At 39.4% G+C, this 1,153,433-nt stretch overlaps 2 protein-coding genes, 1 non-coding gene and 1 pseudogene across 9 annotated transcripts; 3 read left to right on the top strand and 1 right to left on the bottom strand.

Annotated features, from left to right (window-relative positions):
* Positions 1-185,719: 185,719 nt before the first annotated feature.
* Positions 185,720-1,144,482, bottom strand: AGBL1 (AGBL carboxypeptidase 1). 7 transcript variants are annotated; one of them, XM_060156157.1, is made up of 25 exons: positions 1,144,337-1,144,482; positions 1,076,053-1,076,116; positions 1,074,272-1,074,418; positions 1,070,936-1,071,067; positions 1,067,206-1,067,299; positions 999,366-999,403; positions 977,941-978,149; positions 963,485-963,650; positions 962,428-962,495; positions 956,744-956,860; positions 955,205-955,785; positions 953,377-953,460; positions 953,055-953,141; positions 950,735-950,883; positions 949,383-949,470; positions 939,762-939,906; positions 927,514-927,667; positions 804,046-804,226; positions 689,101-689,230; positions 673,398-673,529; positions 668,804-668,980; positions 568,899-569,062; positions 308,535-308,598; positions 188,385-188,431; positions 185,927-185,982 (listed from the first exon to the last, which is right to left on the bottom strand). In XM_060156157.1, the coding sequence occupies exons 1-24, from the start codon at positions 1,144,385-1,144,387 to the stop codon at positions 188,390-188,392; spliced, it is 3,264 nt and encodes a 1,087-aa protein (XP_060012140.1). In that variant the 5' UTR covers positions 1,144,388-1,144,482; the 3' UTR covers positions 185,927-185,982; positions 188,385-188,389. The 7 variants fall into 7 exon arrangements, 6 of the variants coding, with proteins under 6 accessions (XP_060012147.1, XP_060012140.1, XP_060012113.1 ...); XR_009541841.1 differs by lacking the exons at positions 185,927-185,982; positions 188,385-188,431; positions 308,535-308,598 and adding exons at positions 358,536-362,376; positions 366,794-367,108; positions 519,881-519,967; XM_060156164.1 differs by lacking the exon at positions 188,385-188,431 and having other exon boundaries at positions 185,720-185,982.
* LOC132513999 (shieldin complex subunit 1-like) lies at positions 225,201-225,360 on the top strand. The gene has a single exon (XM_060138913.1). It carries the CDS (start codon positions 225,220-225,222, stop codon positions 225,358-225,360), a length of 141 nt encoding a protein of 46 aa, XP_059994896.1. The 5' UTR covers positions 225,201-225,219.
* LOC132506413 (U6 spliceosomal RNA) lies at positions 573,452-573,558 on the top strand. The gene has a single exon (XR_009535829.1). It is a non-coding gene; the product is annotated as a U6 spliceosomal RNA (small nuclear RNA).
* Positions 942,171-943,269, top strand: LOC132532295 (calpain small subunit 1-like; annotated as a pseudogene).
* Positions 1,144,483-1,153,433: the final 8,951 nt, after the last annotated feature.

Below are 1,153,433 nucleotides of genomic sequence, written 5' to 3'. Positions count from 1 at the left end.
AGCCATCCTAGTGGGTGTGAAGTGGTGTCTCAGTTTGGTTTTGTTTGCATTTCCCTAATGGCTAGAGATGCTGAGAATGTTTTCATGAGTTTACTGTCCATTTGTATATCTGATTTGGAAAATTATCTATTCAGATCCTTTATCCATTTTTAATTGTGTTATTTGTTTTTTTTATTATTGAGTTTGAAAGTTCTTTGTATATTCCAGATACAGCTATTATTTGCAAATATTTTTTCCCTTTTGTGGGTTGTCTTTTCACTGTTTTGATGGTATTCTTTGAAATGCAAAATATTTCAATTCTTATTAAGTCAAATTTATCTATTTGTTTCTTTCATAGCTTGTCTTGTTGCTGTCATGTCTAGCAAGGCTTTGACTAACCCTAGTTCCTAAAATTTACTCATAAACTTCCTTCTAAGCGTTTTATAGTTTTAGCTCTTAGACTTACATCTGTGACCCATTTGGAATAAATTTTTGTATATGGTGTGAGGTATGAGTCCAACTTTATTCTTTTACATGTGGATATGTAGTCTACCCAACACCACTTGTTGAAAAGACTCTCCTTTCCCCACTGAGTCATCTTGTTACTCTTATCAAAAATCAATTATCTGTAAATGTGACTTATTCTGCTTTTAATTTTTAACATATGGTGTTTTAGGAATCTAGGAAACTACTGGTGACAAAACTCTGTCACACAGAGACCAGATGTCAAATCAAGGCTAGAAGTGACTGCATCCCAGATCCATATACTGCACAGCTGGCCTCTAGTTAACTGGTCCCATTTCATGTTCCAGGCACCTGATGAAATGGAGAGTTGAAGTCAAGAGAAGTAATGACGCTAATGATATTAACAGTAGTAATAATAACTGTAAATATTGAGTACCTACTATGTACCATGGACTGTTTTAATCACTGTATCATATAATCCCTGCAACCACCTTGCCCAGGCAGATACCACCGAAGAGAGAGAGAAGTGAAAAAAAAAAAAATGTAGTGCAGAGAAATTAAGGAACATGTTCAAGGTCACTTAGCCAGGAAATGACAAAATGAGATTTAAAGCTAGACAGTGCAACATTAGAGATCATCTTACCAATCACTACTATAGACTTTCTAGACTTTTCTCAAATAATTTTTAAAAAATCACCAATTTCCCAAAGTAAATTGATTTGGGTTTATTTTTTCTTCATGTGTACAAATGTTGTCTCTGTGTTCTCATCACTGTGTGACTCACATGAAGAAGAATCTAGGTGTTGAGGTAAATTGTTTCATATTAACCAAGGAGAGGCCATTAAAGCCAATGAAAGTATTCTGAGTTTTGCTCCAGGGTTGCAAAAAAGAAACCATGATTTTGTCTTTACAGGATTTATCAAGTCAATGAAAGGGAGTGCCCATAACAGTGTTGTGTATGTAAAAGCTGGGTCTGGATGTGTATTTTGGAAAGATCATGGCTTCTGGAGTCAAATAGTCATGAATTCAGTGTACGACATGGGTTAAGATCTTAACCTCTATGAACTCTCATCAGTGAGATAGAAACAGTAAAACATTCAGGATTGTTAAGAGAATTTCCAGATAATAATACTGCCTAGCACAATGCCTACGGCATAGAACAAATGCAATAAGAGCTATTTTTACTTTTATTATGATGGTGGTTATTTTCTTCAAATGGGAAATGGCTTACAAAACATGTCTAAAAACATGTTCAAAGCTCACACATGCATTGGCAAAAAGGAGTGCTGTTGTATACCTTTCAGTAAAATTAGAGAAAATATACTACTTTCTGGAAACTCAACACTACCTTCCATCTGCATTATCTCCTGACTTGAAGGGTTGGGTGCCCACAGCCCTTTTGCATTAAATTTTACATAGATTTTATGACCCTATTATTACATGTAATATCTGAATACTCCAACTTCTCAGTTCCTCTCTGTCTCCCTCCTTGGTGTGGCAGGAAATAAAGTTCACAACAGCATTATAATAGTTCGGCTGGAATTCAAAAGTGGGGATTACCATGTAGTTATCTTGAGGAAATTCCAAAAATGTATACTTTTTATGTCCATATATAAAAATTGCATTAAATTTAGGCCAAGCCAAAACATGAACCAGCTTGAGTTTCCAGAGCTTATGGCTTCATAATGCTGTCGTCTCTTTCCCCCTCTTCACTTGAAAAACAAATAATAAACAGAGCCAGAGTAACTTGGTTGGTCCTGAAGAAAGATGGAGTTCTTTCCTTTCTGTTTTGTATTTTTTGTTTTGTTTTGTTTTCCCCAGGGGACGAGGGATGCTCTTCTCTGAAATGGGTGCCTGTCTTTACAGACTGCCTCTGGGACCCATATCTGCGTCCCATTATGATTTAATCTTTGGTTCATCTGTTTTATTTATAAGCCCTCTGGAGCCTTGTAAAGCTGACCTTTAATATGAGCCCCTCTTAACATTAGGAAAGGATCTTCAACTAGCTTTTGCTCCTAGAAACTTCTTCAACAGTCCACTAATCTGTTTTTCATCTTTTGGTACTCACCTCCCATGCACATGACCATGTGTGCCAAGCAGGTATAATCCAGAAGTTCTTGGGGAAACTGGCTTCACTGGATGTAGAGAGCTGGTCATTCTGAAGGTAGAAGGAAACCTGGGTACCAACGCAGTCAGTATTTCTCAACCACAGGTGTTTCCATACCCAGTGGAACCCAGAAGTAGTCTATGGACCCAGAAACTTATCAAAATTCCTAAGAATTACCTTTTCCATGACCCTCATGCCCACCAGCAAATATGATAAGCCACCTCCTGCCCATCTTGTCTGTCAAAAGCTAACAAAGTAATGGCCTTATATGAGTTTTTCCTCTTCTTCACTTGGTTTCTTTGTATACCACAAAAATCCTTGATGTTTGCTATTCTACCCCTGCTGGTGTCTCCCTCCCAGTTGATTCTTACACAAATTTCTTTATCTTCAGTTGGAATTAATTGGTCCAAAGTGTTGATACTAAGATGTACAAGCCTGGGAGTATACAAACCCAGGAGAATAAGGAGCCTGTGTCACCACACAGTTGGCTTCCCTGAAGTGTTAGGTGAAAGTAAGGCCAGTGATTGGGCCTGTAAAGTGTTCTGGAGCCCACATGATCGGTGTCTGGGGAGGCTGTAAGGATTAAACAAACAGGTAGCATTAGATTGTATCACTGTCTTTTATTGTGCTATAAAATGGCTCATTTGGGGGGAGAATGTGCATTTAAACTTTTCTGCTGAGATCAAACACTGTCCTAGTGGTTTTCAACGTAATTCATTTGTTTCTTCTTCTTCTTACCCTTTTGACCTCCATCCCCAGATTTCTTTCTTTCCTTTCCTTTCGTTTCTTTCTTTCTTCCTTTCTTCCTTCCTTTCTTTCTTTCTTTCTTTCTTTCTTTCTTTCTTTCTTTCTTTCTTTCTTTCTTTCTTTCTTTCTTTCTTTCTTTCTTTCTTTCTTTCTTTCTTTCTTTCTCTTTCTTTCTTTCTTTCTTTCTTTCTCTTTCTGTCTTTCTTCCTTTCTTTCTTTCTCCCTCCCTCCCTCCCTCCCTCCCTCCTTCCTTCCTTTTCTCTCTCTCTCTCTTGCCCTCCCTTTCTCTCTCTCCTTCTGGCTTGAATTTAAACCTACTAGTTCTGCCATTACTAATTATGTGACTTTTTGACAAGCTTATTAAATTCTCTGAGGTTCATTTTTTTGGATCTCTAAAACTGGGATAATAAAACCTGTCTCATAGGCTATTGAGAGTTTCAAATGAAACACAGTATGTAAAAGCCACAGCCTTGCATTTTTCCTAGGCTTCACAGGTACTGAGCATATGTGAATTATTTTTTACTTCTCCCTTCCAAAAAGTTACACTGCAGACTACAGATGGGGACATCTATGGCCCGATGTTTCAACTCTTGTAGAACAGGAATCAGTGTGACTATATCGGAATTGTCCACATGCACAGATGCTCCCACTGTCCCCCAAAGACTTCCCTGGACAGGGGAGAGGGTGCTAATGATGCAGGTGACTGAAAACAAAAAAATTGGCTTCAGTACATTGAGATCTACCAGTCTTAGGGGCTGAATTTCATCTCCTGAAAATTCATATGTTGAAGTCCTAACCCCCAGTATTCCAGCATGTGACTGTATTTGAAGATAAGGTCTTGAAAGAGGTAATTAACATAGAATGAGATCATTAGGTTGGGCTCTGATCCAACATGACTGGTGTCCTTCTAGGATGATAAGATTAGAACTCAGATAAGCACAAGCACAGAGGGAAGACCTCGTGAAGACACAGGGAAAAGACAGCCATCTACAAGCCAAGGGGAAAGGCCTCAAAAGAAGTGAGAATTGTGAGGAATTGTGAGGCCTCCAGAACTGTGAGAAAATAAATTTCTGTTGTTTAAGCCACTTGGTCTCTGGGACTTTGTTACAGCAGCCCTAGGAAACTAACAAAACCATAAACACATGCCTATATTTCTGTAACTGTAAAATTAAGCTCAGCTATAGGAGGAGAAAGCAGAAATATTTAGGTTATGAAGGGTCTAGAGTTTAGAAACACAAAGGGAGATTCTTGGTCAAAATAACTTGTTCTATGACCAATGAATGGTCTAACTGACTGTCCTGGCTACAAAATGTAGGCTAAACAATTGTAGAAAAGGCATGCTTTGACTTGAAGCTAACGGGCTGGTGTTAGTCACGCCTCTGCATAATGCCTTTTCAGCAGCTGCTGAGAATTATCTCTGCCTTTTAATCCTCTCATTTCAGAGTTGTTTCAGGCAGATTATTCCTAAAAACCTCATGCAATTAATATAAATTATTTAGATTGGCTGCTTTAGTGAGTGTCAGATTTTCCAGCATAGGACAAGATGTTATAACTATTATTACTCCTAATTACTGTGTTGCAGAGCACATACGACAACTGGACTTGAAACTGGGGAAAAAAATTGAGGTTTAATTATAGCAAAAGTTTATGAGCAGGAAAACTTGGAATTGGAATCACCATTTTCCATCAAAAGTTTACCTTCTGGTAGTTTCTTGGGGTGTGTGGTTTAGAGATAAACTGCATGGTTGGCCTCACAGATTTGTCCCAGACTAGCTATGTAACCTTGGTCATGTGCTGCTCTCCCTTGTGTCTATTTTGGTGACTAAGGTTAGGGTCTACTCCATGAGGCTGCTGTGAAGTTGAAATGAATTAATACATGGAAAGCCCCCAGAATAAGCCTCGTATATCATAATTTCCAAGCACATGAGAGATCTAATTATTAATATTGTTATTATTATGTTCAAGAAAGTAGTCCAAGGGGCAATAGTGTTGTATGGTAGACAAGGAGTCAGGCCAACTGAGACCTGAATCCCAGCTCTGTCAATCACAAGTGACTGAGTAAATAACTTGAGTTATTTGAGCACAAGTGCCTTAGCTCTCTACCTCACTGGCAGGCCAGGTGTGTGATGAATATTAATTGCTCATATTTACTGAGTGCTATGACATCTCAGGTACTATGCTGATAGCCTTACTGCGTCTACCAAGTGAACACTCTCTTGAGATTTCTATCCTACCTACTCATTATTTTCATTTCCTAGACAAAGAAATTAAGGCTTGGAGACAGTGAGCAATTGGCTTGGGGTCACTCAGCTTCTCACTGGCAATGCCAGGCAGTCTGACTCCAAATCCTAAACATTGTACCCAAAGCACCTGACATGGTGTGGGTCTTGTAGGAGTTGGTTAATAACTATATTTTATTTTGTTTTTATTTTTATTTATTTATATTTTTTTGGCGGTAAATGGGCCTCTCACTGTTGTGGCCTCTCCCGTTGCGGAGCACAAGTCTCCGGACGCGCAGGCTCAGCAGCCATGGCTCACGGGCCCAGCCGCTCCGCGGCATGTGGGATCTTCCCGGACCGGGACACGAACCTGTGTCCCCTGCATCAGCAGGTGGACTCTCAACCACTGCACCACCAGGGAAGCCCTATTTTGTTTTTAATTGGAGGGCAAATCACCCATTTCCTTGAGATGGCATCCTGCAGGAGCAAGTTGTCTTATAGTTAAAGAGGAAGAGTTGATACAACTTAAAATGGGCATAGCCTATCAATAACTATCCTTGATATTATCAGTGATTATCCAATCTTTCCCTACTCTCATCAGCCTCTTAATCTGATTTCCAGCCCTTGAACCCTGCTCTTTGGAGCTGACATTTACTTATACTTTGCTAAAACTTCTAGCAAGTATTAGATTGAATGACTGAGATATCACCCACTTATTTATATTCATGCTGATCACAGTTGGAAAAAACAAGATTTAATAATTATAGCCAATTAAAATAAATAATTCAAGCCCCCCCTTTTATTAGAGTGCCTTATGCTACATAGACTTCTTGAATGAATATTCTGTTCACTTTGGAATCACATTGCTTTCTGCTGATGCAGACCCCCATTCTTTCATGGAAGAAATTTTTATTGAGTTAGTACTATGTCTTAGAGGGTATTGTGAGTCTGGGACCATAGTAGTGACAAAAACATTAAAACACCCCTACCCTAATAAACCTAACATTCTAGAGGAGGGAGCCAGACAGTAAGTAAATGAATGATGCCAGAAGGTTATAAATACTTTGGAAAGGCAGCATGTTGTAATGGCTGGGTGCAGACTATGAAGTTAGACTTCTTGATTTCAGTCTCAGCTCTGTCTCTTGCCAGCTGTGTGACTTGGACAAGTTATTAACTTCTCAGTGCCTCCATTTTCTCATCTATAGAATGGGGTGATAATAATACTATCTATCTCATAGGGACATTTGAAACTTATATGAATCAATATCTATAATGATACTTAAAGGAATATATAAGTGTGTTCTACATAAATGTTTGATAAATGTGGATAAAAATTAACCAGGAGAAGACATAGTAAGTTTTAGAGGAGATGTCATACAGTTTGTAACAGGGAAGTCACTAAGAAGGTATTGTTTAGCAAATCTGCTGGATATGTTTGAATAATAGCATGGGCATGGGGTATAAAAGAAAAGGAAGTATCAGCAATGGCTGGAAGGATTTTGCCCTAAAAAGGAATAAATGAATGAGATGAGGAAATTGGGGTGCAGCAGGTGTATGATGGGGGAATATGAGGAGCACACATTAAGTTTCAGGTGTGGGGCTTCCCTGGTGGCTCAGTGGTTAACAATCCACCTGCCAGTGCAGGGGACACGGGTTCGAGCCCTGGTCCGGGAAGATCCCACATGCCGCGGAGCAACTAAGCCCGTGCACCACAACTACTGAGCCTGTGTTCTAGAGCCCACGAGCCACAACTACTGAAGACCGTGCACTTAGAACCCGTGCTCCGCAACAAGAGAAGCCACCACAATGAGAAGCCCGTGCACCACAATGAAGACCCAAAGCAGCCAAAAAAAAAAAGTTTGAGGTGTGTTGGGAATCTTTAATGCAGACATAGAAAGGTAGCTGCAGGAGTTTAGAGTTCAAGAGAGAAGCTCATGTTGGAAATATAAATTTTGGAGTCATTGCATATGGATGGTATTTAAAGCTATGAGGCAGTATGGAGCACAAAGGAAGTGAGGGTAGATAAGGAAGAAAAGCAAGAATGAAGTTCTAGATCACCCAAATTAAAAAAGAGGAGAAATCAGCCAAGGCAACTGAGAAATGGCCAGCATAATGGCAAGAAAACCAAGAAAGTAATGTTCTGGATGCAAAGTGAAGGGGGAAAAGTGTAAGAATTTGGAGAGAATGATAAACTTCTCTAAATGCTGCTGACAAGTCAACTGAGGCTGACAATTAGCCATTGGAGTTAAAAATGTAGAGGTTATTGGTGGCCTAGAGAAGCATGGCTTTGGCGGAGTGATGGAGGCAGATACTTCTCTGAATTTAAGAAAGTTATTTTAAGAGATAGTTGAAGAAGAGGAATTTGAGACCATGAGTACAGGCAACTCTTAAAGAGCATTGCTGCTATAGTAAGAGGTGGGAAGGCAGCGTGTAAATGCTAGAGTGGCTAAGTACGGTGGTGGAGAAGTTCTCTAATGATTGCATCGCTTTTCTTAAGTAGGAATCAAGAATACAAGCTGAAAGAAAGAGTTAGGGAGATGTTAGAGGCTTGAATAAAAGGGCAAACGTATAAAATTGTTCTGCTGGAAGTGAGAGAGTGAGTGGACCAAGGATTTGGCACTGGATTGCTGGACACTATTAAGAGCCCACTTGAAGTTCATGTGTACATATTTCAGGGGACACTAGTCAGAGTGTTATGTGTTTTCCAACTGCCATGCTCTTTAGTTAGGGTACATGCATGAAGTAGGCAGAGAGTGGGGCTTAACTAGGGTTCTGCTTTTGCTAATTGTGTGTGATGAAGGGGAAGATGAGCAAGGAAATTAAGGGTATATGTATGGAGTGATTTTTAATAAATACAATGGAATTTAAACTGGGATGGGGAGTAGAAAGAACATCAAGAAGAGAGACAGTGAAAAAGTTCAGTTAAGATTTTACTGGAATCAAACTAAAGAAAGAATTATCTGGAATGATAAGAAGTGGTGGTCAGAGAGTGGGGTGCATAGAACTATGATTGTGGAAGGGTTGTGGTTATTGGTAATGACTGGGTCTGCATTATGAACATGGAAGTGGGTGGCTAAGGTAGAGTGAAGGATGTAATCAAAGGGAAAAAAGGCTCAATGAATTGAGATACTGAGGTGCTGGATAGGTCATTGCATGTGTATAAGAATTATCAAGGACTTCCCAGGTGTGCAGTGGTTAAGAATCCGCTTGCCAATGCAGGGGACACAGGTTCGAGCCTTGGTCAGGGAAGATCCCACATGCCGTGGAGCAACTAAGCCCGTGCGCCACAACTACTGAGCCTGTGCTCTAGAGCCCGTGCTCCGCAACAAGAGAAGCCACTGCAGTGAGAAGCCCACACACCACAGTGGAGACCCAATGCAGCCAAAAATAAAAAAGTAATTAATTAATTTAAAAAAAAAGAATAATCAACTAATAAGAGTAGTGCTGGAAAGGTCAGCCTGGAGGAAAAAAAAAATCTTCCAGAAACTAAGGGGAATGACACAGGACATGACTGAAAAACAGAAGAGTTGTTCATGATCTAATCTGATGTCAAGGGATTTCAAATATGGAGGCTTTAGAGGGAGAAGTGAGGGATGGATTGAGAATAGTCTCGAAGGGCAGGGAGGAACAAGGACACCTTGCCACCTCTAGGCCCAGTAGCTGTAGGGCTGTGGCAGTTACACAACTACCACCTGAGAGTGCTTCAAGGAAGTAGTTCTTGGGGAGACTCTGGTTTCAGTTAGAGTGAGAAGTTCAAGAGGAAATTCAGAGAATAATTGGAAGGTGGAGGAGATTGAATTGCTGAGGGACTGAGAATTCTAATGGGTGCAGGGGGATGGTTTCAGAAGTTGGGGAGTAGTAAAAACGGAATAGAAGAGGGGGCATGCAGAACCTTACGGGGATTAGAGGGAAGGGGTGGGGTGACCTATAATTTACTTCTAACAGAAACAGGAATATGGGGCAACAAGAGATTAATCCTAATGGATTAATCCATCAAGGTAGGTGATGATGAATATTGGGTAGACAGGTTTGTAGGCTGGGATTCCCAGATCTCTGTGGATGGAGACCCTGAGGTGCTCTTAGTTTGTCAGCACCCAGAACAGTCTTGATCACTGGTAGGGAGGGGTGGATTTACTCAGTGTGCAGGGCTCCCCTCTGACAACTGTGAATGGGACTGAGGAGGTCTGGGAACCTGGGCATCACTTAGGCCTCTCTTAATACTCCTTAATGGAGTGTGAATACATTCATGCAAAGCTGCACTGACTAATGGAGTTGGGCACTCATTGACCTACCTGCTGCTAGTTTGGAGGCTGAAAGTTTTCACACTGTGGTTAAATAGACTTCACAGCTGGCTGTGTTGGATTGTGAACCCTTTATGGAGAAGAAGTGCCACTGGCAATCAATCAAAAGCAGAAGTCTGTTGTTCCAGGGATGTGTTTAAACAGATCCCTTGGGCAGTGGCTGCAAGAAAATAAAAACTCCTCTAGCCAGGACATGCCCCAGGTTTCAAGTTTTCACATATGCCCTCGGGCCTGAATTCCTCTGGTCTCCTCAACCTCCAGGTTCCGGAGATATTGCAGTACCATTCCATTTTGGTGTTTCTCCTTGTTGACTCTTTGCTGATTCCTTCTTTTTTTTTCTTTTTTCAGTTTTTTTTCCCCTTGTTCTTTATTGTTTTCAAGTTTTATTGAGAAATAATTGATATACATTATAAGTTTAAGTCATTTAAGTCATACAATTTGATGGTTTGATTAACATATATTGTGAAATGATTATAAAAGTAGGTTCAGCTAACATTCATCATCTCATATAGATACAAAAAAAGAAAGAAGACGTGCAAAAAGAAAAACATTTTTCTCCTTGTGATGAGAACTCTTAGGATTTGTTTTTGTAACAACTTCCCTATATACCATACAGCAGTGTTAACTATATTCAACTATACCCCAATATAAAATATTTTCTAAAATTACAAATTTCCAGTTATAAATAATATGAGGGATGTAAGGTACAACATGCTGATTCCTTCTGAGGGTAGCAGACCGCTGAATCCCAGGAAGCTGCAGTGCCCTGTGTTTACTGTTCATGCTAATTTTGCTCTGCTGCAGAAGTGTCAGTCATTCCTGGTGCTCCGCAGGGTAAAAATCCATAGGTGGATGGACAGGTATATAATAAGTGGAAACATCAGGCAGGCACTGCTGGCAAGCTATAAGTGGGAGGGGAGCTGGTGAAGAACACTGACAGGCAGTGAAGGAAAAAAAGTGACAGAGCATGAATTCCCCAAGGGACAATTAGCCCACCGTGAAAACATACCCTAGTGAAACAACTCTGAGTTCCAAAGACAATTCTCAATTAAGTCCTCAGATGGTTTGCTGCTAAGAGCTGATGAATTGGTTTATTCCCCATTGCTCTCTGCAAAGTACTTTCAAACACCCACGACTCCATCTGTTTCATTTATTAATGAAAGTTAACTTAAATCCATAAAATTAGCAAAGAAACAGAGCAGCCTGTCTGTGATAAGTGACCAGAATTCATTCCTGGGGTAGCCTTTATAGGATTGTCTGCAGGGGTAAAAGCTGAAGAATAAAAATATTTCAAGGATAAAATTTGCTTTGAGTTTCCTTTTTTTTTCCAGTACATAAGATAGGAGACAAAGACCAGGCTTATGGGAAAAATACGTTGATTTCATTGTCTTTTCTTGTCATATTCAAAAGGTAACCATTAGGACTCTCCAACAGGACACTGACCCAAAGGCGGTTTTATACTGGGAGATGTGTCAGTAGTTTCACATGGAAAGTCTTACAAAATAACTCCTGGCCAGTTTCTTTTTATCCTTCTAAAGTTATGACTGAGTGCAGATTAAAACTGAACAGCATTTGCTGTGCTGTGGTCTGGACCTTGAGAGCAAGGGGGTTTAGATAAGAGTCAAAGCCAAGAATAATGAGCATTGTTGGGGGAACTTGTCCTCTGCCTTTCACAGGAGGGGAACTTTGTCCTGCTCACCAATAGGGAAGAGTGGTTGGTTTTTGTTGGCCCTGCCAAGTGGAATAAAATGAAAAAGGAGAAATAATTGCAGTACTTGCCCAAACAGAGCTCTTTGGTGACCTTGGCAAGAGAAAATTTTATGGAGTGGTAGGGGCTGATGTCAGATGAGGAAGCATCGAAAAGCATGGGAAAGGAAGAAGTGGAGACAGCCTGTATAAACAACTCTGGAGAAGTCTGGCTATTAAAAGAGAGGAAAAATTAATCAATGGCTTGGACGGGGAAGAGTGATGGTCCTTGAATAAGGCAATTTTACGCTGAGATACTGAAAGTTGTAGGCTGGTGGGAGTCATCCAGAGGCAGATGAGAGGAGAAAGTAATGATGTGGGAGAGAAGGGGAAACATTGACAGAGGAAATATTTGAGAAGGTCAGTAGAGGGGGAACCCCTTCAATAAGAGGAGGTGCATTTAATGCTGAAAGGAGGAAAGAAGGAAATGAGAGCATGGTGGGACTTAGCCATCCTAGTTGCATACCAACCAAGACGGAGCAGAGCCGTTGATAAATTGTGCCAGATATTTACATACAGAGAGAGAGTATTGTTGATCTAAGCTTGACGCATGCTTAAGTCTGAGCATCTCTCTTATGTGCAAACCTTGCATTTGTTCCCCAAATTTTGATTTTTTGAAAATGAGAGGGGGTGCAAAAATTATGTCCTTGTGATAAACTGTTTATCATAAACTCATCATTTCTTAGGGAAAAAAATATGTTGCATTTTGCATGTTCTAAGACAGCATCAACAGAATAGGGCAGAGAGAATATTATTTCTAAAAGCTTATGCATCATCCTCTTAAAATGTTAATGTCCCATTTCCAGCTGAACAAATAAACCTCTACTACTTGGATGCAACTAGTTCTAATGAATGTGAGTGCCAGGCTAGAAAATAAAGAACCGGCTTTTGATTGCAGAAGCATCTTTCATACGGGAAAAAAAAAAAAAATTAAGTCATTATTTTAAAATTGCTCCATTAATGTACCACGAACAAAGGATGGTGAGCTTGAAAAGACTAAACAGCTTTTATTTTTGAGCACTTTATTTTCAACGGGATTATAAACAAGATCTTCATGAAACTCTTCAAACAGACAGAACACCAGGATGGAATACTGAACTGCTTTGGCCCACTTACTGTCTACCAGAACCAGTCTTGTTGTGCTTCCTTAAATGTAGTTGTGAGTTGTTTCCTTGTTGTTGTTGTTGAGTTGCGGAGAAAATGGAAGCGGCATATAGTTTACAATGCAAAGCACCTGGGAGAGCTAACTAAGCTATGGGAGACTTGATGTTTATCTGGGACAGCAGCAAAGAAACCCACTTGAGCATCTTTATGTTAGAAGGTGATTTGGAAGATGATTCAAATATTAAACTGGCAGTGAAGGTGAGTTTGCTTCTCTCTCCCAGGCCATTCTGTTACCTGAATTTGATTGAAGTAGGCATAGCAAATTTAAGGTTATTGCTGAAGCTATTTTACGTTTTTAGAGAATATATGTAATCATACATACAAACACCCACACACATTCATATTCACATAAATATCATTGAGAGAGATCTATTCCTGAAAAGACCTGTGGTCTACTTTTGAGACCTGTGGTTTGGAGATGATTGAGAAGAATTTTCTCATTTTTATGATGGAGACAGGCCAGCTTGAGGCCAGATACTCAATCATAATTTGTAGGTGCACTGGTGGCTAAGAGGAACATACAGCATCGTTTAGCTCAACCTCTGAGCCAGGGAAATATATGCCCTTTACCCTTGGGATGAAAAACTAGTTCTTATGATGAAATGATACCCTCCTCCCAAATCGCCCTTGTATGTCCATAAAAGAACACCCAAATATCTGAATATGAATCAGCTTCACCTGTACACACACACACACACACACACACACACAGCTTTCTCTCTTATTCCTTCTGTATTATGCACTCCATTTTGGTTCGTGCTCCTTTCTTTAGCAAGCTCCTGCTATAAGTATAAAGGAAACGTTGATCATCTTCCAATATATCATTAAGTTGAGGAAGTGTGTTTTCAGGGTATATGAACACAGATGTGCACTTCACCCAAGGCTCTAAAAGTCATAAGGCTGGCAAAGATACATCCTACCTGAGAATGGCACAGACCACTGTGTTCCTTATTCCAGCTATTTATACATAAGCCAAGGAAGATAAGCTTTCTAGTTATGTCCACACTGTGATAGCACAATGAATAAATCAACTGTCTAATTCAATCCAACAAATTGTTAATTCAATTACCAAATAAAACTAAGGAGAATTAGTTAGTTGTCCTGATGTATTCTTACAACAAAAAATCTTTTAAAATAGATTACCTTACATCTATTAGAATGGCTATCAACAAGAAGACAAGAGATAGCAAGTGTTGGTGAGGATATGGAGAAAAGAGAACACTTGCGCACTGTTGATGGAAATGTAAATTGGTACCATTATGGAAAACAGTATGGAGGTTCCTCAAAAAATTAAAAATAGAGAATTCCCTGGCAGTCCAGTGGTTAGGACTCCACGCTTCCACTGCAGGGTACACGGGTTCGATCCCTGGTTGGGGAACTAAGATCCTGCAAGCTGCGTGGGGCGTGGCCAAAAAAAATTAAAAATAGATCTACCGTGGGATCCACCAATCCCACTTCTGGGTATATATCCAAAGGAATGGAAACAGGCTAAGGAAAAGATATCTGCTCTCCCATGTTTATTGCAGCTTTATTCACAATAACCAAGGTATGGAAACAACACAAATGTCTGTCAATGAATGAATGGATAAAGAAGGTGTGGTATATGTATAAAATATGGAATATTATTCAGCCAAGGGAATCCTGTCACTTGCTGCAACATAGCTAGACCTTGAGGGCATTATGTTAAGTGAGATAAGTCAGACAGAGAAAGACAAATACTATATGATATCACTTATATGTGGAATCTAAAAAAGGTGAGCTCAAAGAAACAGAGCAGAATGGTGGTTACCAGAGGATGGAAGGTGGGGGAATTGGGAAGATCTAGGTCAAAGGGTACAAATTTGCAACTAGAAGATGAATAAGTTCTGGGCATCTAATGTACAGCATAGGGATTATAGTCAATAATAATATATTATATAATTCAGGATTGCAAAGAGACTAGATCTTAAATGTTCTCACCACAAAAAAGAAATGATAATTAAGTGACATGATGCAGATTTTAGCTAACACTACAGTGGTAATCATATTGCAATATAAAATGTATCAAGGGCTTCCCCGGTGGTGCAGCGGTTGAGAGTCCGCCTGCCAATGCAGGGGACACGGGTTCGTGCCCCGCTCCGGGAAGATCCCACGTGCCGCAGAGCGGCTGGGCCCGTGAGCCGTGGCCACTGGGCCTGCACGTCCGGAGCCTGTGCTCTGCAGCGGGAGAGGCCACAGCAGTGAGAGGCCCGCGTACCGCCAAAAAAAAAAAATAAATAAATAAATAAAATAAAATGTATCAACTCAATACAGTGTACACCTTAAATTTACAGTGTTATATATCAATCATATCTTGATAAAAATAATAAAATAAAAAATCTGCTTGTGCTGGTTCTAACCATCTTCTCTTCCCATTCCTTTTCTGTCCTACTAAGTTAGTTGTTTTCCCCAAATTACCTGTCGGAATCAATGAGGTGGCACTGGGCTCAGAGGAGTCATAGAAAGGAGGCTGATCTTTAAGAGTTTGACTAATAAATCATCTAAGGTTAGGCTGGAGACAGGAGCTGAAAGCTGAAGAGCCCTTGACAGCAGACTAATCAATGTCATGAACATATCTAAAGCAAGGTGCCAGCTGAAGTAGGTGGGTGGTAAGACCCAAATACACACACACATTCAGAGAGATCCCTGAAGGGTGAAATCCCACTCGTCTCCCAGCAGGAACCTAGGGAGAGTGTCATAGGAAGCACCGTGACAAAGAACATCCTTTGAGAGGGGCTGGATGTAAAGTGAAGCTCTTCAACCACTCATCTCCCCAGACCCCACACCTCCATCTCTTCCTCTTCAAGGCAAAACACCTTGCCTTGATCACCTGTGTCTGAAGCAAGAGTCAGGCTGGATTTACCCATTTTCCCTTACCCTTTGCTTCTAGAATTCATCAGTTTCTATTGATGCTTACCTTGAAACCTCTTTCTGCTCTGCTGCCTGAACCTCGTCTCGTACATGTACAGCACTTCCCAGGCTCTTCTACCAACCGGCTCCAGACTGGGCTAGCCCTTGGGAAAGCTGGAAGGCCCGGGAGATTGGAGCATGGGAGAAGGGGGAAGCCAGGGCTTGGTGGCCTCTGTTCTACATCTGGAAAACACCATTAGCAGCAGCCACCTCTTCTCCAACTTCTCAGGGAGTCAGCGTCCTCTTTACAAGCCCCCTACTGGGTAATCTCAGCTGCTCGCTCTGGAATACCTCTTCTCTTTGCTTCTCCAGCCAGGGGTGGCATTGTTGCCTGTCTGTCACTAATTCTGGGTTGCTCCAAGTCCTCCTTGGCTTTACAAAATTTCCATCACCCATGAAACCCATTTCCTTCAATAAGTTTCCCCCTGATTCAAATATACATGTGTTTTATTTATTTTTTTAATTTTGTCTTTAGATCCTGACATCCTCTCTTGTCATCAAGTCCCATTCATTTCGACTCTTACTGCCACTCCTATTCCAGGTCCCCAGGAACATGAGTGCTTTCCAAGAAAGGAGCCTTCCCGGGAACAGGGCCCTGGCTACAGTTCTTTCCAAAGTCCTACTTTCATCTTTTGCTTAAGAACCTAGGTAATTAACACATAACTGGCATTTGTTGAAAGCTTTCTTGAAAGTGTCATTCATTATGCTCCCACACCAAGAGCACCACAAAGGTGATCTCATTTAATCCCTCCAATGAGCCTGTGAGGAAGGCACTGTTAATGCTACTACCGACCAGGGCTCTTGGCCTTCCCCAATCATTGGAAATTGACTAGAGGCCAGATAAGAATTTCAGGCAAGGCTTTATTGGGGCCCCTGCTTCAGCCGGTGGGGGAGGGGTGTGGAAAACAAGTAACAGTTTCCCTTGCTCGCTTCTCAAGGGGTGGTGAGCTGGTTCCTTATATGGGGTGAGGGTAGGTAGGAGTGTGTCCAGGGGGTCCGGCTGGAGGGGTGGCTTAGGTGGATTGCCCACCCCTTAGGTGGTGTTGCGTGCAAGGGGCATGTGCAGTACCCTGCTTTTGCTCCCAACACCCTCTCTTTGCTCCAGGCTCTTCAGAAGTGGCAGCTGGGTTGCTTTTTGGTCTTTTTGTATCTTGTCCAGAATTTGCCCCAGATGCACATGCACGCAGTTATTTTTAGTCTCTTATAGTGTCTTTGTATCTTTTTGCTGAGGAGATGTTTGCCCAGGTGCAAGGACTGTAGCAAAGGGTCCCAGGTCCCAGGTTTTAGGTCCCACCCTGTCTCATTATCACTGCCTTTTACAGATGTGTAGAGGATGTAGTTCTGCCCCCCTCCCCCAACCAGGCCTGTATTTTCACTATTCTGTAAGAAGTCATGCATGTGTCCATCCTTGTTCCTTTCCATATGGTGTTCTTCCCTTTCTGGAGTACCCTCCTTGGCTCTAACTTCACTCAAATCAAACCTATTTCTTTCTAAGTCCCTTTCTCTGTGAAGCTTCCTATGTCAGAATCCTCTTACTCTGAACTTCAAGCGCACAGGTCCCTAAATGTATTTTACCAGAATTTATATTTAACTGACAGCTTCCTGGAAGTGACAGCTCATGAAGGTATCCTTTTGTTTAAAGAGGCTATGACCCCACTCAATCTAGAGGGGTCATTGAGGCATCCAGGGGCTGTGGAGAGCAGGGTTTGAAAGTTACGTTTTAAGACCACACGTACTCTAGGTCAAAGTTTTATATTCAGGGACTTGTGAGGTATGTCACAAGAAATTTGCTACCAACTATGTTTCAAGTATCAAAGTTTGGAAATGATTTTCTCTGCCAATCTTAAAAAAAAAAACCAAAACAACACAAAGTGTTGATAAATTAGACCAGATGTGAGGGTATATGCCTTGCATGTGTTTTTGTTTTATTTGGCAAAATCAGAGGCCATGTTCTCATTCCCCACCCTGACCACCCCCAGGGCAGTGCTTACTAAGTCTCTATTGCTTTGTTGCAAAAGGAGAATTAGAGTCCTGGGGTTGAGGTTAGCACTTGTTACTTTTGGATGCCCAACTTTTATTCTTTTTGCTTGATAACAGCAGACTCTCATCCCTCTGGGGAATTTTTTCTCTCTCTTGTGTTCTGTCTTAGTGGGATAGCAAATCAGGGCTCTCTGCTCAACCATAGCTAAGAAATACTCTTCTGATCTAAGCCATGCTGACTGGGAACTCTCATGAGTAGAGGAACCACTGTCTAGAAAGAATAGAGCTATTACTTACCAAGTAACTCCTTCTGTCTTAACCCTTGAACTGCCTTGATTCTTGTCCCTTTCTGTCCCCCTTTTTCCTGATTCACCAAGCTTTCCGTTCTCAGTGTTAGTTGTTACCATTCCAAAAATTTCCTTTTTTCATAAGTTATCACCAGAGAGTATTCCTGTTGCTTACAAACAAAGAACCCTGACAGTGAATGCAACTATCTTCTCTGTTCCAGCTTCAGGTGCCCCATAGGAGATAAATCTTTTCACAAAGTGGAAAGGGAGAACAAATTCCAGAATCCAGCTTGCTTTAATCCAGCTGATCGGATATTCTCATCCCAAGATATTTGCTGGGGGAGTTGGAACATTGTACAGTCAAGTTTCAGAAGTATACAACCTGCACAACTATATGTGACCACCTGGAAAAATCCCCTCCATCGCTGAGGGCAGCTTGGATTGAATTAAATTCAGTGGTGCAGATGCATAAGTGAGCAGGCTGGGAGAAGGTACAAAACAGATAGTTTCAAAGTATATGGCCCAGTTGGAAACAAATTATTTGGTTGAGTTTTGCAGCACAACTTGTCCAACGACTGCTCTGAGTAGGAAATTTCTAAAGCTACAGGATTATAACGGTCTTATTTTAATAGCACAGGGGAGGGAAATTGGGCCCTGAGACCCTCTATCAGCAACGTGGCAGTGATGGATTTTCCTTCTGGAGCCCTATTCCCTTACTTGACCGACATGATTACTATAGACAGTTGGATCTGACGACTTGGCACATGAGAGAGTGTCTTGGGAGAGTGAATTAATGACAAGTAAGTTCCTCCAAAAGATTATTCTGTTGGCCTGCATGGCACACCCAGTGATGGCTATTCTTTAACCTAAACACCAGCAATCTGTTCTGCTTTACTCCGCTAATGAGGTCACCGCCCAGAGGGGCAGAGGAGCCCATCCTGCAGGAGGACTTGTCCCAGAATTGACATTCCCACTAAGCAAAGGGAGGGAAGAAATTTTCTGTGCAGCTCGGGAAAGCACCTGGCCTGTGGGCTTTTCACCTCTCTGTTTACCTAGAAGCCACAAGGTTTAGGTCCTAGCCTCAGGCAAGGTCTTCTAGAAGATTCTACCACGCTTTCAGAGATTCCTGAGGACACTTTTCTGGAAATGGCATCTAGGTCAGTCATGAACTTGCCCATTCTCTCTAATGTTGCCTTTTTACACCATTAAGTCTGCAAATAATGTCCCTGAGTCTGTTTGCACTCAGAGAGGATTATCCATTCGTATGGTCAACGTGTCTTGTTTCAGGCTGAGCTTCTCATGCGTGAAATGCATTGTCTTTCCCCTTCAGAAGTTTACTGCCTCAGTGACCTTTATATTTGACAAAAAGCCTTTTTAATCCACCTCGCTGCTGCTTTCCTAAGTGTTTCCTCCTCTGGCTGGCATTATTGAAAGGACTTTCCCTGTTGACGGGCGTTATTAAGACATGCTGTCTTTTGTATGGAATCAGAACTGTGCTCTTTTATTTGCCTTTATTTTATTTTTCTAAATTTGCATTGACAACATGTGCACTTACACAGGATTATCGCATAGATGTATATCAAGCATGACCGCCGTATGTTAACATTAGATGCAGAATTCTATTCATTTCTCCTGTTCTCTCAGATCCCAGATGGGAATAGTTCAGGATAAAAGGTAGCAAGAGTAAACCTTCCCAAACTCCTTCTATGACTCTGAGGACCAGGATTGGATGATGTATTATTTGGCTCCCAGATTATCTGAGTGCTTTGGTGGGTGGATATTTGCAATGAGGCCTTTGTTCCAAGCCCTGGTTAACATAAAGAGGTTTGTTCTCAGATCCCTGAACAGAGCAAACACCGGTGAATACTAAAGGTGATTGTGCTTTCAGCCTGTGGTCTGTTACCACGGGCAACCAACAGTCTATAGAGGGGTTGTGAGTTGAAGAGGGTGCTAACATCTTTTTAAAAATCAGTTTAGAGCAAACCATTAGGTTCTGTGCCCTGGCTTTACCATTCACTCCTCTGGACAAGTCACTTCATTTCTCCAAAGATTACATATGTCATCAGCTAGCAGGAAGTTCAAGTAATGCGATACATGTAAAAGAATGCTGTGAATTTTGAAGATCAAAGTATGGGTTGTTTCTAATATTATGCTTTAGACTCTATGTTAGTTAAGAGAAAATAGATTCATTATCTCTCAAATGGGCTTCTCTTCACTAACATTTGTTAACAGCCTCCTCAAGGACAGGCCGTATGCTAGGCATTTGATGCTTGATAATTTTTTTTTTCCTGACAACTGATGACATAGGCATTAGTATCTCTATTTTGAAATTGGGGATTCTTATGATCTGAGAGGGAAAGTGGGTCATCCCACGGTCACACAGCTTGTAAGTGACAGAACTGGGATTGAACACGGGCCTCTCTCTGATCCTAAAGTCTAAGGTTCTTTTTTTTTTTTTTTTTTTTTTGCGGTACGCGGGCCTCTCACTGTTGTGGCCTCTCCCGTTGCGGAGCACAGGCTCCGGACGTGCAGGCTCAGTGGCCATGGCTCACGGGCCCAACCGCTCCGCGGCATGTGGGTTCCTCCCGGACCGGGGCACAAACCTGCGTCCCCTGCATTGGCAGGCGGACTCCCAACCACCGCGCCACCAGGGAAGTCCTACGGTTCTTTATTTTATTTTGCTTGCTCCCCTCCACCAATCTTTTTTTTTTTTTTTTAGAATAAAAATCTGTAATCCAGAGGTGGAAACAGTTATCTCTTGTATTCCACTGCAGGCATCTTGTGATCTTTCTGGATTTGATCCACGCTGCTTGAGGAAGCCTCAGCTCCTTATTTCATTAGCTCAGAAGAGTAAAAACACGCCCATGTGACAGTCTTAAGGGTAATAAGGGTAATACTGCCATGGTAATGAAGGCAACACCATCAAAAGCAACTACGTTATCAAAAAAAATAAAAAGATCACGTTTAACAACCAATTGTGACTAATTAGACTTTGAATAGGAAATCAAAAGAAAAGGCATGAAGGCTCAATTTTCCATAGAGCTGACAGTCTGACCATTTTAGGAGTGAGAATGAAATTATTTTTAATTAACATGACTAATCATTTCCTATCATTTTGAGGCAATTGGCTTTGTCTTCAAAGAGGTGTGGTGGAGTGCTGTCCCCCACTCCATGGCTAGTGGCTGGGGGCACGTCTAAGCACGTGGAACACTGGAGGCCTGGACCACTCTGGCTGGTGTATTTCCCATCTCAGAATCATCACAGCTTAGGGCCCCATTTGTGTCTTTTCTTCTGACTGTTTTTCTTTTTAAGGCTACATGAAACTGTTTCTAATTTCATGAATGTCCATTTCTAGGGCCGTTTACTCATCATGAAAGTACAGCCTTCAGTGAGTAGACAAGCTATGAGGCAGGTTCTACTTCTTCTCTTTTCTCCACTTGTCACAACAGTGTCTTCCCAGATGTTTGTGCAGACTGCGCGGCTCACTTCTAGCCTGTCCCTTTACTCTTCAGGAACCAAGGAGGGGCCAGCCTGTAGATCACCCTCACTCTGAGCGCCAACAAGGATGGGAAGCAATATTCTATGGTCTGTGCCCAATAGTATAATTGTGAGGCAGTTGTGAAATGACAGTCTTGGGGGCTGTCTGATCCAAACACCCTTTCTCAATCCCAGTCCTGAAATATCCTTTACAGGGAGACCAAGCTTTGGTTATCTGCTTGGTGCTGTTCTGCTATTTTCTCAGGTCTTGGGGTGATTCTGAAGAGTGAAGTGACCTCAGACAGCTATGGTTCTTCTCTCCTGATGTCAGTCTACTCTCCTAGTATAACTTAGATGTACTCTCAGAATCAAAGATTCTCCTCGCACTGCCACCACTGCCACCAGGGGAATACGAAGGAATGAAATGGGTAAATGGATCAAGAAGCACCATTCTATCCCCATTGGGTTTCCTACCAGATTCCAGGAATGCCTTCAGCCTGGAGCAAGGCGTTGGGAACTTGTAACTGTCTTCCTTGCTTTTTACTCTTGAGACTAGGACAATTCATTGCCATGACACTCCTACTTTCTCAACCCAGAACTTAAGAGCTATGACCCCCATCTTGCTTTTTCTGATTTTATGTCCTTTGACTTTTTTGTTTTTTAAATGTTTATTTTCAATTATACAAGCGGGATATGAATGTATGTTCTTATTAAAACTTCAAGTAATTTCAGACAAGTCAACTTTCCTTTATCTCAGAAAGGAAACTTGCCCTTGACCTCAACTCATATCCTCTTCTGGGTGAACCATTATTTTCAATTTAGTGCATATTCTTCCATATCTTTTTCTATGCTTTTATATACATATATGCTCACAGGGAGAAGTATGGAACTTTGTCTACTTCTGTTTGCTTATGAAAATATAGGTATTGTTTTGGAACTTGATTTTTTTTTTTAATTTGACAATACATCTGAAAGACTTTCCCACATCAGTACTCATACATTGAACTCATTTTTAAACTGCTGCAATGTGTTCAACACAAATTTCGATTTACTTATTTCCCTTGTTTGGACATTTTGATTTTTTTTTTTAGTTTTTTGCCATTGCAAGCAAAGCTGTAGCAAATGTCTTTACATATGTGTCTTTATGCATAAGTGCACATATTTCTACAACTATTTCTTGCGCATATACCAAAAAGTGGAATTGATGAATTAAGATTCTTTATATTTAAACTTTTAATGGATTTTGCCAGACTGTTCTCCAAAACAGCTGAATGAGTTGATGCTGCTTCAAGCAGTATACAAGATCATCCACAAGCTCATGCTCTTACTAACACTTGTTATTATCAAATATTCAATCTAGTAGGTGAGAAGAAGTGTGTCCCACTAATTTTATTTTCTTCATGACTCATAAGATTGAGCACATTTTCATAGCTCCTTTGCTACTTTGCCATTTTGATTTCTTTTTCTATGAACTACTTATATTCTTTGTCCATATTTCTGTGGGTTCCTTCTGATTTCTGACACCTGTTTCAAGAGTTTCAGCATCTCCTTGGCCCCAATCTCTAATTGACAGCATGAATAAGAGCATGGGATTTAAAGTCCGCCATATGTAGATTCAAATCCCAGTTGCAACCCTGCCTAGGAGTGTGACTGTAACAGGTTATACACTTATGCTGGTTTTCTGCCTTCCTGTCTATAACATGGGGACACTAATGCCTACTATGCAAAGTGTGTTTGTGTGTGTGTGCACAAGTATGTTAAGATGAAGATATATGTTAAATGGCCAGTAGGCCATTATGATCTCCCCAATGGAATGATCAGTTGTGCTGTTTTATATCACTTTCTTGCCAGGTTCCAGGCATGGGCTGTTGGCTCCTTGATTTGGTTTACTGTATACCTCTAGCAATAAGGGCAGCTGACTCCCATATTGTGAGTAAATCCCAGGGCTAATGCTGATTAGCCCTAGTTTGGTCTCTGTATATTTCCTTAGTTTCTTTGCTTGGATTTTGAACCCAAGGTCTGGTTAGCCCTCTGAAGTCATTGTATCTGCATGTATCTTTCTTCCATATGCACCTATGCCCCTTGTGCTCTTCTGCTAATGGCATGCTACGTACAGGGCTGTCATCTCAGCCTGACTCCCCAGCCTTCACCTTCTCTATTGCTCTTTCACTGACAGAGCCAAGACTTGACCCTGCATTTTCAGATTTCTAAGCCCATGCTCTCAACCAGGGCTAATAGCTCTACGAATATCACCCCTGAATCTCCGACTTAATCCCTCTGAGCCGCAGCTTTCTTATCTGTCCCCGAAATAATAATGCCAAATTCACACTACTGTTGGGGGCTTTAGATGTGATAGTTAACATAGCACAATGTCACATCCCCCCTGTCCTCTTGTCTGACTTACAAATCATCACCAAAGTAGTTTTCCTTTTGCTTGTTTGTTTGATTGTAATTCCTTTGTATAGTAGATTTTCAGTACACAGTGGGTTTTATTAAGGTTCAGTGGGCATTTGGCTGGCCTCCTTCTGAGAAACACAACCAGAGGTAAAATGTTAAAATGATGATGAATAATTATGATGAAAACCAAAGTCATGTTTACTCACCATAGTTTCACGTTATAGTTTTGGCTAAATGGGAAATGACCTGTTAAAAATTAAAAATTAGTTACTGGAACTTTCCTGGTGACCCAGTGATTAAGAATCCACCTGCCAATGCAGGAGACATGGGTTAGAGGCCTGGTCTGGGAAGGTCCCACATGTTGTGGAGCAACTAAGCCCATGCACCACAACTACTGAGCCTGCGCTCTAGAACCTGCAAGCCATAGCTGCTGAGCCCACGTGCCACAACTACTGAAACCCATGTGCCTAGAGCCTGTGCTCTGCAACAAGAAGAGTCACTGCAATGAGAAACTCACACACCGCAGTGAAGAGTAGCCCCCACTCACCTCAACTAGAGGAAGCCCGCGCGCAGCAACGAAGACCCAATGCAGCCAAAAATAAATAAAATTTTAAAAAATAGTTACTGGGATTTGAGGAATGAGATTTTATAGATATTATTATTTTTCTAGAGAGAAATATTCCAGGGCTAGATAAAGAATATCCCTGGGTAGTGCTGGCTGGCCCTTTGCATGTCACTGCATCTTTGCCCATAAAAAGGGCAGTTCATGGACCAGGGAAATGGAAGTTTGGCTTTAAAATATTTTTTGAAATGTAGGCTCCGAAGAGGTGGGTGCAATCTAATAAAAGTTTTACCTGATATCCAGGAACCAAGAGAGGTTGGCACCATTGTTTTGTAAAGGAACTAATGGCACCATACATAATGGGACTGACCACAGTGGCAGGTCAGATCTTCAGGAAAGCTGGTGGGAGGGATGGGGTGTGTCACTGGGCGTGTCCCCATGGAAGGGCATCCAAGTACTTCTTTCACCTTCTTCTCTGTGCCTCTTCAGACAGGTTTGTCATCCCAGGAAAATTGAGGCAGCTTAATAAGCTCTCAACCAAATAGCTTGCTTGATTGTTTAAAAATCAATATTGCCCTTTTGGCACTGAATTTTTCAGTTACTTTGATGGCTTCTCAACCAGTACAAAAATGGTGAATGGGAGGTCAAGAAAAATAATGCATTTTGAAGTCTCACTTGGGGCATTTTTACTCTAGAGGGTAAAGACCTTCCTTTTTCACTCTGACAAGACTTTAATTTTTAAGTTTTGTTTTTCTTTCTGAATTAATTTGATCCTGGAGTTACACGCCAGCTAAATATTTATTGATGATGTGTGAGCTTGAAAATGAGCCCCACTGGATCTCTGCTCCTCAGTACTCATGTTTCCCCATCTTCCCGTCTCATTCTCAAGGTGTCCTAAAGACAGTTTTGTCGTGTGTGTGTGTGTTTCTGTGTGTCTGTGTTTTCTTAATTGCAGTTTCTTTCTAGCCGGAATCCAGCCTCTTCTTTCACTTGGTGGGAAGTATTCACACATAGGTTGTAGAGGATGTGCTAATTAATGGATGTCCAAACATCTGGGGGAAAACAAGCAAAGTTACAATTAACACACAATAAACAAATACAGAAAAGGTGGACAGATGGAGCACATCAGGAAGATGGCTTGGGGGAATGCACTGTCTACCCTGTCTGCACCTGTTTCCTAGCACCATTCCATTTGGAAGGGAAAACATGTTTATCTCGCTGTCTGTGAGTCCTAACTTGATGCCTGACACTGTAAACTGAAGCCATTCGCTGGTCAGCAAGGAGGGACTCTCAGGAAGGGGGGCATGATTATTCTGTTGGCAATTCACAGACACCCAGGAGCTTTACTGAAAGAGCCTATCTCTGGGCCTCACGTGCGTGTGTATACACACATATGGATTAAAATATTGCTTCAACCCTCACCTTCCAGCCAGCCTGAAATTATTCTTTCTCATTCCCAATTCTCCCTGTTGTAATTAGCTCTTCAGACCACACACCAGAGGGTCTACAAAAGCAGCACAAGAGTAAAAAATAATAAAAGCTAACATGTATTGAGTGCATGCAGAGTATGAGACCATCTTCTAAGTGCTTTCTGGGCATTATTCCATGGACACCTCACAGCATCCTTAGGAGTTAGGTGTGGTTATTCTCTGCATTTTACAGAGAGGAAAACTAAGGGACACAGAAGTTATGTAACTTGCCCATCAGACAGCTGCTTGTGGCATGGCTGCTATTCATAATTCTTACCTAAGCTTTACTTGCTAAATGGTAACTGTTCCGCCTTTTATCCAGTGTGTTTCCTGACCCTGGACTTTCTCTTGTTTGATCTTGTATATGCCAGTTTTTAACTTTTTTATCATGTGATCTGTCTGGCTCTTGACTCTTGGGTCCCTCTCAAGAACTCTAGCTAATACTCACCACAATGATTCTCCCCAGCATGGGCTGCTTCCATCATTCATCTCATTTATCCGTGCTAGTAGGTCTTCACGATGAAGACTGAACTCCAACCTTTGAACCTGTACTCCTCCAAGTCTTCTCCATTCTCTAGAAGGAGGCAGGACTCCTGCTTGGTTTGATCTTATGTATTTCAGTCATTGTAAAGTTGAGTTCACCAGTGGTACAAAATCTCAAGAACCATTGACTCCCAAAGCATGATTTTCAAGGTAACACAGGAGAATAAGAGAACTCATAGGAGCTTCAGTGTTTAGTAATCCTTTACTGCCTTGAGTATAGCTTTCAGGTTCCTTACTGGTTCTGGCTCATGGCTGGATCTTCATTATGCACCTTTCCCTTGCACTTTAGTTTCTAGTCTCTAACCTTTCTTTATTACTGGCAGTTTCCTAGATGTCCCTCCCTGGGCTTTTCTTCTTTTCTGTTGATTCTCTAAATGTGAGAGTACCCTCAGATGTGTTCCATGCTCTCAATCCATCCAGTTCTATGACAAGTATTATTTATTTTTAACAACTCTCAAGTGTACCTCTCTAGCCCTACTCTTGACTGGAAACCAAACTGGCATACCCACTTTCTTCATTTTTCTGCCCCAGTTGGTGGTCTAAAACCACTATGTTGTACACAGGATTATTCAGTGGAGAGTGTTAAAGTGTTAACCCCAGCCCAAGTCCCAGTGGATAAGCTCTATGACTAGCATGGGGCTACATCTGGAGAAAGAAGTGATACCATTCCTTTCATCGAAAGGCACTGACATCCTACCAAGTTGTATATTCATGAGGCTGTGTCCTCCAATAAGGGGACATCATTTTTTAATACTCACAAAGTCAAATTAGCCTACAGCTTCTCCTACATTTTAAAGAAAGTTCCATGAGAGCAGGGTCCTTGTGGGTCTTGTTTGCCATTGTAGTCTCAGTACTCAAAACAGTGCCTGGGGGCTTCCCTGGTGGCGCAGTGGTTGAGAGTCCGCCTGCTGATGAAGGGGACACAGGTTCGTGCCCCGGTCCGGGAGGATCCCGCCTGCCGCGGAGCGGCTGGGCCTGTGAGCCATGGCCGCTGGGCCTGTGCGTCTGGAGCCTGTGCTCCAACAACGGGAGAGGCCACAACAGTGAGAGGCCAGCGTACTGCAAAAAAAAAAAAAAAAAAAAAGTGCCTGAAACACAGAAGGTACTCATTCATATTTGAAAAATACATTATAAAAAAATAATAAATAAATTATTTTTAAAATTCCTTCTTCCAAAATGTGTTGCTCTGCTTTTGATAAATTCAACTAATGATGGGACGAACGAGATGTTCAAAATTGGGAGGCAGAAAAATGATCTAAAATTTAAAAATTCATGAATTAAAGATAATAATAATAACTAAATTTATTGAACATATTATGTGGTAGGCACACTTAAGTTCAATCTTCGCATGACCCCTGTAAGGAAGACTCTTGTATTATTTCTATCTTATAGATGAGGAAACTGAGGCACACAGAGTCTATGTAACTTGAGCAAGGTCATGTGGCTACAAAAGTGTTGAACAGAGCAGGGATGCTACATGGTACATCTGCAGAAAGGAGTGGAGAAATAGAAAGTCTCAGAGCAGAGTGTCTGACTTGGAGCACCATGGTTTGGAATAGGTCCATAGACAGGGATTGATTCCTGGAGCTCCACAATGGCGTTCCAGACCCTTTCAAAGAACAAGCACGTCATTTATTATCTAAACTGGGATACGTTTTCTAAGAGAATGGGTTAATGGGCATAAGCTGGATCTCAACAGAGCCAATTGAGACACATAGGAGCCCTACTTCACTACTCCTGGTTTATATGGTATGGGCTCTGTCCACACAAGGCATCATGTTCTACTTTTACTCATGTACTTTCCACTTTTCAGATTGACTCTGCCCACCTGATGTCTTGGCAAGCACACAGTAAATACATATTGAGCTGGATGGATTATCCATGGACAATTCTGACATTGAATTATCTCATTCAGGATGCATAATGGCTTTATACTATGATGTCATGGAAGTACTTTGTCAACATTTTTTAAACAATTTTAAAGTAATGTAAATAGTACTGGCTAAACAAAATCAACAACGACAGACAAAAATGGGTAACTGAGTTAAGGTCCTTGTTCTGATAGATGTTTTACTGGGGTGAAGTTATTTAACAATCTGGGTATCCTTGTCCTTTTTAAAAATATGAATGGATCATCATTGGGGATCCTAAAAGTCTCGTTTTATTAGTCACTTTCTAAAATGTAATTGTCAATCCTAACCTAAAATCATCTCAAAATGTTGCCCATAGCCATTTTCTTCTCTGCAAACCAAGACCATGTGATGGAATGTGTTTGCCAGAGAATTAAAATGAGACACTTTCCATCTATCAAGAGATCACAGAAAGCAGAAAATGAGCAATGTTGAGACATGTTGTTTTTCCATAAAGTTGTTAAAATTATATTACAATGATGATAAGAAATAAATATCATCCATTCTTTTTTAAAAATAAACTTTGTATTTTAATACACTTTCAGATATACAGAATTGTCATGGAGATAGTACAGACAATTCTTGAATACCCCACACTCAGTTTCTGCTCTTAACATCTTACATTGGTAGGGTATGCTTGTTATAATTTATAAACCGATGTTGATGCATTATTATTATTAATATTTCTCTATAGGTAAGTCCCCCATTAACCTCCCCCCCTGGCTATTTTCAAAATGTCCTACCCTTTGGTTTTCTGCATTCAGTTTTCATTTAAATATGATATGCATGTGTGTGATTCTTTTGGTGTTTATTCCCCTTGGTGTTCTCTGAGCTTCCTGGATCTGTGATTTGGTGTCTGTCATTAATTTTGGAAAGGTCTCTGCCAGTATTTTCACATATTTCTTCCACTCTATGCTCTCTTCCTTCATCTGGTATTATAATTATATGTATGTTACATCTTTTGAAATTATCCCATTGTTATTGAGTGTTCTGTTCTTTTCTATAACTACTTTTTCTCTTTTCAGTTTGGGAAGTTTCTACTGACCTAACTTCGAACTCATGTATTCTTTGCTTTAACTGTGACTAGTCAACTATGAGCCCATAAAAGCATTAGTTATTCATGTTACAGTGTAACATGTAATATAAGTAACTTTCCTTTTTATTTGTTCTTAAAGTTTTCATCTCTGTGCTTACTTTACTCATCTGTTGTCTCATGTGGTATACTTTTTCCATTAGATCCCTCGACATATTAATCATAATTATTTAAAATTCTCTGTGTTATAATTCCAGTGTCTGTATCATATCTGAGATGGGTTTTGATGGACAACCTCCTTAGACTGTGTTTTTTTTTTTTTTTTCCTTGCCTTTCACTGTGCCTTATAATTGTTTGTTGAATGCTGGATGTGATGTATTAAGTAATAGAAACTGAGACAAAGAGGACCTGAAAATGAAGTTTCATGTTAATTTGACTAGGAATTATTCTTTGCTTAATGCTTTTGTACCTATAGGTGCCAGAGGCTTCACATTCACTAGTGTTCTTGGTTTTGTCTCCCCTCTTGACTGTGGTTTCCTTGAGTATTCCTCCTCAGAGAGAATCTGTGTCTTGCAGCTATTTCAGCTATAGTCTGCAAAACTATTATGGTACTCTAGCCATGTTACTGTGGTGATAAGGCACAGGGAAAGAGGAGTGTCCTACAAACATGCACTTAAATCTCAGTCTTTTAGTGGGCTTGCTTCTCTGACCTGTGACCTTCAGAAGTGTTCCTTCTGTTAGAGCACCCATCCCCATTCGGTGAGAAAAGAAGTCTAGAGAGGACTCGGGAGAGAGAGGAATGCCTTCCCCATGATTCTGAGACAAGATTCTGTCAAAATCTTCCCCTCCCCAGTAGTAAGCCATTGTTATAGGGAAGGTTCAGGGCATATTTCACAGGATTATTCTTTCTCTCCTCTTTCCAGTTCCAGGAGGTGCTCTCTTTAGACCTTCACTATGTGACGATTCCTGTAGATGCTTGGTGGGAAGTCACACAAAAGTGTGGAGCCTCCATAAGATAGCAACCCAGGGGGTTCTCACTCTCAAGTTAGGCCACATTCACCCTCCAAGCGTTCATCAAAATGATCATTTAAGATTTTCTACCAATTTATGATTCCAGTGGTTTCTGTTCTGTGGAAACAGTTCTTGGCTGTGACTCTTTGAATTCACCTCTGTCTCCAAATTTCAGGCTGGTGGTTTGCTCTACAAACTCATTTCTCTGATGAGTCCAACAAAGTCATTGGTTTTCAGTTTCCCCAGCTTTTTCTTATAAGGATGGGGGTGATGACTTCAACATCACATCACTGAAAGTGGAAGCCTATTTTCTTTTGAAGCTATGAAGACCCCACATCTTGCCACTCTCTTAGGGAGGAGTTAAGAGTAATGATCATCATTTTAAAGAATTGAACTGTCAGGGACAATGTAGGAAAAGTGTCTCACCCGGGCTGTGCCATCCTTCCATGCCTGTGGTTGGAGAATTATATCAATAACTTTCCCTAATATGGTTATGCTCTGGAGATACCACCTTTTAATCAGATGCTTGAGAGCAGAAGAGGATAGAAGCCTCCATGGATGGGCTCTATTTAAGGATGTCACCATTATAATTGTATTTTATAATTGTTCCTCCAAAGGGTGTTGTGAGCTGATGGATAGCAGAGCTATCTCTCCTTCGCATCCTCATCTCTATTTCTACTGTGTTGAGTTGAAGAATTTTAAATTCATTTCTACTCTCCAAAGGAATTCTTGGATACCTGCAGCCATCTTGTTTCCTCAGCTAAAATACCAAGTCATTGCACTCCTCCAAGATCCTGGGTTCCAGTGAACCCAGTGATATACCATGAAGAAAACTGTCAAGAAACAGAGGATGGTTCAGGAATGCTGATTCCCAACAAATTCCTTCACCCTACTCCCTCCAATGAAAAAGGAAGAAAAAGGATAAAGTGCTGTCCAGAATTTTAAAAATCCCAAAGGGATTATAAATGTTCACTATTACAGCACACACATTTATACACAGAGAAATTTGAAGGTTTTCTGATTTCAATTAAGATTATTATGTCCTCTGAGTGATGGTTTCTCCTTTCTTCCCCCCAGAAATCCTTTTGGCTGATATCTTTTAAAAGAGCATTAGCTAGGGATAACGAGGCTTACTTTTATTGCTTCTACTTTTCCTCCAGGTTTCTTTGTCTTAAATTCTGAAGTCTCTTTCCCTAGCCTGTTAAAGTTTAGCAGCTTGAAATCAAGGACAAGAGTCATTGTTACTCTTCCTGTGAAAGATAAGCTCTGTGGCTTTTATAGCAAAAAGTATATAAGATTCTAGAAATAAGATGGAAGTCAGATAATTTGGGGCTGTGAAAAGTCCTTTACTATTAAAACAGAAGACCAAGGACACATTTCTGTCATGCCTATTATTAGTACCTGGGTTTCATTTGTCAAATTATGAAGGCTCTGAGCCTCAGTTTCCTTAACTGTCAAATAGGGGTAATAATACCTGCCTTGTCATTTGACAAACTATTGGGAAATTCTAATAACATGCAGAAATTTCAGGTCTTTGTGAAGCACCATGCACATAAATGTTTGTATTTTACTTTCCTTAGCAGTATTTGAACATGGTAGCTCATTAAATATTCAGAAACAAATCATGGATACTTGTTGATGTGGGATGTCCTCATGAGCCTGTGACACTCAGTGGATTGTGAGCCATGGAATGGCCTTGAAAAACTTTCCTCAGTGCATAAAGCAGAAGAGTGATATGCTTTTGGTTGTGGGCACTAATGATACAACCAAAATAATACAGTCAACTTCCTAGGGGAGAATTTTACAAAGCAAACTACTCCTTAGATTCATAGGTTCTTATAACAAGCTATGCAAGGGGAAAGTACTAAAATTTATCATTTAATAGATACATAACAATCATGATTCATAAGGACTCAAGTAACTACTATTAATATTTATGAAATTCAAATCTCACTGATTAATACTTTTTGGGTTTTTTTTGTTTGTTTGTTTGTTTTTGGCGGTACGTGGGCCTCTCACCGCCGTGGCCTCTCCCGCCATGGAGCACAGGCTCCGGACGCGCAGGCCCAACGACCATGGCCCACGGGCCCAGCCGCTCCGTGGCACGTGGGATCCTCCTGGACCAGGGCACGAACCCGTGTCCCCCGCATTGGCAGGTGGACTCCCAACCACTGCGCCACCAGGGAAGCCCACTGATTAATATTTTAAAACATTATCCCTCCGCACAACCTTTAGCAAGCTACCCGTGTTTGTGTTCCTGTACCCATCGTGCCAAGTATGTGTGTGAAAATCTAGTACACTAAATTGATACTTTTCTGACCCCAATTTTCAAGCAGATATAGAGTATATATTTAGAATGTGTATTTGTGTGCGTGTATGTGTGTGTGTGTGTGTGTATCTTTCATGCAAAGTATATGCGTACGAAGTATACGCACATGAGTATTTCAAAATCAGTTATCCTGACTCTAAATGTTCAGCTTTTTATTTATATCATTCATGGCCTTTAGAGAGGGTTTTTTTCTTGCTTCCCCAACCCCTGGAAGGCCTCTCCTGACACTTCGGCCTCTGACATCTCAGCCCCACATATTGAGCCCTCACGTGGGGAATTTAATTCCAGATTACTAATATCAGAGCATGCTAGCAATGTTCTTTGACCAGTCAGTGTCTTAATGCATCTTAGAATTAAAAGAGGTCACTTTCTGATTCTCTGGGCTTTTGCTATTAAACTCTCTTCCTTGCACTCCCCTCTCTCATTATATTACTGTCAAAAAATATGTGTCCATCACTAGATATTGCAATCCCCACCACTACCACCAACACACACACATGACCACATTGGAAAACTGAGCTCCAAAATGGTCCATGGACTTGACCGAAGTCACATATACCATTACTGACTTGGGACTCAAATGTCTAAGCCTTCTGAAATCTCATCTGCCTTCTTCACATTGAATTATTTTGATCTCTAACTTCCGTTATTTCAGAAGAGCAAAATGCATGGCTTACTTCTCTATCCAATGGATTAAAATATTGAGTGAGGTATAGAACATATTGTACATTCTAACTGGAAAGCCTACCAGTGTGCTACTCCTTCAGGATGAAAAACTTAAAATCTGTCTCTGTCTTCATTCTCCTGTATTGTTCACTATGTCCCAGTGAGAAAATTTAAGAAGGGATCTTATTATGGCTTCTGAAGACCGCTTTTTAAGATTGAGCTATAATTTTCAAAAATGTATTGTTAATATCTAAGTTTGATGAGTTCTGACTATATACCTTGTAACTGCTACCCAAACCAAGTTATAGAACATTTCCATCTTCCCAGAATATTTCTTCATGACCATTTCCAGTCAGTGTCCATCCTAAACTCCAAAGAGGCAATTGCCTTCTGATGGTATATATTCTTTAGTGTCTCATTTATTTTGAATTTGCATAGTTTATTTCTTGAGATTTATCCGGAGTGTTGTATGTATCAGTAGTTTATTCATTTTGTTGCTGAGGAATATCTATTGCAGTAATATGCCACAAAGTATATTGATGGCTATATTCAATTTGAGGTTATTGTAAATAAGTCTGCTTTAAACTTTCTTGCATAAGTCTTGTGTGGATACATGTTGTCATTTATTTTGGGTACATATAGGGGATTGGAATTGTTGTGGTATAAGCTCTATGTATGCTAAATTTTTAAAAATTACCAAAGATTTTTCAAAGTGATTTCTACAAGCAGTGTATGAGCATTCTGGTTGCTTCAGTTCCTTTACAGCAATTGACATTATCATTTTTTTTTATGATAACTATTCCAGAATATGTTAATTATTTTTTTAATTTTAGTTTTAATTAGCATTGTCCTGAGGACTAATTGAGTGTCTTATCATAAGCTTATTGTCCATTCATACATTTTCTTTGTGATTTATCTAAGTCTTTTGCCCATTTTAAAAGCTGGATTGGGGGGAGGAGCTTCAAGATGGCAGAAGAGTAAGGTGCGGAGATCACCTTCCTCCCCACAAATACATCAGAAATACATCTACATGTGGAACAACAACTACAGAACACCTACTGAACGCTGGCAGAAGACCTCAGACCTCCCAAAAGGCAAGAAAGTCCCCACGTACCTGGGTAGGGCAAAAGAAAAAACAGAGACAAAAGAATAGGGATGGGACCTGCACCAGTGGGAGGGAGCTAATGAAGGAGGAAAGGTTTCCACACCTTAGGAAGCCCCTTCGCGGGCGGAGACTGGGGGTGGCGGAGCGGGGAAGCTTCGGAGCCGCGGAGGAGTGCGCAGCAACAGGGGTACGGAGGGCAAAGCAGAGAGATTCCCGCACAGAGGATCGGTGCCTACCGGCACTCACCAGCCCGAGAGGCTTGTCTGCGCACCCGCCGGGGCGGGCGGGGCTGGGAGCTGAGGTTCAGGCTTCGGTTGGATCCCAGGGAGAGGACTGGCAGCGTGAACACAGCCTGCAGGTGGTTAGTGCGCCACGGCTAGCCAGGAGGGGGTCCGGGAAAAGGTCTGGACCTGCCGAAGAGACAAGAGACTTTTTCTTGCCTCTGTGTTACCTGGTACAAGAGGAGAGGGGATTAAGAGCGTCGCTTAAGGACCACCAGAGACGGGCGTGCAAGCCGTGGCTATCAGCACGGACCTCAGAGACGGGCATGAGATGCTAAGGCCGCTGCTGCAGCCACCAAGAAGCCTGTGTGCGAGCACAGGTCACTATCCACACCTCCCCTCCCGGGAGGCTGTGCAGCCCGCCACTGCCAGGGTCCCGGGATCCAGGGACAACTTCCCTGGGAGAACGCATGGCGGGCCTCAGGCTGGTGCAACATCACGCCGGCCTCTGACTCCGCAGGCTTGCCCTGCATCCGTATCCCTCCCTCCCCCCGGCCTGAGTGAGCCAGAGCCCCCGAATCAGCTGCTACTTTAACCCCGTCCTGTCTGAGCGAGGAACAGATGCCCTCAGTCGACCTACACGCAGAGACGGGGCCAAATCCAAAGCTGAACCCCGGGAGCTGTGCGAACAAAGAAGAGAAAAGGAAATCTCTCCCAGCAGCCTCAGGAGCATAGGATTAAATCTCCACAGTCAACTTGATGTACCCTGCATCTGTGGAATACCTGAACAGGCAACGAATCATCCCAAATTGAGAAAGTGGACTTTGGGAGCAACGATATATATATGGTTTTTCCCTTTTTCTCTTTTTGTGAGTGTGTATGTGTATGCTTCTGTGTGTGATTTTGTCTGTATACCTTTGCTTTTACCATTTGTCCTAGGGTTCTGTCTGACCAAAAGACAACCCTCAGAATGGGAGAAAATATTTGCAAATGAAGCAACTGACAAAGGATTAATCTCCAAAATTTACAAGCAGCTCATGCAGCTCAATAACAAAAAAACAAACAACCCAATCCAGAAATGGGCAGAAGACCTAAATAGACATTTTTCCAAAGAAGATATACAGGTTGCCAACAAACACATGAAAGAATGCTCAACATCATTAATCATTAGAGAAATGCAAATCAAAACTACAATGCGATATCATCTCACACCAGTCAGAATGGCCATCATCAAAAAATCTACAAACAGGGCTTCCCTGGTGGCTCAGTGGCTGAGAGTCCGCCTGCCTATGCAGGGGACACGGATTCGTGCCCTGGTCCGGGAAGATCCCACGTGCCGCGGAGCAGCTGGGTCCATGAGCCATGGCCACTGAGCCTGCACGTCCGGAGCCTGTTCTTCTAACGGGAGAGGCAACAACAGTGAGAGGCCTGCGTACCGCAAAAAAAAAAAAAAATCTACAAACAATAAATGCTGGAGAGGGTGTGGAGAGAAGGGAATCCTCATACACTGTTGCTGGGAATGTAAATTGATACAGCCACTATGGAGAACAGTATGGAGATTCCTTAAAAAACTAAAAATAGAACTACCATACGACCCAGCAATCCCACTACTGGGCATATATCTTGAGAAAACCATACTTCAAGAAGAGTCATGTACCACAATGTTCATTGCAGCTCTATTTACAATAGCCAGGATATGGAAGCAACCTAAGTGTCCATCATCGGATAAATGGATAAAGAAGATGTGGCACATATATACAGTGGAATATTACTCAGCCATAAAAAGAAATTGAGTTATTTGTATTGAGGTGGATTGGCCTAGAGTCTGACATACAGCGTGAAGTAAGTCAGAAAGAGAAAAACAAATACCGTATGCTAACACATATATATGGAATCTAAAAAAAAAAAAGGTCGTGAAGAACCTAAGGGCAAGACAGGAATAAAGACGCAGACCTACTAGAGAATGTACTTGACGATACGGGGAGGGGGAAGGGTAAGCTGGGACAAAGTGAGAGAGTGGTAGTGTGTATATGGACATATATACACTACCACATGTAAAATAGATAGCTAGTGGGAAGCAGTTGCACAGCACAGGGAGATCTGCTCGGTGCTTTGTGGCCAGCTAGAAGGGTGGGATAGGGAGGGTGGGAGGGAGGTACAAGAGGGAAGAGATATGGGGATATATGTATATGTATAATGGATTCACTTTGTTATAAAGTAGAAACTAACACACCATTGTAAAGCAATTATACTCCAATAAAAATGTTAAAAAAATAAAATAAAAGCTGGATTGTTTGTATTTTTGTTATTAATGTTTTTAAATTCTTTATATATTCTGGATACCATTTTCTTGTCCAATATTACATATTGCAAACTTTCTTCTTGTCTTTAATTTGCCAATTTATCTTTTTAACGATGCTTTTTGATAAGCGTATGCCCTTCATTTTGATGAAGTCCCATCAATCATATTTTTCTTTTATGATGAATGATTTTTGTGCTCTGTTTAGGAAATTTTTGCCTTACCCAAATTTGTAAAGGTATTTCTCTATATTTTCTTCCATAAGCTCTATAGTTCTGACTTTTACAATTAGGTCTCTATATACCATCTCAAGTATTTTTGTGTGTGTCTCAGGAGTGAGTCTGAGATCAGGAATTATATTGTTTATGTGGACATCCACTGTTCTAGCACCATTTGTTGAAAAGAATATCCTTACTCCATTTGTTTAACTTGGCACCTGAATTCCTGCTCTTAAGCACTGGGAAAGGATATTGCCTGCCTGCCATGTTCCATGCATTTTCAGATTCACGTGAATGACTTCATGCATACTTCAAATATTATGGATCATATCACCCTGCCTTTGCGTGCTTAGTTTCTTCTGCCACAACATCTTTTCTTTTCCTTTTTTTTTTTTTTTTTTAAGTACTACCAAAAACACAGCTTAATAGTCTTAGAAACCTTCCTTGATTTTTCCTGTATGGTGTGGCTCAGTGCCTCTTTTGGGGTGTCATACAGCATCATGGATTTCTCTTTCAAAAAACTTGTCTTACTGCATGCTAATTTTCTCTTTATTTGACTGTCTCCACAATAAGACAGTGATTTACTTGAAGACATGCTTATCTTTTTACCTCTGTATCCAAAGTACTTAACACAGTGACAGGGAAAAAAAAAGAAAGGAGCCATTCAAGTCATAGTTTAAATCAAATTTCTCCTGGATATTCCACAGAAGTAGTGAAATATCATAGGCTTTACAGCGAGATCATTTTGATTTCAAATCTCATTTCTGCCCCTCACTTGCTGTTTTAATTGGGACAAGTCATTTAATTGCCGAATCACAGTTTATTGTTCTGTAACATACAGATGTTTAGAAATACTTTCAGGATATTTATTGTATATGAAAAGAATGATGTCCAGAACCTAGTAGCTGCTAAATAAATGGGAGCTAACATATTATTCTTTTAGTATTAAAATGGCAAAGGAAAGGCTTCTGTCTGAGCTCTTCTACTTACCTCTTCCACTACCAAGGGACTTTTGACTTAATAGTTCCGTAGAAAATATTATGCTCTTATCTGTTCATTAACACAGTCACAATTTGGAGGCAGTATCCAAGATATAGTTTCAAAATGGAACCTGGTTTATAAATGTATTCTGTATCTATACAATCACACCAAAAAAATTGAAACCAAGCAGAAATCAAATCTTAGAATAATGATATTGCATCAATACAGAGTTTACCAAAGAAAAATGTATTCCAAATTGCAGAGCTGTAATTCTATACAGATGTCCTGGGGACATAATACTAAGAAGACTGAAATGTATCCCTGGAACCCATGAGATGTGGTTAAGGCCCTAATTCACATGACTTCCAGAGAAAGCACTTTAACCATTAGGTAGGTATTCTAGAAAGTCATATTCCTAGGCCTATTCTCGAGAACTTCTCCCTTCTACCACCCCCTTCCCAGGTTATGTCATTTACTCCCATCTGTCCCACTTAGAGGCACTTGAGAAGCCCACAGAATTGCAGTATTTTCTCTCTGAAATGCTTTTAAGTAACATTTTAAGGACACTATTTCCCAACATCACTCCCACTTATGGCGCCCTACAGCATGGAGTGTACAAATCACTTCCTCACACGTTGGCTTTCGTGCATGCTAAATGCTTTTCTAAATTGACCTGATACCTATTAAACCTGAAGTGGACTTTTTAAGATCTGAAGAACATTTAATCAATGGGGTATTAGATTGAATAAATCATAGCTGAGATGAGTTCCTTAAATTGATACGATCTTTAATGAGCATTGCACTTGATTTAATAATCTATTTATTAAATACATTTAAAAATTGGTAAATTGAACACTTGCCGTAGAGCAAGCAATTAGGGCTATTTTCATTCTGTGTTTATTTTCCTGAGTTGAGACAATGTTTGTTAAGTTTTAAACACATTGAGAAAATTTTCGTATCATTTTTTTTCAGTAACTCTCTAAATATTAAATCTTAGTGTTGGTTACACCCACTCTCTGTTAAATTACAGAGAGTACTAACAAGCATAAAGGAAGATTTACTAATTCCACAGTTACTAGTATTGAAATCTCTAGTGAGTTTATAAAATCTGCATAATAATAAATCTGGGTTAAGATTGGTTAAATCTCTTTAACCTCTATTAAATCCAGTGAGAAATGTGTTAAAGAGATCCTGTCATATTGAAGCAAACTTTAAAAGAATATCATATTTTTTCCCCAAATCTCATTAAACTGACAATGCGGTTTTTGGATTTCCTTTATTTCCTTTTAACTTATTGCTAGTTATTACTTACATATTTATGTGTAAAAAGTAGCTTTCTTGTTCCTAAAGCCCTTCTCCCTCTGGGCTGATTCAGTTTCTGAAGGCCTTATACAAGCTCTGGGAAATTGCAGTGCCTTCTCCCAGTTGCAGTACATTCTTAGACAAATCTGAATGTTCCCAATTTGAGTTTCTGCCCTTTGTATCCAAATCCTTGATGAAAATGAACAATTCATCCCATTCTGATGTATAAATCTCTTATTCCAGTACATCAAGATAAAGGTCATAGACTACATAATGATTCCTTACTTGTGTTACTAATAACATCTTACATTGTTAACCCTGAAACTATTTTAAAAATCTAATTTACTTTTCTCTGTGGATGCCAGGCCAGATACTCAGCTTATATAACTCAGTGGGATAATTCATCTTCACTCATTTCTGGAAGGAGAAGCCAGCCTGATGCCAGTTTATTTTCCGTATTTGCCTGAATTATGAAACCAACCTATAGCCAATTCTAATCAATCCATGAATATTTATTAAGCTCCTACTAAGTGTTTTTTTTTTTCCTTGTACAAAAAACTCTATTTTCAAAGCACTACAAGGTGATTAGGAAAATCCATTCAATTCAACAAATATTTCTTGAATACTTATTGAGCATGGCATAATACCAGTTAAGTGATATAAAAATAAGGAAGATGTGAATACTTCTCCCTGAAACACTGTTATCTACTTTTGTGGAGCAGGGAGGTGAAAAGAGACATACGAAAAAAAATGCTGAGGATTTTATTTTCATGAAAATGTAGAACACATGACTTTGAGTAATGAAGAACACAGGGGAAATATGCTGAGGTCAGATTTTTATCTTATTTATTTTCCAACTGTACTGAGGTACAACTGACAAAATTGTAATACATTTAAAGTGTACAAAGTGATGATATTATATACATAATACTCTTTTACATTGTGAAAGATTACCGCATGGAATTAATGTCAATTAACATATCCATCATTTCACATATTTGTCTTCTTTTTTTTAATAAATTTATTTATTTTTTGGCTGAGTTGGGTCTTCGTTGCTCCGTGCGGGCTTTTCTCTAGTTGTGGAGAGCGGGGGCTACTCTTCCTTGTGGTGTGCAGGCTTCTCATTGTGTTGCCTTCTCTTGAGGAGCACGGGCTCTAGGTGCTCGGGCTTCGGTAGTTTTGGCACGCGGGCTCAGTAGTTGTGGCACACAGGCTTAGTTGCTTCACAACATGTGGGATCTTCCCGGACCAGGGCTTTAACCCGTGTTCCCTGCATTGGCAGGCGGATTCTTTACCACCGCACCACCAGGGAAGCCCTGTCCTTTTTTTTTTCTTTTTGGTGAGAACGTTTAAGTTCTTTCCTCTTAGTGAATTTCAATTATACAACACAGTGCTATGGACTATAGTCTCCATGTTATACATTAGACCCTCAGAACTTATTAATCTTACAACTGAAGGTTTGTACCCTTTTACCAACCAAACTCTCCCTATTTTCCCCAGTCCCCAGCCCCTGGCAACCACTTTTCCACTCTATTTCTATGAATTTGACTTTTTTTTTAATTCCACATATAAATAAGTCATGCCATGTGATATTTGTGTTTTTCTTTCCAGCTTATTTCACTTAGCATAATGCCCTCCAGGTTGATCTATGTCATCCCAAATACAAAATTTCCTTCTTTTTAAGGCTGAATAATATCCCATTGTATATATACCACATTTTTCTTTATCAACTCATCCACTGTTGGATGCTTAGGTTGTCTCCATACTTTGGTATTGTGAGTAACGCTGCTGTGAACATGGGAGTACAGGTACCTTTTCAAGATGATTTCATTTTCTTTGGCTGTATACCCAGAAGTGGGATTGCTGGTGGTTCTATTTTTAATTTCTTGAGCAACCTCCATACTGTCTTCCATAGTGCTGTTCCACTTTACATTCCCACCAACAGTGCACAAGTGTTCCTTTTATCTGCATACGCATCAGCATTTGTTATTTCTAACCTCTTTGATAAGAGACATCCTAACAGATGTAAGGTGAGATCTCATTGTGGTTTTGATTTGCATTTCCCTGGTGAATAGAGTTGCTGAACACCTTTACAAGCACTTGTTGGCCATTTGTATATCCTCTTTGGAAAAATGTTTATTTAGGTCCTTTGCCGATTTTTAATTGGGTTATTTCTTTTTTTGCTATTGAGCTGTATGAGGTCCTCGTATATTTTGGATATTAACCCATTTTTGGATATGTGGTTTGCAAGTATTTTCTCCCATTCCATAGGTTTCCTTTTCATGTTGATGATGATTTCCTTTGCTGTGCAGAAGATTTTCAGTTTGGTGTAGTCCTGCTTGTTTACTTTTGCTTTTGTTCCTTTGGCTTTTGGTGTCAAATCCAAAAACTCATTGCCAAGACCAATGTCAATGAGCTTGCCTCCTGTGTTTTCTTCTAGGAGTTTTATTATTTCAGGTCTTATGTTCAATTATTTAATCCATTTTGCTTTTTTTTTTTTTTTTTTTTTTAGTGAATGGTGTTTCATTCTTTTGCATGTGACTATCCAGTTTTCCCAACACCATTTATTGAAGTGAATATCCTTTCCCCATCATCTTTGGCTTCTTAGTCCTATGCTAATTGACATATATGTATGGGTATATTTCTATGCTCTCTGTTTCATTCAGTTGATCTATGTGTCTGCTTTTATGCCAATACCATACTGTTTTGATTACTGTAGAGAGAGAGAGAATTTAGCTAACAATTTGAAGAAGAGCTCTAAGCATGCATTTCATTTTTTTCCTTTAGCTCTTTATAACAATGAAAATTAAATAAATAAAGGAAGCATTCAGGTTACGGTATTTATCCAGAATTTAGGTGGAAACAGTTGGCAGGAGCCACCCACGAAGTGGAAGGGTGGTGCTATTGGCCACAAAAGGTAGTTTGGAGATTCAATTTTGTGGGTAGATGATGTGTTCTGTTTTAAACGTGCAGGGACAGTAAGATATTCCTGCTGAATGTGTCCAGTAGGCAATTGTAGACAGGAAACAGGAGCTCTGTGATTAATGAGGATTTGACTTGATTGAACATGGGGCTGGAAATGTAAATTTAGGAGTCATTAGCATAGCAGCGATGTTTAAAGCTATGAGAATGGATGAGCTCTCCTAGGGTGGGTATTAAAGGAACAGAAGGCAGAGAGAAGACTGGCTTCTGGAAGCCCCATTCTAAGGGCGGCGGTGAAGAGGAAGAGAATCAGTGATGGAAACAGAAAGAAAAAGGAGTTTCAGGGATGAAGGTTAGAGAAAGCCAGTGAAAGATATGGCCAAGGTCAAGCAGGAGCATCAGCTATGTCCTTTCACCTGAGCAAAGAAAGAGGGTAGACACAGAAAGGGCATGATTGATCAAGTAATAAATAAAAAGAACCATTGGAAGACTTTAAGAGAATAGTAAGGAATTGCCATGAAAGACTCTTTTGTGTATAAATATGTTATTCCATTTTGTTTCTGAGACCTCATGTGAGCTTTCCCTGGGGTCTTTTATATACACTTCAGTGGAAATACTTGTCATATAGGGGACTGGGGTGAGGTTCATACCCAGGGCTGCCACTTGCTGGCTTTGAAGTCCTTGAAGATGAAACTTAACCTCTGTGAGCCTGTTTGTCATCAGTACGATAAGGTTATTAATACATGCTTCATACAGCTAGCTTGACAAATAAAATAATTAACATAAAGCACTACTTATGCCTGACATATGTGTAACTATATATATTGCTATATGAGTATAAAGTTATGTACAGATATATAGCAACAAAATACTAATTGCCATTTTAACAATAAGCGAGTTTTTGAAGTAATTAGGAGAGTGGGGTGTTATCACGTCTTATCAGGGTGTTATCAGAGTCTTTGGAACAGCAATTGGGCCATAAACCTTACACTTTCCTTCAAAAAAAAAAAAAACCTAATTTAAAATTCATAGACAATTTAATTTAAGGCTTAAGGAAATACCGAGATAAGTGTTCTGGAGTGTGTTTTATTAGAAAGTGCAAATTCTTGTATTTTTACAGTAGTAAAAAATTGCAAACAATGGAGATATTGCATCAATGGGGGATTAGTTAAATACATATAATATATCCATAAAATGGACCACTATGCCATGGAAAGAGTTTTAGAAATCAGTTTACAGGACTAGGTACATGATTCTGTTTAGGAGATGGTTTGATAGATATTACTTCTACATCTCCCTCCCTCCTTCCCTCCCTCCCTCCTTTCCTTCTTTCCAAAAGGAAAGTGTGTTATATTTATAAGCAAATAAATAAAAAGAGATATTTCAGTTTTACTGAGGACATACATCATAGACCTTTGAACACCTCCTACACCAGGAAAAAAAATACCTCAAATATAGGTGACACCACAGCCCTGCATGATTGTTGCACAAAGCAAAAAGTGTGTCCCCAAAGAAATGCAGAGGTGAAAGTTTCCTCCAAGTCCATGTCTGGTTGGGGAATGTGGCAGATTGCATTTTCCAAAGATTTCTGTATCAAGATATCCCCTCCCACATGCTCTTATTACAATGTGACCTTGACACTCCTCCATTGTGAGGTGGGTTCTGTGTTGCTTCCTCTTGAACCTCAGTGGAACTGTGACTATGATGGAAGTGATGCTATATAACTTTTGAAGTTGAATTACAAAAAGAATACAGCTTCCACGTCATCCTCCTGGAACACTCACCCTTGGAACCCAGCCACCATGCTGTGAAGAAAAGACCCTAGGGAAAGCCCACGTGAGGTCCCAGCCAACAGCAGCCAGCAACTGATAACATGTCGGTAAATGAGCCTTCACAAGATTCCAGCCCCTGGCCTTTGGGCCACCCCAGCTGATACTGGGTAGATCAGAGTTGAGCTATGCCTGCTGATCCTGACCCAAATGGCAGGTTTTTGAGCAAAGTAAATGCTGTGATTTTTAGTTACTAAATTTTAGGACCATTTGCTATGTAGCAATAGGCAACGGGAATAGAGAGTGAAATGTGATTCTTGATGGATCATTGGTGAGGACTTCTGCAAACAAGAAGCTATAACTTTAGGACATATTTTAAGAGAATCTTGTTTCAGAGAAGCCTCTTTCTCTTATCTTTTCTTCTATATTTTATAATCGTGAAGATATACATTTATGTAACTGAGAAGGAAGAAATGCTCATTTCCTGGCTAACCACAATGTACTAGGTGTTTTGCTCCACACTTCATATATATAATCTTATTTAATTTTCACAGCAGATTTATGAGGTAAGTACTATTATCCCTCAGTGTACAGATAAAGAAAAAGAGGATCAAAAGGATTAAACAACTTGCCTGAGGACACATAGCCAGTAAGGGCAGGGCCCATAGGTTAACCCAGGTCCTCTGATTGCTAAGACTGTGTTCTCCCTGCTCTGTCCAGCTGCCTCCCATCAGAAAATGTGCTATATATTCAGCCTCCATGTCCAGTCTGCTGACTTCATACTTTCAAATGTTCTATTAGTCAATAGAACTTCTTTATATAGTCTTAAACTACAAGAGCCTTCAAGACGAGATGACAAGAGGTTGTCTAATCAATAGAGCATATGTTCCCAGGAGGATTGGTGGGGATACATTATAAGAGGGCAATGCAAGATCTGCAGAAAACCATGACTGAACAAGATTTAAGAATATTCCAGGAAGAGCTGCAGTAGAGGGAAAGTCAAACAGCCAGGACAGATCATGGCAAGGGGTTCAATAGAGTGTATGGTGTGATTGGTTTGGAGGTCTAGTGGAGATGGGAGGACCAAGGAGTAGGCAGCACTTGCTTCTTCATAAATTTATGTGCAAAATTATGTATGTATGTATGCACTTATATGCATCTATCATCTATCTACCTATATATCTGTCTATCTATCTATCTATCCATCCATTCACCCACACACGTACACATGTTAGATTGAAGCCAACCATTAAGGCCTCAGGTGTAACTTTCAAAATGTTTGTTGAGGAAGGGCTTAAGAACAGTGATCTGGTAGCTAATGGGGTGAGAGATTGTGCTCAGAGCCCTCCTCACATATTAAGCACAGTGTTTTTATTTTATTCAAAGTATATGTTTATATGGATGACTTGGAAGACTGAAACCGTGAATCCCTAGGGTGTTGTATATGCCATAGATCCGGTGAAACCTCAAGTGAGAACTGCTCGAGAACATAACTCCACTGATGGTTTTGATGTTTCAATTCCTTAAAAGTGGAATGTTTCAGAATTTTTCTCATGTTCTTGCCTATTTCACACAGGAGGAGATGAGGTTCTCAGAAAAAGTGTAATGGCTCCTATGGGATCCTCTCTCCGAAACTGTCCCTTACACTCATTATGTAATCCATTTGGGAGAAACAAGAATTCTGTGCACCTTTGTGCAGGTTCTTCCATACCTAGAGCTCCCGGACAAGGACGTGGGGAGACCAACCTACCTTTTACTGCACTCATGGTGTACCTTGGCCCAAGGCTGTGTCTCCTAGAGAAAAAAAGACCTTACATATATTGTATGTGGGGTAATGACAGGTCTTGGAAAAATAGAGAATGACACCAGTGTAAAAGGAATTGTAGTATTTATGTCCACATGTAAGAAATGTACATTGAAACTTGCAGTAGGTTTGCAAATGATTGTGAAGGCTAGATGGAATTTGTCCTGTCACTATGAGTCTATTGCTCTCATGGTTTGACTTTATGAAAGATCTAGTTCCATACATTGTCTTTAAGGACTGTTGATTTGTATATACTCAGCTGCATAATGCCCCCTGAAAGATCTAGAAGTAGGATTATTGATCCTCAGCAAAGGGTTCCCCTGCTCTCTCATATTTTCCGGTTCCCTTGCAGTTAGATAGGACCATGTGACAAATTCTGGCCAATGGCAAGTGAGAGGAAATGGTGTGTATAATTTTGGGAAAAACAAAGAACAAGCAAGAGCCTCTAGCCATATCTTTTCCTGCAGGGACAAAGTGTTTTTTGTGCCAGTTGTTGAGTGACCAAGTGTCCTACTTTGTCTGGAACCGAGGGATTTCCTGGGATATGGAGCTTACAGTGTTAAACTGGGAAAGTCCCAGGAAAACTGGGAGAAATTAATCACCCTAAAAATAGCACCATTACAAAATGGTAGAGCCTCCACCCAAGGTGGTTATGGAGAGTCTATGTAGCCAGAACCCCTGTGACTCACACGGGTCATGGTGCATGAGGGAGAATGGGTTTTTGTTGTGATAAGCCACTGAGACTGTGAGGTTGTGTTTTTTAATACAACGTAGCATAACTTGTTTACCCTGAGTAGTAAACACAATACTCCCAACGAAAGAACTCATCTCCTGCCTTCTGCATCATTTCTTGAGAAGTCCTACTATGTACACTCACCATATAAATATCTCCATCATCAAAGCTGTATACCCTCAGAGGACGTTAGATCCCTCCTTTTCCATAAATTTTAGATACCAAGTCTTTTTATTCTGTTTCTGCCAGGTCTCTCAAGCCTGCCTGCCTCTCTTCAACCCCACCACTGCCCTCAGGGCTCTGGCCCACATGAATCCTCACCCTTATCCTCCAATAGGCTCCTGACTGAGGTCCCCACCTATTGCCCCTTCCTACTCCAGTTAATTCTACACAACATTTCCAGGTTAATGTTCCTAATCCTTTCACTCTTGTGTTCAGATTCTCCCACTGGCAACCAGTTGAAAATGCATTAAGCCAACTATGCCTTAAATTGCAAGCCCAGCCTTATTCCCCATCACTATCTTTCATCTAGAGGTGTAGTGTTTAGCCAGATATGACTATTAGCGCTTTTTCAAACATCCTTCTGGTAGATTGATTGCAAAAATAACCCAATCATATCTCTGAATCTTTGTCCCTTGTAATCTGACTTTGCAGCTCTTTCCTTAAATCTGGGCTTTCCTGTGACATGCTTGGCTCAATAGAATGTAAGGGAAGTGGTGGTGTGACAGTTCTGAGCCTAGACTTCATGGGGCCTTGCACGCTTCTGCTCTCTCCCTGGCTCCTGTGCCTTTGTCATGAAATCTTGATCTGGGCTCGCCTGTTGTAGGATGAGACCCATGGAGCAGAGCCAAGTCAGACCAGCTGTTCCAGCGAAGGTCTTACAACTGTAACAGAGCCCATCCAAGACCTGCCAGGACACCAGCTGACCTGCAGTTGACCGCAGGTGAATGCATGAGCCTACGGAGCCAGCTGGGATCTGAAGAATTTCCCAGTCAGCCTGTGGTCTGGTGCGATTATTATTTTAAGCCTATATTATTAAACTTATTATCATATTGAGTTTTGAGGTAGTTAGTTAGGTAGCAATAGCTAACTTATACAATGTCTCAAGATTTTTTTTTTCTTTTTCTGTGCTTGTGTTTCTGATATCCTCCTGCCTAGGCTTGCTGTATGATTTTGCGTGTGAAGGTAGCCTAACTCTGTGGCTTTGCCCTGGGAACAGAGCCATTCTGCTTCAACTTGTTTGGTTTTTCCACCCTTACTTTTTCCCATCTTTAAGATCCTGAGAAGGTTGGATAGGTGAACCCACCTTGCCTGTTCATTCCTATTCAGTGATACTCAGCTGCAAAGACAAGCAAAAGCTCTTCAAGCATTATATTGGCAAGAACACTGAGAAAGAGTATTCATTCTCTTAGGATTTCTTTTAAAAAAACATAGCCTAGGGACTTCCCTGGTAGTGCAGTGGTTAAGAATCCACCTGCCAATGCAGGGGACATGGGTTCGAGCCCTGGTCTGGGAAGATCCCACATACTGTGGAGCAACTAAGCCCGTGTGCCACAACTACTGAGCCTGTGCTCTGGAGCCCATGAGCCGCAGGTACTGAGCCCGCGTGCCACAGCTACTGAAGCCCATGCACATAGAGCCTGTGCTCCACAACAAGAGAAGCCACTGCAATGAGAAGCCCGCACACCGCAACAAAGAGTAGCCCCCACTTACCGCAACTAGAGAAAGCCCACACAAAACAACGAAGACCCAACGCAGCCAAAAATGAATAAGCAAATAAAATTAAAAAACAAACAAACAAACCATAGCTTGAAGGTTAGAAGTAGTCAAACTTTGTGTTACATGTATGAATGTGTAAGGATAATTGTGTCCTTTTGTTGAGCAAACATTCATTATAAATGGAATAAACAGAGACATGGGTAGAAAAGTCAACAGTCTTTCTTGAGAATAGAAGGAATTCTTTTTTCTAAAGATCTTCCCAGCCTATATCTCATCAAGTACAGCTTGTAAAGACATCAAGTAGCATCATGTTTCAGAAAAGGTGTCTGCAGAAAGCAGAGGAGTTATTTGGAATGTGATTTCAGTCACAGAAGAATCTGGAAACCATGAGATCCTCAGGTTTTTTTCTTTATTCTCTACAACATCCATAAGACATTTTCTCAGCACAGAACTCCTTGATGAATTTTGTAGTCGCCAGGCTGGAAGCCTCTCTTCAGGTTTGAGCATCAAGCTGTGACTTTGTCTCTGGAACCATCCCTGATAGTAGCAGAGCTACCGCAGAGCTACCGCAGTGGCTCCACCAAAACTTTGCTTATTGATGCTCCCAGGTCAGAAAACAGTCCCTGGTTGGGTTGGTTGGAAGCACTGATGAGCTGAAGCTGAGCAGCGTCACGAGCTAGAGAAGGATTGGAATGATCTTGAGATGCAGAGAAAAGCATTGCTTTGATTGAATTGTTCTGAGCCAAAACTATGTTTAAAAGGTCTGTGCCCCTAAACATTGTCCTCTGGGACAAAGCAATGAGGTCTGTAGACAAGCTTCTGGAAATTAAACTTATCCAAACTCCCCATTTGGTGTAAGGATTTGCTTTGCCTGCTGATCTTATGACCCTTAATGCTCCATTTCCTCTGACCTCCTTATGAAGTACATTTCAGAACTTGCAATGTATCGTTCTCTTTTAATTTGTGATTTTTTTCTCTAGTGACTTAATATTTTGTGGGTATTGTAAACAGTGCTGCGATGAACAGTGGGGCACATGTATCCTTTAGAACCATGTTTTTCTCTGAGTATATGCCCAGGAGTGTGTTTGCTGGGTCATATCGTAATTCTGTCTTCAGTTGTTGTTTTTTTTAATTTTATTTATTATTTTTATGTATTTATTTTTGGCTGCGTTGGGTCTTCATTGCTACTCACGGGCTTTCTCTACTTGCGGCGAGCGGGCGCTGCTCTTCGTTGCGGTGCACGGGCTTCTCATTGCTGTGGCTTCTCTAGCTGCAGAGCACTGGCTCTAGACGCACGGGCTTCAGGAGTTGTGGCTCGCGGGCTCTAGAGCACAGGCTCAGTAGCTGTGGTGCACGGGCTTAGCTGCTCCACGGCATGTGGGATCTTCCCGGATCAGGGCTCGAACCCATTTCCCCTGCATTGGCAGGTTGATTCTTAACCACTGCGACACCAGGGAAGCCCTATCTTCAGTATTTTAAGGAACTTCCATACTGTTCTCCATAGTGCCTGTATCAATTTACATTCCCACCAACAGTGTAGGAGGGTTCCCTTTTCTCTACACCCTCTCCAGCATTTATTGTTTGTAGATTTTTTGATGATGGCTATTCTGACTGGTGTGAGGTGATATCTCATTGTAGTTTTTTGTTTTGTTTTGTTGCGGTACGCGGGCCTCTCACTGTTGTGGCCTCTCCCGCTGCGGAGCACAGGCTCCGGACGCGCAGGCTCAGTGGCCATGGCTCACGGGCCCAGCCGCTCTGCAGCATGTGGGATCTTCCCGGACCGGGGCACGAACCCGTGTCCCCTGCATCGGCAGGCGGACTGTCAACCACTGCGCCACCAGGGAAGCCCTCATTGTAGTTTTGATTTAAATTCCTCTAATAATTAGCGATGTTGAACATCTTTTCAGGTGCCATCTGTATGTCTTCAGGGGGAAGGGTGGGGGAGGGATAGATTGGGAGTTTGGGATTGACATGTACACACGGCTATATTTTAAATAGATAACAAACAAGGACCTACTGTAAAAGATAAATAAAACATTTTGTGTGGTTACATAAAATTAAAGAATTTAAAAAATATTTATCTTTGTATTAGCAGTACAAAAAGAAGTATAGACATTTACTTCATCATTTCTGTGGTATCCCTACTAAAACACTTAGCTTGAGTCTAGTCATGGCAAAAGATCTAGAAACACCAAAGTGAAGGACACTCTTTAAATGGGGAGTAAACGTACTATTGCATAATCCTGGATTAGATCCTAAATACCAAGGAAAACAAAAATAGTTATAAGAACAGTACTGGGACATATGACAGAATTAGAATATGGGTTATAGATTAGGTAATAGTAATAGGCAATGTGAATTTTTCTGATTTTGGTCATTGTACTGTGGCTATATAAGAAAGCATTCTTTTTCTAGGGAAATACCAAAGTATTTACAGTAAACAAGCAAACATCTTTAATTTACCCTCAAATGGTTTAGGTGAAACAATTTATGTGTGTATTCTTATGGACAGGGTAAAATGAAATTCCTAGTACAGATTTAAGCTTTAATAACTTTAAGGAGTGATAAATGGAATATTTATAAATGGAATATTTCCTTCCATATCAATAAACAAAGGATGTCATAGTCACCAATGATTGCAGCCCCCCAGCGTGAGCTGGTGAACCCTGAGGAAACTCAGGGCTGAAAAGAATACCTGCCATCTAGCAGCCATCAGACTGCAGCCACTCCCTGTGGTGAGCCCTGAGGAAACTCAGGATGTGAAAATACAGGCCCCAGATAGCTAAGGTGCATATCAAAGGAATGATTTCAGTGAGCCCAGACTCTTGCATCTTCCCATACATAGAAAAGCACTAAATTCCTTAACTTGAGATACCTGATTTTCTTTAATTAACAATAATCTTTTGATGTTCCCAATGACCTGTCCTTTGTTGCAAAACTCCTCTATATCCTGGCTCTGCTTCCTCAGAGCAGTTTCTCAGTTATCTGAAACGGTGTCTCTGGGCTGCAGCCCTCATTTTGCCCCAAATAAAACTTAACTCTCAACTCTCACGTTGTGCATTTTTTTTTTTAGGTCAACAGTTATGGCGACCACAAATAAGGGACCCAGAGTGGACTTCTCTCCTTCACCTGAACTCTACAAGGAACTGGAGCCTTGGTACCAGCAGAAGCCCCTTGCATTCATCCACCTCCTCGGAGAGTCCAGATGAATTTGGGTAAGTCTCTCTGGGTTCTTGGATCTCCCATGTTGGTTGATGATCCTGAGATTTGTTTGGCGGTGTAGCAGGTACCTGCCTCCTCCCAGCTGAAAGATACTGGAAGGGACCCCGGTTGAAAGATGCCAGGGAAATACACACCCCGGTGAAAGATACTGGTGGGGGCCTGGTTTTTAGGATACCAGGATTTGCTCAGCTGCAGGAGACTGAGTGGCCTGTGCTGAGTGGTTAGGTAAGAGGCTGATCTGATGCTTTTCTTCAATTCGGCTGCCTTAATAAAATTCGTCGCTATAAAAGTGAAGGTATTACATGAGAGCGTTGCTCCGAAGAAAAGGGACAAGACTCTCCTCCTGACTGGTCACGGCTTTCTCAGACGACTGAGAAATTTACAGGAGTGGCGGAGAAAGAGTTCTCATACCGTACAGTGGTCCCATAGGGAAGCCCACTCATTAATTAAAACACTTGCTGGTCCAGCTGTCGCGGATAAGAACTGGCCATTCAGCAATCCGAGCACCGCGGTGGTCTTAGACTACCGAAGGGAGAAACTGAGTCACATAAGAGGGCTGAAACGACTCTGGGGTGACACCTAGAGGAGTGAAGCTCACAGACAGCACACTGGCCACCACACAATTTCACTAGTAAATTTTATCCCTGACAATTCAACTTAGAATGAGAGATAGAATCTCTCAAACACAGAAAGGAGGGGCATCAGAAAACCAACCTCCAGCTAACACCCCAGCCAGATTCATATACAACACATACAGAGCCCATACTTACAAGTACCCAGTTAATGGGGGAAATTATACTAAAAGAGAACTCAACCTAAATGGCCAAATTGGAGTTCTTCGATATTCCAAAAATTGCTATTTTTGCACTCACAGTTAGAAGAAAAGAAAAAAAGCTGGCTTGATAAAAATATCTTTTCAGAATTCTGACTTTAAACAAAGGCCTTTTAGGGGAAACTTGCATTCCTCTTCCTGTGTTGTTGAGATGTAAATGTTCTACCTGATCTTCTTAGGATGTGTGTGCATGTGTTTTGAAAACTTGGCCTCTGCTGTGCTATTTCTTGAGATTTTATTTAGGTGACATCCTCCCCACACGCTTATGGGGAGGTCTCTTGCGTTTTATTGGTTTGAATCACTATTAATATGTAGTTTATTAATGGCCAAATGATGGATCCTTTTAAATTGGAGAAACTAACAAATTGACGCTAGAGCGCTCTTATAAACAGCTGTTTTATTGATACCTATAAAACAAAAATCAAACTAAAGATGGAAGAAAGGATAGGTATATCTAATGGTTAACCTAAGAACTTCTTTAGTGTAAAACAAGAAAAACTGGATTAGGAAGCTTCATTTGTGGTCTTTGCTTCCCCTCAATGTGTCTTACAGATGCTAATAAAGCATTAGAACAATTAGCTTTAACAGGAAAAATCCTGTAAGGAAAGTCTAGATACTATTTCCAACAAGGTAGAACTTTTAAAGGAATTATCTCAAATGAATAAAGAAATCTTTAGATGGTTATTTAAAATGGGATAAATAAAATGGACATTTATGTGATTAAAACACAAGGTTTTAATATTTCTATACTACCTAAGGTTAAATGGGCCAAAAGGGACCCCCTACTGGTCCCCAACATTAAAAGCCAAACAAGTCTGTTCTATTTACCCTAGTTTTAAAATATACATTTAAGGGGCTAGAAAAAAATTTACACTGAGATACCTGACCAACAATTATTTGGGGCAACAATTAGGCCAAAGGGCCTGAGTTCCTCAGCTCAACCCCACTCTGGGGATCCCAGAGCCTTTTATATAAAAATAGATAAAAGAAGAATACACAAACAGATTTGATACATGGAAATTAGCATCTTTTACTAATTAAAAATATCAATAAAATTAAAAGTCAAACAAAAAACGTAGTGACAATAATAATTTCTGAAAAAAAAGTTTCACTAACAACTTTATTTAGCACAGCAACTATTTCCACTTTTGCATATTACCATCTATTTCTGATCTGCATAGTTATATTTAATTTTATTAAAATTATAAAACAGCATATTCTTTTGTATAATGCTTTTAAATTACCACTACATTGATAATACTCTGGTTTCCTATATCGTCTTAATCATTATATTTTTAAATGTCTACCTAACTATCCTATTCAATGATGTAATACCTACTTAGCTGCTCTCCTATATTTGGACATTTGAATAGCTTTTAATAGCTTATAAATAATTAACGGTGAATGTTTTATAAATGCTGTATTTGGAGACTTTCAAGATGGCAGAGGAGTCAGATGTGGAGATCACCTTCCTCCCCACAAATAGATCAGAAATACATCTACATGTGGAACAACTCCTACAGAACACCTACTGAATGCTGGCAGAAGACCTCAGACTTCCCAAAAGGCGAGAAACTCCCCCATGTACCTGGGTAGGGCAAAAGAAAAAAGAAAAAAAAGAGACAAAAGAATAAGGATGGGACCTGCCCCTCTGGGAGGGAGCTGTGAAGGAGGAAAGGTTTCCACACACTAGGAAATACCTTCACTGGTGGAAACAGGGGTTGGGCAGGGGGGAAGCTTCAGAGCCACGGAAGAGAGCACAGCAACAGGGGTGCAGAGGGCAAAGCGGAAAGATTCCCACACAGAGGATCGGTGCCGACCAGCGCTCACCAGCCCAAGAGGCTTGTCTGCTCACCCGCTGGGGCAGTTGGGGGCTGACAGCTGAGGCTCCGGTGTTGGAGGTCAGACCCCAGGGAGAGGACTGGGGTTGGCTGCGTGAACACAGCCTGAAGGGGGCTAGTGCACCAGAGCTAGCCAGGAGGGAGTCTGGGAAAAACTCTGGACCTGCCTAAGAGGCAAGGAACCATTGTTTTGGGATGCACAAGGAGAGGAGATTCAGAAAACCTAAACGAGCTTCAGAGACAGGCACGAGCTGCGGCTATCAGTACAGACACCAGAGATGGGCATGAGACGCTCAGGCTGCTGCTGCCGCCACCAAGAAACCTGTGTCCAAGAACAGGTCACTATCCACACCTCCCCTCCCAGGACCCTATGCAGCCCACCACTGCCAGGGTCCTGTGATCGAGGGACAACGTCCCCAGGAGAACACACAGCACACCTCAGGCTGCAGCAATGTCACGTTGGCCTCTTTCGCTGCAGGCTCACCCTGCATTCCATACCCCACCCTCCCACTGACCTGAGTGAGCCCCTTAATCAGTGCTCCTTTAACCCACTCCTATCTGGGCGAAGAACAGACACCAGAGGGCGACATACATGCAGAGGCATGGCCAAATCTAAAGCTGAACCCCAGGAGCTGTGCAAAGGAAGAAGAGAAAGGGAAATTTCTTCATGCAGCGTCAGGAGCAGCGGATTAAATCTCCACAATCAACTTGATGTACCCTGCATCTGTGGAATACCTGAATAGACAATGAATCATCCCAAAATTCAGGTGGTGGACTTTGGGAACAACTGTAGACTTGGGGTTTGCTGTATGGGACTGACTAGTTTCTGATTTTTATGTTTATCTTAGTGTAGTTTTTAGCACTTGTTATCATTTGATTTGTTTATTGGTTTGGTTGCTCTCTTCTTTTTTTAAATTACTTTTATAATTTTAATAATTTAAAAAATTTATTTTAATAACTTTATATTATTTTATTTTACATTATATATATAATTTCTTTCTTTTTTTTCTCACTTTTCTACTGAGCCGTGTGACTGACAGGGCCTTGGTGCTCTGGCCAGGTGTCAGGCCAGAGCCTCTGAGGTTGCAGAGCTGAGTTCAGGACATTGGACAACCAGAGACCTCCCGGCCCCACATAATAGCAATAGGAGAGAGCTCTCCCAGAGATCTCTGTCTCAATGCTAAGACCCAGCTTCACTCAATGACCAGCAAGTTCCAGTGCTGGACATGCCATGCCAAACAATTAGCAAGACAGGAACACAACCCCACCCATTAGCAGAGAGGCTACCTAAAATCAAACTAAGTTCACAGACACCCCAAAACACACCACCAGACGTGGTCCTGTCCACCAGAAAGACAAGATCCAGCCTCATCAACTAGAACACAGGCACCAGTCCCCTCCATCAGTAAGCCTACACAAGCCACTGAACCAGACTTACCCACTGGGGGAACACACCAAAAACAACGGGAACTACGAACCTGCAGCCTGCAAAAAGGAGACCCCAAACACAGTAAGTTAAGCAAAATGAGAAGACAGAGAAATTTGCAGCAGATGAAGGAGCAAAGTAAAAACCCAGCAGAACAAACAAATGAAGAGGAAATAGAGTGTCTACCTGAAAAAGAATTCAGAGTAATGATAGTAAAGATGATCCAAAATCTTGGAAATACAATGGAGAAAATACAAGAAACATTTAACAAGGACCCAGAAGAACTAAAGAGCAAATAAACAATGATGAACAACACAGTACATGAAATTAAAAATTCTCTAGAACGAATCAGTAGCCGAATAACTGAGGCAGAAGAACGGATAAGTGACCTGGAAGATAAAACAGTGGAAATAACTACCACAGAGCAGAATAAAGAAAAAAGAATGAAAAGAATTGAGGACAGTCTCAGAGACCTCAGAGACAACATTAAACGCACCAACATTCGAATTATACGGGTCCCAGAAGAAGAAGAGAAAAAGAAAGGGACTGAGAAAATATTTGAAGAGATTATAGTTGAAAATGTCTGTAATATGGAAAAGGAAATGGTCAATCTACTCCAGGAAGCGCAGAGAGTCCCATACAGGATAAATCCAAGGAGAAACACGAAAGACACATATTAATCAAACTATCAAAAATTAAATACAAAGAAAAACTATTAAAAGCATCAAGGAAAGAGCAACAAATAACATACAAGGGAATCCCCATAGGGTTAACAGCTGATGTTTCAGCAGAAACTCTGCAAGCCAGAAGGGAGCGGAGGACATATTTAAAGTGATGAAAGGGAAAAACCTACAACCAAGATTACTCTACCCAGCAAGGATCTCATTCAGATCTGACAGAGAAATTAAAATCTTTACAGACAAGCAAAAGCTGAGAGAATTCAGCACAACCAAACAAACTTTACAACAAATGCTAAAGGAACTTCTCTAGGCAGGAAACACAAGAGAAGGAAAGGACCTACAATAACAAACCCAAAACAATTAAGAAAATGGTCATAGGAACATACATATTGATAATTACCTTAAATGTAAGTGGATTAAATGCTCCAACCAAAAGACATAGACCGGCTGAATGGATACAAAAACAAGACCCATATATATGCTGTCTACAAAAGACCCACTTCAGACCTAGGAACACAAACAAACTGAAAGTGAGTGGATGGACAAAGATATTGCATGGAAGTGGAAATCAAAAGACAGCTGGAGTAGCAATTCTCATATCAGACAAAATAGACTTTAAAATAAAGACTATTGCAAGAGACAAAGAAGGACACTACATAATGATCAAGGGCTCAATCCAAGAAGAAGATATAACAATGGTAAATATTTATGCATCCAAAATAGGAGCACCCCAATACATAAGGCAAATGCTAACAGCAATAAAAGGGGAAATCGACAGTGACACAGTAATAGTAGGGGACTTTAACACCCCACTATCACCAATGGACAGATCATCCAAAACGAAAATAAACAAAGGAAAACAAGCTTTAAATCAAACATTAAACAAGATGGACTTAATTGATATTTATACAACATTCCATCCAAAAATAACAGAATACACTTTCTTCTCAAGTGCTCATGGAACATTGTCCAGGAAAGATCATACCTTAGGTCACAAATCAAGCTTTGGTAAATTTAAGAAACGTGAAATTGTATCAAGTATCTTTTCTAACCACAAGGTTATGAGACTAGATATAAATTACAGGAAAATATCTGTAAAAAATATAAACACATGGAGGCTAAACAATACACTACTTAATAACCAAGAGATCTGAAGAAATCAAAGAGGAAATCAAAAAATACCTAGAAACAAATGACAATGAAAACACGACGACCCAAAACATGAGATGTAGCAAAAGCAGTTCTAAGAGGGAAGTTTATAGTAATACAATCCTACCTCAAGAAACAAGAAAAATCTCAAATAAACAACTTAACCTTACACCTAAAGCAATTAGAGAAAGAACAAAAAAACCCAAAGTTAGCAGAAGGAAAGAAATCATAAAGATCAGATCAGAAATAAATGAAAAAGAAATGAAGGAAACAATAGCAAAGATCAATAAAACTAGAAGCTGGTTCTTTGAGAAGATAAACAAAATTGATAAACCATTAGCCAGACTCATAAGAAAAAAAAGGAGAAGACTCAAATCAACAGAAATAGAAATGAAAACACAGAAGTAACAAGTGACACTGCAGAAATACAAGGGATCATGTGAGATTACTACAAGCAACTATATTCCAATAAAATGGACAATCTGGAAGAAATGGATAAATTCTTAGAAAACCACAACTTTCCAAGACTGAACCAGGAAGAAACAGAAAGTATGAACAGACCAATCACAAGCACTGAAATCGAAACTGATTAAAAATCTTCCAACAAACAAAAGCCCAGGACCAGATGGTTTCACAGGCGAATTCTACCGAACAGTTAGAGAAGAACTACCACCCATCCTTCTCAAACTCTTCGAAAATATGGCACAGGAAGGAACACTCCCTAAGTCATTCTACAAGGCCACCATCACCCTGAAACCAAAACCAGACAAAGATGTCCCAAAGAAAGAAAACCACAGGCCAGTATCCCTGATGTGTTCATCACACAAAAATCCTCAACAAAATACTAGCAAACAGAATCCAAGTGCACATTAAATGGATCATATGCCATGTTGAAGTGGGGTTTATCCCAGGAATTCAAGGATTCTTCAATATACGCAGATTAATCAATGTGATACACCATATTAACAAACTGAAGGATAAAAACATACAATAGGGCTTCCCTGGTGGCGCAGTGGTTGAGAGTCCGCCTGCCGATGCAGGGGACATGGGTTCGTGCCCCGGTCCGGGAAGATCCCACATGCCACAGAGCAGCTAGGCCCATGAGCCATGGCCACTGAGCCTGCACGTCCAGAGCCTGTGCTCTGCAACGGGAGAGGCCACAACAGTGAGAGGCCCGTGTACCCCCCACACATACACATACACAAATATATATATATATGATAATCTCAATAGATGCAGAAAAAGGTTTCAGCAAAATTCAACACCCATTTATGATTAAAACCCTCCAGAAAGTGGGCATAGAGGGAACTTATCTCAACATAATAAAGGCCATATATGACAACCCCACAGCCAACATCGTTCTCAACAGTGAAAAAGTGAAACCATTTCCATTAAGAATAGGAAAAAGACAAGGTTGCCCACTCTCACTGCTATTATTCAACATAGTTTTGGAAGTTTTAGCCACAGCAGTCAGAGAATAAAAAGAAAAAAAAGAATCCCAATTGGAAAAGAAGTAAAACTCACTGTTCGCACATGACATGATACATAGAGACTCCTAAAGATGCTACCAGGAAACTACTAAGCTAATCAATGAATTTGGTAAAGCAGCAGGATACAAAATTAATGCACAGAAATATCTTGCATTCCTATACACTAGTGATGAAAAATCTGAAAGAGAAATTAAGGAAATACTCCCATTTACCATTACAACAAAAATAATAAAATATCTAGGAATAAACCTACCTAAGGAGACAAAAGACCTGTATGCAGAAAATTATAAGACACTGATGAAAGAAATTAAAGATGATACAAACAGATGGAGAGATATACCATGTTCTTGGATTGGAAGAATCAACATAGTGAAAATGACTCTACTACCCAAAGCAATCTACAGATTCAATGCAGTTGCTGTCAAACTACCAGTGACATTTTTCATAGAACTAGAACAAAAAATTTCACAATTTGTATGGAAACAAAAAAGACCCCCAAAAGCAAAGCTATCTTGAGAAAGAAATGTGGAGCTGGAGGAATTAGGCTCCCTGACTTCAGACTAGACTACAAAGCTACCGTAATAAAGACATTATGGTACTGGCACGAAAACAGAAATATAGATCAATGGAACAGGATAGAAAGCCCAGAGATAAACCCACGCACATATGGTCACCTTATTTTTGATAAAGGAGGCAAGAATATACAGTGGAGAAAAGACAGCCTCTTCAATAAGTAGTGCTGGGAAAACTGGACAGCTCCATGTAAAGGAATGAAATTAGAACACTTCCTAACACCATACACAAAAATAAACTCAAAATGGATCAAAGACCTGCATGTAAGACCAGACAGTATAAAACTCTTAGAGGAACACAGAAGCAGAACACTCTATGAGATAAATCACAGAAAGATCCTTTTTGACCCACCTCCTAGAGAAATGAAAATAAAAACAAAAATAAACAAATGGGACCCAGTAAAACTTAAAATCTTTTGCACAGCAAAGGAAACCATAAACAAGGCAGAAAGACAACCCTCAGACTGGGAGAAAGTATTTGCAAACAAAGAAACTGACAAAGGATTAATCTCTAAAATATACAAGCAGCTCATGAGGCTCAATAGCAAAAAAACAAACAACCCAATACAAAAATAGGCAGAAAACCTAAATAGACATTGCTCCAAAGAAGATATACAGATTGCTAACAAACACATTAAAGGATGCTCAACATCACTAATCTTTAGAGAAATGCAAATCAAAACTACAATGAGTGGGCTTCCCTGGTGGCGCAGTGGTTGAAAGTCCGCCTGCCGATGCAGGGTACATGGGTTTGTACCCCAGTCCGGGAAGATCCCACATGCCGCGGAGCGGCTGGGCCCATGAGTCACATCTGCTGAGCCTGTGCATCCGGAGCCTGTGCTCTGCAACAGGAGAGGCCACAACAGTGAGAGGTCCGTGTATCGCAAAAAAAAAAAAAATTAAAAAAATTAAAAAAAAAAACCAACTACATTGAGGTATCTACATCTCACACCAGGCAGAATGGCCATCATCAAAAAATCTACAGACGGTAAATGCTGGAGAGGGTGTGGAGAAAAGGGAACTCTCTTGCACTGCTGGTGGGAATGTAAGTTGACACAGCCACTATGGAGAACAGTGTGGAGGTTTCTTAAAAAACTAAAACTAGAACTACCATATGACCCAGCAATCCCACTACTGGATGTATATCCTGAGATAACCATAATTCAAAAAGAGTCATGTACCACAATGTTCATTGCAGCTCTATTTACAATAGCCAGGACATGGAAGCAACCTAAGCGTCCATCGTCAGTGCACATATATATAATGGAATATTACTTGGCCATAAAATGAAACAAAATTGAGTTATTTGTAAGTGAGGTGGATGGACCTAGAGTCTGTCAAACAGAGTGAAGTAAGTAAGAAAGAGAAAAACAAATACCGTATACTAACACATATATATGGAATCTAAGAAAAAACAAAATGGTTCTGAAAAACCTAGGGACAGGACAGGAATAAAGACACAGACATAGAGAATAGACTTGAGGACATGGAGAGGGGGAACGATAAGCTGGGACAAAGTGAGAGAGTGACATTGACATATATACACTACCAAATGTAATATAGATAGCTAGTGGGAAGCAGCTGCATAGCACAGGGAGATCAGCTCCGTGCTTTGTGACCACCTAGAGGGGTGGGATAGGGAGTGTGGGAGGGATATGCAAGAGGGAGAGATGTGGGGATATATGTATACATATAGCTGATTCACTTTGTTATACAGCAGAAACTAACAACAACATTGTAAAGCAATTATACTCCAATAAATATGTTTAAAAAAAAAACAAAGAAAAAGGAGCTGTGACCTAGTGGTCATGGATATGTCTCATCCACATTGGATTATCTGTATTTACCTACTTTTACATCGGGGAGAATTAATTTCTACCCATTTTGTTTAATTTGTTATTGTCTTGATGTTTCTGCCATTTTCTGTGAAACCTAGTTTTAACTGATATGGTTTCTAAACTTACAAGGAGACCAACTGGTCAAAATCTCTTAGTTTTAAGGCTCAGACGGCTTCGCAGTCTTTTATATTTCCTAAAATGCTTACATTGCCTGAAAACTGTGAAAACAGAGAGACATTAAAATATTAGAATTGAAAATAAATAAATAAATAAATGCTGTATTTGTTTTTGTTTGTTGTCACATCTGCTGAATTATATTTTTTAAGGATAAATTCCCAGAAATGCTATTTCTGAGACAAAGTGTATAAACAGCTTCATGGGTCTGAATACTTATATCTATTTACATGTGCACTAGCAGAATTTTCCATTCAACATCACATAACTTCAGAAAATATGCTAATTACATCTTGGCTTGTGTGATGTATTTGTTATTCTAACACAAGTGATAAGTAAATTTAGACTTATGAGATCGGGAAGAGGTGGATTAAAGGAAAGCCAGAAAAAAGTTCATGTGTGCCTAGGAATTGTATTATGATGATGAGAGTTCCCAGTTGCAAACGTAAGAAACACATTCCTGGACTGAGGACAGAATGACAGTCACAAACAGGGATAGGCAAAATGTAAATAGCAAAAAAACAAAACAAAACAAAAAAACAGTTTCAATTCATGTTAATTTTCATTTTAGTAAACATAGTGTTGATCTTAGATGGAGAATGATGTCTAGAAGCCAAAGATGACTCCATCTTCAACGGGAGATCTGGATGATGGTTTGAAAAGAAATGAGACAAGGTTACCTGGACCGGCCCATGGCAACTGAGTACCCAGGGTCCTGACAACACCCCACATTTTCCCCAGAAGCACAAGCTCATTAGGATCTGAAATATCTTTCCCTACACTTACACCACAACTAATATCTATGAAAGAATTTCCCAGCCCTTTGTAATGCAGCTTATAGGCTCATAGAGTATATTCTTCAAATGACCAATAGGTAGCTTAGGGCAAACCTGGAAGCACCAGACCACTTTTATCATGGTTAATTTTTCCAGCCAGTTAATCCTATGGTCCTTCCAGTTACCAAAGTCTTTTTAAATTTAAAGTGAGAGGGTTGTGGTGATTAGCTTTGCCAGGGTCATTGATCTTAAAGGGGATATGCTGACTCTAGTGCTTTCACTCATATTGTACAATTCAGGAAAAAAAAATTCAAACACTATATGTCCTCCCTTATCTTTAGCTAATATTAGGATTGAGTTTAGGTTAATATTAACTAGGTTTTGCAGGAATGGCTTTCACACTGAATTAAACTTGAAAGCACTTTCATGAGAAATAAACCTATATGTTTGGGGTTTTCCTGTGTGTTGTTTGCTACAGTTACTATATATATACTCGCACACACAATTTCTAAAGAAAAAGAATAACAGTGATGTGGTCTCAGTGAGATATCCGTTGTTTCCTGTTCTACGGTCAATAAAACAAATCTTATTGTGCATGGTACAATCTAGTGATCAATGGTGAGCCTTATTAGAGTTAAGCCAAAGGACTTTTCCACTCAAAAGAAGAGAATGAGAGAAGTGTTGCAATTTAATGGTCCTCATTCTTTCTGAAAGTTTTGGCTTTGTTCATGTGTTCCCCACATGAATGAATGAATGAATGTGTTCCCATTTGTTTTTGCTTCTCTAGGCTCAGCTAACTTTCAGGTTTGGACCACATCTTCAAATCTTAGACCAATAACCAGATAGGCAATTACATCATAAATACCTTCCAGGATGTCTTTCATGGATTCTTTGGACAATATCCTGGGCAAGTAAATGAAAAATATTGAACCTACTAGAGTGATTACATTTTCAAAATGAATAGAGTAAGATGTCACCGGAGATGAAACCTAAATCCATTCTCAATTCCTTTTAAGAATCCAGCTATGTGATCATTAAAGACTCTTTACTTTTCCCTCTTTTGAACTTCTTGCCAAAGACTTGCCTATCTTGTTAATGTTTTTCGTGAACAGGGAGATGAAGAGGGGAAACCACATTGTCAGTGTAAGCTTAGCAGATTCTTTTCTCATTTTGATAGCCTTAACATTTGCCCTAGTGAGCCGAGAGGTGTTTAAATTTATTTGGTTTGCCAGATTTTTAAAGTTTTCTTTACAAAGTCCATTTTTGTTTCGAAGTTTCTTTTCTCTGCAAGTGCACCCTTAGAATCCATGCTCATTTCTCCTGTTGTGTGTTTCATATCTCATTTGTGATTAAAACTATAAAGTCTAGACTGTGGACAAGATCAGCAGAGACACTGAAGTTGGGGTTTTTTGGCTTGGAGTTTAGTTTACCTCCTTGTAGCTTAAGCTCATCAGGAGCCCAAGAAATAATAAAAGAGTTACTTTAGTAGGTTGCCCTCAGTGCTGCCATGAACTGAGGGGTGTGAGAACATCCTTACAGCTCGGATGGTGAATATGGAGAATAGGAGTCCACAGTAACAACTTGAATCATGTGGCTGATGAAGATATCTAGGATGACAAAGAAGACTGCTTTTATCTTGATCATATGATATTAGAGCTTGTGTCCTATTCAGACACTTCCCCTTTCACTTGAAATAAACAGAGAAAGATAAAAGACAGAGCCCAAACCGAACAGACTTTGCAAACAGATTCTGTTTTGCTTTAAGACACAAAATCAATGCAGATGTGAAAAACAAGGAGGAACTCATCATTTACCTTTTATAAGACCAATTAAGAATTCACAGGGCTTCCCTGGTGGCGCAGTGGTTGAGAGTCCGCGTGCTGATGCAGGGGACACGGGTTCGTGCCCTGGTCCGGGAAGATCCCACATGCCGCTGGGCCCGTGAGCCATGGCCACTGAGCCTGCGCGTCCAGAGCCTGTGCTCCGCAATGGGAGAGGCCACAACAGTGAGAGGCCCACGTACCACAAAAAAAAAAAAAAGAATTCACAATATCTAGCTTTGGAATCACATTTGTTTAAAAGGCCATTTCTTGAGGTGTTGGGCAGTTTATATACTGAACATAGTGAACTGTGTTGACCTATTTCTTCTGATACACTGAGATATAACAGCAAGGAAGGTTATGTTGGCTGGTGGGACTACTCAGAGGTCATGATATACAGTTTCTATGCAGCCATCTGCAAATCACCATAAACACTTCCGTAGAGCTCACTTTATAAAAATTAGTAGAATTATTGAATAACCTCTCAGCTTCTGAAACACCCTCTTTAACTAGGATAATACTATCAAGAAACATCTAATATAACTTTATGAAGGGCCACTCCTTTGTATGCAGGCCAAGTGGAAATCAGTAACAGAAAGAGAAAAGAAAGGATGCAACGAAAGGGATGACTGCATAGTGTTCAAAGCCTGCCTCTACAAAAAGAAGTAGGAAGGGGAAAAGAAACAGATGGAGTTAGTGCTAACAGAGGAATAAAGAGGATTCTTAATAAAGCATGCAATGGGAAGGTGGGACACCAAGATGGGTAATCTATCCAATTTGGGGGAAAACAAAACAAAAACCCCAAAATTTCAAGATATACTGATATGGTTGAGATGATGAACTCTTTGAAATCAACCTTCTTTCAATTTAAGAAATATAGTAGATTAACTAGAGGGTAATTGTGAGCTTTTGCCTTTTATAAGAGTCCTTTTTGGAAGAGGCAGTAAAGAATAACTGGTTCTTACATGAACATGAGTTGGTTGATCTGACCAAATGATGTGTTATTGGAGGTTTTAAAGTAATTAGACTAATAATGTAAGTATAGGGCATTAGAATACCAGAAGGTATATGTATTTATATACATATAAATACATATATCTTATTTATGTATATATCTGTATAACTAAAACAAAAGAAACTTACAGTGGACTATGTCAGGCTCTCCTTTTGAGCAAAACAACTTACCTTTTAGAGAAGAATGTAGTATTACTGAGTGAATGAAAAGCCTTCTTCACATAAAATCATTGCTAAAATAATTGCTAAAGTTATTAGAATTTTATTTTCTTTCCAAAGACCATGAATGAAATTAATTCATTCTTTCAACAAGTAGTTATTGAATTTCAACTCCATGTTAAATACTATACAACATGTTGCAGAGTATATAAACAAGGATAAAAACATTGTCTTCCTTCAAGGATCTTAAAATCTTGCATGTATATGTGTCTATGTATATCTGTATCATCTATATCTATCTACATGATGTGTGTGTGATTTTGCTTATAAATAAGTATTTTTATTCACGTAAAATTTTAACAATGAAGAAAATATATAATAAACACTCTTCTAGATTATTCATTACTTGTTTTGACTATACTAAGTTTTGGAAATGAAAGGTATGTATAAAACCTTGTCTTGGGCTTCCCTGGTGGCGCAGTGGTTGAGAGTCCACCTGCCGATGCAGGGGACACGGGTTCGTTCCCTGGTCCGGGAAGATCCCACATGCCGCAGAGCGGTTGGGCCTGTGAGCCATGGCCGCTGAGCCTGCGTGTCCGGAGCCTGTGCTCCACAACGGGAGAGGCCACAACAGTGAGAGGCCTGCGTACCGCAAAAAAAACACAAAAAAACCAAAAACCTTGTCTTTACCATGCAGGAATATTCAACTGAGTAGGGGAAAACAGAAGGACCAAAAAGTAACTATAAAACCATACCCTGTATGTTAAATAAAACTGCATAAAAGAGGAAACAATCTAACCTAGAGGCATCTCTAAGCTTTAAAAGAAAGCTTTCAAAAAGAGCTTCTAAGGACATTCCAGTGGAGGAGAGGCACAAAAGTGGGAAAAGGAACTCTTTGAGGTAGATGGGATAGCATGACGACATGCACAAAAGTCATGAAACAATTACCCTTTTGGGAAATGTGTGGCTAGTCCAACTGAGGGAGCATAAGATATACAGCAGTGGGAGAGTAGTCTGGAAAAGTACATGAGAAAGTACAGGGTGTGCCATGTTATGGAATCTGAACAGTAGCTCATGGATAAAAAGGAGCTGTCATGTCATTTTTATTAAATTAATGTATTTGATTTTAATTCATTATTTTCATATATTTTATATTTATATAAACCACATTTTATTTACTATATTAACCTAATTTAAATTATGAATTAATGTTATTTAGTAATTAATATGTTTCAATATATGCGCTATGATTTTATACATTAAAGTTAGAAGGTATATAAAATATATAAATTTCAGAAAATAACTTTACAAAATCTCCCGCTCTCCTATTTCTTCAGATAGTGTCTCCTGATTCATGATGAAAGAAGTCATGATGAAAGAAGTCATGATGAAAGAAGCTAAGCTTCCATCAGCCCTCCTTTCCCTTCTTCTTACACTCTATTTTAGTTAATTATTTTATTTTTCTTTTTTTCTCTGGTATTTACCATTATGCCCTTAAGTATTCTTATACCTTATTACTTGCTATTATAGATATCCTTGAATAAAAAGGTGAGGGAATCAAACATTTACATTTCTTTTCCCTTTTCTTCTTTTTGCCTTCCAATATAGTTAGTATGATCAGGGATGTCTACTCTGGATGACATTTTGAGCTAAGATTGTAATATTGAAAAGGATCATTTGAAGGTTTTAGTAGAGTTCTCAGTCATTAATATATTATTCTACTTTCCATAAGGCCAACTTTTTCTGGGTCATGTGTGATCATTGTAGGACCCCTGAATTCCAGGAGCATAAGCCCATTGCCCTAATTCTTTTGCTGTAAAATCAGTTTCTCCATCAGGTAGTGTTGTTGAATAGTGTTTGTACTCAGTCACAGCTTATACTGCCCACAGAAACATGTCAGGTATTGAAGACAAATCTAAGTCCAGGTTAGCTATCTGTCCCAGGGAGCACAAATCACTCATACCCCCCACCCCCATAATGAAAGATTCCCAGTGTAATCAGCCTGGGAGGTTGGGTGGTTCCCCTATTATGATAACAGAGCTCAGAGCTGGTCATGCAACTGCAAAATTGGGCACTCATTCCTAGCAGTAGCCAAGAAATCGTTGGAGAAGAGAAGTCCATGCTGTTGAGCACTTGTATAATCTCCATGCCTGCTACCATAAACTTATCGAGGAAGCCCTGGGGTTGCTGATGAAAAGAGAATGTTATCCATGTGTAGACCATTTTGTTCACCTGATTACTAAAGCTCTTCCCTGCTGTGAGGAACTTCTGGTGAGTATTCACCTGAAAAGCAAGCTCTCACTCAAGGTCCATTCTGAAATTCCTTTTCATAAAATTGTTACCTAAAATTATTTTTTAAGTTGAGGTATAATTGACTTACAATGTTATGTTAGTTTCAGGTGTACAACATAGTGATTTGATATTTTTATATATTATGAAATAATTACTATGATAAGTCTAGTCACCATCTGTCACCATAGAAAAGTTATTACAATACTATTTATTATATTCCCAATGCTGTACTTTATATCCTTGAGACTTGTTTATTTTATAACTTTAAGTTTGTACCGCTTACCTGTTTCCCCTTCACCTATTTCCCCCCTCCCCCCACTCCCCTCCCCTCTGACAACCACCTGTTTGTTCTTTGTATCTATGAGTCTGTCTCTGTTTTGTTCCGTTTTTTTTTTTTATGCCACATATAAGTGAAATAATTTGGTGTTTGCCTTTCTCTGTCTACCCTGTTTCACTTAGCATAGACCTTTTAGGTCTATCCATGTTGTCTTCAAATGGCAAGATCTCATTCTTTTTTATGGCTGAGTAATATTCTACTATATATGTATACCACATCTTCTTTATCTATTTGTTTATCAATGAACACTTACGTTACTTCCAAAATTCTTTGTCACCTATACACCAGACTTATTTTTTTTTCTCTGAACATCATTTTAAATCCTTCGGAAAAAAATTTTAAGACCTTAAGCTCTACTGCTTTTAAAAAATAGTGATTTTCATAAATACTCTTGATACTTTAATAATAGATAAAATTAGAGCTGTACTATTAAGGGCTAAAGGCACAATGTACAATAACATTCCATACCTAATGGAAGAAAGTTCTGACTTTTAGCTCAGACCTAACAAGCAGACTTCTTATTTTTAAATCTCTAAACATCCAGCCAAACCAAAGTTCTCTAAAGTTCTTCATACTCTTATTCCATTATCTTATTTTCTTCATAGCTGAATAAAATCAGTGACTATTCTGTTCTACTCTAAAAATTTAAGATAGTGCCTGCAATATGGTAGACAGCCATAAGTATTTGTTGAATGAATATATTAATGAAAAAAATTAAAGTTTGCAGGCAGTGGAATATCAAGTGGGATATATAAGCATGGTGGAAAATAAATATTAATAAAAAAGCACAGTAAACATTATTTAACAGTATACCAGACACTGATCTGAGAGCTTTATATCTATCAGGTCATTTCATCTTCACAATTCCATGAGGTAGGTACTAATAGATTTGTTTCTGCTTTGCAGATAAGTAAAATGAGGCACAGAGAGGTTAATTAACCTTCCAAAGATCACACAGCTAGTCAGTGTCAGGGCCTAGAATTTTGACTCCAAAGGCCATCTTGAACTACTATACCATATTGCTATAGAATTGAGGTAAAAGGTCCTTTGTTTTGTTTTGTTTTGTTTTCTTTGCGGTACATGGGCCTCTCACTGTTGTGGCCTCTCCTGCTGCGGAGCACAGGCTCCGGACGTGCAGGCCCAGTGGCCATGGCCCACGGGCCCAGCCGCTACGTGGCATGTGGGATCTTCCCGGACCGGGGCACGAACCCGCATCCCCTGCATCGGCAGGCGGACTCTCAACCACTGCGCCACCAGGGAAGCCCTGGTAAAAGGTCACTTTGGAGAAACATAGAGAATGGCACAACAAATTCTTTAGAATATATTAAACATGCCTGTATTCAGCTTGCTGATGAGTCTATGTCAAAGGCCAAGGAGAAGGTACCAAGAAAAAAGAATTTTCCAGAGCAGTTGAGATGGGACTTTGAATTGATGAGGAAGATGGCTGTGAAATTTGGGAGTTTGTATAAGGAACAAATAGGTGGACATGGAATACTCAATTTGTTTAGTAAATAATTTACCTTGTCCCAAAAGAATTCTGGCGTTTGTCTTCTTGAAGGCAAACTTTAAGCCCTTAGAATGACATGCCTGGAACCTTGGATCACACTGGATAGTCTTAGCAAGGTGATTTCGGGTGGGGACTTTGGGCCAAGACAGGTGGTAACAACACGACTTAAGTTGGGGGTTTTGGGTTGCCCAGTCAAAATGGAGCTGGAGATCAACTGTATGTGCAATCAGTCATGCCTCTGTGATGGAGCCCCAATGCAAACTCTGGAAACTGAGGCTCAGGTGCATGTCCCTGGTTGGTGATACTCCATGCATGTGTCACAGATTGTGTGTGGGGGGGTTAATGCTGTGTGGAATCCACAGGGAAAGAATGACTGGAAGTTCCATGTTTGGAGACCTCCTGGATGCTGCTCTATAGGTCTCTTCCCTTGGCTGATTTTAATCTGTCTTTCACTTTGAAAGTATTTGTAGCCATATGTATGTACAACAGCTTTCAGTGAGTTCTAGGAGTCGGTCTAGCAAACTATTGAACCCGAGGGTGGTTTTGGGAACCACCATCCCTAACTTACAATTGGTTGTAGAAGTGAGTGTGGTCTTTTGTGGACTGTGTGACCTCAAACTTGACCTAAACTATGCAGTGAGGAAATAATAGTGAGGAAAAGAAACTAGCATCAGTGAGTGGCAAATGCTTCAGGATGAGCACTGAGTTCTTTGCTTGAGTGGTCTTGTACAAACACCCCCGGTGACCTGTGACAGATGTTATTATCCTGCTTTCAGATGAAGAAACTGTGGCTCAGAGAGTTTTTGTGACTAACCTAAAGATGCTAAGGCCAAGGACTATTTTCAGGTCTCTATGTTTTTCTTGGATAGTAAAAGTAAAGTAAGACTTCATCCCTAGCATGAATGGTAGACTTGGGTCATACCAGGGGTGAAAGACCAGAGCTGTAAAAGGGGCCTGCCCAGCTAAGAGAAAGGGATGGAAACAATGCCACAAATTATTGAGTATTTCAGACCTCTGCAAGATGTAACCAAATGAATCTGAACTGGGTTCTTCCTCAAGCTCATACTTTAGCCCTAATTTATCGAAAATTCTACCTTCTATTTATGGAAATAAGTAAATATGTTTTAGAAATCTCATTGTATTTATTGCAAACACAAAGGACACAAAATAGGTACTATATTTGCCCTGGTGCAGTATTGGAGACACAATAAACAAGAACCAAAGGAAATGGAACACGTATAAAATTACAATTTTGATAATTGCTCTGAAGGAAAAGTTCAAAGTGCTAGGGATTTGTATGGGAAGGTCAGAAAAGCCTTCTTAGAAAAAGTGATACTTCAACTGAAAAGAATAGATGCTACTCAGGAGAGGTGAAAGAGTAAGAATATTCTTGGCAGAGGGAGGAAAAGGATTTTGACATGTTTCAGAAACCAAAGGCAATGTAACTAAAGCATAGTGACAAGGAGAAAGGAGGACAGGGCCAGGCCATTGTGAGCTATAATAAGGACTGTAGAATTGGTATTGGTAGATAGCATAGAATCTGAATTTTAGATATGATAGACACCTAAGGTACAAACAAAGAAGGTGAGAAGATGAGGGAAATATAGAAGGAAGGGTTAAGTTTATTGATGGAGATCTCAGCGCTGAAGATAAAACTTAGATGCCCCAGTAGACAGAATGTCTGGAAATGTTGGTGCATATTGTGTATACAACCTAATCAAGCTACCCCTTTCAATGGCTTTGACAGATGGTTTCCTAAAGGGGCCACGTGAAATTTTAAAAAATAATAAAATAAAATAAACCCTGCATGCAACTCTTCAGTATGTCTCTCATTTCAGTAGGTTTGAAAGTCTTAGGAACAAAATTAAATTAAAATTTCAGGTCACTCCTGGGGAATGGAAGTGACCATTTTCAATGGGAGAGAACAAGGGAGTAAAAAGGAAAGCCATTCTAACAGATTATTTAAAATTCAGTTTGTTATCAATCCAACAACTCTTGATGTACTTACCATGTGAACATGGTCCCTGTGTCTGAAAGCCACTGTGGTCTGAGGAATACAACACTTGTGCTGATGCTTGGAGACTTGCTATTTAAAGCCTCAATTGTCGGCAACCCAATTTTCTTTCTTTTTTTTTTTTTTTTCTTTGCGGTACGTGGGCCTCTCACTGCTGTGGCCCCTCCCACTGCGGAGCACAGGCTCTGGACGCGCAGGCCCAGCAGCCATGGCCCATGGGCGCAGCCGCTCCGCGGCATGTGGGATCCTCCCAGACTGGGGCACAAACCCACATCCCCTGCATCGGCAGGTGGACCCTCAACCACTGCGCCACCAGGGAAGCCCAACCCAATTTTCTTTTAGATTCATTCTGTTTGTTTTTGTTCAGTTCTAGAAGCTCAGCCTGAGTCTGAGAAATAATTTAAGAATCTTTACTCAAACCATTGGGACACATCTTTCTAAATCATCAGCAACGTTTTCTCTTTTCAAAGAGACCAGACCAGTCCTAGCTCCCTGTCCTCATTCTAAAGGAATTTATGAGAAATTCAAGTTCAAAATGGCTGATGGAGCATTTGAGGTTATACCTGCTTCCTCCCTAAAGCTCAGTAAATTTACAGAGAAAGAGAAAAAAATCACACAAGCATTAGGAGCTTGGAGAGCTGTCTGTCCATCAGAAGGCAGTAACATTCGAGATTCTATGGATGTTACAAAATTCTGTAATTGAGCACATGATAAAAAATAAAGCAAACATCTCAACATACAGCATAGAGAAGAGAGGGTCTTCAGTAAAAGGAGGTTTCCTGGGGTCAGAATAGGCAGGTGTAGGCTGCAGGAGTGGGCTAAGGAGAAACTGGCAATGATATTGATTTAAATGAAAGGGCTCTGATACAGCATATCTGGCTGGACCAGTCTTTGCCATGTAAACTGACTGTGGAAACTGCCATCTTGTGTGCGTTTCTATTATTGTGGAATTTGCCATCCTAGCTAGAGGTCTCACAGCTACAAGAGAAAGAGGCAGAGCAGTGCCAGGTAAGTCCTGGCCACCACACAAGACATGGAATACTGTCTTCCAGGGGTAAAACATCTAATGCACAAGAAAGAAAAAGCTGTGTAGACTACTTGTCTGCCCAGCTTCTCACTGCAGAGCTTCTGTAAACCAGTCTTTCTACCCTGAGGGAGACGGTGATTTTCCTTCTTCTTTAGATCTCAGGCACAATCATATTATCAAAATCCTTATATTGTTGATCTATAAATCTCACTGTATTTAGTTATTTTCATAATGTTATAGCCACCCATGAACCTATCACCTATAGCAGAAGCTAGGATCTTGAAAATGTTCCCCCCATCCCTCTGCCACCCCTCAACCGTTAAGGCAATCATCTTGACTCCCACCCCATATTCATCATTTCCTTCATTTCCTTTCTGCACGTGTTTATTTCTTATACAGAAATTTTTTAAAAATTACATTATTTTTATTTGACTTTATAAAAATTGGTATGCTGTGTATAATCCTTCTATAGTTACTTTTTGCTTAATATTATATTGCTATGTTTTATCCCTATTCTTGCATCCCTGTTCTCTGTAGTTATGCATTCTGACTGCCATGTAATATTTTGTTATCTGCATTTACTTTAGTCATGCACTCTCCTGCTGGTGAGGGTTTAGACGGTTTCCAATCTTCTGATAATGTGAACAATGCTGCTATGAACATGCTAGACAATTTCGCCCATGTTCAGGTGCAAAGTTTTCTCTTGGTATATACTTAGGAGAGGAATTGTCAGGCCATAGCAGAGAGGATGTCCAGCTTTAGCCAGGAATACCAAACCATGCTCCACAGTAGGTGCTCAGGCTACATCCCCTCCAGCAAGGTATATTTGATCCATGTGCTTGTCCCCAATACTTGATATTGTCAGATTTTAAATTTTTGTCCAGTAAGTCATAAAGTGTCATGCCGTTGTGGTCATTACTGACATTTTCCTGATCAATAATTATGCTGAACATTTCTTTACAGATTTATTGGTTGTTTGTGTTTACTCTTCCATGAAATGCCTATTCATGCTCCCTACTACCTGACTTTTTAAAATTAGTTTGTTGGTGTTTTTCTAGTTAATTTTTGAGCTTTTAAAAAATATATTCAATAGCAGTCTTTTGATTTTCCGTTTTGCAAAGATGCTTTCCCAGATTGTAACTTACTTTTCCACTGTCTGGAATGGGTCTTTTGATAAATAAAATCTGAATTTTAATATTGCTTATTTATTGATATTTTATATTCCTTGCTATTTCTATGTTATTTAAGGAGCTGCTTTTTATAAATTAATGTAGTCATCTTGCTAAATTATCCTATTATTTCTAAAACATTTTCTGTCTTTTATTTTAGTTCTTCCATGTAAACAGTTATGTTCCAGTGATGACACTTTTGATTTCTCTTTTCCAAAACATATGAGTCTACTTTTTTCCTTTCATGTATCTTAAATCTTACTGGACTGGCTAGTACTTCTGTTAAAATATTGATTAGAAGTGGTGATAGCAGATCCCCTTGTCACCTTTCCTATTGTGAAAGGAATGTTTATAATATCGCTCCATTTATAATTAACTTTACCCATATATTTTTATGAGTGTTAGATTTTATCAAATCCTTTTTTTGCATCTATTAAAATAATGTTCCTTTTTCAATCTAATAATGTAGTAAACTTCAATTACAGATTTTTAAATATAAAATTACCTTTGTTTATCCAGAATAAACCCAACTTGGTCATGGTGGATGATATTTCTTTTTCTCACCTTAGAAGATTGATAAAAATCAATACTAAATCCATCTTGGCTTAGTGTTTCTTTACTGCTACAATTCTTAATAGTTATAGAATTAATCAAATTTTTAATTTCATTTTTACTCAATTTTTACTCAATTCTGATGTTATATTTTCCCAAGAATTTGTCTACTTCTTTTAATTTTTGTAATATTAAATTTTGTAATATTAAAGAATATCAACTTTTTATCTTCTTTTAAGTTTCTACACACATTTCACTTTTTATATCATTTTAATGTTATTTTTGTCTTCTTTATTTCTTGATTATTTTGCCAGATTTTTGTCTACTTTAATTTTTTCAAAGAACCAACTCATGTGTTTTTTCCACTGCTATTGTATTTTGCTTTCTATTTTATTAATTTTTGACTTTACTTCTGTTGTGTTTTTCCTTTCTTCCTCCCTCTCCTTCTTTCACTTTTCTTCTTCCTTTGCTTCTTTTTCTTACCTTTCTTCTTCTTTTTACTTATTCTTACTCTGATATTCTGTGGATAACATTTTTTAAAAAAAATTATTGAAGTACAGTTGATTTACAGTGTTGTGTTAATTTCTGCTGTACAGCACAGTGATTCAGTTATACATATATATATTATTTTTCATATTCTTTTCCATTATGGTTTATCACAGGATAAACCCTCCTTGGTAACCACAAGTCTGTTTTCTACATCTGTGAGTCTATTTTTGTTTCATAGATATGTTCATTTGTGTCATATTTTAGATTCCACATATAAGTGATATATGGTATTTGTCTTTCTCTTTCTGACTTACTTCACTTAGTATGATAATCTGTAGGTCCATCCATGTTGCTGCAAATGGCATTATTTCATTCTTTTTTATGGCTGAGTGATATTCCATTGTATATATGTACGATATCTTCTTTAGGTTGTTTCCATGTCTTGGCTATTGTGAATAGTGCTGCTATGAGCATAGTGGTGCATATATCTTTTCAAATTAGAGTTTTGTCTGGATGTATGCCTAGGAGTGGATTGCTGGATCATGTGGCAACTCTATTTTCAGTTTTTTGAAGACCCTCCATACAGTTTTCCATAGTGGCTGCACCAATTTACATTATGGATAACTTCTTAAGATCAACACTTAGGTCATTAATTTTGAAGTTTTCTTCTTTTATTATGTAAGGTCTCAAAGCTATAAATGGTACATCATTTTTGCTGAACACATGTGTTTTGTGATATTTGTTTCATCATAATGTAATTATAAATGTTTACATTTTTATTCTTAATTTCTTCTACAGTACACCCATATATTTAAAAATGTCTAAGCAAATGAGGATTCTAAAAAATATCTTTTTGTTATTAACATTTAGCCCAATCGTGTTTTGGGCAGAGATTATGATCTGAAAAATATTTATTTTCTGAAATTTGTTGAGGCTTTCTTTATGGTTTTGTACATAACCAATTTTTGAATGCATGAAAAAAAAGCATACTCTCCAGTAGTTGCATGCAGAACTCTAAAATATGGTCATTAAGTTACACTGCTCGATTATGTTTTCCAGATCCTATATGTACTCACAATTTTTCCCACTATTTGACTTATTAATAATCGAGAGAGGTATTTTTAATTTTTCTATTAAAGTAGAGGAATTATTTTTCCTGTAGTTCCATTGCTTTTTTTACTTTCTATATTTTCAAGCAATTTTATTAAATGCTTGCATCTTTGGGCTTATTATATTGATATTTTTATTGCTGAATTAACTTTTTATTTTCTATTTGTGACCATATCAATCTAATAATTTGTTTTTTAATCAATTTTATTTGATATTAATATTCTCATTTGATATTAGTATCTCATGTTAGCTTTCTTTTAGTTAAGCATTTGATTAATATTATTTTTCTGTCCTTTAAGTTTCACTGTTTAGTGTCTGGGGTAGTTTAACAAATATATCCTCAAATTCTTTCATATCCCCCTTTCATATGACGGAGCTTAATTCCTGACCCCTTAACTGTGGGCTGGTCTGAGTTACTCATTCTAATGAAAACAATACCGGAGAAATGGTGGTTTGTCCCCAAACAATTCCTCAGGCCAAAGCTTCACTCTTTGTGGTCCTGGGAGAAGCAGTCTGGGTCTTGGCATTTGAAAGGGAAAGGGGTGAGATTCATTGCCTGAGATTAGTTAGTACAATGCTTCTCAAACTTAATCATCTGGACAGCATGGTAAACCATAGATTCCTTGGCCACATCACCACAGTTTCTGATTTTGTCCTTCTGAGGTGGGGCTAAGAATCTGCATTTCTTACAGATTCTCAGCTGACTGTCTCCATTTGGAAGACCATGCTTTGACTAGTGCCGAGTTAGTATTCACCTATTTTTCTCAGTTCCTCATATTTACTGTGCTTCTGAGCTGTCTGATTTTATTCCAGAAGATACCTGGACCAAAATTCTGACTATTTATAGGTATAGATTAGGGTTGCCAAATAAAATGCAGGATTTGCAGTTAAATCTGAACTTCACTAGAATATTTACACTAAAACAAAGTATTTGTTGTTTATCTGAACTTCAAATTTAACTGGGTGTACTGTAATTTTTATTTCGTGAATCTGACCACTCTAGTATAGATAGAGGCATTGTTTATCCCAGAGTCTCTTGGAGGACTTGTAAAAGCACAGATTTATGAGCTCCAACTGCTCAGTTCTGTTTGGGTTTGTCTGGGAGAGACCCCAAGAATTTAAATTTGTCACAAGTTCCCAGATGATGCTATTAATGCTGGCCTGGAGCCAGACTTTGAGAACCTTTAGTTCATCCCAAAGCAATGGTCAGGGAGAAACAGAACTATTGCTTTATCCTCTGACAAAACCACTATGCCCCACAAACCAGCATGCACCCTAGAGATTTTTCACAGTTTCTGATGTGTCTTGGTTTTTCTTCTATGAGCCTTTTGGGGTCGTTCCTGGGAGAGACAGCCAGAAACTCTCCTAGTTCAACATCTTGGTAAGAGCTGGAACCGTAGAACAGTGATTTTATTTTAATTTGTGCTGAGAAAATGTGCCCCTGAACTACAACAAAAATTCTCCTAAAATTAGTTATATTATTTTATACCAATGTACACCAATAATTTATATAGTTATATACATAATAATCAAATTATATAAATAAAATAGTTTTAATTTTTATTCACCAATAACACCCACATTTTAGAAATAGCAGAATAAGAAGAGGAATCTTAATGCACCTGGAGTTAATTTTGTATGTGGTATGCATTAGGAGTCTTTGTTGCATATCTTGTACATGTCCCTCCAGATTAATTCTCCTCCATTTTGAATCCATTTCTGGCTCAGAAATACTCATTTATATCTTGCGCAACAGAGATCCCTTGACCTCTGGCTTCTGGTTTGCTTCAGGCATTGAGGAACCAAAGGAAATTAGACGTAGGGGGAAGGTGAGGTGGGGTATTTATGAATACTTCAATGGATACTTCTTCCCTGAAGTATTGCCTGGGGCTGGTTGTGCCTCTAGATTAAAAGTTACTTCTACTGTCAAGGTCCTCCTCCTTACAAAACAGCTCTGTTTCCAATCCTAGTAACCCTCTCTTACCGCTTTTCTCCTTGAGTCTAGAGGGAGTAATAGTTCTGCTGTTTCTAGCCCTGGGTTATGACATCCTTTGCAGTTTCACTATTTCCTGCTAGCATCTCTGTAAATAATCCCTTTATTAAACTCTTTCCCAAAGTATCCTAATAAGTATGTGCCATCTATTTCCTACTGGGATTGAAATGGCACCTTTTTATTTTTATCCATATGGAAAAACCGATTGTTCTAGCACCATTAAGTAAATATTTCATCATTTCCTTATTTATTAAAAAAAGCCATTTCTGTGATATATTTCCATACATTTATGGGTCTGTTTCTGGACTCCTTAGTGTCCATTTCATTCCATTTAGATTTGTGAGTAAGAGTTTCTGTAAGACCCAAGAATCTATATTTTAAACAAACTCTATAGGGAATTCTTAGGCACACTAGATTTTGAGAACAGCTTAGAATTATTTTTTTAACTAATTCAATAAGATTGGCAAGTTGATAGCAGAGAGGTAGTTGTCAAGAAAACTGTCCTTGTTTTAGAGGAAAAATAACTATCAAGTTTTATAATTAGCCCAAGAAAGACACTTAGCCTTATTTTTTCCACTTTTTTAATGAGCAATTTTGGAAGTTTGGGAAGGTAGATAATTCTATTTTGACAGGTCTCTTTCAGACAGTTTAGAGCTATTATATACATCAGGTACACAAATGGAGATTCTTGATTACGCAGAATTTAAGTGAAAGGTAGCCAAAAGGATAAACAGAAGTTTGGTTGTGTAGGAATTTTCATTATTTCAATTCAACTTAGCTAGAAGAGCATTTGATTTGTCCTAGATTATCTGCATTTATTTGAAAGTTGCTAATTATTTTAACTTAGACATGTCTTGCAAGGTTTAATAAATAGTTTGTGATGAGTAACCATGCTGTTTTCAGAAAGAATTAAGTTTACAGGAGATTATGTATTAGAAATACTAGATTCAACCAATTCCTGTCTTGGAAGCTTTGACAGCTGGCTTATGTAAATGCCTTAAGGCTATTCACCTGGAGGGACCACCCACATTTTAGACCAAAAAAACCCCCAAGTAACTAATAACTATCCTCTAGTCTTGCAGTCTCCAGACCCAGGTGCCTGTACTGGTGGTACAATATACGATCCTATGGGGCGGGGCGGGTGCAGGAAAAAGATATCAGAACTTCTATTTACATTTATTTTAAATATTATCATTTGCAATTTTCTATTTTTGGTTGCATGTTATAATATCCATAATATTTGTAACAAGTGATAGCAAATATATTACTTTCTACATCAGTAAATCCACATATACTGGGGATGTATGCTCTTGCATTTTTAATTGAGCATAATGCAAGTTCAGGTAAGTTCAGAGATCGCTGCTCTAAAGCCATGCTACTCTTAATGGAGCCTGCTGACCACCAGCAAGAGCCTTCTCTGAGTGATTGTTTGAAATGCAGGTCCAAATCCAGTTACTGAGTCAGAATCTGCATTTTCATTAGATCCTCAGGAGATTTCTTTGCCTAGTTAACTTTGAGAAGCAGAGAGGGCTGGCTTTGTAAATCCTTTCAAATTTAAGTCACAGGGATCCTATGAAGGAAAGAGCAGATGAAAACTCTTTCCTATTTATTTAATTCTCTTAGTAGGAGAGGGGGAAATTTCCTGTTTTCCTCCTCTCAGTTTTAGCTCAGAAAAGCCAAAGGTGGTCTGTCTTCTTCGGTAAGAGATGTTTTTTTCCCCTTGTTCTTTTTTTTGTTTTTTTAATATAATTATGGTTTTTTCCTCTGGGTTATATTATTTCTTTAAAAGACAATTCCCTGTGAACAAATACCTGTACTCGAGACTATTTTGCAGTGCAAAAACTAGAGAGAAGTCCACTTGATTCCCTGAGATCTGCTTTGACTCGTCTTCAATATCGAAATAGCCTTCTAGTGGATAACTCTTATATTTTCCTCCAACACACTCTGTAGTACAATCAGTTACCTTTCTAAAACTAGATTTTCAGGTAATTCCTCTATTTAAAAACATTTTATCAGATCAGTGGTTTCCAGTTTTTTAAAGCATCCTATCATTAAACATAATTGCATATGGAATTCCTCAAATGTTTATATTTCTATTTTATGTTAATATCTATAAAGCATAATCATCAATTGCAATATTAAGCTATCATTAGCATACTACTATATTTCATAATAATCTACTAGGTAAAAAGCATGAGAACAGGATGAAATAAATAGTATTTTACTATCTCATTGATCACCCTGAATTTATACTATTATTAGGTAATAGCTTATAAGAAAATATACACTTAGGACAAAGTTCGTTCTTAACAGTCACGGATGTAAATATTTCAAAGAATTTTCTCGATAATTTCAAGTATTTTTAGCTGATACCTTGTCAGAACTGATTACATTGTCATTATTTTTGCTTCATCACTTGGCTGATGAAGAGCTACCACAAGGTTCAAGGAAAGTGTCAGCTTTGCCATTTTTGAGCTGCTCACTTGTTCTTGCATTAGTATTATCTTCAGTTTGCAGGTCTTGGGGGAAAAAAATCTTTTTAAACCACTTGTCCATTTTATGATGGTTTAATTAAAACCAGATAATTTAATGCACAACTCCACATAACCTGGCCCACAGAAATTACAACATATTGTGATGTGCTGAAAGCAAGCAAACAAGAAAAGGTGAGGCCGTCAATCCTTGTCTTGGGGGCCTGTGTATCAGATGAGGGCACCTGCGCATCAGATGAGGGTGGGGCCACTGGGCACCTGTTCATCAGATGAGGCCAGGGGCCACCTTACATATGTCCCAGCAAAGACTTCGGTGACAATCCACGTGGAAATGTGAGTAAAGCTTATTTTCTTTATTTTTTAGCTTAATATTATAAATAGAAAGTCTAGTAATTTTATATTTTGCATCCCAGTGCGTTGTTTTGTACCTGATGAAGACCACTGGCCTTAAGAATTAAATTCAAATTCCTAGTGCAATGTTTATTCAATTAGACTACTTAGGATCACACACAATTTCTAGACTGGGGCAAGATTTTCTTACTTCCTTATCCACAAACCTTTATTCAGAGCCTACTTTTTGCCCAATAATAATAATTCAATGATGCCATTTTATTTTTGCCAAAGGAGTCTAAAGTCATTTTATTGATTTTAAGGATCTTTGAACCACATTAACGTTCTTCATTCAAGCATTAGTTACATATTTCTTTGTGCAGCGTTATATCTCACAGCAGAGGAGAGATGTTCAATAGAGAATTCAGTGACCTTCTACTTATTCACTGCTATTTAATAATCTACAAACTCTTCCCAGAGTTACAACATTATGTGGCTTTATGGGTTCCTTCCTCCCTTAATACCAATTGCTTACTTATTTTCTCCCTTATTTCCAAGTTAAAAAAAAAAATGTTCTTCAGAAAAAAAAAAATTGGGTGGATATGAGATCATGCATGATCCCACCATATTCTCTCCATCCTTCTGCCAAATGTTCTTGCAATTTCTCTGATAAATGTGTGGTAAGTGAGTGAAATTCTGACACACAGACAAATTCTTACAATCTTCCTTTGGAAGGAAACTAAGCTAAGAAAGGGATTGTTAATAGCTCTTTGGAGCATCCATAACTTTGGCTTTTAATACTGTGGTTGGAAAAGGAAATACTATACTCCAAACTGAAGGGATCTACTTTGAATAGTAGATGGATAAAGATTTGACTCAACTCTTCTAGGAATCGGGTGTGTGGTTTCCTGAGGGCTGAACATGCTATATTTGATGCTGAGATTCCTAAACCAGACCTTTAGGCAGATTCCATTGCCTAGGTGTTCTTACAGTGCTGAGGACATGCGTGATATTATTTTTTTCTTATTTCTCTGAGAAAGCCTTTTTCTTTCCTTCTTTCTCCCATTCTTCCTTCCTTCCCTCCTCCCTGCCTTCCCCCCTTCCTTCCTTCCCCCCTTCCTTCCTCCCTCCCTCCCTTCCTCCCTCCCTCCCTTCCTTCCTCCCTTCCTCCCTTCCTCCCTTCCTTCCTTCCTCCCTCCCTTCCTCCCTTCCTTCCTTCCTCCCTCCCTTCCTCCCTCCCTCCCTTCCTTCCTTCCTTCCTTCCTTCCTTCCTTCCTTCCTTCCTTCCTCCCTTCCTTCCTCCCTCCCTCCCTTCTCCCTCCCTCCCTTCCTTCCTTCCTTCCTTCCTCCCTCCCTTCCCACCTTCTACCTCACCGTCTTCTCTGCTTCCTCCTTCTCCTCCACCTCTTTCTCCTTCTTTTTAAAATTTAGGTCTTAGTTGCTCTCAGAAATCTGCTGTCTTTTCTTAGGGTGTTCAAATGAGCTAGCCTAAATTTATGGTAGATAAAAGGCAAATCTTGGTCAGTGTTAAGATATATCAATTAATAGGTAAACTGTATTAGTCTTAATAAACTCAAAATAAATATTTTGTAATAAAACCTATACAATTAAGTCAAACAATCTCCATATGGTTGTTCTCTGCAGGATTTACCACAAGCCAGAGTTCTCTCACATGGAGGGAAGAACTGAACCTAACTGTTGGAAAAAAAAGTCACTTTCCATTTTACTTACATTTAGGTTGAATGCAAATCTTTATTTATTTTCAGTAAAACGTGTTTATTGGTTCTGTGTTTATGTCAGGAAGAAATTTCTGTAGTGGATGAGAACTTCGGTGTGCCAGTCAGTGCTAATATAGACAGATACTGAAAACACTAGTATTGCTTTACTAGGTCTTTGTATTTTATTTGGTTTGGGGGGAGAGAGAGAGAGAGAGAGAGAGAGAAACAGACAGAAAAGAGAGAGAGGCATCCACTTCCTAAAGCAAAAGATTTGTTGAAGCTCTTCTAAATTTGGAGAACTGTAGTACCATAGGAGCTAATTTATTCACTATCCAGTTTCTATCTCTTGGGGTAAAGTGGTGTGTCCAATGAGCTAACTTCTCAGACCACAGTGTACCTCTCGCGGTCTAACACAGCTTAGCACTAAAACCAGGGCCCAGCTCTTACTGGGGTGCCATATTTGAGCCTGATTTCTCAGTACACTAGGATGTCCCTTATGCTAAATACCTTTACTTCAATTTATTGTCCTGGTAGGAAATCCAAGGAATGGACATAGCATCTACTCAAGTTCTCATGGTTTAGCAGCATCATACTATGTGGTACCAAGGAATATGAAAGAACATAGCATTTAGAGTTGACAGTCACTTAATAGGTGACAAATTTAAGCTCCTCTTTTTATAGATAATAAAATCAAGGAGAGAGAGAGATAATATGAAAGCTACGAGGGCTTTAGTGAGTTAATTCTAGAGTTGAGACTGGGGAGGAAATACGCTGTGTTCCAGATCTGAGTTTGTTCTGTGGTACCACACCTGTCCTTCTGCTTAAGTTGAAGGAAAGGGGTGCAAGTGAACTGGGCAAAACCATCTGACTCATTGAGTCTGGGGCCTTCCCAGAGTTAACAGAACCACTTTGACTTGGTAACACTTATCAAAGTCTATCCGCCTACTTTTTCTTATTTAATCTTCATCATAGTTAAGTGGGGGTAGATATCATTAGTCTCATAGTTTTTGGTGGAACACCCAGGCTGGAAGTGCTCTCTCAAGGGGTTGCCAATATGGGCACTTCTTAAATTTTTCTTTTCATTTGGAATTTTATAAGATAAACAAAGGATATTTGTTTATTTCATATGTTTAGTAAGATTGCAGTACATACATGGGAGTTTAATTAAATTCTGGATCTTATTTAGGTTACCTTATACTTAAACCTTTACAGAAGTGCCCTGATCCCTAATTCAGAGACAGGAATTCCTGCACAGGGTTGAGGTTTCCTCTAAGAAACATCTAACACTCAAGGAACAAATGATTCTAGCTTCAGTGTATTTTTAAACCATTCCTTAGAGCTTTATTTTAAGAAAAATTGTCTTTGGATCTCATTTTCCAATCCAACACCCAAGGGAGTGTTTGCTATACAAAACAAGATGGGCTATGGCTGATCATTTCATTTGTACTCATTAAAAAGATTGAAGAAACTAAATACAAAACTATGCACAATAAGCATTGAATATATAAGTTGATGCCTAGAAATAGAAAGTCCATTGAAACTAATTCCAAATAGTTTTAATGCAGTCATCACGCAGTGTGACTGGAAGGTTGGCAACTAAGATTGTGTTTTGATTTAACAAATCTGTATTCAACACCTATTTATACCAAGCAGTGGTATAAAGTTTGAAGAAACAGTGGCTAATGAAACAAATTCTTGACCTCATATAGAAGTTATTTTATGTTGAAAGCAACAAGTATGAAACAAGCAAAAAGATGATATAATTTTAGGTGGTTGAGTCCTCAGAAGAAAAAAAATGCAGTTGGATGTAGTTGGGTCAGTGAATAGAGGGTGGAGATGAGCGTTATTTTAGGTAGGATTGTCTAGGAGGTAGCATTTGAACTGAAACCCACACAATGTGAAGTATCTAATCCTTCATATCTCCTGGGGGGACACATTCTGGGAAGAGGTAATAGCCAGTATAAAATCCTGGAGGCAGGAAAGAACTGACCATGTCGAAGGCACAACAAGGGTGAGGGGACAGCAAAAGGGGTGAGTGGGAGGTGTGTGGAGGTGAGGTCTGAGCGGTAAGCGAGGCCAGACCATGTAGGATCTTGTAGTCCCTCCTAAAAATTTTCAATTTCATTCAAAAGCTGGAGAGAAGTCATTGGGACATTTTGAGCAAGGGAGTGATACAATCTGCTTTGCTTGATAAAAAGGATACCTCCCGACTGCTATGCATGGAATAGCCACTGTGGAGGGCATAGGGCAGTGAGTGGTGACCCCAGAAACTGGAGAGACTCAGAGGTCTTTGCGATAGTCTAGGGGAGATATGATTGAGGTTGGCTCTACATGTGAGCAGTAGATTTGGTAAGAATTGATCGAGTTCATGATATAATTCTAGCATAGCAGTGACAGGACTTGTTAAATGGGTTGTATAAGGGATATCAGAAAAGATAAACAGGGAAGATGCCTAGACTTTGGACTACATAACTGGGTGAAGGATGATGCTATTTAATTAGATGGAGAAATCCTTGTGAGGAATGGATTTGGGAAGGCGTTTAAGAGTTCTGTTTTGGACATGATTGGTTTCAGAAGTCTCCAATACATCCAAGTGTAGTTAGTAGTAGAATAAATGAGTCTGAATTTCAGGAGAGAGGTTCAATCTGGAAAATACAAATCTGGGAGTCATTAGGGTAGTGAGGTGAAGGAAGCTAAAGACTGAGCACCAGAGAGTTAAGGTTTTATATCTTCTACCTCCATCTTTTTAAGGATGAACTGTGGTCTGTGATTCTAGCATTGGCTTACCTCTGTGCTCAGTGACCTTGGATACAGTGAAATGCTCCACTCACACACAATTCACCCATCCACAGATCTGAGCGAAGGGAGAAGGAATAACCTTGTTTTCTGTTTGAATCATTGACTACTTGTCTTCTCATCGCCCTGTAGTCTGTCTTTTGAGCATCTCTGTTTGTTGCTTCTTTTAGTTGAAAGAGGTCCACGCTCATCTTTGTAGGTGCCCGAGAACTCCACATGTTTGCACTAGGAACATTGCCCTGGCCATCCACTTCCTTAGGTATACCAGCCAGAATCTGTTTGCAGTTGATTACATATATATTACAAAAGCCATCTAGGAAACACTGAGTTTGGAAAGCAGTGAAATCACATGGCAGGAAGATTGCAGAGGAAAATCAGATACCTGTTTTTGGCTTCTGGAGAAGCTGTATTGTTTGGTAAATTTGAACATACAATGTAGAAATTTTTCCTTACGGTGAAAGGGGAGTTTAAGTAAACTACTCTGTGAGGTTAGGGGGAGGCCTGATTGAATAGGGTGTTAAATTCTAATTGAATTGGCTTTGGTGAAATCTGTACCCCCAGTGCCATGTATACAGGCTGGACTGTTGTCTACTTTTTAAATCTCAGCAAGCAGCCAATCACCCCTAGGCAGATTCAAAGGGAAACAGGCAGCGGGCAATGAAGATTAACATTCGAACGTTCTCAGGACAGGTAGGATTATCTCACTTAATGCCACTTTAGTCTACATATGTCAGATATATGCATCTAAATACATAGACACTGATTGCTCAATGTGTTTTTAGAACAAGGCAGAATAGAGAGCCTGAGGTATGTTTAAACACAGTGGCTTCCTGTATAGACTGGAAATGTGAAGCATGTTGTGCTGGGCAAATGGAAATGTTTAAGATGATCGTAGCAAAGAGAGATTGGCTGTTTGGGGTCTTAGAGCTTTTAAAGAGAAATGACTGAGGATGATCACTGTATCAACCAGCCCAAAATAAATGCTTTAAAACCCCATAATTCAAGTCCGAAGACAATTGTGTTTGGGACATCAGACACATTTAATAGTTTTAAGAAAAATAATCCCTCTGAGGCAAGTTTCTTTATAACCAAATTTTCTGGCTTGTACTTCCCTGTTTTGCTTTATGCCTAAATGTGTTGCCCTGAAGCAAACACAGAAAGGATTCTTTTAGAGAGGCACTTATGGGATTTGTTTCTGAGGAACCCCATTATCCCAGTGTTCTTTGGGGCATATTAGCGTGTTTTTCCTCCTGAGAAGAGTACTGAGAATGTCATTTCCCTCCTTAAAAAAACCTTGCTATTGCGTACACTCAAAATATTTAAGCACACCATTTGAGATTATTGATTATAATAATAAAAACTAATACTTCCGGACTGCCCTGGTGGTCTAGTGGCTAAGATTCTGTGCTTCCACTGCAGGGGGCGGGGGTTCGATCCCTGGTTGGGGAAGTTCTGCATGCTGCGCAGTGTGGCCAAAGAAACCCCAACAAAACAAAAACAGACAAACAAAAACAACCTGATACCTCTATAGAGCTTTACAGTAAAATCATACACTTTAGAAACAAGATACTATTTCCCTTTCCTCTGGTTCCCCATCTTACTTTGTCAACTAACCACTCTCACTTTATTTCTTACCAATTCCTCAACCAATTTCTTTCCCCTCAATTTTTGCATACTTCCTCACCTTTGTAGTTCTTTTTCCTTCTGAATGAGAACACCTTTTGGGCATCTAACACATTTCTTGACAAGTAGAATGTTCTCAGTAATATTATGATGAATGAGTGAATAACTACAGGAAAACTAAGTCTTTACTGGTTCCACTCCATTCCTACTTACTGAAATTCTCTTTTTCCTTCAAAGCCCATGTAAAACGATGTCATCTCATGAAATTTCTCCTAATTGTATTATTTAAATTAAATTTATCCCCATGTATTTTTCTTTTCTGCCTAAAGTTCTTTGTAGCTTCATTATAGTGCTTGCCCCCTATTATATTTAAGGATTGTTATGTCCCTGCACTGGTTTATGAACTCCTTGAGGGCCAAATTCATGTTTTCTTCTTTTTATAGGATCAGTGGTGATCACCACAGTGCTTTTTATATAGTAGTCTAATAGCCATGTACTATTTGAAAGTAGATATTACCACTTGAATTTTATATGTAGGGTGACTTTAATTCTTCAAGGGCTTGGCCCTGTATGAACTCTTTTTTTATCTATTTATCTGCCTTTCCATAATAAACATTTATCTTATTATTTATGTATGGTAAGTGGTAGGAAATAGAAAAAGGAACACATTCAAGAGTAAGAGAAGAGTTGCTATATATGTTTTGTGGTGAAGTGAAACAGTAAAATCACACCTATAAGGAAATAGGAGCGCCCATTTAAAATTACAGGGACATGCAAATCAGAACCACAAGGAGCTATCACCTCGCACCTGTCAGAGTCGCTGTCATTAAAAAGACCACAAATAACGAATTTTGGCGAGGACGTGGAGAAGAGGGAACCCTAGTACACTGTTACTGAGAATGTAAGTTGGTACATCCACTATGGAAAAGAGTATGGAGGTTCCTCAGAAAACTAAAAATAGAGCTACCGCATGAGACAGCTTCTGGGTATGTATCAAAAAAAAAAACCAAAACACTAATTCAAAAAGATATATGCACCCCAATGTTCATAACAGCATTATTCACAATAGCTAAGATATGGAAACAATCTATATGTCCATCAAGAGATAAATGGATAAAGAAGAAGTGGTAAACATACAATGGATTTCCACCAGTGGAATATTACTCAGCCTTAAAAAATAATGAAGGGCTTCCCTGGTGGCACAGTGGTTGAGAGTCCGCCTGCCGATGCAGGGGACACGGGTTCATGCCCCGGTCCGGGAAGATCCCACATGCCGCGGAGCAGCTGGGCCCGTGAGCCATGGCCGCTGAGCCTGTGCGTCCAGAGTCTGTGCTCCGCAACGGGAGAGGCCACAGCAGTGAGAGGCCCGTGTACCAGAAAATAAATAAATAAATAAATAAATAAATAAATAAATAAATAAAATAATAATAATAATGATGAAAATTTGTCATTTGCAACAACATGGATGGTATTATGTACCCTGGAGGGTATTTTGCTTAGTGAAATATCAGACAGAGAAAAACAGATACTGTATGTTATCACTTATATGTGGAATCTAAAAAAATTTTAAAGATTAAAAAAATGAATATAACAAAACAGAAACAGACTCATAGATATAGAATATAAACTAGTGGTTACCAGTGGGGAAAGGGATGGGGGGAGGGGCAAGATAGGGTTAGGGGATTAAGAGGTACAAACTAGTACGTATAAAATAAATAAGATACAAGGATATATTGTACAGCACAGGGAATATAGCCACTAATTTACAATAACTTTAAGTAGACTATAAGCTATAAAAAATATTGAATCATGTGCACCTGAAACTAATATAATATTGTAAATCAACTCTAATTAAATAATAAAAATAAAATGTCTAAGAAAAATAATAAAAGTACTGGGCTAAAGGTATCTTTTTAGGCAAAAATAATGTAGGTGATTTCCTAGGGTCCTTAAACCTAGGGTTTTTGAGGCCATGAGGTCTCCTTCTTGAGCCTCTTCCATGGGATTAGAAGATGCCTGACATATTTCAGCTTTTAGTTTCTATCTCATTCTTCTGCTGCATGGTTGGTGTTGGATGATCAGCTTCGGTTTGGAATTTGGGAGACCTCTGCTTTCATGAAACTTTCCCTTTTCAATAGAAAATAAAGCAGTAGCTAGAGACCGAGTCTGTTCCATTTTATAAGCATTTCCTTTGGAGAATATAAATTAAATTCATATCTCAAATGAGGGAGAAAACTCTGACACTGGTTTTATGGGAATGAGTGTTCCTGGAACAAAGGAGGGCTGTGCAAAGGTCCTGAGATGATAGTGGGACTTGCAGGTTCAGGTGCAGCAAGGATACCAGGTGGCTGGATCAGTGTGAGCTAGGAGGAGTCCTAGATAAGGAGGTCAGAGGAATAATGAGGATTTCGATCTTGTGCAACCTGGTAGGTCATTGTAAAGCTGTTTGCTTTACTTTTTGTGAAATGGAAAAACATTGGTGGAGCAGAGTCAGAACTCAATTTAACTTCTATTTTGTAAAGGCTGCATGCACTGCTTGCTAGGTTGGAAACTGACTATAGAGAAGCAAAGCTGGAAGCAACTTGTGTGAGATGGTGGTGGTTTGACTGGGGGGTGGTAGTGGAGGTACTAGTAAGTGCTGGATTCTGATTATGTTTCATAGGATTTGCTGATGGCTTGGGTGTGTGGTGTGAAAGACAGAGGAGGAATCAAGGATGAACCCAAAGTTTGGAGCCTGAGCAAACAGAAATAGAGTTTCCATTAAAAGAGATGAAGACAATTATAGGACGATCAGGTTAGAGGAAATATCGGAAAATTGATTTTGGATGTGATAAGTTTCAAATCCGTATTAGTTATCCTTGTGAAGATATTAAGTAGGCAGTTGGACACGAGAGCCTGGACATCAGGGGAGCAATCTAGGCTGATATAAATCTAGTAGCTGTCAGCATAGAGATGGAATTTAAAGACATGTGATGTCATGATGTCATCTAAGGAGTGATTAAGTAGAAAGAAGAGCTCAAGTACTGAGACCCATGAGAAAAGAAGGATCCATCAATTTAGATCCAATAGGAGTACCAGCAAAGTGGGTTGAAAACCAGATGAGTATAGTGCTCTAGTGACCAAGAGAACAAAGTGTTTCCAAGTTCAAATCTATCAGTGTTTTCAGCTTGCTTTTGAAACTCTCTCTCTCCCTTTTGGTTCAGTAGACAACTGAGTCTGTAACGTACTGTGATGAATGTTTGACAAACTGAGAGCTCCGAGATAATCATATCCTCCACAAAACAAACCCCTTGGGAGGATGTGTACCTCCCAAAGTAATGCTGTCATAGCCCAAGTCATTTGCAGAACTATTTTGGGGAATTGCCATCATTTCCCTTAGGGTATACACAGATAGTGCACAATTATGTTCTGAAAGATAATTTTGTGGGAGGACTAGGGTTCCCCCCACCCCTGTAGCTCAAGCCTGGTGAATAAGGTTTGTGAAGCCAGACATTGGTCAACACCAAAATATGAATGTCAAGGCTTAAGACTGACTTGCATCCTCATCTATCTTTTAGTACATTTTCTGTTTGTTTCAAAAGCTGTGTATGCTCTCTGATTTCAAATTAATCATTAGATTACACGGATAAAATAAAAGGAAGGGAAACACATCCACAGTCTTACTTTTATTGTTTGTAAGATTTCTGTATCATTTTCGCACTTTTCTACTTGCTTTTAATTTCATCTTTTGGAGACCAAATATCTTATAAACCTCCCAGGAATGGCCTTTAAGTTGGCTCTCAACATAAGAGCTGTAAGTGATTTCAGAAAGACATTCAGAGGTACGTCTTGGAAGTATGAAATATAAATGTGAATGTATAACTTCTAATTTTTAATTTGTGTCTTATCTTCTTTTTTCTCTCACCCTATCCCAATCCCCTTTTCCAACGTCCAATTTGGTCACCTGGTGAGAAAAAAAGAATGCTATTTGGAGTCAGATAGAGTTGGATTTAAATTGCTGTTCTGACTGTGAAGTTATTTATTCTATCTGAGCCTCATTTCCTTCATCAAGAAAGTGGTAATCTTAATAGGGAATTGTACATAATTAATTAAGGGAGCACGTGTAATGTATAGTGTATTTAGCACAGCATAGGTGCTCATCAAAATTTAACATAATTCGAAGCACGTGTTTTATAGTCTAAAAAATAATGACTCGTTTTTTTCTCATCTGAGTGATGTACTTTCCTCTTTGGTTTGTTGTAATGATCAAATTAAATCATGTATATAACATGCAACAGAGAGGCTGGAATATAATATGTGTCCAACAAACCTTTGTTGAAGACATGGATCTATGTTTCAACATGTTTTATTTTATTTTATTTATTTTATTCCTAGTCCAGTGCTTTGCACATACTAAGAATCCAAATACTTTTTTTAAAAATTAAAATGAATTTTATTTGTTTATAGTCCCATGCTTGTACTCATACTTCTCCAGTGAGATGTGTCATGCTGTTTTACTAGAAAATGTGCAGGAAATGCATGGGGTGCTGTTTGCAGTAGGAGGTAGATTAGTAAAATAAATAAGTAAACACACTTTCCTCACCTAAAACACACATATTAATTATAAAGAAAATTCCAAAACACTGAGGCAAACAAAGAAACAACCTAAAACTATTACTAAGGATCCCATGATTCTTCTCTGATTGTATTTCCCTAATTGCAAAGTGCATGAAACAACACTGTCAGCTGGAGCAAAAGCTTCAAAACCCAAGTTTAAATGGCAACCCAGGTCTTCCAGGTTTCACTCCGGTTTCCAAAGAGTCCGTTCACTGTGCGTGTGACCTTGATGTTCATTTCTGCTCCTTGTACAAATTCTGTACATTTGGCTCTTCACACGACTTAAATACATGTTCATCTGCTTGGCCCATGCCCATGGCTGCAGTGCCTCATGCAAGCTTTCTTTCATACCACTCCTTCCTTTAACTCCAGTGGAAATCCTTCACCGCACATTTGAATGTTGTGAAACTTTTATTTCAAATGCTTCATTTCATCACAACAGGCTTTTATTCTATAATATCTATTTGGAGTAGGCTGTCCTTTTAGAGAATTTGTGATAAAGGAGCTTTATTGTATGTTTTCTCTTCCTCTCTTTCTCTGTCCCCACCATACACACATAGTGTCTGCATTATGTTAAAAAAATTCTGTTTTATTAATTAGGTCACAAAAGTATAGCAGTTTAATGAAAAACTCAGTCATTGTACATTAAAACACCTCAAATAGAGAGTGATTTCAAAGTACTCCCTTCATCTGGAAGGTGTGATAGTGTTTATTTAGATAATCTCTCTCTCACACACACACTCATGCATGTGCACACACTCCCTCACGTATGTACTCACTCTCTCACACACGTTCACTCACATGCACACATGTACTCACTCTCTTACACCCACACACTGCTTTATTTTCCGAATTCCAACTCTCAAGAAGAACTCTTAGGTGGCGGAAACCCCAACTTAATTGGCATAATCCACGTCACTGAAATGCATGGGCAATGCTCGATCAGCAATTTTTGACTGAATATCAACTTTCCATTAATTCAATCTGTGTAGCTATAGGTTGGCTGCAGCTGATTAGTATTTTCTTCTTTCCAAATCAGCAGTGACATCTTCCATTATCTAAATCAATGGTTTTCAGCCTCGTTGGAATATTAAAATCATCCTGAAACTCTAAACAATACAATGCCCAGACTTCAGCTCAAGAAATTTGAATTCCATTAAGCAGGGTGAGACCCTCAGCGTTGTTTTTTTTAAAAGTCTCAGGTGACTCTAAGATGCTTCATGGGTCTTCCCTGGTGGTCCAGTGGTTGGGACTCTGCACTCCCAGTGCAGGGAGCCGGGGTTCGATCCCTGGTCAGGGAGCTAGATCCCGCACGCCGCAATGAAGACCCAGTGCAGCCAAATAAATAAATAAATGAATGAATAAAATATTTACGATGCCTCATAGTACAGAGCCACTGATTTACCTGTACTTTTGAGTTGCCTGACCCAGGCTGCTGGCCATTTCATCTTAAAAAGCTAAAGCAAGAGGCTTTAGCAGAGGGCTGTAGAGGGGAGAGATCTTCCCCAAATTCTTAGAGAACATAGAAAATCCAGCTGTAAACAGGAAGATGATCCAGAGAGAAGATGAAAAGTCCAGAGAGAAGATGGCTCAGAATAGAAGGTAAAGTCAAAAACCAGGAAGTAGATGGACCCTAATGGAAGCTGGTTGGAAAACAAAGTAAATAAGATCAGAGATGTTATCTTAGATTACAGTATTTACAGGTCAATGTCTGGTTCCAGCTGGTTTAAAGGCACCTGATCTGGTCAGATAATCTCCATTGACTTAGTCTACCCTGGACACCATCTGCATTTATAAAGACTGTAGTACAGTTAAGAGATCCTGGTTAGACTTTTCAAGGTAATTGAACACATATATCAACAATGCAATCAGGAGGACCACACCATGGTTTCTCTATGGGTGGGGAAAAGCAGACCCTGAGTGCTTATCTCTCTCGGAGACTAGCGTGAAAATGATTAACCGGCAGTATCAGTTGTCAGATTCCGCGTTTATCTCACGGAAGTCCATCCCAAACTTTGTGCGCAGTACTGCTTATCCTCAGGTGAGACTGTGGCAAATCGCTCGCATGATCGCATGAGCACTAGGACCCAGGGCCAGAAAGTTTCTGCCACTGAATGAAGATCTTTGCAATGAATAATTACAAATGAGGCAGGCGATCATTTGCGTCATGGTTCATCAGCCCGTCAGAGTGAAACAAAGACATTTTTCACTCTCGTCCCTCTACCATATGCACTATTAAAATGCCTTTGTAGATTACTGTAAATAATTCAAGTGTTTATTAAAAACTCTGTTGGAAGAGCAAGGAATCATAGATAATAAGAGAGAATACCGTCCAATTTATTTCTATATGGCATGGTCCATCCATCATATCACAGAGTGCTTCAAGGGGAAACACAGAGACAGGTTTTTCAGGCCAGACTCAAAGAGGAGGTCATTTAAAATGATCTGAGAAGAGTTACAGTGATACATTGCTTCTTAGGGTCCTAGTTGTTTTGCTGGGTCAGGTCATTTCTCTAATCTAGCTCAGGCATTTACTTATTTTCATCGTAATTCCAGCTGATGAACTTGGCTTACAGTAAGGGGAAGGAGTGGGTATACGTTCTAGCATCTGCAAGCAGCCCATCTTCTGTGTCCTTCTGTTTTTGTGTGTATAGAGACAGAGAAGATGTGAACCCCATCCAGCTCCCCCTGGGGTAGGGGCATTATGACTCAGCAGCATTGCCATATGGCATGTGACTGCCATGTTGGCCCAGTGTGAGATGAAGTAGGGGAGGCTAAGACAAAGGTAGCATCCTCATCTGAGCCGTGATGCTCTTGGTTGAGCATGATCACCTGCCCTCATCCCAAGTGATCTTTGTAGTTATGAATAGTAAGGTAATAATATCTGCCATTCATTAGGCACTTGACGTGTACCAGGCACTGTATTTGGCAGTTTTGATGCAATAAGGATGGTTTTGTCTCAAGGTGATTGAGTTGCAGGCTTGGGAGTCAGACTGCAGAATTTGGAGTCTTGGCTTCACATGTACTAGTTCAGTGCCTTCAGCAAATTCTTTAACCTTTCTAAATCTCAAATTCTTCATCTATAAAATGTGTTTAACAATGAAATCTGTTTCACAGGGTTGTGGACTGTACATGCTCCATGAAGAAGCACTAGCCTATGACTGGCACTGCTAACACTCCAGAAATGTTAGCAATTATTATTAATCTCACTTGGTACTTAATAAGTAATATACTCTGGTGAATATACTTTAATATTACGGCAATATTATTATCTCCATTTTATAGAAGGGCTAGTGAGACTCAGGGACCTTTAAGAGCTTGTGTCTGACCCAACTAACATTTGAATCTAGGCTTATTTGATTCCACAGCATGCTTCAAATGTGGTTATCAAAAAGGTTTACCCTTATTTACTCTACAAATAGAATTTTAAAGTCATTCTACCTCTTTTAGGAAAAGAAAATAACAGAATTTTTACAGGAAGTAATAGATATCTAGGTACCTCCAGGGTATATTTCCTCCTTACCTTGGTTCTCTGGCTTCCATAAGCATCTGGACCTTGAAGGTGTGGGACTCCTCTTGTCATCCTGTGAATCCAGTCTGAAGATACTCTAGGCTCACACAAAGTTGTTGTTTACAGACCTAGAGCTAGTACTCTTCCCACCATATCAGACAGGGTGCTGTTGACCATTCTAGGTATTTTAAACACACAGAATTTAATTTAGAAAATTGGTTACAATGGAGTAGAAAGAACTACAAGAGTGAAGGGGAATAGAGGAATGACTGGAGAAACAAGATGAAAAATAGGTACTGCTCAGAGATTAGAAGCTGCTAATGTTCTGGGTAGACTCACTGGAAGGCACTGGTCTGTACCAACTGATGCATTGCTAGCTGTGCGATTGTGGTCACTTCCACTGAATGAATGCCACCTTGGCAAGGGCTGGAATGGGTGAAAACACACAGGCTCTCCCTGGGATGCTGGAAGCTGAAGTTACCCTATCATGTTACCTGTAAATCTGCTGCCACACTGTCAGATCCAGAAGCAAGAAATGTCTCCTTTTTCTTGCCTTCTTATTTCCCAACAGTATCTACAGTTGGTGGAACCCAACAGAAAGCCAGGTGGACCAGGAATCTCAAAAGTATTGTTTGCCAACTCCCTACCCCAGCAATGCAGTGCAGAGTATAGTGGGTGTGGGGCATATATAGCTGAAAGACAATAGGCAAATATTTATTATGGTAAGTGACACCTAACATAACCCTAAACTTTTAGTTGAAACTCTACTCTCAGTCCACAGGATTGTGGCTTTGCCTATCCTGACCAATCGCTAGATCTACTTTAACACCAGCCTTTGCTTTAATGAGAATGGCTTGTAAGAAATTATAAGAAGTCATTCCCTCATAAAAGTAGAAAGAACAGAAATGTGAGGTCACAATTCTGAAATTTACCCATAGCTAGAAGAGTCTCCTCATAAATTGGGATATTCAGGTAACCAACTCTACGTAATTAAAAACTCACATTCTCAAAAGTCTTTCATTATTTCTCTTAGAAATTTCAGTTTGCCTTGGATCTTCTAGATTTAATATTCAACTACGAACATTGCCAAATGCTCCCCGGGACAATATGGCATGAAGAATTGTCCTATCCAAAACACATGAATCAATGCCCTATTTCAGTTCAACTGAGCCAGTAGCAATAGAAACAGATACCTGCTAATGCTTAGCTTAGCTGATTTGTGTTATCTCAATCTCCTATCCCTTGTAGCTGGTCAGGGTCATCAAGTGACAAATCTAGCAATGGACTGTGAACAGAAGGGACATCACTTCCAGGTTCAGGCTGTGAAAAGCCCCTGCACAACTGTCTGTCTCTTCCGCTTTGGTGAGAGTGGAGGCTGTGTTTTAAGATAGTGATGAAACAAGGTGGAAGAAGCCTGAGTCTCCCCACAGATAAAAGCAAGGCAGGGCTCAGCTTAGTGAAGATTTTTGATCAGGCAAAAATCTCTCTGAAAGCCTCTCCTATTGGGTCCCTTATATCTGCCTTGTTACGCTTGAAACTTTGCAGTCACATTCTTTCTTTTTTACCCTAGTTATCACATAGGGTCAGTTCTATTTCCAAAGAGTCTCTCCCAAATCGTTTTCTTGTCTGCTCCTGTACCTACTACCTTGGTCCATGAGCTTGTCAACAATTATCTGGACTATCTTAACAACCTTTAAGTGGTGTCCTTCACTCAGCCTTTCCCTGCTTCAATTCTTCAACTTGGATATTCTAACACCGTATCAATCTCCCTAATCGAAGTTTTGGTCAATCCAATCTCCTACTCTTTAAGCTTTGTGGGCTGCCCAGTGCCTAAAGAACGAAGTTTAAATTTCTTATCCTGGCATTCTCCTTTTTTTTTCTTCCCAGTGTAATATTTCTTTTTCCCCCTTTATTTTTTTAATTGAAGTATAGTTGATTTACAATGTTGTGTTAGTTTCGGGTTACAGCAAAGTGATTCAGTTATACATACATATTGTATATATATATATATTTTTCAGATTCTTTTCCCTTATAGGTTATTACAAAATATTGAGTATAGTTCCCTGTGCTAGACAGTAGGTCCTTGTTGTTGATCTATTGCATATATAGTAATGTGTATATATTAATCCTATATTCCTAATTTATCCCTCCCCCTCTTTTCTCTTCGGTAACCATAAGTTTGTCTTCTGTGTCTGTGACTCTGTTTCTGTTCTGTAAATAAGTTCATTTGTATCATTTTTTTTAGATTCCACATATAAGTAAAACATACTGTATTTCTCTTTCTCTGTCTGACTTACTTCACTTAGTATGATAATCTCTAGGTCCATCCATGTTGCTGCAAATTACTGTGGCATTCTTAATTCATTACGCTCTGGCCAAACCATTAGTTCCTTCCTGAACCCTATGTTCATATCTTATTAGGAAAGCATTGGGGAAATTAAAATATGACCCTTTTTTTCCAAGTCTAGCTACACACACTTCTGTGGGCAGGGAGATTCTTGAAGTCAAGTGGTAAATATGCCTACTTTACTGGTTAGGGCTGGGATTATACTGTGATGGCAAATAAACCCAAGATCTCAGCGGAGTATTATAGAATTTATTTCTTAAATGCCCAGAGTCTGCTCTATATTGGGTTCTCTCCAGACCTATTTGGTTGACTCTTGCTCAGTGACTTAGCAATCCGATCCGTTTTGATCACGTGGCTTTATGGTGTGAACACATCACTTCCATACTTACCACCAGAGGGGAAGAAATGGTTGGAATGTTATTAGGGGGATCTTATTACCTGAACCAGGAGTCATACACATCACTTCTGCATATAATCTACTAAGACAATAGTCATTTGGTCCTGACTACTGCAGACGACTAGGAAGTGAAATATACCCTTTCCACTGCCCACAGAAGTGAGGAGACCCAGATAGGAGTATAGCACTAGCAAGGTCCATTCACACATCATGCTCAATAGTTAATTCTGCTGCTCCACGGTAAGAAATTACAGTTGATATTTTTGTAATAAAACTGGCATGTCATACAAGAATGTGCTTGCATTAATATTGAAACTAATAAGATTTGAAAGAAATTTTGCACTGCTGGCAATCGCTTTAGATTATGTCCTCAAAACCTGGTAAATTAATTGTTTCATTTGTGGTTCTTTGTGGAAAAGGATTTGAGAAGCACTGAATAGATATATGATTATCTCTTCCTGATGAATTACTGGCAATTTTATTAATGACATAACTTTCTACTTACATTTCTATTATTGTTTTATACTGGTGACAATAATTTCTTACCTTAACCATCTGATATATGACTTTTGTCTAATTTTTTACAAAGTAAGTTATTTTTTTAAAGTCTCTACAACTCTTTAACATGGAAAAATTTGCCCAATAATTTGTAGAACCTATTTTTATAAGGTTTCATCTTATTGTGAATCAAGAATTCAAGTCTCTATCTTAACACGTGCAATGTTACATCTCCAAAGGCAGTGAGAGTACAGGCATAACTCGGAGATATTGCAGGTTTGGTCCAGACCATAGCAATAAAGCAAATATTGCCACAAAGAGAGTCACATAAATTTTCTGGTTTCCCAGTGCATATGCAAATTATGTGTACACTATACTGTAGTCTATTAAGTGTCAATAGCATTATGTCAAAAAACCCCACAATGTATATAACTTAAAAATACTTTATTGCTAAAAAAATACCAAAACAATTACAATAGTAACATCAAAGATCACCGATCACAGATCACCATAACAAATATAATAATAATTAAAATGTTTGAAATACTGCAAGAACTACCAAACAGTGACACAGAGACATGAAGTGATCAAACGGTGTTGGAAAAATAATACCAGTAGACTTGCTCTATTCAGGGTTGCCACAAACCTTCAATTTGTAAAAAACACAATATCTGTGAAGTGCAATAAAGTGAAGTATAATAAAACAAGACATGCCTTTAAAGGCAGGTAGGTAGTTAAGGGAAGTTGATAGAGCAGTCCTGAGGCTCTGAATTTCAAGTTCAGTAACTAAGGTGAGCTGTAAGTCATGAGGTCTTTCTAATTTTATCTCAAGGGTTTATTCTTTCAGGATACTGATATACTCTATTTAATGTGACAGTAGTAGAAATGTATTAGCTAAATAAGTGGACTATTTTGCTTTCAAACTAAAGAAAATTCCTGGTAACTCAGGTGATGACCCTCAAGTCTCTATTTTGATGCCGTGGATATCTGTGAAATGTTGATAACTCTGATTTGTGAAAGCATCAGTTAAGAGAATAGATTAGAAGAAAAAAAAATTATAAAACATCATATATTCATGCAAAATGACTTATGAATGGATTATTGATTAAATGGGTGAGTTAATGAATTGATGACTATTTCTCCAACCAAAAATCTTAAATAAAGCAGTAAAAAATCAAATAGAAGATACATTTTAGTTAAGTACCTCTTTGTTTGTTTTCAACTTTCTATTTGATTTTATTTCCTATGTATTATATTTATAAAAACTAAGTCCTCCTCAATATGCCTTTCAGGGTATAGATTTTGTATAGCCTGTGTTGATCAAATTTACTAGAAAGAAACTGTTGAGAATTGGGAGCACTTATATTTTGTGAGTTTGAACCAGAAAGTTGAAGTCACAGATCCTACTGTTAGACGTCTTCTATAGAATTTGGTAATTTCAGTATTTACCAATAGAGAAAATATTTAAACCATTTGAAATGTGATTTTATGTCTGTTTTTTTATATATTGCTTTTCTGAGGCTACCGTAACTGATTACCACAAACTGGGTAGCTTAAAAAGAACCCAGAAATTTATTGTTTCACAGTTCTGAAGGTGGCAAGTCTGAAATTAGGATGTTGGCAGGGACATGTTCCCTCTGAAAACTGTAGGGGATAATCTGTCCTATGCCTCTCTTTTAGCTTCTGGTGTTGTCAGCAATCCCTGGCCTTCCTTGGCCTGTAAATGCATCACTTGCAACATTACCTTCTCATCGTCTGGTGTTCTCCCCTGAGTCTCAATCTCTGTGTGTCTTCTCCTTTTCTTGTAAAGACACCTGTCATGTTAGATCGAGTCCCACCCTAATGACCTCATCTGGACTACCTCTGCAAAGACTCTATTTCCAAATAAGGCATTCATAGGAACTGGGCATTAAGAGTTCAACATATCTTTTTGGGGATACAATTCAATGCATAACATCATCTGAAGAATGACTTTTACCTAAGGTGAACAAAGAACTTCAATGGTAAAACTCGAAAGCAGTTGTCTAAGAATTGTTAGCCCTTCTCTACCTACAAGTTTTTACTTGATACATCTTTTTCCTTAACCAACTATCTAGAAACACATTTGTTATATTCATGAGTTTAATTCAGAATCATACAGTCTAGCTTCATCTCTGGACAGAATGTCAAGGTTTCCTACAGAGTTGAATTACATGTTAATTCTCTCTTAAATAGGGAGATCTTTACCCCTCATCTCCACCCCAAACTGAGGAGTATTGGCCTCCTTTCTTTCTCTATAAACACATCTGATGTCATCTGGATTCTTAGTCAGAATATGAATCCAGTCAAAGCATCAACTTCATCACAGGGAAGTTGGGAACACAAAGAGAAAATTGGAAATTCAAACTCATCTCCATAAATCCTTGAGAATGTTTCATTTGCTGATATTTACCTGTTAATTAGAATCAAAGGAGAACATTTATGTAATAAAGCTCATAAAAGCACACTGGATAAATATTAATGAATTCAGTGATGGGCCTCTGTTTCCAGGCAACCAGATATTCCCTGAGAGTATTAATGTTGGCTGTAAAATAACAACAGCTCAGGCAGAAGTTCTGATGGCTGTGTGGACTAAATGCTCTGGATCCTCTAGGCCAAGCTGCCACCCTTCCTGAGCTGCAGATTGAAATGATGGCTTCAAAGATGACTGCTCTCTTTGTCTCTATCATGTCTGTCACCAACGTGAGCTACACACTCAAAATTCAATGGGATCTGGTGAAAAATTGATTTTGACACCAATAGGAGAAGTAGTGAAGTGGGTGGCTGTCCACAGTGTCAAGGAACATGAAGCAGGGGATTTGCATTTTAATCCTCTCTCTATTGCTAATGGATTGATGCCTATAACTTCTGTTTCCATACCTGTCCACAAAAGGAAGGGAGGGAGGGAGGGAGGGAGGGAGGAAGAGAAGAAAGAGAAGGAAGGAATAAAAGAGAAAGAAAGTTTTTGGATTAACTGAACTACAGAATCATGTCCAGTTCTGACAGTCTGTGATGGTTCCTGTTCACCATGATTAAAATAATAAAAAACTACTACTCAAATGTTAAAAGGAGGTGCTAGTAGAGATAATTTGGAAATAAGCCACTCCACTGGAAGGTAACATTTGGGTTCCAAAGCTGAGATTGGATAAACGGCAAGTCCAGTATCAGGGAAAGCAACTTCTGGTCTCCTTTTGATGCACAGATTATCTAATTCACCCCATCTCTCATCAAGCTCCATGTCTGCCCCCTCCCTACCCCATGTCACACCCCCAGGCACAGCCTCCCTTTAGCTCTCTCCTGATGGAGTGAGAATAAACAGGAGATTTGGAGTATATCTTGTGTTCCCACCAGCGTTAATCTGCTTCTCATCAAATCGACCCAGTGCAGCAATCAGAGAGATGAGGTAGCCCAGAGCCAGTTGGCATAGCCGCCACTCTCTCATGCCGTTGCCAGTGCCTGGCTAGCCGAGCCAGTGCGTTTGAAAAGAAGGGCCCTGTTCATGGTGTGTGAATGGGGACACAGCCACCTCTAGTGAGATTCCACACTGGGCCCACGAAGCCAGCACCCAGGGTGGGGGGATTTACTACTTTGCTGTCCTCTCAGAGCAACCTCCAGCCAAAGACAAGGTTGTCTCCATCCTCCCTGCCTAGGCTGCATAAAATTCATGCATTGATGGGAGCAGATCTTGGTTTGCCATGCTATTTCAGGCTGCCGCCAGCTTGTGATTTATTCCTACTTTGTCTTACACAGCTCCCTTCTCATTAACAACATATTTCATATTTTACAGCCGAAACTGGAAAAAAAAGTCTATTTCCCTGAATCTAACCTAATCATTGACATGATTTCCCAGAAGTCAGACTAACTAAGAAAAGGGAAAATGGCATTTTGGTTTCAAGTCAGGCAGACCTATATTCCCATGGCAGCTCTGTCTCTTTCAAGAACTGTGAACCCAGGGCAAGTTTCTTGGCCTCTCTGAGCTTCTGTTTATTCATCTTTAAGATATGTATAATGTTGCCTACCACACAGGGCTATAGTGAGAATTCAATTCATGTATTTTAAAATGTCTTGTACTGGGTCTCGCAGTTTCGATCACTCAATAAGTAGTAGCTATTATTGTTATGGTGATGATCATTATTATTATTATTACTCTGAAAATACGCAAAGAGCAAAAAATTTTCAAATGGAGACAGAACTAGTTCTAGGAAAAAAATATGAAAGGTGAAAATTGGCCATTGAAAATTGGCACTTCATGTTACGGAAAATGGATTTGGGAAAAAAATCTGGATTTTCATCTGCATTTTGACACTCTAGGAATTGTTTTCTTGGAGGGGCAAGAGTAAGGATAAGTCATTTAGAATGTCCAATTCTTACTATCCTGGAGTGTAAAATACGGATGGTAATGGCCATGTCAGGAGATAAGAAGTATGAGAGCATTTTGATGTATTATGAAGTGTTGTATGTCATAAGGTGGTTATGCATTTGACTACTTCCTCATTTGATCCCCTCCTTTTTCTTCATTGATCTGTTACCATGCTACTTTTTTCTAGCACACTGTAGGTGCACTGTAGATTAAATCCCATTCATACCACTCCCATTGCAACACCAGGTGCCCTTACCCCTCCCATCCCAACTGTCGTTAAAGGTTGCTGACACCTGAAAACAAACTAAGGTGTGAATGGTGGATTCAGTACTTCTTCCAAATAAGATATGAATTTCTGTATTCAGTGACTTAAAACAGTGTATTGTAAGCAGTGGTTCTTGGATTTTTATGTGCATGGGAATATCCTGGGAGAATTTTGTAAAATGCATATTCCTGGATCCCCCATGCTAATTGAGTAGGTTCTAGGAATCATCATTTTTTAATAAACTTGCCAGATAATTGTGGGAAATGCTAGAGATGGGACTATCAGTATCAAGACTAAAACAGGAAGGGAGAGCACTCTATATTATTATTATTGTTTTATTTTTTTAATTTTTGGCTGCATTGGGTCTTCGTTGCTGCGTGTGGGCTTTCTCTAGTTGTGGCAAGTGGGGCTACTCTTTGTTGCGGTCCGCGGGCTTCTCGTTGTGGTGGCTTCTCTTGTTGCGGAGCATGGGCTCCAGGCACCTGGGCTTCAGTAGTTGTGGCACATGAGCTCTAGAGCGCAGGGTCAGTAGTTGTGGCGCACGGGCTTAGTTGCTCCACGGCATGCGGGATCTTCCCGGACCAGGGCTCAAACCCGTGTCCCCTGCATTGGCAGGTGGATTCCTAACCACTACGTCACCAAGGAAGCCCGGGAGGGCACTCTTAATATCGCAAGCTAGAAAGCTGCCAAATTTTCCAGTGGGTAAACCTACACAATTTTCTGCTTCATCCTAGCATAAGGCTGTGCTTCCCTCCAATCTCCTCTCCCCAGAGCCACAAAATAGATCATTCTGATGCAATCGTTTCTGGTAAGTTTTTTCTAGAGCAAAACTTGGTTCTATGTCAGTTGGCCTACTTCAGCAACCTGTCTCCCTTTCACCCAATTCTTTGGGCCTTGATAAATACTCCTGTGCTGCTTACTTTACCTTTCTTTGTTCTTCCTGGTCTTTCTCACACCTTTATTTCCTGGACAACTTGTAATATCTGGTTCAGGTATCACCTCTGCCAGAAAACCTACCCTGAGACCCTTCAGACAAAGCTAAGACCTTTTGCTGGCATCTTATAGCACTCACAGGAGTGATGTGAGATCATTGGTTTGCATATTTTTTCCCTCCATTAGACTGTGAATTCCTGGAAGATACTGATGATATTTGATTCATCTCTGTACCCTCCCCAGAGCCTCAACAAGATATATAAATAGATGACATTCTGTTTTAGGTGTTCGTTGCTCACAATTTATCTCTTCTTTCCTCAGTGGAAACACACACACTCACACACCCACACAAATGATATCTCCACCTTTTTCTCCTCTACCTCCTTGCTATTCCTCACCCACCTCTTTTCCTTTCCTATCCTGGAGTATATTGTGAACCCTGGAGGTCAAACTCAAGCCTGGGGATGCCGGGACTGTGGAATAAAAACATAGGACTGGCTGTGTTCAGATGTTTTATTACTATTCACCAGGGCTGCTGGAATAAGAAGGAGAAGTTTTCTTTTTAAAGGATGAACATTTCTGCTGGCACCAAGGAGTTTATAAAAATTAAAACACAGGAGATCACGTATGTCAAATATGGTTCATGTCTGAAGGAAAAAGGAAGAAAAGAACTCCATTTTCTTTCTGGGTGACGATGGCAGTCACCTTTAAATGAATTAGTGATTAGCTCCGGAGGAAGACTTTTAACCCCATGGGGTGCTATTTATTTGTATGTTTGTAGGCTAGAAGCCAACTCCTTTCCCTGTCCTGTTTGCCTAGGGGAGCCCCAAGTCCCTGCTTAGTATTCTGTTATGACTGCTGACAAAATACTGCAATTGTCTCCCCGGATGTTAATAGCTAATTTCTGGACCTCAGGGAAAGGATTTGTGGCTATGATTTACTGCTGCTAATGAGGCAAGACAGTACTCTTCCATAGATGAGAGAGAAGGTGAAACCCAAGTTCAATTCCATGCATGCCTTTTCTTGCAGACATGCTGTAAAGGATTGAGCATTACTTTCAAATCCGGTTGTCATAAGCCTCTATGCTCAAGGATGGGCGTCTGGCTTATAATTCTTAGTTCTTTCCAAAATAGGAAGAACAGAGATCACTTTAGATTCCTGGCTTGAGCTTCATGGATGTAGAGCCCACACTTGTTACGGAAAGGAACTCCGTATTTATTTATTAATGATGAACAATAAATGCTCTTGCAACAATTTGGTATGTGCCTTTAATCCACACTTGTTTACAATACAGTAAGCATGCATGGATGCACCTCAGGAACTTCAGCTGTCTGGCTTGGACCTGAACCCAGATGACCAGATGCTTATCAGAATCTTTTGTGAACCATCCAACCTTCTTCCATATCAGGAACTGAAGGGAACCGATTTTCTCATGAGCTTTCAGGCATTTCCAGTAAGACCCTGACTAATGCAAGAACAAGCTTTTCTCAGAGTTTTGGCCCTTCACCAAAACTTTATAGCACTTCCTTGTAAAGACACCTTCCATAAGCCTGTGTGCAGTTGATCTCCCTGGGTCATTTGAAAGGCTGAGTGGAGAATCTCCATGTTGAGATAAAGATGCTGAGCGTGTAAGCAAAGACAGAAGCATTATGTGTGGTATGGTTAGTGAATGAGGTGATGTCTTCTTTCTGTGTCTTTCTTACATGTGTCTTTGTCAATAAATACAGATGCCACACTGAACTTTGGTTGTAAAATCAAATACATTTTATGTTGCATTTTTAGATCCTTTTTAAAAACTAAGTTGATAGCTTCCATAAATACTTTGTCCCCTGGTGGTTTGAGTCTGTTTATTTCTTTCTGAATGTATTCAAATATCCAGTTAGCTTTGGCTAAGTGAATAGTTGTACCTCAATTAAATGACAAGATTCGTCAATGATAGGGACACGTGGCATGCATGTCATGGATGATCTAGAATCCTTGGACAGAGAATAACTGAGTGAAAGTGTATATGATGAAGTTCCACACTTTATCTGTTACAGTAGTAGCCATTGATTAGTTATCAGTTCACAAATAATGAAAAATGCAACTTAGAGCAAAACACAAAGAAATGGAAATATGTCATAAGAATAGAGGGTTTTTTTCTGCCATGCAACCTTTTATTGTAGAATATCACTGCTTAATCAAACCTTTTTTTCTTCATGAATAAATTTTAATTTCCTTTCTAAAAACCTTTTTTCAAATTGTTTTCTCTTTTGTTTTTAAGTTTGGGAGAAGAAGGTTCAGAAACTAGTTATAGTCAATCACCAAAATGAAAACCATTGGTTAAAAAAATTCAGTTTTTTAAATTTCATGGTCACAGAACTGAATTAAGGCTTCTAGATCCATACTTAGTCATGTTTTTCAGAAATCCTTTCTTTTCAATATTTTTAATGAACGTTTAATTTTAGAACAGTTTTAGTCTTAGAGAATTATTGTGACGATAGTAATTCCTGTATACCCACACCAGTTTCTGTTATTATTAACATCTTACCTTAATATGGTACATTTATTATGATTGATAAACCAATAATGATACATTATTATTAACTGAAGTCTATGCTTTATTTGGATTTCCTTTTTTTTTTTTTTTTTTTTTTTTGCAATACGCGGGCCTCTTACTGCTGTGGCCTCTCCTGTTGCGGAGCACAGGCTCAGCGGCCATGGCTCACGGGCCCAGCTGCTCCGCGGCATGTGGGATCTTCCCGGACCGGGGCACGAACCCGTGTCCCCTGCATTGGCAGGCGGACTCTCAACCACTGCGCCACCAGGGAAGCCCGGATTTCCTTATTTTTTACCTAATATCCTTTTTCTGTTCCAGGATCCCATTCAAGATACCACATCACATTTATAGTCATGTCTTCTTAGGCTCTTCTTAACTGCGACAGTTTATTCATTCATTATGACAAATATTCACCATACTTGTGATTGTCTTAGATGTTATACTAGTAAGGGTTGCCAGTTAAGTTTTATTGCATTTGTCAATTTAGTTTGATTGGAGAGCAGCGCTGAAAGTTGTTTTGAGAATGACTCTGAGTCTGCATCTGGTTTAGTGGGAAAGAGTATCAAGAATGGGCCAGTCAACAAAAAAGAGAATGGTCGCACATATGACTGATGGTGGTTTCACCCAAGCTGTTTGAGATATAAATGAAATGGAAATAACTACCCTTTACGTTTACAAGTTTATAGTGCGTTTATGAGACTGCAGTCATGCATGCATTAAACCTCAGCAATAATCCATGCCCACTCTCTCATTTATCTGAAAGTCATTGAACAGCTATTGTGTGCTGGTGCTCTGGGCTAGATGGTGGAGAAGGGAGGTAAACCAGACATGGACACTGGACCTAGAACTTGGTATCAACATATGAAGTCTGGACAGTAGGATTTATAGGAAAGGACCTTCTATAGAAAAGGTGATCATTGTGGAAATGACCAGAGAAAATGTTGTGTGTGTGTGGCTTTTGTTTTGTTTTAAGTAGGACTGGAGTTAATCGTTTTAAAAAACAGGAAAAAAAAAGGGAAAAGAATAAAAAGGGCTTTTCTAAGATTGCATGTATATATTGGGGATGAGGATGGGAGAAGGGTGCAGAGACCCTTCCTTAACCCCAGTGAATCTGATTTCGAAGGGACAAAAGGGCAGGGCATTTTATTTGCCAAGAAGCCACTTAACTTGGGTCTTCATTGCCCTCTCAGACCAGTACTTCACTACATGCAACCCATTATTCTATAGGTAGCCAATATATGAGTTTTCAGAACTCGAAGGGAAAAAAAAAAGTTACTCTCAGCCCAACAATTGGGCAATTGCATTGGCAGAAACATGATGCTCAGCTTAAATTTCTTAGAGGCTTCTGTCTGCTCCAAACTATAATAATCTTGAGGCTGATTTGTGAGTGCAGTTTGTCGGATCGGATTTAAAATTCCCAAGTCACACCATGGTGTCCTCTCTGGGAATGTCAAATGCAAGAATGGGAGGAGGAAATTAATGTATTCTGAAGACTGACTCTGTGCCAGGCTCTAGGCTGGCTGCTTTTTAAGCATACCTCTCTATCTTCATAATGATTTGGGAAAGCATGTTGCAAACTTGAACTATTACTAGAGAAAAAGTCATACATATTTTGAGCATCCTTCTTAGAAATTCCACCAGAATCTAGAGAGTTAGATATTCTAGTTGTCTGACTTCTACCATTGGTGTCTGAGCTGGATATAATAATGCCCCTCAAAGACATCCATACCCTAATCCCTTATAAACAGGTTACTTTATAAAGCAAAAGGGATCTCTGCAGATAATATTCAGTTTACTGATCTTAAAATACAGAGATTATTCTGGATTATATGGGTGGGTTCAATCTAATCACATGAGTCCTTAAAAGCAGAGAACCTTCTTTGGCTGCAAGCAGAAGAGGGACAGAGATGAAGCAGAAGAGGAACAGGAAAAACAAAAAAAGATGGACAGTGATATCAGAGAGATTCGAAGAATGAGAAGGATTTGAGTGGCCATTGCTGGCTTAGAAGACGAAGAGGGCCATGAACCAGGGGATGAGGCAGCCTCTAGAAGCTGAGAATTACTCCCACCCAACAGCCAACAACAAAATGTGGATCTTAGTCCTACACCTACATGAAATTGAATATGACCAACAACCTGAATGAGTTGAGAAGTGGGTTTGTCCCCAGACTCTCCAGTAAGGAACACAACCTGTTGAGACCTTGATTTTGGCCTATGAGCTATGTTTTTGTCTCCTAACATATAGAGCTGTGAGATAAGAGGGTATTGTGTGGTTTTTTTATTTTTAATTTTTTTTGTTTCTTTTTTTATATTTTGGCCCTGCTGCGTGGCATGTGGGATCTTAGTTCCCCAACCAGGAATCGAACCTGCGCCCTTGCATTGGAAGCTCGGAGTCTTAACCACTGGACTGCCAGGAAAGTCCCAAGAGGGCATTGTTTTAAGCCATTAAGTTTACGGTAATTTGTCAGGGAAGCCATGGAGAAATAATACAGAGGCCCATGTCATTGACCTAAATGGGGCATGTGATAGACTAGGGGCACCTGGCTATACCTGTGGGCCATGGAGTAAAGAAGGAGTGAAGACAGCGTCTAAAGATAAAAGCAGGTATGGATACTTGGAAATTGATAGCAGAGTCCAGACAAAGTTTCAGATCCGAAGCAGAGTGTGAAGGAAAAGGGACAAGAGAGGAAGCAGAACCAAGAGGGAGTCCCAGATGCTCAGAGAAGAACTATTGAAACAGGATCATGAGTTTTGTCCATGAAAGAGGAGGAAACTATTAAAAAACAGGGCTGGTCTCCATTGGAGCAGTGCCATGAGCATCATCTCCCACCCTGCAGCCAAATAAGGGTTCACAATGGACCAATCAAGGGTGCTTTAGCTGTGAGTATCCCTGTGTTAACTGGCTCCCCACTTATATTGCTTTACCCTATAGAGGATGTAATTAGGCACTTTGCCCAATGACTGAGAAGAAGCAATTTTTCTCTCTCAGATATAGGCATAGTCTGCAGAAACACACATCGCTGTGGGAAAACAAAGCTCTCAGTCTGTGCCTGTGTTAGATTCCTTGTCATATGAAGGATGAGGTATAGTCATTACTGGATGATCTGGGGCAATAAAAGAGATAGACCTCAAAGGGAAGAGTTTTTCTCCCCATTATTTACTTGGCCACTTCGGCTCATTCTCAGGGCTCGGTTTAGTCCAGACCTCTACCATAACCCTCCCTCACTCCCCCCACCCCATCCCAGGGTGGATTAGCTTTCTGCTTCATGTTTCCTTACACCAGAGACCTTAACACACTGCAGAACATCTGCACGTTTCTACACTCTACGTGGTAGATTCAGAGTGGCCATGGGCCATGGACTATTCCTATATCCTCAGCCCCTCAAGCAATGCCTGAAACATAGTAAGCCCTCCTATTTATTTTATGGTAAAGATTATGTTACCTTGGATTTCTCTTCTTTTAGGTTATCAACTTGACCAAAAGATACCCAGTGCCTTATGTTAATAGATTTTGGATGGAGCAACCACACAAGCATTCCGGGCCAGTTTAGATTTGGTTATTTTTTCAGGGACTGTATTTCTTAGGTTATTTTATGGTACTTTGGTTAAAGTGAATAGGTTAGTTTGGAATTAGAGTGAATATCATTACTGTCACATCAAATTAAAATCTAACCTGTTGCATCAACAGTTACTCAAAAAAGAAGTCAAAACACTTGATTATAGCGATTAAGCCAGCACATGTTGATATATACTCACAATTTACGTTACCTGCTTATCTGTACGTACTGTGTAGATATGCACCTGCCTTAATGACAGAGAACACCTAGGTACCTTCCACTCTTAGTTATTGTTCATATGTTACCTTTCTGGCAATGCTGCACTCAAGGCCTTAAATGTTAGATCTGCCATCAGAAATCTATCAAGCGTTCTTGGAAGCTGGGCAAGTCTCTCTCCCTAGCACTGTAGCCAGCTTTGAGTTAATTGTTCATTCTGAATAGAGGACATATGGACTTTAAATGCCGAGGTTTGAAATATTTTTTCCTTTCATTTTGAAAGGCTTTTACTTGAAACGTGAAAGGTTCTAAATATCGCTTCATTTCTAAAGGGAAAGAAAAAAGTCCTCTGCAAAATGCCGTGAGAAGGAGAAAAAAAGAGAAGAAAAAAACTTTCTCAATGTAATGTTTTAACTATCTACTCATTTATAGGCACAACTAGGGAAGAGCTGGCTCTAATGAACACAAAAGAAAAGTAGATTTCAGCTTATTTTCTAAAAGGGGTGGGAGGGAATCCCTCTTCCCACTGATTATAGCAGAAAAATGGACCAATTAGTTGAGGCAAAAAGAGGAGAGGGGCAAAGAAATATTCATTATTTTCTCTTCTAAAGCCCCAGCTTGACAATATGTGTTTTTTCTTACCCAGCTCTAGGATGGTAATTAGCATAACTCAGGGCTGAGCTGTGTGCTAAGACATCAGGCCTGTCTCCTTTTCCTTACATCGCTCACACAGCAGCATGAGAGAAGCACAAGGGAAAGTCACCTCAGTCTCCACATCAGGTTGAAGCCATAATGGATAAAAATAAGCCCTGGGCTTCTTTACCACCACAGCAGACTCTACAAAACCCCTGCATACCAGTGTCAAATGTCCAGCGCAATGGCAGAGATTGTCCAGAGTCCTGGAAAAATGACTTAAAAATATCACTCCTGTTTTGGTACTTAAGGGAGTGTAAGACTTAAAGATGGGGAAGTTGAACCATTAGGAGTATCTTTGTATGGCTGTATAAACTCTAGTCCAGCCTCTGGGTCATGTACAGTCACCTGGGACTGCTTGGGCAAAACCATTGACTTCTGTGCTGAGATCCTGGAAGACTCAGGAAGCACCACTGTGTGCCAGTAGTCATCTAGGAGTTTACGAAAATTTCCTCTAGAGTTGCATTCTGATGAAACTCTTGTCCCTTTAAAATAACAAAATGAAACCAGGTGACATCAATGGCTTGTGTAAGTTTCCTCTAAGGTAGAACATTTTGTTCCCAATTATCTTTCATTGCTTCATAGGTGAGAGTTCTATTCTTGACAATGTCTGTGTCCATATCGCCATGAAGCCAATAAACTAGACCCTTATCTTGTTGGACCGTCCACTACAGCCTTCTTTGGATGAGTATGGATGGGAGGGACAGAAATGCACATGAGAAATAGCTTCTTTTCTCAAGCATGCCTCGGACTGTGCAAGATGAGGATCACTCCAGTTAATTTGTGATCATACTGAAAATACCCATCACACTTGCTGACTTTTTCTTTGTTTATTCATGTATTTATCCATAAATTTCACATATTTAGTATATATATAATATATATAGATAACATATATATATGATTTCAATACATAGATTTATTTATAGACTATCTTGTGCCAGGTACTATGGCGGATACTAGGGATACATCAGTGGACAGGACAGCCAAAGCCATGGAGCTTATAAACTAGCAGGAATGATGACAATTAGACAAGGGAATTTGACAAAGTATGTTCTGTAAGAGACTATTCTGAAGGGTCTTATCCTAGTCTAGGTATGTGGATATTTCTCTCTAGGAAGAAATTAAATTTAAATGATGGATACTTTGGATTTGGTCAGAAGAAAGGTGTTAGGATGGAGGAAGAAAATATTCCAGTATGAGAGAGGGTTGGAAATATGGGAAAGCTGGAAACTAGAAAAAGTGTTTTGTTAAAAAAAATCAAAATAAAGTCAAATATTGTCCTCTGAAAGCAAGAGGTCTAGAGTTGTAATAACTATTCAACTAACTACACAGCTCCTGGGACCAGTAGACAATAAATATGTGTTGAATGATGAAGTGTGTTAGTTATCGATTGCTGTGTTAACAAGTTACCCCTAAATGTAGTGGCTTAAAATAGCAGTTATTTATTATCTCACATAGTTACTGAGGCTGAGAAATCCAGGAATGGCTCAACAGGGTGGTTCTGGTTCAGGGCCTCTCATGAAGCTGAAGTCAAGAAGTTGGCTGGGGCTGCCTCATTGAATGCTTATCTGTCCTGGAGGGTCTTCTCCCAAACTCATTCATGTTGCTGTTGGCAAGAGACCTGGGATGTTGGCTGGAGTCCTCAGTTCCTCATGACCTGGCCTTCTCCATAGAGTAGCTCACAACATGGCAGCTGGTCTAAAGTGAATGATGAGAAACACACACACACACACACACACACACACACACACACACACACACAGAGAGAGAGAGAGAGAGGCAAAAGCCACAAGATCTTTTATAGCTTGGCCTCAGAACAACACACTACCACTTGTGTCATATTCTGTTGGTCAAACAGATCAGACCTGGTACATTATGGGAGAGTTCATACAAGGCATGAATGCCATAAGTCAGGGATCACCTGGGGCCATCTTTGAGGTTGACTATCATAAGGAATGAGTAATAAAAACAATTAGAATAACCGCAGTAGAAATAATATAAACTAGACAGGTAATAATCATGCATTTTTGGAGGGAAGTGATCTTACAACATCCCTAATCCTCAGCGTTTAATCATTAAATATCATCGGCCAAATGGTAGGCCATGTTCATAACCTCATCTGCAGCACTCCGTTCCCAAGCAATCTTTCCATCACTTGTCTTATACTTCTCCCCTATAAGCCAGACTGGCCAGATTGCGCCCTGTTTCCAGATTCCCAATTTTAATATATTACCCAGATAGACCTCTCTTCCCAGAGGGCCCACCTCCTCTCTCTCAGCTTCATCTGCCCAATTCCAGCTCATTTCAGATGCTGTTTCTTTCAGGGACACTTTCCTGATCAGTCTCTAACTCACCAAAATGACCTTCTCACCCAACTCATTTGCATCTTTCCTCTGGCATTTGTTCTTTGTTTCACATGGTAATTATTTATATACGTGTCCTTTTCTCTAATAAATTTTAACTTCCCTGGAAAAACGGACTTTTGTCACACTCCTCTGGATCCATGCAGCACCCAGCACTATGTCCGATACTTAAACTTGCCATTATCTGATCTTCCTTTCCCTTCATGTAACTTTGGATATTTACCTGCACTTTCTGGCTTCATATTGGTTACAGTTCAGTTTTTCTCTACAGTATAGAAATAATCCACATAAAGGTTCCAACTCTTACCTTTCAAATGAGTTAAGCATACACATGTGATTCTATAAAACCCCAATTGCTTCCCTGTGTTACCCAGATTTCTGCCTCGAGTCACGTGACAATCCCTTGTCTCTAGTTTTCAACTCCCTTGGGTCTCCCAGGTTTGGGTTTACATTCAGGACTTGTGGCAGCTCATACCCCCATGACATGAACCTATTTCAGAAATGTTACTCTGACTTTATCTTTGGCACATTCTCTAATATTCCCAGAACCCTGGCTCCCCACACTAGAGCTGTGGGAAAGACATTCTGACCCCAGGTTCTTGGGATTTCCACCATCTGGGCTACCCATACTGGTCCTAAAAAGAATACTGTATATTTGTATCATGCTTTGTAGTCTATTAAGTTCATCAACAGATGTTGCCACATTGAATTCACTAAACACTATTTATGTTATAGTCTTATTCTCATTTTTTGTTTCTGTCAAGAAATAGAGGTCCTGAACTGTATGTAACTTGCCAAAGATTACAGAGCTATCAAATAGTGGAATCAGGAGTTACTTCCAATTCTCTGACCCCAAGTCCAGCGTTCTTTCTCCATAACCGTTAACTCTGTAGTTCCTTGACTTTAAAATCCTCACATCAACATGGACCAAATTTACTCTGGGGACATTGCCCTCCCTACATGCTACACAGCAGCCTATCAGAATTGCTGGCCCAGAATCAAGATATTATAATCGTCTTCCGTTCACATTCATCACTGCTAATTAAGGAAGCAGATACAAACCTATGCCAGGCACACAATAAGCCAATATCTCACTGAAGCCATGTTAGGATAGGAGTGGAGAGGCATATCCCAGAGCTTAAGCCAGTCATTAAGTAATTCAGCTGGCTGGCAGAATCAGGAATTAGGGTAAAATGCTGAAGCAGATGCTTCTGCAGTCTTGCAGCCCAAAAATCAAGCGAGACCTTTGACAACATTTCCCTCAAGGACTAGGTTCCCTGCTCAGACCTAGCCACTAAAACCCACCCTGCTTTTTCTGGTCAGCAACATGGGCTGAAAGCTTTTTACCGTCTATAGTTGTCTCTGTATTTGCTAGATCCCAGGACAGGCTGGGAAGTCCTTGGTGAGGTCTGTGTATCAGAAACTGGGCGCTATATATCCCCATCAGGAGCACAGGCACCCTCCAGGTTCAAATCAGGGACCTTGACTTCATAGAGGAAAGATTGGCAATCTTGAAGCCTAGACACTAGTGGGTCATTCAGATCTTGTTTCAAACTCTGTCTTTCACACTGGGCAGCTCTGGCCTATCCTCCCTTTACAGTGAGGATAATAATACACATCTTTTTACTGGATTCTTAAACACATTAGATGAAATAACTTATATAAAGTAATTAAGTTAGTACAGGCATACATCAGAGATATCCTGGGTTTGATTCCAGGCCACGGCAATAAAAAGAATATTGCAATAAAGCGAGTCACATGAACTTGTTTGATTCCTAGAGCATATGAAAGTTATGCTTACAATATAATGTAGTCTATTAAGTGGGCAATGGCATTATGTCTAAAAAACAATGTACATACCTTAATTTAAAAATACTTTATTGTTAAAAAAGGTTAACCATCTTCTGAGACTTCAGGGAGTTGTAATCTTTTTGCAATAATAACATCAAAGATCACTGATCACTGATCACATAAAAAATATAATAATAAGGAATAAGTTTGAAATACTGAGGAAATAATGAAAATATGACACAGAGACACAAAGTGAGTAAATGCTGTTGGAAAATGGCGCCAGTAGAATTGCTCAACACAGGGTTGCCACAGACCTTCAGTCTGTAAAATATGCTGTATCAGTGAAGCAGAATTAAGTACAATAGCATGAGGTGTGCCTGTACTTGGCACATGCAAGGTGCATGGCCTTGTACTTGTTTCCTCATCTGCTTTTCCCGTTCCACTGTAAGTATCCTTAGTGTCCTCAAGAACAAGTTTGAGTCCCCTGGAGAAAAAGCATAAGAAAGTGCCAGAAACACAATTGATCAGAAGGTCAGGTGTTTTCTGACCATGAGGCAACCTCCGTGTTCTTCAAGAATTAGAGCTTCCCATGGGTGTATGGCCAGAAAACTATAATGTCAAGGAGAACAATAATATCTGGCCAGTGGCCTTGGTGGGGCTGGAGCCGAGGCAAACCCCTTCCCCTATCATTTTCTTCTACTTCTGTGTCCAGGACTCTAAAATAAAAAGATGCAGTAGATAATCAGGTGAGCCTTTGGTCTGATGAGGAAGTAGTCTGTAGGCTGTGCATGGTCCTTTGGAACTGCATAAGCCTTCTGCTGGGAGACAAAAGTGACATATTAGGACCAGCATTCTCCCTCCCCATGCAGAGGACATGTGCACAAAGGCTCTAGCTCTCTTTCCACACCGTGTAGACAGCACAGGCCCCAGTGGAGCATTGTTCTCATTAGTTACTCTTCTATGACTGGCTTTTAGTACAAACGCAAAACACAAACTGCATCCCAAGGGGCTGATTCTAAGATGCTAACAATGCAGAAATAGACACAGTACTGAAGAAACATACCGAAAAATAGCAAGACATTTGCCATGATTTTTCTAATACCATCTAATTTTCATACTAAGGCATGAGTAGAGATGAGACAGGGTAGTTAGGGATGAGCTAGAGTGAAGGAAACCACTGGGGAGGCAGGGCCTCTACTATTCCCCTCTACCCAGAAAAGCAACAGAGGCATCTGGCCTGTGTATCAGAAACTGGGCAATATACCTCCCCAACAGGGGCATTGGCACCCTGCAGGTTCAAATCAAGGACCCTGACATCATAGTGGGCGGAAAGATATTGGCAAGCTTGAAGCCCAGGCACTAGTGAGTGTATGTTGGATCTCTCAGATCTTGCTTCTAACTCTGTCTTTCGTATCTGGCAGCTCTGGGCTATCCGCACTATAAAGGGAGGGTTGGACTCCAGGAGAGCTGGATGGGAAGAAAGGACTAAACTCTGTTCCAGAGGTGGAAATTCTTTGAGATCTTTACTATTCTTAAAGCCTAGACCCAAATGATCAAAGCCAGGTGAATTCTGACTCTACATGAACGACTGTTTCACACTCTAGTTATTATTTCCAAACACATAAGTGACTGCTTATTACATTTCAAAGAAGAAAGTTCATTCTCCCTCTCTCTCTCCCCCTGTGTGTGTGTATATGTGCATATATACATATATATGTACATACATGTATCTCTGTATATACTTATATAGAGAGATCTACATATATATCTCCCTACCTATCTATCTATCTGAAATTGAGTTATGTTGGGGAACAAAATAAATAAATATTAATAATAAGTAAATACTAAAAATAAGGAAATATATTTAATGTTAAGACACTTCATTTTAAATATCTTATTTAGTACGATGGAAATTTAGTTCTCTTTCACATAGAATGACTCTGGAGGTGGGAAGTCAAGGTCTAGCATGGAGGTTCCTTGGTCATCATGGTTCCAGGCTCCTTCCACTTCTCAGCTCTTTATTTACATAGATGGGACCCTTCCTCTTATGGTCCAACATGGCTGCAGACCTCCACACATCATACCTATGTTCTAGGTGATAGAATAACGAGAAGGATACTAAAGGGTGTACCCTTTCATTTAATGAGAATTATCAGGAAATTTCACATATTTCTGCTTACATTTCTGCTTTAGCTCAAGATACCCCCAAATCAAACCCTTCCTGAGACAAGGGTTCCAGTGTTGCTATAGTTTATTTGGAAAGCAAAGGAATAAAAGTAGAGAAATGTTGAATGATATATGGGAGAGAAGGTAGCCAAATGGTAGTTTGCCATTAAGCCAGCCATCAGAGTGGACAACTGGAACTCAACTGGCAAATAAATTCTGGGCAATTGTGTAAAATGCACAAATTTAAATTTTCCCACCCAAGGGGGTAGAAAGCTGGGGTATATGTACATCAATTCCAGGGAGCTGTGGATTGAAGTCTGTTCTTAACTGTGTTAACTTTTACTTCTGATGCCCCACACGCAGGCAGTGGCCTTCCACAGTCCTGGGAAATGATGCAGCAGGCACAGAGGTGTAGACCCTTGCTGTCAGAGCACATGCTGGGCAACTTGTAGTCTCAAGTTCACTTAGCAAACAGTGCCTCACTTGTAATCCCTAAGGACTTTTAGTGAACAAATTAGATTTGCATTTCAAAGCAGGTTGATTTGTCGAGATATACTTCTTACATCTGGGACTGAAATCAGTCTGCCTCTCCTATAGGAACACTTCTGATCAAGGAACACACTAGGTATTCCATTAATAAATATTAATCTCTTGATTTGAAGTTTAACTTAAATATTTTAATTGGTAGAAATCTATTTCTAGCTCTAGAATATATTGTGGAGGCACAAACTACTGTCATAATTTTGATTTCTGAATTCTTGACATATCAGATAAATCAGGATCCAGGACGTATATTCATCTCTATTTGGGAAGAAGTCAGAGGATAGATCCTTTTTAAAAAATCATCAATTATAAAGAGGCAAGAATGATCTATTCTGGCTGTGATTACTGAACTACTCCAGGGAGTAATGTCAAACATCCAGTGTAACCAGGTGCAAATTGACTCAAGCAGATGTACATCATATCTCATAGTGAGAAAATAAGAACAAGCTAAGAGTAGTATGAGGGATGAGGCATGAGGGTGAGAGAAACTAGCTGCAACAGAGAAGGTAGAACCTTCCAGAGAAGGTGCAGTAGCTCAAATTACTATGTCTCTGGAGGTACAGTTATGAATTCTATTAAAATCTAGACCAGAACTGACACCTACGAGGGTTTTTTTTTTTTTTCCTGGAGGCACAGAAAATGTTGTGATAATGGGATAATCATAGATCAAGAAAAAGTGAGCCTATAAAAGTGATATATACACCTTTATATCACCAATGCCTCACACAAGACAGCACAGAAATCAGAAATCAGTAAGTATCTGTTGAAAAAAAATGAATGAATAATTAATGAATTTCTAGATCTCCCATGTGGTTCAAGAACTGAGCAAGGCTGCTTGGGATAGCTGTCGATTCTGAAATAATCTAATATAAAACTATACATTTGAAATATCTTTTGGAGTTTTTTTGGGGGTTTTTTCCCCTTTGTGATAGTCATTAGTTTCATTCATCAAAAAATTCCCAGCCCTCCACCTGCCAGCCTCATGGGAAGAAGCCTCTTCCTGGAGTTCTTGGTGTCAGAAGGGATCACATGGTTGGTTCTAGCCAATCAGCTGTGAGCAGAAGGAAAGTATGACTTCTGGGCTGAAACGCTGGCTCTCCAGAGCTTTCTTTTCCCCCTGCCACAGCTATCCACATATTTCCAGAGAGCGGCTGTGTTGTCAACCTCTGTCTCCAGTTCAGGTGAGGAGGAACAGAGCCCCCAGACAACACACAGCTGTTCTGTAGCATAACAGGAAATAAATGTTGTTTTAAGCCATATTTCAGAGTTATTTGTTACTACAGCATAATCGAACCTATCCTGACTGATTCTACTCTGGGGATAGTTTATCAGACTTTCAACACCTGCTCTCTGTTGTGTCCTGCAAATTCTGTTTCTTTCTCCCACAGCCCTTTCCTTCATTCACTTCTCTTTTAGGGAGGAATCCATTTATTTCCCTAAGGAAACCCTGTATTTGGATATAAAAACTTTTTTTTTTTTCTGGCAGTGCCATAGAAAGAAAATCTTCCCTGGGAAACTGGTCCTCTTTCTTTACAAGTTCCAGGATTCAGAGCAAAGGAATCGTGTTTCCAAAAGAGATCAAAGTACCTTGTGTGAATGTTCCCTTGCTACTCTTCCTGACCCTGGCTACTTGATTGGTTAAAGACGGGCAGGAATTTCATCTGAACACTTAAACCTATTCCTGCCCATGTGTGCAGATCATACACAGTCTGGTCCCTAGAAATCCACAAAATTATCTGTTATGGTATATGCTATGGGGGACATGAGGACCACCTTCCTTGCCCTCAAGTCAATAGCACAGTGGAATTGACTATTGCAAATATAACAAACATCATTACACAGAATTGGCGTAATACCGACTAATGTAGAATTGGGTTTCAATAGATGGGATATGAATCTAATTTTAGCCAAGGCTATAGAAGAGAAATGGGCATTTATTACAACTAATACTGGCTACAGTTAAGATGGTAATAGAAATATAACTGGGTGGAAGAAGACAGATGGATCCTGCCCAAGCTACTTCAAATCTTGATTTGTACCGTAAGATCCTGATACCCTGATACGCCAGTTTTTGTAAAGGGCAGTGAGTGATGGAAGGACGGGGATTCCTGCCTGTCCAGCAGAACCTTCCAAGATTGATTCATGAGCACTTGGCATTGCTCCCAGCTGTGCTCTGAGCACTGCGAGAGTGCTTTTCTTAATGGAAACCTCATTTGCAGTTTTAGTTTAATTCTATTTCAATGCCGGGGACCGTATGCTTATCAGAGAAGAAAAGGGAGGTGAGAAGAAGCTGGCTGTCCCCAAACCATTGTGAAATCTTTGCTCTTTGTGGCTGGCTCTCCCCTGCTTCCATTCTTCTATCCTCTTTTATGATAGTATTCTTTATGTTAGATCTTCATTAACATCCTGAACCCAATATTAGCTGGGAATGTTTTGTTCTCTCAACCTTATTATGTTCAGGGTATTGTTGGGATTACATTTATTTTTGCCTGTTGATATTTTCCTAACTTCATTTTTGAGAGTTTTATTTATTTTGTTTTAACTCCAGTGTGGTCTGAATGAGATGGTATTACCAGAAGAAGTGATGGGTTTGAGGAGGAGGTTGCCATGGAAACCACTTAGGTTCTGAGAATGGAGGATGATGGCACATCTTCTGGAAAGAACTTGGAACTATAAGGATACTTGATCCTTTTTAAGGCAGAGATAGCAAAGGGCCTAGAATTGAGTTTCCATCTAGTTCAGTGGGGCAGCCTTTTGCATTTCTCTCCGAAAACACCCCCAGCCCCACCTACACACCTTTTAAAAAATAAACCAGGACTCTCTGATCTTTACGACACAGGAGTCCAGTACTTGGAAACATGGTAGTAGTAGAAGGAAATGTATTTCAGAACCCGTTTCCTTGAGGGTAAGACTTGATTCAGATTAGGAGGTCATGAATAAGATTATAAATATATAGGGTAAATTTACATGATAGATGTCTGGTGGTCTAGTTCCTCATTCTCTCAACCTCTGTTAGGATGCATCTAGCATCTTGTTCATTTCAGGTAGAAATACAGAAGGAAATAATGAATGATTGATGAAATGATGGAATTAATTAATCTTAAGACCATCTCATGAGCGAATGTGGGAACTTCATACTTCCTCTTGGCTGCTGTGGAGAGCACCTGGAGAAAAAGAGGCTATTCTGGTGCAAAATGGCTTGAAGTTTCGTAAGATTTTCAAATCATATATGGCCACCACACACTGAAAGTTGTTACATAGTCTGAGTTCTTCTCTTCTTTCTGCTACTAATCTGTTAGACTTCAAGTGACCCCGTGAAGGGGTTGGACTAAGGTCAAGGGCACTTTTCAGATTATTGAGGTTTATAAAATAAAGCTCAGCTTTGTGATTTCTGCTTATAACTAGTGTGAATCTTTTTCATTAAACTGCATTTTGGGGTTATTTTTTCCCTCAATGGTTACTGCTGGCCAGGGAGCAGTAGCTGGTGCTTTTCTCCAAAGACTAGCTTCCTTTTGTCTCTGCACAGGCACCCACGCAGAAAAACAATAAATGAGAAACACTAATTGTTTGAGGGCAAATAAAACCAAAAAACACCACACATCAGAGTGAGACTGTGTTTAAAAGATTTACAAGGGGATTTATGCCAGCCAGGCCGTTACAAAATCAGAAATTGACTCAGGATTGAAGTATAGATCCCAAGGATGTTTTGGTTTCATACTGTCGGTCGTTTTAGGAAGTAAGACATATTGATTAAGTATAATATTTTGCTGTTGCTGACTTGGAGGAAGGCTGATGCTACAACTGATCTGTTGAATTGCCTGTGACTACACACAGGTTCATGCTTAGAGTGGCATTATCTCCCCATAAGTACAACAGTCCAGTCGGTCTAGCTGTCAAGAAGATTGACATATGTTTGGCATGGGCTTCCACCCAGCCAGTTGTACGGTTTTTTCATTGTCATTATTCCTCTATAGAGTCGCTTACTTTGCAAATGTGAATTTATTCTAATGCAATTGATGTATGAATGTAAAATTTGATCGTAATGTGAATTTTGCACTTGTTTATGCATGATTTTGTTCACATCCATGAGAAACACTAGGTAAACAGAAAAATGCATTGTTACACAAGAATATACAAGATGCACACACGTGCACACCTTAAACATCTACCGATGAACTCAGTTCCCCCACCTGAGCCACACCCACCCTCATCTGATGTTAAACTTTCTGTTCAATTTCAGTTAAGCCTCCCTTCACCACTTCACAAGAATGCATGAGCTACAGCACTTCCAACACCTATTTCCAGAAGCAAACTTCTGATCTTCTTTAAGGTAAAGTGCCATATTTATTGCAGTATTTATGTATTTGTTAACCATTTCACATATGTAAAACTATGCTACCATTTTTATTAGATGTCTACATTTTTAAGGGTGATTTTGCATATGTCTGTCAAGTTTTTGAGTGTTTTGCCCTTGATTCCTGTGTTTTTCATTGCACAATTTTTCATAGCATTGTGTATTCACTTTCTATTATTGCTGTAGTAAATAACCTCAAACGTGGCTGCTTGAAACAATACAAAGTTATTATCTCACAGTTTCTAAGAGTCAAATGTCCACACACAGCATGGATCAGCTGGGTTCTCTGCTTAAAGAGTCACAAAGCAAAAATCTAGGTTTTGGTCAAGTTGGGCTCTTATCCAGAGGCTCTTGGGCAGGGGGTGGGGTGCAGAAATCCACTTATTAAAGTTGTTGGAAGAATTTGGTTCTGTGCAATTGTAGGTCCAAGATCCTTAGTGGCTAATGGCCAGAGCTGTTTTTGCTTCTAAAGGCTGCCTGTAGGCCTTGTTTTATGATCCTTTCTACCTTCAAAGCCATCAGCCGTGTGTGAAATCCTTTTGCTTCAAATCTCTCTGTCCTCTCCTTCTGTTGTGTCTCCTGACTTCCTTTTCTGTCCTCAGCTAGGAGAAAAGCTCTGTGTTAAGGGCTATATAAGTACATTCAATCTCCCTATTTTAAGGTCAACTGACTAGTAACCTTAATTACATCTGTAAAGTAACGTTGGCCACATAACATGACATATTCAAACCAGGGTGTAATAGTCACAGGGGCCAAATGTCTGCCTACCATTTAGTGACTCTGAGGAACACACACATCACATTATAGCAGAACTGACTCTATTTATGAATCATCTTTTGTCTTCATAGCTTTCCCATTCTTTCTTCTGCCTCCACAGTGTTGAGATCCCTCAACAATTCATTCTTTATTGTTTTTTCTTTGCACTCTCTGAAGCTAGTATTTACCTTTTCTTTGAGTGACAGGCATTGGAGAATGTAATAAAAACTGTGTTCCATCCCCTCAGACAAATGCAAATACATATAAGTTGCCACTGATCCTGCTGCAGCCCATCCATGGAGCTCCTGCAATGTAATATCTCCCTCTGCCATCTTATACTGAAGGATCTTATAATGTGGCGGTGAAGATGCAACATATTCTCTGTTTGCCATCGTATTTAATCCTCCCAGCAAAACCATGAGAATGGTATTGTCATCGCATTGAATGTGAGGCTTTAAAAAAGTTTGGTATTTTATTTAGATACTTGTCTAGTAGGTGATGGACCACACATTCAAATCCAAGTTTGTCTAGCCTGTGATGAAAAACACCTGGCTTAACCTATTACATCACTACAGATCACACAAAAATGTCCATCTTTAGCTCTGATATCTGTCCTGATGTCCAACCCAACTAGCCCCCGCTTGGCAGCACCAGACTCTCTCGCCATTTCTAGACTTGACTAGATGTATTCCTATCATCCCTATCTTACCCTCAACCCTCAGGAAAACTCACAAAACTTGTTTTGATTATTCTCTTCTTCTTTGTTGCGATGTGTCACCAATCACCAAATCTCTGCTAATATCTATCCCCCACTCCTATGGCCAACAACTACTTATTCTTAAAGAAACAGATAACATGTCACCACCTCAGGAAGTTTCTCTGACTCTACCATGGAGAAGCATTACACATTCCCATATTTTAAAACTACCCCCTGTAAATTATTGTTAAAATACTCTGCTGTGGCACCTACCGCACTCTATTGTAATTAATTATCTGTATCTGTCACAGAGTGCATAAGAAGTGAGTGTTCCTATAAGTAAAGAGTCAATCTCTTGATTGTCATAGTACCATTCTTTTTTAGCACATTGTCTGGAATATAGTGTGACCGTAACGAATACATGTTAAGGGGAACTGACTTGAATTAAATTCAGATAGAAACAGCAAAGGTATGAGTCTTAAGTGAGAACAGTCTGACTTTTATCAGTCAATGTATCTTAATGTACCACCGCAATTTTAAAAAATGGGGCAAAAATTGTAAAATGGGGCAGAAAGATATTGATAAAATGCTTGATAGACTTAATTTACTTTGAAGAGTTTCTAACTAAATAGCTTACTACTTGGGGCCATCCTGGGAGAGATGTTTCCTTATGTAGAATTCTCTTATGCTGCTTGCCCAGTTGAGGTAGCCTCCTTTTTCTCTACTGATGAATACATGGAATCAGTCAATCAAGCAACAAATTACTGGGTGCCTTTCCTATCTCCTTTTTTTAGTGGTTCTAATCCTTTAAGTGTCAGTGAATGTGGCATAATTGCTGGGTTTGAAAGAGGCTCTGATTTCTCTTATCCTCATCTCATGAACCTGATTCAAGTTGAAACTTTGAATTAGGCCCTACCAAGACTGGCTACCCTTTCCAAGTAGAAAATTTGGATCCCGGCACATATTACAGTGGGTTATAGGATATTTGTCATGAACAACCTCAGAGAGTGAGTCAGGCCCCAAATCCCCCTAATATCAGTGAATGTGCAGAATATAACTCCAGGAACAAAAGTTTTCTGAATGTCACTCTATGCCTGGCCCAGGAGTGGACACTTTCATCCACTTTACCATACTTAATTCTCTCTATACAAATAAGAGTAGATTTTCTTACAATCCATGTTTTAGAGGAGGAAATTAAGCTGATGGTGATTAAGTAACTTACCTAAGTTTTTCCTCTACTAGAAAATTTGAATTTAGGTCTGTCTGATGCCAAAGTTTGTGCTCACTCGGTTTGTGTTCAGAGCTGAACAAGGTAAAGTATTAGAATTCTTAAGCCAGAACTGTGCTGGTCAATACAAGTCCATCTGATCTATGTCCCCTGCAGCTTCTCTGGAAGCAGCCTTGCACCTGAGTGCTGAATATTCCATCTGGGACTCCAGAAGTGATATCCTATAATCTTCCCCAGTGAATTGAGCGAGGCTTGAGCAGATGACAATTTGTATGCCTCTGCTACAGGTGACTGCACTGACAAGGTTCCTTGAAGAGCCTTGCCAAGTCGGATGCCAGGCCCTACCATATGTAGACCTCCAGCCCTTCAGCTTCGTGCTCATTAACTTCTCCAAAAAACCATTTGGAGGACATGGAGCCTGACTGAATGCACTCCAGTTACAGATTTGTCTTCCACCTGTCAGTTTGCATTCAGACAGGGAGATAATTTGTTTAGGTGAATTGGGAATTATCAAGATTCACTCACTCTACATATTTACACATAACAGACAGATCTAGAGATTTCTGGTAACCAGTGAAGCACATGTAGAGTGGCTGATTAAATTCCCCAGGATCCATTTTACTTCTCAAATTGAAAATCTAATCCTCAATTTCTCCTCGCTGGTTAAATCAGCATAAGTCTTTCTTGGCATGCGACATACTGTGACCTAGGACAAAGCTCCTTCAAATCCCCTATATTTCGCATTGATCTTTTGTTATCCAAGGTTTTTCATTAATTTTCAGCGTCTCAGAGGTAAGTCACTCAGTCCCTAAGAACACAATCCAGGGTATGGAAGAAAAATAAGGGGATATCAAAGATATTTAGGTAAGAAAACCTAATCCTTTTAGGTTGAAAATGAGGGAAAGCCTCTTGCTGTCCCAAAAATGACCCTTAGGGCTGCTGTTAAAGTCAGAGCATGATAAATTCTTTGATTTGACTTAGTGTGACGTTTCATCTCTGATTATGGCACAAAAGTTGAAAATTACTGTGTACGTACTCAAGCAGTCATACTGACCACTCAGTAGAGGCCATAAGAGCATCACAAATGTTGACATTCGCAGTGGTATTTTCCAGGGTTTCTTCTCCGTTCACATGATTTCTGATGTAAAAATGGCCCAAGAACTGCAAATGAGAGGTCCCATAGTTTTCCAGAGTTCCCAAATCATACACTGTATCAGCAGAGGTAAATTTTTTATGAAATGTAAGCTTCAGGGCCCCTCACTTGCATGGGCTTCTTCCAAGACTCTGAGAGGGGACCTGGAATGTTTTAACTTAGTTGTATATTTTTGCAAAATTTGCAAAAGTAAGCTACTCTAACCACAATCAATTAAGACTATTATCTCCTTCCACTATAATGCCCACCTCCCCCAGTACCTTTCCTCATGTTGGATAGAACTGGAGTGCCTGCAGGCATTGTTGGGATTCAGCTAAGGTTAGATTGGGTTTAGTGAGATATTTTTATGTGACTTGTGGTCATGTCTGTAGTTAGGTGATTGCTGGCCACCCCAGCATAGGAATAGCTTCCAGGAATCCCTGTCCTGTTCTTCATGTTGAATCATCCAGTATTGCGGCACAAAGTTGTGGGTTCAAAAATCATACTGTAGGGCTTCCCTGGTGGCGCAGTGGTTGAGAGTCCGCCTGCCGATGCAGGGGACACGGGGTCGTGCCCCGGTCCGGGAAGATCCCACATGCTGTGGAGCGGCTGGGCCCATGAGCCATGGCCGCTGAGCCTGCGCGTCCAGAGCCTGTGCTCCGCAACGGGAGAGGCCACAACAGTGAGAGGCCCGCGTACTGACAAAAAAAAAAAAAATCATACTGTAATATGATTAAGATGCTCAACACTAAAATAGGTAGTAGAGAAAGAGAAACAAAGTTTTATATAAATGGAGTTAGAAGCTAGTCTGAGGAAAATTATTCCAATTATCAGATATGTAAAATTATAAGAGGAAGATGAGGTTCTCTTCTATAACCAGTCAAAACAAAAGTTCTCTCTTGTCAGGAATATACCAGTGAAACTAATGAGAACCTACTATATAGCAAAGGGAACTCTACTCAGTGAGCTGTGGTGGCCTAAATGGGAAGGAAATCTAAAAAAGAGTGGATATATATATACATATAACTGATTCATTTTGCTGTACAGAAGAAACTAACACAACATTGTAAAGCAACTATACTTCAATAAAAATTAATAAAAAATGAATATACCAGTGATTCAGCATATCCACTTACAAGCTCATCAAAAATAGGCCCTGGAATTGCTTGATAATCCAGTTAATGAAGAGAAGTGAATCATATGAACACATTGGAAAATAATTAAACATAAAATTCTTGTTATTGTGACATGAAACATTAACACAGACAAAGGTAATAGAAAATTCATATTATATCACTGTCACTAGGACATTGACAATAATTAGGACAAAACGGATACTGAGTGGCAGCCATTCAAATAATATTCAAGAGACTTTCGTATACAAGAAAACTTCAAATTGTTTGAAATCTTACAGTTTATATGTCAAAATATCTTGAGAGAAGTTTTCCCAAACTTCACAATAACTCACATTTTTACAATAATGTCCTTAGCAATTATGGTTTGTGTATGTAAAACAATCTGAACTATTAAAATTTTAAAACAACAAATATTGATTGACCATCAGAGGAAACGTGAATTCTATTCTGTCTTTAGAAAAATGATAGTAAAAATAGTTATGTAATGATAAGGAAAATAAAATGTATACAGTCAAAAAAGAAAAAGAAAATATTACATAAATAATTGACAAAAAATTTTTATTTTGGGATTTTGTAAAGTTTGGGATATTTGTTGGACTTTTAAAATTCATGATTTCTTTTCAAATTCTCAATAAATAATTATTTTCCATCCTATTTTCTTTTTATAGTGTTGTACCCTTTTCTTAAAGAGGGCAATCCAAATTATATCTAAACTTTAGGCTCCATGAAACCTGAATTCACCCTTGTATGTCAGTCAGTATCCTTTGGTTGAAAGTGATAGAAAAGAATAGACAATTTAGACAACAAGAATGAAGTATGAAAAGTTAAGCAGGGCTAGACCCAGGGTCTCAAATTATGCTGTTGGGATTCAGTCTCATACTTTCTAGCACTTAGCTCTTTTTTTCTTTTTTTATGCCTTCTGTGCTAGTTCCATTCTTAGTTGGGCTCATCTCCTGGTAGCAAGATAGCTGCCAGCAGTGAGACTTCTACCTTATCCTTACAACAATTTCAACACTTCTGATAGGAGTCCTGTATTGAATCTCTTTGGCTTAGCCTATGTAATGAGCTCATCCATGAGCAAAGCCAGGGGACTATAAGTCTCTAGCTGTCCAGAACTGGATAATGTGGCAACCTCTTTTCTATCTCATGAACAACCTGGAATGAGAAAGTGAGAAGAAGACATTTTTTTCCCTGAAGAAAATCAGGAAACTGATATGAACAAAAGGAGAAATGGATACTGGTTTAGCAAACACAGAAGAGCTCCAAGACACATACATATTTTCTTCTATATTTTCTGTTTAGGAACTGGTTAGGCCCAGATGGCTTATGACTATAACAAGAGACATATACCTGGCTAAAGACTGAACAAGGAGGGGAGGACCATGGACTTCTCATCAGAATGTGTCTCTATATTTTTTTAATTAACCATATTTTTTAAATCATAAGTTTAAACTATAGCTTTGTGCCTAAATACAGCTGCTAGATGTGGAAGGGAAACAACAGGACCAAAGATCCATCATGAATATTGTTTGACATATAAAATGATCCAAGGTTCATTTAGTCAAAACATGAGCTCCCACTACTGGGCATCTGACTTGTGCCAGGCATGGGGCTAGATGATTTACATATGCATTTCTAATCTTCACAGTCACTAAAGACGGAGGTATTTTTTTTAATATCTTTAATGGCGTATAATTGCTTTACAATGTTGTTGTTAGTTTCTGCTGTATAACAAAGTGAATCAGCTATATGTATACATATATCCCCATATTCCCTTTCTCTTGAGCCTCCCTCCCACCCTCCCTATCCCACCCCTCTAGATCGTCACAAAGCACCGAGCTGATCTCCCTGTGCTATGTAGAAGCTTCCCACTAGCTATCTATTTTACATTTGGTGGTGTATATATGTCAATGCCACTCTCTCTCTAATCCCATCGTGGTCATCACTTCACAGTGTATATGTGCATCAAACCATCATGTTCTACACCTAATACACAATATTATATGTCAATTATATTCATTCAAGCTGGAAAAGGGGAAAAGAATGCATTAAAAAAAAAGAATGTTGTCTTTATGTATATTTTAATGGTGAACAATGTGACCCTCAAACAGATTAACTAAATCACAGAAGATCACCCAGTTCATATGTAGATCAGCCAGTATTCAAACTTCCAAACTGGTACTTTGTATCATATTATGCTATCTCTAAAATATTTTGCCATACTTCAAGCCTAAAGCATTTTACTTATGCCTGTATGTGATTATAGATTATAGAATAAATCTAGCTAAAATATACCAGACCATAGTCTGATTTTTCAAAGCATATAAATTCTCCCATTGTACCTCCAATATTCTGCAAAGATGGGATACATCCCAGATCCCAAATAAGTAGTGGTCTTGCTAGATCAATTTCCTTAAATACCTGATGTTGGTAGAAGGTACCATATCAAGTTAATACAAGAGAAATGCTGCGTTTGTAGGCTTTGATATAGTAAAAAGAGGGGCCAGTGCATTCTGAAAATTACTAGGACATATTTAGTCTCCGTGCTTCAGCCTTCTCTCTGGGCAGATGCTTGTGCAAGCTTAATCTGTTTTAGAAACCTTATTAGAAATGTTGTGTGGCTCTATGGCACTTTACATTTTGTGAAGCAAATTTATATGTTAGTGTTGAAAGAGATTTGAAGAAGGATGAGAGGTGGAGGAGAGATTCAGCTTCTCTGTTCCCCAGGAAATCTAGCCAGGAAGAAATCAGAACAAATATGAGTGAACCTAGAGAACTAGTAGGACCTCTAGGTCCTGCAAGCAGCATCAACTCTTCTCAGGACCCATCTGGTGCCCAGCACAGGAAATGAGAAACTCTTATTATTCTGGCAGAGTTATTACAATGAAGAAGGAGCCAACTCTGCAGCATAAGACTGTCCTTTTCCAAAATGGAGGCATAAATAATTAGTAGAGCCAACACTCAACCCTTCTAAAGGAAGGAGGTGTTACAGTGCGGAGTTCCATGTCATCAAAGGAGCTGATAGGATCAAACTGTTAAAGAGAAGATCCAAGAGTCACAAATTCTGCAAAAGAAGGTGTAACCTGGGCTTCCCTGGTGGCGCAGTGGTTGAGAGTCCGCCTGCCAATGCAGGGGACACGGGTTCGTGCCCCGGTCCGGGAAGATCCCACATGCCGCGGAGCGGCTGGGCCCATGAGCCATGGCCGCTGAGCCTGCGCGTCCGGAGCCTGTGCTCCGCAACGGGAGAGGCCGCAACAGTGAGAGGCCCACGTACTGCAAAAAAAAAAAAAAGAAGATATAACCTGGGCAAAGGTGCTGGTGGGGGGTGCTGTTGCCATGAGCTTTGAAGGGCATACAAAACAACTCTTAAAAGAACAGACTTTTTAGTGATGCAAACTTGAAGTTTTCTTCTGGCAAATGCCTATGTGGTATGACTCCAGTAAAATGTGTGAGACCTACGTGTTCCGAGAGTGTTTAGATTGGAAGAGGGGCAGCAAACCCTGTAACTACCCTCTATTCTCATCTTTTTCCATTCCTACAGGCAAACCCCACACAAACTGATAACTTAAAACTGAAATAAGGTTTACGTGAGTTTTCAAAAAATAAATGATTGTTGTTACTAAGAATAATAATAAATTCACTTAATCTGTGAATATCAGATTAAGCAGAATACCCATACAACTGAGAAAAAGGAGAAATTCAGCACACTCCATGGGAAAAAGATGACCTCATGTACTAATGCATTGTTGTAACCATTGAGAGGGAAATTGTCTGTGCTTGGATATTATACTTAATCAAGTCTCTTAATGCATTTTTATTGGCACTTAAATCTGTTTTCCTCCACAGAGATGCTAATCAGAATGATCTGGCAGCTGTTTAAACAATTTCTCATGGACAATAACGAGAAATAGAGTGAACTACAGTCAAGGAGATTTTATGATACCTCTCTGTCTTTACTTTCTTCACACATCAAGCCTTTCCCTTCTGCCATGAGTATATTAAAATGGGGGCCTAGAATGGCCCACAGCCATCTAGAATACCTCTAGAACATATTTGAAAGGTCCACATATTATAAATATGACAAAAGGTACATGAAAGGTGCTCAGCATCAGGGAAATCATCAGGGAATCAGGGAAATGCATCATCAGGGAAATGCAAATCAAAACCACAAAAAGATAGTATCTCACACCTACTAGAATGGCTACTGCCAAAAATACAAGAAATAGGGCTTCCCTGGTGGCGCAGTGGTTGAGAGTCTGCCTGCCGATGCAGGGGACGTGGGTTCGTGCCCCGGTCCGGGAGGATCCCACATGCCGCGGAGCAGCTGGGCCCGTGAGCCATGGCCACTGAGCCTGCGCGTCCGGAGCCTGTGCTCCGCAACGGGAGAGGCCACAACAGTGAGAGGCCTGCGTGCCGAAAAAAAAAAAAACAAGAAATAGCAAGTGTTGGTGAGAATGTGGAGAAAAGGGAACCCTCCTGCACTGCTGATAGGAATGTAAATTGGTGCAGCCACTATGGAAAACATATGGAGGTTCCTCAAAAAATAAAAATAGAACTACCGTATGATGCAGCAATTCTATTTCTGGGTATTTATCTGAAGAAAACAAAATCACTATCTCAAAAGGATATTGATACCTTCATGTTCATTGCAGCATTACTTACATTAGGCAAGATATGAAAACAACGTAAGTGCCCACTGAGAGATGAATGGAGAAAGAAAATGTGATGTATATATAATTCAGCCATAGAAAGAGAAATCCTGCTACTTGGGACAACATGAATGTAACTTGAGGGCAGTATGCGAAATGAAATAAGTCAGGCAGAGAAAGACAAATACTGTATGATCTGACTTGTATGTGGAATCCAAAAAACAAACAAACAAACTCAAGAGATATAGAGAACAGTTTGGTGGTTGCCAGAAGTGGAGGCTGGGGAGGTGGGTGAAAGGGGTGAAAGGTAGAAAAATAATAATAATTATGTGACTCCTACATATTCAATGAAGAAGTAACAAAAAAATAAAAATATGCTAAAAACATTGATTAAGAAATTCATGAATATAAAAGTTGAAATTGGTGATTTAAAAAGACAGAAAGAAATTTAATGAATAAACTCCATCATAAGGTTTTATTTATGATTCATCTCCCAGCTAGCTCATGTAGCCTGAGAACAACTTTTTTTTTAATGGATAAACTATTTTTTAGACCCATACACATCTGAAAAAGGTTCTTCTCAAAATCCTGCCTCAAAACAAAATGTTATCTGGGGACAGAATTATTGAGTAACAACAATTCCTCACTTAAAATTTAGTAGGTATTTATCAGCTGGCAATGCTATAAACAAAAAAGTCTGATGTTAGCATTATTCCTTTTTTAAAAAAAATTGTATTTCTCTGTTTTATCTTGGTAAGAATTTCTTTTTAGTGTGTTAAATTTTTCATCTTTGTCAGTAATTTTGGATTATGAAACAGTGGTTCTTTTTTTTCAGTTTAAATATGTTTTCTTCTGTTAAGTGTTTGATAATTTTTTTTTTGCTTGTTTGTTCTGGATCCTTCCTGAGGATGCCATTTATTAATACATGAGTCTATATTTTCTGTCATTCTTACCATTCCTTTAAGGAAAAAGAAATCAGTATGTGACTAATGTGTGCTAGAGAAACAACAGTGAAAAACACATCAATGTTCCCTAACTTTTGGGAATTACAGCCTAAGATAATACATAAATATTCTATTATGTTGTACATCCATTTAGTTTCTTCTTTAACTTTTTATTATTCCCCTCTGCATTCCTAGATCTCTAGTTTATTATCTACATACTGCCTTAATTTCCTACTCTGTTAATTTTATTTTTAGTGTTCTTAATACATGTTCTGTCCCTTTAACTACATTTTAAAACATTTCCCTATTTGAAACCTTTCTGTAAACTTCTTTTTCATTGCAGATTGTATCTCGCCCTAATTTATCCCCATGCCTTTATCATAAATTCATGAATTTTAGCCTTTATTGGCCCACCTCTTGGCTCACTAGCCTTGTGACTATGTAAATGGATGGGGCATGAGCAGTAAGTTTTGAACTCATCTGTTCTCTGAAACCATAGACAGGAATAACTTCTTCCATATTTGGAAAATTTCTGATGCACAGTCTTAGCCCTTGAGGAAGTTATGATTTTTTTAAAAAAAATCTTATTGATTTTAAAGGGAAGCTAGCACCATTGTAAAGCAATTATACTCCAATAAAGATGTTAAAAAAAAAAATAAAGGGAAGCTAGAAGGAGGCAAACCCTGTGCTATCATTACTGTATAAATGTTCTTTTTTCTTTTCTTTCTTTTTCTTTCTCTCTTTCTTTCTTTCTTTCTTTCTTTCTTTCTTTCTTTCTTTCTTTCTTTCTTTCTTTCTTTCTTTCTTTCTTTCCTACTTTCTTTCCTTCTTTCTTTTCCTCCCTCCCTTCCTTCCTTCCTTCCTTCCTTTCTTTCCTATTCTATGTACAAGGTACATCTCAAGGTAATGGTACATCTTTTTTGCCCATCCCTTCAACTTCAAGTTCTTTGAGTTTCCCCAAGTTTGGGGTGAATGTCTGGGCAGAATCCCCCAGGCTCACGTTCCCAATCCAGTGGTGGTCATCATGCCAACCAAATAGAGTAGGCAACTTGTAAAAAGACCATGGAAAATCAAATAGCATTATAAAATAGGTGAGGCATTTTCAAGGGTGATTTTTACATACAGATACATTTTAGAACAGAGGTTATCAGAAGATGGTTCCAGGACCAGCAACATCATCATTCACCCCAGGGAATTTGTGAGAAAAGCAAATTCTCTCCGGTCCCACCCCAGACCTCCTGAATCAGGGACTCTTGGGCTGGAGCTTAGATATCTGTGCTTTAACAAGCACTCCAGGTTATTCTGATACATGCTAAAGTTTGAGAAACAGTGTCTTAGTGACTAACGCTGATAATAATCAGTTTACCCAATAATCAGATTGGGTTCCGGGCTCAGCATATATCCTACCATCCCAGCAACGAGTTGAGAACAAATGAAAATAAAAATAATTGGTAGTTACACTGTTTATTTATTCATTCATTCAATGTGTGTGTCCGGCTATGCACCCAGTGCTGAAAATATAGGGAAGATTTCCCAGTATGGTGATAGATGGAAACATATGTAAACTCCTAAATTATAAAGTATTTTGGTCAGCACAGACTTTGAAAGAGTGCCATGAGAACACTTCGTTTGACCTGTAAGACCAGGAAAGGCCTCACAGAGAAGAAAATATTTGAGCTGGAACTTGTTGGGGTCTGCTGCAGAAAGAAGATGATTTGTAGAAAAAGGTCAAGGATAATACATGTTAATGTAATGTGGGGTTAAGAGAAATTCCCAAGAGAATACGTTAAGAAAATCTTATATCAATGCCAGGAGCGGTCACACTGATAGGAATGATAGACCCTAGACTCAAAGAGAGGGGTGGATCCAAAGTTAAGGACAAGAGTCATGACCTCTAGACAAAGTGCAGGGGAGAGCAAGCTGGGTGAGGTGTCCCTGCGAATTGTTTTGACACAGTCAGAGCCCACCTCATCTGTTCTGGAAGTGTCACTGGTGACATAGTGGATATGACATCTCATTGGAACCATAGCATGAGGTCTGATTCCATGTACCCTCACCCAACTCAGTTCTCCGGTAGGTAAAATCTTCTCTAAGGATGGAGGAATTGTGAAACGTTGCAACATGTCAGGGAATTTGGCAGTAGGATCTGGAATCCTATATTTGCTACGTGGTCTCATCATATATCCTAATGCCTACAATTTGGGATCAAGCTACTTTGGATGTGGGGCTCTGGCATAGCTTGAAATATAAGTACACTCTTCCTTTAAGCCAAGTTTCTTAGAGCTTTTTGAGCAATAAACTTGAACTTGCCAGATGCATTGGGATTTTTTAAAATAGATTTTCTTAACTGGAAAGTTATATGGCAATCGAAATGGCAGAGCTTCTGATGCCAGTGCCTAGGGGACCCTGTAGATGACAGAAGCTGGATTCTATGATTTTAACATATGAGTTTTAAGGAATTGGAGAAAATGAAAGCTCAATATCAGAAGTTTTGACCCAAAGAGAGTTTGCAGGTGTCTTTGGCTCTGGAGAACCAAATATAACAGTTCTGGAAGTTATCAGAAGAGAAAGGATGTGGTTTGAATGCCAGGCACTATGCTAGAAATTTTCTCATCTGCCAGGCTATTTAATTCTCACACAATGAGGCTAGAGACAAGGCATTAGCATCACCATATTCAGATGAGAAAATGTGTGCTCAAAAAGATTTGATAATTTACCCCAAATCTCAAATAGCTAAAAGGTGGCAAGACCAGGATTCAAACCCAAGCTAGCAGGATGCCAATAGCTTCCTCTTACTCAACCCCCAAACTGTTTTGGTAGATCTCTCCTGGCTTCTCCAATGAGCTCCAGCCTAGCCATGGGGACCTGGGCACCTCTTGATGGCTTAGGGGCCAGAGCAGCAGCTTTTAGTAGTTTCACAAAATACATCTGAATCAAGTTTCAGTGAGCTGAGTAGAATGAGGCCAGATTTATGGAGTTCAAGAAACATTAAATCCTTCCTTTCCTGGGGTTGAGGGGCCTTCCCGCTGCCAACCAAAAACTAAAGTGGTTTCTCATTCTCCAAGGCTACATTTGGAAGCTCAGGCTTCCAAGATACAGGATGAGCAAAGTTTCAAAGTTCTCACAACAGGGAGAGGGCAGATTCAGCAGCCATCCAGGGTCCAACTCACTCCTAATGGGCAAGTTTCCCAGGCCCTGGAACAGTCCCTGGAATTGGACATAAAGGCTCAGGTAAGGGGATCGTCAGAGGAGGTGGCATTCGTTCAGTCATGTGTCCCTTCATTCAACCGATATTTATCTTAGCAGGTAAGGAAAGGATTGCTAAAAGCAGCCAAATTCTTCATTCTACTGTAAGCCCAGAAGTTCCATAAAGCTGGATGGGGGCTAATATCAGACCATTGAGGTGTAAGATGTGAGGCAATATGAAGGCAAGCCTGTCCAGGAAGTGGGCAGATTTAGAACCTCGTTGGGTAGCCATGGAAAATCAGGGATTCAAGCAAGATGCAGTGGCCTGGAGCAGGGGCAAGACAGCCCGAGTAAGGGGCTTGCAGGACAGAGGTAAGGAGGGAGCTGGAGACTTTGTGACTTTCAAAGGCTGGCTTCTTACATATTTCTCATCCAGGACCTACACAATTCTTAGCACATATGTGAACTGGATCCCCTAATAGAAGAAAAATATGATCTGTGAAAGGTCAGGTGGGCAAGAGGAGATAAAGAAGCAGTGAGGCAGGCATTTTTAGCAGCTCTGGAGGCAGTCTGGGCTTTGTCAGGTGCAAACTCATTGTTCTGTTCCATGGTGAAATGCAGTGCACCATCCCGCAGCCTCCACACTGACACCCCAGGGTTTTGTGAAGTCTGGTCTAATCCATACTGGGAATACAAAAAGATGAACGGGTTTATGTTGCACAAGGTAGGCTCTGCTGAAAAAGCATGCCTGTTAAAATGTCCTTAACCCAAACAGTGCCCATCTAGACCAGCTTTCTTTTGAAAAGCAAAAAAAAAAAAAAAAAACCCAAAAAACAAAAACACAAAACAAAAAAAACTTAATTTTCCCAAGTGGCAACAGGGAGAGATTTGAAAAGTAAACCCTAACCTTGGAGATTTATTTCTAAACTTTACCAGGCTAGATAGAATTACTTTTTCCCCATTCTTCTTATATTAGATTGGAAAATTAGGAGTATTTTTTTGTGTAGTTTACAAGTTTAAAATCTCACCATGTTCTAGGAATTCCAAAAATGTTAGAGCCCAAGGTATTAACATAAGTAAGTGAGTGCAAGCGAATGTTCCCTCTGAGTAAACCAATTGGGATGGAGGCTGCTCTGCAACTGACCAATGTTGGTCAAATGGAAATACCAAGGGTCTCGTGCTCAGGAAGATCTGAATTGGCATCTGAAACTCACCAAGCATTAAAGACCTACCAGTGATCCGTGGTGGTTACACACTAAGTACCCTCCTTCTCTCCCTCCAAGAAGGATGCTCTTAAATCCGTATACCCATTCACGTTTACGTGTGATATGTTTCTTGCTTCAACCATCCTTCCACCCCTAGCCTTTTCTAGCTCACAGTGCGTACCTGGAGGCAATGCTTAAGAAATTGTAAGAAACTGACTTAGAGAAACCAGGCTTCAAGGCTCAGCAGGAATCCTGAGTCTTGCCATATACAGCACCTCCAGAAGCCAGTTTGTCCAGGGCACACTCGCAGACAATAGAACATGACAGAATGATGTCCCCTACAACAGCTACCACTTTTCCTCCTCTTATCTTCTGCCTTTCCAAAACCACCTACGGATTGCCTCATCAGGCATCTTCTTTGCAGCTCTGTGTCGGAGCCTTCTCGGGGCCCTCCCACTATAAAGCAGTTCGATAGACTGGTCCCTGACTCTGTCTCATCACAAAGCACCCGAATTGGTGGCTGCTTTCTGCCTTCAGCCTGGCAGGGTGGTTAGGAGAACACAGATTGCTGAGTCACATTGCAAATTGTTTCAAATGAGTTTTTCTTTCCTGTTAACATACCACAGTAGGAGGAGGTAGCCAGGGGAAGGATGTTGAGCAAAGAGAGACAAGGTTGAGAGGAAAGGGCTCAGGGGAGCCGGAGGGAGGGAGGATGAAGTGATGGGATTTAGGCCTGCTCGGTTACGGCAATCAATTTCAGCCATAATAATAAAATAACGCAGAGGGAAAAAAGCAGACGTGACAGAAGTGATAAAATGGAAATGAATCCTCATTACCTCGCTGAAGAGAGGGCCACAGCTGCGGCTACTGTTTTGTCACTAGGCAAGGGGGCATTTCATCCCAGGGCTTATCATGTGGGTTTGGGCAAGGAAGAGGAGAAGAGAAAAACGTGCACTGCGATGTTTAGCTGCAGAGCAGTGACCTTGGCCGTGCGGGGACTGGGGATCTCAGAAATGCTCTAAGATTCCGTTTTTCTTCCCTCTGCTCATCTTCCCAAGCTCCCACCCTCTCGCTGTGGGAAAAGTGCCTTGGCCCACCCAACCAAATAATTGAAGCAGTTGGACCATTATGTGGCTTCGAGTTCTCCAGCAGGAGCTCACATAATCTCCAAAAGCATGAGAGTGCATGGGCTGCAGGAAATGGAGGGGGACAGTGAATCCATCTGCACAATTAAGCTTGTGTCTGGAGCTGGTGGCAGTGGCAGAGAACAGGCCGCATGGTCCAGGCAACCTCAAAGACTCCTTGGTGTCTCACAGTCCCTACTCCTAAGCAGGATTTAGGGAAAGATGGATTTTGCCTTTAGCACCGGAAACCCCTTATCTTGTCATTCAAAGACTGTCCATTAACCGGTCCCAAATCATTGCACTCACTTCTTTAAGCTCTCCGCCAGAGTCTAGCTTTATTACACTACCCACTATTCCTAGAACATGCCTTGTATTTCCCACACATGTTGGCTTGCACACCCTCCTCTGTTTCTTGCGTCTTTTTTCTTAGTTTTAATCATCTGAGTCTTATCCTTAAAGACACAGCTCCCATGGTTGTAAATGACGTCTCCCTTTTGTAAATTCCTTTATAACTTGTGTCTAATTATTTTGCTTTGTATCTTGGACCACAGTTACTTGTACTGGTATCCCTTACTGAGCTGTAAGACATTTAGAGACACAAACATTGCCATCTATGTAGGGCCTAGTGTGGTAACAGAACTATCTACATAGTAGATACACAATAAATTTTTTGTTTGCTTTGTTTTAATGAGTAAATGAGAAGAGGAAAGAGGAAGTTAATGCCTCTTCCTCACAGCCAGTTGTTAGGATTTCTTTCCATCCAATTCTCCAGCCCTCTGCGGATCCTTGGAATGTCAGCTGTTGTTGATTCCAGACTTGATGACGGACGCAACCTGAGGCCTTTCCAGTTCTAGCCGGTGCTTCCTCCCATGATCTCCTGGATGAAGCATGCACTGGCAGGAAGCATTAGTGTCCTGACACCCATTATCATATCCAAAATTGGACAGTGGGCTCTGTTGGCTTGTACATTTCAACAGTCTGATTCCCTTCAGAGCAGGCCTCCTTCCTGGCAGACCCAGACCCCTCAGATGCATTCTTATCATCATGTGTGGCTGTCCCCACATCAACACTTTTTCTATCTTTAATAAGGGCTACCTCCTATGTAAATCTGGGTCAAGTGTGGAGTAAAATCTGTGTCTAAGATGCCATCCTTACCCTTAGCGGGTATTCAGTACAGAATATATATCCAGCAGTTATCACAAACTCTTGGGATGGAGACAAGACAGTGACAGTTTTATCTCGGAGCAGAACTTGGACTCCTGAAGAGGCAAGGAAGCCCATTTGCCTGTGTGCACTGAAGCACTTCATAACATGTCTTTCTGAACATGGGGTTCATGTCCAGCTGACAGCACTTTTGTTTTCAGGACATGCCTAGGCCAAAAATTAAACCCCGTTGAGTCATGTACAAAAACATACTTTCCTTTCAATCGCCTTTCATCCTCCTGACTATACCCAAAGAGAAGGGCTTGGTTTGGTGCTATCCTTGAACACTTACTAATATTGCCTTTTAACAGAAAGAGAGCAAGCCTGAGGCCTGTAACCTTAGAGCAGCACTGCATGGCCAGATTTAAGAATAATGGCTTGTTTTCCTAGTATTGATTTATATGGTTACCTTTGGTTTACAGAAGGTGGTTTGGGTTTTCCACTTATGTACTAATGATAACAATAGCTAATAGTTCTTGAATATTTAATCCATGCAGGGCACCATTGTGTTTACCATGTTTTTATCTAATGAATCCCCATGGCAAGTCTATGAGTTGGGTCTATTATTACTTCCTTTCCCAGATGAGAAACTGAAGCAGAGAGGTAAACTAAGTTATCTGAGGGCACAAAGCTAAATAAGTGGTGGGGATGGGATTTGAACCCAGTATGTGCTCTTCTAATCTCTGTACTAGATTAAGTTGTTGATCCTCAGCCTTTACTATATATTTGCCTTCACTGGTGGGATTTTTCCTTTCCTATAGATGCTTACTCCTTGTTATAGGCTTTTCTCTTCTACTTAGAGAAGCCCTTTTAACATTTCTTTTAGGATCAGCTTATTATTGATGGCGCTTTTAGTTTTTGCTTATCTGAGAATTTCTTTCTCTCTCTTTCAATTCTAAGTGATAATCTTGCTGGGCAGAGTATCCTAAGTTGCAGATTCTTCCCTGTCAGCACTTTAAATATTTCTTTCCTCTCCTGTAAAGTTTCTGTAGAGAAATCAGCTGATAGCCTTATGGGGGTTCCCTTGTAACTGACTCTTCATTTTTCTATTGTTGCTTTTAGAATCCTCTCTTTAACTTTTGCTATTTTTAATTATGAAATGTCTTGGTGCGGGTCTGTTTGGGTTCTTCTTGTTTGGGACCCTTCGTGCTTCCTGCACCTGGAAATCTGTTTCCTTCTTCAGTCTTGAGAATTTTTTAGCCATGATTTCTTTAAATACATTTTTGACCCCCTTCACCCTCTCTTCTCCTTCTGAGACCCCTATAATGCAAAGGTTGGCATGTTTGATGTTATCCCAAAGATCTCTTAAACTTGATTCAAGAGTCTCCAGAATGTGTTCTTAATCACTATTTTATTACTGCTCATAGTAATGATATAGAATGTCTTTTTGGAACAAATTTATTTCAGTAAAAATAAACGTTAGAGCAATTTAAATATTAAATAATAATAAACTATCCTGAAAGTGGAACATAAATGCCTGGAGTTTGGGAAGCTCGGAATTAGAATTACACAGTTATAGTCGGCCTGGAGCTTCTTCTCTGGCATGTAACAACCCAGATAAAGAAGCAGATTGAGCAGAGAGGGGTTGACCAGCTGTCCATACCTCTTTACAAAGCAGACTGGAATAAATGGCCTTTCTGAGTTTTGTGTGGAGTGGTAGAAGCTTGTGGGCTCTGAAGTAAATCAGACTTGGTTTGATTTTTCTATGATAGACTTTGTGCAGTTTTCTTGGTCTTTCTTGATTTCAATTTTCTAATATGCAGGCATGAAAAATATCCTATATCAGAGGGTTGCTGTGGTGGAATGGGATGATTTATACAAAACCACAGTACTAGATTTACAGCAATGATCTATTTCTTCTAACCCCGTGATTTTTGATTGTGACAGATGACAGGATGTGCAAAGTGTTACTGGTATGGCCAGACTCACAGTGTGAGGACTCTTTCTGAACTGGGAATTTAAAATATGTGATATTGCTATTACAGTCTTAAACTAATACAGCACTGGGTTCTACCCACTCCCCACCCCATTTCCGGTGGTAGACTCTAAAATATCTGGCAGAGGATTTGGGTGGAAGACGGCATGCTGAAGATATGCAAAAGCCATGTTCCTTGCAGGAGAATACCAGCAAAGAAGCACTTGCCTCTGCTTGCAAGGAAGAATGGTGGGGAAGACTCAAAGACCACCTCTGGCAACATGTGAAAAGCATTTTCTTTCACCATCTCAAGAGGTTCCTTTTGTTCTCTTTTTCTTCTAACAAAGCCAATTCATAAGAATTGAAAACGCAATGTTTGCGTTTCAGAAAATATTGAACAATAAATATTAAGTGTTTTATTGCTGGGAAAACAGAGAGAGTCTGTGTCCTCCAGAAACTTGATTTAGCTGGGAGAAAAAGAAAAGTAAACATATAATGTGTCAATTGGATAGAAAAAAAAAAATTAGTCCTAGCACTATGCCTGCTGTAAAGCAGAAACTCAATATTTGCTAAGTGATTGAATGAATGGAAGAATGAATCCTGAGGTCAGAAAGTGTACTTTATTGGAGTGTACACAGTGATTTGCTTTTCTAGTAAAGCTCCTCCTGACCTCTACATCAATACCCTGTACCTTACCCCTCTTTTGGTTAACATATTTGCCTTCTCCATTATATGAGGGCCCCTTTATAGGAAATGTGTTTTGATGTCTGTCTGTGCCAGAATAGGCACTTACTAAAATTTATTGAATTCATTTTTATATGAGCTTCATTTCCTGGGATGACTTTCTTCTAATTCTGGTACCTCATGCATTAGAAACCAGGGAGTTCTCTGGTGTTTCTGGATCCTACAAAAATGACTGTTTATCCAGCATAGGTATGAGATAAAATGACTGAGGTCATTTTAATAAAATTTCAATTTTGCCCTCTAGTTATTTTGCAACCAGCCCTAGATGGTTATATTATTCTTTATCAGTTTATAAATCAGTTTCTGTAAGGTCATAAATTTTGCACTATGTGTCACAAGAATTTGGCCCTGACTTGTAAACACTGGCTGTGTTGATTAAAATCCTAGCCAGGGATCATACACAAGCCAGTTCTGAGTCTGTCTTTCTCATAATGACAGCCTTAGTTTTGTGTGTTATTTTTTAATTTTAAACAATGCTCCTTATGAATGGATTATGGATTTACACCCAACTAAATTTGTAACTGAGGAACAAAATGTGATATTCGGATCTCATCTAAGTGGAAATATTCCTAAGAGAGAGGAGGATGGGAAGAGATGAAAATTGACCGGAGGGAATTAACCTCAACTATGTGTAAGGTTCTCTGCTGGGGGCTTTACATATGTTGAAGCTTATTATAATCACTACAGCACCATGAGACCTGTGTTATTAGTCCCTTTCCTATACAAGAAAGCTGTGTTTCAAAAAGAGATTTTGATAAGCCCAAGGTTATGCAAAAATGATAAGGTTTGGGATTTAAGACCCCTGCAGAATTTTTAACTCTAAAGGTCTTCTTTCCACTGGGAAATGAGGACAGGCAGGCAGGGGAAAACTAAACTGATTTAGATGTCTCTGTTGAAAATGGATTAGGAAGAGACCATCTTCCATGAATATACATGGAATTAACAGTATTTAAGGAACTCATGTAGTATGTCAATCTTCATTAGCATGTTATGGCGAGATCAGAGGGTCTGAGGATGGTCCAAAATGAGGAAGACTCCAGCAGATTGTGATGAGTGTTTAGAATGTAAGTATTTGGAAAAGGGTGTTTAAAAAATTTTTTTTTTCTTTTTGGTTTGGTTACTTTGGTAAGAGACAAAGATTAACTAAAAAGGAAAGCATGAATTAACTTTACAGAGAGCTCACACACACACACACACACACACACACACACACACACACACACTTTAAAATATTCCAATGCTTCCTTTTGTCCTTAGGAATAAGTACAATGTTCTTTCATGGCTTACAAGGACTTTCCACGTTCTGCCCCAATTCCCTTCCAACTCTTGCAGGTTGGCAGCAAACACTCACGTCTATGCCCCTGTCTTGCTGAACAGCTTGACTTAGGTTTCATCTCATTCTCTCTCTCTCTCTTTTAAAACAGCTTTATCGAGGTATAATTGACACACAGTAAAGTATACTTGTTTAAAGTGTACAACCTGATAAGTTTTGACATTTGTATACCCCTGTGAATCCGTCACTACGATCAAGATAGTGAATATACAATTATCCTGAAAAGTTTCCTCCTACTCCTCGGTGTTCCCTCCCTGTATCTCTCCCCACACTGAGCAGCCACTGATCCGCTTGCTGTCACTATAGATTACTGTGAATTTTCTAGAGATTTCTATAAATGGAATCATATAGCTTATAGTTCTTTGGCTCTTTTGCTCAGCTTAATTATTTTGGATTCATTATTTTTGGATCCATGTCATTGTGCATATCAGTATTTCATTCCTTTTAATTGCTGATAGTATTCCTTTGTATGGACATACCATGGTTTGACCATACATTTCCCAGTTGCTTCCAGTTTGGGGATATTATGTATAAGGCTGCTATGAACATTTGCTTACTAGTCTTTTTTTAAAAATATTTATTTATTTATTTGGTTGTGCCGGGTTTTAGCTGTGGCAGGCCTGCTCCTTAGTTGTGGCTCGCGGGCTCCTTGGTTGTGGCATGCGAACTCTTAGTTGCGACATACATGTGGGATCTAGTTCCCTGACCAGGGATCAAACCTGGGCCCCCCTGAATTGGGAGCACGGAGTCTTATTCAGTGCACCACCAGGGAAGTCCCATTTACAAGTCTTTGTATAGACATATGCTTCCATTTTTCTTGGTTAAATACCTAGGAGTGGAATGGCTGGATCATATGGTATATGTATATAGGTTTATGTTCAACTTTTAAAGAAATTGCCAAGCTGTTTTCCGAAGTGTTTGACCCATTTTGTACTCTAATCAACTGTCCATGAGATTTCTAGTTCCGCCACATCCTTACCAAGTTAACACTTGATGTAGTCAACCTTTTAAAATTTTGCCATTCTAGTAGAAATGTATTAGTTTCTCATTGTGGATTTTATCTGCATTTCCTAATTATTAATGGTGTAGAGCATCTTTTCACATACTTATTTGCCACTCATATCTCTCTTTGGTAATGTATCTTTTCAAATGTTTATTTGTATGGGTTTATTTCTTACTATGGAGTTACAGGAATTATTTTTATATTCTAGATATGAGGCTTTTGTCAGCTAGAGGTTTGGAAAATATTTTCTCCCAGTCTGTGGCTTGTCTTTCATTCTCTTGTGTCTTGTGATGAAGTCCAATGTATCAATTTTTAAATTTTTATGGGCTGTGCCTTTGGCATCCTATTTAAGAAAGTTTTGCCTAACCCAAGTTCAAAAAGATTTTCTTCTGTGTTTCATAGTCTTATAAGTCTTAAGTCTTATAAGTCTTATAAGTCTTAAGTCTTATATTTAGATTAATATAAAATTTTAATTTTAAAATTTTAATTTACATTAATTAATTTTTGTATATGATGCAAGATATGGATTGAAGTTCATTTTCTTGCATATGAATACCCAATGGTGCCAGTGGCATATATTAAAAAATATATCCTCTCCCCACTGAATTGCATTTGCAACTTTATTGAAAATTAGTTATACATATATGTGTAATTCTATTTCTGTTCCATTAATTGATTTGTTTTTCTTTATGTCAATACCATGTTGTATTTATTAATACAGCTTTTTAAGTCTTGAAATCAAGCTGTTCCAGTCCTGAAATTTGTTTCTTCTCTTCCAGAGTTATTTTTGATTATTTTAAGATCTTTTTATATCCATAAATTTCAAAATAAGATTGTCAATTTCTACCAAAATATTTTTAAAAGCCCACTGGAGTTTCAACTGGCATTGTATCAAAACTACAGATTAATTTAGGGCGAATTGCTTCTTACTGATATTGTTTGAATCTTCTGACCCAAGAACATTGTATATATCACAGCTGATTTAGGTCCTCTTTATTTCTCTCAGCAGTGTCTTGTAATATTTAGTGTACAGGTTTTGCACATTATTGTCAAGTTTATTCTTAAATGTTTTGTATTTTAATGCACTGTCAATGATGTTTAATTTTTTAAAATTTTTTATTGTTTTATATAGAAGTACATTGATTTGGGTACATAGATTTTGTATTCTGCAACATTACTAAACTCACATATAAGCTCTAGTAGTAATTTTGAAGGTTCCATCAGATTTTCTACATGGACAATCATGTTGTTTGCAAAAAAGTTTTACTTCTTTCCAATCTGGGTGTCTTTATTTTTTTTTCTTGCTTTATTGCACTATATAGAGCCTCTTTTTTATTCTGTTTGGACCTTCTTTGGAGTGAGTTTTTTAAATTATATATTTTTTTCTTTGTTGATTTAGTTGACTATTACTCTGTTTTGTTATTTTAATATTGCATGAGAATGTGTGTATATATATATACACAACACAGGGACAGTTGACGTTGAATTCTTTTATCTTTTTTTTATGCCTGAAGAAGTCTTTATTTTGCCTTTAGTTTTAAAATACATATTTTCACAAGGTATAAAATTCTAGACTGACAGATTTTTTTCCTTTCAGTATTTTAAGTGTTGTTCCACTCTCCTTACTTCTGCAGAGCTTTTTTGAGAAATCAGCTCTTATTTTTGGTCTTGGGTTCATAATTTGTCTTTTTTTTCTCTGCCGGCTTTTAAACTCTCCTCTTTATCACTGGTTGTAAGCAAGTTGACCATGGTGCCCATGTGATTTTCTTTATTTCTCTTCTTCTTCCATTTTGTTGAGCTTCTGGGGTCTATGGTTTATAGTTTTCATCAATTTTGGAAAGTTTCACTGATTTTTCTTCCAGTAGTCTCCAGTCTTATTTCTTTTGGGGGATCCAATTACCTACATCTTAGGTCCTTTAATGTTGTCCCAGAGTACAGTAGTTTTTTTTTTTTTTTTTTGCAATGTCTTTTATCTGCCACTAATCTTATCTAGTGTATTTTTAATTGTATGCATTGTAGTTTTCATCTCTAGAAGTTTGTTTATATGAGATATAGTTAATAACTGTGTGCTAGTTTTAATACCCACTTCTGTTCTGTATCAGTTTTGATGGATTATTCTTCTCATTAAGGGTCATATTTCTTCTACATTATGTTTGGCAATATTTAATTGGATGCAGGACATTGTGAATTTTACCTTTTGAAGTGCTGGATATTTTTGTATTCTTATAAATATTATTTAACTTTTTTCCAGGATGCATTAAGTTACTTAGAAACAATTTGAACCTTTTAGATCTTGTTTTAAGAATTGTTTAGAAGTGTCCAGACCAGGATTTGATCCAAAGATAATTATTTTCTACTACAAGGCAAGACCCTTCTGAGTATTCTACATAATGCCCATTAATTATGAGGTTTTCTAGTCTGGCTACTATTCATGGCCCTTTGTGAGCACTGGGTACTGTCCTTTCTAATCTGTTTGCATAATTTTTTTCTGACTTTGGCTAGTTTTTCACATGCACACACTGACCAGTACTCTGCTGAGTACTTAAGGGGACCTTCTGCATATCTTCAGAGCTCTCTCTCTGGGCATGTCTCTCCCCTCTGGCTCACCTTCCTATGAACTCAAGCCTTATTGCTCCCTCTGGACTTCCAGTTTTGTCACATCAGTCCAGAGTCCACTGGTTTCTGCCTGGTTCCTGCTTCTTTTACCATAGCCTGAGAATTCTTTCAAGGCCATAAACGGAGGCAATTAAAGGGCTTATCTCATTTGTTTCTTATCCCGCAAGGATGACACCTTTTGTTGCTTGAGGTCTAGGGATCGAAAATCATAGCTTCATATGTTTTTTGTTTTTTCAGTTAGGAAGGTAAACCCAGCAACTGGCCAGAAATGAAATTCCTCTCTGATTCTTTTTTCCGTTCCTGCCTTTTTCACAATCTGTTGGCATTACCTGAAATATTATAGTATTTGCTCTCTCTTCACAATCCTTTATACATATTCAGGTCTTTTTTGAGTCAATTCTTTTCCTGAGTGACTATGCCATTGCCTTTTCTTAGTACTCCTGGAATACCTCAGGCTTAACCTTCCTTATCAGCAATAACACTGACTATAATTGTCAGTTCTCATTGTCTTCTATTCTACTAGACTAGAAGCATCTTGAAGGCATCATGGGGACAAGAATTACTTTCTTTTTACCATTCCATCCCCTGGTCCTTGCACTGAGCTTTATACATTTTCATTCATATTTTCCAAAGTGTAAATTAATAAATGGTCAACTCTTGATTAATTTTAACACAATAGGTAAAACAACTGGAGAAAATAAAAGAGGTACATCTCTCTAAGGATATTTTACTCATACATATTTGGCCAGCTATTGGAATATTTGCATTCTAGATGCCACAGTTGTATTCTCTGGCATGTCTTCACACCTGCCAATTCCACACTAAGGTACAAGGATCTATATATGTCCAAAATATTGCCTTCTTAATTGTTGAAAGCAATAGTAATGCGAGAACTCTGTGGAGGGTTCGTTAGAAGAATGGACTGCTCTAATGATGGTTGTAGTACTTTCATACAATCACAGAAGTCAGCAAGTCAGAAACCCAAGCATGTCATTTTTCAGTGACTGTGAGGAGCTCTGCCAGCTTGCCCTCACTTTGTTCAGTGACAGGATGACAAAGACAGTGAGAGGTACAGGAAAAGACAGTCTGAAGAAGCACCAAGATAATACCACCAGTCTCATTTGCATCAGTCATGACATGCAAAACAATTCCTACTGAGAGTTCAGGTAATAAGGGCTGATGTTATCCCACTGACATCAAGAGAAGTTCATGAGAGCCAGGGTTTAAAACTTGGCTTCAAAGCAAGGGGAGGTTTGGCATTCATGTTTCTGGAAAGCCAACATGTGAACCATCATAGCTTACCACCTACGTAATACAGATCTCCTCAAAAATATCTATAAAGAATGACCAGCTATCTAGTGATGTGTCTCCAAATGATGAGCAACGTATGGACTCTAAAAGGGGTACAGTCCAAATCTGAGAAATTTAATTAGAGCAAAAAACCCTATTCCTCTGCAATTTTTAAGTACGGTATTGGTGCTGTTCTCCAGGAACTGTACAAGTGTGTTTGCTGTTTTCTTCATAAGCTTACTTTCAACACTGTGCTGGAGTTGCTTATACCACCTATAGGAGCCAGTCTTCTCAATGCCATGTTTAGTGCCTTCACATTAGAAGTTTGAAATTAGCCATGATGGGGTATTCATATCATAGAAACCAGCAACAAATTAGGACTTTCTCCCCAGAGAGTCAGTTGCTAAATACTACCAGTATACCACTGGTTATACTTTAAATATTTGTTTACAGTGACTGTTTTAATAATAACAAACTTTTATAATTGACTGCCCACATTGGAGTGAGCTCTATATGGCAGGGCAGCTGACCCCTTCAGGCTATGTTTTCCAGGCAAACATTTGTCTATGTCTGGCCATGTGCAGGCACTGATGGGAGACTGGTGAGTGGCTGGTGGGAGAGAAGCCAGGATATTTCTATCCTTTTGTTTCTGCCCCAGGGCTCCTGAGTAACTACATCCCTGCTTTGGTTTCAGCTCGACAGAGACCTGCCATGATGCCAGCTTCTGGAAGGTGCTCCTAGCCCTTGACTGTAGTATTGGCACTCTCTCCTTCTTTCCCCTGTGGTCTTAGGGTGTGGTGGTTTCCTGCTATTACTACTGTCTGGATTGCCTGACTCTCCTCTGTTAGAATTCTAAGCATTCTCATTACCTGTGTAAATCCTGAATCAAATTCCTTCTGCTTAAATATTGAGATAGTATTTGAATCCCAGCTATATCCTGATTGTTAGAATGCTTAAGCAATTGGCCAAATTTCACATACAAATGAGCTAAGCTTGGACTTGAACCCTGGTATGTCTAACTTTATAAACTGCTGTATCGAATACACTGGCTCATCCTTCAAATCTTAGCCTGGTTTTCAGATTCTCTATTCAAGCTGTCCTTCATGGCCTCCTTAGAAGGAATAATCAAAACTCCAGGAAGATCCAAGTAAGGCCACCATGGAGAAATCCTGGAGAAATGCCTTTATTGGAGTCTAAATGGAAATCTTCTAGCCATTCATCTTTGCTTAGAGTTGGAAAATGAAGGATACTACATGAACTTTCCAAGGCTCTTTTGCTGTAGGAGTGTATGATCTTGCTGTGTCTAGAAATGGTGCTATATCACATTTTTGGCCCAAAAGGGAGACTTAAAATAATGTGACATAACAATAAACATAATAATATGCCAGACCCATTGAAGGCCCACACTCAGCCTAATTTGTTGTTGAATTTGAAATATGTCACATAGTTTCACAGGGAATAGGAAACAATTACAGAGCACATGCACCTGGTCATCATTACCCTGTTTTTCTGGTCCCTTGTTACTCATCATTCTTAGCTTTCTTTGGACAAAATCTGACCCCGTGTTCCTGTCTAGGCTGTTCACAAGCACGGATTCTATCACTGTGCCTGGTTATTCTAAATCCCTGGTAGTTGTTGTCATTTACTTTTTGCCCTGTCTGGTGTTGTGGTGATGGACATAAAGGCAATCTCCGGAAAGGTTAGGGCTAGGTTAAAATTCCTGCTATGAGACTCCTGTGTTTATTACTATGACCGGTTTGGTTTTTCCTGCTTCTCATCACTGTATCTGTGGATTTCTTGGGTTTGGGATGGTGGGGTTGTTGCTGAGCCAGTGAGAGGGAAGAAGTCACATCTTATTGCCTTTGACCAAGGACAGACTAGAGGTCACATGCCTGCCCCCACCCCATCCCTGCATTGGAGGATTTCCTTGAAGATCAAGATCACAATCATTTCCCAAGGCATTCTTTTCACTTTCATAACATTTGCTGCAAACGCAGTTTGGTTATTCATTTATCATTTATTGATTCTCTCCCTCTGCACCGTTAACCCATGAGGACAGAGTTTGTTTTCTCCACCTCTGTGGGCAGCATGGTGTGAACAGGATGGTATAGGCAGGATTGTAGGGAGGTGAGAGACGTTTTTTGCTCAAAAAAAATGTAAGTACCTGAGTGAAATAGACAGATGGATGCAGGCCCGACATCATACAACACCCAACCCCTTCTCTGTGTGCTTCTGAGCCCTCCATCCTTTCCTTGGGCAGAAGTGAGCAACCCAGACAGTCCCTGGCTGCTCCCAGCCTCAACCTGATCTCTGCCCTACTAGGTCTGCTGCTCTGACTTGCCTTCCTGGAGCATTCTATTCCATGATGTCTAGCTGAAAAGAAATCTGGAAAAAAAAGAAGATGACTTCTACATTTTGATGTAGACTAAATCAAAATATCCTGTATTTGTGATAAACAATAGTACTATCACCCTCAGTTTAAATCAATCCTTCGGTCTCTTATAAGTTGTGTTACCTAAGACAGGACATTTAGCTTCTCTGATTTTTGTTGTTGTACTCATATGTAAAATGTCAGTAGTCATTGTACTTTCTTTTACTAATTCATTCATGCTGAGGAATTTAAAAGTAAGTTCCCTAGGCAATGTTCTTACTCCCAAATGACCCCTTTTTCTTTCTTGCTTATTTCTCTTCTCTCACAAATATTTGACTTCATTAATGCGTAGCTCTTATTCAACTTCCAGGAAAGCATTCTTTCAAATATCATCATTCCTATAATGATGGGAGTGGCTGATAATTGATCCCTGCCCCTCTCAGGGAAATTTACATTAAGTATGGTGTTTATTTGGCCAAAGTGATACAATTTTAATAGGAGAACTTCAAGGTGTGTTATAAACTTACAAGGAAGCTATTTGGATCCAGAAGGAATTCTTAAGGTCTCTTAAAATGAAATCACAAATAACTCTCTCTCTTATCTATACCTAAGGTTTAACAGGTTGATCAATTCTGAACATGCTGTACATAACACTTTACCAAGGTTGCTGTTTGTGTGATATGATATACACTGCAACTTCTTCCTAAATTGGTGAAGTACAGAGCAGCCCTCAATAAATAGTAACTCATGCTCTTCATGGGGAAAAATGGCCGCATGGTACAGTCTAGCTGCTCAGAAAGTGGACCTGAGGAGAGTTTTTTTTTGTTATTTTTGTTTTTGCGGTACGCGGGCCTCTCACTGTTGTGGCCTCTCCCGCTGCGGAGCACAGGCTCCGGAAGCGCAGGCTCAGCGGCCGTGGCTCACGGGCCCAGCCGCTCCGCGGCACGTGGGATCCTCCCGGACCGGGGCACGAACCCATGTCCCCTGCATCAGCAGGCGGACTCTCAACCACCGCGCCACCAGGGAAGCACTGAGGAGAGTTTTGAGTAGTGAGGAGAACATAATAATCTCGGGTTGGAGTCTGGGCTTCAGATGACAGTGGAGCGTAGAGCTACAGTTCCAGGAAAGATTATTCATAGACTAATAAATCTATGGATTTATTAATTATACATTAATTAATTAATAATAAACTTAGGAATACAATTGTCACCTCAGATCACTTATTCAAGCTTATATAATTTAAGGTCTGGAAAGTGCTTTAATTGTATTGGTCAGAATAATCTAGATTTTTCTGTAGTATCACATTACCCCTCTAATTTCAGTGACTTAGTAGTGTAAGGTTATTTCTTACTATGTTATATACCTATTGTGAGTTGGCAGGGCCTCTGCTTCATATAGTCACACAGAGACCCAGGCAGACCTATTCCAAATGCACACCTTTACTTGAGAACTAACACACCTGCCAGAATTAGTTACCTGGCCTTGTCTAACTACAAGGGGGATGAGACAGGAAGTCTTCCCGATATTTGGAAGGAGAGTTGAGCCAGCCATGAACTGTAGTATCTATTATAGATATTGTCTAGCTAGTGGTCCTTGTTTGATCAGGAGCTCATCAAATGACTGCTAAAAAGTGGGAATCAGCTACCCAGAAAAATTTAGATGGTTATATACACATTTTTTCATTCAGTTTTGTTAAGTTCACAGATTCCAGTAAATCTCAACCAGGAGGTCACTGACAGAGGTGTGCTGGAGCTGGTTTTTAGTGGTTTGCAGAGACAGCTGTAAAATTTCCAGAAATTTTGCAGGCCACTGAATGTTGCATTGTTAGCTTAAAATGGCTGCAGTTGGAATGGTTATACCATGGAAATTGGAAAATGCTACCAATCAGCCTTCCCCCCAGTTTTTCTGAAGAGTTGATTTCTTGCACACCAATGCTAGATCACAGATCTCAAATATGTTGCATCTCACATGTATTTTTTTGTTTGTTTTGACTAGCAAGTGATTTCTTGGAGCACTATTTTGAGAAAGAATGTCAGGTGTGAAAGAGTACTAGCATCAGATAGCAATATCTGACGTGGTGTCAGAGCCCAGCGAGCAGCAAAAGTGAATTTCTGCTTTCCTGAAACAATGGCCTCATTTTACAGATAGGGATAATAAGACCCAATGGGATTAAATTAAATTACCGGCTTAAGATCAATTAACAGGGTTAATTGCCAACAACACCGGAACACTAATCTTGGGATTCCAACACTGTGTGTAACCATGTCTCTGAATCAGCACTGAAACAGCTAGTGTCTGCAGCAGCCTGACATTATCACGGGTCACCCAGGAGGCAGTGATTCAGGATGGTTATGGCTCCTCTGCTGACCTTTGAAGGGCATAGCTTTCTCTGTGAGTGTGCACTTTCTCTAGTACCATCCAGCCTACAGGTTTGAGGCAAGCTCTCTTCCTAGGAGAGGAGGTTGGGCTTTATATAACCTAGGACATCTGAGATCTCGGTCTGAACTGGAGATTGGATTTGGAGATCAAATAACAGGGCCAGATCGTCCTTTAAATTACTAAGCGCCTGCTGGCATGACGACCCCTTGGCGTTAGCCCCCAAATTAGGTGCTTCTCATTTTATCACCTGCAAAAATTAAATCTGCTTAATACATTAATCTTGAGCGATTGTGTTTTTATCGTACGCAATTAAAAATATATATACACACAAAGCCTGAAGGCAAAGGAAAAGGAGCTAGGGACCTAGTAGGAGCAACACCTAGTACACAGCTCCCACACGGTCTAACATGAAGCTATTTTGGTGCTTCCTCTGTGTGTCACCGTTATTCCAAAAAGAGTGAACATACCAACAGGAGTGACTCCGTCATACATGGGGGTATGCTTGTGCCTGCCTTTTTGGATGCCTGACCAAGAGTACACTAAACCAAACTCCTCCCATTCTCTATCCCCTGTGTTCCTAACTGACCAATGACCTCTAGAGCATTAGAGAAGAAAGAGCTATAAAAGTGTTGCTGCAATAGTTACGGATGAATATTGAGGGGGTGTCAAGGCATTGCTGCTTTGAACAGCACAGAACCCAGGGCCTGCCCTCCAGGAGCTCATGTCCTGTGGGTGATGGGTCTTATTTCACATGCAAAGGGATGAGGACATCGTGCTCTGCTTTGATGTTCAGCATTCCCAGAGCCTGCCTGAAACAGACAGCTCACATCCCAGACAAAGAGGGACTTGCTTCTTTTATTTTATATCCTGGAAGTAGCAAGACTGGGAGAGTTTAAAGGATGGCGTCGCAGCACCTGCATTCTCTGGAAACATCAGAGCCACACAGGGGGAGTGATCTATCCAAGGATGCACAATTATTTTATGTTAAAGTCCATTTACAGACGTAGAGAACAGACGTGTAGACATGTGTGGGGGGGGAATGGGATGAACTGCGAGATTGGAATTGGTGTATGTGCGCTACCACGTGTAAAAGACAGCTAGTGGGAGTCTATTCTGTAGCGCAGGGAGCTCAGCTAGGTGCTCTGTGGTGACCTAGATGGATGGGATGGGGCGGGTGGGAGGGAGGTCTAAGAGGGAAGAGATATATGTATAGGAATAGCTGATTCACTTTGTTGTACAGCAGAAACTAACACACCATTGTAAAGCAACTACACCCCCCCCCAAAAAAAAGACCCAGTATTCTAACTTCCAGTACAGTGTACTAATCAGTGGCATTTTAAATAGAATTGAAATTATCTAAAACTTCCCTAAAAAAAGTAGCATAATTATGCCAAGTTCTATGTGACTCATTTACAATCAAATAATCATTTTGTTTACAAGAAGTGAGGGTTTTTTCCCCTGATTATTTCTAGTTGTTTTTTGATTTGACTGCTTTGGATTTCTGTTTTTGACTTAGTTCTCTTCTTCCTTAATATTCTGGTTTCTGCTAGTCATTACCATGGAAGAAATTAGGACAGAGACTGAAAAATAATTAACAGCAAGCACACATTCATACATAAAGTACTTTTTATTTTTCAAAGAATTTTCCACACTCATTCCCTCAGTTCATTCTAAAGCAACTTTGTGAGGCAGATCAATTATTATGATTTGACCCATTTTATTGTTGTTCCAACTGGGCACTTAGGTAACATTCACAGCAGCAGACAAATATTTAGTAACAAAGTAGCAACTTAGATTGGTTTTTATGATTTGAAGTTCAATGTTCTTTCCATGATAACAATGTGTAGTATCTCCTTGAATCAATGTGTTATACATACCAGCCCAGCACTAAAGATTTATATGCAGGGCTCTATAAAAGGTTGCTAAAATAATAATCGTCATTGAAATATGATTATCTCACATGCTAAGCAGACAATTTTTTCTTTCAACCTCACTTCCTGCTTATTTGAGATCCTGCCAACATCTAAAACGAAAGTAAAAAAACAACCAAAATATATGTCACAGTGTCCATATTCAAAATTATGAACATTTTATTCACAGAAATGCCTCTTAAGCCATCACTCATAATTGAACTACCTTAATTTTGCACCCAATTCTAATCAGTGGCCAGACCTAGAGCAAATCTGGAGAGGGCTCATGGAGGATGGAAGTGGAAAATAGTGATTATATGGTTACAATTACTTTGTGATAACAATTACAACTAATAGGTGCAGAGGTGAAAGCAAGGAAGAGAATGAAAAAAAAATTGGAAATCAAAAGAAAAGAAAAGGCAGACAGCGACTCTTGAAATACCTGGTAACCTGTTTCCATTTTATGAAACTTAGTAGGTCTCCAGTGCTGAAAAACAACCTTGAGCCATTAAAAACAATGTAATAAAGCTCATTAAGGACTTGAGATCATTAGCAAATGCAGGGAGGAATTGCCACCAATCATAAAAACATTTCAATCCTGCGTTGTTGAGACTAATCCACCACAAATACGTATTTTTAATGCTTTACGGACATAAGCAAACAAAATTACATGTCTTTTGCTGTTCTTTCTTCTTTTAATTTGGCAAAGGGATAAACTTCTTGTTACCTGAAAATGTCCCCCACATGGGAAAGTTCCTTTGCCTGCAATCATAGACACAGAAGGCATTGACATCTCTTCTCTTTTGCTTTCTTTTTTTCTTTAATTTTTATTGGAGTATAGTTGTTTTACAATGTTGTGTTAGTTTCTGCTGTACAGCAAAGTGAATCAGGTATACATATATCTGCTCTTTTTTGGATTTCCTTCCCATTTAGGTCACCACAGAGCCTTGAGTAGAGTTCCCTGTGCTATACAGTAGGTCCTCATTAGTTATCTATTTTATACATAGTATCAATAGTGTATATACGTCAATCCCAATCTTATTGGAGAGGATGCAAGGCTGTCAGGGCTGAGAGAGCCTGGAAACCCTCCTCTCTTGTCAGAGTTGGAACCATCCACCGTCACAGTCCCCCTCTGGTGCTTTATGATTGAAAAGAGAGTGTTAATCACCTGTGGGGTTTCCCAGAGCAAAGAATGACTGTGGTCCCTGGTCCTGGAAGAGCAGAGAGCCAGGAGGCTGGTGGGAGCTGGGATGGGTGGGGCTGGGAGTACAGAAAAGAGAAGTCCAAGGGGTCACTGAATGACCTTTCAGGCTCTCAGGAGGCTGACAGCTGTCAGGGCAGTCCAGAGACTTCCATCCGAAGGCTGATGTCCACAAACTGTACTTCCCTCCTTGCCTTGTTTAAAAGGGGACTACCTGAGTATTTTTGTTATTCACTTGGTACTTGTGGTTCCATTAGCCTCTATATGTCTGTCCATGGCAGCTTTGTCTCTGGGATAAATAACCACTGGGGCTCTGAGTGTGGCCACTCAGGGCAACCATACTGGCAACAATCATGGCAGGTCTTTGCAAGTCCACTTTCTTCTTGGCACTCCAGTATGAGCCCAAAACCTACCCTAATGCCAGCTTCACCTTGTCCTTCAGACAATGTTTTATGGTCTTGTTGCCCTATTCATTTTTTTTTCCTTAATAGCATTTGAAATGATCTTAATTTTTGTATACTTGTTCACTATTTCTCCCTTCCTCCACCAGGAGAGAGATCCCATCTGTGTTGTTCATTGCTGCGTCCCCACTGCCTACAGCACCGCATAGGGCTTGGTGCGTGCTTAATAACACTCATGGGAAAATGGTGAAAGAATAAGTGGATGCATTAAGGTTATTCTTTTTCTCACGAAGTTTCTGGGGTTTTTTGTTTAAATTTTTATTGGAGTATAGTTGTTTTACAATGTTGTGTTAGCTTCTGCTGCATAGCAAAATGAATCAGCCATACATATACATATATCCCCTCTATTTAGGACAATACAGTACATTAAGTAGAGTTCCTTGTGCTGTACAGTATGTTCCCATCAGTTGTCTATTTTATACATAGTATCAATAGCGTATATGTGTCAATCCCAATCTCCCAACTCCTCCCACCCCACCCCTTTACTCCTTGGTATCCAGACATTTGTTCTCTATGTCTGTGTCTCTATTTCTGCTTGGCCATTAAGGTCATCTATACCATTTTTCTGGATTCCACATATATGCGTTAATATACGATATTTGTTTTTCTCTTTCTGACTTACGTCACTCTGTATGACACTCTCTCGGTCCATCCACATCTCTACAAATGACCCAATTTCATTCTTTTTTATGGCTGAGTAATATTCCATTGTATATATATGTACCACGTTTTCTTTATCATTCCTCTGTTGGTGAACAATTAGGTTGCTTCCATGTTTTAACAGACTTTATGTTTTAGGGCAGTTTTAGGTTCACAGAAACACTGAAAGAAAGATACAGAGATTTCCCATATCCCCACTACCCTCACACATACATAGCCTCCCCTATTATTAACATCCCCCACCAGAGTGACACATTTTTTACAGTTGATGAACCTACATTGACACATCATAATGGCCCAAAATTCACAGTTTACATTAGGATTCACTCTAGATGGTGGATCTTCTATGAGTTTGGTCAAATTTATAATGTCATGTATCCACCATTAATAGTATCATACAGAGTAGTTTCACTTCCCTAAAAACCCTCTGTGCTCCACTTACTCATCCTTCACTTCCTCTTGGTCCCTTGCAACCACTGATTTTTTTCCACATATATCCTTTTGCCTTTTTCAGAATGTCGTATTGTTGGAATCATGCAGTATATGGCCTTCTCAGACTGACTTCTTTCACTTATCAATATGCATTTAAATTTCTTCCATGTCTTTTCATGGCATGATGACTCATTTCTGTTTAGCGCTGAATAATATTTCATTGTCTGGATGTACCAGGGTTTATTCATCCACTCACCTACTGAAGGACATCCAGATTGCTTCTAAGTTTGGGCAATTATGAATAAAGCTGATATAAACATCCATGTGCAGGTTTTTCTGTGGACATATGTTTTAACTCTTTGGGGTAAACACCAAGGAGCACAATTACTGGATCATATGGTAAGAGTATTCATTTTGTTAGAAATTGCCAAACCATCTTTCAAAGTGGCTGCAGCATGTTGCACTCCCACCAGCCATTATGAGAGTTCCTGTTGCTCCACATCTTCACCAGCATCTGGTGTTGTCAGAGTTCTGGGTTTTGGCCATTCTAATAGGTGTGAAGCAGCCTGCATTTCCCTGATGACATATGATGCAGAGCATCTTTCTATATGCTTATTTGACATCTGTATGTCTTCTTTGGTGAGGTATCTGTTAAGATCTTTGGCCCATTTTTTAATTGGGTTGTTTTCTTCTTGCTGATTTTTAAGTGTTCTTTGTATACTTTGGGTAAGAGTCCTTTATCAGATGTGTCTTTTGTAAACATTTTCTCCCAAACTGTGACTTTCACGTTTCTTTTAAATTAACATTTACAGAGTATGAGACATTGTGTCTGGATTTCTCAGTTAGAGATATCAGTAACGGTGGGATAGAAACCAATAGAGTCACAGGGAAGTGAAAAGACTGTCCCAGGCCATCTAGCTCCACTGTTGTGAGAAGTTCCATTTTAGAAAAACAGAAATAACTCATCTGTTTTAGGAAGTTCTACTAACTTCAGTGACATACATTGACACCTCCTGTCTTCAGTGAATGTTCTTTGTATTTCACCACATCTGTACAAGTCTTTGATGGGGACAACAGATGAGACAGGATCCTACCTGGTTTGGGCAACCCAGAATTCATCTTGAGAGTTCACCTCACCTGTCTGAGCAGGGAGGGAAGAACAGATGTAAGAAGTCAGCTCTAGGGACCTACAAAACTACCTAACACTGAAAGCTGAACTTGGATATTCTGGGATCTTCTGCTACCCAGAAGTATAGGAAAAAGATGTCCAGAATTTGAATCTTCTCACTGGTCTTGTTCCCTCTTTTAGTTATTCTGAACACAGAAACCTAAGTCACTCCTTTGCTCATAATTCTGCAGTGGCTTCCACCTCACTCATTAAACCCAGACATCTTCCATGCCTCCATGGCCCCATGGAATCTCCCAAACTCCACGCCTTCTGACTCATTTCTTCTTCTTTCCCTTCCCTCTCTGTGTGGCCAAACATGCTCAGTCCTGCTTGGGGCATTTGAACCTGCCAGTACTTCTGCCAAGACTGGTCCCCTCCCTGAGAGCTACCCACCTCTGCTCAAGTATCACCTTTTCAGGGAGGGGGACCTATTGTTAATACACTACCTTAAGATAGTACTCCACTATTACTTTTTATCATCCTACTTATCTTTTATTTTTTGTTGTTGTTTTTCTGTTTTTTTTGTTGTTTTATTTGGTTTTTTTTGTGGTACACGGGCCTCTCACTGTTGTGGCCTCTCCCGTTGCAGAGCACAGGCTCCGGATGCACAGGCTCAGCGGCCATGGCTCATGGGCCCAGCCGCTCCACAGCATGTGGGATCTTCCCAGACCGGGGCACGAACCCATGTCCCCTGCGTCGGCAGGCGGACTCTCAACCACTGTGCCACCCGGGAAGCCCTGTCTTTTATTTTTAAACCACCTAGCACTTGTGACTATTTACCATAGATTCATTCATTCATTAGTTAATCTGCTTCCTAGACTGTAGCCTAATGAGAGAGCAGGGACTTGGTCGTCTTCTTTCAGCTGATACATCCCCACCAGCTGTTACAGTGACTGACACATAGTAGGTACTCAATAAACAGTCATTCAGTGTATTACTAAATTAATTTTGTGACTTGGGACACATCTGCCAATAAAATTGAATAGTTTCTGTTTGCCCAACTTCATTACTTTTGTATGATTCTAATGGAATATTTTAGAAAGTCTACAACACAATGATGAATGTAAGAACTTACTATTCTACCAGCAGTAACTTGCATTTAAGTATAGCCTGAGTGACAATTGAGTGGAGAATACCAGCATGTGTACTCCATCTGGGCTACTCTTAGAAAAGAAAATTGGGCTAATCAAGAGAGATTCTGTCACTCTTCATGATTCGAAACACACCCGTTTGCTCTATGACCATCATCATCAGATCTCTGACTCCACTGCTCTCGTTGTAATATTGCTGCTAGAATACGCTGTTTCTCTCAAAGCTTAAGGATAAAATTCCCTTGAGAAACCAGGCTTTTGTACTGTTTTCTTAGAGACTATTCTCAGACATGATCTCATTCTATCTCTTTCTTCAACAAATTTCTCCTCTAGGCTGCTAACCACTTCTTACTGCACTGATGCTCTAGGGAAAGGAGTTTGTCACCTTAGAGCATCCATTAAGGCTCCTGCTCTTCACTCTTCACTTTGTTCCTTCTCAGGCTAAAACTTCATCCTGTTCTCTTACACAGACTGGAGAAAAATACACATGTTGGAACTATTGATTTCTGTCCATTTTTGTTTGAAATGGTCAAAAGAGAGCTTAAGAAGAGGGAGAAGATTAAGACGAGATTTGCTCACCATTCTACTTCCTACTACATACTAATCTTGTGACCTTGGCCAAGCCACTTAACCTTTCTGGGCTTCATATGGGTAGAGTAACACTTCATTTCCTTGGGGGTCAAGAGGCTGACAGTTATCTTTCTTAGGGCTTTTCCCATTCTAATTTCCATTCTGTATTTGTACTTGACCTGTGGACCAACTATTTAGCCCAGCTTAGTGACATCATTCTCAGGAAGCGACCCAGAGTGAAACACTATCTCTGACTTGCTTTGGGAAACAGATTAGAGTATATCTTGATTTCTTCTCTGGGTACCTTGATTTGTTTATATGTTTAAGGGGTAGAAGAAAACCCGCTCCTTTATATGGCTTAACATGACCAGCAGGTGACCAAAAAAGAAAGGGCTTGCAGTCTTTAGACAATAACATGCACATAGACTGACTGTGAAGACACATCACCAGAGTTTCACTTTGTATCACCTCTTCTATCTCCTCATGAATCTTCCCACAGAGCCCCCCGCCATAGCGTCCAAGGTGACTTTCAATCTTACGTTCAGCTTAGGTGTAAATCCAATTCTGATGGATCAGATTCCATTCAGTTGAAGAGAATGGATCTGATTTTTAGTTCTTTTCCAAATAAGTCCCAGAGGGGACTTTTTTTTGTTTTGTTTTTTGGGGTTTTTGTTTTTTTCATAGTGTGGGAAGCAGGGGAAGGAACACCAATGCACCATGCCTCAAGAAGACTTGGATACCTGGAGCTAAGAGACAAACAGGAAGTGGAATTTCCTTCTTCAACATGACACCTAAGCTCTTTCAGCCCTGGGTACTGAGTGGATTGGCTCATTTGAAGTAATATTTTCCTATGATGTTGACTGTTATCTACACCATGATGGTAAATAACTATGACATGGAACTAATCTATCTGTAACTTGGCGATATGTTCCTTCCACCTCTTTGCAGCAGAAAATTTTAGGCTGACTGTGTCTAGTCCCCCCTGGTTTTGAGGTAAGATGTGGGCTTTTTGTTAGTGTTACCACCTACAAATGAAAGATTCACAACCCACCTTGTTTTTCTGTACGGATGGGTGGGGATTTACATTTGTCCAGACCATCATATTTTTGGTTATTCATGGAAGAAGAGTTGGTTGGGGTTAACAGCTGGAGGCACAGATGAACATCATTTTAAAATGGACATTTTCTGAGTAACTGGCTTATGGCTGTTGGTCAATGTGCCCCCCTGGGGGGCAATCAGAGGGCTCATCTGCAGTGAAGCAGCTTCCTGGTCTTTGTGATCTTTTCTCTTAAAGATGGATGTCTGTCTTATCCTTACACTCTTGTCTCTCCTGTTCCTTGACCTCTACACTTTTTTTCTGTCCTCTGTCATTTATCAGTCTCTGTAAATGGAGGTCTGAGTCTTCTTATCTAAAGCTGTTTATAGAGTATTTGTCAATGTTTTCACAGTGAGTCACTCTCCACTGCCTATTTGGAGAAGAGAGAAGGAGTGGGTCCTCAGGGTATAATTGAAATCATTTCATGGGGGTGGGGGACAAGCTGTTTGATTTTAGAAAATACCATGCTTCCTCATATAGCTCACTTTAGTGATGGACAATAGCTGCTTGTTCTCACTCACAACTAGGGTGGTGTTGAAGGTTCTAATGAGCCTGAAAAAAAATGACATTATCGTGAAGCCCTGTCCAGTGCAGTTGAGCTTTGTATAATGTTGAGTACATGCGAAGTTCTCAACAGACACACACAGGATTAAATTGAAGGCCTCAGGCCTCATGGTCAAGTGGAGAGAATACCAACTGAAGAATCACTGTCTCCTTGTAGCTTTCTAGTCCCTTATTTTCTGAGACTCCAGATTCAGGCAAGGCTTTGCTGTTTACTAGAACTGCATTGCAGGAAGTAAGGAGGGGAGTGCTTGCTGGCCCAACACTGGGGTTCACCCCAACACTGAGGACCACCCCTGCCCAATATTTAAGACATCATTATTACAGGTCATCTTTTAAAATACATGAAAGTAACATATAGTCACTTCCAAGTATTGCCTGTGATCACCAAGAAAGGAGTGACCTTGTGACATAGTAGGTAGGTGGGGGAAAAAGATCTTAGCATTGAGGGAGAAGGTAAACCATGTCATATTTAGCAAATTTCAAAGCTTTTCTAAAAAGGATGCTGCTGGGCAGGGAGGGATAAATTGGGAGATTGGGAATGACATATACACACGACTATATATAAAATAGATAACTAATAAAAACCTACCATATCGCACAGGGAACTCTGTTCAATACTCTGTAATGACCTACATGGGAATAGAATCTAAAAAAGAGTGTATATGTGTATATGTATAACTGGCTCACTTTGCTGTACAGCAGAAACTAATACAACATTGTAAATCAACTATACTCCAATAAAAAATTAATTAAAAAAATGAAACATTTTAACTCAGAAACTCCTATTAAAAAATAACTACAATAAAGGCAATAACACTACAATTAAAAATTTTTTAAAATAAAAAGGATGCTGCTAATATATTCTGGATATAGTCTCTTTTTGAATGTCATAGTATTTGGCATGTGAAACATTTAAGACACATAAATTGGTAACAGTGTTAGGAATCTCTTTTTTTTTTTTTTGTGTGTGGTACGCAGGCCTCTCACTGTTGTGGCCTCTCCCGTTGCGGAGCAGAGGCTCTGGACGTGCAGGCTCAGCGGCCATGGCTCACGGGCCCAGCCGCTCCGCGGCTTGTGGGATCTTCCCGGACCGGGGCACGAACCTGCGTCCCCTGCATCGGCAGGCAGACTCTCAACCACTGCGCCACCAGGGAAGCCCAGGAATCTCTTTTTAAAAATGAAATAAAAGTGAAATGAAGTTTTTATTGATGATGGAAGTACTGCTTTCTTCATTAGTCATTGTCCCATCCTATGGAGGAGAGAAGGGGAAAGCAAAACTCTCACCTTTTCAGCCCCAAGTGGAATATCCTTCCTTCTCTCCATGGCTTCTTACCTTTGCCACCAACTAGGCTGCATCTTGATATTGCTTCTTTAAACTTTTGATGGAAGTTGTGAAGCTAGTAGTAGTTTGGGTCTAGACTTTAGAGGACCCTTAGAAACTATCATAGATGCAAGTGTTAAATAATCAAAGATGTCGTTAAGGAAGTAGTTGTAGTGTTGAAAAGAAGGAGTTGGATGATAAATTGGAAGAGATTGAAGGTGGAAGCCACGTTAAAAGGGCGTGGTCCAGGTGAGACAATAAAAAAAAAAAAACAGCTATACTGGTGACATTACAATGAAAAGGAGGGCACAGATACTGTCACAGAGTCTCTGGATTTATAGCAACCCCAACATGCAACACTAGAAATAGACACCAGCCTCTCTCTCTGCCCTGCTGCTATCATTATTAATAATTTGTTATAAAAATAATAATAATAGCCAGTAATGACTGGTTACTATGTACCAGGCACTTTACTCAATGCTTGCTACTCATTAACTCCTGTACTATTCTCAACCAATGCCCCAGGCAGGCCTATTATTATCCTGTTTTTGTAGGTGAGGACTTTGATGCTTCATGAAACTGAGTAATTTGTCCAAATTCTCACAACAGGTAAGCAGCAGAGCTGGAATTTGAACCTTGGTCTGTATGACTCTATAGCCCACCCCCTACATGGATACACTGTCCCTCTTCTCTACCATGTAAAGTGGTCATTTGCTGTGCTCACAGGAAATGATAAGTATGCTTCTTATAATATTTTCATAATTTCTACTCTTGTGCCCAAGAAGAAATGTTTTAGGGGAAGTCTACCTATGTGTGCCAAAAGAAGGTAAATTGGAGGGAGGAGCAGAGGAACTCTAATTAGCCTTCCAATTTACTGATTTTGCACCTCACATTTCTAAGTATGTCATTACTGATGGGCTTATAGTGGGTAGACCAGATGGTTGAGTTTTTGGAGCCTCAAGGGTTGTATGTCTCTGTTATTAGCTGAGAGGTTGACATCAGATACAAGTGATTTGTCAATTCATTGGGATGGAGGAGGATGAAAATTAATGCCTTGGGGTAGACCCTGATGGTTTGAAATTCTCAGGTGAGAATGATGATTAACTGATTTTAATGCTGAGTGGGAGGGATGGGTATAGAGTGTTACTTGGAGACATATTCAATAGAGGATGCTTTGGAAGCACCCAAAACCCAGGTTTCTATGCAAACAATATAGTAACCAGCTGGGGCCAGTCCAGGTTGATGACTCCGATTGATGAGCACTGTTAGGCCAGCGTTGGAAGTCAGTGGAAGATGGAAATATAGAGTCCTCAGAGAACTTTCTGAGGAAGTGTGTCATGTTAAATGCACACTTGAAAGTCTTAACTTCCCCAGGGAGAGATTTTTGTGGTGTACGTGTCTTCCATTTAGGAATGAGGAATTATTTACCAGAAGTTTGTCACTAACAAGAGCTTTGATTAGATAGAGAAGGTTTGTCCTTTTTGTGATTAAAAATGCTCATTGCGGTGCATTAAATTAGATGCAAAACATCCTCATTAACACAGCCAATCTGGTATGTAATATGTCTTAGGGAAACTGTCTTATTAATTAATAATTAGGCTCTTTGCTCAACGAAATGTTGGAATCTTGGTCTCGTAAATGAGATTCCCCTCCCCAACCTGTTTTGTTTTGTTTTGTTTTTCTCCTCTATGCTTGTGAACCTGGTAACATAAGAGAACAATAAAAATAAATCTCATAAGAGAATTGAGCTCTGCTCTGTTCTAAGCTTTGCTCTAAGCTCTTTTCCGCAGCTGGAGTTCCTCCTTGGTTCAATGATCCAAAAGTGTCTCTGGATCTTTACTGGTGTTACAGATGTAGAAACGCTTCCAACTAAAGATAGCTTTAGACATCAGTTAGTTCAGCCTCTGACTTATCCAAGGCCATGTGGTGCAATTTCTTCAATGCACAACTAGGCAATTTCTGGTTTTTTATATATAATGTGACTCTCACGACTTCATGCTGCTTATACTGTTGTTCAGATCAGTCAAATTAGCAGGACGCTCCTCCTCATTTTGAACCAAAAGAGACTCTTACATTCTACTTACTGATCCTAGTGTGTCTCTGGTGTAAGTTCTACACTACAGGTCTCTTTATTTCCCTTGATGGTGCTTCATATATTTGCAGGCAACTCTGCTATAGTCCTTTAGTCCAGTTTAAATTTAGCAGTTTCTTGACATGATTCATTTTCAAACAAATTTATTTTGAGCCCTTCCATGTGGTAGCCTAGGAAAAGGCAAGATAACCAAAGCCCTGCCCTCATCCTTCCATTTCTAGTGGAAATTAGAGAGTCTTCAATTTCACACACCTAAACAAATAAAAAGATAATTTCCGAGAGGTAAATGTAAATGAAGGAAATAAAATAGGGTAACGTGATAAAGGATGACTGGGTGAGTAAGAGTGCAGGGAGCTAGGTGGCTAGTTTTTGATAGTAGAAGTTCTCTGAAGAAGTTGCATTTACTTTTAAACCTAGATTCCAAAAGGAATCCAACATACAAAATTCAGGAGGCAGAACATTACAATGAAAAGGAACAGAGGTATGCATGAACAAAGCAGAAACGGCATTAATATAATTGAATGGCTGGGGCCAAAGCAACTCTCCTCTGGACCAATTCTACTTTTTCCACATTGCTCTTCAAGGGAGGGGCTCAGAACTGAGCACAGTGGGCTCTGACCAGGGCAGATTACAGAAGTGTCACTGGTCAAGGTTTCATTTAGGAGTCTTCTGGAACAGTTGGCTTGTTTAAGTTTATGACAACGTTGACTCCCAGAACTCACAGGAACTGCCCTCAATCTCTCTACATCTGCATTTGTAATATTGATCATTTTAATGTAAATATAGGAATTCTCATATTTTCAATTTTATTCTTATTATTTTGGTTTACACAGAGTATAACAACTTAAGGCATTTGAATTTTGTTTTCTGTCACCACTGTAATCTATCCATCCAACCGTGATTTGTTAAACACATTTTATGTGATTCTGTGCAATGTTTGGATGAAAATGTTCAACAAAACGGGACTGAAGTTTGAGTCCCACAGCTCTGCTCTGGATTCCAGAGCCATCAACAAGTTTTAGCATGGATACTTAACCACTTAAATTTCCACTTAAATATTATGACATCTTAGTGTCAATTCAACCTTATTTTTTGCTGGTAGGTCATGGGGGATTATGTCCAACATATTCATGAAGATAAGATAAAAGATTTAGCATTTAAAAAAATTTTTCAACTAAGTAAACTGAAATTTTAAAAAAATCTTGAAAAGAAAAAAGTGAATAAAAATAAGAATGAATGAATGAAGGCAAGAACAAAAGAAAAAAACAAAACAAAGGAACTGATTTAGCATAACTCCACTAACCGGACACCTGTGCAGTTTTATATAATCTCTTTTTCAAATGCCCTCAAGCTACCTGCATCATAATGCATTGTAGAATTTTGATGCAGCTGATCTTACCTTGCTTGTTTTGTAGCAAAAAAGCATGGTGTTCATGTTCTTATCCCTGTTCTTTGTATGGCTGGTTTTTCTTCATCCTTCAGCTTTGCACTTTGATCTCACCTCCACCAAAAGGACACGTATGCTACCCCTTTCTTATTTTTTATTGAGGTATAGTTGATTTACAATGTTGTGTTAGTTTCAGGTGTACAGCTAAGTGATTCAGGTATATATATATTCTTTTTCAGATTCTTTTCCCTTATAGGTTATTACAAGATATTGAATATAGTCCCCTGTGCTATATAGGAGGCCCTTGTTGTTTATCTATTTTATATATAGTATTGTGTATATGTTAATCCAAAATTCCTAATTTATCTCTCCCCCCCACTTCCCCTTTGGTACCCATGTTTGTTTTTTATGTTTGTGAGTCTATTTCTGTTTTTAAATAAGTTCATTTGTGTATATATATTTTTAGATTCCACATATAAGTGATATCATATGATATTTGTCTTTGTCTGGCTTACTTCGCTTAGTATGATAATCTCTAGGTCCGTCCATGTTGCCGCAAATGGCATTATTTCATTCTTTTTTATGGCTGAGTAATATTCCATTGTGTATGTATGTGTGTGTGTATATATATATATATGCCACATCTTCTTTATCCATTCATCTGTTGAAGGACACTTAGGTTGCTTCCATGTCTTGGCTATTGTAAATAGTGCTGCTGTGAACATTGGGGTGCATGTATCTTTTCAAAGTAGAGTTTTCTCTGGATGTATGCCCATGGGTGGGATCCCTGCATATGGTCCCTCTTTCTAGAGTAAGTTCTGCTCACAACACCTTTTATGCTTTATCACAACAGCCTGCTTGTTTCCTTTATAGAATTTACCATAATTCTCTATACACATTTTTATTATATTATACATGATAACTTATAAGCTTATTAAATTACAATTTACCAGAATGACTTATATTTATTTATTTAATTTTAGCTCTCTTTTCTACCAGACAGTAAGCTCTGGGAGCCTGGGTTAGTGCCTGCCTCGTTTACCACGCTAATCCTATTGTCTGGCGCTGTGGAATGAAGGAAGGAAGGAATACTTAAAGTATGAATACAATATGAATGACAATTCATGGGTTTTATAGGTAGACAGGCCTGAGTTAAAATTCTAGCTCAACCACTTACTAGCTGCATTTCTGCAGGCAAGTCACATCGTCTTATTGATCCACAGATTCCTCCTACTAAAATTGAATTGTTCTGAAATCAAGAATGTGAAAATGCCTGCTAGGCAGTAGGTTCTTACTGATACTAGTGTTCTCTGTCACCTATATGTCTTTTGACATTGCCCCTATTGTCCCTGAGTTCTTAAAGATTACCCACTTTGTCCTGGACATATCTACAGCCTTTTTTTTATCAGTCGCACTAGGTGCTCTTTTGTTTTTTTGATCTTTGACTTCCCCATATGACTACTTCACTATCTTATCTTTCAAGATTATTTGCTTGCAATTTTCCAGTTGTAGACCCATTTTCCCTCTAGAAACAATCTTTACATCCCCGACTTTATCAAGCATAATGGCTTGCTAGGTAAGTGACTTAGATGCCCAGTTGTATGTTAGATGACAAGGATATATTTGTTGAGTACTGAATTGATTTACTGAGGCATTCATTACATCTGGCATATATGTCTTCTGTTCTCTAAGGTCATATTCAGATGCCTATCTCAAATGACAAGATTCTAGGTAGAGCAGAGACTTTGAAAAATTGTTTTTCTAAAGCATGGAAGCATCCTTGGTTTTGATGAACTCAAAATCTTAGAGTTAAAAAAGGATATTTGAGGTCATTTAATCCAACCTCCCCCACTTTCTGTTTAATAGGCAAAGAAACCAAAGTGAAAAAGGATAAGTAACCTTACCTAATGTATGAAAAAAGCAAAAGTATATCCCAGACGTCCAGATTTTAGGCCAGTTCTTTGTCTTTGAAAATTAAGTACTGACATTTGGTGAACCATTACCATGTGCCAATTATTATTTAATCTTCAAGATTAGATATGAAACATTATTATCTCCACTTAACTTATGTGGAATCTGAGGCTAAGAGAAATTGTTTACTTTGTCCAAGTTCTCCTTGCAGAGCTTGCAATTGTCTGAATCCAGCTACCTGTCATGTCTACTCATGAGTTTGTGCTGCTTCCTTCAGTCCATCTAAATGACAGTGAAAGGATGAACTCAAGGAAATAAAATCTGCATTGAATGACTTCTCCCTTACTAGGTCCTAAGGAGTAGGAATTGGTAATGGATTTTGAGAATCCCTGAAGAATAATTCTGCAGGTGAGAGTGGTCTACACTTCCATGCTCCCAGAATACTTGAACTGAGGCAAGATTAAACGATCGACCCGAATCACAGAAGTTGATCATGCCCTTGAAGTTCATGTCCACCGTCATGTTTTTCATTGGAGTTTTAGGTAAAGCTGCTTGATGACAATCTGGCATTTATAAGTCATGTTCCCCTAGCAACACCAAAGACTGAGGTGTCCTTACGATTAAGGGGTCTACTGGCAAACCTCCAGTCCCCATCAAATTATTCTGCCATGGTGTCAGAAAACCATGACTCAGATGGTTTGATATTCTCTTTAATATAAATTTTTTTGTAATAAAGTCTATGTGCCAGGTATATTAAGCACTTCATAGAGACTTACTTTATTCCATATAGCATTCTACAAGGAGTTTATTATTGCCATTTGGCAAATGATGTAAGTGGCTCAGAGAAATATATTGTCTTTGCCAAGACCACACAGCAAAGCCAAAATCAAGGATGACTGCTTCTATAATTCCTTCCATTCTATCATCCTTTTTTTCTTCCCTTATTCCTGGTATCGGAGTTAACATTGTTAGCAAGATTTTATAGCCCAAAACGAATTAGATCTTTGAGAGGGAATATATGTTGCTCCAGAGGGCTGTGACTGAAGGGCCAAGGGCATTATGAGAGGGTGGTAGAGAAAGTTCTAGAGGAGAGTGCAAGGAAGTAGAAGGGTAGGAAAATGGAAGACTTCTAAGACCAATTTCATCTTCCATTATAGGCTTTCTCTTCCTGTGCAGTGTCTCCTGTGAGGCTTAAAGTAGAAGGCATGCTGTAACCAGGGATCTCTATGAACATGAAAAGGAATAATATTGCCTCTTCTGAGCACCGTGGCTAAAACAGAATCACTGACTAAAATTCAAAGTGATAAGCGAGCATATCTTAGCAATGCCTTTGAGATTTCCCTTTCATCTTCCAATGCCAGAGCTAGATATTATCTACTTCCAGTGCTTTTCCAACTGTTTTCCTTGGCTCTCAGGGAACCACGGAGGACAAAAATGGGAGAACAGAAGGACAGAGCTTCGGCCATAATGCCACCTCACCATCAACACGAACGGATCTTAATTTATACTTTTCTATTAAAAAATAATTTGGATAAATAATTCTGCTGTTTAGGAAAAAGAAAAAATATTTCTGCATTTTGCAGGAGAGCAAAATTGCTCAAAGAAGGTGTAACTCTTTGAAGATTATATAGTTGGTTTTAATATCAAAATGAAGTTTAGACTACAGGTCTCCTGACTCCAAAACCGTGCTAATGCCAAATTTCACAAAAGTTTATTTTTTGGTATTTAGGTCTTGCATGAAATATTAAAATCGGCCTTCTATAACATCCCTAAGTGTTAGCGCTTCATGTTATAACTGCAAATCTACAGAGACCATCTTTGACCAGTTGAAGTCAGCTTCTTGGAAAAGACCTGAAATCATACAGTATTTTGATGGTAATTGATTGAAGCCTGCCTTGCTGCTGAATGAATATGTTCAGTCCTCTCATTTTCAGGGGAAATAATACAGAAATACTTCTTTACATTGGTCATTGTTTTTAGCAGGGTATATACTCATTTGATTTATGCTATCCCAAGCAAAAGGGCAGACTGATGCTTCTGCCTAAGCTGTTCTGATTGGTGGCTTTGGAACACAATAAAGAATGCCCTAAGGACCAATTCAGATCATAACATGTTTGACCTAATCCAAAATATTATCTTTTTGCATTTAGTTATTATTTTCATTGAGGTATAATACACCAACTGCACAGATTTAAGTGTACAGCTCAATGAATATGTACATGTCAATACAATCATGTAATCTCAGCCTAGTTCAAAATAAAATCACCTGCAGCAACTAAGAGTCCTACCTGTGTTGCTTCACAGTCAATAACTGCCTTCTGCCAAGTGATAACCCATATTATGATTTCTGTCACCCTAGATTTGTTTTGCCTATTCTTAAATGTCACATTAATGGAGTCAAACAATATATACTCTGCTGTGTCTGTCTTTTTTCTTTCATCATTATGTCTGTGAGATTTATCCATGCTATTCCATGGATCAAGAGTTTACTTCTTTCTATTGCTGAGTAGGTAACATTCCACTGAGAGATTAAAACACAATTTATTTCCCCATCTTCCTGTTGATGGACATTTGGGTTGTTTCCAGATTTGGGCTATAATAAATAAAGTTGCCATGTACCTTCTTGAACATGTCCTTTGGTAGACTTATGCCCTCATTTTCTCCTTGGGAACATACCTAGGAGTAAAATTAATGGGTCATAGGTTAAGCAACTGTTTGATTTTAATAGGTAGAGACTACTCATTTTCCAAAGTATTTTAACCAGTTCACAATGTGTAATTCCAGTTGTTCCACATCCTCTGCAATAGTATTTTCTTTTCTTTTTTACATCTTTATTGGAGTATACTTGCTTTACAATGGTGTGTTAGTTTCTGCTTTACATCAAAGTGAATCAGTTATACATACACATATGTTCCCACATTTCTTCCCTCTTGTGTCTCCCTCCCTCCCACCCTCCCCATCCCACCCCTCCAGGTGGTCACAAAGCACAGAGCTGTTTTCCCCATGCTATGCAGCTGCTTCCCACCAGCTATCTATTTTACGTTTGGTAGTGTAGATATGTCCATGGCACTCTCTCGCTTTGTCACAGCCTACCCTTCCCCCTCCCCATATCCTCAAGTCCATTCTCTAGTAGGTCTCTGTCTTTATTCCTGTCCTACCCCTAGGTTCTTCATGACATTGTTTTTTTCTTAAATTCCATATGTATGTGTTAGCATACGGAATTTGTCTTTCTCTTTCTGACTTACTTCACTCTGTATGACAGACTCTAGGTCTATCCACCTTATTACAAATAGCTCAATTTCATTTCTTTTTATGGCTGAGTAATATTCCATTGTATATATGTGCCACATCTTCTTTACCCATTCATCCGATGATGGACACTTAGGTTGTTTCCATCTCCGGGCTATAGTAAATAGAGCTGCAATGAACATTTTGGTACATGACTCTTTTAGAATTATGGTTTTTTCAGGGTATATGCCCAGTAGTAGTATTGATGGGTCATATGGTAGTTCTATTTGTAGTTTTTTAAGGAACCTCCATACTGTTCTCCATAGTGGCTGTACCAATTCACATTCCCACCAGCAGTGCAAGAGTGTTCCCTTTTCTCCACACCCTCTCCAGCATCTATTGTTTCTAGATTTTTTGATGACGGCCATTCTGACTGGTGTGAGATGATATCTCATTGTAGTTTTGATTTGCATTTCTCTAATGATTAATGATGTTGAGCATTCTTTCATGTGTTTGTTGGCAGCCTGTATATCTTCTTTGGAGAAATGTCTGTTTAGGTCTTCTGCCCATTTTTGGATTGGGTTGTTTGTTTTTTTGTTACTGAGCTGCATGAGCTGCTTATAAATTTTGGAGATTAATCCTTTTACAGTTGCTTCATTTGCAAATATTTTCTCCCATTCTGAGGGTTGTCTTTTGGTCTTTTTTTTTTTTTTAACATCTTTATTGGGGTATAATTGCTTTACAATGGTGTGTTAGTTTCTGCTTTATAACAAAGTGAATCAGTTATACATATACATATGTTCCCATATCTCTTCCCTCTTGCGTCTCCCTCTCTCCCACCCTCCCTATCCCCCCCCTCCAGGCGGTCACAAAGCACTGAGCTGATATCCCTGTGCTATGCGGCTGCTTCCCAATAGCTATCTACCTTACGTTTGTTAGTGTATATATGTCCATGCCTCTCTCTCGCTTTGTCACAGCTCACCCTTCCCCCTCCCCATATCCTCAAGTACGTTCTCCAGTAGGTCTGTGTCTTTATTCCTGTTTTACCCCTAGGTTCTTCAAGACATTGTTTTTTTCTTAAATTCCATATATATGTGTTAGCATACGGTATTTGTTTTTCTCTTTCTGACTTACTTCACTCTGTATGACAGACTCCAGGTCTATCCACCTCATTACAAATAGCTCAATTTAGTTTCTTTTTATGGCTGAGTAATATTCCATTGTATATATGTGCCACATCTTCTTTATCCATTCATCCGATGATGGGCACTTAGGTTGTTTCCATCTCCGGGCTATTGTAAATAGAGCTGCAATGAATATTTTGGTACATGACTCTTTTTGAATTTTGGTTTTCTCAGGGTATATGCCCAGTAGTGGGATTGCTGGGTCATATGGTAGTTCGATATGTAGTTTTTTAAGGAACCTCCATACTGTTCTCCATAGTGGCTGAACCAATTCACATTCCCACCAGCAGTGCAGGAGTGTTCCCTTTTCTCCACACCCTCTCCAGCATCTATTGTTTCTAGATTTTTTGATGATGGCCATTCTGATTGGTGTGAGATGATATCTCATTGTAGTTTTGATTTGCATTTCTCTAATGATTAATGATGTTGAGCATTCTTTCATGTATTTGTTGGCAGTCTGTATATCTTCTTTGGAAAAATGTCTATTTAGGTCTTCTGCCCATTTTTGGTTGGGTTGTTTGTTTTTTTGATATTGAGCTGCATGAGCTGCTTGTAAATTTTGGAGATTAATCCTTTGTCAGTTGCTTCATTTGCAAATATTTTCTCCCATTCTGAGGGTTGTCTTTTCATCTTGGTTATGGTTTCCTTTGCTGTGCAAAAGCTTTGAAGTTTCACTAGGTCCCATTTGTTTATTTTTATTTCCATTTCTCTAGGAGGTGGGTCAAAAAGGATCTTGCTGTGATTTATGTCATAGAGTGTTCTGCCTATGTTTTCCTCTAAGAGTTTGATAGTTTCTGGCCTTACATTTAGGTCTTTAATCCATTTTGAGCTTATTTTTGTGTATGGTGTTAGGGAGTGTTCTAATCTCATACTTTTACATGTACCTGTCCAGTTTTCCCAGCACCACTTATTGAAGAGGCTATCCTTTCTCCACTGTATATTCCTGCCTCCTTTATCAAAGATAAGGTGACCATATGTGCGTGGGTTTATCTCTGGGCTTTCTATCCTGTTCCATTGATCTATCTTTTTGTTTTTGTGCCAGTACCATACTGTCTTGATTACTGTAGCTTTGTAGTATAGTCTGAAGTCAGGGAGCCTGATTCGTCCAGCTCCATTTTTCGTTCTCAAGATTGCTTTGGCTATTCGGGGTCTTTTGTGTTTCCATACAAATTGTGAAATTTTTTGTTCTAGTTCTGTGAAAACTGCCAGTGGTAGTTTGATAGGCATTGCATTGAATCTGTAGATTGCTTTGGGTAGTAGAGTCATTTTCACAATGTTGATTCTTCCAATCCAAGAACAAGGTATATCTCTCCATCTATTTGTATCATCTTTAATTTCTTTCATCAGTGTCGTATAATTTTCTGCATACAGGTCTTTTGTCTCCTTAGGTAGGTTTATTCCTAGATATTTTATTCTTTTTGTTGTAATGGTAAATGGGAGTGTTTTCTTGATTTCACTTTCAGATTTTTCATCATTAGTGTATAGGAATGCCAGAGATTTCTGTGCATTAATTTTGCATTAATTAATGCTACTTTGCTACTTTGCCAAATTCATTGATTAGCTCTAGTAGTTTTCTGGAAGCATCTTTCTAGTAGCATCTTTAGGAGTCTCTATGTGTAGTATTATGTCATCTGCACACAGTGACAGCTTTACTTCTTCTTTTCCAATTTGGATTCCTTTTATTTCATTTTCTTCTCTGATTGCTGTGGCTAAAACTTCCAAAACTATGTTGAATAAGAGGTGAGAGTGGGCAACCTTGTCTTGTTCCTGATCTTAGTGGAAATGCTTTCAGTTTTTCACCATTGAGGACGATGTTGGCTGTGGGTTTGTCATATATGGCCTTTATTATGTTGAGGAAATTTCCCTCTATGTGCCTCCTTTCTGCAGGGTTTTTATCATAAATGGGTGTTGAATTTTGTCGAAAGCTTTCTCTGCATCTATTGAGATGATCATATGGTTTTTCTCCTTCAATTTGTTAATATGGTGTATCACGTTGATTGATTTGCGTATATTGAAGAATCCTTGCATTCCTGGAATAAACCCCACTTGATCATGGTGTATGATCCTTTTAATGTGCTGTTGGATTCTGTTTGCTAGTATTTTGTTGAGGATTTTTGCATCTATGTTCATCAGTGATATTGGCCTGTAGTTTTCTTTCTTTGTGACATCCTTGTCTGGTTTTGGTATCAGGGTGATGGTGGCCTCGTAGAATGAGTTTGGGAGTGTTCCTCCCTCTGCTATATTTTGGAAGAGTTTGAGAAGGATAGGTGTTAGCTCTTCTCTAAATGTTTGATAGAATTCGCCTGTGAAGCCATCTGGTCCTGGGCTTTTGTTTGTTGGAAGATTTTTAATCACAGTTTCAATTTCAGTGCTTGTGATTGGTCTGTTCATATTTTCTATTTCTTCGTGATTCAGTCTTGGCAGGTTGTGCATTTCTAAGAATTTGTCCATTTCTTCCAGGTTGTTCATTTTATTGGCATAGAGTTGCTTGTAGTAGTCTCTAATGATCTTTTGTATTTCTGCAGTGTCAGTTGTTACTTCTCCTTTTTCATTTCTAATTCTGTTGATTTGAGTCTTCTTCCTTTTTTTCTTGATGAGTCTGGCTAATGGTTTATCAATTTTGTTTATCTTCTCAAAGAGCCAGCTTTTAGTTTTATTGATCTTTGCTATCATTTCATTCATTTTTTTCCATTTATTTCTGATCTTATATTTATGATTTTCTTCCTTCTGATAACTTTGGGGGTTTTTTGTTCTTCTTTCTCTAATTGTTTTAGGTGCAAGGTTAGGTTGTTTATTTGAGATGTTTCCTGTTTCTTAAGGTAGGATTGTATTGCTATAAACTTCCCTCTTAGAACTGCTTTTGCTGCATCACATAGGTTTTGGGTCATTGTGTCTCCATTGTCATTTGTTTCTAGGTATTTCTTTATTTCCTCTTTGATTTCTTCAGTTATCACTTCGTTTTTAAATAGTGTATTGTTTAGCCTCCATGTGTTTGTATTTTTTTAAGATCTTTTCCTGTAATTGAATCTAGTCTCATAGCATTGTGGTCGGAAAAGATACTTGATACAATTTCAATTTTCTTAAATTTACCAAGGCTTGATTTGTGACCCAAGATATGATCTATCTTGGAGAATGTTCCATGAGCACTTGAGAAAAATGTGTATTCTGGTGTTTTTGGATGAAATGTCCTATAACTATCAATTAAGTCTATCTTGTTTAATGTATCATTTAAAGCTTGTGTTTCCTTATTTATTTTCATTTTGGATGATCTGTCCATTGGTGAAAGTGGGGTGTTAAAGTCCCCTACTATGAATGTGTTACTGTCGATTTCCCCTTTTATGGTTGTTAGTATTTGCCTTATGTAGTGAGGTGCTCCTATGTTGGGTGCATAAATATTTACAATTGTTATATCTTCTTCTTGGATCGATCCCTTGATCATTATGTAGTGTCCTTCTTTTTCTCTTCTAATAGTCTTTATTTTAAAGTCTTTATTTTGTCTAATATGAGAATTGCTACTCCAGCTTTCTTTTTGTTTCCATTTGCATGGAATATCTTTTTCCATCCCCTTACTTTCCGTCTGTATGTCTCTAGGTCTGAAGTGGGTCTCTTCTAGGCAGCATATATATGGGTCTTTTTTTTGTATCCATTCAGCCAATCTGTGTCTTTTGGTGGGAGCATTTAGTCCATTTACATTTAAGATAATTACCGATATGTATGTTCCTATTCCCATTTTCTTAATTGTTTTGGGTTCTTTATTGTAGGTCTTTTCCTTCTTTTGTGTTTCTTGCCTAGAGAAGTTCCTTTTGCATTTGTTGTAAAGCTGGTTTGGTGATGCTGAACTCTCTCAGCTTTTGCTTGCCTGTGAAGGTTTTAATTTCTCCATCAAATCTGAATGAGATCCTGGCTGGGTAGAGTAATCTTGGTTGCAGGTTTTTCTCCTTCATTACTTTAAATATGTCCTGCCAGTCTCTTCTGGCTTGCAGAGTTTCTGCTGTAAGATCATCAGTTAACCTTGTGGGGATTCCCTTGTGTGTTATTTGTTGTTTTTCCCTTGCTGCTTTTAATATGTTTTCTTTGTATTTAATTTTTGACAGTTTGATTAATATGTGTCTTGGCGTATTTCTCCTTGGATTTATCCTGTATGGGACTCTCTGTGCTTCCTGGACTTGATTAACTATTTCCTTTCCCATATTAGGGAAGTTTTCAACTATAATCTCTTCAAATATTTTCTCAGTCCCTTTCTTTTTCTCTTCTTCTTCTGGAACCCCTGTAATTCGAATGTTGGTGCGTTTAATGTTGTCCCAGAGGTCTCTGAGACTGTCCTCAGTTCTTTTCATTCTTTTTTCTTTATTCTGCTCTGCAGTAGTTATTTCCACTATTTTATCTTCCAGGTCACTTATCCATTCTTCTGCCTCAGTTTTTCTGCTATTGATCCCATCTAGAGTATTTTTAATTTCATTTATTGTGTTGTTCCTCATTGCTTGTTTCATCTTTATTTCTTCTAGGTCCTTGTTAAATGTTTCTTGCATTTTTTCTATTCTTTTTCCAAGATTTTGTATCATCTTTACTATCATTATTCTGAATTCTTTCTCAGGTAGACTGCCTATTTCCTCTTCATTTGTTAGGTCTGGTGGGTTTTTATCTTGCTCCTTCATCTGCTGTGTGTTTTTCTGTCTTCTCATTTTGCGTATCTTACTGTGTTTGGGGTCTCCTTTTTGCAGGATGCAGGTTCGTAGTTCCTGTTGTTTTTGGTGTCTGTCCCCAGTGGCTAAAGTTGGTTCAGTGGATTTTGTAGGCTTCCTGGTGGAGGGGACTAGTGCCTGTGTTCTGGTGGATGAGGCTGGATCTTGTCTTTCTGGTGGGCAGGTCCACGTCTGGTGGTGTGTTTTGGGGTGTCTGTGGACATTATGATTTTAGGCAGCCTCTCTGCTAATGGGTGGGGTTGTGTTCCTGTCTTGCTAGTTGTTTGGCATAGGGTGTCCAGCACTGTAGCCTGCTGGTCGTTGAGTGAAGCTGGGTGCTGGTGTTGAGATGGAGATCTCTGGGAGATTTTCGCCGTTTAGTATTATGTAGAGCTGGGAAGTCTCTTGTGGGCCAGTGTCCTGAAGTTGGCTCTCCCACCTCAGAGGCATAGCACTGACTCCTGGCTGCAGCACCAAGAGCCTTTCATCCACATGGCTCAGAATAAAAGGGAGAAAAAGTAGAAAGAAAGAGTTAGTAGAAGAAAGAAGGAAAGAGAGAGAGAGAGCGAGAGAGAGAGAGAGAGAGAAAGAAGAAAGAAAGAAGGGAGGAAAGAAAAAAGAGGAGAAGGCAGGAAGGAAGAAAGGGAGGGAGGGCGGGGGAAGGAAAGAAGGAAGGAAGGAGGGAAGGAAGGAAGGAAAGAAAGAAGATAAAATAAAATAAAGTTATTAAAATAAAAAATAATTAAGAAAAAAACTTTTTTTAAAAAAGAAAGAAAAAAAAAAAGGACAGATAGAACCCTAGGACAAATGGTGGAAGCAAAGCTATACAGACAAAAATCTCATGTATTCCACAGATGCAGGGTACGTCAAGTTGATTGTGGAGCTTTAATCCGCTGTTTCTGAGGCTGCTGGGAGGGATTTCCCTTTTTCTTCTTTGTTCGCACAGCTCCCGGGCTCAGCTTTGGATTTGGCCCCGCCTCTGCGTGTAGGTCGCCGGAGAGCGTCTGTTTTTCGCTCAGACAGGACTGGGTGAAAGGAGCATCTGTTTCAGGGACTCTGGCTCACTCAGGCCGGGGGGAGGGAGGGGCACGGAGTGCGGGGCGAGCCTGCGGCGGCAGAGGCCAGCGTGACGTTGCATGAGCCTGAGGCGCGCCGTGCGTTCTCCCAGGGAAGTTTTCCCTGGATCCCGGGACCCTTGCAGTGGCGGGCTGCACAGGCCCCCCGGCTCCCCGGAAGGAGGGTGTGGAGAGTGACTTGTGGTCGCATACAGGCTTCTTGGTGGCGGCAGCAGCACCCTTAGCGTCTCATGTCCGTCTCTGGGGTCCGCGCTTTTAGCCGCGGCTTGCGCCCATCTCTGGAGCTCCTTTAAGCAGCGCTCTCAATCCCCTCTCCTCGCGCACCAGGAAACAAAGAGGGAAGAAAAAGTCTCTTGCCTCTTCGTCAGGTCCAGAGTTTTCCCCGGACTCCGTCCCGGCTAGCCGTGGCGCACTAACTCCCTGCAGGCTGTGTTCATGCCGCCTACCCCAGTCCTCTCCCTGTGCTCCGACCGAAGCCCGAGCCTCAGCTCTCAGTCCCGCCCGCCCTAGTGGGTGAGCAGACAAGCCTCTCGGGGTGGTGAGTGCCGGTCGGCCCCTATCCTCTGTACGGGAATCTCTCCACTTTGCCCTCCGCACCCCTGTTGCTGCGCTCTCCATCGCGGCTCCAAAGCTTTCCCCCTCCGCCACTCACAGTCCCTGCCCACGAAAGGGCTTCCTAGTGTGTGGAAACCTTTCCTCTTTCGTGGCTCCCTCCCAGTGGTACAGGTCCCGTCCCTATCCTTTTGTCTCTGTTTGTTCTTTTTTCTTTTGCCCTACCCAGGTACGTGGGGGGTTTCTTGCCTTTTGGGAGGTCTGAGTTCTTCTGCCAGCGTTCAGTAGGTGTTCTGTAGGAGTTGTTCCACGTGTAGATGTATTTCTGGTGTATCTGTGGGGAGGAAGGTGATCTCCGCGTCTTACCCTTCCGCCATCTTCCCCTCGTCCTTCACTAAAATCCGGATCCGACGCATGGCAGCCACAATCTCCACTCTGCTGTTGGGCCTCGGCATGTCCAGGCTTCTGACATACTTCTTCCTGTCAGTATCAGAGAAGCTTGAACGGGAAGCTGGCATGCCAGGAAGTCCACCTATGGGTGATAACAAGGCCTCCTGCTCTCCTCGCTGGGGTTTCAGAAGAGCTGCAATAGTATTTTCATTCTTCAGTGTAGTCTTGATTTTCATTCCCTTAATAACTAATGGTTTGACCTTCTTTACGTATGCTTATTGGCCATTTAGTATCTTCTTTTGATAATTATCTGTTAAATTATTTTGGTCATTTGTTAATTGGCCAATTTGTCTTTTTCTTATGCCTTGTAGGAGTTCTATAATTTATTTATTTTTCCAGCTTTGTTGAGATATAGTTAACATGTAACACTGTATAAGTTTAAGGTGTATAACGTGATGATTTGATACACATATATATTGTGAAATGATTACCACAGTAAGATTAGTTAATACAATTTTATTTTTATTATTTTGGTTAACACAAGATCATACTGGGTTCTGAGACGGAATGCATCTCTCTGTATTCTCAGATGACACATGGCTCAGGTGTCAACAGAAGAAGAAGTGTGAGGAAGTTCAGGAGATGGTTGGGGATAGCCCATGCTTCTGATGCCTGTGAATTATCTGTTCAGTGGAGAGGTAAAAGGAAATCTGCAGCACCAGAGCTCTCTGATTAGCACTCCAGCCAAAAGGTAATACCATCTGACATTGTGCAAAAATGTTCCATCTGTCCGGGGTTCGGGTGGGCATGAGTGGGAGAGAAAGCAGACAAAGTTCTCTCTGATGTCAGTGATGGCTGAGCCATCTGGCAGTCATCCCTGAGCCACATAGCTGCTGCTACAGGCCTAGCCTGATGGATTGATTTCAAAGTTTCCTTTGCACAAGTCTTTCCCAAGCCACACGGGCTCATTTTTGAAGCCCATATTTAAGGAGAGAGAATGAGAGAAAGAGAAAAAGGGAGACCCCAAGGGTCTAGAGAAAATTAGAAATAGTTACACTTTCCAGACAGTTCTAAATAAGCATCACAATCAGTCTCTGAGAAAAGAAATGCTGGGGCTGCAGATGCCAATCCAGACCCTCCTTGTAGACTGAGGATACTCTGGCTTCCACAAGGAAATGGACAGAATTGCCCTGCAGTGTACACCCCGATCAATACTTCATTATCAATCTTGTTACTGTTTGCAGGAATTTCTACTTCAAACTCCTAACAGCTGTCAGTAAATCTTGCTGATCAGTGCAGCCTTCCGAATAAAGGCAATTTTTCACCAATCATCTTTCTCAGATTTGGTAAAATTGGGCAGCGATTGATGTACCTTCTCAAGTTCTCAACCTATAAGTAAGCAACCTCCTTTTGATGATTGTAGATCGCTATCTATAAGCCTTTCGCATAAAGACCATGAAATCTGAAGTCTGGACACTGCCCCAGCAGCCCGCCCATTACAAAGGAAAGTTAAATAGTACCTGGTGCATCAGACTGTCAAGAAATCTAAAGGTAAGATGAACTATTTCAGGTCACCTGGTGTATTTCTTAAATCTATCCATTCGTTAAATGATTTGACAAATAATTATTGAATTTCTCCAATTCGTCAGGCACTGTGCTTAACACTGGGGATTCAGTAGGAAATAGGAGAGAAAATTTACATGGGTGATTTCGATAAAAAGAAATGGAGTCAGGATATAGGTAATGATTGGGATATGCAGTGGAGGGATACTTCAGTCAGGAAATAACTTTCTCAAAAGAGACCACAATTAAGTGGATACCTACATAAACAATTGGGGTCAACCATGGGGAAAAAAAGAAAAACTAGGGAAATATTCCAAATAGAAAGACATACAAACCCAAGAGCTCAAAGTCAAGAAAGAGCTTGGTTTTGTCAAAGACAGAGAGTCAATGTGGCTAGAAACGTTTATTCCATGAAGAGTCTGGTTTGTATTCATAACAGAAAAAGGAAGAATTATTATTATTATTATTATTATTATTGCCAAGAAAGGTATTAAAAACTAAGGATATCCAAAACAAAAGGCTGCTCTGAGGAAAGAAACTACTATTCCAAACATTTTTTAGTGCCATGATTCATGGGAATGAGATGGTCAAAGTAGTCTTGGCACTCTGGGAGGAGCTGCCTTCTCTGGTGAGCTCCATGTGGCAACACGGAAAGTCCAAGGAAGTGATGGACTCCACGAAGGCAAGGGGGGTGCATTTTTAAAATTCTGCACTAAATCAGGAACATATATTAATGCCTCTTCTTATCACTTATTCCAAAATTACTGATTAGACATCTGCCATGTGCCAGAGCCTGTTAACTCTTAAGGATATAATGATGAATAAAAATGGTTGGGGCCATGTGGAACTGATTTCAGTCAGGTCTGTCTAAACCACACCATGGATAATTTTTAAAGGGAAAAAAAACTCCTTTATTTTTGTGGATATTCCTAGAGTTCTTGGGGGCATGGAAAAGGCCTAAACAAGGGAATCTGTGATAGGTCATTAACCAATGAAACATTAGTTAGCAGAGAATTCTGGCAAGACCAGGTCCACCTATCACAGAGAAAAGTCTCCATGGTTGGAGATGGTACTGCTGCTTGGTTTCAAGCCAACGATTGACACCAAGTTTTCTGCCACAGAAAAATAAGGCCAAGACGTTTACATGATCAAAGCTGAATGGAATAACTTTCACTTGTCAAAACTCATAGATCCCATCTCTGGACCACCAAGTCCAGATGCTTTAGGATACTCTATAATATATTGAACCTGCACTGGATGCTTTTGTGATACTTTTTCAGAAAAGAGGATTCAGGAAAACTTAATGGTCTGTTGATGGGAATGAAATAGAAGAAAGGAAAATGAAAAAAAAAAATGCATCCCCAGCAAATTTTTATTTACTGTTACGTGAAAGCCATTTTTGATAAATTGCACAAAATTAACATTGTAAATATGTAGTTAAGAGTGTCATGGTGGTTTGTAACAGGCTTGGCATTTTTCTGTTACTTGTTTGTTTTTCATTATGTTTTCACAAGTGGCAGGAGTCAAAGCTGTTTGTCCTCCTGGAAGTTTCTATATTAGTGTTAATCAGAAATGGAGCTGCCTTTTCCTTGAATTTGACATTCATGGGAACAAGAATCATCTTGTTTTCAGTCTTGAATCACTTGTGCTTAGCATGGTACTGGCATATGATGAAAAATAGATGGCTATCGCGTGAACGAGTGAGTGCATGGATGCATGGCTGTAGAATGCACGTGGTGGCCCAAGCGCTACAATGTATGGGTTACTTTATCCATTCATCTGTTGATGGACAATTAGGTTGCTTCCATGTCCTGGCCATTGCAAATAGAGCTGCAATGAATATTTTGGTACATGACTCTTTTTGAAGAATGCTTTTCTCAGGGTATATGCCCAGTAGTGGGATTGCTGGGTCGTATGGTAGTTCTATTTTTAGTTTTTTAAGGAACCTGCATACTGTTCTCCATAGTGGCTGTATCAATTTACATTCCCACCAACAGTGCAAGAGGGTTCCCTTTTCTCCACACCCTCTCCAGCATTTATTGTTTGTAGATTTTTTGATGATGGCCATTCTGACCGGTGTGAGATGATATCTCATTGTAGTTTTGATTTGCATTTTTCTAATGATTAGTGATGTTGAGCATCCTTTCATGTGTTGTTGGCAGTCTGTATATCTTCTCTGGAGAAATGTCTATTTGGGTCTTCTGCTCATTTTTGGATTGGGTTGTTTGTTTTTTCGATATTGAGCTGCATGAGCTGCTGTGGCACATATATACAATAGAATATTACTCAACCATAAAAAGAAACAAAAGTGAGTTATTTGTAGTGAGGTGGATGGACCTAGAGTCTGTCATACAGAGTGAAGTAAGTCAGAAAGAGCAAAACAAATACCGTATGCTAACACATATATATGGAATCTAAAAAATAAATGGTCATGAATAACCTAGGGGCAAGACGGGAATAAAGACACAGACCTACTAGAGAATGGACTTGAGGATATGGGGAGGGGGAAGGGTAAGCTGGAACAAAGTGAGAGAGTGGAATGGACACATATACACTACCAAATGTAAAATAGATAGCTAGTGGGAAGCAGCCGCATAGCACAGGGAGATCAGCTCCGTGCTTTGTGACCACCTAGAGGGGTGGGATAGGGAGGGTGGGAGGGAGGGAGACGCAAGAGGGAAGAGATATGGGGACATATGTATAACTGATTCACTTTGTTATAAAGCAGAGACTAACAAACCATTGTAAAACAATTATACTCCAATAAAGATGTTTAAAAAATATATATATGGGTTACTGACATAGACCTGGCTTCCAGCGAGGCTTTGAATCTTGTAGCATTGCTTTCAATTTTCAGTAAGTTCTTCAAAGATTCTTACAAAAAGGGAAAAAAGAAACTCATAAAAAGAGATGGGAGCTTAAATCACATGTTATATTTCTTTCAGGCCATACTGTGTTTTTTAAGTCCCATGCCTCTTTTTCAAAGCACCAAGCATATTTTTTAACTTATTTTTCCAGTTTTATTGAGATATAATTAGCATAACGTTGTACAAGTTCAAAGTGTGCACATATTAAATCATTAAATAATGCTTTAGTATGTGTACATACTACACTACAAAATGATTATCACAGTAAGTTTAGTTAATATCCAGCCACTCACATAGTTAAAATTTTTTGTCTGTGTGTGTGTGATGAGCACCAAGCAAGTTTCAGCTTCCTGAAAATAAGAAAGGGGCAGGAGGACATGCACATCAACCTGTGTTTTTTTTAAAGAAAACTAGTCTTTGATGTGCACACTGTTTCAATTCTCTGACTAGCAAATTCTAAACACAGCCTGAAAAAACAGCTCAGAACTAAGCCTAATTCTGACCAGCAGGCTGGTCAAGGTAGTGGTTGAGCCAGACACCTTTGCTGCCATGCACAGAACCATTTGGAATGGAGATGGAGTGAGCCAAGCTTGTAAACTGCCCAGCTTTACAAAAAGGAAACTTCATTTGAAACATGCACAGCTTCCTGTGTGTCAGCTATTTATTCCTTCTGTTTTCAACCATCCAGCAAATCAAAAGAATTAAGGGGGTTAAAAGCAGAAAAACTCAGTGACTTCATACATCAGAATGGGGGCAGTGTTGAATGAAATCATTTCTGGGAAGTGACTGAACAAAATAGGACTGGGATAGGCAGCTCAAGGGGAAGAAACACCTCAAGCTTGTCTCTTCCACCTACTCTTTTTTTTTTTTTTTTATTGTATGGTTCCACTTATACGAAATGTCCAGCAATGGCAAATCCACACACACGGAAAATATTATACATTAGTGGTTGCCAGGGATTTGGAAGAGACGGAAATAGGGAATGACTGCTTAAAATGGGTGTAGGTTTCCTTTTGGGGTAATGAAAATGTTTTGCAACTAGGCAGTGGTGACAGTTTCACAGCATGTGACAGTACTAAATTCCACTGAATTGTACAGTGAATTGTAAAATGATCAAAATGGTAAATTTTATGTTATGTTCATTTTACTACAATAAAAAGGAGAAAGAAATAGGGAAAGACTTTGAGTTTGGGAAAGTAACGTGAACTGGTCAAGAGAAAGACAACTCTACTGTTCAGTTTTCTCTCAGCTCTCCCAGTGCATTAATCCTCAGCAAAAAGTAGCCTGAACTTGTAGATGACAGTCATTCAACAGAGTCCAGGGAAAAGTAAATAAAATAAAACCCAACTATTCTTATTTAGCACATCTATGACCTTCCTGCTCAGCCACATGGACATTCATGAGGACGTTCCACTTTAGGTGTCCTCTACTTCAGCACTTTACTCACAGCTCATTCACACATGTATGCAACAGCATTTCTTAATTTAATGGACTCTGCAGTGCTGGTTGTGATCAGTCTCATGAAAAGGAAAGGAGGAAAAAGCCTCCACATTGGCTTGGTGGTCTTGGGATGAAATGGATGTAGAAGACAGCTTGATTGTCAAACTGGAAACTTTTATTTTCATTTTCCTCTTCTTTTTATCTTTCCTATAAGGTCTTCTGTCCACTTCCCACTGCCTTCTTTCAAACAGGAAAGACACTAATTAGCTGCTGGATTTTTTTTTGATAAAACAACTATTGTTTTAGATTTCTTGTTGTTTGCTGAATGTTATTGTTTTTACTGCCAAATGAGCTTCCCGTGGTTGATGTAGGGGTCTCTTGGGAACTTAACTTTTTCAAGTTTAAGTGGAAAAGCTTTTTGGTTCCACCTACTCTTAACCAACACAAAATCTAAGACCAGATCCATTTCAGGATAAAAGCCCAGAAGAAATGCACATCAAATCCACATAGGTTTTTAAATATGCAGATTCTTGCTGCTGCGGAGGGTTTTGAGAGGTGCATTCCTGGCAGGCAAGAGGCTTGGTAGGACACTTTTGGAAGCATTTTGACAATACAAATCAAAAGCCTTAAAACTCCTTTGATTCATTAATTCCACTTCTGGAAAGCAATCCTCAATAATTATCTCATTTTATATATATATATATATATATATATATATATATATATATATATATATATAAATCTTATGCACATAAATGTAGATCAAAGCTTGTGCATAATACAAATCAGAAAATAATTAATCTAAATATTCTCTAATTTAGGAAATATCTAGAAAGTTTGTTGGAATATTATACACCCCTTAAGATTAGTTTTGCATAAAATTGGGTAATGTGAAGTGAACCGTGCACAATACAAAAGTATATGTGAAATTCAGGATGGGCCAGTCAACTTTGACTTGTTCATTAAATCATAAGGACACTGCACTCCCTGTAATGGAAAATCTCAGGTACCTTAATATGAAATAGACATTTAGGCGGCTTACTGAATGCTACTTTGTTAATATTAAAATCAAGGTCATTGAAATCTTAAGTTACTTGGGATTGCTTTTTTGTCCTGAAGTGTGACCAGGAAATGTGCAAGGGAGTAGAACCTTTAATATTGGGCATAGGTAAAGTCGAAAAGAGCACAAGGATTTTAGGCTATTTCCCAGTGTGTGTGTGTGTGTGTGTGCGTGTGTGTGTGTGCGCGTGCGCGTATGTGCATGCGTCTTTCTGTCTGTGTGTGTGTGCTTTTTCTGAATGTGTTAAATAAAATTAAACAAATTTGATAAAAAAGGTTTTAAAGCCTAGAGAATCCTAAGCTGTGACTGTTTCTTTCTTTTTTTATGCTAATGTGTAAATGTGAGCAGCTCAGATAGGGAACCAGCAGCACATGGTGCCAATCAGTAGAGGATGTGATTAGTCCACTTTCTGGAAGTTGTTGGGATAAAACATTTACATTTCTTTGAAGTCTCAGTTTCCCACAAGAAAAATAATGGCTCATAACACCTGTACTTTATAACTCTTTAGTTGATCATGGGGACCCAAGGAGATACCATGTGGAAGAAACTCATAAATTTAGTAATGCTGAGGCTGCATGGAAAAAAAAAAAACTATCTGGCATTCAAGTGCCAGAAAGAAAGAAGCTTAGTAACCACATACCAGTATTCTATCAAAAAACTTCTTTATATTAAAACTATAAATATGTAGAGTTCAAGTCTATAATGGTTCTACCACTTTCCTTACTTGGTTTGTAAATCACTATCTAAACAATGTCTGCATATGTGATTTGATTGATATGACTTGAGTGTCCTCTCTGTTTCTCTCTTTCTCTTTCTCTCACTCATTTATTTGGGGGGAAAACCCAAGTCCTTTTTTTCTGTCATCTTTCTCACATTCTGGAGATCTGGCCATATGTCATTTAGCATGTTCTTCTTTCCTCTGTAAATGTTGAGCTTCCACGGAGATTTGATCAGAATCATGTTTGATTTTTTTTTATCTTCATAAACACTTCTCTATACTTTATCACTACAAGAGTCACAGAATATCTTTTGTGTTTCTTTCTTTGTTTATGTTAATGTTTAGAAGTTATCAATTCAATTCATTTTTAAGTTTTTCATTAGCCTTTCACCTACTAGTTTTAGCAGCCATGATGGATCACTGTTTAGATATTTTACTACATTAAGGGGTGGCTAAATGATGGTATTCTATCATTCCATCTGTGCTTATGAACCATGGGATTCTTCTATAAAGAACCTTTACTCTTCTGCTATTAAAGTACCTTGAAACATAATTGGTATGGGAAAGGCAGGATAGATGTTCAATTACACTGTCTTACCTTTTTTTTAAACCAGTTTTCAGTATGATTTTATGCCTTAACAGTTTCCTAGAGTGATTAGTGAGATTTATTTTTGTGTCACTGTGAACTTAAGGATGATGAGTTCTTTTGGTGCTCTAAATGTTCATTATTTTTTAGTGGGATCCTTGTCACATTGGTGCTTATGACCCTTTTGGGCATAACCCAGGTAGGCATTGATAGCTTTCTTGTTTTCTGGTAAATATAGTTTATGTTATACATAACAATATATTGAAAGAATCATACACCATAATCAAGTGAGAATTATTCCAGGGATGCAAGGATGATTCAATATCTGCAAATCAATCAATGAGATATGCCACTTTAACAAAATGAGGGATTAAAAATTAAATTACCATCTCAGTAGATGCAGAATAAGCATTAGACAAAATTCAAAGTATGTTCATGATAAAAGTCCTCAACTAAGTGGGTATGGAGGTAACATACCTCAGCATAATAAAGGTCATACATGACAAACCCACAGCTAACATTATACTCAATGGTGAAAAGCTGAAAACTTTTCCTCTGGGATCAGGAACAAGACCAGAATACCCACTCATGTCACTTTTATTTAACATAGTATTTGAAGTCCTAGACATAGCAATCAGAAAAGAAAAAATGATAAAAGACATCCAACTTGGAAAGGAAGAAGTAAGACTGTCACTATTTGCAGATGACATAATACTATACCTAGAAAACTCTAAAGACTCCACCAAAATCTGTTAAAAGTAATGCATGAATTCAGTATAGTTGCAGAATACAAAATTAATACACAGAAATGTGTTTTATTTCTCTACATTAATAATGAGCTATCTTAAAGAGAAATGAAGAAAGCAATCCCATTTACAATTGCATCAAAAGGCATTGGAAAACTGGACAGCTACATGCAGAAGAGTGAAACTAAACTACTTTCTTACACCATACACAAATATAAAGTCGAATGAATTAAAGGCTTAAATGTAAAATCTGCCATCATAAATCTCCGAGAAGAAAACATAAGCTGTAAGCTCTTTGACGTTGGTCTTAGGAATATTTTTTTTTGATCTATCTCCTCAGGCAAGAGCAACAAAAGCAAAACTAAATGAATTGGACTATAACAAACTAAAAAGCTTTTGCACAATGAAGAAAACTATCAAGAAAATGAAAAGGCAACCTACTGAATGGGGGAAGATATTTGTAAATAATGTGTCTGAAAAAGGGCTAATACCCAAAATATATGAAAAACTCATATAAATCAAAACACACACACACAAAATCGATCTGATTAAAAAGTGGTCAGAGTCCCTGAGTAGACATGATTCCAAAGAAGATATAGACATTTTTCCAAAGAAGACATACAGATGGCCAGCAAGCACATGAAAAGATGCTCAGTAACACTAACCATCAGGGAAATGCAAATTAAAACCACAGTGAGATGTCACTTCACACCTGTCAGAATGGCTACCATTTAAAAAAAAAAAACCAACCAAACAAAAACAAGAAATAACAAGTGTTGGTGAGGCTGTGGAGAGAAAGGAACCTTTGTGTGATGTTGAGAATATAAGTTAGTATAACTACTGTGGAAAACAGTATGGAGGTTTGTCAAAAAATTAAAAATAAAGCTACCACATGATCCACCTCTGGGTATTTATCTGAAGACAATGAACGTACTAGTTTGAAGAGATATATGTACTCCAATGTTCATTGCAGCATTGTTTACAATAGCCAAGTTATGGAAGCAACCTAAGTGGCCATCCGTAGATGAATGGGTAAAGAAGATGTGGTATATACATAAAAAAAAAAATCAATGTAATCTTGCCATTTCTAAAGAGCGTGGATGGACCTAAAGGGTACTATACTAAGTGACATAAGTTAGAGAAAGACAAATATCATGTGATTTCACTTATATGTAGAATCTACAAAACAGAACAAATGGGTAAACAAAACAGAAAAAGACTCATAGGTACAGAGAACAAACTGGTGGTTGCAGAGGAGAGGGGTATGGAAGGATGGGTGAAATAGGTAAAGGTGATGAAGGTACAAACTTCCAGTTATAAAATAAATAATTTAAACTGTTGTAATATACAGCATATGGAATATAGTCAATAATATTGTAATAACTTTGTGTGGTGACTCTCAACCACTGCGCCACCAGGGAAGCCCTAAGTGGTATTCTGGATGGATTCCTGGAACCAAAAAAAAAAAAAAAAGAAAGAAAAGAAAAAAAAGAAAGGGAAAGGACATTGGGGAAAACTAGTGGAATCCAAATAAAAAGTGAATAATGTACAGGCATACCTTGGAGATATTGCAGGTTCAGTTCTAGACCACCACAATAAAAAGCATACCACAGGGCTTCCCTGGTGGTGCAGTGGTTGAGAGTCCGGCTGGCTGCCGATGCAGGGGACACAGGTTCGTGCCCCGGTCCAGGAAGATCCCACATGCCACAGAGCAGCTGGGCCCGTAAGCCATGGCCGCTGAGCCTGCGCGTCTGGAGCCTGTGCTCCGCAACAGGAGAGGCCACAACCGTGAGAGGCCCGTGTACCACAAAAAAAAAAAAAAAAAAAAAGCATACCACAATGAATCGAGTTACAAATTTTTTGGTTTCCCTGTATAAAAGTTATGTTTACATTGTACTGTGGTATACTGTAGTCTATAAAGTGTGCAACAGCATTAAGCCTAAAATATTAATGTACATACCTTAATTAAAAAATACTATATTTCTAACAAATGCTAAACATCAGCTATGTCTTCAGCAACTTAATATTTTTACATGAGTAACATCAAAGTTCACTGATCACAGATCATCTTAACAAGTATAATAATAATGAAAAATAATGGAAAAGCAAAGCAGAGAGACTTGCTCAATGCTGGTTCCTCACAAACCTTCAATTTATGAAAAAACACAGTATCTGTATAGCACAATAAAGCGAGGTATGCCTGTATAGATAAGTAGAGAGATAGTAGATAGATAGAATGATAGATAGATAATGAACATATAGATAAAATATAAATATAGATATATAATGTATATATATTTTAAATATAAATTATATCCATATTTATATAGAACTGAGCTCCTAACTCAGTATTTTATATACATAATGACTAATTTCATATGTCAACTTGGCTAGACCATGGTGCACAGTTATTTGGTCAAACACCAGTTTAGATGTTTGCTGTAAAGGTATTTTCAAAGATGCAATTAACATCTAAATCATTAGACTTTGAGTAAAAAAGATTACCCCTCCATAATGGGAATGGATCTCATGCAATCAATTGAAGGCCTTAAGAGAGACGACTGAAGTCCTCCTAAGAGGAATGGATTCTGTCTGCAGTCTCATTGAGAATCAAGACTGTATCATCAACTTTTCCTGGGTCTCCAGCCTCTCAGACTTCCCTGCAGATTCTGGGTTTGCCAGTCTCTGTGATTGTGTGAGCCAATTCCTTAAAATGAACCAGTCTCTACCATCTATCTATCTATCTATCTATCTATCTATCATCTCACATATAAATTATTATTCCTTTCTGTCTAGCTTCTTACTACTCCATCTGGGAAGATTTCATAGTTTATTTCACTAGTTCCTATAATAGCCATTGGGGTATTTAAGTAGTTTTCCATCATTTGTTATATCAAATTGCTGCAATAAATAGCCTTGTGCATACTTTATTTCATATTCTTGTCAGTGTATTTTAAGAGTAGATTTTTAGAAGTGAAATCCTGGCTCATATGGTTTTTCCTGGGTATTTGCCAGGAATTTAAAAAATCACTATAATGAATGCTTCTCAGCCACCTCTGTTTGGACATAATTTATCTTTTAAGTCATCCTTTGAATCTGAAACAAGAGCCGTTTTGTGTATATCAAATGTACCACTGTATATTTTAAGGGTTCTGATGAGAAACTGAAGAATTCAAAAGTAAAGTTAAGTTGCATCTCAAAGGATAAGGGTTAGTCAGCATAGAAATGGGAAGGAAATGTCTTGAAATGGAAGGAGTGTGTACAGAGGAGCAATAAGAATGAGGGTTCTAGTTCAGCTGGAGGTAGACCTGTAGGTCTGTGAACAGAAAGCCCACTTCCTGGGGAAATGGAGTAAGAGAAGGTAAGCTGAAGGATTGTTTCAAACAAACACCCGAAAACGAATGAACAACATTTGTCTTCTGCCTCCAATTAATGTGTGGACTGAGAATAACCAAATTTGTCTGTGGCTAGAGTAACTAACATGTAATTGGATTTTAGATATCCTATATGTTATGCTAATTTATTCAACAAGAAGATGATTAGACAAGGAATTGTGGGAGTGAGTCATATGTCCCAGGATGCCCATATGACTTCAGGATGAGGGGACAGAATATGAAGAACTGGAGTCTTTGGGAATCAGCAGGGTTTAGAGAGCATGAGGGGAGATTAGGGAAGAAAATGCACACATGCTGGGCTTCCTTGACCCTTGTATTGGCTGGATGTTCAGGCATATTTTATGGACAGGATTCGGGATAGTTACTGAAATGTGAGACTATATAGAAAAGTGTTTCATGTTGCAACATTGAGGTAGATCCAGGGATCATGTGAGAAGACATTTCTTACAGAATCAAATGAAGAATTAAAATGTCACCAAGCTGTGTCATAAAGATAAGGACTAGGTCTTCTTTTGTTGAGTTATATTCTCAGTGCCTGAGACATAGTAGGTGTTCAATAAAAATGGGTCAAATGAATGAATGAATCAATAAATTAAAATAAACACAGTAGCTAGTAGATCTATATTTCCTTATAAGAGCCTGATCAGTTGGTTAACATTTTGCTGAGTAACTCATAGACTTGGCCCGCATTAGGACATCCTTAAACATTCCATTGATGAGTATTCACCCCCACCTCGATCTTCTTCCTAGGACCTAAGTGTTCCAGGATGAATCCATTGGGCTCACTAAACTCAGTCTGGTTGGTGTTTTGTTTTATGAGGGCCACCACACTGCATCCTTAGGTCTTTTTCAGTCCCAAGATTGGAAATATTTTGGGACACAGTTTTCCCCTCTTCAGCTACCACCTTCTTTTCCAGTTGCTTTCAGAAACCAACAGGAAGAGTCCTTTGGCCTTGGGGCTTTATTTGTTCATCAGTATGGGGAATTGAATAAACAAATTAATAAACACAGGCTGATGGAACTGTTCAGCTTCTTAGGGTTTCTAAGAAGCTTGGTTCCTGCACTCTTTTTATTTCCTTTCTCAGATGATATCTGCTATGGACTAAATGTTTGAGTCCCCCCAAATTTCATATGTTGAAATCCTAAAATCCACTGTGATAGCATTTGGAGGTGGGGCCTTTGGGAGGTCATTAGGTTTAGATTAGGTCATGAGTGTGGGACCCGTGTGGTGGGATTAAATTCCTGATAAAAGAGAGATTCCTCTCTTAGTCATGTGAGGATATAGCTAGAAGGTAACTATCTGCAAGGCAGGAGGAAGACTCTCACCAGAACCCACCCATCCTGGCATCCTGATGTTAGACCTCCCAGCCTCCATAGTGGAAATACACTTCTGTACGTTAAGCTTCCCAGTCTATGGTATTTTGTTACAGCAGCTGAACTGACCAGGCCAATATCTTAATATTCCACTGGCTTCCAATGGCCCTTAAATCTCAGAATGGCTTTCACCAAACCTTTCTTCTTGATTTGTCCTCTATAACCTGGAGTCCAGTTCATGTAGAATAACTCCTTTTATGGAGCGTCCTCTTTCCCAGTACAGAGGTCCAAAAGCACCATTAGGGTGAAAGAGCAGTTGGGCTCCATTGTTCATTTACATTTGGCCTGAACGTGTGTCCTACATTTGTGGAGACCTTTGGGCTGAATGACCCCATCTCCTCAATCCTCACCTATCTTTCTGTCTCTGCAGGAGTGAATGTTTTATGCCATTTAAAAAATGCCTCTGACAAGCTAAAATTAGCAATAAAACTGTCTTCAATTACCTGCCTAACAATAGTTAGTGCCTGAGCTTCCTTACTCTGTTATAAAGTCATTTTAACACACTAAGAGGATTTCACACATTAAAGTCAAAAGAGCACACACTAAGAGTCCAATAGAATTAGGTGATTCATTCGTGAATTCATCACCTCCTGTTCCCATACCTTTAGTATTCCTGATAGTTTTCTGGCTATCCTTTCGCTTTCAACTTTGCCTCTTTTCCCTCATCCTTATTTGCACTTTAATGCTTATTCTAGGCTCTCTACTTTCCCCATTCTCTACCATCTCCTTAGATATTTTATCCAAGTCCATGCTTTCATGACCATTTACATGCCAATAAGAGTCAAATGTACCCCCTCAAGTCTGGACTGCTCCTAAAATTTCTGATATGTAAGCACGTGTACTTAGATGTTTCAAGAATTTCAAAACTGAGCACAAGATATCCACCCACCAAGCATGATTCTCCTCCAGTATTCCTTGTCTTGGTGAATGGCAGCACCTGTTCTGCATGTCAGAAATCTAGGAGACATCTTTGTAAATTTATGTTCCTTTCTTCTCACCCATATCCCACCTACAATAAAATCCTGTCAGTTTTGTCTCCTAAATATCTCTTGAGTCCATCCATTTTTCTCTCTCTCTCTTTTTTTTTTTTTTTTTTAGCATCCTACACCAAGCTACAATTATTCCACTTGGAGTATGGCAATAGCCTCCTAGCTGTTTCATCCATGAGCATTCTACTCTTGCCTTTAGTCCATCCTCTGCACTGAAAGTCAAAGAGAACTTTTAAAGCATAAATTTTTTTATGCCCCACTTCTCAACTCTAGTTTAAGAATAAAACTTCAAAGCCTTCTCTTTTTTTTTGCTTTTTAAAGACCAGGGCATATTCTGGCCCATGCATCTTTTTCCAGTTCCCTTTATTATCCTTCCTCACCTTCTCTGTACATTTGCCATTATGTTTTTTGTTTGTTTGTTTGTTTTTAGGATTTGTTGCATTTTTTTTTTTTTTTGCCATCCTCCTTCCTACCACAGGACCCTGGCATATGTTATTCCCTTTTATATGGAAATTCCTTCTGTGTTCTCTTGACCTATTAATTCAAGGCCTTGCTTCTTGTAGATATAAAAGTGATATAATGTACATCACAATTTTATGTATATATAAACAATAATGATCATTACAGCACTTTTATACATAGTGAAAAATTAAAAATATGAATATGCACTAATTTGGCATAACTAAAGAATTACAGTATAACCTATGTTGGAATATTATACACATCCATTTAAAAAGTACTCTAGACATTTCTATAAACTTATATATAATAGGCTTATAAAATTAAATTGAATAATAAGAAGGCACAGTTACATGGAATGAATTAAATGAAATTCCAATTTTCATAAAATCAAATATGTATGTTTGTGTATGTTTTAGTGCATTTACACACATGGAAAAAGCTGACATATATATTCACAAATATGTAAATAGTAATGTCATGGAGTTGAAATCATAGATGATTTTTATTTTCTTATTTTCACATTTTTGTTTTCTATATTTTGCCTATCAACTGTTTATTGTTATAGTCTTTGTAAACATTAACCTTTGAAGATGTTTTATAAAATGTGTAGTTTTAAGTAACTTTTAAGTAAGTTTTAAGAGATTGGGGCATAGGTGTTGGGCAGGGAAAGAATGGTGAGATAACATCCAACTTTTTTACACAGGTGTAAAATTGATTTTGGACTCTACCTGGTGGGCTGGACAAGTGTGCTGTTGTGTCATGGATATGGTTATTATCTTGATCTCCATCCCTGCCCATTCTGATAGTTAACATCAGGGAAAGTTCTTCTGGAGCATCCTGAGTATATAAAAATGATGGCCATTTAAAACAGGACAAATAAAAGGAAAAGTGAAGACTACAAGTTGGCTCTTTTCTGCTTTGGGCCAAATGCAGCATTTCTTCTCTTAGCCCTATGATAACCAATAAACCTTGACCCTATAAGAGACAAAATCTATCCTTTGAGGCTAGATTTTAAAAAGCAGGGTATGTTTTATGTCTGCAAAGATGTAGACAGGCTTTGTAATATTAGAGGAAGAGAGAGAAAGAGAAGGAGAAAGAGATAGGGAGGTAGATAAATAGAGAGAGAGAATATAAATGTCCTTTTTATCTTCTACTTATGGCCAAAATGAATCATAAAGCCTTTGCAAAACCATACAAATATTTGAATGAACAATAGCAGTTACAAAAAGAAAGCCCAGCGATGTAATAAACCTTTGTCAGGAAATTAGCTGAGGTGAATTTGTAGCAGGGACCACTGAGCAACCAGTTTTCACAGTCAGAGAGACATAGTTTTGAATTCTGGCCCTTCTACTTCCTGTGTGAGTTTGGACAAGTTACTTAAATGCATTTCTCTATGCCTCAGTTTCTACATAACACTTATCATGAGGGTTTTTTTTTTAATATGAGAAATGCTGTATGCAACATACCAATAGAAAAGTATTTAATCACAATCATTTTTAACATAGGACTTTTACCTTAATCCAGACTTGACTGTTTAATGCTTAGGACTGGATTTTGCTGGATGTAGGAAATAGTGATATTTTGGTCCTTATCAGATATTATAAATTCAAACCCATGAACATCAACAATAACTAAGAACTCTGCTGGGCTTATGAGAAAGTTTGGGTCTCTGAGTTTATAGAAAGTTGTCTGAATAATATTCAGGTGACCCAGTCCTCTAGTTATTGAAAATCCATTCTTAGGTTAAGCTGGACAACCAAAGAAACATTATGGCTCTCCCTCTTCCCCACTCCTTCTTTTCCCACCATAAATCCTTACTAGAATGCCTTTAAATGAAGAGCTATTTGTCATCATGGCCAATGCTTCCTTTGAGAAATAATAAGGAAGCATTCTAACAAAAGTTATTGTTGTACTTTTTGTAAATAGTACGTTGAAAACCAAGTCTGCATCAATCCATGGTATTCTCTGTATTTCTCTCTGGTCCCAGCATCAGGGATACTCATACTTCTCCTGCTCAATAAGTTTGTTTTTATCTTGTAGACAGGTTGAAATATGTAGTTCCTCCCTTTCCTTGCTATTACAAAACACAGCGAAACATTCTAGAAAGAGTCGTAGACTTTGCAACATGTTTTCTGTATTTGCCTCTATCCTGGGCTCATCCAGTTTTTTCTTTTGCCTTAACTTCTCTTTTCTTGTAAATTTCACTTTTTTCCTCTTCACCATTTTGTAAGCCAGCTTAAAGCAATTTTGAGGAAATATAGTGAAGAAGGAGGAAAGAAAGAGAGGGAAAGTGCAGAAATAAGAATGGGAGCAAGCAAAGAAGGAAAATGTAAATAAATGGTAGGTGTCTTTTTCACTTATGTTTGTGGCAGAGCTGCAATGAAAAATTTTGATTCTAATAAATTAAGAATTAGAAAATAGATATTCAAGAAAGTCATAAAAATATATATGGAATATATGGGTCATCACTTTGGAAATGGATTCCCAACAAGGTTATTAGTCTTTCCTAAGTGCGTGAATAACAACAGTAATACCAGAGCTTGGACTTCTCAATAGTTAATTGTTAATACAGTTCAGGATCAGCAAAAGCAAATCTTAGTATTGTAGTCTGTTGTAGTATCATTGCTTGTGAGTATCCCCTCATTTTCCTCAACCTAAAGCAGGTATGGAGGGCAAAGATTTAGGTTTCCGTGACTGTCTGCAGGGCCTTTTGCCAGTCTTAAAGTCTGCAAAGGTTCTGATGCCCCAACAAAAGGGAAAAAGCCAGCACACAAGCAAGCAAATAAAAGATACTAGATCAAAAAATCTGTTTAAAGACAGTACATACACCAGCCCCGGGGTATTTCAAATATTTATAATTCTCTACATATTTAATCTTTAAGAGTTCTCGAGATGCTATGTTCAGAATATGATGCTAACATACCCGGCTCAGTACTGATACTAGCAAAGTCATTAAAGAAACCTAGATGGTGAGAGATGAAGGAAACACATGAAAAAGACAAAATAATCAGAACTCCTAAGGCAGTCTACATGACTAGATTCACAGAATGACAGAATTAAAGGGGACCTTGGAAATCCCATTTCTGTGTTTCACAAAGAGAACACTAAGACATAGGGAGATTTCCCAGCACGTCCATATTAATCAGAACTGGATATTTTGGGGTAAAAGCACAGTGCTTTCCAATGAGATGAACAAACAGTAGTTTGCCAAAATCATAGAATATTAACTCAAATAACACAGGACAATAACAACATGGACTGAAGTAGCACATAACTTTATACTTCACAGGGGAAATATTATTTCCATAAATTAATAATATCAGCTATCAATCAGTATGTAATTATTATGGGTTCATCTTTGTGCTACACTAGAAGGAATGAGGAAAGTAGAAGAACTTCATAAGGACACTGTCCCCGGCTTCAGTGAATTTCCATTTTAATTGGGATGACAAGAGAAAATCACTGAAAAATATAACAAATGATCCACGATTGTCCAACAATGTGTAAATGGTATGGACTATGTAACACGGCCATGCTAAAACGCCTCTTGTCCAACCCTGATTTATTGAAGGCATAAATCTACTTTAAAAAGCCCTACAAGTGATTTTCCAGAATCTGCTTAATTTGTTGATTGACAACTCATTTTTCCTAATGCAGCCAGTTCTATTTAAGAACATTCTAAATTGTAAAAAGGTCCCCTTTATATTGATCCCAGACTCCCCTCCCATGTATATAATCCCATAGAAACATTTTGTTTTTCCTTCTATGTGACAGTCTTTTGGATACTTTAATACACTCATCTTGGCTTTCTTCCATCCTGACCATGAATACCTTTAATCATTCCTCATATAACATAGCTCCAGGTTCCTCCCCTACCTGAATACTCCCCAGAATCCAATCCAGCACTCCAGGTGTGGTCTCATTGGCTCAGAATGGAGTGGGATGATTGCCTCTTGTTCTGAAAGGTTGATTCTATTTCTGTCCTTGTTCCCCAAGATTGCATTAGTATTTTGGCAATTACATCACACAGTTGATTCATGTAGAGCTTAGAGTCAAATAAAACCCCTGTGTCTTTTTTTCACGTGTTATTGATACATTCCCCCCAATTATTCATGTGTGCAGTAGTTGGTGGTTTTCATTTTTAAATTCACATTTGTGCCTGTTAAATTTCATCATGTTATGTTCAGTCTATTGCTGAAGCTTTTGGAACATTTTTTTTGGATCCCTTTTTAGCTCTCCTTCCCAGCTTCGTGTCACGCACAGGTTGATTTAGTCATATGTGTCCTCATCTAAGTTAAGGATAAAAATGTCGATTAGATGTAGGCCAAAGTCATGATTAAAGAGTGACTTTCTCCTGACAAACTGCCACAGCCACAAGAGGCCAAAGAGGCATGACCCCAAAATGTAGTGTGGGGTGCTGGATGGGATCCTGGAACAGGAAAAGGACGGTGGGTAAAAACTGAAAAGATGAGAATCAGGTATGAACTTAAAATAATGTATCCATATTGATTCACTAATTGTAATAAACATACCATAGTAATGTAAAGTGTCTGTAACAGAGGAAACTGGGTGTGGGTATATGAGAACGCTCTGTACTATTGTCACACTTTTTCTATAAATCTAAAGATTTTAAAAAATAAAGTATTTTTTATTTTATTTATTTATTTTTTTTGCGGTATGCGGGCCTCTCACTGTTGTGGCCTCTCCCGTTGCGGAGCACAGGCTCCGGACGTGCAGGCTCAGCGGCCATGGCTCACGGGCCCAGCCGCTCCGCGGCATGTGGGATCTTCCCGGACCGGGGCACGAACCCGTGTCCCCTGCATCGGCAGGCGGACTCTCAACCACTGCACCACCAGGGAAGCCCAATAAAGTTTATTTTAAAAAAACTGACGTTGTCTTATGGTAAAACCTATCCATTTGTTACCAGTCTTTGGGTCAGTAAAGGTAGACTTGGACATAAAGCATCCTGAGGCTGGACAGTAGTGACTGAAAAAGAAATCTTGGAATTGTCAATAATATTGGAATCAAGCAGAGCTATGTCATGAAACTGATACAACTGTTTACTTAAGAAAGGGTCCTCCAATGGTAACTTATGATGGGGTCAGTTTTAGCTTGTTGGGGAATGGTAACTGGCAAAAATTGTAAGTAAAGTTACTGAAAAACTCCATTTATTAATGGAGACTAGTTCCAATAAACAGAAAGATTACAAAGAAAGACATATAGATGAAGCCTACACGGGGAGTGCTGTAGTGTCTACACAACACTCAGGACTAATCTCTGGCACAATGACTCCTGAGTCTAGAAGGCAGCACAGTGCTAATTACCAACAGATGATGTGGCTGAATCTATCTCTTGGCCCAGAGAATGAAGGTGCATTTGGACCTACAGTTGGGACCTACATAAGATCCCGATGTGATCACCTGGGGAAACAATCAAAAAGCTCAGGGCTTCCCCGGTGGCGCAGTGGTTGAGGGTCCGCCTGCCGATGCAGGGGACACGGGTTCGTGCCCTGGTCCGGGAGGATCCCACATGCCGCGGAGCAGCTGGGCCCATGGGCCATGGCTGCTTGGCCTGCGCGTCTGGAGCCTGCGCTCCGCAACGGGAGAGGCCACAGCGATAAGAGGCCCATGTACCGCAAAAAAAAAAAAAAAAAAGCTCAATCAGGAACAAATACTCTAAGCTTCATGAATATTTGAGCCCATATTTTCTATAAATTTTAGTAGTATAAATAGTTTAATAATTTGTTTAGTAGTATAAATTCATTAAATGCTATCTTAATTTGGACTGTTAAAATACCATAGAGTAAGTGGCTTATTAACAACACAAATTTATTTCTCACAGTTCTGGATAAGTTTGAGGGTGCCAGTATGGTCAGTTTCTGGTGAGAGCCCTCTTCCTGACTGCAGACTGCCAACATCTCATTGTATTATCACATGGCAGAAGGAGAGAGAGCTAGCTCTCCGGTCTCTTTTGTGAGGACACTAATCCCATTCATGAAGACTTCATCCTCATGACCTAATCAGCTCCCAAAGGATCCACCTCCGAATATCATCACATTGGAGATTAGATGTCAACACATGAATTTGGGAGGGACACAAACATTGAGTCCATAATAATAAATACCTAGTAAAACCCATATGTATTACATTTAGATCAGCATAGCACTGATCTACAAACTTAGCAATTCTATTAAGGAGGGAAAACAGGGTGACATGAAGTTGGATTTACCTTACTTACTTATCTTTTTTTAATTGAAGTATAGCTGATTTACAATATTGTGTTAGTTTCAGGTATACAACAAAGTGATTCAGGTATATATATATATTTTTTTCAGATTATTTTTCCATTATAGTTTATTGCAAGTTATTTAATATAGTTCCCTATGCTATACAGTAAATCCCTGTTTCTTATCTATTTTATGTGTAGTAGTTTATTTTTATTAATCCCATATGCCTAATTTATCCCTTCCCCCATCCCTTTCCCCTTTGGTAACCATAAGTTTGTTTTCTATGTCTGTGAGTCAGTTTCTGTTTTGTATATAGATTCATTTGTATTATTTTTTAGCCCACATAAAAGTGACATCATATGTTTGTCTTTCTCTGTCTGACTTACTTCACTTAATATGATCATCTCTAGGTCTATCCATGTTGCTGCCACCTTACTTATTTTTAACAAACTTTGTGACCTAAAATAAATGATCTAATCTCTCTGAGCTTTAATTTTTCTATCTGCTAAGTAGACCTAAAATTATCTACTTTGCAGAATTTAGTATAGATGAAAATGACAAATAAGAGTTCCCTGGCACATCATAGTCACTAAACTAATGCTAGTTCTTACACACACACAAAATCAAATGGCAACGCAAGAGGGAGGAGATGTGGGGATATATGTATATGTATAGCTGATTCACTTTGTTATAAAGCAGAAACTAACACACCATTGTAAAGCAATTATACTCCAATAAAAATGTTTGAAAAAATGGCAAAAAAATCAAATAAAAATGAAATCAAAGATCACCTTCATGCCAAACCAGATTGAGTAGAAGAATGTATAAAAATTATATAAGGGAAGTTCTTTCAAAAGCCCTCCTATAGCCAAATTTTCACCAGTCATCAATATATAAACAGTAAGCTTCTAAAAAATGACATTTACTTGGTCCTTCATAGACCTCCTTTTCGGCAACACTTCATTAGTTATAATTGTATGTTTGTTTTTTTCTTTTTATTTTATATTGGAGTATAGTTGATTAACAGTGTTGTGTTAGTTTCAGGTGTACAGCAAAGTGATTCAGTTATACATATACATGTATCTATTCTTTTTCAAATTCTTTTCCCATTTAGGTTGTTACATAATATTGAGCAGAGTTCCCTGTGCTATATAGTAGGCCCTTGTTGGTTATCCATTTTGAATATAGCAGTGTGTACATGTCATCCCTAAAAGTGGTATGGATAGATTTCTTTAAAAATATTCTGAACCTGGGCTTTCCACTCATCTGCTCTCACCTTCACCCCTTCATTCCAAATCAGTGAGGCTTGAGTGTGTTTCACATCCCATGTTCTCTTCCTTCATTTTGCACAGTAGAGGCAGGGAGAGTGTCACTGCAGCCCCTGGGGGTCCCAGGGAAGGAAGGAGATGGTGACAAGGTGGAGAGGTTTTGGGCCATTCCCTGATCATTTTTCATCTGCTCTTTTAGTATCCAGAGATCTGTGTGATAAAAGATGAAGTCCGTGTGTGGCCCGTACCCATGGCTGCCTTCCTGATGATTAATAATCTGGTGTAGATTAATATTTCAGAGTTCACAGGGAGGAGTTATTCATGAGATGAGAAGTTCACCTCCTTCCTGCCATGTGCCCCTTAAAACGCTGTTCAGAGCTCAGTTGTGCAAATGAAGAAAAAATAGAAGAAAAAAAAAAGGAAGAAAGCACACTCTGGTATAGTAAAATCGAGTTGGTGCCCAGGCACTGGAGATTTTCCAGCCACAATGATTTAATCTGGCATCTTTCTATATCAGGTGGGAGCAAGGCCACGCCCTCTTCACTCCTGCTCCCCACCCCACCCCACCCCACCTCACCCCTGCCCCCCGCCAGTCTAAGTTCTACTGGTTTTAAAATGAAGTTAAGGAACTCTACACCAATAGCCTGGGTACTGCATTTTAAGCACTCAGCACTAGTGCTGTTGCTGAAAGTTCATGCTAATGTGTTACAAAATCGCAGAAATTAGTAAAGATGTCCTGTTCCTTGAGGTCCTGTGGTCTGTGCGAGTTGCCTGGATGCCTGGCTCACCATTCTGGATGAGAAAAAGGCCCTAAGTATTCTGCTGCCTTCCTGCCCCAGCATCCTTCTTCCAGCCTGGAATTAGGATTTGCCAGGCAGTCGTTGCTGCCTGATAAATTCACCTGAGAGTCAGGATTGTGGGGTGGCACAGATGTTGGGAAGGGCAACATTCCCTTGGAAATATGTCTGAAAGGAATGGGCTTGGGTTTGGGGTGGGGGGAAAGGCAGCACAGAGCAGCTGAGTCTTTTTCAGGGTTAGAAGATCTGTTTCTTTTCTGTGGTGTTTGGGGAAGCACTACCATGGCCAGAGGGACATAGCTTGGGGCCCGAGATGGGGCTATAGCTCTGTCTTCCTCCAGCTGGTTCCCTGTGCCACGCGTGTAAGCAAGAGCCACTGAAGAGAAAACCCATTAGCAGGCTTCCCTTGGAGCGCTGAGGGCAGCAGCAGCCTATTATCCGTAGTTCCCATTCACTCCATGCCGGTGCTCAGTAAGGCAGCCAAACGGAGCTGCCCACTTTGCGCTACCCACATTTGACTTACTAGTAAGATAGTAATTATGTTGGAAAGGGATGAAGGGCAACGAGGGGGAGGTGATGGAAGCGATTTGTCAGAGATGGGATGACAGGGCAGCACCTTCACATAAGTGCCTAGGAGAGAGGGCGGAGAGGATGAGAAGAAAGGTGGATGGAGATCTTTAATCACAATTCAATATCCTGTGTGCCTTTTTAGAAACTTGCTTATGGGGAATGGCCTCTATAATCAGGCCATCCACCCACCTGTCCTTATGAAACAACTACCAACAGCAAAGCCCAAAGGGGGACTTTTAATAAGGAGCGTGCACTTGCTCATGGGTGTTTTCTGGAGACAGTTATAGCTGCCTATTTTTTCTAATTACCTTAATGATGTCTCTTTCAAGAGAGTTAAAGTTCTATTTAGATAAGCTAGTGTGAAGTTTTGCCCAGCAGCTGGGGTATTCAAAATGGGAAGCATCTTTTATGCATTCCTTCAACAAATATTTGTTGAGGACATACTATGTACTAGGCACAGTTCTGGATGCTGGGGACATAGTGATGGATCAGACAGACATATCTTGGTTGTTGGCATTCCCATAGAGCTTACATTTTTGTAGGGGGGGACAGAAAATAAATAAATCAACAGATAAGTACTTTTAGATAGTACAAAATGTCATGACTAAGAATGGAAGCATTTTTTTTTTGACATTCTTATTGGAGGATAATTGCTTTACAATGGTGTGTTAGTTTCTGCTTTATAACAAAGTGAATCAGCTATACATATACATACATCCCCATATCCCCTCCCTCTTGCATCTCCGTCCCACCCACCTAATACTAGGTGGTAGAAACAGAATTTGAACCCAGGAATCACATCTGAAATATGTGTTGTCCCCATTTTACTACACTGCCTGTCACTTGGGGAGACACTCTTTACCAGGCACCAGAGTGAATCTCAAGCATAGGACTCTAGTCTGGGTTACTGTTCCACCTCCCAGCACCTAGAACAATGCCTGGCAAATAGCAGGCACTCAGAAATATGTCTGCATAAATGAATGGCTGAGTAAACTCATAAAGTAATGAGTAAACTAAGTAAACGCATAAAGGAATGCTGGGTATTAAGACTGATTTAACTCCTTTTGCATGGGGCAAAGATTGGTCCGATAAACCAGGCTGTCTGAAATGGAGGACAAGTAGTACCAGATATACAAGAGGTGGGATGCAGAGATGGGAAAGTAAGGAAAGACTGCATCGATTAGGGAAATGACTTGCCTAAGGTCACATCATAGGTAAATCAGTGGGGAATGGTCTCGGGACTCACATCTCACTCTCAATCCTGAGAGGCTGCATGGGCCCTAGGAAGGCATCAAAGGATCTGGGTTTAAATCCCAGAGATGATTATCCATAGACTTCAGCATCCTCCACAGAAAAGAGGAATGATGCTGTCCATCTCTCAGCAGTGTGGTGAGAAATAGATGAAATAATGAATTGAGAAATGCCTAAAAACAAGTCCTGGCCAATTAAATATTCTGATGAGTTCATCAAATATCAGTTTTATGAGTGATACACTCTGACTATATAATTTTGAATATTAGTAGCCACTCCATGCAGAAGTATTAGAAATTACTCAGACTTCTTAATCTGCTAAAAATACATGCACCACTGAGAAACAAATCTTGGGCAATTTCTTTGGAAAATTTGCTCTTTATCAATCCACAGTAGTTCATAATGCACTTATTAGTTCAACCAAGATTTTCTTAAAATTCTAAAAATACAAAATGATTTATATTTTGGCCAACATTTGGGGAACCAGAGGATAGCACTGAGGATTCCAAGGGACACATATCCACAAGACTCTTCTATATCTTGGAGTATAGTGGGAGAGAGAGAAAAAAAATATGTGGGTTGAAAGAGGGGATTGTCAAAAGTAGTCCAGAAATATGGGAAACCTTCATCTGTTGGTGGCTATTCTTTAGCCTGTAATGGTTACTACCCAAAGTCTAAGTGTCAATACCTTATTCAACACTTATCAAATAGTTCTCAGGGTGTCAGAGAGAAAATGGTCAGGTAGCCCTGCTAAGGATGAATATTGTTACCTGGTTCATTACCTTTGTACATATGCGACTGTCTCCCAAAATTGACTATGAGTGCTATAGTAAAAGGACCTCATATAATTCTTCTTAACTATGGTTATCACAGTTAAATCTTCACTGACACAACTTAAAAAGCAGCCAGGGTGCTTCCTCAGACTTAAAAATCTAGTGAGATTGGCTTGAAACCTCATTTATGCATTTTGTGGAAGTTCAAAGCCCATCCATATCATGATTTTTTCTTAATTCCATGAAGGTTTATATTAGATCCTGTTTGCTCTCTTCTCTGTGATATCTTCAGTACTCCATATTGTTTCAATAAAGTAACTCCATCCCTTTACTACCTTTTCGGAAAGAAGATCAAACCCACCATAATAATATACAAGATTGCAGAAGACTTCGTAAAGGAGCTGAAAAGAGAGTTTGGGGAAGAGTAGGGGATGTGGAGAGAAAATACTTCGCAATGGAAACGCAAACAAAACAATGGCATGTTATACAGGCTTTTCCTCCAAAAGTCCTTTCTGATACTTAGAATTTCTCTCTTTGCCCTTTGTCCTTGAAGTCCCCTATTCTTCCATCCCCTGATCCCTTTGTCTTCTTCCTCTCTATTCTCTTCTCTTCCACACACTTGCCAGGGTGATACATTTCCATATTCTTCATGCCTTACTTAAAGTAGCTTTGTCTGTGTCTCTGAAATTGGCCACATTTGACATATAGGACATTGCAATCAGTTTCTATACTGTGTTCATCAAGACACAGTTTCAATAGCTTTGATTTCACCATTTGTCCTAGGGGTCTGTCTGTCCGTTTTTTTTTTTGTTATTGTTGGTTTTTGATTTTTTTTAGTATAGTTTTTAGCACTTGTTATCATTGCTGGATTTGTTCTTTTTTTTTCTTGTGGTACGCGGGCCTCTCACTGTTGTGGCCTTTCCCATTGCGGAGCACAGGCTCTGGACACGCAGGCCCAGTGGCCATGGCTCACAGGCCTAGCCGCTCCGCGGCATGTGGGATCTTCCTGGACTGGGGCATGAACCCGTGTCCCCTGCATCGGGAGGCGGACTCTCAATCACTGCGCCACCAAGGAAGCCCTCTATTTGTTCTTTTGTTTGGTTGCTCTCTTCTTTCTTTAAAATTTTTTATTACTTAAAAATTTTTTTTAATAAGTATTTTTTATTTTAATAACTTTATGTTATTTTATTTTACTTTATTTTATCTTCTTCCTTTCCTTCTTTTTTTTCTCCCTTTTATTCTGAGTCATGGGGATGACAGGCTCTTGGTGCTCCAGCCAGGTGTCAAGGCTGTGCCTCTGAGGAGAGCCAAGTTCAGGACACTGGTCCACAAAAGACCTCCCAGCTCCACGTAATATCAAACGGCAAGAATCTCCCAGAGATCTCTATCTCAACGCCAAGACCCAGCTCCACTCAACAACCAGCAAGATACAGTGCTGGACACCCTATGCCAAACAACTAGCAAGACAGGAACACAACATCATCTATTAGCAGAGAGGCTGCCTAAAATTATAATAAGGCCAAAGACACCCCAAAACACACCACCAGACATGGACCTGCCCACCAGAAAGACAAGATCCAGCCTCATCCACCAGAGCACAGGCACTAGTCCCCTCCACCAGGAAGCCTACACAACCCACTGAATCAACCTTAGCTGCTGGGGACAGATACCAAAAACAATGGAAAATATGAACCTGCAGACTGCGAAAAGGAGACCCCAAACACAGTAAGTTAATCAAAATGAGAAGACAGAGAACCACACAGCAGATGAAGGAGCAAGGCAAAAACCCACCAGACCAAACAAATGAAGAGGAAATAGGCAGTCTACCTGAAAAAGAATTCAGAATAATGAGAGTAAAGATGATCCAAAATCTTGGAAATAACATGGAGAAAATACAAGAAACGTTTAACATGGACCTAGAAGAACTAAAGAGCAAACAAACAGAGATGAACAACACAATAAATGAAACTTAAAATTCTCTAGAAGGGATCAATAGTAGAATAACTGAGGCAGAAGAACGGATAAGTGACCTGGAAGATAAAATAGTGGAAATAACTACTGCAGAGCAGAATAAAGAAAAAAGAATGAAAAGAATTGATGACAGTCTCAGAGACCTCTGGGACAACATTAAACACAGCAACATTCGAATTATAGGGGTTCCAGAAGAAGAAGAGAAAAAGAAAGGGATTGAGAAAAAATTTTAAGAGATTATAGATGAAAACTTCCCTAATATGGGAAAGGAAATAGTTAATCAAGTCCAGGAAGCACAGAGAGTCCCACACAGGATAAATCCAAGGAGAAACATGCCAAGACACATATTAATCAAACTATCAAAAATTAAATACAAAGAAAAAAATATTAAAAGCAGCAAGGGAAAACAACAAATAACACACAAGGGAATCCCCATAAATGTTAACAGCTGATCTTTCAGCAGAAACTCTGCAAGCCAGAAGGGAGTGACAGGACATATTTAAAGTGATGAAGGAGAAAAACCTACAACTAAGCTTACTCTACCCAGCAAGGATCTCATTCAGATTTAATGGAGAAATTAAAACCTTTACACAAAAGCAAAAGCTAAGAGAATTCAGCACCACCAAACCAGCTTTAAAACAAATACTAAAGGAACTTCTCTAGGCAGGAAACACAAGCAAATGAAAAGACCTACAAAAACAAAAACAAAACAATTCAGAAAATCATAATAGGAACATACATATTGATAATTACCTTAAATGTAAAAGGATTAAATGCTCCAACCAAAAGACATAGACTGGCTGAATGAATAAAAAAAAAAAGACCCATATATATGCTGCCTACAAGAGACCCACTTCAGACCTAGGGACACATACAGACTGAAAGTGAGGGGATGGAAAAAGATACTGCATGCAAATCAAAAGAAAGCTGGAGTAGCAACTCTCATATCAGAAAAAATAGACTTTAAAACAAAGACTGTTACGAGAGACAAAGGAGGACACGACAGAATGATCAAGGGATCCATCCAAGAAGAAGATATAACAATTGTAAATATTTATGCACCAAACATAGGAGCACCTCAATACATAAGGCAAATGCTAACAGCAATAAGAGGGGAAATCGACAGTAACACACTCATAGCAGGGGACTTTAACACCCCACTTTCACCAATCGACACATCATTCAAAATGAAAATAAATAAGGAAACACAAGCTTTAAATGATACATTAAACAAGATGGACTTAAGTGATATCTATAGGACATTCCATCCAAAAACAACAGAATACATTTTCTACTAAAGTACTCATGGAACATTCTCCAGGATAGATCATATCTTGGGTCACAAATCAAGCCCTGGTAAATTTAAGAAAATTGAAATCGTATCAAGTATCTTTTCCGACCACAATGCTATGAGGCTAGATATCAATTACAGGAAAAAAATCTGTAAAAAATACAAACACATGGAGGCTAAACAATACACTACTTAATAACCAAGAGATTACTGAAGAAATCAAAGAGGAAATCAAAAGATGCCTAGAAACAAATGACAATGGAGACACGACGACCCAAACCTATGGGATGCAGCAAAAGCAGTTTTAAGAGGGAAGTTTATCACAATACAATCCTACTTTAAGTAACAAGAAACATCTCAAATAAACAACCTAACCTTACACCTAAAGCACTTAGACAAAGAAGAACAAAAACCTCCCAAAGTTAGCAGAAGGAAAGAAATCATAAAGATCAGATCAGAAATAAATGAAAAAGAAATTAAGGAAAAGATAGCAAAGATCAATAAAACTAAAAGCTGGTTCTTTGACAAGATACACAAAATTGATAAACCTTTAGCCAAACTCATAAAAAAAGGGAGAAGATACAAATCAATAGAATTAGAAATGAAAAAGAAGTAACAATTGACACACCAATGAAAGAAATGAAAGACGATACAAACAGATGGAGAGATAGCCATGTTCTTGGATTGGAAGAATCAACATTGTGAAAATGATTATACTACCCAAAGCAATCTACAGATTCAATGCAATCCCTATTAAACTACCACTGGCATTTTTCACAGAACTAGAACAAACAATTTCACAATTTGTATGGAAACACAAAAGACCCTGAATAGCCAAAGCAATCGAGAAAGAAAAACGGAGCTGGAGGAATCAGGCTCCTGGACTTCAGACTATACTACAAAGCTACAGTAATCAAGACAGTATGGTACTGGCACAAAAACAGAAATATAAATCAATGGAACAGGAAGGAAAGCCCAGAGATAAACCCACACACATATGGTCACCTTATCTTTGATAAAGGAGGGAAGAATATACAGTGGAGAAAGGATAGCCTCTTCAATAAGTGGTGTTGGGAAAACTGGACAGCTACATGTAAAAGAATGAAATTAGAACACTCCCTAACACCATACACAAAAATAAACTCAAAATGGATTAAAGACCTAAACGTAAGACCAGACACTATCAAACTGTTAGAGGAAAACATAGGCAGAACACTATGACGTAAATCACAAGATCCTTTTTTGACCCAGCTCCTAGAGAGATGGAAATAAGAACAAAAATAAACAAATGGGACCTAATGAAACTTCAAAGCTTTTGCACAGCAAAGGAAACCATAACCAAGATGAAAAGACAACCCTCAGAATGGGAGAAAATATTTGCAAATGAAGCAACTGACAAAGGATTAATCTCCAAAATTTACAAGCAGCTCATGCAGCTCAATATCAAAAAAACAAAGAATCCGATCCAAAAATGGGCAGAAGACCTAAATAGACATTTCTCCAAAGAAGATATACATATTGCTAACAAACACATGAAAGTGCTCAACATCATTAATCATTAGAGAAATGCAAATCAAAACTACAATGAGATATCATCTCACACAGGTCAGAATGGCCATCATCAAAAAATCTACAAACAATTAATGCTAGAGGGTGTGGAGAAAAGGGAACCGTCTTGCACTGTGGGTGGGAATGTAAATTTATACAGCCACTATGGAGAACAGTATGGAGGTCCTTAAAAAACTAAAAACAGAACTACCATACTACCCAGCAATCCTACTACTGGGTATATACCCTGAGAAAACCATAATTCAAAAAGAGTCATGTACCACAATGTTCATTGCAGCTCTATTTACAATAGCCAGGACATGGAAGCAACATACATGTCCATCTACAGATGAATGGATAAAGAAGATGTGGCACATCTATACAATGGAATAGTACTCAGCCATAAAAAGAAACAAAACTGAGTTATTTGTAGTGAGGTGGATGGACCTAGAGTCTGTCATACAGAGTAAAATAAGTCAGAAATAGAAAAACAAATACCGTATGCTAACACATGTATATGGAATCTAAAAAAAATAAAAAGAAATGGTCATGAAGAACCTAGGGGCAAGATGGAAATAAAGACACAGACCTACTAGAGAATGGACTTGAGGATATGGGGAGGGTGAAGGGTAAGCTGGGACAACATGGGAGCGTGGCATTGACATATATATATTACCAAACGTAAAATAGATAGCTAGTGGGAAGCAGCCGCATAGCACAGGGAGATCAGCTTGGTGCTTTGTGACCACCTTGAGGGGTGGGATAGGGAGGGTGGGAGGGAGGGAGACCCAAGAGGGAAGAGATATGGGGACATATGTGTATGTATAACTGATTCACTTTGTTATAAGGCAGATACTAACACACCATTGTAAAGCAATTATACTCCAATAAAGACGTTTACAAAAAAGAAGGCATTCCACAGTAAAGATGTTAAAAAAATAAAATAAATAAAAAGGCAAAAAAAAAAAAAGACAGAGCTTCCATGAAAGACAGCTGTCTTCCTATTAGGAATTCAGGTGTTAGTTGCTGAAATACCTGTTGGTTTTCAATAGAGTTGGGCTCTTGAGGAGTTCCACCATCCCTATCTGCCTCCCTTCTGTCTCTGCTCCTCTATGTTCCAGCCAGAATGAATTCTTCATAGCCAGGGCTTGTGGACACTTCCATATATTTGCATATTCTGATTCCAAAGCCTCGAGAACATTAATATCCCCTTTGTACAGATAAATTCTACCTGATTTTTATATCAGCTTAAAAGTAGCCTTCTTTAAGAAGAATTCCCTATCGCTGAGCAATGTCACCACCTCTTCCCCGAAATATGGGTATTCCTGTCACATCTCTGTGAACTTCTACAGTTGGCCTTGGCATTCATATATTAAGTCTGCTCACTGTCTTCCCATTTCCTTTGGTCTCTTATTAACTGAAGACAATGGTACTTTCACGTCCATAGTCCCACTTCCACACATCATGTGTGATTTACAAGATACATTAACTAGGGCTTCCCTGGTGGCGCAGTGGTTGAGAGTCCGCCTGCCGATGCAGGGGACATGGGTTCGTGCTCCCGTCCAGGAAGATCCCACATGCCGCGGAGCGGCTGGACCCCTGAGCCATGGCCGCTGAGCCTGTGCTCCGCAACGGGAGAGGCCACAACAGTGAGAGGCCCGCGAACTGCAAAAAAAAAAAAAAAAAAAAGATACATTAGCTGTTGAATGAATGAAAGAATAAGTGAATGATGAATCAATGAATAATGAATCAATTCATGATCAATGAATGATGTTGTTAATGACACTGAATGAATCAATGAATGATGTTTTAATGACTATCCCTATCACTCTGTCTGTAGTAACAATGCCTCCATTTTAAAGAGAAGTAAAAATGAAAACACAACAACTATAACGTTCTCTTGTTTTTCTCTTCTGTTTCTTAAATTGCCACAGCTTTGGCAGCAACTGGATCAGTTGGTTGCAAACACTATGATGTGTTTTGGCCCTTGAATCCTATACATTATGGCATATGAAAAAAAAGTTATAATTTCAAGATGATAATCTGAATGGAAACAGATGGTATTTCAGTAGTGATGCACATAGATTCTTACATCTTGCAGGTCATATTCCCTGCCCCCTTCCCTTGGGAAAATATTACATGTGCCATGTTTCTTTCTCTACCTCCCTATCCCCACCCCTCTGGCCATATGTTTCATAACGAGGGCACTTAAAATACCCTAGAATTGGCCTATCCTCATGATATTTAAAATATGAGATGTGACGATATATTAAACATATTTCAAACACATGGGCTACATAGGAGGAGAGGAAAGGCAACAGAAAAAGTTCACACCATGTTATTTTGAGGGGAGTTCAGCAAGAAAGTAAGAGCGTGATGTAAGGGATTTCAGATAACAGCAAAACTGGCTACTCTGGCATAATGTGTGAAAGATGGTGTTTGGCGAATGTGTGATCAACGTTTTTGAGAAACAGACCATCAGTCTGAAAATGTACATTTGAATTTATAGAAGCAAAGATCCTGGGCCACCCAGAGAGTTTGACAGTCTGTTCTCTAGTCTGGAGAGCAGGAAAGGAAAAGGTCACCCATCCGGTTCCCTGGATGTCATGATGCTGCTTTGCTGGGATCATCTGCCTCTGGGCCCACCATGGAGGCAACTTGGCTGGGCTTAGCTGTGTTGGCAGGAGGTGAAATATCCAATAAGAAGATGATAAATAATAAATGGGCCGATTTTTCATACTTGGATGGAGGGAAATGTTAATGGAGTTAGGGAAAGTTTGGCTCCTTGTTTCAAACAGCTAGGCTTGATTATTTCAAGATTGACTGTTCAATCTCCAGAGGCCTTTGGATGGTATTTCTCTCTGCCAGAATGGGTAGAAAAGCTGACCATGTTGGAGGGTCTGCATGCCTCACTTCCTTTTAGAGGTTCAGCAATTATAGGTCCAGCTGGCTTTTGAATTCCCACTTGTCCTTAGGACAAGCTTGGTAGATGTGAGAACTACCTTCTTCCCATGCTGCATGCTTCTGAAAAAAATAATTATCCTCCTTATACTTATTATAGAGGGCTATAATGATAGCCCTGGGTGACATAGGGCTCTGCAGAGAGTACTCAATGCCATTGGATTAGCATGGTACATCTTCCAGTGCACAAATTTTACTCCAATAATGAGAAAGAATACATCACTTTTATATCAAAGTAAACACAGATATGAAACTGGACAGAAGACAAAAGTCCATCATAATTCTAGACATAAAAAAAATATAGGTTAAAACAGAAAAACTTTAAAGAAGTGTCTGGGCTTCCTGTAGGCCTCTTTGTTTACACCTCCTGGTCCCTGGGGATATCTTCTCATCGCCCGCCGCTATTAGTTCCCCATGGGGAGTTGTGGTGGAGGACTGTATGAGGAGCATCTTCCTACAAAAACACTGGCTAGTTCGTTGGAATCAGAAAAGCAAATCACTTCTCACTTTTCATCTCATTGCATTCCCTCTAAGCATCTGTAGGGCAAAAATCAAGGGACGCTCCCTGTCTTCAAGGACTTGGTATTGTGGAGTTCGGATCCACAGTGGAATCAGAGGAGTATCTCTTGGACATCCCATTTACTAACAAGTAGTTGGAGGAACCAGTGCTAGCTCCTGGGTTCCGGCAAATGAGTTACATTAGTGGCAATGGATATGTTCAATAAGATAAGCCACAGTTGGTCATGATCACTGATTGCCAATGTGGAAACAGAAAAAAATATGTAGAGAATATTGAATATTGTGCAATTCAACTAATGCTCCTCCATTGGAAGTTAATTGGAAAGAATTAGCTGGGAAGGATGACCATCATGGTGTCTGTCTCAGGACCTTCTTGCAGAAACTCTACTCCTGTTCTCTTTTCCTCTGCAATCCAAATTTTCTTCACCCAGGCTTGAAACATCATTTTTAATTACCTCCTGTCTCTCATACTAGTTCCCTCCTTTCTAATTCCACAGCCCAGGGTCTGCTTTCATTCAGGCTCTCACTTTACACTCTAGGTGTGCTGCCACTAAATTCTCTTTCCATCTGTCCTCTGCATGCTGCCAGACTAATTTTTCTTAACTGTCACTCTGATTATGGCACTTTTATGATCTGAAGTGGCTCCGTCCAATGGCTCCACATTGCCTACCAAATAAAGTTTCAACTCTTTTTGCTTTGCACACAAAGGACCCAATCTATGTCATAGGTCCTTCCCTCCTCACACCCTCCATAACATTACTCAGAGCAGATAGCTCCAGTTTTCATCCTCTGATATGCTTGCCCTGTTTTGCCACCTGCCTTTTCCATTCATTCTTCCTGGAGTGCCCTCTTCTACCAGTTCTAGCTAACAGCATCCTAGAGGTCTTAAAAGAAGTCTTTCCTGATAATCCCAGCCCACAAAGTTGTGGTCTACTTAGGAAGTTTATAATGCTCTCAGAGTAACCACCATATACTGTCCTGAATTAGAAACATCATGTCAGTTCTTTTATCTCTGCAACTAGATGGGAAACACTAGAAAGGCAGGGAGCTTTAGCTTTGAAAGATTCCAATGCTTAGTGGAGTGCTTTGAATATAGTATATGCTCAATAAATATGTGCTGAGTGAATGATTTGATTTTAATTTCCTAAGTAAGATAATATAACTTAAACCTTTAAGATGTTTATTAATATTCCAAACAACATGCTGTCACAGAATTAATTGTTTGCTTACAAATGCTGCCTGGAAAAGAGATTAATTGCACTGTGGAAATTACCCTGCATAATGTAGAGGCGAGGCTTCAGACACAGGATGGAGAACTAGTTTAAATTCATAAATTAAAATTTCTGAAAAACAACTAAAAACAACTACTGCTTTCCATAAGAGATACACCAGCTTACAGCCAAGTTCAAGCCCAGTTCAAATTCCTATCTATCTGTCAGGAACAAGCTTGTTTTCACCATGACAGCTATAGAAGCCAGTCAACAGGTTGGAGCAAGCTCTGGTTTCCATGGGGGCATCAGATCTAGTTATACTGATACATTCCAACTGGCAGGTTGAGAGGACTTGGTTTTCCTGTATGGCAGCTAGTGTTAGGGAAAGGCCCTTGAAAGTAAGAACAGACTATCTCCTTTCTAGTACTCCAAGACAGCAGAAGCGGTGTGGCTGAGGTTAATTCACAGCTGATGATACAAATAAATAAACATGAATAGAAGACATAATGCATAACTGTTGGTTGAAAGTGATTTTCTTTTTAGAAATTAACTAAAGTTCATATTTACTCACACTAGTTTTTACCTAATGCCCTATTTGTGTCCATCCAAGATACCAAAAGAAATGTCATCATTTGTCCTTAGGCCACTCTTGACTGTGATGGTTTCTCAGACATTTCTTGTTTTTGACAACCTTGAAAATTTTGAGGATTAATGGTCAGATATTTTGTAGAATAAACCTCTTTTGCAATTTGTCTGACGTTTTTAAGGGTCGAGTTATGTGTTTTGGGGAAAGACACAGAGGTAAAACACCATGTTTGTCCTGTCATATTGAGTCCACATACTGTCTCATGACTTATCTCTGTTGATGTTAACCTTGATGAACTGGCTAAGGGAGTATTTGTCAGGTTTCTCCATTATGCTATTTTACCCCTTTCCATACTGTACATTGTAGATAGAAATTACCATGTGCATAGCACACTTAAAAAGTGAGAGAACAGTTATATTCCATCTCCTTGAAGTGGAGTGTCTACATAAATTATTTGGAATTCTTCTACATGCAATATTTGGCTATTCTCTTCCATTTATTTATTTATCTATTTATGTATGTATTTATTTATTCATTTATTCATTCAACTACTTGTTTATAACAATACAGACTCATATTTTATATTTTGTGTTGTAATCTGATACAACTTCATTTGTTTTCTTGCTAAAATTGTACCCACTTTGAACAGCAGGAGCTCTTTCATTTGCATCCTTTATACCTCTGACATCTTCCTGTCGCTGTGTGTGTGTGTATGTGCGCACGCACGTATGCACGTGTGTTAACTGCTTTTATTTATTTTCAAGCCCAACCTAAGTGTCTTATTTTATTTTTTTTTGAATTTTTTAAATTTAGTTTTTATAAGCAGGTTCTTATTAGCTATCAATCTATACATATTAATGTATATATGTGAATCCCAATCTCCAAATTCATCACACCAGCACCTGCACCTGTCACTTTCCCCCCTTGGTGTCCATACTTGTTCTCCACATCTGTGTCTCTACTTCTGCCCTGCAAACTGGTTCATCTGTACCATTTTTCTAGTTTCCACATTTATGCATTAATATGCAATATTTGTTTTTCTCTTTCTGACTTACTTCACTCCGTATGACAGTCTCTGAAGATCCATGCACGTCTCAAAAAATGACCCAATTTCATTCCTTTTTATGGCTGAGTAATATTCCATTGTATATATGTACAACATCCTCTTTATCCATTCGTCTGTCGATGGGCATTTAGGTTGCTTCCATGACCTGGCTATTGTAAATAGTGCTGCAATGAACATTGGGCTGCATGTGTCTTTTTGAATTATAGTTTTCTCTGGGTATATGCCCAGTAGTGGCATTGTTGGGTCATATGGTAATTCTATTTTTAGTTTTTTAAGGAACCTCCATACTGTTCTCCATAGTGGCTGTATCAATTTACATTCCCACCAACAGTGCAAGAGGGTTCCCTTTTCTCCACACCCTCTCCAGCATTTGTTGTTTGTAGATTTTCTGATGATGCCCATTCTGACTGGTGTGAGGTGATATCTCATTGTAGTTTTGATTTGCATTTCTCTAATAACGTGATGTTGAGCAGCTTTTCATGTGCTTCTTGGCCATCTGTATGTATTCTTTGGAGAAATGTCTATTTAGGTCTTCTGCCCATGTTTTTATTGGTTTTTTTTTTTTTTTATTGAGCAGCATGAGCTGTTTATATATTTTGGAGATTAATCCTTTGTTCATTGATTCGTTTGCAAATACTTTCTCCCATTCTGAGGGTTGTCTTTTCATCTTGTTTGTAGTTTCCTTTGCTTTGCAAAAGCTTTTAAGTTTCATTAGGTCCCATGTGTTTACTTTTGTTTTTATTTCCATTACTTTAGGAGTTGGATCAAAAACGATCTTGTTGTGATTTATATCAAAGAGTGTTCTTCCTATATTTTCCTCTAAGAGTTTGATAGTGTCCAGTCTTACATTAGGTCTTTAATCCATTTTGAGTTTATTTTTGTGTTTGGTGTTAGGGAGTTTTCTAATTTCACTCATTTACAGGTAGTTGTCCAGTTTTCCCAGCACCAGCTATTGAAGAGACTTTCTTTTCTCCACTGTATATCCTTGCCTCCTTTGTCATAAGTTAGTTGACCATAGGTATGTGGATTTATCTCCGGGCTTTCTATGCTGTTCCATTGATCTATATTTCTGTTTTTGTGTCAGTACCATATTGTCTTGATTACTGTAGCTTTGTAGTATAGTCTGAAGTCAGGGAGTCTGATTCCTCCAGATCCGTTTTTTCCCTCAAAATTGCTTTGGCTATTCGGGGTCTTTTGTGTCTCCATACAAATGTTAAGATTTCTATTTCTAGTTCTGTAAAAAATGCCATTGGGAATTTGATAGAGATTGTATTGAATCTGTAGGTTGCTTTGGGTAGTACAGTCATTTTCAAAATACTGATTCTTCCAATCCAAGAACATGGTATATCTCTCCATCTGTTTGTATCGTCTTTAATTTCTTTCATCAGTGTCTTATAGTTTTCTGCATACAGGTCTTTTGTCTCCCTAGGTAGTTTATTCCTAGGTATTTTGTTGTTTTTGTTGCAACGGTAAATGGGAGTGTTTCCTTAATTTCTCTTTCAGATTTTTCGTCATTAGTGTATAGGAATGCAAGAGAATTCTGTGTGTTAATTTTGTATCCTGCAACTTTACCAAATTCATTGATTAGCTCTAGTAGTTTTCTGGTGGCATTTTTAAGATTCTCTATGTATAGTAGTATCATGTCATCTGCAAAAAGTGACAGTTTTACTTTTTCTATTCAATTTGTATTCCTTTTATTTCTTCTTCTTCTGATTGCTGTGGCTAGGATTTCCGAATCTATGTTGAATAATAGTGGCGAGAGTGGACATCCTTGTCTTGTTCCTGATCTTAGAGGAAATGCTTTCAGTTTTTCACCATTGAAAATCATTTTGCTGTGGGTTTGTTGTATATGGCCTTTATTATGTTGAGGCAGGTTCCCTCTATGCCCCATTTCTGGAGAGTTTTTATCATAAATCAGTGTTGAATTTTTTCAAAAGCTTTTTCTGCATCTATTGAGATGATCATGGGGTTTTTATTCTTCAACGTGTTAATATGGTGTATCACATTGATTGATTTGTGTATATTGAAGAATGCTTGCATCCCTGGGATAAATCCCACCTAATCTTGGTGTATGATCCTTTTAATGTGTTGTTGGATTCTGTTTGCTAGTGTTTTGTTGAGGAATTTTGCATCTATATTCATCAGTGATATTGTTCCATAATTTTCTTTTCTTGTAGTATTATTGTCTGGTTTTGGTATCAGGGTGATGGTGGCCTCATAGAATGAGTTTGGGAGTGTTCCTTCCTCTGCAATTTTTTGGAACAGTTTGAGAAGGATGGGTGTTAGCTCTTCTCTAAATGATTGATAGAATTCACCTGTGAAGCCATCTGGTCCTGGACTTTTGTTTGTTGGAAGATTTTTAATCACAGTTTCAATTTCATTACTTGTGTTTGGTCTGTTCATATTTCTATTTCTTCCTGGTTCAGTCTTGGAAGATTAAACCTTTCTAAGAATTTGTCCATTTCTTCCTGGTTGTCCATTTTATTGGCATAGAGTTGCTTGCAGTACTGTCTTAGGATGCTTTGTATATCTGCGGTGTCTGTTGTAACTTCTCATTTTTCCTTTCTAATTTTATTGATTTGAGTCCTCTCCCTCTTTTTCTTGATGAGTCTGGCTAATGGTTTATCAACTTTGCCTATCTTCTCAAAGAACCAACATTAAGTCTTATTGATCTTTGCTACTGTTTTCTTTGTTTCAATTTAATTTATTTCTGCTCTGAAACTTATGACTTCTTTCCTTCTACTAACTTTGGGTTTTGTATGTTTTTCTTTCTCTAGTTCCTTTATGTGTAAGGTTAGATTGTTTGAGATTTTTCCTGTTTCTTGAGGTAGGCTTCTATTGCTATAAACTTTGGGTTTTGGATCATCATGTTTTCATTGTAATTTGTCTCTAGGTATTTTTTGATTTTCTATTTGATTTCTTCAGTGATCTCTTGGTTATTTAGTAACATATTGTTTAGTGTGCATGTGTTTGTGTTTTTTAGGCTTTTTCCCTGTAATTGATTTCTATTCTCATAACGTTGTGGTCAGAAAAGATGCTTGATATGATTTCAATTTTCATAAATTTACTGAGGCTTGGTTTGTGATCCAGGATGTGATCTATCCTGGAGAATGTTCCATGTGCACTTGAGAAGAAAGTGTAATTTGCTGTTTTTTGGATGGAATGTCCTATGAATATCAATTAAGTCCAACTTGTTTAATGTGTCATTTAAACATTGTGTTTCCTTATTCATTTTCATTTTGGATGATCTGTCCATTGGTGAAAGTGGGGTGTTAAAGTCCCCTAGTATGATTGTGTTAGTGTCTATTTTCCCTTTTATGGCTGTTAGCAGTTGCCTTATATATTGAGGTGCTCCTATGTTGGGTGCATAAATATTTACAATTGTTATATCTTCTTTTTGGATTGATTCGTTGATCATTATGTAGTGTCCTTTGTCTCTTGTAATAGTCTTTATATTAAAGTCTATTTTGTCTGATATGAGTTTTGCTACTCCAGCTTTCTTTTGAATTCCATTTGCATGGAATATCATTTTCCATCCCCTCACTTTCAGCCTGTATGTATCCCTAGGTCTGAAGTGGGTCTTTTGTAGACAGCATATATACAGGTCTTGTTTTTGTATCCATTCAGTGAGCCTGTATCTTTTGGTTGGAGCATTTAATCCATTCACGTTTAGGGTAATTATCGATAGGTATGTTCCTTTGACCATTTTCTTCATTTTTATGGGTTTGTTTTTGTAGGTTCTTTTCTTCTCTGTGTTTCCCACTTAGAGAAGTTCCTTTAGCATTTGTTGTAGAGCTAGTTTGGTGGTACTGAATTCTCTTAGCTTTTGCTTGTCTGTAAAGCTTTTGATTTCTCTGTCGAATTTGAATAGGATCCTTGCCAGGTAGACTAATCTTGGTTGTAGTTTGTTCCCTTTCATCATTTTAAATATATCATGCCACTCCCTCCTGGCCTGTACAGTTTCTACTGAGAAATCAGCTGTTAACCTTATGGGAGTTCCCTTATGTTATTTTCCCCTTGTTTCTTGTAATAAATTCCTTTGTCTTTAATTTTTGTCAGTTTGATTACTATGTGTCTCATCGTGTTTCTCTTTCCATTTATCCTGCCTGGGACTCTCTGCGCTTCTTGGACTTGGGTGGCTATTGCCTTTCCCATGTTAGGGAAATTTTCGACTATAATCTCTTCAAATATTTTCTCGGGTCCTTTTCTCTTTCTCTTCTCCTTCTGGGACCCCTATAATGCGAATGTTGTTGTGTTTAATGTTGTCCCAGAGGTCTCTTAGGCTGTCTTCATTTCTTTTCATTCTTTTTACTTTATTCTCTTCCGTGACAGTGAATTCCACCATTCTGTCTTCCAGGTCACTTATCTGTTCTTCTGCCTCAGTTATTCTGCTATTGATTCCTTCTACTGTAGTTTTCATTTCAGTTATTGTATTGTTCATCTCTGTTTGTTTGTTCTTTAATTCTTCTAGGTCTTTGTTAAACATTTCTTGCATCTTCTAGGTCTTTGCCTGCATTGTTTTTCTGAGGTCCTGGATCATCTTCACTATCATTATTCTGATTTCTTTTCCTGGAAGGTTTCCTATATCCACTTCGTTTAATTGTTTTTCTGGGGTTTTATCTTGTTTCTTCATCTGGTACATAGCCCTCTGCCTTTTCATCTTGTCTGTCTTTCTGTTAATGCAGTTTTTGTTCCACAGGCTGCGGGATTGTAGTTCTTCTTGATTCTGCTGTCTGCCCTCTGGTGGATGAGGCCATCTGAGAGGCTTGATGGGAGGGACTGGTGGTAGGTAGAGCTGGGTGTTGCTCTTGTGGGTAGAGCTCAGTAAAAACTTTAATTTGCTTGTCTGCTGATGGGTGGGGCTGGGTTTCCTCCCTGTTGGATGCTTGGCCTGAAGCAACCTGACACTCGACCCTACCTTGGCTCTTTGGTGAGGCTAATAGCAGACTCTGGGAGAGCTCACACCAAGGAGTACTTCCCAGAACTTCTGTTGGCAGTGTCCTTGTCCCCATGGTGAGCCACAGCCACCCCCTGCCTCTGCAGGAGATCCTCCAACACTAGCAGGTAGGTCTGGTCCAGTCTCCTATGGTGTCACTGCTCCTTTCCCTGGGTCCTGATGCGTGCACTACTTTGTGTGTGCCCTCCAATAGTGGAGTCTCTTTTTCCCCTAGTCTTGTCAAAGTCCTGCAATCAAATACCACTAGCCTTCAAAGTCTGATTCTCTAGGAATTCCTCCTGCTGTTGCCAGACCCCCAGGTTGGGAAGCCTGACGTGGGGCTCAGAACCTTCACACCAGTGGGTGGACTTCTGTGGTATAAGTGTTCTCCAGTTTGTGAGTCACCCACCCGGCAGTTATGGGAATTGATTTTATTGTGATTGCGCCCCTCCCACTGTCTCACTATGGCTTCTCCTTTGTCTTTGGATGTGGGGTATCTTTTTTGGTGAGTTCCAGTGTCTTCCTGTTGATGATTGTTCAGCAGTTAGTTGTGATTCCGGTGCTCTCGCAGAGGGAGTGAGCGCACATCCTTCTACTCTGCCATCTTGAACCAATCCCTTTAATTGCTTTTAGCAACTGCTTACTTACCAGCACTACAGGTTCTCCATGTTCATCTTCCATAGTTTCAGTCCTACTCCTAGAATTGACCACTTCTCCAAGATGTCCACATCCTTTAATCGGAGAATGGAATTAGAAACCAAGATCGTAGTGCTGGGTGTTTGTTGCTACTGTAGTGTTATGACTTCTAGGCCTTCTCAGCTGACAGAGTAAAGAAATACAGGAGTGTATACTAACCTATATATGCACACATATCTATAAATATTTCAATATGTAACCATGCCTGTAAGCTAAATATGAGCGCTTACTGATATCTCCAAGGTTAATATTACCACATAGATCATTCTATCCTCATCCCCTTGTTCAGTCATCCATTTATTTAATTGTTAAATGCAGATTTATATCTATAGCAGTTTCAGAATTATTAACCCACATTTCCATAGGAAATAGCTGCATTACTAGGAAGAGATCCTTTTGCTTTTAGTCTTACAGACTCCACTCATTTCCCAAATTACATAGCTTAAGACATTTTCTTGAATCTCATTCAGTAAGGTTGTTTCACACAACCTCACTGCCTGCTTTCCATCCTTGGATCTCCCAAACTCCTAAGTGCTTTTTTAGATACTTTTTCACTTTTCATATATTAATATTCACTCTCTCTTTGCGTGGTATCCCTTGCAACTAGTTATCTATTTACTGTCTTTGTAATATTACTTGTTAACCAATGTCACACAAGTGGAATCATATAATATTTAACCTTTTCAGACTGGCTTCTTTCACTTAGTAATATGCATTTAAAGTTTAACCTTGTGTTTTGGGGTTCTTTTGTTTGCTTGTTTTTTTGCTTATTTTGTGGATTTTTTTTGTCTATATACCTTTATAATATTGAATAATATTTCATTCTGTGATTATAACACAATTTAATTATTCACTCACTTATTAAAGAGCATCTTGGCTGCTTTCAGTTTTTGGTCATTATAAATAAAGCTTCTAAAAACATATGCATGCAGGAGTTATGTGAGTGTAAAATTTCAAATCAATTGAGCAAATACCTAGGTGTGCAAATGTTGGATCATAAGGTAAAACTATGTTTTAGCTTTGTAAAAAACTGTCAAACTGTCTGCCAGAGAGACTGTACTGTTTTGTATTTGAACCAACAATGAATGAGAGTTCCTATGGCTCTGCATCCTCACCAGTAGTCAGTATAGCATTTTTTTTTAAACATCTTTATTGGAGTATAATTGCTTTACAATGGTGTGTTAGTTTCTGCTTTACAACAAAATGAATCAGTAATATATATACATATGATCCCATATCTCTTCCCTTTTGGGTCTCCCTCCCTCCCACCCTCCCTATCCCACCCCTCCAGGCGATCACAAAGCACGGAGCTGATCTCCCTGTGCTATGCAGCTGCTTCCCACTAGCTATCTACCTTACGTTTGGTAGTGTATATATGTCCATGCCTCTCTCTCGCTTTGTCACAGCTTACCCTTCCCCCTCCCCATATCCTCAAGTCCATTCTCTAGTAGGTCTGTGTCTTTATTCCTGTCTGTCTTACCCCTAGGTTCTTCGTGACATTTTTTTTTCTTACATTCCATATATATGTGTTAGCATACGGTATTTGTCTCTCTCTTTCTGACTTACTTCACTCTGTATGACAGACTCTAGGTATAGCATTTTTTAAAAAAATTTAGCCATTCTACTAAGCATGTAGTGACATCTTGTTGTTTTTCCATGTTCCTAATGACAAACAATATTAAGCAGCTTTACATATGTTTCTTTGCCACCTGTATATTTTCTTTGGTGAGGTATCTATTCAAATATCTTGCACATTTTTTAACTGGAATATTTGTTTTCTTCTTATTGAGTCGTCTTTAGAGTTTTTTGTATATTTTGGATACAAGTCCTTTATCATATAAGTATTTTGCACATATTTCCTCCCAACGTAGTGCCTGTCTTTTCATTCTATTAAGAGTGTCTTTCCCAGAGCAGGAGTTTATAATTCTCATAAAATCCAATGTATTAGTTTTTTCTTTCATGAGTCATGATATTGGCTTATATTTGAAAACCTATCACCAAACTGAAAATTATGTAGATTTTCTCCTATGTTTTCTTAAAGAAATTTTATATTTTTGCATTTTACATTTAAGTATATGATCCATTTTTAATTAATTTTTTATTGAGGTATAATTGTCATATAACATATTAATTTCAGGTGTAGAACATAATGATTTGATATTTGTATATCCCCAAATCCTTCAATGGGTGCATTGTTCTCAACCTATTTCCTTGAAACTCTGACCCCCTATTGGATTTTTCCCCTCTTAGGTAAGATTGGAAGCTTGAAGGGGACTGGAATAGAAGGAATTTTCTTCCTGGTATAAGCCTTTAGCAAAGACCTGTCCCCTGGAGAGTGGGATTTTGTTAAATAGAAATCTCTGAGTTTATTTCACAGTGTTTACTCTTCCCGTTTCCCTGCCACAACAAGGAAATAATCTTTCTAAAAACTTCACCATGGCTTCTGGTTCAAGGTGGCTGCTGTGGTGGGGCAGACTATGGCAACTCAGGAAGCCACTCCAGGAAGCCAGTCAGAGGAGAGCAATGCTTTGGACCTGCCATCAGCTTATGACGTAAGGGATTACGTGTTGCAGAGACCCAGCCAGGAGGCCAACAGCGAGGCTTTTAGTTCTGAATAAGTCCTTTCTATTATGTAGATCCAGCCGTGTGGCTGACAGGGTCTTGGTGCTCTTCCCTGGTGTCAGGCTTGAGCCTCTGAGGTTCAAGAGCCGAGTTCAGGACATTTGACCACCAGAGACCCCCCCCCCAGCCCCACATAATATCAGTTGGCGAGAGCTCTCACAGAGATCTATGTCTCAATGCTAAGACCCATCTCCACTTAACGGCCAGCAGACTCCAATGCTGGATGCCCCATGCCAAACAACTAGCAAGACAGGAACACAACCTCACTCATTAGCAGAGAGGCTGCCTAAAATCATACTACGTTCACACACACCCTAAAAAACACCACCAGATGCAGCCCTGCCCATCAGAAAGACAAGATCCTGCCCCACCTGCCAGAACACAGGCACCAGTGCCCTCCACCAGGAAGCCTACAAAGCCCACTGAAACAACCTCAGTCACTGGGGGGCAGACACCAAAAACAATGGGAACTATGAACCTGAAGCCTGCAAAAAGGAGACCCCAAACACAGTAAGGTAAACAAAATGAGGACCAGAGAAATATGCAGCAGATGAAGGAGCAAGGTAAAAACCCACCAGACCAAACAAATGAAGAGGCAATAGGCAGCCTACCTGAAAAAGAATTCAGAGAAATGATAGTAAAGATGATCCACAATCTTGAAAATAGAATGGAGGAAATACAAGAAACCTGTAACAAGGACTTAGAAGAAATAAAGAGCAAACAAACAATCATGAACACCACAATAAATGAAATTAAAAATTCTCTAGAAGGAATCAAGAGCAGGATACCTGAGGCAGAAGAACGGATAAGTGACCTGGAAGATAAAAGAGTGGAAATAACTACTGCAGAGCAGAATAAGAAAAAAGAATGAAAAGAATTGAGGACAGTCTCAGAGACCTCTGGGACAACATTAAACACACCAACATACAAAAATTATAGGGGTCCCAGAAGAAGAAGAGAAAAAGAAAGGGACTGAGAAAATATTTGAAGAGATTATAGTTGAAAACTTCCCTAATATGGGAAAGGAAATAGTCAAGTCCAGGAAGCTCAAAGAGCCCCATACAGGATAAATCCAAGGAGAAACACACCAAGACACATATAAATCAAACTATCAAAAACTAAATACAAAGAAAAAATATTAAAAGCAGCAAGGGTAAAGCAACAAATAACATACAAGGGGATCCCCATAAGGTTAACAGCTGATCTTTCAGCAGAAACTCTGCAAACCAGAAGGGAGTGGCAGGACATATTTAAAGTGATGAAAGGGAAAAACTTACAACCAAGAATACTCTACCCAGCAAGGATCTCATCAGATTTGACGGAGAAATTAAAACCTATACATACAAGCTAAAGCTAAGAGAATTCAGCACTACCAAACCACCTTTACAGCAAATGTTAAAGGAACCTCTCTAGGCAGGAAACACAAGAGAAGGAAAAGATCTACAAAAACAAACCCAAAACAATTAAGAAAATGGTAATAGGAACACACATATCTAGTATTACCTTAAGTGTAAATGGATTAATTGCTCCAAACAAAAGACATAGACTGGGAGTGAATGGATACAAAAACAAGACCTGTATATATGCTGTCTACAAGAGATCCACTTCAGACCTAGGGACACATACAGACTGAAAGTGAGGGGATAGAAAAAGATATTCCATGCAAATGGGAATCAAAAGAAAGCTGGAGTAGCAATTCTCATATCAGACAAAATAAACATTAAAATAAAGACTATTACAAGAGACAAAGAAGGACACTACATAATGATCAAGGGATCAATCCAAGAAGAAGATACAACAATTATGAATACTTATGCACCCAACATAGGAGCACCTCAATACATAAGGCACATGCTAACAGCCATAAAAGGGGAAATTGACAGTAACACAATAATAGTAGCAGAGTTTAACACCCCCTTTCACCAATGGACAGATCATCACCCAAAATGAAAATAAGGAAGCACTGCTATAAAGACACATTAAACAAGATAATTTAATTGATATTTTTAGGACATTCCATACAAAAACAGTACAATACACTTTCTTCTCAAATGCTCAAGAAACATTCTCCAGGACAAATCATATCCTGGGCCACAAATAAAGCCTGGTAAATTTAAGAAATTGAAATCATACCAAGTATCTTTTCTGACCACAACAGTATGAGACTAGATATCAATTACAGGAAAAAAACTGTAAAAAATACAAACACATGGAGGCTAAACAGTACACTACTAAATAACCAAGAGATAACTGAAGAAATCAAAGAGGAAATCAAAAAATACCTAGAAACAAGTGACAATGAAAACATGACAACCCAAAACCTATGGGATGCAGCAAAAACAGCTCCAAGAGGGAAGTTCAGAGCAATACAATCTTACCTCAAGAAACAAGAAACATCTCAAATAAACAGCCTAACCTTACACCTAAAGCAATTAGAGAAAGAAGAAAAAAAAAAAACCCAAAGTTAGCAGAAGGAAAGAAATCATAAAGATCAGATCAGAAATAAATGAAAAAGAAATGAAGGAAACAATAGCAAAGATCAATATATTAACTAAAAGCTGGTTATTTGAGAAGATAAACAAAATTGATAAACCATTAGCCAGACTCCTCAAGAAAAAAAGGGAGAAAACTCAAATCAAGAATTAGAAATGAAAAAGGGGAAGTAACAACTCATACAAAGGATTATGAGAGATTACTACAAGCACAACAGACAACGTGGATGGAATGCACAAATTCTTAGAAAAGCACAACCTTCCAAGACTGAGCCAGGAAGAAATAGGAAATAGAAATAGACCAATCACAAGCACTGAAATTGAGACTGTGATTAAAAATCTTCCAACAGGGCTTCCCTGGTGGCACAGTGGTTGAGAGTCTGCCTGCCGATGCAGGGGACACGGGTTCGTGCCCTGGTCTGGGAGGATCCCGTGTGCCATGGAGTGGCTGGGCCTGTGAGCCATGGCCGCTGAGCCTGCACGTCCAGAGCCTCTGCTCTGCAGTGGGAGGGGCCACAGCGGTGAGAGGCCCGCGTACTGCAAAAAAAAAAAAAAAAATCTTCCAACAAAGAAGAGCCCAGGGCCAGATGGCTTCACAGGGGAATTCTAACAAACATTTAGAGAAGAGCTAACACCTATCCTTCTCAAACTCTTCCAAAATATAGCAGATGGAAAAACACTCCCAAACTCATTCTACGAGGCCACCATCACCCTGATACCAAAACCAGACAAAGGTGTCACAAAAAAAGAAAACTACAGGCCAATATCACTGATGAACATAGATGCAAAAATCCTCAGCAAAATACTAGCAAACAGAATCCAACAGCACATTAAATGGATCATATGCCATGATCAAGCGGGGTTTATCCCAGGAATGCAAGGATTCTTCAATATATGCAAATGAATCAGTGTGGTACTCCATATTAACATAATGAAGGATAAAAATCATGTGATTATCTCAATAGATGCAGAGAAAGCTTTCGACAAAATTCAACACCCATTTATGATAAAAAACCTTCCAGAAAGTAGGTATAGAGCAAACTTACCTCAACATAATAAAGGTCACATATGACAAACCAAAAGCCAATGTCATGCTCAGTGGTGAAAATACTGAAACCGTTTCCACTAAGATCAGGAACAAGACAAGGTTGCCCACTCTCACTGCTATTATTCAACATAGTTTTGGAAGTTTTAACCACAGCAATCACAGAAGAAAAAGAAATAAAAGGATTCCAAGTGGGAAAAGAAGTAAAACTGTCACTGTGTGCAAATGACATGATAGTATACATAGAGAATCCTAAAGATGCTACCAGAAAACTATGAGCTAATCAATGAAAATGGTAAAGTAGCAGGATACAAAATTAATGCACAGAAATCTCTTGCATTCCTAAACACTAATGATGAAAAATCTGAAAGTGAAATTAAGGAAACACTCCCATTTGCCATTGCAACAGAAAGAATAAAATACCTAGGGATAAACCTACCTAAGGAGACAAAAGACCTGTATGCAGAAAACTATAAGACACTGATGAAGGAAATTAAAGATGAAACAAACAGATGGAGAGAGATACCATGTTCTTGGATTGGAAGAATCAACATTGTGAAAATGACTATACTACCCAAAGCAATCTACAGATTCAGTGCATCCCTATCAAACTACCAATGGAATTTTTCACAGAACTAGGACAAAAAAAATTCTCAATTTGTATGGAAACACAAAAACTTCGAATAGCCAAAACAACCTTGAGAAAGAAAAATGAAGCTGGGGGAATCAGGTTCCCTGACTTCTGACTATATTACAGAGCTACAGTAATCAACACAGTATGGTACTGGCATAAAAACAGAAATATAGATCAATGGAACAGGATCAAAAACTCAGAGATAAACCCATGCACATATGGTCACCTTATCTTTGATAAAGGAGGCAAGAATATACAATGGAGAAAAGACAGCCTCTTCAATAAGTGGTGCTGGGAAACTGGACAGCTACATGTAAAAGAATGAAACTAGAACACTCCCTAACACCATACACAAAAATAAACTCAAAATGGAATAGAGACCGAAATGTAAGGCCAGACTCTATAAAATTATTAGAGGAAAACATAGGTAGAACGTTCTATGACATAAATCACAGCAAGATCCTTTTTGACCCACCTCCTAGAGAAACGGAAATAAAAACAAAATAAACAAATGGGACCTAATGAAACTCAAAAGCTTTTGCACAGCAAAGGAAACCATAACCAAGACGAAAAAACAACCCTCAGAATGAGAGAAAATATTTGCAAATGAAGCAACTGACAAAGGATTAATCTCCAAAATTTACAAGCAGCTCATGCAGCTCAATATCAAAAAACAAAGAATCCAATCCAAAAATAGGCAGAAGACCTAAACAGACATTTCTCCAAAGAAGATATACATATTGCTAACAAACACATGAAAGAATGCTCAACATCATTAATCATTAGAGAAATGCAAATCAAAACTATAATGAGATATAATCTCACACAGGTCAGAATGGCCATCATCAAAAAATCTACAAACAATGCTGGAGAGGGTGTGGAGAAAAGCGAACCCTCTTGCACTGTGGGTGGGAATGTAAATTGATATAGCCACTATGGAGAACAGTATGGAGGTCCTTAAAAAACTGAAAATAGAACTACCATATGACCCAGCAATCTCACTACTGGGCATATACCCTGAGAAAACCATAATTCAAAAAGAGTCATGTACCCCAGTGTTCATTGTAGCTGTATTTACAATAGCCAGGACATAGAATCAACCTAAGTGTCCATTGACAGATGAATGGATAACGAAGATTTGACACATGTATACAATGGAATATTACTCAGCCATTAAAAGGAACGAAATTGAGTTATTTCTAGTGAGGCGAATGGACCTAGATTCTGTCACACAGAGTGAGGTTAAGTCAGAAAGAGAAAAACAAATACTGTATGCCAACGCATGTATACAGAACCTAAGAAAAAAGGAAAGGTTCTGAAGAACCTAGGGGCAGGACAGGAATAAAGATGCAGATGTAGAGAATGGACTTGAGGACCTGGGGACAGGGAAGGGTAAGCTGGAATGAAGTGAGAGATAGGCATGGACATATATACACTATCAAATTTTAAACAGATAGCTAGTGGGAAGCAGCCACATAGCACAGGGAGATCAGCTTGGTGCTTTGTGACCACCTGGAGGGGTGGGATAGGGAGGGTGGGAGGGAGACACAAGAACAAGGGGTTATGGGGATATATGAGTACATATAGCTGATTCACTTTGTTATACAGCAGAAACTAACACAACATTGTACAGCAATTATAGTCCAAAAAAGATGTTAAACAAAACAAAACAAACAGAGAAGTTCACCAGGAGAACTGGGTGGAGTCCCTATGGTTCATGGAGATAAAGCCCATGAATATGAGCTTACCCCCCCACCCCGCCAGCCCAAAACAATGGTCTTCAGGATTTTCTCACTCTCAAGCTTATCCGTACACAGCCTCCTGCAACTTATCTAATTCGCTACCTAAATGTTTCTGTCCAGGGTCCCCATGACTACCCCAGGTTCAATAATTTAATAGAAAGCCTCATAGGATTCAGAATACCACCATACAGCTAGGATTTATTACAGTAAAGTGACAGAAAGCAAAATCATGAAAGGAAAAATGTGCATGTGTGAAATTTGGAGGAAACCAGGCACAAGCTTCCCCCAGTCCTGTCCCAGAGGAGGCACACAGAGGATGCTCTTCATTCTTAACAGCTATGAGTTGTGACAATGCATATTAAATGTTGCCTCTCAGGGAAGCTCCTTAGAGACTTAGTGCCCAAGGTTTTTACTGAGGTCACGCTCTGCCTGGCACATACCAAAATTCCAATCTCCCAGATGGAAAACAGGTGTCAGCTAAACCACATGGTTTATATAAGCAGCCTAGGCACAGTGAGTGAGCACTGTTCTGTGAATCATGGGAACCCTCCTAAAGTCGAAGTTGCCAGGCACCAACCTTGCAAGCAGGCCTCTCTAGGCCCTGCTACATAACTGTTCTGCCCAGTGTTCCTACTAGTTTATGATCGCAGTGGCTGCTGCTTCCAGCAAGTAGATCTCAGTGGCTCTATCTCTCTGGATGCGCCCTGTCTCTCCAGATTTCAATGTAGTAGTTTATCCTGCAAAACCTCCGTTCTCTGAGAGGTCTAAGAAAAGTCATTGCTTTGCAGTTTTTCCACCTTTTCCTTATTGGAAGAAGGGGAAAGATAACTTTTAAGCTCTTTACATGTCAGAGCTGAAGCCAGAATTTCCAAGGAGCAATTTTAATATCACAAATTCTCCCTCACAGAAGTTCTTACACAAAGCTAGTGTTGTAGTTAACGACAGGACTTTCTCTTCTTGGAGAAAAAAGAAGACAAACAAAAAAGAATGTCCAGAGGATACACGTGTGTACATGTGAATGTGCCTATGGATGGCCAAATAGCAATACCCATCAGTTCTCAGTCAACTTTTCAGGGTCTGGAGCATAACTCTTACTGTCTACATATCAAAATCCTATGGGGGACATTCTGAAGGACACTATCGTTCCAGCCCCATCTAAAACCAAGTAAATAAAAAATTGGGGGGTGGAATTCAGGAATTAAATTTTTTTTTTTTGACTGAGGAATTAAAAAAATCTTTTCACATTAAAAAATGCAATCAGATTAAAAGCAATAACAACAATAACTCTGTCTTGGACATGTTGCTTAAGATGCTATCTGAATTTTACTGCTTCAAAAGAACTCTTTACACTGACAATTCTGGATATCATTTTAGATTACTAAACCATGATTTGGGGAGTAGGGATAAAAAGCCAGTTTTAAGAACCCTCCAGGATATTATCATGTATGTTCAAATTTGAGAACCACAGATCTAGTATTTTAAAGACATAGGAAGAAAAAATTGTAAGTGACACATCCGTTACCTCCTCCACAGAGATTGTAAAGATTTAACAAGTTTCCCATTTAAAGGCTTTCAGGGAACGCCCACCCCATACTCTACAGAAATGGAGACATCCACGGTAGTCACCATAGCTGGCAAAATAGGGAAGCCAAATCTTGATAAGGAAGGGAGATACACTTCTCAAGAATGAAACCGCTGGTCTAGGATTGATCTCCTTCTCCCAGTTCAGGTTAGAATGGGAGCTGGCAAGGCTGGAGCAGGTATGCTGGCAATGGCCTTTCCCTCAAGGCCACCTGGGTTGGTTCAGAAAGGCAAATATCAAACATGTGTCCCAGATAATAGTGATGATGTTACTCAAAGAAAAAAACAAGATCATCCAAGGTCATTAATCAGGAGAGACAGAAGCAAAATGGTACCTGAGATGCAGCACCAACCAGCAGATCAAGAATAGAGAAACCAATATCATCAATTCTGAGACAGCCTGAATCAAATCCTTAGAGAGGATCTTAAGTGTACAGCAGGTTTTTATACCTGAAGCACGTGATGTGGGCACATAGAAAATGAATTATATTGTCCAACCTCACTTTCATAAAATAATCTTAAACATTTCAAGATTATCTATCTATCAATTTGCATATATTAGAATGTTAGTAATAATCGTGGTAATGTGCACTATTTCTCAAATTCTTCACCCCTTTCAGCTTCCACGCCTTTTTCCATGTTCTCTTAAGGTTTCTATTAACAAAGGTGAAATATACTTTAAGCTTTGAACTTGACTATGTGATTTGCTTTGAACAATTGTTTATAGGCAGATGTAATGTCAACAAGGGTTTGGAATATGTTTGCCAAGTGGGGCTTATCTCTACTATTGCTGTGGAAATCACATGCCCCAGTTAGCCTGATGATTCAAGGAAGATGAGACTCATGGAGAAGATGCTGAACTGCAGATTTGCAAAGGGAACCAGAGCTGCCACCATGGCCAACCAGTAGATCTGTGAATATAAAGATTATTTTAAGCCCCTGAGCTCTGCAGTGGTTTGTTATCCAGTATTATTTTAACAATAGCTGACTGATATAATAGTATAATTTACAATTTACAGAAATTTAGAATCAAATTAAATGTTCAAGAATAGAATTGTCTAAGTAAACTATGGTATATTCATGCAATGGATGTGCTGCTGCTAAAAATAATATTATAGAAAAATATTCATTGGCATACAAAATGCTCATAATAGACTTGCTAAGTGAATATGTGACTATTACATACTGTGCTTACTATTTTTTTTTTTTGGTAGAAAATATGTGTGTAGATTTCTACCTGTATGCATCTATACATTTATATATAATTTAAAATTTTTTCACAGGGAAGATTGAAAAGTTAAAGACCAAAATATTGAAAGGGATTATTTCAGAATGCTGAAGTAATAGATTTTTTTCCTACCTTAAAAAGGTTGTTATGTGTTCCAAATTTTAGAATTATAAATAAGGGAAAGAGGGAGATTTTCTAAAAAACTAAATATTCCATGCAGACAGCTGTAGATTTCTCTTCAGTATTTCAGATATTGAGTTGGTCCCTCTGCATGCTAATACTGATTGGAAACATCAGAGAGAGTGTCTGCACATCTCAGTATTTGTAAAATCTGAAAGGATAAACCTTTGAACATGAATGACTAGTTTGTTGGTGTCAATAAGTGTTTTCATCAGCATAGTGTGTCATTTGCAATTTGTTATCAACTCTTCTTTCTTTTTTTTTTTAACATCTTTATTGGAGTATAATTGCTTTACAATGGTGTGTTAGTTTCTGCTTTATAACAAAGTGAATCAGTTATACGTATGTTCCCATATCTCCTCCCTCTTGCGTCTCCCTCGCTCCCACCCTCCCTATCCCACCCCTCTAGGTGGTCACAAACCACCTAGCTGATCTCCCTGTGCTATGCGGCTGCTTCCCACTAGCTATCTATTTTACGTTTGGTAGTGTAGAGTAGCATGGACATATATACACAACTCTTCTTTCTTGATTCAGGGTGGAACTTTCCATAAAGCAGAATTGTTAGACAACTAGACACTTTGTGTCTATTTGGTGATTGTGTGAGTATGTGGTTGAAAGGCTGAGTCACTGATGGAATGAATGTCAGATGGGTCAGAGATTATCAAGCAAAACAATGGCTTTTGTCCAATCCCACTTGTCTGCAAGGGAACCAGGGAACCAGGTGGGAGGCTGGCTCAGATAAAGTGGAATTGGATCCATGTTCCAGAGGATAAGGAATAGCTCTATATAATGTATCATGTGAGTGTCACCATGGTATTGTTCCCATTCATAAGCAACAGTTTCTTTTAGAAACTTGTTAAGCTTGTGTGTCAGTAATACATTAATGTGGGTAAATGGCTTGAATAATACATTGGCAAGATCCTCTAAATCTTTGTGCCACCAAACAACAAGTGCCTTCAGAACAGTGCCTCCTTTAAATGGATGCCTGAGCATGAAAAGGTTTGGGAAAATATCTGGAATTGGATCAATATTATATGTCATCTAAAATAAACCAAATAACCTGAGAACTAAGAAGAAAATCTTCCTATCTCCCACAGATTTGCTCACATTCTTACTAGGAGTGACCTGAGTTTGAGATGCAGGATCAGTTGGACTCAGGACTTCAAAACAATCACAATCTTATGAACTTCCTCTAGTAATGAACATGTTACCTAATGCTGACAAAAGAAACGACTTCATGGCAGCAGGGATCTGTAGCCAATAGAGCATTTAAAGTTTTCTGTATAGATTTCATTTCCAAACCATATCAACTCTTCCTTACTGTGTGATGTGGGAAAGCTTGCTAAACTTTCTGAGGTTACCTGTGTGCAGTGCTGCAGAAATGCTGAATGAGAAGAAGCTGGAAGAACCTAGTTATACTCCTTAGGTGAGGGAATTCACTCATCACTCCTGCCAAGTCAGGCAATTGATGTAGTCTTCTCTAAAAATGGAATAACAATAACCAGCCACTGTGAAAATGAACAAGGTGAGTCACATAAAGTGCCTGGCATGGATATCTGTGACATAGTAAACACTAAATTAATATTAGCATACTCCATGCTTTTTATTCCTCTTTTAATCTTATCTTTTTCTGCCTCTACTCTGGACTCCCTATTCTCTCCTTATTTCTTCCACCTCATATACTAGGAATTATGGACTCAGAGCAGGTATTTGGTTAGGGAAACTCACCTGTATGGTGACAGGAATCCACCTGAACCACAATAGGAGAGGTAGAACTTTAAGAACTATTGTTACAAGTTGATTGAATAGATGCTGAGATGCTTAAATGAAGACATTTAACTTACACATAACTTCATTCTATTACCAGCCTCCAAACCTTCCCATTCCTGCAGCCACAGCTTTTTAGGTAACATAGAGAAGGTATGGAATGGTCTGGATGGCAAGATTTTTAGGAGCATTTGTAGCCTTAGGATACCAATCTTTGAGCTTTCTTTTTTTAAAAAAAGGAAAAAATTTCACAAAGATTTATACAAGAAATAGTGTGTGATATTACAATGTCTTCTCCAGTCTTTTCCCAACTTGATTCTTACTTATTGTCTAAAAGATTCAATCATTTCATAACTGATAAAGGATACCAGAAGTTTACTTTTCTTTTCTGTGTCTCATCTTCTTTAACATTTCATCATGTATATCATCATCAGTTTGAGCCTGAGTCCCAACTCCTGCAGAATACTTGGTGACAATGTCATGGGTTTTATGTGTTCAAATGTCCTCCCCATGACTCATGGTATTCATTCAGCATTTCAAATTACAGATTGTTCCCCAGGAGAGAGACATAAAACTGTGTAGACAAGGAATATAGAAGAACACACACACATACACACACACACAGACATTACCACATGGCTACAAAGACATGGTCTCTAGGGTAAAGATGGTAGTTTCTATAGATTCATGGTTAAAACCCACTTAAAAAGGAAGGAAATAGATTGTAAAACCTCTTCTTAGCACTTCCCTCCAATTGCATTAAACCTTTAACAGTAACAAGGCATTCCCCAAACACCATCATGTAGGAGACCCACCTATCCCTGCTGTTCAGATATGACAGCTGAGGCTTCGAGATGTTGAATATCTTTCCTACCAAGATTTATTAAGGACCAGCAGACTTGGTCTTTGTTTGCAATACGGGCATTACATCAGCCTTGCAACACACACAAACACACACACACACACACACACACACACACACACACACACACACACACACACCCCTAAACAAATTCACTTGGGTGAAACTATAATTTTTTTATGAGACTGTGCCTACAGGTCATTGATTCTCTTAATTCAGTCTCAAAATCTGTTTTGTTAAAAAGAGCAAGCCATGCAATTGTCTGAACCTTTTACTTTTCCACTGGTCTGATGACTGTGTATACAGAAGCACAAATACATATAAATACATCCTTGTGTGGTCTCAGGTAGAACTCAGAGGAAATGTGAAAGAGAGGCAGAGAAGAAAATTAAAAAGTAAATGGAATACAACCCTGAGGAATGAGTCAGAAAGGGGGAGCAGAAAGGAATGACAGTCTACAGAGGAGACAGAATACCAGGCATCCCAAATTGAGGTCCGTTAAGAGAAGGGCATTAGAGTAGGTCAATGTGCCAATGTTGTTGGTGCTCTTATTACAAACCAAGGACTTTTATAAGTTCATTACAGATATTAATTCATTTAACTTTCCCCCAAGCTGATGAAGTAAGCAGTGTTATTATCATCCCATTAGTAAAGATGAGAAAACTGAGGCACAGTTGGGTTAAGCATCTTGCCCCAGGTCATAAAATAGTAAGAGGTAAAAGAAGGCTGTGACCCTGGGCAGCACAAGCACCCCTCTTCATAGTGGCTGGGAAAGAACCCAGAGAGGTGGGTGGTGGACATGGGACCACATAGGGCTGAAGCGAGAACAGTGCTAGGTACAAAGCAGGTGGTAGGTGCCCATTATATGTTTCATGCATCCTGAGGAGACTCCAGTAGGGAGGGAAAACTGTTTAAGTAGATGGAAAAGAGCCCATAATAAGGTGGAGAGTAGGGAAATTGGGAGAGAAGAGAAAAAGAAAGAAAGGATTCATTCAGGTAACAGAAGCCTTGAGTTTTACTGAAATGTGAGCCAGTCCCAAATGGGTCAGAGCCAGTTTACCCTACAGCTATCTCAGAGTGGCCACCGTCTTCACAGGCAAGCCCCACACAGAAGTGGGGTGGTTAGATTCTGGGTGTTAATAGTGTCTGTGACTAGCTGAGCACAGTATCCAGCAGAGGGCAGCTCCTCGATAATTCAGTGTGTTTAATACCTACTGTGTACCTACTCTGGGTCAGGTAGTGGTGATACAAAAGAAAAGGTGATTCCTCAGGCTTTGCAGTCAGTTTAGAATTAGAATCCCAGGGTCTGCCACTTACTATGCATTGACTCTGGCAAATTTCTTTACCTTCTTCTGTCACATTCTCTTTTCCCTGAAACGTGACTAATAGATGCCAGCACAGCACCTGTGGTGCCCTAATGGCTCCAAAGCTGTTAGTTGTTGAAGATGTTCTGTCATTATTTTCAAAGAATGACTGCACAGCCCTTGATGTTGATGGAGCTCACAGCTTAATAGGGGTGAGAAACACATAAACTGACAATCACCAGAGAGCGTGCAGGATGTCCTGGTGAACAGAGGCGTGAGCCCTAGAGGCGGGATGCGTTTCTCCCACTCGCAGATTCGAGATTCTCCCTCCTCATTTTCGGGAAGCTGCACTTGGGGGTATCAACAAGGTTGAGGTGGTAATTCAGCTGCCTCAGCAAAGCCTGAGGAATGATAGAAAGATTCCACTAGAGAGTTCAAACTTGACTCTTAAAATGGCAAGGTTGCATCATATGTTTAAATATAAATTTCATCAGAAGCCAGGGAAATAATTCTTAAGTTGGAAATTCAGGTTGCATACCTGAAAACAAACCTTTGTCAGACTAAGAAATCTCTCACAAAGCAGTTCCTCACATTATTTGGCATTGCTTTGTCACGTGGTAATTATCCTATTAACCCAAATTAGAACTTTATCTTAGGTTCTTCCTCCAAAGTATGAATATAACAACTACTGAGGGGAGAGAAAGAGGGTGATTTTAGAAACATGCCTTGTCATGAGAACAGACACTTTTTTTTTTTTTTTTTTTTGCGGTACGCGGGCCTCTCACTGTTGTGGCCTCTCCCGTTGCGGAGCACAGGCTCCGGATGCGCAGGCTCAGCGGCCATGCTCACGGGCCCAGGCACTCCGCGGCATGTGGGATCTTCCCGGACCGGGGCACGAACCCGTGTCCCCTGCATCGGCAGGCAGACTCTCAACCACTGCGCCACCAGGGAAGCCCCTAGACACTTTTTTTTTTGGCAGCAAGAAGGAAATACAATTTTAACATATGTAAGAACTAAGATGCATGAGTGTATTTAAGAAATATAATAAATTATAGTTTTTTTTAATAGATCTTTATTGGAGTATAATTGCTTCACAATACTGTGTTAGTTTCTGTTGTACAACGAAGTGAATCAGCCACATGCATACATATATCCCCATATCCCCTCCCTCTTGAACCTCCCTCCCTTCAGAGTTCTTAGAGTGATCTTTAGGGAGATTCTAAAAAGGAAAGCAGACTCAGTTACCCGGCGTACCAGGCCCTCTGTCACCTCATTCCAGAGGCTTCTATTTAATTAACTAAAGACTTCTACAAAAGACCTTCACTTAATACAGGATCACATGACATAGACCCAAAGGGCAATAAAAGTGACATCCTTGTGTGTGGGACTTCCCAAATGCCACTGAGGAGCTCTGTGTGTCTGCTTGGTATGAATACCCTGGGAGGTGTGGCTAATAAGGCAGACTCTTGAGCCCCACTTTAAGAGACTTTATTCAGAGGTTTGGAGTGGGGTTCCAAATCTATAGGTTTTACAAAACTCTATACACGATTCTGAGAGCTAAGAGTAGACACTACTGACAAATGCCACATGCAAATCTTGCCTGATGATGAAAATCACCTGGAGTGTTAGTTAAAAATGCAGATTTCTAGGCCACACTCCAGACTCACTGTATTGGAATATCTGAGTTCTGGGCACAGATACCGTATTTTAACTACTCACAGGTCAGTCTCAGCTTCTGGCCTGGTGTGAACCTATGTGTCAATGCTTTGATGTCTATAAATCAGTTTTCTAACATTATCAGTCAGTTCCTAAATGGAGACAGTTCTGAGTTTTAATTCCGCTCTTTGACCTACTAGACATGTAATTCTGGACAGCTCCTTAACTATACAAAGTCTCTGGTGACTCAATTGTGAAGTAATAAGAGGTCATTGCGAAGATTAAAGAGTAGCAAGTATAGGGAGATTGGCTCAAGATGGCGGAGTAGGAGGAGGTGAGCTCACTCCCTCTTGCGAGAGCACCGGAATCACAACTAAATGCTGAACAATCATTGACAGGAAGACACTGAAACTCACTAAAAAAGATACCCCACATCCAAAGACAAAGGAGAAGCCACAGTGAGATGGTAGGAGGGGCGCAATCACAATAAAATCAAATCCCATAATTGCTGGGTGGGTGACTCACAAACTGGAGAACACTTATACCACAGAAGTCCACCCACTGGAGTGAAGGTCCTGAGCACCACATCAGGCATCCCAACTTGGGGGTCCGGCAATGGGAGGAGGAATTCCTAAAGAATCAGACTTTGAAGGCTACTAGGATTTGATTGCAGGAATTCAACAGGACTGGGGGAAACAGAAACTCCACTCTTGGAGGGCATGTGTGTGTGTCAGGACCCAGGGGAAGGAGCAGTGACCTCAGGGGAGACTGAACCAGACCCACCTGCTAGTGTTGAAGGCTCTCCTGCAGAGGTGGGGGGTGGCTGTGGCTCACCGTGGGGACAAGGACACTGCCAGCAGAAGTTCTGGGAAGTACTCTTTGGCGTAAGCCATTCCAGAGTCCACCATTAGCCCCACCAAAGAGCCTAGGTAGGCTCCAGTGTTGGGTCCCTCAGGTGAAACAAACAAGATGGAGGGAACCCAGCCACACCCATCAGCAGACAAGCGGATTAAAGTTTTACTGAGCCCTGCCCACCAGAGCAACACCCAGCTCTACCACCCACCAGTCCCTCCCATCAGGAAACTTGCACAAGCAACTTAGATAGCCTCATCCACCAGAGGGCAGACAGCAGAAGCAAGAACTATAATCCTGCACCTGTGGAATAAAAACCACATTCACAGAAAGATAGACAAGATGAAAAGGCAGAGGGCTATGTACCAGAGGAAACAAGATAAAGCCCGAGAAAAACAACTAAATGAAATGGAGATAGGTAACCTTCCAGAAAAAGAATTCAGAATAATGATAGTGAAGATGATCCAGGACTTTGGAGAAAGAATGGAGGCAAAGATTGAGAAGATGCAAGAAATGTTTAACAAAGACCTAGAAGAATTAAAGAACAAACAAACAGAGATGAACAACACAATAACTGAAATGAAAATACAGTAGAAGAAATCAATAGCAGAAAAACTGAGGCAGAAGAACAGATAAGTGACCTGGAAGACAGAATAATGGAATTCATTGCCACGGAACAGAATAAAGAAAAAGAATGAAAAGAATGAAGTCAGCCTAAGAGACCTCTGGGACAACATTAAGTGCAACAACATTCGCATTATAGGGGTCCCAGAAGGAGAAGAGAGAGAGAAAGGACCCGAGAAAATATTTGAAGAGATTTTAATCAAAAACTTCCCTAACATGGGAAAGGAAATAGCCACCCAAGTCCAGGAAGCACAGTGAGTCCCAGGCAGGATAAAGCCAAGGAGAAACATGCCAAGACACACAGTAATCTATTGGCAAAAATTAAAGACAAAGAAAAATTATTGAAAACAATAGGGGAAAATGACAAATAATATACAAGGGAACTCCCATAAGGTTAACAGCTGATTTCTCAGCAGAATCTCTACAGGTCAGAAGGGAGTGGCATGATATATTTAAAGTGATGAAAGGGAAGAAGCTACAACAATGATTACTCTACCCGGCAAGGATCTCATTCAGATTCAATGGAGAAATCAAAAGCTTTACAGGCAAGCAAAAGCTAAGAGAATTCAGCACCACCAAACCAGCTCTACAGCAAATGCTAAAGGAACTTCTCTAAGTGGGAAACACAAGAGAAGAAAAGGACCTACCAAAACAAACCCATAACAATTAAGAAAATGGTAATAGGAACATACATAATGATAATTACCTTAAACATAAATGTATTAAATGCTCCAACCAAAAGACACAGGCTCGCTGAATGGATACAAAAACAGGACCAATAGAAATGCTGTCTAAAAGAGACCCCCTACAGACGTAGGGGAACATACAGACTGAAAGTGAGGGGATGTAAAAAGATATTCCATGCAAATGGAAATCAAAAGAAAGCTGGAGTAGCGATACTCATATCAGATAAAATAGACTTTAAAATAAAGAATGTTACAAGAGACAAGGAAGGACACTACATAATGATCAAGTGATCAATCCAAGAAGTATATATAACCATTATAAATGTATATGCACCCACATAGGAGCACCTCAATACATAAGGCAACTGCTAACAGCTACAAAAGAGGAAATCTACAGTAACACAATAATAGTGGGGGACTTTAAAACCTCAGTTAACACCAATGGACAGATCATCCAAACAGAAAGTTAATAAGGAAACACAAGCTTTAAATGACACAATAGACCAGACAGATTTAATTGAGATTTATAGGACATTCCATCCAAAAACAGCAGATTACACATTCTTCTCAAGTGAACATGGAAAATTCTCAAGAAAAGATCACATGTCGGGTCACCAATCAAACCTCAGTAAATTTAAGAAAATTGAAATCCTATCAATCATCTTTTCTGACCACAATACTATGAGATTAGAAATCAATTACAGGGAAAATATGTAAAAAACACAAACACATGGAGGCTAAACAATACATTACTAAATAACCAAGAGATCACTGAAGAAATCAAAGAGGAAATAAAAAAATACCTAGAGACAAATGACAATGAAAACACGATGATCCAAAACCTATGGGATGCAGCAAAAGCAGTTCTAAGAGGGATGTTTATAGCAATATAAGCCTACCTCAAGAAACAAGAAAAATCTCAAATAAACAATGTAGCCTAAAACCTAAAGGAACTAGAGAAAGAAGAATAAACAAAACCCAAAGTTAGCAGAAGGAAAGAAATCATAAAGATCAGAGCAGAAATAAATGAAATAGAAATAAAGAAAACAATAGCAGAGGGTCAATAAAACTAAAAGCTGGCTCTGTGAGAAGATAAACAAAATTGATAAACCATTAGCCAGAATCATCATGAAAAACAGGGAGAAGACTCAAATCAATAAACTTAGAAATGAAACTAGAGAAGTTACAACAGACACCTCAGGAATACAAAGCATCCTAAGAGACTACTACAAGCAACTCTATGCCAATACAATGGGCAACCTGGAAGGAATGGACAAATTATTAGAACGGTAAAACCTTCCAAGACTGAACCAGAAAGAAAAAGAAAATATGAACAGACAAATCACAAGTAATGAAATTGAAACTGTGTTTAAAATTCTTCCAACAAACAACAGTCCAGGACCAGATGGCTTCACAGGTGAATTCTATCAAATATTTAGAGAAGAGCTAACACCCACCCTTCTCAAACTCTTCCAAAAACTTGCAGAGGAAGGAATGGTCCCAAACTCATTCTGTGAGGCCACCATCACCCTGATACCAAAATCAGAGAAAGATACTACAAAAAAAGAAAATTACAGACCAATATCACTGATTAATATAGATGCAAAAATCCTCAACAAAATACTAGCAAACAGAATCCAACAACACATTTAAAGGATCATACACCATGATCAAATGGGATTTATCCCAGGGATGCAAGGATCCTTCAATATATACAAATCAATCAATGTGATACACCATATTAACAAATTGAAGAACAAAAACCCTATGATCATCTCAATAGATGCAGAAAAAGCTTTTGACAAAATTCAACACCATTTATGATAAAAAACACTCCAGAAAGTGTGCATAGACGGAACCTACGTCAACATAATAAAGGCCGTATAAGACAAACCCACAGCAAACATCATTCTCAATGGTGAAAAGCTGAAAACATTTCCTCTAAGATCAGGAACAAGACAAGTATGTCCACTCTCACCACTATTATTCAACGTAGTTTTGGAAGTCCTAGCCACGGCAATCAGAGAAGAAAAAGCAAGAAAAGGAACACAAATTGGAAAAGAAGAAGTAAAACTGTCACTGTTTGCAGATGACATGATACTATACATAGAAAATCCTAAAGATGCCACCAGAAAACTACTAGAGCTAATCAATGAATTTGGTAAATTTGCAGGATAAAAAATTAGTGCATAAAAATCTATTGCATTCCTATCTATACACTAATGATGAAAAATCTGAAACAGAAATTAAGGAAACACTCCCATTTACTACTGCAACAAAAAGAATAAAATACCTAGGAATAAACCTACCTAGGGAGACCAAAAACCTGTATGCAGAAAACTATAAGACACTGATGAAAGAAATCAAAGATGACACAAACAGGGCTTCCCTGGTGGCACAAGTGGTTGAGAGTCCGCCTGCCGATGCAGGGGACGCGGGTTCGTGCCCCGGTCTGGGAGGATCCCACATGCCGCAGAGTGGCTGGGTCCGTGAGCCATGGCCGCTGAGCCTACGCGTCCGGAGCCTGTGCTCCACAACGGGAGAGGCCACAACAGTGAGAGGCCCGCATACCACAAAAAAAAAAAAAAAAAATGACACAAACAGATGGAGAGATATACCATGTTCTTGGATTGGAAGAATCAATATTGTGAAAATGACTATACTACCCAAAGCAATCTACAGCTTCAATGCAATCTCTTTCAAATTACCAATGGCATTTTTTACAGAACTAAAACAAAAAATCTTAACATTTGTAGGGAGACACAAAAGACCTCAAATAGCCAAAGCAGTCTTGAGGGAAAAAAATGGAGCTGGAGGACTCAGACTCCCTGGTTTCAGACTATACTACAAAGCTACAGTAATCAAGACAGTATGGTACTGGCACAAAAACAGAAATATAGATCAGGATAGAAAGCCCAGAGAAAAACTGACGCACCTATGGTCAACTAATATGTGACAGAGGATGAAAAGATATACAATGGAGGGCTTCCCTGGTGGGGCAGTGGTTGAGAGTCCACCTGCTGATGCAGGGGATACGGGTTCATGCTCCGGTCCAGGAAGATCCCACATGCTGCAGAGCGGCTGGGCCTGTGAGCCATGGCCGCTGAGCCTGCGTGTCCGGAGCCTGTTTTCCGCAACGGGAGAGGCCACAACAGTGAGAGGCCCTCATACTGCAAAAAAAAAAAAAAAAAAAAAAAAAGATACACAATGGAGAGAAGACACTCTCTTCAAGATGTTGTGCTGGGAAAAATGGAAAGCTACATGTAAAAGAATGAAATTAGCACACTCCCTAACACCATACACAAAAATAAACTCAAAATGTGTTAGAGAACTAAAGGTAAGACTGGACACTAAAATTCTTAGAAGAAAACGTAGGAAGAACAGTCTTTGACATAAATCACAGCATGATCGTTTTGATCTACCTCCTAGAGTAATGGAAATAAAAACAAAAATAAACAAATGGGACCTAATGAAACTTAAAAGCTTTTGCACAGTGAAGGAAACCATAAAGAAGACGAAAAGACAACCCTCAGAATGGGAGAAAATATTTGCAACAAATCAACGGACAAAGGATTAATCTTGAAAATATATAAACAGCTCCTGCAGCTCAATATTAAAAGAACAAACAACCCAATCCAAAAATGGGCAGAAGACCTAAATAGACATTTCTCCAAAGAAGACATACAGATGGCCAAGAAGCACATGAAAAGCTGCTCAACATCACTAATTATTAGAGAAATGCAAATTAAAACTACAATGAGGTATCACCTCACACCAGTTAGAATGGGCATCATTGGAAAATCTACAAGCAACAAATGCTGGAGAGGGTGTGGAGAAAAGGGAACCCTCTTGCACTGTTGGTGGGAATGTAAATGGATACAGCTACTATGGAGAACAGTATGGAGGTTCCTTAAAAAACTAAAAATAGGGCTTCCCTGGTGGCACAGTGGTTGAGAGTTCACCTGCTGATGCAGGGGACGCAGGTTCGTGCCCTGGTCCAGGAAGATCCCACATGCCGTGGAGCAGCTGGGCCCGTAAGCCATGGCCGCTGAGCCTGTGCATCCGGAGCCTGTGCTCCACAACGGGAGAGGCCACAACAGTGAGAGGCCCGCATACTGCAAAAAAAAAAACAAAACAAAAAAACCCCGAGAAAAACTAAAAATAGAATTACCATATGACCCAGCAATCCCACTACTGGGCATATACCCAGAGAAAACCATAATTCAAAAAGACACATGAACCCCAGTGTTCATTACAGCACTATTTACAATAGACAGGTCATGGAAGCAACCTAAATGCCCATCAACAGATGAATGGATAAAGAAGGTGTGGTATATATATACAGTGGAATATTACTCAGCCATAAAAAGGAACAAAATTGTGCCATTTTTGAGATGTGTATGGATCTAGAAACTGTCATACAGAGTGAAGTAACTCAAAAAGAGAAAAACAAATATATTATCGCATATATGTGGAACCTAGAAAAATGGTATAGATGAACCGGTGTGCATGGCACAAGTAGAGACACAGATGTAGAGAACAAACGTTTGGACACCAAGGGGGGAAAGTGGCTGGGGGGTGGGTGGTGTGATGAATTGGGAGATTGGGATTGACATATATACACTAATATGTATAAAATAGATAACTAATAAGAAGTTGCATAAAAAATAAATTTTAAAAATTAAAAAAAAATAGTAGCAAGTATAAAATCCCTAGTAAACTGGCAGATAGTGAGTATTGAATATTCATTACACCCTACCATGACTTTATCTACCTCTTAATATGAATGTAAATTCACAAATTAGAGGAGGTATAAAATAGAACATTTTGATCAGAGAATTATGATCAAAACTAACATGAGGTCATATTTCATTTTTTACTAAAAAATGAAAAATAAAAAATAATGATAACACCAATTTCACATGAGGTTTAAATGAAAGTTGTACATTCATACCTTGCTACAAGAAATGTAAATTGGCAAGTTCTTTTGAAGATTTGTTATGCTTTTAAAATTATAAAAAATATCAGATTTTTTGACTTGTTCATTTTGTATGGAAAGTAACCCTAAGGACAGAAAACATTATTTTCATAAATATGTTCATTTCAGCATTTTTCAAAACAGCAGAGATTTTTAAACAGCCTGAATGCCCAATAATATTAAAGACAAGGTATATCCATTTATATGTAATACTACAAAGGCACTAAAAGTAATCACTGAGATCACTGAGCAATAAAGAAAACCATTGCACTGTGATATAAATGAGAAAAGCAAAGTAAAATTGTATTTCTTTTATGATTACAAGTGTAAAATATTTATGTATAGAGGACATGGAAAATTAATAATTAAGTTGCTATGGGATGAAGAACTTGAGATTTTTTTCTTTTTATTTAATACTGCTATTACCATTACAGTACTGCTGTATGTTCCATGACTACTTTAATATATTGTCTGTCCCTTCTATTATTTAAAAGAAAAAGACAGCTCATAGGCATTGTTCCATCCACAGAGGGTCCTAATATAAAACCACTCTGATGCTCTCTGACCATTAAAGAAAAATGTAATTTATATTACAGGGTCACCCTGGTTAGTCACCAGACCCCAGGCAGGAGATCAGGATCCAGTGAAAGGAAGCCACAAAAGGCAATGTGACAAGGGACATTCCAAATTGGATGCAAGAAAATGAGCTAAGTCCAGAATGAATGTCGAAATGCAGGCTGGGAAGAGGGTGTTGGTTTATAAGACAGCTGTAGCTGGAGGGGCTCAGAGTTATGAACGCTCTTTTACAGGTTTGTTAGTTCATGTGGAATGAAGAGATGAATTTGGCTCAAGGGTCCAGAGTGGAGTCACAGAAGTACATTTTCATATATATTTTAAAAAGAGTCTGACCCAGGCATTAGCTGGGTTGCTCCAGAGAAGGGACTGATTCTCTTTTCCTGCTCATTCTCTCCTTCCTATTCCTAATATGCTCCAAAGCTATGCCTGATTCCATGGGCGTCATTTTGGCTCCATTAAGTAGTTGCTGTATGAATTTTCTAGGGCCACCATAACAAAGTATATCAGACTGGGTGGCTTAAACAACAGGAACATTTCTCCCAGTTACGGAGGCGAGAGGTCCACAGCCACGAGTTGGCAGAGTTGGTTTCTTCTAAGGTCTCTCTTCTTGGCTTGTAGATGGCTGTCTTCACACTGCATCTTCACATGGTCTTTTCTCTGTGCCTGTGTCCAAATGTCCTCTTCTTAGAAGGGCACCGATCATACTGAATTAGGGCCCACCCCAATGACCTCATTTTAACTTCATCACTTCTTCACAGACCTTATCTCCACATTCATATTCTGGGGTACTAGGATTGGGACTTCAACATATGAATTTTGCAGGGACACAAGTCAGCCCATAACAGTTGTCATGCTTTAGCTCAAAGCATAAAGCAAGTCAGGCGGCAAGGGGTATAACACAATATATACTTGGGCAGAGAGACACTGTGGGTTTGTTAGCACCTTGGAGATTCCTCATTTTATAGAACAAGGTGAGGCTTAGGTGGGTTAGGTAGACTTCCCAGGACTACAGAAGGCAAACTCACAGCCAGCCTTTTGAGTCTCATAGTCTGAAACACCATGTAAGTCATCACTTTTTCTTCCCTCCTTCTCACCCCTAGACTTTCCCTCCTTTCCTTGAAGCAGTCCCAGTTAATTGTATTCCAGACAAGAGTCCACAAATGTATAAGCCTCAGTACAGAAGGATTCTGAGGAAGAGTCAGAGGCCACCTGACTCCCACTGCCCCCATCCTGAGGGGTGAATCTGTCAGATTCCACTGCGGGACAAGGTAAAGGCTCCACTGTGCCCCAACTGAGGTCTTTTGTCTACAGGATCCTGGTGCAGCATAGTGGGAAGTGTGGTTCTCAGCACAGAACTCTACTTCAGGAAGCAAGAAAACACCTGGGCCCAGTTGCCCCCTGATCCTGGGAAGTGGTCTCTCTGTATCTCATCTCCTTCCCTCTCCCCCAGCTCACTCAGCTCCAGCCACACTATCCTCCTTGTTATCCCTTGAACATGTCAGGCATCCTTATTCTGTCTGAGGACTTTTGCAGTGTGCTACGGTCTGAATATTTGTGCCCCCTCAAAATTCATATGTTGAAATCCTAACCCCCAGAAGTATTAGGAGGTGGGGCATTTGGGAAGTAACTAAGTCATGAGGGCTCCCTTCATGAACGGGATTAGTGTCCTTATGAAACAGGCTCCAGAAGGATCTCTAGCCCCATCTGCCATGTGTGAAAAGTGTGTGACCTGGAAGAGGGCCCTCATCTGACCATGCTGGAATACTGATCTCAGACTTCCAGCAGACAGAATCATGAAAAATAAATCTCTGTTTTTTATAATTTACCCAGTCTGGTCTTCTGTTACAGCAGCCCCAGCAGACAAAGGCACAGTGGCTACTCCTTCTGTTCATGGCATTCTTTCTTCAGATATCTAAGTGGCAAACTCCTCAAACTCCTTCAATCTCTCACTGAAGCCTACTCTCATCACTCTATTTTAAGTTGTAAGCCATTATACTCCCCCAATCCTACACCTCTGATCACCCATGCTTTTTTTGTTTTTTCTACAGCAGTTATTGCATTCAAATATGTTATAAAATCTATTTACTTATTAGGTTTTGGGGTATTGTCTGTCACCGTCCTCTAAAATAAACATGAAACAATATGCTTTTATGCATACCACATTCCAAGAACAAAGTAGGCACTCAAGAAATATCTGTTGAATGAATGAATGAATGGATATCTATGAGGCCAAAATTGGAGGCAAGTTTAGTTTGCTCCAGGCAAATTTAGTTTCCCAAGAAGCAAGAAACAGAGAGAGAGAGAGAGAGAGAGAAGGATGTTGGCTAGGTCTCTGTGTACTGGTTTGTAAAAGCACAAAAATTTCAACTCTCCTTATATAATAATGGAGGAAGGATCTTACATTCACCAAAAATCTGTTTGGCCCCAGTCAATTCCATAGTTTACATCACACAGAAACTCTATTTTACAGGTCTAAAAACTCAAGTTCAGAAAAAAATTAGGTTGCTGGCTCAAGGTCACATAGCAAGTAAGGAATCTAATTAGTTGTCAAATCCAGATCAATCTGGATCCCACATTCAAATGCTTTCACTACATTGTTACACAGCCCTTAATTTGGTGACATACCAGGACCTAACACACTGTCTTCCTTATCTACCTAGAGGAGAGGCAGCTTTTTGTGTTGGGAAAAACTAGCTTTCTAAAGTGCTGGATGAGACATTGCCTGGCCCCAACTTTACTGCCATCTGAATATCAAATCAATGTCTCCTCTAGCCCAGTGAGTGAATCCCCATTTCAATATTACAATACATACATATGTTGATTAATTTGGGGGTGTGTTCTCTAGTGTTTGTTATTAATAAGAGTTAGGGTACTGCTTTATATAACTGAAGGAATTTTACAGTTGAGAAGATCCTACATTATCTTCATAGTAGCTCACTCAGATATCTTTGTTTTTCTATGTGCTGTCTTTCTTTTTTTTTTTTTTTTTGCGGTACGCGGGCCTCTCACTGTTGTGGCCTCTCCCGTTGCGGAGCACAGGCTCCGGACGTGCAGGCTCAGCTGCCATGGCTCACGGGCCCAGCCGCTCCGCGGCATGTGGGATCTTCCCGGACCGGGGCACGAACCCGTGTCCCCTGCATCGGCAGGTGGACTCTCAACCACTGCGCCACCAGGGAAGCCCCTCTATGTTCTTTCTTAAACGAGAAAAATAAATAAATGGAGTTACAATTAGCTTACCCCAAACTGCTGAATAAACCAAGGGAATGAACTACCCAGGAGAATGTTCATCATCATGTGAGTCTGTTCAGCCAGTGGGCAGATCACAGGAGATCTGTGTGGCAGGGCTGGCCCTGACTCTGTTCTTGAGTTACAAGTGTCTGCGGCAGGTATGAACATTCATATCACGTACACAGAGTGGTAGAGAGAGTACTGGGTTTTTTTTTTCCTAAAGTAGAATTTAATATGTGTTTTAAATTCCCATTTTGACAGACACAAATATTTACTCTCAATAGCTTAAGGGGCATCTTTGTCAGCTGGGTCGTGTCTCTCTTACCTGGGAGAGCAGTCAGCAAATGCCAAGCTTTGCTGGGGATGGAGGTGAAAGAGATCTCTTGTCATCAGTCTCCACAGATTGTTGCTTCTCATTCTTGAAACTAGCAGGAAGGTCTTTTCATGTTCACTACCTTTCTCATCTGTGTTGTCATCATCTCTTCGTGGAATCCCAGAGAACATCCTACAGACCCTGTGTGCTCAGAGCCACCAAGAACTCTCCCTTCCCATCAGGGGCTCCGGGAAATCTGAGGCAGCCCAGGGGGCAGAACCCAGGTCTTCTCTCTCAAACCTATGGAGTCTCAAGACCCAGTCTAAACTCCAGGACACGTGGCATCACATCTAGGGCTCACGAGCAGCTGAGGTTTCCCTTTGGTTTCCCGACTGTCTCGTCTCCACACAGTCCATAAACTTTCTACCTAATCTGAGAGCAAGTTTGCTTGGTTCTTTATCTCTTCACAATAGCCTGAGGTTTATGCCCCCAATTCTTTGTGGTTTAGGATTTTGAAGATAAAATCTTATGTTTTTCAGTTCCCCAAACGTTCCCCTTCAGAATCCATTTTGAATATCAAAAGCCTAAAATTGACGTATTTTCTGGTCTCTGCTGTAACAACTCCAACCCAAGGCAGTGGATCCTTCCGAGTCTATTTTGAATGGAGAAGAGCCATGACATTAAAATAAATAAATAAGTAAAAAGATAGGAAGGAAAACATACCATCAAAATAATGCCTACTAGCCATCTTAACCAGTGAGAAAAATAATGTGGTCAAACTCATCTAAAACCCAACAACCCTGCTTAACTATGAGTTCTTAAGCATGCTGTTTACTGCGGAGAGCAGAGAAATAAAAAGAACCTTGAGGATCTACAGATGTAATTCAATTGCTCACCGTCTCACTTCCTGGCAGGTTTGTGTCTGTCAAAGGCTGGAAGCTCTATTTTTATTTTATTATTTTTCAAATTAACCTGTTAGCTATTGCACACCTTAGCCCGGTGCTTCTCAAACTCTAACGTGCATGCAAGTCACCTGGAGAGCTTTTCAAAATGCAGATTCTGGTTCAGCAGATCTGTGGTAAAGCCTGAGATTCAGTATTTCTAGAGCGCTCTGGGTGCTGTGCCCATACTTTGAGTACAAGGTGGTAGCTGTATGTCTTCAGCAACTTCTCCACATGCACCGTACAGTCCCAGGATGCAAAACACTGTAATTTTTATCTTTATGTTTTGTCCATGCTGTTTGTCCTCTCTCTGGATGAACTACCCAGATTCGCTGTTTGTTTAGATCTTTGCAGTTTTCAATCCTCAGGTCCATCCCCCTGATACTTTGAGTTCTCTGTCTCCTGTCAGTGAGTTTTGATACAACTACCTCGTTGTGATGCATCACAGTGCACCCTAATTTTCGTTTGTTTTCTTCTTGTTTGTTTTCTTTTACATCATATTATGAGCTCTTTACAGAAATCATTTGTCTCCTTTCTCACCACCTAATACAGTGTGTGGTCTAAGGAAGGTAACAGTGCCCACTTCAAGAGGTCAGAGGTCATCATGAAATTGGGTTTTGTCACTAATGAGATGAATTAAGCACTAGGATTATCCACGTAAAATGATGCACTTTGTACTTCTAGCGCTCAGAGCAGCGTGTGGGGATGAGGGGAGCAACCAGAGAGAGGTAAGGACAGATATTTCTGCCACTCAGTTCTTCAGGGGGAACCTCACTGCGCAGTGCCGATCACAAGTGGAGGCCCAGGGCGATTATTACCTTTTGAAGATGGTGGATTCATTTCTGCAAAAGCCAATGCCAGGTCTGTTCCCATTAATCCCCTGCTTGATGAGAACGGCAGGGTGTACTGCTAATGGTTTTCGGCTGCTTGTGGGCTGATGTGAAATGCATGTGATAATTAGCTAACTAAATTAGTTCTGTTCTCATTTTTTATATAAAGCAGTTTTGTAAGAATGGCTTTTTACAGTGATTTCTGGTCTAATTTCTTATTATCACCATTGGAAAAAAAAGATTTTTTCTCCCCATTCTCTGGGATATCTCTCCCACTCACCACTCTTGACACCTTCCAGATCTACCCATGTATGATCTGTTATATGTTAAGCACTAAATCCCGGGGATGCCTCCCTCTTCTGTCTTCTCTTTTGGATCACCGCACTACCATCACTGTTGGATTTCCTCCTGAATATTCAGATTACTGCAGATTTTTTTTTTTTTCATGGCTCTAAATGTGGAGAGAAACACAAGTGATTTACTCAGAGCTTTCTGCTACTATAAGCACCAGGACCTTCAACCCCAACATGTTAACATCCCAGATGTATAACATGAGTCACTCTCTGGGAATTGGCCCATCTGTTCCAAGTCTCAGCCACCTGGTGATTATACAGAAAGAGCAGCATGCAGCCTTTTTCCTGGCACGGCCACCAGGTTTTAGGGCTTTACAGATTCCTGTATATCCAACCTGCTCTGGAGAGCTACCTATAGGGTTTTCATAGTGCTTTGTGTTGAGTTGTTTTCAATGAGTTGAACTTGCACCTCCTTCCTAGAGGCAGTTTTTTATTTTTAAGCAAATCAATACTGGGCAGCCTTATATGTGGGAAAGCTCCTAGATAATGTTGTGAATTTGATCACAGGACTTTACCTACCTGTAGCTCGGCTACTTCATCAGCAAAATAAAACATCCTCTTAGGTTCAATTACCAGAAATGTGATAAAACGGATACTGCTGTATGGTAGATCAAGATTCAATTCTCATCCTAACTGAGTTACCACGGTCTAATTTTTTAAAGATGGCCAAAGATCCTTTGACACTCCTTCCAATGACAGGTGGGGGTCTAATTCCCCATCCTTTCATTTGAGCTGGGCTTAGTGACCTACTTTACCAGAAGAATGACATTTTGAGACTTCTGAGGGCAAGACATAAGACATATTTCAGCCCAGGCCTCTTGGCCTGCTCCCTGTCCTGTCTGCAGGAAGCCAGCCACCATATAAAGAGTCTGACAGTCCTCACACTACCATGTGTTGAGGAAGCTAATGCCCCCCATGTGGGAGGTCACATGGAGGGAAAGAGAGATACTCAGCCAGGCCCCTGATGACCAAGCCATCTCAGCTCAGACAACAGACATGTGACTAAAGGTGCACCATCTTGGATGTTCGGCTCAGCGGAGTTTTCAGATGACGTTAGGCCCAGCTAGCATTAGAAAGCCCAAGTGAGAGCCATCCAGCTGAGCACAGTCATCCCACAAAGCCATGAGAAATCATAGTATTTTTATAAGCCCCTAAGTTTCAGATGGTTTGTTTGGCACCAAGAGGTAGCTAGAATATATGAGAAAAGAGCTCCGTTTCCTTATCTACAAAACAGAAATACTTACGCCTGACTCCTGTGAATATTGAGAAGATTTAAGTATAAACTGGTAAATCCCTTAGCACATTACCTGGCAAGAGGAGATTCTTAATAACTGTCACCTCCCCTTCCCTTCCAGTTCTAACAGGTTACAAATTTGTGATTAATTTGTTGTAGGTCTGTATTTGATTCCCTCCCAAGTTTACCTGTCTAAAAATCCCTAGGAAAGGGAGGCACTCAAAAATATCTATTTATTTAATCACTCACTATTTTCAATAACAGCTGAATCTTACCCATCTAGAAAACACCAAAGAATGGATAATCTAGATAGTATGTTTACAAAAATGCATTCTTGTAATCTTCAATTTTTAAAAAAATCCTTCTAATTTTAAGTTCTTTTTACAATCTATTATATTTTTTTCCTGCTTCTGAGGCACAATATACTGAACATAAAGTAAATGTTTACTGATCACTCAGTTGTTATAAAAACTAGTTATTGTATTTCATTGTCGTATAGTTATTATAGCCCCATTTGCCAGTACACTACAGGTCCCTGCTTGCTACATGTATATTTTTTTCTTGTTGAGTGAATTCAAGTCCCCACCTATATCTTTGTGGTAATAGGTCATCTGTCACATCTTAGAACTGACAGTATAATTATTTCTGGAAAACTTTTCTGGAACTACCTGGGCCACTGGCCAGACTGTAGAGGTCTGCCTTTAGGTCAGATGGCCATCCCTGGTCTTGTCAACTGGGGCAGGTTTGGATGGCATAACATAAATCATAATGACCTACTGGGGAGGAATTCTACAGAAACAGCAAGACAGTCACCTGAATGTCCTGGGAGGTACACACTAATATCTAGACCACCTGAGGGTTAGTGCACCTAATGTCTAGTAAGTTGCTGTTCCCACTGGCATTACTGTTCCTGTCCGCATATTAATCCAGCCTGTAGAACTTAATTTCCTGATTTGCTGCCTGCTTCTCCTGATGGGATGAGAGCTCTTCTTTGAACCTCAAACCATTCTATTGGGGCCTTGAAAGTATTTCAAACCCTTGTCAACCCCAGTCCCTTCTCTCTGGAGCCTGGACTTTGTCCAACCAGCTGCTATCTGGGGCCTTAATTCACATAAGAAACAGTGGCTGGAACCAAAACATCATTAACATTGAGTATTACCACTCCCTATAGACTAAAAGGGAAAAAGGAACAAAACCAAATCTTGTATATTAGTGCAATTCAGAATGAGCCAAAGGTCGTCTCCCTCAGGGCCCCAATAATCCCAATAATGATTTCTAAGATTCAGAGAATAACATGTTCTACGTGCAACTTAATCTCACAAGCTACATTCTACTCTTATGCATGTTGCATACAGAAGAAGTAGAGGACAGAGGCTTGAGAGAATTTCCCAACGACACACAGGGAGTAAGGAGAGCCTGGATTCAAACCTGGGCCAGCAGATGACAGTTTACTCCTTAACCAATGGTCTACGGAGCCCCGCAAAGTGCTAGCCCTACACCTGGCCTTGCCAGCCTTCCTTCTCTTTCTTTTGCAGTTCAAGGATGATGACTTAAATGCTTCGTGGTCCAGGCTGTGTGTATTGTCATGGTGTTTAGTATATATTTTGGAGCTCTCTTCAGCTCCTATGTCAGCATTGTGAGAGAAGCAGTGAAGACAAGGAATTAATAACTCTGACGCCAAAAATGAGATCCATTAAATACTTCCTGTCCAGCAGTGATTTTTTGACAGGATTTTAATCTCTCATATTCCTTAAAGTAGTACATTCTTGGGAACATACCTCAAAAATTCCACACTGTCTATATGTTTCTGGTTCTGCTCTACATTTAAGTTTAATTCCTAAAGAGAAATGGTATAAGTACTTGAGATAATTACTAGGAAACATAACATTGTTTCTTCTTCACATCCATAGATCCTTCTCACCTTTCATTCTGCTTAAAATTAAGTGGAAGTGGTTTGATAAATTAGAAAATTCCATGAATATTATTCAGACACTCTTTTTCTAGTTAATTTCTACTTAATTCTTCTTTACCTACTTTTTAAACAACAGCTCTTTGCCAAGATCTTATGTAAGTTTTAATTATTCAAATGTCTGTTTTTCCTCTTACTAATAGGGGATTTTAAAATTCTGCTAGCCATTTTATTTTTAGCCCTGGTCCATCTTTCACTTCAGAAATGAACTAGCCTGTATTTCTAGCCTTCATTCCTTGAAGCTGTGGGTGACTTAGCTTCTCAGGGGATTCAAATGGAAACCCTGGAGAATTCAGTTTGGTTATCTGTTGTATACATGGCATTCTTAGAAACCCTGATCCAGTAAATTTATTATACAAATAAAAACAGAAAGATCAAAATGTAAATGTCCTTAACAGCATGAGTTTAGTGCTAAGGATCTTCTAATTTTGTTTTATCCTGTGATTTCCTAAAAATTACAAATAATGGGATGATTGCGTTGACCTTCAGAGACCCTAATTAAGATGATTTTAAAATTGCCCTTGTAACAGCAAGTTCTATCCCAAGATTACTAAGGAGATCAGTGTCAAAAGAAGAGCCAAGCTTTTTAAAAGATGTTATTTTTTTTCTTCATAACTCTATTAACCAGAGAAAAACAATAAATAGCAAGTACAATAATAAAAGGGGATGTGGCTAGAGAAGCCAAATGAAATAATTAAAAACAAACAAACAAAGAAGCCCTCTTGGCTCTAAAGATAAGAGGCCCCGTTGAGAATGTGGCCAACAGAAGTTGCTTTTCAAGATAGAAATACAGGATGTTTCTCATCAGATTCTTTAGGAGAAGTAGTCAGAAGAGCAATCCATCTTGAAGTGGGTGTAATCAGGATTTTTAATCCTTTCATTTGGATGTAGTCTGATAGGCAAAAACCTGAACCATTAATCTCAGCTGCTGTGTCCTAGCAGACTAGAGCCTCTTTTTGCCCTTATGTCTATGTGGTTTCACTGTACTTTGGTACCCCCCAAATGGAGACAGCTTTACTTAACATTATTATTATTGGAAATTCCCTGGCGGACCAGTAATTAAGACTCCACGCTTCCATTGCAGGGTAAACGGGTTCACTCCCTGGTCGGGGAAGTAAGATCCCACATACCACATGGCATGGCCAAAAAAAAAAAAAGAAGATGTGCAAGATCTGTACACAGAAAACTGATAAAACATTGTTGAGAGAAATTAGGGAATAAATAAATGGAGAAATCTATTTTAAAAACATTATTAAACATTATTATTATCTATAATATAGGTAGCCTCTTAAGGTTAGACTACACCGTTCCACCCCGCCTCAATTAACTCCATCCTAACTGACTGCTACCTCAGAATCAGGTCCAATGAGACTCTTTAGCACCAACTAAAGAGTCTCTTCTCTAGTTCCTCAACTGGAGAGGTATAGCCTGGTTCCTTCCACTTCTTTCTGTCAGATCAGTTATATTCTATACAATTGTGTGCGTCTCAATAGCACTTCAGGTTGATTATGTCTGACCACTCCATAAGCCATGACAACTGACAGCCATTCTTTACTTTAACCCTCAGTGATTTTTTCCTATGTTCCCAATGTTTGGTCTGCATCAGGTGGGTCAGCCTTGAGTAAGAAAGGCTAGAAGACTTCAGAACAATCTTCTCCCTAGGCTAACGTTCCCAGGAGGGGTTTAGCACATTCTTCCATATGATGTTCTATTTTCTCATATCACCAGGAGCTTATCTTTCACAACACTTAGAAGTGTTGCTCTTTTGCAAGTATAGTTTTACTCATTTGATTAAAAACTCTCCCCCTCTTAAATGGTAAATTCCATCAGGGCAGAGTGCAAGCAGGTTTTTATATCTCATGCCTAGAGCAGGGCCTGGGACAAAATAAAGATGCAATAATACTTTGTTAAATTGATGAATACTGCATGCATAGCTGGAGTCATACAAAGGTCTGTATGACTTACCAGCAATGCAATTTTAAGTAAGTAATTTACTCTCCCAGCCTAGAATTTATCTGTAAAAAGAAAAGAAAGAAAGAAATGAAAGACAGAAAAAATAAGGATAATAAAATTCCTAAAAACGCAGTTTTCTATAAGGATTATAAGAGATAATATAGTTAAAGTGCTTCAAGCAGAGTGCCTGGAGGACAGTAAATGCTTAGTGTCCTGGCATCATCTAGTGTGAGTGCTTCATCTTAGAAGGAAAATCTAGAGGAGACTGTGATTTTCCCAGCATCACACAGCTTATGGAAGACACTGCATTGCATTTTTCCCATATCAGAACTCTCTTTTCCTCATTGCTTATCTAAGTGACATACTCAGATTTCCATTTTGACAAGATTACTCTGACTGCAGTGTGTGTGTGTGTGTGTGTGTGTGTGTGTGTGTGTTGGGTACAGCCCTCTTCCCTATCTCAAACCACACCCTTAAAAATACTTTCTCATGTTATTGGAATCTGATGTCAAACAATCACACAACCCACAATAAGAAGGTAGAAAAACACAATTCACATATCTTTATTTATAAAGTTGGGTGGGGGAAGGTTATTGTAATTCTAGCTCACTGTGTTGTTCCGTACATCTAGTCAGATGGTACACATTTGCTTTTTTTATTAAATTTGCTTTTACATATTAAAAAACACTATCTGTGTGTTTTCACTATTCTACCAAGAGAGTCAACTCTGAATATGCCTTACACATGCCTTAGGATGCAGGCTGTTTGGTAAAAGGCATCGCTTCTGCACGAAACCTGTGTGCAGTGGCTTCGTCACCTGCGTGTTTTCTCTCCCTTCACAACAAGAGCTTCTGAACTCAGGGTTGTTTTACAGGAATCTGAAATAATCAGAAAGCAACAAGAGAGAGGTCCATGGGGGCAGCTTTGGCTCAGAGGCAGGGTGTCTGTGATTCACAATTCCTAGTTCCTGTGACAAAAGCAGCTGCCTGACTGACAGCCTAGGGAGGGAGCCTTTTTCAGGCTTGTTCCCTGGGCTTCACGTGTCTCCATTTACTTCTGCCCTCTCCCTGTAAAAGAAGGGAGAATATCTGTTCTGAGATGCAGAGGGGTTTTGGAAAGCTTTTCCACCCAGTGCTGATAGCTGCCCACAATTACATTTATCGGTCATGGAATCTTCTTAACTGAGCAGAGCCAGAGGCCCAATTCTAATTTCTTTGCCCAAGTTAAGATTTTCTCTGCCAGGTCTGGCTTATTCTCTCTTACTTTTAAAGGGGAAAAAATGCACCCTTGCCTAATTAAATCAAGAGTCAGTGTTATGGACTGCATGTTTGGGACCCCCCAAATTCATATGTTGCAGCCTTAACTTCCAAGGTAATAATATTTGGAGTTGGAGCCTTTGGGAATTAATTAGAGTTAGATGTGGTCATGAATACGGGGGTCTCATGATGACATTACTACCCTTATAAGGAAAGACAGCAGAATGAGAGACAGAGAGCTCTTTCTCTTCAAAAGGCACACACAGAAGAAAAGCCAGGTGAAGACACAGTGAGATGGTGGCTGCTTATAAGCTAAGAGAAGAGCCTCAGAATGAAACCACCTTGCTGACACCTTGATCTTGGATTTCCAGCCTTTAGAACTGTGAGAAATCAGTTTCTGCTATTAAAGCCACCCAGTCTATGGTATTTTGTTATGGCGGCTCAAGCTGCCTAAGACAGTATAGAGTATCTCTTCCTCTATCCAATGAAAGAGATATAAAATGATGTCACTTTTGTGACTTCAGAGGAAACTGTGGCTACTTGGTGAACCTGGTAAAATGTCCTTTTATTTATCAGCTACGGAGGGCTAGGGTAGGGCCAGAGGGGCAGGGTTTTTTTGTTTTTTCCTTTTTTTTGAGTTAGCACTTCTCTCAGTGGGACTCTGCCTTGGTGTCAGTCTCCTCTTGATTCAAAGCCTTCTTAATGACTATAGACTCCAGCAGGGGCCAGCACAGTCTAGCACTGATTTTTGCCATTTTTAACCTCCTGTAGGTGGTAACTTTTATTATTATTAATATGGGTCTCCGTGTCATTCAGATCACCCTGGAATCTGAGACTGAGGCATGAGGGCAAATGAACTACTTCCTTAGAGCCTTGCAGTTAATTCTTGGGTCCATCCTTCGACTCAGCTCTCCAAATGTATGGGTCCAACTGGAGCTATAAGCCCCTCAGTCTATACTTTGGTGCTTTTATTTTCCAGAGATGATTAGAGAATTTTCTTCTTTCCTTAGACTTGGGAGTTGGACAAAACTTCAAGAGCTAAAATTTCCCCAGCAAAAAGAATTAAAGATCCATGTCCAAGCTTAAGGTAGACATGTAACTCAGCACTCACTCAGTCCTCCCAGAACTCAAGGCTCTGGGTCTGTAAAATGAAAACATTAAACACTCTCGTACCTAACAGTATATTTAGGCTCTCCCTGAACATAAATGGGACTCTACATATTTCCCAGCCTCCCCATAACTTGGGAAAGGGTTTTTAAATACAGCTTTCTCTACTTTCTCTACACCAGCTATTCCCACAGTATAAACCAGCAGCATCAGCAACACGTGGGAACTGGTTAGAAACGTAGAATCTCAGGTCTCGCCCCAAACCTACTAGGTCAGAAATTCTGCGAGAGGCACCCAGTGATCTGTGGTTTAACAAGCCCTCCAGGAGAATCTGATGTACACTCAACTTTGAGAACCACTCAACTTTTCATTCACCCTATTTGTAAGCATCTCTACCGATACAAAACCGAGAGGCCATGTAGTATGATCTCATTCTTTTTGCCTATGTGATTGGCTGAGGTTGGGTCAACCCTTTTCAAGCTTGGGACTGTTGATTCATATTTGGTGAACAAGATATCTTTTCTCTCCCCTTGAATGTGAATGACGAAAGCTGAGGTCTAGATTGCTGCTGGTCACCATCTTACACCAGGAAGGAAGACAGTGGGAAAAGAGCCACCACAGAGGAGTACACAATAAAATAATAGTTCAGAAATGGACCTAGGTTACTGATACAATCATGCCTGAAATCTGAACTGCTGCTAGAATTTCTAATTAAATAATACAGTAAATTCTCTTTATCCCTTAGCCAGTTAGAGTTGGATTTTCTCTTATTTGACCCCAAAGCACCCTGACTAATAGTGATAACAGAGTCCAATTAAGAGACTGTTGTAGAACCCATGGAATGTACATTGGTGGCTTACGGCAAGTGGGTAGTGGAACTGGGAATAAAGACAAGTGAAGAGTTTCTACATATTTAGAAATAAGAAGTTATGGGGCTTAATTTTGAGTGGGAAAAATGGTCGACTATTATAAGAATCAGAAACAAAAACAAACACCAGATCTTTCGATCTGGGGAGACTTTACTAGTGTTGCCTCTCCCAGCCACCATCATGTATCTTACCCCCATGCCACACTTTCCATCTCTACTATAATCCTCTCTCTTAATTTGCCTCTAATCCTTTCATCGTATCTCAACCTCACCTTTTATCCATTTCGGGCACACATTTTTTTGCTGCTCTTCTCAGATTTACTCCCCACCCCATATTCCATTGAAAATAGTCAAGGAAATACATATAAATAAATAAAACATTAATAGTCTAAATTCTTTTTTTTTTGCGGTATGCGGGCCTCTCACTGTTGTGGCCTCTCCCATTGCAGAGCACAGGCTCCGGGCGCACAGGCTCAGCGGCCATGGCTCACGAGCCCAGCCGCTCCGCGGCATGTGGGATCTTCCCGGACCGGGGGCACGAACCCGTGTCCCCTGCATCGGCAGGCGGACTCTCAACCACTGCACCACCAGGGAAGCCCTAATAGTCTAAATTTAACGAAGAATTGAAAGAATATTTCTTCTTTTAATTCATTAATGCAAAAATAGTTTTTAAGCACCATGTATGACCAAAATGTGGAGTATGCGGAGATAAGAAAGAAATGAGCTTGTCCTCAATATTTTTATGGTCAAGAACAAGTTCAGCAACCTTTGCCTCTAAAGGGTCAGATAGTAAATGACTTTGCGAGCCGTACTATCTCTGTTCCAACTACTCAACTCTGCCATTGCAGAGTGAAAGGGGCCATTGACAATATGTAAATGAGTGGGTGTGGCTGTGTTCCAATAAAACTTTATTTATAAAAGCAGACAACAAGCCAGCTTTGACCCATGGGCCACAGTTTGTTGACCCCTTATCTAGACAGACAGCTAATAAGAAAATGACAATGCAATATAGTGGAGACATTAAGAGAGTATTTTCAAAGTGGTCTGAGTACTTGTACATTGCTTGAGGGTACAATTTATAAGCTAAGGAAATATTTTCACATTTATTCTTTGCTGGCCTTGCCCACAAGCATGCTCTAAGCTAAGGTCATGGGCTTCTGGAACCCCTGTCCTTCTACAGGGCTGACTGAGAAACCAAACGTTTCAAGACTTCCTGAGGAATGGGCCTACTTAACCAATCAGAAAGCATAAGTTAAAAAGAATATATAAGAAAGTAATTTGTTATTTCTTACTACATATAAGTAGGACAATAGTGGTAGCAAATCTTTATCTTAACTCCAGGTGGGGTCATCCCTTTTACCCATGTCCTGGGAGCCCAGGACCTCTTCACTGTCCTTGAGATATCCAAACTTTAAAACGAATTTATAGATAAATTTAGAAATAACTGAACTCTTCACAATATTGAATCTTTATAGCTACAAGAAATGTGCCTCTCCTTTGTCTCAATTCTTCTTTTATGCCTCTCCGTGGAGCTTTATTATTTTCTTCCAACAGACACTGAACATTTCTCCAGTTTCTTTCCAAATTATTGATCTTTTTTGTTGCTCTTGTAAATGGGATCTTTCCTGAATTTGATTTTTTAACTTTACTCTTTGTGTCTAGGAAGCAATTGATTTTTGTGTATTAATTTTTAACCAGACAATTTATAAAAACTCTCTTACTGTTAAAATGGTTGATCAGTTAATTCACTTCCCAAATATACAATCATATCCTGTGAAATATTAATAAATTTGCCTCCATTTTTTAATAGTCAATACTTTAACTTTGCTTCTTTTCTTATTGTTTTGATTCATACTTTCAAAATAATTTAAATAAAAGGTGGTTTGTTTCCTTATTTTAATGGTAAGACTTCTTGTATTTCACTTATCAGTTGTGATGTTTACCCTTGATTTCACGTATATAAATATCAGATTAAAGATTTATAAATATATTTTTAATTTATTGAACTTTTACTGGTAAAATAAATATTCCAGAAATAGATCTTTGTATATATGTGAATTAATATAGATACATGTATTCATCAAATCAATAGAAAATGATGGATTAATTAATAAGTGATGCTACTGGAATATTATCCATCACCAGAAAATATATTTGGACCTCTATTTTGTACCATTCCCCAAAGAAATTCCAAGTGAAATAAACATTCCAATGTAAAAATAATACCTTATTGATGGTAAAATATGCCATTAATAAATTCAATATATGAGAAAAATAGATTTTTACTAAAATTTTTTTCAATGCAGATACCAGGGATAGCAGATAAAGGACCCATGTCTTTAATGCCCAAAGAACATTTACAAATTTAACATAAAAATACATAGAATCCAATAGAAATTCTGAGTCTCCTGCTGCAACACTCAGGAACTCAGAATTTGTTTCCCAGGAAACCCAACCCACTACAATGAAATGAAGATATTTTATGATGCATCGTCTGTAGTGACAAAATGAGGAAACAATGTGAATTCCAATTATAGGCTGAATATTTTATCTTATATCCATATCGTAGAATATTATACCAGAAATAAAATGCCTCAGAGCGGCAGAAGATGTGGAGGGATTTGCATTAGATATTTTGTTGAGGGAGAAAAGCAATATATAGACAATTGTGTATATTATAAAAATATTTTTATTAAATAATGTCAAAACTCATAAACAACACCTTTGTGTATATGGATTTATGTATATGTGCTGAGTCTATATGTGTATATGTGCATACACATATGTTTATATGTAATTATGTAAGCATGAGCAAAAATTAGAAAGAACATATGCTAAGTTGATGACCTGGGTTACTTTGTAGGAAGGATAAAGGTGGAAGGGGAGGGAAGAAGAGAGAAGCAAGCAAAAAATATACATTAAAAATAAGCTTAGTTCATTTGTACCATTTTTTTATATTCCACATATAAGAAATATCATATGATATTTGTCTTTGTCTGCTTTTACAAAACAGAAATAGAGTCACAGATGTAGAAAACAAACTTATGGTTACCAAGGGGAAAGGAGGGGAGGGATAAACTGGGAAACTGGGATGGAGATATACACACTACTATATATAAAATAGATAACTAATAAGAACCTACTGTATAGCACAGGGAACTCTACTCAGTACTCTGTAATGACCTACATGGGAAAAAAATCTAAAAAAGAGTGGATATATGTATGTGTATAACTGATTCACTTTGCTGTACAGAAGAAACCAACACAACGTAAATCAACTATACTCCAATAAAAATTAATTAAAAAAAATGAAAAAAATGTAAGCTTAGGATCACATCTCTGCAGTGGTATAAAATATATTTATGTGTGTCTCTGTGTGTGTGTATGTATATATATATATGTATGCATAAATAAAAGATATATAATTAAAATACGATATATATATGTACTTATATATTAAATATATTAAGATAGGCTACCTTTTCACAAGGTATTGACAATATAATAGAAATATAACTCAGATCAGGAATAAATGCTTCATTTTATCCACAGTATTTTTGGTCTATATGGAGATGATCATTAATAAGTTAGACACAGTTCCTAATACTGAAACATCATTCCTTCTGTTAGCATGCATTAATATCTTAAAGTGTTACAGTGTTCCATTCAGTAATTTATTTATGATTTTTTGGTTCAGTATTCCCAGAGATTGTTTCTTTATTTATGGGGAAATATTTTTGTCTATTGACTAGAGATTAAGTCTGGAGAACAGGACAGGGAGAGTACTTTTAGGAGAATACTGGATGAGTCTTGGTGTGAGATTGTGATTTAGAACAAAATAATGGAGGTAAAAATATGAGAAATATGGTAGTACTAAAGAAAGGGATTGCCTAATATGTGGTCAGTGTTTGTAAACATAGATACTTGAAAAGACATTGCCTTCCAGTGTACAGTACGGGGGATAATATTGTGATGTATGTGTTTGTGTTTTTCTGGTGTGATTTTAGTCTGTCTTTTCATTTTCAACCATTATGAGTGCATTTCAGATGTCTCATATATATAGCATGTGGTTGGGTTTTATTTTCTTTATATAATCTGAGTCTTTTTCTTTTAATGGATTAGTTTATCCCACTGACATCTGTTGCTATAACAGATATTTTTGTTCTGAATTCTGTCATTTATGTTATTCCATTTGTATTAATATTTCCTATGGTATCTGTTATTTGCTCGATGATCTATGTTCTCTTTTACCTGGTGTGTATGATTTTGGTTTTGGTTTTCCTAGTTTAATGTTTTTAGACTTTATTTTTCATATCATTGTCTTCATAACTTTAAATACCATAATATATATGTGTAGAGATAGATAAATAACCTTATCAATCTATCAATTTCAAGTAGCATCAAATAAAAAATGAGGAAATACTCTTGACATTTTCTCACAACTTCTCTCCATATATAACACCAAATCTTTGTAAGTTACACTATGATTTTTGAGTTGTCAAGTTTAAAAAGCTTTACATTTTGTGGTGAAACTTACCACATTTGTTTAGGCACAGTTCTTAATATAAATGGAATTCACGCTTCCACCCAGTTTCTTACCTCCCAGCTTTTCCAACCTCAGCCTTTTCATTTTCTTTAACCATTCACTTGCTGGAATGTCACCAGTAAAAGACAATCCCTTTCCCCCCTCCCATACACACTCTCTTCCCCTCATAACCCTCAGTGTTTCCCATTTCTACATCCTATAAGCCACAATTCTTAGTATTATATTCAGTCTTTCCATGTCTTTGTCCCTCCCTGCTTTTTCAGCTTCATCTCCACCATTTTCTGCCTCAAAGTTTCTGTTTCACTTGTGGAACTGCTATAGTTTATACATTTATCATACTATTTTATGCTTCTGCACCTGTACTCACATTGCCAAATACTTAACTCTCCTTGCTTTATTTTCTGCTAAACCTTATTTATTCATAAAAACTCAGATCAGAATTTATATTCCAATCACATTTTTATTAAAGTATAACTTACATGTAGAAAACTATAAATTCTGAGTGTACAGCTTAGTAATTTTCACTCATAGATTAAAAACCCCCCACATAATCAAGTAATTCACTATCTAGATGAGATAGAAATGTATCTGCATGCCAGACTTCTCCTTTCTGAACTCTTAATCTCTATCTCCCTCCCTAAAGGTAACCACTCTCCTGACTCGTCCGTCACCACTAGTTGTTTTGTTTTGGGGTTTTTTGGCAAGTTTGTACCATTTATATGCAGATTTGCAAGTTTATACCATTTATATGTATGGAAAGATATTGTATGTGTACTTTTGTGTCTGACTCCACAGACCCTGCAGTCTTGGTCACCTCCTCAGCGCCAGCCCCTCAGACCTTCTCACTCCAGCTGCCTCCTCAGCCCTGTCTGCCTAGTCAGTTCTTGCTCCCAAGACCTGCAGTCCAGGCCAACTCCTCAGCCTTAAGGGGCTCCCCAGGCAGGACCCACTGCTCCTGGTCAGCTCAGGGAAGAGGAAAAAAAACAAAAGAAATGGAAGACAAGGAAAGGGATGGGTATAGAATCATTGTTTTTAAGACAAAAGAAAAAGAAGGGAGAAAGAGAAGATGGATGAGAAGGGAAGACAAGAAGAGCTCATCTATAGTGTTTTTATTTGAGGTACTGAGATTTTTCAGTTCTGGTATCTTATTTTTTATATATATATATATATATATATATATATATATATATATATATATATATAATTTCCAGTGAAAATTTCCTTCTTGTCATCTACTTTTTTTTTCCAAATTATTTTATTTATTTTTTAACATCTTTATTGGAGTATAATTGCTTTACAATGGTGTGTTAGTTTCTGCTTTATTTTTAAACATATTAAAAGTTATTTTAAAGTCCACGTCTGACACCTTCAATATCTGCATCAACTATGGATATATTTATATAGTCTATGCCTTCTCTTGGTCCTTTGTCTTGGAATTCCTAATAATTTTTAAAAGAATGAAGAATGGTGGATGTTAAATATGCTCTGTACTTTGTATATAGAGTATCTGGGTGATGTTCTCTGATTTCAGAGATTATTTTCTTTAGGTTATGGCTTGTAGTGAGATTAGTAGCAGGCCACCAATCTGGGATTGAGCAACTTTGAGGCTGATTTCTAGGTGCTGTAAGACATGAGTCCAGTTGACTCTCTTAGCCTTTAAGGGATGTCTATTTGAAGTCACGGGGTATTTACCAGGGCCTCTTGACCATGGAGTGCTCTGAACTATAATATTCATCTCTCTTGTTCCATAAAGCTGTTCGTAGCTCTGCTCAGACCCTCAGTCCCCTGGCATATACTTTCTACTTGGCTTCTCCACCTTTCAGGCAGCACAAGTTACACAAAAGAGAATATATCTAGGGAAAAAAAAAAATACATATATATTTAGATATATATATAGAGATCTCTTTTATATATATATATAAAAGAGAATATATCTAGGGAAAAAGTCATTTTCACTTCTCTCCTCTTCCCTTCTATTTGGGATCTTGGACACTCAAGAAATAAGATCCATGAACTCTTCCTCTTATCCCCATGAGACAGCTAAAAGCTCTGCTCATCCTCTCTGTCTTGGAGCAGCTGTTTTTAACTTGGTTCTCAGACTCTCCACATAACTTGTGAAGGAATCAATAAGTTGCTGAGGTGAAAAGGTAGAGAAGAATATCAGACTCACCTCAAAACTTTTCCTTTGGGACTCTGGCATCTCATGTCCTGGCTGCCTTGCTAGATATTTAAGGTCCCCACATAATTAAAAAAAGAATACATGTTATCCAGCTTTTCTAGTTGTTCTCATGGGGAGGGCTGGTCTGCTATGTGCTAGTCCATCATAACCATAAACAGAACTCAGGACTGAGTTTCTAAGCAAGACAACTACTAACTCCCTCCACATGTCACCCAGATTCACTTTGCAATAACAAAATGTAAACATAAGCATGATTTGCTACTATTTACAATAGCCAAGACATGGAGGCAACATAAATGTCCATTGACAGATGACTGGATAAAGAATATGTGGGATATATATAGATGGATAGATAGATAGATAGATAATTGAATATTACTCAGCCATAAAAAATGAAATAATGCCACTTGCAGCAACATGGATGGACCTAGAGATTATCATATTAAGTGAAGTAAGCCAGACAGAAAAGACGAGTACCATATGATATCACTTCTATGCAGCATCAAAAAAAGAGAAAAAAAAAAAGGACACAAATGAACTTATTTCCAAAACAGAAAGAGACTCACAGACACAGAAAACAAACTTATGGTTACCAAAGAGGAAAGGGGGATGGGAGGATGGATAAATTAGGAGGCTGGGATTAACATATATATACAACTATGTATAAAATGGATAACCAACAAGGACCTACTGTATAGCACAAGGAACTATACTCAATACTATGCAATAAGCTATAAGGGAAAATAATCTGAAAAAGAAATATAGGGCTTCCCTGGTGGTGCACTGGTTGAGAGTCTGCCTGCCGATGCAGGGGACAAGGGTTCGTGCCCCGGTCAGGGAAGATCCCACATGCCGCGGAGCGGCTGGGCCTGTGAGCCATGGCCGCTGAGCCCGCGCATCCGGAGCCTGTGCTCCGCAATGGGAGAGGCCACAACAGTGAGAGGCCCGCGTACCGCAAAAAAAAAAAAAAAGAAGAAATATATACAGAATATCTGTGCGGCATACCAGAAACTTATGCAATATTGTAAATCAACTATACTTGAATTGAAATTTTTTTAAATTAAAGATGAATTTAATGATGAAAAACAAAAAGAATGACTTGTTATAGTGTCAAAAACTACAGATGTCTGTTGTTCTCTGAGATCTTAACATTTGAGATCTTAACATTGTAGATGACTGTATAGTTGGGGCCACATGGAAAGAAAGCCTTGTCCCATGTGTCCTCTTGTGCAAGAGCAGAATTCCCAAGTCTGAAATAATATAGAGTATGTAATCATGGATCTCCATTAAAATCCATTACTTTTGGTGGTAAGAGCATAATTTGAGGGTGGTCTGTGGTGAAAACAGGTACACTTTTGGATCCTACCAACATTCCTGCTCAACAGAATTACATTTTTGCATATCTGAGTCCCTCACTAGACTGTAAGTTTCCTGAGGGCACAAATTGCATCTTTTTTTATCCAAAGTCAAGTTTTAAAGTATATGCTGGTTAGACTGTGAGCCCTAAGGACTTCTTCAGTGCTTCGATGGGAATTTATTTTGTCAGTGTGTTCATTTTTTTCCCCAACAACCTAATGCATGGTGGGGATGAGTGCCCTCCTTTAGGGAAATAGCTGGGGACAAAGCAGTTCAAGTCCAGGCTCTCATGTGACACTGTCTGATAGCATTTTCACTCAAAGACTGTTTGTTTTGACACATTGGCTCCTTTCTCTTAATTATAAAGACCGTATATCTAAATACAGAAAAATAAGAAACTGTAGAAAGAGAAAATAAAGATTAATGTAAAATCCACCTTTATTAATAGAAAATCTACCTTTTCTTTTCTTTTTTTTTTTTTTTTTTGCGGTACACAGGCCTCTCACTGTTGTGGCCTCTCCCATTGCAGAGCACAGGCTCCGGACGCACAGGCTCAGCGGCCATGGCTCACGGGCCCAGCCGCTCGGCGGCATGTGGGATCTCCGGACCGGGGCACGAACCTGCGTCCCCTGCATCGGCAGGCGGACTCTCAACCACTGCGCCACCAGGGAAGCCCCTACCTTTTCTTAATGGGGCCATTATTTTGGGGTCCATTTCATTTCTTCCTTTAGATTGGGATAATTTTTTTTTTAACTTTTTAGGCCTGCTTTGTATTGAAGTTATCTGATGCACTTGTGAAGTAATAGCATGGTGATTTGATTCCACGTTTGGTTCTTTCTCATTCTTTCTAGTTTCTGTTTTCATTTGCTAAAGCTATTTTTCCCTGAGAAAAAGTACATGGGAAATAATCTTTCTGAGTTCTTCACATTTGAACATATGTTAAATTTGTATTCACATTTGACTTGTTCTTTTGATACACTTAGAATTCTAAGTATAAAATTATTTTCCCTCAAAGCTTTGAAAACATTAATTCATTGTTTTCTTGTGTAGAGTGTTGCTGAAGAGAAGGCTAAGGTCTTTGACTTTTTTTTTTTCCCTTTGTGGGGATAAATATTTGTATTCTTTTGCTTTCTGTTTGTTTGTTTTATCACTCTCTGACACTTTGGAAGTACCCTTTTCTTCATTGCTGGTATAGACGTGGCTTCTTTCATTCACATGACTTGGCACTTGTTGGATTTTTGCAAACTGAAAATGCCTTTCTTAAACCCTGGTAATATTTATTCCTGTAGTTTATTTAATATATTCTCCATTCATGTTTCATTTCCTTCTGTTGTGTACCTGGTTATTTCTCACTCTTAGCTTTTTTCTCAAATATTCCATCTTTTTTCTCTTGCCAAACTATCTGGACTTAAAAAAAAATTTTAATCATTTTCCCAAATGACTTTTAGCCTAAATGATATATTTTTATTTTTCTCTCAATTACTATATTTTGTGACAATGTTAAAACATATTTTTATGTTTTAACATAATTTCTTCTTTAATCTAATGAAAAAATCCTTTAAAGATATTTTCTCTTAACTGTACAATTTATTTTACTTTCAGGTTCAAATAGTCTGTTTCTAATGAGTGTGTATTTGTGTGTGTGTGTGTGTGTGTGTGTGTGTGTGTGTGTGTGCGTGCTCTTAGTTTTCTTTGTGTCTACTGATCTGACTTGTTACTGCTGTTATATAGGAAAACAACTTATTTTTATAAATTTACTACGTAAGTAACTCAATTGCTAAATTGTCATAATTATTTTTAATCTCCCCTTTTCTAAATAATATTCTTATTTCTTCTTTTTTTTATTGTATTGGTTGGAACTTCCAGGAAAACTTTAAATATAGTATGATAGCAAGTTTAAGGATACATACTATATACGGATGGCCAAAAAGCACATAAAAAGATGCTCAACATCACTAATTATTAGAGAAATGCAGATCAAAACTACAATGAGGTATCACCTCACAGCAGTCAGAATGGCCATCATCAAAAAGTCTACAAACAGGACTTCTCTGATGGCACAGTGGTTAAGAATCCACCTTCCAATGCAGGGGACACGGGTTCAAGCCCTGGTCTGGGAAGATCCCACATGCTGCGGAGCAGCTAAGCCCGTGCACCACAACTACTGAGCCTGCACTCTAGATCCCATGGGCCACAACTACTGAGCCCATGTGCCACAACTACTGAAGCCTGCACGCCTAGAGCCCATGCTCTGCAACAAGAGGAGCCACCTCAATGAGAAGCCCACGCACCACAGTGAAGAGTGGCCCCACTTGCCGCAACTGGAGAAAGCCCGCATGCAGCAATGAAGACCCAATGCAGCCAAAAATAAATAAATAAATAAACACATTTATACAAAAAAATGTCTACAAACAATACATGCTGGAGAGGGTGTGGAGAAAAAGGAACCCTCCTACACTGTTGGTGGGAATACACTGTATGTTGGTACAGCCACTATGGAGAGCAGTATGGAGGTTCCTTAAAAAACTAAAAATAGACCTACCATATGACCCTGCAATCCCACTCCTGGGCATATATCCAGATAAAACCATAATTCAAAATGATACATGCACCCCAATGTTCACTGCAGCATTATTTACAATAGCCAGGACATGGAAGCAACCTAAATGTCCATTGACAGAGGAATGGGTAAAGAAGATGTGGTACATATATACAATGGAATATTACTCAGCCATAAAAAGAATGAAATAATGCCATCTGCAACAACATGGGTGGACCTAGAGATTGTCACACTGAGTGAAATAAGTTAGAGAAAGACAAATATCATATAATATCGCTTATATGTGGAATCTAAAAAATTGGTACAAATGAACTTATTTACAAAACAGAAATAGAGTCACAGATGTAGAAAACAAATTTATGGTTACCGGGGGGAAAGCAGGTGGGTGGGGGAGTGGAGGGATAAACTGGGAGACTGGGATTGACAAATACACACTACTATATATATAATAGATAACTAATAAGGACCTATTGTACAGCACAGGGAACTCTACTCAATACTCTGTAATGACCTATATGGGAAAAGAATCTAAAAAAGAGTGCATATATGTATATGTATAACTGATACACTGTGCTGTATAGCAGAAACTAACACATTGTAAATCAATTATACTCTAATTTTTTTAAAAAGGATACATACTATACAGAGAATATATACAGTAAAATATTACATATTATATATTATATATATTATAGTGTGCACACAGTAAAATTTTATATTATTTAATAATATTGATATTATTTATTAGTTTTGAAATCTTCATCATGTAAAGTTAGTATTTTTCTATTGATAGTTTGCTCAAAGCTTTTTTTAATTTTCTTGAATGTAAAGAAATAATATAAAATTTCTTCAAATTTTTTAATATCTACTAATATCTTCTCTTCTTTGCTTATTAAAGTATATCTTAATATATTAATATATATCTTAATTTGGACTAGCCTCACATTCCTGTATAAACTTTATTTAAATGTATTTTATAATTTGAACATGCTGATTTATATTATTAATATTTTATTAATACATTTCTATTCTTAAAAATAGTCTGTAGGTTTTCTTGAGTTATCTTCATGGTTTATTGTGATAATTATACTTGATTTATAAATTTAATTGAGAAGAAATATATTGCTTTCCACACACAGAGAAATTTAGACAGCATAAGCATTATCTGTTCTTTGTTTTTAAGAACTTAAAACTCTCTGGACCCATCATTTTGAAGGTCTTTAATAACATGTTCAATATCTTCCCTTTTAATAAGTCTATTATGTCACATCTTCTGTTTTGAAACAAATCATAGACAATAGCTTATTTCATACAAATTTTCCAATGTTATTCATATAATTGTATATTATTCTTTTAAGTGTTTAATCTCTCCCATATTTGTGGCCCCTTGCTGTTATATAAATTTCTTATTCTTAATTTCCTGAAATTTTCTTGATTTACAAGAAGTTTGACTATTAAATTTACTCAAAACATTAGTTCTTACATTTGTCTTTTTAATTTTAAAAATTTTCTAATATATTAATTCAGATTTTGTCCTTTATAATTTATCATATTTTTATTTATCATATTTATCACCATTTATTTATCATATTATCACCAAGGTGTTTTTTATTTCTTTTTTCATTTTTTTTATTTGAGGGGGCTGGGGTAGGGGAAGTGAGTTATCACCTGAAGAGTTAATCCTCATTTTCCTAGTTCAATAGTTAATGTGTGCCTCTGAAGGCATATTTTTCTGCCTCCTTTAAGTTTTCATGGATGTTTATTATTCTAATTGTCATTAGTGTCTAAGATTATAACTGGACACAATACATTGTCTTTGATCCTAGAGCTATTTGGTGGACTGTTTTCATCCTCTTTATTTTTCTATTTCAAGTAGGTATGTATTTTGTAAACATTCTATAATGCTCATATTTTTTAGTATTGAAGTACTTGAGTCTCATTTTAAAATAATAACAGCCCTTACGCAGTTACTATTATGATGTTTAGTAAAAATTTTTTCTAATGTAATATAATCTGGCAAGTCAGATTTCGGCTTACTGTATTAGTATCTAAATCAAGAAATTTAGGAGGAGATTTAGGGTTTTTCATCAGCTTCTAAATCTGGGAGCTAAGTCTAAGTAATATCTCATATGGTATCATTATTTTTAAACAAACTTTTACGTCCCTCAGTGCAAAAGTAAACCATAACTCAAACAACTTCTAAAGATCAGAGCATTGGGGCCAGAATTAATAATGTGGTATAACGCTAAATTAGTTCTGACAAGAGTTGTGTCCTTTTAGTCCTTCGAAATGACTAAATAATCAAAGGGGGGAAATGAAGCTTAGCAGCTGATGGACAGGAATTGTTTCAACACATCACACATAAGGGGGAAGTCTATACTGTTTTAAGCTACTCTATTGATTTCTCCTTTGACCTTTCAGTAAGATCGGGCTCATGTTCACCACGATGTCCATGACAGCTGCTATCAGGAACCCTGTGGGTGAGTTGGAAGATATCCAATTTCTTTTGAAACAGTGCATTCTAAAGAGAAGCTGCTGTTGCTTTTGATATTAAAAAACACAAGTGCAAAAAGGTCCATATTTCCTGAAGCATCACTACTGTGGAAGGCATATTTGTGGGATGAGTTTCAAAACATGACTTTAACGACAGAACAATACTTCAGTCTTCACCAGATGAATCCCTGAAAAGCCAGACCCCAAATCCTTCCCTATGCGTCCCAAGAATCCCTATATTGTCTTATATTTGTTCCCAAACAGCCAAAGCTGACCCTTCTCACCTTTTGACATCTAGCCTGTTTCCTCTTTCCCACTACTTGTATTTCAGCACCTGGTCCCTATGTGAACATCACATTGATTTATAAATGCAACTCCTCACACCTAGTTAATGTCAGTTCTTGCTCTTGTCTCTGTCTCATAATAATAACAGTTTTCATGAGCAGCCCCTTCATTGTTTTGCAACAGCAGGGATTATGTTTAGCTATTCAGAATCACAGAAACACTCCATTTGAATAGGACCAAGACACCATTGCTTTGTTCACCATCTTACAGCTAAAAAGTAGGAGCATGACATTCTTAAGTTTACACACAGCTGGTCTATAGGAAATGTAGGGCTTGAATCTAACTTTTCTGAATTCAGTCCTGTGTGCTTTCTTCTCTATCAGTCATTTTCCAACTTTGCAAAGCCTCAGAACACTTTAAATGATGTATTCTGTTGAGTCAAAGAATAGAAAACTCATTAAAGAGAGCTAAATTAAAATAAATGCTGGAAAACTAGACCCTGTCTGTTCAACCTCCCCGTTTCTTCTCCTTCTACAGACCCTGAAGCAAGCCGGCAAACATATAATTTGAAAACCACTGCTGTAGAAGAAATTAAACAACAGAAAGGACAATCAGGAATGCCAGAGGCTGAGGAGCTAGGGGATGGGATAGGGATGTGGGGAAGAAATTGCAATTTTAAATAGGGTGCTCAAGGCAAACATCATTGAGAAGGTGACACTTGAGCAATGATTGAAAGCAAGTGAGGGAGCGATCCATGTGGCCACCTGGTGGAAGAACATTCCTGGTAGAGGGAACAACCATTGCAAACCCCTGAGCTTGTCTGAAACACAGTAAGAAGGTGCATTTGGAAATATGAGAGAGGAAGGTTTAATCTTCTAGCCATCCAGGTCAGATAAGAGAGTCCTGATGATACTGTGGCAACAGATGTTGTAGCTAAATCACCTTTTGTATCATCTTTACTGATATACCAAGCACGCCCAACCCTGTCATCGTACAAAGACTTACCCAACCTTAATTTCCTTAAATGTGTGTGTTTCTGTATACATCTATTAACAAGAAGCTTGCCAATGGGTTTGTTCTAGATGATATCACTTATTGTTATTGTTTTTAGACACTTAGTTACATGCTTGGGCACCCATCAAACTGAGAACAGAGCAACTTGGACAAAATCATTACGTGCATATGAGATATAATCACATCTAGACATGTTGCCTCTAAAGATGCTGCCTCCACATACATCCAGACAAAACTATAACTTGAAAAGATACATGCACCCCTATGTTCATAGCAGCACTATTTACAATAGCCAAGACTTGGAAACAAACTAAATGTCCATTGACAGATGAATGGATAAAGAAGATGTCGTACATATATACAATGGAATATTACTCAGCCATAAAAAAGAATGAAATCATGCCATTTGCAGCAACATGCATGGACCTAGAGATTATGATACTAAATGAAGTACATCTGACAGAGAAAGACAAATATCATATGGTATCCCTTATATGTGGAATCTAAAATATGACACAAATGAACCTATCTATGAAACAGAAACAGACTCACAGACATAGAGAACAGACTTGTAGTTGCCAAAGCAGGGGCTGCAGGGGAGGGATGGATTGGGAGTTTGGGGTTAGCAGATGCAAACTATTATATATAGAATGGGTAAACAACAGGGTCTTACTGTATAACACAGGGAACTATATATTCAATATCCTGTGATAAACCACAATGGAAAAGAATATGAAAAATAATACATATTATATATATATATATAATATATATATAACTGAATCACTTTGCTGTACACCAAAAACTAACACAACATTGTAAATAAATTATACTTCAATTTAAAAAATAAATAAAAAACAAAGATGCTGCCTCCATAGTAGGGTGAGGTTTTTTTGGAGTCTGAGAAGCTGTGTCATTTCTTTGTCCAAAGAGCCAGGGAGGTCTTTCCCAAGAACTGAGTTTGATCAAGACATCCAGAACTCCACAAAACACTGTGTCCTACTCCAAACTCTCCATGTTCCAGGACCAGCCCTTTCCTTTTCACATTGGTTTGTTCTGCCCAGAATGCTTTTCCTCTGACCTTCCCTCCTTCATCATCCCATCTACATGGAAAATTCCCATTCTTCCTCCCAGATCCAGTTCATTGATCACCTCTCCCGCAGCAGGCAGAGGAAGTGGCTCTCTTCTCTGTGCTCCTTCAACATTCTGCTTCTGCCTCCTTTGTAGTACAAGTTGCATCCTACCATTGCTGTAGAAATGTGCACATCTTCGTCTTGTAGCAGATGGTGAGCTCCTTGAGGACACGTGCTGACCGTTGATTCATTTCTGCATCCACGGGCTGAACCCATCTGATACACAGTAGGCTCTTAATAAATGTCTGTCTAACAAACGTGTGAATGAGTCATGCTAGTTCGATCCTATTATGCTGGTCCATGCTGTGGAAACTAACAGTTTGGACATCTGTGGAGAAAATTTCTATGTTGAGAATCAAAACTGAAATGTCCTGATATCACTACTCACTGGGATTATATAAAAAAGCAAACCACCTTGGGTCTCACCCAACATGAACTAGACTTGCATGGAACCATGCTTGATTATATAGGTTATAGGTCCTGGAAACTAGAATAATCACTCTCATTCAGGAGATGAGATTTATAGATGAGATAAATAGAATGCCCTACCAGAGATGAATTCATTTATTTATTTATTCCATGCACGCTTATTGAGCTGCAGGCACTGTGCTAGACACTTGAATATATCAGTGGAAGAAAAAAAAAGACCAAGACTTCTGCTCTTATTGAACTTACATTTCATCTGTAGTTAACAGAAATAATTCATTGACTTCTTTTTAAATAGAGCAGGATAAGAGGGATCAGTAAATGCAAGGGGTTAGGGAGCAGATTTCAGTATTAATAGAGCAATGGGCCTAATCAAGAAAGGTGACCTTTGAATGGAGATATAAAGGAATAGAGACCTCATAAGAAATTTCAGCTAGCAGTGTCTTCTATGGATTAGAACCTCCTATAGCAAGGAGCCCAGAGGAGCAAACCCAGTAAACATTCCTGGCACCATGTGCTACATTATCCAAGTACCGGTAGCCTGCAGAAATGGCATCCATAAAATATTCTAATAGCATAGCCATCTCCAAGATAAATCTGGTCTATGCATTTTAAAGATAGAAAAATGTTTCCACATCACTGCTTTGCAAATGTTTTTAAAGATCAAGGAAATTGGCCAATTTGAAAATGTTTAAAACGGAACATTTTTACATCACCTCCTATATTACCCATCCCTTCACAGTACATTTTGTGAAGCCTGCACAAGGGGTACTGTTATGGCCCCCCCAACACACACCTCATGGGATGAAAGTGCTGAATAAATACTGTTGGTAAAATGCCCCGAGATGATAGATTCATGACAAGGTCGCTGGTGGTCGCTGTACTTTGGATAAGATGAGGTCCTTTTACTTTGTGAGCTCCTAAAACATTTTGCCACTTGGAGAAAAATGACTCAGGCAGAGCTATCATTATTACTACTATTCTTTTATTCTTGCCAGAAACTGCCATTTCAAAGTGTGCTCCTTTCTGGATTGAAAAACAAAATAATGAGCCCATGTTTTTATTTCCTGGGAGGCCACATTCATTTACATTCACTCACTGTTTAGACTCCGCTGGTCTGTAATTTGCACAATGCTTCTAGACCCGGGTTTACAATCATAGCTAGGGCAAAGTGAGTTCCCAAAGCCTAGATTTTGCAAGATGCCTAGGTTGTGCTTATGTTAGCTCAGAGGTTCTAGTGCCTTCAGCACCATATCCATATATATGTGCTGAGACATTTGATATGAAGCAATCTGGGTTCTTGCTTGTTGTGTTAAATCTCTGATGGGTCCTGTCTTCAGAGGCCAAGCATCATAGTGCCTCTCTGCTGGATAAATCTATCAGGCCCCTGACCTGTCAGATTTTTGTTTTGTTTTGTTTGTTTCTTTTGTGATAGGTGAATAACACTAACATATTTATATAGCACTACCAGGTGAAGAGTCTCTTTGTTCAAGACTAAACCAGATTGGTGATAAAAAGTAACTTAGTAACAAGATAATATTCCTAGTCTTTCTGTGACCCCATCTACTCTGAGTATCCAGGCCTTCAGCCCATCATACCCTGGGAAGCCACAAGGACATTTCATAGATGCTTCTTGCCTATCAGTGGCTATCCCCTGTTTTTTGCTTTCCCCTGCCACTTCCTGTGATGATGTATATCAGCTGCTTCCGTCATCAGAGCATCCAACCAGAGCATTTCTGTTCTGGTTATCTATGGCTGTCTCACAAACACACTAAAACTTAGTGGCTTAAAACAACCACCATTTTATTTGCCCATGATTCTGTTTTTTGGGCTGGGCTCAGCTGGTCTCTCCGGTGCTCGCTCCTGCGATTCCATTCAGCTGGGATGCTGGCACATGGACATCTTTGCCTGTGTGGTCTTGGAGCCTCTCCCGTTCCATGGGAACCCTCCACTTTGTCTCTCCATGTGCCCTTGACAGTGGTGTGACTGGGCTTCTTGCACAGGGGCTTAAGTCTCCCAAGAGCACAAAAGCAGTAGCTTCCAGACATTGGTAATGATTTACATTCTTTCCACACGCAATATACTCACCTTCTACTCCACAGGAGCCCAGATTTGGACCCATTTTAACATCATGCTTGGACTGAAGGCCCAGAGTATTGTCTTCTAAATCAGACCCAGGTGTAGAGGGGGCTCTGTTTCTGTTTTCCTCAGGGTCAGCCCAGTAAGTGCAAGTCCTCTTAGTCTGAAGATTTGTAAACTCACCCCATACACGCAAAGGTGTGACACAGAATTAGATACAACAGCTGAATAACTGTAGTGAACACTCCCACACAAACAAGAAGTAAAAGAAGTTGCTTATCAGGAACTGGTTCATGGAAATTCTGAAATCTACCTTGGCATGCATCACCAATTCTCCTACCCCAGGAGCAGGAAATATTCTTGTATAAGGGCCGGATGGATTCAATTTTATTCCTTGGAAAGCGTGTGTGTGTGTGTGTGTGTGTGTGTGTGTGTGTGTGTGTGTGTGTGTGTGTGTGTGTGTGTGTGTGTGTGTGTGTGTGTGTGTGTGTGTGTGTGTGTGTGTGTGTGTGTGTGTGTGTGTGTGTGTCTGCGCGCGCACGCATGCGCGCGTGCATGTCTTGGCTCTGCTCTCTGAGCTGTTAGTCCTGTTAGTCCTGTCCTCTGCACCATCCATCATCCTTCCTTTCAAAAATGAAATAACCTGTTTGTAGCTAAAGATCTTCTCATCCTACTACTCCCTGTCTATAGAAGTTCAGATGCCCAAAAGCCTCCGGACATTTTTAACTATCCCTATCCCTTTTAGTCCAAGCTGGTAACGCTTCCTTTCATGTAATTATGTTTAAAAACTTTGTAGGTTTTCTATGAATCATGTCAGTGTTTACTTCACCCCCAGATATATTCAAGACAAGTCATACTCTACTTTGGGTTGCTGTGAAAAGGTGCCTTTAAGATTCTTAACACTTTTTTTCATCTAGTTGAGTCTATAAGGCACCACATTACAACTTTCTGAAGGCTTAACAAAGGACTTGACACCTGCATTCTTGATTTGATCTTGACCCTAAGGACACCTTTATTGAAGAATCCCTGGATTTGATCCTTCTCCTGAGGACATTTATTACTTTGAGAATCTTTTTCTGACAGGGGATCTGGGAGTGAGAAACAGTTTTGTTTTCCAAATTAGCAATTTCAGATTTGAATTTATTTTTTTAATCTAGATTCTGCTCTAAAATTGAACAGTTTATTCCTTAGTTCATCAGCCTCCGATACAGCTAGAAGAAAGTCAGCTGGCACTTTTAGCATTCACCTTAGATATTTCCTCAGCTAGAAGCACAAATTCATTGAATACATTTTCTGTATTCCAAGTTGCATAGGTGGTAGTGTTGCCAAGTGTTTTGCCACGGCATAGCATGACTCTCTTTCCTTCCAACTTCTATTTACAAATTTTTTCATTGCCTTTCTAGCCTCTGGCACATACATTACATACAGTAAGTCCCCTACATATGAACGAGTTCCATTCTGAGAGCATGTTCGTAAGTCCATTTTGTTCGTTAAGTATAACAAAGTTAGCCTAGGTACCCAACTAACACAATCGGCTATATAGTACTGTAATAGGTTTATAATACTTTTCATACAAATAATACATAAAAAAGAAAAAATACAAAAAATAAAGAAAACACTTGTAATCTTACACTACAGTACCCTAGTACCCTAGAAAAGTACAGTAGTACAGTGCAACAACTGGCGTACAGGGGCTGGCCTCGAGTGAACAGGCAAGAAGAGTTACTGACTGGAGGAGGGAGAGGAGGTGGGAGATGGTAGAGCTGAAGGATCGTCAGCAACAGGAGGTGGAGGGGAAGCTGCAATGTCACTCACGCCTGACGCTGACCAAACACACGTTCGCATGTTTGAAAGTGCACAAATTGAAGGTTCTAATGTAGTGGACTTACTGTATTTGTTATGGCAGCACCCCATTTCAAGGCACCAATGTCAGTTTTAGGTATTTATTACTGTGTAACAAAGAACCCCAAAACATAGTGAATCCAAACAATACCATTTTATTTTCTCATAATTGTGTGGGTCTATAATTTGCATAGGGTTCAATTTGGCAGTTCCACTGTTCCATACGGCTTCAGCTTGGGCCATTCACATGGCTGCATTCAGCTAATGTGTGGGCTGCCTTAAAGATACAAGAAGGCTTCATTCACATGCTTAGCCCTCATGCTCCTTCTTATGACCCCTCTCTCTCTTTGTGGATAGGTTGGGCTTCCTCACAGCATGGTGGTTTCAGAATAGTAATACATTTTTCATAATAGCTGTTTTCCAAGAGAAAACATTCCTGAAGGGAGGGTAGAAGCTGCATAACTCTTTAGGCTCAATCTTGGAAGTTAAGTACTTGACTAAAGAAAGTCCCAGGTCCAGCCCAGTTTCAATAGAGAGGGTGATCCAAGAGCAATAAATGTAATAAATTTCATACAGATTATCATAGTTTCCCCCCAGATTTTTTCTTTTTCTCAATAATAGGGGAAGCTGGCCTATTTTTTCTCTGATCAGTCTGCTGGGTCCACTGTATCATCCAGCACATTCCAACATGTTCTAGCTACTACCTTGATTAGAAAATAAATCTTGATGGTGCTAAGCATCTTTAATCATGTACATATGAGCCATTTCTATATCTTATTTAGTGGAGTATCTGTTCAAATTATTTGCCCACTTGTTTTTGTCTTTATATTACTGAGTTTTAAGAGATTTCTTCTGTAGTTTGGATACAAGTCCTTTATCAGACACAGGTACAAATATTTCTTTCCCGTTCTATGGCTTATTTGTTTCTAATTGGTATCTTTTAAAGAAAAGGTTTTAGTTCTGAGGAGATCCAATTTATCAATATTGTGTATTTAAAGTTTGCCTTCATTGATTTACAGTTAAGAAATTTTTGCCTGTCCCACGCTTACAAAGATTTTCTTTTATGGTTCTTTCTGTAAATTTTATAGTTCAGCTTTTTACTTGTAGGTCTATGATTCCATTTGTGTGTGTACTCACATATGCCTGTGTCTGTATGGTTTGAAGGACTCTTTTTTTTTTTCCTGTTTGGATAGACGATTTCTCCAGAACAATTCTTTGAAAAGATTTTCTATTCTCCATTAAATTGCCTTGGCACCTCTGTCATAAATCAAGTGGATATTTATACGTACATGTGTCTGTACTTTCTCTTATGTTCTACTGTTCTGCTTTTTACCAATACCACACAGTTAAAGTTTCCTCTAGTAAACCAAATGTCTGTGACTTCTAAGGGATAGTTTTTGTAAATTTCTTCCATGAAGAGACACATTTTCTTGTTTCTTTGCATGTTTTATAGTATTTTGTTGAAAATGGGACATACTGAATATTATAACGTGGTAACTCTGGAAATCAGATTCTTCCCCCTCCTCTGAGTTGTTTTGATTGCTTGCTGTAGTCTGTAGCTGTTTGCTTAGTGACTTGGCTGAACTAATTTTTAAAGTATATTTTCCTTTTCACGTGTGGTCCCTGAAGCCTCTGTTCCTTTTGCTTGTGTTCAGCTAGTGTTTTGACAGGTATTTCCTTGAATGCCAAAGTCTTGCCCCGACAAAGCACAGAAAATAATATAAAAATGAAGAAACAGATGATGATGATGATGATGATAAGAAGAAGAAGAACGAGAAGAAGAAAGCTCACTTGGTCTTTGCAGGTTGGCCATATGCTGGAGCTCTTCTCCAACACTTAGGCCATTTACAACTCTGCATTACTTTTCACTTCCTGCTTGCTCTCAGCCTTGAGATTAGCCAGAGTGAAAGTTTAGGATGTTCTCAGGTCTTTTTGAAGATTCATCTTGCCTTGGACCTTTCTATGACTCTAAATTTCCCAGTATACACAGGTGCTTTTGAGTAACCTAATTTCCCAAAGAATCTCTCTTCCCAGATGTGTCCCCAAGCTTTGGGTGCTCTATTGTATGCTTCAACCGTAATCTTTTGCCCCAGGTGACTGTGGTTTGTTTAATTGCTTTACAATGGTTTTGAGGAATGCCTGCTGCTTTTCACCCTACTTTACTTCTGGGTTAGGTGAAACAAAGGCAAGGGACTTGTGTCAGGCCTTCAGGCAGCCTACAGGCAGATTAGAACAGACAAATATAATTCTTTGCAAATAAGGTCTATTCTGCTCCCTCCAGAATCAGTGACTAGGGTCCCACACTGAGAAAATAAACCACTGTCTTCAAAACTTCTGCCACCTTGAGGAGGGTAAAGAGCAGGGGCAAAAAAATGAGACATAGCTTTCCAACCATTTTTTTTTTATGAGACTATACCTATTTATTTTATTTATTTTTTAAACATCTTTATTGGAGTATAATTGCTTTACAATTGTGTGTTAGTTTCTGTTTTATAACAAAGTGAATCAGCTATACATATACATATATCCCCGTATCTCCTCCCTCTTGCGTCTCCCTCCCTCCCACCCTCCCTATCCTACCCCTCTAGGTGGTCACAAAGCACCGAGCTGATCTCCCTGTGCTATGTGGATGCTTCCCACTAGCTATCTATTTTACGTTTGGTAGTGTATATATGTCCATGCCTCTCTCTCACTTCGTCCCAACTTACCCTTCCCTCTCCCCGTGTCCTCAAGTCCATTCTCTACATCTGCATCTTTATTCCTGTCCTGCCCCTAGGTTCTTCAGAACCATTTTTGTTTTTTTTTTTTAGATTCCATATATACGTGTTAGCATACGGTATTTGTTTTTCTCTTTCTGACTTACTTCACTTTGTATGACAGACTCTAGGTCCATTCACCTCACTACAAATTTTTGTTTCTTTTTATGGCTGAGTAATATTCCATTGTACATATGTGCCACATCTTCTTTATCCATTCATCTGTTGATGGACACTTAGGTTGCTTCCATGTCCTGGCTATTTTAAATAGAGCTGCAATGAACATTTTGGTACATGACTCTTTTTGAAGTATGGTTTTTTCAGGGTATATGCCCAGTAGTGGGATTGCTGGGTCATATGGTAGTTCTATTTTTAGTTTTTTTAAGGAACCTCCATACTGTTCTCCATAGTGGCTGTATCAGTTTACATTCCCACCAACAGTGCAAGAGGGTTCCCTTTTCTCCACACCCTCTCCAGCATTTATCGTTTGTAGATTTTTTGATGATGGCCATTCTGACTGGTGTGAGGTGATACCTCATTGTAGTTTTGATTTGCATTTCTCTAATGATTAGTGATGTTGAGCATCCTTTCACTGAGAGGCCAGATTCCATAGGGCTTTGTGGGCCATTTTAAGGACTGGCTTTTACTCTGGGTGATGTAGGAAGCCATCTGAATACTTTTAGGAGGGGAGTGACATTATCTGACAGGTTTTAAAAGAATCATTCTGGCTTCTTTGTTGGGAAAAAAATTCTCTTGGACAACAAGGGTATTAATGCAGATTTTCTTTATCTTCTTCTAGCTAGATAACCTGCTTCTTTGTCCTGCTGCACTTTTCTGGGTTTCCTAAGGAATAATTATACACAATGATATCACATCCTTACATTTGATAACCAAGTTAAAGACTGCCTGATCAATGAGGTCTATTGGTCTTGGTCTCAAGACAGTGAAGTCAATATAATTTTGTGGTCTGTTGGCTCCCCAGCCAAGCATGGGCAAGATTCACTGCCTTTTGCCTTGACTCAGTCGGATTCACAGTGTCTCTGCATTTATGATTCCACTTCTCATGACTAGTTGAGATTCCTTAGGTTGTAAGCAACTTTATAAAGGATTTCTTTACGTTTATAGTCATATTTCAACACACCCAAAGGCTAAAAGGAAGCCAAGTGTCAGAGATACTGGAATCAGGATCTGGAAAGCCAATGGGTACTCAGGGAATCCTCAAAAAAGTGAATGGGATTAGGCCATCGGGTCAAATTATCAGGATCTAAACAATTATGTCCAAATGGACAGTCACATTGTACAAAGGTGCCACGGGGGCCCCCTTGTGGAAGGAGGTGGGGTATTTTCATGAAAGGGAAGATGACTGAAGAATTGTACTATTCTTCTTATAGTAGAGAGTGTATTATGGATAGTATAGTACAGAGACAACTTATTTCAAGTTTAACATATTATTTTCTCTGACTGTACCACTCAGTAAAAGCCCAAATGACCAGCTCAAGAAACGAGCTAGATCTGTGCTGTCCAAAATAGTAGCCCTTAGCCACACGTGGCTACTAAACACTTGAAATGAGACTAGTCCAAAATGAGATGTATAATAAGTACAAAATACACATTGGATTTTGAAGACAAAGTACAAAAAAGAGTATAAAATACCTCACTGATTTTTTTATTAATTACATGTCTGGAAATACTGCATAAAATAAAATATATGATTGAATTTAATTTTATCTATTTCTTTTTACTTCAATGTGAATATTAGAAAACCTTAAATTACATATTTAGCTCATATATTTTTATTGGACAACACTGGACTAGATTCATTGTATATTTCGACACGGAATGAATAGCATACCACGTATGTGCAAATATTAGGAGGAGAACACATGGCCTTAGCAAACACTGCCAGTGCTCCTCCAAGGTCCCCTTGGATCTCTGAATTTATCTCCAGCTCTGTGCACTTTGCTATAAGTGGCCTGTACCTTCAGATAAAGGTCTTTTGGCTACTCTAGCCACCTCCCACTGTATGCCTGGGAGCTTCCATCCCTCCAGGGCAGCTTATAACCAATGGCTGACTGTTAGAGGATTAAGAAAGCCTAGCTCCACTGCTTTGAGTTTTGACAAACTGAGATGCAAACTATATACACTCCAAATTCCCCACAGGATCAGACTGAGATTAGACTTTGCCTGAAATCACCCCTGACCAACTTCTTTCCCTTCCCTGTCTTGTTTCCCCCAATCTTTTATCAGGCTATCTTGGGAGCACTAAGTTCATAAATCACTTGCAAGTGAATCCTCATGTCAGGCTCTGCAGCTGGGGAGTTTAACTAAAGACACACGGTGATTTTCTTTAATTGGCATTTGGACAGAATTTAGTAATAAGGATATGATTCCTGATGAACCACATTGTTGCCTATGCTTTGGAGAGTCTTTTGCTTAGAGACATGAAGTCTAAAGAAATCTACAACTGCAGGGTCTTAATCCATATCTCTGTCCTCAAATAACAGACAAGTAGTAAGTGCACACAACACTGAAGGATGATGTCTAATTGTGAAACGCCTTTTCTTTGGCTACTGAGAAAGGTAATTTTATTGTAAACAAGCCCAGATTGATCTGAAAAATAATCTTCTGTGTTAGAGAAAAGTATATTTGGACTATTCTTCTTCAAATGTCATGTGTACAGGACACGCATGGCACGCAATAGGACATCGCCGACTGATTAGATAAGTGCCCCAGGGCTTGCCACGACTATTAGTCAGATTAAATATAGATCCATTCACAAGTTCAACTCCGGCAAAAAAAACGAAAGAAAGCAACAAAACAACAACAGCAACAGTAACAAATAAAGTCAAAACAATGTAATAAACCATGCTAGAGTAGGTACAGTAAAATGGAAGGTATTGAAAAAGAGTAGAACTTTAGTAAAAATACTGGGAAGAAAGAAAAATCCATTTATTTTCCCACATTAACAAATGATGTGATTTGAAATAAAGATCTAATTTTTACTTCCTCTTAAGGCTGTTCTGTTGTCTTAGTATAAGAGGTGAGCAGTGTATTCCTGTTCAGTGCACATGTATATTTTCTATAAGAAATGTCTCTCTATCCTATTAATACATCTCCTTTCTCCAATTTTCTCAGTGACTAATCCCTCACTTCGCAGCTATGGTTATATCAGGGCACCACAGATGTTGGTTAAAAAATATACTGAGAAGTAAATGAGGCAAAATCTCAGCAATATCAGGATTGTTTGGAAAGTCACTTCCTTTAATACACAAAGCTGACACATAAAAAGATAAGGGAAGGTTGAATTTGTTCTGGCTTACAGAAAACCCAAGGTGTTGTAGTGGGAACCAAAGAAGCAGGCAAATATGTTTGCCTGAAAATGAAAAATCCTTTTTTTTCAATAATAGCAAATATTTGCCTTCAGTTGAGAGCAAATCAGTGTCGCTCTTCTGGGAAGCAGTGCTGGTTGTACCGAAAAATGAGACCCTATGATGCCACCCTATGCCATTTCTCCTCTCTATAGTAACACATCATATGGGAGCAATGCTTCTAACTATTGGAGATGTTTGTAAATGGGTGAGAGGTTGTGACTGGGGCCAAGTAGAATGAAAGAGGTCAAGTACACTGATAATTGAGAAATGTATACCAGTGAAGGGACTGGGAGATTTTCCCAAGGGGAAAAAAAAAGTAAATTTTACTCATGAGAAGAGAGTGAATTGGTGAATTTACCCAGTATAGTTAATGATGCCATTACATCCTTTAAATTTATTTAGAATTTATCTAGAATCAGGATAAATTTATTTAGAATCAGGAAAAATGAAGATGTTCAAAGTAGCTTGGTTCATATCTGGAAACCACCAGGAGAAATTTTTGCTGGGCTTACTTGCAACAGCATTGCTTTTTTTTGCTCTTTTCACAGGTGTTTGCCTTGATGGCAAAACTGGTTTTGATTATTCTAATATGCTAAACATCAGTGACTTTGTTAGTGATGTACTATATATCCACGCACAGACTTTTAAATACGGTGAAGGACAAAGAAGAACATCTACCTTTATTACTAACTTTCGATAAGAAATACTTCTCTGTTCAAGATTCTTCAATGGAAATAAAAATAGTATCCAGGCGTTTGGGTCTTAAAACCAGTAAGTATTTGGACATTGATATTCATAGTTGAATTTGGCATAGTCTTAATGATAGAATCAGCTGTTTTTATCATTTTTATCTATTCAGCTGGTTAACCTTGTATTAATTTATCCACTGTAAGATTTCTGAATCCTTGTATACTGTATTAAAAATGGTACGGCTATGCAGTAGGTGCAGAAAGGTAATGCTGGTAATAGTAACAACAACTACAGCTATAAATGAGCTTCGCGAGGTAAATAAATTTTCCAGAATCTTGAAGTCTAGTTCATTTTAAGTATGCAAACTTTTAATTTCAATAATTTGTTTAGACATATCTTGAAAATCCAGCTATCTCTTCCATTTACCCTAAGGCAAAAGGATTCAATGGAATTTCACTTTTAGTTTAGTTTTCAGAATTATCTCTATATACCTTAATTAACGTACTGTCCTAGAAGCCTTGAGGATGCAGAGTTCTTTGCCACTAGACTAAAACATCCAGTACTGCTGTACATTTTTGTTTTATGAATTGCCCCTCTCTCTCCCTCTCTCTCGCTCTCCTTGTTTTATCTCTGCCTCTCTCCATTTATTAACTATTGTGGGTTAGAAAATCAGATAATTTAGGGTAAGATTGTATTTTACAGACAGATATACATATACAGACATTAAAATTCTTGTTTAACAACAGATTACATTTTTGACATTGAAAAATAAAAACTCTGTAAACCTGAGTTTATTATAAAGTAGACATAATAATCATACTTACCTTGTTACAGTTTGTGGGAAGATGAAATAAGGAGTCATATGTGAGTGTATGCTGTCCTCACTATTCTTATTGTTGCAATTATTATTATTGTTGTTGTTGCTATTGTATAGCTCCTTTGAAGGAGAAGCTAAGAACAATGCTAAGAGTAAAGTATTAGCACATCAGAGCATGCAAGAACTCGGGGCTTCTCTTTTGGCTACTCAGATTGACCTTATTCTGGGTTCTTCCTTTTGGTCTATGTTTCAATTAGTGGATGCTTCTAGAAAGTGATCTCCGGATACTTGAGTTGTTTCTGTACTGTGTAAAGGACATTCAGTCCTGATGTTAGGAAAACCACTCATGGCTCCTTGAAGCAAGAAGAGAGGTACTATCTCAAACATGATGAAGGTTTAGAAAGAGATATTTTTTTAATCCATCAGTAGAAAATAGGTTATGTGAAGTGCCTCTACTATTCTTTCATTTATTTAGTGAACACATACTTATTGAATGTTAGTGTGCCCTCCCATGGTTCTGTCTTCTGGGTACTAGGGACCAGATAAGTGGAGTCTATTTTTATGAAGCTTGTTGGTGCTTATGTTTTCTTCTTCATGGAGCTATTCTAGATCAGGAGGGCAGGAATGAGGAAGCAACAGTTTTCTTAAGACATACACCATATCTTACACGTTTTAAATATATTCTCATAGATCCAGGGGAAACTGGACACGTTGCAAGAACTTAAATACTTGACACCTAAAAAATGTTCAATAAGTACTTGTTGAATGAGTGGGTGATTTAAAAATATAAAGTGGTTAGGCAAATTCCAAATATTTACATTTTTGATATTATCATCACTATAATTAAAATATTAGTTTACATATGAAATTCACCTTTAACAGGCCTACCTGAATTTGAACACTTGAATACAATTAATTCAATTCAGTTAGACAATAACCACATTTGAGTGCAAAGGGGCCAGATACTCTGAAAGGCAATATGGATACAAAAGTGAATAAGAAAGATAATCTGTACCTGCAAGGCAGTTATATTATAATAGAGCTTACCAAATATTTCCATTTTTCCAGTAGAGAGAAGTTCTCATAAAGAAAATCTCACAAGTTACTACATTGAACATTTTGAGGTGGATTGAGAAGCAAAAGGAATTGCCCAGTTTCCAAAGTTATCAGTGAAACAGAAGGTGTCAGATGAGAAGGCATGCTTTTTAATGTCCTCATTTTATAGATGAAGCAAGACCTTAAAGATACGAATTTTGTTAAGATTCCCTTTGTGGGGACCATTTTTCTACCTTTTCTCAGCCTGGCAAGCCGCATTCATTCTCTAAGGCACAGATCAAATGCTCCTGCAAGAAACCATTCCTAACTCCTTCAGGCTGAGTTTGTTGCCAAGCCTGCACTTCATTCTTTCCTCTATTATAGTAATTAGAACAGTCATCTGAAATTTGCCTGAACATAAGAATCACCTGTTGCACCTATTAAAACCCCAGACCCATGGGACCCATCTCCCTACAAGTACATCAGAGATCCTGATTCTTCATATGTATTACCTGACAGTCTGGTTTTCTTTTTTAATTTTTATTTTATATTGGAGTATAGTTGATTTACAATGTTGTGTTAGTTTCAGGTGTACAGCAAAGTGATTCTGTTATACATATACATATACATATATCTATTCTTTTTCAGATTCTTTTCTCATTTAAGTTATTGCACAATATTCAGTAGAGTTCCCAGTCAGCCATAAAAAAAGAATGAAATAATGCCATTTGCAGCAACATGGATGGACCTAGAGATTATCATACTAAGTGAAATAAGTCAGAGAAAGACAAATATCATATGATATCACTTATATGTGGAATCTAAAAAAATAATACAAGTGAGCTTATTTACAAGACAGTCTGTATTATTTATTTATTTGAATTTTATTTTTTTTTATAAAGCAGGTTCTTATTAGTCATCAATTTTATACACATCAGTGTATACATGTCAATCCCAATCTCCCAGTTCATCACACCACCACCGCCACCCGCCACTGCTTTCCCCCCTTGGTGTCCATACGTTTGTTCTCTACATCTACGTCTCAATTTCTGCTCCGTAAACCAGTTCATCTGTACCATTTTTCTAGGTTCCACATATATGCGTTAATATTCAATATTTGTTTTTCTCTTTCTGACTTACTTCACTCCGTATGACAGTCTCTAGACCCATCCACGTCTCAACAAATGACCCAATTTTGTTCCTTTTTATGGCTGAGTAATATTCCATTGTATATATGTGCCACATCTCCTTTATCCATTTGTCTGTCGATGGGCATTTAGGTTGCTTCTATGACCTGGCTGTTGTAAATAGTGCTGCAATGATATTGAGGGCAGGCCTCCTTGTTCAGCTATTTCCCCACTGAGCCTGGCAATGCAAGTGATAAAAAAAACTTCTCTGCCTGAAATGTTCAGAAGTGAGAAGCATTGAAATATCAGGGTGCTTTTCTGTAGCTCTTCTTTTTCCTGATTCTGCCTTTGTAATGGACATTATAATCACATATCTGTTAATCTGAACTCTTCTTAAGAGGTAATCATAACAACTCGCCTAGATCTAACATTGTAGAGAAACATTTTATGGCCCTAGGATACATTTTCATCCAAGTTATTAAGTTCCAATTACATCATATTTTCTTCCAAGGAATGCCAAGTACTTGAGGGACAATACTGCAGTCTCTCTCACTTGTCTCTTGGAACTAATTTACACAGATATAGCCTTGATACTACAGATAAAGCTCGCTGCTCTTCCTCCCCAAAGACATGGAAAAATGTCCTTGCTTGTTTAAGATCACACAGTAGAATTAGACAGGGAATACTGGAATGAGAATGCAAATCCTCTTTTTCATTAGCTAATACATGTAGCCTTACTTTATGAAAATATCAGATCTGTATATTGTGCTTTTGTTGAACAAGAATCTACCATGTCACGTGGTCGAGTAAATTTCCAGTAAGGGGAATAAAACTTAAGCTTTTCTGAACATAATTTCTGGACTGTGACTATATCATGACTCATATCACAAGTGTCAGCCTTAAACCAAGCAGCCTGTTGGAAATAGTAATGAGAGAAATAATGATAAGACTATTTACTATTATGTCTTATATTTGGAGTAGATTAAAGGCATTTTTTAAGACTGACAATAACCCCTGTAAAGCAGACTTTAATTTTCTCTTTAGGGACTGGAAGCTCAGATGCTATTTTTATATGGAAGTTCATACAGCTAGTAAAGGGTGGCTTCTAGAATTCAACTCATGTGTCTCTATGTGCAAAGCTCAAGACCTCTTTGCTACTCTATGCTGTTCTAGAATACTTGAACTGGGAATTCAGCAGAACCCTATTTTGTTGAATTTGAACAAGTCACTTCTTATCTCATTGAGTGAAATTTTTAAACTAAATATAACATCCTCCCCTCCAAATTCTACAGGAGGGTAACTTCATGCAACTCCTCTAGAAGGGAAACACTCCTAGAATGAGGGACAAGCCCTTGTTATCCACTGGACCCAGATAAAGTGTGCAATCATCATCACACGACAATGCATGTGTCTTGGGACCCTGCTTATCTATTTCTTCAATCAAAATAAATCCTCAGAAATCTAGTAGAAAATTCCTCCAACACAAATGGAAAATCACTGTTATCCACTGGACCCAGATAAAGTGTGCAATCATCATCACACGACAATGCATGTGTCTTGGGACCCTGCTTATCTATTTGTTCAATCAAAATAAATCCTCAGAAATCGAGTAGAAAATTCCTCCAACACAAATGGAAAATCACCTTACTCCTTTGCTATAACTGGATTGCAGTATTTTCAATGTTTTTAAAAGGTTCAAGCCACCTCTAAACAGCAGAAATTTCTGCTATAGTTGTTGCAATTAAAGCAGGACCCCAGTAGGCACAGAACAGGTTGCTCCATAAAGCCCACAACTTAAGATACACTGAACACCAATGGAAAATCCATTGAGAAAGAATGAAGAGAGCATGAGGTTGGCTTAGTTTCCCCCAGACTCTCCATCTTGCCAAGCCTTTCAGATAATAAAGCATGCATATTTAAATTTGAAAGGATTTTTTTAAATGATTATTTAATAAAATGAGGATGACGTCAGCAAATAACTGGTGAGAGCTAACATTTAATTTTCAAGAGTGCCCTGAGAGACAGATCATGGAGTGAAGCCATTGAAATTACCTGGAAATTCATTGTCAGAAACATTAAACTAATTCAGGCTATAGGAAAGTACCCGACAGTAACATGAAGAAAGTCTAAGTGGCCCTGGTCGGAAAATAAACAGTGTAGCAGCAGCATACAGGACTGGGGTTGAAGATTAGAAATTCCAAAATCAAAGGCAAAATATTCAGCCAATTAACTCCCAGCTCAGCATCTTATAGCATCAAAGTGCAGGGATGGGAAGAGATCTGAGACACCCTCAAGGGGTAATCAGCTCCCTCTAGGTAAGAATATTTTTCAGCCATACTGAACTGATGGATTTTGACGTGTTTTTAATTTCAGGTTTCACTTTTTATTTAGATTCTAGCTTCCCATCTAGTCTGCTCTCCTGCTCCAAATGCCCAAAATAATTTGTTTTTAATTGACCACACTGGACATGTTTGGGATAGGATTTAAAAGTGTCTCCTCCCCGTTTTAACACTGATATTGTAACAGAGGATGCAGGATACAGCCCCAGATCACATGCAGCATGGCCTTCCTTGCTTCTTAATCCTTCATCCTTCCCTTGTGCATCATTAGTACCTAAATCCTTCTTACCGGTTGACAGTAAAACAATTTTCTTCAAGTTAAGCCATTATTTCTTATTCAAATGTGTATCTCTACCCTCTACCCCACTAAACATATATTCAGTAATTGAGGTTAAACATATTTTATTAAACATTTTTCACATGTATAATTATTTTTCTTCCCCCTCCAATGGGAAGAAAATACCCCGGAAATATAGTTGATAGGGAAATGAGAAAAATCAAGAAATTAGCTTTATGTTACCACATTCTTGCTGGATTTTTTTTTTTTTTACCTTGCTTGTGCTGAATACTGATGCAGTCATAAAAGTATTTAGATATATAAATGTGTATACACACATACACACACACACACACACACACACACACACACAGAGGCACTGTAAGAAACTAATATAAAGGGTTATGTTGATTTAAAACAGCATTCCTGAGCCTGTTCTCTTTCTCAGCATTTATATCTCTAAATAGAGCTATCTCTGTAAAAATTAGAGATAGTAGCCTCTATCGGGTCTTTTATAAACCTCCACAGAAGAAAATAAAATTGGCTATTTTTTTTTTTTAAGTTTCATGGTGAGATAGTTCTATGGGAAGTAATTGGAATATGTACCAGCTTGTTCTCATCTTGAAAAGTTTGATAACTCTTTTATAGATTTTCTGCAAAGTAATTAAAGTCCAATTAATTGGAAAAATATACACAATGGGTATTCTGAATATTATATCTCCAATGAAAGCAACTTTTATTACCTTAAATGAATGGCTAAGCCAATGTTGCAAGTTTAAATTCTGAGCTCCTAAGCAAATATTTCAGATATTTGCACTCTTGCACTGCAATGGCTCCAAAATAAAGGCCTCTCCGGTGGAGAGATGTCTCACCTCCTTTGGGTGTCCATTACAATTCAGACAGCATGCCGTTACCCCTTTCATATATAATGGCTATACACACAAAATTTTGCTGTAAACACAATCATTATAAATGGACAGGAGAATTTGACCACTGATAGGAATCTACGGGGAATATTTCTGTGATGCAGAGAATTACCAAGTCATTTATCCGTTCTCTAAATCTAGACTTTCGCTTCCTAAACACACATAAAGTCAGCTACACGATGCCCCCTTTTGCTTCCATTTAGGCTCTATTTGTAAATAATGCCAACTACAGTCACAGTTTAGTGTTCTCAATGGATTAACACAGTAAAGGTTTCTTTTTCATTCATTTCCAGACCAATAGAGGCAGTGTGGATGTGGGCCTCTGTGTCAGGCAATCGTTCAGGGACTCAGGCTCAAGGGGTAAGATCAAAACATCTAATGGTTTTTTTCAGTACACAGTTCAGGGTTTTTTTGGCTGCACCACTCAGCATGTAGGATATTAGTTCCCCAACCAGGGATCAAACCCTTGCCCCCTGTACAGGGTCTTAACCACTGGACCACCAGGGAAGTACCACTGACATAATCCAACTGGCAGACAGGAGGGAGGGAAGGCATGGGGAAAGTGCATTTATGTATAACTTCTGTCACTTAACTGTAAACGACAAATTACTTCCACTCACTATCCATTGGTGAGAACTGCTCACATGGTCTCCCTATGTGTAAGGGGGTCAGAAAACAGTTTCTCTGCACTTACAGGAAGAGGAAATGGGTTTAGTAGGTATCTAACCAGCCTTTGCAACTTCTTCTAGGCTTTGCCTCTGTTTGACCTTTTCTTCCTCCCTTCCTGGCTCTCCTTCTTTTGCCAAATTCATCTATCATGGGGAGATGATAATCTAAATTTTCTTCTTTATGACTTCTACTCTTTCTCTCTATGAAGGTAACACATTCAGTTTCAGATTCAACAAACATCATTCAGAGTCTACTACATGGCAGGCTTGATGCAAGGCATTACCGTCTGTGTTAGACCATTTGAAATAGAAAGAATCATTATAATTTGTTTTAAGATGAGAAATCTGAGGCCCAGGAATTGACTAAGCATACATAAGAAGTGATTTGTCAACTCAGCATTTCTATTTGATCATGGGATGCATTTACTTGTATATCTAACTGAGCTGATTCTTTCACCAGCAAGCATTTTACGTTTTTTTTTTTGTATCCAGTAATTTTCTTAATTCTTTTGTTGTTTGTACTCACCTTTCCAACTTCTTATCTATTATTTCTGAACAAAATCACCCCACCCTCTCTGTGCCCCTATTCATGCCTATTATGAACAAAACTAGTGATGGCAATATATTTATATCAAGAAAAAGTATGTTGTTTTGTAAAGAAATCAGAAATAATATAAAGCTAGTGGTATCAATTTTTAAAGCTCTTACAAAAGCCCAGAATCCCCACAAATTTTCCATTAAAACTGATTTTCTTGAAGAAATAATTTAGTTAAGCAATTTATTTTTCTACCATATTGGGGTTCATTTGGCTGTTGTCAAATGTGTTGTCATTTCTAGAGCCTGGTATTCTGTATTTTCATTACAAACGTGTAGTGCTTCAGCTGCATTACTGTTATATATATATATATTTCTAGCTAGCCTTCGAACCTGGTAAAAATGCAAAGCATGGCTTTCCTGGAAAAATTTGCTACACGTTTTAGATGACTACTAAAAACATTTCCCCATTAGCTTTTTTTAATAAAAACTGGGCATAATCTCCATGGCTCTTATTTGTCAACTGATTCTTACACAATTCAAGAGATTTTAAACTAATTTTCTACCTTCCCTAGAGTTTTATTTCTATAGATCATGACTTAGTTCTTCCTTACTTTGAGTCATTTCCTCTTGTATTTGGGAGCCACCAACACCCAGTCTACCTAAAGCTCAGTCCCCTATCTCATTCCTGACCCATGAAACCAAGATTCATATCTGGCCCTTTCCTTTTTTCTTCCCATTCCCATTCTTCACAAGATCTAGTCTGGGTCTTGGAATCTTGGTTGTGTGTGATCTTGGGCAGGTTGGGTTAAATTCTCTGACATTTTTTCCCCTCTAAGTTTGCAATTTAGAGTCATCCCTATGTACCAACCAAAAACATACCTTGTAAAATTGTTGCTAAGACCAAATAAGGTTCTTTGCATCAGGTCCCTCTCTTCCAATGTCCAGTACAGAGTTGGCACTCCAACTCCACAAATGTATAAATTATCTATTGCTACATGACAAACTATAATGAACAGGGGCTTAAATTAATACAGATTTATTATCTTATAGTTTCTGTGAATTGGGGTCAGGGTGTGGCTTAATTGGGTCCTTCTGCAGGGTCTCTAGGAGGCCATGATTAAGGTGCCAGTCAGGGCTGGAATCTCATGTGAAGGCATAACTGGGGAAGGATCCATTTCCAAGCTGATGTAGTTATTGACAGAATTCAGTTCTTCGAGGACTGTTGGCTTGCTGGCCTCAGTTCCTAGATGGCTGTTAGAGGCTGCCCTCAATTCCTTGCCTCCTCAAGGTGACAATTTTTTTAATCAAAGCCAGCATGGGACACAGTCAATCAAGAGAATCTGCTAGAAATATGGAGGTTGCAATCTCTTATAACCAATCAGTAAGGCAACATCCCATCACCTTTGCTATATTATATTACTTAAAAGCAAGTCACTAGACTAGCCCATCCTTATGGGGAGGGGATTACACCAAGTATGAATATCAGGAGGTAGAGATCACTGGGGATCAACATAGAAGTGGCCTGACACACTTCCCAATCACATTTTCCCTTAAATGATAGTAAGAGAGATCTATATTGAGATTCTACTATGCCTTGCCCAATATACTGAGAATTTAGTACGTAAAGAGATAGGAAATATATTTCCCTGTCATTAAAGAACTCACAGTCCAGGGTTTAAATTAGCTTCTTTTAAAATTTTTATTAAGCCTCTTTTACAAAAGGAACAGATATTAAGAATGTGGGATTTACAAACATGGTTGGTGGCTCTCTCTGTGTAATTTAACAATCAAGTTTTGAGAGCCCATGAGAAAAAAAATAAAGTAAATCAATTAGTCATAAAATCACAGACTCCAGGATTGAAGGAGACAGTCTATTAGCTGACCAATCAATATCTATTGTGTGCTTTCTGTTTTCAAAGCCTTTTCTAGTCGCCAAAGTCCAGATTCTGAAGGAGGGAAAAGCTACAACAGTTGAAAAGAGGCTTGATAAATTGAAGCTGAGAATTAATTTAGCTTTCAATTATTTTGATATATAAACAAATGTTGAAGCAGGCTCCTTAGGGATGGGGAAATTGAAGGAGAGGATACTTCAGGGAGAGAGAGAGGGAGAGAGGGAGAGAAAAAAAAATAACTTAAAGAATGAAGGGAAAAGAGGGCACTGCTGGGAGGTCTCCAGGACCCGGCAAACCTAATTAGGGAAAGTTGGCCATGCATTTGGTTATCTCTGAGATACAATGTATGGAAATGAGAGAGAGGTATGCACAGTTAGACTCTGGAGTACCATGGGACCAGGAAATATGATTAGACCACATACAAATCATTTAAGTTCAGAAGAAGGTTAGTGGTTGAGGGACTAGTTTCATTCAGAGATGCATAATTGAACAAATACAAATCAAAATAGCAAGCAAAAAAAAAATTGTCTATGGAATTCTTTTTTCTTTCTTTTTATTTTTGCTTTCAATTGCAGCCTTATAGAGATGATAAGATCAGGATTTTAGAAAAAGCAGATTTAATAATGGTTATTTTCTATACATGACTTTCTTAAGTAATGTTAAAAGCTAAATGTACATTGAAGTATTAGGAGGGAACAAACAGGAATATTCAGTGTTTGCAAGTTTTTGTGTTTTTTTTTTAAATAGTGTTGAACTCTAAGTTTCCTCATTCTGGGTTATTTAATTCAAAAATGTGTGAACAATATCATTAATTTTGGATTGTAAATAATTCTGTCAGTCAAAATCATGCATTTGTCTTTCAAGTAAAAGATGGCAGACTGATCCAATGCATTTATTTTCATCTGTTCTAAAATCTATTGAAATGACAACATATATTGAATAGCAAAATAAATCAAAACCAACAATTCTACTCTGAGGTATACGCCTAACAAAAATGCATACATATATTCACAGTAAGTTCATACCAGCCCTATTTATAATATTTCAAACCTGGATGCTATCCAAATGTCCAGCAGCAATACAAAGTATAAATTAATTGGGTAATAGTTGCATCTGGATATTATATACACAAATGAGAACAAATAAAGTACAAATGCTTGCAAAAACATGGGTGAATTTCCAAACACCAGATTGAGTAAAAGAAGTCAGACACAAAACTAGAAACCTGCTTATATAAAGCACAGAAACAGGCAAAACTAGTATGATTTACAGGTCAGAATAGTAGATCGCTTCTGGGAGGGAGCTTAGTGACAGGAAAGGCACAGAGGGTGGGTTGCTGAGATATGTAATAGGCATCTACTTCTTGATCTGGGTGTTGATTATACAAGTGCACTCTTTCTAAAAAAATAATCAAGTTATATCCTTATGTGATTTTTTTCTGTATGTATATGCTTTAATAAAATAATTGGGTATGTGAACAAATGAATAAATAAATAATCAATAGCATGGCTGGAAAGCTGGTAGGGGTGCCCTCAGCCCACAAGATCATTGTAGAGTTTGTAAAAGGTGTAAAGCAGATGGAAAGAGCTTAAAAAGCAACAAAATGCAATGAAGCTGAGAAAATTGCAAACACGTGCAGGTGAAGAAGAGGATTTCTAAATTTGCTTTTTTCATTAGAGTTCAGAATAATTTCAAGGTAATAAACAGTGATGTCGTAAGATCAGAGCCTGGGGCTACAGAAAATGTACTCCTGCTACCAAGACTGATCATACAGATTCTTATTTATAAATATGTAAAGATGATTAAGAATCCCCAAACATGTAAAGCAATCTACTCCTGTGAGAAGAAGCACTGAAACAAACACACAACATTCAAACTCAGGAGGAAAAGTAATTAAAATTTAAAGAGGAAAAATTACCATAGCAAAGTACTATTTATATACTCGAGACATTATTGGCAACATGCCATCTTTCAGGTCAGGGGAATTTTCTATTATATCTTCAAATATTTTCTCCTCTCTCCTCTGTTCTCTCCTTGTGAAAATGATATTTAGAACTTTTTGAAGTTTTACACACATCTCTGTCTCCTAAATGCTCTCATCTCAGGAGTCTCACTGGAACAAAATTGGATCCCTTTGAGTGTGAGCTGTAGAATCATCAACTTTAGCAGACCTAACTAAAGGTAACTTTAGTTGCCTTCTATATGTCTCAATATCTTTATTTTTAAAGCAAAGTATAATATCTACCTCACAGGATTGTAGTATGGATTAAAGGAAATAATGCAATAAAGTCTTCATCATAGTGCCTGGCCAAAAAAACAAAAACCAAAAATTATGAAACCACCTTGCCACCAAAATATTTAGCTTTGTGCTTGGTAAACACCAGGTTTAAAAAAAAAATAGTTCATTATAGTCTTCTCTCCTTTTTGTATAGGTCATAGATTTTTACTTCATCTGGAAATATCAGTTGCTTTTGATTATAAGGCTAAGAAATAAAGTTAAATCATACATGGACACTGTGTTGTAAAGTCAGCTTGCAAGGTGACCAATTAGAATATTTAAATTTATACTTAGAAAACCTTTTAATGGCTTATAAAATACAGAAGGGATACCTGATATTTGAATACTACTTTGTAAGCAACTTTTCTTTAGTCATTTTTTTTGATTCTCATTTAAATTTTTAAAGCTCTTCTATGATGAAGAAGCAAACAAATAGTTGTCTAGTAATAAATGTTTCACTTTTCCAGTAGCTAGAAAAACTTTACAGTCATTAGCCTGTTCTGAGTGACCACTGAGCACTTCAGATTTGGCTGTTTCCATGCTTGAGGTCCAACAGTATGCCAGACAGCATTTTAGTTCTTTTATCTTTTTTTTTTCTCTCTTTTCTGACAATTTATAATTGAATTTAATTACATGCCAATTGATTGTAACTTCTTTATTGTTTAGAACTTTCAGCATCGTTCAAGTGAAATTCAGTGCCCTAATTCCTGAGGGTCATCTTAGTCCTGAAACTGGGTCACCAATAAACAATCTAATGCACTATTTTGTACGTGGAGGACAAGTTTCAGTTTCCCACACAAAACTCACTTCTGGCTACTTGCTTGATACAGTGAGCTTCCTCATTTGGTGTTTACCACTGGCCCAAACTTTAGTTCTTTTTCAGAACGCATATTATAGAAAGTTTGATGTAAAAGGGAGATTGAGTTTTGGTATGTTTGAACGGAACTCATGTACAGCTCATGCTTGGATCAATATCTCCAAAATCACCTCTCCAAAGGAATTATGGTTTCTCAATAAAGAAGGTAGAGGTAACTTTGAAAGGCAGACCAGTGCTAATAAAATAATAAAAAGCATACTAAGAAGAAGATCTGATATTTGGAGTGGGATTCATTGAGAGTCTGACTTCAGACGAAGGAAACTGTTTTAGATTCAGATAGTTCTGCTTTTTTTCTGTTTGGATTCAGATAGCTCTGCTTTTCTTCCCCCCCTCCCCCACCCAAGGTTTCACTGAATAATAATGTACATAGAGAAAAGTGTGCATAGCACAGATCATAATTGTAAAGCTTCACAAAAGTTCACAAACTGAGCATAACCATGTAATCATCATCCAGAGCAAAAACAGAACACTAACTCTGTCCCTTGATCTCCCCCACCAGGCTCCCTTCAAATGACTACACCAACCCAACATACAACAGCCCTCCTGCTTGCTGTGGCAGAAGTAACAGGCAGATTTACTTTTGCAACTTTGTTCCACTGTGTCCCAACAATTAGGTTTAGGGATATTTGATTAACTTGTTGATTTCCTCATCTGCCATGGGTAGGGGGCAGGGGGATTAATACCTCTGTTATTGCCGAACATAGTGCCAGGTACCTAGTTGGTGCTCAACAACGATTTGGAATAAAGATTTAAAAGGAAAACAAGAGTTAAGTGTCCATCAACAGATGAATGGATAAAGAAGATGTGGCACACATATACAATGGAATATATTACTCAGCCATAAAAGGAAACAAAATTGAGTTATTTGTGGTGAGGTGGATGGACCTAGAGTCTGTCATACAGAGTGAAGTAAATCAGAAAGAGAAAGACAAATACCATATGCTAACACATATATATGGAATCTAAGGAAAAAAAGGTCATGAAGAACCTAGGGGTAAGATGGGAATAAAGACACAGACCTACTAGAGAATGGACTTGAGGATATGGGGAGGGGGAGGGGGAGGCTGTGACGAGGTGAGAGAGAGGCATGGACATATATACACTACCAAGCGTAAAGTGGATAGCTAGTGGAAAGCAGCCGCGTAGCACAGGGAGATCAGCTCGGTGCTTTGTGACCGCCTAGAGGGGTGGGATAGGGAGGGTGGGAGGGAGGGAGACGCAGGAGGGAAGAGATATGGGAACATGTATATGTATGTATAACTGATTCACTTTGTTATAAAGCAGAAACAAACACACAATTGTAAAGCAATTATACTCCAATAAAGATGTTAAAAAAATCATTGAATATCGAAACCGAGAAAAAATAAATAAATAAAAAATAATAATGCCATTGTGAACATGCAAAAAAAAAAAAGAGTTAATAGACAAAACGTCTTGGGAATAAACAGTGATTTGGAGGTGAGAAAATAGAGACCAGGTACTTAAGACAGTTTGTATTCAGTGAAATGTGTCTGAACATTTACACTGCTAATTAATACCAGTTTAATAAGATTCTGCTTGATATTACAGTTAGGGCATAATGTTGGTATTTTGAAACTGTGTAGGATGTTATATCACCTTTGCTTTTCATTTTGGGATAATAAAGAAGATATTACAGATATTTATCATTAAAAAATGGATGTTCATTCTCACTGGGTTAAGGACTGTTGCTCTATTTAAATTGCTCCTCCCACTCACCTTGCTTGGAATACTTTTGGAATGTTCATGCCTCTTCGCGTTGCTCAAGCCATTACTTCCTTTTGGAACAGTCAGGAAGGAAAACTATGACTCTGTAAAAACTTATTTGAAAAACCAAGCTGGGACAGAAGCTGTCCTAAAATGTGTGTCATACAGCCATTGTACAATATTTAGCAGTTTAGGCATGGCTCAAGTTGTCGTTGATATCAGACAGGCTTAGAATTAGGGATGGCAGTGAAAAAATCACTACACAGAGCACAAAAGAAGGCAAGCCTGCTTGGCAAGGAATATTCAAACCGAGACAGGCTGTAGCCCTGTCCTCATGGTAATCTGGCCATTCATGGCGACCCTGGATGAGGGAGGTGACACTTAAGCTAAGTGCAGTACCCATACCTGTCCAATAGGCAGGAATTTAGTAAAGGACGGTATTTCTAGCAGGTTTTTGGTCAATGGGAAATAAATCTAATATATCCAGTTCTATATTTAGCATAATAGGACAAAATTGTGGTTTGCTGGGAGATGGGGAGTAGAGTTCAAAAGATTTAAAGTTAAATAGAAAACTATTCTTGCATTAACCAAACATTTGCTGAGTATCTAATATGTACCTGGTATAGCAAAGATGCAGAGATAAACAGAGTTGATAGTCTTGGCCTATATATACTCAGATCATAAGATTTTTTCAGTTAAAAGTTGATTCCAAGTCCCTGGAGCAAGTAAAACTGAAAATGGGATTCTGGATCTCCCTGATAATTATGGAGGAATTGCTATGGACCAGAATGTATAGGGGAACCATAAGTAGATAAATTTGTGAGCTAAGTGTAGAGAACTGATGCAGGTCTAAACAGGCATGCATCCTCATCCCTGTTTATAAATATTGTATAAAACATATACCATGTAAGTCAGACAGAGAAAGACAAATATTGTATGATATCACTTATATGTGGAATCTGAAATATGATACAAATGAACTTACCTACAAAACAGAAACAGACTCACAGACATAGAAAACAAACTTATAGTTTTCAAGGGGAAAGGTGGGGGCAGGGATAAATTATGAGTTTGGGACTAACAGATACACACAACTATATATAACATAGATAAACAACAAGGTCCTACTGTATAGCACAGGGAACTATATTCAATATCATGTAATAAACTATAATGGAAAAGAATATGAAATATTCTGAGTATTTTAGAATAATTGAATCATTTTGCTGTACACCAGAAACTAACACAACATGGCAAATTAACTATACTTCAATAAAAAAATTTTAAAAATAAAGGATTTTTCATGCAAAAAAAAAAACTACAGTGTTCATATTCAGGTTCAAACCTTAGTTGTTCTTTAAAGTCCTCCCTGGTCTTTTGGTCAAAAGTCATTTTTCCTTCCTCTAAAATAATATCTTATTGCCTAGATCATTCTTATGGAATGTGTGCTAGGTTGCCTTGGTCTGCCACTGTATATGGGTACCATGTCTTGCTAATCTTACTGTAAACTCCCACAAATCAGGGACTATTTATTATAACACTATTTACCCCTCACAACATATAACATAGTTCTCTACCCATAAAGGGTATTCTATAAATATTTATAAATTTGTTAATCTGATGCCCTAATGCCTGGGTTTGTCTGCTGCACATTCTGACCTAGTTCTTTCAGACCATTTAGATGTGATTGTCCAGGCTCCCAACCAGATCTAAGTCCCACAAATCATAATTACAGACCAAGATTCAGAGACGTGGCTATCTAATATGTGTTCTTCAGGTCTTTGAAAAATGCTCAACCTTCATATATATAATATATTGCATCATATGCTAGATTATATATAATCACTTAAAATGCATAATACTGTATGTAATTATATGTATTATAGATATACATCATCATATAATACAAATATATTACATTATATAAATGTATGCATACATAGTATACTTATAGTTACATAGTATACTTATATATGTCACTTGTACATATTTATATGTATACATATATGCAAATATATATATGTTTTGTACACATATACAATATTTTCATTCACATGTACATTAATTTTATACACATGTAATTTCATATACATGGAATATTTTCTTCTTTACTTTTTGTTCTCTTTTATTCTCTCCTAAACTTTGGTTTCCTAAGCATTTTGAAAACCAATTGTTTAAAAACTAACAAAAGATAAATCTAAGATGAACAAAGAGTACTTAAGGGGCTTGGTGGATTTCACCCTTGGGAAATGATGGAAATGACCAAGCATGTGTAAGCAGCTAGGATGCTGAGGGACTCTCAGAGGCATATGATTGACAGTTTTCTGCAAGGAGTAATAACTTGGTCTTCTGTGCCATCACACTAACAATGTACAGAGCTTTATTTAAAAAAAGAAAAAAAAAGAAAGAACAAGAAGAAAAGGACTGTTCTACCTTTAAGCCAAGAAAATTCTGATTCAGCACTTGAATATTAAGGAATGGCCATTCAGTGTAAGCAGGTTAGGCGACTACAGCAAGAATCTAAGACCCTCTACTTTTTGTCCTTTTGTCTTTTAACACAAAAGTTCACTGTGGCTCTCAGACTCAGGGAAAATACATATCCCTTTTAAATGTAGTAGTAACAGTAACAACAAAAAAAGTAAGTTATATAAGTCTTCTCCTCCTGCACCTGCTTCAATAAGGGAATCCTCTTGTATCCTTCCCAAGAACGAAGATTTCTATCCTAAGCAACACATCCTAGAATCATAGACAATTAAAGTGTCTCTGAAACTCTCCAGTGGGGTCTCAGGCAGCCAGTAAACCTCCCTCTATTGAGTTACTATATGTCAAGGAACCTCCCTGCCCTTGTTCTTGGGTGCCTTGGATACCTTCCTGGTGCCATCTTTAGAGGTAGATTTCATTGTGTCAGGGCTACCAATCTATCCCTTGACCCTTTTTAAACACACCCAGGTATTTCACCTTTCTGTACCTCAGTTTCTTCATGTGAAATGGAAGTAATAATAGTAGTTATCTTCTGAAGCTCTTATGAGTGAATGAAACAAGTACATATTTATACAACCCTTAGAGTGCTTGGCAAATCCTAAGTGTTGTGAATAACTGTATTTGCTATCATCATGGATATTCAGTATATGTACAGAATCATAACCTTTCTTATTCACTCAAGCCACCATTCTTTCTCATCTGGAGTTTTGCATCAGCCTTCTAACTGCCTGCTTGCTTTTACCTTTGCCCTCTTGCTTTCTCTCTATCTTCTACAAAGGAGCTAGAGTATTCTATTTACAAGGCAGTCATGCTCAAAGTCTCCAGGGTATTATTTGCTTCAGAAGAAAAACCGTGTTCTGACCATGTTCATCAAGACCCCATAATGAAGCATCTGATTATTTGGAACCCACATAATCTGCCATGCTTCTGCCTTTTTGGCTATTTACCACCTCTCACACTGCTACTTGCTGCTTCCCAGTCATACCAACCAATTAGTTCTCTGTGGTTGTGCTGCCTTTGCACTTGCCATTTCCTTTTCCGGGAAAGCTCTTCCTGCATGTATCCACATAGTTCCTTTTCTTACTCCCTTCTAGTCTCTGCTTAAATGCCATTTTTTTAAAATCAGATAGGACATTCTTAAACATCTTCTTTAACATGGGGAATCAGGGTGAAATGCTACAGTCTGAATACTTTTGTCCCCTCAAAACTCATAGGTTGAAATTCCAACTTGCAAAGATGATGATATTAGGAGGTGGGACCTTTGGGAGGTGCTTAAGTTATGAGGGTGGAGCCCTCATGAATGGATTAGTGCCTTAGAAAAGAGATAGAGCTCGTTAGCCCCTTCTACCCTTTGAGGACATAGCAAGAAGGCCCCAGCTATGAACCAATAAGAAGGCTCTCACCATGCTGGCACTTTGAGCTTGAACTTCTCAGCCTTCAGAACTGTGAGAAATAAAATTCTGTTGTTTATAAGCTACCAGGCTGGTATTTTGTTATACCAGCCTGAACAAACTAAGATAAGCACCTACCAATCTCTATCTTGTTTTATTTGTATTTAAAGCACTTATTGCCACATGCCATATTATATATTTATTTGCTTTTTAAAAATATAATAAAGGCTTTAATTATTATTCTTTGTTTCTTCATTGTTATATACTTATCTCCAAATCCAAACAAAATACCTGGCACAAAGTAGGATTTAATGAATATTTGTTGAGCAGAGAAGCAAATTCAACATTGGTTAATTTTAGAAAATATTTTAATGGTTTCCCATATGTTCAGATTAAAGGGGAAAATCTTTACAATCTCTTCAATAGAAGGGGAAGAATTGATAAAATTTAGCTTCTATTTAAAACAATAATAGTAAAACTCTCTTCAGACTTACAGTAGAAGGAAACTCTCTTATACTAACGAAAGTATCTACCAAAAGCCCATCAAACTCTACAGTAAATGCTTAGAAGCACTTTTTTAAAAATCAGAAACAAATAAAAATGATGTTGATAATCACCATTTCCATTCAAAATTTAATTGGAAGTCTTAACCCATAAAGTAAGAAAAAACAAACAACTAAATACTGGTCATAAAGGAGAATATTAATATCTACATAAAAGAAGCATGGGGATCCACAGTTAATTTATTAAAATGAATAATTTTAAAAGTATAGCTAGGCTTCTGGATATAAGACCAAAATAAAAAATAAAGTGAATTCTTATACACAAGCAATACAGAGTTATAAAGTATAATTTTAACATACTAGCTGCATTGTCAAAATATTAAAAACTTAACAACCTTGGGATACATCTAACAACAAAGATATATGGAGAAAATGATAAATCTTTATTTCATGGCATTAAGGAAGGCAAAAGTAATGGATTTTTAGTAAGTATACTCAATATTTTAAAAATATAATTTTCTCCGAATTAATCCTTAAAACTTAATGCCACTGGAGTCTACATTAAACAAACATGAGCAGGTATTTCAAAGAGAAACAAGAATCAAGAGTAAGCAAAAAATGTACCCAGGAAATGTTAGTGTTTGTTTACCAGCAAATAAAACCACAAAAGGATATACAAACCCAAAATGAGAACACAATTGACTCTATAAATTGGGCAAACTCTTGAAAAGACACATCACCAAAAAGTTTTAGAGATGTCATATAAGCATATGGAAAGATGCTTAGCAGCTTCAGTCATTGGGGAAAAGCAAATTAAAACCATAATAAGATGTCACAGTATACACATTAGCATGCTAGAATTAAAAGGGCTGATAATGCCAAATGCTGGTGAGATAAGGGACAACTTAAGTTCTCACATTTATTGCTGGAAGGAGTGTAAAATGACACAGCTGTTAGAAAATCATTAGGCAGTTTCTGAGTTAAACATAAACAACCGTATGGACCAGCCATTCCATTCCTAGATATTTACCTAAGTAAAATGAAAATAGATGCCCACACAAAAACTCATACACATATATTCATAACAGCTATATTCACAATAAACAAAACCAGGTGCAATCCAAATGCCCATCAACAAGAGGATGGATAAACACAATGCAGCGTATCTATGCAGCGGAGTACTATTTCACAATAAAAAGTAATAAGCTACTAAAACATGTCATGGATGAATATGATGCTGAGTGAAAGCAGTCAGATATAAATGCTGTATGTTTCCATTTATATAAAATCTAGAAAATGTAAACTAACCTGTTTTGGCAGAAGGTAGATCAGCAGTTGTCTGTGATCAGCCAGGGGTGGAGGTAGGGATGGACTGCAAAGGGGAAGAGAAAACGTTTTGGCGTGATGAAGTGTTCTTTCTGTATATTTATTGTACGCATCTTTAAAACTCATCACATGTGCACTTTAAATGGATGCCGTTTATTGTATACAAATTATACTGTAATAAATTTGACAAAAAATGACATCATTAAGAAAATGTGAAGGCATGACACTTGACGGGTAAAAGATACTTCTAAAATATAAATATAATTATAATATACTATATTGATAGATACATTTTAATATAAATATTTTATATATATATATATTAGAAACATATATATATTATAGGAATGACATATCACATATATACACAAAATTCGTGTATCCAAAATTTATGGACACTTTTAACTCAACAATTAAAAGACAACCTAAATTGAAAATAAAAATGACAAAAAATGTCAGCAGACACATTACAAAGAAGATATAGGGATGACCAATAAGCGGAAGAGAAGATGCTCAACAGCATTAGTGCTCAAGGAATACATATTAAAATCACAGTAGCTAAAATTAAAATTAAGACAAACAAACAAAAACAAAACCACTAAACTAAACTAAAATTACCCAGTGGTTATGGATTAACTGAAACATTCACGCATTTCTGATATGAATGTATCATAGTGCAAACACTTTGGAAATGTTAAGAAAAACTCAGACTTACATACAATTTTTACATACAACCCAACAATTTCTCCTCTACATATATATCCAAGACAGATAACAGCATATGTCCACCCAAAGTATATGCCCATACTTGTACGTAAATATTATAGTAGCTATATTAATAACTAAATATAACAGAAGCAACTCAACTGTCCCTCAACAGGAGAGTGGGGATGCAAACTGTGGTATACAATGGGATACTACCCAGAACTAAAAAGTAACTTGCTATATCCACACACGCCACAACATAGATAAATCTCAAAAATACTGCCATGCAAAAAAAGCCAGAAACATCAAATACGTATATAATGTACATTATATAAAATTCTAGAACATTCAAAACTAATCTTTAGTGACAGCTTATATTGGTTATATTTGGGGCATGGAGTTAGGAGAATTGCTAATGATTGCAAAAGAGCAAAGGGGAACCTTGGAGGTAATGAACATGACGTATATCTGGATTATAGACATATATTCTTTTTTTTTTTTTTTTTTTTCTGGTACTCGGGCCTCTCACTGTTGTGGCCTCTCCCACTGCGGAGCACAGGCTCCGGACGCGCAGGCTCAGCGGCCATGGCTCACGGGCCCAGCTGCTCTGCGGCATGTGGGACCTTCCCAGACCGGGGCACGAACCCATGTCCCCTGCATCTCAACCACTGCGCCACCAGGGAAGCCCTATAGACATATATTCTTGGAGGATCAAACTGTACACTTAAAATGTGTACATTTTATTGTATGTAAATATATCTCAATACAGGTGAGTTTAAAAAATTCAGAAGTGGGGTTAACATAGGGCATCCAGGGGACTTCAAAGGCACTGGTAATATTTTTATTACCAGATGATGGGATGTGTGTTCAATACAAGGGTTTTTGTTTTATTATATTTTAAGCCTTCTATATGTATTCATTACATGAGTGTTTATTATGAAGGTAATGGAAGGTGTGGGGAATTGTCTGGTCCCAGGAAGCAGAATTCTCATGGACAAGATGCTTAAACTCTGCCTCCCCTTAACATAACTCAGCTCAGCTAGCTCTACAGGACAAGTGGTTTGGAATGGTGATGGATCTTGTTTTGTCCCAAGACAACTTCAGTTCTCCTGGGCACAGAAGCTGGTCTTCATAGGAAGCAGGTGTATTATATGGGGATTCAAACTAAAAGCTGTTAAATCACGTAAGGACAATCATATCAAATTCACAAAAGTACAGCTCTACTGTACTTTTGAAAGTATGCTACATTTATGTGCCTAGTAACACAGAATTTCAATGTATAAACCATGACACAAAGGTTTATACTATAATTATGTAAAGAACCTTACAAGTCACAGAGACAAAACTAATTCCAAGAAGATACATAGACAAAAAAATCATGAACAAAATACTCATAAAATAGACTCAAAGAGCTGAGAAACATTTAAGTCATTTATTGTAAGTAGTTAATGCATTGCAAATTAAAAAAAAGGCAGCTTTTCTGTCCAATCAAAAAGGCAGACAGAGTGCAGTTAGAATGACACTCTCCGATGCAGCTAAGGAGAATATAAAATTATAAAATTTTTCTGGAAAGCACTTTGTTAAAATATATTAATAATTTAAAAATTTTCATGAGTTCTGGTCAAGCCATTAATTTTGTGGAATATTTCCTAAGGAGATAGTAAGAGGTGTGAATAAAGGTTTATTTGCTTTTGAGCCTAACTTACGTGTTCTATGCTTTAAAAAATCATGGATATATTTGAAGGAAATGTTTAGGAAAATGCAGAAGAGGGCTAGTTGGGGATAAACAAAGATATTCAAAAAGGGCTCCCACTTTGCAGGCAAATATTCAAAAAGAAATGGAGAACAATATTTACAAAGACATTTTTGAAGCATGATTTATATTTAATAATTAGAGAAAGCTTAAATGTTCATAAGAAAAATAAATTATGTTTACACAGTCATGATTTTTAAATAGTATATTACATAATTTTGCATTTTTAAAATAATATTAATGGTAAGGGGAATAAGTAAGGATACAAAATATTTAATGAAAAAAATCATAATACACTAGTATTATGCGCTAGTATTCTATCAATATTATGTGAGTGGCAGAATATGCACATCTGTCCATATATGAAACAAATACAGGAGGCATGTCTTCTCAACAAATCAATCTAACAGCTATTTCATAGCTAATGTAGGAGAGAAGTTTGTAACCTCAGAGAAGACATGGAAGTTGCTTTTTAAGTATCAGTGTCAGAGGATTAGACTTAAGGGGAAGTTGCCTTAGCTGGATTTTCTGGGTCATTTCCCCTTCACAATTTTTGCAGCTCCATGGAAGTGTGAAACTGACTTTGACTTCATATACCGAGTGACCTATGCAGTTTTCTGGAATGCTCTCCTGGGTGGCAAAATCTCCCATTCAAATAGCCCATTAAATATAGTTTTAAATCACAATAACACAGAAAAAGCAATTGGCATGCAGCTCCAACTCCTGGCCACCCCATATAAACAGGTGGTTAAATTCTTGTAGCAACCAATTTATCAAAGGATATTGGCTAAAATCCCACTTGTGGTTTAAGACTAGGATCTTATTATTGAGTTGAGCTGCTCTAAGAGGGTAAGAAATTCAAGACGTAGGGTAAATACAGTTAACATATTAAAGGTTTCTTTCTTTTAAGAAACCTCTTCTTGGACTTCAATCCCAACAAATGGATCCCAGCAAAAATCCCTTAGTGGTGATCTCTGTTGCATGGGATGGGAGAGGGGAAAAGAAGGGCGTGCATTGGATGGAGGCAGTGGGAGTCGGGGCGGGGGATGGGGGTGGGGGTCCTTCTCTCTAAGATTCAAATTCCTCAGCGAAATACTACAGTAAGTCTCCTACATAGGAACCTTCAGGTTGCAAACTTTAAAAGGTAAGAGCATGCATCTGGCTCCAGTAAGCAACCAGAACCTGTGCCATCAACGTCAGGCATGAGTGAAACTGCAGCTCGCCCTCTGTCTCCTATTGCTGACGACCCTTCAGCTCTACCGTCTCCCACCTCCTCTCCCTCCTCCAGTCAGTAACTTCTTGCCTGTTCACTCGATGCCAGCCCCTGGATGCCAGCTGTTGTACTGTACTGCTGTACTTCTCAAGGTACTGTACTGTAAGATTAAAAATGTTTTCTTTATTTTTTGTGTTTGTTTTTATATTTGTGTGAAAAGTATTAATATAAACCTATTACACTACAGTACTTTATAGCCGATTGTGTGAGTTGGGTACCTAGGCTAACTTTGTTGGACTTATGAACAAATTGGACTTAAGAACATGCTCTCGGAACGGAACCCGTTCATATATAGGGGACTTACTGCATTATGTTCTTTTTAATTATTGGCTCACTTACCTGTGCATTTGCAAATAACCATGTGTATACAATGGTTTAATGATTTTGAAAAATTTTCATGGTATTGCTAAATTATAAGCAATGTATGCCCAATAATCCAAAATTATATCTCTATCCACACATATATACGTATGCATTCATATTTAACTGGAAGGAATTATAATAACTTAAATAACATAATTTTTTGATACATTAATAAAAGATAGGTAAAATAATAAATGAGTAAAATTTTAATAAATTGTCAGTCCTATGTAATAGAAATAAAATGTCCCATTTATAATTTTGTATTTTTGAAATTTTCTATATCAAATATGTGTAAACAATATAATAATAAAATATATTTTATAATTTTAAAGTATGCAGTTTCATTTATTCATGAACACATTTAGCAATTATTATTGAACAGCTGCACGCCTTTTATTAGGTACCAAAGGCATCGAGTAAAATTCCCTCTTCTGTGGGGCTTGCACAGTAATGAAAGTAATGCAAGTAAAGGGGAGGCAAGCCAAATAACCATACAGAAATTTCTAAGACTTCAAACACTTTGACTATACAGGGAAAGAACTGACTGGGTGCCCTTGAGAACTTGTACAGGGATCTGAGTTAGTCTAGAGACTCAGAGGATGTCTTCCTGAGGCCTGAAGGCTAAAGGCTGAGTGAGAGCGGGTTAACTAAGCAAAGAGGTAGAGAAAGAGGGTCTTAGACAGAGGGGCCATCATTTGCAACAGCCTTATGGCAGGAGGGAGCCTGCTCCATTAGAAAAATTACAAAAATGTTGCTGTTGAAGCTGGAGTGAGGAGAGCAACGGGGATATTTGCAGATAGTCTCAAGTTATAAAACAAGATAGACTGCGGCTGTACCTTAAGAGCACTCAGAAACCATTGGGGATTTTTATCTTAATGCCCCTGTCAAAGGCTCCTTGGGAGGGAAGGTCAGCATATTCTTGGTCCTGCCTCTAGAGCTTCAGAGCTGATGACAGATGAATGTCTGGAGTCTTCCAAGAATCACTTCTTCTAGAGCCTTCTTATTCCCTTTGCCAAATCTCCCTAACACCTTGAAAAGGCCCATTTTCCCATAAAAATTCGTTTATTTCAGATCCCTGCTCAGTTAATACAAAACAACTATCTAGAAGTATGATTTCCCAGTTTTCAACTCATTAGATTGTTACTGCTAACCAACGTGGAGTAATTTCCACCCCAATTGCCAACTAACTTGCCTGAGATTCTGTTTTCCATCTGGCCCAGAGTGGAAATTCGAAAAATGATACCTATAATTATCTACTATGCTCATCTCCTCTCTGTTCTGATCAGTTTGTTATTATTATTTTATTTTTGCAGAAAGTGTTATATAAAAATTCATGGCACATTGCAGATGTTTTCAAACTATTAACCCTGGGAGGTAAGCAGATTTTATAATTCCACCTTTCAATGAGGAAGCAGATTCAGAGATGTAAAGTGAATTGCTGAAGGACAAACCTGGGAAAGGTAGGTCTCTTGACACTTGAGTGAACACCCCTTCCAGTACAACACACCCCTTCTCATAATGTGCCAAGACCCTCTCTCATTCTCTTTGGAGACGTGTTTGTTCAATATGAGTTCCTAGATTGCTGGGGCTATGTCTGTGTAATTCACTTTGCACAATAGTTAGCAGAGAATTATGCTCTTTTAGGTGCCTAAGAAAGGTCTTTGGATGATTGATAGCCAACCTGTGATTTTTTTTTTTTCCTGTGATTGTGGTAGGCCAACCTGACATGAGAAAGCTTGGGAGGCACTAGTTCCCTGAAGATCATCTAGGCTTTCTGACACTGAGTGACTAAGAAATGACATGAAGTCAGTTGAAATTGCTACCATAGTTAAAATGTCCTTTTAAGTAATTATATGGAAAATAGATTTCTCACCATCAAGAAGCTTCAACTGTTGATGGGATAGCAATGAACAATAGTTGATTAAGTCAAAAAAGTAAGTTTAGGTCTCATGGGTACAACATTATTAGGGACCCTGATGCTATGCACACGTCACCATATTCTCCATGTGGTAATTTAATGCCACTGGAATGAGAAAGAAGGAATTATGACAATAGCTATTATACATTGAGTACTAACTAATGAGACTCCTAAGTACATCTCTTCATCATTTTAGTTAATCTTTACAAGAAGCTTACAGCACTAATAAACACTATTATTACTATTTCACAAGCATGAACTGTCTTAGAAAGGTTTTGAAGTTCACCAAAGGTCACACAATCAGAAACTTACACACCATTGTAAAGCAATTATACTCCAATACAAATGTTAAAAAAAAAGAAGTTGCAAATTCGAATTTGTCTGATCCAAATTCTTTGCTTAATCACTCGGCTATTCTGTTTATGCCTATTATAATGAAAGGAACAGATGACTACTCTGGAAAGCTGATTCTGGTTATTGAGACACTGGATCTACAATTATCAGGAAAAAGAAAGGGCATCAGGGAAATTACTTATAAGGCTGTGCAAAATTCAGTGTTAACGGAATGAAAAGAATTAGAATTTCAATATGTCAGTGTAGAATACAAGTGAGAAGCCTAGCTTTTATAAATCAGAATACCTACATTAGCAAGATCAGGGCATTTTTTTCCCAATAGGGAAAGGAGAAGCAAAGAAATATGCAAATGTTTGGCGATCATGGAATCAGAGAAATGCAAATGAGTCATAATTCAAATATTTAATGGCATGTGGCCAAAAGCTCTGGGTGTCCACGTATAAAATGAGGAGAGCCAGGACAATAACATGATATGGTAAAAGTACAGTGGACAAAACTCCCTATTTCAAACCAGAGATTATGCATTTAATAATGTAAGTAAAATGCTTTAATTTCACCTCTTCACCATATGGTAAGCCAAGTCAGCCAACTTCAAGGATGCCAACTATTGTACCTGTGAAACTACTTTCTTCTTCTCTCCTCAGCATGACAGAGCTGACAAGTAGGGTTCATACAGTGATAATCATCTATCAATAGCAGCTTTATGACATACTGTGCTAAGAAGGATTCTGAGGTCTTATCCAAGGTGAAGAGAAAACTATTATGATCAGTTAGTGCAATTGGCCAAAGAGTGCAAAGGGAGGGGGCTGGCAAGTGTCTAGATATTTGTTATCTCTGAACTAAGTTGCAAGTTTAATAACCTAAGTAATTTAATTTAGGCCGTATATTTGACTTTCTCAGTAACACTAAATGCTGGGAAGCCAGTAATTTCTCTCCTTTTTTTTTTTTTTTTTTTTTGTTTCCTAACCCAGGAGTTAGTCAGTTTTTTTTGGCTTGAATCTATTCAGTTAAAAAGCACAGCCATCTCCCCCACTTCCACACACCTGGGTTAGTAGGAATAGCATTAAGTGAGGCAGGATTCAGCATTTATGTCAACTGGTGACTTTATGAACATGCTTTCTCCCATTACAAGGCTTTCACTTGATTGCAGGTGACCTTGGAAACAATTTGCCTAAGAAAATCTTTTCATTGTTATCATCACCGCCTTGTATGGAAAAGCAGTTCTCATGTTGGTATTCATAGGATCCCAATGGTGGCTCTCATTAGAAGGATCAGATCCATATCAGATGAGGTCCAAAACAGCAAGGCAATCAGGATGGGTTTGCTTAGATGAAGAGCATATCCTCTTTTCTTTCAAAACATCTCCAGCCAAACTCAGAAGGCCCTATATTTCCAACTTAGGGCTCAGTTGCTGGGCTCCAAGGAAATGGCAATTTAAATTTGATCTTTGGTGTCTTTTAGGAAGGGAGCAGGAAGGGGGGAAGGGTTATTATGCAAAGCGATGAAGAATGGGAGGGTGTCCTAGAGCATAGACAGCAAAGAGATGGAGCTGAGAGGTAAGGAAAAGTATGTTCACGTTTCAAGAACAAAAAGCTCCATTATGGCTCCTTGGGCTGGCTTCACAAATGATGGGAGCTTCCCATCTCTTATTCTTCTGCCTCCCCCCCTTTTCCTCTTCTTTGTCTTTCTCCTTATTCTTCCTATTCCTCTTTATCTTCCTTCTTTTTCCCCCTCCTTTCTACTTGTTTACCCTACCAATCATGTGTTGGTTCTAAAGGGATATAGTACTGACATTTCTCATACGAAATATTTAATCTTTATTCCTGCCCAGCCTGACTTGATTTCCTGCCTGTTCCTGAAAACAAAGCTGCAACATGTGAAAGGAAAATTGAGAACCCTTGCACTTCCGTATCATGAACTCCAGCCTAGTTCAAGAAGAAAAAACAATTGGTCTCCTGGCTCCTTTTTTGGGGGATTATGTTGGAGTACCCTCTTGATTTTCCAGAATTAAGGGTTTTTCCAACACAGAAGTCATGTCAAGCCCTTAAAATGAATGTGACAAAATAGTTTTTCTATCCCCCCAAAACTTAAGAAACTTCTCCTATGCACCATTATTGCCACCTTGTATATATAACCACTTCCCTGCACTTCTGCTCCAGCAGGGGTTATTCACTCCATCCCATGATGCCATTTATTCCCCATGTACTTAAATATTGTCCTTCCCATCACCCTGCTACTTTATCTCCATGCAAAGTACCTTGATTTATATCCTAATCATCTCCCACTGGGTTATTGACACTGTCTATTCTCTACGTGTAAGACACCATATTCTGCATATTTGGGGTCATTCTTGATAGAATTACCTGTTATCGTTTCCTAAATCCTAACAAATAGGATTGTACTAGTCTCCTTTTTGAAAATAAAAAGATGTTTTCTTTAATTAACACATATCATCAAATTTATTTAAAATGACCCTTTCCTTATATCTGGCTTATCTCCAATCTAGGGAGTGGCTCTTAAACCAAAACTGAGGGATTTTTGTAAGACTTCCTTGGGTGACATGGGATTGTTTTTCAAGCAGGAAACATCTGACTCTTAGTTGATTCTCAGGTCTAAGTGTTTATATTGGGTGGGGGAGGGGCTGGGGTGGAATTTGAAAAGGGGAAAGTATTTCTTCCTTAAGCTTTTAGATTCCTTGTCTCAAATTCTGTTTGCTAGGATTCTTTGGTTACATGTGACAAAAGCAAACTGGAACTACTTTAAGTATAAATTAAGTTTTATTGGAAAAACATCTGAGTAACCTACAGAGTCAAGGTGGAGATAAACCACAAAGCTTCAGGGTGTTAGGAAGAGGGATGGTTCTGGAGACCTGAGATATGGAAGCCCTAAGCTCTTGTTTCTGCCCATTGACATCATTCTTTAGTCAACTATTTCCCAGATTGATCCTTAGCTCACACCCCAACCGTCTTCACCTGAGAGGGAAAGGAATCAGAAAAGACCCTGATTCTCCTGTCTTTGGTCATATTTCTGTCCTCAGACTTGGAGATGTCAGGGGACAAAAAAAAATATTTATCTTCACCAGAATTATATGGCTAAAAATGAGGACAAACCAGTTTCCTATTAAAAAAAAAAAAAAATGGAAGCCACCATAGGCAAACCTGCTAAGCCATTTACATTAATGAAGTTGTATCAGTGGTCCATGTTCCGCAGATGATTTACTATAAAATGCTCATATTCAGGATCCTAAGGACCTACCATGACTAGAACAGTAGTTTTCAACCAGGGATGATTTTCCCCCAGAGGGTATTTGGCAATGTCTGGAGATATTTTTGGTTATCTGGAGATAGATGGGAGGGGGCAGATATGTACTGGTATTCAGTGGGTAGAGGTCAGAAATGTTTCTAAACATCTTACAGTGCATAGAATAATCTCCCACAGTGAGGAATTAGCCTGCCCCAAATGTCGGAAGTGCTGAGGTTAAGAAACCTTGGAATAGAGTGAAGATTAAGGGTCTAGTTTTACATGTTTGATTCCTTATTCTGCTGCTGACTAGCTTTGAACTTAGCCTCTCTGGGTATATCTTCACTCAACTGTAAAATTAGCATAATAACATTGAGTCTTCTAAATTGTTTGAAGTAACATACATACACACACATGCGTGCACAGGCAGAAAGTTTCCTGGCTCAGACATTGCATTAACATGATTGCTTGCAAAGATGACTTTCTTTTCTTAAATTATGACAATGCTTTACCCTTGAATCACTCATAACTATTTCTCCAAGATCTCTTATCCCTGACTTTACAGGTAAGAACTCTGAGCCCAGCCCTGTACTAGGTTGTGCTTCCCAGCTTCCACTGGGAAGCTACCATCTTCAGAGAACCATTGTTCAGAAAATCATTGAACAGTAGTTTAACGAAGAAAAGAGTAAGTCAAAAATGACCAGTAACAGATACTTGGGAGAAAGAGAATCTTACTTGCCCTGTAACCTACATACTACACTAATTCTCTACTAACTCCCAGTGATATGAAGATGCACAGACAAAAAACGACATGGGGATTTTTTCAGATCCTTAATCCTACTCTGGTACCTAACATTTATCATGCATATTTCTGATTTATGGAACTTGTTGCTATAACCTTGCAGTATACGTGTTTTCAAAATGGTAGATTGTTTATAATCCATCTAATATGCTGGATTCTGTGTCCTGCTACAGGAAAGTTAATGACTTCTTTTTTTTTTTTTAACATCTTTATTGGAGTATAATTGCTTTACAACTGTGTGTTAGTTTCTGCTTTATAACAAAGTGAATCAGTTATACATAAACATATATCCCCATATCTCTTCCCTCTTGTGTCTCCCTCCCTCCCACCCTCCCTATCTTACCCCTCTAGGTGGTCACAAAGCACCTAGCTGATCTCCCTGTGCTATGCGGATGCTTCCCACTAGCTATCTATTTTACATTTGGAAGTGTATATATGCCACTCTCTCACTTCGTTCTAGCTTACCCTTCCCGCTCCCCATGTCCTCAAGTCCATTCTCTAATAGGTCTGCTTCTTTATTCCCGTCTTGCCCCTAGGTTCTTCATGATCTTTTTTTTTTTTAGATTCCATATATATGTGTTAGCATACGGTATTTGTTTTTCTCTTTCTGACTTACTTCACTCTGTATGACAGACTCTAGGTCCATCCACCTCACTAAAAAGAACTCAATTTCGTTTCTTTTTATGGCTGAGTACTATTCCATTGTATAGATGTGCCACATCTTCTTTATCCATTCATCTGTCGATGGACACTTAGGTTGCTTCCATGTCCTGGCTATTGTAAATAGAGCTGCAATGAACACTGTGGTACATGACTCTTTTTGAAGTATGGTTTTCTCAAGGTATATGCCCAGTAGTGGGATTGCTCGGTCATATGGTAGTTCGATTTGTAGTTTTTTAAGGAACCTCCATACTGTTTTCCATAGTGGCTGTACCAATTCACATTTCCACCAGCAGTGCAAGAGTGTTCCCTTTTCTCTACACCCTCTCCAGCATTTATTGTTTGTAGATTTTTTGATGATGGCCATTCTGACCGGTGTGAGATGATATCTCATTGTAGTTTTGATTCGCATTTCTCTAATGATTAATGATGTTGAGCATTCTTTCATGTGTTTGTTGTATATCTTCTTTGGAGAAATGTCTATTTAGGTATTCTTCCCATTTTTGGATTGCGTTGTTTTTTTTGAAATTGAGCTGCATGAGCTGCTTGTAAATTTTGGAGATTAATCCTTTGTCAGTTGCTTCATTTGCAAATATTTTCTCCTATTCTGAGGGCTTTTTGTCTTGTTTATGGTTTCCTTTGCTGTGCAAAAGCTTTTAAGTTTCATTAGGTCCCATTTGTTTATTTTTGTTTTTAAGGAAAGTTAATGTCTTCTTGGTCTGAGGATAGTGATAGATCCAAAGAATGCACTTGTAAAATGAATTAATGAACCAGTGAATGAGTAACTGAATAAACGTTAAGACAGTTATTTTCAAATAATTAAAATATTTCTAAACCAGGAATTCTTGTCCTCTTACAAAAATGTGAATGAAATGAGGATTCTGCAACCTGGAGATTATCATACTAAGTGAAGTAAGTCAGATAGAGAAAGACAAATATCATATGATATCACTTATACGTGAATCTAAAAAAATCATACAAGTGAACTTCATTACAAAACAGAAATATCCTCACAGAAATAGAAAACAAACTTTTGGTTTCCAAAGGAAAAAGGGGGGAAGGATAAATTAGGAGTTTGGTATTAAAATATACACACTATTATGTATAAAATAGATAACCAAGACCAACTGTGTAGCACAGGGAACTCTATTCAATATCTTGTAATAACCTATAATGGAAAAGAATCTAAAAAAGAATATATATATATATATATGAATATATATATGAATATATATATGAAGATATATATGAAGATATATATGAAAATATATATGAAGATATATATGAAGATATATATATGAATCACTTTGCTGTATACCTGAAACTAATACATTTTAAATTATCTATATTTCAATAAAAATTTTTTAAAAATGTGGATTCTGCAAATAATATGTCAATATGACCATACTGCACGTATGCTGTTAAATACTTTTCCTTTCTGACAAGTAACTTGTTTTAAGTCCTAAACAGGTGAGAGTTGAGGCTTTGCTCTGCTTTTGCCATGTCTTCTGCCAACCTCCTGCTTTCGTAATACATACTGATCCAGTTATTTTGATCCAGATCCAAAGCTGGTATGTGTTAATTTGAACTGGTCCCCTACTTAAATTTGACATAATATTTTAACATATTTTTCTCTCTAAAATTGTTCAATGCTCAACTTTTAAAATATAAATGTCATGAACCTTAATTACAAAATTCTAGCTTGTGTTTTCCAATCTTTATGCAGAAAGGCATAAAATTCATGTGTTTTAGGAAGAATATCTCCTAAAATAGTCTTCCTCAAACTTGTTTTGTGAACAGGAATCTCCTGGGGCTCCTGCAGATGATGTGAGATTCTGATTCAATAGCTCTGGGGTACAGCCAGAGCTCTGCATTTCTAACAAGCTTAATGGTGGTTCCATGTTAACTGTTCTAAGAAACATACTTGGAATAGCAAGGTCCTAAATAGGCCTGCCTCAAAATATGTTTTGTAAATGTCTGTGGATTTTCATGGGAAGAGCTTATCTTGAGATGAGTCTTATCTTCAATGGTGTGTTCTCCACAATTTGAAGTATGTTTATTCTGCATCTTTGTTTCCCAAAGTGAGCTGCAGGAAACAAAAGTTTTGAGAACTGCTAATAAGGATTCTCAAGAAAAGCGTTTTGTGGTCAAATATGGGGAGTGCTAAGTAAACAAAGTAAAAGATTTAATTATTTTAGGAATCTTGGATCTGTCAATATGCCTGATGAATCTGTAGGAATGAGACGCATTATGCAGTGTTTCCCAAGCCTAACTGGCCATTTTTAAAAAGTGTCTGTCGTGGAGGATCATTTTGGTTACTGTTCCAGAGATCACGCAAATCTAGGAGTCTGTCATATGTCTGATCACCCAAAATCCTCTCCCCCAACTCCTACCCCAGCCCAGAGCTGGAAATTGTCAATTTTGCCAAGGCTTATGTTAAAAGGTTTTGTATCTATATATGTGTTTATAAACCTGGGTGCTACTTGTCTTTCTTTTCAAACACTGCTAAGCTTAGTGGTTGGCTGTCTCTGGGATAATTGAATTTAAAAATTGAATTTGCAATTTGTGATAGAAAATGGTAACATCTTCTGACTGCAAATAAGGACTCAACAACACATCACAAGAAGTTTGTTCAGTGTTTTATGGGGAGAAATGAAGCACACAATTTGTTTATCCTCACATCTAGGCTTTCTGGACATTCACTGTAAGGTTGGCATCAGATCCTTCTCAATGGCCATGGCTCTCTGACTGTCTCTGCTGCTGTCTTTGGGAACACTGAGTTGAGACCTTGGTCTCCATAACGATAGAGCTCTATTTGTCAGGAATCCTACAGTAGAGCTGCAGTGCGGACACTCATTGGCTCCTTTTTGCTTCTGAGAGAGAAAAAGGCAATTCAAACTCTGGGTGGTTTTACAAGTACTCTCACAGAGGCCATGGCAATGACTCTCTCACTGTCAAACCCAACTAGAACCTGATCTGTACCCTATGGAAACAAAGCACCTCTCATTTCCTAAGAGAGTGGTGAATTTGGTTCATTTCAATCAGATCATTCATACTTGTAAGTGATACGGCATTGCCTATTGTTTATAGATCTGAGCGGGTAAATAATATAAGGAAAGAGAAACTCAGAAACAGAGTGACAACAATTTGAGTAGATATGAGATTTAGAAGAGGTGCCTGAATAGGAAAAAACAACAACAACACAAACAGGAGACATCAACTAGAGTCCTGTGTCTGCATCTACTTAATGAATAAGGAGGTGTTAACTCAGACTCTGTGGAAAGCAAGATAAATAGTACTCTGTATTTTCTTATTTTGTTTTATTTTGTTTTCAGTTCAACACAGAAAAGTTAAAGAAATAGGAGGTCTCCTGCTGAAATGTTTAAAAAAATATATTTTGAAATATTATCCACTATGTATTTCCCCAAAACTTTAAAAGAGTTCTTGTGTATCTTTACAGATGACACAATTATAGTAGAACTAATCCCATTTCTCCTGAATAAGACAAATGAACAGAGAAATAAAGATCCAGTGTGGCTGTGTTACCATCTAATCAATGATCCACTGGTTAAGCTAAATCTATTCTGGAAATAGAGAAGTGGGGAGAGACCCAGATAAGAATAATGTGCATCCTTATTTTGGCTTTGGAAGAAAACGATAAGGCTGATGAAAGGACATTAAAGCACATGAGAACAGAGATGAATGTACTGAGGTGAGAAAAAGAAGGAAAGAGTGAGGAGAAAGAGAAGAGAGGGAAAGCTAATTGATAAACAGGGAAGAAAAATAGCATTGACTTATCAGTTTTCTGTAATGTAGAACTTAAATTTTAATTCATCCCTGCCAAAGAGTCACAAAGCAAAACAGAAAAAGACTTCAAGTGCAGATGTTGTAATAATGATCTCATAAGCAAATCTCTTCAAAGCAAGAAGGAGAAAATCCATATGTCAAGTCAGTCCACACTGAGGAACGTGGAAAGTCTACAGGGAAAACCAGAGAACATCCTTCCTCCGTGCAAGGACATTTTTATAGGGGAAGAATGCATATGGAAAGCCTGCATTGGAGGTCACGAATGGCCTTTGAACCACTCATTTTAATGAAATTTTTATATTTATAGGTAGGTTTAATTTTATCCCTACACATTAAAAGTATCTTTAATCAATGGGACAGACATAACCAAGAATGACTTTTATTTTTACTAATAGCACATTTTCATATATAGAAACACATAAATATATTTTTATGTTTGATCTCAAGTACTAACAAATATTAAAATGTTGCCACATTTTCCTCAGAATTCCTTTTTTTTTAAATTTCAAATTTACATAAACCTGTAATTAAAATCCCATATCATCTCATTGCCCTCCCTCCCTTTTTAGAAAGGTAAGAAATTTCTCTTAAGGGGTTCTATATATTTAATACATTTGTTGGCAATGATAAACAATATATATTATTGTTTTGAGTGTTTTAACATTTTAAATATATAATGTCTTACTGTAAGTATCACTTTGCAACTTGCTTTCTGTTCTTGGTATTTTATATATGTGTGTGTATATATATATATATATATATATATATATTTTTTTTTTTTTTTTTTTTTTTTGCGGTATGTGGGCCTTTCACTGTTGTGGCCTCTCCCACTGCGGAGCACAGGCTCCGGACACACAGGCCCAGCAGCCATGGCTCACCGGCCCAGCTGCTCTGCGGCATGTGGGATCTTCCCGACCGGGGCATGAACCCGTGTCCCCTGCATCGCCAGGCAGACCCTCAACCACTGCGCCACCAGGGAAGCCTGGTATTATATATTTTTGAGGTTTATTCATGGTGATAATTTTAGATCCAGTTAGCTCATTTTAACAGATACATGGTATTGAATTAAACATAAAGTTTATTTATCTTAATGATGCAGAGTAAAATTGTTTGCATAATTTTGCAATTACAGACTGTGCCAAAATAACTATCTTTTAAAATATCTTCTTGAATATATGTCTGAAGTTTTTCTAAGATTGCTTTATAGAAATGAAAATGCTGGTTAAATTTGTGTACTGCTTTAATTTTGCATTCTGATCTTTGCATTTAGTTTTTTAATCAATTGGGGATTTATTTTGTATATAAGGTAGAAATCTATGTGATTTATCATTTTCTATAAACAGCTAATTGTTGCAGGATTCTCTACTAAATTTTCCCCATTAGCTTGTAATAGAAATTTTATATATGCCAAATTCCCATTCATGTTGGTCTGATTCTTATTTCTTTCCTCTTTGTAATTAGTCTACTTGTCCACACCTATGCTAGTATCAAAAATGGTTTTAATTATTCTAACTCAGTGGTCCTCAACCAGGGGTGATTTTCCCCACAGGGGACATTTGGCAATGTCTGGAGACATCTTTGGTTGTCATAACTGCAGAAGTAGAAGCCAAGGATGCTGATAAACATCCTATAGTGCATAGGACATTGCCCACGACAAAGAATTATCTGGTCCAAAAATGTCAGAAGTACCAATGCTGAAAAACCCTGATGTTACCTGATAAGTTGAGAGACTGAGCATCACACATATTTGAAATCTTAAGTATCCCTCACTCCACTGCCTTTTAACTGTTTTGTTGCTCCAGAAGTATATTGGATGTGCTTACTCTTTTATTCCTTTGTATGAATTTTAGGATTAGATTCTTAAATTCTAAGAAAAACCCTTTTGACACTTAACATTAATTAAATTTGCATTTAGCGTCGGCAATAATATGGCAAGAATTGACAGTTTTATTATACTGATTCTTCCAATTTTCTATGGTATAGATCTATGCTTATTTAGGTTTTTATTTTAGACGTTTAGTTAAATTTTATATTTTTACTATGAAAGATCATTTTTTTGTTAGATATATTACAAGATCATTACCTGATTTCTTTTCACTGTGTCGTATGTAATCTCTCTAATTGCTTATATCATTGTTTTTTGCTGCTATATAGAATCCTGATTAATTTTTATATATTGATATTTTGTTATGTTATATATTAACCCATTATCCTTGCTAAACTCTTTCATACCTCTAAATAATTTTCTACAGATTCTCTGAGAGTTTTATTTGCAGATATTCATCTACCATCTGGGAATAACAAGGAGTTTTTAACTTTCTTTCAATCATTACATATTGTGTTTAATTTTCTTGTTCTATGGTAGTGCTATGCCCCTTGCTACCATATGATGTCAGAGGCGATGGCTGATCTCAAACCTAAAGAGTGGCATTTTCTGTAGGATTTTAGTAGATATATTTACCAGGTTCAGTACATGCCCTTTAATTTCAAGGTGTCATAGAATATTTAACATGAACTTTAAAACTAGTTTAACCTGTTACTGTGTTGAATTAAGATATTACACTTGTTTTCAGGTCTCACATGGACAGAATCGAGCTAATCATACTCCTCATTTCCTAATTAACGGGTTCCCTTATCACTTGACCATGCAAGGCACCCCTAATATCTCATGTCATTGTTTTTCCTTTTTATGCTCCATCACCTTTGCACCCACTCTCCTAGACACCCGCTTTATTTTGAACAGTCTGTGCCACTCCAATCCATTTTGTGTACACATATACATGGGTCCTTGTTGTCGTATGTTGCATATGCTTAACTTACATAAATAGCTATTCCATTCAGTTTCTTATTTATTTCACTAATGATATTTTTGAGATAGCATTACATTGCTCTTTGAAAATGCAGGTCATTACTTCAGACTGCTAAATAGTAAATCATCTTTGAATATGCAATGGTTAATTTTATGTGTCAACTTGGCTAAACAACGATGATCACCTGTTTGATCAGGCACCAGTCCAGATATTGCTGTAAGGTATCAGATGTGATTAACATTGAAAATCAGTTGGCTCTAAGTAAAGTAGATTACGCTCCAAAATGTGGGTATGGATAGTCTTGTACAATCAGTTGAAGAGCAAAGACTGAGGTTTCCTGAAGAAGGAAGAATTCTGCCTCCAGATAGCAACATAGAAAATCTGCCTGGGTTCTCAGTCTTTAAACTCAAGTCATCAACATCAACCCTTACCTGAATCTCCAGCTTGCTGGCTTGCTGTATGGATTTTGGACTTGCCACCTGTGCAATCCCATTAGCCAATTCCTTAAAATCCCACTCCCCTCCATATTTATATGTATATAATGCCATTTAGGTACACATGTACTTAATTTTATTCCATAATAATAGATTGTTTTCTAAAACCATGGCTTCCAGGTCTCATTTCTGGGTCTCATTTCCAACATGAAGGTACCTGTTTCTCCACAGCCACAGTAATATCTATATTACTGAGGTTAATTATTTTTTTTTACTTTATTTGTTAGGGGGATGGGGGGAAGGCTTGGAATTCCATTTTAATATATTAAAAATATAATCTAAAAGATTTTTAAATTTTCCTCTTCAAAATCTAGTGGTTAACATATTTTGAGAAATTAATTCATTTGATATAATTTGATGCATTTAATCATGTATATTTCATCGTACCCTTTCAACACTTTTAAAGCCTCTGCTAATTTTGTCATTATATCTATTTTACATTCAGTATTTATTTTCATCTTTCTTTTTCTTAATCATACTTCTTAGAGTTTTGTCTATAGTGTCCTTTTAGAAACTAGCCTTTAGTTTTGTGTTTAAATCTTTTTTTCAATGTTTTCATTTTTTTCTCATTATTTTTAGCACTAATTTCTGCTTCTTTATTTGGGTTTACTCATTTCTATTTCTCACTCCTTGAGTTGAATTCTTAGTTCCTTTGTTTCTGACTAGTAATTTGTTTTCTGGAAGTGTAGTTAGAGTTGTAGATTTCTCTTTAAATGCTGTTTTTTTAGCAACCCATTTGTTTTAACCTGTAAGGTTTTCATTTGATTCTGTGATTCAATTTTAAGGATTTGCTAATTTTTCTTAGAATTTTAAAATATTTTAACCACAATGAATATTTAATAAAATTGATTTTAACTTTAGAAATATGTAATATTAAAACTTTCTCTCATTTTTAGTAAACATTTTACTAGAATAAATATATTTTAAAATTTGCACGAGTCTTAAGGCAAAAATAGTAACAGGATTGTGGGGTTTATAAAATATGTAGCAGTAAAATGTATGACAGCAGTAGCATAAAGACCAGGAGAGGAAAACTTATAGTATATTTTTGTAAGATTCTTAAATTATATGAGAAGTTATATTAGTAGGGTTTAGACTCTGATAAGTTAGAGATATATAAATAAAGATGTATAAACCCTAAAAAGTCACTAAAATGCTAACAACAATAAGTAATATGTGGATATTAGTTAACTAATGAGTAAAAAAAGATATAATAAAACATAAAATAATATTCAATTAATCTAAAAAAGTGAGAAAAACAGGGAAAGTAGAATAAAGAAAAAAAGAGATAAATAGAAAAAATAGCAAGATGGTAAACACAGCTGTATCAATGATCACATTAAGTGTAAATCAACTAAAAATTCAATTAAAAAGCAGAAACTGTTAGATTGAATAACAACATACCAAGACCTTACTATGTACTGCTTGCAAGAAACACACTTTAAATATAAAGAAGCAAATAGGTTATATGTAAAATGATGGAAAAAGACCATGCCAATAACAACCAAAAGAAATCAAGACTGTCTATTTTTAATATCAAAGTAAATTTCAAAGCAAAGAATGTTACCATAGATAAAGAGCATCATTTCGTAATGATTACAAGGCCATAAAGAGGACATAAAATCCTAAACTCTTACGCACCTAACAACAGAGTTTCAAGTATAAGGAAGCCAGAATCGATAGACCTTCAAGGAAAAATAAACAAAAACTGTCCCAATAATAAGTGCACAGTTGACTAAATGTTTACAATTTTCAGAATCTTCAGGTCAAGGAGAATGATATCACTGGCATCCCAGAAGTTCCCTTTGTGCCTCTTCTCAGTAAATTCTTTTCCCAAAGGAACCACTTTTCTGAGTTCTAATCCCATAGATACGTTTCACCTTCTTTTAAAATTATTCTAAATCAATAAGTATGATCCACTGGGTTGGCCTGCTTTCACTCAACATTATATTTGTGAGATTAACTCTACATACAATGTCGTGTATAGCTGCACTTTGTTCACTTTCATTACTATATACTATCCCATTGAACTGTCACACGACTGTGTATTTACATATTCTTCTTTTGATGGACATTAGAATTGTTTTCTTTGTGGGGCAATTAGGAATTGTGCTGTCATGAGCATTATCATACTTGACGTTTGAGAAACACACGTATTAATTTGTCTTGGGTATAATAACAAAGAGTAGAATAGCTGTGTCATAGGGTATGTGGATATACTTCTTTAGTAAATATGCCAAAAAGTCTGTCAAGGTCGTTGTGCAAATTAATACTGCCACTAGCTCTTATCCTCACCAATACTCAGCATCAGGGTCACAAGTGGGTGGAGGTAACTAGGGATGAAAACTTAAGAACTCTCATTGAGTTCTATACTCTGGTCTATTGCATGAACCTGAGAGGGTTTCCTCCTTAAGATTTAGATGTCTAGAGCGCAAAATGTAAGGAGGCACTCACTTCCAGATTTGTGCAGAACTGTGCACTGATCAAATTTAAGAGTAAGTGCTTATTTAAAATTTGTACCTTAGATGCCTCACTTACCTCACTCTGCTCTCAACCCTGCTTGATATAGTCATTCTTTTTCATTTGTTTAGTAGATGTGTAGTGCTATTGCATTGTGGTTTTATTTACATTTCCCTGATGATTAATGATGTTGAGTACATTTTCATATGTTTATAGACCATTTTGAGGTACTCTTTTATGAACTGTCTGTTCAAGTCTTTTGTCCAATTTTAATTGAATTAGCTATGTCTCCTGTTATTAATTATTTGAAGTTATTTTTACATATTCTGCCTGGATCTTTTGTTTTTCTATTGCAAATATCTTCTCTTAATCTGACTTTTGTTTTTACTCTTGAATAGTTTCTTCTAATAAATATAGTTTCTTAATTTTAATTGAGATTAATTTACTAATATGTTTTCCTTCTTGGTTATTGCTTTTCTGTCCTACTGCAAGGTCACTAATTCATCCTGTTTCCTTTTAAAAGCTTTATTGTTTTGCCTTTCAAATTTAGATCTACAGTTTACTTGGAACTGATGTTAGCCTTTACTGTGAGATAAGGTCAACATTAAATTTTTTTATATATGTATATCTGTTAACTCAGCATCATTTATTAAAATTATCATCCTCTCCCTATTGTACTATAGTGTCATCTTGTCTCATATGAGATGAACTTATGACTATGATCTAACCTGTTTCAGTGGTCTGTTTCTAAAAGCTCTATATTAATTTCTATGACATTATAATGTCTTGCTTTCTGGTTTTACAATTTCTTTAACTCTGTTTTTCCTCAAGATTGTTTTGAATGTTCTTGTCCCTTTTTCATTTCCATATAAATTTTAAAATCAGTGTGTAAACTTTCTTTACTCTCCCCCAGCCCCCCCCCAAAATTCACCAAAAAACACAAAACCTTTCTGATTGGAGATGTATTTAATCTACACAGAGCAATTTGGGGAGAATTGCTATCTATACAATATTCATTATTACAATTTATAAACATAATATATGACTCCATTTATTTAATTATTCTTTAATTTTTTCAGTGGTTTTGTAGATTTCAGAGACAGAGTCTTGAAATCTTTTATTAGAATCATTACTAAGTATTTGATGTTTTGCTGCTAGCATGAAAGGTATCATTATTAAATATTTATTTCCTTTTTGATTGTTACTGGTACATAGAAATACAATCAATGTTACATAATAGCCTTGTATCAAACAACTCTGATGCATTTACTCATTAGTTTTAATATTTTGTAGATTTTTGAAAATTACATAAATAATTGTCAACTGTAAATAAAACTGGAGTTTCTACCTCCATTCCCTGTACTTTGAATTCCTTTTCCTTGCCTCATTACACTGGCAATTAGCTTCAGTAATGGTGACAGAAGGTCTCCTTTACTGACTCTCCAGTCTCTGGGAGAAGACTTTAACATTTCACCATTAAGTATATTTGCTACAGTTCTTTTTCAGAAACTATTTATTGGATGATGGAATTTACTGTGTAACCGTAGATTACTGAAAGGAATTTTCTGTTGTTGTCATTACTAGGTTATTGGTTTTAAGGATTTCTTTTGTAAGTGTATTCATTTAATATTATTTCTCCTCTAAATAGAGATTTAACATTATCACACATGTTTTGATAGGGCATATTTTTATTATTACTTAGTTCAGAATATTCTCTAATTTTTAGGATGATTTCTTTGACCCCTGGCTTATTTGGAAGTGTATCTTATTTCCCAAAGAGCTGTAAATGTGCATTTTGTTATTGATTTCTAGCTTGATTCCACCATTATCAGAGAACATACTCTGAATAAAATCAATCCTCTGAAATTTGCTAAGCTTGCTTTAAGGCCCAGTAAATGATTACTTCTGATAAATATGCATTTTATTATCACTGGGTGTAGTGTTCTGTATGTGTCAATTAACTTAAATTTGTACATCTTAACATTGGCCATATCCTTGCTGTTTTTTCATTTACTTGTTTTATCAGTTATTCGATAAACTGTATTAATAATCTCCTACTACAATTGTGTATTTTTCTATTTCTCATTTTAGTTCTTACAAATTTGTTTTATGTATTTCAAAGCAATATTATTATATACATAAAAATAGAGAAGTTTAATATGATCTTGGTAAGTTAACCCTTTTATTATTGTGTAAGCTTCTTCTTTTTCTCTAGCAATACTTTTTTCTTAGAGTCTAATTTATTAATATATTTAAGCCAACTTTCTTTTGGTTAGTTCCTGGCATATTGTTTTTCATCCATTAAATTGAAATTTTTTGTGCTCTCATATTAAGAAGCATGTCTTGCAAGCAGCATGTGTTTCTTTCTCCTTTAATCCAATTTTATTATTTTTGTATTTTAATTGGAGTATTTGAACTGTTTAATGCACTATAATTATCATTACCATTTGGTGTACAGCTACTATATTATTTATTTTTAGTTTTGTTTCTCCTGCTTTATATTCCTTTTTCTTCTCCTTGTTTTGTAATTTTATGTTAAATGCTAGACATCATTATGATAAATTTTAGAGCTTCTGCCTGGTCTATCTTTCTCCAGTGTAGGCTTCTCCCCTACTAAGCAGAGCAGCAGAAGATAAAATTATTTCAATCAGAGAGGGAGCTTATTTAATTCTGGGTTGCAAGTATCATAAGAGTCTGTTTACTATATGTTTCACCCACCCCTGGTGTTTAGCCCTCCAGGTCTTAGGGTGTTTATAATCTTTTCCCTCTACCTTTTATTTGTTTGCATGTTTGTTTTTGTTTTCTACCTAGTTGCTTATCATGCTACATTTGCACTGCAAAAGCCTCTAGAGAAAACCCAGCAAAATGTTGGAGTTACTACACTGAACCTACTTCCTCAACAGGATTATGGCCCCCCAGGTCCTTTGTTATTTGACTGCTTGAAACACCTATATTTTCCTCTCTACTCCCATGAGTTCCAAAACGTTTGCTAGCTTCTTTGTCTAACAGTGGCCTTCTGCCTAAATTGCCACCCAAAATTTGCATGTTCCTTGAAAAATGGAGCTGTTACAAAATATGGGCTTACTTCTCTACAATTCCCTTCCAACTGTGATTTTAGCCCTCTGAGTATTCTTTTGTTGGCAGTTCTCTAATGCCTTCAATTATATATACATAGCAAAATTTCATCCTGATTTTCTATTTTTTTTCCAGTAGGAACATTGGTCAGCTACAATGTACTCTATCATAAAAGGAAACACAATCCTTGATGAGTTATTATCTTTTTTATGTTTTAATTTAATAAAATTATCTTCCATTATTTCTATAATATGTCTTTTTTTTCCTAAATTATCACCTATTGAAACATTTACAAGATTTTTGATAGTTTTTGTTCTCTCCATTTCTTTGTTAGAGTTTAGCCTGCCTTCCTTTCTCTCTTTCTTTCTTTCTTCCTTTCTATTGAAGTATAATTGACATACAACGTTATATTAGTTTCAGGCGTGAAACATAGTGATTTGACATTTACATATATTTGCATAAAGGAACAGGTATTTTAGGCTTTGTGGGCCATATAGTACCTGTTACAGCTATTAAGTTCTGCTGTTGTAGCATAATAGAAGACATAGATATTATATAAATGAATGAGTTTGGCTGTGTTCCAATGGCATTTTATTTTGTGTGTGTGTGTGTGTGTGTGTGTGTGTGTGTGTCAAGTATTTTATTTTTTAATTTTTATTTTATATTGGGGCACAGCTGACTAACTATGTTGTGTTAGTTTCAGATGTACGGCAGTGTGATTCAATTATACATATATTAATACATGCACCTATTCTTTTTTAAATTCTTTTCCCATTTAAGTTATTACAGAATACTGAGTAGAGTTTCTTGTGCTATACAGTAGGTCCTTGTTGGTTATCTATTTTAAATATAGTAGTGTATACATGTCTATCTCAAACTCCCAATCTATCCCTCTGCCCCACCCCCCACCCTTCCCTGGTAACCAAAAGTTTGTTCTCTAAGTCTGTGAGTCTGTTTCTGTTTTGTAAATAAGTTCATTTGTATCTTTTTTTTTTTTAGATTCCATACATAAGCAATATCATATGACATTTATCTTTCTCTGTATGACTTACTTCACTTAATATGATAATATCCAGGTCTATCCATGTTGCTGTAAAGGGCATTATTTCATTCTTTTTGATAGCTGAACAATAGTCTATTTTATATATATGTAACATTTTATTTGCAAAAAGAGGTGTCTAGGGCCTGTAGTTCTTAGTTGAATAATCCCTGGGCTAGGTTTACTAGTGTAACAAACATTCCCAAAATCTCAGTGGTCCAAAACCTCAAAGATTTATTTCATTCATTTTTTTTTCATGTTACATGTTAATTTTAGATTCATCAGAGGGAGTCTGCTCATTGTAGTTACTAAGGGACCCAAGCTAAGTGAACCTGTTACCATTTAAAGATAAAAGAATACTCTGGTAATTAAATGTTTGCTTTAGAAGAGCTATTCATTACATCCATTCATTACTCACTGGCCAGAACTTATGATCCAACCTATGCATAAAGCAGCCAGGAAATGCAACCCTATGTGCACCAACATAGCAGTCAAACAACAGACATTATGTGCCTATGCTCAGTGACATTAATGCCTACTTTTGTGGGTTTTAACCTATCTTTCATAGCTTTCATTTATTTTTCATTCTGATAGTAATTTCCTTAGGTCTATTTTCTTATTTACCTGTTCTTGACTCAGATATGTTGACATTTTAAATTTTAAATGTCCATTTAAATGTTAATTTAATGACTGCTTTTGATTTCTAAAAGTTCTATATGGTTCTTTTTTTAAATCCACCATTTAAAAGTGTTGTTCTCTACCTTACTTGGTGTTTGCTAAAGCTTCATTTATTTGTTTAATCTCTTTAATCGTTGGGTGTCTACTTTGTGTTATCTGATCTAAATCAATGTCCTGTTTCCCCACCTCAAGGCACCACAGCATCAACACACATGTTTCTTCCTCAGCTATTAATGCTCTTCTTGTTTCTGTCACTCTGGGTATTTCCTCACTAGTATATTCCACCATGTTGCAGACTTAAAAGTCCTTATTTCATCTTTTGAGGTAAATGCCAAAATTAGCATCATATGAATGAGAAAACTCATATAGGTAGCTCATAAAGAAAAAAAATTTAAGCTCAACCAAATAACTATGTTTCCCCTAAAGCCCATAATCATCAGGTATAATAGGTCCAATACTATATTTTTAACATAAAACCCAAAGAAAGAAAACACACACCTCTTCTTTAACAGACATTCTGTATAAGTATTTCATATAATCCTCACAACGTCACAAATTAGGTAATTTTAAAATCAGGAAATTAAATGAGAAATGTAAGACTAACTTGCCCTAACTCATTCAGCTGCTAATCGGTGAAGCTAGGATTTGAACTATGGAGCTCACTCAAGATTTATACGCTTTTGACCACTGCATCCGCATTTCCTTGCTTCATGTTGTAAAACAAAATCTAATTTTATTTGTTTACTATTGGCAAATAAAAATACAAAAAAATATTAAAAATAATTAAATAAATTAATAGAAAAACTTCCGTGGAATTAGCTCACCAAGTCCTCTCCCTTCCCACCTGAACACATGGTCAGACAACCATTTTAAATGTCTGCAAATTATCTGCAAATTATTGGGTCTCAGAACAACATAAACTCTGAAGTATCTGACATAAAATCTACTGAACATAATTTATGAAATAACTTATGTAACTTTTAAAGCTATACTAAATATTAAATATCAACAATATAAATTGAGGCCAGGTCTGCAAGGCGAGGTTGTTAGATTTCAGGACTAGAAATTATGCAGATGTGAGTGACTGTCCTTCAATTCTGTGATCATTCAAAGCAATTATTTAAATATGAAATTAAGTGGCTGCTCTAACCCAAGAATACCCATAGTCAACAGGAGCCAGGCAGCCTTCTATTCATCAGAATAAGCAACGGGAAACATGTGTTAGGGACTTACCTCGTAACTCTTTCCCATCACCCTTCCCAAATTTAGCATTTAATTTCCAAAGAAACAACAATGGCAGATCTTTGTGTTTCCAGCTGATTAATTTAGTATTCCCTGGCTAGATTTGAGCCCTGACAAGAAGTATTGCTCACCTTTTCAAGAAGTCCTTGAAAGAATTTAAAGCCCAAATGAGAAGATGCACATTTCTGAGTCATAAGCAGAGGGCATGCAAAGACTGAATTAATGCTTAACTTCCTTCAACCACCCCCATAATCTTTATTAACATCTCCTAAGATACATTAATAATGATAGCAAATTTATTAATAAATGTATATAAGGCTTATGGTCTTGTGCCTTTGTTTATGGGGGAAAAAAACTAAGTAAATACTTTAAACTATATAAAATAGAACTGGAATAAATTCTACCATGAAGAAAAATAAAATCTTAAATGTTACATCCTTAAAACACAGTCAAGTCTTCAGATCATGTGACTAGAGTTTGAATTTTTATTAAATTCAGTATTTTAATTTTCTGGTGATCAGGCAAGACCCAGTGCTAAGTACATCACTTGTGCATCTGAAGTTTCAAGACAGATTTTCCAGAGACCCCCTTCTAACCAAATAGCGGCCCCTTAGCAATGTTAATAATAAAAATTTGGGTCACAACTAGTGACCCAGGAGGACCCCAAAAAGCTACCGTTGAAAGAAATTTGAACTCAGAGTTGGGAGACGTGAGGTATATTCCCACTTTACCTCCAAATATCTGTTTGACTCTGGGCAATTAAGTTAATCTTTCAGAAATTCTAATTCTGACGCTGTAAAATGAGAGTTATAATACCTATCTACTGTTGAGTAGATCAAATCCGATAATGCACATGAAAGCACTTTAATGTGAAAGTGCTATATGTTGGGGAAGAATTATTATTCTTTGTCTCCAAGCTGCCCTTCAGTTGAATTCACTAGTTAAAAACCTTGGTTAAGTCCAAAAGTAACTTGTTAAAGACTTTTTATAGACTCTCTAGACTACCAAATAGGAAGAGTAAATCAAGCTAGAAAATACAATTAAGTAAAGATACACAGACATACACACACACATCGTTCTCCCATTCAGCCATTCAAGTTAAACAATTTTAATAAGCTATAGAAGTTTTCACTATGTTTTCCCCTACACTATGAATAGAAACAAAATTTTAACCTGTTTTTCTCACATCTTGACATATTGTGAACTCTTTCCATAGTACCCAGTGTTTTATTTATAACATCATTTTATCAACTGCTTATTAGGTCATTTTATGAGAACTATAATACCTTTCTATGTGTTTATTAATATCATTTTTTAACTTTTACATTATAAATAGTGATGTGACACATTTCATGATACATATAGAAATTTCATGACATCATATGAAATATGAATATAAATATCCTGTTTGCCCAGGATAGGATCAGTTAACACTTGTCCTACTGTACTTATAGTTTATCCTTTCACTCACAAAAGTATCCAAGTTTGGTCAATAAATTATACTGTCACTCTATCTTGGTGATCCATAATGATTGCCCTTAGAACAACTCCTGAAGGAAGAATTGCTATGCGAAAGATAATGATTAATTAAACTTGTTTTCTAAGTAATGTGAAACATATATTCATCTCTGAAAGTGAAGGCATTAAAAATATTCTGGCTCTATATGTAGGTACTGCATATTTTTGGAAGATTTCAAATACTGCATTTCTGTCCCTCCCTATTCTATTCCTACCATGAATTCCATGTTCTCAACATCGCTAAAAGCCTCAGCAGAAAGAAGTCCAGTCTAATGATATCTTGGGATGTATCTCTTCATCATCAAGAAAGATTTTGAGTTAGTCCCTTGAGTCCTAGCCTAGTATATTTCCAATGTGGCACCATGTTTTCTCTGCACATGCTGATCCTTCAATCTGAAACATACTTGCCCTCACTCTATTTTGAGAAGCCATTTTTTGTGGGGTTTTTGTTTGTTTTTATTATTGAAGTATAGTTGATTTACAATGTTGTGTTAGTTTCTGGTGTACAGCAAAGTAATTCAGTTATATATACACTATATATATATATATATATTCTTTTTCAGATTTTCATTACAGTTTACTACAAGATATTGAATATAGTTCCCTGTGCTATATAGTAGGATCTGGTTGTTTACCTATTTTATATATAGTAGTTTGTATCTGTTAATCCCCAAATCCTAGTTTATCCCCCCCCTTCCCCTTTGGTAGCCATAAGTTTGTTTCCTATGACTGTGAGTCTGCTTCTGTTTTGTAAATAAGTTCATCTGTATCATTCTTTAGATTCCACACATAAGTGATATTATATATTTGTCTTTCTCTCTCTGAATTACTTCACTTAGTATGATAATCTCTAGGTCCATCCATGTTGCTGCAAATGGCATTATTTCATTTTTCTTGTGGCTGAGTAATATTCTATTATAAAAATATATCACATCTTCTTTATCCATTCATCTGTCAGTGGACATTTAGGTGGCTTCCATGTCTTGGCTATTGTAGTGCTGCTATGAACATCAGTGTGCATGTATCTTTTTGAATGAGTTTTCTCCAGATATATGCCCAGGAGTGGGATTGCTGGATCATATGGTAACTATTTTTAGTTTTTAAGGAACCTCCATACTGTTCTCTACATTGGCTGTACCAATGTACATTCGCACCAACAGTGTAGGATGGTGCCTTTTTCAAGAAGCTACTATTGACAAAATTTTTCTCCTCCTCTGCCATGCTGATCTTGAAGGTTGTGCATTCCAGAATTGTAGCTTGGGGACAGAAGAAGGCTGTTTAATCTCTATCAGACCTAAATTAAATGAGAAGTAATCCTTTATTCTGTTAAGTCACAGAGATTTTAAGGTTGGTATGCTTCAGCAGCAAGACTTAATTATCCGGATTAAAATGAATATCAGTTCCAAAAATGTAGTATCATATTACAAAAGCTTGATGTACGCGGCATTGGATGAGGGCATGAACAGTAAGCTATGAAGAACGTGGTACTGGAGGCTGAAAAGATGATCCATGTTTAGCAATGAAAACAGTGAGAACAGATGTAGTATGCTTGTAATACGCTAGGGAAAAATTTTTAAATAACTATTATTAGTGATATATTAGCTACTACTCTGGATTTAGGAAGGTCTTACAAGAAAGAGATGAGCTGAATAAATTAGCCTGTGTACAAGCAGAAGTGAACTGGAGCGCAACAAAAAGAGTCTGGAAATTTGGGGCCTTGCAGGGCTGGAAAACTGTTTCTGAAGCCTAAACTGTAAGAGAAGAAACTGGACAAGGCTTTGAATGACAAATGTCCAGAATAACCTCGCAGAAGGATAAAGTGATTCGGGGCAAAGATCAGATTGAGTCTGAGAGCTTTAAGGTAGTTTTAATTAAGCTGAGAGAGAATTGTGAGGGCAAAAACAAGGAGTAATATAATGGCTCTAATGTATAATATCTCTGAAGCTATCAGGGCACAATTATTAGCACGTAGAGCTGAGTGAAAGTCAATGAATCAGAATCCAGCTAAGTCTTCAAGGGAATGAACCTAAGAAGCCACAAGACTGCAAAACGTCCTTGTCTGGAATTTTAATCAATTCTAAGATGTCTGATGACACCCTCAGAGAGCAGAGCCAGGGAATAGAGAGGAAGTGGACAAATGAGCCCTTCCAGAGAGCATGTGCATGGTCTGATCTAGAACTCTACTCCATCTGGGGTTAAAAAGTTTCACAGTTTTACAAGCAGAATCACTACGATCAGTATCTGCTGCCACCCTCACCTTCCCTTTTCCAAGTGGGAGTGTTCACTACAGTCATCCTATTCTGGCTACACCATTGTGTTCTTAGTGAGTGAGTGTGTGTGTGTGTCTGTGTGTGTGTGTGTGTTTAGTGGGGAGGGGCTTAAGGAGGAATGTAGAATTTATTTCCCAATTCTCTGGACCCAGAGATGACACTGTTGTCTTAATAAAGAGAATATGGTACATTGCCTAGTTTGAGTTCGACATTTGTGCTGTTTATCAGTCTATTGCCTCACAGCTCCAATTCACCCTTTTTGACTGTCCTGTGAAAATGGAGCTGCGCTCTTAACTATTTTGCCTTCACCAGCCTGCACCGATGCAGCACAGGGCAATGGAGAGAGATTCCAGGAGAAGAAGGGGTCTGCTCCCTGCTTCTGCTGTGCTCTTGAGGCATGCTCCCACAGTGCCTGAGGCTTCAGCATCGTGAGGTTCCTGCAGTGCATGGTGGCCCGCAGCTCCTCGAGGCCAGCAGGTTGCTTGGCATCCCCTCTGTGAGCATACTGCAGTGGAGTGCCTCCAGTGAGACATCTCTTTGAGAATAGCTTTTCTAGAGGACAGTTTTCCAGCAAATTCCAGAGGGTAGATTTCCAGTAAGGTCTCCCAGCATGGCACCACAGTGACTTCTCTGCCATCAGAGAGCAATGCAATGAATCTCCAACCGTGCTGGATCTCAGCCCTGGCCACTGGGGGTGGGGAGTGGACACCATATAAGGCTCCTCCTTGGCTGTGATATCTCAGCCCCAAGTTCTGACTTCTCCTTATGTCTTCTGTTCCCATATTCTTTAGAGTTCTCTTGACTTCTAACTAGCGAATTTCTTGTTAATCTAATGCCCTCTTACAGTGAATAGTTCTTTATATTAAAGTTTCCCTGTTATGATTACCATGTGGTTTCTTTCCCTTGATTGGACCAGACAATACAATGCATTGAACTCTGGGTTGTTGTCTCCCTTGGGAGGGGTAAATATATTCCACACCGGGGAGAAGGGAACATCCAGTTACTTAGTGACCAGATGGACTTACTGTGGTGAAGAGTTTGTACTCCTCAAATATATCTTGGAACCCTATGTTTCCCAATCTTCTTTGTAGGTAGGTTATTTAGCACCTTGTTTTTCACTCCATATCACAGCACTTGTGACACCAAAGAATGGGGATTATCAACTGACTTTCTCTTATATGTACAATTCCTGAAGGTAGGGACTAAAGCTTATTGGTCATTATTGTACTCTAGGCGCCCAGCATAGAAACCACACTTAATAAATATCTGTTGATAAAATGACCTACTCCTCGCTCAAATAGGTTAGGTTTCTCGGATACTTACTGTGTATCAGGCACTATTCTAAATGCTTTGATAAATCATCTCAGCTAAAACAACAACCCTATGAGGTCTACATTACTATTATCCCCACTTCACATATCAACAAGTTAAGAAACTCTGAAAGGTTAAGTAAGTTTCTCTAAAGAAAAATGCATTTCAGAACAAGAAAGACCAAATCCAAAGCCCTCCATTAAAATGCCGCACCTACTCTCTCCCCATGGCCATCAGGATTCAGCCTGAATGACCAGTGCATTTGCTTGGCTTTATTTCTTGTTCTGGGCTTCGGTTTGTTCCCCACTTAGGTAGAGATAGGTGCTTACTAAAAGCACTGAGGCCACACATCTGCAGGGAGACACTAAATAAGGCTTGAGGGGAGAAATAAGTTCATAGAAAGGCTATGTAGAAATGCAAACAGGAGAATTGTGTGTCAGAAGTGGCAAGAAGCAAGAGAAAGATGGAAAGAGAGAGGTATAAGGGATGGCACAAGGAGTGGGGTTTACAACCCGGCTCTTTACAGCAGAACAATGCTGGAGTTCCTCTTTTGCATGAAAATGACTCATGCCATAAGGTCCTGAGGGAAGACAGATTTTCTGTTTTGTTTTGTTTTGTTTTGTTTTAGTGCAGTTCCCTAGAAAAATGAATCCAAATCAGTGCAGAAGCTCAGTCTTCCTCCTTGGGTCTGTTCATCTCTCCCAGGGACAGAGTCTGCTTTTATATGGCCTGACCTGAGCAGTCACAGTATCCCTAAAAGGCTTTGTGGTGCTTCAACTTTGATCTCCACCCATCCGGAGAACTCCAGCAGCTGCTTCAAGACTTCACATCTCCTTGCCCAAATCCCCACATGGTGATAATCACTTGGGTCAATCTCAATTTTGTTATGCACCTTAGACTAGGTATTTGCAATTGCTGAGTCTCCCTCCAGAGATATGGAACAGTCCCTTCCCTTTCCACCATATTAATAGTTAGGAAAGGTTTGGCTGTCTGTAATATAAAATCTGATTACACAGGCTTTCAAAAACAAGGCTTCACTTTTCTTCCACAACAATAGCAGAAGTAGGCTGTAATTACAATCATTTCAGTGACTCAGCCATTGTAGGTCTAGTGTCTCTGCCGTTCTTATAGCCTTCCTCTTCTGATCACAGGAAGGCTGCTGCAGCTCCAGCCATCATATCTGAGTACAAGACAGGAAGTCTATGGAAGGAGGAAGAGGTATTGGCAGCCACATCCATTTTTGTTAATCAGGAAAGCAAGCTTTTTTTTTTTTTTTTTTTTTTTTTTTGCGGTACGCGGGCCTCTCACTGTTGTGGCCTCTCCTGTTGCAGAGCACAGGCTCCGGAGGCGCAGGCTCAGCAGCCATGGCTCATGGGCCCAGCAGCCATGGCTCATGGGCCCAGCCGCTCCGCGGCATGTGGGATCTTCCCGGACTGGGGCACGAACCCACGTCCCCTGCATCGGCAGGCGGACTCTCAACCACTGCGCCACCACGGAAGCCCAATAAAGCAAGCATTTTATAGACCAGCTCTTTCCACCCCCTTCCCAGCAGGCTTCCACTTCAATTTTATTGACCAGATCTGGGTTGCAAGTCTTCCCATAGATGCTGGGAAATTGGGAATCAGGTTTATCAGGATTGTCTTTGAATAAACTTGCCCTTAGTTGGCACCCCCCAAAAGTTGAGTTTCTCAGAACAAGGAATGCTGGGAGACTAAATACTTCCTGGGCAATGGACTCAATTGGCCACACCTCCTGATTAATTTAATTCATCAGACCCTACTCTGCCTCTTTTTGCTCTGCAGTCTCCCATCTTGCAATTTGTCCTTGGGGTCCCTGGATGCTTTGGTTCTGTGTCCAGGGACCAGGCTGTAGAAGGAATGACCCCCCATCCCCCATGGAGCTGTGTGACAGGTAGTACATGGCATGCGATACTTCACAGGTTGAAAGAAAAATGTTAATAGTCTGCTAACACTCCTCCTATACTTATATGAAAGTGCTGGCACAAAGCCTAGCATTCGGTGTGATGCTGAGTCTGGATTCCTTGGACGTCCAGATCAGAGAACTTGCCAGAATGCACCAGATAATGGCCAGTTTGCCACGAGAATAAAGGTGTCTAGAATTTCCGCCCCCTAATACAAGGCTTGGCACACAGTGAGGACTTTGCTGCTTCTTTTTCTCTATTTTTTTTTCTTTTTTGTCATTTTTTAAAACAAGTTGTTCTGTTTACAGTTTGGAAAGTCCTGTGTTGTCCTTTCAGAAGCACTTTTTGACAGAGCAGAGCTACAGCGAGGGTGGCTGAGATGCTCTGGATTAATCAGCGTGGCAGGAGCCCGAGGCGGGAGCACCTGCTCAGCGGAGCAGTGGACATTCAGACGCATCCATCACCATCCATCACCACTTCCGCCTGCTCAGCAGGCTTCCCATCACCTTCCACCAGCCGGTGGCCAGGGCTCTTCAAACGTCTAAAAGGACAGGACCTGATGCTGCTTTAGTCAAGTCTCTTTCTGAGCTTCCCATCGCTGCAGTTGGGACTCTCTTGTTTATATTTGTAACCTAAGTGGATGTGAAACGGGAGTCACCAAGGGGGAATAAATCTGGAACACTGAAATGCTTTTTAACAAGTCACATTTCTCATCATACCTCCCTTTTAAAACCCACATAAAATCATCGCCGTAAGTTCCTCTGCTTTCTGGTCTCCGTGTGGATACTCTGCAATCCCACAGCACGACAGGAACAAGATTTCATTTTCAGTCAGACCTGACGCCGGGCTAAACACAAACAGGCGCGCTTCATGTTTCTCTTTTTGCCGAGCTGTCCATGGAGCATTGGCAACTCAGAAACGTGGTCCGGTTAGAGAGCACTGTGCTGCCGCGATGGGGTGGTGTGCTCACAGCGATTTTAGAGAAGAGAGAGTAACAGAAGGAGGCGGTCCACCCCAGCTGGCCCCTGGAAGAGTTCACTGTCTCTGCTACCAGGCTTATGGTAGCAGTCGAGAAGCTTCTGACATCAGCTAGCTTGCCCCCAGGCCGAGAATGTGCCTTGCTCTCTCTGCCTTCTCCTGAGCCATGCCTTTCTCTGAGCAGATCCGCTGTCTTACAGCACAGCCGATGGATTCAAGCGTACACGTAAATTTAATGTCGCATGTCCAACCACATTCTCCCCCGAGGTAACTCACAGCACCCGCGTTATTGTCTAAGCCAAGTAACTTCTAAAACACTGCAAGACCCTCTAATTCCTCTCTGGTATCACAAAAGACGTGAGTAGGGGGCTCACTGGACAAAAGGATAGGATGGAGGGGACTGGAAAGTGGGAAGGGAGAGGAGTCCGGGAGAAAGCCAGCTGAGTTCATTTTCACACCCATAATAAAGAAATCTTTTTCAGCCTAGAGGATTACAAAATAGGGCAAGACCAACGTGACCCAGGTTGCAGTGCAAATGTATTCTATGCCTTTTATATTTTAACTTAAACCCTATGTTTGTCCAGTTTAATATAACACAAGCTTGGGAAATGTGGTCGGTTGTATGCAAGGGAAGAACTGTCCAGAATACTGGAGTACATTTTATTCTTCCAGCCACAATTTTCTCAAACACAGTGTTTTAAAAGTATTTATTAATTTGGTAGGGTTTACTTTGGTTGTCTGTGAAAGCAGAAACGTTATTATTTCCTTCATTTTGTATCTAGTACCCAGCAAACAGCAATAACAACCACTAACACTATCAAACACTTATTGTGGGTTACCTATGAGATGTGCAGTGCTTTAAGTACTGTATTAACTGGTTCCAGGGGCTGTAATCTTACCCACTACACTATATTGACCCCATACCTTATAGATATAACATAGTAGGCACTCAACAAATATTTATTTTAGCTATGCACGACTTAAGGGAGCAAATTCCAAGAGCTTTTGGGGGTAGTTTGCTTCTGTTTACTTTCTTTTTACCTATGTATAGCTTAACCCGGAGGAACATGTAATAGAAGGAGAGAAAACCCATTGAAAGCACAGAACACACTAGCTGCTTCATTCTTCGCCCACCCCCCCACCACTTTGGTCAATTAGAGGAGTCACACACTCTGGTCTATTGTCCTAAACGGATGACACCCAAAACTTGCTTATTCTTGGCCAACGACGAGGTATTCGAGTTTTTTTTTTTCTTGTTTTTCCTATTTTAACAGCTTTCTGGACACTTAGAGAAAGGTAATCAACAATAAATCATGTGATGTCTCCGCTTTGCCACTGGAAGCATTTGGTTAATAGCACTCCCAGCCTGCAGACACATTCTTCAGGTTTATCAGAACATGGGTCTCCTCGGAGAGGTGAATTCACTTCTCCCTCTCATTAGCTCACAGCAGCTTTTGGTTGCACTTCATATTTCTGAACCTTAAGTACAAATTTGAAAAGATAATGATGAAAAACACTCTATTAAAAAGATAGAGCAGGAAAACAGTGCTGTCTGATGACTGTATTATTGTTTCTGTGACTGAGATTCATCATAGAATCTACAGACGAAGGACATTGGAAATGATCTTGCCCAACTTGCTGGATTTTTAGATCAAGAAATTTAAGTCAGGCCATAGAATTTGCTTTGACAGTTAAAACTGAGGTCTCCTGATATTCAAACCAGAGTTCTTTCCAATGTATCAGTTCCTAGGGTAAGGGAGCCTGTGCTATATGAATTGCATAAAGTAAGTGGGATTACAATGAAACAGAATTAAGGAAAGAACTCAGGAATGGGAGGAATAGAGCTGCTCTTTAAAGGAACCAGATAGATATACAGATGCAGTGAAAAAAAAAAAAAAAACAGCTGCCTGGCAAGAACAGCATGATTGAGGAAAGGCGACCCTTAAGGTCATGCTCAGAGACCAATTTGAAGACCAGTTATGAGCTAGTCTGTGGAAAGTCTCAAATACCAGAATTAAAGGTAATGCTGTATTGTTGATAATTCTATTATTATTCATTCAATTGCATTCACAAATTATGCCTCAATATTTAGAAGACTGATTCAAACTTGGTCTTAAAAAAAATCACCATGGAGACCATAGCTGACTAACAATTTCGTTTCCACCAGGAATTCTCTCTTAGTCAAGCCCAGCACACCTAAATACTGGCTAAAAAAAATCTTCCTGTCAGAAAGAAGATCAGTCTGGATTCATGTAACTAGACTCCAAAAGGTTAATTTCTGTCTTCAGCAAAACCTTCATGAAGGGCCATTATATGGTGAACAGTGGAACAGAAGAATGGGGAGTGTGCAGGGTTGATGTCATTGCAAAGCAATTTGGGGAGAAAACACAACACTCAGGCCCAGCCCCTGAAAAGCAGTCCTACCCTTGCCACATGGGTGGACTATATGTGACCTAATTGATTGTTTTTCTCTAAAGACTTGTGATTTGATTTATTCTCAGGAATTCTCTTTCCTAACAATTTTCTGGCCTCTACTCTCAAGCAAATCTACACAGCAAGAAGGAAAGGGGCGCTTTTCCATAAACCCTTTTCACATGGGCCCTATACACTGTCTAATTAGCTCCCTGTTCACACAGCCATCCATTTCAGAACCTGGAAGATCTGGACTGCTGTTGACATTAATCAAATGATTTGGTAATGGCCAAGTATCTCCTACCCACTGTGTCAACAGAGCCTAAAGTTAACTGTTGGTTCTGTTCTTGCTGTAACACCATGTTTAGAAAATTGCTTGGCTGTTTATAGGCATGTTAGGGAAATTCACATGATACATTAGCAGTAGTGGATATAAAAGGGCTCTTAAGGCGAGTGTGTTGGAAGGAGCTTTGAACTAGGTCTTGGGAAACATGGGTGTGAGTCCTATTTCTTGCTAGCTCAGTGGCCTCAGGACTCATCTTCTTTAACCTCACTTTCTCCATCAGTAAAGTATACAAGCTAGATAAGACTCATTTTAAATTCCTTCCAGCTTTATAATTCTATGATTCCACAATTACATTTATCTTGCCCTTTAGAATGCCAAACACAACCACAAATAGGCGTTTAATAAACATTCCTAGATAGCATCAGATATGATTCTTTTTACTTGTATGTCTTTCCCCAAACCATTCCTTACTTTAAAGTACTCAGCTAAAGATTCTGCAAATTGCACATTTCATTTCGTTTATATATTTAGGCAACTATGATGCCTTCAGGGTTATGGTTATAAATGATGGTACTGACTTGTTTTAAGAAGCAAATAACTCCAGGAAAATATGTCCCAGTAGAATTCAAAGTGTTTCCCCCCAAAGTCCTCCCCCCTAAACCACACACACACATAACGTAAAGTTTTAAAATGTGTAAAACGTTAAAAAAAAAAAGTCATGTTAGCATGGAGAGAATACAACAAAACAACAACATCAAAAAACACTGCTAGTCATTTTGTTGGTGTATTTTTTTCCATTAAAGAATTTTACACTTTTGTATGCGGATGCCTATGAAAATAATTGTTGAGTTATCATGGGTAATTCCGTTGTTAGCATTTTATTTCCTAGATTCCAAAATCCTGAAGTGCAAAGCTAACACCAGTTTGATGTCATAGCAGGTGAATGTGCTTCTTTTCACTAAGATGCCAAAAATTATACTGAAATAATTGCTTATTTTTTGAAGAGATTTATCTACAAGAGAAACTATATATTAAACAAAGGGGTCAGACTGAACTGATTACCTCTAAGTAAACATTTTGAAACCCTTCCTTGCTTTTTGGCAATTATAAAATAAACAAATCTCTTACAACAGTGCCCCAGTACAGCGGGTCTCCTCCTCTTCACTGCTAAATAGCTAACCTGACTCTCCTCCTACATTCCTAGGCTGACCTCTTCTACTTATATAATAGTGTTAAGTATGTTGCCATGTGCATCATTTCATCTGTTCAGCATCGTCCTAAGTGAAAGGCAAGACAGGGTTTTTATTTTCACTCTAGAGGGTTTTCCAGAGATTAAATTACTTGTCTAAAGTCACACTCTCAGCAATTAAACTGGAACAAGAAACGACATCTCCTAATTCATATCCCAGAGTGTTTGCAGTGTATTCTGTGGCATGGAAAGGAGTGAAACATTGATTATATTATTGTCATTTATTTGTGATTTTTTATTAGATTTTGAGGCAAGACAAATACAAGGTTGATGGTATAGTTCCTTGCAAGCATGATAGAGAAGTGGAAAGGGTACAGCATAATATATTATTCAGATTCAAGACAGCCAAATCACACATACCTTTGCCTATCTGTTTACCAAAGTATTACCTAGCTAAAGGTTGTTTATAAAATTGGGGAAAGGCATGTAGGTCATCTCAAGGCAGAGGCATCTCCTGGTTTACAGAGTCCAGAGATAATGCTCTGTGTATCTATGAATATGATATATAGGGCTTCAGTTGAACACCAGAGATGAATGTTGATGACCATAAAGATGGCTATTATTGGGAGTTTGCCAGTTTTATTTAAAGCCGGAATACTGGCTCTCTGGAAACCTGGATTCCTTCAAAGATCACCAGGCTGATTGGTAATACCAAGTAGTTCTTGGAGTTTAGAAGCTCTCGAGTATTGAGCTAGTTATCTGAAAGGAACCTCTGGACTCTGCTCTCATATAATTTTGTGACTTTTTAGCCTGGGAATCTCTTCACTCCTGAGCATTGATGTTTCGCAGATGCTTCTCCCTGAGATGGGGGACATGCATGCAAAGGTGGTGGAAATTCATGGATGGAGTCAGACGTCTGAGTTGGTATTTGAGGATGTGATCAGTTGCCAGGATTATGACACTCAACCATCCCATTCTCTGTATTGTCCAGAAGCCTATGAAAAGGTAGTATAAAACTCCTTCCTTGACCAAGATGTTGATATTCTTTTTGTCCAGAGCCACCAAGGGCAGATCTTGAAAGAGTGTCTCAACATTTTGTCTTTCCCACTCAAAAAATGCTAGACCATGTTTCCCTACTGTTACTATTTATATCAGATATTTTCTTATTAAAAAAATGGTTCAAGACCTGATGTACGAAGACTGAGTAGTGGTAAATGAAAACGTAATAATAAAGAATATAAGTGAACGGTGAAATGTGGAGGAGGAAATGGTAGACATTGGAAAAAAAATTGTAAATAACTCATAAATTAACCAAGCTTAAATTAACATCAACTAACTTCTAATATAAAAATAAACGTGTAAAATATAAGTGAAAACTTTACCAAGTTCATTTATTCCAATGAAATATTTTATTGTCAGAAACTTTGTGATTAGAAGAGGTTGGGATAGAAGAGATAAAGAGATAAATTGTCTAAAGGAGCCTGTAATTCACACACACAAGCACACAACATCATGGTACATGAAAACAAAAGAAAAAGATTGAGAGAATGGAGCACACTGGTCGTTAAGACTCATACCTTCTTCCACATTTGTAAAGACTCCAGAACACACTAACATGTCCTGGAAAAAGCAAAAGCCATGGGTCAAGCCAGCCTGGATTCAAATACCTGCTCCCCTCTGTGTTCACTGAATAATCTCAGGCAAGCGACTTCATATCTCTGAGTCTCAAGAAAAACCAGATTTACTGTCAGGATTGACACGGACTACAACTGGGCCAGGAAAATCTTTCTATAAGAGAGACAGCTCTTGGACCAGGTCCTCTCTCATCCTCCTGCATGTGCTGTGTGCTTTCTCTGCCTTTGGTTCTCTCTATGTCTCTGCTCTATATCTCTCTTTCTTCTGCATCACAGATTCTGCCAACACGGGGTTCAACATCCTTACACCTTCAGTTTGCGTACCATCCTTCCTGACCTCAATTTTGCCTGTGACTTTTCAAAACAGCAGTTCCTTGAGGTAATTAATTAAGTCATTACCTCAATACTCTTAGTTTAAATGGCCCGTACAGGGATCTATCTGACTGGCCTAGGTCATTTTTTTTAAGATTTATTTTTTATTTTTTTTTCTTTCATGAGCTATAATTACATAGAATGAGGTACATAAAATTTTATATATATATATATATATATATATATATATGTACAGGAATCTGCTTCTTTTGAAGTAGGTGCTCACCTTTGGTCTAATGATGTCAAGGTCGTGTAATACACAATTAGGTTTGGCTTTCCATCAGTGGCTTTAAGAGGAGCAATTGTCCTAGAGTCCTATCATTGGCAGACAAATAACAATGATTTAATTTTCTAGTACACTGAGACTTTGAAATATTTTTTTTCAATGACTGCTACCGATCATGATTATCAACCCTGGATTCTATTATTGACTGCTCATCTATTTATTATAGCCTTCTGCCTAGATCTTACTCTAAAATAACTTTTCCTATTGTTTGTAAATTAAGCTTCTTTGAGGCACAAGGAACACAGATTCTTAGCTTATCTCAAACAATTTGCTATAAAGATACACAACCAGGCTTCCTAGAGACAGAAGTGTTGTTCAGGCCTTGGCAATAGTTCAAAAAGTGATGATGCAAAGAAATTTTAGTAGTTGCCCCGTGGCATACTATCCTTCAGACTATTGCTTTGGTGTCTTGGCAATTCTTTACCTCAACTTCTATTGTTAGCACTGCTTTTGTATGATGATCCTGCATGTGTCTCAAACTCTTCAACAAAGAAAAATCTGATTGACTTGGAAAATGACCATCCAGCAGAGGGTACTCTTGTTGGTGTTGGATAGAGCTTTCACACCAGGTCACATTTCATGAGTCTAAGGAAGGCCTATGAACAGGCTCCTTTTGGGTCAGGAGTCAAATCCATTGTATTCAGGGTCATGATGTCACTGGGCACAAATATAGCAATCTACACATATGGAGACTCCTGGAAAGAGGTTGTGTACATGGCAGGTATACTAAGCTGCTCAGAAAAGGTCATTATAACCATCAAACACCTTGCTTGGCCTGAAAGTTTCAAAGTTTGGACAAGTTTCTAGGTTCAGAACTAGTGGTATTCATTTTGTTCAGAAAATGATTTATATACTGAGGATAAAGCAAGAGGAAATAAAGTCGTGGAGATGGAAGCTGGCAGGCCAGACCGTGATGAACTCATTCACACTAACTTCTGTAGGAGAAAGAGGAGGATAGAGGAAGACTCACATACCTAGAGAAAGTGAAAGGGGACAAACTAACAGAAGAGAAGCATGAGGGGAAAGTGAAGGTACAGGGAAAGTAGAGGAAAAGAGAAATAGAAGGAAAAGAGGAGAGAAGAAGCAGATATTAGTGTTTTCCTTCCCTTGTATGGTTAGAGTTCTTCTATTCTTCCCTGTCTTCCGACTCTTCTCTCAAGAAAAGAAGAAAAGATCCCATAAATGACTGCAAGCCATCAGCACCTATTTGGTGGACAGCAACTTAGCCTTCTTAAGAACAAGGCATGAGATAGCATCAATGTACGTATAATATAGCAAAGTTCTCTACATGCTCTGGGATAAGTGAGAGAATATTGGCACTGGCGTAGAGAAAATATTTAGGTTTGGTGTTAGGAAAAGTTTCGTAACTATTAGCATTATAATACATTTTCTTGAAGGGACCTGATGTTCCTTTGACTACCTGGTGTGTTCTATGATCACACACCATGTCTGCTAGGACAGTGGTTCTCAAAATGTGTTCCCGGGACCAGCAGTATAAGTATCACCCGGGAACTTGTTAGAAATGCAAATTATTTTACCCCATGGTATACCAACTGAATCAGAATCTCCAGAATTAGAGCTCAGCACTCTGTATTTCAACCAGCCATCCAGGTGACTTTTATGTGGCTGGAGTGTGAGATCTACAAAGAGGGAAATGTTATGATTTTCTCATTATGCACATGGCGAATATCTGATGTCAAGAGGTGAAGTCAAGTATCCAGAGAACCTCTGAACAATCAGGCTCTGGTCTCTTCCCTTCCACAGCTCTCTCTACTTGCCATGCTTCTTCCCACTTCTGAACACTAATAGGTTTCAGAGATATTATGTCTCTCTCTCCTAAACAGGGAACAAACCAGGAACCTGAAAATATGACCAGCCTGCTGAGCATCCTTTCCATTCATTAGATTTTCTGGGGACATGAAAACAGATGAGTGTTGACACAGGGCTTTTTAACAGAGGAGCTCTTCAAAGCTAATATCACAATGAACAGGTCTCTACTTTAAAGTAATATGCTAGCCATAAACCTAATCAATAAGCTCTGGGCACCCTTGCAATAAAATTGAGGCTTGAAGCATCCTGCTAAGATTATACCCCTTTCTAACTTAAATGGGATTAAAAGTTTTCCATGTCCTTGCCAATGAAGGCCATTCATTGTGCCATTGGGAAAGCAATGTCCTTCCAGGCAGACCTGTGTGCAGCACTTACCAGCTAATCTATCATGGTGCAAACATCTTTGTATGTGTGTGCATAGGTGTGCGTGCATGTACCTGTGAATAGACATTCTGTCTAGGCATTAGATTTAATCTGGGAATTCTATACCCCTGCTACAAACATACAAATTGCATGCAAATCACCTACAATATCTAAAATATACTTATGGAAAATCTCTTTTGTATGTGTAAATGTTATGAGTATCTTATTGTGAGGCATCATCTGGAGTGATAGCTCCAGCTAGGTATAATGATATCATGGTCCTATTGGGGAAAGCAGAGGGTTTTTCTCCAACTCACATGATTTCAAATTTTGGTTCTGCCACTTATTAGCTGCATGACACAGGGTAGGTTTTTGAACTTCTCTAAGCCTCAGTGATCTAGTCTGTACAATGAGGGAAGTGATATTTAACCTTAAGTTTTATAGTGAGCATTTCACGAGATAATATCGATAAATAAATTGAAATCAGAGGGTGCTAAATGATGAATGATATGATAAAAAGATGTGGCCTGGCTCTCAAGAATCAAATAATGTACTTGCGGAGAAATGACAGACACATGTGAAGCGTCACACCGTGATAAAAGAGATAAATGGCCAATCAGCAGAGCGTGAAAGGATATGGCTAATTGCATAATAAATGCTTTAAGGGTCATAGATGGAGGAACAGAGAGAGCAGGAGTTATAGGAGAAGATATTCAGATCAGGGGCAATTTGAACTAGGCCTTGAAGGGAGGGAGGAAGAGCAAGACAAGGTGAGCAGGTGATAACATGCAGGATAAATTTAGGAGATGGTGGCTAGCCCACTTTGGCTGAAAAGCTGGCTCTGGGGCCATGTGTATTTGAAGATAAGCCTAGAAAGGCAGGCCGGGGTGGGCTAAGAGGGCTTTGAATGTCAAGCTAATGCATCATACGGACAACTGAAGGAGACTGGCATTCCAATTTATTTTAATCTGTCCTAAACCCACATAATTCAACAGATCTAAGTTAGCCCTTCTACCTATTTATCATGTTTTCAAAGTTACCGTGTAAAAGAGGGAAACAAGGGGCAAGAGATAAGATATGGGCATATTACTTTGTTCATCACCCCTCAGGCCTGAAGCCTGTGGCTCCTTCCTGCTGCAGTGCTCTGGGTAGGAATCCTTTAGTGTTTTCTGTCTTTTTACTTTTCACGTACTTTGGTTAAATTTCCCCAGTCAGAGATTGGAAAGTCTCCTCCTTTTCATCCAGGCCTTCTATCACGGCTCTGATAATAAACTCATTAATATTTCTCGTAATTCCCTAAACCAGTCCCCCATCTCAACTGTTTATTCCAAACTTCAGCTTTTGCATTTATAATTCTTCTCGTTGGTAATGGCTCCCTAGAAATCTTTACTCATTACCTCTTTTCCACTCTAGATTGTTTCATTATGAATCTTTTTATTTAGTTTTGTATAATGAATAAAAAATAGTTTTAGATTCCCTTTTTGATCATAGCTGATATTCTGTGTCACTTCGTGGTATAATTTATATCATTTACATTTATAACTACAATTATTAAATGTTGTCAGTCTTCTGCTTTCTGTTTTTCTTTTTTTAATTTCTTGGTTTTGTTTTCTTGTAATGTCTTTTGTTATATGAACCATACTCTTTCACTGTGATTTTATTGGTGCATTTCCAATGTTAATACTACTACGTATGATATTAAGGCATTCAAAAATAAAATACTATTCTTAAAATCAACTTTATTTCATAATTATTAACCTCTGTCTTTACTAATTTCTAATTATAAACTAATTATTGTGTCTTTAAGGATTTATCTCATCTCCTATCTAAGCCAAAATAATGTAACTCAATCAGTGGAAGATTGAAAACGTATAATATTACCTCAGTTCCCCCTTGCGACTGAGCATAGATGCTTTCCAAGAAGCCCATATTGAGTAAGCATGGGTTTGTTAAGTTACTTTTCCATATAGACCTGAGCATTTGCACAGCAAAACCTTCAATTCAGGTGGAAAAAAGAGCCCCAGGGACATGAGAGTGTAAGTCTATTTCACAAAGATTTCACTGTACCTCAAACCCCTTAGCAGACATTGCTAGATCCACTGCTCTTGAAGGATGCATGGGAAGGGAGCAGTCTCAGAAGATAGTTGCTCTTTGTAACTGGCTAAGATGTTGACTACAAGATGGAGAGCACGGAAGAGCACATTACATGTAAACCTTCACTGAAGACTAGGTCATGGGCAGTCTAAACCATGCTGTGCTACCTTCCACCTGTATCCTATCCCGTCCCACTAAACAACTCCAGATCCCATGTTCGTACCACAACTTGGATGGAAGAAGGAAAAAACTATGTCTAAGAGAACACATTTTTAGATAGGTCTATAGAGTTGTGGTTAAGAAAGCTGTCACAAACCTGGAGCCATACTGCTTAGGTTCAAATCTCAGCTCAACCATTGCGATGCTGTATATAGTGTACTAGCCATGTATACTACATCAACACTCCATGCCTTAGTTTCCTCAAATGTAAAATGAGCACAATGAAGGTAACTACCTCACAAGGTTATTGTGAAAATCCAGTGAGTTAATGTGGGTAGATGCTTAGACTGTTCCTGGCACAGGGAAAGTGTCATAAAATATTTGTTATTAGTACTTTTTGTAGTAAACAGCCTTATAAAAATGAAGCCCAATGAATCCACCCTTATATAATTCTCTCCCACTTTAATCATGGGTGCAACCTGTGAATATGATGAGATTTCACTTCTGTGATTATTCTATGTCATAAGACAAGAGGGAGATGATCAGGGTGGGTCTATTTTAATCACAGAAGTTTTTTAAAAGCATAGAGCTTCCTCCAGCTGGTTGCAGAAGAAAACATCAGAGAGTCAATGCATGAATGGGGTTCAACACACTGTTACTGGTTTTGAGGTGCCACACGCCAAGGCATGAAGGCAGCTGAGCCTAGAATAACCCCAGCTGACAGTCAGCAAGCAAATAGGGATCTCAGTCATACAACCACAGGAAATGAGTTCGACCAACCACTCGACCACGTTTGGAAGCAGATTCTTTTCCTGAGCCTCCAGAGAAGACCCCAGCCTGGCTGACCCTTGGGTTTTCAGCTTTGAGGCACCTTGAGTAGAGAACCCAGTACAGTTCTCCTGTACTTCTGACCTAGAGAATTGTGAGGTAATAAACGGATGTTGATTTACACTTCTAAATTTGTGGCCATTTATTTTGCAGCAACATAAAACTAAGGTGCAGTTATTGACATCACCCATGAGGTTGCCCTTTACTCCTGAAGCCCATAGCAGAGTGGGTGAGGCAGCCCCTATCTGCTTTACCTTTGTCCCACTCTGATCCCACTGGGACTTCTGGCAGTGAGGTCTCCAGTGAGCTGGAGACATCCCTGTTACACCATTCTGGCAAAAGATATTGTGACATCAATTATAAAACACTGTGAGAGAAGTCACCTCGATTACCTCTATTTATAAACTTCTTTCTCTTAGCACAAAAACTCTACTCTCTGCAAGGGTCACCAAATTAGTGTCCTTGAAGTCTCCATCTTGTTCATGATCCATATAATAGTTTTTCCTTAGGAAGTATAGTGTGCTTGTGTGTGTGTGTGTGTGTGTGTGTGTGTGTGTGTGTGTGTGTGTGTATGTGGCAACAGGGGTTGGGCAGCCAGTAACTGACCATCCTGGGATTTGAGTGTTGACTTAAACTTTCAGGGTCATGATTTTCCTTGCCTAAGTGTCTCTGGTCCTATCATCATATAGTCACTTCAGATGAGAAAAAAAACAACCAGCCAACCAACAAAAACAAAAACATTCAGAAGAAGAGCAGAAGTCTCAAGTAAACTTTCTTTGTGGAATATCATTGGCTTACACCAAAAGACATGGAAATCCACTTCCAACAGAGGTGGGCAAGGTAAGAGGGCAAGGACAGTTTCTCCTGTTGCTCTTTGCTGAGTCTCTTTGCTGAGGTGGCTGACTCCCTCAGGGCATTGGTAAGTAGAAGTTAAGTGAAGGGCTGGGTTGGTGCAGAGATAGTTCAAGGTTTGGAGATCAGAGATTCTGGCCTAATAAAGTAAATTGAGTATCACTTGAAATGAGGTAATGGTTATATGGTGCGCAGAGATCTTGGAATGTAAGCTCACAATGAACCCCAACACCCTTATTCCAGAAGGCTTGAAAAATAGAGCTCTTACAAAAATATAGCCACTGGGAACACCTTACATTGTTCAGAACCCTCATAAGTATGATAGAGACCTGAATAATCATCTCCTGACCACAGCAGACACCTTAAGGAAAACCCTGCTAAACCCAAACCCAACCTAATTTTGTTTGGATGGGACCATATTCATCTTTGATGTTCACTTAACCTCTGTTTGAAATTCATGTTCTTTGCCTTTAAAAACACTGCTCTCAACATTAGAATGTGCTTCATATATTCCACATACACGTCACCACCCACCACCATCAACCCATTGGGAGATTCCTTCAGAAGGTCACACCGCATTATCATCTAGAAATATGGAAGGGAGGCAGAGAAAAATTAAGGTTAATAGGTACATGGGGAAAGAATGTCTGCATGAAGTTTGAAAATAAGATGCTGAAAATGACAGATACACTCCTAATTGAATTTGAGGAAGAAAGCATGAAGACAAGCTTGCCTCAAGATGATAAAAGAAGAAGGACACCACACTGCCAAGGAGCATCACTTCCTTTATGGTGATTTTATACCGCGGGGAACATGGGAGGGAAGGGAACACTCAACTCACACCCTAACTTGACCTCTGTCCTAGGTACTTACTTTGTACACACTCGCTGGGACTTTGTGTCTTCATCTACAAAATAGGGATAACGATAGTGACTTACCTAACAGGGATGTCGTGTTACACTCAGCCTAAGAAATGGTGCATGGTAAGGGACCATGATAACTTGGTTTTTCTTATGATCACTATTATCATCACCATTTTCATAGACAAATAAAATGGCTGAAGATTCCAAGCTGGAGTGTGGGAACTGTAATTTGCCCTAGAAGCAAATTTTGTAGATTTCCTGCTTCCACTGAATTCTCCTGGACAACCTCTACCCATAGTCTTTTTATCCAAAATGAACAATCTCATCTTCCATTTACTCAAAATATTGCTGTTTGGGATGGTCATCTTTTACTAAAGATTTGAGGGCATAGGGATGGAGTAAAATTAGACCTCACAGAACAGGAAATGGATTAAAATCGAACACTAGACATCACTTTTTTTATGAGTCAAGATTTCTCACGAGCCTTCTTTTCTCCATGGATTTGGGCTTCTGGCCATGTTGGGGAGTTCTCTCCCTCCCTCTTCTTTTCTGCCAGTGCACAAGCCCTAAACTTCCATTAGTATCTAGGTACAGAAGGACAGCTCTTCGTCCCTCACCCTGACAATGTTCACATTTGCATATCCCCTCAATTCATCAAGGCACCTTTTTTCGATAAAAGTTCCCTCTGATCTGGATCTTTACCCTTAGCATGTGTGAGAACTAGAAGTAAAGTGTGCAGAGGTGATTTTCACATGCTGACTTACCCTGTAGTTATTCTGAGACCCCTCCCTGTCTCCTTGTACGTTGCATGAATGCACCTATCCCCATGGCTGGAACGTGAAATGTACTTAATAACTAGTAGTACCCTTTCCCTACCTAACCCTCCTGCACACATCTCGCCCTGAATCACCAGACAGGAAAGCCACTTTGATTGAAATACCGAGTGTGTGCAGAGAGGAAGCAGGCCCCCAAAGGCTGAGAGACAAGGTCGATGAGGGCAGCTGGCCCTGGCCCAAGCAGAGGTCCAGGGACAGGAGGGGCACTGTTAAAGAGCTCGCTCTTTGAACAGCCAACAAAGAGTCAGGGACGAGTGGGCGGATCAATTGTGCAGCCGAGAGGAAATGAGCCTGAGGAAGGAGTCACACCTCTGCTCCATGGCCTGTATCCTCTCCCAGGTGGCATCACACCCCCATTCTCAAGAGCACTTTCACCTCTGGAGCCTCTAGCAGGCCCATCCTTGCAGAAGAGAACAAATTAGATTCCTCCCCATGCCGCCCCCAAGTTTGCTGACTCAATTCATCCCCCACCACTTCTAGGTCTTCCTCTTTATGTTGTCACTTTGTTTCATTATTTATTTTTAGCCCGATTTCGGAAGCTTTTACTCTGCCGGGCATTGGCAGGGTATCAACTGCATCATTCTGGGCTCTGAAAAGATCATTGTGCAAGCCTGGCCTCGGGCCCTCTGGGGACACAGTCCTAGTGTGAGCCACGTCACGCTGCCTCTTCACCCTCCTGGCCAGCGCAGGGGCTGCTGCATTCCCCACGGGTCAGCTGGCACTGTGGCAATGAATATTAGAGATAGACATGACCTTAGATTTCACCTGGCCCAGCCCCTCACTCTCCAGTGGAGAAACAGAGACCCAGAGAACTAAAGGATCAGCCCCAAAGTCCTCCATGAAAGTGACAGAGTTGGACCCCAAACCATGGACTCTTTTCAGTCTCATGCTCTTTCTTATGCACTAGGGAACAATTTATGGGACAAAATCTGTGGTTCCTAAATGCTAGTAGTGATCAGAGTGCCTTCTCCATTTTTATTTTATATTTATATATATATTTTTTTCTGGACTCGGAACGCACTTACATTCATGAATAATACCAAAAAGCTAGAACATCAGTGGGAGATCCTCTCATGGTACTCACACACTCTCCAGTTTGTTATTGTTTTGCTTTAAGAAATACAAAAATATATATGTATTTTTTTGCCATGAGCCGGGAGCAGTAAGCTGGTACTGCTTGCCTCATCGGACGGGCTGCGGTAGGAAAGAAGGGACACGCTTCAGTTCCCGGGACAATGGTCTCTTTGACTGGGAATATACCGAAACAGAATTACAAGTGTGCAAGAATAAACAAGGCTGGAGTCAATCTAAAGTTGCCTTACACTCTGTTTTATTAAACTCAATGCATTTCCGCTCCTATGTGCAGCGCCTAGGTTTGCTTAATTATAGATACCCGGGGTGAATGCTAATTGAGGCAGAGGACAGTCCACGATTGGAAACCAAGGCCCTTTTCTGACCTCTACAGGCCATTGGAGGAAAAAAGGAAGCTGCTTCTGGAAAATTACAGAGCAAGAGGCCCCGCGGACCAGGGGCTGAGGGAGATTTTTCCCGGATGCTTCCTCGATGCTGCTCTGAGTTTGCTGGACACATGTGTGCCCTACTTTCCTGCAGCTCTGCTATCCATTTTTAATAGGTTACTGAGACAACGGGTAGGAGGTCATTCTTGGGAGACGTTTGGAATGGAAATGAAGAACTTGATCATTCAACGCGTATTTAATGAAGGTCCACCGTATCTTGGGCAGGGTGCTAGGCCCTCAGGATACAGCAGTGAACAAAATAATCCCTGTCCTCCAGGAATCTCTAGTCTGGTGGGGGGAACAGAAAACTCCACAGGCAAAACCTTGCAACAAAAGCTATGATAGGGTTCCTACAAGGCACTATGGGAACTCAGAATCAGATCATGTAAGACTACTTGGAGGAGAATACATTTAAGCACACAGTGAATGAACACACATAGGTGGAAGCAGAGAGAATAAAGTGCTTTCTGGAAACCGGAAGTGATTTTTTAGGACCTGAGCATGGGCTTGTGTTAAGAGAGGAGACTGGACAGTGAGCCAGTGGCTGGATCGTGAAGGGCTCAAGTGCCAAGTTCCATTAGCATTTTATCCTTCGGACAATAGGAGGCCAGTGAAAGGTTGTACGCAGCAGAAATAGATTTTCATTCCAAATGTTATGTCTACGTGAGAATAAAGGGCTGGAGAGGAGGCAGAGCCTCCAACGATGAGGACAGTCGTGAGGAGACCATTGCTGAAATCCAGGTGAGAAATGGACCAAGAAGAAAGAGCAGCAGATTCTAAGCAAAGCTAAGAGTAGGCTTGACAAGACTGGTGAATTCACCCACGGAGCGAAGCATTAAGTGACTGCCTCAGTCAGACATCGAGCCGTGCATCAGGCACACACAGAAACTGATTCTCATCGAGATGATCCAGTTTAGGAAACTGGGAGGTAAAGACTTCTCTGGGAGGAGATCATGAGGCTCTGACATGGAACTTGTGCAGTTTGAAGTTAAAGGGGATATTATACAGGGATGTCCAGCATGAGTTGTTTATATTTGACTCAAATATTGAAACCAACAAAAATAACAATAATACATCTTCCTAGAGAGAGAGAATTGCTCCTTGCCTCTGAAAGGCCCTGAAGAGTCTTTGAAGAGGCACTTTTCCTTGTGGTGCAGGCTCAGCTGTCAGACTGCCTGGGTCAAATTCACCATCTTGCTACTTACTAGCTGTGTAATCTTAGGCAAATTCTGATCTTCTTTTGGCCTCAGCATCCTCAGCTATGGAATGAACATAAGAAGAGGGCCTACCTTGTAGGTTTGGATTGTGAGGCTTAGACATGATAACAAATGCAATGGACTCAGAGTACTGTATGTGGCAAGAATTCATATTCAGCCCATGTTAGTGGCAACTGTTGGTTGTTGTGTACTATTACTGGCCATCCCTTCTAAGGAAGTAAAAAGGAGCATGGGTTGGGAAGTCAGACTTCTCGGGGAGTAGACCCCAGTTCCATCACTCACTAAAAGTGTCCCTTTTTATAGGGCCAAACTTCTTCTTGGAAATGGCATTAGTAATGCCCATTTATTACCCAGAGTGGTCGTGAGAAGTTCAATGAGTGACTATGAACAGAGTAGGAACACGGGCAGGCTTTTCCTCCCCTGATGCCTCCTAAAATAACTTCCTCTTCAGAATGAAATGGGGGTGGGGCCTGGTCAATATTATTCTATCCACGATCATCCATTCATTTAACACCCACACCCTCGAGGACAGGGCTGTGGGCCTCTTTGCTTCCTCACTCTGCCCCACAACCATTCCAGAATGGATCTCAGTGTTACTTCTTGCCCTGACCTCCAAAGACCAAGGCCACACTCAGACACCTCAACTGAACTGCGCCAAAGAATTGTGCTTAAAAATTATTATTTTGTCAAGGGAATGGTCATGATACATGCCTGCTCTTAAGAAATCATTTTCACCCTATAAGGCCCTACAAAAGACTATATAAAAGATCAATAAAAGCTCCTAGTCAGAATAACCAGTATACTCCATGCATTTTAATAGTTCATTGCTCTGCTCTGTTTAGCTACTTGTCGTAAGAGGTGAGTGTGATTAAATTGGTAATTTTCTCCCAAATATGCATTCTCTTCCAAAGAGAACTGGATCCATTTTTCTTCATGACCTGAACAGGCTCAAAATACACACATGCGAGAAGGCCAGTCTATGTCATATGCCGATGAGAGAGGTTCTCACATTCTACCCCAAAGGCCTTCACTTCCATTTCTGTGTGACAGCACAGCGTTAAATCATCACCTAGCTACCCCTTGCCTTTAGAAACATGTCCCTGATGACAAATCGTTCCTCACTCTGTTTTCTTTCTGAAAGCCCTGGACCTACATTGTGTGCGTGCGTGTGCGTGTGCGTGTGTGTGTGTGTGTGTGTGAATCAAGCTCAATTTCACTTCTATTGTGTTGAAATGCATGTAACAGATAATCTTAAGTTGTATACAGTTGAATCTTTTTTATTATTAGGCACAGAAAGGCTGTAATATAATCCATTTTTACCTAAACATTTCCTTTTAGCAGTTCCTTTTTTCTAAACAGCACTTTTTATCAAGAATCAGTTGGGTATGCAGCACACATGGAACCAAATTACAACACAAACAGAAGAGGACATCTGTTGGGGAGACAGCAGCAGACTCCGGACCTCATGAATTATCTTTGTCTAAAAAAGCTCGCACGGTTAGTACCCAGGCTACACTGTCGTGTGTCTTTCCAAGACTAGAGCCTTTAGGGGGCAGGGGAGGGCCAGATGAGTCCATCACTCTGATGAGGATGCAAATGTTCAGGTCCACCACGCAGGTCTCTGTCCTGAGTCCCTAACAAGGATGACTCGTGTCAGACACTTCATGGAAGCTCCTTTTCTTTGCAGAGGGCAGAGGCTCCCCTTGGAATGTGAAATTGACTCTACAGGTCAGTTGCTCAGGCCGGACAATGGAAACCGTGGGTGAGAACTCCTCCCCTGGGGTGTAACGTGACCTTACTTATGTTGGCAAGGCTCAATGCGAGCTTGTAACTCAAGGATCAGGTATGCTCAATTGTTCTTTGTGGCTCTGAATCCTTTTCCTGGAAACCCAGAGGCAAGTGGAGCCAATGGGTGGTACTGAAAGAAGCACCCAGGCAGCCAAGGTGGCACAATGCACATGGAGTCACGTGTCAGTTCTCAACAAAGTGAGCCTGTGTCCACAGCACCTTGGTGAACACTGAAGGCATAGACTCTCAGGGATTCTGTTCCTCTATTCTCACTTCTCTATCTAAATACTTGCACAGTCTAAACAAGGACAAGGCCACCCTGCTCCTTAAGAAGCTTGCCTCACATGGGAAACAGTCTTCCGAGGCTAGGCTATACTTGTGCTAGATGCCATTTTAATGAAACCAGTTTCCCTTCCTATAACACAAGCTCTGATATGAGATGGAAAATGGAGGAATTTAAGGGAAATATATGGAATTTCATTGAGACGTTGGATGTCCAGTTTTGAGGCTAGGTGGAAGATACATTTTTGAGAAACTTTAATGTGTCAGGTGAGGGGAGACATAGAAAGATAATAGGCAGCTCCATGCATCTTAGAGTTCTCTATTCATTGGCTAGTGGGGTTGGAGCTGTAAAAAACACATAAATAAAGTTGTAAATGGCAAGCATAAGCATGCTATAAAAGGAATGTATAAAAGGTGCATTGGGGCACAGAAAAGAAATTATATAACTTTAACTTAATGGGGTAACTAGGAAAGGTTTTACATAAGAAAAGTGATATCTGAATTGGGTCTTGACACCCCCAAATGAGATAATGGGAGAAGCTTATCAGAGACAGACGGAAAGTGTCAACAGGTTCGAAAAATCAAAAAGGGCACTTAGGTAGATGTGTGGCTCAAGAAGTGGTGTGTGTGTGCGTGTATTTTTGTGCGTGTTCATCCACACTCACCAGTATGATGAGATAAAATGAGGTTATGTCCCATGGCAAACTGTAGAGACTGCAGATGGGCAGGATTTGAATCTATAAAGGATCCAAAGAGTCCCTAGCATAGGGAAGTGTCATGGAGAGACAGCAGATTCCATCCTTAAAGGATCATGGAAGCATGGTCCTTAGGGGATCACGAGAAGCCTTGTGCTTCTCTACCCATGATGATTATCCTGGGTGTGAAAATGGCCCCCTGCTCTAGCCCTGCTATGCAGAGCACTGGACAACAGCTGGCGCAGGACAGCCGTGCACGTGGCCTGGACCCCACATCACCTCTCTAGATGCACTTCCTTTGCACATTTTGAAGCACAACTGCTTCCCATTAGAGCTTACAACTCCCTGGAATTCTTGAGTATTAACATTTGGCTCGGAGTTGGGCAGAACGTTTTGCAGGAAAATTGACCATAGTGGTTTGGCCAGCAAGAGACATGTCTGTCCGGGCTGGAAGAACTGCTCCTGTGACTATCTTTAGGTGACTTGTGATGAGCCTTCCCACCCCGAGACTGAAGATCGGTGAGGTGTGACACAGAATGGCCTTCTGTCCTAGCAGGAAGAGAGGAAAGTCTGCTCCCCCCAACTCTTCTGTTCCCTCCAAGCAAACTCCTTCACAGTTGGCTGGTGCCCGGGCTCAGTGGCTCAAGACTTCCACCCAGGTCCCCAAGCTTGCTGGGTGGAGCTCATCTTCTACTTCCTTTCCTGATATACCTCTGGATTCTAGGAGTCCTTTCCAACTGGACATCTCATAGACCCCAGTATTCAACTACACTCCTTATCTCTCACCTCATCCCAAACCTGCTGCTCTTCAAATATGATAATTTTATACCCAGTGTACTTCTCAGACCACTGAACAACCAGCATAGCAAGGGTGCCAATCAATCAGTCATAAACGTGTGGTGCAGCAGGACTGATGCATACATGCCGACCTCAGTCCTGGCTATGCCTCTGCTGAATATCTTTGTCTCCTCCCAGCACATTCAGAATAAAGTTCAACCTTTCATCAACACATGACAAGTGTTGTTGATCTGATGGATGTCTATCTTGTCAATTTCATCTTCTGTCACGCTCCTCCTTTCCCCACATAAAAGCACATGTTTTAAATCAGTTCACACTGAACATTTTATTTCAAGCTATCACCCTACCCCGGGGTCTTTGCATAAACTCTTCCCACTTCTTAGCAGGTCTGTCCTCTTCTTTTTAACCAGGAAACTTACATATCCTTCCAAAATCACCTAAGTTATCATTTTCTTTTGGTAGACTTTTCCCACCATCACTGCCTCCATTAGCTGAGGTGATTCTGTATCATCCTCTGCACAGCTCCATAAAGCCGTGTGCCACTGTGTTAAAATAAAATGTTTATTGTTCATCTCTCCCACTGAAATTTGAGCAACTTCAGGACACAGTGAGTCTTTTTTCTCTGCAGCTTTAGAGCTTAGTAAAGAGCATGACACATAGCAGGTACTTAATATATATTTGTTACATAGACAAATCAATAAATAGTCCACGTTTCTGGCTTTTCCTGAGCACATCGCACAGATATTTACCTGCCCTGGTCACATTCTCAGAAACATGGTAAATAAGCAATTTTGAGCTCAAATGAAAATTGATGATGAGTTAGTATTATTTCCATTCTTCTCATCATTTACGTTTTCAACAATATTATCTTCTTGAGCCTCAAGACAATGAAAAAAAAAAAACCCACAGAAGCATTATGCCATCCTCTATTTAAGAATGGAAATATTGAATATGGGAGAAGTTAAGAGATGCTTTCAGCCTGGATTTGAATTCAGTGTCTTTGTTATTTCCCTCAAAACTCTTATTATGTTACAGAAATCTGAATGCCTTAATACAAAGAATGAATTGTGATTTCTGAGTGATAGCAAAGCAATTTGAAAAGGAGTTGAAAAATAAGGACTATCAATAATAATAACAATAATAACAACAACAATAGTAATAATGTCAACTTCCCAAATCACAGCACATATAACTTTCTTGTATGCCTTGGGGCTAAATTATGGCAAAACATTTTTTTCTGAGGCTAAACTCTTTCTGCTGAGTTTTCTCTGAAATTATTCTGTTTCCAAGATCTCTTGGTGGTGGTAGGTACATCAGGAAAAGTCTCTTTGGCATGTTTTTGAACCTCAATATGCATTATTTTCTTTTCCCTTAAGATTAAAATGTCAAATCTTTAGCCTTGCCTACCTGAAATAAAGACTACATTTTCCATCCTCCCTTGCAGCTACCTGTGTTCATAGGACCACTTTCTGGATGGTGGGATTAAGCAGAAGCAGTACGCATTGTTTTGGAAATATGGAGAACATGATCTTCTATTTCTGTCCTTCTTACTGCTGACTGGGATGCAGATGCAAAGCCTGATGCTTCAGCAGCTCTCTTAGAGCAAGAGTAGAAGTAACACATGGGGGTGGGGGGTGGCTAGAAAGCCGCTGAAGCTGAGTACCTGACATCAGGCACTCGTGATACCTGCTCTGGTCTGCCTATATCTGGAATTCCACATGAAAGATAAACAGACTTCTAACTTACAAAGGCTACTGCTGTTTTGGATTTTCCATCTCTCATAGCCAAACCTAATTCTAACTAAATACATGTGGCATCTGGACCAACATACATTTGCTTTAACATATTATCTCCATTTTATCTTCCATTCTAATCTGCCTTCCATGCTTCTTCTCATCCTTTCTGCCTGGGCCCTGTACATATCATCCTTCACACTTTCAAACTGTTTCCATCTGTCTGTTGAAGGGCCTTGCTCCATTTTCACTTGGTTTAAGCTATGCCAGCCCCCTAGAACCTCCTGCCCTGATCCCCTCTAGGAAGAGAGAGTGACTCAACCATGTGACTCCATAGAATGTTAACTGTGAGAATAACTCCATAGAACGTTCTGCCTGCGTTATGGAAAAAAATAAGCCATTATTATTGTCTTCAGTGTGCCAAACTGTATACTTTTACATGTTATCTCGTTTCATCTTCATAATAACTCTATGATATAGATATGCTCATCTCCACTGAACTGTGGTTTAGAGAGATTTAATTACTTTCCTCCGTTCTCATAATAAGTGAAAGCCAGATCCGGGACATGAGCCACATCTATCTGAGTCTGAAATGAATGAATTGCTGCCTCCCAAGATTATGAATTTCATAGATTTTCAAATTTGTAAAGACCAGTGGCCATGTCTTATTCACTACTGTCCCCCTTCCCTTACAAGGGGATCTTCTGCAGATTCTATATCTGCAAAATGTATGCTGTTCCAACAGACCAAGGATGATTACTTGGTTGTACAGCCTTTTATGTTCAATCACCCAGCAAGGGAAGACCCTGCCAACACCCTCAGAGTCTCAGTGGGGCTCATGGTTTGGGCTGAGAGGCTCAGATGCTATAAGAGGGAGACAACAGGAAGTGATAACCCTCATATAGAGAACGACTTAAACCACCACTTAGAATTCTGGCTGAGAAGACACAAAGCAAGTCCAACTCCTACTACTTCCAGTCCACTCCAGTTTCAAGCACAGGAATGGAGAAGAGCTCGGAACGGTCTTCAGAGGATCCACAGTCATCTTGAGTATCTCCCATTCTCTCATAATGACAGCATGCATATAGCCACCTATCTATATATGTAAAATGCGGTAATGAAGAAGTAGCCACTCTGGGGACTTCCCTAGTGGTGCAGTGGTTAAGAATCCTCCTGCCAATGCAGGAGACACGGGTTCAAGCCCTGGTCTGGGAAGATCCCACATGCCACGGAACAACTAAGCCCACACGCCACAACTACTGACTGAGCCTGCACTCTTGAGCCTGCGAGCCACCACTACTGAGCCCGCATGCCTAAAGCCTGTGCTCCGCAACAAGAGAAGCCACCGCAGTGAGAAGCCCACGCACTGCAACAAAGAGTAGCCCCCGCTCACTGCAACTTGAGAGAGCCCGCACGCAGCAGTGAAGACCCAACACAGCCAAAAATAAAACTAATTAATTAATTTAAAAAAAAAAGAAGTAGCCACTCTCTATGCATAATGAAACTAGAAGAAAATCTGGATGTAGGGATGCTGACCTCGCATGGGCTGGCTTTCTGTGCCAACATTGTGTGTGTGTGATGGTAAAGCAACAACATGGCAGCTAATCCGATGGTTAGAGGCACAGAACTTGCTATAAACCTCAGGGTTATGGGATGGCTTTTCTTCCCTGCCCTGGTCCCTCCTCTTCTTCCTCTCCTTCATCCCTGTGGAAAGCGCATTCCTGGATCTGCCGGTCCAGCTCGGAGAAGCTCCCTTCCTGGTCCGAGCTGCTGTCGGTACCATAGTCAATCTCCTCCAGGCAGGGAGGCTCATCATCCAGTTCTGAAGTGCTGCTGCTGTTGCTGCTACATCTGCCACGAGTTCCCAGAAGACATGGAGGAGAAAGGAAAGAGAGGGAAGGGGGGAAGGAAAAAGGGGGGAAAGGGGGAGAAGGGAAGTAGAACAAGGAGGTGAAGAGAAAGGAGGGGGAGAATAGAAAAGAAGTTACCCAAAGAAAGGAACATTTACAATTGGTTGGAAAAGGAGGGTGGAGGTTATCTTCACTGAGTTTTAATCTCAAGAGTCCCTGTTCCTTTCAACGCGCTGCATACATAGCAACCTGTGTTCTCAACCACTACCTCGAGATGGGGGAAGAAAATCTGTAAAATCTGTGGGCTCCCTTCTTCCTTGGCCAGAAGAGTCTGCATTTCTAAGTCCACTGGAAGATTTCCAACCACAGGATAGGGACAGCCTCATATATTTAACACTGTCAGGGTCCTTTAAGCTCAAAGTGAAAAATCAGAGACGGCTGTCATTGACTGAGAATGTCATGTCAGTTATGCCCAGGAAAGAGTGGGGATGGAATTCAGGTAGGTAAGAGTCCAAATCCCTAATGTTTCCCACTCTAACAGCACAATAAGTCATATTACATAGCTCCCCTTCACCACGGGGAATGCTTTATTAATTAAAAAAATTAATCCAGGTGGACATGAAAGGAGAGAGTAAGTAGGAAAACAGTACTCTTTCTACCATGTTTGTACTCCCTCATCATCTCCCCTACCTCCCTCCAGTTTATTCACAAGTGGAAGATCACAGGGGTTGACCAATGAGAGACAAAAGGGGGCAACAGGAATGAACATCAAACCTGGACCATATATTGTGAGCAGGGGAAACTTCCTCCCAAGGAACTGTATATCTTTCTCATTTGCATGAGGTGCCTTCTTTCCGGAAGACTTCCTAATCACTCCCTACTTAGGACTTAACCAATTAGGATTAGCAGCGTGCTGGGTTTCTACTCTGTGATTTATAGAAGGCAAACACTTCATAAATCAGGCAGAGCTGTTCATCCACCTGCCTCGCCATAAACAATAAAAATGGGTAATCAGCAGCGTGGTTACGTTTTAGCTTGGGACAGGAATCAGAGGCCAGTTTCTTAATTGTCCACTAACTGTTACGAGCTGCTCCATGCTCTTCAGGCTCTCAGTACCCTAAGCTGCAGGTCTGGTGGGACATAGCATGAATGGAAAGGAAAGAGAAGAAATATGAATTGTTATATTTTACAGGCTGAATGGTGGGTGATAAAGCAGTTGAATAAAGGAAGGTAAGAGCTGCCCAGTCATAACACAAGCTCAAGTCAGCAAGAACACCAAGTGCCTTTGACTCCGCTGTCACCATGGTAGGTACTGAGGTGACCATGCTGTACAATGTCAAGAGCCTGAGTTTTTTTTTTTTTTTTTTTTTTGCCATATGCCGGCCTCTCACTGCCGTGGCCTCTCCCGCTGTGGAGCACAGGCTCCGGACCCACAGGCCCAGCGGCCATGGCCCACGGGCCCAGCCGCTGCGCAGCATGTGGGATCCTCCCAGACCGGGGCACGAACCCGTGCCCCCTGCATCAGCAGGCAGACTTCCAACCACTGCACCACCAGGGAAGCCCAAGAGCCTGAGTTTTAATCCTGACCAGGGGACCTTGGAATATCCCCTTCACCTCACATAACGACAATAATAATACCTCAAGAGTTGTTGTGAGGTTGTGAATACCGAATGAGAAAACACATGGATGCAGTCTAGCAGAATGGACTGCAAAATAAAAGCAATCAACAAACTTTAACTCCACTTTATTGTGGATACTGAAAAAGATGGTGAAACATGGTGGGAAAAGTGAGCACGAACTGAGATAAGTTGCTTCACACCTGGGTTGCTGCAATCTCTATTGCAAAACCATCCAAATTGGCAATGCTAACAGTTTCTCGAAAACATAATTTTTACTATTCCATTTCAAATTCAGTAGCTTGCAAGAACTCGCCCTTGCTTATTAATGCAATGTGAGTATCGGTGAATGGGACATTCTTAAAGGGTCCAGTTGGCAGGAGTCCAGGAGTAAACAACAGGGTCAGTCTTCCCCTAATAAGGCCCTGCCTTCCCTTCACTGTAGAGCCTGCTCCAGTCACTCACAGATTTGGAACTTTCCTACTACAGTCAAGTTGTCAGGCTGTTCTTGTTGTGACCATTCAAACATACCAGGCTAAATGTGTTTCCAAGTCTTTATTCATACAAGCAATTTCCTATATCTAAAATCATCTTCCAACTCCTCAACATCCAACCAAATAAGATAGATCAATTTTAAAAGCTCGTCTTAATTTCCACCAAATGACTGTTTTGATAACTCTATCTCTTATTGAAATTTCTTCCCTAAATATAAATCTTCACATATTCATTTAATTTGCTTTGATCCTTAATAGTGTTTATAGTCTTATATTGTAAATAAGGCCCATGCATCTGTCTGATTCATATTTATATTATTGTATAGAACATCTAGAATGTGTGGAGAATATAGTAGAAATCAATCAATCAATCAATCAGCCAATCAATAAACTGTTCCCTGTGTAAATCACATACACCCACTGGCTTTAGCAAGGCAGCTGTAGAGTGTAGGAAGCAGGGCACCCTCTCTGGCTTCCAAAAGGCGGCAGAAAAATGTCTTGACTGTGCACGCCCGTGGGTTTCAGCAATGCAGCAGTAGAGTGTGTTGCTCGTGTGCATGTGCTGAAGTTAGGCTGGGAGCGGGAGAATGCCTGGACCACTCACTCTCACATGCCAGCCCCAGCCAGGGAGCAGGAGAGTGTTGCAACTGCCTGTGTTCTCTGGCTGTTCTCCTGTGTTCTCTGGCAGGGTGGGGGATAGCGCCATGACCACTTGCCCCTGCCCATCTTAGCAAGGCAGCAGGAGGGTGATGCTTCTAAGCTTAACTGCCTGTGCTAGCAGGGTATGTGGAGAGGGCAGTAATGGCATCTGCCAGCACCTCCATCTCTGGGGTGAGTTTCAACTGACCGCTGTTCCTCCAGCACATGCTTTTAGATTAGCAAATGGGTCTCTTTCTCATATACTCTAGGCACATTTCAAGCTGCTATTTTTTCTCTGGGTCTCAGGGTGGGTAAGACCGTATGTGAGCCCTTTAAAAGGGAAGGTTCAGATTCCTATAGCACTATGGGTCCCTGTTGGTTTTCTAAGCCAGACCTTTTAAGGGCTTGTGTCTCTGGTGTAGATCCCAGGTGATGGGTACATAATGTGAAGCACCAACCCCTCACTCCTCCTGTAGAAACACTGGACTGATGAGACCCCCTCCTTATTGTGTGTTGCCATGCTGGTGGTCAGGGAGAGCTCTTGCCAAGACTCTGTCTCAAACTTCCCTGCCCTTCTTGATGTGGTCCTTTAATCTTTTGTTGTGGTGAAGCAGGTCATCTAGTTTTCAAATCTTTTTCAGAGAGAAATGATCCATATATAGCTATAGGTTTGGTGTGTCCATGAGAGGAGGTGGGTTCAGAATCTTCCTATCCTGCCATGTTGGTCTCCCATTCAAAAGTTTTATATATGAATTAAACCATAATTATCATGTCAGTGCATTTTAATAATTTTAAACAAATATCATTCCCTTTGTCATTCATATTTATAAATAAATGTAAAGTATAATATAAATATAATATAAAATTAATACATAATATACAATGTATAATATATTATTAAATTATATATTATACATATTAATATGTTACATATTTATATGTTATGTACATTTACATATATTTTTTATAAATTAAGAAGGCTTACAATAGTTTAATTATATCTCTCACTTATTTGCCCAAATGTGTAGGAATTCTGATGAGTTAGAGAATCAAAATGCATATTCAGGGACTCCCACTTCTGGAGAGATACAGAACTATTTCTCCCTTTTCCTCTTCATAGTTCTCCCTGGATATTATATATTAAAGAAACATAAGGAAATGTGGATGAAATATGGAGAGAAGAAGCCAAAACAGATCGGGACCTAATGGCCAATATGGTGGTATGTTCCCTGGGTTTTCTTTTGGCCTCATATTCTCTAGTCTTGGAGCTGGAGAAGCTGACAGCCTGGAATTGCTAATAAGTGCAGACAAAAAGTCCCTAATAAGAGTTTGTTCTCTTTATCCAAATGATGAGACAAGGAGCAACCTCACAAAAAAGACAAGTTTTAAATTATCATAGCTCTATTCCAACCAAACCCCACAGACAAAACAGTAGTCCTACCCTCATTTTGCCAACAGAAGCGTGGTGAACCTAGATTTTTACTCTCATAAGACCTAATTGTGATGTCCGAAATCCCCTTCTTTCCCTCATGCTAAGGAAGCATCAGGGAAGGCAGAATAGAGCCTGAACTTTCATCTCCAATGTACAATAATGAGGTCTCCTACCCATTGATACCAGTGGGGACCATGTAGGGAGCCTGGACTTCCAAACACAACTCTTGGTAACAAGATGACTCCTTACCAGTTTTTGTGGAGACCAATAACAAGGTACCCATGCTGCTTCCACCCAGAGCAGTACTAGTGAAGGCCTAGCAGGAAGCTAAAACACTTACCAATGCCCAGCAGTAACAAGGAGCCCTCAGCACCATGGGTGTCAACAGAGCTCAATAGGGAGGCTAGACTTTCACCCACATGTGGCAGTAACAAGATTCCTTCTTCTCCTGTCTGAGTGGTGTCATAGAAGCCCAGTTCAAACAGAAGATTTTAATAAGACCCATATCTCATAGTATATTATCCAAAATGTTCAGATTTCAATAGATAATCACTCACTTTACCAAGAACCAAGGCAACTGATAGATGCCAACAGCAAATTCACACAGATGTTAGAATTATCTGAGAAGGATTTGAAAGCAGACACCATGTAAGTGTTCCACTGAGTAATTATGGACACACATGACAAAAATAATTGAACGTCTCAATAAAGAAATGGAAAATCTCAGCAAAAAAATAAGGAGTATAAAGAAGAATCAAAGGAAACTGTAGAAGTGAGAAATACAATAACGGAAATATAAAACTTGACAAAGAAACAGAAAGTCTCAACAAGGAAACAGAACATATAAAGAGGAGCCAAATGGAAAGTTTAGAACTAATAAATACAAAAAAAATCTAAATAAAAAATTCAATGGGTGGGCTCAACAGCAGAATGGAAGGAACATGGGAAAGAATCAGTGAACTTGAAAACAGAACAACAGAAATTATTCAGTCTGAATAACAGAGTGAAAATAGATTAAAACAATGAACAGAACATCAAGACCCTGTGGGATTATAACAAAAGATCTAATATTCATTTCAGCAGAGTCTGAAAAGAAGAGAACCTGAAAAAGTATTCAAAGAAGTAATGGCTGAAAATGCCTTAAACGTTGCAAAAGACATTAATCTACAAATACAATAAGCTGAGCAAATCCCAAATAGCTAAACCCAAGGAAACCTAACCAGACAGATAATAACAAGCTTTCTGAAAACTAAAGACAAATTAAAAATCTTGAAACTGGTGTGAGTGAAACTTTAGGGTAACAGCACTATAGTGGAAAAATAATTCTACTGGCAGCAGAGATCTCATCAAAAACAATAGGGGCCATAATAAAATAGAACACCATTCTTCAAGTTTGAAAAAAAAAGAACTAGCAACCTAATACTCTAAATCCAGAAAAAACAGCCTTCAAGAATGAAGGGAAAATAAAGACATTCTTATAGGAAGTAAAATTTTCAGAATTTGTTGCCACCAGACCTACCTTAGAAGGATGGCTAAAGGAAATCCTCTAAAAACAAATTAGCTAATAAAATAAGCAATGCTGAAATATAAGAAAGGGAGAAAGAACAACAAAAGAGTAAAAATATAGATACAGACAATAGATTTTTCTTTTCCTCTTGAATTATTAAAATTATGTTTGAGAGTTGAATCAAAAATTATACAATTGTGTGTTATGCTTCATGTAAATATTTAAGCTAATTTTATAATAAATGAGAAGGTAAATGGATGTACAGGGAGGTAAGTTTTCTATACTTCGCTTGAACTGGTAAAAATGTGACACCAGTAGATTATAATAAGTTATGTATATAAAATGCAATACCTACAACATGGAAAAATATATACATAGAGATACACTCAAGATCTTATAAAGAAATAAAAATAGAATTCTAAAACAAATCCACTAACAAGGAGACAGGAAAAACAAAACAGAGATTAAAAAAGGGAGCGAGAACAAACAATAAAATGGAAGAGTTAGCCCTAACTTATCAATAACATTAAATGTTATATAATTGTCATATATACTAATTAAAAGAAAGATGGTCAGAGTGGATTAAAAAATGTAACCCAACTGTATGCTGTTCATAATAACTCACTTAAAATATAATGAATATGGTAGATATAAACTCAAAAGATGGAAAAGATATACCACGCAAATATTAATTGAAAGACAGCAGGAGTGTCTATATTAACAATATCAGATAAAGCAGTAATTGGAGGAAAGGTAATAACCAGGGACATAGAGGGATACGATGATAAAAATGTTAATACATCAAAAAATCATAGCACTCTTGTACACGTATGTATCAAAGAACAGAACTGCAAATTATATGAAGCAAAAACTGATAGATCTGAAAGGAGAATTAGACAAAACTATAATTATAATTCAAGGTTTCAACGCTCCTTTCTCAACAGTTGATTAAACAACTAGACAGAAAAGCAGCCAAGACACTGAAGAGTTCAACAACACCATCAACCAACAACACAGAATTGACATTTATAGAATACTCCCCATCCATTAACAGCAGAATATGTATTATTTTCCAATGCTGATAAAATATATATCAAGACAGACCATATCTTGAGCCATAAGCAAGCTTCAACAAATTTAAAATAATTGAAACAATGCAGACTGTGTTCTCTGACCAAAGGAATCAAGCTGGAGATCCAAAACATAAAGATGAAAAGAACATTTCCAAACATTTGGAAAATAGATAAAAACACTTCTAAATAATTTAGGAGCTCAAAGAAGATGTTTTAAGGGAAAGAAAAACATACATTGAACTTAATGCAAATGAGATATAACATATCAAAATTTGTGGCACACAGATAAAGCCATGGTGAGAGGAAAAGTTATAGCAATAAAATGCTTACCTTAGAAAAATCTGAAATCATAAATCTAAACTACATCTCAAGAAAGTAGAAAAATAAGAGCAAAATAATCCCAGAGCAAGTAAAAGAAAGGAAACAATAAAGGGCAGAAACCAATGTAACTGAAACAGAAAAACAACAGAGAACATCAATGAAACGAGGAGCTGACTGTTTGAAAAGATCTATACCAAGACCAACCCCTAACTATACTGAAAAAGAAAAAAAGAAGAAAGGCACTGATTACCAATATCAGGAATAAAAGAGGAACTATAGATTATAGACTCTGCAAGTATCAAAATGATAAGGTGATGCCACACACACAGAAAAACTCTACACACATAAATTTGACAATTTATATGATATGGATCAAGTCCTCCAAAAGCAACAACTACCACAATTATAGATAATTTGAATAGCCCTATAGCTAGTAAAGAAATTGAATTCATAGTTTAACACATCTTGAAAAAGAATTTTCCAGACCCAGATATTTTCACTGCAGAATTCTACGTGATTAAAGAAGAATTAACACCAATTCTATTCACTCTCCTTCAGAAAATAAAAGAGAAGGGAAGACTTTCCATTCACATTATGAGTCAAGTATTATTCTAATATTAAGGCCAGACAAAGATAGTAAAAAGGAGGATAACTACAGACTAATATCTCTCATGAATATAAATGTAACATTCATAACAAACTATTAGCAAATTGAATTCACTATTCTATAAAAAGAACTATACACCCTGACCAAGTGGAGTTAACTCCAGGAAAGTAAGATTGGTTCAATATTTAAAAAATAATCAGTGTAATCCACTATATTTACAAGCTAATGAAGAGAAATCATATGACCATATAAATTATGCAAAAAATATATTTGACAAAATTAACACCCATTAAAGATAAAACCTCTCAGATAAGATAGTAATAGAAGGAGACTTCCTCTTATATATATGAAATAAAGCAGCAGAAACAGACACCCATAAACTTGAAACCCTATGACAATCTGGAAAAGACTGTAGAATAAGTATGTTTACAATGAATAAGAAATTAGAATAAGTTCTGGATGCATAATAAAAGATAAGGTACCTTTGATAAAGAAAAGATGAATTTGAAAATTAAACCGTTTCTCTCTAAAAGTAAAAAAAAAAAAGATACAATAAACAGCTCAATGGAACAGTTAAATGGCACAAAAGACACAGCTAAATAGAGAATTAATAAACAATAAGAAATATGTCTAGAAGTAGAGAGGCAATATTCAAGAAGGTAATAGTTGAAAGGTGATAGTCTTCAAACTGAAGAAATACTCTGGCAAGCAGGAAAATTAAAAAAAAAAAGTCCATAATTAGATACATCAGGGTGGACACCAATAAAAAAAGAGAAATCTTAGAGAAATTGAGAGAGAAAAGACAAATTACCCTTAAATGAATGACATTTAGATCAACAGATTTCCCACTGAACAAAAAAATAGGGGAAACTAGGTGAAGGGAACTTTCTGTGCTATCTCTGCAACATTTCTGTGAATATAAAGTTATTCCAAATTTAAAGTTAATTTTAGAATGCTTAAAAAGTAATAATAATATTAAAGCTAGTCAGAAAAAAAAAAGAATGAATGTCTTAAAGATGCTAAGGGAAAATAAATCCCGAACTAGAATTATATACTAAAATAAAAACAAAAAACTTTATTTTTCTTGAATGAGGGTGAAATAAATATGTTTTCCCCCAAATGGACCATCACTGAAAGGACTACTAAAATATATACTTCAGTAAGAAAGAAACTGAACTCATAAAAAGTAACAAAATCACAATAAATGATTTTGTTAAAAAATACTAAGTATGTTGGACAATTTGGAAAATATATTCCTATAGACTGAGAGGAGTCATATATAGACAGTGAGAATAGAGTGATTTAAAATATTCTCTGACCAAGAGAATGTAGGCAGAAGTGATTTTGCCACTTTCCTCCGGAACTGCCCTAAGCAATCCTCCATGGGTTCTTTAAAAATATATACACATATGGGAATTCCCTGGCAGTCCAGTGGTTAGCACTCCAAGCTTCCACTGCAGGGGCACGGGTTCATTCCCTGGTTGGGGAACTAAGATCCCACATGCGGTGAGGTGCAGCCAAAAAAAAAATACACACACACACACACACACACATATGTATCATATACATCATATTATATATCATATATAATATATAAATAAATGTATATGCCATGAAATAATGATTTTAGTGGGAAAAATAATATTAAAATGTTTTAAATCTAAGATGATAAGAGAAAGGCTGGGAGGACAAAGAAAGGAAAAGAGGTAGAGAAAGAAACGAAACAGAGAAAAAAAGAAAGAGGAAGAGATTGGGATCGACAAACATACACTACTATGTATAACATAGATAACTAATGAGAACCTACTATATAGCACAGGGAACTCTACTCAGTGCTCTGTGATGACCTAAATGGGAAGGAAATCCAAAAACGAGGGGATATATGTATACGTATAGCTGATTCACTTCACTGTACAGCAGAAACCAACACAACATTGTAAAGCAACTGTACTCCAATAAAAATATTAAAAAATAAAAAACTATACCCTACAATTTTATAACATAAAGTTACTAATAAAGGGTAAAAGTTAAAAAAAAAAAAAGAAAAAGGAAAGAAAGAAGAGGGAGGAAGGAAGGAAGAAAAGGGAATGGATACAGAAGATAAACTGCTGGTGGCGGGTGTCCCTGGTCAGGGGACAGGGTTGCTATATATATCCTGCTACCACTCAGACCATCATCTTATGTCCTTTGAACAAAATTGCTCAAGTCTAAAAAAATACAATAAGATTGTCCTTGACACTCTTGCCAATCTATCCCATCTTGAAGGCAAAGCTTACATCTCACCTCTTCTTTGAAATCTTCTGCTGAGAAGAGTAGCAAACTGCCCTCCTTCTTTTACCTGTTCAAGCACTTAGCTTGACCATTCTCTTTTACATTTTATTTATATTGTTGTCTAATATTACTGTCAGTGTTAATAAGCAATTCCATGTGTGTTGACCTTCTACTAATTGCAAGACTGCTGGTTGCACTGCCCTCATGACCAGGGCAGTGAGGAATACCTAATAGTTACCCAGCTGGCCCCATCTCATTAGCTGCTTGCTCATTCCAGGCAAGTCCACATACTCATAAAAAATGTCACCCTAATGTTAGCCCAGGAGACCAGAATAGCAAATATAGCCCTGGTGTCCAGGGAGAGCCTTCTTCTAAGGGCAGCATTCTACGTGGCAGAGGGCAGGTTCAAGTTTCTAAAACAAAGCTGCCAATGTCATTAGGAGATGCTCTCTCTGCAGCTTTTGGATTCAGCTCTCACAGGACAAAATATATATATGGTAAGGCAGAGTAACAGTATTGTCAGCAATATTATGGTATCCATGATTCTCCCTTTTGGTCTTTCTAAATTCAAGAAGAAGACATCACCATATGCAAATTAAATCAAATATAAATAAAAGGAAATAACATTATGCAGAAATCAAACTCTGCATCCATTGATAGGGTGGTCCTTAATACCCAGATGTGGAAAATGTATGGAGAAAATATCTGAAAATTGATTTCATTTCCCCCTGAATGCTTTGATATCCTGTAAAAACACATTAAAAAGTCAAAAGAAAACATATAGTCATACATATGAGTGGAGGTAAGAATACTGGTTTCAAAGACCAAGTGAGAAACAGGAATTTACCTTCTCTGAGCTTCATTGTCTTCATCTATAAAATGAGTATCTTACTAGCTTTCTTCTTGAAATGATATAAAGGAAGCAAATTTCCTAGCACAAGACCTGACACATAGTTACTCAACTGAATTTGTATTCCCCTTTCCTTTCCATGGTGTTGGAGATAAGGCACGAAAATATTTTTATTTTGGCAAGTTCATCATCTTTCATCCTCAAATACAACCCCATAAATGCAGCTTTTGAACACAGTTTCTGGGCAAAGCCAATAAGAAGATTCTACCCTTTGCAATTCTTCCAAGCCAGCCTGTACAGCAATTTGCAACTTTATGATGTGAAAAATAGAATTTCTTTGTTTTGATTTTTCATTTGTATATTTATTGAGATATGACGATCTTAATTAGTTCCGTTTTTTGTGTGTGTGTTTGTTTGCCTCATTGGTAAAGGCAGCTTTCTGTAGTGCAAAATAATTCTGCATGCTAATAGGGTGAATAAAACTTAGCCCGTGGCATTCCTTGAGGTTGATGCTGCTTAGAACGCAACTCTGTGGATTTTCTTTTCACTTGTTTTCTCTTTAAGTGCTGAGGTAATGCTTAGGACTTGGGTGAATGCCAGACCTCAAGAGGCAGCCGCCCACTGAGAAGCAATAGAATGCTCTTTAAATTCTAGACTCTCAGACTCATCCAACATGTTCTCCGCAGCCTACTTATCACCTATCTCACTCCTGAAAAAGCTGAGCCCTACCAAATGCCTCTTCGCAATGCAATGCAGCCCTGCTGCATCTTGGCTTTTATAGAAGAGAAGGAGTAAGTCTGAATTCCCAGGGGAGTATTTGGACGTGTTGTTCACACCATGCTGTTCCTCTTTGACCTTTGGGAGCAAAGCTGTGTGAATGCTGTGTCCCACTGAGGAGGTACCAGCAGCCTATTAGACAACTCATAAATATCTAAAGACATACAAATTATTTCCACTATGAATATCTCACCATCATCACCCAAAACAATTAGCGTGGTTCCCTAGTGTTTCCTATTTGCCAAGTTCTTCACATCATCACAAAGTCTGTCACTGATTCAACACTTGTAAGAGGAAGGGCATAATTTATTATTTCCCTGGGTTTTTTTTTTTGTTTTGTCTTGTTTTGAGTTAACTCCAGTAATGGAGCATTTCAAGTGTACAGAAAACAGCACTAGGCACTATTGGTAAAGGAAAAAAAAAATCAATAACATTGTTAATCACCTACTATGTGTCAAGTGTTTTGCATTTGCTCTAATTTCATTTAAAACATAAAAAAACAAGTAAATCTATAGGGTGATATTATCATTCCTGTTTTACAGTTGGGAAAAGAGAGACCTTGGGTAGTTAATTTTCTCAGTATTTTAAAGTTATGCATGGCATAGAAGATGTATGATAATTAGACAAGACCAAGGGCTTCTGTATCCCAAATGAGTTGAGTGACTCAATTCATTCAACAAATATTGATGTATAAAACCTACTTTATCTGAGGAAGAACTGGAATGAAATTGTAATTCAGCAAAGTCATAAACTCTATCATGTGGTTTAGAGGTCTAAAAAAAGTCCAATGCCATGTTCACTCAAAAAACTATGGAAATAAATGTCCCACTTCTTTTTATTTAATGATTTTTAAATTAATTTTTAATTGAAGTATAGTTGATTGACAATGTTGTGTTAGTTTCCACTGTACAGCAAAGTGAATCAGCCATACATATACATATATCTACTCTCTTCTAGACTCCATTCCCATATAGGTCATTACAGAGCACCAAATAGAGTTTCCTGTGCTATACAGTAGGTTCTTATTAGTTACCTTTTATATATAGTAGTGTGTATATGTCAATTCCAATCTCCCAATGCATCCTCCCTTTTCCCCCTTGGTAACCATAAGTTTGTTTTCTACATCTGTGACTCAATTTCTGTTTTGTAAATAGGTTCATTTGTACCATTTTTTAGATTCTACATATAAGCTATATCATGATATTTGTCTTTCTCCATCTGACTTACTTCACTCAGTATGACAATCTCTAGGTCCATCCATGTTGCTGCAAATGGCATTATTTCATTCTTTTTCATGGCTGAGTAATATTCCATGGTATATATGTACCACATCTTCTTTATCCATTCCTCTGTTGATGGACATTTAGGTTGCTTCCATGTCCTGGCTATTGTAAATAGTGCTTCAATGAACATTGGGGTGCATGTATCCTTTTGAATTATGGTTTTCTCTGGATATATGCCCAGGAGTGGCATTGCTATATCATATGGTAGCTCTATATTTAGTTTTTCAAGGATTCTCCATACTGTTCTCCATAGTGGCTGTACCAATTTACAGTCCCACCAACAGTGTAGGAGGGTTCCCTTTTCTCCACACCCTCTCCAGCATTTACTGTCTGTAGATTTTTTTGATGATGGTCCTTCTAACTGGTGTGAGGTGATACCTCATTGTGGTTTTGATTTGCATTTCTCTAATAATTAGTGATGTTGAGCATCTTTTCATGTGACCTCTTGGCCATCATCCCACTTGTGATTGAACAAGTTAATCCATGACGGTGTAAGGATGTGGTCCAAATTCTTCATGAAAATAGAAATATAGAATAAAAGAGGGTGAGAGTGGGAGGGGGGAGTTAGTGAGAAAAGAATGAGAACAAAAGAGATGGGGAGAGGAAAGAGAATGAAAGAAGGAGAGAGAGAGAGAGGAGAGTTTAGTGAAACTTGTCCAACCAACTTGTCATCAAGAGCTTTAAGTTCTGATAACGTATATGATAAATGAGTTGACATAAGTGGCTTGAAGGCAAACGTATGTAAGTGTAAGATGCTGGTTTATTGTGGAGAATAGTCAATGACTAAAAAAATGGCAATTGTATGAGAGAAGATCTTTGAGTGTTCCATTAATGTTTCAGATATGTGCTGTGAATTATTTATCTAGTATAGCTGATGAAATACCACTGAGCCAAATCATAGTCACTTGCTGAGTCTTTCCCTCTAGAAATGCACTGGGTGGTTATAGAATTGGGGTCTGGGTTACAAGGCTGGCTATACTCTGTGGCTAAGGGACCTAAAGAAGTTAACTAATAACTACTTCACAACTAATCCAAATAAGGATCTAAATAAGGATCATGATGACCTACTCGATGCCAAATGACCAGACAGGGTGTTTTAGGGCAAGTCAGTTTGTCACTTTAGAAATGAATGATGATGGTCTTGCCCAGGCTACCACTATTATAGTGTCCAAAAGATACCCTTTCCAAAGCCAGAAAGATACAATGTCTGCTTCCCACCATTCTCACCATGTTTTCTCACTGAAATTCTATTCTATTAAATATCTATGGGTCATTACTCTTTGGCTACAGCATAATTGGGTACAGGTAAAATAGTTTACCATTTGATACAGTCCCTCCAACAGTGGAACACATAGTACAAGATAAGTTTCAATGGATCAAAAACAAAAACAAAAGCATTTTAGAATTAAGAGATACACACTACCATATATAAAATAGATAACCAACACATACTAACTGCATAGCACAGGGAACTGTACACAATATTTTGTAATAACCTAAAAGGGGAGAGAATCTGAAGTATATATATATATATACATATATATATAAAACTATATATATGACTGAATATATATGTGTTATGTATCTGAAACTAACACTATATTGTAAATCAACTATACTTCAGTGAAAACAAAAACACTTTACAGTGACACCAAAAAAACTGTGGTTGTGTCTCACTCAACTTCACTGCTGTAAAACTCATCATCTTCAAAAACATGTAAAAGAACAATTCCTCATTGTCTGCAAAGAAATCAAAGCACCTGAGAGAAGTATCAATACATGTTTGTTGAAAACACTTAGATTTTTGGTTAACTTTTGTTCCACCTTTCCATGCTAAGTGGTATCACCACTCCAGTTTTATATTAAAAGGACTTTCCTTTCTTATATACTTTAAAACCATGAAGAAATAAACTTCATTACTACGTATAAAGTAAGCAACAAAAAGAGAACTGTGTTATGAGAAAGGTCAGGAGTGATTTCTCAGCGACAGCAAAACAAATTAAGGCAATTTAAAATATGGACATAGGTTTTTTGATGACGGCCATTCTGACCGGTGTGAGATGATATCTCATTGTAGTTTTGATTTGCATTTCTCTAATGATTAATGATGTTGAGCATTCTTTCATGTGTTTGTTGGCAATCTGTATATATTCTTTGCAGAAATGTCTATTTAGATCTTTTGCCCATTTTTAGATTGCGTTGTTTGTTTTTTTGATATTGAGCTGCGTGAGCTGTTTGTAAATTTTGGAGATTAATCCTTTGTCAGTTGCTTGGGAATGTAAAATGATACAGCCACTATGGAGAACAATACGGAGGTTCCTTAAAAAACTAAAAATAGAACTACCATACGACCCAGCAATCCCACTACTGGGCATATACCCTGAGAAAACCATAATTCAAAAAGAGTCATGGGGCTTCCCTGGTGGTGCAGTGGTTGAGAATTTGCCTGCTAATGCAGGGGACACAGGTTCGAGCCCTGGTCTGGGAGGATCCCACATGCCGCAGAGCAACTAGGCCCATGAGCCACAACTACTGAGCCTGCGCGTCTGGAGCCTGTGCTCTGCAATAAGAGAGGCCACGATAGTGAGAGGCCTGCGCACAGCGATGAAGAGTGGCCCCCGCTTGCCACAACTAGAGAAAGCCCTCGCACAGAAACTAAGACCCAACACAGCAAAATAAATAAATAAATAAATAAATAAATAAATAAATAAGGCAGAAGGAAATAACTGCCCTTAAAAAAAAAAAAAAAAAAAAACAGTCATGTACCAAAATGTTCATTGCAGCTCTATTTACAATAGCCCGGAGATGGAAACAACCTAAGTGTCCATCAACAGATGAATGGATAAAGAAGATGTGGCACATATATACGATGAAATAGTACTCAGCCATAAAAAGAAACGAAATTGAGTTATTTGTAGTGAGGTGGTTAGACCTAGCATCTCTCATACAGAGTGAAGTAAGTCAGAAAGAGAAAAACAAATACCGTATGCTAACACATATATATGGAATCTAAGAAAAATAAAAAATAAAGGTCATGAAGAACCTAGGGGGAAGACGGGAATAAAGACACAGACCTATTAGAGAATGGACTTGAGGATATGGGGAGGGGGAAGGGTAAGCTGGGACAAAGTGAGAGAGTGGCATGCACATATATACACTACCAGATGTAAAATAGATAGCTAGTGGGAAGCAGCCGCATAGCACAGGGAGATCAGCTAGGTGGTTTGTGACCACCTAGAGGGGTGGGATAGGGAGGGTGGGAGGGAGGAAGACGCAAGAGGGAAGAGATATGGGAACATATGTATATGTATAACTGATTCACTTTGTTATAAAGCAGAAACTAACACACCATTGTAAAGCAATTACACTCCAATAAAGATGTTAAAAAATAAATAAATAAAACATGGACATAAAGTTTTGATCCTTCAAAAAGTTAAAAGATAATCAATCTATGCATTTATTTTCTGACTCACAATTTACAGACATAGCTCCTTAAGTACTGCTCTGCACTTATTTATTATAGAACTCTTAGTGTTATAAATGTTTATATATTAGTCTCACTCCAGGAATGAAAACCATCTATTGCTCAGCCAATGAATGTAACATGACAACCTGTGCTTTCCTTATTTCAAAAAGTATTCATTTTTTAACTCCTCCACAGTTTTCTCTTTCTGACATGATTTTATGTTCTGGTGAACGGTTTTGACTCATAATGGCTCACAAAAGACATGCAAATAATAGTGCTGGAGGTGCAGACAGTGAATGCTAGTTTGAGGCCATGAGCACATTTAAAGAATTGAAGGGTAAGGAAACAGCTGGTCAATGACCAAAGCCAATTGGTGTCCCCATGGAGGTCACTGAGCAAATCTCCTTTTACTAGGATTTAGAACCACCGCACTCTCTCCCATCCCCAGGAAATTCATTTTGTATCTAGAACTTCTTTGGTTAGCATCCTCTCTCCCCAAATTGTTGACATCTATAAGCTGAGGGAACTTACAAAGAACCAACAGGTTGAATTTCAGCATTAATATTATCTTTAAAATGTAAATATATGTTTAATTTTAGCTCTATATTTTAGATGGATGGGTGAGTGCGTATTTTGGTTTTGTTTGTTTTTGTTTTGACAGAGAGTTTCAGTCTCCTGAATGTTTAGTTTCCGCTGAACAGCCCAGTCCCTTTTGATGAGGTAGCCCCAAAGTGACCGGCCACTGGCAGTAGAATGGGTCATGGTCCATGATGCTGCCTTCCCCCTGCTGGCCCCAGGGACTGAAGTTCTGTACCTTCTTGGGCCCAAAGAAAAATCATTCAGCTTTCCCAAATCTGGAGGTTCTCACAAAGATGTGTCCTATCTTTGGCATGTAGAGGCAATGGGAGTGGTGAAAGTTTGCAGCCCTAAACTCTTCTTCTTTATTACATTTCCTTCCCATTTTTCCCCGGGGGTTTAGAGTAAATGGAAGCTTGCTGGGGTTTATACACATCCTTGTGAATCTATGTCTCTCTGTTGAGATCCCTTTATCCTGAAGGGAGGAATGTTTTCTTTCTTTTTTTTTTCCCCCCATTCATGCTAACTCAATTGGAGATTTATGAAAGTCCTCTGATATTATAAAGAGCTTCGTAAAACTCACTGTATCTTGTGAGGTACCTACTCTAAATTATGTGATCTGTAGCTAGAAGAATCTGCGGTGGTTGCCTGGAACAATGACAGGGAATTAAAAGGAAATGAAACAGCAGTTGTAAAGTACAATGTCAGGAACTCATTTCCATAGGGACTGTGTTCGAATGACTTGTATAGCTGTGATTCACGTTGTAGTCTCATCTCCACAAACACTTCCCCGTCTCCAGACACAGAATGCCTGGACATATTAGGAATTAAAAACCTAATAGTAGAACACAGCAGAATACAGCTTGAGGGAGATGCTTAAACGACTATTGGAGGAGCAGATCATAACCGAACCAAAGGTACAGTGAAGGTGAAGTTTGAGGTCAGGTAGGTGACTTTAAGTGGTTAGGTAGGAAAGTGTTAAAGGAGGTTTTTCAATCACATTACAATATATAAATGTGTCAAATTAACATGTATGCCTTAAATTTGCACAACATCATATGTCAAAGATAGTTCAAAAAAAGGCTGAGATTTATGTTTCAAACGATGGAAATATATAAAAGTAAGAACCAAGATAGATAGATAGATAGATAGACATAGAGCTACACATATACACTTTCCACAGATGTAACTTTTAATTTCTATTTATTCGAATAAATTATTTTATGCAGCAGGATCTTCACATAAAGTTTAATTTAAATTGACTTAGTACCAGTATCATTTTTAATTTAATTAATTAATTTTTTATTTTTTTAAACTTTTTTCATTTAAAAATTATTTTTAATTTTTTTGGAATTTTATTTATTTTTTTATGAAGCAGGCTCCTATTAGTTATCCATTTTATACACGTCAGTGTATACATGTCAATCCCAATTTCCCAATTCATCCCACCACCACCATCCCCTGCCACTTTCCCCTGCTTGGTGTCCATACATTTGTTCTCTATATCTTTGTCTCTATTTCTGCCCTGCAAACCGGATCATCCATACAATTGTTCTAGGTTCCACATATATGAGCTAATATATGATATTTGTTTTTCTCTTTCTGACTTACTTCACTCTGTATGACAGTCTCTAGATCCATACACGTCTCTACAAATGACCCAATTTTGTTCCTTTTTATGGCTGAGTAATATTCCATTGTATATATGGACCACATCTTCCTTATCCATTAGTCATGGGCATTTAGGTTGCTTCCATGACCTGGCTATTGTAAATAGTGCTGAAACAAACATCAGGGTGCATGTGTCTTTTTGAATTACGGTTTTCTCAGGGTATATGCCCAGTAGTGGGATTGCTGGGCCATATGATAATTCTATTTTTAGTTTTTTAAGGAACCTCCATACTGTTCTCCATAGTGGCTGTATCAATTTACATTCCCACCAACAGTGCAAGAGGGTTTCCCTTTTCTCCACACCCTCTCCAGCATTTGATGCTTATACATTTTCTGATGATGCTCATTCTAACTGGTGTGAGGTGTTACCTCATTGTAGTTTTGATTTGCACTTCTCTGATAATTAGTGATGTTGAGCAGCTTTTCATGTGTTTCTTGGCCATCTGTTTGTCTTCTTTGGAGAAATGTCTATTTAGGTCTTCTGCCCATTTTTGGATTGGGTGGTTTGTTTTTTCAATATTGAGCTACATGAGCTGTTTATATATATATATTGGAGATTAATTCTTTGTCTGTTGATTCATTTGCAAATATTTTCTCCCATTCTGAGGGTTGTCTTTTCATCTTGTTTGTAGTTTCCTTTGCTTTGAAAAAGCTTTTAAGTTTCATTAGGTCCCAGTTGTTTATTTTTGTTTTTATTTCCATTACTCTAGGAGGTGGATCAAAGAAGATCTTGCTGTTATTTATGTCAAAGAGTGTACTTCCTATGTTTTCCTCTAAGAGTTTTACAGTGTCTGGTCTTACATTTAGGTCTCTAATCCATTTCGAGTTGATTTTTGTGTATGGTGTTAGGGAGTGTTCTAATTTCATTCTTTTACATTTAGCGGTCCAGTTTTCCCAGCATCATTTATTGAAGAGACTGTCTTTTCTCCATTGTCTAGCCTTGCCTCCATTGTCATAGATTAGTTGACCATAGGTGCATGGGTTTATCTCTGGGCTTTCTATCTTGTTCCATTGATCTATATTTCTGTTTTTGTGCCAGTACCACATTGTCTTGATTACTGCAGCTTTATAGTATAGTTTGAAGTCAGGGAGTCTGATCCTCTAGCTCTGTTTTTTTCCCTCAAGATGGGTAAAATACAAATTTTAAGATTTTTTGTTCTAGTTCTGTAAAAATTGCATTGGGTAATTTGATAGGGAATGCATTGAAACTGTAGATTGCTTTGGGTAGTATAGTCATTTTCACAATATTGATTCTTCCAATCCAAGGACATGGTATATCTCTCCAGCTCTTTGTATCATCTTTAATTTCTTTCATCAGTGTCTTATACTTTTCTGCATACAGGTCTTTTGTCTCCCAAGGTAGGTTTATTCCTAGGTATCTTATTCTTTTTGTTGCAATGGTAAATGAGAGGGTTTCCTTAATTTCTATTTCAGATTTTTCATCATTAGTGTATAGGAATGCAAGAGATTTCTGAGCATTTATTTTGTATCTTGCAACTTTACCTGATTCATTGATTAGCTCTAGTAGTTTTCTGGTGGCATCTTTAGGATTCTCTACGTATAGGATCATGTCATCTGCTGACAGTGACAGTTTTACTTCTTCTTTTCCAATTTGGATTCACTTTATTTCTTTTTCTTCTCTGATTGCTGTGGCTAGCACTTCCAAAACTATGCTGAATAATAGTGGTGAGAGTGGACAACCTTGTCTTGTTCGTGATCTTAGAGGAAATGGTTTCAGTTTTTCACCATTAGGAATGATGTTTGTTGTGGGTTTGTCATATACGGCCTTTATTATACTGAGGTAGTTTCCCTCTGTGCCCACTTTCTGGAGAGTTTTTATCATAAATGGGTGTTGAATTTTGTCAAAATCTTTTTCTGCATCTATTGAGATGATCATAGGGTTTTTATTCTTCAATTTGTTAATATGGTGTATCACATTGATTGATTTGCATATATTGAAGGATCCTTGCATCCCTGGGATAAACCCCATTTGATCATGGTGTATGATCCTTTAAATGTGTTGTTGGATTCTGTTTGCTAGTATTTTGTTGAGGATACATGCATCTATATTCATCAGTGATACTGGTCTGTAATTTTCTTTTTTTGTAGTATCTTTGTCTGGTTTTGGTATCAGGGTGATGGTGGCCTCATAGAATGAGTTTGGGAGTGTTCTTTCCTCTGCAATTTTTTGGAAGAGTTTGAGAAGGATGGGTGTTAGCTCTTCTCTAAATGTTTGATAGAATTCACCTGTGAAGCCATCTGGTCCTGGACTTTTGTATGTTGGAAGACTTTTAATCACAGTGTCAATTTCATTACTTGTGATTGGTCTGTTCATATTTTCTATTTCTTCCTGGTTCAGTCTTGGAAGGTTATACCTTTCTAAGAATTTGTCCATTCCTTCCAGGTTGTCCACTTTATTGGCATAGAGTTCCTTGTAGTAGTCTCTTAGGATGCTTTGTATTTCTGAGGTGTCTATTGTAACTTCTCCTTTTTCACTTCTAACTTTATTGATTTGAGTCCTCTCCCACTTTTTGTTGATGAGTCTGGCTAATGGTTTATGAATTTTGTTTATCTTCTCAATGAACCAGCTTTTAGTTTTATTGATCTTTGCTACTGTTTTCTTTGTTTCTATTTCATTTATTTCTGCTCTGATCTTTATGATTTCTTTCCTTCTACTAATTTTGGGTTTTGTTTGTCCTTCTTTCTCTAGTTCCTTTAGGTGTAAGGGTAGATTGTTCACTTGAGAGTTTTCTTGTTTCTTGAGGTAGGCTTCTGTTGCTATAAACTTCCCTCTGAGAACTGCTTTGCTGCAGCCCATAGGTTTTGGATCATCGTGTTTTCATTGTCATTTGTCACCAGGTATTTTTTGAATTCCTCTTTGATTTCTTCAGTGATCTCTTGGTTATTTAGTAATGTATTGTTTAGCCTCCATGTGTTTGTGTTTTTTAACTTTTTTTTTTCCCTGTAATTGATTTCTAATCTTATAGCGTTGTGGTCAGAAAAGATTCTTGATATGATTTTAATTTTCTTAAATTTACTGAGGTTTAATCTGTGACCCAAGATGTGATCTATCCTGGAGAATGTTCCCTGTGCACTTGAGAAGAAAGTGTAATCTGTTTTTGGATGGAATGTCCTATAAATATCAATTAAATCTATCTGGTCTATTGTGTCATTTAAAGCTTGTGTTTCCTTATTAATTTTTTGTTGGGATGATCTATCCATTCGTGTAGTGAGGTGTTAAAATCCCCCACTATTTTCTTACTGTTGATTTCCTCTTTTATCGCTGTTAGCAGTTGCCTTATGTATTGAGGTGGCTCCTATGTTGGGTGCATATATAATTATAATTGTTATATCTTCTTGTTGGATTGATCCCTTGATCATTATGTAGTGTCCTTCCTTGTCTCTTGTAACATTCTTTATTTTAAAGTCTATTTTATCTGATATGTGTATCACTACTCCAGCTTTCTTTTGATTTCCATTTGAATGGAATATCCTTTTCCATCCCGTTACTTTCAGTCTGTATGTGTCTCTAGGTCTGAAGTGGGTCACTTGTAGACAGCATATAGATGGGTCTTTTTTTTTGTATCCATTCAGCGAGCCTGTGTCTTTTGGTTGGAGCATTTAATCCATTCACGTTTAAGGTAATTATCGATATGCATGTTCCTATGACCATTTTCTTCATTGTTTTGGGTTTGTTTTTGTAGGTCCTTTTCTTCTCTTTTGTTTCCCACTTAGAGAATTTCCTTTAGCATTTGTTGCAGAGCTGGTTTGGTGGTGCTGAACTCTCTTAGCTTTTGATTTCTCTGTTGAATCTGAATGAGATCCTTGCTGGATAGAGTAATCTTGTTTGTAGGTTCTTCCCTTTCATCACTTTATATATATCGTGCCACTCCCTTCTGGCTTTTAGAGTTTCTGCTGAGAAATCAGCTGTTAATTTTATGGGAGTTCCCTTGTATGTTATTTGTCATTTTTTCCTTGTTGCTTTCAGTAATTTTTCTTTGTTTTATTTTTTGTCAATTTGATTACTATGTGTCTCGGTGTGTTCCTCCTTGGGTTTATCCTGCCTGGGACTCTCTGCGCTTCCTGGAATTTGGTGGCTTTTTCCTTTCCCATGTTAGGGAAGTTTCCCACTATAATCTCTTCAAATATTTTCTCGGGTCCTTTCTCTCTCTCTTCTCCTTCTTGGACCCCTATAATGTGAATGTTGTTGTGTTTAATGCTGTCCCAGAGGTCTCTTAGGCTGTCTTCATTTCTTTTCATTCTTTTCTCTTTATTCTGTTCTGCAGTAGTGAATTCCACCATTCTGTTTTCCAGGTCACTTATCCGTTCTTCTTCTTCAGTTATTCTACTATTGATTCCTTCTAGTGTATTTTTCATTTCAGCTATTGTATTGTTCATCTCTGTTTTTTGTTTCTCTATTTCTTCTAGATGTTTGTTCTTTTTTTTTTTTTTTTTTGCGGTACGCGGGCCTCTCACTGTTGTGGCCTCTCCTGTTGTGGAGCACAGGCTCTGGACGCGCAGGCTCAGCGGCCATGGCTCACGGGCCCAGCTGCTCCGTAGCATGTGGGATCTTCCCGGACCGGGGCACAAACCCGTGTCCCCTGCACTAGTAGGTGGACTCTCAACCACTGCGCCACCAGGGAAGACCTAGATGTTTGTTCTTTTATTCTTCTACGTCTTTGTTAAACATTTCTTGCATCTTCTCAATCTTTGCCTCCATTCTTTTTCCGAGGTCCTGGATCATCTTCACTATCATTATTCTGAATTCTTTTTCTGGAAGGTTGCCTATCTCCACTTCATTTAGTTGTTTTTCTGGGGTTTTATCTTGTTCCTTCATCTGGTACATAGCCTTCTGCCTTTTCATCTTGTCTATCTTTCTGTGAATGTGGTTTTTGTTCCACAGGCTGCAGGATTATAGTTCTTCTTGCTTCTGTTGTCTGCCCTCTGGTGGATGAGGCTATCTAAGAGGCTTGTGCAAGTTTCCTGATGGGAGGGACTTGTGGGTGTTAGAGCTGGGTATTGCTCTGGTTGGCAGAGCTCAGTAAAACTTTAAACCGCTTGTCTGCTGATGGGTGGGGCTGGGTTCCCTCCCTGTTGGTTGTTTGGCCTGAGGCGACCCAACACTGCAGCTTACCCAGCTCTTTGGTGGGGCTAATGACGGACTCTGGGAGGGCTCAAGCTAAGGAGTATTTCTCAGAACTTCTGCTGCCATGTCCTTGTCCTCACAGTGAGCCATATCCACACCCCACCTCTGCAGGAGACCCTCCAGCACTAACAGGTAAGTCTGGTTCAGTCTCCTATGGGGTCACTGCTCCTTCCCCTGGGTCCACATGCACACACTACTTTGTGTGTGCCCTCCAAGAGTGGAGTCTCTGTTTCTCCCAGTCCTGTCGAAGTCCTGAAATCAAATCCTGCTAGCCTTCAAAGTCTGATTCTCTAGGAATTCTTCCTCCCGTTGCTGGACTCCCAGGTTCGGAAGCCTGACTTGGGGCTCAGAACCTTCACTCCAGCGAGCGGACTTCTGTGGTATAAGTGTTCTCCAGTTTGTGAGTCACCCACCCAGCAGTTACGGGAATTGATTTTATTGAGATTGCGCCCCTCCTACCGTTTCATTGTGGCTTCTCCTTTTTCTTTGGATGTGCAGTATCTTTTCTGGTGATTTCCAGTGTCTTCCTGTTGATGACTGTTCAGCAGTTGTGATTCCGGTGCTCCCGCAAGAGGGAGTGAGAGCATGTCCTTCTACTCCGCCATCTTGAACCAATCTCCCTAGTACCAGTATCTTACACACACATTTTAAGCAAAGCCGTTTCCCAATGGAAACTTTGTGCATTCTCAGCAAACCTGGGTTGCATTCCCCAACCCTTAACTTCATAGAGTTTTGGTCCATACCATCTTCTATGACTGAGACTTGATATTACATATCTGGGCAGAAAACAGAGCTTCCACTATCTGATCTCTACTTATTTCTTCATCTGAGTTTTCCAACTATATTCTCGTACATGAGCCCTCCATTAAAGGTCACTTGGTCTTTCACGTGTTGTCACATGCACTTGGGGCTTTGCTGTTTCTCTGACTTGACTCATGCCGAGTCTACTTGCAATGCTCTCTTTCTCACTGCTGGTAACTGAAACCTCCACCTCTTAAGATCAAGCTCAAATGTTATTTCTTTCATAAAAAATGTCTATGATTATGCAGGCTACAAGTAACTACCTGGCGACTTTAATACATTTTTCACTGTATTTTCCCTTACAGATCAGAAACATGTTTCAGATTAACCTGTAACTCTAATAGTTTTTTTTAATTAATTAATTAATTTATTTATTTTTAACATCTTTATTGGAGTATAATTGCTTTACAACAGTGTGTGTTAGTTTCTGCTTTATAAGAAAGTGAATTAGCTATACGTATACATATATCCCCATATCTCCTCCCTCTTGCATCTCCCTCCCACCCTCCCTATCCCACCCCCCTAGGTGGTCACAAAGCACCGAGCTGATCTCCCTGTGCTATGTAGCTGCTTCCCACTAGCTGTCTATTTTACATTTCGTAGTATATGTAAGTCCATGCCACTCTCTCAGTTTGTCCCAGCTTACCGTTCCTCCTCCCCGTGTCCTCAAGTCCATTCTCTACATCTGCATCTTTATTCCTGTCCTGCCCCTACGTTCTTCAGAACCTTTTTTTTTTTTTTTTTTTTTAGATTCCATATATATGTGTTAGCATATGGTATTTGTTTTTCTCTTTCTGACTTACTTCACTCTGTATGAGAGATGCTAGGTCTAACCACCTCACTACAAATAACTCAATTTCGTTTCTTTTTATGGCTGAGTAATATTTCATTGTATATATGTACCACATCTTCTTTATCCATTCATCTGTCGATGGACACTTAGGTTGCTTCCATGTCCTGGCTATTGTAAATAGAGCTGCAGTGAACATTGTGGTACATGACTCTTTTTGAATTATGGTTTTCTCAGGGTTTATGCCCAGTAGTGGGATTGCTGGGTCGTATGGTGGTTCTATTTTTAGTTTTTTAAGGAACCTCCATACTGTTCTCCATAGTGGCTGTATCAATTTTAATAGTTTTTAGCACTTGCTGTATACATAGACAATGCTCAAAGCATACACTAAATTCGGAAACAGCATAAAACCTCACTTTTGTAACACAAGAAAAATGGACTCTGCCTCCAGATTAAGGATATTCCTATGTCTCTCCTGATTTCTGCTGGCCACACACAGAAATTGAAGAGGTGAGGTGTTCAAGAGGATTCAGACTTTAAATTTTGAAACTATAGAAGAGACAGTGCTAGAATGGGCCATTTCTTTACAAGAACATTTGCTAAAACTTCAAGTTAATCAGTGTTCTTCTGTGAGATTCTAGTTTGGTTGCCATAGGCTGATATTTGTGTTCTCTGTCCTAGGAAATTAAGAAGTACTAGAATAAGATGTTTACAGCTAAGATGAAAAAGGCAGAAATGGATAGACGTCCAAAATTTGCAGGATGGGGGGTAACAATTTGGAGAGCCTATATGAAAAAACAAGACCAGGATGTATCTTGTTATCTTGGAAACTGTCTCCCAAGTTCTATGTTTCTATCAGGCTCTCAGGTTTCAGATAAAAGGATTTTTTGTTGCTATTGTTACACAAACTAAAAGAATTCTTTACACAGGCCTTCTTGTTGTAAGAACAAAATCAAATCTCCTTGCCTTCTGAAATACCCAGGGATTGCAAGGAGTTTACAGAGCAATGAATTCTGATCTCAGTTGTAGGAAAAAAAACAGATGGCTCTTGGTTTCAGAACATAGATCTATGTCCACACCACCTCCCACTGAGTTTGGGGCAAAACCCGACATTTTGTGGATGTCTTATTCTATTTCTGGTTACGAGTAACACATTTAATCTATGGATTGTCACTTTTATCACACATATTTTTCCTGACATTGAAGTTACATGATAGCCAGGCACACTGGCCATGATCTGAGTACCATAAGCGTCTTTGGGAAAAAACACTGGATAAGTGGAATGAGAATGATGTAGGTATGTTTGTCAGAAACTATATGTTGTAGAGAGTGGTGATCCTTTTTGCCATGAAGTAGATAAATAATCAACACGTGACATGTGAAGAGATGTGAAGTGTTGAGAATAGACTCCTATGTTGTACAGACTATGGAGAAATCAAGTCTTTTCACAAAGTATGGGAGAGCAAACTGTCAGTACCTTCAGAGGGAGGTTACCCTAATCCCAACAAGCCAATTTTAATTTATCCCACACTCAGTTCTAAGGGAGCTTAATTAATAGGGTATTAACAGTAGAATCAATCTTACTATAAACATGACTGTTGACCTTCAAGGAAGTATTTTGATTTGAGCAGTTAACTAGGCACAGCTTGAGTTGGGTTAATGAAAAAATAGTTATAATTGTGACAATTATGGGCTTTTTAAAAAAATATCAAAATCTGAACTCAATAGACAGACTCTGAGGATCATAACTGTGACAGGACATAAAAGACTGCAAATATCCTAGTAGATCAGAGACAGTTTGTTACAAGGAGTCAAAAAATAAATATCCTTCTAGGAGGGGCTGGCATAATTTGTTATAAGCATCATGATAAAACATATTACGCAATATATTATAGTAACTTTTGATATGATGTAAAACATGCCACAGCAATTTGGCATAGGCAGAAGTAAATAAGTATCACTTAACAAAGTCGTGATACTGTATTATAAGAATTATGACAAACGGTAGTATGTATATATATATATATAGTAAAGTTATTTTACATATTATATGAAACTATATATATAGTTTTATATATATGTAAATATGTTTATATATATGTTTATATATATAAATATGTTCTACATATTATATAAAACTATACATATAGTTTATATATAATAATATATATTAAACTATGTTTTATTACTATAATTTATTTCAAGTGTCTTTAATAAAAATGAAAATAGCATTGTTGAATATATGCTTTAGCATCATCTGGTAGCATCTGCTATATTAGGTAGCTTTTTCCATTTACTAATTACTGAGTAACATAGCAATAACAACCATAAGAGCACAACAAAATGCATCTACTGTATCTGAAAGCTTACTGAGAAGCATTTTGCTAGATACTTTAAATAAATTACCTCATTTAACTGCATGGTATTGCTTTATACTTTGTCACTTATGATTTCAAAATATAAGTATTCTGTTTCTGATTTTTTTTTTCTTGTGCCTTAGCCATACAAATCCCAAACTCACTAAAATTCTTGGAGTTACTAACTCATTTAATCCATTTATTCATTCAATAACCATTTATTGATTGTCTATGAATTTTCTTTTCTTCATTTTTTTATTCATTAATTTGGGAAAAGAAGCAAAGAAAAGCCAGCTTTTATCTACCTTCCATGTGCTGGGGGCTATTGCTATAGAAGAGAATACAGAAGAGCTGGGGAGTGGAGTGGGGGACAGACATACTGAGAGATCATTTGCAGTGTTTTTCACTGAACATTCTAGCAGAGGAGCTAGCAGTGCAGGCTGGGAGCTCAGTGGATGAAACAAGTAATTCAGTCAGAGGGGTTGGGAAGGTGTCCTCAAACAGGGAACATATGAGCTTTGATCTGGGCAATGACTAGAGGAAAGGATACCCCAGGAGGAAAAGTAGTAGGTACAAAATCCTGGGAAAACATACCACACACAGCAACTGTGAGCCTTTTACAGAGTTGGAAGCATAAACTGTGTGTGGTTAGTGGTGGGACATGAAGCTGCAGGGCTGCTTAGCCAAGGAGAAGAAACCAGACTTAATTGTACAGGTCATTTCATTTTGTATTTATAGAGAAGATGCTGGAATGAACTCCCTGCTCCATTAGATATAATTATTTAAACATAACTTGTTAGAGATGAGTTGTTTAGTTTAAAAAACATAATTAATTGGAGCAATGTATTAAGTAATAATATTTGAGATCATTAATGAGAGTATAATTATATGTGCTATTTAAAAACAGTGCGATACTGATATTTTCTCATCAAATGAAGCAAAAATTAACTACAAAGCACCTTAGCTCCTTGATTAAATTCATTTTGGAATTCACGTTCCTGGCAATGATCACTCAAATTTAGAAAAACTATTTTAAATTTCTCCATACAAACTCAAGTAAGTATGAGAAAAATGGACGCACATTTTCATAAGCAACAGGTAAATAAAAAAACAGGGGGCAGGGGAAATTCCCACTGGGTACATGTAAATTAAAAAAGGCCTCTTCCTCCTTTCAGACTTAGGAGGACTTAGAGAAATGCCCCCAGAAAGTTGCCATTTAGCTGTAGATTATCACAAGGGCCCAAGAGAGGCCTGATCCTAAAAGAGCTGGCCTTGCATTGATCGAGAGGAGTAAAGAAGGACCAACATCATGGACCACTTAATAGGGGCCAGTCACCACGTTCAGCACATTATATTCACTATTCCTTTAATTTTCAGGAAAGCCCAATGGGTTAAGTACTATTAATAGGCTTAATTTTTATATGAGAAGAGTAAAAAGTTAGGTGATTTGCCCAAGGTCATTCAGCTAATAATTAGTAGTGGCAGGATGTGCCCTGAGGTTCTGCTGACAATTCTATACTGGGAGACATTGTGTACTGTCACCAGAAAGGCTACAGTTCAGTTGCAAATACAGGAAGTCATTAAATGTGAACATATATTATTATTATTTGATTTGAACATTGCATTTGAATGATATATGGCTGTTCTTTGCTATCTGCTATCTCGCAAATAGCATCTATGGGAAATGGGGCTCCAGGGTACCACTCTGGCTTATTTAATTCTGGGAGAGTGATTAGGAAATGGAGTACAGCACGTTCCTCTCAGAAAACTACTGTTTATGGGATGCCAACAAAGATTTGTGAGCTAGATGATGGTACTGGTTGAATTATATTAAACTGCTATTTTTTGCAGGTCAAGAGAGGTCCAATACCAGCAATTTCGTATGTTTGAACTTAATGCTATTAGATCTTTCCACTGAAAGGTCTCCTCGGCAAGGTGTATAGCATGGAGTGGGGGAAATGGAACAGGAAGACAAGTTTGAATGTTCTTGCAGGATCCAAGTGAGAAAGAATGACTGTTTTCATAAAAGCCACGTCTAAGGGAGAGGTTAGAATCCTCTGCAAACTAAACTAACAGATAACAAAGTGGAGACAAGGAGTGAGAGAGTTGGAATCATCAGGATGCTGAGATTTTCAGTAAAAGAAGCTGGAACCATCATATGCACTAAGGCTCCTCCCACCACAAAGAATTATTTTACAAGAGATTTTCCTCCTCTTTCTATAGAGTTTATTCTACATTTCATGTTTGTGTCCGTGCTAATTCAAGATATACCTTTCTCTTTTAGAAGTAAACATGCAAAGAAAAAGTGACAGATTCCCAAAGTTGTGAAATTGAATGCAGCACTGCTGGTGAGGAAAGGACCCGAGAAGCCTGCCTGCCACACACAAGCACCATCCCCCAGGCTCATCAGCGCGGTGTGCAGTTCATCCGCTCAGCTCAGCAGATGTTAATCAGCTCCTACCCGGAGCCAGGCTCAGGGCCAGGTGCCAGGTGTGGGGTGAAGCACACTCCGTCTCTCTCCTCCCCTGTCCTGCCTTGTCCGGGAGGCTGTCAGTTCACTGTGCAAATGCAGTGAGAAGGATGCAGACTGTGATGGGCAATGGGGGGGTACGGGCTGGAGGAGAACAGTAAGAGGGGTCTTATCTGATCTAGTGTGCGTTGGTATCACACACACAGACACACAGGCACACGCACACATGTACACTCACATGCATGCACACACCCATACCCACTACACACATACAAATGCACACATGCACACACACTCGTACCTACACATGCACACCCATACACAAACACACAAGTGCACACAAAAATGCACGTTACCACACACTCATGTTCACATACTCTTATACCTACATGCACACCCATATATACACACATGGACACACACATGCACACAACTCCAATCTACACACACACACAGATGCCACGCTTGTGGACACAGAAACACACACGACCAACTACCACTTCCAGGGTACTCTGAAGAGGAACCCTCTCACTACTGTTCAGATTCAAAGAACTTTTTTCCTCCTGTCAGCCATCCTTGCTCCTCCTGACACATATATATCATTCCTAAATTTCTCCATCCTCTGACTCCATGCTTGGAATGGTTACAACTTTGCTTCCCTGTTTCTCCTTTTGTCCTGATAATTATATTAACAGTTCTGAATAACAGTTCCCATAAACAGCAGTTCCAGGTGAAGGAGCTTCAACTGGGAGGATGTGAGTCCTGTACCTGGGCTGATTTCCTGTTTTTGTTACTGATATACTTCTAGAGCCTGCTTTCCAATGTTACTTCAGTAAGGAAAGCCTTTATTGGTACCTCAAGCTGAGATTCGGCAAACTCTGAGATTCCCTTGCCTGTTGTTACCAGGAAAAAAACCAAAAGCTTTGTGCTTTGAGTTTCTTCTGACAGGCTCCCTTGCTGAAGGAGGCTCTGACCACTGCCGGGGCCAAGTTTATCATGCTGCTCTTCTTTCCCTTCTAGATTTCCCCCTGCATCTGCTGTCTTCTTTCTGTTGCCGGTCCCCATATTTTTCCCAAGTAAACTGAAGTTCCTCCCTGTGGTGGAAGGACAGTCCAGGGCCCATGGATAACCTGGTAACTTCCCCCAAAGTATAAAAGGTGATGTGGCTGCCAAGCAGAGCCACTCCGGGCCACCTCTGACAAACACCCCAAAACACTCGTCAGAGCCAAATAAAGATCATCTTCAGATTGTCCCTGGCAGAGCAGAGAAAAACTTCTCTTCGTCCTCAGAAAAGAGTTTTCTGGAACATAAGGCCAAAGGAAAGGGGTAATTCATTGTGGGGATTGCGTATTAATTAGTTTTCAGGAATTCCTTGGGTAATTACAACCTGTAACATTGGTAATTGATTTGACCAGATGAAAAATGGGAAGCTTTGGTGCATCAGTGGAATTAATAAGTGGCCAAGGAGAAGTCGGAGGAGGAAGTGTCTCACCTAAGAGATGACGAGTAGGTCGGCCTCACACCAAGTCCCAGACAACACCTTCCCTGGAGTCAAAATTGAAGCAGGCATCTAAGACTGTACACTCAGCTGGTGAGTTCTTTCCCCCAAAAAGACCATATGGGGGCACCTGAGAGGCTCGTTAGCAATTAGAGGAGTGTGCCCCTGGGGTCTTGTGAAGTCAGACACCTACCTCAACCCCACCTTGATACTGGTCAGGCCAAGAAGATTGGCATGATTAAAAATCACTCATTTTGCAAAACAGGAGGAAGGGGCCCTTCTCCAGGAAGAGATGAGGGGTACAGATAGGATGAATGGGGCGAGGATGCAGGAAGGAAGCCGCCTCCTGCCAGACATACTCTCTGGCTTAACACCTCCCTCTTGAGCCTTGCGGATGGCCTTCTGTTCTTCATGATCCTGGACAAAAGACTCTTGCCCCCTTGCTCTTCGGGTGCTGGGTTGGGAGAGATGGCTACTGAAGGTCCTGGCACTCAGACATCCCCTCTCAGGGGCTGCCCCCCAAGCTGAGAGGTCCAACCACAGAGGTAATAAGGTGCCCCTGAAAAATAGTGCTGTGGAGGTTGTGGATGGAAGACCAGGTATGGGGATTCAGAAGAAGAATGAGTAAGATGTCCCAATTTAATGGGCTTATTAGTTAACATTTACGGAGCACATTCTCTGTATTAGGCATTGTCTGCAGCTGCTTTTGTGTTACAAGAGCAGAGCTGAATAGTTCCAAGAGAGTGTATGCAAATCCTGAGATATTTACTGACAGAACAAGTTGGCCAAGCCCTGCTCTAGAACAAAACCCTAATCACAAAAGTACACTCTATGCACAAGAGCGTGTGTTCATTCTTTCTCCAGGGTTTCACGAAAACGATGATCTGTGGGCTAAGCTACTGAGCTCCATGTTGAAATCTGGGGGCTATTTTCTGCTCCAGGAGAGAGACAGTTTACCCTTTCCAGTGTTCTTTGTTTTTTCCCATCAACATGGAGGAGAGGTGGAAGAAGGGCTCACCACGATGGGGATGGGTCCATTTAAAATACAGACACATGTCATTAGAAACACCATTTTTAGCTTTGACCTTGGGGAGAATGAATGTGAGAAGAGAGACATGGGTTGGTAACCACACTGCCTGCAATGGGGCGGGGGAGGGGAAGGGGGCGTAGGTCTCATGGAATAAATAATGCTTAATAAGTAATCCAAAGAAGTGACCAGAGAAAAGTTGCTGAACTATGGAGCACAAAGTGGCCCTCAGGTCTCTTTGCCTGGGTATGTTTCTAATAGCTGAAAGTTATAGAAGTTAGATAAATGTTCACAGTCTTCCAGGTTCAGAGCATATGGCCTCCCCGTAAGCACGGCACATGTCTAACTGGACTTGGAGATGCAGACTCATGTTGTTCTCCCATGGGTAGGGCTCATGCCTTAGCACTTTCTACTTGTCCCTTTCCCAATACTGACAAGAAGGAGAGTTTCCAAGTATCTTTTAACAAGAAGGTCCATCATCAGAGGTCACTGGTTTTATTTCCCATCTCCAAGAACATTACCTAATTTCCTACAGAAGAGATGGTTATCTGCCTAGTCTCTTCTTCATGGAAGAGCATGCCAGACAGGTCTGGTGACATACATTTTAGCAATCTCTTCCATTGATTATAAGCACCTTTTGTACTATCCACTTAGAAAATGGCACAGAGCAGGGCACCGGCCACCTACTTTCCTCCAGGAGTTGTGACTCAGGTTTTCTTAGCTAGTCCACTGTTGGGTGGCACTCAGGATGACTGAAGTGCGGTAAGCTAGGTGAGCCCTCAGTGAGCATGGGGACGTGGGGGTGGAGACTGGTTATGGGCTTTCATACATTTGAACACATAAAATTTGACATCTGATAATTGACCCACGTACACTACTCGTATGGACCAGGAAGATTTTCTTAAGCCCAGTAAGTGAGATAAGTGGATAGAATTAGACCTTAAATGCCTCTTCCTATCCCAGAAACTGAAAAGTAATATTAATAATGAGATACATCACTATTGCTATTGTTATCATTGTGCCTGACCCTACACCACGTGATCAGCATCCATCTACTCATTCAAACCTCTCAAAACCCTAGCCTTAGAGGCAGGGGTTATTACTACATTCTGGAAAGGAGGAAACTGAAGCTCAGGGAGCCCAAAGCATGCTTATAGGAAGTATCAGATGAAACCTGGTCAGCCACGGACTCTCTCTTTGGCCCAGAACCAACAGCAACCATTCCCAAGAGGGACTTTCTCCTACAAGGAAGGAGGATCCAGGAGTCAATTTTCTTACATTGGGAGCACCTGATCTGAACATTGTTCTGGGACCCCAAGGTAGCAGCATCTCCACTCTGAGTCCCTGTTACGCCTGAAGTCCTGCCCTGAATCATGGACCAGGTTACTAGATGCAATCTTTCCACCTGTCCCCCACGGTGCCTTCCCCTGTGGTTGAGCCCTGCCTCTCTCATTGCTCTCATCTGCTTGGATGGGCCTCCCAGGTTATGATTTGAGTCCAAAATGGTAGCTCCCTAGAAACTGAAACTTCATGTTCCACTCTTCAATGTCTTGAGTATAAATGCTGGCCTGGATCAAACGGGAGTTCACTGCACTCTCTTATACTTGGTGACAGAAGAGGTCCCAATATTTATGACAAATAAAACTCTGTATTCTGTCTGACAAAGCTTCTATGATGATTCAGTAGCCCAGGGACCACTCTGCTTCCTTCTTTACCAATTGCCTGATGGTCCATGTGAATTGCCTGTTGGTGGAGGATGAGTAATGCGGAGGAAGTCAGGTCTCATGCTGAAGCAAGGTGATATCTCAACCTTGATCCTCCAGCCTAGATTTCCCCGATCTCTACCCAATTCTTAATGGTAACCTCCTCAGGATCCCCTTTCTAATCTCTACCTTTAGTCCAGCCTTTGACCATAGAGGCCAGAAAGTTGGAGGAAAGCCAGGGGTTCAATATCCTATGTGATTGTTACTTTCTTTCCCATAGAAAACAAATCTTTATGTCAGTTCTCTGCTAACATTGCACCTTTAACATCATGGCAGTAGCTTTAGGCCACTAGGCATTAATAAAACAAACTGACTTGCACAGATGGAAGTCAGACACTATAGAGAAAGCTATGAGGCTCACTGCTAATCCCAACCACTAATTCATCCCCTACTCTTCTATGGAATCTTCTATTAAAAAATAAGTAACATAATAAACTCCAATTAAATGATGCCAAAGGTCATGCTGTGTCTCTAAGGGAAATGGCACATTTCTCAACCACAGTCTGGATACAGAGATGTGATTTGGCTCTGGGCTTGTCCCATGAAGCAGGCACGCTTGCAAGACCTAGATCTTATTGATGATGGCAGTGGCAGAGCCTGATGGAGTGGGTGCCCTGAGAGGAGACTGGGGAGGCCCAAGACTGATGCCATGCTTTTATTGTTATTAAAAGATCCTTAGCATTTAGGTTGAGGGGAGCTGTAGGACATTTTTCTCTGGGAATTATGAACAAAAAATCCAAGAAAGAAAAAGGTATATATATATATATTTTGTTTTGTATTTTTGATCTCTTCTAGATTTAAAGTCCTGATTATGACCTCTTAGTTTTCTGATTTGCCAAACAATAACAGTTGGCTCTGTTACTTATCAGACAGGGACATAGTAGGGAGTGACAAATGAAGTTGTGATGTTGGAGGTCATACTTGGAGATACGCTGAAAAACATTTTTAAACTGTTGGATTGCTACCAATTAGGGTGTCATAAAATCTTATTTTTAAACATCACAGAATGAATAGACCAGAAAGCAGCATATATTGCCAATAAAAGTAAAAGCAGGGATTGTTTCATTAAATTTTGTCTATGACTGTACGTATGTACGTTTGTGCATACTCGGTTCATTGCACAAGATGTACTATACTATGTGGGTTGCATTAAAAAACAAATTGAAAAACTCTGTTCTAAAGGTTGACCTTAGGTCAGTGAAGGGGGGAAAATACCCCATTCCTTCTCCCTGTGGTTCATCCCACAGAGAGGGATTTTCCTGACCCTGGGTCATTTGGCTCTTAAGTGGCAGCTGGTATTTCCCAGCCCCTCTAACGGGGCCCATTCATCCGCTCTGATTCCCCTTCAGTAAGGACCAGGAGCTTTTCTCAAATCAGGAGCAAGATGGATTGAATGACCAGCGTAGGGAGAGAGAACTAACCGTAATTTAGTACTTATTATATGTTGGTTACTGGCACCAAAACATTAAAAAATATAAACTTCACAACAATCCTAGGCCAGGTATTTTACTTACTTTTGCACATAAGGAAATGGAAGTTGAGAGACACAGCACCATGATTTTTCCAAAAGACTTTACTATCTAAATCATTTTTTAATTGAGGGCATTGTGTTAAGTGAACTAAGTCAGAGAGAGAGAGAGAGAAAGACAAATACTGTGTGATATCACTTATGTGTGGAATCTAAAAAATACAACAAAGTAGTCAATATAACAAAAAAGAAGCAGACTCACAGATATAGAGAACAAACGAGTGGTTACCAGTGTCGGGGGAGGGGAAACATAGGGGTGGAAGAGAGGGAGATACAAACTATTGGGTGTAAGATAGGCTATGAGGATGTATTGTACAACATGGGGAATATAGCCAATATTTTGTAATAACTGTAAATGAAAAGTAACCTTTAAAAATTGTATAACAAATAAAAAGATAAATTATTTTTCCTTTTATTTAAATAATCCCTGGGACTGTTAGCATGCCCTGTGAAAAGGATTGGGAAATATTGGCAAAATTGTGGCTCTCCATAAAGGCACTTTATGTTATTTTATAGGAAATAATGTATGTAGGTACATGAGGCTTTACAATGAACAAAGCACATCACAGTCTTCGTGTCTGACATAGTCTATGTCCCTCAGCACATATCCATCACATGGGTAGGGGAGTATTCTTCCCATTGTAGAGACTGGGAAATGAAAACAGATGGCAAATGATTCACAAACTTAATAGGAGGAGATGGAGTCAAATCTTGCTTTCAAGTCCACTGTTCTTTGAACCATAATCACTATTATTATGACTTCATAAAGACCCTTGCGTTGCATTCTATAGTTTTTATTATGCTGGAGGCAAAAAAAATAATAACATTACAAAAAGAGAAAGAAAACCCACATTACTAAAACTATGGACTGGAGATTTTTAAAACATCTTTAAATGCACTGAACACAAGTAGATTTTTAACATTGTTATTCTCAATACATTTTATTCTCTCCCAGCACTCAGCGAAAACTAACCATATTACCAGCTCCTTTATAGAATACTGAGAATTTTGTTCAGAAATCAACTCATCTGACTCAGCAGGGAAACAGGAAGGACCAACATGCCTTTGCCCCTACACTGCATCTGCCAAGCTCTTAGAATGAAAAGCAAAAGATAAAGCTTTTCTCTGTCCTTTTAAACAGGGAAAATTAATTGCTCCTGCAGAGATGAAAACTTTACACTGGAAAAGAAACCAGTGCAAAATGCTTTATTCTTCTGTTCCCACCTGTGGAGACCGAGGGTTTGGCAGCAAATTGGAACTTACACAGAATAGTCACAAAGACAAATACCAGATCCCTTCCTAATTAGGAAGTGGATAGTCTGTTAGACACTGTGGTTAAAGGATGACTGTAGATAGAGGGGAAATGAGATGAGGTGTATAATATTTGCATGTTTCAGAATGATTATCTTCACATGGTCTGCATTTATATAACTAGGTCTGCCCATTGAACTGCTAAGTGAGTATTTAAAATTAAATAAACAATACTGCTGATCATAGTGAATATTGAAAATTAAATAAACAGTACTGCTGGCATAGGAAGCACTTCTATGTATCTTTCTATTTTGTCTGCAATAACAGTAGATGAGCTCACAATACAACTAGTAGCAAAATCCAATACATTAATTCATGAATGAGGTAAATTTGGCCTAGTGGTTTCTGCTGACCAGGGTCCAGGACTTGAGGCTTTGATATTCAGTTCTCCAATTGAGTCCTTTTAGTCCATCAGTTTGTGTCTCCGTTTTCTCCATCTGAAAAGGTGGGAAATGGAAATACTTTCCTCTTTGACTTCAGAAAATATATTAAAAAGAGGCATGCAAGGGGACTTTGTAGGAATTCATAGGCACTGTTTGTGACTCAAACAAGCAGCTCTTCTGTCCCACGAATCTAATTATTGCAGTTGTCCTGATAGAGTGTCTGAGTGAGTTTTGGATTTCATGACAGCTTTGGAATCTGCTCTTTGATTTCTAGATATGCCTCTGTTGATCAATATTCATTTGAGAAATCCATTTTAATATCACTGAAACCATTTTCTCATCTGAATGAGGACATCGGGATATGAGTATCACAAGGTTGTTTGTTGTATCAGATGTGAAAAATATGTACCGAAGTGCTTAATAACTGTAGTTGCATTTTAAAGGTACATGTGTCATGGGGCAATCATTCAGATAAACAATCTGACCAATCATTTTTCCATAGAAAATAGAAAGTCTTTCCATAGAAAGACAAAGTACAGGTGATCAAAATCTCTTTTGACACAAGGGGGTGGGGAAAGCTCTGGAGCTCAGTTTGGGGAATGAGTTCTGGGAGCTAGGATCTTAGGCATGGAAGAAAGTCAGGGCTGGTGATTATTTCGAAGAGCATGAAGATACAGTATCCAACAGCCCTGTGTAATAGAGTGAAAACCTCAAGATGGACCAAAGAACCAACCCCTGGAAGAGGCCAAGATGCCCTAAGTGTGATCACTGAGGCAGTAAGAGACCCCACACTTTAGCAACCAAGAGAGGAAGTAGAGAGTGGACAGAAGGATAGGAGTCCCTGAGGACCCAGATCACAAGCATGGCAGCCTCTTTTCAAGGAGCCTATGGGAAGGAAGAAAGCAGTATGGGGAGTCAGTTTGTTCCGCCTACAGAAATTTAATAATTCCACTAGTTATGGCCAGCCAAGGAGTTCACGAAGACCTGTTTTACGAACGTTCAATGTTCCAATAGCTGGACTTGTCTGGTTGACAGGTTGAGGTTAAGCTGGATGCTTTTGAGTGTCTCAGAACAGAGACGCTCTTTGGAGATACTGACCACATATCTGATAGATGGGAGTCCTTAGGGACAATGGACACTGCAAACACTTTATTGTCTGTTCCCAATTCCTATTCACAGGTCATGCAAAAAAAAAAAAAAAAAGACAATGGCTTTCCTTGGTTTCATTTCTTGAGCTGACTTCCTTGTTAAGTCAGTCAAAGAAGTCTGTCCAATTTAATGAAATGATTCCAATAGCAAACCATCACATGGGTTGCTAGGTGTAAGATATAAAACACTACACCTAGCCAACTAGCTGCTGGGTTCCAAAGGCAACTTATCCAGTCTCTCTATCAAGGCAACTAAGGGAATCCATATTTAATATTCAGTTGAGCTAAAAACTTTGGAAACTTTCAATGTTGTTTCTGCAGCCAACTGGCCAAATTGAAAGATCAGAACCAATATTATTTTTGATGAAATAGTAATCTCAGTATATCTGATATATTATTCCCTATGATACAGACAGCACCAGCATGCTAGTTTACCCCAGAAGGAATTGGGCTAGGATTACACTGCATCTTTATTCCTCATGATTTCTCCCACTCACTTATTCATCGGATGCTTTTTTTTTTCACCCCCTCTCTTTTCTTTCTTTTAATATATCCATTCAAAATATGTCTGAAATAAATCCCAAGACTCTTAAGAATATTTCTGCTCACGTAAGCATGTGTATAACTTCCATCCTCATGCTCTCACACAATCAGTGTTTAAATTCCAAAGGGAAAGAGGACTTCCACTGTGTTTTGTTTTCTTCTCTGTTTTTGGTAGATATGCTTTACTTCTTTCTTACCAGAGTTAGATGCAGGCTATGCATCCTCTTTTCAATGTCCTTTCTGAGGCAAAAGAAGGTAATGGAAAAGCTTAAATCCTGGCTCTGCCCATTTGACCTTCAACCTGTGACTTAAATTCTATAAGCCTCCGATTTCTTCCTTGTAAACTGAAGATGAAAAATAAGATAGAGCAAGAGTATTGCATTTAGTCCATAAAAAGCACTGGATATAGTGGCTATAAATTGATTTCCTTTCCCTTCCTTTTCTGATTATTCTCTTTTAAGACAATTTAAGCTCATGTTGTTCAATGATAAACATGAATCTCTTAATAATGAAAGATATCTGTGTGTTAGAATAGGGGTTCTCCAAAGCACTGCAGTCTGAACAGGAGTGGGTGAGCACAGTAGAAGAAAAGGGGGAAATGTTACTTTGCTGCCTTTGTTTCAAAGCAGGAACTTGTGGGCAGTGAAATGGCCTGTTTTCCAGCTCTTCTGGATAGAAGCCCAGATAGCAGCCAGAGACTGCCACATCAAGAAATGACGCTGGTCTCTTTATGAATTCCCTGAGGAAGTGGGAAATCAATTTAATATGGGTCTATATAGCTGGGAAGGATCTCAAGAGATGACTGAGTTTAGACTTTGGGCAACTGAGATAAAACGTGCAAACTGCTTGGTACATGGCATTTCTGGTCAGCATCTGTAATAGTTGAAATAGAAGAGGAGGTTGTTATTGTTAGAAAAATATTTGTCTGGAATCCAATCGAGGCAAGGTTTGGTAGCACTTTTTTTTCTGTCTCCAGGCTCTACCTATATATAAGATCTATAAAACTTAAACAGATATTCTATGAAGTGTGTCTCTTGTGATTTTTGGTCTATACCCCAATTTGTTCTCCAAAATAGTTGAACACTATGCTACAGACTATCCCATTCAACTTTGTCATATCTTAGATGGAAATGTCTACCAATTCATTTCTAACGAAGGAAGCTAAAGCAGAGAAAATGGCCATGATTATTAATGGTGTTCAGAGGCTCTGAAGCAGGAGGAGAAGAGGCCTGTTGCTAGAAGCTTCGTGATGAGCAGATGCAGCAACATCACGGTGGCTTCAGGGGTGACCATCACAATGACCGCTGGGAAGTTGCCGCAGGTGCCCTTTTGATAGCTGTGCCCTGTTCCCCCACTTCTGCTCTGTTTTTCCCATGGCACACTACTCTGACTCCCCCAGTAGGGAGTTTGGGGAACTGACTATTAGAAAGTCCATCAGTCGTTCAAGTACAGTTTCACAGAGTTTAGTCTATTTAACTCAAATTCAGAAGCATTTATCACCCTGCCACCAAGGCAGCTGACAGCTAGGATACAAATACCTAAAAATTCTTTCAAAATGGTGCCTTTGCTTAGTCCTTGAGACTGTGTGATTTTAAAGGCCTTGCATTTGGAACATTGTAAACTGTGCGCCAAGGTCGGTGTGCCACTTTCTTTCATTCTCCTCTATTAAAAGCACAGGCCATTTCATTAGTAAGTATTTATTCTATTCTTCTTCTTCCTTTTCTAGATTGCTTCTTATTTCTCAACATCTGTTTCCTGTCACCATTCCATTAATTTGTGTCACCCACTCATATCTACTAATGATTCACAGGCCCTACTTTTTAGTAGTTTTGTTGTATATAAGCTCAGATACAAACCAGACAGTGTGATGTCACAGAACGAAACTCTTCTCTTTTTAATGAATTCCCAGGGTGAGTAGAAATCAATTTAATATGGTTCTAGACAGTTATATTTCGTTACAACATCCCCTTCACGATTCCTTACACATCTGTATTTCTTAAGCATTAATGCTAACTAGATCTGTTTTTTAAGTTATGTTTAAAGTTATTATACTTTATTTTTTCTTTTTAAAATTTGTATTTATTTAAAATTTTTTATACAATTTTTAAAGCTTACTTTCCATTTACAGTTATTATAAAATATTGGCTATTTTCCCCGTGCTATACAACACATCCTTGAGTCTATCTTACACCCAATAGTTTGTGCCTCCCACTCCCCCTTCCCCTCCACTGGTAACCACTAGTTTGCTCTCTGTATCGGTGATTTTGCTTCTTTTTTGTTATATTCACTAGTTTGTTATATTTTTTATATTCCACATACAGATATCATACAGTATTTGCCTTTTTCTGTCTGACTTATTTCACTTAATGCTAACTAGATCTTAAAGTATTTAGAATTCTGTCATAGCTGAGTGTGTACCATGTGTAACACACTTCTGGGAAACTGGCCTCTTCTTCCATGGCTTCTAGCTACTAAATCTGAAAGAATTCCCTTGGCTCAGTGCTATGAAGAATGTCATAAAAGGTCTGCTAATTGCTTTACTAACAAGACTTCACATCTGGAAAGACCCAAGAAGTTGCAGTCTCGTGTGCCTTAGGTAGCTGTATGAGAGTCTTGCACCATGAAGCTGGTGCCACGTATGAATGCCCTCTGGTGACCTCAGAGTGCTTTAAGCTCCTCTTATGAACTACTGAACAAAATCATCTACAGTCCACTTCTATACCTGTTCCTTTGTTTTTAACTCTGTGTGTGTGTATGTTTATTTTTTCAACCTCACCTGATGCCTGTGTTACGTCTTGACTTCCCTTTTTGATCATATACTGGATTAGCCACATTGACAATTCATCATTCTGACAAACTGTAAAACATACACTATCTTACATCCCATGGATAGTGCCCTAAGAGCATGATCTAGATCCAGACACTGTGAGACACTAAGATACGTGCTTACCTTTCTGTGATGGCTGTGATTTTCCCTTTTCCTCATTATAAATAGCTCTAGATTCATTGAGATCTATATATTTGCCATTTGCAACAAAGCTTAGAAATTTTCATGTAAGGGAGAGATCAGTGCCTTAAATCTTTAAACTCAATCCTATCCATATCCTCTGCTTTAAATTATATCTGCTAATTTGTTTTCCCCTGCTTTTATTCAATGTATATCCTATTTTTTGAATGCCTATTTATTTGTTCAATGCCATAAATAATAAAATTGAACCAAAAACACCTGGCACAAAAGCCCCACTTAGCCCACATACATTTTGCCATTTTATTGTTCTGTTTTTTACAGAGTCTGGCCTCCGCCTCATACGTTTCCTCACGTGAAATGATCCTCTCTCAAGCAAAGCACTATATCCCTTCACTAAAATATCAAAGACCATTACTGAAAATAAAATTTTAAATGTCAAATGTAATTGAGCGCTTACATTTTTTTAACTATTGTTTTTGTTACTGACACATACAGAATGCTTCATTCCTGGGGTGGCCCATAAACTGAAATGCATACCAAAGAATTCAGAAAGTTATTCTCACCTACATGGTAGAAGAGTTGATCTGCAAAATGTAGAGCTAGCAGGCTGCCAGCTCTGGGTAAGGGAGAAATTGAAGTGCCAGCACTTTCAGCACAGCCTTGAAAGAAGTGCTAGGCTAGGATTATTCAGACTAGTACCAACGCGGCCAAAGAAAAATTGAGGGCTGAGCAAAACTTCAATTAATTCTATAATTGTAATGACCATTTGTGACTATGAAATAGAACTTGCCCACTCCTAAGAAATGGACAAAACCGAAATCCTTACAGCATGATGTGGAAGTGTTTTTATATGACCCTTCTCTCTCCGTATCACTCCCTGCACTCCCAACCCCCACATCACAGCCACACTGATATAGTAGATAGCTCCCGAGAGTGCTTTGCCCTCTTACTTCATGTCTTTGCATATTTAGGCATTCACGTATTTACACATTATGAATATATATTCATATGGTTAGATGTTATTTCATCAAATGATAGCTCTGTTCTCCATCTTGCCTTACTTTTATTCATCCTTCCAAATGCTCTTCTTATAGCCCTTCTCTGAGAAGCTTTCCTGATTCTGCAGCCCAAGCTTCATGGGAACACACTGGATCAAGCATAACTCTATTATACAATTTTTGCCTTGTGTAATGCTCTGTATGTCTTTTCTCTGCAATAAATCCTTTCTCAGTGAGTTCCTTGATGTCAGATATACATCCAATTTATTGCTGATTCACCAGTGTTTTAGCACAATGCCTTCTTTGCCAAACAGTAAGTGCTTAATAATTGTTTGCTAAAAGACTCATGAAAGAAGTGGACGGTGGTTGGATTAACCACCATCCCCCCTACCTGGTTTTGCTTGCAGAAATAAGAGCCCAATTTACACACCTTCTTTAAGTATGTGATCAATGCCATATTGACATGGAATTAGCATTTCTTTGGCTATCAAGGGAATGGCATTTGGGACTGAGGTCCAACAAACAATTCAGAAATAGTACATGAGGAAGTGATAGATAGACATTGATCACTGTCACTATAAGAAAAATCTATTGTCCTTCATTTGACAAGATGACTCTTCTAATTCATTTAATGGAATGTTTATTTTGAGCCATATTCCAGCTATGAGAAGGTAAACAGTCTTGTTCGTATATTTAGAGTTATAATAAAAGGAAATTGTGGTTTGAAAGTTTAGAAGGGAGGCAAAGAGAATGACAGAGTAGGAAGAGATATGTTTCTTACAGTGCAAACCTGGGGGAGGGAACGATGGCTGAGGCAAGGTCCTCTGGATGTCAAACAACAGCAATGAAAATAAAAATGATTACAATGATTATGGCTGAGTTCCCAAACACTTGGTTACATGCTAGGCCTAGAACTAAGTACTTCATATGTATTAACTAATTCAATCTTCTTGTAACCATGGGAAGATTTGAAGCACAGAGAGGCTACTCACCCCAAAGTAACCCCAGTAACCCAGGTAACCCAAAGTAACCCAGCAAACTAGCCCCAAAGCTGCACAGAAAGAAAGAGGCAGAGCTAGAGTTTGAGCCTGGACAAGATAACTATAGACTGCAAAAACTACACATGACGGACTAGGGAAAAGGGAGGTACAGATGTACACAGAGCATAGGACTCTGATGAGTATGACATGCTGTGACATAAGGTTTTAATGGATGAAGCTAAAGTTTTGCTTTGGGAAAGAAATGCAGTAATTAGCTCTGGGTACATGGGATTTTTCTCTTAGCTATATTGAGTAAAGAAAACTAAATACAGTTTATCTAACCTTAGTCGTCCACCTCAACCCTTTGCACTCTACATTTTTCCTTAGGACCATCATGGAACTGAGAAGGTAGAAATTGATTGCATTTGCCTATATTCACATCTCTGGTCCAATTATATCATGTGCCTATTGGTGAAATGCTCAGTTAAGTGGTACCTCCAAAATGTTATCATAGGTTCCTTTGCAATGTGGCATAATAAAAAGTCTGGAGCTCTGAATCAAAGGAGTTGCTTACATTTTGTAGGACTTTGGGTAATTCAAAGAACCCTTTTGATTCTCTGATTTCTCTTCTGTAAAATGAGGAGTGCAATTTCAGCTCTCTCCTGGGGCTGTTGATGAATATCAAATGGAATATTATACCAGCGAGCGTTTCCTGAACTTCAGGGAGATGATGTAAAGTGTTATACCAGGATCTATCATTGTTGTGTTCATTCACTATTCACTCAACAGCTGTTTATGTAACTCCTACAGTGCACCAAATCTGTTACGTGTGCTGGAGATTGTATGGTGAACAAGTCGGCAAGTCCACTACTCCAGGGAGAATAAATATTCGTAGGGAAGAATGGCAATAAATAAGTAAACAAATTTAATCATTTGAGAGTCTGATAAGTGCTATAAAAATCAAAATATAGAGATATTTTCAGTTGTCTTGCTATACCATATTCCAACCACTAGCATTGATTGATTACAGAATAATTAGTCTAATAAATTGTCCCTTCTAAACATTCCTACCACAATGGTATGGAATCCAGGGTGATTTGCTGCACTGTTGAGAGCCCATTGTAACCCCTGACACCTGGCATGTGGGAGGCACATTGAACACATGCTTGTTGAATGCCCCACTAAGGGGGTGACAGTGACTAATAATTTCCTGACGTCCTCTTGTCATGAAATATTTACAAAGGAGTTATGGCATTTGGATTTAAAAGGTGACTTACAGCTTCAGTGAGTGCAATACCTTGACGTTAGTGGAGATAGGTTAGTGCAGTAGCATGAGGGCAAATTCCTGAGTAAGATGGCCCAGGACTGACTCTCAGCTCATACCAATTATCATGGCCAAGTTACTGAAACTCTTTGCATACCCATTTTCTCAACTATAAAATGGGGTAGTAGAAGTACCTTAAGTTATAGGGTTGTGGAAAGTGTGATATAAACTAATGCAAAAAGTACTTAGAATGGCTCCTGAGTATATTGAGCCTTCGATGCATGTTGGCTACTATAGTTTTTCTTCCTTCCGTCCTTCCACCCTTCCTCCCTCCCTTCCTTCCTTTCTTTCGTCAATGGGAAAACTAAAGTCTTCAAGTTACTTTGCCATAAGTCAAAGCAAGTTAGTGGAAAAACAACTAGAAATCAATGTGCTGCTTGGTATTTCCTTCTACTACAACTCACAGCCATAGGCTCACGTGCCCCTCTGGGCTTGCATTATTTTTTTCAAATGGATCAGGCTAGAGCAAGTAGATCTTCTCTCCTACACAACTCAAGATGAAAGAGCCTCTGAACATAGGGAGGGTGGGAGGGAGACGCAAGAGGGAGGGGATATGGGGATATATGTATACGTATAGCTGATTCACTTTGTTATACGGCAGAAAGTAACACAACAATGTAAAACAATTATACTCCAAAAAAAAAAAAAAAAAAAGAACCTCTGAACCTCCGGCAGCTGTCTATTTCATGAATACTTTGGTTTCTGTCTTCATGCAAAGCTTTGTAATCTAACTAGTGAGAAATGCTCTATACACCAAGATGCCCGCACTGGGGACAAACAGGTAGTACTTTGCTGTTGTGATTATTGAGAATAATTGTAACAACTACCTTTTGTTGAAGCCCTACCATATACCAGTCCCTAGGCTAAGTAGTTTATATATAACATCTAATTCTCACAACAAATATATGAAATACTTATCATCACACTTTAAGTTTGAGGAGAAGCAGTTATGTAACTTGTTTAGTATCACACAGTGAGTTTTGGGTCCATCTGATCTTAAAGCCCGTGTGTTTTTCTCTAGAAGACATTGCATAGAAATCATCACCTTTTTAAGATTATTATTGTGCCATTCCCATGATCCATACAGAGCTTTCTAAAATTTAAAATACCAGGCTTCCCTGGTGGTGCAGTGGTTGAGAGTCTGCCTGTCGATGCAGGGGACACGGGTTCGTGCCCTGGTTCGGGAAGATCCCATGTGCCGCGGAGTGGCTGGGCCCGTGAGCCATGGCCACTGAGCCTGCGCATCCGGAGCCTGTGCTCCGCAACTGGTGAGGCCACAACAGTGAGAGGCCCGCGTACCGCAAAATAAATAAATAAATAAATAAATAAATAAATAAAATTAAATTAAAAATACCAAAGTCTTGTCACTCATAAGGGGTATCATGTCTCATAAACAACATGAAGACCTCCCAGCACCTACACAGACCAAACCCTTTGCCTTGAGTAAGGGATGGTAACTTCCCTTACTTATCATAGTTAGGGAAAATAAGAACATTTTTTCAGTAACAGGCATTGGTGGTGAGCTTCCACCAGTAGTAATTACTATGGCTTCCTGGTCTTGTCATAAATGAGATATCTATTATACCCCAAGAGCTCAGAGCTAGAGTCTGAGCAGTGGTTGCAGCAGCTAGGATGGTGTAAATGTTTAAAGCTCTAATCAGACATCCAGTCACTGGCTACACAGTTGCTTTTCCTTTTGATGAGGAAATATACAATTCCTTAGGGGTGGATGTGAAATGTTCATAAATAGAAAGGCATCTGAAATATCTATGAGCAATACTTATTTATAGGAATCATTTATCCAGAGTCTCTATGTGCCTTTCCAGCTCCAATATTTATCTGTTATCTATCACCACATAGCACTCATATTCCACATGCTCTTTCTATTTATATGCATGGAATCTATCTCTCTAATTGTTCTTAAGTCCCTAAAGAGTGGGTACAGTAATTCACCTCCTGCCAGATGGCAGTACGTGCTTCTTCGTGACTTCTAATTCTACCCACAGTAAACCTATCGGCAAATCATTTGTCTGTTCATTCAGAGTTTCTCACCACATCAACCAGCAACTACATTTGTTTCTATCTACAATGTCTGGCCTAATCAATGTGGTGTTCTTTTACTTATGCAATGCATTTTCCCCATCCAGCTTTTCACTGGCTTCTTCTTCTGACCCTTTGATGAGTGTCTGCATGTATGTACATCCTCAGCAAAACCGATTATTGTTACCCAATGCTTGTGGCCAAAATGGTGAAAAGAACATCTGCTCTGGATTATGGTGATGTGAACTCAAATCAAGTATCCAATTTTATGACTGTTCCACTTCAGGCTAATTCTGTAAACTGTTTAAGTCTCTTCATCTGTAGGACCTGATTAGTAATACTAATCTTACAGTGTTGTGTTTTTTTTGGAGGCTAAGTTATAAGTTACAACATTTGCCTGTAAATGTGCAATAGACCTTCCTAAGAATGGATTTGCATAAATAACATTTGCTTACACTTGCTCTGTGCAGCGACTATGGTTTGTATCTTTCAACTCACTATCTTCAAATAATTCTAAGAGGTAGATACTGTTGTTATTCCAATTTCATAACAGGAGAAAACTGAATGCCATCGAGGTTGGTAACTTGCACAACAACACACAACTAAGAGAACAAGGAGCAAGGTTCTAGTCCTTGTTTTTCTGAACCCAAAGTGCCAGACACACTTTTTTTCTTTTCTTTTTTTACCATCTTTATTGGAGTGTAATTGCTTTACAATGGTGTGTTAGTTTCTGCTTTATAACAAAGTGAATCAGTTATACATATACATATGTCCCCATATCTCTTCCCTCTTGCATCTCCCTCCCACCCTCCGTATCCCACCCCTCTAGGTGGTCACAAAGCACCGAGCTGATCTCCCTGTGCTATGCAGCTGCTTTCCACTATCTATTTTACATTTGGTAGTGTATATATGTCCATGCCACTCTCTCACTTTGTCACAGCTTACCCTTCCCCCTCCCCATATCCTCAAGTCCATGCTCTAGTAGGTCTGTGTCTTTATACCCGTCTTACCCCTTGGTACTTCATAACCTTTTTTTTTTTTTTCTTAGATTCCATATATATGTGTTAGCATACAGTATTTGTTTTTCTCTTTCTGACTTACTTCACTTTGTATGACAGACTCTAGGTCCATCCATCTCACTACAAATAACTCAATTTCATTTCTTTTTATGGCTGAGTAATATTCCATTATATATATGTGCCACATCTTCTTTATCCATTCATCTGTTGATGGACACTTAGGTTGCTTCCATGTCCTGGCTATTGTAAATAGAGCTGCAATGAACATTTTGGTACATGACTCTTTTTTGGTACATGAACATTTGGTACATTTGGTACATGACTCTTTTTGAATTATGGTTTTCTCAGGGTATATGCCCAGTAGTGGGATTGCTGGGTTGTATGATAGTTCTATTTGTAGTTTTTTAAGGAACCTCCATACTGTTCTCCATAGTGGCTGTATCAATTTACATTCCCACCAACAGTGCAAGAGGGTTCCCTTTTCTTCACACCCTCTCCAGCATTTGTTGCTTGTAGATTTTCTGATGATGCCCATTATAACTGGTGTGAGGTGATACCTCACTGTCGTTTTGATTTGCATTTCTCTAATAATTAGCGATGTTGAGCAGCTTTTTGGCCATCTGTATGTCTTCTTTGGAGAAGTATCTATTTAGGTCTTCTGCCCATTTTTGGATTGGGTTGTTTGTTTTTTTGTTATTGAGCTGCATGAGCTGCTTGTACATTTTGGAGATTAATCCTTTGTCACTTGCTTCATTTGCAAATATTTTCTCCCATTCTGAGGGTTGTCTTTTGGTCTTCTTTATGGTTTCCTTTGCTGTGCAAAACCTTTGAAGTTTCATTAGGTCCCATGTGTTTATTTTTGTTTTTATTTCCATTTCTTTAGGAGGTGGGTCAAAAAGGATATTGCTGTGATTTATGTCATAGAGCGTTCTGCCTATGTTTTCCTCTAAGAGTTTGATAGTGTCTGGCCTTACATTTAGGTCTTTAATCCATTTTGAGTTTATTTTTGTGTATGGTGTTAGGGAGTGTTCTAATTTCATACTTTTACATGTACCTGTCCAGTTTTCCCAGCACCACTTATTGAAGAGGCTGTCTTTTCTCCACTGTATATTCTTGCCTCCTTTATCAAAGATAAGGTGACCATATGTGCATGGGTTAATCTCTGGGCTTTCTATCCTGTTCCATTGATCTATATTTCTATTTTTGTGCCAGTACCATACTGTCTTGATTACTGTAGCTTTGTAGTATAGTCTGAAGTGAGGGAGCCTGATTCCTCCAGCTCCATTTTTCATTCTCAAGATTGCTTTGGCTATTCGGGGTCTTTTGTGTTTCCATACAAATTGTGAACTTTTTTGTTCTAGTTCTGTGAAAAATGCCATTGGTAGTTTGAGAGGGATTGCATTGAATCTGTAGATTGCTTTGGGTAGTAGAGTCATTTTCACAATGTTGATTCTTCCAATCCAAGAACATGGTATATCTCTCTATCTATTTGTATCATCTTTAATTTCCTTCATCAGTGTCTTATAATTTTCTGCATACAGGTCTTTTGTCTCCTTAGGTAGGTTTTTTCCTAGATATTTTATTCTTTTTGTTGCAATGGTAAATGGGAGTGTTTTCTTGATTTCACTTTCAGATTTTTCATCATTAGTGTATAGGGATGCAAGAGATTTCTGTGCATTAATTTTGTATCCTGCTACTTTACCAAATTCATTGATTAGCTCTAGTAGTTTTCTGGTAGCATCTTTAGGAGTCTCTATGTATAGTATCATGTCATCTGCAAATAGTGACAGCTTTACTTCTTCTTTTCCGATTTGGATTCCTTTTAATTTTTTTTCTTCTCTGATTGCTGTGGCTAAAACTTCCAAAACTATGTTGAATAAGAGTGGTGAGAGTGGGCAAACTTGTCTTGTTCCTGATCTTAGTGGAAATGATTTCAGTTTTTCACCATTGAGGATGATGTTGGCTGTGGGTTTGTCTTATATGGACTTTATTATGTTGAGGAAAGTTCCCTCTATGCCTACTTTCTGCAGGGTTTTTATCATAAATGGGTGTTGAATTTTGTCGAAAGCTTTCTCTGCATCTATTGAGATGATCATATGGTTTTTCTCCTTCAATTTGTTAATATGGTGTATCAGGTTGATTGATTTGCGTATATTGAAGAATCCTTGCATCCCTGAATAAACCCCATTTGATCATGGTGTATGATCCTTTTAATGTGCTGTTCGATTCTGTTTGCTAGTATTTTGTTGAGGATTTTTGCGTCTATGTTCATCAGTGATATTGGCCTGTAGTTTTCTTTTTTGTGACATATTTGTCTGGTTTTGGTATCAGGGTGATGGTGGCTTTGTAGAATGAGTTTGGGAGTGTTCCTCCCTCTGCTATATTTTGGAAGAGTTTGCGAAGGATAGGTGTTAGCTCTTCTCTAAATGTTTGATTGAATTCGCCTGTGAAGCCATCTGGTCCTGGGCTTTCGTTTGTTGGAAGATTTTTTTTTTTTTTTTTTGCGGTACGCGGGCCTCTCACTGTTGTGGCCTCTCCCATTGCAGAGCACAGGCTCCGGATGTGCGGGCTCAGCGGCCATGGCTCATGGGCCCAGTCGCTCCGCAGCATGTGGGATCTCCCCAGACTGGGGCACGAACCTGTGTCCCCTGCATTGGCAGGCGGACTTTCAACCACTGCGCCACCAGGGAAGCCCCGTGTTGGAAGATTTTTAATCACAGTTTCAATTTCATTGCTTGTGATTGGTCTGTTCATATTTTCTATTTCTTCCTGGTTTAGTCTCGGCAGGTTGTGCATTTCTAAGAATTTGTCCATTTCTTCCAGGTTGTCCATTTTATTGGCATAGAGTTGCCTGTAGTAATCTCTCATGATCCTTTGTATTTCTGCAGTGTCAGTTGTTACTTCTCCTTTTTCTTTCTAATTCTATTGATTTGAGTATTCTCCCTTTTTTTCTTGATGAGTCTGGCTAATGGTTTATCAATTTTGCTTATCTTGTCAAATAACTGGCTTTTAGTTTTATTGATCTTTGCTATTGTTTCCTTCATTTCTTTTTCATTTATTTCTGGTCTGATCTTGATGATTTCTTTCCTTCTGCTAACTTTGGGGTTTTTTTGATCTTCTTTCCAAAATGAAAATAAATAAGGAAACACAAGCTTTAAATGATACATTAAATAAGATGGACTGAATTGATATTTATAGGACATTCCATCCAAAAACAACAGAGTACACATTTTTCTCAGGTGCTCATGGAACATTCTCCAGGATAGATCATATCTTGGGTCACAAATCAAGCCTTGGTAAATTTAAGAAAACTGAAATCGTATCAAGTATCTTTTCCAACCACAATGCTATGAGACTAGATATCAATTACAGGAAAAAATCTGTAAAAAATACAAACACATTGAAGGCTAAACAATACACTACTTAATAACAAAGTGATCACTGAAGGAATCAAAGAGGAAATCAAAAAATACCTAGAAACAAATGACAATGGAAACACGACGACCCTAAACCTATGGGATGCAGCAAAAGCAGTTCTAAGAGGGAAGTTTACAGCAATACAATCTTACCTTAAGAAACAGGAAACATCTCAAATAAACAACCTAACCTTGCACCTAAAGCAATTAGAGAAAGAAGAACAGATACACTTTTAATTGCTGTATTCTCAGCACCTAGGACAGTGCCTGGCTCTGTAGCTTTGACTTGGCATCTACGAGTTACTGCTATCTTTGGTGTTAAGTTATATTTCCATTCTTGTGATATTTAATGACCATATAGTTGGTTTGACCCTGTGGATAAACCTGACAGTAACTCATAAATGCAAATGAATGCTTTAGAGTTTCAAACACATCTGTCTCTTCTCAGAAATATTGATGGCATATCGAGGACATTGATGCAGCTATAATAAAAAATAGCTAACATTTTTGGTGTGCTTGCTATATACCAACAGAAAATACTAAATACTTAGTATATATTATTTTATTTGTTTTTTACAACAAGCCTATGAGGTAGATAACAACTGTATCTACCCCAACTGTATAAATGAAGAAAATAAGTAACAGAGAAATTTAAGTAATTTGCCCAAAATTACAATTATAGTAACTGTTTAAGCTAGGGTTTGAACCCTGGCATTCTGTCTCCAAAGCCGCCTTATAATTGAGCTAGTCACTAAACCTCTTGAAGCTTCATTTCAAGTACCAATATAATAGGGGTAATAATATCAGCTAACTCACAGGGTTATGAGAATTAAGCGAGATACTGTGCTCTTGAGACAGTCCTTGGCACTTTGAAGAGTGAGCTCAATATATATCAAGCATTATCGTTAGTAGCTGCTAGATTTTAAGCTCCCTGTGTACAAATATCATGTCTAGTTCATTTTCATTTCCCCCACAGCACCCGGACACTGTATTGTTGTCTAGGGTTGGTGCATAATAAATGCCTTTGAATGAAACTGAACAGAGAATGGGGCACAGTCAATGGGAATCAGAATCTCCCAGGAGGAATCCAAGAGCAGTGGCCTTCAGGAGTTTCTGGGGGCTTGGGGAAAGGTAGGCTTACTTTGTAAGTCCCTCTCCATCCATGCAATAGAATAAGTGAACTCCACAACCTTCTCAAGAAGCCCCATCTCTTAGAATTCCACTGACTTCCCTAAGAGCAGAAGGAAGACTGACACAGCTTCCTATCCTCAGCTGCCCCCCTGAATGGGCTGGCTGCAGGGGCAAAAGAGCAGCCAATGCCAAGGAACAGGTAATCAAAGAGCCTCTCAATCAACTGCTTTTACCTCAATATTGCCTTCTGCCCACAAGAGACACAAGCAGAGCCTAGATTTACCTATGGCAGATGGCAGGCCTATTACACGTTCAGAAGCACAGGAGGATGTGTTCATCAGAACACGTGTATATCTACATACATAAATGGACACACATTTATAGAAGAAAAGAACAATCAGTGATGGTGGAGGCTAGAAAAATTCAAGCTCCCTGGGGCTGGCTGTTGAACAGCAACTCCTGCTGCAGAACCAGGTACCAAAGCATAATTTGTAGTCATGTAGCGCCAATATGCCTGGATGACTGTGTAAAACATTTATAAATCAGACCCTAATGGACAGCCTCTGTGCTTTATAACTGCGTTTAACTCTTTCTCACTTCTCCGCTGGTAGGAAACAGGAATACATAAAAATATATTAAGAAGAAAGAGGAAAACCCTATTCCTAACAATTTCACTTGCAAAAAGGAAATGAAGGGAAAGCAGCTGTCTTGCCGTAGTTGTGATAATTAATAATAATAGTGCCTCTACTGCATTGAGAACTCACCATGTTCTGGGTAGTGAGCTCAGAGCTGCATATGCATCCTCCATAGTCCTAAAATATGGCACAGGGGTGCGCTGTGCTATATTTCCTTTTAAGAATGCCAAACAGAGGTTCAGAGAGGCTTAGTAATTTGCCCAGAGTTCACAGTTGATCTGTAGGGCTTTGGGGTATCCAGCCCCCAAATCAATCATTAAGGTACAGCAAAAAGACCAGACCTAGGTAAAACTCAGAGGCAGACACACACACCATGTATCACACGTTTCCACTCCAGATTCAATTCTCTCTCTGACAATCCTGGATGGGAGGTCTCATCATCTCATTTTACAGACAGCAAAACTGAGCTCAGAGTATGTCTGTAACTCATCCAAGGTCACATCTGGTAAGTGCTGGAGTGGAATTTCGAATCAAGTGTGTCTGACTCCAAAGGCTTATCAGCCCTAGAACATCAAGAGGATGGAGGTGTGAGTTTTCTTCCACACTTGCATCCCTGCCTTCAAATGCTCACCGTCACCTATGTACCCCTTCTTGTACAGTTTCTGCCAAGTGTCCTTTCTGCTTCTAAGCTGACTTCCTCCAGAGCTGGTATGGTTAGTTGACCCTCTCAGGACAAATCCTATGCCCTTAGCACCCTCACAGGATAGAACTTGTCTAGATTTCAGAATATTTTACCAAAACCAAACAGCTTTGTTAGCAGCAAAGTTTGAATTCATAGGACTGCTTCTCAAGTAGTATGAATTTATGACATAGTAGCTGTTCATAGGAGATGATTTGGGGTGGGGGGAAGGGGCTAAAAGTCCCTCTCATCCACATACCACCTCTGGGTGAGGACAACTCTGTTTCATAAAAAGAAAGATTTGCCTTTATTGCAGAGTCCCTGTGTCCTGTTCATTTTTCTACCCTAGTATCTGGCACAATAATGCTCAATTAGTGCCCACGAGAGTTCTTTGTATGGGTTGGGAATGTCTGAGCCACCACTGCCTGGAAAGGAGGACCCTGCCTGGGTGTGATCAGAGCTGCTCCAGGTATCCAGGGTGACTGGTAATGCTAGAAACATCTATTCATGGATTTTTCAAAGTTAAACCCATGTATCAGCTCTATAAGCTCTCAGAGCACAGGAGGCTTTGACCCTTTGTTTACTGTTGTACCCCAAGGCCCAGAACAGTGTCCTGCACGTAGTAGGTTCTCAATGAATATTTGATGAATGAGTAAATGAATGAATGATTCTTACCACATTGTAATTTAGTCTCCACCTCCTTTACACACACATACCTGCATGTACACACATACATGCCCACATAACATACATGCATATCCATGAACTTGCACACCAGCAGGCTTTGACCTGAGACTGCCTTGAGGTCAGAATCTGTTTTGTGCTTCTCACTGGCTCCAGGATTTATGACAGTGCCTGGCACAGCCTTAAAGGAACACTGGTTTGGGCTGGTAAACCGTCTCCCAAGGATGTTCTCCAGGGCCCCATCTCACTGAGTTTTAAGAGGCTCTATTAAATCTGATTTTTCAATGCTTTTCTTCATGCTAGTACTTCCTTCTGAGCAATTATTTCTCCATTTTCATTCTGAGTTTTTGCCTTTTTCCTTGTTATATCCTCATCTACCACTAAACAACATGTCTCCCTCCTGGGGATTTATGTTGACCTCTGTGCTACAGATAGTGTATCACCAGCATGGGCTTCTATAATACTTGTCAAAGTGGTATTAAGGGAACCCAACCTTTGTATAGTGACTCTAAGGTGTTACTTGGGCAAAATGAAGAAGGGGACTTGGAAAGATTATTCTGGAATGAAAGAAAAATTCTGGCTAGGGGCTCATAGTAAAGGCAAGAGCCCAAGACTATAGTGCAAAAAAAAAAAAAAAAAAAAAGTTGTGAAAGAAGAAACTCAGCTGTGGGATGTGGTAAAGAGGTTGTGGAATAAGAGGAAGCCAGATAGAAATAAATAAATAAAGAGAGTCTAGACTGAATTGAGTATATTCAGTCTTTATTTCAATCTATACTTATTGATTACCTTCTAGGTATCTGCTGCCATACTGGGTGCCAGGGACACAGTCCCTGCCCTGTTCCATCTTAGACCCTAGTAGGGAGCTATGTATGGATGAGATAGTCACATAAGTATATAATGAATAGCTGATGAGTCCTGTGAGTGTGTGACAGGAGGTTCTGTTCTATCTGGAATGGTCAGGAAAGCTTTCCCCAAAGAGGTCATTCTTGAGTTGAGATTCAAAGCTGGGGAACAGTTAACTAGACAAAGGAGCATGAGAAGAGTTGAAGGGGATTCGAAATAGAGGGGATAATATGTGCAGGGCTTCTGTTTCGGGAGAGAATGTGTAAGATGAAATGAAAAGAGACCAAGTGGCCAGAGCACAGAGGCAAGGAGGTCCTCCTGAGAAGAGATCAGAGAGAAGGGTAGAAATCCCACACTGAAGAGGAACGAAGGCCACAGAAGGGATTATGGCCTTCACCATTAGAAGGACAGGAAGCCATTAGAGGGATTTAAGCCAAAGAGTGGTAGGACACATTTGCACTTTTCAAGCTGACTCTGGTTAATACGAAGGAAATAGCCTGGATGGAAGAAACAGTAGAAACAGGATGCCCAGCTGGATAGTAACAGTCAGAATCCAAATAAAAGATGGTGGCTTGGACCAGCATGCCAACCATGGGTGGAGGAGGAATGGGGGTATGTATATTCGAGATGTACTGAGAATATAACATTGACAGGAATTGATAATGGATCCAATGTGGTAGGGGAGGGAAGTTTCTAGTTTGGTTTCTGGGTTTCTGGATTGTACAGCTAGATGGCTGGGGGTGCCACCTGCTGGAATACAGGGCCCCTGGGTGAGAACCAAGTGGGCATGGAGAAGAGCACGTAGTTGTTTGGGTCCAAAACATGGCTTCATCAATCTCTAGTCATGAAAATTCCTGCATTAGCTTCACCTCTCAGAGCTCATGTTCCTTATTTGCAATGTGAGAATAACGCCTCGTCCATAACGTTGTAAGAATAAGATGAGACAAAATACAAAAAGTGTGCAATGCAGTGTTGGCCCTAATCTTGCATTCCACAACAGTGGTCACTGCATTACTAACTCTGTGATCTCAAGCCAGACAATTAACCTCTTTTCTCATCTGTGGAACAGAAATAATAGTGGCTACACTGCACTTTGCTGTGAAGGATAACGCATCAACACTGCCTGTCACAGAGTGGGTACTCAATACACATTACTTATTAATATTAAAGTTCCAGAAATGTACCTGCTTTCTGTTTGGCTGGAAGAGTAGGAAATAAGTGCATGAAGGAGAAAATTAGCCAAGAGCAAACATTAAGACATTTGCCTGTTTTTGTTCGTGTCTGTCTCTGCTAGGGTTGGCTTTTGGAACTAGACCTTCACATTCCAATCCGTAAAATGGAGATGAAGTTTGTTTCCACTTCCCCTCCCGGTCACCATGCAGAAGGTCATTGAAGAAAGGACCCCTTTGTCCACCTGGGATGCTTCTGCTGGGCAGGGTACAACAGATGACTGATTTTAACCATGCTCCCAGGAAGAGGGCATTCTCCTTCAGAAAACTTAAAAAAACAGCATTTCAGCCTCCAGGGAGCCAGGAACAGAAAAGCCAAGAGATAATGAAAGAGAGAGGGAGGTGAACAAAAACTCAGCCTGGAGCTAACAGTGAAAGATAGTCTGCCTGCCTGCTGCCACCCCTCTGCGGCAATGCCAAGTCAGGGCCCAACCACGTTGATGAGAAATCAGATATAGGAACTATGAGAGGGTACATTCCAAGCAGTGATTCATCTCTGGAGGCTGAACCTATGTAATGTCCTTACTAATCTTGGGCTCCCGGGTTATGAAGCCTGCCATCAAGGATGAGTTATATTTTCAATAAGTCATTCTAGCTAATCAGGCCCTCTCACGGTGAGCTGCTAAAGAAGAGACAAGATGAACCGCTCTACAGCTTCTGATCAGGGGTCCCCAATGCGGACAGGATTCTTGGCGGGGGCCTCCTGCCCCAACTGGGTACTGCCATCACCCTTCCCCTTGGCAGCTGGCACAAAGGCAAACACAGACCACGCAAGCACAGGAAGATGACAGGATCTGTGTTTGATAAGGTTATGATTGAATCAAGGCTTTTGCTCTAACTATACTGCAGTTAAATAAATGCAGCCTAGTAATTGTAATTGATGTGCAATTAAACATGTATTTATATCACCATTGCCTTTCCCTGTGCAGCTGTCTGTTCCTGCTTCACATTGTGGCTGGGGACACTGAAATCTGCCTGATGCTCAGGAGGAAGCCCCACTGCTCTCACATGGGTGCCTCATCTAGGAGGTAGAACAGGAGCTCTGGGGCACTCTTAGAAATGTGACAACATTCCAGGACCTGAACAATATATGCAGGTCTTCCCAATTGGCCTTTTCAAAAGAGTTAGGGGGCTAAGTGTCCCAACTATCACTCCGTCTGGCCCTAGAAGGTTCTCATCTTCTCTATGTGCTGGATGGGCCATTAAACACGGACACAGTTTGGGAGATGGGTGAAAAATCACAACTAGGTAAAATATCACAGGAGTCATCAGAAGGCAGTGATGAATATCTCTGAGATGCTAGGTGAAAAGTCTGCGAATTTCTAGGTGTTTTAGCTATATGGAAGATAAGACTTCCAAATATTGCAAGCTGGAGGAAAGAAGGACAGATAAGAAATTGCATGAAGATTCAAGCTCTATTTATATTTCAGTGAACACTTATCAATGCTGGTAGCTAGAATAAATCACACGGCTAAAGAAGATATGCCCTCAGGATGTTCATAATCTAAGCTATATGAAAGTAGGAAAACAGCTCAGGCAAAGAATTAAAGCAATGTAAATAAAAGAAGGTTGGGGGCATTAATGCTGAGCTCCACGCTGACTGCTTATTTGGGACTTAGACGAATATCATAAACCTTTAGCCTCACTCCCCAGCAGCCGTGATGGAATGCATCTCAGTTGGGCTTCTCTTCACCCATCAGAGTGCTAATTAAGAGGCTGGAGAAATACCACCATCCACCTCATCTGTTCTTGTTCTCCTGCTAAAAGGACACCATGCATCTCCCTGACAGCTAGTCATTACAGGAGTGTATGGGCACCCCAGGCTTCTGCCAGGGACAGCAAAGACCCCTGAAGACCCCAAACAGAGCTCTGAGCCATACTAGCGCTCAGGAGGGGTGTACACTCTCACCAGCTATGATGGCTGGTGCAGGTTTTAACTCCCAAAGGAGTGTAGTTAGGCAAACCTCAGTGGAGTGAGGGTGTTGGTACAGGAGAACAATGGGCAAGAGGGAAGAACAGCTGGTCTTGCAGTTAATTGCAATTCTCTGAGGTCAGTTTCAGATCTAAGGCATTTGGAAGGTGCAAAATGTTTTTCAGCATGTTAAAAAAAAAAAGTGCAGTACTTTCCACTTCTTTAGCTCTTCTTAGTTACCAAGCACTTCTCTATGTGATATTTAATTGACCTTTATCCTATAGCAGGGATTATTACCTCTAAGTGACTAATTTAAAAAAGGAGACTCAGAGAAGTGAAGGAACTCTTCAAGGTCAGAGGACTATGTAAATGATAGGGTTGAGAGTAAAGCCCAGGTATTCAGCCTTCTAGTCCAATGTTCTTTAAAAGTCAGTCAAGGAAATGGGCATAAGGGATCTTTTAAGGATGTTGGAAATGCTTTAAAACTAGAAGTGGTGATGGTTGCACAACTCTGTAAATTTTCTAGAAATCATTGTGCACTTAAAATAGATGAAATTTATGGTATGTAAATTATATCATAATCAGCTCTTAAAAAATAAAAGCAAACAAGTGTAGTAAGCAGGGCCTGAGCTTTGGTGTCATTATACCATGGTTCAGATCCTAATTCCAACTCTTAAGCCCTGGGCAACCTTGCACAAGTTCTTTAATTTCTTTACACATCCATTTCTTCATTGCTACAATTAGAGTAATATTATCCACTTCTCAGGATTGCTGTGAGGATCTGGCACTAAAGCAGTAATATCTAATTTTATTTCTGTTATTTCTGATGCCTAGGAATCATGATATAAAAAAATAATTAGCTCTTCACTGCCTGCTTAACCATAATCCTTTTTTCATATCAAGGCTGAATCTTGTATGAGTATCAGGCATATGATATTGTTTTGATCAAAACCCCAAATCAGTACTTTTCACTGTCACTCAACTAGCAAGTAACAATGGCTCAGCATACCAAGGGTATATACACCCCACCTTCTCCTAAACTGTTCACTCTCAAACTTGGCTGTTCACTGGGATAAACTGGGGAGTTTTAAGAATGTGGATGCCCAGACCCTGCCCCAGATAATCTGATGTTTTTTTTTAACAACTTTATTGGAGTATTATTGCTTTACAATGGTGTGTTAGTTTCTGCTTTATAACAAAGTGAATCAGCTATACATATACATATATCCCTATATCCCCTCCCTCTTGCGTCTCCCTCCCACCCTCCCTATTCCACCCCTCTAGATAGTCACAAAGCACCGAGCTGATCTCCCTGTGCTATGTGGCTGCTTCCCACTAGCTATCTATTTTACATTTGGAAGTGTATATATGTCCATGCCACTCTCTCACTTCGTCCCAGCTTACCCTTCCCCTACCCCATGTCCTCAAGTCCATTCTCTACGTCTGCGTCTTTATTCCTGTCCTGCCCCTAGGTTCTTCAGAACCATTTTTGTTTTTTTTTTTAGATTCCATATATATGTGAGAATCTGATTTAAATCTGGTATGGAGCATGGCCTGGGCATTGGGATTTTTGAAATCTCTCCATGTGATTCTAATTGCAGCAAAGTTAGAGAATTATAACTCATTGGGTTTTGATTCTGGCTACGATACAATCCTCCTGGGGAGCTTAAAAAAAAAAAAAACCCAAGCCTGAGCCTCACACCCCAAGATTCTAATATAATCAATCCAGGGTCGGGTATGGGCATGTTAAAACTTCCCCTGGTGATTCTAATGTGCAGCTCGTACTGAGAATCACTTCTTCAAACCTTGATAAGCAGGATGCCTTATGGGTAGGGGATCTACTCCGCAGCCCCTCCCCTCATTCCTCTCCCTTGCTTCCAGGAAAAGGGTTCACGGGACGGTATGGTGGGCACTTCCTATTATCACCTGTTAGACTATGACCTCAGATCTTAGGCCTGCTGCAATGAAGCAAGCCCTGGGGTTTTTAGTAATCCCAGGAATGTAGGAAGAATATTATTAAGGAGGATAACCAATGCTAATTCAAAAGGGGCATTGGCAGAGTAGATGAGTGTCCTTCAAGTCTCATGGTCCACATAGTGCAAAGAGATTGGAGGTTGGTGAGAACAGACTTTCCAGGAAGTGGAGGAGGTCATGAGGTGCTTAGGAGACTCTCAGGAAATGATCAGCCATCTATTCATCCATTCAACAAATGTGAATGGAGTTGCTCCACTATGGTAGGTGCTGTGACAATGGTGAGCAAGGTAGGCATCACAGCCTATTCAGAACTTAATAAAAATACAAACCTCCCTCTGCTGCAGTCAAACCATTCACTAAAATGAGTCTGAACTTACCACCATCTCCGTCATCTTGTATTAAACCCAAATCTCTGTTGGTCACCCTGTCACTCGTCCAGAACGGCTCCTGCATCCCTCGTTGCCTACCCCACTGATCACTATTCTCATTCCTCCCTGATTCGGGCTCAGATTGATGCCTTGCCTTTCTTTCTGGCTACTACCCCTGTCCAGACCCAGATTCTTTCTTTATCAAGCCAGTTACCACCCTAGAGACCTTGAGGATGGGAGAATTGGGGGGTTCTGTGAGTCAGGTAGAGAACTAAGACTGGCAGATTTGGTCAGAAATGCTTGTTCTTATAAAAGAGTTTTCAGAAAATCCTGGGAAGACAGAAAGGTTCACTCACTGTACAGGTTCAATACGTATTTTGTCACTTCTTCCACATTTCCAGTTCTCAAGGATTACGGCTGAGCAGTGATGTCCTGTCCTTGACCATGTGATGGACCTGTCTTCACTGTTTGCCCCCATCAGAGTCATTTGTGGCCCCATCCTACAGGGTCAGGTGGGCAGGGTGAGCCAGTCCTGGCAGACTTAGCTGCAAGATAGATCAGCACCTGCCCCAAATCCTGACTCGTATTCTCAGGAACAAGAGAGCCCACAGGTCCAGCTCCCAATTTTCTCTCCAGGCTTTATATCTGCATTTCTTTCTTCCACTTCTTGCCCTCTTTCCCAAAATAGTAAATGATGGTGATGCTATCAGGAAAGCACTTAGAAGGGATAAGAGTGGGTGATGCTTCCGCTGCTGTGATTTGTGGTATCACTCATCCTTAATCAGATGGTCTAAAGTACCTTATATATCTAGTCCATCCAACAGTTGATCAAAAAGCCCCTCCAAACACATTTTAAAGGTGATGTCAGAGAACTATTACTGATTTTATACAGTCTGGTACCCTTATCAATAAAATGGACGTGGCAATAATTAATGTGAGAAAGTGCTTCACATGGTATCTAATTTACAAATGTTACCTATTATTTATATTGTTGGTGACCAGAAGGAAATTTTTTAAACGTTTTTGGAATGATCACATGATATGAAGAGAAATTAATGAGCATTTGCCATGTGGTATGTATTATTGTAAGCACCCTACTTAGCTCATTTAAGCCTTACGGCAATATATCAAATAGGTACTCTTATCCTTCCCACTTTATAGTTGAGGGAAATTACCACAGAGAATTTAAGTGCCAATACCAATAAATATTCTCTGTGTTAATAAAAATGTTTGGAAGATTCCAGAGAAAATGAGAGAGAGAGGAAAAAAAGATGGATCTTGATGGAGAAAGAATAATCTAAAACAGAGAGAGGCAAAACATGGCAGGTGGGGCACCTGTGTTATGAGGGCAGTTGGGTACTTGGTTCTTTGGTGAAGTTCAGTTAAGTCCTATCAACAAAAATGACATGTCATAGGTGTTGTAGGACCTGAGTGAAAAATAGGATGGGGGAGGTGGTGGAATTGACAGAGATAGGTCGGCAATGAACATGTCCTCTGCATAGTGGTAATTCCTCTGATATTTAATCCATGCCACGTACAGACACTATTTAATAAAATTATGGATGAAGGAATGAATAAGTAATGTTCATAGCCTAAGGCAGGTGACATCTTGCTACTTCCCAAGCCTTGAAAACGACTCTCCTTTTGAATCCAGTTATCAGTGCATTTCAGCCTGTGCTAAACAGTGTTGGGATATAGACTAACAAAGTCTTCTTATCCTTCCCATTGTGTTCAACTGGGTTGAAAGAGATAGAGCATCACACCACCACGTAAGTGGATCAGTTTATGCTATGGAAACCACAAGGTAATAGCATTGAAGTCTCCTAGGCCAAAATGATTGGCTGGAGAAGCAGGGGGAAGAGTTACAAATCCTTCTTTATTTTCAGAAGTGTAAAAAGGTCAAAAAGGGCAGCTCCTTCTATAACCTCCCATTAAAATTCAAGCATATCGTTGACAGAGGCCCTACTCCACTTGTAAGGCAAGCATGGTGCTGCTAAGACAGGAGAAGTTTTGCTTTCCTAGGATGAGGATTTGGCCTCAGAGTTGTTGGAAATGGTCCCAACGAGTCCTAGAGGCTATAAGCCTGACATAGCCTGAGCTGTTTCTGTCACTTCCGGGACTTGGGGATAAAATTGGCCAGAGCTGCCACTTTCTCCATTCCAGACATGATTCCATTTTCATCCGTTATAAGGTCTATCAGGATTTCAGCAATATTATTTTCATGTGACTTGTTATTCTGATTCTTTCCTTGTGGTTTGCATAAGATTGGCCAAAAAAAAAAAATCATTAGAAAGTACCACCTTATTTTCAGAACCCCTTGTTCCATTTATCAAATGGCCTCAGATTCAGTGGCTGCCAGCAATGCTGATTTGAATTCCCCTGTTCCGTCCTGATTTGTGTGCAATTGTTCTAGTGGGAGGGATGGCTACTTATTATGCAGAATGTACTCCTGATGTGCATAGCAGTCTGGATGCTTTAGCAGCCCGGGGGCCGGCTTCTTAGCCACCTTTCCTAGGGACTGGTAATTTCTGGAGGCAAAGCAGAGAAATTTACATAAACTGGAACCTTGCACCACTAAAATGTGTTGTAAGCTGGATTCTAAAATTTTACACCAGTAATCTTTCAATCTCCATCAGAACTGGCAAGGATATAAAGCAAGGCATTCCCAGATTAGCTTCCAATGAGAAAGCTCCCTTTACTAGGTAGTGAGCCTCACCGCATACTCAATAAGTGCCCAGATCTGGATCCCAGAATATTCACAGTCAAACTTAACTAGCTCTGTGATTTCAGCCAGGTTGATTACTCCAGCTGATTTCAGTTTTTTCATCAGTAGGGTTGCAAAGGTCAAAAAGAAATTACCTGTAAAACACCTAAAATCATGCCTAGAACATGAAAAGTTCTCAGGAAATGCTGGCTTTTATCAATATTATTACACTCTCCTTTTTCCCCTGTGGAGGTTTCTATTGCCATCATTAAAGATTGAAGGATAAAGATAGTTAAAATATCAATCCCAAATTTCTCCTATGGAAACTTAATCTAGTGTTTAACTACTTTCCCATCATGGATCCTCTGCCTGAGCCCAAACAAATCTATTGAAATCTATTGAAAGGATTAACTTTTATTGTTTCTTATTTACTACTACTGAACGATAGATTCTCAGTAAATCCATTCTATATGGGTAAGTTACAACTACCTGAATGGGTAAGTTACAACTACCTGAATGAGTGAGACCATGCCCGCAATATTGCATTAGTTTGGAGGACTAAATATTAAAAGGGGCGTTAGTACTCCGAGATGTGAATTAAAGTCACGAGGGGACTTGATATCACATAATAAAAAGGATGAGCATGTCAATTTTTTTTAATGGGGGATCTATGATAGCTACATTTTTACTGATGATTCATTCATTCCTTCTCTCAAAAATAACTTTTTGAGACAAGATTTCTAATATGGGAAATCCTCTCAGCAAATCTTCTCCCCGAAAATCAGCTATGACACTGAACACACACACACACACACACACACACACACACACACACACACACAATTTCAGGGCTTTGGAAATTAACCAAATGCATACACCAAGTCGGGAAGCAATTATTCATGGAAAAAAATACAGAATTTTGGGTAAAAATTGAAAGCCTGTGCCATTTTTTTCACCAGAATGGGCCAGTTCATAAAAACCAGAAGCTTCACTGACGGAGAGGGTCGACTTTATTTGCAGCAAGCAGGAAAAAAAAAAAATACCCCATACTAACAGCTTTGTCAGCAACGTTAGCTATTTTTGTCACAAAAGAATGAAAGACTACTTGTTCAGTTAATCAGAGGTGTAGACCTAGTTGGGCAAGTAAGGAAGTGGCAGAGTAGACAGAAACTTAGAAGAGAAATCTGAGAAATGACACAGCAAAAAGGGGTCTTGATAACTTTCCCACCGGTCCCTAGTTGACAAGAAAGCTGTGCACACATGCAAAACAGACTAAAGAGAATCTAAATTGTCTACATGCTGGTGTCTGACTCTGTCCTCACACATGTCCAACAGGACCTGCAGAAAGTAAAAGCTGGAGCTGGCTTAGAAACTGTATGAATGTAAATGTCCTCCCCCACATATACACAGATCCATTGTCAGAGCGTAGAGACTTACTGAACTTAGGTGTTTAGCACAGCTTGTCAAATGTCATTGTTTGATCAGTAAGGTATGCAGAATAGTGTGACCCCTAGGAAGCCATGAATAAAATAAAATTTAAATTAAAAAAAATTGAGTAGAAACAAAAGTCACACAAGGGAAATAGATTTGGTAGATTTATTCATAGCAAGTTACTAAAAAACAAAATGAAATTAAAAAAAAAACAAAAAGACTAGAGAAACAAAAATTTCTGCATAGGTAGGACATATCAGAATTCAATTCAATTATTGTCATCCCTTGTCGAAAATATTCCCACTTTCAATAAAAATTATGAGACATGCAAAAAAAATTGGAAAATGTAACACAGAAAAATTTTAAGAAGTCCCTAGAAACTGTTTTTGAGTGGACCCATATGTTGGAATTGGTAGACAAAGACTTCAGAGTAGCTATTAAAAATATGTTCAAAGGACTAAAGAAAACTATGTTTAAAAGATTAAATATGACGACAGAGAATCAACAAACAGAAAATCTCAACAAAGCAACGGGAATTATGAAAAGAGCCAAATGTAAATTCTGGAGTTGAAAAATATAATAATGGCCCACGTACAAGAAGCTGTGGATGGTCCCTAGAACTTCAGATCTGATGGTGGCTGCTTTATGAATAATATCACCAAACTGGAAACAATCTCAACGTTTATCGACTAATGAATGGATAAACAAAGTGTGGTATATCCATGCAACAGAACACTATTCCACCATAAGAAAAGAAAAAAGAATTGACATGCTGTAAGATGAATGACTCTCAAAAACACTATGCTAAGTGAAATAAGTCGGATGTAGAAGACTACATATTACATGGTACTACTTATATGAATTGTCCAGAAAGAAAAATCTATAAAAAAAGAAAGAAGATTAGTGGTTGCCTGGACTGGGGCTGGGAGGAGGTGTGGGAAGGTTGATTCTAGGTGGACATGAGGAAATTGGGATGATGGTAATATTCCAAAACTGGATTGTGGTGGTGATTGTGCACTGTACACATGTACTAAAAATCCTTGAATCTTATGCTCACCATGAATGAAATTCATGGGATGTAAATTATATCTAAATAAAGCTGTTAAAAAAATCTTTAGTGTAAGATTCTTGAGGTCGGGGTCCATCCACAGAGTTCAGTTAGAAGACTTTAATTCATTCATGCAATTAGGGTTAAATGCAAAAGCTAAACATTCAATCATTCTGGGTTGCCTTATTCCCCTGCCTTGGGGACACTGTTTGAGGTCCCTCCTTCCCAGCTAAGCTCCTCTGTAGATCACTTCATAAAAGGGAACAAACAAACAAAAACCCTAGTTGGTTGGTTAGTTAGTTTTTTTGGTTTGGTTAATTTTCGAGTGCTAAATTCTCATCAAATATTTTTACCGTGGAAACTCTTCAAATCTAACCCCTACCTCTTTTTTTCACACCCCTGCCTCTTTTGCCTTGGGATTTGCAACTCAATGTTAAACAAACAAACAAACAAAAAACAGCCCCGTGTTGCCTGCATTTAAAGCATCCTGCTCTTACTGTTGCAACATCTGTCACTCTCCACAGCAGGGCCATCAAACTGTCAGGGTTAAGTGAAGTTTTGCTGATTCAACGTACTACTTCCTTCAGAGATCCCTGTCAGAACCATCGGGCTGTGGTGGATAGAGATGTATGCTCTTTGGCTGACTTGCTTTTTTTGTTGTTGCCCCTTAAGGACACTTATTGTTTACTCATCTGTAGCACTGAATCAGAGGCACACAGTCAATACTTGTTCTTTGCTTGGAAAACTGCCTCTAAATCCACTCTCCCTACCTCCCTTCCAATCAGGGCGCCCTCTCCACCCCAAGGGGTGACATCTGACCTATTGGCAGGAGCCCTAAACCCTATCTTGGGTACAATTATATGTGCTAGGGGACTTGTAAGCATCTTCCAGATGGGATTCACTGTGTAGTGAGGTGGTTAAGGAAGCAAGGGAGAGGGAGTGCAGCCCCTCTTTAATTAGTGATACTGATGGGCAATTGCATGCTGGCAACGAATGCTACACCTGCTGCAGAATTGTAGGCAGCGTTAACCTGGTAGCACTAATCACCAGGCCTCATAGCAGAGAGGAATTCTGCGCTTCCATTTGGAAGGAAAGTATGCATTCTCCCATTGAGTATTTGGATAATTGGAAGAATTAAGGAAAAATACATTATTCCATTTGGATGCAGTACTAACTGGAATGAGCTGAACAATCAGCTCACCAGCATGAAGCACAACTCCTTACCTTCCTGCTGCAGAGAGGAAAATTTCTCTACATAATGAGCTGCTGTGGCCCCTTCATCAACAGTTAAGATTGCCTGCTCCTCCAAAGGACCCTGTGAGATGTCCCTGTGCCATGTCTTCTTCCAGCCAGTTACTGATTCAGAAAAAGAAAGCCTTCTAATTTTGCTGAAATGGAAATGGAAGGCCAGCTACATGGCTAGACTGGGCTTTGCCTGGCCACTGAGCTCAGGAAGAGGTGTCTGTAGTATCACATAGCCAGTTTCAAGGGCTTGATTCTTTAGAGAGAAAAATCAATCTATTTGAGGTGCTCAGAATCCAGAACAAAGTTCTTAGGCAATTCCTGTACCATCACTTCAATAAAACACTTCCTTAGAGCAAAAACACTCAAGACAGGTGAAGTTGTACTTTCTTCAATATTGATAGCTGAGGTCTCATGCCCTTCCTGAAGAATGAACTCTTAATTCTTTCTCACTGTCGATGAGAGCGAACAAAACAAAGCTGCTTTCTTTATGTAAGAATTCAGATGATTTTTTTTTCTTCTGATGGATCCAGAGTTTCAGATTCTTCCACCCACCCACCCACATATCCATTTATCCATCTTTTTTGCCTTTATTGAGTATCTAAGCCAGACTCTTGTTAATGGATTGGTTCCATTTTATAGATGAGGAAATGCAATTTTAGAATAATTAAAGAACTTGTACCTGTCCCATATCTAATAAGGAGTGGAACTGGTATTTTAAAACCTGATTTTTCTGACTCTAGAAACCAATTCCTAATATGGATGGTGGAAATGCCAAGTTTCAAAGTCAGATTGATTAAAAATAAATTTTAAAATAATAAATTAACAAATACACTTAAAAAGAACATTCCTTGGCCCTTCAAAATGCCAACATCACAGCAAAACATTCTCTGAAATTCTCACCTGAATTCAGTATGTGCTTACACAGCTTGCTTTTTACACATAGAATTTTCCATGCACTGCATTATTTTCCTTTTCTGACCTTTCTCCTTACAGTCCTTCCCTTTTCTCACTTTCGCTAACAAAATCTTTCTGGAAATGATCTCGTTAGCTCAAGATGAATGATATATACCTCAGCAATAATTATATTTTATCTGGCCAATTGCCCTCTTCCTTCCTGTAAAAGGGGAACTACCATAGAAATGCAGAACTGCTCCTAGGGCTTGAATTCAGGTAAATACAATCCCCCATCCAGGTTGCTCAATTCTCCCCAAGTATAAGCGTCACTGGGCTTGCTTTAGGACTTTTTGATTGGTAGGGAAAAATCTAATCATTTCTGGAATAAAAAAAAGATCTTGTAGTCCTACTTTCAGAGGATAGCTCTTTTGGCAACGGGCTTTTGGCTGCTGTTGGTAATTTTCAGTGAAAATAATGTACACCTTCTGTTGGAAAGACTACTCTTTTTGTAATTCTGGAGAACTAACAGGGTTGGGGCATAGCTTAGAGAGAAAAAGGGCAGGGATATAGATGATTCAAATATGATGAAAGGAAGGATGGGGAGAAGATATATTTTAAAATAGAGGATGAGAATGAGATAATACTTCTGTCTAAGACTAGGTTATGCATTTGGGTAGGACATCTAGGGATGTATCTTTTAGGAACTGAAGCTTTGTAGACCGGGGCCATTTGTAAGAAATTGTTCCCATTTTAACAAGTTGCAAGGACATAAGCCAAAGAAATAGTTCTCTAATGTTGGGGATAGAATTCCAATAAGTTGATGGATGAGGTAGTCTTCATGTCCTAAGAGGACAGTACTTGTCAGCTGGACCAGAAAACTTTAAGGTGCTGATCCAAACCCAATGCACTTCATGCTCATAGTAGATACAGCCAGGGGACTGATCATGGGCAGGAGAAATGTATTGAAATATGTTATAAAAGCACAACAAGGTATGGTTACGGGGCAGAGGAGTAGGAGACATACGTAATCTATGAACCATCATTTCTATTTTGCTTGAAGTAGAAACCCCAAAATACCTCCGATGCACATATGTGGAATTATATAGTATAAAACCATATTCTGTTGTCAGAAAACCTGAGCTCAAATCATCCTTTTATTATTGTTTAGAGGCACATCAATTTACTTCTGAGATTTATTTTCCTTATTTGAAAATTAAATTGTTGGACTAGAAGATCTGTTCTATCCCAAGCTCTATGACCCAGTTTTCCAAAAAAGGAAATTAAAATGCACATTAGTTAGGTTTCAGAGTTGAATCAGTTGTGGGCTTTTTGATAGATACTGTACAGATCTCATGTTCTGAAATATTGTTCTCTCCCAATAAAAATAGGTTGATCTGTATAACTGAGCAAAAGTCTACTAAGGTGCTATATATTTTCTTCCCAAGAAGATATGAGAAAATTGTGACTTGCTTGGAAAGATAGTTAAACACAGTAATTTTATGGAAAAAAATTCTGAGTTAAGATTTGCTTTTTATAAACACCTTGATTATGGTAAGGGCAACCTCAGAGGAATAAAGTTGAATGGTCAGTTGTATGAAGTTGGAATCTGTCTTGACTGGGTTGAATGCTTTTTGCTCTAGATTGTTGAAAAGAATTAGAAGCTAACTTCTTTTCCTTTCATCCATCTATCCTATATACCAGCGGTTCTCAACCAGGACTGATTTGAGCCCCAAGAGACATTTTAAAATCTTGGGGAACATTTTTGGTGGTCACAACTGAGGGAGGGGGCTTGCTACTAACAACTAGTGAGCAGAGGACAGGGATGCTGCTAAACATCCTATAATGTGCAGAACAGCCCCTCACAACAAAATATTACCCAGCCTAAAGTGTCAGTAGTGCTAAAGTTGGAGGACCCTGCTATATATTGTTATTATAAAAAGACTGCAGTGAGATATCCATGAACTTTGTGGGTCAAGCTCATAAATTTAATATGCAATGAATCAAATAAAAAATATAGAGATATCACCTTCAGAGGATGAGCATCCCTATGTCAGAAAGAGTAGGATTTAATGTAGTAATTAAGTGACAATATCCAAAGCAAGAATATTTCAATAAAATGTGTGTAGAAAATCAGCTTTCTAGAGGCTATTACTGGAGGTATCCATCTAGGACTTTTCAGAGGATAAGCTGCTTTGACCCACAATGTGGTTTTCTTGTCCTCTGATGGTGCAGCTCCCAGTAGATAGATGAAGCTGGGTATCCAATGCCAAATATGTAATCTTCTAAACAGCATCTCTCCTCCCTCTGCTTGCATCCTACACTCACCAAACAATCTTCTGATTATTCTTCGTCTTCTCATTTAGTTCCTCCTACAGGAAGACAATAAGCTGACCAAAGAGATAAGATTATTCCGGTCTCCTTGGCTGTCAAATCTCTCATACTGATTTAACAAATTGGCATTTTGATTTCTTTATCAGATAAAACTTTGGGAATTTGGTGTGAGTCAGTCCTGTGGGAGACATCCAGAAACCTAAGTCCCTAGCCACAGACCATGGTGACCTTACTAAGATAATGCCATCATAGACAGGCAGCCAAATGTTATCCCTGGGCACTACTGCTTTCATAGTCTAAAAATTGCAGCACCAAGAAGAACAAAGGGTTGAAAGGAGCTAATGTAATATCCAAGATCTTCCACACTTTTTTCCCTAATTGATCTAAAGAGAGGCTAAGGGAAATAATAAAGGTTAACTTTGCAATGACTCTATAGCCTCTTATATAAGAAGCTCAGTGTACACTACACTTACTTATAGGCTCATGTCTTTGTCTTTTCATATGAAGAGTATCTTGTTCAAAGTAGAAAAAAATGTGAAATGTTTCAAAGGGGATATATGAAACTATTTTTTTTTTAGGTTAGAATATGGAAATTAGGGCTAAGTTGGTCAATCAGCCAAAAAGATTTCCAAATGGCAAGGTAAGATCTTATGGGACTGCCTTGAGGTAAAGCCAATTCAACGAGTTTCCGCGGCATAACTGTCAGGACTCAAAAACTAGGTGGAATAATGAACCTATTAAAACCTGTAATTGCAATTCAACGGGGGAGACCATTCATCACAAAGATGGCAATGTTCCCTACATTACAGATTGTGCAGAGAAGACACGAACAAAGGTAGGAATCAGGGGCCTCATGCAAACCTGAGGAGAGTGTACATCTCTTAATAAGAGAATGCAGAACTAGCCTGAATGGGGAGCTTGGTCTTTATCCAGTATAGTTCTGGTTTCTGACTCAACAACTGAAATGCAGTCTTCTCTCTCACGCGCTAATCCAAGACCATGTTGAGGATACACTTCTAATGTGATCACTATCAAATTTCCTGATTTTTACCCAAAGCAAACATTAGTCAGTGCTCTCAGTTTTCCCCTGATGTTTTACAGGTCTTTTTCTCATGCCATTTCTATCTTTGAACCCATATTGCTTTGTATCAAGGGCCAAATTTTGAGCTTTAGGGGTCACACTGTCTTTTGCAGCTCTTCAAGTCTGCTGTTGTGTCCCAAAAGCAGCCACGGAAAATGTATAAACAAATGAGTTTGGCTGTGTTCCAATAAAACTTTATTTACAAAAAATAGGTGGTGGGTCAAATTTGGCCCAGGGACTATAGTTTGCTGACCCTTGCTCCACATATATAATAATAATTAAAATAACATGTAGGGCTTCCCTGGTGGCGCAGTGGTTGAGAGTCCGCCTGCTAATGCAGGGGACGCGGATTCGTGCCCCGGTCCAGGAAGATCCCACATGTCGCGGAGCGGCTAGGCCTGTGAGCCATGGCCGCTGAGCCTGCGCGTCCGGAGCCTGTGCTCCGCAACGGGAGAGGCCACAGCAGTGAGAGGCCCGCGTACAGCAAAAAAAAAAAACAAAAAAACATGTAAAGCAAAGTAATAATTAAAATAAATGACCAGCATACAATAACTTCCTTCATTTCTGGAAAGATATGGTGGTCATTTTGTACTAAATGGCACTTTCCTCTGACAGCTAAGAAGACTTTTGGACCAGCCAGTAATAAAAAGCAGTAATGAATGTAGGAATCCTGGGAGTAGAGAGTCTGGGAAATGCATAAAGCATACTTAGTTTCATTCATTTGTTCATTCTTTTACTCGCTCAACAACATTTGTGGGGCTATGTGTTCTGAAAGCTTTTCTAGGTTCTAGGAATATAATGGAGAACAAGAACAAAATGGCTTTTGAGCTTCTGGAGATCATATTCTAGTACCAGGAGGCAGACAATAAACAGATAAATGCACAGGCAAGATAATTTCAGATAATGAAAATTCCAATAAGGAAATAAAAACATGATATTGTATGGACCAGCTATCAGTGGAATAGTTACTACTATAGTTTGGGAAGTTGGACAAGGCTTTTCTGAGATGATCCTTTAAGCTGAGACCTAAGGGTGATAAGTTTCCTAAAAAAGGATTTAAAGAAAGAAATAAGAAAAGAAACATTGGTATAGTTGGAACATATGGTTGGAGTGAGGGGAAGGGTACCAAATATGAGGTGAGAGAGGTAGGCTGGAGCCAGGTCATAACTTGGGACCAGGTTTAAGAGTTTGAATGTTATTTCTAATGTGAGGGGAAGGAATTGCATGGTTTGAAGGAGGAGATACATAGTCTAACCAGATTCTTTAAAGGGTAGCTCTTACTGGGGTGTGAGAGTGGATTCTTGGAGGGGTTAAGGGACAGTGGTAACAGGGAAATAAATTAGGAAACTCTTGCATGATGGTGGCTTGGTTTGGAGAGTTTTCTTTTATTTCCATTTTGTTAATTTAGTTATATTTGAGACCTTGGTGGAAATTGATATTTTAAGCTCTATTACCTTTAAAGAATTTACTTCTACCAAAAGAACCAAGGTCTGGGTCTACTGAGTACTGGCCTTTTGTTATATTCTATATAACACCCTTGATTTCATCAGTTTCTATTTTAACGGTCATCTATGTGACTTATTGTACAAATTAGCTATGGGATTTCAGAACATGATCTTCAATATTTTAGTCAGTGAATACACTTTTAATCTGGTACGACGCTATAGATTTTAAACAGGCAATCTCTGTTTAGCAGCATAAAACTGAACTCCTGTTTCTCATGTATTTGAGGGTATGAGTGGTGTCCTTTGGAAGACAGCAGAATAAAATGAAAATAGTTTAGCCAAGAAATAAGCTAGAAGCAGCATGTTTCTGCTCAATAGCAGACTCAAAGGTAAGAAATTGTTTTTCCTTCACTTTGTGGGTGGGATCTGGCCCATATGCCTCTGTGCGAGAAGGTGGACTTTTCTTGATATGATCCAGATACCAAGTGGATAAGATATATATCTGTGAATGAACTCGGGTCCAGCTTCTGATAAAAGCTCTACACCTACCTCTTTGCAAGCTAATGCTCCACATGTTTACTCCCTGCCCAGGTCTCTCATCGTAGTCATTTACATCCCAATTCTCACAAACTTTCAGTTCACACCCTACCATAACTTCTACCCTCACTGTATATTTCACCCACCAGTATGTTAGGGAAATTCCTAATGGTTCTAAGTAACCATTTCTTAATTTTTCCTTCCTCTTCTTCCTTATCTTCTTTCTTATCACTTTTCTTCAACCTGTCTACCAAAGTCACCTTGCATTTCTCTTACAGAATGCTTTTTCTACATTACTCTCATAGGGCAGAATATGTTTTCTACGCTGGACTACTCTGCATGAGAAGGCACTGGCTTTTTAATTCCATTGACTAACCATCATCTTATCCCCCTGATCATTTATAGTGAAGCTATTGTGGGGCATCAGTTCATTTTCAGCCAGCACCAACACGCTGTGCTAACCCATCTGTGAACAAAGCCCAAGTCCTATTCTCTTCTGTTGGCTGAGGGTAGGAAGCTGTCCAGGAGGGCATGGGTATGAGTCAGGGAGAGGTGTTAACACGACAGAAGCAGGTGATGTGAGACTCTGATCCAGACATTTATGTAATTTACTCATGGCTTCTGGACCAGACAATCCCCAATCCCAAGTGTGCCATTTGCACCATGTAAATGATTCCTACCAACTATGTGAATTGATGTATCTGATAATTCCTAGCTCATAATGGGCAGCTGCAGTCACACCTCACTGGTGTCCTGTAATCAGATGCTCAGTCTCCACTAGATCTCGGTTACATGGAAGGAATTGTTTTCCAAATGGCAAGTATTTCTCTGCCATTCAAAATCCTGGGGTGTGAACAGTGACTCTCTTAATAGGGCTTGCCACAGAAACAATGCAGCATCATTCCTTAGCACAGAAACAACTGACAACATCAGACTTGTGGGGTTAAATGGCATGAGTGGAAGGGAGACTTGCACTGCACAGTAAACCTCTTGCAGAATTTTTATTTATCAGGGCTCCACTTGAACCCTGCAGTTTCCCAAACAGAGCAGTGTTCTCACACATGGAACTACGCAGCTTCCAAAATCCTATAGAGCCGACTAAGTGTCATGCCTTTTAGTGGTAGAAGGTGAGTGGTCTGACATCTTACCCTTGATCCTAATTAGAAGGATGTCCCAGCATGTGGCAGAGCACTAGATCCCCCAAAACTTCACTGATACATCAGCCTCCAAATCTTTATTGAGACCACCTCCTATTCTGTCACATATTTAACTCTCTAGAACATCAAGAATATTTGCCATTTCCTACTCACTATGTCTAACCAAAATTATGCCTTCAACTTAAGGACAATTCAATGTAATACTATATTCAATTATTTATATCTCAGTCCCTAGCTATCTATCTCTCATCTATCAATATATCTAATTTTGGACTTTATATTATTACCAAGGGCAGGAGATTTATCACAACCCTGGGACAAGACAATGGATAATTTATGCTGCTTTAATCCTTCCTGCTAATGGGGTTGTATTAGTTTCTTGTGGCTGCTGTAACAAATTACCACAAATCTGGTGGCTTAAAACAATGCAAATTTATTCTCTCAAAGTTCTGGAGACCAGAAGTCTGTAATTAGTTTCACTGAGCTAAAGATAAGTTGTCAGAAGGGCTAATTCCTTCTGGGGGATTTAGAAGAGAATCTGTTTTCCTTTGCCTTTTCTAGAATTTTTAGCTTCTAGACTCTAGAGGACCCCTGTGTTTCTTAGTATGTGGCCCCCTCCTTCATCTTCAAAGTGTCTTACTCCAATCTCTGCTTCAGTCATCACATGGCCTTCTTTTCTGACTACAACTCCTCCTGCATTCCTTTTGTAAGGGCTGTCATGATTGGGCCTGGATAATCCAGGATAATCTTCCCATCTCAAGGTCCTTCACTTAATTACATCTGCAAAGTCCCTTTTTCCATATGTATTAACATTCATAGATTTCTGGGATTAAGACATGGACATATTTGGGGGCCATTATTCAACGTACCAGAGTATCGAATAAAATGCCATATAAAAAAGCCACACATCAAGTACCAGAGGCTCTACTGATGGTCAGTAAAAATAACACACCCAGTAAGACAGATGCAGATATGGCTACCACTGTTACATTTCTGGTAGCCACCATAATCTACTAGAATTCATCTGGCTTTTGCAGGGTCTAGAAGTATTCATAAGGGAAAGGGATTATACCACCTCTGCATAATTAAAAATTTTAAGGACAGTAGAGATCTCTGAGCTTCTTCATAGATGGCAATGTTGCTTCTGAGATACTATCTTGGCTGTGAGGAGGAGTTTCAGCGTCTTCCACTTAGTCCTTCTTACCATAAGAGCCCTTGCTCTCCAGAAAAGGTAACCAATTTGGGAAGCTACTTAATAAGTCTATGCCAATTATACATTCAGGATTCAAAGAAATAATCACAGGCCAAGTTCATATACCCATTGAACCCACTATGAGATGGACTTGTGTCAAATTCTATATAATATCTGGTTTTCTTACAACCCACCTCTAACTGGAGGAGTGTGAAGGTATTTCAGGTCTCCTGATAATAGTGTTTGGACCCCTGTCTAATGATCCTAAATGTTCTGGCATTTCCTTGTCTTTGTATGCATAGCAGCCCTATTTTAAGTCTCTTTGGGAAAGATCAGATGGGTCTTTACCCCATCTACTTGTAGTGACATTGAAGGGTCCTACTCATGGGGCAGACCTTCTCCTTTAATCAAAATGCCCCATGATCTCTTAGCCATTGCTACAAACCACTGCAAGTCAAGGCACCATGATCGCCACTCCAGCCTTCCTACACATTATAGTAATTGTATCAGGTACATCTTCCTTGCCTCTGATGGTTAAGTGCTGCCACCTAGCCTCAGTCATTCTGGAATCTCATCAGCAGCATTGGTACTAGGGAGCTTACTTACTTCTATGTTAACATCTCCCCCTGTCAAACCCACCCTACAGAGGACAACCACCACTGAACTTCTCAAAGATCCTGGAGCCGCCCCGTCCCCAATGCATTTCTTATCACCTTAGTGTAGCGTTCTCTCAAAGTGTGAACCTCAGAACCATCACATTGACATCACGTGGGAGCTTTTTAGAAACATAAATTTTAGGACCCCCAATTTGATGGCATACTTAATCACACTTTGGAGATGGGGCCCAGAAATTGATGTTTAACAAACTTACCTAAAGATTCTGTGCAGGGTTAAGTTTGAAAACCACTGACAATGAAAGGAGTGTCCTCTGGGACACCACTCGTTCTAATATTTGCACTGTCCTGAGTCTTCTGAGACCATCCTCAATATTCAGCAAAGGCATTTCTATCTCATTAGTGTAAGCCTTTGACATGCAGAAGCTTTAAGGAGCTACTCTGCAGATTTTTACTTTTTGTTTGCACACACACAAATGAGTACAAGCAAAACTGAAGAAATCTGAGATCAGTGGATTATGTAAGTGTGAATATTCTGATTGTGATATTGGACTACTGTTTTGCAAGAAGTTACCACAAGGAAGAACTGGGTAAAGCGTACATGGGATTTCTCTGCATTATTTCTTAAAACTGCAGATGTCTACTACAATTACCTACCTTCTATCTATCTATCATCTATCTATATTTTGCATTACTATCAGCATTGACTAAGTGATCCAATTTCTCCTCATCTTCATCAGCATCTGGTGTTGTCACTATTTTTTATTTTAGCCATTCAGTATGTTGAGATATCCCATTGTGGGTTTTTGTTTGTTTGTTTTGCATTTCTCTGAAGGCTAATGATGCCGACAATATTTTCATGTCCTTATTTACCATATGTATATCCCTTTCAGTTAAGTGTCTTTTATGTCTTTTGACCATTTTCTAATTGGATAGTTTGATTTTGTTTGTTTGTTTGTTTGTTTGTTTTTTGCGGTACACGGGCTTCTCACTGTTGTGGCCTCTCCCGTTGCGGAGCACAGGCTCCGGACGCACAGGCTCTGCGGCCATGGCTCACGAGCCCAGCCGCTCCGCGGCATGTGGGAACTTCCCGGACCGGGGCACGAACCTGTGTCCCCTGCACTGGCAGGCGGACTCTCAACCACTGCGCCACCAGGGAAGCTGTTTGTTTGTTTTTACTGTTGAGTTGTGAGTGTTCTTCTAGATACAAGTCCTTTGTCGGATACGTAGTTTGCAAATATTTTCTCCCAGTTCGCACCTTGTCTTGTTATCCCCTTCATATAATCTTTTACAGAGCATTAGTTTTAATGCAGTCTAGTTCATCATTTTTTCCTTTTATGGCTCATGCTTTTGATGTCAAGCCTAAAAACTCAGTTCATTTTTGAATAAGGTGTGGGGTATAGGTTAAAGTTCATTTTCTTGCCTATGGATGTCCAATCGCTCTGGCACCACTTGTTAAAAAGGTTTCCTACATTGAATTGCTTTTGCACCTTGTCAAAATCAGTTAAGCATATTATGTGGGTCTGTTTCTGGGTTCTCTATCCTGTTCCATTGATCTATGCATCTATCCCTAGGCCAACATCGCACTGTCTTGATTACTGTAACTATAAGTCTTAAAGTGGCTAGAGTGATTCCTCCCATTTTATTCTTTTCATCAAGATTGTTTTAGCTGGACTTCAATGGTGGTGCAGTGGTTAAGAATCTGCCTGCCAATGCAGGGGACACGGGTTCAAGCCCTGGTCTGGGAAGATCCCACGTGCCGCGGATCAACTAAGCCCGTGCTCTACAACTACAGAGCCTGCGCTCTAGAACCCAAGAGCCACAACTACTGAGCCCACGTGCCACAGCTACTGAAGCCCGCATGCCTAAAGCCTGTGCTCCACAACAAGAGAAGCCAGTGCAATGAGAAGCCTGCGCACCGCAATGAAGAGTATTCTCTGCTTGCTGGAACTAGAGAAAGCCCACGCACAGCAACGAAGACCCAAAGTAGCCAAAAATAAAAAATAAATTTTGAAAAACAGAGATTGTTTTAGCTACTCTAGGACCTATGCCTTTCTATACAAATTTTACAATAGCCTTTTTCAATAACTACAAAAAACCTTCGCTAAGATTTTGATGGGTGTTTCATTAAACCTGTAGATCAATTTAGGGAATATTGTCATCTTTACAATTGGAATTGTTTTCCATTCCATGAACACAGTATGTCTCTCCATTTTAGATCTTCTTTGATTTCTACCATCAGCAGCATGTTCATTCAGGTTTTGTATATGTTTTGTTAAGTGTCTACCTAAGTGTTTTATTTTCTTTGGAGTAATTATAATTGGCACTATATTTTTAATTTCAGTTTCAGCAGGCTCATTTTTAGTATATAGAAATGTGATTTCTTTTCATGTGTTAACCTTGTGTCCTGCAATCTTGTTGACCTCATTTGTTAGTTCTTGGAGGATTTATTGGGGGGGGGAGCAGATTGTATGGAATTTTTCTATGTAGATAATCAGGCATCTGCAAATAGGAAAAACTTCCTTTCTTTGCCATCTATAAGTCTGTTATTGCCATTCTTGCCTTACTGTGCTTGCTAGAGCTTCCAGTTTTATGCTAAATAATAACAGTGAAAGCAGACATCCTAGCCTTATTCCCAGTCTTAGGGGAAAGCTTTCAGTCTTTCGTCATTATTTATGATATTAGCTATACATTTTTGGTAGATGCTCTCGATCAAGTTGAACTAATTCTCCATTGCTAACTTTCTGAGAGTTTTCATCATGGGTGGCTGTTGGATGGTGCCAAGTGCTTTTTCTGCATCAATTATATCTGTTCATATGACTTTTCATCTTTGGCCTGTTGACAGGGTGCATACAGCAAACTTTTAGAATCTGCTCTATGTGTTTTTTTTTGTTTGTTTGTTTGTTTTTGCGGTACGCAGGCCTCTCACTGTCGTGGCCTCTCCCAGTGTGGAGCACAGGCTCCGGATGCGCAGGCTCAGCGGCCATAGCTCACGGGCCCAGCCGCTCCGTGGCATGTGGGATCTTCCCGGACTGGGGCACGAACCCGTGTCCCCTACATCAGCAGGCCACTGCGCCACCACTCAACCACTGCGCCACCACGGAAGCCCTCTATGTGTTTTTAACAGAACATTAAACTCAGAGTCTCATGAGAGTGTTTCCATGTCAATACATTCTCCCCTATCCAGTTTTAAATGTCTGTCCCTACCCCAAACTCACCTACTCAAAATGGACTCCCACACAGATTCCCTCAGTTCTTACATTCAAACACAACAGGAAGGTCCTGCAAATCCTTTCACATATATACCCTACTGTCCTGGAGCAAGCCTGTACTTCCCTAATCCAGCTGTGCTAAAACCAAACTCTATTGATCTGGAGGTAATAGAGGGAAAGGGCGAGATCTTGAGGAGCATAAGCATTATCTTGCAAGGCTTCTTCTTCAGATGCAGAGATTGCAAGTGTCTAGGCAAGAAGAGTCTGTTCTCCTGCAGCAGGTGGAAGGAGAGTTACTTCTGCTAGCGTGAAGAATCCAGGGGAATTTGAAGATTAAAGACTCTCAGGCATGTCTATCCAAATGCCCATATCCTAGGTTTCATTGTCGACTCTTCTTCTATCAAGGCCTAATTCTCAAAGGTGATTTATTGAAGGGGAATATTCAGGTTCATGTACAGTTCTGTTATCCTTATAGTAGACTCTCTGCCTGATTTTCAGTAAATATGCCTTGTAGTTACAGAAGATGAGAATCTCATTAAAAGATGTTATAAAGGCATTCCAGGTTTTATAGCACGACTTAAGCAAGCAGTAGATTGCCCTTAGCCTATCATTTTCTGTTGTCAAGGTTACCAGTGTTGTTAACAGAAGCCATAATACTCTACAATCCTTATAAGTGTCATTGTGTCCATTCTGGCCCATCACCACAACCACTGCATAATCCATGTGTCACCTTCCACCAGCAGCTCTTCCCAATTATGCACAGGTGAAGGCCATAAGACAGGGATACCCCTACACAACAGACATTATAACCATCCCATCCTGGTACCATTATCTTAGTCTGGGTTCTCTAGAAAGGTAACTGCCTATGCACTACTAATTTATTGGGAAGATAAGTATCAGGGGAGCAGAAGAGAAGTGAGAGAAAAGGTTGTGGGACAGAGAAGGATAGGGAAACAATATGAGGGTGTGTCACTGGCCACTACTTGCGATCAAGAGCAATCAATTGCTCTAAATTGGGAGATTCTTATTTCCCAAGAAGACTACTGCACAGTCTTTATGAAGCAATTGGTTCACAGGAAAATCATTCAACAGATAGGAAGGGAGACAAATACATTCGCTGACTCCCATTCCCAAACGGTTATAGGTTCATTCTACATGGCATTAAATCCCCTAGACTTCAGGACTGTCACACATGGACACGGATCCGGTCCTACGACACTACGCATCTCAGGGATTATTAGGAAGTGCTAGGGTACGAGGAGAAAGGTGAGCAGCTGTTGGGTTGTGCCACTGTGCTCAGGTGCTGTTGGGTTGTACCACTGTGATGTGGGTTGGAGCCAATGAATAGTCACTGCAGAGGCAACCAGGGTAGAATCAGTAACCAAGGGCTCTGGAGGTGAGTGAGGCTGAGCAGATCTGAGGCAGCATCTTTGGGGCACAAAACACTAGCTCAGAGGGTTGGTTTAAGAATTGTACAACAAGAAAATAGTCAGTGCTCAATAAGTAGCACCTATCACTATTATCATTAGTAATAATGATATACTTGACATTTTTACACCATCCACAGGCATCCATAGCCACCACATAATAGGAAAAAATCATCAACATAATACATTGCTGTGTTACACAAATGATTCACTTTGTGTGTCTTATCTTCAACGATTACCTTTTTTTTTTTTTTGCGGTACACGGACATCTCACTGTTGCGGCCTCTCCCGTGGTGGAGCACAGGCTCCAGACGCACAGGCTCAGCAGCCATGGCTCATGGGCCCAGCCGCTCCGCGGCATGTGGGATCTTCCCAGACCGGAGCACGAACCCGTGTCCCCTGCATCGGCAGGCGGACTCTCAACCACTGCGCCACCAGGGAAGCCCTTCATTACCATTTTTTACATTTGATCTCGTCCTCATTCTCATCCCTGTTACCTGGAATTACTTTCAGTTTTTCTACTTGAGACCAAAACACTGCCCTTTGTTACAACTGAATTTGTTCTCAGTCTTGGATTCCAAATGTCAACGTTCTCCACTCTACAACATTTCACGTTCTTGCTAATATATGCAAAGCACATGGAAAAATGTCTGGAACATAGTAATCTAAAACCACTGTTCCTCTTCTTCCTCATCTTCTTTCTTGTATTACTACTGCTACTACTATTACTGCTGCTGCTTCTGCTATTGCTGCTATTACTAACACCACAACTGCCCTTAGCACCATGATACCTTTGATGGACAAATATACTTCAATGCTTGAATTTGTTCTCAACCTTTTCTGCCTCTACTCTCTGTAGTTCCACATAAAAATGCTGCTAGAAAAAAGGCATATAAACAACATATGTTGTTATGCTGGTAACAACATAAACAATAACTCACACTATTACAACCAACTCACCTAAATTTATTGAGCACTAAAAGTCACTGTGGTGAACACCTTCCATGTCTCATGCCATTTATTTTTCATAATAATTCCATGCTGTAGGGATTACTATGTCTATTTTGCAAAACAGTAAACAGAGCCTTAGCAACCTCAAATAACATTTCAGTGTCTCCCAGCTAAAGAGAGGCAGAACCCATCTGTGTCTGGTTACAAAATCACTCTGCTCAGCCACAGTGTTAGACTGCCCGTCTTGGCCACGGCAAATACTCACCTCAGGACTACCTATACTCCTCTGCGAAATCCCACACTTAACCTCCACTTCACTCACTCACACCTTCTCTTTTCTGCTCAGGTTTTCACCAAACCCATCTAAGTTAAATCTCTCCATATTAGTTTCCTAGGGATACAATATCAAAGTCTCATAAACTGCATAGCTGAAAACAACAGACATTTCTTGTCTCATTCTTCTGGAGACCAGAAGTCTGACATCAAGGTGCCAGCGGGGCTATGGTCCCTCAGAAACCCATAGGGAATTATGATTCCTTGCTTCTTGTAGCTTCTGGTGTTTGCTCTAAGTCCTTGGCATTCCTTGCTTGTAGATGTATCACTCTGACCTCTACCTCCATCATCACATACGGCTGTCTTCTTCCTGTGTGTCTGTCTCTGTCTCTTCTCTTCTAAGGACTCCATTTAGATTAGATTAAGGGCCCACTCTACTCCACTATGACATCATTTAATTTACATCTTTGTTACATGTGCAAAGATCCTATTTCCAATAAGTTCACATTCCAGGTAGCAAGGGGTTAGGGCTTCAACATGTCTTTGGGTGGGTGGGGACACAATTCAATCTATATCATCCTCCAATGAGCGTGCATACACATACACACACACACACACACACACACACACACACCATCTTATTTAACAGCTCAAGGCCATCCAACCATATCACTCTCATCTTTGATGTACATTTCAGTGTAAGTGCAGACATATGTGAGGCACAGGGAGGAGACTTGGCTCTTGCCTACTGTCTTAGATGAGGAGATCTGAGATTCTGGCCTAACCCTACCACTTGCCAGGTATAGGATTTTGATTAATTTACCTACCTGATCTAAGACTTTGTTTACACAATGTAGGATGGAAATAGTAACTTTTCTTTTTTTTACAGAGTCCCTATGAAGGTCTAACAACCTAAGGAAAAATATTTAAATGAAAAACTGTTTATACAGACCCTGAAGGATGTATGGTATTTTCAAAGGTTAAATAATATAACTTTTACCTCTTCTGGTCATTGATCTCAGGAAGGGGCCAGTTTTCTTCTTCCCTGAGTCTGTTGTCTGCCTCTTGAAGGATTTTTCTTCTTTATGATACTTCTCAATTCTAGTATCTCCACGTTTTCCCCTCAACTGAATTGCCTTCAAATACGTTGCTTTTTCTAATCCTGAAATGATTTTTAAGTGTCCCTACTCACTGCTTTTGCTTGTCTCCTTCCCTTCATAGCCAAACTGCTAGAGAGATGTTTTTAACTGTGTTCCCATTTCCTTTTAACTGATTCTCCTGATATTTCTTTGGCATCCATGTCACCTGTCAACTGAGCTGCCTTTATGAAAGTCACAATGACATTTAAGAATCTTGGTATTGAAAGCAACTGGCTGCGTGCCAACGTGTCTTTTCTTGGTCTCTTGGTCTCTAGGCCTCTTGACAATTCCGTTGGTATCCCAACTGGCTGCCCCTCCTTCTGGGTGTTCTCTTTATTTTGACTTCTGTGATATGATAGAAGACTCGGTCCTCTTGCCTCTGTGAATAAGACCTCTCAATCCTATTGCTTCTACACAGCTTTTCCTCTCTGTCCTGTAGATGGGTGTTCCCCAGTCCTCAGACTTTCATAATGTGTCCTTTATTTAATTTCTATGGAAGATTTTTTATGGCTTTGACTAACACCTACTATTCATCTTCCCGCACTTCCTTCTTGCTGTGTACCCATCCCATATTTCTGGCTGAAAATGGAAACTCCTCACCAGCACTTGACATACTTGTAGGCTGCCTCTGCAACTCCCTCAGACTCCATGGGTCTAAAACATAAATGACAAACTTCCTTTTCGCTTCCTCACCCTTCCCTTCACCGAAGCAATCTTCACTAAACTCCTCATTGCTATAGATGTTCTTTTAGTGTCACGTCTCTGGAATCATCTTTGACTACTCCATACTATTTGCTTCTCTCTCCAAACCCTTCCCGGAGCCTTGAGATTTGTTTTCCCCTCCTCGGTCCACAAACTGTACCCACCAAAATCTGAATGATAACACATCTCCTGGGGGACTGTTTTCCCTCTTTGCTCTGACTATTCTAGCTAAAAGTGCAATTAGGTGCCTCTCTGCTTCAGTAACTCCTGATAACTAGCAGTTTTCATCAATGTGTGATCTTGACTAATTTCTTAAGTTTTTTTCATGACTTTGTAAATATGAACACCTTGCCAGAAGTTGTTAGTCTCTTTAATCTTGCTTAAAACAATTTTTTCCTCAAATCCTTGCAGTCAGAAGGAATATCATAGAATGTTTTGGAAAAAAAGAATAACAACACCATACTAGAAACTGGGAATGGGCCTTATTAATTCCTGTCCACTGACCTAACCCAGCTCACCTAATACTTGCAAACTCATTTACTCAAATATGCTCAATTCTAAAAACAAAAGAGTAAAAATTTCAAAGATCTCCTAAACCATTCAATCCATAAAAATTTGAGTCTCTGCTAAATGCAAGGTACTTAGATCATTACTGAGCGGAGGTTAAAGTATAATGCAGTTTCTCAGTCAACGACCTCACAAATGAATGTCAGTTATTTACCAGAACACAGTATATTATACTGTCCCATAATCTTTCCCAGGAGATACACTGGTGGTCAATTGTCGTATAACAACCTGATTCCCTGACTATTCTACATAAATTACGCGGGAATGCAAGAAGGTGAAAGGAAGAAGTCAAACAACATTTGTTTGCACATTACTACTACTAAGAGGTAGGCACTCTGTTAGGGACTTTAATGCATTTAATCAGGTAATCTTCACATGAGTGTGGTAAGCATTTTCCGCTTCCATTTTACAGAGGAGGAAAGGAATGTTTGAAGACAATAAAAATCTCCAAGAATTAACTTTTAAAACAAGTCAACAATGTGGCAACATGGATGGACCTTCACTTACTTACCAAGTGAAGTAAGTCAGACAGAGAAAGACAAATCTCATATGATATTGCTTATATGTGGGATCTAAAAAAATGATACAAATGAACTTATTTACCTAACAGAAATAGATTCACAGATATAGAAAAGAAACTTATTGTTATCAAAGGGGAAAGAGGGGGGAGGGATAAAACAGAAGTTTGGGATTAAAATATACAAAAAACTATATGTTAAATAGATAACCAACAAGGACCTATGGTATAGCACAGGGAACTATACTCAATAACTTGTAATAACCTATAATGGAAAAGAATCTAAAAAGGAAGACATATATATACGCATATATGTGTGCATATATATATATCTATATATTTGTAGGTATGTATGACTGAATCACTTTGCTGTACACCTGAAACTAACACAACATTGTAAATCAACTATATTTCAATAAAAAATAAAATAAAACAAAATAAAGTAAGTCAACAGAAATTGATTGTTTTCTCTGGTGGTTGTTGGGATATCAGGATGATTAAGATAGACACAGCCTTTGCCCTGGAGGGATACAGATATTAACAGTGATAAAATAATTCAGATTTGAATCAAATCATCCAGACACCAGAGTCCTAACCCCTACTCTAAGTAACACTGTCTCCTTTTCCATTCTTCTTTCACTTCCTGGAATATGAAGAAGTGTCTCCTCCAAGCTCCAGAGAACTTATTTCTGTGACCTGGACACTTCTCGGGTGAGCACCTGTGTGTATCTGTAGCACATTAACAGTCCAGGTTCATTTTGATCTTCCTATGTGGGTTCAGCCTCTGTCTGGCCACCCCACCCCTTCCCATCAGTCTACAGCTGTCTTCTGCCAAGTCTACAGCCAAAGCAGGCTGTAGTAGTTGGCAGGTCAGACAGGGATCTAGACTCAATTCCACAATCCTACGTCTGGTATCCACTCACTTGCAGTCAGGTCCCAGGGCCAATCACATGTGGAAAGAGAGGTTGTTTCTGCCCATCTCTTACAGCAGGTGCATTGCTCATAGGGTTGAGTTGGATTGATGATCTCAACTCAGATCATTAGTTTTCTCTGGAACTGGAGCTCAGTCCTGAGTCTTCTGGAGTTTGACTAACCTTAAAACCTCTTCCTATTTATTCCAAGCCCCCTCTCTTTCTCTGGAATGTTGCTCCTTGTCTAATAACTGGTGGAGAGCCTGTTTCAATCTCAACAGATCTCCTCAGAACAAAGATGCTGTCACCCACCAGAAATGAGAGCTGGGTGAGGATTCCAGAGACCTTGTGTGTTGGCATGGAAGGGATGGAGGGAAGAGGGGCCTTTAGGATAACTCTTCAGTGTTAACCTGCCTTGGAAGACAATAGAGAAATGGACAGAGGTTCCAGAAAACATCTGTGATTCCTTTACAGAAATGAGATGGAAGATAGAACCACTTTCATCAAAACATCTCTTCCAGTTCAGAAATATTATTAGGGATATCTAGTTAGTTGAGTTTACAGCATTAGAAAAAGTACAGTGGAGAGCCATTCTGTGTTTTGAGAACATCAGAGTAGAACTTCATGGCAAAGCATCTAAGGCCCTTTTGACTGCTCCCTACAGATCTCCATTCTCATCCACTGAGGCCGCCCCCATCCTCAGACTCTACTCACTATCAGTCCTATCTTTCTGAAGATCCCACATGCCTCAAAGTTATTTGTGACTCCCTAAACATGTCCCCCCTCTTTCAAGAATATCTTCCTTCCTTCTCTCCTCTCCTACAGGCTCCCTGTTCTCTGTTTTCACTGGTTTGACTCATTGGAAAGTTCTCCCTTATCCTTTAAATCCTGCCCAAAGTTTGCCTCACCTGTGAAGACTTTTCTTTCTGCTTCCCCTCTCCAACCAAGCACTCCCTCCTCTTTAATACTTCTGGACTTTTACATATGTATATCACTGCAAATATCACACTCTTATTAGGGTCATTTCTTTATGGCCGGGCATGCATACCCCTAGAATGCCTCATGGGCAGCAACTGTGTTCTTTCATCTGTGTATCCAGCATAGTGCCTGGACACATGCAGTAACTGTGGATCCAAAAGGGTTTGCATGGTGTGCATTTCCAACCATATAGTGAAGAGTAGCTGTGAGGGAGAAGGTAAGTCAAGGGGATATATTTACATGCAAAGATCAATTGTGATGAATGAATTTATAAGTCTGAGACTGGGGGAACCAACTGACTCATGCACATATCAGAATCACCTCTGGCTGTTTAGCTAAATCCATGGGTTTGGGTTCAATCACTTAGGGAAATTCAGGATATCCTGATTTGATGGGGCTTGGACACCAAAACTTTTTTAAGAACTCCATGGGTGATTCTAATGCTAAGGCAAAGTTGAGAATTCTATTAATCATTTCAAAGACGAACCCCTTTTTCTCTTTGTAGGTTCTTTTAAGATAAATTTCAGCCCACTGCTTGAGTGGATTTTTCTAAGTACCAAATAGAGTGGTTAGAATTAGGAAGAGAGATGGTGTGGGTGTGTGTGCGTGTGTGCGCACGCACAAGTGTGTATATATATATTATATATGACAAAGTTAATTTGCTATGGGAAAAGAAACCATCTGGACTACATTATTTTTGAAACTGAGTGAGGTGTATAGAGAAAAAAATTCAACATAAAAGTGAACAAGTTGTCATATGCTTAGGCTAAAAGTCAGGAGACCCGAGTTTTCATCCTGGCTCTGTCACTAATTAGCTATTTGCCCTTAGAATTATAATCAAAGCCATTTATTCTGAGAGTACATTAAAGTTTACAAAGTGTTTTTCCATATGTTGATTGATCTGAGAAGCAAGCAAGAGAGGTATTTTCCCATGTTTTCAGAGTTGAAAAATAATAAGCCTTGGAGTGGATAAGTAGCTTGAACATGGGTATGGCCAATTAATATGAATTAGTATACGTGATAGAGATGGAATTGTCTGTAAGTCAGAAACAAACTACATGTTTTCTATAATTCCTACCAAACACAATGACAAGTATTACCGTGTTAGTTTAAAAAGACTCACTTAAAATACTTGTCACGGGGCTTCCCTGGTGGCGCTGCTACTGAAGCCTGTACACCTAGAGCCCGTGCTCCACAACAAGAGAAGCCACTGCAATGGGAAGCCCATGCTCCACAACGAAGAGTAGCCCCCGCTCACCTCAACTAGAGAAAGCCCACTCGCAGCAACGAAGACCCAACACAGCCGAAAATAAAATTTATTTAAAAAATAGCTCTCACAACTTATATTGGCCTATACTTTCTTTTTGCTATTGTGCTTCCAACAGGTACTTCCAACATCATGGAATTTGGAACTAACCTCATTAAGGTTACAGGAGTCTAAGACTATCCCATGATCATTGACTGACAGAAATGCCACGCATTTAAATATTCAACTGTATTTATATAAAACAAAAAAAGAATCTGGAGAGTTTTTTTTATACAGGACCTAAAAGGGCACAGAAAGCCTATTAGAACACAGAGAATATATTTGTCCATCATAGAGAGCTGATTTTACCTTCAAATGAAAGAAAATGTTAACAGGGCCGTGCAAGAGAAATGTATCTGGAGAAAGAATCAGAGTCACATTTATAACCCCAGATCCCACTACTCCAGTTATCTCATATCTAAACTTTCCAGTAGCCTCCTGCCTGTTCTGCCCATCTTTTAGTCCCATCTGGCTTCCATGCTTTTATTCTACTGGAGTGATTTTTAAAAACTCACCTCCGCTAAAAAATCTTCAATTGTCCCCACTACCTGTAGGACAAGGACCAAGCTCCTGGGCACAGCGCACATGACATTTCTTTTTCTAGCTACTTTTGATGCTTACCTTTTTCTATCACCTCACCTGACCCTCATAATCTAGACAGACTGGATAAGTTCAACTTCAATTAATCCTTCAAGAACTACCCATATATTTGCACATTATCTTCTCCTTTGCTTATAATAACCTTCCTTGGTCCATCTGCTTGGCCAAAAATAACCAACCCCTTAAGATCTGGTTCATGTGTTGCCTTCTCTGGTACTATAGACAAAAGTTAAGCACTTTCTCTTCTGTGTGTCCAAAAGGCCTCATTCTGATTAATTTCCCTTTTGAGACTGAGAGCTTCTTGCAGTGAGGTCCAGGTATCACTCAACTTGGTCCTCACCAGCCCCACATGCCATGTCTAGCACATATTGGAAGTATAATCATATTTGCTGATCAAATGAACATTTTAGAGACAAGCTGGAGTTTAGGAGTAAATACAGACCTCCAGCAAAGAAAGAACACCAGTGAGAGAAAAAAAAAAGAGAGGAAAAAAACCCTCCTCTGAGCTGGCTCCTGACAGGCTTCAGTACAGAGAAATTTGGACTCAAGCATTCTGAGAAATGGGGCTAATTAATCAAAGCAACACTAGAGAGTAAGATGACTTTAGGTCATTTAGTCCTGCCAGGACTATAATATTCCCCACAGTATATTTCCTAGTGTATTATTCTGTCACACTTTAAATATTCTCAGTAATGGGGCCTTTCAGAGGTGCTGATTAATAGGGTTTAAAGAAAGACTGCAAGAGGAAAGCTGCTCGACAAGGAGAGAGAGATGGGCAATGTGATGTCTTTGAGTCTAGAAGGTAAAACGGTCATTCCCTATAGGCTGTGTGTGCTGGAGACAGGCAAGAAAACCTTTGGTTGTATCGTAGCTAAACGCCAGATGAGAAAACCCCTACTCACTCAAAAGGACTAGCTATTAGTCAAATGCCCAAGAAGATTGTATTACATGTAGTGCGTGTTTTTCTCTCTCTTTCTCTCTCATTGCAGCAGAAGTGAAAATCTACTTAGTCTTAAAGAAAGGAGAACTGGTGTATTTTTACAAAACCTTCCCGCATTTGAACTCATTTGAGACATAACCAGCCGGACTGCCAAATCTCTCGCTTCAAGATAGAGCAAACCCAGAGCTGAATCAATGTGGTGTTTTCATGGGCTTTAAAAACAAAAAAACCCCTGGAACCCAATGTTTCCATGCCAAGTATTTTTTGTTCGAGGTAATCATTTATTTATCTTGTTAAAAATTTACTGATCCAACAGAGACTTGACAAATCAAAACTCATACCAAGGAAACACAAAGCTAGATTTGTCATTATTTGTCCTGTTAGAAATTTTCCAGTCTGGGTAGCCTGAATTTCAATAGTACTTTGAGAATGTGTGGTCTACCAAACTGTTGTAGATTACTGGACCTGTTAAGTACTGTTAATTTAAGTCAAGTAGACCTAAATGTCTTTAGAAAATGAGGCGGCTAGAAGTGACTGGAAGTTCCCCAAGTCCACATGTTCCTTTCTTAATTCCCAGGCACTGCCTGACTCTCTCAGCCACTAATCTTGTGGGTTAGAGCAATGTCCCCGGAATGGTCCAGCCAAATGAAGTAGCACTGACTGTAATGGCTACTTACAAGTTGCACACAGGGTTATTAGGGCATCAAATTAGCTAGTTCCCAAGTAAGAATACGAACGAATGGGATAAACACCAAACACAGTTTGATAGGAACAAAAAAAAAATCCTGGTTATGGTGGGAGTGGATTTTAAAGGTGTTATCCTTTGACATGATGAGGACACAGGGACTGCTTGGGGTAGAAGGAATCACCAAACTAAAACTCTCTTAATCTCATATTTTGTCTAGGGAAGACCTTAGTAGTAAAAACGTTCAGGTCACCAGTTCTAAAAGGAGAAAAATGAGAAGACCAACATGAATTATTTCACACACAGCCAAATTAGAATGAACCATTGTTCTTTAGTGAAACAGATCTTGGATTGAATCATGAATCTATTACTTTCTAGCTAGTGACCTTAGGCAAGTTAATTATTTTCCTTAATCCTTACATGGATGAGAATAAAATGAGACAATGTATGTAATAAGCTTCGCCTTCTCTATGTATTCATGTATAATTTTTTGAATAGAAAAGAGTGATTCATTAAAGAAACCATAAGATTACACCTCTGTTCACCTCATCAGTGTCTCTCATGGTGTCTGGCCCAACTGGAGGCGCTCAATAAATATTCACTGAGTATATTACTGAATGAATTGTCTAAAAAAAAGAGAAGATTCATCCATGATTACTGGTGATAAAGAAATGATAGTGACAACTAAAATGGAAGTCAAGAAGAATTAAGGGAGGTAAAGAAACTATGATTCACATGAGAATGGAAACAACTAAAGAAACAATGGAAAAGTTGGAAAGATGGAAGGAAGGAGAAAAGAAGAAAGGAAGGAAAGAAGAAAGAACGGAAGGGGAAATCATGAAATTGAGTATAAACAATCGGTTTTTCACATTAGCAGGTGCTGAATAGGTTTATACCATTTTTTATTCCTCTTTTGGTTCCTATGGGGCATTATTAAGGATGAAAGAAAACCAATGGGATTTAGAAACAAAAACTCGTCTGCTACACCAAGTCGGTGCCTTGCTGATAAAATCCTGGCCAGCTCCTCAGTGTTTCTGAAAGCTGTTTTGTGCTCTGAAACACCTCATGCAGACGCTTCACAGAGAACACCATCTTCTCCATGGGAAGGGCATGGGTGGCACAGAGCAGAACTGCTTCTGGAATTCTCTCAGCTGAGAAATGCAGATAATACCATGGGTCAACCAGTGTTTGGAAGCCTTATTTCTCAAGATGGTCATTCTGTTTAAGATTTATGGATTGAAAATCCACTGAAAGAAAAGAAGGGAGTAAGAAGGGAAATATCACTTAATATTGTTCCCTTAGAGTAACTGTCTTTTCTTCATTGAATCCCCCTCTAACCTATAAAGGTCAATATTATTATTATTATTATTATTATTATATAGATGATAAAACTGAAGCTATGAAAATTTCCAGTTTGTCCAGCTTTACACAGCTACCAAGTTGTGGAGCCTATACCCACACTCTGATGTCTGTGGAGCAGAACAGGAGTAACATTTGTCTTACTTCTACTCTATGGCACATACTTCATATACAGTTTCTTATTTGATAACAAAGGCCCTATCAGTCAGGTTTTGTTTTCGCCATATGACAATAAGAAAAAGTCCAACTCACATATTCAAAGTGAGGATTCACTTAAAAGCACTGGAAGTTCCACATCTTGGAAACCCTCTCATTCCACCCAAACTGGGATAGTTGGTCACTGTAACATCCATGGCTTCAAGGTCAACATATATTTCACAATACTCAGGACTTCCAAGGTACAGAGACAACACTGGTAGATTGTGAGCTCTTGGCCTGAAGTAGTAAAATTATGGGAAGCTCCAAATCCACTCTTCAAAAAAGCACAAAACTACAGCGAAGTTGCTCTTCCTTTTGTCCTTTACTGTCACCATTGCCATCAGCACAAGCACAAGAGTTAATATTGCTGGTGCATCTACTATGTACCAGACCTCATACACTTCAAATCCAACATCTTTCTCAATGCACCCCAATAGGTTTTCTATTATGAATTCAGAGAAAATGGTAATAGTTGTAGGGCACACTGAAATAAAAGGACAAGTTGTCAGAGACAACCAGTCAAGTGCTCCAATTTTCCCAGAATTTGCTGCCCATCTACAAGGCTAAAGTGCTCACTATTTAACCCAGTTAACTGTGCAGAGGACTCTGGTTGGACCACTCTGTTCTGACTTATTTAAATTCTCACCAAGACCTATTTTCAAGTTCAAGAAACTGGGACTTAGGAAGGATTATCAAGGTTCCACAGCTAATACGTGTTGGAGCTGGCTTTGAGGCAGATTACATGGAATTTGTCTCAGAAAACATAGAAAGCAATTACAAATTTTGAGGAAAAAATGGACATCAGTGTATGCTCAGAGATTCAATGCAGATATAGACACTAATAAAGAATAATATACATGATATATACTATAGAACATATAGTATGTAATGTAACATAATATAATGTAATCTATAGCTATATATAATAATCATTAACCATATGCTATAAATTATAAATTACAATTCATATAATTAAATATGTTATATAAGCTATGTATAATATAATAAATATAGAATACTAACAATACAACAATAACAAGCACTTATATATTATTTTCTATGCATCAGCACTGTTGTAAGTCCTTTCAAATGTAATTTAACTCAATTCACCCTCACAGCAATCCTACAAAATAGATGCTGTTATTCCCATTTTACAAGTAGGGAAGGGGAGGCACAGAGAGGTTATGTGCCTTGCTTAAGTCCACATAGCTAGCAAGTATTAGAGCTAGAGATTGGACACAGCCAGCTCCAGAGTCCTTATTTATTTATTTATTTATTTATTTATTTTGTGGTATGCGGGCCTCTCACTGTTGTGGCCTCTCCCGTTGCAGAGCACAGGCTCCGGACGCGCAGGCTCAGCGGCCATGGCTCACGGGCCCAGCCGCCCCGCGGCATGTGGGATCTTCCCGGACCGGGGCACGAACCCGTGTCCCCTGCATCGGCAGGCGGACTCTCAACCACTGCGCCATCAGGGAAGCCCCAGAGTCCTTATTTTTAATTGTTACACCATCGTGGCCTGTGAAAGTAATCTGAGGTGCATTTCTTGGAATTTCCAGGCCCAGGACACATATTTTATACAGTATTAACAACTTGATTCTTCTTCGGGGAGCTTCAGTCTTGTTGAGTCACTTCTTAAGTGAAATCTCTCCCTAATTTTTCTCTCCCAGGTCACGTTTCCCCTTCTTGTTTAGAGTGTCATGCCCCACCCCCTCCGGCCTCCTTAAGATTGACCTGGTAGGGTCCATCTGCAGTGGTCAAGATGGCTTCAGGTTACAGCTTGACCCCCACTTAGGACATAATTACGTTCTCATTGTCTGAGTCATGGACCAAATGGTATTACAATATATTGTCTCTGGAGGAAAAGCTAGCTCTAAGTCTCTGGAATTTATCTTCATGTTTCCAGAGGCCACACACCATTCCTTCCAATCCCTAATCCCCAACAGGCCCCCAATCAGTAGAGCTAAGGTATAAATATACTGGGCCTTGAGCTCTGATGAGTTCTGGCAGGAAGAATTCTCTGGGGAAGGAGGCCCTGAGCTCAGTGTAGACTCTAGTGGTGTTTTCCAGAGTTTGAGATGCTGCCGAGCCCTAACTCCAGCATTATGGGCTGTTTTGATTTTCCCAGCTGACGTGCCTGTCAAGAATTAATTAGGATGAGTATAGTGTGAATGGACTTTGGGGAATTATAAATGGGTTATAAAGGGCTCAGTGCTATAGTTGGTTATGGAAAGTCTTTCAATTCCTTTCCCCTGCATTTAGAGCAGAAATTAGCATTTCATTTAGAAGAACATACTTTTTTCCTTTGAAATATTGTGTGTTTTGGGGGGGGGAGGGTAGAAAGGGGTAGGCATTTCAGAGAACAGTGAGAAAACGAATGAGCTTGTCACACCAAACCCAAGGGGCCATATTAGGTTCTTGATATCTTCAAAACAGCTAAAAGTCATTCCAAGCAATTCCTGATTTTGTCTTCTATGAGATACATGTCCAGCCTGCTTCTAATGAGCATATGTCCACATCCGAGTCCTACCCATTTTAACTAGCTCATTGGCAGGTTCAGCAGAGGAGGTCAGATGGCCCTCAGACTGAGGAACTCTCTTCTCATGCCAAGAGGTGCTGTGTAGTGGGTAAGGTGAGCAGAGGAACTGGGGTCCTGAAGTAGGTCTGGGAAATGCTGGGAGAATTCACAGAGGAGGATCATGTACCTGCTTTTGCTCTGTTAAGTCACTATCCTGTGAGTTAATAGAAAACTTCTGGGGTCTATTTTTCTGGTGCTCCTTATAGACATAAAATTCATTTTGAGAAAAAGGTGGTGGTGGTGGTTGTGGTGGAACATTCGTTTTCCTTTTTTCTTGTTAAAATAATGGATTGTTATAATTTGACATTGGTCCATGAGTGAGACAGCTCTGCTCAATTCACCTATTATTTCCGAGGCCAGAAAAGACCACTCGAGTCTTTGCAACCATTTTATCTAATGTGCTCTAGAAGCTTGGCACTGGGAGTTCCTCAGCCCCTTGCCGTGGGACCCTCCTCCCTCCCTGATGGCTCTGTCTCAACAACATTTCCCTTGTTGGCTAATCCAAACTTTTGCTGCTGTAGCTTCGAGCCCTTTTCGTATTCCATGGTTTCTGGCTGCCAATGTTTCTTTTCTCTGTGGATAGTGAGCTTGGAAAATAATCCTTCCAATATGGCTTTGGTCCTTAGATACTAAGATCCTCTAGGACTTTCCTTCCAAGTGGACATAAAAACTCAGGATCGTGCCCTCCACCCCACTCCTCCATGTTCCCTGCATGCCCCCTGTGATGCCTTTCCCAGGAACAGTCAGGAGCTATTTCTGTGCAAGAGAGAACAGTGCGACCCAGGTTGTTTGAGGTGTGTCTTGGGCCAGAGCCTAGAGAACAGGCATTGCTTGTGTTCCAGTTTAAGATCCCATTAAATTGCAATCAGGACACATGCACAGCCTTCACATTTGGCTTTGCTTCCTTTAGTTTCGCATCGTTCCCGCTGCCAGATTTGTGGTGGTGGTGGCGATTGTTATTATTTTTCATTTGGGTTTTTTGTTGTGTTCTTGCCTCCACCATTGGCTTGATGCAGGAAACTAGCAAAAGGGGAAACATGGTGACTTGGAAATGGGTCAGAATGTTCTCTATTAAATCCTGATTCTGTCACTAACCAGTTGTGTGTCTGTGAACCCCATTTCAAAATGGCAAGTAATGCTACTTACTGGGAGTTGTTTTTTATGATGACTAACATGAGATATACCTAAAGCTTGTTATAGAGCATACACTTAACAGATGGCAGTCTCCTTGCCCCTTTCTCAGATTATCTAACATGTAAATAACTCATTTTGGAAATTATTGTGATTCTTTTAACTCACTTAACACTTTTTATTAATTTTAGATACACAAAGTTAATTACAAATTTACAGTGCTGAATTTTCTGCCCCTTCCCTTTGTCTAAACCTCTTTATCTTCTGGCCCACAGTTGACTTTATTTTCTTAGGAGCAGCTTCTTTCCTGTCTCTTTCCCTGAGATATCCTCAACAAACCACTGGATGACTGACCAATACTAGACCAAACTGTCTTTCCCTATGCCTGTGGTCCTCAACTGTAGCACTGTTGACATGTGAGGTCAGGTAATTCTTTGTTGTGGGGCTGTCCTGTGCATTGTAAGATGTTTAGCAGCATCCCTGACTCTACCCACTAGATGCCAGTAGCATCACCTTCCCTCCCCAGCTGTGACAACCCCAAATGTTCCTATGCACTGCCAAATGTTTCTTCGAGGGCATAATCACCCCGGATTGAGACCCACTGCACCACACCCTTCCCATTCTCTGTCCTCCAAGAATCCCAAAATAAATGCACTCCTTACCAAGAAGCAGAAGCAATATTGCCACATTGTTTAGAAAATTCCAAATAGCTAAAAGCTGAGGGAAAAGAGAGATGCCAGTGGCCTTACACGGTTCAAATGGACCACCCATGAGGTGCCAGAGTTTCCTCTAAACTTTTCTGCAATGACACAGGATAAACATCCATTGATGTACAGGTCAGTGCTACATATGATGCTTATTATGTTCAACAAATCTAAATTCCTTGTCATTGTATTGCCCCTTCACATAGCTGGAGTTCCTACAAAAAAAATTACAAAAGAAAATTCACTTCTCTAGGGACACTTTCCCTGATTTTGGAGTAACAGTTAATAATAATGCAAATAATTTGTCAAATACAGTAATAATTACTTTATATATCTTATATCATCAAAACCTTACAATAGCTCTGTGCTAAGTGCTTTACTATATCCTTTTTACAGATGAAGAAATCAAAGCTCAGAAAGGTTAAGGACAATAGCAACTAATTGAGTTGCAACTGAAACACAGGCCTGTCTTGCTACAAATGCTTAATCCTTAATCCTCACCTGGCCTGTATGTCAGATCTCTCCATGAATTACATTTAGAGCACAATATTGAGATAATCTGCTTATTTATCTGTCCCTCCCATTAGACTGTGAGCAACTTGAGGCCAGGAACAATCATATGTATAGTCCCAGTTCCTACCTAAGACAGAGAAACAATCTCTTGATTAGTTTTCATGTGCTAAGTTGACATATTAAGCGCTAAGTATATGTTAGGCTTAAGGTAAATCAGGTAGAATGATATCACTATCTTGCGTTCTCTAACACTGAAATGTGGCTTTACTTTGTGACTTAAGGAATAGATGCTACAGATGTGTGGCTAAGCCTGGGCATTTACTCACTGAAGGTACATCAGGCAAGAGATATTAATGAGGCCCTGCCCAGTGCCCGGCTCTGTGCTAGAAACTGGTATCCAGTGGTGACTTAGTAGAAGTAGCCTTTGCCATCATGAATTTCCGTCTGTTGAACACTGAAAGATTTGAAAAACTCATTCAAAAAGTATCTGATTAATTTGAGAATGGGAATAGTTGTCCCAAGCAAAAATAAATAAATAAATAAATAATATATATATATATATATATATATATATTTGAGATTGAGAGCTGGTGAGTTGGAACCTGAGAAAAGAAAAAGTTCTGCTCACTGGTTCTGTATATGGAACCATTCAAGGAGAATTATAAACTTAGCATCCCTCAACAACAACAAAAAAGAACTTGACAAATTTAAATCCCTCTCTATCATCAAAAATATTTTCAGGATTTATTCCTATCATCTAAGGAGCTGTTGAATCTCCAAAGGAAATCAAGCTTAATTCTTCCAGAGCTTAATAGCATCCATGCGTTGTTGACAGGGCTTAAGTATTTCTCATCTTTAGCATAAACGGACCAAATTACAAGTCTCATTCCCTTTAAGTCTGTAGGATCTCTAAGTTCCTCTGTGGCTCTCTCCAGAGGGCATGTGGAATAACAACAGCAATGACCTATTTCTTGGTTCTTGTATTTTTTTCCCAGAGCACCTCAGCCACTTTAATCATAAATCCATCAGATCTTCATCTGGCACGTACTGGTAGAGACTTTAAATCTCTGCTGTGATGAGAGACCTACACGATGATTAAAGACTAAAAAAATCTCCCTTTCTCCTATAGATAGATAGATAGATAACAGATAAGAGGTAAAAAGATATATAGATATATGCAGGAAATGTTCTTGGGAATGTAGACCTTCCATTATGAGAGTTGTTAGAAAAGGAACATATCTTTCAATGGAAAATAAGGCATGGCATAAAGTGCACGGGTCCTGGCGTCTGTAGGCAGATCAAACAAACTAGAAATGGCTTATCATGAAACAACATGGCAGCAGATTCGGAATAGCAGGATATGAGTTCATTTGTGAGGGCTATAATAGGTTTTTGTATATGTTTATGTAACTAAGGGGAAATAATGAATGGTTTTAAGGTAAGAAAAAAACCACACATTTCTTTTCTGCTTCTCCCCAACATTTTTCCAAGAAAGAGTTTTGCTCCCAGATAGAATTTAGTAAAGGAACTGAGAAGAACTAAGAGATCTGTGATGGTTGTTACTACAGGAAGAAGCAGTCTTTGAAGCTGTGAGATGGTGAACGTGAGGGTCACTTTGAGGATGGGCCCGAAAGAAGCATCACACATAAAAGTTCAATTTTTTTTTTTTTTTGTCTGAAGACAAGCAGGTACCAAGAAGAGACATCTATTTCACACTCAATGGCCCTTTGCTGGAGAAATGTGCTTTAAAAAAAAAGCTCCCCAACACATCTTTAGCTGATATTTCACTTATCTTGCCCTATAAAATGTCACCTGCTATAACTTAATTCAGCAACTGCTGCTTCTGATGAAAGTTATTGTCTCCTATCAGATCCTTCACTTCTCACTCTCTGGCCAGTCTTCCTGCTTCCATTCCCTTATATTCCACTTCCCTCTTTGTAAGTGACCTTCTTTTTTACCATCAGCCAGGTAAGTGTAGAGCAAATATTTTCAAATGGGGTAGACAGCATGCCAAACGTGTGCAGAAACTAGTTTGCCAGGAGGCGGCTGCTAGCATATGGCTCCTGCTTGAACCTGGCAGAGCTTGCGAAATTCCATCTTTAAATTATGTCTCACTTCTTAAAAACCCCCTAAAAACATAAGTGGCCAGTTTTCTAAGCCAAATGTTTAAGTCAGGTTAAGTGGAGTAGGCATAGCATAGTCTGATTCATGAGGGAAAGCTCTGAATCCCAAACATACATATAGAAGGCTTGTTCCCGGGTTCCAGATTTCAGGTCTTTCTCTCTCTAGAAGCTCTTAAAGGAAATACTGGCCCTATCAAACCACTCCTCTTCAAGGGTGTACTATTTGCAAAGATATGGAAAAGACAGAAAGATAAAATAAAAATAAGTTTAAAAATCCTTGATTCAAATGGTACACCAATAAACTCAAAAGTATCTCTATATGGTTTCAAACATTTTATAGTTCTGTGGCATACTTTTTTGCTACCTAAGGCCCATAAAAAAAGTCCCAAAATAGTATGTGTAAATAACATGTGTCTATTAATTGCCAGGATCCATGACAAAAAGAATATTCTATCAAATGATATCACTCAGATTATTTCATGGCGGTACAGGTATTTGCTAAAGAGAAACTGTTGTCCATCAGATACAGATTAGTAAACAAGCATGATATTGGTTACTATATAGCAAGAGATAAGAATAACGAAAAATTACTTGTGTTCTCAAAAGGAATCTGCTCTTTTGAGAAGCCCAAAATACCTGAATGTATTAAGCTGCATTTTATACCTGGGTAATTATGTGGGTATTTTTCTGTTCCTCACTGGAATCTTAATTTTCCAATCTAAACACTGCCAGTTATATGGTAATTAATCTTTGAGCTTTTTGATGACTTCAAGTATTATTAAGCAGTAATTTGCAGAACCATTTCATTCTAAGGTAATGATTAGTTTTATATGCAATTCCCTTGCACTTTTCAGCTAAGAATTTCAAAACGGCTTACAGATTCAAGATGAAGATATTGGGGCTTCATTTTTTTTGTCCAAAGTCAACAAAAAATAGAAGTGAATGTCAAAGTGCTTATTCCATGTCCCCAACTGCCTTGAGCCTACAGACTTCCCCTAGAGCAAGAATTCTAGAACCTAGTTAATTCAATCACCACGTCTGAAGATTTTTTTTTTTTAATTGGATGAGCTACTATGAAAGCAAGTGAAAGTGTTAAGAAATTGGTGTTTGTGGATTGACTGAGTACATGAACTATCCTCATGTAAAGAGAAGAGAATGTTACCTTTTGTGCAGTTTGCTTAGTCTGGGTTACTCTCGTAACACTCGCCCTTTGGACTGGCCAATTTCCGTGTGCTTTATGTATTTTTGAGGAAAGCAGAGTTAGATTTATTTAATACAGAAGAAGAAAATTGTCTAAGGACTTCTGCCCATAACAAGAGGACCCAGAAAGTTATAATTGCATTCAGATGCAAGGAAGTAGAGGTGATATTCAAGCTAGACAGGACTCTGAATCCACAGTTTGGCTACTATCCAGACACTGAGTGCTAGGAAAGAACCCTAGTGTAGAAGAAAGATTTCCCAAAAGGAAGACTCACCTCAGATAAATACATTTATTTTTTTACATTTCCCCAGATGCCCAAATGAAGATTGCCAAGCAAACGAGCTTCTTGCCAAACTCCTCATAAACTTGTCAGAGTCTCCCATTCAGGAGGTCTGCTTAAAACAACAACAATTTAAAAAGAGCAGAACAACAAACAAAAAAGCACCACCACCAACAATGCAATATCTGGTCTCCTGTTTTTTTCTTTCAGCTCTTCAATAAATATGAGACTCTGGGCTTCACAACCTAGGAATCTAAGTGCATTCCTTAGATATCTAGTCATATTACCTAGCATATATGTGGTATAAACAGGACAAGTTACTTAAATTGGCTATCCTTCAATTTTCCAAGGGCTAAATGTGAAAAATAATATTTATCACCTATGGCTGTTATAGCACTAAAGTATGGCATGTAAAGTGTCTAGCTTACTGCTATTACAGAGTAGTTGTCCATTCAGTGGGTGGAAACTAATCTTAGTAACAAAGGAAAGCAGGGTCCTCTTGATTCAAACTTCTAAGAATGTTCATGGATTAATAATTCTCCTGGGATGAAGAAAAAGACCGTTTGAGCATCCCATGTATTTTTTATGCAATCATTAAAGTATAATTCAGCTTTTACAGACATTATAGATTGACTCACTGGACTCTATTCCAACTGCTTTGTAGCATGCACCGTAAGTTTACCTAATGCTGGGAAGTTAAAGTCTAAATTTCCCTGACTCCCTCACAGTTAGGATTTCAGGAGTAATCTGGCTTCTGAAAGCAAAGAGTCTCACTCAGGACTTTGAAGAAAGAAGGGAGCATGGTGAGGCAGTGGCTGCCTGGCTCTTCTGAAGCATGTGGTTGAGGCAATTGTTTTGGTTTTGTTTGGTTTGGTTTGATTTTCTGTTGAAATAGTGACAGTTTGATTTTGATTGGCAGTCTAACGGCTTCCAAAGGACTTCAGTGACAACCATGGGATTTCAACTGGGACAGTCTCACTGGGTGGTTAGGCATTTCTCCTGACTGCATTGCGTATAGCTGGGTAGCACCCAACCTTAGCTACATGAACCTACAAGAAATTCTGTATAATAACTGTCCCTAATAAATCCCTTTCTGCTTAAATTAAAACCCTGATACATTAGCAGAATATCTTTTGACAAAAAGGTCATATCAGAAAAAGAAGCTTTGTCTCACATCCAACTTCCGATCTTATCCTGAGCCCTCCACCTCCACTGGCTGCCTTCTTCCCATAACAGGTTAGTTCAGGTTTGGTCTCAATCCATTTTGCCGATGGATTTTTTTCCCCTTCCTCTGCTTAAATATGTGAAACTTTAACTTAAAGTTCCATGCCTCTAAAAATGCATCTGCACTGGTTCTGTGTGTGTGTGTGTACGTGTGTGTGTGCGTGTGTGTGTGTGTGTGTGTGTGTGTGTGTGTGTGTCCTGCAGACAGACACTGCCATTCTGACATAGAAATATTTAAATGGGGCTTCTTTGTCCTGACCCATCTCAATAATAATTAGTAACCTAAGATGGTCCAGCCAAAGAAAGAGATCAATAGGGAGGTAGCTATCAGCAATTAGCAATTGCCTGGTGCATTTTTTTATTCAACAGAGTAGGCAAGTTGAGATGCCTGCAGGATAGCAGGTCTCTGGCATGAGAAAGACAAAGGAAGGGAAGGAGAGAAGAGATAGTTCTGCTACTTTTTGGAAATGACTCTGCTTTTGCATTCCATTCTTAGAGCTTCAAGGCACTCAGCCTCCATTACACCATGCATCATTGGGATGTACAAAGCAACCTGCCATCATGGAACAGCCCAGAGATAGTATGAGCTAATGCGTGTACCTCCAAAATGCCAGTTTAACTGAGGCCTTCATGACGTGGAGGTACAGTCTTTTGAGAGCCACATAGGAAATATCATTTAATGAGGCACTTGTGCCTGGCACTAGGCTAGGTTCTACAAATATCCCAATCTAATTCAATCTTCAAACAACCCACAAGGTCAGAATGATTATGTGTATTTCACAGATGAGGAAAGTCAGTAGTTGAGCGACTACCCTAAAGAGTGCACAGCCAAAAAGTTGTTTCAGTTTGAAGTCAATGTTTTCTGATTTCCGGAGTCCATGTTTTGGACCACTGCACTGCCTTTCAGAGGCATCACAGGCACCTCAGCCTTGCACAATTCACTTTTACTAACACCAGGAATTATACTTTGTAGTGAGAAAGTACTGGAAAACCCTTCCCTCCTGAACCATTAACAGGATTTGAAAACCTTTCTTTCTCTGTAAAGGGCCAAAGAGTAAACATGTTAGGCTTTGGGGACCACACAATCTCTGATGTAACTACTCAACTCAGTCTTGTAGCACAAGCAGCCATAGAAAACTGGTAAATGAATGGGCGTGGTTGTATTCCAATAAAAGTTTATTTACAAAATAGCAGTCAGAGGACTGAATTTTGCCCTTGAGCCATAGTTTGCTGACCTTTGCTCTAAAACCAAAGCCTTTCAGTGTTGCAGGAGCTGCTAAGTGGTATGAAGCAGGTGACTTTATACCTCTGAAGCCATAGCTAAATCCTTGGCCATTCTTAAAGATGCTTATCATGTCCTGGGTATGAGTTACATGTGGTCAGCGGCATTCTGGACGGTGCTACACAAGCAGCAAGCAATATGATTTTTACCTTTGACCCTTACATTTATTTGATGCCAAAGGATAGATTGAGACCAACTACTTCAGGTTTTAGAGAGTTCACTTTTGTGCTTTGGGGGCTTAGAAACGATCCCTTTTGACAGAAATTAAAGGACACAGTGTATTATGTTCACAATCCAGTGACATTTACTTTTCTGATAGACCAAATGTCCAGTCAGCCAACTTGTCTCTTCACTCTTCCCAATGTGAGGTAGAACAAATGTGGCCTTTTGGATCAGAACGAACGAGAAGAGAACGCTAGTTCTAGCAGTTACTTTTTTGGTATGGCTTAGGGCAAATAATTTTATTCCTCTGAGCCTGAGCATAGGTATCTTTACTTGGAAATAATGATAGTGGGTGCCTCATGAAGTTGATGTGAAAATTTAGCTGGCTGACACATTTGCGAAGACTGCAGCACCCTCCTGGGCGCGCGGTGGACACAGGACATTTTCTTACCCCAGGGAAACGGAGGGGTCGCATCTTCAGAAAAGGAGTCTACTGCTTCCTTCCTGGGTACCACTGAGCTTCCTTTTGGGGCTGTAACACCAAGAAGGAAGCAGGCTGCTGACCCGTTTGATGCCTGTGCTAGGTGAAGGGAGACAGTGCCCTTCAGATGAGAAAGATGAGCTCCCGCACGTGGCACTGGAGCTGCATCTCCAACAAGCAATTGCAGAGTCATGCTCCCCAGCCCAGATAACGGGAGCCCCAGCGAATGTTTAGGAAGCCTTTATTTCAAGGATGAGCATCTCTGAGTGCTCCAGAAAATTCCAGTCCGTCTTCTGAAGCCCAGAAAGCTTTATAAAAGATTGGCTGACAGATATCACAACAGGGCTCCGCCAATCAGCCTTCTTCTAAGCAACAATTTGTCTCCCCCCATTTCTCTTTTTCACCACCAAGGGATTCACGCAAGAGCAGGCAGTCAATGGGAACTGATGATCTGGCAATTAGAGCTGAGGATTCCAATTGAGCTGAAGTGCTAGAACTGGACCCTGCAGCCATCAGTGCTATGGAGACTAAATTTCAAATGTTGATAGCCATCTTCTTCAGCTGCCCTTTTAGCAGATGGCTCTCAGCACTAGGACCCAAAACTGATTAATTGATTGCCCCCAGGATTAGAAGTCTACCATTTTTTCCTCCTGTGACAACTGTCTTGCTTTTCTGGCAGATGCTGGTCCACAGGTGGCCCTCTGATTAGGAATCTTCTGTGAGGTGATGACACAGCTTATCGTGTCCACTTTGGGACTCTCTCCCTACAGAACTAGCAAAACTACAAAACTACCTGCTCAAATACCTGCATACAGCCCTATGTTCAGGATTGAAGACTAGTGCTACCCCTATCCAGCTGCTCAGGGTATAAGCAAAATATTTCTGCTATATGCAAAGCCACCAGGTGTATATCTAAGGGCTGTCCGATTCCAGAAAATCAGTGAATACATGGTTGGGGGAAAGTACACTGATGTGGAAGTAGTAAACATGAGACGCTCCCCCCGACCTGTTTTTTTTTTCCATGGGGGTAAAATTCATATAACATAGAATTCACCATTTTAACAATTATAAAGTATACAACACCAGAAACTAACACGACACTGTAAATCAACTATACTTTAAAAAAATAAAATTATAGTATACATTGAATGGCTTTTTAGTACATCACAATGCTGTCCAAGCATTACCACCATCTAATTTCAGAACATCACCCCAAAAAGAAATCCCATGCCCATTAAGCAGTCACTCCCCATTCCCTCTTCCCCTGGCGATCACCGATCTAATTTCTGTCTCTATGGATCTGCCTATTCTGAACATCTCCTGAAAATGGAATCATACAATATGTGGCCTTTTGCGACTGACTTCTTTCACTTAGCATACCGTTTCAAAGGTTTGCCCGTGTTGTAGCATATATCAGTCCTTTATTCCTCCTTATGGCTGAATAATATCCCATTGTATGGATATACTACATGTTGATTATCTGTTATTAGTTAGTGGACACTTAGGATGATTTTATTCTTTTGCTATTGTAAATCGTATTGCCATGAATATTCATGTACGTGTTTCCGTTTGGACACCTGTTTTTAATTCTTTAGGTATATGTCTACTAGAATTTCTGTGCCATATGGTGGTATTATATTTAACTGTTTGAGGAACCAGCAAAAACTTCTTTCTACAGTGAATATGCCGTTTTACATTCCCACTCAACAATATGCGAAGGTTCCAGTTGCTCCATTATTTCACCAATAATTGTTACTTTCAGTGTTTTTGATTATATCTTAGTGGGTGTGAAATCTCATCGTAGTTTTTATTTACATTTATCTAATGACTAATGACTTTTAGCACCTTTCCCTGTACTTTTTGGCTATTAATATATCTTCTAATATACATATATATACATATACACACACATATATGTAGTATGTATATAAGCATAGATGAGTGTATAAATTAGTAAAAGAGAGGAGTCTATTCTTGTTTTTTATCATTTTTAATGCAAGAGGGAGAAGATATAGGGATATATGTATATGTATAGCTGATTAACTTTGTTATAAAGCAGAAACTAACACATCATTGTAAGGCAATTATACTCCAATAAAGATGTTAAAAAAAATTGGGGTTGTGTGTCTTTTTGTTGTTGAGCTGTTATGTATTCTGGATACTAGACCATTATGAGATATATGATAGGCAAATATTTTCTCCCGTTCTGTGGGTTGTCTTTTTTCTTTCTTGATAGTATCTTTTAAAGCACAAAAGCTTTTAATTTTTATGAAGTCTAATTTATCTGTTTTTTCTTTTGTCAATTGTGCTTTTGGGTCATATTTAAGAAAGCATTGTCAAATCTAAGATTTTGAAGATTTACAAAAGACTTTTATAATTTTAGACTTCTAAAACTTTTATAATTTTAGCTCTTAAGTTTAAATCTACGATCCATTTTGTATTAATTTTTGTATATGATGTGAGGTAGGGATCAAACTTCATTCTTTTGCATATGGATATATATATATATATATAAAAAACTGAATCACTTTGCTGTACACCAGGAACTAACACAACATTGTAAATCAAATATACTTCAATTTTAAAAAAACAAGAAAAGAACACAAGCTAGCATTTACTGAACACCAGCTATGGGTGAGGTGTTTAGCATGAATTACTTGTTTTAATTTTTGAAGTAATCCTTTGTTTTTTTGTTTTTTGCGGTACGCGGGCCTCTCACTGTTGTGGCCTCTCCCATTGCGGAGCACAGGCTCCAGACGCGCAGGCTCAGTGGCCATGGCTCACGGGCCTAGCCGCTCCTCAGCATGTGGGATCCTCCCGGACTGGGGCATGAACCCGTGTCCCCTGCATCGGCAGGCGGACTCTCAACCACTGCGCCACCAGGGAAGCCCAATCCTTTTTTAAAATTAATTAATTTTATTTATTTTTTGGCTGTGTTGGGTCTTTGTTGCTGTGTGCAGGCTTTCTCTAGCTGTGGTGAGAGGGGGCTACATTGTGGTGAAGGGGCTACGCTGTGGTACGTGGGCTTCTCATTGCAGTGGCTTCTCTTGTTGCAGAGCACGGGCTCTAGGTGCGCGGGCTTCAGTAGTTGTGGCACGCAGGCTCAGTAGTTGCAGCTTGCAGCCTAGAGCTCAGGCTCAGTAGTTGTGGTGTGCATGGGCTTTGTTGCTCCGCGGTATGTCGGATCTTCACGGACCAGGGCTCGAACCCATGTCCCCTGCATTGGCAGGCTGATTCTTAACCACTGCATCACCAGGGAAGTCCCTTGAAATAATCTTATTAATTAAAAGCATCCCTAACTAGCAAATGTGGAAAGTTAGGGAGTTTACTTACCAAAATCATACAAATAATCAATGGAAGGATTGAGATTCGTAGATGATCCACATCTGGCACTAACCTACTCAGAAATTCTAGGGTCAGCCTTATCAGGACTCTCAATCTTCCGCCCTCAGTAGTTCACTAGAGTGAACAGGCCATCCAGTCAAATGGCAGTTGATTGGAGGGGTTCGTCTTCAGCAGAAGTTCATGCTGGGTTCATGTGTTTTCCAAACTAGGATGATGATCTGAGTTTAAGGGCTGGGTCTTTACATACTTCCAAATTTTCCTTATATTCCAGGACTACCTCTCTCTACACGATTACTGATCATCTGAAAATTCTGATGGAGACTGATCTTTCTCCTTCTTGTTACCTTGTAACATGGTTTATTTAATTATTTTGTCTATGGATTTTGCATTTTACCCATTTTTCTGTATTTTTTTTAGCATTTGGGACTTATTACAACTCCTTTCATGAAATTGCTTCCTGTGGGTTACAGATGTCATAGTATGTTGCAGGAGCTGTGACCATATGGAATAGATATACATTTCCTAAATACTTGTGGAATTAAATTAAAAGCATGTTGATCTTTATAGCAGGAGAGACTTTTAGCTGTTTAAGATTAAGAAAGAGAAATCATGAAAGTGAATTGATAAATTCTTAGGTTCTGTCATGTATTTCTTGCTGCCCTCTCTTCACTGGCGTTCCAATGGAAATCATTTCCCAAAGCCACACAATAAAAATAACAGGATCCAAAAAAAATGAGTCCAAATAGTGATCTTTTATGACTTAATAGTCTAGAAAAGAGGCAAGTTTGCCCCAGGGCACTAGCTTGCAGACCCTTCAGCTGTCTACCAAGTCTTGCGAAAAATTTAGAGAGCAGAGGCTGAAGAAATGTAGAGATCAGCAAACACTTGTACAAAATACAGCATTCTCTCAATCTCTTTCTCTCTCTCTCTGGGAGGGGCTCCTTTTCTATTCAGCTGATGAAATTAATACACTGTGTGAGCTCCTTTCCTAGGTTGACAGTGTTACCCAAATGCCTTGATGGAATAACATCTATAGCATCTTTCTTCTGGAGAAATACAGTGTCCCCTGCCCCCCAATGAAGTTTCTTTGAGCTTTGCGATTAAAAAATAATTGCCAAGTACAAAAATGCAGCTCTCTGTGCCTTCTCCAGAATGCTCTGCATTCCCTGGGAATGCTTATTCTTAAGTAATAAGAATGCATCAGTGTGTACTGAAAATAACAACAACAAAAAACACCGTTATTTTTAACTAATGTTTAAATTTAAGAAAGCAGATAAAAGAGGAAGTGAAGATAGTGAAAATCTGGAATGGTTCCAATGAAAATGAGTGGTGTCTCCGAGTCCTCCAGAGTCCTCCAGCGACTACTTTTATCACTAGAGACTATTTAAGTGATTGCAATCATTTAAGCAGAACTAAGAGACATAGAGATAGATTTGAGAGGACTGCCCAGAGCTATCTCCAGAGAAGGATGACCTATCCTATGTGCCCTGTCATCAAACAGCATTTACTTGGTTAAGTGAATATTTCTATTCTTTGAAAAACAAAGGGGGGTTCTCTGAGTCTTAGGAAGACTGCTAAAACTTGCATGTGTTTTAAAACTATCCCCTGCAGTGAGTGATGGTGAGAGCTACTGAGATGGGCACTGTGGAAATTAAGGTGATACGGCCTGGATTAGTTTTGTATAGACCTGGATCATTGGCCAGGAGGTATAATTTAAAGGCTCATTGCTTGCTCCCCGCTAGCTTTCTGAGAGGATGGAGTTAAGTCCATTTGTATTCAGGTGTTCATCCCAAACAATGGGATCATCTATATACCCACATGAAATATTTGGCAAAGAAAATTTAAACAACCCAGCAGCAATGACCAAGTTCAAAGTAGAAGCTTCAGAGATGGGAATTTGAAACTTGCCTTTGATGATCTCTACCTAACCCTCTCACCCCTAGTTAAAAATCACAACCTGAGTTCTGTTACATTCACATCTCTGAGAGAAAAATCTCCCCTTGCTGGATCATCTGATGGCTTTTGCCTAAAGATGGAGCCCATGGAAGTTCCAGGATTAGGAGACACAAGTGTGCCAGCAATTGGGTTGAGCCCAGGCTCTAGGAAGAGCTGCTTGCAGTGAGTGGCCTTGTGTCTGACTCTGTGATTGCATAGGTTAATGGATTTAGATGCTGAAGCTTTGGCCTTGCACAGAGTATTTACTCTCCTAATACCTGTTCATATGATTTCCTGTGGCCTGAATATTTCTTAGGTTATTCTCCATCCTTCCTGACTTTGCCTAATGTGACCTCCTCTGCAAAACTTGCCTTCCTCCCCAAAGTCCCCTGCCTGCCAGCAGACTCCATTACTCCCTTTTCTGTGATTTCTGTTTATTTGTGAATCCCAACTTCATTCTTGCCTTGCAGACTTGTACTTGCTCTATTCTTGCTCCTCGTAGATTTCATAGGGCTAACTCCTGCTCATCACATACCTCTCAGCTCAAACATTTGCTCCTCAGAAAGGCCTTCTCTGGCCACACCAGCTGCGGTAGACCCGCTCTTCAACAAATTTTATCATGTTATCCTTTCAAAAATATGTTTGGCGTGACATGTAGCACTGCCTGAATTTTCTTGCTTATGAACTTACTTAGTTAAGGATGACATTTTTGGCAGTGATTTGTCGATTTACGTGCAGATTCCTTATTGATTATCTCACACCTTTAAAAATATATGCTACAGGAGGTCTTGTCTCCCTTGTTCACCACAAAAAAATTAAATTGAAGGGCTAGATCTACATACTTAACATGCATAAGTCTCAAAAATATATGGCAAACTTAAAAAAAGGAAGTAGGAGAGAGATAAATAAAGCATGACAACAATTATATAGAAGTTAAAATGTGATTAAAAATAATATATAGTTTACAGATACATACTGAAGTAGTAATGGTACAAGACAGGCCTTGGAACGGTAAAAGCTAAACTCAGAAGAGTAGTTACCTTAGATTGTAAAGAGGAAGACACATGATAGCACAGGTGTAAACAGGGGATCCCTTTTATTTGTGTTGTCTTATTTTTAACCTTGAAAGTGAGTTCGTGTGTTTGTGTGTGTTATATTTTTCTATATATGTTTATGTGACCTAAATATTTCATTGAAAATCATTGTACCTGCTGTCTTTTGCACCTTTTGGCCACTGGCACAGTGGTTCTGTCCAGGAGACTAAGGGACTCTGACATCTGCCTGGCTCTAGGCTTTTCCCAGTACCAATGTGGAGATACTGCCTCCCTCGTGACAATATACCCAGAAGAGGACAAGGATGTGGGATTGCTTGGCACAAGCCATATCATGCCATACTTGTTTCCTACAACTCAGATGCCTGGCAGTCATGAACTTCCAGAACCAAGGCTCTGACACAGAAGTAAGTCCCAGAAGAACCAGTGATTAACCCTCAGAGAAAATCCAGAAAAGTGCAAAGTATATGAAGGGAAACCAAACCCATCCACAACTATTTATCCAGTGGTGTTTGTGCACCAATCACCTCTACTCTCCTGTATCTTAGCGTGGTGCCAGCCCTAGCCTAGAACACTCAAATCATTCCCTACCTCCAATCATAGTGATGATCTTGCGTCTGTTGTAGTCCTGGCTCTCCTGTCCGAGTGTTGGCAGTGAGATACTAGCTCCCCTGGGGAGAGCTCTCAGAACACTCAGTTGCACATAACTTAGGTCCCCTGGAGTCCAATTATCTCAATACACAGCTGGTGATTTTGTTCTAGCTTCTGATTCCTTACTACTATCTATGGTTTCCAAACTTGGCCAGTCATCATAATCACTAATGACCCTTTAAAATCTGCAGATTCCTGTACCTTGTCCTAGAGCTTTTGAATCAGCAAGCATCCTAGGGGATTGTGCTGGTCAGCCTGCAAAACACTGACCTGGATGATACTTCCTCCTAATTCTTTCCATCTCCCACCCAATCACCTAATCCCCTTACTAAGAGCAGCCTGCGTGCACTTCTCTACAGCCAGTCCCTGGCTCTCTTTCTCTTCTGTGGGTCTCAGGAATGCAAAAGGGCTGCTAGTACCCTTTAGGAAAGGAGGTTCCTTCCAGAATAACACCAGTTCCTCTGTATTGTGGGACCTTTCCTGAAAAAAGCACACCAAACCTCTTAATGTAAGAAAATTATTCTTACTTGTAAGACTGGGAGTTAAAAAGGTACTTGGGAAACTAAGAAATTCATAAGCTAATTTTTTAAATAAACTTTTTCTTTTGGTATAACTTTAGATTCCAGAAAAATTGAAAATAGGTCCTATTCCAATAATGGCAGACTTCATTTGGACAATGAATTTTAAACTAGAAGGATTCTAATGCCTTGAAGGAACTCAGGCTACATCTACTTAAGACTATATATTCCAGAATATTCTGTAGGCCAAGGCAGGCTGACTAATGTGACTCCAAGGATAATTCTATCAAGTATCAGAAGTCACAGTTACCTTTGAAACTCAGCTCAGGTAATAGTGGGAAAATATATAAGAAAGTAGACTTTATTAAGCACTATAATTAGCCTGACTCCAAGTCCAGTATGGCCATCTTTAATGTATAGTCAACAGAAACATCTAGGTTACTTCTTAAAAGTAGAATCCTGTAGAATACTTCAGGGCAACTTAACAAAAACCTCTAAGGATGGAACCTGGGCTTCTGCATTTGCAACAAGCTTCCCAGGGATTGTTATTCACAGTAAGATTTGAAAACCACTAGGGCAGTGAATATACTCTGGCAAGCTGAAATAAACGTTAGCTATTATTTCTGGAATTTGCATAACCGCATGTCCAGTTTGCAGTCAACCCATTCACACAGCGAATTAATTAACTTTCTGGCTCTATTTTTCCTGAGTTCCATCAGTAGGTCGCCTCTGTGGGGAATGGTGCTCTCTATGCTCCAACATTATTAATATCATTATTAATATTTAACATGGCATATAGGAGCTTATAATGTGCCAACTCTGTCCCAAACACTTTATATAGGTTATCTCATTTAAACTTAACAACACCCATTTATGGACAGTAGTACTACTACTCACAAGTTACAGGATGGAGAACTGAGGTTAAGAGGTAGTGCAAAGGTGCACAGCAAGTAAAGATTGGGTCAGGTGTTTAAACTCATGTCACTCAGACTTCAAAATCTGTATTCTCATCTCTGGTCCAACACTGTCCTTGCCCCAAACCAGTCTCATCTCTGGTCCAACACTGTCCTTGCCCCAAACCAGAAGTCTAATTTTCTTAGTGAATGGGTCAGAGCCCCACAGAACCTCACAGTGGTTCTTCTAATATAATTTTTTCAGCTTAAAAAAAAAGCTTTACTGCGCATCCAGAGCCTGTGCTCTGCAATGGGAGAGGCCACAACAGTGAGAGGCCCGCGTATCACAAAAAAAAAAAAAAAAGCTTTAATGAGGTAAAATTAACAAATAAAAATTGTATATACAACGTGATGTTTTGACATACATAGGCATTATGAAGTGATTACCACAATCAAGCTAATTAACATATCCAACTCACAGGGTTGGGACTTTTGGTGTGTAGTGAGAATTCTTAAGACTTCTCTCTGAGCACATTTCAAGTATACAACACAATATTATTAACTATAGTCACCATGCTATATGTAAGATCTTCAGAACTTATTCATCCTGCATAACTGAAACTGTCTATCATTTGATCAGCATCTCCCCATAGCCTCTGTATGTAATTTAAAATCAGAGATGCTAAGAGAGCTGTTGGCAGGGAGCTTCGTAACTCAGAGACAGGACCAGGCTGCCATGGAAAAAGACTCTCTCCCCCACAAGGATGACATGCTCTGCCAGCTCACATGTTGCAAAGGAAAGCAAGACTATTCCTACTCCAAAAGGGAAAGAGAAGGTAAAAATAAATAGAAACCTTTGCTTCGAATGATAGAATATATTTCCAGAGAGCTCCAGGTGTTAGAAAATTCCATAGTAGCTGATCAACATGAATACAAAGCAGGTGGATGCCTTTGAAGAGATGAGAAAGAAAACAGAGGAGCGGACCAGAACTTAGTCTATGGACTCAAGCATGATAGGATAATGTACATGCATCCAAATGGATTAACAAGAAGGGAAGGGAACGGTGAGAACATGGTGAGGGGGCAGGGGGTATAACGAAATAATTTCATTCACTGGAAGAACTTCCTCAAAACAACTGGAAAGCATAAGCAATTTTGAAGGAATGAAGCAATTTCACGGACGTGGATTCCCCCGAGATCCAGCTGTTCTTCTCAGCCTTTTAACTAATTATGCATGCCACTGGAGAGAGACAGCATCACTTAAAAGAAACAAACAAGAAAAAGTGGCGAAAGAGTTTGGTTACTGCAAGTTGAAACTAATTTCACTTCAATCAAAAGCAGGCATGGAGGGCTTCCCTGGTGGCACAGTGATTGAGAGTCCGCCTGCCGATGCAGGGAATGCGGGTTTGTGTCCCTGTCTGGGAAGACCCCACATGCCACGGAGCGGCTAGGCCCGTGAGCCATGGCCGCTGGGCCTGCACGTCCGGAGCCTGTGCTACGCAACCGGAGAGGCCACAACAGTGAGAGGCCCACGTCCCGCCAAAAAAAAAAAAAAAAAAAAAAAAAAGCAGGCATGGAAAGTAGTTTTAGCTTTGGGGCTTTTAGCAAATTTAGCCAAGATATCCACTGTCTATAATTCTTAAAACATTTCACTGCTGACCTCCGTGAGAATTAAATACCTGCTTTACTGCTGTGAGACAGAATTTTGGGTGATTTCAACATTGATAAAAATGCTTTCTAGGGCTCAAGCTTGCCTCCTCTTCTTTCCCCACTGGCCGTCTCCCTCTCTTGGTCAACCCTGAATTTGCTTGATATACTCAAACTATAAGGTCAACTTGAAGCAGAAATTCATGCAAGTGTTAAAGCATGATCCAAGATCAGCTTCACTCACAAATTACTTTCTAACCACCAGTCTCATCCCATCTTTCAAAAGCCCACACAAAGTAGGAAATGCTTGTTTCTGGATCTTGCGTCCAACTCCTCAAACAAGAGCGGAATGGACTGGGTAGTATTTCAAACATATTTTTTTAAATGGGAAGCAATAAAATCCTACTGTCTCTCTTACAGAGTTTATACCTGAATTGTCCTGTCTGCCTTTGCAGGAAAAAAAAATATATTTTGGAGTAAGAGATCATATCTACCACTTAGCACTGAGTCTAATAATGAGTCAGACATTACATCCAAAACGTATATAAGTGTTATTGTCAGATAATCCTCAAATTTAAAAAAAATGATAATGAAGATTTTGAAATGGGTCAAGGCCCTTTGATAGATGTAGTCCCGGATTACGTCAGGACTGGTATTTGAATGAATGAGGTTAGGTGGTGATTTTAGAGATTGAAATTTTGCAGATTAGGAAGATCCTGAAGCCCAAGGCCCAGAACTGGGTCTCAGAGTCAGAAGACCCATGAGTTGTGATTGAGACAGATCCAGAAGAGCCAGGAGAAACTCGTTAGTGGAAATGAAAAGGCACGATTCTGTTAATTAACTCAAGCACCACAATTAAAAACTTTTTTTTTTTATGGCAGAAACCCTTTGTGCTTGTTCTTCTCAGTGGATGATCAGAGTGTCACTGTATCTATGTTTAACAAGCCACATTTAGGCTGGATGGAAAAAGCACATGTCAGCTTCTTGTCTCATAAGCCTTAAGTTAAGACTCCACTACCCAGACGGGTACTGTCTTTGGAGGCCTTTCTGTGTAGAGACATCCCTGGTGTTTTTAGTGACTTGATTTTGTTCTTATGATTAAAAACTCAGACATCAAAGTCCTTTAGTTAGCATGGGTTTAATGTCCAGTCCTAGAAAGATATAGAGAGAGTGATGCAAAGAGATATAAAAGGAGAGGGAATGAGGGAAGATGATGATTTTTGTACCTTGATAATATTTCTGAGTCAGAGGAATACTCATAATGATAATTACCATTTTTTGAGCACATGTATATCATGGTCATGCACTCTGAATATGTTGTCTCATTACTGCTACTAAATTCTGAAATCAACTCCCACAGAAGAGGTATTATATTGAAATATTAAGGGAAACCAATAAAAGAATAAAAGCATAATGTGCATCTTCCAAAACAGTAAAGAGGAGGCTGGGAATAAATAAAATTGATCACTCCTATAGAAAGCAGAAAATATGGAGATAAAAGCAAAGACAAGGATGATTAGAAAATTCAAAATAGATAAGAGGAAATAAATGAACATGTATCATAATGTGGATGGACTAAACTTGTCAGTAAATACAGAAATGGTCAGTTTGAAGAAAATCAGCTTTATGTTATTTAAAAGAGATATGACACATAACACAGCATTAACAAACAAATATATTTTAAAGATACTATTTGTCATAAAATGTCAAATACCTATGAATAAAATAAATTAATGAAAGTTGTGCAAGACTTCCAAAATAAGACAGTTTTTAAAGTATTGAGAGGTGCTTAAAAAGAACCAATTAATTGGAAGGATATTCTCTGGTCATAGAATGGAAAATTTCATGTTTTCAGGCTGCAAACATATTTTTTGTGGCAGTTTATAAGTTGATTCTAAATCTTTATATGAAAATTCAAATGTCCAAGAACAGGCAAGAAGAAGAAGAAGAAAAACAAAATTGAAGGACATACCCAACAAGAAAGAAAGGCCTATTATAAAGCTATAATAATTAAGACACTGTGATCTTGGTCTAATGATAGACAAATAGATCAGTGGAACAGACTAGAGTCCAGAAATAGTTTATTACATACACAGTCACCTGATTTATTACATGGTGACACTGCAGTGTAGTGAGGGCAAGGATGGTCTTTTCAATAAACAGGACTGTGTCAATTGGATATCCACATAGGAAGTAAATGTATCTTGATCACTACATCATGTTATATACAAAAATTAACTAAATGCGGATCATAGACCTACATGTGAAAGGTAAGATAATAAAGCTTTAAGAAGAACACGGAAAAGTATCACTTTATGACCTTGAAGGAGGCAAAGATTTCTTGAACAGGACACAAACAACAATAGCTATAAAGGGAAAAGTTGTATCACACTAAATTAAGAATACCTATTCTCCAAAATACTGTGGTAAGGGAGTGAAAAGTTTATTGTGTGTGTTTGTGTCCAAATCAATCAGGAAAACATAACCAACTCAATATGACAATGAGCAAAAATTGGAACAGCCTCCTCACAAATGAGCATATTCAAATGGTTCATAAAGTATAAAAATTAAAGGCTACATTTCATTAGTCATCTGAAAAAAAGCAAATTAAACCGCAACTAGATATCACTATTCTCCATTAGAATGAATCAATGATAAGGAAAGACAATTCCCATAAATGGTAATATGGAGCATGAGAATTCTTCATAAATGCTGAAAAACTCTTTGTCAGTATTTACTACAAGCTGAATATATGTGTACCTATGACTCGATAAGTCCACACTTTAATTTATACCCAAATAATTGCAGGCATACATTCATTGAAAGACGGATACAATAATGTTCATAGCAACAGTATTTACAATGGCTCCTCACTAGAAACTACCTAAATGCTCATCAAGGTTTTAGTGGAAAAATAAATGCAATGGTTAAATAGTATTCACACAATGCAATATTATACAGCAATGAAAAAGAATAGTCTACAATTTTATGCAGCAATATGGATGAATTTTACAAACTCCATGTTGAGTAAAAGCAAGTCAAACCTAAAAGAATGCATAGTGTATGTTTCTGTTTATATAACTTTTTTTTAATAGGCAAACTATTTAATGGTACTTGATAATAAGGATAGTGAAAGATCTCTAGGAAGGGTAATGACTCAAAGAAGACACAAAAGGACTCCTGGGATGCACATGATATTCTCTTTGTTGATCTGGGTGACAGTTTCTTGATCGTGATCACTTTGTCATCAAGCCTTCCAGTTATAATTTGTTCATTTTTCTGTATCTATGTGATAAGTCAAAAAAGTGGAAGGAAAACAGCAGAGAAGAGGTAACAGAAGTGTTGACAAGTGCAAATGGGCACTTGTTTTAATGACAAAACATATTACAAACATATATATAAATATATATATATATTTGATGTATAAAACCTTAATGGCCAGAATGTAAAATTTTATGGAAATACTAAAAAGAAATCCTGTAAATGAACATAGATACATCTACAGGGATGGTAATCATCAATATCATAAAGACCCTGATTCTCCCAAAATTAATCTACAAAGTCAGTGTAATTCCAGTCAAAATTTCAACAGAATTTTTCATGAACCTTGATAAGCAGATTCTAAAATTCTTATGAAAACTGAAAATTGAATAATAGCTAAGGTGATGTTGAAAAAGAAAAAATAGCTGAAGGAGGCAACTGACAAGGAGGAGGAAAAAAGAAGGGCACAGAAGAAGGAGTATGGATTGATATAGGGATATTTTATTTAATATATCATATATAAATAATTATAAATATTCACAGTAGTAATATTAATTAAAATAATATATTTTATTGAGGTATAGTTGATTTACCAAATTATATTAGTTTCAGGTGTACAACATAGCAATTCAACATTTTATAGATAATATTCCATTTAAAGTTATCACAAAATATTGTCTACATTCCTTGCACTGTAAAACATATCCTTGCAGCTTATTTATTTTATATATATTTTATATAGTAGTTTGTATATTAATCTGGGTGATACAGGATACAGGAATAGAAAACAGTCCAAGGGAACAGGTTATAGAACAAAGAAAGAGACCCTTGCGTATATGAGAGCTTGGCACATGACAAAGGTGACATTATAAAGACTTTGGTGATGGTGCCAAGACCGTTAATTGGCTGCCCCTATGGAAAAAGACAAAATTACTCTACCTCTATCTATATGTGAAAATAAATTTCAGATGGATAAAAGACATGTGAGAAGCAATCCTATAAAACTTTTAGAAGAAAATACAGGAAAATGAATAATTTTATTGTGAGATTAGGCAACAATTTCCCAAACAGTACAAAAGACACAGCAGTCGTAAAGGAAAATATCATACAATTATTTCAAAACATATTAAATAACACACACAAACAAAAAACAAAAGAGAAAATTTTCCATAAAGGAAATTAAAGTAGCAGAAAAATGAAAAGACAAAGTCACAGACTGGGTGAAAATAATTTTAACCCTTGGACCAAACAAAGGACCAAGTATTCAGGATACAGAATGAATTTCTCCAAATCTGTAAGAAAAAGAATATAACAGAAAGAGAAACAGCAAATAGAAAAATGGATAAAGCATATTAATTGGTGACTCACAGCAGAAGAAAATCAAGGCTAATAAATTGTGAGGGAAAAAGCTCAACCTCACTAATAACTAGAAAAATGTATGTTAAAACAATAATGATATATCATTTCACTTTCATACTGTTCATAAGTAATTACACAGAGGAGACCTTCAAGATGGTGGAGGAGTGAGATGTGGAGATTGCCTTCCTCTCCACAAATACATAAGAAATACAGCTACATGTGGAACAACTCCTACAGAACACCTACTGAATGCTGGCAGAAGAACTCAGACATCCCCAAAGGCAAGAAACTCCCCACATACCTGGGTAGGGCAAAAGAAAACACAGAGACAAAAGAATAGGGACGGGACCTGCACCTCCAGGAGGGAGCCGTGAAGGAGGAAAAGTTTCCACACACTAGGAAGCCCCTTCACTGGCGGAGATGGGGGGTGGGGGGTGGGGAAGTTTCGGAGCCACGGAGGAGAGCGAAGCAACAGGGGTGCAGAGGGCAAAGTGGAGAGATTCCCGCACAGAGGATCAGTGCCGACCAGCACTCACTCACCAGCCTGAGAGGCTTGTCTGCTCCCCTGCCGGGGCGGATGGGGGCTGGAAGCTGAGGCTCCGGCTTTGGAGGTCAGATCCCAGGGAGAGGACTGGGGTTGGCTGCGTGAACACAGCCTGAACGGGCTAGTGAGCCACAGCTAGCCAGGAGGGAGTCTGGGAAAAAGTCTGGAGCTGCCGAAGAGGCAAGAGACCATTGTTTCGGGGTGCACGAGGAGAGGGGATTCAGAGCACGGCCTAAACGAGCTCCAGAGATGGGTGTGTGCCACGACTATCAGCACGGACCCCAGACGGGCATGACACGCTAAGGCTGCTGCTGCTGCCGCCACCAAGAAGCCTGTGTGCGAGCACAGGTCACTATCCCCACCTCCCTCCAGGGAGCCTGTGCAGCCCACCACTGCCAGGGTCCCGTGATCCAGGGACAACTTCCCCAGGAGAACACACGGGGTGCCTCAGGCTGTTGCAACGTCATGCTGGCCTCTGCCGCTGCAGGCTCGCCCCACATTCCATACCCCTCCTGCCCCCCCGCCTGAGTAAGCCAAAGCCCCCTGGAATCAGCTGCTCCTTTACACCCGTCCTGTCTGAGAGAAGAGCAGACGCCCTCAGGTGACCTACATGCAGAGGTGGGGCCAAATCCAAAGCTGAACCCCAAGAGCTGTGCAAACAAAGAAGAGAAAGGGAAAACTCTCCCAGCAGCCTCAGGAACAACGGATTAAATCTCCACAATCAACTTGATGTACCCAGCATTGGAAGACCTGAATAGACAATGAATCATCCCAAATTCAGACGGTGGACTTGGGAGCAAAGAGATATATATATATTTTTTTTTTCCTTTTTCTCTTTTTGTGAGTGTGTATGTATATGCGTCTTTGCATGATTTTGTCTGTATAGCTTTGCTTTTACCATTTGTCCTAGGGTTCTATCTGTGCTTTTTTTTTGTTTTTTTTATTTTATTTTATTTTTTTAGTATAATTTTTAGCGCTTGTTATCATTGGTGGATTTGTTTTTTGATTTGGTTGCTCTCGTCTTTCTTTCCTTCTTTCTTTTTTATCACTTTTTAACTTTTTTATTTTTAATAATTATTTTTTATTTTAATAACTTTATTTTATTCTTTGTTTCTTTTTTTCGCCCTTTTCTTCCGAGCCATGTGGCTGACAGGGTCTTGTTGCTCCAGCCAAGTGTCAGGCCTGTGCCTCTGAGGTGGGAGAGCCAAGTTTAGGACATTGGTCAACCAGAGACCTCCCGGCTCCAAGTAATATCAAATGGCAAAAATCTCCATCTCAACACTAAGACCCAGCTCTACTCAATGACCAGCAAGCTACAGTGCTGGACACTCTATGCCAAACAACTAGCAAGACAGGAACACAACCCCACACATTAGCAGAGAGGCTGCTTAAAATCATAATAAGTCCACAGATACCCCAAAACACACCACCAGACACGGTCCTGCCACCATAAAGAAAAGATTCAGCCTCATTCTCCAGAACACAGGCACTAGTCCCCTCCACCAGGAAGCCTACACAACCCACTGAAACAACCTTACCAACTGGGGGAAGACACCGAAAACAATGGGAACTATGAACATGCAGCCTGTGAAAAGGAGATCCCAAACACAGTAAGTTCAGGAAAATGAGAAGACAGAGAAACATACAGCAGATGAAGGAGAAAGGTAAGAACCCACCAGACCAAAAAAATGAAGAGGAAATAGGCAGTCTACCTGAAAAAGAATTCAGATAATGAGAGTAAAGATGATGCCACATCTAGGAAACAGAATGGAGAAAATACAAGAAATGTCTAACAAGGACCTAGAAGAACTAAAGAGCAAACAAACAATGATGAACACAATAAGTGAAATTAAAAATTCTCTAGAAGGAATCAGTAGCAGAATAACTAAGACAGAAGAACAGATAAGTGCCCTGGAAGATAAGATAGTGAAAATAACTACCGCAGAGCAGAATAAAGAAAAAAGAATGAAAAGAATTGAGGACAGTCTCAGAGAGCTCTGGGACAACATTAAATGCACCAACATTAAAATTATCGGTGACCCAGAAGAAGAAGAGAAAAAGAAAGGGACTGAGAAAATATTTGAAGAGATTATAGTTGAAAACGTCCCAAATATGGGAAAGGAAATAGTTAATCAAGTCTAGGAAGCACAAAGAGTCCCATACAGTATAAATCCAAGGAGAAACATGCCAAGACACATATTAATCAAACTATCAAAAAATTAAATACAAAGAAAAATATTAAAAGCAGCAAGGGAAAAACAATAAATAACATACAAGGGAATCCCCATAGGTTTAACAGCTGATCTTTCAGCAGAAACTCTGCAAGCCAGAAGAGAGTGGCAGGACATATTTAAAGTGATGAAAGGGAAGAACCCACAACCACGATTACTCTACCCAGCAGGGATCTCATTCAGATTCAACTGAGAAATTAAAACTTTTACAGACAAGCAAAAGCTAAGAGAGTTCAGCACCACCAAACCAGCTTTACAACAAATGCTAAAGGAAGTTCTCTAGGAAGGGAACACCAGAGAAGAAAAAGACTTACAATAACAAACCCAAAACAATTAAGAAAATGGTAATAGGAACATACATATCGATAAATACCTTAAATGTAAATGGACTAATTGCTCTAACCAAAAGACAGAGACTGGCTGAATTGATTAAAAAAAAAAAAACAAGAACCATACATATGCTGTCTATAAGAGACCCACTTCAGATCTAGGGACACATACAGACTGAAAGTGAGAGGATGGAAAAACATATTCCATGCACATGAAAATCAAAGGAAAGCTGGAGTAGCAATTCTCATATCAGACAAAATAGACTTTAAAATAAAGACTATGACAAGAGACAAAGAATAACACTACATAATGATCAACAGATCAATCCAAGAAGAAGATAAAACAATTGTAAATATTTATGCACCCAACATAGGAGCACCTCAATACATAAGGCAAATACTAACAGCCATAATGGAGAAATCAACAGTAACACAATCATAGTAGGGGATTTTAGCACCCCACTTTCACCAATGGACAGATCATCCAAAATGAAAATAAATAAGGAAACACAAGCTTTAAATGATACATTAAACAAGATGGACTTAATTGATATTTATAGGACATTGCATCCAAAAACAACAGAATACACTTTCTTCTCAAGTGCTCATGGAACATTCTCCAGGATAGATCATATCTTGGGTCACAAATCAAGCCTTGGTAAATTTAAGAAAACTGAAATTGTATCAAGTATCTTTTCTTACCACAACACTATGAAACGAGATAACAATTAGAGGAAAAAATCTGTAAAAAATACAAATACATGGAGGCTAAACAATACACTACTTAATAACCAAGAGATCACTGAAGGAATCAAAATGGAAATCAAAAAAATACCTGAAAACAAATGACAATGATAACACGACGACCCAAAACTTATGGGATGCAGCAAAAGCAGTTCTAAGAGGGAAGTTTATAGCAATACAATCCTACTTCAAGAAACAAGAAACATCTCAAAATAAACAACCTAACCTTACACCTAAAGCAATTAAAGAAAGAAGAAAAAACCCCCAAAGTTAGCAGAAGGAAAGAAATCATAAAGATCAGAGCAGAAATACATGAAAAAGAAATGCAGGAAACAATAGCAAAGATCAATAAAACTAAAAGCTGGTTTTTTGAGAAGATAAACAAAATTGATAAACCATTAGCCAGACTCCTCAAGAAGAAAAGGGAGAAGACTCAAATCAATAGAATTAGAAATGAAAAAGGAGCAGTAACAACTGACACTGCAGAAATACCAAGGATCGTGAGAGATTACTACAAGCAACTATATGCCAATAAAATGGATAACCTGGAAGATATGGATGAATTCTTAGAAAAGCACAACCTTCTAATACTGAACCAGGAAGAAACAGAAAATATAAACGGACCAATCACAAGCACTGAAATTGAGACTGTGATTAAAAATCTGCCAACAAACAAAAGCCCAGGACCAGATGGCTTCACAGGCAAATTCTATCAAATATTTAGAGAAGAGCTAACACCTATCCTTCTCAAACTCTTCCAAAATATAGCAGAGGGAGGAACACTCCCAAACTCATTCTACAAGGCCACCATCACCCTTATACCAAAACCAGACAAAGATGTCACAAAGAAAGAAAACTACAGGTCAACCTCACTGATGAACATAGATGCAAAAATTCTCAACAAAATACTAGCAAACAGAATCCAACAAAACAGTAAAATGATCATACACCATGATCAAGTGTGGTTTATCCCAGGAATGCAAGGATTCTTCAATATATACAAATCAATCACTGTGATACAGCATATTAACAAACTGAATAATAAAAACCATATGATCACCTCAATAGGGGCAGAAAAAGCTTTCAACAAAATTCAACACCCATTTATGATAAACACTTTCCAGAAAGTAGGCATGGAGGGAACTAACCTCAACATAATAAAGGCCATATATGACAAATCCACAGCCAACATCATTCTCAATGGTGAAAAACTGAAACCACTTCCACTAAGATCAGGAACTAGACAAGGTTTTCCGCTCTCACCACTGTTATTCAACATAGGTTTGGAAGTTTTAGCCACAGCAGTCAGAGAAGAAAAGAAATAAAAGGAATCCAAATTGGAACAGAAGAAGTAAAGCTGTCACTGTTTGCAGATGACATGATACATACATAGAGAATCTTAAAGATGCTACCAGAAAACTACTAGAGCTAATCAATGAATTTAGTAAAGTAGTGGGATACAAAATTTAATGTACAGAAATCTGTTGCATTCCTAAACACTAGTGATGAAAAATCAGAAAGGGAATTTAAGGAAACACTCCCATTTACCACTACAACAAAAAGAATAAAATACCTAGGAATGAACCTACCTAAGGAGACAAAAGACCTGTATACAGAAATATATAAGATACTGATGAAAGAAAGTAAAAATGATACAAGCAGATGGAGAGATATACCATGTTCCTGGATTGGAAGAATCAACATTGTGAAAATGACTACCCAAAGCAATCTACAGATTCAATGCAATCCCTATCAAACTACCAATGGCATTTTTCACAGAACTAGAAAAACAAATTTCACAATTTGTACAGAAACACAAAAGACCCTGAATAGCCAAAGCAATCTTGAGAAAGAAAAATGGAGCTGGAGGAATGAGTGTCCTGGACTTCAGACTATACTACAAAGCAACAGTAATCAAGACAGTATGGTACTGGCACAAAAATAGAAATATAGATCAATGGAACATGATGAAAGCCCAGAGATAAACCCACGCACATATGGTCACCTTAATTTTGATAAAGGAGGCAGGAATATACAATGGAGAAAAGACAGCGTCTTCAATAAGTGGTTCTGGGAAAACTGGAGAGCTACATGTAAAAGAATGAAATTAGAACACTCTCTAACACCGTACACAAAAATAAATTCATAATGGATTAAAGACCTAAATGTAAGGCCAGACACTGTAAAACTCTTACAGGAAAACATAGGCAGAACACTCTATGACATTAATCACAGCAAGATCCTTTTTGACCAACCTCCTAGAGAAATGGAAATAAAAACAAAAATAAACAAATGGGACCTAATGAAACTTCAAAACTTTTGCACAGCAAAGGAAACCATAAACAAGACAAAAAGACAACCCTTAGTATGGGAGAAAATATTTGCAAGTGAAGCAACTGACACAGGATTAATCCCCAAAATATACAAGGAGCTCATGCGGCTCAATATCTAAAAAAACAACAACCCAATCCAAAAATGGGCAGAAGACCTAAATAGGCATTTGTCCAAAGAAGATATACAGATGGCCAAAAAGCACTTGAAAAGCTGCTCAACATCACTAATCATTAGAGAAATGCAAATCAGAACTACAATCAGGTATCACCTCACACCAGTCAGAACGGCCATCATCAAAAATCTACAAACAATAAATGCCAGAGAGGGTGTAGAGAAAAGGGAACCCTCTTGCACTGTTGGTGGGAATGTAAATTGATACAGCCACTATGGAGAACAGTATGGAGGTTCGTTAAAAAACTAAAAATAGAGCTACCATGTGACCCAGCAATCCCACTACTGGCCATATAGCCTGAGATAACCATAATTCAAGAAGAGTCATGTACCAAAATGTTCACTGCAGCTCTATTTACAATAGCCAGGATATGGAAGCAACCTAAGTGTCCATCAACAGATGAATGGATAAAGAAGATGTGGCACATATATACAATGGAATATTACTCAGCCATAAAAAGAAATGAAATTGAGTTATTTGTAGTGAGGTGGATGGACTTAGAGCCTGTCATACAGAGTGAAGTAAGTCAGAAGGAGAAAAACAAATACCGTATGCTAACACATATATATGGAATCTAAAAAAAAAAATTGTTATGAAGAACCTAGGGGCAGGACAGGAATAAAGACTCAGATGTAGAAAATGGACTTGAGGACACAGGGAGGGGGAAGGGTAAGCTGGGACAAAGTGAGAGAATGGCATGGACATATAAACACTACCAAATGTAAAATAGATAGCTAGTGGGAAGCAGCCGCATAGCACAGGGAGATCAGTTCGGTGCTGTGTGACCACCTAGAGGGGTGGGATAGGGAGGGTTGGAGGGAGACGCAAGAGGGAGGAGATATGGGGATGTATGTACACATATAGCTGATCCACTTTGTTATACAGCAGAAACCAACACACCATTGTAAAGCAATTATACTCCAGTAAAGATGTTAAAAAAAAAAAAAAAGTAACTACGCGGATCACCAAGTATTGATGAGGATGCAGACCAGCAATTCTGATTCTTGATAGCTATCACAGAGAAACTTTCATGCAAGTGAAAGAACAGGGAGAAATTTACTGTGTCTCAGTAAAGGAAACAGATCTATAAACTCTGATTATCAGTGCAGTGGGATATATACTGTTATTAGAATAAATGAACAGAATCCACTTTTATCAACAAAGAGAAATCTCAAGAGCAACATTTTGACTGAAGAAGACAAGGTAGAAAAATGATCAAGTATGATACAATTTCTGTAAGATTTTAAAATAGACTATGTGTTGTTTGTGGATACATCCATGTCAAGTAAATGCTGAAGTATATGGAATGACATTCAACAACTTGCAGTGATTGTTTCCTCTGAGATATTCAGGATGTTGAAGAGAGCAATCATGATTTAATTACATCTTAACTGTTTAAGAAAGATACCTAAAGCAAATATGACACAAAGTTAACTTTTTGAAATATCAGTGATGGCTCCATAGGTCTGTTACATTATTTTCTGCCTGTTTTTATGTGTTTGAGATAGTCATAATAGAATATTTAATTTAAAATATAGCACTATCTTGGGGGAAAAAAAATCTCCTGCCATGAGTTAAAAATAGAAGAAAAATCTACAGCTGCAGGAGCTCTGGCCCATGAAAGAACACAAATATGAAACTGTAAATAGACTTTTGCATCTCAACCTGTACTAATCCTTCTTCATATTAGCTGCCCAGAAACTGGCTATGACGAGTGAGTGATCTTCTGCCCGGGGGTATGATATATTGACAGATCTCTCCAAATTGATTTGCAAAATTTGAATAGGTTCCTTTTTCTCCACGGAGCAGACAGAGCCCTGTCATGTCATTCCATCAGGGGAAGTTATGGTCACCAGGAGATCTCAGCTGTCTTATGACCTCTACCTCTACAACAATCTCTGGAATCAATCCATCCCTCCTAACTCCACTCTCTGCCTTGGTGTAAGCCACCACCATCTTCTGTCTGATTTACGACAAGTGGACTATAAATTGCCTCCCTGCCTCAATCCTCCATCTCTTCATGTCTCACACTGATATGTTATCAACACTTTAAATCATCTGTGTAATGTCTATCTTACTTATAAATTCTACAAGGGCAGGGATTATGCCTGCTTTGCACACCACTGTAAGTCCCAGAGCTCCGCCCAGTGCCTGGTCTAAACAGAGGCTTCATATGTCTTTTCTTAATATGAATGAATTAGTGATTAGGGAATATTTTCCAAAGTACAAACATGAGCATATTTCCTTTCCAGTTAAAACTGTTCTATGGACCTAGAGATTATCATACTAAGTGAAGTAAGCCAGACGGAGAAATACAAATATTACATGATATCGCTTACATGTGGAATCTGGAAAAAAAAAAGGATACAAATGAACTTATTTACAAAACAGAAATAGACCCCCAGACATAGAAAACAAACTTATGGTTGCTAAAGCGGAAGGGGGGGTATAAATTAGAAGTTTGGGATTAACATACCCAATACTATAAATGAAATAGATAAAATAACCAACAAGGACCTACCGTATAGCGCAGAGAACTGTACTCAATATTTTGTAATAACCTATAAGGGAAAATAATCTGAAAAAATATACATATATATTCATATATGCATAGATATGAATATATGTATGTATGTATAGCTGAATCAGTGTGCTATAAACCTGAAACTAACATGACATTGTAAATCAACTCTACTACAATAAAAAAAATTAAAGAAAAAACAAAAACAACTGTTCTTTGACTACCTAGAGGGTAACACTGTAGCTCCTTAGCATGGCATTTGAGACCCTACATGATCTAGCCCCTGCTAACCTCTCCATCTCAATTCTTATACTCCTATTTTAGCTCTCTCAATCTCAAGCCATTAGTCATTCAACAAAGATGCCCTGCTCATGTCTGCTGCCTTGATACATGTTGTTAGCACTTCATAGAACACCACCATCTCCTTTTTCCTCAGCATGAATCTTAATTTTCCTTACAAGTAAACTCCCCCATCAGCCTTCCAGGATTCTTCAAAGATTGGGTTGCCTGCCTCTTCCCAGGGCTCCCTGTACTTAAAGCCCCCTACATTTAAGGCTCCTTATGGTAGCAATTATCTCACTGCACTGAAATGACTTTATTGATTTCCTCACATAGATTTTAAGGTTTTGAGCATAGGTACTCTGTTTTGTTCAATATTGTGCCCCCTCATCTATGAAATATGTGAAATAAATATTTGTTTAACGAATGAATGAATTAAATCAAACAAATGGTAAACCAAGAGTGTATGAAAATCTCCATTGTACCTGTTCCATGTCTCAACCATCCTGTAATGACCCTCAAACATTGTTTTAATATCCTTATTTGAAACCATCCATCACTGGTATTCAAGGGCCAGATCAAAAGGCCACACAGAGTTTAAGTTTGTTGGGGGAGAGAGATTCCGTCTTGGGGATCTGTTGAGCTATCAGAAACTACTCATCTGGGTGAAGCAAAAATAGGGGCACAGATAGAGCAATCAGGCTCAAGTTCAGAGATTTCTCTTGCTACTATCCACTCCACTATGATTCCTCACACTGAAGTTCTTTCATAGGACTGAAGTTGCAGATGCTCTTGGTTACAGTTGCTAGGCAGAGCCTTCTGGGATGGAACCACCTGCCCTAATTAATAGACAAATTTTTCTGAATGTGGGTCATTGGGTCCTGCCAACACCCACATTGCTGAGAATAGATTTTTCTCTGACTATGTGGTCCTTTTCAGAGCCAAACTATTCATTTTCCATGGCTTGTTAAATAGGTTCCCATCTGTCAGGGGCTTCCCTGTGGAGCTGATATATTTCATTCTGAAACCCCATGGAGATAAGAAATCTAGGAGAGATTCTTTTCAATATACACCTAACAGCTCTGCTTTTCCCTTTTTTCAGTGCATACAGAGCCAACTAGTGGTGGTTAGGCCATGTGATGAGTGCAAGCAAACTGACTTCTGGTTTTCTATACACTTATTCCTTGGGTGCATGAAGGCTAATTGTATTGATGTCCATATTTTATGGATTGGCTCCATGTATGGAAGAGTTGTATTTCCACAAGGATAAAGTAAAATCCCACATATACTTCAAGACTTGGTTCAGCTGTCACCTCCTTCAGGAGGCCTTTGCTGCTCCCCCTCAGGACTATCTCCTCTATATACCTTCACTGCATTACCATGTTGAATTAGACCACTGTCTTTGCAAGTCTATCTCCCCATCTATATGACAGTTCTTCAAAGCCAAGACCCAGTCTTGTGCACCTTTATAACCCAGACCCTAACATGGGGTATATGCTTAATAAATGTTGACTGAACATAAGTGTACCATGGACAGAGAGCCAGGCATACCTGTGCTCTTGATTCTGAGAGATTTAGGCAAATCTAACCCCAAATCTCATTTGCCAAGCACGTATTTAGCTTCTGGTAGTTCACTACTGCATGTGAAGGGCTTACTGGCTTGAAAGCATTATTTATGATAAGCTGTCTCCATTTCCTTACTCCCCATTCACTCCTCAACCCACCCCATCTGACTCTTGCTCCGATCACACTACTGAAACTAGTCCTAAGGTCACCAGTGGCATGCATGTTGCTAAATCTGATTAGTATTTCTCAGTTCTCAGCTTATTAGACCTGTCAGCAGCCATCAGCAATGCTGACCACAGTATCCTGAAACACTTTTCTCCTGCCTTAGTTGGTACAAAGGCCTCCTTGATTTCCTCCTACCTCTCTGGTTGCCCTTTCTCTATCTTCATTTGCAGACTCATTCTTTTCTACTTAACCATTAAATATTGGGCCCAATATATCCCCAAGGCCTAGCCCCACACCTCTTCTCCACTCACTCTTAACCTTTTACTCTCTGATCTTCTAAGTGCCCATGAATTAAATTCCCATCAATTCACAGATGACTTGCAAATGATGAGATGACTTACATGAGATGAGATGAGATGAGATGACTTACATCTCCCGTCCAGAGCTCGTCACTGAAATTTGGGTCCAACTTTCCAGCTACCTAACTGAAATTTCCATGTGAATGTGATAAAGGCACCACAAATATAGTGTATTAAAAAGTGAACTCATGATCTTTCCATCACTTCCACACTTGTTATTCTTAAAGGCTGCTCTATTTTTCCTTGAGCAACTCTCTAATTCAACCACTTTCCCAAGCCAGAAACTTAGGAGTGATTCTTAACAACTCTCTCCTTCTTAATTCCCATCCTTAGTTCATTAATACATTAACTGTATACCCTAAATATCTCTCTAATGTGTGTTATTTTCTCCAATGTGAGCTCCACTACTCAAATCCACGCTAATCACCTCTGACATCTAGATTACTTAATCACCTGTTACTCTCACCATTGCTGGCCCTCTGACATATGCTCTCCACTGTGCAGCCAGCATGATCTCTTTGAAACACAAACCGGAGCATGTCTTTTACATAAACCCTTCAATAATTTCTCATTGCTGTTGGGAAAAAGGTTCATATCCTTACCCTGGCCTAGAGGAACATGCCCTGTTTGTATTCCTTTAGGTTGCAAATGAGAACAGTCCAACTCAAACTAACTTAGACAAAACAAGAAAATGCAAGGCTCCTAAAATGGAAAACTTATGCATTTGGTTGATTTCATTTATGACTATATCCCTAGACACAATCCCTAATAATATCATCTGGGTGTGTTTTACTTTTTTTTTTTTTTTTTCAAATCTTCTAATAATGCTTTCTTCTGTGGGGTTGCATTCTTAGGCTCTCCTTAAGGAATATCCCTGATACCCCAAGGGTTACCAGGCCCAGCTAATTAGATATATCTATAATCAGAAAGAACTTTCCCATGACAGCACCTGAACCATCCTAAGGATGGGTCTTACTGGCGCTGCTTAGGTGATATAGCTGTTCCCATAACAATCGTTGTGGCTGCAGACAGAGGCGGGAGATGGAGAGAGAAATAAGTAACAGGTCAAGGTTGGGTCAGTTGCCCAATCCTGGAAGTAGAAGGTAGTGTTCAGCCCCAACTAAATTTCAAGGACTAAGAATGGAGGAGTGATAGTTTCCCAAAGATGCTGGGCAGACTGAAAAACCAAGGCCTCATGTGTTTCCCCAGCCTCATTTCTTACACTCTGAGACCCAGCGATGTTGGTCTTTTTTTTTTTTTTCAGATGTGTCACATCAAAGATATAAAGGCTACCCCTCTCAGGTCCTGACCTCATCCCTGTCCATAGAAAGGTCCTTAGGACTTCCCAGAGCTCGTTCATGTAAACACCCGTTTCCTTTACGACTCTGCCTCATTACTGGTAACTCCTCCTTCCAGCAGCCTTGGGGAGCTATAAACTCTCTTACTAGGAAATGAAATGCAACTTCCAGCAGCTGAGAGAGGGAGAAGATCCTTTGCTTCGTGTACATTCTCAATTCGTTGAAGAAAAAAAATAAGGAAAATTACAAGCAACATTATTTGTGAAGGTTTTTTTTTTCATCCGTGACTGCCTGACAAGCACAGTACCACTTATGCAAGAGCAGTTTCTATTCACCAATCACGTTACCTCTTGTACTGGGTCAAATATTTTAGATGATGAGAATGCTGCATCGGTATACTATGCCAGGCATGGGAACTTGGAAGAAAGCTATTTGTTCCCCCTCTGCACCAGAAGAAATAGGGAAAGATAAGGAAAGATGTAAATCTCTGTAGAGAAGCTCTCCCTTGAAAAAGTTATCCAGTCATTCAAAGCTACTTCTTGCAGAAGGACAGTGCATAGCTGTTTAGCATATTGGAAAGATCATGCATTTGATTCCTAATTCTCTCCACTTACTACTTTATGTTGCTTAACCACTTGGAACCCTTTCTCCTATGTTTAAAATACAAGTAATAACACCTGTATTGCAAGGCCATTGAAAGGATTAGGGGTAATGGACTTAAAGTACTTAGCTCTATCTATAATAATCATGGTAGCACTTCCTGCTATAATAGATCAATGCTGAAATCCCAGTAGCTTAATACCATAAAAACTTAGTTTTTGCCAAAGTAAATTCCAGCACAATGTGTTTCATGCAGTGATTCAGGGTCCAGCCCCCTTCTATCTTGTGAGGCCTCCATCCTCAGAGCCTTAAAGTCCTTTGCTTTCAACCAGTGGATGGGAAAAGAGAGTGAGGGCCACACATGGGAGGCTTTATGAGTAGAGCCTGGAGTGGACACCTCCCTCCTCACGCCTGCACCCAGTCAGATGGCTACATCTTCCTGAGAGTGGAGAGTGGAGAGTGGAGATAGGTAATCTAGTTGTGTGCCCAAGATGAACAGAAACAGATATGAGAGGAGCTGGCCAGTCTGCCCCCTTGTCCCTAACACAGACAGGATGTCTGAACATGGTAGGTATGTTATGGCTCTGTGCAAACATACACTGACAGTGAATCTGAGACCACGTCCTTTCAAAAATTTCAAGAGAGAACAGATCTCTCCCCTTACTCTGACTACTTCTAATGTCCTACCATAAGGGGGTCCCCAGTATCCTTGGGGATCGGGAAGTTCTGTGGTGGGAAAACTGTGCCACATACCCCAGCCTTTGAGAGAACCTACTCCTATAATGCCCACCACATCTACTTGAAAAACCCCTAGTTATCTTTACAATTCACCTCAAAACACAGTTCTTCAGTCAAGACTTCTCTGGCCATCCTTCAGGGAGTTATTAACCCCCTAAATGTGCAGCCATAGTGTCTTTCTTACTTCTGATGCAGCGCTGTTACCCTATTATAAGGTTTCTAAATCTCAGCCCTACTGACATTTTGGATGGGGTAATTCTTTGTTGTGGAAGATAGGCTTATGAACTTCAGAATGTTTAGCAGCATCTCTGGTCTCTGTCCAGTAGATGCTGGTAGTAATTCCACCTTCCCTCATCTTGACAATCACAGGTCTGTCCAGACATTGCCAAATGTCTCCTGAGGAGGCAAAATCAACCCTGTGTAAGAATCACTGCCTTATTATAATTATCTCACCAATCTAGACAGACCACGTCTGACCACCTGTCCAGACTGGCCTGTGTCCCAAATCAAGTCTCTCTACCACATTGTACTATTAGATTTCCTTCACAGAAGTTATCACCAGATAAAAATTAGCTGTTTAATTTGTTTAGTGTTTACTCAGGCCCTGGAATGTAAGCCCCATAGGTCAGGGGCCTCTTTTATGCTATATCCCAAGGTCTTAAAGGAATCTCTCATGTATAATAAGTGCTCTTTTAAAAAGCTGTTGGATGAGTGACTAGCTGGAGAGATTAAACATTGGAAACATGGTGCTATGTCAGACATTGTGAGGAGTATGGGACTGTAACCTACTTGCTGGATAACATGAGACCTCCAGGTCAGAGATAAAGACAGCTTATTACTCACAGCAAAAGCAGCTGCCAGAGCAATATGTTACATCGATTCCTAGTGTCCAATCCCCAGATCCAGTGAGGGCTTGATGGCTCCTGCACATGCAGTGGGTATATTACAGGCGAGGGCCCTGAATGCAGAGCTGCTGGTGGGTTGTCCGCCCTCCCCTCCAGAGAGAGAGATAGAGGTTGGAGTTGAGGGCAGGGGAAATAAATTCTATTTTCACTCTAGAATATAAACAAATATTCTCTGGTGAGGGGAAGGAGAGGTCTGTACCTGTACACCCCTTGGTTTGAGTTCTGCAAAATCTCACATTTGAATAGAATACAAGTTTGCCTGATTTCTCAACTTTAGCATCTTATGCCATCAGAGAGACAGTGGCATGTTTTTCAGAATACTACTAGTAAGGACATCAAGAAGAGGAAATAGCACTGGTCGTGACATCAGAAAATCTGACTTTAAAAACCACTGTTCTTACTCTGATGGACTGTGTGATCTCAGGAAAAACCTCAGTTTTCTCAACTCTAAAATGGAAATGTTAATAAATTCAAGACAAGTTGAGAGCTGTTAAGTCAAATGAGTTAACAAAAAACTGTTTGAAGCTCAACAAACGCTATATTGTTTTCTTCAGTTCAAGATAGGGATTCTGTGTCTGTTTGCCTCTGGAATATTTGCTACCCTCTGAACCTCAGACCATGCTTTTGGAAACAAGTCTCCACTGCATTTATTATTAGGGAATCTAATAATAACAAAAAGCATGTTAAAGTTCTTATAGTAAGAGGAATACAAACAAGTAAGGGGTGGGGGTGGGTGGAAGCTATCTTTCCCTAGCTTAGCTTTACCTATTTTAGAATAATTTATAATCTCACAAGACACAGGCTGAGTAGTCTATGTCTCTGCTTTCTGCTTTCACAGATGCATCACCAGAACCCCTGCCTTGCTGCTACACTTGATGACCAAAGGTTAATCTGGGGGTATCTATTTCCCTAGATTTTCAAGACTCACCTCTTCACAGTCAATCATTCTTTAAAATATATTTAACAATCAGAACTTCACCTATTGCTAATTATGTTTTAAAAAGATTGATACTTCTTTAAAAAAATAGTTCAAGGGAAGTAAACACTAGATGAAACTGGATACTTCACCATTAATTCTTAAACAAAATTACTATTTAATACAACGTAAATTTCCTACTTAAATTTTAATATAGCACTATTTACTAATTTACCCCAAATCATTATGTCAGGGCTATCGTTTCTTCCTCTTCTCCATCCAGATTTTAAAAGGGGGCTCTGTAGTTTGCCAGTAGCTTCTCAGAGCAGAGTTGTGTGTGTGTGTGTGTGTGTGTGTGTGTGTGTGTGTGTGTGTGTGTGTGTGTGTGTGTTGAGATTCTTTTGCCAAGATTTTTCTTAAAAAAAGGTTATTTTTAAAAAAAAATTCTTATCGTCTCTGATCATTTGATTTCTTGGCTTCACTAAATAGAAGGCTTCCTGATTCTCATTGCCCTGTCTCTCCCATTATAGACAGCAGCAGAAATAAGAATTTGATTAGGCCCAGCTGACTGAGAGATCTTGGAGGGTAAGGATTGTGTCTATTTGACTTTATATCCCTAGTACATGAGCAGCATCCAGGGTAGAGTTAGCACTCAATAGATATCTGACAGATGGATGGAAGGATGAATAAGGGAATCTCCAAACTGAAATATAAATCACTATGGCTTGTTCTTCTATACTAGAAACATTTTTATATGACCATCTATCTTTTCATATAAATTTTGTATCTCTTATAATTGATGGGTCTAGATTAAAATAAAAAGGTTAAATGAAATAATTTCATTACCAATGAATTTAATGACACCAATTATTAACTTGTCTAGGACACAGAGTCAGAAGTACAAAATCACCAGGTTAGGTTATAACACCTTTGTCAAAAGATCATGTCTGGTCTAAAGAAAACATATTCTAAATAACATGTAAACAATCAAACAAGCAAGAACAGTCAAAGGGCTTTGTAAATGAAAACATAAAATGGTTTTACTATAGGAGGTGGTATAGCATGGGAGTAAGGGCATGGTTTCTGGAGCCAGACCGCCTGGGTTTGACACCCGGCTACACTCACTGGCTAGCCACGTGATCTGAGGAAAATGATTTAATCTCTCTGGGCTTTATCTGTTAAATGAGAGAAGAACTGCAACCTATTTCATTGGGTTGTAGTGAGAGTTCAGTGAGCGAATACACGTGAACTTTAGAACAATGACTGGCACATAGAAAGAATTCAGTAAGTGTTGGTTGTCGTTGTTATTATCATTATTACCATTATGAGACATTTCAACAAACCTGGGTGTTAAAGAGCTAAAGTACTTTAAAGCAAGCAATTTCTCACTAAACTAGGTTCTACTCTTCCTTTCTTACAAACAGCCTAAAGACTCTATCTAGTTCAGTCTACTGAAAACACCAAGAAGCCAGAGGGTCACATGAGATCCCTATAATTCTGGTTAATTTTATTTACTTTTTATCACTCCCTTGGCTATGAAGTACCTCCCAGCCACAGATATATTTTTGTCTTCAGACCCATCTTCCCATAGGGCAGCATCTACACTGCTATGAGAGGGATTTTATTTTTAAAACAGAAGTCTAGTCATTACCACCTCAAAACACTTCAACATCATGTCATGACTATAGTCTGTACTTAGAATTTCTGTTTTCTACCATACCTCAGCCCCTGACAGCTCCAGGGATTTGAAAGTACTGCTGCTACTATGTGGAATATGCTCCATGTGGATTAATTTTGTATGTTAACTTGACTCAGCTAAGTGATCCCCAGGTAGCTGGTAAAACATTATATCTGGGTATGTTTATGAGGGTCCTTCCATAAGAGCTTAGCATTTGAATGGGCAGACCAAGTAAATATCAACCTCACCAGTGCAAGTGGGCATCACCCAATCCTTTGAGGGTTGGAGGAACAAAAAAAAGTATGGAGGAAGGGAGAATGTGCTCTTTTTGCTTGAGCTGGGACATCATCTTTTCCTGCCCTCAGGCATCAGCACTCCTGATTCTCAGGCCCTTGGACTCAGACTGAATTATACCATCAGCTTTCCTGGGTCTCCAGCTTGCAGATGGCGGGATTTCTTGGCCTCCATAACAGCATGAGCCAATTCCTATGGTAAATCTCTTTTCATGTGTATCTCTATATATACTATTGATTCAGATTTCGGGAGAACCCTAACTGACACGCTCCCTCATCTGTCCTATTTAGCCAATAAAATAGAAGGTGCTACATTCTCCAGAAAGCTTCCTCTGACCCACCAGGTGTAACCTGGGTGCCCTTCCTGCCCCACTCTAGGACACCGAGTGTCTTCAACAACAGAGCTTACTGAGTTGGGATCACAGCTGTCTGTCACCTGCTTCTCTTTCTCACTAGACTGTGAGGGCCCGGATGAAAGTATCTGGGTTGGCTGTGCCTCGTCACAGTGCATGGTACTTACTAGGAACACAAAAATTATTTGTTCAAAAAACAGTGATTTGGGCTTCGCTGGTGGCGCAGTGGTTGAGAGTCCGCCTGCCGATGCAGGGGACATGGGTTCGTGCCCCGGTCCAGGAAGATCCCACATGCCGTGGAGCGGCTGGGCCTGTGAGCCATGGCCACTGACCCTGCGCGTCCGGAGCCTGTGCTCCGCAACGGAAGAGGCCACAACAGTGAGAGGCCTGCGTACCGCCAAAAAAACCCCAAAAAACCCAGTGATTTATTGTAAGGACAATAAGGCAAGGGAACCGGAAACAGATAATCCCAACTATTATGAAACAACACAAGTCAGGTGCTTTCCTGCTTCTGGACCTATATCATTTTCAAATATGAAAAAACCACACATGCCATCCTAATGTGGGCCTGCATCATGGTATGGGGTAGAACAGATTCAAATCCATTCCCCTCATAAGATACAGCCTGTGGGTCTTGCCAAGTTTTTTATCCTTACAGTTTCTCCTAAGAACACAATCCCACCATCTTCCCACCTTCCCACTTGTAATGGTAACACATCTCTTGGGGAATCAAAGGCATCATAAAGGAACGGATTACAGAGGTTCTGTGCTCTTTATTATTGTCTAGAAATAGGTTCATCAGAGTGGAGATTGATTAATCAGGTTTTTTCTGTATAATCTACATCTACACAGCTCAAAGGTGGCCCAAATTAACATCAAAAAGAAACTTTAACGTTCACCTGCAAGATCTTAAAAAAACTTCACGGTCAAAATGGGTTAGACATTTCATCTCTTAATGACCTCAGCAACTGAGGCAAGGTGACCTTAATAAAATTATGTTAGAAAATGAAGTATTTGTAGAGTAGACTATCAAATCTATAACACTATTATCAGCATCCTTGCTGATTATAAACAATGTGTTTATTTTTATTTTTTAATTTTTTTATCCTAAAAGGTAACTTAAATATACAAAAGAGTATGGAGGATTTATAACAGGCATCCATGTACTCATTTTATAGATTTAACCCATGTTAACATTTTACGTATTTGTCTCAGATCCTTCTTAAACACACACACACACACACACACACACACACACACACAATGAGCATTAGATACACTTTAATGGATGGAGTTAAATACTTCATCTAATGCTCACATTCTATCCCTATGTTACCCCTCTGGTAACCCCATATGACAACAGCATGTCTCTTATCTTGTCAATGTTTTTAAACTTTTACTACATATGATTGCATCCACATACAGCTCAGATTTTATCATCCTCTACTTACCTGTACAGTTGCCTATACTATCTTGCTTCTTTCTGCCTTTATCTCCCTCCATTGCAATCCTTGGTTTGTTTCTGGAAGTAAGTCTACTGCAAAGCTCAGTAATCCCAAGCAGTGGCAGTTGGACTAATTTCTAATTCAACCCACTTTCTTGCTCCTCAGAGAGACCATACAAGCTTGTCAACTTCTCTTTTTCCCCTCTGCCTTTCCCCATCAAACAAGCTCTTTCACATGCACTCACATCCAACCTTTCTGTCTGCTCATTTCCTACCCATGGAAGATATCTATCCTTCACTTCATTTCATTTTTGATCCATCTCCTGACAAATGACAATAATCCTGGTCAATATAGGCGAGAGTCGTATTAGGTGTTTACCTCCATCAACAAAAAAGGAACATTATAGCCTTAGAAGTAACATAATGCAAAGAAGCAGGGACCATAATCTCTAAAGTCCTATAGACCTCCTAGGAACTGATCTTAGAATTCCATTTCATCTATTTCCCCATCCTCTTTAAATATACATTTTTTCAATAAAATGAGCTTTTTTGTCTCTGATTCATTGAGTACAAATTATTAGCAACACTTCCTGCTTTTATTTATTGAGGAGAAAAAAATTCTCAGCCACTTTGGAAGTTAAATAGTTCTTTAGTGACATATTCTGAGAATCTGCAAGTAATCTAGAACATTTTTCTTATGGGAAAATATCTGGGAGATTGCCTGAGTAAACCACCAACTAATTGTCCAAACACATAAAACATAAATCTCACAGTCACAGGGAAATCAGCTCGGTGCTTTGTGACCACCTAGAGGGGTGGGATAGGGAGGGCGGGAGGGAGATGCAAGACGGAGGAGATACGGAGAAGATATATATATGTGTAGTTGATTCACTTTGTTATAAAGCAGAAACTAACACACCATTGTAAAGCAATTTTACTCCAATAAAGATGGTAAATAAATAAATAAATAAATAAATAATATCTGTAGAGTTATTATTACAGTTGTTGTTGCTGTTGTTATTATCAATGGCATGCAGGCAAGGGGGTATAAGGCAGGACAAAAATGCATCCACACTAATGCAGATTCGAACATGGTGTGATCAGTTGTTACTCCCATCTTCTGCTACTCAGTAACCTAGCTTCTCATTTACACACCATTATGCAACGTTCGATTCTATGCGATTAGAATATTTTTTATTGCGCTGTTTCTGTCTCTACCCATCCTAACCAAAATAACCTTTACCCTCTCCACGTCTGCATCTGACCTGGATGCAGTCTCTTTAAAACATGCTCAACTCTGCCATAAATATTCAACAAGAAGGAACACCAAAGAAATGGGGAAGTTAATACATTTTTTTTGAGTCAGAATCACAGAATTCCAAAGCTACAGTAAAACTCTGGTTTCACAGCTGAAGAACCAAACTTAGCTTCTCTAATGTCACAGGGCTCTGGAAAGATAGTACTGAGACTAGAACACAGGTCTCCTGACTCCCATTTCTACCTTCTCAATGGACTTTGTTTTCTTATAGAGTTGTTCAGGGCCCTCCAGTCATGGTTTCCTCTCACAGAGATTTATGATAACCAGTAATGATTCCTGAACCAGATGGATATCTCCAGGATTAACTTTTTACCCTCCCCTAAGCTTTCTAAAATCTCCCCTGCCACCAGAGACTGCTGGGATAATCAAATCACTCTTTGCTGTCTCACACCTGGATTTATTTTCTTAGGGAACTCAACTTTCCATATGCAGACAATCACGGCATTTGTCATCTCAGATGGACCTGCATCAGATCAGCCTCTTCCACCACCAACTGAATGGAAGCAGAGCTCCCCCAGAGTTGATGAACCTGCAGCCATAGCACTCCTCTCTTGCACAGGCCCTTTCTGCAACCCTATACCTAAATTTGTAGTAATTTTTTTCCAAAAGGGTTCTGCAAATAGTATAATTTTCAGGCCCCAAAGAACTTGGATCTTCCCTAAGCTTCATGAACTTAGGAAAATCATTATTACTAACATCAGGTTTTTCACCAACAAAATTAGGACGATAATCTTTACTTTGTAGTGCAGTTGTGCAATTCAACTCTTTTGGTGTATGTTGGGTTACTTATTCCAGGGTTTGACATGTAGTAAGTCCTCAATGAACATGTTCTGATTACTACTGAACTTTTAGTCTCACCTGGAAGACAGTAAATTGTAGCTGAGAGCTTCTGAGATCCATGATCAAAATTAATTAGGCAAACAATCAGAAGTACAGACCTGGGGTACTTGTCTCAGAAAAAAGCTCCTAAAATCACGTTGTGTACATGTCGTAGCATCAAAAAGTGCATTCCAGGAACATGCAGTATTCAAGGCTAGAATACTGTTTCCTCTTGAAAATTCCTGAACGGCACTGTCTGTCTACGCATCACTACTGGGTCATTCCTTTGAGGGCATTCAACAGTCCTTCAGTCGATGAGGCAGTTCAGTTTTACTATACTTCCCACATCACTCATTTGAAGACTCTACAGCATCTTCTGTTGGAAGTCTGTGGCTTCCTCTCTCTAGGACAGGGGAAGCAAATTTGGGGAGATCCAATTAATTTCCCAAGCTGTCACTCCTCCACTACCCATTCAAACTCTTCATTTTCTTTGTCCATCATGAGGTTACAGTAATGGAGAAAAGACAGAGCTGTCTTACACATCGCCAAAGGAAAGGCACCTAGGTTATTTATTTGTATAGAGGGAAGAGGAGAACAGGAGGCAAAGTCTTCTTTAGCTCTCGCAGCAGCATCTGACTGGCCGAGATATCAATCATTCTGCTCTTACGTCGGCCCATTTACATTCACAGGAGCAGGAGGCAAGCAGCAGAAACATCTCTCAGTTGCGTGTTTCCATAAGGGCCCCCCATCCTTCACCCCTTCTGTGGTTTTTCTCCGCATTTAGAAAGTCATTGAGAAACGTTAATGGTCTGGGGGAAAACTAGCGATTGGGGAATGACGAATGGGCAAGTAGCAGAATGAGGGTGTGCAGCTAATGATTTCCTACAAGTGATGATTAAACATCGTTCCTCCGTCTCTCAGCACCTAATTCTCCCCAAGGCTGATTTATGAAAGACACCCTAATGTACAGTTCCTGCAGTTTTATTAGCAGGAACGATATAGCCATGAGAGGTAGTCTGCCCCTGTTTCTCATTTTCTTCCAGCCCAAGAAAGAAATGATAAAATGCGAAGAACAACCAGGGCCTCATTCTCTTAATACTAAAAAGACAAAATAGCATAATACAAAGACCACTAAAGAGGTAAGTAATCATCAGCGGGACAAAGTTTACGATGGCAAAGTCATTACTCCATAGAAGTCATTACCTTGTCCCAGACACAGGGGAAGGTTCCCACAGTTCCTATAAATGGAAACCTGCTGCTGCTATTTGAGACAGTCTAAAAATAACTGCACACCTCATTTTTCCAAATGTCAGAGTACCTGCCTTTACTCCTTTAGGAAAAGTTATAAGGTTACCATAAGAACACAGACATAACGTGGGAATGCTTGTGACTTTAAAAAGTGATGAAAAAAATGTTACCACGGTGGGCAAAGAGAAATTAGAATCATGTGAAGATCATCAAAAAGAATGTGGAGTGATCAAGATCTTTCCTTCCCTAAAAGAATATACTTGCTTGTTTTCTGTCAAAGATTTTAACATCTTTCAAGATTCTATATTGATATTTTCAATGAATGTCTAGATATCATCTAAAAATCAAGACTTTCTAATGGGAGTGTTGCAAAAGGAGATGGGGTCTGTGATTTTTGGAAGAAAGCCAAAGCATGTCAATTAATATTTATTAATTCCTTAATAATTTAATAATATGTATTAACCCCTTATTTATATAAGAGCTAACATTCACTGGACCCTTACTTGATGCCCGGTACTATGCTATGCAGTTTGCAAAGATTATTTTGTTTTATTCTTATCAATCTTAGGTGGAAGTTGCTATTATTTTTTTTCTATTCCTCAAGTAAGGAAACAGAGGGAAACTACATAATTTACACAAGGTCACATATTACTATGCAGTATTTGATCTGAAGAGATCTGATGCTAGAACCTGGGCTTACAGTCACTAGAGCAAACTACTTCTTCACATGCTTTCTCCTGTAACATTCACTTTCGACTGGCCAACTAACTTTAATAAACACAAATTAATCCCATAGTATTCGGGAATTCTGAACTAAACATAAATCCTGCAATATTTTGGATTAAGTACAGGGTTCTGGACTAATCTGAATAAGAACAGAGTTCCACATGAAGATACAATTTAAAACTCCTTCAATTCACATGAATCTATATCAAACCTGATCATACTCTCTAGCCTCATGCAGTATTAGTTTAAATTCTAACAAAAGTGGATCCTTGACACCAGAATCAGAATAATTTAAAAGGCAATTAAATCATCCATAATATAATCCAGAGCACTCATTCCAACTTCCAACAGGTACCATGGAGCACCCAAGTGCCAGTGACTGAGATTACAATGGTGTGCAAAAGCAGGTTTGGTCTCCATCATGAGGTTTATAATCCACTGAATGAGACAGACAAGAATCAATCACAATGCTAAATGCAAATAACCATGACCACTGTTACAGAGGAATGATACATGGTACTCTGGGAGCACGTAGTAGCTGCAGCTATTCTAGGGGCTAGGAAGTGCTTCCTTGAGGAAGTGGTCATTGATTGAGATAAAAAGAATGAGTAGATGTTAATCAGAGGGCGGTAAGAGGTGTCTGGGCAGAGAGAGACTATACAAAAACCTTTAAACAGGAGGGAGCTTGGAGTGTTTGAGAAACAAAAGGAAACCAAGGAAACCAGTAGGAATGGAGCACAAGAAACAAAGGGTCTTAGGATATCAAATGAGGTGAGCGTGGGGGGGGGGCGGGTGCAGGGGTGTGGACCATGATGAACCTTGGAGGCCACAGCACAGTTATTGGAGAGTTTTTTGTTTATTTATTTATTTATTTATGGCTGTGTTGGGTCTTCGTTGCTGCACGCGGGCTTTCTCTAGTTGCAGCGAGCGGGGGCTACTGTATGCTGCGGCACGCGGGCTTCTCATTTCGGTGGCTTCTCTTGTTGCGGAGCATGGGCTCTAGGCGTGTGGGCTTCAGTAGTTGTGGCTCGCAGGTTCTAAAGCACAGGCTCAGTAGTTGCGGCACACAGGCTTAGTTGCTTTGCGGCACGTGGGATCTTCCCGGACCAGGGATCAAACCCGTGTCCCCTGCACTGGCAGGCGGATTCTTAACCACTGTGCAACCAGGGAAGCCCATCGTTTTTGGTTTTAATCATAAGAACCTCTGGAAGCCATGTGGATACTAACTCAGAGTCCAAATAAATACAGGGATAGCACTTCAGAAGCCCTGTTGGTTGCTTGTCTTAAGATCTCCCTTTGTTTTAAGTAAAGTGGAAGAATGCTAATCCCTGCATCAGAGATGGGGCTCTGAAAGCCTCCACAAAGTAGAATGAAATGCCCAGAATCACTCATCTTACATTTCAAGATCAGAATCAGGAAGAGAATCTGGGTTTCCGAAATTCAGATCTGCATTTATTACCTGCTACACTATAGTAAAAGAGCAAAGAGCCATCGGCAGCAGACACACTCATGGTTCAAGACTAGAAACTACAAATGAGCTTAGAGAGGCATAAAGGACCAGATAAGAAGACTGGAGGGAGAAGAGAAAAATGGAAAGCCTGAGGGACTAGAAGGACAGAGCCAAGACAACTTTTGAGAATGGAGAAAATGACCCAAAAAGGTGTGGAGAGACAAGACCATTTGTCACTGAAACCAAACACATCCATTTTCTTTTCTGTTTTCCAAGCGTATTCCAGAGCTATGTGAACACTTAACCCCACTGAGCCTTGGTTTCTCCTCTGTAAAATCAGAGTGGATAAATCCTTCCCAACAGTGTCATTGAGGTGATCAAAAGAAATGGCCATGGAAAGCACTTTTCACTTTAGCAGTTGCTCAGTAAAAGTTAGGTCACTCTTCTAGTTCATAGCAGGGCATTCAAGCTGATAGCTAAGGAAGTAATCCATTCCCTTATCTGTGAGGAGGAGAATACAAATACTACCCACTCATCTCACCTGTAGTCCTGCTATGAGATTAAAATGAGAGAATGTGGAGGAGCTCTGGTTGCTTAGATTCAGCAGGAACAGCAGCAACAGCAGCAACAAGCTTTACAAGAAATCTGCAAAGAGGACCTTGCTTTCTCTATGCAGCTTCAGGAGGCAGCATCTAAGGTTAACCGTGAATACATTTGCCTGGACATCCAGAGAGGATATGAATTTATAAATGCAGGGCAAATCTTATGCTGTTAATAGTTATCAATAAATTCTCTGCCTAATGAACAAAATTCCATACCCAAGCTAAGGCACAGCACTCTGGAAGCTGCTGTTGCATAATTACTTCCAAGTGGAATGAGCGGGGGACAGGAAGCAAAAAGACATGCTAACTGGATTCAACTTTGGTCAACTCACCTTGGACCAAACTACAGACAGAGGGAGTACCTGAATTGCTGATGTTCTTGTTTTTAAAACCCTCAAGTGACTTCCAAGTATGCTCCTGATATAGCCTAAACTCATCATTTAGAAGACTGGCTCAGCCTGCTTGCCCAGCGTCAACAACTCCCTTACCTTATTCTGTCTGCTCTCCAAGTTCCAGCCATATGGAACAGCTCTTCCTGAAGGCCCTTGGATCAGTCAGCTCCAGGTGTTCACATGTGATGCTCCCTCTGCCTCTTACCAGGCTCTTCCACACGAGGTACCACCCTGCGCCCCCCCTCCCTCTCTCACTTCTGAATTTCTCATCCTCACGTCTTCATTTGGGAAGTACTTCAGGGAAGCCTTCCCTGACCACCCTAATCCAGGTCAAATCCTTTCCATACCATCCCATAGAATCCCGCACTTGCTTTCTTAAAACTCTCATAACATGGAACTGCAGGGTCTCTGCCTAGTTTACATCTGTCACTGGACAAGAGCCTAGAAGGGCAGGGGGCTTTATCTATCTTTATCCATCTTACCACATCCCCTGGGCTCACACATAGGGGTTCCCCTAGAAAATCCGTGGGTGCATAAATGGACTCTAGAAAAGGGACTGGAAGATTTCAGAGCAAACCTTACCCGAAGCCTGGGAATTTTGTGAGAAAATGGCTATGTAGTCTTGTTTTGTATGTGTGTGTGCGTTTTTTTAATGGGGAACTAATGGAATTTTGTGAGGGACACATCCCTTTGTGGGGGCCTTTTTTCTGCATATTTCAGGGCATTTGTCATTCCTAGACCCTGGCATTAAAAGCTAATATTATCCATTCCACCCTCTAGTGTTCATGAAAACTTACAACTGACCCTACCACCATCACGATGCGTCCAGATGCTCTTGGGGGATGTGCTGCTCCCAATGAGGAACAAGAGCAAGCATCCAAGGCATCTGGACTCAAGGCTAAATGGTACGGGAAAATCCCAGCCACCATCTTTCATTGTCATTTCAATGGTATCTTGGTGTAGGGGCCATCTCTCAGGAAACAAGTCCATGTGTGTCAGGACTGGCTGACTGTCCTGGGAGGTCCTTTTCCCCCTTGCTGCCTCTCTCCTCCTTAGTCGGGGCAAAGCAAGAAGTTCCATGCTGGAGAGAAGTCAATTAACAGTGAAAAGCCAGCATGTACAACATGGGAGTCAAGCAGTAGCTGGGAGCAGATGAGAGATAAAAAGCTAAAATCAAGCACACAGTATCCACCTTCAACAGCCAGGCGGGAAAGCACGTAAAGAAATAGAGGCATAAGAGAAGTTGACATGAACACAAAAGTAAGGGGCAAGTAAGCATACCTGTGTACAGAGGGGAGGACAGTCAATCAGGGAAGAGCACCCAGAAGAAGGGAATTGGGGGGCCAGTCTGAAACGAATGATACTTTACCACTGAAAAAAAGAAAAGATCTTTAAGAAATGGCATTGGTGCCCATCGCCCCTTGAAGAAGGCCGTCAACCGTATTTGTTCCAGGATTGTGATCTTTTCTGGGTCATTTTCCTGTATTTTGTGCTCACTCTAAACCCAGAAGTAGAGGCCTGTTTTCTCAGGGACTCTCAATGCTACCAGTTTCTCTGCTCCTCAGCTATAATGATAACCCAGACTTGAAATGAAACATAGGATAGAATTTTCTGTACCTCTTACTTTACGGTGTAATGAACGTTTTCATTCTGTTTTGAAGGGGCAGGAAGAACCGGCTTCTTCTATATTTCCTAGAGAGACAGCCAAAGCTGCCTTTAGCCAAACCTAAAGCCCTAGGTCATCCACCCTCACTTTTATTTGCCTTCCTTTATCTTTTTCCTTCCTTTCCTTTTTCACTTTTGTCTTTTCCTTATAGCAGACACCAGTATAAAAGTCCATCAGTACATAAATATTTTCTCCATCTGTTGTCTCTTCCTGAGACAAATATATGGACTATGAAATTTCTCATGCCATCATTTGGCAGTAAAAGTTCTCTGATAAATCTCAAACTTAGTGTCATATGTCTTCTTCTTCTCTTTGGCCAGGAAGGCTCCAAATGACCCACAGAGAAGAAAATACAATCAAAAGGTTAAGTGAGAGAAAAAAAAAAGATCTAAGAGAGAAGGGAGAGGAGGAGAGGAATGGGGGAGAGCCACCATTGCCAGGTAAAAGGAGGAAGAGTTTGGGTTTTTCTCTGGAGCTTGGCAGAGCAGGCAAACTGAAAGGTCAGCGCTGCTGGAAGGCTAAAAGGATGGGAACAAAGAAACCACTTTATGCAGAGATATTAGTGCTATCAGCAGCAATAAAACTGCATAGCCACAATCGAACATCAGAATGTAAGATGACACTGGGGAGAGGGCCGGCTAATGCTTTCAGGATGCATGGGGCACTCATCCAGTTGAGAGGGGTGTGGACATCAAAGCCTTGCAGGAAGCTTGAGGAGGAGCCCTTTGGACCCAAGAACAGACACAACAGAGTTGAAATGTGTGCCCTCTTCATACCACTCCCCACACAGATCCCTCAATCCTTGAACCACTACAGAGTAAAGAGAAAACCCAGACCTCAGCACACACGTGGAGATAGTACCATTAACCAATCAATATTGTTTGAGCATCACATAAGTTCCTTGGTACCCTGGGATTTTGAGCATCACATAAGTTCCTTGGTACCCTGGGATTGTGCCCTCAAGAATCTTGTAATCTAGCTAGGCAAGCAAGCCATACACACATGAAAAAAAATGGATGACGATATTAATTAAGGCTGTTTCTCAAACTTGAAGTAAGCACAAATCCCCTTCAAAGACAAATGTCCTCTTCAAGCTGTTGACTTCATTTAAAAACTAATAGTGTTTAAATCTGCACAAACACGAAAGATGATATTACATTTAGAGCTCTTACACTATAAAACTAATAAAATTTGAATGCACCTTTATAATTTTGTGTGATAGATGTTGTTTTACTAAAAGTAAATTTGTGATACAGTTTTTGTGATGAAGTTTCCCTTGCACTGAAGTGAACAACAGCATGTTTAGTAAGATTCTCAACAAGATTTTAGTAAGAACTTGTAGTTTAGAGCACAGGGGAGGTGGAAAGACAGAAGTCCTTGCTCTCAAGTTGTTTATGCCTGCCTGGTCATAGAGAGTAAGTGGACCCCCTGACAAGATACAGGGACCCCCTGACATGACAAGATACAGACAAGAACTAAGCGAGGGACAGACCTCTGCTTCAGGCACGTAGCGTTGAGTGTTCTGACACCAAGTTTCATATGCACAAGTGTTGTCAGGGATTCAAAGGGGCATCTTTCCCCTCTTTCCTTAGTATAGTCTCACCAGACATGATCTACAATTAGAAAGAAAGCCTTTAGGAACCCTCTTACACTCTTGGTGGGAATATAAATTGGTGCAGCCACTACAGAGAACAGTATGGAGGTTCCTCAAAAAACTAAAACTAGAGTTGCCATATGACCCAGCTATCCCACTCCTGAGCATATACCCAGACAAAGCTATAACTGGGAAAGACACATGCACTCTTATGTTCATAGCAGCACTATTTGCAATAGCCAAGACATGGAAACAACCTAAGTGTCCATTGACAGATGAATAGATAAAGAAGATGTGCTAGATATACAATGGAATACTACTCAGCCATAAAAAAGAATGAAATAATGCCATTTGAAGCAACATGGATGGACCTAGAGATTATCATACTAAGTTAAGTCAGAAAGAGAAAGACAAATACTGTATAATATCACTTATATGTGGAATCTAAAATACAACACAAATGAACATATCTATGAGATAGAAACAAACTCACAGACATAGAGAACAGACTTCTGGTTGCCAAGGGGGAAGGGGGTGGGGGAGGGAAGATTGGGAGTTTGGGATTAGCAGATGCAAACTATTATATATAGGATGGATAAACAAGGTCCTACTGTATAGCACAGGGAACTATATTCAATATCCCGGCATAAAGCATAATGGAAAAGAATATTTATGTATAACTGAATCACTTTGCTGTACAGTGGAAATGAACACAACATTATAAATCAACTGTACTTCAATAAAATTTTGAAGAAATGACAGCCTTTATTCTTGCCTTGGATTATTCTCTTGTGTCCCTAAGCAAGTTTGTGGAGAATGAAACTCCCTGGAACTGACCTAAACATTCATCTGGTACCTCATCGTTGGTCAGACTCCTTGGCAAGCACAGCTAGAATGGACACTGAGAAGGAGTCCTGCTCTGGGGCGACCCAGGGCGACATGGAGACCATATAATATAATAATATACATATCATCTATATAACATAGCTATGCATTCTCTAAATGTATTTAGTCTCTGCTCTTCACAGATATATATACAGAAAGGCAAAAAGTTCATGGAACAATGTGATTTTAAAAGGAAGGATCCAAAAGGGAGGGGGTATCTGTATGTGTATGGCTGATTCATTTTGTCGTGCAGTGGAGGCTAACACAACATTGTAAAGCAACCATACTCCAATAAAAATTTTTAAAAAAACAAAATAAAAAAATAAAAGGAAGGAGTTGTCAGGGAGAAGCAGATAGGATAGTCTCTTATAAACAGTGCCTTGATGTTGGAAGGACTGAAGGAAAGAAGGGAAGGAAGAAGAGGGGGAGAGGACAGGGGGAAGAAGGAAAGATAGATGGGTTGTTCTGTACTTAGGTGATTTTATATGTGAATACTGCAAAATTTTGTATGAGAATATTGCAATATTCTGGTCCATTAATTCTGCTAATTCACCGTCCCTTATCTAAATCATTTGTCCTTGATGTTTGGTTGAGAAATGCACTCACTGAAAAAAATAGCCCCAATATAATCACTCCTCATAAAACATATAAGGGTTAGGCTACAGGGTTTGCTTTCATCTCATCTTCTTTCTTTCCAAATATAGTTCCCAATGTATCTATTCCTGGGAGGGTGGGGAAAGACTGTCACCTTTAATGTCAGTCTTAAAATATACATATACATATATATATAACAGTAAAGAGGGCATAGGGACCCTTTCTGCCTGATCTCTGAGCCTGGAGATAGAAGGAGGAACAGGCCTGAGGTGCTGAGTTCTTACATTCTCCCTAGAGCGTGGGATCCTGCAAAGTGGTGACAAGGGAAGAATCTGTCTACCTCTCCCATCATAACATCATTTGAATCAAACGTATTACCTGGGGAAGTACTTGGAGATCCCTCTTATACCACACGCAAGGTGAATGACCTTGTCCTAAAAACCTAGACGGATTAAGACACATTTCAGAAACACATCTCTTTTGCTTCAGTACCTAGCATACCACACACCCACAGGCTAAACCATGCTGGTTCCAATGAGACTGGAAAGATGGATAAGCAGAAACCCAGGAAAACTGGAATAGAGAAGGCATTGGGACTGAGCTCTGAGCTAACAGAATAACTGCTACAAAACCTGAAGGCTTCATTTAGCTTTTTGGTCTCCATCATGGCAACGCTATACACAGAGATTAGTGAAGTTTCCAGAATGTCTGCCTATGGTACATTAACTCCTCACTAAGATGGGTCACTGGGATGGGAGTGTGATTCACAGAATAGCATAAGGTGAAAGTTAATTTATTCCATACATATCACACATTGAACCAAGGTAATAAAGTGTTGCCTAGGAAAGATCATTATAGATAAATATGTGAGGGTGGTTTGTAAATAGAATATCAGTCCTTTCATGTCAAATAAGCATGTCCAAAATTTTAGGACCTGTGATTAAAACACGTTTTTCTTTGAAAAGGTCTGTGTAATCCTGTGTTTATGATTTGCTTTTTAAAAAAAAGCTATTGTTTCTAACTGATTTTAAGGCAGCATCCCAAGATACATACCTACCACATTAACAAGAAAAGATGTGCAATCTCACTTATAAAAATGATATTTAAATACAAATCTGATATATACTTTTTTACCTATCAGAGTAAGAAACTGCTAGGAAACTGCATTGCTAGGGTGGCTACAGGAAATGACTCTGCTCCTACACTGATCAATGTGAGGATAATTTAGCAAAATCTTTCCAAATGTAAAATGCTTGTAAGCCTTACCAGCAATCTCACTATCTAATATTTATTTTGGAGTTGCACTAGGAGGAGAATGCCAATGAATGTCCCTGACAACATTGATTTTGAAAGCAAAAACAATGGCAACAACAACAAACACAACTGGGAAACCATCCAAAGGTCCATCAGTGGGGGTTATGTAAATGACATTATAGCCATAAAGGGAAATACTACACAGCTGAAAAAATGAACAAGATTGTTCTGTGTGTGTTGTTATAGAAAAATTATCAGGAGATACATTGCTCAATGAAAAAGTACATACAAACATATGTGGATGGTGTGATTCCTTTTTTGCATTAAAAGTAAATACACACAATGTTATTTGACTAGAAAATTTGTCTGTGAGGAATCTTAAGAGAATATTAAGAATTAAGGCCTTTAGCAAGAGGTTTTGCTTCATATTTTTGATGCTTTTACACCTTTTATATATTTTGTAATCTTTATATATTTTATAAATGTTATATATTTTTTTAATCTGCCATTTGCATTTTCTGACTATGTGTATGTAATACTTTACACAATATTATCAGCAACTCTCTGGAAAACTAGAACATGGTCGTTATTGCTTTCTTCTCCAAGGTTTTTATAAAGTATCTAATAAATATTTTAAGTAGGAAAAAACTTCCATGTTCCTCTTGTATGACTGTGGATTCCAAGTAAAAGCAGCAGGAAATCAGGGCCTATATTTGGAGCTCACACTGTCCTGGAAGAAGAAAGATAAAAGTGCTCTCCCTAGAGTTCTGGGGGTGCATGTGCTGGGGAGGCCAGGTCACTGGGCGGTACCATATCTCTCCATTCCCAGTTTTCATTAGTCTAACGACCATGCCACTTAATTGTTGAGATACTGAACATTCAAATTTCATTTGACCTCATCTACTCCATGAGAGCTAAACAATGTCAATTTGTTACTGGAAAAGTTTAGGTCATCATGTAATAGGGTCTGTTGTAATGTTTTCATGTAGAATTTATCAGAATTTGTAATTGTATTGTGTGCATGTTTATGTAGTTGTGTAGTTATGTATTTCTGCCAGAAGACCAGAAGTTCATGAGATCAGCCTCATACTAGTTTTCCTCTCTATTCTGTCACTAGTACTAGGCACAGTGGCTGGGAAGAGAAGGGAAGATTTGCTCACAAAACATCCATTAGGGGCTTCCCTGGTGGCGCAGTGGTTGAGAGTCTGCCTGCCGATGCAGGGGACGCGGGTTTGTGCCCTGGTCCGGGAAGATACCGCATGCAGCGGAGCGGCTGGGCCTGTGAGCCATGGCCTCTGAGCCTGCGTGTCCGGAGCCTGTACTCCACAACGGGAGAGGCCACAACAATGAGAGGCCCGTGTACCGCAAAAACAAACAAAAAAACATCCATTAGCTATACCTTCGTGTAACAAATATTTGTTTGGTACCTGCTTTGTGCTGGGCCTGGTGCTAGACAGTGAGGACACAGTGATGAATCAGATAAACATGGGTCCCAGCGCCATGGGGCTCCCAGTCTGTAAGTAGAGACAGATGTACACATTCAGGGAATTACAATACAGGTAATAAGTGCTAGCACTGGGGTGCATGCAAGGTATGTTTTGAGCACCTAGTAAGGGATCACGTGTGAGCTCATGGAGAGAAGTGATGCTTACACTGAGACCTCTTGAGTGAGTAGGACTTAGCCAGGCTTACAAAGAAGACAGGCAGTGGGAACAGCAAGTTTAAAGCCTCAGAGGCAAGAGAAGTGATAGCATATTTGTGAAAATAAAACCATTTCAATATTGATGAGGTTTATAGAACAAGGAGGGACCATACCTTGCAGTGTCCTGCATAAGTCACTTTAAGAAGGACATGAAAGAGGATTCAACCTCATCTTTTCAATACAGGTGGACATAGCCAGGTGTATTTTCAAAAGTTGTCTCTGTCTACAACATAGAAGATAAACTTACCAAAGAGAGAAAAGTGGCAGAGGGGAGGCCTTAACTGAGATAGAGTACTGGGTGAGAGGAGACATGGGCTCCTGTCCCAAATCTATTGCTGACTGCTGGCAGGATAAGACCAAGGAACCTGGAGTTCTGCAGGTCTTACAGGAAAGATGACCTAAGTGGATTGCCATGTCTTCAACAAGATGTTTTCACCATTCCAAATGAAATATGGCTGCCCACCAATTAAAGGAAAAGGCTTAGAAAGATCCGAGACCTGGGGTACAGCTTTGGCTCAGCCTTGAACATGTTGCTTGTCTCTTTAGATCTCAGTTTTCTCACAGATAAAATGGGGGGAAGGGAGGGAGAATCTAATGTGATTTCTGAAATCTTACATGGACCACATAGCACGTTACAATTCTAAGCTTTCTATGCCATCTCACTTGGAACAAGATACTTGTCCAAATGTTAGCCTACACAAGGTCCAGGAAAAACTGGGCTTCCTCAGAGGGATAGTTCCCGATTCTCCCAAGCTCCTTTTATAGACCATTTCTGGATGTCTTTTCCTGTGGCAGAAAAGCATGCTTCAAAGAATGGACTTCGGGTCACACAGCCCTAAGTAAAATATGCTTCACTTAAACATGCTTCACTTAATATCTTCCATTTGTGTGACACAGAACAAGTCACTTAAATGTACAGAGCCTCTATAACATTTGTAAAATAGGCCTAATAATAGACCCTCTTTAAGGGTTCATATACAGTATTTAGGAAGATGTGGCACAATGCCTAACACCTAGATGTCAGTAAACATCAATTATCAAAATTATCTATGTGATGATTCTTAACATACCAGACATTGTTCCTAAATTGAACATACATCTCCTCTTTGTTCTCATTGGTGTATTATGATACTACATAAATAACAACCATTTGTTGTCATGTGTACAGCAATAGGTCTAGGGCAGAGATGCCCCATGAACTATCTTCATCCAAAGGTCTAGTAGGACCTTGACACTTGGTGGCTCCACTTCTAGCCCTGTCCCTAAATGTGCCTCTGCAGAGGGACGAATGGTTGCAGATGAAGACCAGAGCTGCTCTGCAGATCAACAGAAGCATTTGAAGTAACTCTGATATGCAACTGTGTCTAGCAATGAATTCACAGCAAAAAATTAAAATAAGCTAAAGACAAACAATCCATCTCTCAAAACTATGTATCAGCCCAATCGACAGAAAATAATGGCTAGAGAAACATCCTGTGAAGGTGTGATTTTCTCCCAGATTAGTTCCAGGACCCAGAGCAAGTTGGGAGTGGGGGAAGGAGGGAGGAAGAGGATCTATTTTAACCCTTCCCCACTCTGGTGGGGACATGTCTCCCACTTTGTTGTAGTCTAACATTGATCTATAGGGAAAGGTGCCTCTGTCCTTTGCTGTTGGAATTGATGGCCTTGGACTCCACTGTTATTGCTCGGGTTCCCTGAAAGGTCCCTTGATTTATTCCCTTTATATTAGAAAACCATATCTGCTCATTATCTCGGAAGGTCACTGGAAGGGAGATATTTCTTCCAGCTTCAATAGCAGATCACTTGGCCTTTTTTCATACCTCTCTTGGCACGGCAGGAGCTCTGTTAGAAAAGGGGAGGCTGGGACAAACAATGAAAGCACGTTTATTCCTAGGCAGAAAGCTCAATGCAAAGACCTAGCAGGATATATAAATACGCAAAGCAGGCTCATCAGCTAGTGTCCTCAATTTCTATTTCAACTGTTATTTCCAAGCTAAGTATCCCTGTCAATAAGAAGTCCTGCCTTAACTAAGGTGGCTGGAAACCATTAGTCTTTGGAATTTTTTTTTTTTTTTTAGACTAGGCTTGAATTTCCCATTCCATTCATTTCCCAGCAGGGACTTAGGCTCAGCTAACAGCTTCAAGATATATTTAAACAAGATATGGCATCGTTCTAAAAAATTATTTTCACAAGAAAACTATATATATTTAACTTCTAAATGACTTTTCCTTATGTATCCATATCAGCTTGCCTTTTCTTTTGTGCATGTGTGTCTTTTTTTCTTTTCTTTTTTTTTTTGGTACGCGGGCCTCTCACTGTTGTGGCCTCTCCCGTTGCGGAGCACAGGCTCCGGATGCGCAGGCTCAGCGGTCATGGCTCACGGGCTCACGGGCTCACGGGCCCAGCCGCTCCACGGCATGTGGGATCTTCCCGGACCGGGGCACGAACCCGTGTCCCCTGCATCGGCAGGCGGACTCTCAACCACTGCGCCACCAGGGAAGCCCCAGAACTGTGATGTTTTATCACACTTTTAAGACTTAAACATTGTCCCCATCATCACAGTCAACAATTCATTATCCTATTCTTTTATATCTTTAGTGCTTGTTTTTTTTTCGAATCATTTTCTTGAATTTCAAAGCCATGTGTCCTCTGGCTGAATTCTTCCTTTTTAGTTTTGCCTGAGACCACTGTCCACTCTAACTAGGTAATTCTCTTCCCAACCTCAATGTTTCCGCCTCTCCTTTTCTTTAACCTGGCATGGCATTTTGCATTAGCAGTGTCCCTTATCTTCCTTGTTAGGGAATGCTTCCCTGCTAATATAAACAGTCCTGACTCCAGCCCCTGGGACAGAATGTCCTATATATTATGTGACCCTATCCCTGTGCATGGCTGACTTAGACGATTATAGGCCCCTAACTCTGGAGAAAACAATCAATAGGCTGGCTAGTGGCAAAGGACATGTAGGGTTCTACCCACACAGAAAGGAGCTTTGCCAATGGAAAGCAGAAGCCGCATTTGGGTGGAGCTGTAGGCAAGATAAAGAACAAGCATTCTGTCCTGCAAGAGGAAAGAAAGCAGGCATTCTTAACAGGCCTCTGAGAGTCCTTTAAGGTCTGGAGAGAGTGTCACCTCTGGATCCTAAAGCATTTTATTTCTCAATTTCTATTCACCTAAAATTTGGTTGAATTTCCTCTCCTAACTGGAATTTGCAAAATTACCTTATCCTTGTATTAAAACTATATTTTTCACTACCTTAAGTCAAATCCTTTTTCCTTGCAAATTAAAGAACCCTGTCAGAATACTTTCCTTTTCTTGACACATCCAACACTCACCCATCTGCCTACCCACCTCCCCATAAAGCCATTCCTGAACTAATGCAATCTCTCTACTAATCTACAAGCACTTGTAATATGTGTTCTATAATTACCACTCAACTTTACCCTGACTAATTATTTTCCATTTTAGTCTTATGTCCCCAGTTAGACAGCAACCCCCTAAAAAATTAGGGACAATTTTGGCTCAGCTTGAATGTTAGCAGAACCCCCAATCGTATTCCTTCCATCACTTGTAATATGTGTTCCATAATAACCACTCAACTTCACACACTCTGTTTTCTATTTTAGTCTTATATCCCTAGGTAGACAGCAACCCCCTAAAAAATTAGGGATAATTTTGGCGCAGCTTGAACGTTAGCAGAACCCCCAATCATATTCCTTCCATCATATCCTCAAAGTAAAAGAAAACAATAGTGTGGATTATACCTAGCAATACTTTTGCACAGAATCATAGAACTTCCTGGGTGGCAGGCTGCATTGATGATACAATAACCTCTTTAATTTGCATAAGTAGAAGCTCAGACCAGTTAATGGTCAGTCAGCTAATAAGATTCAGCATGAACTCTCCCATCTGGAAGGTCTGGGGTGATCCAAATATGGATGATCCAGACAGAAGTTTTATTCTTTATACTTCATAACAAAAGGGACAAAACTACCCAGCTTTCCACTGATAGAAGACCATCTAGGCCACAGTGAAACACACTGACAGGGCTTCTCATCTCTAAATTACTAAGGCTCTAGCCAGGGCATTTTTATTCTCTTTAAAAAAAATAGCATTGCCTTTTTAAAGCTGGGTTATTTTTATAGCAATAGAACTCCTGGAACTGTAAACAGGAGGTGAATATATCAGGCTTAAAGGTGAAGGGGGTTATTTAAGAGTGTTATCAGAACCAGCCAGCTGCAAACACATACAGTATCAGAAAACCATAAACCTGTCCCTTCCTAGCAGGGCTCAATTATTCATAAGACCACCCTGCTGCAGGGGGAAGGTCTTTATAAACTTAGTGTCTAGAACCTCTGAGGTGTCCAGCCCTCTGGGCATCCTGCTGTACAGATGAATAGTTTAAGGACTGAACATTATGTCTCTGTCTTTCCTTATCCCAAGTGCATTAGGGTTTTGAAAGCGATAATGATAAAAATAATAATGGTAATTACCATTTCCTACCACTTTCCAAGTGCAATGGTGAGTCTATTATCCTAAGGGTGGATAAGTTACTCATGAGAAATGACACAGCAAGTTAGTGGGATTTGAACCTAGATCTTCTGATAGCTGCACCATGATTTTAACCTGTTACTATGACTCCTAATATCTCCTCCCCAAGGAACACTAATCTTGATTGATCCTGAAGGAAATTATTATAAAAGGTAGGGAAGGGGGACTTCATGGTCAGATTATCTGCCTATAACTTCTGCCTTTTGGAGCTTCACAATGCACTCTAGTACATTAAAGGCACTGAGAAAGTCTGCAGTAGTGATGTTTTGCTTTTCTTACATAACTCATAGTCCCAAATTCATTTGATTTCAGAACCCCATTTCATAGCATTCTATTCCCAGGGACACATCTCGGATAGTGATGCATGCCAAATACTGCCTTGGTGAGGAGAGCCAGAAGACCCCATGAAGCTAGAAATAAAATTATACTTTCCCTTATGGAGGAATATAAAAAGGGGCAGAGAGATATATATTATATAAAAATATATATTGTCCTAAGTATTTTCAATATATATTTCATTATATACATATTTTTTTCTTTTAAGTTTGCCCACTCAGCATTAATATATATATTTTTAAGCCATGTGTGTGAAACAGCTTTATAAGCCAAGGAACAATGTCGTGACTTCACACTGAATGTGATGACTATAGACACAGGAAAGCAGGAGCACAAAAGAAAAAGGAAACCTGGATAGAGACACATCCTGAGCCTGTGACGGGGGTGCTATGGGCTCTCTTTACCTTCCCTGAGTGTTTGCCTCACCCACCAGGAGTGCAGCCCTCATTAGCTCACTCACCACGGGACAATGGCAGGAGTGGGAGGAAAGTCTTGCTCTTTGGTCCTCATTTTTGTTTGTCTACAGAGGATCATGTAAGAGGAAGCAGCCAGTGGGAAGGAGTGTCAGCCCCATCATGGAGAGAGCCAGTGCTTTCTCTGCTCCTTTTTTCCTGAAGTGACTTCATTGCTTCGTTGCGATGGGGAAGCAAAGAGACCAATAGTGACATTGACTCCTCGCCAGGGAAGGGGCTGGCCGTGTCTGTGAGCAGGAGGGAGAGCCAGCATCAAGGTGTGACTTCTGCGAACCAAAGGTGTCTATTTTTTTTTTTTTTTTTTTGCAGTACGCAGGCCTCTCACTGCTGTGGTCTCTCCCGTTGCGGAGCACAGGCTCCGGACGCGCAGGCTCAGCAGCCATGGCTCACGGGCCCAGCCGCTCCGCGGCATGTGGGATCCCCCCGGACCGGGGCACAAACCCGTGTCCCCTGCATCAGCAGACGGACTCTCAACCACTGCGCCACCAGGGAAGCCCAAGGCATCTATTTTTACACAGCTTTCCTTCCATCCCTCAGCCCCCACCCCTTGTGGACCTGAGACATGGTCCACATCTCTCTTTGCCTAAATCATCTACTCATCACTCCTTTTCCTACAATGGTCCTGAGTCTCTGCATCTTTTCCGACTACAGATCTTGTCACTCCCTGCCATAAACTGCATGAAATCCATTATGCCATACTTCTCACTACAACTTGAATTATGATTTTATTACCACTCCAGTCATCTTCTTTCATGGGGAAACTTGGTCATGGTCATGTTACATAAGAAATACATATTTTGAGTCAAACAGTCCTGGTTTTCAATCCTAACTATACTTCTAGATAACTGTGTGACCTTGAGCAAGTTTCTTAACCTCTAAGAAGCTAAGTTTCTTGGGTCAAAAATGAATATACTGTATGTAGGTCCTGGGGTTGCTTATAGTCTAAGCATTTGAAAAATGAAAAAATAATAATAATATGCAAACTGCTTAGAGCAGTGTCTTGCATAAAGCTTGACTTCAGTGAAGATCACCTCCCCCTCTTACCATGACATCAGAGGGGGTCAAACTCAACCCATGTAAGGGGTCACTGGAGATGTCACAGACCTAGGGTAAGTGGAAGGAGTTCAGCTACAGATGGTGAAGAGTGCCTATTCTTATTACCAGTAAGTGTATGAATGGGGAATTCTCTAGATACATGTGTCCCATGCAAATGACCTCTCTTCTTCCCAAATGAGGTCTCACAGACATGGAGGATAAAGAGCCTTGCAATTAGATACAGATAAACCCAAGTACTAAACTTGCCAATTTCTGATTGTGAGATTCTAGAAGAGATCTTTGACCTTTCTGAGCATCAGTTTCTTCACCTATAAAATTTTGCTAACACAGCCCTCTTCAAGACTGTTGTGAGCTCATACAGAATGATTAGTACCATGCCTTCTACATAGCAAGCAGGCAATATGCGTTAGTTACATTTCCAAAAAAATATTCCTGGGATTTTAATAATAGTAGTTACTTTTTTACTGTAGTTACTATGTATCAGGGAAGTATTCTAAACAGTGACTGAATTTCTCATCTAATGCTCACAAAAAAATATGAGATATACAGTTGACCTTTGAACAACATGGTTGGAACTGTGCAGGTCCATTTATTTGCAGTTTTTCTTCAATAGTAAATACTACAGTACTACACGATCCGAGGTTGGTTGAACCTGTGGATAAGAAGGAACTGTGTACAGAGAGGAACTCCGTACATGGAGGAACCCTGTATTTGGAGAGGCAACTGTAAGTTATATGTGGATTTCAAGCTGCATGGAAAGTCTGTGCCCCTAACTCCCACACTGTTCAAAGGTCATTTTTCTATGTTAAGATGAGGAGACTGACACAGATACATCCCCTGACTTGCCTAAGGCACACAGTTAATACACGGCAAATCCTGGAACCCAGTTCTCCATTCCAAGCAGTCTAGCCTCAGAGTCTGTCTGTTCTACTAAGGACTCCATTCGACTGTCTCAAAAATGCAGAAAAATGAACTCCTGGCCACGTACCCTGTATTTGAGAATGTAGTTTTCAAAAAAGTACTACTTTTCATAATCTCTATAATAATTTACATCAATCATGATTTTTAAGCGCAAGGAACTGAAACCAAATCAGTCTGATTTAGGGATACATAGAAGAAATACTGAGGAATTCACAGCATGAACAGGAATACTGGAGAACAAAGATCAAAAAAGAGGTACTGACAATAGCACCTACACAGTTAAAGATGTTTGAAAATCACATCATATGAAATTTCTATCTCCAGCTCTGATGGAGTAGATTGTATCAGACCAACCTCTTACTGAGAACAACTATAAACCTGGATAAACTCTCTCTCTCTCTCTCTCTCTCTCTCTCTCTCTCTCTCACACACACACACACACACACACACACAAAACATATATTTCAAGAAATTAGATTAAATGCATAGACTCTGGAGCCCCATTGCCTGCAACCAAAACTTGACTCTACCATTTACTGGCTGCATAGTCTTGAACAAGCCAATTAACCTTGCTGTGGCTCAGTAGTTGCATCTGTAAAATGGGGATTATTATAAGACCCACCTCATAAGACTATTATGCAAAACCTCTCAATCTTCATATGATAACCAGGCAAGCAGAGTGGCTGCCAACCAATGCCTTGGAGACATGCCACTTCTATAAATGTGGGACGGAAGAATGATCTGGAAATAAGATGGTCATAGGCTGGGATTTTTCCTTATTCAGTTCCAGTGACTAAGCCAGTGCCCTGAACACATTTCTAAGCCTCCTGCTCCCCAAGATTCCCAGGTTCCAGACTTCTAAACCTGCTGCCTTACCCACAAGCAACCCTTATTTCAAAAGCATCCAGAAAACCTCCAGCTCCTCTAGGTTGCCTCAGGCCAGTGATTGACCCTGCAACCCCAAAATCAGTTTGGGGGTGCGGGGCGTTATGTGACATTGATTACTTCCTCCTCTATCTCTTTGCTTCTTGCTTACTTTCAAGTTTCATCTGCCAGCATGGCAGAAGGCAGAAAGAAAACCGACATGATTTCCTTCCTGTTTGCCCTGCAGGATCTGATAGAAACCCAGAGGAACGAAGCTGGAGACTTTGCTACTTGGTAAATCAATCACCTGAACTGTCAGCTCAAATCTCGTTGCAGAATATTTATTGCTGGTGATAATGTAAGAGGCAGAAAGATCAAAGCATGATTTGGGGATCCCTGGCGGCATTCGATGCTTTCAGTAATGGAGGGGAAATCTCCAGTCTTAGGATCTGAGAAAGCTGAATGTGAATATCAGAGTGAGAGAACCGGACAGTGCCCCAATATCCCCACCCATGAAATGATTCCTTGGGCACATGAATCTTCTTTCTAGGTCAGTTAGTTGTAGAAAAGAAAAACCCAGCTGAGCCCAGTATCCGTCCAGAAGGCCAGAAGCATAATTCAACAATTTCGGGCATATATAATCATGCCTTTTCTCTGTTTGTTGGTATATAAGTACAATTTTGTTTATATACAAGTACAAATCCAAAGATTTTTGCTTCTGCAAGGAATTAGTAATCATACATTCTTAAATTTACATTATCTTTACCACTTATAAAACTCACTTCCATGTATTCTTTCTTAATCCTTACCAAACTGTTTGTGATAACTTTTTATTATTGCCAAATGACGAATTTTACGTCCAGAAACATAGGGAAACCTGGCTAAGGCTACCAAATGAGCAAATGGTAGCTTCTGACCTACACTGTAGTTAAAATCTAGCATTACTAGTGAACTGTTTTGCAATCACTATCATCCTTATTATCTGCTTAGAATCCTCTAAGTGGCCAGCCAATACAGAGAGGTCAAGTCTCAAAGAACTACTAGAACTTGGTTATGGTCCTGTAAGACTCTGTTGGAGGGAACTTACACAAACTGTTAGCAGATTATAAACACTAAGAACAATAGAGTGTTACTGCATTTACTTATCTGATCAACAAATATTAATTGAGCTCCTACGTTTTGCCAAGTGTTATGCTAAGCTCTGTGGATATATCAGAGAACAAAACACACAAAACTTCTCCTGCATGGAACTACATTCTATGACTGCATATGTCTATTTCTTAATGCAACCAGAATCTGAATGTGTAGGTTAGAGTCCTCTGGAAAATGGGTGGAATCTATCCATTTTTATCTTAATTTTGACACAGTGAACCCAAAGGCTACAGAAAGTCAAAGGAAGCATGGAATTCCATCCAATCTAAAATCCCAGGTGCAAAACTTAAGGAGGTGTAAGAAAACCTCAGTAATCAAGGTAAATAATATTTTAATGCAGTATTTTTAAATATCGAAATTAATGCAAAAAATTCATAATGATCATAGTGTCAAAATTTTAAATAAAGGCAAGGTTTTTGTCTTTAACTTCCTTAAGGCTCAACAGGAAAAGTGGCTGAAAAGAGGCTAGAGGTGAGAAGATAGCTGTGCCAGTGCTTATAGGGCCATGTGTCTGGCTGAGGCCCTGAATGTACCTCCTATAACTCTCAGCAGTTGTAGATAAGCCACCAGCAAGAACCTTGCTGCAAGTTGGAATTGCTTTAGAAGTGCAGCTCCTCATACAAAAGGAGAAGAGCCAATTGTGTCAACTCTGGTTTGTATATACTTAGATGATGTCACATGAGAAAATGAGAAAAGCCCTACAGCAAGAAGCTAAGGACCCCGGTCCTTCAGCACCATTTATTTCCTATGTAACTGTGCAGCATCTACTTATTTTTCCAGGACACTTATCACATCTGTAAAAGAGGCACATCCTTCCCAGTTCAATGACTCTGTCGGACCCTGACAAACTTGCCCAACTGAGGTCTCCCAGAAAGGAAAAGGACATCTCCTTGCCTTTATACAATGAGTTTAGAACCAAGAACACAGTACATTTTGTCGAGGTTCAGTGCATGTTTTTGAAGTCAAGTCTAAAGAAAATCTCCCTGTATTCCATTTTCATACAGGGAAAGTGAGGAATTTGCCTATTACAAAAGTTTTGCTTATGCGTACCGAGTAAGCCTGTGTAGGAGCTAAGTCTAAATCCAGGTATTCTCATCCTAAGTGCACCTGTTCTGATGTTACACAGGAAACTCACTAGATAACCTTGGCCAGGTCACTGAACCTCTCTGGACCTTGGTTCTTTCATTTATACAATAAGTGCTTAGACCTGATCATCTGTGGGGTCTTTGCAGCTTACTGTTCAATGATTCTCCAAGCATATCAACCCATGGCTCCTTAGTGTCTCAAACTGGGAAATCAGAATCAAGCTCCTGTCCCATGGAAAATATCCCATTTTATTATTAAATTCTTTTCTTATATATTTTCCAGTTTCAGTTGCATTCAGCTCTATCTTTCTTTATAGTTTAGTATGGAGAGCCAATGAATCTAAAGACAGCTAGTTTGTGATGAGAAATGAAAATAGGGTCTTGGGAAGTACTATCCCCATGCTTTTCTCTTATCCAATAAAGACCCTTCTGCTTATTGGAGAGTCTATTTTGGGGGCCTTAACACATGGGAACTAAACTGAAATTCAAAACATTTTTTAAATGACATCTCCTTCCCAAGGTACCTCCTGCAGAGTGACAAAGTCTTTGCCAGTCCACGTGTTACTGCTTGACACCTTAGCTGACACTTCTGAATTCACAAGTTCAGCCAGTCTCAATGCCACGAGAGTCTTCTTAAGTCTTAATCTCAGCGTCCCCACTGTGGTGTGGAAGGTCCCTGATTATGGCAGGATGTCTCACACTTCCCTATGTTTTCGTTTGGTAAATATTTGAATAGTGCAATCACACTCCCTCTCAGGCCATTGTTTCATCAAGGTTGCACCTTTTTTTTTTAAACATCTTTATTGAAGTATAATTGCTTTACAGTGGTGTGTTAGTTTCTGCCTTATAACAAAGTGAATCAGTTATACATATACATATGTTCCCATATCTCTTCTCTCTTGTCTCCCTCCCTCCCACCCTCCCTATCCCACCCCTCTAGGTGGTCACAAAGCACCTAGCTGCACCTTTTGATTTAGTGTCATTATCATTAGCGTCCCCATCATTCCGAGTCCTGCTTGACTCTTTCTCTTCCTTCTCTTTGACTCAACACAATCTAGAAGGGAGGGAAAACATGGTCTACACTTTCATATCCCTTTTCTCCAAGTACATTTTTAATTTGTGCCGAAGCATAGAAAGTAAAAGTGCCCCATGTGCAACTGACCAATGAGAAAAACCACATTCCCACCATTCATTGTTGCACCCTGTCACCAATTAACTGCCACTAAACAAGGTGCATCTAGTGATCATAATAGTGTGTAGTACGCACCAATTCTGCGTACCTACTATTGAGCCTAGCACTATACATGTTTACGCATGATCCTAAGTTAAAGCTTCATCATGCTTTGGTTGTAATTGTCTTCTTGATATAGATGGAGGAGCTGATCCTCACAGAAGTGTGCTAACTTGCTCAAGGTCAAACAAATTAAGTAACCAGCACTGAGATTTAGACTCAATACCTACTCTCCTCTAACTGTTCCATGCTGGGAACCCAACTCCATAATGCAGCCAAAATTAGCCCTGGCTTTCTTGTCGCTAAAGCACAATGCATTTTCCAGAACTTGCATCTAGCGCTGACCAGTGGATAAGAAAACCAGATATCTAGCCCCGGCTCCTCCAAGTATCATCTTGTGGCCATGACTCTCTCACGTATTAATGGAGACACTGTGCTTTGCTATGTATAGCAGAAGTTGATAAGCATGCCATATAACTCAGTACATTGTTTGTATTCAGGGTCTGTACACTACTTTTTTTTAACACTTGAATCTTAGTAGTTTCAGTTTCTTTACAGACCCTGCCAATCCCTACTGTCTCACACCAGTCTAGATCCACTATTGGTATTAACTCTCAGGCCCCTGGTTATCTATACCCACTGATGACTTTCATAAGGCAGCCTTTGCCCCAAATTCCCCAGAGCTTAAACTACTTCAACTTTTCTCTTCTAGTCTAATTCCCCACATATAACTTACTTGTATCATGGGTCGGAATCTATGCTGTGCTTCCCATCCTGTCTTCTGCTCACACTGCTTCTTTCCCCCCTCATTTCAGCCAACTGACATTCAACTACACTTCAGGGTCTGATTCAAATATCACCTAAGTCTTGAACTCCTTTATCCCTGTCACCAGTGAAACGTGTCTTTACTCTCCTCTGAAACTCAATGGCACATGTGTTGTATTTATTGGGCCCCCTATTGTTGTCTCATAATTAATACGATGTTTGCATACACCCCTCCCCCAACACTCTATGTGCCTCTGAGGGAGTCACAGCAATATTTATAACTCCTATGCCTTCTAACCGGTGTTCAGTATAAATTCTGTGACTAGAAAAAGTAAAAACCCAGCTACTGGCATAGGTTATTCTTCTCTCCTGTTGCCCATGCCTCCAGCTTTTGCGTGTGTGCTAGAGGAGAGACACAGTGTATATACATTGCATAATTTGCTCTAACAAGGGCATGATGAATGCGGGCTAATTAATTGTAAACTCTCCAGTAATCTGTGTGTACTTTGTAGCTCTTTCATGATTAATTTAATTCTAGTGGATTTCTTTTAGTAGTTTCATGGAAGAAAGGAAAGAAAGAAAGAAAGAAAGAAAGAAAGAAAGAAAGGGGACTTCTCTGGTGGCACAGTGATTAAGAATCTACCTGCCAATGCAGGGGACACAGGTTCGAGCCCTGGTTGGGGAAGATCCCACATGCTGCGGAACAACTAAGCCCTTGCGCCACCATTACTGAGCCTGCACTCTAGAGTCCATGAGCCACAACTACTGAGCCCGCGTGCCACAACTACTGAGCCTGTGCTCTAGACCCCATGCTCCACAACAACAGAAGCCACTGCAGTGAGAAGCCCGTGCACCACAACAAAGAGTAGCCCCCACCCGTCCGCAACTAGAGAAAGCCCGGGCAGAGCAATGAAGACCTAACGTAATTTTTTTAAAAAAATAGAAAAGCAACAAGCATTAAAAAAAAAAGAGAAAAAAGCAAAAAGAAAAATTCAGTCTCCACCCTGTTCACCTTAGTGTTTGTCTTATTCTAGGGCTGAATGAGCTTCTGGATCATGTCCTGGTGAGCTATATATACTCTGAAGGTGCTTTAAGTGTCCATAACTAATTTATTATGTTGATCTGAAACACACTGAAGAGTACTAGAGCACAGTTCTGTCTCCTATCAGATCACTCTGCAGCTGTCATCACTTCCCTCTCCCTCATTCGTTTGTTTATTCAAGACATTCTTTAATCTCCACAACTTGTCTAGCACATTACAGGGCACCAAGGTAATGCTTGTAATTCTAATCATCCATCCAGTCCAGACCCGGAGTGGGATGACACTTAAAGAAATGCATTTCAATAGTCATAATTAAGTAAAGAGCAACTTAACCTCTGCGTTTATATACTTTAGAAATTAGGAAAGCCCCATTCATAATCCACCACAATGCTTCATCACATACACTTTTCTCTCATTCCAGTGTTCTCTTCTGCTCCTCCCCCAACGTTTTCCCCAATAAAAACTCTCTATCAACATGCTGCCTGAATTTTCTATCTTTGCCCTTCTGCAATCTCTTTCATAATTAATGATGTAGCTATACTTAGCCTCCCTCCCTCCCAAAGAGAAAGAAAAGGAGAAAGCAGAGGGCAAAAATAAGACTGTGTAGCAGGAGGGGAAGTGTAGGGTCCAGTAATGCACAAGTAAATGAGATAGAGACCCCGCGACCTCAACAAGCTACTTTCTAATGGACAGACAGAAACACAAGCATAATTGTCCTGTCTGTATGATGGGCTATAATACACAGCATTATTACACTGGAGGGTAGTATCTGTTAGAATCCTGCAAATGTGACTGAACTCATGTGATGAGCGCAGGGCTGCAGCATGGAAGGAGGCTGAAGGGGGCAGGAGGCCCCATCCCACTGGATCTTTGGGGCTTTCATCCAGGAGGCTCAGCTTCAGCTCTGGCCCTTTTCACTACCAAAGAGTCTTCAAAATCTTGGCAGTCATTTCTAGTTCCTGGAAATAGACTTCCCATCTCTTTTGTTACCTAATGAGTCTAGAATTAGACCAGATGCTTTGGTGTGTTCTAATCAGCACTTTACAAAAGGCCTGGCATCCCAGGACTAATAGAGTGGCCCTCTGCACACCAGCTGACAGCACATTAGCTCCCTCCATCTCTGCTGCACACTGAACCCAGAATGCAAATGCTCATTCTCTGAGTACACATGGATCTTTTTTCTCTGCCATATTAACGAATTAAGCGCCATTTAAACTGTACTTAGCCTGGGCATTATTTCTACCCAAGTGCATCACTTAGTCACATTAAATTTCATATTCCACTTTGAAGCCCATTTGCCTAATCCCTCAGAGTTTATCCTGTGAAATGGTTCTATCTTGGTTTCTTAACATTTCCTCTATTTCAATGTCAGCAGTGAGTGTAAAAAATAATGCACGTCACCTCTGTAATCCCTTCCCTTAAAAACAAGCAAAACAAGAAAGAAATATAATGAAGAGACAGTGACAATTCATGGCAACCAAACTTATAAAACAAGGCTCAGAAACTTTTATTTTTTTTGTTTTGTTTGGTGGTTTTTAAAAAATCATTTAGATCCAAAACCCATGAAAGAAAAGGAAATGGAGACACTGAGAATTTAAATGACTTCTCATGGTCACTTAAAATGCCTGTGGTAAAAATATGAGTAGCTTAGTATAGTATGAAGATCAAAGGCTTTGGAGTCAGACAGGTTGAGGTTGGGGAGGGGTGAGTCTGAGCTCAGACACTGTTGAGTTCCATATCCTTAGCTGTGACTTCTCTGAGTGCCAGTTTCCTCATGTGCAAGACAGAGGAAATAAGACCCACCTTGCAAATGCTGTTAAGAGACCAAATAATGGCACCTAAAATGTCTAGTCCAATTAAAACATTTTTGAGAGCTACGATGAGGATGATGTTGATGATGATGATGGTGATGATATCGCATTGTTGATTCCTATCTTCTAAACCAGGTGTGGGCAATCTTTTTCTCTAAAATTCCAGACAGTAACTATTTAGACTTTGTCACCTGGACACACATTCTGCCACTACAGCATAAAAGCAGACACAGGAAACATATAAATCATAAGCATAGCTGTGTTTTTTGTAGGCTGTTCAAAGCAGGTGGCAGGCTGAACTTGACTGGTGGGCCATAGTTTGCCGACTCCTGTTCTTGCCATAAACTATTAATTTTTTTTTATTTTTAATTTTATTTTTTTAACATCTTTATTGGAGTATAATTGCTTTACGTTATTGTGCTAGATTCTGCTGTATAACAAAGTGAATCAGCTATATGTGTACATACACCCCCATATCTCCTCCCTCTTGCGTCTCCCTCCCTCCCACCCTCCCTATCCCACCCCTCTAGGTGGTCACAAAGCACCGAGCTGATCTCCCTGTGCTATGCGGCTGCTTCCCACTAGCTATCTACCTTACGTTTGGTAGTGTATATATGTCCATGCCACTCTCTCACTTCGTCCCAGCTTACCCTTCCCCCCTCCCCGTGTCCTCAAGTCCATTCTCTACATCTGCGTCTTTGTTCCTGTCCTGCCCCTAGGTTCTTCAGAACCATTATTTTTAGACCAACTATTAATTCATTAAAAAAGTATTTATTTGGGTGCCTATGGTAGATTAGCAACTCTAACAGGACTAGCAACTCAAAGGGTTTACGACTCACAGAATAGAGCAATAAACAGGATAGGAAAAAAATGTTATTTTCATATGGCCTACCTACATTCCTGGGAGAGGAGGCAATGAATAAGCAGGAACACAGAGGAAGTAAATGAGAAAAGCCTCCGATAGTATGTAGACTATGCAGAGAATTCTTAACAGAAGAGAGTGGTTTGGTTGATACATGGGGCTTCTTGTCACATCCCACCATGGAGCATAAAGTACTAAGAAGGCCTTTCTTAAAAGGCTTTCACTGATTTTGTTGAAGCTTTTATCTTAGAATTTTTGAAAAGATTTTTAAGTTTCTCAAGCTTCTTATTTCCAAAGAACTAAGCTAGGCTTTACAGTACTGATCTCTTAAATAGGTGTTTACAGAGAGGGAAATAGTTAAAACATATAAAAGATATCAAGAGATCAAGGATGCAATAGAGCTTGGACCTTAATATTACCCAGAGTCTTGACTGAATATTGAAGCAGTCTTCTCCCTAAATTTCTTAGAGTTCTGTGTGATTAGAGGAAGCCATTGTGGCATAAAGAGTCTAGAAGTAGGTAGGAAATATCACATGAACACCTGCTACATGCCAGGCCCTGAGCTGCACACTTTAAAAACCTCAAATTTGCTCTTCTCAACAGACCCTAGAAGGTAACTATTATGATTTATTTTTATAGATGAGAAAATTGAAGTTCAGAAAGGTTGTGACTTATCATAAAGCCAGTAATTAGTAGTGCCAATATTTGACCTCAAATCTGTCTGCCTCTAAAGCCCTCCACTTCTGGTATTTTGTACTTTTCCAACCGTTCCAAAGAACAGCTATGTTTCTTTCTAGATCTTCAACCCCAGCAGCCGTTGTCCATCACCACTTCACTATTTACTCATAAACCTACCTGAAACTAATCTATGTGTTTAACACTATAAAAGAATGTTGTCAGGCGGCTTTTAAAAAAATCCAGTCGTATTGAATTTACTTGTTTTCTCTTCTATCTAGTCCAATAGCAATTTAATTTTAAAAAGTAATCAACTGTGTTTGACATGATTTATTTTCCCAAACCCATACTGCCTCATACCAATTAAATTGCACTTTTCCAAATGTAATGCTGAGCAGAGCCTTAAGCTCAAACTATCCTCCCATTAGAAATAACAGAATTACGTTGGTCCAGTCATTCATTCTTTATTGAAAATAATGGGATGTTATTTTCAATTTTATAATTATTCATTATATCTTATAATTCACTTCTAAAACAGGTGTAACAGGTGTTACTAAGTGAAATGATAGATTCTCTAATCAGGTGCATCCCCCCAAGAGGCAATCCATCAATACAAGGTGTTTTGTCTAATTATATCCTTTCTAGAGCATTGTAATGCATCTGTAGGATTGACTGTTCCATGTTTTCTTTTTAAGTTAAGCAAACATATTGCTGCCTGCAAGGGAAGATGACTATGATGAAATGTGATTGTACATAACTATTTCTCTTTACTAATAACTTTGCTATAGTACGCTCCTCTAAATGTTTCCCTTTGCCCCCATTCAAAGCCAGTCCAGGAATCTGGCTATGTTTAGACCTACTTATACATATTGCTCATCTTTGAAGCAGGGTAAAGTTGAAGCAGCAATAGGCATAGAAAGAGTGTGGACGAAGGAATAACAAAATTCTCTACACAGTGATTTCCAACAGCCACAAATAGCAATTAGGAGATTCCGCCGTTTTTATTATGAGCCGGGTTCTGTGATGGGGGCTTTAAATAAGGAAAGTATGGCTGAGAAAAGTTAAGTAATTTCCTTAGTAATAAAATAAGGAAGTGGATGGAGATAGGATTCAAACTCGGATTCAAACTCAGATTCAAACTCAGTTCTGTACAACGTCCATACAGCTTCCATCACACCATGCTGTCTTTCTGTGTATTAAACAGCCACTCCATTCGTGATCCCTTTTCAGTATTACCGGTGAGCAAAGATGAGATTGTGTTGGATATTCTTTGAGTTTTGGAGCACATAGCAGTAATACCATCACTCATTCAATCAATCGATCTACTATTTGTTGAGTATCTTTGGAGCACTGGGCTTAGTTATGAAATACACTACAGAGGAAGAATAGAGTATATTCTTATGCAATGCCATTTTAGTTTTTGCAAAGCCTAGATCATATAGTAACTGATCAGTAACTACTCCTTTTTTTTTGAAAAAAATTCTCATAAACATAAGACAACAATGGAAGAATACATAACCAAATAGTAGAAAAAAAAATACATGGCAAAGCGCGCACACACACACACACACACACACACACACACACTAGAAGAGTTCCAAGCAGGGGGATAATATAGACTGACATAAGAAAAATGTATACAAGTAGTTGGATTGAGTTTGGCCTCAAATGATGAGTAGAATTTTTGTATGTATATGGGAGAGGAAACTTTTCCAGGAGAGGGAATACCACAGATAATAAGATCATAAAGACAAGGTGAATGTGGTGTATTCCAGTATAGTATGGTGAATCAGAGATTGGACACATGAGCTTGAAAGCAGTGATACATTTTAATTTAGCAGGCTCAGATTTTGAACACACCTGAGAAGACAGGTTAAGGATTTGGGGCCTGTCTTGGCAACTCTTAGAGGTGCATTAAATGAGCATGAGGTGAAGATGAAATAACAAAATAGATGCCTTTGACTTGATAAGTATACAAAATTAGCACAGGTGCTGGATAGCTCTGGGAGATGCTGGAAACCTAAACAAGGAAGGCCGGGCTTACAGTAATGATATTGGTACTAGCATGGAAGAAACACACTTTAAAATTAAAACAGGGCTCTAAACGTTTGCTGTCATCTTTAGCTCTGTGTACTGGGGAAAATAATTTAACCTCTTAGAAAACTGAAGTGCTCATCTGTATAAGACCTCATTCATAAGGTTTTTGTGAGGATTTATTTAAACCTGTGACAAGGTATATTAGCACTGATTCTGGAATACTGTAATCAGTCTATATCTTACTTTGGGATGCCATAACAAATACCATAGACTAAATGGCTTAAGCAACAGAGATTGATTTTCTCACAGTTCTGGAGGCAGGAAAGTCCAAGATCAAGGTGCGACAGCATTCAGCTTCTGTTGAGGGCTCTCTTTCTGGTTTGCACACATCTTCCTTCTTACTGTGTCCTCACGTTGCCTTTCCTAAGTGCGTGTGTGTGAGAGCTCTCTGGTGTCTCTTCTTATAAGGACACAAATCCTATACCTTAATTACTTTCATAAAGTTCCTATCTCCAAATAAAATCACATTGGGGAATAGGGCTTCAACACATGAATTTTGGAGGGACACAATTCAGTCCATAGTAGCCTATGTGTGTTTGTGCCCACGACATTGGAAGAATTGACATGGAAAATATTAAGAATGGAAATTAGCCAGATGTAGCCACTAACCAGAGAAGGAAAATGAAGAAAGGGGACAAAATAAATGGAATGTCGAAGTTTTCAACACGAGTGGCTAGAGGGATTGTGGTCTGTCAGAACAATGCTTCCTATCTCTGTCTATTAACCCTCCTCATCCAACTTCAGTTTCTTTTTCTTTTTTTTTTTTTGCGGTACGCGGGCCTCTCACTTTTGTGGCCTCTCCCGTTGCAGAGCACAGGCTCCGGACGCGCAGGCTCAGCCGCCATGGCTCACAGGCCCAGCCGCTCCGCGCGTGGCATGTGGGATCTTCCCGGACCGGGGCACGAACCCGCGTCCCCTGCATCCGCAGGCGGACTCTCAACCACTGCGCCACCAGGGAAGCCCCCAACTTCAGTTTCTAAAGGAACAATCATTCATGGTCTCATCACGTATGCCCCTTTAAAACTGATCACACATTTCTAGCTCTTCATTTCCATTAAAAAAGAAAACTCAGTTTTGACTTCTACTTCCAGGAAAATTCTCAGAGGAACTCATGATATTCTTTCAGGTAATATTTTTTTGTTGTGAAAGAAATTTGACATGCTTCTTATTTTCTTATTCAATATTTCTTCAACATTTTATACAAAAAGTCCAGAAAAGAGATTTTCATTGACCTCTTGGGACTATCTTTTCTTTAGTGAGGTTCCTATAAATTCTATCCATTTGACTTTGCATCTTTTCCAAATTTTGAAAAAGTTATTGGAGGACGGCATGTAATATCCTATTACATTTTTACAACGTATTATGTTTAAAGCTTACGAGGGGTGTGGTGTGTGTGTGTGTGTGTGTGTGTGCGTGCGCACATGCCCACATTTTGTTTAATGATTCCTCCATACAGAGCAGGTAGAAAAAAAGAGCAGAGTTATGTGATTTCATGAAAACCTAGTCTTTCCTCTTTGCTTAAGTGGGAAGTAATAATTTTAGGGATACTGCCAACTTATAAAGAAGGAATCATTTCCATACACAGTTTAGAAAACGATAACTTGCTGTACATGTGTATTAATTTTTATTCTCATTTTTTAATTCATTGGTGGGAGTGATTCACTGTTCCCTATTACAGTGGTGTGCACAGATGTAAAGGTGATTTGGTGTTGCGAGTAGAAAGATGGAGCTGGAAAAGGAGAAAAAGCAACTCCCATATGTTATGTACCTACCTGTTAGAATTACCCTTCTAGGCTCTAGAAGATAGTTAGCAAAGCTAGAGAGATGGACAGATGGAGAGATTTAAAGCTCAAGGACAGATAATTAAGTTAACCACATTCCTTGCTTCATGGTGCATTGTTCTCATTGTTGCATGCAAGGTCCCTGTCTTTTGTGTCTACTCATTTATCCCCCTCACTACATTTTCCACTCTTAACCTTTTTTCTCTCTGCAGGAAAATATATAAATTTATAGATCAAGTGACTGAGGCTAAGATAAGTCAAGTCAATTAAGTAGGTTTTTCTCATGTCTCACAACAAATTAGTGCAAGTGCTGGATTTGAATTGGGACTAGTTGAAATGCATATTCCACCGAATGTGCTTATTTTGTGAAATCCTCAAAACAGATTGTAACAAAATATACCAGAAACTTTTGGAACACACATTGAGGTGTGTTTGTCCAGAGGAGAAAACCAAGGTTTTGGGATGCCCGGTAGGGAAGGTGGTAAGTGTGTTAACTGAATATGTGAACCACATGTTAAAGTTTTAAGACCCTTTACTAAAGAATAAATGAGCCTTAAGGAATTGTGATTAATAGCATGTAATAGTAAGTTGCACATAACAAACTTCAGGTTTCCCTGAAGAGGATATTATCTAGGAGATGAGCATGCAGTGGAGGGAGAGTCTTAGCGGTGATTTTCATAATTAAGTGCTAAAATCAAACTCATAATATTTATACTCTAAATTTTCCCCCAAGTTAACGTCTCAGTTCTAAGAATCTGAGTCCTTCCTCTACAATTATTGATTAAATAGAGCTTTTTCCCCTCAGGCACTCATTTCATAATCATATACAATTTTGTAAAAACTCGAAAATTTTCAAAATATTTTGTACTTTTTTGTTGTGGCAATAAAAAGTGGACTGAGGTAAAAACAGCATTTTATAGTTGACCAATGATGTATGATATACTATAATATAAAGTTAATTTATCATAGCCTCCAAGAAATATAGACAAATTTTACTGTTCCATTTAATGACTGACATGGGTTACTTAATATTTGATTTTAGATTGAAATGAAGCCATGAAATTAAACACTGATTTTCAGACCTAATTGATTTTCAGACCTAATTATTGCATTTCCCACTTAAAAACTAATTTATTTATTTTTAAATTTGTTTCCAGAAGATGAGCTAAAAGAGGTGGTTTCAGTATTCCAGTCGAAAGCACTTCACATATAACATGTTGTTCGTGAGGATTCTGTTTATTCCCCCGATATGAAAGTCAAATTGGATTTAATCATCACTAAATTTTCTCTTTTTAACATTGGTTTTCAAAGCACTAGAAACACCTTGATGTGCTCTATGGGAATTTTGATCAGATGGATGCATCTTTAAAATCCTGTGGAACTGCATGCGCATCACTGACCCTTATGCTTCCTGTCTTCAACCAACAGCACTTTATGGGCATGAATTAAACAATATATGACTTAGAATAAAACAATTTAAAGCTGTGTAATGCTTCCATCCCCATAACCACTAGCAGTGCTCAAGTGAGGGATAAACTGGGTGGCTGGGTCATTTAATTTATACCAAATGATGAACATATTCAACAGTGATTCCATCAACATGTATGGAGAGCTTACTATGCACAAAATACTTTACATGGATAGTCTAGTTTGATTTTCACAATAATTCTATGAGTTTGGAACTATGCATGATGCCCACTCAACAGAAAAGGAAACACAAGCTCATGCAACAACAGTCACTGAGTGCTTACTCTGTGGTACTCAGATTCTCAGTTGTTTAAATATGTTTTCTTATTTAATCCTTAGAGCAACCTAATGAAATAGGTACTATTATTATTCCCATTTTATGAATAAGGGAACTGAGACTTAAGCAGTGTACTCATCTAAAATCAAAAAAGCCAAAGTCAGGCCATCTAACTTCAGAGTCCAAGTTCTTACAGCCATGCTATATTCATAGAAAGCAGAACCAGTATTCACATCAGGTTTATCCAAACCTTTGTTTAATGGATATCTATCTATCCATTTATCTATGCATTTAAAAAAATACCAAATGAAACAAAAATGCTATTACCACTTACACTAGTGTGAACTTACCAGAACACTGAACCCAAGGTTGGAAACATCAATCCATTGTCACTCAGTTGGTAAGTGCCTTTCAATGTTCCTCCTTAAAATGCTTACTTCTCTTGGCTTCTAGGACACTAAAACCACCTGATTTTCCTCCAACACCTCTGGCCACAAATTCTCACTGTTCTTTGGTAATTTTTCCTCATCTCCCTGCCTTTTAAAAGATGGAGCACCACAGGACTCAGTCTGGGGTGACTTTTCTTTCTACACTCACTTCCTTAAAGGTTTTCTTTTTTTTTTAAGCATGGAGATCATAATCCAAGTCATGGAGCTTGATGTGATCACCTCAGAGGAATAAGCAGAAAAAGAAAAGAAAAGGCAGCTAAAGAACTGGAAAAACTAGCAGATGAAGAAGACCAGGGAAATCCCTGGAGGCCAAGTGGTTAAGACTCTGTGCTCTCACAGCCAAGGGCCTGGGTTCAATCCCTGGTCAGAGAACTAAGATCCCACAAGCCACCCAGCTCAGCCAAAAAAAAAAAAAAAAAAAAAAAGACCAAATGACGTGTGTGTGTGTATAGATAAGAGTACCTGAAATCTGTGTGAGGTGTTATGTTAGTTAGTTGACTGTAGTAATCATGTCAGTGTGTTATGTATATTAAATCATCATGTGTACCTTAAATATCTAAATTCTTATTTAAAAACTAAAAAAAGAGAAGAGGACCAAATGAATGGATATTACTGACAACTCAGACTCATAGGAGGAAAGCCAGAGGAGATGCAAAAAAAGTAAAGTGTGGGAGAAAAGTAAAGGAAGAGGAGAGTTTAAAAGTAGAGGAAGCAATGAGCCACTGCACTTGATGCAAAGCAGAAAATGCAGTGAGGACGTAAAGGGAAAAAGTGGATTTGACAGCAGTGTGTCATCCCTGCTGCAAGAAGTTCCCATAGAGTATGGTAAAGTGAGTTAAGGAGTTTATGGTAAAGGAGGAGGTGGGGTCCACTGTAATTTTGCAAAAGAGAGGAGGAGGGAATAAATGATGATAAAAGATGTGAACACTACCATTCATCTATCCATTCAGTATTTAATGAGCATCTACTATATGCCTGGAACTATTCAAGGAACTAGGTACACAACAGTGAACAAAACAAAAGACAAGCCCTATCTTCCTAGAGTTCCATTCTGATGGACAGATAAAAGTAAATATTGCTATTTATCTATGAAGGATATTGTATGTAAAATACATACAGCTTGTTAACTCCTACTTCTATTATAATAGTTTTATATACGTACTGGCTTATTTACTACAATTTAAGTTCCCAAAATTAAAAAAAAAACCCTCACTTTATTTATTTTATTCATTTCTATATCTCTTTCCAATACACTCTGATATTTGACTTTATTTAATATAAAATATGTGTGAAGGAAGAAATAATAGGATTCTGTTTATCATTTGTTGTGGTAGATCAAACAGAAAAAAAAAAAAGGAATGAGAAGAAAAGGGAAAGAGGGGAGGGGAGAAGAGACTTGTGTTTTATCATTCTATCTGGTTTCCTTCACCTGCTTTCCTCCCCCATCTCATCTTTGGACCATTCATGAGACCAAGTAAATTTCAACCCTTGAGTCTAAGCCTCTTGTTTCATGATCTAATCTTGGTTTACCGAGGATTCTGATGACATGTACCCTAGCACACACTCAGCACAAGTCTACTTGATCATTTTTAACAATAAATTGGATTTCCTCCTACTTAGAAGGATTTTCAGAATTACTCACAACTCTTGGTTCACTATTACTAGTACAGGGAACCAGAATCACTATTTCCCCATCTTCCATCTCTTCTCCCCAATGCAACCTCCAAGTACACACAGACGACACACACACACACACACACACACACACACACACACGCACGCGCCACATTCTCTAAAACACCAAATATGAAAAATATTCTCTTTCCTCCTTATCAGTGATAATTATTCCACTTCCTTGCTTTATAAAGAGCACACACGGGCTGCAATTTTCCCAGCAGAATGTCATCATTTGCTTTTCATAGCAGGCAATAAATTAAAAAGCATTGTGGGTAACGGAATGCAAATGATGCAAGGCTGACACCTTCTTAACAAAGTTAAACTGTTAATATGCACCTGGAATCATCTGGGGAATGAGCAACGGACCAGTTATGAAGCAGCTCTTCTAGCACCTTATTCCCTTCGTGAGGATGGGGGTGGGCACTCAGAATCACAGTATCCCACATGATTCCTAAGCCTGCTGACTCTGAATGTCTCTTGGGGTTTTATGTGGAGGCTGATAAAAACTATCTCAAACACTAATGTGTTCACTTGGAAAAATCCATTTAACCTAAACCTAATAGGAAGTTTGTTGACGTCAAATAACATCAAGTTTCTTGGTGATGAACTAGACCTCATGGAGAAATTTATCTGAAAACAATGAATCAGGAGAGAAGGAAAGTTAGGAGTACTTGAGAGACTATGAAATATCAAGGCAGCAAAAACTTTGCCTATACCCATGGTGTGTCAGTCTTTTTTTCTTGGTCCTAAATTCCCCCAGCTGAAAATTGCCAGTTCTAATTATAACTCAAAGACTCTTAATGCCAAAAGTCTATGTTTTTCCTAAAGAAAAGCTCTATGTTATTGTTTAAACTATTATTTTTCAACGGTAAGACCACTTCAAGAAAGGTGTGTGTGTGTGTGTGTGTGTGTGTGTGTGTGTGTTTGTGTGTGTGTGTGTGTGTGTATTAGTTCAGTCTGCTAAAAAAGTAATATGCACACCTGACACTTAGATCTTAGTTTCTAAATACCACCTTCAAATAAGATCAAATCTCTTTGGGAAGAAAGGATGATTTTAGAGATGAATCAGGTACAGTACAAAACAAACTTAGAACATATAGCGGTACCCTAAATAATGACATGCTCAAAGAATGACGGGGATGTGGCTGAGGGATAGATGATCCAGTATGAAGGAATTTCCACTATCCTAATTAAGGACAATTTTAGCATCAAAATAAATAATACTGGTAATTAATTATAACTCAATGAAAAAGCTAATCAATGAATCCATAGAGATGTAAATCAATCAGAAAGAATAGTTCTTCCTTACAATGGAATGCCAACTAATAAATGTAGAAGAAATAATAGAATTGGGAAATAACCATTTGGCTTCCACCATAATAGTACCATAATAATAACTGTTCCAGGCAAAATATCATCAATGGATGCTAGCACTGATAGGTGAATGTTTGATGAAAAACAGAACACTTATATTCTCAGGACATCTTTCCACTAGATACTTGTTAATTAAAAAGGAAAAAAGTAACTTTATAGTAGAGAAACTTGGCAGGCACCACCTTAAACAAGTGATCAAAGTGTAACATCATCAGTAATGGGACAAATACATATTATATGGTTCTTAAAATGAAGCACTGAGAAAGAAAAAAAAAACATCATTTCTGTGGTATTCTTGCCAAAAGTACACAACCTAAATTTAATCATGAGAAGACATCAGGCAGACTTAGACTGAGAGAGACATTCTCCAAAATAACTGGACTGAAATTTTTTTTAAATGTAAAGGTCATGCCCAGCAATCCCACTACTGGGCATATACCCTGAGAAAACCATAATTCAAAAAGAGTCATGTACCAGAATGTTCACTGCAGCTCTATTTACAATAGCCAGGATATGGAAGCAACCTAAGTGTCCATTGACAGATAAATGGATAAAGAAGATGTGGCACATATATATAATGGAATATTACTCAGCCATAGAAAGGAACAAAACTGAGTTGTTTGTAGTGAGGTGGATGGACCTAGAGTCTGTCATACAGAGTGAAGTAAGTCAGAAAGAGAAAAACAAATACCATATGCTAATACATATATATGGAATCTAAAAAGAAAAAAAAGGTCATGAAGAACCTAGGGGGACGATGGGAATAAAGATGCAGACCTATTGGAGAACGGACTTGAGGATACGGGGAGGGGGAAGGGTAACCTGGGACAAAGTGAGAGAGTGGCATGGACATATATACACTACCAAATGTAAAATAGATAGCTAGTGTGAAGCAGTCGCATAGCACAGGGAGATCAGCTTGGTGCTTTGTGACTGCCTGGAGGGGTGGGATAGGGAGGGTGGGAGGGAGGGAGATGCAAGAGGGAAGAGATATGGGAACATATGTATAACTGATTCACTTTGTTGTAAAGCAGAAACTAACACACCATTGTAAAGCAATTATACTCCAATAAAGATGTTAAAAAAAAGTAAAAAGAAACAGGTCAAATTAATTTTAATAAAATAATTTACATTAAAAAATGTAAAGGTCATGAAACGTAAAGCATGATCAAGGAATTGTTCTAGATTAAAGAAGACTCGAGATTTGACAACTAAATGAAACATATTGTTCTGAATTGGATCTTATAGTCAATTCAGATCTTTTTGTTATAAAGGGTATTACTGAATCAAACATTTTTTAATAAGACCTGTAGACTGTTTTACTGTATCAATTATTATTGATTTTTATAATTGTAGTGTAGTTATATACAGGAATACCATTGTTTTTAGGAAATGTACACTGAGATATTTAAAGGTAAGTTTGCATTATGTCAGCAACTTATTCTCCAATAGCTCAGAAAACGAAATAGCGTGTCTGTGTGCATGTGTGTGTGTGTGAGAGACGGAGGAAGGAAAAGAGGGAGCAGATGTGTAAAATATTGACATTTGAGGACTCTCAGTGAAGGTATTTGGATAGTTTTTGCAACTTTTTAATAAAGTTGAAATTATTTAAAGATAAAAGCTTAAAAATAAAAAAGTAAAAAAATATATATGAAAGGTATGTCACATGAGATTGACGATGCTGTATTTTCCTGCTTTTAAAGATTCGATTATTTGACCTCCCCAACTTTATTATTTTAAAAGAAAATTTTACAGTCTTTTGGTGAAGTCTAAAAACTGAGATTCTGTCTCATCTTACTAAAAGGAATCCACAAGAACTCTAAATTACATATACAACAAAACAAACATATTAAATAAATCTGTAATTTGTCGGCAGTGGTCTGTCTTCAAACTTTACAATGTGCCTTCGAGATCCATTTTACTACTAATGGCATTTCAGGGCTTGCCCAGAACACTTGGCTCAAATTTTCCCGTTAAGCATCCCAGAGAAACTACAGCCATGGATAAAGGGCAGGATGGAGAACAGTAAGATTGAGATTCCCTGCTAGAGAAATTCTGATGAGTTACTTTTGTTAATCCTGCTGGTCTCTTTGGAAAACAAAGATCAGCACTTTATACACAGTAGAATTACAATAAGGAGGAGAGGTGATATAACGATATATTTTTCTCCTTTTGTGGATTATCTTCCCCCAAAGACGATCTTTGGAAACAAAGGAAAAGTAGCAGCATGGTATAGCGGAAAGAGGTTGAAGAGTTTGAAGTCAGATAGATCCTTTTTTAAATTGGGGAAAATTATTTAAGGACTTTAATCTTAGTATACTTATCTATGAAAACATGGAAACTAATAATTTGGGGGTATATTTCCAAAAACAAGTAAGCTAAAATGTGGAATGTGCTACATATTCTCCATTTTCTCCTCCAGGTCTTCTTCATCTTGCTCCATCCTGCTCTGTGTCCTAGGAGACTGACCTCAAAGACTGGTTTAACCAAGCTTTCTTGCCTTGGTTGGGTTTGGACAAACTGGCATATTCAGGAGATCAGGAGTTAGTAAGAGAAAAAGGTATGGCATTTATTCCTTCATGTCCCTCCCTATGAAAACATTGTTTGGCAGTGGCTGCAATATTCTTCCCTGTCGGACACTCCTTACCATGCAGATACATCTCTCACAGGCTAGGGCAACTCTTCCTTGGTTCTACCGCTCTATCTCACTAAGGTGATAATACCTTCCCACTATTGCCCTTTCCAGAGTGCTTCACCATCCTTTAATGGTTCCCTTAATCTTGCCTTCAAAAACAGTCCCTTCATTGATCTCTTCTCAATTACCTCTTTGCCATTTTCCAGCTTTTTGCTGCTAGAACATAGACTGATTCAAGAACAATCCTGACATTCGAAGAAGGCCAGTTTTACAATCCTTACTTCATCTGGCTCTGCTATAGTCAAGTTTAAGAAACTTCATACCAAGGGATGGACAGGCTCTCCATTTGCTCTTTGAGGTTGAAAGGAGACTCTAGTTACAATGCTTCAACTCTTTCACAGCAAAATTCTTATCAGGAACCACCTAACCAACCCTTAAAATGAAAGGCAATCTTGATGATTGGATATGGGGGTCTGGTCCCTGAAAAGTAAAACAGTCCAGATTTTGTTCATTTGCAGTCCTGTAGTCCTTGTGCTGAAAAGATAAGGTAATTCATGCTTAATGTACTATTTATTAAGGATTAGCAATAATATTCCTTAATATTTTCTACAATAGTATCAGGCAAAAGGGGAGAAAGCAAAGGAGAAAATGGGTTTAATATAGTTAAACTCTATGATTATTGACCTTCCAGAGGGATTTCATGTCTATGATCTTATTTATTTTCTTAGCTTTTACTTCAATAGATTGTATAATATCTGAAACCCACCTCAATTTGTTCCTTGTTCCTGGCATTTTCTCTCTCTTACATCAAACATCTGGGAGCATTTTACAAGGCTTTCCTGTAATCTGGCAAACTATATACACATGTGTCTTTTAGGAGTCCAATTTTCTCCACCCAGTAATTGGTGAATGCAGGGAAACAAAGTATCATTTTATTTTACATAATGGTACTATGTAAAATGATTCACTAATTCAGTTCTGAAAAATAATAATCACAAGTTGGAAGATTTAAAAACACATGTGAGAAGACAGCACCCAGGGAAATCTAGGTTCTTAGTGCTTATACAAGCTCACTCTTGCCCCCTGCAGTTTGCTGAGAGACAGAAAAATATTTTGTAATTAGCCTTGTGTGTTGCTTGCAAACTTCAGCTGAAATGTTCATCTGCCTTATAAGGAGCTGTCAGTACCTCTAGGAATACATCACACAACAGTATCATTTAGAAACAGTGTTGTTTCCACATCACGTAATAAATATGTCTCTGTTCTTCCTTTGTCGCCACTTCTTGTTAATAGAGAAAATTGTCCAGGAAAAATGCAACCCACAACTTAATATGGATTACTATGTTTTGTACTTCTTACAATTTGAAATAAATGTCTACATAAAAGAAAGATGCAGCAATAGCTAATGCTTTTCCCTGGGTAATAATACAATTTTGAAAAATAGAATGCCTAAGTAAATAAATTGGGCAAGCTTATCTTTTTGCCTGCAGTCTCATCTTACTAATGAGACTGCTGAGAAAATTTCCCCTCGAGAGCCCTACAATTCAGCACCCACACCGTTGGACAGTACCATCTCAGCAAGCATCTACACAAAACCATCCAACTGAATGGAAATTGAGGAATATAAAATGATTTTGTGTGGTGACTAAGACCTAGAAACCAAAGTTTTCAATATACACCCCCTACACCCTATGAAAAACTGCTATTCTCTGGTTTAAGTAAAATGCGAAAACAAAACAAACAGTTTTTTGTCCCCTAATAGCGCAAGATAAAATTTCAAACAAGAGTGCCAAGCAGCCACTCCTCAAACCTACCTCTGCAGTGGATTATTCGTATCAATAAGGAATTAAGGGAAGAATTCGTGGTTTCATCTATTTTTAAAAAGTGAATGGACTACATCTCATACCAAATAAACTAAATGAAAATGAACAGCTTTCTTTTTTAATATTGTGATACAGTTTAATTTATAAGTCAGAGTTAGTACAGATTCTAAATATGCTATCATCCAAGTAACAATTCACAATCTTAAGTCTGACCTACAAAGCCTTTTTCAAGTGCTGTAAGAGCCTGAAGTCACTCCATCTGTGGGCATCTCTGACTGAGCAAACCAGGTAGTATCAGATATTAATAGATATTAGTTCACTGTTGATGTCAGACCAAGACTAGCCTTAATTTCTTTTCATTAGGGAAATATACAGAGACAGCCGACGAAATAAACACTGCCCATTTCTTCTACTATTCATTATATGTACTATTTTTACATTACTCATCTTTCTATTATGTATGCAATCCATTGAAACCATTTCCATTTTTGTGGTTCAGGAACAAATTATAATTCTCTAGGTTTTGTGTTAAGAGCAAAGCAGAAGGAAACTTATGCCTCTCCAATTCTGTATTTTATAACTCTATTAAAGCCACTAAGTTGTCATTAGAACTTTGGCAGGTTTAGCACACTGAGTCTTACTAAGCTCACTGTCAATTACAACCCCACATAGACAGCTGTGTACTCTTCCAAGGGGGTGTGTCCTTGTCTGGGAGCAGAATTTATCCTTATCTACTTTCATCTTTTCAGCACCATCTATCATTTCCATCTGTAAATATATTTTAGAATATCAATTACATCATTATTATGTGTTATAACTTCACATTATACAGAAAGAAATACCATTGTTTCTATAGTTACAGCTAAGTGCTTTATTTTTTTAATGTGTAAAAATTGTGGAATAGGATAGGACTTAAGGCAAAGCTGTGAATATAAATCCCAATTCAGACGGAAAAATATCCATTAATCAGCATACTTAGAATATATTACTTCAACTAGTAACAATTACATTGAATTATGCCATTATTCAGCCCATAGGTCTCCATAATTTCCCATAAACGTAGATGAAAGGCTTGGCAAAGATTTATTTGTTCACTTATTTATTGATTACCTCCTATGCATCAGGCACTGTTCTGGGTGCTAGGAATACAGCTTTGAACAAGACAAAGTTCCTTCTCTCATGGGTTGTACATGCTAGCTGGAAAAGAGAGATGATATTAAATTAAAGGTGTCATAGTAGTAGTGACTAGGAATGCTACTCTAGGCAAGGTGGTCATGACAAATGTTGCTGAGATTATGACATTTAAGCTGAGACTTGAATGTCAAGAAGGAGCCAGCTATGCAATGATCTGTAGGAAATGCATATCAGTCTGAGGGAACAACCAGTGAAAAAAATTTTAGTTAGGATTGATCTATCTCAGACTGTTAGAGAAACAGAAATGTGTGGTTGAAGTCCAGGTAAACAATTTCTTCTACATTTATTTGATCTACTAGCTACTAACCTTATAAAAATAAAATATAATCAGATTAGGACATGGATAAATCGCAAGATAATTATGCTGAGCGAAAATGCCAAAGGGGGGGAAAAGAGTACATACTATATGATTTCATTTACATAAAATTCTAAAACTACAGACAAAAATTTAGGGACTGAAAGCAAATCAATGGTTGTCTCAGTGAGAAATGTATTACAAAGGGACTCAAAGATGTTTGGGGGGGGATGATGGGAATAGTTGTAATTTTTATTGTGGTAATGGTATCATGACTGTATGTATAAATGCCAAAACCAATCAAATTGCATATTTTAAATATGTGCAGTTTATTGTACATCAAAAATGCCTCAATTAAGCTATAATAAAATCAGGTTTGTTTGAGCATTTTCTTTTACAGGGAATATTTAGTAGTTTCCAGTCATGCCCAGTTCATTTTCTGAACACTTAATAAACCTTCCTTAATAATTCAACCTGTGCTTTCCTGATATCTACATCATACTCATTTGCTTAAGTTTGAGAGACTATCTCTCTTTCTAGGTTTTGGAGAGTAAAAGGATATTTTTCCAACTTCAGTTTGCAAACATGCCTCCTCAAAGATCTTGGACAGGAATTAGATAATATCATATGGGTATTATTTCAGAATTGCCTTTTAATACAGCCAATCCAGAAACCTGAATTCATTTAGACTAATACATATATTTTTTTTAAATTCCCTCTCCCACATGTGACATCTGTTCCTTCTTGGCAGGTTTTATTCTATTTTCCTCCTCCTCTGCCTCCTCTTCTTCTTCCTTCTCAGTCTGAATATCGTTCTTTACGTAGTGAAGCCAAAACATGCCATGGATCAAAGGTTTCCCCGCTGTGCCTTCCCTTTAGCTGCATTCCTGCCTGAAATATAACTAGGTATGTTTTTGTTTCTCCTTTGGCTTTATAAATTCCAACCTCTTTAGGAAATTTAATGTCCCTGACCCTATGCTTATTACCGCTGCTAACAAAAACTGGGCTCTTAGGGAAGACACAAACTCTGTGTTGCTGACGGAGTTAGTTAACAGTTATGACGTTGGATATACGCGAACTCTGCCTGGAACATCTGTACAAATCCCAAGAGGTGACTGTGCAGACCTGGCTGCCTGGGTGCACGCATCTCTCACCCTCTCACCATTCCAATTTCTACCTGGGGGCCTTCACAGAGTTGTTATAAACATAAACACCTAAAATATGAATTTTACAAATTAAAATCATTGTAATCTTCACGTATACACTGGGAACTCAACAAAAATGTGCAGATTTAAGAATTACCATCATTCTACTCCATGGGAACTAGTGAAACCAGCTTAGCTTCTGCTTAATTCTGATGGCACTCATACCTCTGCTTTGGAGCCATAGATTTGTTTACTTGCAGGCCATGATCTTTCAAACTCACTCATGATTATATTAAAAACATGACTTAGTATTTAGTGGTATAATAATTCCATCATTTCTCTCTAGTTCTTCTTAAGGTTCTGGGTTAGATTCTGCCAATCTGTTTATCAGATTTGGAGGCAGAAGGGGAGAGACCATTATCTCCGGGCAAGCATTTGTGGTAGATGGATGGGGAGACATCAGACATCATCAGCTTTCAGGCAAGCCTTAGCCAGCCACCTTCTTTGTGCCTATAGACCACAGACGTAGTTGAGGGCAGTTCCTTCAGGAGGACTCCAGCAGATGGAGATGCATGGAGGGAGTGTCCTGGAAAATCTTGAGATTCAAAGCAGCTTCTGACTGGGCTCTTGAAAACCACTAACTTTGGCACTAAATGTTAATCCGCCACAGAGTCCTTGCCTTTGGCCCCCCACAGTCTTTCCAATGGTTTAATAAGCCTCCCCTTCCCTTTACACAACATTCTGACCTGGAATTCATAAAGAGCAACTTGTTTTCCTGACAAGGTAAACAAGTATAGACACACATATGATCCAGTTAGAAACAAGAGATTTGTGATTTTACAAAACCACCTCTGCTGTTCAAACTGGTATCGTGGTTAAACATGCTGGTCCTGGAGAGGGCTTCCAGGGTTCAAATTCCTGCTCCATCACTTACGAGTAACTTTAGGCAAGTTATTTAAATTCCCTGTACCTCGGTTTCATCTCTTTAAAATGGGGGCAAAATATTTTTTTTACCTCTTAGGACTATTTGAGGGAATTTAAAAACCTTATATGGGGCTTCCCTGGTGGTGCAGTGGTTAAGAATCCGCCTACCAGTGCAGGGGACACGGGTTCGAGCCCTGGTCCGGGAAGATCCCACATGCTGCGGAGCAACTAAGCCCGTGAGCCACAACTACTGAGCCTGTGCTCTAGAGCCTGCGAGCCACAGCTACTGAGCCCGAGTGCCACAACTACTGAAGCCTGTGTGCCTAGAGCCTGTGCTCAGCAACAAGAGAAGCCACTGCAATGAGAAGCCCACGTACCGCAATGAAGAGTAGCCCCCCTTGCCACAACTAGAGAAAGCCTGCACCCAGCAACGAAGACCCAACATAGCCAAAAAATAAATAAATAAAATAAAATAAGTTAAAAAAAAAGGCTTATATGAATAAAAACTTAGAATTAGTATTTGGCATTTGTTAAGCAGTAAATAAATATTGGTTATTATCATCAGTGGTGTCCTTAACTCCTGCTTTTCTGATGAGTATACTCAATTCCCCAGTGTCTATTTTCCCACAATATTAATGGCTGAGTGGTTAAACTATAGCTCAGACTGGAATGCAAATCATCTCTATGCCCTCAGTGCTTCACTGATAAGAGACAGAGTCAATTCAACTTCTTCAGGCCCTCTTTCCAAAAGTTAGATCCCTCCTTTCTAAGGCAAACCTTCAATAACTAAGTAGACCTAAAAGATAATTTTACATCTTTTCCTTAGAATACAAAGAAGAAGTTCCTTTGACTTTTCCTAGGTTATTCCCAAGTAATTAAATATATGAATAACAAGAAAAACAACAAAGTTAGATTGACTGGTTTTCCTTCATGGTCTTGAACATTCAGTGAGTGAAAGGTTTACAATGTTGAGACTTATTTGCATGTATGTTTCCTTATCATGGAGGATGTTGTGATCTTTGTACTGAATGTAGAGGAACCAGCTCTTTGGTTAAGAACATCAACTTATACAGATTATTTTTCATGGTCTAAGCTTTCCCCTTTGTGTTGGAAACTGCTTTATAAATAAAATTTTAAAGAATTATTTGCAGTACATTTCAGGAAAAAAAAAAGAAATTTGGAATCAGTGATCTGTATTTGAATCACAGATCAGCCATGTAGTAGTAGCTTGGGTTTCACCAAACATTTAGCATCCTAAGCCTCCATTTATTCATCTATAACGTAACAATTAATAATAGTAATAAAGATTTCCTAATAATAATAAAGATTTCCTAGGGTTTGCTTGATTTAAGATAACACATATCAAACCTTTATCACACTTCCAAGCCCTATGACCTGTCACCATTCTACTCCTCATTGTATTTATTTTGTCACACGCTGGCAAAACACAAGGAACTAGTCAGCTTCCCTGATTCAAAACCACATAATGAAATGATGAATAACAAGTCATCATAAGCGCATCATTCCTCACCATGTTATTGCCCCTAAATCTACTTCTGAACAAACCTCTTTATTTTACCCTCTCCTTTTCTTCTCACTTATTTATAACTCCTTTCTGTTACCTAAGTACTGTTAAGCTTCTGTCCCTTTATTATCTACTCAGTAGGCATGGAGATAAAATTTAATTTTCATTCAACCAAATACGAGCTTTGTGCCACTTAGCATAATTCAACTGCCTTGCCTTTTATATCTTGAATGAAGTGTTGCAACCTTACTGCTCATGCTGAAGTGAGAGGATATCAATGGCTGTAGCATTGAGAATAAACATAGGCTATTCGAGATGAAAGGAACTTAAAGATCTTTAATTTTAAAGCTAAAAAGTCTGAGAGTAGGGCTTCCCTGGTGGCGCAGTGGTTGGGAGTCCACCTGCCGATGCAGGGAATGCGGGTTCGTGCCCCGGTCCGGGAGGATCCCACATGCCGCGGAGCGGTTGGGCCCGTGAGCCATGGCCGCTGAGCCTGCACATCGGGAGCCTGTGCTCCGCAACGGGAGAGGCCACAACAGTGAGAGGCCCGCGTACCGCCAAAAAAAAAAAAAAAAAAAAAATCTGAGAGTAAACAAGTTAAGCCACCTCCCCATAGTCACAGAGTCAGTTGTCAGCAGTAATATTCTGAACCAGAACTGAGCTTCTGTGAAACTAAGTCACACGTCCTTGGTAAAAACTGTGCTGGATAACAAAGTGAGGGCTTCATGGAAATTTGTGGAACAGCAAAAACCATGACAGATTATTTCATCTTGGATGCAGTGGATGTGTCTAGATTTCTTTACTTGATTCACTTCTAAGAGGGGGGAATTGGACAAATGGCCAGAATAAAGAAAAAGGGCAAAACGTGGAAATGTTCACAGAAACTCACCTCGCATTTCTCTTCTACAACAGAGTCATCTAAATTCAGAAGCTTACAAACCAAAAATGTAAACTTTCTGTTTCTTTTTATCCTCATAAGGCTACTCTAGTTTGAATATTATGACCTTGATTTCTTCTCTTGTAAAACAGCTTTCCTTTTTCCTTTTCTTTTTTTTTTTTTTTTGCCTTTGTTGTCACATCCATAGTTTTGCTTTCCTCTATACCATCTGGTAGACTAACTCTTATAGGTAAAATGGTTTGAACCATAATACTAGAGGGCTAGCTCTTTGTAAGAGCCACAGGGGCTCATGGAGTTTCTTAATAAAGAGAAAACCAGTATTAAGAAATAAAGAGAAAAAGGTATTACTCAAAAAATTAATGAAAGTCTATTGAATTAACTTAGATCACCCATACCAGGCTATTTGAAGCTTTCCTATATAAAGATAGCCTCTCCTGTTTGGGAAAACTTTAAAGGTTTTTGTCTTCCATTTTTATAATTAACAACAACAAAAGACAAGGCTGCAAAAGGCTGCTGTTGATAATAGAGAGTGGAAAGAGTGAGTTTTCTTGATTGAAATTTTTTTCCAGGGCCTGATAGCCTATTCTGCTTCCAGGTATTTATAGATTCATAGGCAAGAGACCAGCCTTTCATTTGGTTGAGCCTGAGGCAGAAGTGAATGAGATCCCCAGTGTTGACTGGAAATGGGTAAATCACTTAACCACACCTAGGGGTCACTTAGACTCCCTGGGCTCCCATGGAGTCATTTGTAAAATAGGTATTCTTTTAGGTTAACATTCATGGTTGTTATTAGGTGGGGATATTTTACAAATAACAAATATGCAACATGAAGAAAATTCACTTTAACTCCTTTCTGTCTGCAATCTGTATCACCTCTCTCTTTCGAATTCTTATCCCCATGAGTTGCAATGCATTCAACCCATGGTGACATACATTCCACCTATGATGATATATATTAATCTTCCCTGAATAGTATTAAAATAATCAAGGGATATTTCTGGGCCAAAATACGTACAAGACATTAAGATTTTGAAACTTACACATAAACACACACAGACATACATTCACTTCACCCAACACATACTTTTAGGGACTGAAGAGAAAAAGAAACTAAGATGATTAAATAAGTTTTAGATTATCCATTTAATGGCCCTCACCTCTGTCAGTGGCTCTGCATGTTGCTGAAGTCACAATCAGCATGTGTAGAGTATTAATTATCCTGATTTTTTCCCATTTATTATTTGAAAGTCTGAACATCATAAAGGAGAAGAACTTGAGCCTTGTAATGAAACAGAAGTGAATTCAAAAGCTAGCAGTTCTTCTGTAAGATTCATGGCATTTGGCAGACTTCTTAACCTCTATAGAACAATTTCTTTGTAAAAGGGGACTTTAATAATAGCATCTATCACACAAGATTATTTACATGATAAAGTAAAATAATACTAACAAAATGCTTAGCATAGCATCGAGTTCATGGTAAGGTTCTAATGAATGTCTGCTTTTATTATCATCTCATATATGCATTGACACACATTATTTTCATGGTTTCATGGTATTCTAGAAAATTAATCAACCATGTTCTTTCTTTTTTCTCTATTTACTACTAGGAATTTGGGTTAAATTTATTTGGGGATATAAGTCTCATTGCTATAAATATCTATGTAGTAAATACTGTTTTCTGATAAGTTTATTTTCTTGAGGGATATTCTAGCTGGAAACAAAATTAAATGGGAGGTTTTTACGGACCTTCTTAAAAGTTGCCAAATTCTTCTCCAGAGGAAAAGTAAACCAATTTACAGAGTATAGTATTATTAAACTTCTTTCTTCATAGATGCACTAACACTGAGTTTTCATTATTTTTATTCACTTATTGTAGAAGAATCAGCATAGAATCATACCAAAAATATTTGAATTAGCCTTTCTTTACTAATGGACCAGGGTTTTTGTTATTGTTTCCTGCTAAGATTAGCACTTCTTCCTGGCTAATCAATTCATTTTCCCTGATCCGTTAGAGAGCCATTTAATGTTTTAAAGCTACACGTGATAACTTATAGTCTCAAAAGATCCCCAGGCTGAGTTCCGTTCCAACATTTCCCTCCTCGTAGCCACTGGACATTTCTTTGCCTACAACTACGGAGTGAAGCTAAGACTATTCTCAAATATTAGGTATTGTGGGCTAATATTTTTTAATTTAAATAAAATTAGGGTGACCAAAGACAAGCAAAAAGAAATACTGTCATAATTGCTATGCAGCAACAACTGGAATTGTTGGAAACAGAGTGTAATTTGCAATCTGAAATATTGAGTTTCCATCTTTTGTTTTGATACAATGCACCTTTTGGGGAACAATTCTCCCCATTCCCATATGTCTCATTTTGGCCCACAGACATTGGTACTCCACTTCCTGCCCTCACCTGCTTCTCCCTAAGGGAGGAAGAGTGTCATGAAGTTGATGATTCAGGGGGAGATGCTGAGTGAGCATGAGTTGCTGGTGACCCCCTGTGTTCATTCTCTCCCTGAACTCAAGATGCCCCTCATTGCTCCTCTGCATGATAAGCTTAGCAAGGCCAACTCTGCTCCTACAATTCTAGGTAAGAAAGTCCAATTATGGTGGATCCATGCACTCTAATTCTTTATAACCAGTAAAAAAAAATCAGGTATGTTCCATTCAACCTATCCAACTCCTGTGTTCTATTTCTTATTTGGTTTAGAATTCATGAGAGAAGAAAAAAGTGTCATTCATTAGTCATATAAAACCCCACTCAGCTTAGTATCTGTAGTCACTAAACATCAAGGATACAGAGTCATACTGCTTGGTTCAACTCCTATGTGATTCTTATTAGCTGGGTGAAAAACAAGTTATATAGCTTCTCTGACCTCCAGTTTCCTTATCTGTATAAGGGAGATAATAGTACATACCTCAAAGAATTGTTTAAAGCAGGAGTTGGCAAACTTTGGCTCTCTGGGACAAATCCAGTCCACTCTTTATTTTTGTAAATAAAATTTTACTGAAATGTACCCATGCCCATATATTTGCATATTGGCTATGGCTACTTGCACGCTGTAACAGCAGAGCTAAGTAGTTGTAAAACAGACCATATGGCCCATAAAGACTAAAATATTTTCTATCTGTCCCTTTACAGAAAAAGTCTGTCAACCCCTGGTTTAAAAGATAAAGCAAGAAATGAGGTATGCATACAAAACACAGAGCACTGGACATGACAAGAGTAAATTCTTATCATGTGTTAGCTATTATTATTATCTATTAAGAGGTAGTGTATCATAGTGATTAACAGTACTGATTCTTTAGCAAAACTGTATAGGTTCAAATCTCAGCTCTACAACTTATCAATTCTGTCATCTTAGGCAAGCCACATATTTTATTTTGAATCACAATGTACTCATCTGCAATATGAATATAATAATATCTAGTACATAAAGTTATTGAGAGGCTTAAATGAGATTATACAAGTAAATTAATACTTAGGAGATTGCATGTCACTTATATAAATATTTGCTGTCATCACCATCACCATCATCATCATAACTGTCATTAATTTCCCCCTACAGGATTCCAAAATATAAACTTATTTTGAACACAAGTTCATTGATAATATTGTATCTCAAGTAATTCACATATTCATTTAGTAAATATTAACCAACCATCTTGAGGGAGTCAGAGAGTCTCCAGAAATAGAGATATAACTCTTCCTTTCTCCTTAACTTCTGCAGTACAATCAGATCTATACTTTCAGGTCAAAGCCAAAATATCATGAATTCTTGAAGAAAAAGCACCATCTAAATCAAGTTACTTCATACTAAAACAGGAGGAGTTATCTGCATCCAGCTAGACTACAAAACGGGTTTAAAGAGCATCTAAATCCTGGGTTATTGAGCAATTTTAAGCCTTAATAGAGCTCTCACGATTCAAAGATGAATAAACAAAAAAATGATGAAATAGAAGTTGAAAGAGGAGGATGAAAGAATCTTAACAACCCAGAGCGTGAAACATTCTGCAGTGTATAAGGAGATGAATGCCTTACTCAACCCACAGATCAATGGTGCTCTTTGGGAAATGATTAGGCACAGGAAACAGAAGCCAGCATTAGGTAGCCCCTGTTCAGGTATCAGGAAAATTCAAGAAAAATGACATCCGTGAAACAGTACATGAAAAGATAGCAGATCCAAATGGAAAGAGAGCTGACCATATTGCAAGCAAGCATGAATAAAAGAAAAACTGATGAGAGATAAAGAAATAGCTGCAATAAAACCTAAATGTAAAATGGCTGAAAATAAAACACATCAGCAAAGAGGAGAGTCCACGCTGCAGAAAACTGAATCTATGAGGACAAACATTAGACGCACTTCCAGAATCTAGTGTTAAGAGTTACAAGGTACTATAGAATATTGAGCAGCTTTCCCTCTGCTATACAGTAGGTCCTTGCTGGTTATCTATTTTAAATATAGCAGTGTGTACATGTCAATCCCAAACTTCCAATCTATCCCTCCCTCCAATCATTCCTGCTCGGTAACCATAAATTAGTTCTCTAAGTCTATGAGTCTGTTTCTGTTTTGTAAGTAAGTTCATTTGTATTACTTTTTTGGAAACTAACACAACATTGTTAATCAACTATGCTCCACTAAAAAATAAAATTTTTTTAAGTATGAAAAGAAGAGTTACAAAGTAGAAGTGATGAGAGGAGAAGACATGACAGATAGGGAGTCTGGAAAGCAGATATCAAACACTCCAGAGAAAGAGAATGAAGCGCTAGAATGGAAACACTGCTGTTGTATAATTGAAAGACATGTCAGAAAAGGATAGGGTATTCAAATTCCAAATGAATCAAAAGGACCTAAACCTAAAAAGAAAAAAGAAAAGAAATAATTTTGATGCAGTAGAAAAAGAATATTTGTGTTAATGAAAAAGGAAAAACTATTAAGGCAGAAATAAACAAGGTACATACAAAGAAAGAAAAGTTAGGCTGATTACTAATGGCTTAAATATCAGAGAAAATTGAACCAAGCCTATATTGTTTTAATGAAATCTCTAGGTAGGCAAAGTGGAACTCCGATGTAAAGGAAAGAGGAAGATATCCACATGTATACTAATATACCAAAAGTACACCATTGATTTACTTTACCAAAAAAAAAAAAAATTAAGGTGTTCTCTAACAAAAATGTGAGATGAGTCAACATAAAAATAAGAATGAGGACATGATTGCACAGAGTGGATAGAGATGAGCAACGCAAGTAATTAAACATAAAACTGAATTTTAAAATGATCTGACTATGACTATTAGACAATCCAAATGCCACAGATATGTCTTATGTGAGAAAATAAGAAGTGGAAAACAATATTTTTGTTTAAAATAAATGAGACACAGATGGTTGGACCGGCAATATGTGTATTTCAAAATGTATATGTTCCAGGAAAAATCCTAGGAAATGTAAAGTATTGTGGATGATTGAACAATACAGACCAAGTACACACTTCACTCACTCACAAACATAGGAAAAAAGCTCCTATATTCACAGTAAATACCATCAATATCTATAATAAAATAATATTTTAGATCATAGCCAAATACATTTTCCTTTGATTTTCAAGGATGGGTGAATATTATAAAACCTATTAACATAATTTAAGACTATTAGTTTAAAGTAATAATCATTTTTCTAGATACAAAAAAACTCATCATCCAATCCTGATTTTTTAGTTACTAAACTAAGAAAAAAGAATAATTAATAAAGAGGACATTGAACATTAATACCAAACCAACAGACATTTTACTTAATTCTTAAATACTTAGAATCATTCTCATTTTGAAGCGAGATTCACAATCAAGTTGCCCATAAAATCATCATCATCATCTTTAAACTATGTTCTCAAAACTGAGCAGGTTATAGATAAGAATAAAAAGTAAGCAAAGCTAATTGTCAAAATTTATAAATGATACTATGATTTATCTAGAAAAACAGAAAAACCTAGGGGAACACTTTTAGGTATAACTACAGAGAGCAGTGAAGTTACTAATAAGCATATCAATAATCAAGAATGTTCCTATATAACTAAGACAACCACTTACAAAAATATGATGAAAAAGATGCTTTTTGAGTGACAAGAAAATTTTAAATGTTAAGATTAAAAGCTCATGATAATAAATCAAGGAAGTACATGAAAAAAAAAAAAGGTTACAAAAGAACCCCTACAATACTTTGTGAACATCAAAGAAGATCTGAAAAAGTGGAACAAAATATCAGGTTTTGAAAAAGTCATATAGGCAAATAGTCAATAGATGAAAAAACCCTATAATTTTAATGCAACTTGAGTTAAAATCCCAGTGCTTTCACTTTGGGCAGGTAACAACTCATCATAGAGTTTATTGGCGAAAATTTAAAAAGGAAAATAGCAAAGCACATTTTTAAACAAATACACACATAAATATATTAAGTGGCAAATATAAGTATATGTAAATGTATATGTGTGTTAAACAATACTAATGAGGTGGTGCTTGCAACATCACAGGTTTAAATTACACAGTTGCAACATTAAAACTATGTGTTCCTGGCAGACAGATTAATGGAACAGAAAATAAAACCAAAAACATATATATATATACATATATACCAGGTACATGCGTATGTAAATACTATATAATAAGCTGACATATTAATCAGTGTTAAAGGATGGATTATTAAGTAATTGCTGTAGCAAATGTTTAACAATATAGCAAATGGTTAACAACCGTTAAAAATGGTTAACAATTTAGAAATACAGACTTATTCAATAGTGAAAAAATGTAGAGGAATTACAATATGTAAATATACTCATTATAAACTTACCTAATTCAGTTGAATTAACACATTCTTACAGTGCATGTGAATTATTTGTTATTAGACTGAGGCAGATAATTTTATCAAAGGTAAAAGAAACAAAGAAGAAGACTGAGAAACATATCTATGTAAAAACAAATACATCCAAAGTCAATAAACTATGTAAAAAACATGAAAGGTTAATCGGGACATATTCGAAATATCCAAGACAAACAGAAGTAGAATATCTTTAATATAGAAATTGAATTTAAATGTAAATTTTAAAATGATTATTAAAAGAATAAAGAACAAAAGATATTATTTGGATATTTATTTTAAAAAAGAATACTAATGAAATAGAAGCATGTAATCCATTTCAGAAAAGGTCAAAGTATGAATTAAAACAGCACCCCACTTTCACCTATAAATTGCAAAGATTTTAATGCAAAAACAATCATTGTATCTAGTAGATGAGGTAGGAGAAAATATAGACAACCTTGGTTTTGGCAATTATTTTCTTTTTTTTTTTTAACATCTTTATTGGAGTATAATTGCTTTACAAAGCTGTGTTAGTTTCTGCTGTATAACAAAGTGAATTAGCTATACATATACATACATCCCCATATCTCCTCCCTCTTGCGTCTCCCTCCCACCCTCCCTATCCCACCCCTCTAGGTGGTCACAAAGCACCAAGCTGATCTCCCTGTGCTATGTGGCTGCTTCCTACTACTAGTTATCTATTTTACATTTGGTAGTGTATATATGTCCATGCCACTTCGTCCCAGCTTACCCTTCCCCCTCCCCGTGTCCTCAAGTCCATTCTCTATGTCTGCATCTTTATTCCTGTTCTGCCCCTAGGTTCCTCTGGCAATTATTTTCTTAGATACAACACCAAAGGCATAATCCATGAAAGAAAGAATTGTTAAGGTAGACTTCATAAAAATTAAAGATTTTTGCTCTGTGAAAGGTACTATGAAGAGCATGAAAAGACAAGCCACAGACTGGGAGAAAATATTTGAAAAAGCAATCTGATAAAAGACTGTTATCCAAAATATGCAAAGAACTCTTCAAAATCAAAATAGGGAAACAACCTGATTAAAAAATGGATCAACAACTTAAAAGACACCTCACTAAAAAATGATATACAGATGGCAAATAAGCATATGAAAAGATGCTCCACACTCTCTGTCATCAGGGAAATGCAAATTAAAACGAGATACAATTACACATCTATTAGAATGGCCAAAATCCAGAACACTGACAACACCAAATGCTGACAAGGATGCAGAGCAACACGAACTCTTGTTCATTGCTGGTGGGAATGAAAAATGGTACAGCCACTATAGAAGACGGTCTGACAGTTTCTTACAAAAACTAAACATACTCTTACCATACAATCCAGTGATCATGCTCTTGGTATTTACCCAAAGGAGTTAAACACTTATGTCCACACAAAAACCTGCACACATATGCTTAGAGCAGCTTTATTCATAATTGCCCAAACTTGGAAGCAACCAAGATGTTCTTCAGTAGGTGGATGGATAAGTAAACTGTGATACATCCAGACAATGGAGTATTATTCAGTGATAAAAAGAAATGAGCTATCAAGCTATGAAAAGACATGGAAGAAACTTAAAACATATATTTTTAAGAGAGAAACAGCCAATCTGTAAAGGCTACATGCTGTATAATTCCAACTATAGGACATTTTGGAAAAGGCAAAACTATGGAGCTAGTAAAAGGGTCAGTGGTTAACAGAGGTTAGCAGAGAGGAAGTGATGAACAAAGGGAGTGCAGAGGATTTTTAGGGCAGTGGAACTACTCCGTATGAGACTATAATGATGGATACATGTCATTTTACATTTGTCCAAACCCATTAAATGTATAACACCATAAGTGAAACCTAATGTAAACTCTGGACTTTAGGTAAGAATGATGTGTCAATGTCAGTCCATCAATTGTCACAAATCTACCAGTCTAGCAGAGGATATTGATAATGGGGAAGGCTATGCATGTGTGGGAGCAGGGTGTATATGGAAAATCTCTACCTTCCTCTCAATCTTGTTGAGAGCTAAAACTTCTCTAGAAGTAAAGTCTATTTTGAAAAATGTGTTTATAAAGTTTCAAGGAAAGGAACTCCTATACATGGTTGTTGAGGGTTTTTTAATCTATTTATTCATAGGTGAAAAAGTAATCTAATTTCACCAAAATGCTGACAATCGTTATCCACAGGTAGATGGATGGTGTGTGACTGAAGACAGGAGTAGGGATGTGTTTTTGTTGTTTGATTTCCAAATTATATTTTCTTATTCAGAAAGACAAAAGTGTATATGTTTTAAATGAAAACCAAGTATCTTTAATTATTAAAAAGCCTAATTAGGTTTTCTAAAGTCTATGAAAGATTTTTATTTTTTCTGTGTTGTTTCATCAAACTGAAGAGAGGATTAAACTAATTTATCTTGATTCCAAGGGAAGCCCCGGTTAAGGCAATAGGACTGTAATTTGGGAGAATAGGCGAGATATTAAGCTATTGCTAAGGCTCAGGTCAGAAACTCTGAGCTTTCTGTTGTTATTAATGGAAGGACAAATGGAGAGAGGGGAGCTGAGCTGAAGAGTGGAAAGGCACTGGAGGGATACAAATCAAGATGAAAGGTGGCTGACTCGGCAAAACTGTTAAATGACTTTGCAAAAGACCTGTCACAATGGATAAACGGCCCCTCCTGAAGAAGCAGCTTAGCATTCCTGCAGTGCACACACAATTATTTCCAGGGATGAGACTGACAGGAAGGAGAAAGAAAGAGCAACGGCAAGAAGATCTAAAGACGCCTTAATGAGTCTGCAGACATTTCTTAAATGAGCAACTGGGAAGAAGAGAGCTATAGAAGAAAAACCAAAACAAAGAGTGCATGTACTTCATTTTCAGCTTCAGCCACTGGGCAAACAACCACCATTCTGCCCTTTCTCTGCTCATGAAAAACGGTAAGTTGCTCTGTGGATGCTGACTACACTCTAATTGTTTTTGTGGTAAGTGAGGCATAAAACCTATTGTCAAAAAACATGATGTCCACGGCGTACAGCCAGCCTTTATCTTCCCAGTAGATCACTCCCAGGGGTTAATGTTGTCAGAGGGACCCTCAAAATAACATGTGCTCGCATTTCTTTAAGGCAGACTTTCAGGTCAGAGCCCCCCTTTTTTCTCTAGTATCTCCTTCTCTGCAAGAAAAGAGAACTTTCCTCAAGTATATAACCCTGTTATGTCAAATAAAGGCCACACGCCCAAGGAAAAGAGGCAGGAGTCGGCGGGAGGGTAGCATAGGTCTCCTCTCTAAAGCTTATGGAGAGTTGTACTGACAAACATTAGTTACACCCTTTGTATTATAGTAAGAACCCCTGTTGCTAACACAATTCTTAGGATTTACTCTGCTGATTATTATATCTCATGATTTAGTTCCATTCATCAGAAACGAATCAAAGGTACTCAAACAGCTTGCTGCTGGTTTCAAACCAATATCATTTTATTAAGTTTCCCTCTGCCAGCCTTTAATGATTATACACTTACTGGCAGGAATATTTTCTGGGTCAGGATATTTTCAGCGTAATTTCCCCCTCAACCATTAGTTCTTAGGTCCTTTGGGCAGGAACCATGATTTGTTTGGATCACCTGCCTCCATGAGTAGAAAAATATATTATGATACAAACGTTTGGGTGAAATAGGCAGTTTTCACCCTGCTGCTCTCCACCAAGCTCCACGCCTCTCAAATTTAACTGAAATCTTTTCAAAACACACAGATTAATCACACCCTTTGTAGGTATCCTGCCCTTAAGAAGCCGTCCCAGCCTAAGAAGGGTCAGAGGTCACAGGAAGACTTCAACCTTCAGTATTCTCGGACTGGTTGTAACTGAAAAATTACCAGTCAGTTGTGTGGGATGGCATGGAGGGCAGGTAATACTATGTTCTTATGATAACCCACACAGCGGCCACTGCATTTGGAGCCTGACACCAAATTCTTTAGGCTTGAATTAGAAAAGGCACTTCTTTGATAGATTTCTTCTTGTTCCAGTTTATAGGCAACTAATCCTCACTGCATTGGATCAAACAGACGGGCACAATCAATTCAGGGAAAGCAAGCAATGCCAGGTCTGCTCAGTCTTCCCTCAATGAGCAGCAGAGGGGGAGGGGGGGAGACGGAAGGAAAGAAAGAAAACGCAGGCATGCCTGCACCCAGGATAGCTTAGCAAAGGCAAAGATGAAAAGACAAGTTGAAATATATATCCTGGCAGATGGAAGCGCTTGCTGTCAGAGGGAGAAGCTGAAACACCAACCACGATGCCAAGCACACCAAGCCTTCGGGCTCGGAGGGGTGTTGAAGGAGCTGGGGCAGACGGAAGTGGTTGTGATGTCAAAACGAAATTGGCACAGTGACTTTAGGGAGGGAAGAAGTCTGGATTTACTTAAGTCTCCATAGTCTGTGATCTATAGCATCGTGTGATGAGCAAGTTAAATATTGCACTTAGGTAATTAAGTCTCAGAGAAACCAGTGCCTTCCAAAGCAGTATTAATTTACACTGCTAGATCTTTCTAGGCTTGATTGGCCATTTGGTGAGAAGTCACACTGGAATGGCAGCCTAACAGTGGCAGGAGGAAAATTAACGAAAATGAGCTAGAAATAGGAGGCCCCAGTATTAGCGGTTTTCTCTCTGCCTTGGGACATGAAGTGCATGACAAGATGTTTCCTCATCTACCGGCAGGCACTCCCTCACCCAACAGCTCAATCCCCCGCTCCAATGCTTTGCTCAAAACGTGGGCAATGACTTAGCGTTCTTTGACTCCTCTGACGTTTCCTGATCTCTCTTCTCTCCCATGGCCTTTCTATCTTCCCTTCTTGCCCCCGAATACAACTTGTCTACAGTACAGGGCATCAAAAGGGCTTCTGCGGATAACAGTTCTCCCTCTCCTGACTCTTTAAAGATCCTCACTGTTCTCAGAGATCCATCCTTTCCCTGCCATGGCTGTGAGTCAGTTTCTCTGGGCCAGCGTATTCATCACCATCATGTATTCTGAGACAGAACACTGCTTTTTAAGAATGGGAAGATTAAAACATTTCTTGTCCCCAAGTGTCTGGATATTAGCAGCGAGATTGCCAGATTTTAGCTAATGACTCCAAAGTGACATCAGTATAAACAGTTATAAACACATAACACAAATCAGTTATAAACACATAACTGGCAAACATAAGCATAGGTAAATGTGCACGTGTGTCGCTAAGCTGCATCTTCTTTGCCATGAGCAAAACTTAATAAAAATACATATTTATAAATGTATGTAGCTTTATATGTGCATTTATGTACAAGTAAGCAACATCCTCCTTGTCTTCAGCAGGAAGTAAGGATGCCCCTAGTCTGTTTCCAATGGAGCACTACTACCCTACCTTGATCTGGCAGCTTCTCCATATTTTCTCTCTGTCAAAGACCCATAGGTCCGTGTGACTTTCACTTCCCAGATATTCTCCAATGGAAACACAAAGGTTCAAATAGTGAGCAACTTACCGCTGGAGGTGGTGGTCCAGGGATGACTCCTCAGCATTCAGTAGAGCTGCTGCACAGGTCAGCAGCTGATGGCTGCAGCTTACAGATTTGAGTTCCAAGATGAGGAGGCCCAAGCAGAACATAGATCCCATCTCCTCCAGTTCACTGGTACCAAACTGTAGACCCTGTCAGTTAAACAAAGCACTCAACAGTGAGTATAGGATGGAAACCGAGTGAAGACAATCTGAGATTAAGAGGAAGGACACCTGGACATAGGCCTATCACAGAAATTAAGAATTAATAGTATTTATCAGTCACTGCCCAATGTGTTTTGTTGTGGGATTTGTGGCTTAGTGGTTCTCAGTCTGCATTACATCAACCTTCAGGATTTCCCAGAATTACTCCCAAGACAGCAATGACCAGGTAGGGGTACTAGAGGGCAGGAGGTGTACGTGGAGATCCAGGAGTCACTTCCCCCCACTTTAGATAAAGCAGCAGTGCTTCTATCTGTATTTTACAAAAGGGTTTCACAGCTGAAACGAAAGTCTGTAAACAACAGTACTAAGAGATACCCTTTTTCTCCCATAAATTTGCCAACCAACGGAGAAGAATGAGGGAGATCTCTCACATACAAACACTAAGAACTTAAAAAAACAAACTCATTTACCATTTATTTAGAACCACCTATTCAGTTGTACTAAGATAACACATGAAAGCAAAGCCATGACATTCATGCTATGCTATTATTCACGAAGTTAACAGATAATAATAACAATGAACAAACAACTTTATTGAGCATTTACTATGTCCAGTACTGTTCTGAGCCCTTTTACATGCATTAACTCAGTGAATCCTTAACAAAGTCCTATGAGGTAGATATTGTTACTGTATCGATTCCACAGAGAAGGAGATTTAGACCCATAGAACTGATACTTTATCCATGCCCTGCCAGCTAGTACATAATAGAGCCTCATAAATCACTTCTGACTTAACTACTCAACAAACAGCTTTATGTAGTCTAGGAGGAACTCTATTACATGGTGAGGTAGAAAGTGCATGGTTTTTGAAGTTAGATAAAAATTGGATTTGAATCCTGTTTTTACTATTTTCTGACTGTGTGATCTTAGATATATGAACATTTGCCTTGATTTTCTCATTCATAAAAGGGATTATAATTCTTCCCTCCATATACTTAGATAAGTCATGATAGGAATATTTCAAAGTCCCCCAATATTGATCAGTAATAGCTCAATTTTTCTTTTATTCATCCTATAAAGATATTTAATATGACAGAATTCAATGTGGTCCTGAGGTCTTCATGTTTATAAAGTACATTTGACTTAAATGAAAAAGAATCAATTGTTGAATATTATATTTTAAGAAACAGATTTTCCATCCAAAGAACAGTGATCAAGAAGACAGGGATGTGATAGTAAAAATTTGAAAAGATTGGCCAAAAGTATCCCAAGGCAAAAAAAGTTCCAAGCCAGGAAACTGTAAGCGTCACGAAAGAATTTCTAGGTAAAAGGATAAAGAAATGTGTAAGGTCCTCAAGTTTATTTTATTTTTTTAATTTATTTTTTGTTTTTTTAACATCTTTATTGGAGTATTATTGCTTTACAATGGTGTGTTAGTTTCTGCTTTATAACAAAGTGAATCAGTTATACATATACATATGTTCCCATATCTCTTCCCTCTTCCATCTCCCTCCCTCCCACCCTCCCTATCCCAACCCTCTAGGTGGTCACAAAGCACCGAGCTGATCTCCCTGTGCTATGCGGCTGCTTCCCACTAGCTATCTATTTTACGTTTGGTAGTGTATATATGTCCATGCCACTCTCTCACTTTGTCCCAGCTTGTTTTAGCTGTTTAAAAATGTGATTTGCTGCATGTCTGGACACCTGTTTTCCTGAAGAAAGGAGACATTACTTCAGAGTTAAGTGAAGTCTGTTGTTCCATAAACAACGGCAGTGGGAAGGGAAAGACGTGTTTAACAAGTTATTTTCCTTAGGTCAATGGAAAAGAGCACTTTTTACAGAGAGAGAAAAATCTCAGTCTCTTTCCATGTGCCACAGCTCTGAGGGCTGATACTTTTCCTCTGCCCGTTTTCCTGGCTGCTTTTCTTCATTCTGGAAGGGCTGTCTTGGTCACACCCTCCTCCTCAGTCAGAAGCAGGAGGCCTCCTCTTACATGTGTTACCCCAGCATCCAGCTGAACAGACAACAGTCCAAAAGAAGGAAGAGTCCTGGAGGAAATAAATCTCACAGCATGCACCATATTGCCTGGTCAGGGGCAATTTCTTCATACAAATCAACTTCTGTACAACAGCAGACAAAATGATAGTGTTTTCATAATGCAAAAATAGTCCCATATCTCTGATATTGGTCTGTTTATTTCAGCCAATGGTTGGTATTATAAAATGACTATTCTAGAAGACCTTGAATCATGGAACTTATACCATTTATTGGCTGTGGGGTCTTGGGTAACACTTACTCTATTTCACCCTCTACTATCAATCTCACTTGAGTACTCTATACTTTTTACCCTCACACAGTATCAAAAACATTTGTTTATCCAGGAGCTTCCCTGGTGGCTAAGTGGTTGAGAGTCCACCTGCCGATGCAGGGGACACGGGCTCGTGCCCCGGTCTGGGAGGATCCCACATGCCGCGGAGCGGCTGGGCCCGTGAGCTATGGCCGCTGAGCCTGCACGTCCGGAGCCTGTGCTTCGCAACGGGAGAGGCCACAACAGTGAGAGGCCCGCGTACCGCAAAAACAAAAAACCAAAAAACCAAAAAAAAACATTTGTTTATCCAAACGGCCTCCTCTTACCTCCCACACCCAGCCTTGAGTGAAATCCTCAAAGGCAAGGACTGAGCAGTATCTGTTTTTTTACATCCCTGGCATGGAATACATAGCCTGTCACATGGCATGTCGTCCATATATTAAAAATGGATAAGTAATGGTTATAAATGGGTGGGTATAGAAAGGCATGGACGGAGTGTCTCTTGGATATTTATTATATTTGTTAAGTGAAACTTCATTTCTCTGAGTAACGAATAGAGGAATGCCTTTAAATTATGTTCTCCCATTGTTAAAGGTCATGAGCATTTTTTAAATTCTTATTTTATTTTTGCTCCAGGAGGTGCATTCACTCCCTGGATATGTTTGGGGAAACAGGTGGATAAAATTTAGAAATTCTGTTATATACTTTGGTCACTTACCATGTACTCACAGCAGCAAGGCTTTGGGTTAGTTTAAAAGTGCATCTTAATAAAACAGAGACTCAATTTTCCTCTCCCCCAGCTTAGTTGTGTTAATTCGGCTTTGCTTTTCACAGCCGATGACAGAAAGCCTGACTATAGTGGCTTAAACATAAATAGAGCTTTATTTTCTGCATATTATAAGTTGTGGTGGGTATGAAGTCCGTGGCATTATTTCAGTGTCTTAACAAAATCAGGGTCACTTTATCTGCCATTCTCCTGGTTTTCTCAACATGACTACAAGATGGCTGCTGTAGCTCCAGCCAGCACATCATCATTCAAGGAGGGAGAAAGAGAAAGTGGGGGGGAGGAGGTGACAGCATACTCTTGCTTACACTTTATTGGCCAGAACTGTGTATTATAATAAAGCAAACTCCAGCTTTACAATGGTCTGGTAAATGAACATTTTACTTTGTTCATCCTCTTTAATAAAGACATGTAAGACAGAAGAGTGTTAGAAACAAGCGTTGGGTGAGCCAACAATGTCTGTCATATCAATATTCAGTTACCAATGCTGCCAGAAAGTATAGGTGCCTATCTTTTCATCACATTGGTAAGCAAAACTCACTAGCACAATTCTTTATATATATATACACACACATTAACTTTTCTTGATAATCTACCCCAAAATAAGTCAAATTCATAAGTACATCTGAACTTAATTTTTAAATATTAATATGGGAAGAATATTTGTGTTATTATAGAAAATTACTTATTTTAGTATTTATGTTATTGCAGAAAATTACATATTGGTAAGACATACACAGAATCCACAAAAGATAAGTTTATAAAGCATGAATACTGATAACTGGTGAGCAAAAGAGGAAAAATAATTTAAAAACAAACATGGAAAAATGTTATTACCTAAATAAAAATGCCTCTTACACCCAGCATATTGGTAGATATATATATTCAGATTTGTAATATTTAGTGCTGACTCATGATAAAAGCTGGCACATATCAAAATACATTGACTATGTGACATGATAATATCACTTCTGGGAACTTTTCCTAAGGAACTGATTCTAAATAAAAGTGAAGCCATATGTACAAACTGTATATTATATCAAGGTTATATATAGTAATTAAAATTTGAGAGAAATAAAAGTCTAAATATCTAATAAGGAAGAAGTGACTAAGGAAATTATAATGGAATAAATTTTATGACATATAATGAAGTCACTAAAATGATAATTATACAACAATTTATCAATATGGAATATGTTTATGATTTAATGATAGGTGTGAAAAGCAAAATCCAAAGCACATAATGATGTGATTTCTGGTGAAGACTTAGAAATGAAAATTCCTCATGCTCGCTTTGGCAGCACATATACTAAAATTGGAACAATACAGAGAAGATTAGCATGGTCCCTGCACAAGGATGACACGCAAATATGTGAAGCATTTCGTATTTTATTTTACCAGGGGAAGGGATAGATTGGGAGTTTGGGATTGACATGCACACACTGCTATATTTAAAATAATAATCAACAAGGATCTACTGTATAGCACAGGGAACTCTGCTCAATATTATGTTACAGCTTAAATGGGAAAAGAATTTGAAAAAGAACAGATACATGAATATGTGTAACTGGATCACTTTGCTGTACACCTGAAACTAACACAACATTGTTAATCAGCTACACTCCAATATAAAAGAAAAAGTTTAAGAAAAGCCATTAAAAAAAAAAACCCTCACATACACTTTCAGACACCATTGCTAAGGTTTGTCAATATTACACAAACATTTGGGGGAGGGGGCTCTATAATATCAATAAAACATCCATGTAAGAAATACTTTTTAAAGTTACTGCTCCCTAGAAAAATGTTTAAAAAGCTATATGCAGTATGCCAATAAACTATTGTAATTCCATTTAGCAGTTGTAAGATCGTCTCTTTATCTTTTATATTCTGAAGTATATTCAGATTTATTTCTTTTATGTGTAATTCAGTGACACTAAAGATTGGTGTCTTTCATTAGTTCTAGAAAAGTGTCACCCATTATCTCTTGTAATAATTTATCACCCCCATTCCCTATCTCCTCAATAACTCTTAGCTCTACTTTCCTATTTTTATTTCTTTCTATCACTGTGATTCTGAATATTTTATATAAATATTCCACTTTAATAATTCTCTCTCCAGCTTCATTGAACCGTCTCTTTAACTCATCCATCTCAAAAACTGTCTCTAAAACACTAAAAACACAGTTATTTATATTCTCTACCTGATTATTCTTGAATATAGTCTTTGCGTGCATCATTTGTTGGTTTGATTTTTCTGTTTAATGTCAATAATGTAGCCTTGTTTGCTCAAATATTTTATGATTTTTCAAAATTTCTAAATTTATATTTCTTTTCATTCAAAGAAAGCCTTTGTGGATTGATTTTAATGCTCTTGCCTCCAGAAAGAACTTGTGTTTTCCTCCCCTGGGCACTTGGGGACAAGAAATCAAGGACCAAGGCTGAGGTTTTGGCTTGAGGCCTTTTGGGCTACACTGTACCATTGAAATATGACTCCAACTCTGCTTGAAGGAGGGTTTGTGTTGAGAAATTATGAATAAAGACTTTTCCATTTTTTTCCTGCTCTACCCGAAGCAATGGCCAAGACAGTCAGGCAAACCCACTTACTTGCTTCACAGATTGTGGTTTCACTACTTTACTGACTGCAAATGTCATTTTTGGAGGTTCTGGCTTTGTGTGATTAAGTCTTCAATTAGTCCTCACATCTTGCATGGGCCTCTCTTTGTGTCCGAAAACCCAAGTTACAAGTGGATAGGGATTAATATCTGCCCCAAAGACCTACAACAATGTCTGGCAAAGCCTATCTTTTTAACAAAACTAGGCTTCATTGAACACCCTTTATAAACATACACAGAGGGAAGACATTACACCTATGTAGAAATACTGCAGTTAAAAAGGGTGGCACTCAAAGGACACCAAACAAGTACATTTACTACCAGAAATGAGAAAAATCTGGGACATTTCTTGTTTATATTCTTGGAAAGAATAAGAGTATATTGCATTGGTGAAAGTGCAGCAAAAGGCATGATGAGAGAATAAGAGCACAGAAGAAATTGTACTATTGAGATGGAAAGTACAATGTCTAAGTTAAAAGACATTGGAAAGAATTAACAAACTGTTTGATGTAGAAAATAAAATTCATTTTGTATAGGACAGCTTTGAGAAATTTTCCAATATCTCAAGGGAAAACTAGATAAACAAGACAAGTTAAATATATAAATAAGAACCGTAGAACAGATTCAGGCACTTGATCTTGGACTTTCTTGGACTTTCAGACTAGGTAGTATGGGAGTCATAACAGAAGTCAAGAAAAAGAAAAAGAGAAAAAAGCATGAAGAAAAGAAGAAAGAAATTCCTTACATTAAAAAAAAAAATCTGAGTCTGCAGATCAAACAAGCTCATCAAATACATGTGTTATAATTAATGAAAAGGAACAAAGAAAGTATAAAGATCCCTATAAATAATCAAAATTAAATAGTAAAATTTGCTCACACCACTAAATACCAAAGATAATGAAGCAACAACATACAGAATTGAGGAGAAAATACTGTGCCTGAAAAATGTTGTTTATGTGTGAGGGCCTTAGGAAGATAAACCCAAGGAAGAGAAAGAATTAAACACAGACCACACATTGAGAAGGAAAATTTCAGAATTTCTTTTAAAATATTGTTGTAACCCTATTATTTATAATAACCAATACATGAAAACAACCTAAGTATCTATCAATGAACGAATTGATAAAGAAAATATGATATAGATAAAGGTATAGATATAGATATATTAGGATAGTAGTCAACCACAAAACAGAAGGAAATCCTGCCATTTGCAACAACATGGATAGACCTTGAGTGCATTACGCTAAGTGAAATAAATCAGAGAAAGACAAATACTGTATGATCTTACTTATATGTGGAATCTGAAAAAAACAAACATTGATACAGAGAACATATTGGTGGTTGCTACAGGTGGGCGGGTGGAAGTTGGGCAAAATGGGTGAAGGTGGTCAAAAGTTACAAACTTACAACTGTAAAATAAGTCCTGGGGATGTAATGTGCAGCATAGTGACTATAGTTAATAATACGGTATCATATATTTGAAAGTTGCTAAGGTAGCAAATCTTAAAGGTTCTCATCACAAAAAAAGTTGTAACTGCGTGGTGATGAATATTAACAAAACATGATGATCATTTCTCAATATATACATTTATCAGATCACTATGTTGTACAGCTGAAACTAATGTAATGTTATATGCCAATTATAACTCAATAAAAAGTGGGAAAATATTAGCATAACCCTAAAACCAAAAAACTGATCATTATAGCACATAAATAAAGCAGCAAGACAAATAATTAATTATACAGCATGGTCTAGAGAGTATTTTTCTAAGAATGACATGGGGTTGGTTTTATTAGGAAATCTACTAACAGAAATGTTAACACATAGAGATCAAAAGGCAGAAGAGAAAAGAGAACAACAACAACAAAAAAACCAGGACCTTCTGTATGCATCCATTTCTAATACAAGTCTTAGTATATGAGCCCACAAGGCACTTACTAAACCTGAGAGGGCAGCATGGCATGGTAGGTGTAAACACAGGCCTGGAGCCCAGATTGCTAGGGCCTCAATCTCAGTGCTGCGCTAACTGTATGGCCATCAGGGAAATCATTTGACCTATCAGTGCCTAATTGTCTTATCTGCAGAGTGGGAATAATAATAATAATACCACTATCTATCTCATGGAGCTGCTGAGATAATTCAGTGAGTTAACATATATAAAAATTTAATTTAGTATGTGGCTCATTTCACATTATACAAGTATTTATTATTATCAATAATAATATCAAATGCCTATATAAAACCAAAAGTCAAAATTATACTTGGCATACCCAATCCTTACTAAAACTATGGTATACTCTCACTACTGTTATTTACTATTATTTGGCAGGTTCCAAACAATTCAATAAGATAAGAAAAAATGAGTCATACATATGGAAAGAAGGAATCACATTATTATTTGAAAACTGATTATGTACTAAAACAAACCAAAGGAATCAACTGAAACAGAAAATCTATTAGATATAAGGCAAGAGTTGAGTAAGTAGACAGGTAACAAATTAAATATACAAAAATCAATTTTCTTTCTATGAACCAGCAAAATAAATTAAGTATAATAAAAATTCCATTCACAATAGCAACACAACACTAAAATATTTAGGAATGGAATTAATAGTAAGTACTCTAAGGGTTATATGATAAATCCCAGGACTTTACCAAGAGATAACAGGTAAAATTTAAATAAATGAAGAAATATGCTGAATTCTGGGAAAGCAGTGACCAATAGCATGCAATATCAATTCTCCTCATATCAGTCTATAAAAGCGTAGAAATCAAAACAGCAATGGGGATTTTCAGACTTGGCAAACTAAATCCACTTTAGAAGAATACATGGCAAAAATATCCCAGAATAATTTTGGAATAAAGAGTAAAAATAATGAGGGTTTTCCTTTACAAATAGGCAAAAGATCTTACACATTTACAATAATTTGCTGTTATGGTACTGATGCAAAATATGGCAGCAGATCAAGGGAAGAATGCAGAAAGCACCAAAACCTTGGAATATGTGAAAGTTTGCATATGATAAAAGTGCCTTTCAATTCACCAGGAAATGGATTACGATAGAGCTAAAACAAAAACAACTGGTTAATATTTGAAGTAAAACTCTTAACACAAATATAAAATTATTTAATTTTGATTAAAGAGTTAAATATAAATATTTAAAAATCAAGCAATAATAAAGAATAAAATACAGATTTATATGTTCTACCATCTCCAGACCAGGAGGTCTTTCAATGCATATCCCCAAAGAAGAAACCATAAAGGAAAATATTAGTGAGTGGATAAATAAAATATAAATATATCTAAATTGCCTAAAATATTACAAGTGAAACAACAAACTAAACATAATTTTAATAAAGGGACAAATAACCTCACTTGATATAAAGTGCAAATTACTATAACAATAAAATATCATGATTTGCTTCTCAATTCAGGTTTAGCCTTGATCACTAAATTGTACTGATCTGCTGGTCCAAAGCTATAAAAAGGCACTATCATAGTCTGTTACCAATGAAGTACATATAGTTGCAGTATTTCCAAAGGACAATTTGAAAATATATTTCAAAAGCCTTAAGAATGTTTAAGTTCTTGGAGTTCATTCAAATTCCAGAAATCATTATTAAGAAAATAATCGTAAGATGAACAAGAAAGTCCTAAATGTGCACCAGTATATTACTAGTCAAATAAGCTTGAGTATATTCACATCATGGAATATTAATATTATGATGTGCTTTGAAGAGACAACACCATGGTGATAATTTCACAATAGAGTATTTTTTTAAGTATCTGTGGAATGCTTTAATTTCTTTTTTTTTAATTTTTTATTTTATATTATAGTTGATTTACAATGTTGTGTTAGTTTCAGGTGTACAGCAAAGTGAATCAGTTATACATATACATACATCTATTTTTCTCCAGATTCTTTTCCCATATAGGTTACTGTATTACAGAGTATTGAGTAGAGTTCCCTGTGCTATAAGGTAGGTCCTTGTTGATTAACTATGTTATATATAGTAGTGTGTGTATGTTAATCCCAACGTCCTAATTTATCCCTCCTCTCACAACCTTTCCCCTTTGTTAAGCATAAATTTGTTCTCTAAGCCTGTGAGTCTGTTTCTGTTTTGTAAATAAGTTCATTTGATCATTTTTTAAGATTCCACATATAAGTGATATCATAGGACATTCGTATTTCAATGTCTGACTTACTTCACTTAGTATGATAAACTCTAGGTCCATCCATGTTGCTGCAAATGGCATTATTTAATTCAATATAGTATTACAAGCTATAAATCCACTACAGTGTAGTATACCCATTGTGATCCTAATTTTATTAAAAAATTTTTAAACAATTTACATGTACAAAAATGTTAAAAGTAGTTAGAAATGCATGATGATGAGGGTACCCACTTTAATTTTTTTCCTTGTTCGTTTTCCTTACTTTATTCTTAGTAATTGCTTTTTCACTCATATTTCCTTAAGCAATGCACCTAAGCCTGGAAAGAGTAGTATATCTGAATGAATATTATTTTATATGTGATTTTAAATTTATAAGTAAAATTAAAATTCATTTTAATAATTCCTTAGTTAAGTTAAAATTGAATCAAATATTTGAATTTAAATATTTAATTAGGACAAAAGGCAAAGAATAAAGCTGGTTAGTCACATCAACTTTCTTGAGTACCTGTTTCTTCCTTCACAAACATTACCTGGTATCCTCTAGATTCTCCTTAATCCCTTTAGGTCACTGAGCCTGTGCCTAATTTCATTTTGGGGTTAAACACCTTAAGGTCTAGTAAGAATATAGCAACAAGAAATCTACTCCCTTGGTATTGTCCCCAGAAACATTTTCAGAATCTTTACAAACTGCCGGCCTGAGTTGAGAGACAGTGACTTTTAGAGTTTTAAATGAGTTTGGAGAGGTTGTGAGATGAATTAAGTTTGTACATCCTTTGTCCTGACATGCACCCAGCAGAGAAGTTAAAACTGAGCCAATCCAGCCATGCAGATCTGTGAACTCTAATAGGTGGTAGAGAAGAAAGCGAGAAAGCCGGTGGGCGGGGCTCCTCGGCTTCCTTGCTTATCTAATGCTTTCACACTGAAGACCAAATCAATCGCGAAGCATGTTGATGTCTCTGCCAGACTCCATCTGATGGGCTCCTGTGTACAAAGCCCCTCTGTATCCATCCTTTCAGCCCCGGCTTCCTAATCCATTACTGACAATTGTTTCCTTAGTAACTGCAAAAAGGCCCTATATTCATGGAAACAGCAGGGCTGAAGGTGTGGGCTGGATTTCAAATGTGTCCTTTATTTCTATGCTTGACCTTCCCTGGGTCTTTTATTGGTAAATGTGTGCTTAAGCCATGAATGACACAGCAGACAGCTAAGTCCTCTGTGATTGCCTTTCCATGTCTTTCTGGATCACGCATATGAGAGTAAATATGAATCAGAGACTGTATCTTAGACAGCCTAGAATTTGAGCAGAGAGGAATCTTAGCAAGCTTAACTCTCTGTTTTATAGATGCATAAACTGACAATGCCTTATACAAGGTTATGTAGCTAAGTGCCAGTAGAAATGGGCTTAAAATAAATGTTCCCCTGACACTAATCAAATGTCCATGTCAATACACAAGGCTTCAAACTTCACATTCCTGTTTAATAAAAGATTTGGAGTTCATCTTTTCTTAGAGGTTATGTGCCTCTATAAGTCTTACCTTTCAGCAGGAATAAGCACAAGCCCAATCATAAGCAATTAGGTTGTCACCTTCCTTCTCTATTTCCACCCACTGTCCCTGGCACTCATCTTCCCTGGCCCTTTGATCCCTTAGCTCTGCCCTTCGTTCCTGAAACCTGCCCTAGCCCACCTTATGATGACTAGCTGCAACAATCTCTCTAGCCCTGGGTCCCTAGAGGTGCTCTGAGATCTAGTTTTGAATTTTCCTTCTAGTGTCACAGATTGGCGGGGAGGGTGGGAGAAGGTCCCCTGCCTCTGTCTAAGAGTTATATACAATATTTTGAGAAACTTGTCTGAAAAAGACAATGACCAATCAGAACAGATGCTGGTCATAGCAATGGAGCAGAGTTCTGCTTTGCCAGGTTTGTATCCTGTGGTTTCTGAATCTTGATATGGTCCTGGAGGAATATGGAAGAGGAGTGAGGGAGAACACAATAGTGAAGGGGCGGGTGGGAGTTTCACCTGGAGGGCATAAGCAGTGGCTATTAATGCACAGATGTGAAAGTATTTCAATTCCCTACACAGTGGAATACCAATCCTAACCCTTATCCAGGTATCCAGGCTCCACACCAGCCCGTCCAAGTACACCCAGTCTCCCTGTCTGGTGAGGGGCATGGGACACAAACCAAAACTATTTTCAAAAGGTGAAATAACATTAAGATGAAACTGCAGCTCCCAATTTTCCATAAATATAGCTTCTCCCAGGAGAGTGGCCCACCAGATATGCCTTCACTAGTCACGTTGGATGGCCAGTGGCTTTGGGAGGGTAAGAGCACCATAGCAATATTCAAGTCCAGCACTTCTCAAAGTGTGGTCCCCAGATTAGTGTTTGCCTGTGAAACGTTTGTCAACACTTATCTGTGATGAAATAAGAGACCTGAGACTGAATATAAATCAATCATGTGACTAAGTACACATGTTTATTTCATCTGATTGTTTTTTTCCAAGGAAGGGAGCACTGTGATTGTGCTTATTTCTATTCTGGTACAAGTTTCCTATATCTTTGCAGCAACCGATGAATTAACAGTTCAGGGACCAGACAGTTTGTGTAGTACTGCTCCAGAATAAGCTCCCCAACAAGGCCTCGGCTTTGAACAATGCAAAAGGAATATTTTGGGAGTCAACTCTCTGGGATCTGAATCTCAATTCTGCCACTTCTTATCCCAATGACCATGTTCAAGTTATGTAACATCTTTGAATTCAAGTTCTTCCTTAAAATGGGAAAATATTATATATCACTTAAGTGTTTCTATGAATATTAAATGAGATATAATGTGCACATGTGCTATACAGATGCACAGAGTAGATGCTCCATAAATGTGAATTTCAGGCATTTTTTTCTACATGCACTATTACACACATGGGCCTAGAAATCTGTATAAATCACATTTATACATAACATATAAATGTATGTATGTCCTTAAAACCTAAAAATAGAGTTACCATATGATCCAGTGATCCCAATCCTGGGCATATATCTGGAGGAAACTCTATTTTGAAAAGATACATGCACCCCAGTGTTCTTGGAAGAACTATTTACAATAGCCAAGACATTGGAAGCTACCTAAATGTCCATTGACAGGTGACTGAATAAAGAAGACGTGAAATATATACATACATATATATATATATATATATATATATAAAATGGAATATTACTCAGTCCCAAAAAAGAATGAAATATTGCCATTTGCAGCAACATGAATGGACCTAGAGACTGTCATACTAAGTGAAGGAAGTCAGAAAGAGAAAGACAAATACCATGTGATATCACTTATATATAGAATTTTTTTAAATGATACAATTGAACTTACTTACAAAACAGAAATAGACTCACAGAAATAGAAAACAAACTTGTAGTTACCAAAGGGGAAAGGTGGAGAAAGGATAAATTAGGAGTTTGGGATTAACAGATACATACTACTACATATAAAATAGATAACCAACAAGGGCCTACTGTATAGGTAGGTATAGTACACTGCACTATAGTCATTATCTTGTAATAATCTATAAGGGAAAAGAATCTGAAAAAATATTATGTATATATAAAGTGATTTAGTTATATATAACTGAATCACTTTGCTGTACACCTGAAAATAACACAACTTTGTAAATCAACTATACTTTAATTTTTAAAAATGTATGTACGTATACATATATAAATGTCACTCATCTTTGATCAATTTTCATTTTCTTTCTTCTTTATTTTCTTCCAATTTAACCTGGTCAGTCTGATGTGGATAAAAAACAAAGAGGCAAAGTATTGAGCACTGGCATTCAAGAGAAGCTAGAGCTTTTATCCATCTACATAAGTAAAGTTTCGAATGAACTGAGAGAGAAGAATCATATTCCTGGTGTACAGAAACACCTCAGAGATATTGCAGGTCCAGTTCAGACCACTGCAAAAAAGTGAATATCAAGATAAAGTGAATCATACAAATTATTTTGTTTCCCAGTGCATATAAAAGTTATGTTTAGGGCTTCCCTGGTGGCGCAGTGGTTGAGAATCTGCCTGCTAATGCAGGCGACACGGGTTCGGGCCCTGGTCTGGGAGGATCCCACATGCCACGGAGCAACTAGGCCCGTGAGCCACAACTACTGAGCCTGCGTGTCTGGAGCCTGTGCTCCGCAACAGGAGAGGCCGCGATAGTGAGAGGCCTGCGCACCGCGGTGAAGAGTGGCCCTCTGCTTGCCCCAACTAGAGAAAGCCCTTGCACAGAAACGAAGACCCAACACAGCAAAAATAAATAAATAAATTAGTAAACTCCTACCCCTAACATCTCCTTTAAAAAAAAAAAAAAAAGTTATGTTTACACTATAGTGTTGTCTATCGTGTGTTTTGGGGGAGGTGAAATTTCTTCCTTACCCTTCTGGAGTTCTTTTGGTTGGTCTAATGATTAAATTGACACAGACAGACTAACAGGAGGAAAAAAAAAAAGTTTGTATTCACAGAGGGTTCATGAAAATGGGACCCCTGAAAGTGACCAAAACGGGCTGTTTATGTGTCATTTTTAGACAAAGAAACAATTATTTGTGAAGATTTAAGAAAACAAAGGTGCTTCTACTTGGAGCATCAGACTAATCAAGACGTAACAAAGTTTGTTTACACAGTTTTCTTAGCCTTGAATTCCCTAATTCTGGTGATAAGGATGCTTTCTATACTCCTGGTATAGGGAAAATACCTTCACATGGGAGATTTATTTCCTGCTTTTAGGGAGAAAGACGGGGATCAGAGTGTTTTTTAGTATCTTTTTACCTCCACAGGGTGTTTCCCAAGTTACTCTAATTCAAAATAATCAATAAACCATTGAGTCATATTTTGGGGTGGCCTTCCCTGGGCCCCAACAGAGTGCAATGGCATTATGTCTTTAAAACACAAATGTGCATACCTTAATTTAAAAATACTTTATGCTACAGAAATGCAAATCAAAACTACAGTGAGGTACCACTTCACACTGGTTAGAATGGGCATCATCAGAAAATCTACAAACAACAAATGCTGGAGAGGGTGTGGAGAAAAGGGAACCCTCTTGCACTGTTGGTGGGAATGTAAATTGATATAGCCACTATGGAGAACAGTATGAAGGTTACTTAAAAAACTAAAAATAGAATTACCACATGACCCAGCAATCCCACTACTGGGCATATATACCCAGAGAAAACCATAATTCAAAAAGACACATGAACCCCAGTGTTCACTGCAGCTCTATTTACAATAGCCAGGTCATGGAAGCAACCTAAATGCCCACTGACAGACGAATGGATAAAGAAGATGTGGTACCCATATACAATGGAATATTACTCAGCCATAAAAAAGAACGAAATTGGGACACTTGTAGAGACGTGGATGGACCTAGAGACTGTCATACAGAGTGAAGTAAGTCAGAAAGAGAAAAACAAATATCATATATTAACGCATATATGTGGAATCTCAAAAAATGGTACAGATGAACTGGTTTGCAGGGCAGAAATAGAGACACAGAGTAGAGAACAACCATATGGACACCAAGGGGGGAAAGCGGGGTGGGGGTGGGGGGTGGGATGAACTGGGTGATTGGGATTGACATGTATACACTGATGGAGAAAACCAATATAAGCAGGAAGAGGGATTAATATCCATTAGGGCCTGAAGATTTATATGTGGCTAGAAGTTGATGTTATGATCCAAAAGATATCATATAACCAAAAGTAATATAACAACTTTATATTCAATTCAGCAAATGAAGCCTGACCAAATGCAGAGAAAAATCATCATTTAGGGCTTAAAAGAAATGAGATTGCTGTGTAAAACTCTCATATTGAGTCAATCAGTAAATTAAGAAATAATGGTTAATTTTAGAATGTTTTAACTGAAAAATCAGTAAGAAAATTTTATTGACAGCATTGGATTATTAATACAATTAACCTTAAGGGAATAAAAAAAAGATTATGTCTTCATCCTTCTAGAACTTCACTCTGTTTTTCAGCAAATGACACCCACCCAATTGCAAATATATTTGAAAAGCTGATATGTGCAAATGTTGTTTTTTTAAAACATGTACGTAATGAGAATGCATGGAGAGATTTGTTTCTTTGGTAAATTTTTTCAAGAAAATTCTTTTTGCTGTGTGCAAAGCATTGACAGAATCCGTTGTCCAAAGCTTCAAGTCTAGGCCCCAGACAGTTTGGCCTTGAATATGCCTCTTGACCCAGAGGCAGGCAGGAAGCGCCTAGTCCACTGATACTTGGAGATCTTTTTAGATGAAAATTAAGAAGCCACTCTCCTTCTATCCTGCTCACTGCCTAGAGTAGAGACTGACATTTTCTGCAGGGAATCCTCTCTTTCCTGTGGGTGTAAGTCTAAACAACTCTGGTTCTGCTCACCAGATAAAGGGAAGATGCTAAAACCACATCAATCCAAGAGCTGCTGAGCGGTGACTGCAAACGGTGTGCCTGTGGCTTTGTGATTCCCCAGGGTTCGCGTCTGTGTAGAAAGGCCTTCAGAATCCATGAGCAGAGAAGTAATAATAAGAGCAATAAAAACAGTAACAGAGCTGAACACCATCAGGCTGTAATTGCTCTGGCATCAGAGCAAACAGTCCTCCCGTCGGCCCATGCGGCTTTGATACCCAACTGCTCAGGAGGGAACAGCTGGAAATCCCAGCAAGCAGGCTACATGTTAGCAGACTTTGTTCACTTCAAACAGGGAGAAATGTTTTATTTTTAATGGAACTCTTACTGTCAGTCTTGTCTTCTTCCTTCCTGCCTCCAAACTCCTACAGCCATCTCGTTCTTGCATGAGGGGGAGTGTTCAGGTTACAGCCCGTTGATGGCAAAAGAACTGGGATGTGTCCTCAGGCAGAGAGACTTACAAGTTCAAGATGCAGCAGCAGGTAGCAGGAGATAGGCGCGTGCTGCTGAAATTCCAAAGAGAAGGCGGTGGATGCCATACTCAGGAGAGAGAACACATACTAGGCATGTAGCTGAGGATATATACCACATCCACCACCTTCAGGACTAGATCACAGAGTCCTGGACTTCAGCAGGGTCTTATTTTAAGAAAACTAAAAGTCTCCCTGCTTCAAATCATCTCCATTAATCTGACAATTACTCAGATGCCTCTTATTAATAACTTTAAAATAATATCCATTCATACATAAAATAACACCAAGTCTTAACATTGCTTATGAATGCCTCACTGCTATTTGGCCATTCAGTGGAGGTCTGGGGCTGACAGGAATGAGATACAGAGCAGGTCAATTCTGGAAAAAGAATCAGAAGTCTGGAAATCTTCAGGTTTTCTCTGAGCCTCTTGAGGGCAGGAGTTGGTAGGAGGGATTGGCAATAAACGAGGCAAGGAATTTTCTTCATTCAAAAAGAAAAATCCTGACTTCCTTCTGTCTTTATACACATTCTCCTTTGCTTTCTGTGTAATACAAACTGCCAACCTGGCCTGCTTGTACAAAAGGAACGTTACCATAACCCATTCATTGAATCCACACGATAATTGGGATTACATCCCAAACACCCTCCTCCAGATTTATTCATTGAATGCAATGAACTAGGTAGATCTCATGACTTCTAGCTCTTATGCCATAGAAGTTTAAATCAGAAATATTCTGTGAAATATGTAAATCGATATTTTAATCTTTATTCAAAGGCAAGTCTTTTTCTAGTCGACGTTGGTAGTGGATTGGAAACTCGAATGAGGCTGGGACTTGGAGAGGGAGGTACAGAGCATTGCTTCCTTCCAACTCATTTACTGCTATTTTGGGTACCTCCAGTGTTAGACGCAAGGAAAGGTCATACAGGAGAAAGATCCAGCCTCATATGGTGGGTGCAGTTACCCTCTGATGTGGAGGCCATCTGGGGGCAGATGTACAATTGCTGTTCTTTGGATTTTCCTATCAGGGGGTCTTCTCACTTTCTTGACAGATAGCTCTCCATTCCAGGTGGCTGCTTGAGAGCCTGCTACACAGTCCCTAGAGAGCATTTCCTTTCCCACATGGTGGCTGGTGTTTCTTTACCATTCCGGATGGCTCAGCTGGATGTGGCCTGAGGCGGCCCTTTGCTGTCTACCTCTTGCACAAGCCACTCATCTCTGAGTGTCTCCCTCTTGCACAAGCCACTCATCTCTGAGGAAACACACATGCATCCTTTGCCCAGAGAAATGATCCCAACCTAACTGGGTCTCTGACTCACCATCAAATACAGTTATTCAGCATATTGCTTTTCCTCTAGATTATGGGAATACAACCCCAATGCACTATGACTCCCAAACTCCAGGGGTCACATATCAGGCTATCCCAGTGATCTCAATGAAGCTACTCCTCCAGGCTTGAGGCAGGTAAGGGGAAATGGGGTGGAGTCCATGTGATTTTATCCAGATCAACTCTCTTTCTACTCTGGCCTCTTTCTACATTCTTGATCTGGCTAACGGGGTCAAAAGTCATGGATTGGATGGTAAATATTTCCTTTGAAAATTCCTATTTTTTTCAGCCACTCTTTTTAGTACTGGGTAGTATATATACCCGGAAACTTCAGAGGTAATTTTCACACCCAATTACACAATGGATCCACTCTAATACTTTGTATTTTCTATACAAGAGTATAGAAAGGGCTTTGCACTGATTTTCCCAGTCTCTTACACAAACTTATTTATAAAAAATGGAGTATTTAATGATGTTGAAGACCGCAGGCTCTGATCAAATGGAAGCAAGATTATGATTTTTCAGGATGACTAGACAAACGATTGCTTATCTCTATTCCTCTAGCCATTGACTAAATGATTGTGCAGACAAATCCCAGTCCACAAAGCACTTGTAGATGTAGCTCATTTTAATTCTCCTTTTACTCTCTTTATCTCATATAATAAAAGGTTGAGTTTTTAAAAAAACAATGATAATTGTGTGGACAAATATATGTGTAAATATTACATTTTAAAGCCTACATGCAATGACAATGTAGAGCACTTCGATCACCTCAAAGGAGAAGCCTTATTAATCATTCCCTTGGTTTCCAAACTAAGTTCCTTAGGTAGGACCAGCTCGTTCTTTCCCTACTCAGATAAACTGTGACCTTCTTGGGAAAGGGGTTATACCCTATGAATGTGTCTGTGCCTGGCTCCTCACTCAGACTCCGGGACTGATTAGACACTGATCAATACTTGCTGAGTAAAAAGTGAGGCTTCTACTGAATATCTTCTATCAGGCATTTTGCTGAGAACCTTCTAGGTATTATCTCCAATTCTCATCACAACCGCATAAACGATGGTGTTAACATTTCCATTTTACTACCAAGACTAGAGCATAGAGCAATCACATATCCAGCCAAAAATCACACAGTTGGTAGTAGCAGACCTGGGATTTCAACCCATAAAATTGTCTGACTCTGAAGCCAAGTGTAACAACAACAATACCTTTCATGGTCAATTTAGGTATTAGGTTCTTCATTGATAGAAACACTGTAGGATTGCAACCGAGCAGGACCCTGTGGGGTCTTCCTGGGACAGACCACCCCCATGTCCTCTGCCTGCCTCTTGTCTATAGAGAAACTTTAGCCAAAGAGAAAATTCAATCAGAGAAGTAAGAAAATGCAAAAACAAAGGAAAATAGTCAAACAAGACAAAATAATAATAGTTTAGTCATTAAACAAAGTAAATAACCCTTAGTTCCTCCTCAAGGGCTACAGATAACATTCGGAGCCATATCCTGTGAGCTGTTTTGTAGATACTGAAACCCTGTCCCCAACCCCCAGTGGAAGAAGTTAACTACATGATGACCAACCTGTAGCCATGATATAACAACTGGCCTCAAGGAAATGGGAACAAACTGACCTTGGAACTGAAGACTAACTGTACTTAAAACAATCAAGATGACACTGATCAGACTAACATGTGACCCAACTTCAAGATGACTGTTAGAGCCAACTGTGCTGTTCTGCACGTGGCCCCCTCCCTCTGCCTGTGCACCCCTGACACTCCCCTTTAAAAGCTCTTGCCCGCTGATTGGCAGTTAGGAGTTGGTTCTTGGACACAAGTCCACCTTCTCCCCAGGTTGCTGGCCTCCTGAATAAAGTAACCTTTCCCTTCCTACCAACACTTGTCTCTCAAGTATGGACTTTCCAGCAGTGAGCAGCCGAACCTGAGTTTGGTAACAAGGTGTGTTCCTGTTGGGTTCATTCATTGATTCGTTTGTTCATTCACTGTTTACTCTTTTAGACCTTCATTATACTGTTAGTGAGCACTGTGGTAGATTATTCAGGGCCCAATCCCACACAATAAAGTTACTTATTGTCAGCTTAGGCATAGGCTTGAGATCTCTTTTACCAGAAGGTCTGTAACCCTAATGTATCCCTTCCTACTTAGACACTGCGAAAATAATAAGAAAAATGCTATAAAATAGTCAGTGAAAAAAAGAGCAGTCTTCCTGTGAAATGATGTTAACTGCAAGACATGCAGTTCTGAGGTGAAATATGAAATTTCTGCCTAATAGAGTAAGAATTAGATGTCAAGACGGAGGCAAGATGTGTATTCTCTCTTTGGAGGGAGGTTTAAGGGAGAGGGTGGGGGATGGCATACTCTTTTGGTCAGCCCAGTCTCCAACAACTGTACAATCTGGCTCCCAGATGCCTCACTGCAGGTTGCAGCTACACGCTCTACATCTCAGCAAGCATCCATCCAGTTGGAAAAATAAAAGGCTGTTTTTCCTTACTTAGAGCCATCTTCAGTGTCTACCACCAACTACTTTGGAGCTTTCAGCTACCCTAGCTACTGAGGACAGAGAAAACAGGAAGCCCTCTCACCATGAGCACGGCCTTGCATGAAGCTATTGGTGACTATTTCCCCACCTCCTGCTCCAGTCTCTCTTCCTATATGTTGAAGTGGGGTGCAGTGCAAGGCATAGTAGGCTCAAATCTGACTTTTCTTAGTAAGCCCTGGGAACTTATCTTCTCAAGGGGGGCTTTTTTTTTTTTTTTGAATATGGAGTATGGAATGACTTGTACTGCAATCTGCTAGCTCCAATTCTCAGAAGAAAGTCCCAATCAAAATTCTGTTACACTAGCAATAAGAAGACCTGGATTATAATTCTGGTCCCATCAAAACCTTCCTGTGTGATTTGAGGCATTTCTACTTTCTCTTTAGACTTCAGTTACCACATTTGTAAGATACAGCTGGAAGTTGAGTTCTAATGGCCAATTCTAATACTCCTCCCCGTTCTAGCATTCCATGAGTCACCTCGCCCTGCCCACATGGAAAATTGCTCTCCTTAGTGTTTCTATGACCACATTTAAAAAATCAAACCCCAAACCCATGGCAAAATGATTAGATTATTAGTGGGGGTGATAAGGCAAAAGTCAGAAATATACTTCAGCCTATGACCTCTATCTATGGAGTTTCTGTAACCACACACCCACATAAGCTTTGAATTAAACAATCCTGGATAAGGTCAAGACTTATGATTCAAGGTAAGAGTAAGTCTACAAATGAGAAACACTGACTAGAACCAAATTCCAGGAGGCCTCAAGAGTTATAGTTATAAAATGGGACTCATAATCTCATTTTGTGAGAAGCTGTAAAAACTCAAATGAGATAAGAATAATTAGTGATAGAAGCATCTGGGATATTATTGAATCATATTATTTAGTCCAGGATCAGAACAGACCAATAGAGATGTCAGTATACGTTAGTCAGTAAAAACAAAAACACAACAAAAAAACACTACTAGGGCTCATTCAGACTTAACAAATGCTAAGATTTAACAGTAATTCATTCAAAAATGTATAGTAAATTCCTTCCCAGTGCCAGACATTATTACATTGTTCTCAGGCTGAGGACACAGCCCCTCCCCCCTCAGGGAACCTGGTATAGAGAAGTTATGTTAATAATTGTTTTATTATAGTTTTGAAAGTGCTGTGACCACAAAGCGCAGAATGCTATGAGAATACATTAAAGGGACTCTAATCCAACCTGGATAATTATACTGATCATGTTCTCTTATATATATAAATATACTATATGACATATATATAAATATACTATAGACATATATGCTATTTACATTTATAAACTAGATAGATAGGTAGATTGATAGAAATGACATAGAAATAGTAATAGTGATAAAGTTTAATCTTAAACAATTCTAAAGAAGGTTAAGGTAAGATTATCTCTGAACCCCCAATAACCAGGTCCCCTGACCCTACGCCCAGGATGCTTCCCACCAGGACATCATAGCTGCTAGCTCACTGGAGGCCTTTGCTCCCTATTTCCCTTTGTGTTATATGCCCCAGGTCACTGGCCCATTTTATAAACCCAGAAGTAGGAGATTTAACAAAGATGTGTTTTTTTCTATGATATGAAGTCCAGGTCACCAACTTCAGTTTGGGCAGAACAAGACCACACACAGATGACACTGTGCTTACCCATATATAATGGAGTATTTCTGGAGGAAACTATTAACCATGAATCTGAAAAAGTGACCTCCATTTAGCAATAACACCAAGTCTTTCCTTGGCATTTTTATATCCTACTGTTAGTCACTTTTCCAACCCATGGGGCAATGGATTTCCACTCTAAATGTCACCTCTAGTCAATACGTATATACATATATATATATATATATATATACACACACACCATATTTTATGCATCTCAGTAGCTTTACACAGGCATTGTGGTTCTGCCCTGAGGCTGGCTATAAATAAATTGACAGTCTGGTTTCCTACAAATGCTGTCAGAGAAGGTTCTTGTTGAATACTAATCACAAAGTCTCATGAAATGAGAGAAGCTTGTGTCAAGAAGCAGGAGGAAACCAGCATTTACTGAGGCTGGAAAACCAATTGGCCAGAGGAACTCAGTTGGCCTTTGGGGCTTGTACAGTTGGCCTTTGGGGCTTGTGCAGTTGGCCTTTGGGGCTTGTGCAGTTGGCTGTGTCCTAGCTCAGTTTCCCTTTCTCGAAATACTTCTGGGGACCAGAGAAAAGGCTGCCTAGGCCTTAGCGGAAGGGCTAGGATGGATAGTTGAGCATATCAGCAAAATAAATCAAACTGATAAATGAGGAAGGTGAGGGTCTCAGAAGCAGCAACAGTCGGTATGAGAGGAACCAAGTGATCTTCAAAAGAAATAAGTTAAGGTTCAGGGAACCAACAAAAACTAGCAGAAAAATACCCAAACTCATCAAACAAAGACCTCCGTGACTTGAGCTATTACACTGAAAGTGCAAAAACGGGCCAGGCACCAAGCTTCGTGCTCTGTACGATATTCCACTACTTCTCTTAGTTGTATCTATAATATATAACACGATATGCATGATCTATTATACATTATATATGATGTATAACACATTACATAACATATATTTATATTTATAGCAGCCCAATGGGGGTAAGCATTTTGTCCCCATTTTATGGATGCTCAGGAAGGTGAACCAACTTGCCCATTATTTGAATTGTCCCCTCATCTTTCTGCCATATCATACTTCGGGCCTATAGGAATCTCTTGCTCCAGTCACACGACACCTAAGCCATAGGTTCCTCATGATGTTTATCCCAACCCGAGCCCCAGCTCCCTACTCAATGACCTCTCCTCCTAACTGTCCAAATTGTACACCTTCTTGCAGTATTTCCTGACCACTACAAGGTAACAGTGACTTTCCCTCTCGCCAGGAACAAGAATGACCATCACAGCAGCAGCAACTGCATTTCTTGAATATCTAAGAACACAAGTGCCCTTTCTAAACTTTCCAAATGGTGTATGTTCTTTTTCTCAATATATATATGGACTTGATGGTAAGAGAGCACCTCCTAAAAGTTAGATGTGTCCAGAATTGTACACAGTATAAGATGCTTCACAAATACGGGCGGGGAAGAAGAGGAGGAAAAAGGAAAAAAAAAAAAGAAGAAGGGAAAATACTGATTATGTACCTCTCAATGTTAGTTTGAAGAAACTTAAACATTCTTTATTTTAATGTTTGTATATTTTCCACTGAATACTTACTAGTGAAGATGTAATTGCCCATATTGGTACTTAGAATCCAGCGTCAGTTGGCTACTCTGGTTTCTGTCTTCCAAATGTGTACTCAGTTATGCTCCAACTGCTGGGAAACAGTGGGAGGGCAAGCTGCTGATAGGTGCTCACAGTTCAAAGAAATATGAAAGGAAGGTTTGTTTGCATTCTCTGAACACCTGTACCTGCTGGCTCATGATTTTTCCAGGGAAGAATGCATTTCAGAGTTTGGGATCAGCCCCAGATTCGTCCCACCGGATACATTCGGAATGACTGTCAATTGATCCAATAAGCCCTTGCCTCTGCACCCTGCCTGCACCTTCCCTTATGGATGAATGCATCACCTCTCCTGGTAGACTGTTAGTGGGAGTTTTGGTTAACACAAGCCACCGTCAACTGCTTTACTATAATGCTGCTCTGAAAAGGAAAACCTGTTGAAAAGATGTTACATTCCAACAGAGCAAAACCAGATGAAAGAGAGTCGAGAGTGGCAATCTCTTGGTGCCTGTGGCTATATGAAGCTCCTGTCTGATTTTGATGGTTACTGGCATCATTAGTCAAGGGAAGGCTGTGTGTAAAGTTTATTTCTCCATGGCTGCCTGACTTGGCAGGGCCAGGTCATCAGGAAAGCCCTACCGTGAAGGGGACCAGGAGGTCAAAGACCACTGCCCACCCCCACCCCCCACCCAAAGGAGAGCTGCAGTGACACCTAGAGGAGAAGGCTTGAAATGGAAGGGGTCACCAAAAAGTTACCCTGACCCATACCATTTCCTACCCTCTAAAAATGTAAGTGGGTCCTACAGTGAAAGCAAAAAAAAAAAAAAGCCAATACAAAACCAAAACTAAAACCCTATGATGTGCTCTATAAAGCCTTGATCAGGGTCCTGGGACTAATGAACACCAAACATCATAAGCTATTTCTTTTCAAGGAAGAAACGCTAAATACAAGATCATGGGAAGCCAGCCCACCGATATGTTTTCGTTTGGTTTTTGGCCCACACATTTCTTTCCTAAATGAAATTACTCACCCATGTAATAAAAATTTGAAGACTTTACATTAAAATAGATATTTATCTTATATATTTGAAAAACAGGAAGATCTGAAAATGCATGTCTGCTTGCCAACAATTTGGTTGAGCTGTTGGCAGAGGGCTGGAGACTGCAAGAAAGGCATATATCTAGATGACCAAAGACCCCTACACAACATTTCCCCTCTCCCCTCCTTTTCACTCATTCATGTCATCTACTTGGCCCCTAGAGACATCTGAGCTGTGGCTCCGAAGAAAATGTTGGCGTTTGGATTATCAGCAAAACCCAGCAGTCATTCTGCCAATGATAAAATTTTCCCTATGAAAGGACTAATATTCTAACTGTGGTTTCCTCTTACCTCCGCTTTGGGACAAGCTTTTTATCAAACAGCTCACATTTATCGGTTCTAATCTGTTTTCATTTATAGCATAGACTAATTGCAGCTCCCTCATAAAGTAAGAGTTGGGAAATGCAGCTGAAAAAAAACTAAGCTCCAGGATTTAGTTTTGTTTTGCATTCTGTCTCTGGGAGCCTCAGACACTGTCTGGTTCTGGCCCAAGGTGATGGCACTTATTCATCTGCAGCTGATGACCATCAAAAGGGAAAATCGGGCTTCCCTGGTGGCGCAGTGGTTGAGAGTCCACCTGCCGATGCAGGGGACACGGGTTCGTGCCCCGGTCCGGGAAGATCCCACATGCCGTGGAGCGGCTGGGCCCGTGAGCCATGGCCGCTGAGCCTGCGCGTCCGGAGCCTGTGCTCCGCAACGGGAGAGGCCACAGCAGTGAGAGGCCCGCGCACCGCAAAAAAAAAAAAAAAAGGGAAAATCAACCTGATGAAAGAAGTGTTTTAAATTAGTTCCTCCTCCCTCATACTCGATATGCCAGCATGCGTCTCTTCCATCTGGGAACCCAGACACCCCGTGGTCACTAGGGGAGCAGCAGAGGAAGGGTGAATCAACCCATTAGGGACAATAAGGTTAAAACCTTGGCACTTTTATTAGCTTTGATTTGTGTTGCTTCCAGGGCTCAAGTGCAGGGTTTATAAAAAAGAAGCAAGCAGTTAGAGATTGTGTACTGCTCCTCGCTATGTTTTATATCCGATGTCTGTAAAAGTTTTATTGGATTATTGGTAGGGTGTTTATTTGCCTCAACACCAAAAGTCCTGCTAGGCCTTGAGAATAATATAGAGAGAAGGGGCTTTGTGATATTACAAAATGTGGGAACAAGTGGTAGGTGGCAACGCTCTGGGTGGCAGGGAAAGGAGAAATGAGCAGTCGCTAAAGTGCACTGTGTATGGACCATAATTTAAGATGAGGTCACTGAACAGACGTGGAGGGAGCCCACCAAGCCAGCGCTAACTATTCCTTATTTGTGAATCATGGACCCCTGGGATATTTGTGATGATTTAAGTCATTTGGTTTGCAATTGAGGGGGATTATGGAAGGAGCATGTGAAAAGGCTACTTGGCAATATTCCAATTGGTTGATGGGGGAACGAGCCTTTAATAAAAATAAAATGAAAATACATTCTCACGGATAAACTTTTGTAGGCTCTACACCAAGGATTCTCTACCTCAGCACTTTTGACATGTGGGCTGGAAAATTCTTTGTTGTGAGGACTGTCCTGTACATTGCAAGGTGTTTAGCAACATCTCTGGCATCCACCTGCTAGATGCCAGTAATATGCCTACCTAGTGAGGACAGCCCCAAATGTCTCTAGATAGGACCAAATGTCCTTGGCGTTGAAGAGTCGGGTGAGGGGCAAAATTTTACCCTGTTTAGACTTCTGCTTTACACAAACTAAAGTGTGTGTGTGTGTGTGTGTGTGTGTGTGTGTGTGTGCGCGCGTGTGCACATGCTGGGGAGATTTAATGCAGTTACTCATAAAATTCAGAGAGAAAACTCCAAACACAAGAATTATAATTAATTCCCTCAAAATGAGTCTCAGAATGGGGTCCCAGAAATTAAAGTTGGGAGATTTTTAAGAAAGGAAAGCAAATAAGCAGTCAATAGAGTGCTAGCTGTAGGTAAATCTTACCCCCAAAAAGGCTTCCATCTACAACCTGAGCTGTGAAATACGAAGCACTTACACTGCATCCCAGGGTGTTTACATTGATCCCGAGACAACATCTTTCTAGAAGTTCTAAGCCAAGAAGGATAAAAACCTCCAGTAGCCAGAAAACGTTTTTGTTTTTGTTTTCATTTTGCCTTACAACATTAAAGCTTGGTTCATATCTTCAGATCTTCAACAACAACAAAATTAAGAGGCAGAGTCCCTTATGTTTCTCTGTAAGAACCACAGAAGTGGGCATTGATTTTGTCCCCTTTTTCACTAAGTGGAGTATGTCACAGCTACTAAAATCTCCCGGGTTGCTTGAGTTGAACAAGACACGTGGGGAAACTGGTTTCCTCTAAATATTTTCTGTCAATCTTTTGACTCAAAATAACATTTAAACTGGAAGTGCACTTTGGTTTAAGCACAGGTGTCCAAGTTACTCTTATGGCAGAGGTTTCTCTTTTATCATATCGGGGAAAAAATGGGGAAAGATAGTGAAGATCAGCCATTTGTTAGACTATCTCACACAATGAAACTGTTCTAAGCAATTAGAGTACAACTGAGTCAGAGAATGTCAATTTCCATGAAGGTGTCTACGAAATTCTCCAAATGTGATCCATGTACAGCCCACACCAGAGCCATGGGATGACACTGGTTAAAAATAAATAATCCCGGGCCCCACCACCAGATCCACCAAATCAGGAACCCCAACGCTGTGGTCTGATGAGATGCATTTTTATCAAGATAATTTTATGCTCATTAAAATGTGAAAGCTACTTAATTGGGTTGTAGGTTGGAGGAACATAGGAAAGATAGGAAAGGGAGTCTTGAAGATACTTGAGTGAATAATACCAGAATTTCCTTCTCAGAAGCAAGCCGATTTGAGGATTTGAACCAAGAAGTGCTAGGGGATTCACTAACTACAAGGTTTTTCAAGAATCACTGCTCTGCCAATGAACTGTGAAGTCAATGAAATCCGCAAATCTGACTTACTTGGGATTTATCCTTGTCAGATAGCAGTATGGGTAAGACTAACGGAAGCCTACAGAAAATTAGATGACACCTGTATTCAGAATCCAAGATGAGGGGACTTGGGAAAGAAGAATCCAGATAGTGTGCTGATCTACACGCCTGCCAATCTGTGACTCAATGTTAATTATTGGTGGGCCACAAATCTGAACTTTACAGGCATCTTGCCTTAGAGTTTTTAAATTCAGGTGTTTTTTTTCTTTGCCCTTTTTAAAGTAGTGGCTTTTTGTTTTGCTTTTGTTTTCAGATAATCTCATGTGGAATAAAGAGAAACAAGAAACAGGATGTTCAAGCTGGAAAAAAGGTATGTTGCCTTTTCATACTCTGGGGAGGCTGCAATTCATCTGTTTCCAAACATCTCATAATGACATTGGTTTACAGAAAGTTAATTCCCTTTCGTAATTATTCTAGCTAAAGGTATTACCTCCATGGTGTCAGAGACCCAGGTTCTCAATAACATAAATTCATGTAGCGTCCATTGTCAAGGTTATGGTCCCAGATGACTGACACATGCCCTGCACATTCATTTGATTGTCCAGAGATGCTCACATGGCCATCCTTAATTAGAAGGAAGCTGGCAAACAGTTTTTATTTCTGTGGCTGTGTACCAAGCTCAAAGTGGGAGAAGGGATTCTATTACTATTAAAGAATGGGAGAATATTTGAGGAAAACTAGCAGTCTTTTTCACAAAACTCAATGCCCCCAAAAGAGAAATTGTACATATACTCTAGCTCAGTGGTCCCCAACCTTTGTGGCACCACGGACCAGTTTCGTGGAAGACAATTTTTTCCATGGGGTGGGGGTGGGGGTTGGTTCAGGCGGTAATGTGAGCGATGGGGAGAGGCAGATGAAGCTTCGCTGGCTCACCTGCCGCTCACCTCCTGCTGTGCGGCTTGGTTCCTAACAGGCTGTGGACCGGTACCAGTCTGTAGCCCAGGGGTTGGGGACCCCTGCTCTAGTCTATTGGGAAACCAGAGTACGTTAAAATGCCCATGAAAAAAATGTTGAAAAAACACAATCCAGAATAATTGTTGTAATTTTTAAAAATCTGACGTATACTGTACATTAAAAAGATAGAAGGAAACGTAACAAAGTGTCAATTTTCTGAATATACCTATTTTTCCTTATCGAGTCTAAATCCTATGACCAACCATTATAATCACCCACTTGTAGATGTTTTCAGCTCTGCTTTCCTTACCACCTCTTCCCCACCTGCTTCCTTCCAAGTCACTGAATATAGGAAGGGAAAACATATCACCCTTCTGTCTGGTATCACTTTCAACTCACGACCAAAACGTTCATGAGTGCTGAAATGCTGCCAAATTTAGAGTATGTTTCTCTTGCCCATTTATTCCTTCAGACTCCTGTTGAACCATTTCTCACCTTTTCCTTTTACCTGAAACTTCCAACAAGTCTTCCCGGAACATCCTCATTCACAGCTGATCATCTTTCTACCAATTTCACTGACAAAATGGAAGCAATCAAAGGCGATCTTCCAAAAATCCTCAGGATCCCTTCTACCCATCTTCAAGAATCTATTTTCGTGCACGTTGCTTTCCTTGTGTTACTATGAATAAACTCTCCATGACCCTGCCTCATGCTAATCCCTTCATGGATGCATTAGATTCCCTGTCTTCACCCCCATGCAAAGACATCCATCCAACAATTCTTGCCCCCTCTTCTACATTCTCAGTTTCTCTTTACTAGATCATTCCTATCAGCATAAAAATGATATTATTACTCTGTCTTAAAAAATAAAAGATTTCGGACTTCCCTGGTGGCACAGTGGTTAAGAATCCACCTGCCAGTGCAGGGGACACAGGTTCGAGCCCTGGTCCAGGAAGATCCCCCATGCCGTGGAGCAACTAAGCCCATGAGCCACAACTACTGAAGCCGGCGTGCTTAGAGCCCGTGGTCTGCAACAAGAGAAGCCACCACAATAAGAAGCTCGCACACTGCAACGAAGAGTAGCCCCCGCTCACCGCAACTAGAGAAAGCCCGCACACAGCAACGAAGACCCAACGCAGCCAAAAATAAATAAATAAAATAAATAATTTTTAAAAATAAATAAATAAATAAATAAAAATAAAAGATTTCTTGGTGTCACCTTAAAAAACAAAAAAGGCCCCAGACTATGCTCCCATTTTTCTATTCCTCTTTGCAACAAAACTCCAATTCCTATTTTATTCTAGCAACCCCATCACTCTACCAAACCCCCTCCAGTCACTCTGGCCACCTTAGCGTTCCTCAGGAATTCCAGACATGCGCTCACCACTGCACTGACTCTTCTTCTTTCTGGAATGTTCTTCCATCACATATCTGCATGTCTCACTATCCCACATCTTCAAATCATCAACCAAATATCACCTTCTCAACAATACCCCCCACCTACTTCTCCCCAGATAATCCCAAACCCTCTTTCCCTTCACCTATTTTAATAACATTTATCACCTTTATATAATCAATATGATTCATATATTACACATATTCATGTATATAATATACAATGTATATTGAAAATTGAACAAGTTATAATGTCAGCTGCATGAGAATAAGGATTTTTTTCTATTTTGTTCATTGATGCAGTTTTGACCCTTAAAACAATGGCTGGCATATAGTTAGGGAATTAACAAATATGAGACATGGGTGATATTTTTGTAATGTTTTCATATTTTAAATATTTTCTACTTTACAAATTATCTTTAATGCGTCATTATGTTATGTATATAGTGAAAAAAATGGCATATTGACATTGAGATATTTAAATTCTTAGTTTTACTTCTAGCTCAATCAAATAGTAGACTTTTAATATTAGATAAACCAATTAACTTATCTCACTTAGTTTTTATTTTTTAATTTTATTTATTTATTTATTTGCAGTACATGGGCCTCTCACTGTTGTGGTCTCTACCGTTGCGGAGCACAGGCTCTGGACGCGCAGGCCCAGCGGCCATGGCTCACGGGCCCAGCTGCTCCACGGCATGTGGGATCCTCCTGGACCGGGGCACGAACCTGCGTCCCCTGCATCACCAGGCGGACTCTCAACCACTGTGCCACCAGGGAAGCCCTAGCTTTTCTTTTTTTTTTTTGCTGTACGCAGGCCTCTCACCGTTGTGGCCTCTGCTGTTGCGGAGCACAGGCTCCGGACGCGCAGGCTCAGCGGCCATGGCTCACGGGCCCAGCCGCTCCGCGGCATGTGGGATCTTCCCGGACCGGGGTACGAACCCGTGTCCCCTGCATCAGCAGGCGGACTCTCAACCACTGCGCCACCAGGGAAGCCCCTAGCTTTTATTTTTTAAGAATACTAGTTTTGGTTATCTGAGCTGAAGAAGATCATGTAAGAGAAGGCAACAAAGCAATGTTCAACTATATAAATTGTATCCCTATCCAACTACTGGATAATTAAAGGTTTGTTTTTTTTAAATGTATCTTTTAGAATGTATTTTTATATTTTAAGAATGAACAAGTAAAATCTAATTTCTTGAAACCTATCAAGCCCACACATTAAGGCAGAATATTTTCATGTTTTTCACTGTTACTTATTTAGTGATGAAAAATGGTATGATCAGGTCAAAGCACTGACTAATCTCAAAACTGAGATGGTGATCCCCGGATCCCTATAACATCACACAGGACTTTATGGGGGAAATCTCTCATTGGTGAGATTAGCTATATTTTTGTGGATGGTCTTTCATTAAAAAAAAAAAAAAAAAAAAAAAAAAGACTAACCCAAACTCTGGGCTCTCAGTGTGGGAAGGGAACAACAGAAACATCTCTTTCCTCTCAGGGAAGGCTGGGGCCAAGGAAAAGTAAACAGAAAGATGTGGATAATGGAAACAAAGAAATAGAAAAAACCTTTTCTGTGAGAAACGGATGAAGGAGACTGGATAGGGCTCTCAAGTTCAAGAGGACTGTCAAGGGTCCAACATACCTATTTCCAAGAAGCCTGCTAATAGACACTAAACTGAAATTAACAAAGCCAGACAGAAGGAAGCCCTCCCTTTGGAGTTTTCACTGCCTTCAGGCAAGTCAGCATGGCTCTCTGCAGAACTATTTACTTTGGAATTACCCATAATGCTTGACACCATGATAATTCCCTTCTGCCCTGATGCATACTCTACTGACAGCATTGAAACTCTGTCAAAGGGAAAAAGTAAATGATTCAGCAAAACTGTTGTTACATAAGACAGGGAAATAAACATCCAGGAATTCTGCTACATGCCAAGATACGTTCCCAACCTGGCCAGGAAAAGAAAGCGAGGATCTTACACATTCAGAGGAGTTAGACAAAATGCTCCTGACTCAAGCAATAAAAACGCCTGACTGACATGTGGTCACACGTCAAACATAAAACTGAAATGCAATTGGAGGAATTTGAGGGTTTTTTTCTTTTTCTTTTTCTTTTTTAAAACTTTGTTGTCACGGCCCAGAATTCTTCCTGCAAATACTTTCAGTTTTTGGTGGTACAGTGAAAATAGCATTGACCAGAAAACCAAGATTTTAACACAGGCTCTGACACCCCTGAACCAAATACTTAAACTCTCTCAACATCATTTCTAAGATCTGTATCTGAGTAGATAGGTTCATATCTTCTATAAAATCCCAGGATGTTTTGTAGCTTTCATTTTTCTGAACTATCAGTCAACAGTATCCTTGTGGCTTTCGTGGAAAGAGCATACTTTAGGCAATTTACCAAACTCCCCTGAGCCTCAGTTTCCCCATATGTGAAATGGAATCACAGTGGAAAAGGTACTTCTCAGATTTTAAAACGTAGGATTAAATCACAATGCATGCTTATCTTTCACATTTTTTTTTTAGTTTTGAAAAATTCAACTCCATAGAAAAGTTGAAAGAATAATATGACACTGTTACATCCTTCACCAATGTTTAACATCCTACCACATGTCCTTGCTATTTTCATACAGACACACACACACACACACATATATGTGTATGTATATTACTTTTAGTGAACCATTGTAAAGTAACTTGCAGACCCTATAATATTTAACTCAAATATATCATCACATCATCTCCTAAGAGCAAGGAGACATTCTTCTATATAACCATAAGACCACTGCACACTCAAAAAATTTAACATTGATAAAATAATATTAACTAATATACAGTGCATATTCAAAACTCTCCAGTTTAATCATACACTTGGTTGCCATAGCTACTGGACTCTCCTTTACTCTAAAATAATCCTTCAGTTTTGTATGTTTGCTTCTCTAGTGCCTCACGATATTGACTTTTTTTTTTAGCATTCAAGTCAATGGTATTATAAAACATTCCACACAAAAAATATGAACAAATCTCACAAACAGAGTTGAGTGAAAGATGCCAGACACGAGACAGTACAAAAACAGACAAAACCTATCTCTGCTGTTAGCATTAATGACAGCAGTTACCTGTAAGGGTTAGTGACTAAAAGGAAACATGAGACTGAGTTATCAATGTTCAATTTCTTGACCTGGGTGCTAATTATATAAGTGTGTGTTCACATGTTACTTAGGAAATCAATTATTTAACTAAGCAATTATTTGTCATTAATAAATAAAAATTTATTTTAAATTTTAAAATAAATTAAAATTAATTTATAAATTATAATTTATAAAATTAATTAAGAAATAGAAAGAAATATAATGGAGTTGCTTTAATTCCCTACCTTCACTGTATAATGAATGAAGTAGTCAAAAATATATATGAATAGTGATGATTGTATTAACATAATTAACAAAAGTGTGTGAATAGACATATATTTAATTTCATATACCACAAATTGAAAAATGATTCTTTCTTTTTAAGCCTGAAAGGAATGGCTTAAAAATTGTGTCTATTGGGACACAAACCTGCATTAAGTTCTGCAAATTAGTCACTGTACAGACCAACGTTATTTGTTCAAGATTCAGTGAGAGGGGCTTCCCTGGTGGTGCAGGGGTTAAGAATCTGCCTGCCAATGCAGGGGACAGGGGTTCAAGCCCTGGTATGGGAAGATCCCACAACCACTGAGCCTGTGCTCTAGAGCCCGCGAGCCACAACTACTGAAGCCCGCGTGCCTAGAGCCTGTGCTCCGCAACAAGAGAAGCCACCGCAATGAGAAGCCCACGGGCACCACAACGAAGAGCAGCCCCTGCTCACCAAAACTAGAGGAAGCCCACACGCAGCAATGAAGACCCAATGCAGCCAAAACTAAATAAATTTATATATTAAACAAAAAAAGATTCAGAGAGAGTAGAAATTTCAAAAATAACTTTACAAAGCCCTAACCATAGAAATTGAAAGCTGCTATTCTAAGAGCCCATTGAGTCAAAGTTTAAATACATAATAAAATACTAAACTACTTAGAAACTATCTTAAATAAAAGTATTATAAATCTACATAATAAATATAAGCATACATAAATCTGGATCCTTAATACTTTGCTGTTAAATGATGAAAAATGATTTTTAATTATCAAGAATTTAGAAAAAGAATATAGAAGCAGTCTTAAGGAAAATAGGAGGAAATGATAAAATGCAGCAAAAATTAATTATTGGAAACTGAGAAACAGCAGACATAAGCAAATCTAAGAGCTAGTTCTTTAAAAAGAAATTGATAAAAACAACAAAATTGTAACAAGTCTTATGAGAGCAATTAGAAAAATGATAATATATGTAAAACTTTTTGCGCAGTACCTACATTGCCATCACTATTATTATTATTATTATTCAAAAAGAAAATCAAGGCTATGGTAATAGATATAGGGGCACATAGCAGATTAAAAATATGGCAACACTATACAAAATGTTGGCTAACATAATTTTAAGATAGGACAAAATGAATGATACACTTGGAACAAATTACAAAATGGACTCAATAAGACATAGGAAACCAAAATAGATCAATAGAAAAATATATTTGAAACACAGGAGAACCCTAAATGGTTTTAAAGTTAGATAATTTAAGTTATTAAAGGATGTCTTTTCAGTGAATATTGAGGTTGTCTCACCAACATCTTATCTTTCCCTCTCACTATCAACAGCCCTGAGGAGTGGCTTATCCCGTATATCCAGGGTGGGACTCTATTTTAACTAATCAAGGCAAAGTTCCTTTATTATCATGATTGGATCAGGTGACCCATCTAAAAGCCCATCAATTCATGGCATTTGCATGGCCAGAAAGTACAACTGACTCAATTCAAGACAATGAAACATAAAGCAGACAGTTTTTCTATGAAATTCTCAAAGAAGATACCTCCATCTTATGAGAACTTATAGAAGCCAGACCTCTCTCTTCCGAACTGTAAAGATGTGATGCCATGCAGGGAGCCAGCTTGAAAAGTTTGTCACCCCAGAATGCAGAGTGGAGAAGTGAAAAGAAACCAAATCATTGTGAATCAAACCAAGCCCCAAACCCACCCATCCTCCTTACCATTCTTGTACATCAGCACATAAACACATCTACTAATAAAACAGAAGAAAACATTGTTAGTTTTCCTGTTGTGTGTAATATAAAAAAATAAAATAAAAATCATTCTCCTAGAGTACAGAGAAAGATGGTAGCTACTCAGCATTTCTGATGAAGGTAGTACAACCCTAATTATAAAACTGAATAAAGAAAACACACTGAAATTGCTAATGTAGAATGCAAAACGCTAAATAAAATATTACCAAATAGATTTCAATATGGTGTAAAGGGTAATTCACTAAGGCTAAATGGGATCTAGGCTAAGATTATAAACATGGTTTACTTTTAGTAATGTATTAATATAATATTTCATGACTGTAAGTAAAATTTTAGAAGCTAATCACCACAGTAATTTTAAAGACAAAAATTGAATGCTGGTTAAATCCCTTAGTGAGTTGGTGAATACATCTCCTTGCCGGAAGGATGGCACACCCTAACTCCACAGGGACGGGACCCTTCCAGACATCACAGTATGTATCTCTTCGTGTGTCTGTTCATTCACTCGTATCTTTCATTATATGCTTTATTATGTGAACTAGTAAATGTAAGTATTTTCTTGAGATCTGTGTGCCATCACAGCACAGCAAATAATCCAACCTGAGGAGGGGGTTGTGGGAACTCCTGATTTACACCTGGTCAATTACAAATACTGGAGGCCCAGACTTAGGATTGGCATCTGAAGCTGGGGGCAGTCTTGTGGGACTCAGCCCTTAACCTGTGGGATCTGACGCTAAGTCCAGGTAGATGGTGTCAAAATTGAATTGAATTGTAGGACACCCAGCTGGTGTCAGAGAATTTGTTGGTGTGAGAAAAAAACCACGCATCTGGTATCAGAAGTGGAGTGGTGTCAGTGTGTAGAAGAATCAGAGTTTCTCCTTTCAGAAAATAAAGATTTAAAAAAATAAAACACAAAAAGTATGGACCGTAAAGGCAAAGATTGATAAACCTGTCTATGTGAAATTAACAACTTGAGTTCATCAATGAAAATACATCACAAAGAGAGTAAAAAGTCATACCATAAATAAGAATATATTTGCGACACTTATAATGACAACAAGTAGAATAAAAACAGAGCACCTGTGATTCAATTAGAAAAAAGTTTTCTAAAAAACAGAAAAATGAGCAAAGAATATGAATGTTTCTCAGAAAACATGAATAACCTCTAAACGTGTGAAAAGTGCTTTACCTCACTTAGTAATGAGCAAAGTTATAATTAAAATCACACTGAAATAATATTTTGTATTCACGCTGTAAGTAAAACTTAAAAAGTCAGAAACCCTAAGTGCTGTGCAAGGAAAGAAATAGAAAACTTTGTTCACTGCTGGAGGGGAAGAAGGCTAGAATAAATACTTTGGGAGACATTTTGGTGTTTATCCAGTAAAACTGAATACATCCATATCCCACTACTCAACAATCTGACTCCTCAATATATTCCCTAGAGACATTTTTACACATTTGTTCTAGGAGACTTGTCATCTACAACAATGTTCAAAGCAATATTGCCTGTAATTGCAAAATGACCACAAAAACCCTGAAAACAACCCAAATAGTCATTAAGAATATAATGAACAGATACAGTATGGAATACTCACTATACTGCAGAGCAAAAGAATTATGACACGCATCCACATGTCATTATAATTTAAAACTACAATATTGTTGAATGAAAGAAATTAATGACAAAAAGCACAGTGTGGTTTGACACTTATATAAAGTTCAAGTACGAGAAAAACTAAACAATGTATTAATTAGGAATACACACATATTTGCAAACTTGCAAAGAAGAGGAAGAAAGTGATGATCACCAGAGTCAAAAGGCTGGTTACCTTGGGGAGTGGGGGAGAGTTGTGTGATTACGGAAGTCACACTGGGGTGGCCAAGTAGTTGCATTGGTTCCTTTTCCTAAACTGAGTGGTGGAAACTAGAGTGTTTATCGTTGTTCTTTAAACAGTTCACATACATTTTACACATTCTTTGTGAATATGTTTATATATTCTTATGTGCATAGAAAATATCTTAAAACAAAAGTAAATAAGTGACATGATTAATAATTTTGGAAAAACAGTTGACTATGGTGCACTAGGTATACAGAAGGAATACATTTATTTAGATGCCAAAAACATCAAATCTTAACAGCAAAGAACATTAAAAATGATTGCAATACAATAGTCAAAATGTTAAAGTAAGCTATCAAAGAGACTTTATCAATCAAGAAGGAAAACGTTAAGACCCATCAAAGTCAAGTGGGCAAAAGTCATGAATAACCCATTCACAGAAGAATAAATACAAAAAAGTAATAGAAAAAAATCAACCTCAGTAATTAAAAAATACAATTAAAGTAAAATGCAAGTATATTTCTATAAAATCAGCAGAAATTTTCAAATGATATGATTTGATGCAGTTGAAGGTAAGAATGTTCTAGACTCCTGGAGGAATATAAACTGGCAAATTCTTTCCAGAAGAATGCTTTGCCAAATTTAGAAAAAATATTTTAAAAGGTCATGCCATTGACCCAGTAATTCAACTTTTAAGACTCCAGAGGAAAAAACTAGAGGTGTAGATGATGGCATATTACCAAATAATACCTGGAACATTATTCATATTAGGAAAGAAACTTAAATCTCCAAAATGTAGAGAAGTGGTTACACATGTTACAACTAAAATTTTAATGGAATAATGTCACCAATAAATTGATATTTAGAAGTATAATTAATAATAAAGAAATTTCGCAAAATAGACTATAAATTCGGCAAGATATAAAATCTGTATGTGTACAGATAGCTATGCATACACGTATCTAGGTGTGTACATATACACACATTTATACAAAAGGCTGAAAAGAAGTATGGTAAAATGCTAACAGTGGTGTCTTCTATTTTATGTTTATGTTTTATTTCTAAATTCTATACAATAAACCTGATTGCTTTTATAATCAGAAAAATATAGTATTTAGAAACCCGATTGACATTATATGTGACAGTCCCACTCTATAATGTTTATCATCCTAAATTTTAAAGCAGAGAATTGATACACAAATGTATCTTTGGAAGGGATTTGTTTATTCTGCTGAGCTCAAATTCTAATGGTCAAGATGGAGCATCTATCCAGGAAAGCGTCTATTTTTGCAGATGGTGCCTAAAAGATGTGCTAGAGGATGATGATGATGGTGATGACAGTAACAAAAATAGCCAAGACATGTAGACAGAGCGTTACCATTTACACAGCACTTTCAGGCACATTATCTCTTTTAATCTCTCAGTCTAATGGAAAAATTGTCACAGCCCAGCACACATACCAGCCATTTGTCCCACCCCAGCCCAACATTTGCTATAGGGGAAAACAAGAAAGTAGAAGATAAGAACATGCTTTCAAGGAGTTTGCAGTCTGATTAAAGAAATAAAACCTGCACCCAATAAATGCTATGTGATGAGACTGAAAATATTAATATATGTGGGTTTTCCAGCTTCTCTCCCTCCCTGCCTGCTAAAGAGAACATGCTTTGCCTGCTTTGTTTATTCCCCTTCTCCACTCTCCAAAGAGGGTTCAGTGATTGCCAGACATTTCTATGCTGTAGCTGAATCTTTTTTCTGGATTTTTGTAAATCTAGAACTGGAAGAAAAGATAAACCATCTGGGAGATTGTTTGGGGAGATAGGAAGAGAGCAAGTTTAGCACAACCATGGTGTTGTGTATGAGTTAAGTGGGTGGTAGAAAAAACTGGGATTTTCAGAGGAGATGGTGTAGTGTAGAAGATGTCTGTCCTCCGTGATGTTTGAGAAACTGTAATAAACATTAACTTGAGTCAAGGAGAAATCGTTTTGGGCTACCAGACTGTTTCTTTAACCACCACATTAATCTGAGCCTAGATCTGAGCTCAATATTAGGGTAACACTTCGGAGTCCTTTCTATGTAGAGGGGAAGGTACTTACCAAAGAAACTCCTCTTCCCTCCCTCTGCCGTGACAGTTTCAATATTTGCAACAGATTCTAATTCGAGGTCAGAGAGGTAGGTGGACTTCTAAGATGACCCCCCACCATGAGCTCCATCTCCTGTATTTGTGCCCTTGTATAATACCCTCTTCTTGAGTGTATGCTGAGACTAGTGACTTGCTTCTCATTGACAGAATACAGCGAAGGTGACGAGATAATAATTCTATAACTAGGTTACAAAAGACAGCGACTCCTACCTTGCTTGCATGCTCTCTACTGCCTTCTCACACAGTCACATACATATAGTAGAGCTGCAACATCAGTAAAGCAAGAGACCCACATGGCAAGGAACACAGGGCAGCCAACAGCAGTGAGAAACTAAATCCTGCCAACAGCCACTGAGTGAGCTTGGAGGTGTTGCCTTACCAAGTTGAGCCTCAAGATGGCTACAGACCAACTGACCCCTTGATTGTAGCCTGTGAGAGACCCCTGAAGCACTGGATCCAGTCATCCATGCCCCGATTCTGACCCACAGAAACTAAGGTAATATATGTGTGTAGTTTTAAGCCTCTAAATTTGGTGGTCATTTGTAACTCAGCAATAGATGATGAAGCCAGTCACCTATCTACCTCTTCCTTCATTTTGTTCTTTCTCTCAGACATTCTTCATCTCTACTCCAAATCAAATCTCCTCCAAATCCTGACCCTCTTTCTAATGCAAGTTTCCCATTCAGATTGCTTAGACACTAAAGCTGAATGTGAGGAACAATGTGTCAGGCTGAAATAGGTCTCCAAGGTGGAGGAAAAGGCCATTTCAGCGATGGCCACCCACCAAGTCCAACAAACCCTCCAGAGCAACTGCTCTGCCCCCAGAGCTCATTACCTATACCCGCTTCCCCACAAGATGAAGAAACAAAATGACTACAGCCCTATTTCAACCCTCCTAATTCCAAGAAAGGCCAGGAGATGCAGATGGCAGTGAAAATCCAGGGCATCACTTCCTTTGAAGATCATTTAAAAGTGCCAGATCCCACACCATTTTCATTGAAGTGTTCATGGAAATGATTAAGATGCGTATAAGGATATTTTAAAACCATGCTCCTCTGGTAACCATGCAAAAAAACAGAGTAAATATTGACTGCTGCATCACATTTCTTTATCTCAGCTGGGCTACCAGCTGCTATGCTGGATAGCCCTTCTAGAATGGCCGCCCCAGCAGTATTTATCCCAAAGAACAAGAACAGCTATGTGTCTCTAGCCTGTGCTACGTTGAAAGAGGATGGTAAGTAGCCCTGAAATGCAAGGTGTGTGGGATAGGTTTTCCTGTTCTTCCTCCAAGGTCAGGAGCAAGAAGCAAATACACAGTAATGGAAAGAAGACAAGAAAACCCTAAGGAGCAGAAGGCGAGGGGAACCAGATTCTCTATCCAGTACAACAAATCGAAAATCATATTTCTTAATCACCTTCTACAATCTTGATGCTGTAGAGATTACAAATCAGCAGAAAACATGTCTACTGACTAAATGAACTCACAGTCTTGTCACAAAGTTAAGATTATAATATATACCATATGATCCTGCAATCTCACTCCTGGGCATATATCCAGAGAAAACTAATTTGAAAAGATACATGCACCCCAATGTTGATAGCAGCACTAATTACAATAGCCAAGACATGGAAGCCACCTAAATGTCTATCGACAGATGAATGGATAAAGAAGATGTGGTACATTTATACAATGGAACACTAGTCAGCCATAAAAAAGAAGGAAATAATGCCATTTGCAGCAACATGGATGGACATAGAGATCATCATACTAAGTGAAGTAAGTCAGACAGAGAAATATATATATCACTTATATGTAGAATCTTAAGAAATTATACAAATGAACTTATTTACAAAGCAGAAACAGACTCACAGACATAGAAAACAAACTTATGGTTATCAAAGGGGATGGAAGGCAGGTGAGGGGGTGGGGGAGGAGGACATAAATTTGGAGTTTGGGATAAACATATACACACTACTGTATATAAAATAGATAAATAACAAGGACCTACTGAGTAGCACACTGAATAACACTCAATGTCTTGTAGAAACCTATAATGGAAAAGAATTTGAAAAATATTTTCAGATGTATATATATGTATATATATATATGTACATATGTATATATAGATACGTATATATATATCTGAATTACTTTGCTGTACACCTGAAACTAATGCAATATTGTAAATTAACTATACTTCAATGAAATCTTTTTAATTTAAAAAAAGATTATAATATTAAAACAAGCAGTCTAGTATGATCCTTCTCTTTCACTCCCCACCCAATCCATACCAAGTCTTTTCAACTTCACCGGCAAAATCGATGACTTCTTACCCTCCACCCTCGTTCCTTCTGCACTAGTCCAAGTCACCATAGTCTCTCCCCGAATGACTCCAGCAACCTCTTGCCACTACTTTTTTTCTGCTTCCAATCCACTCTCTGTATCATTCACAAGTTGTGGTTTTGTTTTGTTTTGTTTAATATCGCCAAAGGATTCCCATAGCACAGAATTGTTAACATGCCTGTAAGGCCCTTCAGAATTTAGCTTCTACTCCTGCTCTCTGAACCAGCTCGTGCTGCTCTCACCCAGGCACTGTAATCCAGCCACACTCACCTTCTTTCAGTTCCTTAAACTAACCAAGCTTTCCCTGGCTTAGAACCGTTCTCACTTGTGCATCCCTCTGCCCAGAATATTCCACCCCCTCTACCTCAGTCACTCACACTCAGCACTCAGCTCTCTCTGATGCGTCACCTTCTCAGATTTTATGATGCTCCAATCTTAACCTCTTTCATTGTCTCCCACATCTATTTTTTCATAACACATTGCAGTTTACAATGCGATAGTCATGAGCGTGTGGAGTTATTTAGTGCACCTCTTTCCCACTAGATTATAAACTCTGTGAGGTCAGGGACCAGATATATTCTGTCCACCCCTCCATCTTCAAATAAATGGATGATATTCTCCCTCTTAGGAATTTCCACAGGTTTTGTTTTTTGTTTGTTTATTTGTTTTTTCATATCTGCCTGCTACCCAGCATTTTATTATAGTTACCTGAATATATGCCTTGTTCTGCTTAAAAAGAATTAGGAGCTCCTCGAGGACAGAGTCTGTGTCTTATAAATCTCTAAATTCACCTTAGGCCTAGCAAAGACCTACATGTAGTTGGCACTAATATATATGTCTTAAACAGATGAAACAACTGAATTGTGCCTGTGAGTCGTGAGAGATGGTTTTACAGTGTTCTGGTTAAATATATTAAAGAATGGGATCTTTTCCTGTCTTTTTAAATACATAATAGTGATGGTTCCATGGGATGCTGTAAGCCAGTATGATAAGATTTAGATTTGCTGACTCATAATGACTCAGTAATCTAATAATACTCCCATAGTGAGGGCATTACAATGGATTTGGGATTTTCTTAAATGTATTTTATGAGGGGAAAAAAAGTTTTCATCTCTGTACTACAAATGGGAGATATTCTAGGAAAATATATCTTGATATATTAAAGAATACTTTTCTCATGCTGCCTCTTTTTCTGTAGTCCCTCAATTTTAAACTGTAATGTTTCAAAATGTCCTATGAACTTGTTATTCCTATGAAACTGCCCAGATAAAATGGGGAAAACAGATTCATTTAAATGGATATCTGGGGACTTCCCTGGTGACACAGTGGTTGAGACTTTGCACTCCCAATGTAGGGGGCCCAGGTTCGATCCCTGACCAGGGAACTAGATCCCACACGCATGCCACAACTAAGAGTTTGCATGCCACAACTAAGGAGCTCATGTGCCACAACTGAGGAGCCAGCAAGCCACAACTAAGGAGCCTGCAAGCCGCAACTAAGGAGACCACCTGCCACAACTAAGACCTGGTGCAATAAGATAAATAAATAAATATTTTTAAAATAAAAAAAAAATGGATATCTGCAAAATGTCTCTGAAAAGGAGAGGTCAGCGGAGACATATTTACCATGAAGCTAAAGAAGCTTAAGCTTCAAACCTTTCATTAACAGACTCCTTCCACAGCCCTACTGTCATAAAATTTACAGAAGTGGGAATTTTAATAGCCATGAGTTAACACTGCCTTCTGTCTCCTTTCTGATAATGTCACTTTCCCACTTCCCTCCATCACACTTCCCCTTCTGTGGTGTGGTAAGGTGGTGCCCATGGCATTTTGGGCATCACACTCAGGAGGGGTTGAGTTGGGATATATTTACTTTCTGGTTAGTGGTACCCATTTATAAGGTTCACAGTGAATCCCTTGTATAGTTAAGTCATAGCTACCATCCTGGTGTAGAAAGAGCTTCCAATAACTCTCCTACTTCCAACGTGCTGACTCACCCAATGATGTGACATGAAAGTTGGGCCAGGAATTCTACTGTGTTCCAAATACGTCCTACAGCACCTGGCAGTGAGAGTTGGGAAGGAGGGGAGAGACATAAAGTTTGAAATGTGCTGGGTTTTTTTAGATTTCATGTTGGTGGGGTTTGGCAGCATTTTACCTGTGTGATTTGTTATGTCTTTTGTCTCTCTAAACAGAAATTCACTTTTGTAAGTATTTTTATATTTAAAATTTGTAATCTTTTTCTTATAGAGGATCTCCCAAATTCAACTGAAGTACCCACAAAAGCTGGATTTACTTCCAGCACCAGCATACCTACAGAACTACTTTTCCCAGAGTAAGAACTCAAGGTAACTGTCAAACACATCAGGATCCTTAAGTAATCTCTCTGGAAAGAATACCAGATATTAGACTGGATTTATTTATTAGATTAGCCTCCAACCAGGGAGCTAAAACAGTGCCATCTACAGCAACCTGAATGACAATTCAAGCCAACAGTACTTTGCCCTTGATAATTACTCAGAAATGAGAAAAAAGGGGTGGGGGGGAATTCCCTGCCATCCAAAAACAGGTCAAGAAGTGGAATAACGGGTAAACTCGGAGCCTTCCAGCCTTAAATAGAAGAAAATATGAAGAACTCATTCTTCTCTATTCTCCACAGTCCCTTAAATGAGAACAGATTACAAATCTAATAAAATTGTTTTTCTTCTAATTCAGAGAACAATTTTATGCAGCATGTCCTAATTCCTCAATGTACATCCAGTGGGGTTCCTTTTAGACCACTGTGAGCATACACAAAATGAAACATGACATCTCTTGTTAAATCAAAGCTTATAGGGATAATTTAAAGAAAAACATCTTTTAGAGATTGTACTATTTAAAAAGAGAAAAAAATGTGGCAACCTAATGTAAACAGAATTGAATATTTTTACTCTCATGATCTTCTAAGTTATACTGGCTTCAACCAGTTTGTGTGAGTTTATCTACAGCAGTGGTTTTCAAACACATTTTTCTTTCTTTTTTGTTTTTTTTAACCACTGTTTTTTAGTGTTTTGTTTTTCACAGAATTGTACAACCCTCATCATTATCTAATGTTAGAACACTTTCATCACCCCAAAAAGAAACTTCACACCCATTAGCAGCTGCTACCCATTTTTCCATTCCCCTCAGCTCCAGGCAACAACTAATCTACTTTCTGTCTCTGTGGATTTGACCGTTCTGGATATAACAAATAAATGGAATAATAAAATATGTGGCCTTTTGTGTCTGGCTTCTTTCATGTAGCATAAAATTTTCAAGGTTTATCTGTGTTGTAGCATGTGTCAGTACTTCATTCCTCGTCATGATATCCACTGTATGGATGGATATACCTCATTCTATTTATTCTTTCATCAGTTGTTGGGCTTTTAGATTGTTTCTACCTTTTGGCTCTTATGAATAATGCTGCTATGAATATCATGTACAAGTTTTTGTGTGGACATATGTTTTCATTTCTTTTGCATATATCCCCAGAGGTGGAACCATTGGGTCATATAGTAACTCTATTTTAAACAATTTAAAGAATTGTCATGGGCTTCCCTGGTGGCGCAGTGGTTGAGAGTCCACCTGTCGATGTAGGGGACACAGCTTCGTGCCCCAGTCCGGGAGGATCCCACATGCCACAGAGCGGCTGGGCCCGTGAGCCATGGCTGCTGAGCCTGCGCATCCGGAGCCTGTGCTCCGCAACGGGAGAGGCCACAGCAGTGAGAGGCCCGCGTACCGCAAAAAAAATAAATAAATAAAAATTTAAAAAAATAAAGAATTGTCAGAATGTTTTCCAAAGTGGCTGTATCATTTTACATTCTCAACAACAGTATACCAGGGGTCCAATTTCTCCACATCCTTGTCAACATTTGTTATTGTCTGTCTTTTTTATTTTAGTTATCTTAATGAGCGTGAAGTGCTATCTCCTGGTGGTACTGATTTGCATTCTAAATACTTTTGCTTTTGCATACATATTAGCATTTGCACTTTCACCTATTTTAAATGTAATGGATTATTTATGAAGTTGTTTACATACAGTACAGTACAAATGTAGGATATATTGTATAAAACATCCACTAAAAATATGTTTTAAATATGAGAAAGAAGTTCTAAGACTTTCTTCCAAGATGTCACAGAATGGTTCTTTTTACTTTCCTGGGGTTAATACAACCCACTTGGAAACTATCTATCTAAAGATGAGGGAAATTTAAAATAAGAATTTTGCTGAAGATCAAGGATTCTAATATTCTTTCAGCAGTGTTTATTTATTGAAAACTCACTACATGTGAAGCATTCTGCTAAGTACTTTCCAGGATATAAACAACATAGAAGAATGTCCATGATGTCAGATGTCACAGTCTAATTTATTTCATAACCAAGTTTCTCTTGATATGTATTTCTTTAAGTTTGGAGCATGTGACCAGATTACATAAACAATAATTCATGGTGCAATCAAACACAGTGAAACCAATCTGGCATATCTTAATAATACAGACAATAATTAATGGGTATGTAAGAAGCTATGAAAGGTAATGATTCACCTAAATTTCATCAACTTAGTGTTACACAATCCAGCTCTCCTTCTGTACATATGTACCTCTTCTCTGTAGGTATTAACTGGTGTTTGCTATCTTTTCTCTCTAGTTGTCTTCAAGATATTTTTTTCCTCTTAATTGTTCTGAATTTTTACTACAATGTGTTTAAGTACAATGTGTTAAGATTTATTTTTACTTATTGTGTGGAGGATTGACTGTGTCTACCTACTGTTAAGTTTCACTATGTTCATCAAATATAGAAAGTTCTCATCCGTATTGTCTTCAAATATTGCTTTTGGGTTTTCTGTAGGCTTTTTGGTTAACAATTGAACAATGCAAGTGAGCAGAGAATGGTTAGTTTGAAGCAAAATCATCTCCATAATGACAAGAAGGATAAGAAAGAAATCAGCAATAACATTAGCAAATAAAATAAAATAATTTTAAAGTAACTGTGAAAACAAAATGATGCTGGTGGAGAACAACCCCAATATTATGCATGCATCTTAAGAGTAGCGGTAACTAATACACTTGTTCAGATCCTGTAACTTGTAGGCAATCTCACCTAAATATCACAGGCTAGTTGAACTCACAATGAAGGCAGCCCTTGTGCAAGCAACTATGATGAGATGTAGTTATTGCCACGGTTCTGAGGATGGATGTGAGGGAATCTTGACATCCAAGAGCAAGATCTGAGCAATCTGAATGATTTGTGTGATCCAGGTAAATTCCTTCCTTTGTCCTGAGTGGCAACTATGTAATTCAAATGGACCCCATTAACTTTCAAAACTACTAGAAAAGCAGGGAACCCAATGCAAACAGGGAAGACTGCTAGTTTCTGGAAATCCTCAGCAAAAGAAGGAACAGGAGTGGGTGGAGGCAGAAGCAGTAGAAGGAGGCCATCAGCTCTGTGGAAGGACAGCAGTTCAGAGAGGAAGAGGTCCAGGAGCTGGGGGCAGTGGGAGGAGCCACTTGACCCCCTAACTACGAGCCTTTTTGTACATCTTCCTGGGGACTCTTGTGAGACTAGGAAACCTCCCAGCATCCTATGAGGGATGTGTGCTTAGCCTTCCAGGAAGTTTTGGCACTCAGGCTGCCACACATATCTCATGGGAAATGATGCAAGCCATAAATAAAAGATACTAGTAGGCCTCAAACCAAACTACAGGTCTCAAAGAATAAGTCAGAAGCAGTATATTTTATAAATAAAGGAACATGGGCTATAGGTCTTCCTAGTAACTTGGCTCTGGGCAAGTCACTCAATCTCTCTGAATCTCTCTAAGCCCGAGTTCCTCTATCTTTGATATATGACATTACCTACCCATTAAGGCTGTTGCTAAGATTAAAACCTGAAATGTTTGTTAAGATTAGCACAGAGAGTGCTGATAAATGTGACTTTTTTTCTTCTCCCAAACCCAGGTCTGCTCCCGCTTCCTTTCAGGAACTTGTGACATAAGGATACCCTTCCTAAAAATTAATAACTAGGGTTAGAATGAAAAATGAGGCAAACTCCACTGTTAATCTCTGCACAGTTCTCACTACCTCATGCTCTCATTCACCTCTACACCTTGGGGGAAAACTATCAAGGGGATTTTCCTATATGATTTCAATCCTGTTGATTCATTTTCTTTTTCTTTGATAGAAAAACTACATGGCCCTCTTGGAGCTATCTGAGCAAAATTCTAGTTGTTTTTGTCACAGAAGACAGAGAGTTAAATTGAAGGAGCTGAAATCCATCACTGGTCAGGGTGACTCCAAGTGTTTCGCGGACCAACAGCATCCGTATCCATGGGAGCCTGCTTTGTAACAATATCTCAGGTGTACCCAGATGAATGTTACAGAAACACAGCACACCCTCTCTTCCACCTTGCAACTATTGCCTGTAACTTCCCTCATCTCAGTAGGGGATGGAGTGTGGGGAGCTTTTGTTTTGCCCTCAGTCTCCATTTCAATCCATTATCCATGGCAGAGCCATTCCGGAGTCCCTGGTAGTTCAGTGACACAATCCATCAGAGCTGAATTACACCGAAACTCTCAAGGAACAGGCTGGTTCTCTCTGTCTGCGCTTGGGCGACTACCTTGTCAACAGCCAAGAGAAGAACAAGGAGAGGGTGTGAAGGATTTGGATTTTTAATACCCAAGGTACACAAGCAAGCACAGAATATCCCTTACACACAACACAGCTGGACAGACCTATAGCCACTCTCTTACCCTGGGGCCTGCATCCTGACCACACAGAAAGAGAATCCATCAAAGGAGAGCCTTTTAGTCTCTTAAAAGCACTAAATAAAAAAAAAGTAAAGAAGCTGAATTTGGCAAGCAAATGGTAGCAATGTATCTGCAAGCAGAATAAGCATCTTTGTGTGTGTGTGTGTGTGTGTGTGTGTGTGTGTGTGTGTGTGTGGCAGCATCCTCTATCACTTTATGTATTAATGCAATGCTAATTCATTCTACTAATGAGAGTTATAACAGGAGGGTAATGACCAGAAGCCCCATACAAATTATTCTTCATGTGTTTTCTTTTCTTTATCTCTCTCTTTTTTTTTTTCCTTTTAACAACGGACTGATTAGGGCCTGAAACAAAGCAAATGTAGTATCTGTCAACTCACTATAAAAATGGACGGGAAATTCTACGAGGGTTTTTTTGTTTCTTTGGCATTTGTTTCAGTGCTGCACGGATTTATCCAGAAGTGAGCTGGGCAGTCAGTATCATAAAAATGACTAAATACGAACATAAAAAAATTAAACCTTTGTACCTTGGACCAAGCTAATGGTTATCCAGCTCCAGCCTCATCTCCATTTTTATTGGAAACAAATTACACATCTATGTATGACTCAAAGGGTGCTTCCTTTTATCCTTCCCCTTCTGAATGTGTGTAATTCAGGTGTTTCAGTTAACTTTGTACCAGCGAAATTATACAGCTGCCTTCAGGCTTATATGTCCTGCTCACACAGACAGACTGATACAAGTTTCATGCCAGCTCACCTGCTATTTCACAGAGATAAGTTGATTCAGACCAAATCTTTTGCCCACAAACATGTACAGATCTCTCCATTTCTTTTTAAATAAGCAAAATAAAAATATTTTTCTCCTCTATGCTACCTCCTTAACCTCTAGCGAGTCTCTTATTAAAAACTGCTCATAATTTGAGTTCAGCAAATCTGTTTTAAGTACATACTCTGAGACAGATCTCACTTAACACTCCTATTAGCCTTACGTTGCAGGCAAGATCTTCATCTTGCATAGGAGGAAATCAGCAGAGACGTGTCTAACATCAAACAGCAAATAAGAGAAAGAACTGGGATTCACTCTAGGTCTTTTAACTAAGTATCCAGGGATCTTCTCAGTAGCTCAGTGCTTCTCGAAGTGTGGGAGCTGGTCCAGCAGCATCAGTATCATCCAGGAATTTGTCAGAATGAAAATTTGGGCAACTCATCCCAGACCTACTGAGTCAGAAGCTCTGGAGGTGGGAGCCAGCAGTCCATGTGACAACCCCACAGGCAATTTGTTGTCAAGTTCAAGGACTGTGCTAGCCCAAGCTGCCTCTGTCTCTCCCTTCAGAACTATTTGGAAAGACAGAGGAGGCCCATTGCCCTCTCTTACTCAGAAGCCACTCCCTCCTTAACAACTTCATATCCATGCCTACAGCTTTCTTACACAGCACTGTGTTTGTGTGTTTTCCTTTCTCCATTCTGCGAACATTCATTGAACGCATTCGATGGGTGGGATGCTGTGTTGGAAGTTATCAATGTAAATGCTCAAACAGAGCTTCTCTATGTTCAGAGAGAATGGCAGTGGTGCTAGAACAACCCTCATCGAAAGCCATCGTGATTTTCTCATGAGCACACCTAGGGGCTTCGCCTCAGTCCTCCTGAATCTCCGAGGCACCTGACACTACTGACCTTGCTTCTTCATTGCTTAGGAATTCTCTTCTTTTGTAACTCTGTGCCTCAGCTGGTGGTTTCTGTCTTTTCCATTAGCGTTACTGTCTCACATTCATTCCATCATATAAGTTCTCCCTAGTGTTTCATTTGTATCCATCTTCTCTTCTCTTTATATACTTCCTCCTGTTAGTTTTCTCGAAGATTCTCACTCCTCCTGACTTTTCTGCCTCTCTTAACAGCACCTTCATTTCCCACGGAAGCTCAAAACCTCAGCCTCTTTTTACCCTTTCTCCAGTATCCCAACCTGTATTTAATCAGAAGCCAAGTCCTCAAGTTCATACCTTGGTGAATCTAACATCTCATTTTCACTCCCACTGCCACCAAATTAGTTAAACCTCTCCTTATCTCTAACAAAGGTTATTTCACTAAACATTTATCTGGCCGCCTCATCTCCAGCCTCCAGAATCCATCCACTATGGTACAACAGACAAAGAAGTTTTTGTAAAAACTACATTGCTAGCTTGCTTCGAAACTCTGTTTCCATCTTGTCTACCAAGCTCAAAATTGTCTTTTAAGAAGACTTGCTACGATATGATTCCAAATTAACTCTTCCAGGTCTATCTACCCTATGTGCCCAATAACTTCGATAAAAGAGATCACCAATAAAACTTTTCCAAATGCAAGCTTTTTTTTTTAACTTCTTTTTATGTATTTCTTTCTTTCAGTTAGTTCATCCTTTATACCTGCCCTATCCTGCTCTTCTTTAGGGTCTAACTGAAATAACACCTTCTCCATGGTGCTGACCTAGTTCCACCAATGGGTATGGTTTCCTTCTCCGTCAAATTCCCAAAATGCCTTGCTTGTTCTCCGCCAGCCCTTTGTTACTCTCCTTTGAACCTGGATATTGGTGTGGCTGGATTATCACCTGCCCTCAAGAGATGCATGTCTTTTGCTGCCCTAACCAGTAAGTTTCTCAGGAGAGAAACTCATTAAATATTGGTGGAATGTAATTGAAATTAGTTTTCTTTCTCCCATTTCTCCTTTACACACATAATCCTGTTTTGTTCTTAACATTTCATTCACAAATCAAATTTAGCTTCTATCCCAAAGATCCAGAATTTACCTTTTACAGAGCCTAATTCAAATTTCATCATGTCTTACATTTGGTTCCCAGAATTCATAAGAGGTTTGGATATGGTTTGTCAACTCACATCTTAATTATAGTGGAATAAACCCAGGCAGATCTGAATGAAATGTCTCCCCTATATAACCTTTCCATTACCTATTTCTAGTCTCTCAGAAACTCAGTTTCTGTGTCTGTAGAAAGGGGCTACTCTAATTCTTCTCACCTTAGAAGCTAACAAGGCCAAATAAGAAAATGAAATTGAAACATCTAACAACATAACACATGACAGATCATTCTTTAATGCTTTGGAATTAAAAAGATTTGCTTTCATTTTACAAATAAAGAAACCAAGGCCCTGCTCTGTGATTACCAGCTTGAAGGAAGCAGAGCCAACACTGAAATTATTGTCTCCTGGCTCCCTGCCAGGTCTTCTCCAGGTAAATGATGCAAATCCCTCCAGGGGTAAACTGGGTCTGGTTAACTGAAGGCCAATGAGGGAGACAGTCCTAAGCAGGCCTTGGGCTGTTCCCATACCCTCACCCCACCCATGGGGGAAGCCAGCATTTAGATCCCCTCCTCTTGTTATACAGGGAGCCTCTCAAGGCCTAGGGAGCAATTTTGGAGCCATTTTGGCAGGGCCCTGGCAGCAATAAGAAACGTTTTGCATGGTTTCTGCAGCAGCTGGCTGACTCAGGGCTGACTCACGTAGCAGGAGTTGGGGCTACAGGCAGCTGCGGTCTGACCTTTCAGACCTTCTCTCCTGAGTCTGTCTGGGAGTCTCTGGGGCAGTTGTGACACCCTGTGGCCAGGTTGGCTCATCACAGCAGAGTGTCCCTTAGTAAAACCAAGAGCGTGTGGGAACGGGTACAGGCGGAGTGAGAGCTGCTGGCCTGAGTCTGTGGAACATTCAGCCTTCTGACTTCAGCTCATGCTCAGTATTCCTCCAATGCCCAGCCCCACTTCCACCCCAATTAGATTTTTTGGCCTTTTGGTGTTAATCCAGAACACCCCCAAGAGAAAGGAGATGAAAAGAACCGAACAGGTGAAAACTACAGGAAATGACTCAGAATCAGTACTTAATGCCTCCAGACGGCGGAGGCCATGTCCTTCTCTCCATAGCTCCCTACCCACCCCATCAAGCTCACTGTATACTGTAGGTGCTCTATAAATGTTACCGAATGTTGAATATGGCCATGCCCAACAGCTTGATCAAGGGCTAATAACTGTGCTATTGTATTAGATCTGATCTATCAATACAAGTTAATCTCATACTTTTAAAATATAATTACAGTTTGACTTGCTCTTGCTACATAGTCAGTCTCCAACAGCAAGAACAAGGAACCCTACGTCTCAGTGTCTTTCTAGAGAAGTTTAGAAGACAGGATTTCACCTGTGTGCACTGATGCAGGAAATTTCATTAGACCACAAGGAGACAATGCTATTCACTACTCACATACCTGTGCCCTTTCCTAGACTCGCCCTGCCTTTGTTCAGCTTTCCTTCACTCTCTCCTCTTCCTCCCAATACTCACAGTGTCTTTTCTTTCCCTTTTGGAAAGACCTCTACTTCCAGTTTTATCTTTTCATGCTTGCTTTTATCTTTTGAGAAAGTATTTTTTATTAAATAATTGAGTACCGCAGGACATGAGGCTGGAATGGGATTAACTCTAACTCTGGCCTCTTCCCGGTGAAGTATACAACAAAACACAACAGAGTGTAGCTTCAGGCAAAGAGACACAACAGCTACCAGTGTAAGTAAACTCACTTAACAGGATTTGTAATTTTGTGAAATTATTTAGAAAGGCACTATCATGTCGCTTGTACTGGAGGAACTGACAGTCTGAAAAGCATCTTTTGTTCTATGCTGGTTTCTCGAAGTGTCTTGGAGTATTACCGTCTACTTCTTATCAGATTAAAATAAAATAAAAAGAACATGAACAATTATCCAGAGATGGTGATATTCCCATAGTTGGATAACAGTTTGGACAGGAGAGAGAGACTAGAGCTGGAGAAGGAGGGCAAAGTTCTATGTAACCTAGACAATGGCCCAATGTCAGAAGGACCAGCTCTGGTGGTTTCCGTCCACACTGCTGGCTGTCTTTCCAAATTGCAGCCAATGGTAGCTGTTGCCCTTGGACACTGTGCTGCCAGCCATACTGGATCTTACTCAGCACCTGTGACAGGTCCAATCTCAACCCTGTCCTACTAGGCTCTATGTAATCTTCCTCCTCCAAATTCTACCCCACCTCCTGCAGCGTTAGATGTCCTGGCTGTCTGTTTCCTCCTTCTGCCGCAGATCCTTTGCACTTGCTATTCCCTCTGCGGAGAATGTGTGTCCCCCCAACCCCTTGCATAGAATGACTCCTCGTTCCATTCATAACTTGCCTTCACTGTTACTTTTTCAAAACTCACCTTCCCCTCTGCCCTCCACCATGCTCCATTCCTTTGTCTTGCTTTATTTTCTCTATTTATTTACAGTAATCTGGAGTTACCTTGCATTGCATATTTATTGTGTTATTCTTTACTACCATTTTTTCCATGATGCCTGGGCTCTTGTCTCTTTTAGTCAGTGTTTAGTACTTAGTAGGTGCTCAATAAATATTTATTGACTGAAAGAATTAGGCCTGCCTGGCTTTTGTCTGAACCTCTTCTTCCCCCAAATTTCCAACTTTGTCTTGCAGATGAATTATTAGAGGGAAACTTATTTCTCAATTTCTTATAGTCATATAGCACTAGATCTGAGACAACTAATTTTTCAATCTGTAAAATAAGATCACATGTTTTCTAACATGCCATACCAAAAGAATCACTGGAATTTTAGAAAAGGAAATTAATATTTACTGATGACTTACTATATGCCCACTATAACGCTAGGGGATTTCCAGACATTTTGTGATTTATTTTGCTCAACAACTATTCTGGTTGGCAATATTATCCATATTTTATAGATGAGGAAACAGGCTCAAAACTGTTTGAGATTTAAAAACTTGACTAAGGTTATAGCGGGTTGAATAGTGTTCCCTAAAAAGACATGCCCAAGTTCTAACCACAGGTACCTGTGAGTGTAATCTTATTCAGAAATAGGGTCCTGTCAGATGTAATTAAGTCTTAAGATGATATCATACTGGATTTAGCGTGGGCTCTAAATCCAATGACTGACATTCTTATAATAAGAAGGGAGAACACAGAGACACAGCCATGAAAAGATGAAGGTAGAGATTGGAGTGATGTGTCTACAAACCAAGGAAGGCTAAGGATTGCTGGTGGCCACCAGAAGCTGGGAAAGAGGCAGGCGTGGCAGAGATTTCCCCTCCCAGACTCCAGAAGGAACCAATCCTTGATGTTGGGACTTCTATCCTCCAGAACTATGAGAGAATACATTTCTTTCATTTTGTAACCAAGCAGGACTCTATGGGGCTTTTTCGGGGGTGGGGGTGGGGGGACGGACAGGCCCTTCCCCCATATCCTCTGCTTTAGCTCCTACCTCAAATATCCAGAAAACAGTATTCCATACATATTTCCTGAGTTGTTTTACAGATGTGAACACCCCCCCCCATGGAAGATGTTAACTACTTGATGACCATGAGCACATAGCCCCAGGCCTCCTGGAGCCTAAGGACTGATAATGTTAACCCCTCTGACCTGGCCCTGTTACCTCACCCTCAGCCAATCAGAGAACTGTGCATGAGCTGATCACATACCCTGTAACCCTCCTCCCTCATCTGGCTTTTAAAAAATGCTTTGCAGAAACCCTTCAGGGACCTCGGGAGTTTTTTGGGCAGGAGCCACCCATTTCCTGGCTTGGCCCTTCAATAAACCTCTCTCTGCTCCAAACTGGCGTTTTGGTGTGTTTGGCCTGTGGGTTGGGCACACGAACTTACGCGAACAATTTTAAGCTGTCCAGTTTTTGATCGTTTGTAACCTATTTAACTAACACAAAACCCTGGGCGGTAAGTGGCAGAGCAAGGATTTGAACCTGGATCTGTTGAATCCAAATCCTGCACTTGCCCCATCAGGCCAGTTGACTTCCCTGAATCCTACAACAGAGCGCCATCCTTGCTCAGCACAGTATAACAATAGAGAAAGATTTAAAAGCAAAGATCCATAACGAAATAAAATCTGCAAGTATGGTTGCTACCTTTAGTCGTATTATCATCTATATTCATACCCTACGTGCAAAAGATGACCTCACACGAAGGAAATTCTCCGGTGATTCCAAACTGAAAGGGTTGCAAATGCCAGGAAAGAAAGAAGAGACAGGCAGGGGAACTTAGCAGCAATAGCAACCAGAGAGCAGAGTATAATAAAAGGAGACTTAGCTGGAGGGAAAGAGCAGCGGCTGCCTTTGAAGAGAAATATTCAAAGCACAGAGCAAACTTGAAAAAGAATCAAGAATCGTGAGAAGAGACACATGGGCACGGGCAGCTAGTGGGATTTAGACTGGTCATGCAATGCTGTAGCAGGGAGGGGAAAAAAGAGCTAATATTTCGAAGTTCAGCTTCAGAAGTGGAAAAATCACACAGCTGGTAGGTTGCAAAGTCTCTTATTATGAGGATCTAATGTGAGGATGTTCTCCAGTCCTTTCAAACTAGGACATAGAAATGCACCAGCACGAGGTAGGAAACTGATGAAAGGGTTAAACCAAGGGGCTACATGCAGCGAATGGATTGATTTCTGAGGACAGATGAAAAGCGATAAATATGTGCATTTGAGGAGGTGATAATTAAGGTCACTGGGGAAGCCCTGGGAGGAAAGGGGGGGGCGGGGGAGAGGCCAGCATGGAGGCAAGGGTGAAATTGCTTAGAGTATCCCGTGCAGGCAAGTGGATAAGTGGGAGGAAACCATAGAGGAGCCCCAGGGCAAACTTCCTGACAGCATGAAGTTTATCGGGTCTCCACATAACTCAGGTTCCAAGTGACCTTTTGCCATTCCACAAGTGAAGTCATTTCCTTTGAGGAAAGGTGCTATACAAATGTAAACACGTAAGTCTGTGCTGCACAGAGTGCAAGAAATTGAATACATTCCGGAATCCTCCTGTCCTGATCCTCAAGAGACACACTGCATGTGACCTCATGGACCTTTCTTTTCATCTTCTATTGATGGGAATTGTACCTGACACCACCAATTTGGTGTCCCCTTTCCATCTGGGAAATTCACAAATAAGTGATATTACTGGAGAACACACTGTTTTAATAAAAACACTCTAAGGTCAGTTGTGACCCTGCTTGTCTGGAAGAATAGTTATGTGGCCAAGACTGGTGAGTCTGGAAAACCCTCGATCAGGAAAGACTGGGTTCTGATCAAATAAAAGTGACTTAACTCTGTACAGAACTACCCAGGAGTAGACCCTTGTAGAAATCAAGAGTTTGCCCATTTTCTCTGCATGTGCATCTGTGTCTACATCTCAGTTGCTTTGCATAGGTGGCGTCTGCCACCTGAAATGTCCTCCTTTGCTCCATTTGTCAAAGTCCTGATCATATAAAATATAAGGCTTAATCCAGATGTTTCCTACCCTGAGAAGCCTTCCCTGCTTCTTAGGTCAGCAGTAAGCCCTCTCTCCTCTGGATGCTATTTTGGTGCTTGTCACAGTCTGCTGTCATTCTTCTACTAGCTGCTGTGGCCCAGGGTCTCGGAATCAGAGGTCAAAAGGATGAGAGCCATGTTCCACCTCTGTTCACCCCCATAGCACAGCCCACCGCATAGGACCATGCTTACCAGCAGAGCCTAATTACCTATAAACAGAAAAGACACTAAGGATGATTTTCTCCCAGCTGTGAATTAACTAAAAAGGTCACCCAAAAATGTGACCTTTCTCCCCAAGAAACAGTGATATCAAAAGCTAATGAAATCTGAACTTTATCATTTTCCACTGAACTTTTCATTCTGTTTTAGGATATTAAAAGAGAGAGAAGCATGGAGAAAGGGAAAAACTGGAAGTCAGGAGTTAGATCGTAAGAGGCGCTTCCATTCCATTCACAGGTGATCTTTGTTATTAGGCCAGACATAAAGTATAGTCAAGTCTTTATACACGGAAGATATTGTAGGTTTGCTGAAGATAGATACCACATCTCTTTAAAAAGATATACTGAGTACTTAGTACGTGCTTGACACTATAGCTGATAATAAATATCTCTTGGTCCTTGCTCATGGTAGCACTCAATATATATTGGCCTTGCAATGAATAAATGAATGAATGAAGAGGTTTGAACTAGATCAGGGCTTCCCCTGGCCACAGATACCTGGGGCCCTAATTACAAAAGGGTCCACAAAATTTTTGACTCTTGAAGTCATATTTTTTAATCTTTTAAGCTCTAAATCAGGGGTCTCCAACCCCTGGGCCACGGACCGGTACCCGTCCATGGCCTGTTAGGAACCGGGCCACATAACCAGGAGGTGTGCAGTGGGAGAGTGAGGGAAGCTTCATCTGTATTTACAGCAGCTCCTCATCGCTCGCATAACCTCCTGAGCTCTGCCTCCTGTCAGCATTATGGTGAGTTGTATAATTATTTCATTATATATTACAATGTAATAATAATAGAAATAAAGTGCACAATAAATGTAATGTGCTTGAATCATCCCAAAACCATCCCCACACACCTGCCCCGGTCCATGGAAAAATCTTCTTCCAAGAAACCAGTCCCTGGTGCCAAAGAGGTTGGGGACCACTCCTCTAAATGGTTTCTAATGAACCATTACAGCCTGCATTTGTTCTCAGGTCCAAGGGGAGGAGCAATTATAAAATAAGGGCAGTACTTATGGCCCAAGGGAAAGCGTTAATGTCAGAGGCTCAGCAAAATAGAGAAGTGCAAGATGCAGCAGGATCCACGGAGAACAAAATAAGAGCTCTTAGAATAAACTCTGAACTCTCTGCCAGAGATTACATCAGATCAAGATGTGATCCACTTCCCGTTTTCTGATTAAGGACAGGTGTTCTGTATCAAATATACCTGAATGTATTCTTTACACTACACTCTTTGGTTTAGTGGCTCTCAAATGTAAGGTGTCTAAGAATCATTAGTAGTATTCATATTACAGTATTAATACTCATTTATACAGCAGTTACTCAATGCCAGGCTTTTGGAAAAGATAGTCAAAATATAGATTCCCTAGCTCTATCCCTAAGGATTCTCATTCTGTAGGTCTGGAGCTGGAGCCCAGAAATTTATATTTTTAACAAAAGACCCACATGATTCTAATGAGGGTGGTCCTGGAACCAAACCTGGAGGAAGATGTTTTAGTTCCATTTGTTTCATGACCTTCACAGATCTGCCTGTGTCATCTTAGAGTCAATAAATCATATCCAGAGTGGGGAAGGGTCTTTTGAATCACCTTAGCCTAATCCTGTTTTGCTTAATGAAAATTGCAGTTATTTAAAGGCAAGACAATGCAAACTTTTTTTTTTTTAATCTCTTGCTTTTTTACTTAAATTCTCCTCTCTGGCATCAAACTTAGCCTCCTGCACAGTTTGGAACTGAAGAGTGATTTGGTGGTTCATAATCTGCTCCCTCGATTGAATTTCCATCAAGACTTCAGTTTCCAAGATGTGCATGAGGGAGAGTCAGTCTTAGGTGGAAGCATCCTGTAAGGTGAGCCCTGCTTCATCAATTTGTAGCTTTGTGACACTTGTTCCCTCTCTTTGAGCTGCATCTTCAGAATGAGGCTATAAAGACCTACCTCCCAGAAATATTGTGATTAAATGAAATGTTTAAAATATTTGACCCATAGGAAGTCCTCAGTAAATATTAGTTCCACTAATATTGTATAGTCATGGATTCCATAGCAATAACATGTTTTAAGTGGCAAAACAACACTTTACTATCAAAGTTCTGTTGCCAAGTACTTGACTTTCGAAACAGTAAATTAACTTCTTCCACAGTCTTTCTCTCTCTCTCTGTCTCTCTCTCTCTCTTTCTCCCCACCCCACCCCAGGCTCACATGTGTGTGATATAAAGTTGAACCATATACAACTGATGTGATCAACCATTTTCAATCTTTGAAAACAAAAATTTCACACAATTTCACTTAATATATAAAATATCTACAGTTATGATTTCGATGACACCATATTCTCATCAACCCAAATGAAATTTTACATTACTAACTGGACCTCTAATTGTCAGACTTTACCATAAATTATGGGGTATCAGCACTTATACAATTAGTAGATGAGAATTCCATGCAGTTTCTCATCCTTAACTGTCTTCTAGAGAGTTTTAGATTTTGAACTTATGTTCAGTATGTCCTTCGTACTTTAGTCAGAGGCAACATTTTCCAACTGTCAAAGTCAGTTTGGGCAGTTCTTTCAAACCTCTTGTGCCTGGTTCTTAAAGCAAAAGAAAAAAGTGGCTCTGAAAGGTCACAGGAATATTGTTCTCAGCTATCGACTGAAATCCAAACAGCTGTCAGATTGCAAGAAACATCAATTCTGTCAAATTACACTACCCAAATTCCTGTCAAAGGGTCAATAAATTGTGTAAAAGCAGGACCCCTTATGAAATGCAATTAGAAATTACAGATCAAAGGGCAGGGCAGGCCAAAGGTAGCTTGCCAAGGCTAAGAAGGGACTGAGCTAATCTCACATTTGAGCAGAGAGAGATTAAAGGAAGCAACGCTTAACTTAGAAAGTGATTATAAAATTTATTAATAGTAAAGTATTACAACACAAATTCCTACCAGCTAGCAATTGTTCCTGGTGATGGAGGAGACAGAAGAGAGAGTCCTTTTTTACAATTAAGATCTAAAGATATATGACTAGCCCTTTAGATTTCTTTCTTTCTCTCCTTATTAAATCAAGTTTAAGTATAATTTACAAAAAGGTGGGAAAATTGGGGTGGAGGTAGACAGCCAATGTAAATGTCTAAAATCTGACACATTTATTAGTGAAGGGTAAAAATTCATTAATCAACTGATTATTTTTGTCTATATAAAGTCAAGCACGGTAACGTTCCTAAATCTATGAATTTGGAGAAATAATAAATGACTTGGCATTATGGAAACATATGATATAGCTTTCCCAGGGTCAACAGCAAGTCAATAACAAAATGAGACAAGAGGTACGAGTTCCGAATTCACCTGTCAGTCAGACATTTTTGAGACAGTGTCCTCTACTTGCCCACTCCTGTCTCATCTCCCATTTATCACTTAACTCTCTGCAATCTGCACATTCCCAACCTTCACAGAAACATCTCACGGTGACCACCAATTCAATCCAATGACTAGTTTTCTTTTTTCTCTTATTATATTGTGGTAATTGATACTCTAATCAATGCAATTGAGGCAGGAGATAGATGAGCCCCAGGCTGAACAGCTGGAGTTTGTCCTCTGTGCACAGATACTCCAAAATAGCAGGAGGGAGGAGAAGCTGCGCCTTGCCCAGATAAGAGATGAAAGACCATGTATTCCTCATTCTCAAAGTCAAGGAGACCTTCCCGACTACACATGTGTAGAAAGGCTCCTTGGAGGTCAAAAAGGGAGGGGGCGCCACCGCATAGTAAGTGATGTCAACCTACCCATAGGCCTCTTCGCTAGAATCCATCTTGGCTAAGAGATGCATTCACATACATGGGAGGATCCTGAGATAAACCAAATACGGACTCAGGACCAGGCAAAGCAAGATGACCGGCCGAAGGAAACCTGGAAGAAATGCCCCATAAAAGTGATCCAAACTACCACAATGGTGCGACTCCCTCTCTGAGCCCACCCGTGTGTCTATCCATACGTACTCTTTTCCCTCCTAATAAACACTCTACTTGCTTCACTACTTTCTGTCTCTCTGTGGAAATTCATTTCTACAAAGCTGACAGGCCAGGGCCTTGTCAGTGGCCACTGGTCTAGTGGCTAAGATTCAGCACTCTCACTGCCGTGGCCTGACTTCAATCTCTGGCTGGGAACGGAAATCCTGCTTCAAGCTGCTGCAGGCCGAGGCCGCCCAAGATCACAATCTCCCTGTTCCCACCTCCTGAAATTCTTCTCTGGTTTACCTTCCACATCCCTGGGTTGAGTCAAACACAGCTCTAGGAGGAAATAAGGCAATGAAGGCCGTAGGCAAGCCCCTGCCCAGGTGAGGAGACAAACAGGAAACAAATAAATACGTGTTGTCAAGTACTGTTATGTGTTAAGAAGAAAACTAAAGCTAGTGAAAGGGTAGAGTTAGGTCAGATGGAGAAAGACAAATACTGTGTGATTTCACTCATGTGGAATAATCTAAACAAACAAACAAAAACAAAATAAACAAACACACCAAACCAAACAAAAACAAACATGTAGATACCAAGAAAGGAGTAGTGGTTACCGAGGGGGAAGAGGCAGGAGAGAAAGCAAAATAGGTAAAGGGGATAAGCTGTGTGGTGACAGGTAGAAACTAAATTTTTGGTGATGAGCACGCAGTAGGGTAGATAGAAGTAGAAATATAATGTTGTACACATGAAACTTATAGAATGTTATAAACCTCAAGGTTATTATCTCAATTAAAAATAAATTGGGGCTTCCCTGGTGGCGCAGTGGTTGAGAGTCCGCCTGCCGATGCAGGGGACACGGGTTCGTGCCCTGGTCCGGGAGGATCCCACATGCCGCGGAGCAGCTGGGCCCGTGAGCCATGGCCGCTGAGCCTGCGGGTCCGGAGCCTGTGCTCCACAACGGGAGAGGCCACAACAGTGAGAGGCCCGCGTACCGCAGAAAAAATAAATAAATTGAAGAAAAACGGGGGAGGTAGAATGTGGGGGGAGGTGGATGTTCTTTAAAATCAGAAGATCTGGGAAGACCTCCTGCAGAGGGATGTTTGGGCAGAGACTTGAGCAAAGACTGTTTCAGCTCCTTCTCTCAGACTCAGTTCTGGGGGCTTCTATTTGCATATTCAAAGACCCTTGCAGGTGAGTTGGTCTCCTTCTGGTCGAGATACGCCGTCTCCAAGCTCTGCCTTCTCCCCTCCCCTCACAACTTTCTAAGAGGTAAAGAGCAGGGTGAAGATGTTATCTATCCCTCACACTTCGAAGGCAGAGCAGCAAGAGTCTAATTTGGGTTTGGGATTTGGGGTTTACCTTTGGTATATTCTTTTAGAGGACAAGGCTCACAATAGTGCAGGTGTGTTCTGACCCCTGTAGAGGACAGCACCCCCAGTCTGCCCCTCATTCTAAATACAAGCTGCTTACAAACTAAGGCAGCACAAGATCAAATTAAATTTCTTGGCAATCTTGTCATTCTGTTGACTCACCCTGAATTTACAGTAAACTTCTGCCTCTGAGCCTTTTTTTCATGTAGCCGCTGCTTTCACAGTATCTTGCAAATGGGCTGCCCCTCTTAATAAGAACCACTTCTTTGGCTGCTGTAGCCTGCTGAATACCATACTTTAAAAATAACATAATGATAGGAAAACCCCCAACAGAAATGTAAATTGGCTTTCCGCTTTCTGATTAGATTACAGGATGGGGAGGGGCGGAACCCCTTGGCAGAAGGGGCTGCAACAAATCTGCAGAGATTTCCACATTCCCTTGTGCATTGCGCTGTACCTTGCAGCATCTGAGATTAGCCCTTTGCCACCATGTTGTTGAATATTCCTCTTTCTAGCCCTCTTTTGATTTTTAATTGGGTTCAGATTCTCTGCCCAAGAAAAACTGAATGGCTTCCAAATGGATACAAATATCAAAGGTGTGTTTTGTATCCTCTATATTGAAAAATCCTCAAAAGGGTATTAGGATTTTCTCCTGGTTTGGTGTTACAGATAAGTAATGGCTGGGTGCCTACTAATTTAGGAAGGACCACATATTGAAAATATGTGAATGTATAGACAACAATCTTTGGACAATAAAAAGAGAGTGCGTTGGAGTTTTCTCTCAAAATATTAATTTTAACTTTGTCCTTCCTTTTCTCCCCCATACTTTGTGCATACCTATATCATAAAATTCATCATAACCATTACTTTTCATGCTGTTCCCATCACCAAACTGGAAGTTGCCAAGGGCAGATACCAGTCCCATTCAATTTTGTGGTCTGGATTAGTAGTCCTTAAATTTGAGCGTTATGATGTATCAGCATCACCTGAGGTCATGTTAGAACACGGATTGCTGGGCCACACCCCTGAGTTTCCAATTCAGCAAATGAATCAGAATGAGGCCTACTCATTCTCTGGTGTGTGCCTGAGAATCTAAATGTCTAACAAGGTCCCAGATGATGCTGTTGCTGCTGCTGCAGGGGCTATACTTTGAGAACCACTGGTCTAGAGCCTAGTACGGTGTCTCTTTTATATCACGGCCTCTACAAATACATAATGAAAGGCAAAAAGCAAGAGAATGGAGGGAAGAGAAGGAAGAAGAAAAATGAAAAAATGTGCTTATGGAAATGGGATAAGAGCTGATTTTGGAGGCCTCTTGGGATGTCTCAGAAGAGTGTGAAACGGAGCTTTAGAGTCAAGTATAAATCAGAGATCCTTTTCTTTCCCTCACAGATTTGCTGGAAATGGTTTAGGAACCAGATTCGAGTGTTTCCCATTTTAAACACTGACTGACAGCAAGTGGGGTGGGGAGGGTGATTGAAAGACCAGGATTCACTCTGAGAGGCAGAAATTTTCAAGAACTGCATGACTTAGTCTAGGAAACATTGTTAGTTTATCTATTGCCCTCTGGGGCAGAACAAGCTAGTTTTCTTAGCTATTACCAGGCTACATTTTTCATTCCCATCCAAGAAAGTGTGTCTTCATGACTGAGGACCCAAAGGTAAACATTTCAAACCCATCTGCTACATATTGAATATTCTGGGCTTTTTTTAAGCATTCAAGATTGCTTGATCTTAAAATTTTGTATAGTATCACGTGGACCAAAGAACCAGTTGTTTGACTAAGTTTTCTTCTTTCCCAACAGTTGTGCTGGACCATTTTTCACACAGTGTTAACCTGACAGCATGGCCCTGGTGAAATCCGGTTACCCACACTTTTCATAACTACAGTTTTATTGTGGCAAAAGAGATGCAATGACTGTCTTCGGTTAATTGACTACACTAAAGAAAGGAGGGATCACCTGGTTATTAAACCAGTACTCTATTTAAGTTTCTAATAGGAAAAAAATCTGTGTGCCCCAAAGGGACATGAAAGGTTTGGTGCACCATTGGAGGGAAGAGGGAGCACACGGTCTTTTCTGATTCATAGCTGTCACTTATTTGCTCTGTGAACTTGTGCAAGTTACGTGTTCACTGATGCTTGAGCTCATCTATAAAATGGGTATAATCAAAGTTAAAGTAAAAATTTGAGATAGGGTTTGTTAAACAGAACACGAACACCAGCATATTGTTGGCATTTAATAAGTAGTTGGGGTAAATCTAGATACGTCATTACGGTCTCCACTAGAGGTAGGTTGTTGTTTTGCTTTGCTTTGCTTTTTTTCTACAAAAGTAGGTCACTTAAAAATCCTCTTCCCCGCTATCTTAAGAGAGTAAGATTTGTTCACATGGCTACTATCGTGATGAAGATTCTCACGTGAGTCCTGTTTACTATTCAGTCATTTATTAGAATACATGGATTTTTTTTTTTAAACAAGAAGCGTTGCATGAGGATGAGGTGTTTGGAGGAGACCATACAGCATGCTCCATGAATTCTGTAACCTGGGACCACTGAGGCAGCATTAAACCCAGGAGTGGGTAAATACAAGTCAATTCCATGCACCCCTGCCCCCACAGGCATCTATATTCCCTACTACAGCTACTTACGTATAAACGAAGTATGTGTAAGCCCAGGCACCAGACTTTTCTGACCAGGGAGTGTTTCTCGGGTGACCACATTTATCTTCTACAGAGCTTCGAAGATCTGTAACATCATTTGATGGCTAACCTTCAGGCCTCTGCAACCTAGCAACTCTGCTTCCTGGGATTTCTGTTCTGAGTCCCTCCTCCTCCGCGCTCTCTTTATAATTCTACTCCTTTCATCTGTGCCTGCTGCGCAAAGCCTGAGATCTAGTCATCCACATGAGGAAGGCCACTTTTATAAATCTTTACCTCGGTAAAGACTGCAACCACTTCAAGAATGTATCTCTCCGTGTGGGTGAGTGTTGGATCAGGCAGCATGCAGAAAGGGAGTGTAACCTTACACATTCAGGAGAGGAAACCAAGATGTTTTAGCGTGAATATGTTTGAAAACAAAGTAATGTGCTTAAAAGATTAAACTAAGGGTCCTTCCTGTGTATTTTTCTATATAGCCACCTTGTGTTTGTCAAAGTGCAATCTCTCATCAGCAAATCACCGGCAAAGTGAACCCACACAGAGCACACGTCACCAGCTGGAAGCCCTGTAGTGGGCCAGATCTCATCCACAGATATATTTCATTAAGGTCACAGGGCTTTAAAACAGATATGAATTCACTGCCAATATTTGAAAATTAGGAGATTTCACATTAAAATCAGATTCACAGCTTCCCTTGAAAAATCAGATTTGACTCAGGTCTCCATTCCAGCGTGCAATGACCAAGCTGCCCTTTCCAGTGGGCGATACTATCCAGTTTGCTACCATCACCTGGTGGCAATATCTACCAGGTCCCTTCTATGAATCCTGCAGTTCAGCCTCAGATCATATATTCGGAAGGCAGCTGAAGGTCTTCTTTGCTTTTCCTCCATCTCCTTTTTATTTCTCAGTACGCAAGCACTTTACTTCCCAGTGAGAAGTTACAAGACCACAGCCTTTGAGCCACATTTCTAGGTCGTCTTGTCAATAGGGAAAAAGACAAGGTTGTGTTTGGACACAACTTTTCCCTGTTCTTGCATCCCTGATGTAAAAATCTGAGATTGAGAAGTGAATTAGAGGGAAAGGACAAGGAGCTGGCCCCCTCACCTGCCCAAGACTGTCTCTAGCCAAAGCAAAAAACGTCTTCTGATAGCATCGTGGAAATTATTGTAGTTTGGGATCAAAGACATGTAGTGATATTTCTGGTGTTCCTCATTACTGAATAAAAGGATAAAACTCTTCTGGATTCCAAATAATATAACCACAGATTAGCAGGTATCTACTGACCTTGGTTTCAAAAGTATTGCATTAAAAATGAATTATGGGGGGCTTTCCTGGTGACGCAGTGGTTGAGAGTCTGCCTGCCAATGCAGGGACATGGGTTCGAGCCCTGGTCTGGGAAGATCCCACATGCCGCGGAGCAGCTAGGCCCGTGAGCCACAACTACTGAGCCTGCGCGTCTGGAGCCTGTGCTCTGCAACGAGAGGCCGCGATAGCGAGAGGCCTGCGCACCGCGATGAAGAGTGGCCCCCGCTTTCCCCAACTAGAGAAAGCCCTCGCAAAGAAACGAAGACCCAACACAGCCAAAAATAAATAAATAAATAAATAAATTTTTAAAAACAGAATGCAACACAATTCTTTAAAAAAAAATGAATTATGTCATTGCTGTGTCATTGGTGTTAAAGCAATTGTAAATACCAATGGAAATGCAGGTACCAAACGTAAATGATAGTACTTGGTTATAAGCTGGTCCTCCACCTTATCCAGTGCATGCTTCTCTTTACAGACATAATCTCAAATATCATAATAATTTGTAAGCCTCTGAAAGTATATCCATGTACTGCCTCGATTTTTCTTATCTCCATTGGAGAAACATGAAATTTGCATAATAGCAACTATTTCTCTATAAAATTTTCCCTTTGAGACATCAGATATCAAAAACAAAGCACATCTTAAAACTCATCAATAAGAAAACAACCCAATTTAAAAAAGGGGGTGGGGGCAAAAATTTAAACAGACACCTCACCAAAGAAGATATACAGATGGCAAATAAGCATATGAAAAGATGCTCCATATCCTATGTCCTTAGGGAGTTACAATTAAAACAATGAGATACTACTCCTCACGTACAAAAATGGCCAAAATTCAAAGCACTGACAACACTAAATGCTGACAAGGATGTGGAGCAACATGAACTCTCGTTCATTGCTGGTGGGAATGCAAATTGGTACAGCCACTTTGGAAGACAGTTTGACGAATCCTTACAAAACTAAACATAGCCTTACCATACTATCCCACAGTCATGCTCTTGGTATTTACCCAAAGGAGTTGAATATTTTATCCACACGGGAACCTGAACATGGGTGTTTATAGCAGCTATAGTCACAACTGCCAAAAGTTGGAAGCAATCAAGATATCCTTCGGTAGGTGAATGAATAAGAAACTGTGGTAAATCCAGACAATGGACTATTATTCAACACTAAAAAGACATGGGCTATCAAGCCATGAAAAGACACGGAGGGAGGTACCTTAAATGCATATTTCTAAGTGAAAAAAGCTGCCCTGAAGAGAATACATACTGTATGATTCCAACTATGTAACATTCTGAAAAAGGCAAAACTATGGAAACGGTAAAAAGATCAGTGGTTGCCAAGGGAGAGATGAATAGACAGAGCACAGAGGATTTTTAGGGCAATGAAACTATCCTGTATGATACTGTAATGTTGCATACATTTGTCCAAACCCACGACATGTTATAATTAAAATGGCAAAATTTAAAGAAAAGAGAAGATTCTAAAGGCAGCAAGAGAAAAACATAGAGTTAGTTACAAGGGAATCCCTATAAAGCTATCAGTTGATTTCTTTTCTCTTATTCTTACCATTCATGTTGTCTTCCCAATCCCAGGCATCATACATGTAACCTCTGAGGCCAGTTCAGTACAATATGAATTATCTGACACATGTTGAAAAACTAAGACCTGAGCTTCAACTAGAGACTAATACTGGACTAGCAAAACCCACGTCTTACCTTTTAAGGGCAATTTCTATATTCCATGTGATGTTAGGAAGGGATCGGGTACATCAAAGATTTGAAAACAAAAAAGGAGTTGAAATAGAAAGTCCCCAGTTGTGCCATGATCCTCCATACAAATTTCCCCAAATGCAGAATTTAGTGCTTAGTGCCTGCATTTGTATCAAAAGATGATTTTTAGATGCTACACAGATTTGTGCAATAAGTCCACAAGGAAAAGATTTATAAGAGAAGAAATCAAAAAGCAAATCATGCTGATTTCACAGAAAACACAGAGAAAGATGTGAGATTTTCTTTGGCTCTTTAAAGGGTCACCAACAAGATGGAAATATTACAATGTCCCATTTGTAATGAAAAGGACTTTCCTTTGTAAGAAAAGACTGTTAAAAGCTGAAAGAGCATTAGCTTTCTTTCTTTCAAGCAATGTTGTTTACTATCTTCAATCTCCAAATTTGTTCTTTGAAATAAACTTATTCTCTGCATGTCACCAGTTTCAACTTCTTGATATAAAAGCTAGAAAATAACAATCGTGATTCACTGATTATTTTTACATAATTTTAATTACTTGATACGATCAGATCACTTACCCCTCAACCTCCTCACAAGTAGCAGAGAAAATTTTGCCTTTGGGTTGGTAAATGTCAATCCAAGTGTCCAAGTATTGCTAAAAGGTAAAACGTACAGAAAATATGCCACAGGGAGAGAAAAGGCAGATAAATCAAGTGCAGGCAATCTGCAAGCTTGATCAGCCTTTGCCTAATTAAGACTTCACTGAGGCCTAATCACCTGGTCTTGGGATCAGAAGACATGAATTGAAACTGCAGCCCTGCCCCTTATTAGTTGGGTGACTGTGGCCAAATTCCTTATCTTCACTGACAATTTAGCTTTCTTTGAATCTATTAAGTGAAAATATTAGCTTTTTTTCACAGGGATGTTGTAAGAAATAATTATAATACCCATGAAAGTGTATAGATTTGACATATGGTAAACACTTGATAACTGGTGTTTAATGAGAATGTTAATTGTTATCTAATTGCTTACACTTTCATATTACAATTTTCTAATTGTTGTTCCTGTGTTGTTTAAGTTTTTGTTGCCCCCCTTCTCACACAAAAATTCAAAATCACCTCTTTCAATATCTGCTGATGTGGCCCCCTACGGGTTAGTTAGAGATGGATGTCATTTTAATACAATTTGCCTGGGTGGATAGTTGATACAATGAGCTAATGGTTTAAGTAAATGCTCTCCTGAGTTTCATGTTGTGTGAATCTTAATGCAAAAGTATTTGAGGACGTCTCAACAGCTCTGTCGCTGGTGGCAGAATCCAAAACACCCCTTTGAAGTCTCTAAGGGACAATCTGTCCTCTTTCTTCTTGGAAAGGAAAACTGGAAATTTGCTCCTGGGGGGGGTTGCTAAAGAAGAAAAGAGAAAAAACAAATGGCAAACAGACTGCTGCAAATGTCCGTAGGCCCTCTGGGTTACTTCCACTAAAGGATAAGCTTTCACATTTTTTTTGTCACTTTCAGTAGAAGTAATTAAACTTTGGCAACTTCCAAATCTCTTCTCTTCCAGATGGAGGAGGTGGGAAGAGAGGGAAGGGGTCAGGCTCGCCTTCTGAGAGATATGATTCAGTGCTTCCCTCTGAAAGCAGCGATTCCTCCTCTGGTAGGTACTGTGCCAGCCTGATCCCATTCTTAGGCAGGATGCCCATCTTGGAAGCAAAATGGTTGGGCATGGGAAACTGGGGGCAGGGTGGGGGGCAGTGGCTAACAGACAGAGGCAGCACGCATCGCTGCAATATTACACTAAGCCCTTAGCCAAGTGCCCAGATTCTGGAGGCTGGGGGAAATGACAACATTAGGAGAAATCTTAAATGGATTTTATATCCCTATGGCTAAGTCAGCTTCCAACTATTTCCTGAGTAAGATAATTAACATATAGAAGTGAGATGTTAAAATGCACATCAGATGTTGGATCTTTCAGAGGGGAGGATTTATGCTGTAACTTAGGAAACCTGTGTTTGGAAGGAAATGGCTGTTGACCGCTCCTGCATTCACCCTGTCATTGCTTTCTACTGAACTGTAATGGAACCATTTGGCATGGGGCTTCATATCCAATTACTCGGCCGGTCCACACCCAGCAATGTGTCAACAGCCAGGGTGAGAGGCCTGATTTAAGATGTGTCACTGCTGTGAATAGGGCCTGCACTGGTCCATGGCTGGAGAAGCACAGATCCTAGAATTCCTCTTAGAAGGAACACTTTTGATGTTGACTCCAAGAGACCAAACCATGACTAAAGTCTCTCTCCCCCTCAGGACCTTGTTTCTTTTTCCTACTAATGCATTTGACTTAGCATTCTTACTTGCAAATTCTAAGACGTTTCTCCGGTCAAGTCCTGATCTTTGAATAATTTCCCACCTGTTGATAATACAGAAGCTACCCATTCTGGTAAATTGTGATTATGACTCCACAGACATATTGTTAACTCCATCATTCATGCATTCCCCACTGGCTGTGCATTTTTTCAACCCATTATATATCTTTCATATGCAAAGAAAATATGAAAATTGACTGGAATTTGACCAGAAAAGGCCCTAAACCAACTGATACAATACCTGGGTTTGATCTCAAATCAGTGCTGTGTATTCTGTGACTCCATCCCCATTCTTTGAAATGAGGATGGCTTTTTGTCTTTTCTTAAAATTTCAATTTCACTGTTGCTTCGTGAGCAAAACAACCCAACAGCAACAGCTACCATTTATTGAGTACATACATCTCACAATGTAACAGAAGTTGAGCTAAGCGCTTCACATGATGATCAAGCTTAATCCTCAGAAAAATTCTATAAAGGAGTTATTTTATAACAACTCCCACCATACCTCATGAGATGAATTAAGAATGTAAAGCTCAGGGTTACTATGAGTAAGTGGGTTTAGGAGTTTGGTATTCAAAGCCAAGTATATGTGTGTGCGTTTATATACATAAATAACTTAAGGCCCGTGCTAGGTAGCCATGCTGCCATTCAGAATGAGAAAGGAGGGATGAAAAGGTTTTATAGGTCCTCAACAAAGAGATTGCTAATGTCTACTAATGCCATGGTATTACAAATGAAGAAAAACAGAAAGCAAGTAAGGGAAGGAAGGAAGTGGGAAGAGGGGAAAACAAGAAGAAAGGAAGGAAGGAAAGAAGGAATAAAGGAGGGGAGGGAGGAAAGAATCAAGGTATAGTTAGCCACTGGAGGCTTAAATTGGATGGAGATCATTTGTAAATTTTGAGAGGCAAAGTGATCAAGTGGAAAGAGTTAAGTGGCTAAGCTAAGAGGCCTGGGTCCTGGCTTCAATCCATTTATTAACCAGCTGTGTTATTTTAAGCAGATTATTTACCCTGCCTATCTCCATTTCTTTATCTATTGAATGGGATAATAATGATAATTTGCCTAAATTACCTCAAAATAAAATGATATGGTGAATGTAGAGGGCTCTGGGAAATTAAAACTGTTATTAAGTGGAATATGTTATTACTGATGATTCTGCTTAAAATACCAGTTAAAATGCCTCTCTTTCTTTCCTTTTGTTCCCACAGCACACCATTCATGACTTGTTCCTAATTGACCGGGCAAAAAATTTGTCTATCTTTTCAGAGACAGAAAGCACCTTAATCATGTTTTTTTTTCAAAAAAATTCTGTATTTGATCATTCATTTATTCTCTCATTGTATTACTTAACCCACTTACACCCAACTAAAAAGCATGATTGATGCTTAACGTCACAGCAAAATTTTTGTTCAATGTACTTCAGGTTTTCAATCCCTCAACTCTACTGCAAGTAATGCAAATGTCAAGAAATGCAAATTAATTGTATTACTGACATAAGCGATGCATAATTCGAAAGGTAAATATACTAAAAACAAAATCAAATAATGTATCGTCCAACTATTTTCACAATACGTGGTTTAAGGATTTGATAGCCCTCAAATCCTCAGCTGGCTGTCTATAGAAGAATCTGTTCATTAATAATCAAATCTATGCAACCTCTCTTTTAACCAAATGACTGTCAGTGATCAGACCTGGTCCCCATATTATCCCCACCACCTCCTTTGACAACAGGCTTTCCTGCTAGGCTGTTTGCTAGGCTGGGTTCTGTCTGAAGCTTAACACAAATAAGCAAATGGGAAAAATTGGTTTCAGTTACCACTAGTCCTAAGACATTTTAACATCCAACAGAGTTTCACTATAAAGGAGGTCTGCAAAAATTACAAATGAAGTCAAGCAGGCTCTGGACCCCTGGAGAGTGTCAGAGCTTACAGGGTATACTGGTTAGAGATTTCCTCTTCTACCCTGATTAAATCAGCATCAGCCTGCCCTGCTCTACTACAGGAGTGTCCAGAATGTCTAAGATATAAAATTCCTTGAGACTATGCCACTGAAAGAGCAAGTCAGCCCAATTTGTCTCTCTCTTACATTTGCTCATTATGATACTGCTTAGTGATAAAAGTAGATTCAGGAGTTACTTTAGGGGTAAAGGCAAGGGTAGGAAAAGCAGTGCACCCTACCAAGGATCTTTTGGATTCAGCTTCCTGTCCTAGAAACCAGTTCCCAGGCTGCAGGCATCTCTCCCAATCTATCCGTCTCAGCTGCCTTCGGCAAGAAACAAAAAGCAGACTGAGTGACAGACGAAATCCTCTCCAGTACTGCCAGTGGGTGACTTTCCCCAGAACATGGTCCAGGAGGCGTGTGCAAAGGGCTCTTGACAGATAGGTTTCCACGTGGCAGTAAGCAGAAAACCACATCATACAGACCTTTTGCAAGATCTTTTAGCATCTTTTGGGTACTTCATGAAGTACACTGTAGTACAATGAACATATGCCATAATGCATAGATATATTTGTATTTCTGGAAGACTTCCATTTATGTACAAAGTTTATTAAACAGTGGACAAATTCAAGTCTGATATCAGAAAGAAGTAACCATATGAATTTAGAGTAATCACTTTTCCAGGTTAAGCATTCACAGTTCCAGCAGTGACACGTGAGGTGCTTCCAAAACCCCTCATCAATTTGTTAACTTCCTCGGAACCCATTTCAGGTTTTTGGTGTCCTTCCCAAGGATGTGGCCCAGACCTGAATACAGCATTCTAGACCTGCTCAGATCAGTAATAATTATAGAGAAACAATCACTTTTTACTACTGTACAATAGAAGTAATTCAAAGTTCAATCTAACAAAGATGACAGATCAAATGTACCACCATTTGGGGACCCAAAAATAGCTTATATAAAACTCAGCTGTTATTTTATGTTTTACTTTCAATATGGGACTTATGAGAAACCTTCTCATATACATCTAGCAGGTAGTGAACCCTAATAATGCTATGCAAAATAAATCCTAAAACATCATCAATCAATTTATTATTAGCCAACTTGATCCCATTGTATATCAGCACTATTCCAAATGAGTATTAGGTTAGGGCTGGTGGTTATCAAAATGCGAACGTATTGGGGAAAAAAGATACTTGGATGTTGGGTAATGGAGGAAACTGCTGGTAATGATAGTGATTGACAGTTTACTCCATCATTATGGAACGTGACGACATCACTACTTACTGGAACTTACCAGAAAGAACACCGATTTGCCAAGTCATTATCCTTACATCCACTTATCCATCCATTCATCCATTTTCCATCTCATTTCACAAAGAATTTAAGGTACTTAGAAGAATGCATGATGTATGTAAATACCAAACATAAAAATAAAGAGCCAACACAGTATCATTTAGAATAGGAGATTGAGACCAGGAAGAAAAACCATAAATATAGAGGCAATCTGAACGTAGGCAGTTAAAATGTTTAACTGAAAATTTGCCCCTGGATTTCATGCCACTAAAATAAAAATGGGAACATCTTCAGTTACGTGATCCACATAGTCTTTAAGGAGAAAATACACCAAATTATTAGGGGAAGAACATCTGACTATAGAATACTCTGTATGGCAGATGAAACAACATAAAACTAGTAAATTTCCCTTTATAACTGTGACTCAGAAACTAAGCAAAACTCAGTTCAGTGTGAAACCAATCTCTGTTTCCTCTATGTGATTACCCTAAAATAAGTCATTCTCCTTTTCTTATAGCAGTTAGTCATTAATCTGCGTCTCTCAAGAATCATTCTGAGTCACAGACTCTTAGCGTTGAAAGAGACATTAAAGTTAATCTATTTCAAGCTCCCATTCAAAGCTAGAACCACTGCCTGAAAGCATTAAATAGCAAGAAGTCCACTACATTCTCAAGACAGTCTGCTCCATTTTCACAGTTCTTATTAATACCAAATTCATCCTTATACTGACTTTCAACAATGGACCCGGTAGTTTTACTGCCCAAAGAGCAACGAAGTCTAAGTTGAAATTTACATTTAAATACATTAACATGTTTAAATAAGTTATCTCAATATAATATCCTTAGAATAGATGCTGCCATGTTTTAAACTGACTCATCGTATATGAGAACAGTCAGAGCAGTATTCCAAACAGTGGAAGTAAAAAACTTATCACTGACTCTGACAGAAGTCATTATGCAAACTACTCTGCCTTAAGTGAAATATAGATCAGTCTCACTCATTGACATGAACAGTGATGTACAATTGCCTTGCTCTACATTTCTTGTGGGCTCGTCATGGTGGCATCTGTGTCATTGCTAATAATACTTTTCTGTACTTGGATCAAACAGGCAAGGTAGAACAGGCTATACCTTGCATTATGGAAAAGACTACTTAGATCTACAAGGTTGATCCCCATAACCTCTGGGATTTGTACTCTTGGCAATTGGGGTTCTTGAGTCCGAAGCATATTACAGGAACCAGTAATTGTTGTCTTTATCACAGTAGTAATAACATTGGTCCAGTGCATTCTGTCCAGATTTTTAAATGCTTCTGCAAAGATATTCTCTCACCCAATGATAACCACCGTGATACAACAAGGTCAAGAAGATCTCACAATACAGTTGACAATGGTGACAATCACTGAGAAATGAAGATCTGGAATTTGAGCCTTCTCTGAATTGGTCAATCTCTCGCAAGCAAGAGAATGACCAAAACAGAGGCTTGGGAGACTGAATACACAAACAGACAATGGCCAGACCATATATAACAATAGGACTCTGATCCACATAGGAAGCCTAGAATACCCAACTGCAACCTCTGCAGCAATCAGCCAGAATGGCCAGGACTGGGTCAATGATGACCAGCTCCCCCAGATGTCACCCCTCTCTCATCCAATTCAGGACAAACTAGAGAAAGCCGAATATTCTTCCCATACCAATCACATAAGGTGCCCCTCTGCTATTTATCCACTTTCCCCAAGCCAACAACCTCCAACCTGAAGCTTTCCCCTTTTCTCACTATAAAGCTTTTTCAGCTACCTGATTGCCTCTGAGTCTCTGCCAAACACAAGTGATGGTGCCTGATTCCTTTGCTATAGCAAGCTCTGAATAAATCGCTTCTCTGTTCTCATTTATTTCCACAAAACACAAGTATGGCAAGAGTCAATTTTAAGTATCCTGTTACGTTATATTACATACTATATTTAAGAATTGTATGCTTAGGAATTTAACTGCTTGATGGTAAAGAATTAGCCTTGTACTTCCAATGACACTGATAAATGGGCTCTGAGGCTGAGGGGTGATGAGAAAAGCCCTGCTTTGTAGCATTTTCCAATTTATATAATGTAAAAGCTCTCACCATGGCCAATTTCAAGCTACCACTGTTTTAACAACCGGATTGTAAAATTCCTGAATATTTAACAATCAGTTCTAGCAAGCTAATGTGAGTGGCTCCAGTGCATCAGTGTTTATTTATTTATTTATTTAATTTATTTATTTTTTGGCTGCATTGGGTCTTTGTTGCTGCGTGCGGGCTTTCTCTAGTTGAGGCGAGCAGGGGCTTCTCTTGTTACGGAGCATGGGCTCTAGCTGCGTGGGCTTCAGTAGTTGTGGCATGCGGGCTCAGTACTTGTGGCTCATGGGCTCTAGCTCGCAGGCTCAGTAGTTGTGGTGTATGGGCTTAGTTGTTTCGCGGCATGTGGGATCTTCCCTGACCAGGGCTCGAACCCGTGTCCCCTGTACTGCCAGGCAGATTCTTAACCACTGAGCCACCAGGGAAGCCCCACTGTCCAAAACAGGTAAATATTTTTAAAAAATGGATAGAAAAATGGTAGATATAGCTATGGATATAGATGTAGATATAGATATAGATAAATGATAGATGGATTACTGATTGAATGGACAGCAGACGGATAGATATGTGATAGCTAGATCCACCTTGTTTTGGAAAACGGGAAGAACCTGCCTAAATCACTCATTCAAGATAAATTAATTAAATATCTACGATGTATTGCTTCTTCTTTCTGGTGCGCAGTATATTAGTAACAAAACAAAGATCTCTGCTCTTAAGAAGATTAAATTTTAACAGAGTACGGACAATAAAGAGTAAATATAACAAGTAAGTACATTTTATATTAGAAGGTGATGTGTGATACGGGAAAAAGAAAAAGGAAAACTGGGTAAATGGAACTGGGAGCTCTGAGGGTAAGGACAGTCAAGGTAGGCAGCCTTGGGAAGATGAGAGCTGAGTGCTGACTTGAAGGTGGTGGTTAGCTGTGTAGATCTCCAGAAAAAGAGGGAGTGGTTAGGACAAAGCCCTTGGGCAGGAATGCACCAGGAGATTTCAAGGAATTGTAAGGAAACCACAGTGTCTGGAGCAGGGAATAAGGAGGAGACACACCAGGGAGCAGGGCACATAGGAAATTGTAAACTGTTGTAAGGGCTTTAGATTGTATAATGAGTAAATTGGGGAAACACTGAAGTGTTCTGAGTAGAGGAATGACATAATTAAACTTAAATTTTAGAAGTCCAGTTATTAATGTGATCCTATTATGAGTGTGTTGGGAATAGCTTTAAAGTTGGAAGATTTATAGAGTAATCCAGGGAAGAGATGATGGTGGCTCAGACTCTGAAAGTGGTGGGAGAGATAGGAAGAATGAGGGGCAGTAATAATAGATAATGCAATGACATGGTGAAAAGTAATAAGATTCTGGATGTATTAGAAAAGTAAAGCCAGTATGATTTGGATTTTGTTCAAATATAAGAGAAATATGAGTCACAACTGAATCCAAGTATTTTGAACTGAATAACCAGAAAGATAGAATTGACATTAAGTGAAATAAGAAAGGCTGGGCGCAGAGCAGGTTTTTGAGAATTTAGCATAGAACATGAGATTGAAATGTCTGTCTGACTTCTGAGTCTGAGGTTATAAGACAGATCTGAGCTGAAGACATAAATTTGGAATAATCAGCAGCAATGGTATTTCAGGCTATAAGTCTGGTTGAGATTATCAAGGGATTTAAGGTATGAGGAGATGAGAAGATGACTAAGAACAGAGCTTTGGATCATTTTAACATTAAGAGTTCAGGAAGTGGGCAGGAATTTCCACAGGAAATGCAACCATCAAAACACATCAAAATGTAGCAACCAGTGAGGTAAGGGAAAGCCAAGAAAGGGTGATGTCCTTAAAGCTAAGTGAAGAAAGTATACTGAGGAGAGAGTGATCAACTTAGTCAAACACTGCTGATGGGTCAAGTGACATAGGGACTAAAAACTTATTGGATTTAGCAACATGGAGGTAATTCATTAGCTTGGCATTAGCAATGTCATTGGAGTAAAAAAGGCCTCAAAAGAGTGGGTTTAAAGAACATGAGTGTGAATGCACAAGTGGAAAAATCAGGTAAATAAATTGCAATACATGCATGAAATGAAATACTCTACAGTACTTGTGTATATCTGTTGATGTAGAAATATGCCCCAATATATCATTTGAGTTTACTTTGTTGTACTTCTGGTAATGAACAAGCATTATGTGTCATACTTAACCTGCCCCCAGATTATAAATTTCAGTATTGGACTAAATTAAATATATACATATTTGAAGCTACTAGAGTGTGATCAAAGCCTTATATCATTACAAGAAAACACTCCCACAAAGAAAATCCCAGGACCAGATGATTTCATTGGTGAATTGTATCAAATATTTGATGAATGCATAGTACCAATATTCTCCAGGCTATTTAATAAAGTATAGGAAGAAAGAACATTTTCTACATTTTAGGAGAACAACATTAATTACCTTGTGTGCAAAACTGAACAAAAGCAGTATAAGGAATAAGATTCAAAACAAATATACCTCAAAAGCACAGATGCACATATCTTTAACAAAATATTTACAAAATGACTCTAGAAGCATATAAAAAGTTAACAAATTATGAACAAATATGGTTTATCCTAGGAATGCAAGGTTGCTTTATCATTCAAAAATCAGTGTCACACAGATGAAGAATCTCAAAAACATCATATTGAGTAAAAGAACCAGAAACAGGAGCACTTATTTTATGATTCAATTTATATGTAATTCTAGAAATGGGAAGTATGATCATCAGTGACAAAAAGGAGCTCAGTGTTTGCCTAGAGCTGATCTCTGTAGTGCAGGATTAATTACAAAGCAGTATGAGGAAATTTTGGGGGGGAGGGTGTTAGAAATATTCTATACTCTTTGGAGAAATGTCTATTTAGGTCTTCTACCTGTTTTTGGATTGGGTTGTTTTTTTTGATACTGAGCTGCATGAGCTGATTGTATATTTTGGAGATTAATCCTTTGTCAGTTGCTTCCTTTGCAAATATTTTCTCCCATTCTGAAGGTTATCTTTTTGTCTTGTTTACGGTTTCCTTTGCTGTGCAAAACCTTTTAAGTTTCATTAGGTCCCATTTGTTTATTTTTGTTTTTATTTCCATTACTCTAGAAGGTGAGTCAAAAAGGATCTTGCTGTGCTTTATGTCATCGGAGTGTTCTGCCTACGTTTTCCTCTAAGAGTTTTATAGTGACTCAGCCATAAAAAGAAACGAAATTGAGTTATTTGTAGTGAGGTGGATGGACCTTGAGTCTGTCATACAGAGTGAAGTAAGTCAGAAAGAGAAAAACAAATACCATATGCTAACATATATATATATATATGGAATCTAAAAAAAAATGGTTCTGATGAACCCAGGGGCAGGACAGGAATAAAGACGCAGACATAGAGAATGGACTTGATGACACGGGGTGGGAGGAAGGGGAAGCTAGGACGAAGTGAGAGAGTAGCATTGAGATATACACACTACCAAATGTAAATTAGATAGCTAGTGGGAAGCAGCTGCATAGCACAGGGATATAAGCTTGGTGCTCTGTGATCACCTAGAGTGGTGGGATAGGGAAGGTGGGAGGGAGGGTCAAGAGGGAGGGGAGGGGCTTCCCTGGTGGTGCAGTGGTTGGGAGTCTGCCTGCTGATGCAGGGGACACGGGTTCGTGCTCCGGTCCGGGAAGATCCCACATGCCGCGGAGCGGCTGGGCCCGTGAGCCATGGCCACTGAGCCTGCATGTCCGGAGCCTGTGCTCCGCAACGGGAGAGGCCACAACAGTGAGGGGCCCGCGTACCGTAAAAAAAAAAAAAAAAAAAAAAAAAAAAAAAGAGGGAGGGGATATGGGTATATATGTATACATATAGCTGATTCACTTTGTTATACAGCAGAAACTAACACAACATTGTAAAGCAATTATACTCCAATAAAGATGTTTAAAAAAAAAAGAAATATTCTATATCCTGATTGTGGTTGGTGGTTTCAGTGGTATATACATTGGCAAAAACTCTTCAAACAGGACAGGTAAAATGGGTGCATTTTATTGTATATAAACTAAATATCAATAAAGTTGATTTTAAAATTAGTGCAATTCATATGTTAGCTGAATAATGCAGAAATTTCTTCAATTATCTTACCAGGTTTCTCACTGTTGGAAAAGACAACTAAAAATATGAAAAAAAGAAAGATTAGAGTATATTCTTTGGTGTTGCACTGGAGAAATCTGTATGTCCTCCTGTCTATATATATGCTATATATATATCTCCTAGCTCCTAGGTCTGTCTGATGAGAAACTTCAGTAGCAATGAGCACACCTAGTCCACAGACAGTGGTTTCTAAATGCTTTTCTTCAATGAAAATAGCCATTGTTTCATGAAGGAAAAGCTGGATTCCACAGCCAGGATGGAGAAAGTACAAAATTAGCAAGGAATAATTTGTGGTGCCAGAAGCTAATGAAGTGCTCAGAGAACGATGAGAATATATTCAAAAAGAAAGAAGACGGCATGAAGGGGCTCCCTGTTTCCACATGTGGAGAAATGCTCAGAGAACAATGAGAATATATTCAAAAAGAAAGAAGACGGCATGAAGGGGCTCCCTGTTTCCACATGTGGAGAAATGCTCAGAGAACAATGAGAATATATTCAAAAAGAAAGAAGACGGCATGAAGGGGCTCCCTGTTACCTACCACATGTGGAGAAATTCGAGCTACAAAATAAATGATACTGATGGCCTATAATTCATTGACAAATCCATGAATCCCTACCAAACTGATAGATAGATACACAGATAGATAGGAAGGGAAAGTTTTTCTTGTCATAGAAAGCTAACTAGTAGACAAAAAATAATGATGGAGTGAGAAAAATCTAAGTAGATGTTAAGCTAGTGGTTTGATGAGAAATATCCTATTTGGGGGCATTTCCCTGGTCCCAAAATATGTCCCCATGGGAAAACTATTTAATACAATGGCAGTAAATTGTAAGTTTACAATGGATAAACCTGGAAGACAACACCTTAATCAAGTGATAAAATTTAGCATCATTGATACTGGGATAAACATACTCTATGTACCTCCTGATATGCACCAAAAAGGATGCAGCATCATTTTTGTGATATACCTGCCAAAGATGCATACACTGAATCTAACAATGGGAGAAAAATCAGACAGATCCACATGAGGGACATTTCCTTCAAAAATGTCAAGGTTAAGAGAGATAAAGGATGAGAAACTGCTCTAGATTAAAGTAAATGAAAGAGACATGACAGCTAAATGTAATATGTGATCCTGGGCTGGATCCAAAACAAGGGGAAAAGAGCTATAAAATACATTATTGGGATAATTGATGAAATTTGAAGATGGACTCTGGTTAGATATAGTACTGCATCAAGGTTTATTGTTTGATTTCATAATTTATAATAGTATGTAAGAGAATATTTTACTGTGGCTATATAAGAGATTGTACTTGTTTTCAGGAAACACAAACTAAAAGGGCATGATGTCTCCAAATTACTCTCAAATGATTCAGAATACATGGACAGATAGATAGAGGATAGATTAGAGAAATAAAAAGGTAGATTGATAGATGATAGGAAGGAAGGAAAGAGGAGGGAAGGAGGGAAGAAAGGGAGAATTATAAAGCAGATTGGGTAAAATACACACTGTTGGTAAATCTGGGTGATTAGTACTTTATACTGTTCTTGCAACATTTCTGTAAGTGAAATAATTTCAGAATAAAACAGATACCCCCAAATGATAGATTTCAAAACAACAATTACAGGTTGTTCATATTTTTAAAAATACTTGTTTATATGTGCTTATATACTTAGCATACAAATATATGCATAAAGATTCTGGAAAGATATACATGAAAATGGTAAAAGTGCAAGAGAGATGTTTAATATTTTTTATATTGCTCCCCAATCAGTATTTTCTCAGTTATCTCAGTGAACATTGATAACACATAGAATTCACAATCAAAAATTAATAAAGGTTTAGCAAAAAGTAAAAGACACTCGCTCTAGTTTTCTCTAGGGAGGAGCCACTCTCAACAAATATGGGTCTTTGTTCGGTTATTGCTGCCTAGGGTTGGATGAAAATTTTGCCTGAGAAGGAGAACAGAAAACAAAGCTTATTTGGACTGCAAACAGAATACTACAGGAGTATTTCTCTGCTTTGGAGATGAGCCTGCTGTGCTCCATCTCAGTGGGCCTGACACGCCAGGGGCTGAATTTGATCAGATTTGCTTGCCGTGGTGCCTGACCCCAGGCAAATGAGATCTAGGTCTATGTGAGCTTCAGCCTTATTAAAAATGTTGTAAAGCTGAATCTGACAGATCTCAGCCCTCCCTGCAGTAACTTCCCCCATGCAGAGCACAGAAGACAGAATTGTCCTCAATAGCTACTGCTGTCAATGTTCTTCTACCCAGACACGCCCCATTGTTTGGGCCGGCAGGGTTCCTGTTGGCTGTATCCTCTTCTTGGTGATAACTGAAGGAGACCAACTGCATCAGAGTCTTTGGTAACATGGTTAAGAGACAGAGGCCCCCTAAGCTTAGATTCTTTATTCACTTTCATTGAAGAAACTGTATTCCCTGTCGGTAGAGTAGTCAACTCAGACTCACTGTGATTTCAAATATCACTGTATTCAATTAATGAAGGTATAATGCAGACTTTTAAAATTCTCTTTATAAACTATATTCTTACTGTAAGTGTAATTTGCTAATTGTGCAGTTAAACTTAATACCTTTAAAGAAGTTTTAATATTTAGAATCACTGGCAATTGTACCCAGCATACGGTATGTTAGTTGTTCATAACACTTTCCATATCGATACATTTACACACTAGTAATTTGTCTCAGAAAAAGGATGGTGTTGAAAGATAACTGGATTTCTAGTGAGTCCTCAGGGCCTGTGGAAGAGTAACAAGTTTCCTACTGGGCTGTGATTCTCGTCTTGTGATTTTTTGGAATGATCCCCAATTCTAAAGGTAATCCAGCCCAGGCACTGCTGGGTGATTAGCACAGATGTCCCCATGGCAGCATCTGCCTTGTTCTTGGTCATTTTTTAAAGCTGTCCATTGGTACTGGCTTTCGTCAGTGTGCCCATATCTCTTTCTAACCCCCAATTTTTTTTTTCTGAGTTCTGAGTTTCCCTGAATTGCTGTACTTTCAAGCAAATCTTCAAGAAAGTTACAGCTTATCTGTTTCAGGAAAGGCTACGCCCGTTTCACTGCCCTAAACTTCTCCATGACCAACTGAAGGACATTTTCAGGAACACCCTGCAAAACTCAACCTCTGTGCCTTTGCTTATGCTGTTTTGCCTTCCTAGAAATCCCTCCCTTCAACTTCTGCCTGTAAAATTAGCCCATTTCCCCAAGCCCTAGCGAATACCACCCCTTCCATGAAGCCTTCTTGGACACCCCTTTTCAAGCAGCAAAATGTAACATCCTCCTTCTCTGAACAAGGAAAGTATGCCACCCTATGTGTGACTCCGATGACATCTACCTCACTGGGCAGTAGCTTAGCACAAGTCCTTGTAGCTCCTCCACAGGGGGTAAAAGGCACAGAGGCAAGGGCAAAGACTGAGAGCTGGCCAACTGGATTCGAATCCCTGATTCCTTACTTCATTTCTATGTGACTTTTGACAAATGACTCAACCTCCCTGTACCTCAGTTTCCTCATCTGTGGAAAAAAGATAAAAATAATAACTACTCATAAGGTGGCAGTTAGAATGAAGATGATGCTATAACACACTCAGGGAAGTGGTAGGACATAGCAGCAAGGAGCAGAGGCTCAAGGAGTGAGTCTGACTGGGTTCAGATCCCAGCTCTTTCAACTTACTCTCTCGCTGTGACTTTGGACACGTTACCCAACTACTACTCTCTGCTCAAATTTCCTTATCTAAAGAGGTAGGTGAAAAAACAACTACCTTAAAGGTTTATATTGACAGTTAATCTAACACATGCAAACATAAGAGTACACAGTAAGCTCTAATAAGTATCATGAAGTATTATGAAGTCAAGGCCAAGTCAGGTTTAAGTTCATGGCAAGCACTTAAATAACATTACTAGTTATCCTTCACGGTCATGAATGTTTACTGTATGACTGTGAAAGTTGCCCTGCTAGATAGTCTGGAAGTGCAGGGTAGGAGAGAAAGTGAGAGAGAGTGAGAGACCAAGCAAAAGAGAGAGATTTAATATTCCTTCCTCTTCTCCTTCCTGAGTGAATTTTGTAGAGTGTTATCTCTCAGACGAGAATGTTCTTGCCTGTGAAGCTGGACCCAAATCCATTGTTTCTATTCGGCACGTGGGGCATGCTGACAGGCAGCATGCTTGTGTGTCCAAATAGACACCGAACATCACAAAAGCTCTTTCCACAGTGACGGCAGTGAAATGTGGAGCATGGCTTGCTATTCTTCATCGCCTCCTTCCTGCTCCACCCTCACAGCCATTCTAGAACTTCTGAACTTCTGTTTCTTACCAGTGTTCTGAATGTATCAATACTAGTGATTCCTTTCAATCTACTCAAAAGAAAAGCAATTAGTGGATTTCACACCTAGTCTCCCATGAAACTTAAGTAACCGAGTGATGAAAGAAGAAGCCTTCCAGTGGAAACATATGCTCTTAGGAAATCAGTTCCTGGATTCCTTGAAGCTTTTTCCTCTTATCATCTGATTATTTTATGTTTAAAGGAAGTGATGTGGGTATTTTCAGACTTGAAATTTATTGGTTTTGCCTTCACTTCTATTTTATTGTTAGATTTGGTCACTTTTCTCCTATCTTCCGGTTCCATCATACTCCAGCTTGCTTCTAATCTCGAAACTTTAGGACATTAGCACAAATAAAATTTTTAGTTCTGGTCTCTAACAATTTTTTTTTTCTTAGAGAAAATAGTAGCCCATCTTGTTTACATTCCCCAACTGAAACACCATAGCGTTTCTTTTAAAACACTTTCAGAACATTGTGGCAATTTTTAAACTTCAGGAATCACAAAAGTCTAGGGTTTGAAAGATCATATAGACAGTAAATCTGTTTCTCTGGCTCTGGCATGTTCAAACACCTTTAGAGTTAGAGGATAACTGGATATCATCTAGTTCAATTTTCTGATTTTGTAGGTAAGGAATCTGAGACTCAAAGAGGGGACACGGGAAACTAAACAACTGCAGGTAAGCAATTGTTCTCAATTATGGGTGGTTTTGACCCACGAGGGGACAACTGGCAATGTCTGGATACATTTTTGGTTGTCACAACTAGAATCTGTTACAGGCATCTAGTGGGAAAGGCCAGGGATGCTGCTAAACATCCTACAATGCACGGGACAGCCCCTCGACAAAGAATAACCCAGCCCAAAGTGTCAGTAGTACTGAGGCTGAGAAACTCTGAGCTAGAGAGATTACTGCCTCAGTAATCTGTTTAATGTGTCATGCTAACATATACCCAGAATCATTTCCTAAGAAACTCATAATCCAAATTAAACTCATATCCTGTGTCCTTGATGAAGCCTTCTGGTTTCCATTTCACCACTTTCTTTGGCAATCTCTTTAATGTTTCCTAACTGAGACTACAAATGGTCTTATTTCTGTGCCAATGTTGAGCCAGTGAGGAAGTATCTATATCAAGGAGATATGTGCGGAGGAAGATTTTATTTCTGGATTATATTTTGGGGTTGATCATGAACAGCTATACTCAACCCATTCATGAGTGACGGAGGAGAGTCTGAGGAGTGTTAGGACACAAAAATTGATTTGTTATGGTAACTGGCAATGCTTTTCAGTGGTAAATGAGATTTCAATTGAATGATAAAATGATGATCCAATTTGGAAGTCAACCCTATGGTTTCAATGGCCTCTTTTAGGACATCATTTCACAAAAGCTAAAAAACAAATTGACAAACAAACCTATGAATTCCTTTCTATGACAATATATCTGAACAAGAAAACATAAGAAATGTTGCCATTTGATCTTCCCATTAGCTGGTCTGGGGGAAAAAAGAGTAAGAAGGAGCCTATCAAAATTGTGAGATGCAAGAACTTGAGAATTAAAAAAAAAAATAAAAGTGGTCATTATATTTCTATTCTGCCTTCCTTCTTATGCTGAGTTGACTTTGCATTCAGCTTAAATGTGCTGTATACATGGTTAAATTAAAAAGCCCAAGTGGAAATACAACTTCTCACACTGACCATAAGCAAGGAGTCAAGGCCAAGCCAGGTTTTAACTGGGTAAAGATATTTTGTAATATCCAATTAAACAAAATTTTTTAAAGCACTTAGACCTAGAAATTCTGGTTTGGAACTCTGAACTATTAGTTGAAAATACTGGTGGTGAGTGGGGAAAAGTTTATAGATTAATATCTTCTTCTTAGAGTTGCATAAAACAGCCAAAATTTTGGAAGCAAACTAAATGTCTAACAATTCTAACTAAATTGTAGTGTGATAAATGTAATGTCGGAAAAAATGCAGGTGTTAGAAGCATGATGTTTTCAGAGAAATGTGGGAAATTCTTATGATACAATGTTAATTAAAAATAAATAATTCACAAATATATGTACTGACTGATAACAAGTTCGTAAATATGTGCATATGATCAAAGTCTAGAAAGAAATATCAAAGTGACAAAAGAAATGGAAGACATAGACCAAAAAAAAAAAAAGTATATATAGTTAAATTTGACCCAGGTCTCTTTTCTTCAGTTAAAATAATACCAACATATAGATTTGCATTAGGAAATTAGTAGCATTAAGGAAAACTATAATAAGAATTTTGGAGTATATAGAGGAATAAGCATTAGAATCTAAATTAAGGCACAATAAGGATAAGGTCAGTGGTGTTGAAGCAGTAATGAGTGTATGTTAGAAAGTTTCTCATAAAGTGAATACAGTAATTTCACATTCTTTTCCATTAATGGTCTGATCACAAAATCAAGAACGTCACAAAGGGAATTGGCTATAGAGTTTATCCATCAAGCCAAACTCTGTTTCTTTAGATTCTTTTGTAATATCCAAAGTAGCAGTGAGTTCCCTCGCCTATGTATACGATCATCCTTTCTCTCTCACACATGCCCACAAGATGATTCCCCTTCCTACATTTCCTATCTTGAATCCAGTCCAGAAACCCGGGAGTCATCCTAGAGTCTTCCCACTTCTTCACCCCTCACTACCTCATTCAGCCGATTATCAGCTCTGGTCAAGTCCACCTCCTGAATATTTCTTGAATTTGTCTCTCCTGTTTGTTTCCAAGACCTCTGCCCTCCTTCCAGCCATGGATGGTTACCATAGCCTGACTAGGCTCCCTGTCCCCAGTCCCAGTCAGCACACAGCTGTTAAAGAACAGATATGATCCCATTACTTCTCTTCTTAAATCATACTGATGGACACCTTTTATCTTTGAAAGTAAACTCCGTCTTCCTTAGGATGGCTCAAAAGGCTCTTTTTTACCTGACCACTGCATACTTCTACTACAATTCTCCCTTAAGTGTCTGAAAATCAAGTCATATCACTGAATGGAACACATTTTTCTCAGCGCAATTGTACCGAGTTAGAGAAAGTAGAAATATCAGCTTTCTCATTCTAAGCATTATGATAATTTTAATGCAATCGAATATCATATTCACATTTTTAACAGTCATAGTTCATATTTTAATCATATTACATTACCAGTAAGTAAAATCCCTAAATATTTTTTTATAAACTTTCTTGTACTGGAGTGATTTCTTTTGGTTTTAACCAAATGCTGGACTTCCCCATTATCCATGTTAAGTTCCTCTTTTGATATTATGCCCAGGATTCCATTTTGCTAAGATCTTTTTAGACACAAATTTTGCCGTGTAACTCAATAACTGCTTATCCCAGCTTTGTGACACCTGAACATTTCTTCAAAGTGAGGCAACATGGTATAATTAAAGAACACAGGGTTTAGTGTATTCTAATTTTAATTAGAACACAGCCTAAATTCTAATTCCATCACTGACAAGTTATCAAGCACTTGGAATGCCACTTAAATTTTCTTCATCTTTGTTTTCATGTCAGTAGGTTGAGTCTAGCAATAGATAAGGGAGATGCCCTCACCTTCCCCTTGAAAACTCTTCCCTGAGACCCATCGGGCTGTTCAAGTCTTTTGAGCATGAGCCACCTCTTCTCCTTACTTGGCTCCTGCAATAAACCTTTCTCTGCTCTCTCTCTCTATCTGTATAGGGTTGGCCAAAATGTTCATTCGGGGTTTTTCCATAAGATGTTCCAAAAAACCTGAACAAACTTTTTGGCCAACCCAAAATATATGTGTGTGTGTGTGTGTGTGTGTGTGTGTGTACATATATTTATTACATTTATATATTATATATATTATATATATTTATGGGAGAGGATAGTTAGGAGGATGACAGTGAAGACAAAGATTGGTTAGTATTTTGTGTCTACTAAGTGCTTTACATACAAATATGCTGAAGAAGGTATAATCATTATCCCCATTTTTCTGATGAGTACACTAAAGGTTAAAAGGAATAAATAATGTACCCAAAAAACAATCAATACATGATGGAGCCAGTGTACAGACATGCTAAAGGCCATGTGAATGTAATTATCTTCTTCCTTTTGTCTGAGTCATCCACTGTTAAACAGATAATTCTTTATTTCATCAGTCCTCTACAGATGGGAATTAAGGTTGTTTCCATTTTCTCACTATTAACAAGTAGTGATATCCTCATATGTGGTATCTCTGTGCACTTCTGGAATTAAATTTCTGGAAGTGAAACTTTAGGATCAAAGGTTATGAATATTTTTGTTGAATATTGTCAATTTGTGTTTTATAATGTTTATGATTAAACATATAAAAAGATTTTCTTGGGAATTGTATAGGACATTTCTTAGGTGCCTCCTCAGATTCCATTGGTGACATGAGCTGCTGGACCCTCAGTAGTGAGCAAACTTTGCCTTAAGGGCCCCCAGGTCTGTTTGGGCCCTCACAGCTCCACACCCTGGGGTGGGCCAGTTACATTCCTAGGAGAACTTCCTTCACTGCTGCTACTATACAGCCAGGCCCACCAGCCTCACATCTTGAATTTCTGGCTTCTCTCACCATCTCTGGACTTGTATGAGTGGCTGCAAAGAGGGCCAGATGGTTCAACTCTCTGGGCTCACACTTTGACTAATGGGAAACAGGAAGGGGAGCTGTGTGCAGCAGGCAGATAAATCTCTCCTTCTTCCTTCTCCACAACCCCTCTGGGAAATTGTTCTGCACACAGCCTGTCCAGATGCACCCCACATAGCTGAGCAAACCTACCTGCCTGCTTTGACCAGAAATGCAACACTTTGCGTTACTTTCCCTCGTTCCTGGCTCACATTTCTTATCTCACACTTTCATTTTCTCTCACACTTCGTCTACGGCAGTTTTCTGGCTCTCTGAGATAATAAAGTTTATGAAAGTGTTTTACAAATTATAAATGACTATGCAAAGGGAGGGTATTTTTATTGCTGTGATTTTTGTTGCTTTCAGGAATACTTGGGGGTATACAGAAATTCATTTCATAAAATAATCAAGATTACCCTTATTTACATTCCATCATTCATTATCAGTCTAAAAAGGATTCTGAGATATTTTTGATCTTTCTGATTTGAGGTGTGCCTTTAGGGAGGTGTAGTAAACTATAAGCTCCATAGAAACACCTGCAGAACATTTCAGGTGCTTCCTGAAGGAAGGCATGCTAGAGAAAGGAGTAGGATATTATACTTGAGTGCTCCAGTGTACCCGGGTTTAGCCTAATGCACACCCCCAACATGGAATTCCATGGAGATTTAGAAATATGAAATGAGAAAAAAGTAGCATGAAAGGAAACTAGGATGAAAGAAAAGTCAAGCATTCCCCGACCCTACCCTACTTTCAAAGTATTATCTTCTACTTTGTCACATAAGTTATCCTCTCCAATTTCACAAAAAAATTAACTTGTGGATAATTTATATTCAAGTCAACCAAAATTGAAGGAAGGCCTAAATTATCTCCTTCTGTGTTCTCTTATAGCACCCAGTTGTTTTATATTTACTCTCTGTTGTTATTGCTTACTTAATTAACTTCCTTTCTGGCTGGACTATAAACTCTGGGAAAGTAGGAAGCTGTCAATTCCATTCTCTGTCATATTCTTAGCACCTAACATACTGTCTGGATTTTTTAAAATGCTTATTGAATGATGAATGAAAGAAAGAATGAATGAAGAATGAAGGTGAATTGACCATGTATCTGACTTTGGCTAAGTGTTTTTAGTTTTCTATATATATCCCCAAGTCCCAAACTTCAGCTTAAAACAAAGTAGATACCTAATAAATATGTGTTAACTAACTGATGAAACAATGATAAATTTATATAAAAATATCTAATTCCTACCTTCTGACAACACGGTTCAAAGTATTCTAAAATGTTCTCTTCTCATTTACATTCAGGGAACGCAGGTGTATAAAGAGAATCACTGCTTAGTTTTATATATAGAAATTTCTGAGGCTGCTCCATTGAAGTGAAGTCATGGTAGAGAATATCAAAAAACTGGCTGGAGGAATAGAAGTATTACCTGCCCCTCCTAGTCAAGGAGGGTATTGTGGTCTGGGGTCCACTCCATTTTGTAGAGGAGAATACCCTGTGGATAATACTTTCATAGCCTGAACCCTCCCTTCTCAGCACATTTGTAAGGAGATGCTAGTCCAAGGAACTCAGTCATGTACCAAAGAAATGCATCTCGGGCTTGGCCAATCCTTTTTCTCTATGTTGCAAGCGAAAAACAAACAAACAAACAAAAAACCCCAAAATGAAAACAAAACCAAAAAAACTCTAGATTAAATGAATCCTTTCTTTGGTTTTATATCTGCTCCCTTAGGGCATCTGGCTTATTGCATTTACATTAATCACATGAAGAGAGTAAGATTTAGAGATAAACCGTCTTTTCTTCTCCCTTGTCCTTTGAAGCCAAATTATTTTTAACAGACAGAGGTCATCAGAGTCTCACTGGATTATCCTATGTGCCAGATTTTGTCCTTATTTTTGATACAATGAACCATTTCCTACAACGGGCATATAAAATTCACTGCTCCCAGGGTTTTAGAAATCCCAGGAAAGGCCCCTGCTGGCAACCTTGTTAGCATCTCTGCCTCTTGATTTTTATTTAATTCCTTTTAATATTCTATCATAATGCTGACAGACTTTTTGGAATGGAGGGCTACAGAATGAGGACAATATTTCACTACATCATTAAGCCTGCAGTGGGTTAATAAATGGCTCATCATGTGCTTTGAGATATACAAAGAGGTTAAAACACAAAAACAGAACACTAAGGCAACACCTGTTGAATCATATTAATAAGAAAAAGGGGACTGACATGAATGATTCAAATAGAGGTTCATACTAAAATGATACCTTAGCATCTGGATTTCGTATTTGTCTCAACAAAGGACTGAAGTTGCATTTCAATGGTAAAGCAGACTTTTGGGAAATGGTCCTCTTTTCTAAGCCCTAGAATGGGGACGGTTGTTAGAGAATAGAGATGCAAGTGGAAAAAACAACAAACTCATCTAGCATTAAAATGTTGCCACCGATCAACAAAAGGTCTCATATTGGGGATTACTTTCACCTTTTAAATCACATCCACATACAGCATCTCATTCTAGCGCACAAAAATTCTGGGAACTATGTCTTTGCCTACCAGAAAAGTTAGAACTCCCTAACTTTTCCCTTTCTTCACCCCTAAACCTTTCTCACCTCCCTGCCAACCAAGGATGCTCTAAATCAGTGCTTTCTTGGGAACACGGATCACCTGGGCATCCTATTACAATGCATATCCTGAAGCAATACGTAGGGCCTGAGACTGCACAGATCCCAGGTGAAGCTGAAGCAGCTGCTCCTCGGTCTAAATGACCACCTGTGAGAAGCAACATCCTGAAAAGATTAGTGTCCTATGTGCAATCACAGAAGATTTAGACTGAAGTTACTCCAGTACACACTTAATGAGATGCATCACTGTTCTTGTGCTAATTGATAAGTAGAAGAAATAGCGATTCAGACTCCACTTGATTTTCACCAAGTCAAGCCAAGCACTTCTAGAGCTGATTTAAGAGCAGACACTGGGAAGCTGTGATGGGCCATCTGGAGATATTGGATTCAATAAACTAAAGCATGAGCCCTTAATCTTCATGCTCACCTCGAACATGAATTAGCTTTGAAATATCATTAACCAAATTAAGTCAGTAAAAGCTTATCTAAAGAGATATTAATTCTTTCTTCAATTAAACATGCTTGGAGGAAGAGATGATAGGAAAAACAAAGTCATGCTTCCTAAAATACCGTATATGAGAAAGTAACTTGGCTTTTAAAGAAAATATCTCTTTAAATACATGAGGTTTAATAAATTACATTGCAATTGACTCAACAGTTTGGTTTACTGCACTGAAACTGTATAATTACTATGTTTTTGCTCCACCCTTTAAAAATATCTTAAAAACTGTAGCCACTCTTCCCAGAAAAGTGTACATATAGGCAAACAATTTTGTATATTATTATATCAGTTCCTAGACACTTTTGTTCTACAGGCAATTTAAGAAACTTTAACCTGGTGGTGTCTCAGAAGCTAGAAAAACGAACGAACAAACAAAAATGTCTTTCAACTCTCACTGGGATATTAGACATTTATTAAATACGACTTCTGTGGGAGAACTAAGTCAGTTACCTAAAAGTACAGATGAAACACACACACACACACACATGCACACGCACACACATCAAAAAAAATTTTTAAAGGTTGGGGGGAGGCAGAGAATTTGAGACTTTACAGTAAAAGCCATGGAAAATTCTCCATAGGCCAGAGCAAATCAGGAGAAAGAGAACAAAAACAGAAACCACAAAAACTAGTTTCAAAACCATCTCGCCTTTTACCTCTGGGTATCCTGCCTCATCTCTCAGTGACTGAGAATATGAGTTTCCAGGGGTGCTTGATGAAATGCAGATTCCTGGGCCATCCCCCAGGTCAAATGGAGACATGTTCAGAAATCTGCATTATATAAGATCCCTAGGTAGTTCTTACATTAACGTTTGAGAAATACTATTCCTCAGTTTACATTAATGAAATTAAGATGCCCCCAACTCCCATTCAGAGCTCAGAAAGAGTTACACTCCAATATGAGGCTGCCCACAGAACAGGAAAATGACTTCCAAGAGAATAATGATCGGAAACATATTCTTGACTTGTGCTTTTAAATTCAGCAATTTTGGAGGAATTTAAATCTGTTTCCTGTCCTGTCTTCCACACCTCACTCTTCCCCTAGAAGCAGGCTCACAAATTCCCCTTCCCTTTCTCTAGAACCTCAGCTATAAATTGACTATTATATAGCTTAGACTGCATACGAAGTTTGATAGAATAAAGGGTAGATAAGAGAGGAAAGGTCTAGATAATACAGACAGAAGCTGTTTTGATATAGCTAAATCCATAAATATAGATATATGGATATCAGCCTCAGTAAAAGTCAAAGTCTACCATTCTCAACGCTGGCTTCATAGTAAAGTTAATAAAATCACAGATACCTAAACTCTAACCCCAGAGGTTCTAATTAAGAAGATCTGAATAAGACAATTATAGATAAAAGTTGGAGTCTCAAGTGTCTTTATTTAAAATGAAAAAAGAAAACCACCATTGAAAATTCCTATATACCATCAATAATGGTACAAACAATAAGTAAGTATGAGTCTTTACTATGAACATAATGATAAATGTTTTACAGTCAGTTGCTCATTCAGTCTTAACAGCATCTCCATAGGCAGGAATTGTGAGGAAACCACTACTACAACTAAAACTCATAGAGGTCAGGTTTCAAAGTGATGACTGCTAAGTGCAGAGCTCTCCTTAGAACTCTATGTCTGACACAGAAACCCACACTAAACAATAAACCATACTTCCTGTATAAATCTATGGAGAACTGCTGGTAGGTACATATGTTTGTGCATACATGTGTGATACACACATACAAAATGTGTGTGTGGTCAAAGAATGTGTGTGTAGACCCTGGCAGAAGGGCAATTTTGCAACTTGGGACATTTGAGGAAGAGAAGCGTCCTCAAATAAAGACTGGTGAAGTCCAAAGAGCTGTGTGAGAGCAATAGCTCTCTAACGGGAAAAGGAGAGATGTCACTAGGAAGTGAAATGAGTGTAGGAAACAATGTAGAACTTGCCTAATTCAAACTTCAATAGGTTGTTTCACTGAAGACCAGCTCTGCTTGCTCCCCCCATTTTCCCTGCTGGTAGAAAGCCTCTACTTCATAGTATTACATTCCTCCAATCCCTCTTTGTTTACTCTGGAAAGGTCAAAAAAGAAACAGGTCAAGTTGGATGAAGGGGTGTGACAAGGTGGGATGGATGAACAAAGCCTCCTGACAACTAGCTAACTGGTGCTAAGAGCAGAGCACATTCTCCTTGGAAAAACCACATGCCCAGCAGTGGTTGCAGAAGATTTTTAGGGGTTTCAGAATCATGCCAGGTCACCCTGATCTAGGTAACCCATAAGCCCCATGGATACCCAGCAAAGGCAGCCTATTTCAAACATAATTTACCAGAGACTATGCCCATTTCTCAGTTCTAATTATGCCTTCTTATTATAGTCAAGAAACCCCTTGTTGCAGAGTTACTTAGTGGTAGCCAAAAGCAGAAGCTGGGTCTCCTGTTTCCAAAGCCCAGGGCTCCTTTCCCCAATGACATTCAACTAGGCAGAAAGCAGGGGCGGGAGGGGTCAGATGTGCCTCCAGGGTGTATTCAAACCCTGGTTCTAAAATTTACTAGCCGTGTGGCACTGAGTAAGTTATTTAACCTCTCTGCCTAAGTATCCCAATTTGTAAAATAAGGATGACGATGACGACGATGATGATGATGATAAAAGCAACTTTGCAGTTTTTTGTCCTGTGGTAGCAAAAAATGGAGTAAGTTTATAGCTGCAAAAGGCTTAACACGCAGTAAATACCATAGACGTATTTGTTATTATTGCTTATTTAAGGGCACTGCATGTTATAATACTCAAGCAGCACTAATCAGCATTCATTAATTACGGCATGACTCTCCAATTTGTCTTCCAAAATGCTCCAAGAAAATCTAAACTCCTTAATTTCTTGATCATGAGGTAGAGAGAAAACAAGAGTAGTTATCATTTGTTTGGGGATTCACAGCACAGAAATATGGAGACAGAAATAAAAACCTCTTTTTGGTTCTTGGATCTAAATATTCTGTACTTTCTTGCCTGGACCAGTGTACTAGGTTGAATAGGTCTCCCCAAAATTAGTGTCCTTCCAAGAACTTCATAATTTGACCTTATTCGGAAGTAGGGTTGTTGAAGATGTAATTAGTTAAGATGAGGTCATACTGGAATAGGGTGGGTCCCAAATGCAATATGACTGGTGTCCTTATAAGAAGAGGAGAGAAGAGACAGAGGCAGACAAGTGGAAATGGCCATGTGATGACAAAGGGAAGAGACTGGAGTGATGCATCTACAAGCCAGGACACATCAGAAGCTAAGAGAAAGCCCTGGACCAGATTCTCCCCTAGAGCCTTTAGAGAGTATGTGGTGCTACCAACACTTTAATGTTGGACTTCTAGCCTCCAGAACTGTTACAGAGTAATTTTAAGCCACCTAATTTGTGGTAATTTGTATGGTAGCTGTGGGAAACTAATACACTCAATCTCTCTTCTGGACCACAACAGCAGCAGAGCACCAGTGCAAGAGGCCCTGTACCTAGCTGCAGTCTCTCATTCTGTGTGGGCCATGTTCCCAAAACAGCTAAGGGGAGCAGAATGTGAATGAGAGGGCATCGGGAGGCTTGAAAGCCAAGTTGAGATGATTTAATTTCTTCTATGAATTTGTCCCTATCAAACCATCTTCAATAGCTCAAGTGCTTAGTTCCAACATTTATGTTTTCTAAGTTAAGCCTTTGTGAAATACTGTTATAATTTGTTTTGCGGAAGGGTTTTGGGGAGCTCTCACCATAACAACACCTATGAGTGGTGAGAAAAGCAGAATTGGGCAGAGGAGGAGGTTGAACCTCAGTGCAATTGCAACAGAGGTCCCCACCAATCCTACAGGGAGTTCTGGAGCTGGAACGGCACCCCCTTTGGAGTTTTCCCAACTAAGGCTAGGAGGCCAGGCCATTGTAACCCCACATAGACCAGCCATTGGATGCAGGCTCACACAGAGGAGCCATGGCTTTGGTCAAGAGGGTTTCTGCCAGCTACAAGTAATTTCTGGTGATGGACACAGCTGTGAGCCACTGGGGAAATGAGCACCTCTTCAGGGGGATCTAGGAGGTACATCCCAGCATCTCTCACATGCACAGTGGATGTCTTCCTTTCTAATCATCACCTGTTATTAGAATGTGGCCATGTGAAATTCCACACCTGGACTGGAATCACCTTACTCGGGGAAAGAATCCATCAGATGCTCTCAAATCATGTACATAGTGACTGGCCTAAGAGGTCTCAGAGTTGCATTCTTACTCATTTCCCTCTCTCACCCATGTATTTTCCATTTCCACCAATGACAGCAACTCTTAAAAATCTCCATTTTAGAATGGCGTCTAGTCATATTTGGACCATGGTGATTTCTTCTCCTTTTTCTAGTTATCCATGGACAGAGGAAAATCATCTGACCCTGTCCGGAAATTACCATTCATTTGCTCACTTATCCATTCAGTCATTGGTCAGTCAACACAGATACGTAACAACTATTCTATACTAAAGAAGGCATTGAGTATAGAAAAATGAATGAGGAGGTTGTCAAAGGCCTTACACGTCAAGATGAGGAGTTGATTTTCTCTAGACATAATGAGGGTTATGGGCAGTACTTGACTTGAATAGGTTTGGGTTACTGAAAGATCCTTCTGTTGGTTGTAAAGAGGATGGATTGCTTGAGGGTCCACAATACAAGGCAATCAGTTGCAGGTAGGGAATATTAACACCCAGTTGAGTCACCCATCTTCTGTCCTTCCTCTAAGACCCTCTTTGCCATCCCATGAGTCAGCAGCCCTGTCAAGGAGCATGTTAACAGCCTGCTTGGGTGGGAGCTTTTACATTATCCTCCTAAGCCACAAGCAGCCCACGGGACCCAGTCACATGCCTTCGCATGTGCAAACACACCATGCATGCAACTCCAGTTCGCAAACACTCAACTCTGTGTGAAGCACACAGCTGTCCACATAGAGTCTGAAAAATGACTCTAAAAAATGAGCCCCCAAAGGATACATCATTCCATTTTGGCTTTTCCCTTTAACAGCCTCCACAGCTTTGGGCCAGTCCCTAATACGGAAAGTAAATCTCTCAGTGGATGGGACATCCACATTAAATACAAATTATGGATCAAAGCATATAACCTAGCAGTAGAGACTATATCCCCCAAACAACAAAAACCAGAGAAGTTTTTTTTTTTTTAATTAGCCAACTGTAGACTGGAAAACAGAAGGGAAAATATCATATTAATAATAATTATTTGAAGGTGATAGCTTATATTCTTTAATGCAGTTCCAACATAAATGTCACTGTAAGAAATATTTCATTTCAGTACTAACAGATCAGGTACTTAGTGTGTTGGGAGAAATGATCGGAACTACGTTAAAGCCGCATTAACCAGAGAAACTGCAAAAATGTTTATATTCTTATGAAGGCAGGAAGGAATGCCCCTCGTGGGTATATTTAAGTATTTTCCATCTTTTGTGTAAATGGTAATGCTAAACAAAAAATGGAAAGATGGCCTTAGAATAATAACCTCAGGACCCAACTGGGACTCAGCTTCTCAATGTACAAAAATCATTTGCAGTATGTTCAGGATGGAAATTTCTATACTGCTTTATAGCTTGTAGTCTTCATTATATACCTCAAACAAAAATCACCAAAACACCCAACTGTGGGCTGGTTTCATTTCCCCAGGGTGCCCCTCCACCCCCCCAATATAAAATTACTCACCATCCTCTTGGTCACTGTCTGCAATTCTGCTCAGTTACTCGACAATGTTTGTAACGACAGACAAACAAAGGGAAGGGGAAAACCTATCCGGTTCAGAGAGGTGTTTCATATAGAGAATAGGATTTTTAAAGCAAAGCCAGATCTGGCACTGTTAGGGCTTTTCTCTAGTCAGTTCCTTCTCCATTCTTCCTTATGCACCCCATGCAAAGGCCATGTGGAAAATTTCCCAGGGCAAACGCTGAGCCCATATCTGAAAGCTGTCCCACTGGACAAGGCTCTTTCACTGTCATTTCCGACAGCCAGTATGTATGTTGCATGGAAGACGAAGAGTTGGTGAGGGCCTGAACCTATGAGTCATTTAGTTTTCAAACGACAGCTTCAAGGGCCTTTGAGTGTCTGGTTGATTTACTGTGAATGGCATTGATACTTATGTGACTAGAAGCTGTTAGCCTGAATTGGTGCTTGGAGAAACAAAGTCAATGAAAGTCACAAATCCAATAAATCTGTGAGGGATACATGGAGTTGTCTTCAAGAAGCACACAGCTAGAGAGGCACAAGTCTATACCCATAAGGTCTTAGAGTCACAATATTCCAGGCTTATTTTTTTTTCCAGTCCCATGGGTTTTGAATGTCAAGAGAATGAACAGATTCCTGATGATATAACCTCCAATTATATTTGTATATGTATTTTCTTTTGGCCTTTACAAAAATTTTGTCTAGTAGGAAGGAGACGAATCTTTATCAATATCTGTGTTTGATATATGAAATGTATAGGTTCAACAGAGGTAAGCACTTTGCAGCATGGCTGGTAAGTGGAAGAGTGAGGTCTTTGGATGCCCAATCCCATGTCTCTCCAACAAGCTCACTCTTCTTATTCTGCATTGGATTAATGTGGATAAATATGGATTAATTCAGTCTAACAGTTTATTAATTCAGTAATAATAACAATTCTTTCAAGCCACTGTGTAGACAAAACTAACTGGCTATTTAATAGAATTAATAGGTCAAAATGGGTGGTTCAGTAACCCTGTGTTGAAAAATCTCTTTGACCAGGTGGGAAGTTAGATAATGTTCATCACCTGTCACTCCCTGGACTGCCTTTGATAGTTAACAGATTTCCGCAAGCACCAGAGTATGCAGATGCCAAGCACTTCCTAGCAGTTCCAGGAAAGTATCAAAGCCAACACAATGAGCTTTAAGGCTGGTGAGGTCCAGGTGTTCTTGAGGTTGAATAGAACTCACCAAGGAGTAGTCTGTCAGCTTGCCTAATGAATTTAAAAGCGTCTACTACCCCGGCACTGTCACAATGTCCCTTATTTATGCTCCTCTAGTGAGGGAGTGGGACAAGCAGCTAGAACAGCGCACTGTAAGAGCTAATATAGCTGTAGAAAATGACTTATATGAGCCATTTCCCTCGATGTTAGAACCTGAGTCCTAGCCCCACTCATCTTGGGGAGACCCACATCACGCACATGCTTCTGTTTGCTCTGGTGATAGTAGGATAACAGACAGCTGCTATTTAGATAAGCACAGAAGACAGAGAAACACAATCCACGTATGTCTTGACAATATCTACATTCTGACCTATGTCTTTTTTATGATGCATAGGGGACTGGTCCCAGTTGTTGCAAAAGGAAAGAAAATGTTCTCATGCATAAAACAGGGCCAGGCAGAGGTTCCATAAAAGCCGGGTGTGCCTGTCTGAGGGAGGCTCCCCTGCCACTTGCTGGCAAGGGCAGATGATTGAGAAACCAAATCAGCAGGCAGGCACAACCTGCTTCCAGGATCAACGCAGACTGTGCTGCCAGGGAAGACAATCATTGAACTAGCTCTTCAGCAAGATCAGGGAGCTGGGCCAGACTCTACCTGGAGACTTCTTCCTCTTTCAGGCTAGAGAGCAGGAGCAAGAGGTGTGTGATAGCTCTGCATTACAGTGTACTGCTGCCAGACAGAAAGCATGGATGTTTTGCAGCCTTACATACCTGATAGGGGCCCTGGTTGCAGCCACAGTAGCTGCTCTCCATGGTGTAGCTTCTGGACACCCCCATCTCTCTCCACACCACTACCCGTGCTGTGGAGGCTCGGGATTTCTCCACGAGGAAGCTGCAGCTGCTTAAGGTGAATGCTGGTGCTAGCTTATCAAGGATTTTGGGAAGAGTCTACAATTAAAAAAAAATCAAATTATGATGAGTTGCCGGTGATTGGGGCTATGCATCATAAAAAACTTCTCAGTATGTATTAAGCATCTCAATACATTAAACACTTAATATGTGCAACTATAAATCTTCTATCTATCCTGAGTAATGAACACCAATTTTTTTAATACTTTTAAAGATGAGGAAACTGAGGCTTAGAAAAGTTAGAAAGAAATAGTTCAAGTCCAACTACAAAGTGACTGGAATGGGATCCAAATGACAATATGGCCAACTCCAAAGAGTATGATCTTTCAACCCCATCTTCCTGCATCACGGTGGACCAAGGTTGCAACATACATTCAGCCTCATACATTGCTGAGTTGAGTCTCATGGAAAGCCACAGACTTCATAGGGAACTGAAATTTACAGAGTAGCTCCATCCAGCCTCACTGTTTTCTAGCTGAACTTTCCTTATCTCAGACATACGGGCCATTGATGATTCTTAAGCAGGAGCACATATAACGTTCACTTGTTTCCTGAGAGACTGGAACTGCCAAAATGAACATTTCAGTCTCATTCTCTGATCCATAAATCTGAAGCTGGACCAATTATAAAACTTCTAAAAATTCATACTCTCTGGATTCATATGTACCATCTTTTCCTAGGGTAGAAAAGCTTTATGTGAGATCACTTAATTTCCATTTAGAAATCATCAGTAGACCCTTGCCACTCTCCGACTGACAGAGAGGGGACTTCTAGTCACTGGATCCTTCCATCCCCCAAAGATGATGTCTCAGAGTTGAAAGTATACCAAGTCTTTGGGACAGCTGAAATACTACACTTAGCTCAGAACTTTTGTGACATGAACAAGAAGGGTCTTCTCACTTCAGTGTTGACAGAATCTCCAAAAACTAGAACATAATATAAAACTATATACATTAGATAAGAAACAGTATAGCATCGGGTCTTTGGACAAATTTTAGGGACAAGATGGAGAAGCAGAACAAATTGATGAGAACATAAATTAAGGAATTATTCTTAAGTAAATGCAGTTTTGTTCATTTCTAGAACATAGAGCAAATCTTTTAATATATTGTATCTCTGGTTCTTATTGTCATGTTTAACATAACCATTAACTATATTAATATAAGGATTAATATAATTATTAAATGATATATGATATAAATATATATTAATGTAATTATTAACATAACCTACTATGATCTCTAAGTTCTTACATAGTCTCCAGACCTAAAGCATCATAATTTTAAGGGAAATGAAATGCTAATGTTATCCTCAGAGTTTCTCCAATTGCCTCCTAATTGATTTTATCTATCCACTCTTGTCCCTCTCTCCCTGCAATCCCTCTCCCCATTTTTCTCCTTCAGAGTACTCATCACAATTACAGTTAAATTATTGTGTATGTAATTTGTTGTTTATTTTCTATCTCCTCTGCAGCCTAGAAGTTTGTGTCTTGTTCACAGGAAAATTTCTGCACATGAATCTATGCTGCTTGTAGAGGGTACTTCATAACTATTCACTGAAATAAATGGAATCTGCTAGTCCAGGCCTTTAGAGGACTGCTTAAACAGACATAAATAGAATATATATATATAAGTATAGATATATTTTTTTAGTTGCTATATATATATATATATATATAAAATACAATCAAGAATACATGAAGGTAATTATAATTTATCAATGTTTTACCTTGGTGCGAAAACTTAATCTGACATCATTTAAATGATCTTTGCTTTCTTACTTAGGTGAACCTTGTTTTCTTAGCTAGTACGGCCCCTCTCCAAATAACCACACACTCAAATTAACGGCGTGCATCTTGGAGAGCTCTATGAGCTATGATCCCTTCACTGGAGCCTGGAGGCTGTGAGATTTACAAAGTGCAGTGGCAGTACCCTCTTACACCTCCATAGCAGCAATTTATCCGCTCATTAAATAATGGGCTCCAAACTATCTCATTTACAGTAAAGTCCTCATTGCATTTCCCTTTTGATTTCACACAAATAGATCTATGCCAGAGTGAGCAATGAAGATGATAGCTGGAGACTGTTTGTTTGTTACGTTTTGTTTTGTAAATGAATAGGAAATTGATGAACTCTACATATGAACTGATCCACTGGAGATCTGCTTCAGTGTTTCCTGGGGTCGCCCCGGTTTGGGTGGGGCAAGAAGGCTTGGGACATTCAACTCTTCCCCTGACACTTGCTCTGTAACTTAAACTTAATTTCAGTTTCCCAAATATTAAGATTATAATAGATATCTTTTCACTGAATGCTTACTATGTATTTTGCGTGCATTAATTCATTCAATCATCACAAGTCTTTGGGGTAAGCTTTATTATTATCTATGAATATTGTTAACTTTCTTTTGGAAAAAGAGAGCTAAAACTCATGGTGACTTTATATTTAAGATTGGATAGTATAGATTCTTTTAGTTTGAGATGTACCACTCATAAGAGATCACTTTATACAGGTCAGCATGACCTGGCCAGATGGAAGTTTTAATTTACTAAACTAGTTTCCTAAGATAAAGCAGTTAAGCTTCTTGAGCTTTATCGCCAGTGCTCTAGCTGAGCCTTAGTGTAAACAGGACATTGAGGATAAGCTGTTGGTTCAACTTTATGGCCTTGGGGGAACTCTACTGATCAGAAGCAGTCATGCTTCTAATAGACATGAATGAAGAGGGTGAAAAAAAATTCAGGACACAGGGGAAGTAATTCCAGGTGAAATAGTAGCTTGGTGGGTTTTTACCTCTTTTAATACTCACTAACTCTGTAAATGAAGGTATTTCACACACAGTAAATTCATATATCCAGAATAATAAGGGATTTAGAAGAGGCCGGTACCATCATAACTGATATCGTGATTTGTAGTAAGAAATATATATTGGTTCTTCACCCCCAGTTCTGACATGAGATTCCTAAAACATTTGCAAATTCCTATGTGATAAGAGTGATAGGAGCATCTTTTGTCCTAATAAGGTGACTCTGGGTGGGCTCCTGAATGGTTCCTGGATCAGGGCAGATCATCACTTCTCTAGGAAAGAGAGAGGGGATGGAAATGGAGTTGATAAATGATCATGCCCATGTGAGGAAGCTTCCATAAGATCCAAATAGTATGGGGCTCATGGAGCTTGCAGGTTGGTGAACACATCCATACACTGAGAAGTAATGCACCCTACTCCCAACTCCACAGGTATAGAAGCTCTGGACCCTTCCATATCTACGTATCTCTTTATCTGGCTGTTCCCATCTGTATCCTTTATCACATCGTTTAATAAATTGGTAAATGTAAGTAAGTGTTCCCTTGAGTACAGTGAGCTATTCTAGCAAATAATCGAACCCAACGGGGAGGAGATCATGGGAACCTCTGATTTGTAGCCAAGTCAGACAGAAGTTGGGGGTAACCTGAGGACCTACTACTTGCAGCTGGCATCTGAAATAGGGGCATGTCTCCTGGGACTGAGCCCTTAACCTGAGGGATCTGGTGTTATCTCCAGGTAGATAGTGTCAGAACTGAGTTAAATTGTAAGACATCCAGTTGGTGTCACAGAATTGCTTGGTGGAGGGAAAAATCCAAATATTTGGTCCCCAGAAGTGTCATAAATGAAGTGTTCTGTCTAAAAGTAAGAGAAAGACACAGGAGGAGAACTAGGTTTTCCCAAGACAATAATTTTTCTCTTTTTCCTATATAAATTTGAAACAAGGGCCAGTTTTTATTTTGTGGTTGAATAACTTGACCTCTTCCACCTCTTCCTAATATTCAGCAAGCAACAGCCTGTTTACTTTATCCTGACAGGAAGAAGTCCTTCCTTCCTTACCTCTCCTTAGTCTCTTCTTGGGTTCAGTGTGGGGATAGTTGAGCTCCAACTACTGGAACCCAGAAAAAATAGAATTAGGTTCAGCGGGTCACTGTTCTACTTTTTATAGTATGCTCAAGCAGAGGAATGTGGATCGTCTAATGCCTTAAATTTTTTTCATCACTTCATATTTATTTAAGATCCTTTCCAATTCAGCATCATTTTGTTCCTTCCATAAATATAATACCTAACAGGGACGGTATTTTCACTATCCTCATTTTACAAGTGAAGAATGGGGGTTCAGAGAGGGAGTGTTAATGGCTCATAGTCACACAGTTAATAATTATAAAGTTAGGTATTAAGATGAGGTTTCCTGTCTCCAATTCTCATGTCCTATGCACTGTATCATATCATATAGAAAAAACAAATTCAGAGTAACCAGGCAAGAAGCCATTATTCATCAAAAATGTGGAGAGGTTACACATGCCTTCAACCTGCTTGTACTATAATCCTATAGTTAAAATAATCAAAATGCCTATTTAGGAAAATAATGGTTGAGGCATGTCTCAAAGGCAAGCATATGGACACAAAATATCTGGTGTCATCCACCATAATGACTTACCCTGTAGCTGACATCTTCCAAGAGATTGGATGTGCCCACAGCAGACTCTGCCTGCCACAAAGTCTCTTTGATGCTACAACCGTAAAGGAACACATTCCTCTTTTGGGAGTGACCATGGAAATCACAGAAGACCTACAATGGCCAAACAAAGGAGAAACTAAATCTATTGGTTTCTTACATGTTTAAAATGTCAACTTTCTTAGGTAGATACTGTTTACTTAGCAGAACCAGGCACACGAGGACCACCGGCGACTTTAGCAAGAGTTCTGTTGGTAGAATTATCAGGAAGGAAGGTAGATTGGAAGGTGCTTAGGGTTGAACAGAATAAAAGGAAATATGAGTCACATGTAGCTCTTCTGACAAGTTTACTTGTGACAGGGGAGGACACAGGGCCAAAACTGGAAGAGGAAATAAGAAACAGGCTTTAATAGTTCTTCCTTACAGACAGACTCCAATGAATAAAAACAGGAGAAATGAAGTAAACAGAAAATCACCATTAGAACGCCTCTGTAATAATTGTTGCTGGCAAGATCCACTGATGAATGCCAAAATTAGTGAGAAAGATTTGTGGAGAAAAAGGATTATTTGCATAGTGTCAGAATATCTCCAAGATGTTAACCAAGATGTTAATTGCAAAAGGAAAAATAGTAACTTTACAATGGAGAAACCCAGCAGACATCACCCTTAACCAAGTGATCAAGGTAAACATCACCAGTAACAGACACACTGACAAAATTCATATTGAAGAAAAGTAAAAATACGACCAATATTTTTAAAATCATCATGGTCATGAAAGACAAAGAATGTCTGAGGGACTCTCATAGAGGAGAAACTAAGAAAACATGAAATCTATATACAATGGGGATCATGGATTAGATTCTGAAACAAATGAAAAAACACTGGTGGAAAAGCTAGTAAAATCCATATGAAGTCTATAGTATCATTTATACTATTGCTCTAATATTATTTTTCAGCTTTGATAATTGTACCATAATTGTGCAAAACATTAGCATTAGGGGAAACTGGATGAAGTATATATGGGTACTCTGTGCTATTTTTGGAACTTTTCTAAAATTGTTTCATAAAAATGAAACAAGTATGCATCATAATATTTAGTTAAAATCCAGAATGCAAAGTTGGGTTGTTTCAACATCAAAAATAATTCAATGTGATTCACTCCATTTACATACTAAAGAAAGAACTAATATGATAATCATAATAGATGCATAAAAACGTTTGATAAAATTCAACAGCCATAAAGGATTAAAAAATAATACACAATCTTGGGACTTCCCTGGTGGCACAGTGGTTAAGAATCCGCCTGCCAATGCATGGGAAATGGGTTTGATCCCTGGTCTGGGAAGATCCCTCATGTCGCGAAGCAACTAAGCCCATGTGCCACAACTACTGAGCCCACGTGCCGCAACTACTGAAGTCTGCGTGCCTAGAGCCCGTGCTCCACAACAAGAGAAGCCACTGCAGTAAGAAGCCCGTGCACTGCAACAAAGAGTAGCTGCCACTTGCCACAACTAGAGAAAGCCTGTGCGCAGCAACGAAGGCCCAACGCAGCCAAAAAAAAAAAATTAATTAATTAATTAAAAAAAGTCTTTAAAAAAAGAACTAAAAATAAATGAAAATATTTAAAAACTAGATATATTTCATTTAAGAATTTCTTTTGATCCAAAGACACCAGGAAGAATGTGAAAAGGCAAACCAGAGTGAAATAACATATGTGCAGTACATATATCCAACAGATGATTCATAGAGAGAATGTATACATACATCAATAAGAAAAAAAGCAACTCGATTTTTAAATGGGCAAAAAACTTGAATCGATATTTCACAAAAGAGAAGTTCCAAATGGCTATTAAGCAAATGAAAATGTACTCAACCTCATCAATATCAAGGAAATATAATTTAAACACCGCAGTGAGATGCCCCTGCATTTAACATCATGAAAAGACAATACCAAAGGTTGGCTGGGATATGGAGCAAGTGAAACTCTTGAACCCAGCTTGTGGGACTATATCTATACTACTACTGTGGAAAACAATTTTGGAGTGTCTTCTAAAGCTGAATATACACATATTCTAAAACCTGCCCAATAGAAACGCATATACTGGGCACCAGAAGATATCAAGAATATACACAGCAACACTATTTTTAGTAGCCTAAATCTGTAAACAGTAGAACTGATTAATAAATTGTAGTATAATCATTCAACAGAATACTGTCCAGCATTAAGAATGAAAGAACAAGCTAGATACAAAAGAGTACATCCATATGATTTCCTTGATATGACATTCAAAAACAGGCAAAACTAATGCAGTGATAGAAATTAGGATAATGTCTATGTTTGGGGGAAGGGGGACATTACATTATGGTCTGATGTCTGGGTTGCCCGTGGTGTTCTGTCTCTCGATTTGGTTGATGGTTACATGGTGTGTTCTTTTCGTGAGAATTTATCAAGTTGTAGAGGTGTGTGATCTGTGTACTTAAAATTAATATATGATACATACACATCTGTGTGTTTCAAAGAGATAGAAGTCCTGGTATTTCCTCACATTTGTTCCTTAGTCTGTAGAAATGTAGTCTTTGTGTAGTTAGTTAAGCACACAGGGTGGGTAACTGAAGGTGTTTGTCAAATTTGCTGACGATACAGAATTGACTACAACTGATAGCAGAGTAAACGAGCAGAAATTATAAGGGCCAAAAAGAGCAGAATTCTGGAAATAGAAAAACTTAAATTGGAATATGCAGCTCCTACAATTAGATTCTAACAGTGGCAAAAGTAAAAGTGACATTTAGCTAAGAAGTAGGTTTTGAATGCGAGATTTGGAGGTTTTAGATGACAGTTTGCTTAGAATGACTCAGTAGCCATGGATGTCAAGATTAATCATAAATTGCTTCTGGAGAAGTAAAGTGGTCATACATAAGGAGAACAATCAGTCCAATGTACCTCATATTGGTCAATTTATATCTCATATAGTGTTTTTTAATTCTGAGTGTGGCCTTTTAAAACAAGCTAGTGTACCTCAGTAGAGAGGAATCAGAAGGCCAAGGAAATGGGAATGTTTATAAACACAGATTGCCTAAAGATACTGGAGATGCCTATCCTAGAAAAAAAGAAGGCTCAGTGGGGTCTTGATAGCAGCCCTCCAAATTTATAAATTTTCCCATTTGAAACATGAATAAATATATTTGCTATCATTTCAAAGAGCAGAGGAAGGCAAAAGGAAGGAGGATATGTATCATGGACATAGATTCCAGCTCCATATTAAACTCAGTTGTTGAATATTTATTTCGAATATTGAATATTCAAAATATTTATTTTGAAAGTTATCGAAATAACTTTTGATGATTATAGCTGTCTTGCAATGCTGTGTCACACTTTTAAAAGTTTCCGTTCTCTGGAAATACTTCAGCAAAAGCCAAATAAATTGCTATCAACGATGTTGTTGGTTGAGAAGTTAGATGAGGTGATGGCTGAGGCTACTTTCTGGTATCTGATGAAGTCCTATAGTTCACTGATTGAACAGGAAGCCACTGACAGCAGGAATGTCCCGGGATACGCAAGGTGCATGCATGGAGCCATAAATAAACACATATGTGTAAGAAAAATTAAAAAGGGTAAATAGGTAGATGGTCTGCCCAGTCATAATGGGAGAAGATGAAAACTCTTGAATAGCAGGTTAGAACTGATAGGTGTGTTGCTTGGGCTATGTAAGCAGGGAAGAATTCAGCGATGTCAAGACTAATTTCTGGAATCAAGGTGGTTGTCAGACAAACATCTGTGAGATCAAAGTTTTAAGAACTAAAGGAATTGAAACTGTTCTCCATAAATTTACCTTTCTTTTCCTCCCCCTCTCTCTTGTCAATAATAGAAAGCTACTATTTTATTGGATGGGTGGGGAGATTTATTAATTACATTGCAAATTTCCTGTTAGCAGAAAAGCATTTTTTTTACTCTTCAAAAAAAAAAAAAGATTTTTTTTTTGGTGGGGGGAATCCTTAGTTCATAGTTGCAAGTTAAAAATCTTATGAGAAAATAAATCTCTCTAGAATCTAGAGCTGGGGGTGTTCAAGCCAAAAGGTCATACAGAGTTGGGAGGAGGGAGTTGGTCCAATGACAAGACAAATAATGAAAAAGCAGAGCAGAATCAGTGAATGAGAAAAAGAAGTTGTTTTGTAAAGGGTGAGATAATTAAATGTGCAGAGAAAAGCAGAAAACAGAAAATGTGGCCACAGAAGGAGAAAAATGCGAGATGGACAGAAGAAGTGTCTGGGGTTTTGGTGCTTTCCAGTTCTGGTTAGAACTTATTTGAATTTTTTCCTTCAAAATTTCCACTTTGGTTACTTTAGCAGTTTTCTGTTATGTGCAACAAAAATATACCTAGGCCAGTGCTTCTCTAACCTGTCTGTGCATTAGAATCTCCTGAGGAGATTTTTAAAATATCAATCCCTAGAGCCCATCTCCAGAGATTTTGATTTAATTGGTCTGCAGTGACATCAGGCTGATGGGATTTTTTATCTTTGCCTCCCGTTATACACAGGAGTATTGTTCTTTTGGTTTTTTGGGGTTTTTTTTTTGCAGTACACAGGCTTCTCACCGTTGTGGCCTCTCCCGTTGCGGAGCACAGGCTCCGGACGCGCAGGCTCAGTGGCCATGGCTCACGGGCCCAGCCGCTCCGCAGCATGTGGGATCTCCCCGGGCCGGGGCACGAACCCGCGTCCCCTGCATCGGCAGGTGGACTCTCAACCACTGTGCCACCAGGGAAGCCCTGATGGGATTTTTTTTAAGTTTTCCAGGTGATTCTAAATGTGCACCCAGGGTTGAAACCCACTTGTATGGGTCTACAGTCTAGAGCAGTGGATCTGACATGTTATCAAGCATCAGAATAACCTGGAGGACTTGTTAAATCACAGACTGTGGGCCACTTCCCAGCAATTCTGTGATGCAAGCAAGTCTGGGTGGGGTCCAGGAATGTGCATTTCTAACAATCCCAGGTGATGCTGATGCCCCTGGGCCCGGGACCATGCACTGAAAGCCTCTAAAGGGACCAATCAAATCATCGAGGTTTAATCCTCTACCATCATGAATTTTCCACCAACCTGTATCTCTCATGCCTCAGTTTCTCTCTGTGAATAAAAACCCACATTCTTATGAAAAGTGTGCAAACAAATTAAGACTGTGTCTTAGCAACAGATTCCTCAATAAAGGCAGAAGCTAGGCCTATGTGGTGACAGGTGCTCCTTAGCTGCCAAATTCAACTGGAAACAAAGAGTTGATTGTTTTCTGACTCTTAATAGATTCTGAAAGCTGAGGTAAACAACAAATTATAGACATCCCCACCTGTGGGAATGAGCCCTAGGAGTTCTAGCGGCCTCTGAAAATTCAAAGTAAAGGAGGCATTGTTCTACTTGTTGCTCAAATGACATCCATAAAAATAAATGCCTGTTAGTTATAAGAAACATGTGTTCCTCTAAACTGCAGGGGGCAATTACAAGACAAATTATCAAGTTATTTCAGTTGAGGAAGCTTTTTCTTTCCTATGGATGACTTTACACTTGTCTACTTCCTTTCGGTAAAATTCTGTAATAGGAAGTGTGCCCAGTCATGGCACTCTAACACCCATGGGTTAATCAATGGCCCTATCTTGCTTATTCATCAATTGAGTCAACAAATATTTGCTGGGTGCCTGTGGTGTGGCAGGAGAAATTAAAATTTTAATATAAGGCAGTACTGCCCTCAATAACAATGACAAGAACAACAGTAGTTAATTTATTGAAGACTTAACGATGCTTCAGATACTGTGCTAAACACTTAATGTAGATTATCTCATGATGAAGTAGGTGCTATAATTATCCCCCATTTTGCAGCTGAGAAAACTTAACAGCAAAAATAAAGAAGTAACTTGCCTAGGCTTGCTTAAGTTTGCACTGCTATTAAGTATGTGAGCAAGTAATTGAACCTGAGTTTGCTCTCATCCAGACTCCATGTTTTAAAACACTTTGCAGGTCTATGTTGCCTCTTCCAGGAGCTGTTTTGTTGGGATGATCCCACAAGTGAATAGGTGATCATATTGCAGTGAGAGGAGAGAGACACACAGGGTTCTCTGGGAACCCAGATAAGGACACGCTGCACAACTCATGGGGCATCATTCACACTGCACTTTAAGGAATGGCACCCCTGAAGGTGTATGATGTGGTGGTTCTGGGGTTCTCTAGGGGGCGATGCCTAAGATGAGTCCTGCTGAGTGAGGGCTGTCCAAGCAAACGGACAATGAGGAAGAAAGGACTATGGGTATGAAGAATTTCAATAATTCAGAAAAAGACTACAGAGTGAAGGAGAGTGGACCTTAGGTGTAGGCAGAAGTGGACAATGGTCACATCATTAATGCACGTGCACACCATTCCAGGATGTTTGGACATTTTCCCGAAGGTGGTGAAGCAGCCATCAAAGTATTGGAGCAAAGAGGACCAGCATGATCAGATCACCAGAACAGGAGTGTTAAGAATGGATTACAAGGACTGAGACCAGGCAAGAGAAATGACAAGGGCCTAGTTTAAGTCAGCAAATGTAAGTATGGAGAGAAAGGACTTTTGGTGAGAGAGTAAGGAAGTAAAATCTATAGGAATTGGAGACTAAATGGATTTAGGGGCTCAGTGCGGAAGAGGTTAGGAATAATACCTAGATTTCCGGATTAAGTGAACAGACAATATGATGTGCTTTTCCCCAAGGCAAGGAACATGGGAAGAGATGCAGATTTGAAGGTTTCGTTCAGTTAAGTTTTGTTGTCTGAGCTGGAGTGGCTAGTTTTGAACTTGTTCACCCTGAGCTAAACTGATTCCCCTGTGTCTCACTTTCTTCATCAGCGAGGTGTATAGTATGGATTGGATTACGATTTTGAAATCAGGCTCTCACGCATCTCCCTAGTGCCTTTCCCAGTGAATTACTGTCTGAGTTAAATTGCAAGGTTAATTTAATTCACGCAAACATGAGCTCCATCATTTCTTGCTCAGCAAAGAGACCGTTCAGGGCCACATGACTACGCTACTCACATGCCTTCACCATCTTTCCCCTCCATTCTTTGGTCCCACCCTGGTTCCTCTGTAAGCTACTTGGGCACCTTGTTCAAGAGGTTGCCCACTCCCATCTCAAACACACCTCCCCTAGCCATTTGCCCGTTCCCGCAGCTCACCTATTCCTGATTGTTTACTGCTCTGTTTCGCCAGCTTTAAGCTGCTGTGTTTTCCATTCCTGACATCTGGGTCCCGTTCCTGCTTCCCGGCAGCAAGACCTCTGCATTATTTATTCCATCGCCACAAGAAAATGAAGGCGAGGCTGGAGCTCAAAGGAGGCTAATTCTGGGGAATGTGATGGAAACTCAAAACAGCAATGCTTCCAATTAAACCAACCAAGTCTCACTAAAGCCTTGGAGATGCCAGCCTGTGCACAATATTTTGCAGACAACATTCAGCCCAAGCTCTTGAGTAGAGTAAACCTTTCTATGAGGGAAATGCTATTGGTGGCATGTTCAATTATCCAAGAACCCTGTTTGCAAGACCGCATTTCCCAGTCCTTTTATTGACAGTCATGCTCTCTTCTTAGCAAGTGTTTCATCTGAGTTACCAGCAACATCAGTCATGGCTGAGGCTAACCACAGCAGGCACGTGCAGCACTTATTCCTATAACTACGTGAAAGAAGACTTGATGCGGCTTTCCCTTTCCTAAAGTGAAAGACTTTCACTTAAAGTGCATCGTTGTGGGCCAAAGTTCCAACGTGGCCTTAGAAAAGCAGCCTTTACTTACAAATCAGTTTTGTCCCCCTCCAACGTCTAATTTGGGGTGAAATTTTTCACATTTCACTAAGCAGAAGGTATTAGTAACTAACCGGTTATGAGATTTCTCACAGTGGGACCCTTTATTACCTGTTATAAAATGCTGGAGGAGGTTTGCTGCCATTCCAGTGTTACGTATTATAATACAATGGCCTGCCTTCCAAAATATTTCAATTACATTGAAAGAGCACATGTACATTAATGCAAAATCATGCAGTCTAGTATGAGGCTTTGTTTTGTATGTAGCACCCTCCTGGGAAGTAATAATTTTAATCTCTGCTGTTTATTTAAATGCTTGATACGCACCAGTCACACTGCTAAGGTTTTACATACATGTTTAATCAGTATAAAATTCCTGAAAGGAGGCTATCATTCACATTTACATATGAGGCTCAACTTTTACTAAGGTTAAAGGAAGTTAAGTGATTTGCACATGGCCTCCCATTGAAAACCCATGTGTTTTACCTCAAACTCTAACTGGTCTGGCTCCAAAGATTTTCCAGAACAAAATATTATAAAACATTGGATTTATCAATGATAAAGCGCAGTATAACAAGTCTGTCAATTAGCAAAATTAAGAGTGAATGACCAGGTTTAACCTGAGGTCTTGCCTAAGCTGATTTCTACTCGCTTTCTCTGGCCAGCTGTCCCTCCGTGAGGAGGGAGCTTAACACCCCAAGAGGGTACTTGTGCAGTGAGGCCTTGGTAGGCTCCCCAGCAGTTAAAACTGCTCTTTTTCTCTAGCTTTAGACATTGAAGGGAGAGAAGCAGCAGTCTGGCCACCACCTTTGGACACAGTGCCTGCAACCTATCAGCCTGGGTGAGGCCTCTGCCATCTATCTCACTCAGTTGCAGGTACTAAAGTTCTCAAGGTAGAAGCATTAACCTACCCACTTTGTGTGACAACGTCAGTTAGGGTAGAGAGCTTATTGGGAACCCTGTCTTCACCAGAAGGTGGGATCTAGACTAGTCTTTTTGACCCATGGCAGATTTCCAAATTGTCTGGATAAACCTAGGGAATGGGGTATGAACACTGACCCACCACCATGCCTAGCCACTCAATAAAAGGAAGCTTGCCTCCGTTTCCTGATTTGCAATCCTATCTTGGAGGACTGTTGGTTGTCTTGGACCCTAGGCTGGACTGTGCTTTGGTCTTGGCAAACCCTACTTTCTGGGACTAGAACTTTGAGCTCTATGCCCAGTGCCATTGGCCATCATCATCCCTGCCTTGCTCTCTCACTAGAGTCCTCCTTGGACATAGATACTTAGCAGATGAAGCACAGGTCTCCCCATGTCTTCATCTGAAGCCTGTTCTGACTTGCAGCCCACCCTCACAGAGAATACCTTTATAGCAAAACTAGTCCATCTGGCCCTGTCTCTTGCCTTCCTCCCATTTCCACCAGCGCTGAACAGAGGCACCTTCAACTAGGCTGAGGGAAACATTGATCCAGGCAAACACCCTCCTATTTTCCCCTCTACCTCACCTCCTAACCTCAGTCCATTCTGCGAAAAATGAAAAAGAGGGAATTTTCTCAGACTTCTTTGAAAAATCTAACTGGCCTTCCCTGTAGCATATGGGGAACCCCAGGTTTCCAGTCCCTGTGATACATAGAAATTTCATTGGAGATACTAGTCAGAGAGAAGGGAATATTCCCTTTGTTTTCCAACATAAGTTTATCCAAGAAACCTTAGCAATTCACTTAAATGTAGAGTATTTACATCTGTAAAAACACCTACAGGATTGACATAACACACTACTATATATAAAATATATAACTAATAAGAACCTACTATATAACACAGGGAACTCTACTCAATACTCTGTAATGACCTATATGGGAAGAGAATCTAAAAAAGAGTGGAGGACTTCCCTGGCGGTGCAGTGATTAAGAATACACCTGCCAATGCAGGGGACACATGTTTGAGCCCTGGTCCAGGAAAATCCCACATGCCACAGAGCAACTAAGCTCATGTGCCGCAACTACTGAGGCTACGTTCTAGAGTCGGTGCGCCACAACTACTGAGTCTGTGCTCTAGGGCCCGTGTGCCACAACTACTGAGCCCACATGCCACAACTACTGAAGCCCGTGTGCCTAGAGTCCGTGCTCCGCAACAAGAGAAGCCAGCGCAATGAGAAGCCCATGCACCACAATTAAGAGTAGTCCCTGCTCGCTGCAACTAGAGAAAGCCCGCGTGCAGCAACGAAGACCCAACGCAGACAAAAATAAATAAATAAATAAATAAATTTATTTTAAAAAATTTAAAAATAAAATTAAAAAAAGTGGATATATGTATAACTGATTCACTTTGCTGTACAGCAGAAACTAACACAACATTGTAAATCAACTAGACTCCAATAAAAATTAATTAAAAAAATAAAAATTACAAATTGTATGCATTCTCTTTTTATCATTTAAAAAAAACACCTACAAAACATGGTTTCTGGTATGTTAAAGAAGCACTGTTCAATCTTTATTCTGATAGCATGGGAACAATTTTAAATAAAAAAATATGGAATCAGATTATTATTATTTTTACCCAGGACCTCCATGGGTTTTTTTTTGGTTTGGGGATTTTTTCTTTTTTTCCCTACTATATCCTCAAATACAAAAACGGGAGAATTCTAGATTCAGTACCTTAGCCTGAGTCAATGAAAATAAGTAACAATAACACTTGTTCTTCTAACACTTCTGAGGAGTAAAGTGGAGATAAAATAAATTATGTGTACAGAGTATCTTGAGGTCCTTGGAGACAAGATTTCAGGAAGGGACGTGCCATTCCTTTTTCCCCTCTCCTTTCATGGCTTTTTTTAAAAAAGCTGATTAACTAAAAACATATGCCAGAGGGACAGAGAAGACCAGGAAAATCATTTAAGCAGCTAAAAGTTCTGTTCCATTGGGCCCCAGAGAAAGATAAAACCAAACTATGCCCTCCCTGGCCCCTGGCAGAAGGCGCCCTAGTTTTTGTGAGTGGTAAACGGAAATCAATGAGCTGCTCAGAGAGCACTGCAATCCCTTTGCCAACAGGCACTCAAAGAGCAAGAGCCAAGGGGATGGGAATCCATACCTCTCCTAATTCTGAAGCCCAGACCCTTTGCAGCAGCACAAGGGCCAGGTAGCTACAACCCAGCAGCTCAGAAGAAATTGCTGATCTGGCTTCCTGGGAGCTTGCTAGAGCCTGAGAGCTTTCGCCCACTCCCCCAGGCCATGCCCTACTGCCCCTGAGCCTTGTGCCTCCTGGCCCTTATGGGGTGCTCACTCTGCAAAGAGGAACACTTCAACGCTTCCTACTCATTGATTGTCAAGCCTGTCTGCTCCTCTGGGCTTCTCTGCTTACATACATTTTCTCTGGCCAGAGCTTACTGATTTCTAATAAATCTTCTCAGCCTTTCTCTCTGTTCTGTCAAAGATAATCTTCCTTGGTTTGACTTGCAGGCCTCCATGCTGGTCAATTTAGTTTGGGACAGCCCCTTTTACCTCCTACCTGCATTTCAAAGCTCTGTGAGTTTGCTTTGATTTGTCTTTAATTCTAAGTAAATATAAATGTAAATGAGTATATGAACAGAACTTGAATGAGTTTTGAGTCAATGAGTTTTGGTGTAACTGACTCTTCATTCAAAATATAGAACATTTCCACTAACCTAGAAAGTTCCCTCTTGGCCCCTTTTATTTAATCCCCTTCTAGAGGCAACCACTGTTCTGGTTTACTTAAATTTTGCATAAATAGAAACACAGAATATGTGCTTCTTAGTGTCTAGCTTATTTCACTAAACATGTTCCTGAAATTGGTCCATGTTGCTGAGTGTATCTGTAGTTTATTGTTACTGTCTTTAATTTTTTATCTTTTTTTTTTTTTTTTTGCGGTACACAGGCCTCTCACTGTTGTGGCCTCTCCCGTTGCGGAGCACAGGCTCCGGATGCGCAGGCTCAGCAGCCATGGCTCACAGGCCCAGCCGCTCCGCGGCATGTGGGATCTTCCCAGACCGGGGCACGAACCCGCGTCCCCTGCATCGGCAGGCAGACTCTCAATCACTGCCCCACCAAGGAAGCCCTGTCTTTAAGTTTTTATTGCTGAATAGTATTCCAGTGTATGAATATGCCAATATTTTGTAGGTTTCTGGGTTTTTGGCTCCAACATCTGGAGCAGGTTTCCTGATCTTCTAACAAACAAGAGAGACAGAAAATGGAAGTTCAAGAAGATGGGAAAGAGACCATAAGATCAGTGTGATGTGAGAACTATGCCATCAGTTAATAAAAAGCTTTCTTTCTTTTGCTCTGTGAGGTGACCCTAAATTCACCAACTCTTCAATTTCACAAGGCAGAAGGTCTAAAAGTCCATAATCAGGCCTGTAGACCTCTGAAGAAAGAATATTTCTCTACTTTACTACAATAAAAAAAGACTACCTCTCTACTTTACTACTAGTACAAGAAAAACTTTTACTCATCTTTCAAGTCTAGCTCAAATGGCATCTCCAGTCTCTAGCTTTTCCATAACCTTGAGGGAAAGTGGCTCAACCTCTCATTTGTGTTCTTACAACTCCCATGAGCCTTGGTTTCAGTTTTTACCATCTTTTACTACATTGGTTTCTTTGCAGACCTGACTATACTTTCTACCAAGGAAACTATGGACTCCTCAAAGAAAAGGTACCTGCTGGCATCTAGCACAGTGATTACACACATGGTGTAAATGAGTAGACAAGTGGATGACTGCCCAGACGGACGGACGGATGGATGGATGGATGGATGGATGGATGGATGGATGGATGGAAGGATGGATGAATGAATGGGTGGATGGATGAAACAATTTGTGAATAATGCCATATTGCTTATAAACTGAATGAATTATCTGGTTTTAGCAACCCCCAGAAGTATCATGACATTGCTTTCTCTCACTGTCTTGCATTCTCATTGGTTCTGGGAGTTTATAATATTCTACCTGCCAATAGGCAAATGTCTCAGTATCATCTAGAACAGGTGGAATCTTCTAGCCACCAGAAACTGGCTTCCTGATGCTTTAAGAAATATTTTCATAAGAGTCAGAGTTTGGGTGGAGTCACAGTTAACCTACAACTAGCCCAAGAGGTAATCTTGACTCAGTGGAAATCTTCCCAGCACAGGACAGGCCTGAGTACTGAATGAGTGACTGACGGTGCTTCTGTGGTCAGCAGGAGGCCAGTTAAATACAGTCGCATAGGTAGCTGAAAGGTGATGTTGAGCCTGTAGGAGAGCTTTGTGACACTGTGAATTGCATCTAGGGCTCAGCTGTTTCTCACCCACCTCTCAGATGGTCCCAGCAGGAAACAAGTCTGCGGCTGTCATGTTTACAGTTAATTAATGTTTATTTATATTTTTAAACAAGGCTTTCACCTGTCACGCTTTAAAATAAATGTTCTGCTCTTCAATTAGAGATTGTCAGAACAGAGAGGAATTCTGTTTGTTACGGGTTGAATGTGTGTATGCTTAACTGTGTATCAGGTTGGAACCTTTTTTTCTGTAAGTCTTTCTCTCTTCTCCCAGAGGCTAAGGCCTTCTATTCAGAGAGACATACTTTTCAAGATCTTGACTGTGATATTGGTGCTCTGCTATGTAGGCCATGAACTTGCTTCTACAGGGTAGACAGCATAGATTACAGCATCTCCTTGGAAGCGTGGGGGGAGTGGGAGCTAGCATGAAAACATTGCACATTTTGACCAGTGTAGAAAAAGCATTCTTAAGGGAAAAGGATGTGCTTTGTCCTCTTTGCAATAAAGTGCTGACTCAGCAAGTCTGAAGTGTTTAAACCCTGTACACTCCAAAGAAAGGTCTGGCCCTTGACTGACTCCTGGGAGAACACCTTGACATCTTTGGAATATTCTGCTAGATAAAAGTGTCTTTCTTTACCTGGGCCTCAGGCAATGTGAGAAGGCTGACGCTGACAATGTGATATATGGTGGGGTTCTTGTGCCGCAAAGTGTCAGTTTGACCTCTGAAGGGTCTGGAAACTGAGTAACTAAGCTCAGCCACGTGGGAAACCATGGCTACAAAATAACCCCTGATAAAAAGTCCTGGACACCGAGGCTCAGGGGAGCTTCCCCGGTTAGCAACACTCTACCTGTTATTACACATCATTGCTGGAGAATTAAGCACTGTCCATACAACTCCCCTGGGAGCAGACACCTGGACTTATACCTGACTCTCCTTGACTCTGCTCTCAGTGCTTTTTACCTTTGCTGATTATAATCTGTATCCTTTCACTGTAATAAACTGTAATTATGAGCAGAAAAGCTATTCTGGGTTCTGTGAGTCTTTCCAGGGAATCACCGAACCTGAAGGTAGTCTTGAGGACACGCCAACACATCCTCTCAAAGAGTAAGTGTTGAAGAAAGATGGAGTTCTGGGTGGAAAACCAGATCAGAACTGAATCTCAACTCTGCCGTACGCTTCCTGGTGATGCCAAGGAAATCACTTGACCTCTTAATCTTTTTGAGAGTTAAATAAGCTTCTATATTAGATATTCACCCATTATTTCACTAGATATTCATTGAATGTGACACTGTTTTGATGACATAGTACATGGTCAAAATTTGGCTAATGGTAGAGGTAATTGTCTGAGTTGGTTCATCCGTGAGCTTTTCCACATTAGTTTAAGTTCCTTAGGTTAGGTAAGCACTCTAAATTTGGACATATGCTCCTCTGCACTTTTGCAGACAGATACGTTCACAGTTTGTAGTCAATAAATGATCAGTAAAGCAATTATACTCCAATAAAGATGTTAAAAAAATACAAATAAAATAAATGAACAGTTTCATACAGTTACTTAGCTAGTATTGCCTCCTATCTTATCTTGAGCCTAAGCCTCTGGATCCATATAGTCTGTTTTTCATCAATTGCTAAGTTACTATAGGCTTGGGAGAAAAGCCTACACATGAAAGTGCCTAGCACAGTGCCAGAATCATTGTTGGAATTTAATAAGTACTAGTTGAATGTCAATCTGAACATCTAGAGGATTTTTTTCCAAATAATATTTGGAAAAAATACCATTTCCTTTCTTGAACAATAACTGAAAAAAACATAAATAGACCCAGGAAATGGGATGAAATGCAATTTTTTGCCCAGTTTTCACCAATGAGTATTGAACTACTGCTTTGCTCCTATTGTTGGTTAAATTGTTTCCCAAAAAGATATGTTGAAGCTCTAATTCTCAGTCCTTATGAATGTGACCTTATTTGGAAAAAGATTCTTTACAGATGTAATCAAGTTAAGAGGAGACCGTATTGAATTAGGGTGGACCCTAGTCCAGTGTCTGCTATCCTGATAAGAAAAGGGCAATTTCTACACAGACACACAGAGGGCAAGGATGGCCATGTGAAGACAGAGGCAGAGAGTGGAATTGTGCCCCGCCCGCCCAAGCCAAGGGATGCTAAGGATTGCTGGCAATCACCAGAAGCCAGGAAGAGGCAATGAAGGGTTATTTCCCATAGCCTTCAGAGAGATCAGAGCCTGCTGACACTTTAATCTCCAGACCTCTAGCCTCCAGAAATGTGAGAGAATATGTTTTTGTTGTTTTAAGCCACCCAGTTTGTGGTACTTCGTTATGGCAGCCTTAGGAATTGAATACACACACACACACACACACACACACACACACACACACACACACACACACACACACACACACACACACACACACACACACACACACACACACACACACACACACACACACACACACACACACACACACACACTTTACAGCTTGTCACACACAGGACTTTGGCTTGTGTCTGGTCTTCCTGCCTGGACAGAATGTATTCTGCCTCCTGGGAGGTGGAAGGAACCAAGCAAGAGTGTAGAAGCAGAAGGAAGTGAAGGTAGTAACTCACCATGGGACGCCGGCCGATGCTGCCCAGGTAGTGCAGGAGCCCTTTGGCGTGGTAAATTGTGGGCTGCAGATGGGCACTGGGAGAGAGCCACTGTCTGTTCAAATCCCCTCCTCTCAGTGAGCATCTGTGGCTGCAGGAACAAACAACAAGTAAATAAATACACGTTTAGAAGAAAATAAAGCTCGACAAGACAAACAATTAAACTAACGAATCTAACTTCCTTCTGTCTTCTTCTCAATTGACATCAATTGAAGTTGTCCAGAAAGATGCATATCTGGCCTCTAATCTCCCAATGTGCCGTGATTATTCACAGCCCCTAAAAGAACTTAGAAACCATATTTAACTTGATTTGGGGTCACCAGAGTTTGAAGGCAAAGTTTGAGAAATGTTCCCTGCTATACAACACATCCATGGAGAACAAATTCAATAAATTTCTCTAGGCTCTGGGACCTTCAGTTCTACAAATAATTAAGTTGAGCTCAATCTATCATGCTGGGCATATTACATATGATATTTCTAGGTGGCCCAGTAACTCTCGATATTACTGCACCCCAATGAAGAGACTGACACTTAGAAATGGTTAAATAAATGGCCCGAGGTCACATAACTTAGAGCTAGGCTGTTCATCCAGGTCTGTTTCCCTCTGAAAAAAAGCATAAGGCTCTTCCTCCTATCACATTGCTTCTGCCCACCCTGTCCATACAGATGACACAGAAAGCTTGACATTTACTCAGAGAGCCAGACTATCATTTTCAGAGACATCATCATGGAATATTAGCTCTAGAAATGAGCTTAAAATCATACATCTCCTCATCTGGGAAAAGGGGATGTTCATGTTTGAAAGAATCAAGTTGCTTTACAAAGGTGACACAGCTGGTGAGTGAGAACAGTGACTGCAATTCAGAGGGAAGGAAGCTGAGTTGCTGAGTGACAGGTAAGGTCATCCTAAAAGCCAAGGACGACCATAAATTACCAAGCACAGCCCATTCTCCAGGGAGGCAACCAGAAGTCCTGCTGAGACATTGTTTATTCGATAGGGCTAAGGATCAAGGTACCACAGATTAGGAGGAAGCAGTGCAGTACTTCCATGGCCTAGTCCTCCCAACCCCCTACCCTAATCCCTATCGCCACCTCCTGCTGCTCTTGTCTTTCCATACTTCAGCTTGATCAAACTGCACACAGTTCTCTGAGCAATTGTGCCTACTGGTCTCATTGCCAGGACTCTTCAAAGCTCTATCCCTTCCCACCTATTCAACATTCAGGGATCAGCCCTGCAGGGAAACTCTCCCTGATCACCAGGCCATTACATTCTGCTCCTATTTGTTGCAATAGCATCCTGGGACAACCTTCATCAGAGTTCTTATAAAAACCTTTTTAGATTTTTTTTTAATTTATTTTTATTTCTCTTACATTTGCAGTTAGACTGTAAGCTTCCCAGAGGCAGAAACAGTTTCTTTGTTACCATCAAAACCTTAATATAGTAACTGTGTCAGAGTTGGTATTCAGTAAATAATTTGGAGTGAAAAAAATGTACTAGATTTAAATGTAGAATCACATACGTTTTCTGTTTAAAGAAAAAACACTATTTTTCAATAAACCTTGGAGGCAGAAGGAAAAAGGTTCAGCCTCCTCCTTTCACCACTTTTTCATCTCATGTTTCTGAAATTATCTTTAAATATTAGTTTCCTGCTGCTTGCTAGCCCCTCTTACAGCTCACTGGAAACTGAAAATCATTAGATTAATCATTTATCCCGATTTCACCATTAACATATTTTGACTTGCGAAATGGGAGGTTTTTTGCATCTACCTCTCTGACTTTTTTGTTCTTTTCTTGCTTTCCACCCCCCACTTCCTCTTTTTAATAGCAATGACATCTAGAAATAGGGTTTCTGCCTGATGACCAAGGATGAAGGTAAAATACAAAGCAGATTTTTGGAAAGAAGCAAATAACAAGGAAAGAAGCCAGTGTCCCAGACTTTCTCCTGAGCTTATTTGCTGAGTTTAAATGAATTTCTTTGCTCAAATCGAGGTACTTGCAGGCACAAAATCCCAGAGCCTCAGGATTTTCTTTAACTGCTCTGTGATTCTCCTTGCCTTGACCTGGATTCTCATAAACACTGGGGATTTCTTTTTTCTTTGTAACATCAAAAGTAATGAAATCAGTGAAGGCCCCTTAAAAGCATTTCTGTTTGTAGAAATGAAAATGCAAGCATTGTATGTGTCCAACAGCCAGCAATTCCATGCAACTCTCTCTACCTCTTCTTTCCATATGTTCCACAAAGACCAAGTTCAAGAGCAATGTCCACATGGAAATGACTTTACCAAACAGCAGATATACTGTTCTAGATTACAGTTCTTCAAAAAATAGGAAAGAAAAAGTTTTGTGTTGAAATCAGAATGAGCCTGAGTGTTAGTTAAGGAGATCAAGTCTCAACTCCCAGCTCTGTCACCAGATATAGGGTTGGGGGCCCCTTTGAGAGTCAATATTGTCATATGCAAAAGAATATAAGTATAACCTATCTCCTAGGACTATTCTGAGGGTTAAATTAAATGATCTCTATTTTAGATATCTCCATGGAGAAATACCTACATAACTCTATCATCACCCTTGTCTATGTCCATGTCATGTCCACACCTATATACACATGCACGTCTCCATCTACAGCTGTATCTACATCCTCATCCACATCTACAATACTCAGGGACACATAGCACCACTTGGACTATGTTCATTAGTTCCTTATCTCATCCTAATATTTTTCCTTTTGAATAATAATCAGAGAGCTATATGCAGGTTGATTGGAAGGGAGTAGAATCTTGGCTAGGAACCCCAAACCAGAGGCTGTGGTTAGTTTTAAGTTCAAGTTGACTTGAGCACTTTTAATGGTGGAAGCAATGAGACTGAAGAGAAAAGAAGTTATCTAAGGAAAAAATGCAAGGATATAACAATATAGACTGCTGAATGGACTATTTAATATACCAAGCGGGCCATTAAATAGTACCAAGAGGAGGATGGCATCTAAGATTGACTAGGTACATGGATTTGGAGAGAAACTGGGCCAATGTGAGACTTAGGCAAGCTGTTAGTTGGGTATAAATTTTGTTTCACAATGGTGGAGACAACGATGCATTCCTTTGGTATACGTAGATTGTATCAACTTGGGAAACCCATATGTGTGTATTTGTATTCAGCGCTCTGTGCGTGGCTATGATTTTGAGAGTAACTCTGTGTGTGCCTATGGCTTCTGCAGTTCCTAGATCTCGGCAATTGTAGATTATTACAATATGTACTACACCTAACTTGAGTGCTTTTCCTTTTAAAGCAAATACATTTTCTTCCAATCTCCAAATCAATTTGGCATTTTGTGTTAATAATATCAGAGATTCATGCAGTCAGGAGAACTGCTGCCACTCTTCCTGGGGATTTGTTTTAAGCATTTGAAGAGGAAATGCACCCCATCTTATTATCTACTGTAGCATTTCTGAAATGACAGCTGCTCCCTCTATGTGGAGAGAATTAGCAGATGGACAGCTATGACTGGTTGGCAATAAATTCAGTGCCTCTAATTTCTGAAAAGGGGTCATCCCTCAAATAGAGTTTGAAGTCCTGCTTTGCTTATAAGGAGAATAAAATGGTGAGCATTGCTATTTTTTTCCCCACTGAAAACTGCAAACTTACAGAGCAGGGGAAAAAAGCACTTCCTTTTGGTTTTCACAGGGGGAAGTCATTTGATCCAAATAGTCCTCATTTCTTAAAAGAAAAGCTTTGGTTTAACTACAGTCTAGTTTAAGGTAAAGCTTAGATGCACAAAGTATGCTAGGTCTAGGGTGACCAACCATCCAGTTTGTCCTGGAATGTTGCAGTTATAGCCTTGAAATTCCTATATTTCCCAAGAAACCCCTCAATTCCTCGTGAACAGAAGGGTTTCAAAGGTAGGATCCCTGACCAGAGTTGGGTTTGATTGTTTTAACTGACTTTGAATGTTTTAGTTGAGGTACACTCTCCCCCAACCTCAGGCACCTTTGCTCCCTATTTTTACCTCTGAGTGTTTTATGTATATATTATGAGCCTGCTTTTTTTAGGTATTTGCAGCCCGTGTCTAGGATGTCTCTCTAACCATTAAACCTGCAGGTTTTGGTAGGATAAATTCCTTCCCTTAAAAAAAAAAAAAAAAAAAAAGGCTTGTCGTTTCCTGAAAATATGGTCATTTTATGACCAAAAAAAAAAACAAAACCTCAGTCAAAATTATAAAAAATGAATCAGAAGGGCCAGTCCTAAGAGGTCACTGAATAAAAGCCACCAACTTCATGGTAACCTAAGGATAGCCTTAAAGGTCAGACAGTCTAAAGGGAAATGATGTCACTGTAAACCAGTTTCTTAAGACTAATTGTGGATTTTATGTATCTGCTAAGAACAGGGCTTATCCTGACCAGAGAATGGGAAATAAACCATATAACCAAAGGCCTTGACAAGCACACCCTGACCTACCAGGACCCCTGAAGCAAAGAAAGAACCACAAGCCAGAGGAAGAAAGAGGAAAAAGTGAGTTGCTTCCTGAAAGACCATCTATAAAGCTGCAGTCAGACAATAAAATGACTCAAAAATCTCCCATCCATCCGTGCCTGATAAAAGGAGAGATGGGGCCCATCAGACTGAATGAGTGATGCCAGGCTTGCTGATACAAGTGCCTGCGGCACACCAAGCTCTGAAGTCTAAAGAGAGGTAGCATGCTTGAGACTCAGCAAATGTCTGAAGAGACATCCCCCCTACCTTCCCACCTCATTTTCCCCACTATTGTATTAGTCTTTTCCATGTTTTAATTTGAAAACCAATATAGAGTTAAGATGAAAATGTGTTTTCTCCAAGTTATTTTGACAAGCCTGGTTTCATAATATCATTCAAACATCCAATGGAACAATTCAAAAGATAACAACGTGAGGACAAGCTGAAATCAGGTCAGGCCAGATTAAGGGGTGGGCAAATATAGGTGAGCCCTACACTATCACTTGTATAAATCAGGAATATGTAACGAGTTAATTCACATTTCTACAACTGACTCAATAAAAATAGGTATCACTCCCATTGAAACAGTTAATACTCTAAGGTTAAAGTTTCTAAAGCTATGTCTTGAGACCTTTGTCTGTGCCAACAATTCTGAGACCAGCCAGGGTGTCAGTAATCACTTGAGGTCACCTATTACAACTGGCTGACATTTTGGACCACATAATATTATTTACCAGATATGAGTAAGAATAATTCATTTAATTTATGAAATTTTAAATACATTAATAATCTTCACAAAAAGTTGTCAGAATGGGAAATTATAAAAAGCATTTCTAAAAACCAAGAACTAATGATTATCTCCATAATGTTAAAAAATTAAAAAATAATCTTTTGAAAAAATCCAACACTCATTCCTGAGAAAGACAATCAGAAAATAAGAATTGGTGGATACTTTCTGTGTCATATGTATGTGTTTAAAAAGTATGCATCGGGCTTCCCTGGTGGCGCAGTGGTTGACAGTCCGCCTGCCGATGTAGGGGACGCGGGTTCGTGCCCCAGTCTGGGAAGATCCCACATGCCGCTGAGCGGCTGGGCCCGTGAGCCATGGCCGCTGAGCCTGCGCGTCCGGAGCCTGTGCTCCGCAACAGGAGAGGCCACAACAGTGACAGGCCTGCGTACCGCAAAAAAAAAAAAAAAAAAGTATGCATCAATTCTGCTTCTACATATATATATGAATATAATGACATATTTTTTTATATTATGACCTAGAAAACCAATGACTAACTCAATAAATAATTCAGTAAGATAATGGGATATAATATTACAATACAGAAGAAAATGCTCATATAAGAGAGTGGTTGAATAATTTGATGCATTTAAAAACTGGAGTATTGTGCAGCTATTAAATGAAGAAGAAGGTATCTATGAACTAATATGGAATGGTGATTTTCATGGTATAAAGTTAAATGATAAAACGTTATGTAAAATATAAAAAGCATATTTAAGACTGAAGGAGACATTAGACAATACACATACATCTATTCGTTTGTGCAAAAAATACAAGATAAATCAGAAACTAATAAGATTGATTACTTACAGAAGGCAGATGGAAATAGGATATAAAGTATGGATGAATGGGAATGGGGTAGGAGGAATAAAGGGCTAGTGACACCTCTCTGATCATACCTTTCTGTATTGTTCTAACTTTTAGAATCATGTTAATGTTTCATATACTTATGTGAATAAATAAATATAATGAGAAAACCATGAATAGAACTCCAAATGGATTAGTTACAAATAAACAAACTATGGCAAATAAATAACACTTATGGAAGTAGGAAGGAAATAACTGACTCAAGTAACTTTAGAAAAAAATATTGTTGCTATATACTCTAAAGCTAAAGACAAAAACAATAGTATACAGTGTGTTTTTCACAGCAGTATTCAATTCTGAGCTACCAATTCTAAGACTGCTTTGGATGTATTCTAGAACTGAGTAAACAAGTAACTTAATTATGAGTAATAACAACCAGTTTTCTCATAGTCACAAAAAGGAGTTATAAATAAAGAATTAACTCTGTAGTGTTGTACTGGAATCAGAAGTATCAGCATGAACTCATGGTTTCCTACAGAGAGACAGATAAAGAAATAGATATAAAAGTATGTGTATTGTGTGTGTGTGTGTGTTCATGCATTTATTTCCTAGCTCTGTCTACTAGAAGAACCTAGAAACAATAACCCCCTTGTAGCAATGAACATATAAAATGCTCAGATCACATTTTCTAAGTATCATTAGTTAATCAAAGAAATCAGGGCTTCTTGAAGTAATGCCTGGGTGAGGAAAGAAGAATATAAGTCTAGAATGTATTATGATGCCTGAAATTTTAAAAGTACTCAAAAATAATGGGAACATGTTGAAATGACAGAGGAATCAATTTTAAGGGAATCCCAATAACCAAATGTGGTAAGATCTGAACAATAAAATCAATAATAATAAAAGTAATAATAATATATTATTATCCATAAATAAAGTAAATATTTATAAGTTTGTACTGATATAAATAAATAAAGGAATAGCTCTTCATTTGAGTAGAATTCCAATTAGTAAATATAGAAGGAGTGAAGGAAAATAAAGTTATTATTTGATAAATATCATAATAGTAATTGTTGCAAGCAAGAATCATCAATGGATGCTAAAATTAGTGGGTGAAAGTATTATGAGTAACAGAATATTTACACAGACTTGGAATATCTCCCCATAAGATACTTATTAATATCAAAGGGAAAAAAATACTAAATTTATGGTGAAGAAACACAGCAGATAATGCCATAATCAACTGATCAAAGATAACATCACCATTAGAAATACATAGCAATGTCATATATCCAATGATACGGTGCACTGAGAAGGGCAGAGCATCACCTATGTGATGCTTTTGCCAGAAATACAGGATGTGAATTTACTCATCAGACAAACCCAAATTAAGGTGTATTCTCCAAATAACAGACCAGAACTCATAAAACATGTCCAGATCAAGAAAAACAAAAAAAAGGATGAGAAGCTCTTCTAGATTGGAGGAGATTAAGAGGACATGATACTAAATGCATTGTTATGATTGGGGAAAGGGACTTTATTGGCACAATTGGCGAAATATGAATAATGTCTGTAAAGTAGTTAAGACTAGTGTCTTGATGTTATATTCATCATCATACGGTGGATATGAGAGATGTTAGCATCTGGGGAAGATGGATAAAAACTATACAGGGTTTTTTTGTACAATTATTAGAACTTTTCGGACAGATGCCCATTATTTCAAAATAAACACTTAAAAGATTTTTAAAAGTCAAAATTTTAAAGGGAAGAAGTTCTACACTTCATGAAAAAAAATACATGTAACAATTTTAAAAACTCAGAAATGAGGTAACTCAATAAACAGTTAGAAAAAGAAAATATAACTTTGTAAATGAAACCTAGACTAGAAAGAATATGAGTGAATCAATACAAATCATGCCTTATGAGAAAAATGTGAAAAGAAAAAGTTTTAATCCTAAGGAAACAAAGAGATGAAAAGGATTTAAGAGAAAATGACACATAATGACACACTGAAGATAGGCAAACAGTGACCAATGTAATACGAGCAGGTAAGAAAGAAAACAAAGCTAAGGATCAGAACAAATACTATACTAAAAATACTAAAAAACCTATACTGAGAAAACTCACATAAAATAATCAAAAAATTAAAACTACGTATTGAAATAATTTATTACGTGTCTGAGATACATAATCTTGATCCAGAACCAACATCAAGACATAATCTAGTAATATTACTGGATATTAAAGAAAAAGAAAACTCATTGGGGAGCTAGGCAATAAAAGCAGGGGACTTAAAAAGGGAAAATTAGGTTATCCCTTTTTGACAGCAATGCATCAGAAGAAAATTGAAGTGATATTCAAAGAATTAAATAAGACATTTAAGGAAAGAAAATAAGAGACAAAGATGTTTGTATCTAACAAAACTGATCTTCAAATACAAAGAGGGACAGACACATTGTTATTAATATTCAAGAACCCAGGGAATATTATTCCCATGATCCTGTCCTGAGAAATACATTAGACAACAAACTCCCATAACCAAAACGACCAGAGAGATATGGCCATTTTCAATTTTTGTAAAGTAACCTGTGGATACCCATGCCACAGAATTTGTTTTACATGATTATAATAGTTCACTCCACCAGAAGTTCAGCCCTTTGAAGATAAGATTGGGTCTTGTCACATCTCTGAGTCTCTAGAACCCTGAAGAGCACCTGGCCTACAGAAATTATTTAATGAATGTATACTAATGTGAATAAAATGGAATTTAAATTGAATTTCTAATGTCCTAAATGAAGTATGCTTAAATAAATGTTTATTAAAGCAAAATCAGTTGCAAAGCAAAACAGTTTTAAGAACTTCAAATGCTTTCTGACACCACAAAAGCAAAAACACATTGTTCCCAGTGTTTATTTTTATCTTAGTTGTCATGTCTGTGATATAAAATAAAATGAATACTTATATTTCATTTAATATTGAAAGATCCCATCACTACATGAAAAACAAATAAGGTCCACCTCATCCATTTACATCAGGCCAGATGATTATAAAAGCTGTTTTTTCTCCTCATCACCATCATAACTAACATGCATTGAGTGCCAGTCTTTTGTTAACTGCTTCTATGCCATTATCTTCACTAATCTTCACAACAACCCTACAGGCATTTGTTATTATAATTGCCACTTTGCAGATGAGGAAGTAGAAGTTTACAGAGGTTAAGTAATTTGTCTAAATTAGCATGAGTAGATTAGCTTCTGAATCCAGAGCAGACTGCATAATACAGAAGCAGGTTACTTACAAGGTGCCTAAAAGTCTTAACCACCATATAGACATATCAACCCAATGTCCTCAAGGGATGAAAGATGGGGGAGAAACCTACAGAAATGGACGACCTTTGCCTCCCATACCTACATGAACCAGTGTGTCTCAGCTTCCATCTGATTTGCACATTGAACTTTAGAGTCAAACTTTGAAGAAAGGATTACAACGTTTAATATGCTCATAATTGATGGCTTGTGAGTCCAGTGCCATTATTCGACCTAGCCTTAGAAGTCTTTTGACAATTTAGTCTCCAGTTGTCTCATATGTAAAATTAATACTCTCCTGCATACTTGACCAGTTGGTGTAAGGTATAAAATTATATTCAGAAGACAAAAGCATTGTATAAAAACACATATTAGTCATTAATTCACCATATATTTATTGTTACAACATCTCCTATGTGTCAGATACTATTCTTATCCTGAGGAATACAGCAGTGAACAAGCCCTACTACTAGGAATCTGCATTCTGGGGATTATCATCGCATGGTAATTAAAGACAGACATTTGTCCATCTTGTTTGTTAATTTTTCAGCACCAACTCAGCACAGTGACCAGCACATGGTAGGCAAATAATTCATCATGATCCAAGGAACTCCCCATTCTACTGCTGAAAAATTTCTTCTCTGGGCAGTCAATATCTAAATTAAAACTGCAGCTATTTTTTTTAAACTGTTAATTCAACAGATTTAATTATGGGATATTGATTTTTCCTGATCATCTCTGTCTTGGTAGGGGTCTCCATACTGCTACAGTCTAAAAATCCCTGTACTTCCCTTCTTAGAGAGAAATGCTTCATGAAAAAATTCCATGTAAAGCTCAAAACCATTAACATTGAGAAAAAGTTAAAAAATTCTTTTTCTAAAATTGAAATGTGAGTTTCATTCTCTTATCCTTAATGCGAGAGTTGATAAGTTTACAGCTGCGATCTCCCAAAGAAGCCCAGAAATTAGGGTCCTTTACTGGACCATAACACCAAATAACACCCCATGTTTCTCTTCCTGAATGGAATAAAATCATAGCTCTTTACTTGTTCCCTTTTTCTATGCCTCTGAAGCTTCTTTCATATTAAGGTAATTTTTCTTTATGGACCAGAAGGTATACTGGATATTTACAACTCCTTGATGTTCTGTAAGCCAAAAGGTATCTCTAGAGAGTAAAACTCTTCCCTCTCCAGCTAACTAGTAGAGGTAGCAAGAAAAGCGATTCTCTGCTTTCTTCAGAGGATGTCAATGTGTTTAATTCTGGTGTAAAATAAAATCCAGATGAGTCTCCTGGGGAAAGAAACAGAGATGTAGAAAAATAATTTCTGCTGATTGGGAGTTTCAGTAGCTAGGAAACATTCACCTCATCCCCTGAAAGCAATACTGACTGCCAATACCATCCTAGATAAAGGAATGAAGAGTATCATCCAGGAAGTCTGGTATTTCTTCTTCTTGAAGTCCTCGCAGGAGAAAGTAGAAACATAGGAATGATACCACTTATAGTGCTGAAGAGAAAGTCAAAAGACTGAGTTTTAGTCTTGGCTTTGACACTTGCTTTCATATGATCTTAGACAAGTTCCTTGATTTTGTTGAATCAGAGCTGTCATTTGTTTAAAACAAATTAGGACACGTGATATTTAGCCAAGGAAACGCTCCTTTAAAAATCCATTACTCTAAGTAAAGACTTCTAAGAAAAGGGAAAAAGAGATACACAAGGAGAGAGGAGGGTAGAGAGGAGAGCTATACGGTTTTACTCTTTGAAACACAGATTCCTAAGGAGAAAAACTGTCCAAGATTTATCACCTAATACATGGATAGAAGCAATTGCCTCCACAATGGCTTTCTTATCTTCTATTTCTCATAACATTTCTCTCCCAACTTGACATAATTCCAAACTGATATTCAAATTCTTCCAGTGGCTTACCATTACCTACAAGAGGATGTATAAACTACTTTGGCATTCAAGATCTTCTACAAACTGGTCTCGGTTCAACAATCCAACTCTTGGTGAACATTCCTGTTTGCATCACCAGCAAATACTGTCCTGAACTTTTATTTAACTGAACTACATACTTAGATTATAAATCATTCGAGGATAAACTTTTTTTAAAAATTTGCTTCCATCCTTATTCTCAGTAATTTTATTACTGACCAACACAAAGCCAGTACTATAAGCAAGGCAGATGTCCTTGTTGTTTCCAAAATAGCTTGTGCTCTCCCAACTATCAAATCCTCTCAACTGCTGATGGAATCGTGTCTGAAATCGCACCCTTTTCTTTTTTTCTTAATCTACCCACCTTTCAGGAAACTTTTCAAACCCTGCCCCTTTCATGAGACTTTTTTTGACTGCTCCAATGTATAGCAACAATTTCTCCAACCTCTGAACTCCCTTAGGAAAACACAATAGTGAAAAGTTTATGTGTATAGTCAATAGAGTCAGGTCTGGTTCTGCAACTTGCTAGGTAAATTTGGCTAAATTATTTAACCTTGCTAAATTTAAGACTCCATAATATCAGATAAGAAGTATTCCTGCCTCTCAATCTCTACCTAAAGGAAGTAGTAGTATCCTACTCACAGATTATTGTTTGTCTCTTAGAATTAAGCAACAGAACATACTGAAAGCACTTAGCAAAATACTTAGTAAATGCTCACTGACAAACAATAAATGTTTAATTTTTTTTTTTTTTTTTGCGGTACGCGGGCCTCTCACTGTTGGGGCCTCTCCCGTTGCGGAGCACAGGCTCCGGACACGCAGGCTCAGTGGCCACGGCTCACGGGACTAGCCACTCCGCAGCATGTGGGATCTTCCCGGACCGGGGCATGAACCCGTGTTGCCTGCATCAGCAGGTGGACTTTCAACCACTGTGCCACCAGGGAAGCCCTGTTTAAATTTTTTAAAACAATTACTCACAGCATTCATTTTTGCATCACCCTCAAATACTGTCCTGAACTTTCATTTAACTAAGCTATATGTGCTTATACTTAGATTATAAATCACTGGAGGATGAACTATACTTTGTGTGTTTATTAAATCTGCTTCAATCCTTACCATTGTGCCCTACATTCAATGGGTCTCAGTAACGACTTGTTATAGCTTAGAGACAAATTAGACTATAAATATAGGACTGTTCTCCTTACTTTTTCTTTTAGATTTTCAGTAAAGCATGAGAAGAAAATAAAAATAACAGGGGAAAAAAACTATATTTTTCACTTAATCCTCAAAACAGTCTCCATTTCATATCTGAAGAAACTGTAGTTCAGAAGGCTTACATAACTATCCATAGTCACATATTTAAAGCTGGAATTTGAATGAAGGTTTTTCACCAAATTGAATAATAGGTGGCACAGAGGAAGTCTGGAAATTCATCTACCTAAAGCACAATCTACTGATATCTTCTTCTTTATTGTTTGCCCTCATTTTCTTTTTTGCTTAATTTTTATTTTATTTTTTTATACAGCAGGTTCTTATTAGTTATCTATTTTATACGTATTAGTGTGTATATGTCAACCCCAATCTCCCAATTCATCCCACCTCCACCACCCCCCCGCCCACTTTCCCCCCGTAGTGTCCATATGTTTGTTCTCTACATCTGTGTCTCTATTTCTGCCTTGCAAACCAGTTCATCTGTACCATCTCTCTAGATGCCACATATATGCGTTAATATACAATATTTGTTTTTCTCTTTCTGACTTACTTCACTCTGTATAAGTCTCTAGGCCCATCCACATCTCTAAAAATGGCCCAATTTCGTTCCCTTTTATGGCTGAGTAGTATTCCATTGTATATATGTATCACATCTTCTTGATCCATTTGTCTGTCGATGGGCACTTAGGTTGCTTCCATGACCTGGCTATTGTAAATAGTGCTGCAGTGAACATTGGGATGCATGTGTCTTTTTTTTTTTGCGGTATGCGGACCTCACTGTTGTGGCCTCTCCCGTTGCGGAGCACAGGCTCCAGACACGCAGGCTCAGCGGCCATGGCTCACGGGCCTAGCTGCTCCGCGGCATGTGGGATCTTCTCGGACTGGGGCACGAACCCGTATCCCCCGCATCGGCAGGCAGACTCTCAACCACTGCGCCACCAGGGAAGCCCGCATGTGTCTTTTTGAATTATGGTTTTCTCTGGGTATGTGCCCAGTAGTGGGATTGCTGGGTCGTATGGTAGTTCTATTTTTAGTTTTTTAAGGAACCTCCATACTGTTCTCCATCGTGGCTGTATCAATTTACATTCCCACCAACAGTGCAAGAGGGTTCCCTTTTCTCCACACCCTCTCCAGCATTTGTTGTTTGTAGATTTTCTGATGATGCCCATTCTAACGGGTGTGAGGTGATACCTCATTGTAATTTGCCCTCATTTTCTCTTCACATGCTCTATTTTCATGCAGAAAGCTTTGGTGCTGGTGTGACTCTTATCCTGCTCCTCTGCAGGCCATTTACAGTAGCTTCTGCCTTATCCACAGGGGACACTGTCCAAGACCCCCAGTGGATGCCTGAAACCATGGATAGTACCAAACCCAATATATACTATGTTTTTTCTAGCATCACTGCTCTTGTGCTTTGGGGCAATTTTTAAGTAAAATAAGTGTTATTTGAACGTAGCACTGTGATACTGCAATGGTTGATCTGATAACAGATATGGCTACTTAAATGACTAATGGGCAGGTAGTGTGTTCACTGTGGAGCAGCTGAACAAAGGGATCATTCACGTCCCAAGATGGTAGGCGTGGGACTGCTTGAGATTTCTTCACCCTGCTCAGAATGGCAAGCAATTTAAATTTTATGAATTGTTTATTTCTGAAATTTTCCATTTAATAATTTTGGACTGTGGTTAACCTCAGGTAACTGAAACCGTGGGGGGAAAACAAAAAACAGATGAGGGGACTACTGTATATTGTTCAGCTAAATTACACACACATACCATGCCAGGAAGTTAGAAAGGCAAAGGAACTGTTTATTAGACTTTATAAACAAAGAAGGAGGAAATATCAAGTACTTTCTCACTATCCTCAGTAAATGGCTCCCCCATTTCTTTGGCTTCTCAATCCAAATATCTTATAGTCATCTTTGATGCCTCCTTATTTCATACCCCAATCCCACTTATCAGCAAACTGTACAGACTCTGCCTTAAAATGTATATACAGAATTTGACTACAACTCACCACTAGTTCCCTCAAAGATATTTCATAAAAAGTTTGAAGTTGGGCTTCCCTGGTGGTACAGTGGTTGACAACCTGCCTGCCAATGCAGGGGACATGGGTTCGAGCCCTGGTCTGGGAGGATCCCACATGCTGCGGAGCAACTGGGCCCGTGAGCCACAACTAGTGAGCCTGCGCGTCTGGAGCGTGTGCTCCGCAACAAGAGAGGCCGCGATAGTGAGAGGCCCACGCACCGCGATGAAGAGTGGCCCCCGCTTGCCACAACCAGAGAAAGCCCTCACACAGAAACGAAGACCCAACACAGCCATAAATAAATAAATAAATAAAATTTAGAATAAATAAAAAAAAGTTTGAAGTTACTTTACTTTGGCTTATTTCCATTAAGACGCAGAATAAAAGCAGAGAGGTTTCTCATTAGTAGCTTGACTTCATCCTTTTATTCAGGGAGTTATTTTAGCAATATGAAAATTTAAAATATCTTTATAGCTAGGTCTTATGGACCAGGAAAAAAAAAATGTTATCTTTGATCTAGTGTATATTTTAAACTAAAACATACACTTCAAGCTAAACATAGTTAATATAACTTTTACATCTCTTTATCAAAGAGAATAATTATCAAAATTATATTTTATAAGAAAAATTCTCCTATATAAGATAATATCTGCTCTCCTTCTTCCTCACCCCTCTTCCAAGGTAAGAAAATCTCAAGTAAAACTTAAGGAAATAAAATGGACACATTTATTCATTCCATGCCAATTCTGTTAGCCTAAGACAAGAAGCAATCCTTTGGATAATATTGCATCGCTTCCCCAGGATCCAGATTGGGTAGCCACAATCAACAGGAAGGTGTCATTTTCTCATTTCATTCTGTCATCTGTTCTTAATTTACATTTTACTGGTCTCTGACAAGGATAGTGTAGCAGATGGCAAGTGAAATCTAATTAGTGATGTCTTGAAAGTTGTGTCAAGATTCTTCAATAAGGTTGTTTTGTTGAAAAGCCATTGGAGGAGTGTTAGCTCTGTTTCCCGATGATAGGCAAAAGGAATAAGTAGCACTGGTCTTTATTTTACCTAATTCAGAGCTTGTCCTGTGGAAACAGCCTTTTTCCCAGGGGTATTTCTAAAAAACAATCAGAGGCAATTGCTGAACATCATGGCTGTCTGAGGCAGTGGACAGCAGTTGGGTAAACAGTGAACTAACCACAAAATCTAAAACTAAAAGCTGGGGAAAAAAATGTCCATAAGGGAATTTGAAAAAAATCTCCAACCTATTCTGGGTATATAAATGCAAAGGATTGTGTGAATACCCAGGCCTCTGTGAATGCCAGTGTTCACACTCAGAAAAGACCTAAAAAGGCACTGGGTTCTCACCTGTGACTAACATTGAGATTCTACACAAGCAGGAAGTAAAGAGTAAAGTAGAGTTGTTAGCTTGAGTACTGATGGCACGCCCCAACATGCCCACAAGCCCCCCAGCAGAGGCTATGGGACTTATTAGTTCCAGGCAAATAAGAACATCTCTATCTAATAATTAAATGGCCACTAAGCTAGCCAAGCAGAGATTTCAGTGACCACATATTACAAATAATATAGGCTTTACAAAATTAATTCAAAAAAGTTGCTAAACAAATGATAACAAACCCTGGCATAGAGGATGAACCTGATTTCCAGAATTGAAGCATAACTAATGCTATTTAAAATTTCTACTTTTTATGAGTCATGAAAAAAAAAAAAGAAAAAAGAAAAGAAAAGAAAGAAAAAAGTATGGCTACTACATAGGAAATTAAGCAGTTAAAAGAAACTGTCCCTGTGGAAGCCCAGATATTAGACTTTCTGAGAAAGATTCAAATCAGTTATTATATGTATGTATACATGTTTAAAGGACTAAGGAAAACTTAGTCCACTGGATCTGAAGAAGTAAAGTATGAGATCTGTGTCTCAACACAGAGAAATTATCAATAAAGACATAAAAATTACATAAAAGAAGCAAATAAAATGTCTGGAGTTGAAAAGTGTAATAACTGAAATGAAAAATTCACTAAAGGTGCTCAGTAGAAAATTTGAACAAACAGAAGAAATATTCAGTGAAATTGAAGATAGTTAAATTGAAATTATACAATCTCAGGAACAAAAATAAAAAAGAATTTTAAAAATGAACAGTCTCAAAAATGATTAGGACACCACAAGCACACCAATATACATATAACAGGAGTCCCAGAAAGAGAGGAAAGAGAAAGACAAAGAAGTAGAAAGAATGATTAAAGAAATAATGACCAAAACCTTCCTAAATTTGATGAAAAACATTAATTTAGATTCAAGAAACTCATCAATCAAAAAATCTACAAACAATAAATGCTGGAGAGGGTGTGGAGAAAAGGGAACCGTCTTGCACTGTTGGTGGGAATGTAAATTGCTACAGCCACTATGGAGAACAGTATGGAGGTTCCTTAAAAAATGAAAAATAGGACTACCATATTACCCAGCAATCCCACTACTGGGCATATACTCTGAGAAAACCATAATTCAAAAAGAGTAATGTACCACAATGTTCACTGCAGCTCTATTTACAATAGCCAGGACATGGAAGCAACCTAAGTGTCCATCGACAGATGAATGGATAAATAAGATGTGGCACATATATACAATGGAATATGACTCAGCCATAAAAAGAAATGAAATTGAGTTATTTGTAGTGAGGTGGATGGACCTAGAGTCTGTCATACAGAGTGAAGTAAGTCAGAAAGAGAAAAACAAATACTGTATGCTAACACATATATATGGAATCTAAAAAAAAGAGAAAAAATGGTTCAGAAGAACCTAGGGGCAGGACAGGAATAAAGATGCAGACATAGAGAATGGACTTGAGGACCCGCGGAGGGGGAAGGGGAAGCTGGGATGAAGTGAGAGAGTGGTATGGACTTATATATACTATCAAATGTAAAATAGATAGCTAGTGGGAAGCAGCCGCATAGCACAGGGAGATTAGCTTGGTGCTTTGTGACCACCTAGAGGGGTGGGATAGGGAGGGTGGGAAAGAGAGCAAGAGGGATGAGATATGGGGATATATGTATATGCATAGCTGATTCACTTTGTTATAAAGCAGAAACTAACACACCATTGTAAAGCAATTATACTCCAATAAAGATGTTTAAAAAAAAAAAAAAAAAAGAAACTCATCCAACTCCAGGACAGGTAACTTGAAGGCCATACCTAGACAGTTATAGTCAAAATGTCAAAAGACAAAAAAAGTTTTGAAAGCAGCAATAGAGAAGTGACTAATCTTATACAAGAGATCCACAGTGAGATTAAAAACTGATTACTCTTATCAGAAACAACGAAGGTCAGAAGGCCATGAGATAACATACTCATGCTCATGCTGAAAGAAAGAGACTGCCAACCAGAATCCTATATCTAACAAAACTATCCTTTAAAAAATTTAGGAGAGATTAAGACAGTACCAGATAAACAAAAACTGAGAGAATTAACTGCTAACTGATGCACCCTGCAAGAAATTCTAATATTCTAAAGGAAGATCTTCAGGCTGAAATGAAAGCAGATTAGATAACAACAAGAATACACACACAAAAAAAGAGAAAAATACACTGTTAAAGGTAACTACCTAGATAAATATAAAAGATAGTATAAACTTATTTTTAGTTTAACTTTTTTTCTCATATCTAATTTAAAAGACAACTGCATAAGTAATAACTACAAACTGTGTTGATGTGCAAACAATGTATAAAGATATGATTTGTATAATAACAGCATGAAGAAAGGGGGAGGAAATGAAGCTCTTTAAGAGCAAAATTTTATGTACTGTTGTAATTCAGTCTGTATTAATCTGAACTACATTGTTAAAAATCAAGATATTAATTATAATCCCCAGGGCAAAAACTTAGAAAAGAACTAAAAAAAAATTATGAAAGCAATGACAGATTAATTTAAATGTTACAGTAGATAGCATTTATTTAACACAAAAGGTGGCAGTAATGGAAGAATGGAAGAATTTTTAAAAAGGACATAGAAATATAGAAAACAAATAGCAACAAGGCAGATATAAATTTTCTCTATCAGTAATTGCATTAAATATAAATGAATTAAACCATTAATCCAAAGGTAGAGATGAGTAAAGTGGATTATTTTTTAAATAAATGTTACAGTTATAACTTGCCTACAAGAAACATACTTTAGATTCAAAGACACAATGGGTTAAAAGTAAAAGGATGGAAGAAGATATGCCATGGAAATAGTAATCAAAAGAGAGACTGAGTGGCTATACTAGTATCAAACAAAATACAACTAAACTCAAAAACAGTTACAAGAGACAAAAAGGAATATTATATAATGATAAAGAGTCAATTCATCAATAAGATATAACTTGTAAACACACATGCACATAATAAAGGAGTAGCACAGTATATGAAAAAAAAAAAAAAACTGAAAGAACCAAAATGAGAAACAGACAATTCTATAATAATACTTAGAGATTTCAATTCCTCACTTTCAGTAATGGATAGGACAACTACACAGAATATCAACAAGGAAACATAAGACATGCATAAAACTATAAACCAATTAGACTCACAGACAACTACAGAACACTTGGTCCAACACAGCAAACTGTACACATTCTACTGAAGTGCACATGGAGTATACTCCAAAATAGATCACATGATAGGCCACAAAATAAGTCTCAATAAATTTAAAAAATTCAAATCATGCAAAGTATGTTCTATGATCAAAAGCAGATGAAATTTGAAATCAATAGCAAAGGGAAATTTGAGGAAATTCACAAACATGTGAAAATTAAATAATGTACTCATTATTTCAGTCAAAGCAGAAATCACATGGGAAATCAGAAAAATCATTAAAAGAAGTGAAAACAAAATGTACCAAAATTATGGGATAAACTAAAAGCATTGCTCAGAGGAAATATAGTTGCAAGTGCCTATATAAAAATAAATAAAGATCTCAAGTCCATAATCCAAACTTCCATCTTAAGAAACTAGAAAAGAAAAGAAAATTAAACCCAAAGCAAAAAGAAGGAATGAAATAATAAAGATTAAAACAGAAATCAATGAAATAAAGAATGGAAAAACAATAGACAACTCAGTGAACTAAAAGTTGGTTCTTGGAAAATGTATAGACCTCTAGTTAAACAGACAAAAAAGAGAGAGGGAGAGAGGGAGAGAAGATGTAAACTACTAAAATAAGAAATGAAAGAGGGAACATTATTATTAACCTTACAGTAATTAAAAGGTTTATAAGGGCATACTACGAACAATTATATACCAACAAATTAGAAAATCTAGAGGAAATGGACAAATGTTGGGAAAGATAAAAACTGCCAAATCTAAATCAAAGAGAAATAGAAAATCTGAATATACCTATAATAAATAAAGACATTGAATTAATAGTTGACAATTCCCCACAAAAGAAAGCCCTGGACCATATGGTTTCACTGGTAAATTCTACTATACTTTTAAAGAATTAAATTATTCACAAACTTTTTTAAAACTTAAAAGAGGAGGAAACACTTCTCAGCTCTTTCTATGAATCTGTATTACCCTGATACCAAAACCAAAGATATTACAGAAAAGAAAACTATATATCAGTATCCCTTATAAATATATGTATATCTAAAAATTCTCCTCAAAATACTATCAAACCAAATGAAACAACATACAAAAATGACTATACATATTGTTCACAAACAGGTGGGATTTATTCCAGGATTTGAAGGTTTGTTCATCATGAAAATCAATGTTAAAAATCAATCAATGTAATACACCACATTAATAAAATAAAGGACAAAAAAACATACATTATCATCTTTGTAGATGCACAAAACCATTTTACAAAATCCATCACCCTTTCATGATAGAAAACACTCAAAAAACTAAGGACAGAAGGGAAATTCTTCAACATAATAAAGAATATCTATTAAAATCCCGCAGCTGTTATCATACTTAACAGTGAAAGACTGAAATATTTCCCCAAAGATCTATAACGAACCAAGGATGTTTGCTCTCACCACATGTTCTCAACATTGTACCAGGAATGCTAGCCAGAGAAATTAGGTAAGAAGAAATAAAAAGCATCCAGATTGGAAAAGAAGTAAAATTATCCTTACTGGCAGATGAAATAATCCTGTATATAGAAAATCCTCAAGAATCTACCAAAAAAAAAAAAGAAATAGAGCTAATAAATCAGTTCAGCAAAGACAAAGGATGCAAGATCAATGTGCAAACATTGACCGTATTTCTATACACTAGCAATGAATGATCTGAAAATAAAATATTAAAACAATTCCATTTATAATGGAATAGCATCAAAAAGAATAAAACACTTAGGAACAAATTTATCCAAAGAAGTGTAAGACTTATACACTGCAAACTACAAAACATTATTGAAAGAAATTAAAGAACACCTAAATACATGGAACAACATCCTCTGTTCATGGATTTGAAGACTTAATATTGTCACTCATCAGATAGATCCAAAGATTCAATACAATATCTAGCAAAATTCTACCTTACTTTTTTTTTTTTTTTTTCAGAATTTGATCACCTAAACTTAGAATTCACATGCAAATCCTCAGGACACAGAATAACTTAGAATTCACATGCAAATACTCAGGACACAGAACAGACTAGACACTCTTGAAAGAGAAGAAGAACCAAGTTGAAGGACTCACACTTCCCAATTTCAAAATAACTACAAATGAGAAAAAAAAAAAAAAAGTCTTTTCAAGAAATAGTGCTAGGAAAACTGAATACCTAAATGCAAAAGAATGATTTTGGACCCCTATCTCATATGACACAAAAATTAACTCACAATGGGTCATAGGCCCAAATACTAGAGCTGAATTACAAAACTAGAAAGAAACACTGGATTACATCTTTGTGACCTTGGGTTAGGGAATGGTTTCATAGATATAGTATCAAAAGCAAAAGTGACAAAAGAAAAATAAATTGTATTTCATCGAAATTTAAAATTCTTGAGTATCAAAGGACATCATCAACAAAGTAAAAAACAACCAACAGAATAGGAAATAATTTCACAAATCATATATATCTGATAAGACAAACCCATTAAAAACTGGGCAAAGTATTTGAATAGACATTTCTCCAAAACAGATATACAAATGACCGATGAGTACATGAAAATATATTCACCATCATAAGTCATCATAAGTCATTAGGTAAACGAAATCCCAAACCACAATAAGATACCATTTCACATACTAAATTAAAAAGGATGGCTAAAATTAAAAAGTTTAAAAATGTTAGAGAATGTGTACAAATTGAAACTCTTACACATTCTAGGGCAATAATTTTTTTTACCTATTTTGCAGTAGTCTTGCAGTTACTTAAAATGTCAAACATAGATTCCCCATATGACCAGCAGTTTCACTCCTAAGTATACACCCAAGAGAACTGAAAAAATATCTACACATAAAATCTTGTACGTGGATATTCATAGCAGCATTATAAATAACAGTCAAACACTGGAAACAAGGCAAATGCCTATCAGTGAATGAATGGATAAACAAACGTGGTTCATCCATACAATGGAAAAATATTGAGTCATAAAATGGAATGAAGTGCTAAAAAGGAACGAATGAATGAACCTTGAGAACACTAGGTTAAGTGAAAGATCCACATATAAAAGACCACATATCATATGACACTATTTTCATGAAACGCCTAGAATAGGCAAATTCATAGATACAGAAAGTATATTAGTGATTTCCAGGGACCACAGGGAGGGGAGAATGGGGAGTGACCGCTGATGGGGTAACGAAAATGTACTGGAATAAGATAGTGGTGATGGTTGTACCACTTTGCGAATATATTAAAAATCATTTAATTGTACACTTGCAATGGCTGAATTGTATATGTGAATTATATCCCAATTTTTAAAATGCAATTATAAAAATTGTGAAAAAATGTATTACGTATTGTAGATACTCCATTAATTAGTTCCTTAATCACTGAGGTTTTACTCTATCAGCCTATGTCTATGTATTTACATACTGAAACTTGGAATAACCTGTCCTTTTAAAATTTATTAATAATCTATTTGAAAACTAAATATAGAGGAGGCTTATGAATAATGTTAGAAACTCTTAACTACAGCTTGCTTTCCAAATTTTCTCATATATACCAAAGTCATAGTGACGATGCTTTTCAATACATCTAACATACTGAATATAGTATTTTAAGAATGACATCAATTTTGTATATTTTATTTCTACTTGTTTATTACTGAGGGTCTTGCTTTAATTATGTCAGGTGTTTCGACTTGCCCTCAAATTTACTGCCTGTTATGTGAATCTCCAACTTTCATTTTCAGAGGTCAATCACAATGTGTTGGTAAGTTTTTTGAAACCTAATGTCCATCAGGAAGCTATGAGACAAAGACCAAGCTTCCCTCCACAAACCCATGTATCATAAAGGGATTTTCCATCAGCCAGCTCCATAAAGCTCTTAAGTTCCACCTGTGTGACAGACGTTTATCTGTTTATTCTTCAGGAGAAGAAAGCAATGGCACGTTCTTCAGTAGTCCATTTTGCCTGGCCAGTCTGCATGGCCCCAAACTTCTTAATTATCCAGCTTTCTCATGACTAACAGAAAAACTGCTCAGAGTGGCGACTGACAAACTCTTGAGATCACTAAGGGAGTTACACCTGAAAAGCTGCTAGGTATTAGCAGATGATATCCCTGGGGCTGTGATATGATGTGAATTAATTTGATCTCTCAGAAGAACAAGGAACATTCATTCCCCTGGTCCCCATGATTTACATAACAACTGAATGTTTCCGCTGCTAACCAGATCACTACTTTCACTGAACACCTTGTTGTCAGTTTAAGATGGCAGAATGATTTATTTACAATTGTAGCTTCCTTCAATGCATTTAAGATGTACACTTTTTACTAGCTAAATCCAAGCTCAAAACCTCATTCTATGGGACTAGTCAAGAAATGAACTACAGTACCAGTTAGTGGAGGTTGCATTTTATATCTAACATTTCACAATAAATGTGCTTCCATTCAATGTGCCCTCCTTCTCTTTACTCTGAATCAGCACTGTTTAAAGCTTCTACCCAGAAATCTTGCTCTGGAACCTTTTCCTCAATTTTTAAAACATTCCCTTGTCTAATCTCGGCTTCACTACTTCCATTTCACTTTGTTCTAAATTGTATAGCCATAGACCTCAACCCTTCTAAAACCTATACCATTCCTCTCTCCTGGAATCCCAGCCCACCCCATATCCCCAGATCTCCTGCTTCTTTTAGAGTAGATTTGACAGTTCTCAGAACTAACAAGGGTAAGTCTTTCTACTCTAGGCAAAAATGATCATTACTCCTTTTCACTGTCAACTATTCTGTGGGCAAGAATTTCTAGGATTCCTATAATTGTGTTTAAATGTTTGTAGTAAATAAGAACTTTGTTTGCTATGTATAAAAATAAATAGTGGTCCCTTTACCTTCTCCCTTTAAAATATTAGAGAAGAGAAGCTCAAAGTTGGAGTCATTTTCTGGTGGGAATGAGGGGCTTGGGCGAAGAGGTGTGTCTGTGTCTGTGTGGGCGGGGGCTCCAGGAGAGCATTTCTGAGGATGAAGACATGTTGGCCCAAGTCTTTTCCTATTTCCATTCAAAAAACAGAGGGTATGAGCTGCCTCATGGTGGTGTTGTGAAAGGAAAATCAAAATAGAGTCAATATTGCTAAGGGAGTTCTCTAAAATGGAGCCAGGAGGCCATTGAGGAAGTGTGATTTATGCACATCTCAGCCCACATGGAATCTGACCTTTTGACCGGCTTATTGTCCTAATACAGGAATCCAGAACATCTACACAATGCTCCAGAAATTCCAGATACTTGTTGGATCCTTAGTCTAAAATTACTCGTGACAGCTTATCCCTTAAGGACAAATATCTCCTTTCTTATGTCAGACTACAGCCTTGTGGTTTTTGCCTTTATAAACCCCTGATTCTTTCTCTTCCCTGGAATACACTTTCAGCTTTACCTGAGTCTGTGTCTCCTGAGTTGCAATTCTCAAGACCCCAAATAAAGCTCTTTTTTCTTTGCGGCCTTTACAGTGATTATTTGTCAAAAGCACTCCCTAGGGGCAGAGTAATATGGAAAGAAAAACTACAGGTTCTACTTTGGCAATTGACATTTGCTCCATGCTTTATTATCCCTTTAAGAAGCTCTTCCTCAGTTCCTTTGTTTCTGATAGTTTTACAGAAAATGATGTTAAATAAGGGGATATTCTTGGATTATCCCAAATTGATGATAATTACCCCCACCAGTATCTTGTATTCTTTGAAAGAATAAATAAAAGTAAAATACACCTTGCAATTCTCCAGTATTTCAGGGATGTGTGAGGGTTAGAAAAATATATATGGGTATGGAAGCACCTTAAACAATAAACAAATTATATAAACATAAAATAATACTGTTATTTTATCATTACTTGAAGGTTTAATCTCCTCACAATACCAGTTTCTAAACCGAATAATTAATCAGATCGTGGGAGAAATCTGGAAGAAAAGTCTGGGATCATGTGGTTCAAATTTCTCATCAATGGGTGAGAAATACTCTTGTCATAGCTGAAAGTTTTTTGTGTTAATTCTGATTCTAAATTATTCATCGTTATTGAAGAGGCATTTATGAAGCAATCTCTTTGTACCAAGTACTGTGATCGGTACTAATGATACTCAAATGCAAAAGTGTCTTAAACATAATCCTAACTAGTTCACAGTCTAGTTATTGAGGCCTGCCTACCAAAAACCATAAATACGAGAAGGAGATATAACAGGGATATGGAAGCAATTAATTCTGAATCAGGGGTCAATTATAAAGACGAAAGCATAACAGCCATTTATAATTATAAGGTAATGTGCTATGTCTCCCTGGGATATTTCTAATTATGAAATGAAGGACTCTATCTTCTGTTAATAGAATTTCCAGTGTCTGCAAAATCTTAATGGAAAGGATTTTTGTTTAGACACAGAAGACTGAATATATGCAGTCATCCATTATATCTCCAAGAACCTCCCCCCCAACAAAAAAAATTACTGTAAAGGATTTGAAAATATTTATAAATCTTCAAACACACAGAAAATAGGAGAGATGACAGACAAGAAATATCTAAATATTGAGAGATGGAAAGCAGATGGTCTAGTGGTATGTGATTTAACAGATCAGAGATCCCTCAAACTTTTATACCAAAAGGAAGCAAGCCAATTTACAAGAGAAAAAAATCAGAAACTGTGTGCAAAAAGTATCTCTTCCTGTGAGACATACAGAAAATGTCTAAACACAGTATTGGTTGAAAGTCTTTATGAAAAGTAATCAGGCCCTCAGATCCATGCCCCAGGTTATATGACTAAGCAATCTTCCTTCCTCCTTTATGTCTGAAGACTAGAGATTTATTCTCAAATGATTAAACTATACAGGCCCCAAACATAGGGACATCAGGCACAGCTAGCGGTAGGGTGCAATGCCATACTAAAAACCAGAGGACACTGATATTTCAATGCAGTAAAAATAAAGAGAAATATTCTTGAAACTATCAAATAAAAAAGCCAAATTTCCTTCAAAGGAATGGTAATTATATTGTGAATAAATTTAACATTATTAATAATGAAAACCTGAAGGCAACAGAGAAAAAATTTCGAAATGCTAAGGGAAAACAATTGTCAAATTAGAATTTTATATCTGGATAAAGTATCATTCAAGTGAAGATGAAATGAAGACATTTTCAGACCTAAAATGAAGTTGAGAGTTTAGTTCTCATAAATCAGTACTGAAAGAACCACTAAGGCTGTATTTTAGTGCAAAACAACAACAAAACAATCACACAGATAAGGAAGTAAAATGCAGTTGGAAAATTCATGTAACTGCAGATATAAAATAGCTGACTTTCTCTGTCTCAAGTGAGTACAACTAAAGTTAAAACAACATAAATGAAGGTGGCAAAGAGTGTTTAATGACTAGTTAAGTTTGCTAATGTCCTCACCTCATTTGAGAAAGTACAGAGATACTGCATAACTTTAGCTGATTTAAGAAACTTAACTTTAAAGATTTCTTTTTTAAAAGGCATTAATGCTTTGTAATTCTGAAATATTGGAAATGTTTTATTTCTTGTATGGCAGTTACATGAATGTTAATTTTGTGATAATTTCATTTTTCTTGTGTGCAATTTTCTGTATGTATACTGAACTTCAATATTTTTTAATTAGGAGAAATTTACAAACAGAATAAAAATATAATTAGTAGTTTCCAGACTGGTGAAGGGGAAAAACAAAGGAATATTTTAAAATTGCTAAGCCAACAGAGGTAGGAAATGTGGAATTAAAAAAACAGAAGCAAACGAAAAATGTTTAATAAATAGCACAAAATAAGATGGAAGGAATTAATCCAAAGAGATCAATGCTCACAATAAATATAAAATTAAGTAATCTACTAAAAGGCAGTACTATATATTGAATTTTCTAAAAACAAGCAACCAAAATACCCCGCTATATAATCTTTAGAAAATGAACACTTAAAACAAATTAACAGAGAAAAATTAAAAACAAAAATTTAGTGAAAAAAATCACTAAACCTCTTTTTATCTGATTTAGCAATACTAATATTGGGGGGGGGAAGAATTTAAGGCAAAAACATTGGACAGGACAAAAGAGTTCCAAGAAAAATTAATATTTTTTTTAAACAAACTTTTTAAAAAACTGTTAGATCAAATAGTAAAGAGAAAGTTGGATAAAATTTAAATAGCATGATCAAAAAGCTTCTTATTAAATAATTATGTTCCCAACAGAAAATATGCCCATCTTTATACCATATATTGAATATCTATAAAAATTTGTCAGGGACTATGTCATAAAGAAGACTCAATAAATATTAAAGAATAACCCCCACAAACTGATTCACTTTGTTATAAAGCAGAAACTAACACACCAGTGTAAAGGGATTATACTCCAATAAAGATGTTAAAAAAAAAAAGAATTACCCCCACAGAGTCCAGGTTCCCTGACCACCATGGAATTGAGTGAGAATGAAATAGAAAAAAGGGTCAGCTTAAAATTTACAAAAACAATTATTCTAACAGTAATAACCACCCTCTACCACTGTCTGGCACACAAAAACAGAATCTAATCAGTTCATGGGTTAAAGAAATAATGATGTAAATTTTAAACTATATACCAATATAATAATGCTTATCAAATATCTTTTGTAAAGTTATATTTTAAAAAACAAGGTGAATTAAAATAAAAAGACTTTTGTTGAAATCAAGGGTCAAGAGGGTAGTGGGGGGATGGAATAAGTCCAAAGAAAGAAGATGAATGGAATATACACAGAAAAAGAAGAAAAAAAATAATGAAATGGGTAAAGAAAAATGATCAGCAAACCCAAAATTACATAGGAAAAAATGACTAATAAATTAGACAAATCTCTAACTACTACTACATGAAAAATTATTCATAGCAAAATTATTAATCAAGATGAAGAGAAACACAATATAATCCTTAAAGGAACACTGCACTGAGAAATTCTCACAACCATGAATGTGTGTACCTCTGACAACATCACTTCAAATACAGAAGCAAAAATACTTAAAAGCAGAAATTGATAGATCTCAATCACAGTGGAGGTATTTTTTAAACAAACATCTCACAAAAGCTGTAGCTCAAAAATTATAATACAGGTGTTTTGTTTTTAATTTTTAATTTTAGGGTATTTTTCTGGGCAGGGTGTGTGTGTGTGTGTGTGTGTGTGTGTGTGTGTGTGTGTGCTTTTAATTAATAGGGAACTTTAATTAACAGTTTCTATAAAAACATTGCAAATTAGCCATACACAGACATAGAAAAATTAACCAAAGAAAGCAAAGAGAAAACCCTAAAGCAGAAGCAGATAGATAGACAGATATAGACAGATAGATAGATAGATAGAGCAACACTAGTTGTAATTTTGGAGAAGGATGGAAATTAGATTTTGACTGGATACAGGAGGGCTTTAACCCTTATCCACGATATTGCCTTTGTTTAAAAATAAAACCCTAAAGCAAATATGTAGAAGGGCTAAAATTCATTAAATAGCAACATTAATTTTAAGTGCGTTCCTTACATCATTTTCTATGCACTACTTATGTTTGAATTTTCTAAAACAAATAAAACAAACACATGAGTAATTGTGGCTTCTGCTATATTTACATGAAATGAGAATTACTGAGACTTATTTTTTAAAAGTGCTCCAGAGTAAAGAACAAAGTATGTATTTTTTAAAAGCAAGGATAGTTCCAAATACAATAATTAACTGAGTAGGATGATGAGATCCTACAGCAGCAGTCATGCAGTGTGGATGTCTATACTCAGGTAGTTATGACACTACAGTATCTGTACACAGTCTCATTTCTGGATCCCATTCAGCTACTTGGGAATATGGTATCAGGGTTCACTGCCTAAGACAAGATGTTACAGAAGCTGAGCAGGGTGTAAGTATTTGGTCCCACCTCTACCAGGACTGTATCCTGCTTATCAGAATACCAAGCATAAATCCAGTATGTGTTGGGTGAACCATTATTTCTTCATGGTCAATCTTGATGCTTCAGGAGAGGCTCACACCACATTCAGCTCCCAAGGCTGAACACCTGACCTGGGTATAACCAATCAGAGTGTCATGTTCCCTCATACACACCGACTGGTTTATGGATATGCAAATGACTCAGGCTATGTCAATCAAAGCTTTCCCCAGGACTGCTGTTGAAACTGTCAAGGAAGAGGAAACCTATCTGGAAATCATGAGTACCAAAAGTTTATGTATAGTTGAAGCTTGTGGTGATCATCTTCTACCATCTAGGAAGCATCACTAGGAAAGAGAGAGGGGAGAGGATTAAACAGAGGGATGAGAGAGGAGAAGAAGTCCAATGTCCCCTTGTACTTTTCTGATAAATGAGCACTGAGTCTCATTTTAACTTAAACTAGTTTTCATGAGTTTTTGTTACGAGTAAAAGGTTCCTGACCCTATTATTCCAGCCACAAGAATCAGACCAAAACTCAAGAATTTTCATGGCTAATGAATGCACTGATGCAGAAGCAGGCTGACATTCCCATGGCGGTGATAGATTTTTCACGGTCATACCTGTTTAACTTTGTGATCAGCGGCATAGAACTCTAAGACAGCTAGCAGGATGAAAGTGCAACCTGTGGCAGTGGAACTGGGATATTCAATTGCGTGAACTACCTACCCTGCATATTAGATCCACAGTCTCATTCTCACTAGGACAAGCTTAGATCCTCAGCCCAGAACTGAGACACAAACCCTCTGGCACACTACTGTCCTGCAGAACCTATAAAACCAGCATGGAAAAAGCCAGTGGAGGAAGGGAAATGACCATACTCAACAGTCAACTTTCTTTATGTGTGAATATAAGGGAAAGGACAGAATGACCTACAAAATTCTACTCTTTATAGGAAGCATCTTCTAGGAGGAGTGAGATTACCTGAAACCATGAGAGAAACCTTGATGTCCCAAAGGCATGTCAAATGAAATTTGCTTAAAATAAAATCTGTCATTCTCTGTTACAAACATGACCCCTCCCCCAAACTCGTCCTGTATTTACCACACAATGAAGTGGGTAAACTACAATCCCTTTACAGCCAGTACCTAATCTATCTTTGGAAGAAAATACTTGATAAACACTGAGTAAAAGGTGATGCTTCCCCACCCTTTCACCGGCTGTCCCAGGGTCACAAGGGGCTGGGTGTCAGTAAGCACCAAGGGTTCAGAGAATAAGGAACAAGCGCTCTGCCTGTGTGTGGGAGAGGCCATGGGGGAGTATGTGTTTTGCAAGAACCAGTGAAAGGAACAGTTTCACATATGGATAAATATTGTGTTAAAAATCCACAGCACTATAGAAGAAAGTGTGTAGACTCAAGAAATCATGAGAACTTAGAGCGTCATGAAATCTTGGAAATACTGGGGGACTTTAAAACTTCCACAAGTTAGGAAAGTGGGCTCAAGGCACTTTTCTGATTCTCAAGGAGCTAGGAGACTCCACCTGACAAAAGGCTACCCTGCTCTTTAAATGATGCCATCATCCTTTGGCATGCTCAAGGTGTCCTCAGTTTCGCTCTCTTGCTCACCACTCATATTCTACCCATCTATCTTCTTCCATGTGCCTTCTAAATGTCTCTCGCCATCCTTCCCTCAAAGCTCTTTCCTCCCCACAAACTCTTCTTCTTGTAGTCTCCATCTTTGTTTAGTTCTACTCTCTACCCAGCCCCCAAACAGAAAACTCAATGACTCCTTATATCCTTCTTTCCTTACAACCCCTGGTCAGCACGCTGTCTCTAGTCTCCTGAATGTTAGTCCTGCTTCATCTCCACTTCTACCATGCTAGTCCAAGCTTCCACCAACTCTTAACTAGAAATTGCCTTCTTCCAATCTTCTTCACCCTTACTACAGGGCCACCAAAATGATTTTTCTAAAATACATATTTTATCTTGACCCACACTTGCTTAAAACTCATGGATGCTTTCCCATTGCTTTTATCATAAAGCCCACACTCAGCATGTCATAGAGTCTCATCCCATGCCACTCCCCTCTATACTTCACCAGCCAGACTGAACCATTTGCAGTTCCCAGAACACAGTCCTTCACATTTTCTACTTGTGGTTCCTTTTGCTGCCCCCTCCTGCCTCCTGGACAGTTTCTACTCCTCTTCACAGGCATGACCTCCTCTGTGAAGTTTCTCCAAATACAGCTCAGCACTTTTCTTCTGTACACTTGCATCACTCCATGTATGTCTTTGTCTTGACTTCTTTCACTGTGAGTTATAATTCCACTTAAACAAATTTCCATGAGCATTTTGAGAGCAGGGAATCATCTCTAAGTCTCCATCCCTCAGGCATAAAAGGAAATAAAATCCACCTCAAAGGGCTATTGTGAAAACAAAGAAAATTCATGAATATATGGTATTTGGTCAGGGCCTAGAATATAATATTTTTTGCAAATATTATTTCTCTTCTCTTTTCTGTACTCCTATCTCCCACATATACCCAGAAACTAGCCTACAGCCTAGAAACTCCTCATTAAATGTTTTCTGAATGATGCCCCCAAAGTTAACGTTATCTAGTGCTTTATAGTTTGCAGAATGCTTTTACTCACATTAGTTGAGTTTATCACCAGTATAAGCATATCTCTTTTTTTCACCGACCACATCCAATCAACGTCTCTCCCCCTAACAATTATATTTATGACTTCTGGAAACCACCGCCCTTCTCTCTGTCTCTTCTGCCACAAATCTGCTATATCCCTTTCATTGGAAGCTGAAAATGTTATCACTTAGCTTTAAAACTTGCTCCCCTTGGAGTAGTACCCACACATATTAACCGAAGTGTTTAATCAAATATGCACTATTGTGTCACATCCCTGCCTGAAAGCTTCACTGGCTCCCCAGAGCTCTCTGGGTAAAACTGGGACTTCTTGGCAAGGCTTACAAGGCCCTTCGTGGCCTGGTTCCTAAATGTACCTCCAGCCACATACCCTGCCACGAATGTTCTTTCTGTGATCAAATCCTACCAAATCTCTTAAAGTTTTCCACATAAACAAGGTGGTGGTTTCAGGTTCCCCCTGCTTTCTCTCATGCTAGGATCTCCATCTAAATAATCCTTCTTTTTTACCTTAGCATGACGACACTAATTCAATCACAGCTCAGCTACCATGTCCAGAGGAAGTTTTCCTGGACACTCAGACTGAGCAAAATATCCCTATAGAACCCAGACCATATCCCATATGATTCATACCAAATTATATTGAAGCCATCCTCGTATGTATCTGAATGCCCAATACACATTAAACTGGTAAGGAGAGAGGATTATATTGATGTATAACCACAGTGCTAGGCAAAGAGCCCAGAAAGAGTAAATGCTCAATAAAGTGTTGTTAAACTGAATGGAACGGAGTTAAATTCCATAAGGAGCATGATACTGTGATCACCCAGATTTCATACAAGAGGAAACCGAGGCTCAGAGAAGTTACAGAGTAAATCAACCACAGTCTTGGAGCTTGTAAGTGATGGAGCTGTGCTTAAAACCCAGGTCCTCTTATTCCAAAGTCTGTGCTATTTTAATATAGCAGATGCCTCTGAGAAACAGGATATTTCAGTATTCTCTCTATTTGCAGGATTTCACTCTGATCTGGAAGTCACTTAATCAGTTTGCAATCAGTTTCTTTATCTATAATTCAGTGATTAAAATTTTTAAAGAGCCAGTAAGGCTAAATGATAGCTGCCAAGATAAAGAGGTAAATTGCAAACTCTCACATTGGATTTGCTCTAGAATATTGGTGTTGTCACGCAGATAACTGTAAAGCATCTGCCTGTGGAAAAATCCGTCGCGATTTATCAAAGTAAAAAACATCATCCAAACGCAGAAGTTTCCCCACAGCTAGCCAGACAGCTCATGACTTCCCGGCCCTGCAAGTGGCAAAATCCTTCAGAGGCTGCAAAAACACGAAGAGGAACCCTTTGGTGTAACTGAGCAGAGGGTTACAAATGGATTCATCAGAGGAAATTGCTAAAACGCCTACAGGTGTGAGAGGTTCCATATGTTCAGTCTATTCAGCAATCCATTGGGAAAAAAATTAAGTTCTCAGAGTGAAGGCAGCTTGCACCCACTCCACAGATGATGCAAGGGGAGAGAGGAGACACCCGTACCTAATTATGTTACTTTCAGCAGAGCTGCATCTGGAGTGACTTCTCAAGTGTAAAGATAACAGAAAGTGTGAGATAAGGAGGGAACTGGGATGGCTTAACGGGATATCACAGCGGCCTTGTGGAACGCTGGGCCCTCAGAAGTGCCTTACACAGAGCTTTTGGAGAGTTCACAACAAACTTGAGTAAAAAACACTGGGTATTCCAGAGTGTCTTTACCCATGTGTTGGCTGAAAAGGATGATTCCACGCTGTTATTTCTTTACTTTCCCATGCTTAACCCCTGATCTTTCTTTTTAAGTATATTACTTAGATCATAGATCAGAAAATACCACCCAACAATCAAGAGGGGTTCCAAAGGTGGATAGAATTTTCCCTACCTTCTCTGACATCTTTCACAGTGACTTGTGCACCCTGCTATTATTGAAATCTAGACCAGAGGTCAACACACTTTTTCTGCCAAGTCCCAGAGAGTAAATATCCTAGGCCTTGAGGGCCTGATCATCTCTCACACTTCCCACCTCTGTCTGGCAGTGAGAAAGTTGTCAAAGACATGAGGCCATGAGTGAGCATGGCTGTGGTTCTGATAAATCTTTATTTACAACAGTGGTCCACAGGCCGGATTTGCCTCACAGGCTGTGGTTCTGATCTAGACCCCAGGGCTAGATAGGAGGTGTTTCTATCCAATCCTCCGTGCCATGGCTTCTTCTGGTTAAATTCTCAGCTTCAAATCGGTTGCTTATTTGTATGCTTTCTGGCTCATTCACGGAAGTGCCGAGAAAATGACAACTTGCTAACAGTCACAGCAAGAATAATGATATATGTGGAAAACACTTCGGAAAATCTTACAAATGTAGGGCGTTACTATTAGCACAAACAGATCCAACCAGATTTGACTGGAGTTCATTCATTCACTGTTCAATCCATAAGCGTTCTTTCTAAGTATATGTCAGAGACCAGGTACTGTGTAAAACCCCAAAGATACAAAGGAAAATAGAAGACCCCTTCTTTTAAAGTGCTTTGCTCTGGTACAAAAAGCCAGGACAGTGTAGTGCCACGGGCCCAACAACATAGCCAGAAAATGTTCTAGAATATCCCAAATGCACTTTCTTTTCTTGGCCTCTCTGTCACACACACATCCTCTTCCCCCTGCCCCGCAGCCTTTCTTCTATTAAGACTAGTTAGTCCAACAGGCTGAAGATCAGTACTCCAGGGAAGGAGAAAACAAAGAAATTGCTCAGTTTTTTAAATCCACAGTGAAATGACTGTCTTGAAAGCTAAATTTCAAGCAGAAGAAAACTAACTATAAACGTTTGGTTATTTTTTCCTGAAATCAAGAACAAATGCTTGGAAGGTTAACTCTAGAGATGGAAGGATGAATATTTGACATAAGGGAAGTGTTTGCCCTCTCGATGCTTGGAAAGAAGTTCAAGTAAGATGAATGTTCCCCCATCATTGGAATAGGGCTGACAGAGAAAGGTGGTGAGTTACAGCAGTTGTTTGAAGAAAGGAGGGCATGTCTGTGGAGACCAGGGATAAAGGTGGGGAGGGAGAAGAGGAAAGGGGAGGCAAGGAAATACGATGGAAAGTCGAAGAGCGGAAACAACAGGCTGTGCTCTGAATCTTTTACATGCTGTTTGTTGCAGGTAGTATTGAATTGGGGGGCTACCTTTGTGATCCCACAGATCTCACCTTAGGCCTGCATCTGAGTCTTATTTTTCAGCATCACCTTATCATCATGTCCGTCGCAAACTTCAACTGATCTATCATCCTGGCTCAATCTTTGGCTGGATTTACAAGCCTAGAGCTAGGTCAGGTCCTTAATAAGAAGTGAACATCGTTTGCAAGCTGGAACTAGATTTCACATTTTGGCTGCAATCTTGGGGGTGGGAGAAAGGGAAGTGCTTTTCAGTTAGGGTGGAGTGCATGATTGCTGGATTACAGCACAGAATATATATCTTCTGGTGACTTCCCAGCTGCAGACTCCTGGCTGCAATTAGAAACCTATACGTCTAGTCATTTTATCATTTTTATACATTTAGGAGCTCAAATGTTTGCTCTAGCAGGCTGCAGCTGGCTTGCTGTCAACTCCCAGCTGTTGTTTAGCTGAAACGCCACAGCTAAAATTGTGGGCAAATATGACCGGAAACCAAATTGGGAGCTGAATAAAAATGTTCAGGATTAGTGAACGATGTTTAGTGCTCTCATTCTTTGCTTCGACCAGGTGAAACCCACTCATTTAGAAGAAAGTAGAGGAGGGGAACTTGAAACTCATCCAGAAACTTTTGAAAATCCTTTATATGAAACAAACTGGCTCTGCAAACCAGTGTCCTCTCAGTGATTATTCAAGTCTAACATGTGCCATCCCATTAGGCAGGTTTCTGGTTTTTCTCACTTTCCTGGGGTTACCAGTTCAGAGACTTAATTCCAAACAAATAAGTTCAGGTACTTAGAGAAAGAATGCATTCAATATACAATATTTAGGGTAGTGTTGTTGGATGAGTCTCTGGAGAACTGCAGGAAAAATCATATTAATCCGGCGGTTAGGTCCTTTACAGATGAGATGGAGGGGCTATCTAAATGCATTAGCCTTGCACTCTGGCATGGGTCTGGGATTCCTTGCTAACTGAGCCTTCATCTCCCTTTAGACTGAAGCCACTTTCCTTTAAAAAAAAAAGATAAGAGGCCTTTCCTATTCAAATTTTTAGCTTATGTCATTAACAAGGGCTTCTGGGTTTCTAAAAAGTCTTTATGAGGGGCTTCCCTGGTGGTGCAGTGGTTGAGAGTCCGCCTGCCGATGCAGGGGACGCGGGTTCGTGCCCCAGTCCGGGAAGATCCCACATGCCATGGAGCGGCTGGGCCCGTAAGCCATGGCCGCTGAGCCTGCGCGTCCGGAGCCTGTGCTCCGCAACGGGAGAGGCCACAACAGTGAGAGGCCCACGTACCGCAAAAAAAAAAAAAAAAAAGTATTTATGGGACCCATATTCTTCATCCATCCAGCTTAGTACAAAATGTCCCTGATAAGTCCATAATGTCACATCATTTATTATTATTTCCATCATCATTCTGTTCCCAGGCAATGGTGTCAATGCACTGGCAGAACCACAGGACTGGGACTTCACTTCAGCTGTCCTGGGGCTAAGGACCAGCTGCCTTTGGAGGAAGGAAGCTCCTTTTTCAAGTAAAGAGCTATAACAGGAAGGGAGACGATTTTAGGTGGAATAAATGTGTTTCTGGATAAATGTTGCACCTTGTTGCCATCCCCTTGTGACCTGACCTTTCCACTCTTTCATTTCTGATTATAGAATACCCTCTGGTGACAGTTCTGAAAGGTCAGGAAGGACTACAGATCAGAGCAAGAAAGAGCAGGCAGCCCCAAGGGCTAGAATAGTGGTTAAAACCACAGAGCACAGGGCATCTACAGATCCTGGCCAGTTCCATGGAAGGAGTGTGCACTATTATTTGAGTCCTATGGGCTGAAATGAAATGAAGATAAACATCTAGAAGGTTATGTGAAGAGAAAATATGGAAAGCTATAGAGGTAGGCTTTCTAGACTTGAGCTGGGAACTCGACCACCCAGTAAAGATGTCAAAGGTCACCAGCATTCAATGTGCAGTAGCCAAGTTGAATAAAAGTACACAGGAAGGAGTAGGGTCAATAGAGACAGGCAGAGCTGAGACCCAAGTACCCACAGGCAGGGAGACATAAGGAGAGAAAAAGAATGTTTGAATTCCAAATGACACACGGAGATGTATTGTATTGACCAACATCTCACTTATAGGAATGAAGTTGAAAACAAATTGTCATAAAGATTCCAAATAATATTAAAAATGTATTCTCATAGCTATCCTCAAGTTCTTTACTCATAACAACTATATTCGCCATATATTTATCACTTTCATTCGTGCAGCAAACAGTTGTTGCATGCCCACTCTGGGAAACTGACTGTGCTAGGTGCCTGGGTTACAAAGTTGAATGAGACAGAGTTCATGTCTAAGGGTCTCACCATCCTGCCAGTGAGGGAAAAATACACATGACCATAACGAAATGTGAGAGCAATTATGATGATGTGAGTAACAAAGCACAGGTAGTGAATAAAGACTATTACCTAAGTAGGGGATTGAAGAAGTGGAATGCGTTAAGAAAGATGTCAAAGAGTCATGTAAATCCTGGGCCTAGAAGGGTATGGAAGTAGAAGGGAAAAAATGGGGAGAAGGCAAACTGGTTAGAAGAAACAGTATAAGCAAAGAAAGACAGACCTCCAAATCCGCAGTGTAGATCAGGAGTGGTGAATAATAACAGATGCCCTTATGCAGGATGTATAATGTGCATTACATTATATGAAGAACTCTGTATATTTTATCTTCATTTAACATTTGGCACAAAAATGGCAGGCAGCAATTATATAATTACCTCCAAATTAAAGATGAGGAGGCTAAGGTGTATAGAGGTTAAGCACTTTACTAGCTCACATACCTAGTAAATAGAAAAGCCTAGATTTGAACCCAGGGAAGTGTGACGCTGGTGCTCAGCTCTTAGCTGCTATGCAATTCTGCCTTCCTGAGGGTCTAATATATGGGGGCGGGGGGAAGGGGAAGGAGGAAATGAAGCCAAGGTTTGTGAAGAGCTTTGCGTGTGATTCCAAGTTTTAGACCTATCAGCCAGGGCTGCTCAAGGGTAATTCTATAGACTACCTGCAGCAAAACCACTTGGGGAAGGGGTTACTGTGCAGATCCTCAGGCCTCCCTCAAATCTCCTGAATCCTACCTTTGGGAGGAAGCCCAGGAAGCCAGTAGTGTTGAAGAAACACTACTGAGGGATCTGAGGGAAAGTTTGAGAAACAGTAGGTTAGGTCAGGACTTCCCCAATCTGAGGATGTACCAAACTACATAGGAACCTTGGTAAACACACAAGAGTCCTGGGATTCAGATTCTTTCAATAGGTCTGGGTTAGGCTCATGAATATTCATATTAAGCCTATGGGTTGATGACCATTAAACAAGGGAGAAACCCCAGCTGATTAGAAGAGTGGTATTAAAATTTAAGCAATAGACGGGGAAAATTTAAACCAGGCAAGAATTAAAATGAAAGAAAGGATATGAAAGAGGTAGAATCACTAAGGCTTGATAATTAATTAAAATAGGGGTAATGGAAAGAAGGAGTTGAAAATGACACTAAGGTTTCCAAGTTGGATTCATGGATATAGGCTAATGCCGTCAGGAGATGGGAACGCATTCAGTAGAGGTCAGGCAGCATAAGGCATTTTGTAAATGCTACCTTGTATTTAATAGATGTTATTATGAACCAGAAATTATGCAAGACCTTGAGAGAACGAAGGTGAAGAGTTCCTACTCTCCTCGCTTGAGGAGAGGGCAGACAGACAGATAAACAGGTGAGATTGATGTGTCCACAGCACAATGGGAGCTCAGAAGAGGAGACTGAGCCAGGCTGGAGGTTCAAGGGGGTGTTTCCAGGGGAAGAAGCTTTAATATTATTCTGAGTCTCATAAAGGTAAGGAAATCTTCTCTGATGAGTTTAGGGTTAGAAGTATCAGACTGACAGATCCTGAGCAGGAGATTCTGGTTCCTAACACTCTCTTAGGGAAGACATTATTACCATTGCTTGACAGATAAGGAAACAGAGATACATGCATGATACTCAACGTCAGCTGAGTTAGATGGACTGATTTCTGTCTCCAAAGCCATACTCTCTCATAGAGAAAGCAGATTTGCATTTTAGATATTTTCAGGTAGAGATAGGTAAGAGAGAACTTGGTTGAGATGCAAAGACAGTTGGGTGTATGTATCTGGTACTTAAAATAAAGCTCCTGGCTGAAGGGAGACGTTTTGAAGTCACCTTCATAGAAGTCAAGTTCAAATAGACAGGTATTAATTGGGTATCTTTGTGCCAGGCTCTGTAAAGATGTGATATAAGTATAAAGATAAGATCTAATCTCTGCTGGTGAAAAGTGACTAGTCGGGAGTTCTTAACTTGAGGTTCATGGAGTGCCCATGTTGGGTAATAGACTCCAGAAGTTTTGTGTATAAAAATGCTTCTGTATATGCATTTATCTTGGGTGAGATGATTTCATCAGATCCTCAAAGAGATCCAAGATCCAAAAGAAATTAAGGACCACAGATTTAAGATGTGACAGTGTGAAAAATAATAATATATGTTTCTTGTTCATGCATTGTAATAGATTACAAAAAATTGCACATATACTTGTGAGTTGTTTGTGCCATCTTGCATGAAAATGAATGTCAAATATTAAAGAGCAAAATCTGTGACTTCAGCAAGTTTACTGAAGGGGCACCGTTATCATCTTGATGACTTCTCAAAGACATACTCTTACAGTTTTGTTCAACCTGGAAGTTAAAACAGTGAATTATAAATCCTCTTTGGCAAAGCAGTAGAGAAGAGGCAAATGAAACAGAGAACCGAAACAGAGCTACATAGAAATGATGGGAAAATAGACAATTCCATAAAGAAAGGAATGGAAATTTTACAGAGCAGAATGAAGGACAGAAAAAATTGTCCTTGGATATAAAATTAAAACTTTAAACTTAAAAATAAGATTTTTTAGCAATTGCAAATTAAGGGAATAAGAATTATATTTTTTGAGTATGAATTGTTCAAATGGAGTAAACAATAATTGAGTATGTCTTATGTGTCAGGCACTATTGTTAGCAGTTTACATGGATTTCTCTCTCTTTTTTTTTTTTTGGCCGTGCCACATGGCTTGTGGGATCTTAGTTCCCAGACCAGAGGTTGAACCTGGGCACAGAGTCCTAACCACTGGACCGCCAGGGAATTCCCATGGATTTTTCTCTTTAAATCCTCACAACTACACTTGAAAATAAGAACTTAATTTGTTTCAATATTCTCCGAGAGTACATTGAGGCACAGACGGTTTAAAGAGCATGCCCAAAGTTACCCAGCTAGGAGGTGAAACAACTAGGATTTGTACCCAGAATGATGACTCTAGAGCCTACATTTGCTCTACCACATCCCTGTACTACAAGCCCTAGAACAAAAATGGCACAGAGCGAAGCAGCATCAATCCATGAATGATCTAGATCAGCAGTCCCCAACCTTTTTGGCATTAGGGACCGGTTTCATGGAAGACAATTTTTCCACAGACCGGGGGCGGGGTGCAGGCGGATAGTTCAGGCGGTAATGTGAGCGATGGGGAGAGGCAGATGAAGCTTTGCTCACTCATCTACCACTCACCTCCTGATGTGCGGCCCGGTTCCTAACAGGCCACAGACCAGTACTGGTCCGAGGCCCTGGGGTTGGGCACCCCTCACCTAGATAATGCCAGAATCTAAGGGCATAGAGCATCCTCGAAGCTGTCATGACTCAAAGTGTAGTTTGTGGGCCTGTAACATCAGCATCACCTGAAGTTTGTTAGGTCTCACCCGAGACCCACTGAATTCAAATCTGCATTTTAACAAAATCCCCAGCCATCTTTGGGTAAAGCTTGAGGAGCACTACTTAAAGCCATATCTGAATAAGAAGAGGCATTAACAAACTCTTTCCGTCAAGAGCCAGTTAGTAAATATTTGAAGTTTTGAGGGCAATACAGTCTCTGTTACAATTCTTCAGCTCTGCTATTGCAGGGCAAAAGCAAACACAGACAGTATCTAAACAAACGGGTACGGCTATGTTCCAATAAAACTGGATTTATGAACACTAAAATTTAAGCTTCATATAATTTTCACATATCACAAAATATTCTTCTTATTCCAATTGTTTTCAATCCTGTAAAAAATGTAAAAACTATTCTCAGCTTGTGGGCTACACAAAACCAAATTTGGGTCAGATTTGGCCCTTGAACCAGAGTTCATCAGCCCTACACAATAAAACTGTATGTTACATGATAAACTGTATTTAGCTTTCATTCTATATGCAGATTCATTCATACAAAATTGATTCTAACTCTGTCTTTACATTGACTCTGTCTCTGAATTCTTTAGAGAATTCAATAACCCCTTCAGGTAGCTTTCTAGAGCACAAATGACATAAACCAAGAATTGCAGAGAGATTCCTTTATCCAGAACATACAGGTAAGTAGATCTTCCCAAGGGATCCTGTACCTCATCTACTTTTTTCTAGGTGAGTCACTTGTTATTTTTGCTCTGTGATGGAGAAGAGATGGTAATCTCTACCTTGCTACTGCCTAGCCTTCTTCCTTAGTGGCTAAAGTATCCTTTCTCCTAAAACCCTTCACCAACCCCAACCAAAAGCCTATCCAAACTTCAAAACTACTAAAGGAAATCAAACAATACAGACAGATCGTAGAATTTGGATGAGGGAATGGTTTCCAAGGTTTAAGCACGGCATCACTTTCTTCCCTCGAATTCTGTCCTCCTGTGTTCTTGTTAAACACAGAAAAAATAGCCTTTTCTAGTGCTTCCAGATTAAAGGTGAAATTTCCTAGAGTCTATTCGTCATTAAACAGACACACATGCACACAGTGGACAAAAACTACAGATGCTCCATAGTTCCTGTTATAACAAAGTTTAAATCTTCAGCATGGTGTGGTGGAAAGATTTTAAATTTAGACCCAAACAGAGGTGGACCTGAGCCCTTCTTTCTCACTTATTAACTATGTTACCTTGGCAAATATAACCAAGCTTATCAATTCTAATATTCTATTCTATAAATGGTGACATAGTGCTATCCCCTCTTTTTCTTATGTTATCTGTCGTGTGTAAATATCAAAGGAGAACACACTGAAAAGCCACATTTCGTCATTAAAACCCTGCTTAAACCACGTCTAATGTCTTTCCACTGCCCTTAAAATAAAACCCAAACTCCTTCCCATGACCCATAAGCTACTGCATGGCAGCCCTTGCCTCCCACTCCAACCTCCGATCATGCCCTTTTCCCTTTCACCTGCTGTAGTGTGTACTGTGGTACTTCACCCAGATCCCCCTTTCAGCACTGAGGCCGTCATGCCCCCAGATGATGGGAGTCTTAGTGGCTGACAGCTCTTAGTTGAGTTCTTCTCTGGGAATTATTTTCCACCCAAAACATCAACCCTATCCAAGGACGTTTCTCTTTTTTGGGAGCAACTTACAAGATCTGTCCATGCAGGAGTATAAAGGTTTGCTCCGCTAGCCTCAGGGCTCTGAAGAGTATCTCAGCTGCAGAACAATCTAAGGGACTAGCTGAGGTCTCTGTTGCTACTGTCTCAGAGTTCATTCCACTCCTCCCTTTGTCCATTCCTACTGTCTTTACTCCCCCACAGAGTGTTGATTCTGAGCACAATCACCAGTAAACTTCCTGCCCACAAAGCTCTGTCCCACAGTCCGCTTCTCAGGGAACCCAACCTAAGACACCTGCTGCTTGAAGACCACTCTTGTCTTCTTTAGTTCTTCAAAATGCTGCATTCTCTTCCCACCTCAGGGCCTCTGAACATGCTGTTCTATGAAATGGGACCGCACATGCCTTCCCTGCCTCCTCATGCTCCACATCAGTTCACATATCCCCTCCTGGAAGAGAAGTTATTCTCCATCAGAAATCATTGCTATTAACCTCAGAACACATTTTATTTTGCATGAAGACTATGTCTGCTTTTTTCACCATTATATCCTCAATTCATAGCAAAGTCCCTGGCATTTAGTAAACATTTGTTGGATACCTGGACCTAAACACATTAAAAACCATGTATCATGAAATGCTGAACTGAAATCTCAATTTTCTAGAATAGTATTATTTTCTTGTCCTTGTCCTGTACATGTTGTCATCAGGCCCAGCCAAGAGTTTGGCAGGATCATCAATATATTAGCCAGCACCTCACTCAGTATGCTTTGACTGTAGTACTTGGCACAGTTCACTTTGCCTGTTACTCTGCACATGGCCTCACCTGTGCTCTGCTCTGCTCTTTTCTAGGAGCTCTCAGAACATCCCTGAGGTTCCAAGTTAGTTGCCCAAGAGCTTTACAAGCCATAAGCAGGTGGAAACTCATGAACCAGTGGTTCTAAGGAAGGTGTGAGGGTGTGGAGTAAGGAAGGCAGATTACAACAATCTAGGAAACTTTTCAAACTTTTTCAGTTACCTCCAGTGATTCTTATCTGGTCTCATGGAAAGCTTTGAAAATGTTCTCAGAGCAACTTTATAGCATACATTTTGATTGAGTACCACAGTCATAGAGTCTGGAGGAAACAGACCCTAAAAGAGGGGAGAAAAGTTTTGGAAGTTCTTGACAAGATATGGAATAAATTGATAACAGGCTGTCCTTTCAATGCATCTCCTACTCAGGCAATAGCATATCAGTGTGCCATGGGGAGTGATCTTGCTGGAAAATGCAGAAGCAAACCAGTTTCTATCTTAACTTGCCCATGCCTCCTTAAGAATAAATTCGGGGGGCTTTCCTGGTGGCGCAGTGGTTGAGAGTCTGCCTGCCAATGCAGGGGACACGGGTTCGTGCCCCGGTCCGGGAGGATCCCAAATGCCGCGCGCGGAGCAGCTGGGCCCGTGAAAATGATCCCTTGCATTTTCAATTTGGGAAAATATAGTTTCCTTACTTTTGCCTAATCAAAAAGTGGCATGGGCATCATCAGATACATGTTAACAAGAACTTCTATACAGATGAAAATGAATCATTACTCTCCTCTGCGGTTCTTTCCACCTGGGACTCCCCTGGAAGTTACACAGGGGCTGGTTCTATACCCTCCATCTCCTCTCTCATCTCACCTCATGATTTCTGCCCAAATTCTGTGCACTCTTGCAATTACAGGTTCTCAGTTACACTTGCTACTTGCTGGAAGGGACGTGTGTTTCCTCTCTTGGCAGCTGTTCAAGCCAGATGTTCCACTGGCAGGCTGCGATTGGCTGGCAGATAAAGGAGAATGGCTCTTCATGGGTAGATAAGTGGAAAGATGTAAATAAACCCCTTTCAGCACTGAATCAGCAGGTCCTCGTTAACCTGATTGGAAATGTCCTTCAAATTTCCACTGGAAAACAAGGAGGACATTTTCACGAGATTGTTTAGCTGAATCCCGACTGCTCCCTCTCTGGCTAAGATAGCAAGAAGCTTCATTTGGAGACATCATCACAGGATTCAAGATGAGCTGGGATTCACTGAAGCTGCATCTGCATTGGTAAGCAATAATTGTAGGGATGCAGAAGTTTGTTTATTTTCACAGCTACATGTTTGTATCTGGAAAACCAGTGAAACTTTTCTGTAATCACTTTTGAGAGACACTTGAACCATTCCATCTGCCCAAATCTTTCCACTGTGTTTCTCAGTCAGTGACAATAGACAGTGATTAAGGCAGAATTACTCAGCCACCAACTTTTCCCCGTGCCTCCTTGGGGCAAGCGTGAAACAGGAAACAAATTTTGGCTTAGCTGCTGAAGCTTTGTGGAACGGTTAAGACTATTTCAAATAAGATGATTGATTAAAAAACTCTGGTCAAGGTGGACTGTTATTAGACCTAGTACAGATGTCCTGGGTCACAAGAACTGGCCCACATGACACAAGGGTCGAAAAATATGCCATAGATAAAACAAAACTCTCTTCCCCTTTTTCTTCTTCTCATATTAGAGAGGTAATAAAAATCCGTGAAGTTTCTTTGCACTGTTACCCAATATAAAACACAAAGGGTCCAGCCTGGATTTTAGTGTAGTCTGTTTCCATTATAAATACCAAGAGTCACCAGATGAAATAGGTGGGGGAAGAAGCAGTTCATTCAGAATAGATTATGGGGAATCATTAATTTTTTTAATCCGATGTAGAGTTAATCCTTCTAAGGGATTAGACATTTATTGTGCCCTGGACTGATACCTGCAGCTACACTCCTGGGGATAAAACATGGCAGAGACCATCAATCTCCATAACTCTGGGCAGGAGTTGATAATAATAATAATTAATAACCACTTGTGTTCTCTAGCTCCCTTCAACTGGGATCTCAGAATATTTTTACTAACACAAATTCATTAAGCTTCAAACCACACCTGGGCATTCAGGAAGTGCTTGAAGGTTAGCTCTGTTATTATTTTATATTCATATTGCATCTTTCCTCCAAGGAGCTCAAAAGGATTATAAATATATTACCAAAGTAGGTTAACTCATCACAGTTATGGGTCAGGAATACATCTCTTCTTTCTCGTTAGCACAGGAGTTCCTACACTGTGAAAGGTGGGTAAGGCTGAAATCAACACTGCAGACTCTTGGACGTATCTCTAGCAGCATCTAACCGTTACTTTTTCTATTCAATGTTTAACCTTTCTAGAAGTAAACGTGACTTTCCTTCATTCCACTTATATTAAATGAGTCATTCCAGTGTAATGCAGTAAAGTTTTGAAGCAGAAAATATCTATCTGAGATGCCAAATGGGGATTTCAGTGGAGTGGACGGTGAACCAGATGACCACTGAATTTCAATCTGCAGACGGTCCCCAACTTAACAATGGTTCATCTTATGATTCTTTGACTTTATGGTGGTGTGAAAGCACTACACATTCAATAGAAAGGGTATTTCACATTTCAGATTGTGATATTTTCCTGAGCTAGAGATATTCAGTACAGTGCTCTCTCTTGAGGCTGGGCAGCGGCAATGAGCCACAGCTCCTGGTCAGCCAGGCAATCACGAGGGTAAAAACTGATACACTTACAACCATGCTGTACCCATACAATTATGCTGTTTTTCAGTATACTATTCAATAAATTACATGAGATATTCAACATTTTATTACAAAATAGTCTTTGTGCTAGAGGATTTTGCGCAACTATGGGCTAAGGTAAGTGTTCTGAGCACTTTCAAGGTAGGTTAGGCTAAGCTACGATGTTAAGTAGCTTAGGGGTATTAAGTGCACTTTCTACTAAACTTTATTTTCAACTAAGATGGGTTTATCAGAATATATCAGAAGATTTGTAGTTCTAAGATGATGGTTTGGCAGAATCTGTAGAAAATATTATAATATGAAAACAGGTAATCTGCTGGACATTCATTGCATATGATAACACAAGTTCTCTATGCCCTAGGGTGCAGAGATATGACTTAATAAGAGAACCAAGAAAGTCCTGCACATGGATATCTACATATTCAGAAGAGGGCAGTAGTAAGAGCATGGGATCTGGAAAAAACCAATGTAAGTTTTATTCCCAGTGCTATAATTTACAGACTGTGTGATCCTGGGCAAGGCACATGACCTTACTAGACTTTGGCTTCCTTATCCATAAATGCGGCTTAAAATACATACCTGAATTGTTATGGAGAGTCACTCAATGGCTCAAAATGCATCTAGCACATAATAAGTCCTTGATAAATGATGGTTATTGTTATTGTTAAGAAGTTCTCTAAATGGTCAAAGGACCAAGATAGGAGAATGGCTTTTTCTTTCTTCCTCTGTCCTTCCGCTGTAATGTTCAAGTTCCACTTCACCAAAAAATATTATACTCTTTTTTCTTCCTCTTCATCTTTCATAATATGGACTTTGGACTGATAAATCCTACCCATTGAAAAGTCTCCAGCACTTAATGACAGGAAAAAAAAAAAAAAGCAGGAATACCCAGAGTACTTTTGCCATTACAGTAAGTTTCAAAGTTGGTTTCAATGTTGGTCAAAGTCCTTCACATTCTTTCCAGGCTCCAACTAGATTGCTGACCATTACTTAAATATTCCTAGCCTTTTATGACCTTTGTTCCTGCTATTCTTATGGCCTTCTAATCTCCATCTTTTAAAATCCTGCCTTGCCTTGGTGGCTCACCTCCATGTCATATAGTCCAAGAAAACTTGACTTCCATCTCCCCTTTTGCCTGCACCCATATGAGTGTATGTATCACCTTCTTCCTTGTCATATGTATTATTCATTTATAAGTATGTGTAAGTTCTACCCCTCTATGTGCTTTTTTTTGGTGGTACGCGGGCCTCTCACTGCTGTGGCCTCTCCCGTTGCGGAGCACAGGCTCCGGACGCGCAGGCTCAGTGGTCATGGCTCACGGGCCCAGCCGCTCCACGGCATGTGGGATCTTCCCGGACCGGGGCACGAACCCGTGTCCCCTGCATCGGCAGGCGGACTCTCAACCACTGCACCACCAGGGAAGCCGTCTATGTGCTTTTTAAATGAATCATATCTCATTCATCTTTGCATAGTACCAGACACAACAAAAGTCTCATGCTCATAATGGATGCTTAATGGATGTTTGTTTAACAGAATTTCATGGAATGATTTCTGCCACGAGTTCTTTTAATGAGATTTTTCTTTACAAATGTCCATTAGCCTGATAAAGATGACCACCAACCTGAACTCTGACATAAGCACTCAAAGAGGAAAACAACTTCGAATGTTGGCAACACACGACCTTCCTCATGACATTCAGAACAGACTCAGGACGTGGGCACCCTCACACACTTCAAGTAAAAGTACAAGTTGGGACACTTCTCCAAGAGCAATTTGCCACAACTTAGTACAAGCAAGAAAAATGGTAAGATGCTTGACCCGGTAGTTCCCGTATGGGAATTAATCCTTAGGTAATAATTAATGGTATGGTAAAGACTGACAACAACAGCATTCGTGGAACTAACTGAAATTCCAGTGACAGCATAGTGGTCAAATAAATTATTTTCCATCTTTGGAACAAAATATTTACAATCGGGTTATTAAAAATGATGTCTCAGAAGAACAGTTTTGGCATGAGGAAAAGAAACAGAGTAACATAAAGTGTGTACTACATAATCTTTTTTCTAAAAAAAAAAATGCAGGGAAGCTAATATATATATTATATTGCAATATTGCAATATACAATATTATAGGTATATATTCACTTCCATACTTTTTATATATGTGGAAACATATATGTAAATATATATGCATATGTGTATTACATACACATACAAAATGATGAAAGTTTATTCACCAAAATATTAACAGTGGTTATCCCACAGAAGTGAAACTATAGGCACTCAGGTTTTCTTTTTTACTTAATTTTTATTTATTGAAAATCAAAGCTAAGGGAAAGAGAGACAGAAATTCACCTAAGCACCAAGCACCAAACAAGAAGGCTTTGCCTGGATCCTTAGAATGGCCCTGTGAGGTGGCTTCATTACGCCCATCACATTCAGTCCTTCCTTGATGTCTTTCAAGCTGGGTCAAGGGTCCCTTTTCTGGGGTCCTAGAGCTAATTCCCAGGGCACAAATCTATCTTTGTGCATATAAAAAATTCAGGAGAAACCTAAATGCTACCCTATCAGGGGACAATACAAAGGACTTTGTAAAGTCATTACAATGATATTTTAAAGTAATATTTCATATCATGGTGAAATACTAGATGTAGTGTTAAAGTAGGAACACTATTCAAATCTTCATAAAAGTACAGCTATTTATAAAATGGGTGGAGGTAAATCTATGAAAATGTTAACTGTGATTAATCCCTTGGTGTTGGGATAATGGGTTACTTTTATTTTTGCTCATCTATATTTTCTAAATGTTCTCCAATTAGCATTTTCTCCCATTAGAATATGTATAATCAGATAAAGAAAATTTCACAAATACATACTGTAATAGCTGATTTCTTTTCATTAGATGTAACATTTTTTAATGTTACGAAACACCTCCACTCACCACAATGTCTACCACAGTGGCTAGAGAACAGGAGGAAGTCAGTATGTATTTATTGAATAGATTACTGAGTACATGATGAATGAATAAATGAATGTATCAGTGAACCAACCAATCAGATATCAGAGAATATCTTTGCCCAATGCCATACAACCTAATAAGTAGTAAGAGAACTTACACCTTGACCAGTCTTTTAAATCTGCCTCCCTGATATAAATCCTAGTCACCTGTATTCATCTTCTGTGGCTGCCACAAAAAATTACCACAAACTTGGTTACTTAAAACAATAGAAATTTATTCTCTCGCAGTTCTGGAGGCCACAATGTCAAAATCAAGTTGGGCAGAGCTGTGTTCCTTCTTCTGGGGGAGAATCCGTCCTTGCCTCTTCCAGTTTCTGGTGACTCCTGGCATTCCTTGAGATCATAATCCAATATGATCTCATCTCCAGATCCTTAATTATATCTACAAAGACCCTCTTTCCAAACAATCGTGGGCTCTTAAGGTTAAGACATACACATATCTCTTTTGGCGGGTCTCCATTCAACACTATGTATCACCCTTAAAATGCTCCCCAGTTTTCCTCTGTGTTCCACTCTTTAAAATAGAAGCAGTGGGATTCCCTGAAGACGGCAAAGTTTACACAGAGAAGCCACCAGCACTGTAACCCTTCTGTCCTCATCAAGGATTGGAAACATGATTTAAAAATATCAATCACAATCCACTCTGCCTTCCCCGCTTCATTTAGGCAAATTAGATTCAAGGAGGGGAGACCAAAAATTCTGTTCTCATTCAGTCTCAAGATTGATAATTCATCTTTCCTAATTCCCCCATGCCCTTCTCACATCTATTGAACACAACATTCTTTTAATAACCATGATCACTGAATTATTAGTTAAGGAATTTGCAAACCCTGCTCATTATTCCTTGGTGATGAAGGGAACAGCCATAAACATGAACATGCAATTTAGAAGAAGTAAGTACAGGAGTCTTACTAGTAAGAGTTTCAGCCCAATTCAGAATGGAAGCTTCCATCAGAATGGAAGCTGTGCTACTAAAGGGCCTGCAAAGGCTGCTAATGAGGTGGTTTAAAACTTTTTACCGGACACATGAAATGATTCTCTCCTTAGTGGAGAAAAAACAAGCAAACCCACAGTGATGTCCATATAGATGTTTTCAAGCCCCTCTGTGGAAAGTGACCTGCCCCTGAAATTAACCTGAACCAAAGCAGGGAGGCCAGCTGCCTGGAGTGCAGATTCTGGCAGTGAATCTGAGAAACTACACCGTCTGCTTAACTGTGTTCCTTATTCTCTAGAGGAACTCAGCAATTTGAGCTTCAGAATGCCAAAATTTTTGCAATGAACAGAGTTTCTAGATTTCCATTTTAAAAGCCAGACCTAGCACGGCTTGTGCAAAGGTCCAATTTAAGACCAGCTGGAAAAAGGTGGCTAAGGCCCTGAATGCTGTGTCTAATGCTTTCTTCCCACACAGCCAGTGAAGAAATTCACAAGCAGTTTTTATCAAAGTATTTGTAGGTAGCAAGTTCCCTGCCTGTCCCCATACTCTCATGATATACTTGTGTCTGGCAGTAGGGATACAGTGATTTAAGTCACATCTTTACCCTCAAGAGTTTACAGTCTAGGGGTGGTGGTGGGGGTAGAGAAAACCTAGCCAAAAAAAAAAAAAAAAAATCAAGGAATGTTCATAAAGGTGGTAACAACAAGTGGAAATGATATGATAGGGAAACAAGTCATGAAGTCTCTCTACAGGAGTCAGAAAAGATCTTAAAAAAGAGGAAAAGCTTGAGCTGAAACTTGAAGCCTTGGCAGAATCAATGATGATATTAAGAATGTCACCATTTATTGATCACCTATCATGCACTGGACACACTGCACTCCACACAATGCATGATTATCTCAACTCACCCACACAACCACCCAACAAAAGAGTCTCAGAGTGGTCATATAGTTAGAAAATGGTAGAAGTTGAACCCAGATCTGTCTGACCCTTCATTGTATATTCTCAACTCCTATGTGGCACTGCCTTTTGAAATAGATGCAATAAGGGCTACCTATATCTATTTCTCAACTGATGGAGCAACTCAGACTTTGCAGGCAATTGACTAAAGAAAAGGAATCCCAGACGGGAAAGACTGTGTATGGACTGAGTGAGGCAGGGAGGGACTGGATGGGAGATTTCAAGCAGTGGATGCTGCAATCGTTTGATTACTATGAAACAACTTTGCCCCTAGGAGCGCATGAGAAATAATCATTCACAGTGAGTGAGCTACCCGGAAGTGCAGCCATGGGAATTTCAGTAATAAAGAGAGATGAAAACTCCTGCAAAGGGAAGGGAAAGAAAAACTGGGGCACTAAAGATTAAAAGAAGGCTTTGAAAACAATGTTAATAAATATTAAGTACACTGTGGGGGAGGGATTGTGTTTAATATATGCCCCATATATTTTATGTTTATATACACATATAGACACGCATGTATGCATGAATGGTTATGGGACGCAAATATTAAATTAAAAAATCATATGGTACTTATATATATATTAAATAGTGTTTTCAACATTTATATATTGATGCAATACTCCTGTGAAATCCTAAATAAAAAATCTGTGAGGATTAATGAAATCTTAAAACAAATCTGCCTGACGTGTGTGCTCCAGGGAGACAAGTACTATATAAATACTGGATATTGTAACAAGTTCTTCTCAGATGGGGCTTGGGGATGAGTGTGGCTAGGCATAAACAGGGTGCATTGAAAATTCTTCTCTCCTAGAAGAGAGTTTGGGTGAGCAAGATGCTACTTTGGTTGATTCCTTTAGAAGCTTCTACCATTAAAGCGAAGTTCGTTAAAAACCCATTTCCAGTCCTCTGTGGGCCAGTGCAAGGGTCGCAAGTCTTCCTAGAGCAGTGGGTTTCTACTCTGGAGACACATTAAAGGTACCTGGGGCCTTAAAAAGGGCAGGGGTATGATCTGTAAGGCTCTCCTGGGGAACCCCATTTCAGGCTGAGGTCCTCTGACCTAGAATACATTTACCTAGCACACTAATCTAAAAACAAACAAACAAGAAAATAAGATCATATCATCCTTTAACCTCTTGGGCTGGAAATGTTTTTTGGGGGCACTAAACCACCAAATCTCTCACAGGGTCACAATGACAGAGATAAAACTTAGGGTTAGTAGTAGAAATAGCAAATGGCTGTGACAGAAGAGGCAGGATGGTGGGCAGACAAGAGCCCGAGAAGATGCTGGGAGCCCCATGAAGGCAGAGCTGAGCTAAAGTCAGTGATGCAGAACCAGCAGTAAGGACCCAGGAAATCCAGGGTGAAGTGTCAAGGAAAAGTTGTAGGGTAGTACAATTAATTCTGCTGGCCTACATCTTCCTTCCCTCAGCAGATTATCTCAAACTTCTCTAATAGTAAGGATCTGTTAGGATATTTGTTAATTCCCAAACAACATCTCGGACCCTCTGAATCCCAGTCTCCAAGGGAGATACCTGGGAAGCTCTATGTTCAAAAGCACCCATTTATGCTTTTTAATGCACAATTTTTCCACTTATGTCTAAGCAGCTGCAACTGATACCCAAGACAAGAAGATCAAGTTGAACTGAGAGTCCAGAATACTCCTGTATCTCTGAGTCACTCGGGCCTGACCTTGACACAAAGTAGTCCACCTTTTGAGTTCTTTCCTCTACCTTCTGCAGAAGCAAGAATCTTTTGTCATCAATTTATGCTCAAGCCTTGATTCTAAATTCTTTCCTCATTTTGAAATCCTCTGGGGTTTCAAACATGTAGCAAGTCACTAGGCAATGTAGCTATGTAAGCTGATTCCAATATAAGGATTGCTTCCTAAGGAAGAAGATCAAAATTATATAATAACATCAAAGCTTAAATTGGGGCAAAATTTCATAGGATCTCAAATTTATATCCCCACGTCTGTCTTTCTTCTCACCCCAATTAAGTATAAGAACAAGAAATGAGAAATTTACTTTCAAGGTTTGATATAAGCATAGTGAATGATCTCAAATTTATATCCCCACGTCTGTCTCTCTTCTCACCCCAATTAAGTATAAGAACAAGAATTGAGAAATTTACTTTCAAGGTTTGATATAAGCATAGTGAATGAAGATTCCATTGCTACATACTTTCGGGCAAACTAAGACTACGGAGAGTAGATCTTGGGGATAAATGAACACTTGCACCAACTGTAGCTTCTGTTTCCTTCATGTATTTGAGTGCATGCTCCCTGGTCAAAATGAAATGAGACCAGAGGAAAATCAGAAGAAGAGAAGAAAGGCAATTACTATTCATCTTACCGAATTGGCAGCAAGCTCCAAAAAATGTGAACCTTCAGTGAAAATAGTAATAATAGGTCTGATCTTCTTGAGAACAGCTCCTCGAGGCGGGCACTTTTACAGGGTGCCTATTATACTCATGTGATTATTGTATATATGTAGGCTAAAAAGGCAAAGCTATGTACCAAAATAAATGAATACAACTCAGAAAGAAGTAGAAAGTTCCACTTTTTGGAGTCAAACTATCATTTATGAGCAAGCATACTGAGGAGTAATAGTTCACTTAGGGATATGTATGAGAATTTACTAAGCTTTTAAGGCAAAACAAAAAACAGCTTTAAGTTCATGATTAACTAATTCTGTAACATAATTAATTCATAAAGGTTTTAACTGAGCATTGCTCAATGGGATTTTTTTTTTTTTTTTTTGCGGTACGCAGGCCTCCGGATGCACAGGCTCAGCGGCCATGGCTCACGGGTCCAGCCACTCCGCGGCGTGTGGGATCTTCCTGAACCGGGGCACGAACCCGCGTCCCCTGCATCGACAGGCGGACTCTCAACCACTGTGCCACCAGGGAAGCCCTCAATGGGACTTTGAGATGTCTATTTGCCTCTACCACAAATCAACTGTAATTTCCCATCTATTTTCTTACCAACCTCATTTTCCTTGTAATGCCGAACTACATATGATAGCCTACTATAAACCTAAAAATTCTCCCCATGGTCTGCAAGCTAGGATAATCAACCTGCAACAGGAACTTAGTGCTGGTGTGCCCTAGGATGAGCTCTTAACCTCTCTCTGCTTCAACGTTCTCATTTCTTAAAAGGGACAATGAGACTATGGCTCACATACAATTACTGGGAGAAACAGAAAACTGATGCAAAATGAATAGTTCAATGCCTGGCACATAAATGGAACTTACTACCATACAGCATAATATGGAATATTATATAGGACATAGTATACTAATTATGACATTGTATTTCACGTACTAAAGGTAATTATAATTATTTTTATTTTGTACATCTATTTCTTAAAGTTTTAATTTTTTTAAAGAAACCCATCCTCTAAGTGTTGGGGAAAACTGGCTTGATCTTCAGACCAATGTTTCTTCAGACTGGTCTCTAGTCGTACCAGTTGACTTCATTTCAGCCAGGCTGCTGAGCCTTGTTATTGGGTTGATTTAACTCATTTTTTAAAGTGGTAATATAAGGGGGCAGTCGATTTGCTTTCCAACAAGAAAAGCACGACTATTTTTTCTACTATTTATCTCTCATTCTTTCAACTTCTATTCCATCGGTGTTCCCTTTACACCAGACTACTCATGTGATTGAAGGCACTGAAAGTTGAAAGAGACCAAGAACCCTACGTGGACAAATCTGGTATCCCCAACTCATCCCAGACCCAGAAAATCTCAGAGGAATTAGGAAAACTGATGATCATAGTACGTGTTTCTAACATTATCCTTTTTTCTACTCTACTGGCAGAAACTAAACTTTTATTTTGAACTTGATGAAAGAGGATGATTTATATAATCCTTTGACACCCTTTAAGCCAACAAACCTGCATAATCCTGCACAATATGACTACCAGGCAGACATATCCTGCAGGTGGTCTCCAGAAGGCTTCTAATCTTATTTGGTTTCAAAACTGGTTTTAAGTCTTTCTATAAGATTTGAAGTTTGAAGCATAGTAGAGATAATGTCCCCTAGACATGATACCCTAATCATGCATTCCTGATTCTAGAATTCTCCTGAATGAGTTAAGACAAATCTTTATAATGATCCCTTTTATGTTGAGTATGCCCTGGGTGTCCCGTCCTCTTCAGAAAGTAAAGATTTCAGCTGTTGGAACTGTTCCCAGAAGGATCTTAAGTAAGGAGACTGCCACAAACCTGTTGAGTAACCCTCCTCTTCACCTGATAGAATCAAAAACCTAGTGTGTCAACTATAGCCCCATTACAAATAATAAGCTCTCTGTGCACACCCACAAAAGATCAAAGTTTCTTGCATATCTAATAGATAAAATGATTATTCTGGTTTTTCGCCTATAAGGAAGAAGTTAATTTTATAATGGAAAAACTTAACAAAAATGTATTTATTTAAGTAACAATAAATAATAGAGATGGAGCTATAGAGAGATATTTCATTCTGTCCCGTTGCACAGCTACCCAGAAAAAAAAAAAGTAATTTTGGCTTGGCTCCCTGACGAAAGGGATTTTGTCCACTTAGTTTATTAACTAGACAAAATATAGTGTGTGCTCTCTCTCTCTTTGTATATATATTTAATAAATCAGTAATGAATAGCTAATAAATGTATCAGTCTGTAGAGTGCAGGCAGTCCTTTTTTGAGACGTTCAAATGTTGCCCGTACCACCTCAGTCAACACAATAGCAAAGGTTATAAAGACTGAACATTAAAGCATTTTAGATAGGCTCAGTTTTATAAAACCAATCAGGTAAAACTGACATCCATTTAATAATGTGACAATTCCTTTCTTAAACTGAAGCATCAAAACAGTCATGAAACAGATTAAATTTTATTTGCTCTAGAGGCATGGTTTATCACAGTTCTCTCCCTGAAACATCTTTTTTTTTTTTTTTTGGCCATACCACGCAGCACGTGGGATCTTAGTTCCCCAACCAGGGATCGAACCCACGCCCCCTGCATTGAAAGTGTGGAGTCTTAACCACTGGACGGCCAGGGAAATCCAGCTCCCTGAAACATCTTAATCAAACTGTGGCTTTGACCAGACCTCCTCTGAACTTATTTTTATCCAAGACTCTTGTCCCAAATGTGAGATCCAGCCTACAGACTTGGACGGCAAACTGAAGAATAAACCACTCAGCTCCTGTGAGGGCTTCTCCTCTGAACACCACACTGGTAAGGTGCTCTGGAAGACACCATCACCATCACCTACTATGCCCCAGCACTGTACAGTCCTTGGAAAGAATGCTAACAAATGGCTGGGCATAAGCCCTTTCACCGTTCAGCTGAAGAGTCAAAATTCAGCCATCACATGCCAGGCTTGGCCAACAGATTTACAATAGCAGGAAAAAAAGACATTACAGATGGAATAGGCAGGATAGCTTTTTGGAGGAGTTAGCCCTTTGTGTTTTTTCAATTTAAGAACATTATCCAGATAAATATGTCATGAGTTACTAATGCTGAATTTATGCCCTGCCGCTGTTTATTTGTTTGCTGTTGTTGTTGCTTTAATCTAGAGCATCAGTTTTCATCCTGAATAAGAAAAAAGTGAAATTTCCAACTGATTCACAGAAAATTGCATAACTTGCAGTCTGTTAATCTGTGTGGTGAACTGACATGAATGACAATGATGTGAGAATATCACTGAATGAACATTAATTGTCAGATATGTTTCGAGGAAAAATGCTGAGAACCATTGTTTTGGAGATGGATGCACAGATGGATGGATGAGAGAGTACAAGGTAATGATTATGAGATATCTGTACACAGACTATTTGGATTCATATCTTAGCTCTGCCACTTACTGCCTCTGTGACCGGGAAGCCCTGCGTGAACCTCAGTTTTCTCATCTATAAAATGGAGATGATGATAATGATGATGATGGTGATGGTATATCTACCCCATAGAGTTTTGGTGAGAACTGAGTGATTAAACATGCTATACAGCACTTAAAATAACATGTGGTACCTTGTACGCACTCAAAAAATGTTAGCTTTTCTTGTGATAGATAAAAAGAAAGCCAAATTCAACATTAAATGATATTGCTTATTTCTTGTATTTCTACAAAGCTTTAGAGTTTACAAAGATTGTTCACATATTTTAAATTGTTTGATCATCAGTACAGGCACATGACTCAGATATAAGATGTAGATATAATAACAATTGTACATAAGAGCAACCAACTGGGAGGTAATATACTCTGTATTAAATCAAACTAACTTAATGGAAAAACAAATGCCAGAGACCTGGACTCAAAACCTGGCTTTGCCAATTAATTAACTCAGAGATTTTGGAAAAGTCACTTAACCTAACTTCAGTTTCCTTATCTATAAGATGATGATAAAATGATGACATATTTATAACATTGTTATAAGGTTTGTCCTGTTATTCAATAAATATTTACGGTGTGCCTCTTATGCACCAGGCACTGTGCTAAGAACCCGATACAAGGAGGTAAAGCACTACAAACGCCAGGCATTGCAAGCAGTCAACACATTTTAATCATGTTCATTGTCTTTATCATCAGTTGCTGTCCCTGAGATATCACAGGAAGAGGCTAGCAGAACCAGATCTTGTATTCAGAGCTTGTTTTTTTATAATAACTTAATGAAGTGTTCTAAAGCTCTCCTAATGGGTAAATGGTCAGTAGAGTTTCAGGGAGGCAAGAGTTCTTTTTGGACAGAGGGTTTGGCGGGTCAAGGATGTGGATGAGAACAGACTTTAAACATGAGTTCATTTTGTTTTCATTTTGTTCTGTTTTTATTCTAGATCAACAAAATGCACCTATTTGAAGGGAACTGTTTGATGCATTTTCACAAGTGTATACACCCACATTAACACCACTTCAATCAAAATATAGAACACTTTCATCACCTAAAAATGTTCCCTCATACCTGTTTGCAGTCAGTAGTCCCACCACTGTCCCCAGGCAGCTATCAATTTGCTTTATTTCACTTTAGATTAGTTTTGCCTGTTCATAATTTCATGAAGTAGAATCACACTGCATGTAGTCTTCTTGTGTCTGGATTCCTTCACTAAGCACATTTTTGAGATTCATCCATATTACAGCACATGTCATATTTTTCCCTTTGTACTGTTGAATAGTATTCCACTGTATGGATATCTCAGTTTGCTTTTCTATTCATCTGTTGATAAACATTTGGATGATTTTCGTTTGGGGCAATTATGACTAGAGCTGCTATGAGCAATCATGTGCACATGTGTTCTCATTTCTCTCGGGTAAATATCTATGAATGGGATTAGTGAATCATAGAAGTGTGTTTTTTAATTTAAAGAAAGTTCAAAAATGTCTTCCAAGTGGCACTCCCACCAGACGCCTAGGAGAGTCCAAACTGCTCTACATTCTTGCCCAAACTTGGGTTCACTTTTAATGGGCAGAATTGTTGGTGACAAGGCTGAAGGGATCTCCATGGGCACATACATAGGACTCTCAGATGCCCTTGGGATCCCTTCTCTGTGTGCGCCTGTAAGAGAACTTTTCTAAGGTTTTCCCCATAGACTCAAAAATCTCAAAGAGCCTTTACTACCAAGTGAAGAAAGCAAGCAAATGACACATAGATTGGAGGAAGAAAGTAAGGAAAAGAAGAAAGAGTGAGAAATAGACGATCCTAAAAAAAAGGCAAGTTGTAGCTATCAAGTAGCAACGTGGAGCAGAGGGCGGAAAGCAGAGCTCCACATTTGCAGAATTATTTTCATCAACAGTCTATTCACAAAACAGTAAGATATAAAAAAACATACTAGATAAGATATCTTTTTCCAGTGGGTTCCACTGGGAGATTTTTGCTGCTGTTATTACTAGGTTTTGCTCGGACATCTAGGGCTTGGCTGTAGCTGCCAAGGGCTCTTCATTAGCTTGCCTCTAAGAATGTAAACACTGAAATCGGTTATTTTAGGGTCAGGCACTGGAAAAGATTCTAATAAAATAAATTGACCAGCTTCCCACGGATGAGAAAGCTCTAAAACCTGACGGCTTTTTGCTGGTAACTGCAGCAGTAAATTCAGGCAATCCGGGATAAATGTCAGACTGCTTTCTGGGATAAAATGCCTCTATCAAGCTACCAAAATACCATTAAGAGGGGTATGGAATTGCTGCAGGGAGAAACGCTCAGGCCTTCTCCTCTCCCGATCTCCTTAAAGCGATGCCAGACATGATGGATTTTGTATTATGAATACCATTGTGCCCGTACTGGATTTGAAGATTCAGGAACATGCATCTGTATTTAATTTAGGTGTCTGTCTGTTGATGTGGAAAGGACTATATGAATGGCTGGTGGGAACATTTGTCTATATTCGATCACACTGAGCACAGTCATTTTACATACTTTGTGTTCCCTTATGTCTTTCCATGTCTTTAGCACATATTCATTTATTTAACAAATAGTAATTGAGTGCCTAGGTGCCCTTCCAGAAGTTGGTGATAGAGAGTGGCCAAGACAAGGTCCCTATCCTCATGGAACTACCATATGGAGGGGAAGACACGTAATAAAACCACCACTGAACATGTATCATGTCAGATGATGCTAAGGGCTGTAGAAACAATTGAGAAGGATAAGGCAGAGAGAGAGAGAGGGCCGTGCGGGGCACGCATCACGACAGCAATTGGTCAGGGAAGCCCTCTCTAATAAGATGACATTTGAGTGAAAACATTTGAGCAGAAGAAGCTATGTAGATATTAGGGGGAAGAGCATTCCAGGCAGAGGGAACAGTCAGTACACCTTGGCCAGCCCAGAGACCTGTAAGATTTTTAGCATGATGGGTGTATAGGGTGGGGATGGAGAGTAAGGGAGAATTCCAGGAATGGCAGGAGATGAGTCTGGAGATTATGCTCAGATCATTCCTAAGAAATCTAATGAATCTATATGATGTGTTCAGGAAAGCTACCCTGGCTGGGACAGTGCTTCTCCACCAATAGACAGAGGCCATCTTCAGGATAAAAGAGCAAATTCATTGAAAGGTTAGTCCAGATAGAGATTTCTAAGTGATAAAATCATAAATATTAGTAAGACACAGATTTTGTAGGGCGTTGGATGTCAGGCAGAGGAGTTCAAACTTTGTAAAGTGAGGATTAGAAGTCGCTGAAGGTTTCAATATATGGTAAAAGTGTTTAATCTTATAGACGTGTGCAAAACATATTAAAATTGGGAGAGAGCAGAAGTAGTTATGAAACTATATTAGAACAGAGACCAAAGCCTAGAGATAATGGGAAACATGAAAGACATTAAGAAGGCAATTTTTGGTAAGTAATGAAGATGAAGAGGAGACATGAATTATTTTGCCTCTACCACTGCATCTGGATCCTCCTTTGGAGGAATTACTTCTACTGCCTGGTATGCAATCTTAACACAATTCTTAAAATTCCAAGCCCTCCCTGGCCAAAGGTTGAGAGATAACCACATGTGTGACCAAGGATTAACTAATTAAAGATTCAGAAACCTAGGAAGGCTGTTTTTCAAGGGATTTTGGTAAAGGGAAAGTCTAATGTAATTTCAATTCAACAAGTATTTTTTAAAAGCAAGACACCAAAAAGTGCTAAGAAAGTCAAACATCCCAAAAGTTTAGTGGGTAGGAAAGAAAGCATCCAACCAGTTGAGTTATAGTATAGAAACACAATCTCAAAACAGGTAAAAAAATAGTCAGTGATGAGCCTCTAGATAGTCAATTACTAATAGCTATGACTAGTCTGTGCATACAGGTACATGTGTGTAAATGAATATTTTCAAAGAAATGATGGATATTCATTAAAACATGTCCTAGAGATCTTATTATTTTCTGACAAGTCCCAGGTGAAAAATACCAATTTGAATTTACAAATATATGGGATATTATGAAGATAGTGCAATAAGAATATCTATTGATTAATCAGTAACTACTTAAGATAATTAAATTATTAATAATAATAGCTATGGTTTAAAGTACATTTCCATGTCCAGGTACTGAGCTGGGGAATTTGTGTGCAGTATCTTCTTTAAACCTAACTTGTGAGGTGGACATCACCTTCATTTTATAGATGAGGCTCAAAGAGGTGACATAATGTCCCAAAGTCACAGTTAGTACATAGCTGAACTGAAATTTGAACCCAGGTGCCCCAACCCAAAATCTATCATTTTAATTCTATTCTAAAATAATTGTAATCAAAAAGTTAAGTTTTGGATAAGCAAGGAGTCACCCTCCAGTCTTAATAAAAGAACAAATAATGTTTAAAATTAATGTTTGTTTAATCTAGGAGATAAGAAACATGTGGCCCCAAACATTTCATTCCAGAACAACCAACCAAAAAAAAATCAAATCCAGTTCCATTTTTCAAAGGTTTCTCTCCTTAAATATGTGACTTCACCACAGAATCATCCAAGGAGCTTTGTAAAAGTACACACGACTCAACCCCATCCCTAGACATTCACATGCATTGGGTCTAGGATAGAGATTTAACAAAAAGGAAACATTGTGTAGTTAAAAAAAAAAAAATCAGCACACTAGTTAGAATGGGCATCATCAGAAAATCTACAAACAACAAATGCTGGAGAGGGTGTGGAGAAAAGGGAACCCTCTTGCACTGTTGGTGGGAATGTAGATCGATACAGCCACTATGGAGAACAGTTTGGAGGTCCCTTAAAAAACGAAAAATAGAACTACCATATGACCCAGCAATCCCACTACTGGGCAAATACCCAGAGAAAACCATAATTCAAAAAGACACATGCACCCCACTGTTCACTGCAGCACTATTTACAATAGCCAGGTCGTGGAGGCAACCTAAATGCCCATGGACAGACGAATGGGTAAAGAAGATGTGGTACATATATACATTGGAGTATTACTCAGCCATAAAAAGGAACGAAATTGGGTCATTTGTAGAGATGTGGATGGACCTAGAGACTGTCATACAGAGTGAAGTAAGTCAGAAAGAGAAAAACAAATATTGTATATTAACGCATATATGTGGAACCTAGAAAAATGGTATAGATGAACAGGTTTGCAGGGCAGAAATAGAGAAACAGATGTAGAGAACAAATGTATGGACACCAAGGGAGGAAAGTGGTGGGGGGTGTGGTGGTGGTGGGATGAATTGGGAGATTGGGACTGACATACACACACTAATATGTATAAAATGGATGACTAATAAGAACCTGCTGTATAAAAAAATAAATAAAATTCAAAAAAAAATCAGGGAGACTCTCCTGGACAAAGATGAGCACTGATAACTTAGACATAAAGCAGTCAAATCCATCATGAAAATGGGCCCCAGGTATCAGGAGGTGGCTGAACCGAGTGGCTGTCACGCCACAATCCATTTGTCTAGCCATGGAGAAGAGCTGACTTTGATCAGGCCAAAGTTCATGGAGTCAGAGGTGCACTAGGGACCCACGGCCACAGTATTTGTGAGCTGCTGGGGTAAGATGACATTGAGGATCACAGATAGGTGACGAGATGGTGCACAAAAAGGCACACTGTACGCCAGGTTTCCTATGGATTGTTTTGTTGTTGTTGTTTTGTAACAGGCCAATGAAAGAGAAAGGGAGTTATTTGCAGCTTAGCATTCTGCAGATGAAGCCATGGATGTATGTCCCTGACCATAGCAGCAAACCAAAGTATGGCTCTCTCGTGTGTGAGGACAGGTATTCCCTTTCTCAGTAGCTCCCCTCACAGGCATGTGTACCGCATCCTGGAATCTGCCTCTCTGGGGACCAGGAGGCTACCTTAACTGGATACACTACATGGCGACTCTGCCTAGTTTCAGTTGGGGTCTCTCACCTTTTCCACACTCTGAACAGACATCTTATATTGAACATTGTACCAAGTATTCATTATTTAATCCTTGCAATGAGCCTGTGGGGTAGGTAAACGTCTTAGTCTGCTTGGACTGCTTTAACAAATACCATAGATTGGATGGCTTAAACAACAGACATTTATTTATCACAGTTCTGCAGGCTAGAAAGTCCAAGATCAAGGTGTCAGCAGATTTGGTATCTGGTGAGCCCTTTCTTCCTGGCTTGCAGACAGCTGCCTTCTCACTGTGTCCTCACATGCCAGAGAGGTGTCTCTGGTCTCTCTTCCTCTTTATACAAGGGCACTTATCCTACCTTGGGGGATCCACCCTCATGATCTCATCTAAACCTAATTATCTCCCAAAGGCCCCATATCCTAACCTAGTATCATCACATTGGGGGTTGAAGCTTCAACATATGAATCTGAGGGATGGGGCAGACAAACATTCAGTCCATAACAATAAATATTATCCACACTTTTATAGAAGAAACTAGACCACTTGTCCAAGAACGTGTGGCTAGTAAGTAGAGCAGGGATTCAATCCCAGGTCTTTCTGGCTCCTTAGCACAGGCTTCTGAAGATTAGAACCTTTATTCTACCAGTAAAAGCTCTCACACCTCCTTCAAAAACAGTCAAGACAGTTGCCTTAGATTTTTCTATAATTAGATCTGTCCTCTGACCCTTTCTTCTTTGCTTGAATGAAAAGATGCTGTTGAGTTTTTAAAAATATATTTATGTAGAGCTTACAGCCTTGCATCTGGCAACTAGTTTTCACCACTATGGTTGTTATTTCTGTTATGACTAGTATATCATTGACTAACTCATCTATATTTTTGAGTTCATTTATTCCTTTTATCCCAGAAATTTGCTCATATTTTGTCATTGACCTTCATATCTTCTCTCTGTATATTCTCTTTATTGGACTTTAAATCTATTCCCACAGTTTTAATTTTCTGTGTTTCTCCAAAAGCTAGATCTGTAGCCTCAATTTCACTTTGCTTTACCACCCCCTCATTTCCCATGTACCTGCCAGAAATATCTCCACACAAATGACTTGCCAGCCAATTAAATTCAAAATATTTGAAATTGAAAGTATTCTATTCCTCCAAAAATCAGCTTCTCCTAACTTGTTTTGTGTTTGCTTTTGAGTTAAATTTTAAATGGTAAGTTCCCTGTTTACTCAGGTTAAAAACTTCAGAATCACAACTGGCTTCCTTCTCCCTCTTACACTCCACAACCAATCAATCGCTAACTACTCTTGTGTCTATTTGACCTCAAGCCCCTCCCTACCAACCTGACTCCTCCCATATTTGGTATTTGTCTTTCTCTTTTTAACTTACTTCACTTAGTATGATAATCTCTAGGTCCATTCATGTTGCTGCACATGGCATTATTTCATTCCTTTTTTCATGACTGAGTAGTGTTCCATTGTGTGTATGTGTATGTGTATATATATATATATATATATACACCATATCTTCTTCATCCATTCATCTGTCGATAGATATTTAGGTTGTTTCCATGTCTTGGCTATTGTAAATAGTACTGCTATGAATATTGGGGTGCATGTATCGTTTTGAATTAGAGTTTTCTCAGGATATATGCCCAGAGTGGGATTGCTGGATCATATGGTATTCTATTTTTAGTTTTTTTAAGGAATCTCCACACTGTTTTCCATAGTGGCTGCACCAATTTACATTCCCACAAACAGTGTAGGAGGGTTCTCTTTCCTCCACACCCTCTCCAGCATTTATTGTTTGTAGTTTTTCTGATGCCCATTCTAATGATACCTCATTGTATCCTCATTGTATACCTCATTGTAGTTTTGATTTGCATTTCTCTAATAATTACTGATGTTGAGTATCTTTTCATGTGCCTACTGGCCTTCTGTATGTCTTTGGAGAAATTTCTATTTAGATCTTCTGCCCATTTTTTGATTGGGTTGCTTGCTTTTTTGTTATTGAGTTGCATGTGATCGCTCCTACATTTAATCAGAGACTGTAGAGATTTTAGCCTAGATACTTGATGGAACTTCCTTTCTTCTGAAAGGTTCACTTTCTCTAATACGTCATAGACACAACTGCCACATTCTTATTCGCAGATACACCAGGACATCACTCCAAGGGGAAATATCCTCAGTGTTGCTCCTGAATGGCCGAAGTGTGGGAAGTTGGGTGTTTAAAGTCAGTAATTCAGATGAGTAATTAATTACCCTCATCCTTGTACCAGTTACCAAACCATGGTCATGCCCTCAATTGTGTCAGCTCGCTTAACTCAAGAGTGGTGGTGCCTGCTTAAATGGAGATGAGCTTTGCCTTATCCTCTCTTTGGTCATACAAGTTACCCAAGTGTGATCGAGAAAGAAGACAGAAACCCTTTTAAGTAAATAACACTGGCTGAATGGTCCTTGGGAGCCAGGAATAACAAGTTCAAATTGTACCTCCTGTGTGTAGCTTTCAACTTGCTGGTTCAAAGAGAGCTCTTCCACTTTGGACATCCTTATGCTGACTGATTGTACTTCTCTTTTGACAATTTTATATTGTCTCATATCATTAGATCTTTCTTAAGGCATACCTTCCTCTCTTCCCTTCAGTTGTCCTCTTGAAGATTAAGAACTCAGCTTCACCACTCTGGGTATTCCATCCTGAATTTTACATGTATCATGCTTGGCCCTGGCAGGTACTCAGTAAGTATTATTAGGATCAAGTGTGTGGTTGACGTTAATTTTGGATTCTCTACCTATCTGGAAGGAGATTTAGAGCAGGTTTTCCTAAATTTGGCCATTTGAATCAGGTAGAACTCTTTTGGTGTTGAGTGATTTAAAACCCAACTCATATTGGCTTAAACACTTTGGCTGATGTTACGGAAACAACTAGACATAGATTGCAAGTCAGACAGGCCTGATCAAGAAACTCAATTGATGCAACAACTTTCTCTCCATCTCTCTGCCTGCTTTCCATGGTATCAGCTTCATTCTCAGGATGTACATAGAAGCCCCAGCAGCTCTAGGATTTCCCTGCCTAGAGCAAATGAAACTGCAATCCTACTGCAATTCCAGGGCCCACATCTTCACCCACTGCTGCAGAGGAAAAGGGTCTTTTGTAATAGTTCTAGGTCTTAAGATCCACTCTCTCCCACTGGCCTGAATGGTATAAGGGTAGGTCTATGTCACAAAATAATTCCGTGGTGGAGAAGTGGCTGAGATAAATACACAGAGGGAAATTTGGGTACTAGTAACAGGAAAAGGGGAAAACTGATATTTAGATTGCAACTGGTTTGTTCACTGTATTGATTATCAGAATCAACTGGATACATTTTTTAAAATTTCAGATTTACGAACCTTATCTAAAAACTTCCAAACGGAGCCTGGGAAATGCATTTTATGAAACCTCCTCCAGTGATCCCAGGTAAGGGGATCAAGTATCTTACTCCTGTCTGCGCCTTTCCTTACCTCTATCACACAGGAAAGTAATCCAGATATATATTAAAAAGATATAAAATAATACTTAGAAAGAAATATGAGCACCAGGAAAGTGACTCTGTAAATATGAAAGTGTAATTATTCTCAATAAGCATTTCTGCCTCCAATCTCATCTAAAATAAAAGCAGATGAGCTCCAGGGATGTCTGGTCCTCATCTATTGGACTCACTAATACAGATTTATTCTTTTAGATAACATGATGAGCAGTTGCATCTTTGAAGGGAGTGAGAAATCCATTTATCCTCCTGGGTGCCCCTGGTCTCATCCTGGAAAAGCTGCACTAATAATATCACAAAGAGAAATCCAAAACAAATGGAAGTTTTCTCTCCTGACACAAAATAATCAGAAACTTTGCATCCAGATAGGGAAGACAGGCATTTGCATTACTATGATAGGATTGTTAGATGGATGAAATGTGAAGAAATCCAAAATGAAAGATCCCTCCTGGCACAAAACCTGCTCTCACACACGGGCTTCAGAGCATTCACTTGGACAATTCTAGTACAGCTTGTCATGCCAATGAAGTTGCAGAATGCTCGACTGGGTCTGTCTGGCCCCTGAGAAATCCAACCCACCTCCAGAGCAGTGCATCTGGAGAATGAAAGGAACAGAACAATGGTACAGCCAGCTCCAATCCCTCACCTGCCTGCGTGATGGTTTAATACACTCAGCCCTCAACCGATTAAATTTTTTAAAAATAAAATTAAGGGAAAGGAGATGAAAGGGACAGGGAGAGTGGTGGGTTGCTGGAGGGACTCACTGGCTCGCTCATCTTCCTGAATCACTTTTGCTCTCCCAAGGTTAGGGGGCTCGTTTCCTATCTTCTTCCAGCTGTGTAGAGTCCTGCTTCCTCCTAATTCACCCACCTCTCAGCCCCCTCCCCACCAGCCCCCCTCTCTCTCTCTATCCAAGTGTTCTGAGGAAGCCGGCATGATGGATAACAGATGTTCTTTGACATACTGTGTCATTCATCACACAACAGTCCCAATCCCACTAACAGGGCCTTTCCCATATGTCACTGTCGGCTTTTGAGTGGTCCCAATGCATCAACGAGAAATGGTTTAATACAGTGTGCTATAATTCCTGAGTCACAACTCAGTGGAAGGGTTTGGGATGCTGAGGTCCTTTTCCTTTCCACCTTATTTATTTGTTTCAACTGGATTCTGATCCTGATAAATGGGTGAGGGGACTCATCTGAGCCCAGGTAGAGGAGAAAACTGACCACAAAATTGTGCACCAGGTTGGAAGAAAAAGGGAAGTCGGTCTAGAGTGGGAGGCAGAAAATGCACCCTGTAGTATATTACCACACTCCCTGGCAGGCTCTTGCTTACTTTCTATGGAATAGGTTGTCTGCCATGCTTGACAATGAGTAGCTTTCAGTGGTAAAGAACTATAACTCCAAATTGACATGGGAGTACCCTGCCGTGTCCCCAAAGGGAAGAGAGTTTACTGCGTCAGCCAGAAGGGAAGTTCCCCTGACCAAGTCTCCACTTATGGATGCTCCTGCTTTGGCTGAAGCAAAAGGGTTTTGAGGTATTTCCTGTTATAATGCATTCATCCCAGAAGTATCGCCATAGCAACAAGTCACATCTTTGCAAGCACCAAAGGCTATCGCAAGTTCACACACTTTATAGATTTCTTTCTCTCCAGATACGCATGGTGGACTTGCTACTCTGTCGGCTTGCCAGGGGTCACGTCTCACCAGAGTGATGGGCTTCAAGTCATGAGGAGCACCAGTGTGACTGTTCCTGATCTCCCAGGCCTTTGATTCCCACCCACTCCCATGGGAAGCAGACAGGATGATCCCCACAGTAAAAGTAACACTCACAGAGTAGAGTCACAAATTTGTTCACCCTTCAGCTCAGACATTGCTCCTAAAAAGACACCTGCCCCCCACAACTCCCCGCCATCACACTGGATAAAGAAAATCTTAAATTTTCAAGTTGGGGTATCTCAAATTTTTCTGGTTTAAATTATCTTTTGGGGGAGGGGTTAAAAACAACTCTGTTGGGGAAAAAACTCAATCAATTCAGAATTTAACTCTCTACTAGAGCTCTTTCCCTCCCCTCTCCTTTCCCCAAGATGGAATCTGGTTATCGGGGGACCATGAAGGCATAGGGAGCAAAGGGCCTCTGATCTTGTTTCAGTCCTTGGGCTGCAGAGGGCTGGCTGGATCCATAAGTGTGGGCTGCTTGTATCAACTAAAGCATGATGGCTCTGGTGCTGGCCCAGTCTGCTCCTGCCTATTCAAAGATAGGTTTTTTTGGTTTTTTTTTCCTTGACCTAACCATGTGTTTTTCAATTCAGCTGAGTATTACACACTACATGGCTGGTACCCAATTAAAACCAGGCATAGCCTCCTGGCTTCATGCCACCAATTGTCTTAAACTAGGTTTTGCTCCCCGTTACCTTTGCTCTTTGTTCCCTTCTCAGTTCCTGAGGCTACTGGAATGTTCCAAACTTCATCTGTCATGTTACCATCTGTCCCTGATCCTGTGGATCCGACTGTTTTCCTTTTGATGCTCAGAGCTCTTCAGAGCATGACCTGAGCTTTTCCTTAACCTCTTCTGATCCTGCCCTCTCCAAGGACTGATCTCACCACCATCTGCTGGACACTTGGCTGCTGGGTTGCTGTCCTGTTGGGTGTGTCTCTCCACAGGCAGAAGAGGCTGCCTTAACTCCCCCTGCCAATTCCACCATGATGTGTTCAATCCAGTGAGCTGACCCTTTGGTTGGACAACTGCCATGTTTATGTTCTGGGGAAGGGAAGCTGCCCCATCTCTTCCAATGGCAGAGATACAATGCCCCTCTAACAAGTGTGAACCTTGCCATTTAGTCATTTGGTCCTTTCAGGGTTTATGATGGAGCCTGTTGGCACAGGTACCTGGATAGTCTCCTACAAGCATAGCTATATTATTGGCACACCTAACCTCCTATCATCTTCTATGGTTCTCAAAGTCATTAATTAAACAGAATTAGCCATTGGAAGGAGTCTACTCTATGTGCCTGTCTGTGCTCCAAAGGCCATAAACCTTATTTGGGCAGAAACTGGAGAGAATTGTTGGATTTTCTTTTTCCTTTCTGTAGCATGAGCTGTCAAAAATTTTAGCTCCAAACACAAAATACTAGGTCAATAAGAAAAAAAAAAGTCAGATTTTGACTTCAGTAGTTTAAAGGATCAATGATCAGTGACATCCAAATTCAAATATCCCAATAACGTATATAAACAACCATCAGTCTCAAAGCTACTTAATACAGACAGTCACATGACACAGTGACCACAATTATAGCCCTTTACAAAACAAATCCATGCCAGCAAGCTTCCATCTGCTAGATTGGAGCACATCATCTTTCTTGAGTTCATGTAGTCAGATGGTTGCTGGCCTTGGTCATCAATTATATCTCTAATTGTAAAGGTTAGGGCTTTACTCCATCTGTTCCTGACCCACACTCTAATGTACAACCCTGACTCTGTTGTCCATTCCCGTCACTGTGTTGATCATGATGTTTCTTGAGCTTGTTTCCCATACCTGATTATTCCACCTAACTCTTGGCATCTCATGTCCTGATGAAAGGTACTTTATTCCAAAACCCCTTGGTTTCACTCTCACATATGAAAGTGTTTTGGAGGTTGGTTGCTGCTCCCTGGGTCCATTCCTAAGGCATCCATGCTATGGTGTTACAGCAAAAGGCCATGTTAAATACATGGTGAGTAAGTTCTCCATCTTGGTTTAGAGTATTAATAATGCTGTTCACTAGTTTTGTGTCTTGGGGCAATATACTGGACCCATTTCCTCACTTATAAGAAAACCAATCTTACAGGGTGGTCATGAGGAATAAATGAGATCATGGTCTATAAAATGCTTCACACACTGACTGAAATAATGTAAACATTTAACTCTCATTCACTATTATGAGTCCTGTTATCATTATTTTTATAATTCTCCATCCCACAGCGGGGGTAGGACAATCACACATGTCAGTTTAGCCCTTGATGACAGGTTATTGACCATAATCTAAATTTCTCCTTTCTTGATCAAGAAGACTTTTACAAAGAGATCTACTTTTGTGAATAACCAAATAATATATGAGCCAATCATGAGTGTATTATGTTCTTCTTAGCATTTCCACAGTTGGGCAAATTCCCTTATTATTTTTTTAAATTACTCTATGCATTCCCCATGAAAAGAGTATTAAATTTCCTCACCCAAAATGCCTCAGATCCTGATGAATGATTTTCAAAGTATCTTTTACTCTTTTACTGTCATTATTATGCAGCCTAGGAACACAGTGTTTCCATTTCATTAAAGTATAATATGTCTACACAGGAATCATAGGCAAATTATGGTGGAAAATGAGTCAATAAACTTTTATTATACCAGTCCTTAATGCTTTTATTAATATTGAAGAACTTAAAATTAAATTATTTCTAAAGCAAAATTTACTGCTGAAACTCCAGAGATAAAGCTGGCTAGGGCACCTACTACAGGCCCCTTCAGTGTCCCATTGACTGTTCGTACCTGGGCTGTGTGCACCAATGTAAAAATCCTCCCTATGTAAACTGGACTTGCTTCTGTTTATACAACCTCTCTGCCATGGCTGCTTTAATGAATAAGGCATGAGGAATGCAACTCATTTCATGATGCCTGAAAAGAATGTGTATGTAGTAAAGTCTGGTTGTAGTTTGAAAATCTATGGATTTCTGTGCTTTCCTCAGTGTTGCTGTTTTTTAACTCCTATTCTTGGTCTTGATAATCTTAGTTGAATCTGGCTACACTGAAATTTACTCATTCATTCATGTATTCACTCATTCATTCATTCTTTCAACTGATAATGCAGTAAATACTAAACTCTAGAGAAGAAAAGATGAACATTTCCCTACTTTCTTGGAGTTGACAGTCTTGGAAAAAAATCAGGATCAGCCATACAGGGCCATAAATACTGAGCCATCAGAATGGAGCCACCCATAGAGTTCACCTGAAAGGGATACCGTATCTAGTGTGGGTTTTCAGAGAAAGTCTGCATGGAGGAAACAAAAGGTCATTATCCTGGCCAGAGTTTTCAAATTTGTGACCCATGGATAATTATTAAGATATTTAACCAGTTCCAACATTTAAATATTAGCAGATCACACATGCTTCATTTTTCAAATTTCCAACTACTCTTGGAAATTAGTAACATCTAGCAACATGAGTTCCACATCACACACAGAAACAAACAGCTGGAGGTGAGATGCCACTGCCCTACATGTGCTTTCCAGTTACAGCATCCTCACTAGGCCCCTTTCACCTAGCAGCATTCCCAGCCTGGCCACTACAGACATTTCAGGGTGCCACTCTTAAGCAAGACTTAAATAACACATAAGGTTTGGTAGGCAAAAGGCAGTGAGGGAGGGTCAGAGTTGTTGGATAAAACATACAGTCAGTTAAATTTAACTTTTAGACAAATAGATAAAATTTTAGAAGAAATATATCCCATTAAATATTGCATGGGAAATACTTATCCTAAAACATTATCTGTTGCTTTTCTGAAATTCAATTAACTGGGTGTCCTGTGTTTTTCCTTGCTAAATCTGGTAACCCTGGATGACTTGAGTGGAGTGAGGGGGGCTGGGGAGGTCATTCTTGATAAAGTGAATGGTATAAAAAAGTAGAGAAAGGGACAAAGCAAGTCCCTGAGTGAAGGAGTGTTCCAATCTGCTCAGAACATGTGACTACGGAGTAGTGGGAGATAATGAGATAAAAAAAATAAGACCTTTGTTATATTGGGCATTATATTGGGCATTTGGGGCGAGATCCCATGCAAAACAGTTTACCTAGATCAGCTTATGTTTTTCCCACAACCCATCTATATGTGGGACGTGGCTGAATTATATACTTTGTTCAGTGACACCTGGTGATTGGGAGAGGCCAGATTTGACCACAGATGTCTCAAGCTCATCTACAGCCACCCATGATAAGAATGGAAGGGTAGAAGGAGACAGTCAGAGAGACTGGGAATTCTTAAGAGTAGGATTTGTACTTTTTTCAACTTTTCATCACCTGACCCCTAAGCTCTACCTCACAGTGCTCAGTTAGTAATAACTGAAATTATTACTGATGTTCTCGTAAAATGAGCAGCCACATAAGTCACTTACCAGGATTGAGATCATCTAAGCTGTGCCAGAAGAGGTAGCAGGACCCAGCTAAGTTGGGGGAATTACATGAATACTGGGAGAAAAAGGAATAGAAAGGACAGAATAAGGCGGTTCCATGAAGGCACAGGACTGTGGAGGAGGGACTGCATCTCAATCTGTTTCTTGAAACTATGGTGCTCAGTAAATGTCTCAAAATGACAACCCAGGGCAGCCCTGGAGCAGAAGCAATGGTGCCGCCATCTGATTTACAGCCCCCTCTCCCGTCTCTCTTGGAGAAAGGAAGTAGCAGATCACTGGGCTAGTGCTCCACAAAAAGCTAATACTATTTTAATAAATACCAGGCCTTGAAGAGGAGAGATTAGGTCAAAGCACCAAATACTTAGAATTCTATATTGGACATCAACATCTACTATCAATGTTTCTCACTTAACTTCTCTAGAACATGCCTTAATACACATACTCAGTATCATCAAATGGAGATAATTTATAAAATTATGAAAACCATAGTCCATTCAGAACTCCTCTTTCTGGCAATGGTAACTAGGGGAAAAACTGGTTTTGAGGAAAATTCCTAAGAAGTCCAGAGTCATTTGATAGAAACAAAATTTTCTTTAAAAACCAACTTGTTCAGATCTCTCTGCAGATTGATGGTTTTTCAAGATTTGTCAAAGCCAGTTTGTTTTATTTTGTGGAGTTGCAGAGTCTTGAAAAAGATTAGAAGTCCTACCTTTGGCGATTACCTATACTTTATTCCCCCATAGTTATCTTCCAGAAACATAAGCAGATCCTCAGTGTCTCTGAATTTTATTCATACCTTCTTTCCTCAGTCTTTCTTTAGCTGATCCAAATAATTAACTTTGGGTACCTACTCCGTGTTAACACTGCTGATGTGCTTTATTTGTAAAATAAGAATTTTGAGATCATGGTTGTCAACTAATATTAATTTGTAATTCTTCCTATTAACTTAGTGTAACTGCCACTGGAGCAAAGGCCATGTCTCTGGTGTTTGTCACTCTATACAAGGCTTAGCCCAGCACTTGTCACTTAGTGGGAGCACATCAATTATCTACTGAATGGATGGAAAATAGCTAGAATTTCTTTGCTTCCAAACTCTTCTTGCACAAAAAGCCAACCGTGGACAAGACCATCTTTCTCACCAAGGAACTTGCTCCCACAAACCCAATGGACACATTTATTCCATTTTATGTCTACTTTTTTCCTTAAATTTATGATACTCCATATTTGCCTATTTTATTACTTATTTTGAATGTCGTCTTTGGCTTGTCCTATGTGGCAGGCTTCCTCTTTCTCTTCCACTCCATCTGACTCTAGTGATGCATAGTTTGGGCCAGAGATGGAACTTCCACTAAGCTTAGTCACAATAGGATGACACTAGACCCCTCCTACACCCACTCTTCCTACCACTATAGAGAGGGTTAAGTCAAGAGTCATCTATATGCATATAAGGTTCAGAATTAAGGAGTTCAATAAGAAATGGGCCAGCAAAGGGGAGAGAGGAAAGGGTTGGAAGAAAAAATAAGAAGTTTCCATAGCAGTTACCCCAGGGAAACTCTGAATACCATCTTAGAGAAAGAAACTGAGGTCACCTTCCATATGGCAGAGTAGTAAGACATGGAGATCACCTTCCTCCCCACAAATACATCAAAAATACATCTACATGTGGAATAACTCCTAAGAACACCTACTGAATGCTGGCAGAAGACCTCAGACTTCCCAAAAGGCAAGAAAATCCCCACATACCTGGGTAGGGCAAAAGCAAAAAGGAAAAACAGAGACAAAAGAATCTGGATGGGACCTGCAACTCTGGGAGGGAGGTGAAGGGGGAAAAGTTTCCACACACTAGGAAGCCCCTTCACTGGCAGAGACAGGGGTGGGGGTGGGGTGGGAGGGAAGCTTCGGAGCCACAGAGGAGAACGCAGCAGGACGGGTGCAGTGGGCAAAGTGGAGAGATTCCCGCACAGAGGATCGGTGCCAACCAGCACTCACCAGCCTGAGACGCTTGTCTGCTCATCTGCCAGGGCGGATGGGGGCTGGGAACTGAGGCTTGGGCTTCGGAGGTCAGACCCCATGGAGAGGACTGGGGTTGGCTGCGTGAAGAGAGCCTGAAGGGGGCTAGTGCACCACAGCTAGCCAGGATGGAGTCCGGGAAAAGGTCTGGACCTGCCTGAGACGCAAGAGACCACTGTTTCAGGGTGTGTGAGGAGAGGGGCTTCCTACTCCATGTGCCCACAGAAGGCAGAGGACCACCTAAGCAAGCTCTAGAGATGGGCACGAGCTGAAGCTATCATCTTGGACTCCAGAAACAGGCATGGACTGTTAACACTGCTGCCGCTGCCACCAAGAATCCTGTGTGCAAGCGCAGATCACTACCCATGCCCCCCTGGAAGCCTGTGCAGCACTCCACTGCCAGGGTCCCATGATCCAGGGACAACTTCCCCGGGAGAACACATGGCATGCCTCAGGCAGCTGCAATGTCACGCCAGCCTCTGCCACCACAGGCTCGTACTGCATTCCAATTATGACTACTGTACCCCTCCCTCTCCCCAACCTGAGTGAGAAAGAGAGCGCTAATCAGCTGCTGCTTTAACCCCTTCCTGTCTGGGAGGGGAAAAGATGCCTGAGGGTGGCCTACAAAGAGGCAGGGCCAAAACCAAAGCTGAACCCCAGGAGCTGTGTGAACAAAGAATAGAAAGGGAAATTTTCCCGTGCAGCCTTAGGAGCAGCAGACTAAACCCCCGAAATCAACTTGATAAACCCTGCATCTGTGGAATACCTGAATAGACAACGAATGTTCCCAAAATTGAGGCGGTGGACTTTGGGAGCAACTGTAGACTTGGGGTTTGCTTTCTGCATCTGATTTGTTTTGGGTTTCATGTTTATCTTAGTTTAGTTTTTAGCACTTATTATCATTGGTGGATTGTTTATTGGTTTGTTTGCTCTCTTCCTTTTTCCTCTTTTGTGAGTGTGTCTGTGTATGTTTCTTTGTGTGATTTTGTCTGTTTAGTTTTCTTATACCATTTTTTGGGGGGTTCTATCTGTTCTTTTTTTTTTTTCTTCTTCTGAGCCATGCAGCTGGCAGGGTCTTGGTGCTCTGGCCAGGTGTTGGGCCTGAGCCTCCATGGTGGGAGAGCTTAGTCCAGGATATTGGACCACCAGAGACCTCCTGGCCCAACGTAATAACAATCGGCAAGAGCTCTCCCAGAGATCTCTGTCTCAACACAAAGACCTAGCTCCAGCCAATAGCCAGCAAGTTCCAGTGCTGGACACCCCATGCCAAACAACTAGCAAGACAGGAACACAAACCCACGCATTAGCAGAGAGGCTGCCTAAAGTCATACTAAGTTCACAAACACCCCAAAACATACCGCCGGACGCAGCTCTGCCAACCAAAAGGACAAGGTCCAGCCTCACCTACCAGAACATAGGCACCAGTCCCCTGTACCAGGAACCCTACACAAGCCACTAAACCAACCTTACCCACTGGGGGCATACACCAAAAACAACAGGAACTACAAAATTGCACCCTGTGAAAAAGATACCCCAAACACAGAAAGGTAAGCAAAATGAGAAGACAGAGAAACACACAGCAGATGAAGGAGCAAGGTAAAAATGCACCAGGCCAAACAAATGAAGAATAAATAGGCAGTCTACCTGAAAAAGAATTCAGAGTAATGATAGTAAAGATGATCCAAAATCTCAGAAATAGAATGGAGAAAATACAAGAAACGGTTAACAAAGACCTAGAAGAATTAAAGAGTAAACAATGAAGAGCAACACAATAAATGAAATTAAAAATTCTCTGGAAGGAATAGCAGAATAATTGAGGCAGAAGAACGAATAAGTGACCTGGAAGATAAAATAGTTGAAATAACTGTCACAGAGCAGAATAAAGAAAAAAGAATGAAAAGAATTGAGGACAGTTTCAGAGAGCTCTGGGACAATATTAAATGCATCACATTCAAATTATAGGCATCCCAGAAGAAGAAGAAAAAAGAAAGGGTCTGAGAAAATATTTGAAGAAATTACAGTTGAAAACTTCCCTAAAATAGGAAAGGAAATAGTCAATCAAGTTCAGGAAGTGCAGAGAGTCCCATACAGGATAAATTCAAAGAAGAAACATGCCAAGACACATATTAATCAAATTATCAAAAATTAAATACAAAGAAAAAATATTTAAAGAAACAAGGGAAAAGCAACAAATAACATACAAGGGAATCCCCATGAGGCTAACAGCTGATCTTTCAGCATAAACTCTGCAAGCCAGAAGGGAGTGGTAGGACATATTTAAAGAGATGAAAGGGAAAAACCCACAACCAAGATTACTCTACCCAGCAAGGATCTCATTCAGATTCGATGTAGAAATTAAAAACTTTACAGACAAGCAAAAGCTAAGAGAATTCAGCACCACCAAACCAGCTCTACAACAAATGCTAAAGGAACTTCTCTAGATAGGAAACACAAGAGAAGGAAAAGACCTACAATAACAAACCCAAAACAATTAAGAAAACGGTAATATGAACATACATATAGATAATTACCTTAAGTGTAAATGGATTAAATGTTCCAACCAAAAGACACAGACTGGCTGAATGGATACAAAAACAAGACCCATATATATGATGCCTACAAGAGACCTACTTCAGACCTAGGGACACATACAGACTGAAAGCGAGGGTAGGTAAAAAGATATTCCATGTGAATGGAAATCAAAAGAAAGCTGGAGTAGCAATTCTCATATCAGACAAAAGAGAGTTTAAAATAAAGACTATTACAAGAGACAAATCAGAACACTACATAATAATCAAGGGATCAACCCAGGAAGAAGATATAACAGTTGTAAATATTTATGCACCCAACGTAGGAGCATCTCAATATATAAGGCAAATGCTAACAGTCATGAAAGAGGAAATTGATGGCAGCACAATAATACTAGGGGACTTAAACACCCCACTTCCACAAATAGACAGATCATCCAAAATGAACATAAATAAGGAAACACAAGCTTTAAATGACACATTAGACCAGATGCAATTAACTGATATTTATATGACTTTCCATCCCAAAACAACAGAATACATTTTCTTCTCAAGTGCACGTGGAACATTCTCCAGGATAGATCATACCTTGGGTCACAAATCAAGCCTTGGTAAATTTAAGAAAACTGAAATCATATCAAGTATCTTTTCTGACCACAATGTTATCAGACTAGATATTAATTACAGGAAAAAAAACTGTAAAAAATACAAACACATGGAGGCTCAACAATACACTACTAAACAACCGAGAGGAAATCAAAAAATACCTAGAAACAAATGACAATGAAAACATGATGACCCAAAACCTATGGGATGCAGCAAAAGCAGATCTAAGAGGGAATTTTATAGCAATACAATCCTACCTCAAAAAACAAGAAAAATCTCAAATAAGCAACCCAATCTTATACCTAAAGCAATTAGAGAAAGAACATAAACCCCAAAGTTAGCAGAAGGAAAGAAATCAGAAAGATCAGGTCAGAAATAAATGAAAAAGAAATGAAGGAAACAACAGCAAAATCAAGAAAACTAAAAGCTGGTTCTTTGAGAAGATAATCATAATTGATAAACCATTAGCCAGACTCATAAGAAAAAAAGGGAGAAGACTAAAATCAACAGAATTAGAAATGAAAAAGGAGAAGTAACAACTGACACTGCAGAAATACAAAGGATCATGAGAGACTACTACAAAGCAACTCTATGCCAATAAAATGGACAACCTGGAAGAAATGGACAAATTCTTAGAAAAGTACAACCTTCCAAGACTGAACCAGGAAGAGACAGAAAATGTAAACAGACCAATCACAAGCACTGAAATTGAAACTGTGATTAAAAATCTTCCAACAAATAAAAGCCCAGTACCAGATGGTTTCATAGATGAATTCTCTCAAACATTTAGAGAAGAGTTAACACCTATCCTTCTCAAGCTCTTCCAAAATACAGCAGAGGGAGGAACACTCCCAAACTCATTCTATGAGGCCACCATCACCCTGATACCAAAACCAGACAAAGATGTCACAAAACAAGAAAACTACAGGTCAAAATCACTGATGAACATAGATGCAAAAATCCTCAGCAAAATACTAGCAAACAGAACCTAACAGCACATGAAAAGGATCATACACCATGATCAAGTGGGTTTTATCCCAGGAATGCAAGGATTCTTCAATATATGCAAGTCAATCAATGTGATAAACCATATTAACAAACTGAAGGAGAAAAACCATATGATCATCTCAATAGATGCAGAAAAAGCTTTTGACAAAATTCAACACCTATTTATGATAAAAAAAAAACCGTCCAGAAAGTAGGCATAGAGGGAACTTACCCCAACATAATAAAGGCCATATATGACAAACCCACAGCCAACATCGTTCTCAATGGTGAAAAACTGAAACTATTTCCTCTAAGATCAGGAAAAAGACAAGGTTGCCCACTCTCACCACTATTATTCAACATAGTTTTGGAAGTTTTAGCCATGGAAATCAGAAAAGAAAAAGAAATAAAAGGAATCCAAACCAGAAAAGAAGCAAAACTGTCACTCTTTGCAGATGACATGACACTATACACAAGGAATACTAAAGATGTCACCAGAAAACTACTAGAACATATCAGTGAATTTGGTAAGGTTGCAGGATAAAAAATTAATGCACAGAAATCTCTTGCATTCCTATACACTAATGATGAAAAATATGAAAGAGAAATTAAGGAACACTCTCATTTACCACGGTAACAAAAAGAATTAAAAACCTAGGAATAAACCTACGTAAGGAGACAAAAGACCTGTATGCAGAAATCTATAAGTCACTCAAGAAAGAAATTAAAGATGATACAAACAGATGGAGAGATACACCATGTTCTTGGATTGGAAGAATCAACATTGTGAAAATGACTATACTACCCAAAGCAATCTACAGATTCAGTGCAACCCCTATCAAATTACCACTGGCATTTTTCACAGATCTAGAACAAAAAATTTCACAGTTTGTATGGAAACACAAAAAAACCCAAATAGCCAAAGCAATCTTGAGAAAGAAAAACGGAGCTGGAGGAATCAGGCTCCCTGACTTCAGACTATACTACAAAGCTACAGTAAGCAAGACAGTACAGTACTGGCACAAAAACAGAAAGATAGATCAATGGAACAGGATAGAAAGCTCAGAGATAAACCCACACACATATGGTCACCTTATCTTTGATAAAGGAGGCAAGAATATACAATGGAGAAAAGACAGCCTCTTCAATAATTGGTGCTGGAAAACTGGATAGCTACATGTAAAAGAATGAAACTAGAACACTTCCTAACACCATACCCAAAAATAAACTCAAAATGGATTTAAGACCTAAATGTAAGGCCAGACACTATAAAACTGTTAGTGGAAAATGTAGGCAGAACACTCTATGACATAAATCACAGCAAGATCCTTTTTGACCCACCTCCTAGAGAAATGGAAATAAAAACAAAAATAAACAAATGGGACCTAATGAAACTTAAAAGCTTTTGCACAGCAAAGGAAAACATAAACAAGACGAAAAGGCAACCCTCATAATGGGAGAAAATATTTGCAAATGAAGCAACTGACAAAGGATTAATCTCTAAAATATACAAGCAGCTCATGCAGCTCAATATCAAAAAAATTAAAAAAACCCAATCCAAAAATCGGCATAAGACCTAAACAGACATTTCTCCAAAGAAGGTATCAGGCCACAGCAGTGAAAGAACCAAGTCCTAACCACTAGACCACCAGGGAACTCCCATAAAATTTACCATTTTTAAGTGGACAATTCAGTGGCATTAAATACATTCATATTGTTGTGCGACCATCACCACCGACCATGTCTAGAATGTTTTCATCTTCCCAGACTGAAACTGTATACTCATTAAAAACTAACTCTCCATTCCCCCTTCCCCTCCAGTGGCAAAAATTTCACCTGTTTATAAAACATGTAGGACAGTTTTTAAAAAGAAAAAAAAGAAAACAGGGATGAAAATTTTAATGTCAACATGTTTTTAATGTGGGACTCATATGTGCTTATGTAGAGATTTACTTGGGTAGATTAATGACCAAAAAAATGAATTTTCTTCCCTTTCTCTTCCCCTAGAAATTATAAGAATAACCATCTGAGTTGTCCAATCAGTATTTTTCCCTGTTCTTCATATGTTTCAACCGAATGGATTTATGGTAGCTCAAAGGTCTTTTAGCACACATATTCAATCAAGAATGCTTACTATTGGACACACACCCCAATTTATAAGCTTCAGTAATTGTTGTGGCTGTGTGAGAAAAATAAATCCAGAACAATAGGACTGAGTGTTACGTGTTCATTTCTTCTGTATCTATTATAGCTGGATTATAAACCACTACTGGGAGGAAGCCTTGTCCATTTAATCAAGCTTTGCATACTACCTTGTATGAGCCCAGAAACACATCAGATATTGTCACAGAGGTAACGATATAGTTCCCCTGATCAATTCCAACATTTTCTGATGCCAGATATTTTGGCAGCAGGTAGAAAAGTAGAGCAGAGAGAACCAACTAATGAATTCTATTTAAGAACATTTGATGAAAATGTTGACTGGCCCATGACTGATTTTATTCTTAGCGCTTAAATGTTAGTCAGTTTGAATGTTAATTAGTCATAATGACAAGAAGTGTCTTTTTATGATCCTCTTAAAATGTATCCAGGGGCTAATAAGCAGTGGGTGTATCCCATAAATATAATAAGTAAATAAATTAGCATCAGTTAATTTAAATGTAAGCAAACTGCACTGTGAGGTCTTTCCTGTGCTCCTACTGTACTTCGCTTATTCTCCTCTCAGCATCGATTCTCCTCGCCTCATCAATTTCATGATCTAAACAGTATACTCGACAGCTGAGGAGCAAGGTCAGCTATTGAATTCAGTGTAAAGCAAGTGGACCTTTTTCACTTTTTAGATACATGTTGTCAGATAACTGGACAGTTAGAATAAAGATCAAAGAAAATAAGAGTCATAAAACTCTACTTGGGTGGACAACTGGTTTCACGGGATGATTAACCCAGATGGTTAGTACTGTCATCAAAAAGGTCAATTTGGTCAGGTAACTACCTAGACTCCGTTTTGTTTGAAAGCTGGAATGACTAGGTAAGTGAAGGATCAAACGTTTCAGCTACAGTAAAAAGACTGGCTGGATGTGTAGACAAGTCTTAAGATGCCTGCAGATTCCTCCACTGCCTGGGTTAACTAGAATTCTTTGCATTTGCCCCAGCTTGGGATGATGGAATAGCCAGGAAAATCTTACAAACTGGGTCTCATAGCTTAGGCTTCATCAAGCATTGTCCCTAGGGGAAAGGGCTGCAGAGATAAATTCAAGGTACCAGAAAGGGAAAGAAGAGAGTTATCCAGGAAAGATGCTCTGTATATCCCCACCCCCTCCTTCCTCACTCCCTCAGTATTGGTTTCTGGATGTCCTAGTATATATGTTAGTGAATTCATCAAATTTAACAAAGAAAGGCTGAAGCTCAGAGACTGAGTGTGTGTTGTTCCTGGCAGCATAGGCTGAGGGATGCCCTCCTGGAGGTGCCAGTGACCATAGAGCATATGCCAGAGTTCTCACAGGTCAGACCCCTACACAGGGTGAAACTTCTCTCTCCAAGAAAAGTGCTTCACACATCTATGTGTCAAGGGGAAGATTTTGGAGTAACTGGTTTCCTCAGATAAATATATTCCATTTAATGTTTCCCTGAGACCTGCTCCCAATCTAACGCTGATTTAATTTCCATGGAACATTCCTGAGCAGGATCTGTCACCATCCCCTTCTAGAAGGAGCTAAACAGGCCTATTTAGAAAGATGCTATCCATCCTGACTCTGTATAAAAGTCCTCTAACCATCCATTAAAGATGTGGCCAATGGCCAAAAAGAAAGTGAAAGGAACTGCATCTGCTTTCAAGGAATTCACTCAGAATCCTCATCTCTCCAAGTCCAGCTGGGTCACTTCCACCTCGGTGCTACCAGGCTGCTGACCATCAGCTTTAGCTGGTGCCTGTCAGACTTCCCTTTGCGTGAGCCACAGCTCAGCCACCCTTGGCCATTTTGTTCTGTATACTGTCAAAGTCAGCCTTGATGAGAGCACAAGGATGGATCTGCAGCGTGGCCCCTGGTGGCCCTGCAGCCTGGCCCCTCGCCAGCACCCTGAGTATGGGGACAGGGGTCATTCCCATCAGTGGGGCCTGTCCCTAGGCTGACATATTGGCTTACATCTGCCAGAAGCCCTTTCCTCATTATTCTCCAAAAAATTCTTTCAATTTTTCCTGCCACCAGACCCAGGAACAAATTAAACCCAAAACAGAATAGTCTCAGGCCTTAGATCTCCTGACCTCCTTCAGGTTTTTATCTAACTAAGCTCTTCTTTATCTCTGCAATCTTTGGTGGTGACCTGATATTATTTAAGCGAATAACATTGGTCAGAAAGAGTACAGTATAGAAATGGGGGAAAAAAGATGGTAACTCTACAGTGGAGGAACCTGAAAAACACCAACTCAGCTGGGTCAACATCAGTAGCAGGATGTCAGTTAATAGAATTACCTTTAGTATGATGTGATGAAAATGACTTTTTACCCATGACCTTTACCCATGAAAATGACTTTTTATGGGTTTTACCGATAACCCCAATCTAATCATGAGAAAAATACCAGACAAGTCCCAATTAAGGGACATTCTGCAACATACCCGACCAGTACTCCTTACAACTATAAAGGTCATCAAAAACAAAGTCCAAGAAACTCATAGGAGATATGACAACTAAATGTAATGTGATGTCATGGATGGGGTCCTGGGACCAAAAAACAACAAAAAAAGTACATTAAGTAAAAGCTAAAGACATCTGAATAAAGTAGGTTTTGGTTAATAATAATATATTAATATTGGGTTATATTAATTGCAATTTGACGCATGCATAGTTGTTTGTCATGAGATTGGATGCTAGGGCAAGCTACTCATAAGCCCCTCAGCTGGGTCCTAGACAAACAGAATCTTGAGCCACAAGCTGAAGCTCAGTTCTGGGAGCTGAGCAACACTGAAGACCCCAACTTGGGGGAAGGTGGGGAGGATAAGGGGTGAGTCCCTGGGCTCCAGGGCTGTATGATGGGAAAGGAGATTCAGAACTGTTGTGGATTTCAGTGCACAGTCCTAGAGCCCCAGGATATTCAGCTCTGCTGAAAGAAGGGAAGCATTTGAGGTTATTTTAAACTGCCTGCCCCATGTCAGGGCAACCAGGAGTCTCAATGGAAGATATGACAGAAGGTAGGCTCCAGGAAGTCAAAGAGGGAGATCACATCAACCAGCACCACAGTAGGGTTCTAATGTAATTATTACAATTCAGTCCCCAAGCTGATACAGTCTATTAAGTAAGCAGTAACATTTTTAAATGCACATGGAAACTGTATTAGAAAGGAAGAAATAAAACTGCCACTATTTGCAGATGACATGACATTGTATATAGAAAACCTTAAAGACTCCATCAAAAAACTGCTAAAACTAATAAACAAATGCAGTAAAGTTGCAGGATAAAAGTCAGTAGACAATCTGTTGTGTTTCTTTACACTAATAACAAACTATCAGAAAGAGAAATTAAGAAAACAAATCCATTTGCAACTGCATCATAAAGAATAAAATACCTAGGAATAAACATCACCAAGGAGGTTGTGTATTGAAACTACAAGACATTAACGAAAGAAACTGAAGGACACAAATAAATGGAAGGATAGTCCATGCCCATTGATTATAAGAATTAATATTGTTAAAATGTCCATACTACCCAAAGCAATATACAAATTCAATGCAATCCCTATCAAAATTCCAATGGCATTTTTCATAGTAATAGAACAAACAATCCTAAAATTTGTATGGAACCACAAAAGCAATCTTGAGAAAGATAAACAAAGCTAGAGGCATCAAGCTCGCTGATTTCAAACTACATTACAAAGCTTTGGTAATTAAAACAGGTATGGCATTGACATAAAAACAGACACATAGATCAATGGAATAGAACAGAGAGTCCAGAAATAAACCCATGCATATATGGTCAATTAATTTATGACAAAGGAGCCAAGAACATATGGTGGGGAAAGAACAGTCTCTTCAATAAATGGTGAGATGTGAAAATTGGGCACAAGCAAGAGTGAAACTGGACCACTATCTTACATCATACACAAAAATTAACTCAAAATAGATTATAGATTTGAATGTAAGACTTTAAACAAAAAAACTCCTAGAAGAAGAAGAAAACAAAGGCATTAAGCTCCTTGACATAGGTGTTGGCAAGGATTTTTTTTAAATCGGACACCAAAAGCAAAGGCTACAAAAACAAAAATAAACAAACTAAAACTGAAGTGCCTCTGCACAGCAAAGAAAACCATCAACAAAATAAAAAGGTAACCTACTGAATAAGATAAAATAATTGTAAATAATATATCTGATAATGGGTTAATAACAAAAATATATAAAGAACTTGAACAACTTAGTAGGAAAACAAACAAACAAAAAGAGTATTAAAAATGGGCAGAAGATGCGGATAGACATTTGTCCAAAAGACACACAGATGGTCAACAGGTACGTGAAAAGATGCTCAACATATTAATCATCAGGGACATGCAAATCAAAATCACAGTGAGATAACAACTCACACCTGTTAGAATGGCTATTATCAAAAAGACAACAAATAAGAAATATTGGTGAGGATTGTGGAGAAAAGGGAGCCCTTGTGCACTGTTGGTGAGAATATAAATTGGTGCAGCCACTATATAGGGAAAACAGTATGGAGGTTCATTAAAAAATTAAAAATATAACTGCCATATGATCCAGTAATCCCACTTCTTGGTGTTTATTCAAAGAAAATTAAAACTTATTCTAAAAGATATATGCAGCCCCATATTCTTTGTAGCATTATTTACAACAGCCAAGATGTGGAAACAACCTAAGTGTGTTGATGGATGAATGAATAAAGAAATTTTATATGTATATGTATATATAGAGGATTTTAATATTGCCTCTCCCATAGGGTTGTCATCATAATTAAATAGGCTTTTATAATATTAAATGTCTAGCACTATTCCTGTCACATAATAAACACTGACATTAAGAGTCCTTTTTTAACAGAAATAGATTCACAGACATCGAAAACAAACTTATAGTTACCAAAGGGGAAAGGGTGGGGGGAATAAATTAGGAGTTTGGAATTAACAGATACACACTACTATATATAAAATAGATAAATAACAAGGACTTACTGTATAGCACAGGGAACTATATTCAATATCTTATGATAACCTACAATGGAAAATAATCTGAAAAAGAATATATATATATATATAAATATATATATAATATATATATATATAAAACTGAATCACTTTGCTGTATACCTGAAACTAACACAACATTGTAAGTCAACTATACTTCAATAAAAAAATAAGAAAATACAAGAATCCTTTTTTAAAAATATGTTAACTCAAAGTTAAACTATAATCCAACCTTACTTCCTCACAAATCCTATAAAATCCTTATTCTTTCAAAGTCCAGCCTGAAACCCTACTTACTGCCTGTGATACTTCTGTTGTTCCTCTTAAACAAAATTAATTCAATGTGCCTCTTTTCTGCTTGCACAACAACTTACTGATGCAGACATTAAAATGTGTATTATGATGTGTGGCTATTAATGATTAGCTCTTCTGGGTCTGTCTCTCAAGCTTGATTATGTGCTTTCTAGGACTAGATTATGTCTGTGCTTCCCTAAGATCTAGACCAGTGTCTAGCACTTGAAAAAATATATATATATATGTTTCTTCAATCTCTAAATTCCACCTTGGGGTGCTGAGCAAATCCTGAGTCAAGAAAATCCAATATATCACAACTAAACCCTATGCACTGAAATAATGACTTGCATTTTGTGGGCATTCTCCCAATACACAACAACGTAAATATTATGCTTTAGTTTTCAGAGTCTTACAAATTGCAAGATTTGGTAAGTCAAAGCAGACACTCTATTTCCGAGAAAGAAATGCTGGAATCAAAATAGGCTAGATTTCATTGCACTGATCTCCCAGAAAAGCAACCCCAAACTCAGTCACTGAAGGCTAAAGAGCTGACTGAACTCCAGGCAAGTGTGGGCAAGAGTAAAGAATATTCATCAAAGTCAGTATTGTTATTTGTTGCAACATGGATTTTTCTTAGGTTCCATTTTATTTATGTCTCTGGCTACCTTGGCATTATTCCCAGCAAAGCGCAAAGGCAATGATAAGAAGGATGCCTGATTGCACAAACAACATGTCCTGTGAGGAATTCATTTGCCTGAAATAAAATGAAAAATGCAGACATAGTTCAAGGTTGTATTCACCCACATAGTGAGAACAGACCCTGAAATTATAAGGCTATGAGTATCTGGGAGAGTAAACCTTTCACGTTGATTCCTCAGAGATGAATTGAAGTTATGATCCCAGGCAGCATTTGTTCAACACTTGGCTGCTGCCCTATCTGTCAAATTTATGTTGTAAGTCTGCTGAGTCCAGCTATAATTTTCAGTTTGATAGTGTGGTTGACAGTCTATTATGCTCAATGCATTTTTTTAAACTTTTACTTTCAAAGAAAAATCACAGCTTTCTTACTCTTTTCTATTTATCATGCATATATTGCCAAGGTAAAGTTTTAGAAATTTTTTTCAATTTCAGTGGGGTAGAATAGACCCACTCCATACAGCTCTGCCACAAGGCTGGCCCTGGAGGAAGGCAGAGGCAAAACTCCCAAGTTTGACATGTTTTAAGCCAGCACTAGAGATACAAGTACATGTCTATTTTCCCATGGCTCTGGAGTACGACAGAAACCTCCCAAAAGAGACTATCCTGCCTTCTATTCCAGACCTAAGGTTCTCACAACCTAGTGACCCAGAGAATGAGTACCCTTGGCAATGCCTTTGTGAGGGGGCACAGTGAAGCAGAAGGACACTTAACCCTCTGTGAAGTCAGCAGCCATAGTTCCCCTCCTAGGTCTGTTCTGTTTCTCAGTCTTCACTTGTCCATGGCTTCATTCTCTGAGACTACCTGCTCTGGAATACACTAAGAAAATCAGGAAGATAAACCTTTCAATTATGCTTTTTCTTTCAGTGATCACTGAGAACATGAGCCTCCAAATGTGCAAAGGCATTTAATCACAAGGCAAGAAAGGGCTTCATTCAAGCTGAATGTCCATTGACAGATGAATGGATAAAGTTGTTTTATATGTGTGTATATACACACACATACACACACATACAATGGAATATTATTCAGCCATAAAAAAGAATGAAATAATGCCATTTGCAGCAATATGGATGGACCTAGAGATTATCATACTAAGTGAAGTAAGTCAGAGAAAGACAAATATCATATGATATCACTTATATGTGGAATTTTAAAAAATGATACAAATGAACTTATTTACAAAACAGAAACAGATTCACAGACATAGAAAAAAACTAGTGGTTACCAAAAGGGAAGAGGAATAAATTACGAATTTGGGATTAACAGATACACACTACTATATCGATAAAAAACAAGGACCTACTGTATAGTCCAGGGAACTATATTCAATACTTTGTAATAACCTATAAGGGAAAATAATCTGAAAAAAGAATATATATATACACACATATATATGTGTGTATGTATAACTGAATCACTTTGTTGCATGTCTGAAACACTGTAAACAATTATACTTCAATAAAAAATTAAAAATGTAAAAAAAAGAAAGGGCTTCATGTACCTTGCTGCTTTTAGAAAGACTTAGTTCATCCCTAACATCCCAGGCAGGTAGGAATCCAAAGTACTCTTGAAGACCTTCAGCTGTTATTCTGTGAACTCTGCTGTTAACCCATCCTCATGAGTGGCAATGCCTATGGTGAATATATGAGTCCTTAGTTCTAGTCATAATCTTCCCCATTTCAGATTTTCTCTTCCTTCATTTTCTCAGAGAAAAGGTAGAATTCAAATCAATGCATTGAACAACAATTAAGCACATATTAAAAACACAAAGTGTATCTTCTACTCAACACTGTCCCTGAACAGGACACTAAGCAGTAGATTATTTCCAAGTATAGCAGTTAAAGCACTCAGTGTATATAGAAAAAAGATGAGAAGGAAAATGGAGAATGCTAAAAGGAAGATTTAGATCTGACCTTCCCTAGAGTATTTCTCTTTAACATTTTCCGCCCTACTTTGAGGTACATAATCGTAATGGATACGGTCCCTCAAGCCAAAGTATTGCTGTTGGCACTGAGGGGCACCAAAAGCTTCCTCTTTGTCCGACTCTGTTGTAGTTTTCTACCCAAAGCTGCCCTTGATGAGAGTTCCAAATGCCCAGACTTTCATTTGGATTTGTGGACAATTCTACCTTCATGTTAGCTCAGTTTTTCAGATCCCTCCCTTTTAATGAGTTTATCTAGGACCCCTTTTATGCTGATAGAATTGAAAAGTATGCTGGTCTAGGGGACAAGCCATCCAATGGCTACTGGCAACACTGGATCCCAGTATCATCACCCATAAAATGGAGGACAGAGATCCCTGCAGTATTTCAGACCCCTTCTATTTTGTATTTTACTTCTGTCTATAAGGTCAGGAATAAGAAGGGAAAAGGGAGAAGGTCTTTGTCCTTATGCTTTGTCAACTTCTATTATTATGTTCACCATGTTCAGATCCCAAGGAAAGTTTAGGAATGTGAGTTTCACTTCTCGGAGAAGACTCAGCTAGTAAGAATTGGTCCAATCAAATGCAGAAATCGCCAGTGCTAAAGTCTAATAAGTTGTGACTCAATTATTAGCCCCTTTCATGTGGCCACAAAATACGTCATCCGTACTTTTGAGAGTAAAACGGTATACTGTTGAGTAATCACACTGGGAAATCAGGTATAAACAGGGATCGCCCTTCAAAACTGGTATAAATTGTCAAAACCATATGAATGGTCACCCTTGCTAAATGCTAATGGGGGTTTTCTTAAAACCATGCACAAAAATTGCAGAGCATATTTTATAATAAATTATGGGTCTAAATGTTTAACATGTATTGAAAAAAAAATAAAACAAACTAAAAGACACTGAATGGCAGTATAAAGCTGGAAATGTCATTTAGGACTCTGGAGATGTCCTGGTTTGAAACTCATAGAAATATTGCCCAATTAATGACCTCCAGTAGGTACGAAAATATCTTATGAAAGACACTAATATTCATCCCTGTACAATTTCTGTTTCTTGGTTATGGATATTACAAAAGGGCTAGCACATTTGTCATCACCCTTATAAAATGAAGCTTTTATAATTTCATCCCATGAACTGTTCCTCTTTTTCCTCCTTCCCATGAAAAATATTTCTATGGAGTGTCTACCCCAGGAAGGATTTATCAATTCAGTCAAAAACAGAGTAACACAGTGACAAGGAAAACATGAAGTACACTTCTTTCCTTAAATGATCACCATGTGACCCAAAGTAAATAAAATAAATACGAAGAACATAGCAAAACAGACAAAATAAATAACTGAGTAGCCCCACTTGGGCAGCTTTAGTACGGGATCCATGAGGATTTCAACTGACGTGTGCATTTATATTGTATTGCATTCTCCAAGCAGAACAGGCCTCCTTCAGGCCGCGTTTGGCAGGGGTATAACTCATTCCCACTGCTCGCTCTGGCCACCATATCTAAGGCTTCAGTTGTCAGCTGGCCCAGCTGGCTGAGGTTGAAGTTACCCGAAGGAATCCTTTTAATTAGGACTAAAGGAAGGTATACAATGTTGTTCATGTGTGGATGAACCCATACTATGGAACCACATGTAATTAACTTTTGGGTTTACTTAAACAAATGGCTGATTATATATATATATAAAACAGCCAGAAACTGCCTAAGATAAAAGGATACATTTTTCATAACATCTCACTATCAAAAATGCTCAGGCATCTTTAACCATGGTCATTTTTAAGTCTTTTGTCATTTACAGACAATTCTGGGTGTACTCTGATGCTTTTGCAAAAATGTTCCTACAAAAGGGTTTCATCTTCAAGGAATTCATGGAAAAGACTCTGACAAGCACAGGTTTCTGGTAACTGACGATACTGCTGAACTGAATGAATAAGCATTTTCAGAACTCTAATGGAAAACTGATGAATTCATAAAAGTGCTAACAAAAGATCAAGATGAAAAAAAATTTATTACATGGGACTGAGTGAACTGATTATAATCAGTTATTATTATTAATGAAAAATTATAATTTTTGTGACTTTGAATAACAAAAAAATTATGACTTCTGTTAACAAATGAATTACTTCTATATTTCAACAAAATTCTTTTAGAATCTTTATGTTTGGCATGATATAAATTTTGATTTTGTGTTCTATATTGCGTTGTATCTTTATATATGGGATACAAATAATTAGTAAGCATTATTTCATTCCCATTTTTGGATACTTTACTATTCCTTAAAAGAAATGATATAAATTTTTTAAAAAAACCGCTCAGGCATCCTTTACAATCTATGATCTAATACACACACACACACACACACACACACACACACACACACACACACACACACACACACACACACACAATGATACAGTTCTCTGATTAAGATGACTTACAGACAGTTTTCCAAAAGAATAAGTAAAATCCTTTGACAGATCTGGTTAAGGATATTTTCTTTGTCCTGGATCTCTCAGAATCCCCTTCCTTGGTGAAGCTGAAGTTGGCCCTAGATTGTCCACTGAACTTTTTTGGACCCCATGCTGATTTGTCCCCCACCCACCTGTGGCAAAACTGATATTCCCTTATATAAGGTCTTTGACATTAACTTCAGAGATTTCTCAGTCTTTCTGTTTACAAATCTTCAATGTTCAAGCTCTAAGTACAAAGTCTTAGCTTTATTTCTATATTGGCTCCTATTTTCTACTACATGTGTTCTGCTACATATGTTCTACTGGATACTAGAGATACGGTCAAATTCACCTCTAGTGGATGCTTTGAAAAAAATGTTTGCTGCCTCTCACGTGGAGATGGCTTCTTCCTATCTCTTTTGGTGAGTTCTCATCATATGTATTATTTTTATGTTTCCATTCTCTCTCTCTCTCTCTCTCTCTCACACACACACACACACACACACACACACACACACACACACACACACACGTATATATGCCCATACTCATAACCTCTCTCCATAATCCTCTGATAGTATGACTGTCACAAAGGTTATATAGACAAGTAGCATACTACTGACCTATTTTCAGAATTATCTAATTTATTAAAAACACAAACTCCTAGGCCCCACCTATGCTTCCTGAATCAGAAATCAGAAACTCTAAAGAGGTGACCCTGGACTCTGTGCTTTTAGAAAGCTCCTCAAGGCATTCTGATGATCAACCACATTTTAAAATCACTGATATAAATTACCAGAATTTTAATTGGAGTAGAAAACACTTTTAGTAGAAAAAGTCTCTCACACGATGACTTTAATCATTGATTTTAAGTTGCTCCCCAAGTTATATTAATATATATATTAATATATTAATTTTGGAATTTTGCTGTTTACCTCCCTCAAGCTTACCACATGTGGTCAACATTTTCATATTAAAAAGTGCCAAAGATATGCAGGACATGTATTTTATAATGTGTCACACATCAAAAAATGTTCAGACAATCTTTACAGTCTATGATCTAATCGTATCCAAGAAGGAGCTCTATTGGTACTAAAGAGCATTACGTCAATAGAAGTAAAATAAAGAATTTTCTAGATTAAAATACCTGAAGCCACAATGCTTTTGACCCATGTGTATCATTCAGTTCAGTGACCTAAGGTCAAAAGAATTGCAGTTCTCATGCCCTTAGACTAAATAATCATCCTGATAAGCATAGTGCATGGTCTGTTCTGGGGACAGGGAAAACAAATAACTGCAGTACCTAGAGATGCCTCTAAGTTTGAGTTAGCCTAAGTCAAGAGGAGCTGAGGTCTCCTCTTCACTTTTCAAAGGCTCTGGCTGAGCCCACCTTTAGCCTGAGACAATGGCAGTCATCTATGGAGAATTCTGAACAAAACCGAAGATGGACAAGTGCCCTTCCATTTGTGAAAAGGAGAAAATGGCAGATGAAGTCAGCGAGCCTGACACTGACCTTCAGCAAACTTCTGGGACACATTAACAGGGAAGTTTGGGGCTGCCCAGAAAAGGAAGCAGAAATCATAGAAAACAGAGCCTATCACCAGGAACAACTTAGGAAATTATTCCAGCTGTGCCAGCCCAACTTCATTTCACACTTTGACAGGTTATTAGGTAAGGAGACAGTTTAAGAGGCCTTCAGTGAGTAATTTGCAAGCGTCCCTCAAGATACCCTTGCATGTTATATAAAGAAAGATAGGTTCAATGGCAGCACTCAAATAGGTTAGAATGTGGTTGAATGATCGTAACTAAATGGATCTATGTTTTGGGTGATATGTATTCACTCAAGTTCAACAAATGTATCAATAGCTGGTAAAAAGATAAAAGAAATTCTTGTCCGCACTGAAGACCCCATGTAAATTAGAACAGAGGCAAATGAAATGGATGGCAGGTTCAAGATCCAAAGTGGTTTCGTAAGAATGGAATCTAACCAGATGAAACTGGAATAAGTGTGAGTTCAAGCACTTGGTCCATCCAGATCCACTACACAGTGTTGTAGCTGGAAACATTCATGCTAACGGCAATTAGTATAAAAAAGGAGTTGGAGACTCTACTTGACACTAAGTTGAAAATGAGTTAGCAATATGATTAGGCCATCAAAAGACCTTAAGACTTCATGCTTCAGACTTCTTTAATAGCAGTTGGGTTTTGAGAATGATAATGGTGGTTATCTGGGAATCCCACTGTAATAGAGACCCAAATATTCCTAGACTCTAAGCATGTTGGCTTCTCCTATAGAAAGCTCTTACACCCTCCTACCTCTACTGTCCCACACATGCTTTGCTCCTGGCTAACTCCTCCTTCAGCTCCCAATGCAGATGCCAAAGGAAGTTGTCCCTGACCCCAAGATTAAGTTACGCACCCTTCCTCTGAGCATCCCTACAGCTAACAGCTATCAGATCACTTCTAACACTGAATTATACTGTGTTTAATTGTCTTTTTCCACCTCTACACCATGAACAGCTTACTCTGCTCATTATTACATCACAGGTTTACCAGATGTTCAATAAACTTTTAGTGAATTAATGAGTGAGGTAATTCAGAGAGTAATCAGGATAGTGGAAGAATAAAAACACACATCACAGGAGAACTAGAAGGAACTAAAGATGCTTACCCTGGAGAAACGAAGCCTCATGGGAGTGATGTGAGGGCAGTTTTCAATTAGGTAATGGTCTGAAGAGGATTGATTCAGCTTATTCTACATGACATCGAGGACAGAAGTTTCAAGGAGAGATATTTTAGCATGGTTCAAGAGATGACTTGCTAAAGGAATATAGCAGTTAAATAAATTCTCATGAGATAAAATAAGTTCATACACTACAGACCTGCTAAAGCACAGAATGTTTGGCTACATGGCAGGAAGGCCGTAAAGGAATATCAAACACGAGATGGGAAGCTGGACTAAGTGCTAAGTTCCTTAATATTCCATGGTTGAATGATTAAGTCACAGAAATATATTCATCTATAATTCACACTATCCTCCTCTGTGAATTAATCCATTAGGAATAAGATGTTTGTCGGAGAGAAATTACATTCATGGAAATATCAGTAGAATGGAAGTCAATTGTCTTTTGACTTGATCTTATCTATGCTGGAGAACTGGGTAAACTTTTATAAGTAACATAAAATCTCCAAGCTTATTTTTTTTTATCAGTAGAATGGAATCCTGGGTTAAACCAAGTAATTCTGAATACTTTTCCAGACACACACACACACACACACACACACACACACACACACACACACATAGTGTGGATATATATATTTTATACTATTCAATGACTTTAAGTGGTTGAACCAGTAATTCTGAACTCTTCCAGATATATGTGTATATATATACATATATATACACACACACACACACACACACACACAAACACACATACATATATAATGCTATTAATCACCTTTAAATGCCCTACCCAAGGAGAATATCCATTATATTGCATGCATCATATGCTAAGTCTCTCACTGGCCTAAAACCACTGAGTTAGAACACCCAATAATTCACTGTCAAGATGGCTAGATTAATAGCTAGATGTCATATTCCATTTTTTTAAAAGTCTGCCCTACATTAGATCAGATGGACTTCAATGGCCTCGATTACTCTTGAAGGGAGTCTTGCTGTCTGAATTTCCAGAATTACTACCACAAATGATGGGCTTTAATGTGCTGCAGCCTCCTTCTGGAGAGAGGCCCAGCCTAATCAGGACTTCAAACACTGTAATTCTTTGCCCTGACATTGGAAAGTTCAGCCCAAGCTCTGGACATTTTCACTTAACACTGCACTTAGAGAAAGACCTCAGCTTCTCTAGGATCAAATCTCTGGACATCATTTTAGGATAAGCCATCTCTTCCACGGATATAGTTCCTTTTAGATCAAGTCAACACCACAATCAGCTTCCTAGGTACTAGTCAATATCTAGTAATCTCTATTCAACTCACTTCTTGGTCTGGTTTAAATTTTTTTGTTTTTGTTTGTTGTCTGCCTAATACATGAAATATCCAAGGGAATGCCTTCTGAAGGAGTAGACTGCTCTTATCACAGAGACCTACATTATTAGGGAAAGAACACACCAGAAGATGCCTTTTTGTCCCAACCTAAGAAAGCTATACAGAGGCCCACTGGTGTGAATATATGATAACATAGAGGGACTAAAATTGTTTTTAATTCACTAGGAGTAAAAAATATATTCTCCTTTTTTTTCTTTTGGTTTTCATGGGCTTAACTCTAACTATGAATTGCATGATAAACTGGTATGTATCTTAAGTATTATTTGTTATATTAATTATTTTAACACTTGTTTAGCCCTAGTAAATATTAGGCACATTGTACAACTCATTTAACTCAAAATGATCTTATTAAGAAGGTACAACTATTTTGCCCATTTTACAGATGAGAAAAGTGAAGCACAGTGGATACTGTGGTGTGTCCCTCAGAGTACCCGCCTAGGACTGAAAAACTCATTTCTCAGCTGCTGTTGGCTACTGGTTCATGGTTGAGCACCTTCTCTAGGAATTGTCCTCAGGCAAAGGGATCTTCTTTGCCCAAGGTTGCACCCACTCCTCAGAGGCAGCCCACATTCAGTGATTGGTCATTAGTCAGGTACACAAAGGAAAGGCTCAGTCCACTTGCTTTAACTCAGGATATTCAAAGGCTATCCCAGCTGTAGAGTTTCCCATTCACCATCTGAGGCTTCTGTAATATCTGCATCACAATTCAACTCTACCCTAGTCCTGATCCAGCTACCCCTGTTCCCTCACAGGTGTTATTCACAAGAACACACTACAATAAACCTCCTGTAGCAAATCTCCATCTCAGAATATGTTTCCCACATAATCCAACCTATGAAAGTTCCTTGTCCAAGATCACACAGCCAGTAAGTGGCAAACCCAAGCAATCCAGCTCCAGAATGCATGTTCTCAGCCACTACACTAATACACTTCTTTATAAGTAATAAGCTTAATTTTATGTCTGCATCTCAGTTAAAAGTCTGGAGCCACACTTCCCAAGGTGAGGGATAACTAACACTCCTCTAGGTCTTCTAGGTATATATCAACAAAACTGACCCTGTTTGAATAAATTCAGTAAATGCCATGTAATTTACCCCCTATTGGATAGTCTCCATGCATGTTAATATTCCAATAGAACTGGTAGGTTCCGCAACAAAGAAATCTTTTTACATGAAATTTGCAATATGTTTTCCAACCATAACACCCTATTTTATGAAACATCTATTAGCACCTATCTGCTAGTGTCCTTCAGACCCAGTCTGGGAAATGTTGGCCTGAAAAAAACTTTCATTTTTCTTCTAAGAAACTTCTGCTTCCCCTTTTTAAACTCCCTTTGCTGTCTCACCATTTCTGGGATGCCATCTTAGGCAGGCCGAGGGAGTTCTAGCATTTTGTCCTTTTCTGTGCAAAACTCTTTGCGTTCTCTGCCTTAAGAAAGTACTTACCTTGGCTTTACATGCCTAAATGTCATAAGATTACACATAAGGTTATTAATGAATGTCCGCATAGGTTGCAAATGCATTATCCTAGCATGAAATGGCCATTCAGTGGGAGAAATTTTAAACCTAGCCTGTAAACTCAGGTCTAAAATTGTATGGATTTAAAAACCTACTGAACCTGACTAGACATCTTTTTTCTCTTCTATAAAGTGAGAGCAGGGCTAGCTTTGTTGAAATGCAACAGCCTTTCCAATGCTAACATTATAGGATTTCTTAACTTTCGATTTAATGTATAACGTAGTGGTAAGTAGGCAGGTTCTAGAATCACACACACACACACACACACACAAACTCGTACAGAAACCTAGATTCTACACCCTCTTCGCTCAATTATTATCTGTGTTCTGTATGCCCTTTTGCTCCTAAAATATTAGTTTTGTCATGATTAAGTCATACTGGCAGTACTTATCACAGAGGATTGTTGTGAAGATTAAAAGAGATAATGCATGTAAAATGTTTAGCATTGTCAAGCACATGTTAAATGCTCAATATATTTGTCATCGTCTTATCATTGATGTTGGCTGTGTTTATAGGGATGATGGTGGTAGCAGTGATGGCTGAGAGAGGAGGTGGTATATTATGTGTTTAAACTGTTCATTTTTCCTGGATTTCAACTGTGTGGATGACTAAGACCAATCAGCCAGAATAAGTCAGAAGATCACATGCACACATAATGGATTAATAAATGTGATTGTTGTTATGACGTTGATGTTGAAGAATGATGCTAAGAGGCATGATAAAGCTATTATGCCGTGCCTAATCTGCCTTCCACACCCAAGAGTAACTTGAAGAAGGCTAAGGAAACCAAACAGTGACAATTACATTATAGTTAAAAGATACTAAGTGCAGCCCATATAAGGACTTAGGTTAAAGAAGAGAAGTGATTCAAATGCCAAAATACTTAGAAAGATGGCTATCATAAATGAGATAATAGCCATAATTAATGAAGAAAAATAACTGTTCCCCATTTCCACTCTGGACCATACAAGAACAAAGGGACATAAATTGCTTTCAGACAAAATTAGATTGGCTACAACAAAAAAACATTTAAACTCTAAGAACTGGTCAGCACCAGCACATTTTACTAAGGGAGGCACTGTGACCTCTACTCAGAAATTCACAAATGACAGGGTAAATACCCATCTATTTGGGTGATTAAGGGGGAGATTATCTACAGTCAGAGGGAAAGATGCCATGCAATTCTTTGCAGTTCCTAAGTTTAGAAGATTATACAACTTAGCATGCAAAATACTGCTGTTCTCAACATAGGGCTGCCAACAAGGAAATTTCTCGAGGAACTCCTTGAGCCAAATTTCCCCGTTAAAGACCCAAGGTACAAGTCAGATAGGGGCAGGTGTATTCAAAGAGCAATAACAACACTCTCTAATTAGACACAATCTCCTATGCGAGGCATCAACAGAACAGTGAGACTGGTGCTAGTAAATTAAAAATCCTGTTGCAATCACTCCCATGACATGCCCCCTTTCTTAAGCTCTACTCTCAGTTATTTTTTATTTATTGTAATTACTTTAGTAATAAGATTTGTTTTCTTGTTATTATATATATATATATATATATATATATATATAAAACTGTGCAGGGTAAGAAAAAAAATAATAGCCAAAAAGAGTTATGTTTCTTATTTATCTCCTTGGCTGTTATTGGGCCAGGGGGTGGGGTGAGGAACAGAGAGAAGCTGTAAATACAAAAGATCCCCCCTGCACAGTGAAGATGTATAGGAGCATATTTGTAAGAAGGAAGCAGGGCAATAAAGGAATAAGACTAATAATTCAAAAGGGCTAGGTGGCTCAGAGAGATAAATAACCTTTTGCAAGGAAAAGACAACCTGGAAATCAGGGCAAGGAGGGTGGATCCGCATCACCAAGGTTTATGTGCTGCCTTTGACTTTCCTGTTTATAAATTCTGGCTAGCCAGGAAGAAGGACCCAGAATCTGAAAGCATAAGCCTCCCGGCAATTCCCCAATGCCATACTTAGAGGTGCAATTCTTTCTGGTTCTTGATGGGGTGCACTTTCCTAGGAATCCAGGCTTCTGTGGGTGGTGGGCAATGAGGCTGTGATGCTGAGACTCGGTACACCAAAGAGACAGTCCCTAGGCTGGGGGAGACAGACTCCACCGACCACAGACACTGCTCATTACAGACATCCTGAAACGCTCTTGGAGATGCACTGATGGAGGCTGAGGCTGATTATAGGCTGGCTTCTAAAAGACAAGAAGCCAGATTTTTGTCCATTCCAATGGGACAACTAAATTTATTTAAAGAGTAAGTATGGGGCTTCCCTGGTGGCGCAGTGGTTGAGTGTCCGCCTGCCGATGCAGGGGACACGGGTTTGTGCCCCGGACCGGGAAGGATCTCACATGCTGCGGAGTGGCTGGGCCCGTGAGCCATGGCCGCTGAGCCTGCGTGTCCGGAGCCTGTGCTCTGCAACAGGGAGAGGCCACAACAGTGAGAGGCCCGCGCACCGCAAAAAAAAAAAAAAAAAGTAAGCATGAGGAGAAAAAAAGGCATTAGCTGAATTCCTCCAGCTCTAAACTTCTCTACTGCTGTATATTTTATACAGTTTATTCAACCCTATACCCAGTCCATAATTTTTAAGTCATAATCACAAGGACAACCAAAGCTCTAACTAAAGAGGTTGTTGTCCTTGCGACTGTGATTTTAAAATTATGGAGTGCATGTAGGATTGAATAAATTGTATACATATACATGTAATTGTATATATATATGATATATATATCATATATATATTTAAATATATATATATTAAAGGAGGTTTTCTCACCTTTGACCTTATCCCATCCTCTGCAGAATACCTATCTCATCTATCCCTGCCAAATCTTATCCTGGATCTCTTTGAGAAACAGAAATGGAAGCAGCAAAGAGCCTGCTTGGCTTGGCCATTGAGAAGAACTTTGCATGTCCCACCATTGAAATTCAGGCAACAGAAAACAAGAAGGTTCAGATCAAAATGGTAGAGTAGGAAGATCCTGAGCTTACGTCCTCCCACAGACACATCAAAACTACAACTACATATGAGCAAATCTGTCTGGGAATGACCTGAAGACCAGCAGAACAGATTTTCTACAACTAAGGACATAAAGAAAATATCACATCAAGACAGGCAGGAGCAGAAGAGATGTCACCCAGTCAGAGCCTACCGCGCCCCCATGGGATGACTCACAAATGGGACGGGTATCACAATTATGGAGATCCCCCCTAAGAAAGTGAGGGTCCAAGCCCAGTGTTGGGCTTTCCAGCCTGTGAGACGTGCACCAGGAAGACGAATGACCATAATGTCTGCCTCTGAAGATCAGGTCGGCTTCCATTCAGGAAAGCCAGAGGGCTGTGGCAACCCAAGACTCCACTCCTGAAGACCTTGCAAAAACTCAGCCACTCCAAGTCCCAGTGCAGAGTCAGCAGCTTGAAAAGTGCCTGGGTCTTACAAGGAGATTCATCAACTCATTTTATAGTGTGTGAGCTGGGACCGAGTGGAACTTTCTCTAGGGAAAGATGTGCTGGTGGACGCCATTTTTTTTTTTTTTTATTCTCCTTCCACCTAGCTGGCCTGGTGCTGGTGGGCACTATCTCCGCCCCTCTCCGTCAATCTAGTTAATACCATGCACACTGCCCCAGCATTCCCCTGAGGACACTCCACACCCAACCCACCCACCCAAGCCAGCCCCTCCAAAGTGGTTCTTTCTCTGGGAGACCAGACCTGTCCACCAGCACACCTGCAGTAGTCTCAGCCAGGCCTCAGAAACAGACCTGCCAAGGAGCAGCCCTGCCCACCAGGGCACCTGCAACAGTCACAGCCGGGCCTTGCAGATAGCTAGGCTGGGGGCCTACCCCACCCACCAGTGTGCTTGCAGCCCAACCATGAGAGGACGGCACACGCCACCTACACAGGAGCACCTGTGTGGTGATCACTTCTACATAAGATCACTCTTTCAAGACCAGGAAATGTAGCTGATAAACCTAATAAACAGAAACAAACACAGAGAGTTAGGCAAAGTGAAGAGACAAAGGAATACCTTCCAAATGAAAGAACAAGACAAAACCTCAGGAAAAGAACTAAACAAAAAAGAGGTAAGCAATTTACCAGATGAAGAGTTTAAAAACATAATCATAAAGATGCTCATGAACTTGGGAGAAGAATAGATGAACTCGGCAAGAACTTCAACAAAGAGTAAGAAATAGAAAATATAAAAAAGAACAAATCAGAACTGAAGAATACAATAACTGAAACGAATAATACACTAGATGGAATCAACAGCAGATTAGAGGATGCAGAATGGGTCAGTGATCTGAAAGACAGGCTAGTGAGAATCACCCAAGTGGAATAGCAAAAAGAATTTTGAAAAATGAGAATAGTTTAAGGGACCTCTGAGACAACATCAAGTGTAATAACATTCACATTATAGGGTTCTCAGAAAAAGAAACTAGAGAGAAAGAGACAGAAAGCATATTTTAAGACAGCTGATTCACTTCACTGTACAGCAGAAACTAACACAACACTGCAAAGAAACTATACCCCAATTTAAATAATTAATTTATTTATTTTATTTAATTTTGAAAAAAAGAAAAGAAAGAAATAATGGCTGAAAACTTTCCTAACCTGGAGAAGGAAACAGACATTCAAGTCCAGGAAGCACATGGAGCCCCTAACAAGATAAACCCAAAGAGACACACACCAAGACACATTATAATTAAACTGCCAAATGTTTAAGATAAAGAAAGAATCTTAAAAGCGGCAAAAGAAAAACAAAAGACTATCAGCTGACTTTTCAGCAAAAACCTTACAGGTCAGAAGGGACTGGCACAATATATTCAAAGCGCTGAAAGGAAAAAACTTACAACCAAGAATACTCTACCCCAGCAAAATTATCATTCAGAATTGGAGGAGAGATAAAGAGTTTCCCAGACAAGCAAAAGCTAAGAGTTCATGGCCATGAAACTGGTCTTATAAGAAATGTTAATGGGACTTCTTTAAATGAAAAGAAAAGGCCATAACTAGAAAAAAGAAAATTATGAAAGAAAAAAAATCTCACTGATAAAGGAAAACATACAGTAAAGGTAGCTAATCAGCCACCTATAAAGCTAGTATGAAAGTTATTGTAAAAGACAAAAGTAGTAAAATCATCTATATATAAAATAGTCAAGTAATACTCAAAATAAAAAGATGTAAAATATGACATCAAAAACATAAAATATTGTGGGGGGCCAGTAAAAACTGTATTGCCTCATGGTAACCACAAACCAAAAATTTACATACTTATATGTGGAATCTAAAAAACAAAGCAAACAAACAAAATAAAACAAAACAGACTCATAGATACAGAGAGTAAACTGGTCATTGCCAGAGAAGAGGGGGTTGAACGGTTGAGCAAAATAGGCAAAAGGGATTAAGAGGTACAAACTTTCAATTATAAAATAAATAAGTCACAGGGATGCACTGTACAGCAAAGGGAATATAATCAATGACATTGTAATAACTTTGTAAGATGACAGATGGTTACTACACCTATCATGGGGATCAATTAGTATACAAATGTCAAATCGCTATATTGCACACCTGCAACTAGTGTAGTACTGTATGTCAACTATACCTCAATTAAAAAGTTAAAAATAAGAAATATTCCTTCCTCCAGTTAAAAAAAAAAGAAAGAACATCATCAGAGGAACCCTTACTTTTATAATTCCATACAGTGTTTAACAGTTTCAAAGTACTATGGTATTTGACCATGATAATAATTAGGTGAGGTGCAGTGGTTAGGGTTTACTAGCCCCTTAATACTTTGAAGAAACAGGAGTGGAGAGGTTAAGCAACTTGTCCAAAGCCACATGGATGGAAAGAACACAACTCTGACCTAAACCAGAGTCTTCTGATTGCCTGATGGGAATTCCTTGTACTACACCACAATCACAGTCATCCCAGATGGGAAAAGAAGAGCGAGCCAGGGGGAAGGCAGAAAAAGTACAAATAGTTTCCTTTGAGCAAAGCAATGAGATCTTCTTATAGCTCTGATAACAAGGGGACAGGCTCTCCTCTTCCTTCATAAAAGCAGAGTCTCCCCAAGAGTAAATGGCGAAAGAAAAAGCACCCTCAGTATTGGCAGGAGCTGTCAGGTCTGTGCTTCCTATTTTCCAGTTATAAACTTCCATGAATTTTAGGGAGCCATGTGACATACATCATTAAATACATGGTAGATGTGATGGGAATTGTGAAATAACATATCTATATTATACTCAAGGGTTTGCTTTATAAAGGCTTCTAAGTGCATGTTGAAAGAAGGTGTTAAGAGTGGGGACACGAAAAAGAGAGATGTCTAAAGGGGAAATCAAGAAAGAAGAATAGATGCCCATCTGTCTCCCTCCTTGCCTGCATCCCTGCCCCCATTTCCTCCTCCTATAGGGGAAGGAACAGAGAAAAACTGGAGTGCAGACAGATATCAAAAGTTGCCCAGCCAATGAGGGAGAAAAGCATTTAACAAAACAAATGCATTTCCCCAAGAGCCTCAGCTCCAACTTGATCAATGATTCTGCAACACTGAATCATTTTTAATTTAATGCTTCTGGGAAGAAAGGGGGGAACCCATCAACTACAGGCACAGTTGGCAAGAGCTGGGTATTAGCATTTGGTAGCATTTATTATCGCTGTTTATGATGGCATAAATTAGGTTTATGCTGATATAATTAATGACCCTAAATTTAGGAATAATAAATGGTGGTATTTATTCAGCACTGCAATGTCTGAAGAAGGCAAATGTAGTAGTCAAGCTCCTGACTCCCTCTCGGTGTGCAGGCTGTGGTAGGAACGGGTGTGAGCAAGGAAGCCCTTGGAAACATGCTCCCAGAACTCTCCACCCAGCACTATGCATCATTTAACACTATGCAAATGACTTAGCAGCAGGACCTTAACAGTTCCCAGAGCAAATAATTTTCATTTTGACCTCTAAGAACAAGCTCATCAGCAAGATTGTGTCACATTTCCCTCTAGAACCAAGACCCTCAATGTTCCCTTAGCTCACACTCTTCCTATGGGGTATGCATAGAGGTTTGGACAGTTGTACCAAATGCTACACTCTTCATGGATCTCTTTACCTCCTTCCATCTCTTAGAAGGAACATCACTGATGTCCTGCAAAATCTCTATAGACCATGATTTGAGAATTACTGGCAGATATTTACAAGGAAAGTATTTAAGGCAGAAAACATTTACGTTTGCATCTTTTAAAACAATTTCAAATGCATGTTTGTCTTTCATTTTGTAGTTATCTTCAAAACCTGTGAGGTTAAAATATTCCTGTAAATGTTGCCTTTTTGTGCCTAAGAGAGTATCTTAGCATTCAAAATGGACTAATACTTCTATTATTCCTTTTTTTCAGTGAGGGCAGGAGGTAAATGGAGAAAATTACAGTTCTTCCTATCGAATAACCCCTTCTAGATCAGAATAACATTCTCCCCCATTTTCAAATATAAGGAAAGGAAAGCAAAGAGAAAGAGATTAAAATACCCCTTGCCTACCTCTTCCCAGAGCCCCTTAACACAAAGACCCGCAAACAGGGTAGAACCAGACCCAGAATGACATTTCCATCCAAATAGCCAACCTTTGCTCCATGTCCAAAAAATTAAAATTTTCCTAAAAACAAATAAAGCACAAATATCCATCCACTGATAACTCTGTTCCAAAGAGTACGAAATAGCAAAACAATCTAAATTTCAGAAGTCCATGATTGCAAGTTTAAGTTCCTTTGTCAGCTCCCAGGCAGAGCAGTTGGGTTCTATATTGAAGGACAGATGACTGTTGTAGGCTAAGCTTTAACTGCTAAGAAATATGACCTTTGACCAGCAAACATTCCATAGAGAGATTCCACAGCAGGACCATTGGATTGCCTGGCCTCACTGAAAGGAAAATTTGGAGCTGAAACTTTGGAATGAGAGTTCAAAGGGGAGTTATCATCCTCATGTTGTATCACATCATGTCATGTCATCATGACCATCAGCACCATTTCTACAGACATCGTGGACTCAATCATTCATCTTCCCAAAGGCCACAGAGAATGTAGGACTTTCTCCTTATAGGCTCTTCAGCCTGTGACATTTTGGCCTTTGTACAGGAGGACACAGTGCCTTGCTGAGTGAGAGAGAGAAAGAGAAAGAGACCCATGGGGAGACTGACCATCTGACAGCCAATATTCCTCTGCCTTTGCTGGTCTCCCCTGATTCTTCCTGCTTCTCCTTCTCCCCACTAGGAAGGAGTGTGCTCTGCTGTTCTTGCTTTTCAGGACGTACTGCAGAACTCATCCACAGGCATACAGAAATTCTATGCTTCAGAAGCCAAACATGGATGGTGAGTCCATAGAAAAGCCAATCACTTCCCTATGTGATCCAGCAGGAGACCTAAGGGCACAAATCTTCCCAGCTTGGAAGATACTTATTAAACCTTAGCCTGTTGGGGACTACCCAGACATAAAATCACACTCCCTGATGTGTCCTCTGTCATTCTTTCAAGACAGTGGCTAAAAGCAGGAGAAGGACATGGAGAAGGTTAAGTATCATGCCCATAGGTTCAACAAAAACCATACCTCAAATGGATAGGATACAAATTTTCCCTTCCAAGCAAACCTGTAGTAAAACATTGTGTCGATGGTACACCAATACTTAAGTGCTAATATTTAACTGAAGATGTATCCAAAAGCTCATTTCTGATGGAGGTAACTCAGGGCCCTTGTTCTGGTCTGGGATGATATACCTTAGAGCCCTTGTTCTGGTCTGGGATGATATACCTGGAGGGTCACACGTTAAAAAGAATTTAGAAAAGGTCAGGCACCCTGAGTTAGACTCAACAAATATGTGTTAGGCACCTACCACTTCCCAAGTTCTACGCTAACAACATTCAAAAGGAGAGTCACCAGATGACTATCCAGAAGCTTTGACATAAGTAGGGCTGCACAGCCAAGTGGAAAGAACACAAGCTTTGCAACCTGAGTTTAATTCCTGACTCAGCTGTGTGGCTGACCTTGCATATGCCACCCAGTCTTTTGCCTCAGATTTTTTTTTTCATTTGCAAAATGGGAGTAAAATATTTACTTTTTTCATAAGTATAAAAAACTTAAATTTAAAATCATATTTTTATCTATTACATTCACAAGGAATAAAAAGAGTGATAATGTGCAGTGTTAACAAGGTATGGGGACCAGGCTCTTTCATCCATCAGTGGTAGGAATATACATCTGTGCATCTTCTATAGAGAGTAGTCTGGCAATAACATACATCAAATAAAAAATATGCATAACATCTGACTCAACAGACTACTTTCAAGAATTTATCTTAAGGAAATGACTGGAGAAATTTGCCCAGAGACTAACAAGACTATTCACCTGTCTGTTGTTTATAATGGAGAATTGTTTAAATCAATTATGGCCCATCAAGACCATGAGATTGCTCTTTTCAAAACTATAAATGCCATTTGTATTCTTTGCTGTAGGAAGAAGCTGTCTGTTTATAAACTATACTACAAAATACATTACCTTATGAAAGTTAACATGGGTATGAATATAGAAATATGTTTAAGGAAACAGCTGATATACCTGAAGCGGTCAATTTACAAACAAATGGCTGATGGACCTTCTTCAGCTTGCTAACAGTGTTTCTCTCTGGGCAGCCTGATCCAGGGAGGGCCTCCAGGTTACAAAATTCTGCAGGCAAAATGTAATTATCACGGATGATAATGTGAACAATGCCCCTTGGATTAACGTAATGTATTAGCCCCAAATTTGGGTGCTTTTTAATTTCTTCTTTAAGTGTTTTCTCTACACTAGGATTTTCTACAAAAATGATGTCTCATTTTTCCCCCCATTGGAAACAATAAAACCATTTTATTTTTTGAAAACAAAGAAGTCACATATAAACAATAATAAGCCTGATGCAAGTGCATGTTGGACACTCAGTAAACCAACGCTTTGTGCTTGTTTCTCACCAACTGTCTCTGAGCTCTCAGCCCACAATTCTATCCTCCGCTCTGTCACACCGCAGCTAAAACTCTACAGATCGCAACGCTCAGACTCCCTTGCCAGTCGGCTTCCTGCTAAGTTCTGCCAACGAAGAGGCACTAGAGGGAGATAGGAAGGCAGGAAGAGGAAGAAAAGGATACCCTTTATGTTTCCCAGTTCCAGTTAATGAGACTAGGGCAGCAGCAGGGGACTGGCTGAACTGCATCTTAAGACGCACAGCACTAGCATCACTGCATCTTCTCACAGGTACCAGCAGTGGGCGGGATGCATCCCCTTGCCATCTGGATACTTTCATTCCTTCACACTTTCAACTGCGCCCTTTGGTCCACTGAAGCCCTTGCCAAGTCAGACTCCCTTCTCAGAGTTCCACACACCAGCATCATGGAGCCTTTCCAACCCTGGGTTCTGGTAACTCCACCTCTTCCCTTTGCTTCCCCATGCTTGTAGGCAGTGCCCGCCTCTGCAAATGTTAAATCTCCTGGTTTCTTCTGCATCCCCCCCTTTTTTTTTAATTTTTTAAAATTTATTTATTTATTTATTTATTTATGGCTGTGTTGGGTCTTCGTTTCTGTGGGAGGGCTTTCTCTAGTTGCGGCAAGCGGGGGCCACTCTTCATCACGGTGCGCAGGCCTCTCACTATTGCGGCCTCTCTTGTTGCAGAGCACAGGCTCCAGACGCGCAGGCTCAGTGGTTGTGGCTCACAGGCCTAGCTGCTCTGCGGCATGTGGGATCTTCCCAGACCAGGGCTCGAACCCGTGTCCCCTGCATCAGCAGGTGGACTCTCAACCACTGTGCCACCAGGGAAGCCCCTGCATCCCCTTTTTGAACTTTCAGACTTCTACCACCAGTGTGAATCAAATCTCTTCTTCTTTAACACCTATTATCTTGACTGTATCATGTATCATTTTTATAATTAGAAGACAATGAAGTTATTTTATTTTTTAAATGTCCCAATTATACGGAGCACGACTCTTAAAACATATTAGCCATTGTACTTATTATTCCCTGTTCCCGTAGGAATCTCTCCAACTATGACTGCTACTGATCCTCTGCACCAATCTGAGGCAGACATTTTATTTCAACCTCAATAACACAGCTGAAACAAGATGAAAAGGCTTATTAACACTTTACTTAGAATAAATGATATAACAGATGATAACTACTCACAGAAAATTTAAAACTGATTATTGGTATAGCTGTTCTCATTCTCAAGCAGCCATGTGAGGGATTGCTTCTTCCAGCCTCTTCCACATAGCAGATGCCATGTTTCCTCAGTGACCTAGGGGGACCCTCTGGTTAGACCAGAGTTTCTTCACTTTTGAGCTCCAGAGAATTATCTCTTCCCCCCTAAAGGTCCATCTGTCAGGCATCTTTTCTTGTTCCAGGATCTACTCCTTTCCAGGAAGATTGACAATGGGAATAACAAATTCATTCAATGACTACACTGCTCTCTACCCACAGGGAAGTCTTCAAGGCCAGTAGCAAATGTATCATAGTATGAAGGGCAAGAATGCTTACTGCCATGATCTAAAGATCTAGCATCAAAAACCCCTGAGTTGCTTGTATGATTGTAGGTAGGTGAGGAGGCAGCCCAAGAAACAACTAATGTTGAATTTCTCACCAGTCTGTTGTTTAGGAGCTCAGAGAGTATCTTCCATTCTTTCTTGAGCATAATTTTTAAAAATTATATACTTACTACAGTCCGTTTTTTTTCAAATGTAACTGATCTGAGAAATCCGAAAGTCTGAGAATCACTGCTACATGTTTTTATATTGAAGAGATTTGAAATATATTAAAAGTTAGAGCTGAGGTCACATAAGAGGGAAGCCCTGAACATATCAAAAAAGGAGGAAAGAGGCATAGCCCAGCCCAAAGGTGAAGTGAACCCAATGGGGATAATCATAAGCATTTTGTGATCCTGAACAGTTACTTGAGTGAAAACGTACAATAGAATGCGCAGTGGAATGGCAGCCCTGTGGCCAAACTGTTCAAAGTCAGCTGGGTGCTGTTTACAGCCAAAAGTTGGCATCAACAGGAAGTATGTCTTCTCCAGAGGAGAAAGCTGGCAGGACACAGTAGAGTGTTGAGGTCCAAGCCACGCTGGGAATTCAAATTCCATGAAGGAAAACTGAGGATGAACTAATTCATTCATCCTGGGCCAAGATTGCGGAAAGCAGGGGAGGCTATGCTTTCTTTCATCCCAGTCACGCTGGATGTGAAGATCAAGGTCAACAAGACTAATTTCAGAGACCATCTGCTGATGGGGCTGAGGCTTTACTTGCATCTCCATCCAAGTTTGGGAGAGCTGATAGATTAAAATCAACATGGGCTCTGGAGGTAGACATGGGTATGTGTGTGCCAGAGAGTGTGTGTGTGTGTGTGTGTGTGTGTGTGTCTATTTGCTTGAGTGTTTTAATTATCTAGACAATTTTTCATGCCATTTCTGCCTTGAACTAGGCTATGTGATAACTCATTTTATCTCTTTAGTCTCAATTTCCTTATCATTTGAAGGACTGGGACTAAATAATATACAATAACCTGCTCAGCTAGAACATTTTAAGATTCTTTTATTCTAATTCCCTTAAATCTCTATAGAAAAGGAATGTAGAATAGACAAAAGTTTTAGTTCTGGCTCTGTAATACGAGCTATTTAAACTGCACTGAAGACTTTACCCCTGTATACTCAAGTTTCTGCACCTGAAAATTATACGGAAGATCTACCTTGGTTGGGCCATAGTTACTATTAGATAAGAAAATATATGTAAAAGAGCAAGGTTCTTTCTTGGCTTATAAAAAGTACTAAATATTTTTTTTATAAAGTCTGTGAGTGCTCTTATTGTAGTAAAATAAAGGCTTCACAATCCACAGAGTAAAAGACTATTGATAGTAAATTTAAATGGTCCCAGATAGTTAAAACTGTCAAGATTTTTATCTGATTTTTATAGTTTCATGTGTTTCCACTAGAGCATTCAGCCTATTACTTCTTAATACCTTGGTGTGTTTACTTATAGCACGTCTTTTGCTCTTTATGGTTGTTTACATCTCTTCCACAATGGCCTTGGAAGAAAGTAATCAAGTTTGCAGCGTTGTATATATACTAAGAATAAATATACTCTGACTCTCCTGGGAATAAAATGTTGGCCTGGGTGTTGATTTTATAAAAATTATTTGTCACTACCCTCCACCCAGCAAGCAAAGTCCAAAAATTGGGAATCATGCTAGATTTCTTCCTCTCCTTCACTTACTTCTCATGTTGACCTTTTAAGTTATCACCTGTCTTCTCCCCACTCCCCACTCTAATCAAGCTGCCATTATCACTTCTGCTCTAACCCTACTGGTTGTCTCCTTGTTCTTTTATCCCATGTTGGAAAGAATTATAAGAAACAAGGGATCACTGCATCAGTCCTCCTGGATTACTTTGAACTCAGCCCAGTTCAATACAAACTACCAGGCCAACAAGATGGTAAATTGTTTCTTTTGGAAACCATCTTTGTATTTTGTTTTCCTGTTACAGACATATGTTGCTAAGAGATCTTTGGCTTGACAAGACCCACTATATCTTTGCTAGAACATCCTGGCTTTGTCTCCCTGACCACTGCTATCAAAACCTCCCAGCCATCCTCAGAGGCTCATTAACATCACCACACAAGGAAACTACTCCACCTTTACACAGTTTTGCAAACTCCACAGGGGTCCGTGATTTTTTTTTTTTGAGGCTCATAGAATCTTTTTTATTTAAAAGCTGAGTCTTCTAATACAGTGATTTCCTGAAGTTTCAAATAACTTGCAAAGTATGAAACCTGAATTCCTTTGTAAGGTCTTCTGTGATACCTTTAACTTTCAGTCATAGCATTTAAATGAAGGCAGCTATGATTTTAAAATATAGTACATAATGACAGGTACACAGAAATATTATGCATTTTTTCATAAGTACTTTTGCATGATACTAGCAGGGAGAGAAAGAAAAGCATCTTGTGGTAGGTTAAGTGGCAAGTTCAGGTTCAGGCTCTCTAATCTTCAGGCAAAAAGCTTGCCTCTTTGCTGGTCAGACCACACACAGGGCAGTTCTGTTAATGTTTAGAAGCCTATGAATAGGAATGTGTCCAAAGAAAATCAATGACAATCAGAACATCAGAAACAATACCACATAAGCAATGTTTAGCTGAACCACATCAAACTTGGGAGAGGGCTTCACCTGAGGAAGTTAAGGCATGTAAAATGGGGATTAGATCTTATCCTTGTTTCTACACATTTTAGAAATGTGTAGAATGTGTAAAATTGTAAAATTTTAAGTTTTAGTTAATGTGTAAAATTCACAAGGCAAAGATCAAAACAAAGAAAAACAAATCCACCTAATTATACACTATGGAATGGGTATGTCCTGAAATGGAATGTCAACGAAGCATTTAAGTAGAAGTTAGATAAACCATATGTTAGGTGTGTTCTAAGGGTTCGTGAGCTGAAACTTTTTTTTTTTTTTTTTTTGCGGTACACGGGCCTCTCACTGCTGTGACCTCTCCCGTTGTGGAGCACAGGCTCCGGATGCGCAGGCTCAGAGGCCATGGCTCACGGACCCAGCCGTCCTGCGGCATGTGGGATCTTCCCGGACCCAGGCACGAACCCGTGTCCCCTGCATCGGCAGGCAGACTCTTAACCACTGCATCACCAGGGAAGCCGTGAGCTGAAACTTTTAAGCCCATTTATTGTATGTTATGATTCCATGGCAGTCTCAAGTCTTTTGGTAATGATGTGCAACAACCTGGGGATTTTTTTTCAGTAGAATAATGCTATGATTTCCAAATCCCTTTCAGCCAAAATTGTTTGGGTGATCCAAGTAACCTACGAAGTGCCTTGAGCTCCATGATGAAAGATGCTATATAAATAAAAAGGGTAATTTAGTCATAATAAATAACGGTAATGACGATGGATGGTGGTGTCACAGAGAAGCTGGCCTGCCATTAAGGAGCCCAAAGCAACCAGCTGTAAGCTGGAAATAATGTGTGCCCAGGCCAGGAGGATATTCAGTGACTGAGACCATGTTAACCTTTCAACCAAAGACCTGGATCAAGCCTCTGATTCAGAGGTGTGAGCGTTTGAAATGGAAAAAACTACAGTATTTATTCCAGAGCTTGAATGTTACTTTGGACTTATAAGACCTCTACCAACACAGGTCAACAGGGAGCTTCCTCTTCCAACAGAAGAGAAAATTGAGTAGGTCAGAGGAAGAGCCAGAATTCCAGACTAGAGTTATGACTCTGAACCCCATGCTCTTTCCATCCTCTACCAGACCCCAGACAATTCAATGGAACATGTAACTTCAGAAAAGAGCCAACTTGGATGAGAAAATGTTGAAAAGAGGTCATGTCTCTCAAGATGGCTTGCAGAGCTGTTTTCCATCCATTTAGGCTCAGTAAGCCTGCTAGTAAAACTCTTAGCCCCTCAAGCAGGGAGGAGCCATGCACTGAGGCCCTGGAGCTGATCTCCAGAGTTAAAGGAACACGTGGTAGGAGCCAGCTGAGTTCTGTTGGACCAGGAAAGGATACTGCTTTAGGGCTTTGTCCAGCTTGAGATCTAGGAAGCCTGATTGCTGCCAGAGGCCTGATTGATGCCACCTGCTGAAGGACTTGGCCTTTGGACTCCCAAGCCTCACACATGTTTGAAGACCAACCAGTCACCATATGCAAAGAGGAAGGACCCTCCTCTCTGCCCACCAAAAACTACCATCAAAAAAAAAAAAAATCTGGAAGCTACAAATCTAGGAATCTTGTTAGAACACATGGATGCTTTCCTTACCTACTTATCTTTCCTTTTTTTTTTTTTTTTTTTTGGTGGTATCTATTGAAATTTTAGTTTTACAGCCTTTAGCTTTAACTTGCTTGCATTTTGGCATAATTTAACATACTTTATCATTTGGAATTTATTCTCATCCTCTTTTTCTAGTTTATCATCTTTAAATTTTTAACCTTTTTAACTTAACAATATTCTTTTTGTGCTTTTCCTTTGAAGCTAGTCTATTCTCAGCCTTTTAACATTTATTTTGGGTTTTTATTTCCTGAAAGAAATTATTATTTTATATTTCCTAAACATTTTCTTATTAATTTTAAGTCACTGTAATTTTATCTCTGAAATTTTTGTTTTCTTTTTTAATTTCTTTATAACTCTCATTTTACCTCTTCTGTTTCACCTTTTCAATATTGCTCTATTTTCCCAGTTTTTAAACATATGCTTTTGCCTCTTTAAAACTGATATTTGAAATTATAACTTCTTCTGCATTTTTATTTTTAGCTTTTGAAATTATTTTTCCTTTCAATTTTTCTGTTTACCTTGTATTCTGTTTATTTCCATAGGATACCAATGTCTAATCCTATAGTAAAAAAGAATCATTTGTTACCATAGGAAGGGGCTTTAAGTCTTTTTCCACAGTTTGAGGCAGGTATGTATGAATGTTAATCCTGTCACCCCAACCCACTGACTCAGTGATCTTGGGAACCTGCTCTTCTATCTGGGCCTCAGCTCACAACTCTGCAAATGCTGACACCTTACGACACTGGAATTCACCTTTCCTATTATACATTCTCAAAGGCATGGAGGAGCTAAGCCAGGAGAAACACCACCCCAATCTTCCCTCTTGCAGCCAACCATTTTTCAGTCGTTTCACTTTTAGCTATTCCACAGCCATTTTTCAACCATTTCAGCCATTCCATTTAGATAAAGTGACACTTTTATTACAGCTGTATCCAGAATCCAGTAAAATACAACTGAGAATAAAGATTTATCTGCAGGAAATAGAAGCAAATCAAAGCATTGGTCTTTTTTTGTTTGTTTGTTCGTTTTGTTTTGTTTTATTATTTCTTTTAATCTTTTTTTTTACACAGCAGGTTCTTATCAGTTATCTATTTTATACATATTAGTGTATATTTGTCAATCCCAATCTCCCAATCCATCCCACCACCCTCCCTCACTGCTTTCCCCCCTTGGTGTCCATACATTTGTTCTCTACATCTGTGTCTCTATTTCTGCCTTGCAAACCAGTTCATCTGTACCATTTCTCTAGATTCCACATACACGCATTAATAAACGATATTTGTTTTTCTCTTTGACTTACTTCACTCTGTATGACAGTCTCTAGGTCCACCCACGTCTCTACAAATGACCCAATTTCGTTCCATTTTATGGCTGAGTAATATTCCATTGTATATATGTACCACATCTTCTTTACCCATTCGTCTGTCAATGGGCATTTAGGTTGCTTCCATGACCTGGCTATTGTAAATAGTGCTGCATTGAACATTGAGGTTCATGTGTCATTTTGAATTATGGTTTTCTCTGGGTATATGCCCAGTAGTGGGATTGTTGGGTCATATGGTAATTCTATTTTTAGTTTTTTAAGGAACATCCATACTGTTCTCCGTAGTGGCTGTATCAATTTACATTCCTACCAACAGTGCAAGAGGGTTTCCTTTTCTCCACACCCTCTCCAGCATTTGTTGTTTGTAGATTTTCTGATGAGGCCCATTCTAACTGGTGTGAAGTGATACCTCATTGTAGTTTTGATTTGCATTTCTCTAATAATTAGTAATGTTGAGCAGCTTTTCAAGTGCTTCTTGGCCATCTGTATGTCTTCTTTGGAGAAATGTCTATTTAGTTCTTCTGCCCATTTTTGTATTGGGTTGTTTGTTTTTTTGATACTGAGCTGCATGAGCTGCTTGTAAATTTTGGAGATTAATCCTTTGTCAGTTGCTTCATTTGCAAATATTTTCTCCCATTTTGAGGGTTGTCTTTTCATCTTGTTTATGTTTTCTTTTGCTGTGCAAAAGCTTTTAAGCTTCATTAGGTCCCATTTGTTTATTTTTGTTTTTATTTCCATTACTCTAGGAGGTGGGTCAAAAAAGATCTTGCTGTGATTTATGTCAAAGAGTGTTGTTCCTATGTTTTCCCCTAAGAGTTTTATAGTGTCTGGTCTTACATTTAGGTCTTTAATCCATTTTGAGTTTATTTTTGTGAAGCACTGGTCTTAACTTCAAGAAAATCACAATTTGAGCCCTGACTTTGTCCTAACCAAGTAACTGGGGGAGTCATTTGATTATTGTGGACACCAATTCCCTCCTTTTTAAAAGGAGTGTTAGATGAGATTATTTCTATGGATTCCTCTGTTATTAATTGCCAATGAGTCTATACCTTTCTATTCAAAGGAACTATGAGATTGACATTAATGTATATGGAGATTACCCTGTTATTTGTACCAGGTAACAGAACCCAACAGAAGTTATTCCTGCCAGAGTACCAAGACCTCTCCAGTCAAGCCCATTGAGCAAAACAACAACATGTTACCATGGTAACATAAATGCGGACTAGGTTGAGCCAGGTGCCTGACATACTTGCCATTGATGACACCATCTGGGTTGAGCATGGGGATGATCTTGAAAATGAAGTTTTCCCTCAAGAGCCTAGCCACAGGGTCACTGCTGACCAGGAACTCCAAGGTCCCCTTCATCACCCAGCTGGCATTGCTCTCTCCTGGGTGAACTCGAGCAGTAATCACCTGGTATGGGCGCTGCCCTGCAGAAAAAGAGACACAAGAAAATTAACGTAAGTACACTTTTCATTTCCACCCAGATAATCTCCAGGAAGCCAGTATTACACGTGACTGGCATGAAGCCTGAAACAGGTTGACTGTTTCTAATACACATCTAATGTACATGTATCCATTTTCCATCTGCCTCTATGGTCTGCAAGACTCAAGAGAGTATAAAGTTAAAGCTCAAGGCTGTTATCCAAAGCATAAGTACTTAGTGGCATCAAAACCAACCAAGAATCAGATTTTGGCAAGACCACCAAAGAAATAATTTACTCTTCAGAGTCCAACAGCATGATGCTGGGTGTCCCAGATCTGAGATTGAATCTTATCTTCATCATTTACCAATTGTAAGACCTCAGCCAAATGACTTAATTTCTCCAAGGCTGCTTTCTCATCTGTAAAATGAGGCCAGTAATACTGACCTCCTGCAGCTGTTCTAAAAACTAAAGGATGTGATTATAAAGAACTTGGCATATTGCTTGCTGTTCAGTGTGTACCTGTTAGCTCTCTCCCTTCTAAATTATAAAGTCTGTGGTTAGGATGGTGCCTCACATTCCCCAGTAGAAATAGGAGTCAAGTACAGAAACTGAATTGGGAAATTTATGACTGACTTTATGACACTGAAGCCAATCCTGGAGAGATTTCACAAAAGAGGGAAGCACCTGGAAGCTTAATCTTGGAGTTGCAATACTTCCTTCACTTTGCAGAAGAAATCAGGAACACACTCTCTGCCAATCACAGGGAGTGTATTGACATGAATAGATCTTATGAAGAATGCATTGATGAAAGAGAGACTTATCATTTCTTTGCTGACAGAAGACACATGGAGTATCGTAGTGTTGAAACGTATTCTTAGGCCACATCTGGGTTCAGGTGGTAAATGTCTTTTGATTGATTGGTGATGTCTGTCCCCATACACTTGAGGAACAAGTGGGGAACATGTGGTATCATACAAGCAGTTCACCGTGTCTGCTCTAACCCGTTGTTTAATTTTGTGTGGGTTTTTTGACTCTTCCTTCTGTATCCTCACCCAATTCTTTATTGCTCCTAAACCCATTCTAATGATGAGAACTAAATATTTGCCAAGTATAAATACCTTAGCCACTAAACAGACTAAAAGTTAAATCAGTCATTTTCTTCCTGATCATTCAAATCATGAGTTAAATATGGCTTTTTTCCCTTAAGCAGTAATCTTTTTGAGGGAATAAACTGTGTCTCAAATTCTGTACAAAGACAGACAAAACTGAGTAACTCTCAATTACAGCTAAATAACAAGTAATGGAAGATACAGAGAAATAAACTATTAATTCCCTAATTATATTACTATTATCATCAATTAAAACAAACAAAAAACCCTCTGTCAACAGCCAATGAGATGCAGGTTTAAGGGGCATATATTGGTGCATTTTTACTGACTATGGTAAGAGCATGTTATTTCTCTTTGTAGATCCTTTATATACTGTGGATAATATTCAGTTATGTTTTTGCTTAAGCAGGTATTTTGAACATATTCCAGAAACTGCAGGAGGCATTGGGTAGAAAAAGTTGAATATATTATAGTTCTTGTTCTGTAAGAGGCCAAAGCATTTGTCGGTAGTGACAAACATGCAAGCAAATAATGACAAGTGAGCTAGTGGAGGTGTACATAAAGCACCAAAAATAGATCTGAGTCAGAGAGGGAAGGACATTTCCAGCGATGTGATGTTATTTAGACTGGGTCCTGAAGGATAAGTATCAGCTAACTAGAGAAAGAAGGTGAGAAGGGGTCTTCTAAGCAAAGAAAAAGATACATGGCAAAGAACACAGAGGAGAAAAACTGGTGCATTCAAGAATAAAGAAAAGTTGTGAATGGCTGAAGCAAAGGACTAGAGATAGTAGCTTGTGAATTTAGAAAAGGAGTTTGGTGTCAAACTGTTAAGATCCTTCCTCATATATTTTGTTTAGGGATTTGGACTTTATTCTGTAGATAAGAAGTTCTCAACCATGGAGTCAGTGTCTCCCTGATACGCTATGATATGTGATGAGATCTACTGAAGAATCACTGGTTAGTAATAAAAGGGTAAATGCTTGTATATATATATATATATATATATATATATATACACACACACACATATATATATACACACACACACATATACACTACACTATATATGTATACATATACTTTATAAATATTCATACATATATACCTGTATATACACACACATACACATATGACACAAAATGCTGGCTACCGCCCAACAGCTTTTCTCCCCTTATTTCCTACTACCAGACCCCTGATTTTGGGGGGTTTAAAAAATGCCCAGATCAAAACACCCAGCTTCATGGATCCTCTTGTAGGTAGGAGTGACCATGTGACAGGGTTGAGACCAATGAGATGTAAATGGCAACCTGGGGTCGGTCTTTCTGGAAAACTGACTAAAGGGCACTGTTTCACCTGGCAAATGCCTTCTTGGTTTTTGTACCTTATCCCTTAACTTTGTCTCTCGTTCCTTCCGTGAACATAGATCTGATACTTTCAGGTGAAGAAGCCAACTTGAGAATCAAAGTCACATGATAAGATGTTACCATAAAGGTAGAAAGAGCCTAGTTCTTGAAAAATCCCTTAAGCAGCTACCCTGCACCTTCACTAGCTTCTTCAATGCTTCTGGATGTTTGAGACCAATAAACCACTATTTGACTGGGCAAATGTAATCATGTTTCTGTTATATCTTGTTAGACTCTAGTTTACCTTATGTAAGAGCAGATTTAAAGTCATCCTTAAAATAAGGTTACTTTGGAGGCTTCTGGGAAGATGGCAGAAGAATAAAGCATGGAGATCTCCTTCCTCCCCACAGATACACCAGAAATACATCTACACATGGAACAACTCCTACAGAACACCTACTGAACACTGGCAGAAGACCTCAGACCTCCCAAAAGGCAAGAAATCCCCGACGTACCTGGGTAGGGCAAAAGAAAAAATAATAGACACAAAAGAATAGGGATGGGACCCGCACCAGTGGGAGGGAGCTGTGAAGGAGGAAAGGTTTCCACACACTAGGAAACCCCTTCGCGGGCGGAAACTGCGGGTGGTGGAGGGGGTAAGCTTCGAAGCCGTGGAGGAGAGCACAGCAACAGGGGTGCGGAGGGCAAAGCGGAGAGATTCCCGCACAGAGGACAAGGGCCGACCGGCACTCACCAGCCCGAGAGGCTTGTCGGCTCAACCGCCGGGGCGGGAGGGGCTGGGAGCTGAGGCTCCGGCATTGGTCGGAGCGCTGGGAAAGGACTGGAGTTGGCAGCATCAACACAGCCTGCAGGGGGTTAGTGCGCCACGGCTAGCCGGGAGGGAGTCCGGGTAAAAGTCTGGAGCTGCCGAAAAGGCAAGAGACTTTTTCTTCCCTCTTTGTTTTCTGATGCGCGAGGAGAGGGGATTAAGACCGCTGCTTAAAGGAGCTCCAGAGACGGGCGTGAGCCGCGGCTAAAAGCACGGACCCCAGAGACGGGCATGAGACGCTAAGGCTGCTGCGGCCGCCACCAAGAAGCCTGTGTGCGAACACAGGTCACTATCTACACCCCGCTTCCGGGGAGCCTGTGCCGCCCGCCACTGCCAGGGTCCCGGGATCCAGGGACAACTCCCCTGGGAGAACGCACAGCGTGCCTCAGGCTGATGCAACGTCAGGCCAGCCTCTGCCGCCGCAGGATTAACCCGCCCTCCGTGGCCCTTCCTCCTGCCGCCCTGAGTGAGCCAGAGCCCCCGAATCAGCGGCTCCTTTAACCCCGTCATGTATGAGGGAAGAACAGACGCCCTCCGGCAACCTACACGCAGAGGCGGGGCCCAATCCAAAGCTGAGCCCCTGGGACCTGTGAGAACAAAGAAGAGAAAGGGAAATCTCTCCCAGCAGCCTCAGAAGCAGTGGAATAAAGCTCCACAACCAACTTGATGTCTATGGAATACCTGAATAGAGAACGAATCATCCCAAATTGAGGAGGTGGACTTTGAGAGCAAGATTTATGCTGTATAGCTTTGCTTCCACCATTTGTCCTAGGGTTCTATCCGTCCGTTTTTTTGTTTCGTTTTGTTTTTAATTTTTTTTCTTAATAATTATTTTTTTATTTTAATAACTTTATTATATTTTATCTTCTTTTATTTTACTTTATCTTCTTTCTTTTTTTCCTTCCTTCCCTCCTTCCTTCCTTCCTCCCTCCCTCCTTCCTTCCTTCCTTTCTTTTTCTTTCTACTTCTACTACTTCTTTCTTTCTACTTTTTCTCCCTTTTATTCTGAGCCGTGTGGATGAAAGGCTCTTGGTGCTGCAGTCAGGAGTCAGTGCTGTGCCTCTGAGGTGGGAGAGCCAACTTCAGGACACTGGTCCACAAGAGACCTCCCAGCACCACATAATATCACATGGCGAAAATCTCCCAGAGACCTCCATCTCAACACCAGCACCCAGCTTCACTCAACGACCAGCAAGCTACAGTGCTGGACATCCTATGCCAAACAACTAGCAAGACAGGAACACAACCCCACCCATTAGCAGAAAGGCGGCCTAAAATCATAAGTCCACAGACACCCCAAAACACACCACCAGACGTGGACCTGCCCACCAGAAAGACAAGATCCAGCCTCATCCACCAGAACACAGGCACTAGTCCCCTCCACCAGGAAGCCTACACAACCCACTGAAACAACTTTAGCCACTGGGGACAGACACCAAAAACAACGGGAACTACGAACCTGCAGCCTGCAAAAAGGAGACCCCAAACACAGTAAGATAAGCAAAATGAGAAGACAGAAAAACACACAGCAGATGAAGAAGCAAGATAAAAACCCACCAGACCTAACAAATGAAGAGGAAATAGGCAGTCTACCTGAAAAAGAATTCAGAATAATGATAGTAAAGATGATCCAAAATCTTGGAAATAGAATGGAAAAATGCAAGAAACATTTAACAAGGACCTAGAAGAACTAAAGATGAAACAAACAACGATGAACAACACAATAAATGAAACTAAAAATACTCTAGATGGGATCAACACAAGAATAACTGAGGCAGAAGAACAGATAAGTGACCTAGAAGATAAAATAGTGGAAATAACTACTGCAGAGCAGAATAAAGAAAAAAGAATGAAAAGAACTGAGGACAGTCTCAGAGACCTCTGGGACAACATTAAATGCACCAACATTCGAATTATAGGGGTTCCAAAGAAGAAAAGAAAAAGAAAGGGACTGAGAACATATTTGAAGAGATTACAGTTGAAAACTTCCCTAATATGGGAAAGGAAAGAGTTAATCAAGTCCAGGAAGCACAGAGAGTCCCATACAGGATAAATCCAAGGAGAAATACGCCAAGACACATATTAATCAAACTGTCAAAAATTAAATACAAAGAAAACATATTAAAAGCAACAAGGGAAAAACAACAAATGACACACAAGGGAATCCCCATAAGGTTAACAGCTGATCTCTCAGCAGAAACTCTGCAAGCCAGAAGGGAGTGGCAGGACATATTTAAAGTGATGAAGGAGAAAAACCTGCAACCAAGATTACTCTACCCAGCAAGGATCTCATTCAGATTTGATGGAGAAATTAAAACCTTTATAGACAAGCAAAAGCTGAGAGAGTTCAGCACCACCAAACCAGCTTTAAAACAAATGCTAAATGAACTTCTCTAGGCAAGAAGCACAAGACAAGGAAAAGACCTACAATAACGAACCCAAAACAATTAAGAAAATGGGAATAGGAACATACATATCGATAATTACCTTAAATGTAAATGGACTAAATGCTCCCACCAAAAGACACAGATTGGCTGAATGGATACAAAAACAAGATCCATATATTTGCTGTCTACAAGAGACCCACTTCAGACGTAGAGACACACACAGACTGAAAGTAAGGGTATGGAATAAGATATTTCTTGCAAATGGAAACCAAAAGAAAGCTGGAGTAGCAATTCTAATATCAGACAAAATAGACTTTAAAATAAAGACTATTAGAAGAGACAAAGAAGGACACTATATAATGATGAAGGGATCGATCCAAGAAGAAGATATAACAACTGCAAATATTTATGCACCCAACATAGGAGCACCTCAATACATAAGGCAAATACTAACAGCCATAAAAGGGGAAATCGACAGTAACACATTCATAGTAGGGGACTTTAACACCCCACTTTCACCAATGGACAGATCATCCAAAATGAAAATAAATAAGGAAACACAAGCTTTAAATGATACATTAAACAAGACAGACTTAATTGATATCTATAGGACATCCCATCCAAAAACAACAGACTACACATTTTTCTCAAGTGCTCATGGAACATTCTCCAGGATAGATCATATCTTGGGTCACAAGTCAAACCTTGGTAAACTTAAGAGAATTGAAATTGTTTCAAGTATCTTTTCTGACCACAACGCTATGAGACTAGATATCAATTACAGGAAAAGATCTATAAAAAATACAAACACATGGAGGCTAAACAATACACTACTTAATAACGAAGTGATCACTGAAGAAATCAAAGAGGAAATAAAAAAATACCTCGAAACAAATGACAATGGAGACACGATGACCCAAAATCTATGGGATGCAGCAAAAGCAGTTCTAAGAGGGAAGTTTATAGCAATACCATCCTACATTAAGAAACAGGAAACATCTCGAATAAACAACCTAACCTTGCATCTAAAGCAATTAGAGAAAGAAGAAAAAAAACGCCAAAGTTAGCAGAAGGAAAGAAATCATAAAAATCAGATCAGAAATAAATGAAAAAGAAATGAAGGAAATGATAGCAAAGATCAATAAAATTAAAAGCTGGTTCTTTGAGAAGATAAACAAAATTTATAAACCATTAGCCAGATCAAAAAAAAAAAGGGAGAAGACTCAAATCAATAGAATTAGAAATGAAAAAGGAGAAGTAACAACTGACACTGCAGAAATACAAAAGATCATGAGAGATTAGTACAAGCAACTCTATGCCAATAAAATGGACAACCTGGAAGAAACGGACAAATTCTTAGAAATGCACAACCTGCCAAGACTGAATCAGGAAGAAATAGAAAATATGAACTGACCAATCACAAGCACTGAAATTGAAACTGTGATTAAAAATCTTCCAACAAACAAAAGCCCAGGACCAAATGGCTTCACAGGCGAATTCTATCAAACATTTAGAGAAGAGATGACACCTATCCTTCTCAAACTCTTGCAAAATATAGCAGAGGGAGGAACACTCCCAAACTCATTCTACGAGGCCACCATCACCTTGATACCAAAACCAGACAAGGATGTCACAAAGAAAGAAAACTACATGCCAATATCACTGATGAACATAGATGCAAAAATCCTCAACAAAATTCTAGCAAACAGAATCCAACAGCACATTAAACAGATCATACACCATGATCAAGTGGGGTTTATTCCAGGAATGCAAGGATTCTTCAATATACGCAAATCAATCAACGTGATAAACCATATTAACAAACTGAAGAAGAAAAACCATATGATCATCTCATTAGATGCAGAGAAAGCTTTTGACAAAATTCAACACCCATTTATGATAAAAACCCTGCAGAAAGTAGGCATAGAGGGAACAGAACTTTCCTCAAAATAATAAAGGCCATATATGACAAATCACAGCCAACATCGTCCTCAATGGTGAAAACCTGAAGGCATTTCCACTAAGATCAGGAACAAGACAAGGTTGCCCACTATCACCACTCTTATTCAACATAGTTTTGGAAGTTTTAGGAATCCAAATCAGAAAAGAAGAAGTAAAGCTGTCACTGTTTGCAGATAACATGATACTATACATAGAGAATCCTAAAGATGCTACCAGAAAACTACTAGAGTTAATCAATGAATTTGGTAAAGCAGCAGGATACAAAATTAATGCACAGAAATCTCTTGCATTCCTATACACTAATGATGAAAAATATGAAAGAGAAATTAAGGAACCACTCTCATTTACCACGGTAACAAAAAGAATAAAATACCTAGGAATAAACCTACCTAAGGAGGCAAAAGACCTGTATGCAGAAATCTATAAGTCACTCATTAAAGAAATTAAAGATGATACAAACAGATGGAGAGATATACTATGTTCTTGGATTGGAAGAATCAACATTGTGAAAATGACTCTACTACCCAAAGCAATCTACAGATTCAATGCAATGCCTATCAAACTACCACTGGCATTTTTCACAGAACCAGAACAAAATATTTCACAATTTGTATGGAAACACAAAAGACCCTGAATAGCCAAAGCAATCTTGAGAACGAAAAGCTGAGCTGGAGGAATCAGGCTCCTTGACTTCAGACTATACTACAAAACTACAGTAATCAAGACAGTATGGTACTGGCACAGAAACAGAAAGATAGATCAATGGAACAGGATAGAAAGCCTGGAGATAAACCCACGCACATATGGTCACCTTATCTTTGATAAAGGAGGCAGGAATGTACAGTGGAGAAAGGACAGCCTCTTCAATAAGTGGTGCTGGGAAAACTGGACAGGTACATGTACAAGTATGAGATTAGATCACTCCCTGACACCATACACAAAAATAAGCTCAAAATGGATTAAACACCTAAATGTAAGGCTAGAAACTATCAAACTCTTAGAGGAAAACATAGGCAGAACACTCTATGACATAAATCACAGCAAGATCCTTTTTGACCCACCTCCTAGAGAAATGGAAATAAAAACAAAAATAAACAAATGGGACCTAATGAAACTTCAAAGCTTTTGCACAGCAAAAGAAACCATAAACAAGACCAAAAGACAACCTGCAGAATGGGAGAAAATATTTGCAAGTGAAGCAACTGACAAAGGATTAATCTCCAAAATTTATAAGCAGCTCATGCAGCTCAATAACAAAAAAACAAACAACCCAATCCAAAAATGGGCAGAAGACCTAAATAGACATTTCTCCAAAGAAGATATACAGACTGCCAACAAACACATGAAAGAATGCTCAACTTCATTAATCATTAGAGAAATGCAAATCAAAACTACAATGAGATATCATCTGACACCAGTAAGAATGGCCATCATCAAAAAATCTAGAAACAGTAAATGCTGGAGAGGGTGTGGAGAGAAGGGAAGCCTCTTGCACTGTTGGTGGGAATGTAAATTGATACAGCCACTGCGGAGAACAGTATGGAGGTTCCTTAAAAAACTACAAATAGAACTACCATATGACCCAGCAATCCCACTACTGGGCACATACCGTGAGAAAACCATAATTCAAAAAGAGTCATGTACCAAAATGTTCACTGCAGCTCTACTTACAATAGCCCAGAGATGGAAACAACCTAAGTGTCCATCATCGGATGAATGGATAAAGATGTGGCACATATATACAATGGAATATTACACAGCCATTGAGCTATTTGTAATGAGGTGGATAGACCTAGAGTCTGTCATACAGAGTGAAGTAAGTCAGAAAGAGAAAGACAAATACCTTATGCTAACACATACATATGGAATTTAAGAAAAAAAATGTCATGAAGAACCTAGGGGTAAGACAGTTAGAAAGACACAGACCTACTAGAGAATGGACTTGAGGATATGGGGAGGGGGAAGGGTAAGCTGTGACAAAGTGAGAGTGGCATGGACATATATACACTACCAAATGTAAAATAGATAGCTAGTGGGAAGCAGCCACATAGCACAGGGAGATCAGCTTGGTGCTTTGTGACAGCCTGGAGGGGTGGGATAGGGAGGGTGGGAGGGAAGGCGACGCAAGAGGGAAGAGATATGGGAACATATGTATATGTATAACTGATTCACTTTGTTATAAAGCAGAAACTAACACACCATTGTAAACCAATTATACTCTAATAAAGGTGTAAAAAAATAAAAAAAAGGTTACTTTGAATAATATGCATCCAAGTGTGCTTTCTGGACTGGGGAGAAAAGAATGGCAGAGAGTTGTAGTAAGAATATTTGTTATGTGTGTCCCAGAAAACAACAGTTGAGAATGTCTACTTTAAGAAATAGAAAGTAAATGATGGCTTTTCAACAGGAGAAAGACATGCCAAAGACTGTGCTTCAGAAAAATTCTGACATTTATGAAGATAGCACATTTGTTTAACCACAGACAGTGGTGGAGTTATAAAGCAGAGCACAACTTTTAGAGCCATATTTCCAGAGTTCAAATTCCAGCCCCACCATGTTCTACCTGAGATGAATTATGTTAAGTTTCTCAAGTGAGTATTGGGTTGGATATTTTGCATGTAAGCCTAGTGATTTGCTAACTGGAACTTACTAAGTATTGGCGGGGGTGGTATACAGTTAGCTAGCTGAGCACAGTTGAAGTTAGTTGAAGGTCAACTTTCCCACTATATCATTTGCTCACAATTACTTTTCACTCCTTCCAAAGCAAGCTGTATTGGCACGCCAATAAAAAGCTTGTTGAGTAATAAAGAGGCTTGACGAATTTGTACCCAATCAGTGGCCTATTTTCAGTTCTATAATTCCATATCACTCTCTTTGTGGTTTTTGAACTATGTTCATTTACAGCATATTGAACAACAATGTAAGTGCTCCCAGCCCAGCAAGAAGAAATTAAAAAAAAAAAAGTAGCTTAAGCTCGTGTAAAATTTCAACACCAACTGAACACTCTCATTGTCTGGGCCATTTGAGTCCCATTGCCTGGTAACCAGTGCAATGCAGTGTGTTAGTCAATAAGCCGAATGCAGCTCTTGCAAAGAAATGTCAATGATGTTTCTTCCCTTTGGAGAGTCAGGGTGATAATCTGCTAGACTATAATACACTACAAAAGCTGCCAGGCTGTTCTCAGCATCCTGAAGAAGCAAACAGGGAAAACTGTGGACTCTCATGAAGAAATTAGTATAAGCAGAATTTTAGCCATTTCTAGTTGATTTTCCTCCTTCCTCTCCGTGATTTAAGGCAATTTTGCAGTCGCATTGGTGAGTTAAACTTACGGGACCATTCAGTTGTAGCAGCAAATGGTGCTCCAAAGAACCCACAACAGACAACAGCTGTAAATAGTATGCAACATACATACTATGTGTTTTTCCTTGTAATTGACAATTTCAGTTTTAATAACTCATCTTTGCTTGGGGTAGGGCAAAGAGTATCAAGTATATGTCTTTTTTTTTCTCTGTAATTTACAAAATCTATTCCAGAGGCCACCAAAATCTATGGGGGAGTCATGGTTTGGCAAAATTGTAATTCTGAAAGCAACATATTGAATTTATGTCAGTGGTAATGACATCTGTATTAGAAACAAGTAGGGGGTGGTATAATGCCTGAGAGATATCAGGCTCAGGGCCAATGAAAAGCTGAGTAAGAACAGAAGACGTGTGATAACACACATGTACGCCCAACTATATAAACATCCATTCATTTATTCCTTCTTTCTTTCAACAATATATATTAAGCTCCTACTGGCACTCTGTAAGGTTCTGGAGATTCCAAAAGAAATAATGATTTTTGCCCTCAGGGAACTAATAATAGTCTGGTGAGAAAAACAGGCACACAGATAATTATGATCCAATGATCAGGGACATTTGTCAAGACATTTTTCAAAGCACAGTGGAATGCTCATTACGTTATTTATGGTAATGCAAAGCAACTGGAAGTGACTTAAACATGCATCCACAGGACATTAAAGAAATGATACGTAAAACAGAATACTATGCAACCATTAAAGGTGGCACATAGATCTCACACTGGAAGATATGTCACACAGTGATGAGTGAAAACAATGTAGGCGAGAGCACTGAATCATAATGGATCCCATTTGTGTCATTGTAGATACTTAAAGGTATCTGTACACAGAGACACATCTGCTAGTGGAGGCCACCTGGGTCATTTCTATGTCTTCTTTATCCCAATCTAGCATGTTTGTCTCTCCAGAAAATAACAATCATATGTCAGTTTTCATAAAGGCAAAATATTTTCCAGGAGTAGTAAACCACAGAAGAGAAAGATTTAAAAAAAGTTTTTTTTCACAGAAGACGTGACATATGATCTGGTTTGTCCCACTGGAGTTTGAGTTTGCCAGATGAAGAAAAGAAAGAAGGGAGATGATGGAAGGGGGTAAGTCGATATATTTGCAAGATAATGAGGTCATAAAGCACAGAGTGTCTGAAGAAGAGTGATGTGATTTTATGTAACTAAAACACTAGCTATATGGAAGGTAAGAAGGGGAGTGATGCTATAAGCTAAGTCTGTACCTGTTTCTTTTAAACAGGCCTTTTAGCCCATGCTAAGGAGTTTGGAAACAATCTTATAGGCTGTGGAAGCACCATGGAAAATCATTTTGCAAGAGTGTAATTAATCAGATGGGGCTTCTTGTTGGAGCTGAAGATGATAGGAGAAATGGCCAAAAGAGCATATTGTGATTTTAAGGTCCAGTCAGCTAACTTGACCTTAACTCTGGAAGAGAGTGGATAAAAATGGCCTGACTGAAGGGCAAGGAGTGAGGAAGGAGACCAGGAAACAGAAATGGAAAAGAAAATGTCAATGAAAGAAGATTCTGAGAAAGAGAAAATTTGATAAGAGGTGTGGTGGGAAAAAAATTTATACAATATACATGATACTAATGTTTACCACCAAAGGTAGCATGCTATGAAAATTTTCTGTACTGTTTTTCATTTACTAATATATCTTGGTGGTCTCTCCACATCAATATATAAAGATTCTTCCATCTCTCTTTTTAAATTAGTTGTATTTAGGGTACAATTTACGTACAATAAATTTTACCAATTTTAATTTTACAATTCAATGAATTTTGACAAATGTATGCAGTGCTGTAAAACCACTAAGATCATGATTATCATCACAGAAATTCCCCTCATTCCCCTTTGTAGGCCGTTGCCTCACTCCATCCCTACCTTCTGGCAACCACTGATCTGCTTTTTGGCTCTGTAGGGCTGTCTTCTCTGGGACTTCATAATAATTGATTCATACAGCATATAACCTTTTTGTCTGGCCTCTTTCCCTTAGTGTAATGCTTTTGAGAGTCACCCATGTTGTTACATATATCAATAACGTGCTCCTTTTAGCCACTGACTTACATTCTAGTGTACCACAGAGCAATGGACATGCCACTATTTGTTTATTCCCTCACCTGTTGATAAGCATTTGCATTATTTCCAGTTTAGGGCTACTATGAAATAAGCTGCTATAGTCATTTGTGTATACATTTTTCTTCAAAGTGAATACTTGGGGGAATAGAATTTCTGCATACTTTGGTGGGGTTAATATTATGGTAGGCTTTTATGAGATGTGCCAAGCTGTTTCCCAAAAAGTCTGTCCTATTCTGCATGTCCACCAGCAGTGTCTGAGGGTTCCAGTTAATCCACAGAACAACTCACCCTCAGTATTGTCAAGCCTTTTTAATTTTAGTCATTCTAATGGGGAGGTAGTGGTGTCTAATTGTTGTTTTCATTTGCATTTCCCTGATGACAGATGATGTTGAGAATCTTCGTATGTGCTTTTTAGCCATTTTCATACTTTCTTAATGGAAGTATCTTTTCAGATCTTTTGCTTATTTTAAAATCAGGCTGTTTGTCTTATTATTGAGTTTGATGTGTTCTTTATATATTCTAAATATAACCGTTTAACAGATATAGGTTTAGTAAATTCTCCCACTCTTTGGCTTACCTTTTCATTTTCTTGAAAATGTATTTTGAAGCCAAAACATTTTTTATTTGATAAAGTCAAATTTCTCCATTCTTTTTCTTTCATAGTTTGAGTATTTGGTGTTCCATCTAAGAAACCTTTGCCTAACTCAATGTGACCATGATTTTCTTCTGCAAGATTTATAGTCTAAGTTTTACATTTAAGTCAATCAATATTAGGTCTAGTGAGTTAACTTTGGACTATAATATGATATAAGGGTTGGGATTCATGTTTTTCTTCCTAGGATATACTTTAGGATTTTATACACATTCAGTCTTATCTTCTTCAAATAACAACAGTTTTATTTTTTCCTCTCTAAACCTGAAAGCATCTATTTCAACTGGAGGGTGGGATGTACTCGCATCTACTGGTCTCTATTGGATAGGGGCCCAGGATGCTACTAAACATTCTGTAATGCACAGAACAGACTCCCATAACAAAAAATTATCTGGTTCAAAATGTCAATAGAGAGAAGAATGAAAAACTCTAGCTTATACTCTACAATACAATATTAAATAGAACTGGTGATAGTGGCAATCTTTTTTTTTGTTTCTAGTCTCAGAAGGCAAGCTTTCAACATTTCCCCATTGAGGCTTTTGAAACTACCCTTTATTAAATTAAGAAAGTTTTCTTCTATTCCTACCTGCTGAGAGCTTTTGATCTTCAATTACGTCAAATTATTTCAAGTGGTATTTTGCTTCTATTGAAATGAATACATAATTTTCTCCTTTATTCTGTAAATGTGATGAATTACATGGATTTATTTTTATTTCCTTTATAGAAAACTTTGAATATACACAAATATATTTACTGCCCAGCTACAACAATTATCAATTTCCAACCATTTTTGTTTTATTTATACTCCCACTCTCTACCTCTCGCAAGATTATTTTGAAACAAGTCTCAGGCATCATTTTAACACTGATTTTTTTTGCAAGTTGTATCAACATTACATTCCTGAAATACAATCAATTTGATTACAATATATCATATATCATTTTATGTAATTCTGGATTTGATTGTTTTCTCAGGAATTTTGCACCTATGTCCCATGAGAGAAGTTGGTCTATAATTTTTCTTTCTTGTAATGTCCTTTTCAGACTTTTATATCAAGGTTGTGATGAGCTGGAAGTCATTACCACTTCTTCTTTTCTGTGGAAGATTTTTGAAGATTAGAAATACTTCCTCCTTAAATTTATGGTAAAATTTCCTAGTGAAGCCATCTGAGCATAGAATTTTTTTCTCTGAAGATTTTAATAACAACCCAAATTACATAATAACAAAACCAAAATATTAAAAAGCATTCAAATCATGTAATAAAGAAATCCAACCACTTAGATTTTCTATTTCTTCCTTTGTCAGTTTGGTAATTCTACTTTTCAATAATTTTACATTTAAAGCTGTATTTTCAAATTTGTTGGTGTAAAGTTATTTTAAAATCCCCCTTATATTTAAGAGTCTCTAGTGATGGTCCTTATTTTTATTTCTGATATAGAGTTCTTTATTCTTAATCATTCTCAAAGAGAGCATATCATTTTTAGTCTTTTCCAAAAATGAACTCTTTATTTTAGTTGTTTTCTCTTTCATTTATTTCTCCTCCTAAATTTCATTCTTCCTTCCTTCTACTTTCTTTGGTGTCAATATCATTGTTCTTTTACAAATAACTTAAAATGGTATTTACATCATTGGCCCAGTGTATGATGGAATTTTATAAATGTTATCCATGTGTTTAAAAGAATGCCACTGAGTGCAACGTTCCATATACACCAATTAGATCAGATTTGTTAGTGATATTCTTCATATTCTCTGTATTTTTACTTGATATTATGTCTCCTTATTCTATAAATTACTGAGAGAGGTATATTAAGTCTCCAAAGACTATTTTAGATTTGTCTATTTCTTCTTATAATGTCAATTATTTCTTTATTTTAAAGCTATGTTTTAAATGAAAACAGATTTAGCATCATTATGTTGTCCTAACTGGACATTTTATTGTTATAAGGTATTTCTCTATTTCTACTAAAACATTTCTCCCTAGCTTCTCCTTTGGCTGTATTTGCTGGATTTCTTTAGGTTAGTATTTACAATGTGTATCATTTCCCATCCCTTTACTTTCAAACTTTCTATAATTTTCCAGTAAATATTCATTTCTTGGATGTATCATATAATTGACTATTATATTTTATTCAGTCTGGTAATATTTATTCTCTTTTATTTTTTGTTTTATTTTATTTTTTTAAAATTTTTTAATTTTATTTATTTTTTTATACAGCAGATTCTTATTAGTCATCAATTTTATACACATCAGTGTATATATTTCAATCCCAATTGCCCAATTCATCACACCACCAACCCCACCCCAGCACCGCTTTCCCCACCTTGGTGTCCATACGTTTGTTCTCTACATCTGTGTCTCAATTTCTGCCCTCCAAACCAGTTAATCTGTACCATTTTTCTAGGTTCCACATATATGCATTAATATACGACATTGATTTTGCTCTTTCTGACTTACTTCACTCTGTATGACAGTCTCTAGATCCAACCACGTCTCAACAAATGACCCAATATCGTTCCTTTTTATGGCTGAGTAATATTCCATTGTATATATGTACCACATCTTCTTTATCCATTTGTCTGTCGATGGGCATTTAGGTTGCTTCCATGACCTGGCAATTGTAAACAGTGCTGCAATGAACACTGGGGTGCATGGGTCTTTTTGAATTATGGTCTTCTCTGGGTATATGCCCAGTAGTGGGATGGCTGGATCATATGGTAATTCTATTTTTAGTTTTTTAAGGAACCTCCATACTGTTCTCCATAGTGGCTGTATCAGTTTACATTCCCACAAACAGTGCAAGAGGGTTCCCTTTTCTCCACACCCTCTCCACCATTTGTTGTTTGTAGATTTTTTGATGATGCCTATTCTAACTGGTGTTAGGTGATACTTAATTGCAGTTTTGATTTGCATTTCTCTAATAATTAGTCATGTTGAGCAGCTTTTCATGTGCTTCTTGGCCATCTGTATGTCTTCTTTGGAGAAATGTCTATTTAGGTCTCCTGCCCATTTTTGGATTGGGTTATTTGTTTACTTCATGTTGAGCTGCATAAGCTGTTTATATATTTTGGAGATCAATTCTTTGTCTGTTGATCCATTTACAAATATTTTCTCCAATTCTCGGGGTTGTCTTTTCGTCTTGTTTATGGTTTCCTTTGTGGTGCAAAACCTTTGAAGTTTCATTAGGTCCCAGTTGTTTATTTTTGTTTTTATTTCCATTACTTTAGGAGGTGGGTCAAAAAAGATCTTGCTGTGATTTATGTCAAAGAATGTTCTTCCTATGTTTTCCTCTAAGAGTTTTATAGTCTCTGCCCACACATTTAGGTCTTTAATCCATTTTGAGTTTATTTTTGTGTATGGTGTTAGGGAGTGTTCTAATTTCATTCTTTTACATTAGCTGTCCAGTTTTCTCAGCAGCACTTATTGAAGACACTGTCTTTTCTCCATTGTATATCCTTGCCTCATTTGTCATAGATTAGTTGACCATAGGAGCATGGGTTTATCTCTGGGCTTTCTATCTTGTTCCATTGATCTAACTTTGTTTTTGTGACAGTACGATACTGCCTTGATTACTGTAGCTTTGTAGTATAGTCTGAAGTCAGGGAGTCTGATTCCTCCAGCTGCATTTTTTTCCCTCAAGACTGCTTTGGCTATTCAGGGCCTTTTGTATCTCCATACAAATTTTAAGATTTTTTGCTCTGATTCCGTAAAAAATGTCAGTGGTAATTTGATAGGGATTGCATTGAATCTGTAGGTTGCTTTGGGTAATATAGTCAACTTTACAATATTGATTCTTCCAATCCAAGAACATGGTATATCTCTCCATCTGTTGGTATCATCTTTAATTTCTTTCATCAGTGTCTTATAGTTTTCTGCATACAGGTCTTTTATCTCCCTAAATAGGTTTATTCCTAGGTATTTTATTTTTTTTGTTGCAATGGTAAATGGGAGGAGTGTTCCCTTAATTTCTCTTTCAGATTTTTCATCATTAGTGTATAGGAATGCAAGAGATTTCTGTGCATTAGTTTTCTATCCTGCAACTTTACCAAATTCATTGATTAGCTCTAGCAGTTGTCTGGTGCCATCTTTAGGATTCTCTATGTATAGTATCATGTCATCTGCAAACAGTGACAGTTTTACTTCTTGTTTTGCAATTTGTACTTCTTTTACTTCATTTTCTTCTCTGACTGCTGTGGCTAGGACTTCCAAAACTATGTTGAATAATAGTGGTGAGAGTGGACATCCTTGTCGTGTTCCTGATGATAGAGGAAATGCTTTCAGTTTTTCACCATTGAGAATGAGGTTTGCTGTGGGTGTGTCATATATGGCCTTTATTATGTAGAGGTAGGTTCCCTCTATGCCCACTTTCTGGAGAGTTTCTATCATAAATGGGTGTTGAATTTTGTCAAAAGCTTTTTCTGCATCCATTGAGATGATCATATGGTTTTTATTCTTCAATTTGTTAATAAGGTGTATCACATTGAATGATTTGCATATATTGAAGAATCCTTGCATCTCTGGGATAAATCCCACATGACCATAGTTTATGATCCTTTTAATGTGTTGTTGGATTCTGTTTGCTAGTATCTTATTGATGATTTTTGCATCTATATTAATCAGTGATACTGGTCTCTAATTTTCCTTTTTTTTGTAGTGTCCTTGTCTGGTTTTGGTATTAGGGTGATGGTGGCCTCACAGAATGAGTTTGAGAGTGTTCGTTCCTCTGCAATTTTTTGGCAGAGTTTGAGAAGGATTGGTGTTAGCTCTTCTCTAAATGTTTGATAGAATTAACCTGTGAAGGCATCTGGTCCTGGGCTTGTGTTTGTTGGAAGATTTTTAATCACAGTTTCAATTTCATTACTTGTGATTGGTTTCTTTCTATTTTCTATTTCTTCCTGGTTCAGTCGTGGAACGTTATACCTTTCTAAGAATTTGTCCATTTCTTCCAGGTTGTCCATTTTATTGGCATGCAGTTGTTTGTCCTAGTTTTTTAGGATTCTTTATATTTCTGCAGTGTCTGTTGTAACTTATCCTTCTTCATTTCTAATTTTACTGATTTGAGTCCTCTCCCTTTTTTTCTTGATGAGTCTGGCTAATGGTTTATCAATTTTGTTTATCTTCTCAAAGAACCAGCTTTTAGTCTTATTGATCTTTGCTATTGTTTTGTTTCTATTTCATTTATTTCTGCTCTGATCTTTATGATTTCTTTCCTTCTTCTAACTTTGGGTTTTGTTTGTTCTTCTTTCTCTATTTCCTTTAGGTGTAAGGTTAGATTGCTTATTTGAGATTTTTCTTATTTCTTGAGGTAGGCTTGTATAGCTATAAACTTCCCTCTTAGAACTGCTTTTGCTGCATTCCATAGGTTTTGGAGCATCGTGTTTTCATTGTCATTTGTCTCTAGGTATTTTTTGATTTCCTCCTTGATTTCTTCAGTGATCTCTTGGTTATTCAGTAATGTATTGTTTAGCCTCCATGTATTTGTGTTTTTTACGTTTTTTCCCCAGTAATTCATTTCTAATCTCATAGTGTTGTGGTCAGAAAAGATGCTTCATATGATTTCAATTTTCTTAGATTTACTGAAGCTTGATTTGTGCCCCAAGATGTGATCTATCCTGGAGATGTTCTGTGCACACTTCAGAGTGTAATCTGCTGTTTTTGGATGGAATGTCCTATAAATATCAATTAAATCTATCTTGTCTATTGTGTCATTTAAAGCTTCTGTTTCCTTATTTATTTTCATTTTGGATGATCTGTCCATTGGTGTAAGTGAGGTGTTAAAGTCCCCCACTATTATTGTGTTACTGTTGACTTCCTGTTTTATAGCTGTTAGCAGTTGCCTTATGTATTGAGGTGCTCCTGTGTTGGGTGCATATATAATTGTTATATCTTCTTCTTGGATGGATCCCTTGATCATTAGTAGTGCCGTTCCGTGTCTCTTGTAACATTCTTTATTTTAAAGTCTATTTTATGTGATATGAGTATTGTTACTACAGCTTCTTTCGAGTTCCATTTGCATGGAATATCTTTTTTCCCTACCCTCATTTTCAGTCTGTATGTGTCCCTAGATCTGAAGTGAGTCTCTTGTAGACAGCATATAGATGGGTCTTGTTTTTGTATCCATTCAGCAAGCCTGTGTCTTTTGGTTGCAGCATTTATTCCATTCACGTTTAAGGTAATTATTGATAATGTATGTTCCCATGACCATTTTCTTAATTGTTTTGGGTTTATTTTTGTAGGTCTGTTTCTTCTCTTGTGTTTCCCACTTACAGAAGTTCCTTTAACATTTGTTGTAGAGCTGGTTTGGTGGTGCTGAATTCTCTTAGCTTTGCTTATCTGTAAAGCTTTTGATTTCTCCATCGAATCTGAATGAGATCCTTGCCAGGTAGAGTAATCTTGGTTGTAGGTTCTTCCTTTTCATCACTTTAAGTATATCATGCCACTCCCTTCTGGCTTGCAGAGTTTCTGCTGAGAAATCAGCTGTTAACCTTATGGGAGTTCCCTTGTATGTTACTTGTCGTTTTTCCCTTGCTGCTTTCAATAATTTTTCTTTGTCTTTAATTTCTGCCAGTTTGATTACTATGTATCTTGGCCTCTTTCTCCTTGGGTTTATCCTGCCTGGGACTCTCTGCGCTTCCTGGACTTGGATGGCTATTTCCTTTCCCATGTTAGGGAAGTTTTCGATTAAAATCTCTTCAAATATTTTCTCGGGTCCTTTCTCTCTCTCTTCTCCTTTTGGGACCCCTATAATGTGAATGTTGTTGCATTTAATGTTGTCCCAGAGGTCTTAGGCTGTCTTCGTTTCTTTTTATTCTTTTTTTCTTTATTCTGTTCCACAGCAGTGAATTCCACCATTCTGTCTTCCAGGTCACTTATCCGTTCTTCTGCCTCAGTTATTCTGCTATTGATTCCTTTTAGTGTAGTTTTCATTTCAGTTATTGTATTGTTCATCTGTTTGTTTGTTCCTTAATTCTTCTAAGTCTTTGTTAAACATTTTTTGCATCTTCTCAATCTTTGCCTCCATTCTTTTTCTGAGGTCCTGGATCATCTTCACTATGATTATTCTGAATACTTTTCCTGGAAGACTGCCTATGTCCACTTCATTTAGTTGTTTTTCTCGGTTTTTTTCTTGTTCCTTCATCTGGTACATAGGCCTCTGCTTTTTCATCTTGTCTATATTTCTGTGAATGTGGTTTTTGCTCCACAGGCTGTATGACTGTAGTTCTTCTTGCTTCTGCTGTCTGCCCTCTGGTGGATGAGGCTATCTAAGAGGCTTGTGCAAGTGTCCTGATGGGAGGGACTGGTGGTGGGTAGAGCTGACTGTTGCTCTGGTGGGCAGAGCTCAGTAAAACTTTAATCCATTTGACTGCTGATGGGTGGGGCTGGGTACCCTCCCTGTTGGTTGTTTGGCCTGCAGCAACCCAACGCTAGGGCCTACCTGGGCTCTTTGGTGGGGCTAGTGGCAGTCTCTGGGAGGGCTCACGCCAAGGAGTACTTCCCAGAACTTCTGCTGCCAGTGTCCTTGTCCCCACGGTGAGCCACAGCCACCCCCAGCCTCTGCAGGAGACCCTCCAACACTAGCACATAGGTGTGGTTCAGTCTCCCCTGGGTCACTGCTCCTTCCCCTGGGTCCTGATGTGCACACTTCTTTGTGTGTGCCCTCCAAAAGTCAAGTCTGTGTTTCTCCCAGTGCTGTCAAAGTCCTGCAGTCAAATCCCACTAGCCTTCAAAGTCTGATTCTCTAGGAATTTCTCTTCCCTTTGCCAGACCCCCAGGTTGGGAACCCTGACGTGGGGCTCAGAACCTTTATTCCAGTGGGTGGACTTCTGTGATATAAGTGTTCTCCAGTCTGTTAGTCACCCACCCAGCAGTTACGGGATTTGATTGTACTGTGGTCACGCCCCTCCTACCTTCTCATTTTGGCTTCTCCTTTGTCTTTGGATGTGGGGTATCTTTTTTGGTGAGTTCCAGTGTCTTCCTGTCGATGACTGTCCAGCAGCTAGTTGTGATTCTGGTGTTCTTGCAAGAGGGAGAGCACGTCCTTCTACTGTGCCATCTTGGTTCTGATTCTCTATCTCTTTTAAATGGAGTATTTATCAACTTACATTTGATGCAACTAATGACATATGTGTTTTTAACGCTATCTTTTTATTTTTTCTTCTCCATTCATTTTAACTGTTGTATAATCTATTTTATTTCCTGTCTTGTCTTCATTTAGAATGACTGGGTATTTTTTTTACCATTGTTCCTTTTTTCTGCTCTATTAGTATAGTAGTTACACATCGTTTTATTCTTCTTTAATTAGTTACTTTCAAGATTACAGTATGTACATATAACTTATCATAGTAAATATAATCTACCACATTTTGATCTATCATACCATTAATCTTAAAACTCACAAAACACATTTATTGTGTTATAAAGTTGACATTAATTTAAATTAAATTATATATTTACCCTTTTAATTTTTCTTCATTCCTTACTCCATCTACAAGCGTCCATCAGGTTTAATTTTCCTTCTGCCTAAAAAATCACCCATCATTATTTCTTCTGCCCTGGGTCTGCTGGCAGTGAATACTCTCCCTTTTTGTATTTTCTTCATTTGTCTAAAAATGAATTCAGCCCAACTTCAGGTTTAAAAGTTACTTTTGCTGAGTATTGGATCATATCTCACCCCTGGTGCTGAACTCTGTTTCCCATTTCTTTCCATGTTTCTTCCACCAAGATCCTGTTAGAACTTGGCTGCTTTCAACACCCCTTTCAAGTACTTAGAAGTGTGTCTCCTCATTTTGCAGAAATAGGAATATGTGTTTTTGTTTTCTATCATACGTGTGTTTTTTACACGGTTTCCAAAAGAAGGGAGAATGTCTTCAACGGAATTTCCAAGTTCTTGAACTTTCTTATACTCGTCTTTTTAAAATTTCTGTTGATTATATTGAAATTTCCAGGTAGACAATCCTAACATCTGCAAAGAATGAAACATTTCTTTCTCTCCAAAGTCTATATCACTTATTCCACATACCTTTCTAATTTCTTAGAATTTCCTCACTAATGTGAAATAAGAGTCCTTTAATACAATTCAATGTTATCACAGCTGGTGGCTCTCTGACAGATTAACTAATAATTTGTGCCAGCTCTGTTAAAATGTGTGGGATTATATGTAAACACATTCATGATATTTCTATAGAAACTTGCAGCTGAGAAGGCACTTTCACCTACATTATCCTTTTAGTTCTCAAAATAAATGGTAAAGTAGGCAAGACAAGTATTATTCTCTTCTCACTCACAAAGCTAGAAAGGAGAGAAAGCAAGAGGAAAATTTAGGTGTTCTGAAACAAAATCCAATGTTCTTTTCATTTGACCATGTACTATTTTGTATGTATACTTAAGAGGTAGGCTAAAATTAATCCTCTTGAGATGAACCATGATGATATATTGAGGGTAAAACAAGTACCATGTAAATTCTGAATCAGGGAAGCAGGGTTTGAGGCCCGGTTCTGCTTCATACTAACTGAATGTATTTGGGGAAATTAAACTCTTTTGAAGTCTCAGTTCCTGACCTAGAAAATCAGGCTCTCTCAGGTCTTTGCAGGACTAAATTCAATGATTATCAATGGCAATGTGAAATACAGTAGATAAAAATAAAACTTTTTAGCCAGTGGTTTCAATCCCCTTTGATTCTATTATATTCTTCTGTATTCTTTTAATAGAGCACCTAAGAAGAAGCAAAATTACATGGCGCTTCATCTCTTTTTTTCTCTTTTTCCAATATTCAGGTGCAAGTGCTAATAAGTAGAGAAGTCAAAAGTCAGGTGGCGGCAGAAGAAAGTAGTACAAGTAATCACTGCTAGTAATCAGCTTCTGAACAATCAAGTGTAGCCTGGATCTCTCTTGCTTCTCCTGACAGCTGGGGCACAATTCCTTTCCAGATGAGCAGGGTCTTCTGTTCACATGCCCTCTTTTACACACTCTTAAGCTATGAGCTTTCTGGCCTATATGCCATGAGAATAAGAAATTGACCAGATTGCAGTTTCCGAACTGCAATGAAGTTTCCGTTCATTTGGGGTTGCTCCAAATGGTGAGGTTAAAAACCTCAGTTCACCCCAAATTGATCATCTTCACTCCCACTGGAAGAGGCAAGAAGTGGTCTCAGATCTTGTCCCTCCCAGAACTTTGTAATCTACCTTCCTCTCAAAGCTTGAGAAATGACCTCCATACCCCAGAATGGCATACAGCCTGAGAAGTTCTGACTTCTTTCTGTAAAGAGATTACTTAATTTTCACCAGATATATAGGGGCTCCTGCACTGACAGAGGGAAGAGAGAGGACGCTCATGGCCCCCACTTGCCTCTCTGAGGATTCGCGGGGGCAGCAGGGAGGCAGCTGTGGAGCAAAGGCTGACCTTAGACCCTACACAGCTGATGAGCTATAGAAATTGACTGGAGCCCATGATCATTTTCTTAACTCTTTAAAACTTCTTCATGAATTGTAAGCAATACACACAACTGGGAGGGAAATGCCCAGGACCAGAAAGGCCCCACCCTCTCTAATTCCTCCTCTCTCCATCATACATCCCTCCTGCTTCTTCACCACATGCATACAACCTCTTCCTCACCATCTGTTCCAGCCACACAGCATCCCAAGAGATCCAAAACAAACAGGAAAAAAACCCAGATCTGACTGCATCACCTTCCATATAATAAATATAGTAGAATCTATACTTCTTATAGAGTTGAAAGTCCTCACCAGCTGGCCTCAGCCAGACTGTCTGGTCTCAATCCCTGTTCCTCCTGAACCAAATAGTATTCGCTCTGCTTTTTACTGTTCCCAAAATACATGTCCTTTCCCTCCCATGGCTGTGTTGCTGCCCACACTCTTCCCTCTGTTTAGAAGTCTTTCCCCACTTCCATGCCTGGAAAATTCTTATTGCCCTTCACCCTGAAGCTTTTCTTGATCCCCACACCCCCGCCACCAACCTAGGAAGAGGGAGTAGTCTCCGTCTCCTAGGTCTTACGACATATGTGGATTTCTAGTATTATCCAGATGCACATTAGCCATACATCTGTATACAACTCCCCAAGTAAACTTATTATCCATTTTATCGTTTCGTCTCTTTCTTCCACTCTCCAGCCTGCTTCCTATACCTTAATTCTCTGTTCCTAAAGTGGTGTACGTTGGGGGTTTTCAGAAAATATTTGCTGAGTAGATGTGTGTAATTAATTGTAATTAACCTCTCCATGCCCAGCTATGTCACAACATACAAATTCACTAATTTTTTCAGAATCCATTCATTCATTTGTTCATTCATTCAACAAGTATTTATTGAGTGCTTAAGATGCACCAGGCACTGTATTACAAATTGGAGCTGTAACAGGGAAAGAGTCAAAGTCCCTGCCATCAGGAGCTTACCTTCTAGTGGGGAAGGCAAACAGTATCATCATGTAAGTACTGTGAAGAAAAAATAAAACAGAGAGGCAGCAGAGAATTCAGAGGAGGGGTGGAGGTCATCATTTTAGAAAAGATGATGAAGAAAAGTCTCTCTGAGGAGTTGGCATCTAAGCAGAGACCTCCTTGCATTGAGGAAATTTAGCCAGTTCAAGAAATAAAGTTAAATAGAGCTGGAATAGAGTGTGTGAAGTGGACAGAATGGACAAGAGTCAGATTCTATGAGTCTTACAGAGAAAGACTGGGTTGTAATGAAAAATCACGGAGGTTTGAGCAGGGCAGTACCACGATCTAATTTGTACTTTTGCTCCATTTAAGATAATTTTCTGTACCACAATCAGGATAACATTTTCAAAGTCCAGAAGGGAGACCAGTTAAGTTCATCACGTGTGACAACAGCACATCGTTCTGTGTTTCTGATACCAAAACGATGCCATAGAAGACTGAGCACTTTAAACTATTTGCCCTCAACAGTGGTCACTCACCAGGCTTTTCCACTTTACGTGACCATTATGAAAGTTTACATCCATAAAGTGGTAGACAAGATTATGTGCCCATTCATTTATTCAACATTTATTGAGTATCTTCTATGTGCCAAGGACATATCAAACACTGAGGGTAAACAAGCAGTTTTAGGCAGAGTCCCTGTCCTAAAAGAACTCCAAGTTTTCCCATGGGAAATAGATATTTATTGGGAGTGAAAGAATTTTGGCCTTTTAGGAAATTCCCTCAACTAAAGCAGTGTTTCTCAAACTGTGTTTTACATGTGAATCCTCCAGAGAACTTGTTAAAATGCAGATTCTGTTTCAGTGACTCTGGGGTCTGGGCCTGAGGTCCTGCATCTCTACCAAGCCCCCAAGTGATGCCAAGATTGCTAGTCCAAAGATCACACTCTGAGCAGCAAAGCTCTCCCTGTCCCATGGAAATATAATGCAAGCCACAGAAATATTATGCAAAATTTAAAATTTTTCTAGTAGCTACATTTTTTAAATTAAAAAAATTAACTTTAATAATAAATTGTATTTAACCCCAAAGATTCAAAACATTACCATTCCGATATGTAATCAATACAAAAAACGATGAATAGGATATTTTACATTTTTTTGTACTTAGTCATCAGAAGTCTGGTGTGTATTTTACACTTTCAGTACACCTCAATTCGGACTGCTTTCTTCTAACTGCTCAATAGCCTCATGTGACTCGTGACTACTAACTTGAACAATACAGCCCTAGACCCTCTTTCAAGTCTCTAACTGAAACCCTTCACCATACTCAATGATAAAAGTTTACTATACTCCAATGTAATATAGTCAAGGCATTAAGAAAATGAATAAAATAATAGCTCCCCCCAAACAAAACATTCTGTTTCATTGTCTTCTTTCTCATGAAACAATCCAATTTTGAAATATTACAAACTCATATTTCTTTGCAAAGGGCAATCTCACCTTCTTATTTTGTTCCTATCTATCTCTGACTATAAGAAAGTGGGTTTGGATAATAGGTATAAATGAAAAGAAAATCAGGAAATCTATTCCTGATTTTCAGATAACCAAGAGGAAGTGGTGTAATCGAGGCTGAGATAACAATTTTAGACTCTGCATAAATAAGAGCAAATGCATCTGCATCGCCTCATCTGCATCAAACTGTACAGACTTTTCTGGAGATTTTGTTTAATATGCTGAAAATAAAAATAATACATCTGTGCTATAATGATACATAATATATACAGTATCATAATAGAGTATTTGGATTGGGTTTGAGAAATTTACTACACACAGAAATGACAGTCACTTGGGAGAAGCGTGTAATCGCATCAGGAAAATTACAGACAGATGCTGCTGCAGCCCACCCCACCCCACCCCCACGAACCCATCAGCTGATCTCAGTTAGGGATGCTCACAATTCTGCCTGGGATCTGCTGGCTCACTGGTACCCAAGGGCACTGGCTCCTTTACCCCTGGCCTCCCTATCAGAATTAATTCTGCCCGAGGAAAGCACTATAATTCCCTCAAGCTCCAGAAGGCCCCAGGAGGGCTCTGTCACCTACAGACCACGAAGGTGGGGTTAAATCACTAACAGCTGTTTCTGTTTGTTTCACTATAAAACCAAGGCTCCAACCACCTCCTGCCAGAGCTCCTGGCCTGAGTACTATCGCAGCATAGCTGTGCATCACAGTAACCTCGAGAAACATAAATAACCGAAGTGAGCTGGGAGGAGACCTTTTCAGGCTCCATGAAGACTCATCCAACACAGCTCACCTTGTTACGCTAGATTACATTTCACCAGGTTGAGGCATATTATAAGGCAGTGAAAGAGATACAAATCTTGAAGAAAGAGATTAAAGAGCTTTTGGCTTTGCTCAGAAAATGCTGAAATATCCTAGGGAATAATTCTGCTCCCAGATCACATACAATGGGTCTCTCGCTTTGCTCTTACCCACATTATTTGCCTAACCGTATCTGAACAAGAAAAGAATCCAAAGTCCCCGAGGGCGCAGGCTCTCAGTTCCAAAGCCAAAGTTTCCTCCATAAGCAAAGTACCCCTGTGTTACCATGGGCTGCTGGGCAATCTTATTGCAGGATATTATTAGGCATCCATGACGAAGGGAAGGGAAATGATAAGAGTGAAGGAGGGGGGAAATGTGATCTTCTGTGCAATGGACATCTTAAAATAGGCAAATAGGATGATTCTCTTTTTCAATTATAAAGTACAAACTGAAAGCCCGCTCTCTTTACCGCAGTACCTTTCAGGAATCTTAGACTGCCCCCAAACCCTTGCTAGTTCCAGCTATTTAAGACACCAAGTGAAACCACCAAGTGAAAACCACACGATGAATAAATTACAGGCCTGAGTCATAAGGACCATTAAGGTAGGAGGAGAAAATTTAAGAGTCTTAAGCCCAAAACATATGTCACCACCTGACACTGGAGCAGAGCAGTTTAAAACTGAAATCGTGCCAGGAAATTTCAATAGCTGTGTTACTTGCTTTGAGATGTGGAAATTTTTACTCTCGCAATGGTTGGCGTGGTACAGGCTGTTTCAAGAACCTGGGGGTGTTTAAGGAACCAGCGAAAGTCGGCAATAGGAAAGTAACCCTGCTGCTTAGTTACTCCACAAACAGAACCCAGAGCTGTTCCCGGGCACACTTTGGTCGGAATAGAGCTATTATACCTTAAAACTAAGGCTCAGCTGCTGATTTATGGTAAGAGATGAAAGGAGGGAGCGCGAGAAGAAACAAGAGAAAAAGAAAGAAAGAGGATTATTATTGCTGCTGTTCCGATCAAAACAACTACAGTGGTGACCTGCCAGTTCCTCACTTACATAACCTGACAAGGGTATTTCGTATTCCCAGTTGCCTGGCAACCTGGCTTTTATGTTTAAGCCATTTAAATGTATTCACCTTCTGAATTAGGTACATTCACAGATGACTGAGCAATAAGAAAGAGTCCCTGGCAGGCCAAGAGCTCCTAGGATGTGTGGAATCAACAGCGTGGGGTGGAGTGGGTCTGGTCGGTGAGCCTCGCAGAGACTATTAGTGACACATTTAGGCCTGAACATGAGAAATTGAGATCAGCATACAAAATCTTTCGCTGCTTCCAAACCAGGCTGCTATCAGGATCAAAGACTTATTTCTGGCCCATCTTTCTCATGTTTCCTTCTGCCTTCCTGACACCCTCCTGCCAGTTTTTGTGGCATGGGCAGCAGGTGCCTGAGACAACCGCCCATGGACAAATCCCCAAGCACTCGGGCCTTTGAGCTCAGCTGCCCCGGCCCCACCCTGCCCTGTGTGGCCTGAGATGGTGAAGGTGCAGGGCATCCCGGTCCCTCCAGTCAACTCAACCGGAAACAGGGAGGTCTCACCGGACGCCCACATCACAGCAAGTTACCCCACCTGCAGAGAGTTACCAAGTCCTGTCTTTTCTGCCTCCAAAATACCTTTTTGGGTATTTTACAACCTCCCTATCGCTGTTCATACAAAATATTCAGTGCCCCCTCCCCACTGCCCTTAGGATAAAATTAAGACTTCTTAAACAACAAGGATTTACGGTATAGCACAGGGAACAACATTCAATATCTTGTCATAAGTTATAATGGAAAAGGATCAGAAAAAAAGGATATATACATATATGTATCTATATGCATAACCAAATCACTTTGCTGTACACCTGAAACTAACAGAGCATTGTAAATCAACTATACTGCAATAAAAATAAACAAACGAATAAATACATAAACAAACAAACTGCCAAACTAAAAAAAACAAATAAATAAGACTTCTTTTTGGGGCACAAGGCCCTTCATAATGGGCCTTCCCAAGGGAGGGACATTCCCCCCATGCCACACCTGCACTGGCACTCCACAGGTACCCACACAGAGTAGCCTCCTGGTTCAACAGGCTCTGTTCTGCTCCACGACTTTGGCTCTTTCTTCTGATGGAATGCCCTCTCACGCCCTCTCTGCTTGACCGGCTCCACTGAACTTCAAGTTCAGCTCAAGTTTCACAGGGTAACCTCCCTTCTTACCTCCTTCTGAGTTTGAATAAAATACTCCGGAGCCTGTGCTCCTCTGCCATCTGGCTCATATTTCTACCACAACATCAAAGCTTTGAGTACACCCTGCCTTGCACTTCTTGCTTTTCTTCTCTGTCTCGAGCTGGAACACACTTCAAGGCAGGGAGGACATGCAGAATCCTTTACCCCACGAGCCCCTAGCCATGGTGCCTGGAGCCAACAGGCTTTGTAAAACTTTGTAAAAGTATTTGAGACCTGAAAAGAAGGATATATATTGGCTCCAAAATATGAAAAGAAATAATTTATGGAAATAAATGTTTAATTGCCCCCCAAATAGAATATTATGCCAACTTCATTAATGGGTAAATTAAGTATTCATAAAAACTTTATTATCTTTGAAAGTAATTGGTAGGTAAGATTTCCTCACTTGGCAGGAATTCTTGATTGCTGACAATGATGGCTAAGGAGTAACAAACAACCCGTAGCCAAATAATTGCAAAAACAAACATGAAATTATTTCAAATTCAGTTAAAAAAAAGATAATGTGGGATATGAGGGCATTTTATTATGTTTAATATGATATATGATGATGGGCCTCAAACTCTTTAAGTGCCTCGGCCTAAAAGATCTTAAAATGGCCCTGAGTATGTATATTTCATTCAATTTTGTTTCCCCAGAAACTACGAATCAGCATAGTGACTGGGGTGTGTGTGTATGCGTGCACACGCACGTGCACACACACACACACACACATACACATACTTTAAAAAAACATGGATTAGAAGAACAAAGCCTAGTGAGAGGAATATCATCCTGTCTGAAAGTCACATAAGGACTAAAAGCAAGAATTTTTTGAAGTTCTACTGGGTATCCTTTGAGACATGCCTTCGAAGCAGAATTACGTGAGGATGTGTAGCCTTAAAAGGACACAGTTTGAAAGGTGAGGCTTATAAAATAGATTTCTAAACCATGCATTTACATGGATGGCCTTGTAAATTAAAAGGAAGTTAATGAAATACTTCTTTTCCTCTTTTGGGGTTTAGAGACAGAAAGAAAGACAGACACTCAAAGAAACAGAGAGAAAGACATAGACAGATGGATAGGAGGGAGGGAGGCGACCATGTGCCCATAGTATAAAGCTTCTATCATGTGAGAATCTTTGGTCATCAGTTATTCCTGAGCAGTGTATAGAGTTAAAGTTCCCCCAGAAAGCCATTTAATATAAGCCAAATGATATCCCACTAGTGCTCTGCTTTCAAACAACCCCTTAGGCCATGCCAAGGAATTGTGTCAGAGGTGGGCCCTACAGATTGCATGTAAATGGATATTTTAAAAATCAAGTCATCATTTAAATTTACTTGGAGAGCTCTCAATTTTGAAGCCCGCTGCTATGAATCTTTTTGAAAACTTAGAATTCCTGCAGTTATTTTTTCTTTTCTTTTTTTTTTTTTTTTTTGTGGTACATGGGCCTCTCACTGTTGTGGCCTCTCCCGTTGCGGAGCACAGGCTCCGGACGCACAGGCTCAGCAGCCATGGCTCACGGGCCCAGCCGCTCCGCGGCATGTGGGATCTTCCCGGACCGGGGCACGAACCTGTGTCCCCTGCATCGGCAGGCAGACTCTCAACCACTGCGTCACCAGGGAAGCCCCCTGCAGTTATTTTTTGAAGTGAGACACAGCTACGTGGGTTAAGATTGGACTGCTGCAAAGCACTTGAAGACAGCCCTAAGGCTGTGTGGAACAGGGCGGATAAACCGTGCTCCCCTATGTCCTGAGTCAGCCAGCTCTCTGGCCTCAGAAATGGGTTAGCACGCCAGCTCTGCATGCTCTTTGTGGTCAATCATTTAAGTTCTCTGAGGCCTTATTTGCAAAACTGGGGAAAAAAATTATACTGTACAATGGATGTGTTAACTAATCTATTGTGGTTATCATTTTGGAACATGTATCAGATCATAATGTTGCACACCTTAAACCCACACAATGTTCTATGTCAACTATACCTCAATAAAACTGAAAAAAAATAGTACCTATCTCAAAGGATTGTTGTCCAAATTAAATATGATAATGCAAGTAAAGCATTTTTGCAAAGTAAAAGGCACATATTAATTGCTCAATAAATGTAATTAATTAAATTGTATAATTATTAATTAAGGAGGATTATAGTATTATTCAGGCTATAGTAAATCAAATGAATGAATGAAGTATTGGAGTGGCCGCATCTAGTTTGAATGAGAACCATCCAGATTTGACTTTAAAAACTTTTGTCTAAAACACAATATAGAAAGATGGGAATAGAGAAGTGTGAGTAATATTGTATTAATTCATGTGATATTATTATATTATATTCTTCACATGCAGGTGGGGTAGTGACCATAATGGTTAAGATGAAGGGCTTTCAGCCAGTCAGATGAACTTGGATCTGAACTAGGGTGATCAACCATAGTGATTTGCCCAGGACTGTTCCAGTTTTAGCACTGGAAGTCCAATGAATCCCTCAGAATCGGGCAAACAAGGACAACTGGTCACCCTAAATTCTAACCCTGCCACTTCACCTCTAACTTGAACTTGTATAAGTTATTTACAGCCAGCCTCAATTTCTTCAGTGGTCAAAAGGGGAGAATAATAATAATCCCACCTCATTATGTTCTTGTGAGAATTAGAGCAGGTGACATAAACAGCTTAGCCTGAGCCAGACCCCTAGTAAGTCCTCGATAAATGACAACTATTGTAAGCCCCTGTGAATTCAGCATTTCTCTCAACACAGCCCAGCTGGAAGTTCAAACTGCTTACAGCTTATGAGAAACCTGGCACTGGGTCACCAGGTTGCATTTCCCTCTGTTCTGGAGAAGGAAAGTGGTCCCTAGGAGACTGCTCCCTGGAGACAGACCCCCAAAAGAACAAGGCAAGAGGAGGAGGCTGATGGGAAAACGGAGAATTTCCACTGACACAGAAATATCTTCTGTGGTAATCAGCATTGACGGGAAAAGGAAATAAGGGGAATTTATGTGACAGTTTAATAGGGTTTTGTGAAATATGATATTATTTTAAAGTTTGCCTGAGTGAGGCAGACAGCACATTAAGGTGACTCCAGCTCTAAAAATATGACAATGCTGTATTTTAAACTCTGGAATTTTCCCTACTGTGTATTATGTAGAGCATTAAGTATTTATATTATCCATATATATGTACACACTGTGGTGTGAACCCCATTTAAATGAAAAGTCTGTCCGTAGGAAAAGTGAAGCGTGAAGCTTAGGTATATAAAGCCTAGATATTACATGAGAATTTGAAATTCTCAACCACAAATAACCATCTTTTTTTTTTCCCTACCATTATTATTTTTTTCATGGCCTCTTTTCTACTATAGGAAGGAAGAAAGGGGTTTCGAGCGTAAATTCCTCCCCCAGGCAATTACACAAAGCACTCACCTGCCTGGATATCTAAGAAGGATGAGGATGGAGGGCTCAAAGTTGGACCCCGAATCACCAAGTCCTGAAATCTGGAGAGGGTGGGAAAGTAGCTCCTTGGAACTAGCAAGCATGGCAGCCTCTCGCTAGAGGAAATGCAGCGCTAGTACACTGCACGTGGTGATTTAGAGCTGGCTCATCAGTGAGATTAACATGCCAGGAACCAGTTACTCTGAAATGTCACTTGTATAAAATAAGCTTGTAAATTGTAATATAAAATAATGTAATGAGAGAAGCCTTTGGGATCCAATAAGAAATAATGAAAATGAAGACTTGGAAATTCAGGACTTGTCAGAACTGACCACGAGAAATTTTGCTCACATTTTAGTAGTCTGGTACAGTGATTTATACTGAAAATGCTGCTGGAGAGAAAAGGCCAGTCCATCAGGCTGTGAGAACTGTCATATCTTTAAAGCCCAGCTCTGTCTGCTCCAATTCTGTCCTGACCAAGCTGCCTACTAGGGTATCTTTTGGTGTCCTGAGTGGATGATTCACCAGCACTGGGACCCCTTCAGGGCAATGACCTCTTCTGGTGCTTAGAAGTATGCACAAATACATGAGTGTGTATATTTAATTATAAATTAGATAGTGGTTTTTAAAAATCCATTTCTTGGGACTTTGGACCATAAAATCCCATCCAACTAGATGAATGGATAGAGTCGAGTTTCTCAGACTGCAAAGCAAAGGCTAAGGCTGGACCCCTGGTGGGTCTGGCCCCATCAGGCTCAACCAGAAATACCCAGCCAGTATAATTCTTATAACATAATAATTATAATTCTTACTCTAAGAACCAGGCCCACCCTGTCTGGCTTTCCCATACTGAGATGATTACAAGTTACCTGTGGCCTAGTTCTTCTATCATCTATAACCTACTCCTGTCCTTTTGTCACCATCCACAAGATAAGTTCAGAATAGGGCAACTCAAGACTTAATAACTATGAAATGAAAAATTAACTTTACCTGAAGACAGTCTGGTCTTTTACCTTGGCTACATGGAGGTCATCCCTAGGCTCCTGGAATGTACTTCCTGATAAGAGTGTCTTTGTTTGCCCAGGGATTTTGCCTTTTGGACAGTCTAACAATATGATTTATGATGGGGGCTTTGGGCCACACTGAATCACTTCCTACTTTCAGAGGAACTGAGATTACTGGTCAGCCTCATGTACAGTACGTTATCAAACCCCAGTAAAAACTCAGGACACTTAAGTCTTGGGTGAATTTCCCAGGTGGGCAGTCCTTCCTGTGTATTTCATACATCTTGGATGGGGGGAAGGTACTGCTGTCCATGACTCCATGGGGCCAAGACCAGCAGAGTCTCTGCATTTGAACCCATTCTGGACTCTGTCTGATGTGTCTCTTCCTTTAGCTGGTTCCAACTTATATCCTTTCCCTGTAATAAACTATCACAGGAAGTAGCTTTCAGTGAGTTCTTTCAGTCCTCCAGCAAATTATCAAAACTGAAGGTGGTTTTGGAGAAACCCCAAACTTGCAGTTGGTGTCAGAAGTGAGAACAGCTTTGTGGGGACTATTCCTCAAGACTTGGAAGTTGCACTAACTCTGAGTGATGACATTCACCAAGCACTGACCCACTTCTCATCCTGTTTATAACACTCCCTGATTCTGACATCCATTCTCCTTCTCTTTTGCCCCACTGAGTTCCTAGTTCAGCATCTAAGTTTAAAACACATACCATATCCTCAGGTAAAACCATGGCACCTCTCTAGCATAATTCTATTCTCCATCTGCTCACGTAGCCGTTGGTCACCTAGATGAAAACCTGCCCAGATCCAACCTGATGCAGGACCCACCACCTTGTCCCAGGCAGTGTGGCCACCTGATGTAATCAGACTCAGAATGTGATGAGTCCTTCTCTGAACAGAGAAGACTCCACCCTTCTGTTCTCAGCATGCACTTGACCTTACCATTGGCCAGGGCTCAAACTAGCACACTTCCTTGTTGATTATGGTGTTCTTCCCCTTCCCCTTCACTTATAACCCCTATACCTAAGTCTTCTGCCCTTTCCTGTCACACTGTAAGCTATAAAGTAGGGGGTAACACAGAGAATAAGCCAGAATGCTGAGTACACTGTCTTAGGACCAGCTCAGGGCTACACAAGAGACTGCATCTCTTCACTGAATAGTGACACATATGTTCTCCTTCCTGTGGTCAGCACACACTTACTACTCTCCCTACATCAGGCACCATGCAGGGCTCTAAAGATAGACTAGTGAAAAGGATGACGTGAGCTGGGAATGGTAGAGTTCAGGGAACTCAACATGATTCTATAAATCATCATTACAAGTTCCATACCTTTCAAGGCAAACCCCTGCCCAACTTTGATCTCACCAGGAGTAGGACAGGTTGCCTCAGATTTGGCCAAAAGACAAGAGCAAGGGTTGAATCCCAAGTGGCTGAGTAGCAGGAGGGTATGGCTGATTCCATGAAGGGAAACCAAGAATAAGTAGCTTTGGAACCAGATAATAATAGTAGATTAAGGAGTATTAAATATTTGTCCATGATTGACTATGCACTTTGCTTATTTTAACACACATTTTCCTCAAAAAGTATCTCAGAATAAAGGTGTTATTGTAATCACCATCCTACAGATCAGGATAATTAAATGACTGGCCAAAGGTCACTCAGAAAGCAAGTAACAGAGGCTGGATTTCAACTCAGGCAGACTGGCTCCTGAGCCCATGTGCTTAATTAAGCTCTGCTACACATTAGGTGCAAGTCCAGTTCCAAAGGAATAGTCTCATGAGAGGTATACCCATGACTGAGGGTACACTGACATAGGAGCAAGGCAGGAATTGAAGAGAGTCAAGGATTCTGAGGGTCTCTTTTTTGACCAGACAGATGCAAGAGGCAACTGATTATGATTGGTGACCCCAGCTTATAGGTTTAAGACTGCCCAGCTCACTCCAGTCCACAGTCAGACTGTTCTCTAACTCCAATCATTATTGTCACTGCCAGAGGGCCTAGGATGGAAAAGTGGATAAATCAGAACAATCCATCACCAGCAGTGCATAAACAAGTCACACTCCTTGAAGAAGGTGCTGCCTGGATCACACTGTCTCCTTTATATGTTCTTACTATTACTTTTATGATATTTAGATAAATGCAAGCATTAAAGTCAAATATGCAGACCCCCAGGGCATTCATAAAAATGGATCCGTGACGCATAAAATTACACTTATCTTCATAGGCTTTGTAATATATCAACAAAAGTTTGCTCGCTAAGATGCAAATCTTACTTCACCCCAAATTTCTGTTGATATCAGTAAGTGTTCACATGCTTAATTGGAGATGCCTGTGGGTTAGAATTTAGAAATGCTGAGTTATATTTCTGGCTTTGCTTCTAAGAACTGTTGGGCCCTTCACCAAGTCAAGTAACCACCGTGGACTACAGTCTCTGTCCTAATCTGAAATCAAGTCAAGCTTGAGTAGGAGACCCTACTCCTATTCCCGCGCAAACCTTTGATGGGGAGTCAAATTCCATTCTAACAGCTCATGCCAGAGGGCCTTGCCTAGGTCAGGAGGGAGGTAACGTTCATTTATTCAGAGCTTCTCTGCAGCAAGCCCTGTACTAAGCACTTTGCACACATAATTTCACTTAATTCTCACCACAACAAAGCAAAAGAGTTTTACTGGCGCCACTTTAAGTAAAATAAATGGTTGACCGATGTTAATTATGCTCCTGGACAGACTTCTCATAAATAGCACAACAAGAATTTAAACCCAGACCTGATTGTGAGACCTAGCAGCCTCTGGTCTTTCCATGCCATGCTGTGTCTCATCTAGGGATTTTCCTGTTACCGACATTTTTGACTGAAGGCTCCTGACTTTGTAATGCCCAGAATCCCCACGTGTGTCTTGACTTTTGGTGCCTGGTCTTCTGGCCTAAAATCCTGTTCTGCTTACAGCAATCCTTGGGTCACTGTCCGCCTGTCTGCCTGAAGCCCCTTCTCAGCACTGTGAAGTGTCTTATATTTCATCTCTGACACACAGGACTTCCTGACACCCCAATCCATACAGCCAAACCACTGGCCCTGGCCTTTGGGGGCAAGCCTATTACCATCCCCACCTCCATCCCCCCTCTGGGCCATTTCTGTTCTGTCACTCTTCATGCCCCAGCATGTCAAGGTTATTTTCTCTGTCCGCAGGAGCAGGGCTTCCAAATGTTGGAAGGGTGCCAAGGCCTCTCTGGAGGAAGTAAGTAATCACGTTATAAGGAACACACACTCTCAAAGCAAATTGCACATGGAAATTCAGCCCAGAGAATCTTAAGCAGAATATCACCAAACTTTTCCTCGGGATGTGTGGACTAAACCACACTGAGTTAATTAGATGAGGGTTGATGGGGTATATTTATAAAGGTAATGATCCTTTAGGCTGCATGCTATTTGAAATGGATGTGGGACCTGTTTCAAAACTTGGACTATTAAATGACATGCCAGAGACTTTTAACCAGAATAAATAAATAATAAGAAGAAAAGACATGACAAGAAAAGGAAAGAAAAGAAGAAAAGAAAGAAGAGTAAGAAGAGAAGGAGGGGTTAGAAGGTTTAGGTCAGTCATGCCAGTACTTTGACCAAAATCTGCTCTTCTGGGCTCTTAGCCTCACTCTCACCACCCAATGGCAACCGGATTCCTGGGTCTGCGGGGGCACTAGGGACAGGAGGGCCCTCTCCCACCATTACTACCTTGCTACCCTCTGCTCAGAACCCTGTGGGCCCTAGTCCTCGGCTTTTTAATTTCTCCAAAGAAGCCTCTGCAGCATCTAGAATCCAGCCTGCCAGTCTGAGAGTGGTGAGCAGAGAGCAGCCTCCCCTGTGGAGACAGGTTCTCAGATCTGGTCCCAGCTGACAGTGCAGGGGTAGCCAGGAAAATTACCATCATCAGAGAAAGAGCCAAAGGTCTATACTTTCAAAGCTAAGTGAACTCCTTATGCATATAGCTGCATTTATAAAGCGTGTGCGTACATGTAAATGGGGAGAAATGGATAGAAGATGAATGAGAGAGAGAAAGATATAGAAACAAGATAGACACTCAAAGAAAGAGAAGATACAGAGGGAGAAATGGAAGGAGAGAATGAAGGAGGGCGGGAAGGAAGGAGGGAAAAAAGAACAAAGAAAATTTACATTTGTCCTTGGCTTTGCCTCACTTGAGGCCAAGAAGCAGGCAAATCGAGTGGGCGCCACTCTTAACTGAACGGATTGAGACCTTGTCATTCAAACCCTGAAAAAGCACAACATGGAGTGTGCATAGAACCCACGTTCACATAGTGCCCAGGCAGGGGCTAAAGATAAGGATCTGTCCTGCAGCCAGCCCTGCCCCTGACCCCAGGCCATAGTAGATCAGAATGGAGAGCCCTGCTCAGCTCTGAATCCCAGCAGCTGTGGAGCCACAATGTACCCTTCCGAGAAGTGTTGTGAGGAGGGGGGCTGAACAGCATAAGTACTGTCTGAAGGATGCCTGGGACTCTTTTCCCTTAGTGGAAGGGGTCACTGCCAGGCGTGTAGGTAGGCGGTACTCCGACAAAGAGGCTCTGCACCCCTATCCTCTTACCACTCTGCATACACTCAGACCCTGTCTGCTTCTCCCACACACCCAACCAAGGTCACGCTATATCAGATTTATAGGCTGAAACCGGGGAAGGGTGGAAAGAGGTAGCATCCACTGCCTTAACCTCTCCTCCCTTCCACACCACCTCCCTTCTGCATCCCCTGCCTGGAATGGCATCACCTGCACAAAAAGCTTTTCTATTACTGGGTGAAAGATTACACACTGCAGAGCCAGATGACTCCACGTGGTGTTGGAACCTGGGACACAAAGGAAAAAAAAAGTAGTCCTTGACCCAAATTCTCAGATTCCTGGCAAGGATGATGTGTGGGAGTTTAATATATAAATAATTATGATGCAATGTGATAAGTGTTGGAGTATATAGATAGATAGATATACACACACATATATATGTATTCAACACATATATGCACACACATATGTGTGTATATCTTATGCATATCAGATGTGCAATGAAGATTATATACACATACATATGTTACATATATATGAAATATATGCAAATATTTAACATATGAAGTACATACAGAGGATGGGCTACTGTGAGCCAGTCTAGAGAGTGGAGGAAAAGGCACTCCAGGTCGAGCGACTCCAGGGGGAAGTCATGCAGACAGTTCACTCCAATCTAGCATCCTGCTACACCACTTCCTAAAAACTGACCTTTCTTAAGGTCCCCAATGACACCCACTGCTTTTACTCCAGTGGAATCTTTTCAGGCCTCATTGCTCTTTACCTGCCAGCATCATCTGGCACAATTCACCTCTCCTTAAGGCACGATCTTTTCCAGTTTGCAGACACCACGCTCATTTTCCTCCTGCCTCTCTGGCTGCTCCACTTCAGCCCTCCTAATCCCCCGCACCATATGTCATTTCTCAGGCTTTCTCCTCTGCCCACACTAGTCACTGCCAAAATGATCTTATACCATCCCCATGTTTTCAATACCATTTAAACACTAATGATGCTCAAGATCATGTCTCCAGCCTTGACCTCTGCTCTGAATTCCAGACCAACAGACCCAAAATTCTTTACAAGAGGGATAATGTGTACATGCCTTCACGATCAACTTGGTACACAGCCTGTACCCTACTATATGTACACCACCATGTGCAAGTCCCCAATGTGGGCATGGTGGGGGGGTATAAACGTCTCTTCCCCCAAAGACCTTCCAGCTAGTGGAGAGAGGAGAGTTAGGTTAAGAAAGTCAATGATTACTCAACACTAAGGCTTACTGAGATGTGCCGTGAGAGCAGAGAGATAGAGACAGAGGAGTACAAATCAGCTCGGGTTGGGAACCAGAGGGTGTATTATGGGCAGCTGTCACTTATCTTGGCCTTAAAAAATGAAAATGGTAGAAAGATGAAGAGCAGTCTGAAAAATGGAATGTACAAGATTCATGAGACCTACTGGGTAGCTGCAAAGTGAATCTCCACCCCCAGGCCGCAGGGGAATGTCACCCACGGTGTTCAATACCAGCTTAATGGGCAGAAAAATTTTTCTAATTAACACATTAGCTACACCCCATAGGCTTTGATATGTCATATTTTCATTATTTTTCCTTTCAAGATATTTTGAAATTCCAGGGAGATTTTCTTAATGAAGAATTAAGTTTCTAAATATTTTTATGACTGATATGGAATTAAATTGCCCTCCACTCATAAAACCTGGTATGTTTGTACTTGATTCTTTGAAATTGCCTGAGAATTCTCCTTTTGTGACCTAGAGTATGGTTAGATTTTGTAAACCTATCTGCTGGGGGTAGAATTCTATATATACCAATGAAACATGTGTGTTGAAATCACCCACAAAACAGATTGGCACATGTCTCCTTGTAATTCTGTCTAGTTTTGCTATGTTGGTAGACAGAGCAGTAAATAATGGTTATATCTATGTACTGAATATAAAGAGGTAGCCCTCTTTATCCCAATTAATAAGGTTTCCCTAAATTCTTTCTCATCTGATATTGATATTACAATTCAAGCTTGCTATTGGTTTATAATTTCAGACTTTCTCAGAGGGTCCTCTTAAGTATGTATCTTGTTAGCACGATGGAAATCAATTTCCCTTTTATCAATCTGATAATTACAGTCAAAAATACCTAACTTTCATCCAATTATGTTTATTGGCATTATTGATATGGATAGACACTCATTTCAACCAGCTTATTTTGTCTTCACATCTTTTTTTCTTCTTCACTGCTTTTTTTCATCTACTTTCTGGACTCTGCTTAGATTGATGAGGTTTAATATATTCTGCTCTCTTTTCTTTCTCTATTACTTTCAGAATTATAGATTTTTATGCATGTGTTTTAGTTATCTGTATACTATAAATCTTCCAAACAGAATTTAATTATTCACAATGTATTCCCTCTCCTCAAACATGACAGGAATTTTAGCATATTTTAAGTACCCATTAAATACTGTCTCCCTTCTTGCTATTGCTATCTAAAGTTTATTTTATCATATTAAACAATGAACATTTTTGGTGGCCAATCCTTGTCGTAGTTTTCCTGTCAAATGTATCAATTTCTATGATCACCTTCATTTCTCATAGCCCATGCCTCCAATCTCTTCTTTCCCATTCTTACTGAAGTAGATTTAATTGTCCTCTTATTGAAGGTCTGTTGGCAAATTCTTTTCATCTTTTATCATTTAAAATATTTGCATTTACTTCATTCTCTTTTAAAACATTGTGTCTTGCTGCTTATCAGTTTCTTTCAGTCTAATCTTAGTCTTGTTGGAAAGACATCTGCATTTTTCTTTGGATATTTTTTAAAATTTCCCTTTTTCCTGTTGTTCTGCTGTTTAAACATGGCGTTTCTAGGTGTGGGTTTATCTTTGTTTTGTTTCTTAGTATTCAGAAGGCATATTTGAAGGATTCAAGTCTTCTGTTCTGCACAATTCTAAGCTATTACTTCTTCAAATATTATTTCTCCACCATTCCTCCCATTCTTTTCTTGAATTTCTTTAGATGTATGTTGGGGCCACTCAATATGTCCTCTGTGACTTTACCTATACTTTTTTTTTTTAACATCTTTATTGGAGTATAATTGCTTTACAATGGTATGTTAGTTTCTGCTATATAATAAAGTGAATCACCTATACATATACATATATCCCCATATCTCCTCCCTCTTGCGTCTCCCTTGCACACTCCCTATCCCACCCCTCTGGGTGGACACAAAACATGGACCTGATCTACCTGTGCTATGCAGCTGCTTCCCACTGGCTTTCTATTTTACATTTGGTAGTGTATATATGTCCATGCTACTATCTCATTTCATCCCAGCTTACCCTTCCCCCTCCCCGTGTCCTCAAGTCCATTCTCTACATCTGTGTCTTTATTCCTGTCCTGCCCCTAAGTTCTTCAGAACGATTTGTTCTTTTTTTTTTTAGCTTCCATATATATGTGTTAGCACACGGAGTGCTAACTGCTGTTAGTGCTGCTATTAGCAGCACTGTGTATGACACTCTCTAGATCCATCCACCTCCCTATAAATAACTCAATTTCATTTCTTTTTATGGTTGAGTAATATTCCATTGTATATATGTGCCACATCTTATTTATCCATTCATCTGTCGATGGACACTTAGGTTGCTTCCATGTCCTGGCTATTGTAAATAGAGCTGCAATAAACATTGTGGTACATGACACTTTTTGAATTATGGTTTTCTCAGGGTATATGTCCAGTAGTCGGATTTCTGGGTCATATGTTAGTTCTATTTTTAGTTTTTTGAGGAACCTCCATACTGTTCTCCATAGCGGCTGTATCAATTTACATTCCCACCAACAGTGCAAGAAGGTTCCCTTTTCTCCACACCCTCTCCAGCATTTATTGTTTGTAGATTTTTTGATGATGGCCATTCTGACCGGTGTGAGGTGATACTTCATTGTAGTTTTGACTTGCATTTCTCTAATAACTAGTGATGTTGAGCATCCTTTCATGTGTTTGTTGGCAATTGTATATCTTCTTTGGAGAAATGTCTATTTAGGTCTTCTGCCCAATTTTGGATTGATTTGTGTTTTTTTATATTGAGCTGCATGAGCTGATGGTGTATTTTGGAGATTAAGCCTTTGTCAGTTTCTTCGTTTGCAAATATTTTCTCCCATTCTGGTGGTTATCTTTTCATCTTGTTTATGGGTTCCTTTGCTGTGCAAAAGCTATTAAGTTTCATTAGGTCTCATTTGTTTATTTTTGTTTTTATTTCCATTTCTCTAGAAGGTGGGTCAAAAAGGATCTTGCTGTTATTTATGTCACAGAGTATTCTGCCAATGTTTTGCTCTAAGAGTTGTCTGGCCTTACATTTTGGTCTTTAGTACATTTTGAGCTTATTTTTGTATATGGTGTTAGGGAGTGTTCTAATTTCATTCTTTACATGTAGCTGTCCAGCTTTCCCAGCACCACTTATCGAAGACGCTGTCTTTTCTCCACTGTATATTCTTGCCTCCTTTACCAAAGCTAAGGTGACCATATGTGCATGGGTTTATCTCTAGGGTTTCTATCCTGTCCATTGATCTATCTTTCTGTTTTTGTGCCAAAAACATACTGTGTTAAGTACTGTAGCTTTGTAGCATAGTCTGAAGTCAGTGATGCTGATTCCTCCAGCTCCATTGTTCTTTCTCAAGATTGCTTTGGCTATTCGGGGTTTTTTGTGTTTCCTTACAAACTGTGAAATATTTTGTTCTATTTCTGTGAAAAATGCCAGTGGTAGTTTAATATGGATTGCATTGAATCTATAGATTGCTTTGGGTAGTACAGTCATTTTCACAATGTTGATTCTTCCAATCCAAGAACATGGTATATCTCTCCATCTGTTGGTATCATCTTTAATTTCTTTCATCAGTGTCTTATAGTTTTCTGCATATGGGTCTTTTGTCTCCTTAGGTAGGTTTATTCCTAGGTATTTTATTCTTTTTGTTGCAATGGTAAATGGGAGTGTTTCCTTAATTTCTCTTTCAGATTTTCCATCATTAGTGTATAGGAATGCAAGAGATTTCTGTGCATTAACTTTGTATCCTGCTACTCAACCGAATTCATTGATTAGCTCTAATAGTTTTCTGGTAGCATCTTTAGGATTCTCTATGTCTAGTATCATGTCATCTGCAAACAGGGACGGTTTTACTTCTGCTTTTCCAATTTGTATTCCTTTAATTTCTTTTTCTCCTTGGACTGCCATGGCTAAAGTTCCAAAACTATGTTGAATAATAGTGGTGAGAGTGGGCAATCTTGTCTTGTTCCTGATCTTAGTGGAAATGGTTTCAGGTTTCACCCTTGAGAACGGTGTTGCCTGTGGGTTTATTATGTCATATATGGCCTTTATTATGTTGAAGTAAGTTCCCTCTATGCCTACTTTCTGGAGGGTTTTTATCATAAATGGGTGTTGGATTTTGTTGAAAGCTTTCTCTGCATCTATTGAGATGATCATATGGTTTTTTTCCTTCAATTTGTTAATATGGTTTATCATATTGATTGATTTGTATACAATGAAGAATCCTTGCATTCCTGGGATAAACCTCCCTTGATCATGGTGTATGATCCTTTTAATGTGCTGTTGGGTTCTCTTGCTAGTATTTGGTGAGGATTTTTGCATCTATGTTTATCAGTGATAATGGCCTGCAGTTTTCTTTTTTTGTGACATCATTGTCTGGTGTTGGTATCAGGGTGATGGTGGCCTCGTAGAATGAGTTTGGGAGTGTTCCTCCCTCTGCTATACTTTGGAAGAGTTTGAGAAGGATAGCTGTTGTCCCTTCTCTAAATGTTTGATAGAATTCACCTGTGAAGCCATCTGGTCCTGGGCTTTTAGTTGTTGGAAGATATTTAATCACTGTCTCAATTTCAGTGCTTGTGATTGGTCTGTTTATTTTTTTCTTTCTTCCTGGTTCAGGCTCAGAAGGCTGTACTTTTCCAAGAATTTGACCATTTCTGCCAGGCTCTCCATTTCATTGGCTTATAGGGATGTGGGATCCTCCCGGACCAGGGCACGAACCCATGTCCCCTGCACTGGCAGGCAGACTCTCAACCACTGTGCCACCAGGGAAGCCCTGTTTTTTGTGTTTTGCTTTTTTTTAATCAACCAATATCACATATTTGGAGCATGAGAAAAGTATCCTAAAATTTGTTTTCTTAGATAATGCTTGTAAATATGGGAGGAAGGGGCTTGACTTCACATCCTATGGATGACATATCTTGGCTTTTCTCTTTCCTCTAACAGAAACTTGATTTTCTTTGGGAACCACTGCTTCCCCACTTTCTATCCACATGGTTCAGGTGCGTATGACTTCACCCCTGGGTTGCAGGCACTGGAAACTTGCATATTCTTTCATCACCCCTCCTCTCCAGAGAAACTGGATAAAAAATGGCACCTAAATCAGTTCACCAAGAAGTAGCTCTAGGAGTTGTACTCAACCTACCATGAAAGATGCTCTCTCTTGGCACTGGAATTGCTAATTATTGGAATGTAAACTAGGAGCTCTATGAGTGAAGGAAGATCACCAAGTAGAAATAGACTACCTAAAATGAATCCCATTCAGAGAGGACCACAACTGGGAGAATAAAGCAAAAGACCAAATCCTGATGACATTTTTCAGTCCTTAGATAAAACCATGCTTGAAGAAAATAAGCCTATACATTTTCTACTTTGCTAAAGCCAGTTTGTGTTGAGTTTTGTCACTCAGTTCCAAAAGAGTTCTTAACTAATGCTCATATTTTCATAGAATGAAATGATATTTAAAAAGCATATAGTCACACATATATACACTTTATATATATATATATATATAATTTCCAGGCACTCACAGATGAATGAAGCCCAACCATGGTCCCCATTGATCTAAAATCTCTAGCATAAGGACCCTTAGATCTGTGAGAATGTGGCATGGGAATCAGAAATGAGGAGTTATGAGTCTTAAGAACATATTTTCTCTTCATAAGTCCTACTCCAGATTACAAAGCCTATAAATACGAAGCTATGTGGGTGGGGATTCCTCAGAAAATGCCACCAGGGGGCATAGCGTAAGCTGTATGCTATGAACCTCAGACCTACATAGTTCTCACACAAAAAGCACTTAAAGTATCCATTAAAGGTGCTTATGTTTGGGGACTTCCCTAGTGGCACCGTGGTAAAGAATCCACCTGCCAATGCAGGGGATATGGGTTCGAGCCCTGGTCCAGGAAGATCCCACATGCCACGGAGCAACTAAGCCCATATGCCACAGCTACTGAGCCTGTGCTCTAGAGCCCATGAGCCACAACTACTGAAGCCTGCTCGCCAGAGCGCATGCTCCACAGCAAGAGAAGCCACTGCAATGGGAAGCCCATGCACCACAATGAAGAGTAGCCGCCGCTCACCACAACTAGAGAAAGCCCATGCACAGCAATGAAGACCCAACGCGGCCAAAAATAAAAATTAATTAATTAATTTTTTTTAAAAGGTGCTTATGTTTTAAGACCATCCTGCATACCGTGTATTTTGTCCAAATTAGAGAATAAAAAAAAACTTATTAGTGGCTTCCCTCAAAAGACTTCCATGTCTCATGCTAATTTAGTCTCTGTTGACTGCATGAAGCATTTATCTCTTTGTCCTCATGGAATATGTTATCATTTGTACCTATACATCATAACAGAGGCTGTCAAAAGGACATAAGGAATAGCCTAAAACGCTGCAAAACCAGGGCAGTGTACTAATACTAACAAGTTCTACAGAGCAGCCTTGGGGCAAAGTTTTTAATCTGACTCCAGCCCCTTAGAAGATAAGATTTCAAATCTGAGATCAATTTCTAAGCATAGTCCACACAGCCTGGGTGCCCCCAAAGAATATGCAGCAAGTTTAGGATCCTAACACTTTACTGTTAGAACAGAAGCAATTGCGTAGCGCAGCCTCACCTTATTTTACAGATGGGTAAGAGCGTAGCTGTTTTCCCCAGTACCATATAGTTAGTTTCTGACAGAACTGAGACTGCATCTCTCAGGAAGAAGTTATTCTAAGATTTGGGAATCTGGACATTTCCTGAATGCTTCTGGCATAGTTTGGAAAATGTGAAGGAATGTAGTGTGCAACATTTTTTAGAGGAGTAATCCAGGAACTTACCAAAGAAGAACTGGAAAAGTGTCTGTGAGAGAAGAATGATGCTAGGGAAGACACAAAGCAAACTGAACAATTTAATGTGGTGGCAGCACAGTAAAATGATTAAGGGCATGGATCCTGGTAGCCAGCCACATCTGAGTCCTGGCTCCACTACATGCTAGTAACTGTGGTCCTGTTAACTCACTTGTCTGTGCCTCAGTTTATCCATCTGTAAAATGTGTAAAAAACTGGATCGACATCATAGGGTTGTTATGACCATTAAATGAATTAATATTTAAAGAGCCCTTGGAATGCTGTCTGACCCAGACATATGAGTGTTTGTTAAATAAGTACTTCTTTGTCCCACTCTAGCCTTAAGCATCTTCTAATGAGTTAAGTGGAAAGGACAGTTCTCAGACATAATCTCAGAGTTCTTAAATCCTCCTGAATTTATGAAGTGGGGCTGGATAAAGAAAGTGGGGGAGGCTTCTGTCCCTGCCATGGCTAAATAAATTTCTTGAGAAGAACCAGAGAGAAAACCTGAAAGCCACATTACATCAAGAACTTGAGCAACTTTATGGAAATACTTGCTGCCAGGCTGGGGGACACAAAGGGCAGGCATATAAGGTGACTTTCTTCACAATGTACATGGAATCTGCTCTGCTTTGATTCAAGCTTCTCTGGGGGAAGAAAAAGGTTTTTCTTTTTTAAATTATGAAAAGGGATTGCAATCAGAGTCTTCCATTATCACAGGGATAAAATATCAATTTTTGTCAGGATAAAATGAAGCACAGATTGGCCCTGATAGGGAAAATTAAATTTCTGGCCTCCACTTGATTTGATATTTATCACTCCTTTACCCCAGAAATGTTCTGTCACAAAACATTAAAAAAAAATTATTCATCACACACCAAACAAACTTAAAGGCTCTTGGAAAGCAGAACTGACAAATAACAGGTGTGACTGAGAGAAAATCAAAGGATTGAATGAGAAAAGAGGATAAAGAAAAAAATCAGAAATATGAATAATCTCAGGCAGTGCTGCAAAGAGAAAAATGGGTATAGAGAGACTGTAAGGATGAGTTTCACATATGCGAAGCAAAAATTCCATCACCCACTCTCTGAAACAGGGCTACCCAAATGGTCAATTTCAATTCACTCATGCAGACGGTTGCTGAGACAACCACATCCCTCCATCCTGGGTAACAGAGACACAGATCTTTCACAAGTACTAAGTGCTCATCACATCCTCTTTCCCAGCTTTTCCCACTCAAGGGGATCAGAAGGATTCAGAGAACTCACAGTTAGTTCCTCAAAATGAACTCCTCTGTCAAAAAGTTCAGACCATTATATGTCAACTAGAATAGCTTAGATGAATCTTTTGTCTGTTGTAAGAGGTCAAAATTAGGCTATTAATTCTAATTAATGAATTTTTTTCCATCCATTTGGACATTGATGTGGCCCTTGTTTCAGATATTATCACTTGTCTCTTGTAGAAATGAGACTTTTCTTTCCTTCACTTAGAAGGGCAATTCTTGAAGTGTAAATAAATCAGTGCTATGTATATCAGTGACATATAAATCAATGATGCTACTTCCAGTTGTCTAAATACTAAAGCTAGGAGTAATAATCATAAAAGCATGAAAGGGGCCACTGTACTGAATTAAGACAAGCTCTTATATATAGTTAATGTGCTGTGAGTTAATTCAATTTAGACAAAGATCCTACTATGTTGTAGGGAAGGTGTGCTCTGCTAAGTAACAATAAAAAACGTGACTGACAAATGGTCCCTGCCTTTAAGGAGATGATAAATATCAGAGCTAAGAAGCTATGGATATACACTACTATAAAAATTTTTTAAAGAAGTTGTACATTAAAGTACAAAATAAATAATGTGGGATTTCAAGTAGGGGGCAGGAATCAGTAAAGAGTCCTTAGGAGAAAAGATAGTTTCTAAAACAAAATATGTAGAAAAACATTCCAATGAGAGGGAGGTAGGGCAGATGCATTCAAATTTCAGATGAAAGCTACAAAAGAGAGGTATAAAGAGAGGATAAGCCAACAGGACACCAGAATGGTTAAAGGTTCTAGAATCACCCCTCCCAGGCGCAAACGCTTACTAACTGTGACCACTGGCAAAGTAATTAAATTACAATATGAGTACCTACTTCATAGGGTTATTAAAATCACTTAACACAATGCCTAGCCCAGAGTAAACACTCATACGTTAACTATTTTTTTAAATTTTAATTAATTTTTTTATACAACAGGTTCTTATTAGTTTCCTATTTTATACATATTAGTGTATATATGTCAACCCCAATCCCCCAATTCATCCCACCACCACCACTCTCCCCCCCGCCCCCCACCACTTTCCCCCCTTGGTGTCCATATATTTGTTCTCTACATCTGTCTCTATTTCTGCCATTCTGCCTTTTAAAAAAGAATATTGGAACAAACACCTCCATACCCACTACTAAGTAGAATGATGAGACAGGAGTCATCAAGAGTTTATGGAGTGAGCATGAATTGGTAAGTGAATTGGCACCACGTATAAACAAAATATTATTTCACGAAAAGGTTCAGAATAGAAATATGAGGGGTAGTACAGGTAAGGGAATATCGTTTTAGGGTAAAGGAGAGTGTGGTATGTTAAGGAAAGAAAGTGCCACTGGCAAAGAAGGTAGACAACTAAAGCAGAGAAAGGGATAAATTGATGAGTACACTGAGAAGGAAATGGGAGAAAAGAGGAGTGAGTCCAGAAAGATGAGGTGGTCTCTGCTAAACCTACGTGGGGACAAAAGTTTAGATGAAGAGTGGAAATCAAGAGTAAATTTAAATATAATTTAAATATATTTGAATTATATTTAAAATTTAATTTAAAATAAATTAACTTTATTAAATTAAAATATATAAATTTAAATATAATCTTTAAAATGTGTGAATCACTATGGTGTACACCTGAAATGTATATAATATTGTACATCAATTGTACCTCAATGAAAATAAAAAATAATAACCTTTTTTAAAAATAAAAAACTAAATTTGAAAAATAGGGAAAGGAAGGTAAAGAAGTTCAGGTAGAGTAATTTTAATTTTGATGGAAACTTTGAATTTCAAGATTTGAGCTATCAAGCACAAGCCCACTCCACTCTCATGCCAGTTCTGTAATTTCCCTACAGCATCCTTGACAAACATTCAGCCTTTATTTAATTACCTCAGGAGGCAGAGAACTCATTATCGCATAAATTAGTTAATTCCATTTTTGAACAGTTCAGATTGGAAGGAAGTTCTTCATTATCCCAGATTGAAATCTGCTTTCTTGGAACTACACCTCACTCTTGCATCTACCCTCTGGGACCGCAGGGGTTTAGGTAAATCCCGCTTTTACGTGACTCCCTGACAAATATCTGAACATAACAATCATGCCCCAACTGAGTTACTTGGTTCTAGCTAAAATATTTCCTGAGTTCTCAAAGGTTCTCTCAGCCATGAATAAGCTCTACACTGATAGTCTCAGTGTCTGTTTGCAGAGAAACAGGAAACAAGATAATCCTCAGGGAATACCAGAGTAGAAATAGGGTTTTAGGAATCAAGAAAAATTAAGAGTATTTGGATGAGTTGGTGTGGATGCTGCTGTGTGATGCTGGGCAACTGTGGTACCCATCTGGGACTCAGCTGCCTCAAATGTAAAGTGAGACTCTATTTCACCTTACTTCTCCATCATGCTCCACAAGAGAGGATGCAAAACAAAATGCCAGAGAAAGCGACAAAAGGAACACCTCCTCATGTGACCTGGGGTAAAGTCAGCCCTAACTCTTGCTCAGACTGAAAGTCTTGCTCATGAGAACTGTAGCCCTGCTTTTCACATCCTTCTAGTGAAACTCCCAGGGTAAAAAGTCTCTGCAGATCATCAAAATCATGGGACACAGTATAGCATCGGTGCTGAGTCCATGTGATTCACCCTACAAGATAACTTGGGTTCAAATTCTTAGTTCCACCTAGATTCTAGCTTACAGACAGCAAGCTGGCCTCTTGTTGCCACTCATCTTCAGAAAAACAAAGGCGAGAAGACATAAACCCAAGGTTTGGACATTAATTGATCTTCCAGGAAGGCGTGTGACTCCCTGAACTAATATATTTTTTTCCTTATCACTATTATCTAAGAAAAATATGCTTAGTCTATTTTCCTAGACATAAATTGACATGGTCTTTTTTTCCAAGTTATTCTATTGCAGTTCCTCTCTGGGTTAACACCAAAAAAATTCTGTTTTAACCTCTTTGGTTTTATTCCCAGTCTCTGTATTTTTTCACTCCCTTCCCTTTCCCCCTTCCCAGTCTCACCAAACAGCCTCTCCCTCTGCTATTGTGCTTCCTGTCAATCCAGCTCTTGCTTATCATAAATTAGCATTTTTCAGTATCCATACTTAGATTTAAAACACAGAGGATAGCTCTGTTGACTGTATAAGAAATGCACACAAACCACCTAGCCTCCTAGGGAAGCTGTCCATCCCAGGCTGGTGCTGAAGAGGAGACAGGCAAGCAGAGTGGTGGCTCCAGTGAGAGTTTCATTAAATTCTTTTTTTTTTTTTTTTTTTTTTTTTGCGGTACGTGGGCCTCTTACTGTTGTGGCCTCTCCCGTTGCGGAGCACAGGCTCCGAACGCGCAGGCTCAGCGGCCATGGCTCACGGGCCCAGCCGCTCCGCGGCATGTGGGATCTTCCCGGACCGGGGCACGAACCCACGTCCCCTGCATTGGCAGGCGGACTCTCAACCACTGCGCCACCAGGGAAGCCCCCATTAAATTCTTATGATCAGGGTGTTTGAGAAGAAAGAAACAGAAGATGTTTGTTTCTACATAAACTTATGGGTGAGTTTTCAAAACGCAGGGAATCACAAACAAGGGAATCCTGCTAGAGATGTCACTGTGAGAAAAAGACAGATTCAGTGTTGACAAAAAGCAAATCTCCCCATCCTCCTTCACCAGCTACATGTTTCAGCAAGGCTGGTTTCCAGTTCTATTCTTAACACATTAGAAAATTGCTTTGGAAATGAGAGTTATACATCTGCCTATATGTAGCAGACACATACCCTAGACACACACGCATACACGTATATTGGCTGGAAAAATTATCAAATTTGACAAAGGTGTGGGGGAAGGCTGGAGCTGAGTTTGAATTTCTGATAATCTTTGTGAAGCAGCAGCTCTCAAAAGCAGAGGTTACAATAATTTCCCACATGGAGTCTCTCTCTTTAATAAATCATGGAAGAAGTTAAAAATAGTTGTAGGTCACATGCTCCCAGACCAGCTCTCAGTGGTGAGTGCCAGAAGCATCGACCATAATGCTGCATATTCCCATGAACTTTATTTATTCCAGTATGCTATATAGTGTATGGTACTTTTGCTCAGATATGTGTGTGTACACACATTAAAATAATGATAAAGGACTTCCCTGGTGGCGCAGTGGTTAAGAATCTGCCTGCCAATGCAGGGGACACCGATTCAATCCCTGGTCCTGGAAGATCCCACATGCCGTGGAGCAACTAAGCCCGTGCACCACAACTACTGAGCCTACGCTCTAGAGCCCACGCTCTAGAGCCCGTGAGCCACAACTACTGAAGCCCGCATGCCTAGAGCCCGTGCTCCGTAATAAGAGAAGCCACCTCAATGAGAAGTCTGTGCACTGTAATGAAGAGTAGCCCCTGCTCTCTGCAACTAGAGAAAGTCCACACGCAGCAATGAAGACCCAACGCAGCCAAAAATAAAAAAAAAAAAATTTAAATAATGATACATATATCTATGGAAACACAGATATGAGAATGTATTATTTTTCCTTTGCTACCACAGCAAATTGCCACAAACTTAGAGACTTAAAGCAAAAACAATTTATCTCACAGTTCCATAGGTTAGAAACTCAACACAAGTTTTACCAGGCAAATATCAAGGTGTCACCTGTCCAGGGCTCTTGTCTGGAGGCTCGGGGAAAGAATCCACTTCCAAGTTTACTCAGGTTGTCAGCAGAAGTATGTTCCTTGTTGTTTTAGGGCAAAGGTCCCCATTTCCTTGGCAGCAATCATCTAGGAGCTGCTGTCCGCTTCCTTCCTCCATCTTCAAAGTCAACAACAGTCCATCGAGTTCTGTTCATGTTTCTAGTCTTTCTGATATTCCCTCGTGACACGTCTCTTCTGCCTCCTTTTCCACCACATCTAATTCCAGCCACTGAAAGTTCTCTGTGTTCAACTGTTCATATGAACAGATTTGGCCTATTTTAATAATCCAGGATAATCTCCCTATTTCAAGGTCTATAACCTTAATTATATCTGCAGGGTTCCTTTGCCATGTAAAGTAACCTATTCACAGGATCAAGGGATTAGGGCAAAGACATCTTGGAGGAGCCATTATCTGGCCTACCACAGCAAATTTATCCTCTAAATTCCTATTTATACTAAACTTCAACTGACATTTCAGGAATATTAGCTGATTTTCCAGAGCTATACATCAATACTTCACTCTAAAATGCGTCTCCTGGGGCTTCCCTGGTAGTGCAGTGGTTAAGAATCTGCCTGCCAATGCAGGGGACACGGGTTTGATCCCTGGTCCGGGAAGATCCCACATGCCACGGAGCAACTAAGCCCGTGCGCCACAACTACTGAGCCTGCGCTCTAGAGCCCATGAACCACAACTACTGAGCCTGCATTCTGCAACTACTGAAGCCCGTGTGCCTAGAGCCCGTGCTCCACAACAAGAGAAGCCACCACAATGAGAAGCCTGCGCACCACAACGAAGAGTAGCCCCAGCTCGCTGCAACTAGAGAAAGCCCATGTGTAGCAATGAAGACCCAACACAGCCAAAAATAAATAAATAATTTAATTTAAAAAAAGATCTTTAAAATGAGTCTTCTCTTTGTTAGCATCTTTCACGTTTCTAAATCCACTTAACCTTGGTCATCCCACCTACTGATGACTTCCCCTCAGCCCCATTCAATTCCTAAACCATTTCTGACAATGGCAAAGAACACAGACCTGTGTTACAATTTAACCAACATGAGTGGGCTGTGGCCACTGGTCTACCTCTCATCCAGGACATTGACAACATATCCTACACCTCATCTACTAGGAAAGATCCAACCATGACTTATCTAATGCCTCAGAATCATCATACTGTCAATCAGATGGCTGTATCAGGCCTCCCCTGGGCACTCCCTATATTTTTCCAAATCACCAAATGAACTTCCTTCTTACTTATGCTTCCCTGAACCACATCTTAGACCAATTTTACCTTAACTCTCAGTATACTTGGATGCTGCTCAGGGACCAGCTTCTGGGATAAGGGGCAGATTTTGTTGTTCCACAGGCCAGGTCTGGGCATACCCCCTACTCAAGCATATGGAAGTTGTGACAACCATCTGCTTTAGCATCTGCCTCTATGGAAAAGTTAAGTGCAGATCACCTGCCTCATTAGAGTCCTTCACAGAGCTACACTCTCTGGAATAAAAGTATCACTCTGTGATATAATCAGTACACTCTTGTCTTGAGCCATGCATGAATGAAAAAACAAAAAAGCAGCTGCTTTGTCAAGAGTGCAACGTTTATTAAAACAACTACCACTACTGTAGTATCTCCTCGCCAATACAACTTCATGGTCTGGTTCTCATATGACTCTCATCTTTCAGGTATGTGTTGGGACATCTGGTCCTTGGCTTCTAATTTTACTTCCAACCTGCCCTAAAACTCTGGTCTTGGTTGTTAGATATTCTATCAAATCTTTCCTCTGTGACTGTTTATATATTTCTCCCTCCCACTCGAAACTGAACTCCAATGGCTTTCATCCAAATGATTTGTCTTGTCATTTCCAAGATAAACCTCTCTTCTACCTGCACTTCTCTGCCAGTTTCATATTTCACTTATCCTTCAAATGATTTTATCATAAGATCTCATACACTGCAAAATAACTGGCAAAGCTTGCTAAATGTGAAGAAATAAGAGCGACATTTATTTCATTCTCCTGGCACGGCAGGGCCTTCCACTTTAGAACCAGGATGGGTTTCATTAACGTTCTCCACACTTCTTTTTTTTTCATAAGTAAATGAAGCTTGACCTAGAGCTGACCTCGGTGGCAGCCCATTAGATACGTCCTCACAGTAAAGAACATGGCTTTGTATTGGTGGACTTTGTTTAGAGGCGTGCAACCAGACTGAAGCTGCAAGACTGTCCTGATCCCGGCCAATTTAATTTCACAAATAGAGTTTCGTGAAACTCTGTCTTACTCTTGTCCTGGCAACAGCCTGCATATTTTCAAATAGCCCATTGCCAAGCCAACTGACTTCCCGCACTCAGCTCTTCTGCAAAGCATGGTAGAAAAGCTACAGTGGATAACATATTGTCGGACCAAGGAGCAATAACTGAAAAATCATATCTGAAACTGTTTGGCGAAACCATCTCTCCATCTCCCTGAGTTTCTTTCAACTGACATATACTGCAACAGATGCTTCATTAAAAGAATGACACACTCCCCAAGATTTTTAACATCTTTTTTATAAATAAAATAAAAACTTTACATTTTTTCTGACATATTTATAGAACAGAGTTCAATGCATCATCTTCTTATGACTATTAAGGCACTTTCTTTCCAATGTAAGATGTTTGTCTTAGCCTGAGGTTTGGAAAACAGAGCCTCAGATGAGAAAGATTTTTTCATCAGGAAAGGTGTGAAGCAATAAGAATATAGCATTACCATTGTATTAGGCTGCTTTGGACTGCCATAATAAAATACCAAAGACTGGATGGGTTGAACAATAGACATTTACTTTTTTATTACTCTGGAGGCTAAAAGTCCCTGATTAAGGTGTCTACAAATTCACTTTCTGATGAGGGCTCTCTTCCTCGCCTGTAGATGGCCACCCTCCACTGTGTCCACACATGGCCTTTCCTCTGCACTCATGCAAACATTGATTGTAAGGACATCAATCCTACTGGATTAGAGCCCCACCCTTATGATCTCATTTAATCTTAACTACTTCCCTAAAAGACCTATTTCCAAATATAGTCACATCGGACAATTAGGGCTTCAACATATGAATTGGGGTGATTGTGGGTGGGGAACACAATTCAGTTCATATCAGCCATGTTGACTCATAGCCTTCAATCAACAGATAGACCAAGTTACTCAGCATGTGAGTTAACTAAAGACAACTAAAGCTGTAAAGAGAAACTCTATGTCCAAGGAGTCAACGAAAGGGAAGAATGGGAGATAATCTGTTTGACTACCTCCTTCCTGTCTCCTGTTTCTAGCTGGTGAGAGTTCACTTCACGGGGTATTAAACCTTCCTTCATAGCTGGGTTACTTTAGTGGTTTGAAATGCCACAACCCACACCTTCACTGTGAGTTTTCATCCAAGTCCAGAAATTGCTGGAAGAACCAGAAACTCCAGGCTTGCTACTGGTCAGACTACCTTCTCAGGAGCAGTAAGAAGAAGGGATTGGCCTTCCCAGAGAAAGTGACTGGTCAGCCCCTGCTGGCTGCAATATTGTGCAGGAGGTGGGCAGCACCTCTTATAGGAAGAAAGTAGAATGTCTAAGAAAAGTCCTGTGTCTAATACAATGGAATTTACTTCTAATATGAGTTAAAAGACTCAAAGAACACCTTTGGTGTGTGCTTTGTCAAAACCAGATGAACCAGAAAGAATGAAAATATTTCTGATGTCACCTCTCATATAGAAATCAATGGCCTCAGCTTGGATAGAAGGCAGAAGGTATAACAGAGAAACGGAGAAGAATACAAAAGCCACTTATCCCTAATGGAAGAACATTTAGAAATATGTTTTATATTTGACCTTTTTGAATATAAACTTATAAAAATCCAGAAATGTGAAAATTTTGGAGTAAGACATCAAGGGTTACATTAATTTGATAATAACGCAGTAGGAAGTTAACCTTTTTCCCTCTAATGATCAAATATCTGCTCCTGTAGCACCATGGCAAAAGAAAAACACTAATAAAAACTCTCAATGATGATCACCATAAAATGAGCCCATTCTTCATCAGTGTGCAAGTGTCATCCTCAATATCCACACATGATCAGGTTTACAGACCCCACATGAACTGAGGGATGAAAGCTGGGTCTTCCAAAGGCGAGATTTACAGCATCATCTGAGTCCACAGTGACCTTCAACCATAGGTACTACTGGCATTCTATCTATGGTACAGGAAGACCATGCTTCCCATCCACATGGCTTCCAACATGAATTTCCTGGATAGCAGATCTGGCGTAACTACACAGAATATGCTTAGCTCATATAAGTAAAATATGAAACTAGCTTTCCCTTGCCATGATTCTGGTCTCATATAAAAAAATCATTCACTTAGATATCACTTAAATGCACTTGTTAAATTTGTCTTTTCTTTGAAATGTTCCACTGAAAACTTGCCCAAGGAGCTACATATTTTTCCGTCAGGGCATAGCCCACTAGGACATGGACATTTTCTCAGAGGAGTTGCCAGGTATAAATTCCTAATATAAGCCTAAACTCAAAAGTTTGGAATCTTCTTTTGGATTGCCAATTCTTATTCAGTATCTCTTCCCAGACCTTTCACCTTGTCATGCTCTAGCTCTGACAGTGATACTTCTGAGACCAACCAAATCAGCAGAGTGTCCTGTGGAGCTCCTGAAGCCATGGCCCATCACCTTCTCTTTATTCTGTGGCCATGGACAATACTTTTAACCTTCACCTGACATATTGCAGGAACATGCTGGAGACCAAGCTGTAGTCAGCACTAACTAACTAACTAGAGAAAAACAGCCCAGATACACAGCCAGGCAAGAGTGATCCAGGAACACGGTCTCTGCACAGAGATGATACCCTATAAACACATGCTCACTTCATACGACTTCTATAGGATGTCTTCTGTTTCAGTGCTATGCTGGGTCCTCACCTTTCTTTGATTTACCAAACAACCAAATAGGACCTTTCATATAAGTCTGGCAGGCAGCAAGTACAGCTGAAATATTGTGGGCTTTAAGATCAAATCTGAGTCTATCCCTACTGGCTTCAGCTCTTTGTGAGTCTTACTTCCCTCACTTAAAACTGAGAATAGCAATTGCTACCTCAGAGGGTTGTCCTAAGGATTAAATGAGAAAGCATGAAAATGCCTGGCACATAGAAGGTCACCAACGTTAAGCATTACTCTCTTCCCTGTCTTCTGCTTCTCAGGCAAAACTCACAGGCCCATCGTGCATGTATTGATATCTCCTGGTTGCACCATTTTCCTGAAACGGAAAAGATGCTTGTCCTGGTTTTTACATTGATAGAAAATCAATTATTTATTTAATACCTTTGTCAGGTTCTTTCTATTGTAACCTGCTTGATTCTCACAACAACTCTATATGCTAGGTATTGCTATTCTCATTTTATAGGTGGGGAAAACATAGTTCAGAGAAAACATGTGGGATGCCCCAGGAGTTAGAAATTGAACCCTTCTCCTACCCACCATTCTGGAGCTCCTTCCGAAAGACCATACTTCCTCTACATTTCATCCACATCAGGCCTTCCTTACTGGGTTGACTGGTTCCACCCAGACTCCTCTGACTTAAGGGACATTAGTCAAAACTTGGGAAAGCACAACCTCAAGACCTTAGAATATGTTCTACTGACATGACTGGGGACAGGTGCCACTGCAACTAGATCATGGGCTGATAACCTTTGTTCATTTATTCAAAAAGCATTTGTTGAGCTCCTATTATATGCATATCAATTAAGCAAAGAAGGACATCAAAGAAGCAAACACATGTCCCCTGCCATCCAAGAGTGTACTTAGTGGATGTATTGACACACAAATGCACAAAAAGTTAAATAAAGAATAAGGATCAGGTAAAAAAAAAAAAATTGCAAGCATAGAAGCTGCCTCAAAGCATATATAATAAAGTGTTTAATGAGAGTTACAGACTTAAGCTCTTCAGCAGATCTTCTCAATCTTGACGCTACCAATAATTGGACTCCTCATTGTTGTGGTGGGCTGTCCTATGTGCTATAGGAAGTTTAGTGGCAACCCTAGGGCTTCTGTCACAAAGTGCTGCAAAGTGGGTAGCTTAAAGCAACAGAAACTTATTATCTCACATTTCTGGAGGCTAGAAGTCTGAACAGGTGTTGGTAGGCCATGCTTCCTCCGAAGTTTCTAGGGAAGAATCCTTCCTTGCCTCTTCCAGCTTCTGGTGGTTCCCAGCAATCTTGGCTTTGCTTGGCTTGTGGCAGCGTAACTCCAATCTCTGCCTCCATCATCCCATGGCTGTCTTTCCTCTGTGTCCATATCTCTGTGTTCCAATTTCCCTCTTCTTTTAAGGGCACCAGTCATTGGAACAGGACCCAGTTTAATCCAGTGTGACCTCACGTTAACTCAATTACATCCGCAAAGGTCTTGTTTCCAGAAAGGTCACATTTATTGTTTCCAGGTAGACATGAATTTTGAGGAACGGGATTCAGGCCAGCACAGCTGTGCTCTATCCACTACACTGCCCTCTCCCCCCCACAAGTTAGGACAACTGAAAATATCTCCAGGTATTGCCAAATGTCCTCTTGGGGGGGAAATTATCACCTATAGTTGAGAACCACTGCTCCACAGAGATCAGAAAAGGAAAACATTAATGTGAGCTGAGTACTCAGTAAAGGTTTCAAGAGAACAGGGAGGGGTCAAGGGATCCTGCTATCTCTGGCTTTGCAGCACTGTTCCTCCCTCTTGATTTCTCTTCCAACAACATTGCTACTTCCTTCCCTCCTCTTTCTTTCCTCCTTTTATTTTCTTACCTTCATTGCCTCTCCTTTTCTCCATCCCCCCCACCTTCTCCCATTCCCTGCCAGGACCTTCTTCTCCCCTTCCCTAAGAGGACTCTGTAGGCTAGCATCAGGATGAAAGATGCCATTAAAAGTATCCAATGCCAGCTGGTAGGGGTGACTTGGAAATAAAGGGGACACAACAGGCTCACTTCCCCTGTCACCTTGTGAAGAAGGGCTCTTATCCAGTCTTTTCTCTTTCAAGAGTTTATTAAATTCATTCAGTGAGAAAAAGGAGAAATGTAAAAGGAATTATGAAGTCTTGAGGAAAATTACTTTTTTTAAGGTTAAGTAGCATGACAACGGCAGCTGATAGAGCAAATTAAATTCTAACTGCACCAGTGATTTGATAGATATAATTTTGCTAAGTATTACTGAGGAAATGCCTGCTTGGGGAGATGAAGCTCAAATTCAGAATGAGCACTTGTCAGTTGTGGCATCTGATTCAATTAGGTGAAATTCATTAATATAAAGAGGAAAAGGGTCAGATGGAAAATGGGAATTTGTAAAACAGTTCCAGAGCATTTTTACGGAAAACATACATGCACCATCTTTAGGAAAGCAAGTATTTATTTAATTCAGGGTCTAAAAGGAAAGAAAATATTTCACTTTCATATCAGTGAGCAGTCATAGTTGTAGCTTGAAATGGTTCATTTCTTATGACATTTGAGAAACATGCATAAACTATGCTTTGTCTTTGTGAACCCAAAACAAAGCTTGCCAGGAACTTAATCCAGAAAAACACTCTCAGTCACTTGGACATGGCCCTGTCATCATAGGTAGCAAGATAAAGTCAGTAATGACTGCAATTACTCTGTGCCAATCCTGCACATCGAGAATCTTGAACACCAAAGGCAACCACCAACTGGGACTTTCTGGTAACCATCTAGTTATCCTTAAAAAAATTAGTAAAATGGGTGATGTAAAATACTTGCCATGAAATATTTATCACCCATTTAGTAGATCACTTCTCCTAAGGCATTCATGCAGGGTTTGCTAAAAGAGTTTCAAAATCTTATTTTGCCTAGATGCAAGCAAGTCTGCCTCATTAGTGATCAATTACCAGTCAGGTCCACCCTAATAAGTCATTAATACATACCTTGTACTGTCAAATCCCATAATTGGGCACTACATGTCCAATAAACCATCAGATGCTATTCTTAATAAAGCTCTCAAAGGTCCACCAGGATCCATATTGTGTAAACGAGGTACCAAATAGGGTAATTTTTCATTGCCTTCTAACTTGGCCTACAATAGAGCAAGGCAAAACAGCGCGTGCTCAGACCCAAAGGCAGAGTTTCGCTGTATGGTCCATCATTAGCATTGATTCTCAAAGCTTCCACTAGTAGTGTCATTTACACAAGCTTCTTGCTGGCTGGTGAACCACGACTAACTGAACAAGGTCCATTTTTCAGAAGTTCCTGCTTACTCCTTCTCAGCATGCAAGGTTGTTAGGTCAGTGATGTTGCTATTCACTGAATCGTAAAAAATGAGATCACATCCTGCATCAACTGAGTGCTTTTTAAAAGAAGGGGCTGGGGAAAGAAAACTTTGAAAAAGAGCCCTACATCTTTATTCTTTTAGGATTCTTTTAGGAATGGTTAAAGATTTCAGAAACTTCTCTCCCTGTACCAGCTTTTTGTTGGCTACTCGAAGTCATCCTTCAAGTCTCAGATTAAATATCACTTCCTCAGAAAAGCCTCCCTTGACTGTTTCCTCCAAGCTGTGCCATAGCCTTCTCTATTTCTTTGCACATTTGCTATCTTTTAAGTACTTACTTTCAAACCTCTTTAGTATCTGTATTCATTACTAAACTGTGCATTTCTGATGTGTTCACCACGGTATTCCCCATTCCTAGCACAGTGCCTGGTACATAGTAGGTATGCAATTAATTGTGGCTGATTGATTGACTGTTGGTGCCACTGTTGGTTGTAGGAGGCAACCACTAATGGGATGGCTTGTCAGCAGCAGTCTTTTGAAAGGGAGGAGGCAAGGCCTTTGACTAATAGTTCTGGCTTTACTATCCATAAAATGTCTTCTCTAAATGTCGTCTTCCACCTCCTCCACATCCTCTTTCTTATTTTCCTCTCTCTCTCTCCCTCTCTCTTTCTCTCTCTCTCTCTCCTGATCAGCTGTCTCCCCATAGGTAAAAATGTGAGCAGAGCCATTGGAGACAGTTAATAAGACGCTCAGGCAGACAAGTAGAAGCTGTGTCAAGAGCTTTGGACATGACATATGTATTGTCTTCTCTGTTTCTGTGTTCACTGCTGCTCCCCAGAGCCTAAAACAGTGCTGAGAAAGAGCAGGCACTCAATTAATTTTGAATAAATGAATGAATAGAATGATTAAATAATTAACTGACTGTGGAAGTCATGCTCCTCTCTGTTCACCGATGACGTTATGTGACTGAGGGAAGAAAAGGAGTCAAGCAGGAACTAAGGACTCTGAACAGGGCATGGCAGATCAGGTTCCCTTCCATGTTCTCCCGTTAACCATTATCATTTCTTGCCATATTGGGATCTAGGCTCCCAGTCAGGGCCTATATTTTAAATAATAAGAGCAATAATAGCTACCACTTAGGAATTGCTTATCATGCTGAGCAAAGTGCCTTACTAACATTATCTGATTGCACAATCAAAACCACACAGGAAGGTGTTGTTATTATCACTGTATTTAAAGCGAAGATCCTGAGGCTCAGAAAATGTAAAAGACACGCTCCAGAACATACAGCTAGCAAGTAAAAGATCTGTGCTTCCATCCAGGTCTAAGCCACCGGACTATGCTGCCTCCTAGACCCAGGGTGTTATAAACCCGGTGCCGCCCTGCCTGGATGCACAGGCTGTGCACTGCACAACACCAGGGTGCTCCATTCAAACGGATGACAACGTGACCAGTACCCACTGGATTTGTGCAATATGGCAGCAGGGCTCACACTTGAAGTGATACACCCGCAGGACACCAAGTGATCAGCTCACTCCTTGGCAGAAGCTCAACCCTCGCTTCCCAAAGGAAGCTCTAGAAAGAGTGTCCCTGCCATTGTGTCATCACGCCATTCCAGTGGTTACTCAGCATGACAATAACAATGTTTCTAAGGCCCATGTTACAATTTTGCTTTTCTGACCAAATCACTCTGGCACCGGAGCCATGTCCCCCACCCCATGCTATGCCCATCAATACACATTTACAACAGATTTCATTCAACTCCAATGGTCCTCTGGTTAATTTACAGTGCCAAAATGACCTTTCCAAATATGTCTCACGGTACAGTGAGAGTGAGGAAAATTTACTGCCAGGAACCAAAAATATGCTACCTTGTGAAATATGGGTTTTTTTCATGGCTTGATTTGAATGTTATATCGGAAACTATGAAGCAGTTCAATGATTATTCACCATCTGAGGAAGGGAAAAGGCAGTGCAGGGGCCTTCAGGGGCCATATTTCATAGCCCTATCAAACATTCACACAGGTGATTAAAAGCCCTGCAAGCAGCAGCCACTGCAGGGCCTTCTGGTCACATTTCTAGAGAAAGAGATGGATTTCTTTGAAAAGGAAGAAACTTACGAACCCACAGGCACTGGAAAAGTTGGTACAAATTTAGCTAGTGAAGGCAGTTGAGAAGAAAAATTTCCCCAACTTTCCCTTCTTTTTCTTAATTTTTGAATTTTATCTTATTTATTTTTTATACAGCAGGTTCTTATTAGTTATCCATTTTATACATATTAGTGTATACATGTCAACCCCAATCTCCCAATTCATCCCAACACCACCACCACCACCACCACCGCTTTCCCCCTTGGTGTCCACACGTTTGTTCTCTACATCTGTGTCTCAATTTCTGCCCTGCAAACCGATTCATCTGTACCATTTTTCTAGGTTCCACATATATGCGTTTTTCTCTTTCTGGCTTACTTCACTCTGTATGACCGTCTCTAGATCCATCCACATCTCTACAAATGACCCAGTTTCGTTTCTTTTTATGACTGAGTAATATTGCATTGTATGTATGTGCCACATCTTCTTTATCCATTCATCTGTCGATGGGCATTTAGGTTGCTTCCATGACCTGGCAATTGTAAATAGTGCTGCAATGAACATTGGGGTGCATGGGTCTTTTTGAATTATGGTTTTCTCTGGGTATATGCCCAGTAGTGGGATTGATGCGTCATATTGTAATTCTATTTTTAGTTTTCTAAGTAACCTCCATACTGTTCTCCATAGTGGCTGTATCAATTTACATTCCCACCAACAGTGCAAGAGGGTTCCCTTTTCTCCACACCCTCTCCAGCATTTGTTGTTTGTAGATTGTCTGATGATCCCCATTCTAACTGGTGTGAGGTGATACCTCATTGTAGTTTTGATTTGCATTTCTCTAATAATTAGAAATATTGAGCAGCTTTTCATGTGCTTCTTGGCCATCTGTATGTCTTCTTTGGAGAAATGTCTATTTAGGTGTTCTGCCCATTTTTGGATTGGGTTGTTTGTTTTTTTCATATTAAGCTGCATGAGCTGTTTATATATTTTGGAGATTAATCCTTTGTCTGTTGATTCATTTGCAAATATTTTCTCCCATTCTGAGGGTTGTCTTTTCGTCTTGTTTATGGTTTCCTTTGCTGTGCAAAAGCTTTGAAGTTTCATTAGGTCCCACTTCTTTATTTTCATTTTTATTTCCATTACTCTAGGAGGTGGATCAAAAATGATCTTGCTGTGATTTATGTCAGAGTGTTCTTCCTATATTTTCCTCAAAGAGTTTTATAGTGTCCGGTCTTACATGTAGGTCTCTAATCCATTTTGAGTTTATTTTTGTGTATGGTGTTAGGGGGTGTTCTAATTTCATTCTTTTATATGTAGCTGTCCAGTCTTCCCAACACCACTTACTGAAGATACTGTCTTTTCTCCATTGTATATCCTTGCCTCCTTTGTCATAGATTAGTTGAAGTTATCTTGTTCCACTGATCTATGTTTCTGTTTTTGTGCCAGTACCATATTGTCTTGATTACTGTAGCTTTCTAATATAGCCTGAAGTCAGGGAATCTGATTCCTCCAGCTGCGTTTTTTTCCCTCAAGACTGCTTTGGCTATTCAGGGTCTTTTGTGTCTCCATAAAAATTTTAAGATTTTTTGCTCTAGTTCCATAAAAAATGCCATTGGTAATTTGATAGAGATTGCATTGAACTGTAGATTGCTTTTGGCAGTATAGTCATTTTCAAAATATTGATTCTTCCATCCCAAGAACATGGTATATCTCTCCATCTGTTGGTATCATCTTTAATTTCTTTCATCAGTGTCTTATAGTTTTCTGCATACAGGTCTTTTGTCTCCCTAAGAACGTTTATTCCCAGGTATTTTATTCTTTTTGTTGCAATGGTAAATGGGAGTGTTCCCTTAATTTCTCTTTCAGATTTTTCATCATTAGTGTATAAGAATGCCAGAGATTTCTGTGCATTAATTTTGTATCCTGCAACTTTACCAAATTCATTGATTAGCTCTAGTAGTTTTCTGGTGGCATCTTTAAGATTCTCTCCATATAGTATCATATCATCGGCAAACAGTGACAGTTTTACTTCTTTTTCGATTTGTATTCCTTTTATTTCTTTTTCTTCTCTGATTGCCGTGGTCAGGACTTCCAAAACTATGTTGACTAATAGTGGCGGGAGTAGACATCCTTGTCTTGTTCCTGATCTTAGAGGAGATGCCTCCAGTTTTTCACCACTGAGAATGATGTTTGCTGTGGGTTTGTCCTCTATGGCCTTTATTATGTTGAAGTAGGTTCCCTCTATGCCCACTTTCAGGAGAGTTTTTATCATAAATCGGTGCTGAATTGTGTCAAAAGCTTTTTCTGCATCTATTGAGATGATCATATGGTTTATATTCTTCAATTTGCTAATATGGTGTATCACACTGGTTGATTTACGTATATTGAAGAATCCTTGCATCCCTTGGATAAATCCCACTTGATCATGGTGTATGATCCTTTTAATGTGCTGTTGGATTCTATTTGCTAGTATTTTGTTGAGGATTTTTGCATCTATATTCGTCAGTGATATCAGTCTGTAATTTTGTTTTTTTGTGGTATCTTTATCTGGTTTTGGTATCAGGGTGATGGTGGCCTCATAGAATGAGTTTGGGACTGTTCCTTCCTCTGCAATTTTTTGGAAGAATTTGAGAGGGATGGGTGTTAGCTCTTCTCTAAATGCTTGGTAGAATTCACCTGTGAAGGCATCTGGTCCTGGACTTTTGTATGTTGGAAGATTTTTAATCACAGTTTCAATTTCATTACTTGTGATTGGTTTCTTTCTATTTTCTATTTCTTCCTGGTTCAGTCGTGGAACGTTATACCTTTCTAAGAATTTGTCCATTTCTTCCAGGTTGTCCATTTTATTGGCATACAGTTGTTTGTCCTAGTTTCTTAGGATGCTTTGTATTTCTGCAGTGTCTGTTGTAACTTATCTTTCTTCATTTCTAATTTTACTGATTTGAGTCCTCTCCCTTTTTTTCTTGATGAGTCTGGCTAATGGTTTATCAATTTTGTTTATCTTCTCAAAGAACCAGCTTTTAGTCTTATTGATCTTTGCTATTGTTTTCTTTGTTTCTATTTCATTTATTTCTGCTCTGACCTTTATGATTTCTTTCCTTCTTCTCTTTGGGTTTTGTTTGTTCTTCTTTCTCTGGTTCCTTTAGGTATAAGGTTAGATTGTTTATTTGAGATTTTTCTTATTTCTTGAGGTAGGCTTGTATAGCTATAAACTTCCCTCTTAGATCTGTTTTTGCTGCATCCCATAGGTTTTGGATAGTCATGTTTTCATTGTCATTTGTCTCTAGGTATTTTTTGATTTCCTCTTTGATTTCTTCAGTGATCTCTTGGTTATTTAGTAATGTATTGTTTAGCCTCCATGTGTTTGTGTTTTTTACATTTTTTCCCCTGTAATTCATATCTAGTCTCACAGCACTGTGGTCAGAAAAGATGCTTGATATGATTTCAATTTTCTTATGTTTACTGTGGCTTGATATCTGACCCAAGATGTGATCTATCCTGGAGAATGTTCCATGCGCACTTGAGAAGAAAGTGTAATCTGCTGCTTCTGGATGGAATGTCCTATAAATACCATGAAATCTCTCTGGTCTATAGTGTCATTTAAAGCTTCTGTTTCCTTATTTATTTTCATTTTGGATGATCTGTCCATTGGTGTAAGTGAGGTGTTAAAGTCCCCCACTATTATTGTGTTACTGTCGATTTCCTCCTTTATATGTTAGCAGTTGCCTTATGTATTGAGGTGCTCCTATGTTGGGTGCAGGTATTTTTATAATTGTTATATCTTCTTCTTGAATTGATCCCTTGATCATTATGTAGTGTCCTTCCTTGTCTCTTGTAACATTCTTTATTTTAAAGTCTATTTTATCTGATATGAGTATTGCTACTCCAGCTTTCTTTTGATTTCCATTTGCACGGAATATCTTTTTCCATCCCCTCACTTTCAGTCTGTATGTGTCCCTAGGTCTGAAGTGGGTCTCTTGTAGACAGCATATAGATGGGTCTTGTTTTTGTATCCATTCTGCAAGCCTGTGTCTTTTGGTTGCAGCATTGAATCCATTCACGTTTCAGGTAATTATCGATATGTATGTTCCTATGACCATTTTCTTAATTGTTTTGAGTTTGTTTTTGTATGTTCTTTTCTTGTCTTGTGTTTCTCACTTAGAGAAGATCCTTCAGCATTTGTTGTAGAGCTGGTTTGGTGGTGCTGAATTCTCTTTGCTTTTGCTTGTCTGTAAAGCTTTTGATTTCCCCATCGAATCTTAATGAGATCCTTGCCAGGAAGAGTAATCTTTGTTGCAGGTTTTTCCCTTTCATCACTTTAAATATATCATGCCACTCTCTTCTGGCTTGTAGAGTTTCTGCTGAGAAATCAGCTGTTAACCTTATGGGAGTTCTCTTGTATGTTTTTTTGTCATTTTTCCCTTGCTGCTTTCAATAATTTTTGTCTTTAATTTTTTGCCAATTTGATTACTATGTGTCTCAGCATGTTTCTCCTTGGGTTTATCCTGTATGGGACTCTCTGCGCTTCCTGGACTTGGGTGGCTATTTCCTTTCCCATCTTAGGGAAGTTTTCCACTATAATCTCTTCAAATATTTTCTCGGGTCCTTTCTCTCTCTCTTCTCCTTTTGGGACGCCTATAATGTGAATATTGTTGCATTTAATGTTGTCCCAGAGGTCTCAGGCTGTCTTCGTTTCTTTTCATTCTTTTTTCTTTATTCTGTTCTGCAGCTGTGAATTCCACCATTCTGTCTTCCAGATCACTTATCCGTTCTTCTGCCTCAGTTATTCTGCTATTGATTCCTTCTAGTGTAATTTTCATTTCAGTTATTGTTCATCTCTGTTTGTTTGTTCTTTAATTCTTCTAAGCCTTTGTTAAACATTTCTTGCATCTTCTCAGTCTTTGCCTCCATTCTTTTTCCGAGGTCCTGGATCATCTTCACTATCATTATTGTGAATTCTTTTTCTAGAAGGTTGCCTATGTCCAGTTCATTTAGTTGTTTTTCTGGGGTTTTATCTTGTTCCTTCATCTGGTACATAGGCCTCTGCCTTTTCATCTTGTCTATCTTTCTGCGAATGTGGTTTTTGTTCCAAAGGCTGCAGGACTGTAGTTCTTCTTGTTTCTGCTGTCTTCCCTGTGGTGGATGAGGCTATCTATGAGGCTTGTGCAAGTTCCCTGATGGGAGGGACTGGTGGTGGGTAGAGCTGACTGTTGCTCTGGTGGGCAGAGCTCAGTAAAACTTTAATCCGCCTGACTGCTGATGTGTGGGGTTGGGTTCCCTTCCTCTTGCTTGTTTGGCCTGAGGTAACCCAACACTGGAGCCTACCTGGGCTCTTTGGTGGAGCTAATGGCAGACTCTGGGAGGGCTCATGCCAAGGAGTACTTCCCAGAACTTCTGCTGCCAGTGTTCTTGTCCCCACGGTGAGCCACAGCCACCTCCCTCCTCTGCAGGAGACCCTCCAACACTAGCAGGTAGTTCTGGTTCAGTCTCCGTTGAGGTCACTGCTCTTTCCCCTGGGTCCCTATAAGCACACTACTTTGTGTGTGCCGTCCAAGAGTGGAGTCTGTGTTTCTCCCAGTCCTGTCCAAGTCCTGCAATCAAATCTCACTAGCCTTCAAAGTCTGATTCTCTAGGAATTCCTCCCCCCATTGCCAGACCCCCAGGTTGGGAAGCCTGACGTGGGGCTCAGAACCTTCACACCAGTGGGTGGACTTCTGTGGTATGTGTTCTCCAGTCTGTGAGTCACCCATCCAGCAGTTATGGGATTTGATTTTACTGTGATTGTGCCCCTCCTACAGTCTCATTGTGGCTTCTCCTTTGTCTCTGGATGTGGGGTATCTTTTTTTGGTGAGTTCCAGTTCCTTCCTGTTGATGATTTTCCAGCAGCTAGTTGTGATTCTGGTGTTCTTGCAAGAGGGAGTGACAGCACATCCTTCTACTCTGCCATCTTGTTTCCTAATCTCTCCCTTCTTTTCCTAATCTTCTGTTCTTCCATGATAATCCATGAAAGCCCATTTACTCCATGCTTTTCTGTGCTCAGATATTACTTTGAGAAGATGCAGAGGCAAGAATAATTTCTGAGAAGACCAGGGTATCAGGGCATTGAAACAGCACAAGAATCTGGGGGAATTAGCAAGGCAAGGTGCAGGATCCTGGGGCCAGCTGTGACCACTCCTAGGCCTGAAGGCAAAAGGGAAGGGAGCCATTATTGGTACCCAAAAAGGGCAGTGGTATGGAGAGGGGAGCCTCTCAGGAGTTGTGACCCTCAGAGGAGGGATGCAGCCAACCCACAACCAAGGAGGAAGCTGGCAGAATAAACAGTTAGATCTTGCTCTTCTCCATTTTCCAATCTTTTGTACTGTGCCCCATTGGTCAACCCTAACCAAAGCCATTCCATCAAAGGACCCCATTAGTATAGACCGTAAAGATCAGCCTCCCAATTCTCAAGTCACTCTCTAAGGTTAGAGAGTAGATATGGGGTGCTGGGAAGGATAACTTTAAAATGTCTAGTACACCAGGAAAATTCTGAAAACCCTCCTGTGTCCTTGACCCCCAGTTCTCCCCCTAATTTACTGAAGACCATTTATCTGGTGCATCAGTCTGGGTGGTGTGCAGAGTACACTAAATTTAAGTTCTTCACACATTGCCAATTTAAAGTGAGCTTTCTCCTTTGAATTCATAAAATGCTGCTCTTGTGGCAAATTCTAAAAATGTTCTGATTTCTTCGAGTATATATATTTCTTCGAGTATACTTACAGTGGGTGGGTATCCTATATATTGGTTATTTCATTTAATCATCATAACAAACACATAGATGAGGAAATCAAAGCTCAGAGAAGCTAAGTTTCACAACGTGACACAGCTAATATGGGGCAGATCAGAGATCTAAACTCAATTCTTTCTGACTCTGAAGTTCAAGTTTTTAGCTACCTTGTCAGACTGTCTCATTCATTTTTGAAATCCCTACAATCCTTAGTAAGGTGCCTCATACACAGCAGGCCTCTGTATGTTTGTTGGATGAATGGATGAACATAGTCTGATGGAATTAAAGCATAAGTCTCAGTCTCCATCACTATCCCCTAAGCCAGATTCTCTTGATCTCCTTCATTAATTCTTTTCACAATCAATTATTGGGCCTGTGCTTTCTTAATCACCCCCAAAAGGTAAAAAAGAAACAAGAAATGTAGCCCTGGATCTCACACAGTATATTATATTTCTGAGAAAAGCAACACATACAGGCTAAGAGTTGTTATGAACTGAGTTCATAATCAAACAACTATGTATAACATATAGAGAATGACCAGAATTCAGCTATTTCCCAAATGCTCATGCTGAGAAAAACTTAAGCAATGCTCAAAATCATAGTAAGTGCTGGGCAGTCAGAGAACTGGCATTAAGAAAGGATATTAGATAACAAGGTGAGAATAAAATTGGGAAAGGGACTGTTTTAAGGTGGTAGCCTTTATTACTATGAGAAATGCACACAGGAGGAGGGCACTGGCTCACTGCCTTTCACAAACCAAGATTTCAATAAGCAATTACTGATTTTAACATTTGTGTTCATGAAAACATTCATGTAAACTAAATAATACTTCATTTACTCTTGAAAGAATAGCTTTCCTGAGAAATTCTATGGTTAAGAAAATTCTAAAATGAAGACACTCTCTTTAAAAAAAAATGAGTTATGGGGCTTCCCTGGTGGCGCAGTGGTTGAGAGTCCGCCTGCCGATGCAGGGGATGCGGGTTCGTGCCCCAGTCCGGGAGGATCCCACGTGCCGCGGAGCGGCTGGGCCCGTGAGCCGCTGGGCCCGTGAGCCATGGCCACTGAGCCTGCGTGTCCGGAGCCTATGCTCCGCAATGGGAGAGGCCGCAACAGTGAGAGGCCCGCGTACCACACACAAAAAAAAGAGTTACTATCAATTTCCCTTCCTCCTTAAAGCAATGACTCAAGTGGCTAACTCACAAGTAAAGACAAAGGACAAAGGAAATTTCTGACCAAAATCATATTAAGGTCCATGGCCCTCCTAAGTCTGGGGGACTTGATTGGTCTATGGGCTCATAATTAAAGTTCTAACAGGATTCCCTAGATCTCCATAAGGTCTGAGGATGATACTTACCCAGAAAGGACATAGAATATAAATTCTACAATCTGACAAGAGTAAAGGTATGAAAAATCTTTAAAAGGCACATAAGGATTTCCACTTCTGGAAGTACAGTATATAGCAGATGTATCTTTCTTTTTTCCTCCCATCTGGTCATGATGTTTAAAACAAACATAAGATGACTCTGAGAAAGGAAGAGGGGAAGGTGGACCAGCTAGCAACCTCAGGACCCAAGGAGTGACATAGGAGTAAGTTCTCTGTTTTTTTGTTTTGGTTTGGTTTTTGGTCTTGGGTTTTGGGGTTTTTGTGGGGGGTTTGCCTCATGCTTCCCAATCCTAGAGCCAAAAAACTCAGCAACACAGAAAGCCAAGAAGCACAGACAAAAAAAAGCCCCAACAAAAACCTGCTTTGTCTAGTCAAAGGATCAGAAAAAGTGGAGCTCAGCAGATCAGAAAACTTTTAGATAATCACCACTCTGCTTCAGTCAAACACCACAGAAAAAACTGAGGCCCCACCCACACCAGCAAATGCTGAGTGGGGAGCCTAGATTTCCACCTTGGACAGGTCCTAACAAGGCACCCCAATCCCCTGTCTTTCAACCCCACAGTGATGTGTCAGAGAGGGCCAGATAGGGAACCTGCAGAGTTGGGGAGACCACGCAGGGAGACTGGACTTGCACTCCTACCCCAGCAGTAATGAGATGTCCTAATCCTGCCCCATGCGGGTGGCACTAGTGGAGGCCTAATAAGAGTCAGGACTTCCACCGCTGCCCAGGAGTAATGCGGTCACCCTTGCCCAAGGTAGCAGAAGAAGCCATGTCAGGAGCAGTGATGAGGCACTTTGACCCCTCCCAGCCAAAACAGTATCTGTGGACGCCTAGTGTAGTCAGAACTCCCATCGCAATCAGCAGGAATGCGGAGGGTTTCTGCCCTCAGTGGTCAACAAAAGCCAAGTGGGGAACTAGGACTTCTTCACTAATGTAGTAGTTACAAAGTGACCCACACCCCTTCCCCTGCCAGAGCAATACCAAAGGAAACCATTTCATTTGTTTCCTAGGACTACCATAAAAAACGACCACAAATTTAGTGGCTTAAAATGACAGGAAGTTATTCTTTCACACTTCTGGAGGCCAGAAATCTGAAACCAAGTTGCCAGCAGAGCTACACTCACTATGAAGGCTCTAGAGGGTAATACTTCCTTGCCTTTTGTGGCTTCTGGTGGCTCCATATGTTCTTTGACTTATGACAATGTAACTCCAATCTCTGGCTCTGTCTTCACACAGCTTTCTTCTGTGTGTCTCTTTGTATCCTCTCCTCTATTGATAAGGACAGCATCATTGGATTCAGGACCCACCCTAAGTCCAGAATGATTTAATCTCAATATTCTTAATTAATTACATCTGCAAAAACTCCCTTTCCAAATAAGGTCATATTCTGAGGTTCCAGACAGACATGAATTTTGGGGGGACATTATTCGACCTATTATATCAACTAAAACAGAAAGTTTAAATAAGATTCACTGTCTTATAACATAATACCTCAAAATGTCCAGGCTTCAGTCAAAAATTAATCATCATACAGAAAACCAGGAAGATTGTCCTGAAAAAGGGCAATCAATAGATAACACCAAGAAAACAGAGGTATTAGAATTTTATGACAAAGATTTTTTTAAATCATTATAAAAATCCTTCAGTAAGCAATTATGAACATACTCAAAGCAATGAAAAATTTAAAACCTCAACAAACAAGATATAAAGAAGAACCAAATAGAAACTTTAGAACTGAAAAATACAATTATCGAAACAAAAAAAACTAGTGGATGAGCTAAACAGCAGAATGGAGGGTACGGGGAAAGAATCAATGAACTTGATAATAGAACAATAGAAATTACTCAATTTGAACAACAGAAAGAAAATAGACTGAAAAATAAAAAGATGAACAGATCCTTAAAGATCTGTAAGACAATAATACAAGATTTCCAATAACCCAATGATCATATAATTGGAGTCCCAGAATTAGAAGAGAAAAAAATGCAGGGCTGAAAAAATATTAGAAGAAATAATAGCTGAAAATGCCCTAAATTTGGCAATGGACAGCAACCTACAGATTTAAGAGACTGAGCAAACTCCAAACAGTATAAACCCAAAGAAATCCATAGCAAGACATTTCATAGTCAAACTTCCGAAAACTGAAGGAAAAAGAAAATCTTGACAGCAATGAGAGAAACAATAACTTACCTATAGGGGAAAAGCATTTTGAATGATAGTGGATCTCTTATTTAAAAACTACTGAGGCCAAAAGGGAGAAGCACAATATTTTCCAAGTGCTAAAAGCAAACACTGTCAAGTAGAATCCTACACCTACTGAAGGTATCTTTCAGACAGATTGATCAAATGATGTAATTCACCATATTAATAGGATAAAGAAGAAAAATCACATGATTCTATAAAGTAAGGTGGAAAAAAAACATTTGATAAAATTCAACATCTAAGCAGGATAAAAACTCTCAGAAAAATAATAACAGAAGGTTACATCCTCAAGTTAACAATAATCTACAATACAGCCACAGCTAACACTATCTATGATGGTGAAAGACCAAATGCTTTCCTCCTAAGACTGGGAACAAAGCAAGGATATCAACTCTCACCACTCTTATTCAACATAGTGCTGGAAACTCCAGCTTTACCTCAGTGACTGAGAGTAGCCTCTATCCTGCTCTCCTTAGCTCCAGTCTTGGCAGCCTATCCAAATTGTTTACCTGGAGAAGCTTCCTTGATGATTTTCTTTTTTGTACATCTTTATCCAATCCAATAGCAAAATCTGTTGCTCTGCCTTCAAAACGGATCCAAAACACAACCACCTCCCTACCTCTACTGTTCTGTTCAAAGTCACCACTATTTCCTTCCAGACCAAGGCAACAGATTCCCCAGTGGGGCCCTCCTTCACCTTTATGCCTGAGAAGCCAAAGTGATTCTTTTAATGTATAAATCAGACCACATCATTCAACTCTCCTATGGTGCCACATCACTGAAAGGAAAAGCCAGAATTCTTACAACTACTACAGGGACCTGCAGGAACTGGCCCCCATCACCTCTTAGACCTTGCCTGACTCATCACCTTGTTCACTTCACTCAGCCACACTGGCCATCCTGATTAGTACCCACCAAGCACACTCCTGTCTCAGGGCTTTAAAACATGTTTTTTTCTAAGTCTCTTTTCATTTGCTATTTCCTCTGCTGGGAATGGGTCTGCAAGCCTCCAGCTGGCACCTTCTTAAGGAGACTTCATGGACCACCTCTTACAATATACAGCCCATGTCTGCCTGGCACATCCCATGCCCCACTCTGCTTTCCTTTCTTCCATGTCCCTTAGAACCATCTGACACATCATTTATCCCAGGCTACATATTGATCATCTGTGTCCCCTTTTTAAAATGTAAGTTCTCAGAGGGCAGGACCTTATCTAGTTTGTTTCCTAATCCCAGCTCTGTTTCTACTGCCTAGAAGAGTGTCTGGCACATACCAAACACTTGTAAACATTAGCTAAATAAACAAATAAGTTAAAATAATATCTTATATGTCTTTCTCCTTCCTTCCTTCCTTCTGACCTTCGTTCTTTCCTTCCTTCCTTCCTTCTTTTCTTCTGTACTTTTTTTCTTTCCCTTCTTAAATAAATGTGCAAATGCCTACTGGTCATGCAAGGCAGAACACTGGATTCTGGCAAAATATGGGTGAATAGGTCAGTTTTCTGCAAATATCCAGGCATGTAAACAAAATATCACATGAGAAGCAGACGGCAACTCAGTTTACAAAAGTTTCACTAGTGTAAATCTGTGCAAGTTTCTATAAAAATGAGCAGAGGAAAGGAACAGAGAGGCATCAGGAACACAAAAGCTCTCAAGATTTCTAAATTGATTATTTTGCATGTCCACGTAATGCTTTACTCTTGAGAGTGATGATAATTCTTGTCTCCTTTCCCTGACAGCTAGAGTCCTCAGGAATGCCTCCTAACATCCTAGAAATAGAGGGTACATGACTCTCCACCCTCAGACAATTTCTCTGTGCAAGAAGACTATGGAGAGGTAGATGGCAGAGTAATTCTTACTTAGGTCATGAGTTTTCACAAATCATGTGTCACAATAGGAGCTTTTCTCGGGCCCCTCTTTCATCTGACTCTCTCTGAAGGCAGAGGCCAGTCTGATGTTTGCTTTCAAACCCCTGCTTTCAGAACTATGAAAAGTTCCCATTAAGTCTCTGCCCCATGGGGTGTAAGGGGATAGGTTTTCACCCATCTGCAAGGACAGTCTTGCCTGCTGCTCCCATCTTGGTATATAAATCATGGATCAGAGCTGGAGTATGTCCAGCCAATCCAGCAGTCCTGTACTAACTAAACACCCTTAACTTCTCTTCATGCTGAAGCCAGACTGCTGGGTAATAAAAGCACAGTCAAATGCCAACTCACACGCAAGAGTTGTTATTCCAGGCAAGTACCTTGTTCCAGTCAGCCCAAGAAGTGGGAAACATTATTCATTTAGCTCTAAATGCAATTTATTTTCTGAACTTGTTTCAGTTTGATCCTCTTGCATTTTATTCTCCACAATAAGTTTAGATTCTGTTCTACTTGAGTCCACGAAACCTCAGGGGTGTCTCTTACAAGTTACAGAGAGTGACGATGAGCAACTCCAAAATAGAAGCATGTTTGAGACATCCAGAAACAGAACCCAACTCCACAAGGCAAAATGCAGCTCTGAGGAAAGAGCCTGGAGCAGATGGAGAAAGAGACAGAGCAAAAGGAGTGAGAGATCACCAAGGCACTGCTACTCTGTACAAACTAACTCCACTGACCCCAAAGCTTCAGTTGGCCCTAACATGTGGGGCCCTTGGAAGCAGCACGCAGAGACTGGTTTTTTACCTCTTCCTTGGCTCCTCGGTTTCTCCACCCTTTCTCCTCCCTGTATAGCGAGCTGACCTCATACTTTTCCACTTCTCTATGTCAACACTTTCACAACACAGGCACACTGGGCTCTGTGCTGAAAAATAACAATACTGTGCGAAATGAGTTGACGGCTGACGGTTGAGGCTTGTTAAAACAAAACCAGAAAATATCCCATGTATGTTGTTAATCAGAGAAGATAGGTAACTTAGCTAAATTTTCACAGCAACAGACCTGGAATAGGGTCTCCTGAATCTAAGTCCTGTGGAGATCTTCTTTTTAATACCCTTGTAGCTGTCCCTCTCTTTTATTTTACATTTTTCTTTTCTCTCTCTCTCTCTCCCTCTCTCTCTCTCTCTTTCACCCCTTTCCTCTAGTTTTCTCTAACTTTCTCATAATATTATTTTATCTTGCTTTTGAATTTTAAAAAACAATTATCAAGCACTATATTATTTTATGTATTTTTTTCTTCAGTTGCTTTTAAGTATTTCCCTTGCTATTTAGTGTTCTGCAATTTCACTTTAGTGGATCCAAAGTTTAGTGGATACAAAGTTATTATTATCCTCAATTTAAAGATTCCTTTCTTCCATAATTCTGGAAGATTACCAGCCAATATGTTTAGAACATTGGCTCGTCCAACTCTGTTTGCTTTCTGAAATTTCTTAGACCTTCTCATTTTTATCTTCCATGTCTCTCAGCCTTTCTTTTGTGGTGTCCACTTTTCTCTAAGTCATGTATCCTAGGTTATGTCCTCAAGTATGTTTTCAATTTTCTTAAATTCATCAACTGTGTCTAAAACTGCTGCTTAGCTTGCCTATTGTGGTCTTCATTTCAATAGATATGTTTTCTTTTGAATTTCTAAAAGATGTATTTGCTTTTTTTTCCTTAAATATACCTGTTGATTTTCATAGTTTCCCATTCTGTTTTCATGGTTTTGATTCTTTCTTTCATTTTTGGTCATTTTAAAGCTCCATAATTTGAAGCATCTTTCAGATTGTTCTAACATCTCAAATTTTTTATGGGCTAACAGTCCTGATTATTAGAATTTTGGTTTCCTTCATGGTGCATCATTTCCTTGTGTAGGGTATACATGTTAGCAGCAGCAGCAGCAGCAGAAGTCCAGGGTTCCTGGGTTGTGAAAGTATTGCTAAAGAGTGCTTCTGGGACTTCCCTGGTGCTGCAATGGTTAAGAATCCGCCTGCCAATGCAAGGGACATAGGTTTGATCCTTGGTCCGGGAGGATCCCACATGCCATGGAGCAACAAAGCCCATGCGCCGCAACTACTGAGCCTGCGCACCACAACTACTGAAGCACGCATGCCCTAGAGCCCGTGCTCTGCAACAAGAGAAGCCACCACAATGAGAAACCCGCACACCACAACAAAGAGTAGCCCCCACTTTTCACAACTAGAGAAAGCCCTACCACGGCAATGAAGACCCAACACAGCCAAAAAAAAGAATTCAAAAAAAAAAAAAAAGAGTGCTTCTGCATTGCTTTCTTCTGGGTAGAAAATGAGTTTCACCAGGACCTGTCTTTAAATTAATTTATGTACTTCCTTCATATCTAGCTGGTACTGTACACTTGCAGCAGAAGTCTGGGGCTTCAGTGTGTCTCAGGAGACTATTTTCTTCCTCACTAAGCTCTGAGAGAGAGAATCTTCCTTTTTGCTTCTCTAAGCTAGAATGCAGGTCCTTTTACTTGTGCTGTCAGTGAGGGAAACACCCCTACCAGCCTCACATCCTATTTATATACCAGCCTCTACACTTGCCTTTACTGCACACAAACACAGGGTGCATCGCCCATCTCTATAGATCTCCACTTGTAAATCCAGTTCTGTTCTTACATCCATACATCTCTCACAAGCTGATTCCCAGATAGTCAAACAGGCCAACTATTTCTTCTTTCTGTCACATGCTTGGATGTGTTTTCCTTTTAAATTATGATTTTTTAAAAGTTATATTTCGAAACAGTTTCAGACTTATAGAAAAGTTGCAAAAATAGTTCAAAAGATTCCTGGGTACTCTTCACTTAGATTCCCCTAATTCTTAATATCTTACCACACTTGTTTTATTACTCTCTATATACATATGATTATTAAATTGTGATATTCTGATACCATTGTTTTAGTTCTTGTTCTGGAGAAGAACCACAATAAGCATTAGCTTGGTCTCCCATATTTAGGGCTAGAAGTTCTACAGGTAAGGGTTGGAGTGAGGAAATGAGGAGTACAAATATCCACAAGCCAGGAGCTCAGCTCCGTGCTTCAAATACTTGGTCTACAGAATAATAAAACATCGTGTATTATGAGCCTCAATTTTAAGAAAGAGAAAATCATGAGGTTAAAAGTAAACACTTGTTCAAGTTCACATAGCTATAAAGTACATGTAAGGATGAAGCCAGGATTCTAACCAGATCCCTCTTTCTTTGGGATTGCCTGAATTCTCAGGGAGCCAAATCACAACACACCCCATCTGAAGCACACCGCATCTGACAGTTGCCAAGACTCCTATCATATGACCAGAGTGTACATAAATGAGAATAGGTGTGCTTTTTCCATCAGCAAGTAATTAGGCAAGTCACACCTGCCTGAGGTTCGTTTGTAGATACATTATTCTGGCTCCTTTCTGAATTTTATACCTGTCTCTTTGGCAATTAACAGACTCAGCTGAATTTTCTATGACTAACCTCAAAATGCCATATGTTCAATAAAGGTACTGGTATAGCAAAAGCAGTTGACGAGTCTAGGAAAACATAAGCAAACACTAAGTATACAAACATTTCTACTGAGTGCATATGCCTAAGATTATCTTCTCTTATGGGGAGTCCATCACTTCTCAGAATAAATAAGCAAAGTCAAACTAATTTCCAGTGACATTTGCATTCAGACCAGAATTTCTGCATCGAAGAGTAAAATTTATCATCAGAGAATGAGTCAGAGGTGTTGTAAACTTCAGCTTCCTGAGTAAAGTACAACACATCTAGCTATCACATATTAAGGACAAATTTAGTGTTTGGAATGTCACAAATTTGTTAGATAAGAACTCAGTGGGTTCTAGCTCCATGAAACAAAAAGTTTATGACCTAAGTCTCCATTTATCCCCCAGTCTTTCTGCTTCCTTGTCCTACCACCCTCAATGTTAGGTCAGTCCATCCACTGACTTTCTCAACTCCAGGAGACCTGCTGAGTACTGCTGGGGAGAAGTACCCATCCACATAGACTGAAGCCCCAGAAACCCATGATCTCCCTTATCACTGGTCTTTAAGCCCCTCTCTGTCATCCATCTCTCTATCATTAGTCAGTTTTTTCTCCCATTCCCTTGAATGACCATTTCTACTTTGACCAATCTCCTCAAATTATTCTCCCATCTTACAAGCCATCAGTGGATGACCTCATATTACTCCACACAGACTATCAGGGCTATGAGGAGTGACCTCCTTCAACTTCTTACTTCCCATATCCATAAACTTATCTTCATTTGCTCCTAAAACCCACCTTCTTCCCTTCAGTCTAAAGGCAGAGGTTCCTTTCCAATCGTTCATGATTAATCTATCCTAATCCATTTCTAGCTTCTCTGGAATATTTCATTCCGAGTTTAGGCTGTGCTTTAAATCTTGTTTATCTCAAACCCGGGTTCTTCTCCACCCAAAAGTGTTTTAGAAGTTTCTCAAACACTTCCTCCTTTAAATGAAACAAGCAAAAAAGAAGAAAAATCAAACACAAAAAGTCAGTGTATACCACTCGTGTATACCATTATTGCCTTAATGGTCTCTTTCCTTTAACAATCAAGTTTCTTAAAAGACGACACCCATTTTCTTCTTTCCCACTGGCCAAACTTCCCTAGCCAAGGAAACAAATCTTTACTTCTCTTGCATCTTCAACTTTCACTTGGCTTCACTGCAATATTTGATAACTTTATTTATGTTGCAGAGTAAACCAAAAACCATTCTCTATATCCCTCTCCCTTCTATTTGGAAGAAAATACATAACTAAAAATAAATTTCACAGAACTTTTTTTCACTAGCCCTAGATGTCTAAGCTAGAGACACTCATAGATGGTATAACCCAATAATTCTGTGTTTCTTGCTTCACAAGGAGACAGGAAACTATCTTCTCAATAGAAGGGGTTTCCATTGTTCATATAAGACTGAACTGTGTTGCCCTGACCAGAAAAAAAAAAAAAGGAAAAAAAAAAGAAAAACTGCTGGGCTTCCCTGGTGGCGCAGTGGTTGAGAGTCCGCCTGCCGATGCAGGGGACACGGGTTCGTGTCCCGGTCCGGGAGGATCCCACATGCCGTGGAGCAGCTGGGCCCGTGAGCCATGGCCGCTGAGCCTGCGCGTCCAGAGCCTGTGCTCCGCAACGGGAGAGGCCACAGCAGTGAGAGGCCCGTGTATCAGAAAAAAAAAAAAAAGAAAGAAAAACTGCTCACCTTGACAAAGTGTGCTAGCTTCCTATGTAATAGTGAGGAAATCAACTATAGCACTTGCTGGTGGAGAGAATGAATGAAAATTGGAGCATCAAGCTGCTTTCAACCGTGAGACCACACTCTTCTCATTTGGATTTCAGAAAAACTCTCTAGCACCTACCCGAACCATATGTGATTAAGCCTGGAAGATACAGGAGTTCAGGGAGCAAAACTTCTTGCTCAGGTAGGAAGGCCTTTTCTCTAGGAGAAAGTGGGATACTACCTTCGGGGGCTTGAGTGTAAAACATTCAGGAGAAAAATGGAAGAAATTAAGAAGTGATAATTGAAGAAAGAAAGTATTCATGTGAGGCACCATCTTTTCAAAGACATACATCTACATCGGGTGCTTCCCATCTGGATTGGATGCAGGAGAGCAACTAAACCAGATGAAACAGTAACATCTCCTCCCTTCCCCCAACACACACCTTGTAACTCTGTGAGATCTATATAATCTATTAGAAAAATATCATCCTACATTTCCACTATAATCCAGTGTTTTGCCTGGTGAAATGAACCAGGAGGTACTAAGAAAAAGGACGTTAACTCATCTGTGCTCATCTTGCTAGGAGGTTGGGAGATGGCTGTTCGGCAAAGATTGGACTGTGGGACTGGCCAACTCAGCAACAAAGCAATGCCAGGCTGGCAACAACCTGTGTCCATCTCTCATAGAAGCCCTGGCTGCTGTCACAAGCTCCAAACAGATCTGCAAGTCCACTAAATACTATCCTCTTCCCACACACTCTCAGGACTTCAAAGGTTATACCTAATAGGCTTAACACCTAATAGTAATTCATTTGCCTTCCCCCAAATACATGCTACTCTTGCTGAATTTAGAGGTTTAAAAAATAGCACCCCCATAATCTACCCATGAATGTCATTTGCAATCTCTCTTCTTTCCCTACCCAAACATTTCTTCTTCTCTGTTCCCATTTATACTCATTAGCTTCTATTCACACTCTCACAAAAATCACCGAGTGATCTCCCTACCTCTCTCTCTGGTGAGCTAACCCTCCAACATATCCTGTCCACATTGGCAATATGGCATTTCTAAAATCCTAGCTGTCAATAACTTTTTTAATTCAAAACCCTTCAAAGGCTCCACACTAATATTTCTTATCCTGGTCTACTGTGTCCCCCAAGATCTGTCACCTGCCTACTTGTCCAATGTCATTTACTGCTACTCTCCCTCTTCCCCCCTTTATTGCAGTCACCCTGGCTTCCTGTTCATTCCTGGAACACACTAAGCTCATTCCTGCTACATGGCTTCTCACAGGCTGTTTTCTCTGCCTGTAACTCTCTAACCCTTTCCCCAAACTCCATCCCACCTCATCCCGTGTTCTCAAATGGAAAATTCTTGTTAGGGCATTGGCTTAAATGTTGTCTCTTCAAAGAGGCCATCCTTATCTAAATTATATACTACCACAACCACCCCACCTTATTGTTTATCCCTGCAACCTACTTATTTTCCTTATGGCTATTATCACATTATGTGACTGTTCTCTTATTTGTTTCCTGGTTTACTGACTGTCTCCCCTTAGTCTGAAAGCTCCAAAAGGTCAGAGACCACATCTATATACTTAACACCTGATATAGTCCCTGGCACCTAGCAGGTGCCCGATACAAATTGGTTGAATAAATGATGAATGAATTAATGAATAAACGCAAGCTATGAGATGTTCACAGCAGCCTCACACAAGTGGACCTTTACTACAATGATCTCTCATCTTAAAGACAGTCCTTTGTCCACTTTAGCATCCTGAGGAACACCCACACTGCATCCATGCCTTAGCACTAGCATCATTAGCTCCTTCAAATATCATCTGACTTCCTCCCTTCCCTCCCAGATATAATTTTCAACTCCCTCCTTTATACCTCACCTCAAATTTGTATCAGCTTCTATCACAGTACCTGTAACACTTAAATGTACTATTTGTGTGTTCCTCTTAAGAAAACTCATTAATTTCTTAAGGATAGGGACTATGTTTTAATCATCATTGTAAACTTGATACCTAGCAGAGTGCCTGACACAAAACAGAATGAGACATGCTATGATTCTGTTTTTTTAAACATATGAAACATCCCACCATAGAAATTATCAGAGGCTCCTCTCTGTGCATATCACCATCCATTACCTGGAGCGCTAAGATGTACAATAGTGCAACATACAGGCCAACGCCTAGTAAATTACATCCTTTCCAAAAAGCAAGACATGTCAGACTGGGCAGAGAAAAGGAGAAACACCATGAAGAGAGGTCAGTAGTAAGTTCATTAAGTTTGCAAAATACTGTGCAAAACTGAGCACCTATGGTCCATGACCCTAGTCAAGTAAAAGAAATAATTTCAGAGGTCACACTGACAGTGCTGAACATAGAGACTGCTCAGCAAGGTGGAGTCAGAGGCATTAGCCTTTTAGAGATTAAGTCCATGCCTGGATAAGGAATATCACTATTAAACCCAGAGATCAAACAGATTTAGCACAAAGATCCAAGCAGGATTTCGCACTCACAGTTCTTTAACTTCTGATGCCCTTGCCTCTAGTCAGATTACCTTTAGCATCATCTGCCAATCAAATGATTCTCTTTCTTGACCGTGGGTGGAGCTTTATCATATGGTTCTTTAACATAACTGTAGTCAATACCAAGGTTCATACAACTGCCTTACAATGAAGTGAGTTGATCTGATTTCTTTTTCCAAGCATGAAGTCTACTTTGTATGTTTTACATCAGTTACTAATGTTATTCAGTGTTACCTAACTATGGAAAACCCAAATACTTTGTTGTTTCTAAAGCTATTTGGTACATATTACTTTCTTGAGCCCCACAGCCACCTGAGAATAATACACAACAAATATTTGTTAAATATACCTCTATTTCTGGCAACATGATAAACGGGATGCATATTTTCATTCAACTTCCCCACAGAAGCAACTGAAATGGTGGATTCGAAAGAAAAAAAATGGTGGCTAAAAATACAAAGCATCACCATGCTGGCCGAAGAAAAGATATGTGCTATGCTCCAAAGCAAAGTAAAACCAGAAAACCCTGAGAATAAGTAAAGCCATCTTTCAACGTTTCCTGCCAATCCCTAAAGAACTTGAGTTTCTGCTTTGAAAACTGCATAGAACCCAGGAGACAGAAGAAGCCTAAGGTCTGGCCAACACAGGGAATTTAATAGGAGACCACTGTAAAAATGTGGTACTCTAAAGGGCTATACACATAGTATAAAATTGAACCAGAAATAGGACTTCTCTCATGGTCCAGTGGTTGAGACTCCACCTTCTAATGCAGGGGATGTGAGTTCTAGCCCTGGTCGGGGAACTAAGATTCCACATGCCACGGGGCAACTAAGCCTGCACACCACAACTAGAGAGAAGCCTGCACGCTGCAACGAAAAATCCTGCATGCCACAACTAAAGACCTGATGCAGCTTAATTAATTAATTTTAAAAAAACTGAACCAGAAACAAAGTCCTTTTGCAAAGGAGACAGCAAGAAAAATATCTGATTTGATTTTGATGCTACTCTGGGAAAGTATCCATGTACAGCTGGTGTTCAAATTTATACTACCTATCTAGTTTGAAGGCCATTAAGCCCAGGATTTAACTTAAAGTGGATCCATGTTGAGAGTGCTGCTGGGTGACTAGCAGAAGAAATTCTCTCAGGAGGAAATTCAACTCAAATTACAAAGTGCTCCCCCAGATGCAGTTCTAAGTAAAAGGCCATCTTACAGTCAATATTTATAAAGCATACTATAAATGAGATACTATAGATGAAAACCAACAGAAGCAACTGACTTAAAAAAAAATAGATTCCCAATACATACACTAATCAAAATAGATATCAGACAAATATGAACGTGAAAACTTAAAGTATATATATTAATATCAAACAAAGTTCTCTTTAAGGAACTTGAGATAAAAAAGATCACTACATAATGTGCAATGTTTCAATTAATTAGGAAAATGCAATATAATTCTAAATTTATATGCAACTAACAACATAGCCTCAAAATAGGTAAAGCAAAATTTTTTTTAACTAAACAAGGAAAAATTAACAACTGTATCACTATAACTGGAAATCTTAACACAATTCTCTCAAATATTGACAGGTCAAGCAGTCAAAACAGGAGTTATTAAAGATATAGGAGATTCGAACAAAACAAAAAAACCATGTTCAATCTAAAGCATATATAAAGAATTACACACCTACTAGTTGAAGAAAACACATTCCTTTTGTATAGATATTTACAAAACGTAACTATACACCAGGCCATAAAATATAGCCCCAACAATTAACAAATGATGAATAACAAGCAGACGGCATTATCTGTTCATAATAATGTTAATTTAATATCAATATCAAATAGATAACTAGAAAAACTCCATATGTTTGAAAAAAATTTTAAACTACTAAGCAATTGATGAGTCAAAAATGAATCATAATAGACTTAGAAAAATTTTAGTACTAAGGGAAAATGAAAATATGACATAGAAATGCCAGTGGTATAGAGCTAAAGTGGTATTTAAAGAGAAATGGGTTGCTTTAAATGCTTATATCATAAAAGAATGAGGTATAAAAAATTTTAACAAGGAAAATAAAGACAACTACACAAGCTGAAAATTTTACAGATTAATAATTGGATATAAAAATCACAGTTATGCCAGCAATTTTTAAAACTTAGATTAAATAGACACATTACAAGAATTTTAAAAAAAGGTTACCAAAGTCATCTCAAAAAGTAATAGGAAAACCAAAAACACTACTGAATCAATAAAGGAATTGAATCAATAGGTTAAAAACTTCTTGCAAGAAAGCACCAGACCCAGAGAAATGTAGAGGAAAATTCTCCCAAACATTTAAGAAACAGTTCATTCTAATGTTATACAAACTCTTCCAGAGACTAGGGGAAAAAACAACAAATAAAAAACCAAACAAACAAAACGGAATATGTCCTCATCTCATTTTAAGGAATAAGCACAGCCTTCATACTAAAAACAAAGACAGCAAAAGAGAGGAAAATTACAAGTCTGTAGCACCATGGACATACATGCAAATCCTAAATAAAATAAGAGCAAAGTTAAACAAGTAGTGTATAAAAAGGTAATATATTATGACAAATAGGTTTATCTTAGGACTGCAAGTTTAGTTTAATATTAGAAAATCAATTAATGTAATTTATCTCAATACCAGATTAAAAGGGAAAAATTATCTGATAATCATAATAGAGGTGGAAAGAATCATCTAATACAACATCCATTCATATTAAAAATCTTTTAGCAAATGGGGGATAAAAAGGCACTTCCTTAACCTCATAAATGAAATACATTCAAACATGAGCGCACGCGCACACACATACACACACCCTTCAGTTAATGTCATACTTAATGGTAAAATGCTGAAAGCATTTCTTTTAAGATCAAGAACAATACAAAGATATTCACTATCACCATTTATACTACCATTGTTCTGAAAGTTCAAGCCAATGTATTAAAAGCAAGAGAAAATAAATAAAAGGTACAACACTTAGAAATGAAGGGAAAAAATCCTATCATTTACAAATGATATGATTATCCATAAAGAAAACCCTAGATAATTTGCAGAAAAATTATTAAAATTTTAAAAGTATTCCATTTTCTAAATACAAAAATGATATATAAAAGTCAATCTCATCTCTCTTTACCAGTAGCCATCATTTTTAAAAGGAATTTTTAAAGAATATACCATTTACAATAGCCCACAAGTATATAAATAATCAAGAATAAAATTATGATGTATAAACAAGCTCTTTGTACAAAAAATATAAAATTTTATGAAAATTACTGAATAACCTTACCTAAATGGAGAAATACACATGCTCTTGGAGCCTTCTTGGATAGGAGCATTTCCTATCATTTTTTATATCATTTTTCCCTGATATGTATGTAATTTGATAAAATTCCAACAAAAATCCCAGTAAGTGCTTTTATATTTTTGTTTTGCAATTAGACAATCTGATACTAAAATTTATTTAGACATGAAAAAGGCCCAGGATAGTTAAAATATTCTTGAAGAAGAAAAACTAAGTGCAGGACTTCCCTATTAGATATCAAGATTTATTTAAAGTACTATTCCATATAGAATGTGGGAGAAAGACAAACCAATAGCAAAATGGAGGAAAAAAATGAAGACACTTCACAAAAGAGGAAATCCAAAGGGCGTAAGGAACATTTGAAAACATGTTTCATCTTGTTTATAATCAAAGAAATACCAATTAAAACTACAATGAGATATCATCACATACTCATCAGACTGGCAAAAATCAGAAAGTTTGACAACTCCAAGTATTAGCCAGGATGTGTAGCAACAGTAACTCTTACCTACAACTGGTAACTGGTAATTGGTAAGGAAGAGAACTGTGTAACCATTTCAGAAACCAGTTTTCCATTTCCTACTAAAGTTAAGTATCTATGTAGGGATGCATACAATGACTTCTCTTCCAGGTATATACCCAGCCTGGGGAAACATTTATACACATCAAGAATGTTCATAGCAGCATTGCTTGTAACAGAAAATGCCCAGGAACAATCCAAGTGTATCAAGAGTAGAATAGATAAGTAAATGTGGCTGTATTCATACAATGGAATGTTATATTGCAATAAAAATAAACTACAGTGATAAAGATCTTTTAATGCCTTTTCTAGAATCACGGTTATAAGGGGAAAACTGATAATTTGGAAACCATGACTGGCAGCATGCACCCAGCTCACATAAGCTCAAACTCTTTTAATACCCATTTATCCAGATCCATACATTAAAAGATAAAACCACAAACTGATCTAACAGTGTCACTACATGAACTCAAGTGTTCTGTTCTAAAGACATAATCACTGACTCTTCTAGCAACAAGGTTTACAAATTCTGACCAATCCCTACCAAGATAATCTATGACCAACTCTAGCCACCAAAACCTATAAATAGCCTCCCGCAAATCCCCTTTTGAAATGCCCAATGATTCTCCATTCTCCCGGGCTATATAGCAATTCATAAATCTAACATTATTTGACTACAAGTCTGGCTCTACTGCTCTTTGGGCCCCAGATTTTATCAATAGCTACACACATCTGTGTGGACAAATTCACTCACCCCCCCCCCAAAAAAAACACTCCTTATTTAAAAATGCATGTCAAAGGAGAGTACAACAGTATGGTTCTAATAATTTTAAAAATCAAAGAGGCAAAAAGTTAGGCTATATAATTTTAAATGAAACATACATATGCAGCAAAACTATAAAGAAAATCAAGGAAATAATCAGCACAAAATTCTTTGCGAAAGAGAAGCATGAGACTTGGGAAAGACACACAGAAAACTTCTTAGGTACTGATAGCATTCAATTTTTTTTTAACATGGGTGGTGGGCAAATAGATGTTTGTTTTAATTTTTATATTCTACATATACATATTATAGATTATATTGTACATATAATATAGCTCATGATTTTAAAATATTAGATTTCCAAATGAGAAAAACCAGGGCTGATGCTGTTGAAGTGGCTTGCCCAAGCTAGCACAACTAATTAGAACATAAAATCTTTCAATGACAGAGATCTGTGCGCTGCTGTATTCCCAATACCAGCACAGTGTATTTCATTAGGTAGATCCACAACAAAAGTTTGTGGAATAAATGGAGGAGCTGGGACCTATCTATTCAATACCCATCTATTCTTTCCACTCATGATACCATAATGCATGAACTAATAAGTCTCAGGAGGAAGTCTGGTGTCAGTACTACCATCAAGGCCCTTTCCATTTAAATGTGGCACTTATGTTCTATAATCCTCTATTTCAAGAATTTCTTAGGCCAAATCCAGCCCACAACCTATTTTTATAAATAAAGTTTTATTGGAACACAACCACGCCCATTTGTTTATGTATTGGCTAAGCCTACTTCTGCATCACAAAGTCAGAATTGAGAAGTTAAAACAAAGACCACATGGCTCACAAAGCCTAAAATATTTACTGTTTGACTCTTCACAGAAAAAGTGTGCCTATCCCTGCTCTATTTCATTATGAATACAAACTCAACCCTCCTCTCAAAGCTTGTCCCTGTTTCACAACCTCTGGCAAGTTCCCTAATCTCTCGAAGTTTTAATTTCCTTATTTTGCATGTAGTTCATCATCCCAAGGGAGTTGTGCAGATTCATCATTCATAATGCCTGAAAGGAAACAAACACTGCTGGCAAGTGTTGCTAATTTCCACCCCTTTCTCTGACACTGTTTGGAAATGGTTCTTCTCTCTTACTGCTTTTTGATTTATCTCTCCCTTGTTCTTTATTACCAAGGAAAACTGTGAAGAGGATCTTGTTTTCCTTTTCTTTTTTTCCAAAAGCCTATCTGCATGAATGGATAAAGATGTGGCACATATATACAATGGAATATTACTCAGCCATAAAAAGAAACGAAGTTGAGTTATTTGTAGTGAGGTGGATGGACCTAGAGTCTGTCATACAGAGTGAAGTAAGTCAGAAAGAGAAAAACAAATACCATATGCTAACACATATATATGGAATCTAAAAAAAAAGGTTCTGAAGAACCTAGGGGACGGACAGGAATAAAGACACAGACGTAGAGAACGGACTTGAGGATACGGGGAGGAGGAAGGGTAAGCTGGGACAAAGTGAGAGAGTGGCACTGATACATATACATTACCAACTGTAAAACAGATAGCTAGTGGGAAGCAGCGGCATAGCACAGGGAGATCAGCTCCGTGCTTTGTGACCACCTAGAGGGGTGGGATAGGGAGGGTGGGAGGGAAACGCAAGAGGGAAGAGATATGGGGATATATGTATACGTATAGCTGATTCACTTTGTTATACAGCAGAAACTAACACATTGTAAAGCAATTATACTCCAATAAAGATGTTAAAAAAAATGGGTCTCTTACAAACAATAAAAACCAGAAGATAAAAAAAAAAGCCTATTTGCAATCTTGCCACCTAATTCCTCCCTCAGGTCATCACCTTGTTTGTGACATCATGATTGGTTGCTATGGAAACAAATGAACTAGAAACTAGGTTGATTTAACATGTTTTAGGGACACTTCTTTAACTACTGAGAGCCTGAATTGATGCATATCTCCTTGGAAAGAAATAATTAAGGGGAAGGAGAAGCAGAAAACAGATAAAATGCAGGAAGTACCAAATTGCATGTTTATGAATATCGTGAATGAACGTGGCAACAGCGAAGGATGCCAGACTGGCAGGCACGGAGGCTGACATTTTCTGTTTGTCCATAGGACAGCTCATAGTCCTGAAAGTCCCAGTATAAGCTTCTGCCATCATCCTACAAGAGAGAACTGCTTCTCTTGGGACTGCATCATCCTAGCAAGGATCAGTCACTCCCTCCAAGGGAAGAAGATAAAGCCAGAGATCAGGACCTAGTACCCAACTGAGATCAGTGAGGGCACAGTGACTGGGACAAATCAAGCTTCACAAGGTAGAGCTGCGCTATCTGTGGAGTAAAGGAGGACAAGAAGCAGAACAAGATGAACAATGTAACGTTGTCATCTCTACATCCTCTGATCTACCTATTTTCCAGGATCAGGCTCCCAACTTCACAGATAAAATCCCTATCTAGTCAGATAGGAAGAGCATATTGGCCCGCAGAAAGTAAGGGACCCACTGATTCCCAATTTTCAAATCCTCTGAATTGGGGTCACCTCTGACAGATGCTCAAATTCCAAAGTGTCAGACCTGTGTGAGAACCAGGGCAGTCGTTTTAATCCTTGTGCCTATGCACCTGCAGAACAGAGAGGTGTAGTTATTTAGTAAAAACTGAGTGAGAGGGAAAGGAGAATCTAACCAAAATGAATCAAGCAAGACTCAAAAAATAAAAAAGTTCTAGGGAATTATCTGGGGTCTCTGGAGGAGCACTTCACTTCAACATGAACTAGGATTTATTTCAATGCAGGAACAGCAGCTGAATCTAGCAAGAGATTTCTTCCACACAATTCAGTATTCTCAGGACACTTTTTCCCCGTAATTTTGTCTAAACTCTTATGCTAACATAATAGTACGATTTCAGGCACTCTTCATGGGTCTACCCATGGTAGACAGCTGGGTATAAAGAAAGGAGTAAGGGATAGAAGGACATCCATGGTCTGTGCTAAAATTGGACACATTTGGGTTCATTCAGAAAACATGAGTAACATAGATAGTGCTTCAGTCCCTGCCAAAAGTTTTCCTTAATTTGGTGTATCAAAAATAGACAAGTTTCCCCAACCTCGACCCCAAGAGTTTTAGGCTGTTTGAGACAGGATGTTTTGTAATGCTTGCTACATCCTGCCTAGTGGTATTCGCTGAGATTGCAGATGGGAAAGGTTATATTCTCCTCTTTGACCAATGCCACTTTGAAGTAAACACTAGCTATAGTAATGCCCATACAAAATGAGTAAGGGGGGATGGAGCACTGCTTTTTACTGAGCACCTACCTAATGCTGGGCATTGTGTGCACTCTTTTCAACTTTATCACAGTTATATGAAAAAATATTACTGGTGTCATTGTACAGATGAAGAAACTGAGGCTGGTTCAATTCAGAGGTTGCCCAACAGTCACTGGTTATACAACAGTCTACCTAACTACCGTGAGGGAAAGTTCAAAGTTGAGTGCAGATCAGAATGGCTCCAAAACCTGTGCTTGGGCTGCAGCTCTTGATATTACATTTGGGTGGCTTGTCTGATCACCTGAGTCTCACCCCCTTCCCCTCAATTCAAAAGGCTGTGTGTTGGGCTTCCCTGGTGGCACAGTGGTTGAGAGTCCGCCTGCCGATGCGGGGGACGCGGGTTCATGCCCCGGTCCCGGAGGATCCCACATGCCGCGGAGTGGCTGGGCCCGTGAGCCATGGCCGCTGAGCCTGCGCGTCCGGAGCCTGCTGTGCTCCGCAACGGGAGAGGCCACAACAGCGAGAGGCCCGCGTACCACAAAAAAAAAAAAAAAAGGCTGTGTGTTAACCTGAGTGTTAAAATGGCACCAAGTAAGATGGGTGATGACACTTCAGTTTAGAATATCAAGGCTGGCAGAGTGAGAGAATACGTATGTGACCACTTAACAAGCACTCTCTCTTAGACATTGTTAGGAAAATATACCTTACTGCACTAATCCTCACCACCCTTATGAGGGCGATAATATCATCCCCATTCTACAGATAAGGAAACTAAAGCTCAGAGAATTTAAGCCGCTTTCCAAAATTCATGCAGAAAATCCAGGATGCCAGCCCAGGTCTGACGATGAATCTATGCTTTCCCGCTCTATCAAAATCTTCTTTCCTGGAAAATGTGCACTTGAAAACATGCAGCACTTGAAAATGTGAGGCTTTTAATGGCATTCATAAAAAGGAAAAAATGGAGCCTGAAATCAGATCTTATTTCTTACTCTGCTGGACTCTGGGCCAGGTTTTGGAGATCAAAGAGGCATCTCACTGGGGAAGGAACATCTCAGGAGGGCCAGATGTGTTCATCCTGGAGTGAAAGGGTCCTACAGAGCTAAGAACCAGAGGTGGCAATAGTGATGCCTTCCAGGATGTCTTCAATAACATCAAGCCCCAGTCCTCCAAGGAAGGCTATGGAAAGAGACTCCCAATGTAGGAAGGGGCCATGGGACTTTGCCAAATTGGGTCTCGCCCACCAAAATTTTACTTTCCCCTTGAGCATCAAACATGACCAAGTTGACCATGTCCTCTCCTTTTATGCTTGATTTCAAGTGTGAACTCATTCTCAACTCCCGTCTTGATTCCTCTGGCATAGCTGAGAGCAGGCTGGGGCTCTGAAGCAATATTTTGCTAACCAGCCAAAAAAAGAAAAAAAAAAAATGGAGCTAGAAGGAGAGAGAAATAGTATGCAAGGAACTAACCTGGTTTAAGTGGGATAACTCCTCTTTTTCAGTCCAAGGTCCCTCTAAAGGGCATTTCCCTGAAGAGCTCTCATGCTTCCTATCTCTAGCCAGGAAATGTCTGCTCCTTCCTCTAGAATCCTCCAACACCCTTGGGCATATCCATACTTCAAAGACAGAATCAGTAAACTCCAGGAGAACAGGAATGATGTCTATATATCCAGTGCCTGTTCCAGTCAGTGGCATATAACAGGTGTCTTTTTGGGGAATAACTTTTTCGGTATGATCTCAGCTGAAAAAGAAGGTTGTCCCCAATGTCAATTGATGATTGACTAACACATTTCCGTGGTGTTAGAAGTTCCAAAGAGTTGTTCCTCTCCCAGGTTCTAAGGATCATCTTTCACACCATCAATTCTGTTTTCCTCTCTGAGGTCCTATTTTTTCCCCCAGATGACTGACAATGGGGGCACCCATCTCTTCCAGGTGAAATCCACCCCCTACTGGGTGAGGAAAGGTCTTGCTCAATAAGTAGAATCCACTGGCTTATGAGGTTGACATCACCCGCCTCATTTAGTAGGGCTCACCATCCAACTCGGACATGATGCCTTCCAACTCTGTCTTTCAATTCTTAAAGCACTGGCTCTTAAAAGGCAAATGTCTGCTCCCTTTTATTAAACAATACAGGGTTGAGAAAGGCTAGCTCTGAACTAAAGATAATCTTACTTCATTAAAAACCCCATCAGCTTTATCTCTAAAGTTATTCCAAGAAAAGTGCTTGAGCATTTCATAATTAACATGTGGCAGCAGGTGCAGTGAAAAAAGCAGGCACAATCATAATAATTTGAAGCCAATAATTCATAAACGATAATGTATTATTAACCAATTATTGGGGCCTGAACAACATTTAATGAGATTAAGCTGATTGCCAGGCTGAACTGTTGGATACATATTGATTTAATCAGGGTGCTTAATTAAACTATGTAAGTTGCCCACCAAATCACATCACAGCTTCCTTCGAAGGAGTACAGTTTCTACTCCTCCTTCCTACTGAATTACAAATTGTTATTGACTGAAAAGAACTTAAGATAAGGATTCTTGCTTTTCATAACAGCTTAAGAAACTACCATACGATCTGGCAATATATCTTTTCAACTGTAAGAGTAAAGGCTGTTTGCACAAGTGTATTCAGAGTGCAATATGGTGTGTAGGATTTTTTTCCCCCAAGGAATTCAGAATCTTAATAAACAGGGCTACATTATATGCCTAAACAAAGGGGAGACTTGCTTACAACCCTCCATTTTAAAGACCAAGAAACAGAGCTTTAAAGAAATGAAAAACCCCTACAAAATACTGGGATGAATCGTGATTCAAATTCAAGTCCCATCCCATCCCTTTCCCAGCCTAAAGTGTTTCCAAAACCTCGAATTAAGCTTCAGTCTGCTGAAGACCAGAGGGGCATACCCATTTGACTCTATGAGTTTCCAGTAGCATCTTTCAGAAGGTGAAAGCTACTTCCCCAGCAGCCAGAAGTTTTCATAATCACCCATCACAACCACAATGCATAAATCCTTGTCTCTTGACATGCAGGTCCTCCTTTCACTTGTCACGTTGCTAATGATGGGAGTTATTTATGTTGAACATTGAACAAAATGTTTTTTGCTCAGTGTTCCAGCCCGATGATCCTGCCTGAGGGGAGACAGTGACAGCTCTGTCGAATCCTCCCGGGATACAGGGAGCCTGCTGGTTTTTCTAATTAGGGTTTTACCCTGTCAGTTTCATGAATAGCCACTTCCAACCCAATGTGCACCATTACATTTTGAGGATGTCCTTGCCCTATAAAATTCTGGAATGTCAAAACCCACAGCTGCCACCTGGACTCAATACTCAATGAGCCACAGAAAATCAGCTACAGGGAAGGTGCACAGACAACACTGGGGCACCACCAGTTGCCTCTGAGTTATGGCATGCAAGCTCTTAACGCATTCATCTGTTGCCTGGTAAAGGCAGCACTGCACATACCAGCTTGAGGGCAGAACTCCATCAAGAGATCATTATCGGGGTGGCTATGGACATACATTTCAATTATCACATTTCAGGCAGTTAATATGCCCAGTGACTCAGCCCGTTAAGTCTGTGCTCCTGAATCTCTCCTGCAACTGGAATCAGTGAAGTGATATCCCAGCTATGGCCTCAAGAGGCTCATGTTTACAAAAGCCTGTCTAGCCAAACTACTTTTTTTTCTAACTTTGTTTGGAGAATGGGAGTAGCAAACCACCACAAACAAATTGGATAATGCCATATCATTCGCATCAGTGTTCCTCCACTAAATTCAATCCCTACTTTCAAGAAGAAGAAAGGGTATTATAACACAATCTTAGCATTCTGTAAGTCAGACTTGCAATATGACTGTGTATGTTTTGTTTTGGGGTGGAAGGGAGTCCCTGCTGTCACAATCACTCATCACTCACCTCTAATGGAGTGGAATGAAGGATCCCGGTAGGTCTATGAACATTAGTTATTGAAAGAACAGCTAGGATCCATCCCCAGCTTCTACTGCATCACTCTACCCTGGCTTCTTGAGAGCATGCGGAACACTGATCAGCTGTGCTGAGAATCATTCCCTCCCCCAATTACATTAAATATACCTGCCCCGCAAATTGCAATTTAGAAACTCCATTATGGGGACCAAGAGACTGTCCACCAGCTGCAAGGGAACGAGGAATCCCTCCCACAGCTGGAGGTACCTCAAGTTAGTTTCATAGAGCAGAACAGCTGGGAGGGATTAAATAACCTGTCTTTTGGAGGTTTCTGGTGTTGATGTTAGTAACGGGGGAGTGAAATGAGAAAGAGAAGGTTCCTCTAGGTACACCAATCATCTTAAAGGCAAAGAGCAAAACAAAACCAAACAAAACCACTCTTCTGCTGATATTCAGGATGTTAAACAAAATAAGCAGGAGGCACTGGAGCAAACCTAGTCTTTGGTTGGATTCTTAATTTAAAAATTTCAAAATACTTCTTCACTAAAATCCCTACTTTCTGCTAGGGGGAGAAAAAAGTACTCCAAGAATGAGAAAAGAAAGAGTAGTCTTTCAGAAGGACTAATGTCAAATTCTAAATATAGAATAGCGGATATACTATTTCACATTCACAAACAGGCTTTCAAATTCATATTATCCATTCCAGTAAACAAAAAATAGACTTTCATTTTTCTTTCTAATGGAAAGAAGTAGCATGTAAAGTAGAAAGATCAAGGAGTGAAAAACTTCCATTTTCAACAGAATAATAGACTAAATATTCTGAAAAATTCCCCAAATGAAACAACCAGAATGCTAAAATAAACTTTTTCAAAAATCATTTTCAATGCATTGCTGAGCTGGTCTAAAAAGAAGAAACCTGTAGATGCCAAAAACAAAGTGAGACCAAAGAAACCTTGGAAGGTAAGCAAGCATCAAAGCACACTTTTCGCTCAAGGGTTTCTACTAAGCCTTGGAGTCCCTGAGCTTCTGCTTTGAAGGCTGCAGGAGATGCAGGGAAGTGAAGCATAGGGCTCACCCACGGTGTGACATCAAATAGGAGATTCTTACGTAAAGCTGAGACCACCCCCCCCAAAAGTCTTCACTCTTGATTCACAGAAAGGAAAAGCGAGAATAACTTTTTATTTCAAAATTTCCCTAGAAGTATATAACTATAAGCAAATTTTCACACACATTTGAATTCATGATCCATCTGTAGTCCCCAGAGTTTAAGGGAGGTAATACAGTCATATCAATTTGCCAGCATCCTCAGGTAACTAGCAAAAGCAAATTCAAATGCTTTCTTAAGTAATGCAGCCTCAATTCTGACCTCAAAGATTTTCCAGAGATAAAATTCCAAGTAAAATGAGCGACTTAGTGTCAACAATTATAGAACAAACCAGGAAACAAGGTCCCATGAGTGAAAGGCAGCAGAGATAGGAAGGAGCACCAGAGTAGCAGAGATATGAGATATTAGATTTATGGGAAACAATATAAAATAACAATATGAAAAAAACCAATAATGTTTAAAGAAATGAAAGAGAAATTTGAGATATGAGGAAGGAATGAGCCTCTAAAAGCAAAACGCTGATGTGGAGAGGATGGAATAAATTTCTGTAAGTGAAAAAATCTAACAATTGAAACTAAAAAGTCAATAGAGAAAGGGATGTTAATGGAGAGCTCAAGGGGTGAGAATTTCCATTAACAGAAGAATAAGAGACTAAATACTTTTAACAGCTTTCTTGAAGAAAACATGTAGAAACCCACTGGAGAATGTTGCTCTTATCTTAACTGAGAAGAAAAAAAAAGCTGAATAATAATCTACCTGAGATAGGAAGGAGGCAGGGCACGGCCTTTAAAAGAATGGCATAGCCATAGGACATGACAAAAACTGGTTAGAACCAACTAGGTCTAAGATGGCATAAGATTTGACTTCGAGTGGATCCTGAGCCTCATTATACGCTCATTGTAATACATTAGCATAAGCTAAATGACACAGGCACCAGCACGATGACAGTTCTGAGGCCGACCATCAAAGATCAAAAAGTGGGTGGGGCCCAATTCCTGAAAATCCCCACCCCTTCCCCAAAATAGTTGGAATACTCCTCCCATTCATTAGCCTATGAAATTACCCAGCCCATAAACGCTAACCACCCCATATTTTGAGGCCTCTCCCCTTCTGAGATGGCCCACACTCTGTCTGCGGAGTGTGTTTCTCTCTAAATAAATCCACTTCTTACCTGTCTCTTTTTGTCTCTCACTGAATTCTTTGTGATGAGACATCAAGAAACTGAGCTTGGGCTTCCCTGGTGGCGCAGTGGTTGAGAATCCGCCTGCCAATGCAGGGGACACGGGTTCGAGCCCTGGTTTGGAAAGATCCCACATGCCGCGGAGCAACTAGGCCCGTGAGCCACAACTACTGAGCCTGCGCGTCTGGAGCCTGTGCTCCGCAACAAGAGAGGCCACAGGCCCGCGCACCACGATGAAGAGTGGCCCCCGCTCGCTGCAACTAGAGAAAACCCACGCACGGAAACAAAGACCCAACACAGCCAAAATAAATAAATAATTAATTAATTTAAAAAAAAAAAAAGAAAGAAACTGAGCTTCATTAGTCCTGAGACCAGGTGTGTGCTTTCAATTAAAAGAACATGGGTTCAAGTCCCAATCTGAGTTGCACAGTTTCATATCCATCATAACGTTCCTTGAACCTATCAGAGGTTAGTATCACAAAGCAGCTGAGTGAACCGAATTCCAAAGAGTGATATGTCCCAAAAGGAGAGACACACAAACTTTTCTACTTTGGTGGAGTATGAGAGAAAGGGATGCTGTAGAAGCAGTTAAAATTTTAAGAAATCCCTGAAAGCCCTGTGTGGGATAGTGAAACTGAGCAGGACCCTGTGGGTCCCTCCTGGACACAAAAGCCTTTCCCGTTTCCTATTTGGAGGATAAAGGCTTCAGCCTCCTAGACCTTCCCAGAGTTCCAAAGAGCAGATTCAAACAGTTGCTAATCAGGGAATGCAGAAACAAAGGAGGAACGATCAGGAAACTATAGTGCAGCAGTTAATGCAGGATCATGGTTCCTCCTCAAGGGATATACATAACAATATCTGAGTTCTTCTGCAGGAACTAAGGCCTCCACCCAGGTGGAGGATGGTTAACTTCAGGCTGAACACAAGATTCCTGGAGCACCACCCCGTTACCTTACCACCAACCAATCAGAAGAAAGTTACATACCCTCCAGCCCTCACTCCAAACTTCTCCTGTAAAAACTTCTCTCCCAAAACCACAGGGGAGTCCGGAGTTGTTTAAAGCATGAGCCACCTGTTCTCTTTGCCTGGCACTGTAATAAACCTTTCTCTGCTCCAAACTCTGACGTTTCAGTTTGTTTGGACTCACTGTGCTTGGCCTCACTGTGCGTCAGACACACAAACTTGTGTTCGGTAACAACAGTGTATCAACTAGAATCCATCATATAAAAGGAGACTTCACACTCTGGAAACTTCTCCTTGGATCAGTTGCAGAACTTGGCCATAGGAAAGCCCACACACACAGAGGCAGAGGCTAGCAGAAGGTGCTCAGCTGCTGCTGATGGACAGGCAAAAACAGCACCTCTTTCTTTAGCTCCCCTCACACAAAACAAAACCTTAAACTGCTGTGAGAGGAACACCAAACCCTCTCACCCTCAGGACCCAGACTAATATCTCCTGTTTCTCGGGTAGGAGTAGATGCAAAAGTTGTCTGCCCCTGCGGGCAGAAACGAACATGGAGACATAGGCCCTCTGTAATGCAAACATGCTGTTGAAAGCTTACGGTGGAGGAGGAACACTGAGAACCCCTGCCCTCTGCACCCTAGACCCTACACTAATTACGTGATAACAGCAGGCAGCACTGGAAGGAATTGAAGCCTGTGGCTCAATAAGAGTATGAGAAGAACAAAACCCACTCTCGACCAGACTCACTACACCCTACACTGACAGAAGTATAAATGGTCTTGATCTCATTCTCTGATATTCTTCTATACATATGGAATATCCACCATTCAATCAAAAAAAAAAAAAACCCACTAGGCTGAACGAGGCTCAGAGAAGATTCAAATGTTGGAAATGATCAAGTAGGGACTTTTAAATAAATATGATATGTTAAAGGATCTCATGCAAAAGAAAGGAAACATAAATGAACAGCTGGGGGATTTCAGCAGGAAGGAGGAAACTACACAAAAGAGCCAAATGGCAATGCTATAAATGTTTAAAAATAATATTAGATATGAATTCTCTTGGTGGGCATACTGGAAGACTGGACAGGTAACAGAACAAACAGTGAATTTGAAGAAAGATCAATAAAATTATACAAAATTAAACAAGCAGGAAAAAAAGAATGAAAGAAAAACAGAACAAAGCATTCAAGAGCTGTGGGACAAAACAAAAAGGACCCCATGCATTTAACTGGGGTCCCTGAATGAGAAGAGAGAACAAGGCAGAAGAAATGTTTAAAGAGATAAAGGCTGGAACTTTTCAAAAATTAATGAAAAAGAACAAATCATAGATGCAAGTAGCTCACAAAATTCTAAGCAGAATAAATGACACATACATACATACTTACATGCATACATGCATCACACCTACGTAGATTATAGTCAAACTGCTGAAAACCAAAGATAATGAGAAAATCTTGAGAGCAACCAGAAACAAATGAAACACTATGCAGGTAAAAGCTAACATAAGAATTATAGCATTCTTCTTCTTGGCAACTGTGCAAGCCAGAAGACATTGTAGAAACATCTTTTAATACACTGAAAGGAAAAATATCTGTCAACCTAGAATTCTATACTCAGGAAAAAATGTCTTCCAAATAAATGAAACTATAAAGACTTTTTCATAAAAATAAAAGCTTAGAGAGTTTATTACCTGCATATATGCTATTGATACAAGAAATATTAAAGTTCTTCAAACCTCCCCCAAAAAAATTCCAAGTGAAAAACTGGATCTAAAATAAATAAATAAAATAGACCAGAAATGGTAAAAATAAGTGATAATATGCATTAGTTTCTTATGGCTACTGTAACATATTACCACAAACTCGGTGGTTTAAAGCAATACAAATTTACTCTCTTACACAGCACTGGAGTCCAGAAGTATGAAATCAGTTTCACCGGGGCAAAACCAAGGTGTTGCCAAGATGATGCCCTAGAGGAGGCTCTAGGAAAGAGTCCTCTTCCTTGCCTTTTCTAGCATCTAGAGATGCATTCCTTGCATTCCTTGGATCATGAACCTTTCCTCCTTCTCCAAAGACGATAACATAACTTCCTCTCTTTGTGCCTTTGCTTCTGCCCCATGATGTCTTCTACTTGCAATCTCTGTCTGCCTCTCCCTTATAAAGATGTTGTGATGGCATTTAGGCCCCACCCAGGTAATCTAGGATAATCTCATCTAGAGACCCTTAACTTAATCACATCTGCAAAGTCTTGGCCATATAAGGTATCCATTCACAGATTTCAGGGATTAGGGTATGAGCATCTTGCGCAGCGATTATTCAGTCTACCACAGCATAAAACCACTTCTCAACTCATTTTTTGAGGCCAGCTTTACCCTGAATTGAAATCATACAAAGATATTGCAAGAAAAGAAAACCACTGACCAATATCCCTCATAAACACAGGGCAAAATGTATCCTGACCAAAGGGAGTTTCTCTCAGAAATGCCAAGATTGGAGGCAAGGCAATGGGGGGTAGTGGTTAAGAGCTTGGCCTCTGGAGCTAGAAATGCTAAGATGGGGTCAACAACTGAAAATCAAATACAATTCATCATACAAACAAGTTGAAAAAGAAAAATCATGGGATCATCATGCATTTATGATAAAAAATTCTCAGCAAACTAAAAATCAAACACAACTTTCTCAAGGACATCTATAAAAACCTACAAATAACACCATAGTTAATAGTAAAAACTAAATAATTTCCCAGACAATCAAGAACAGGGTAAATAATATCTCCTCTTACCACTTCTATTCAATATTATATTAGAGTTCTGGGTAGTATTATAAGGCAAAAAAAGAAAAAGATATAAAATGTAAAACAAACAAGCAAAAATCCCTGTCTTTATTCACTGACAATTTGCATAAGTTATTTGCTAAAATTAAGAAAGAAAAAGAAAGAAACATGAGAAAAGCTACTAGAAGTAAAAATTACAGCAAAGTCATGGGACTCAAAGTTGATAACACAAAAATCAATTGTATTTTCATATACTAGCAATAAAAAAATGAAATTTAAAAACTATCATTTACTACAGCATCAAAAAGTGAAATACATGGGGAACTTCCCTGGTGGCACAATGGTTAAGACCCCGTGCTCCCCCCAATGCTCACTGCAGCACTATTTACAATAGCCAGGTCATGGACGCAATCTAAATGCCCATCAACAATGCTCACTGCAGCACTATTTACAATAGCCAGGTCATGGACGCAATCTAAATGCCATTCATCAACAGATGAATGGATAAAGAAGATATGGTACATATATACAATGGAATATTACTCAGCCATAAAAAGGAACAAAACTGGGTCATTTGTAGAGAGGTAGATGAATCTAGAGACTGTCATACAGAGTGAAGTAAGTCAGAAAGAGAAAAACAAACATCGTATATTAATGCATATATGTGGAACCTAGAAAAATGGTACAGATGAACCAGTTTGCAGGGCAGAAATAGAGATACACGTGTAGAGAACAAACGTATGGACACCAGGGGGGAAAGTGGCGGGGGTGGTGGTGGTGTGATGAATTGGGAGATTGGGACTGACATGTATACACTAATATGTATAAAATGGATAACTAATAAGAACCTGCTGTTTAAAAAATAAATAAATAAAATTCAAAAAAAAAAAAGACCCCTTGCTCCCAATGCAGGGGGCCCAGGTTCAATCCCTGGTCCGGGAACTAGATCCCACATACATGCTGCAACTAAGAGTTTGTGTGCCATAACTAAGGAGCCAGTGAGCTACAATTAAGGAGCCCATGAGCTGCAACTAAGGAGCGTGCCTGCTGCAACTAAGGAGGCCACGTGTTGCAACTATGACCCCATGCAACCAAATAAATAAATAAATAAATAAAAAGTGAAATACATGGGATGCATCTAAAGATTACATATAAGAAGTTTACACTAAACACTGCATAACACTAAAGGGAAAAATTAAATAAGGCCTAAATAAATGGAGAGGTATATCATGTTCATGGGTAGGAAGACTCAATAATGTTAAGATTGCAATTCTTTGCAAATGTGAGAATCTCAACAGCTTTTTTGTTGAGGAAACAAAGAATGAACCTTTGTTCTTGATCCATGCCTCATAGTATACACTAAAATCAACTTGATATACACCTAAATGTAAAACCTAAAACTATAAATCTTCAAAGAAACAAGTTTTGACCTCAGTTTAGGCAAAGTTTTCTTAAGCTCAGCACTATTAACATTTTGGGGTGGGCTGAGAAGGGCTGTTTTGTGCATTGTGTGATGTTTAGCAGCATCCCTGGCTTCTACCCTCTAGATGACAGTAAGCATCCCCTGAGTTGTGACAACCCAAAATATCGCCAGAGATGGCCAATTGTCTCCTGAGAGGCAGAAATGTCCCCAGCCAAGAACCACTGGGTTGAGTAAATGTTTATCTAGGATACACAGAGCAGTAATGCTACATTAATTTAAAAAAATTTTTTGAATGCCATCAAATTTTTAAATTTCCACTCTTTAGAAGATACCATTAAGAAAATGAAAAGCAAGTCAAGAGACTAAGAGAAAATATTTGCAAAACATATATCTGATGAAGAATCTGTATCCACAACAAATAAAGTCTCATAGCTCAGTAATAATATAAAAAAATCATCTGAGAAAATGGGCAAAAATTTGAAAAAAACACTTTGATATCATTAATCAATAGGGAAATACAAAGTAAACTAAAATGAAATACTACTTCATACCTACTAGAATGGCAAACTTAAAAAATTAAAATACGAAGTACCAGAAAGGATGTTGAGCCACTGGGACTGTGAGACACTGCTGGTAAGAATGCAAAATAGAACAACCACCTTGTAAAATAATTGGTCAGTTTCTTAGAAAATTAGACATACACTTACTTTATTTACCCAATATAAAAGAAAATATATGTCCACAAAAGACAACTATGTGAGCATTAATAGTTAGCTTTATTCACAATTACCAAACTGGAAACAATCTCCATGCCTGCCAATGGTGAATGGATAAACAAACTTTGGTACATCCATTCAACAAAATAATCCTCAGTACTAAAAAGGAATGAACTACTGATTCATGCCAATAATGTGAATGAGTCTCATAAGCATTACACTAAGTGAAAGAGGATAAGAATGAAAGACCACATACTGTATGATTCCATTTATATGACTTTCAGGAAAAGGCAAAATTATAGGGACAGGCATCAGATCAGTAGTTGTCAGGGGCTTGGAATAGGAGAGTAGAATGACTGATTACAAATGAGTAAAAAAGAAAATTTTGAGGTGAAGAAAATATTGTGTATCTTTATGATAACGGTGGTTACATGACTATACACATTTTTTCAAAATTCATCAAACTCTACACTAAAAAAGAGTCTGTTTTCTGTCTTAAAGTATACCTCAATAAACCTAATCCTAAAAAAATGACCATACAAGTATCAATAATCTCGACAAAAGACCACAGGGAAAGATCAAGCAGTAGATTAGACATATACACATATATTCTATACTGAATTTATAAATGAAACTACCCAGTAGGAAAAGTGTCATTTCAAAAAAATTCAGATAAAATAGGTAAGAAAATACAAATGAACCCTAGCTATATAAAAAGACACTTAACATCACTAGCCATGAGGGAAATGCTTATTAAATCATAGTGTGATACTATTTCACATGATAGACTGGCAAAAATTAAAGTCGGACAATACCAAGTGATATTATAGGCACCTTCAAACACTGCTGGTGGGAGTGTAAATTGGAACGACCATCCTAGAAAACACTGGCATTACCAACTTAACATAAGTATACCCTATTTCGTTTGTAATAGCGACAAACAGAATAACAGAATAGAAATATTCTAATTAGCCATCAACAGTAAAATGGATAGACTGACCTAAGTTGATACATGGGAGTATTATACAGTCACGAAAATGAATGACTTAGATCTCAACTCCTACATGTCATGTGGTTCAGTCTCAAAGTTTTTAACAAAATAAACCAATCACAATACTATATATATATATATATACACACACACACACACACATATATATATGCTGTATACATACATATACAGTATGCTTCCATTTACCTAAAGCTCCAAATAGGCAAACTCAGCAGTAGGTTGTTTAGGGATATATAAATGTGATTTTTAAATATAAAGAAAAGCAAGAGACAATTTAGCACACAATCCAGGATGGTAGTTACTTTAAGGCAGAAACAGTGGGGAGTCATAGGAATAAGGGTTACAGGGTCTAAAATATGGATAATGCTGTATTTCTTAAATTGGGTATTATATACCTGGTGTCCATTTTATTTTCTTTAATCTTTCTTTAATCTTTATTTTCTTTATGTTATGTTATCTTTCTTTAATCTTTATTTTCTTTAATTTATGTTATGTTATCTTTCTTTAATCTTTATTTTCTTTAATTTATGTTATATGAATTCTTTTATAAGTATTGCATTTAAAATAAAGCACTTTGTCTTATTATCAAAGACCTGGATTCCAATTTCTGGCTCCATATTTAAAAGCTATGCAACCAGGCACAAGTCACTTTAACTCACTGGGCCTTACTTCCATCATCTTTAAAATAGGAATTTTTCCCTAACACATTAATTTCACAAGTATAAAGGAAAAGATTATTATACTAGACTCTATGAAAGTTAAGCAAAAACAGTTAACAAATTTAAAAAGAAGCGACAGGCTAGGAAAAAACATCAGCCACTCAATGTCCTAGGCTTAGAACAATGATCAATACTTAATAAACGCTAAATAAATCAATTAATGATTAACAAAGAAGAATATTTCTAATATATAAAGAGCCCTTAATAAATCATTTAGAAGAAGACAAAGCATCTAATAAAATAATAGACAAATGATTTTTAAAATTAAGCAATTTAAAAGGAAGATACATAAATGACATTTAAAAATATGGATCATTTGAGTTATGCTCAAAGAAACTCAAATTGAAATAACACTGAAATGGTGTTTTGAGAGAGGGAGATTAATTTTTTTAACTAACAGGTAGGAAGATGTAGAAGACTGGTAAACCTATTGTTGGTTGGTCCCTGGAGGAAAATAATCTCCTATACTTTTTGTGGGAGTGTAACTTGGTAATGCAAGGTTGTCAATTCTCAGAATTCATGGGGAAGAGATTTGGACTTCCATGGGACAGAAATGTCAGGAAGGCTAATTTAAGTTCATTTTGTCTAAATTTCAAGACTCAGCATGCATGAGTTCATGTGTTTATGTGAGTGTGTATGTGCATGTGTGTATGTGTGTGTGTTTGTGCACTGGAGAAAAACATGAAACTGTTAACAGCAATTGCTTAAGGAATAGTAATATGAGAAATATATGGTTAATTTCATGTTTTACTCTAACATATCAATTTTTAAATAAGGATGATATGTTAACATTTAAATTTTTTTAATTAATTTTAATTTTTAATTAAATTTTAGTTTAAATTTTAAACATGAATTATGAATATAGTTGGAGACACTCAAAAAATAATAGGACAGACTCAGGTACCTACCCATCCAGATTTAAAAGCTGTTAACTTTTGGTTATATTTTCCCTAGAACTCTTTTTCTTTAAGAAATACAAACTCCCCAGAAGATTTAAAACCCATTTCCCTTTCTGCTCCTCCATCTTCAGGTGGAATCACTATTTTGCATCTGGTGTTATCTTTTTTCAGCACGGTTTTATACTTTTTCTATACACGTTAAGTATCCATAAACAAGAAAATGTTTTGTCCTGTTATATTAAAACGATAGGGAATTTTAATAAAAAATTCATGGTCATGTTGTGAGGCTTCCATGAAATATATGAATCAGAGTACAATCTGGTTAGCGCAGCCTGGTAATCTGAGTTTGACTATTTTTGGAACTGGCAGTGGTGGTGACCCACACTTGAGAGCATGTGTTGGTAGGTAGAGAAGCCTTTGCATCTGAGGCTAGAAGACAAGCGAGGAGTTTGGGTTAGGTTTTCATGTCTTAGTTGCAGGGACTCTGAGAGAGAAAAACATCTGAATAATGGAGACATGGGTTGTCATCTGGTCCCTGCCCAGGTTGTGAAGAAGGAGTTTCTTTCATAGGAAACTTAGGGAGCTTTGGTGCCAAGCAACACTGAGGTGTGGTACAGAGTTTTGAGAATGCTAATCCACCCACCACCCCATCTTTTTTTTTTTTTTTTTTTTGGTGGTACACGGGCCTCTCACTGTTGTGGAGCACAGGCTCTGGACGTGCAGGCTCAGCGGCCATGGCTCACGGGCCCAGCCGCTCTGCGGCATGTGGGATCCTCCCGGACCGGGACACGAACCCGTGTCCCCTGCATCGGCAGGCGGACTCTCAACCACTGTGCCACCAGGGAAGCCCCCACCCCCCCCCCATCTTTACATGAAATCCAGCAACTCTCTGAAAACCCAGCAATGGCAGTAGCAAGAGTCCTTTTAGTAGCTGCAAGGACAGCAGACAACCACCAAAGGAAGCCTAAGCATCAGGGAAGAATGGACGGGCCCATAAGGGTGACTGTAACCAATGGCTACTTTATGAGTACAACTGAGGCTACCCGTGGGTACCCCAAGAAATACCTAGGAAAGAAGTAACTTTTCAGGAGAGGTTTAAAGGCCCTGAATTGTGAGTAGAAGAATAGATGCAAAATTTTCATTTATTTGCTCAATAAATATTGAGTTTGCACCAGTTTTGTGCAGGAACTGTTAGTTCCCAGAGATACAAGAGTGAAAAAATACAGCATATAATCTGTGCCTTCATGGAGCCCAGTAATAGGGGCTATGAAGAAAATAGAACAAGGTATGTGATAATGAGGTTCTGAGTGAGGGAACATTACATATGGTGACCCGGGAAGGCTTCCTCAATCTGAGCCAGGATAACATACGACAAGAAGAAATCAACCATGCCAAGTTATGGAAGAGAAGTATTCCACTCCAGGGAACAGCAGATGCAGAGGCCCAAGGGATATAATTAAGTTGCTATGTTCAAGGAATAGAAAGATTAGTGTGGCTGAGGGTACAAAGTGGTAAAGGGGTAAGATACAAAACAGAGGGGCATGCAGGGTCTTGCAGAGGCATAAGATTTAGATTTTACTAAAATTACAAGGGTTATTAATATTAACATGACCACATGTGTACTCACACACTGGAGAAGCCTAGAACATATTACTTGTAGCATAAAAAAATATTTTTACATATAGGGAATTGCATCTCGAAGACAAAGGATTTTCTCTCATTACTACACAGCGGAAAGAGGTCATAGAATTTGGCGCTTAGGATTATGAGGCTTAAGATTCAGAGAGTTTGGGGATAAATCTGAGCTTTACTCTTACTAACCATTGGAATTTTTAGGGCCTCAATTTTATCATCGAAAATTGGACACCATAAATTGTAATTCTTTTTTTTTTCTTTACCTCAGAGTTGTTGTGTGGAACAGTTAATCACATGTAAACACTCTGTAAACAGTTAATTCCCTTAAAAAGATATAAATTGTTATATCTCATGAACATATTTATAGGACAGAATGTTTGGCACTGATTCTGATGAAATATATGTTTCTGCTACAGTAACCACATATAGTCAATTTTTAGTATCCTTGTTAATTGAGAAAATTATTCAGGTAATGCAAACTTTTATTTCCCTCTGAAATAGATTATATTTTATAGAATATTGGCTTTATAATTATGTTTAGCCTGAGTTCTTATATAATTTGCAGGCCTCTGGAAATGAACATTCCCGAAACTGAACTCAGTATCCGTCCACCACAGTCTTACTCTCTCATATATTCTTCTGTTGGCATTAAACCGTGCACCCATCACCCAAAGGAGAAATACTTCAACTCCTTCCCCTTTATCCGTACTCCCAATCAATCGCCAAGACCTCTCACTTGTAACTTAGACATGTCACCTATATTTAGACCCTTCCCTCCCATTTCCATAGACTTATCTTCCTTGGGAACTTCATCGTCCAGATAGAGGACTAACAGTTGTTATCATTTCTTTTTTTTTTTTTTAACAGCTTTATTGGAGTATAATTGCTTTACAGTGTTGTGTTAGTTTCTGCTGTATAACAAAGTGAATCAGCTATGTGCCAGGCACTGTTCTAAGTCCTCTACAAGCTTCCGATTGCCACATGAAGAAGGTACTATTGTTATCTGCAATTTATAAATGGGGAAACCTAGGCGTGGAGTATTGAAGCATCTTTTCCAAGGTCAGGAAGCTGCTAAATGGCAGAGTCAAGATTAGAACCCCTGTGAGTCTGAATCTAGGGTCTAAGCACTTAAGAACTCCTCTGTGCTGGGCAACATGTCACCATGTTCTCACTCCAGACTTCCCCCACATTGCTGCCATAAAATCTTCCTCCAAAACAAATCTGATCTTGTCGTTTCTCTGCTTTTAATAACATCCTGTTCGCTCATCACTGCCTTCAGGAGAAAGTAACATGAAAAATAAGGTTCTTTACCACTCAGCCCAAATTACCTTTCCCACCTTATGGTCTGACCCTATAATCAATCTACCATCCTGTAGTCCTGGCACCCTGAGATGTCCACAGCATCATTTCCAGGTCTCCCTGTCTCTGCAAAAGCTATTTTCCTACTTGAAAAGATACTCCTCCACTTCTCTGCAAGTAGCAGTCTGACTTCAAGAAGAAGATCATATGGCATTGGCACTGAACCTCAGTTTCATCATTATAAAATGGGCGTCGTAATTACACTCTTCCTCAACTCACAAGGGAACTATAAGGACAAAATGATATATTACGTAAAAACTTTGTAAGAGTAGACTACATGATTGGGTATAAGCAAAACTATTCAACTGTAAGGTTTTACAGTTTTTCCCATCCCCCGCCTCCAACCAGCCTTGGAAGGAGAAAGAATTCTTAACCTTCCTTTTCTTGGAGTGACTGGGCCAAAATGGGAAGTAAAAAGGAGGTACTCAACTGGTCTAAATGTCATAGCTTTGAGGGTTTGTACTGAAAAACGGTGGGATTACTGTGAACCACTATTTGTGTGTGCAGATTGATAATAGTAAGATGGAGGAGGAAAGATGAATTTACCATGGTTTGAATGGGTTTTACATACTCCCCCTTTCATGTTTTCTGAAGAAAGATTCAAATAGTTCTTAAAATGGTTTTGGGATTCTCCACTGAGGTTTCTTTGAAAGCAAAGATGTGTCAATATAGGATCATTGTGCACATGAGATTTACACAGCTTCCCCTCGTGGTTACCCCTTTGATTCTACCATGAATACAAATGCTCTCTTTTCTGTGCTTCCACTGAACTTTGTTCCGGTATAACTTGCTGTACCATAATGACGTGTTAACATGACTGTCATGCACAAATACACACACACAATGCCAATCATGGGTGTCTCAATGATTAGGATCACATACTAGTCATCTCTGTATTCCTAATATCTACCATGGTTCCTAGCCCTGGTTCCCTGAAGAGATGGAAATCTCAAAACAAGAAAAGGGTACAATTCAGTTTTTCTAATTCTAAATCATTTTATTAAAAATTTCCATAGAGAGGTCTTTTCATACTCTTGTAGTTTTTTTTTTTTTTTTTTTTTTTTTAGTTCTAACATTTCTCAGAAGCAGTGCTTTACAAAAAAAGAAAAGCACCAGGAGACAAGAGGTCTGAGGTCTAGAACCCCATCTGCCATCAATCAGCAAGGTGACCGAGACAGGTCAGTTCATGCTCCTGACCTTCAATCCCTCACTAGCAATTGAGGTATCTGGACTCCATAGTCTTTACGGATGTTTAAGCTCTAGAATTCAATGATCCCTTAATAATACTTGGCTCCACGTGCCTCTGGGGGTAGGGGGCATAAAAGAAACAGGAATTCCCAGGAGTGAGAGGTTTCCACTTTGGGTTTCTGTCTTCCTTGGATCACTACTGTCCCTTCACCCTCTCGCCACGGGAAAGCTCTGTTCTTCATACCTGATCAGGTGTCTCAGAAAGAGACAAAGGCCAGAGAGGATGGAAAATGACTTGCAAAGAAGCCAAAAGGGGAATTCTGTAACTGTGTATTTTTCCATTCCGTTTTAATTTAAAACCACTTACAAGTGACAACTCCCAACCCGAGGCAGATGCCGTGGGGTAGCTCATTACACCCTTGGGACTCCGTGTAAATCTTTTTTTCTGAGAACAGCTATTGTCTTCCAAGGAAAAGCTTTTAGCATAATGTCAAGCTGAATAGAACACTGCTTTCGTAAGAATATTTTTAAGAAAAAGAACAAGAGAAAGGTATTCTTTCACAACTGCAAACGCAGCCTCCTGCTTCCTCCACCTCAGGCCCCCTAGAAAGAACAGTATGTGAGCCATAGGAGGCTGAGGCAGTGCCATGAGATTACCTCACCTCCTGAGACACAGGAAGGTTACACTCTGCTCTTTCAGGTTACAATAAATGCAGGGTGGAGGTGTCTCTGAGGGCAAAAATAGCAGACCCAGCCCCCTTCCATCCACCTTTGTTGTTTCTTGGCTTCTCACCAGCCAGTGAGTCAGTCAGCCACTCTTCACCTGGAGAATGAGAGTTTCTAATAAGAGAATGACATTTGCCGTCGGAAAATTCCGACAAATTAGTTCCCCTCTCAGGTTGTTCTTGAGGATGGTCAAGACAATACTGCTATAGGGTCTGGATAGATAGATATCCAAAGGGGAAAAGAATGAGCAAAAAATGCTCCTGAGAAAAAAATGAAGCATCCATCACAGAGCTGTAGTTCCCCAAACTAAAAAGGAACTCAACTTTCCCTGGACTGAAATGGTTACTGAAAATGTCAAGGACCTCCCTGGTGGTCCAGGGTTTAAGACTCCATGCTTCCACTGCAGCGGGCACAGGTTCGATCCCTGTTCGGGGAACTAGGATCCTGCATGCCGCAGAGCATGGCCAAAAAAACAAACAAAAATTTAAAAAAGATTAAAAAAAAAAAATGTGAGGTGATGGGGGAAATGTGGAGGAAATAGAAAATGTAACAAAATGATGATGGTCTTTAATAAGCTGTGTGTTTGATTGTGTGCATTTCTGGGGAATTTCCCAGTGATAGCAGACCCTAAGGAGGGGGGACATTTTGGAACTGTGGGGTGAAGACCTGGGATCTCCTCCTTGAGTAACCACTTACCATGGGGCCTCAGGCTGGTTATTTACCCTTAGTGAAGCTTACCTTGGCCATCTGCAAAATGGAGAAAGTGACAAGTACATGGAGACCCATGACAGCAAAGGCAGCACTTGTGCCAAAAGCAGGAAGCAGGCCTGAGCTGGAGAATGGCTGAGCCTTGGTAAAGGTAGAACTACTCTCCCTTCTAGGTTTTTCATCCACCTCCACTAGGGTTTAAGGAAACAATGCTCCCCACCCCAAGGCTTTTTCTTCCTTCTGAATTGTTCTCTAGTTCTGCGTAAATTCAGTATCTTTTCTCAGTTCAAATCCAAAAGCACACACGTGCATACACACACACACACACACACACACACACACACACAAACATACACCGTTCCTGAAGAGTACACAAACTAAAGAAAATATGACTTCTCAATTCTTTTCTTGGAAGTTGCATATTCAAAGGCTCTGCTAATCAAAGTACCTCTTGACATACGATGTGTGAAAGGATTTAACTAGGCTAAGTGCAATGATGCCAGAACACCATTAACCAATGGAGAGCAGTCTCACAAAGCACTAGAATCCACATCCTGGATGGATCTTGCCTACCAAACCTACCCCCAGACCTGCTCATCCGTTGCCTTCTATTCCAACCGGTTGGAGCCTGTATCCCATCTTCCTGGATTCTATTCACTCCTCACTTACTCTCTGCTCTGCAAACTTCAAAAGTCCAGGGTTCCTTTGACCTCTGGAATCCTACCGGTTAAGAAGGGCCTGGACTTTCTAATTCCTCAATGCCTCATCCACTGAGAGTCTCTGATGCTAGGATGAGCCATTTATCCTTTGGTAACAGCTCCCTTTTATCATGTTTCTTCCATTATGGCATCAATGACAATCTCTCAGAGAAATTCCCTTTTCACTGTCCCACTGAAAAGGGCAGAAAGTGACTCTGCTCTTGGTGACCTGCCAGCATTTTGGCTCTGAGGGCTCAGATCTCCAAGTGTAAAGTGCGCCTTCTCTCTTAGGACCATTGTGAGAAGGCACCTGCCCTCAATTCCCGGGAGACCAATAAAGCATACGCCAGGCAAATCTGGGTACTACTGAACCGGAAGTATAGTTATCAAGAAGGTAAGGCTAAATGTTTCCAGGAAAATATCTTTTTTTACAAATGCTTTTGAAGAATAAATCAAACCAAATGAATCCTTCCAGGAGACTCTCTGGAGCCCAGACCCTAGGAAGGACTAAAAGTAATCAATAAACTGTTCTGAACAATCCCCTGGTCAGACTTTAGGCCAGACCACTGGGGAATCAGTCTCCAGCAGGGGCTTTCTCCCAGGGCCCCGTAGCCATGCTCTTATCTCCTGGGGTTCTAAAATAAAACTGAAGCGATAATCCTGCACAGTGGAAAGAAAGTCTTTCAGTGAACAAAACCTCCTTATGAGAGGTGAGCGGCAGCCACTGAGTCGGAAACTAGCCAAATCACAGCTAAATACAACTGCAAACTGAAGCTGGCCTGGTCCCTGGGAGGGAGGAAGTGGGTAAGACAATTGAAGTTCACCTGCAGGGAAGCTTGGAGGCAGGAGAGTCTTGAGCTGCTGGCTCATTTGCTATTTTCTTGTCCTAAAACAATGCGTCATATTTTGCAGTTCGAAGAAAGTTAAGTGGTTTATTTCTGATTTATAGGCATGTTTAATTGCATTTTGGAGGGTAGGTGATGTTCATATTGTGTAGGTTTTTTTATTTTTATTCATTTATTTATTTATTTTTAAGAAACACAGCAATGGCCTGGGTTCAGGTATGTACTGAAACCTGCTAAACAAATTTTTGATTCTGCAGCCCGTCTGGGACTATGTTCCCAGCACTGAGGGCCAAGACATGCAATCGCAGCTCTGTGCTGGGATCTGAGGGGTCTGGAGGTTCTGAATCTTCCCTCCCTCTTTCCTTCCTGCCACAGTGTCTGAAACATCCACCATGAAAATGCCTCCTTTGGGTTAGGAGAGGAAAATAAAATTCACTGTGAGCAAGAAGTGGGTAATACATTCATTTGTGGTCAATTTAGTGTGAGTTGCTTTAACAACTAAGCTAGCTTGCAATAGTGTGAGGACATAGAACAGGGAGGAGAGGAAGTTCTGGATCACAGAGGAGCCTGAATAGTGATGCTGAATACCTGTTCTGATGACTGCATGAGCACATTTCTTGTGTGTATGGACCCAGGAATCAGAAAAAGAAAATCAGAAATCAGGCACCACTACTGACTGTGGTATTTAACCTCCCTGAGCCCCACTTACCTCATTTGTAAAATGGAGAGTCCTGAATTCAGCCCCATTATGAAAGATACCAATCAGCTACATAACCGATAACACATAAGACTTTCAGAGTACGTGCGAAATAGGTTGGAACTCTTCGTATATACTTAGAAGTAAAGGATAGTAGCATGGGAAGGGCACTAGCCTTTTCACTTTTTAGCTACATGACCTTAGATTAGTCCCAGGACCGGCTACTCAATGTGAGGGCCCATTGCAAAATGAAAATGCAAAGCCCCTCCTTCAAAACTTTTAAGATTTTCAAGTTGGTGACAGAAGAACATTAAACGAAGTTCAAGGCCCTTCTAAGCATGGGACCTGTGCAACTGTACAGCTGACACACCTATAATGACATCCCTCATTAGTCTTTTCTCCTCAGGATTCAGCTCAACGATTGTCACTTGCAAGTCAATTATGCCAAAAAGAAAATGAACAGCATTCATTTCACCACTATCTGGGTCCTCTCCATGCCTGCCCATCTTGAGATGAACAACTGCTGACATGTTGGTACACATTTAAGACAGAACACTGTAATGATGCATGAGAGGGAGGTAGAAGATAGGTGGGCCCCAGGCTGGGCAGCTGCAACCAGTTGCCGGTTGAAACTTCGAGATAAGATACTAGCAGGAGCATCAGGTCTTGATTGGGTGAAAGACAAATCGACCACATTTTTTTCATTCTTGTGGTCAAGGGGATTTCCCAGCCTGCACATGCACAGAGAAGGTCCTCAGTCTAGCGAAGGGGTCAAAGGGAGAAAGAAACATCAGTCCACAACATCCCCTGTCAAACCCCCCAGAAACCTTCATGCTGGAATCCATCTTGGCTGAGAGATGTGTATGCCACCAGGAAGGACCCTGAGTCAGGGCAAACATGGGCACAAGCAAGATGGCTGGCCAGAGACAACCAGAAGACTGCTCCCATATAAGCAATCTAAGTCACCTTTATTGGGAGCAACTCACTCCGCGAGTTTGCCCATGTGGTTTGCTTCTAATAAATGCTTTATCTGTTTCACAATCTTGGTCTCTTTACTCAATTATTTCTTCAAAGATGACAAGAACCGAGGTCCTGCTTCCAGCCATCTCACCACCACCACCCAGAATCACCACACCAGAATCAAGAGTACACATTTATTATTACCAATCTTAGACCATAAGCAGAAACCAGCCTCCTCTGATTCATATGAAGGTGTGCTAAGAGATATCTTTTCTTTTTTTTAACTGACCTATTTTGGAGTGCCAAATTATTTAGGGGCTTTTACTGTGTTTCAAGTCCTCTCCTTATAGTAAGAATGATCTCTGTGGTTATAATATCAACAAAAGCACCACTGTCAGCGTAAATAAAATGCAAAAACAGAGGCAGCTCCATGTCATAATTACACATTGGGTACCACTCAGCTCCTATTCAGAAACTGAGCCTGAACAATGAAGACATACATAGATCTACTTTATTAAATAAATTATTGTTCTATGAAGGTTACCCTGGAAGGATTACTGTCTCTAACTTCCAAAAACTTCTCACTTGCAAGGGAAGGACTTGGCAACTGTTACAAAAGTTGCTCTCAAAAGCATAAAACACATAAGAGAATTTTTAGAAAATCCAATATCATTCATTAAAGCATTTTAAGGCCTTATTAATTCAGATGGGATAATCGGTTGTTGATTAGCCAGATAGTTAAGCATTCATTGTCATATGCTGATGAACTGTGAGAAAGTACATTCCTATCCACCAAAGATTCACCTAATGCAGTTAGCACTTCATCAGGCAAGGCTGCATCTGGATAAATTAGCTAGATCTTTATTCCCCAGTCTTTTCTTTCATCTCCCAAACTTTTCCTTAATGAAATCTATTCCTTATTCTGCTTGGTCGAACACTATATCAGGAGCCAACTTTAAAAGGTGGCTAGCAGGGGGACCTTCAACATGGCGGAGTAAGATGCGGAGATCACCATCCTCCCCACAAATACATCAGAAATACATCTACATGTGGAACAGGTCCTACAGAATACCTACTGAACGCTGGCAGAAGACCTCAGACTTCACAAAAGGCAAGAAAATCCTCATGTACCTCGGTAGGGCAAAAGAAAAAACAGAGACAAAAGAATAGGGACGGGACCTACACCTCTGGGAGAGAGCTGGGAGGAGGAAAAGTTTCCACACACTAGGAAGCCCCTTCACAGGCGGAGACAGAGGGTGGCAGTGGGGGGAAGCTTCGGAGCCATGGAAGAGAGCACAGCAACAGGGTTCAGAGAGCAAAGTGGAGAGATTCCCACACAGATTGGTGCCGACCAGCACTCACCAGTCCGAGAGGCTTGTCTGCTCACCCGCTGGGGTGGGTGGGGGCTGGGAGCTGAGGCTCAGTCTTCGGAGGTCAGATCCCAGGGAGAGGACTGGGGTTGGCTGGGTGAACACAGCCTGAAGGGGGCTAGTGTGCCACAGCTAGCCAGGAGGGAGTCCAGGAAAAAGCCTGGAACTGCCTAAGAGGCAAGAGACCATTGTTTCAGGGTGCACAAGGACAGGGGATTCCTACCCTGTCTGCCCACAGAAGGCAGAGCACCACCTAAATGAGATCCAGAGGTGGGCACAAGCCGTGGCTATCAGCTCAGACCCCAGAGACGGGCATGAAATGCTAACACTGCTGCTGCAGCCACCAAGAATCCTGTGTGCAAGCACAGGTCACTATCCACACACCCCCACCCCATGCCAGGAGCCTGTGCAGCCCGCCACTGCCAAGGTCCCATGATCAAGGGACAACTTCCACAGGAGAACACACACTGTGCCTCAGGCAGCTCCAACGCCACGCTGGCCTCTGTTGCCACATCATACTGGCCTCTGTTGCCGCAGGCTCGCCCCACATAACCATTATAAATATCATACTCCTCCTTCACCTGGGCATGAGTGAGCCAGAGCCCCCTAGTCAGCCGCTGTTTTAATCCCATCCTGTATGGGTGGGAATAGATGCCTGAGGGTGACCTACATGCAGAGGTTGGGCCAAAACCAAAGCTGAACTACAGGAGCTGTGTGAACAAAGAAGAGAAAGGGAAATTTCTCTGTGCAGCCTTAGAAGCAGCGGATTAAATCCCCACCATCAACTTGATATACCCTGCATCTGTGGAAGACCTGAATGGACAACAAATCATCCCAAACTTGAGGCAGCAGACTTTGGGAACAACTGCAGACTTGGGGTCTGCTGTCTATGACTGATTTGTTCCTGGTTTTTATGTTTATCTTACTATAGTTTTCAGCGCTTGTTATCATTGGTGGATCTGTTTATTGGTTTGGCTGCTCTCTCCTTTTTTAATTTTTTATTATTTTTTTTATTTTAATAATTTTTTTTTCTTTTTTTCTCCCTTTCCTTCCGAGCCGTGTGGCTGACAGGGTTTTGGTGCTCTGGTTTCATGTCAGGCCTGAGCCTCTAAGGTGGCAGAGCGGAGTACAGTACATTGGACTACCAGAGACATCCCAGCCCCATGAAATATCAATCCACGAAAGCTCTTCCAGAGATCTCCATCTCAATGCTAAGACCCAGCTCCACCCAAATGCCAGCAAATTACAGTGCTGGACACCCCATGACACTCAATTAGCAAGACAGGAACACAAGCCCAGCCATTAGCAAAGATGCAGCCTAAAATCATACTAAGTTCACAGACACCCCAAAACACATCACAAGATGTGGCCCTGCCCACCAGAAAAACAAGATCCAGCCCCACCAACCAGAACACAGGCATCAGTCCCCTCCACCAGGAAGCCTACACAAGCCACTGAACCAACCTCACCCACTGGGGTCAGACACAGAAAACAACGGAAACTAAGACCCTGCAGCCTGCAAAAAGGAGACCACAAACACAGTAAATTAAACAAAATGACAAGACAAGGAAATATGCAGCAGATGAAGGACCAAGGGAAAAACCCACCAGAACAAACAAATGAAGAGGAAATAGGCAGCCTACCTGAAAAAGAATTCAGAGTAATGATAGTAAAAAGCATACAAAATCTTGGAAACAGAATGCGGAAAATACAAGAAATGTTTAACAAGGACCTAGAAGAACTAAAGAGCAAATAAAAAATGATGAACAACACAATAAATGAAATAAAAAATTCTCTAGAAGGAATTAATAGCAGAATAACTGAGGAAGAAGAACGGATAAGTGACGTGGAAGATAAAACAGTGGAAATAGCCACTGCAAGCAGAATAAAGAAAAAAGAATGAAAAGAATTGACGACAGTCTCAGAGACCTCTGGGACAACATTAAACATACCAACATTCAAATTTTGGGGTCCCAGAAAAAGAACACAAAAAGAAAGAGTCTGAGAAAATATTTGAAGAGATTATAGTTGAAAACTTCCCTAACACGGGAAAGGAAATAGTCAACCAAGTCCAAGAAGCGCAGAGAGTCCCATACAGGATAAATCCAAGGAGAAACATGCCAAGACACATATTAATCAAGCTATCAAAAATTAAATACAAAGAAAAAATATTAAAAGCAGCAAGGGAACAGCAACAAATAACATACAAGAGAATCCCCATAAGGTTAACAGCTGATCCTTCAGCAGAAACTCTGCAAGTCAGAAGGGAGTGACAGGACATACTTAAAGTGATGAAAGGGAAAAACCTACAACCAAGATTATCCTACCCAGCAAGGATGTCATTCAGATTCAACAGACAAATTAAAACCTTTACAGACAAGCAAAAGTTAGGAGAATTCAGCACCACCAAACCAGGTTTACAACAAATACTCAAGGAACTTCTCTAGGCAGGAAACACAAGAGAAGGAAGAGACCTACAAAAACAAACCCAAAACAATTAAGAAAATCATAATACTAACATACATATCGATAACTACCTTAAATGTAAAAGGATTAAATGCTCCAATCAAAAGACACAGACTGGCTGATACAAAAACAAGACCCATATATATGCTGCCTACAAGAGATCCACTTCAGAGCTAGGGACACATACAGACTGAAGGTGAGGGGATGGAAAAAGATATTCCATGAAAATGGAAGTCAAAAGAAACCTGGAGTAGCAATTCTCATATCAGACAAAAGAGAGTTTAAAATAAAGACTATTAAAAGAGACACAGAAGGACACTACAAAATGATCAAGGGATCAATCCAAGACGAAGATTTAACAATTGTAAAAATTTATGCACCCAACATAGGAGCACCTCAACATATAAGGCAAATGCTAACAGCCATAAAAGGGGACATTGACAGTAACACAATCATAGTAAGGGACTTTAACACCCCACTTTCACCAATGGACAGATCATCCAAAATGAAAATAACTAAGAAAAAACAAGCTTTAAATGATACATTAAACACGATGGACTTAATTGACATTTATAGGACATTCCATCCAAAAACAACAGAATACACATTCTTCTCAAGTGCTCATGGAACATTCTCCAGGATAGATCATATCTTGGGTCACAAATCAAGCGCTGGTAAATTTAAGAAAACTGAAATCATAGCAAATATCTTTTCCAAACACAACACCATGAGACTAGATATCAATTCCAGGAAAACATCTGTAAAAAATACAGACACATGGAGGCTAAACAGTATGCTACTTATTAACCAAGAGATTACTGAAGAAATCAAAGAGGAAATCAAAAAATACCAAGAAACAAACGACAATGAAAACATGACAACCCAAAACCTATGGGATACAGCAAAAGCAGTTCTAAGAGGGAAGTGTATAGCAGTACAATCCTACCTCAGGAAACAAGAAAAATCTGAAATAAATAATCTAACCTTACACCTAAAGCAATTAGAGAAAGAACAAAACAACCCCAAAGTTAGCAAAAGGAGAGAAATCATAAAGATCAGATCAGAAATAAATGAGAAAGAAATGAAGGAAACAACAGCAAAGTTCCATAAATCCCAAAGCTGGTTCTTTGAGAATATAAACAAAATTGATAAACCATTAGCCGGACTCATCAAGAAAAAAAGGGAGAAGACTCAAATCAACAGAATTAGAAATGAAAAAGGAGAACAACTGACACTGCAGAAATACAAAGGATCATGAGAGATTACTACAAGCAACTATATGCCAATAAAATGGACAACCTGGAAGAAGTGGACAAATTCTTAGAAAAGAACAACCTTCCAACTGAACCAGGAAGAAACAGAAAATATAAATAGATCAATCACAAGCAGTGAAATGGAAACTGGGATTAAAAATTTTCCAACAAAAAAAAAGAACAGGTCCAGAGGCTTCACAGGCAAATTCTATCAAACACTGAGAAAAGAGTTAACACCTATCCTTCTCAAACTCTTCCAAAATATAGCAGAGGGAGGAACACCCCAAACTCATCTATGAGGCCACCATCACCCTGACACCAAAACGGGACAAAGATGTCACTAAAAAGAAAACTACAGGCCAATATCACTGATGAATATAGATGTAAATATCCTCAACAAAATAGTAGCAAATAGAATCCAACAGCACACTGAAAGGATCATACACCATGATCAAGTGGGGTTTATCCCAGGAATGCAAGGATTCTTCAATATGCAAATCAATCAATGTGATACACCATATTAATACACTAAAGGATAACAACCATGGGATCATCTCAATAGATGCAGAAAAAGCTTTTGACAAAAATCAACACCTATTTATGATAAAAGCTCTCCAGAAAGTAGGCATAGAGGGAACCTACCTCAACATAATACAGGCCATATATGACAATCCCACAGCCAACATTGTCCTCAATTGTGAAAAACTGAAACCATTTCCTCTAAAATCAGGAAGAAGACAAGGTTGCCCATTCTCACCTCTATTATTCAACTAGTTTTGGAAGTTTTAGCCACGGCAATCAGAGAAGAAAAAAAAAAAGGAATCCAAATCATAAAAGAAGAAGTAAAATTGTCACTGTTTGCAGATGACATGATACTATACATAGAGAATCCTAAAGATGGCACCAGACAACTGCTAGAGCTAATCAATGAATTTGGTAAAGTAGCAGGATACAAAATAACTGCACAGAAATCTCTCTCATCCCTATACACTAATGATGAAAAATCTGACAAGAGAAATTAAGGAAACACTCCCATTTACCACTGCAACAAAAAGAATAAAATACCTAGGAATAAACCTACCTAAGGAGACAAAAGACCTGTATGCAGAAAACTATAAGACACTGATGAAAGAAATTAAAGATGATACAAACAGATGGAGAGATATACCATGTTCTTGGATTGGAAGAATGAACATTGTGAAAAAGACTATAAGACTATTTGATAGGGATTGCATTGAATCTGTAGATTGCTTTGTGTAGTATAGTACACAAAGCAATCTACAGATTCAATGCAATCCCTATCAAATTAGCAATGGCATTTTTCAGAGAACAAGAACAAAAAATTTCACAATTTGTATGGAAACACAAAAAACTCCGAATAGCCAAAGCAATCTTGAGAAAGAAAAACGGAGCTGGTGGAATCAGGCTTCCTGACTTCAGACTATACTACAAAGCTACAGGTATCAAGACAGTATGGTACTGGCACAAAAACAGAAATATAGATCAATGGAACAGGATAGAAATCCCAGAGATAAACCTACACACATATGGTCACCTTATCTTTGATAAAGGAGGCAAGAATATACAATGGACAAAAGACAGCCTCTTCAATAACTGGTGTTGGGAAAACTGTAAAAGAATGAAATTAGAACACTCCCTAACACGGATACAAAAATAAAGTCAAAATGGATTAAAGGCCTAAATGTAAGGCCAGACACTGTAAAACTCTTAGAGGATTCCATAGGTAGAACACTGTGTGACATAAATCACAGCAAGATTCTTTTTGACCTGCCTCCTAGAGAAATTTAAATAAAGACAAAAATAAACAAATGGGACCTAATGAAACTTAAAAGTTTTTGCACAGCAAAGGAAACCATAAACTAGACGAAAAGACAACCCTCAGAATGGGAGAAAATATTTGCAAACGAAGCAACTGACAAAGGATTAATCTCCAAAATATGTAAGGAGCTCATGCAGCTCAATATCAAAAAACAAACAAGCCAATCCAAAAGTGGGCAGAAGATCTAAATAGACATTTCTCCAAAGAAGATACATAGATTGTCAACAAACACATGAAAGGATGCTCAACATCACTAATCATTAGAGAAATGCCAATCAAAACTACAATGAGGTATCACCTCACACAGGTCAGAATGGTCATCATCAAAAAATCTACAAACAATAAATGCTGGAGAGGGTGTGGAGAAAAGGGAACCCTCTTGCACTGTTGGTAGGAATATAAATTGATACAGCCACTGTGGAGAACAGTATGGAGGTTCCGTAAAAAACTAAAAATAGAACTACCATATGATCCAGCAATCCCACTACTGGGTATATACCCTGAGAATACCATAATTCAAAAAGAGACATGTACCACAATGTTCATTGCAGCACTATTTACAACAGCCAGGACATGGAAGCAACCTAAGTGTCCATCAACATATGAATGGATAAAGAAGATGTGGTACATATATACAATGGAATATTACTCATCCATAAAAGGAAACAAAATTGCACTATTTGTAGTGAGGTGGATGGACTGAGAGTCTGTCATACAGAGTGAAGTAAGCCAGAAAGAGAAAAACAGGTACCGTATGCTAATACATATATCTGGAATCAAAAAAGAAACAAACAAAAAAAAAACCATGGTTCTGATGAACCTAGGGGCAGGACAGGAATAAAGACACAGACGTAGAGAATGGACTTGAGGACACGGGGAGGGGGAAGGGTAAGCTGGGACGATGTGAGAGAGTAGCATTGTCATATATACACTACGAAATGTAAAATAGATAGCTAGTGGGAACCAGCTGCATAGCACAGGATGATCAGCTCTGTGCTTTGGGACCACCTAGAGGGGTGGGATAGGGAGGGTGGGGTGAGATGCAAGTGGGAAGGTATATGGTGATATATGTATACATATAGCTGATTCACTTTGTTATACAGCAGAAACTAACACAACATTGTAAAGCAATTTTACCCCAATAAAGATATTTAAAAAAAAGAAAAAGCTGGTTGGTTACAAGCAAATCACATTTGTGCTCAGGACTCTAATATTAAATGGGCATTCATGTGTCTCTGAGAGTGTGTCTGTGTGTGTGTGTATGCCTGTGTGTTTTGGTTTGGTTTTACAGTTCTTGGCTAGAGCCTCCTCCACACTGTCAGCTCTTCTGATCCAAACTGTAACCCAAGTCATCAAGGGAATTCTTCAGCCAGTGCTCCAACCCTCAACTGCCTTCCTTTCCTAACCTTGACTGACCGTGAGTGTAGTATAACGAGAGTAAGCATTGTGAGAAAAGTCGGATTAGAAGTCGCAAAATGTGATTCATTTTCCAGTCCTGGTTCTGTTTTAGCAGAAGTGACCGTCACTTGTAAACTGCTCTCAATTCCAACAAGTCATTTCATCTTTCTGACAATTTGCAATTTATTGTTTTCTCCCTTTGATAACAGAGCAACATGAATATTTACCCTTTTGTCGTATCAAGAAGAGTTGGGTTTCTATAAAGGTAGACCAGTCCCCAACACTTTATGGAGCTTCTGATCTCCAAGGGACAGAGTGCTTCCAAGACTCTGAAGACCCCCACCCTCACCACCAAATCTTCAAAGAAGAGGGTCTGCCGTTTACTCACGGAGCTGCTCCAGGTGGCCAGCGCTGTTAGACTCGGGCATGGCAGTGATGGTCACCAATGGACATGAATTCCCTCCTAGCGTCTGGCAGAGAACCTCCTGACGGAAGTAGACCTGCTTGGGGTTCACGCTTTTTTCCAGAACGTCAAGGTGAGTCTGGAGCAGAGATGAAACAGAAGTGTATATTAAAATTTTTTGATAATAACAATAGGTGAAAGCAGCAACAAAGCTTATATTCATCTAACTCCTTATAGTTTAGAAGTAGTTTTTGGGGTTTTTTTTGCGGCACACGGGCTTCTCAATGTTGCAGCCCCTCCCGTTGCGGAGCACAGGCTCCGGACGCGCAGGCTCAGCAGCCATGGCTCACGGGCCTAGCCACTCCGCGGCATGTGGGATCTTCCCGGACCAGGGCACGAACCCATGTCCCCTGCATCAGCAGGCGGACTCTCAACCACTGCGCCACCAGGGAAGCCCCTAGAAGTATTTTTGTTAACCTAATCTGCCTGACCGTGGGCATTAAGTGATTTAAAAGGGGTGCTCTTCCTACTCCCCGGAAGAAGTTCAGCGAGGCTGAACAGGAAGCATCATGCCTGCCTGTGTCTGCACACTAGAATATCTGTTTTCAAGTTGCACTGAAAGCAAAAGAGCAGGGGAAGACAACATCCTTCCCATGACAGTTGCATGTAAAGAATGCTGTTACCATGAAGACAGAGTACATGCAGGACACTCGGGAACATGAGACAGAGCTTCAGCAGTGCAGATTACTTTAGAATCAAGCAATATAAGGAGAGTTAGGAGCATATTGAAGGAAAATAGAAAGCAACTGATCCAGGGAGAATGCTAAGCGAAGAGAACCACTAACTGGTAGCAACTGATTGGCCCTACCCTACCTTCCCATTTAAACACTCATTTAAAATGAAGAAAGATACCTAAATGGGGTAACCACTGAAAATAGGGTTCTTGGTCAACAATCTTTAAGACCTCTGAAGATACTTTCAATAACCCAAACAGTGGAATTAGTCATAAAGATGTTAAGAGACTGCCTCCCAACCACACTGCATACCCTAACAACAGGGACACGGTGACTTCAGTAACCAGTGAAAGGGAAGCGGTCCTTCTCCAACACAAGAACGTCAGTGCACACAATCATCCTTCCAGCTAAAGATCAAATAGGTATTAACACATTCAAATAGGTATTAAGAGGGCCGAGGAAAAACTGCCCACCTTGTTATTTAACAAATAACATGTCTGCTAGACAAATGAAACAAACATGACTCCTATGAAAATATTTATAAAAAATTCATAATATATCTTATGAAACATGGAGTAATGCCTTCAAAAGGTAGAGGAAGTGCTTATGTGTGAAAAAGATTTACTACAGAGGTGCTAGGCAGAATAATGGCTCCCCCAAAGATGTCCATGCCCTAATCTTCAGACCCTGTCAATATTTACCTTACATGGCAAAAGGGACTTCACAGATATGTTTAAGACTGAGGTCTATTTGAGGTGGCCGGATTATCCTGCATTAACCAGTTGGGGCCAATCTAATCAAAAGTACTTAAAAGCAGAGACCATTCCCCAGCCACAAAGGACCAGAACCACATGCAAAGGACTCAGCCTGCCATGCTGGGGGGTAAAGGGGTAAAAAGTTGAGGAATGCGGTGTCCTCTAAAAGCTGGAAAAGCCAAGGAAATAGATTCTCCTCCACCATCCTCCAGAAGGAACACAGCCCCAATACCTTGATTTTTGCCCAGTGATTTTTATCCATGTTGAACTTCTCACCAAAAGAGCTGTAAGTTAATTTTTTTAATTGTTTAAGCTACCAAATTTGTGATAATTTGTTACCGCAGCAATAGAAAACCAATACACTGGGAAATAAGAGAAAGAATTTCCTAAGTAAAAATCTTAGCATCTGGGGAGGAATAGACTAAAATCTACTTGTACTCTACAGAAACATTTGACTTACAAGGAAAACGAAAAAGTTCCAAGGAAAGAAAAGATTACCAGATGATTCTGTGGCCTTTCCTATAGCTTCAGGGATACCTGAAAATTTGACCCTGAATCATATCCTCCTTGCAACTGAGACCCCAAATCATCTGCCTCCACAAAGCCTGTTTCCTAGATTAATATGAATTTATTATTCCCTGTCTGCATCAACACAAGTTTAATGTCCTAGGAAACTCTTGCCCAGGAAAATAGAAATTACAAATAAATTTATTTTTCATAAATTTATTATTTTTCAGGAACATCTCATCAACTCTTCAATAGAAGGTATCAATGACTTGATCCAAGACCCTTTGAACCCCTCTCCTCAAGTTTCTTGCCTTACTGTCCACCAATCTTTAACCATTATATCATGATCTTTACCCAATGCTAATCAAGCCCCTTCATTAAAATACCTGAACTTAACAAAACTTTAAAGTCTTAATAAATACTCCAGCTTTGCCCTTCCCCCTTTGAGACACTATCAAGATTCTGTCACATTCTCCTTTATCAAATATATTAGTTTCCTATCACTTCTCTAACAAATTACCACAAATTTGGTGGATGAAGACAACACGAGTTTATTGTATTACAGTTCCAGAGGTCAAAAGTCCAAAATGGGTTTTACTGTGCAAAACTCAAGGTCTTGGCATGACTGCGCTCCTTCTGGAGGCTCTATAAGGTAATTCATTTCCTTGCCTTTTCCAGCTTCTGGAGGTCAGCTGCTTTCCTTATCCCACGGTGTCTTCCTCCACATTCAAAGCCAGCAATCGCATCACTCCTACCCTGGCTTCCGTGGTCAAATCTCCTTCTCTGACTCTGACTCTTTTGTCTCACTCGTTCATGGCTAAGGACCCTTGTGATTACATTGGACCCAGTCTAATAGTTCAACATAATCTCCCCATCTCAAGAGGCTTAACTTAATCACATCTGCAAAGTCCTTTGTGCCACATAAAGTAACATCCTCACAGGTTCCAGGGATTAGAATATGAACATCTTGGGGTGGGCGGTGGGCATTATTCTATGTAACACACCAAGGTACGCAATACACTTAGGTCTGTGTTAGAAACAGGTTGTTCTGGTGGTATTTCTTGGAGCCCGCATTTGACACAATACTAAGAAAAGGAATTAGAAGGATCATGGCTACCCCAGGTTCAAGATGAGATTCAGCTAAGGCCCATTTATCTGACCAAACCTTTGTACTTCAGTCTTCTGGTTGTCTGTCAAGTGCTAATGAATGCCATGGTGTTGTGATGCACCAGCACTAGAGATTAGGTGGTAGTCTCACACCCCTGAGGAGACAAGGAGGCTAACTAATGGTATACACACAAACACAAAGGCCCTGCTTAGAGTTTGAAAGTACAGAGGACTATAATCGAGTAAACCTATAACCAGCCAAGGTTTTGCTCATGAGTTTCTGCTCATACATGCTCAGTTAGGCAAGAGCTCAGAAAACATATCATCCTTATCTTAACTGACAATAATAACTTGAAGACAAATTTCAGCTGCCCCAAATCAAACTAAAGAATGATATCAAAGGACAGTTCAGTTAAACAAGTTTTGTCCAAATGACCATTGGAAAACACAGTCACTACATAATACAAACATAAAAAATAATTTTTTAGGGAGAAAACACATATTATCAAATGTTAATCTCATCATCTGGTTCTAAAACGAAAGTAAAAAGAAATGTGTAAGTAAGGAATAAAGTAAAACAAAATACTAACTTTTCAACTTACATGAACATAATATTATCTAATTCTGGAAAATGGAAAGGCAGAATAGCAAGATGACTAGGACGGCAGGCTCTTGAGTCAGGCTGCCTGGGTTCCAAGTTTGGTTGCGGATTCTAGAAGAGTCGTGTGAATTCTGTACTTAACCTCTTTGTAACTCAGTTTTCTCATCTTTAAAATGTATATAAAATGGCATTACCTATGTCATTCTATGATTGCTATAATTTAGCGGTTTATTGTGTATGAGAAGTGCCTGTCATACAGGAAACACTCAATTTTAGCTGTTATTTTTGATGAGGAAATGTAGGTTCAAATTTTTTTTAAGAACTAAAAGGGAAACACTAGTAGAATTATAAACATTGTAGAAAAAAAATCAAAGAAAATATGGTCACTCCATGTTGCATAAAAGAGAAAGAAAGAAAGAGAGAAAGGGAAGGAAGGAAAGAAGGAAGGAAGGAAGGTAGGAAGGAAAGAAGGGAGGGATGGGGGAAGGGGGAGAGAAAAAAAGAAAGAAAAGCAGTGAAGCATGGAAAATAGCACAAAACCAAAATGACAGAAGTAACACCAAAAATTGTCTTGAGTATAAATAGGTTAAACAGCCTTATTAAATGACAAAAACTTTCAGATTAGTTTTTTCAAAATCCCACTGCCTATTGTATATAAAAGGAACTTTCAAAGAGAATTAAAAAAAGGCCCATGATGTGTATGAAAAACACTCCTAAATTATCTTCTTGTTCTGTTTGCCTCCACTAAAATATTTTAAAAGAGAAATATTGAAACTAAATGGTTAAGTAAACATAAATTAAAGCAGGCCTGGCAATAGTGATATATGACAAAGTCATATTCAAGACCACGTGCATTAAATGGGATTTAAAAATCTTATTTCGATAAAGGGCACAATTCACAATGAACATAAAAAACTCATAACTCTTAAGAATCAAATAACACAGAATTGAAATGTACAGCCCAAAAATGGCAAAGGGAAATAATTGTACTAAGAGTGGGAGGCTTTAAAACAGTACCTCAGTCTTGAATAAATCAATTGCAAAAAAAATGATATAGAGTATCTGAACAATATTGTTTTTTATAGATATATGTCAAGCTGTCTTTACAGAGAGCATCCTTTATTTTTTTCTCAAACATTCAGGGAACTATAACAAAAATCAATCATATGCAGGACTATAAAGAATATTCACTGAAAGTTTTTTAAAAAGCAGATATTATACAAGCCACATTTTCTGACAATAATTGAATGAAATTAGACTTAAGTAAAAATGGTTTTAAAAACAGGAAAAATAAAACCATTAAGGAATAGAAAAACATCCTCCTAAAAGAAGCTCATGAAAGAAATTCATATATTAGAAAGAAAATAAATATTAAATCAGTGTAATTAAAGCGCTGATGGAAGAAGTGTCCATCTGGAAACCCAGGAGAGAAGGCACAGGACAAGAATGAAAATGATCCCATCAGAATATCGGCCCGTCTCAGCCACGCTGGTAAAAGGAAATTCCAGCACCCTTATAAAGAGGCAAGATCACCCTGGATTTAGATGATACTCTGTGATCGTAAACAAATTATTTTAATCACTTTCACACATTTCTGGGTGAAAGTTGCTCCCAATATTAATTATTGAAATCTGAACTGAGTAGACTCTGCCTCACAATTACTATCAAGATACCAGGCCCCCAAACTACGAAATCAATACCCTTTCCTGAAGCATTTCCCAAAATGTAATCTTCAGGATGTTATTAAGTGCTGGGGTATAGAGGGGTGGAGATTCATAGACAAGGCACCTGGAATATGGTGAATTAAAGAAAATGAAAACATTTTCATGGCTGCAGAATTGTTCAGATTCTTTAACATGCCAATACACATTTTGAACTCTTAGAAGAAAAACTAGCAAACAGTGTTTCAAGAATTTATGTGACTCTTCAACCCTTTTTCTCTAAAGAGCTCAGGATCATGGAGTGTTGTAGAATATGCTTTGGGAAACACTGTCTGCTGAATTGAGGGGTTTTGTTTTGTTTTGTTTGTTTGTTTTGTTCTTGCCATCAAAGCTATTTGTTTCACATTTTATTATGGCTACAAGATGTGGGGGAGATGGGGGAGAGATAGAGACCCTTCTCCAGAAAAGTACTGGCCATCATTCTGTGATATCACAAAAGTTACAAACAGGCCGTAGCTCTTCTTGCCAAATCTTGAAAAAAAATAAAATCTAGTTTCTATAAATCAGATAAGGGAAGGAGGCTTGGAAGCAGTTTTGTCTGTAGAAGCCATCAAACACAATTAGATACAAAAGAAAAAAGTAAAAAAAAGAAAGAAAAACCATCTTTTGCCCACGTACATTGTCCTTTAAAACAGGAGTCCCCAACCCCAGGGCCATGGACCGCTACCAGTCTGTGGCCTGTTAGGAACCGGGCCACACAGCAGGAGGTGAGTGGCAGGGCGAGCCAGCGAAGCTTCATCTGTATTAAAACAGCTCCCCATTGCTTGCATTACAGCCTGAGCTCCACCTCCTGTCAGCATTGTGGTGAGCTGTATAATTATTTCATTATATATTACAATCTAATAATAATAGAAATAAAGTGCACAATAAATGTAACGTGCTTGAATCATCCCAAAACCATCCCCACGCCCCCAGCCCACTGAAAAATTGTTTTCCACGAAACTGGTCCCTGGCACCAAAAAGGTTGGGGACCACTGCTTTAAAACACTGTCACGTTAACTGGCAATGCTGGAGGAAGCAAAGTTTGAAAGTTTTCTTCTCCTATGAGCTCTTTGTTAACTTTTTATTATGACATTTTTCATGATTACTAATATTACAATTCAACGAATGCCTAATATCTTTTAGCTTAAGCCCATTTTCTGTAATTGTTCATGCAGCCATCTCCCTGTGCCCCTCAATGAAATCTCTGTCCCTTTGACTATTCCACCTGCCAACGAATACATAACACCTCTGTGCTTAGTGCATCATTCTAGCTCCAGTCACACAGACAACTTCCGGAAGTAAACCAATTATAAACTTCTGTTGGTTTGCCTTTTGCGAAAATGCCTTTGTATTGTTCTCCTGAAGATGATTTTTAGGTGAACGCCCCCATCTCAGGTCCAGCAAGGCCATGTCTAATTGGATATTGTTGGGATCACTGATGAGAGAAGCAGGGGTTCTGAATGTGTGTGCCAACAATAACAGCCCTGCGGAAGCCACAGGGGTGGGTTTCTTTATAAAAATGGGAATGGGTTCAAGGCAATTATGGAAACCCCCAGAGAGGCTGTCTTAAAAGAAAATCCTACCTACCCATGAAAGACATCCAGCTGATAACTTAGCCTGCAGCCTCATTGGTGTCTCTCGGCAGGAGTCTTCTGCCCCTTCTGCTTTATCAGCTACTCCCTTAAAACTTCCATAAAAGGCTTCACTTGACCTCAGCAGGTTACCCTGCTGGTGGCTACTGAAAAAGTAAGAAGCACTATACACTCAAAAATCGTTCATTTCTCATTGTTATCCCCTAAACTGCTACACTCCCTGTCCCCCCTAATTCAGAAGAAAGCTCACCCCTAAGGAGATGGCCTATTTTATTTGCGTACTGCCTAGTTCTCAGTTGTCACTTAAATACACTCATCAGAGAATCGAAGGCTTCTCATCACAAGAGAAGAAGAAATGACACCTTTAAGCTAAATAAAAAGAGAACATGCTGTAAGCAGGTTCTAATGAGCTTTCTCAAACTGCCCCAGTCTGCCAATACCATTCTCCCTAAGTTATATAGATTGACTTTGAGACTGAGAGAAGTGATTAGTCTCTAGATGTGTATTCACAGATTTGCTGATTAGTGACTTTAATACCCTTTTTCCACTAAAAATAAACCAAGTTATATTGCTGATGATTTGGAAAAGAGAGCAAAGAAAAAATAATTATAATCAACCACCCTCAGAAAACCATCAGTAGATTTTGTATTTATTTCTTTTTGGTCCTTTATTGGGATTTTTTTTTACATAATTTTAATTTTATTATGTATTGTGGAATGGATATCTTCCAATCCATCCAACAGAGAAAATAATCACACATCATCATAAAAAAGAGAATAGGGACTTCGCTGGTTGTGCAGCAGTTAATAATCCACCTGCCAGTGCAGGGGACATGGGTTTGATCCCTGGTCCGGGAAGATCCCACATGTCGCAGAGCAACTAAGCGTGTGCACTACAACAACTGAGCATGCTCTCTAGAGCCCACAAGCCACAGCTACTGAAGCCCGCACGCCTAGAGCCCGTGCTCTGCAACAAGAGAAGCTACCGCAGTGAGAAGCCCGTGCACCACAATGAAGAGTAACCCCCGCTCGCTGCAACTAGAGAAAGCCTGTGCACAGCAACAAAGACCCAATGCAGTCAAAAATATAAATTAATTAATAAAAATAAATTAATTAAAAAAAGAGAGAATAAGCGTTCTAATGGTCACCACCTAATATTGTTTACTAGTTGTAGGCACTTGGCTAACACTTGTTATGTATCAAGTCGTGTAATCTTGATAACCCGTAGAATAACCACTTCAATGGTTCCAATTTTACAGATGTGAAAACTGAGGCTGAAAGAAGTTAAATAGCTTGCCCATGACTACATTGCAAGACAACACAGAGCTTAGACCCAAATCCAGGCCTGTCTGCTCCAAAACTTGTTCTTACATTGTGCTCAAAACCCTGGAATTCAGGGGTTCCTGTGGTCAGTGACTTCACCATCCACACACACCTCAGCTCCTCCAGAATGGCTCTTTGTGTTCAACTCCTCAACATCAGGACCCTTTACTGGTGCCTGTCCTTTCTTTTGGCCCATACAAAGATAGGTGTCTGTCTATTGATTAAGTGACAACACTGATTTATGACTTGCTCATTGCATCTTTGATCCACCACATGTAAGTCGGTATTTCCTACTTAACACATTTTACACGTGAGCCCTTTATAAGAGATTGTGAATATGGCATTCTAATTGTCAATTCTTTCTTTTTCTCTCCCTCTCTCCCCCTCCCCTCCCTTACTCTCCCCACAGTACACTCCATTTTATCTCTAAAGATGATGGTGGTAGCATCTACCACAGTGGGTATATGCGTCTGGTGAAAACCCTACTCTACCCTTCAAAAGCCTTAAGCTCTCCCAACACATGTACCCTACTTCTGATCACTTTTCTTATCTCTTGCCAACTCATGCAGTTGTAAGTTCTCAGTGAGGTCCCATTTTCTTACTCTCTAAAATGTCCATCAGAAACTCTCTTGGGGCGCCATTTTCAACCAATACTCCTGGCTACCTAGGGGCAATCCAGAACATAATCCAAGTACTTTAACAAGTATTGCTAACAACACTTTAACAATCATTGCAGTTACTGACACCTTGAGATGGATGATTAAATAGAACTCCTTTTGCAATAATTACAATAATATTGTATTTCTTTCTTTCAGCTTTATTTTAATACTATAATTTGGACAATTATCCAACAGAGTTCCTGGCAAGCATCTGGAAGACATCAATTTGAAAGATCCAAATACTAATTCCCTTATTACAAGAGAAGAATAAAACTTTTAAGGTTGCAAAATTATATTCATGTTGAAAAACCTCCAAAATACATGTCCTCTGCTATAAAAATGTCTATAATTAGTGAGTGTAATCCATATTATAAGTGATTTACAAAACTGTGAATTCCACATTGAAATATATTTTCCACCCCTCAGCACAACCCCCAAGTAACATCCAGTTAATTCTGCCCTTGGGGTATCATTCACATTTATCACTGATCTGTTGGAAGAAAACTGTTTCTCCTTAGGACATGTCCAAAAATAAAAATGACTAGTGTGCATTACAGAATGTACTTATTTTGTTCATGATGGGAGGAAGAGTTTTTTAAGAGAAGTCACAGAGTCAATTATTGTCTTAAACCTGGAGAAGACAAAGCCCATTACTGGAAATGTAAAACCTAAAATTGAGTATATACATTTTTTACTTCAAGTAACAAATCGTCTTTCTTATTCTGTTCTACTCATTTAAAAGAAATGAAAAGCTACCCTTTTCCTGTCTCTCTTTCTCATTAACTCTCCTCTTCCTAGTGGGAAGAGGTTAAGTCAATAGGCAAAGTAACAAACCAATAAGCATCAATGAACAAGACCTCTCTCTTCCTCTCATTGAGATCAAGTGATGGTGGGGTCTTCTTTTCTTGAATTTTTGTCCCCCCTCAATATGAAATTATCCCCAACTTGACCTCAGTGGCTCCTAAATTATTTGTTGATTGTAAACTTTAGACCTTGTGCTTTAGTCTGACAAGAGTACTGAGTGGTCCCAAAGACAAAAGCTATGACATACAGCAGTTACTGCAATGGCAGCCCACTTTTATACGTGCATATAATCATCAGATTGTGTGATTATATAACCTCGAATGGTTGAGTTCAAGTCATCAACCCAAGATTTTTGTCTATAACTCTGGGTGCTATGGATGTGGTTCAGGTGAGAAGAGTGTTGTTCCCCAAACATGATCCCACTTTTATTCCAAGATGCTTTGATGGGTCCTTGCTAAGTGCCTACAAGCTGATTCAAAGTCTGAAATTCAAAGTAAGAAGCCAGATGTAGTCAAGGCCAGCTGAAGGAGTTTCAGACTTTCTATTCAGACAGGAATAGATGTCAAAGGCCAGTACTCTGTTCCCTGCTTGGCCACTAGCTAAATGTGAGATTTCTAGGCTTCAGTTTTTGCATCTATAAATGACAAAGGTGAATTAGACAATTCCCCAAGCCCCTTTGTATTCTAAACTTTTATACTAATTGCCACTGAGAATCTCCAGGAGGTCAAAGATATTCTAACAAGGGTAAAGAATACTGTCCTGGAACCATGGATCATCCCCCCGCCCCTGACGGAAAAGGCAAATCCTCATTCAAAAAGGAATCCCCTTCCCCAGTAGACTTTTCATGTGCAGGGTTTCACAGGCCAGACAATAAGAACAGCTGTTGAAGGGGATCATGAATCTTGCCTGTTGTAAGTCCCTAAAGGCAATGAGCATGTTTTAAAACAAACATGCCTTGTTACAGCAAAGCTTGTGATGCACATTTCTTGGATTAAGTTCTTGAGATCTCTAAGTGCAGTACGCAAATAATACTAGTTGTATATCTTTTGCAATCTGGGAAATAGTAAAAAAAAAAAAAAAAAAAAAAAAAAAAGAATCTCTCTTTAGGCAAACCAAACGTATGGAGAGAAGGGCAGATGTACTTTTATGAGGCAGTTAGCCAAGTGGTTTAAGGTATACCTTCTCAATGGAGAAAAAATTGTATTTATACTTGAACATTCCTTCTCAGGGGAAAGATGTTCTTGGTTATCATCTTTTCCAACCCCTTATCACAGACTCGCAATGAAAATGCTCATCCTTCAGGCTAAGTGATATATCCATTTGCTTACACACATATTATTATAAATATGCTAATAACATTTTGCATTAATGCAGAGGGTGAAAGTATTTTATAAGAGATACTTTAGGGTTTTCCCTGGTGGCGCAGTGGTTGAGAGTCTGCCTGCCGATGCAGGGGACACGGGTTCGTGCCCCGGTCCGGGAAGATCCCACATGCCACGGAGCGGCTGGGCCCGTGAGCCATGGCCGCTGGGCCTGCGTGTCCGGAGCCTGTGCTCCGCAACGGGAGAGGCCACAACGGTGAGAGGCCCGCGTATAGCAATAAATAAATAAATAAATAAATAAATAAATAAATAAATAAAAAGAGATACTTTAGCTCATTAATCCTCAGGATATCGGTGAAATAGCTACGGGAAAGGGATGGTTTGCCAACTTTTTCAAATGACAGGAAACTGCATGGTTTAAGCAGTTTGCTCAGATTGGTCAAATGAGCCCTGTGCAGGGCCTGATAGGACATCGGAATGCAGACTTCGAGTTTGGACAGGTTGACACTACCCTCCTCTCATAAAAAGATTGTGACCCTCATTTGCAGTGAGTCAATGCTTTATTGTTCCACCCTTCTTGTCTGCCCTGGATCCTTCTAACAGCCTCCAGCCCACGGCCGTGGGAACCATTGGAAATGGGGAAGCAGCTGTCAGGTGAACTCAGGGAGCTTTTCCAAGCTTCACCTCCTCAGCCTCTGCTTCACTCCTCTCAATGCGTCTATGTCCTTTAAATCTGCATCTCAGCTGACCTGCATGGTTTTACCCCATTTCAACGGAATGATCTCACTCCAATCTCATTTCTCCTTGCTTAATTTGAAGGCTTTTTAAAGATAGAGCCCCTAAGAAATGTCCCCCTGCCCTCCACCTCCCACACTCAACCTGCAGACGAAGAGCACTATACGCCACTGGGGCCTCCAGAATGTCACTGGTCATGACCTCAGCCTCGAACTCTTGTCCAAGGAAGGAAAAGGGACAAACAGAAAGCCACCAAGTTAGTGACAACAAACCCTGGCTCCCTTGGAAGGCTGAAGTCCCCACCAGGATGACAGGGTCTCCTGAATGTTTCCAGGAAAACCTCAGAGAGCCCCTTCAGTTGGGCCGCCATAAGGCTGTAGAGAGGAAGTTACCATGAGGGCGGTGTAGGTGTAGGGATAGTGGTAGGCCAGGTAGCAGACATCCTCGGCATGCGGGAAGGTGACGGCAAAGGTGAGGGTGTAATAGCACTTCCCAGACTCTGCCCCTGTGATGGCTGCGCTCTGGCGATAATGATTTCTACAAGAGAAAGGAGACGAGACGAGAATGAGGGAAAGCTGGGGAAAACAGTCATTTAGGGTTCGAGATGCCATAAACCTTTGGTGTTATATACTAGCAAAACGGCCTTCACTTGAAACACCTGGTGAGCAAAATTTAGAAAATGGAGAAACAGAGAAGTGAGCTTACTGCCAGGTCATGAGCCCAAATCACCCAACACCTGGGCTAATCCACCTGTCTCCTAATTGTGGCATCTATGAAACAGGCCTTTCCTTGCTGTGTCTGAAAATGAAGGCTATAGAGTCACTGAACTAGAAAACAGAGGAAAATGTGAATAATTCTGTTCTTCCTGGGATTTTATTATAGACATATATTTTATTACCCAAATCTGGGTTCCTCAACCCCTCCCTCTCTCTAGATAACAGAGTCCAGCTCCTCCTTTCCTTTCTGTCTGCCAGCTGGTTTATTAGCAATCACTACTCTATACAGAGTTCCAACTCAACACAATGTATGTCATCTTGTTAGCACTGTAACAACCCATTGTGTGGATGAAAGAACAAAAGCTTAGAAAAATCCATTTGTCAAAGGTCAAAAGGCTAATAAGTGGCCAATATAGGACTCAAACCCAGATCTGCCCGCAAGGCCTTTGTTCTTTCCACTACACAATACTTTCTTCCCAAAGAAATACATTTGTCACCCCAAATGTGGTTCAGCTTCTTACAGCTTGAGAATGCACATTTTCCTTTGTCAAAGATGAAGAACCAATGTTGATACTTCAGAGGACAGTATCAAAGTAATTTGCACCCAGAAGTACACTCCAAGCAATATTTTCCCCATTCACTGCCAGTTACACTCACTCCTTGCCTCCTGATGCAGATACAGCTGTTCAGGCTTTCCTGAGAAAGGTAATCATCAAGGCTGCATTATAATGCAAAATACACCAGGACACCAAAAGATGTAATTTCACCTTTGAACATTTACAGTGTTGGCTTTCTTGTCCATTGTGCTTTGGGGTTTCATTGGGGGAAAGGGTGGGGAGAGGGAAGAAATAGCAGATAATTATTCTGTGCGTTCTTGTAAATCTAAAAAACATGGATTATTCTTTTCTGCCTTTTTTGCTACCTTCATGACACCTCCCACCAAAGCAAAAAGATCAAGTGAGCAAGAAAGGAAGAAACAGAAAACCTACTGTCTGGTTTTGTGGTTTTTTTCAATAGTCATAAAACTAAGAATGGGAGTAAGAGAAATTGGTAGTTCCATGGGCTATGACCTATCAGGCTATACATTTCTCTTGTATCAGCTTCTGCCAATATGGCACCCTGGATCCTTGGTCATCCTAGGGAAAGAAGGAAATCCCCAACGATGTACCAGCTTTTCAGCAACCTATTAATAGGACCCATATCCTTTGTGACTACAGGACTAGAAACTTCAAAAAGGCAACTTTTTTTTTTTTGTTTTTCCTTGACTGCACTGCTCTGCATGCAGGATATTAGTTCCCTGACCAGGGACTGAACCTGCACCCGCTTCAGTGGAAGCAGAGTCTTAACCACTGGATCACCAGGGAAGTCCCCAAAACGGCATCTTTACCCATGGTGCCATCTGGATCTTGCTACCTAATTGAGTCTATTTTCTCCAGATTTCCCCAAAGTTCTATAGTTTCTCCGGAGCTAAGGCTCTGATTATTAGCAAGTATGTAAAGAAGCAGATGGTAACTCAGAAAGCATGCAAACCACATATGCTCTACCTTTATTCATTCTGATTTCAAGGCTCCACTGCAATCACACATTTAGTTTACACCTAGCTGAACCTAGTCAATTACACCTCTCTTCTAAGTGAAATGAGCCAGTCAACATTTTGGTCAAATGGTCAACATTTTGACAACCAATCAGAATGTGGAATAGAGCTTCACATGCACGAGTGTGAAAACACACACACCACACATATATATTCATGAAGGTAAAAGCAGGTGGAAACATACATCTAGTGCCTTGCCATCCCCAAGTTTTTCACCTACATGCAGTGGAGACAGAGCCTGCATCTTTCCTCAAGATTAATAAGATGCCCCCGAGGCCTGTGGGGGTGGTCTCATCTGACATGAGCCTTGCTTGTTTTTAGGCTTCCTACTGTACTAAGTACACTGAAGTCACATCACAGGCACATTCATCCTAAGCAAATTCTATGCTACACCACCAGCCACCAGAGAGAACAAGAGAGAGTAAAAATAAGAATATGGAAACTAGCTGACCGGCCGACGCGCGAGCGAGGCGGAATCTTGAGTCACAGCCATGTTCCTGGTTAACTCGTTCTTGAAGGGTGTAAGAGGCGGCGGGGGAGGCGGGGGCCTACGGAATGTGCTCGGAGGCCTGCTCAGCCGGCCAGAGGCAGAGGCAGAGGCGGCGGCGGCGGCGGCAGAAGAGAAGGAAGCAATGGCGGCGGCGGCGGCAGCCGCGGCGGAACTTCCGTACGCATCGTGGGCGGGGTCATTACCGCCATTAGTGATGCGGCTGCGCAATACAACCCAGAGCCTCCGCCCCCTCGCACCCATTACTCCAACATCGAGGCCAATGAGAGTGAGAAGGCCCGGCAGTTCCGGAGGCTCTTTGCCCAGCTGGCTGGAGAGGACATGGAGGTCAGTGCCACAGAACTCGTGAACATTCTCAACAAAGTCGTGACCCGACATCCTGATCTGAAGACTGATGGCATTGGCATTGACACATGTTGCAGCACGGTGGCTGTTATGGATAGTGACACGACCGGCAAGCTGGGCTTCGAGGAATTCACGTACTTGTGGAACAACATCAATAAGTGGCAGGCCATATACAAACAGTTTGACATTGACCGTTCAGGGACCATTGGCAGCAGTGAACTCCCAGGGCCTTTGAGGCAGCAGAATTCCGCCTGAATGAGCATCTCTACAACATGATCATCCGACGCTACTCAGATGAGGGAGGGAACATGGACTTTGACAACTTCATCAGCTGCCTGGTAAGACTGGATGCCATGTTCCGTGTCTTCAAATCTCTTGACAAAGATAGCACTGGACAAATCCAGGTGAACACCCAGGAGTGACTGCAGCTGACCATGTATTCCTGAACGGGAGTCCCAGACCTGCCCCCTCATCACCTCGCTGTAGGAGTCACCTTGGACTCTTCGGTCTCCCCCAGGGTTGATCCTGTTTGCAGTCACATCTTCATGGCTCCTGCTGACCCACAGGCCTTTCTGTTCTCCTAGCCCTTGGCACCCGGATTCTCAGTCAACAGCCAGGGCCCAACATGCTTCAACACACCCTGCCCCAGCACACCCATCTCACATCTACTCCATAACCCCTCTCTTGCATCTGTGCCAAGCCCAACGTTTGTGTTACTTGCACACCCCAAGGGCCCTTCTCTCAGTTCTGGATCACTCCAGTCCCTACACACCCTGGCACACCCATTCAGTTACCACCCAGGCAGCTGAACTCCAGGCCATAACAGGCCACATGCCCCAGTGTCTTTGTCTGTATTCTGCTCCCAGCCTGCCAGGCCCAGGAGGAAATAAATTCACCCTAGTTGCTGCTCTCTCTGGGGAAAAAAAAAAAAAAAAAAGACTATGAAATTCCCATCCCTAGGCTCTTTCCACCATTCAAACCAAAACTGGACGCCAGGCAGGGAACAGCTACAGTGAAATGGAGAGAGAAATAAAATAGAATAATTTTTAGCTTTTGAGCTTCTGTGGACCAAGGTTCTAGTGATTTAAGTTTAGAATGGTAGTTTGGGCTATAAAATCTACCTCCTCACCCTCCCAAAACACACACACACACACACACACACACACACACACACACACACACACACACACACACACACACACACACACACACACACACACACACACACACCTGTTGTACACACACCCTTGCTGTAGCTTCATGGGCAAGATTGTCGTGGGCAAGACTAAAAGCTCCCCACTAATAATCCAGCCCTCTTCAGGATGGTTGCTGATGGCTGGAATTTAAGAAAAATGAAAATCACCTCATTTAGGATGAGTTTCAGCTAAAGGAGATTCACTTGCAACCCTAATCCAGGGTCTAAACTGTAGGTGAAACTAAAGCAAACGTCAGGCTTCCCCACTGGAGTCTCCTGGTGGCTGCATTGTAGTGGGAGAGTCCCGGAGAGGACTCCACCTCTAGCAAAGGTTTCCTCTTCAGAAACCTTTAAACTTTCCCAAGTTCACCTTCTTCAAAGTGAAGTGTTCCATAAATCTCCAAAGTGAAACACTTGGCTTGCTACAATTAGATCTGTCCATGATAAAGTGAGGTCCTATCAAGTTCTTTTTGTTTTCCCAATTATGATATGAACATACTGAGGGATGTTTGCAAGGCAGTAACATTCATCCTTTATATTTCAAATGGTTCCCATGTTCTTCCTTTGTATAGAAATGCTTTCCTTCTTCCTCATTTAGCCAACTCTTCTTCCTCCTTCAAGACTCAACGCAAGTGTTTCCTCTTTCAGGAAGTCTTCCCCAGTATCCACCCTTTTACATAATTCTTATCACATTGTGCCTCTCCCTCACTGCCCATGGCTTTATGTCAGGGATTATGCTTATTTGTCTGTATATCTTCACGCTTGGGCATAGTACCTGGACTTAGCAGCTGTTCAGCTAAGGCCTGTAGAATAAATGGACCTAAGACTCTAGAAGTAATAATTAGAATGCTTGGCATATCTTATCTCTAATCCTAATTATATCCTTTCAAGGTATTATTATGCACACTCTACAGACTGGGAAAATTGAGATGTTAAGTGTCTTGAGGAACTCCACACAACAAGCACAATAAACAGGATTCAACCCTAGGTGTGGGCTTACCCCAAAAGCAAGATTATTTTTCATTTTATCACCTGTCTCATAAGAATGGATAAAAGGACAAGAGGTCTTTTGGTTCAATTCAGCAAGTAAGAATTTGAAGTTTCGGTTTTCATAAATCAGAGATACCTATAAACCTGAAGTCTAAAATAACAGAAGGAATGTAAAATAATCCAGATGATAGCTAGTGAGAAAATTATTCATACCACTATGATTCTTTATGTCACTGGTATTTGATGCCACTAAGAAGCTTCTACTAATTACTAATAATTGCTAACACTCACTGAACATCCACTATGCACCAGACACTGTTGTAAGAATTCCATGTGCTTTATCTCATTTCACTTCATCCTCAGCACAGATTTATCAAGTAGATACCATTATTATCCCCTTTTACTGATGAGGAATCTGAAGTTGAGAGAGGCTGGAATAATTTGCCCCAAGTTCACATCATTAATGAGTGGTAGAAGTTTCACTCCAGAAACTTTCTCTCCTTGGTCTGCTCTTCTTGGCGGAGGAGAAGCCTGGTGAAAACCAAGTGTGCTCTCAAATATGCCAGATCCTAGATGCATGTTGGGTCAAAGATGATATGGATAGTTCAGCCATTCCACAGTTAAAAGGCTCCCCTTTGCTATTCCATTCCCTGAACAATTTATCCTCGGAAGGGTCTGCACTTTTAAAATCATAAAGCTTTCAATGAAGCAAGGAGCAAAGTACACAAATGCATGGTTATGAACTCAGTCTCCTTCCATTTGTACGTTAAAATATGCTGGGAAGTCATTTTTTTTTTATTTTATCTTTGGGAAGTATTTTTTTTTTCTGTGTGTGCATGAAAGAAGCAAATGCCAAGATAGAGAGTGAATTAGATAACCTTATAATGACGATGGTTCTGTTTAACATGGGAGCATCATTTCACTTAACAGGATCTAATAAGGCAGGGCAGTCAAGTCACCAGGCTGCCCTGTGTCTGCAGAGTTTCTAATATTCTGTATAGCACCAAATCTCTCTCCTGAGATCCCTGGGAAGGATGCATGATGGCAGAGCTCTTGTATGACATTCATCTTCATGAGTGAGCTGTTCCATCTCCTCTCACGAGCAGAGATAAATGTCAGAAGAGATCAGCTGTTGTGTATTACATGGCCACTCTGAGCATGCAGCTTCCCTCCCTCTGCCCTTCAGCACCAAAATTACTTTAGACCAGAGCTGGGAGAAAATTCAAAAAGGTGTGAGGCTGTGTACATTAGAGGGAGAAGCAGACCGCAGGGAAGTAAATAAAGCAGGAACTAAAACAGTCCTTGCTTGCTTTTACAAGAGGCATGGAAAAATAAGCCTGCCCAATTCTGTTCTTCCCTCTGGAGGATCCCTTTTGATTTTCTGGCTTAGGAATCTGCCAGGTGGGTGGGCAAGGGGGTGGGATGGGGGGGGAGGAGGTACCCCGGGGAGGGGCAAGAAGATCAGATCTGCTGAACACAGGGAGAAGATATTAGGATTTCTCTTTAAATTTATTATGATCTAATAAGGAAGAAAGAAAGTTGTCTAAGGTTTAATATGGGGATGGACAACACTGCCCTTATGCTGTCCAAGTCAAGCTACTATGATGAATAATTCTAAAACAAGCTAGATTACACTGCAGCAGTCTTATCCATTCTTCTCTGTTGTTTTCCAGGGCTGGAATATGAAAAATGCATTACATTTTATATCTATGGTTTTCATATGTCAGGTAGTTTAGTATCGACTGCTGTACAGTAGGCTTCCTGAGGGAGGGATGAGAATAGCTCACCATCTCTCTCATTCTTTAGATTTTAGCTTCTGGCAAGGTATTTAAACTTGCAGAAGCCTTCTCTAGTGGATCTACAGATTATATTATCTAAATTAAACTAAACCCTGCAATATAGATAATTAGTTTTTTCTAAATTCTGCTTGGAATTCAGAGATGGATAATAATATTACATTTTAAACACAAATGACCGAGAAAATGAAAGAACTGACGTGACCTACCTCCTACCTTAATATTAGCTCTTTCTCAAGAATTCTTATTTGTGTAAAAATTATCTAATTAGATTGGAGAAGTTAAACACAATTTTTCAAAATTAGCCAAAAGGCAATTTACAACTATATTTTTCATGGTAAACCTTAAATGTATAGGATACCCCGAGTTACCAATAGTAAAAAATATATATAACAATTTTACATTTAAAATTTAAAGATTTAAACTTAAAATTATTTTTCTCATCTTTTCCCCATGTCTTAAAATTCTAAACTTTCTGCATGTTTTCTAGTATGCATAATATATTAGTATAGTAGGGCGTGTATAATTGATTTTTTAAAATTATGAACAATTCTATATTCAAAGTACATGCATTAGTATATCTTACCAAAATAGTCTGGAGATCACTTTCTAAGTGATGATGCTCGGACCCACAAAGCAGTCAGCCCACCTCCTTAACTGATCACTGTTGCTATCACTTTTTGAAAGAAATGGATATCCCATTCTTTCTGAGTACTCTTTTCTTTCACCCTCCCATAGATATACTCAGGTACCATGGCTCATGGTTCTCTCCACAATAAGCACCCTGGCACCCCCTTTAGAACATGGTACTAAATATAAGAATGTAATAGAAATAAGACTTCTGAGTTCCTGATGACATATTGGAGACAAAGAAATAGGAGGTAAAGTTCTCCCAAATTAATACATTAGAGAGCATAAAGTCAGGGATGAAGCCACAAAACCTTCAAAAGCAGATCAACTCAAAGATTGTGATGGGTAAAAGAGAGAAATAAATACATTGTATAATCTAAGGCATTCTATGGTAGGGAAAGGCACTCTGATTTGCAGTTGAATAGAGACACACATAACGTATCTATCTTGTTGTTAGATCACATTATTGGAAATATGTTAACACAATGAGGTGAACTGGTATAAAACAAACTATGTTATAATGTAGCAACCTTATCCATTCATCTCTGTTGTATTCATGGCTGGAAGATGAAAAATGAATTACATTACACATTCATGGTTTTCATGTTACCCCTCTGTTACTCTTTAATCACATAACAATTGTCTTGTTAATGAATCTAAAAGCTATTAACACTAACATTGTCTTTCTTCAGGCCAAGGCTCCGCTTTGGGATGTTTGATTTCTTCCTTTTCCTCTTGGCAGATTCTAAATCCCCTTAAGCCCATGCCTGATCCCCCATCTCCAAGGAAGCAGCCTCCAGGGAGAGCTATTCCCCCCCCCTTCCCCCAGAGGATGCTGAATGTTATGTTTATCCAATCTCTTACTAACCTCCAGATCCAAGCCCACTGCAAGCTGGGTCTTTCATGTTTATTTAGAATTACTATTTCTCAAGGACACTAAAAGTTATTCTTGACACACCAAAGTCCAAATTTATGCTTCCATTATTTTCCCCTACAGCTGTGGCCCCTGTCACCTTGAGATGATTTTAGTCTCAATCTCTTTGGACCATAAGAGGATCCTGAGAGTCTGTAGATAGGTGGGTCAGAAAGTCATTGCTATGGAAAACCGACAATATTGTATGGCTTTGCTATTGTTCTGAAGAATATAATGAAAATACTACCCAGGTCCATATTCTAATACATCCAAGACTAAAGACTGCTGACTCTATCATTACAAACTGTTAGCCCATCTCTGTGCTTTATAGACTATCCTTACTTCTATGGTGATGATTGCCCTTGTGTCTGATAGAGCAACAAGATTCTTGACCTTCTTATCTGTCAATGCTCCTGTCCTTACAGTCTCAAAAGCCAAGAGGCATAAGCATTTTTACTCTTTCTTTTTGATATCTGCAACTATCCTGAACTCAAGAATGCCTGATAATATTTTTAGGGGCCTCCTGTAATCTCAGCAAGAGATATAAATTACTTTATCCAAGAAAATAAGTACTAGCCTATCAGTTTTTTATAAGCAACCAGCAACAAGCTAATAATTAGCTACATAGTTTCTACCTGTCCACACTCCCTATCCTTTTTTTGTCTTATGTATTTGTATTTTATTTTCTAGCAAAGGAAAATGCACAACTAAGCAATTCATGGGTCTGGAATGCATGCATGTATTTTATCAAAATATATGGATAATTCAAATTTCATTACAACTTTACAGGATACATTGATGAAAGTGGCTACTGATCAAGAGTTGAAGATGAATTCTGAAAATACCTTTCTCTTCTATTTTTTCCAAAATTTATCTTTCTGTGGAGGAACAGTTACTTAAGTATATTTCTCACATATTCATGTTTATCTGCTTTGGAAAACTGAAGCATGAGATGGATAAGAATAAGTTAGAATATCTCACACTTTTTGTTCACTGGGACCAATGGAAACAGGCAAAGAACTGAAGCTTGATGCACTAATCATAGGTTGAGTCTATGTAATAATATCCAACAGTAAGGTCTGAAGGTTTTAAGGTGTTTAAATAAGAATAGGTGACTTTTCAGAAAAATCAAAAGATATTTCTTGAGGTCTACCGTGGGTGCCATTTAACACGCTTAGGCTTCTGAAGGACAGAGCGTTTGCCACTGGAAGAGTGACAAGTACAGCAGACAAGCACAGATTGCTCAGGTTTATAAGATTAACATAGAGAAGCAGGAAATTGAGAGAGAACAGAAGAGCAAAGGAAGCTAACAACACTCTAACTTACTTGTAATAACAGATTTCATAGCCTGTCCGTACCCAGGCAGGTCTGCCAAGAAGAGCCTCCTTCACAGAATACAGAGTTGGCTGCATCCCTACACAAAATAAAGGCAGGATTAATCCATTAGGTCAGGGGGCGGGGAATAGAAAAGGAGAACTGTGGTAGGTTGAATAATGGCCCTCAAAGATACCCAGGTCTTAATCCATGGAAGCTGTATATTAACATTATATGACAAAAGGGACTTTGTAGATATGATTAAATTAAGTACCTTGAGATGGGGAGATTATCCTGGTGGGCCCTAAATTCAATCACACATGTCTTTCCAAGAGGGTGGTAGAGAGAGGTTTGACTACAGAGGAAAAGCAATGTGGCCAAAGCAGAGAGATTTGAAGATGTTATGCAGCTGACTTTGAAGATGGAGGAAAGGGCCATGAGCCACGGAATGTGAGGAACATACCTCTAAAAGCTGGAAAAGGAAAGGAAACAAATAATCCCCTAGAATGTCCAGAGGAAGCATGGCCTTTCCAACACCTTGACTTAAGACCAGTGAAACTGATTTGGGACTTGTGGACTCCAGAACTGTAAGAGAATATATTTGTCTTCTTTGAAGCCACAAAATGTGTGACAATTTGTTACAGCTGCTGCGTCAAGTGAATACAAGAGTCAAGGCTCACCTTTTCTCTTTCTATACCAGCAAGAGTCTATTCAATCAGCACAAAATAGAGGTAATGTCCTATGCTCGGACCTGGAGCTACGGGGAATATTTTTTCCTTACTCAGAGCCACTAATACATTAGTATGTGAGCCAGCAATAACACGCAGAATTTCCCATTTCTAGAAACATTCAAAATAAATATGGGCTACTAGTCAGTCATTGTCCCTTGAACGCCCCCTCTAAAATTGCCACAGGTGTTCAGGAGAATTTAAACTTTCTCCAGAGTTTTCTGAGAGTGTAAATCGGTGTTGTCCAATGGAATTGTGCCATTTGCCTGTCTGTGACAAGTATCAGCAGATCAGTACATTTGCTCCTATGGGATTTAGGAGGTGGAGAGAAGGAATAAAGGAGAGGGCTCACTGGCCTCAAAAAGTTGAAGGTGGGTCAGGGGAGGCAGGAAGCGGTGGAAAGTTATGTGAGGTATTAACATTTCATAGCAGAGGGAGAGTTTCAAGCTTCCCCTCCCATAGCAGCAATTTACCATAGGTTGGCGGCCATCTTGCGATACCTGGCAACCAAAACGTGTCAGTCCAACTTCAAACCCTTTGCAACCCAAGCAGGGCTTCTGATAATAATTCAAGCACGCAAAAGTGACATCATTTTTGGTGTTATTGAGAAAGTCTCTATTTCCCAAGAACTCATACCGTAATTGAACTGGCTGTTGGCCTTCTCACAGTTGATAATGTTGAAGCGATAAGGGACCGCCTCCCTCATACCGCTCACCTTGAAGTAGAACCACTGCTGGTGCTGTGTGCTATTCACATCAGCATTGATCAGTAAGTCATACTCCAACCTGCAAAGTCAGAAGCAAGATCAGAGGGTTAAAAGCCTTTAAGAGAACTTCCAACACTGAGAAATCTACACATCTCAGGTTCTGGATGATAGATGTAAAATCCAGGATCTTGGTTGGCTGGTAAGTTATAGTTATCATCCTTATCTCACAATATTGGACAGAGGCTTTGGAAATTTAAGGAGGGGGGAGCAGTGTCCTGGTATTAGAAGAGTCAGTTATACAATTATAGCCCATCTTTTTATTAAATGGTAATGAAGTTTCTGTCCAGCTGGAAAAATGCAAGTGTGCTCTATCCCGGAGAAAATGTGGTCACATCTGGTTGGATATGCCATTACTAGTTGATGTTAGACATGACTTTTGAGCATCAGTCTCCTCAAATGAAAAATAGAAATAGTGTCTAGGGACTTCCCTGGTGGCACAGTGGTTAAGAATCTGCCTGCCAATGCAGGGGACATGGGTTCGAGCCCTGGTCGGGGAAGATCCCACATGCCACAGAACAACTAAGACCATGTGCCACAACTACTGAGCCTGTGCTCTAGAGCCTGCGAGCGACAACTACTGAGCCTGCGTGCCACAACTACTCAAGCCCGTGCGCCTAGAGCCCATGCTCCACAACAAAGAGAAGCCACCGCAATGAGAAGCCCGCACACTGAAATGAAGTGTAGCCCCCACTGGCCGCAACTAGAGAAAGCCCGCACGCAGCAACAAAGACCCAACACAGCCGTAAATAAATAAATAAGTAAATTTTAAAAAAAGAAGTAGTGCCTAAACTTGAAGTACTGTTTGTAAAGATTAAGTAGTATAATATATGTAAATCCTCAGCAAGGCAACAAACATGAATTAGAGTGGCAATGAAAGATCTGTTTGTTTTCTCCCTTTTTAACTGATTTAGTTTACATGAAGTAAAGTACACAGATCTTAAATGTACAGCTCAACGAGTTTAAGCAAATTCATCTGGATACACCTGTGTGACAACTCCCTGGATCAATATGTAGAACAGTTCCAGCACCCCAGAAAGTCCTTATGTGTCCCCACCCAATCACTATGTCTCCAAAAAATTACTTTTTCAAGCTTGAGCAACAGAATTAGCAATAAAGCTTTGACTTAAACATTATCATCAGGATATTTCATTTTCAGAAATATTCTCATCCCATCCCCTTGGCACGCTCTTTGAGTTGCTCTTCTAGAAAGGGCAATGGTTTTGCCCTGATTCATTCATACTCACCTACTCTGGCCCTCTGATTAAATGGCAGTGTATAGTGAGATTTGTGGAAGGGGAGAGCTTTGTTGAAGCCGTAGCAGAGCAGATGGTGCCCCACCCCTCCCATCATCACTATAAGCAACACACTCTAACCACTGAACTCACCATACAATGAATGAAGCTATAGTTGGCACTATAGAGACACTCATGAGAACAATTCCAGGAAGTCTATGACCCTCAAATTGTCTGCTATGCCCACAACGCTCTCTCCAAAAAGTGATCATAAAAAATCCTTGCCTGTAAGTAGGTTTGTTTTCTGTCATTTGACCCTGTCACCCAGACCACAACTGATGAGTTTAGGATTCTACACTCTGGCCAAAGGCAGATATAAAGAGAAAGACCTGAGTAAGGCCAGGAGCTTAGGCACATCCTGGACTGCTCATTTTCTCACTAGGAGATTCCTAATCAGGTCTTCCCTCCTGGATCCTTGGAACATGATAAATGAAGAGAATAAATAATAAAAGCAGGAGCTGTAGGAAGAAGAGGCTGAGATAGCAAACAAGAAAGAGAAGGAGGGGCTTCCCTGGTGGCGCAGTGGTTGAGAGTCCGCCTGCCGATGCAGGGGACACGGGTTCGTGCCCCGCTCTGGGAAGATCCCACGTGCCACGGGAGGGGCCGCAACAGTGAGAGGCCTGCGTACCGCAAAAAAAGAAAAAAAAAAAAAAAGAAAGAAAGAGAAGGAGGCTGAGGAGGAATCTTAACATGCCTGCCTTTCCCTTCTCCGTCCCAAACAGCTCCACTTGTATTTGTTATACGTTGGGCTTCCTTGAAATATTTCATGTATCAGAAAAAATTACTTACCACTCACCACGTCCCCAAAAGGGAAAACTTCGAAAATGTCTCCTTGGAGGGGGATACAAAACAGGGCTGAGCCATACTGAGTATGGCCCCTGCAGCTTTCCTTACTTACTCACGCACTTGGATGGCTTTGCGAAGATTTCCAGACTCAAACTTGGAGAAGAACCGTAAGCAGTCAGAAGTGGTGTCTTGCAAAGGCCTGTAATGAAATAGAGAACCTCTGAACATAGGACTTATTGCTATTCTTGGGCACAGTTTATTTAACATTTCTTAGAGATAAGCTTTCTCTTACAGATCTTTAACCCAAATTTTCACTGTGTTGATTTTAGGAGAAGGAATGGATTACTAACTTAAAACATCCTTATGCTCATGCCATTAAAAGGATATTCTATACTCCCACCCCCCTCATTCCACTGATGTTCAAGACCACCTACCAAGGCTCATCTAGACTGAAGACAACTTTATTTATAATATCGCTTGGCTGGATGAGCCTCCGGACATCCTCAAATATTTTGATCCTGGAAAAGAAAATCGGAAACATTTTAAGGGTTGGCCCTCACTCCTTACCCCATTCATCCTATGGTCATGTGGGAAGGGCCTTGGGACTCATCAGAGAATTATGAAAGAAAAATGTAATAATGCTCCAACCTGGAGCTGAATGAGTACAAAAAGCACCACCCCTCCTTCCTTTTCTTCTTTATCAAAAAATAAAACTACACTGAGCAGTAGGAATGTAGGAAGCAGTGATGCCAGAGTTTAGTTTTAGGAGGATTCTCTACTCAAAGCAGAGTTTTGTCAAGAGCATTTGGGCTGAGGGGCTTTGAAGCCTCTGGTTGTGTGAATAAGAGGGCCCTCTGCACTAAGACAGTTTTGAAGGAGACACTAGGATTGCTGATGGTCTGGGAGGCTCCAATAAGCCTTTGAATTCTTGTGTCATTTATAGTCCTTCGTTCTGTTTGCTCCAGAAGACTATGGTCAGTCTTCTCTCTGAGAAACACCAATATCTGGGAGATTTAAGTAAGAGGGAGGAAGGATACCTAAGGGATATTTCAGATTCCCTCCTTGAATTTCTGATCCAGGTCTCTGGGGCCGGGAGGGATAGGAGAAGGGGGAGGGAAGGTCAAAATGAGGCCTAGACTCAGGGGAAAGGTGTCCTGTCCAGTGGGGAGCTATTGCTGGGCCAGCCCCTGTGGTGTGTCTCTCAGGAACTTGAGCATGGAGATAAGGTCAGAGGGGTGAGGTCAGAGATGTCAGCCAGGAGACCAAGTGGGAGCAGTTCTTGGGATCCACCATGAATTTGCTGATGAACTTGCTAATAAGTTAAGAAAACTTACTGCTGTGCACACTTTGCTCCATGGACTTAGTGTATGCATACTTAGTATATTTTCTGGGAAAATAGTTTTCTCCTTGAGTTTAGTAATTTTCTTTTTAATCTCGCTATGCCTATCCAAAGGCAAAGCTCCATTTCACGCATCCTGGGAATAATCCATCACACAACGTTTCTTCCCTGCAGGATGCATTTCTTTTCCTTACAATCCTCAGTGATGCAGCAAAACTATTCCCTGAGCCAAGTCAGGTTCTATAAGGTTGGGGCTGTGGGATGGAGGTCCACCACCTCCTCTCATTAACAAGAGATCAGATTCCAATTTGCAGTAAATGAGAAAAGTGATCCCAAATAATCCATACTTGTTTTTTCCTGAGAACCTTCCCTTAAGGAATGATCCCAGTATTTGGAGAAACTGGACAATCTTTCCATTTTGTAGGATTTGCAATGGATATGGGGTAAGGGGTTGCATTAGAATCATCTAAGAAATTCTTTTTGTGGAAACACATGTCTACCACCACCCTACCCTTGGCTCTGAAATGTCCTAGTAGGGAGGCAAGCTTGTAAATTTGGCGAAAATTTCCTTAAGGCTTTTTTTTTTTTTTTTTGTGGTACGCGGGCCTCTCACTGTTGTGACCTCTCCCATTGTGGAGCACAGGCTCTGGACGTGCAGGCCCAGTGGCCATGGCTCACAGGCCCAGCCGCTCCGCGGCATGTGGGATCTTCCCAGACTGGGGCACGAACCCATGTCCCCTGCATCGGCAGGCGGGCTCTCAACCACTGCGCCACCAGGGAAGCCCTCCTTAAGGCTTTTAACATGCTCCTGACTAATGCTCACTCTCCTGAAGATAACAGAATTATCTGTACAAACCATTCCACCTACAAAAATACTAAAGAAGAAAAAATATATATAGCTCCCAAGGTAGTAGCACCATCACCTTTGGACTCCACATTTACGTTCCAACATGGACTGGGCAGAGGGAGGTGGACAATGCCCCCAGAAATCAGGAAATGCCGTCATTGTGAAGTCAGACACAGATCTGGTTCTTCTAGCTTTGGCCATATAAAGATAGGGGTCATGGAAGGCGATATGCGTCGGATGTGTCTGCAGGAGCTTATCTATTAATTCAGCAGTTTCTCTAGGTCTAGTGGAATTGGAAAAGGAGGCACTTATCCTTGGGCAGGAAATCACATCTATGTCCCAAGCATCCTCTTTGAAGGACGCCTGAATGCCTGAGATTTCACTTCCAGAAGAACCTATCCCAAGACCATTGGATTGTGCATTTCGGTATGGGTTCATTCCAGGTCCTTTTTTGGAGGTTAGATGTATGTTGGACCTCCCCATCTTCACTCTGCTCAGAAGGGAGGTCTGGACAGGGACTTCTCTTTCTTGTCCCCAGGAGATTTGGTCCTTATTCAAGCAAAGCCCTTTTGGGGAGGCAGCAGTCAGAATGTGGTGGTGACTGGCATACTGAGTCTTGTCAAAGTTCAAACCATCTCCAGGTTTGGACTCCAGTTCCTTCAGGTTAAAAGTGGAAAAGAATACGTCAGTGTTTCTTTCCAAGTAGAGAATACAATCTGAACCCTGTCCTCACTCTTTGGGCACAGAGCTAAGCATAAATCCTGAGCACTGGAAAACTTTTTCCAAGGGTCTAGTATGAGTCTATGCAGTACATGAACGCCTCCTACAACACCCCCAATCATTTACAGTCTGGTTGAACGACTCATTTACAGAAACTTCCCTGTATCCCATGGTGGTTCCTTTTATTTGAGGATCATTCTGATTGTTTAAGAAAAATTCTTTTCTATTCTGAATTAAAATTTCCTTCCCTGAAACTTTTACCCACCAATGCCCTTCTGCTTTCTAGAGTGAAATACAATATGTCAGCTCCCTTCTATTAGCGTGTACCCTTAGATATGGCCAAATTCATGGTTTATTAAGAATCATAAGAAAATAATGGAGGTCCAAAAGCAGGTCTAAATTTTGGTGGGAGCAGCAGCAGAAGAAGCAGCAGCAACCAACCACTGGATTAACATGACCAGGTATAAGGTGCTTGATTTGTTTCTGCTAACAAAGAAACCCTAGAATCAGGCTGGTCACCTTCAGAAAGCCATCTCATACAACCATCCCACTCTCACAAGAGAACGATTAAATCACCATGAATTTTCACTTGCTTTCCCAGGACGTGAGAGTAAGGCACCTTGCCCACCAGACAACAGGCAGCAATGCGAACCTTCATCCTACTTCCTTCTGAGGTGATGGGTGTCAGATTGTACTGATAGGACCCTTGCATGCATCCTATCTCTGCCACCTTGTCACATTTTTGTTTAGCCTTTTACTTCCCTCTCAGAAAGATCCCAGAAGCAGATTGCTAAAGATGAGCAATGCTTTCCATCTGGAGACCAGTTTGGATTCCCAGGGTCTGCAAAGAACCCATTAGCATCACCGAGGAGTAGAACCACGGCATACATTCTACCTCAAAACTGCAGGAGAGCTCAAGACACATCGCCTCATATCGCATCAGTTCCTCTTCAGGTCGATCAAGACCAGGTTTGGAGCTCAGCTTGTTCACATCTGTTTCCAAGTCATCATCCTACAATGGCACATTCAAAAAATATGTTACAATCAGGAGAGCCATCCTGAGAAACATCGAGACAAGCTACAGATGTGACTTTTCAGAATCCTGGGACATGGTTTCCTGGCCTCCAAGTTATAGTGCTAGCCTAGTCAAGGATAATTTAATAGGTAAGGCTGTATTTTTTAAATACTAAGAAAGATTATAATTTTTCTCAGTGTTCATGTTAGTATTTATCAGCCTTCATCATAAATAATATATGTAAAATGAGATGAGCTATGTAAACGATGAAGCACAATACCAAAGAATTGTTTTTATCTCATCACCACTGTCTTTGACATAACTGTGATTGTCGTACCTATTCATCTATCTACCTATTTAGGTCACTCTTTTCACAAACGTTTAATGAGCACCTACTATGAGTGGGCACTCTCCTAGGTACTAAAGACTCATTGATAATTGAACAGACCAAGGTCCATGATTCCATAGAACTTGCCTTCTAGTGAGAAAAGGAAGACAGTAAGAAAGCAAACAAATGAGCAAGGTAACTTCAAACAGTGATAAATGTCATGGGAAGAATGAGAGGTGGTGAAGTGATTGTGAGTGAGGCTGGAGTACAAAGAAGTTAAGGAGGTCACTTTTTTTTTTTTTGCAGTACACGGGCCTCTCACTGTCGTGGCCTCTCCCGTTGCGGAACACAGGCTCTGGACACGCAGGCTCAGTGGCCATGGTTCACGGGCCCAGCCGCTCCGCGGCATGTGGGATGTTCCCAGACCAGGGCACCTGCATCGGCAGGTGGACTCTCAACCACTGCGCCACCAGGGAAGCCTGGAGGACACATTTTAACAATAACGGCCAACAAGGCAAAGACTTGGGGGAAGAAATTACTAACAGAGAAAGAAAAAAAAAAAAGCAACTTAAATTTGCTTACAGAAAGAAGGTGGCTGAATGTATACACACATATACAAGAATTTATATATATAACTGAATCACTGTTGTATAGCAGAAATTAACACATTATAAATTATACTTCAATAAAATAAATTAAAAAAAATTTTTTTTAAATAGAAAGTGGCTGAAGCATAAAGAATAAGAGGAAGACTGTAGGAGTCAAGATTCCAGAAGCAGGTATGATGCTGAGCCTTCCAGGCTCTGGGGAGGAGGTCGTAACCTCCTACTATACCTTTATACCTTTGTACATTTAAAAGTTTACCGAGTCACCACCAGCCTTTTCTTCATTGGGCTAAATAATACCAGACCTTTTATTTCTTCTTCTAGATCATCATTTCATAATAGTTTAACAGTGATGGTGACTCTCCTCCAAACACCTCTGTATTTTTCAAAGGTTATAGAATGTTACAGAGAAAGGACATAGTTCAATCTCTTCATCTTTCTGTGCCTCTCCTAGATCAAGCTTCCCTAATAAAATAGGGGGGAATCCACCCTATATTTTAGGAATCTATTTTGTTAGTTAAGGAAAAACCTGATAGTCCTGAAAGCCTGGCTTATTCTTCCTGAAATCAAATAAATGTGGAAAATAAATGTTATATTCCTGGGCTTCCCTGGTGGCGCAGTGGTTAAGAATCCGCCTGCCAGTGCAGGGGACATGGGTTCGAGCCCTGGTCCGGGAATATCCCACATGCTGTGGAGCAACTAAGTCTGTGCGCCACAACTACTGAGCCTGTGCTCTAGAGCCTGTGAGCCACAACTACTGAAGCCCGCGCACCTAGAACCTGTGCTCCCCAACAAGAGAAACCACCACAATGAGAAGCCCGTGCACCGCAACGAAGAGTAGCCCCCGCTCACCGCAACTAGAGAAAGCCCGCACACAGCAATGAAGACCCAACGCAGCCAAAAAATAAATAAATAAGAGGGTTAACATAAATTTTTTTTTAAATCATTTTAAAAAATGTTATATTCCTGATTCAGAGGATAAAGTGAAATATTCCATCCATCTTCTGCAATTTTCCTCCAAGCTTTAAATTAAAAGAAATATAGATCCCATGAGGTTGATATAATGATATTTTCAGATACAGCACATACCAGGCCCAAACTCCTTAGTCTAATATTGGAGATCCCAACACTTATCCTTTCCAGCTTCATCTGTCAGATCTTCCTTCCTTTCACCATCTCTGCTACAGCCTCAGCCATGCCCCAAGGTGGCACCAATAGAAATGCAACCTGGCAGGCATTGAGAAGCATCTCGCCACCAGCAAGTAAGGTTGGTACGTCTGGACTGAGGAGCATCAGGTAACCCATGAGCTTCAGCCTATCTAGGTGACCTACTCAGCCTTAAAGCAGGTGTTAGCAAACTATGGCCCACTGCTTGTTTTTGTAAATAAAGTTTTATCGGATCACAGTCATGCCCATTCATTTATATGCTGCCTGTGATGGCTTTCTCAGTATAACAGCAAAGTGGAGTACTTGTAACAGAGACCATCTCTGGTCCTCAAAGCTTGAATCTTGGCCTCTGAATCTCCAGGCACTCAAGCAGGTTGTCAACTACTTCTGTATTTTATAAATACCCTTTATATTTATTTAGGAGTGGTCCAGCTTCTCTGTCCTCACGGCAACCCAGAGACGCTTCATCATTTAGGATTTTGGTACCCATCTAACCCAGATAACTCCCTCCCTCCTCAGGTTCGACCCTTCCAATATTGACTTTCCCCAGCCTTAGATTTGAATTGAACACCCTTTTGAAGGTGCCGATTCAAACTCTGGCAGAGACAATCCCCAAGTTTACTAGACTGAATTCTTTGCAGATAAAAACGATGTCTTATTTGCTTTTGTATCATATTAACATCGCTAAGAACTTAGCATGCTGCCTCACATATGGATCATATCCAAGAAAATACCTGAAGGAAATAAAAAGCTTAAGAGGAGGAAAGGAGGGAAGAAAGGAAGGAAGAGCTTGAATTCACCCTTTCTGTCCTCCTCTTCTTCAGAGTCTGTCCAAATCTAATGTTTGTGTTCATTAAGAAAAAAAAACAAACATGGCCAACTTCTAGTCTATATTCGTTATAAGTTTCTCTTTCCTTATGATGACATTCACAGTTTTCAATCAAAGAACAGCACCCAACTATACACTCTCAAGACTCTTTACAGATATAAGTTCCTTTTAATCATTCTTTCTAAGAGGCTTCTCCCAATTGTTAACTAAGATTTTCAAAGGAAAAGGCCACAAGTTAAAGGCCTGCGTCCATTCTCTGACCAGAAATAAATACTCTTGGCTTCTTGCCCACATAACTTGCAGCAAATGCTGCTGGGTTCTCCAGGGGAAAACCAGTTTTCTAGGGCCCCGGTTCCCTGAATCCTGCTATACCCCAGGATCAAGCCCTTACTCTGACGTTCCTGTTTCTCTATAATGCATGCTCACACACTTACTTCTCACCTTCTCCTCAGCTCGAAGGCTCTTGATGAATTATTTCCAGGCCCTCACTTATCTGTCTTATGCTCCCTTCCCAGCTGGACTGATTTATTTGTTTAGATTCCACTCCACCCCAACCCACCATCATTGCAGAGTGGGGGTAAGGAGACGGTCTGAAAGCTCTCCCCCAACCCTGTGCTGTGTGAAGTCGAGCACCAGCCTGCAGCTTGTCCCTCCACATCAGATACAAGAGGTGACTGATGCTGCACATCAAACATTCAGTTATCAAAGAGCCAGCAAGAGGGGTGGGAAAGTGGCATTGATGAATGACTGTAGCAGCACAGTATTATTCAAATAATTCAGCACGTTCTCCATAGGCCTGCATTGGCAAGTCACAGCAAAGAGCCAATTTGCTACTGATGACTTCAGAAATGATTCTATTTATCAACAAAACCCTGAGCACACCAGAATAGCAACAGCAGCCTGAACCTAGAGACTTGGCTAAGAGGCAGTCCCTCTATGTCTGCTACTACCATTAGCAAGGTGAGTGATTATATGACAGAGAACGCAAAAACTCTCTTTCTCCCTACGCAGATGTGTAGATGGAATGGTATGTAAAAAGAAAGGAAGAGAGGGAGGGGGAGAGGAGGATGAATGGATGGATAGTAGATAGATAAATAGACAAGTAGATAGGTAGATAGATAGATAGATTTTTTTAATCCAGATTTCATCTCCAGGAATGTCATAAAAGGTAGCATTTACTTCTCAGTCTTATTTTGCAGATGTCAAAACTAAGGAACTATAACTTGAAGGGACTTGTCCAAGTCGATGTCCACCAACAGAGATGGAGACAGAATTATAACTCATAGATAAATTATCATTATTCTAGAGCAGTGGTTCTTAACCACAGGGTAATTTTTGCCCCACAGGGATATTTGGCAAGTCCTAGAGACAGTTTTGATTCATGACTGGGGTACAAAGGGGTAGATGTCACCAGCATCTTGTGGATTGAGGTCAGGAGTGCTGCTAAACATCGTATAATGCACAGGACAACCCCCCATGACAAAGAATTATCCAGCCAAAATGCCAAGGTTTAGAAACCTTTTTCTAGAAATGCTGTCAGTAAACTATGCTCCACTGTCTGCTTTTGTGGAACACGGTCATGCCCTATTGTTTACACATTGTCTATGGTTGCTTTTGTGCTACACCAGCAAAGTTAAGTTGTTGTGACAGAAACTGTATGGTCCACAAAACGTAGAATAATGATTATCTGACCTTTCCTAGAGAGTTGGCTGATCTCCATTCTATAGCATAGGTTATTATCGATAGAGACCAAAAGGCACCACTTCCTCGCTGGCCAGGATATATGCACCATACAACCCAAAGGAGCACAGTTCACAAAAACTCCAAGGTAAATGGAATTGTACAACTCAGTGGTCCTGTGCATAGACTGGGTAGATAAGAAGAGTGACTTATTACAAAGATAGTGGACATCTACTAGAAAAAGTTTCCTAGGAAATCTTTCCATGGTCTCTTTGCCTGAATATCCTTCACATTCATTAAATACACCAACCCTAAGTGTCTACCTCAGGCTTATCCTGATGATATTAGTGTCTTGATAATAGATAGCCTCTGACTTGACGATGGGATTGTACCGGGCCTACCAAGACAAAAATGACAACTTGGAAATCAGTAACAGTAGCCATCATTTAGTGAGCATCAGTATCTGCCCAGCCTTAAAGTGGAAACGCAAAAGTCCGTCCTTAAAATTTACCGTGGGCGGGACTTCCCTGGTGGCATAGTGGTTAAGAACCTGCCTGCCAATCCAGGGGACATGGTCTGGGAAGATCTCACATGCCGCGGAGCAACTAAGCCTGTGCATCACAACTACTGAGCCTGCACTCTAGAACCCGCGAGCCACAACTACTGAGCCCGCATGCCACAATTACTGAAGCTCGCGTGCCTAGAGCCCGTGCTCTGCAACAAGAGAAGCCACCACAATGAGAAGTCCGTGCACCACAAGGAAGAGTAGCCCCCGCTCACTGCAACTAGAGAAAGCCTGCGGGCAGCAACAAAAACCCAAAGCAACCAAAAATAAATAAATAAAATTTCTAAAAGAAGAATTTTACCCTGGGCTTAGCTGAACATAGAAAGGGACATTTTCCTTTGTAGAATTATGAATGTAGAGATCATTAGAAGCAAGGGCTAGTGTACCTACTTCCTTTTTCACATCTTCAGAATCTGAGTCTTTGTCCTCTTCTTCCTCGCCATCATCTTCAAAATCTTCTGAGTGGGAAAAAAAAAAACAGAGGTGAAATGGATGAGGCTTCCCTTTTGCCTTGGATTGAGATTCTCGCCACCCAACAGTTAGTACTTCCCAAAAGTAAGGGGCCATTATTAAGTGTACAGGATCCCAACACACGCTTACACTTATTGGATGTGTAAATCATGCACACATAGGCGCGTGACAGCACTATATCATAACGTCTAAACTGCTGTCCCACACTGAATGCAAAATGAGTGCAGGATAAAATGACACATGAATACCATTCTGGCTTCCTTCACCCAATGTAGAAGTATTTATGCAATTTCTATGTAGAAGTATTTATGCAACTAACATTGCCAGAGTTCAGTGATCACATATACGCCAAAGCTGTTGTAATGTAGACAGCACCTTGACTGATTCCCTAACTTTAATACGAAGGAACTGATTTTAAACAAAAGTCCACAGAAAGCACCCAGTGTCATTGTGACAAGATGATGCCTATGGAAAATCTGTTCCCTGGAAGGAGGACAAGGTTGAAAAGCACTAGTATCTTCTGACAACAAAATCTTCTCGGAGATTGGATGACCATACTTTCAAGTATTCTAAAATGACTTGCATGGGGTGGCAAAACAGCAAAAGTTTGATTTCAATTTCATCCTTAGGGCAAATTAATTCCAGAACCAGTCTGTATGGTGGAGGGACTCCATCATGGGATTGCAAATAGATTTTTTTAAATCAGCTGAGATGCCTCTACAGGCATTCCATAGCTACCAGGCAAAGTGCCAACAGTTAATAATTCAGGACAAAATTAACAAGCTTGGTATTATGAAAAACTAGCTTTCTCATACATGTCTCTAATTACTTATTAGATAATCACAGTTGATCTCTTCAAAAAATTGATTCTACTTTCATCCACATTCCTCTGAAATATTATCCAAATGCAAAAGTTCATCATAAAGCTCATAACTATGAGCAAACTAAGTACAGAAGAGCTACCCACATACTCTACCTTCAGTTAGAACACGTGGAGGTTCAGAGGCGGTGCTCCCAGGCGCTGGGAAGGAATAAGCACTGCTGGCTGTGACCAAGGGAAGTGGACTCTTAGGGTAGCATTGCCTCAGGATCTGAAGCACAAGGGAGATGACAGGCTCCAGACTTTTGTCATCCAGGCAGTTCTGAACAAAGAGAAGATCATATCAGACACTGACATCTTGTGTGGAGTCCCTCTGCTATCATGTTATTTCAAGTAATGGATTACACGCAGCCTAAATGGACAGTAAATATCCTTAATGTAGAACATCTAATCTGAACATTCTAATGGAGAATTTTGTCTAACACAGGATCTGCTTTGGCCCAGTGTGTAATCTGCATTTTTATTTCTCTTTTACAGCTAATATATTATTGGAATGAATTTAGTCTGAAAATAGACTTCAGAGACTTTCAAGAGATGCTGCACCTAACGTAAAACATTGTCCAGAATAGCTGAGGGAAGAGGAGGTAATGACATCTTCCTTCAACCATCCATGTGTCATTGTGAATTATTGCCTAAATTAGAGAGTGAGTAGCTGAATTGATAGAAGTCTTACTTTTCTCTTTCAGCTATGATCTGAAGAGAAAAATATCAAGGAAAAAGATAAAATATGAAATCAGAAGAAAGACTAAGAGAATCCCAAGTACCTAACTTAAATAACATGCTTCTTCTCAAAGCCCACAGTGGTGATCTCTCTTGGTACCTACACAAAGCAAAGAAAAATTGGGTTTGCAGATGTAACATTTTAATACTGATGGAACATGACAAGACCCTTCTTTTCAGCCACTGTGAAAAATGTAAGAACAAGTTTACTAAATTGAGAGACAGAGAGTTGGGAGTAGTCAGTATGTCTTTGGCAAAAATATGGCCATTTTCTGCAGTCTCTTAGTAAATGTTTTGTCTACTGACTCGATACAGAAAGTTGACTAATGTAAGCCTCCACTTTGGTATTACTAAGGGGTTTCCACTAAGCTCTAAGGCCAATAAGTCACAGTAGGAGATATGGAGGATGCTTACAATATGCCACAGGGCAGTGACAATTATGCCAGGCATGGTACCTCCAGGCCCACATTATGGGCTGCTACACAGGAAAGAACATGGAGGAAAAAACATTTAATAAAATTTAAGCCATGGATTCAAGCTACCCAAATGACTCCAAAGTAAAAAAAAAAGTAAGCCAACTTTCAAAACAGAAATTTCTTAATAAAATCAACAATGCTATTTCCGAGGAGGAGCTTCAAGATGGTGGAAGAGTAAGAAGTGGAGATCACCTTCTTCCCCACAAATACATCGAAACACATCTACACATGGAACAACTCCTACAGAACACCTACTGAACGCTGGCAGAAGAACTCAGACCTCCCAAAAGGCAAGAGACTCCCCACGTACCTGGGTAGGGCAAAAGAAAAAAGAAAACAAAAGAATAGGGACGGGACCTGCACCAGTGGAAGGGAGCCGTGAAGGAGGAAAGGTTCCACACACTAGGAAGCCCCTTCGCGGGCAGAGGCTGCGGGTGGCGGAGGGGGGAAGCTTTGGAGCCGTGGAGGAGAGCACAGCAACAGGGGTGCGGAGGGCAAAGCGGAGAGATTCCCGCACAGAGGATCGGTGCCGATCGGCACTCACCCACCGGGGCGGGCAGGGGCTGGGAGCGGAAGCTTCGGCTTTGGAGGTCAGATCCCAGGGAGAGGACTGGGGTTGGCGGCGTGAACACAGCCTGCAGGGGGTTAGTACACCATGGCTAGCCGGGAGGGAATCCGAGAAAGGGTCTGGAGCTGCCGAAGAGGCAAGAGACTTTTTCTTGCCTCTGTTTCCTGGTGCACAAGGAGAGGGGATTAAGAGCGCTGCTTAAAGGAGCTCCAGAGACGGCGCAAGCCGCAGCTAACAGCACAGACACCAGAGACGGACTTGAGACGCTAAGGCTGCTGCTGCCGCCACCAAGAAGCCTGTGTGCAAGCACAGGTCACTATCCACACCACGCTTCCGGGGAGCCTGTGCAACCCGCCACTGCCAGGGTCCCGTGATCCAGGGACAACTTCCCCGGGAGAACGCACGGCGCGCCTCAGGCTGGTGCAACGTCACGTCAACCTCTGCCGCCGCAGATTTGCCCCACATTCCGCACTCCTCCCTCTCACCGGCCTGAGTGAGACAGAACCCCCTAATCAGCTGCTCCTTTAACCCTGTCCTGTCCGAGTGAAGAAAAGACACCCTCAGGCGACCTACACACAGAGGCGGGGACAAATCCAAAGCTGAACCCTGGGAGCTGTGCAAACAAAGAAGAGAAAGGGAAATCTCTCCCAGCAGCCTTAGCATCAGTGGATTAAAGCTCCACAATCAACTTGATGTATCCTGCATCTGTGGAAGACCTGAATAGACAACAAACCATCTAAATTGAGGTGGTGGACTTTGGGAGCAATGATATATATATATATATATATATATATATATTTTTTACTTTTTCTATTTTTCTGAGTGTGTATGTGTATGCTTCTGTGTGTGACTTGTATAGCTTTGCTTTTACCATTTGTCCTTGGGTTCTGTCTGTCCGTTTTCTCGTGTGTGTTTGTGTTTTTGTTTTTTGGTATACTTTTTAGCGCTTGTTATCATTGGTGGATTTGTTTTTTTGTTTGATTGCTCTCTTCTTTCTTTATTTTTTTATTACTTAAAAATTTTTTTCTTATTTTTAATATTTATTTGTTATTTTTTATTTTAATAACTTTCTTTTACTTTCTTTTATTTAATTTTTTTCTTTCTTTCTTTCTCTTTTTCTCCCTTTTATTCTGAGCCATGTGGATGACAGGGTCTTGGTGCTCCGGCCAGGCATCAGGCCTGTGGCCTCTGAGGTGGGAGAGCCGAGTTCAGGACACTGGTCCACCAAAGACCTCCAAGCTCCACATAATATCAAACAGCGAAAATCTCCCAGAGATCTCCATCTCAACGCCAAGACCCAGCTCCACTCAATGACCAGCAAGCAACAGTGCTGTACACCCTATGCCAAACAACAAGCAAGACAGGAACACAACCCCACACATTAGCAGAGAGGCGGCCTAAAATCATAATAAGGTCACAGACACACCAAAACACACCACTGGACGCAGACCTGCCGACCAGAAAACCAAGATACAGCCTCATCCACCAGAACACAGGCACTGCTCCCCTCCAGCAGGAAGCCTACACAACTAACTGAACCAACCTTAGCCACTGGGGGCAGACACCAAAAACAATGGGAACTATGAACCTGCAGCCTGTGAAAAGGAAACCCCAAACACAGTAAGTTAAGCAAAATAAGAAAACAAAGAAACACACAGCAGATGAATGAGCAAGATAAAAACCCACCAAACCTAAAAATGAAGAAGAAATAGGCAGCCTACCTGAAAAAGAATTCAGAATAAGGATAGTAAAGATGATCCAAAATCGTGGCAATAGAATGGAGAAAATACAAGAAACGTTTAGAAGGGACCTAGAAGAACTAAAGAGCAAACAAACAATCATGAACAATACAATAAATGAAACTAAAAATTCTCTAGAAGGGATCAATAGCAGAATAACTGAGGCAGAAGAACAGATAAGTGACCTGGAAGATAAAATAGTGGAAATAACTACTTCAGAGCAGAATAAAGAAAAGAGAATGAAAAGAACTGAGGACAGTCTCACAGACCTCTGGGACAACATTAAAGGCACCAACATTCGAATTATACGGGTCCCAGAAAAAGAAGAGAAAATAAAGGGACTAGACTGAGAAAATATTTGAAGAGATTATAGTTGAAAACTTCCCTAATATGGGAAAGGAAATAATTAATCAAGTCCAGGAAGCACAGAGAGTCCCATACAGGTTAAATCCAAGGAGAAACATGCCAAGACACATATTAATCAAACTATCAAAAATTAAATACAAGGAAAAAATATTAAAAGCAGCAAGGGAAAAATAACACACAAGGGAATCCCCATAAGGTTAACAGCTGATCTTTCAGCAGAAACTCTGCAAGCCAGAAGGGAGTGGCAGGACATAATTATTAAGTGATGAAAGGGAAAAACCTACAACCATGATTACACTACCTGGCAAGGATGTCATTCAGATTCAAAGGAGAAATTAAAACCTTTACAGACAAGCAATAGCTAAGAGAATTCAGCAGCACCAAACCAGCATTACAGCAAATGCTAAAGGAACTTCTCGAGGCAGGAAACACAAGAGAAGGAAAAGACCTACAAAAACAATCCCAAGAAAATGGTAATAGGAACATACATATAGATAACTACCTAAAATGTAAATGGATTAAATGCTCAACCAAAAGACATAGAATGGCTGAATGGATACAAAAACAAGACCCATATATATGCTGTCTATAAGAGACCCACTTCAGACCTAGGGTCACATACAGACGGAAAGTGAGGGGATGGAAAAAGATATTCCATGCAAAACAAAATCAAAGGAAAGCTGGAGTAGCAATTCTCATGTCAGACAAAATAGACTTTAAAACAAAGACTATTACAAGAGACAAAGAAGGACACTACATAATGATCAAGGGATTAATCCAACAAGAAGATATAAAAATTGTAAATATTTATGCACCCAACATAGGAGCACCTCAATACATAAGGCAATTCTTAACAGCCATAAAAGGGGAAATGGACAGTAACACAATCATAGTAGGGGATTTTAGCACCCCACTATCACCAATGGACAGATCATCCAAAATGAAAATAAATAAGGAAACACAAGCTTTAAATGATACATAAAACAAGACGGACTTAATTGATATTTGTAGGACATTCCATCCAAAAACAACAGAATACACTTTCTTCTCAAATGCTCATGGAACATTCTCCAGGATAGATCACATCTTGGGTCACAAATCAAGCCTTGGTAAATTTAAGAAAATTTAAATCGTATCAAGTATCTTTTCCGACTACAACGGTATGAGAGTAGGTATCAATTACAGGAAAAAATCTGTACAAAGTACAAACACATGGAGGCTAAACAATACACTATTTAATAAACAAGGGATCACGGAAAAAATCAAACAGGAAATAGAAAAGAACCTAAAAACAAATGACAATGAAAACACGACAACCCAAAACCTATGGGATGCAGCAAAAGCAGTTCTAAGACAGAAGTTTAGAGCAATACAATCCTACCTTAAGAAACAAGAAACATCTCAAATAAACCACCTAACCTAACACCTAAAGCAATTAGAGAAAGAAGAACAAAACAACCCCAGAGTTAGCAGAAGGAAAGAAATCAAAAAGATCAGATCAGAAAAAGAAATGAAGGAAACAATAGCAAAGGTCAATAAAACTAAAAGCTGGTTCTTTGAGAAGATAAACAAAATTGATAAACCATTAGCCAGACTCATCAAGAAAATAAGGAAGAAGACTCAAATCAATAAAATTAGAAATGAAAAAGGAGAAGTAACAACTGACACTGTAGAAATACAAATGATCATGAGAGATTACTACAAGCAACTCTATGCCAATAAAATGGACAACCGGGAAGAAATGGACAAATTCTTAGAAAAGTACAACCTTCCAAGACTGAACCAGGAAGAAACAGAAAATATAAACAGACCAATGACAAGCACTGAATTTGAAACTGTGATTAAAAATCTTCCAACAAACAAAAGCCCAGGACCAGATGGCTTCACAGGAGAATTCCATCAAACATTTAGAGAAGAGTTAACACCTATGCTTCTCAAGCTCTTCCAAAATATAGCCGAGGTAGGAACACTCCCAAACTCATTCTACAAGGCTACCATCACCCTGATACCAAAACCAGACAAAGATGTCACAAAGAAAGAAAACTACAGGCCAATATCACTGATGAACATAGATGCAAAAATCCTCAACAAAATACTAGCAAACAGAATCCAACAGCACATTAAAAGGATCATACACCATGAGCAAGTGGGGTTTATCCCATTAACGCAAGGATTCTTCAATATACACAAATAAATCAATGTGATAAACCATATTAATAAATTGAAGGAGAAAAACCATATGATCATCTCTATACATGCAGAAAAAGCTTTTGACAAAATTCAACACCCATTTATGATAAAAACCGTCCAGAAAGTAGGCATAGAGGGCACTTACCTCAACATAATAAAGGCCATATATGACAAACCCACAGCCAACATCGTCCTCAATGGTGAAAAACTGAAACCATTTCCACTAAGATCAGGAACAAGACAAGGTTGCCCACTCTTACCACTATTATTCAGCATAGTTTTGGAAGTTTTAGCCACAGCACTCAGAGAAGAAAAAGAAATAAAAGGAATCCAAGTTGTAAAAGCAGAAGTAAAACTGTCACTGTTTGCAGATGACATGATACTATACATAGAGAATCCTAAAGATGCTACCAGAAAACTACTAGAGCTAATCAATGAATTTGGTAAGTAGGATACAAAATTAATGCACAGAAATCTCTTGCATTCCTATACAATAATGAAAAATCTGAAAGAGAAATTAAGGAAACACTCCCATTTACCATTGCAAGAAAAAGAATAAAACACCTAGGAATAAACCTACCTGAGACAAAAGACCTGTATGCAGAAAACTATAAGACACTGATGAAAGAAATTAAAGATGACACAAACAGATGGAGAGATATACCATGTTCTTGGACTGGAAGAATCAACATTGTGAAAATGACTATACTATCCAAAGCAATCTACAGATTCAGTGCAATCCCTATCAAACTACCACTGACATTTTTCACAGAAGTAGAACAAAAAATTTCACAATTTGTGTGGAAACACAAAAAAACCCGAATAGTCATAGTAATCTTGAGAAAGAAATACGGATCTGGAAGAATCAGGCTCCCTGACTTCACACTATACTACAAAGCTACAGGTATCAAGACAGTATGGTACTGGCATAAAAACAGAAATATAAATCAATGGAACAGGATGAAAGCCCAGAGATAAACCCATGCACATACGGTCACCTTATTTTTGATAAAGGAGGCCAGAATATACAATGGAGAAAAGACAGCCTCTGCAGTAAGTAATGCTAGGAAAACAGGACATCTATGTGTGAAAGAATGAAATTAGAACACTCCCTAACACCATACACAAAAATAAACTCAAAATGGATTAAAGACCTAAATGTAAGGCCAGACACTGTAAAACTCTTAGAGGAAAACATAGGCAGAACACTCTATGACATAAATCTCAGCAAGATCCTTTTTGACCCACCTCCTAGAGAAATGGAAATAAAAGCAAAAATAAACAAATGGTACCTAACGAAACTTAAAAGCTTTTGCACACCAAAGGAAACCATAAACAAGACTAAAAGACAGCCCTCAGAATGGGAGAAAATATTTGCAAATGAAGCAACTGACAAAGGATCAATCTCCAAAATTTACAAGCAGCTCTTGCAGCTCAATATCAAAAAAACAAACAACCCAACCAAAAATGGGCAGGAGACCTAAGTAGACATTTCTCCAAAGAAGATATACAGATTGCCAACAAACACATGAAAGAATGCTCAAAATCATTAATCATTAGAGAAATGCAAATCAAAACTACAATGAGATATCACCTCACTCCTGTCAGAACGGCCATCATCAAAAAATCTAGAAACAATAAATGCTGGAGAGGGTGTGGAGAAAAGGCAACCCTCTTGCACTGTTGGTGGGAATGTAAATTAATACAGCCACTATTGAGAACAGTATGGAGGTTCCTTAAAAAACTAAAAATAGAACTACCATATGACCCAGCAATCCCACTCCTGGGCATATACCCTGAGAAAACCATAATTCAAAGAGAATCATGTACCACAATGTTCATTGCAGCTCTACTTACAATAGCCAGGACATGGAAGCAAGCTAAGTGTCCATCAACCGATGAATGGATAAAGAAGATGTGGCTCATATATACAATGGAATATTACTCAGGCATAAAAGGAAACGAAATTATTTGTACTGAGGTGGATGCACCTAGAGTCTGTCATACAGAGTGAAGTAAGTCAGAAAGAGAAAAACAAATACCATATGGTAACACATATATATGGAATCTAAAAAAAAATGGTCACAAAGAACCTAGGGGCAGGATGGGAATAAAGATGCAGACCTACTAGAGAATGGACTTGAGGACATGGGGAGGGGGAAGGGTAAGCTGGGACAAAGTGAGAGAGTGGCATGGACATATATACACTACGAAATGCAAAACCGATAGCTAGTAGGAAGCAGCCAAATAGCACAGGGAGATCAGCTCGGTGCTTTGTGACCTCCTACAGGGGTGGGATAGGGAGGGTGGGAGGGAGGGAGACACAAGAGGCAAGAGATATAGGAACATATGTATATGTATTCACTTTGTTATAAAGCAGAAACTAACACACCATCGTAAAGCAATTATACTCCATTAAAGATGTTAAAAATAAATAAATAAATGCTATTATTAAAAGAGGAAAATAAATGTTACTTAGCAGCCCCCCCCCAAAAAAGAATGCTATTTCCCCTTCCATGTACTCAAATAATACCAATCAGGTATCCTGAACCAACAGCAGGAAACACTCTCCAAGGAAAATAAATTCGTTGAGGCTATTTTATCGCTGGGACTGGTCAAATAGTTTTAAGTGCTTACTGAAAATTATGAGTATCGGAAAAAGAGAGAACTGAGCATGGAGGATGAAGAATGGTAAGGTAGATGACTGATCAGAGATAATGCTCTAAGCCTCAGCCTTAGGAGATAGTGAGCCAAGTCCAAGCCAGGGAACTCAGTCAAAACTGCCAGCATTTTGGAAGCCAGGTCTGTCTATGATTGCCATTGGTACTATTGCTGATGATGGTAACAGTGTAATGTTTTACTTGGTGTGGGATGGTGCAGGTGGAAAGCAGGTGAAAGGATGGAGTCAAGTCCAAGCGTCCTGTTTCGATTGGGCCGCACCATGAACTGAATTTGGGGGATGGAGGGAGTATTAGTATCTACAGAAACCTAGGCATTAGGGATAATGTTATATCTGGTGTCTGCTCTACTCAGGGGAAAACATTTATGAATTTAAAGATGATCGTTGGGTCCAAGTTAATAGGAATGCCTAGATTCTTTGCCAACATTTTCCTGGTGTTAATGGATCAGGACCAGGGCTAATGTGAGGCAAGGAGGTGTCCCGGACACAAAATTTAAGGAGGCACTCACTCTCAGGCTCCTGCGAGTGCAGGGTCAGCACCTCTGCTGTGTATCATAAAATGACAAGACTCCAAGAAATAGCATTCCTGTGGACCAATGTCTCAGAATAGGGGGCAAAGGTGAGATTTGTAGGCTCACTCTTCCCATGATTCCCAATAACCCACCTGCTACTTGGAAAAGATGATAAAATACAAGAGTGCTTAAAATATTCAATTCACATTTAACATCTTTGCATTAGCTTTGGGATGAAAAATACCCTACTTTCATGATACACATGCACGACAAAGTAGAGCACGCAGCTCAGATCCCAGAGCAAGACTACCTGAATTCAAATCCTGGGCTGACGATTGCTAATTACTGTACAACCCTGGCAAGTTACTACACCTCTCTGTGCTGCCGCTTCCTTATCTGTAAAGAGGAAATCATACCAGAACCTCTCTCATAAGGTTGTGTCTGAATTAAATGAGTTACAGGTAAGGTGAGTGCCTAATAGTAAGCATTCTGTAAGCTTTAGCTAGTAGGATGCCAGGAGGCATCATTAGGGTCATAAAACCGTATAAGAATCTGAAAAGAGGACCTTAGGAGACCACTGCTAATTCAGGGCAGAGTCCTAGCAGTAATCCCCACAGTAAAAAAATGAGACATTCTAGTGGAAGAGGAGCCTGAGGAAGAATCAGGATTCCTGGGTTTAAGCTCTGCTTCTCACGAGCCAAAGCCATCAGTATCTCCTGCCTCAGCTCCCACAGTCTGACTCCTCCCCTTGCCCTCCTGCCTCTCCCTCCTTCTCTTGTGCCCTTGGAGACTCTCCTCTCCAAAGGGCAGCCAGAATGATCCTTGAAAAGCATAAATCAGTTTGAATGGGTGTAGAGTTTCAGTTTTTCAGGATGAAGAGTTTTGGAGATTAGTTATACAAGAGCTTGAAGCTATTTACTACTGAAATGTACACTGAAAAATGGCTAAGATGGTCAATTTTATGTTATATGGATTTTGCCACTATTAAATTTTTTTAATTTTTAATGAAAAATAAAAAGCATAAATCATATTGTCTCCCCTGATTCAAACCTAAAAAAAAATAAAATCTGAATTCCTTTTCATGCTCTAGAAAACTCTACATGATCTGGTCTTCCCAAACTCTCCAAATCTGTCTTCCCCCTTCTTTGTACCTGCTTAAAATCTGACGGAATAAAACTCAAATTCCTTATCATGGTTCCGTATGCTCTAGACACTCTAGTCCCACCTATGTCTCCAGCTTCACATCATTTCTCCCCACTTTTCCTGCCCATGCTTCTGCCCCACCCCCGACCCCACAACCTGAGGGCCTTCACATTTGCCTTTTTTACCCTATCCCTGCAGCCCTCATATCAGACCTTCACAACACTGGTTCTTTCTTGTCATTCAGGTTTCAGCTCTGAAGATCACTCTTCCATGCCAGCCTTAGAATGGCCCCTCTTCTTCCTCTCTCTCCAGAAACTCTTTGAACATAGACGGGCATATGCTAAGGTCCAGAACAGATGTGGTGTAGCTTCAATTTAGGACTGTCTTAGATGGAAACACCTTTGGTTTGGGACCTTCTGGTTCATTCTTGTCCAGGTCTTTCCCTCTTGCCTGACTCTCCAGAATGTCTTAGTGGTTCCACTAGTTGTACACTGCTTTCCTCTCCAGTCTGTACCTCCTGGCTAACTCCTTGCACTTCTGTGCACAAAGCAAGTTTTTCAAGCGCTCTGCTTTGACTCAAACGTCAATGACGTCCTTCTCGAAGCCTTCTCTGGTCAGCCAAGACCACCCAGAGCTCTCCTTCCTCTGCATGGCTTTGCCAGTTCCACTCTGGCATCCCACTTGCTGCCTATACTGCAGTGATCCTGATTTCCCCTGTAGGACAGCAGGTGTCCTGAGGAGGATGGGAACTCTAATCACCTTCCTCTTTGAACTCCCTACCTAACCCCAAACCTTTCACAAAGCGGAAGCTCAGGAAACATTGACTGAATAAACAGTAAATGATCTCCAATTACCCTGACCTCTAGAGTATCGAGCTCCTGATTCCCAAGTGGGTGACATTCCCTTTAGGACTCAGCCCTTCCTTCTGTAGATCCACAATGCTGGGGTAATCAGTCCTGTGGACAAAAAGGGTCCTGATGAATCAAGACCTGGCCTGCCATGCTTTCTGAGCATATGACAGCAGCTGCAACTTTTTCAAAGGCTATCAGAGTTCATTCTAGTGGTTCTCAAAGTGAGGGTCCCAGACCAGCAGCATTAACATCAGCTGAGTACTTGGTAGAAATGTAGAATCAGATCTACTCAGATCTAATGAGGTCCAGCTACCTGTGTATTAACAAGCCCTCTAAGAGATTGTGACACACCGTCAAGTTTGAAAACCACCAATCTTGGCAATGTTTTTGGTCTCTGAAGCTGTTCTAGCTCCATAGAGTGGCCCCTTTACCTGATTATTTCATACAAGTTTGTTCCACCTGCAATTACCCCTTTCTCCGAATTGATAACCATCTCAAACTGTTTCAGGGCATCCTTGCAGGGGTTTGTTTTTAACGTTACATCCAAACTGTCAGCCTTCTTTCTCCTTCCTCATACAAAGCTCCAACAAGATCCCGTTACGTTACACAGCAGCCTCACTGCATTATGGACAACCTGATCCTCTGAACATTTAAAGGATGCTCAGAGGAAAGGCTGTGGGACCCAGGAAACAAAGAGGTGGGGTTATTGAGAGAGAATCATGGCAAGCAGTGGCCTCAGCAGGAAGGCAAAGAACAATATGATGGGCAAAGTCTGTGGGAAGGACTCAAAGAGAGTTCTTTCTCAGTCACTCTCATGCCCGGTAGGCTTGCAATTACACCACAAGCACCGATAAAAATAGTAAAGGACTGTGGTTTTCAAAGTGTGACCCAGACCAGCAGTATCAACATCACTTAGGAATTTGTTAGAAACACAACTTCTCAGGACCATCCCAGACCTACTGAATCAGAAACTCTGAGGATGGGGCCCTTGCAGCCATGTAGGTGGCTTTGATCACACTTAACTTAGAGAACCTCTGGTCCAGTGGACAGAAATACGGACTGTTGAGTAAGACCATCAGTTTCAAATCCTTTGAAATGCTGAAATCAGAAAGTCTGCATAAACTGCTATGCCAGCCCTAAGCTATAGTAAGCATTCAGGACAAATCTCATTCTCTCGTCCTCTTCCTCCTTCCTCCTTCTTCTTCCTCCTCTTCTCCTTCATTTTCATTGTCATCTCCATCAGCTGCAGCAGCAGCAGTAGAAGCAGCATAATCTGCAATAGCTACTGAAATGCCATCCCTAGATCCAAGGTTCCCCAGTTGGCCGTCCTGTGACTCACGCATCTTCTCTGGCAGGAGAGGGGAGAGAATGGATGGGCAGCTCTAACTCCAGCACAGCTGCAAGGGCATCTGTGCTCAGAGCACTCAGCCCGGGTGCTGGGAAGCTTTTCAGGCAGGAGAAACCTGGCCACCAAGTGCAGATTCTGCCTCTGCTCACATCCTGCTTCCATTCCCAACAGTAATTGGAGGCCAGGAGCTCATTGTAAATTTGCTTAATTGAGCAGTTGAAGTCTTTATTGTCCTGCTGAGGAACTGCTTATAAAAGCCTGCTTCTGGGCTCACAGCCCCTTTCATGCCTGTGCTTCACTTGGTATTTTCTCCACTCTCTTCTTGTCATTGACCTGTACCTCTGGGATCACCATCTTTTCCCTGTATTGCTCTTTTAATTGTTTTTTTTTTTTTGGTTTGTTTGTTTGTTTAACACAGATCAGAAAAACAGTCAATAATGCAGAGGGCGGGGGCAGAGGAGCTGGCTAAAGCACACGAGCCAGAGCTGGGGGATTCTAGGCATCAGCAATACGCGGGGAGTTTCACGAAGGCTGGGAGAGATTCGAGATCTGGGGGACACAGGCTTACAAAGTATGGTGAAGCTTGGAAAAATTCAAAGCACTTCCTCATCCAGAGAAATAGAATGGAAAATGTAGCTATTTCATGACCGAGAAGCTCTGAAAGCTGTAATAATGGAGAGAAACCCAGAGGCGATAGCAGACAGAAAATTAGATACTGGTTTGCAGTGCAGTATTATGTTATTGTTTAGAGGAGGGGAAAAAAGCTTTTCTAAAAAAATGGTTAGAGTCTACAGATGCCATGGTTGGAAAACAGCACTCTCGTTGACCGCTTCATTACCTCAGATGTACTCAGGTACAGAGAAATTGGAGGGTGTCCAGAGAGAAGCAACGAGACCAATGAAAGTAGTGCAGAGACTGACTAATACGAAGACAGCAAGGAACATGATGTGTGTGAAACACGGCTGCCTTGGCCCCAGGAGAGGTCTGGTGAGCAGATGATGGGCATTTGGGAGATACTCACATCACCCATGGAGAACGTATAGGTAGCCTCACATGATGGTGTTTAAATTAGCCCTAATCAAGTGAAATTAAGGAATTTATTATTTGGTTGAAATCCAGGAAACCCTAGACGCTTATTCCACTGGGGTGCAGGTAAGTGACAGCCCTTATAGGTGCCACTCCCTTTGCCTGGGATGCTCTTCCTCTTAAACTTGGCATGACAGACTCCTTCAATAATTCAGGTCTCAGCTTAGGTGTCACCTGCTCAGAGAAGACTTGACCCCTCTAAGAGAAGACCTTCTCCCTGCATATGTAAAAGTCACTGTAGACCTGTGCCCTTCCTCTGTTGATTTCACAGAGCAATATGAAATTATCTTCCAGATTGAATTCTTTGCTTCCTTAGTGTCCAACTCTCTGGTGGAATGCTTGCCCCAAAAGATCAGGGGTCTCGTCTATCATATTCACCACTAGGTCCCCAAAACTAATTATTATTCCAATAACCACTCACACTCATAAAGCAGTTAAGTCACGGCAAGAACGCTGCTAACATAGACATGTCTATGTTAACTTATTCAGGCCACGCAAAAACCTAGATTTTAGCATTTCTATTTTTTTTAAGAAGAAGAAACTTGAGTCCCAGAGAAGGTGGGTGACTTTTCTAAAGTTGCACAGCTATAGGTGCTAGGGCTGGGATCTGAAGCCAGGTTCTCTAGCTTTAAAATCAACATTCTTAATCACTGCACTAGCCAGTGTGTACCCAACTAATATGTATTGAATACATGAGTCAATCAGTACATGAGTGAGTGAAGGAATGAGGATTTGAGTCCAGAACATCTGCCCAGAGCAGGAAGCAAGAAACATTGAGGTTTCCCAACTTTAGTGAAGGTGAGTCCTAAATGACGGCCTTCAGGAATCACCCAGGTGTCATCCAGCTGCAGAGATAATCCCCATGCTGATTACCTGTGTGGTGCTGAAAAGGATCTCCATGCCCTGAGCTGCCCGGAAGGCCTCCCTGCCAGACCGGAGGTTGGCAATATGCCTGAGGCAAAGCAGAAGCGCCCTGCGGATCAGCACGTAAGAATTGGTCGTGTCATGGCTGTGCCAGTCCTGATGCAGCCGGAGCAAGATGGCGACATAGCCTCTGTTCACTGCCCTGCGGCTGTTAGACTCTGAAACCAATGGGAAAAGACAATGTCAATCACAGGCTGGCCATACCGGCCTGAGGATGTCCCAGTGTACCTCCCACAAGATACTAATCCATCATAAAGGGAATGATAATAACTTTCCAGTGGAGAAAACTGGCAGATATCACCTTAATCAAGTGACCAAAGTCAACATCAGCAGATAAGATGCCCCGAGAAAGACACACCATCACTTTAGCATCACTTAAGCACCAATTTAGCATCACTTTAGCATCGCTTCAGCATCGTTTCTATGATTTTCCTGCCCCAAAATGCATAACCTAAATGTTACTACGAGGAAAATCAGCAAACCCAAAATGAGGGACATGCTGCAAAATATCCAGTCTATACTTTTCAAAAATGTCAAGGTCATGAAAAGCAAAAAAAAAAAAAAAACAGGAATTGAGCTAACAGAGACTAAAAAGACATGGCATATCAGTATGATATATAATTATAATTTAGATCCTGGACCAGAAAACAATTTTTTTTTCTTTTGCTACATAAGGCGTTAGTGACGCAATTGGTAAAATATGAATAAAGTGTTTAGATTAACCCATGGTATTGTATAAATGTTTATTGTCAGATTTTGATAAACTATTATACGTTTATGTAAGTGAATATTCTTGTTTTTACGAAATTCGCCATTGTGAATGTCTATAACATTCTCAAATAGTTCAGAAAAAGGATAATAGTGTGTGGGGAGAGAGAAGAAAGGAGGTGGGGGGAATCCACAGGATTTCCATTCCTCTTTCCTAAGCTTCAGTAGACTTGGGATATTGTCATTTGGGTTGAGCAAACTATAAGGCTTAGGTTGGAAAGGAGAGGACCCTGAGTGACAGACATAATGTCAGGAAGGCTGCCATGTGTAACAGATGCGTTGGGTGTTTTACCTAAAGAGAACGGAAGCCAGATCATCAAGGGGTTGGCTGCGTCCAGGAAGGGAACTCCTCAGGCTCAAGGCTACCCAAGAAGGAGCTGGTCTCTATGTGGTAATGAGCAACGTGGCACCAAAAATATCCAGAAAGAGGTTGGAAGTCCATCCAGCAGGGATGTGAGGACAGGGCTTCCTTACATCTGACAGGGAGCTGTAGTAGCATGCTCTTACAGTTTCCTTCCCCTCTTTCACACCATGACTACCCCTTGTTAGTTGAATGACCCTGCGTGAGACCTCCCATGAGACCCCTCTGATGGGTGAATGATTTCTTCATTTTTCCATTATGAAGAAAGAAAGGGAGAAGAATGGTCCAAGATACCTCTCTCAAGAGTCCACATATACCACTTTTCATGTTAAACTCCTCTGCCTACAGGGTTGGCGGACAGACCAGTTCAGGTCTACCCAGTAGATGGGGAGATAGATACTCTCTGGATCCTGGTCCTCTCTACCCCTGTGGACTAGGTACCCCGAAGAACTCTAACAGGCTGACTCTCAGGAACAAACGCCCACATCTTGCAGCTCTGCCCTCTCACGACTGCATTTCTCCATTATCCATACTGTTCATGCTGGTTTATGAGACAATCTATGTTTCTGGCCGAGCATGTGAGAGAGAGATCCCCTGAGCTGTAACTGGATAAGCAAAATTTCAGCTCCAAGTCAGATTTTTTCCTAAGACCATGTAAGTACACGTGAGTGAAACGATAACATGGAAATTCAGTGCTTTATTCCAGAAGGGTTTTATCATAATATTAATGGAATTCTCCTTTTCTTCCACTTGTTTGTCAAATTCTAAATTGTCAGGCTTGACTGAGCCCCACTGAAATTTTTGACCCATTTATGCAGTTGGTTTTATTTTTTTTTTTTCACTTTTTACAACATCTCATTCAGCGATGACCCTAAATTGAGAGCCATGAGCTTTATTCACTCCATGATGTGTTTGTGGAAGGTTGAAATCACCTTCATTACCTCCTTTAATGAATTATTCTTTCGTATCAAAGATATTTCTCTCCTCGGCTGATCCCGGCCACAAAGCACTGGACTTCTTTACTACCTACATGAGGTTCCAGCCTATCCAATATCTGATGTTTAAAAGAAAGTTGAGGATTAGGTAGGAGGTATTAAAGGAAACTATTGCCTGCTGAAAAGAAGACAGAATGGCAAAAACAGTGCATGGAGGTCGCATGGGCAGTGGGAGGTTAACTTTTGTCTTTTATCTATGTTAAGGGTATGAGACTAATAATGTGTTATCCTCATGACTTTCATCTCCCACTTCTGGGGGAGGGGGAGGGAGATAACGAGAAAAAAGTCTTTAATTGTCTGAGAGAAAAATCCCTTATCAGATTCCAATGATTTTATTCACCATTTTCTGTTAATCTTCAACAAGCTGTCATGTTTACTAACATCGAAAATAGCTACACCTCCTCCCCCAACCCCTACCCTAAATCAGTCAATCTTTCTCCGTGAACGGCTTGGGAGTTTTGCAAAAGTCAATATGCACCTGAAACCCTACACGAGATCCATCAAGCTGAACAAATGTAGAGGGGAGCCGAAGAATGAAATGAGGGTCACTGGGATCTGCAACTTGCAGGAGTTTGAGAAGATCTGAGGGGAGGACAGTGCTTCTCTCAGGGAGGCCACATAGGAAGGAGAAGATGTGGGGTTTCATACATTCCTTTGGGTGAGCTCAGGGTTTGGAGGCCAGAGAAGATCCCCAGACCAGCCGTACTACTTTAGTCTGTTTGTGTCAATGGCTTCTTCCTAAGATTTCCTTGGAAAAAAGAGTTCCTGTTCCTTAATTTTTAAAAAAAATTTCTGAAACAGATTGGTTTATGTTAAACTGGTTGGAGGATGGGGTGGAATGGACAGAGAGGACTTCTGAGGACCTTTAATTTAACAGCTCACCTCCACCCCCTTCTCCATCCAAAGGCACTCTCCATGCCCCCTTGTCTCCATCAGCCCCTCCCTGGCAGCCTCCTGCTGAAGTTCTTACCTGGCCAGTTTTCCTGTGGCAAATCTGCATCCTTGTCCTCTCCAATTTATCCTCTTAAGTTCTACTCTTTCTACCTGCCTTTCCAGATTGTATCCTCCTGAAGTCATATTTGTAGCTAATTCTCAATCTAAAATGTGATCTTGCGCTCTCCTTATTTTTACCCCAGGTATTTCTTCACAGAGGTTCGAATGTTTTCTTTAGTGCAGACCCCACTGATGCAGCAGATTTTTACATTCATGAAGAAAGAATAAAAAAATGAAGGGAATATGCCAAGATATCAATAGTACTTATGAGGGAGGAAAATATTGATGATTCTATTTGCTTTGGATTTTTTTAGACTAGACTTAGACTTTTTTGTAGTTTTTAATCTCCACATCCTCTGCAATGAACTTTGACAATCAAGAAGAAAAAAGACAGGTTACCCTTTGACAGGAAGTCCGTAGTCTATAGGCCATGCCATGTTGTAAATGCTTGTGGGCAGGACAAGCAGTCCCCAGGTTGCCATAGCAACCAATTCACTTTACCCCATCCTTTTTGAAAGTGAATTACCTACCTTGCCCCTGAAGGTATTTGAGAGCATGATCATCTCTATAAAGATGTTTGTCTTTTAACAGGAAAGCCCAGACACCTTCAAGACTCAAAGACTGGATTTCTCATGGGGAATTTCCAGCCCCATGACAGGTTGGTGGAGAAGTGCTTGGTGACCCAGATTATAATACCTGCAAGCAACCCAACGCTTTGCCACTTTTATTGGGCAAAACCAGAGGAAATTTCCATGACTGCTCTTTGTTTCCCATATCTAAGAATTTCATCACCCCTTTTAGAGTAAAGAGATAGCTTAAAGTGGAGGAAAAGTGGGAACCTGCAGCAGAGGAATGAGCTGGATGCTTTCACAACCACAGCTCTAGGAATGAGACATACAAATTTGTGCAGACCTCCAAACTCATCTTTACTATCCTTGTGTACCCTTCACTGCCTTGCTGGGCAGACCCTTCAGCTGTCAGCTTTCTTTCTGGAGTCCTTGCACAAGGCTGTGACCTCCACTGCTTTCTAGCTGTGTGACCTTGAGCATGTTACTTCACAGCTCTTGTCACTAAGTCTTTATCTAAAAAACAAACAAACAAAACTGATAACAGTCCCTTCCTTGTGGAACTGTTGAGAAAATTAAATGAGATAATAAAGTAGATAGTTCATGCCTGGAACATAATAAGCACTCAATACCTGTTGCCTATTATAATTGCCATCATCAACATGATAAGCATCATCTATTTACTATTCCAACTCCGCCTCTGTAATTTTGGACAACAAACCGCCAAATGTTCAGGACATGAACAGATTCCTTTGGACAGCCTCACGCAAGAATAGGAGCGCTTGGATCACATAGTTGTTGATCTGCATTTTGGCTCTATCATTTATCAGCTGTGTAACCTTGTTTAAGTTACTAAGTCTTTCTGGACTACATGTCCATCATCTGCAAATATTAAAGCAAGATAAAAGAGAGATAACTAAAGCATCACCCTTACAAGTCCATTATAAGGAATGAATGCATAGCGTAGCAGCTGGCATCAAGTATGTGCTCAATAAATGATAATCCCTTCCCCATAAGGATGACATTCAAACTTCAAGTTCACTTCACTAGTGAGAACAGCCCAAGGAAGTTTCAAAATAAGTAGAATTTATAACCACACTCCTTCAATCCCCATGTAATCGATTTCTCATCCCAAATGCCCACACATCTTACATAGCTGCCTATCTGTCCTTAGACACCCCAAACGTACATACCGAGGACCATTCCCCCACGTTATCCCAGGAGCCCTTACAGACAATGTCCATAATGTAGAACTTTTTAGTTCCCCTCTCTGACCAACTTTACCCGAGTTGGGTCCCATTACACTAAAGCTTTTTTAGAAGACTGGGTAGTGCTGTAAGATCCTCTTGATTGACAATGGCTAAGTGTTTAATAACTCACCCTTGCTTTTGATAAGCACATACACGAGTAAGAATAAATACAAGGATTCGAGGCTCTCATCATTCTTAAGAACAGAAATCATCTTCAGCCACATAGCATAGGAGGACATCACTATCCAAAGAAATTCTTGCCCAGGAAGATTAAATAGTTTTATTAAACAGATTTATTTCCTTCTGTTTCAGGAACTTCATGAAAATTCATTCATATGAACTATTGACAATTCAGCTAACCCTTTTCAGGACTGTGGCCCCCTTCTCATAAGAGAAGACCACTCAGCTGGGCTTATCAAACATCCCTTCCCAAGGTTTGCCTCCAAACCCTCTCCTCACTGGATCCCCCAACTGAGCAATTATATCACAAACACTGCCTGATCTTCATCAGGACTCCACATGCAAATACCCACCTGGAGCCACAGCACTCGCACCGTATAATATCCCACCCTAGAAATCCCCCTTTAGAGACATTACTACAACCAAGATAATGGTGACCTTAACTACAGCAAACAATCCACTGGCCTCTGCAACAGTGCTCTTTTCAGGGAGTCAATTTAGAAGATGTTTCTGGACAAAGCAGGCTTTTACCAAGACTTCTAAATCATATTACATGAACAATAAGCTGCCTGTTTTGCCACTGTAACACCAGTTACAATTACTGAGTATTTATTTACTGAATGTTTCCTATGTGCTCAGCATTGGGCTAATCATTTTACATGATCATCTCATTTATCTCATGGAAATGCTTGAAGATAAGCATTATTTGCCTCCTCTTACAAATGAAGACACAGAGGCTGAGAGAAGTTAAATAACTTATTCAAGTCCTGAGAGCTTATAAGTGGCACGTGGAGAATTCAAATGGAATCCCCCATCTGCCTCCAAAGCTGACATCCCACATCATTATCCCCAGGGCTGGTCTGTAGAGATTACACTGTTTTGCATTCAGATAAAGACCTTTAACAGTTTCCAGGAGAACCAGCTTCTTGAGGAGGGTTTCCGAAAGGCTGAAGGAGATGAAGTCCGCGGAACAGCTGAGGTGCTTGAGGGGCGCGGCTTTCAGCCAGATCGAACCTGGCACGGTCCCTCCGGCCAGTCGCCCTCCTCTGTCTTCTCTGCTCCCTCCCAGGCCCCTAAATTGTGGCGAAAGTTGATTTTTAACAGGAGACTCAAGAAGGTTTAAAGAGCCAAGGGCTTCCCTGGTGGCGCAGTGGTTGAGAATCCGCCTGCCAATGCAGGGGACACGCGTTCGAGCCCTGGTCTGGGAAGATCCCACATGCCGCGGAGCAACTCGGCCCGTGAGCCACAGCTACTGAGCCTGCGCGTCCGGAGCCTGTGAGCCACAACTACTGAGCCTGCGCGTCTAGAGCCTGTGCTCCGCAACAAGAGAGGCCGCGATAGTGAGAGGCCCGCGCACTGCGATGAAGAGTGGCCCCCCGCTCGCTGCAACTAGAGAAAGCCCTCGCACAGAAACAAAGACCTAACGCAGCCAAAAATTAATTAATTAATTAATTTTAAAAAAATAAATAAAGAGCCAAATTAACAGCCGATGGTGCTTCGGCTCCCTGGAGGAGATGTTCAGGACCCCTCCTGACGCCCGGCAGGGACCCCTGAGGCCAGCCCGGAAGTCAGGCCCAGTACGTGGGCGCAGGGCTGCCGAGGCAGAGTCTGCTCTCAGCCTCTCCCCGGCAGCTGCTTGACGCTCCTCACAAAGGAGAAGCCTCGCTGTATGTACCCAAACATAACTAATCTTAATGTCATCAGTAATGGAAATTACACTCCATTATCATTAGCTCAAATAAGAATAATGATATGGAATTAGCTTGCAGGTATTTTTTTCTCTTTGTAAAACAGATACTTTTCAGTAAACTTGGCTCTAAAGTAAATTTGGGTTTCAAGCCAATCTTGTTTTCCCATTGACTGCCTTTTGAAAATGAAAGATGCTTTTCCTAAGCTTCAGAAAGAGTGGCTAAGAAGGGTGAGAAACCATTCTTCACAGCATTGTTTTAAATCTAGACTCACCTACTGTTGGTTGGGTTTTTTTTAATCACCAACTGCTTCTAATACCTTTCCACAGATACATTCCCAAGCCATAGAAGTTTCTCCACTCTTGAGAAAGCCTCAGAAGCCATATCTGCCTCTCTCTCCACACACCCAGCTCTTCCTCTGGTCCTTGGAGAGTACCATGTCCAAGGTGTTAGGCTGCAATGCTACAGGGGAAGGGACCACTAACAAATGGGGACATACTCCAGACCAGAACCCCCTGCCACTTCCCTGCATCCCATATGATGAATCAATCTCACCTTGTACTTTATCAATTCTAAGGCATATATTTTTTCACATTTTAGCATTTCCAGAATTAAGATGCTTCTTACCAATGATGATGTTTCAATGACAACTGGCAGCATTTTTTCGCTCTTCGTGGCACATAAAAATTGGAGCATCTTATAGTCAATGACATCCTAGATTTGAGGAAGTAGGATTAATTTTTCAATATTTAGTTTGAGAATTCTCTAAAAGGAGCTTGTTCCCAGCAAGAAATGATCACTTGAGAGGTTTGCTCAGTGTATGGGAATAAGCAGAGACAGTTTGTCCTGAAAGCCAGATCTTGCTGTGGCTAGGTATGCAGTGAATTATCAGCTAAAACCATACTCATACCCTCTAAACTCCAGGAACCACCATTCACTCATTCAACAAACACACTTAACAACTACTACGTGCTAGTATGTGCCAGGCAGAATTGTAAGCACTGGGGATATTAGAGCAGGAAATGAGATGCATAAAGTCTCTACTCTTAGGGGCTTGCATTCCCATGGGGGAGCTGGGGAGACCCTCAGATCCAAATAGGTGCACACACACATACACACACACACAAATTAGGTAACTTCAGACAACGACGAGTGCTACAGTGAAAATCAAATAATGATTCTAGAGGGACTGGTGGGGCTGCTACTTTAGATTGGGTGGCTGGGGCAACTTTTTGAGGAGGGGGCATTAGCACTGAAACCGGAATGTAGGAAAGAATCAGGCTGCAGAGATCCGGGGACAGAAAATTCTAGAAATCTGGAGAGCAGAGCAAGTAGAAAAGCCCAAATTTGGTGAGTACAAATAACAAAAAGTCTGGAAGCTAAAGCCAGGTGAAGAAAGTGAGGGGAGAGCAGTAGGGCAGAGATCAGAATGCGGGACCCCCACCGCTTTGACATTCATCACAGTGGTTTGTGCAAAATCAGGTGGGCAGGGGGCGGGCGGATATGTTGGTCAGATTTTCTCACTCTCCTTTTTGTTATTTGTTTTTGACATCTCTGCAAGAAAGCCCTTAGGAATGATCATCTTTGCCTGGACCTAAAATTTCCCAGGAGTTTTCCTATCCATCCAGAGTTTTCTTTTGAGTCTAGATTCTTGGTCGGGAAAGAAGCACCTGCTAAGCCCTTATAAGACGAGCCCCAGTCCCTTCTGGGTCATTGTAGGTAACCTTCGTCCTAGTTTCATTTTGCCATTTCCACTGTCTACTCATCAGAAGGCAACACTTAAAGAAGAAAGCCAGGATTTATACCTGGAAGAAGAAAGACAGAGCACTTCCCCACCTGCCTTTCTCCGTCAATGGATGAGGGAGACACCTGTCTGTCAGTGGCGTTGCCTGCTTCCGGCCAGAGTACAGACAAGCAGCGTGGACTACAGGAAAACAAATCTGCACGTGCAAACATCACGTGCAAATCGGTTCACACTGCATTATGCTTCCAGGCCTTGAGCATGCGCAGAGCAAGGTAAAGGGCTCAGCCCCTGTGCTCCTGGCCTGCTGCCCTTTGGCCTGATGTCATCCAGTAGCACAGCACTGAAAAGTCCCGAAGCAAGCGCGAGCCTTGCGCGTCCTCGTTTGAACTCCACTCCTATCCCCCGTGGTCCTTCCAGTGCCCCTTCCCTACCACCTGGAATGTGCCGGCAGCAGCCTCCTACTTGGCCCCCATGCCTCCCCTCCACTGCCCAACACATCTCATTAAAATGCACACTCAGATGCTGTCATCCTCTATTCAAAAATGTAACAGCTCAGGGAAATCCAGAAGATCTGTGGATGCCAACAGGGGCCTAATGTTCTCTGGGTCTCCTTGTATGGGTGTAGCAGTTGCCAGGCAGTTTGTGTGTCCCTGGGATTACGGAGAGGGGCAAGGAAGAGGCTGAGCGGGGTCTCTGACCCCTGCTGCCACCAGAGCAGCTCCACCATCAGCTGTTTACATGCAATGGCTCTGCCAAGGTTTTCATTTAAAATTTAATACCTAAAATTTATTTCTTTAAAGTAAAAATACAAGATTTGAAACCCTCTGGTAGTGAAATGAAGGTATGGATTTCAGTCCCATTGTGCCAAGGACACATCATGCAATCTTGGGCAAGTCAGCCAACCTCTCTGAACCTCAATGTTTTGTAGAACAGTTTCCCAGCCTGGAACTATGGACATCTGAGGCCGAATATTATGTCGTAGGGTCGGGGGCAGCTGACCTGTGCATTGTAGGATATTTAGCAGCATCCTGCCCTCTACCCACATGAGGCCAGGAGCACCCACACCCCCTGCAGATGTAGCAACCAAAAATGTCTCCAGACCTTGTTAAATGTTCCCTTGGGACAAAATCACTCATGTTGAGAACAGCTGCTCTAGAAGAGTTAAATATTTACCTGTCTTGCAGGACTGCGGTAAGCATTAAATGAGATAATATATGAAAAAGTGCTCTGCAAACTGCTATTATTAGAAGTCTGTAGGAAGCATCTGACTTACATCCTGACATAAACAAATAATTGTACAGTCAATCCTGAATGGGATGAGGAAGCTACTGTGCACTTTCAGAGCTCTGAGATGTTTATGTTTTTGTCTATCTCTTTAAATCTTTGTGATACCTTATCTTTGTCAATCCATAGCCAGTCATTCATTATGCCAGGGTGACACAAATTCTAAAATCCAGAACATTTAGAGCTCAGCAATCCTGGATGTTAACCCCTGATTCCCCAGAATGAAAACAAAATATGTAAGTGTGTGTGGATCAACCTTCTAGGGAGTAAGAGGTTTGAGCTTTTAGCAGACACACACGAACTTCACACATGAGCCTGAGCTTCCTTGAACACATTCACACTGTTGTCAAAGCAACATCATGGCCCAGACCTACAGGCAGATATAGATAATCAGACCAGAGGGAAAGCCCTAGAGATAGAACCAGGTCTTTAGGGCCAGAAAACAGGATAGCCTGGTTAAAACACAGCAGCCTGCTTAGTTGTGAGAAGCAGGATTGGCTGCAACCTTATTACAACAATGTTTTTTGCAGACAACAGTTTATGTCAAGCAAGGAAAACACACCACCACCATCCACAGTTCTTTTAGACCCCGTGTGGGTGCCTGGGAACATCCTGGCCATCTCGGGAAGGTAGTGCACCATCTTGCCTATACTAACAACCATTGTAATTTCCACCGGAAGCTGACCCTTCTCATTTAATTAGGTCCAGTTTAATCAGGCCTCTTAATCCCAAGAGACTCAAAAGTTACTTGACTAAGGCTCAAGGATGAAGATGACAATTTTGCATCTCTCTCTGAGTCAAACTTGACTAGCTCTTCCTTAGGACCACCACACAGTAAAAACGAGCACGTGTTCCAAACCTCCTAAAGGATGCATCAGCCCATCTTTAAGTTATAATCTCTGAAAATTTACTGAGCTCTGAAAGTGTCCCATGAGAATATTTATTACAGAGGTTTTCAAACTTGATTCTTTCGAGCCCTGAGGAACTTCCATGGAAGTTTCTCAGCATCAATCACGAGCCAGGGAAAGAAGAGGTGAAAAGGGAAAGGCCAGGCTGTGATTCACTGGGGTCTCCCACTTCTGCTCCCGTTTCATCTGCTTTAGATGTGTCATCTCCTCAGAAGATTTCTTTAAAAAAAAAAAAAGTTTCTTCTACTAAAGCACCCTCAAACCATTCAACTTGTACAGCCCTCCCAGTCTTGGAAAACCACACTGAAGTCAAGTACAATGACAAAGAACTAATTTCAGGTCCCATGCCCATCAGCCAGGTCCAGGTTTCCTGACTCCATGTGGAAGGTGAGACTCATCCTTGAAATAGGAAGATTTTCTGCTCTGAAGACAGTCACAACTGAGTTTGAATTTCAGCTCTCCACTTACCATTCATGGGATCTTGGGAAAAAAATCATTAACCTCTCCTAACTACAACTTCCTTGTATGTAAAATGGGAATATAACGTGCCTGGCAAGTGCCAGTGCTCTGTAATTAACAGTTATGATCATTATTCCCTGAAGGTACTCTAATAAACAATAATTCTCTTATCACTCCCCACCTTCCTGCCCTCTTCCTTGAGGGATCGCAGAGAACAGTTCATGAAACATATTATCAAATGGGATGTAGGATGCCTGTGAACCGTGGGAAGGCAGATGGGCATCTTCCTTAAGTCGTGCCTTTGGCCTTGGCAGCAAAGGTGAGGAAGATACAGGTTATCACAAGGGTTCAGGGGAGATGGGGAAAAGTAACTGCAGGATTCTCTGCTCTCTACCAGAGGCAGCCCTCAAAAAAGCTGCGCGAGATGCGAGATACTCCCCACCCTCGGTAAGTCCCTCTCAATCCCGCTAACCTCACTGGGAGTGCAACAGATTCCAGCAACTTTTCCAACACCGGGCTCGGGCTCCGCTCACCCTGCCTCCTCCCAGCTCCCTTAAATAATGGCTGAGCGAATGCCTCCGGGACCATCTTCAGCTAATTTCCTTAAAGACATGCAAGCTGCTAACGCTGGGAAGCACAGATAGTGTGGAATGGCAAATATGGCCAAAATTAGATTAAAATAACCTCCTGATAAACAAATTACTCACCGAAAATAAATATTGGACTAGCGCGGCCAAGATAACTAGAAGAACAGCACCACCTCATGGCAGGAAGAGGAAGTACATGAGCTGCGGTCTGTGGCCGGGGACGATCAGTCCCCCCAACTCGGGGGCCTGACAAAGCCAGCAGGGAAAGGGAACGAGCATCTGTAATCCTTCCCAGCCCTGTTCCCTTCTCCTCTCACTCACCCCGTCATTCATCAGCCTCGCCTGATGCTCGGCCCCACAGCAGAGACTCTGGCCCTTCGCACAGCCATGTTGGTGTGTTGGGCACCTCTCACTGGGTCCCCTTCAGATGCTTGTATGGGATGGACCGTGTGACGCTCTTTTCTAAACTAAATGACAGATGCTCCCACCACACACACACACACACACACACAAATCCTTCTAATACTTAGAAAGTATTAATTTAGCTTCCTTTCAGATTTTGATCTTATCTTCTTTGGGCTAAATAAACCTACCCTTGTTCATCTCTCCTTGGTATGCACAGAGTCAGGTCCCAGGGTCTACAGCAGGTAAGCTCTGTAGCCCAACGTCTCCAGGCCTCAGTTCCTACACCTGTGAAATGGTGATGATGATACCCCCTTACTAGGCACGTACATGCAGTGGTATATACGGTGGCTGACACGCTAAGCAGTCGATAAATGGTACACGTCTGTGTTGTCATTTCAATCCCACCGTGTGACGAATGTAGTTTGCTAGTCTGCATTCATACAAGGTCGATCACAGCAGTCCATCCCAGTGTGACAAATGCAAAAATCTAGCCATATTACTTGAAGCAGATTTCTGGATCATCACAGAAATACAGGGCTTGCTTCTCCAGAAGTTATGATGGCAGAAAGGACATCGGGTCTATAATCACACCACAGTTTGATTCTTTCTGGGGACAGGAATTGGGCTGGCCTCTTCATTAAGGCATATCGAAAGCAAATGTATGAGGCTTAAGTCACGAAACTGGAATCCTTCTTTAGTTAACATTAGTGTGTTAGAGGTTCTCTGGGTACAGCTCAATGTGAGGTGTGCGGTCTACGATAGGGATCCCAGTGCCCATGGAGGTAGACCCTGCAGGGAAAATACGTGCATACGTACACAAAAATGCATACACACAAACACATATGCAAAAATATAGGACTCACTGATTACAGTATAGTTAGTTCTTAGTTATAGTTAGTATATTTATAGTTAGTATAAATATAGTGAAAAGGTTTAATTGGAAACCTAACCCTGGGCAGAGATGGGGGGTTGTCAATACCCTTGACAGAGACATTTGTGCTGAGACAAAAGAAAGAACCAGTGTTAGCTGGACAGGAAACCTTCCTTCCAAGTCTCAGAGATCTAGGTGGGTCACTCCCTCTCTCTGGTCCTCAGTTTCCCTGTATGAAAATGCGAAGAGGGGTGGATAAGACCATCAGTTTTCTGGGATCTAGACAACAATTTGTATTTTAGTCATCAAACTCACTAAGAGACTAGATCTTAATTATTCCAACCACTAAAAAGAAATGATAATTATGTGACGTGACAGAGGTGCAAATTATTGCTATAATAGCAATAGAGCAATATAGATGCAGCAAATCTATAATGTAATCTATAATGTAAATCTATAACATAAATGTGTTACATTTACACAATGTTAAGTGTCAAATATATTTCAATTTTTAGAAAGGTTAGTAGTTTTCTGAGTTCTCAGGGAGCGCTATATTTTTGTGAACGTGTCTCAGGGCCACCTTAGGGGAGAATCATTGGGAAATGGACAGACAGGGCTCTGAGTTCTCTACTCAAAAAAAAAATGTTTGAACACCACTGCACTAAGCAACCTCGAAGGTCTTTTCCAGCTCTAATGGTCTGACTCCATGGCCCTCATCTGGAAACTGAAGGGGAAACACTCCGTGGGCAGAATCCTGGGGCACCAGGCGTGTCCAGGCAGCCTGGGAAGCCAGGAGGACAGATTTCAGGCCCCATGGGGACACAGATTGTACATGTGAGCCCTGTGAAGTCTGTGCCACCCTACGGCTACTGGTGTATGTCAGAAGTTCAAAGGAATCATACTGCCAACCATCCTAAAACATTGATGCCATTCTGAGAACTCCTCAGAGCTCCTAGAATTCCTACAAAAGCCTCAGTTGGGGTTTTTCAAACATGGCCCCTTCTCTGACATTTTGCTGTAGAGCAACTATCTGGCCACCAAGTCCTCCAGTCCCTACACTGCTGATTGCCAGGCCACAGTAGAGGACCGTTGAGAGCTTGAGGTGTCTGTCCATAATCAGGACTCTAGGCGCCAGAAGTCCCCTCCTTCCTATACCCCCGCTAGCAACAGGCTGCGCTGTCCCCATGAGCCAGCCGGGCAGAGCTTACCGAGGAAGAGACCAGAGAACCTCCTCTTCCTGCCAAACTTCCCACTAGCTCCCTTGCATCTCTCCCTCCCTTCTTTCTTCTCTGTCTCCCTCCCTTTATTAACTTACTTTCCCATTCCCAGCACCTTGCCCATTGCCCCAACTTATGCAAGCTCCCAGACTTCTCTGAATGCTAATGCTGAAGTTGGAGAGTGGTCTGAAGTAGACCCATCATACCCTTATTAAGATGTAGGGCCTGAACCAGAAAGTGCTTCAGGTCTTTCCTTGTTGCGAGAATGTGACCTTTTTTTTTTTTTTTTTTTGCGGTACGCAGGCCTCTCACTCTTGTGGCCTCTTCCGTTGCGGAGCACAGGCTCCTGACGTGCAGGCTCAGCGGCCATGGCTTCCGGGCCCAGCCGCTCCGCGGCATGTGGGATCTTCCCGGACCGGGGCACGAACCCGTGTCCCCTGCCTCGGCAGGCGGACTCTCAACCACTGCGCCACCAGGGAAGCCCGAGAGTGTGACCTTTAAAACTGGGCAGCAAGGTTACTACCAAGGCATTACGTGAAGATTCATCCCTGGAGCCAGTACAGATCAGGCAGAATCCCATGGTGCACACTCATTCCAAGCACCACTGCCAGGCCACCACTTCTCCAAACTGCATTTATACCTAATGCTCACAAAAGGGTGTTAGGGAGCAGAAAGAAAGAGGGAGAGGTGGAGAGACCAATGAGAAAGGAGAAGAAGATGAGGGAAGAAAAAAAGGGAGAAGAGACACAGAAGTCCAGGTAGAGACACAGATAAAAGAGAGAAAGGCAGAGTGAATGCAGATAGAAAAAGGGACAAGGGCACATGGATGGACCTAGAGATTATCATACTAAGTGAAATGAGTCAGAAAGAGAAAGACAGATACCATATGAGATCACTTATATGTGGAATCTAAAATATGACACAAATGCTGTATAGCACAGGGAACTCGACTCGATACTCTGTAACGACCTATATGGGAAAAGAATCTAAAAAAAAGTGGATATATGTATATATATAAATGATTCACTTTGCTGTACAGCAGAAACTAACACAACACTGTAAATCAACGATAGTCCAACAAAAATTTTAAAAATAAATAAACTAGACATAACTTGGCTTAAAAATAAAATAAAATAAAATATGAAACAAAAACAGACTCATGGATATAGAGAACAGACTTGTGGTTACCAAGGAGGAGGGGCATTGGGGGAGGGATGGACTGGGAGTTTGGGGTTAGTAGATGCAGGTTATTACATATAGGATGAATAAACAATAAGGTCCTACTGTATTACACAGGGAACTCTATTCAACATCCTGGGATAAACGATAATGCAAAGGAATAAATAAAAGAATGTCTATATGTGTATAACTGAGTCACTTTGCTGTACACCAGAAATTAACACATTGTAAATCAACTATACTTCAATAAAGAAATAAATTTTTTTTTAAAAAAAGGGACAGGGGCAAAGGACCATGTCTTATTTTTATTAATTAGAGAAAAAATTGCCTGCAATAGAAGCATTATTTATTAATCAAAGCCTTATTAAGTTTTGGTAATAAAAAGCTAAGTGTTTTGTGCAGGATAGAGCATAAAAGGGCAAAGATTTCAATACAGGAAAATTTAGTGTTTGCACACGCGTAGGTAGAGAGAGGGAAACTGATACAGTAAAAGTATGGAATGTGGATTAGACCATTCTAGCCCACATCCATACAAAAAGGACCCTTGAATGAGCAATGACTTTAATTTTTAGGATTCTAAATTTTGGAAATAATTGGAAAAGAGGCCTAGGACTTCCAAGGCTTTATTTTGCATGCTGTTCCTCGGAAAAGGAAAGAGATGAGAGCTGTCTTTTGGTTCATTTCTCTCTGTCCGCCATCTACCTTTCCTACATTGGCTTCTCATGCAATAGCTACTTGATGGAAGAAAGGGCTGAGACAAAATAACAAAATTGTTCTAATGCAACCTGGTGCTCTTTCCCTTTCTTTCTGTTGTTATGGTGGGCAGCTCCAAGGCTCCCAGATCCCTCAGCCCTGCTCTCCCTGTTACTGGTGAGGATTTCCTCCCACCACCCACTACGTCATAGGGCCTTGTTGACCTAAGATTCACAAGCCCACCCATGTTTACTGCCCCCAAGGTAGTAGATATGTCCTTCTGGCTCTATTTCAACTGGGGAATGTTCTCCTTTTGTAATGCAATTATAGAGATATACTAAAATGGCCAACTTTTATACTGATATCAAGGCCAGAATAATCACCAGCTAAAAAGAGTTTGCTTTCAGGAGATAAAGGTTCACATAAATATTCCCAGATATCACTGCCAGATGGTGAGGCCTTGAGTTTTAGACAGAAACTGACTTCCTGCATTTAGGTTCAGTGGACACAAACTCATCTGGGATGTAAATTGACAGACATTCGATGTCAAGTCTTACTTATACATGAAGGAATTTGAAGGCAACTAGAGAATTCCATGACACTCATCTCCCCCACAGCAACCCCAGCCTAAGTGCAGTGGTACCATCCATACCCAGACCTTACATGCCACACAATACTTTGGTTAAGCTGGTAGAACAAAGATGGCAACTGCTCCTCCCCAAATCCATGAAAGACTTTGCTATTTAAACACAGCACTCTCGAACTTTCCTACATTGTTTGTGGGAACTGGTGCAGCCACTGTGGAAAACAGTATGGAGGTTTCTCAAAAAGCTAAAAATAGAACTACCATATGACCCAGCTATTCCACTCCTGGTGTATATCCAAAAAGAAAACAAAACACTAATTCAAAAAGATACATGCATCCCAATGTTCATAGCAGCATTATTTATGATTGCCAAGATATGGAAGCAACCTAAGTGTCCATCAACAGATGAATGGATAAAGAAGATGTGGTATATACATATACAATGGAATACTATGCAGCCATAAAAAAGAATGAAAATTTGCCATTTGCAGCAACTTGTATGGACTTGGAGGGCATTATGCTAAATGAATAAGTCAGACAGAGAAAGACAAATACTGTATGCTATCACTTATATGTGGAATCTAAAAAAAAAATACAACAAACTAGTGAATACAAAAACAAAGAAGCAAACTCACAGATATAGAGAACATACTAGTGGTTACCAGTAGGGAGAGGGAAATGGGGAGGGGCAGTATAGGGGTATGAGATTAAGAGGTACAAACTTTTAGGTATAAAATAATCTACAAAGATATATTGTACAACACAGGGAATATAGCCAATATTTCATAATAACTATAAATGGAGTATAACCTTTAAAAATTGTGACTCACTATATTGTATACCTGTGACTTGCATAATACTGTACATCAACTATACTTCAATAAAAAATAAATTTAAAAAAGAAACAACAGCCCTCTTGCCTGCTGAGCTCAAATATGATCTCAGAATCCTTCTACCCACACATGGGAGCTGGCACTTGCAATGGAACTTTCTGCTGTCCTTGTTCTAAGATCCTCTAGATGTCGAGAACCTGCTCCCTCCCAAGTAACTTCTGCATGTTCATAAAGACTTTCTGCCATCGTATTCTTACTTCATGTGAACCCACAGGAATGACACCAGTGCTGGGGAATTTAAGATCAATTATGCAAGAAGAGCATTTCTATGAAATACCAATAAAGGTATTTGGGAGGGATCATCTGAAACCCTGAATGAGCGTCAGCTAATGTGTGGTCAAATATGCAACAGTGATTCTCAGAAGGAGGCAATTTTGACATCCCAGGGGACAATTAGCAGTGTCTAGAGACAAATCTTAGTCATTATAACTGGCAATGTCACCTGGTGAGAAAAGGCCAGGGATGCTGCTAAACATTCCAAAATGCACAGGACAGGCCTCAACAACTAAGAATTAACCAGTTCACAATGCAAGGGTGTTAAGGTTGAGAAACCCTGATAGACATGAAGGCTGAGTATTTATTTGTAGAAAGAAGAGAAGTTTTCATCCAGCTCTCTTGTGTTAGGATGAACCTGAGACTCAGACAAAAGTCTATGTGGACAGCTCAGCAGAATTAGCAAATAACCCTACACATCCTTCTAATGCGACAATAAAACTTGTTTTATATGTGGAGGATGGCAGGCTATCATTTCCCTGACAGTCTATTTGTATAGTTAAACAGAGATTAGAACTAATATCATTGGTTCTATGCATGGGTCGTTGGATTCAGTAGTACAGGGTAGTAGAGGGCGGTATTGCCTTTTTTATACATGTAGATATTATAAATCATTCATTCACTTAAACATTTAGTACACAAATATTTATTTTAGGCTTTTTATTGTGCTGATGCAAGTAATAACAACAATCAGCAAAGATGACCCTTGCCCTCAAAAGTTTGCAATCTGCTGGGAGAGATGGGCAGCAGCAAATTCAATGCAGCGTAATCAATGTTGTGTTGGGAGAGCCTATGGGAGCATAGAGGAGGGGCATCCAGCCTGGTCTTGGTAGCCAGGGAAAGTGTTTTCAGAGGGAATGAGGTCTCAGTTGAGCTCTGGAGGGAGAGTAGAAGTTAGAAACTCTAAAACTGAGCCCCTAGTGCAGTGTACTCCATTTGCTAAGCACAACTAGCACGTTGGAAACCCAGTTAATGCTCTAAGCCGGAATCAGACAGTATTTGCACTGGCTATTGGTTTCTCCTGGGCCCATACATCATGTTTTACACAGAAATAGTTAATAACTGTCATGTGACTACATTCAGATTTTTACACCTGGTGTATCAGGACACTCAACTCTGAGCTTCAGGGGGGTGTGTGTATGGGTAGAAAAATAAGTCAGCCTTTCTCAGCTAGTGTAAAGAGCTCTTTGCAGGAAACTGCTCTCAGCAGGAAGCCATTTTCTCATCACTTTAGCAAAGCTAGATTGTAACTAATTTTTTTTGTATTTTTATTGGAATATAGTTGATTTACAATGTTGTGTTAGTTTCAGGTGTACAGCAAAGTGAATCAGTTATACATATACATATATCCAATCTATTTTTTAGATTCTTTTCCCATATAGGTCATTACAGAGTATTGAGTTCCCTGTGCTATACAGTATGTCCTTATTAGTTATCTATTTTATGTACAGTAGTATGTATATGTCAATCCCAATCTCACAATTTATCCCTCCCCAACCCTTTCGCTGCTGGTAACCATAAGTTTGTCTTCTACATCTGTGACTCTATATCACTTTTGTAAATAAGTTCGTTTGCACCATTTAACTAATTTTTAAATCAGGCACCCCAATTCTCTACCATCTCCGGCCCAAGTACACCTTTCAAATCTTTTAATCACACAATACCTTGCCTAACTCATCGGTTCTTTCCATAGATCAAAGAAGTAGAAATGAAGAATAAGTAACTAACAGATGACTGTTCCCTAGCTTCCCCGTCAGTAATCTCCCAAACAGACTGTGTGACCAAACTGCATGAACAAGGTAACATCTTAGAGAAAGATCACCAGAAGTCTACAAGCCTGCACACAGTGAGGGATGGTGATGATTCTGACCCCCTATCTCAGTGACTAACTGAGATTACTTCCCTCCTTCCCTTTAAAAGTATCATGGACGAATCTTCAGAGGTGGTTTTGGGGGGAGGCTGAGTCTACCATCTCCCCAGATTGCCAGCATCCTGATTAAAGGCATCTTTCCTTTCTACCAACATTTGCGAGTGTGTAATTGATTTTGTAAGCAGCAAGCAGCGGGACCCCCACCCCCTGCATTTGATAACACTAGCAGGGCTCTGTCCCCATGAAACGTCAGGCCTCTACTGCCAAAGCTGGACAGGGAGGATACAGGAGAAAGCTACTTTCCCAAGGCACAGCACTCGCCGGCTGGCTTTACCCAGCCATTCTCAGCATCTTTACTTCCTGCAATCCAAGAACTTCCTCACCTTGTTTCCTCAAACACCTGGTGTTATATAATCAGGTGAGCAGACAGAGTGAGCAGGTAAATAATGAAAACCCAGATGCCGAACCTGAGTCAAGTTCAGTATGGAGAATGAACCGTTCTCTCTCCATAACCCGCAGGTAACACTTTTTGCCCCCCTCCTATCTCGAGGGCTTCCTAACCCCTCACTCTTCACTCCCCCAACCTGCTCTAACCACCTTCACTCTCCCTGCAGGTCAGGCAGCTGTGGATAGACTTGTGTACGGTATCAAGTTCCAACAAACCAAATGAATTCAAGCTTCAATTATTTTTTCAGTCTACAAAGGGAAGCACTATGTGATGTGACTCTCTGCACTTAGAGTTGACAGAGATACATGGTTGGGGGAGAAGGTGTTTTGATTTTTATTTATTTATTTGTAAGTTTTATTAAAGTTCACCTATTACCCACATGCCTCGGGCTCCCTATAGAGAAACAAATATCACAATTGAAGCAGCTGGTTTCCAAGATGCCAAATTAAAATAGATGAAGCGGTAAGGAGGGGAAAAAAATAAAAACATTAAGCTGAAACTTCTTCACTCCCAAGTGCATGGTGCCTTCTACTATATTGCACACATGAAATTGACTCCCAATGTAATTAGACCAGAGCTACAAGGCAAACACACAAAAAAATTCTCAAATTATTCAGACTCCCAGAGCTATTCTTTTGCAATCACTCAAGTAACTGAGAAAAGAGGCAAATTTTTAATATAAATTTGTTATCAGCATCTACACTGTCCAAGCGATTCCAACACCCCATCTGCCCAAGAATATAGTCACTATCTGAGTTGTGAATCAAAGGCAAGAATCATGCTTCCCACCCACTGTCATAAACTTTTCTTCCATAGGACAATCCCACTGGAATCTGCAGTTTATTCCAACGGTCCTTAAAAGCTGCTGGTCCAATTAGAAGGAGCTGGAGAGTTCCTCGGGTCTGCAGTAGACAACATACTCCAGTTAGAATCAATTGTCTTGGCAGCATTATGAATGGCACCTCCACAGAGAGAGAGGTTAACTCTCTCTTTGCAGCCCCGAGTTAGAGCAGCCGTAATATCCTCCATCTCACCCCAAAGATCCAGGAATGGCTCTATTGCCTTCCAGGTTGAAAATGAGCCATGGAGACAGAAGAGCATCTTTCACTGAACTCAGAGGGGAAAGAAATAACCACGTTTCAAAAGAGGCACTTACTGGATTTCAGCAATGCTGCCAGAACTTCAGTGGCTGCCCTGGGGAAAGAGAAAGAAAAGTGGAAAAGTCAATGTTCAATGGTCTTTTTGTCAGCCCATGGATCCCATAGCTGGTCGTCTCATTGCTGCCACCTAACTGCCCCATTATTAACCAGGTAGCAGGCATTCCATTGATTCTACTGCTGACCATTAAAGGGGCACAAATGTAGAAATCACGCTGAGTGAATTGTCTGTCTTGCGAATGGGTCTCTGCTGAAAGGGAGTCCCTTCCTCTTGCCTCCCACCTTCCACCAACTTCCTCACGCTGTGCTCCTTCCAGCCAGAGCTCTGGCAGTCCCTTGATTTATACCTGGAAACCCTGAGGACTCTGGAGAATGGGTTGGGAGGGGGTGAGACTTGGAGGTTGAGTGAGTACAGCAGTGCACTGCAAACTTCTCGAAACACTCACGGCCCTGGGAACACACTAGAAAACATTCACACATTGGAAAGCGAAGCTGGTTCCTTAGGGTAAAAAATGGTTACATTGCATTTTCCTTCCAAATTCATTGTTTTCTTCCATGAAGGAATTTGACAGCCTTTGCAGTGAGGGGAGGCATATAGAATGAAAATGCATTTGGCTCAGGTCTTAGTGACCCTTCAGTCTACTCCCTGAGCCTGGGAAGGTCACACAAAGACCCCCTTACAGGGCAGAGGAAAACTTCATGGCACTGAGGACACTGTGGGAGGGAGAATGTGTACTTTTTAAATTAAAGAATAGAAGTATTCTGCACAGCCCTACTAACTTATCCTTAAGGCCTGTTAAACAGTGATATGTCCCCAGCACCCTTCTGAGAACTGGGGGAAGAGGCCAAAGAGGCTAGATCACCCAAGATTATACAGACATGTGAGCAGAACTGGGGCCCCAAACCCAGGAATCTCACTTCCCATCTTTGCTTCCTCCACATCCATTGTTCTCCAGAATCTCTCTCGGTACTTTCTTTGCCCTGGTCTCTGCCCAGTTGACAAGGGACAATTCTCTTTGCAATATATTATTTACTATTGAGCAACAGAGCCGACAGTAAAAAAAAAATAATAACAACAAAGGAATGAATAAAAATAAACTAAAACAGAAAGTAGGCACTTGAAACCTTACTGCTTCCCATAACCCATGAGGGAATCCTGCAAAGCAGCGGCCTGAAACTCACTGAAGCAAACCCGTGTCTGGGATGACCCCCAGCTCTGTGAGATCCAAACAACCTGCAGTCGTAAAGAAGGCAAGGCTAGTTTTCACCGATAGACTACATCATTTCTCCTTCCCAACCATGATTTCCTCTAATCAACTTTCAGCTTCCTCAGCTACGCTCTTTTGTAACACGACATAGTGCTGTTGCAGGAAGGAGGACCTCTTCCAAGGCCCCGAGAAGGGGACCCGTTCTTGTCTAACACTTGGAAATGAATGTCCAAGGAGACAAAGTTGTCTCTTGCTGCAAGACAACTCATGCAAGTGGTTACCATCATGCCTGGCTAAGGCAGGCAGTTTTGGCCAACGGTTCCCTAACAGTGGGGCAACAGTGGATTTAAGAAAGGGCACTTTGAAGGTGCTGCTGGCAGCCCAAGCCAGTGTGGAAAATCTGTGAGCCACAGTGCAGAGGGCCTGGCTTGGGTTGGGAGAAAATGAAAATCAGTACTTTGGGGAAAAGCAGAGTAGCCATATTGAGTTCATCAGAGGAGGTTAGCAGAGAAGAAGGAAACCACAGAAGCAGGAAAATAAAGAATGGGGATGTCCCAAGCAAAATACCTAGCCAGGTCCTTAGATCACAGGTCAGGTCTTAGGGCAACTCTGCATTTCCGATTTGCGGGGCACATTTGTTTGGGCGAGTTCACCATGGAGGTAGGGCTCTGTTAGATAATAGTTTTATATGGGATACACTGGTGGTGGGGAAGGACAGGCTGCAGGCAGGTCAGTTAGGAGGATCTGAGGTAACAGGGTCCCCAGCCAAAAGAGTGATGTAGAGGAAGAAGGAAGAGAGAGGGGTTAAAGGGAAGTTTAGAGTCTTGCTACTCAAAGCATGGGTCTCCCACCTGCAGCTTCATATTTCCTGAGAGCCAAATAGAAATTCAGACTCTTAAGCCCCATCTCTGGCCTGCTGAATCAGTACATTTATTCTAGCAGATAATTCATACACATATTAACCTTTGAGAATAACTGGTTTAGAGGACAGTGTCAATCTGGCTCAGTTACTCTTTGATGTTGCGAGGAAGATTCAAGGTGACTCCCAGATCTCAACCCTCTAGAAGGTAGCTAATAGTATGATAACACAATAAATAAACATGAATCCAAACAGTGACATGATATAGCAGAAAATACATGGTAAGTGTCACATTAGCCAAAGATGGGAGAGAAGCAAGAAGAACTACAATCCTACAGTCTGTGGAACAAAACCCACATTCACTGAAAGATAGACAAGATGAAAAGGCAGAGGGCTATGTATCAGATGAAGGAACAAGATAAAACCCCAGAAAAACAACTAAATGAAGAGGAGATAGGCAACCTTCCAGAAAAACAATTCAGAATCATGATAGTGAAGATGATCCAGGACCTTGGAAAAAGAATGGAGGCAAAGACTGAGAAGATGCAAGAAATGTTTAACAAAGATCTGGAAGAATTAAAGAACAAACAAACAGAGATGAACAATACAATAACTGAAATGAAAGCTACAATAGAAGGAATCAAAAGCAGAATAACTGAAGCAGAAGAACGGATAAGTGACCTGGAAGACAGAATGGTGGAATTCACTGCCATGGAACAGAATAAAGAAAAAAGAATGAAAAGAAATGAAGACAGCCTAAGAGACCTCTGGCTGTTAACGCAACAACATTCACATTATAGGGGTCCCAGAAGGAGAAGAGAGAGAGAAAGGACCCAAGAAAATATTTGAAGAGATTAGAGTTGAAAACTTCCCTAACATTGGAAAGGAAATAGCCACCCAAGTCCAGGAAGCACAGAGAGTCCCATACAGGATAAACCCAATGAGAAACATGCTGAGACACATAGTAATCAAATTAGCAAAATTAAAGACAAAGACAAATTATTGAAAGCAGCAAGGGAAAAACAGCAAATAACATACAAGAGAACTCCCATAAGATTAACAGCTGATTTCTCAGCAGAAACTCTACAAGCCAGAAGGGAGTGGCATGATATACTTAAAGTGATGAAAGGGAAGAACCTACAACCAAGATTACTCTACCCGGCAAGGATCTCATTCAGATTCGATGGAGAAATCAAAAGCTTTACAGACAAGCAAAAGCTAAGAGAATTCAGCACCACCAAACCAGCTCTACAACAAATGCTAAAGGAACTTTTCTAAGTGGGAAACACAAGAGAAGAAATGGATCTACAAAAACAAACCCAAAACAATTAAGAAAATGGTCATAGGAAAATACATATCGATAATTACCTGAAACATGAATGGATTAAATGTTCCACTAAAAGACACAGGCTTGGGCTTCCCTGGTGGCGCAGTGGTTGAGAGCCCGCCTGCCAATGCAGGGGACACGGGTTTGTGCCCCGGTCCGGGAAGATCCCACATGCCGCAGAGCGGCTAGGCCTGTGAGCCATGGCCGCTGAGCCTGCACGACTGGAGCCTGTGCTCCACAACGGGAGAGGCCACAGCAGTGAGAGGCCTGCATACCACAAAATAAATAAATAAATAAAAAGACACAGGCTTGCTGAATGAATACAAAAACAAAACCCATATATGTGGTGTCTAGAAGAGACCCACTTCAGACCTAGGGACACATACAGAAAGAAAGTGAGGGGATGGAAAAGATATTCCATGAAAATGGAAATCAAAAGAAAGCTGGAGTAGCAATACTCATATCAGGTAAAAGAGACTTTAAAATAAAGAATGTTACAAGAGACAAGGAAGGACACTACATAATGATCAAGGGAAAATCCAAGAAGAAGATATAACAATTATAAATATATGCACCCAACATAGGAACACCTCAATACAAAAGGCAACTGCTAACAGCTATAAAACAGGAAATTTACAGTAACACAGTAATAGTGGGGGACTTTAAGACCTCACTTACACCAATGGACAGATCATCCAAACAGAAAATTAATAAGGAAACACAAGCTTTAAATGACACAATAGACAGATAGATTTAATTGATATTTATAGGACATTCTATCCAAAAACAGCAGACTACACTTTCTTCTCAAGTGCACATGGAACATTCTCCAGGATAGACCACATCTTGGGTCACGAATCAAGGCTCAGTAAATTTAAGAAAACTGAAATCATATCAAGCATCTTTTCTGACTGAAACACTATGAGATTAGAAATGAATTACAGGGGAAAAAACGTAAAAAACACAAACACATGGAGGCTAAGCAATACGTTACTAAATAACCAAGAGACCACTGAAGAAATCAGAGGAAATCAAACAATACCTAGAGACAAATGACAATGAAAACATGACGATCCAAAACCTATGGGATGCAGCAAAAGCAGTTCTAAGAGGGAAGTTTATAGCTATACAAGCCTACCTCAAGAAACAAGAAAAATCTCAAATAAGCAATTCTAACCTTACACCAAAAGGAACTAGAGAAAGAAGAACAAAGAAAACCCAAAGATAGCAGAAGGAAAGAAATCATAAAGATTAGAGCAGAAATAAATGAAATAGAAACAAAGAAAACAATAGCAAATATCAATAAAACTAAAAGCTGGCTCTTTGAGGAGATAAAAAAAATTGATAAACCATTAGCCAGACTCATCAAGAAAAAGAGGGAGAGGACTCAAATCAATAAAATTAGAAATGAAAAAGGAGAAGTCAACAGACACTGCAGAAATACAAAGCATCCTAAGAGACTACTACAAGCAACTGTATGCCAATAAAATGGACAACCTGGAAGAAATGGACAAATTCTTAGAGAGGTAAAACCTTTCAAGACTGAACCAGGAAGAAACAGAAAATATGAACAGACCAATCACAAGTAATGAAATTGAAACTGTGATTAAAAATCTTCCAACAAATAAAAGTCCAGGACCAGATGGCTTCACAGGTGAATTCTATCAAACATTTAGAGAAGAGCTAACACCCATCCTTCCCAAACTCTGCCACAAAACTGCAGAGGAAGGAGCCCTCCCAAACTCATTCTATGAGGCCACCATCACCCTGATATCAAAACCAGACAAAGATACTACAAAAAAAGAAAATTACAGACCAATATCACTGATGAATATACATGCAAAAATCCTCAACAAAATACTATCAAACAGAATCCAACAACACATTAAAACGATCACACACCATCATCAAGTGGGATTTATCCCAGAGATGCAAGGATTCTTCAATATATGCAAATCAATCAATGTGATACACCTTATTAACAAATTGAAGAATAAAAACCATATGATCATCTCAATAGATGCAGAAAAAGCTTTTGACAAAATTCGCCACCCATTTCTGATAAAAACTCTCCAGAAAGTGGGCATGGAGGGAACCTACCTGAACATAATAAAGGCCATATACGACAAACCCACAGCAAACATCATTCTCAATGGTGAAAAACTGAAAGCATTTCTTGTAAGATCAGGAACAAGACAAGGATGTCCACTCTCAACACTATTTTCAACACACTTTTGGAAGTCCTAGCCACGGTAATCATAGAAGAAAAACAAATAAAAAGAATACAAATTGGAAAATAAGAAATAAAACCGTCACTCTTTGCAGATGACATGATACTATACATAGAGAATGCTAAAGATGCCGCCAGAAAACTACTATTGCTAATCAATGAATTTGGTAAAGTTGCACGATACAAAATTAATGCACAGAAATCTCTTGCATTCCTATACACTAATGATGAAAAATCTGAAAGAGAAATTAAGGGAACACTCCCATTTACCATTTCAACAAAAAGAATAAAAGACCTAGGAATAAACCTACTAGGAGACAAAAGACCTGTATGCAGAAAACTATTAGACACTGATGAAAGAAATTAAAGATGATACCAACAGATGAAAAGATATACAATGTTCTTGGATTGGAATAATCAATATTGTGAAAATGACTATACTACCGAAAGCAATCTACAGATTAAATGCAATCCCTATCAAATTACCAATGGCATTTTTTAGAGAACTAGAACAAAAAAATTTTAAATTTGTATGGAGACACAAAAGACGCCGAATAGCCAAAGCAGTCTTGAGGGAAAAAAACGCAGCCAGAAGAATCAGACTCCCTGACTTCAGACTATACTACAAAGCTACAGTAATCAAGACAATATGGTACTGGCACAAAAACAGAAATATAGATCAATGGAACAAGATAACTTCAACTAATCTACGACAAAGGAGGCAAGGATATACAATGGAGAAAAGACAGCCTCTTCAATAAGTGGTGCTGGGAAAACTGGACAGCTACATGTAAAAGAATGAAATTAGAACACTCCCTAACACCATACACAAAAATAAATTCAAAATGGATTAGGGACCTAAATGTAAGACCGGACACTATAAAACTCTTAGAGGAAAACACAGGAAGAACCCTCTTTGACATAAATCACAGCAAGATCTTTTTTGATCCACCTCCTAGAGAAATAGAAATAAAAACAAAAATAAACAAATGGGACCTAATGAAACTTCAAAGGTTTTGCACAGCAAAGGAAACCATAAACAAGATGAAAAGACAACCCTCAGAATGGGAGAAAATATTTGCAAATGAATCAATGGACAAAGGATTAATCTCCAAAATATATAAACAGCTCATGCAGCTCAATATTAAAAAAACAAACAACCCAATCCAAAAATGGACAGAAGACCTAAATAGACATTTCTCCAAAGAAGACATACAGATGGTCAAGAAGCACATGAAAAGCTGCTCAGCATCACTAATTATTAGAGAAATGCAAATCAAAACTACAATGAGATATCACCTCACACCAGTTAGAATGGGCATCATCAGAAAATCTACAAACAACAAATGCTGGAGAGAGTGTGGAGAAAAGGGAACCCTCTTGCACTGTTGGTGGGAATGTAAATTGATACAGCCACTATGGAGAACAGTATGGAGGTTCCTTAAAAAACTAAAAATAGAACTACCATATTACCCAGCAATCCCATTACTGGACATATACCCAGAGAAAACCATAATTCCAAAATACACATGCACGCCAATGTTCATTGCAGCACTATTTACAATAGCCAGGTCATGGAAGCAACCTAAATGCTCATCAACAGACGAATGGATAAAGAAGATGTGGTACATATATACAATGGAATAATGCTCAGCCATAAAAATGAACGAAATTCGGTCATTATTGAGACGTGGATGGATCTAGAGGCTGTCATACACAGTGAAGTAAATCAGAAAGAGAAAAACAAATATCGTATATTAACGCGTATGTGTGGAACCTAGAAAAATGGTACAGACGAACCGGTTTGCAGGGCAGAAATTGAGACACAGATGTAGAGAACAAATGTATGGACACTAAGCGGGGAAAGCGGCAGGGTGGTGGGGGTGGTGGTGGGATACTGGGAGATTGGGATTGACATGTATACACTGATGTGTATAAAATTGATGACTAATAAGAACCTGCTGTATAAAAAAATAAATTAAATAAAATTCAAACATTAAAAGGAAAAAGAAAATATAGTTGAGCATAAGTTAATGGAATAAATTAAAATCACCCAAATATCTCTCACCTAACTACTGTGAAACTCCAGAATGAATCTATTCATATCAACTCTAGGACCCCTTCAAACTGTTCTTTCAGCTGCAACTAGAGTGATCTTCCCAAGAACATCTGATTAAGGTACCCCCAAATTGCCACTCCCATGCCCACTTTCACTCTTGGATAAAAATCCAAATCCAAAAACATGGTCTAGGAGACCTAAAAAGTTTGGCTCCTGTCACCTGCTCCAGCCTAGCTTCATACCACCCTCTTACTCTCTGTGGTTCTGCCCCTCTGGCCTTTTCCCAAGCTTTGGAACATGTTCCCATAACTTGTCCTTTGTCCTTGCTAATGACACAGCCTAAAATGCTCTAGACCTTCCCCTCCTCCTTCACATCCTAACTCAGGTGTCACTTCCTTAGGAAAGACTTCTGTGATCCCTAGCCTAGGTCCAGGCCCTCTAATTGGTGTGTTCATCCTTCACAACCCACCCTTTTTAATTGCTCAATTCAGTTTGTAATTCTTCACTCATTTCATGATTATTTTATTAATGTCTGTCTCCTCTTCCAGTCTGCAAACTCCAGAAAACAGAAAACATTTTGCTTTGCCTTATTCTACCCCCACCATTTAATAGTATTTGAATACAGAACACCATCGAATATTTGTTGAACCTTTTCCAAATATCAGGCCCTGGTCTAGGAGCTTTATATACACCGTCCATTCATTCAACAAATATTTACTGAGCACTTACTATGTGCTGGGATAAACTAATAAACCAAAGATTCTTGCACTCAAAAGGGTTAGGGTGAAAGAAATATTTAATAGGTAATCAGTATTTTTTGAGGAATACATTAAATTAGCATTCTAAAATGTGGTCAGTGCTATGAGGGAAAAAAAAAGAAAAGTAAGAACAAGGTAAAGAGATAAGATGCACAGGGCTGGGTTGCAAGTTTGGCTACAGTAGGCTTCACGGAGAAGGGAAACTCTGAGCAAAGGCATGAAGGAGGGAAGAAAGTTGCTATATGAATATCAGAAGGAAGCATGTTCAGACCCTCTAAAATGACAATAGGCCTGACCTGTTCAAAGAAGAGCAAGTTGGCCAGGGCTGCTGGAGCCAAAACAGATGAGAGGAGAGGAGCAGGAGCTGGGGTGAGGAGTAACAGGGAACTATTCACGTAGGGCCCGGTAAGCACTCTAACGGCTTTCCCTTCACTCCAAGTGAGGGATTCACTACAGGATTTTGAGCAATGATCTAACATGTTTTAAGAAGATTTCTCCAACTGCTCTATTTTTCAAAAGAGAAAAGGACTCTAAGGAAGCAAGAGTAGAAACCAGAGACAGACCAGAGTAGAAAGCAGTAGAGAGCTTTGTGGAGCAAACCAAATACAGCAATGAGTAAAAAATGTTATAGACACTGGTCAAGTGGGATTTCTCCCAGGAATGCACATCTGAACATGCACATTGAACATCTGAAAATCAACCAATGTAATAACCCACCGTAATAATGAAATAAAGAATAAAAACCATATTATCATTTTAATAGACACAGAAAAAGCGTTTGATAAAATCCATTATGCTTTCATGATAAAAATACTCAACACACTAGGGATAGAAGATAACTTCCTCCACCTGATAAAGGGATCTACTTAAAACCAATAGTTAACATGATACTTAATGGAGAAAGATGATTGAATGCTTTCCTTCTATGAACAGGAACAAAATAAGGATATCCATTTTCATCACCGCTGTTCAACATTGTACTGGAGGTTCTAACCAGGGCATTTAGGAAGGAGGGAACAAAGGAAGGAATGAAAAGAAAGAAGGAAGGAAGGAAGGAAGGAAAGAAGGAAGGAAGGAAAGAAGGGAGGAAGGAAAGGCATGCAGATTGGAAAAGAGGGAGTAAAACTATCTTATTTATAGACGGTTGGGTCTTATATATAGAAAGTAAATGAATCCACTAAAGAACTATCAGAACTAATAAGTTCTGCAATCAATATTCAAAAATCAATTGTATTCCTGTAAACTAGCAATGAATAGTTCAAAAATGAGATTTAAAATGGCAATCTCACTTATAATGGCAGCAAAAGAATAAAATTCCTGGTAATAAATTTAATAAAAGAAAATCAAGCCTTTTACACTGAAAGCTAGAAAACTCTGTTTTTAAAAAATTAAAGAAAATCTAAATGAATAGAAATCACCTAAATGTCAGCAGTCACCTAACTACTGCTATAGCCCCAAAACTGATGCATCCATATTCACTCTAGGTCCCTTCAAACTGTTCTTCAGGGTACAACTAGAGGGATCTTCTCAAGAAGAACATGGATATGTTTTGAATTAGGAGATAACAGGATTTCTTGACGACTTGCTATGAGAAGTAACATTAGCTAACTTATTTCCCATAACAATTCCCATTTTATAGATGAAGGGACTATTCAAGGTAAATTAACCCACCTGAAGTAACATTAGAAAGCAGCAGAGCTGGAACTTCCCCTCAACTCTGTCTGACCCCAACATCTGGCAATTACAGCAGCCACCCAGCAGAACCTGGAGCACTGAGCATTGAGTTTTGAATATTGATCTTTTACCATGGTCACATTGCAGAACCTATTTATTAGTTCTGAGAGTTTTTTAGTGGATTCATTGAGACTTTCTATATACAAGATGAAACCATCTATAAATAAGACAGTTTCCAGAAAAAAAGAAGTAGGTAGCCCTAGAATTTAACCCTAGATACTCTCTAGAATTGGCCATGGGATGTGGAGTTGTAGCAACAGAAACAGAAAGTGGAGGGAAAAGGAGTTATTTAAATAACAGGCGGATAAAGCAGGAGGACCTTTAAAAGGGATAGAACACATTGCCTGCAGATCAGAGGCGCCCAGAATGCCATCTGGTACCATCCCAGCCTCCTGCCTGGCTGTAGAGGGAATAGGAGGATGGGTAAAAGCAGACACACACACACACACACACACACACACACACACACACACACACAGCCAATTACCAAGGAAAATAGATGACAAATGGATCTAACTAATCACTATTTTTCAGAGACAGAGGAGAAAACAGAAATGGAAACTGAGATGGCTCCTACACAGTGAAAGAAAAGAAAAACCGTGGACATATGGTGCAAAGTTTGAACCAGATTCTGTGCCCAGCATGGAACCTGTCCATTTTATCCTGGGAAAAAAAGAAAAGAAAAAGTACCCCTCCCCCCAACTCTATCCAGATGCTGTCAAAGATATCTTGTGGGAATCATCATCAATCATGGGAAGTTTTTACTAAAGAAATGGAGACCCAGACCTCAGACTGCTTTGGTTAGTAAAACTCAGTAGAGAGTGTGACAGAGGGGTGGCTACTGCCTGAGCCAGCGAACCAGGAGCACAGCACTGCAGTCAAGCCTGGGAGGACCCGACCCACCTGAATTTTTGTAAGCAGAGTGGAGCTGGTTTTGAAGTACTTCCAAATCCATGGGCAATATCATCAGGACCAAGGACTCAGACAAAAGCTTTTCAATAATAGTAGAGGAATTTAACACCTCACTTATACCAATGGACAGATCATCCAAACAGAAAATAAATAAGGAAACACAAACTTTAAATGACACAATAGACCAGATGAAGTTAACTGATATTTATAGGACATTCCATTGAAAAACAATAAAACACAATTTCTTCTCAAGTGCACATGGAACATTCTCCAGGATAGATCACATCTTGAGTCAAATCAAGCCTCAGTAAATTTAAGAAAATTGAAATGATATCAAGCATCTTTTCTGACCACAATGCTATGAGACTAGATATCAATTACAGGGAAAAACAAAAAGGCAAAAATACAAACACATGGAGTCTAAACAAATATGCTACTAAACAACCAATAGATCACTGAAGAAATCAAAGAGGAAAGCAAAAAATACCTAGAAACAAATGACAATGAAAACATGATGACCCAAAACCTATGGGATGCAGCAAAAGCAGTTCTAAGAGGGAAGTTTATAGCAATACCATCCTACCTTAAGAAATAAGAAACATCTCAAATAAACAACCTAACCTTACACCTAAAGCAATTAGAGAAAGAATAAGAGAAAACCCCCAATGTTCACAGAAAGAAAGAGATCATAAAAATCAGATCAGAAATAAATGAAAAAGAAATGGAGGAAACAGTAGCAAAAATCAATAAAACTAAAAGCTGGTTCTTTGAGAAGATAAGCAAAATTGATAAACCATGAGCCAGACTCATCAAGAAAAAAAGGGAGAATACTCATATCAACAGAATTAGAAGTGAAAAAGGAGAAGACACTGCAGAAATACAAAGGATCATTTGAGACTACTACAAGCAACTACGTGCCAATAAAATGGACAACCTGGAACAAATGGACAAATTCTTAGAAAAGTACAACCTTCCAAGACTAAACCAGGAAGAAACAGAAAATATGAACAGACCAATCAGAAACACTGAAATTGAAACTGTGATTAAAAATCTTCCAACAAACAAAAGCCCAGGACCAGATGGTTTCACAGGCGAATTCTATCAAACATTTAGAGAAAAGCTAGTGTCTGTCCTTTGCAAACTCTTCCAAAATATAGCAGAGGGAGGAACACTCCCGAAATCATTCTACAAGGACACCATCACCCTGATACCAACACCAGACAAAGATGTCACAAAAAAAGAAAACTACAGGCCAATATCACTGATGAATACACATGCAAAAATCCTCAACAAAATACTAGCAAACAGAATCCAACAACACATTAAAAGGATCATATACCACGAGCAAGAGGGTTTATCCCAGGAATGCAAGGATTCTTCAGTATACACAAATCAATCAATGTGATACACTATATTAAAAAATTGAAGGATAAAAACCATGTGATAATCTCAATAGATGCAGAGAAAGCTTTTGACAAAATTCAACACTGATTTCTGATAAAAACTCTCCAGAAAGTGGGCATAGAGTGAATCTACCTCAACATAAAAAAAGCTATATATAACAAACCCACAGCCAACTGAGAATGATTTCTCAATGGTGAAAAACTGAAAGCGTTTCCTCTAAGACCAGGAACAAGACAAGGGTGCCCAATTCACTACTATCATTCAACCTAGTTTTGGAAGTTTAAGCCATGGCAATCAGAGAAGAAAAAGAAATAAAAGGAATCCAAACTGGAAAAGAAGAAGTAACACTGTCACTGTTTGCAGATGACATGATACTATACATAGAAAATCCTAAAGATGCCACCAGAAAACTACTAGAGCTAATCAATGAATTTGGTAAAGTAGCAGGATACAAAATTAATGCACATAAATCTCTTGCATTCCTATAATAACAATGAAAACTCAGAAAGAGAAATTAAGGAAACACTCCCATTTACCATTGAAACAAAAAGGATAAAATACCTAGGAATAAACCTACCTAAGTAAGGAGGAAAAAAACCTGTATGCAGAAAAGTATAAGACACTGATGAAAGAAATCAAAGATGATAAAACCATATGGAATTCCTGTCTTGAATTGGAAGAATCAACATTGTGAAAATGACTATACTACCCAAAGCAATCTACAGATTCAATGCAATCCCTATCAAATTACCAACGGCGAGAGAGATGTTGGTAAGATGGCGGAGGACTAAGACGTGGAGATCACCTTCCTCCCCACAAATGCATCAGAAATATATCTACATGTGGAACAACTCCTCCAGAGCACCTACTGAACGCTGGCAGAAGGCCTCAGACTTCCCAAAAGGCAAGAAACTCCCCACGTACCTGGGTAGGGCAAAAGAAAAAAGAAAAACCAGAGACAAAAGAATAGGGATGGGACCAGCAATTCTGTGAGGGAGCTGTGAAGGAATAAAAGTTTCCACACACTAGAAGCCCTTTCACTGGCGGAGATGGTGGGGGCGGAGTTTCGGAGCCACAGAGGAGACCACAGCAATAGGAGTGCAGAGGGCAAAGCAGAGAGATTCCTGCACAGAGGAGACCTGCCGACCAGCACTCCCCAGCATGAGAGGCTTCTCTCCTTAACTGTTGGGTGGGTGGGGCCTGGGAGCTGAGGCTCAGGGTTCGGAGGTCAGACCCCAGGGAGAGGACTGGGGTTGGCTGCATGAACACAGCCTAAAGGGGGCTAAGCACCACAGCTAGCCTGGAGGGAGTCAAGGAAAAAGTCTGGAACTGCCTAATTGGCAAGAGACCATTGTTTCAGGGTGTGCGAGGAGAGGGGATTCAGAGCACCGCCTAAACCAGCTCCAGAGATGGGCACGAGCCGTGGCTATCAGCTCAGACACCAGAGATGGGCATGAGGTGCTAAGGCTGCTGCTGCAGCCACCGTAAAGCCTCTGTGCAAGCACAGGTCACTATCCATACCTCCCCTGCCGGTAACCGGTGCAGCCCGCCACTGCCAGGGTCGCGTGATCCAGGGACAACTTCCCTGGGAGAACACACGGCGCCTCAGGCTGGTGCAAAGTCATGCTGGCCTCTGCTGCCGCAGGCTTGCCCCACATTCCGTACCCCTCCCTCCCACCGACCTGAGGGAGGCAGACGCCCTAATCAGCTGCTACTTTAACCCCGTCCTGTCTGAGCAAAAAAAGACGCCCTCAGGTGACCTACACGCAGAGGCTGGGCCAAATTCAAAGCTGAACCCCAGGAGCTGTGCGTACAAAGAAGAGAAAGGGAAATTTCACCCAGCATCTTAAGAAGCAGCGGATTAAATCTCCACAATCAACTTGATGTACCATGCATCTCTGGAATACATGAATAGAAAATGAATCATCCCAAAATTGAGGCGGTGGACTTTGTGTGATTTTGCTGTACAGCTTTGCTTTTACCATTTGTCCTAGGGTTCTATCTGTCCTTTTTTTTTTTTTAGTATAGTTTTGAGCGCTTGTTATCATTGGTGGATTTGTTTTTTGCTTTGGTTGCTCTCTTCTTTCTTTCTTTTTAAATTACTTTTAAATTTTTTGTATTTTAAATAATAACTTTATTTTATTTATTTTTTCTTTCTTTCTTTCTTTTTTTCTCCCTTTACTTCTGAGCCGTGTGGTTGACAGGGTCTTGGTGCTCCAGCCAGGTGTCAGGCCTGTGCCTCTGAAATGGGAGAGCTCAGTTGCGGACATTGGTCCACCAGAGAACTCCAGGCTCCACATAATATCAAACGGCAAAAGCTCTCCCAGAGACCTCCACCTCAACACTAAGACCCAGCTCCACTCAATGACCAGCAAGCTACAGTGTGGGACACCCTATGCCAAACAATAGCAAGACGGGAACACAACCCCACACATTAGCAGAGAGGCGGCCTAAAATCATAATAAGGTCACAGACACCCCAAAACACACCACCGGATGCAGTCCTGCCCACCAGAAAGACAAGATCCAGGCTCAGACACAGGCACCAGTCCCCTCCACCAGGAGCCTACCAAACCCACTGAACCAACCTTAGCCCCTGGAGGCAGACACCAGAAACAACGGGAACCATGAACCTGCAGCCTGCAAAAAGGAGAGCCCAAACACAGTAAGTTAAGCAAAAGAGGAGACAGAGAAATACACAGCAGATGAAGGAGCAAGGTAAAAACCCACCAGACCAAAAAAATGAAGAGGAAATAGGCTGTCTACCTGAAAAAAAATCAGAGTAATCATAGTAAAGATGTTCCAAAATTTTGGAAATAATGGAGAAATGAAGAAAATACAAGAAATGTATAACAAGGACCTAGAAGAACTAAAGAGCAAACAAACAATCATGAACAACACAGGAAATGAAATAAAAAAGTATCTAGAAGGAATCAATAGCAGAATAACTATGGCAGAAGAATGGATAAGTGACCTGGAAGATAAAATAGTGGAAATAACAATTGTAGAGCAGAATAAAGAAAAAAGAATGAAAAGAATTGAGGACAGTCTCAGAGACCTCTGGGACAACAATAAATGCACCAACAATGGAATTATAGGGGTCCCAGAAGAAGAAGAGAAAAACAAAGGGACTGGACTGAGAAAATATTGGAAGAGATTATAGTTGAAACCTTCCCTAACATGAGAAAGGAAATACTCAATCAAGTCCAGTAACCACAGAGAGTCCCATACAGGATAAATCCAAAGAGAAACACGCCCAGACAAATATTAATCAAACTAGCAAAAATTAAATACAAAGAAAAAATATTAAAAGCAGCAAGGGAAAAACAACAAATAACATACAAGGGAATCCCCATAGGGTTAACAGCTGATCTTTCAGCAGAAAACTCTGCAAGCCAAAAGGGAGTGCCAGGACATATTTAAAGTGAAGAAAGAGAAAAATCTATAACTAAGATTACTCGACCCAGCAAGGATCTCATTCAGATTCAATGGAGAAATTAAAACTTTTACAGACAAGCAAAAGCTAAGAGAATTCAGTGCCACCAAACCAGCTTTAGAACAAATGCTAAAGGAACTTCTCTAGGCAGGAAACACAACGGAAGGAAAAGACCTACAATAACAAACCCAAGACAATTAAGAAAATGGTAACAGGAACATACATATCAATAACTACCTTAAATGTAAATGGATTAAATGCTCCAACCAAAAGACATAGACTGGCTGAATGGATACAAAAACAAGACCCATCTATATGCTGTCTACAAGAGACCCATTTCAGACCTAGGGACACATACGGACTGAAAGTGAGGGGATGGAAAAAGATATTCCATGCAAATGGAAATCAAAAGAAAGCTGGAGTAACAATTCTCATATCAAACAAAATACACTTTAAAATAAAGACTATTAAAAGAGACAAAGAAGGACACTACATAATGATCAAGGGATCAGTCCAAGAAGAAGATATAACAATTGGAAATATTTATGTACCCCGCATAGGAGCACCTCAGTACATAAGGCAAATACTAACAGCCATAAGAGGGGAAATGGACAGTAACACAGTCACAGTAGGGGACTTTAACACCCCACTTTCACCAATGGACAGATCATCCAAAATGAAAATAAATAAGGGAACACAAGCTTTAAATAATACATCAAACAAGATGGACTTGATTGATATTTATAGGACATTGCATCCAAAAACAACAGAATACACTATCTTCTCAAGTGCTCATGGAACATTCTGCAGTATAGATCATATCTTGTGTCACAAATCAAGCCTTGGTAAATTTAAGAAAACTGAAATCGTATCAACTATGTTTTCCGACCACAACGCTATGAGACTAGATATCAATTACAGGAAAATAACTGTAAAAACTACAAACATATGGAGGCTACACATACACTACTAAATAACCAAGAGATCACTGAAGAAATCAAAAAGAGAATCAAAAAATACCTAGAAACAAATGACAATGAAAACGCGATGACCCAAAACCTATGGGATGCAGCAAAAGCAGTTCTAAGAGGGAAGTTTATAGCAATACAATCCTACCTCAAGAAATAATAAACATCTCAAATAAACAACCTAACCTCACACTTAAAGCAATTAGAGAAAGAAGAACAAACTGCCCCCGCCCCCGGCAAAGTTAGCAGAAGGAAAGAAATCATAAAGAACAGACCAGAAATGAATGAAAAAGACATGAAGGAAACAATAGCAAAGATCAGTAAAACTAAAAGCTGGTTCTTTAAGAAGATAAACAAAATTGATAAACCATTAGCCAGATTCCTCAAGAAAAAAAGGGAGAAGACTCAAATCAACAGAATTAGAAATGAAAAAGGAGAAGGAACAACGGACACTGCAGTAATACAAAGGATTATGAGAGATTACTACAAGCACCTAGATGCCAATATAATAGACACCCTGGAAGAAATGGACAAATTCTTAGAAAAGCACAACCTTCCAAGACTGAACCAGGAGGAAATAGAAAATATTAACAGACCAATCACAAGCACTGAAATTGAGACTGTGATTAAAAATCTTCCAAGAAACTGACGCCCAGGACCAGATGGCTTCACAGGTGAATTCTATCAAACACTGACGCCCAGGACCAGATGGCTTCACAGGTGAATTCTATCAAACATTTAGAGAAGAGCTAATGCCTATCCATCTCAAACTCTTCCAAAACATAACCAAGGGAGGAACACTCAGAAACTCATTCTATAAGGCCACCATCACCCTGATACCAAAACCAGACAAAGATGTCACAAAGAAAGAAAACTACAGGCCAATATCACTGATGAACATAGATGCAAAAATCCTCAACAAAATACTAGCAAACAGAATCCAACAGTCCATTAAAAGGATCATACACCATGATAAAGTGGGGTTTATCCCAGCAATGCAAGGTTTCTTTAGTATACACAAATCAATCAATGTGATAAACCATTTAACAAACTGAAGGAGAAAAAACATATGATCATCTCAGTAGATCCAGAAAAAGTTTTCAACATAATTCAACACCAATTTATGATAAAAACCCTCCAGAAAGTAGGCAAAACAGGCATAATAAAAGCCATATATGACAAACTCACAGCCAATGTCATTCTCAATGGTGAAAAACTGAAACCATTTCCTCTAAGATCAGGAACAAGACAAGGTTGTCCATTCTCACCACTGTTATTCAACATACTTTTGGAAGTTTTAGCCAGAGCAATCAGAGAAGAAAAAAAGATAAAAGGAATCCAAATCAGAAAAGAAAAATTAAAGCTGTCACTGTTTGCAGATGACATGACACTATACATAGAGAATACTAAAGATGCTACCAGAAAACTACTAAGACTAATCAATAAATCTGGTAAAGTAGCAGGATACAAAATTAATGCATAGAAATCTTTCGCATTCCAATACACTAATGTTGAAAAATCTGGAAGAGAAATTAAGAAAACACTCCCATGTACCACTGCAACAAAAAGAATAAAATACCTAGGAATAAACCTACCTAAGGAGACCAAACACCTGTATGCAGAAGCTATAAGACACTGATGAAAGAAATTAAAGTTGATACAGATGGAGAGATATATCATATTCTTGGATTGGAAGACTCAACATTGTGAAAATGACTATACTACCCAAAGCAATATACAGATCAATGCAATCCCTATCAAAATACCAATGATATTTTTCACAGAACTAGAACAAAAAATCTCACGATTTGTATGGAAACACAAAAGACCCCGAATAGCCAAAGCAATCTTGAGAAAGAAAAACGGAGCTGGAGGAATCAGGCTCCCTGACTTCAGACTATACTACAAAGCTACAGTAAGCAAGACAGTATGGTACTGCCACAAAAACAGAAATATAGATCAATGGAACAGGATAGAAAGCCCAGGGATAAACCCACACACATATGATCACCTTACTTTTGATAAAGGAGGCAAGAATATACAATGAAGAAAAGGCAGCCTCTTCATTAAGTGGTGCTGGGAAAACTGGACAGCTACATGTAAAAGAATGATATTAGAACACTCCCTAACACCATACAAAAAAATAAACTCAAAGTGGATTAACGACCTAAATGTAAGGCCAGACAGTATAAAACTCTTAGAGGAAAACATAGGCAGAACACTCTATGACATTAATCACAGCAAGATCCTTTTTGACCCAGCTCCTAGAGAAATGGAAATAAAAACAAAAATAAACAAATGGGACCTAATGAAACTTAAAAGCTTTTGCACAGCAAAGGAAACCATAAACAAGACGAAAAGACAAACCTCAGAATGGGAGAAAATATTTGCAAATGAAGCAACTGACAAAGGGTTAATCTCCAAAATTCACAAGATGCTCATGAAGCTTAGTATCAAAAAAACAAACAACCCAGTCCAAAAATGGGCAGAAGACCTAAATAGACATTTCTCTAAAGAAGATATACAGATTCCCAACAAATACATGAAAGGATGCTCAACATCACTAATCATTAGAGAAATGCAAATCAGAAGTACAATGAGGTATCACCTCATACCTGTCAGAATGGCCATCACCAAAAAATCTACAAACAATAAATGCTGGAGAGGGTGTGGAGAAAAGGGAACCCTCTTGCACTGTTGGTAGGAACAGAAATTGATACAGCTACTATGGAGAACAGTACAGAGGTTCCTTAAAAAATTAAAAATAGAACTACCATATGACTCAGCAGTCCCAATACTGGGCATATACCCTGAGAAAACCATAATTTAAAAAAAAACACATGCACCCCAATGTTCACTGCAGCACTATTTACAATAGCTGGGACTTGGAAGCAACATAAATATCCATCAACAGATGAATTGATATAGAAGATGTGGCACATATATACAATAGAATATTACTCAGCCATAAAAAGGAACGAAATTGAGTATTTGTAATGAGATAGGAGAACCTAGAGTATGTCATACAGAGTAAAGTAAGTCAGAAAGAGAAAAACAAATACCATATGCTAACACCCATATATGCTAACATTCCATATATGGAATCTCAAAATAATGGTACTGATGAACCTAGTGGCAGGGCAGGAATAAAGATGCAAATGTAGAGAATGGACTTGAGGACACGGGGAGTGGGAAGGGTAAGCTGGGATGAAATGAGAGAGTAGCATTGACATATATACAGTACCAAATGTAAAACAGATAGCTAGTGGGAAGGAGCCGCTCTGTGCTTTGTGACCACCTAGGGGGTGAGATTAGGGAGGGTGGGAGGGAGACACAAGAGGGAGGGGATATGGTGATGTGTGTATACATATAGCTGATACATTTTGTTGTACAGCAGAAACTAACACAACATTGTGAAGCAATTATACTGCAATAAAGTTTAAAAAAAAAAGCTTTTGAGAATCCCTAAGACCAGGATGGGAAAGGTTAATGCAGGGGAGGGGAGAGCAGAGTGAGGATTCTAATAAGCTTTCACAAAAGGGGGTCTCTTTCGGCATAAGGCTGTGACTCTTGGGTTAGAACTCTATGTGACAGTAACCCTTGAGTTTCCTTAAGTTATTTATAAAGTACAATATATATGGATGAGTGACTGTAATCCTATACTGTAATATGTACATATAAATGTACCCTACAATGAGCACAGTATATAATTATCCATGCAAAATAAAATGTTACAGAGTTTCTCCTGTATTACTATAGTAGAATAATTGCTGTATTTACTTGAAATCTTCTAAGTTTAATGCATGTATTATACCATCCACTCTTGAATATCTGGAAGCACAAAAGGAAAGCTGTGATATCCTATCTCATTGCATAGCAGAGAACAGGCACCCGGAGGATATTTGCTGACTCAGTGAATGAATAGAAATGTATCTGATTTTGCTCTTGCTGAAGGGCAGAGCAAAGACAGGCCTGACCATTACTGGACCTGTTTGGTTGAGATGTAACAGAGCATCACGCTTGGTACCAAGACTTAGAGTCCCCAGCATTAATGCAACCAGCACTTCCAAAGGTTGTCATTCCCAAAAAGACAAATATTGTAGGATTCTTCCCACTTATATGAGGTACCTAGAATAGGCAAATGTATAGAGACATAAGTAGATTAGAAGTAACCAGGGGCTGAGAGGAAGGGGAATGGGGAGTTATTGCTTAATTGTTACAGGATTTTGTTTCAAGTAATGAAAAAGTTTGGGAAATAAACAGAGGTGATGGTTGCATAACAATGGGAATGTAATCAGTGCCACTGAATTGCACACTTAAAATGGTTGAAATGGTAAATTTTTTCAATTGAAATATAGTTGATTTACAATGTTTCAGGCATACAGCAAAGTGATTCTGTTTTTTATATATGTATATATATATACACATATATTATTTTTCAGATTCTTTTCCATTATAGGTTATTACAAGATATTGAATATAGTTCCTTACACTATACAGTGGGTCCCTGTTGTTTGCCTGTTTTATATATAGTAGTGTGTACCTGTTAATCCCAAACTCCTAATTTATCCCTCCCCCATTTTCCCCTTTGGTAATCATTAGTTTGTTTTCTATGTCTGTGAGTCTATTTCTGTTTTGTAAGTAAATTCATTTGTATCATATTTTTAGATTCCACATATAAGTGATATCATATGGTATTTGTCTTTCTCTGTCTGACTTACTTCACTTAGTATGATAATCTCTAGGTTCATCCATGTTGCTGCAAATGGTATCATTTCATTCTTTTTTTAAGGCTGAGTAATATTCCATTGTATATATACCATATCTTTATCCTAAAATGAAAAATTTTATATTATTTGTATTTTACTACCAAGAAATAAATTGTCATTAGATCTGAAAATGAGTGATCTCTTTTCCTAAAAAAATGCTTAGGTCTTTTAGGAAAGAGGGGTAAAGAGTGTGAAAAAGTCTTTAGACTGCCCACTTGGAAGGACATGGGAATAGCAAGAGAAAAGTTCATCACCCACCACCCAGACCAGTGATTTTAACTGGTGGGTGCATCAGAATCTCCCTGAGGGTCTCATTAAAGCACAGAGTGCTGGGCCAACACACAGAACTCCTGAGTTTGGGACCCCAGAAATTTCACTTTTAACCACTTCTCAGGCGCTGCTGATGCTCCTGGTCTACGAATCACACTTGCAAAACACAGTGCTAGGTAGGAGGTGCTCAGGAGATTTGGATGAGGGGCTTTTTCAGTAAGAGGTGTGGGGAGTACTCCGAAGCCATTTTTCTTTCAGGTCAAATTCTCCAGACCCTCAGTGATGCCTCCTCATAGTATCATCACTGATGGACCTCCAAGCAAAGATTTCCTAAACTTCCCTCCGCCTTAACTAACATTAACTTTAAAAAGACCCATGAGATTTTGAGGACTCTTTCCAAATCAGAGTCTGAGGTTCCAGACAGCAGAGGAGTTATTCTTTTTGTCTGTCTCAAAGCCTCACTGTGACTCGGTACTCATTCCTTGATTGCCAGAACGTATGCCTATGATCCCCAGCCTCCGTGGAGTGTTTCTCTCTTTTAGAAATCAGGGGCTTCCCTGGTGGCGCAGTGGTTGGGAGTCCGCCTGCCGATGCAGGGGATGCGGGTTCGTGCCCCGGTCCGGGAGGACCCCACGTGCCGCGGAGCAGCTGGGCCCGTGAGCCATGGCCGCTGAGCCTGCGCGTGCGGAGCTTGTGCTCCGCGACGGGAGAGGCCACAACAGTGAGAGGCCCGCATACCGCAAAAACAAACAAACAAAAAGAAATCAGGATCTTCACGAAAGCTCGGGTGAGAGGGAAGATGAGAAAAAAATGCCAATCCCACTTCTTTAAAGGATTGGATTTATTACCAATAAAATCCAACACAGGCCATAATCTGCCAGAGGACTCCAGGCCCATGATGCTACTAGAAATTCCCCTCCACACATCATGGTCTTGAGTTTCTTTACAGGTCTAAATAAGCAGTTTTCGCATGCTCTAGAAATCCTTCTCTCCCTTTGTCTTTTACCCTCTATCAAACTCCTACCCACCTTTTACAGCAACCAGCGCAAATTCCAACTCTCCAACTACCTGAGTTCTCTAAGTTCTCAACACACTTTCTACGTTCCCTTTTTATACCATTTTCACAGTAACATAGACATTATCTATTTATCTATCTAACTCCACAATAGGCTAGAAGCTCTTTGAGGACAGAAACAATATTGTGATCTTGGAAGTCTGAGCACTTATCACAGGACCTGCTCCACAGTAATTTTTAAATACGTGTTTGGTGGGGAAATAATAAGTGAACAGTCCGCAACAGTCTTCTGCTAAACTGAAATATACCTCAACCTGAACCCCACGCTAGCTCTAGAAACCACAAAGTAAGTGTCATCCAAAATAGATTACGAGGAGTGAGTTGGAATGGTGGGAGGAAGGGCAAAGGAGCAAGGATGCCCCTGAGAGGGAAAGGAATATAATGCTGGACGCACTGTTCAGCTTCACCGAGAATGGGGCCTCGTACAAGGATTCCTCTGTGTGGGTCATCCTAAACCAAATGAGACGCACATCTTCAGATACAGCCTTCCCTGTGAGTGCTCTGAAGGTGAGGTCATGTAGCACTGTCTGTTTTTTTCAGAGGATTTGATAGTTTTTAATTGCACTTCATACATATTTAGCATTGCTTAGTTCATCAGATTCATCAGATGAAAAGTAACTCCCTCACCAAAAGGATGCAAAGAAAAAAATTTTAAATATTGACCTACATGGGCAGCTTCTTGAAGCTCTGAAAATCTTCTGGCTTGCCGGGATCACGTGTTCTTCAGATTAAACTGAAATTGGACTCCAAATTTGGTGGGACTTCCAGCAACTCTTTACCCCCAGCGTTCACCCATAAATGTTCACCTGGCAAGATTTACTGGAGACTTGGGGCATAAGGTGGTTGTGACGGTAATTAAACCACCAGGCAGCGCAGCACGAAAAAAACTGAATGTTGGACATTCTAGATTTTAAAAGTCCTTCAAGCCTTTCCTCCCCTAGAGAGTTTCTGCTCCTTTATTCTTGAGCTCAGCTCTGTCATTTTTTCATATTGCTGCATCTATCCCAGCTATGCCCTGGAGGTGTCTTGCAACAACTGTCTTCTTTCGGTGAGGACAATAGGACTTACTGAAGAGAAAAATAAAAGGATCCCATTATCAAATAAATTGGGGGAGCTCCAGTTGAAATGCAATAGGAATTTTTTTAACCCTAGGATTTCTCTGAGTCTTTAATGCACTAATATATGTTATAAATTGCTAAGAGAGTGATTTTTGAAAGTCTTTAACAAGATCTATTTTCATTATTTCTCAGAAATCGCATCGTTTGTGATGACTTTGGCTCCAAATAGCACAAACTCTGACTTACAATGACTTGAGCAACAAGAAATACGATCATGCCACGTGGCTGGAAGTTGAGATGTAGGATGGTTGATTTCGTGGATCAGTGATGGCACCAAGGGCTTAGATGTTTTCCCTCTTGGCCTCTGCCATCCTCAGTGTTGACTCACAGTAGTAGCACGATGGCTGCAGCAGGTACAGGCTTTAAATCTGTAGTGGCAGTATCCTTAAGAAGGGGAGTGGCCATTTCTTCCTAGGGCTTTTTCTTAGAGAGAAAAGACTTGTTCCAAAACCCCCCCACAGACTCTCTCACATGTCTTTGGCTGGAACTAGGTCTTAGCCTTATTCCTAAACTAACTCACAGCAAGGAGGATGGCTGAGCCTCCCTTAAGCACCTGAGTACACATGGGATGGGTAGATACCTGCACACAATTGAGGTTCTTTTTGGAAGGCGTTAGGTGGGAATAAGCGCTGGTCAGGCCACTAATAATGTCCATTAAAGAAGCACGTTGCTATGGACTGAATTTTGTCCGTCCTAAAATCCATACGCTGAAGGCCTAACCCTCCATGTGACTGATTAGATTTGGGGATTGGGTCTTCAGGAGTAATTAAGGTTAAATGAGGTCATAAGGGTAGAGCTCTAATCTGGTAAGACTGGTGGCTTATAAGAAAAGGAAGAGAGAGATAGAGAGAGAGTACATGCACCAAGGAAAAGCCACGGGAGGACAGTGCAAGAAGGTGCTGTCTGCAAGCCAGGAGGCGAGCTCTCACCAGAAGCCAACCCTGTCAGACCTGCACCTGGGACTCCCAGTCTCCAGAACAGGGAGAAAATAAATTTCTGTTGTTTAAGCCACCCAGTCTATGGTATTTTGTTACAGCAGCCTGCACTGACTAATGTACACTTCAGTGTGATAAGGAATTAAAATAATACAGAAGTTTCTGGAAAAATGATGAAATACTCCTCCACTATGCCAACTCCATTCCCTCCCTGGAGATGGCTGCTAAAAACAATTTGTGGTATACTTTTTAACGCTTACCAAATGTATGTATATGTTCATGTGCCATAAACATACATAAATCATTGTACCCACACGTCTTTGTTGTTGACTTTTTATTTTTTAACACTGACATTTCACTCACCATTATGCAAGCTTATTTTCATTCAACAAAATATATAGCTTTAAATCATTCCTTATAAAGGTTGCATAGATATACCATCCAGATGTATCATAATTTCTTCAACCACCTCAGTATGGAAGGATGTTGTGTGAAGTGGGTCCCACATGCATCTGAACGTGGAGTATCTCCTGGGATTTGTATTCAGCACATTTGTGGATCTGCTGCTCTAGAATTACAGGTTCTCTCTGTTTCTCATCCTAAAAGAAGACAATGTCTTGAAGCTTTTCCGATGTTTGACCGTGGCAGAATGTAGCTGGCTGATGGTACCCAAAGGACATGATGACACAGGACGCTAATGAATGATTATGTGCTGGATAGTCCTCTTCTGGCCCCTGTGCATCAAAAATGCTAACTTCTCATTCTTTAGGTGACCAGACACTTTGTTCTTTCATGCATGACACCGTACTGTTATGGAAATTGTGACATGACTCATCCACTGACTTATTCCATCTTGGATGAACTCTCCTTCAAGCTATGTAGCTCGAATAGAGTAAATCTGACTAATAAATTTACAGGCAGGATTTTGGCAACATAAAAGATTCTGGCCTCCCTGGAAAAGTTTAAAAAATTTGTGTAATGTTTATGAGGAAATTATTTTTCGTTATGTATGCTATTTGAATCTAATTTTAATAATCCACGAACACTCTGTAAATCTAGGAAACCCGCCCTAGTAAAGTCATTTAGTCTTTGCACCCACTTAATCCTACCAGTGGGGTTGTTGAAATAAACATGGGTGATTTCTAACATGACTGAGAGTTTACACAACTGCCCTGTTTGCAAGAGCCAAGATATTATTGTGTTTATCGTAGACAAAAGATGACCTTCACTTGGGGATTGGATTGAGTTCCAACAGAAAGATTATTCTGTAAACCTAATTCCCATAGGATTGTGTGTAATTGTGATACACATATCTCAGTTTGTTGACTCAGTTGTTGGAAGGTCCACATGCAGTAGTTTGGAACGTTTGTCTAACAAATTAATTTTTCATTTCTTTAGTTTTAAAGCCTCGTTTTGGCTTGAATTTATTTTAGGTAGAGGAAAAGAAAAAGAACTAGAGCCATTAAATTGATGGATCAGACACAAATTTTTTAATGAATTTTCTCTCTTGATTTCAAAAGAATTATAAGAAAAAATATCTTTCCCAAATCTGCTTAATCTTTAGCACCTAATTTTTGTCATCTGTGGTGTCTTTCTAGACAAGGGTGACTTTCAAATCACCGAGATTTCAGACTGTGGAAGCTGAGATAGTTCCCATGCTTCATTATTTAAAGGCGTTTATTTGATAGCACTCATTAGTTCCATTCCATTATTTTTTTAGAGTAGTAGCCACCAATTTTTTCATTAGTTTCTATCACAGTGTTTCTTCAAAGAATCATGGATACATTAAATTGGAAAAAAAATCATATTCTTATTCAAACTCCCATGTAAACACTTTTATATCTTAAAAGTACATAGCATCCAATGATGGTATAAGAAGTATGATTAGACTACAACAAATAATCAAAAGTATGTTAAAGTATATTTCAATTATATATAGCATGTATGAATACTTATATATGGTAAGTATCCATCCATCCTATCTGCAAAGACTTGCTTAGGATACTACCGATACGAATGATTCAGAAATTCCAAAGGGAAAAGAAACAAAACTGTGCAAACAGAAGAAGAATTTTTTCACCTTGCAGTCTAGGCAAGCCATCAACCGTTTTATGGCACTTCTGTTGGAACTCAATCCAATCCCCAAGTGAAGGTCATCTTTTGTCTACGATAAACACAATAATATCTTGGCTCTTGCAAACAGGGCAGTTGTGTAAACTCTCAGTCATGTTAGAAATCACCCATGTTTATTTCAACAACCCCACTGGTAGGATTAAATGGGTGCAAAGACTAAATGACTTTACTAGGGCGGGTTTCCTAGATTTACAGAGTGTTCGTGGATTATTAAAATTAGATTCAAATAGCATACATAACGAAAAATAATTTCCTCATAAACATTACACAAATTTTTTAAACTTTTCCAGGGAGGCCAGAATCTTTTATGTTGCCAAAATCCTGCCTGTAAATTTATTAGTCAGATTTACTCTATTCGAGCTACATAGCTTGAAGGAGAGTTCATCCAAGATGGAATAAGTCAGTGGATGAGTCATGTCACAATTTCCATAACAGTACGGTGTCATGCATGAAAGAACAAAGTGTCTGGTCACCTAAAGAATGAGAAGTTAGCATTTTTGATGCACAGGGGCCAGAAGAGGACTATCCAGCACATAATCATTCATTAGCGTCCTGTGTCATCATGTCCTTTGGGTACCATCAGCCAGCTACATTCTGCCACGGTCAAACATCGGAAAAGCTTCAAGACATTGTCTTCTTTTAGGATGAGAAACAGAGAGAACCTGTAATTCTAGAGCAGCAGATCCACAAATGTGCTGAATACAAATCCCAGGAGATACTCCACGTTCAGATGCATGTGGGACCCACTTCACACAACATCCTTCCATACTGAGGTGGTTGAAGAAATTATGATACATCTGGATGGTATATCTATGCAACCTTTATAAGGAATGATTTAAAGCTATATATTTTGTTGAATGAAAATAAGCTTGCATAATGGTGAGTGAAATGTCAGTGTTAAAAAATAAAAAGTCAACAACAAAGACGTGTGGGTACAATGATTTATGTATGTTTATGGCACATGAACATATACATACATTTGGTAAGCGTTAAAAAGTATACCACAAATTGTTTTTAGCAGCAATCTCCAGGGAGGGAATGGAGTTGGCATAGTGGAGGAGTATTTCATCATTCTTCCAGAAACTTCTGTATTATTTTAATTCCTTATCACACTGAAGTGTACATTAGTCAGTGCAGGCTGCTGTAACAAAATACCATAGACTGGGTGGCTTAAACAACAGAAATTTATTTTCTCCCTGTTCTGGAGACTGGGAGTCCCAGGTGCAGGTCTGACAGGGTTGGCTTCTGGTGAGAGCTCGCCTCCTGGCTTGCAGACAGCACCTTCTTGCACTGTCCTCCTGTGGCTTTTCCTTGGTGCATGTACTCTCTCTATCTCTCCCTTCCTTTTCTTATAAGGCCACCAGTCTTACCAGATTAGAGCTCTACCCTTATGAGGTTACCCTCATTTAACCTTAATTACTCCTGAAGACCCAATCTCCCAAATCTAATCAGTCACATGGAGGGTTAGGCCTTCAGCGTATGGATTTTAGGACGGACAAAATTCAGTCCATAGCAACGTGCTTCTTTAATGGACATTATTAGTGGCCTGACCAGCGCTTATTCCCACCTAACGCCTTCCAAAAAGAACCTCAATTGTGTGCAGGTATCTACCCATCCCATGTGTACTCAGGTGCTTAAGGGAGGCTCAGCCATCCTCCTTGCTGTGAGTTAGTTTAGGAATAAGGCTAAGACCTAGTTCCAGCCAAAGACATGTGAGAGAGTCTGTGGGGGGGTTTTGGAACAAGTCTTTTCTCTCTAAGAAAAAGCCCTAGGAAGAAATGGCCACTCCCCTTCTTAAGGATACTGCCACTACAGATTTAAAGCCTGTACCTGCTGCAGCCATCGTGCTACTACTGTGAGTCAACACTGAGGATGGCAGAGGCCAAGAGGGAAAACATCTAAGCCCTTGGTGCCATCACTGATCCACGAAATCAACCATCCTACATCTCAACTTCCAGCCACGCGGCATGATCGTATTTCTTGTTGCTCAAGTCATTGTAAGTCAGAGTTTGTGCTATTTGGAGCCAAAGTCATCACAAACGATGCGATTTCTGAGAAATAATGAAAATAGATCTTGTTAAAGACTTTCAAAAATCACTCTCTTAGCAATTTATAACATATATTAGTGCATTAAAGACTCAGAGAAATCCTAGGGTTAAAAAAATTCCTATTGCATTTCAACTGGAGCTCCCCCAATTTATTTGATAATGGGATCCTTTTATTTTTCTCTTCAGTAAGTCCTATTGTCCTCACCGAAAGAAGACAGTTGTTGCAAGACACCTCCAGGGCATAGCTGGGATAGATGCAGCAATATGAAAAAATGACAGAGCTGAGCTCAAGAATAAAGGGGCAGAAACTCTCTAGGGGAGGAAAGGCTTGAAGGACTTTTAAAGTCTAGAATGTCCAACATTCAGTTTTTTTCGTGCTGCGCTGCCTGGTGGTTTAATTACCGTCACAACCACCTTATGCCCCAAGTCTCCAGTAAATCTTGCCAGGTGAACATTTATGGGTGAACGCTGGGGGTAAAGAGTTGCTGGAAGTCCCACCAAATTTGGAGTCCAATTTCAGTTTAATCTGAAGAACACGTGATCCCGGCAAGCCAGATGATTTTCAGAGCTTCAAGAAGCTGCCCATGTACGTCAATATTTAAAATTTTTTTCTATGCATCCTTTTGGTGAGGGAGTTACTTTTCATCTGATGAATCTGATGAACTAAGCAATGCTAAATATGTATGAAGTGCAATTAAAAACTATCAAATCCTCTGAAAAAAACAGACAGTGCTACATGACCTCACCTTCAGAGCACTCACAGGGAAGGCTGTATCTGAAGATGTGCGTCTCATTGGTTCAGGATGACCCACAAGCAAATTGAACCAATCAGAACTCCAGAACATCCAACGCCCCATGCCCTTCACAGAGGTACCCTCTGACTACCAGTTACCATTAATGTTGTTTTACAAGTATTTGTGGGATGTTATGATTAACATCTGTCTTTTTCTATTTCTTTATAAAACCCATCAGGACAGAGACCATACCTATTTTGACTCACCATCCCATCCCAGGTACCTAAACAGTACTCAGCCTATAGTAAGCTCTCAATAAATGTGTGATAAACGGATGAATCCATCAGTGAATGAGATACTTAAAAACCCTAGTAGATAAACTGAAGAAGCGAATCCCTCATGCTTAGTGACTGTCATAAAGAATAAATTCATTCCCATTGTAAAATAATGTCTATCATAGACAGTATATTCATATCAGGTTCTGCAGAAAAACCTTAATGACAAATAATAGAAATATATATCTTTCCTGATTTATGCCTCTTGCCTAAGACCTTAGTACTTGTTCCTTTCATGTCTATTTTGACAGAATTGGGACCAGTATTAAATTGCCATGGAGTGAATTTTGGGGCTCTTTTATGCCCGATGGAACAGAGGACGGCTTGTTCTTTACCCGCACACTGGCACATCTTCCCCTCATACCAACTACCCAATATGGCATCAGGAATTCGTTCTATAATTCATCTTGTCTCTTGGGTTATCACCAAGGCTACCATAGGTTAATTAGTTGTAAAACTGGTTAGTGCTTCGGGAAGTTAGGTCTTCCCATACAAAGGAACATAAAGAGGGAGCATCGATTTCCAGAATGCTCACTTCTAAAAGCATCTTCACAGAAATCCAAAAGCCCATTAATTGAGCAATCTTTTTCAGATACGGAAAACAATGTTATCATCTGGCAAGGCAAATGGGGAGGAGAAGGGGAAAAACGTGGGAGAAAGATCCCAAGACTGCAGTCAAGTAGACGTTGCACCCTGTTCGCATGTTATCATTCCTTTTTCGGCAAATGCCAAAGTGTAGACCCAGACAGTTTGACAAATAAGTAGGATCATGGAGAACACTGAGGAGGATGATTAAGGGAGTGGAATCACTGATATATGAGGAGAGAAGCTTTTGAAAAATCTAATTATGAAGCAACCCAGCCAAACGATTAGTTTGCTGAGAAAGTGCAGATGTACTTCTGGTTTGCACTTAGAAGCAGAGAGGGTTAGGAAGAAAATGAATTTTTCCAGCAGGATGTGCATAGGAGTGAAAGAAGAAATAAAAAATGGGGAAATCAAGACCCAGTGTCAGGACAAAATCCCTCACAGGAAAATATGTTACCCTGTAAAGATCTCTTGCCACGCCCAGAAGTCTCATCTCCAGATAGAGGAATTGGAAGCAGACCCCAGCTCCTCCCTACTATGCCCCACCCTGGGCCTGACAGGCTGGCCAGAAGGGCCCTGTCCGTTCCAATCAGTGTGATTGTTTAATGCAAACAGCTTTTATGTTTATGATAGGGGTGTCCTTAGAATAAACAGAGAAAATATTCCAATATTAATAGGTCTTGATCAACCTTCAAAAGGTTGCTAAAAGGCTGGCTTACCCTAACAGAGTAGTTCAGGCACCATTCTTTACACAAATGTCTTCCCACTGTGTTGAGAAGCACAGTCCCTGATTTATTCTGATGTTTAACTACTTCTCTGTGTAGTCAAGCATTTCCAGCACCCTCAGGAGAGGCTCATGGAGACAGGCACCCTCTCTGTGCCTGCACACGGGTCTTGAGCACCTCAACTTTGCCATAACACAAAAGCTGCTCAGGATGGAGTGGTAGACCCACCTCAAGTGAGCTGTGGGTCAAAATCAGAAAAAGCCACGAGAGACCAGAGTGACGCCTCAGTTTGCCACCTTCGAATGTGGAAACATGGTTCAATGGCTCTGTTGCATCATTCTGAACTCCAGGGAAATGAAAAAAATCAACTCACAATGGATTAAAGACTTAAATGTGAGACCTAAAGCCATTAAAAGACTAGAAGAAAACAAAGAAAATAACTTCTTGACATTGATCTTGACAATGATTTTTTGGTCATGAGGCCAAAGGCACAAGCAACAAAAGCAAAAATAGACAAATGTGGGAATCCCCTGGTGGTCCAGTGGGTAAGACTCAGCGCTCCCGATTCAGAGGGCCAGGGTTCAATCCCTGGTCTGGGAACTAGGTTGTGCATGCATGCTGCAACTAAGACCTGACGCAGCCTAAATAAATAAATAAATATTTTTAAAAAACTGACAAATGGGAGTGCATCAAACGAAAAAGCTTCTGCACAGCAAAGGAAACAATCAACAGCGTGAAAAGGCAATTTACAGAATGGGAGAAAATATTGGCAAATCATTTGTCTGATAAGGGATTAATATCCAGAATATATAAGGAACTCCTATAACTCAAGAGCAAAAAAAAATTAAAATTAAAAAAACTGGTTAAAAAGTGGACAAATGACCTGACTAGATGTTTCTCAAAGAAGACATACAAATGGCCAACAGGTCATCATCTAGGGTTTGGGGTTTTTTTTGGTGGGGGAGGATTATTTTGTTTGTTTTCTGTGGTTGCTGTTGATGCTATTACTGTGCCTGTAGTCATCATCATTAGAATTTCCTTGATCTACTTGTTTTCATGTGTTTATTTTCAGGTTTCAGATATCATTTCGTGTTCAGAACATCTCCTGTAAATATCACATAGCTGGATTTTAATCTCTGTTGCACCTGTTGTGATATGGTTGGACTTCTGCCGTCTTATTTTGTGTTTCCCACTTGCATTCTTTCTCCTTGATTCCTTTTAATTTTCTTTCCTGCCTTTTATTTAATTAAAATTTCTTTGCTTCATTTTTTTCCCTCTATGGTTTAAAAGTTTGCCATTTTTTCCTACTTTTCTAGTAGTTTTCTTGAACTTTAAGTGAGCATAATTATATCCTAACAATGTATTTAGTAAGAATTTTACTTACAGAGACACATTTTCTTTTTAATTTTTTTTGTATGTGTACTTTTGACTTTCTTGGGGGGAGGGATGGGGAGTTGAACGGGAAATCACCTAATGATTTTTCTCTATTTTCCTTTTTTTCCCTATATCTTCCCCAAAGATACCTGCATTTTTAAAACTTAAAAGTACATGGGTATAAATTCAGATAAAATTAAAGGACTTATATGAAAATAGCTATACAGCACCATACTTCTCCGTATATTTACAACTTGCTGCCTGAAGCACACTCTTCAAATATTTTTGTCATTTATTCTAGTATTTACCACCAAGCTTGTAAAGAATATGCTGACACTGTTGCTTACTGAGTTATCGAATTTAGACAATGCCTGTGGACTTGCTGTTTTGGTAGATGGCTCTGGATTGGTTTCCCAGAAGCCATAGTTAACCTCTGTCTTGCATTTCTCAACTATGGAAAACTAGAATACCTTCCCAGACTCCCTTGAAGCTGGGTGTACAGTTTCACCAATGAGATATAGTCAGATGTCCCTGGGAGAGCTTATTCCTTCTTAAATAAAAGCACTAACTCTCACTAGTAGAAACAATTGGCCCCATGTCCTTCATCCATGTTCCTGCCTGGAATGTGGAGTCAGTACATGAAGGCATAGTAGCCACACACTAAAGATGGTAGAGGAGAAAGATAGAAAGAGCCTGATTCTTGATAACATGGGTTGTCACTCTACCAGGACTTTTGAGGCCACTCTTGTAGGGTTTCCTGTCATTCACAACAATTCTATTTGTTTTAGTTTCTGGGCTTCCCTGGTGGTACAGTGGTTAAGAATCTGCCTTCCAATTTAGGGGACATGGAGCCCTGGTCCGGGAAGATCCCACATGCCTTGGAGCAACTAAGCCCATGTGCCGCAACTACTGAGCCTGTGCTCTAGAGCTCGCGAGCCACAACTACTGAGCCCATGAGCCACAACTACTGAAGTCCGCATGCCTAGAGCCTGTGCTCTGCAACGAGAGAAGCCACCTCAATGAGACGTCACGCACTGCAACAAAGAATAGCCCCCGCTCGCCACAACTAGAGGAAGCCCGCGCACAGCAAAGAAGACCCAATGCAGCCAAAAATAAATAAATAAAATGAATAAATCTTTTTAAAACTAAAAAAAAGAAGAACAATTATTCTTGGTTAAAAACATCATCTCTTACCTTTTTATCTATTACTGTCATTCTAACTCCATTAATCCCTTTGATTTTTTTTCCTCATTCAGGGTTATCATCACAAGGCTTTGCTCTGTCATGAATTCACTTTTCTGCTATGTCTTTTCTATTCCTATTGTTTCTTTCACTTAAAAGAGAACTTGTACCCTTAATTTTTTCTTTCTTCCTCAGTAATCTTCCTTTTCCACTCACTCTGTTGTTTTAGCAACTTATCTTTGAGCTCTTAAGTCATTGGATTCATGTTCACTTTAAATTCTACACTGCAAAGCACTTGTAGGAAATTTTTATTTGTTTCTTGGGTCATGTTTTCTTAAGCTTAGATTCGACTTCTTTTTTTTTTTTAATGCCTGCCTTCTTGTATCGTTTAGATGGTTTTTTTCTCCACACTGTTACTTTTCATATTAACTAGGAGAGTCCTTTTTTATATATTTTATTTGCTCTATAAAGATGAGGTTGAATTATCCATCAGTCCATCCCCACATTATTTGACACCTGATTAGCTTCCCTTCAGAGTTTCACTTGGAGGTCTGAATGTTGTAAGTTAGATATGTTTTTACACAGCCTCAGTAACATCTGCTTTCATGCATCCTACAGGAAGAAGAAAGGGGAGCCCAGGTGGGACTAGAGCTAGTTGTACTGCATTTATCTGGGCAGAATTATCAACTGTTTAGAAAGCCAAACCAGGACACAGCCACATCAAAACAAACGAACAAACAAAAAAATCATAATAAAATACAATAATCATTCATATATCTGTTATTTTAATATAAAATATGACAAGTGGATGTTTGAAATAATAATTATTCTATACAAGTGTTAATATTTAAACAAAAAAAATAAGACAAAGTAGCACTTAGTAGTACTTACTAGTAGGTCTAAACAAATAATATGTGTGAGAAATGTGTAATATTTTTAAAAAATTTCTTTCTGCCCTCTGATAGAGAAATTATTTAAACCTTTTAAAACTATTGTATGTAACAGTTATGCTATACATACATTATGCTATATTAATATCTATTCTGAAGATACCCAAATATAATGCATTGCAAAAAGAGAACCATATCACACTGGTTTCTAGTTTTGATGATGTCAAGCTAAATAACCTCTCCACAAAAGCATTTGCACATAGAATACTTAAGATTTATTTACTAGCAACACTAGGTTTTTAGACTTGTAGGAATTAGTTTCCGGTTCTTTAGAAAGGTCCATCCATATCATATCTACTAGCTTGTTACAGCAGACCAGTTGTCTGCCCATCAGGTCGTTCGCATCCTTAAATTTATCAAATAGATTTTCCATGTCTACAATGTGTATAATTTTGAAAAAATCCAAAGTCAAACCTCTTTCATGGAAAATGGTTTTAAAGCAAAAAAGTAGTTTGAATTTTTGAAATCAAAGCTGGATTCCAAATACATTACAGTTTTAGGAAATAAATTGAGAAAGTCCTGTTTAATTTGGCTGCACATTTTTATGAATTCTGAAGCAGTCTTATTTCTCCCCTAAAAATGAGTCTTCCTTCTTTTTTTTTTTCCCTATAAGTGTTTGCTACAGCCTAACACAATTCAAGTGCTGTCAGTTCATCCTTTTCTAGGGCTCCTTAATATCTCTTCAAAGATCACCAAAAAGCTTTGAAGAAACATTATATAAATCTCTCTTTTAAAGTAATCCTTTTCCCCATTTTTATCCTCAAGGTATTTCCAAATTAGAGAAGGAGATTCTTCTTATCTCACACTTGAAAATATTTTATAGCAGGCCAACATTTTAAAAACTTTTTTACAGTCAACAAAAATGTATCAAGACGTACCATGCTGTAGGATGCTATCTCCTTTCATTTCTATAAAGTCAAAATTTTATTAATTGCTTCTGTATGTTTTGAGGAAACTTGAAAGTGACAAAAGAAAACTCTTATTGTGAATAACACTGGTAAGAAAATCACCCCCTTTTTAGCAATGCTGTGTACAAGGTGTGCAGGGCATTTAACAGGTAAGATCTTTTCATTTTCTTTGATAAAAAGTTTATAGAGTAAATAGGATTTGTCAAAATTTACATTAGCACTGTCTGCCAAGTGACTGTGTGTATACACACACACACACACACAATGGAATAACACTCAGCCATAAAATAGAATGAAATAATGCCATTTGCAAAAACATGGATGCAACTAGAGTTTATTATACTAAGTGAAGTAAGTCAGAAAGAGAAAGAAAAATACCATATGATACTACTTATATGTGGAATCTAAAATATGACACAAATGAAGCTATCTACAAAACAGAAACAGACTCACAGACAGAGAGAACAGACTTGTGGTTGCCACTGGGGGAGGGATGGAGTGGGAGGTTGGAGGTTAGCAGATGTAAGCTTTTATATACAGAATGGATAAACAACAAGGTCCTACTGTATAGAACAGGGAACTATATTCAATATCCTATGATAAACCATAATGGAAAAAAAATATTAAAAAAAGAATGTATATATGTATAGCTGAATCACTTTGCTATACAGCAGAAATTAACACAACATTGTAAATCAGCTATACTTCAAAACAAATTACATGGTCATTTGACTTTCTTCCTCAGTGATATCTGGGTCATGCTGACAATGGTACTGTGATCATTCTCATTTTGTTATCCGAACTCTCAGAAAATCTGTTCACAATGCTTAAAATTAAACTAACAGGGCTTCCCTGGTGGTGCAGTGGTTGACAGTCCGCCTGCCGATGCAGGGGACACGGGGTCATGCCCCGGTCCAGAAAGATCCCACATGCCGCGGAGCGGCTAGGCTTGTGAGCCATGGCCGCTGAGCCTGTGCGTCTGGAGCCTGTGCTCCGCAGTGGGAGAGGCCACAACAGTGAGAGGCCCGCGTACAGCAAAAAAAAAAAAAAAAAAACCAATTAAACTAAAAAATACAGACTGTTAATGTTCACAGTCACAATGCCCTTACATTCACACTTAAGTCTCACCATCCAGAATGGTGCAATAATCAATAGTCCAATAGTCCTTTATTGTGAACCACAAATCATGATTGCCAACATCAGTGGTGAGAGGAAACAATGGTGACTACAAAGGGTACCCATTTATCCAACTACACCATATCTAATTGCCATTAAAAACAATAGTACTTTCAGGCCCTATTTTGGGGGTTACCATATGAATTTTGTACTTTTCCGTCAACTTTCCACACACATCACCTGAAACCAAGACCTTTCATACTTCACTGAGGGGTTCCCCAGGACACAAGATTTTCAGATTTTCAATGCAAAAATTGAGACTGTCACAAACTAGGATGGTTGGTCAACTTTCTTATGAAATTTATTAAAAATCTGGTGACAGAGTTAATTACACTTGACTAAGAGCATATATTAATCACATAGGAAGAATATTTGAGCTTTTAATTATCCCTCTGATAGAAAATGGAAACCAATAGAAATTATCAACTCCAGGAGTTCATTTTTTCCACTTCACTTACTTCTCCCCAGCTGCCATTTATAATGGCTTCACATCCAGAGAAAGAAAAATATTAAGTAAAACTGATGAGTTTGGGTTATAGAGTTATTATTCTGCAAGGTTATGGGAAATGTCTTCTAGGGTTCCTCAGAGAATCTTGCCTTATGTATTTTCCTAATATGGTGGACATTTGTTGTTTTTTCAACACAGTATCTACTCCTCCTTTTGATTTTACATTGGAATAAAGATAGGGTGTATTCCATCATTGGATACTGTGCACACATTTTAAAACTTTGGCAAGATCAACAACATAAAGATAACCCAATTACAGAATAGATTAAAAAAAAACTTGAATAGACCTTTCTCCAAAGAAGATATATAAGTGGCCAATAAGCACACAAAAAGATGCTCAACATCATTAACCATTAGAGAAATGCAAATTAAAATCACAAAAACATACCACTTCACACAGATTAAGATGGCTATAATAATAATTTTTTAAAGTGGAAAATAACAAGCATTGATGAGGATAAAGATAAATTATTGGAACTTTTATACATGGCTGGTGGGAATATAAAAGGGTGCAGCTGCTATGGAAAAGAGTTTAGTGGTTCCTTAAAAAGTTAAACATGGAATTACTTTATAATCCAGCAATTCTACTCCTAGGTGCATACCCAAAAGAACTAAAGACAGATACTCAAACAAATACATAAACACCTGTGTTCATAGCCACATTATTCACAAGAGCCAAAAGGGAAAAACAATCCAAATGTCCATCATCTGATGAATGAATACACAAAAGTGGCATACCAATACAATGGAATATTATTTGGCCATAGAAAAGGAAGTATTGATATATGCTACAATATAGATGAACCTTGGAAACATTATGGTAAGTGAAAAAAAACAAACACAAAAGGCCATTTACTATATGATACCAATTATCTGAAATATCCTGAATAGGTATATCCATAGAGACAGCAGATTAGTGGAGGCCAAGGGCTGGGAGGTAGGACAAAATGGAGAGTAACTGCTTAATGGGTATGGGGTTTCCTTTTGGAGTGATGAAAATGTTTTAGAACTAAATAGAAGTGATAATTATACATTGTGAATGTACTAAATTCCAATGAATTTTAAACTTTAAAATGGTTAACTTTATGTAATGCGAACTTCACCTCAATTAGAAAATAAAAAAGGATGCCAAGAGATGTTTATGTTGTAACTCAGAAAGCATTCACTATGTTTCATTAAAGAAAAAAATGCAATAGAACATAAAAATGCTTTAGGACAATCCTGTTTTTGTAAAATAGTACTAGTAATGATATGTGTTACAAACACATGCATGCTAATGTATGCATAAAATAATTTGAAAGCACTTACATGTTCAAAGAAGCTATCTCTGGAGAATTACAGGCGATATTCATTATATATATTCATTTTATATATATATATATATATATACACACACATATATATATATTACTTTCTTTAAAAGAAAATAGAAAACTTGTAACAGGCTTTTAAAAAGTAATTACTGATGCCTCCCACATATAAAATGAGTAAATTAACATCAACTTATATACTCCTAGTTCTCTATTTCTTTGGTGTGTGATTTTAAAATTTCACCATGAATAATTTTTTTTAATGTTTAATTTCCACTTGTCCCATATCCTCCTTCATTTTAGCAGCTACCCTCCCACATTAGTGGATAAGAGTAGTTTTGTTGAGGATGGGAGTGGTGAGGTGACTTTTGTATCCTTTCCTCAATCTTGACCCTTCTCTACTATATTTATTAAAAATGCCTTGAAGCATGTGGATGACATCTTTATCTAATTTCCAACTCTGATGCAACATTTTCCCTTAATTATCTATTTCTTTGTCATGTCAGTAATGATCCTGGAGCAGCACAGTAAACACCCTGGTTCAAACTGTCATCTTGCCCCCAATCCCAACACCACTAATAATTGCTCACTAAAAGAATGCTCACAGGGAAATGGAGCAGTCTAAAATGAAGTCACTTTTGAGTAAATGCTTAGGGGAGATGGTAAATCCAAATGACAATACGAATAGCTGCATTGTAAACCAAAGACAGGATTGGATACACCTTGGGGTAGTGCATTTGTTGAGCAGTGAAAGTTTTAGTCACACGTGTCCTGCATATAATATTGATGGTTATAGAGAAGGACTTCTGAGGGACTGGCAATGAGCAATGAAGGGTACTATTCTTTACTGAAGTTTGTTATGTTCTAGCCATTGTTCTGGGCCCTTACGTTTATTATCCCATTTAAATCTCTCAGCAGCTTCATGAGATAAAGCCCTATCATACCCATTCTTAAAGTCTGCAAATTGAGACTCAACCAAGTTGAGAAACTTGCTTAAGGTCACTCAAAAAAGAGGAGTCAACTCTTGAATCCTAATCCATGACTGCTGACCTATTGTTATTTTCAATAGATTAGAGGGTTTTTAATATATGTTCTTTCAAGTCCTGGAATTCCAGAAATGTGATGAGGAAGAGAAGTTTAAGATGAAAAGAGAAGGCAGAACTCCAGATTTTCAACCACTGCCAAGAGGGTAGCTCTTAGCTGTATTATATTTTGAAGTTCCATGTAAGAACCCATTTGGAAAAGGGGGCAGAAATCTTTCACTTATGAAAAGAAAAATCTCATAAGAAATCAGACTTTAAAAAATGTAAAACATTGTCTTTCCTTTCCCCATATCCTTTCTTACAACTGATCTTAAGTAAGTCCTTGATAACTAATTTGTGGATGTGGGTATGTATTGGTTTTCATAGGGACATATTAGTTTGCAGCACAGGTTAGATATTTTTGCTTAGAAGCAAAAAGGTAGATGAAGGTGTAAGTGCTTTAGCTTTATTTGATACAGCGTTAGTATCAATAAGATACAGCATTGGGCTTCCCTGGTGGTGCAGTGGTTGGGGGTCCGCCTGCCGATGGAGGGGACGCGGGTTCGTGCCCCTGTCCGGGAGGATCCCACATGCTGCGGTGCGGCTGGGCCCGTGGGCCATGGCCGCTGGGCCTGCGCGTCCGGAGCCTGTGCTCCGCAACGGGAGAGGCCACAAGAGTGAGAGGCCCACGTACCGCAAAAAAAAAAAAAAAAAAAAAGATACAGCATTAGTATCAATAATAGCCTAGGGATCCTCATATTATAGATGGAAATGAGCATAGACTAGGGCTCAAAGAATTGAAAAGCCAGTATGCATTGTATAATGAAAACAGTTTTGGATTTAAAGTCAGTTACTCTGACCTGAATCTTCATTCTGGTACGACCTTGGACATGTTGCTAAACATGTCTCAGACTCTGGTTCCTCATTTGTAAAATGGAGGCAAAAATGCCAACTTCACAGTGATTTTGTGAAAGTTAAATAAGATAATGTACATGAAAACTTCTGACACGTCTTAGGTTCCCAATTATCCCCAATAAATTCTCCATTTTATTAATACTAATGATTCAAATGCTTGAAAGCCTAGAGGAATGATACTCTGTGAGATTTACTTTGGAGAGGTCTTTGTGGAGGCCACAGTGTTCCATATCAGATTGGCTCCTGAGATTAAAATTCTACTCCACAGCAAACATTTTGACACATCCACACAGCAGGTTTGCCTTCATATTTAGCCCTACACTTGAAGAGGTGGACTGGAAAGGCTTGGAACGCCCATAACAAAAAGAGCAATCTTTACACTGTAATTAATTTCTCCATTTTTCCCTTTTAGTGTCCATGATGCAAAGTTGAGATTTGTGTTTGTATGCATATTTTCAGACCCATCTTGAGATGTGTCAAATGTACCAACCTCTCAGTAAATAAATTGTCTGAGATCTGAGTAAATTGGATTGTCCAAGGCATGGACAGCCATAAACCAGTTCTAGCCATGAAGTCCCACCCTACAGGACTCCTTAAAGGGTAATTTTCAGGGACAGAAGCTGACCCTGAGCGAAAGAAAATATTTTTATTTTAGAAACTCCTTTTAAGACACCAAAAATTATTTTAGGACTCCTTTTTAAGCTGTTTTCCCTTTTGAAGCAAAAAGTACAAAAACAGAATATGTACAAAATTCCATGAAAATCAAAAGCCATTCAACAATTGGCTTCCAAAATACACTCATACTTTTGCTTTGAAAAACAGTCTCATATTGATCCAGGGACTAACTGTTTGATGAACTCATTTCAGCCTTCACTAGCAACTCTGATCAGAAGAAAATACTAACAGGATACTACTTGGGTTGAGCATTAATTGTCAGCACAAACAAAGTTCAGGAAGGCAACGTTTAGGTTTTCCAAACAGCAGAAAAAATAAGATAATTAATTGAATTTCTCAAAAAGCTATTTTCTTTGAGTGGCTTGGAAATAACATCTCTATAAATATAAATATGAAGTCATTTCATTACAACACTTTATACTCCTAATATCTTAAGAAATACATGGCAGTTTGTAGGTGAGGTAATTTGGAACTGTAATACCCATGGCTACCAAGAGATGGCGGTGGGCTATACATGTGCTCAGGATTAGTGGGTTGCTGACGTCTGGAACTGCCTTTCCTGTTTCTCTGCCTCACTGAATCTTGATCTTGTTTCAGAAACACTGCTTTCTTCCATTGCTATTGCCTGATCATTTCCCACTTTCCCTGTTACCCCTTATTATCATAACTCTGCCAGTGAATTCTTTAATTCCATAAGAGCATCATATAACTGGGGGACCTTGATATTAATTCTGAAAAGCATTTTGGGGCGATTCATTTGACCCTATTATGTGGATGATGATTACTATGATTAGGGCAGGCCATTTTCAGAGAAATTATTTTAGCCACAAGGAAACAGAGACTTGATGTTGCCTCTTTCCTTTTTAGAGCCCTCAGGCTCTAGTGAAATGGTCCACTGCACATTTTATTTTTTCTAGTCTTTTAAACATTTCTGCTTTTAAATATTGAGGAAAAAACCATCACTCTACAGCATGATAGGGTGAAAATAGACTTGGATATTCATATCAAGAAAACTGGAATTTTTATCTTACCTTGTCTACCCACTACCTGTGTAAATTACAGGAAATCACCTATTTTGAACACAGTCTCTGTTTATCAGGCAAGGGTACTGGAATGAGTACCCTCTACTTTCCCTTCCGCATAAAACATTTAAAGCGTCTATGGAAATTAAAAACATTGCTGTCACAGAGTCTAAAATAGTTTTACCCTTTTAAAAAAATATTGTAGAAATATGTAGATTGCAAAAATTGTAGCAGTTCTGAGAAACAGGAATGAGAATCTCCCAAAGTAAAATACTTTTTAAAAATCTCATAGCTGGGCTTCCCTGGTGGCGCAGTGGTTGAGAGTCCGCCTGCTGATGCAGGGGACGCGGGTTCTTGCCCCGGTCCGGGAAGATCCCACATGCCGCGGAGCGGCTGGGCCCGTGAGCCATGGCCGCTGAGCCTGCGCGTCCGGAGCCTGTGCTCCGCAAAGGGAGAGGCCACAACAGTGAGAGGCCCGCGTACCGCAAAAAAAAAAAAAAAAAAAAAAAAAAAATCTCATAGCTGCACCAGAAGAAAATGGACAGAGACCCTAGTAAACTCTTGGAGAAAGCTCCCATCCCAGAGAAGCAAGAGCTTAAGGTGAAAGCAGCATGGCAATCTTTGGGATAAGCACAAGCATGGTCACCTTCCTCCCAGCACACCCACATGTGAGCAGCCCCCAGGGTCTGCTTTTGATCAGACACACTGGAGAGTTAGCCATGGTGTGGAGCATCATCTCAGTGACACTGAAATAAAATAGCAATACCTGTGGCTATGGCTATGGCATTGTTCCACTACATTCCTTCTCTAGGTTGCCAGATCTTTAAACTGGCAAAACAGTAACTACCCGGATTTCTTTCTTTCTTTCTTTCTCTTTCTTCCTTCCTCCCTTCCTCCCTCCCTCCCTCCCTTCTTCCCTTTCTTCCTTCTTTCCTTCCTTCCTCCTTTCTTCCTTTCTTTTTCTTTAATCTGACCCTGAAGATCCTGCTATGAAATATTTGAGTAGAGACCTATACCAAGTTCCAGCATAGTCCTCACTCAGGGGTATTGATTGCAAACTAATACTGAGAGAGAATACAAGTGTCTCTGTAAGGCTGAAATTGAAAAGAAAAAAAAAGAAAGGAAGAAAGAAAAGAAAAACCTATCCTTCAATTCAAAAGAAGAAGGTGACTTTTGCTTAATAGGTTACCTTGGAAGGGAGGCTCAAGAAGGAGGGTGAGAGGAGTATCGACATATATACACTACCAAATGTAAAAGAGCTAGTGGGAAGCAGCAGCATAGCACAGGCAGATAACTCAGTGCTTTGCAATGACCTAGAGACATGGGATAGGGTGGGTGGGAGGGAGGCTCAAGAGGGAGGGGATATGGGGATATACGTATGCATATGGCTGATTCACTTTGTTATACAACAGAAACTAACACAGTATTGTGAAGCAATTATACTCCAATAAAGATCAAAAAAAAAAAAGAGGAGGGTATATGGGCTATATGTATGCATATAGCTGATTCACTTTGTTGTACAGCAGAAACTAACACAACATTGCAAAGCAATTATACTCCAATAAAGATGTATTAAAAAAAAAAGATACATGTACCCCTATGTTCATAACAGCACTATTTACAATAGCCAAGACATGGAAACAACCTAAATGTCCATTGACAGATGAATGGATAAAGAAGATATGGTACACATATACTATGGAATATTACTCAGCCTTAAAAAAGAACGAATTAATGCCATTTGCAGCAACATAGATGGACCTAGAGATTATCATACTAAGCAAAGTAAGTCAGAAAGAGAAAGAAAAATACCATATGATATCACTTAAATGTGGACTCTGAACTATGATACAAATGAGCTTATCTATGAAATGATAGCATATCTATGAAACAGACTCGCAGACATAGAGAACAGATTTGTGTTTGCCAGTGGGGAGGAGTGTGGGGGATGAAAGGATTAGGAGTTTGGAGTTAGTAGATGCAAACTATTACATACAGAATGGAAAAACAACAAGGTCTTACTGTATAGCACAGGGAACTATGTTCAATATCCTGGAATAAACCATAATGGTAAAGAATATAAAAAAGAATGTATATACGTGTATAACTGAGTCACTTTGCTATACAGAAGAAATTAACATAACATTGTATATCAACTATACTTCAATAAAATTTAAAAAAAATAGAGTGATAAAAAAATAGGTTACCTCCCTATGATGCAGAGTAAATGTAAGATAGAAAAGGAAAATGAATTCTAAAATACCTGATTTCTGTTCTTCAGAATATTCCAGAGGGCATTTTTGTCTATAACCCTAGAGAAAACTGAACAAGGCCATAAATCTAAGAATACAAAGAACTGGATATGTATATTAAATAGATGGTTATAAATGTGAAACTTTGTTGGAGGCAGTGAACAGCAGGCAGGATATAGCAGAAAACGTAATTATTCAAGTTGAATACAAACACAAAGAATTTCCCTTAAGGGCAAAACGAAAAAACTAAAGTGAGAAAGGGGAGGGTAGGGGAGAGGAGAGGAGGGTGAGAGAGAAGACAAGATATACAAAAAAGATCCTGCCTTGTTTTATATCCTTCTTTCCCATGATCAACCATCTCAGACTTTACCTATATTAATATCCAACTAATGTTCACCCCACCAAAACTAGTCTGTTTCTTGCTTCTATGCATTTTCTAGTGCTTTTCTCTCTACCTAGAAAAACACACTCTGCTTTATTCCCTCCATTCCCCATCCCTAATACTAACGGACTAAATCCTCCTCATCAGTCAAAACTCCTCTTCTTTTTTTTTTTTTTTTTTTTTTTTGCGGTACTCGGGCCTCTCACTGTTGGGGCCTCTCCCGTTGCGGAGCACAGGCTCCGGACGCGCAGGCTCAGCGGCCATGGCTTACGGGCCCAGCCGCTCCGCGGCATGTGGGATCTTCCCGGACCGGGGCACGAGCCGGTGTCCCCTGCTTCGGCAGGTGGACTCTCAACCACTGAGCCACCAGGGAAACCCTTCAATTCCTTTTTGAACGAATGAATAAATGAACAATCTAATGATCAATAATGGTGTTGTTAGTTTCAATGCACATATCTGTAGCCAGAGAATCCAATAAAATATTTTGCAGACTAGACATTACTGCAACTATTTTTATTTAGCTTTAGTTTTCATAATTACATTAGCAATGCCTAATAATTACAGAAAAAACTTTAAAGTTAATGTATAGTCCCACCACTCAGAAATAGCTACAGTTATTGGTATTCTTCTTTAAAGATTCTATTGTGCAAATTTTTGTGCAAAGAGAACATTTTTCTGTTTTTAACTGATATATTGAGATATATTGGCATACAATAAATTATACACTTTTGAAGTGCACAAATTGATAAGATCTGACATCTGTATACCCTTTGAAACATCACCACAATCAAGATAATGAACAAATCTATAGCCCTGCAAAGTTTCCTCATGTTTTTTGAATCTCTCTTATCCCTCTTTAACCCCAACTCTTATCTCCAGATAGCCACTCATCTGCTTTCTGTCACTATAGTTTATTTTACATTTTCTAGCATTTTATATAATTGATATCATACATCGTGCACTTTTTTTGTGTGGCTTCTTTCACTCAATATAATCATTTTGAAATTTATTCATCTGTAGCAGGTATCAATAGTTCATTTTTTATTGCTGAGTAATATCCCATTGTATGGAAATATTACAGTTTGTTATCTATTTATTAGTTGATAGACATTAGGATTGTTTCCAGTTTGGGGCTATTACAAATAAGGCTGCTATGAACATTTGTACAAGTCTTTGTAAAGCTGTATACCATCAGTTCTATTGACTAAATACCTAGAAAAGGAATAGTTGTATTTTAGGTGTATGTACAGTTTTTAAGAAACTGCCAGACTGTTTTCCAAAATGATTATACCATTTTCAGTTGTTTACCAGTAAAGTGTGTGAGTTCCAGTTCTCCCAGATCTTTGCAAGCCCCTGTGATGGTTAAGTCTTTTTAATTTTAACAATCGTAACAGGTATTCAGTGCTATCACATTATGGTTTTAATATGCAATTCCCTGATGAATTTTAACATTGATCATGTCTTATATGTGTATTTTCTTGTATATCTTTTTTGATGACATGTCTGTTCAAATCTTTTGTCCATTTTTTAGTTGGATTGTTCATTTCTTTTTATTGAACTTTAAGTGCTCTTTATATACATGATAAAACTCCTTTTTGAGACATGTGATGGACAAATATTGTCTCCCAGTCTGTATCTTCATTCTCTTAATTGTGCCTTTAGAGCACCAAAGCTGTTAATATTGATGAAATCCAATTTATCCTTTTGTTACTTTATGGATTGTGCTTTTAATGTTGCATCTAAAAGAATTTTTGCCTATCCAAATGTCACAAAGGTTTTCCCAACTGTCTCCCACAAATTTTACAGCTGAAGTTTGCATGTTTAGATATATTATCCATTTATGTTAATTTTTGTTTATTGTGTGATGTATAAGCTGAAACTCATCTTTTGCATATGGATATTAAGTTTTTCCAGGACCATATATTGAATAGCTGATTAACTGGCCATGGAATCTGCCTATGCCCCAAATCAACTGTCTCTATATGCGTGGCTTTATTTCTAAACAGTCTATTCTGTTTCACTAATGTCTTTGTCAATCTTGACATCAATATCACACTGTCTTGATTACTGTGGCTTTATAATAAGTCTTGAAATGTAGTACTGTTAGTCCTCCAATTTTTTTCTTCTTTTACAAAACTGTGTTGGCTGCTCCAAGTTCTTTGCATTCCCATACAAATTTTAGAAACTATTTGTCAATTTCTACCCCCCAAAAATCCTCACGGTTTTGACTGGGAATGCATTCAATCTATAAATCAATTTAAGGAAAATTGACATCTTAACAATATTGAGTCTACTGAGCCATGAACTCTATCCATTTATTTAGGTCTTCATAAATTTGTTTCAGCAATGTTTTTTAGCTTGCAGTGTACAGATCTTTTGCATCTTCTGTTGGGTTTATCCCCGAGTATTTCATATTTTTGACACTATCATAAATTGTATTTTGAAAAATTTTTGTTTCCAATGGTTTGTTGCATTCTATAGAAATAGAATTATTTTGTATATTGATTTTGCATCCTGGAACTTTGGTACACTCAATTAGTACTCCTTGTACCTTTTGTGTGCGTGTAGATTCCATCAGCATTTCTACATAGACGATCATATCATCTGCAAATACAGAGTTTTACATCTGTCTTACCCATCTGGATGTCTCAATTTTATTTGTTTTCTTGCCTCATTGCCTTGGCTAGCATCTCCAAATCAATGTTGAGTAGAAGTGGTGAGAGTGGACATTCTAGTCTTGCTTCTGATCTTAGTGGGAAAACACTCAGATCACCATCAGATCAGCACTCTTTCACCATTTAGTATGATGCTACCTAAAGGTTTTCATAAGTGTTATTTATTAAGTTCCTTTCTATTCATAATTTGTTGAATTTTTATCAGAAAGTAATGCTGAATTTTATCAAATGTTTTTCTCTGTGTCTAGTAAAATAATCATGTTATTAGTTTTTTATATTTTTTTATATGATAAACTACAGAGAATGGTTTATGCATGTTAAACCAACCTTGCCTTCCTGGGATAAATCTCAATTGGTCTTGATACTTTTATACACTGTTGATATCAGTTTTCTAAAACTGAGTTAAGGATATTTGCATCTCTATTTTATAAGAGATATTGGCTGTTTATTTCCTTTGAAATCCACTTTATCTCATATTAGTATAGGCACTCTACTAGCTTTATTTTGATTAGTATTAGCTTGGTGTATCTTTTTCATCCTTTTGCTTTTAACCTACTTGTGCCTTTTTATTTAAAGTGTGTTTCTTGTATGCAGCATATTGTTGAGTCTTGCTTTCTCATCAGTATGATAATTGGAGTATTAACACCATTTACATCTTATTGATGTGGTTAAGTATAAATATATCATCTTCCTATTTTCTTTTTATATGTAACATTTGTTGCTTAATCATCCTTTCCTCTTCTTCTACCTTTTTTTGGATTAAACTGAATATTTTTATTCCATTTTTTCATTTTGGTTCTCTTAGTAGATATAACTCTTTACTTTATTATTTTAGTGGTTGCTTTAGTATATATTTTTAATATATCACAGTGTACTTTCAAGTGTTGCTACACTATTTCATGTATAAGACCATTACCACAGGATATTTCCATTTCTCCCATCCTGATCTTTGTGCCTCTGTAGTTACACATTTTAACTTTATGTGGTATATCAACTCCAGACTACACTGTTACTATTTTTACTGAAGCACTTAACTATCTTTTAAAGAAATTAAGTAACAAGTCAAAAATCAAATATACTTATTCATTTATTATTTACTATTTATAATTATTATTTTATACTTATTTTTAAATTACTTAAAATTTAAGCATTTTAAAAATACTTAAAGTATTTTAAAAATACTTATTTTTAAATTACTTAAATTTTAAGTATTTTAAAAATACTTATTATTTTTTATACTTATTATTTTATATTTATACTTATATTTATTATTTATACTTACTCTTGGAAATAGTAGTTACTATTTCCAATGCTATTCTGTTTTTTGAGTAAATACATCTTTCTACTTGGTACTATTTTCTTTCTGCATGAGGGTTTTTTTTAACATTTCTTTTCATGAGACTAATTCTTCAGTTTTTGTATGTTTGAAAAGTCTATTTCATCTGCATTTTTGAAATATACTTTAATGGCATACAGAATTTTATATTTTAAAGATGCTGCTCCACTGTTCTTTATTTTTTTCCCCCACTTGCATTGCTTCCAAAGAGAAATCAGTTGCATTATTAGCTTTGTTCTTATGTGCATAATGTGTCTCTTTTTTTCTGGCTTCTTTTAAGATTTTTTTCTTTATCACTGGTTTTGAGCAATTAGATAATAATTTGTCTTAGAGTGGTTTTCTTCATGTTCCTCGTGCCTGTGATTTATTGAGTTTCTTGAATCTCTGACTTTATAGTTTCATGATACTTAAAAGATTTAAACCATCATTTCTTCAAATATTTTTTCTGTTCTTACCTGTCTCTCCTCTCTCCAAGGACTCCAATCATATGTATATTAGGCTGCTTGAAATTGTCCCCTGATTCACTGGTGCTCTCTTTTTTTTTTTTTCTGCACTTCATTTTGGAAACTTTTTTTGCTATATCTTCAAGTTCACTTATCTTTTCATCTGCCATGTCCAATTTGCCTTAATTCAGTCCAGCATATTAACCTCTTGCAAAATGTACCTTTCATCGCTAGAAGTTCAATTTGAGTCTTTTTAAATATCTTCTGCATCTTCACTTAACATTTGAACATATGTTAGAATAACTTTTTAATGTTCTTGCCTGAGAATTCTAACATCTATCTCAGTTCTGGGTTGTTTCTTGATTTAATGATTTATCTCTTCATCACGAGTAGTATTTTCCTGTGATAATTTTTTACTAGATTCTGGACATTATACCCTTTACCTTGTTGAATGCTGAATATTTTTGTATTCCTATAAATATTCTGAATCTTGGTCCTGAGATGCAGTTAAGTTTCTTGGAAAGTTTTATCCTTCCAGGTCTTCTTTTAATATTTGATAAGTAGGGCCACAGCAGTGTTGAGTTTAGAGCTCACTCCTCCCTACTACTGAGGTAATACTCTTCTGTGCACTCTACCCAATGCCCCACAAATCACGAGGTTCTCCAGTCTGCTTTGTAAAACCAAGCATTATTTCCAGCCCTGTTTGAGCACCAGGCATTGTTTTCTCCATTCCTTTCAGGTGGTCTTTCCCTGGCTTTGAGCAGTTTCCCAACAAGTATAATATATACTGACCAATATCTAGCTGAATACTTGAAATGAGAACCTCTGAAGCTCTCCAGAGTTCTTTCTTTTTGCGCAGCTCTCTTTCTTCCAGTACTCTGGCCTATGATTCTAAACACCTTGGTGTCTGCATACTTCTAGCCCTAGCTCCTCAACTCTGTCTCCTCAACTCAGGCCATCCACCAGGCTATACCTGAGGTTCCCCTTCCTGCACTGCAAACCAGAAACTCTCTTAAGGCATTAACTGGTGTAATTTAAGGTGCATCTCCCAGGGATCACTGTTATTCATTACCTGATGTCTAGTATCTTTTGAAACATTTTTTAAAATATATTTTATCTGCAATTTTTTTCAGATGGGAAGATAAATGTGATCCTAGTTCTTCCATCTTGGCCTGAAACAGAAGTTGTATGCATGTTTTTTTACATAGTTGAGACCATTCTGTATTTTGAACCTTATTTTTTTTCTTGTCATAAGCTAGTACCACTGGCAAACATCATCTGTAATCTATTTTTTGTATGTTGCTACATAATATTATGATGTATAAATATATCACTTTTACTATGCATCCCATGTTATCAGACTTTCCGGTTATAGTATTTTCAATTATAAATAATACCGTGATTGACATTTTTGTGCACAAATCTTCATCCACCTTTCTCAATGATATTCTGGACAGATTTCAAGAGGTGCTTAAGAAATGGAAACTTAATAAAAAAAAATATATACATCATCCCATTGTTTTCAGGAAGGTTTTAACAATCTACATTCTTAGCAGCATATATGAGTGCTCATCTTATTGACTCCTCACCAACAACATTATTTTTAAAAATCTTTGCTACTCTGATTTGTGAAACTGGTATCTTGATCTAAATTGTCTCTGATTATTGGGCAAATTGAATATTTTCATGAGATTATTGGTTTTTCTATTTCCTCTTCATGAATTATGTATTTCCATTCTTTTATTGCTATCAAGATATTGGGGGCTTCCCTGGTGGCACAGTTGTTGGGAGTCTGCCTGTCAATGCAGGGGACATGGGTTCGAGCCCTTGTCTCGGAATATCCCACATGCCGCAGAGCAAATAAGTCCGTGCACCACAACTACTGAGCCTGCAAGCCGCAACTACTAAGGCCCATGTGCCTAGAGCCCGTGCTCCACAGCAAGAGAGGCTGCCGCAATGAGAGGCCTGCACGTCGCAACGAGGAGCAATCCCCGCTCACCGCAACTACAGAAACCTGCACACAGCAACGAGGACCCAACGCAGCCAAAGGTAGGTAGGTAGATAGATAGATAGATAAATAAATAAATAAAATTTGTAAAACAAATTTTAAATAGAGGATTATTTTAAAAAACCAAAAAGATATTGGAGCGTTCCAAATCAATTTGGGTGAGCTCCCTGCCCTACACTCTTACAGTATATTCCAGCCACATATGAACCCACCATCTCGTCTTGCTTTTTTTGTCTTCGCACTTGCTTCTGCCTCTGCCTGGAGGGTTCTTCTTTTATAATCTTACATCTTCGAAAATCCTTTCCTATTTCAAACCAAAAGCTGCCTTTTTAGTGAGTTCCTCCTTGACAGTTCCTGGCTAGACTAAGATCCTCCTTCTTTGAACATCTTGCCATTATATTATTTATTTTATTGTGCATGTATCTGTAAGTGCCTTAAGGGGAAAGGACTATGTATTTTCTTCTTAAAGCCCACACATCTCTGATGATAATAAATACCTAAGACATTTATTGAATGAATAAATGGTTAAAAGAGTGCAATTCAGACAAATTAAAACAACACTGCTCATTTATTCCGCTGGCATTTATTGAACACCCACTATGTAACACTTGAAAAAAATTCAAACCTGATATATAATAATTCAATTTTTTAAATGGCAGACTATTATTTTCTAGTCATTTTCTCATTGACTCTTTCATTTTCTTTATTTTCTTTTATTTACTTTTTAAACATCTTTATTGGATTATAATTGCTTTACAATGGTGTGTTAGTTTCTGCTTTATAACAAAGTGAATCAGTTATACATATACATATGTTCCCATATCTCTTCTCTCCTGCATCTCCCTCCCTCCCACCCTCCCTATCCCACCCCTCTAGGTGGTCACCAGCCACCAAGCTGATCTCCCTGTGCTATGCAGCTGTCTCCCACTAGCTATCTATTTTACTTTTGGTAGTGTATATATGTCCATGCCACCCTCTCACTTTGTCACAGCTTACCCTTCCCCCTCCCCATATCCTCAAGTCCATTCTCTAGTAGGTCTGTGTCTTTATTCCCATCTTGCCCCTAGGTTCTTCGTGACCATTTTTTTTTTTTAGATTCCATATATGTGTTAGCATACAGTATTTGTTTTTCTCTTTCTGACTTATTTCACTCTGTATGACAGACTCTAGGTCCATCCACCTCACTACAAATAACTCAATTTTGTTTCTTTTTATGGCTGAGTAATATTCCATTGTATATATGTGGCACATCTTCTTTATCCATTCATCCGACGATGGACACTTAGGTTGCTTCCATGTCCTGGCTATTGTAAATAGAGCTGCAATGAACATTTTGGTACATGACACTTTTTTTTTTCTTTTGCGGTATGCAGGCCTCTTACTGTTGTGGCCTCTTCCGTTGCGGAGCACAGGCTCTGGACGTGCAGGCTCAGCGGCCATGGCTCATGGGCCCAGCCGCTCTGCGGCATATGAGATCTTCCCAGACCGGGGCACAAACACATGTCCGCTGCATCGGCAGGTGGACTCTCAACCACTGCGCCACCAGGGAAGCCCAAATGACACTTTTTGAATTATGCTTTTCTCAGGATATATGCCCAGTAGTGGGACTGCGTGGTCATATGGTAGTTCTATTTTTACTTTTTTAAGGAACCTCCATACTGTTCTCCATAGTGGCTGTATCAATTTACATTCCCACAAACAGTGCAAGAGGGTTCCCTTTTCTTCACACCCTCCCCAGCATTTACTGTTTGTAGATTTTCTAATGATGGCCATTCTGACCAGTGTGAGGTGATACCTCATTGTAGTTTTGACTGCCTTTTCTCTAATGATTAATGATGTTGAGTATTCTTTCATGTGTTTGTTGGAAATCTGTATATCTTCTCTGGAGAAATGTCTGTTTAGGTCTTCTGACCATTTTTGGATTGGCTTGTTTGTTTTTTTGATATTGAGCAGCATGAGCTGCTTGTAAATTTTGGAGATTAATCCTTTGTCAGTTGCTTCATTTGCAAATATTTTCTCCCATTCTGAGGGTTGTATCTTCATCTTGTTTATGGTTTCCTTTGCTGTGCAAAGCTCTTAAGTTTCATTAGTTCCCATTTGTTTATTTTTGTTTTTATTTCCATTTCTCTAGGAGGTGGGTTAAAAAGGATCCTGCTGTGATTTATGTCATAGAGAGTTCTGTCTATGTTTTCCTCTAAGAGTTTTATACTGTCTGGCCTTACATTAAGGTCTTTAATCCATTTTGAGTTTAGTTTTGTGTATTGTGTTAGGGAGTGTTCTAATTTCATTCTTTTACATGTAGCTGTCCAGTTTTCCCAGCACCACTTATTGAAGAGGCTGTCTTTTCTCCACTGTATATTCTTGCCTCCTTTAACAAAAATAAGGTGACCATATATGCATGGGTTTATCTCTGGGCTTTCTATCCTGTTCCATTGATCTATCTTTCTGTTTTTGTGCCAGTACCATACTGTCTTGATCAGTGTAGCTTTGTAGTATAGTCTGAAGTCAGGGAGCCTGATTCCTCCAGCTCCGCTTATCTTTCTCAAGACTGCTTTGGCTACACAGGGTCTTTTGTGTTTCCATATTAATTGTGAAATTTTTTGTTTTAGTTCTGTGAAAAATGCCAGTCGTAGTTTGATAGGGATTGCATTGAATCTGTAGATTGCTGTGGGTAGTAGAGTCATTTTCCCAATGTTGATTCTTCCAATCCAAGAACATGGTATATCTCTCCATCTATTTGTATCATTTTTAATTTCTTTTATCAGTTTATTATAATTTTTTGCATACAGGTCTTTTGTCTCATTACATAGGTTTATTCCTAGATATTTTATTCTTTTTGTTGCAATGGTACATGAGAGTGTTTTCTTAAATTCACTTTCAAATTTTTCATCATTAGTGTATAGGAATGCAAGAGATTTCTGTGCACTAATTTTTTGTCCTGCTACTTTACCATATTCATTAATTAGCTCTAGTAGTTTTCTGGTAGCATCTTTAGGATTCTCTATGTATAGTATCATGTAATCTACACACAGTGACAGCTTTACTTCTTCTTTTCTGATATGGATTCCTTTCATTTCTTTTTCTTCTCTGATTGCTCTGGCTAAAACTTCCAAAACTATGTTGAATAACAGTGGTGAGAGAGTATTGTTCCTGATTTTAGTGAAAATGGTTTCAGCTTTTCACCATTGAGGACAATGTTGGCTGTGGGTTTGTCATACATGGCCTTTATTATGTTAAGGAAAGTTCCCTCTATGCCTAGTTTATGGATGGTTTTTATCATAAATGGGTGTTGAATTTTGTCAAAAGCTTTCTCTGCATTTATTAAGATGATCATATAGTTTTCCTCCTTCAATTTGTTAACATGGTGTACCACATTGATTGATTTGCATATATTGAAGAATCCTTGCATTGCTGGGATAAACCCCACTTGATCATGGTGTATGATCCTTTTAATGTGCTGTTGGATCCTGTTTGCTAGTAATTTGTTGAGGATTTTTGCATCTATGTTCATCAGTGATATTGGCCTGTAGTTTTCTTTCTTTGTGACATCTTTGTCTGGTTTTGGTATCAGGGTGATGGTAGCCTCGTAGAATGAGTTTGGAAGTGTTCCTCCCTTGACTATATTTTGCAAGAGCTTGAGAAGGATAGGTGTTAACACTTCTCTAAATGTTTGATAGAATTCACCTGTGAAGCCATCTGGTCCTGGGCTTTTCTTTGTTGGAAGATTTTTAATCACAGTCTCAATTTCAGTGCTTGTGATTGGTCTGTTTATATTTTCTGTTTCTTCCTGGTTCAGTCTTGGAAGGTTGTGCATTTCTAAGAATCTGTCCATTTCTTCCAGATTGTCCATTTTATTGGCATAGAGTTGCTTGTAGTAATCTCTCATGATCCTTTGTATTTCTGCAGTGTCTGTTGTTACTTCTCCTTTTTCATTTCTAATTCTATTGATTTGAGTCTTCTCCCTTTTTTTCTTGATGAGTCTGGTTAATGGTTTATCAACTTTGTACATCTTCTCAAAGAACCACCTTTTGGTTTTATTGATCTTTGCTGTTGTTTTCTTCATTTCTTTTACATTTATTTCTGATCTGATCTTTATGATTTCCTTCCTTCTGCTAACTTTGGGGTTTTTGTTCTTCTTTCTCTAATTGCTTTAGGTGTAAGGTTAGGTTGTTTATTTGAGATGTTTCTTGTTTCTTAAGGTAGGATTTTATTGCTATAAACTTCCCTCTTAGAACTGCTTTTGCTGCATCCCATAGGTTTTGGGTTGTCATGTTTTCATTGTCACTTGTTTCTAGGTATTTTTTGCTTTCCTCTTTGATTTCTTCAGTAATCTCTTGGTTAATAAGTAGCATACTGTTTAGCCTCCATGTGTCTGTATTTTTTACAGATGTTTTCCTGGAATTGATATCTAGTCTCATAGTGTTGTGTTTGGAAAAGATATTTGCTATGATTTCAGTTTTCTTAAATTTACCAGCACTTGATTTGTGACCCAAGATATGATCTATCCTGCAGAATGTTCCATGAGCACTTGAGAAGAATGTGTATTCTGTTGTTTTTGGATGGAAATGTCCTATAAATATTAATTAAGTCCATCTTGTTTAATGTACCATTTAAAGCTTGTGTTTCCTTATTTATTTTCATTTTGGATTATCTCTCCATTGGTGAAAATGGGGTGCTAAAGTCCTTTAGTATGATTGTGTTACTATTGATTTCCACTTTTATGGCTGTATTTGCCTTATGTATTGAGATGCTCCTATGCTGGGTCCATAAATATTTACAACTGTTATATCTTCTTGGATTGATCCCCTGATCATTATGTAGTGTCATTCCTTGACTCTTTTAATAATCTTTGTTTTAAAGTCTATTTTGCCTGATATGAGAATTGCTACTCCAGCTTTCTTTTGGTTTCCATTTGCATGGAATGTCTTTTTCCATCCCCTCACTTTCAGTCTGTATGTGTCCCTAGGTCTGAGGTGAGTGTCTTGTAGACAGCATATATACCAGTCTTGTTTTTGTATGCATTCAGCCAGTCTATGTCTTTTGGTTTGGGCATTTTATCCATTTACATTTAAGGTAATTATCGATATGTATGCTCCTATTACCATTTTCTTAATTGTTTTGGGTCCATTATTGTAGGTCTTTTCCTTCCCTTGTGTTTCTTGCCTAGAGAAGTTCCTCTATCATTTGTTGTAAAGCTGGTTTCGTGGTGCTGAATTCTCTTAGCTTTTGCTTGTCTGTAAAGGTTTTAGTTTCTCCGTTAAATCTGAATGAGATCCTTGCTGGGTAGAGTAATCTTGGTTGAAGGTTTTTCTCCTTCATCACTTTACATATGTCCTGCCACTCCCTTCTGGCTTTCAGAGTTTCTGCTGAAAGATCAGCTGTTAACCTTATGGGGATTCCCTTGTGTGTTATTTGTTGTTTTTCCTTTGCTGCTTTTAATTTTTTTTTTGTATTTAATTTTTGATAGTTTGATTAATTGTGTCTTTGCGTGTTTCTCCTTGGATTTATCCTGTATGGGACTCTCTGTGCTTCCTGGATGTGATTAACTATTTCCTTTCCCATGTTAGGGAAATTTTCAACTATAACCTCTTCAAATTATTTCTCAGTCACTTTGTTTTTCTCTTCTTCTTCTGGGACCCCTATAATTCGAATGTTGGTGTGTTTGATGTTGTCCCAGAGGTCTCTGAGACTGTCCTCAATCCTTTTCATTCTTTTTTCTTTATTCCGCTCTGCAGTTGTTATTTCCACTATTTTACCTTCCAGTTCCCTTATCCGTTCTTCTGCCTCAGTTATTCTGCTATTGATCCCTTTTAGAGAATTTTTTTTAATTTATTTATTTTTGGCTGTGCTCGGTCTTCTTTGCTGTGCGAGGGCTTTCTCTAGTTGTGGCGAGTGGGGGTGACTCTTTGTTGCGGTGCGTGGCCTTCTCATTGCAGTGGCATCTCTCGTTGCGTGCCACGGGCTCTAGGCACACGGGCTTCAGCAGTTGTGGCATGTGAGCTTCAGCAGTTGTGGCTCACAGGCTCCAGAGTGCAGGCTCAGTAGTTGTGGTGTACCAGCTTAGTTGCTCTGCGGCACGTGGGATTTTCCTGAACAAGGGCTTGAATCTGTGTCCCCTACACTGGCAGACGGATTCTTAACCACTGAACTACCAGGGAAGCCCGAGAATTTTTAATTTCTTTTATTGTGTTGTTCATCACTGTTTGTTTGCTCTTTAGCTGTTCTAGGTCCTTGTTATACGTTTCTTGTATTTTCTCCATTCTGTTTCCAAGATTTTGGATCATCTTTACTATCATTATTCTGAATTCTTTTTCAGGTAGACTGCCTACTTCCTCTTCATTTGTTAGGTCTGGTGGGTTTTTGCCTTGCTCCTTCATCTTCTGTGTGTTTCTCTGTCTTCTCATTTGCTTAAATTACTGTTTTGGGGGTCTCCTTTTTGCAGGCTGCAGGTTCGTAGTTTCTGTTGTTTTTGGTGTCTGTCCCCAGTGTCTAAGGTTGGTTCAGTGGGTTGTGCAGGCTTCCTGGTGGAGGGGACTAATGCCTGTGTTTTGGTGGATGAGGCTGGATCTTGTCTTTCTGCTGGGCAGGTCCACATCTGGTGGTGTGCTTTGGGGTGTCTGTGGCCTTATTATGATTTTAGGCAGCTTCTCTGCTAATAGATGGGGTTGTGTTCCTGTCTTGCTTGTTGTTTGGCATAGGGTGTCCAGCATTGTAGCTTGCTGGTCATTGAGTAGAGCTGGGTCTTGGCGTTGAGATGGAGATCTCTGGGAGATTTTCACCGTCTGATATTACGTGGAGCTGGGAGGTCTCTTGTGGACCAGTGTCCTGAACTGGGCTCTCCCACCTCAGAGGCACAGCCCTGACTCCTGGCTGGAGCACCAAGAGCCTATCACCACACAGCTCAGAATAAAAGGGAGAAAAATAAGAAAGAAAAAAGGAAGAACATAAAATAAAATAAAGTAAAGTCATTAAAATATAAAATAATTATTAAAGAAAGAAGAAGAGAGCAACCAAACCAACAAACAAGTCCACCAATGATAACAAATGCTACAAACTATAATAAAAAAAAACCCAAAAAACGGACAGACAGAACTCTAGGACAAACAGTAAAAGCAAAGCTATACAGACAAAATCACACACAGAAGCATATACATTCACACTCACAAAAAGAGAAAAAGGGGAAAAAATATGCATATTGTTGCTCCCAAAGTCCACCTCCTCAATTTGGGATGATTCATAGTCTCTTCAGGTATTCCACAGATACAGGTACATCAAGTTGATTGTGGAGATTTAATCCGCTGCTTCTGAGGCTGCTGGGAGAGATTTCTCCCTTTCTCGTCTTTGTTTGCACAGCTCTTGGGGTTCAGCTTTGGATTTGGATCCGCCTCTACATGTGAGTCACCTGAGGGCGTCTGTTCTTCGCTCAGACAGGATGGGGTTAAAGGAGCAGCTGATTCGGGGGCTCTGGCTCACTCAGGCCCTGGGGGGAGGGAGGGGCAGGGAGTGCGGGGCGGCCCTGCGGCGGCAGAGGCCAGCATGACCATGACGTTGCACCAGCCTGAGGCATGCCTTGCGATCTCCTGGGTAAGTTGTCCCTGGAACACAGGACCCTGGCAGTGGCGGGCTGCACAGGCTCCCGGGAGGGGAGGTGTGGCTAGTGACCTGTGCTTGCACACAGGCTTCTTGGTGGCGGCAGCAGCAGCCTTAGCGTCTCATGCCCGTCTCTGGGGTCCGCGCTTTTACCCGCGGCTCGCGCCCGTCTCTGGAGCTCCTTTAAGCAGCGCTCCTAATCCCCTCTCCTCGCGCACCAGGAAACAAAGAGGGAAGGAAAAGTGTCTTGCCTCTTCGGCAGCTGCAGACTTTTCTCGGACTCCCTCCCGGCTAGCCGAGGCGCACTAACCCCTTCAGGCTGTGTTCACGCCGCCAACCCCAGTCCTCTCCCTGCTATCCGACCGAAGCCTGAGCCTCAGCTCCCAGCCCCACCTGCCCCGGCGGGTGAGCAGACAAGCCTCTTGGGCTGGTGAGTGCCAGTCTGCCCTGATCCTCTGTGCAGGAATCTCTCCGCTTTGCCCTCCGCACCCCTGTGGCTGCGCTCTCCTCCGTGGCTCCGAAGCTTCCCCCTCCACCACCAGCAGTCTCCACCCGCGAAGGGGCTTCTAGTGTATGGAAACCTTTCCTCCTTCACGGCTCCCTCCCACTGGTGCAGGTCCCATCCCTATTCTTTTGTCTCTGTTTTTTCTTTTTCTTTTGCCCTGCCCAGGTACGTGGCGAGTTTCTTGCCTTTTGGCAGGTCTTCTGCCAGCCTTCAGTAGGTGTTCTGTAGTTGTTGTTCCACATGTAGATGTATTTCTGATGTATCTGTGGGGAAGAAGGTGATCTCCGCGTCTTACTCTCCCACCATCCTGAAGCTCCCTCATTGGCTCTTTTAAATATAATTAACAATCACTTGAGATCTAATATTAAAATAGTGCTATAATTGAACTTAAGACAGAAAGCCTCCGATCTGTTCCCATCCTGCAATCTCTGTCTAAATTCTTCAAAGAAGCTAGCTTTAGATGATAATACATCTGCTTAATGGCTTCCTTTTGACCCTTTCCTTTCCAACTAATTGAGCTGGCTTATCTCTGCTAAGTAAACACATCCCCAGACACAGCACCCACTCCCAGCCCCATAGGAAAAGCAGAGTGAGTTTCCTTCTCCCATGTGCTTTATAATTTGTAGTATCTGAGTGTGGAATCAACCCCTGAAGAATTTGGTAATGGTCTATTAGAAGCATGTCTCCCCTCAAAGCAAAGAGTGAAGGTCATAAGAGTTTTTACTGATACAGGTCTTTCTGTACCTCCCCCCAGTTCTTCAAATCCCCTCACCCATATATTTGTGGGCAGTTACTGTATTGTGAGGAGGGCATGATTTACAGGAAGATACAAACTTCTTTGCAAATGCTCCTTGCTGAGTCAGGTTGGGCTATAAGATTAATTTCTATGGAAAGTGAAAATTCTTAAGAGCCTGCCTCCAGTCTACAGAGGGGAAATGGAGGCAAATCCATGAAGAGATATGGGCACAACTGGCTTCAGCAGATAAAGATGAGAATGGAGTTTCTGTAGAGAACCCTCACCAGGGCAAAGCAGGGCACGTATGACCGTCCTAGGGTATGCAGGCCCAGGAAGTTTAGTTTAGTTTTGTTTTGTTTTGGAGATTCTGTCTATACAAACAACTGGATGCACTCAAAATCAGCATGTCAGCAACATTCCGTCTGCCCCATCTCATGTCATGCTGAGGACAAAATACCACACCAGACCGCAAGAGTGATCTCCTTGCCAGATCATTCCCCTTGAATCAAGGACTGGCCATGGAGTCTCAGGACAGCCCCATATGCATGTGTCCCAGAGCTTCTCCTCCTCAAGGTATCCAGTCCACCTCACTGAGGTGTTAGGGCATCAGAGAGCACCCTGAAGGGGGAGGAACAGACTGCAGCCCTGTTGATACACTGCCAACCCAAGCCCATCTCAGGCCCAAAGGAGTACTTTACACATTTCCAGGCAGGCTCTCCAAAGTCCTGGGCCTCCTAAGGAACGGGGCCCACAACAGAAGTCCTTCTGGCTCAGCTCTAAGGGCATTTCCAGATAAAGGCATGATGAGGACCTTTCCACAGAAGAGGAAGTCAGTCCATTTCATAAGCCCAACACTGAGTCAGAAAGTTTCTCCCACACTGCACTGTTATTGTTGCCATAGACTGTCACCAACTTGAAAGACAGTGTCCACCTTCTGCTGTTTTCAAACCCCCATGCCTAGCACCAAGACAGACACTTACAATGTTGTCAAATAAATGTTAAAAATCCTACTTCAAGGCAAGTTTGATTTTCATTATACAGTAGAGCACCTTAGAGAAATGAATAGTGTCTTGAAATTAAATTAGAGGGCTTAGTTCAATCTCTGAGTTTCAGTCACCTCGTCTTAAAATGAAGGAGCTGGACCAGCAGATCCTTAAGGACCTTCCAACTTTAGATCCTATGACTTGAATATCTATGACTGGCCCTAATCAGGGAGGGATTACTGGCTTCCCAAAAAAGATGAGAGGGATTTAAACCAACAAACCTAGTCACCAAGGTTTAATATATGTAGGAAACTATTCATTCCACCATCAACTACAGGCTTGGAGTCAGGTGGTAAACGCACTAATCACTCTGTCAGTAAGTTGAGCCTGTGTTGCTCATTCCCAATAGAAGCACTTGTAGGGCTGGGGTGGAATTTTTTTGTTCCTGTTCCAAGGTATGTTGAGTCCAAGTGATCGGGAGCACACGGTTTCTGAAACCCCAATGTGAGCCCTTGCTCTGGAGACCACAGAGTCTAATTATATTGAACAGAGAACAGCAAAAGTCACAAAGCCATTAATGGGAGGGTAAGGGGAAAATGAACACCCAGGGAGAAATTCAGTAGCTATTTTGAAAAACAGGAGATTTTGCTTCTTTGTCTCAATGACAAAGTAGCTGAGTCACCCAATCACTCATGATCTCAGGGAACGCATTAGCTTTGGTTGAGTCTGCACTCATCCAAAAAGTGGAATGGTATGATGGTCGGAGAAAGCCCAGAAGGTCTGGCTCTGAAAAAAAAAAGTAGGGATTTTGGGGGAAGGGAAAAGAGGTGCAGGACATATTTTAGAGCTTTCAAACTGAAGATGAAATCACCATAAAGAGCTGTCAACGAAGCAATGCCTAGTAATCCTGAACTCAGCCAAAGCTCAAATGCCAGAGATGCCCTGAGATCAGGACTTTGAAGGGAGAAGATCACTTAAAACTATTCTATGCACAGACAACAAGAGACTAAGCTGAAGAATTTGCTTATGAGGCTTGCTAAAGACCAACACATCCCTCTTCTCCTCTTGTCGAAGTGTTTGAGCCCAGGTAAAGCACACAGCCTCTGAACACCATGACCTCATAGAAACCCAGGTGCCCAGGAACTCCTGAGCCAGATGAGTGTAACTCACAGCATGAGAGCCCTGCTGAAAGCCTGAGAGGACATTGAGGGGGTGTGAATACTGGAAATGCTGTCTTCTGTGAGGGTTAGACCAACAAGGTCCTGAACAGCACATTTCCTGACCTCCTGCCTTCTTGGGAAAGCTCCAGAGAAACTGTAAATGAAGGATGAAGGAACCATCTCAGCTCATGGATGTCCTGAGTTCCCTTTCTCAAAGGATGGTGCAATGGTCAGGGAATACAATGGAGCTCAAGGTCCAACCTCTGCTAGGAAGACTCAACCCGTTTCTGATTGACTCTGATGTTTTTGAGGCAAGAGAGGCCAACAGAGTTTAAAGTCCTGGGAAATAAACCAATGATAACAGCTGATAATTCAGCTTCAAAGATTGGGTTAACTATTACCATGTGAAAATGTTGGCCACGCTTTGGAAATAGTTACGTGGACAGACAGTGGAAATTGTCATTATTTTTACCAAGACCCTTAGGTCTACCCTGGAAATGAGGGCACAAAGGTACAGAAGGTGTTGAGACATGGAACAAACACAGACTCTTCTAAGGTCACAAGATGAGTCAGTCACAGACAAGCAATTCATCTTTGCCTCAAAAAAATTTTCTACTTAGTGAATTTGGAAAGCTCAAAGACAGCTTTGGTGCAGATAAACAAACTTGTTCACAGCAGAGCAAGCTAGCAAGAGCTAGCTCACCCTGGCCCTGTGTCATTTTTCCCTCCCTGATTCTATAAAAAGCTCCCCCATAAATTCTAAAGCCCCATAAATTCCAGCCGAATGGATTATCAGACCAAATACTGGAAGCCTAGCTCTGTCTCAAATAGGAAGCAAAATTTGAATGTCAATGCTGCCCATCACATCCCCTCAAACGCAGATCTTTCTCTTCTGCCAATCTCAGTCAGTTTCCCCAGACAACTCTAAGTAAGAGACAAAAGACCCCCTCCAGTGAGACCTTGTTCTCTTTCAAGCTGACGGTTGCTGCTTCTCATTCTCTAGAATGAGTCCCCTCCCGCAAGGCACCTCAGTCCCTCATGCAAGAGAGTTCAGCTACTTCATTTCCCAGACATGTTTAGACATGATAGAACCTCGAATGTGAAGTTGGCTTGGTACCAAGAAATAATAAGATAATAAATATGAAGTGCCTACTATAGCACCCACTCAGTAAATGTTGGCTTTTATTCGTCATTAGATAGGTTATTCAAAAAATATAAAAATTTTTTAATTGAAGAATTTCTTTTAAATTGAATTAAGAGCCTACCATGGTCCCGGCACTTGGGTAGGACCAATGGATAACAGCAAGATAAATATAATTTGACTTCTACCTTTAGGAGGTTTAGAATTTATATGGGAGAGAAGACACACATGCCAACATGGTACAGAGTCAAATCCGATATATAGTAAAGGAAAATATGAAGAAAGTGCTGGAGGAGGGGAAATTCCTTTTGTCTGGTGAGGTGAAGCAGGCACCATAGGTGGGGTCTGAAGAATGGGGGCAGCTTCTGCCATTCAATAAGGCAGGGCTGCCCTTCCAGAGGGAGGGAAGCACGTGAGGAAAGATCTGGAACAGGACAGGGCATCCCAGGTGCAGGGGTAGCTGGATAGAAAGAAAGATGAGAGGAGGACTAAAAGGGAAGCATGGAGATGGAGATAGGGACACAATCTTGATTGCTTTGAAGTCAGGAAATACCAGTGGGAGGGCTACAGGAGCTGTCTAGGTCTGAAGAAAACTGCTCAGACTAAAGCAATGGTCATGAAGAAACAGGTGCAAGCCGACACAAATCTATGACAGTAAGACTCTGCCAGCACGGTGGGTATTTGGGAAGTGAGGAAGGCTTGGAATAGCCACCTCCCCTGAGAGTGAGGGCTGGCACAAGGCCACAGAGGGTGAGTGACATTGCTCTGCATGCCCCTTGTCTCTAGAAGGTGTGCGGTTTGTTTCTCTGTCATAAATCTTGCCCTGAATACTATCTGGAGACAGGGTTTTATTGGAGGACAGCTGCATCACTAATTTTAGGTTTGTGCTAGAGAAATAGGGCAGGTTTAATCTCCAGGGCAGGGAGGAGTCATAGTGACACAACGCTGGGCATCTGTTCCTACAGAGGCATCCAAGAATAACTCTCCCGGGGCTTGCTAGCATTTGGAGGCTGACACTCAGTAAAGCTATTCACGTCCCCTGACATGTTACTTCATCCCTGAAAGACCCCTTCAAATCCACAAGTTCTGGCATCCAAGTCAAGTTGAGTAGAACTCATCGGGGTACAACTTAGTTACTATTTGGGAAACGGAGTTCATGTGAGAAGGTGAGTAGTGGCAGAAACTTCCCATCTGCGTGTTCGCCTCTAGCTTTGCCGCCAGATCTGAAGCAGGCAGCCAAGTACCCAACAGCATTTATATTCATAACGAGGAACAATATTAAAGCACCTTAAAGCTTCCAAGATTTTTGGCACAGTATTTCTTAATGCCCCCAACAAACCTAAGAGGTAGGACTTGATATTCACACTTTGAGAAATGTAACAGTTTAGTTAAGAAAGGATAAATGACTCGCCAAGGAATCAGCTAGAAAGAGGGGGACAAGGCGGGTCTTCTGATTTTAGCACCTTTGCTCTTGTCTTGCTGCTGGAGGCTGGGGGTAAGGCAGAAAACAAGGCAGCTTTGAGAAAGAATTCAAAAGCAGAGGGAACAGACATTTATTTTGCCTTTGGGAGGAAAGAGCCATACGATGGAGGAGAAAGACTCCCCCTATCATTAAGCAAATTGGTCCATGAGTATGTGCGTTTAGATGAAACACACATTTAGGTAACAGAAATTTAAACAAAGTTTAACCGCTTGTGATTGTCTTATATATGGTGGTTTAGAAATCAACTGCTGGACATAGACTGTGTAAGGTACTCCGGTGGTGGTTTAAGAGCTAAGGCTCATGTATCAGACAGGGTTTAAATTCCAGCTCTTTCACTTAAATCCCGGCATGTTACTTAACTTCTTTCAGCTTCAATTTTTTTTTTCCCTGTAAAATTGGGGAGAGTAATAGCACCTGCCTCGCAGAAGAGAGGAGAGGATCAAATGAGATAATGCATGCTAAGAGCTCAGCATGGGGCAGAGCACATAATAAATGCCATGGCAATGACAGCCCTATCGAAATGGTTGGTGGAAAAGCCTCTCCCCGATGGAGGTTTGGTTTTAATTTGGCATTTGGATCAAGAAGGGGAATCATCTTGTCTAACTTTTACAGAATAGACCAGAAATGCAGAAATATGCCCGAGGTCCCTGAAGAGTCATTTTGTCATCAGAAACATCCACCCCTGTTTATCCCTGGGGTTACTTTCCAGGAGAAAAAAAGCAATAGAGATGGCAACTAGCAAGAGTCTCTGAGAAGGGGGCTTCTGTGCTTTGTTGCTTACTCGCCCTAGCTCAATCTGAATAGAGAAGACAATAAAAGCTATCAGGATCCCAGAAGGGAAGGGCCTAGTGCCAAGGTAAGCTGGGAAGGGCTTGCCTAGAGGAGCTCTCCAAACAACATGGTACCCGAGTGAGTACTGTGTGATACTGGTATGTGGATGGGCCCAGGAGACATCACTAGATTTTCACATGATGTAGGGTAGGCAACTAAACATTCCTGAGCTGCCAAAGAGATACATGGAGACAACAGCAGAGTAGAAGAGTCCTGGTGAGTAAGGCAAAAAGATATGGCTCATGGATTGCTGACCAAAGGACACGTTAAGACTGCATATGTCAGCAGCAAAGGCCTACACACCACGATCAAAACCGAAATATCCAAATCAAACATATTCAAATTGAATAATGGAAGTTGAAGAGGGAAATAAAATATAATTAAAGAAAAACCAAGGAAGTTAATTTCTTTGGTCACTGAGCTTGTGACTCTGAAGTTTTAAACTTAACTAAATGAGGATCCCTTGACAGAATGTAGCTGAATCCCATTTTGCAATACATTTGCACTTCAGAGAAGAGATTTCTCAAATGAGGCACATGCAACACCGACTCCCCCCAAAAAAGGTGGTCTGCAAACAAAAATAGTTCCCTAACCAAATTAGTTTTGGGAAAGGGTATATACTACATACCCATCTTGAATATTCTGAATGTGTGTTGGCTTTATGAAGGCTTTGAGAAGTCTTACAGTAAAGAAATATACCTAACTTTGTTTAACCCAGTACTTCTCAATATATTTGATGAGAAATTTTTTTTTTTAACCAAGATATAATGTTTTTCACTCTAGGAAATGCTGGTGTAGAGAGCTGCAGGTGAGAATGGATGATAATGGAATTATTGTGGTGACCCAAGAGAAAAATAATCAGGTGGAAGATGAGCTGACGATTGATGCTGGGATGCAGAAAATCTCATGGCTGGTCATGGAAATGCTACTTTGCCAAATGACCCCATATATCTTGGAAACTGGCTGAATTTTTTCTAATATTCTTTCAAGGTCCTCGCTGAGTCACTCCCATAAATGATGGATCTTATTGGTTCCAAATATCTCTAAAGCCTGCGTCTCTGACCATCTCCCTTTTTTTAAGTTTGTGATTCAATTCTCTCCACTCCAGGAGGCAGGGCCAGGGAGAATAGCTGAGTTTCACTTTCCAATCATAAAAAACACATCTCAAAACTAGCACACAATCAGAATTTCATATCAGAAATTTAGGAACCCTGAGAGCATCACCTTTCCCTATCATGTCTGGACTGTCTTTTAAGGGCTGTACTCACTATGGTAGAGTCTGTGATTAAAAGAGATACCTGAGGGCTTCAGGCAAAAAACAAGGGCTTTTGAGTCAGATCTGGCTGGATTCAAATCCCAACTCTGCCTTTTTCTAGCATTGTGACCTTGGATAAGACTCTCTCCACATCTGAGTTCCCTCATCTGAAAATGAAGATGATATTATATCCATTCAGGTTGTTGTGACAATCCGAGGAAATGATGCATGGGTGGGGAGGGATGTGAGTTGAGACAGGATAAAATCATAGTACCATATCTACAAGGGGGAAGTCATCGCTCAGTGAACTGGAAGCACCAAGAGAATATCTATGAGACCCTTCCCATATCTCTACCTACTACAAAGAAGACAAAAGTACTAAAAATTGCTCTGTACCTGATTACTCGGGTACGCTTCTGGGTATAAGGGGTGATGACCTTGAGAAGCAGTTCCATTGCTCCATTAATTCCCAGCATGGCTCCTGTGGTGACTGAGAAAGACAAAAGCACACTAGTTATTGACCCATCTGAACCAAGCTTTATTTTCAGCATTACAGAATGAGCCTAAAAGATAGGGGAGGTCCATCACCTTTCTTACCAAAGGCAACTTAAAAGCAGAGAAACTCTATGGTCTTTTATCCCTGGCTTGGAAGTTAAAGATTATCTGAAAAGCACACATTATCTTCCCACACTATCTCTTTCTCAAAAGGGTCCCAAGCCATGAAATTATGTTTTTCATTTTCTGGTGGCCCATTGCCCTACTCCTTTGTATAGTCAATCAGAATAGCCAAGGCAATTGCCGAGCAGATTTTTTCTGTAAGCAGATCTTTGGGTTTCTGGCAACTACTTAAGTTCAAGCTGTTTCACCCACCACCGACTTCCTATATAATACATATGTGCGCGCACACACACACGCACGCGCGCGCGCACACACACACACACACACACACACACACACACACAGCCAGTATCTTAAAAAACACTTTCTTAGATGTATTTTGCTGTTTGGAGACTTCACAATGAAGAAAAGTCATAAGTGGATGGGAGAAGTTTCAATCCAACTTGGATTGACTTCTTTAAAGCTTCAAGAAGCAACCTAATAAAGAAGATAGTGCCCTTTTTGTTCCACCCCGGTTCCAAGTTCCCCTACAACTTTTGCACTCGGATCGCCCATCACTAAAAGGCTAAGGCTTGACTATACCTCTATCCATTAGAATGGCAAAGGAAGAATCAGTTGGTCCTGCTCAGAGGTAACTACCAGAAATTGTTGCCTTTTTGCCCAATTGGATGGCTATAAAAACAGAGTGATAGATCTGAATAATAGAAAGAGACCGAAAGGGGTAGCTGGTCATCCTGGTGGCTTCAGATAAGTACTTTGGATACAAAACCTCTCATCTCTGATGATGCCCCAGCCACTCTGCAATATTCCCAGCACCTCACTCCACTCAGCTCACTTTAGGAAGAGCTCTGATCACGTCAAAAATAAGAGGAACCCACAGGATACAAAATGGAATCTTGGCCCGAGGCAAAACTTTCAGTGGGAGAAGGAAAGAAGTTTATCTTCCAAGGTGTGACTCTTTTTCCTTTCCTTCACTGTACTGTTGTAGTAAAACAGAGACCTATGAATGCCTTGTGCTTTGGGCCAGCTTTGTTCCAGGAAATATGAGTGGAAACAAGGGGGTCAGGGAGAAGCAAAGAGATAAAAACAAGGGAGGCTTATACTGGCTTGCTCCAAGCCTCAGGAAGGAGGAAAAATGGAAAACTGGAGTCTCTAATATAGCTCAGCTCAGTAAAGTCCACCAGAGAGAGACTGAGGCTGATGTCTTAGTTATCACCAGGAGTGCGTGTTCCTGGAATATCCTCTATGCGTTCGTCCCTCCTGAGGCTAGTACAGGCAGTCATTGAATGGATCAAAATTCAAGAATTTGGCATCCTAGTTCTGCCCATCAATCTTCCCTTCCCATGGCTACTAACTCAGTCCTTACTTCTAAATTGGCAAAACATGCTGGAGTAAACTCCTGGCAAATAATTCAGCAAAATTCTAGTATTAAGTAGAGTTAGAGAGGAAATAGTTTTAAGAGCATGAATTCTAGCATGGGAGACTTTAGACTTGGAACTGAAAGAGGATAACAATAAAAAGTCCTCACTAAGTTCTTCCATGCTGGATGCCTGCCCAAGGTTAGACCTCTGGCAGCTCTATAAGCAACCTCACCCGCCATCTGAGAGCTGCCGAATGGTTCGCTGGCTGTCACAGACCCATTATGGTTCCAGCCAATTCCTTCTGCAGATAGGAGCTGTTTAGAAAACTTGCTGGAACATTCAACAGTGGCTAACAATTCACCAAAGCGACAGCAACCCATGGGCTTCATGAACTCCTCTTGCCTCTCATCAGTAAAGTCAATGTGTAGAGAGTGATCGTATTTTTTTTTAATATTTTATGAAACAGTTCATACAATAAATGTTGTCTTAGAATAGGAGACACATGGCCACCTCCTCATACCCACAGGCAAATCTCAGCATTTTTCAGAGCTCCCTGCTGAAGGAATTCTTCAAGATCTCTATAATCAATGTATATAATGAAAGTAAGTTATTCATCTTAACTATTCTTTACGAAACCAAAGTAAGATATTTCAAATCTCGTGCTGCTGGCAAGCTCCAAATGGGGGTGACACACCTTCTGCCTACTCATTAATAAGAGTTGTCCTTTATACAAAGCCACAACTTCTCACTCAGATTTTCCTTTATTAGAGATGGGTTTGGACAGATTCCTTCAGCCTCTCTCAAATATTCTCTGATTTTCTGCTCAACATACATGAGTGTGAGTGGAGATTCTGTCTGTGAACACGGAGTCAAGCATCTGTCTCATTATTCCCTAGAAATACTTTCTTTTGATGGGTCTTCCATGCTTATTCATGGAGTTAACCAATGAAATATGTCCCTAATATTTTGTTAGTTCTGAGGACAGTTACGGAAAAAGGTCACCACCTGTTTACTCCCCTTATGTGTGTGATTCCTATTATTTCAAAGGACTGAGGGAAAAGATTAGAGCAGAGAAGAAAAACTAACACTTACTTAGCAACTATTATGTGACGAGCTTACCGGTGAACATGATCTTACTTATCCCAACCACCAAGTCTATGAGCTCTTATTACAACTGTAATTTTACAAAGGAAAAAGCTGAGGTTAAACAGGTTAAGTGCACACAACATATGACTCTTAAGAAATGAAGTCAGAGTCAAGCCCAGGTCTTCTTGGCTCTAAGCTCATGTACTTTCCTCTAGAGAGTATTACATCTAAATAGTTGTCACTTTTGTTCTGCAGGAAAGGGGCTTCGAAAGGAGAAATAAAAGTCTGTGTTCTTTACACTGAAATAGGTGGTACAGAATATCATCTATTAATAACTGTATCTGTGTGGAGAGTAGAATAAACATGAATTTTGCAGTTAGAAACTTAGCCCTCATGACTTATCTGTATGAACTCAAGCAATTTCTTCATTCTTCTAAGCTTCACTTTCTTTTTTCTTAGCTATGAAATGCCGAGTCTACATACAGGATGGTTATGATTATCAGAATTAATCCAAATGAGGAGATGGCAAATAACATCAACCCATGTGCCATGATATATCAAGTTACCTGAAAGACTATGTTGAGAAGCAGTGGGAGATAAACTTTGGTAAAGGATGTCATGAGCAATGAGTGACTTCAGGGACATAGTGTAGAGACTTGTGATGTGAGGGTCGCTCTTGACAGCTGTAGCACATTGCTCTGTGCCTTGGATATAAGGACTGAATAAAGTCTGCCTTCCCCTGCCACAGGTCTTTTTCACCTCGTAGTACTGACAGAGAGACGTAGAGTGCTAAAATGTTTTAGCTCCCAAGGGAAAACAATATGGATCTCTCACTTCAAGCACTGGCTCAAGAGTTCTCCATGGCTGAGAAGGAGATGAAGAAATAACTTCTCACCTCTACGGTCTCTAGAACATGAGGCTCCTCCTGGTTTATTTATCTTGTTGGGACTACATCTGTCCTCCACCCATGCCCTCCTTCCAACCACACCCCCAAATGGTTTCCAGGTGTCACAGCCCAGATCTGGAAGCCACCCCCAGAGAGCCACAACTGAGTTGCTTACCACTAAAGGCAAAGACACGCAGAGCCCAGAGACAGTGGAGGAGGTTCTGGCTGTGAGACAGGTTTTTCCTCGCCAGAATCAATGTCACATCAAGTGCTTCAAATTCCAGTGCCTTCTGTCCAAACTTTTTATCTATGAACACAGATCAATCCATCTTAGTTGTGTTTCACATTAATTCTGAAGGTTGTATAATGTGTGGGGGAGAGGAAGGCAAAGATGGTGGAGTGAAGAAGATTATCATGGCCAATGAGACTTTTCGGGTCTAGTAGAAAATGCTACTAAGTATGTCCGCATTGGAACCAGATGACTCAAAAGAGCTAAACGAGGGTATACATATGGTCCATTATTCTTCAAGTAATATTTACATGAAGTCTTGTGGGTTGTATGACCTGCACCCCCTATATGTAAAAATTTTTCTGGTTGTCCTCAAACATGAGTTACAGTTTAGCTGGGTATAAATTTCTTCCTTTAAGACAGTTCCAGAAGTAAGGATACTTAAGTTACATAACATTCAAATGCATTGTGTGAACCTTGATTGGATCCTTCTCTGAACATGTCTGTAAAAGGCATGCTGGGAACATTTGAAGAAACTGGAATGAATATAAATATGTATGCATTGTTAATATTGTTAGATTTATGACCATGGTATTATGATTATATAGGAAAACGTCTCTTTTCAAAGAAATGCACTCAAAAGTATTTAGGAGTAATGTTATCTCTAATTTTCCTTAGAATATTTCAAATAAAAATAAATAGGTTAAGGAAATATGGCAAAATGTTAACAATGGTTAGAGCTAAGTGATAGGTATAGAAGAGGTCATCTTTCTATATGGTAGAGAACTTTATAATAAAACACGAAAACATAATTTCAGAAAATAAAATTTTCTCCCCAAATTTCTCTAAATTATTGATCCAAATAACCTGATATTCAGTGTTGTGGGTTAGTCATTATTATTTTAATAATTACTAATAATTATTAATATTATTTAATAATTAGTAATAAGTATAAAAAATAAAGGGAAAAATATTTTTTAATTCTATGCTCCTGGCTCCCACTAGGGATAATATGTGACTGTGCCACCTGTCACATTTGTTTGTGTCCTTTCCAAAGTGCAATGCCCAAATCACCATGTTTGTTTTTGCAAGAATACAGTCCCTACCAGATTCATAGCAGGTGGAAATAAGTAAAACAGAGACAACATCCTAAACCTCGTTTACAATATTTATCTCTGGACCAAAAGACACCAAAAGGCAAAGAGATTGTGACTGAACTCATATGACCCATTTCCTTTATCGGAAAAGAAAGATACCTATCTGGCTCCATTCATGAGCAGCCAATCTCGTTTCTGTTCTGTTCAGGTCAGTCCCTGACAGCTTGAATGTCAATATCAAGGACTACCATCTTTAATGGCAGAAGGTGTAATTATGACAATAATAATATCAAGGTCCATAACTTGAAAATCACTGCCCCGGTGCATCACTCATCTCTCTTTCTCCTATGAAACCTACATGACTCTTGTCCATCAAGCTTCTGGCGCCACATGCTAAGCAGGCAACATACAACCTTGCTTAATCCTTACAGCAACCCAAGAATTATGTACCGAGACCCATTTTGTAGATGAGAGCCCAATGGTAACTTGCCCAAGGTCACTGCCCTGTCAAAGCCAGGCCTAAAACCCAGATCTGACTTCCCAGCCTCTGCCATTTACTACCAGGGTGTATATCATGTCTTTTCTATCTGTTTTTGGAGTTCACTTGGCCCACTCTTTGTTTTGCTGACTTCTTCTTATCTTTCAAGTTTGGGCTCCAATGTCACCTCTCTCTGTCCACATCATCTTACAGGAACATCACCTTTTCTTTTCCTTCCAGTTATTATCTAGTTAATTATCATTGTCTGCTATTATCTAGTTAATCTAGTTAATTATTCTGCCCTTCCCCACTTGAATGTAAGTCCCGTGCAAAGAGGCCCCTTATCTGTCTTTGTGACAGTGATGTTCCCAGTGTCTAGAACAGTGCACAGCCCTGGGAGACATGGAGTAAAAAATCTGTTGACTATTCAACAGATATTCAATGAATATTGGTTCTATTGGTTTTGTCTGGAACATGCTCATGCAGGTGCTGGCTGATGCCTGGGTCTCAATCATTATCTGTGAAATGTAGAATGGACTCAAATCACAGCTCCAAACATTGAAAGGAAAGAGTATCCCAGAGCCCTGTGCCCTCAGCTGCTGCTGCCTGCACTGAGCATCAAAGATCCAACTTTTGGAGGACCTGAGCTTCTCGACTGTGATTTATGTAAGACTGCACACAATCGGAGCTTAACTGTTAGGACTAATTTGCAACGTTTACATGCATCCTGAGTGCCCAGGCTTTTTCAAATGTGCTCCAAAAATTTCTAGGGTTGTAGGGAGGTGTTTCAGTCTTCTACGAGGAAAGAGAAATGGATGTGCGGCATAAGTGGAAAGAATTCTAGACCCCTATCTTCTCTTCAACCAAGGAAGCTCCACTTCTATGTGACATATTGTAGTGAGTTGAAAACCGTGCCCCAAAATTCATGTCTGCCTGGAACCTCAGAATGTTATCATATTTGGAAATACAGTCTTTGCAGACTTAATTACTTAAGATAAGATCATACAGATTTGGATGGGCCCTCAATCCAATGGCCAATATCCTTATAAGAGGAGAGGACACAAAGAAAGACACAAGAGTAGAAGGCCATGTGAAGATGGATGCAGAAATTGGAGTGATATGTCTATAAGCCAAGAAACACCAAGGATTGCTGGAAATTACCAGAATCTAGGAGAGAGGCATGTAAGAGATTCTCCCTCAGAGCCTCCAGAAGGAACCAATCTTGCTAACCTCTTAATTTCAGACTTTTGGCCTCCAGAACTGTGAGAAAATAAATTTCTGTTGTTTTAAGCCATCCAGTTTGTGGTAATTCATTACGGCAGCCCTAGGAAATTAATGCATTTACATAACGAACCTCCATATAAGATGTTATTTGAAGAAATGTTCCATTTATTTTTAAAGTGATTGAAAACCTCCTTGGAGTATCTCCCCTCTGTCCCCCATATGCCTCATGCCCCATGTAGTCCATGCCTGCTCTGGGTCCTGTCCTAAGCACCTAAGTACCTTGGATTTGCTGACATCTACAAACCTCTCCTGGACCCTCACCTTCCAGGTGAGGCTGGGGCTGGTCCTGTCATCACCACCAAGGTGTCTATACCTCCCTGTTGCTCCTCCCTGTACTACCCCAAAAAAGCTTCCCAAATTGCTCTCATGATAACATCCCCAGATGCCCTTTCAGTCATCTTTGGGTCCGAGGGGTATGGGTACCTCGTAGGCCAACTTTGGCCAGCAGCCGGAAGAGGGGCAAGAGGATATCATAGTCTGGAGAAGCCGTCCTGGCTGTGTCCACCAGGGTCTGCAGAAGGGCTTCGCTACCACCCTTGCTGATCACGTAGCAAATCCTCCGGTCTGTGCCTGAGAGGGAAAGCAGAGGAGTGCTGAGCCTCAAATAACTACCCTCATTTCCTTGGAACAGAAAGCAGACCCCACAGCTAGAGACAGAACAAGGATTGGTTCATTTCACCCCAGAAACGAAAACTGTGGAGTTCTTGAAGCAACTTGTGTAAAGTTGTGCTATTAGGTAAGGGGCCAGGGTTGTGGGGTGGGGATGGGGTGTGAAATGGAGAAATAATGGAATATTTCAGAACTTGCAGCAGCTGTAATAAGCGGAGCCTAAAATCTACTTTCCTGAGAATCTATTAAGTCTCAGTGTATCTGTGCACTTGTGTTGCATGTATAGAAATATGCATATAGGCTTATGTACAATCATATACTTAATTAAAGAGGGATCAGTATCCCCTCAGCTATACGTTTCAATCATCTACAAGAGGGTTTGGTTTGATAGCTTATCTGGAATAATTTCATGGATGGTGTTAATGATTATTTGGTGCTGACCTTCAGTAACAGATGTGCCGTAAATATGGAAACAACCAGAATAATCCCTTGAGAAACAAACATCTAATCATACGTCTAGGGAGTTTCAAGAGTGTCTGGGGCTAGGGTAAGGTATATTGGTCTTTCTACCTAAGAATAGTTTTAAACATCTTGCCCCAGGACAAGCTCAAAAGCAGTGATTACATTTCAACTTGGAAGGGGACCCACGTGACTCTCTATGCACTTGGACAAAGGTGGCCAACAGGGTGGGAGATTATTAGCAAAGAAGACCCTCTGATTTTTCATCCTCTACTAAAGGGGCAATAATCAGTACCTATTTCAGAAGGAGAACTCCAAGGTTTCATTCTAAGAGTTCCAGACACCACTGGACAAATTGAAGGCAGAACTACCACAGAGGACAAATGGTCTTCACCTACAGAGGGTACCTCGGGCAGAAGAAGGGAAGCCACCCTGCTATTGGAGGGCAGCACAGCCTATAGAAAAAACTCAGTATGAGTGGACCCTTCCTCCTGAATCTGTAATCTGAGGGTTTGTGGCTTTGGAGCGACATTCACTTCGGTATTGTCTGTTTGGTGATAATACGTCTTTCTAATGCAATGTGACTGGCTACACAGAAGTGAAAACTGAGTAAACGTTGGAATGTCCAAGAAGCTGTGTTTTCCAAGACCCTCACATGGAAATGAGCTAATAGAGGCGTGCCCCAGTTAACTCAGTTGATGCCAATATAGTCACCTCTGTCATCTTATCTCTGAAAATGTACTGGCTGACCACTCTGCTAAGTCCAGCTCCTGCCTCATCTTCCTGTCTCCACTGGACATATGAAGGGAGCTGCCAATACCTGGCTCTCTAAATGGGCCACGATGAGGGAAGCAGGGGAGGCAACAGGTCGAATTGCTGAGGGCTGGAGGTCCTTGTCCCCAGAAATGAAGTATCATAGAATCACCACCAAGAGTCTAATTCCCTCCTAAGTTTGGATCACCATAGGGTGAGTGACAAGACTGAAGAGCCCAAAGTACAACCATCCCATGGTGATTCCGTCTCTCACAGAAAACTTGAGCTGGAGCAAACCCCCAGGCTACACAGGTCCCTGGGAGACACCACAGCTGCATGCCTCCTTGTCCACCATATAAGGGATGAGGGCATGGCTTACTCACCAACGGAAAGCAGATCTCCGAGGACCTGGAGGATGGTCAGGGTGGACTCCCTGTCAGAGGAGCTCTGCAATGAAAGCACAGGCAGCCATTTTTAAGAAGGAAGGTGAGGGTGCAGCCACTATGGAGAACAGTATGGAGGTTCCTTAAGGTTACCATATGATCCAGCGATCCCACTCCTGGGCATATATCCAGAAAAGATGAAAACTCTAATTTGAAAAGATACATGCACCTGAATGTTCATTACAGCACTATTTACAATAGCCAGGACATGGAAGCAACCTAAATGTCCAGATGAATGGATAAGGAAGATGTGGTATATATATACAATGGAATATTACTCAGCCATAAAAAAGAATGAAATAATGCCATTTGCAGCAACATGGATGGGCCTAGAGATTATCATGCTAAGTGAAGTAAGTCTGACAGAGAAAGAAATATATCATATGATATAACTTATATCTAAGTTATATCATAAAATCTAAAAAAAATTATTCAAGTGAACTTATTTACAAAACAGAAATAGACTCGCAGACATAGAAAACAAACTTATGGTTACCAAAGGGGAAAGGTGGGGGAGAAAGATAAATTGGGAGTTTGGGATTGACATGTACACACTACTATATATAAAATAGGTAATCAACAAGGACCAACTGTATAACACAGGGAACTGTACTTAATATTCTGTAATAACCTAAATGGGAAAAGAATTTGAAAAAGAATACATATATGTATAACTGAATCACTTTGCTGTACACCTGAAACTAACACAACATTGTAAATCAACTATACTCCAATATAAAATAAAAATTAAAAAAAAGAAGGCAAAAGAAAGGAGGTGGCAAGGTCAGGGTACACATGGGAATGGCAGGGCTGTGTTTCCTTTTACTGAGAAAGACTTCCTGCCATAGGAGATGGTTGAAGGGTTGTTCCTTAAATAATGACTATGAGGGGACTCACTGAGTTAAGGTCTCAGAGGTTCTGCCACCATATTTAGACTTCAGGATCCTTCTTTGGGGACCCATATTTTTAATAACATCAGCAAGATGGGCAAGAGAATAAACATTGATAATTTATGCAGAAACAGCAAATGAAAGGGGCTTTGTGGGCCAAGTTAGCATAGTTCTCACTTATTTCAGGAGGCTTGGACTATTAGATGCAGGGCAAACAGCAGAAACCAAAACCCACTAAAATGTTCCGATGGAAAGAATTCCCTGACTGACAAGGATGAATTTTTATTTTCTCAAGAGACACCTAGGGTAGCACCAAATCACATGATATAGATGCTCTATGGGATGCTTGCAACGCTTGATACTCTCTACCCTTTGTTATACACAAGAGGACGCTGAGATTCAGAGGGAGGGAGGATTATTCAAATCTTCTGTGGTGACCCACAGAGAAAACCCCAAAGTTACAGCCCAGGTTCCCAAAAAATCAGGCCAGTGTTTGTTGTGCTGTAATATGCTAATTTTCTAGATCACAAGAACTTATTTATCTACTAGTTGCAAGTTTGTACCCATAAATAACACCTCTCCAAATCCCCTACTCCAGCCCCTGGTAACCATCATTCTACTCTCTGTTTTTGCAAGTTCAGCTTTTTTAGATTTCATGTATCAGTAATATCATATAGTATTCATCTTTATCTGACTTATCTCACTGCACCTAATGCCTTCAGGATCCATCGGTGTTGTTGCAAATGGCAGGATATGCTTTTTATCATGGCTGGATAATATTCCATTGTATGTATATGCATCTTCTTTACCTCTTCATCTGTTGAGTGCACTTAGGTTGCTTCCATATCTTGGCTATTATGAAAAATGCTGTGGTGAATATGGGTGTGCAGAATTCTCTTCCAGACACTGCTTTCAATTCCTTTGTATATATAGCCAGGAGTCCTACCTTACACCACTCACAAAAATTAACTTGAAATAGATCAAAGGATTTTTTTTGTTTGTTTGTTTAGTTTTGGGTCCCACTGCATGTGGGATCCTAGTTCCCCAACCAGGGATCGAACCCACAGCCCCTGCATTGGAAGTGTAAAATCTTAACCACTGGACCTCAAGGGAAGTCCCAGATCAAAGATTTAAATCTAAGACTTGAAACCATAAAACTCCTAGAAGGGAGGAGACCTTCAAGATGGTGGAGAAGTAAGATGTGGAGATCACCTTCCTCCCCACAAATACATCAGAAATACGTCTACATGTGGAACAACTCCTACAGAACACCTACTGAATGCTGGCAGAAGACCTCACTTCACAAAAGGCAAGAGACTCCCCACGTACCTGGGTAGGGAAAAAGAAAAAAGAATAAACAGAGACAAAAGGATAGGGACGGGACCTGCACCAGTGGGAGGGAGCTGTGAAGGAGGAAAGGTTTCTACACACTAGGAAGCCCCTTCGCGGGTGGAGACTGCGGGTGGCGGAAGGGGAAGCTTCGGAGCCGCGGAGGACAGCGCAGCAATAGGGGCGCAGAGGGCAAAGCGAAGAGATTCCCGCACAGAGGATCAGGGCCAGCCGGCACTCACCAGCCCGAGAGGCTTGTCTGCTCACCTGCCGGGGCGGACGGGGGCTGGGAGCTGAGGCTCGGGCTTCAGAGGTCAGACCCCAAGAAGAGGACTGGGGTTGGCTGCGTGAACACAGCCTGAAGGGGGCTAGTGCACCACAGAAAACTGGGAGGGAGTCCGGGAAAAAGTCTGGAACTGCCTAAGAGGCAAGAGACCATTGTTTCATGGTGTGAAAGGAGAGGGGATTCAGAGCACTGCCTAAACAAACTCCAGAGATAGACGTGAGCTGAGGCTTTCAGCACGGACCCCAGAGACGGGCATGAAATGCTAAGGCTGCTACTGCAGCCACCAAGAAGCCTGTGTGTGAGCACAGGTCACTATCCACACCTCTCCTCCCGGGAACCTGTGCAGCCCACCACTGCCAGGGTCCCGTAATCCAGGGACAACTTCCCCGGGAGAATACACAGCGCGCCTCAGGCTATTGCAATGTTATGCCGGCTTCTGCCATCACAGGCTCACCCCACATTCGTACCCCTTCCTCCCCCCGGCCTGAGTGAGCCAGAACCCCCTAATTGGCTGCTACTTTAACCCCATCCTGTCTGAGTGAAGAATAGATGCCGTCACGCGACCTACAAGTAGGGGCCAGGCCAAATCCAAAGCTGAACCCCAGGAGCTGTACAAACAAAGAGAAAGGGAAATCTCTCCCAGCAGCCTTAGGAGCCGAGGGTTAAATCCCCACAATCAACTTGATGTACCCTTCATCTCTAGAATACCTGAAGAGACAATGTATCATCCCAAAATTGAGGTGGTGGACTTTGGGAGCAACTGTATACTTGGGGTTTGCTTTCTGCATCTAATTTGATTTTGGTTTTATGTTTATCTTAGTTTAGTATTTAGAGTTTATTATCATTGGTAGATTTGTTTATTGATTTCTTTGCTCTCTTATTTTTTTACATAGATATATATTGGTTTTTCCTTTTTCTATTTTTGTGAGTGTGTATGTGTATCCTTTCTGTGATTTTGCCTGTATAGCTTTGCTTTTACCATTTGTCCTAGGGTTTTGTCTGTCCATTTTTTTTTTAGTACAGTTTTTGGCACTTATTATCATTGGTGGATTTGTTTTTTGCTTCGGTTGCTCTTTTCTTTCTTTACTTTTTCATTAATTTTTAAGTTTTTAATTTTTAATAATTTTTAATTTCAATAACTTTATTTTATTATATCTTATTTTTTTCTTTCTTCCCTTCTTTTTTTTAATCCCTTTTTTCCTCAGCTGTGTGACTGACAGGGTCTTGGTGCTCTGGACAGGTGTCAGGCCTGTGCCTCTGAGTGGGAGAGCCAAGTTCAGGACACTGGTCCACCAGAGACCTCCTGGCTACACGTAATATCAAACGGCAAAAGCTCCCCCAGAGATCTCCATCTCAATGCTAAAACCCAGCTCCAGCCAATGACCAGCAACCTACAGTGCTGGACACCCTATGCCAAACAACTAGCAAGACAGGAACACAACCCCACCCATTAGCAGAGAGGCTGCCTAAAATCATAATAAGGTCACAGACACCCCAAAACACACCACTGGATATGGTCCTACCACCAGAAAGACAAGATCCAGTGTCATTCAACAGAAAACAGGCACCAGTCCCCTCCACCAGGAAGCCTGCCCAACCCACTGAACTAACCTTAGCCACTGGGGACAGACATCAAAAAACAATGGGAACTATGAACCTGCAGCCTGCGAAAAGGAGACCCCAAACACAGTAAGTTAGCAAAATGAGAGGAAAGAGAAATACACAGCGGATGGAGGAGCAAGGTAAAAACCCAGCAGACCTAACAAATGAAGAGGAAATAGGCAGTCTACCTGAAAAAGAATTCAGAGTAATGACAGTAAAGATGATCCAAAATCTTGGAAATAGAATGGAGAAAATACAAGAAACATTTAACAAGGACCTGGAAGAACTGAAGAGCAAACAAACAATGATGAACAACATAATAAATGATATTAAACATTCTCTACAAGGAATCAATAGCAGAATAACTGAAGCAGAAGAATGGATAAGTGACCTGAAAGACAAAATGTCTCAGAGACATCTGGGACAACATTAAAATCACCAACATTCAAATTATACAGGTCCCAGAGGAAGAAGAGAAAAAGAAAGGAACTGAGAAAATATTTGAAAAGATTATAGTTGAAAACTTCCCTAATATGGGAAAGGAAATAGTCAATCAACTCCAGGAAGCACAGAGAGTCCCATACAGGATAAATCCAAAGAGAAACACACCAAGACACATATTAATCAAACTATCAAAAATCAAATCAAAGAAAAAATATTAAAAGGAGCAAGGGAAAAACAACAAATAATATACAAGGGAATCCACATAAGGTTAACAGCTGATCTTTCAGTAGAAACTCTGCAAGCCAGAAGGGAGTCGCAGGACATATTTAAAGTGATGAAAGGGAAAAATCTACAACCTAGATTACTCTACCAGTGAGGATCTCATTCAGATTCAATGGAGAAGTTAAAACCTTTACAGACAAGCAAGAGCTAAGAGAATTAAGCACCACCAAACCAGCTTTACAACAAACGATAAAGGAACTTCTCTAAGCAGGAAACACAAGAGAAGGAAAAGACCTACAATAACAACCCAAAACAATTAAGAACTTGGTAATAGGAACATACATATCAATAACTACCTTAAATGTAAATGGATTAAATGCTCCAAACAAAAGACACAGACTGGCTGAATGGATACAAAAACAAGACCCATATACATGCTGTCTACAAGAGACCCATATCAGATCTAGGGACACATACAGACTAAAAGTGAGGGGATGGAAAAAGATATATCATACAAATAGAAATCAAAAGGAAGCTGGAGTAGCAACACTCATATCAGACTAAATAGACTTTAAAATAAAGACTATTACATGAGACAAAGAAGGACACTACATAATGATCAAGGGGTCAATCCAAGAAGAAGATATAACAATTGTAAATATTTATGAACCCAATATAGGAGCACCTCAAAACATAAGGCAAATGCTAACAGCCACTAAAGGGGAAATCAACAGTAACACAATCATACTAGGGGATTTTAACACCCCACTTTCACCAATGGACAGATCATCCAAAATGAAAATAAATAAGGAAACACAAGCTTTATATAATACATTAAACAAGATGAACTTAATTGATATTTATAGCACATTCAATCCAAAAACAGCAGATTACACTTTCTTCTCAAGTGTGCACAGAACATTCTCCACGATAGATCATATCTTGGATCACAAGTCAAGCCTCAGTAAATTTAAGAAAATTGAAATCATATCAAGCATCTTTTCTGACTACAATGCTATGAGACTAGATATCAGTTACATGAAAAAACCTAAAAAATACAAACCCATGGAGGCTAAACAATACACTACTAAATAACCAAGAGATCACTGAAGAAATCAAAGAGGAAATCAAAAAATCTCTAGAAAAAAATGACAATGAAAACCCGATGATGCTAAACCTATGGGATGCAGCAAGTGCAGTTCTAAGCTGGCAGTTTATAGCAATACAATCCTACCTTAAGAAACAAGAAACATCTCAAATAAACAACCTAACCTTACACCTAAAGCAATTAGAGAAAGAACAAAACAACCTCAAATTTAGCAAAAGGAAAGAAATCATAAAGTTCAGATCAGAAATAAATGAAAAAGAAATGAAGGAAACAACAGCAAAGATCAAAAAAACTAAAAGCTGGTTCTTTAAGAACATAAACAAATTTGATAAACCATTAGCCAGACTCATCAAGAAAAAAAGGGAGAAGACTCAAATCAATACAGTAAGAAATGAAAAAGAAGTAACAATTGACACTGCAGAAATACAAAGGATCATGAGAGATTACTACAAATAACTATATGCCAGTAAAATGGACAACCTGGAAGAAATGGAAAAATTCTTAGAAAAGCACAAACTTCTGAGACTGTACCAGGAAGAAACAGAATATGTGAACAGAGCAATCACAAGCACTGAAATTGAGACTGATTAAAAATCTTCCAACAAACAAAAGTGCAGGACTAGACTGCTTCACAGGCAAATTCTATCAAACAATTAGAGAAGAGCTCACACCTATCCTTCTCAAACTCTTACAAAATATAGCAGAGGGAGGAACTCTCTCAAACTCATTCTACGAGGCCACCATCCCCCTGATACCAAAACCAGACAAAGTTGTCACAAAGAAAGAAAACTATAGGCCAATATCACTGATGAACATAGATGCAAAAATCATCAACAAAATACTAGCAAACAGAATCCAACAGCACATTAAAAGGATCATAATCATACACCATGATCAAGCAGGGTTTATCCCAGGAGTGCAAGAATTCTTCAATATATGAAAATCAATCAATGTGATAAACCATATTAACAAATGAAGGAGAAAAACCATATGATAATCTCAATAGATGCAGAAAAATATATTGACAAAATTCGATACCCATTTATGGTAAAAACCCTCCAGAAAGTAAGCATAAAGGGAACTTACCTCATCATAATAAAGGCCATATACGACAAACCCACAGCCAACATCACTCTCAATGGTGAAAAACTGAAACCATTTCCTCTAAGATCAGGAACAAGACAAGGTTCCCCACTCTCACCACTATTACTCAACATAGGTTTGGAAGTTTTAACCACAGCAATCATAGAAGAAAAAGAAATAAAAGGAATCGAAATCAGAAAAGAAGTAGAGTTGTCACTGTTTGCAGATGACATGGTACTATACATAGAGAATCCTAAAGATGCTACCAGAAAACTACTAGAGCTAATCAATGAATCTGGTAAAGTAGCAGGATACAAAACTAATGCACAGAAATCTCTTGCATTCCTATACCCTAATGATGAAAATTCTGAAAGAGAAATTAAGGAAACACTCCCATAACCATTGCAACAAAAAGAATAAAATACTTAGGAATAAACCTAACTAAGGAGACAAAAGACCTGTATGCAGAAAACTGTAAGACACTGATGAAAGAAATTAAAGATGATACAAACAGATTGAGAGATATACCATGTTCTTGGATTGGAAAAATCAACATTGGGAAAATGACTATAGTACTCAAAGCAATCTACAGATTCAATGCAATCCCTATCAACCTACCAATGACATTTTTCACAGAACTAGAACAAAGAATTTCACAATTTGTATGGAAACACAAAAGACCCTGAATAGCCAAAGCAATCTTGAGAACGAAAAACGGAGCTAGAGGAGTCAGGCTCCCTGACTTCACACTATACTACAAAGCTACAGTAATCAAGACAGTATGGTACTGGCACAAAAACAGAAATATAGATCAATGGAACAGGATAGAAAGCCCAGAGATAAATCCACGCACATATGGTCACCTTATCTTTGATAAAGGGGGCAGGAATGTACAGTGGAGAAAGGACAGCCTCTTCAATAAGTGGTGCTGGGAAAACTGGACAGCTACAAGTAAAAGAATGAAATTAGAACACTCCCTAACACCATACACAAAAATAAGCTCAAAATGGATTAAAGACCTAAATGTAAGGCCAGACACTATAAAACTCTTAGAGGAAAACATAGGCAGAACACTCTATGACATAAATCACAGCAAGATCCTTTTGACCCACTTGTTAGCGAAAGGGAAATAAAAACAAAAATAAACAAATTGGACCTAATGAAACCTAAAAGCTTTTGCACAGCAAAGGAAACCATAAACAAGACCAAAAGACAACCCTCAGAATGGGAGAAAATATTTGTAAATGAAGCAACTGACAAAGGATTAATCTCCAAAATTTACAAGCAGCTCATGCAGCTCAATATCAGAAAAACAAATCCAATCCAAAAATAGGCAGAAGACCTAAACAGACATTTCTCTAAAATGATATACAGATTGCCAACGAACACTTGAAAAGATGCTCAACATCACTAATCGTTAGAGAAATGTAAATCAAAACTGCAACGAGGTATCACCTCACACCAGTCAGAATGGCCATCATCAGAAAATCTACAAACAATAAATCCTGTAGAGTGTGTGGAGAAAAGGGAAACCTCTTGCCCTGTTGGTGGGAATGTAAATTAAGACAGCTAGTATGGAGGTTTCTTAAAAAACTAAAAATAGAACTACCATACGACCCAGCAATCCCACTACTGGGCATATACCCTGAGAAAACCATAATTGACCAAGAGTCAGCTACCACTATGTTCATCGAAGCTCTATTTACAATAGCCAGGACATGAAAGCAACCTAAGTGTCCACTGACAGATGAATGGATAAAGAAGATGTGGTATATATATACAATGGAATATTACTCAGCTATAAAAAACAACTGAAATTGAGTTATTTGTAGTGAGGTGGATGGACCTAGAGTCTGTCATACAGAATGAAGTAAGTGAGAAAGAGAAAAACAAATACCGTATGCTGACACATATATATGGAATCTAAAAAGGAAAAAAAAACGTTCTCAAAAACCTAGGATCAGGACAGGAATAAAGATGCAGACATAGAAAATGGACGTGAGGACATGGGGAGGGAGAAGGGTAAGCTGGGATGAAGTGAGAGAGTGGCATGGACATATATACACGACCAAATGTAAAACAGAAAGCTAGTGGGAAGCAGGCACATAGCACAGGGAGATCAGTTCAGTGCTTTGTGACCACCTAGATGGGTGGGATAGGGAGGGTGAGATTGAGACACAAGAGAGAGGAGATATGGGGATGTATGTGTATGTATAGCTGATTCACTTTGTTATACAACAGAAACTAACACACCATTGTAAAGCAATTATACTCCAATAAAAATGTTAAAAAAATAATAATTCCTAGAAGAAATTACAGGGAAAATATCCCCGACATTAGTCTTGGCAACGATTTCTTTGGTAAGACATCAAACGCACTGTCAACAAAAACTAAAATAAACAAGTGAGACTACATTAAACTGAAGAGGTTTTGCACAGCAAGAGAAAGAATCAACAGATTGAAAAGGCAACAGAATGGGAGGAAATATTCACAAACCATATGGCTGATAAGGGACTAATATCCAAAATATATTAATAATTCATACAACTCAATAACAAAAAAGGCAAATAATTTGATTAAAAATGGGCAACAGACCTGAATAGACATTTTCTAAAGAAGACATACAAATGGCCAATAGTTATATGAAAAGGTGCTCAACATCACTAATCATCAGGGAAATGCAAATCACAACCACAGTGAGATACAACCTCACACCTGCTACATGGCTTTTATCAAAAAGACAAGAGATAACAAATGTTGGCAAAGATGTGGAGAAAAAGGAACGCTAATATGCTATTTTTTTAGATATGTTATTTAAGCCAAAGCTTTCTTTTAAATCTTCCCATAAGTAAGTGTCACGTTCCTCATCACCTTCAAAGACCTCAATAACTCCCCATGACATATAGGATAAAGTCATGACTCTATCATGATAGAGTTGATAGTTTTGATGGGGTTTCCAAAGCTTCCCATGATCTTTTCTTGGTTATCGCTCCAGCTTCATTATTCATTACAACAACCCTGCACAAATACATGCTTCAGCAACATGAAATTACTTATAATTTCCTGCTCAAACCATGTAATTTCTTGCCTCTGTACTTTTGATCATGCTAGCCCCTTTTCCTGAAGCCTAGTCGATGCCAACTCATCCTTCAAGTGCACCATGACTCCCATAAGATTCCATTCCCACCCACAAGGCTGGGTTTGGAGTCTGCTTTGTCTCCACATCATTCTGTGCCATTCTGACAGCATCCATACCACATGGCATTGGCAGCAGGGTACAATCTTGCTTCCCACCCCACCCTCACTAGACATTAATCCTTAAAGAAAGGCCCAATTATTGTGTATATTGTATTCCCAGCACCTGGAACTGGGGCTGTTCCAGAGAAAAGTGTGCAATAAATATTTTTCAGAATCGAACCAAAATGAACCATAAAGGACTCCAAGGAGCCATGAAGTCCAACACCACATCCCTAGGCAGAGTGGTGCTTATACTTTCTTCAGTTCCAGGCTTAAGACCCTCCAAGAAGTCACACTTTAAAACCCTAGCAAAGGCCAGGGCTAGGGTGAGGCAAGTGAGACACTAGCTTGGGCACAAATTTTTTAATTTAAAATGCAGTAATTAAGATAATAGTGTAATGCTATATTTTTACACATCAAATAAGGCCAAAAAAATCCATGATGAACAAAATACCAAAATCTAAACACTTTAACTCATCTTCCAGGTGTGATGAGACATCTGGGGATCCCTAGGAACTTGATGTCTATACTTATCCAGGAAAAGACTTGGGTTTGCTCTGAGAGCTTCTCCACTGGGAGCCGTGGCCTAACGAGGGCAGGCTCAGCATATACTTTTCTGGTGCCTCCCATCACAGCTGCACCGGACACTAAGAGAAGGCACATTCTTTGAGTCCCCAAGTCTGAGCCACCCTCCAGCAAATGTCATCCCTAGCTGTGCACCATGTCAGTGCTCCCCGCCCCTCCTTCGTCTCGCAAAATCTGGGAACAGGAACCAAGGAGCAGGGCAGCAACGGATCTATCATCCTGGGGAGTTTGCTAGCCTTAGGTTCTGGTACCAATTCCAATTTCCAGAGCATCAACAAACAATGCTCTGGACACCATCTGGGTGTCCTACAATTCAACTCCATTCTGACACTACCTACCCAGAGATAACATCAGAGTCCACTGGTAAAGGGTTCAGTCCTGCAAGATTGCCCTCCCCCATTTCAGACTCCAGTGGCAAATCTGGATTGTTACCTGTCCTTCTGACCAACTAACTCATTATATAGTAGAGGTTCCAATGATCCCCTCTAACTCAGGTTCTTACCTGTACTCCGATCGACTGGCTATAAATTAAAGATTCCCACAACCGACCTCCTCCTTAGGTTTGATTAGTTTGTTAAAGCCACTCACTGTACTCAGAGAAACATTTCACTTTCTGGATTTCCAGTTTATTATAAAATAATATAACTCAGGAACAGCCAGATGTAAGAGGTGCACAGGGCAAGGTATGGGGACTGGGCACAGAGTTTCCATGCCCTCTCCAGGAGCACCACTCTCCCAGCACCTCCACTTGTTCACCAACCTGGAAGCCCTCTAAACCCCATCCTTGGAGTTTTCATGGAGGTTTCTTTACATAGTCTATAGATTCAACTTCTGGGTCTTCTACCTACCCTGGAGGTGAGGGGGACTTGGGGTGTGCTGGGGAGCCAGGGGATCAGACTGAAAGTCCCAACCATCTAATCACATGGTTGGTTCTCCTGGCAACTAGCTCCCACCCTTAGGTGTGGTCCAAAAGTCAACTCATTAACTTAACAAAAGACAACTTTATTGCTCTCATCACTTAGGACATTCCAAGGGTTTGAGGAGCTCTGTGCCAGAAACAGGAGGAAGACCAAATATATATTTCTTACTATAAATCACAATATCACAGCAGGACTCCAGCCCTTTGAAAATGGACCCAAGGATGGCTCACAGAAGAAAACAAAGTCCCTGGAATGGTGTCCCTGGTCAGCACTGATGTTTCTGGATCCATCTGCAGGATCCCCCATAACTGCTCTTCTTTCTGAGAAGAGAGAGGGGGATAAGCGATAAAAGCAAGGCTGCGCAATATTGTGTAACTTGTTAAATGCAGGATTCCTTAGTTAATTGTGAATAATGAGCAAGGAAAGGGAAAATCAGAGAGGAAACAGAGAGATGAGAAAGAAGGAAAGAAAAAAGGGAGAGAGAAAAACCAATAAAGTAGAAACTGATTGAAGAGGGGTGAAAGATACACATTTAATTTCCTTTCATTCAATTATTCATGCATTCATCCTGCAAACGTTCATTGGAAATCATCTATGTTCCAGTCACCAGGCTGGGAAACAAACTGATGGAAACAATCTGTCTTCATGGGGCTCCAGGCCTGGCTGAGGTGAACAGCTGGCAGACAGTTAGGACCCAGGATGGTTAAGGACTGTGATAAAGGTAAGCATCGATGCTAGAAGAATCAAGGGAAGGAGCATTTAACCCAGCCAGGTCCATGAGTGATAAATCTGGGAAACCAGGCAGAAGGGGGGTGGGAGGAGTGTTCCAGCTGTGTTACAGCCCTGTATACTCAGAGAGAAGCATGATGGAGCATGGCGACCTTAGGGGATGAAATTACTTCCAGCATGAAGCAGATGGTGAAGGGAATTGTGAACGTCTGTGGGCAAGGACTAGGTTTACTCATCTCTGCATTCCCATCTCCTAAGGTGTAATAGATAATCAGTATATTTTATTGGATTAATTTATCCAGCTAAGGAATTGCCTGCTTTTAGTACAATGCCCACTAATGCTCCCTGAGAACAAGCACTGTCTTCTAGGCTTCTGTTATACCTGCCAGCAGGGATATAGATCTGGGCATACAGAATGTACTAAATCACTGCCCCTAAATTGGTTTGACCTGTGGCCAACACAGTTGGCTGCACACACACGAGCTGTTCCTCTGTAATTGCTTCCCAGAAAACCCCATTTGTTTCAAGCACAGGGCAGCAGTGTGCTGATGGAAGATGAACCTTCTACTCTCCCCAGCCCAGGAAATGGGTCTCAGTTAACCTCCTCTATGTCTTTCTCCTTTTCCTACAACTGGTTTAGAGGTGAGGATGAGCCCAGATCTGGATACGGAAACTCAAGTACAAGTTGGCTGAGAGATTCCAGGGAAGATTTTCCTCCAGAATTTTAAAAAGGAAAACATTAAAAACAAAAACAAAGCAACAAACCAAAACCTCTATTTCCTCATTTGGGACATTGCTGAATGAGGACGTGACCCTGGGTCACTGGTGACATTGTTAAGCCATCGAACCAACTCTATAAAACCACCTCCCTGTAGACTTTCAGATACATGAAATAGTAAATATCCTTACTTATAAAAGCTATTTTCAGTCGGGTAGTTTGTCACAAAGAGGGAGAAAAGAAAAATTTACACCTCTACTTGCCCTCTTCCCAAGCATTAGAATCTTAATAAACAGGAAAGAAATTGATTTCACAAACTTTAGGGCCAGCCCACCTAGAGAATCCTGCCATTCTGTCAGCACTAAGAGACGGTACCGTCATACAGATGTCGAGTTCATAATGTTCTCACTCAGCTCTGAGCCAGAATGGATCAGCACAACATTTTATTTCTTTAAATAAAAATCATGGCTATCAGTGGAGGAAAAAAAATGTTCCACAAAATCTCAACTGGCATTAATATATGCACTGCTATATTTACCAACAAATATTTTACACTATTTAGAAGAATAACACAAAGCCATTATCTCACCCGCAGTAATAATAAATGAGCAATTAAAGAAGGCAGGATGTGACGTGCCTCAATTTTCTTTTAAAGATTCTTTTAAATGAATCACTGAGTAATCCCCTGTTGTTTAAGACTTTCCTGTAAAAAAATGTGTCTGCCTAAGCTTTCAGGGAGAGGCAGGTCGCTGGAAGAACAAACAGTGTCTTTCACAGTCTGTGGGGTTTTGAACTGCAATTTTCTCAAATACTGTTTTGAATTTGTTGCTCCCTTGCTTTGAAATCTTTGTCTCCCTGTTGCCTTCCTCCTCCTGACTCCCCGTGAAGGTGTAAGACCCTTCACATCACTCAACCTTCGGAGGCTCATCTCCATCCACCCTCCCGACCCCAGTACCAAGCATGCTGACCACACAGGACCAGTCACCATGCCCCAAGTCCATCATGGGTTCCTATGCCTTCAAAGTTTTGCTCACGTTGCTTCCACTGCTGGAGTATTATTTCTCCTCCCTCTTCCTTAGCCCATGAAACCTACTTATATTTCAATTCCAAGCTCAAGTTCTCTTTCTTTATAGTCTTCCCAAATAACCTGCCTTCCTAGCACCCATTACCCAAAACTTCCACATGTCTGCATACACTGGGCACTGCATAACTCCAGGGGGTGCCATTCTCAGGGACTATCACATAATCAGTGCCCTCTAAAGTGATGCGATGCAGTGGCCCAGTTTCTCCAAGAACAGAATTATTTGCTCTAAACATTTGATTTCCCACAATCCACTTTGCACATACTTTTATTAGAATTCTTACTAGATCCTGGTTATTCTCTTGCCTCTCTGTTTTGGTTGTCTATGGCAGGGTAACAAACCACCCCAACACCTAATGGCTTAAAACAACAGCCTTTTTATTATATCTCTTGATTTTGTGGATAGGGAATTTGGGCAGGGCTTAGCTGGGAGATTCTTCTACTTTCCATGGTGTCAACTAAGGCCACTGGGTGGCGCCCAGCTGGCAAATGGAACAACTGGTTCGGAGGATCTATGATGGTTTCACTTGCATGTCTGATATCTTGGCAAAGATGGTGTCTCCCTGGCAGGCTGAAGGACTGAGCTCACCATGGACTGTTGATCAGAATGCCTTCATGTGGCCTTTCCAGTATGACAGTCATAAGGTACTTGGACTTCTTACATGTCAGATCAAGCATTCCAAGAGAACTGGGTGGAAGTTGCAAGGCCTCTTTTGACTTTACCTCAGAAGTCCAGTCATCACCTCTGCTGCATTCTATTGGTTAATCAGGTCACCGATGATAGCCCAGATTCAAGTGGAGGGAATTAATCTCTATCTCTCAATTGGAGGAGTAGAAAAGAATTTGCAGCCATTTTTAATCTTCCGTACTCCCTTTAGACTGTGAGCTCCTCTACAGCAAGTATTTTGTCTTGTTCCCCTTGGTATCCCCAGATCCTAGCATGGCATCTTGCACAAAGGAGGCATTCGGTAAACATTCTGAATGGTATAAAATGGGATGAGATGGAATGGAATGGAAACTTAATATGTAATCTGCCAGAGTCTCGCTATCTAATTCTCTTCGATGACAGGATTTACCCTCCAAGTATATTCCAGTGAGAACATTGTTACAGAAGTTTACAAGGTATGCAGCTCGAATTTTCTACCAATCCAGCAACGGAGCAAGCATGTATAGTGTGCCTATTATGTGCCAAGCACTGTGTTAATAAATAAGGAACATCAATAGCATCCCAGACTTAAAGTGGAGGAAGAAAAAGCATCCTGTGTCCCTCGCCCAGTTTTCTCAAGTCTAGGCCCAATTTTACTGAACAGGCAGAAAAAAAAATTCCATCCCTACCCCATTTTGTGTAACACCCTGATATCACAGAAATAGAGTGCTTACACTCTGCTAATCTGTTCCCACAGAGGAAAGAACAAGCGCATGAAATTTTAATTCTTGGTCTCTAAAGAATAAAGACAGAATCTCTTCCAAATGCATGAGCCAGGAGCCCAGGACACAGCTCATAGCCCAAGAAAACCATATTGCCAAAAATAAATTTGTTCTTCAGTTGTGCGGTTTGAACACTCTCTAGAAATGGCCCATTGGCTAAAGAAAAGACATTATTAAATTTGGAGTTGGTAACGAATGACAAAACGGGGTTCTAATCACAAACTTCAATGACTAAAAATGGTTATTCTACCAAAAACGGTGACCAACAGCTCTCTGTCTTCACACAAGAGGAAATAGGCAGAGGCTGAATCATTAGAAATTTAGTTTAGGTAGAAGGAAAAACTTCCTGTCAGTGTTGAGAGGGGTTCAAAAGAGAGAGGTGTTTTAAAAGAGTATGGACCGAAATACCTATGAATGAAGTGAAATAAGATTTGTTTCAATATGATGGAGGTTGGGCTGGAAATAATGGGGCATATAAATAAGGTTTGCCATAATTACAGAAGCTGGGTGATGTGGTTTTATAATATTACAAGATAAAATAAACATTACAGAACATTACAAAATAAAATAAAATGGTATGTACTGTAATGTTTTCTGTCTTAGATGGAACCTTAAGAATAAGCAATCCCACTAGGATCTTTCCTCATGGTTCTTGGGCCCCAGAATTTGACAAATGCCCCAGTCATAGATTGGGTCTTACATAATTAATTGTTAAGAATACCAATACTCTTCCTTTTACCCAGGATTCAGGGTAAAAGGGTATTCATGGTCCAGCATGAGGTAAAGTTAGAATGTGGTCCATTTTTTATTCATTTGGCAAATACTGTTGAGTAGTTTCTGTGTACCAGGCACTGTGTTAGGTGCCAGGAATATCATGGGTAGCATAAATATACACAGTCCCTGTCCTCATGAAACTTTCAGGCTAGTTAGAAATGCAGATATCGAAATAGTCACCCAAGGGAATGTAAACTTGCAAGTGGGGATAAGTGCCCAGGTTTATTGCACCACATGACCATAAAATAAGGTTATTTGACATGAATCAGAAAAGGATTCCCTTAAGAAGTAACACTTAAGCCAAGAGCGGAAGAATAAGCAAGCATTAACTAGAAGCAGATTGGAGGGAAGAATGCTCAGGACAAAACAGGGCAAAGGAGAGTAGTATACAGTCGTATGGCTGGTAGAAACATGGCAAAGGTGAGGGAGATAAAGAAGGCCAGTGAAGCTGCGGTAGAGAAAGGGAGGGGGATGTACTCTTAAAGGATGTACTTTTAATTCAGATAGACCTTGGTTACCATAACCTCTGTACAACTTAATTTCTTCCCCACATTATTGGACTAATCACTGTACCCAGCTCATGGGTACAATTGGGTTGGAAACACCATAATGGATGTAAAACGCTTAGCTCTCTGCCCAGGTCACAATAAATGTTCAATAGGCTGTTGGTAAATAAATATTGCCATGACCATGCTTAACGAATGGTGAATAAGAATAGATCTGAAGGTCTTTAGAAATGCATCTTCCTGGATAAATTTTCCACCCAGATCACGATGGTCCTAATTTAGCAGGATGCTCTTAAAGAAGAGGGAAGGGCTTCCCTGGTGGCGCAGTGGTTGAGAGTCTGCCTGCCGATGCAGGGGACACGGGTTCGTGCCCCGGTCCGGGAAGATCCCACATGCCGCGGAGCGGCTGGGCCCGTCAGCCATGGCCGCTGAGCCTGCGCATCCGGAGCCTGTGCTCCGCAACAGGAGAGGCCACAACAGTGAGAGGCCCGCGTACCACAAAAAAAAGAAGAGGGAAAAATAACCAAAACTTATGAAAATGGTGAGGTTGTGTCCTCTGGGCAGAGACAGTTTGGAGTCCTTTGTCAATGCCCAGCACACTTGTTGCCACTTGGTAAATAGCAAAGACTCTGAGTCATAATAATAATGACAGCAATCAACAGCATCACATACTTGAGATGTTCTCTGATTTCTTTTAAATGGCGTTCATTGGAAAGAAGACTGTCTCTATTTCTGGGAAGGCTGTGAGTCTCTCCAAATCACAGTTGACAAATGACAGCACAAAACTTGCAGGTTAGAATTAAGGATTACTGAAAAGAAGTGCCAAACTGTTTTCAACTTTTCTGAATGAATTCTAAACACAGCTAGTAAATAACACTTCCAGGTGTCTGCCACCCAAGGTTCAGTACCAACGCTGAGGACGTGAGTTGCTGCCTTCCTGTTCAATCAGCAGCTGCCACTCACTGTCTTGATCCTCTCTGAATGCATCAACCTCCAAAACACACGGGGAAGATTAAAAGCACTGGGTCAGGGAGGCTCCATCCTGCCTCTGCAAGGCCACTGAACCAAGCAGTTTCCAAAAACGCTAAGAAGATGCCCTTTTCGAGGTCAATCACCCAGCTAATTCTTAGCCAGCTGGTCTAAAGCACAATCATGAAGCAAGAAAAGTTTGACTCTGGTGTCCTCGTGTCTCCCATTTCAGGGACCCCATCATCTCATGGCCTTGCTCCACCACTTGGGTTCTCTCTAATCTAGTAGGTAAGGACCTTCCCCGACCCACTCTGAAAAGCTGCTTTTCAGAGATCTTCTGTGCAGTTTGAAAATTAAGAACCAGACATCGGATTATGAATTGACATCCCACGTAGGTCATAATACTATGAATATTACCATTGAGTACCCACTTTGTTTCAGATATCACTTGCTTAATCCTCATAACTACCTTGCAATTTTTTTTGATACCATCATCTGTCTTGTGACGTTTATTTATATTTATTTGGGTTTTTTTTCCTGGCCCTGCCTCATGGCATGCGAGATTTTAGTTCCCCCGATCAGGGATTGAACCCGTGCCCCCTGCAGTCCTGCAGTGGCAGCTCACAGTCCTAACCACTGGACCGCCAGGGAATTCCTCGAAACCATCTTGCAATTTTGATTTCATTATTTCTATTGTCCTGGTGAGGAGATTGAGGCCAAAACAAGTTGAATGGTTTGCTTGAGAGTAAAATAACCTTTCTTCGTATTTTCTGAATTGAGTTTTGAAAGCTAGTAAGTTTGAAAAAAAATTTTAGAACATTCTGAAGTCACTAAATTAATGCTTCTTTAGTGAAAACTCTCTGATTCTAGAAAACAGACTGACAATTTTAAAATATGTCTGCAAATGCTTTATCACACATACTAAGAGGTGGAATCTATGGCCCATATCCTTGAATTTTGGCCAAGTGACTCTCATTACCAAATGGACTGTAGCAGAAGTGACACTGCTTAACTTCCAAGGACAGGCCTTAAAAAGTGATGCAGTACCTAGGCCACTGGGATCTTGGCTCTGGACCCCTGACCCACCATGTGAAAGTACTGACTACTCTAAGGCAGCCATGATGTAAGGAAGCCCAGACCGTGTGGAAGGACCTACATGATACTCTGGCAGACAGCTTCCATTCAGCAGTCAGCTACATTGGGATCACTCAGCATCAGCTGTGAACCATAACAGCAAGAAATCTTGGATGTCCAGACTGGTTGAATCTTCAGATAATTGCAGCCCCAGTCAACTTCCAATGCAACACACAACAGACACCAAGCAAGAGCTACCCTTACAGTCCTTTCCAAATTGTGAGAAAAATTAAATGTTTGTTTTAAGCCACTAGGACTGGAATCATTTGTTACACAGCAATAGTAACTGAAATGCAAACCAATTTCAAAAGTAGATCAATAAAAAGCAATGAAAATTTGATTTCTAAAAACTGAATTTGAAATGTATAACAGTTTTAAAAAAGGATCTAGACCTTCTAAATTGCAAAACATCACAAAGATTTTACAAGCTTCTTTCACTGATTTTTGCAAGACACTACATGATAGCAGAGAAAACATCAGACTTGGAGGAGTAGTAAACCTACTTCTAACCTAATTTTTCCATTATGACTTTAAATAAATTATTCACCTTCTCTGGCCTTTACTTGCTTTCCTCATGCTTCAACTAAGAGAACAAGAAGAGATGATTTCTCAGGTTCCTTCCAACTTTATGATCCTGTGGCATTCAATGATGTCAGACTGGAGCGAATAGAAGATCCTCATGCTAAGAGGTTAACTTTCTAATTTTGGCCTTGTGGGCCAAGAGTGGCTGCTTAAAGGTGGGTCAGACTCTGAAAATGAGGGATGAGAGAGAGAGAGATGGTATCTGTTCATTTGCTGGAAACACACCCAAGAGTCTCATAGGACAGATGTGCCCTTGGAGACCTAAGATAGGGCATGATGCTCTTCCAAAGACATCCCCCAGGATTCAGAATAATCCAGAGAGGCATGTAAAAGAGGCCAGTGTTAACTTCAGGTCAACGATCCCTGCTCTTGCCCTCACCACGTGACCTCTCCTCCCCTCTGTGAACTTAAGACAGTGCTATGCCATTTTAAAAGAACAGCTCTACGTTTGGCATTTTTCCCAGGAAGGAGTAATTCTTTACCTTTCAGTTCACAGATGTCGACCTCTGGGACATGAAGATATCCCAACATTTAACTTCCAATTTCACAATTTTCTTTTAATGCCTTTCTGTCCATCCTGCCCACTCTCTCTCAAAACCTTCCACTCTGCCAACTATCTTCTCAAAAGGATCTTTCAGTGAATTAGTTTACACTAAGGCAGGGTTTCTCAGACTCAGTACTATTGATACTTGGGGCCAGATAATTATTTGTTGAGGTGGGGTGGGAGTGCTGTCTTGTGCACTGTAGGATATTTAACAGTATCCCTGGTTTCTATCCAGTGGATGCCAGTGCGTAGCCCACCCTGCTCCCCAGTTGTGAAAACTGAACAACACTGCCAAATTCAAAATTGGCACTGGTCAAGAACCACTATACTAATGAATTAATGACTAATTCCTATGTAACACGGTATCCCTCCCAGCGTATCTAATGAGAATAATGACATAAACCAAAGGAATAAATATTTCCTTGTTTCAGGGATCAGTGAAAAGCCAAGTCAGAGAGAGTTTTGGGGGCCTGGATACTTTCAGTCATCCCACAAATTACTTCTCCCAGACAACTGTTTACTTTCTTCTTTCATTTAAAGCCAGCACTAGATTTCTGGATCAGACATATGATCAATCAGGTTCACACATACGTGTGCGGACACACATGATTAAATAGCCAACTAGTTGAATTTAGCAGACTTCATCCTACAGTGATTTCCACCAACTATTCAACTGCTTGAAAATAAATCAACCAACCAAGAATTAAAATAAAGGTGTGGCTTTAGTCTAGCATGGGACATTACATCTGTTTTTGAATGATTATTAATTACTATCCCTCTAGAGTCACTGGTTCTGTTATATTGAAAGAGAACATCCAGCACATTCTAGAAGGTAATGAATAAGATTCCTTCTTTGTTTTATTTCCAATATTCTCCCTGATTTGCCCATGGTTGGCTCAGTTATTGAAAGCAGTGAGTTAACATAATTGGAAGATATGTATTGGGTGGCCACTCCATGTCAGGGATGCAGCTGTAAACAAGCCAATAAGGTCTCAATTCTCACAGATCTCTCAGACTACGAAGTGTTTGCTTAACTAAAGTTTGGTAATAGTAAGATTAGTAGACATAATGGTTATATGCCCCAGTTCCTTTCATTCTGCTGCATAAGTATAAATTACTTCCCCAGCTCTAGTAAATGAGCTCTTTTGGCTTAAAAAGAAAGATAAGAAAAAGGCATATGGATGAGTTAGCATAAACTATATAGAAACTTCCTGCCTCCGTCAATAAAATAAGGCACAAACCTGTAAGTTTGGATTATAAGGAGGGTTTGGGGAACCACTACATGGAGAGGGGCAACTGCATTTCAGAGATTAATTCTCTGCTCGTGGGTATTCACCTTCCTCCCAAGCTGCTAGGACAGCATATTCCAGAATCAGGACATAAACTTTGCACATGACTCCAGCTGTTGTGTTAATAGGAGAAGAAGTAGGTTTGGTAGATGGCTAGTGTGGCTCTGACATAGTGTAGTCTCCTCATTCTCCATTTAGGATTTCCCAAGAGGTATGATCTCTCACCATGCATGCCCTTGGCTGGCCTCATGCTGGGGGATGCCATGTTCCCTCCACTATGTCTAGACTTGCTAAACTATAGGCCAAAGTAAGCAAGACCAGGAGGCACTGGATTTATCATCCTGCCATCTAAGGCAATTTTCCAATTCTTATTTCCTGTATGAGGACCCACCCCATTCATGAAAGATTTACTCTGGCATCTTTCAGGAAGAACCAAAATTTCAAGCTCAATAATAAGCATATTATTATATAAGAAAAAACACAAAAAGGAACAAGAAGGAGTCAGTATGTCCCACAACCTACGGTCAAGGTTGAAAACACAAAGCCCTTATATTTCTGGGTGAGTTACCTCATATAAAATAGTCATCAATAGCTAAGTGCAAAAATACCAAGGGTTAAACATTAAGAATTCCTATAGGTCTTTCCTTATTTGAAGGCTGGATTGCTGGTGAGCACCTAAGAATATGCCTGTCAATACTCAGCTTTAAGTTTCTATGAAAAGCAATTACTCATCCTGTCTGAATATCATACCCTCTTGATCTCATGAGGCACTTCTCAGAAGTATTTCAAGCCACGTCATGAGCCTGTTGGACCAGCTGGCCCATAATGAACACCTCTGAGGAACCTCAACTGTGATTTCCATCCTAGTAATTCTCATCTTCAAAGCAAAATGCTTCCAACCAAATATATCCAGGAATCTCAGTGCTATATGGGCAACTGCAATGGGAATTTGTTACAGGATCTGTTATATTAATTATAACCACAATGCAACTGCTAAACAAAAAGTAGTTTGGAAATAAATTAGTCATCCTATTTATCTTTCCAAATACTCTATAGCTTCATTTCCAGGACCCCCAAAGACCAAACAATTAATACCCTATTTTACATCTGCATTCCTATTACAGATCCTGTTGATCTCTTCTCTGGTGAATGAAGGTGTTCAAAATGGAATCATCATTAGGTAACATGTACGGGTGAGAGTATTTTGCAAACCATTCTCCCAGAGAAGGTTCACTCCTCACCAATAGGAACTTCTGTTTAACGCATTGTTAAATTCACATAGACTCTACCATCTATTTATGGAATATCCTGGAGGCCTCTTTGGAAATGTGAAATCCCACACTGGAGTCATAAAGACCCACCAATGTCACCCTAGAACTCTACCAGGGACATGGTGCCTACTTGAAGTATTGTACTTTCGTCTTGGTCATTGATAATTTCACAAGAGATTCTTCAAGCACTCGGACTGTATTTCATGAAGTAGAGGGAGCAGATGAGAGAGAAGGTTAGATGAAGATAATGTTGAATACAAACTGATATTTTATTTTTTCACAGCTCATGTCCAAGAAACCAGAAGATTCCAGAAAATTCCAGAAAAACAATGTTAGAAGGCTGGGTTATAAAATTGATAAGAGTTGAGAGGGTAAATAAATGGGAAAGATAATAGAAAAAAAAGAGCTACAAAGGGTAGAGGTGATGGTTCCACTATGGATCAAGGCTTCAAGGGTCAGAGATTGTAATGGGACAGTGGGAGACAAATGGTCTATCAAGAGATTCAGCAACCAAGCCCTGAATGTTTGGCAAGTAGCCAGTTAAGTCACAATTTTAGTAGTCCAGAAAAGTGTCTGCAGCTGTGTAGGATCACATAACCCATAAAGAGGACATCAGGCAATTCTCTTCTAATTGCCAGGGCTGTTCTGAGAACTAAGGAGATACTCAACAAGCTCGTAGTTATAATGCTCCCACTTAAGGAGAACACATTTGTTTCAATTCGCTTTTCTGGAATTCAGCTTTATGTTGAATTATCAAATAAATATCATGATAGTGGAAGTTGATTTTGACTGCATCCTTTCAGTGAATCTGAGAGACACGGCTGGTACCCCAATATTCAGTGATGCAGTGGCATCTCCCTGCCTAGGTTGAAGAAGGATGAAATGAAAATTACTGGTTGAAAATCACCAAGAAGTACAGTCACAGAGAGTCATGACTTCTTTCATAAACAATAACTAGACAAAATGTCCACTTATCTGTCCTTCCATCCATCCATTCAATCAATTATTTATTAAAATTATTTGATATACATTAATACAATAAGCCATGGATGAGGAGGATCCAAAGGATGCCACCAGTGAGGGAGTTCTCAACCCAACTGCAAAACAAGCCAAAAATGACACAACAATACCAACATGTTATCCAAGTCCATACTGAATTTAATATATGAGAATGATTAACAGGAGTTCAGGGAAAGGTATGCAAGAAGAGAGGAAAATCTAATTGTGAAAAGCTTCACGTGTACACACTGCTATATTTAAAATGCATAACCAACAAGGACCTACTGTACAGCACAGGGAACTCTGCTCAATGTTATGTGGCAGCCTGGATGGGAGGGGAGTTTGAGGGAGTTTGTTATGTATGGCTGAGTCATTTTTCTGTGCACCTGAAACTATCACGACATTGTTCATCACCTATATTCCAATATAAAATAAAAAGTTTTAAAAAAGAAAAGAAAATGAATACAGATGTACAATGAAGAAGTAGGAAGTTCTTCCTAAATAGAGGCAACAGTTATTTTGGTTAGCCATGACTATTCCAATTTCAGGGCGGAAACCTCTTCTAAAAACCTTATGAATTATTTCTGACTCTGTCTTAAGTTTTGGTTTATCATCATCTTGAAGGAAGTCAACCAATCGTGTAAGTAAAGCACCAGATTTGCCATGATTGAAAATCAAAGTTTTTCTCTCTCATCAGGACGATGAGAATTAGCTGGATAAGCAAAATCAGGGAGCTTTCAATCAGAGTTTCTATAAAGGCATTATTGCACTTTGGAGGGATGTTTGATCAAATTAGTTCTAAAGTCTCTTTTATTCATTTCTCCACAAAATAAAGTCAACCATCTTAACATCAACCAGTTTTATGCCCATTTACCAAGGGTAATTATAATTGTGTCATCTCATTCTACAGACTGTTGTAAGTTTATACATAATTAGATTAAGCACTAATGACTTACTTCTGCTTGCTTTTCAGAGTCTCCATGGTCAATTCTCAAGCATTAGATGCTGAATGATCACTCTAATCTTTTAGTCTTAAGAAATTCAATTCAGAAGTCTGGTGTTTGTGCCATAGGATTGGAAATGCAGACACCCTTTGTGAGGAATATATTGATTTTCTTAAAACCATCTGATGGGTCAGTATCAAAGGCATGGACCAAGTCCACTAGTGAAATGGAAGTGAAATTTGCATAGAGACAAAAATCCCTGGAAATTTTTCATAAACCTCTTTAATTTAGAATAATTTTAGATTGACAGAAAAGTTGTAAAGATACCCATCACCCTCTTGCCCCATTGCTACACCTTATAATAGCATAGCATATTTGTCAAAACTAAGACACTGACATTGGCACATTATTAACTAAACTCTAGATTTTCTTACATTTTGCCAGTTTTTCCACTAACGTCTTCATTCTATTCTAAGTTCCCAACTAGGGTACCACTTTGCGTTAGTTGTCGCGTCTCCCCAGTCTCCTCTGGTCTGTGACAGTTTCTCAGCCTTTCCTTTTTTTCCCATGACCTTGACAGTCTTGAGAAGTACTGAAAACGTATCCTGTAGAATGGCCCCTCAATCTGGTTTTATTTAGTTTTTTCTCATTATTGACCAGGTTTATGAGTCTACAGAGGGGGTGCATCAGAGTCTTCCCATAATATATCAGGGGTGCATGATACCTACATGATATCACTTGATTCAACACTTGGATAAAGTGACATTTGTCAGGTTTCTCCAATGGGAAGTTACTATGGTTCCCTTTCTATACTCCATTTTTGGGAAGCAAGTCACTAAGTCTAGCCTACACTGGAGAAGAAGGAGTGAAATTAAGCTCTATCTCTTGCAAGGGGGAGTATCTACAAAAATTCTTTGAATCCTTGACCTTGAGGGAGAAATTCATTCAGTGCATTCAGCTTTCATGGGAATGTCTACATTCTCTTCCATCCCTTTTTCATAATCACACGCCCATTACTATGCTTGGAACAGGACTTTGTACAACACTCAATGTCAGTACCTCCTGCAACCGTGTCAGGAAATGGACAATATCATGTTGCTCCAATGACTGTTTTGCCATCAGCAGTGGATTCTGGCTGCTGAGAGGTGAAGTGTAAGGAACTTGGAGACAGTTCCTTGGAGGGAGAGCTCCCATTCAAACGCAAATGTGTGCAGTAATTAGGTATGATGGGCTGTAATTTTCCTACTTCCTTTTGCAAAGTAAATTGCTTTTTGAGTTGAAATGTTCTCTGGCTTTCTTTCTCTCAAGTTGGACCTTGTATGAAAGTCCCCTTTTTCAAAAAGCGAAATTTGTTTCATTTTATCCTATAACTAATTTAATGCTAATTGTGCAATGACTACATTAGGCATCACAGGATACATGGTGGAACAAAAACTCATCTGTCAACCTGAAAAGTGTAAATGAGCCTAAGAATGCATTCAAAGATTAACCTCTGAGAGGCTGCCTTTGAGGTTTAAGCTGGTTGAGACATGGCTGCAGAAAACCATGAATTCTGGCTCTCAACACAGCACGCCTTTAGAAACGTGGGTTCCCCTTGGAATCCATGAGAATTCTCCCAATGGATCAGAATCCCAGACTTTAGAAGTTCTCTAATCTGACTATTGTCAAATGCATGAAATCACTCATACAACACACAAATGAGAAATTTTCTCAACTTTTTTTTTTTCAAATACATCCAGAGATAAGAAACTCAGCATCTCCCAAAGCAGCTTACACCACTGTTTGAAACTCTATTTTAAAGGTCATCCTTAGGGTCCGGGTATTTCTTTGTAACTGACACATTTACATATCCCTCTAACCTCTATTTAAAAGGAATGATTAAATTTGTTTTAAAAATATCCCACACCAATGTTTTTGGGGGTTTTTTTGCACAGAAAAACATCGGGGAAGCAGATGTTAACAATTGTTATTCCTGAGCAATGGGATTGGAAATTATTTTCACGCTCATCCAATTTTCTAACTTTTCTTAAAATGACCATAGATCTCTTCCATATTAAAAAATGCCAAAAGTAAACGAGGACATAAGAGGAGAGGGATGTGGGTAGTGAGAAATACGTGGGCCCCAAAGCTTCTAATATCCTTAGGGCAGGGATCACACCTATACTGAAGCGATATCTCTACAGCACTTATTCTTGCCTTATAGTCATTCATGCCTTATACTTTACTTCTTTTGCATTGATTCAACACACATTTATTGAGAGTTCTGCTAGACACTAAGGATACATAATTAGTGCAATATAATTTGTGCTCATGGCACAAGAGTGGAGACAGACATGCAAGCAGATGGATTCCGGCTGTTCCTTCCATAGTGGAAGGTGGTTTGTGGCCACTGCATTCAGCCCTGCAGTTTGTGTTCTGCTCAGTGGCTTCAGGTGTGAAGGACACATCTGCATCACAATCAGCTCATATTTGCAATTTTCTAACATTTGGCAATAAAGTGTCTCCAGGAGGGGACATGTTTTTCCTCACGGGCACACAGGTGCCACAAGTTAGGGGCACTTGTGGGCACACAGGCCCACAAGTTAGGGGAAGTTCTGAAGAAAGGCCCGCTCAGTATTATGGGAACATCACTGAGCTTTGCTTTAAGGGTAAGAGAGGGTGTTACAGAGAAGAAGTTAGGGAGATAATGCTGGAACTTTGCCTTGAAACCAACGATGTTCATTTATCATATAAACAAGACAAAAGGGCATTGCAACTTGTACTAGAGCTCCAAGTACACATGGGGGAAAGTAAAAGATGATCTGCAAAAGTAGGCCTTGGTTTATTCATAGTTAATGGATGTTCAGAATTGATGCTGAGAACAGATTATGAACAAATTCTTCTCTTCCCTGACTTTCCTTCGAACATCACCCAAAACCTTCCACTCTTATCCCTTGTGGGGAGCCAGCCTTGGGGACAGAATTGAAAGTGGTAGTATGGCAAACCACGCCCCCCCAAGACCTCCACAACCAGAAGACACCTGCAATCTGTACAGACGTACTGGACAACTTCCATCTGCCCGGTTTCTACATACAGACATATATGCATTGTGCACACAAATATATACACACACACACCACAGTCCTGAGATCTTCTCCACCCTAATCCAATTTTCTATGGGATTCCTAACCACTGGCCACTGTGGGTTCAGCCATATTTATACAACTCAACCCTCCCACTGGCCCAGCTGGACCAGTCAATCCATTTTTTTGGGCTATTGAAGCTGGTATCTCTCTCTGGTGCCATGACTGTGTCTGTTACTGTATGGTAACATGACTGTGCCATGTTAAACTCCGGAACTATTGGCGGTATGTGGGGAGAGTCGGCAGAAAGAGCCAAAAGAAATCCATCGACAGCAAGAAGGAAGAGTGAACTGTGAACTGAGGGGTACAGAAAAGCAAAAACAGGGAACAGCATGAGTATTTTCTGGATTTAAGTACTGGCTCTGGTTCATTCCAGAGACTCAGAACCACTTTAGCATCTGGTTAGAAACCTCTGGATCTCTACAATAAATTCCCTTTTATATGGAAACTGGGGTTGGGTTTAAATTAATTTTATTAAACCCAAAGTGTAGTTTAATTGGGGTTTGATGGAATCCAGACCTGGACTTCAGTGACTTGCAATCAAATGAGCCCTAATCGAGCCAGAGGTGAGGTGCCACCTAGAGCAAATAGCAAAGACTTCAGACCCTACAGGTTTGGACCTTGGTTCTTCTGCTGGGCACCCCTTTGTGTGCCCTCTCAGATACTCCCAGAGTATTACACAATATTCTCCCACAATCTTATTGTGCGAACAAGAAATCATGGCAGTAAAGTACCTGGTAGCCTGCCTGCAAATAGTGGATGCTAAAATGGGAGTTGCTATGATTATGCCTACCACAGGAGACCCTTTCCAACACAATCTTAACTCTCTGAGTACCTGAGAAACTGATTTTTAGTTACGAGTACAAATTTGGTTTCTAGCTCCACGGCTCCCCCAAAAGCTCTAGTCTTCCTTATCTTTGCTGCATTGTGAACAGAACCCAAGAGAAGAGGAATTCCCGTGTCCTGCCCCATCACCCCCCTTAATGTCCAGGTCTCCAGGAAAGCATTCACATTCACAATGGATATGACAGAAAGCAAGGCACTAGATTCTAGACTTTTCTGAGTATATTTTTAATCTCTGCACCTGCTCTCCAGCACTGAACTTACACAGGCACCCCCAGAGCAACCAAATAAAGGATATTTAAAATGCATTTCTCGCTGCCTTTGTTTTTGAAGCGTAATTATAATGTTGTCATTGGTGTTGATTTGCAGAGGGCCAACAGTGTACATGATGCCACAGAGTTCTTGCAAAGACAGCCTTTTGTCAGCATAAACAGAGGGGAGATATGCTTTGAATATTATTTTTGTTCTTTGAACTCCAACCTGCCAATTTGGAGTGTTTATACTTTTTCTCATTCTCCCCTGCCAGCCTTAACCCCAGAGAGAAGCAAAGGATGCGGGGGGGCAAGATGAACTGGGGATCCTCAGCATCTCAAATGAGAGCAACTCTTACACAGCCTAGGGAGCAACTGTAAATACAGAACTGAGCTCACCCAGAAAAAAGTGAGAGCTGTCTTCTAAAAGAGAATTCCTGAGAGTAAATCTGAGAAGATTATATAGACACTGCCAGGTGGGTGATAACAATGTCAGTGTGACAAGAAATTTAGAGATGGCTGTTTAATATGACAGCACAAACACTGGAATAGGCAAAGACTTTTCTATCCAAGAAGACACCAAATTAAGACCAGCAAAACATTCCAGAAAGCTATTCTTCTTGTGCCAGAAGCTCACCCATTGAGATACACATCAACTTTTTAAATGACAGATACCTCAAGCCCATCCAGATCTACTAAATTAGAAGTCCCTAGAGTTGGATTTCGGACATATGAATTTTTATAGAACCTTATGACATTCTCCTATATCTCTGATCACATTAAGTTTGTTTTTTTGTTTTTTTTCTGTGAAAACCTTGATAAATTGAAAAAATGAAGGATGAATAGTCCTATTTGATAGTCAAGAGAAAAACTTTGGGTTAAAACAAGGTAAATAAGAGTTTTGAATAATTTGTGTGCCACGTGAAGTGCTAATCATCACACATTGATCGCTATTTGATAAGCACTAACACATTCTGAGCCTTGGTTTTCTTATCTGTAAAACAGAGATAGTGGGGGCTTTAGCAAGATTTAAATGAGATGATTGTGTAAAGTACCTCACTTAGAGAAGCTACACAACTTGCCCAATTAGCAAGTTAGTCCCAGGGAAACCTGGAAATTATAGCCAGGTCAACCTTATTCCACACTTTATTTTTCATACACTCAGACTCCTACTGAAAAAAAAAACCCAAATAATGAGAAATAAAGGAAAGCAAAGCCAGTCACCACAGCAGAGACTGCTGGTTTCTCCCCTTCTTCCTCAGTAACAGAGCAAATTTTAGTAGGATTTCCCAGCCACCATCCTGGCACATAGGGTCATCTGAAGGAAGGCAACCATGCATTGCAATATTAGGGCAGAAAGAAAGCCAGGGCCATGATGAGAATGGAGTCCCATAGCAGCTCAGGGCTACTTACCTCCAGGCTTCTTTATGTGAGATAGAATAAAACAGTGATTTTTAGTTTTTATTGTGCATAGTCAAATTTAATCTTAATCAATACAGTAACCCAGGGAAAATCTCCAATAAGACTGTAATGATGGGCTTCCCTGGTGGCGCAGTGGTTGAGAGTCCGCCTACCCATGCAGGGGACACGGGTTCGTGCCCCGGTCCGGGAAGATCCCACATGCCGCTGAGTGGCTGGGCCCGTGAGCCATGGCCACTGAGCCTGTGCTCCACAACGGGAGAGGCCACAACAGTGACAGTTCCGTGTACCGCAAAAAAAAAAAAAAAAGAAGAAGAAGAAAGGTAGTTTCAGGAAAGCAGAAGTAGCCTCATTGTGTCACTTCTGGATAGAAGTAGCTATTTTTTAGAAGTCAAGACATTACCTCTATCTTCCTCATTCCCCTCATTTCATATGTCTGGCAGGTGTTTACCCATCACCCAATGGTGAACAGTGAGCCAAAAAGTGTCAGCAATTTTTCCTACCCTTTTTCACATTGTAATAGGGATGGGGCAGGTATGCAGCTGTTAGTGAGTGACTAGTAGGGGCCCCTCTCAGCCACTGATCGGCGTTGCAGTGGGCCCCTCCCCTAAGCAAGCGACCATTAGTCAGCGACTGTTAGCGGGCAATCGTTAGAGGTCCTGCTCAGCCATTGGTCAGCATCACAGTGGCCCCCTCCCCTTCCCTTCCTCTGTATAAAAGGAGCCCAACTTCGGACTGAGGGAAGATGGTTTTTTGAGACTCTCCTCTGCCATCTTCTCGGTCTGCTAGCTTTCTGATTAAAGTTCTTTGCCCCAACAAATCATCTCCTGATTTATTGGCCTCGTGCTGCGAGCAGAGCGAGCTTGGGCTCAGTAGTAACACTAGAGATTATCATGGAACTCAACAGAAGAGACAAATTCTTGGAAAGCTCCGGCCACTCTTCCTAGATTCCAAGTGAATTCACTGAGAAGAGGACTTCTTGAAGGACCCCAGCATTGGTATGGACGGGTGACAGAATAAATTGGCAGACACTTGATCCTGAAGTGGGCAAGCAAGCCACAAGTTGCCATTTGCACCAAACTCAGCTCACAGTATCTTACTGGCCATATTTCAGTATGTGGAATCCTTAAGCCAGCAAAGTCCACAAGATGCGTGAAGCTGACCATGACATCAGTGAAAAGAACAGTCCCTTCCTGGAATCTTCCAACTTACTCTTTGTTTCAGAAGTCAAGCTCATGTAAAGGAAATCTCAGCATGGAAGAAAGGTATCTATGCCACATTGGGGTCAAGTCAACATTTGGGCCGTGGAATCTTAAAAAATGATGCAAATGAAATTATGTACAAAACAGAAACAGACTGATATAGAAAAAAACTTATGGTTACCAAAGGGGAAAAGGTGGGGATAAATTAGGAGTTTGGGATTAATATATACACACTACTATGGATAAAACAGATGAACAACAAGGACCTACTGTCTAACACAGGGAACTGTACTCAATATTTTGTAATAACCTATAAGGGAAAAGAATCTGAAAATATATAAATGTGTGTGTATAACTGAATCACTCTGCTGTATACTTGAAACAAACACAACATTGTAAATCAACTATACTTCAATTAAAAAAATAACTTATGGTTGCCAAAGGGGAAAAGGCGGGGGGATAAATTAGGAGTTCGGGATTAACATATACACACTATTATGTATGAAATAGATAGCCAAAAAGGACCTACTGCCTAGCACAGGGAACTGTACTCGATATTTTGTAATAACCTATAAGGGAAAAGAATATGAAAATATATAAATGTGTGTGTATAACTGAATCACTTTGCTGTATACTTGAAACTAACACAACATTGTAAATCAACTATACTTCAATTAAAAAAAAAAAAAACCTTTGAGCCATAAGGAGCTATGTTCTTATGACTTTTCACAAAAGCAGGGCTCCAGGAATCCCACTGGATCATTGACAGGGAGTGTTTCTGCAGACCAAGAACACACAAGCTGACTGAGATAGAGGATGGAGGCTACCCGCCTCCCCCCCAGGTTCAATTGGAAATGGTGCCTCTGAGCTCTTTCTTCTGAACTGGAAGAAATGCACATAGCCTAGACAGAGTGTGAACTTGCTTCCCCCATCCTTCACCTCCCCTGACCCCACCAAGTCCAAGTCCAAAGAGATCAAACCACTGGCAAAAAAAAAAAAAAAAAAAAAAAACAGTTTCAGATTTCAGATATAACATTATCGTAATATTTCAAATGTAAAAATGGCACTCATGTTCTATATAAAGAGTTCCTTAATTGGACTGTTCAACAAGACTAGAAGCAGTACTGGATTCCCATTTCAGCCAAGCTTGTAAATAATTTCAATTTGTCAAGGCTCAGTTATTAGCAAATATAGTCGTAGAAATGTCAGTGGTAACTCCCACATTTTATTTCAAGTGTAGTTAATGACTTATGTGTAGAATTCTCTTAATTGTTTTTTACCACTCTAATAATTCTCAGCATTTTCAAAGAGCCAATATAACCACAGAACCTTATAAACAAATATTACCAGTTTTTCCTTTGGGGCATGGAGAATGAGAAGCACTATAAGGTTGGGTCATTTTTCTAAGACAACCTAGCAAGTTTCCAGAAGGACCAGAAAATTCAAAATCTGCTGGAATTAAAATGGCATTATTGGAAGGTGGCATTATCCATATTCATCCCACATTAGAGAGCACCTTTTATGGACAAGCCACTGTGTTGGGTGCGGCAGGACCTTAAAAGCTGAAGAAGAAACTGTCCTTGTCTTTTAGGAGCTTATAACCTAGGATAGGGCAGGGTAATGCCCCAACTATCATCAGTTTGGTAATTAATATAACATAACAACATAATACAAACTACCGAATATAAGCTATACTATATAATACAGTATATCAGTTTATCTATTTGGTATAGATACTCAAATATCTAGACTATAAGGCAGCCTTTAGTTACCTCCTAAAAGAGATGTAATATACAGCCATGAATAGAAATCAACTAACCTCTGGACATATACCCAGAGAAACCATAATTCAAAAAGACACATGCACCCCAGTGTTCATTGCAGCACTATTTACAATAGTCAGGTCATAGAAGCAACCTGAATGCCCACACACAAGACGAATGGATAAAGAAGATGTGGTACATATATACAATGGAATATTACTCAGCCATAAAAAGGAACGAAATTGGGTCATTTGTAGAGATGTGGATGGACCGAGAGACTGTCATAGAGTGAAGTAAGTCAGAAGAGAAAAACAAATATCGTATATTAACGCACTTATGTGGAATCTAGAAAAATGTACAGATGAACCTGTTTACAAGGCAGAAATAGAGACACAGATGTAGAGAACAAACGTATGGACACCAAGGGGGGTTAGTGATGGTGGTGGGATGAATTGGGAGATTGGGATTGACATATATACACTAATATGCATAAAATAGGTAACTAAAAAGAACCTGCTGTATAAAAGAATAAATAAAATTAAATTTTAAAAAAAAGAAAGAAATCAACTAACCTAAGAAGTCAGTCAGAGGCAAGAGCTAAAAGTTGAGGCAAGGCGGCTAAATTCTGCCCTGACCCCATGGCTGGACTCACCACTTGCTAACAGGGACACCATTTCCTCCTTTAGACCGTCTCTTCCTTTTTCCAATGGGAGGCATGTTTTTGAAGTGTGAGAACGAAAGACAGTGTTTTATAAAATTGATCCTAGTATCTTAGGGAGAGTTTCCTGAAGGAAAAGATTCTCTTGCCTGAAAGAAATAAACTGGCAATTTACAAAAGCAGAAATGCAAATGGCTAATAAGCTTATTATAAAAAAAGCCTGCTCAATCACATTCATAATCAAAGAAATGCAAATTAAAACAAATTACCATCTTTCTCCTCTCAAATGGGCAAAGATTTAGAAGCATGATAAAATCTAGCCCTAGTAAGGGTGAGAGGAAATGGGCATTCTTCTACAGTGCTGAAGAGACTTAAATTGCTCCAATTTTTCTGGGTGGGCAATTTAGAAATACTTAATCAAAAGCCTTTAAAATGTACAGACCCTTTGACACCAAAATTCTACTGCAATTATTCCTAAGGATTGGAGACAAACATCTATTGGCAGGATCTTCATCACTTCATCACTGTTGCTAATCGTGAAAAAATGAAAACACTCTGAATGTCTAACATTAAATAAATTGCCGTAACACAATGGAATAATATTCAATCATTGATAATGATGCTGTTGTAGGACATTTTTATTAATGCAAAAAGACATTCATGTTATATTAATAAATGTACAAAATACGGTTGTAGCATGTCTGGGTTTTGTTTAAACACGCATATATATATGGATAAATGCACAGAGCAAAATCTGGTATGACAAACAGCTATACATCATTCTCAGCCTTTCCAGCCATGGGCAGTCTTTATTTGCCTGTGACAATTCAATACATGCCTTTTGCCCTTCTATAGTGCCTTGATCTCCTAGGAAACTTCTACTGAGTCTTCAAAACGTAACTTGTGAAAAACAAGACAACAGGCCCCAAATGGAGTTGCTTATGCTAAGCCTCATGTCACCAAACCAAGACTTAATTATAGTTTCAGCTCTCCCAGAAATGGCATCTTAAACCAGTCGGTAAGAAATCACCTGATCAGCACCAGCGAGGTCATCTGCCTGATAGACCCCTGCCACCCCCTAAAGGAAAGTAACTTTTTACAACAACCAGACTGCTTTTTGCCTAGACTACCTTCCTTGTTCCTTCTCCCTTGAGCCGATAAAAGTCTTTCATTTTGTACAGGTCCTCGGAGCTCCTTTCTATCTGCTCAATTGGTTGCTGCCCAATTCAAATCAATTTTTGTTCAAATAAACTCATTTTTAATCCACCTCAGTTTATCTTTTAACAGTTTCGGGGTCAGAAGAGGGAATCACAGGAGACGCCTGACAGCCTTCCGGAGCAACAAGGAAGCAAGTGACCGTACCTGCTGAGTCCCTTAGTCTCACTGCTGCCTCTGGGGTTGATGGGTGGGTCCCCTCTCGGATCCTAGCTTCGCAGCTTTTGCGTTACGAGTCTTCAGACTTTATTTGAACACTTCTTTTTCCACACTAGGTCTGGAAACCAGCCAGTGTTGGACTGGGGTCTGACTCAGAAACCGACTGGATAGGTGTGGGGGCGGGCGGACTGGGTCTGGGTTGAACCTGATTTGACTTAAGCTGCACTGGGCTGAGTGTGAGGCCTCAGGTGTATAAAATTTTGTTTTGAGGCTGAGCGGGTTAACCTTCCAAAAATAATCTTGAGTTACAGTGGAGATCTTTTTTTTGGGGGGGAGGGGTATTATTCTTTACATTTTATTTATTTTAATTAAAAGTAGAGTCATCTAATTTATTCAGCTCATCCAACCATCAATATTGAATATTTGTCTTTTTTCTTACACATATTTCTTGTATTCCAATCATGACACTCTAGACCACAGTGAGCACATTTATAACTTATTACTGCATTACTACCTTGGCTATACCTTGACCAACATTTACTTCATACAACTGGCAGCCTAATTAACCTCCTGGAGTTTTTTCTTAATGTATTAACCTAGACAAGCTTATCCACTTAAGAGGTGCCCTAGAGAGAAGGGTTCTCAGCCAAGCATTCACCATAAAGCATAGGGGGAAAATTGTTTTTCTTCCTCTACAGTGTCTGGTGACCAGGATGAGACCTGCTGGGAAACCCCACTAGCTCCAAACCCTATAGATGGCATTGTGGGAAAACTGGCAAAAGCTGGCAAAGGGTGAGAACCCTTCCCAAAGTCAGATCTCTATCTGTGGTGCCTGGTCAAAAGAGGAAGGTAAAATTTTACATTATCCCTTCCTTTCCAAATTCAGATTGGCAGGCTAAGAAACATGTGTAAGAATTAGGTCTTTCATAGGGGTAGGACAGGAATAAAGACAGAGACCTACTGGAGAACGGACTTGAGGATATGGGGAGGGGGAAGGGTGAGATGTGACAAAGCGAGAGAGAGGCAGGACATATACACACTAACAAATGTAAGGTAGATAGCTAATGGGAAGCAGCCGCATAGCACAGGGAGATCAGCTCGGTGCTTTGTGACCACCTGGAGGGGTGGGATAGGGAGGGTGGGAGGGAGGGAGACGCAAGCGGGAAGAGATATGGGAACATATGTATATATATAACTGATTCATTTTGTTGTGAAGCAGAAACTAACACACCATTGTAAAGCAATTATACTCCAATAAAGATGTTAAAAAAAAAAGAATTAGGTCTTTCAGTTGTGGCTTGTGAATTTGCTTTTGGGTACCTAGTGGTTGTTGATTCTTTCTCTCCTAGGGAAAACTACTAACTTCTTGTTTGTCTCATTTTGTGTCTTGAGAACTTGACTTGGCAATTATCAGGTTGGGGCCCCCAAAATATGGCCAGACAGAAATGTGGGTTGCATCCCATTTGCAGTTAGCTAGGGTCCTACCAACTGTTGCCAACTCTCAGGGGAGTTGTCTTTTCTTTCTTTTGGCTATCCTTGAGAGTGGCTCTGGATCTTGGGATGATAGTATCTTTTGCACCCCCTTTGGGGATGCCTCTTGCATCCACAGGGTTGTTCAATACTGCCAAAAATATTTACTGTTTCTCCTGGCCAAAACCTGACAAGATATTTGAAATTGTTTTTTTTTTAAGTAGCTCTATGGTGAGGTGTGTTTGCCTGACTGGAAGTTGATAATCAGAGCCAGATAGGAACTTTTTTTAGGCCTTCTTCCCTAAGCCAAAATGAAACTATGTACCCAAAGAGAAAGAAAAATATTCTGAAGGCTTTGTGGAAGGAGTCACAAAGAAACATTCCAAAGACAAACAATTCTAAATCTAGAACTTAAAACTTTTTAATTTCATCTTAGTTGAAGATCTTCTCTCTGATATTAAAAAGCAAACTGAAAAAAATATAGTTGGAACGGTGGACCAGCTTCTTGATATCATTCAAGAATTGCAGCCCGATTCCTGGAGGAATTCAAAACAGCTGTACTTGTCTTACAGATCGAGTTTTTACAAGAAAAGAAATGCAGCTCTAGAAAAATTCAAAGTCCACCTATCCCTCTACCAATCCCCAGACCTCCCCTATTTCTTTCAAAAGGCTTGCACATATTGTAAAAGATCTGGACTTAGGGAATAAAAATCCTTCTTCGTAGAACTTGTCTCCTTTCTTTGTGCCTTTTGAAATGCAAGTATCTACCTAGTCTTCTCTAGGAACTAAGGTAATTCTTATCAGAAGGAGAAAAAAAAGGAAAGCCTATTTTGAAAACGAAGCCTGTGAAAAACCTTTAAAGTCTCTTTCACAAATACTAGTAAAAAGCTTTAGCCATCTGAGTAGGTGACCTTAACTTATTCCATCTGCCAGAAACACAGTGTGGATCCAACTGTTCTTTTATAAACCAGTCAGTTTTGCATTCTCATACCTGTCCCATGACTAAAATCTTTAAAGGAAAGCCATAAGATCTCCATTTGCATCTGCCTGGATGTCTTCGTATGCATGTCACAGATGTGTGATTTTGTTTCTACCTCTAGACTGTATTGCCAAAATTAATTTGTAAAGAGCTCTATTTAATTGGCTTAAAAACAAACAAGCATTATATCAAGTATACTCTCAGAAATATAGAAACCTAAATGTTTTTCAAGTTCACTTGGTCTAGGGTAATCTTTGGTAAATAAAACGGAGTTTTAAGTTTTTTGGTTTAATTCAAACAGGCATGTCTTTAGAATTATCAGCATTAAATATAAAACGTTTATTCTACCTAGGTTTACTAAAAAGTCAAACAATCTCATGTTTTCTGTGTTACAGAATTCATCAGCAAGAAAGATAACTTAAGATGATGGTTAGCTCTTTCATGTCTCATGAAATTTTTATAAAAAATCTAAACATAATTGTTAAGAACAAGTAAATTAAACAGATGTAGTTTGATAAAAAGTTTGTAAGTTAATTTTCAACAATAATTATGTTTTATGGTACGTCTACTTAAAAAATAACTTTAAAGTTATATGGAGATAAGTTAAATAATGGATGTTCATTGAATATCTAATTCATTTAAAGATAAAATTCTGAAACATTATTGACCACAGGTTTATCCACTTTTGGCTTCCTTTTACAGAGGAACAAAAGGTATTTGGGTCTTTTAGTAAACATGTTTTGTGCCACACTGAAAAATTTACTATGAGGAAGAATATATTTCTAGAAATTGTGAAATGTATTTATACATTTGCCAGTCCACAGAATGCTAGTGTAACAGACAGCCCGCAATTGCTTACTTCTTAGTTTTCACTAGGAATAAAGGATTCTAAGAGTTAAGAAGTTCAATCTGTGTCTGTAATTAAAACCACTTAGAAAAACAAGGGTGAAAAGAAACAAGTGTGTACAAAATGTAGGTAATAGGTTGTTCCAGAAAGAGAAAAAACATAGGACAAAAACTAAACAGATGTCAAAAAAGTTGTAGGTGTGTGGAAAAGGAGTCTTGGAAAAAGACTTTTACGTATGTTCAAGCTGGCTAATACTGGAATGAATTTAAGTTTTTTAAAAATGAGTTTTAATACCAAAAGTACATTCAAAGTATATATTGTCCAGGCAAGACTGGTCACCACCCACTTTTCTCTCACTCCCAGTCCATCCATCAAAGGAGAGGGATTAAAGGTCAAGAAGTGAAGACAGAAGGCACTGGAACCCTCCCAAACTTACAGTCTGATCTGACTCCAAGGCAATGTCAGAAACAAGAATTGCTCAGGACCACCCAGGGAATTGGCCTGGGGCCTGCTGCCTCCAAGACAATTCTCCTCCTGCCCTGATGACTTTCAAAAGAGGAATGTCTGGGTAAGTCATTCAGACAGCTCAATTCATTCCTTATGTCTTACTCCTGGGAAAATAAAAGATAGGTCTGTCACAGCCAGTAATTGTAGCAATACTCAGTGGTACAGTTTTCATAGCTCTGCTATGCTGGGAAAATTCAGGATTAGTTTGCTAGACAAATTTTGCTGGAGGAGAGAGGGAGGGAGGGACGGTCTTAATGCAGTAACTATTTCTTCTTGCTCTTTCCCATCTTCCCTGACCCCACTAGGCTTCCTCAGAAGCAGTTCTCAGAGTAGTCCACTGCTACTCTGGGTATCCGGGACCTTACACATCACCATGTTCACTTTAAAGACGGGAAAGAAAGTCCATAAAAAATGAAATGATTTACCCAAGCTCACATAGCTAGTTCCCAAGCAAAATGGTGGCCCAGGTCTACTCATTACCTTCTCAGAGCTTTTTATTATCAGAGGGAGACTGACCATGAATCTTATGGAGCTTAAGCTTCAGAGTCCCTCATTTGCATGGGATTCTTTCAAGACCTGAGAGGTGTCCTAGCTACATGTTTACATGGCGATATGTTTCTGTATAATTTGCAGCAGGAAGATATTTCAACCACAATTAAGACCCCTATTTCTTCCCTCTTCAACTCCCTACTAGTACTTTGCCCACATATTGAATGACATTGCAGTTGAGTTGAGAACCTAGTTAACCCGGATTTAGCTGGATTTATTCCTATGATTTATAGTAACTCTTGTGTATAGTTAAGTTACTGTTAGCCATCCTAGCAAAGCAATGGCTTCCAGTAATGTTCCTACCTATGCAGACTCACCAGCATCATGACACGAAGGTCTTGTCATTATGGGAACATCACCTACAGCATCCAGCCCTGGATGTAGGTAATGGAGGAGGAACAAGGGATCAGTGGACACAGCCAGAATTTGGTCTATGACATGTTCTTTCAAAACTTACAGCTCTTTTAAAAGAAACTCAATAAAGGTTTTCCCAAATTTGACAATAATCCTAAAAGTTTACCTGATGTGACCCCAAAACAAGTTGTGACACTGAAAGAAATTTTTCCTTAATTATCAATAGTAAAAAATAAATTTTGATCAGCCATGCTAGGAAGAGGTTGAATTGTCCTCATTCTCTATAGAAGAGGGTACTGTAAAATGCCATGTGAATAGGGCAATCAAAGAATAGTCAGCAAAAAAAGTTATGATAAAAAGGATTATAAAGGAATGCCAGGAAGTCAATTAAAAAATACATTATTTTTCTGGATTTTGTGATGCTTGTGGTATCTGTCAGCTTTTTAAAAATCATTACTTTGTAAAGGTTTCTTATTCTAAATAAACATTCCCATTCATATTTAATTTTGTATTTGTAATTTTGTACTCTTTTTCTTAACAAGGAATCCCAAAGTTATAAAAGCTTCAGGCCCCACAAAACCTGGGTCCTCTCCTGATTACCATATTACAATATTTTATATTAATAGCAACATTTAACAAGTACCAACTAAGCACAGCAAGGAGCTGTATTTTGTATATTATCCCTTTTCACTTTATTTCAATCCACATTTTATTTCATTTTATTTCATCATATATACAAAGTGTGAAATTCCCCATCTCCTTTAAAAGAAGACACACAAAATTGTTTGGTTGAAGATCTTGGTGAGGATGTATGCTCATTATCATGAAAATTAATTACTGTGGTCAATGTGTAAACTTAAGCCTGCTTGGGCATAGAGTTACAACTTCTTGTTTGTGTCAAAGGAGCTATATTTAGTGTCTTCCTATTTAATCTTTGTATGCTTATTATCATGAAAATTAATTACTGTGGTCAATGTGTAAACTTAAGCCTGCTTGGGCATAGAGTTACAACTTCTTGTTTGTGTCAAAGGAGCTATATTTAGTGTCTTCCAATTTAATCTTTTTTTTTAATTATTGGAGTATAATTGGTTTACAATGTTGTGTTAGTTTCTGCTGTACAATGAAGTGAATCAGCTATATGTATACCTATATCCCCTCCCTCTTGGACCTCCCTCCCCCCCCCATCCCACCCATCTAGATCACCACAGAGCACCAAGCTGAGCTTCCTGTGCTATATAGCATGTTCCCACTAGCTAGCTATTTTACGCATGGTAGTGTATATATGTCAATCCTGATCTCCCAATTTGTCCGACCCTTCCCTTCCCCCGCTGTGTCCACATGTCCGTTCTCTACGTCTATGTCTCTATTCCTGCCCTGCAAATAGGTTCCTCTGTACCATTTTTCTAGATTCCACATATATGTGTTAATATATAATATTTGTTTTTCTCTTTGTGGCTTACTTCACTCTGTATGACAGACTCTAGGTCCATCCACATCTCTGCAATGACCTAATTTTGTTCCTTTTTACGGCTGACTAATATTCTATTCTATACATGTACCACATCTTCTTTATCCATTCATCTATTATTGGACATTTAGGTTGTTTCCACGTCCCAGCTATTGTAAATAGTGCTGCAATGAACATTGTGGTATATGACTCTTTTTGAATTATGGCTTTCTCAGGGTATATGCCCAGTAGTGGGATTGCTGGGTCATACGGTAGTTCTATTTTTAGTTCTTTAAGGAACCTCCATACTGTTCTCCATAGTGGCTGTAGCAATTTACATTCCCACCAACAGTGCAAGAGGGTTCCCTTTTCTCCACACCCTCTCCAGCACTTATTGTTCGTAGATTATTTGATGATGGCCATTCTGACCTGATCCCAGCGAGACAATTGCCTTGAAATTAGATCAAGAGGTGTGTTTAAATGCATGTAAAGTATTTAAGAGTAAGGCAACTCTAGTTATGGTAGCATAGGGCTCTCCTAACACCGTATATGGATTTTATAGCATGGCATCAGTTTGGGCTCTTCCCATTCATTAACTGGTTATTGTCTTGGTTCTCAATTATTTTTCAAAAGATCTGATTTTCCTGGAGAACTGAGTTACAAAATGTGAGCTGTTACTGTACAGCCACCAGAATTGGAATCCATATGGTTGCATGAGGCCCTGAGAAACACTGAGAGGGCAAAGCGACAGCCAGTCAGTTCCTAGAGATTCTCATTTTCTAATCCATGGAGTAGACTTGAACCAAGTGTTTGTCATCCTCTTTTCTCCCATCCCTGCCCCCTACCAATGACAGAAGAAGAGAGAATGCTGGTTAAATGTGAACAGTAAAGCAATGGTAGTAAGCCATCCTCCTGTATCCACTGAGGAATTCTAGAGTGTGCCTTTCACGCTGAAGCACCTCCAAAATTCTTCCAAGAACGAACTTCTGAGAAGCTCAACATTTTAGTGGGAAGGGAGACATGGCATTGCTTCAGGTGTGGGTGGGGGGAAGATGGGTGAATATTCACCCATCAAGCATGGCCATCAAGCATATACAGATAGTCATCAACTTACAATGGGGTTACATCTTGGGATTCTAAGTTGAAAATATCGTAAGTACAAAATGCATTAAATACACCAAACATACTGAACACTATAGCTTAGCCTAGCCTACCTTCAACATGCTCAGAACACTTACAGTAGCCTACTGTTGGGCAAAATCATCTAAAGCCGATTTTATAATAGAGTGTTGACTATCTCATGTAATTTACTGAATATTGTACTGAAAGTGAAAACAGCATGGCTGTCTGGGTACAGAATGGTTGTAAGTATCGGTTGTTTACCTTCATGATCATATGGCTGACTGGGAGCTGAGGTTTACTGCTGCTGCCCAGCATCAAGACAGAGTATCATATCATACATCGCTAGCCAGGAAAAGATCCAAATGCAAAAATTCAAAGTTGGGATTCTTCTAAATGCATATTGCTTTCAAACCATCATAAAGTCGAAAAATCATAAATCAAATCACTGTAAATCAGGGACCATTTGTAAAGTGTGCCAAAATTGTGTTAGCATGTTCACAAACGATATCAATAGCCTATCAACGTCACAACAGGTAGATATCATTTTCCCCATTATACTGAAGAGAAAACTGAGGTTTAAGGAAGCTAGATAACTTGCCTAGGAGCACACAGTTTATATATACTAGAACCAGGATTGAAATTCAGCTCCCTCTGGAGCTAAACCCAGTGTCTAGCCACTAAAGATCAAAATTAAGCTCTCCACTCTCTAACCATGCTGCAGAAGAAATAAGAACAGGATAAAAGTCATGGAGGACCCAAGTTGTTTGCAAAACTCTTTTATTTTATCTTCTCCTGTGGTCCCCTATGCATGTGTAAACCATAGGGCACGCTGGCCATCTTCATTTTTGACAGGCCTGGATCTTGGCGTGCATACGTTTGCTTGCTGAATGATTTTGGACCCCAAATGTTTCCCACAGTGTGTTCTGGTTTTAATCAACTCTAATTGGTCTCCTTCTCCCATTTACGAATTATAATACACTTTGCCTCCAGGCATGTGTCACTCACACTGTTCAACAATTCCTCCAGCCTCAGGAATACATCAAAGCAAACTGCAAGAACCTAGGGGTAAACAGGAATAAAAACAGACCTACTAGAGAATGGACTTGAGGATATGGGGAGGGGGAAGGGTAAGCTGTGACAAAGCGAGAGAGAGGCATGGACATATATACACTACCAAACGTAAGGTAGATAGCTAGTGGGAAGCAGCCGCATAGCACAGGGAGATCAGCTCAGTGCTTTGTGACTGCCTGGAGGGGCGGGATAGGGAGGGTGGGAGGGAGGGAGACGCAAGAGGGAAGAGATATGGGAACATATGTATATGTATAACTGATTCACTTTGTTATAAAGCAGAAACTAACACACCATTGTAAAGCAATTATACTTCAATAAAGATGTAAATAAATAAATAAATAAAGTTAAAAAAAAAGCAAATTGCATTGATCACTGCCAACTGGTTCAGGGTGCAAAAGCACACTGCCAGCGGGAATGAGGAGGAGGTGGCTCTGGAGAGAAAACATCTGTCCTGAGATTCACTAGCCTGATTCTTCTATGAGCAAATCCAAGAATTAACAAAGACAGCATCACTATCCTTCTCAGGCAAAGTATTATTTGGACCAAATTACACTGTGCTATCTGGTACTGTGCCATCTTAAATTTCTCCCTTAATTAGTAAAGTGAATTAAGGGCTGATTGAACAGAGCAGGGCTCTAATTTTGGCACTGTTGACATTTTAGACTGGGCAATTCTTTAGGAGGGGGCCAGATTCTGTGCACTGTAGGACATTTTGCATTTAGCAGCAGTTAGAATGCTAAGCATTATAGGATGTTTAACCAGTAGCATCCCCCACAACTGTGACAACCAAAATTGTCTTCAGACATTGCCAAATGTCCCCTGAGGGGCAAAATTATCCCTAGCTGACAATCACTGGAGTCAACTGAAAAGACAGCTATTATCCCAAAATCAAATGCAGGTTTCCTAACTCTAATTAGGGCTCAAGATAGGTTCAGAGGTCTTCTGCATCATATCAGTGTTCCATCTTCATGCAAGCCTAACATATCATGTATGAAAATTGCTTTAACCATGGTTACCTTGGAGTGCATCCAAATGCATTTCTGTCCTGAGTAATGGGGAATTAGCTTTCCTGAAAACAATTCTATGAACCAAATCTCACAAACACCAAGTACATGTAACATAAGCACCAAATTCACTGAATAGTGAACCATCCCGTTCTCTCTGTAGATCCAAGCACTTGACAAACACAACAAAACACTGGGTTAGAGACCTTCAAGATGACAGGAGTAAGACATGGAGATCACCTTCCTCCCCACAAATAATCAGAAATGCATCTACATGTGAAACTACTCTTACAGAACACCTACTGAACGCTGGCAGAAGACCTCAGACTTCCCAAAAGGGAAGAGATGCCCTCACACGACCTACACTCAGAGGAGGGGCCAAATCCAAAGCTGAACCCCAGTGGCTGTGTGAACAAAGAAGAGAAAGGGAAATTTCCCCCAGCAGCCTCAGAAGCAGCGGATTAAATCCCCACAATCAACGTGATGTACCCTGTATCTCTGGAATACCTGAATAGAAAAAAAATTATCCCAAAATTGAGGTGGTGGACTTTGGGAGCAACTATAGACTTGGGGTTTGCTTTCTGCATCTAATTGTTTCTGCTTTATGTTTATCTTAGTTTAGTATTTAGACCTTATTATCATTTGTAGATTTCTTTATTGATTTGGTTGCTCTTTTCCTTTCCTTTTCTCTAATTTTTCTATTTTTTTATATATATAGATATATATTTTTTTCCTTTTTCTCTTTTTGTGAGTGTGTATGTGTATGCTTCTTTGTGTGATTTTGTCTGTAAAGCTTTACTTTTACCATTTTCCCTAGGGTTCTTTCGGTCCATTTCTTTTTGTTTGGTTTTGTTTTTTAGTATAGTTTTTAGCACTTGTTATCATTGGTGGATTTGTTTTTTGGTTTGGTTGCTCTCTTCTTTCTTTCTTTTATATTACTTTTTAATTTTTTAATTTTTTATTTTAATAACTTTATTTTATTTATTTATTTTTTTTCTCCCTTTTCTTCTGAGCTGTGTGGCTGACAGGTTCTTGGAGTTCCAGTCTGGTGTCAAGCATGTGCCTCTGAGGTGGGAGAGCCGAGTTCAGGACATTGGTCCACCAGAGACCTCCCGGCTCAATGCAATATCAAACAGTGAAAACTCTTCCAGAGATCTCCATCTCAAAGCTAAAACCCAGCTCCACTCAACGACCAGCAAGCTACAGTGCCAGACACCCTATGCCAAACAACTAGCAAGACAGGAACACAACCCACCCATTAGCAGAGAGGCTGCCTAAAATCATAATAAGGTTACAGGCACCCCAAAACACAACACCGGATGCAGTCCTGTGCACCAGAAAGACAAGATCCAGCCTCATTCTCCAGAAAACAGCCACCAGGCCCCTCCACCAGGAAGCCTACACAACCCACTGAACCAACCTTAGCCCCTGGGGGCAGACACCAAAAAACAATGGGAACTACGAACCTGCAGCCTGCAAAAAGAAGACCCCAAACACAGTAAGTTAAGCAAAATGAAAAGACAGAGAAACACACAGCTGATGAAGGAGAAAGGCAAAAACCCACCAGACCAAACAAATGAAGAGTAAATAGGCAGTCTACCTGAAAAAGAATTCACAGTAATGAGAGTAAAGATGATCCAAAATCTTCAAAATAGAATAGAGAAAATACAAGAAACGTTTAGCAAGGACCTAGAAGAACTAAAGAGCAAACAAACAATGATGAACAACACAATAAAGGAAATTAAAAATTCTCTACAAGGAATCAAAAGCAGAATAACTGGAGCAGAAGAACAGATAAGGGACCTGGAAGATAAAATAGTGGAAATAACTACCACAGAGCAGAGTAAAGAAAAAACAATGAAAAGAATTGAGGACAGTCTCAGAAACTTCTGGGACAACATTAAACATACCAACATTCTAATTATAGGTGTCTCAGAAGAAGAGAAAAAGAAATGGACTGAGAAAATACTTGAAGAGATTATAGTTGAAAACTTTCCTAATATGGGAAAGGAAATAGTCAATCAACTCCAGGAAATGCATAGAGTCCCATACAGGATAAATCCAAGGAGAAACACACCAAGACACATGTTAATCAAACTATCAAAAATTAAATACAAAGAAAAAATATTAAAAGCAGCAAGGGAAAAACAACAAATAACGTACAATGGAATGCCCATAAGGTTAACAACTGACCTTTCAGCAGAAACTCTGCAAGCCAGAAGGGAGTGGCAGGACATCACTCCCTTCTATTTAAACTGATGAAAGGGAAAAACCTACAACCAAGATTACCCAGCAAGGATCTCATTCAGATTCAACAGAGAAATTAAAACCTTTCCAGACAAGCAAAAGCTAAGAAAATTCAGCACCACCGAAACAGCTTTACACAAATCCTAAAGCAAATTCTCTAGGCAGGAAACACAAGAGAAGGAAAGCCTACAATAGCAAACCCCCCAAAATTAAGAAAATGGTAATTGGAACATACATATCGATAACTACCTTAAATGTAAATGGATTAAATGCTCCAACCAAAAGATATAGACTGGCTGAATGCATACAAAAACAAGACCCATATATATGCTGTCTATAAGAGACCTACTTCAGACCTGGGGAAACATACAGACTGAAAGTGAGGGGATGGAAAAAGATATTTCATGCAAATGGAAATCAAAAGAAAGCTGGAGTAGCAATTCTCCTATCAGACAAAATCGACTTTAAAACAAAGACTATTACAAAGGACAAAGAAAGACACTACATAATGATCAAGGGTTCAATCCAAGAAGATACAACAATTGTAAATATTTATATGCACCCAACATAGGAGCACCTCAATACATACGGCAAATGCTAACAGCCATAAAAGGGGAAATTGACAGTAACACAGTCATACTAGAGGACTTTAACACCCCACTTTCACCAATGGACAGATCATCCAAAATGAAAATAAATAAAGAAACACAAGCTTTAAATGATACATTAAACAAGATGGACTTAATTGATATTTATATGATATTCCATCCAAAAACAACAGAATACACTTTCTTCTCAAGTACTCATGGAACATTCTGCAGGATAGATCATATCTTGGGTCACAAGTCAAGCCTTGGTAAATTTAAGAAAACTGAAATCGTACCAAGTATCTTTTCCAACCACAAGGTTATGAGAATAGATTTCAATTACAGGAAAAAAATCTGTAAAAAAAAAAAACAAACACATGGAGGCTAAATAGACTACTAAATAACCAAGAGATCACTGAAGAAATCAAAAAGGGAATCAAAAAATACCTAGAAACAAATGACAATGAAAACACGATGACCCAAAACCTAGGGGATGCAGCAAAAGCAGTTCTAAGATCGAAGTTTAGAGCAATACAATCCTACCTCAAGAAAAAAGAAACATCTCAAATAAACAACCTAACCGTACACCTAAAGCAACTAGAGAAAGAAGAACAAAAAATACCAAAGTTAGCAGAAGGAAAGAAATCATAAAGATCAGATCAGAAATAAATGAAAAAAAAATGAAGGAAACTATAGCAAAGATCAATAAAACTAAAAGCTGGTTCTCTGAGAAGATAAACAAAATTCATAAACCATTAGCCAGACTCATCAAAAAAAAAGGGAGAAGACTCAAATCAATAGAATTAGAAATGAAAAAGGTTAAGTAACAACTGACACTGCAGAAATACAAAGGATCATGAGAGATTACTACAAGCAACTATATGCCAATAAAATGGATAACATGGTAGAAATGGACAGATTCTTAGAAAAGCACAACCTTCTGAGACTGAACCAGGAAGATAGAAAATATAAACAGACCAATGACAAGCACTGAAATTGAAACTGTGATTAAAAATCTTCCAACAAACAAAAGCCCAGGACCAGATGGCTTCACAGGCAAATTCTATCAAACATATAGAGAGGAGCTAACACCTATCCTTCTCAAACTCTTCCAATATATAGCAGAGAGAGGAACACTCTCAAACTCATTTTACAAGGCCACCATCACCCTGATACCAAAACCAGACAAAGATGTCACAAAGAAAGAAAACTAAAGGCCAATATCACTGATGAAGAGAGATGAAAAAGTCCTCAACAAAATACTAGCAAACAGAATCCAACAGCACATTAAAAGGATCATACACCATGATCTAGTGGGGTTTATCTGAGAAATGCAAGGATTCTTCAATATACGCAAATCAATCAATGTGATAAACCATATTAACAAACTGAAGGAGAAAAAACATATGATCATCTCGATAGATGCAGAAAAATCTTTTGACAAAATTCAACACCCATTTATGATAAAAACCCTCCAGAAAGTAGGCATAGAGGGAACTTACCTTACAGAATAAAGGCCATATATATGACAAAGCCACAGCCAACATCATTCTCAATGGTGAAAAACTGAAACCATTTCCTCTTGGATCAGGAACAAGACAAGGTTCCCCACTCTCACCACTATTATTCAACACTGTTATGGTAGTTTTAGCCACAGCAATCAGAGAAGAAAAAGAAATGAATCCAAATCAGAAAGAAGACGTAAAGCTGTCACTATTTGCAGACGATATGATACTATACATAGAGAATCCTAAAGATGCTACCAGAAAACTACTAGAGCTAATCAATGAACTTGGTGAAGTAGCAGGATACAAAATTAATGCACAGAAATCTCTTGCATTCCTATACACTGATGATGAAAAATCTGAAAGAGAAATTAAGGAAACACTTCTATTTACCATTGCAACAAAAAGAATAAAATACCTAGGAATAAACCTACCTAAGGAGACTAAAGAACTGTAGGCAGAAAGCTATAAGACACTGATAAAAGAAATTAACGATGATACAAACAGATGGAGTAATATACCATGTTCTTGGATTGGAAGAATCAACATTGGGAAAATGACTATACTACCCCAAGCAATCTACAGATTCAGTGCAACCCCTATCAAACTACGAATGGCATTTTTCACAGAACTAGAACAAAGAATTTCACAATTTGTATGGAAACACAAAAGACTCTGAATAGCCAAAGCAATCTTGAGAAAGAAATACGGAGCTGGAGGAATTAGACTCCCAGACTTCAGACTATACCACAAAGCAACAGTAATCAACACAATATGGTACTGGCACAAAAACAGACATATAGATCAATGGAACAGGATAGAAAGCCCAGAGATAAACCCACGCACATATGGTCACCGTATTTTTGATAAAGGAGGCAAGAATATACAATGGAGGAAAGACAGCCTCTTCAATAAGTGGTGCTGCGAAAACTGACAGCTACATGTAAAAGAATGAAATTAGAACACTCCCTAACACCATACAGAAAAATAAATTCAAAATGGATTAAAGACCTAAATGTAAGGCCAGACACTATAAAAGTCTTAGTGGAAAACATAGGCAGAACACTCTATGACATAAATCTCAGCAACATCCTTTTTGACCCACCTCCTAGGAAAATGGAAATAAAAACAAAAATAAGCAAATGGGACCTAATGAAACTTAAAAGCTTTTGCACAGCAAAGGAAAACATAAACAAAATGAAAAGACAACCCTCAGAATGGGAAAAAATATTTGCAAATGAAGCAACTGACAAAGGATTAACCTCCAAAATTTACAAGCAGTTCATGCAGCTCAATATCAAAAAAACAAACAACCCAATCCAAAAATGGGCAGAAGACCTAAACAGACATTTCTCCAGAGAAGATATACAGATTGCCAACAAACACACGAAAGGATGCTCAACATCACTAATCGTTAGAGAAATGCAAATCAAAACTACAGTGACGTATCACCTCACACCAGTCAGAATGGCCATCATCAAAAAGCCTATAAACAATAAATGCTGGAGAGGGTGTAGAGAAATGGGAAACCTCTTGCACTGTTGGTGGGAATGTAAGTTGATACAGCCACTATGGAGAACAGTATGGAGGTTCCTTAAAAAACTAAAAATAGAACTACCATATGACCCTGCAATCCCACTACTGGGCATATACCCTGAGAAAACCATAATTCAAAAAGAGTCATGTACCACAATTTGCATTGCAGCTCTATTTACAATAGCCAGGATATGGAAGCAACCTAAGTGTCCATCAACAGATGAATGGATAAAGAAGATGTGGTACATATATACAATGAAATATTACTCAGCCATAGAAAGAAACGAAATTGAGTTATTTGTAGTGAGGTGGATGAACCTAGAGTCTCTCATACAGAGTGAAGTAAGTCAGAAAGAGAAAAACAAATACCGTATGCTAATACTTAAATATGGAATCTAAAAAAAAAAAAAAAAAGGTTCTGAAGAACCTAGGCACAGGACAGGAATAAAGATGCAGACGTAGAAAATGGACTTGAGGACACAAGGAGGGGGAAGGGTAAGCTGGGATGAAGTGAGAGAGTGGCATGGAAATATATACACTACCAAATGTAAAACAGAAAGCTAGTGGGAAGCAGCCACATAGCACAGGGAGATCAGCTTGGTGCTTTGTGACCACCTAGAGGGGTGAGATGGGGGGTTGGGAGGGAAACGCAAGAGAGAGGAGATATGAGGATATATGTATATGTATAGCTGATTCACTTTGTTATAAAGCTGAAACTCACACACCATTGTAAGCAATTACACTCCAATAAATATGTTAAAATAAATAAATATGTAAATAGATAAATAAAAACAAAAAAACACTGGGTTACAATACCGCAGAGAAGTTATCCATACATAAGGCTGAACACATATTTATTTGTACATTATTATTTATATAAGTTTTGTGTCTCTGCCAGTTTCAGAATTAAATACAGAATGGGAAGCAAGAAAGACATTTGGAAGTAAAGAGAAAAGGGATACTCAGATGAGAACTGAAGAGATGGAGAGCTGAGTTGGCAGGTCACTCTATAAATACTAGCATAACTTTGGATACTCCATGTGACTCGTAAGTTATACCCAATAAAACTGTATATATAAAACGAACTCACTTTCACAGACCTCATTGAATTGGGTCCAAGAACTGACTCACTACCAAGAAGAGTTAGAAAGATCCATAAAAGGAGCAAAGACTGGGTTGGTCCAGAAGAGAATAAGACATATTAGTTTGTTCAATAGCACTTGAGCTCTAAAACTTAAGGGATGAATTCATCACATGGAAGCATTTATATTCAAAGATTACTATAGGCCCTGCCTCTGTGAAAGGCTGAGCATCAGGCCTGGAAGTAGTACATGCTCAATAAGGGTCTCTCCCCTCTGCTTCTCTCCTCTCCCCCTCCTCTTCTTGCACCTCCTCCTCACCTTCTTCCTCCTCATCGTAATAACGTCATCATCATCATTATTTATGTATTGATATAAATTGGTTTTATGATAGAAGCAAGGAGGCTTCATGGTCTCAATTACTGGTGAATATTCAGAATGTAGAACTAACTGAATGAAGGGTGGTGACCCCACTAAGGTGAACACCTTTACTAGCCTCAAGAAAGATAACTTTCCTGATTTGTTTATGGAGGAAATGGGTATGGACATAGAATTCCAGCCATCCTTTGGTTGGCTACTGCAGATCAATTCAATAGGAGATGCCAAATCCTAACATCGGGGGATGAAAGGATGCCAGGACTAGGATGAACTGTTTATTACCATAGCTGAGTAAAGAATCCGAAACAGTAACCCTAGTTAAGCTTAGAATACAGCTGAAATGCTAGAGAAGACTCAGAGTTCTATTCCTGATTGTGACCAACACAGGCAGAGGTGACAGAACTCTGAAAGCAGGCCAACAGGTTTGGGCAACCCTGTACAGGGTCCAATATCTGGAGGATATCACAGGAAGAATTTTCAAGGCCCCTCCTATTAATGCCTAAATGACCTGGGATAAATTGGCTAACTCCAGGTCAGCATGGAAACAGCATCTGAACAAGAAACTGGTGGTCTGAGGATGATAGGACCATACATTGTACTACTTCAGATTAGTCATTCCAGAGGAGAGGAAGCTAGATGTAGGGTAGAGCTGTGCTAGGCTACCAAAGGAAGGAGTGTCTACCACCTATGAGAGGCTCTTTCTTCCAGGGGTATTGGGAGAACTGAAGCATTGCATTCTCATTGCTAGTCATCATAGCTACATTTCAGATATGGTGTGCTCATAATATTAGAGACCCTATCCAATAAATTTAATTCCTCAAGCTTCTGGTTGGTACTCAATCTAATAGATGTATGACCTTTAAAAAAACTATAACTCATAAATACTTTCTCTCTAATATTCCTTTCCCACAAGGAGAGAATCATGGAATAGCATAATTTCACCCTAAAAGCTACCTAATGCAGATTTTCTTGGAAGGTCAGAAATCTCCTACTGAGAGTATATGACCTGGATTTAGATGTCACAGGAGACATAGCATTGAATTTCACTGAATCACACAGAGAAAAACGTTTATTCCCAGTAAAGTGTTTATTCTTCTTTTAGGGAATGTCTGTTAACGTCTTAGTTATTAGTATATTTCCAATTATTTTCCAATAGTTGCTAATCTTTTTAGAAAGCAGAGAGCAGGCTCAGAGACTCTACAGGCAAGTGTCTAGCTGGACTTTAACAGCATTGCATTGTTTATATTAAATTTATTTTTGTCACTACTTTCTATTTTTGCTAAATACTACTGCTATATTTATGGTCGTATATAAAGTGCCACCTTAAGTCACATTAAGTTAAAATGAATAATTTGCTGAAATAAATCATGTCAAGTAAACAATAGTATCGTTGATCCAAAATATGAAAAAAAAAGTATGAAAGTAGCATACAAATGACTAAATTTGAGGAAAATATTATCTCATTCCTACTCCTGTCTTTTTAAAGATGAGGAAACTGTGACTCAGGGGGTTATGTGGCTTGCCCAAGATCACAGAGTCAATTAGCAGCAAAACTAGGATTTGAACTTAGGTGGCTTGATGCACAGTCTTATCAGTTGTCACCGGTAGTGGATGCTACAGCTGTGCCTCTTGGGTCTCCCCTTTAGGACTGAGGCACTCATCCCCCAAACCAAAGGGAATATTAGTGACTGACAGCTCTCACCTGAGTCCCTCTTTGGGAACTGCTGTCGAGATGAAGAGATCTCTAAGGGCATGTCCTCTCTCTGGAAGCAGCCTTTAACCAATGACTGGTCAGTGGTGTGGGGGAGGAGGTATAAAGTTTCAACCCTCTGACCACAGGATGAGACAGTTGCTAAAGGATCATCAGCTTGAGCCTTTGCTGTGACTACATTGCATTTCATCTCCTCCCACCGCCAAGTCCTGCTTCCTTCATTCCCCCGTGTGTGGACCTGAGACACGCCCCAGTACACTTCCTGAATGCACATCTTTGTCTCAAAATCTGTTTCCCAGGGAACCTATAAAATATCATGTTTTCTCTCTACTTTAAAGGGAAAAAATGAAGTTATTTATCAGAATACGTATCATTAAAGAGAACGGGGGAAAAGTAAGTAAATGTAATATTCTAATTAGTTGTGACCAGATTAGAATTTTATAACTCGTTGCCAAAGGCTGCTATAAAACTTACAAAACAAGAAAAGAAATGGAGTATAATCATAGGTAGCATATATGAGTTTAAGGGGATATTTTGTGGTCAAAAATGAATCATCAGATTGCAAATTAGAGCTTAATCTTCAACTGTAGTGTCAATTGTAGATTTAGCTCTAAATTTTGAAGTGACAGCTGCAAATACAGGGGTTTAGATATTTGAATATATATCCACAACAGATAGTAATTTTATGATATTGTTTTTAAAAGTATACTATTTTAAGAGAACTTCTGACATGATTCTAAAAATATAGAATGGAATAGAACATAATACAGAAGTTTCCTCAACTAACAAATTCAACAAACTCTTAATAAAGTCCTGCTAAGTATTTCAGAGAATACAGACTTGAGAAAGATACTGCCTCTGTTATCAAGTAATGAGCAGTATATTAAAGGGTTAGGACTCTATCATTATTTCTTGAAATACTGTTTCTGCTTCACTCTCTTCTGTCCTTCCAGAACTCCAATTAAATGTATGTTAGACCTTCTCTATCTCCTGTATTTCTTACCTGCCCTTCTGCATATTTAAGCTTTTTGGCCTTCTGTGCTTCATTCTAGATAGTTTCTTATGACCCAATTTTCAATTTTTTTCTTCAGCCAAGTATAATCTGCAGTTAAATCTATCCATTGAGTTCTTAATTTTGGTTATTTATTTTTCAGTTGAAGAATTTCTATTTGGTTCCTTTTCAAATCTACTATATCACATTGTATATATTATAGTTCAATGCCAAATTTTTCAAACTTGATTTTAATCTCTTTGAACACAGTAACCAAAGCTTTCTTACATTCTGTGACTGGTAATTCTCGTTTCTGGAGTACAACAGAAATCTGTTATTTCTTTTTTTCTTCTTTTTTTTTTTAATTGAAGTATAGTTGATTTACAATGTTGTGCCAATCTCTGAAGTACAGCAAAATGACTCAGTTATACACATTTTTTTTATATTATTTTCCATTATAGTTTATCACAGGTTATTGATTCCCTGTTTCTGCTGGTATTTACTCATATTGATTTTTCTCCCCTTGTCCCTGGTTTCCAAATTATTTGTAGAATTAATGTAAGGCCTAGTATGATATTTTCTTCCACTGATTTTAATTTGCTACTACCAGGCACCTGGAAGCTCTAGGAACCTGAGACTGCCCATTCAAGTCTTAGGATTTTCTGGGCCACCCAGATGAGTTGAAGAATGGTTCAGTGTAAAGATTAGTTTATGTATGGCTCACCTTTATTTCTAGGGGGCATCCCTCCAGGTCTCAGCCCAAAAGCAGACAGTAGTTTACCAGGGTCCCCATTCTTGGCAAGCCCTATATTCCAACTCCTTTTCTTCTAGACATGCAAAGTTACAGAACATACAATTTAATCTTTCCAGCCACACCTTCCAAAATAGTAAATGCCTCCAAAGCAGAAGTGCCAGAATTTTGCTCATCTCTCTGGGTTTCTCACCTCTTCTGTCCTCAGGTCATTAAATGTTCATCATCTCACTAGAATATGGATGCTTTTTAGAAAAAATTATTTATATTATATCTACATTTTAAACTGTCTCCAACACAAGCGTTTATCTGAATTATCTAATCAATCTATTACTCAGGAAGAGAAGGTCATGGAATACTGGAGATTGTTTGAGATGCCCCTTCTTCCAAGAATACACTGAGCATGTTGTTATACCTTCACTTATAATAATACTTTATAATTATTTGTTCATATGTCAACCCGAGCATCACATGGCATAGATTCTTATTCAAACTGTAGGCAAATCTAACATTTAAGTGCTTAGTTAAAGTGCAGATGTATGATTATCTAGAGAAAGTGTCTGTAACTTTCAGGAGATTCTCAAATGTATATCTGGTTTCTCTAGATACCTACAGTGAGCTCTGGGAGGACAAAGACCATGTCATATTTATTTTGGGATTCTCCCTGCCCAGTAAAGGTTTGTTGAAAAATAAAGAACTATAATAAAGCAAAGCATAGATGGTTTAAGAGAAAGGTACAAATGTTTAGATGCTACTTCAGAAGACAGAGAAAAATATCACCTACACAAATTATCAAAAGAGGCTTTTTTTGAAAAGTAACCTTACAGTTGATCCATCAAAGGTACTTAAAATTTTCAAAAGTTTAGATCAGATATGAAAGATGTTCAAGGCAAAGTTGGGATGTGGATATAAAAAGAGTACTGTGACCAGTTTGGAGGCATGAAAGATATATCACAATTGGACAGAACTGTAGGGTTTCTTTTATGTGACTAGAACTCACCTCTACTATTCCAACCTTAAAGAGCTCCATCCCATGAAACAAAACCCAAGTAAATACCTTGAGAGAGTGAAATCTTATGGTGTGGCTTACTACCCTGAAACTGTTCACAAAAATTTGTGTGAGCATTTATCTGGGGAAAGTGTCTTTAGCTTTCAATGGCATCAGAAAGGAATCTATGGGATTTCCCTGGCGGTCCAGTGGTTAAGACGCCTCGCTTCCACTGCTGGGGGTGAGGGTTCAATCCCTGGTCGGGGAACTAAGATCCCACATGCCATGGGGAGCAGCCAAGAAAAAAGGAACCTGTGACACCCCACTCCCTGGAAGAAAAAAGAATGAAAAGATTAAGAATTGTTTTTAAAAAAAGACCACATATGAATTAACATAAGTACATAGGCATAGCTGAACATGTTACAGCAGCTGAGTCTTCAGATCTTCCCCACGGACTTGAGTAATGATAATACTGTGTTCTCAGCCAGTCACCACAGAATAAAATGGTCCACGGAGCAAAGGAGGGCAGGTGTGACTGCAGCATTCTGGATCTCTCTCTTCCTGACATTAGTCATTAACATTTGGAAGAATTTCAGTAGGAAAGTATCTGAGTAATTAGATTCTTGAACCTTGCCACCCACTACCTAGCACAGTCTCTGGCACGAGGGAAGCATTCAATAAATGAATGAACGATTAACAAGAGAGTCATAATACACCAAGGAAACAGATGATATTGCTGGGCACATTCCTAGCACTTAAGTCTGAAAACCATCAAAACAGAGGATGCTGGCCCAGGGGATTCGAGTCAAACAGAAAGACAGTGGCAGCATCCAAAATCAACTCTGGCCTCCTGAAGTCCAGCCAAGAAACCTATATATGTTTATTTTAAATAAACCTTTATGTCAAATGTAAAATTTCCAAACACTATCAAGCAGAGCTCTATTAGATGTTACAGAACTGGGATCTTCCAGTAAAAGAAATTTTAAGCATATAAATTTGTTTACTGTTGCCATGTACTGGTGAAGTGTGGTATGGCAGATAAGTTCTATGAAAGCAACAACACTTAAGAAAAAGAGAATGGAGTTAAATTCAAACATCATTAAGTATAAGAGTTAGATCCTGGGGAAAATGTTTCATGGCCAAAATTAATTCATGTAAGAAAAGTTTGATAAAGTTGACTATTAAAATGCAACACATAAAATATCAAAAAATGAAAATAAAACACAAGCCAAGTCAAATTTAAGTGAAACGCTAGAATAAACTATACTTCTATTTATTTAAGTTATATCACAAAAGATTGAGCTGGGTCTATATGTGCTGGCTTGAAATATTTGCAATTATACTGACATGCAGGAAAAGCAAATTGAATACTAGTGTGTTAAAATGATATACACACAGAGACACAGTTACAGAAATACACATATTGCTATATGTATGTAAACATATAAAAGAATATACAGCAGACACTTGTGTGGTTGTCTTAGGGATCAGGATTTGATGGGGTGATTTTTACTCCCTAAAATTTATATCTATAGTTTAATCAAATTTTTGCAATCACGAGCTTGTATTACTTCTTTAATCAGGAAAAAAATGTGTAGTGGTGAAAAGGACAGGTAAAAGGAAAAGAGACTGTGTAGCCTGATGAGTAATAGCAATGAGTAATAAACAAGCTAGAGTCAGACTGTGCCTGAGTTCACATCCTGACCCTGCTACTTAAAGGCTATGTGACCTTGACAAGGGCCTTGTGTTCCTCATCTGTAAAATGCAGATAACAGTCGTACCCACCTCATAGGATTGTTGTGAGGACTGCATGAGATAACACATGTCACATGCTTAGACTTCTTCCTGGCACATAGTCAGTGCTCAGCAAATGTGAGGCAGCTCATGGCAAAAACACTTCTTGAATTTTAATATCCACTTTCAAGTAATACCTATTCAAATATTACCATTCTAGCCTCTTCCTTAGTCTAAAATTTTAGCTGTGGTTTGGGGAATTTTTTTCCTTTAGGGTATATGATATATATTTTATGTTTTAATAATGAAAGTCAAGGAGAAAATGGAATTTTCTTATAGTGACTTCTTAATCTACCTATTGTGAAAAGTAAAAAATATCTGCATTGTCATGGGGGTTTCCTGGATTAATTTGAGTGTTAAGAGGAATGGGATAAGGATGCCTATGGGTCAGAAATTTAGGGCATTGGGCTGTACTCACTGGTGGGATCGGAAGATTTGAGATGTTAACACACACTGAGCTTGGGTTTGTTTGGTTTTTTTTAAAGAGTAGAGGGAGAATTCATTACTGACCATTTATTGAAGAAGCTGCCTTCTCTCCAAGTTCCGCAGGGGAAGTTTCATCAGATATCCCAACTCTGAAATCTGACCCTGCCTTTCATCTGAAACCTGAGGTTAATGCTGTTCTTATCACCATCTGGCCTCCTGATCAGAAGCAGAACAGCTCTCTCGAGCCTCTAGGAAGAACATTTTTCTAAACCTCCACATCTGTCACTTATATTCTTTCTCCCAATCAAGTAAGGATTAGAATTCATGTAACTCAAAGCCTACAGATAGATCGTAGAATCATCAGTTTGTGGAATTCACCAAGCAGAGGAATGACCCTAGGTCTCCAATAGATCTAACTTTGTATCAACTCAGATCAGAAATGTTTCAACAAGCCAGAGGTTAGTTTCCAGATCAGGAGAAATTCAACCCTCACAGACCAGCAGTGATTTAACATAGCATTGGTCTACAACCATTGTTTCCCAAATGTGCTCCAGGGATTCCTAAAGTCCTGTGGGATACTAGTGGGGTTTTGCTATAAAAAATTATCCCATCTCTAAGATGGTTTAGAAATGCCATATAGTATATCCCCAACTTGATAATATACATGCACATTCATCTTATTATTCAATCAGTATATTTATTTATATATTATTTATATATTATAATATATATTATATAAATATAATAAATATTTATTAAGCACGTACTATGTCCTAGACAGTGCTTTAGGTAGTAGGGGTAAAGGTGAACAAGACAGATGAGATCCCTACCCTGGTGGAAGAAGGCAGAGAAGATACAAGCATCAGGAAATGGCAAGTTCTATGCAGAGAGTCAAACTAGAGAGGTGGGACTTAGAGTGACTGGGTAGTTCATTGGGCTGTCAGAGTATTCCTCTCTGAGTAAAAGACACTTAAACTGAGAGCTGTAGGACAGAAATGTTTGAAAAGCCTTTAAAAGATTGATTATTTTTCAGTAAAGAAATTAGTAAATTTATTTACCCTGACATCTCAGATCCATCTGTCAACAAGACCCTTTGTGAGTAGAATACTCATTGGTATCCCAGGGAACACTGGTGTTCTGTGGAACCCAGTTTGAGAAGTGCTGGACTGAACATGTGCTGGGAGCACTGTTGAATGCAGACAATATCTGCAAGACAATCACCTGTTACACTGGTAAGTGCTGCTAAAATGACCTGAAACCCCACCTTGGAGGGCTGACAGACACAATCACTGCCTCCACTGATACTCAGAAAATTGGAGGCAGTAGCAGTGGCAGGAAATGACATTCTGAAGTGTGCATTTCAAGTTCTGTAAGACTTGCCCCCAGAGGAACTCAGAGCATCATCTGATGTGCTTGCTGCCTTTGCAAGAAAGGCAGCCTGGGAGTTGAGGAGGACACCCATGGCACATGAGGGAAGCTCCCACTTGGCAGTTGGCAGCCCCAACATGTCCCTGCTGCTCTATCACTCTCTTTCTGTCCCATCTCCCACCCCTATACCCTGCCTATGCCCAAAGGACCTCCAGCCAGGGGTCTGCAATCTACCACCAACAGCCAAGTCCAGCCCACTCCCTGTTTTTTTTGTTTTTTGGGTTTTTTTGCGGTATGCAGACCTCTCACTGCTGTGGCCTCTCCCATTGTGGAGCACAGGCTCCGGACGCGCAGGCTCAGCGGCCATGGCTGACGGGCCCAGCCGCTCCGCGGCATGTGGGATCTTCCCGGACCGGGGCACGAACCCGTGTCCCCTGCATCGGCAGGCGGACCCTCAACCACTGCGCCACCAAGGAAGCCCCTACTCCCTGTTTTTTGTACACAATTTTACTGGAACATAAACCCATTAATTTGCACACTGTCTACAATTACAGTGGCAGGGTTGAACGAGTATGACAAAGATCCTGTGGCCGGAAAAAGCCTAAAAAATTTGCTATCAGGCCCTTAGAGTTTGCTGACCCCCGCTGTAGGCACCTGTTCTCTGCCCTCTTGGCCAGTCCTGCCAGCCTTGTGGGAACAGCTGCTGTCTTCCCCGCATGTGCCAAGTGAGGAGGGGGTCTCCATTCTCCTCAGCAGACACCTACCACCTGGGAAAATCTGTTCTGAATCTTCTCAATGCCCCTCCTTTTCCTCAGAGAGTTTATACACCTGGCGAGAAAGCATCCACTGGTGTCAGATTCCCTCCTCTCAAATTCCAGCTTTGCCACTCACTCGCTTTGTGACCTTGAGAAGTGTGTTAACCTCTCCAACCTTCTGTTTGAGAGTTTTAAAATGAGGATAATAATACCACCCACCGCCTTGGGTTGTTGTAAGGATTAAATGAGATGATGCATGTGAAGGACTTTGCACAGCTCCTTACGTGTAGAAACTGTTTCATAAATGTTAGTTATCATTATAACCATTATTATGAAAGGGACCAAGTAGAGGGACTTAGACACATAAAACATGACAAAGTCCTCCATGCAAAGCAGCTCAAGCCACTTTCAACTAACAAATATGAATTAAGAAAGTTAGGGCAAAGGTGTGGAGTACCCAAAATGCTCATAAATTAATGGCATTTACAGGGTTAACAGGTGTTTATTTTGGAGCACTCATTTTTGAAAAATACCATTATCTACTACAGCTGACCATACATGTATCCCATGAGCCCTCGACTCCACTCTAGGTATTTACCCAACAGACACGTGTACCTACCTTCACAAAAACATGCCCTGGAATGTTCATAGCAGCCATATTTGTTACAGGCAAAAAAAGAAAACTACCCCAAATACCATGAGCTCTAGAATGGATAAATAAATCGTGGAACGTTCACGCAACGGAATGCTCTTCAGCAATGACAGTGAGAACAATCTACAACTGTATCGAAAGGGGGACTCTCACAATGCTGAGTGAAAGGAGCCAGACACAAAAGAAGATTGACTGTGGGGTTCTAATTACATGAAGTCTTCTAATTACAATGCATGCAAGACTGATCTGCGGGGTTAGAGATCAGGGCAGTGGTTACAATGGGGGAGCAGGGCTGGAAGTGGGGGTGTGAGGGGTCCTCTGAGATGCTGGGAGTTCACTTCGTCTGGGTGCTGGTTACATGGGTGTATTCATTTTGCAAAATTTTATAAGGAAGGAAGGAAGGAGGGAGGGAGGGAAAGGGGGAGGGGAAGGCAGGAACGGAGGGATGGAGGGATGGAGGGAGGGAGGGGGGAGGGAGGAAAAAATATGTATTGAGTGCATACTCTGTGCCATTCTGTTTCTTCCACACTCTTTGTTCTACTCATTCTTTTATTCTTGGCATCTCTGCTGTTGATCTCTTCCTCCCCCTACACCACATTCTTTTCTCTAATGGGAGTTTGATTTGCGAATCCATCACTTTGAAGGAGCCATGCAGTATTCACTCTGTGAAAAAGTACAGATCCCAAACCTTTGACTTCCTACATTTCAGGTCTGGCACAAGGATATGGAGGTCACATCCAAGTGGATGCATTTCCATGTGCCTATTTCTGAAATATGAAGAAGTACCTTGTTTGTTTGATTCATAGCTGCCTGTCCCATGCTTACAGATATGGTACAGCGATTGTAACCTAGACCAGCTTCTCTTCCCCGGTTGCGTACTTTCCCAGCTCCCAGGGCTGAAACTCAGACTATGTTTGGCTTTCATCAGAATAGTTCCAGTTTTAGCAACTGAGTTGTGGAGTACATCTTGCCAGGTTATGAATTTCTACAGACAGAAATTCTCTCTGTTGGCCATTTGCCTCAACATGTCCCCAGCAATGGCAAATTTCCGATTACACCTCAAAGCCATGCAGGCCTCTGTCCCTCACCTGCTGCCCTGAGGAGGTGGGTGCTCAGCGAGGCAGTCAGATCCAGAATCTGGGCTCAGGGGACGGAAACGCCGAGTGCTCTCAATTCCCAAAAGTGAGGATGGGACTTTTGGACTCAACTCTGGTCATCTTAATGCAGACATGTTATGAGAGCTGCTTTGACACAAGGACATTTGAATGCTGCCTCTAAAATAATTTGTGTTTCTTCCAAATTAAAAAAAAAAAAGTTTAAATAGTTCTGCTTCTCCAATCCCTGAGCTTTAATCCATCTCAGCCTTTCCCCCTGGAGGCGGACTAGGGATGGACAGTGGCTGAGGCGGTGTGGGGAGGGGAGTGAGATGCAGAGTTAAGTGACAGGAAAGGGCTAAAGGCTGGGAATGGATAGGAAGAGAACCAGGATAAAAGGTAGGTCAGGGATGGGGAGGTTGCAGGGAACACATCACATCCCTTGGCAACAAAAAGCAGAGATGCAGTCATGTCTAACGTCCCCCATCCAAATAGCTTTGCAATGGTCACCTTGGTTGAATGTCCTGTAGTGCCCATCACCTACCTTTAGGGATAGGCAGACATCACCAAGGGCATGATCGGATCTGAAGCTTGCCACTCAAGGCTCTCTAACATTTAGGTAAACTCCCATTTCAATCACGAATTTTCTGTTTTAATCAAACTCAGTGCCATGGCAAATACCCTGTACTCTCCACACTTTCCTGACATAGGAAAGATCACTGGGGACCCTTATCACCCTCTTAACTGCACCTTCCTCTGCTGAAATCTGACCCATTTTCCAAGGTCTTCCCTGAATATCCAGTGAGGAGGAGACTCTTGTCCCAAATTCCACTGAATTTTCTTTTGATGTTTACGTTTACCATGGCGTTCATCACATGCAAACCTGCTCTACAAATATTTTTATCCTCCTACCTTACCCCTTGAACACTGTATTTTCATGAGGGCAGGGACTGTGTTTAATTATAATAACTGCTATTTGTCAGGCACATAACACCTTTTTACATGCATTTTCTCCAAACATATAGTAAGCTCATGAGTAGATAGTATAATTCTCATTTTACAAATGAAAAAAGTTCAGCAAAGAGAAGTTCAGTAGTGTGTCCTGAGTCACACAAGTTTTGAATGGCTGAACTAAGATCCAAAGACCTTGCTCTTCTTGATGTATCCTCCTACCCAATACTCTGAATCTCTTCTAGCACATAGGATAGCTATGGAGGGTTGGATGGACAGATGGATGGATGGATGGATAGATAGATATTAAAAATATCCAACTGACCCAAATCAAAACTGTTACCTTCCTTTATCAGGAGTTATTTACCCAAATATCAATACAGGATGTGGAAGATTATTTTAGTTCTATTATGAGTAATCCATAACCCCTCAGTCTTCAGGTTCAGTCATGTAAGGTAATACCCTCATAATAAAGAGTGAGTGGGGGGTCTTCCCTGGTGGCGCAGTGGTTGAGAGTCCGCCTGCCGATGCAGGGGACACGGGTTCGTGCCCCGGTCCAGGAAGATCCCACATGTCGCAGAGCGGCTGGGCCCGTGAGCCATGGCCGCTGAGCCTGCGCGTCCGGAGCCTGTGCTCCACAACGGGAGAGGCCACAACAGTCAGAGGCCCGTGTACCGCAAAAAAAAAAAAAAAAAAAAAGAGTGAGTGGGTATTCCCTAGGTCATGTAAGCACCGGAGACCAGTGAAAAGACCTTGGAGCGACAAGATCCTCTTCACATCTCTCCTCTAGGGATTTAAGTTTCTGCCATTGAGCCTTGAGCGGCTTATGAGGGTCAGTGTTCTCATCTATAAGACAGACCAGCCACACCCCTCTCACAGGTGGCACAGAGAGTGATGTTAGGTAATGAACGTGAAAATTTGGCGTAGAGTGGACCCTTAATCAATGTTTATTTTTTCCAATCTCTAAGTCCAAGGAGTTTAAGAAACTGTGAAAGCAACAAGGTCTTAAAAAACAAAACACCATATAAGGTCATCTCCCCACTCCCAGCTCAGCACAGGGCTCCATGCCTCCATTGCCCCCTTCATCCTCCAGTTTGACTGGCACCAAGTCATTCTTTAGACACTGACAGAGGCTGTTTCTTGCCAATTTTGTCCCTTTTCCATTGGGCACTTGTCCTTCGGGCGTTTTTCTTTTTCTTTGTTTCTACTGGTGCTTGAAATTAAGACAGATTTCAGTCTTAATTTAATAAGTCCTCCCCCTCCTGGTTTATTTCTACGTTTGTCTTGCAATTGAGGCAGAAGTCTCCAAAAATAAAAACCTCAGAAAGCCTCAAATTTCACCAGCAGAGGAATCCTGTGATGTTTAGAAGGTCTGCACAATGTTTACTATCTAAAAGGAAAATTCTTCTCTTGATTTTTCCAAACCCTTCTGTTGATGTCCAAAGGGAAAGCTCAGTTTCCGCTACACCTAGCCCCGTGTATGTACAATAGATGGATATTTTAAATGCATGTTTTGGAAACAAAACTCCCAAGTGCTATGAATGAAACATATCAGTCATCATTCTTCTGCCCATCCCCTCCTTGCAGCCCAGGGGCTGAAATCATCTGTTGTCTTGGAAATATCCTTGGAGGAATAAGTCCAAGGGGCAAAGTGGAGTTGTCACCCCCTCCAGGTTTTCTATTATCTAAGCTCAATGCTAACTCAAGACAGGAAGTCCCACATCCTGCAGCCTGGTTGGCAATCCATAATAGATAATGTTCCTGGAGCCCAAGTTGAGAAATGAAGCTTTGCTATGCACATTTTGGCCAAGAGACAGACCTGGGATTCAATTTGAGCAACTATAACATAAAATAATAAAGTGCAAATGCAAACAGCAAAAATGTGCCCATATCACAGCTCAGAGTGTGCCAAAGCTGACCAGATAATTATACATTTTTCATGTTTTGATAAGGTACTTAATTGGCATTTTGTGGGACGCCACTGGGTGAGGGCTCCCAGCATCAGGGCTGGCGTGGAGCCCACATCCTGCTACCCTGGCAGCTTCCCATCTTCCCCATTAGCTCAAACCACATGGAGAAATGAGAGCAGGACGAATGAGACACCTTCCTTTTTTTCCAAGAGTACTGGAGTCCACCCAGGAAAAAAGCAGGGCAGGTTGATGAAAAGCCTAGGCAAGTGTTCCCAGCCTCTCCACTGTGTACTCAACTGGGGAAATCATAAAAACCAGAGTCATTTGAACTGCCATTTATAGTTTACAAGCACTTTTCAAATGGGTTCTCTTAATCCTGGCACAAAGGGCTGAGCAAAGTATTTTTATTGCCCCCCTTTTACAAATCTAGAAATGAAGGCTCAGAGAGGTTGAGGGACTTGCCTGAGGATTTACAGCCAGTAAGTGCCAGAAATGGGGCGGGATCCAGTTCTTCCTGTCTCTCATCCGTGCTCTGGGCTGTCTCCCCCTCTACACCCAGGCCCTCATGAGTCAGTCTGATTTTCTGCCTCAACTAAAATGATAAAAGTCAGGGACTTGGAAAATGTCTGGGTAGAAATCTGATTCTCATACTTTCAGGACAGAGATATGGCTGTGTTTAAGTCAGGGTAGGAAAAAAAAAATTCAATTACTCCTTTCCCGTCTGTACAGGAAAAGAAAATAGGCAGAAAACTGATATTTCTTAATGATCTAGTTTATTTTGTCATTGTGGCCCAAAGAGGCAAAAGTGGTGATGCCCTGGAGTAGGGGGATTTCTACTATCATATCATAGGGACATTGTCACCCCTGTGCTTGCTCTTTCTGGTCATCTGATCTCTCTTTCTCTCTTCCCTTGGCAATGTTCTGGGGTGCTCCTGAAAGATATGGGAAACTCATATCCTGAGCTCACATTCTGCTCAGACATAACCACTGTCTTCCACAGGTTTGAGTAGCAGTACAAAGCCTTCGGTCTCTCAACTTTGTGCACAAGGAAAGAACTGGCTTGAATCCCTAAGACCTTTGGGATCCCCGATCAAAAGCACTTCAGCCTAGCCCTTCTCAGAAACTCTGCCGGGTTTAGTCCATGGGGATTGGGGATGGGAGTAAGGCATGAAACCCATCATGAAACATCATTCCACGGCATATATGCTCCGGGTTCTCTTTTTTAAAATTATGTCAGGGTTCTGACTTCTACTCTCAAGACAGAAAACAGGTTCAGGCAGGCACTTGGAGAGGGCTGGCTCAGGGCTCAGCCAGGAACTCAAGTCAATTCCATCACCAGATTCTGAGATCAACTAGAGCGCACAGGGGAAGCATGTTCTGGTTATTTTACTGTTCTGGTTAATTGGGAACTAAGCAGGGTATATTGAACATAATTAAATCTTTCTTTGATGACTGAGAATCTTGCAATGCCCTGGAACAATCATTCTAAATATCAATTAGAAATCCCCACGGGTAGAAAGACAGGAGATTGAGTTCATCCTGCAGTGACTTCCAGGACAAATGTAAATTTATTTTGAGGTCCACTCCCACCCCCAACACTCCCAGTCCAGAGGCATTCTTGCCTCTAATGCATCGGATAGAATGAGTCAAAAAAACAAGGTCCAAAGGATATTGAAGTTCTTTGGTGCTAGTTCCAGTTCCCCTATTAAGTGGTTAAGTGACCTTAGGAAGCTATTTCACTTCTGAGACTCAATTGCCTTATCTGTGCACTGGAAGGTTGGATTTATTGGTTCTTCAACTTTTTATGGATATACATTTCCTTAAGAATCTGAGCAAAACTAAGCTTTTCAAAGCTGGGAAGTATGCACGTAAGTGCAAAACATTTACATTCTAAAGCAGGGGGTGAGGGTCATGGAGACCCTTGAAGCCCATCCTCTATGATACCCGTCCATGGACTTCAGGTTTAAAATCGTGGAGTAGAAGATCTCTTAGCTCCCTTTGAGCCCTGGCATTCCCTGCATCCGGTTCAGTGCAAGCATCTACCCAAGTCTATAGAGCAGTGGTTCATTGACTTTAGTTGCACTTTGAGACCACCTGGGGAGTTTTCAAAACTCCAGTGCCCAGGTTGCTCCCCAGATCAATTAAATCCGAATTTGGGTAAGTGGGGGTCAGCATTTTTTAACACCCTCTGGGAGTTTCTAATCTGCAGACAGGTTCACAGTTCCTATTCCTCTGGAATAGGAATTCTCAAAATTAGGAGTGAATAGAATCACGGAGAGGGCAAGGCAGATTCCAGGGCTCCTGCCCCTGGTGACTGCAGTTCCTTCCGGCAGATCCCGCCTGAGAAGATGCACTGTTAGCAGGCATCCTAGGTAATTCCGACTCAGACCACTCTTTGGGAACTTGGTAACAGCCATTCAGCAGAAGCCCAGAGGAGTCCTCTGCCCTGCTGCCCCTTTCCTCCTAGGCAGTTCTACGTACCCACCCCGAAGTCTCCTGCCCTGCTCAGGGAGAACTTGAACAGGTTTGCTTTTGCCAAACGGCCTTTTTCTCCATCTTTCTCATCTCGAGCAAACCTGGATCTTTTAGCCCGAGTATCTAACCCCACCAGGTTCAATAATTTAAGCAGAGCACTCATCAACACCGTCAGGTTTAATATTTAAACACCATAGCATCACTTAGGTCAGCCTCAAGGTGAGAGCTGCTGCCGACTCTGGCGTTACTGCTGTTTAGCAAACCGGGCCACTGGTGCCAGAGGGGACTGCGGGGAGAGCCCGGCTCCGAGGCAGGCCCGGCCCACAAAGACCCAGCCGGCCGGGTTCTGCAGCTCTCTGCCTCTTCCTACCTGGAGCGTGCGCAGCAGGACCTGCAGCCCACTGGCTTCCTGTTCTGCCATCACCTCCTCCGGTCCGGGAAAATCGGCTGCCCGCGGCCAGATCGGGGCTAGAGAGGCAGCGGCTTGCCAAGCTGACCTCGCTGCCTGCCTGGCGGGAGACTGCTGCACGGGGAGAGGCCTCAGCTGCACATGCTGCCGAGTGTGAAGTGACCGCACTGTAACCCTAGCCCTCGGCCCAGGCGCGGGTGCCCCCCCCCCCCCGCCACGCCGACTCCCACTGCAGGGATTAGGTGAGTCCCGGCCCGGGGAGGGCCGAGCATTAGGGCGCGGGGGTGGAGAGGGCCCCGGTGTGAGTCACTGACCCACCTCCAGGCCCACGCAGAAGCCACCCTGAACGGCTGACAGGCATTCCCAGCTGACCTGGTCAGACTCCCTGCAGAGGCTCGTTCGGCCCTCCCCGCTGGTCCCCCGCTCCTTTATTTTGGTGTGTTGCTGGCTCCCGGGTAACAAGAGCCTGGAGAGTGCTTGCACAACCGTGGCCTTGCAGGGCACAGAAGCCCAGGGCTCCCTGAGGTCCCAGGCTTAGGGACTGGAGCTCTGGCTGAGAAGGAAGGGAACTGCTCTGGACGTTTTCTACTAACTGGGTCCATTATACAATAACCCTATCGAGGTGGTACTATTCTTACCAACCCTGACCCCTTTTGACAAATGAGAAAACCCAGGCACAGAGCTGTTAAGCCACAAGAGCAGAGCTTAGGAGTGTATGCCCGGCCCCCCATAGGTGAACTGATACCAAAGCACAAACACTGACCATTACACCATCCTGCCTCTTGCTGCTGCAGACGCACTGATCAAAGTAATGAGGGCTGGGAGCTCCGTCCCCTGCTTCAGGGAGAGTGGATGCCCTGGCTGATTTCCTCCAGACCAATGCAGGATCCATCATCTCTTTCTCTGTCTTCTGCTCAGAATGTGTCAGAAGAGTTTTAGTGGCTATTTGGCCACCTAGCCCCCTTCCCCATGTCAACACCTAGGTGTCTCGTAGTCCTTTAGGTACTGGCTTCTCAGAGTGTGGTTGGAGCATCACCTGGCAGCTTGTTAGGCTCCACCCCAGAGCTCCTGAATCAGAATCTGCATTTTCACAAGATCCCCAGGGGATCCATAGCTGGTTAACAAAATTACTAGAGGATTAAAGTTCAGGAAGCCCCGATTTTGACCACATGGATGACATGGCCACAAACAGTCCACGTGTTAGATGCCTGACAATTTTTGCCCCTATCACTAGCACCCAGCAAGCTCCAAGCACAGTTTTCGCGTGTGAAATGGGAGAGTGAGCTCATTGAAGTTCATGACCGACAGAGAGCAAGCTAGGCAAGAGGGCCTGGACTCACAGCCAACACCCCCGTGCAGAGTTCAGGGAGCTTTTGTGAGCATCAAAGCATCCAGCTGGCAGCTGCCCAAGCCCGTGGTGGTGATCGAGGAAAGGGAGTTTACATTTCCTGATCCTACTTGGCTGAAATGTTCCCAAGTCAGGAGACAGATAGCATCTCAGTTATTCCCTCTCAATGCTAAGCCTCGCAAGCCCTGAAATTCATGTGGTTCCTGCCATCCAGAAACTTCCACTCTTAATGACTTTAAATATGACGACCTTTCATGCAGGGAATGGACTATAATATGTCATGTTTATAGAGCTTGGGAGGTGGGGGCAGTTGATCCCTACACTTCCCACCACCTCTGATGACAGGAGGGAAGAAACAAAGGCCCCCTAAGGATTTCTTCCTTCTGTGAGGTGTGGAGCTTTTCAAGGCACACATTCTGTGATCCTTTAAGGTCCAGGGATGCAGGGAGGACTGAACTGTCCCATGTCATTACCTTAAGGGCAGATATCCATGCCCCTCGGCTGCAGCATAAAGAAAAAAGAGAGGGAGGAAGGAAAAATAAAAACTCCCTTCCAACATATATCTCAAAAATAGTTTACAGAAAAAAGCCACTTGGGGGGAGGGATACACTGGATGATTGGGACTGACATATACACACTACTATATATAAAATAGATAACTAATAAGAACCTGCTGTATAGCACAGGCAACTCTACTCAATACTCTGTAATGGTCTATATGGGAAAAGAATCTTTAAAAAAAAAAGAGTGGATATATGTATATGTATAACTGATTCACTTTGCTGTACACCTGAAACTAATACAACATTGGAAATCAACTATACTCCAATAAAGATTTTTAAAAAAAAAGAAAAGAAAAAAGCCATTTTGTAGTGAGAATTCACAAAAACAACCTTTGAGGACATAACTAAAGGCACTTTTGTGGTCACAGGCCCTTATATTAGCATTGACATAAAATCGGCCCCATTTGAACAGGGTCTCTTGGTTCAGCTAGCTGGAATTGTATAGGACAGAGGCAAGGTGAAAACCTTATACATAAAGCAATCACTCTCTTCTACTCAGTGACCCCTTTCCCCTGCAGCACCATTAACCCTATTTTCAGTAAGAAATAAGGAGTGGGCTCCCTCTGTCTCACATGCCCAGCTTCGATGCACTTCCCCATCACTCCTGACAAAGCTCCATCTTCTGGGGAGTCATCACCCACTTGCCCATGTGGATACACATGGATTCCAAACAAGGAATAAAGTGTTGGTTTTGCCCTCTGATTTTCTAACAAAATTAGGTCTCGCCTCTAGCTTGTTTCAGCTCTCCATCATACCTTTAGCACATTCCTCTCTTGCTCCCCCAACACTTACACCTCATCATTGCCCCGTAGAGACCTTAGCAACCCTGCTCCCCTCTCCAGCACAACCTCCTTTACTCTCAAGCTTTGAGAAAACCCCAGCAGTGCCCCCATGCAAACCTCCCTCTCCTGGATTCTATCTTAATGAGACTCTAGTTCCATGAGTGGGCTGATTTATTCTGGCTGGAGTATAAATGGGTGATAGTAGCTTAGCGTGCACATCCCCATTAGTATTTGAATTTCAGCAGGGACTTTTTCCTAAAAGGTAGGAGCTGATACCCAAGCTTGGAATCCTCCTGGGCAATACAGGTATCCAGAGTAGATTGAAATGAGTGCTCATTACCCACGTGGGGTAGCCAACAGGGGAAGGTCTGACCCTAGGGAAGCTTAGGGAGGATGTTACTTTGTGTGGAATAGAAAGACCTTCTTACTTTCTTCACTTCATACCTTTTGAAGAAGGCATTTAGGGAAACTCAGATAGAACTCAGCCCTCTGGCTTCAAAGAAAGATACATTTAATGTGGTCCAGAGATTCCTGCTGCAGTTTCAGGAGGTCTCCAACACCACCTCCTGGTCCAGTAATTCACTAGAAGGACTCACAGAACTCAGCAAAGCTGTTTTACTACAATTATGATTTATTATAGCAGAAGGATACAGATCAAAACCAGCAAAGGGAAGAGGCACACAGGGCAGGGTCCCAGAGAGACCAGGCATGAGTGGCCAGTTATGCTCACCCAGGACATTGTGTGGACAATGCTTACTTCTCCCAGCAACAGTGGGTTCCAACACGCACAGAGTGTTGCCAACCAGGGAAGCTCACCTGAGTTTGGCTGTCTAGGGATTTCATTGGAGGTTGGTCGTGTAGACATGACCGACCTTAGTCTCCAGCCCCTCCAGAGGTCAAGCTGACACCATGTGGCCCAAGGTCCCCACCTAAATTATATTGTTTACACAGTCTATCTAGCGTGGCCCAAGTCCCCCAGGCAAACAGACACTCTTCTCAGGCATCACATTCCAAAGACTTAAAGATCACCTCTCAGGAGATGGGCAAGAGCCAGAACTTTATTTGCACAAGGTTAATCCTTTACTGCACACCTGCCCTCTTCTCCCATAATCTCAGGCCCAAGAATCTCATAATATCTCATGAATAAGCTGGAGAAATAAGCACCAGCCTGTATAATTAGGAGGACCAAATAGCTGGTAGAATGTCAGTACTCAAAGGGTGGTGATTAATAAACTGATGCTGATTCAGAGGGAGTTTCCTAATAGCATTCAGAGAGTTCCCCTGGCTCTTCCTATTCAACATTTTTTCTCAATGACTTGGATGAAAATACAAACTGCAAGCTTATCAGATTTTGATGACACCCAATTGAGAAAGATACAAATATGTCAGATTACATAGTGGGATCCAAAAAGATTTCAGCAGCCTTGAGTGATGGACCAGATCCTACAGGATGAAATATAATAGAGCCAGGTGGACGCTCCTTCCCCTGGATCCTCAACACCAACTGTGCAAAAATAAGGTAAGATACTTGGCAAAGCAGTGTTGAACATGGAAAGGCTTGGGAGTTTAGCCAGAGGGGAGAACCATATAAGTGTCAGCATGGCCCCATATCCCAAAGTGTCTTTTCAATCTAATGCCATCATCTTTAGAGGGGGATGAACGTTGTATCTGTAACCAGGATGGAAGTGAGGCTGCATTGAGGTCCCACCTGTGCAGGACCTCAGCACAGTCCCTGGCACAGAGGAAGTGCCCATCAATGAGAGCTATGTGTTATTATTATGGACATCACCAACAAAAGGGTCATAACCACAACAGAGGAGACCCGAGTCCTGTTCAACACTGCTTGGTCTCCAGATGCATGACAGCTGTCGCCAAGGCCAGAAAAGATGTGGAGGAGGGCTGGGTTCTGAAGGCAAGAAACAGAAGCAAAGGGTGGAGCTATGAGGAGCCTGATCTGGGGCAGGTGCAGAACTGTGCTGAGCTGGTTCAGGCCAACGCGAGGGGCTATTTCCGTGCCCAACAGGGACTGAGAGACCGTTTGGTCAGAAGGTTCCAGAGGGAATTCCAGGACTGGGTGACTTTAATAGGCCCTCTGTTCAATGACTTGATAGGGTGAGGAGAAAGACAGGCGCTCCCTGGCTCCAGGTCATACAGCCAGGAGATGGCAAAGCTGGAACTAATTCTCCCTTCGAAGCTGCCCTTTAGAATGTGGCCCACTGTCCCAGGTGGCACATGCAATGATTTGGGTGGAACTCGGATAAACAGTTTACATTTCAATAGATAGGTTGTATCTCAGCCTGTATTGGAAGAAATATCTAATTAGCACTATAAAACCATGTTTTCTCAGGTATTCATTCTCATGATAAAGATTAAAGTTTAAAAGTGAGTCAGTGTTCAAAACTATAATTCAAAAACATACATGCACCCTTATGTTCATAGCAGCACTATTTACAATAGCCAAGACATGGAAACAACCTAAATGTCCATCAACAGGTAAACAGATAAAGAAGATGTGGTGTATATATATACACAGTGGAACACTACTCAGTCATAAAAAAGAATGAAATAACACCATGTGCAGCAACATGGATGGGCCTAGAGGTTCTCATACAAAGTGAAGAAAGCCAGACAAAGACAAATATCCTATGATATCACTTATATGTGGAATCTAAAACATGACACAAATGAACTTATCTACAAAACAGAAACAGACTCATAGAGAATAGACTTGTGGTTGCCAAGGGGGAAGAGGGTGGGAGAGGGAAGGATTGGGAGTTTGGAATTAGCAGATGCAAACTAGTATATAGAGAATGGATAAACAACAAGGTCCTACTGTATAGCACAGGGAACCATATTCAATATCCTCTGATAAAACCATAATGGAAAAGAATAAGAAAAAGAATGTATATATGTATAACTGAGTCACTTTGCTGTACAGCAGAAATTAACACAACATTGTAAATCAACTGTACTTCAATAAAATAATTTTTTTTTTAAAAAACTGAGTCAATGTTAAGGAAAACATTTAGGGAATAGTACACATGGCTCTCAGACACAGCAAAAATCTAGAGGGAGGAAAGTTAATAGCTAAAATTATAGAAGGATCACATTGCTCCACGCTTCCTGTCTAATATTCAGCTTAGATGATCTTTTCTTAATCTTATAGTGAGACCAAATCTCCCTCAAATAATAGCTAACACCCTCCTTCCTCAGACACATTTTAAGCTGATTAGTATAAAGATTTACCCAAGCCCACACATGTGACCAGTCTACCTATCATGATGATTTACATGTAATGTTACTATCTTTAAGCTTTCCATTTCATGCTCTGGTTTTCTTCATTTTCACTTTCCTGATTTTTCCTGCCCTATCTCCAGTACACACGTGTGTGTACACACTGGTGCCTGCACACGTAGACACACACATTGTCTGCAACCTTCTGCCAATCAGAACAATGCTGCCTTGACAATACATCAGAGAGTTGACTGTCTGTCCCTACTGCCTCTCAAAAGATTTCCTTCCCCTTCTAATGCATGAAATTCCTAAAGGGGATGGGTGGGGGCAAAGGAGAAGAAATCTAGGTCCAAGAGCTGGTGTTCTGTGTACATAATGGAATCCTTGTCCAAGCCCTTTGAGTCAGACATTATTCCAGATTTAGTTTCCAGATGAGAAAACTAAGGTTAAATTACATGATGGTGTTGTACAGGGATTTGATCCTGGGTCCATCAGCCCCCATGGCCCTGCCCTCCAATGAGAAGAGAAGCTGGAGGTGCAGAAGTCCCAAAAGGGAAGTTCTCAATGAATTTACATTCATAAATGACAAATGTGGATTCTTTCCTGAGCATAGAGGAGAGTGTAGGTAGGAGGAGGACGTACCCTGCAGTGAGCGTGTGAGTGCAGCCCCCAGGAGTCTTAGCTGATCTAGAAAGACATAGTGACCTAGATGCACATGAATACAGGTACCTCAGGCAGAAGCGGAGGCCTGAAAACAGACTTCCTCCCATCACTCAACCTGGGACCAGCCCTCTGACAAGCCTCTCTCCACGCTACACATGGAACACCTGGGATCAAACTTTTGCTCCCTTGCCTATTAGCTATGTGACTATGGGAAAGTGACCTAAACTCTCCGTGCCTTGGGTTTCTCGCCTGCTAAATGGGGGAATGAGAATGCCTACCTCATAGGGGAATGATAATACCTACTGGAATAGCACAATGTTCTTAGCACAGTGTTTGTCATCTAGTAAGCCCTCTGTACATGCAGATATGATTGATATTATTATGATTATGATTATCTTTGTTACAGATTCAATAATACCCACCTCAAATAATTGGTGGGAGGATTAAATGAGCAAAAATATGTGGAAATGACTAATGTAAGGTGATGAATGATGGAAATTATTAAGCACTGATGCACTGGACTCCTAATTTAGGAGGGCACTGAGTAGAGGAAGTGACTTGACACCCATATTTCCACCCAATGAAGAAAACTGTTTTGAGTTCTCATCAACCCTAAGCATCTCTGAAATGAACTCCCATCACTACAAGACACCTGCACAACAGCAGGCACCAAAAAAGCCTGCAGCTGCCCGAGCTCAGATACCAGACAAAGCAAAGGAGATGCAGACAAGATGTCAGCATCCTTCTGGCTGGAGGGATAGAGAGACACAGCACCACCTACCATGGACAGGGGCCCAAGGCAAGCCAAACCTGCAGGAGACATGGCTTCAACAACACTGGGTATTTTGCCCTTTGAGCAAGGACTAATTCAGACATTAAAGGTGAATCTCAGCCACCACCAGACCTGGTGACAAGAGCAGCACAGGACATGATAGAGTGAGGCAGAGAGAACATCTCCAGGCAGCACCAAAATCAAGACTGTTCTCCCAGGTGTACAAGTAAGGAGATACTACCCTCTGAAATGGGGAAGAACTGAATCTACTCTATTCTCTGTATAGTGTGTTCTATACAGCTCTGTCAAAAATTGTATATTGTTCCCAATTGACTGTGAATTTGGCCATTTTTCACCAACCCATAAACAATCAGAGAACTATTCAACTATTGTCAGTCTGGACCATTTCTTATCTAGCTATTGGGTTCTGAGGCCCAGAGTGGACAAAACAGGTGAACGACCAACCTTGCTGAATATTTCTGGCATAAATTTGAAGCTCAGAAATAACAATAAGATGGCTTCCCTTAGCACTAGGAGAACACTGACCACCTCTCCCTCAACTTAATCATCAGAATCCTTAGTCCTGTCTGTCCAAGACTGAAAGACACTCATCACTAAGTTTTCTTATCTGTAAATCCTGATCTACTAAACAGGGCATCCAGGTGATAACTGAATTCTCCTGCATTGTCTTAGAATGTTCTTCCCTTCCTTCTGGTTGATGTGCAGCAAAATCCAGATCCTTCAGGAACTATGGGGAGGGGTGGGATACCAAAGCCCTACTAGAGGATCTGCCTTTCTAGAAGAGTGAAGGGGGTTTCAGTGAGAGCTGATTCATCCTCCTTCTCTTAATACTGCTTTTCCTGCCCCCACCCCAGCCATGCATCCCCACCACCCAAGTCCGCATCCCTTTGCCATTTGGTGTGGAGTGATAAGGATTATAATTACAATTAGTGTAAGCAAACCCAGGAAGGTGACTATGTAATGGTCTGCTTCCACAGGGAGTTTCTTGTGAACCAGGTAAAGCCTTGCTTTACAATGTGATCTTTTTAGACAGGCTCAAGGATAACTTTGCCTGGTTTTATGTTGATTGTGTTTTCTGTTAGAAAAGAATAATAAGCATTTTTAAAATCTTCCAAAGTTTTCTCAGACAGACTTTTCTTAAGTTATTCCAGAACCCCAAAGTGATGTTATGGCCATGAAAAGGATCACTGGTCCCAGTAGCAAATACATGCTAGTTCAATTGAGTTATTTCTATTAGAAAATGTTAGAGGGATAATTGGCTCTGTAATAGTCCCTATTTTTTTTTTTACTTCATTAATTTCTGCTCTTTATAATGTCCTACATTCTACTTACTTACATTGATTGTATTTTTCTAGCTTCTTAAGGTAGAAACTTAGATCGATGACTTTAAATTTTTCTTCTTTGCTTATATAAGCATATAAATCTATAAATCTCCCTCTATGTACTGCTTTAGTTACATCCCACAAATTTCCATGTGTTTGTTCATTATCATTCCATTCAAAATATTTCTAATATTTGGCATATGTGTTATTTAGACATGTGTTGTTTAATATACAAATATTGGGACTTCACCAGAGTTTCTATTATTATAAATTTAATTTCTGGTTAATTCCAGTATAAACAGAAAATGTATTCTAAAAGATTGTAAATTTTCAGTCTTTTCAAAATTTTTAAC

The sequence above is a fragment of the Lagenorhynchus albirostris genome, chromosome 1 (genome assembly GCF_949774975.1).
Source record: "Lagenorhynchus albirostris chromosome 1, mLagAlb1.1, whole genome shotgun sequence".
NCBI lineage: Eukaryota > Metazoa > Chordata > Mammalia > Artiodactyla > Delphinidae > Lagenorhynchus > Lagenorhynchus albirostris.
The sequence above is the reverse complement of the archived record's forward strand: the minus strand, read 5'-3'. Positions and strand labels throughout refer to the sequence as shown.

Coding starts and splice junctions, on each gene's coding strand:
- LOC132513999 (XM_060138913.1), top strand. CDS start 225,220: ATGGCAACTCAGGAAGCCACTCCAGGAAGCCAGTCAGAGGAGAGCAAT.
- AGBL1 (XM_060156130.1), bottom strand. CDS start 1,144,387: ATGGCAGAACAGGAAGCCAGTGGGCTGCAGGTCCTGCTGCGCACGCTC. Junction 1,067,300..1,070,935: donor GCGTGTCTTTGCCTTTAGTG/GTAAGCAACTCA, acceptor TGTCTTTCTCAG/TCACCACAGGAGCCATGCTG. Junction 927,668..939,761: donor ACACCTACACCGCCCTCATG/GTAACTTCCTCT, acceptor TCTCTGCTCCAG/ACTCACCTTGACGTTCTGGA.